The sequence below is a fragment of the Tamandua tetradactyla genome, chromosome 3 (assembly GCF_023851605.1).
Source record: "Tamandua tetradactyla isolate mTamTet1 chromosome 3, mTamTet1.pri, whole genome shotgun sequence".
In the NCBI taxonomy this organism is placed as follows: Eukaryota; Metazoa; Chordata; class Mammalia; order Pilosa; family Myrmecophagidae; genus Tamandua; species Tamandua tetradactyla.
This window is the reverse complement of record NC_135329.1, coordinates 141,310,135-142,347,028: the sequence shown is the minus strand read 5'-3', so window position 1 is coordinate 142,347,028 and position 1,036,894 is coordinate 141,310,135. Positions and strand designations below refer to the sequence as shown.

Here is a 1,036,894-nt window from a genome sequence, read left to right as displayed (position 1 = left end):
CAACTATACTCAGCTATTATACAGATGCCTCAAACTCTACCTCTCTGTTTTGATTTGCTAAAACTGATGAAATGCAATATACCAGAAATGGACTGGCTTTTTAATTAGCTTACATATTACATCTAAGGCCATGAAAATGTTCAAATTAAGGTATCAATAGGAAGATACCTTCTTTGAAGACCAGTTACTGGCAAACTTGGGCCCCTCTATCAGATAGGAAGGACATCTGCTGATTGTTCTCTCCCATGTTTCATTGCTTCAGCTTCTGGCTTCTCCATGTTTGACTTTTTCTCTCAGCTTCTCTAGGTGTTTCTCTGAATTTCATTTCAGATTAATTCACAAATGGACTGGCTCAAGATGGGCCACATCTCAATAGAAATAACCTAATCAAAAGTCCCACCTATAATAGGTCTGGACCCATAGAAATGGATTAAGAGAACATGGTCTTTTCTGGGGTGTATAATAGCTTCAAACTACCACACTCTCCAAATCTGAACTTACCATTTTTCCCTCTTCCTCAAACCTCACTCAGTGACTATTTTAGTGTGATGCTGCTGTTGGAAATGCAGTACACCAGAAATATGTTGGCTTTTATAAAGATAATTTATTAAGTTACAAGTTTACAATTCTAAGGCCATAAAAATGTCCAAACTAAAGCATTCAGGAAAAGATACCTTGTCTCAAGACAGGCTGATGGGTCCAGAACACCTCTGTCAGCTGGGAAGGCATGTGGCTGGCACCTGCTCTTCCGTTGGCTTCTGGTTACAAACACCTTCCCCCGGGGTGTTTTCTTTCTGCATCTCCAAATGTTTCTGTCTGTGCCAGCTCTCTTAGCTCCTGGCAGCTCCTGGGACTTCTGCATCTACAGACATCTGCGAATTTTGGCTCTGAAGCAACTGTGATTTCCCCAAAATGTCTTCCATTTAAAGGACTCCAGTAAACTAATCAAAACCCACCTTGAATGGGCAGAGTCACATCTCCAGCTGATCAAAAAGGTAACACCCACAATTGGGTGTGTCACACCTCTATGGAAACATTCTAATCAAAGCTCTATCCTAAAAAAATAGGTCTGGTCCCACAAGATTGGATCAGGTTTGAAAGAAAATGGCTTTTCTGGTGGCATAAAACACTTTCAAACTAGCACCGTGACCATGACCTTCATGTCACTAAATCCAATAGAAAAACTTCAGTTTTCACCTTATTTGAAATTTCAGGCATATAACACTGTCGGCATTTCCTCATTCTTGGAATCTTGATTTTCATCTTATTTCCCTGGCTACCACTTCTTGCCACTTGTCTTAGTTTGCCGGAGTTGCCATAACAAAACGCCATAGACCAGGTGGCTTAAAACGACAGAAATTTATCAGTTTACAATTCTGGAGCCTAGAAGTCCAAAATCAAGGTGTCAGCAAGGCCATGCTTCCTCTTAAAGAGAGGAGTCCATTTATTCTACGTCTCTCTCCTGGTTTCTGGTGGGTCATCAACAATCCACTGTGTTCCTTGTTTTATGGCAGCATAACTCAATCTGTGCTTCATGGGACCAGGGACTTGGATTTGAGCATATCTTTTTGAGGCACACAATTTAATGTACAACACTCTTCTTTGCCAGCTTATGTTTCTCTACCCAATGTTTAAATATTGAAGTTTCTAAGACTATCTTAGGTTCCTACATCAATGGTCTATTGCTGCATAACAAAGTACCACAAAACTTAGTGGCTTAGGAAAATAGCAAATATTTTATTTGCTCATGATTCTGTAGGTCAGCAATTTGGGCTTGGCTTGGCTGGGGGCTTCTTCTGATCCTCTTGTCTATGGTCTCTCTTGCAGCTATGGTCAACTAGGGCCTGGATGGTCTAAGATGACCATATTCCCTGGTAGTTGGTGATGGCCATTGGCTGGGCTTCTCTCCCATGGTCATTCATTCTCAGGAAGGCTAATCTAGGGTCTTAACATGTGTCCTCAAAGTTCTAAGAGGGCAAGTGGGGAAGCTGTAAAGCTTCAGCTTTGATATCCACAACATCACTTTACCATACTCTGTTGACCGAAGAAAATCACAGGCCAGTACAGACTCAGGAAATCTGGTAAATAAATTCACCTCTCAATGGAAGACAAAGTTACTTTGCGAAGAATCATGTAAATAGGGATGAGAGGAAAATGTGGCTATTTTCTTTAACAATATACGGCAACCTCCTTATCTTTTCACTCTTTACTCTTCCTTTTTTTTTGGAGTACATGGGCCTGAAATTGAACCCAGGTCTCCCGCATGGCAGGTAATCATTCTACCACTGAACCACCCATGCTCTCCATGTGTTTTTGCCAGAGATTTCCTCCATTCATTTGGCTTATTGTACACCACCAATAACTCCCTAATATGTCTCCTTCTCAGACCTTGCTTTTGAACTCATATAGCCATAAGCCTTCCTGACCTTTTCACCTGGATATATCGAAGATATATAGGCTATATCAAAGATAAAGCTCTATTAATAATCTACCAGAAATCTTATCCATATCCAGTGTTCATTGTTTTAATGAATTAGTGAGCAAGAAGTCTCAACAAATGCCTCTTTTTTTATTCTTCATATCTAATCCATAACCTAGTCCTGTCAATTTTACATCTTAAATAACTCTTAACACCTTTCTCCATTTCCACTTTCACCTCTTTAGGCCTAGCTACCATCACCTTATAATTGAATTACTGCAACTGTCTTCTAAACTCACCACAACCACTCTTGTCCCCTTCGCAAAATCCATTCTCTATTTAAGAGCCAGAGTGGCCTTTTAAAATACAAACTGAGAACTTTTGTTCAAGATGACTACTCATATGCGTATCACTTCTTTCTCCCAAGACACTTATTAAATTAATATAAAATTTGAAAAGGTCTAAATCAATAACAAAGAAAAAGGGGGTGGGAGGGGATAGTCTTCAGTGAGTTCAAAAGTTTTTAGAAGATAGAAAGCAGATTGAAAAATGGTGACTGAAGAATCAAGATGGAGGAAGCCTAAGCCTCTGTAAGGCATGGAAGGCAAATCCAAAAAGTTGGCTGCAGGTGTGAAGGCAGATGAAACAAAAAGGAGAGGGTTAAGTGATAGTCTACAGTGAATACTCTTCGCCCCTACTCCTTCTAGGACAGAACAGTTGGTAATCAGGTGTTCCCCACTTCCACCACTGGCCACAAAAAAAAAAAAAAAGGAGAATATGTATCTCTAAAGATATTGAATATACTTTCTAAAGAAAACTACAGCAGCTAGTATAGCCCTGGGTACACCAGAGCACAGCTTTCTTACATTTTTTTTCTTAAATATGGTACAAAGGGTCCCCCAGAGGAAAGGCTAATTCCTATGCTGCTAATTGTAAAGCTAATATATTTGCAATTTTTCAACTTTTTCATTGATCTGTGTATATACCCATGAAACCATCACTACCATGAAGGGATGCCCATCATACCCTTGATCCTTTTAAAATCCCTCTTTCTGCCCTGCCCCTCATCCCAAATCAATCACTGATCTGCTTTCTGTCACTATAGATGAGTTTGCACTTTCAAAAATTTTATATAGATGGAATCATACAGTATGTATTCTTTCGCTCATTATCATAATTATGGATTTATGCACTGTTATCTGTATCAATAGTTAATTCCTTTTTATTGCCAAGTTGTATTCTAATGTATGGATATACCATGATTTATTTATCCACTTGTTGATGGACATTTTGGTTGTTTCCAATTTTTGTCAATTACAAATAAAGCTGTTATGAACATTTATGTACAAGATTTTCTTGAGTAAATATCTAGCAGTGAAATGGCTGGGTCATTTGGTTTATGTATGTTTAACTTATTAAGAAACTGTTAATGCAGCTATACCACTTTACATTCCCACCAGAAGTATATGATAACTATAGTTTTTCCTTTTCCTGAATATCTTGAAGTATGATCAGTAGTTTTAATTTTAGCCATTCTTATTAGTAGTTTAATTTGCATTTTTCCTAATGACTAATGATGTTAAGTATTTTTTTCCTACAGCTTTATTTGCTATGCATTTATCTTCTTTGGTGAAGTATTTGTTCAAATATTGTGCACATTTTTTATTGGTTTGTTTATTTTCTTATTATTGAGATTGCTAGATTAATATATATTATTCTGTTTTTTATGTATTCTGGATACAAGTCTTTGATCAGATATGTGGTTTACAAATATCATCTTCCAGTCAGTGGCTTGTGTTTTCATTCTCTTAAAGGGTCTTTAAAAAAGCAGAAGTTCTTAATTTGGATGAAGTCCAAATTGAATTTTTGTTCTTGGTGTAATAACTAAGACATCTTTGCCCAACCCGTTCACAAAGATTTTCTCCTTTGTTTTCCCTATATGTTTCATATTTTTGTGTTTTGTGTTTGTCTACCTTTCATTTGAGTTAATTGTTTTTTTTTTTTTACATGGGCAGGCACCGGGAATCGAACCTGGGTCCTCGGACATGGCAGGCAAGCATTCTTACCTGCTGAGCCACCGTGGCCCACCCTTGAGTTAATTGTTTTTATATGACACAAGGTATGGATCAAAGTTCATTTCTAAAAGTATATGCAGTTTGGTTAGCTAAAGCTGCTGGAATGCAATATACCAGAAATGCACTGGCTTTTACAAGGGGATTTATTAGCTTACATATTTACAGTTCTGAGGCTGTGAAAATGTCCAAATTAAGGCATTACAAGATGATACCTTTTCTGAAGAAAAGCTGCTGGCATCTGGGATACCTCTGTCCCATGGTAAGGAACATGGCTGGCATCTGCTGGACCTTCTCTCCCCAGTTTCGATGCTTTCAGCTTCTGGCCTCAGTGGATTCTTCTCTCAGCCTCTCTGAGCTCTTTGGGTTTCATCTGTTTTAAAAGACTCCAGTAAAAGGATTAAGACCCACCTTGGGGAAACTCCTCAGATAAAATAACTAATCAAAATGTCCCACAGACTCCTTGCCCTTCCCACCGCCTTTCTTGAATTCCTATAATGGACACAAAAAATTGGAGATTGAAAGACCCATGCTAGGCCAAAATGATAACAGGGAAAACATTAAAATGTTCCACGTCTTTGGTAGTTGGGGACAGTTCACCTGCAGTTGAGGCTGTGCCTCAGCCTTCTTCTAACACCAAAATCTGGATCTATATTGGCAGTCTTGCTGAGGGTCCTTACGCTTTTCTCTACCTCATCAAGCACATAGTACATTAATAAAAATTATTTATCTTGTAGAAAATACAAAAAAGTTAAAAAATGGGACAGGAGAGAAAATCAGGATCCTATTACTCCAAAATAAACTATTCTTTTCTTTAACATAGAATTGGTCACATTAAATATAGACTGGGTCACATTAAATATACAGGATTTCAGGATCTGATTTACTTAGCACAGCTGCTAACAGTTTTCCCTATTATAAAGTCAGTATAAATATAATTTTGAGTATCTGTATAATATGCCATCTTGTAGATGTACCATCATTTATTTAACCTTATTCTCTGTGCTAATCATGTCTGATTTTGCAGTCTTAATAAAGTTGCTATTAAACATCCTTATACCAAAAAAAAAAAAACAAGGTCCCACCTATAATAGGTCTGCACCTATGGGAATGGACTAAAAGAACATGGCCTTCTCTGGGGTATAAACAGCTTCAAACCACCATAGTATTGATATTTAATTGCGTTGGCACTGTTTGTTTAAAAATATATACTTTCTCCTCTGAATTGCTTTTGCATCTTTGTAAAAAAAAATCAATTGACAGGTATATGTGGGAATGTTTCTGGATCCTCTATTATGTTCCATTCATCTTTTGTCTATCATAGCTTAATAATACAACTTGATTCCAGATAGTGTGTCTTCCAACTTTGTTCTTCTCTTTCAAAGTTGTTTTGCCTATTCTAGATTTTAAGCATTTCAAATTCTACAGAAAAGACTGCTGAGATTTTTATTAGGATTGTATTGAATCAATAGACCAATTTGGGGAAGATTTGACATCTTATCAACACTGAGTCTTCTGATTTATGAACATGACATATCTATTCATTTATTTAGATTTTCTCTAATTTCTTGCAGCAGTTTTTGTAGTTTTTAACATACAGGTGTTGAATGTCATTTGTCAGATTTATACTTATTTCACTTGTTTTATATGTTATATACAATGTTATTTAAAATTTCAATTCTGACTATTTGTTGTTAGTATATAGAAATATGATTAATTTTTGTATATGAATCTTGTATCCTACAACCTTGCTTAACTCACTTATTAGTTTTAGTAGCTCTCTTGTAGATTCCATTGAATTTTATACATAGACAATCATACCATCTGTGAATAAATGGTTGATTTCTTTCCTTCCAATCTGTATGCTTTTATTGCTCTTTCTTACCTTACTGCATTGACTAGAGCCTCTAATACAATGGTGAATAGAAGTAGTGAGAATGCATTCTTGCTTTACTTATGCTCATAGGGGAAAGCAGTCAATTTTTCACCATTAAGTATAAGTGCAAGAAGTAGATGTCTCATATGTACATTTTATCAGTTTACAGAGGTTTCGTTTATCTCTATCTGTATGAGTTGCTTAATGTCCTGCCAAAATTAATTTTATCCTGGAACCTCAGAATGTGATCTTATTTGGAAATAGGGTCCTTGCAGATATAATAAGTAAAGGATCTTGGATGAAATCCTTATAAGAAGAGGGGCGATGCAGGGAGACACACAGAGAAGGCCATATGAAGATTTAGGCAGACAATGGGGTTATCTTGCCACAAGCCAGAAAAACACTTGGGCAACTAGAAACTGGAAAAGGGAAGGAAGGACTCCCTAAAGACTTCAGAGAGAACATGGTGCTGCTAACCCTTTAATTTCAGATTTCTAGTTTTTAGAACTGTGAAAGAATAAATTTTTATTTTAAGCTAGCCAGTTTACATTACTTTATTATGACAGCTCTAGGAAACCAATGCACTAGCTTTCTGAGAATGTATTAGGAATGTCAAGTGTTTTCCTTGCATTAATTGTGATCATCATATGTATTTTTCTTTTTTAGCTATCATAGTGATTTACGCTGATTGATATTTTTCTATTCTTTTTTTTTTATTGATTGATTTTTGAGTGTTAAACCAACTTTGAATTCTTGGGATAAACCCAACTTGGTCATGATACATTATCCTTATATATTGTTGGATTCAATATGCTAAAATTCTGTTAAGAATTTTCATATGCATGTTTGTGGTGGCCCAGGGGTCAGAACCCTCTAAAAACATCTTTAGTAAAAAACACAAACACAAGAGGTCACTTATGAAGAAATTAGAATCATATTTACATCAGACTTCTTATCAGCAATGCTTAATTTTAGAAAGAAGTAAAGAATTACTCCAAATGTGAGAATTCTATGCCATGCTAAACTATTAAGTGTTACACCAGGATAAAGACATTTTTAGATGTACAAGATATACAGATATATAAGAAATCTCAGGATGACAGCTTTGCATAAGCCTAAAGAAGTTCCTAGTGATATTGGGAAAAGAGTCCAGATAGAATCCTTGAAGACTTACAATGCAAAAAGAAAAAAAAGAGTTTGAGAAAATAAATGTAATTACAGCATACTGAAAAATTTTACAATTAAAAAAATGTTTGCATAGATTTAGTTTTGGTTTACCATCATTGCTGGCACCATCCTATCTTTCCAAAATCTTTAAAAAATATTTTTTCTATTATTACACTTGGTCATTTCATTATCCACGTACAGGATCCTTCCAATTCTCTATAATTTCAGTTCCTTTCCCTCTCTTAAAATCAGTGTGCCATCCACTCGCCTCCACCATTCATTTTATTGGCCAAATATTAGTCCTGAGCTACCCAAAACTGATCTACTAGTCACATTTACCCATTTAATTCTTGAAATACAGCTAGTTTAAATTAAGAGATAATGTAAATTTAATGTGGATATAGAGGGTAAATAAAATGTTATTAAAATTAACTTCACCTATTTCATTTTACTTTTTTAATGTGGCTATAGAACATTTAAAAATTGCATATATCTTCTACTCATATTATATTTCTATTGGACAGTGCTACCAATAAGTTCAAATCCTCTTGTGCCCCAAACACCATCTTTTAAGCTCATTCCCTATGGGATTCCGACCCTGGCAATTTTTCAACCCCATGAGGACCTTTAATCCATTAGTCCTACCACCTTGTCACCAAGTCTCCTCCCCTCCCCCATGTCCTCACATCCCTTCTTACCATTTTAAATGCCATGGTCCAGCATTTTAATCACTTTCTGGTATAAATTCTCAGCTCCTTTATCCCTTTTGCATGGGTAAGGAACTCATCAAGAGTTATGACAGGCTGTGTTAGAAGGTATGATGAGTAAGGAGCTAAAATCTTTATTAAAATGCAGTAACGGAGAGTCTAGCAATGTATTGGGATTACATTTCCTTTCTCATGTTTTTTTTTTTTTTTCCTGTTGCCTATTGTCTGCCTGCATCACATCTTTAAGTTCTCAAAATTACTTACTTGGTTAAGTCCACAACCCTGGTTAAATCTAGTTTTCCACCTTCGCGCAGCAGACTGTGGCCAGAGGAAAACCATCACCAGTTTCACTTTAAATTCATTAGGGCTAACCTCACCATCGTGTCACATTTCCTTAGTCCATTTGCTCTCCTCTTCTGTACCAGTGACCTTCAAACTGCAGCTGCTTTTCAAGAAGAACATAGTTTAACGGAATCAGTTTCCAGATATCAATATCTATATGTACTATTTCCTAAAATGTTTCTGCCTGAGAATGGACCTGCATTCACAGTTTCTTTTCTCACTTTACAAAAGAAAAGCATCACCCTCATGCATCCCTAATCTCAGATATGGCTTCCAGGTCGTAATATGTCTAGGCCAAGCAAACGGCACTCTAAGCATTTTGGAATTCCTCCTTCTCTGTTCTAAATATATTTAGGTTAAATTGAAGCCTGGTATTAAAAATAGAGTATTTTGACCTGCACTGATAGTTACTAGAGTGGAGTGGTGGAAGTGATCATAATTTTTATTGATAGACCTTGCCTCACTATCCTTGGCTATTCTAAAAAATGCTGCATTATTCCAGGAAAGCTTAGGAGAACAAGAAGAGGATTGGTGAGAAATATTGAATGCTAAAAGTGCTTTAAAAATGTGTGTATACATTAGCAAATCACTTTTAGCTATTCTCAATACTCATTCTTAGAGCCATGTAATTTCTTTTCAGAGCCACTGAAAAGAAAAAAAAATTGAAGAGCAAAGCAGGGTAAGTTAATAACTGATTCTTTTCAGTGTAACGGCAATGATTACTGGAACTACCAATTTAAAAAAAAATTTATTGCAAAAAATAACATATACATAAAAGCAATACATTTCAAAGCACACCACAAAAATTAGTTATAGAACAGATTTCAGAATTTGGTATGGTTACAGTTCCACGGTTTTAGGTTTTTCCTTCTAGCTGCTTCAAGACACTGGAGACTAAAAGAAATGTCAATGTAGTGTTTCAGCAATTATACTAGTTTGTTTAATCTTATCTTCTCTGTTATACTCCTCCTCCTTTGATCCTTATCCCAGTCTTCAGGGGTATTTGGGCTGTTTATTCTAACTTTCTCATGTTGGAAAGGGCTGTTGGTAATATGGGTTAGGGGGATGGAACTATCTGATGTTCCAGAGAGGCTGGGCCCTGTGGGTTTCAGGACTTATCTGACTAGGAACCCATCTGGAGATTGTAGGTTTCTGGAAAGTTACCCTAGTGTATGGAACCTTTATAGAATCTCACTTAGAGCTCTAGGTGTTCTTTAGGATTGCCAGAAATGATTTTGGTTGGGGTTTGGCAAACCATGATAAACAGCAATATTTAGCTGAAGCTTACATAAAAGTAGCCTCCAGAATAGTCTTTCAACTCTATTTGAACTCTCTTACCCACTGATACCTTATTTGTTACAATTCTTTCCCCCCTTTTGATCAGGAAAGCATTGTCAATGCCACAGTGCCAGGGCCAGGCTCATCCCTGGGAGTGGGGCTACTCATTTTTATAAGATACATTAGATAAAAGGGACAGTAAAACTTTTATGTTATTTTTTTCCGATTGGGGGTTTATTATTAAATAACATAGTACTTATTTCAATTGCAGTCAATGCTTATCTTATAAAAGGTTAAATATGATCAGCCTTCTATTCTTAAAAAAAAGTGGTTGCTAGCTTCAAATAGTTTTTTTTTAAAGCTAGCTATGCATTTTTTCATTAAATAAATTAAAAACATGATCATGAGGGCTAATTAAATTAATGGAGTTATTTCTGATTTTATTTCAATCTTTATTAAATTATTTTCAAAACCAGAATACCAGGGACAGATCTATCTATCATCTATCTATCTATCTACAGACACAAACATAAATGCTATTATTTAAATGAACAGTAATAGGACTCATTAACAATGGCATTAGAAGTGAGACTAATTTAACAAATAATATACGTGAAAATAGCAATATTTTAACAGTTTTCCTGTCCACCGGTAGAGCAATTTATTTTATCTCTTTTTAAATTCTATGTTGAATGTTCAAATTTATAGGCTATATTATTGTATATGCTTAGGGTATATAAGTGTAATTTTTTTTTTATTAATTAAAAAAAGAATTAACAAAACAATTAGAAATCATTTCAATCTACATGTACAATCAGTAATTCTTAATAACATCACATAGTTGCATATTCATCATTTCTTAGTACATTTGCATCGATTTAGAAAAAGAAATAAAAAGACAACAGAATAAGAATTAAAACAATAATAGAAAGAAAAAAAAACAAAAAAAACAAAAACAAAAAACCTATACCTCACATGCAGCTTCATTCAGTGTTTTAACATAATTGCATTACAATTGGGTAGTATTGTGCTGTCCATTTCTGAGTTTTTATATCCAGTCCCGTTGTACAGTCTGTATCCCTTCATCTCCAATTATCCCTTCTCTTTTTTTTTTTTTTTAATTAACGGAAAAAAAGAAATTAACCCAACATTTAGAGATCATACCATTCTACACATGCAATCATTAATTCTTAACATCATCACATAGCTGCATGATCATCATTTCTTAGTACATTTGCATTGGTTTAGAAGAACTAGCAACATAACCGAAAAAGATATAGAATGTTAATATAGAGAAAAAAATAAAAGTAATAATAGTAAAATCAAAACAAAACAACACAAAACAAAACAAAAACCTATAGCTCAGATGCAGCTTCATTCAGTGTTTTAACATGATTACTTTACAATTAGGTATTATTGTGCTGTCCATTTTTGAGTTTTTGTATCTAGTCCTGTTGCACAGTCTGTATCCCTTCAGCTTCAATTACCCATTGTCTTACCCTGTTTCTAACTCCTGCTGAACTCTGTTACCAATGACATATTTCAAGTTTATTCTCGAATGTCCGTTCACATCAGTGGGGCCATACAGTATTTGTCCTTTAGTTTTTGGCTGGATTCACTCAGCATAATATTCTCTAGGTCCATCCATGTTATTACATGGTTCATAAGTTTATCTTGTCTTAAAGCTGCATAATATTCCATCGTATGTATATACCACAGTTTGTTTAGCCACTCTTCTGCTGATGGAGATTTTGGCTGTTTCCATCTCTTTGCAATTGTAAATAATGCTGCTATAAACATTGGTGTGCAAATGTCCGTTTGTGTCTTTGCCCTTAAGTCCTTTGAGTAGATACCTAGCAATGGTATTGCTGGGTCGTATGGCAATTCTATATTCAGCTTTTTGAGGAACCGCCAAACTGCCTTCCACAGTGGTTGCACCCTTTGACGTTCCCACCAACAGTGGATAAGTGTGCCTCTAAGTGTAATATTTTTAAAAAGGAGAACATAAACACAATAGTACTAATTAAACAGATATTACCTACATTTAATAAAAATAAATTACATATTTCTTTCTGTCCTATAATACAGTAGGATATTTTTATTCTTTGTTTCCCTCTTCAATAATCCTTCTTTGAACTGCCTGTAGCCTTTTAGACATTCTTTTTTGTCTTTTATGAACTGATAAAATTGATACAGTCAAACATAAAATTTCTTTTTACTTGTAGCTCTGCTTTATCAAGTCTGCATTGGCATTGTACTGATTCACAGTGTCAGTCCAATGTGAGAACATCAAGCCTCACATCCTCTCAACAAAAGCGTTTGAGCATGAAATACTCAGGTTTTTACTTCCAAGCAACAACAGATCTTTGTGACTTATAGAAATTAGCTTCCAGCTCTCCAAAAATGTGTGTCTACTTTGAATCTACAGGTATGTTTTGGTAGACATCCATTTTTGTCAGTCAGGTCTTTGGCATCTTTAAATTCATCTATATAATTATACAAATTCATTTAGAATTTCCATGTCTATAAAATATCCATCAATTTTAAACAGTTTGAAATATACTGGATCAAACATTAAACCTCTCTTTCTCAGGAAATTGTTTTAAAGCACAGAGGTAATTTGATTTGTGAAATTGAAGTTGGATTCCAAAGAACTTAGTTTTAGTAAAGAAATTAGCTTAAGGTTCTCTAGAGAAACAGAATCAACAGGGAACACTTGCAAATATAAAATTTATAGAAGTGTCTCACGTGACCGCAGGAACGCAGAGTCCAAAATCCACAGGTCAGGCTGTAAAGCTGACATCTCTGATGGAGGGTCTGGATGAACTCTGCAGGAGAGGCTCACCAGCCAAAGCAGGAATGGGACCTGTCTCCTCTGAGTCCTCCTTAAAAGACTTCCTGTGATTAGATTTAGCATCACTAATTGTAGAAGACACTCCCCCTTGGCTGATTACAAATGGAATCAGCTGTGGATGCAGCTGATGTGATCATGACCTAATCCTATGAAATGTCCTCATAACAACAGACAGGCCAGTACTTGCCCAATCAGATACACAGCTACCACAACTTGGCCAAGTTGACACATGCCCCTAACCATGACAGTCCACCCCTTGTCAACTTGGCACCTATATATATATATATCACCTTAAACCATACTTAATTTCCAAATGAAAACAAATAAGCACACATTTTTTTTTCTTTTACCTGACAGTACTCAACTGTCCTGCATATAACTGGAAACACATTAAATCTCTCCAGAATAAGGTGCAAATCCTTAGGCAACATTCATTCTTAAACTTGATATCTTACAACTTAAACAGTATAACATGAACAAAACACCATTACAGGCCTTGTTTCTGTAACTGATCATGTGGTCGAAGTCCATATTTATCACTACCTTCTTCCACTACCCACTCCATGTTCCCTTTACCCTCAGTAAGCGCTTCAGCTGGCTGTGGTTCTTTGCCTGGTGGGGTGACCCAAACCTTCATTCCTGAAGTCTCAGAGCCATTAGTAGTCCTGCCTGGATTGTGTTGTTGCAGTTTACCATTGGTTTTAATCACAGGGTATGGTAGTACTAATAGACGCCTTAGGGGATCTCCTATATTCCAAGAAAACTCTTCTTTACCTCCATTATGTAGTTGCAGTCCTACTTCTTTCTGATAGTCAGGGTCAATTACCCCAGACAATAATGTAATCCCCTTCTTGGCTTGTTGATCCAGAGGCACAAGTAGCCCAAAGTGACCAGATGGCAATCTTAACTTCCAGTTCAGTGTTGTTTCTCTGGGAGGAAGCACACCCCGTTTTGGAACTAAAACCTGTAGACCAGCAGAACTCAGGGTAGCAGGGACAGGAAGCAAAAATTTTCCTAGTGGATCACTAGAGGTAATAGTGAATGGCACCACACCCATTTCCACCCCTTGGTTCCTGGACCCATGGATCCTGGCTATTGCAGAAACAGCACCATACAGCGGATGCTGATTCAGAGTATACACAGCTTCCTGGAGAACATTAATCCAGCCTTTCAAGATTTTGCCACCTAGTAGGCACCATAATTGAGTTTTCAAAAGGCCATTCCACCGTTCTATTGATCCAGCTGCTTCTGGATGATGGGTAACATGGTAAGACCAGAGAATTCCATGAGCATGTGCCCATTCCCGCACTTCATTTGCTATGAAGTGTGTTCCTTGATTTGAAGCAATGCTATGCAGAATACCATGATGATGGATAAGGCATTCTGTAAGCCCACGGATGGTAGTTTTGGCAGAAGCATTGTGTGCAGTGAAAGCAAACCCATATCTAGAGTATGTGTCTATTCCAGTTAGAACAAATCGCTGCCCCTTCCATGAAGGGAGTGGTCCAATGTAATCAACCTGCCACCATGTAGCTGGCTGGTCACCTTGGGGAATGGTGCCATATCTGGGGCTGAGTGTGGGTCTCTGCTGTTGGCAGATTGAGCACTCAGCAGTGGCTGTAGCCAGGTCAGCCTTGGTGAGTGGAAATCCATATTGCTGAGCCCATGCATAACCTCCATCCCTACCACCATGACCACTTTGTTCATGAGCCCATTGGGCAATGACAGGAGTTGCTGGGGAAAGAGACTGACTGGTATCCACAGAACGGGTCATCTTATACACTTGATTATTAAAATCTTCCTCTGCTGAAGTCACCCTCTGGTGTGCATTCACATGGGACACAAATATCTTCATGTTTTTAGCCCACTCAGAAAGGTCTATCCACATACTTCTTCCCCAGATCTCTTTGTTACCAATTTTCCAATTATGGTCTTTCCAAGTCCCTGACCATCCAGCCAAACCATTAGCAACAGCCCATGAGTCAGTATACAAACACACCTCTGGCCAGTTTTCCTTCCAAGCAAAATGAACAACCAGGTGCACTGCTCGAAGTTCTGTCCACTGGGAGGATTTCCCCTCACCACTGTCCTTAAAGGACACCCCAGAAAGGGGTTGTAATGCTGCAGCTGTCCACTTTCGGGTGGTACCTGCATATCGTGCTGAACCATCTGTAAACCAGGCCCGAGTTTTCTCTTCCTCGGTCAATTCACTGTAAGGAACTCCCCAAGAGGCCATAGCTCTGGTGGGAAAGAGAAGGTAATGTGGCAGCAGGAGTGGAAACCATGGGCATTTGTGCCACTTCTTCATGTAACTTACTTGTGCCTTCAGTACCTGCTCTGGCTCTATCTCGTATATACCATTTCCATTTTTACAATAGAGTGCTGCTGTGCATGCCCAACTTTATGGCTTGGTGGGTCAGACAACACCCAACTCATGATAGGCAACTTGGGTCTCATGGTAACTTGGTGGCCCATGGTTAAGCATCTCACAGTGGGTCCAGTGGGCCCCTGGACCCATCCTGTAGTTATTTCCCCAGTTCCAGAATGTATAATTGGCATAGACATACTGAGCAACTGGCAGAATCCCCTCGTTGGCTCTCTAACTCGTGCAGTGAGGGCTATTATGGTGGGAAAGGCCAAGTGGAAGCCACTAGAAGTGCCCCTACCAAGCAAAATAGTAAATCAGAAGCAATACCATATTCCTGGAGGGATTGCAGAGATTACTGCCACTCTTAAGGACTTGAAAGATGCAGGGGTGGTGATTAAGTCTCTACTAAGGCCCAGTAGCAGGCCAAAAGCTGTTTCTCAAAAGCAGAATAGTTATCTGCAGCAGATGGTAAGTCTTTGCTCCAAAATTCTAAGGGTCTGTGTTGTGATTCTCCTATAGGGGCCTGCCAAAGCCTCCAGACAGTATTTCCATTTGCCACTGGCACTTCCAGCACCATTGGATCTGCTGGATCATATGGCCCACTTGGCAGAGCAACTTGTACAGCAGCCTGAACCCGTCGCAGAGCCTCCTCTTGTTCAGGTCCCCACACAAAATTAGCAGCTTTTCTGGTCACTCGATAAATGGGCCGGAGTAGCACACCCAAATGAGGAATATGTTGTCGCCAAAATCCAAAAAGACCAACTAGGTGTTGTGCCTCTTTTTTAGTTGTGGGAGGGGCCAGATGCAGCAACTTATCCTTCACCTTAGAAGGGATATCTCAACATGCCCCACACCACTGGGCACCTAGAAATTTTACTGAGGTGGAAAGCTCCTGTATTTTTGTTGGATTTATCTCCCATCCTCTGACATGCAAATGCCTTACCAGTAAATCTAGAGTAGTTGCTACTTCTTGCTCACTAGGTCCAATCAACATGATATCATCAATATAATGGACCAGTGTGATGTCTTGAGGGAGGCAGAAACGATCAAGGTCTCTGCGAACAAGATTATGACATAGGGCTGGAGAGTTGATATACCCCTGTGGTAGGACAGTGAAAGTATATTGCTGACCTTGCCAGCTGAAAGCAAACTGTTTCTGGTGGTCCTTATTAATAGCTATCGAGAAAAAAGCATTTGCCAAATCAATAGCTGCATACCAGGTACCAGGGGATGCATTGATTTGCTCAAGCAATGATACTACATCTGGAACAGCAGCTGCAATTGGAGCTACCACCTGGTTGAGCTTATGATAATCCACTGCCATTCTCCAAGACCCATCTGTTTTCTGCACAGGCCAAATAGGAGAGTTGAACAGGGATGTGGTGGGAATCACCACCCCTGCATCTTTCAAGTCCTTAAGAGTGGCAGTAATCTCTGCAATCCCTCCAGGAATACAGTATTGTTTCTGATTTACTATTTTGCTTGGTAGGGGCAGTTCTAGTGGCCTCCACTTGGCCTTTCTCACCATAATAGCCCTCACTGCATGAGTTAGAGAGCCAACGGGGGGATTCTGCCAGTTGCTCAGTATGTCTATGCCAATTATACATTCTGGAACTGGGGAAATAACTACAGGATGGGTCCAGGGGCCCACTGGACCCACTGTGAGATGAACCTGAGCTAAAACTCCATTGATCACCTGGCCTCCATAAGCCCCCACTCTGACTGGTGGTCCAGAGTGACATTTTGGGTCCCATGGAATTAATGTCACTTCTGAACCAGTGTCTAATAATCCCCGAAATATATGATCATTTCCTTTTCCCCAATGCACAGTTACCCTGGTAAAAGGCCGTCGGTCTCCTTGAGGAAGACTTGGAGGAAGATTAACAGTATAAATTTGTGGCAGTGTAACAGGTTTCTCCCCCAAAGGGACCTGGCCTCCCCTTCATTCAAGGGGCTCAGGGTCTGTAAATTGTTTCAAGTCTGGAAACTGATTAAGGGGCTGTGACTCTGTGTTTTTGTAATTCAGGTTAGACTTCTCTTCCCTTGACCTAGAACTCTTTTGTTTATACAGCTCGAACAAGAATTTAGTAGACTGCCCTTCTACTGTATTTCTAGGTACCCCATGATTTACTAGCCAATGCCACAAACCTTGTGTGTCATATAATTTTGATGGCTCCTTTGAGTTTGCTGTCTATTATAATACCCGCGTCTACCCTGTCTTTGGTGATTAAGTGCTGCCACCTGGCTTCTGCCAACTCGGGATCCTGTCATCCCCATTGTGTTTAAGGATTCCAGCTCAGTGACAGCAGTTCCTACAGTAATATCTGACCTACAGAGAAGTTCAACCACAGAGCTCTTTAGGGATTATGGTGCTAATCTCATGAATTTATTTCTCACTGTTCTGGTAAAAGGTGCATCCTCTGGACACTTCTGGGGTGTAAGAGCAGGCTTTGCATGATAAATCCACTCTAACATCCCAATCTCTCTAAGCCTCTGGATCCCCTCATCTACATTATACCAGGGCAGTTCTGGCATTTCAACCTCAGGAAATATTGGCCAGGTAATGTTGATCCATGTTTCAACCAACCACCCAAACAAGCTGTTAACACCTTTTCTAACTGCTCGAGCTATAACATTGAATGCAGAATCTCTGCTTAGTGGGCCCATATCAATAAATTCAGCCTGATCCAGCCTTATATTCCTCCCACCATTATCCCACACTCTTAAAATCCATTGCCACACATATTCCCCTGATTTCTGTCTATATAAATTGGAAGTTTCTTTGGAGTATAACATACCTCATCATGTGTGATACTTTGTACCTCACCTTTAGGGGCCTGTTGGGACTTTAGTCTAGTTATAGGTCTGGAAGAAACGAGGGGTGGGGGGGGTGTGTCATGAAAAGAATTAGAAATATCTTCCAAGCCATTTGCTTCAGGGCCTTCATTTGCAGTTTCATCTGGTGAAACAGGATTAATCACTCTAGGGCTAATCCCTTCAGGAGGAGGTTGGGTGGCCAATTCCTCAAGGCAGGCTGGAGGTGGGGCGGCTATGTCCTCAGGGCAGACTATTATAGGGTTATCTAGAGAAGAGTCAGCATGGCCTAGGGTTTCAACTTCGCCCCTAACATCATTATCAATCTATATGTCACCATCCCATTTTTCAGGGTCCCACTCCTTTCCAATCAATGCCCTCACTTTAACGGCAGACACCATGCAAGACTGAGATTTCAGTTTATGTTGTAAAGTTGCTACTCTAACAATAAGATTCTGAGTCTGATTTTCAGAGATCTCAAGTCTACGGCTACAAGAAATAAGATTATCCTTCAAGATACTCATAGAAACATCTACATCTTTCAGATGGCACTTAAGCTTCTCATTTGAAGCCTTAAGCCCATCCCTTTCACCCCTTAATGTAGCCAGTGTATCTAACAACAACCAACCAACATCTCTATAACTCTTATTTCTACAAAACTCTGTAAAGGTGTCAAAAACATTATCTCTCAGAGTCTGGCTTCGTACAAGTGAAGCATTAGGAGAATTGAATGATGATATTTTGACTATCTCCTTTGTCAACTCACTCCATGGATTCCATTCTGATTATGGGAATCAGAGTCCTTAGTGTCTCTGAGCCCAGTCAGAGGAAACCATTCATAAAAACCCATTTTTAAGATTCTGTTTCTTAAGAACCACTCCCGGTACCAAGATGTATTAGTTAGGGTTCTCTAGAGAAACAGAATCAACAGGAAACACTTGCAAATATAAAATTTATAAAAGTGTCTCACGTGACTGCAGGAACGCAGAGTCCAAAATCCACAGGTCAGGCTGTGAAGCCGATGACTCCGATGGAGGGTCTGGATGAACTCTGCAGGAGAGGCTCACCAGTCGAAGCAGGAATGGGACCTGTCTCCTCTGAGGCCTCCTTAAAAGGCTTCCCGTGATTAGATTTAGCATCACTAATTGTAGAAGACACTCCCCCTTGGTGATTACAAATGGAATCAGCTGTGGATGCTGCTGACGTGATCATGACCTAATCCTATGAAATGTCCTCATTACAACAGACAGGCCAGCACTTGCCCAGTCAGATACACAGCTACCACAACTTGGCCAAGTTGACACATGTCCCTAACCATGACACCATCCCTTTCTGGTGACTTTTTATTTTTTTGAGTTCTATGTTAGTCTTATTTCCCCAAAACAAAATTATTTATTTTTGCTATATGAGTTTTTGTTGTAATGTTTACATAATGTCAAACAACTCAGATGCAATCAGTTCCTCCTTTTCTAGACACTTTGTGGCCTTTACAAGGAGCATCAAACAGTTTTGGGGAAACAGTATATAGATTTCTGTCTTTTCTTCAATCTTTTTTCTTTATAAAACAGATTTTACTTCAAAAATTAATTTTTTTAATATCAATAAACAGGAACAATTAAGTTCCAACATGTATAGTAATTAGGGAGAAGATTCATGCACTGTATATAATAAATAAAGGATAAATTGCCAAAATATTATAATCTATGAAGGACAAAACAAAAATTGAACAGTGTTCTAGTTTGCTAGCTGCCGGAATGCAACACACCAGAGACGGATTGGCTTTTAATAAAAGGGGATTTATTTTGTTGGTTCTTCAGAGGAAAGGCAGCTAACTTTCCACTGAGGTTCTTTCTTACGTGGAAGGCACAGGATGGTCTCTGCTGGTCTTCACTCCAGGCCCCTGGGTTCCAACAACTTTCCCCGGGATGACTTCTTTCTGCATCTCCAAAGGCCTGGGCTGAGCTGCGAGTGCCGAGATGAGGAATGCTACGTTGCAATCTCTCATTTAAGCACCAGCCAATTAAGTCAAACATCACTCATTGCAGCAGACACGCCTCCTAGCTGACTGCAGATGTAATTGGCAACAGATGAGGTTCACGTAAGGTTGGCTTATGTCCGCAGCAACAAGACTAGGTATGCTCACCTGGCCAAGTTGACAACTGAATCTAACTAACACAAACAGTAAAATAAACAAAGGATATGAATGAAAAGAAGAATGAATGTTTCTTCACATTAGAAACCCAAATGTTGACATCAAACAACTGTAAAAATGTTCATTCTTAGTAGCAATGATAGGCGAGAAACTGGATGCATGCGTTTGTATGAGTATATATGCATATATACATCTACGCAAAAACAAGGATTGATAATCTAAAGTGATGATAGTATATAATAAACCAAGCCCTGTTAATGGAAGTGATAATGGTTAAAGTCTTCTTGGATAGAAGTTTTGACAATATCTACCCAAATATCCTTTGATTCAATGAATCCACTTCTATGAATATATCAGGATAATAACAATAATAGCTAATGCTAATTGAGTGTTTGATATTTGCCAGATGTTATTGTAAGTTCTTTACACATATTATTTCACTTAAGTTCAAAATTACTTTATGACAAAGATTCTATTATTATAATTCCTATTTTATACCAGGGAAACTAAGTTCATACAGGTTAAGTAATTTGTAAATTAATTTGGCTAATTAGTGTATTTTAGGTATTTTAATTTGAAAAACGGAATTTCAAATCATCTTCCTGATTTCTATGAAGATTTTAATAAAACCAACAGGAAAAACAAAAGATGGTTGATTTCTTGTTCAAATAAAAATTAGACTTTGTTTATCTATCTACACATTTGGCAAAGAGCACAAGTATAAATTTAGCAAATTTATATACTAAACCAGGCAGTCTGACTCCAGAGCTCAATTCTTAATGCTACCACATTCTTTAGAAATAGCCTCTCAGCTCCAAAACAATGTTGCTACAAGAATGTTTCTGTAATTTCATTTGTAGTAGCAAACAACTGGAAACTGCCTAAATAATTAATAGTGGTATGATTAAGTTTGAATATATCTATACAATATAATGCTATTTAGTTGTGAAATGGAATGATATATAGTCCTATGTGAGTTATATGTCAAGCATTGCAAGACATATTATTAAATTAAAGGAAGTTAAAAATAAACAGAACCTAATGCATGATCCTGTTTACTTACAGGTGTAGGTATGTATGTATGTATGCAAATGTATAAGAAAAGTCATCTCTTAACAGTGGGTTATTTTGGGAAAATGGAAACAGTGATGCTCATTTGGACTTAAGTATGTTTTATTTGCATGTGACATGTAATAAATAATAAAATAATTTGAAAGAAACATATTTGAGCTCAATGAACTCTAAAAATAAAGCAAGGCAATTTTTTTTAAAAAGAGTCCATTTTTTTTCATATTTGTCTTTTCCTCAGTCTTGTCCTCAATGCATTTCCAAAAATGAGAAAAGGGCAAAAATTAGAGAATTCTTGTCCCACAATTTCAAAATAAGATTATATGGTAGGCCAATATTTTAAACATCTTCTCTATGGCCAGATACAATGATAGCCATCATATAGGCATCTGTCTAAGAGGGCTATCTCCTTCCATCTCTATAAAGCAAAAATCTCATTAAATTCTCCTGCATTTTTTGAGGAAACATGAAAAGTGGCCAAAAATTTCAATTATGAAATTATTACAGGTAAGCCTCAGTATCCCAGGTAAACAAACCACATCCCTTTTTAGCACTGTTGTATACAAGTTGTTCAAGATATTTAGCCGGAAAGTTCTTCATTTTCTTTGGTAAGAAGTTTATCAACTGAATGGAATTTGCTAAATTTATACTTGTGCTCCCTGCCAAATATGCAGATAGATGAACAAAGTCTAGTTTTTATTTGAACAAGAAATCAACCATCTTTTGTTTTTCCTGTTGGTTTTATTAAAATTTCATAGAAGTCAGGAAGATGATTTGAAATTCCGTTTTTCACCTTAAAATACCTAACAGCTGAGGTGGGGGGACATTTTTTTCTTTGATGCCATAATTCCACACAATACTTGATACACTGTAGAACGCATGATTGTTGGTAAGATCTGACAGAATGAACCCTACAGAGTAAGGAGCCAACACATCGGTTCTCAAAATTTCCCCTTCTGTTTGCCCATGGGATGTTTGAGTTCCAACCCCTGAACCAGGTAACGGAACTTTAATCAGCTTCATAGCGCAATCAGGGGAATAAGATGATGAGTGTTTGTTTGTGTGGTATACCCAAAGTAATGTAACAGCCAATATGTTTGATTGCGCATTAGTGTCTTTTTGAAAGACAAGAAAGCTTTTGATTTAGAAGTACGTGCCTGTGTAATCCAGGATTGGGACACTCACAGAGATGTGTTCCCTCTCTGCCATGTCCAATCGAAAATTATTTTCTGCAGATTTGGGCAGTGTGCTTTGTTTTGGTTATTTACCTCCCTAATCCAGTGGTATATGTCCTTCCATCTGCCTGTATTAAAATAACACAGTCATTTAGCTTTCTTTTCAGTGATATCTGAGTTATACTGGTGTTGGTTTCAATTGTTCTCAGATTCATGATGTGAACTTTTAGAAAATATGGTCAGAATACAATATTAAAAACTGAATTAGCACTATTTGTAATAGGAGTTGACGCCATGTTTGGATGGTCATTGACAGCTTCTGAGCCTCACATCTGGGCAAGCTGATAAGAAATCCTGTGTGCTCTTCCTCTGAGGACGCTGGAAGATTGAAACCACACAAGTTGCTGTTCATTGCACAGGAACTATCACCCTAGTTTCACCCCCTAACCACAATAAATCTCCAGACCAGTCTCTCCTTTCCCTGCTCTCTCAAGCCATTTTGAGCCTGCTTGAGAGGCCTGCTCTGTTGCCCCCAGAAACCTCAATCATGTAAGTAATAAACTTTTTCATAGCCTCTTGGTGTGTGTAAGGCTTCATCAGTCTCTACATCTGAACCAAATTTTGGGTGGGACTCCATCCTGTTTCTGTGGAGTGGCTACAATAGTCTCAACACAAAGCACAACAGTTAATCCATAGGCCATGCCAAACCTGGATTGCTAATGCCCATGATTACAACACACTTCAGTTGCATGCTTCAGTTGTATTACTTGATGCAATAATAGATGATCCATTATCGTGCACCATAAATCATGATTGCCAACATGAGTGATTGGGAGAAAAACTGCCACAGTGACTATGAAAGGCAGATAGTCCATGCTGTATCCCCTTGCTACTAAAAACAATGTTGCTTTCAGTCCCTTCCCTTACCCTTTTTGGCTACTGTATGGGTTTTGTACTTATCCTTCAATTTTCTGCCCTTATCATTGAACACCAGAACTTTTCACATCTTCGGAAGGGGTGTGTGTGTGTGTGTGTATGTGTGTGTGTGTGTGTGAGTGTGTGTGATTTTCAGGTCATGGAAACTTCACTGTTAAATCTGGACAATTTCAGTGAGAGATCCTAAAGGATAACTGCTTAGTTGAGCCCTATCCAAATTCCTGACCAACAGAAACCATGAGCAGTTTTTTTTTATTGTTGTTTTAAGTTGCTAAGATGTTGGGTGCTTTGTTATACAACTAAAACAGCAACTCGAACTGGCTTGACTTCTGATCCTTTCCCCTCAAAATCTGTTCTTACCACAGTCTTCCCATCTCATTTTATGGCGGCACCATTCTTCCAGCTGCTCAGGTCAAAAACTTTGTGGTCATGCTGGACTCCATTTGGTTTCCCACTTCCAACTGTTCACCAGCCGCATTGGTTCTACCTTCAAAATATATCCAGATTCTGTCACTTCTCATCTCTGTCACTGCTATAACTCTAGTCTAAACCACCATCACCTCTTTTTTTTTCTAAACTTTTTTATTGTATAATATAACATACATAAAAAGCAGAGAAAGAAAAAAAAACAATAATTTTCAAAGCACTCTTCAACAAGTAGTTACAGGACAGATCCCAGAGTATGTCATGGGCTACGATATGATCCTCTCAGATTTTTCCTTCTAGCTGCTCCAGGATATGAAAGGCTAGAAGGAATAAATATATATATATATTTTTTACCATCAGAGAAGACTGTTTTGGTGAAAAATAACATATATACAAAAAAGCAATACATTTCAAAGCAAAGTACAACAATTAGTTGTAGAACAGATTTCAGAGTTTGGTATGGGTTACAATTCCACAATTTTAGGTTTCTACTTCTAGCTGCTCTAAGATACCAGAGACTAAAAGAAATATCAATTTAATGATTCAGCCAATCATATTCGTTTATTAAACCCTACCTTCTCTATAACTCCGCCATCACCTTCGATCTTTCTATCTCACTCTTTAGGGGTATTTGGGCTATGACCATTCTAACTTTTTCATGTCAATAGTATGGAGTAGGGAGATGGAACTAATGATGTTCTGGAAAGCCTGGCCCCTCTGCATTTCAGGACTTATCTAATCCTGGGACCCATCTGGAGGTTGTAGGTTTCTGGAAAATTACCCTAGTGCATGGAACCTTTGCAGAATCTTTTATGTTGCCCTAGGTGTTGTTTAGGATTGGCTGGAGTGGTTTCAGTTGGTAAACCACCATCATCTCTTGCTTAGATTATTTCAGTAGTTCCTTAACTAGTTGTCCTGCTTTCTTCCTGGTCCCCCTTCAGTCTCTGCTCAACACAACATCCAGACTGATCTTCTTAAAAATGTACATCAGATCTTATCACTCCACTGTTCAAAACATCCTCAAGCTTACCCATCTTTCTTTTAGTAAAAGCCAAAAGTCCTATACTATCTGCTCCCACTACTTCTCTTTCTTTCTTGTTGACTTTTTTCCTCCTTGGTCAATCTCCTCCAGATACATTAGCTTCCTGACTGTTACTCAAGCATTACAAGCACGTTTCTGTCTTAAGGTCATTGTATTTGCTTCCCCTTTGCGGAGAACTCTGTTTCTGCAGAGAGCTGCTTATATTGCTCCCTCACTTCCTTAAGGTTTCCTTCTAGGAGAGGCCTTCCCTTTACAGGTTACCTAAAATTTTACCTGCTCACTCTGACTCTTCCAATTCTCCTTCCTTGCTTTATTTTCTTCTTGACAATTGTGACCATCAATCATATTATATGTTTTATCTATTTATCTTTGCCTACTGTTTGCCTCCCTGCTAAATTGCAAGCTGTCTTGCTCACTGTTTAATCTCTAGAGTTTAGAGAACTGTGCCTGAAATACAGCAAGCTCTCAATAAACATTTACTGTTCAACGGATAGTTGTCATAGTATATGCGAGTGTTCATTGATTTTCAAATTTAGAATCAGCACTTGGAAAAATAACCTAAGTTAATTATGATTACAGAACAGAATGTAAATATTATTGCTCTTAAGGATGTAAAAGTATGACAATAGAGGTTTGGAGGTGCAAGGGGGAGGAGAGGTGAAAGGAAGGGAAGGGACACCAGTATCTTCACCCTGCAAAATATGAATGATAAGTGATACTATCTCTAGTTGAAAAAAGAAGCAAAGCTGTAAGTACAACATGGAAAGTTGTAAGTATAATGAATAGAACTAAAAATGAGTTAACTATAGGAACATGGGAGAAAGATGGGGTTGATGATGCAGTCAATAGATAATATTGGCAATATGTCATAGCCTGATTTTCCTTGAAAATAGAGCCTGAGGCAAGGTTTAAGGTTTAAGTGCTAATATTTTATTAGGAGGTGTAATCCCAGCTCTGCAGGAGTTACGGAAAAGGGAAGATAGGCAGGAAAGGACTGGAAGCAAATCCATGGTGATGAATTGCTGCCCTGGCCACCACTTCAAAAGAGGACAAAAATACATAGCTAGTTCTTCACTAGGTGACCAATCAGCCACAAAGAACTTCTTTGGACAGGCTATTTAGAAAAATTGTGGCTGACAGTACATCAGAGGGAAGTTGGAAGGAAAAAAAATTACCTTCAAGTTCCTTCCACCCTGTCTTCCATTGGTCAAAATTTGCTGGCTGGGGAGATAACTCTCCCAGACTTTCAGGTTACGTCATCTGACCCATTTTGGGAAGACAAGGTCTGGCCTCACACATTAGTACCAGGTGCTCAGACTGAGGCAGCAATCAACGAGATGGCCTGAGCAGAGCAGGCTGAGAGACCGGGAGACGGGGAGATAGGTGAACTTGAAGAAACCTGAGAAAGCGTGTAAGATGTGTCCTATGCAACATACAAACTTGATAAGTCAAGAAACAGAAATATAAGCACATATATATTTTTTGAGATAAGAAGGAAGCTGCCAGAAGAATTTAAACAGAAGAGTTACATTGGTGCCTCTGCGGGTGGAAAATGGGGTTGGACAGCAGAGTGTGGCTTTAAAAATTGTTCTTATAAGCTCTTCTGTATATTTTTAAAATGTACAAATGACATTGATAGAAATTATTTTTTAAAAACTCACAAACTAGGGTGGTGCAATGGTGGCTCAGTGGCTGAGTTCTCGTCTGCCATGTCAGAGACCTGGGTTCGATTCCTGGTGCCTGCCCATGCAAAAAAACAAAACTAAACAAAACAAAAACTCACAAACTAGGTTTTACCAATCCCCTTTCCCACATTTTTCAGTGAAGTCCCATTGGTTTTAGGATAACCAAAACATGTTAAATGATGTCATTTCTAATGAGAGTATTATCTCTCAGACACTCAAGTTAATATCGTCTGTATAAACTGAATTTGTTTCATTAAAACTGTGCTATTCAAATATCGATGTTTTTATACTAAACTGCCACAAGTATAATCTTCATGGGAAAAAGTACACTGCACTGAAACATTCTCGAATGTTTCAGTTCTGCTGGCTTCTCCTGGTTTACTGCAAGCCACTTTCTGCTCAAGCCACAACTCCTACTCCTTCTATCTCGGGGCTTTTGTACTAGGATGTTTCCTTTACTGCCCATGATTCCTTCTCCCTGCCCCTCACTGCCATCTACTACAGGATTCACCAAGCTTTAGGTATCCACATACCACCTTCACGATGGTTGCCTTTTTTGTGTAACACCTAACCTATTATTCTACTTATCAACTTTCTTTAAACAGACACATTTTTGTTCGACGTAAATACATTTATTTCACAAGGAAACTTTATATACTAACAAAAATGGAAACCCAGTGCTTCCTGTCATAACTTGTACAAACTATAAAATAAATACATGATAATGAAAATAATATATCTGTGTTTTGCCAGTGGCTCATGTAACATACTCTGCAATACCCTAGTTTAGTTATCTTTTACTCAACCTTGAGTTATTAGCTTAAATGTCGCTTTTTCAGGGGAGCTTTCTCAAAACCCTGGACTAGACCTGGGTCACATACTCCCATAGCTCCCTAGCTACTTGTGAGTTTGTGGTTATATATTTGTGCAATTATTTTTAAATGAATGCTTCCCCAACTGGGATTAAGCTTCAAGATATAACTGAGGAGTTAGGGTTTAATGAATGATTATGACTATTGAATCATTATATAAATATTCCTTTTTTTTTCTTCCTGGTATATCACAGAAGACAGAGATGAAATACCTGAAATCTCTAAACTGTGATCCAGTTGCCCTGTTCCCTGAGAACGATTGTAAAAGCCTTTATCTTGTACCTTTGTCCATTTTTATTTTTCACTTTGGAAATTTGTGAGGACAAATGCCCTAATGCTACTGAAGCAACTTGAGTCAGCCATTGACTGGTTGCAGCCCCAGTTTCACTCCTTTACATTTGTAAATGGTTTCTGCTTACACTTTGCTATTTAAATGATAACTTTGTCTCTTCCTTTCAGCTAAGACTTGCTACTGAAATTGCAATGACTTCATCTCCCTTTGTTAGAAACCTATTAAAACCTTGAACTCCCCCCCCCCCCCCAAACCCAGGGAGACAGATTTTGGGTTGCTAGGCCATCTGTTCTCCTGCTCCCCATGTAGCAATAAACTCTTTTTCTCTTTGAAACCCTGGTGTCTCAGGAATTGGTCACTTGAGTGCACTGGGCAGAGAATTTACCACCTTTGTCTGGTATCAGTTGGTGACTTTGGTGGGACCAAAAGGTCCTAAGAAGCAAGGAGGCCATCTGCCCGAGGTTCTGGGATCTGTTGGAACAGGTTAAGTGCGGTAACCCAGCCTGAGGCAGCCACTAGAGGTTCTTTAGTCCAGAGGCTAGGCAACAAGGTTTTTCTCTATTCTGCCAGAAACCAGACCCTTTTGGCACCTTAAAAAGCTTCAAAGAGAGAAACCATTTCCAATTCCAAGTTCAGACATCTGACTGGGTGAGTGGGTCTCCAGGAGTAAGAGTGGACAGGGAAGTTACTTTGGTGGTTGGATTTCCCTAGACCTAGGCTTGAAGCCTGGGTTTCACTCCCAGAATGATCCCTCTCTGACTGCTCCACCCTTCTGTTTTCTGGATACCATTCCGTATGCAGTGTGAGGCCCTGACCTGAGTTTGTCTCTTGAGTATACTCCTGGAAAAGAAGTATTCCTAAAATTAAGTAGTGTTCAATGAAATTAAGTAGGCCTGTTTAACTGTTAGTTGGTAGGTTACCTAGGTTTAGTAAGCATTTAATGCTTGTTTAATTGTTAATCAGTGTGTTAAGCGTTAAATTATTAGTTGTTGTGTTTGGTCTAGTTATTAATTGGTGTGTACTTGAATAAAGTAAGTGTTAATAACAGTGTCTGTTTAAATTTGTTAGTTGGTATTTTCCTGCATTTGTATTGCTTAATTGTTCCCAACTGGTAACTGATTACAAAACCAAAAAAAAAAAAAAAAACCTTTTAAAATGTGAGATTCTCATTCCAATAGCATTCTTGAAGTTTACTTCTGTAATACAGTCTGGCCTTAGTATGACTAAAACCAGGAGATAAATGACCTAAGAATGGCTCTATAGAAAAGAACATTGTATTAAAGTTAGAGTTGTTTTGCAAGACAGAGTAGAAATGGGACAAGATGGTAAATATTCAGTCTTTTATTTGTCTCTCTCAGCAATCAATGTTGATAAGCAGAATTTTACCTGTAGTGGCTAGCAGAGAAAAGAAAAATGTCCTCCCTGACTCAAATCTGGAGGATCTAATAGAACCTTTATTAACTCTGTCGTCTGCTCCACCTCCACCTAAAGCCAAGGGGCCCATAGATGAGAAAGGGAGGAAGTTTCCTATCTTCTCCTTTGTGTCCCCTTTATTGGAGGTAAAAGAGCCTGAGATAGAAATGGTCTCCTTCTCCCACACCTGTCAATTTGGCCAGGGCTGCTCTTAAAAACTAGCAGCAGAGCCTCTGAAAAACCTTCTACCCCTTCTGCCTCACCAGCAAGTACGTATAGGAATAGCTGAAAAGGGAGGCCCAAGAGGATTCATATATGTGCACACCCCATTCTCCACATTGGATTTATATAACTGGATAAATAATACCTCACTCTATAGAGGGGACCTGAAGAAAATGGAATTAATAATTGCTTCCATATTTGTAACATATAACCCAAATTGAGGGGAGATTCAGTTCTTGTTAAATGCTTTTATAACAGGAGAAGAAGGGAAATTGATAATAGAAAAGGCAAGGCAGGAAGCAGATAAGAAACAGGGGGAAGACCTCAGTTTATGCTGAAGCAAGTTTAACAGTACCAACCAGAGACCCTGAGTGGAATCCAAGAGATGCAGGTGACTGGACTAAATTAGAACATTATAAAGAGTGCATTGTGGCGGGTTTACAGAAAGGGGTCTCTAAGGCTATAAACTTATAAAAGACACATGAAGTAAGGCATGGACTGTTAGGTCTCAGAAAAAGAATTCTAAAAGCAAAAGGAACTCTCGGCACAGAACCCCCTCAGTCCCCCTCCTCAGTGTCCTTGGCAGGTTCAAGGATCCAGGTATGAACCAATCGCCATACCGGCTGGCATTGTATCTTCCAGAAAAATGAAGACGTCCTAGATAACTAAAAATATGGTCATAAACTGTCTGTGCTGATAACACCCTCCTCTACCAGTGTCTCACCCTGCTGGACACACGCATTTGCACATCAAGGGAGAATAATGTGTCAATACCTCAGCAATCTCTCATACCCCAAGTCCAGAAGCCCCCATGCAATCAAGGGACCACACACCACCTAGTGGGCACCCTCCCCTCCTGGCGACAGTTTCCCTTTAAAACACAACTCCTAGAACAAAGAGCGGAAGCCATTTTTCTTTCCTTTTGCTGGCTCCAGCCTACCTGCTTTCTCTCTCTTCAATAAATTAAGTTTTGACTTACTTTGTTAAGCTTTGACTCACTGTCTTGTGTAGATTCCTTAGTGACTCCGTGCCTGACATGGACCAAAGAAAGTCCCTCAGCTTTTCTTGAAAGAATTTATACTACTTGCTGGCAGCACACAGATATAGATCTGTAAAGTCCAGAGAATGCCAGAAATTTAAATATGACTTTTTTTTAACTCAAAGTTCTTCTGATATAAGGAAAAAGCTACAGAAAATTGATGGGGTACTAGGTTTGTCTATCTCTAGGTTGGTCGAAGTTGCTTTTAAAATTTATAGCAACAGGGGCCAAGTTAAAGAAGACCAGTACTTTCAAAAGCAAGCCGCACTTGAGTATCTATATATCTTAAGAGGCAAATGGCACTTCTTGGGGCTCTCATGACTCGAGAATAACCAGGACAAGAGTCACCTGGGACATTCTCAAATAGTACAAAGGTAAGACCTCTGCACCTACACCCCCCCCCCCCCCCACTCCACCGCCACCCCTTCCACTCCCACCCCCACTCAAGAGTCTGGAGGAATTCCTAAGGTATTAGGAACCAACCAGTGTGCATACTGTAAGAAAGAAGGGCACTGAAAGAGGGACTCTCCTAGCCACCCCCAGAGAAAATGCCAGAGGGAAGCTAGATGACCTGACCCAAATTCCATACTCCCAAACCAACAGTGACTTGAAATGAAGGAGCCCAGGGGCTCTATTAGAAGAAACACCACTCCTCTCAGGCTTCCACCAAGAGCCTCGGGTAACAATTCAGGTGGGCAAACAATTAATTGACTTTCTTGTTTATAAGAGAGCCAAGTACTGAGTATTAAGTAAAAAATCTAATGTGCTTTCTAACCAATCAGAGACTATAATGGGGATATCTGCTCAAAGAACCAGTAAATCAGTTTTACAGACACTAGACTGCCAAACTGGGACCAAAAATTTAAAGCAGTTTCTTGTATGTACCAGAATGACCAGTTCCCTTGCTTGGAAAGGACCTTTTAACTAAGCTAAAATCCCAGATAAACTTTTCTCCAGACTGTTTGTCAACAGAGGTGACTCCAGGACAAGCCTGTGCAGTGTAAGCTGCCCTGCTGATAAACAGACTACGCCTACCTACCCCAGAAGAAATCTTGAATGCTGTAAAATTGGAGGCCATGTGCTGATGGAAAACCCAGATGTGCAAAAACAGTAAGACGGGTCCAAATGAAACTTCAAAAGCCATGTACATTATGCCATGTTAAACAATACCCACTCAAGGTAGAATCCAGAGAAGGAAATACTCCATGAATAGAAATGTTCTTGGAATATCAATTAATACAAGCCTGTCAATCTTTCTGTAACATTCCAACATTGCTGGTATGAAAGCCTTAAATGAATACCGGCTTGTGCAAGATCTCTGGGTCATTAACCAAATTGTAGAAGACCTCCACCTGGTAGTTCCAAATCCATCTACTTTACTTTCTGCTTTATCTGGAGAGCTCTGTTCACCATCTTAGATTTGAAAGATGCCTTTTACGGCATACCACTGTGACTCAGGATCTCAAGAAGTTTGCTTTTTTTGTATGGTCAGGTACTGGGAATTGAACCCGGGTCTCCGGCATGGCAGGCGAGAAGAACTGTTTGCTTTTGAATGGGAAGATCCCATTACTAACATAAAACAGCAATACGTTCTTCCACAAGGATTAAAGACACTGCCACAGTATTTGGAGAAGCGTTAGTCAAAAATGTAAGGGATTTACACTTTACAGAAAGGAGTATTATTATAGTATGTACATGATAAATGCTAACAGTAAGTTGTACCAAAAAGGCATCAGATAAGAACTCTATTCAAACTCTGAATTTCTGGCAGACTGAAAGGAGAGTGTCTAAGAAAAAGGCCCATATTTTCAAAAAAGTCAGTAAAACTTTTAGGCTTTTGAGCTATCCAAATGAAGAAATATTTGTTGCCAGACTAGAGAGAGGCTTTAGTCCGAGTACCAGAGCCAGTTACAAAAAAGGCAGCTTCAAGGATTCTTAGGGATGGCAGGATTCTCTAGAATTTGGGTACGTAATTTAAACTCATAGCAAAACCCTTATCTAAAGCCTTGACAGGATCTGAGCAAGAGCCTCTAAACTGGACTACTGAATATAAAAATGCCTCACAGAAAATAGAGAACTTTCAACAGCCCCAACCCTAGGCCTCCCGGACCCAAGAAAACATTTTGACCTTTTCATACATGAAAGACAAGGGGTTAGACTAGGAATGCTTACTCAAAAATGAGGAAATGCCAGATGTCCTGTGGCCTATTTTTCTAAACAGTTAGAGTATTCTCCAGGGATGGCCAATATGTCCATGGGCTGTAGCAGTCACCTATGACATCCTCAAAGAAGCTGAAAATTGTATTAAAGGGCAACCCACCGCTGTGCACATGCCACACCATGTACTGCCATTGTTAGAACAGAAAGGTGGGTATTGGCTCATCACTGGGCAGTTAGGTAAAACATCAAGCTATTCTACTAGACAATTCTAACATCACTCTAAAAGCTTCTTCTAGTTTAAACCCAGCCACCATACTTCCAAGTGGGGAAGGGGAACCTGTGCATGAAATACAAATAAAATTGATGAAGTCCATTCCAGCTGCCCAGATTTAGTTGATTAACCTTTAGAATATCTAGACATTGAGGTGTACACTGATGGAAGTAGCTTTGTGGAGAGAGGACTTCGAATTGCCAGTTATGCGGTGATAAGTCTACAAGCAGCACTGGAGGGCGGAGGCCTTTCACCAGGTACGTCCACACAACGGGCAGAATTTATTGCACTCACTAGAACTCTTCATATGGTAAAAGCATAGCAGATAAACATATATGCAGACTCTAAATATTTTTTTAATATAGTTAATGTTCATGGAGCCATCTGGAAAGGAAGAGGACTCTTAACATCTGGTAAAAAGAAAATTAAACATGCAGAGATAATCTTAGCCTTATTAAAAACAGTGATGCTGCCTAAAGAGGTTTCCATCATGCATTGCCACAGTCATCAGAAAGGAGAAATGGACTCTATAAAAGGATATCAAATAGCAGATCTAGAAGCAAGAGCAGGTGCCAACTAAAACCTCCATTCTTGTCATTGGTTCTTTCTCTGATACATATAAAACTAAAACAAAATTTCTCCTCAGTATTCAGCCCATGATTTGTTGAGAGCAAAAGAGTGGGGCTTTCACATAAAAGAAACAGGTGTCAATCTTAATCAAATATTCCACATGAAAGAACAGAGGAACGATGGATTTATAATGAAGACAGAATAATTCTTACTCTAGAACACTTAATGGAAAGAGTTCTTATTTATATCAAAGCACTAATTATGGAAGAGATGCCTTGTATCAATGGCTGAAAAATTATATTACAGGACCTAAGATACAAAAGAAATTCAGAAAATAACACAGAACTGTTTAACTTGCACTTAAAACAACCACAAATCTGGGCTTCTGCCCCCTATAAAAGGAGTGCAAGCCAGTGGCACAAGATCAGGTGAGGACTGGCAAGTAGATTTTACCTCTATGTGGACAGCATGTGGAAATTACAAGGATCTTTTTTTTCTGTAGATACATTTAAAGGATGGGTAGAGGCCTTTCCATGCAGGACACAGTAAGCCTCAGAAGTAACGAAGCCCCCCCTGAAGGAAATAATCCCATGGTTCAGACTCCCATTTTCAATACAACTGATCATGGCTGGGGGTTCGGGGGAGGTGCGGAGCTTTTACATAAAAATTTTCACAAGAACTGTCCAGAGCACTGAACATACGTTGGAAATTACACATGTCTCAGAGACTACAGTCTACTGGAAAAACGGAAAAGATGAATCATACCCTGAAGAAGATGATAGCGAAACTCCGCCAAGAAACTAATCTGTCATGGGACAAGGTACTCCTGGTGGCTCTGATGCAGATATCAGTAGTGCCCAGAAACAGGCTCCACATGAGCCCATTTGAATTGGTGCATGGGAGACCATTCCCAAATCAAGGACTGAACAAGCCCAAGGATTAGAAACTAAGAGATGTGTTCAGTCACTGGGGCCACGCTAGAGGCAATTCACCGTCATGCCTCAAGCTGCTCTCTTTTCCCACAGATGTTCCCTTACATTACTTTAAACCCAGGGACACCACTTTAAGCCCAGGGACCGAGTCCTTTTTTTTTTTTTTTTTTTACATGGGCAGGCACTGGGAATCGAACCCAGGTCCTCTGGCATGGCAGGCAAGCATTCTTGCCTGCTGAGCCACCGTGGCCGGCCCCGAGTTCTTTTTTAACAAATGAAAAAATCAACATCCAACAGACCAGCTGGAACCAAAATGGGAAGGTCCCTATGAAATTGTTTTAACAACTCATTGTTCTGCAAACTTATGGGAATGAAACCATGGGTAGACCATAGAAGGGGAAAAAATCGCACCCCCTAACCAGGTTTTCTCTACTAGACTCCTTCACCAGACAAATGTTGAGAGGAAAATGGCTGAGAGCGCCAAAGAAGGAGAGGAAAACAATAAACCTCCAACAGGCAGGTATCAATGCAAACGCTTAGAAGATTTAAAATACATCTTCAGGAAAACAGGTAAGAAGGGCTAAATATTAGAACATTTGTTTTATCTGAATGTCATTAAGTACATGTGGCCAAGCAGATTGATTACTTTCTAAATTACTAGACTCTTCCCAACATACATTTGTGGCTTGTTTTGTATCATTGCTATCCTGTAGCCCAGGGAACTGACATATTATCAAATGCTAATGTTTTTTGTTTGTTTGTTTTTGATTTTACAATGGGCACATTCCTATGCAGCCTCTATCAAATGATTAGATTGTTGGGTATGTGGCCAATTACCTATGTCCAGTGTTCCCGGATTACCCTGGTGGATATCACCCCTCCAGGGAGCTGACTGGAAGGAACTAAGAAAATTAATCTTCAAAATGCAAGATCAAGGGGATATAAGGGTAGTTCAGTGGTAGAATTCTCACCTGCCATGCGGGAGACCTGGGTTTGATTCCCGGACATTACATTTCTTTTTCTTATAGTATAACAATGGAGAGAGCCATTTGACATGTAAAACAGACTGTGGGGCAAAGGATTCAATTATTAGAGAAAAAGCCCTCTTTTTTTTACAACCCTGGGACAGCCTGGTATGGCTAACAGCTGGGTAAGGTAGAATAAGCCAGACAGCCCCTCTGTTGGGAACAATGGAACCACTCCCAGCAACATAATCCCTTCAAACCAAGGAAAATGGGATGGCTGCCTCCAGAGCAGTGTCTCTGAACCATAATATTACAGGAAAGTGGTTGATTTGGGACAGATTGGATTAATAGGCCTGATGTTTGCTGGGTAGCTCTGGACGGAACTCAGTGGTTATGTGGCACCAATTTATGGCCCTGGCTGCCCCCAGGTTGGCTAGACAGATGCACGTTAGGATTATCCTGAGCTCAAGGAAGTATTCATAAAATATCTACCATCAGGAGCAAGCCTCCCAGTGTTAAAAGCATGGCTGGCCTGATTGCCTAGCCACTCTATTTCTGGCTTCATTAGGCATTGAAGACGTTATACTTAGGATAGAGGCACTGAACAATTTTATGCAACAAGCTTTAAATGATAGCCTCAAAAGTGTATATCTTTTGAACACTGAAGTGACCCTAATGTGTAAAGCAGTACTACAAAATCGAACGGCTTTAGATGTCTTAACAGCTTCACAGGGAGGGACACGTGCTATAATAAAATCTAAATGTTGTACCTATGTACGTGATGAACCTGACAATGTAACGTATGAAAAATATGAACATATGAAAATCAAATTACTGCAATAGACACTGACTCTACCTCCTCAGGCATATTTTCTACAGGAATAGAATCTTGGCTTCAGTATTACAAACAGTATTCAGTATTACAAACAGGACTTATGGTATTTTTCACAATAATCACCAGCAAACTCATCTTTAAAACATGTCTCTCTTATCCCAGCCCTGTCATAACCAAAATACTGGGAACACCTTAATACTCCAGAAAACAGCTGAAGTTAAAGAACTGCTCTTCTGGGGATGGTACCTACAGGCATTCAGAATGGTCCGGGCTATCCTACAATACTGCATCCAACAAAACTAGGCTCTTCTGGGCCCCTGGTAATAGGACTGTTTACCTTTATATAAAGAAGGTTGGGAAAGCACCCAAATGTTCATGTGGCATGTGCCTGGGCCGACTGCAGGGGGTTCGTGCTGTGAGGCCTAAAATGCTTATGAGGTTATCTAAAACAAAAAACATGTCGGCAGAGCCTGCGGTGGATCCATGTGTGCTAAATATGTCCATGACAGGATCAAGCGTGCTTTCCTGACTGAGGAGCAGAAAATCGTTGTGAAAGTGTTGAAGGCACAAGCGCAGAGTCAGAAGACTAAATAAAAAAAATGTGAAGCGTTTTTTAATAAAAAAAATCAAAGGCTTGTTTAAAAAAAAAAAAAAGAATATGTACAACTGCAATCTAAGAAGTTCGTTCCCCCAACTCCTGTGGTCAATGCCCTGTTCCGGCTCGAAGAAGTCAGAGTAGTCATCACCCAGATATCCCTCAAGACCGGGGAATTATCAAGTGACAGGGAGAAATTATAACCAAAGAGTTAGGGTTTAAGGAATGATTATGCCTACTGGATCATTACATAAATATTCTTTTTTTTCCTTTTTGGTGTATTAGAGTAGACAAGTAGGTTTTCTGGGTCTAGCTCCAAGTGGCCCCAGGTCCTTGAGTCACCCAGCCCAGTGTCAGACCTGTGAGTGAGGTAGCCCTCACGTGATTCATGCTCCAGCCATTCAGGTTTTCCCATCTGAGCCTTCCAGACAGTGTGGAGCTGAATTAAGCCATCCCTGTTCTTCCCTGTTTAATGCCTGACCTGCAGAATCTGAGAGTATAATAAAATGACCATTGTTTTATGCCACTAATTTTTGGGATTGTTAAGTAGTGATACAAAATTCGAACAAAATTTGGTACCTGCCAGTGGGGTCCTGTTATAACAAAAAACAAAAATATGAGCTACTGGCTTTTTACTGGGCAGCAGGCAGAAGCTTAGGTGGCCTTGAGCAGTGGGTCAACGAAATCTGAAAGGACAGAGGGGAAATTATTATTGGAGGGTGGATAAAAGGCAACCTTGCTATGTTCAAGCCCAAAGTTTGGCAACACTGCGATCTGCAATCACATGGGAAATAGAAACTATGCCTAATGATGTAGTGGATTTGGCTAAGAAAATTCCCAGGCAGATAGTTGAAAGTGCCGTCTGGTTTCTTTTAGCTGCTTATGATAAAACATGGCTTTGGAGAGAGGAACAGTTTGGTTTTCAAACAAAATTTAGAGGAAACATGGAGGGCTCAAATCAGTTTTTCCAGTCAGCAAAGTATTCTCAAAGTAAGAAAGGGTTTTATGTGGTGGGTATAGAGTAACTGTAAGTTTTGGAAGTGTTTAAATAAAAAGAGGAACATTAATAAATACATACATACATACATGCATACATACATACGTAAATACATAAAAAGAGCAAGTCTCATAGCAAAAGTCAAATCAAGGGCATTATCAGGAAGATGTGGTCTAAGAGTAAACATGAAACCAAGTATGTGACTCTACTTTTTAAAATCTCAGAAAGATTTAAGATGGTGACCTATGAACCCTTGCAGACAGATAAAAGACCTTTTAAGAAACTTAAGACACCACTTATGTCTTTAGTTCACAGGTCTTCAGATTAAGAGGCACTGTACCAAAGGGGCTATATGTGAGGAATGACACCTCTTACCTCATCCTCACCTGACCGATTTAGATGGTAAGATCCTGGACTTCGAGCTGATGTGGTAATGGGGTGAGACTTGGGGATCTTGAGGGAAGAGGTGAGTATATTTTGTATGTGAGAGGAATGGGAACTGAGATTAGCAGAGGGCAGACTGTGGAAGTTTGTACTTTTTCAAAAATGGCAGCAACAAAATGGCTGTTTTATAATGTGCACTTGCCACTCTCCTATCTGCAGTTTAATTAGCTTGAATCTAAGCTAACCTTAGTGATTTTCTAGTAACAAATAAATTATGGCAGAATTGTCACCCATGTAACTTGTATGGCTGCATCTGGAAAGGCCATGCAGCTTCTTCCTGTTTTGGAATGCTCACTCTCTGGATTCTCAGTCTAATTCTAGATAATTCATTAAACCCTAACTCCTTGGTTATACTTTCTCCCTGTTGTTTGATAATTCCCCAGTCTTGAGGGATGTCTGGATGATGACCGCTCTGACTTCTTCTTCTTAGAATTCTCATTCTAAGAAGCATTCCTTTTAGAACCCATCTGCCATGCTGTGTGAAGGCACCCAAGCCACATGGAGAGGCCACAAGTAGGTTCCTGGTTGACAGACTCTACTGAGCTTGGGCATCAAGTCATCCTACTCAGGCACCAGACAGGTGTGTGAGGTAGCCTCCAGATTATTCTAGTTCCCATCTTCCCACTTGAGACTCCAGAATTGTGAGACTCAGCCACCCTAAACAGGCCCTGTGTGAATTCCTATCCTGTAGGATACATGAGCATAATTAAAGGGCTGTTATTTTATGTTTTTTTGGGGGGGTGCATGTTCCAGGAATCAAACTTGGGTCTCCCACATGGAAGGTGGGCATTCGAACCACTGAACTACCACTACCGTTCACCTGATTGTTATTTTTTGTTATAAAATTTTTGGGTGGTTTTACTTAGCAATAAAGAAACTGGAACACTTGATTATATATGCAAGTGTTCATAAAAATCATATTGTTTTCAAGCTTAAAAGGACCTCAAGAGATCAAGTAGTCCCACCACCGCAGTTTTTGGGTAAAGAAACTGAGCCTCATAGAGGTTACATGACTTGCTGAAAGTCATAAAATTAGTAGGCACTAAACCAAGGGTCTGAACTCCTCTTTCTATTACACTATATATGTGTCCACCACATAGTGCTGTCATCTAGGAACTGGACAAGCATTTAGCTGCTCTCCAGGGACAGGATCTTCATTGAAGTTACAGCTCTCTGGAGAGATGAGGCCCTGCCCTTAAGGCTCCCTATGGGGTTGGTCTAATAAGCCAGCCCTCTGCACTGATCACATGACTAGGCTGGCCAATTTGTTTCTGCCTTTTCTCAGTCTCCCCTGGTCTCTACCCTGGGGCTTCTTCCAATCCACCATTTTCTTCCATTTTTCTTTTTCACCACTATATATACCAAATGATGGCCCTGAGAGACATTGGCAGTAGTTTGTTGTTTGTGGGACACAGACATACAAGGGATCATTAGGCTGGTTGGTGGTTATTAGAGGACTTCAGGATAAGAAACAGACAGAACACCCCACCCACAAGGAGACTCCTAAGGCTTCTCTTCAGCCACTGGGGTTCTAAGGAATTATATCGGGAAATCCCTTAATCTCTCACCCATTTATAGATGGGGAAACTAATCCCAGAGAAGTGAAGTGATTTGTTCTCTGATCATACATGGTCTTTGTGCCTTGCCTCTGTTGTGGATCTCAGACCTGAAATCCCCCCAAATCAAAATGGGTAGTCACATTTTTCCCCTTAAATATCTTAATATTAAAATTACTAGTATTCAAAGAGTACATTTTTCAAATCACAAATTTAGACTATATAGACAGCAGCATTCACTTGTGGGGTGGAAAGAGGGGCTCTTTGTGTATTCAGTGAAACATATGTATCTTCTCAAGAGTGCTGCTTCATAATGGATATAAAGGGAAAAATCTAGAAAAGACACAAAATTAAAAAGAAAAATAAATAGATCTTATGCAGAATAGTACAGAAATTTAGACTTGTAAAGCCTGGGCCAGGAAGGTGTTTGGGAATTGTTCACCTAAACTTGAGCAAGTTTAGGAGGGTGGAAATTAGTCCTGCTCCACTGAGGAGCTGGAAATACAATGGGACCATTAGTTCAAATCTAGTAATACTGTTGACTTTGGGTCTGTGCTTCTGTCTTTGTCTGTATTTTCTAGAAAACCTTCCGATCTCTAGTAAAGGGAGAGGTGTGATTTAGCTAAGCACAAAGACGGAGAGACTGGAACACAAAAAGGTGAAATTACTGAATCAAGGTTAAGGATTGGTCCATTTAAATCACGGTTCTTCTTTTGGTTTATAAATTCTTTTAGAATTTAACTAAATTTTAGCAACACTCTCCATAAATATGCATGAATTTAAAATTTTGCACATAATTTTAGAGCATTCATAGACATCTAAGAAACCCATTCGTGAACCCCAGATATAAAGAATCTCTAGACTAAATATATTAGGATAAGTTCAATGGAATGGCATAAAACAGTTAAATGAATGAATTTTATTTTCTGTTTTGAAATGGATACAGCCACATTACTGAAAGGGTTCGAGAAGTAGACCATAGAATAGTAGTAGACAAATAGAATGAAACTGTTTATATAAAGGTAAATGTATATATTGTGCACATAGCAACAATAGCAGATTTTTATTGTCTGCTTGTTATATGCCAGATGCTTTTGTAATTTAAGTTATTATCCAATTTAATCCCCACAACAACCCTATAATTTAGGTACTGTTTAACAATAGGTACTATTTTAATACTCATTTTGCAAATGAGAAAACTAAATCTCTGGGAGTTGAGTAATCACAAAGCCAAGTGTGGTGGGGGCAGGTCACAGATTCAGGAAGACGCGCGCGCGCGCACACACACACACACAGAAGCCACGTGAGCTGAGGAACCATGTCTAGCATATCCAACATCTAGGACAGGGCCAGGCACAAGGAAGGAGATTAATAAATATTTGTTGATTGAATGAATGAACCAAAACGTTAACATTTATTTATGAGGGGTCAGAATAAAGCAACCCTGTCATTTTCACTTGTATGTTATTTTTTGTTGATTTGAATCTTTATGATGAGTATGTTGGCAGAAACTGTCTTGTGCTCCTTTATGTTTCCCATTTCACCCCCCCCATCCCCCCGTAGCACGGTGAGTTCATGTGACTAATTCTCATGGAAGGAATGCGGGTGGAAGTAATGTCTCCTTCAACCTGAAGCAGTTAAGAGCAAACGTGTTCTCTCTAGTCATTCTCTTGTCCAAGTCACTCTCTCTGTCCTGGCCACAGGCCTAAAAACCCAGGACTCCGAGGTAGTTGAGTCACAAGATGGAAAGAGCTTGGTCCCTGAGTCACTGTTTAGAGGAGCGCCATGCAGGAGAGTGAGCAGACTTGCAACATCTGTCACATGAGTGAGATATAGGCCTTCATTGTGTTACGCCACTGAGATTCAGGATTTATTCATTACCACAGTATACTGTAGCCTAAGCTTACTAATATAAGCATTTTTGTTATCAGCTTAAGCAATTAAAGTTATTTCCAGTTTGGAAAAAAGGTTTGTAATGTTGCTGAGCATAGAACTTGAGTCCTGTTAGCAATGATCTTTTTATCAGATTATCCTGTGTCATATGAAAAAAATAATTCTGTCACTGAAAGGGAAATAATAAGATAAACTGTTATTCCATGAATTAAAAAATTTTAGAATAGGTTATATTCTAGGACATAAGATATGTTATACAGAATGCCTGTCACTCAATTTATGTAACAGATGTATTCCTAAAAACAACTTGTGGCTAGTATTTTATGAACTTCTTTAAAAATGCACTGGAATCATCTTAATCCATTTGCAAAGCCAAGAATTCTTAAATTTTAGGGTGAATTATGATGTATAATTTACTTTTATAGAAATCTAAATTAATGTGATATAGATGATGAAATGTATGGAGTGTGTATAAGGTAGGAGCTCACCGGTCCTCCACTCTCCAAAGTCCCGTAAAGCCTCATCTCCCTCATGTTACTGTATCTATACCTGGCCCAGACAGGATTTGTCTAATTCAAAAAATCATTATACCTTTAGACTAGACCTGAATACAGAAAAATATTCTATATCTGAGCACAGCAAGTGGCATTTCCCCTTACCTGCTTGTTGAGGACCCTGACAGAGTCTATTGGATGAAGGTCTTTGATCAAAGGAGAATGAAGGAAAGGGTTTGGGAATATTTGCCAGGAGAAAGGGAAAGAGGGCAGATATCCTAGTATCTGCCTTAAGTATCAGTTCTGGATCCAATGGAAGGGGGTCTCTAGAGCTGTGTTGTGAGGGACCCTCAGAGATGAGAGGGCCCCAGTGGTACAACTGTGAATCTACAGGGGGCAGGGTGGGCGTACTGTGAAATTCCGGGAGTGCGATCCCTGAAGTCCGGGTAAGTGTGCCTTCTGGAGCAACAGGCACGTGCTGCCAATCCTCATTATTCATGGATTCCATATTTCTACACATTTGCCATCATGGATGGAAATGCACAGAGTGTTGAAAATTTGAGTTACTCAACAACGTTCTGGCTAAGATGGAGCCAGCAACACTATGGCTTCTCATTTCAGCTCTCACCCTGTAAAAATGTGATATATTTAGTGCCATGTTTTTCACATTTTTATTTTTTGCTGGCGATTTCATTATTAAAATGGCCCCCAAACATAGAGCCAATGTGCTGTCTAGTATTTCCGAGTGTAAGAAGTCTATGATGTGCCTTGTGGAGTGTGTTAGATAAGCTTCCTTCAGGTATGAGTTATAGTGTTGTTCACCATAAGTTCAATGCTAATAAACCTATGCTTTATTAATGAGCACCAGTCACCTCTCCTCAATAAGCAAGTTTATGATTAAACTTGCTTAAATTTATGATCAGAGGCTTTGTTTAAATGTTCCTTTGAAATGTTCTGAAGGCAATGATAAGTTTTCTACATGGTGTTAAATGGGAGCAGTTTCTAAAAGTCAGTGAATCATTTATCTAAATTTAAGGAGGAAGCAAAAGATCTTCCTTACACAGAAAGGCTTCCTTACACAGAAACACACATAAAAAACATGGTTATCTGTTGACTGGTTGAGGAAATCTTGTGACCAGAAGCCTCAGCAATCTAACCCTGTATTTCCCCCAGGGTAATGGTTCAGTCAGTATTGGCTAACTCTTTATTAGTGAAGGCCTTACAGAACATAAGAACCTCGAGTAATAATAATAATAGTCTTCTAATCTATGTAATGAATGTCACAATTTTAAATAATTTTACAAGAAATTAATTTTCAGTCATTATGTAGAGGAGAGTAAGGGTAGTTCTCAACTGAGGAAAGAGAGCTTTCCTGGCAGCAAGCTCTGTATTTGGGGTCCATGATGGCCAATGTGAAATGCTCATAACCCAAGCCAGTGTGATGCATTAGAAGGTGGGAACTCTGTCACTTCTGTGTGAAGCTGAGCTTAAGGAGGTCTTTGAGGAGGCCTGTGCCTAGGGCTCAGCTTGCTAAGAAAATCCATTTGAGTTCCTGCTTGCCTCCCAAACCCATTCAACACACTTATCACAACCACTCCCAACCTCCTCTCCGAGTCCAAAGAACCCTCCTTTTCCCTTGTACTCTTGTCTTCACCACTTTTTCCTGTTCTCAAGGAGGTACCTGCCTTTCTCCCATTTCTGCTTGAGGTAACCTAGCAAAAATTCCTCCATGAGTTTAGAATTTTGAGAAAAAAATTGGAGAGGAGGGGGTCACCTGTAAGCATTTTTATTTCAGCCATGAAGCACAATGCTCTTGAGATAGGGAAACACAAAGACTTTGTTTTTTTTTTCTCACATGGGCAGGCACCAGGAATTGAACCCAGGTCTCCGACATGGCAGGTGAGAACTCTGGCACTGAGTCACCATTGCCCATCCATAAAGGCTTTCTTAAAAGTGGAAATAAAAAATATAGTGAGGGAGAAACAAAAATTAGCATGTTAATGAATTAACCAACCACAATATGCTGGTAACCTAGTTGGACACCATGAGGTGGGAAAGTGAGGGCCCCCTGCCACCTTGGCATTGTGAGGAAGAATGACTGGACAGAGCTGCCCCTAGACCTGGGCCTTGCACATGATCAGGGCAGGCCTGTAGGAGAGCACTGTTTATAACTCAGATGAGATCACCCGGAGGCTCTAGGGTGTGCTGGGGTTCCTGTGCTAGACAAGGCAGAGCAAGAGTCAATGAAATGTGGGCTGTCATTATTAGTGTGACCCCTTTTATGCATACATGTTGGTAGGATCCACAGAAATTTAGGGTGCACATTGATAATGTCACCTCTGTACATGAAGAATAGCCAAGGCCTGATTTCCTAAGCATCTCATTTTATAGGCATACTTCCACATCTGCAAGTAGCTTAACTTATAAGGACGTTCATTCCTTATCTCAAGATGAAAAGTGACACTAACCCAATAAACTTTTGTCACTGATAAAAAAATACTTTTTAGATAATGCATATAAACAGTTATATAAACACAACTGTGGTTATATAAACACAGTTATATAAACACAACCGGAGAAAGTTTTAGAAAACCTAGAACTTAGCTAGTCTGAAGTTATTACTGAAAGTGAGAAAGTGACATGGAAGTATCATCTTGAATTAAAAGCTAGTATTAACGAGTACTCAATGAAAAAGAGTTATCAACTTTATGTTCAAAGCAACTTTATATTCACAATAAGTTCAGGAAAGTCCAGAAGACCACCTTGAGATGGTCTTGCTTTTCAGAGAGGTCTCAGGAATTGAGATAGTTTAATTATGATTAGAGTATGGATAAGTGTGTATAAAATAGGGTTATTTTCAATGGTGAATTGAACTTGGAAAACTATATGAGTTATCCAATGCTGCTTAACTGATCACTCCAAAACTTGGTTTAAATCAACAATAATCATTTATCATCTCTTACAGTTTTTGTGGGTCAGGAATCTGGGAGCAGCATCACCTGGCAGTTCTGGTTTATTGTCTCTTCTATGAAGTTGCAGTCAAGTTGTGGCTAAATCTCTAGTGATCTGGGCTGAAGGCTGGACTGGGGCTGGAGGATTCAATTCCAAGGTGGCTGGCAAATTGACATTGGCTGTTGGCAGGAGCACTCTGCTCTTCATGTTTTTCTCACTAGGGCTATTTGGATGTGCTCTTGGCATAGAAGTGGACTTCCCTAGTACAAATGATCTAAGAGAGCAAGGAGAAAGTTGTAGTAGCTTCATGACTTAGCCTTGGAAGTAACACTGTCACCTCTATCATATTCTATTGGTCACACAAGCTAGTTCTGATTCAGTGTGGAAGACGGCCACACAAGGGCATGGATATGAAGAAGTCAGGGTTCATTGGGGACCACTTAAGAGACTGCTACCACCAAGTCCATGGGATACCCAGGACTGTGGCTGTGACTCATTGTAGGGCATATGAAGATGAATTTTGGGCTTTGAAATTATCTTGTTTGTTTATCATACCTTATCCACACCACTAGAATGTTGGCTTCCTGAGAGCAGAAAGTTTATCTATCATTTTCACTGCTGTATCTCTGGTGCCTAGACCAGTGACTGCCACATGAGAGGAGTCCCATACATAGCGAAATAAATGAATAAATGAGTAAATGAAGTCCTCTAGGTACTTGAGTATGGGCATAGCTAGAAATCAGTAATGGAGTTTTCCATAATATCATCCTGAGAAGGCACCCAGAGAGGGTGAGAACTCATTTTTAGGATACTAGCAGAGAGAGCCTAGGAGAAGCTGGAAAGGTGACACCGCATGACACATGAGCTCACTTTATCAGGTAAATACTTCTAAAGGGATGTAATTCACAACTGTCACAGGAAGGCTCAGCAGGAGCATTGCTAATAATTGCCTCTAGAAGTTAGGATATTGGTTTAGTTACTGTAACAGACACCAATTAACAGCTTAAACAATATTTCTCTTTCAATAAAAGCCCATCTGGTAGGCTTGGGGAAGTCTGGCTGCTCTACGTGTTCTGGGGATTCCCGATTCCTTCAATCTCACTGCTCTGACATCTTCCATGGTGTTGCCCACATCCATGTGGTTGAGCAGGATGCCCACTACCATGTCTGCATTCTAGCCTCAAGGAGGAAAAGAAGAAGGGGAGGACATGCAACTTTTGTTTAAGGTTGTTATCCAGAATCACATATCTCACTTCTGCTCATAGCTCATTGGTTGGAACTTGGCCATATGGTCACAGCAACTGCAAAGGAAGCTGGGATATATACTCTTTAGATGGAAATATTATCGCTAGATGGACAGGGTGGGCCACGGTGGCTCAGCAGGCAAGAATGCTTGCCTGCCATGCCAGAGGACCCGGGTTTGATTCCCGGTGCCTGCCCATGTTAAAAAAAAAAAAAATATATATATATATATATATATATATATATAGATGGATAGCCATGTGCCCATTAAAACTTGGGGATTACTAATACCAAAAGGATGAAAGAGAAAATGAATATTGGGGGACAATTAGCAGTCTCTACCCAGTGAGGAAGCATAGTGGCTTATGCTGAGAAATTCTTTGTCCTAGACTTTATCGTCTACATATACAATTTCATTACTTTTTCTGATAAGCTATGTCATAGGGTTTGGTTGGTAGTATTTGAGATGGCCCCCAGCGATACCTGCCTCCTAATATTCATGTTCTTGTAATTCCCTTCTTCAAATGAATACAATTTGACCATGTTGCTGGGCTATCTTGCCCAAGATAAGTTTACAAAAGATTTATGGCTCCCATGTTGCTAATAGACTCTTACTATTTGTATTAGCTAGGGTTCTCTAGAGAAACAGAATCAGCAGGAGTTATTTGTAAATACAAAATTTATAAAAGTGCCTCACGTAACCATGGGGATGTAGAGTTGAAGGTCACAAGCTGGCAGCTCTGATGAAGGTCCTCAAGGCATTTTCAGGAGACGCTGGCTGGCTGAAGCAAGAAGAGTGATTATCTCTTCTGAAGCCTCCTTAAAAGCCTTCCAGTGATTAGATTAAGCATCACTCATTGCAGAAGACACTCCATGCAATCAGCTGTGAATGCAGCCAACATGGTCATGATTTAAGTCTATGAAATGTCCTCATAGCAACAGACAGGCCAGAACTTTCCTGATCAGAAAACCGGGCACCACCACCTGGTCAAGTTGTCATATGAACCTGACCATGACAGTATTGCTTTCTTCATTTGCATCCTTTGATGAAGCAAGCAGCCATGGTGGAGAGGATCACACGACAAGAAACGACAAGAAACTGAGGGCAGTCTGCAGTTAACAGCCAGCAAAGAACTGAGGATCTCAGTCCTACAACCCACAAAGAACTAAATTCTGCCAACCCCTTGAGTTTAGAAGTGGATCCTTCCCCAGTCAAGTCTTCAGATGAGACCCAAGTTATGGCGGAAACCCTGATCACAGCCTTATGAGAGACTCTTAAGCAGAGGCTGCAGCAAAGTGTGCCCAGATTCCTGATGCACAGAATCTATGAGATAAACTTTTTAAAATTGTGAAATACATTATATATACAAAAAAGTGATAAATTTCAAAGTACATTTTAACAAGTAGTTATAGAACAAATTTCAAAGTATGGCATGGGTTACAGTTCTACAATTTCATGTATTTCTTTCTAGCTGCTATAAGACACTGGAGACTAAAAAGAAATATCAATATAATGATTCAGTAGTCATACTCATTTGTTAAATCCTCTCTTCTCTGTTGCAACCCCCCCTTCTCCTTTGATCCTTCTCCCAGTCTTTAGGGATACTTGGGCAGTGACATTTTCCTCATGTTGAAAAGGGATGTTGACATTATGGAGTAGGAGAATGCAACTGGTTGATGCTCTTGGAGAGACCGGTAACTCTGGATTTCAGGACTTATCTGGCCTGGGAACCATCTGAAAATTTTAGGCTTCTGAAAAATAGACTTAGTGAGTGAACATTTATAGAGGTTCAGTTAGAGCCCTGGGTATTCTTTAGGTATGGGAGTACTGTTGGTTGGGTTTTGACATACCATGGCAATTGGCAATATTTAGCTGTGGCTTGTATAAGAGTAACCTCCAGAATAGCCTCTTGACTCTATTCTAACTCCCTTAGCCACTGATACCTTATTTTGTTACACTTCTTTTCCACCTTTTGGTCAGATAGGCATTGTCAACCCCACAGTGCCAGGGCCAGGCTCATCCCTGGGAGTCATTTCCACATTGCTAAGGAGGCTTAAATCACTGGATGCCATATCCCATGTAGGGGGACAGTAATGATTTTCTTTGCAGAGTTGGACTTAGAGAGAGAGACGGGCCACATTTGAGCAATAAGAGGTTCTCTGAAAGTAACTCCTAGGCATTACTATAGGAAGGCTTAGCTTCTCCATTACAGATACAAGTTTTGTAAGAGTAAGTCTCAAGATCAAGTGCTTGGCCTATTAACTTGAGAGTCCCTATTGTTTGAGGGAGTATCAGGAATTTCCCAAGTGGGAAAGTTTAATAGTTCCATATATTTTCTCCTGTCCCTCGAGGGTCTTTGTCAATACTTTTTTTTTTTTATTGTATAACATTTATACAAAGCAAAGAAAGAAAAAAAGCAGTAATTTTCAAAGCATACTTCAACAAGTAGTTAGAGAACAGATCCCAGAATCTGTCATGGACTACCATTCCATCACCTCAGATTTTTCCTTCTAGCTGCTCCAAAACACTGGAGGCTAGAGGGAAATAAATATAGTTATTCTGCAGCCAAACCCATTTGTTAAATCCCATTTTTTCTGTTATACCTCCTCCTTCTCCTTTAATTCTTCTCCCAATCTACAGGGATCTTTGGGCAATGCCTGTTATGACTTTTTCATGGTGAGTTTGCCAATACTTTTGAATTATCTGTCCAACATACTCTGGAATGCATGCAGGTATTACATTAAACTATACAGGATTGCAAGACTTCATTCCTGATTCTAGGCTCCATATGTTTAGGTTGTTTAACTGAACTGGCCAGACAGGTTAAGTAGGATTGTGTGCTACAGAAAACTTAGGTTTTGGATAAAATAAACCTCTCTTCCTTTGATCTCATACAGAAGGTGAAGTTCTAAAATACAGACAATATCATCCTTTACCCTGCATTCTGATTTACCTTAGTTCCAACCAGATCAGTGTTCTTATCTTTAATTGAAGGCTGATCATTTTTTCGGCTTCTTTTAACAGTTGCCGTATGTAGGAATGCTGACTTTCAGAGCTGCAGAACTTCAACTCTGAGTCTTAGGTGTCACACAGATAATGGATGTTGTTTTAAGCCACTGAGTTTGTGGTAATTTTTTATTATTGTATAGATAACTAATACAAGGAGGTCATTGCCAAGAACTATTAACCAAATGCCTAGGTTAAGCCTTCTCAGGAGCACTATACCTGTCCCTTCTGAGGTGTGGTTCTTCCTTGACTCCAGATTCGTTAACTCTCCGCCCACACCCCAACACTACCACCGCCTCTCCCTGGTCTGAGAGACTCTCTGCTTCTGACCTCTGGCTTCTTCCAATCCCTGCCCCAGTTTTTTGTTTGTTTGTTTTGGCTTTATAATGTCACTTAACATTATATTCTAAATGCGTTTAGCTTTTGGTTATAATAGCCAGGGTGGTGGTGGTAAGGAAATGTTTTTAAAAGCTGGAGTAATAAGACTTGGGGGATACAAGGAAACAACTGGTAGACATTAAGTTCAGATTGCCTCAGAGAAGCCGGCAGATCCAGGATACCGGGAAGTGTGGAGGAAGCCAGTTAGTAGTTTTCTCACACCACCATACTACCCTTTCCCCAAACAGCTAAAGGCAGAAGGGGACCTTGGTCTTTATCCCTAAGACACTCTTTGTAATGACTGATGGGAAGGGATAATACCAATTCACCTATGGCATCCTTACTATCCTGATCATACTTAAACTACACTATTAAATAAAAGGTATTTATTCATTATGTACTATGTGCCAGGCACAGTACTAGGCTCTGGTAAGCAGTTGTGGATAGATCCTGCTCTTCTTGGTATTTCTAGACATTGTGGTTTTTCTGTGTGACATTTTGATGATGGATGTTCATAGTCTTTGGAATTGGTAAGCATTTAATTGATAATTGTAGAATTATTAAATGAACCATAAAGTGAATGGAATGACAAAGACATCAGGGAAGGGGGTAAGAATTTCAACACTGATTTCACTAGAATGCAAGCTGTATGAGGGGAGGGATTTCATTTTATACATCACAATATTTCCAATGCCCTAAATATTGCCTGGCACATAAAAGGTACTCCATAAATGTTTGTTGAAGACACAAATGACTTTCAAAGAGAGTCTGGATTTCTAAAGTTGACCTGAAATACTTACATTACTTTTTCCTTTATGAGCCATATGCTATTAATTAAAAAAAACCTTCAAAACATTGTTATATATATATATATTTATATATATACACACATATATATACACACACATGTATATACACACACTATATGTTATTGTCGAAATATACTCCAATCTTGTGCACCAGGTTGCAAATCTTCATCGGCCATGAGACCAATGGGATAACAGAGGTAAGGGTGTGTTCAGGGAACCCTGGGCTGCTGACTGTCTGCTTGGAGTATTTCCCTTCCCTTGATGGGATTTCCACTGCCTCATCTGTACAATGAGGAAATCTGAGTTAGTGGACTCTGACATCATTTAGTTATAAAACCCGATGACTCTGATTCTCAATTCTCACAGAAAGATATAACGAGCTCAGAATGAAGATCTCTAGGTCTTATCTATTTAATTCAACTTGTCTGATTTCAGACCAGAATTTAACCAATTTTAGTTAAGTCTTTAGCAAACTCAGGTGACCATTTGGTGTCTTTATTCTTTCATTTTGACAAGGAAACGTTCATGTCTTCTACAGCATTTTGCACAAGCATGGGTATACAAGATACAGCTTCTCCCCTTCAAGATCTTGGAACGTACTGTTTCAGGCCTCAGCACAGGAGCAAAGGAAAATTAAATGTGGATTTATTACCTGAGCACTTAACTGTCATCAAAATGCCCAGAACTTTCCCCAGCCACTAATTTTTTTACTTGTAAGGAAGTATTTTTATAATGGCCATCACACAACCATCTGGCTTAGAGTCACTGGGGTAGTGGTGACAATGAGGCTTCCTGGGCCTCACTCCTAGACCTACTGAAGGCCCAAGAGTTTGCATTTAAAGATGCCTTCCAGCTAATGTTCATATACACAGGAAGTTGAAAACCACTGTTCCCAGTGCTCTGGCAACTTTGAGCCACAATTTCTCTCAAAGTTCCTCCTGAGCTTCCCCCCATTCCACAATCCTCAACCATCTCTCCTTTTTCTTGGCTGCCAGGTTTCTCTTGAGTGCACTTACTCTTAAATGCATCATGGATAATGCCTGCTTCATTTGACAAGCATGCCCACGATTCTCTCTCCTCAGTTACATGAGAGGGTCAGACTGGATCTCCAAGGTCCCCTCTGACTTCAGAGTGTTAAATTCTATACTATAAATTCTGGCTGGGGCAATTCATCTTGTCGTAAAGAAGTCCCTTGATCTCAGGGCTCTGAAGACCCCTTTGGGATAGCCACAGCCATTGTCACTCTAGTTCATTGTTGTCATTCACCAGAGATCCTCCTATAATACCTGAAACAATAACGATTGGGTGGTGTAGGATTGGAGGCAAAGGGAGAGGCCCACTCATTGAAAAAGATCATGGCGTTATTCTCATTTATACATTTCTCCGAACTGGTAATTCCCAGCAGCTTTTCACAATTCCAAAGCCCAGAAAGAAACTACTTTTCACAGAAACTTTACTAAATCATGCTTTGGTCTGAGACACAGCCTTGAGATACACCTTCAACAAGAGACTTAGCGGAGAAGAGGAGCGGGGTGATAAGGACTGGGATGAAGCCAGAGGAAGTGAAAACTCTTAAGCTTTTCATGGCCAGTACAGAGAAGCCCAGGATCCTGCACTGCCTTGCCAGTAGTTTTACAAAGCCAGTTTAGGAAAACCAAGGCTCACGGTGACTGTATTAGTCTTTTGGAAGTGTCATCATTGCATTTCCACAGCTCTGTGTACGTGTGTTTTTCACTGTTAGTGGTGGAGCTTATACGTGCCCTTAGATTGGGTTATTATCAGGCAATGAAACTAAAAAACCAAACTGCTCAGTTAGCTAACATTCCTTTCAAGAAAACAGATGTTGCTAAAAGTTACTGTTCCAATTTATGGAGAAAATGTCACTAATATAAAAAATATGCGATTGACAATTCAAAATGTAAATCTTCTATTTGTATTAAATGCCATAAAAGGACAATTGTTTATGTAGTTGCATAATGCACATCTAACAATCATAAACGACTATTGCTGTCTTCTTACTGGGAGTTAGAATCGAATAGTCTCACTTGAGTGAGGGATTTTGGAAGTGGCCAGTCCATTCTCCATTTCCCCAGAATAACTATAAGAAAAGTTTGAGGCCAGAATTTGCTAGTTTTTCATGGGTTAGATTTATACATGGTTAGAATATGCAATTTTCTAAACCAGTGGTTCTTAAATTTTAGTGTGACTCTTCTGGAGAGTTTGTTAAATAGAGACTGCTGGACCCCAATCCCAGAGTCTCTGATTCAATAGGTCTGGGGGTAGGACCCAAGAATTTGCATTTCCAATAAGTTCCCAAGTAAAGCTGATGTTGTTGGTCTGACGACCACAGGGTCTTTAACTACCAGCTTTGTGTAAAAACCTAAATGGAATCTGAAGGTTGCCAATTCAGTGGATTGTTAATTTTGAAAGCAAAATTCTCATTTATGATGCAAAATGGCAGTTTATCACTGGGATTATCTGAAGTAATTTCTCTTTCTATGTCTTCAGATGAATTCTGCTGGTTGCTTTCAGTGTGTATTAATCCATTTATTACATTTATTTCTGTATTTCCTTTATGATTACAAGCTGTTTAAAGGATTCTGTTCATCTCTGAATCTACATTGTAACTTACATGTCAGAGACATAAAAAATTTTGCTGTATTGAATTTAGTTACATATACATGTTTTTAATTGTTTTGGTGTGCTTACTTTTTTACATCTAATAATTATAACACATACTGAATTAAGTATGCAGCTAACATATTCTTAATTGTACATATCAACTTGATTGACTTGCAGGGTGTGGGAAAAGAATGGTTTCCTTAAACTTGATTAACTGGGGTCAACGTTTATAAATCTGTATATCTATTTAATTAATGAAAAAGTCACTTTCAATACTGTCATTTTACTGTGACACTTCAATAGATAGAAATAAGACTTGAAGTTATGCATAATAGGGAAGCATTTACAAAGAATAACATATCCAGAAGTGATATCGCCAAAAACCAATAAGATAATGTTGCCAAATTCTACTACTACTTGCTTAGGGGCTGACTGATTTATCTAAAATTACCTTTGCTCCCCTTTTATTCTTCAACTATTTAAGAACAACTAAGTTAAGTCTAGTTAAGTAAACTGGACTTCTGAAATCAGATGCCGGAGTGCCATGATTGTTCATACAATGCTGCATTTTCAGAAGCCATAATAACATTTATTTGACTTATAATTTACAAATTTTAGACTTGAAGCTCTTCAGCTTTGGAAAAGATCATAAAGTCCAAATGTCCTCATTCAAGACCCACAGCCCTTCTTCAGCATACTCATACTCACCTTTGGTTTAAAAAATAACCTGGAAAGAGGGAAGCTCTTTCCTCCACAGGTGTCCATTCCAATTTTGTAAAAAATGCTCAAACCTTTCCCTTCAGCTTCTACCCAATGAACCTATTTCCACCCTTTTAGTGGATATTCACCAAATAGGATATGCTCCATGATCTGTTTCCCTTTACCCAGGTCTTAATCTTCCTGATACTGGAGCAGGGAGGCAGTTGCAGCCCTACAGCTTCAGGGCACACAGCATCTTGCTTTTGGTCAAGCCTGAATTATGGTCCAGGAAGGGAACTTTCTTAGAAAACTATTTAGCAACTTTCTACTCCAAACTTGGGCTCAATACAAAATTTGTTATCACAATGACTTTCTTGGCAGTTGTCCATGGTACCACTGAGAGATGACATTGACTTCATTGAGGATCAAACAGGTAATAATAAAAAAGCCTTTAGCAAGTGCAACAACCTCAATAAGGCTATAAATAGCTAAACACTTGCAGGACTTAGTTAATATTCCTTTATTAAAAATTTAGCTTAATAAATTAGGAGCTAAATTTATAGATTTAGGTTATCTAATTTGATACATTTTATTAATTAAAATCTTTCCAATCTAGGATTATCTCAAACCACAATCCTCTATCATATACTACAATTTTATTTTCATATAGGATGGAAATATAGGAAACTACTGATGCTCACAAATTCACAGGAAATATCAGCTATGTTCTACATAAACAAAATGTAGACTTGAATTTACAAATAGAACTATAACTTTAATTTATCCACATGTAAGATTTAGAACAAGGAATATAAATGTCTATTAAAAATATAACAATTAAAAAAATTCCAAACTGTATGGTTTGGAATCCTGTTAAGTTCTGTTCATAGGAAGCAAAAACAAATAATGGGCATACATACTTCAAGAAAAAGAGACACATGGCACAAAATGAAAGTTTCCATGCTAAAGATGAAGACGGATATACAGAAGGCATGTAACATCTACACATAAGCAGACATACAGAATGAAAAAAAAGAAAGCACCAAGTAGAATAAAATTCAGACCAAAAGAATAAAACAGACCAAAACAAGAGAAATAAGCTTTCATGGTATTTTACGTACTCTTTTAGGAAATTATCACCAATTACTTTTATAATTAGGATACATTTTCCCAACCATAAGCACAAATGAGGATTTAGCTTTGATATTTGCCTTGTGAAATGGATGAAATTAGGCTAAGGGCCAGATGCTTTCCCCAGTTATTTTAGGTTTGCTAAACATAAAGAATTAGGAAGAACCCATATGACTGACTGGCTTAACTTTACATTAAAAAATTAGGTGACATCTAGACATTGCCTTAGACATTAGAAAATGTTAGCATATTTTTAATGTCAGTGCTGGATATTTTAAAAAATAATTAGATGAATAGTTTTACTGTAAAACAAACTTCTATATTGTAGGAGGCAATTTTCATAATGCTGAAAGTTTTTGAAAAGTGATAATTGCAGTTTTTCAATGTGATAAACTAAAAACTTGATTTATTTCATGAATTAAATTTTGGTCCTAGGTTGACAAGCAAAATGTATTAGTTAATGTGGATTGTTGTGAGTTGTGTAGAAACTACTGCAGTTCACATGCATGAACTGAATTATGAAGTGTCAAATACCCCACTGGGGATTATACTTGAGCATAATCACTAAGGATTTGGAAGGAAAAGTATATAAAGTCTAGAAGGGGAAGCCATCAACATGTCAGTGTGAAAATGTATACTATATCAATCATCACATGCAAATCTTGAATTGGTGATAAGAAGGTGTAAAACAACTATGGACCTAAAAAAGTTATGCTAGTCCATAGCTATTTGATTACATATTTGTTGAACAAATATCACATAGTGTTCATTATAATCAGGACATTATGTAAAATATCAGTTTCTTTAAAAACAATCAAGGGAAGACAGTTGACATGAAGAACTTTCTGCAAAAATGTGTTGTCTGAACACCAGAGAAAAATTTACTGTTTAAATTTACATTTATTGCTACCTAGATTACTATTATAGTGACCTGATAATATTATGTAAACAAGTCCTTTGGTGTTTCTTAATCTAAATATCTATCTGATTACCAACATACCTTTTTAAATCATTGCCTACTTTATCAAATAACATTGGTATATATCCTCATTCTGAAACTGCCCTCAGTTTCATACTCTTTTAGAGTTCCCTTCAATAATGAAACCAAAAGAAGGTAATGATATTTAATAGAACATTAATATAACTTGTTTTGAGTGACCCTTAATTTGGGATGCTACAAAACAAAGTTTTAGGCTTCAGTCAAATTCCACAACATAGATCATTTTCCAGTTAGATTAACATCATTATTTAATGTGATGAGCTAATGCAAGTAAAAGCGATTTTGTAAATTTTAGAGGACTAAACAACTTACTAGTTGTTGACGTGAATTTGAACTCATGGCTAACTGTATAGTAATATCCTGTGATATTACCTATTACAGCAGAACCAAAATAGAAGGAAAATACTTAAGATGCTGCTTCAAAACAATCACTAAAAACCCTACCGTATATTAGAATAGGAACAACTTTGGGTGAAAAACTGCCTTTTCTCAAATATCAGTGCTTCAAACAGGTTTTAGCAAGAAGCATGCTAAGCAAGATTGGTTTTTAAATTGGCATTTCTTATTTGGTTGACTTCAGGCAAAATAATTTAAAATAATATACACAATATAAAGTTATAAAATTTAAACTTTAGCTGATACTAGAAAAGACTAGCATGAGGTAAATTACATGTTTGTATTTTCTTTAACATAAACTTTCATTCATTTCCAAAACTATTACAAATTAGTGGTCAGCTAAGGGTATATTTGCATCATTAGCCCTTGAGAAAAGCAGAAAACCAGAGTTCGGAAACACAAGTTCAAATTACCTAATTTACTGATAATTCAATTTCTCCATGTTTCTAACTTCCTGGTCAAAATAGTTCATTTACCAATGGAGTGTTAAATTTAAAATAATATCACACTTGGGCAGGCAACAGTGGCTCAGTGGCAGAGTTCTTGCCTGCCATGCCGGAGACCCGGATTCGATTCCTGCTGCCTGCTCATGTAATAAAAAAAAAAAAGTAGTGTAAAAAATAATAACAATACCACACTCATTGCAAAATTTCCTAAAATATGACACTATTATACTGGCGGGCTACCAAAATAGTTGTTTGAAAAATGCAAGATGTCGGTAAATCCAAAACCTTGAGGCAATCAACACATTTTCTTTAATTAGTTTTTAAAATCTAATTGAATGTGTCCTGCAGTCTGTAAGTAAAGCTTGAGTAAAGTTGGCGGGTTAAACTTGCTTTTTTGAGGGTGGCAAAATTTTGATTAAAATAATTTTTAGCTTATATTTAATAGCAATGTTGTCAACTTCTTTTGGCTTTGAACTACATACAATTTTTTGCTACAATTGAATGTTTAATTTATGCATCATTTATTCATGTCATTATTAATGTATTTAAAAAATTTTAAATGACATGCTGCCATTTAAACACATAAAAAAGCATGCAGCAGAGTTCAAACTCAGTTTGTAAAATCTAATCATTCCTGTACAGTGTAATTTGTATTTCTGGTCATTTACTAGTTTACTTTTCATTATAAACATGAAATACTTTCCTACATTCGGATAATAATAGCACATTTTCTGGCTTCTACTTGGCTAACGGTGTAAACATTTAGCTAAGTAATTGTAATTAAGTGGAACACAGATTGAGGTACAATAAAGAACAGTTCTTCAGCTGTTCATAGCCCATACTTAAAATCTGCAGGTTCAATTAAATGTAGGTTTAGAAAGTTTTGTCATTAAGCTACTTTGGCTTTAAAAAAACTTGCATTCTTAAGCAAATCCCAGATGTTTTATCTATTTTCCTCTTAATCAAAGTTGCAGTTACAAGGAAACTTTATCTTCCACATTTCATACATTTGGATACTGAACAATCATAGCTGTCAATAATAGTAGACCAGTTTATAAATGGTCATTTTTCCTTTTTGTTTTTCTTACCACATTCTCTTTCACATGCGAGAATCACTTCATATTTTCTAAGTTCAGAGCCCTTGGTCTTTCACTCTATAACAAGGTCTCTTTCCCGGTCACATGCTAAAAAAAGCCTTTTCTGACTCTGAAATCCATTGCAAGGCATGGTTCAGATTGAACTTCTGTAACTCTCCATGGAAATGCTTCTCAACAATCTTAATTTAGATTGAGACTGCACATTTAGACATATGTTAATATAACGGTCTAACAACTTTCTTATTACTATTGCTTGCAAAAGTGTTATACCCTTGAAATTTTAAGTAATCCAAATGTCCTTCCCAGGTAAAGAAACTTAAAGATTCAAATTCTAATTTGTCATTAAATGGTTCCAAAATCTCTAGTGAGAGTAACTACTTGTAAGGTATTTTCCCACAAGGATTCTATTATTCATTTACTACCTTGTCCCAAATTACAGGTAAGAATGCTGTTTCTTAGGCATATAAAAGTATTTGTCAACCCAATTATGCTGATGTTTTATTTTACTTTATACAGAAAACCCCACGCAACCTCGTAGCTTTTAAGAACTTACTGTTCAGTTTAAATTCAGACAAAAAGCAAGACAACCAATTTGTAAGCTGTGAAATCCTGTCAATTTATGATACATTTCTACTACCATAAAAAGGTTATTCAATTTCACTGAAATTCGGCATTAATAACGTTAGCCTAACATATTAGCAAAATTTAGAACACTTTCTGTCCTTTGCTAATTGTAAATCCTAAAATTTAACCCTTTCTGGCTTAAAAACTCAAATATTAGAAAACTTCAAGGAGCTGTTTGAGTTGAGACACTTGAGAAAAACTCTCGTAAACCTTAAAACTTCAAATTTTAGAAAAAAGCGATAAATCTAGATAATATTCCATTGCTACATTGCCAAGCTATGAGTATTCCTGACTCCTCCCTGAGAGAAATTTGTATCTCTGCTTCAATAACAGCCGAAATACAAAATTGAACTAAACCTCCTGGCCTAACCAGAAATTCTTAGCCGGCTACTATTCCCACAGCCAAATAACTAGGAGGAAAACAAGCTAGACAACGCTGTATATCATGACCAGACTGAAAGTCAGTTCCTTCTCGGGCGAAGACCAACCTGAACCTGGAGCCAAGTTTCTCTGTAACTCTTGGAATTACACCTGAGAACCGATCTTTGTATCACACCTCTACAGACAGCAGCACAGAAGGCTGGTGAGAAGACGCGACCCACCTGTGACCAACTGGAAACGCACAGGGAATTTCATCAAATGAAAATAAAAAACAAACAAACAAACAAAAAAACACGCACATTGTAAAAACAGCAGGTATCAAACTTTTCAGAGAGGCCCTAGAGTCTCGGGTTAAGTCTCCTCTAAGGGCGCATGAGAACCTTCAGCTGTGATGGGAAAATCTCGCCCTAGCCTTTTTTCCCACAAAACTGGCCTTGCCCTATTTCCTCCATCCACGCACTCAACACATTCGCCCAGAACCCTCCAAATCAAAGAAGCCTCTGCAACAGGCAGCCTACAGGAACCATCAAATTCCCGATGAAACCTGACCGTTTTGTAAAACCTCCCAGGAGATGAAAACAAATGAGACTGGCTCAGCGGGGTCTTTCCGAGGTGACCCCGCAGTTAGCGTATTTATTTTCACGCTGCAATTGCTGATAGCTTTACAGAGACATCTCATGCTGGAGCTCTGCATGGAGTTGAAGACAAATGTAACATTTTTATTAAACTTATAATTATTATAATTATTCTTTAACAAAGCTATTAAATAACCTGTACAAAGCCCGGGCGGGTTCTAGCAAAACCACGGGCACTATTTCAAATCTAAGGTCCTTCCGCTTTATTTCCGTGAGAGGCATTTTCTATATACAAGGCCAGCCTAGGGTGGTCCCCAAGAACTGTAGGTCTCCCTGACAGTGGGAACGGTTCAAAACTTGGACTGCCCCAGGGTAACGCAGGACTGCCAACTGTGACCCAAGTGGCCCAACCTCCCACCCCTACTTCCCTTGCTCCTCCTGGGCACGGGGTCCCCGAACCAGGGCTGGGGAAGCTGGGAGCCTGGCGCTGCTTGGAGAAAAGGGCAGCAGAAAGGATTCGTTTGCCGGTCTCCTCTCAGCCAGTTGCCCACAGGCCCCGGACCAGAGAAGCTCCCCGCAGAGGTTTTGGGAAGGAGGTCTGAGGAAGGAGAAGCTTCGCGGGTACCAGGCAGGTGGGCTCACAGATCCCGGGGATCCTCCCGCTTCACCCCGGCCTCGGTAACTTTGAGCTTCTTATTCTGGTGCGTCTTGACGTGCTTAGCTAGGTGGTCGCTGCGCATGAAGCGCTTGCCACACTCGGGACATGCGAAGCGCTTCTCGCCGGTGTGAGTCCGCAGGTGCCGCTGCAGCTCGTCCGAGCGCGTGAAACTCTTGCCGCAGAAAAGCCAGTTGCACACGAAGGGTCGCTCGCCCGTGTGCCAGCGCAGATGAGCCTTCAGGTGCGACGTCTTCCCATACACTTTGCCGCAGCCCGGCACGTGGCACACGTGCTGCTTCTTCTTGCCGGGCTCCGCCTCGGGGGCGCCGCCCGCCGTCTGGCAGTTGGGACAGCGGCAGCGGCGGCACCTCCTGGCCGTGGCCGCCAGGGGGGCCTTGGTCTGCAGCAGCGCGGCGATCTGGCTCTGGTACTGCGCAAAGTCCGACGGGCCCAACATCAGGCCGCGTTGTAGGGCAGCTGCCGCGGCGGCTGCTGCCGCGGAGGGAAAGCGGGGCGCGTGGGGACCCCCAGCACAGGCTCCCGGGAGACTGCCCCCCGGAACCCCGGGGGCTCCCGGCCCGGCGCCCGCCTGTGGAATACTCCACCACGGAAGGTCATCGGGGGCCGGGTTTGGGGACAGCTGGCGGCAGGTGGGCGGCGGGGGCGGCGGCGGCGGCGGCGGGGGTAGCAGGTTGGAGTAGCCCGGGGGCAGCGCGGCCTGGGCCGCGTAGGGTACGTAGGCGGGCGTGCAGCTGGCCGGCAGGGCAGTCATGCTCGAGGGCAGCATCTTGACCGGCGAAAATTCGTAGGGGTAGGAGGGATCGGCTGGGGGTGTGAGCGGCAGCTCGTGCGCCGCCCCGAAGGATGGCTGCAGGTGCGTCTTCTGCGGCGTCAGCCCCAGGCTGGGGTGTGGGGGAGGCAGCGTGCCAGGCGAGTGTGCCGGCATGTCGGCTGTCCACGGGTGGAAGAGCCTAGAGGGAGAGCCCAGCGCGGGGTCGTAGGGCACCTGCAAAAAGTCCGGGGGCGCCGCCGCGCCCGGCTGACCGATCCGGCTACAGGTGGCGGCCAGCAGCGCCAGGGGCGAGTGCTTGCCCAGGTCTGGGGAGGTGCTGGGGGTGCGGTCCTGCATGAGCGGCGTCGGCGTCGGCGGCGGCGGGGGGTAGGGAGAAGAGACAAAAGGTTAGCGCTCCAAGCGCGGTATCCCGGTGGCGGGTACCGCCACCCCCACTATTATACAGCCGCCCCTCCCCCGACGTCCCTCCTTCGCCACCACACCACATGCATTTACGCACGGGTCCCAGGAAACTTTTGGTGCCTACGCTACCTGAACGCAAGGCGCGTGAGCTCTTCCTGCAAAACTACTTGGTGCGAAGAATGGCCATCTAGCCTTAGAGGAAGCAGGCGCAGAGTGGGAGGGGACTGGAAACCTACGGGCCGCTCAGCAGTCTGGAAACATCCGCAGCCCTGCCGCTCACCCGCTCTCTGCCTTCCCCACCTCTCTTCTTTAAGTTCTCGGTTTCCAAGCTACGCTCACACCTCTCGGCAGCCTGCGGCAGGCTGAAATCACCAAGAAGGCGTAGCAGGGTGAACTCCGGCCTTGTTCTCTGTCAGTCTTGCACCTCCGCAAAACCCTCCCCCAAAGGCCACATTGTTGCTAACAGGTTAGATGTGAAGTTTGCATGGACAACACCTATCCGAGCTTTCTGCCTAGGTCTGACTTCATGGGTACCCACCGAGTGGGGTTCCCTTTGAGATTGAGGATGCCTGAGCCCTCCCGCGCCCCTCCCCCCGGCCTGGCCCTGACCTGGAGAAAGGCTTGTAGCGAGTCGTTCCGGAGAACTGCCACGGCGGCCATGGCTACAGCTGGCGGGCCGCTGGTTGCGGAGCAGGGCGCCGCCAAGGCATGGAGACCCGAAGGCGAGGACGAGCGCCCGCTCTGTGCACCGGGGATCTCCCCGCCCGCGCCCCTCGCCGCGCCCCGCTCGCTCGCCCCGCGCGCGGTCTGAGCGCTTCAGGATCACCTCCAAGAATTTGATAAGGACTTTGCTGGGCCGCCAGCCAGTCAGAGGGAAGATTTATGGCTTTGAAGTTTGCCGCTACCCAATCATCAAAGAATAGCGGCTCTCTCAGAAGCGAAAGCAAATCCTTTGAATCCACAAAGCTCCTATGGTGTGTTTGTTGGTCTGGATAAAAGAACTGATTATTAGGGGGGATGGGAAGGGAGGAGATAAAGGCGGGACAATTAATGAAGTAATCACTATGTGGGAAATGTATATACACAAATAATTGGATTTTCCTGATCAAAGGGGGCCTTGCCGCCTGGAGACCCGCGCGCTTGGGGTTGCTCAAGACACTCGATCTCCCTCCTCCCCCCTCCCACTTGCAATTAAAGATTTGCACCGAGGCAGCTCCCAAAGTGACAAAGTGCCTTTGTTATCTCCAGAGAAATCTGCCTTCGCAGACTTTGTCGCGGGGCTTTGCGACAGGGAGAGCGTAACTTTCCCGGGTACGTGTACCCTGCTGGCGCACAGCACCCGCACGTACATACAACCGACAGCATCGAGTTCCCGGGGCGGGGCCTGCTACTGGCCGCGCTCTGACGGCCGCGTGCACCCCCGCCCGCCACGGGTGGAACCGCCGGCAGTATTGTGACCCGGGGCGGGGCCCGGCGGCCGCCCAGGGCGGCGGTGGGTGGCGCACACGCTCAAAGGCCTCTCCCGGCTGACCAGAGACCCGGGCTGCTTGCGACGCTCCTGCTGGTAACCTAGAGTTTTCCGTCAGGCTATAACTTTTGCAAGTATTGAAACTGGGAAAAAAACACCTTCGTCGCCCTTACTCCCAGAGCTGAAGTTTGGCAGGACATCCATAGCAGACCCGAGAAAATAAATACAGTCCAGCCCAGCCCGGTGCTACTCGAGTCTTTTTCTCCCAAAGCAAGCAACCCTGGACGCCGTGGGCGGCCAGCGCACTTGGGCCCCACCTAAAGTCCCCTGATGTTAGAAATTTCTCTCCCCAAGTCCTGCCAAGCCAGTGCGCGTTCGGAAGCCGGAAAGGCCTTCCAGGAAACTACTCCGAAAAAAGTTGCGGGGGCCGAAAAAGCTATTTTGTTATTCAACAAACCACAAACCATACGAGGGAGGGCCCAGAGGGATAAAGAAAAGTCAATATACACTCTTGTTTTTGTCACAATTGTAAAGAAAGGAAAGTTTGTCACCAGGCGTGGGGCGGGCCTCGCTGAGGGCAGAGCAGCTCTCTCGCCAGGGTGGGTTACCCCCAAACCCTCGCTGGACGCCCACGCCGGTCGAGGAGGGGCAGGCGGCTGCCTGCCTACCCCTGCTCCACTGCGCGATAGCGCAGACACCGGGATCATCCCCTCACCCCCGGAAGTGCAGAGAGGGGAGGGAAGAAGCGGCGGCCCAAGCGCCGCGGGGTTCAACCAGTTCAGGGGATTTGGGGCCGGGTTCGTCCGCACACGCCGGCGGCCGCGGCTCACGTGACTGTGCAGCAGGGCGGGCCGCCTAAGCTCGGCTGGTAGTGTCCTTGTTCGGCCTCCCCGAGGCCGCTGGCAGCGCTGGGAGTTCCCGAACCAGCTCGCGCCCTTTGAAGTGATTAGCGTGAGCGGACTCGGGCGAACCGGCGTGGGGATAGCAGCACCGGCTTCTCTGGGGTCCATGGCGGAAAACCTGGCTTCCTTGCACGTCGTCCTCCCTTGGTCGGCACTGCAGCCTGGGACTGAAGTGTGGAGATAACTGGGTGGACCGACACGCCATGCGGCAGCCAGCGGTTAGCCCAACGCCTACCGGCTTCTGATTCAAGCCAGGGCTGTATATTGGTGCCCACCATCGTCCCCACCCCCAGAGCACACTACCATGGGTCGGAAACCTATGCCACTAGGTCCGCAGTCCCCCATGACCAAGGGTTTGGCGGCAGGAGCGCTCTGGGTCTGTCTTCCTTCGAAGCGTTGCAGAATGGGAACATCTTAATTGAAGACCCGTGGGCCGTGCACGGCCCAAACATAGTCGACCCCGGCACACCCCGCAACTCACATACTCCCCTTCTACCAAAGAGGGGTCATCCCGGAAACTATGAGGCGGCCTTGCTGCTTCTGGAGATAGGGTCGCTGGGCTCTGGGGGCTTTTCTTTGAGACCCAGGGGATCAGCCCTTGCCTCATCCAGAGATCGCGTATAAGTGAAGCCGGGGAATCCGGGAAGCCTCTTGCCTAATGCAGGTCAGATACCTGCATTATCTGCCGAGCCAACACAAGTGAGCGCCCTCGACGTCCCTTGGCATCTCTGTTGGCTCGAGGGGCTTCCTCCGAGTTGACCAAGACCCCTTTTTCTGGAGGCGGACCAGGCAGAACCAAGTATACTCGAAGGCACCCTCATTTGCCAAATCTGTTCGTTTTTTGTTTGTATGTTTACCAAAAAGGCAAGAAAAGCCACTTCCATATCTGAAATTGTTACAGAACTTTATCTCCAACATGCATTTATTTAAGCCACCATCAGCGGTCAGAGGGGCGAAAGAGAGTAGTGAGTTGGTGGTTAAGAACTCAAACTCTGACGCCATGTTTTCTGACCTTGCTACTTTAATTGGTGACCGTGGGCAAGCCGCTTAAACAATTTGTGCCTCAGTTTCACATTGTAAAATGGGACGATTTTCATAATAGTGCTCCCCTCGTAGAGTGGTTGTAGGCTTAAATAAGTTAATATAGTCAAAGTCCTGGACAGTGAGGGGCACACACTCGTCCTTTTCTTGATTGCTCTCGTCCTTCCTCTCTGCCTCAGCTTCATTTGTGGAAACGCGCTCAAATTCCAACCCATTCAGGCTCGAGCTGAGGTTTGCAGAGAGATTTTCCCAAACAGGCTCGTTCCTTTTGCACTCGGGGGGCTCCTGAACTTATTCTTAATGAAGTAATGTTCGGACAGTCCATTAAAAATGCAATGCCGGAGTATCAAAGTATAATATTTATTTTAGAAATTTGTTGCAATCACCAAGAAATAGATACAGGTATCAAGGCCAAATGCTAGTTCCCTTTCACAAAGCCAGGCGCCCGAGAAGACCGTGTGGCAGCTCCGCCATAATAAAGAGACATCAAAGACCCAGCGCTCAGCAAATGTGCGCAGCCGGGAAAGAGAGAGCGAACACTGGAGGACCTGGCGCGCCCCAGACGGCCCGGGGCGGCGAGGGCGGGAGTCAGTTCAAAGAGGCATCCGCTGGGGCGCGAGTCCACAGGAGGGAAGATTTAATGGGCTTTCTTTTGTTGGTGGGTGTGTGTGTGCAGGATCCAAGAGGTGTCGGGTGGGGGCCAGCCGCGAATGAGGAGCAAACTTTAACCGCGACGGGGGGTGGGGGGACTAAGGGGCGGGGGAGATTGAAAACCGGCCTCCTGGTGGCTGCAGGCACGGCGGAGCCGCTCTCCACGCCACAGGTTTCCAGAGGTTGGGAAGTTTGCTTCTCGGTTTCTTCACGGACTGGCGGCCGCCCACCGAGTGCAACCTGCAGGAAGAGGCGGGTGGGTGAACTCGCAGAGGCGCTGGTGCGGTGGGCGGACCTGGGCGGGGCCTCTGGGATAAGCTCACCCCCCCCCCCCCCAAAAGTGTTTACTGAGAACTCTAAGATTACTACATCACTCGGGAGCTGGGTACTTCGCCTCCCTAATTTCTTGCAGCAACCGGGAACCCATGCCTCTGGCATGAATCCAACCAGACAAATCACCTCTCTTCAGTTGATTAAAAAAAATTAGATATTATGTCGGGCACTAAAACAAATTCTTAATTTATTGGTTCTCCACAGTTGGGTGTTGCTTAACCGACCGGATCTCGGCCTCTCCCTGCCAAGGCCCAACCTTCCAATTGCCGGCCGCTACCTAATACAATACTAGTAGCTTTATAAAACCAGTGGTGGTGGTGCAGATTTTCCTCATGCTAATGGGTCATGGAGTCATAGGAGGACGCTATCTACAACCAAGTATTCCTAGAGCAACCCCTCGGCAACCTTTTGAAGTCCTGTTAGAGTAGAAAGCTGCTATTGTTCTCAGCTCTCAACATGGAAGGGATCAAACTTTGTTCAATTTGAAAGATTTTTTTTTTTATGGTGCTGGAGGGAGGGGTTGCAATCTGATACTCTAATTTTGAGGATTTGGAGCTGCCTCTCAGTTCAAGCTGCAAACCAAATCTCAAGATTCTTCAATGTCTGCTAGTGAAATAGGTACTCTTGATTCCCAATATGGCGCAGTGCGTTCAGTTATAAGCTGTTGTAATTCTGGGAACCTTTGGAAAACACTGGCCTGGTGACCAAGTCTTCACGTGCTATAAAATGGGAATGTTTTCTCAACTGTAAATCTTCAGTTAATTTTAAGCTTAAATTTCAAAATTGGACCTGTGTATAATGGAGGAAGGCATGAAATTGGAAACCTAGAAAGGATGGTTTGTTTCATCCAATTCTATTCCCTCATTTGATGGCAAAAGGACACAATGTTTGCCTAATGATATTTCTATCTGTACAGTGCTGTGAAATTTAGGAGATAGATGTTCAATAAATTGTACCCACAAATTTACTCAGTGGTTTCATCTGCTTAATGATTATCTGGTGTTGTGGAGTGCACAAATGCAATAGGAATCCAGAGGGGAGAACTGGTGAGGGCTGAATGGTTAAGGGAGAATTAAGAACATGCATCCATACAAAAACTTGTACACTAATATTCATAGCAGCATTATTCATAATAGCCCCAAACTGGAAAGAATCCAAATGCCCATCAACTGATGAGTGGCTCAACAAAATGTGGTGCATCCATATAATTGAATGTTATTCAGCTATAAGAATGAAGTCTTGCTACAATGTGGTGATCCTTGAAAATATTATGGTAAGTAAGGGAAGGCAATCACAAAAGATGTGAAATGTCCAGAATAGACAAATCCAGAGACAGAAAGTCGATTAGTGCTTGTCAGGGGCTGAGAAGAGTAAGGAATGGGAAGTGTAGTGGGTTTAATTGTGTCCCTCCAAAGCGTATATTCAAGTCCTTACCTCCACTACCTGCGAATATGGCCTTATAGGGTCTTTGCAGATGTAATCAAGTTAAGATGAGGTACGACTTGACTAGGGTCAGCCCTAAATCCAATGATTGGTGTCTATAAGAAAAAGAGAGATTTGGACACAGAGATCTAGAGGTTAGGTACACAGGAAAAAGGCCATGCAAAGATGGAGGCATAAATGGGTGTGATGCTGCAACAAGCCAAGGAATGCCAAAGATTGCCAACAACCACCAGAGCAAGGAAGAGGCAAGGAAGGATTCTTTCCTAGAGCCTTCAGAGGGACGTGGCTCTATGGCACACTGATTTCAGACTTCCATCCTCCAGAACTGTGAGAGACTAGCTTTCTGTTGTTTTAAGCACCCTGTTTGTGGCAATTTGCTACAGCAACCTTAAGAAATTTGTTACAGGGAGTGACAACTTAATGAGTATGGAGTTTTTTTGGAGAGCATAAAAATGTTCTAAAATTGATTGTGCTGATGGGTGCCCAACTCTGAACATACCAAAAACCACTGACTTATATTTATATACCTTAGATGGATGAATTGGATGAAATGTCAATTATACCTCAATAAAGCTGTTTTTATTGTTGTTGTTGTTTTTTAAATCAGAAGGACCCCAGGGTTTTAACCTAGAAACAGCAGAGTGGTTCAGCTGTTGACAAAAGTGAGAGAATGAGGAGGGGAGACAATTTAAGCAGAAGTACTGAATTCAGTTTGGGGCTGCTGAATCTGAGATTTGGTTGGATTTTCATGTGGAAATGCCTGCAGGGAGCTGGAAATGCGGGAAGTGGGCAGTATGGGAGAGTGACTGGGCTAGAGAGAAGGATTAGCTTTCTGTAAGCCTGAATATGTGAGCTGGTGAGGTGAGTGGAGGTTTAGCTGGCGGGGAATAGCTGAAACAAAATGTGGAGGGAAACCACAATTAGAAGACGAACAGATGGAGAAGAGCCATCAAAGCGGCCAAAAGAAAAAGAGAGAGGCAAGAGGAAACAAAGGTATTAAAGGTAGGAGAATGAGCACAACCACTGGTCATGTCCAATGCGGGGAAGGTGTGTGGAAGGGGCAAAGGGAGGGTGGTAAGAAAGAGAAGCAGTCCTTTGGCTGAAGGAAGACGCTTTGAGCTTTAGAAGTGCGGCAGGAACAGAAGCCAGTTAGAACAGATAGTGGGGTCAAGGAAAAAGTTTTGTTGCTGTGATGTGGTAAAAAGGAAATGTTAGAAAGAGGAGGGAAATTGTGGGTGGGAGGCCTAGAAACTGGGGATTTGCAATGGACGGTTGGGAGAGGAACCTCCTCTTCCGAGGCCAGAGGGAAGCAAGCAAATATAGCTGAGGACACAGCTTTTGAGGTGGGGATGGAGAGTGCCAAAGGAGACTCAAGGGGGTAGCCTCTCACTTATTATTATTTCTTTAAAGTATCAGGTGGAGCCCTTGATGAGAGTGAAAGGGGTGGTCACATGTTAAAAGTACAAAAACTACCCATAGACCACCAGACTGCTTATACCTGCTGTGTGCCCAGCCCTGTGTGAGATGTTTTACTTGATTACATTCAAGCCTCACACACTTAAGTCCTGCTGTGTCCTCTGCTACCATCTGGACTTCCTCAGACAAGAAGGTGAGGAGAGGAGTAGCCTTCCTGGCGTGCAGTGGAGTTGTGATGCAAGGCAGCGGGAGGAGCCCTGAGGTACCTCCTTCCTCCTGTGGGAGGGACATCTCCCAATTAAACATGATTTCCCTTGCAACTAAAATTTCTTTCAATAGCATAGTCTTTAGGGATATACAGCACCCCCTTACAAAAGATAGAGCTTTCAAAGTGCCAAACGTCCTTATTAAACATTTATTTAATTTATCCATTAAAAATCATGCTTCAAAATGACCCTGTGGTTGGATTTGCAAAGAACCACTTGATGTGAGAAGAAATAAAGGCATAGAGAAATCAATGGACTGAAGCTCAAGGCAGGAGCCTGCAGAAGTTTGAGGCACCATTTTGGGGCTTCATCTCCATCTTTCTTTCTAGGCACAACAGACCAAATCTTTATTGAGACCAGAGGATGGTTTTACATGGTGAACACAGGCACGGTTGCAGGCGCTGTGGACTCCAGAGATAAAGGAGACATGTCCCTGCCCTCAGAGAGTTTATAACCCAGGACTGAGGAAAAGAGAGACCAGAGGGAGGCCACAGGATCGTGGGAAGGATGTTGAGGGCTTGAAGGGGACATGGTGATTATCTCTTACTGATGAAGAACCTGAGCCCCAAAGAAGGGAGGTGGTTTTCTGGTATGACAGCAAAGAAAACTGAATCCCACGTACTTTATTTTTCTAATGCTGATGAGGAACATAAATGGACAGGAATCCTCTGACTAATTTGTGGCAGAATTTATTACTTTAAAAGAGATGAAAGTGATAAATCATTCTTTTAAGCTGAGCAATAATTTTACACATATAGAATTCTAGAAAATTGATTAGGATATAGCAATAAAATAAAACATGAATTAACATATAGGAAAATTATTTTGGATGTAAACTAATAAAGATTTGATAAATAACATTGTACATGCATAGCCCAAAAATGTTAAGTCTGGACCCTCCATTTCTACCCTCTAAATCTATCATCCTTGGAGGGAGGGGATGGGGTTGGCTAACCTAGGCTGGAGAAAGTGAGGTCTCAGCATCATGAGTTTCTTCCAGTTTGTTAGTATTATCCTGTTCAGTGGCCACAGCTTGTGCCCGGCATGTGCACATGCAGACACTTTTAGCGTGTGCTTATACAACAGTGTGGCCAGAGGGCAGTGAGGCATCTGCCAATCACCACATTCTGTGATCTCACTGAATCCTCTGTCAAATAAAAGAAAAATTTTAAGAATTTATAAAAAAGAGACAATTTCTTTACCAAATGGAGACAGTTTGCAAATTGGGAAATCCTCTATATTGAGACAGAAGTGCTCCATTTTTCCTAAGAAAGAGGTACCTTATATAGTAAATACAGTCAGGGAAACATGATTGTATTTGTGAAATATGATACAAAGAAAATATGATTGGTTAGGCAAAAACATTAAGAAAAGCAAGCCTCACAAGGGTATGGAATGCTAATTAACAAAACTTATTTACCCCTGACAATAGTCCTGGTTTCAGGGAAATCAAGGTACAGGTTCAAATACTATTAGAATATCCTAATAGTTGTGCAAAGTCGGAGAGGCTCAGATAACTTACCTCACAGATAACTTGTTTTAGGCATGTGTGGGTAATTTCAAGATGTACAGACAAGTTAGCTTTTACTTTAGTCATGTATAGATATAAGTTGGCCTTTGCTTTAGGCACCTATGGACAAGTTACCTACAGTCTGCTGTCAAATCACTTAACATCTCTCACTAATCCTATTTTATAGATAGGGAAATTATAGCACAGAGAGGTTAAGTAATTTGTCCAAGACCAGCACACATCCAGTTACTGGTAGAAGCAGGAATTAAATCCAAGTAATATTGCAGAGTGTAACCTTTTGACCATCACAGTACTTCCCCGAGTGAATGCCAATCTCTTTCTATGATTGGAAAAACAATTCCTTGTATATGTGGGTCTGCAGCAACATTACTAATAAAAAGTCCGGGATAATTTATTGGAAAGTTGCAGCTTGTTTATTATTGTATCTTGTGGTGAAAATGTCAGTTCCTTGTCAGATGTTTGCTATCTGGTTTTACCCAAGCAGAAATATAGGTTTTGACCTCAAGGATTATAGTCCAGATCCCTGACCTTTTCTTTCACTTTCAGAGTACTCTTTTCTCCCTCCTCCCCCCAAATCTAAGCCACCTGATTGTACACAGAATCAGCTATTTACCTTGGAAAGTTATTCAACTAAAATCTCTGGATGTTTTAAGGTACCAGTTTTAAGGAGATAGGTAAATACTAGTCCAGTCTCTTGAGAGTTCAGCTGGATGCAAACTAATACAACTATCAGACCTCTGCATGTCTCCAATTGCAACTGAAAAGGTCACCTCTCCCATGAGAGCTTTTGATCTTGAGGAAACAAAGTCCCTTCTATTTGGGATCCAGGATCATGGTTTGGTTTCAAGTTGAAACTGTTCTCTTTACCCTGGAGCTTCACCTGCAGAATCACTCAGACTTAGATCCACACTTTCAGGGTACCAGCACTTCTCCCTCTCTCCATTTGTTCTCTTTTCCCTCCATAGCCTTTTCATGGCTGCTCCCTGAAATCTTTCTCATTATTGTTTTTTCTAGGGTTTTCCTAGATGGATGCTAGAGGAGCTTCAAGATGGATTCTTATTACATTGAGTACCTTGTACCTTGTACTCAATGTTTTATGGAATGACTAGGGGGCTGAAGAAATAGAGTCAATTCTGAATTTCCAGGAATGACTCCAAAAGCCACACTCCAGATCTGGGTCTGTGCCCCTGTCAGGGTCAGGAAGCTCTAGATTCAGAATGTTACCTACTTACTGAGAAGCCATCATGACATCTGCCCACTTTCAGAACCATGCCACCTCTACCATGACCTGTACTTTGTTTCTTGACAAATGCATATAAGGACCAGGACATTAGAGCCTCTGTTACAGCTATCATAGAAAACATAAATGCCACCGCAAGCAGACTAACTAGTAGGAACAGCAGAAGCATAGTTCCTGACTTACGATTGTTTACTTCTGCCTTTCAAATTTGTTATGGTATATTTTGATTGGCAGCGCAATCTAAATCATGCATCTGGAACCCTAGCTGCAAGAGAGCCTGGGAAATAAAGTTTATAGCTTTCTGGCCTAGAAAGAGATTGCAATCATTATTGAATGAGTTAATCCAAATATCCACTATATTTGCTGATTATATAGTTGCTTTACTTTAATTCCTGGTCTCCATTCTTAGACTCTTACTTTCCCACAGGGAATTGCCCAAGGACTTATATGCTCTTTCTTCTCATAATAGTCCCACCACCCTAGACCCAGTTATGTCATTCAACCAACATTTATTGAGTTCCTACCATGTTTACTCCTTTGACCATCTCCCTCTCTCAGAACTTCCAAATCTGTCTCCAGCTTTAACATTGACCTTTCTCTGGAGTCTAATTCCAATAACTGTCCACTTGACATCTCCTCAGGAATGTCCCACGAGATCTTCAAAATCAATATATCCCAAGGAAACATAGCCCTTGTGATACTGTAGTGGGTTGTGCCTGACCTGCTCACGACTAATTCCTGAGACACCAGTGTTTCACAGAGAGAAAGAGTTTATTGCTAGTTATTCAGGAGATCATGGCCTGTCAGCCTAAAAATCCAGCTCCCCAAACTGCAGTATTCTGAGAGTTTTGTAGTGTCAAAAAATGGGCAGTTTTTAGGATAATGAGCATAATGGTGCAAGATGACAAAGTTATAGATGATTTGATTCTTGAGCATGTGCAGATTGATTACATGTTTAGTCACAGAATGTATAGAAGAAAATGGTGGATGATGGGAGAAATTTTTAGTATTATAATGAGGTATAGGTCACTCATAGTTTAAAGTTTAAGCTACTACGTGTGCCGAGTCAGCCCATTTTGGTTAGATCCAGCTTCGTTTATCAAGATAGATTTGGAATTGGAGTGGGTTAATTCTAGGCTAACTCAAGGCCCAGCATTAATAAATATTAGGATCTGTCTTTAGTGATCATAAAACTCTAAAGCTGAAAACCAGATAAAAGGGGTACAAGTGAAGGTCAGTCACAAGGTTTTTTTTTTACAATCACAAGGGCATAAGATAAAGGCTATACAATCATTATCAGAGATCAAGATAGTTGGATTATAGTTCAGAGATTTCAGGTATTTCCCTCTGTCTACTTTAGATACCAGAAAGTAAAGCAGTTTATAAGATGATTCAGTAATCATAATTACACCCTAAATCCTAACTTCTTGGTTACACATCTCTCATTCTCCAAACCAACTCATCTTCCCAGGATCTTCGATGATTTTTAAATTGGCTAATCTGGCTGCTTCCTTCTGCACTCTCAACTTCTATCACTGCATAAATCCTACTAGTTATACTTCCATACTGCTTTCTAATTTTTGCTTCTCCTTTCTTTTCTCATGCCCACTTTCCTGGTTGAAATCTTTATTATCTTTCAATTCTCATTTCTTGACCCTTGTGGCAGACTATATTTTCCACAGATGATCATAACAATATTTTCTAGCCCGCAATCTATGCTGGCCTTAGCAATCCATGTAGAACCAATGGAATGCAGCAGGAGTAACTTCCAAGCATATGTCAGTAAAAGCCAAATGGCTTCCACCTGGTTCTCTTGAAATTCTCACTTTCTGAATGTTCCCCTTTGGAACACTCCCTTTTAGAACCAGCAGTGGGAAGCCCAAGCCACGTGGAGAGAGAGCATGTAAATGCTCTGCTATACAGTCCCAGCTGAGCCCAACCTTTGAGTTGCCCCAGCTCAATCCCAGACATATGAAGAAGCCTTCAAATGATTCCAGTCCCAGCTGTTTCAGTCCCCCTAGCTGAGACTCAAGATGTCGTGGAGCAGAGACACGCCATTCTTTCTGGGTCGAGTCTAAATTCAACCCACAAAATCCAGGAGCACCATGAAGTGGCTGCTGTTTTACTCCACCAAGTGTGGGGTAGTTTGTTATACAGCAATAGATAATCAAAATAGCCCTCAAATTCATATTGCACATTATCTGATGAATACTGAGATATAAAATATGAGTTATATAAAAATAACTTGTATTTTTACCTTGTTCAAAAACTTAAATGCCCTCTGTTGAACATGGAATTAACTGTATATTCTTCAGGCTTGCATTCAAGATGCCACATAGTTTTGAATCTTCCTGACTTATCTGTCACTTTTACCCACTACTCATCTTTTATTCCAGTTTTACCAGATGTTAGATCCTCACTTGGCCATGCCAGAAACTTTCCTACCTTCATGAGCTCTCAGAAGCCCTGACCTTTGCTTAGAATGCTCATTTTCTATGTCTAGCAAATTCCTATCATTTCTTAAAACCTAGCTCAAATCTCACATCCTTTTACAACTATGCTGTCTAATATGGTAGGTGATAGCCATATGTGACTATTTAACTTTAAAATTTAAACTGATTAAAACTAAAAGTTAATTTCCTCAGCCTCACTAATCACATTGCAAGTACATAGTAGTTCACATTCTCCTGAATAGTGCTGCTCTAAGAAGTCTTTTAGGCTTTCCCTTTTCCAATTCTCTCCTCTCACAGAAACTTAAAACTGCAGTTTTAACTATTTTTATCTGCAAGACATTTTGAAAGTCAGATAATCCAATAGCATAAAATTACAGATGCATTTTTGTTTTCTACAATTCAAGTGCATTGCTCTGGGTATGGTATGTTGCTCAATAAACACTTATTGAGTTGCAAGGAGGCAAGGACAGCTATGTACTAAGGATTTTGGGTTATATGACCTCTCCAAACCTTTTCCAGTAAAATATTCAATTAAGAATGCAAATCAGTTGTCTTGAACATTATATAATCGCCCAGATACTGCTCAAATCACATGTGATTTGGGGAAGGGATTTTTGGAGGGGCATCCAGTGTAGCCTTTTCCTATTTTTCTTTAGCGGTTAACTACTCCAGGGATTTATTATTGGAGTATTTGCATGTTTTGTCTTAACGTTTGCCATTTTTTGGTCAGTTCTTGTGACATCTTAATCTACCTGCCAACTCTGTATGTCTTTGCACTAAGGAGAAACTTCCCCTCTCATTGGCCCTCCTCTAACCAAGGAGGACATGGGAACATCCAATTACCTGATGAATAAAGTTCTACTCTATTTAAGAAAAGATTATTATTAATCCCCCCAATTTTAAGTACATAACAATGAAGCACATGAAACTAAACTCTAAAATCATGTACTATAGGATGAGACTACTTTACCATATAAGCTTGTGTGTGTATATATATATTTAAGAGGGAGAGAGTAATAAGAAAAATTTAAAAGTAAACCAGCTAGGTTTTATTTGTGCAATAAAACACGGTTATCAGGTATGTGGTAGATACACAGTGTTCATGAACAGGGCATTTAATAAGCCCCATAAAAGAGAGAACCTTTGACAATGTTTGCATATTACACTATGTGTTCATGTTAACAGTGTTTATCATTACCATTTTCCCTTCACTCAACTACAGAGTGAAACTTCCACTAAACCTGGAACATTTCTGAGGTTATTATTTACTTAATCTAAACATTCTATTTTAAATAAAAAACCTTTGTACCAGAAGCACCTTTTCAGTTACTCAGTAACTTTAATTTTATCTGACAGTAATAAATGGGAATTTACCTGTTTCTGGAATAGATACTAAAAATTAGGGCACTGCTGCTTACTTTTGGATTCAATGAATTTTGAGTGCCTTTGGATCACTCTACTAACTTAAGCTGTCATTTTAGAATAATTATTATTTTAACCATAATGGTGACATCCTGTGCTTGAATTTGTTAGGAGGGGTTTTTAAGATGCAAAAAGCATTACGTTTTCTTGGTATTTTGCAAGGTACCCTCATGTCTCAGCACTATTATGAAGTATTTCAGGTAAATGCCTTTTGCACAGGGCTACAGCAAAAATCCAACCTGGGATATGTGCCCTTTCCCATGGAGCAGGTGCTCTCTCTCGCTTTCTCTCTGTTACACACACACGCACACGCGCACACACACACACACACACACACACACACACACACACCTTGTTGCCTGCAGAGGATGACAGTATCATCTTTCTTTACCAGGGAGCCTCTGCCAAATGGGTGGTGCCTGGGCTGTCATCCCAGTGCCAGAAGAGGGTTTTAATAACTTCCCATGTCTTTAGCTATTAGGATGACATCACTCTTCACACGTCAACAACTTAGGAATATGAGGGCTTAAATGTAAGTCTAAAAGGAAGAGGTATATAAAATACCTGTGCACTTTCTTTTCCACTAACTTAATTAATAATTGACAAAAATATATATTGGTCTGCTCTCTTAGCATACCAGGAAGAGTTACCACCCTTTTCCTCTGCAAACAGTACAGAAAAACATGAGTTCTTTCCTATTTTGCCTACAAAAGATCAGGATGTCCAGTCTCTGTGCATACCCATTCAGGTACATACCTGCCATAGCTGTGCCTCATTTTCTTCACTGGTGAAATAGGAGCTCCTTTATTGAGTGAAGTTTTCTTTCTCTGGATTCCAACAACACAGTGATGATACTTAAAAAAAAAATTTTAAGAGACCTTGTTCCTGGAGGTAGATAGGATCATAACATTTTAGGGTAGGGGTAAGCCTTGAAACCCAACCTATTATTTCATAGATATAGAAGTTGAGGCCCAGGGAAGTTAAGTGACTCACTCAAGGTCACCCAGCCAGTCAGTGGAGAAGTCTGGACCGGATTCCAAGTTCTTTGGGACTATCAGCACTGAGTATTCTTTCTACCACTAGGGACATGGGATGGCCTTAAGGGCATTCTAAAAGAAGGGTTATGGAGTTTAAAATAGCATTAGGTAGAAGGGAAAACAGCATCAAATTGTGCATCTGGGAATGAGGGCAGAGCCCCAGTGTGGAGTTAGGGTATGGGATGGGGGACCCAGAGAAGAGGGAAGGGGGATGGGAACTTAATGATAGTATAAAACTCTGCCTGTAAAAGAAGCTACTGAATAAAAATGCAAACACCACTGCCCTAAAAGCAGCAAAATCAAATTTACTTCAGGCCCAATCAACTGTTTAGTGAAAAATCCTGAAGTCCTCTATTGTCCCCCAGCCTTACCTGTCCACTAATGTTTGAAATGTCTGAAAATAGGATGAGGCTTTAAGACCGAAGAGATAATTCTTCAACTGCAAATGCGTAGTTAAGATAATACATTGACTGACATACACAGTCTCTCTCATTGAAATACCATCAACCAACCCTTTGACAAGTATAAGTGATTCATCAGAAACTTTCTTGTTTGGAGGTGGAGAGTGGGCAGAATAGGTGGGTTGCTGCGATTGCTGAAAAGGCGGGTATTAAATAAATAAATTAATTAATTAACTAAAAAAAAAAAGGCGGGTATTAAAGCAGGAGAGAACAGAAAGGGGAAGCCCAGATTAGGGATGCCTGCACCCATTTGCCTAGAATCAGCCTCATTTGTCTGCAATTGTTCTGGGCCTGGGGCTTTGGGGAGGTTCTACTTGGGCCAGAACATGACAGTGAACCCAGAGGTTTGCATGATTAATGACTTTGGTTTTCCAACCCAGCTGTTTCTCTAAGAAGGAAGCTTTATTTCCAGATGATTTATAAATATCAGTAGCAGGCAATATGCATTAACGTGCTACGTTATGTTTTATAGACACCTAGGATGCATTTGTCCACTCCCATGGGGAATCTGATGTTCATTTATTTTGAGAGGTTTTGTTTTCCAAGAACTAAGTCTTCAAAGACTCTCAGAAGAGAGCAGCAGCCACCTTTATGGTGGACACAATTTTATTTTTCTCCCACATTCCAACCCCTGGCTGGCTATAAAGCTCTCAGGCTCATTTCCATATCAAACAAAGGAGGCAGGAAAATACTCCCCTGATGGACATGAAAAGACACATTACTGGAGATTGTCTAAGAACTTGTTTTTATGACCAAAATTAGCAAATTATTCACAGTAATAGGTGAGTTGGATGACAATAGTGTTTAAGAGAACAAAGCTGCTCCTCAGGACTCCTACCCCAAAACTGCCCCAAGGCAGGTCCCCAGCTGCCAGCACATCCCTGCCTACAGACAGCCAAGAGGCTATAAAAAAGAAAAAGAGGCAGCCAGGAAGTCTGCCACTTACCCAGATGCAGCTACCAGAAAATGCATTCCAGGGCTCATTCCTGCAGCTGCCCGAGGTCTCCGTGGGTGGTCACCGCGCTCATGTGGGGGCACACGTGGCTCCCATCTCTCTAGAGGTCCCCGGCAGGCTGGAGGGCTTCAGATGCCCAATACCTGCTTTCCCCTTCGATTTGAAACCCTTTTTTTTTTCTTCCAGCAGAAACCCGAGCTTCCAGCTGCCAAGTGTAAGCAGTTGATTTCTTGACCTGCTCTTAATCAATAGCAATTTAATAACCCCTTTGAAAATGTTAACGTTCACTGGGTTGCAAGGTGGTCAAAACATGCCCGGCACCTTTCGGAATGAGATCTGTCCAGGAGACAGTTTATCACACAGTAAATGTTGACCATCTGGGACTCAAGACCCTTCCTACAAGGCCATGGTAAAAGATTAAACAGACAAGTCTCTGAAACTGGACCTAGTAACTGGGACCTCCGCTAAGGGAAGGACCTGTGATCCATCTATGGGCATCTGGGCTCAGACTTCCCAAAGTAACACCAGTAAGTAGGCCGGCCATACGAGCCAAAGGGGATTTAATGCTGCTGCTTGTTGCTCACTTCTTCCGCTTTGGGACATGTCACCTTCCCCCATTAACGGAGGATCTGTTTGGTGTCCCGGCCTCTCAGGGACCTGCGCTCTGCCAGGTGACAGTTGGAGAATCTCATAATCTTCCTCTCGCATTTTATCAGGGGCTCTTGGAGACAATAACTTAACACGAAAGAGTTAAGTGACCTTGGAAGGTCGGTGGGAAGAGAGGCCCCTGCCGAGGCCCTGGCTCTGTTGAGAATCATCTCGGGAGTTTATCAAAAATACTGAGAAACACAGGTCCCATCCAGACTAAATGAATTGAAATCTGTGGTTCCTAGGCCCACTGAAATTTTTGCCTTTTTTTTTTTTTTTGCAGTAGTTCACAGGAAGTTGCAAAAATAGCGCAGAGAGTGCCTGTGTACTCTTCACCGAGTTTCCTTCAGTTGACTTCGGTACTAAGCATGCGTGCCATTTTATTAAGTGTAGATTCGTGTAAATACCTCCACAATGAAGATATAGAACTAATCTATCATCATGAGGATCCCTCCTGTTCCCCCCGTTATCGTCACAACCACCCCCAGACAGCACCATCCCTAACCCCTGGCAAACACTGGCTAGGTCCCTATCTCTATAATTGGTCAACTTGAAAATGTTCTATAAATGGAATCATACCAAATGTGACCTTTCAAGATTGGCTTTTATCACTCTGCATCTTGTCCTTGGAAGCCATCTAAGTTGCTGCGTGGCTCTAGCATGTCCCTATTTATTGCTGAGTAGTCTTGCATGGTATGGGAGTACCACAGTTTGTTTAGCCATTCACCTATGGGAGGACATTTTGGTTATTTCCAGTTTTTGCTCGTTACAAACAGGGCTGCTATAAACACTTGTGTACAGGTTTTTGTGGAAGTATACACTTTCAGTTCTCTGGGATGCATTTTTTTTTTATTTGTATGGTGGGGTCACATTTCATTATTTTTTCCAAGTGAGTATACTGTTATTTCAGCACCATTTGTTGAATTTTTCTTTGTTTGCTTGTTTTGCTTATTTGTTTGTCATTTGGGAAGTGCATGAACTGGCAATCAAAACCAGGTCTCTCGCATAGTAGGTGAGAATTCTACCACTGAACCACCCTTGCCTCCCATGGGATACATTTCTTAAAAAGATTCTTGGATGATACCAGTGGGAAGCAGAGCTAAGAAACCCTCAGGCTAGAGGGAAAGTGAAAGCGATTACCACACATCACAAACATTTATTAAATACTCTGTGTGAACTTTTGTTGTGTGGGTGGGAGTCTGAGCAGAGAAGAGTGAGGGTACTGGCGTCAGCCTGCTTGTGCTCATATCCTGCTTGTACCACTTTACGATTAACCTCTCTATGCCTCAGTAGCTCATCTATAAATGGGAGCAGTTACACTAACCTCCAAGTACTGTTGGTATCATGCAAGAAATATAATACATGTAGATGTTTAGAACATATTAATAGCTCAATAAATATTAACACTTATTATTGTGCAGGGAACTGAACTTAGGTCATGTCATTTCCTGGCTTCAAACTCTTCAATGGCTGTTACATCACCTCAGCTCAGATGCTACACACAGGCCTTAGGGAATCCTGCGCAGTGATGTCTTGCTCTGGATTAATGGCATGTGCTGAGGTCTGAGGGTGGATGTCACTGGACATCCTTCCTACCTGGTAGAGCTTCCTACCTGGATTTTGCCCCTCCTCTGTGCTCCACAATACCCTAGCTTACTGTCCTGCTTATGGCACTTCCTTATGGACATTGGAATTGCCTCCTAACACGTCTGTCTCTGCCTTGTGTGTACATTGGGGCTTCTTGGAGGCAGTGACAGTGTGTCTTGCTCACCATTGTAGCTCCAGTGCCGATTGTGGTACTTTTCAATAGGTCCTTGTTAAATGTGTTGAAAGAAGAAACAAATGAATGAACCAGGGTCGTCTCATTAGGGTATATTGCAGGAAAGGAATTAGCCCCCAGTTAGTTCCCCAATGAGGTCCTGATCTGCTCCCAGGAAAGCCCAGGCAGATAAAGCAGAGCCTTAAATTAGTCCCCAAAACCCCATGGGTGTGCAGAATGCAGCCAGGAGAACCGTCACCAGCCTCAAGAAGACGGTAAGAGCAGAAAGGCCAGGACTTATATTTAGAAGGGACAGACTCAAATCGTGTGACTTGGAGGAAATCAAGTAACCTCTTGGCATCTGGGTTTATTTATCTGTAAAATGAGGAACACGATTGGTATTATATCTTAGGGACTGATTCTGGAGCCAGACTGCCTAGGTTTGAATCCCAGATGCACCCCTTGTGTGACCTTGGACACTGGACTTAACCTTTCTGTACCCCGTTTTCTCATCAGTAAGGTGGGGATAACGATACCACCTAGCACATAGGGTTGTGAGGACTAAAATAGCTGATCAATGTAAAAGGGCCTAGAACAATGTTTGGTACAAATGATTGCAAAATAAATGAAAAAAAAACCCGTAAATAAATACAGTAAGAATAAAGGATTGTTGTGAAAATCAAATGAAAGGAAACTGAAGCCTCATTGCCTATATTCTGGCAAGACTTCTTGAAGAAGATTTTGTTTGCTATTTTAGTCTATAGTTAATTTTCTACACTAGGAGAAATATTTGGAAAATTGTGAAGCTGTCGTGGGGAACCGTAGGACACCATGTTGTCAAGCTGCTTAAGAGTGACCAGAAGTTACCGCCATCTGATGTCTGTCTTGTGGCTGGTGTGAAAGGAATTGGGGGGTCTAAGTCCAGTTCCTAGTGGACAGGTGTTCGAAACCCAGGGCCATCCCTACACTTGGCATCCTGGGCAAGGTCTCAGCAGACAGGCGAGGATTAAGTTGAGGGAGATCAAACCGCTCTTCCACCTGGAGCTGGTGGCCCCGGCAGGGCAGGGCTGAGGCTCAGTGACAGAGATTGGGCAACCAGAGTTAAAACATTCACTGTTGCTGCCTACGCTGTGTTTTGCAGAGAAATTTCAAGTTCTGGTCCCCAGAGCAGTCAGTCCGACAATCTTCATAGATACTGTCATATTCGCATTACGCTTCCATCTGGCCACAATGGTTTCAGAGAATGAGGATGGCTCTCTTTTATTATCAAAAGAATAACGTGTTAGTTCGAAATGTTGTTTACCATTAAATGTGAACCAAACTGGGAGGGGGGCAGGAGAGAATAATGTGATTAATGCAAAGTTTTAGGTTCCGAATTTCATAGGTTCCGAATAACAAGTGGTGGCGAGGACATGACCTTTGCTTTAGACGTTTTTATTTCAGCCAAAGAGAAGAGGATTCCAGGAAGGAAAGTGGTTCTGAGGGATCTTGTTCTTGTTTTTTATTTTGGAGTTTACTTTAGAGTATTAATTTTTATTAATATATAGAGATTTTCAGAGCCCAAGTAGACTGTATCACCACAATTAGGAATAGAATAAGAAAATATTGCCCTCTGGAATTGAAATAACGTAACTCTGTGTGAGTTAAGTCCATTTTTGGAAATCTCTCAAAGTACCCTAAGGAATTATTTTAATATGTGACTCCTGAGACTGATGTTTCTTCCAACTCCCCTCTGACCACGTGACTAACATGAGATAATTAGAATGTCTGTATTCTAATTATTGGTGTCTTGTCTGCCCCGTCATAATGTTGTAAATTCAGGGGAAAAGGAAGGGCAAAGTCGAATACTGGAAGAACTTTCTTGAATTACTACCAGACAATGGCAATGGATTCTTTGTCTAATGCACTCAATGACCAATTCCTGAGATACCAGGCTTTCAAAGAAAGAAAGCGTTTATTGCTAGGTGCGTAGTTGGAGAACAGATGGCCTAGTAGCCCAAAATCTGTCTCCCCAAACTGTAGTAGTTCTGATAGTTTTATAGTATCAAAAGATGGGCAGGTTTTAGGATAATGAGCACAATGTGTCTAGATGATGAAATTAGAGGTGATCTAATTATTGAGCATGCACAGACTGATACAGGCTCAGCCACAGAACGTATGGAAAAAAATGGTGGCCTTAATATGATGATAGGTGTGATTTTTAGTATTCTAATGAAGTACAGGTGATTTAAAGGTTAAAGTCGAAGGTATTGTGCATGTGAGGCTTGATAATCCAGCCTCGGTTATCAAGATAACTTTGGACTTGGAATGGGTTAGTACTGGGCTGATCCAAGCCCCTTCATCCATAAACATTAGGGGCTGTCTTTAGTGATCACAACACTCTAGAGTTGAAAAACTGGATAAATGGGTACAAATGAGGGTTAGTCACAAGGTTTCTACAATCACAAGGGCACAAGATAAAGGCTATACAGTCATTATCAGAGATCAAGGCAGCTGGATTACAATTTAGAGATTTCAGGTGTTTCCCTCTATCTACTCTAATATACCAGAAAGTAAAGAAGGGATATCTATATGATCAGTATTCATAATCATCCTTTAAACCCCAATTTCTCGGTTACAGAAAGATGAAGGACGTATCTAGGCCCTGGCACAAGCATTCCCACCTTCTAGGGAAAAAAGACCCTGGACAGGGGAAAGTTGCTGGAGTTGGTGTGCCAGCCTCTTCCAACTCCGAGCCTCTCCCCTACGACAGGCTTGTAAGGCTTCCTTGGAGAGGGTGCTAAATGCAGGCTCTGGGCTCTGGGCCCCACTTTCAGACACCAATCCCAGAGCTTGGAACAGGGCTGGGACTCTTCACACACACTGGCTGTTTTATTAATCCATGCTCTGGAAGATGGTATAGAGAAAGTTTTCAGTTTTCCCAAGGGCCTAGGGGGTCAGCAGAGGTGCCTGAGCGGCTGTGGGGTTGGAGAACCCGAGGCAAGGCTCTGACGCGGCTCTGCCCTGCCCTCACCATAAGAGCTCACGGGGTGAGACTTCAGGAGAAGAAAAGACTCCTGACTTAAAAAATTCTGAAAACTATAGGGTTATATTTTTCAGTGAACCAGAGCCAGAACACCCCTTGATAGATTGACTGAACTGAGTTCTTAAGCTTGCACAGCTGAGGGCCAGAACCCTTGATAAGTGGTGACCCCTGCGACGTGCGGTCTCCACTGAGGGCTGGTCTGAGCCATTTAGCTCCTCTCAGAGATTATCACAACATTAGTCAGCTTCCTAGCCTCGCACAGCCCTTCTTTCCTTTATTTATTGAAAATTCAATATGAAAATGAAGGTAAACTTAAATCTGATTATCCGTCATCTTATTCATCTAGCACATCTCGTTATATTTGTAATCTATTACCCTTCAGGATCCCACATATGATATTATACTGTGGTATTTATAATGCACATCCTGTATATTTATTAAGGCTTTCCCCCTGGAAGACTGATGGAAAATTCATTCCTAGACCCTCTTAATAGGAAACAGGAAGATTTAAAACAGGATTGGACAATGTGAGAAAGATTATACAGAAAAGCAATTTGCATTGGGAAATGGACTAAATTATAACTAGATTTTTTCGAACATATATAACACAAATTCCTAATGAAAAGAGCCAGCCATTTTCTTCTCTTAAACATAATTTCTTTCCTATAACAACTACTAAACATTCAATGCAGGTGGATAACCATTGTCATCTGTCTAATATGTCTTTCTAATATTTTTCATGCCTATGTATACCTGTTTTTAAATTGAAAGTAGTGTTATTTTGTACTGTTTTATAACCAGCCTTCTTTTTTCTATCTTTTTCAGCTGTTTTAAAGAGTATATATTATTCCACTGTACAGTTGTATCATAATATATCAAATTAATGCCCTACTATTGAAGATTCAAATTGTTTCCAGGTTTTTGTTATGAGATGCAGTGCTTCAAAGACCATTTTACACGTTTCTCAGACCATTCTCTCCGGATGGCTTCCTATAAGGGGAATAGCTGGGAAGGGGTAAACATGGTTTTAAGGCTTTTGATCCATTTACTTTCATTGCAGGCCGGCAAGTTCACAGCAATTTATATTCTTTTTAGCAGAATTTGGGAGTGTCCATTATTCTCACTAACACTGGGCACTTTTTGATATTTTGTTGTTTTGAATTTTTGTTTTACTACTCGTGAGGTTGAACACTTTTTAATATCTTAACTGGCAATTCATAGCCTTCTTTTTTGAACTGCCTTCTCATGCCTGTTTTCTTCATTACTTTAAGATGCTTTTCTTTTTCTTAATAGTTCGTGAAAAAGCGCATCATGTTTCTTGAAGGCAAGATGGTAGCATCTTGATTTCTACTGAATTCTGAGTACATCATAGCAGTCAATACGTACTTATTGAATGAAAAAAAATAAGGTTATTAGTCTTTATCATATATGTCACAAATGTTATTTCCCGTTTATATCTGCATTTTGCCTTTAACATCATGTTTAGAAAGATCCCCCACCTCAAGAGTTATGCAAACATTCGTATATATTTTCTCCTAGTTTTTTTGTAGTATCTTTTTTCACATTGAACTCTTTCTTTAATCTATCCAGAATTCTTTTAAAATAAAGCACTAGTTAATGACTGTTGGGAGACAATTCTTCACAGGTCTCTCATGTTTCTGCATATCTTGGGAGCAAAGGCACTGACAACCTTTGTCCTGAATTATCTTTTGAAGGATGTTTGTATAGTGAACAGCCTTGGAAGGCAGAGACAGCATCCCATTTGGAGCAGAGGGCAGGTTGGTAGCTGATCTACTATAATGAAGATAATACTTCCATCCAGGGCAAAGTTCAGGCAGGCTTACTGTTCACCATAAAGAACTAGATTCTCTAAGCTTGGGGTTCTTTTTCTGTAATACACCCTCTCTTTGCTCATTGCCCTGTGCCAACTGGGGCTCAGGGAATTGGTGCAAACACTGATTCCCGGCTGCTGCTACTGCAGTTTATCTCTGACCCAGGAGGCTAACTTGTCAGCATGCAAGAAAGACTCTCACAGTTCTTGACAAGCACTCAACTTTTTCCCCCCAAATTTAATTAATTTTCCAGCACCATTTATGAATTATCTCTCCACTGATTTGGAATTTTACCTTTTAAAGTATACCAAGAAATACTATTGTTTATTTCGCATCTCCCTTGTCTAGTCCATTTCCCTATCTGTTTCTTCTGGGATCAGGAAAATACTATTATTGTTTGCAATTTTATAGTATATTTTAATATCTAGCAGTAAGTACCCTTTTGCCTTCTTTCTTTTTCTTTATTTTCTTCCTTTTTATCCTCCCACACCTTCAGTATTTTCTTGGTTCTCTCTGCCAGATAAATGGTGTCTGTTTTGTTTATCATTCTAACTATAGTACAGTATCTGGCACACAGCAAGTGTTCAGTAAATATTTGTTGAGTCCTAGAATTATTTTGTCAGGTATTCAATCCCCTTTGAATGTAACTATATTAGTTCTAGCAATTAAACTGGAAATACTATGATTTTGGTATGTGCCCTCAATTTGTTAATTCATTCCTTTAAATGTTAAATATTTAACTGTAACTGATTACACAATTTGAGAAAAGAATTTACCATGTCAGAAAATGCCTAATACAAACATAAAGGGCTCTTGTAGCATTTTTCTTATTTCAGAATTTCCCAGATATTTGGAGAATTCTGAAATTCACATTTCCTGATCATCTTAAGGAAATTTGTTGATCAATATTTATCTCTTTTAATGAGATTCTTTATTTTATCATTCCTGCTTTTCGTTAGAATAAATATTGCTTTTGTCTTTTCTAGGAATGCTAAGGTCCACTATCTCAGGAGAGACATTTTAGTAAAAGAATTATCGAACATCAAATATAGCCTTTATTTATGAGGGAGCATTAAGAAAGCAACATAAAGATGTGGGTGTCATGTACTACCTGGGTGTCGCTGAGATCATCCCCAGGGGTTGCAGCTTTTTGTGTTCCCTTCCCATGGGTGCTGTGGTGTCACAGCTTGGGCCATGGCCCCTGCTGGGGATCAGTCAGCAGCTGTGAAGGTGACAGGACCAGCCATGGCAGAGGGTGGGCACCTTGTGGTGCTTTGCCTACAGACAGGGATCTTGACTCCTTTAACCTGGCGACTGTAAAGGTGGCAGCCAGTCCCAAATCCCATGTTGCTTACTAAACCCAGATCACCTGTGGATCTGACACAATTGAAAAACAATAAAAGTATAATAATACTCTATAGGGAAACAGATAAATTTTCCTGCAGAAGTTTAGTTGTGTTTTACATGAATTTTCTCATTCCTTTCTCATGCTGCACTGTATTTCTACATTCTGGAAAATCTGCTAGAATTGATTTCAGGATTTGATACCTATAAAAGGTTGATAAGACAGAAAAAAAGGTAGTGAAATTTTGGAGGCAGGACTAGAATTAGTTGAAAGTACCTGCCTTTCAGACATGAGATCTACCTAGTTTTCTTATACAGTATTAAGCCTTCTCTTTCTATAAGGTAAGGCTCCATTTCTTTACCTTTCTTTCCCTCCTTATAACTGCTGAGTCCCAATCACTTCATAAAGCACACCGTAATGTACTAGGACGATATATATTGTCTTAACCTTTCTGTGTCTCATTTTCTCATCTGTAAAGTGGGGATATAAATAAATGTTTTCTAGATGATCATACTTTAGTGAGGGGCTTGTGACATCTGTGTGAAACCAGTGACTGGAAAACAAAAATGGTACAGTGAAAACCCAGACTCTTTGCTAAGGGTTGCTGGGAAGAACTTGCAGTTGGTTCCTTCTTTTTTCCTTAATGACTTTCAACTGAAAGTGAAAGGGAAGTCCCCTTCCTCTACGTTTACTTGTCAAACTTATCTGCATCATTTGGATATTTTCTGAGATTGATTAAACCAAGCCTAAACATTCTAGTGTGTAGGGCTTTATGTTTATAACATTTCTCTCATTCTTTATGCAATGAAGCAGTTTATGAGGTTGACTAAGCTCCAAGAGAGCAGGCGTCGTGTCGGTGTTGTTCACCTCAAAACCCAGCCCCTGGCGCAGTGCCTGGGGTATAGCGGGAGCTCAATAAGAAGTGGTCGGGCTGTGAGGGTAGTTCAATGGCAGAATTCTTGCCTGCCATGCCGGAGACCCGTGTTCGATCCCCGGTCCATGTGCTTCCCAAAAACCAAACCAACAAACAAAAATTCGACAAATGGTGGCGCAATAAGGGGATACTCACGTGGAAAAAGAATGAAATGTGACCCCACCATACAGCAAACAAACAAACAAAAAGAATGCGGTGAAGGAATGATGGTCTGTTGTTACGGACCAGAGAAAGTACACTCAAAGGAGGAATTATAATTTGCCCAAGGCATTTCACAAATCATGGTAATTGGGGACATTCTGTTAATTCTGGTGACTAGCTCTTTGATTTAACTAACTTATCCCGGGTAGAATTATTCGTTAATCCTTTCTTGACCACCTTCTCTTTTGCTACCTGTTTAGAAACCAAGCATCACTAGCATTCCAGAAAGGAGACAAGCTGGAAGCTAAGCAAATAAGATTTGCTAGATACCATGGAAGCTGCGTATGCTTTAGGCGTCTAAAAAGGTGTGTCTGTTAAAAAGAGTTTATATTTTGTTGTTGCAATTTATTTGGGACAAACACTCTGGAATCTGTAATAGGCCTATGGTCCCAACACAACCTTGGGAATCGAAGTGGCTGCTCCTCTGCCAGGAAACATGGAAATATGCAGAAAGGGGGGCTGTGTTCCCATCCAGGAAGGGGAAAAGCTTTGTAAATAAAATCTCTCCCATAATTGAGAGTTGCCATTTAACAAGGGGGAAAATGCCAATATATAAAATATTTTAGGCATGATAGCAAATCTCTTAGATTCTGCTCTGAAAATAATTTCACATGAGCATTTTCCCCATTCCCTTGGTCTGGAGTGAGCTTTGTAATTCACATGACATGATTAGGAGGGGTTAATACCATTTTAGACTAATTATGTAAATTGGAGGGAATTCATCCCTTCATCCATTACAATAAAGTATTTACCTTATATAAGTGCTAACTTCTAACAAATGTTTAGTTTGCGTCTTACTGTAATGCTGTGGATAGTTGCCTTAAAGTGCTGTTAATTTATCAATGAGCATTAAACATGATAACCAGGCATCCCTTTTTGCAAGATCAAAATGAAAATCCCAGATAACAACACCAATACAGAGTATATTTTGCCAAGAGTCAGTCACCTAATTTGGCAGAGAGAAATTTGTTTTTGTTGCAGCTCCCTTAAAAAAATACAATGATGATAATATAGTTGATTAGATTTTTTTCCTCTTTAACTTTTCATGTTTCCATGCTTTACTACTTGGCAAAGATAAATTGGGACAGATTTCTTTATTTTCTCCTCTGGCCTAAAACGAAAAACCCCCACTTTCCAAACTGTTACCACCGAAGAGTTTATTAAATGGCTGAAAAAGACAGCTGGTCCCACCATCTGTTAAAATTTTTCAGGGGCCAAATAAAACAGGTTACACCTTTAGCCATGCCAAGTCTTGCAATACCCCCTTCCTCTCACAGCCTGGGGAGGACTAATCTGAATTTCACGCTCTGATTTTGCTTTTGCGAATGTCTGAGCTTCTCCCGTGCTTCTCTGTGTTGCTTATATTACCTCTTTTTTTTTTAGTTACAAAGCTATTCTCACATTTCAACCAAGCTCATTTGCAACCCATTACCTTATACCTTGAGAGTTTCACCCAGTGACTAGAAGAAGATCCACAGACACCGAACTAATTTCTGACTTTTCAAGCAAAACGGGAGAGCCAAAAGTACATTTCTGTTGTTTTGCAACCATTTTTCTATAAATGCTAATGGAGGTAATTCAGATTTTTTGGAACAAAGGCTTAGCTCACCACACGCTGCAGGTGTGAAAGGGTTGAAACAAAAGAGATGCTAACCCTAATGGTATTTCTTGTCATTAACAATTCTTTGATGTTCACACTGGAGCCTCCCTTTTATCTTTTAGTTTTCTCAGCCATCTTTGTTAACATGCAGCTCAATTGAGTCTTTTTTTCACCCCCACATGGCCTTTAAAGACATCTGCAAAATGTTTATGCTAAGTTAGTTTCCACTTGCATCCTTTAGTACCAAGGCAAAGTAAAATGAGATAAAGCTTGTGAGGTTATTATTAAAACATCAGTAAGTTTCTATCATTAAGCTGAAGGGGAAGATCAATAAAAAAGGAGCACTTAATGTTACTTTAATAAGGATGAGGTTCCTGTAACAGGACTTGGGATTAACTTGAGCATTACTGAAGTGGGATTTACAATAAGGGCGTTGCTATGTGAGAGGCGTTTGACTTGCCTTTACCCAATTAAACATTTTGCGCATGTACTTGATCTATTATTTCTCGTTTCATTGAAAGCTTTCATGATACAGTATAGTTTGAGAATATTTTACTGCAGCTTTCTCTCCCCTGTGGATCAGATCCTGACAGGTTGCCAAAGATTCTCTAAGAAAGGTTTGCTTCTCTCCATCCTTCTGTCCATTTAGGACTTGCAGAAGGAGGAGGTGAGATGACAGGGAGTAGAACTGCAGCTTCAGAAAAGTTTAACTCGCTTTGATGACAGCAAAATATAGAGAACAGTCAACACTACATAATATACCGTCCTGAGCTTTTTATCAGCAGGATTTGCAACTAGACAGTGGGGCTTGCAAAACAGAATCATATGTTTCACGCCAAAATGGTTGGGGTGATTTAACTATTCATTAGTATATTTTGCATTGTTTGAAGAAATAGAAATGCTTATTAATTGCTTCTGAATTAATACACCTTTCCTTGTAAATGGTGGATGGAAGGAATTGTTTAGTCAACTCTTTAAGCAGTTTAAGTGGGGAGCTCGCTGGGCAGTTCATTTGTTTCAGCTGAGAACTCATTTTTGGAAAGTATTAATTTGGAGCTGGCTTAAATACTGTAGCAAGCAGCCGTAATAGATGTGAAATTCCCTCAGCCTTTATATATACTGTATACATATAGTTCAGCCCCAAACATCAAATGCCAGGAAGCAGATAATTAGAAAAGATAAAATACAAATTAATGTTAACAATGTATCTATTTTATGATTTTTCTCTCATAATATTTAACAATTCTTTGCATTTATATGATTCTTTTCATCTTCAAAGCACTTTACAAATGTTAGCTAATTAACTATGAGGCAATGAGGCCTGGATGATAATGCTGCAATAAATTTTCTCTAGCTCAGATTACAAAGTAAAAATGGAGATATATGTATTCATACTTCTTTTCATAGCATTAGGTGGTCTTAGATATTTTGTGAATCAGAGACTCAGGTAATTTATCTTCTCTGTATAACCTATGTCACACTAAAAAAAATCTTGGGCAATTTAGATGCTCATGTACCATAAGGATTTTCCCATCTGGCAGGTGGTTGGCAAACCCTTCATCTTAGCTTTGCCTGTTCTCATTCCTGGTTATTTTCACCTTGATCTCTCTCCTCTTGTCCCGTAACACAGAAAGGTCCAAAGGGAAGGACAATCACTGTTAGGAATTAGAAACAGACACCCATTTTGTTTTCTTCCAGATTTTCCCATGGATGAAAGCCCTAGAAATAAATGCGAAAACTCTTGCGCTACTGCTTTGTATATTGGTGCTAGTGCAGTTCAATCTCAGGGCTTTAGAATCGGGGGCAGGTGCTGCTGATCGTATGTGTGACTTTGAATGAGGCCAACATTATATAATTTTTAAACGAAAAGCAGACTTTATTATTTTTTTTTTTATTTTTTTTTAGAAATCATTCCATTCTACAAATGCACTCAGTAATTCTTAGTATCATCACATAGATGTATGATCATCATTTCTTAGTACATTTGCATTGATTTAGGAAAAGAACTAGCAAAACAGCAGAAAAAGATATAGAATGTTAATATAGAGAAGAGAATTAAAATAATAATACTAATAATATATATATATATATAAAAAGGAAAAAGAAAAAAACAAAAACAAAAGATACAAACACACAAACAAACAAACAAAAAACCATATTTCAGGTGCAGCTTCATTCAGTGTTCCAACCTAGTTACATTACACTTAGGTATTATTGTGCTGTCCATTTTTGAGTTTTTGTATCTAGTCCTGTTGCACAGTCTGTATCCCTTCAGCTCCAATTACCCATTATCTTACCCTGTTTCTAACTCCTGCTGGTCTCTGTTACCAATGATATATTCCAAGCTGATTCTCGAATGTTGGTTCACATCAGTGGGACCTTACAGTATTTGTCCTTTAGTTTTGGGCTAGACTCACTCAGCATAATGTTCTCTAGGTCCATCCATGTTATTACATGCTTCATAAGTTTAGTCTGTCTTAAAGCTGCATAATATTCCATCGTAGGTATACGCCACAGTTTGTTTAGCCACTCGTCTGTTGATGAACATTTTGGCTGTTTCCATCTCTTTGCAATTGTAGATAATGCTGCTATAAACACTGGTGTGCAAATGTCCATCTGTGTCTTTGCCCTTAAGTCCCTTGAGTAGATACCTAGCAGTGGTATTGCTGGGTCGTAATCCATTCTGCCATTCTATGTCTTTTGATTGGGAAATTCAGTCCATTAACTTTTAGTATTATTACTGTTTGGATAATATTTTCCTCTACCATTTTGGCTTTTGTATTATATATATCATATCTGATTTTCCTTCTTTCTACACTTTACTCCATACCTCTCTCTTCTGTCTTTTCGTATCTGACGCTAGTGCTCCCTTTAGTATTTCTTGCAGAGCTGGTCTCTTGGTCACAAATTCTCTCAGTGACTTTTTGTCTATAAATGTTTTAATTTCTCCTTCATTTTTGAAGGACAATTTTGCTGGATATAGGAGTCTTGGTTGGCAGTTTTTCTCTTTTAGTAACTTAAATATATCATCCCACTGTCTTCTAGCTTCCATGGTTTCTGCTGAGAAATCTACACATAGTCTTATTGGGTTTCCCTTGTATGTGACAGATTGTTTTTCTCTTGCTGCTTTCAAGATCCTCTCTTTCTCTTTGACCTCTGACATTCTAACTAGTAAGTGTCTTGGAGAACGCCTATTTGGGTCTATTCTCTTTGGGGTGCGCTGCACTTCTTGGATCTGCAAATTTAGGTCTTTCATAAGAGTTGGGAAATTTTCAGTGATAATTTCTTCCATTAGTTTTTCTCCTCCTTTTCCCTTCTCTTCTCCTTCTGGGACACCCACAACACGTATATTTGTGCGCTTCATATTGTCATTCAGTTCCCTGATCCCCTGCTCAAGTTTTTCCATTCTTTTCCCTATAGTTTCTGTTTCTTTTTGGAATTCAGATGTTCCCTCCTCCAGTTCACTAATTGTAGCTTCTGTCTCTTTAGATCTACCATTGTAGGTATCCATTGTTTTTTCCATTTTTTCTTCTTTGTCCTTCACTCCCATAAGTTCTGTGATTTGTTTTTTCAGATTTTCTATTTCTTCTTTTTGTTCAGCCCATGTCTTCTTCATGTCCTCCCTCAATTTATTGATTTGGTTTTTGAAGAGTTTTTCCATTTCTGTTCGTATATTCAGCATTAGTTGTCTCAGCTCCTGTATCTCATTTGAACTATTGGTTTGTTCCTTTGACTGGGCCATATCTTCAATTTTCCGAGCGTCATCCATTATTTTCTGCTGGTGTCTGGGCATTTGATCAGATTTCCCTGGGTGTGGGACCCAGCTGGTTGAAAGCTTTTTCTGTGAAATCTCTGGGCTCTGTTTTTCTTTTCCTGCCCAGTAGGTGGCGCTCGTGGCGCTCATCTGTCTGCACGGCAGTCGGCCCGGGAAACCGCGCGTGGAGGCGGGGGTCGCTGGCCACCGCGGCTTGGGAGAGTGCTGGTCCTAATTGCCCAGCTGGCCCGAAACGCCAAGCGTGACGGGAGGGCCCTGCTATCCAACGTTCCCAGTCAGACCGGGGAGCCACGTGCGTGGAGGGGACCCCAGTTGCCAGCCGCCCTGGCCGGGAAAACGCGCGCCCCTCAGGTATCTCACCGCAGCAGATTCTCCCTGCCCGTTCAGCTGTTCCAGAATGGGGTACGCTGTCTTTTTGGTCTCTGTCGTGACTCCGGGAGCTGTTTCGTATTGTTTCTGTTTCTTTAGTTGCTTTTCTGGAGGAGGAACTAAGACCCGCGCGTCTTACTAAGCCGCCATCTTCTCCGGAAGTCCCAGACTTTATTAAATGTAAAATATCATCATTTAATATTAAATGGACTCTAGCGAGGAAAATTAAGTTACTAATAAAGTCATTGGAGTTTATAGTAGACTGACAAATGAACAAACAGCCCTTTATGAGAGTGAAATTCGGGACTCAGCCTCTGAGGGCAGACCTTACTTTCCTTTGGAAAGCTGCTAAAATTAATCAGACCCTTCTTCATAAATAGGATCCTGACAATTCAGGGGGAATTTTATTTAAACCACTGAAAACCTCATACACTATGTCTAAAGCAGGGACATTTACTCTAAAAAGGACTTCTCCTATCTGTTAGAGGCTTTCCCCCTTTCTTTCTGTGAGTTACAGTATTAGGCCATGTCTGCGTACCCCAAACACAAGACTGACGTATGGAGTTTTCGGTCCGGATGCTTTGTCCCCTGTACCTGGGGAGCATGCTGGCGCTATTGGAGAAAGTAATGTGGTACATGGTAGATGATAATGTCCAGATGATGGATTGAATTTTTTCTCTGTGCATTCTGATATTTTTGAAGTCTGAACACCCAGGATCAGTCTCAGTGCCTTCACAATAATAATAAATCTCATCAAAAGGAAGAATCAATATTTTGAATCTGGTTTCTATAAATGTCTTGGTGATATAGCCTCCCTACTAAACAAGGGCCTGCTGACAGATTGTACATAAAATGCATCATTATGGTAAGGCTAGTTTTTCCCCGAAGATGTAAATTACACACGTAAGTCGCCATAATGTAATTTGATCAAGTGGAACTTAGAATATGTTGGCCAGGAGGGGTGTTTCATTATAAGTCATGAGCTTGTCCTCAGCCTAGGGATACCCTTATCTTAGTGTGTCATCATGATGACTCCAGGCTTCAGAGTGAATGGGGGAGGCCCCAGAAGGAGGAGAAACAAAAATCAAAACTGAACCTTATTATCAGTGACACCTACTTTGCTCCCAGCTCGCTATCTGCAGGGGAGAGAAAGAATGACTCCCCATGAAGGTGGGGACTGAACGAGCACTGTCCCAGTGTTTGAGTAAAATCTCTTCTTCAGAAGTGATTTCACTTTTGTTGTGATGACCAATTTCTGCATTTTGGAGAAATATTCTATTCTTAAAACATTCTTAATTGACTTTGCTTACTTTGTGGTCTTACTTGATAGCTCTGCATATTTTCATTCTAGAAACTTGCTATAGCCCTGAAAACACAGTCTTAGCAATGATTCAGTTACCAAGAATACATTACCCCCTGTCCCTCTCCTCCTGTCCCCTCCCCCAAATTCTGCTACCTTCTTTCACCAGAGCAGATTTCATTTACATGAAGAGGAAAGGTAGAGGTGGGAAAGGGATGTGGTCACACCGTGGGCTACTGTGCTAAAGCTGGCTAAATGTGAAAATGACTATATTAAGTTATCAGTTGAAAAACGCAGTATAGTATGTGCTGTATGACACAATTTATATTTTAAAAGCTTACGTATGTCTAAGAAGTATGAAAATGTGTGTAACCATTTTACAGTGGGATTAGGAGAGGTAAGAGGCAGAGAAAGAAAACTTGACTTCTTACACTTTGGTATTATTGCAATTTTTTAGAGTAGGAGTTTTTCTTTGAACCTTAAAAATCATATATTTATTGTCAACTCTCTCACCTCCTTCATGTCATGGCTCAGTTCTGTCTGTTGCTCAATTAGATCTATCCTGACCTATCAAAATTGCAGCCCACTCTCTGCTCTCCCATTCTCCATTGTATTTATCACCTTCAAACATACTTAGAGCAACTACACAATTTACTGACTTCTTGGAACACTTTTGAAAATGAAAGCAGTGTTAATTGGATTGGGAGGCTGGACAATGGACATAAACAAGGACTATCCTGAGCAAACCAGGCTATGTGGTACCTCCTACACACATGACATAATTTATTTAGTTGTCATGCTTCTTGCTTATTGACTTTCTTCCTCAACCCAAATTGAAGCTCTATGGGGCAGTAGTGGGGCAGATTAAAAAAACTCGGGCGGGCCACGGTGGCTCAGCAGGCAAGAATGCTTGCCTGCCATGGCAGAGGACCTGGGTTTGATGCCCGGTGCCTGCCCTTGTTAAAAAAAAACAAAAACCAAAAAACTCTATGTGTTTACCGATGTATCATGAGGCCTAAAGCAGTGCTTGGCACATAGTAGATGTTCAATAAAGATTCTTTACCTGGGTGAATAAATGAATGGATGAGACAAAAATATTCATTTCGGAAAAAGTGTTACTCAAATGTGAAGGAGTGTTCTAAGCTATGTCGTAAGGTTCCAAGCCTTTGCCAAACCTGAGGCACTTTACTGAATGCTATGCACAGGATAAGAACATGTTACATGTGACCCTGATTAATAAATTACATGGTTTGAAGTCTGGTGAATTCTCAGGACATCTATTCATGTTAAAATGAGTGACACAATATGCATTCCAATGTCTAATATTAACAATATTAATGCTGTTTTTGACTGGCCCTCTAGACTGATGTGCTGTGTTTTCTCTCAGTACTGTGGATAAATGAAATGGATTTACTATGTAGTAACATAACATGGTTAAGTGTTCTCTCTCCCCTTTTACCCACTTGCAGAACTAATTTCACTTTTCAGTAGGAAAATTTCTTTCTCTACACTTAAATATTTTCCCACATAGGTTATTCTGAGCATGAATTAAAATACTAATTCACCAGACAGTCTTCTCACATTGTCTGATTTAAAGTCATTCCTAGTGTTTTTGCTCATCAGGTATGCTGAATTAGTCCCTGAATAGGCTCCATTTAATTTTATCACGTTTCCATTTCAAAAATATATATTTAGTATCTGTCTCAACACTAATTTAGTTTCAAGAAATAATTAGTCAGAAGTGAAGCAGGAAAAATTGTGCTTTAGTAGGTTTGCTGCCAGAAAACACATGATTGAACATGTATCCTTAAATCGCCTCTCATTCACCCACTTTATTTTGGTGTAATTTAAAAGCTGTTTTGGTTGCCCCATTGAATACAACAACACTGTGATGCTAACTACTCTATTCTTCAAAGCCAGGGAGTACCTGTGCTTACCTTAAAAAATGATTTTAAATGACTTCATCATCAAATGCATTTTGTTTCAGGTCCGCAAAGTGAGTTCTTCCTGATCTGGAAAATGTTTTTAATAATGTGTGGGAAAGATAATGTGTAGAGGAAAGTAAAGGGCTGAAGAGACAAATTGCAGATTTAAACAGTGAGTAGAGAGGAGCCAGAGGAGGATCTGTGTTTAATCAAACATCCTGCTTTGGGTGCCCTTGACTGCTGCATCCTGTAGATGGCATGGGCTTGGAGGGCGAGGATGTTTACTTCATCTCTGTCTGAAACAAGGCAGAGTGTGTAGGAAGAGAGTAGGGATGACAGGAAAAGTTAGGAAGGTGGAGCGACAAACTGGCCAAGGATGGAACAAAAGGCTTTATTTTGCCAATTTTGCCAATCTTTTTAATTTCTGAAGATGAGGGTGGTATACATTTAAAGAATGATGACATATCTACAACAGAAATGGAAACATTTTGCCCTCTCTGCTTTGTGTGTTTTCAGAGACATTTTTGTGCTGGTTTGAGATTGTTGTGTACCTCAGAAAAGCCATGTTTTTTTTTATTCTTATCCACACTTATGGGGACAGACCTATTGTTCGGACGGGAGCTTTTTTAAAAAAAAGATATTTTTATTAGAAATCTTCACGTATGTACAGTCCATACACCATACAATCAGTGGCTCACAATATCATCACATAGTTGTGTTTTCATAACCATGGTCATTTTTAGAATGTATGCATCACTCCAGAAAAAGAAATAAAGAGAAAAAAGAAAAAACTCATACATCCCACAGTCTTTACACCTCCTTCTCAATGAGCACTAGTATTTCAGTTGATGGGGGGGATATTTTTTATTAAATTCTTTCCATGGAAATGTGTCTACGCCCATTCAAGATGGGTCTTAATCTGCTTGGTGGAGTCCTCTAAGAGGGAACTATTTTGGAAAAAGCTCAGAGCTGACACAGAGCCATTTGGAGATGCAGAAAGAAAATGTCTCTGGGGGAGTTGTTTGAAATCAGAAGCCAAAGGACCAGCATACCCCATCCACGCACTTTCCTAGTTGACAGGGGTATTCCCAATGCCATCAGCCTTTCTTCAATCAAGGTATCATTCTCTGGATGCCTTAGTTTGGACATTTTTATGGCCTTAGAACTGTAAACTTGTAACAATGAATTCCCTTTAAAAAAGCCATTATGTTTCTGGTATATTGCATTCTAGTAGCCTTAGCAAACTAAAACAATTTTCTTAGCAATGAATTAAGACCTGGTCCTGTTTTCCATGAGATCTTAGCTACAGTCTGTCATTATTGCTATTGTTGTCACTGTTTAGTTGTTAGCTCTATGGCTTCTCCCATTGGAAGGAAGGAAGAAAGGCGGTAGAGGGGGTGAGGAGAGAGGGACAGAAGCTGGAGAGAGGAGGGTGCAAGGGAATGAAGACAGAGACCCATTCCAAGGTAAGGTTTTGTCAATAGAGATAGGACTTTAGGGACTTGAGTTTGAATAAACCCCACTCTGCTATTTTTCATGCTGGTTTAAATCAATGTTTTAGTTCATTCAGAGTTAAAGTCTTGTAAATTAAATTCATCCATAAAGATTTGTAGTAGGGGTTCTCACCTTTTTTTGTCCCCTGGAACCACCTGCAGTTTAGATTTTTCCTTGCCCCTTCCTCCAAACTTTCTGATTCCCTAGGCCTGGGTGGTCCCAGGAAAAGGCCTACCTCGAGGGGAACACCAGCTGACTCTGCTGCTCCGAGCTGGGATGCACTTGTAAAAATCCTGGTTTGGCACTCACTGCCTTGATAGCTCCTGGTTTGAGTTAGGTCTCAAGAACTTCCTCTTATCTCTCATCTATTTTTGAAGAAGTAAAGGTGACTCCTGGCCCCAACCTCTCTCTCCTCTCTGGAAGGGAGGCTGGAAAATCAGTTTCTGTGCCCTATCACCCCATCCCTTTCTTTTCTTCACATGACTCTTGCACACATATTATGAACCTAAACATAACAAGTTCTTTTCCAGCTATACATGGGCCGAAAAAAGTGGGCAGTATCACTGATATTGGCTAAATGTGATGAGACATTTTGAGCCCCCAGAGACAAAGTTATCAAGAGAAAGTAGATGCTGCCTCTGATGTCTTTGAAAGAAGTGATTTTTTCTCTGTGATCTCTGTGTAAAAATCCTATCAAGTGGACAGCTCAGTATTTATCAGAAAAATAATGTCCAATATGACTTATTTTAGCAAGAATATCAGAAAAAAGAATGAAAAAAATGTAAAGGGTTTCAAATACAGATGAAGATGTGCAGTAAACCTAATTCCTAGTATAGAGTGGGCACTCAATAAATATTTGTTGAATACATGAATAATTCTTTTTTTTTAAACAGACCCAAGCTGTGCCAGTTTGAAAGTATTATGTACCCAGAAAAGCCATGTTTTAATCTCGATCTAATCTAGTGGGAGCAATCATTTCTTTTAATCCTATTCAATATTCTATGTAGAAGCTTTTGATTAGATCATCTTAATAGAGAGGTGACTCACCCAATTGTGGGTGTGATTTTTTATTCCAATTGGGTCTTGATTAATATACTGGAATTCATTAAAAGAGGAAACAATTTGGAGAGTATCAGAAGTAACAGGACCTAGACAAATGACAGCAGCCTTAGAGCCGACAAAAACTTCACAGCAGAGCTGACACAGATGCGGACACGGGGAGAACAGAGACATGGATGTTTGGAGATGCTTGGAGCCCAGCAGACTTTGCCAGGAGAAGTTAAGCAGGCCAGAACCTGGAGAAAATAAAGGGAAGCCAAGAGATGAAAGCCAGCCCTGGGGTGTGAGAGCAAATGTAGACTGCTTGGAGAACAGTTGTTTCAGAGAACAGAGACATGAATGTTTGGAGATGATTGGAGCCCAGAAGACATCATCATGAGATGTTAAGCAAGCCAGAACCTGGAGAGAGCCAAGGGAAGCCAAGAGATGACAGCCAGCTCTGGAGAAACAAAGTGAGGCTGAAAGCAATGGAGTCCAGAAGCAAAGGACCAGCAGAAGCCAGCTATGTGACTACCCAGCTGACAGAGGTGTTGCAGACCCATTGGTCTTCCATGAATTAAGGTGTCTTTCCCTGTGTGCCTTAGTCTGGACATTTTATAGGCTTAGATCTGTAAAATTATAACCTATTAAAGTCTTCTTTATAAAAACCATTCCATTTCTGGTATGTTGCGTTCTGGCAGCTTGCAAACTAACACACAAGCTATACGATATCGGCATAAGAGATACATAGATAATTTCTATCTCTTCAGAAAACTGTGAAAGTTTTTCAATCTCAGTTAGCTGCCTCAGTTGCCCAGCTGCATGCACAGTTATTAGCCACTCCTACTCTGACCCATAGGGTATGCATAGATTATTCTGTAGTTAATTGTTAAGAATATTGCTGAGCCCTTAGAGAACTTTGGAATTTTGCATTGAGATGAGATAAGTTTCTTGTTGTAGTTTGCTTGTATGTATTAACATTGGGAGGGGTGGGGAATATGAATTTGCTAATAATTGAAAGAAAATTAAGTTTCCCAGGATATTATGCATATAGAAACTAAAAATCTCAGAATAGTAATATATAACTGAAGAAATCTAGTATACTGGGTACATACGTCAGTGGTTTGATGATAATTGTTGGAACCATTCAAGAACACATTCAACCTTTTTTTATTTTTAACTTTTTTTATTGTATAGTACAACATATATACAAAGTAAAGAAATGAAAAAGCAATAGTTTTCAAAATACTCTTCGACAAGTAGTTACAGGACAGATCCCAGAGTTTGTCATGGGCTACCATGTGACCCTCTCAGATTTTTCCTTCTAGCTAATACAGAATATAGGAAGCTAGAGGGCTTAACTATTTTTTTCATCAACACAATCGACTTTGTTTCCTTCATTTTTGTGAAAAATAATATATTGTCATGGTCAGGTTCATGTGTCAACTTGGCCAAATGGTGGTACCTCTTTGTCTGGTTGGGCAAGTGCTGGCCTGTCTGTTGCAATGAAAACATTTCATAGAATTAAATCATGATCATGTCAGCTGCGTCCACAGCTGATTCCATTTGTAATCAGCCAAAGGGGAGTGTCTTCTGCAATGAGTGATGGTCAATCTAATCACTGAAAGCCTTTTAAGGAGGATTCAGAAGAGACAGCCTCTTCTTCCTGCTTCAGTTGGCGAGCCTCTCCTGTGGAGTTTGTCCAGACCCTCCATTGTAATCGCTGGCTTCATAGCCTGCCCTGCGGATTTTGGACTCTGCATTCCCATGGTCATGTGAGACACTTATAAATTTTATATTTGTGAGTGTTCCCTGTTGATTCTGTTTCTCTAGGGAACCCTAACTAATACACATATATACAGAAAATCTGTAAATTTCAAAGCACAGCAGCACAATTAGTTGTAGAACATATTTCAGAGTTTGACATGGATTACAATTACAGAATTTTAGGTTTTTACTTCTAGCTGTTCTAAAATACTGGAGACTAAAAGAGATATCAATTTTATGATTCAGCCTTCATATTCATTTGTTAAATCCTATCTTCACTGTATAACTCCACCATTACCTTTGATCTTTCCATCCCTCTCTTTAGGGGTATTTGACTATGGCCATTCTAAATTTTTCACATTGGAAGGGTCTGTTACTAATATGGGGTAGGGAGATGAAACTATCTGACGTTCTGGAGGGGGCTGTGCCCTCTAAGTTGCAGGACTTATCTGGATCAGGACACATCTGGAGGTTGCAGGTTTCTAGAAAGTTACCCTAGGGCATGGAACCCTTGTGGAATCTTATATATTGCCCTAGATGTTCTTTAGGATTAGCTGGAATGGTCCTGGTTGGAGGTTGGCAGGTTATGCTAGGTAGCAAGGTCTAACTGAAGTTTGCATAAGAGCAATCTCCAGAGTAGCCTCTCGACTCTATTTGAACTCTCTCTGCCACTGATATTTTATTAGTTACACTTCTTTTCCTGCTTTTGGTCAGGATGGAATTGTTGAACCCACAGTACCAGGGCCAGATTCATCCCTGGAAGTCATCTCCCACATCGCCAGAGAGACTTTCACCCCTGGATGTCATGTCCCATGTAGGGAGGAGGGCAATGATTTCACTTGCAGAGTTGTGCTTAGAGAGACTGAGGCCACATCTGAACAACAGTAGAGGTCTTCCAGAAGCAACTTTTAGGTATGCCTATAGGTAGTCTAAGCTTCTCCGCTACCTACGCAAGCTTACAAGAGTAAGCCTCAGGATCTAGGGCATGGCCTAGAGATCATAGATCTTTTTTGCATATCCTTCTCAAGGTAATTGCCCACTGCTTTAAAAATGCCAATAATTTCATATTTCATAAACTATTAATTGACTGAAAGCTTCAGGTTTCCTCATAACTTTGTCTTCACTTCAGCCTATGGTAATCTATTTTGAGTACCATAGCTTTCTTAACAGAATCATCATCAGGCCATGTCTGCAAGCATCAGTTGGGAGGTGTCTACCTAGCAGCATATGTAGTGGTGACAGAGTGCTCGCTCTGGAGCCAAACTGCCCAGGCTCAAAGCCTTGCTTCAATAAATTGTGGGGTCTTGGGCAAGTCACTTAACCATTCTGCATCTTCACTTCCTGTAAAAATGGTACTGATGAAGGTTAAATGGAGCAATGGGGTAAATAAAGCACAGGGCTTGGTACAAAATTTCTTAATATGTGTCATATTATTTTTCTTGGATAAAAATTAGATGAAAGCATCAGCATATTTTATATTGAGTATATTTGGATTACTTTGGCCTCAGGCTGATTGTCATTTAACTATTAGGGTTCCATAATGGACCCTGAGTTTCAGGTTGCTTGCCTCCTGGAAAGAACATGGTATAGAAATCTGATACACCTGGATTTGCATCTTTCCTACTAGCTCTCTGACCACGGCAAGGTTACATTACCTTTCTGAGCTTTCCATTTAAAATTTTAACCTAGTTAATATGGCTGTTATGAAGATTCCATGGGATCCTGCTAGTGAAATTGCTTGTTCTTATTAAATACTTATATTTCAGTAGTGTCCCTAAACATTCTCAGATGATATTTGTACATATCTGTAGAGTTCTAGCCTGGTCCTAGGCCTGGTATCAATAACTTACATGGTTAGAGAATTAGTTAGGAAAATATTTTTCCCAGGAAGGACATCTAAGGAAGTTGTCTTCTCATATGCAGATAAGGTTGTTCCTGGAGAGTAAGACATTATTGTAAAGCCCTACAGATTGCTACAGGGAGCCCAGAATTTAGAAGAACCAACCTGTATTCTTGTCTTGACTCTGTTACTGACTCACTGTGTGACCCCTGGGCAAGTCACTGTTTTTGTCATCTGCAAAAAGATGGATTGGCCAGATATTTTCTAAGTCTTACTGTTGTAAAATATAACCTTTATGTGCACAGGGCAGTGATGGGTCATGCTCGTTCCCCTACAGTGATGTGGCAAGTGATAACCACCCAACCAATGTTGTCAAAAGATATTATTTGGTAAAAATATTTGCCTTTTATCATTGTAGGACAACTGTTATGAAAAATTTTGCTGTTGTTTTTATTTTTGTTCTCTTCCCTGGTTTTTTTTAATGGTACATGGCCCAATAAAACCACAAGAGTCTGTGAATGAAGAAAACATTTTGTGTAACTTAAAAGACTAGCATCTTTTGCTGTCATTGACCAAAGGTCTGGTTTAGAGAGCAGTAAATACCAGAAGGTCACATAAGTGGGATGTTTGCTAAACTAGATAAAAAGTATAGGGCTTCCTGCACCCCATTTTATTTATAGATTGAATTACTGGTAAATGTGTGTTATGTATAAGTGTACAAAATCCTTCTCCTTTTAGCATAAATTGAGCTTATTGAAAACCTGATGTGGCTGGACAACAGTGAACCTGTTACACCCATTTTTATGCGAAGATACAATGTGAAATGATGACCAGTTTAGCCATTCAACCAATTTAATCTGATCAATAACATGTTAGTGACTTTATTAAGAGGTTCACAATGAATCAAATGATTCAAACCATTATGTGTTTAGATACTGTTGTTTTGGATGGGTCATGAATACAAGTAAATTATTTAGGAAGAGATATTTCAATATCTCTTTAAAATTTCCACTTCACCCAAATTTGACTTCAGATGAAAACTAATGTAACTTGAGAACAGCTACATAAGAAAGGGGCACCATATGCACTTTAAAAAGTGAATTCCCAAATATTTATTTTAGGAAGAGTCTCTGAACTTTATTTGAAGTACATATAAAATGGTAATGTGTGTGTATGTAATATACCATTCCTTTCTGTTAGAAGTTATATTAATGATCACCAGGGAATTGGTAATAAATATTTTATGACATCCCACAAATAAGCATCAGCAATTTTTAGAACCAACAAACACAGCCCTGAGCAAACCACCTTCCAATGACTACTTTAATGATTAACAAGTACCGTAAGTCCAATTACTACACTGACTTTTGACTTTTGATCCTCACAGTACTTTATTAATATAGCAAAAAAATGGAATTGCTTGCAACTTCAGTCTAAACCTTAATCCTAATCCTCTCTTCAGCTTCTGATTGTTTCCATCCTAAAAATAAGATCTATTCTGCAACCCCTTTGAATGATCATTCTACCTTACAATCTGCTGCCACAAGAAACTAAATAGACTGTGATAGACAACCAGTTAATAAGTTGCAGAGCTAGATCTCGACCCTTTCTTCTGCATGGGGTCAACTTCAATTCATACTTCCACCCCTTCCTTCTCCAGCCTCTGCTCCTCAGTATGCAAATGATAGTTTTTCAGGATCAATTGGTTTCATTCCCTTTTCTATTCCTCTTTCCATTATGCTAATTTAGATCATCATTACTCTTTGCTGAACTACTGTCTGAGCCTTGCACAATATCTCCCTGCCTCTCACTTCTCCCTTCCACACTACTGCTAACAAGCTCTTTCTAAATCCCAGCTCTGTTCATGGCATTTTTCTGAACAAAATCCCTCAGTAGTTTCTCATTGACTATTAAATAAATTCCAAACTCCTTGGCATACCATTCAAAGTCCTCTACAACCTATGCCTCCAGTTTTGCCTTTTATTTATGTCCTATACTTCAGACAAACAAGAACAGGACCTGAACTTTCTTGCCACCTGAGTCTGATTGGACTCTTCCAGGCCATCACTTTTGGTTGTGCTTAGAATGGGGTGTGTTTTCTCCTAATCCACGCCAAGGTTTAGCAGCAGCCCTGGTGTCCCACTTAATGGGATGCCAATTTTTTCTACCTCTGCCCATCTCTGCTTTATTTGTCATCCAAGATTAGGCTAAATATTGACTCCTACATGAAACATTCCTTTAGATTCCTTTTTCTGATCTTACTTACTCTGCCATTTTCCACTGTAAATATCTGTGCATTTGTCACATTTCTTCTGTGTTATAAGCCCCTAGAACAGCTCTACAATAGTATCTTAAACTGTAGTATCCAGAGTTTGGTTGTGAGGTATGGCACAAATAGTTTATTCTTTTATTGGGGTATGTGTGTGTACATGGGCTGGGAATAGAACCCTGGTCTCCCATATTAATTTATTCATAATAATAGTTCAAGTACATCAATTTTGACACTTTAATGAATGAATTGTATGGCATGTGAATTATATTTCCATAAAGCTGGTACAAAGTAAAATATTTTAAGTACTAATATTTGTAAATATTTTACTTTAAATAATTTGAAGCGAATATGGTACAGTATGGCAGATAAAACATGAACCCATTTATCTCCCCTGTTTCTTGAGCTCTTATTTGAATGGCCGAAGAAAGAACTAAAGAGAATAAGTTCAAAATAGTGATGAGAATGGAAGAGAGAATCTTTAAGGGAAGATATTTTGGCATATTTCTGGAAGATGAAAAATGAATGGGAGAAGACTCCTGCTTCCAGCATTAAAGGAAAAAGTAATTCAAACTACCCCCCACCCCTTGAGGCCAAATAGTAAATTAAGACAAAATATAAAATACACCCAATGAAGGCATTGGAGCACTAATAGAAAAGTGAAAAAAAACTGTCTAGAAGACAGTAATGCAGAGAGGATAGCTCAGCTTCGTAGATCAGCCTTTCTCCTGGGAGGCATTAGCCAATTTCAAAAGAGGCAACCAAGAAGTTGTGAGGCTGAGCAGTATAGATAGGTCTAAAGCAATACAAGTTGGGGTCTTAACTGCTATCCCAACCCACACTCATTTTGAATTGGATCCACAAGAGCTCCACCCTAGGATTCAGGGTAGACCAGATGTAGACTGTTGTTACAGAGATTACAGTTTTGTTTCAAACCATCCCAGCCTCAAAAATTGAATTTACTTGATCCTGATTTAGTCATAGCCCCAGTAAATATTGTTGTTTTATGAAGAAAAAGAATATTAACGTGTCTCAAGTTTTCTTTACAAACAGTTTTGTAAATATAATTTCCTGCTTGTAATAACTAATAACCAAGGGATGACTGAGAATCAGTAACAATAAAACTGCTGAAAATCAAAGAAAGAGAAAATCCTTAAAAGGAGCCAGGGAAAGAGACAGATTACCTTCAAAGGAGCAACAATTTGACTTACAGTTGACTTTTCAACAGAAACAGTTGAGACATGCTATCTTTAAAGAGTTAAAAGAAAATAACTGCCAATGTAGAATTCTATACCCAGCAAAATATTCTTCAAGAATGAAGGTGAAATAAAGATATTGTCAATTAAATAAAACCTACAGCCATAGATCCACAGTAAAGGAAACACTAGTGTTCTTTTGGCAAAAGGAAATTGATCACAGAATAGAAGATCAGAGATGTGGAAAGGAATGACTAGCAATGAAAACAATAAGAATAATGTCATATGGGATTATCGATAGCTATCTCTCTCTCTCTCTCTATCTGTATAGTTTGAGGTCCTTAAATTGTCCATAAAGAGGGTAAAAGTACCAAGTTATACTAGATTTTGATAAGAAATAGATACTTATTTTAATTTCTTAGGTAACCAACAAAAGAATGATAAATGTGTTTTATGCACCTAATAACATAGCCTTAAAATATAAGGAGGGCGATGTGATGGTGGATCAGTGGCAGAATTCTCACATGCCATGTTGGAGACCTGGATTTGATTCCTGGTGCCTGCCCAATGCAAAAAAAAAAATATGTGTGTATATATATATGTAAAGAAAAAATGGACAAAACTAAAGGACAAACAGGCAAATTCACAAACAGGCAAATTCACAATCAGTACTTCTCTCAACAACTAATTGTAAAAACAGTAAAAAATTAGTAAGCATGGAGATGACAGTTAACAAGTTTGACCTAATAGACATATAAAGAAGATTGAAAATATATACATAATATCAAAGTATATCTAAATATTTACAAAAATTTATCCTATTCTAGGTCAGAGTCTTAACCAATTTCAAAGGTTTGAAATCATACTGCATTTGTTTTTTAATCAGAATATAATTAAGCTAGAACTCAACAATAAAAATATAAGAGAAAATCTCTGTTTAGAAGTTAATAAACTAAAGATCTCATGAGTCAGAAAAGGAATCACAATGGATATTTGAAAACATGTAGAACTGAATGATAATAAAAAATACTTGTAGGTTGTAGCTAATGCCATTCTTAGGGGAAAAATTATAGCCTTATAAAGGAAGGCTTAAAATCACAAGAAGGGGTACATGGGTGGTTCTGTGGTAGAATGCTCGCCTTCCATGTGGGAGACCAGGTTCAATTCCTGGACCATGCACCAAAATAAAAAAAACCAAGAGAATAGAAAAGTAAGAGCACATTATACCAAAGAAACTATACAATAAGGATAAAAGCAAAATCTGATAGAATGGGAAACAAATGGGTAATAAAAAATAAAATATTTTTACCGCCTTGGGTTAAGAAACGATTTAACAATCCACAAAAAAAGCACTAGTCACAAAGGAAAAAGCATGATAAAAATTATACTATGTTAAAATTACAAACTTTGTTTCATCAAAAAGGCATTTATAAGAATGAAAGGGCAAGCTACCTAGTGGGAGAAAGTATTTAAAACACGTAACTGATGAAGAATATATAACACATTTCTTCAAATCAAAAAGTTAAAAGGGCATATCACAAAAAAGATATCTAAACCATCCAATAGATATAAAAATATACTCAATATCATTATTAATAAGGGGTATTTAAGCTATAATCACAGTGAGATTCTACTGTACATCCAAGAGAATGCCCATATGGAGAAGAGTGTTGACAGCAAGGGTTGAACAACGGGACCCCTCTTATACCCCTTGTGGGGATGTAAATTGGTGCGGCTAAATTGGAAAACAATCTGGTATTTTCTACTGAATTGAAGAAACCTGTATACCTTATGACCCTGCAATTCTAATCCTAGGTATGTAGCCAGCAGAAATACAATGACACAGATGCTCAAGAATGTTCATTGCAGCACTTTCCCAAAATAACTCCCAATTGAAAACAACTCCTATTTGGTAATCACAAGTAGACTGCCTAATAAATTATGTGCATATTTGTGCACTGGAATTTACACAGCCATGAAGAGGAATGAACTACATTTACATTCCAGAACATTGATAAATCTCATAGTTATAATATTGAGTGAAAGAAGCAAGACTCTGAATTATTACTCGCTGCATTATTCTATCTATATAATTTTGCCAAAGAGGGAAAACCTAACATACTGTTTAGGGATGTATGTAAGTAGTAAAACCAGAGTGATAAAACTTCCATTCAGGAAATGTTTGCTGGGAAAGTTATGAGAGTATCTTTGGGGACGTGGGAGAGGGTAGCAGTAATTAAGACCAGACATGAGGGGGTCTTTCAGGCAATGTTCTGTTCTTGACTGAGTGGTGGTCACATGGATGTCAATTTTCTGATAATTCACTGAACCGAATTTTCTGAATCATGCCCTTTTCTGTATATATATTTTATTAAAAAATAAAATTTTAAGAAGTGGATAGAGGTACGTCTGCAGATGAACCAAAATGAGAGAAGCAGCAGCTCAGAATATGAATACCAAGGGCCTGCTGTGGAGTTTTAAAAAAAATGAATTATTATGAAATTATTCATTATTATGAAAAAAGTATACAAAATAAAATTGTAAGCATTGGGAGGAGTAAAAGAGATAGGAGGGAAGAGAAATTAACATCTTTCAGAGTGGGGGAGAGTAGATTTTGTCAAAAATGATAATCAAGAAGATAGAAACCACTTGAATTAGGAATAATTTCTAAAAAGTTTGGTTCTGGGGAGAGAGACTAGCATGGAAACTGTTTACTATAAATGTTTTGGCCTGTTGGATTTTGTTTTGTTTTTGCCCTGTGAATATCACTTTGATACATTTTATAAGCATCATTCTTATGGACTTGATTTAAGAATTGCTTCCTTGAGTTTGTGGCATTATGACTATGTCAAGAATAATGTCTACAGCCTGTTTTGTCTGTGCTGCAGCTGACAGTGGACACCGTTTCTAAAGTATTGTTAGGAGTTAAACTGTGACAATGACTAATTATTGCAGAGCTTCTGAATTCTGATGTTAGAATAATTGTGATTTCCATTTTAACTTCATTAATGGATATATTTTAATCAGAAACAAGGCAAGTCGACATTTACATTGTATATGGACAAAGATGAAGTTATGAACATTTCAATTCCACAGTTTGAAAAACACCTAATAGCATCAAAGCAAAAGTAAACAAATCATTGATAAAAATGAAATTTCCAATAACACTTTTATGCTAATAATATGTTAAAAATCTGGATCGTCTAGGCATTATTTTTAGCAATAAAATAAAATTCATTTGTGCTTCAACTGCTCTACTTGTATACTTTGTTAAATATTACCTTTGGGGTGGGGATTTGGAAAAAAAATCAATACTCATTTTTATAAAGTAAAGCTTAACTATTGAATAATTGGTCATATCTATTTCCTTTTCCTGTAAAATTACAATTTCTATGATCTTTTAATGCCTCTTTTCATGAATTATGTTTGAAAAATGCTTATTGATTTCCTCCCTTCAAGACACTAGCAATACTTCAAAAATGTTTCCTCAAGTTTATTTTTCTCAACATCTGGGTACTTCCATGCATATTCTTTGCCAAGTATTTTAAAGTAAAAAACATGTTGAGAGCATCTGTTCTAAAGAAAGGGTCTTGTAGGGTTTTTTTTGAAATCACACAACAATCTCATGTATTGTTTTGCATAAAGTAGTTGCTCTGAAAAAGTTTGTTGTATTGAATTGTATTGAGTGTATAATATCTTACAATAAGACTAGCCCAACCTTAGGTGGAAATTCAGAGCTTATCTTGTAAGAAAAATGATTAATCATGTACAACATATAATTGAAAGTCACTTTCCTGTCAAATATGTTTGTCTAACCAAATGAAGTTTACATTTATTGGATGTCCTTTGTGTGCCAGGTACTGTGTGAGGCTCCCTACACACAAAGACAGGCAAGATAAGATCCTTCCCCTCCACACTCAGAGCCTGGAAGAGACAGCAGATCAGTGAATAGACAGTTACTGTTTGCCAGGGCCGCTATGACAAATACGACAGGCTGGTTGGTTTGAACAACAGGAATTTATTGTTTCATAGTTTGGAGGTTAGAAATCTAATACTAAGGAATTGGTAGACTTTGCTTTCTCTAAAGCCTATAGCATTTTAGTAGTTGCTTGCCAGCAATCTTCCAGCATAAGGTGATCTGTCTCCTCCTTTGGCTTCTGCTTCCATGTCCAGTTTTCTGTGTTTCTGTCTAGAGTTCCGCTCCTTATAAGAACTCCAGTCATACTGGATTAAGGCTCTCCCTGATTCAATTTGGCCTCATCTAAATAGGATCTTTAAAAATCCTATTTACAAATGAGTCCTTAGCCACAGTGCTGAGGTTTAGGACTTGAACACATTTTTGTGGGGGACATGGTTCTATTTACCACAGTTACAAAACAATATGATATTAATTCTTTGACAGGTTCAAATTTTCTTATCCTCTCATTCCTTTTTACTACTAAGATGATGGGAATATTTCTGCAAGATGGAATAAAGAGGCAAAGGTTTTATTAGCATAATAATTAGCAAGAGAGGGTTTTCTTATCCTGTAGAAAGAACCTAAAAGATTTAGGCCTATCCACTTAAACACAGGGAGTTATCCTGTCCTGAGAGACTTAGGGGGCATGCTTCTATGATAGGAAATGGAGTCCTGACCTTGCAGAGAAGTTAGGGGGTGTAGAAAAAACAAGCAAGGATGGGGTGGGGGGTAAAGAGGAGAGGCAGAAAGGGGCTCCTGGATACCCACTGGGTAGAGTCTGCATGGACTGAAAGGTGACTTGTTAGGAAAAACAAATATTATTAGTATTCACCAGGGTTCATGATTGGCTTTTGGTGAGATTGTGTGTTGCCCTCGTAGATGTTGGGGATGTGAATGAGGGTTAGTATTCTAGCAGAGTTGTGCTCAGCATCTCGGGGACCCATGGAGTGAGAAAGAGGGCTTGCCCAGCTCAGGCTGCACAGCAGATGTGGGGAGGGGAACAGAGGTATAGTACAATGTTTAGGAAACTACAAATTTTTCAGTAGGGCTTGGACGCAGAGTGCATGTCCAAAGAAGCTGATGGCGAAGACACCTCTCTTCTTATTTCAGTACTTTTTCTGTCAATTATCATGATTGTTCTTATCCTGGGCAGATTTGGGGGTGGGAAGCACAGTCTAATGTTGAAAAAAAGATTCTCCTTTTGAGGACGTGCAAAAAAAGAAAGGGTGGGCTGAGTTGTCTTCTTCAGGAACAGAATCCACAGGTGATAAAGATTTGTAATATTCATCTTCCCCATCAAGCACTTTGATTTGGCTGTAATGAAAAAAGAAGAGGGTTTTCAACAGGAAAAGAAAACAAATGTCTCAGTAATCACTGGGGCAAGCTAAAGCTGTTTGAGTGGTTAGAACAAGGTTGTGTCCCAGCACTGGAGAGGAAGGACAAAATTCTGGAGCTCTGGGTGTCCCAACATAGAGGCATGGGGATCTGATCCCAAGCCTTTCGCCTCCGGGTCACATGCTGATAACTGGCCCAGTGTAGAGGTGTATGGAACTTGTGATCACAGCGCAACTTGAATTATGTATAGTCTCCTTCAGTCTCCCTCTGGATGAGAAAGTTCCCTACTGACCTCCTGTACCTTTCAAACTAGTACCAATTATGTACTTCATTCCTATTCTAAATCAAAATGCTAACAATTACATGAGTCACAAACTCCTTACTATCCTTTCTCTAACCTTTGGGAAAAAGTCTACCTCTGTGTATTTGCAAGGCCCAGGGGTGAGATAATGTGGGGGGAAGTGGTCTACTTGCACTAAATAGAGTACTCTTTTTTCTTTCTTTCTTTGCATGGGCAGGCACTGGGAACTGAACCCGTGTCTTCAGCAAGGCAGGAGAGAACTCTGCCTGCTGAACCACCGTGGCCCACTGCATACAGTACTCTTATTTGTGGAAGGAGGATTTTTTACAACCCACTGCCTCTCTCCAATTATGAGAAAAGTACAATTTCCTGGAATAATTATGAGCAATAACATTTGAACTTAGACAATAATTTTTGGACAGAATAGATTCAAGTTTTGTACACTTGCTACTGTGAAAAGCAGCGTCCAGTGTCAATAATAGTGCTATATCCTGATTGCATATTTTTGGAAGCCTTTCTGGAAAGTTTTGCATTTTCTCTAATATCACAAAGGACCCCTTCTGTTTACAGTTGCTTAGAACTAAGAAGACAGATATTTACCCAAGTTTTCTTGGCTTCCTCTTGCTCCCTTGATATTCTAGAGCTCCCTGTGGAGAAGGCCAAGAACACACAGTCAAAGCAAAGCAGCAAGTCGTTAATTTTTAATTCAAAGTGATTTTGTGTTGAATGCAAGCAGATGCTGATAATATCAGAAGTCACAGCATAATTTTTTTGATCAAAGGGCTCAAGTGAGCCTGATGAAGCATGCATCTTGCTCGTCTTTGATAAACCACATCAATTATTCACCGTGAAGGCAGACATCCTGACATGAAAGCAACAGATAAAGAGCCTAAGCACATGTTCAAGAGGAGAGCATAAGAGAGTGGGGGTGGGGCTGGAGGGGCTGGAACAGGTATTAATAACAGAATTATTAACTGGAAACAAAGCCAGGGAAACAGCTTTTTGGGCACTTTGAACTCACATTTAACTGGTTATAGTACATGGTGTCCTCAGGGCTACTCAACATTTTGGGCTGCTGACATCGTCGGCGAGGTGTTCGCTGCTTCTGTGCAAGACCATTTTCTGAACATGTAACAAGATAGCATAACTTTATTGTAAACTGTCCCAGGTGTTGGGAAAATGAAAAATTTCTCTTCACATAGATGTACTCAGTAGAAACTCTGTCCTGGTTTAATGGGCATTTGTTAGAAGCTTTGTACTAGACTGCTAATATTAGGAGAAATGCCATCCTAAAACAAAACAAAACAACCACGTAGGAACTGCTAAGTGTAAACAAGTGCTGCTGTCTGTAACTTTGTCTTTGTCTTTCTTATCTTAATCAGTAATCAAGAGTGACAGAAAGCAAATTGGTTTGTCCACACTGGTGAAGTATGGATTGGTGGTCAGCCCTTGTAGACCAGAGAATGCCCTCTGACTTGGGTAACTCAGGATAGTGAAGGCAATCTGGGATCATTTACAACACATCCTACAGTTAGAATTCAAAGACATCTGGAGCACACACACTCTTGCGTAGATGAGAAATGAAACTTTTGGTGGGATAAATTTTAGAGGAAAAATGGCTTGAGCTAGTACTTACTGAAATGCTTTGAACAGTACCACTGATCCATGCAATCTCGGGAGGTGGTAGAAAGGGAAAAGGGAAGGGATGAATGTACAATTTCATGGAGCAACCTCTCCATATCAGGCCTGATTTAAGAACCCTGGACCAAGAGTGTACTGGAGATTAAGAAATAGCACATCAGATAAAGTAAAGATTCATTGCCCTTCCAAGCAGATGATTTTTGTGGAATCTGCTGTCCTTTTGGCACTATATCTGAATAACGATTCAGCAGTTATAACTTCTTGCCAACGCACATACACATGCACACACACACACACAATTGCCATAGAATACTATTCATGAATGTCATAATCTAAAGATGACACTTTCCTGGATAAGATATCATTTCCTCAGTGTGTATGATTAAGTAATTAACTTTATTTAGTAATTAAAAACTTGGAGATTTGTAATTGGAATACAATTTTAACTTCACTTTGGAGTCCCTCTAATTAAAGAAGTTTCGGGGGCAGGCGGAATTTTTTAAGTGAAGAATGACTCAGCAAGGACCATTATGGATGGCAAATTACCAGCTTCATAAGTAGGAAGTTTTATATCTTGATTTTTCTTAAAAAAAAATCTATACTTAGCTAAGACTATTAAAGCCATATAGGACTTTAGAAACTCTCCATTCTAAATACTCATTTTTTTTTCAGTGGAGGAAACTGAGGCCCATAAATGCTGAATTGCTCAACCCAGAGCAAGTTGAATAGTGGGGACCGAAACAGATCTCTTACTCTCTGGTCTAGAGGTTGTTTTTGTTTTTAAACTACATAATACTGTCTTTCTTAATAAGAAACTTTCTTCTCTTTACAGTTAAAGAAGTAAATGCAATGAAGAAATATCAATTAACATAGCAGGATGAAGTTGTCTGCAGACGGTTCCAATAACCTTAGTAGATATTCATGTCCACATCCTCAGGAACACTGTAGAGGGAACAGGATTCCAGCCTCTTGTGCTGGCATCATTCTCAGGATATAGGAAATCCTGAATTAGGTGGGTTTTTTTTTTTTTTTTGATTCTTCCAATATATTTACGCTGTTAGTTTTGTAAAGTGCATTTTCTGTAATATTGTAGAGCATGAGGTCATGAGGCCCTTTGTGTTATCTCCTTTCTGATGTATAGATTAATGAACAGAAGTCTCCAGAGGTCAGATTTCTGGTGTGAGACTGCACAGCAGGTCTGACATTTACTCTCTTTTAGACTTTCTAATATTGTGGGATTTCATCCTTGGCAACACAAAGGACTTATTTTAAATAGTTTTTGAGTTCAACTGGAGTGGTCATGTTTTTACGTTTATAAAGTGTTTATTCTGATCAGAAGATTTTATTTATATTGCCTCAATTAGGAATGCTTAATATAAGATATGGTTCTCAACTTAATGTAAAATGTGGTTCTCAACTTATGCTCTTGATGAATTTGCAGTTCCTTGGACTGGTATTCTTTTCCTAATTCTTGGAAGGAATTAAATTATTGGATAGAATTTTCTCAATTTAAATATTTCTCCCATAAATTTTTTTAAAAAAGCTGTTGGTTTCTGATCATACATCATCTATACTATACAAGAATCTTATATAATTTTGGTGTTTAATTTTGGTATCAACTTTTATTTTTAAATATTTTAAGCTTAATATATCCATATTTCATGATGTTTAGCAAAAAAATGCTGCAGCTTCCAAATACTTTGTCATTGAATAAATCTGACTGCCACCAGATATAATCAATCATAAGTGACCAAATAAATAATTGGGAAATGAATCATTATTTAATAATTATTGCTAGAACGACTTGGTAACAATATGTAGAAAATACAGCTTAAATCCAGACCTCATAACATTTATCCTACAAACAAAATACTTTGCTGGGGAAGGCAAAGATAAATAAGACCAAGGTCCCTACCTTCGGTCTAGTAGAAGACACTGTGTCTTAAGAAATTAAGTGATTTGCTCAAAGTACAGCTAGTGCTGCTGGATTCCAATAAGTTTTTCTGATGCTAAGTCCCTTACTTTCATTAACACATCACTTAATTCTCACAGGCTATAATAAATTCCAGATGAATTATATAGTTTTTTAAACATTCCCATAAAAACCCTATAAGGAAATGAAATAGACTACCTCAACTGCGGAAGAAAATATTAGCAACAAGGATGGGCTTAATTATATTAAAGTAAAAATATTGTATAAGATGGACAGTAACAAAACTAGGTTGAAAGGAAGGGCTACAGAGTGATAAAAACAAGAAAAAAATGTACACATGCAAGTCTACACTTCATAATGTAGAAAGGCTGAGAAAGGAGAAAGATGGAGAAATATTCATACATGTTTCAATATAATTAGGAAACAAGATATTGAAAAATGTTCAGCCACATGACAAATAAAAAGCTTCAATTAAAACCATTTCTACCACCTTTCTATTACCACAAACCAAAAGTTCAGAAGACACTATGGGAGGGGCTGGAGGTAAACAGGTGAATTCACAGGCTCCACCTCTTCTGATAAGTACAAGAGCTTGTTCTTCCAAGGAAATTAGCCCAAGGGGAAAAAAAAAAGACAATTTGTATGAAGATGTATATGACAGTTTTTCTCTGTAAGAGAGGAAAGCCAGAAACACTATGTATATTTAATAATGGGGAGAATTTAACTATGGGATATAAATATGATATCTTATCATTAAGGCACTGACAAGGATAAAGATGGGGATGGTGTTGCTAGATGAAAATTCAAATTTGATGAATGAAACAAAATACAAGATAGCATGTAGTACATTGAGTAAACCTACATGTGTGTGCATACTGAGAAATTTATCCTGATTTTTTCTCCTTGAAATTTAAAAATCAATGAGTTTGTAGGACAACAATTATTCTTTCTCTTAACAGATTAATAAACTATAGCTCGGAAAGACTAAAATCTGTAAGCAGCCGAGTGGAAGCTTGAGTCCCATCTTTGCTTTGAGACAATTTTGGCTTATACAATACAAAACAATATGGTTATTTGGCACTTATCTAGTTCATTTGGTGAGTTTAATTAGACAAACTGGGTATTTCAAATTTGAAGATTCACATTAGAATACAAATTATTCATTGAAAGAGGCCTATTTCTGCCTTTGATAAATGTCTGTACGCCAAATCAAACTCTCCAGTTTGTAATACACTGGGAATTACCTCCATATTGTATTTTTTATGGAGATGCTATGTCATGAATACTATTTTCATTTAGCAAAGCTGTCTTTCCTTTTCAGGAAATCCTGAACCCTTTTGATTTCATATTTGAGATCTTTAACCTGCCTGTAGGGGATTGAATCATGTCCCCCACAAAAAGCAAGTTTGTGTCCCAACCACTGTTTCTGTGCATGCAAACCCATTTGTAAATAGGACCTATGAAGATGCTATTAGTTGAGATGTGCCCAAACTAAATGAGGGGGACCTTAATCCAATATGGCGGTATTTATAAGCAATGGAGATTGGACATAGAAGGAGAAGTCATGGGAGAAGCAAGAAGCTAGAAGTCAATGGAACCTGGAAGAGAAAGAAGATGCTTCTGTGTGCATTGCCACATGATGGAAAAGCCAAGGAACCCCACAGATTGCCAGCCAGCCAGAAGATACCAACTCCAGGAGGAAGCAAGCCTTCTTGCCTCTGAAACTACAAGCCAATAAATTCTTGTTGTTAAGTCAACCCCTTGTATAGTATTTGTTTTAGCATCTAGGAAACCAAAACACCATCCTTCTCTTCTGAGTTGTCACAGAACTTAATAACAAACTGGAACTAGATCTTTAAAAAGTGGAAGAAATCTGGATGGAGTTTCGGGAGCATGGGTAAATGCATATTCTTTATTCCCTAATTACAAATCATGACCCCATGTGTCTGCACAATTGTCCAAGCCCTTGGTGTAAAACAAATAGCCGAATTCACTTGAGGGCTTTGTTACATAGTTTTAATCTGGTTCAAATATTTAATATTTTATTTCTCTTTATTGAGCAAGCAGGTGTATCTGAAATAAAATACCAGGTACCCAGTTAAATTTGAATTTCAGATAAACAGCCAATTTTTTTTTAGCATGAATATGTCCAACACAATATGGGACCTACTTACATTGAAAAAATGATTGCTTGTTTATCTGAATTTTCTATCTAACTGGGTTTCTTGTATTTCTATTTGCTAAACCTGATAACCCTAATCCAAACACAATTTTAAGTCACACATGAGGCTGTTTGTTTTCTCCCAGGGTTTCAGTGACTTCTACTCTGCCTGACTTGCTAAGTTACAGTTGTTTTGGCTATGAATGCTCTCCCTCTACACTGTCCCCTAACACTGTTTCCCTTTTCATCAACCACTATAGATATACCAGTTCTGGTGAATTTCCCAGCAGGAGAAAACTGCAAGGAAGGTAGGTTGGGGCATACAATCCCAATACTCCCCAGTCTGGTGGAACACTATGGATTCTAGGCTCTGGAAGGATGGGCAGGCAGTGAGCTGTGTCCTGGGTGGAAAGAGAGAGAGCACACTGGGAGAGCTATAGTCCCAGGGCTTCCCGAATCCCTTTACACCTCCCCAGTGGGCCCTCAGCAGGCACAGATACATCTGAGTAGTATGACTACCAATCTGATTGACATTCTGTGGATGAGGCATTCCCAGGGTCACTTGCCAAGTAAAACATCCCCTTGAAGCATCAGAGTATTCAATGTTCTAGATTTACAGATGGCAAATCCCATATGGGGTTATGAGCTATACCCCTGGGACATTAAAATAGGATCAGAATCATGCAATTAATTTACAGAGCCCTGCTATCTCTGTGTATAAAGGGAGGTGCATCATTTCTCTGACCAAGGTTCTCAGGACATTGGGAGGTGATAATAACCCAGCTGTCAGCTGGGCAGTCTTTCTCCTCAGTGATGGCTGAGCATGCCACATAGCCTGCAGTGGACATTTACATGAAATAGCTTCCAAAGAGATGACCTGTCTTTCTGGCTCTGTGCTTCTTTTCTCTACCATTTCATTTTTTATGTAGCAAATCTTGTTTTGCAAAGTATTTTTTTCTTCACTTTACCAGATTTTGGGAAATAAACCTAAAGAAATAATAGAGGCACAGGGAGTTTAAGAGATCACATAAGTCAGAGGCAAAGCCCAACAGAGAATTCAGGGTTCTTAATGCCCAATGGAGAGTCATTTCTTAAAATTACAACTGTTCAGCTTTTAAAGATATTAGTGCCAAGACCAGGGCCTATACATTGGTAGTTTCTAAAAATCTTAAGTGGTTTTATTGTGCAGCCAAGTATGAGAGCCTCTCACTATACTAGATCATGTTAACCTTTTTTCCCCAATAGGAGCCATACTGGCAGAAAATGTGCAATAATCTGTACTACCTTAAAAATTGCAGTATATGGAAAATTTTTCCTTATGTGTTGAAAACACCTGTTCCTTATATGCCCTGGGGCATGGACTATTTTGGAGATGCTCAGAGCTTTGACAGGGAGCAGAAGGGGAGAAAATATGCCCTGGTTATGCAAAATCCAAGTAGAATGTGATAAGTAGTACTGACTTTCAAATTTAAGTCATGATGTGGGTATAATAAATCTCTGTGGTTCAGTTCCTTGCTTTTTTATCTAAGGAGTCTGAGGCTTCAGGAGATTTGGTTCCTCTTTGGAGGTCTACTTTCAGAAGTGGGGCTAGAATTCAGGTCTCTTGATTCAAAATCCCAAGGCTCAGGCATGATGCTTGTTGTTTTACTGAAATAGTCACATAAGTTTCCACCTCACCATATCTAACTTTAGGAGGGACTAAGGAATTCAGAGACTATTATAAAACACACACACCTCAGAAAGAGTGGTTTTCTCTTGGGGTGCATGCAATTCAAATCTTGCTTTCTTATAAGATGAAAGGAAAGCTACAAATTTTCCCAGTTGCCATGTTATGTCATGAACAATCTTCTTCAAAATTGCAAAACTGCTACAAAGAAAATATCCCTGAGTGAAATTAGTGCTGTGGAAGATGTTGGTGTTATAAACTGGCTATGTGGAATTTTCTACTTACTAGTTAAGGAGATGGTGATAATGTCCCTTAAACCATTTCATAGCTCAGGACTTGGCACACAGTCAACAAAAAGTGAATGAATGAATGAGGGAAGGAATGGATATAGTGGTTATTCACCACCCCTGCGAAGATCTGCTCCATGCTTGCAGTCACTATTTGGCTCTCAGGTTGTCCACTGGATGTTGTCACACTCTCCAGTAGAAAGGAAAGGGGGCCTGCCTATAGTGGGAACACTTCTAGGGAACCTGTAGTTAATCAAGTTGGGGAATGAAGTCAGTCTCTTTAAAAACAAAAAAACGCACATTAGCATTTTTCTATTACCAATTGTTTCAATATTTTTCTAGGGATATATACTCTTTTTGTTTGTTTCTTTGTTTTTGCATACACAATTACACATACCTTAGTCATTCATCTAATTTTTTACTGCTTTTCCCCCACTTAACAACAAGGTCTTATTTTCCCATAAAACCTGTTTTGAAATAGTATCTTTCTTTTAGAATTACAGTTTTTAAGTAGTGAAGAACATGATGGTCAAATAAGTTATGCAGTGAATGGTCCGTCTTTTTTTTTTCCACCTCTGAACCCATTCCCATAATTTCCCACCACCATAGCAAACACTATGACAAGTTTCTAATCACTTTCACAGAAAGTCTAAATGGTGTCACTTTTGATGGTTGCACAGTATTTCATTTTATGGATGAACAATGATTAATTTCTAATTTTGGACATAGACGTTTCCATTTTTTTCTGCTGATAAGCAATTTGAGGAACATATCTGTGATAAATCCACATGTATTTTCTTAGGATAAATTAATTCTTAAAAGTGAGGTTATTGGCCAAAGGGCACACACACACATATATATATATTTTTGACATGGGCAGACTCAAGTTGGCTTCTGGTTATGAGTTTTTTTTTTTAGGGCACGCATATTTTTAAAACTTTGATTTGTATTTCCGATTGCTATCCAGAAACTGTGTAGCAAAATACACTTCGACTAGCTGTACCTGAGATTACCCATTTTGCTAGAGCCTCACCAGCGTGAGACAGGATCCATAAGGAAAAGTCTCACAATTCAACAGGTAAAGAAAAATGGTTTCTTATTTTGTGTTTCAATTTGCATTTCATTGATTACTTGAAAGGGTGAATGTTTTTTATTTCTTTGTATTTATTAGTGTTTTGTGTTTCAGGATTTCTCTTGAGCTGGAAGCAGCAGCAAAGTACGGCCCTAAATGTGCATGGGAGAGGTCATTGCCTGTTAGGTGTGAGGGGACAGGCAGATAAGAGGCCGCCTGGCTAACAGGTGTGGATACTAGCTTGCTGTAAGGGAGTGTTTCTCAAACTCCAGTCATACATCGAGCACTTAGGCAAGTTTTTGTATGTTCAAGATCACCGGCACTATTTAACATTTTAAAAACCAAGTAATTTCTTTTTTTTATTTAAATATATTTATTTACAAATGAAATTTTATTAATAACTGTCAATGGAAAATTAGTGCAACTGCCATAAATAGAAGTCAACCAGAAAGTAAATACAATAAAAACTAACAATATTATCATACCTGAGCTAGATACTGTTGCCCACAGAAGGTTCTGGACTTAAGAAGGTTTATTTAAAAGAGAGATGAGATGGGCAGGCCACGGTGGCTCGGCAAAGAATGCTTGCCTGCCAAGCCAGAGGACCCAGGTTCAATTCCCGGTGCCTGCCCATGTAAAAAAAAAAAAAAATTGAAAAAAAAAAAGAGATGAGAGCGTGAGAGGAGTTAAAGACATACTAGCACCACTAAGCCTTCCTCCTTAGAGTGATTTGAAGAGTTTAACTGAAAACTGAAATCTCTTATCACATGGTTCAGTGTTATTTAATGTCACATCCTTATACCAACTAAAATCAACTTGTAGAGCACTATTGACCCATGTTCCACACTCTGAGAAATATGGATGTTGTGAGAAAAACTCAAGTTTTGGAGCCAGAGACACATGAATATGAATCCCATCTTTAGCACTTACTAGGGGCCTGAACTTGGGAACATGCTATAAACTCTCAAGACCTTGATTTCCTCAACCTTGTGTATGATGCTCCCTTCCTTGTAGGATAACAGGTAATATATAAAGAGGGAAACCTGGTGCCTGAGGGATAGTAGGTGTTCCTAAGGAGTTGCTGTAACAATTGTTACATGGGAGTGGTTCGCTGCCCTGGCTGCACATTAATATCACCTGAAGGGATTAAAAAAACACAGATGCCCAGGCACCACTCCTGGAGATCCTAATGCAATTGGTCAGGGGGTCTTAAGCATTGGTAATGTTTTAAATAAGTCCTTCCCCTTCCAGGTGTTTAACCCCTTTCTAAGAGCTTTGATTAATTTTGATGATTAGCTGGCTGTCATCCTGAAAAGCTGGCATATAGTTAGAGAAGGTTTGACTGGGCAAAAGGGATTCTGGGAAGGAACAGTAGCCCCAGCAGGACTTCCGGTTGCACCAAATGGCTTATATCTAAAACAGACTAAGGAAAATAATTTCTCTTATTCCAAGAGAACAATTTTGCTGCTCATGGACATATCACTGTTTTCCAAAGGGAAGATGCTATCTAGTGAGCCTCTAGAGGTTGCAGTGTGAATAAATGACAAAGCTGAAAAGCCTTTCTGACCTAGAAAGACTCTCTTTAAAACAAAACTTAAATATAGGGAAAAGACTCTGAGATCTCAGGAGGGTTGAATCAGTTGTAAATGTTTGAAAAGTTTAGCATCAGTTATGAAGATTCAGCAACAGGTTGCTGTTGGTATTCTGCCATTTTGTTTTACTTTGTCTAATACTCAGAGATTTGCATCATATTACATCTTTCTGCTTTTAAGAGTTGAACTGCTTATTCCCAGGTCTTCCAATATTCCCTTCCACGCAGGTGCTTTCACATGATAATGACCAAGTACATCTGTGCCCTCCCTGGCAATGGCTATTTCCTAACTTTGATCCTGCATGGGAGGATAAAATGGCCAACTAAACTGTGCCCAGTGGGAAAACACCATTAATGCAGCCTTTTGAAATATATCAACATGAAAAATATAAGACTTAGATCAATGCTAAGCAGACCCACAATGCCAGGCAGCAGGATGGGAGATGTCATTTCTAGAGCTCCTACTGAGATGCAAATCACCCAGTGAACTACTCAGGAGTTTGAAAACAATGTTCTGGATAAAAGCAGATAAAAATGGAACTAAAGAAGTTCTTTGAAGATTGCAACAAAAGTTTAAATGCTTGAGGATATGGGGTTCCAGAAAATGCTGGTTTTACTAAACTATTTGTGACTCGGTCTTTGATTTTTTTTTTTTTTTTTACATGGGCAGGGACCAGGAATCGAACCTAGGTCCTCTGGCATGACCGGCAAGCATTCTTGCATGCTGAGCCACCGTGGCCTGGTCTTTGATCTCTTGTGGCAGGGGATTCCCAGCTCTGTCCTGCTTTCTAAGTTGGGAGAGCTGATTTAAAAAGTTCCTCCTGATCATTAAATGTTGGTGTGCAGAAGGTTGGGCTGCTGTAGTGAAATCAGCATTGGACTTGGATTCAGAAGATCTGGGGATAGTCCAAGTCCTGGCATTTATTGGTTATATGATTTTGGGTGAATTAACCCTCTGGACTGCCATATTTTATCTGTAAAGTGAGAGGGTTGGACTAATATAATGGTTTTTCAACAGAGGGTTGGTGGTGTGGCAAATTACACACATTCTTGCTTGAAGATTCTGAGATGCGCTTCTTGGAGTCACTCTTCTCCCAGTGTGTGAATACCTGTGTACTGTGAGAGGTGTGCCTGATGGGGGTTTGTTCCCTGAAGTGTGCGTGAAGGCTAGGAAAAGATGAGAATCATTAGCTTAGGGGCTCTTAAAGGTCCCTCTTTATTTTAATATTCTATAACTGCAGAATAACAGTCACTTAGCCTCTTAGGATCTCATCTGAGAATCGGACATAAAAGCTTTTGATTCTGTGAGGTTGTTGGCATTTAGGGAAGACCAATCAAAATGCATTCTGTACACCAGAAATTTGTTTCTAACACTATTAATTATAAAGGGTAATGGTGGGTGGACTCATCTGACCGCCTTCCCACTGATTTGGTTCCTGGTGGACTAAAAGTCCTCATTATAACCACACCTAGTCAGCTTCTCCCAGCAATGGGCAAAAATTACAATGTAGAAGTTAATGTTACACAACTGCACAAATAGCAACTCAAGTCTACAAACTCTAAAATATTTTTACAGGTAGAAGGCAGTCATTAAAATGAATGAATGGTTTTGTTGGGGCGTATTGCACAGATGACTAGAGGTGTGTGTGTGTAGGGTGAGTAATCAGTCAGAAAAAGAAAAGAATGTGGAACATACACTAAAATGGAATCAAAGGTATGATTTTTTGTTTTACATTAAATGAAGGAGATGCAAAAGTGAAATCAATGCAGTATTAGAAATGAAAAATCAGATCACTGTGGTTCTTTCAGTCTTAATTGCCAAGAAGTCAACGAATAAGGAACTATCTAGGAGAAAACAAGGTTAAATAGGGAATAATTATAGTGTTATTTTCCTATGTTGTGCTCCATTTTGAACAGACTTCCTTTGTACACTGCAAAATTAAATTTGGTCCAATTGTCCATATATTTAAAGATTTATAAAACAGTAGGGTATAAAGCCTTCATTTATCTGTTAGACCAAGTTTAGACTTCAGTTCTTCAGGATTACACAGAACTACTAAATTTCATTGCCATGTGTTCTTACAATCTGAAATGAGAAAATCTGTTACGGAACCAATGCACAAAATGAGGAACTTTCACGCTCTCCTTTCCCCTTTATTCTCAGAGGAGGTTATTCTGTCCTGAGGAGGTTATAAGAGACCTGAGTCTGTCCATTGGACTCAAGATTTCTCAGCAAATTAGTGTCATCATTTTTTTCTCTCTTTTTAAATCCCTCTTCTCTGAGCTACCTGATTGTAATAGCTATAAGCACATTCCAGCATGTCACACACACAAAAAACAAGACAAGGGTAACCAAAGTAAATACAGTTGTTCATAAATACATCTGAAGATGGGTATCTCCTATGTTATACAACTGATTGTGGCCTTGACAAGGAAGTTATTACCTTCCCTCGGGCTCTTTGGCGGTGACATTGTACACTGGCACACACAATGGCTTCTACCACTAAATTTGACCAGACTAAGGACGAGGTTCCAGTGCAATTTAATCTTAAGGTTTCAAACTAACATATTTTGGGGGGTTCATGTGAACGGTCCGCAACACTTGGCCCTAAAGAAAACATTCTTTCAGGAAAAAAAAAAAAAAAAAAAAACGGGAACAATCAGAGACCTGGTGATAAATGTCAGACATTTATCTGACAACATAGAGAAAATCATGGTAAGATGAGTTCTCCACTGGAGCAATCTTGGACATCATGACGGCATTGGGAAATAGGCCACAAGCTCTGGAAGAGTGGGACGCCCTGTCTGGCTTGGCACCATCCCACTTCCAGCTCTCATTGCCTCTCACTCTGTGTGAGATGGGGACCAGCAGAGAGGGGTTAAATGGGTTGGGCAGCCAGTCCAGTCGGGGGTCATTAGCAATCAAGGACCAGCATTAAAAGGCAGCAGGAGACTAAGGATCTCTGACAGGTTTGGCTCTGTGCACCATCTGGAAGGAAAAGGCTGTTGAAGCTGGATTAAAAAGAACAAGCTTCATGGAGACCCCTTCTTGGAGATACAAACATGAACAGTTCTGTTAGTTTCAAAGCAGGAGGACATTTTTTCCTTTGAGAGCAGGACCAGGCAGCCACCTTTCCAGGTCAATCCCTGGAATGGTCCACATTGGTCCCTAGGTCCGGACTACCCTAGGTCTAAGTGTATGCTCAGGACACTGTTCAATGCTTCAATAGTGCCTAGTCATTTCATATGTGCTATTAAATGATGTCACTGGCATGTGAGAGGCCTGAAGTGTGGGGTAGGGTTCAGACCACACAGCATACTTCACTGTATGCCACCCACTACCGTGAGATCTGTGACCAAAAAAAAGTGTTACTTTTTTTAGGTTGCTACTTAGGCTGTGTCCAAGTGGATCACTTAAATTGTAATTTTTGACACAGCGAAAAATTTAAAACAAGTCTGGGGCTGACTTTCTAAGATAATTCTAAGGCAACTGGTGCAAAGAAGTAACAATCATAGGAGTCACATACTGCATAGACCTGGCCACTGACTTGGCTTCTGTGGTTGATTAGATTGTTTCACTCTCTTTTATTTGATTTTAGACTTTTTGGTCCTCTCTCCCCATCTAAAAATATGTAAGAAAAAATGTTTAAAACAAAGGATTTTATGTCTTTTTGTCATAGATTATTAGATTTACAGAATATGGCTTTATAAAATGTGATCTTTGAGATACATTTCAATGCTAATTTAGAATGAGTTTTGAATCTCATTGCTGCAATTATTAATATTATAGTAGAATTCATAAGAGGTAGCTTCATTTCAGTTTGTTACCATGTGGTTTTAACATTAATCTTCAGTATATCTTTAGCTTTAATTTCAAGTGACTAGTGCAAGGAAATGGACTCAGGGCTGTATTTGTTTTTAGATGGCGAATGTACTTTTCTTATATTGTTAAGAATTAGTAGTCACTAAAATTATCTCCATGGAGTTTCTGGCAAGTTTCTAAATGCCTGGGAAGAGGAAAAAGAACAGTGTAGATCTAGGATATTGTAGCCTCAGATATAGTGAACCAGATTGGGTGAGCCTATGATGTTGGTGCTGGTCCAGTCAGTGGGTGCTGTTTGGAGGGGATATCAACTTTGAAAAAATAAACATCTGTTATTGGCCAGCCTGTCAGAGATAGTGAATGGAAGATCCAGCCACAGAACAGAGTCTGTTTAAAGAGAGACATGCAAGTGCTCAGCAATAGAGCCCTGTGGAGTGAGTAGGGGTGTGAATGGGAAATGAAAAGATGGCAAAAGGGTAAGTAACTTCGGAGGATCTTATTTGTAAGAGCAGTCTTGGTGAAGGGCTGGTGAGAGGGAACTTTATATAGATCTAAGATTTGAGTCTGTGTATTCTCTGAGGGTCAGGACTGAGGGAGAGAGAATAATGATAGAGTTCTAGTCTTGAGGTAGCAGGAGAGGATGATATAGAACCTTGTACTTAAATTGTGGTCTATGAACCAGCAGCATTGGCATCACCTGGGAACTTGTTAGAAATACAGAAGCTCAGCTTATCCCAGACCTACTAAATCAGAATCCGCATATTAACTAGATTATTAGGTGATTTGTATGAACATTCACTCAATTTTGAGAAACTCAGATATACAGCACAGAGAGAAGAATAACCTCTGGTAAATGGAAGGAGACAACTAGTCTGTGGAAACAGGAGGGGGAGGCTCACGATAGGTGTAGATGGATATAACATTTGGAAGTCCCCGCAGGAAGTAAAGGGAATTCTCCATACTCTCTACTCCAAGAGAATCAAGGAATCCAGATTGTCTGCTCATGGTGATGAACATAACCATCTTAATAGCTACTGCTTAGAGTGACCTACTGTGTGTTAGGCATTGGACTAAGGGCCTCATATGAATTTTCCATTTAATCCTTTCAACAACCCACCAAGGTGAGTGTTATTATTCCCACTTTGCAGAATAGAAAACTAAGACTTGGAGAGGATAAGTAACTTACCCAGTTTAACTTAACCTAGGAGCAGAAAATAGAACTTAAGATTCATTTTGCACCAAGGCCCATGCTCTTTCTGCCATGTACTGTTGTTCCACATACACTATACTGATGAGAGAGGTGAAAGAGTGAGGCAATTGAAGAGAGTGGTGAATGATTAAAATAGATGCAGAATGGGATATAAATGGGCCTTGACCAGGAACTGGTATTTGGAAGTATTATAGGCCCAGCCAGGTTTGGAGATGATTATTTCATGAGTGGCATCCATTTGAATAGTGTGCTTTTCTGTAGGTGCTATGATGTACAAGCAGTAGAAGGAAGGATTATCTGGAGCAGGATTTTCTGAGTAGAAGGTGGAAAGATCAAGGAATTTGTCAGAATGATTGAATTCTGGTCTGGGCTGAAGTTAGAGTGAAAGAAAGCCAGTAGAGCTTGGAAGACCAAGGAAGAACAGCTGTAGTGGGGGTGAGAGCTGGAAGGTGGTTGTGGTCTCATCAGGAGAATTATGTTGTGGCTTAGCCCTGGATATAGATACCTGGGGTGGAAAGTAGATGAAGGTCATTGATGGGAAGGAGTAGGGAATCATAAAGTTTATGGTTGAGTAGAATAGGTGGCTGTGGAAATCACTCCAGTTGATGTTGACATTTGGGAATGGAAAAGATGACTGTTAAAAAAAACCCTCAAAATTCATTGAATTAGAGGAAACGACCAGGAGGAGGTCAGTGGATGGCAGGAATGGAGGTCAGTAGATGCTCAATGGGGGCATAGCTGGACAGCATGGGCAATGATGGGAAGTTAGCAGGATGTTAATTCCACCCCACTTCCATCCTCGGGTCCTCCTGGCTGAGGCTCCATTCAAGAAGACTTCAGCAGAAATGGTGGCTTGTAGAAGGTATGCATTTCAGAGGAGAGGAAGCTCAGAAAACAGTGGGGTAAGCAAGGAGACCATGGGGTGGCTAGAGTGACCTGTTTGGGGAGTGACCAGTGTAGACCTGCATAAAAGGTAGGCTAAAGGAAGTTGGCCTAAGGTATTAATGTGGCAGCCTCTGGGGGGAAGTTACTTCAAGGCCAGTGTGAACTAGATCCCTGGCAGGAGTGGAAGTTCAATGCTAGCAGGCTGGAATGTGTTTAGTGCTCCAGCCCAAAAGTCGATTAGGGATTGTTTTTATGCTTCTGAAAAGTATTGAGTATAGCAGTCAGATCAATAGAGATACTATGATGATACAGAATGGTTTGTGAGGCTTGATAAAACTAGGCATGAGAGTAGTTGGGAGGCTGTTGAAGAAGTCCAGGTGAATGAAGAGGGAAGCTGGACTGTGGTCCTTTCTTACTTCAGTCCTTTCTTCCCTATTACCAGATTAATCAACTCTGGCTGGTCTGGTACACCAAGATGAGTTGTTGCCCATGGTTCCAATTTACCAAGGACAAATTCCTTTTGAAGTACCCATGCTGTAGGTGTTTTCAGTCTTTAAAAGGTTCTGACAGTGTTTGAGTCTTTTGCAAGTAGGAAGGAAGTTGTCTTCCTTGTGTTGTGCTCTCCTAAGAAAGTCTTACAATAGGATTGTTAATGAAGAGTTTAACAAAACCTTTCACTCATTTCACAAGCCTTGTCTCTTCCTTTCCACTTCACATACCTGGTCTCTTTCTATTCACATACCTGCCACAGGGTAGGCTGAGCTCAAATATCAGTTGTCACTCTATACCCAGAGTTTTACTTCTTTCTAAACTCTGGCCATGGGTCAGCATGACAGACTCCTTTTCTCTCTGATGGTGAAATCCATCCCTTTCATTCCATTTTTATCAGTATCAAATCTATGCCAGGTATTGTTCTAGGTGCTGGGTACATGGCCATGAACAAAGATCTGTCAAATAGTGAGGCAGGCACAATGGTTAGCTGGCCTGCTGTCTCCAAGGTCCTGAGCATGGGCACTGTTGGACTTTCTTTCCCAGGGCTTCATGACTCCCCATGCAAACCTCTTCAAGCAAATATACACCAGGTGTGGTCCTTGCTTCATCAGCTGTGGCTAGGCTGGTCATACCCTCTTCCCTGCAAAATTTTTGTTTCATGGGAGGCTGAATCAGAGGGTGACCAGGTGACAGAAGAGATGATGCATTAGTATCTATGCTAATTGGTGGAACCCTAGCCTTGTAGGGAGGGCAGCTTAATCCAGGCTCTCTTACCCATCCAAGGGAAGGTGTCAAATAGCAGCCCACTGCTGTTATAAGGGGAAGGGGGCTGAGGGATAGCGTCAGTGTCTGTCAGAGCCCAGGCTGGAGGCCTACTAGGATGCTAAAGAAACATATTCTTCTAGTCTTCAAGAAGGATTCTTGGGCCAAGGAGGAAACAGAATTCAAAAGCTCATCATGAAATTTGAAATTTGTACATTTGGATGGAAGAACGCACAGTCAGTAGCTTCTCTTTGGCAAAGCAAAATAAATCCGTAAGCCCTTCGTTGAAGCTATAAGAGAAGGAATCTGAAAATTTTCCTATGAACAAGGGTTGGTTTATGGAAATTAATTGTACTATAACCATGGATATATATAAAATGTTATTGATAGTCTCTCTCGTTTGTTGTGTCTGTTTTATTTTATTGAACGCAAAAACAGTATTAGGAGGCTTCTGGAATACTCCTAACTAGTCCTCTCTCATCTACAGGAGTGTAGTCCTTATGAGGATATACTCAACTACTCCTTATTCTATTTCTAATCTTGTAGAATTCCCATAGGTCCTACTGTCCTCAAGCCCCTACCTGTGCAAATCGTGAAGTTTCGCTGCTGGAACTCTTATTCTAGGGACTGATTATTGGGGATTCCATTTTGCTAAATGACTCTGGCCCTTGTTCTTTAAAAAATAAACGAAGAACCCCAAATCACTTAGGATAGAATCTTTATTTAAACAAGTTACAACTATCATGGGTTAAATATTCTGCTTGTTATGATAGTAATTTTGAGGCACAGTGTTTTAATCAGCTAAATCTCTGCTTCTTCAGGTTCTAGGTGGTGCCCGTCCGATTGTCAAGGGGGTTGATTAGCTGTCTATACCAGAACATTGTTTGCTTGGAGTCCTGATGGATTTGCCATGTTTTTAGCTGGAGTTAATCTACAGATCCTACACGGTTAGTAAAGCCCAAGCTATGCTTATCCTGATCTAATCTCCAAAAAGGCAAAATGACTCAATGACTCCTTCTGGGCACGCAGATCTGTAACTACTTGGCTCAGAGGGCCTATTTTCTGTGATAACAGAGCTGTGGACGATATAGTCCCATCACTGTCTTCATGTATAGAGAAATGATTTAAACTAGCATCACAAAATATAAATTGGTCAATAATTAGAACAGGTATCCCACATCAAAAAATTCAATTCTAATTTTTCTAATATCCAAATACAAAATCCTCATGAGTGCTGAGTTATCAGATTATTCAAACATGGAAATCAGCATCCTAAGAGTTCTCAACTGATAAAAAATACTGTAGTCTGTTTCCTTTTCCTTGGTATACTTTAAACATAATAAGTAAGAGGATATTTAGTACAAATACATTCCATGAAGTGGAATAATAATTAAACATGTAGAGGGAAATAGGAAGAAAGTTATTTTAATTTAGATGGGGCTACCAGAGCTGGAAAAAGGAATGTATGTACGTGTCTTACTTCTGTTTAAAACCCACAGGGAGTTTGTTTAGTATTTCATAGAAAATTCCTGACTACCTGATAGGGTGTAATCAGTTTTGTTAACAGAGCTCAGACTTGTTGTATAATCACAGGGATCCCTGTCGTGACCTCCCCTTTTGTAAATCAGCTGTATTCTGTAATTGGGCATGAAGATTGTGCTAGAAATAAAATTTTTGAGGTTGACGTTTCTGGCTTTGGCCTATCCATGATCTCTACTCCTTTCCTTTGGTAAAAGAGACTCCTCCTTGTTGTGGAGGACATATCCAGGAGATTTTATGTGGTTGAGCTCCACCCCCCAACCCTGACACACACATACACACTGGGTTGAAAAAAGTGGCCCAAGTACCCCTTTCTTCTGCCTGCAGTGATTGGTTCAGGAATGGGCACACAGTCTGGCAAGGCCACTGTTCTTCTGGCAGATTTGAGATGTGGGCACTGGAAGGGAGTGAGCCCTCATTCTTTGGGCTTTTGAGTTCTACTTGGGGCTGGCAGTGGCCATTTTACCAGCATTGGAAATGACTGCCAGAGATGGAGAGATAGTGGCTTAAGGACCCCGTTTAAACCTCCATAAATTGCATTTCAGCACATTTGTTTGTGATACCTGGTCCTCATAAATGAGTGACTTACACAGTTCCTGCCCTTTCTGCAAATCATCAGCACTGATGCTCCATACTTGCACACAGAGCTAACCCGCTGTGTCTGTCGTCAGCAATGCCTAGGTCTTGGATGGTCTAGTCTCCTAGGTGTTAGGCTGTTGGATCTTTTTGAGCCGCTGAATACTGTATGGAGATCCTGCAGGAATGAGTACTTGGCTTATATGGTGTGTGTGTGTGTGTGTGTGTGCGCGCGTGTGTGTCCATGGCATTTCATTATTTTAATATTAGCTACAGCTGAAACAATCTAAGTTTCCCAGTGTAATGTGTGAGCCATCCATTTCTTATTAATGAAGTAAACAGAGGCATTTGTAAGGAAGCATGAGCAAGGAATTCAGCAAGCATGTGGTGATTTCCCACCTATGTTAGATGAAACATGAAAGAGCAACTCTTAATTACAACCAAATATTAGTTCTGGCTCCTGGGAACTCATCATCCCATCTCAAGGTCTATATTTATGAAAATTTAAGCAACATCTTAAAGCATGTTAATTTGTTCTTTGTTTATTCCTTTCCCTGACAGATTAATTTATTCCAAGGGACTTTGGTTCTCAGGCGCTAATGTATCGACCAGACCCACATACGACATAGCTAATAGCCTGGGGAGGAAATTTGTGTGGAAAACCAAAGTCTTTCTTGTAGTTTTCCTTAGATAATTACCTTTTTATTTGTGGGCCCTGGGATGCTTCTAGTTTTCTCTTGATTTGCATCTTTGACTTTAATTTCACTTGAGAGTGGTTAGGAACACTGAAAACATTACACTTGGGACTTGGGTGAGTCAGTCAGAGCACACTGGGGTCATGGGAAGACTCATGTGGTGGTGGTGTTTTACTGGGTAATGTCTTTGCAAGAGTTTCTACAAAAAAGACATTTAGACTGCAGTACCGGCTCTGGAGAAGCAATGGTAAAGATGTGAGAAATGCTGCCTATCATTTATGGAAACTGGGTGGGCTTTGGGATCTCCATTCTTGTATAATACAACTGAGAAGTCAAATTAATGCTTACTAAGTACCATACGTTTAATATCTATTAATTTATTATCAGTTCTTTCATAGTCAATGAACTGTACTGAGAAGTATATGACACTTACTCTAAGCATCTATACCTGGTAGAAAAAGAAGGTACATAGCAAGTAAATAATGAAATTAGCAGCAGAATCCAGATGTTCCCAAGCCAGTCTAATGCCTCAAACTGTTCTTCGCTCACATGACTAACTTAGCAGAATAGAAAGCTTCCAGAAAAGTACCTGATTTCAAATTTCAGGCAATTTCTTAAACATCCCTGGATTTTGCCTACAAGTGGCTTTAAACATGTCCATGTTTAAAACAGTACATCAAAGTCCAGTGACCCCCAAATGATATTATTCCTCTCCATCAAATAAATCTATCACATAAATCAACAAGCAAAAAGTCAAAGTAGAGAGATTTCTGTCACTCTTTAGAATTCCTGATTTCTACAGTCAAGCTTTTGCCTTCACCTCGAGTTTCCATGGAATAAAAGAAACCTACACCATTACTTATAAAATGCTAAACAGGTCATAATACTAATATAGGTATTTTAGTATATAATAATTGATTTTAAAAATAGGCTAAATGGCATAAGTGTAGTCCTATTTACTGCTAGGACACATACCTGAAATTTAGATTTAGCTACTGTTAGGGATTGAATCAAGTACCCCACAAAAGACAAGTTCAAATCTTAATCCATGTTTCTGTGAGTATGAACCCATTTGTAAATAGGACCTTTTGAAGATATTATTATTAGTTAAGGTGTGGCTAAAGTGAATTATGATCTGTATAACTGAAGGCCTTATAGAAGGAGGAAATTTGGATGCAGTCAGTCAGGAGAAGCCAGAACAAGAAAATATAGAGAAAAAGCAGAGATTGTCATGTGAGTGATGTGATAGATCTCTGGTGAGCTATGTACTCGGAACCAGCCATGTGCCTGGAATCAGATACCTTTCTGGAGGCTTTCTCGCCTACTAAATCAGTCTCGTGATGCAAAGAATAATTAAAGTCATTGGATTGGCTCACCCGAATACTACCAACTCCCGGAGAAACTATGGCCTTGCTGACATCTTGATTTTGGACTTCTAGCCTCCAAATTGTAAGCCAATAAATTCTTGTTGTTTAAGTCAACCCACTGTGTAATATTTGTCATAGAAACTCTGGCAACCTAAGACAGCTACTATCAGGTGAAAGTGGTCACTGCTCAGGATGGCTATGTTAGATTGTATTATTTTTATACTAAATATCAATGCTTCTATTTCCAAAGTGCCTCTCCTAGTGAAAAGATTCTCATCCCTGCTCCAATGAACTCAGGAGTGGTCACACAACTTCCTCTGGCCAGTGAAAAGTGGAGCTGAAGTAATATGATTCTCAGTAGAAGCTAGAATGTGGTTTGCCAATTCTCTGCCACCACTACCAGCAATGATCTAGATGGAAATTGCTACATTATCCTGGATCCTGGAGTGATGATGACTTACAGTAGAGCCACAGTGGACCCGTACTGGTGTACAATGAGGGAGGACAGAGCCTTTGTGATCGTAAACCCCTAAAATGTGGGATTGGCTTGTTTCTGCAGCATAATCTAATCTATCTTGACTGATACAATAGTTAAACTAAACATACTTTCTTTGCTTACTATTTTACACATTATGCAATTACTATTTCTGTGGGTCAAAATGGTTGAATATCAGCAATCTCATATGATTCAATTTAATATAATTGAGAAGAATAAGAATATAATTTCTCTTCATGAACATTTTTCTTTCTACACTATATTTATTAAGAGAAGAGCATATTTATTATTTTTTCTTTCTTTTAAGGAACACTGTAGTAAGATAAGATTAAAATAATGTTTGAAAAATACCACATTCCTAAATCCATAGCAATTCCCATTATCAATGGAATGTTTTCCATGTATCAGTTTCCACATGGATTGGTAAATAAAACAGACACCACTCCTGCCTTCATGGAGTTTTCACTCATTCTAGTGATAATGTTAAACTAACAATAGATAAATTATTACAAATTATGCTAAGTACAAATAAGGGAACAAATAGGTTGTTTTGAATCAGAATTATAGAGGATAGGGTGTTTGGCGAAGGCCTCTCTGAGAGAAGGTGACAGTTAGGCTGAGGCCTGAGGGTGACAAGAGCCAACCAAGAGAGTAAAGGGAATATTCCAGGCTGAGAGAACAGCAGAAGCAAATATCCTATCCATGTTCTTGAAGCAGACAAGATCTGGTCAATGTGGTTGAACTGTTGTGAGAAAGGGGACAATTGACATAAGATAAAATTGGGGAAACAGGTTGTGGACAGGTCATGCAAGGCTTTAATGACCACAGGAGGGGGTTTGAATTTTATTTTAAGTACAGTGTGAAGCTACTGAAGGAGGACGAGAAAGGACAAGACAAGAGGCAGGTTATTTCTCTAAGATGATCGTTCTGATGTGAGCACATACAAGTAGTGACAGAGTGAAATCAAGTAGACTAGCGAGGAGGGGACTGTAGAGCAGAAGTGATGGTTGTTTGGACCAGGGTTGTAGCATGAAGAGGAAGAGAAATGGACAAAATTAAGATATGTTTATAAGATCAAACCAGTAGAACTGGCTGATATACTACAGGTGAGGGTGAAGGAAAGGGAGTGATAAAGAATGACTTCCAGACTTCTGGCTAGGGTCCTTGGGTGGATGGTAATGTCATTTATTGTAATAGGGAACACCAAGGGAGAATTCAAGTTTCTGAGGCAGGGAGAAAATCAAGAATTCAGTTTTGGATATGTTATGTATGGGATGCCTATGAAACATGTGAGTGAAAATGTCAAGAGAGAAGCTAGAGATCGTCTAGAATCCAGTGAAACAGTCTGGGCTGGAGATCTGAACTGTGGAGTCATCAATGTATCACTGGAATGTTAGGCTTGGGAAATTAATGTAGAAGGAATATAAAGAAAGGTTCTTCTCTGATGCCTGAGGAACTTTAACATTTGGAGGTTTGGTGGGGAACAAAGAGTAGCCACAATGATGTGAGAAAGCCAAGATAGCAAGTTTGCATAGGAGTGGAAAAAGTGAGTTTTAAGAAGGCCATGGTGGTCAGCCCTGCCAAAGTTGCTGAGGAGAATAAGAAAAGGACAGAGAAAGTCCTCTGGATCTAGTAATGTGGAGGTCTTTGGAGACGCTGACAAGTGTGTTTCAGGGGAGTGGTGGGACCAAAGTGGGTTCTGTAAGGGAGGACATATAGGCAACGTATACAGTAAAAAATTTTCAAAAGTTTTGGCTAAGAAGGGGATATGAAAAGAAGGATAAGGGAGGATAATCGTAAGTTAACTATTAAAGAGTGACTCTGAATCCTAGAAATGATTGAGCTTACCTGGAAGTTATTAGAGTGTTTTCTATCTTCAAAAGAAATAGAGGCTTGAAAACTAGTTAACAAGCTGTAATTTTTCACCCTTGCCTTATGTAGTCTCTTTATGAAATACCACTTTCTCTAGGCATCATCTTCTCCACTTTTCCCCCCTATATTTCTGGAGGGAGTCTGTTTGGACTGCTTTAATTAATATAGCTTTTTTAATCCTTATTTTATCTTCTTTGTCCCTTAAGTTCTGAAAGACATGCAGTCATTGAAGAATGTTCCTCTGTTTAAGAAGTTTTATTTTTTTATAATTCCAAAATTCTGACCTAGTTGGTTTCTATATCTCTTGGTGCAGTTTGCTTCCCTCTTATCTTAAGGGTTATTAAATGAGAGTGAAATTTCATTACAAATTTTAATTAAAAACCTTTTAATTAATATTTTAATTGAAAAATTCCTGCACATTAGGTTTTTTAAAAAAATGTCAGGCAGCAAAAAAAGAGTAAAGAATGGAAAGTAAATCCTCCCCAGAACCCTCATCCCTGCTCTAGAGGAATCCACTGCCGTTAACATCATGCGTGAAAATATATATGTGTATCCAATTGTAAAACTACATTTCCTGCCTGTTAAAAAGAAAAACTGCTCAAATACCAGCATATATATATACTCTGCACCTTGCTTTTTTTTCACATTCCATATAACATAGAGGTTGTTCTACAGGAATAAACATAGATAGAGCTCTTCCTTTTTCATGGCTTCATAGTATTCCATTATATTGATGTCCTATTACTTACCAAGTCCTCCACTGAAGAACATTTACATTTTTCTGAGTATTTTAAAATCATGAAATAAAAAATGTTCTTGTGCTTGTTTTGACAGCACCTATGCTAAAATTAGAACAATTCAGAGAAGATTAGCATGGCCCCTGTGTAAGGATGACATGCAAATTTGTGAAGCATTCCATATTAAAAAAAAAAGTTCTTAACTGGCTATACAAAACCCTTACCTGCAAATATACAAACACTTTACACAGCATTAAATAATCATCTCTCCAATTCTCAAAGACAGTTGGATTGGGAATTGCTACTATTTCCAACTCATAATACATGTTTTTGTGATGAGGGAAGATGGCCAACATTTTTGTGACTCTTCCATGTGTGAAATCTGAGGGTTTCACCAAGCCTAGCCTTTATGCCATGGATATAATAAGGAAAAATATTAAGTGTTAAGATATTTAGAAAAAAACCCCATAGAATAAAGAGGATATTATTTAGACCATCAAATGGCTTATATAGCAAATGCTTGGGATTTTTTTTCTTGGATTATATGCTACTAGATTTTTTTTAAAAAGCAAAAGTTTCTAAAGATGCTTTCTTTCACTTTATGTTACATGGACAATTAACATTTTCAAATTCAAATAATAATACTACTTTTATTTAGGAGACATTTTTTAATGGGCCTAATTAATGTATTTTTGGAACAGTAATGTATTAGTGGTATCACCGCTAATTAGGCAACGGTGTTTCAGGGAGAGAAAGGTGGAGCTTTGAGGTTGGAAACATAAAAAATACAGTTTGATTTTTAAACCATTCTTAAAGATTTTTTCTTTGATCCTATGGACTCTGGAGAGCCACTGAAGATTTAATCATGAGAATGACATATAATAATTGATCTGGCAATGGCATGTAGAAAGAATCAGAGGTGAGAAAGGAGGGAAAGAAGCAAAAAGGACACTGCAATAATTCAGACTGTGGTGATGAAAGCTAGAATGAGAACATGAGAAACAAAAAAGCACGACCTAAGAATGAGGCACCTTTTTTTTTTTCTGCTTTAGCACCTTTGTGAATTAAGACACAATTCCATTAATTAACAGTGACTTAATCTGTATTCAAAAATTTTTTACAAGGGCAGCAGGAAACCAAAAAGAAAGGTTAAACCACAAAGGTATCACAATAAATAGTTAAACCATATAAACAAGGAAGTAACTGTCCTCAGAGTTCTCTGTTGCTTATATAGAATGGATTGCTTTTCTGTTCTTTCACTGATGGCTTCCATGAGCCATCACTGTTATAAGTAGCAAGGAAAGACCTCCAAGAAGGGAAAATAATCAACAATGATTGTTGACTTATGAAGTTAATAAATTGTGTGAGATGAATTCTAGATAGTTTAAAGATAGTTGAAGAATAATTATATTGAATCTAAATACTAAAAATACTTTTAAATGATAAAAGAAGATGTGGGTGAATATATAATCACGGAGTAGGAAAAATCTCTTTAAGCATGAGTTAAAAGGCAGACATTCTAAAAAAGAAGATTAAATGGTTTCTATTAAAATGAAAAAAAATTCACAATTAAAAAACAAAACAAAAAACCCTACGACACCATGGACAAAACAACCCAAAACAAAATTAAAAGAAAAATAAAGTGGGAGTTCTGGGAAGATGGCTGAATAAGGTAGATCAAGTTTAGCCTTGCTCCAAGGAAAAGTTAGAGAAGGGACGGGAGGGTGACTGTGATGGCGATTCAAGAGTGCAACTGACCTAGGAGAGTCTTCTGCACCACATAGGGTGGTCTTAGTTGCAAAAGCTGAGCAACTGAGAAGCAGAAAACTGGAGCCTAACGTGGAAGCATGGAACCCACAGGAATGCACAGATGGGGAGACAGGGACAAGGAAGTAAGCCAATCCATGTTCCATGAATGCGCCACCCTCATCAGTGCAGCCCTGTGACCCCCAACTCACCACATACTCCACACACCTGAACCCTGCCACCCACCCCCACTCCCCGTGCTCCAAGCGCTCTCACCCCACCAACAGTCAGTGTGCGTATCTGCTCCCCACCCCCACCCCAAGTGAAGCCCAACCCACCTTTCCTGCACCCTTCCCAGGCACTACCTCCCCCTCCCTACTCCCTGCAGGGTGTTGCCAGTGCATAAAGGCTGCAAGCACTAACCTCCATACCCAGGCTACACCTGTGCCCCATACATAGTGTCGCACAGGCTCACCCCCACCCCCCACCCCTGTAAAGCTCTGCACATTAGTTTATGGCACTCCTAGACTTGTGCATGTGCTTGGCCCCCAGTCACACCCGTCAGCTCTGGGAACATCAGTTTATGGCAGTCCTAGACCCGTGCATGCACAAGGCCTTCAGTCACGCTTCCCAGCTCTGAGAAAGCGTTTACCTGGCAACAGGTCCCATCCACCCCCACCCCATTAAGGCACAACACTGACCCATTGCCATAGCTCTGTGCACACCAGGGCTACTCCCCCCAGACCTGTCCACCCATACAACTACATCCTCCCTGGCCACTGGGTAATGACATTCACAAGCACCAGCATAACATCCCCAACCTGAGCCTACACCTGTGTTGCCATGCATCACCACACTGTCATGCACTCCCGTACCCTACATCCTGATACACATCCACCCCACAAACACAAGGCCTTAGACTACTGAAGGAAATCAACTCCCAAAGTAAATCAATCAAGATATTTACATGCGATGAAAGCAATAGACGATCACTAAGCATACCACAATGTAGACAGATATAGCCCTGCCTAATGACCAAATTAAAACACTAGAGGAGACAAAGATATTGGGACAACTAATCAAAGATGTTCATATAACTTGACTTAACAAAATAAGTGGGATGGCTAATGAAAAAAGGAGATTAAGAAGAGAGTAGAAGAGCATAAAGAGTAATTTGAAAGAATGAATAGAAAAATAGTAGATGTCACACAGATGAAAGATTCTGTTGGCCAAATAGAAAATACACCAGAGGCACACAACAGCAGATTTGAAGAGAAGGAAGAAAGAATAAGTGATATAGAAGACAGGATGATAGGTTTTGAACACTCAAGACAGCAAATAGCAAAACAGATGGAAAAATTTGAACTGGATCTCAGGGAAATGATAGACAAAACAAAGCTCACAAATATAAGAATCACTGGTGTCCCAGAAGAAGAAGAGAGGAGTAAAGGGATAGGAAGAGTAGTTGAAGATACAATGGGGGAAAATTTCCCAACCCTTATAAAGGACATACATATACAAGTCAAAGAAGCCTGATGAACTCCACACAGAATAAATCCAAATAGCCTTCCCCAAGACACATACTAATCAGTTTGTCAAATGTTGAAAAAAAGCAGAACATTCTGAAAGTGATAAGAAAGAAACAATTTACAACATACAAAGGAAACCACATAAGACAGTTCAGACTACTCAACTGGCACCATGGAGGTGAGAAGGCAGTGGTAGGATATATTTAAGATCCTGAAAGAGAAAGACTTCCAGCCAAGAATTCTGTACCCAGTCAAACTGTCCTTCAAAATTGAGGGAGAGATTAAAGTTTTCACAGATAAACAAGTCCTGAAAGAATCTGTCAACAAGAGACTGGCCCTACAAGAAATACTAAAGGGAGATCTGCCAGTTGAAAAAAGAAAAGACAGCAGAGGGAGGTCTGGAGGAGGGCATAAGCTGAAGAGTACCAGTAAGGGTAAATTAAAGGATAAAAAAAGAAAGAGGGAAAAGAATACATAGATCTGACAAATAAAATCCAAAAGATAAGACGGTGGATTCAAGAAATGCCTTTTCAGTAATAACTTTGAACTTAACGTTCAAACTAAACGTTCAAACTAACATTCAGACTAAATTTACCAATTAAAAGATACAGATTGGCAGAATGGATTAAGAAATATAATCCAGGGTGGGCCACGCTGGCTCAGCAGGCAAAAATGCTTGCCTGCCATGCCAGAGGACCCGGGTTTGATTCCTGGTGCCTGCCCATGTGAAAAATAAAAAATAAAATAAAAACATAAGAAATATAATCCAGCTATATGCTGCCTACAAGAGACTCATCTTAGACACAAGGATACAAATAGGCTGAAAGTGAAAGGATGGAAAAAGATTTTCCATGCAAGTTGTAACCAAAAGAAAGCAGGAGTAGCTTTATTAATATGAGACAAAATAGACTTTAAATGTAAAGATAGCATAAGAGACAAAGAAAGACACTATTTATTAATTAAAGGGACAATTCACCAAGAAGATATAACAATCATAAATGTATACACTCCCAATGTACATGAGACAGACATTGGCAAAACTTAAGAGAGTGATAGATGTTTTAACAATAACAGTAGAAGACTTCAATACACCACTCTCCTCTATAGATAGAACAAGCAGACAGAAGGTCAAGAAGGAAACAGAGCAGTTAAACAACTTGATAAATGAATTAGACCTAACAGACATATATAGGTCATTTCATCCCCAAACACCAGGATAGACAATCTTCTCTAGTGCTCATGGAACATTCTCCAGGATAGATCATACGCTGGGGCACAAAACAGGTCTTTATAAATTTAAAAATATTGAAATTTTCAAAGCACTTTCTCTGATCACAATGGAATGAAGATGGATTTCAATAACCACCAAAAAACAAAAACAAAAACAAAAAAATGAGAACATTCACAAATATATGGAGATTAAATAACATAATCTTAATCAATCAGTGGGTCAAAGGAGAAATTGCTAGAAAAATCAGTAGCTATCTGGAGACAATTGAAAATGAGAATACAACTTATCAGAATTTATGGGATGCAGCAAAGGCTGGGGTGAGAGGGGGAAAATTTACTGTCCTAAATGCCTATATTAAAAAACAAGAAAGAACAAAAATCTAGGACTTAAATGCTCAACTGGAGGAACTTGTGAAAGAATAGCAAACTAATCCCAAAGCAAATAGAGGAAGAAAAATAACAAAGATTAAAGCAGAGTTAAATGATGGGAGAACAAAGGACCAATAGAAAGAATCAATAAAACCAAAAGTTGGTTTTTTGAGAAAATCAATAAAATTGATGGGCCACTAGCAAGAATGACAAAGAAAAAAAGAGAGAGGAGGCAAATAAACAAAATCAGAAATGAGAAGGGATGTGTTACCACAGACCCTGAAGAAATAGAAGAAATCATAAGAGGATACTATGAACAACTACATGCCAACAAAGAGACAATTTAGACGAAATGGAAAATCCTTGGAAACATACAAACAAGCTACACTGACTCAGGAAGAAATAGAGGACCTCACCAAACCAAGTACAAGTGAAAAGATTCAATCAGTCATCAACAATCTTCCTACAAAGAAAGGCCCAGGGCCAGATGGCTTACAAGGGAATTTTGCCAAACATTCCAAAAAGAACTAACACCAATCATGCTCAAACTTTTCTGAAAAATTGAGGAGAAAGGAACTCTACTTAACTCATTTTATGAAGTTAATATCATTTTAATACCAAAACCAGGTAAAGATGCTATAAGAAGGAAAACTACAGGCCAATCTTCCTAATGAACACAGATGAAAAAAATTCTCAACAAAATACTAGCAAATTGAATCCAACAACACATTAAGAGAATTATACACCACAACCAAGTGGGATTTATACCAGGAATGCAAGGATGGTTCAACACAAGAAAATCAGTTAATGTAATACAGCACATTAACAAATGGAAAGGGAAAAAAATCACATGATCATCTTGACTGATGCTGAAAAAGCATTAGACAAAATTCAACATCCTTTTCTGATAAAAACACTCCAAAAGATAGGAATCAAAGGTAACTACCTCAATATGATAAAGGGAATATATGAAAAACTGATAGCCAACACTGTATTCAATGGAGAGAGACCGAAAGCATTCTTCCTAAGATCAGAAATGAGACAGGGATGCCCACTGTCACCACTATTATTCAACATTGTGCTAGAAGTTCTAGCCAGAGCAATCAGATAGGATAAAGAAATAAAAGGCATCCAAATTGGAAAGGAAGAAGTAAAACTTCCATAATTAGTAGATGACATGATACTATACTTGGAAAATCCTGAGAAATCTACAGCAAAGTTACTTGAGCTAATAAATTCAGCAAGGTGGTAGGATATAAAATTAATGTGCACAAATCAGTCACATTTCTATATACAAGCAATGACCTAACTGAGGAGTCAGTTAAGGCAAAAGTTTCATTTAAAATATTAAGTAAAAGAATCAAGTACTTAGGAATGAACTTAACTGGGGACATAAAGGACTTGTACACAGAAAACTACATAACATTGCTAACAGAAATCAAGGAAGATGTATATAGGTGGAAAGACATTCCCTGCTCATGGATAGGAAGGCTAAATATAGTTAAGATGTCAATTCTATGAGCTGGAACTCAGCATCAAGGGGCTGAGGGAGAAGAGAGAAATGAGACAAAATAAAGCGTCAGTGGCTGAGAGATTCCAAACAGAGTCGAGGGGTTATGCTGGAGGTTATTCTTACGCATTAAATAGATATCACCTTGTTAGTCAAGATGTAATGGAGAGGCAAGAGGGAACTGCCTGAAAATGCGGAGCTGTGCTCCAGTGGCCATGTTCCTTGAAGATAATTGTATGATGATATGGCTGTCGTAGTGTGACTGTGTGGTTGTGAGAGCCTTGTGTCTGATGCTCCTTTTGTCTACTTTATTGATGGAAAAGTAAAACATACAGATTAAAAATAAATAAATAATAGGGGGAACAAATGTTAAAATAAATTTAGTAGCTTGAAATGGTGATTGGTGAAGGGGAGGGGTAAGGGGTATAGCATGTATGAATTTTTTTCCATCTTCTTTTTATTGCTTTTTATGAATTGATGCAGATGTTCTAAGAAATGATCATGATGATGAATATACAACTATGTGATGAGAGTGTGAGTTATTGATTATATAACAAGAACGGAATGATCATATGATAAGAATGTGTTTGTATGTGGCTATGCATCATAAATAAAAAATAAATAAATTAAAAAAAGAAGGGAGGGGTAAGGGGTATGGTATGTATGATTTTTTTTCTGTTGTCTTTTTATTTCTTTTTCTGAATTGATGCAAATGTTCTAAGAAATGATCATGATGATGAATATGCAACTATGTGATGATATTGTGAATTACTAAGTATACATGTAGAACATATGTTAAGAATGTTTGTGTTTCTTTGTTGTCATATATTTAAAAAAAAATTTAAAACTTAATAAAAAAATTTTAAAAAGTAAGCCAGAAAAACAAAAACAAAAGAAACAAACAAAAATTCACAATCCTTTCAATAGTTCAAGGTTAGTTAGGAGTTTCAATTTGCAAAAGACACTGTGTGGTTGTGAAATTATCAAATTCAATCTTTTCAACTTTGTGGTTGTTGCTATTATGTATATTTTTTTATTTGTGTACAGTTGAGCCCCCCAAATGTCGAAAGGCAGGTACAAATTTCACTTGAATTTTCTGAACAGGCGACATATACTCAACAAGGAAAAAGTCCTTTCTCAGATCTTTGAGCATAATAGCCATTTGAGCAATATGTTCATTCAATATCATGAAGTAAATGGCAGAAAGTCTGATATAAACCAGCATATTAACAGCTAAGCATAAAAAAAGTGTGAGTTTCTTAACTAGCACCAAAGAAACTGATAAAATAATAACGTTTTGAAAGAGAAAGTCAGGTAGAGAAGATAAATTAATCACAAGAGAAGTTGTAATAGACTTCCAAACTGTATATCATCATTAGTCTTTTAGCCTCAATGGCTGTTTGAACATACTGCAAGCGATCTACTGCAATAATAAAAAAATGCAATAGCTCCACTTACTCTTACAGAGATTACCAAAGATCTAAAGTCTTCGTTTTTTTTTACAGCTTAGCATGGATGCAAATAATCACAATGCAGAAAAACAATTCTCTGTATGTAATATTTTCCTAGTCAAAAGGCTTGCTTATTAGGTTATTAATAGCTTATTAGGCTATTGCTAGTGAAATCCTTTGAGTTGAGACCTCAGAAACAGCATGAAATTTTTGCAGAGATTCTCTTGAATTGGGAGTTAATGAGAAAAAGTATACTGCTTTTCATGGAGATAATGTAACTACAAAATTTGGTGGATGTTTGAATAGAGGTGCACACAATGTTTATTAAATGCATGAATAATTCTATGAAACACGTGGACTGTACTGCCCATATTCTGCATGATGCTGTTCAGACAGCCTTTGATGTCCTTTCTATTGATACTGAAGTAATTGTCATGAAATTCTTCTCTTACACCAGCATTTGTACTCTTGGAACTGAGCAATACACGATTTTTGCTGGCAAAAAAACAAAAACAAAAACAAAAACAAAAAAACCCCCTAAAGATTGAATAGGATTTAGCCCTCAATGAATGTATACTCATGTAAAGAGACAGTTGTTAAATAATTTTATAAATAAATATAAATTAACTAATTGTTGTAAGTGTTATGAAGCATTTTAGGCAGAGAAAACAGCATGTGCAAAGTTCTAGGGTGAGAAAGAGTTAGAAATATTTGAGGAGCTGAAAGAATTCCACTATGGGAATCTGTTTTTTTAAGTAATAAAATCATCAGCACAGAAGGAGGCTATATGTGCAGGGATATCTATTGCAGCATTACTTGCAGAGCAAAAAACAAAAAACAAAACAGCAGGGACTGAAAGCAACCTCCATGCCATTTATTAGAGGAATCCAGGAGAATAAATGATCTTATGTGGAATATCTGTAGGTATCAAAACCGGGTTAGACACCATAGTACATGCCCTTGAGTAGGGCATGAGATTTTGTAGGTTTGCCCAGAGTGATGCCCCAATAAATACCAGAGCGATTTGAATAGTGAATAAAAAAGTATTTGCATAAGTCCCCTTGGGGGAATGGTGAGAAAGATGGAAAATTCAACTTCCCCAAGTGGAGAATTCTTGATATTCTCACAAGCAGTGGGGACAACCAAAGCAATAGGCTGAGCCCTCAGTGTTGGGGTTGGTTCATATAAAACTGAACGCTGCAAAGGATAGGCTAAGCCTACTTAAAATTAGGTCTAAGAGTCACTCCCAAGAGAATCTCTTCTATTGCTCAGATGTGGTCCCTCTCTCTCAGCCAACGCGACAAGCAAACTCACTGCCCTTCCCCTTTCTACATGGGACATGACCTTCCTGGCAACGTGGGACAGAAATCCTAGAATGAGCTGGGACTCAGCATCAAGGAATTGAGAAAACCTTCTCGACTAAAAGGGGGAAGAGCGAAATGAGACAAAATAAAGTGTCAATGGCTGAGAGGTTCCAAACAGAGTCGAGAAGTTATCCTGGAGGTTATTCTCATGCATTATATAGAAATCACCTTTTTAGCTGAGGTGTAATGGAGAGGCTGGAGGGAAGTGCATGAGAATGTAGAGCTGTGTTCCAGTAGCCATGTTTCTTGAAGATGATTGTATAATGATAGAGCTTTCACAATGTGACTGTGTGATTGTGAAAACCTTGTGTCTGATGGTCTTTTTATCTACCTTATCAACAGACGAATAAAACACATGGATTAAAAATATAAATAATAGGGGGGAAAGAAGATGTCAATTCTACCCAAATTGATCTACCCAAGTTTCAACACATTGCCAATCAAAATTCCAGCAACCTACTTTGAAGACTTGGAGAAGCTAGTTGCCAAATTCATCTGGAAGGGAAAGAGACCTCAAAAGCTAAAAGCCTCCCAGAAAACAAGAATGAAATGGGAGGATTAACACTCCTTGACTTTAAAACCTATTATAAAGCCACTGTAGTCAAAACAGCATGGTACTAGCACAAAGATAGAAGTACTGACCAATGGAATCAAACTGAGAGTACAGAAACAGACCACCAAATCTATGGTCAGCTGATTTTTGACAAGGCCCCCAAATCCTCTGAACTGGGATAAGATAGTCTCTTCAATAATTGGGCATAGAAGAACTGGATATCAATAGACAAAAGAATGAAAGAGGACCCCTACCTTACACCCTATACAAAAATTAACTCAAAGTGGTTAAACACCTAAATATAAGAACTAGTACCATAAAGCTTCTAGAAGAAAATGTAGGGAAACATCTTCAAGACCTAGTAATAGGAGGTAGCTTCCTAAACTTTACACCCAAAGCACAAGCAGCAAGAGAAAAAATAAATAAATGGGAACTCCTCAAAATTAAATGCTTTTGCACCTCAAAAGACTTTGTCAAAAAGGTGAAGAGGCAGCCAACTCAATGGGGAAAAATATTTGGAAATCACATATTGACAAAGGTTTGATATCCTGTATACACAAAGAAATCACACAGCTCAACAACAAAAGAACAACCAACCCAATTATAAATTGGGCTAAAGATATGAATTGGCATTTTTTCTGAAGAGCAAATTCAGATGGCTCAAAAGCACATGAAGAGATGTTCATTTTCATTGGCTAAAAGAAAATGCAGAGCGAGACTACAATGAGATACCATCTCACTTCGATAAGAATGGCTGCAATTAAACAAACAGGAAACTATAAATTTTGGAGAGGATGTGGAGAAACTGGGACACTATGCACTGCAGGTGGGAATGTATTATGGAACAGCCACTGTGGAAGACTATTTGGCGGTTCCTTAGGAAAATAAATATCGAGTTGCCCTATGATCCAGCAATAGCACTACTTGGTTTATAGCCAGAAGAACTGAAAGCAATGACACAGATATTTGCACACCAATGTTCATAGCAGCATCATTCACACTCACCTAAAGATGAAAACAAACCCAATGGCCATAAACAGATGAGTGGATTAACAGAATGTGGTATATATATACAATGGAATATTGTGCAGTAGAAAGAAGAAATGATGTCCTGAAGCACTTGACAAGATGGATGAGCCTTGAGGACATAATGCTGAGTGAAATAAGCCAGACACAAAAGGATAGCTAGTGTATGATTCCGCCTTTATGACCATGGTACAGGTAAAATCAGAGGCTTATAATAGAGAATATATGGGGACTTAGAGGCAATAGAATGTAGAGATGGGTGAATGGTTAGCTAATAAGTTTGAACTCCAATGTAAGGGAATAGATAGAAGTGAAGGTGGTTTGCTAGTGGAGCTATAAGTAATATTACCATATTGAAGATGAACAAGGTTGAAAGGGGTTGTATAGACTACGTGTCTTACTGATTAACACTAGAAATATAAATTAGTTCTTGCAAGAACTACTTCAAAAGTATGACTCATGTACAAAAAGTGTTTAAGTTCAGGGTACAGGGGAAAAACTGCTATTGCATGCTATGGGCTATGTTTAAAAGGAAAACATCAGCACTACCACAGCAACGGTGGAGTAAATAATGGGGGAAGGGAAGAGTTAAGAGGAGATTTAAATTTCCTATTTGCGAGGGTGTGTTTATTGGTTTACTACTCCGTATTAGTGACAGATCTTTCCAACACGAAAAAATGAGAATGACCATAGCCCAGACACCCCTAAAGAAAGGGATGGAAAGGTCAAAGGTGATGGTGGAGTTATACAGAGAAGATAGAATTTAACAAATGAGTATGATTGCTGAATCCTTAAATTGATATCTCTTTTAGTCTCCAGTGTCTTAGAGCAGCTAGAAGTAAAAACCGCAAGTTGTGGAATTGTAACCCATGTCAAACCCTGAAATATGTTCTACAACTAATTGTGGTGCTGTGCTTTGAAATTTATAGCTTTTTTGTACATATGTTACTTTTCACAAAAAAGAAAGCAAAAAAGTTGATTGCAGCTATAAAAAAATATTTAAGCCTTCTAACCTCCTATATTCTGGAGCGGCTAGAAGGAAAAATCTGAGAGGATCGTATGGTTCATGACAGACTTTGGGATCTGTCCTATAACTGCTTGTTGAAGAGTGCTTTGAAAACTATTGCTTTTTTATTTCTTTGTTTTGTATATATGTCACACTATCCAATAAAAAAGTTAAAAAAAAAAAGTGGAAAGAAAAAAAGAAAATTTTGCAACATCCATATTTAGCAACTGATATATTGCTTAATATGTAAAGAGCTATGCTTAATATGTAAAGAGTTATTACAAACTTTTGAGAAAAGGAGATTTCTTACTCAGGACTCTTTGGAGAATAAAAGCAGTCCTGATGCCCTTTTGAAATGCCTCTCCATTGACATTAAGTCAGCCAAACTGCCCAGAGTATGACCCAGCAGTGGCCCCATTATTACCAGAATTATATGCCTTAGCTTGTTATTGTCCTTCTACTGGGTGGTAAGGGGATGGAAGATGACTATGAAGATGAAAAGGGTCTCCCCAGAGGTCTTGTAGAATGAAATGAAGCCAGGATGGTGGACACTCTAAAGAAAACGTGTAGAAAATCACTAAAGGAATTTTTCAAGCAACACAGGACATGAGAAATATCTATAAGCATTTAAAACACAGGACCCAGCCTGCAGGTGGTGCTTTATTAAACGTTTGTTGAATTAAGCAAAGGCATGACATGGCTTGAGGCAAAGAGGCAGAGATGAAATATGCCCTGCCTTTATTAGTAATTACAATAATAGCTAATTATATTATCATAGTATACTAAGTACCTGATTCTTGGCTTAGTTCTGTATATGGGTTATTTCATTGAATTTCCACAACAACTTGGGCAGATTAGTACTATTACCCCATCTTACACATTTAGAAACTGAAACACAGGAGATTTAAACATTTTGCCCAAGTTCACGTAACTTGGAAATGGCTGGGTGATTAAAAATCTGGGCCATTTGATTTCAAAGTCCAAGTTTTCTACTCCCTTCACTGGCCACCCCTCTCCACTAGGCAGACCATGTATGGTCTCAACGAACTCAGTCCTCAGCCCTCATCCACAAGTGTGGTGTCTAGGAGGAGAGCTGCTGTTCTGAATTTCCACACAGGATGGCTGGATTCCCCAAGTCTCTGTGAAGTGCCAGGCCAAGCAAGAAGACTGAGAGACTAAATAAAGAAGAGTCGCCAAAAGCAAATGATCCTTTTGGACCTTCTGATCACTCCAATTCTACTTTCCTTTGGCTAATCTGTACTCTATTTATTCAGATGGAAGCAGACCGCAGTGCCAAGTACTGTATGTTACAGGGGAATTCGTGTGTGAGGCCCTTTGATGTCACATGCATCCCAGGAACACCCGGCTACAACAGGGAAAGCTGCTTTGTGTTTATGTGCCTAAAGAGAACCATTTGAGTACACAGACCAAAAGACCTGGTCCCAGAGCACAGCATTTCCTCCAATAGAGTGATTCATTGCTAATGTCTTCATTTTGGACACTGCATTTGAATGTGAAACCATATGCTTTAAATTAAAAGCACACTAAGCAAATCACAAGTTTCTCAAGATGGTTCTTAAAGTCTGTTTTGGCATCTGTTGGTTGCCAAAAGACCCATATGATCTTGTAATTAAATAAAAGAAATATTTTCTGCAAAATCAATCATTTTGGCTGTCCCCAAATGCTATGATTATGATGTTTAGATGCTATGTTGAGCAATAAATTTGCACAGCTAGACCCTTTTAGAATTGTTTGTCCTGATCTTTTTCTAGCCATACTATTTCAATTCATTATCTTAGAATGAAAAGCTTTTAAGTTACACGAGCAATAAACGGCAAAACCACAGAACCAGAAGTGTTGGAAGCAAAGCCAATAATAGATATTATTTATATCTATCCGATCAGAAGGTTCATTCACCTTGAGTTTAGAATCAGCAGGGTTCTTGACTGCAGTCATCAGAAACCAACTGAGACAGTTTTAAGCAAAAAATGGAATTCATTGGAAGGAAGTCAGGGGCTCGAAAAATTGATGGGGAGGCAGAAGAACCCAGCTTGGATAATAGGCACATTCCAGGGCACTCTGAAGGGCCAGGCAACAGAAACAGGCCTGGCCACTGCTGCTCTGATGACTCCAATCTCCCCATGTCCTTGTCTGGTTGACTCAAGGGTCAAAAGTCTGGGAGGATTCCCAGCCTGGCAGGGTCTCTCTTCAAGGCTTGTTCTGTAGGGCTCTGAAGAGGTAAAGAGAGAAGATGGCCTCTACTTGCCACCTCAGCAGTGAGGACGTTCCCCACGGGATGTGAGGTGCTGAGAGCAAGACAAAGCAAACTCTTAGACAGTCCCAAATTCTGGTACCATACTCCTAAAATGGAGCCCCCCTCACCCCTGCTCCAGCCCTGTCTTTCTATCTAAGTGGGAAAATATGCGTATGGAGAACCAACTCTTTGAGAATCACAGAAGAGGCAAAGGTAGAACCCAGCACTAAGTTAGCTGGGGATAGCAAGTGAAGAGACTCCTTTCCTAAAGGAATCCATTTCACAGGCCTGCAGCTATTTGCATGTGTGTTAAGAACCAGGGTTTCTTAAGCCTGGAGCTTAGATGCTGCCTACCACAAAATGTATAATTTCTTATTCCCTCAAAGAGTCTTCTCCATGGCCTGGAGGACAGAGTGAGTAAGGTGTGTGGGGAAGTGACAGTTGGGGGGTAGAGGAGGGAAAAAAATACAAAGGAAAGAGATGCTTATTTAAAGGAGCCGTTCTTTACTCTATAATTCTTATGGGCTAGAGAAAACATATATTCAGAATTAAGGCATTTCATGGCCAAATCAAGTCCAATTAGGAATGTGTGGCAATGGTTAGAAATGTGAAAACAGCTAGAAACAGTGTTCTACATGATTCGCATGGTAGTGTGAGGCCCATTTCTTAGGCGAAAGCACATATAGTAGAGTCCACGTGAAGTTGGGGTGAAGGTGAAGGGAGTACAGCAGCAGCAGGGGACTGAAAATGGTCATAGTTAACAAAGGGAATTTTTTAATTTGTTCTGCGAGGTGAGTTCTGAGGGGCTCTAGGACCCACCCTCTCTAGGCTTATACTTGGTACTTCTCTTTTGGATTAAGGCAAAGATGCTGAATTTAGGCTCTGGAAGGTTAAGTGACTTGCTCTAGTTCACACGGTTAGTCGGTCTGAGAGCCAGACGTGAATTCTGGCCATTAAGCTCCAGAGCCCATGTCCTTTCTGTATCACTCTCCAGCATGGGTATTGCAGAGCCTAAGGAAGAGCCCTGTAAGCCGGCTCCATACCACCCTCCCAGCTGGGCCAAGTGCAGCCAATGAAGATAGAACAATCACCTTCTGTGCCCGGGTTGGGCTGCCTTCAGTAAAATAAGCAGAGAAGTGATATATGAAGGGACGAAAGTCTAGTTTAGTAACCAAGGTGTGTGTGTGTGCACACGCACGTGTGTGGGCAGACACAGTACATGGAGACAGTGTATACTCACTCAGCAGCCATACCTTAGGTAGCCAGAGAAAAGCCAGATGCAAAAGTTCACATGGAGAGGTAGGGAAGAGACAGAATTGAGATTAGTAGAGCTTGGGTGGCAAGTCTTATCCTATGGCAGTGTGGGATCCTGCCATAGGGCCTGCAAGCTTCAGGGCAACAAATCAGCAGCACAAAGTGGGCCACCCATTTCCTATTGGAAAATTTGCTAGTCAGAAGCCATCTCAAATAGGTTTACCCAACTCAGGAAACATTGGCTTACCTGACAGAATAGTCTAGGGAGTAGAGCTGGCTTCAAGTCTTCCAGGGATCTAATGTAATCTGGATTTTCTCCCTCCTTCTGTCCCTATGCCCCTACAATCTTCTCCCCCCATCTCTTAGCTTTGTTCCTCCCAAAATATTGACTATACCTTCTTTTACTTCAGCTGGCCTTCCTCTACTTGGCAGTAGTGGTGGTGATGGTAGAGATGGTAGGGCAGGAGGACGTGATTTGGGGAACAGGAAATAGTCCTATATAAAATCTCAGATAGGCCTAAATTGAGGCATTTGTCCAATCCTGGACCAATTTCTGTGGCCAGCGGGATGTGTTATTCTGATGGAACAGATTTGTGTAACACATCCAGAGTTTTGACCAGGGTTTAGCTTACCTTGCTTGAGAGCCCATAAGAACTATATGAAGTACGGGTAGGGGGCAATTTCCCAAAGGAAGGAGGGTGACATTATCAAGAGAAGTGGAAGAGAAGGGATGCTGGGACTGATAACAATAACAGCTGTTGGCTGCAGAGTCATTATGACATTAATGTATGAAATCAATGAGCTCCATGAAATAATACAGATTCTCCACGAAGATGGTCAGATGTTTCATGACACAAAGATTCTCACAGCTGTTCCTGACTAATGACTGCCATGGTACACATCAGAGGGAGTTTGAAACAAAACAGTGGAAAGCCATGACCACATCATGCTCAAATGTATGGAGCTCATTTATTTTAAGATGTGCAGTTTTCTTTTAATTATTTTTGATACCTCGAAGCATATTGTAAGTGGATCTCACTATGTTTTGAGAGAATAATGAAATCTTAGGACTAACAGATCTCACTTGGTCTCTGTTCTCTAGCTTTTGCTATGTGATGTGTGAGAGACAGGAAAAGTTGATATTCTGGTCTGTTTATCTGCTTAGAGATGTATCTTTTCTGTGCTGATGTGTATAAGATCTGTGGGCTTCCCGGAGTCAGCAGACCTAGGTAAACTCTATGAACCTGGGTAAATTTCTTCAGCTACTGTACCTCAGTTTTCTCATATGTAAAAATGGAGATAGTAAGACTCTCCTTAAAGTTGGTGATGGATTATTTCATTAATTTAGATACACATTCAGAAATATTTATCGAGTGTCTACCACAGTGAGGCTCTCTTATGAGTCTGTATACATCACTGACCAGGACAGACGTAATCCTTGCCCTTAGGAACTCTGTAGTCAGTGAAAGGAAATTATATTCGTAAAGCACTACTAGCACAAGAGCCTGGTACACAATAAATGCCCGATAAATGTAAATTTCTTTCCCTTCCCTTTCCCTGCCAATCTATTCACTAATTTTATCTTAACCTAGGAATGGCGGCAAGTCTCTAAACTTCCATGGGCCTCAGTTTTCTCATAGATTGTTTGAGAGGTTTGGAGAAAATTCTAATGTTTTTTCGTGTTCTAAAATTCTACTAATTATTGGTTCCCTTCCCTTTTCATCCAGGGCATAGGGGATGGACTTGAATCTGATGTCCTTGAAGGGCAGTCTTATTTTTGTTGCCAGGCTGGCCTTGAGCTTATCAATCTCACTCTAATATTAAACTTGTCAGGGATATTTTTACCTCTCCTCACCTAAAATGTTCTCAAAAATCACCTCTATAATTTGGGCAGAGAATAAGAAAAGTACTGCAAAGCCCCCTTGATGGACTCGGAAATAAAGTGGAAATATTAAACCTCCCTGCCTGGGGAATTCCTGATATACTCATAAGCATTGGGAGAATACCAATTTAATAGGCCGAGTCCTCGATCTTGGGGTGTGCCCTCATGAAACATTCCTACAAAGGTGAAGCTAAGCCTACTTATACTTATGCCTAAGAGTCACCCCCAAGAACCTCTTCTGTTGCTCAGATGTGGCCTCTGTTTCTAAGCCAACTCGGAAGATAAAACTCACTGTCTCCCCCCTACATGGGACATGACTACAGGGGTATAAATCTTCCTGGCAATATGGGACATGACTCCCGGGAATGAGCCTGGACCTGGCATCATCGGATTAAGAAAGCCTTACTGACCAAAATGGGAAAGAGAAATGAAACAAAATAAAGTTTCAGTGGCTGAGAGATTTCAAATAGAATCAAGAGGTCATTCTGTAGGTTATTCTCATGCATTATAATTTTTAGTGGATTAGAGTAGATGGAAGGAAATACCTGAAACTGTTGAACTGTGTGCTGGTTTGAAGGGAAGTATGCCCCCTAAGAAAAGCCATGTTTTGATATAAATCCCATTTCTTAAAGGTAGAATAATCCATATTCAATACTGTATATTTGAAACTGTAATGAGATCATCTCCCTGGTTGATGTGATTAAGTTAAGAATGGTTGTTAAACTGGATTAGGGAATGACATGTCTCCACCCATTTGAGTGGGTCTTGATTAGTTTCTGAGGTCCTATAAAAGAGGAAACATTTTGGAGAATGAGAGATTTGGAGAGAGCAGAACGATGTAGCCATGAGATGCAGAGAGTCCACGAGCCAGCAACCTTTGGAGATGAAGAAGGAAAATGCCTCCCGGGGAGCTTCATGAAACCGGAAGCCAGGAGAGGAAGCTAGCAGATGATGCCGTATTCGCCATGTGCCCTTCCAGCTGAGAGAGAAGCCCTGACTGTGTTCACCATGTGCCTTCTCACTTGAGAGAGAAACCCTGAACTTCATTGGCCTTCTTGAACCAAGGTATCTTTCCCTGGATGCCTTTGATTAGACATTTCTATAGACTTGTTTTAATTGGGACATTTTCTCAGTCTTAGAACTGTAAACTAGCAACTCATTAAATTTCCCTTGTTAAAAGCTGTTCCATTTCTGGTATATTGCATTCTGGCAGCTAGCAAACTAGAACAAACTGTATTCCAGTAACCTTGATTATTGAAGACAAGTGTATAACTCTATAGCTTTTACAGTGTGACTGTGTGATTGTGACAACCTTGTAGCTGACATTCCCTTAATCCAGTGTATAGACAGATGAGCAAAAAAAATAAAGACAAATAAATAAATAAATAATGGGAGGTAAAGAACATGGGATAATTTAGGTGTTCTTCTGAATTTTTATTTTTATCCTTATATGTATGTTTTTTGGGGTAGTGAAAATGTTCAAAAATTGATTGAGGTGGTGAATGTATAACTAGATGATGATACTATGAACCACTGATTGTAAACCTTGGATGATTATATGGTATGTGAATATATTTCAGTAAAAATGCATTAAAAAATCACCTCTAGTAACAAAGCCACATATAAGAATTGATTTACAGTACACATAAGAGGCAGCATGGTTTAGCTTAAAGGCTTTGATTCAAATAAATTTAGCTGGAATTGTTATGGGATATCGGGCAAATGGTTTAACCTCTTCATGCCTCATTTTGCTGTATCTGTACAAGGAAATAAAACTCTGCTTTAACAAAGATTTTGTGAGATTGAATAAGAAATTGTTCTAGTTTGTTAACTGCCAGAATGTGATATACCAAAAATGGAATAGCTTTTAAAAAGGGGAATTTATTAAGTTGTAAATTTACAGTTCTAAGGCCATAAAAATGTCCCAATTAAAGGTAGTCTATAGATATGCCTAAGCTAAGGCATCCAGGAAAAGATACCTTGGTTCAAGATGGCTGATGATGTTCAGGGTTTCTCTCTTTACTGGAAAGGCACATGGCAAACATGGCAATATCTGCCAGCTTTTTTTCTCTTCAGGCTTCTTGTTTCATGAAGCTTCCCTGGGGGTGTTCTCCTTTTTCATCTCCAAAGGTCTCTGGCTGCATGGGCTCTCATGGTTCTCGCATGGCTCTGTGGCTCTCAAGCTTTTTTCAAAGTGTTTCCTCTTTTAAAGGATTCCAGTAAACTAATCAAGACCCTCCTGGAATGGGTGGAGTCACATCTCCCTCTAATCAAGGTTAATACTCACAATCGGGCAAGTCACATTCCATGGAGATAATCTGATTAAGTTTCCAAACTATGGTGCTGAATAGGGATCAAAAGAAATGCTGTTCCACAAGATTGGATCAGGATTGAAACATGACTTTTCTAGGGTGCAAAATCCTTTCAAACCAGCACAATAATGTATAAGGGATATCTGGTGCAGAGTAGGTGCTTAGTAAACACTACCTGGAGTTGAGAAGTGACTGTGTATTAGCTGCAAAATGGTAAATGTAAGGAACTTCTGCTGGGAAGTAAATCACCTACAGCTGGCTCTAGATTTCTATCAAGCTTACGGTATTTTTAATAAGCTCAATATATAATATTTGTGTATTGTGTATATACATTATTCTTTTAGCAGAAGTCGGAAAGAGAAATTAAGAAGGTTAACCATGAAGTGTGGTGGCCTTGGGCCAACTGCATGCTCTGAGATTCTGTTCCTTATCTGTAAAACAAGAGGATTGGACTTAATGATCTTCAAGAGCCTATTTAATTCTAAAATTCTGTACTTCTGGGCTTGCCTGAAAGTCTGTGGGAGAATTTGCCAAAAAGGAAAAAAGTGTTTCTTTGTCCTACTTCTCTCCCCTTTTCACACTAGGTCTGCCAGCAAAAAACTGCCACCCGATAATGTCACTAACTGCTGTTGTCATTATTCTCATGTTTTCCACAGAAAATCTCTTTAGTCCCTTGAAATACGTAAAGGTGTGGTTTACAACCTGCTCCCACCCCCAACATCTCTTTGGTTTTTTATTTTTGATCTCAGGGAAAGTAGTTTGAACTCATTTAGCATGATCATGAGAACTAATAGAGGCCCTGTGTACCTCTACTACAGAGACTCTGGGGTTTTAGGCCTCCTGGAAATGAGATTAGTGTCTGTGAAGGCCTAAAATTGCAGGTACATATTGATATGTACAAGCTCTTAAGTCCACAAGAATTTGCTGGTGCTCAAAGGAGTGCAATCAAAAGCCTAAATTAATAATTGTGTCGATAGATTCTGCTAAGGAAAGGCAAAAATTACCTATGCCTGAGGCTATTGGAAAAAAAAATAAAGTTTCAAGTAGGGCATGGGAAATAATAAAGTACCCAAAGGCCCAGTTCGATGATGTTCATTTTGAAATGTTGAGAGGAAATGTGGTATTGTGATCTTTTTCTTCTACCAGCCCATTTTAGCAGGCATCTGAGTCCTTCTAATATTGGGACATATCCTCTCAAGTTAATATGCTCAAAGATTCCGCTAGAAAGTCCAAAGTCTGTGGGACTGTGAGTGTGAAGAGACAAGTTCAGTCAGTATTTTCCCAGGAGCAGGTCCTGAGGTGGAGAGCCATTTGACTGAATACCGGGCCCACAATCAGGAGGATTATAAATTTGGTGTCAAAGTATAACTGCCTCCAGCTTTAAAAGAGGGCAGGAGACTGCTTTTCCTTTTCCAAATTCAGCTAGATTTTCTTACCTTGGTTCCATGTCCTATCCTTCATGGAGGAAAATATGAAAGAAAGGTCTTTTAGGTAATTAAATTTTGCAGATTTTTGAGCATATATACTTCTGGTAATGGAAAGGGAAATATTTGAAAAAACTGTTTGAGGAGCGTACTGTTAGCCAATGTCAGGAGAGAAGTATTTGGCCAGCACACAGTCTGTATTGGGCCTGGCACCTTTCTTACAGGTGGCTTCAAAATAAAATATGTTGATGTGTGTTTGGGATGGTGGTGGGGGATATAATGAGAAAGTAATATAGAATGTAAGACAAAAATACAGAATATCATTTCCATTTGTTTCCAAATAGCTCAGGGTATCAACTCATCCTCTAAGGAGAAAAGTTAAGACATATCTTTGTCTTTTTACTCACAGGAAACATTCATATCTATGTGTCTTTTGGTTCTTTTCAGAGAAAGTGACTCTGACAAGATCTTTGTCTTGGAAAGTAACTTCTAATTTCTTTTAAAAATTAACTAATTATTTGTTTAAATGTATGTATTTTCCCCTTTGAGTGTATCACAATATGGAGTGTATTTGCAATAAAGAAGATCAAGTGATAGGTTTAAAGTATGTTTTGACTAAACTAATATAGCTGCAAACCCTCTATTGTTTTGTGTTTGGGAGTAGTCTTTTTCTTTCCTTTTCTTGCATTACTGTGAATTCAGTGAAACAATTTAAAAAAACTGAGGTCCTACATAGTTGCAAACACAGGTGTGAAAGGCTATCTAAGCAATTTCTGTTACAGTCCATTGATGTTACTTCGCTATTTCCCAAAGTGCTCCTTCAGCAAACATGCTAGGCTTGTTTGATTCACAAACTCTGAAATTCTGGCTTTGCTGGCACTGGGCAGACCACAAGACAGAAAACCAACATACCCACTGTTATGGTTGGGGTCATTTGACAACTTGGCCAGCTGATGATGCGCAGTTGTCTGGTCAAGCCAAGTTCTGGCCCAGCCATTACTGCAAAGACATGTTGTGGCTGGTTAATAAACTAAAAGGCTGATTTATCAAATCATCAGCACATTGATTGCATCCATGGCTGAATACAACTGTAGTAGGCTAAGGGGAGTGTCTTCTGCAATTAGTGATATTTAATCTAAACAGTTAGAGGCTTTAAAGGAGAAGTCAGAAGAGAGAAGCTCTCTGTTTCAGCCAGCCAGCCTCTCCCGAAGAGTCACTGATGACTTTCATAAGAGCCGTCAGCTTGTGGCCTGCCCTATGGAATTTGGACTTGTGCATCCCCAGAGTTGTGTGAAGACACTTTTTATAAAATCTCGTATTTACAGCTATTTCCTGTTGGTATTGTTGCCCTAAAGAACCCTAATACAGCTTGGTAGCAGGAGTGGTTCTTGTGAAACAGAATCTTAAAAATGGGTTTTTGCAATGGGCTTTCTACTCTGATTAGACTCAGAGTAGACTAATAGGCATTAATGACTCTATTTCCAATAATCAAGATGGCACTGACAGCCCATGGCATGAGTTGGCAATAGATATATGCAAAATATAACCATCTGATTCTGTTAATTGTACGCTTATATCAGGCAAGGCTATGGATGACAGTGTTTTGGACACCTTAACAGAGTTTTGCGGAGTTAAGAGGTGTAATGATGTTGTGTGGTTGTTCTTAGATATGCTGAATATAGTTATTAAAAAAAAGGGAGGAACTGAAGGCTTCAAATTTGCAACTTAAATGCTGTTTGAAGGAGACCTATGGCCTTGAAAGACATTTCTATTTCTTTTCATGACCCACACCCACCACCCCTCTTTTCTTCAAAATCTATAACTAGACTACACTTTCAACAGGCCAGAAAGGTGAGGTATCAATGCGGAGGTATCCTATACTCTGAAAGAACTGCATGAGTTTTCCATGGATATTAAGGGTATGGGATAATAGTGGAAGGAATATAAAGTTGGATCAAGCTGAATTTATTGATATGCACCCACTAAGCAGAGATTCTGCATTTAATGTTGTAGTTCAAGGGGTTAGAAAGGGCATTAACAGTGTGTTTGGATGGTTGGTTGAAACATGGACCAAAAGATGACTGACATTACCTGAGGTCAAAATGCCAGAACTGCCCTGTAGATCAGAGGATCTAGAGGTTTAGAGAGATGGGAATGTTAGAGCGGATTTATCATGGAAGACCTGCTCACACACCCAAGGTCTGTCCTGAGGACACATCTTTCAACAGAACCTTGAGAAATAAATTCATGAGACTAGCTCCATCATCCCTGAAGAGCTCTGTTGTCACCCTTCTCTACAGGTCAGATGTTACTGTGGGAACTGCTGTCACTGAGCTGGAATCCTTAAACAAAATGGGGATGATTGGATCCTGAGTTGGCGGAAGCCATGCACAGTAATCACCATAGACAAGGTGGGCATGGGCACTACAATGGACAGCAGACTCAAAGCAGCAGTCAAAATAATCTGATTCACAGAGACTTGTGGCATTGGCAAGTAGATCGTGAGGTACCTAGAAGTAAAATAGATGGGCAGTCTACTAAATTCTTGTTTGAGCTGTATAAGCAGAAGAATTTTAGGTCAAGTGAACAGAAGTCTAACCTGAGTTGCAAAAACAGAGAGTCATGGTCACTGAATCATTACCCAGACTTGAGACAGTTTACAGACCCAGAGTCCCTCAATTGAGGGGAAGGCCGGGTATCCTTGGGAAAGGCTTCGTCCCAGCCTTCCCTAAGATGGCCGTTAACCAGGGTGACTATGCACTGGGGAAAAGTAAATGATCAGGTATTTCAGGGGATTATTGAACACTGGCTCAGAAGTGACACTAATTTCAGGAGGCCCAAAACATCACTCTGGTCCACCAGTTAGAGTAGGGTCTTATGGAGGTCAGGTGATCAGTGGAGTTTTAGCTCAGGTCTGTTTCACAGCGGGTCCAGGGACCCATTCTGTGATCATTTTCCCAGTTCCAGAATGCATAATTGGAATTGACATACTCAACAATTGGCAGAACTCCCACATTGGCTCTCTGACTTATGGAGTGAGGGCTATTATGGTAGGAAAGGCCTAGTGGAAGTCACTAGAACTGCTCCTACCTAGCAAAATAATGAATCAGAAGCAATACCATATTCCTGGAGGGATTGCAGAGATTGGTGCTACTCTTAAGGTCTTGAAGGATACAGGGGTGGTGATTCCCATCACATCCAATTTGACTTTCCTTTTTGGCCTGTGCAGAAAACAGATGTGTCTTGGAAGATGATGGTGGATTATCATAAACTTAACCAGGTGGTGACTCCAATTGCAGCTGTTTATTCTAGATGTGGTATCACTGTTTGAGCAAATCAACACATTGCCTGGTACCTGGTATGCAGCTATTGATCTAGCAAATGCTGTTTTCTCAATACCTGTAGTAAGATATTTGCTTTCAGCTGGCAAGACCAGCAGTATACCTTCACTTTCCTGTCTAAGGCGTATATCAGCTTTCCAGCCCTATGTCATAACCTTGTCCACAGGGACCTTGATTGTTTCTGCCTTTCCACAAGCAACACATTGGTTCATTATATTGTTGATATCATATTCAATGGACCTAGTGAACAATAAGTAGCAACTACTATAGACTTAGTGGAAAGGAATATGTGTGTCTGAGGAAAGGAGATTAATCCAACAAAAATACAGGGTCCTTCCACCTCAGTAAAATTTCTAGGTGTCCAGTAGTGTGGGCCATGTTGAGGTACACCTTCTAAGGTAAAGGTCAGGCTGTTGCATCTAGCCCCTCCTACAACTGAAAAAAAAAAAAAGGGCACAATATCTAGTTGGCCTCTTTGGATTTTGGAGGCAACATATTCTTCATTTGGGTGTGCTTCTCCAGCCCATTTACCGAATGACAAGAAAAGCTGCCAGCTTTGAGTGGGGACTGGAATAAGAGGAGGCTCTGGGACAAATTCAGGCTGCTGTGAAGACTTCACTGCCATTTGGGCCATATGATCCAGCAGATCCAATGGTGCTGGAATGTCAGTGGCAAATAGAGATGCTGTCTGGAGCCTTTGGCAGGCCTCTATAGGAGAATCACAACACAGGCCCTTTGGATTTTGGAGTAAAGCCTTACCATACTCTATAGTTAACTACTTTCTTTTTGAAAAACAGCTTTTGGCCTTCTACTGAGCTTTAGTAGAGACTGAGCACTTAACCATGGGACACCAAGTTAACATGAGACCTGAGTTACCTATCATAAGCTTGGTATTATCTGACCCACCATGCCATAAAGTTGGGCGTGGAGAAGCAGCACTGCATCATAAAATGGAAATGGTATGTACGAGATAGGGCTTGAGGAGTTCCTGAAGGCAGAAGTAAGTTTCATGAGGAGGAAGTGGTCCAAATGCCCATGCCCCCCACTCTTGCCATATTCTCTTCTCTTCCCAGCCTAGAGCTATGGCCTCTTGGGGAGCGCCTTACAATCATTTGACTAAGGATGAGAAAACTCAGGCCTGGTTCACAGACGGTTGTGCACAAATGCAAGTACTACCCAAAAGTGGACAACTGCAGTCCCTTTCTGGGAGTCCCTGAAGAACAGTGGTGAGGGGAAATCCTTCCAGTGGGTAGAATTTTGTTCATTTTGCTTAGAAGGAGAATTGGCCAAAGGTGTGTTTGAATACTGACTCATGGGCTGTTGCTAATGGCTTGGCTGGATGCCCAGAGACTTGAAAGGAGAATGATTGGAAAATTGGTGACAAAGAAGTCTAGGGAAGAGGTATGTGGATAGATCTTCCTGTGTGGGCAAAAAAAAATGAAGATATTTGTGTCCCATGTGAATGCTCACCAGAGGGTGACTTCGGCAGTGGATAAGATGACCCGTTCTGTGGATACCAGTCATCTTCTTTTCCCAGCCACTCCTGTCATTGCTCAAGACAAGTAATCATGGTGGTAGGGATGGGAGTTACATATGGGCTCAGCAGTAAGGACTTCTACTCTCCAAGGCCAACATGGTTACAGCCACTGCTAAGGGCCTATTCTGTCAGCAGTAGAGACCCACATTCAATCCCCATTATGGCACCATTCCCGGAGGTGATCAGCTGGCTACCTGGTGGTATGTTGATTGCATTGGACTTCTTCCATCATGGAAGGGGCAGCAATTTGTTCTAACTGGAATAGACACATATTCTGCATATGGGCTTGCCTTCCCTGCACACAATGCTTCTGCCAAAACTACCATCTGTGGACTTATGGAATATCTTATCTATTGCCATGGTATTTCTATACAGCATTGCTTCTGATCAAGGAACCTACTGCAATTTCTATAAAGCATTGCTTCTGATCAAGGAACCTACTGCATAGCAAATAAAGTGCGGGAATGGCACATGCTCATCGAATTCTCTGGTCTCACCAAGTTCCCCGTCATCTAGAGGCAGCTGGGTTGATAGAACGATGGAATTTTAAAGACTCAATTACAGCACCAACTAGGTGGAAGTACCTTGCAGGGCTGGGGCAGTGTTCTCCAGAGAGCTGTGTATGCTCTGAATCATTGTCCACTCTATGGTGTTGTTTTTCCCAAAGCCAGGATTCATGGGTCCAGGAATCAAGGGGTGGAAATGGGAGTGGCACAGCTATTACACCTAGTGATCCAATGGAAAAATTTTAGCTTCCTTTCCCTTACATATTAAGTTCTGCTGGTCTACAGGTCTTAATTCCAAAAGGAGGAATGAAGTTAAGACTGCCACCTGGCCACTTTGGGCTTCTCATTCCTCTGAATCCACAGGCAAGGAAAGGGATTACTGTACTGGCTGGGGTGATTGACCCTGACCATCAAGGGGAAATAGAACTGCAACTATACAATGGAGGTAAAGAAGAGTCTGCCGGGAATACAGGAGATCCCCTAGGGCATCTCTTACTATTACCATGCCCTGTGATTAAAGTCAATGGAAAACTGCAACAACCCAATCCAGGCAGGACTACTAATGGCCCAGAAACTTCAGAAAGGAAGGTTTAGGTCACCCCACCAGGCAAAACACCATGGCCAGCTGAAGAGCTTGGTGAAGGTAAAGAGAACACGGAATGGGTAGTAGAAGAAGGTAGTGATAAATATGAACTACAACCATGTGACCAGCTACGGAAACAAGGACAGTGATGGTGTGAATATTTCCTTCTCGTTTTGTTATGAGTATGTTTATATTTGTACATATATAAAATATCTTTGTTTTCTTCTCTATCTAATGCCCTTATGGCATAAGTTGTATTATTCATGTTGTATAGTATTTAAGTTATATAATATCAAGTTAAGAGTGAATTTTACCTATGGACTTGCACCCTATTCTGGAGAGATTTAGTGTGTTTCTGGTTGTATGCAGGACAGTTGGGTATTGCTAGACAAAAAATATGTCTGTTATTGTGTTCTATTTAGAGATTAAGTATGGTTTAAAGTGATGTGTATAGCTGCCAAATTGACAAGGGATAGAATGCCAGGGTTGGGTTCATGTGTCAACTTAGCTAGGTGATGGTACCCAGTTGTCTGGTCAAGCAAGCACTGGCCTAGCAATTACAACAATATTTCATGGCTGGTTAATAAACCAAAAGACTGGTTTATTAAGTCTTCAGTACAATTGATTGCATCCATGGCTGATTACATCTGAAGTTGTCCAAGGGGAGTGTCTCCTACAATTAGTGATGTTTAATCTAATCACTGGAGGCTTTAAAGGAGGAGTCAGAAGAGAGAATCTCTCTGCTTCAGCTAGCCAGGCTCTCCTGGAGAGTTCACTGACAACTTTTTCATCAGAGCTGTCAGCTTGCAGCCTGCCCTTTGGAATTTGGACTTGTGCATACCCACAGTCATGTGAGAAACTTTTATAAAATCTCATATTTACAGATAATTTCCTGTTGGTTCTATTTCCTTAGAGAACCCTGACTAATATACCCATTATATAAAAAAATCTGAATTGAGTTCCAAAGCTCTTGAGCATTATTTACACAAATTGTTAACTATTTAGATAATCAGTTTGTCCAAGTAGTGGTTTTTGGAAAAAGCATCTTTTACAAAGCTGCTGAAATATCTGATTTTAGTGACAAAATTAATTTCACAAAATTTTAGATTTAGTTTAAAATCAAATTTAGATTTGATTCAGAGTCCTCATAATTAAACTTTATGAGAACACAACAGAATCTCTGGCATTTGGCAAAGGCTTCAGAACCAGTGAAAACAAAACTTCTACAATGTGATCTTTACTCAGGGGCAGCTCTGCTTTCAAATTAAGAACTTTTCATCTCACAGAAAATGAAAAATAATGAGCAATTTTTTTGGGTCACATATTACTGTTGCCAGAAAAATAAAAGACATCAAGTTTTTCAGTAACATACATAACAGGCACCATTTTTGCTTTTATGTAAAGTATCAATTCCACATGTAATTGCTGAATATTTTCTAAATTAAGAGCCCATGTGGTGAACGGGTGCACATAAAAAGAGAATCAGAAAAATCTCAGTATTAAAATATAGTCTCCAAGTAAAAACATATAAATCACAACAGTGAGGCCCAGCCTGCTGTGAAAATTGCTGCTCTCAGCCTAGTATTTCTGGAGAATCTAGTGCAGAGGAATTACAAAACTATTGGGTCTGTAAACTTCAAGTCACAAGGTAAAGACTACCTACACAGGTGACATCATAACACGAAGTCAAGACCAAATACGAAGAAACACAGTGATCATAATAGATATCCATAGTAGAAGACTGGACATTCTAGTCTTTACTCCAATGCTTAGTAAATTCACTTTGACATTCTGGGCATCGTCACGTTCCTAAATGAGAATAATAAAACTTTCTCTCTATAGATTAAAAAGAAAAATAAGCAAAGCTTTTTTTTATCCTGAATAAACTGTATGTGGTTTATTCCCCCTGCCTTTGGTTTATAAAATTGATTTATTTATGTTGTCTTCTATTTGAACTCCACATATATTGTTTTTTAACACAATTTTATTGCGATATATGATATATTCACATACCATATAATCATACAAAGTGTACAATCAGTGGTTCATAGTATCATCAAATAGCTGTGTATTTATCACAACAGATTTTTGAACATTTTCATAATTCCAAAGAAAAAAAAAGAATAAAAGTAAAAAAGAACACCCAAAACATCCCACACACCTCATCCCCACTATTATTTATTTATTTATTTTTTCCTTACTCCTCTGTCCATACACTAGATAAAGGGAATGTCAATCACAAGGTTTTCACAATCACATGGTCTCTATGTGATTTCCAACTCCAAGATCTGTGACTCTATGTCCTTACTCACTTGCTGGTTATTCAGAGGCTGATGCTAAAGAGACCACAGCTATAGGTTTTTTGACTACCTGGGTACATTTTGCTATCCACAAATGGTGTCCCTAATGCTGACCGGTCATCTCACAATGTCAAAAGGGGGCCAGCCTGAAAGAGTTTCTGCAGCCAGTGTGATTCTGCTTCCATTCCTGGGAACGATGGATGGGCAGGCAAAAGTGTCTCTGCCAAGAGCTGCTGGCTCTAAAATGCAAGCAGGTTATGAAGGTGAGTAGACTGCTCACTCTCACTTCTTTTCTGTCCTGGTTTTTCAGAGATGAGCTAGGTATGAGAGTAGATACTCTTTTGGTTCCCCTTTTCAAAGTAAAGATACGTTCAAGTGACTCCTGAAACTGTTCTTGGCTCAAAATACAAAGAATCACTGGAAGTAATAATTATTCACTTGGGAATTATTATTCAGGCTAGGAGAAACATTTGCAACCTGAGGACATGTTGTAATTCATGCATAAGACTTTTTATTGGGTTTCCTCTCTGTGTATGTCCTGAGAGTGGTAATTTTCAACTGTGGGTGCACATTAGAATCATCTGGGAAACTTTAAGAAAATCCCAATGTCCAGGCCACACTCCAGAATAATTAAATCAGAATCTCTGGAGGTGGGACTTAGGCAGATCAATAGTTTTTAAAACTTCCCTGGAAATCCCAATATGTAGTAAAGGCTTAGAACCACTGCACTGGCAGAATACAAGTCAGTGGCATGGACATGGGTCTCGGGAAGCCAAGCATAGAAGGTTGGAAGTGTTCTCAGTTGTGCTAGCTTGTTGAAAGTGTCCCAGATTTCTGGAACAACTACCAAGTGTCTACTGAAAACTTATTTCAATTTTCCTCCTAAGGGTCAGAATCAAAGGCAGTCAGCTTAAAATAATTCATCACAAGCTTGTTTGGCTGATGGCAATGCTGGAAATTCTAAGTCACCTTTTAACTTAAACCTATTGCCTTTTCTTTTTGAAATATTGCAATTATTGAGTTGAGCTACAGATCAATAAAAGAACTTATTAACCTTGTTAACAAATCTGAAAGGTCCAAACCAACACCCATTCCCTAAGAGTGGGTTTAAAGTAGTTATATAACCCCCCCCTTTTTTTTAAACTAAAATTCAGGAAACTTTTAAAGAGAAAAAACAGGTAAAGATAGTGAAGAGAACTGTATTTCCTTAAAGGGATGAAAAGTAAGACATTTTCCACATTAATTTATATCTACTCTTATCTTCCCAGGCTCAATTAATAAAAGCTATGCATAAATCATATGAAAGATCATTAATTCAACCAGTTCACAGTGCTGACTAATTGGTAAATAAATACTTCATGAAAGTGGGGATGGGTGCACAGATTCTGTTTTTCTTTTTTTTTTTAAAAAAAGAGGAAAGCTTCATCTATAGCTTTGCTTGAGATACTTACACCTCCTTGCTTCTATTTTAAAACATTTTCCAAGTTTGTTGAAGGATATATAAGAGTCCACAGGGGCACAGCAATTCTGAGTCAAAAGTTTTAAAATAATTAAAAACTTTTTGTACCTTGTATATAAGACTTCATAAATCTGGATTTTTCCATATTTTTGTTTTGATTTTTTGTTTGGCATTGTGTGAACACAGCTATAGACAGAGAAAGAGAGCAAGAACGGGACAGAAGAGAGTAAACATAACTCTTTGCCAGGATATCTTGTAAACAAAACGGTCTTTTGTAAATTAGTTTGCTTTCTGAGGTTTAAGGTTACTGCTATATATGAAAGATTACATCTTCAGATAGAAAACTTTCTTTTTTCTCTTTCATTGTGAGATCTGAATTTGAGACCTGTCTTCACTCCTTGCCAGCTGTCTGACTTTGGGCAAATTACTAAACCTTTCTAAACTTGTTTTCTCACCAGGGGATAAGAATGGTACCTACTTATAAAAGTGTTGTCAGGATTAAATAAGATATTGCCTGAAATGCACTTAACCTAGGTGGTGTTGGTGTTACTATAGGCAGAAAATCTTAGTACCTGTTCTGATTTTCCTGCACCAGAAATGCATTCTAAAGAAATGGATCCTTCCGAGCAAAGACCTGGGTTCAGATGTGAAATAGAGACCAACAGCCTTAAAATGAAAATTCAGAAAAGCTATGCTTCTGGCCTTGACATGTCATCTCCATTTCTCATGGAGACTTTGAATGTGGCCAAGGGAGCAGTGGAGACAAATCAAAAAGTGATGCAATGTTCCTAAGGCCCCATGTGAGAAGGCCTAGTGAGAAAGGACCCAGCAAGCCCCACCTCACAACCACAGTGAGGTTAGTTATACACACAAGTATACTACAACACTTACTAGAATTAGACTCCAATCGAATTGCATTAGAACTGTGGGGTGTGGATTCTCAGTGTGGCAGCAGTTTAGAGGCAGGGGAAGCAGCCAGAATCCCCCAGACTCATCCAGCTGTGGCTTGACGGGTATCTGAGGAGAAGGGTTTGTGTCTCCTAGTCAAGCTGCTACTTTCACACCCTTTGAAGTTAGCTGTTGCTGAAAGGGATCTGCTGACCTCCAGAGAGTAAGCTCAGGATGGGATTTTGTGAAAGAGCAAAAGAGAAAATCCCATTGTTTTTCTTCCCAAGCCCCAAAAGAGAAAAGCCACAATGACAATTGTTTTTCTTAACAAAAGGTTTAAATATTTAATGCCGATTGCTGAGACTTATTACACTCTTTTGGGGGGACTTAGGAACCACAACTCCTGTTGAGATTTTTTTTTAAGGAAAAGGAAAGAGCGGAATAAAGAAGTAGGAAAAGGAAAGGAGTGGGGTGAGGAAGATGATGGATGAGAATTTGTGGAAAAGATGAAGGGACTGGTAGAAACTGGATCTTTTCCTGGGTTTGGAGGAGAGGATTTGAGTCGTTGGGCAACTGTAAATTTGGGCTGCACTGTCAGAGGTGCATTTTAGCAGCAGTATAAGGCAGGCTCCCAGAGATATGTAGTTGGATAAGGAAACCTGGCAATAAGACAAGAATCTGAGAAGAGGGCAGTGAGGTCATGTTGCCTCAAAAACAGTGCTGCTCCTCCCAGGCTTGACTCTACCCCATATATGTTTGCCCCAAAGCTTATTTGTTCCATTTTCTTTCCCAGATACTAAGAAAGAAAGCAGCAGTTTTTACACTAAACTTTCTACCTTCATCCTCAAACCTTCCCCAAATTGCTTCTTTTTTGCTAAATGTTCAAATTTTTATGAATAACTTTAGAACAAATACAATAAAAAATCCTTATAGTTGTATAGCATTTTACAATTTTGAAAGAACTTTCATATATACCAACTAAACCCTCAGAACATCCCTGTGAGGTAGGCAGATTAGATGTTATTTTCCTATTACAGGAGAGAAGATTAAGGCCCAGAGGTGAAATAAGGTTACACAGTTGGTAAATGATGAGCCAGGACTAGAACCTAAGCCTTCTGACATGCTGCCTCCCTGAGAACATTTAAGTTAGAATATTCTATGCTATATAATAGACATTTCTCTTCTATGATGTTGATCAGATCTGTTTTTAATAAGTTTTCAAACTATGATGGACATTTCTATCTTGTTGTGGAAAGTTTTCTCTCAGACTTATCAAGCACCATCCTAATATGAAATGTGATGTTTTAAGCTTTGAGGCTCCTTGGCTATAAATTCTAAGCTATATGAACCACTTATTTTTGAAAATTCTATAAAAGTATACCTAAGTTAAATTTACTTAAATTCAAGAAATACAAAACAGGTCGGGTTATATTTGTGAAAGCTTTGCAATCTTTCGCAATACAATTTTTAGATGTCCATAAATAAAAAAATAGGGAAAAATGTTTAGCAACATAGCCATATTGGGAAACCTAGGCAGAATTCACCTGAAGGCAAGTCTTACCATGCAAATTTGTTTTCCTTATTGACCTTATTGAAGAAGGAGAACCATTAGAATCTACTTTGGGGTTTGATCCATCTTGTATGCAAAATCTTCAGGAACAAGCTAGAAAAGGACTTGAATTATAGCAATAGGAGGTTCAAGAAGTAGTGGTCAATGCACATTATATATGCTAGAAAGGAAGAAAACACTTGCTCTGTAGTGGTTTTTCCTTGGTCCAATGCAAATATAACTTATCAATGCAGCCTTTAATAAGTTTTTGCATCTCCAATGTTAAATTTACTACTCTAGAATGGGTGGAGTTATCACCTTGGAATAAAAGACTGAAACTGAATGCAGTTGACTGCATGTCAAAAGCAGAGTAAAAGTCAACAGGCACAAAAGGCAAGGGAAAAATCAAATTGCTCTTGTATGTAGAAAAAAAGAGCAAATACAAATTTCAATTTAAAGTGAAACAGCATCATTTATGTAAAGCATGTTTTAAAAATATAAACATGATACTAAATTGTACTATCAGGAATGTTACTTTAAAATTATTGGTTTTGGCTTTTTAATTTAAGAGGAATGGGGAAAAACTTAAGCCTGTAGGGGATACAGAAAACAAATGGGATCTAAAAAGGGTGTTGAGAGGAAGTGGGACATGAGGAAAGACCAAAAAGTCAATACATTCAAAAGGGATTTAGAATTCCTTTAAATCAATCTCAGAAATGTTTCCTAAATTGAGAGATTTGGTCAAAGAATTTAGTGACAATAAAAGTGACTATCTTAAAAAGACAGTAGTATTTTAGTACAGATTAGAAATTACGCTGTTAAAGATGAGTCACTGACCCTACTGCAGAAATTGAAACTTAAGTGTTGCTATCAGTGATACATGGCAGAAAACTGCTTGGTATTAATAAAACTCTTAAGAAATAACTACTTATCTTTTTGTAGTTAAAGCCTAATGAGAAAACATTTCTACTCTTACTAATGAAATTTAACAGTTTTAACTAAAGTGAAAAATATTGCAAACTATATTTAAGTTTTCTAGGGTACAACTTGAGAACATCTAGAATGTTCTAGTTCTAATGTATTGGGCTCAAAATCAAGTGCACTTTTTTTTTTTTTTTTTTGGCATGGGAAGGCTCGGGGAATCAAACCCAGGTCTCCAGATGGCAGGTGAGAATTCTGCCACTGAGCCACTGTTGCACTGCCCAATCAAATATACTTTTGAAATGCATCTAAGATAAACTACATTCCTTATATAGTATCATTGTCATCATCTTCATGTTTTCTCTTTAGTGGGTTTGATTCATTGGCAGTATTCTGTGACAAAAGCATGGTAATATTCTTGGGCCCGATCACTGAAAGATTAACTAGAACATTTTGAATTGCAGTTGTTGCAGGAACTGGTTTGGCAGGTGTGGACTGAGATGGTGGAATCTTCACCGTAAATCTTTGACTTGTACTGACACTGGAGTTGCAACTTGATTTGAGACAAATACTGTTCGTGGGGCCACGATGGTAGGAGTGGTAGGTCTGCTAAACAGCACCAACACTTAACCGTGGAACTGGTCTTCATTGGTTGGGTCCCTTTTTAATTAAGGACTTCAGCCTATAGTTTGGTGCTATTAAGCAGTATCTGTCAGGTGGGAGTTTAGGTCCTGTGTATGGCTTAATAAGTTGTTAAGGGTTTGATTTTACTGCCTTGCAATATCCAGTAAAAAAATCTCCTGGGGAAGGAGAGGTAAAAGATTGGTCAGCATGACACAAGATTGCCAGTCTCATATCACCTGCATCAACATTGGTTTCTTACTCTGGTTTGAATAAATTTTTGCATCATCCAGAATTGTAGTCACAGCTTTGGAAAGCAAATTACAACATTTGATTTATAACCCTTGATTTGTACTCTGTAATTCCCATATCCCTCAGGATCTAAAAGATCACCAAAGCATCTTTTAAAGTGTTCTTAGAAGCTGCCATCTTGCTTGACTCCATGTTATTCAGTCAGTCATCATTCCAAATTGTTTCTTTGAGTGAGATCAAACCCCAGGAGCTCCTGTCCCTTCAGCTTCCTAGAAATTTTCCAAACCTGTTGGTAGTCCAGTCTAAATGAACCTGAGTCTGATTACACTCCTAATCTTTTGTTCTTTGCAAAGTTATGTTGCACAAAAGTACCTTTGCTCTGGCAAGGAATTTTTTCTCCTTGAAAAGTGGATAAAATGTATTTATAAATCCATGGACTGCCTTAGACTTGTTGTCCTGCCAAACCTTGAGGTCTATCTTATACCAGATGATGATAAATGTCAATCTTTTGAGTTGCTTTTACTTATTAGTAATGACACACATCTTTTGGCTCTGTTCCATTGCATTTTTATACAATTTTGTTAAAATTGCCATGCAAGAGTCTTCCTGAAAGGATAGCCCATTAGCATACACCACCATCATCACAAGCACAACATTGTTATTGTACTTACAGTAAATATTAGCTTTTTTTTTTTTAATAAACTAGGGTGAGGTTAAACTGCCTAGCTAAAATTGTGAGTGTTGAGCAAGACCCAACTTTGCACAGGAGGCAGCAGCCAATCAGGACTGAAAGGCAGTTTGGTAGGGCTTTAAGGGTCCCTTCCTTATAACCTGTACCAGCACTGCCTCCACAATCACCTCAAATAAACACACAGTTTCTAGTAGAAGCATAAGACCTACTATATAAAAGGCTTTAAGATGAGGCTTCTAGCGAATCTCTAACCAAGTAGGCTGCATTCCTGATATCTGTCTATGTGGAGATTCTGGAGCCACCACTGGCTATAGCTATTTGAAAAGAAGTGTTTGGGGTTTTCCATTTACCAAGAAGATGCAGGTAAAGGAGGAAATCCATTTGTCTATTGCATTAAATCATTAAAAAAATGTTAATTGAATATCTACCATGAGCAAAATGCCCTACAAAAGGAAATGTCATTAGGTTAAGATCCAAAATTCTGAGCCTATTTATGAGGCTCTTCTAGATCTGTCTTCCTGTCCCTTTTTATGTTTCCTGTTTTCTTTTGTCTCCCAGTCTCTGTACTATTCCCTCTGCCTGAAACATTTCCTGCTGTTTTGCATACGCCTAATTTCTATTCTTCTTTCATTCTAAGCTTAATTATGTCTTTTAGGATAGTCTCAACGTTCATTGCTACTTTTGCAGATATTTAGCCACTGTCAGGCGAATCTGCAAAAAAGACCTCAATCTCTGAGCACTAATTCTTTTTGCCCTAGATAACTCAAGCTTATATATATTTTTTGGGGGCTCAGCACATAGGGTTGACTTAAGCTTTTCTGCACAGGAAAACTGACTGGAGTATTATAGCTAACAATGAATTGTTGGTACATTGGCCATGGTAGACCAGAAGCAGCACGGTCAGAAAGTATTGCAGAGCTCTGTCAGTCAGGGTTCTGTGAACAAACCTCTGTGAAACATTTACTTAAGTTACTGATTTGACAGAACTATTCTAAGCTCTGAGGAAAAGACTACAAAAGTCCTACATAAAGCATTAGCATCAACAGTATATAAAAAATACCTAATGATCATGTAAGATTAATTCCAGGATTTCAAGGATGGTTCAATATTTTTTAAAGTGTATTAATTACCATACCAATATACCACACTATCAGACTAAACTAGAAAAGTCATAGGTTCATCTAAGTAGATGCAGAAACAGTTTTTGGAAAAATATAACACTTATAAAAAGTATTATTAGACTAGGAATAGAAGATAATTTATTGATATTATAAAAATAATTAATGAAACATTCACAATGAAAATCATAATACTGAAACTTTAAAGACATTCTCATTAAGATCAGGTACCAAGCAATCATATCCATTAACACTGCTTATATTTAATATGATGCTGAATATTCTAGACAATGTGATAAAGCAAGAAAAAGAAGGGTATAATTGGAAATGAGGAAAGTTTTTTTCTTATTTGTGGTGAATGATATTCTATATAGGTAATATGAGATAATCTATAAACTATCAAAAGTATTAAGAGCCCAGCAGGTTGATGTTCAAAATCAACATACAGAAATCAATAGTGTTTATACATCCCAGTAATAAGCAATTACAAAATGTAATACAAAGAAATCCCTTTCAAAACAGCAACAGAAATTTAAATGTAATGGTGGCCAGCCCCTAGGATGTCCCCTAGTGATCCCTACCTCCTTTGATGGTTGCTCACGTCCTAGTCCCTTCCCACATTGAATAGCGATGATCTTTGTTACCAATAGAATATTACAGGAAAAACAAAATGTGACTTCCAAGGCTCAGTTATAAAAAGATGCTGCAGCTTCAACCTCTCAAGTCCCTTATTCTGAGGGAAGCCAGCTTCCATGTTATAAGGATACTAAGGTAGGCCTAAGGAGAGGCCCATGTGGTGAGGAATTGAGGCTTTTACAAAAGCCAGTGAGGAACTGAGGCCTTGTGCAAATAGCCATCTAGGAAGCAGATCCTCCAGCCCCAATAAAGCCTTCAGATGACTACAGCCTTTGCTGACACTTTGAATACAACCTCATAAGAGTTCCTGAGCCAAAACCACGTAGCTAAGATGCTTCTCAATTCTTGACCCTCAGAAACTGTGAGACAAGAAAAGTCTGTTGTATTAAACCACTAAGGGATGTTTTATTATGTGGCAATAGATAACAAGTACGGTACTTAAGAACAAATTTAACAAAAGATGTGCAAGACATATAGAAAATTTTTTTAAAAAGTTGTTGAAGAACATAAAAGAGAGCTTGAATAAACTGAATAGGTACAATATTTGTTGTTTACAAGGACAGAAATTTTCCCAATTAAAACTATAACTTTAGGGCAATTCTAATAAAAACCCCAACATATCTTGTATGCAACTTGATGAACAAATCTTAATATTCATATGAAAATCAGATGAGCAAAAATTGTCAAGTTTGAGGAAGAACAACCAGATGTGAGGATGAAAGATGGGATATTTAAGCTTGTTTCCCAAATATAAAAATTTATTATAAAGTGGTTATAATTAAGACTGTGTATCAGTATAAGGATGGGCAATTATAAAAATGGAATGGAATAGAAAATCAAGAAACAGATTTAGAAACTTTGTCAGTGATAGAGATACTTTATAGTTCAGTAGGGAAAGGATGTATTATTAAATAGAGTGGGACCAACTGGTTACCCATATAGAAAAAAATAAAATTATACCCTCCTTCATATCATATACAAAAATAAATTTGAGGTAGAGTGGGTACCTACATATGCCAAACAAAACTTAAAAACTTTTAAAGGTTGTAAAGTTTAGTATCTTTGGCTTGGGGAAGGATTTCTTAAACAAGGCACAAAAAGTACAAACCATTAAAAAGACACAACTTGATCATTCTTACTATATTAAAGTGAAAGTTTCTGTCTAAAAAAAGATACTATATGCAAATATAAATGAGACATAGACTAGGGGAATACATTTTACAATGCATATAACCAATAAATTAATACCCACAAATTAGAAATAATTCTTATAAATCAATGAAAGAAAGTGCAAAAGAAAGTTGGTAAAGGACATGAATAGGAAGTCCACAGAAAAGAAATTCAAAAGCCCATTAATATATGAAAAAAGTGATCATTTTTATTATTAATTAAAGAAAAGCAAGGAACATGATATACCATTGCACTTATGACTGGAAAAATTTATTCAATCTGAAAATTCTAAGGGTTGGTAAGGATATGGAAAAAGGAAAGGCTCATTGTGCCAGTTTTAAAAGTATAATGTACCCCAGAAAAGCAGAGCTTTAACCCTGAACCAATCTTGTGGGGGCAGCTGTTTCTAGTAACCCTGATTTAATATTGTAGGCTAGAAACTTTTGATTATCTCCACAGAGATGTGACGCACTTATTGTGGGTATAACCTTCTGATTAGATGGAGAAGTGACTCCAGTCATTACAGGTGCACCTTGATTAGCTTACTGGAGTCCTTTAAAAGTTGAAACATTTTGGAGAGAGCTCAGAACAGAGACATGGATGTTTGGAGATGCTTGGAGCCCAGAAGATGTTACCACATGACTTCCCATGAGATGTTAAGCAAGCCAGAACCTGGGAGGGAGTTAAGGGAAGCCAAGAGACCAAAGCCAGCTCTAGAAAAGCAAAATGAGGGAACCCCACAGTAACTGAGGCTGAAATTAATGGAGTCCAGGAGCAAGTGACCAGCAGATGCCAGCCATGTGTTTTCCTAGCTGAGAGAGGTGTTCCAGACACATTAGCCATTCTTGAATTAAGGTATCTTTCCCTCGATGCCTTTGTTTGGGCATTTTCACAGGCTTAGAACTTTTGAAAGCTGTTTCATTTCTGGTGTATTCTTTCCGATAGCTTAACAAACTAATACACTCATAGACCGCTGGTGCGAGGAAAATTTGCACTGATTTTTGGAAAGCAATTTGGCAATGTCCTGAACAGAAAATGTGCACACTCTGTGTGGTGGTTTGAATCTGTATGTATCACCAAAAAACATGCTCTTAAAGTTAATCCATTCCTGTGGGTGTAAACTCATTGTAAGTAGAACTTTTGATGAGGCTGCTTCAGTTAAAGTATGACCCACTTCAATCAGAATGCATCTTAATCCTCTTATTGGGATCCTTTATGAGAGAGTGAAATTCAGACAAGGAGAGAGAAAACCAAGGAAGCAAGCAGCTAAAATCAATGAAACCCAGAAGAGAAGGGAGAGACCAGCAGATGCCACCATGCACTTTGCCATGTGGCAGAGTAGCCAAGAATCAACGGCAGTGGGTCTCCAGGAAGAAAGTATCACCTTGATGATGCTTTGATTTGGACATTTTCCTGGCCTCAAAACATGATCAAATAAACTCCCAACGCATATTGTTTACAGATCACAAATCTTTTAACTTGTTGATGCTGGTTCTTCAATGTTTTGCTGCTTGCATTTTCTCCATTTTTCTAGTTTCCCAACCAAGAAATGTATTTCTACTGCTTTTATATACAGGTAGTTATTTTTATAGTGACATGTTCTACAGGCATGCTGAACAATGGAATTCAATCCATAAACTTTTAGTTTGCCCAGGATTTAAAGCCTAATCAGAATGTGGATTTCTTAAAAACAATATGCTGCCCCTACAATATACAGTATTTCTGTAACAAAAGTGATTCTCTAAGAAAGTGCTAAGCACTCGGGAGCTACTGTTAAAGATCCAAGCCTTAGACAAGCTTTTCAGGTCTTCCATGTAATGCCACACACACCAGCTGCAGACTGTTTAATTCCTGGGGACCCTACTTACTTAGACCACAATATCTACTCTTTAAGGCAAACTTTGTAGTGAATAATGTAAACATTTTAGCAGTTGGTGCTGAGAAATGAGTGCAAACTGTGGATAATACAGTGAATACATTAACTTAGGGCATTTAATACATTTTTACAAAGCATAAATTAATGTAAAATGCAAATTTTAATTGTAATTTAAGTTTTCACTGTATTTACCTTAGGATGCTTTTGAAATACTTCAACAAAAAAATGTGCACTAAGTTTTCAATACCCAATCACAGGGAACTATCTCTGACATCACTTATTTAAAACCAAGTATTTCATAGCTAAGGAGAAGTTTAAACTTTATGTACAGAACAACTGTTCTATTTTTAAAGTCCAAGCCAGGCCTTAAAATTGTACTTCGGTAAAATGGATCTAATAAAAATTAATCTGCATTGCCACCCTCTTGCCTACTCTTGTCTCCTCTCACCAAACAGCCCACCTCAGGTTTTAAGCTATAGTGCCAGACTTTACAAGCCAAGAGCACACCACCGTGAGAACCTATGACCTCAGACCGATAGCTTGTCTGTGTTTTGAGGAGGGCATATGCTCCTCCTACTTCTTCCAAATAAACTCTTGAGAAGAACACTGGAAACCAACCAAACCCAAACAGGTATGTTTGTTTATGACACATGGTTTAGAGAGGGTGTGGGCATAATATTAAATTTATTTCAGATGTATTAACAGGAGAAATATACATACATATACATGCACACATTCACACACACACTCTCTCTCCCTCTCTCACATACCCTGTATTTCCAAAACACTTAGAGCAAAATCTTTCCTCTTCACATTTAATATTTGGGAATGTTTGAAGTTTGAGGAAAACATTTTCATTAAGTGTTCGATGTTGTGAAGGAGTGCCAGGCAGTGGAAGACTGCTTTGTTTCACATTTCAGAAGCTCCTTAGCACTTGGGGAAAGGAACTAATGAAATGTTTCCTAGTTTAAATTCATTGACAGTAAACTGAATCTTCTAAAATCTAAGATACTAAAGTGCATAGCTATATTAAACACTACCCAAAAATCATGATACTCTAAAGTGGGGTGGGACCCATCATCTCCTTTGAGAAAGTCATAGACAAAAAACTGGGTTGCCTGGTCACAGAGTACTAGAAAAGGCTTATTTAAATTCCAAAGACTGGAGAAACCTAGCTATCACGTGTGAGGTAGCAACATAAAAATGAAAAGTTTTCAGTCATCTGATACTAACGAGTTAGCCCATATCTAGCTGCCAGTCAACTAGCATTTATTGACTGCCTACAATGTAACAGATAGTATAATAGGCCCTTCTGGAAATACAAACATGAACATGATACAGATTTTGCCCAAAAGGAGATTAAAGTCTCAGGTAAAATATATATTTTCGGGAGTGATAAGTTACAGGTAATGGGGCCACTATAGTATTTTTAAATAACTTCCTAGATAATTAAAATAGTTGTATATAGTTTTATTTCCTGTCCCTGCAATTTTGAGTTCTGTTAGTTTGGAGGTCTTGGCACCTGAGAAAGAAATGCTTCTACCAGGAATGCTACAATGATTCCATTGAATTGGAAGACAAGACAGTCGCTTGACATTTTGGCCCTTTATGTCTGAACCAAAAAGGCGAAGAAAGGGATCACTTTACGGAATAGACTGATACCGATTAACAGGAATTGGCAATACTTAATTGGGGCAAAGAGGGTTATGTCTGGAACCCAGGAGGTTCTCAATACACTACTCAGTGCTTCCATATTCAATAGTAAAAGTTAATGGAAAACTACAGCAATAAAAAACAAACATACAGAACCATTGAAAATTCAGACCCTTCAGGAATGAGTTGGGATTACCTTATTAGGTTAAGAACCTCAACAAGCTGAGGTCCTGACTGAGGGATCATGGAGTAAGTAAAGAATAAGGAAATTATAAGCATCAACTATGACTTTTCATTTACAGCCTATATTTCATAATATATTTATATAATATAATAAATAAATTTCATTTATAGCCACACAGCCTATAACAGCAGCTCATATTTTCCCCTTGATTTTGTAAAATGCAGTTGTATTGAGATATATTCACACACCACATGAACATCCAAACCTTACAAACCACCTAAGTATACAATAAGAGTCCCTTGATTTTTATGTGCATGTTTTATATATAAACACACTCATTTCTTTTCATTTTCCTTCTTGCCTTTATTTTATACAGGGGTTGTTGTGGTAGCTAGCTTTACAGTTTAATATTCAGATGAACTGTGACTGAATTTGGACAGCAATTAACATGGCCCAGAGGTGGCTACTGAGACTATCTCCCAGAGATGGATACTATGTATGACTCTTAGGATTTTGTGTCTGCTTATATTGGGAAAAGGGTGAAAACATCATTGTATGTATCCTAATATATCCTTGTATGTAGGATAGTTACATCTTGTTAAGCGGGAGCATAAATGTGCTTTTGATGTTGAATGTAAGTTCAAATATGAATGCTGAATAACTAAAGGGATGTGCTGGTGAGTAGCTGTTACTCTTAGCTCCAAATCTACTCTTTGTGATGCCACATGGAACCCTGCAAATCAGCTTTCTCCTCTGCCATATGACTCCCTAGTAGACTCGACCAACAGCAGGTGCTAGAAGGAGACTGCAAGTCTGGAAGGGGAAGGTGGGATTTGCTTCTTCCTATTTACTTCTTGTTCATGTCAATGTCAACACAGCAACCATCTTCATAATGGCAACAATAGTTGATTCCAGTAGTAGCAGGTAGTTCCAATTGTAGTTTCTCCACATGACCAGAACCAGCCCCACTGCATCCCTGAGAGACACCAGCATCAGCTGGACACTGACCCTGCTCAGAAGTCTGGGCTTCTGCTCAACTGGGTGTTGCATCCAAGCCTAAATTCTAACAATCACAATCTCTATTCTTTGTTCCTCAAGCTTCAAGGTGGCAGCTTCTTCCTAAAGTTATTATCTCTGGGATATTGCAGCTTACTTCTTTTGCCTTTTCAGTTCTCTAACACTGGTTAACAATTTGTTCTATTAAATTCCCTCTGTTAAAATAATTGATGTGATTTCTGTCTCTTGAGTGAACCTCAACTGATACAATGAACACTTTCTCCCCAATATCCATTCCACTCCTCCCACAATGCATAGAAGTTATGTATTTGAGAGAGATTGATCCCACTCCCAAATCCAGGGATGGGCTCTACTATGTCTAAGTCAGGATAATCCCTTCCCTGTTTTTTTGGAAATCAAGAACCAAAAGTGGGGTCATTTTAAAGTGACTGGTTCAAATAACCCAGGCATCAGCCAATTAGCTTGTGGTGTTCCTCTGGTAGAAGGGATTATTTAGGGGTGGCGGTGACTAAATTCTTGGAGAAGAGACTCTATCTTCTTCTGAACAGGGTTTTGCTTAAATGTGAAGCCAAGATCTACTGGAGCCATTTTGCCATTGTAAGGGGAACCAACCACAAATGAAGTTAAACCAAAAAGGATGACAGAGTTGGGGAATCTCACAAAGAACAGGGTGTTGAGTCCTAATCAATGCTTAATGTACAATGGACATTTTGATTAAGTGACCCAATAAATCTTCTTTATTGCTTAGGTTAATTTGTTAGCTGTGAAATTACTTGTCGATAAAAAGCTTACAATACAATCATCTTGTAACCAAACATATTGGTGATTATAAACGACCATACAGGTTTTTCTTAAGATGCAATTTTATATACATGCATTGAGTACTCACAGGGTATATAGCAGCATTATGTAGGTTTAGGAAAAATCACTGGAACTAGAGCTGAAAGTCCTGGATTCTGATCCTGGTTCTACCACTTAGTTGTACAATCTAGAGAATGCTTTAGTGATCGCCCTCTGCCAAAGCCCTCTTGTCTTTCATTCTTATCCATTAGCTACTCTTTACTGATCACCTGCAATTATGTGTGGTCACTTTGCTATGCCAGCCTGAGGATGGAAAGATCAGTCACAGCCCTGGGTCTCAGTATCCGTAAAGTAGGAATACTGCCCCTGTCCCTTGATATGGGTTTGGATATCCAAATTAAACTATGTATATGAAGTAGTTTGAAAACTTGAGCACTATGCAAATGTAAAAGGTGAGTTTTGTTATTGGTTTCTTTGCTCTCAGTGAAGAGCCAAAGGAGAGAATGTTTCATCAAAGAGGAAGGTATGAAGCAGCGTCTGTGAGAACTGTTTTCTAGAAATAAGTATAGATTGTCCACCAGGCCTTTCTTCCTTGACTAGCTTGTCAACATGCTAGCACAAGGTGCTAAAAATAAAGCTGATGAAAGTTAATTCATTTCCAGGTCATGAGTAATTCATATGCTTTATTGGTCCTGAATTGATAACCTCCGGATATTAAGAATACCAGCCATAAAATTAAGCATACCAAAAGAAAACGATGTTCCTTTACCCTATGACCACAAAGAACAAATTTAGAAAAGCTATTTCTATTCATGTGAAGGTTTTGTTATTTTAAAGGTACAGACAGGTTGTAAAGGATTATTAAGCATACCAGTGTACACATTGCAGGTGTTCCTGAAGCAGAAGAAAGAGAGAAAGGGACAGAAGGAATATTCAAAAGACAAAGGTAGAAAATTCCCCAAATTTAATGAAAGACACAAATACACACATTCTAGAATCCCAATGAACACTGAACAGGATAGATTTGAAGAAAAACATACCCAGCACATGGCAGTCAAAGTTTTGAATGGAAAGGGCTAGGAGAGAGTTCGGAAAGCTTCAAGAGAAAGAAATGTATTATGTACAAGGAAGCACTATTAAGATTGAATGCTGTTTTCTCATTGGAAACTATGGAGACAAGAAGGCAATGGGACAGAATATTTAAAGTGCTGAAAGAAAATAATTGCCAACCAAGAATTTCATATCTGGGGAGACAGTCTCTAAAATGAGAAAGAGAGACATTCTTAGAGAAACAAAAGTTGAGGGATTATGTCACTACTAGACCTGCCCTAGAAGCAATGTTAAATGGAGTTCATCAAACTGAAGGGAAGAGCACTACACAATGGATTGAAGAGGCATAAAGAAATAAAGCTCTGTGGTAATCTTAACCATATAGGTAATTATAAATGTCAATACAGTTGTATTGTATTTTTTGGTGTGTAATTCTACTTGTTACTTCCTACAGGTTCTGAAATGAAAATTCATAAAAAGTAGTGATGAATCTATGGTTTGGAATATACAGTGTATACCGACATAATTTGTAACAAGTACATCAAAAGGTGGGGGATTAGAGATGTATAGGAACAGTGTTTGAGTATGTCACCAAAGTTAAACTGGCATCAAATCAAATGTGATTGCTATAGATTTAGGATGCTTAAGTTTAAATCCCATAGTAACCACAAAGAAAATAATTGAAAAAAATATATACAGAAGCAAATGAGAAAGGACTCAAAATGGTACACTACAAAAAAGAAATAAATATGAAAGTCAGCATTAATAGAAGAACTGAGGGATAAAAAAGGTATCAGTCTCATACAAAGATCAAATAGCAAAAAGTCAGGAGAGAGTCCTGCAATATCAGTAGTTACCTTAATTGCAAATGGATTAAATCTTCAGTCAAAAGGCAGAGATTGGCAAAATGGATTTTAAAAAAAAGTATGACCCAACTATATGTTCTTTACAAGAGACTCACCTTAAATTCAAAGACACAAGCAGATTGAAAGTGAAATGATTATTGTGAAAGACACAGTAATCAAAACAGCATGGTCCTGGCATAGGGACAAACATGACCAATGGAATAGAATTAAGAGTTCAGAAAGAGATCCTCAAGTTTATGGCCCATTGATCTTTGGCAAGCATGCCCAAATCCACTCAACTGGGAAAATAGTCTTTTCAACAAATGGTTCTGGGAAAATTGGATATCCATATGCAAAAGAATGAAAGTGGATGCCTCCCTCACACCATACACAAAAATTATCAAAATGTATCAAAGGTTTAAATATAAGAACCAGGACTATAAAACTCCTAGATGAAAACGTAGGGAAGTTTCTTCAGGATCTTGTATTAGCAATGGTCTCTTAGACTTTACACCCAAAGCAAAGCATGAACAACAAAATAAAAAATGGACTTCATAAATATTAAAAACTTTTTTCCATCAAAGTTCTTAATCATGAAAGTTAACAGACAACTTATATTGAGAATATTTGGAAATCACATATCTGATAAGGTTTAATATCCAGAGTATATAAAAAATCCTATGACCCAACAACAAAAAGACCAACAACTCAATAAAAAAAGGGCAAAGACTTGAATAGATATTTCTCCAAGGAAGATACATAAATGGCCAATAGCTGTGTGAAAATATGTTCAATATCATTAGCTACTAGGGAACTGAAAATCAAAAGCAGGAGATGCCATTGTACATTCACTAGAGTGGATACTATTTAGAAAATAGAAAATGAGTGCTGGTGAGGGTGTAGAGAAATAGGAACATTTGCCCATCGTTGGTGTGAATGTAAAACGGCGTAGCCCCTGTGTAAACAGTTCAGCGGTTCTTCAATGTTAACTATGGAATTATGATATGACCTGGCAATCCCACCTTGAAGTAGATGCCCAAAAGGACGGAAAGCAGGGACACAAACAGGTATTTGTACACTGCTGCTCATAGCAGCGTTTTTCTCAGCAGTTGAAAGGATAAATAAAATGTGGTATATACATCCGGTAGAATATTACTCACTTCTAAAAAGGAAGGAACTTATGAAACATATGACAACATGATGAACCTTAGAGATTTACTGAGTGAAATAAAAGGTCAAAAAATGGCATGTTCTCACTGATGAGCAATGATTAGAAAAAACAAATTTAAAGTGTCAGAAACTAGAATACAGGTTACCAGGGGCCAGGGTAGGGGTATGGAATGGGGAGTTAAACTGGTATGAAATTTCTGTTTGTGGTGATGGAAAAGTTTTGATGAAGTGTGGTAGCGATGGTAGCACAACACTGTGAATGCGATTAAGATCATATATTTGAATATAGGTAAAGGGGAAATTTTAGGTTGTATATATGTTAGCAGAATTTTTTTTTTAGAAAACTATAGAACTTTGCAATGCAAACCCTGAACCCTAATATAGACTACATACTACAGCTAATAGTATAATTATAACAATATAATTTCATGAACTACAAAGTATGATAGTAATACAAAGTATTAATAATAGGAAAGACTCTGTGTGTGTGTGCATGTGTGTGTGGTGGGGGTATATGAGAACTGTATTTTCTGCATGATTTTTCTGTAAACCTAAAACTTCTCTACTAAAAAATTTAAATTATATATGAAATTTAAATTTCAGTGCCCTTAAATAAAATTTTGCTGGAATACAACCACAGTGTATGTTTTCTCTATATGCTGTTTTTGCACTACAGCAGTGGAGGTGAGAAACTGCAGGAGACTCTATAGTCTACAAAGCCTAAAATATTCACTATCTGATTCTTTATAGGAAGCATTTGTTTACCCCACTATAGAATTACTAAACAGCATATATATATATATATATATACAAATATTTATATGCATAAATTTTATTATATGCTTTGTATTCTATTTTTTTCTAACATTGAAATACAAACACTTGCTTATGATTGTAAACATTCATTGTACACATTTTAATGGTTACCTAATATTATCATTTAAGATGTAGCATAATTTTTAAATTTCTCTCTTTTGGACATTTAGTTTATTAAAATTTTTCACTATTAAATAAAGCTGCCATAAGTACCTTAGGTTACGTATGTTACCATATCTCTGATTATTTCCTTAGATTAGATTCCAGAAATGAGATGATTGGATAATTTATTGACATTTTTAGATACTTCGAAAATGTTGCATCAATGTACACCTTTATTCTCAATAAATAAATGCTCATCTTCCTGTGGTCTTCTGAGTAATTATTATTAAAGTGGAGGGAGAGAGATAGAGATAGATATTTGCGATTGATTGATTATGTCCAAGTGGATTTGACTCTATGAGCTTATTTCCTCTGCAATGAAATGGAAGAATTTTACCAAACCAAAATTTTTGCTTTGAGAAAAAAAAAAAAGATGTGAAACCATTTTGTAAAGTGTTAAAACATAATCACTGTGCTAATAATTATTATCATGATTCTATGAAAGCTATATATATGAACCAGCCAGTACTTCACCCTAAGGGGGCAAAAACAATTAAATTTGTCCTTTAGAAGAGAATCAGGTCTTAACTTTACATAAAGAGTGTTTTATCCCTGCATTGCATTCTTAAAATTGGATCCATGTTTTTCCTTTAATTAGTATTTGATGCAGTATTAACATTCTTATTTATCTTCTGCATGCCATATGGATTAAATTCTCATTACCTTTGATCTTAATACTTAAAAAATATGTAAATCAGCAGATACACTCTTTAAAGCAGTGTTTGCATCCCTGTCTATTATTGCCTTGGGCAAAAGGAAAATATCTGCACTGCAACAAATCCCAAGACTGTGTTGAAATCCTGAAAATCATATATTGCATTGGTCAATCTCGTAAATTAAAGTAATGGCCAACTAAATATGAAGCCATTTAAAATAAAATATTCCTTAAACCTGATCAAGGTAAATAAGAGCCCACCATGGGTGTATATCATAAAGATGTTCACAACATTCCAGTGTGAAATGAAGGCTTCATGATTTAGGTTGACTAATAGAAAACAAGAAAGCTTTTCTGATTAACGAATACATGCACATTGTAATAAGTGTATCAGTATTTTGAAGTAGTGTAGGTTGTAAGTATTTATTTATTTACTTATCGAACTATAGCAATCATTTCACTCATTTGGTCCTCAGTTTATTCCCAGATATAATAGGTAGATTAGGCCAGTGAATTCTAAGGCATATTAGAGCACTAGTAAGAAAGAATAACAAGGCAATTATTGAACACATTTCAAAAGAGCTTTAAACTTAACTGGAAGTACAGTTAATAATTAACTCAAGAGTGACTGAGAGAGAAAAGGGCAATTATGGCTGACTAATTTTAAAAAGGACTGTTTATATGCCTTATTTATGACTGTATATAGCCTTTTTAAGAGTCTCCCCCCCTTTTTTTAAAAAAAATGTTTTGCTAAATATGTACTGGTGGTATCTTTTCATCTCTTAACTCGAAATACACTTTTAGCTCGTGCTGGGGCAGTCATTCTCTTTCTTTAGAGCTTATTAAATAATGACACAAAACATTTCAGGAGAATTTTGTGTCAACCAGAGATCTATATCCTGTATGCCATGAAATTATTCCTGCTCATTTATAAAGTTAATTGCCTTTGCAAGCTCTTTTTTTTTTTTCACATGGACAGCACCGGAAATCAAACCCGGGTCTCCAGTATGGCAGGCGAGAACTCTGCCTGCTGAGCCACCGTGGCCTGCCCCCTTTGCAAACTCTACTTTTACTTTGGAAAATAATCATTTTTCCAGAATTATAATGGCATTGAATGCCTCTGGACTATATAAAGGCTGTGTTCTTAACCCCAGATACAGTTTTCTTCTGGAAGAGTGCAATCATCTGTTCATTTGGAATTAATCACATAGGTACACACTTTATAGTCCTGTACTTTGACTCACATCCTACTCCTCTATCCTACTGGTTATTAGATTATACGGTTTGATTCTCAACTCAGATTTTGTTTGTACAACATAGCGTCCCTTAGAAGCAGTTCAATTTCCACAATAACAGATTTTTATTTTTAGAGCATTAGAGAGTTTACAATCTATCTTACAAAAATATACGCCTTCTATTTGAAATCTATCCACAGAGACCAACTACAAGGCACAGTCTAAATATCAGGTATAGAAGAAGTTCATATGCTAAACTACTGAAGGGATAAAAGGTTCAGGAATGTCCAGGTTAAACCAAGCCATGATGTGGATTAGTTCTCATAATTGATTAGCCTGGAAAAATGAGAACCAAATATATATTTATAACACATACTACACTGTCCATTTGTTTCCCAAATTTAGCCAACTATATTGGTAGATATTAATGTTTATTGAGGTTATTTCAATAAATGTGCAGGCTAATGGAATACATGCCTTTTTGCCCACCAAGGGAACATCATATTAAAGGGTGCCAAGGTGCCAACATTGACCATGGGGGCAGGGCCTGTGCTGCTGGTGAAAGAAAGAGGTGTCCACCTTTCACTGCCTCCTCCACCAGCCTACCACCTGACAACTGATGTTTTAGTTGCATTTTGAAAGACTGACCCTTGCTGTTACACTTTTTTCTGTAACACTGTTCCATCATAGTCTTAACCATTGTCATTGAGATGCATTCTTTAAAAAGCTGTCGAAAAGGCTCCACTACTTTTCTATAATGTGTTCACAAACAAGAGTGTCTCCTTCCCGAGTCACTCCTCTACTACTTTCTGCCTACATCGGTCACCAAGCCCTGCACATTCTACTCCCTGCATGAATCCCTTTGTCTTTCTCATTACTTTATTTCAGGTCCTCATTGGCTCTTACCTGGACCACAGTGACTGCCTCTTTATGAGTCTCACCTCAAGTCTCCCCCCTATCTATTCTCCACATGGGAGCTAGAGATAATCTTCTAAGTGAACATGTCATTCCTATGCTTAATGTCTTCAATGGTTCTCTAAAACTTTCAGAACAAAGATGATACTCTTCACCTCAGCAAGGCCTCTCTTAATCTGACACCTACTTACCCCTCCCGCTCATCTCCCACTATTCCTTAGAGCTCAGCCCATGCTCCAACACAGGAAACTCCATCTGCTAGCCACGGAGGAACATCTCAGCATCAATCTGTTCTGAAAGGCTTCCCTAACTCTTAAGTCCTTACCAGGTTCCCACTTCATCTATGCATAACAGCATAATAAAAATTATTTTGCCTGAGGGCAGGTATGCATTACGTTCATCTTACTATTTCTGTGGCTTAGATCATAGTAAATAATAAATTGATTGTTTACTGAGGTTATTCTTGCTCAAAAACATTCACCAACATATCCCATTCCTTCAGAAATTATTCATCATAGGTGAAAGCGAACTAAACTAATAAATTAAATCTATGTAATTGTTATCTACTTGGGAAACATAAGGATATGTTAGCAACAGGCTGTCTGGAGGCAATCCTAATCAACAAAAAAGATGTTATTAGTGAGCTTTTCAGGATGATAGGAAAGAGGCATTATTTCACAAAGAATTGAGTTCCATCTAAATTCTTGCATCATATTAAGGAACAAGGACAGCAAGTAGTTCAGGGGTAAGCCTGTGCTAACTTTAATTTCCTTGCCCATCATTTACAAATGGGGTCACTTGAGTGCTGCTGATTTGATGAATAAATGTTTGTTCTGATATTTATGCAACAATTAAGAACTGCCTGAGAGATCTGCCAAACCTCTAAGAAAAACTGCAAGTAAAGAATCCACCAACAAGACCGGAATGATACACAAATGGCTATTTTAAGTTAAAATAATGAGTATTTGTTATTATTATATTCACATGTCTGAAGGTCAGCTAAGGGTCAGTTTATCCACATTTGGCTCAACTGGAAGGCTGGACTTACTTATGTGTCTGTGGGTTGGCTGGGAAGCTCTGCTCTAGGCTGGGTTTAGCTGGGGCAATTTCATTGGGCCACCTCCACCCCCAGGTGTCTCTCTTTCTATTCCTGGGAGCAGCAGGAAAGCCTAGACAAGACAGTTCCATGGAGATAAGGGAGAAAAACACAATCGCTCAAACACTTTTCAAGGTTCTAGTCACCTCATACCTATTAATGTCCAGTTGGCCAAATTAAGTCACATGACTGAGCCAGCGTCAGGAGATGGGAGAGTAGGCCTGCCCACGGTGGGAAGGCATTGCAAAGTTACATAGCAAAGGGCATGGATACACTCCAATCAGTGGTTCCTATTCCTCACAGTCAGTGCCCCTGCTTTGATATGCAGTCTGGAAAGGCTTTAAATTTAAATTTAATTGTAATTCTGAAACTCATATGATCCATTTAAAAAAAAAAATTTTATTTAAAAATTTCCAAAATATACAAGTACTCTGTATCCATCAATCAACAATTCCCTCTTCTCCTTGTCCCCCATTCAAGGTAACCCCTGCTTTCTGTCTTTATGAATTTGCTATTTCTAGATATTCCATATAAATGAAATCAGACAGTATTTGTTTTTCTGTATCTGGTTTATTTCACTCAGCATAATGTTTTCAAGGTTCATCCATGTTGCAGCAGGTCCCAGAACTTCATTCCTTCTTAAGGCCAAATAATAGTTCACTGTATGTACATACCACATTTTGTTTATCCATTCATCTAATGGTGGACTCTTAGATTGTTTACACCTTTTAGCTACTGTGAATAAACCTGCTATGAACAATAGGTTCAAACGGTCATTTCTTCAAGAACAAATAATCAGAATGGTCATTTGCTAAATAGCACCCACCCTGGCTACCTTGAAACAATGATTTAGGAGAACTGCCAAAAAAGCAGCATAATATGCAGTACAACATTGAGTGGAGCTGTGTTTGCAGTGGAAGACCATAAAGCATGGTGGCTGAGAGCCCAGGCTTTGGAAGAAGACCAGCCTGTGTTGAATCGTGGCTCTGACCCTTTCTGGCTCTACGAGCTTGGACAAGACATCTAACCTTTAAGAGGAGTGATTTCCTTGTTTGTGAAATGGGTATATACAGTTATTTTGTTCACAGAGACCCAATATAAAAAAGACTGGTCTTATCCCCGGCAATAAACAAGTATCCAGCATAAGAGAAGGAGCTAAATAGAAAGTAAGACAAACGGACAAACTCAATTTCAACCCTTCAAATTAATGTTTTACATTCAAGTCTCCTTTTCCTTTAAATACCAATTCACTGGCAGCTGAGAGAAATCGGTTTTCTCTCCAAATGGGAACACTCTTTTTCTTCAGCCAAGAACTTGTGTATGAGATCAAAATCTTATTTCACAACTTGTGATACAATAGTTCTGGCAACTTAGTATAGTAATCTTGGATCTTCCCCCAGAATCATACCAGCATCTGAGTCTCCTTAATTCTCCCTCAAATTAGTTAAATGAGGTTTAAGTAGATGAAGCATTTACCATATACCCTCATGTTCAAATAATCTATGTAGCCTTATAATGATGATCTTGTGAAAAAAGCAAGGTTCTGCAGAAGGAACTGGAAAAATAGTTTGAATTCCAGGATTTAAGGAATAAAAAAAGCAAAACATTTCCATGAGTCTCAGTTTTCTAAGGATCACAAGTCAAAGCTTAAAGCTTGAGAAAATCACTCAGCTTGGTTTTTCAGAGTTTCTCTTTCAGGAAGAGAAATGATCCTTCTGGTTATGGGTTAGCACACAATTCAATTGTAGCTTCATGAATTCTGGTGGAGCATCCTTCAGAGGTTGCTGGTGATTAAGTGATTCTTATTATAAAACAGTTTCTAAGAAACCACATTAATGCAAAGAGAGGAACACATTGCCAGAAGCCACATTTTTCCCTCCTGGGGAAATTAAAAAAGTGAGACCTGATTTTATCCAACTTTTGGAAAGAAGAGTGAGGAGCCCACCTAAAAGAAAGCCAAATACACAGAAGAAACAAGCTGACACTCCAGTGGTCCCTGGAATAATATTCAGACCCCAGGTGATGGGAAATTGTAGGCATAATTTTCAAACAAACAAAAAAGTGGCATAAATTTCTAGAATTTCAGGGTTTGTTTCTGGATTTCTCTCTCCCCCTCCACCCACCCTCACCACCAAGGTTGGAAGGGAAAATGGTAGGCTAGACATCTAAAAACATCTTTTGACATATATTATGATAGCTCTAACAAGACACATATGCCTCTAACTTTGTTTTTTTAGATTCTATCCCTGTACATCTTTTAAAATGACTATCCAAACTTTCAAAGAAATAGCTGATTTTGTCAACCCTTAAATCATGGGTGGATTCCTGCTACAGTAACTGTACTCCAAAATCTAAAAATCCAAATCCTTGGCCCACGCAATTTTCAAGTCTTCATTTTATGATGTAAGCCTATTGTCCCAAGAGCCAACTGAAACCACTGTTGGAAAGTCACAGTCATCTTGCTCATAGCAAAGGCACCAAGGAACACAGCATGTTCTTCTGTAGAACACCATGAGGCAAACTAGAGAACACAAACCTGGGAGTGTGATGTTTCAAAGATCTATGGTTCTCATCTCTTTTGGGCAAAAAAGAAGATCCAAACAATGTCATGTAACAGCTAAATCAATGTCAACTGTATGAAAACCATATTTTAAACACAAACAAAATCAAAATGCTCCTCAAGCCCTCACTCTCTAATAATTGGTAAAACATTTCTGAGTATTTATTTTTAAAGAGTCAGTGTGGCCAAGGGAAGGAAGCAGCAAAGCCAAGACGAGAAGTCCTTGGCCTTTGTCCACTAGCCTTCATTCACACTCTGTCATGCTGCCTGAAATGCTGAGGACTTAGGGCCTTAGTAATTGGCACAACCATACCATAGCCACAACCCTCCAGTTGCATCCTGGCACATCACTTGGGGCACTATTATAAAATATATGTGTTTTCTAGTTAATGGTCATGCTATTACTTCTTTTAAAAGTTGCTAAACGGAATATAAAACTTTATTTGAAAGCACATAAAAAATGTGCATGGCCTTTGTGTATGCAATTAGGATTATAGAGTTGTACGTTCAAAAAGGCAAAAAGAGGAAATTTCAGATTGTGTATGTTACTACACACACCCTAGAACCATACAACGCAAAGAGATAACCCTAATGTAAACAGCATGCTAAAGTTAATGGCATAACTACAATGTGGTTTCATGAATGGTAACAAAGATACCACACTGATGTAAAATGTTAATAGCAGGGAAAACTGTGAGTGAGAGGTGAGGCATATATGGGAACTCTGTATTTTTTTGCATGATGTTTTCGTAAACCTACTCTAATTTAAAAAAATATATGCATAATTCTTCAACCCACTCTTGAATCTCATCAAGCTTTTCACAATCTGGGTCTGTGTTGAGACAACGTAAGACCCTATTTTCCAAACATTGCAGTTATTCCTGGTCCCTATAAGAAGCAATAAAATGTGTGGCTTTCCTCAGAGTGACATTCAGTTCATCATTCCTGCTGTACTTTACTTTTTCCCGTTGGATTATCTGCCCAGAAGCCTTGCAGCATTATGAGAAGAGCTAGTCAGCCTATCACACTCTTCCACCCTCCAGCCAAACGCCCCAAACAGAATGACTCTGCTGATAAGAAGCGGAGCGCTGTGATTTGTTCTTTCCTTCTCCGATTGGAACTGTAGTCTATAAACTTTTAAAAATGTTCCATAATGTGGTTTTTTTTTATAAAAACAAAGAAATGTCATACTTTCAGATTCAAAGAGAGTTTCAACATTTCTGTAAGTTTTTTCTTCTTCAAATCCCCCACAACCATCACTAGCACCACCTAAAACTCATGGTTAGGGAAGAAAACTTACATTGTCAGTTTGAGAATCTTAGAGAAACTCACAAAGGTCTTATTTAAACTTATATTCATTTAATCTAGTTGTGATCTTGGAATTGGAACAACAGCTTCAGTAGGATATATTATAAAAATTGGCATCAAGTTTATAACTAAATCACTCCCTCTTCTTCTACTGCATGAATTTTGCTCTTAGTAAACAGACTCTGGAAAGACAAAAAGATGTCTTTTTTATGACTTCGAGTGCAATAACTATAGCTCAAATTGTGGCAACTGAAGTTTGCTTGCAAAAATTATTTAACCTGTTTCTACATGCCAGTTGGTTAAGTGTCTCATTTAAAAATATGACAATATTAAAGGTTAAATTGTTGATGGACATTCATCTTAAAGTCTTAAGAAAGTGAGTCTGTGATTCAGACAGAAAATGCTGCTGTTCTTCACCAGGGTTACTGTCCTGCTCTTAAATCTGGACTCAATCATGCTGTGATATGAGGAACTCATGCACTCGACTAAACTTATTGCCTTCCAGGAGGAACCAATAAGATAGCTGGGCAGTAATCAGAAACATTTGAACTTCAGAATTAGACAGAGGAGATTTATTCCTACCCTACTGAGAGTGACAATTCTTTTCAAAACGCTGAACCCATTCATACTTGGTGCATAATTTTTAAAAAATTGAGTTACCTTTTATCAGCACTATCTGGTAACTCTGTAGATGTCAATATTTTAGTAAATTTAGGACAAACGACTACAGTAAATCTGTGAAAATTCTGTTGAAATTAGAATTTTCTCATCAGTCTCTCAAATCCATTAAGATAGGTAATGATATTTGGTTGCTTGGGTTAGTAGAAACTAGAAAAATTCAGGTGATAGAGAGAAATTTCAGCTATAAAACTTATTCAAAATGAGGCTAAACTTTAAACTTCATTAACATTGATGACATTCACATTATGGTTTACATAGTTCTCATGATAAAATCTCAGAAAGCACAATCAAGAAAATAATGTTATTGGCGTATTTTAAACCTATATTTTATTATCATTATTAGTCACCATGCTGTATACCTAAGCTTTACTTTCTATCGAAAGAGTCCTTCTAACTGAACATTACTTCATGCTTCTCTTTGTAAACATAAATAGTTAAGAATGAGTCTCTTTAACCTTCCTTTTTATTTATTATTTATTATTTTTTTGGAGGGGTGCATGGTCCGGGAAACAAACCCGGGTCTCCCACATGAAAGGCGAGCATTCTACCACTGAAACACCCGCACACCCTAACCTCTCATTTTAGGTGTTCTATTACATTAAGTGATTTGATCACATTCTGGTTGGGGATTGCTGAGAAAATAATTATGAAACTCACAGAAGTTTCCAATTCAACGTATTTCCATCATTAAAATTCAAGAGTATTTGACTTTGCTATAATCTGCTGATATGAAAACCAATATTTCAAGTTGTCTTCACTGATTACTATGGCCAAACACTTTTGCAAAAAAGGTTCTGGGATTTTTCGGGTGTGTGATAGGAAAACTGTTTGATCAGAGGAGGAGAAAGGACTTTAAAGCAAAATACAACCTCTTTTCAGTAGGGCCAGAGACCATCTGGATCATGAAAATTTATCTAAAATGATTACGCCTGTCAATCGATGACCTACTTTGTTTTTTCTCATCTGAAGCACTGCATGTAGCTATATAAACCATGGAGCAACCTGCTTCTATCTCCCTTTGGGGATGCTCCTCCTCTTGCCCTTTACAAACTTTTCCAGGGTCAATACTCATCTCTTTCTCATTCTTGCTTGGAGATACATTCATTCTCTGAATGAATTAAAAAACATATTTTTATTGAGAAATTGTCACACACATACAGTCCATACATGGTGTACAATCAATGTCTCACAATATCATCACATAATTGTGTATTCATCACCATGATCATTTATTAGAACATTTGCATCACTTCAGAAAAAGAAAAAAGAAAAACTCATACATACCATACACCTTACCCTTCCCTCTCATTGACCACTAGTACTTCCATCTACTCTATTTATTTTACCTTTTGTCCCTCCTATTATTTATTTATTTACCAACTTAACAGTCCATACCCTGGATAAAAAGAGCATCAGACACAAGGTTTTCACAATCACACTGTAAAATTTTTATCTTCATACAATTGTCTTCAAGAATCAAGGCTACTGGAACATAGCTCAACAGTTTCAGGTACTTCTCTCTACCCACTCCAATACACCATAAATTAAAAAGGGATATCTATATAATGCATGAGAATAACCTCCAGGATAACTTCTTGACTGTTTGAAATCTCTCAGCCACTGAAAATTTATTTTGTCTCATTTCTCTCTTCCCTTGTTTGGTCTAGAAGGTTTTCTAAATCCCTTGATGCCAGTCTCAGCTCATCCTGGGAGTTCTGTCCCACTTTACCAGGGAGATTTGCACTTCTAGGAGTCATGTCCCACATAGGAGGGAGGGCAGTGAGTTTCCTTGGTGAGCCGGCTTAGAGAGAGGCCACATCTGAGCAACAAAAGAGGTTCTCTGGAGGTGACTCTTAAGCCTAATTTTAAGTAGGATTAGCCTATCCTTTGCAGGAATAAGTTTATAAGGGTGAACCCCAAGATTGAGGGCTTGGTCTATTGATTTGGTTGTCCCCACTGCTTATGGGAATATCGGAAATTCCCCACGTGGGGAAGTTGAATATTTCTTCCTTTCTCCCCAGTCCCCCAAGGGGACTTTGCAAATACGTCTTTATTCACTTCACAAATTACTCTGGGATTTATAGAGCCATCACACTAACCTGCACAAACCAAATCTCATGCTGTATTCAAGATTCCATGTACTTATGGTGTACAACAACTAAACTGACTATACAAGTTAAATTAGGAAATGCAGTACCCAAAATATAAATTTTGCACCAAATAAACATTTCTCCCTTTAGCTCACATAGGAGTTGAAGTTTTAAATTTAGAAGATATCATCCTTTACCCTGTATTCTGATTTATCTTAAGCCTATCCAGATCAGCTTCACTCATATCTCTACTCGAAGTCTGATCACTTTTTCAACTTTTAAAACAGTTCCTGTATGGGGTACTGCTGACTTTCATAGCTTTGGAGATCTAATTCTGAGTCCTAGGTGTCACCTGATGTTTCTGGGAATGACTATGTTACATGCAAACAGCTCAGTATCTCAGAATTTAGAATAGTTACACCACCTAAATACATGTGACTGCTGTAAGAGCTTACAATCTTGTACCATTTACAATAGACCCCAACCTGATAACCCACTTTCTCAACTTCAGTTCAACAAGTTTTTATATTATAGTTAGTCCATATGATTGAGGCATGAAAATACATGTCTTTTTGTTCATGACATTTCATTCAACATATAGTCCTTAAGGTTCATTCACCTCGCTGCATGCCTCACAACTTCATTCCTTCTTGCAGCCACTCAGTAGTCCATTGTATGTATACACCATAGTTCCCCCTTCCATTCCTCAGTCATTATACCCTTTTGCCACCTCCTTTCATTATGGATTGGGAACACTGCCACCAGAAACACCAGTGTGCAAATGTCCATTCGCATTCCTACATGCAGTTCCTCCAGGTATATACTGAGCAACAGGGTTTCAGGATCATATGGCAACCCCACCCCTGGCTCCTGTGGAACCACCACACTGCCTTCCAAGGGGCTGCACCTCTCCCTTTTCTTAGTGACAGTAAATAGGTATATCTCTTTCTCCACTTTATATATAGCATTTGTTTCTCTCTAATAAATTTTTAAACATTTTTAAACAGTTTTATTCACACATCATACAATCCTACCTAAATGTATACATATGCCTTTGCCACCTTACTCTATCTGGAGACATTGCCTTTTTTTCCACAGGGAATCCATACCCCCTTCCCATTCCCTCTGCTTGTTGACATTTAGTTTTGGCATAATGTCTTTGCTACATTCAGGAGAAGCATATTACAATGTTACAGTTGACTACAGACCCTAGCTTGCATTGATTGTATTTTTTCCCATATACCAACTATTTTCAACATCCTGCTATAATGACATTCATTTGTTCTCCCTCATGCAAAAATGTTTTTTAATTTGTACATTTAATCACAATCATTGTCCACTCTAGGCATTCCTAAATTTTACTAACTCAGTCTTTATCCTCTATCTTTCCTTCTGGTTTCATATGCGCCTCTAGCCCTTCTCCCTCTATCATACCCACATTCAGCTTCATTCAGTGTACTTATATCATTGTGCTACAATCAGGTAGTATTATGCTATCCATTTATGAATTTTTACAGTCAGTCCTGTTGCATTCTGTATTCCTCCAGCATCAATTCCCCAATCTCTACCCTATTTCTATCTCTTGATAAACTGTCTGCTTAACTTCTATACTCCAAGTTCACTCATTAATATTAGTTCATATCAGTGAGGCCATACAGTATTTGTCCTTTTGTTTCTAGCTAATTTCACTCAGCATGATGACCTCAAGGTTCACCCATGTAGTTACATGCTTCATGACTTTATTCTGTCTTACAACTATGTAATATTCCATTGTATGTATATATCTCAGCTTGTTTAGTCACTCTTCCATTGGTGGGCATTTGGATTGTTTCCCTTTCTTGGCAATCATAAATAATGCTGCTATAAACACGGGTGTGCAAATATCCGTTTGTGTCCTTAAGCTCACATCCTCTGAATATATACCTAGCAATGGGATTGCTGGATCATTTGACAATTCTATACTTAGCTTCCTGAGGAACTGCCAAATTGTCTTTCAGGGCCATTGTACCATTTTACATTCTCATCAACAGTCGATAAGCGTGCTTCTGTCTCCACATCCTCTCCAGTGCTTATCGTTTTCTTTTTTTTTTTTTAATGGTCATTCTAGTGGGTTTCAGATGATATCTCATTGAGGTTTTGATTTGCATTTCCCTAATAGCCAATGAAGTCGAGCCTCTTTTCATATGCCTTTTAGCCATTTATATTTCCTCTTCTGAGAAATGTCTGTTCATGTCTTTTGCCCATTTTTTAATTGGGTTGTTTGTCTTTTTGTTGTTAAGTTGAAAAATCTCTTTATATATTCTGGATACTAAACCCTTATCTGATATGTGGTTTCCAAATATTTTCCCCCATTGCATAAGCTGCCTTTTTACTTTCTTTACAGAATTCTTTGATGCACAAAAAGTGTTTAATTTTGAGGAATTCCCATTTATCTATTTCTTTCTTCAATGCTCATGCTTTGAAGCTAATAGGAAGTTGCCTCCTATTAAAAGTTTTTAAAGATATTTCCATATATTTTCTTCTAAAAGTTTTATGGTCTTAGCTCTAATGTTTAGGTCTTTGATCCATTTTGAGCTAATTTTTGGCTAGAGGGTGGGATGTGAATCCTCTATCATTCTTTTGCATATGGATATCCAGTTCTCCAAGCACCATTTATTGAAGAGGCTGCTCTGTCCCAGGTGGGTTAGCTTGACCACCTTATCAAAGATCAATTGTCCATCAATGAGGGGGTCTATATCTGAACACTCTATTCAATTCTACTGGTCAGTATATCTATCTTTATGCTAGTACCATGCTGTTTTGACCACTGTAGCTTCATAATAAGCTTTAAAGTCAGGTAGTGTGAGACCTCCCAGTTCATTCTTCTTTCTCATGATATTTTTAGCTATTCAGGGCACCTTCCCTTCCAAATAAATTTGTAATTGGTTTTTTTATTTCTTCAAAGTAAGTTTTTGGGATTTTAATTGGTATTGCCTTGAATCTATAAATCAATTTGGGTAGAACTGACATCTTAACTATATTTAGTCTTCCAATCCATGAACATTGTATGCTCTTCCATTTATTTAGGTCTTCCATGATTTCTTTTAGCAATTTTTTATAGTTTTCTGTATATAGGTCTCCTGTATCTTTAGTTAAATTTATTCCTAAATATTTGATTCTTTTGGTTGCTATTGTAAGTGGAATTTTTTTCTTGATTTCCTCCTCAGATTGCTCTTTACTAGTATATAAAACACTACTTGTTTTGGGTGCTGATCTGGTACCCTGCCACTTTGCTGTACTCATTTATTTGTTCTAGTAGCTCTGCTGTAGATTTTTCAGCATTTTTGATATATAGTATCATGGTATCTGCAAACAGTGAGAGTTTTACTTCTTCCTTTCCAATTTGGATGCTATATATTTCTTTTTCTTGTCTAATTGCTCTGGCTAGAACTTCCAGCACAATGTTGAATAACAATGGTAACAGCGGACATCCTTGTCTTATTGCTGATCTTAGAGGGAAAGCTTTCAGTCTTTCCCCATTAAGGATGATGTTAGCTGTGAGTTTTTCATATATTTTCTTTATCATGTTGAGGAAGTTCCCTTCTGTTCCTATCCTTTGAAGTGTTTTCATCAAGAAAAGATGTTGAATTTTGTCAAATGCCTTCTGTTTCAATTGAGATAATCATGTGGTTTTTGTTTTTGCTTTGTTTTGTTGATATGGTATATTATATTAACTGATTTTCTGATGTTGAACTATCCTTGCATACCTGGAATAAATCCCTCTTGGTCATGTTGTATAATCCTTTCAATGTGCTGCTGGATTTGACTTGCAAGCATTTTGTTGAGGATTTTTGCATCTATATTCATTAGATAGATTGGTCTGTAATTTTCTTTTCCTGTAGTATCTTTGTCTGGTTTTGGCATTAGGGTGATACTGGCTTCATAGAATCAGTTAGATAGTTTTCTGTCCTCTTCAATTTTTTTGAAGAGTTTGAGCAGGATTGGTACTAATTCTTTCTTGAATACTTGGTTGAATTCACATGTGAAGCCATCTGGTCCTGGACTTTCCTTTTTTGGGGGCTTTCTTTATGACTAATTCAATCTCTTTACTTGTGATTGGTTTGTTGAGGTCACATTTTCTTCTCCAGTCAATACTGGCTGTTCATGCCTTTCAGGGAAGTTATCCATTTCATCTATGTTGCCTAATTTATTAGCATATAGTTGCTCATAGTATCCTCTCATTACCTCCTTTATTTCTTCAGGGTCAGTTGTTATGTCTCCTCTTCCATTTCTGATTTTATTTATCTGCATTCTCTCTCTTTTTCTTTTTGTCAACCTAGCTAAGAGTTCATTGATTTTATTGATTTTCTCAAAGAACCAACTTGTAGTTTTGTTATTTTTCTCAATTGTTTTTACATTTTCAATTTCATTTATTTCAGCTCTAATCTTTGTTATTTTTTTCCTTTTATTTGCTTTGGGGTTAGTTTGCTGTTCTTTCTCTAGTTCTTCCAAGTGAACAGTTAATTCCTGAATTTTTGCTTTCTTCTTTATTAATATAGGCATGTAAGGCAATAAATTTCCCTCTTAGCACTGCCTTTGTTGCATCCCACAGATTTTGATATGTTGTATTTTCATTTTCATTTGCCTCAAGATATTTACTGATTTCTCTTCCAATTTCTTCCTTGACATGCTTGTTGCTTAAGAGTGTGTTGTTTAGCCCCCATATATTTGTGAATTTTCTGGCCTTCTGCCTATTATTGATTTCCAACTTCATTCTATTATGATCCAAGAAAGTGTTTTGCATGATTTAAATCTTTTTAAAATTATTGAGACTTGCTTTATGACCCAGAATATGATCTATCCTTGAGAATGATCCATAAGCACTTGAGAAAAATGTGTATCATGATGTTGTGGGGTATAATGTTCTGTAAATGATTGTCAAGTCTAGTTCATCCATTGTATTATTGAAATTCTCTGTTTCTTTATTGATCCTCTGTCTAGATGTTCTATCCATTGATGAGAGAGTATTATGGTAGAGGTGTCTATTCCTCCCTTCAGTGCTTCTGGTTTGCCTCATGCACTTTGGAGCATTCTTGCTTGGTACATAAATACTTATGATTGTTATGTTTTCCTGTTGAATTTTTCCTTTTATTAATATATAGTGTCTTTCTTTCTCTCTCTTAATTCTTTTACATTTGAAGTCTAATTTGTTGGATATTAGTATAGCTATTCCTGCTCTTTTCTGATTGTTGTTTGCATGAAATATCTTTTCCCAACCTTTCACTTTCAACCTATTTTTATCCTTGGGTCTCCTGTGGACAGCATATAGATGGGCCTAGTTTTTAAAAATCCATTCTGCCAGTCTATGCCTTTTGATTTGGGAGTTTAATCCATTAACATTTAGTGTTATTATAATAAGAATATATATATATATTCTTTGACCACTTTGCTTTTTGGATTTTATATGTTATAGCTAATTTTCTTTTTCCTCTTTTTTACCTTTACTGATAGTCTTCATTTCTACACTTTTATCCAGACCTCTCTCTCCTGACTTTTCCTATCTACCTGTAGTATTCCTTTAGAACTTCTGCAGAGTTGGCATCTTGGTCACACATTCTCTCAGTTATTGTTTGTCTGAAAATATTTTTAATCTCCCACTCATCTTTGAAGGACAATTTTGCTGGACATAGAATTCTTGGTTAGCAGTTTATCTTTTTTAGAATCTTAAATATATCATACCACTGCATTCTAGCCTCCATGGTTTCTGTTGAGAAATCTACACATAGTGTTAATGGGCTTCCCTTGTATATGATGGATTGCTTTTCTCTTGCTGCTTTCAAAATTCTCTCTTTCTCTTTGACTTTTGACAATCTGATTAGTAAGTGTCTTGAACTATGTCTATTTGGATCTATTCTGTTTGGGGTATGATGCACTTCTTGCATCTGTGATTTTATGCCTTTCAAAAGAGATGGGAAATTTTCAGTGATTATTTCCTCCATTGGTCTTTCTCCTCCTTTTTCCTCTGGGAAACCCACAACACATATATTTGTGCACTTCATGTTGTCATTCAATTCCCTGAGACCCTGCTCATATTTTTCCATTCTTTTCCCTATATTTTCTTTTGTGTGTCAGATTTCAGATGTTCAGTCTTCTAGTTCACTAATCCTTTCTTCTATCTCTTCAAATCTACTGTTGTAGGTTTCCATTGTTTTTTTTAATCTCTTCTATTGTGACTTTCATTCCCATAAGTTCTGTAATTTGTTTTTTCAAACTTTTGATTTCTCTTTTTGTTCACCCAATGTCTTCTTTATATCCTCCTTCAACTTGTTGATTTGATTTTTGACGAGATTTTCCAGGTATGTTCGAACATCCTCAATTAGTTGTTTCAAGTCCTATATTTCATTTGAATTGTTTATTTGTTCCTTTGACTGGGCCATATCATCAATTTTCCTTTGTGATTTATTTTTTGCTGGTGTCTAGACATTTGATTTGCTTAATTAGCTTATTCTGGAGGTTCTTTTCACTCTTTTATTTAGAATTTTTTTGCTGGATGGCTTTGTTCTCTATCTATTCTTTGATATTCAGCTCAACTTATTCTAGACCTCTAGCATAGGTTCTGTTTAACTGATCATAATTTTTCAGTTCTTGTTTTTCTGTTTCTTTTCTTGCCTATATGGAGTCATTTTTTGTTTTGTTTTGTTCTTTTTTTTTTTTATTTTTTTGAGGAGGAGGGGCTCCTCAGATATTATAGACCCCAGTCAGATTTTCTCAGACTGGACTAGCCTACTGTCAGGAGGAAAGAGTCATGAACATCAGTTTTCCATGAGGATAATAACCAGTAGGTTGTCAGAATTTCCTATGAAGCCTCTGGACTCAAGTTCAGATCTGCTATCCTGCCCAGCACATGGTACTGGTCTGCCCCTGGCTTCTCACCACTGTAAAGTGATGTGGTGCCTTTAATTTTAGCAGATGTTTCCTGCTGGGCACCTGCTTGAAGTTGTAGGCTGGCATTAATTGCTTCAGTTTTCCTGTGCCTGGGGCCAAACTCCTTGAAGGAGGGGTTCCACTTGAGCTGGGCCCCACCTTTCTCTTGGGGAAGATACAGCCTTTAGGGAATTAACTCCTTTCACCCAACTAGTTACTTTGTTTCTCAGACAAACTTAATTCCTTCCTTGCCTGGGGCAGTGCTGGAGCCTGAGAAGGCTTCCAGTTCTATCTAATGAGCTGTTAAGGAGTAGAAAAAAAGCAAAGCAAAAATAAATAAATAAATAAATAAATAAATAATAAATTTTTTAAAAAAGGCTTTTCAGAGTGGACCCTCACTCCTTAGGTTTGTCAATCAAGTGCTTTATTTGGTACATGGCTCTATGTATCTCCAGGTTCTACATGCCCCTTTTTCTTGGGGTCCAGCCCTTTTCCAGTATTTTGTATTGTCTGACTCAAAAACCTCTATGAATAAAAATGTATTTGCAAAGTCCCCTTGGGGGAATGGTGAGAAGGGGGAAAATTCAACATCCCCAAGTGAAGAATTCCTGATATTCTAACAAGCAGTGAGGACAACCAAAGCAATAGGCTGAGCCCTTAATCTTGGGGTTTGTTCATATGAAACGTAACCCTGCAAAGGATAGGATAAGCCTACTTAAAATTAGGCCTACGAGTCACCCTCAGAGAACCTCTTTTGATGCTCAGATGTGGCCTCACTCTCTCAGCCAACACGACAAGCCAACTCACTGCCCTCCCTCTCTCTACATGGGACATACTCCCACGGGTGTTGACCTTCCTGGCAACGTGGGACACAAATCCTAGAATGAGCTAGGATTCATCAAGGGATTGAGAAAACCTTCTCGACCAAAAGGGGGAAGAGCGAAATGAGACAAAATAAAGTGTCAATGGCTGAGAGATTCCAAACAAAGTTGAGAGGTTATCCTGGAGGTTATTCTTACACATTATATAGATATCACCTTTTTACTTAATGTGTAATGGAGAGGCTGGAGGGAACTGCCTGAAAATGTAGAGCTGTGTTCCAATAGCCATTTTTCTTGACGATGATTGTATAATGATATAGCTTTTGCAATATGACTGTATGATTGTGAAAACCTTGTGTCTGATGCTCCTTTTATCTACCTTATCAACAGTTGAGTAAAACATATGTATTGGAAATAAATAAATAATAGGGGAATGAATGTTAAAATAAATTTAGTAGATTGAAATGCTGGTGATAGGTGAGGGGGAGGGGGAGGGGTACCGTGTGTATGAATTTTTTTTCTTTTTCTTTCTTTTTCTGGATTGATGCAAATGTTCTGAGAGGTGATTGTGGTAATGAATACAAAACTATGTGATGATAATGTGAGTTACTGTTTATATACCGAGAATGGAACCATCTCTGGTAAGAATGTTTGTGTTTGCATGTTACGTTTAAAAAAATTTTTTTTAATTTATAAAAAACAAACAAAAAACAAAACAAAGAAACAAACCTCTGTTGTTTTTTTTTTATCAGCCCCACCCCCTTCTGCTGGGTCAAAACCTCCTAGTACCTTTAGTGCTTATTCCAAAGCACTGGGGGGCTATTTTCAGTAGTAAGAATTTGCTAATTAATTCCAAAACAGGAGCTTGGCTGAGCTAAACACTTGATGCTAGTCAAGTCTATTTTCTTTCCCCTTGAGGAACCAGTCTGCTGTGCCCATGGGGGAGAGGCACCGGCCTTCTCAGTTTGGGGAACTTACAGTTCCGTGTGAGGTCGTAGTCAGTCCACCACACAGATGTATGCTGTGTGTCCAGTCACTGATGTCATCCCAGCACATACTGTTTCTGGGTATTTACTAGCTGCTCTGGAGGATGAACTAATTTCCATACTTCACTAAGCTGCCATCTTGCCCCCTCTCTTAATGAATTTGACTGTACTAAAAAAGGAAAGAAAGAACAAAAAAGAATGGAAGAGAAAAGGATTCCCATCCCTTAAAATCTCTTACTGCTCTTGACAGATGGCTGTGCTCCATCTCCTAAGCTCCAGTCCCATGGCTACAACTGTTGGTCAGAATTATTTACATGTGACTAAAGTTCAAGATGCTTTTTGAAACAATATTAATTTTCTCCAGGAGGGACTACCCATTTAAATTAATTTACTTTTCAATAAAAATTTTTAAGCACCTATTGTGTGCTAGGCACCATTTGAAGCACTTGCCGGTGTGTCTGTTCATCGACCATCATTCTGAGTGACCCAGAATTAATAACCTTGGGTATGTTTTATACTCCAATACAACTACTTACAAACTATCAAGCACAGGGTCAAATATTCTCATCCACATATGTACCAAGGGTAAATTTATAGAGCAGGTATTACTGGATCAGATGATATATTACAGACTGTCCTTTGAAAAGGCTGTACTAATTTGCCCTGCCACAAATGACACTGAATGAATGTTATTTTTTGACAGCCTTGAATATTATCATCTTTTCCCTCACCCTAGCCTGCTTGGCAGGCAAAAAAGAAAATTTCATTTCTTATATTTTGAGGTTGGACAACTTCACAAAACTGCAGCAGAACCTTATAACAATACAAACAACTTTCCAAGACCATTTTAAATGCTTTCTAAGTATCTTCTTTTTTTTTGTCATGGCCAGGCTCCAGGAATTGAATCCAGGTCTCCAGCTCAGCAGGCGAGAATTCTTGCCACTGAGCCACCGTTGCACTGCCCTCTAAGTATCATTTTTAATAGTTACCTATTATTCCATAATACAGCTGTGCCAATTTATTTAACTGTTCTCTTAACATTTTCTAGACTTTTATTTAGGATCAATTCTGAGGGGAATTATTGGGATAAAGAATTGGAACATTTTTAAAGCTCTCAGTACACTTTGAAAACTAATTTTGCACAAAAATTGGATTCTTTATAATTCTACCAGCATGAACAAAGTGTGTCTTTTCCACTTCTTGGTAAGATATAGCTTCATTTTGTTTGTACAAACTGTTTCCACAGATTACACTAAAATATCTTCCCTGGAATTGTAACTACCTCCAGTAAGCAGTCTTTCTTTTGACTACAGGCCTTGATATTCCATGAGGAATGATTTGAAGCTTAATCTGAATCTTGAATCATTCAGGAAGGAATATCTGACTCACCTAACTTTAAAACTCTCAAGTTCAGAAACCAGCATGAAACAAAGCCCTGGGTAAACTTGTCATCTAGTCGGGTGATCTAGTTTGCTAGCTGCTGGAAAGCAACACACCAGAGATGGATTGGCTTTCAATAAAAGGGGATTTATTTAGTTAAAATACAGTTCTTCAGAGGAAAGGCAGCTAACTTTCAACTGAGGTTCTTTCTTACATGAGAAGGCACAGGGCGATCTCTGCTGGCCTTCTCTCCAGGCCTCTGGGTTCGAACAACTTTCCCTGGGTTGATTTCTTTCTGCATCTCTAAAGGCCTGGGCTGAGCTGTGAGTGCTGAGATGAGGTATGCTGAGCTGCTTGGGCTGTGCTACGTTGAGCTCTCTTATTTAAGCACCAGCCAATTAAATCAAACATCATTCATTGCAGAAGGCATGCCTCCTAGCTGACTGCAGATGTAATGAGCAACAGATGAGATTCACATGTCATTGGCTCATGTCCACAGCCATAGAACTAGGCACCTTTACCTGGCCAACTTGACACCTGAATCTAACTACCACATGGGGTTTCCAGGAAAATGCTTTTGCTCTTTTGCAAAAATAATACAGTCTTTATGACTGAGGCAGCAGCCATCTTCATGCCATGAGAGAAAAGCCAATAGGACTGCAGAGGCATGGCCCTGCCTGCCATTCATAAGCTTCTGAACCATGCCAGAAACTGCCTGCCCCTGGACTTCTGATGACCTCACCTAAGGAAAAGAAACATTTACTCATTGAAGTCACTGTATTCAAGGGTTTGTTTCTATAGCAGAGAACAATTCCTAACTAATACAGTCTTTTAAAAAATCTTTCAGGGAAGTATTTTTCAACTTTGTGGGAGAAAATGTGAGCTTTATTTTAGGAATTGAAGATATATTGGGTTCTTTTACTCTGTGTAGAATCCTTCCTTCTAGATTCATTCTCCATTCACTTCTACCATATATTCTGTCCAGTAGCTGACCTGCACAGACTCCTCTGAAATCCCAATGGTTTGGCTAATTGGGGAGCCTTCACAGGAAATCAGATGAAGGAGAAAGAGAGAGTATAAGTGGGGATACATATCCCCCTAGCTTCCTCCCATTTCTAGTTTGCTAGTTGTTGGAATGCAATTTACCAGAGACAGAATGGCTTTTAAAAGGGGAATTTAATAAGTTGTTAGTTTACAGTTCTAAGGCCAAGAAAATGTCCCAATTAAAGCAAGTCTATTAAAATGTCCAAATTAAGGCATCAACAAGAGGTTACCTTCAATCAAGAATGGCCGATGAAGTTCAGGTTTTCTCTCTCAACTGGAAAGGCACATGGCAAACAAGGCAATGTCTTCTAGCTTCCTCTCCAGGCCTCCCGCTTCATGAAGCTCCCCCAGGGGTGCTCTCCTTCATCCTCTCCAAAGGTTGCTGGCTGGTGGTCTCTGTAGTTCTTGTGTCTCTGCTGCTTTTGTCATTCTCAAGCTTTCTCCAAAATGTTTCCTCTTATAAAGGATTCCAATAAACTAATCAAGACCCACCTGGAAAGGGTGGAGTCACATATCCCTCTATTCAAAAGTTAATACCAACAATTGGGCGAGTTACAGCTCCGTGGAGATAACCTAATCAAGTTTCCAGCCTATAATACTGAATAGGGATTAGAAAAAAATGGTTGCTCCCACAAGATCGATTAGGATTAAAACATGGCTTTTCCAGGGTATATAAATCCTTTCAAACTGGCACATTCCCTGTGGGATTGTCTAAGGTTGACTGTGTCCTTGATAGAAGTTCATCACTTTGCTCAAGACTGCTCAACCCACATCTCTTGATGTGCTCCAGTCACCACACCTTCTTTTTAGTCTCTGTTTGTACTAACAGCTCCTTTTTCACCAGCTTTGGAAGACTTCACTATTTATGGGTTCCATACATCCTGTTTATAATCTTTTAAAATAATGTCTTCATATTATTCTAATTTGAGTGTGCCATCTCTTTTCTGCTGGATTTCTGTCTGATACATTTCCTGTACATATATATATATATACAATATTTTTGCAGCTTTGTAGTGTTTAACTAATTTATGTTTATCTACATGGGAAGCAGAAAAACAACATCATTAGATAACATTCAAACTTCTAGGATTTCAAGACGGGCCTCCTACAGTTACAATATCAAGGTGAAGAGTTAACTACAATAGAACAGGATGGAAAACACTTTGAGGGGATAAAAGAGTAGACTCAAAGTATTATTTCATGGCTATAGATCCCACAGAAGTAACCACATGAAGGAAGTGTGTACAATGTTAAAATGAGGATCATGTGTAAAAAGAGGGATCACAATTTTTGAAAAATACTTTTTAAAATGCAGAAACTGCTATCAATTTTATGAAAGCAGTGAGGATGAGTGAAATATCTGTCAGTACACAGAACTTCATTACTGATTCTTAACCTCCGGTTTTAGAATCCAGGCATTACTTGCTATAATCTGCTCATTTTTTCAGTGAGGCTAATTGAGTACCTAGAACCAAGTATAAATACCTCATCTCTAGATCTTGAATCAGGCTTTTTGCTGTTGTTGTTTTTGGATTTTTGAGTATATTTGTCTTTTTTTTTTGCTTTATCTTGATATGTCTCTGTCTACATTCTACATAATTACAATTCAGTTTTTAGTGAAAGGAAAATGAAAAATAATTAAAAAACTCCAAAAACAAGCATATAAGATCTCTGGGAACATTATTATTACTCTTATAAAACTAGGGGTCCTAGAAGTCAAAATAGGGTAAGCTATGAGGTCAAACCAATGTTAATGAGAATCAGGAAAAAAACTGCTTTCAAAGAGAGTAAATACTAAGATACTGTGCATAAATTATCTGAGCATATAAAACATACTCAAAAAACATTAACCCCACTTTATAGAGAGTTCAAAAAAATATGAAACGATAATATTATGTTAATTTCAATTCCTGATATTAAAATTTGGTCTAAAAATTCTCTCTCGACTAGATACAGACAATTGAGCAATATCTAAGCAACCTTTTTTTTTACACGGGCAGGCACCAGGAATCGAACCCGGGTCCTCTGGCATGGCAGGCGAGCATTCTTGCCTGATGAGCCACCGTGGTCCGCCCTGCAACTTTCTATTAATAAAAGAGTTTTGGTAATGGATAAATAAACATAGGGCCCAATGTTTTAGTCTTTTCAAGAATTCTCAGGTCTTTTTTTAAGGGATCAATTAACTTTTTTTAATGATGAAGAAACATGATAGTAACCAGAGTTGGCATTTTTGGGAAGCTGAGGCTCTATCCTTCTTGGATAGCATATACATACATTAGCCTCAAGAGCTTAGATCCTGGTACAAAACTTTCCTGAATGTATACATAACTTTTGAAGGTCATATTATAACTTATAGAGATATAGCTCCCAAAGAGAAAAACTCTAATTGAGGATGCTATAGCGATCTACAAATATTTGAAGAAATACCTTGGAAAAAAGAAGTAGCCATTTTTTCTTGTTTAGTTTTTAGAAAGCAGGAAGGAAAATCCTTCTAACAATCTGTTAAACTGTAACATTGGTCATCTTAAAAATCAGTCAATTCCTCTCAATAATACAGGGATTCTTAATCTGGGATGAAGCCCCTTCATGGGATCAGGAACAGGGTTCAGAGAGTCCTTGGCATTATGCACAAAATGTTGTGGGAGTGAATTTTCCCATTTTTCTAGGGTTAGGGTACACGGCTTCCATTAACTTCCTACAATAGCTCATAATATTAAAAAGGCCTGCAAAAAAATGTGTGAAGTCGGTCTGGATGAACATTTGTCAGGAGTGTTGAAGAGAAGATAGCCACTTTAAAGTCAATGTTTTTAAATATCTGGTTACAGATAATTGGCAAGCAAAACCTTTACGCAGTGTGCATCCCATTCTCTGCTCATTCAGCAATAAGGTACAGGTTGTCCCCTGTGCTCCTATGGGTTAATTTGCTCACAAGCAGTGGGTTAGGGGGGGCATCGATTCTAACTTCCCATTTAAAGCGGGAGAAAACATGATGTATTTTTTTCCCAGTGCCTTCCCATAGTGTTAATAGAAACTAGTACGTGAAGTGGGGCTCCATTAATGTACTATTAATGTACTGAATAGAAGGATGCAGTGTGGAGCATAGCCCCCAAGAGAGGGGAAGTGCCTGCTTCCCATACAGCACCCCAAATTAGAAATGAGAAAGCAGGGTAAAAGTTTAAAGTTGTGTGCTGGACTGTACTGGGCATGGGCAAATATAGCAATGAAAGGCAAACGGAATGGACACCTTGTAATTTGATTTTTGGAAATTTGGAATGGATCTTTAGATGTTCTGTGCTGTTCCCCCCACCCCCCCCACCCCATGCCCCAAATATTCAGATTTTGTATAATGAGTTAGCATTGAAACTGTCCTTTGGAGAACAAATCATTTAAGAGCAGAAACAAACCAAGAGCTCATTGTACTTATCTTATTTCTGCACAAATGCAGAGTTTGACATTTAAAGTGGGTGTTTGCCCTTTGGGAGGGCTGGGCTGTTGAAACTTTTCCTTTGAAATTAGGATAGTACATAAACTCATTCCCTAAGAGCTCTGTAGATCTTTTGCATTTGTTTCTTGGACCTGTTTGGATTTGTTTTTTAAAATAGGCTGATTAGGAAAAATACCTGGTACCAATTTAATGAAAAAAGGATATTACTAATTTGTTCCTTTCAAATGGAAGGGTCCTTTTGGGAACACTAAGTCTGCATGTAACCCAGCCTGATGTCTGGGTAGACTGTTCACTGCTAAGCAGCCAAACAGATCTTTTGGACGGTAGTGAAAGAAAATGGGGATCTCATTCGGTGGGAGCTCTAAATACTACTTATACCATTTAGATGGGTTAATGAAATATAACTTCCACCCATTGCAGAAATTGCCAGACTCAGAAAATACTAACAAATTAGTTCCGTAACACAATCAACGTTCAAGGTGATAAACTCTTGAGACTTGTGGTGACATCAAGAGAAAACCACGTGCACTTTATAGGAATCTTAGCACACTCCAGAAGACTTGTTGATTTGAACAGAAAGAAGCAAGGAGTTAACATGGCAATTAGGTACTTAAGTGACTCTCATTTGAGGATTGAGGAATATCAGCAGCAGCAGCTAAACATTTGTTACGTGCTTACCATGTGTGATGGTTAAATTCATGTGTCAACTTGGCTTGGTTACGGGGTCCAGTTGTTTGGTCAAGCAAGTACTGGTCTGACTGTTACTGTGAGGCTATTTCATGGTTTTAAATCTTTAGTCAGTTGATTGCATTTCTGGCTGATTACATTCACAATCAACAAAGGAGATTACCTTCAGCAATGAGATTTTCTCAGTTGAAGGCCTTAAATAGAGAATTGATGATTCAGCAGTCAGAAAGAATAATTTCTATCTCTAGTTCAGACAGCCAATTTCTCCTGGGGAATTCAACTTCAACTTCTTTGGAGTTTCCAGCTTGCAGCCTACCCTATGGAATTTGGACCTGCCAATCTCCAAGGTTGGGTGAGCCAATTCCTATTAAAAAAAGTTCATAATATTTACTCTTTTCCCTAGGCTGAATCCAGAGCAGACAGGGTTGCTCATAATATTCATTTTGTTTCCCTAGAGAACCCTGACTAATATACCATGTGGCAAACTCTATTTTACATGCATTAGCTAATCATCTGGAGTCTTATTTGGAAGGACAAATCTTGACCTAGAGTCTCCTCAAAGTTGCCAGAGCAACACAAACACACAAGGGTGCGTGCACACATACATTCTTAGGAACCTCAGAGTCCACATGGCAAAGCAGGAAGCCTTAATGTCATACAAGATTTAAATGCCAGCAAAGCACTGGTAAGAGGTGAGAAATGCGGAGCTGGAGAAGGGTGGGAGTGGGTAGAGGAAGTATTCTGGCAAAATTCTGCCTTGGATAGACAGAATAAAGTGGCTGGAAGCTGTATGTCAGGAAAACACTATGAGTTGGTTTTGGTTGGGAGAAAAATTGTGCACTCATTTAATATCAATTGCTTATTATTTTGAACTCCCTCCTGTTATTACCACAACTGCATTCATAACTTCACCATTTAATGAGAAATGTGTATGGTCCTTTTTTAAAAATCACATCATTTTAATCCAAACTCAACAGCAATTCCAGCTAAACAAAACAACTATACTTAACTATACTCCCCAAGTAGGACTGAATATCCCTAGTTTTGACCTCTCACCTTTGAACCTTATTGGGATAGAACCCTTAAAATCCTATATCTCTGACCAATGAACAAAAAAAGAAGTAACTTGGGCATAATGTAATAGACTCTACAGTTTGTTCTGAACATACTGCTAACCATTCAGCCCTTTGAGAAGAGGAAAATACATTTAAGAAGCTAAAATGGCTGCCTAAAGAACCATTGAGAGGAGTCTGGGTCATGAGAGCTGGTACAGCAACAAGTCTTCTTCTACTTGTCCACCTATCTGCTCTGGACCCAGCTGTAGGGAAAAGAATTAGAAAAGTATCCACTCCATTGCTCGATCGCTAGCCAGACACTTGGCCATCTGGAACTAAGATGAAAGGGTTAAATAAAAGGATCTCAAGGCATCCATAATCTTAAATCCAGATAATTTAGGCTAATGAACTTGTTATAAAACTTACTCAAAGAAAAATGGAAGACTCCATGAGTGAAAACACAACCCCAGGCAGCAGCACATTTTTATTGGATGCTCACTACCATGGCCACATACCATGAGCCCTGGGTACAGGCACCTCTATAGTCCCCACTTTACAGGTGGGGAAAGAGAGGCACAGAGAGGTTCATTCAGAGTTATAATGCCGGTAGAATGGCAGAGTTGGGATTCATATCTAAGTCTGTTTGCCTCTGTGTGGCAATTCCACACTGCTATCATCTTCCAAGGCAGTAATTATTGGTAAGAGCTCTCAAGTGGAAACATCTCAGAAGCCTGCTGACAATAGATTCATAAAGTGGGGTCTCATCCTCTAATGTGACACTATGCAGCAATGAAAATGCATGAATTCACCTTAAAAGTAAAATGTTAAGGAAAAAGAAGAAGCTAGGTACCAACAAATACATCCTATACGATTCCAGATCAAAAACAGCCAAATTCAGGGATGCTTACTTAGGTGGTTACCACTAGGGAGAAGAAAGCAGTCACACTCAGGAAAGGGTATCTGAAGGCTTCTAGGTTACTGACAAGTTCTGTTTTGTCCTCTTGGTGGTGGTTACGTGGGTGCTTTCTTTATAATAATTCTTTATACTCTCCATCTCTGTTTCAAACATTTTTTTTTCCTGTGGATATGTTATATTTCAGAACTATTAAATGTGTAAAAAAAGAAACCAACCATAATCTCCTATCTTTCATGTGTTAACTTTTGCCCCATGTGGAAAGGGAACAGGCAGAGAGCTGGAAACATCTTTCCCCACTCTTCTTCTGGCCAACTCTGCTCAAGTTTCAGCTCTGGTGTCTGTCTGACCCCTCTCTGTCCTCCCAAGATTGCTATCCCTATTGTAGCTCCCAAGCTCCTGTGATCACCCCTCTCAACACCATGGTCAAAGGAGATTTGACTTCAGGTTCACTTGTCCACTTCTCCTTTGGATTGTACACTTCATGAGGGCACTCCAGGATGTTACTCCTTTGTGTATTCCCAGCACCCAACATAGTACCTGCCACTGAGTAGGTGCTCAATAAACAAACAACTACACGAATGAATGAATAATAAAGATGCATTTCATTCTCTTCAGCCTTCTTTCAATTTAAACCATAATTTCTCTCTTGCAAAATACTGTTTTTATAAGGCAGACAACCCCAGCATGTTCCCAGTCATTCTAGAAGAGCTCTACTTACTTAAAGAGGATCTATGATGAGGAAACCAAGAGAGTAAAATAAAAATAAAAACTGAAAGAAATATCCATAGCTCTGCCCACAGTCATGTACCTAAGTATTATTTCTCTTTTGCTTTCTTGATTTGGGACCACTTCTGTTGCCTCCATATAGCATTTAAAACTGATTACAATTTAGGAACACACGTCACAGTTCTCATATATTCAACTACTGTACAACCTCGTTCCTCTTAGATTGATTCACTTAACTTTCGTGAGAATGGAATTAGCGCTGGTCCAAGGTGAGAATAAGATTTATTTAAAAACATGTTTCTCCTGATACATTAAAAAATTCATTATTCCATACTACTTCACACCCACTAGAATGGCTGTTATGGGAAACAAACAAACAAGCAGAAAATAACAAATGATAGCAAGGGCGTAGAGAAATCGGAACCCTTGTACATTGCTGGTGGGAATGTAAAATGGTGCTAGGAAATAGTTGGGCAGTTCCCTAAAAAGTTATACACAGAATTTTCATACCACTTGGTAATTCTACTTCTAGGTTTATACCCCCAAAGGATTGAAAACCGAGGCTCAAACAGATGCTTGTAAACTGATGTTCATAGCAGCATTATTCACAATAGCCAAAAGGTGGAAACCAAAGTGTCCATCACTAGATGAGTGCATAAACAGCATATGGCATATACATAGAATGGAGTATTATTCAACCATAAAAAGGAAAGAAATTCTGATACAATATGAAATGAAATGCTATAATATGTCTGAATCTTGGAAACAGTTGGCTGGATGAAATAAGCCAGACACAAAAGGACAAACATTGTATGATCCCATCTGATATATCTAGAATAAGTAAGTTCATAGAGACAGAAATTAGATTAGAGGTTACCAGTAGCAGCAGCTGGGGGGTGGGTGGCAGGGGCGGGTGGTGGTTTGGAGGAATGGGGGAGTTATTGCATAATAGGTACAGAGTTTCTATTTGGGAGGATGAAAGTTTTGGTATGGATGGCGGCAACAGTAGCAGAACACTTTACACTTTAAAATGGCTAAAATGGAGTGCACGGATGGTTCAGTGGTAGAATGCTCACCTTGCATGCAGGAGACCCGGGTTCGATTCCTGGACTATGCACCACACCCCTCTCCCCGCCAAAAAAGGCTAAAATGGCAAATTTTATGTTATATACATGTTAATCACAATTTAAAAATTCATTACTTCCAATCTTGGAAAACAAAAGTATAACGAAGAAAAATCACTACCACTAAACAACTGTATTTTTAACTTCAAAGTTGAAAAAATCCTTTCAAATGAAATAAAATAGACAGCTAAGGCTAACAGGGCAGCCTGTAGTGTATGTATTATTTCAAATACATCACATAAAAAAAGAATTCAAAAATAATAAAAATCCCTCTAGGCACGTTTTACAGCCATGCCATCAACATCAAATTCTGGAAGCCCAATAACCTCATTCGACAATCCCCATCCTCCTTGTAGCATTTGGCAGCCATGGCCCTGCTGTCCTGTGTAAATGCCAGAACCAAACTAGTCATCGGCAAAAAGTGCATCTGAACAAATGCAATCAGGAAAGCACTAGAAAGGTTCAATAGGAACTTTACTCAGAAATGTTTGCAGTAACATGTAAGCAGAAATGATGTTGAAAAACTATCCAGTTTTGTAACACACTTGAATTAGTTGTAAGAATGAGAACAGGCCGCAGAATAGTTTTCCCTGAGGTGTACTGGTCTCGGGAATGGCAGCCTGACAAAAGACATTCCAGGTTTCTAACTACCACTCTCACAGCATCGGCTGCTTTCCCCTCTCGCCTCCTCTAGCTTCTACTCTTCCAATGGAGTCAGAATCTCGCTTTAACTCAGCTGGCTGAGTGGATGCAGTGCCAACATACATGGAATGCCCATCTTCTTTATCACCCCAATTCCCAAATTTTAGGGACAATGGACAACCAAAATGAATCTTTCTTCTTGGTAAGCACAAATAAAAAGTTCCTTTAGAAGAGTTTTAGACAGAAGCCTCAGTTGGGGTAACCCTCACGATCACAATTTATGTTTCAAGCACTTTGTTTTCATTTTCCAAAATTATAAAATCAAGCAAAACAAAAACTTCAAACTCAGATCTCTTAAAAATAAGAAAAATAAAAAAATAGAAAAAGAGAAAAGCCTTTTAAGCAAAATAGGAGGGATGTATGATTAGTATGATTAGTATAAATGTGACTAAATTAGAAATTAAATTTGGGATTAATAGAACTATCATCTCCCCTCATTTTTCTCCTCCCATCCTTCTGAACTCAAGTCTAGAAGCCTGAAACTTTGTAGACACGTTTACCGTCCTTGCCTCAATTATTTCACAAAAAGCCAGGACACAAACACTGTGTCAGTGACATACAAATTAGAAATACATGCAAATACTCAGATCTGCTGTTTTGTTTTTTCTTTTTTTGCATGGGCAGGCACCAGGAATTGAACCCTGGTCTTTGGCATGGCAGGTGAGAACTCTGCTACTGCACCATCATCACCCACCCAGATCTGCTGGTTTTTAGAGCAACTTTGCCATGCAGGCATACTGGGCTGGCAGAGGTACACTGGAAATATCTTTAAAGGCAATAATTCCTAATAATTTCAGAAATTGAGAGACTAAAGACTTAATAATATGGAACATTCCCTTCTTCCTCCTGTACAGCAAAGTTACAAGCAAATGTAGCTTTGTTTTTGACAACTTCCTGAGAATTTCATGTGACCACTAGAGATAAATGAAGACACTCAGAGTGTTAGATGAATAGGTGCTGAAAAATAACAGCTGCAAAGACCATGATACGAAAATTCTATTTGTGGGCAGGCAACAGTGGCTCAGTGGCAGAGTTCTTGTCTGCCATGCCGGAGACCCAGGTTTGATTCCTGGAGCCTGTCCATGTCAAAAAAAAAAAAATTTTTTTTTTTCTATTTATCTGTTAAAATGTCTTATTTCACTTCTTGGCTCTGCAGTTGACAAATAGCAGGTGCTCAATAAATATCTGTCGAGTGAAGAGAAAAAAGCCACATATGTAAAGTTCACTCTCGTTATAGTATCATGGAAATAGGAAATATCTAAAGCAGTGGCTCTCAAAGTGTGTGGTCCCAAGACCAGCAGCAGCATGTTATCTGGGAATATGCTAGAAATGTCCCCGCTTCCCCCATTAGAACCTCTGGGGTGGGCCTTGCAATCTGTGCTTTAACAAGCCATCCAGGTGATTCTGCTGCTTGTTGAAGTTTGAGAACTTTTGGTCTAAAAGGATCCTTTACAAAAGAGGTGTTTCTTCCAGCTCACATGCTAAAGATGAGAACTCTATACCTGCAATTCCTTTATCATCTTATTTTATCAAGACAAAGACTTGGTCAAATCTCATTGTTAAGGGTTTACCATAAATTCAATGGTTCCTAAGCAAGAAAAGAAAAGATATTCTCAGTCTAATGGAGTGGAAAAGAGTGAGGATTCAAACCACCTATGACTACCCATAAGTAAAGACACCACTGCCTCACAATCTTGTGTCCAGTACTCAGTAATGAAATTGGGTATGGAGTGAAGGGGCGTAGTAAGTAGCATACCGTCTGTTTAGAACCTGGTTTCCATGTGCTCTCCCCGTCAAATGGAAGACATCTGAACCTTGAATGATTACCATGATTGCTGTCTGGCAAGCCATTTACAACCACTCCTGAACACAGGTGGCCAGTATGATGCGATTCTGTAGCACAGATCTAAGGCCCAGGCTTGTCTGTTTTGGCAATCTAATTAAAAAAAATTATTCTTGCCCAAATTGAGCTCAACTATTATAATACGATGAACAACGCATTCCAGTTCACCCAGGATTGTCCTGGTTTTAGTGCTGAAATTCTTACATACCAATTCCGGGACAGTGAGATGGTTGGTCACCCTAAGTTACGAGAATTACAAAGATGAAACACAGTCCCAAGTTTGCTTTCTGATAGCTTATTTGCCCCAAATCAACAAAATTTACTAACGAGCAACACAAAAGATAAAGGGAAATAATGAAGTAAAAGGCATTAAAGAAGCAGTTGGGTCAAAAGTCTGTGATTTGATCAGCAGCTGTGGGGTAGATAGGTCACATCACAAATGATGTGAAATCAGATCACTAAAACTTATACCACATGCTCTCTGAGTGGTTTCCTACCACATCCGGATTCCTTACACTGCCAACTGTGAGTCCCTCAGGAAGCTGCACAATACCACTCACTTGCACCTTTGCACAATAATCTCTACACTAAAAATTCATCACAGTCCATCTTCAAATGCAAAGTAAAGTTACTTTTTAGAAGTGCAATAACTTCACTTCAAAATACAGATTATTAATTTATATTATCTGTAGACTAGAAGGCAAAAAAAAATACTGAGCTACCTTACTTAAGTGAAGTCATGTATCTGGAACTTTATTCTGAATATAACAGAAAACCTAGGACCAGGCAATGGAAGTTCTTGAACAAGCACAGCTCATAAAGTGAAACTAAAGTTTGTGTACTTCACACTAAAAAAATATAGATAATAGCACAGTGCCTATAATAGATGTCTCATATATGGTAGTTGTCTTTCCTTTATTCACAGGGGATTTCCTCAACCCCTCATTCAGAACCCACTTCTCTTATACAGAAAAAATATTCAAAATGTGTTTTTTAGACTGTAGCAAAGGAGAAAAAGAAAGAGAGGAGGGGAAAGTATATTACAAAAGTTGAGCACATTATGAAAGCAAGAAGCATCAGCATTGTACTGAGGGAGAAGAAAGAAAAAATAAGCAGGTGTATTAGAAATCATAACGGTTGAGGGTCATTTAATACAAGGGTAAGTAGCTCCATTTCACCATGGTCTCTCAGGAACTGTCTGCATTACAGCTTAGTGTGATATTTTTGTTGTAATCATGGTTCCAAGACATTAAGAATAAGGAAAATTGTGTTCAGTACACTCAGTATGAAAGGTAACATGGGACTTAGAAAGTTTCAGCCATCTGAAAAATTCACTTCAACAGAATATCTCATTCTTTGATAATATCTACACCCTATTCTCAACTCAGCAGCTAGAGTGATCATTTTAAAACATAATTAAGATCATGTCACTTCCCTGCTGGGAATGCTAAGTGGCTCCCTATTTCACTGTATCCTCACTTCTTAAAGCATGGACCACAAACCAGCATCAGTAGTACACCTGGGAGCTAATTAGAACTGCAGACTCTCAGGACCCATCCTTGACCGAGTGGATCAGAATCTTCATTTTAAGATTGTTGTAATGACTGATATTACAATAAACAGTAATGCCAGACTGTTATGACATCGAGGTTTCAGAAGTACTGACTGTGCATGCTCTGGATCCTCATCTCCTCCATCTCTCCTCCTTGCTGTTTCAGCTCCAGCCACACTGGCTTCTTTCTATTTCTCGAGTATTCCATGTGTGCTACCTTCTTAGGGCCTCTGCCATAGCCATTCCTTCCGCTGGGACTGTGCTCCTCTTAGATAAGCATATACTAGTTTGCCTCCTTCAAGTTTTTCCTCAAACTTAGCCTTCTCAATGAAGCCCACCCTGGCCACCCTATCTCAAAGTACAACTGTCCTCCCAACGTTGCCCTCTACACTCTACCTACGCCTAATCTCTCTTGCTCTATCCTGCTCCCCTCCCATAACACAAACCTTCTAATACCTGGTACAGCTGACTTATTTATTATGCATGCTGTTTATTTTCCACTTCCTTCTGCTAGTATCATGAGGACAGTATCTTTGATTATGTCATTCACTGATGTATCACAAGTAGCTACAACAAAGCAACTGAAGCGTGATCTTCAAACAGACTCTTGTTACTGGTCTACAAGATTAGTAAAGACATTTAAAGTATTTAGAAACTTTCAGGTCAATCTGAAGTTGACACAACATCCAAGTGTGTCCTTATTTTTCTAGTAATTAATTTTTATTGTATTTTACAAAAGCATCAGATTATGCAAGTTAGAAATTAAACATTAAACAAACACACAAAAACTGGGTCTTCAAAACAGATACTTTGAGAAGTACTGGCCCAACAGCTCCTGGCACATACTTAAGAGGTGCTAATAATCTGTTAAATAAATGAATGAATAAATAAATAAAAAGACAAATGCCTAAAAAATAACTTTATCTAGGGAAATCATATCAGGTCTGTATGTATTCCTGTTAGCTCAATAAAAAATCTAACTGCTTGGACTAGTGGCCAAAGTGACATATTCCGGGTATGCAGTACCTTTCTCTGGCATGTGAGAAATAAGTCAGGCCCAATGGGCCAGTTAGTGACACTTCTTAGGACCTCTGGTTAAGGGACTGGAGACAGCCTTTGGCGTAGCCCTGCATTTATACATTTACACATTCATTGTATAACTGCTCTGATGAGAGCTGTCCTGATTGAGTAATTTAAGCTTGATTCCCTGACCCCCTCCCATAGACCCCTCAAATGGAACAATGAAGTCAGCCCTAACTGAAAGTTGAAAGGCAAACTTGTTGGATGTGAATGTTTTTTTTTAAAACTGAGGCAAACTAGTATATATATTCATAATATTCTCATTCAACATCCCACAAAAGCATGAATTAAAATAATGGGTCATTTAAGGCAGAGAATTATACACAAGGTACAACTTACTAAAATGTCTCTTACAAAATATACTTGTTCTGTAACTGATAACCTTGAAAACATAGATAAAAATGGAAAACTTTGTTCTCTGATTTATTTTCATTACTTTCTAAGGTCAAGGAGAATTTGATTTAAACAAAGTTTTTTGCTTTCTATTCCTGAACCTGTGTGCCCTCACTCCCTGCCCAAAATAACAATAGCAATGATATGAAACAGTTTGAATTATTTTAACTTGTTCCACTAGTATGTTATGTCTATTTTGGGGCTGACTAAAAGGCATTTATTTTTTCCAAGATTATGAAAATACTTTTTAAAACCTCTCTCTGACTTCCTTAAGTAGAGTTTCATCTCATTCTTGCTTCTATTTTATTTCATAATGTCTTTGGGTGCTCAAAAATTCAATTGGAGGACCTAGGCTAGGTGATGAGGGGAATTCATAAATGAAAATATGACCTCAGAGAGTTTAAAATCCAGTAGATGCATACAAATAACTATAATACAAGGCAGGATGTGATTAGTAGTATAAGAAAAAAAAAAAGAGCACAGAGATGAGAGCCATTGTGGAGCTTGAAGTGTGGGGAGGATTCAGACAAGTGAACAAAGAAGAAGGACACGTGGCGCAGAGGAAGCAGCATGAACAGAATCACAAAGGAGGGAAAGACTGTACCAGCCATGTTTAGAGAAAAGAGAATGGCTGGGTATTTTAAAGTACAGCGTATGGAAGAGAGATCAAAGGAAGACAGAACTGCAAGGAAAATTAGGACTAGAATATAGAAAGCCTTGAAATCCCTCCAAGAAGCTTAGAACTGATGCTGGGGCAATAGGGGGAGTCACTGAAGTGTGGAGGAAGTGAATGTTATGATCAAGGTACTATTTTAGAAAAGCTATGCATAAGAGAAGTTGGAGGAGGAAAAGATTGAAGGTGCAAGAAAGACGGCATAGGATGCTGTTTGCAAAAGATAAGGAAAAGTAATGGTGATGGTAGCAGACCGAACAGAAAATCCTTTAGACTGCAAAGCAGTGTCATCTGTGAAAGGAAAGCGCATATGAACCATTTGCAGTAAATCTGATGTGTAACTTTTAACATGTGACCTTTGGAGATATTTTCCTAAAGACTGGGAGAGATGATTGTAATCCAACAAATCTCCTTTCTCTTTAATAGTTATTCACTCAAAATGCAATATGTTTACTCCCCCTGAACTATCCCACCAAACTTAATGCTTTCCAATAAGACCTTTACTTCTCTACATATAATTCATACCCCATTTTAATAGAATAGACTAACTTTGCATTTATATATCAATGATAATCACAATAGCAGCAGCTGACATTTATTGACCCTTTCTATAAACCTCCATGCTATGCCCTTAATTTACACCAGCTCATTTAATCCTCACTACAACCCTCTCAGACATGAACTACTATTTTCCTCATTTTAAATATGGAGATATTAGCAAGGAGATGTTAAGTAACTTGATTAATACTATGTGGGACAGCAAAGATTTCAATCCAGGCAAGTCTGACTCCAGGACTGGTGCCTTTACATACAGCCATACTGTTTCATTTTCTTTTTGGGAATTTCTCCATTTTAAAGTAGTGTTAAAAGAAAACAAAACTAAATGGGACTAATAGAACACAAATAGCAAGATGAAGATTTAAACCCAAACATACCAATAATCACATTAAATGTAAATGGTCTAAATACTTCCAACTAAAAGGCAGGGATTGTCTGTTTGGATACAGAAAAGTAGCAATCAAAATCTTACGTAATGGATTTTGCTACATTGTGTCATCTTTTCCCCATGTTTTTCTCTTCTTTGCATTACTCCTCTCCTCCCCTCCCCAACACATCATAGTCTTAGTCTTGAACATTATTTAACTACCCATTTAAAAGGTTCTGCCTTAATGGACACATCCTTCTTGTCTTTCTTCTAGAGTTTTTGTTCCTTATGGACTGTAGGTCATTACATATTTATTATGCATTTCCCTCTTTGTGGTAAACTACTTTGTTACTGAAAAATAGGCAAAGGAAACATTTGGGGAGACTGAGAAATCACTGCATATTTAAGAAAAACAGATGAGGTTGACATTCAGTATCACATCAGCATTTTAAGTTGAAAAGTCTTCTTTCCTTGGAATGGCCACATTGTCCTTAGTACATAAATATTTCTTATGAATGCTTTTTTTTTTTATCTACTAGGAATATTATATTGGTTACAGCCACAGATAAGCCTCAAAACTAATTTTTAAAATTTTCTGTAGCAAAGAATCTAGAAAAGGGGCCAGAAATGGCTATTTCCAAAAGGAATGCAGTATTGTTGCTGAAAGAATGTCCTTTTTGCTAAAAGGGCAGAACTACTTTCTAAATCATTATTCTTTACCAACCTTTAGATCTGCTTTACTGATAGTTTGTCAGCTGTTCATGTTTCCTTAACAAAATGAAGTTCTCAGTTTTATAAAAGGCAAATCATGTACTCATATTCTTTCCTCGGAAAAGTAAACTTGGGTGTGTGTAGGTGATATCTTTAAGACAAGTTTTGCTTCCATCCTCATACTATCCAAACCTTAACTTACTGCTAATATTAGGTCATATAACTATCTGAGCCCTGTCTTCTGGACACTACTGCCAAAACAACTCATTAAACAATACACAAAAATGGTAATGGTAGAAGCAGCATACAATTCAAAATGTTCTTCTTACCATGTTCTAGAGGGGCTCCCGAGGACCTCAGGTCTTGGTGATCTGGAGCAGCATGGCATGTCCAAGAAGACAGCAAATCAGTCCCAGAAACAGAGTGCTGCAGAAGACCCAGCAAGAGAAACATTATTTTTATCTTCTGATGAAGCAGTCTTAAGGACATGGCTTCCATTTAACCAAGGGACCCTTACTCTCCATTGTAAGGGAAGTTTAAACATATTGGATTGATGTGTGTTGCAGATGTCTTGCATTTGAAATGAATGGAGGTCCTCTCCTTGGGCAATTGGTAGCAAAATTTCAACACCTTTTGGTTCATTCATTCATTTCTTCTTCTGAACAAGTTAGCCTAGCCCCCTCCTAAATTAATTATAGCCCAGAATATAAAAACAGCTGCATGCAAATTTTTCTCCTATAATTAAAATTTATCTTTACGAAAGAAAAAAGAAAACCTATAGGAAGGTATTAATCTATTTAACATTTCTAAGTACATCATCCAAAGGATTTTGTTATTTGAATCTTACATGTGCTCAGCAGAGTTACTGGAAAAAAAACTGAGCATTTTCTTCATTTCGTCCTTTCAACATCAAATAGTAGGCAGCAAAAATTGGATCAGACTTCAAAGCCTGCTCTGGGCTCCAAGTCACAGAGAGACGCCTCCATTTCACATATTGAATTCGAGCAGGATATCAAAGTACTACCAAAGAACCTCAGGTCCTTACTCAGAAAGAGGCTCTAACATCTGTAGAGAGTGGAGTGCACAGACAAATCACCTCAGGGAGCAGTCAGCATTTATTCTCAGCAGCAAATTTTCAGGCTTTTGATTCTCTGTTCACTATACCTCCCCATCTCTCTACTGAACCAAAGTTCTTTAGCAGGCTGGGCTTTTGTCTCAAAGACTTAAAAATATCACTAACAGTTTCGTATATGGATGGCTCGAGCAAGCAGCCACAGACATGTTTCACATTCATGGACATATGAGTCTGAAATAAAGATACACAGTTAAGTCAGCATCAAGATTTCTGGGTACCTTATTTGCATGTCCTGTGAAGATATCACACCCTTTCTGAGAACTCTGGGCTTGTGAGAGTCTAAACAAATAAACAAATAAAATGTTTTAAAGGCTTGAAAATGATCATTCTTAAAAAAAAAAGACAACAAGGATTGTTTTCCTTCATTGATGTATCAGAATATACTCTTTAATTAAATTTATATCATTTCATTCTTTACATGCCATTTCATTCCTTGGTTTAAAAGGATATGGGCAACCTAAAGACATGCATCCAAAGAGCTGTTATTCTTACATGTTAGAACACATTCACAGTCAGCCTGAGATCCTAATACCCAAGAAACTGGCTGTGTAAAGTCCTGTTATTAAATTTGGTTTAGTGAGCTTTCACATATATTGAAAATCAACCAAGTTGATAACCTTAGGTGCTTAAGGCTGCACTTCCTACACAGAACGTTCATTACATTAATTATTAAAGAATGCAAAACAGATTCTGCATTTAAAGTTTGGGAAATGCTGAGTTATACATAGTTTAAGAGGTTTCCTTACTGCAAGGATTCTCTTTTATGATCACAACATGAATTTATGCATCTCTAAGGGGTAGGGGACATGCAGGGTTTCCTGAACTAATATCACTAAAAAGTGATAACCCATTAACATCTATTAGAATATTAATGTTTCATGGAACAAAGTTTTGAAAAAACAATTCTGTTGGGCCCCTGATTTCTAGCAATTGGAACACGTGTGTAAAAATGTGATAATTATAACATGCTATTAAAATGGGAGCCTTTTGATGGAACCCAGCAGGGTAGAAGGCACTGACAAGGGGGCAGCAGATCTAGGTTTTAGCCCCTATCTCAATATCCCTTCTCTCTCTCTCTCTCTCTCTCTCTCTCTCTCTCTCTTTCTCTCTCTCTCTCTGTCTTGCACACACACAGATTAAACATGATTTGGGGTATATTTTTACAGGATCCTGGGTTCTAGTTAAACTCATCTATTAAACGAGGGAATTGAGATACACGATCTCTTAAGTCTCTTCTACATCAATACTCTCATTTTTAAGCTGACAAGTTCATTTTGATAATGTGAACAGCTCAATTTCAATATTCATGCACCTTCAAAATGCAACTGTTTGCAGTAGATTATAGGCAGTGTACCTATTTCCCATCTTTTTTTCAAGCTACCCATTTTTAAATTGATAGACTTTATTTTTAGAATAGGTAATCAGGTTTGCAGAAAAATTGAGTACAAAGAGTTCTATATTACACCCCCCACTCATAAACAGAATCCCCCCCTATTATTAACATCTTGCATTAGTGTGGAATGTTTGCTACAAATGATAAACCAATATTGATCCCTTATCGTTAAATAATGTCCCTAGTTTACATCATATCACCCTTTGTGTTATATATAGTTCTATAGTGATTCAGTTTGCTGAAGCTGCTGAAATACAGTAAACCAGAAATGGGCTAGCTTTTAACGATGGGGATTTATTAGGTTACAAGTTATAATTCTAAGGCCATGAAAATGTCCAAATTAAGGCATCAGCAAGAAGATACTTTCTCTGAAGAAAGGCTGAGACACTTCCGTCACATGGGAAGGAACATGGTTGGCCTCTGCTGGTCATTCTCTCTGGGTTTTGCTACTTTCTGGTTCTGGCTTCAGTGGCTTCCTCTCTGAGCTTCTGTGGATCCTCTCTTAGCATCTCTGGGGCTCTTCTCTCTCAGCTTTCCCCAAACTTCTCTAGGTGTTTCTCTCTGTAAGCTCTCTCAGCTTTTTCTCTCTTTTATCATCTCAGAGAGGACTCCAGGAAAGGATTAAGACCTATGTTGAATTGGGTGAGTCACATCTCAATTGAAACAACTTAATCAGAAGGTCCCACCCACAACAGTTCTGCACCCACAGGAAAGGATTAAAAGAAAACGGTCTTATCTAGAGTACATAACAGCTTCAAAACAGCACATATAGGTTTTGACAAATACTTAATGTTATGTATTCACCACTACAGGTATCATATAGAATAGTTTCACTGTTCTAAACATCCCCTGTACCTATTCATGCATTCTGCAGGGAAAATGACTATAATTATATATTTATTTGTATGTATATTTGTTTAGCATTTGACTGTCGCAATAGAATGTATGTTTTATGAAGGCAGGGACTGGGTCTGCTTTATTCCATACTCTATATCAGCATCTAACCCAGTACCTCATACATAGTAACCACTCAATAAATATTAAACAGGTTGAATGAATAAAAGAATAACTAGTGGTCCCCCAAAATATAGGGTCACATAAATCAACCAGAATACACTTAACATTAAAATTACATTAATATGCACTTATATAGTATTCTATAGTTTAAAAATGCCTGTAATAACTAATGGGAGCTTCACAACCATTTGAGCTTGGTACTTGCATAGTCTCTCTTCTGTGGTTGAGAAAACTGAGGCTCAAAGAGGTCAAGGAATTTGCCAAGTTATCATGGCAAAAAACTGACCCATGTGTTTTGTTTGTTTGTTTGTTTGTTTTTCACATGGGCAGACACCGGGAACCAAACCCCGGTCTCCAGCATAGCAGGTGAGAACTCTGCCACTGAGCCACCATTGTCCTGACTCTCATTTTTTTGACTTGAAATTCTCTGTTCTTCCTCTGAACCATGATGCCCTCTACGCTCCTTGGTCTCTGTGCATTGGGCCTAAGGGGCTCGCTCCTGTCCAGGCTAGGCAAGTCCCAGTGGCTATGGAACACATAGCCAGACAAATTCAAAAGTCCTCTAAGAGTCCTGGGAGTTTTGGAGAAAATCTAGGGAAGAGAGCATGAATGTTTAATTACTGCTGGGTGCCCAATTCCTGCCTTTCCTTCACCCACAAAGAAAAGAGTCTCTTGAGAACTCCTAGGTTGCATGTCTTTTCAGGATCTAAAGGCCAGTGGAAAACATCCTCCTACTCTCCACAGGGGGTAGGCTCATTAGCTGGACTTCTTTCTCATTTAAGCCTTTCAAAGACTCTAAGCCAGCTTAATATGTTTGTATGCTTTAAAAAAAAAGAGGAGGGAGGTTTTCTATGACAAATAGAGTAGAAAATTCTTGATTAAACAAAGTTAAGCAGGTTTTTCTCTTTAAAGGTTATTCAGAAACTTTATAAATAAATGTACAATGAAACTCCAAGAGAGAGGAGAAAATGGGGAGCATTTTCAGATGTTATTTTAACAATAGATCCCTTCTCTCATGCAGCATATTGAGGGACTATTGGTTCTTAGAACACATCTTGAGAAACACTGATCTGAGCAGTCTTTATTAAAAATAAATTACAATTCACTTTAGAAAAAGTGATATAATTCAATTTTCTTCGGTCTAACTGCCTCAACTCCTTCGCAGTGATTTCATCAGATGTGTTGCTATTTGCTTCAGGGACATGGAATGGCAGCCAGTGGATAATGTTCTGTAACCCACCACCACCAGAAGGAAAAGCTCAAGAATAACAAGCAACCAATGCTTATGATGTGTACAATCTGCCAGGTACTGAGCAAAGTATGAAGACATGGTTACTCATAAATACTTCCAGCAACCATGTGGGTTGGTTCTATTTTATACCCATCTTGCAGGTGATGGAAGGATCAGCAAACAAATGACTTGCTTAATACTATAACCATAAACAGTGCAGCACAAGTCCTGCCGACTACAGAAAAGGTGACTCCAAAGGAAAACTAATTCAGGCAAAGATTACCGGTTGCTGATAAAACCACTAGACACATGGCTGATTGGGGAGAGGACATCCATATGGTACTGAAGTACCGCCTATAGGTTCCTTCCTTCAGGTACAAGGGAAGCAATGTAAATGTACATTGGGAGGATTCAGAATGTCACCCACTTAATCCAGTGCAATGTTAGGACAACATTGTCTTATGATGTGAGGCAAAGTACTTAATATCACCCAGGATATAAATTTTTACTTTGAGTCAAAAACATTTAACTTGAATCTAATTAAGGCTTTACGTCTAACTTATAGTTTACATAAAACACAGGGAATAGAAGGACAAGCTGAATAAGACCACAAGGGATCAAAAGAAGACAAAAACAGAAGGTGAATCATTCTATGGGATAATCAACCCAATATCTCAAAAAGTCAGTGGTATGGAAAAAAAAGGACTATTCTATATTGAAAACTACTTAGAGATATTAACAACTTGATACAATGTGATATCCCAGATTGGATACAAATTTAGAAAAACAGGCATAAAGGACATTCTTAGAACAACTGGGAAAATCTGACTATGGATTGGTATATAACATGATATTAAGGAATTCCTGATTTTTAAAGTGTGATATTATTGCAAGATCTTAAGGAATTACTGATTTTTAAATTTTAATGCAATTATGTTGATATATATTATATATTCACATGCCATGTAATCATCCAAAGTATACAATCAATGGTTCACAGTATCATCATATAGTTGTGCATTCATCATCACAATCGACTTTCTTTCACTTTTTTGTTAAAAATAACATATATGCAAAAAAAGCAATACATTTCAAAGCAACACCACAACAATTAGTTGTAGAACAGATTGCAGAGTTTGGTATAGGTTACAATTTCACAACTTTAGTTTTTTTTTCTACCAGCTGCTTGAAGATGCTGGAGAAATGATTCAACAATCATACGAATTACTGATTTTTAAAGTGTGATATTATTTTGGATCTGTGGTAAAATAAAAAAACAATAATACTGTCCTCAGATTCTGTTAGGTATTCCATGTTAAATTGCAGAAGCAGTGACTCCATTTATCAAAAGGGTGGTGAATAAGAGGCAGTTACATGGTTTACCTTATATTTCAAGGGCTCGTTGGTCCATTAACCTATCAGAGTCCATAACTAAAGGCATAAGCAGATTGCTTCCAGGGCTTGGCCTCTCAGCTGCTTCACTGTAGTCAGTCCACTGAACTAGTGGGGTTCTAAGGGAGAAGGAAACTCACTCACTGTTTAGAAACCTTCTGCTGGGTATCTGCCCTGAAAAAGCTCCAAAATGAAATTAATATCTAATTCCTTCTTCATAAATCCTGGTCCCATTGTGACTGTATGAGAAGGCACGTGAAGGCTAACTTCTGAGTAGATGGCTGCTGAGAATGACCCAGCATTTTTCTTCTGCAGAAAAAAATCCTTGAAGCAAGCTGCTTGGTCATACTAGGCTGGTAGCACTCGGTGAAATCACTGGGTCCAAGGTCTGGGTTTGAGTTTTATAGGCTCCCAAACTCAATTTCTCAGTTTACTGGGAGGTGATGATTTGGGGGGGGTGGGGATAGAGACTGTGTTGTATAATCAAACTCAGAAGAGTAGAATGCCAGTGTGTGATTTTACAGTGAGTTGTATAATCTGAACTATACTTGCCCCCTCAAGTCTTGGTTTCCTAGCTGTTATGACAAATTCCACCCATGGTTTGCTTGACAGCGGAAATTTATTTTCTCATGGTTTAGGTCAAAATCAAGACATTTGCAAGGCCATGTTTTCTCCCTGAACTCTGTAGCATTCTGGGGGCTGGCTTACAGCAATCCTTGAGCTTCCTTGATTTATATTTCTGCCCAAAAATCTCCTATGTGGTTTTCTCTGACTTCTAGCATTTTGTAAGGCCTCCAGTCATATGGATTAAGGCCTACCCTGATTCAGTTTGGCCACATTTAAATAGGATCTAAGACGAGCCAATTCACAGAGAAGTCCACACATGAACTGATATATTTTCTAAGGGTCGCCCTTACATGTGGGCCCACATGCACAGGAAGGAGGATTAAGATGAAGAAGACATCTTTGTTGGGTTACATGATTCAGTCTATTACATCTCACTCACTGGTTGATAGACTCTGCAGGCCAAACTACATGCTAGAATTAGAGTAGTGTACATTATTGAGAATTATTTGATCAATCAAGCTTGTCTTTTAACTGTCCTTTTTCCACTTTAAGGCCAAAATTGGAAATGTTTTTCCCGGGTAGGAGTGGGGCTCATTGACATGTGGCTACCCTCTGACTTTCTATTTTCTAAACCTTACTCAAATAACTCACTTTCTGTTTATAATTTTCAATGTACTCATAAAAAATATGCAAGGTTATAGTTTATCTTTTATTAATTATAATTTAGAATGGCTGATAGACAAACTGAGAAATCCATTAGTTGTTCACATTTGAAAGTATATTCTTGCATTCTGGTGTCTGGAATACAGTAGGTGCACAATTATTATATATCCGGTTTTAGCTTCACTTCTGAGCCTAAGCCCAATCTAGTGGTACTATACCCTCCTGAATATGGACTCTCTGACAATTCATTCTGCAAATAGACTTAGCTCTTTGCAGATTCTGCTACTGGGACCACATGCCAATCAATTAAAAGTCTCTGCATATCACCTGCTTTAGGTAAGGTCTATATAATTTTGATCAAGGGAAGGTGAGCAAAGAAGAGAAACTGCCACTTGGTTTTTGTAATATCAGAGCTATTCTTACTACTGTACTCATCAGTTTTATATATATAATTTAGGGAAGTTCTAGGTTTACAGATAAACTATGCAGAAAATACAGAGTTCTTAATGTTGAATAAAATGATGTGTCTGCAAAAAAAAAAAAAAAAGAAAATACAGAATTCCCATATACCAGTCCCATTATTAACACGCATATTAGTGTGTTACATTTGTTCCACTATGTGAACATCAGTGTGCAAATATCTATTCCAGTTAACTGCTTTCAATTCTTTTGGGTATATACCTAGAAGTGAGTAGCTGGGTATTCTAGTTTGCTAGCTGCTGGAATGCAATATACCACAAAGAATGGTTTTTAAAAAGGGGAATTTAATAAATTGCTAGTTTACAGTTCTAAGGCCAAGAAAATGTCCCAATTAAAACAAGTCTATAGAAATATTCAATCAAAGATATCCAAGGAAAGATACCTCAGTTCAAGAAGGCCGATAAAGTTCAGAGATTCTCTCTCGGGTGGAAGGGCACATGGCGAACACAGAGTTTCTCTCTCGGCTGGAAAGGCACACAGTGAACACGGTCAGGGTTCCTCTCTCATCTGGAAGGGCGCATAGCGTCATCTACTAGCTTTCTCTCCTGGCTTCCTGTTTAATGAAGCTCCCCGGGAGGCGTTTTCCTTCTTCAACTCCAAAGCGCTGGCTGATGGACTCTCTGCTTCATAGTACTGCAGCATTCTCTGCCCTCTCCAAATCTCTTATTCTCCAAAATGTTTCCTCTTTTATAGGACTCCAGAAATTTATCAAGACCCACCCAAATGGGTAGAGACATGTCATCACCTAATCCAGTTAAACAACCACTCTTGACTAAATCACATCTCCAGGGAGATGATCTGATTACAGTTCCAAACATACAGTATGAATAGGGATTATTCTGCCTTTACGAAATGGGATTTTGATTAAAACATGGCTTTTCTAGGGGACATACATCCTTTCAAACCAGTACACTGGGTCATATAGTAATTCTATATTTACCTTTCTGAGGAACCACCAAAGTATTTTCCACAGCAGTTGCACCATTTACAACCCCACCAATAATAAATGAGTGTTCTTGTTTCTCCATATTCTTTCCAACACCTGGTATTTTTTTAATAGTAGTCATTTTAGTAGGTATGAAGTGCATCTCGTGGTTTTGATTTGCATTTCATTAATGGCTAACAATGTTGAACATTTTTTCATGTGCTTTTTTGGAACTTGTATATGGATAATATCTATTCAAGTCTTTTGTTCATTTTTTGACTGAGCTATTTGTCTTTTTGTTAAGTTGCATGATTTCTTTATAAATTCTGGATATTAAACCCTTATTGGATAAGTAGTTTCCAAATCTTTTCTCCTATTCTGTATGCTGTCATTTTATTTTAATGATGAAGTGCTTTGATGTTCAAAAGTTTTACATTTTGACAAGGTCTGATTTATCTATTTTTTGTTGATGCTTGTGTTTTTGGTGTAAGGTCTATGAAACCACGGCCTAAAACAAGATGCTGATGCTAAAGATGCTTCTCTATGTTTTATTTTAGGAATTTTATAGTCCTGGTTCTTATATGTAGACCTTTGACTCCTTTTTGGTTTTTTTTTTTGGATGGGCAGGCACCAGGAATCGAACCTGAGTCTCTGGCATGGCAGGTGAGAACTCTGCTTGCTGAGTCACCGTAGCCTGTCCTTTATTTATTTATTTATTTTATTGTTATTTTGTTTTCTTTGATCCATTTTGAATCAATTTTTGAATGTGATATGTGAAAGGGATCCCCTTTCATTCATTTGTATATGTAGATCATGTTTTCCCAGCACCATTTGTTGAAGTCTAATTCAGTGGACTCTTCACCCTTGTCAAAAATTCATTGACCACACATGCAGGAGTCTATTTCTGAACTCTCAATTAGATTCTATTGGTCTATATATCAATCTTTGTGCCAGTAGTATGCCATTTTGACCACTGTAGCTTTGTTATAAATGTTAAAATAGGTAAGTGTGAGTCTTCTGACTTTGTTTTTCTTTTTAAAGATTGTTTTAGCGATTTGGGACCCTTCCCTTATCCTTCCAACTAAATTTGATGATTGTCTTCTCTATTTTTGCAGAGGGTTGTTGGAATTTTAATTGGGATTGCATTGAATTTGTAAATCACTTTGGGTAAAATTCACATCTTGACAATATTTAGTCTTCCGATCCATGAGCATGAACTGTCCTATCGTTTATTTAGGTCTTTTGGCAGTATTTTGTAGTTTTCCATGTATAAGTTCTTTATATTCTTGGTTAGTTTTTTTTCCTGGATATTTGATTCTTTTAGTTGTCATTGTAAATGTAAATTTTTTCCTGATTTCCTTCTCAGATTATTCATTACTAGTGTATAGAAACACTACTGACTTTTTTTCATATTGATCTTATAGTCCACCATTTTGCTGATTTCATTTATTAGTGCTAGTAGCTTTATTATGGATTTTTGGGGGACTTTCTATATATAGGATTTTGTGAAAGTTTTGCTTCTTCCTTTCCAATATGAGTGCCTTTCATTTCTTTTTCTTGCCTAGTTGCTATGGCTACAACTTCCAATATAGTGTTGAATAACAGTGGTGGCAGTTGGGTTCCTTGTCTTAATCTTAGAGGGACAATGTGCTCATCAATTTTGTCTTTTCTTCTTTTTTGTAAATTGTTGAAAATGGTCTAAATTCCCTAGTAGTCTGAATATTCACCAAGAAGTAATCTATGAAAATGAAATAATATCTGCTTTTCTCCCCAAAGTAAATATCTAAAAGAAGTAGTTGCAAAACATTGCCTTTTTCCCTTTTCTGATTACAAAATAATATATATATTCACCATTGTACTATATAAATTATACTGTATAAAATGCAAGGAGGAGAAAATAAAAGACCTGGGATAACCTTCACACCTATATGTAATTATGCTAATATTTTTGTATATATATTTTCAGATTCTTCCCTATGTATATAACATACATTTAAAAAAATAATGGCTCATGACATATTCACCATTTTAACCTACCTTATGTAAATATGAGTATCTTTCTATATATCTGAGTGTGTCATACATGCATATGCAAGTGTTCATGTATATCATGTATTTATGGCTCCACAGTATCCCATCGGGTGAAAACCAAAGTTGACTGCACCTCTTATTTTGAATGTTTATGGTGTTTCCATGTTTTGTAATATAAATAATATATCATTACATATTCTATGAATGCAATTATGTGGACTTTTCCAGTTATTTCCCTAGGATAAACAAACTATGTGAAGTTGTTGGATCAACAAGTGAGCATATTTTTTGCCTATTTTAAGGAGTTGAAATATATCATCAAATTCTCCAAAAATTAATACTTATATCTAAAAAGCATGAAAGGATCCATTTCCTATCACATCCACAACCCTGGATATTATCAGTCTTCTAAATCTTTGCTTATCTCTTTGGCTAAAAAAGTATCTCATTATTTTAATTAGCTTTTCTTGATTTCTAGAGAGGGGGAGCATTATTTATGGGCTTTAATAAATGATATGAAGGAAATACAAAGAGAGTGTGGGGAAGTGAAACAAACAACAGGATTACAAAATAGGGTCACCATTACTACAGGAAAATATGGAAAGAAAAGAAGGAATGCTTTTAGCTTTTGTATTTTTTTTGTCAATAGGTTTGGATACTTGGTAACTTGTAGAACAATTTTGAATGCATAACCTGCATCCCACTCCTAATCAGTGTTATTGCTGAATGAGTTGAATGTACAAGTTACACTTAAATATGGAAATATTTGTTTACTCTAAAATACACAATTATTTTAAGTTTTAGAATATAGCTCAAGGACAAATTCATTAAAAGAGCGCAGAAAGACTGATGAATGTTTCATAATGTCATTACTCCAAGATGGCAGTAGTTAGATTTATGTACATATGCTAATTTCCCAAATCCCACTGCACCCTTTAGATTTGATCATATTTGTTTGCCTCAGTGCTTTTCCCCAACCTATGAGCCTTAATTTGCTAGTTAATGAATTCTTGTTTCGCTTTATTTCCTTTTCCACTACTTCATGTGGAGAACTGCCACGGTAAAATTTTAAGGTAAGAGCAGAAGGCTTTCTTCATTCTACCAAAAATGCTTGCTTAGTAGAAAAAAGGACAATCAACTGGGAATTGCCCATCAAGTTTACTTTAACTCTTCCTGAGCAACCAAGGGAGCCAAGGGAAAATCTGGCCTCAGACTCAGGGATGAAATTGAAAATGTAGGAGTGACAATAGACAAACAAGAAAACACATAGCATATTAAATAGAAGTTAGCACCAATAAAGGAAATTAAAGCAGGGAAGGCAGGGGTGGGGGTAGTAAGTGTTACAGGTAGGATCTGCTACAATAGGTGACATTTGAATAAATATCTTTTAAATCTCTTTTTAGGAATTGACGTCTTTGAATATATTTTCAATCAAAAGATCCTAAAGGGCAAAAACTGCAGTGCTTTATGGCATGTAGGGGTCAGAGGAGCATTGTAAATACTTGCTAGAGGTTTAGCAACTGTATGATATATAATCATGAAAAGACATTTGGGCTAGGGTTGTTGGGTAAAAAACAGGACATCCAATTAAATTTGAGTTCCAGATAAATAATGAGTAGCTTTTTAATATAAATATTTTCAAATACATCCTGGGACATGTTTATAGTAAAAAATTATTCATTCTTTATCTGAAATTCAAATGTAAGTGGGCATCCTGCATATTTATTTGCTAAGCTGGCAACCCTAACTTGGGCAAATCAGCACCTCAGTTTCTTCATGAGAAAAAATACAAATAAAAACTCTATGTTGGGAAAAATGAATACATTTGTGATTTTAAGCAGAACAAAATAAAAATATAAGAAAATGGGATTTTGGCACAGATTAAATTAAAATATGTATACAAAGTCAGAAGTTAGAAATAAAACACATATCTAGTAAGGTGTTGTAAACTTGTTCTTTATCATTTGGCACTTCTGAAAACGAATCTCTAAACATGGAAACTTCAGGGTTGACAGAAGGAGTATATTGATATGGCAACTGGAATAACCTCCTTTCTAAAACTTCTGTCTCTCTTTTGGGTTGGTTACAAAGTAACTTGTGCGTTGAGCTACTTTTGAAGTACAGTTCTAACACCTAAAAGACTGAAATAGGTGTTGCTGGTTTGAAATGATGTATGTCCCCTAGAAAAGCCATGTTTTAATCCTAATCCCATTTTTGTAAAGGCAGCTGTTTCTTCTAATCCCTATTTAGCACTGTATGTTTGAAACTGTAATGAGATCATCTCCCTGGAGATGTGATCTAATCAAGAGTGGATGTTAAACTGGATTGGGTAAGGACATGTCTCTACCCATTTGGGTGTGTCTTGATTAGTTTCTGAAGTCCTACAAAAGAGGAAACATTTTGGAGAATGAGAGATTCAGAGAAAGCAGAGCAGAACAACATAGCCGTGAGAAGCAGAGTCCACTGGCCAGTGACCTTTGGAGATGAAGAAGGAAAATGCCTCCTGGGGAGCTTCATGAGACAAGAGGCCAGGAAAAGAAGCTAGCAGATGATGCCATGTTTGCCATGTGCCCTTGCAGATGAGAGAGGAACCCTGACTGTGTTCACCATGTGCCTTTCCAGATGAGAGAGAAACTCTGACTGTGTCCACCATGTTCCCTTCCACTGAGAGAGAGAAACCCTGAACTTCATCAGCCTTCTTGAACCAAGGTATCTTTACCTGGATGCCTTTGACTGGACATTTCTATAGAGTTGTTTTAATTGGGACATTTTCTTGGCCTTAGAACTGTAAACTAGCAACTTATTAAATTTCCCTTTTTAAAAGCCATTCCGTTTCTGGTATATTGCATTCTGGCAGCTAGCAAATTAGAACTTTAGGCCAGGGCACAGACTTTTAGGTAAAGGAAACTTCAGGTAAGGGAAATTTCAGAGACCACATAGAGTGTCTTTTTCATGCTTTAACTGGAAAAACTGAGGCCCAGAGGAGTGATATAACTTGTCCAAGTGAATTAGAGGAAGAGAGAGCCCATAACATTCAAGTTTCTTGGATGAGGCTCTTCTTACCACTGTACTCCCAAGGGATATAATTTAACCCAGTTTTCGTCTTTCAATTCTGAAAGCACTATTCAGTTGATGGAAAAAAAGAAAGAAACCCTGTGTTTTTGTTTGTTCACTACCAGAATGTGATATACCAGAAAAGGAATGGCTTCTAAAAAGGGGAATTTATTAAGCCACAAGTTTATATGTTCTAACATGAAAATGTCCCAGTTAAAGCAAGGCTGTAGAAATGTCCAATCTAAGGCACCAGGGAAAGATACCTTGGTTCAGGAAGGCCGGTAATGTTCAGGGTTTCTCTCTCAACTGGAAAGGCACATGGCAAACATAGTGAAGTCTGCTAGCTTTCTCTCCAGGTTTCTTGTTTCATGAAGCTCCTCCAGTGCAGTATATTTCTTCATCTCCAAAGGTCAGCTGTGTGGGCTCTGTAGCTGTTTCCAAAATGGTTCCCTCTTAAAGGGCTCCAGTAAGCAACCCTACCTTGAATGGGTGGAGACACACCTCCATGGGAATCATCTAATGAAAAGTGACCACCTACAATTGGGTGGGTCACATCTCCATGGATAATTTAAAAACTCCCACCCAGCAATAGTGAATGAGGATAAAAGGACATGGCTTTTCTGGGGTCCACAAATTCAAACCAGCACATTCTACCTTTTGGACCCCCAAAAGACATGTTCTTTCCAAATGCAAAATACATTCATTCTATCACAATATCAGAAAGCCTTAAACCATTTCAGTAACAATACGAATATAATACAAAGTCAAAAATAGTACAAAATCTCATCAAAGCCTATTATACCCACGGTCTATCATAAGGCAAAATTCTCCTTTGGCTTTGGACCTCTAACTCAGAACAAATTATTGCTGCCAACATACAAAGGAGGAGCAGTCATAAGATACATATACCTATTTACATAGGGAGAAATTGGAAGAAACACAGAGGTCACTGGACCCAAGATGTCTCGAAACCTACAGGGCAAACTCCATTATATTTCAGTCTGAGAGTCATTTATCTTTGGGGCTTTAGACAGCAGCAGTCCCATTCTTTCCAAGGGCCTAGGAAGTGGCCCACCTCTCTTTGAATACAACCTTGGGGGACATTGGGGAGACCACCTTTTTTTTCCAGCTCCATCCTCTCCAAGCATCAGGGCTGCACCTGCGCTCTCTGCTATCTCTGGGACACATGCTCAACCACTCCATGTGGAGGCAGCCAGGCTCTCCCCAATCCCTAAGGAATGTGTTCCACCCTCTCCAAGGCATGAGGTGGCACCTCTCTTCAACTGCAGTGAGGTAGAAGGCCTTTGAGGCAAACTCACCCACTCCATGTACTTTGGTGGATCACTCTCCTGATCCCAGGTTTCTTGATTCTAGACTTTAGCCTCCATAGTGCTGCCTCTGAAGCTATTTTTCCTCCAGTGTGTTTCTTTTCTGTCCCTCTTGGCCAGAATGGCATTGGCTTTGTTTATAAAGATCCTGCAACACTTTTGTTACCTTTCTATGTAGTGCCCATAGATTGTGTCCATCAGACATAAGGAGTTTTCATAAATCCTTCCTGGATAACTCCATCTCAAATCTTGGCTTTCTCTGAAAAACTAACTGGTTCCACATTTGGTTAAATCCTCATGTGAGGCACTGTTCTCTGGGGTCTCCCTTCCTGGAAGCCCAGAATTTTCTAGAATGTCAACTTCTGGTTTCTTTGTATACAAGAGTTCAGTTCTCAACTTATCTTCTTCCTGTTACATCTTGCTATAAGCTGCAAGGAGAAACCAGGCTGCACCTTTCACATTTAACATGGAAATCTCTTGTGCTAAATATCCAAGTTCATGGCTTTTAAAATCTGCCTTCCAGCCAAAGCCACTAGTCAATTTTGCCAGATTATCTGCCATTTTCAAACATGGATGACATCCCTTCAAGTTTGCAATAACACATGCCTCATTTCTGTCTAAAGCCTCATCAGAAGTATCTTTAGAGTCCACATTTCTATCAACAGTCTCTTCAAAGCATTCTTATCAAGGTCCTTACAACTCTTCCAGAATCTTCCCTTTATCCATTTAAAAAGCCGTTCCAACATGTTTGGTATTTGCAAACCACAGCAGCACCTCACTTCTTCAGTACCAAAATCTGTTCTAGTTTGCTAGCTGCCAGAATGCAATATACCAGAAATGGAATGGTTTCCACAAAGGGGAATTTATTAAGTCGGACTTGGTTCAAGAAGGCCGGTGATGTTCAGGGTTTCTCTCTCAACTGGAAAGGCACATAGCAAACATGGTGAAGTCTGCTAGTGTTCTCTCCAGGCTTTTTGTTTCATGAAGCTCCTCCAGTGCAGTATATTTCTTCATCTCCAAAGGTCAGCTGTATGGGCTCAGTAGCTCTTTTCAAAATGGTTCCCTCTTAAAGGGCTCCAGTAAGTAACCCCACCTTGAATGGGTGGAGACACACCTCCATGGGAATCATCTAATGAAAAGTGACTACCTACAATTGGGTGGGTCACATCTCCATGGATAATTTAAAAACTCCCACCCAGCAATAGTGAATGAGGATAAAAGGACATGGCTTTTCTGGGGTCCACAAATTCAAACCAGCACACCTGAAACAAATGGCTCTAAAGGATGAGGCCAAAGACAGATATGAGGGAGGGATGTGAAGGTAGGGAGAGCCATTTTAGGGAATTTAAAAAAATGAAGTAGAAAGTCTAAACAAGATCGTGTATGCACTGGGGATGCTGAGTAGTTAGTGATGTCATGGCAAGAAGTGTGGGGACAGACACTGAGCAGTGTAACGATATCATAGGCAGACATTTAGGTGTGGATGCAGAATGATCCTGAATCTAAATGGAATGGGGCTGATGAATACTCCTGTCTAATGGACAGGAAGTGGCACTGACTTGATTTTTTGCTTTTAACTTTTTATTTTGACTTAATTTCATATTTACCGAAAAGCTGCAAGAATTATGCAAGGAATTCTGTATACCCCTCACTAGATTCCCCAATTATTAAACATTTAACTACATTTCTTTGTTCTCTCTCTCTCTCAGTACTCGTATACTGGAATACATATATACACACATACACACACAGGTTTTTTTCTGAACCTTTAAGAGTCATTGAAAACCAGATGCCCCTTTATCCTTAAATAGATTCAGTGTGTAGTTTCTTATTTTTAAAAGCAAAGGAATTCTTTTACATAACCATTGTACAACAGTAAAAATTAGGAAATTAATGTAAATTCAGTACTATTATCCAAGCTACAGATTGTATTTAGATTTTGCCAATTGTCTCAATAATGTCTACTATAGCAAAAGAAAATCCTGCGTTTCATTCAGTTTTCACATTTCTTTAGTCTCCTTTAATTTGGAACAGTTCCTCAGTCTTCCTTTGTGCTTCATTTTAAAAGCTTACAGGCCTGTCATTTTGTAAAAGGTCCTTCACTTTGGGTTTGTCTACTATTTCCTCGTGATTAAATTCAGGTTATGGACACTGACAGGAACAGAACAGATGTGTTGTGTTCTTCTTAGTGCATAATACCAGGAGATCTGTGCTATTGATTTGTTCCATAACTGGTGATGCTGAATTTCATCACTTGGCTAAAGTGGTGTCTGCCAGGTTTCTTCACTGTTCTTTGTATTAATAAGCATCTTATAGGGATTTACTCTGAGACTATGCAAATATCTTATGACTCCTTATTAAAGGATCAATTGTGCCCACCCCCCAAAAGATATGTTGAGGCTCTAATCTCCAGTGCCTCAGTTTGTGAACTTATCTATTAAGGTCATTACATATGGAATCAGGCAAGTTAAAATGAGGTCATACCATAGTAAAATGGGCCTTTAGTCCAATATGACTGCTCTCCTTATAAAAAACAAAGAACCAGACATAGACATAGAGGGCGAACTCTGACAACTGAGGCTAAGAACACCAGTAAGTCAACTCCAGAAGCCAGGAGAGATGCATGGGATATATTTTCCCTATAGTCTTCAGAGGAAACATGACCCTTGATTTCAGATTTCCAGCCTCTAGAACTGAAACAATACGTTTCTGTTGTTTTAAGCCACTGTTTGTGGTACAGCATCCCTAGGAGAATAAGACACCTCTCAAACTTTTACCAAAGTTTTCATATTGACTGATGATTACTGCCTGAAATTATAATTATTTTGATGGCTGCCGAATGATTTTTTGTTTTCATCATTCCTACATTTATTATTTTATATTCAATTATATTCAATTTTATATTCAATTGCAATATTGCAAAGAAGAACTTATCTTCTTTCTTTCCTCCTTCCTCCCCCTCCCTTCTTTTCTATTTATGAGTAGTCACGAATTCTTATTGTATTCAATGGATTTTATTGCCACTATTTACTTTGATACACAAATGGTTCTAGATGTAAAGCTTGCTTAATTTTATATATTTGGGAGTAAGAGATTTCAAAATGAGTTTTTCAGAAAATAATGTATTGTACTAAGGATCACATAAAGAAAGGTGGCTCCCTCAGAGATAATAACTCCTATTACTATTATTTACGAGTGCTTTTTATGCATCAGATGAGATGCTATGTACTTCGGATATGTTATCTCTTTAATTTTCATAACCTGATAAGGTAGATAATGTGCCATTTTATCTAACTTTTGTTTAAAGGTAAGGAAACTGGGGCTTAGAGAAAATAAATAAATTTACCAAGTCCTCACACTGAGTAGTGGCAGGTCTAATGGACTCTGTGGCCCCTGCTTTCAACACCAGGCAATCTTGCAAACAGGTGTAGGAAAACCCCAAGAAAGGATAAGGTGTTTTAAACAGGGCTGTCTTAGTCCTGCAGTTAGTTGGACATTTTTTTCTAAGACTAAATAATTATCTGAACTTTTTCACATTTCTACAAGTAAGGCATTTAGAAACTGTCTGGAAATCTGTCATCACTCTGAGAACTTCTCTAACCTGTTTTGTGGAAACTGTCCAACCCCACTTGAAATCCAGTGAGAAAAGCATAAAGAAAGAAATCATCAGTGTTAACATCAACAGACACAGATCCAGAAGTACATGATTTGATCAAGTTAACCAGGGACGTATTCCCTTGGGTCAAGACTAGTAAAAATGAAATTTAAGACTGGGGGAGAAAAGTAAAGGGACAGAGAGCAGGGAGAGAATCTTAAGAAATTCAACTATTATCAGTTTTTTAGATTCTAGGTGAAGACAGGGGTGAAGTTTCCACAATTTGCCCTCTCTAAAGGCCAACAGATTAGATCCTTCCTGCAACAATACCACCATGTCCATACCATCACACCAGAAAACTGTTCACTTTTAATAGCAAATTTCAAATTCTATGGGAATGAGCTTGGGCAAATGAAGTATGCTTCATGCTAGTAAAACTAATTAAAATAACCGCCCTGCCTTGGAGGGAAAAGCACAATTGGATATAAGCATAATATTCTTACCTTCCCAAGAGGAACAAACTAAAAATAAAACACAAGGTGCTTCCTGCCAGCCTGTAAATCCAATAAGCAAAGAAGATGCCTCAACGTGGTGCTGGGAAGTTAATAGTCAGCCAGACTTCCTCCACCAAGAGTGGCCATGTGGCTCTCGGAGCTAACAGCTGCCAAGCAGAATCCCTCAGATTAACCCATAGGTGGTGTTGAACCACTTCCCATTAAGATATTTGCAAAACAAATAAAAATGATAGCCCCATTCTGAGTGCTGGGAGTCAGCCAGGAGCACTGGCTGTTCTTGTTGACACAAAGAGCTCCCCCAGGGAGGTCTGGGCCTCAGCAAAGAAGGCCACTCCTGCCTGCCTTATCCAGACATGCTGATCTTAGGCTATTAGAATCTTGATATTGGAGACCGTTTACTATCCAGTTCCCCAATCACAGCAGTCACTAGAGCTCTGTTTCACCAGTGCTCTCTATTCCCTTGTCTTATTGACCTACACCATTCAGACAAAAAGAAAAAAATAAAGCCTTTTCCTGTTACTTCATCAAGAAGACAAAACTGGGAAGTTATTAAGATGCAAACAGAGAAATTATGGCATTATGACTGTTAGCCTTTATGGCAAATCCTTGCTCAGGTTCTTTCTTAATTTAAAATGCTTTCTGTAATGCTTATGGAAAATATGCTGGCATGTTTGTATCCTACAGGTAGGAGCCAACTGCCTTTCAACCCACACAATCTACCAGGAACTGATATTAATTTTTTCCTCTAATCTTGAGAAATAAAGGTAAGAAGGCAAAGGAAATGGTACAAAATCAATCCTTTTTCAACATGCATGGTTATAATCTGGTGTTAATAATAAAATTCATAAAAAAATCTTTTTAATTTTAAACTTTTTATTTTGAAAACGACAGTGACAAAATTAATAGGCAGAACTTCAACATACCCTTATAACCCCAAATACCCAGATCCACCAATTTTAACATTTTTCCACATTTGCTATATCATCCTATCTATCCATCAATTCATCTATCTATCAACCCATTTTCTGAACACTTGAATGTAGGTTGTATACATAATGCTCCTTGACCACTTAATATTGCACCATACATTTCCTAAGAACAAAGTTATTCACTTATTAACTGCCTTAAGTGCAGCTATCAAGCTAAAAAAATTCAACATTGATATAAAACTTGCAGTCTATATCCAATTTTTAAAATATGTCCTCACAATATTTCATTGAGCCTTCTCTCCTCCCTTGTTAGATCCCATCCATGATCATGTATTGCCTTTAATTGTCATTGTCTCTTTAACTGCTCTTTCTTTCTTATTATTGTGGGAATATACACATAATATAAACTTTTCTATCCCAACCAAACCCAAGCACATGACTCAGTGGGATTAATCACATTAATTATTTTGCTGTAGCTTTACCACATTTACTACTAAAACTTTCCCATCTCCCCAAAGAAAAACCCATTATATATTAACTCCCCATTTCCCCTGTCCCACCCACCACCTCTGGCAACCTGTACTATTATTTCTGTCTTCATGAGCTTGTATAGTCTTTATTTTTTGTAGTTACCTTGGACTTAAATTTAACATCCTAAATCTATAACAGTCTTGTCTGTTTAGATACCAACTGAACTTCAATAGAATGCACAAACTATGTGCTTATACCCCTTTCTTTCCCACCTGTGTGTAGTTCTTCTTACAAATTACATGTTTATGCATTATGAGTCCCCAGTTACCAATTTCTCATTGCATCTTATGCATTTGCTGTTTAGATCCTATAGGAAGTAAAAAGTAGTTAAAAATAAAAAATACAATAGTACTGGCATTTATAGGTACCTCTGCTGTTATCCTTACTGAAGATCTTTATTTCTTCATGCAGCTTCAATCTTTTGTCTCTTGTTCTTTCCTTTAAATCTGTAAAATTCTCTTAAGCATCTCTTGTAGGGCCAGTCTAGTGGTGACAAACTACCTCAGTTTTTGTTTATCTGGTAATATCTTAATCTCTTCCTCATTTTAGAAAGATAGTTTTGCTGGATGTAGAAATCTTGGTTGACAGTTTTTTTTGCTTTCAGTACTTTAAATATGTCATTCTACTTTAAATATGTCATTGTACTGCCTTCTTGCCTCCTAACTTCTGATGAGAAACGAGCACTTAACCTTTTTGAGGCTCCCTTGTATATGACATGTTATTTTGTCTCTTGAAGCTTTCAGAATTCTCTATCTTTGGCATTCCACAGTGTTCTAGTTTGCTAGCTGCTAGAATGCAATATACCAGGAATGGAATGACTTCTTAAAAAGGAGAATTTATTAAGCTGCTAGTTTACAGTTCTAAGGCCGAGAAAATGTCCCAATTAAGTAAGTCTATAAAAATGTCCAAATTAAGGCACCAACAAGAGGTTACTTTCACTTAAGGACAATGTAGTTCAGGGTTTCTCTCTCAGCTGGAAAGGTATGTGGTGAACATGGCAACATCTACTAGCTCCCTCTCCAGGCCTCTTGCTTCATGAAGCTCTCCAGGAGTGTTCTCCTTCTTCATCTCCAAGGGGTGCTTGCTGGTGGACTCTGGTTCTCGCGTCATTCTTGCAACTCTGCTCTGTTGCTCTCCTGTTCTTCTGAAGCTTTCTCCAAAATGCTTCCTCTTTTAAAGGATTCCAGTAAACTAATCAAGACCCACCTAGAATGGGTGGAGTCACATCTCCCTCTAATGAAAGGTAATACCCACAATTGGGTAAGTCCCATCTCCATGGAGATAACCTCATCTAATTTCCAGCCTACATTATTGAATAGAGATTGAAAGAAATGGTTGCTCTCCCACAAGATCCATTAGAATTAAAACATGGCTTTTCCAGGGTACATAAATCCTTTCAAACCATCACACACAGTTTGAGTATTATATGTCTTAGCATGGATCTATCTGATTTTATCCAGTTTGGAATTTGTTGAGCATCTTGGATATATATATATATATATATGTTTTTCATCACATTTGGGAAGTTTTCAGCCATTATTTCTTTGAATACTCTCTCTGCCCCTTTCTCTTGTTCTTCTCCTTCTGGGACTCCACAATGAGTATATCAGTATGCTTGATGCTTCTTTCTGTTTCTCAGATAGGATTATTTCAATTGTCTTATGCTCAAGTTCACTGATTCTTTCTTCTGCCAGCTCCAACCTGCTATTGAACACCTCTACAGAATTTTTTTTTTTTTTTTGGGTGCATGGTCTGGGAATTGAACCCAGGTCTCCATCATGAAAGGTGAGCATTCTACCACCGAACCAAGGATTTTAAATGTCTGTTACTATTATCTCCAGCTCTATTTGGTTCTTTTTGTAATTTCCTTATCTCTATTGACATTCTCTTTGTGTTTATTTATCATTTTCATTTTCCTTATTTTCTTTAGTTCTTTGTCCATGTTCTCTTTTAGCTCTTTGAGCATTTTCATGACCATTACAAAAAAGTCTTTGTCTGGCATGTCTCAGATGTGAATCTTCTCACTGATGGCTTCTAATTGCTTTAATTTTCCGCTTTGTCTCAACCATCACTTCTTATTTCTTTGCAAGTATTGTAATCTTTTGTTTAAACATGGGCATTTTGATATTTTAATATGTTGTCACTGGTATTTAGATTCTCAGGCATCTGTTCCTCAAGCTTATATCTAGCTAGTACTAGATATAAGTACATGAAATAGCTTTCCTTGATTGCCAAGAGCTAAACAAAAGAAGAAGAGAAGGAGAAAGAGAGCAAGGAGGAGAGGAGGCAGCAGAGGAGGAGGAGGAGAAGGAAAAGAAGAAGAAAAGAAAATAGCTTTTTCAGTCTTTGCAGATTGACCTGTGCCAGTGCTCTTCTTCAGAGCTTATCCACACAATAAATTTAGAGAATAGCTCTAGACAAAAGCGTAGGGGCTTCCCTGGTCCTTTTGGTGTCAGTATCTTGTCTTCGTCATGCACCTGGTCTTGGGCATCTTACCCATGGTCCTAAGGAAATCCCTATTTATATGGTTTCGAACATCCCCTCTTCCTTAAGAAATAGTTTCCTCATGGTCTAGGACACTTCACTATATATCCTACAGCCCACAATCCCTTGGCTTAGGCAGCACAACTTGACCACTCTCCCAAGCATTGTGTAAGAGAGTTCCATATGAGCTGCCTTCTACACTCAGGGCAAGTTCTGGGATAGCAAGTCCCACTGGCCACCACAGACACATTGGGCTAGACACACATGCTCCCAGATGTGTATAAGGGTTATTCTTTTTCCTCTTCAACCAGGCCTGGAGATCTGCACTGAGAGCATGAATGAGATAGCTCAGTGCCAAGCCAGTGAGGGGTAGGGGCGGGGCCAGCTAGGGTACCACAAGATCCTACTGCTTTTAAGTGGCCTTTTTCTTGATTCAGTGCTTACCCTGTTACTGCAGACCTTTAACTGCTTTCTGTAGCTTTGAGAAATATGTTTCTGCCAATTCTTGCTGGTTGTTCAAAGCTTCTACGGGGTGACAGAGCCTTGAAGTTTCTCAGCCGTCTTCGTTAGGGTTCTTATAAATGAACCCTGAAATATTTCCAACTTACACAAGTTTTATTTTTAAAAACTCTTCAAAATAAGCTCAAAATACAAAGATATTTTTATCATAAATACATTCTGAGCAGGACTATAGAAAAGGCTTGATGAGGATAGAGGCAGAGTAAATATCAGAGATGCACTAGATTTCTAGAATGTCCTACATCATAAAATGTACAATGTATGAGGGGACAAGAAAATGGAGAAGATTAGAGGAATTTGCCAGATTTTACCATTACTTGAAACTGCATTAGATGAGAAACCAGAAATTTAGAGATGCCGGTCCTCGGACCTGGGCATCTTGATAAAAAACAAAACAAAACAACTTTTCACTATTTTATTATGTGCATTTCTTATAAATCTCCTCATAGAATTATATACAGTAAATATGCAGATTAAAAAGAAAAAGGAAGGAGGGACAGAAAATTTAGGTTGTAAGTATGATAGAGAAAGATTAGAGAGAAGGGAAGGTATGTGCATTAGGGGCTATAAATTCTGTGTTCATGTATAAATTGATAAGGAGAAAGAGAAGAAAAGAAAGGAAGAAAGAAAGGGAGAGTGCTAAAGAGTGATTGAGGTTTCTTTAGAAAAAGTAGAGGCATTATCACACTACAATTTTGATTTTTATAAGAAAGAAGAGAATCATCTGACATCTTAAAGTATACAATTAAAGAACAATTTTTTTGAATATTTAATACATCATTTAGTTTTAGATTACATTTTTCCAAATAAGCTAAAGTATGGTTGGACTCAAGCTCTTTGTATATGTTTAAGTTTTCCAGAAAAAAAACAATTTACCAGAGAGAAAATGAATACAACCTGGGTGCCTCTAGGGGAGTCAGGGGCAGCTAACTTTGCAGAGTTCATTCCAGAAATGGAAAAATGGATGGATTAATGTAACCACAAAATCTCATCTCCCCAGATGATTGCACTAAAGGTGATCACACAGGCCTTGGTGTGATTATGTCATGTCTTCAGATATATATATGTTGGAAATACTGGAAATTGGTTCTCATGCTGAACTGCCCAAATGATTTTTGGTACTTCTCCATTCTCCATCTTTGTCTCAGGCACTAGTACAAAAACTTCGATTGAAGTGTGAATCTCAAGTGGGATTGGGGGTGGGCAGAGGACTCAAGCCAAAACATATGTTCTTATATCATTTCTGCTTAAGTTTACTATGTTTACTTCCTAGCAACTGGCCCTTAAAATAGCATACTAACCATAGCCAGCTACCCGCTTCCTAAAGAAAACACATATATAAGCATTTTTCCAACTGGGGCTTATTTTTTAGTTAGAAAGATTGGTCTATTACCAAAAAATGACACAGTATTAATAGCATGGCCTTTCACTTATTTGGTAAACATCATTGGCTTTTTGAGAAAGCCAGCTCTCTACCAAAATAGGAAACACTTTTTTTTTTAGGGTAAAATTACCTAAGGTAAGCTTTGAACACTTCAGAAATAAAAATTCAAGTAGCACATATTCATTCATCGATTCATCAACTATTTTTATTTTATGCCTATGATGGTCAAAGATTCTAGATTCCAGCTTCCGTGAGTGATACAGAGATCAGTGACAGAGAGTTTCTGCCCTGGAGGAATTATTTTATTTCATATGGGTTATAGTAATAACACCTTACATTTTTTTGTACACATACTACATGCTAGGCAGTCTTCTAAATGTTTCCTGTGGTTTATTTCTGTTAATTCTAAGAAAAGCCATGTGAGGTAGGTACCATTATCAGAAACAAAATTAAATTGCCCAAGGTCATTGAGCTAGATGGACACAGACCTGGGCCTAGAACAGAGGCAGTCTGGCTCCAGAGTCCATAGCCTTTTCATTTCCTCTACTTGATGGTGCCCTCTGCACAGAGTGGGCAGGGCTCAAACACTGATGAGGCCAGGCCGTGAATTAAGTAGGGAAGTGAGGAGGTATCAGCTCTACTCCAACTAACAGATTGCTGCCAGTGCCTCCAATCTTTCAAAAGCCATCAGAAATCTGAATTGTCATATGAAATCTTTCAATTTTTATATGTTGAAAACTAAAAAATTTAAAAATACTGTGCAGACCAAACAAAATATGTCTGCAGACCACATTCCACCCAAAGATTACCAGTTTCCATCCTTTGATTTACGGAATAAGGCCCAACATATTTTGTGCAGCTTTTAAGGCCTCCTAGATCCTGGCTCCCCTCTGTCCTCTGTGTGTCATCTTACTCTCCTTCCCATCCCCAGCCTCCATCCTACTGGACTTCTCATTCCCCTCCCCAACTCCCCCCACACAGAGTGAACCCTGCCTGTACTGCCTGTGAGTTGTAGTCCACTAAACTCTCCCTGTCTGGGATGCTCTTCTCCTGCCCCTCTTCTGTCTTAAGGCCCTGCAGGAGGTGCCACATGAGTAAGACATTGAAGGGTGTGTGAAACATCAAAAGGTAGAGAAAAGACTGGCGAGGGCATTTGTTAGAAGGAACAGCATGAATAAATATTTAGAAATGCAAAGACAAAAGGCATATTGAAAACCATCAAACAGCTCCACATATTTTAAGAGGACTCTTGTTCTTGGAATTTGGTCCTATAAAGAGAACTCTTATTGCTGACATTCTTGACATGCACAATGCTTTTAAAAGGGTTCTTTGCATAGGATCACTGATGATTTAGGGTTTGTTGAAATAGTTCAGATAAATATGAGCAAATCCACAAGGGAAAATATAACTCAAAACAGGTTTTCTCCTTGAAGTTACTTACAGCTGGTGATAAGGCTTCCAGCTTCAAAAAGCTTTTTAAAATAAATGTGACCAATTAATATTTAAAAAATAGAGAAGGTCTAAGAAGTCTCTAACAATCATATAACCTCTAAAAGTTATCATTTGAGGTAATACCAGGGTCATCCCGACTATGTTGGCAAGGGTTGGTGAGTCCTGGACCCAAAGAGAATCCTAAACCTACCCCTGGGAAAAGAAAATTTGATCCTCAATTAAAGCAGAGAGTGAAGATTGTTAAAAGTTTCTCAAGTGTTGGGCTACTTATGTTTACTTTAGTCCATAATTCTAGGGTCAAACCAGAGAGTCTTGGTCTTTTATATTAGTTTGGCATTACAAGAACCTTTTTTTTTTTTTTAATTTTTTTTATTGTATAGTATAACATATATACAAAGCAAAGAAATAAAAAAGCAATAGTTTTCAAAGCACTCTTCAAAAAGCAGTTACAGGACAGATCCAGAGTTTGTCATGGGCTATCATATGATCCTCTCATATTTTTTCTTATAGCTGCTACAGAATATAGGAGGCTAGAAGGCTTAAATACTTTTTCATCATGACAATCAACTTTTCTTTCTTTCTTTTTTTTTATTAATTAACAGAAAAAAAGAAATTAACCCAACATTTAGAAATCATACCATTCCACATATGCAATCAGTAATTCTTAACATCATCACATAGATGCATGATCATCGTTTCTTGGTACATTTGCATCGGTATAGAGGAATTAGCAACACAACAGAAAAAGATATAGAATGTTAATATAGAGAAAAGAAATAAAAGCAATAATAATAGTAAAAAAAAACAAAACAAAACAAAACAAAAAACCTATAGCTCAGATGCAGCTTCATTCAGTGTTTTAACATGATTACTTTATACTTAGGTATTATTGTGCTGTCCATTTTTGAGTTTTTGTATCTAGTCCTGTTGCACAGTCTGTATCCCTTCAGCTCAAATTACCCATTATCTTACCCTGTTTCTAACTCCTGCTGGACTCTGCTACCAATAACATATTCCAAGTTTATTCTCGAATGTCCGTTCACATCAGTGGGACCATACAGTATTTGTCCTTTAGTTTTTGGCTAGACTCACTCAGCATAATGTTCTCTAGGTCCATCCATGTTATTACATGCTTCATAAGTTTATCTTGTCTTAAAGCTGCATAATATTCCATCGTATGTATATACCACAGTTTGTTTAGGCACTCGTCTGTTTATGGACATTTTGGCCATTTCCATCTTCTTGCAATTGTAAATAATGCTGCTATAAACATTGGTGTGCAAATGTCCATTTGTGTCTTTGCCCTTAAGTCCTTTGAGTAGATACCTAGCAATGGTATTGCTGGGTCGTATGGCAATTCTATATTCAGCTTTTTGAGGAACCGCCAAACTGCCTTCCACAGTGGTTGCACCCTTTGACATTCCCACCAACAGTGGATAAGTGTGCCTCTTTCTCCGCATCCTCTCCAGCACTTGTCATTTTCTGTTTTGTTGATAATGGCCATTCTGGTGGGTGTGAGATGATATCTCATTGTGGTTTTGATTTGCATTTCTCTAATGGCCAGGGACATTGAGCATCTCTTCATGTGCCTCTTGGCCATCCGTATTTCCTCTTCTGGTAGGTGTCTGTTCAAGTCTTTTTCCCATTTTGTAATTGGGTTGGCTGTCTTTTTGTTGTTGAGTTGAACAATCTCTTTATAAATTCTGGATACTAGACCTTTATCCGATATGTCATTTCCAAATATTATCTCCCATTCTGTAGGCTGTCTTTCTACTTTGTTGATGAAGTTCTTTGATGCACAAAAGTGTTTAATTTTGAGGAGCTCTCATTTATTTATTTCCTTCTTCAGTGCTCTTGCTTTAGGTTTAAGGTCCATAAAACTGCCTCCAATTGTAAGTTTCATAAGATATCTCCCCATATTTTCCTCTAACTGTTTTATGGTCTTAGGCCTAATGTTTATATCTTTGATCCATTTTGAGTTAACTTTTGTATAGGGTGTGAGATACGGGTCCTCTTTCATTCTTTTGCATATGGATATCCAGTTCTCTAGGCACCATTTATTGAAGAGACTGTTCTGTCCCAGGTGAGTTGGCTTGACTGCCTTATCAAAGATGAAATGTCCATAGATGAGAGGGTCTATATCTGAGCACTCTATTCAATTCCATTGGTCGATATATCTATCTTTATGCCAATACCATGCTGTTTTGACCACTGTGGCTTCATAATATGTCCGGCAGCGCAAGACCTCCAGCTTCGTTTTTTTTCCTCAAGATGTTTTTAGCAATTCGGGGCACCCTGCCCTTCCAGATAAATTTGCTTATTGTTTTTTCTATTTCTGAAAAATAAGTTGTTGGGATTTTGATTGGTATTGCATTGAATCTGTAGATCAATTTAGGTAGGATTGACATCTTAACCATATTTAGTCTTCCAATCCATGAACACGGTATGCCCTTCCATCTATTTAGGTCTTCTGTGATTTCTTTTAGCAGTTTTTTATAGTTTTCTTTATATAGGTTTTTTGTCTCTTTAGTTAAATTTATTTCTAGGTATTTTATTCTTTTAGTTGCAATTGTAAATGGGATTCGTTTCTTGATTTTCCCCTCAGCTTGTTCATTGCTAGTGTATAGAAATGCTACAGATTTTTGAATGTTGATCTTGTAACCTGCTACTTTGCTGTACTCATTTATTAGCTCTAGTAGTTTTGTGGATTTTTCCGGGTTTTCGACGTATAGTATCATATCATCTGCAAACCGTGATAGTTTTACTTCTTCCTTTCCAATTTGATGCCTTGCATTTCTTTTTCTTGTCTAATTGCTCTGGCTAGAACCTCCAACACAATGTTGAATAATAGTGGTGATAGTGGACATCCTTGTCTTGTTCCTGATCTTAGGGGGAAAGTTTTCAATTTTTCCCCATTGAGGATGATATTAGCTGTGGGTTTTTCATATATTCCCTCTATCATTTTAAGGAAGTTCCCTTGTATTCCTATCCTTTGAAGTGTTTTCAACAGGAAAGGATGTTGAATCTTGTCAAATGCCTTCTCTGCATCAGTTGAGATGATCATGTGATTTTTCTGCTTTGATTTGTTGATATGGTGTATTACATTAATTGATTTTCTTATGTTGAAAATCAATTCAACATACCTGGGATGAATCCTACTTGGTCATGATGTATAATTCTTTTAATGTGTTGTTGGATACGATTTGCTAGAATTTTATTGAGGATTTTTGCATCTATATTCATTAGAGAGATTGGTCTGTAGTTTTCTTTTTTTGTAATATCTTTGCCTGGTTTTGGTATGAGGGTGATGTTGGCTTCATAGAATGAATTAGGTAGTTTTCCCTCCACTTCGATTTTTTTGAAGAGTTTGAGGAGAGTTGGTACTAATTCTTTCTGGAATGTTTGGTAGAATTCACATGTGAAGCCATCTGGTCCTGGACTTTTCTTTTTAGGAAGCTTTTGAATGACTAATTCAATTTCTTTACTTGTGATTGATTTGTTGAGGTCATCTATTTCTTCTTGAGTCAATGTTGGTTGTTAATGTCTTTTCAGGAACCCATCCATTTCATCTAAATTGTTGTATTTATTAGCGTAAAGTTGTTCATAGTATCCTGTTATTACCTCCTTTATTTCTGTGAGGTCAGTAGTTATGTCTCCTCTTCCATTTCTGATCTTATTTATTTGCATCCTCTCTCTTCTTCTTTTTGTCAATCTTGCTAAGGGCCCATCAACCTTATTGATTTTCTCATAGAACCAACTTCTGGTCTTATTGATTTTCTCTATTGTTTTCATGTTTTCAATTTCATTTATTTGTGCTCTAATCTTTGTTATTTCTTTCCTTTTGCTTGCTTTGGGGTTAGTTTGCTGTTCTTTCTCCAGTTCTTCCAAGTGGACAGTTAATTCCTGCTTTTTTGCCTTTTCTTCTTTTCTGATATAGGCATTTAGGGCAATAAATTTCCCTCTTAGCACTGCCTTTGCTGCGTCCCATAAGTTTTGATATGTTGTGTTTTCATTTTCATTCGCCTTGAGGTATTTACTAATTTCTCTTGCAATTTCTTCTTTGACCCACTTGTTGTTTAAGAGTGTGTTGTTGAGCCTGCACGTATTTGTGAATTTTCTGGCACTCTGCCTATTATTGATTTCCAACTTCATTCCTTTATGATCCGAGAAAGTGTTGTGTATGATTTCAATCTTTTTAAATTTGTTAAGACTTGCTTTGTGACCCAGCATATGGTCTATCTTTGAGAATGATCCATGAGCACTTGAGAAAAAGGTGTATCCTGCTGTTGTGGGATGTAATGTCCTATAAATGTCTGTTAAGTCTCGCTCACTTATAGTAATATTCAGATTCTCTATTTCTTTATTGATCCTTGTCTAGATGTTCTGTCCATTGATGAGAGTGGTGAATTGAAATCTCCAACTATTATGGTATATGTGTCTATTTCCCTTTTCAGTATTTGCAGTGTATTCCTCACATATTTTGGGGCATTCTGGTTCGGTGTGTAAATATTTATGATTGTTATGTCTTCTTGTTTAATTGTTTCTTTTATTAGTATATAGTGTCCTTCTTTGTCTCTTTGAACTGTTTTACATTTGAAGTCTAATTTGTTGGATATTAGTATACCCACTCCTGCTCTTTTCTGGTTGTTATTTGCATGAAATATCTTTTCCCAACCTTTCACTTTCAACCTATGTTTATCTTTGGGTCTAAGATGTGTTTCCTGTAGACAGCATATAGAAGGATCCTGTCTTTTTATCCATTCTGCCAGTCTATGTCTTTTGATTGGGGAATTCAGTCCATTAACATTTAGTGTTATTACTGTTTGGATAATATTTTCCTCTACCATTTTGCCTTTTGTATTATATATATCATATCTGACTTTCCTTCTTTCTACACTCTTCTCCATACCTCTCTTCTTTCTTTTTTTGTGAACAATAACATATATGCAAAAAAGCTATAAATTCCCAAGCACAGCACCACAATTAGTTGTAGAACATTTTTCAGACCTCAACATGGGTTACAATTTCACAATTTTAGGTTTTTACTTCTAGCTGCTCTAAAATACTGGAGGCTAAAAGAGAGATGAATTTAATGATTCAGCATTCATATTCATTTGTTAAATCCTATCTTCTATGCATAATTCCACCATAACCTTTGATCTTTCCATACCTAACTTTGGAGTTGTTTAGAATGACAATTCTAAATTTTTTATATTGGAAGGGTCTGTCACTAATATGCGGTAGGGAAATGGAACTATCTGATTTTTTAGAAGAACCTTTTAATATACTACTATTAATACTATTAATTTATCAGCACAACCAACAACAGGCACCCCACCAATACCCCTTATTAAGCATTTATGATGTGTCTAGAATATGCTAAATTCTTTACATCATTATCTCTAACTCTCACTATTTCCTATTTGCAGTTTAGGATACTGAAGTTCCGAGAAATGAGGAAACTTGCCCACATCTCATAGCAATGATTGAACTAAATCATTGGTCTTCTACCAAAGCCCATCTAACCAGTGAGATAATACACAGAGCCTCTAGCATACTGTCTGTCACATAGTAAGCACTTCATAAAAGGCTACCATCCCTACCACCATTACCACACCATGCTGCCATTTTCCTCTGGTTCCATATGGGGTTCCATTAACTTGGCCACAGGGCTGGGAAATTTGCTGGAGGGTATTAGCCTAATGAGATAAGGAAGTGAAAGTGGAAAGATAACTTGGTGTGGGAGTTGAATGGTAGTAGAGGAAATATTTTTGTATTTGTAAATATCTTTGGATATGTAAAGAAAAGTTTTATATTGTTTTGTTTCATCTTAGCATTGACACGTAGTTCTGCAATGAGGCCCCCATGAAGAGTATTTGTCAAGATATGTGACAATCTGTCATTCATAACCCTCATGAAAATCTGGCCCATGTTTGGATCTGCTGACAGATAGGTTGTTTCTCTGGCTCATCAATTCTGAGATCAACCCAATTGGCTCCAAGTCCTAGAGCTGAAAGGATGACACATGGGAGAAATATGTGCTCATTTTCCCATCTCGCCAGGTGCCAGTTCTCCTCAAACCGCCTGAGTCATGAATGTTCCTATCACTCTGAATCAGAATCCTCATTTAATGAAGCAGCTTCTGTAGGGGAAATATTACAAGCTACCCTGTAAAAACATCTGCACCAGTATTATTAATTTCTTACCTCTAATGTATGGGCTTTTTCTTTTTTTTTAATACAACAACACGGTAGCTGTGCTAAAGAACATCAAATAAAAGGAATGCAAGAGCTTTGCCATATGCAGGCCAAATTAAATTAAGGGGACTAATCCTTACTATTGTATATATCTGCATTAAAATGGAGGATTACAGAAAAAAAAAGGATTACCATCCTGGAAACAAAGCCCCATGACATAAAAGACTATTTCCCCCATATCATTCACTATACAGTTACAGTTTCATGTAGGAAGGGAAGCAGAGAAGCATCACCCCCAGCCACTGACTTCTACTTTCAACCTGAAGTTTCCTTTTCCCCAGCCTAATTAACCCCCATTGTGCACAGATAAGATCATGTGTCCCTTGAAACTATAGGCTTTCTGACAGGGTGGAAATTTTATGCCAATCAAGGCTTATTCCTTAACTAGCTATGATTTAAGATTCACTGCAACAACAGGTATAGAGACAATGTGGATTTAGTAGAAAAAGCCCTGGGCTAAGCGTTTGGAGCCCTGGGCCTAGAGAAGCATTAGAATGTACCGGTGAAAGTATTGGGCTCTTGCGTAAGTAGACCTGTATTCACATCCTTGATTCGATCACTTTACTAGGTATATTACGTTGATAAATTACTTGTAATCCCCAAATGCAAAAAATGATCAATATATATTACCATCACAGTGTTACTATAAAGACTGACTAGGATAATAATGCATGTGAGACACTTAGCATAATGCCCAGCAAGTTTTTAGTGGATGCTAAATGTTGGCTGTTATTATTGTTGGAGACAGAAGGTCTAGATTCAAACCTCAGATCCACCATTTATTCTCTGTATGACTCTGTGATCCAGACCAGGTGATCAGAGGATGAGAGCAGGTAAACCTGATACGCTCAATCCAGCAGTGGTCCCTGGGCCAGCATTTGGGAGCCTCTGCTAAGCCTTTCCCAAGTTCAGTTTTTCTCATCTGTAACATGGAGTCAGTAATGCCTACCTAAAAGGTAGTGTGAGAATTACATTAGATAATGTATGGCAAAAGACCTGAAATAGCAATAAATGTTGGGTGAATCTGATTGCTGACCTCAACACTTCCCTGTAGATTGTATTCTGAGCAATATTTCTTATCATGTCTGGGTCTTATTAACTCTTCTCTTAATCTTTCCTTGATACCCATCTTCTCCCATTACTATCCCTTCAGCCGCTTGTGGCACACACTACCGACTGCCTTCCCACAGCCCTTTCCAAACCCCTTCTCCTTTGTCTACTGTCCTGTAGAAGCTGAAAATGCCATTGCTCACTTTCCCAGCCTTCTTGGCATCTACCCTGCAGACACCACTGAAATTTCTGGCCAATGAGATTTGAAGGGAATGACCTAGGGAACTTCTGGGAAAGGATTTCCTTCTAACAAATGGAGACAGTCTTCCAAGGAGACCCCCCTTCCCATCTACCTCTTCCTTCTTGCTTCAGACATTGCCATGTATGGAAGTGATACTCACTGGTTTCAGCTGCCTAGTGACTCGAATTGGGGGCATCTCTTACAGAATGAAAGCAGCAACTAAAGAGATGCAAGGAGCCTATGACCTTGATGACATCCCTGAACAGGGGACCTGAACAGGTATCCTGAACTTTTGCCTTCAGACCTCTTATCCTGAGGGCTCCTTAAACCTACATACTGGAGGTTCTATAACTTGCTCCTGAGAGCATGATCACTAAGCATAACTCAGTTCCCTTCCCACCTCTTCCAGATTTCATTCCTGTCAACTCCTGGGTTGCTTCATAGGCTACTGAGGTGCTTCTCTATGTACTGATTATCAAATACATGAGAAAAATGGGACCCCAGCACCCATGCCCTGGCACCAACTGACAAATTATTCTGAATACCCTTGTCGTTGTCACAACCCAGTGCTTAAGCAGGAAGAACATTACTATCATAAAAATCTGAGTCCTGAAGAATGGCTTGCAAGTCAGCTCAATAAATTTATTGCTCATATCGGACATAAGAAGGAGTAACATTCGACCCCTGCCCTTGAGAAGCAGACCTTTTAGTGCATAGTTAATTGCACTACTAGGCAAAACATGAAGAGCTCCATAGAGTGGTAGACCAAAATTTGGTCCTAGGATACAGTCTACGAACTATTACTGCTTACAATGACATAGGAGCTTACACTAGAATGTAAATCAGCTCATCACTATGTACATTATTTAGCTAAGCTGATAATCTTTGGTAGCAAAACTTTCTTGATGAAGAAAGAAGTGGATTGATTTATATGGGGCACAAGCTCATTATCTTGTCAAGAACCAGCACTTTGAACAGGACTTTTATAAACAGGCTATGAAAGTTCAGGAATATGAAAAAGAATTAAGAAGGTCTTCATGGAGGAAAGGAATATGATAATCTTGATCAAATACGTAAGAGTTGAACAGAGTGGAATGGGCAGGGAGAACAGAGGGGTTGGTGGAACTATAAATTTGATTCCATTTAGTCACAGGATGTGTATAAGGAATATTGGAGTTGAGCTTGGAGAAGTTGGAGCAAAAAAGGAGAGGCATGGAATAGCAAATTAAGAAATCTGAACCTATTTTGGTCTAAAATAGGAAGACATTAAAGTTCTTTGAGCAAATCAACTATGTTTTAGGTCAACTGATCAAATGTCACTAATGAAAGCTGGTCTGTAAAGAGAGAACAGAGAAAGAAAGAGATAATAGCAGGCCTAGACAGAGAAGAGGTTTAGAAAGTGATTGGAGCTGGGGACCAAATGACAGGGAACAAAATGACTGTGCAAGGTTTCAAGCCTAGGTCATGGAGAGTATTTTTGCCACACATAGAAACAGGAAGGTCAGGTGGAGGAGGCAGTTTGGTGAGATCTTTTCTATTGATGTCTTGGTGTGTAAATCAGAAATATACATTGTGCTGGTTTGAAACTATTTATGTACCCCAGAAAAGCCATGCTCTTTTAATACAGTCTTGGGGGTACAGTCTTACTGTGGGTGGGACCTCTTGATTAGGTTGTTTCCATGGAGATGTGACTCTGCCCATTTAAGTTTGGTATTAATTAGCTTCCTGGAGTCCTTTAAGAGGGCAACATTTTGGAGAAAGCTCAGACACAGATGATTGGAGATGCTGAGAGAGTTGCTTAAAACCAGAATCCTGGAGAGAATGACAGCACATGTTGCCATGTGCCTTCCTATGTGACAGAAAAACTCCAGAACCAGTCAGCCTTCCTTGGGTGAAGGTATCCTCTTGTTGCTGTTTTCATCTGGACATTTTCATGGCCTTAGAATTGTAACATATAACTTAATAAATTCCCTTTATAAAAGCCAATAAAGAAATCAATAATAGGCGGAGTGCCAGAAAATTCACAAATATGTGGAGGCTCAACAACACACTCTTAAACAACGAGTGGGTCAAGGGAGAAATTGCAAGAGATATTAGTAAATATCTCGAGGCGAATGAAAACAAAAACACAACACATCAAAACCTATGGGACGCAGCAAAGGCAGTGCGAAGAGGGAAATTTATTGCCCTAAATGCCTATATCAGAAGAGAAGAAAAGGCAAAAATGCAGGAATTAACTGTCCACTTGGAAGAACTGGAGAAAGAACAGCAAACTAACCCCAAAGCAAGCAAAAGGAAAGAAATAACAAAGATTAGAGCAGAAATAAATGAAATTGAAAACATGAAAACAATAGAGAAAATCAATAAGACCAGAAGTTGGTTCTATGAGAAAATCAATAAGATTGATGGGCCCTTAGCAAGATTGACAAAAAGAAGAAGAGAGAGGATGCAAATAAATAAGATCAGAAATGGAAGAGGAGGCATAACCACTGACCTTACAGAAATAAAGGAGGTAATAACAGGATACTATTAACAACTTTACGCTAATAAATACAACACTTTAGATGAAATGGACAAGTTTCTAGAAAGGCATGAACAACCAATTTTGACTCAAGAAGAAATAGATGACCTCAACAAATCAATCACAAGTAAAGAAATTGAATCAGTCATTCAAAAGCTTCCCAAAAAGAAAAGTCCAGGACCAGACGGCTTCACATGTGAATTCTACCAAACATTCCAGAAAGAATTAGTACTAACTCTCCTCAAACTCTTCAAAAAAATCGAAGTGGAGGGAAAGCTACCTAATTCATTCTATGAAGCCAACATCACCCTCATACCAAAACCAGGCAAAGATATTACAAAAAAAGAAAACTACAGACCAATCTCTCTAATGAATATAGATGCAAAAATCCTCAATAAAATTCTAGCAAATCATATCCAACAACACATTAAAAGAATTATACATCATGACCAAGTAGGATTCATCCCAGGTATGCAAGGATGGTTCAACATAAGAAAATCAATTAATGTAATACACCATATCAACAAATCAAAGCAGAAAAATCACATGATCATCTCAACTGATGCAGAGAAGGCATTTGACAAGATTCAATATCCTTTCCTGTTGAAAACACTTCAAAGGATAGGAATACAAGGGAAATTCCTTAAAATGATAGAGGGAATATATGAAAAACCCACAGCTAATATCATCCTCAATGGGGAAAAATTGAAAACTTTCCCCCTAAGATCAGGAACAAGAAAAGGATGTCCACTATCACCACTATTATTCAACATTGTGTTGGAGGTTCTAGCCAGAGCAATTAGACAAGAAAAAGAAATACAAGGCATCAAAATTGGAAAGGAAGAAGTAAAACTATCACGGTTTGCAGACGATATGATACTATACGTCGAAAACCCGGAAAAATCCACAACAAAACTACTAGAGCTAATAAATGAGTACAGCAAAGTAGCAGGTTACAAGATCAATATCAAAAATCTGTAGCATTTCTATACACTAGTAATGAACAAGCTGAGGGGAAAATCAAGAAACGAATCCCATTTACAATCGCAACTAAAAGAATAAAATACCTAGGAATAAATTTAACTAAAGAGACAAAAACCTATATAAAGAAAACTATAAAAAACTGTTAAAAGAAATCACAGAAGACCTAAATAGATGGAAGGGCATACCGTGTTCATGGATTGGAAGACTAAATATAGTTAAGATGTCAATCCTACCTAAATTGATCTACAGATTCAATGCAATACCAATCAAAATCCCAACAACTTATTTTTCAGAAATAGAAAAACCAATAAGCAAATTTATCTGGAAGGGCAGGGTGCCCCGAATTGCTAAAAACATCTTGAGGAAAAAAAGCGAAGCTGGAGGTCTCACACTGCCAGACTTTAAGGCATATTATGAAGCCACAGTGGTCAAAACAGCATGGTATTGGCATAAAGATAGATATATCGACCAATGGAATTGAATAGATATAGACCCTCTCATCTATGGACATTTGATCTTTGATAAGGCAGTCAAGCCAACTCACCTGGGACAGAACAGTCTCTTCAATAAATGGTGCCTAGAGAACTGGATATCCATATGTAAAAGAATGAAAGAGGACCCATATCTCACACCCTATACAAAAGTTAACTCAAAATGGATCAAAGATATAAACATTAGGTCTAAGACCATAAAACAGTTAGAGGAAAATGTAGGGAGATATCTTATGAAACTTACAATTGGAGGTGGTTTTATGGACCTTAAACCTAAAGCAAGAGCACTGAAGAAAGAAAGAAAGAAATGGGAGCTCCTCAAAGTTAAACACTTTTGTGCATCAAAGAACTTCATCAACAAAGTAGAAAGATAGCCTACACAATGGGAGACAATATTTGGAAATGACATATCGGATAAAGGTCTAGTATCCAGAATTTATAAAGAGATTGTTCAACTCAACAACAAAAAGACAGCCAACCCAATTACAAAATGGGAAAAAGACTTGAACAGACACCTACCAGAAGAGGAAATACGGATGGCCAAGAGGCACATGAAGAGATGCTCAATGTCCCTGGCCATTAGAGAAATGCAAATCAAAACCACAATGAGATATCATCTCACACCCACCAGAATGGCCATTATCAACAAAACAGAAAATGACAAGTGCTGGAGAGGATGCGGAGAAAGAGGCACACTTATCCACTGTTGGTGGGAATGTCAAATGGTGCAACCACTGTGGAAGGCAGTTTGGTGGTTCCTCAAAAAACTGAATATAGAATTGCCATACGACCCAGCAATACCATTTTAGGTATCTACTCAAAGGACTTAAGGGCAAAGACACAAATGGACATTTGCACACCAATGTTTATAGCAGCATTATTTACAATTGCAAGAAGATGGAAATGGCCAAAATGTCCATAAACAGACGAGTGCCTAAACAAACTGTGGTATATACATACGGTGGAATATTATGCAGCTTTAAGACAGAATAAACTTATGAAGCATGTAATAACATGGATGGACCTAGAGAACATTATGCTGAGTGAGTCTAGCCAAAAACTAAAGGACAAATACTGTATGGTCCCACTGATGTGAACCGACATTCAAGAATAAACTTGGAATATGTCACTGGTAACAGAGACCTTCAGGACTTAGAAACAGGGTAAGACAATGGGTAATTGGAGCTGAAGGGTTACAGACTGTGCAACAGAACTAGATACAAAAACTCAAAAATGGACAGTACAATACTATCTAATTGTAATGTAATTATGTTAAAACACTGAATGAAGCTGCATCTGAGCTATAGTTTTTTTTGTTTGTTTGTTTGTGTTTTTTGTGTTTTTCCTTTTTTGATATATTTTTTTATTTTTTATTTTTATTATTTTTATTTTTTTCTCTATATTATCATTCTATATCTTTTTCTGTTGTTTTGCTAGTTCTTTTCCTAAATCGATGCAAATGTACTAAGAAATGATGATCACACATCTATGTGATGATATTAAGAATTACTGATTGCATATGTAGAATGGAATGATTTCTAAATGTTGTGTTAGTTAATTTTTTTTTTAATTAATAATAAAAAAAAAAAAGCCAATGCATTTCTGGTATATTGCATTCTGGCAGCATTAGCAAACTGAAATACATGTCCAGAAACTGGGCATAGGAATACAGAGATCTAAGAATAATGTTCACACAGCTGAGAATTGAGCTACAAAACATCTGTGAGAGATGAGATCACCCAGGTAATAAATAGAACAAGTAGAGAGTGAAGGATGGAAGGATTTGGAAAAGTATCAGCCTTTAAATGTGGGAAAGAGGGTAGAGCCAGAGAAGATGGAGACTAAAAATATCTCAGGAAAAACTTGAAGAATACAGTATCATAGAAACACATGGAAGACTCAAGGTAAGCATGGCCCATAAAATGAAATGCTGCAAAGAGTGTGATGAAGAAGAGGATCAAGTGACTCATCTAGTGAGTGGGAGCTGAGCTTCCCAAGAACAATTTTAGGGACATGGTGTGTACACAAGTCAGATTTCAGAGCTAAGTACAGAGGGGTTATTGAGGGAATGAGGCAGCAGACCTGAAGGTCAGTTTGAAGAAGTCTGGTCACGAAGGTAAGGAAAGGGAGGGACTGATCTAAGGACAGGCTTTTGTTAAAATGTGGAGAGATACAAGCAAAAGGAAAATAGATAGTGGAGAGGAAAAAATGTAAAATCAGGGAGTAGGCTGATGGCAGTAGGACCTAGAGGGCAGGAACACAGATGGAGGGGTTAGCCTCTGTAAGGGAGAGGACCTGTGTTTTTCTGAGACAGGAGTAAAGAAAGACAGATGAAGATAAGGAGAGATTCAAAAGTGGAGGGAAGGAAATTGGTTGGAGCTCACAGAACTGCCTTTATATTCCAAATCAAGTCAGTCAACAGCTGAAGTTGAGGGGAGTCAGGCTGGTTCAGTGGTTGGAACCAGTCCATGCAAGTTCACTGACTTGTCAAGGTTTACAACTGGATAATATTAGCACTAGGACCAGAACCCAAGTCTTCTACCTTCCAAGTTCAGTGGCTTTTTTGTTTTGGTATGCTACATCAGAAAAGTTTGTTATTCTATGAGAGATGTTAGATCTATAACATTTTCTCAAGTACTCTTACATAAGCTACTCTACTAGGCAAATTTAGTATAAAGGCAACTTGAGATCACTAGAGACATAGTAGAATTTAAATTTTCAGGTCTCAAAAACATTAATAAGATGTTTGAATAAAATTAAGAATTATGTTTTAAAATTGCAAATCAAGACTACCTCTTTTCCTAGGTGAAAAGATGCAGAGAATTCATTAATGGTATGCTTCTTTCTCTTCCTGGAGTAAACTTTTAATGAGGGTCCCCACAATCAATTTGGGGAAAAATAAGAAAGATGAGTTTCATTCTATTTAGACCTTCCCTTTGCTACCATCTATTCCTTGTTATGACACATGTAATGGGGCTGGGAATATTTTCTGAGAGAAAACAGGCTATGAAGTCTTCTCTGAAGAACTGGCCTATGCATTCTTTGAATCTAGAGTGCTTGGTGTCATAGCTTGCCTGTCTTGACTTAAAAGTCAAGCCCACATTTCCACATTTCCAGGGTCATTCCCTGCAGACTTTCAGGAGCTCACAGTCATTGGAAATAGTAGGCTATGGCTCTGGGCAAGCTCTGCTCTACTCCTTTTGAATATAAGTAAAGCCTCTGGTTAAACATGAAATATTACCTTTTTTTCTTTAGCTTAGATCTAGGATTTCTCGACTTTGGCACCATCAACATCTTAGACTGAACAATTTTTTGTTGGGGGCCAGGGGGTTGTGCTGTGCATTGTAGGATGTTTAGCAGCATCCCTGGCCTCTACCCATTAGCTGCCAGTAGCACAATCCTCCCCTTCCAAAGCTGTGACAACCAAAAATGTCTCTATATGTTGCCAGATGTCCCCTAGGAGGAGGGGTGGGGTTGCCTTGTTGAGAACAATTGCTTTAACATAATGAGATCAAGTACAAGCTTTATTATAAAGAGAACCTAATTGGGAGGATTCTGTTCAGAATGCTCTATAAAATAAGAACTTTTGCCCATGGGAAATGATCATGGACATGGGAGAATCAACTCTACTTTCTCCAATTCATCAAAATAAAACAGGGGTTGACTACAATCTCCAAATGAGTCCCTGGATCTGATAAGTCCTGAAATGCAGAGGGGCCAGCTTCTCCAGAACATCGACTAGTTCCATCACCTTATCCCATATTATCGACAGCCCCTTTCCAACATGAAAAAATTAGAATGGGCATAGCCCAAATAACCCTAAAGAGTGGGAGAAAGATCAAAGGTGATGGTGGAGTTATACAGAGAAGGTAGGGTTTAACAAATGAGTATGATTGTTGAATCATTATGTTGATATTTCTTTTAGTCTCCAGTACCTTAGAGCAACTAGAAGTAAAAATCTAAAATTGTTGCATTATAACCAGTACCAAACTCTGAAATATGTTCTACAGATAATTGTTGCAATGCGCTTTAACATTTACTGCTTTCCAATATACGTTAATTTTTTCACAAAAAAGAAAAAAATTGATTGTGATGATAAATGCAGAGCTAATAAATAAATAAGTAAAATAGGGGTGAAATAGTTTTGTTTCATTGTCCATTGGAGTAGAGCACCTGAGTTTAAGACTGGGAACTGTTATAGCTACTCTCATGGTTGAGAATTTTAATAGATAAGACTCACCGATTTTTCTCAGCAACAGCAGGAGAGTTGCTTGCAGTCTCTGTGTGGCCACTATTGGATTCTGCTTGTGGATTGCTTTTATGATGTACCGATCCTATTAGAACTGAGAGAAAATAAACAAGGACTTAGAGATCTAAGGACAAATTCTGAAGTAGGCACAGTTAGTTTTCAGTGCCCATCTATGCTCTCTGCAGCCTTTCTTTCCCTGCTTGCATGTCATTCCCTGACTTTCTACAGTGTGTCTCTAAGACATGCCATCAAAACTGACTTATTTTGGGACTCCAAGATCTCATTCTGTGCTAGGTCCAAGCCAACTAAGTGAATAAAATAACTCATGCCTGTAGGAAAACAAGCCAATTATTCCTGGCAATAGATAGAGTGGACAGAGATTAGAGTCCCCAAAGTGAGGTAGATCTCAACAGAAGCAGCAGGTAAGAGCTGAAATAGCCCTGTACTAGATAGAGTTAGTGGACTAGCCGGTCAGCTAGATCTGAATAGTAGGTCAAGGAACAAATATTCCTAATGTGGGTAGGATTACCTCTAAATAGGGCATCAGTCTAGAAGCAATCCATTTCTACATTGTGATTGGGGACAATTTACTGAGTTTGACAAGACTGGAGATGACAAATGCAATTTCTCTTTCCTGTGACAGACAGATATTACTAATGCATCAGGGCTCTCTTTAAAGTTCCTTTTTAACCCAGTACCTCACATCAGTGGTTCTCAAATTGTGAACCCTGAACCAGTGGCATCAGCATCACCTGGGAACTTGTCGTAAACGCATATATATTCAGGCTCCACCCCAGACCTATGGAATCAGACACTCTGAGGCTAGAGGAGGAGGAGGGAGGAGAGTCAGTAATCTGCGTATTAACAAGCCCTCTAGCTGACCCTGAAAAAGTTTGAGAACTACTGCTCCAGATCAATGATTCTTAATCCTGGCTGTACATTAGAACCACCTGTGAAGATTTTAAAGACACCTGAGTCCAGCTCCCAGAGATTCTGAAATTGGCCTGGAATAAGAGTTGACATTGATTTTTTTAAAGCTCCCCAGATGATTTTAATGTGCAGCCAGGGCTGAGAATCGCAGCTCCAAGTAGTCACTACCAATTAATTGTGGTATGAGAGACTTTATACCTACTTGCCATCATGACTATAGATCATACAGAAGCAGCCAAACTAAAATATAATCAAAATAATCTATAAACATGACAATTGTGACATACTGTGTGGAAGGTGCATGTAATACAAAAGGTTGATTGTATAATGATAGAACAAATAATATGGCAGTGAAGGAGTATAAAAAAAGAAATAAAGAAAAATAGAAATCAAGGGATTCGGGGTGGTCTGTTCTAGGAAGAGCATGCTCTGATTCTAAGTTATTTGTTAGGTTCCTTAAACATAAATATCTCTTGTGTAGAAGAAATGTAATTCTTTGAGTTGTCAGTGTTGTATAAAAACATCTGTTGTCATTGCTATAAACCCCAAAGGGATAAAGAGAAAAATTTTAATGGAACATTGTTAATTTTTATTATTATACAAAAACATTAGAACCAAATAGTGAAACAAGAATGTTGGAGGGGGAATCAAAGAGCAGAAATCAAGAAAAATACCCACAGCCCTTTGGGAAACCATTAGCCAATTCCCTCCCCTAACTGCTTCACTTGATTCATAAAATCCTCCATCTAGAGGACCAGGAAAGTTTTCACCTGTGTTGGAGATTCTATAGCTGTTTGACCTAAGCTCATTTGTAATACTGAGAAAAGCAACATAAAAAGCAAAATTGACATTAAAAGTAAATACAGGGTGGGCCGCGGTGGCTCAGCGGGCAAAGTGCTTGCCTGCTATGCCGGAGGACCTCGGTTCGATTCCCGGCCCTAGCCCATGTAACAAAAACGGAGAAACAAAAATACAATAAAACAAGAAAGTGTTTAAAGATGTTTCCCTTTCTTCCTTCCTTCCTTCCTTCTATCCTTCCTTCCTTCTCTCTGTCTTTCCTTTAAAAAAAAAAAAAAAAAAAAAAAAAAGTAAATACAGAGGAGCCCCCTTGAGGGACACAAATATCTGTTTTCTCTATCAAGAAGGAAAACACCTGCAAAATTTTTTTACTTTGTTTACTGGCCCACTTCAGCAGCACCAATGCTACCACTGATAAAGCCCAACTGTTATTGCCCACATGCAAAGATGGGATTTCAAGCTTTTGTCTGTGTCTTTTGAGATTCTCAGTGAAACCTCACTGAGAATGAAAGGGAGCAATAGCAGCTTAAGAGCAGAAATCAATGCAGAGGGTGAAAAAAAAAAAAAGGAAGAAGCAGGGAGATGATGGCAGAGTAGGAAACAGTAGGAATCAGTCTTTCTAACAGAACAACTATTAAAAGGCAGGAACAGTCTGGATCAACTATTTCAAAACTCCAGAGTCTAGTGAAACACTGTCCAGCAGTATCCAGGGAAAAACAAAGGAAGAGGCTGGTAAATTAAGGTAAATACCAGAGAATTCCTTTCTCTGCTTGGTGGTTACCATTGCCTAGCCTCCACTCATGTTCCCTGGTATAGCTTGCTTGTGCTAGAGAGGCACATAAAAATCTACCACCCCAAGTTGGGGGAGAGGGCATCACTGATCACTGCTTTTGATTAGTTACATCAGTTCATTGTGATCCCGCTGTCCAGCTCTGAGGACAGCTATTATTCCAAACCCACTTTAGACAAAGGTGATAGAGGACACTTAAAGACAGAATGTTTCCTGAGAGCTGCAGACCACAGTTGAAGGGCTGCATTTGAAGGGCAGAGGCTGAATCAAGAAAGGACAGCTTTGAGGAGCACAGACAGAAGTTCTTGGCCTCTCCTTTATCCCCTCCCCAGGGCAGTTTAGAGCAAGCCCGTGCTCCCTTTGTGGATCCCTGGCCTTGTACTGGCAAAGTAGGACTGACTTGGGAAATTCCTCTCCAGTGTGCCCAACTCCCAGAATTTGCCTGCCAGGTGAAAGCAGTTTGAGACCATAGAAGTTAAGAGATATTTAAGTCCAAGCGCCTTGGCGCAAAGGCTTACCTGCTTTAAGTCTGGCAGCGGAACACCTGGGAGAAGGAGACGGTCTGTGCTTCCTTACAGGAATTCAAACTCCTGTAAACATCGGAATTCTTGAGGCCACTAGCAAGCACAAGCCCAGGACAAAACACAGGGAGGACTCTTCACTTTGCGTTGTTTGGGGCTGACCTTCCTGACAGTAGGGCTGAGCTGTGATGGAGAACACCAGCCAATGCAAAGCGAATTTGCAAAGATAGTGAGAAGTGTTTCTTGCTTAGGTTTGTTTGGTTTTGTCAGCTCCTGACAAACCAGAAAATCTCTGCCATATCACCAGCTGGTTACAAACTCAAGAAACAGATAACTCAGGGAATATATCCAGAATAAACATTTAAAAGTGTACAAAGTACAACAAAAGATTAGAAGACAAAGAAACATGAAATAATGGCCCATCCAAAGGAAGAGGATAAAAATACAAAGAAAAAAAATCAATGAAGAAAATCAGAATATGTACACACCAGACAAAGACTTTAAAAAAATATATTTTTATTGACAAAACAATGTACAAACACAAACATTCTTAACATACATTCCATACGTGATGTAGAATCAATGGCTCACTATATCATCATATAGCTGTACATTCGTCACCAAGACCACCCTTCAGAACATTTGCATCATTCCAGAAAAAGAAACAAAAAGAAAAAAGAAAAAAACCACACATACCACACCCCCCACTCCTACCCCTCGCTGACCATCAGCATTTCCATCCACCCAATACATCTCAACTTTTGTTCCCTCTGTTATCTGTCCACTCTCTTCATCCACACTTCTCACTCATCTGTCCATACCCTAGACAAAGGGAGCACCAGACACAAGGCTTCCACAATCCCAAAGTCACACTGAAAATGCCACATCTTCATACAATCATCTCCAAGAAACAAGGCCACAGGAACACAATTCCACAGCCTTAGGCACTTCCCCCAGCCACTCAAACACACCATAAACTGAAATCTGCACAATGCACAAGAACAACCTCCAGGATAACCTCTCGACTCAGCCCCAAATCTCCCAGCCACTGATACTTCACTTTTTCTCATTTCTCTCTTCCCCACTTCTGGCCAAGAAGGCCCTCTCAATCCCCTGATGCTGGCCCCAGCCCATCCCAGGATTCCTGTCTCACGCTGCAAGGGAGATTCACAGTGCTGGGAGTCATGTCCCATGTAGGGGAGGAGGGCAGCAGGGCCCCCTGCCACAAGGACAAAGACTTCAAAAAAATGATCTTCAATATGCCCAAGGAGACAAAGGAAAATACAGAGAAAGAACTAAAAGATAGCAGGAAAATAATGAATGAATGATAAGAGAACCTCAATAAAGAGATAAGAATTTTTTAAAAGTAACCACACAGAACTACTGGAGTTGAAGACCACAATAACTGAAATGAAAAATTCCCAAGAGGTTATCAACAGCAGATTGGAGCTGCCAGAAGAAAGAATTAGTGAACTTGAAGACAAGATAGTTGAAGTGAGTCAGGCTGAGAAACAGCAAGAAAAAAGAATTATAAAAAACAAAATAGTCTAAGAGATCTCTGGGATATCATTAAACATGCTAATATATGCATTATGGGAGTGCCAGAAAGAGAAAAAAGAGTGAAACTGCCAGAAGAATATTCAAAGTAATAATAATAGAAAACTTCCCAGGCTTGGCAAAAGACATGGATATACATATCTAATAAACCCAGAGAACACTAAACTGGATAAACTTGAAGAAAAATATGCTCAGTTACATACTAATCAAATTGGTGAATAAAGAGGACAAGGATAGAGTTCTGAAAGCTGCAAGATAAAAGCAATGTGTTATGTACAAGGGAATCTCAATGTGACTGAGTTCTGATTTCTCAGTGGAAGCCACAGAACCAAGAAGGCAGTGGGTTGAAATACCTGAAATGTTGAAAGAAAAGAATTGCCAAGGAAGAATTTTATATCCAGTGGGACTTTCTTTAAAAAATGTGGAAGAGATTAAGATATTCTCAGATAAACAAAAGCTGAGGGAATTCATCATCACTAGACCATCCCTACAAGCAACATAAAAGGGAATTCTTCAGACTGAAAGGAAAGGACACTTGACAATAGTTCCAAGTGGCTTGGGAGAATGAGGCCCTCTACTAAACATAACTTCTGGGAAAACATAAATAGCAATATTGATGTATTATATTTTTTGGCATGCAATTCCATTTCTTGCTTCCTATAGATGCTAAAATACAGACTCATAGAGTGCAGTGATAAATCTATGGCTTTTGACATACATGTGCAAAGATAAAAGTGGTAATAAGTTCAAATAAGGTGAAAGGGACAGAGGATTATGGGAACAAGTGTGTGTTGTTATTGAGGTCAAGTTGATATAAAATCAAATTTGTTTGCTGTATTGTTAGGAAGTTGAATTTTAGTCCCATGACAACTACAAGGCAGAAATATGGAAAATATATTCAGATGGAAATGAGAAGGGACTCAATATGGTACAATATAAAAAATAAAATAAATATGAAGTCGGCATTAATGGAAAAATTGAGGGACGACTTAAAAAATTAAATAACAAAATGGCAGAAGAAAGGCCTGCATTATCAATAATTACTTTAAATGTAAGTGGATTAAACTTACATTTAATCCAAGGCAGAGATTGGCAGAATGATAAAACAATATGACCCTACTCTATAGTTTAGAGGATACTCACTTAAATTCAAAGACAGAGCAGGTTGAAAGTGAAAAGATGGAAAAAATACACCATGAAAATACTAATGAAAAGAAAGTCTGGGTAGCTATTCTTATATTAAATAAAGTAGACTTTAAGTTGAAAACTGTTACAAGAGGCAAAGATGGTTATTTTATACTGATAAAAGGATCAACTCAACAAGAACATTTAACAATTATAAGTAAATATGCACTTATGGCAAAGCCCCAAAATATGTGAAGCAAATATTGACAGGTTTGAAGAGAGAAATAGATGGTTCTACAATAGTAGTTGGAGACTTCAATAAACTACTTTCAACATGGATAAAACATCCAGACACAAGATCAATAAGGAAATACAAGACTTGAATGATACTATAAACTGACAGACCTAATAGCCATATATAGAACATTCCACCCAATAATAACAGAATATACATTCTTTTTGAGTGCAGATGGATCATTCTCTAGTACAGATCATACAGCAGACCACAACACAAATCTCAATAAATTAAAAAATAATGATATCATATAATGTAACTTCTCTGACTACAATGGAATGATGCTAGAAAGGGAGAAATGGAAAATTCACAAATGTGGAAATTAAACAACATTCTCTTAAACAACCTTAAAGAGGAAATCACAGGGGAAATTAAGAAATATCTTGAAGCAAATGAAAATAAAAATACAACATACCAATATGTTTAAGATGCAGTGTTAAGAAGGAAATTTATAGCTCTAAATGCTGACCTTAAAAAAGAAGAAAGATTTCAAATCAGCAACCTAACCTCAGAACTGGAAGAACTAGTTAAAAAAAAAAACAACAACGCAAATTAAACCCTAAGCAAGCAGAAGGAAAGAAATAACTAAGATTAAAAAGGAGATATATGAATTAGAGAATTTAAAACAATAGAAGGATTTAAAAAGCCACAAGTTGGCTCTTGGAAAAGATAAAAAAGAAAAAGGACAAATCTTTAGCTTGTCCAACAAAAGAAAAAAAAGAAGACAAAAATAATTAATATCAGAAATGAAATGGGGGGCATTACTACCGACCCCACTGAAATAAAAAGGACTATAAGTGGATACTACGAACATCTGTATACCAACAAATAATATTACCTAAATGAAATGGAAAAATTCCCTAGAAACATACAAACCACCTACATTGACTCTTAGAAGAAATAATTCTCAAAGACCAATTACTAGTAAAGAAATTGAATCAGTCATCAAAAAACCTCTCAACAAAGAAAGTCCAGGACCAGATCGCTTCTCAGGTGAGTTTCACCAAACAATGCAAGGAAAATTAACACCAATTCTGCTCAATTCCGAAAAATTGAAGCGGAAGGAGCACTCCCTAATTTATTCTACAAGGCCAACATCAGACTTCATACCAAAGTCATATAAAGATACCACAAGAAAATAAAACACAGATAATATCCCTCATAAACTTAGACTTAACAATACCCAACAAAATACTAGCAACCAGAATACAATAGAATATTAAATGAATTTTACACCATGATCAAGTAGGATTTATCCCAAGTATGCAAGGGTGGTTCACCATAAGAAAATTAATTAATGTACTATACCAAATTAGCAGAATGAAAGAAGAAAACAACATGATCATGTCAGTTGATGCAGAAAAAGTAATTGAAACACAATGAGAAAACAACAGCGCAAATATTGTATGATCTCAGTGATATGAAATAATTAGAATAAGAAAAGTCATACAAAAATAATCTAGAATATAGGTTACCAGGTGATGGGGTGGGGGTAGTGAAAGGAGAATTAAGGCTTAAAATACCTAGAGTTTCTACTTGGGGCAATGGAGATGTTTTGGTAACAGATGGTGATGATGGTAGCACAACATTGTGAATGTTAACTAATAGCAGAATTATATATTTGAATGTGATTAAAAGGGGAAATGTTTTAAGATGTTACTAGAGTAAAAAATTAAAACAAACAAAAAATAAAAACACACAAACAATGCCAATGAGACCACAGAAGTCCCATTTTAGTCTGGCACTCTCCTCAGGAAGAGTCCAAGGCCAGAAAGAGAGGAAGAATCAATATCTTTACTTGAATATTAGTAAATGTCTCTAGTTTCTTTTCCTGGATTACTAATGAAACCCATAGAATTTCTGTTCATGTAATTGAAGGGAAAACTTTTTCCATGTTTTTTATTCATTTATACTTCAGTCATCAAAATATGGATTTTGGGGTTGTTTGAAGTATAAAAACCAAACAGAAACTTACAGAATATTCTCAATAAAGCTTAGATGAAGTTTGTTCTTCCATCCCCTAGCTTTGTCTGGCAGGCAAGGAGAAGGTTTTGGGTCAGAGTAAAGAAATAGAAAGGAGGTTATCATACTACAGAGTTCAAAGAAAGATCCCAAATCATCAGAATGTTTTTAAGTATGTTCTAGTGACAGCTGAAATCACCTGGTGTCTCCATGGCAAAGTAACAAGGGAATTGGAGAGAGTGAGATACGAAGCAAAAAACAAAAGGGTGAAGTAGGGTGATTGATTTTAACTGAATAGATCAAATGTAAAGGATTAGACCAAAAACTAAAATTATGAACTTAGATAGCAGAAATATTCACAAAATACCAAACTTGAGGTGTGTACAGGTGTGGCAACAGAGGGCTTCTCCAGAGATGGCTCATCTTCCCTCAAGGAAGAGTCCCTAAGTGTTTCTGTTTACATGAAATAAAGTAATACTGAGAGTGGAGTTGTCTATAGAAGAGTCCTTCCAAAGTCTGACGGAGGTCTAAGAAGACAATCAAATTTACAAGTTTTCAGGGGTCTATTTTGAAATAAGATAGAAAAGCATTTGACTGTCAAGGAAACAAACAAGCACCATAGCAGGGGTTGCAAATTCAAAGGCCTTTGGGGTCACCCAGCAAATGTAAATGTGTGAAGTGTTGGGCAAAGAAAGTGGGGAGTGGTGGAGTTTGTGGTGAACCAGAGAATGTATACCCCACTAAAAGATATTCAGATTTTTAATTAACACTGTGCCTGGTCAGCCCCCAGCCCAACTCCACATTACAAGCAGATTACAACTGGAGAATCTCCTGTGTGACTTCTGCTAGGGTAAAAAGGAGACCTAGACCCTTGGTCAGTTACAGACAGACATCCTCTGAAATTCTGGGAGAATGAGAAGTCTCTCATTGTGGCCACTCCCAGTTCTTCTTAAATTCCAGAAACTCCTGCTCTGTTTGCTCTTCTTTCTTCTTTGTCTCCTACTCCCTAACCTCCTTGCTCTCAACGTAAAGTTCCAGTTCTGCATTTCCTCAAAAAATAAAAAACAGGCTTCATGACAGATTCACAGGAGGCTGAAGTGCCCAGAGCCTCCCTGGTGGGTATATTCTACTGCAAAATCCAGGGCACTCATCCTTACTTTTCATCAAAAGCCAGTGCTAGCATGGATTCTTCTTTAAGCAGAAGCCAAGGGACCTTCAAACTGTGCAAAAAAAGGGAGACTCTAATATTTTTCAAATGTTTGAAAACTACTGATTTAGTCTATTTTTCTCACTTTACAATGACACTGAAGCTCAGGGATGCTAATTAATGGAGAGCTAAAACCAGTAATTGGAGTTTTATTTAACTTTTGATCCTTTTGCTCAAAAGTGCTTCCTCTGCCCATGAAGATTTTTAATCAATTTAAGGTGTACATACCAATGTCTGGATCATGGAAAGATTTTTCTGAGATGCTAAACTTTCATTAGTCTTAAGATAAGTCTAACATAAATATGTCACAGTGTGCCTAAAGAGTATGACTTGAGTAGAAAGAGTTGGTAAAGAGAGCTGCAACTAGACCAGGCCCCCCTACTAACAGGTAGAGTGAAAGAGGGACAGCTGCAGAAGAAATAGGCTGTTGTTCCATACAAGGCTGCCCCTGAATTTAATTGGCTGTCACCTGTAGACAAATGTCCGAGTGGCAAACAGTGGAACTTTCTCAGCTCTAGAATCTTCTCTGGAATGCCCCTGAATAAAGGATCCCCATCCCAAACCTCTAGTAAACCCACATTGCTGGTCACCAGACTTACTGCAGTCTTGAAACTGAACATTTCCCCCGGTGCTCCCTGTGGTAGTGGGATGTGCATCACTGCTTTGGTCTGAAGGGTGTCCTGAGAATGGAAACAAGAAGAACTTTTCAAGATTATGTTCCTACATGTAGATGAATTGCCTAACTGGGTAACAGCATTTGGCTAGAAAAACTCCCACTTTTTTATGATCTGAAGTTCTGAGATGATGAGCTCTCCAATGCATTTGATGCTTATTTTAAAGATAGAATACAGTGGATGAGAAAGGGTAGAAAGGCAGAGAACAAGAGAATTAGTAACTGACAGGCTAGATTCCTCCTAGCTGGATGACACTGGGTAATGCAGGTAACTTCCCTATCTCATTGATCACATTAGTCAAATAGGGAAGCTAGTTAACAAACAAAGGTTATGTATGAGTGCACCCGACCTGTAGTTTGGCAACTACTGGATGGTTTCTCTATTGTCTTTTCAGTTGCCACCACCAGGGAAGTTAAAAGAAGAGTGAGGTCTCTCCTAGAAAGCTGTTATTTCCTTCTCTCTGCATTACATTTCTACCCCTCAGGCATGCCCTTCCCTTCCTTGTGTCTTGCTGCCCTGTTCACAGAGCAAAGTGGATGGAAAACATTTATTATATTGTCAAGGAAAAGATGGACTACACACTATATTCACTTGAGGAATATCACAATTGCAGTTTTTCTTTTTCTATTCAGTTCAATTCATGTTGCCAAAAACCTAAATCCTCTATCAAGGCAGCTGACGACTTGGATGCAAAGATCCAAAAGTATTTTACCAGCTATCACATCTCTTTCTTGCACTCTCCATTACCTTCAATACTAGATTGGAACATCTTCAGCCCACCTCAGGTATCTGGAGAAGACAGGTTTTATTCCGATTGGCTTCAGACAGAAGCCGTACTCTCGTCATTCCCTATTCCCTATCCCCATCTCCTACACCCAGGAGAGAATCTCCAGGCTCTGCCCCTGGGCAGCCAAACCCAACTCTGTATCTGTCTCCTTTCTTCCTGGCCCACGATCTAGACCTTGTCTCTCCCTTTTTGCACCTTCCTTCTGGCTCTTGATTTCTAATTCTGCCAGCAGTACTTCCAGATATACCATATTAGAATCACTGACCTTTCTCCTTTCTTATTTCCTTGGATGGGATTTTTTTCATCCTGCCCCTTCCTGTTGACTTCCTTTCCTTAAGCATCACCTTCCCACCTCTGGCCTGGTGTCATTTGTGTCCGTCCATTCTTTAAGGTGGCCCACCATACATTCCCATGCTAAGTAGTGACTGCCTCATATTACACCAAAAGATACAAGGTCTCTACCCTCATAGAGCTTGCCATGTAAGAGAGTAAAATAAGAATAAAATGTGATAAAGATGTGAAAGAACACTGAAACATTCAAGGGGAAGGGAGAAGACAGGTATTAAGGATTAGAACTACTAGAAGAAAGAGAAGAAAAAGATCAGGTGTATGCATTCAGCTTTGTTTGGCTGTGGGGAAGAAAAATTAGGAAGAGGCTATAGGGAATGGGCAAGTATTTTTAATTAGCAAACACAAATTAGGGTTATGCTCCAGGCATTGCTCTAAATCCTTTACAAAAATCAGTTCATTTAATCGTTGTGATAACACTAAAAGGTAGAGATCACTATTATTTCCACTTACAGCTAAGGAAACTGAGACACAGGGTGGTTAAAGGACTTGCCCAAAGTAACACAGCTTGGCAGAGGGAGAATTTGAACCCAAGCAATTTTGCCCTGAAGTGTGAACTCCTAAATATTACATGCTGCTGATCCCATTTATTTAAGCCTTAAAAAAAAAAATCATTAAACCCTACTTTTTTAGTCTTCCTTTTATAAATGGAAGTAAAAATTCAGACTTTCCCACATTCTTTCATGTGCCTAGACCTTTAAAGGTCTCACAGATGAAATGCTGCTTTGAGGATGTGGCCTGGCCTGGCATTTGGTAACCCCCCTAGAGGACAGACCCAGGCATTATTTCCAGCAGGGACACTATCTTGGTAGATTTCGTGGTTGATGACCTAGGTTGAGTAATCTTTCCTGTTCTCAGAATGAGCCTGACAAAGGCATCCACTGTACCTGACAGAGAAGGTACATTACAGATGAGGCACAAGAACCAGCCTTCCCCACCTAACTAGTGCTGCTGATTTCACAAGGAGCCAGTATGGCTTCTTGCTAGAGTGACAGTTGACCAGCAGCACCTTATCAGACCATAAAGAGGCCAACTTGTAGGAGGTCCGACCAGCAAATGTCATGAAAAACAGCTTTGAGGAAATAGAAATTTTTCTTAAAAAATAAAATCTCATTGACATTTCTTTTAATATAACAACATCAGAAATCTTGGCCTCCACCATACAAAACAAGTCCAGTAATTTCAGGTCTGTGTGAGCATTTTTTACTTTGGTTCTTTGGCACTTAATTCTGCAGTCATTATCCCAGTCTAACTTTGAGTTCAAAGAAATTTCTGCCTAGTAATTCCTTTCTCCAACTTGGAAGCTAAGGAAGAAGGTTTCCCTTTATTCTAGAAGTCAGTTTCTAGGAGCATCCCTGTTTAGGAAATTCCACTTCCCTCTGGGCCTCAGAGGTCTGCCACTCCATTCTCCTCTGGCTCCCATCACCCTTAGTTGTAATTTTTTTTTTTTTTAATGATTTATGCCCTGCTTGTAAAAAGGCTTGGAAGTAGCTTGATAGACCATTGTTTCTCACAGCTGTGTTAGCTGGCCTTAGCTTACTTCCCCCTCAAGGCTTTGGTAGGTGTGCTGGTCTGAGTTCCATATAAAATTGTCCATAATGATGGGAAAAAACTATTTTTTATGTTGTTTTTGTGACTCACCCTTCTCCCAACCCCAAAGCACACAGCAGAATGTTCTGTACATACTGGATGTTCAGAAAATGTTTAATGGTGAAGACCATAACTGAGAAATTAGGATTTAAGTGACGATTTTGATCACTGAATCATTATAATTTCTGGTGTATTGGAGTAGACAGAGAGAAGTACCTGAAATCCCTAAACTGTAACTCAGCTGCCCTGATATCAGAAATGATTGTTAAAGCCCTTATCTTGTGCCTTTGTTAGTGTAAGAACTATTGCTTCCTTTATCTGGTCATTTGCTTGTAGGGCAAAGGCCCTAAGACTGTTGAAGAATTTTAAGTCAGCCATTAATTAGTTTCAGTTCCTGACATTTGTAAATCATATCGGCTAGACTGTGCTTTTGAAAGCTAACTTGTCTCCCTTCCTTTTGGCTTACATCTTTAGTACCAAAATGATAGCTCTGCCTCCCTTCCTTTCCTCTTACATTCTCCTACTGAAATGATGATGATAACCCTGTCTTCTTTGCTTTGAACTTGCTACCTGAAATGACCTCATCTCCCTTTGCTAAAATCCTTAAAAGCCTTGAACCCCCTAAACTCAGGGAGACAAGTTTTGAAGCTGGACCATTTGCTTTCCTACTACACACCTAGTAATAAACTCTTTCTCTCTTTGAAACCCCATTGTCTCAGGAATTGGTTACTGAGCATGTCGGGCAAAAGAATCCATGGCATTTGTCTGGTAACAATTTGGTGACCCAGATGGGATGGATGCTCAGGGCTCTGGAGATTCAGCAGAGCAGCTGAGCCAGGTAACTGAGCCTTTTACGGCTGCTGGACTGAATTTATTCTAGAAGTTTGACAACTGGGCTTCTCTGTTCTGCTGGCACTCCAGAGACTTTTGATATCTTGAAAAGCTTCAAAGAAACCATTTCCAGTTCCATGTGCGGACATCTGACTGGGTGAGTGGGTTATCAGGATAAAAAGTGGATTGAGGAGAAAACAGACAGTTCAATTCCCCTTGACCTAGGCCTGGGCCATGCTCCAGAACAATCCCCTTTTCTCTGACCTCTTCACCTGTTTTCTGGGTACCATGCTGTATGGAATTTAAGGCCCTGACCTAAATTTGTCTGTTCAGTATACTCCTAGAAAGTGACTTATCCAAAAATTAATTAGTATTTAATGAAATTAAGTAGGCCTGTTTAAATGCTAGCCTGTTACCTGGGTATAGTCAGAGTTTAATGCTTGTTTAATTGTTAATCAGTGTGTTAAGCATTTAATGCCTATTTACTTGTTAGTTGGTGTGTTTGGTCTAGTTATTAACTGGTGTGCTACTTAAGTATAATAAGGATTAAATGTTTGTTTAAATTTGTTGATTGGCATGTTCCTGCATTTGTATTGGGCAAATGTTCCGAACTGGCTACTGACTATGGAAATTCCTTTAAAAAGGGAACATTTGGGCTATATTGAAAGTTGAAAAAAATTTTGGTTAAGAGTCTATTTAAAAAAGGAGTTTATTTCCAATTTTATAATTGAGAATAGTTAAAGAAGGGCATAGGAATTCTCAAAATCCCACAGCCCTTGCTGAAGACTTTCAATAAGCCAGGCTTCATTCTGCCCTTAGGCCTAACCACCTAAAGTAGTTATGGTGGGAGGGCTGGTCCCAGAAAGATAAGGCAAATATGGATAAAAATAAATAAATAATAGGGGGGATAAGGGATATAATAAATTGGGTAGACTGAAATACTAGTCATCAGTGAGAGGGAGGGGTAAGGGGTAGGGTATGTATGAGTTTTTTCTTTTATCTTTTTATTTCTTTTTCTGGAGTGATGCAAATGTTCTAGAAAACGATCATGGTGATGAATACACAACTATGTGATGATATTTGTGTTCAAATTGATTGTACACCATATATAGACTGTATGTGTGTGAAAATTTGTCAATAAAAGTATTTTTAAAAGAAAAAGTTATGGCAAGGGATGGTTTAGAATTTATTTTTTTAATGGGCCTGGGGATAAGAAATGGTAAGCATAAAAAATACTACAGAATTGGCTATGTTTGTTAATATTTTTTTCCAATGATACCTTTGTAATGGTAACTATAGTAATCAGATCATTACTAAAATGTAAATAGCTTTGGGATAGGAGTAACTGAATAAAATCTGATTACCAAATTTCAGTAAGTAAAATTAAAGATCTTTGAGAGATCTTTGAAAAGTTTTCCTGGATATAGGCTTGTGACTAATTAAACAATTGCAGTATATTTTCCAGAACTTGACAGTCAACGTACTTTTAAAATTGTATTATAAGATACTATGAAAACAGATTTTTTTCAACCTCTGATAAAAGAAATTTATGATAAATTTTGAATTGAACAAATGCAATTTTATTCTGCTTGGGTATGTTCTCCCTAAATTTATACAAGCTTAATAATAAAATAAGCTAGTATGATAAGTATATTTTCAATAGTCCTCTTAAAAAAAACCTAACTAGACAGGTTAGGCTACATGAACTGAGCAATGTATCTAGTAATAATAACACTTATATAAAATACAATAAAATTAAAAATATGCTAATGATTCAAACATTGTCTATTTAAGAAATCAGTTAAGTTTAATAAGAAATATAAATTGATTTTTTAATAACCTTGATTACCTTGATTTCAAAGAATCTAACTTGTGGTTACTTGGCCATTTGTTACCACAGTATGTGGAAGAATTTGAATTTCTAGAAGCTTTGTTAAAGTCAATCAGTATATTTTTGTCAGCAAATGGTGTCATAAATAGGGAAAACCCAATTCTTAGCTTCAAAGAGTTTATATTCTAGTTAGAATATTAACCAGGGCATAGTGTAAGACAGTCATAATGAAGGAATAAAAATGCTGGAAGAATTTAACAGCAGATAGACAAAGAATGACCTAAGAAGATCTCGTAGAAGAGGTGACACTTGTAAGACCTTTAAATAAGAAAGTAGCATTTAAATAATTAGAGCTCTGAACCAGCTTTTTAGAAGCCATAACTTAATTTTGTAAATTAACATAATCCTGGTATTATTTAGCACCTGGGAATAATGTTGTGGAAAATTTGGGGTTTTATTTCTGGATATAAATCCCTTAAATATAGAAAAGCTGATTATAGTTCAAATGGTGCTTTTCTGACCTTTGATGGTAGTGCTGAATTGAACTGAGAGATTTTAGGCAATTGTGAAGTGATCATTTCTGTGTTCTCAGTGCGAAGTATATAAGCTTCCTCTGTTATTTTTGTAGTATTTCTCTCTCTTCTCCCCTTCATGAATATTGTTATTGAAAGGAAATATGCATGTTCAAAAAGTTTTGTGAATTTATTATCAAATTTATTGCTGATTATGTGCAGCCTGGATAAATGAAAACTGTAGGTAGAATGAATATGGATAGTGCAAGAAAGTTTAAGAAAAATAGGTTTTGATTATTATGGTCATTGTTGACTAATGTAAGTCATTCAAGCCCTGAATGAATACAGAAAGTAGTAGAGAGTCATAGAAGGTGAATTTTGTTTGTTCAAGTCACTGTTAACTACCAGTTCTGAATGAATACAGAAAGTCATAAAAAGGAGTTTATGAAAGTGAATTTTGTCTGTCATAGTCCGTGATAACCATAATTTAATAAGCCTGTTTGTCATATATTTGAAAAAAAGAAAGCTGTTGTGTCAAACTGGGTGTTCATACAAAACTAAAGTTTAGTTTTATCCCTGCTAAAATAACGTGGGTTGTTAGTCTGCTCTTAATGTAACATTTTCATAAAAAAAAGTTTTTCTTAATCATTCGAGTATGCTGTCTAGAAAATAAAGACTTTACATAAGAATAATAACCTTTTTTCAAAAGACAAGTCTTCTCACTGTTAGGGGAAAAGCTGTTACAAATAATTTGTTCTTTCACCTTATAAAAGTAAGGTGCTAAAATAAACTATTGCATAGGAGGAATTTGGGAAGTATTACTGTGGTTAAAAAGAATTTTCTATCTGATTGCTGGTTAAATTTCTATAGGTAAATATTATTCATACATTTAGAGATTCTATAAAATTCCTAAAAATTTGACAATGTTCTCACTATATCCTGATATGAAGCTGTATGATGTTAAACAATGGTATGGTGTTGTGGGTTAATGTTTAGCTATTCTTAAAATGCTACAGATCATAAACAGCCTAATTTACTTGTCAGCTACACTGCTTCGTTCTAATACTTCTCTAAAAGTACATGTGATCAATGTGACTGTGTGATTGTGAAAACCTGTGTCTGATGCTCCTTTTATCCAGGGTATGGACAAATGAGGAAACAAATGTGGATAAAAAATAAATAATAAGGGTGATAAGGGGTAAAATAAATTGGGTAAACTGAAATACTAGTGATCAATGAAAAGGATGGGTAAGGGTTTATGGAATATATGAGCTTTTTCTTTTCTCTTTCTCTGGAGTGATGCAAATATTCTAAAAATGATCATGGTGATGAATACACAACTATGTGATGATATTGTGAGCCACTAACTGTACACTATGTATGGACTGTTGGTGTGTGATTTGTCAATAAAAAAATATTAAAAAAAAAAGTGTATGTGATTTGCTATGTCTGAGCTCCATCTGTAACAAAGAAGGACTTTTTTTTAAAAGGCAGGACAAATGTATACATTATATTTTGTCTGTTAATTAACATATGTGGCAAATGTGCAAAAGTGAAACAGAACAAAACCCTTGCTATGGTGTGTTAATATAAAACAAGTGTTAAATGTTTTTATTTCTGAAAGCTTCATTTAAAAAATGCTTATGAAAATTAAAGCTTAGATTGCAAGCTTTAACTGCTATCTTTAAATTCTGAAGTGCTTTACTCTGTATAACCTAGTAGTTACATGGAACTTTTAAGTATCTGTGTGATACCTGAGACTCAGATTATTTTTCTAGCTCTGAAAGTCCTACAGCAAAAGTCCGTACAGCAACTGAACAAGATCAACTTATGAACAAGAACAACTGAAAAAGATCAAATTATGATTAAAGATGTGATGAAACTGATCTGGTTAAAATTAAAATAAATCAATATACAAGAGAAAAAAATAATATTGACTATAATTTAAAGCTTTACCTTTTCTGTGTGACAAAAGGAAAAATATTTTGTCCAAAATTTAAATTTTCAGTAGCACATTATCTAATTTAATCCATCTAGTCAGTTCATTTAAACAATCTAATTCAGCTTTATTTGATATAGGCCCTGGAATAAGGAATAAAATCTTAATATTCTGTACAAGTTAAAGTTATAGTATAATGTATTTCAGAGTATTTGGGGCAGAGAATGGAGGAGTGTTTACAAAGTTCCTTGAGGGGCTGGGAAAAATAGAACTATTGAATTCCCCACCTAGGGAATTCCTGACATTTTTTCTTAAGCAAGAGGGGCTCTCAATTGAATAGGACAATTCCTTAATCTTGAGGCTTGCTTTTATGAAACTTAGTGCTGAACCTACTTATGATTAATGCCTAAGAGTCATCTCCAGAAAATCTCTGCTGTTGCTCAAATGTGGTCTCCCTTTAAGCCGAACTCTGACCTTTCTCCCCTATGTGGGACATAATTTCCAAGGGTGTAAGCATGGCCCTGGCATTGTGAAACATAACTACCCTGGCATGGTGGGACATAACTGGCCCTGGGACTGAGACACAAGTTTCAAGGATAAGCCTGGCCCTGGCATCATGGATTAACTGACCAAAAGGGGAAAAAGAAACAGAGTTTCAATGGTTAAGAGATTTAAAACAAAGTTGAGAGGTCATTCTGAGGTTACTCTTATGCAAGTTTTAGCCAGATATTACAAACTGCCACATATGGCAAACCCCAAGCAACAGTGTTCCTGGAAACCTTGAAAGATATCCTGGGCTCAGTAAAATTTTACTTACTGACTTTGTTTTTCAGAGACATCAAACCTCCACATTGTTCTAATGCTAGAGAAGTTCTGAAGCCCAGAAATACTAGGCTTTCTAAGAACAACTGGTTTTCCTCTCATCCCTCTGCCCCTTCATGACTTCACCCCTTTTCAGCCTTGAAGCTGTTAGAAAATTCATTGCCCAGATCTTTCTCAAGATTGACAGATAATTATCAAATGAGAGAGAGGAATTATAACCAAGAAATTAGGATTTAAGGGGTGATTTTCATTGCTGAATCATTATATACCTTTTTGATTTCTGGTGTATTGGAGTAGACAGAGAGAAGTACCTGAAATCCCTAAACTGTAACTCAGCTGCCCTGATACCAGAAATGTTTGTAAAAACCCTTATCTTTGTAACTTTGAGACAGTAAGAGCTATTATTCCCTTTATCTGGTCATTTGCTTGTAGGGCAAAGGCCTTAAGACTATTGAAGAATTTTAAGTCAGCCATTAATTAGTGTCAGTCCCTGACATTTGTAAATCATATCAGCTAGACTGTGCTTTTGAAAGCTAACTTGTCTCCCTTCCTTTTGGCTTACACCTTTAGTACCGAAATGATAGTGCTGCCTCCCTTCCTTTCAGCTTACATTCTCCTACTGAAATGATGAATGCAACCCTTTTCTGCTTTGAACTTGCTACCTGAAATGACCTCATCTCCCCTGCTAAAATCCTTAAAACCCTTGAACCCCCTAAACTCGGGGAGACAGATTTTGGGCCACTGGGCTTTCCTACTATGTGCCTAGTAATAAACTCTTTCTCTTTTTGAAACCCCGTTGTCTCAGGAATTGGTTACTGAGTGTGTCAGGCAGAAGAATCCATGGCCTTTGTCTGGTAACAAGCCAGCAGATCAGGAGTTAGGAAATCTGGGTTGTAGCAGGGTTTCCTAGCCGCTATCCATAAAATGGGATAAGACTCCCAAGCTACTTCTCATGATTACTACGATAATTGCAGAAAATAAAAGTGAAAGTGCTTTATTAAAGTGCTTTTTAATCTGTAAATTGCAATGCAAATTATAAGCTTTTCAGTATATATGTATTTCTGTCATTTAGTCAGGAAGATCTCCACTGCTTGTATCATGTCTGCTCCATTCAATTCTGGCTTCCTATGAATCAAAGTGACTTACTTCCCTTTACACTTTTCTTTAAAAATAAAGCTGCATATGTTTATGCTTTATTCATAATCACCAAGAACTGGAAACAAGCCAGATATCTTTCAACTGGTAAGTGGATAAAATGGTATACAATGGAATTCTGCTCAGCAATTAAGAGAACTGCTGATAAACTTAACAACATTGATGAATCTACAAAGTATTGTGTTTAGTGAAAGAAGTGTGATTGAAAAATCTCCATACTTCATGATTCTATTCACATGACATTCTGGAAAAGGCAAAACTATAGGGACAGAAAATCCATTATCATTGCTGGGGCTGGAGACATGAGAGGAGTGGATAACAAAGGGCACAAAGAAAATTTTGGGGTGTTGGAAATGCTCTTTTTCTTGATTATGAAGGTGGTTACCTGGTTGTATGTTTGTCAGATTTTACAAAACTGTTTGAATTTTATTCTATGTAAATTACACCTCAATAAATCTGACTTAAAGAAAACTACTCAGATTTTTAAAAATAAAAAGATAAGGGCTCCTTTCTTCTGATTAAAGTGGATCTATTCCTGGAAAGCAGGATCCAATCTGCTTCCAATCTATGAAAAAGAGATTCTGGTGGGGAGAAACTTGCTGTTGACTGGGAACCTTCATAACCATTTGCATCATTGACCACTGCTGGTTTTGACACTGAGCACTTGGCTCAAAGTCTATGAAATTAGCAGGCTCTGGTTGCTTGTACACCTCAACCGTCACAACTTTATTGACAAGAATGGCTACCAGCTGTCACCCCTGCCTCTGCCTCTGGACTTGGTGATTCAGACTTCATGGCCATAGCAAATCAGACAGTGATCCTGCTATGGCCTGTCGTGTTGAGGTTTGAACTCCTGGCCAAATGGCTGTGGCTCAGCTGTTATGCTGCCAATCATCTGTCACTGTGTGTTAAACATGATAGGTGCACCAGGGTCTTCCAATTCTTCAGACAGCTGAAAGAAAACTAGCTTTCCAACTTGCAGACTTTGCAGGCAGCAAATCTGTGTGATATTTAATTCCTGGATTTTAGAATTTCTGATTTTGGGGGAAGAAGGTGAGGAAAGGGCTTTTCTTTCAGAACAAGTTGCAGAACGGCCTCAAAAGAGACAGGGGGAAAATAGCATCAGTAGCAACCCACTTAAGTCTTAGTAATTTGATGGTAATTGAAACATTTATGAATTCAGATGAAACAAGGAGTTGCAGCCCTTGAGAAAAACAAAAATAAAGTCATTTGAAATCCTTCACACATTTTTGTTGTCTTAGATTTTTTCCCTAACAACTAAGCAAGACATAAGTTAAGCCTTGGAAAAATTCTCTCTTTTAAGAAGATCTTATTGTAAGTGTATTTTAGATTTGATAGGTACAATTTTTTCTCTGGAAGTGAGAGAAATTATTTCATCTTTTTGATGCAATATTACGGTCATCAGAGAAGGATTTTTCGCAGACTTAGTTTATTTTCCCCAATGAAGTTCACATTAAGGCAGGTGGTGAGGGAACTGACATTCATTGAGCATCTACTGTGTGCTGGGTACTGTGCATCATGCTTTGTACATATTATCTGCTATCAGCTTCACAATGGTCCTGACAATTAGGCCTTAAGAAGTCCTATTTTACAGCTGAAGAAGCTAAATCTCAGAGGTCAAATAATTTCCTCCAAACCATATGACAATGATGGCACAGTCAGGATTTAAAGCTGATTATTTTGATTCTAAAGTCCACATGGTTAGAAGATCTCTTCCCAAAGATTTGCCTGGTACTCTATGTCCAGGTACCACATTCAAAATGAAAATTGATGATAGAGTGTGGTCTACTGGAAATGAGCACTGGGTGAAGACTCAGAAGAGGGCTCCGGTATCAATTCTTAAACTGACATGACACATAAGGGAGACAATTTATTTAAATTCTCTGTGCTTCTCTTTTATCTATTAAGGAGGAAAACAAAACATGCCTTTGAACTCATGAGTCTTTTGAGGAAAAAATTTTGACAAATCTTGCCATAGTAAATTTAACTTCCTTCCCACAAATGTTTCTTTATTATTATGTAGATACAACCTAAATAATTTATAAAGGTTATAAAATGTGGTAACCCTTGTTATGATTCTACATGGAAATAAGACTTTTAAAATTTCAAAGACAGAAAGTAAAAGCAACTTGAAAATGTTGCTGATCATAATAATGTTGCTGCATTCAATGATTAAGCAGTAAAGATACTATTTGGGGCACTACCTTTTTGGAGCAGATTCTGGAGCTGTATATGAAGCCCATAATGGAGACACCAATTTCAAACCAAAGAGTCTCTGACCACAGACTCCCTCTGAAGTTTTAATCTTGAGTCCTGGGGGTGCCAACTATAGCATCAAAGTTTCATTTTAAGCACATTTTACTTTCATGTCAATTGGCTTCAAGCAGGCTTCAAACTTACGTTGGCTTTGTGGCTTCCTCTCTGTGGATTAAGTGAACAGTACCCTTCCACCTGAATCTTTAATTCTAAACTGGGCAATGATTTGATTCCACAGTGAAGGACATTCCTCTGTATAGCAAGTTATGCCATGACAAGAATTCTGTTGTCTGTGCCAAAGCAAGGTTTGGCAGAGCCCATTTCTTGACAGAACCTCGAAGTTAGGCTGGATCATCTCTATGCTGTCAACAGATTCCTCTAAGCCATGCTTCAAGGGGGTTCTCTGTATTTTCTCACCATGCTCTGGCACTTTTTTCCCAAAGTATATCCCAACGCTTAGCCTCCCTACAATATGTTAGAACCTGTAACTGTCATTAGTTCCCCTTACAGAGAACTATCGCAACGAAGAGATGGTGAGTGTGGTCTGGACAGGAGCCCTTACATTAACTGCAGGAGGCCTTATCATTTGTTTATAAAAAAGGTAAGAAGAAGTGGAGTTACTCTGAAGTTCAAACTCCTTTTAAACTCAAATGTACCAGTTAATTCCTTTTCCTAGAAGTTTCTTTGCTGTTATGTGAATATAACAAAAATCAAACAAAAATATGAAAAATAAAAAACAGTAAAGAACAGACAATAGGCCCGTGCCTGAGTTTGGAATGGCTTCCCATATGTCCTGCTTCTTCTAACAACGGCTCTCACTTTGAGCACTTAAGCTTTGGTGGGAAATTGCCAGGAATTTTTCTAAGAAATAGAGAAGCAGTGAGTGAAGAAAAAGTAGAATAGAGGCAGAAAAACGACAGAGAAGTAAAAAGGGTGATAGAGGGCATGCTTGTTTTCCCTGTCTGTTCAAAGATGACCTTTCACCTGACGGTGCTTTCACTTGATTTCTCTCTCCTGATTGGCTTGTGAATCACAATCTGCTAAGTACTGCTTGAGCATAATGGAAAATATCTACAATAATCATTTTTAATCTTAAAAAGCATGGGTCATTTGAGTGTAGAGACTCAACAATGATTAATAATGATTTTGACTTTTTGTATTTCTTGGGAGTTGTTCAGAACTTGCAATGAGTGTTAACATAAAATATAGTATTTGATTTATCCAAATAGCATCCCCTTGAAGGAGAGGATATCTTATAGCCCTCTGAATTCAAATTGGAGAATATAAAACCTAGAATTAAATCCCACTGTTCACCATGGTAGCCCCAACAGAAAGCAGGTGCTCAAAAAATAGTAGTTGAATAAATGAATGAAAAAAAAAGAATCACTTAATTTAAAATATTCCTGCAGATCTATGGATAGTTCTAGAAAATCTAGTTATAGGAAATTATTGCAACCACCTAGTTATTGCCAACCAATCGACAAAGCTAAAGGAAACAGCCCTTTTTTTTTTTTCTTATTCTATAGTATAGCACACAAACAAAGCAAGGAAATAAAAAAGCAGTAGTTTTCAAAGCTCTCTTTAAAGTGGTTACAGGACAGGTCCCAGAGTTTGTCATGGGCTGCCATATGATCCTTTCCTGTTTTTCATTCTAGTTGCTCCAGAAAATAGGAGGCTAGAGAACTTAAATATTTTTTATCATCACAACCGCCTTTTTTTCCTTCTTTTTTGTGAACAATAACGTATATACAAAAAAGCTATAAATTTCCAAGCACAGCACCACAATTAGTTGTAGAATGCAATTCAAACTTTGACATGGGTTACAATTTCACAATTTTAGGCTTTTACTTCTAGTTGCTCTAAAATACTGTCACTAACATGGGGTAGGGAGATGGAACTATCTGATGTTCTGAGAGGCTGCCTAGGTTTCAGGACTAATCAGGACCAGGGACCCATTTGGAGGTTGTAGGTCTCTGAAAAGTTACTCTAGTGCCTGGAACCCTGGTGGAATCTTATATATTGCCCTAGGTGTTCTTTAGGACTGGCTGGAATGGTTCTGGTTGGGGTTTGGCAGGTTATGATAGGTAGCAAGGTCTACCTGAAGCTTGCATAAGAGCAATCTCCAAAGTAGCCTCTCAACTCCATTTGAGCTCTCTCTGCCACTGATACTTAATTGATTAAACTTCTTTTCCCCCTTTTGGTCAGGATGGAATTGTTGATCCCATGATGCCCAGTCTGGATTCATCCTTGGGAGGCATCTCCTATGTTGCCACGGGGACTTTCACCCCTGGATGTCATGTTCCATGTAGGGGGGAAGGCAATGATTTCACTTGAGAGTTGGGCTTAGAGAGACTGAGGCCACATCTGAACAACAACAGAGGTCCTCCGGAAGTAAATCTTAGGCATGCCTATAGGTAATCTCAGCTTCTCTGCTATCTACTTGAGCTTCACAAGAGTAAGCCTCATGATTGAGGGTATGGTCTATTGATTTGGGTATCCCTAAAGTTTGATACAGTATCAGGGGATTCCCTGATGGTAAGGGTTAATAGTTTCATAGTCTTTCTTCCCTCCCTCAAGGGACTTTGCCGATACTTTTTGATTATCTGCTTAATATACTCTAGGATATTTCCAGGCATTAAAATAATCTATGCAGGAATAAAGGACCTCTTTCTCATTCTGTGCAGGAATAAAGGACCTCTTTCTCATTCAGTGCTCTCTGTGTTTCTGTTGTTCAAATGAGCTATGCAAATAGGTTGAATTAGATTACACACTACAGAAAATTTCAGTTCCAGATCAAATAAACATTTCTTCTATTGGTCTCAAAGAGTATATGTGGTTCTAAATTATAGACACTTTCTTCCTTACCCCTATGTTTAACCACAACCTGTTTGGCTTTGTTCTTATCCCTAAATATCAGGTTATATATATAAAACAGCCTCTCAAAATCCAGAAATAATAATCACCATCCGGACTTAATACGTCTGCTCTAAAAGCTTATAATCTAGGCCGCTGCTTTCTTATAAGCATTTTCTAAAGGTGACCATACCATTGTTGTTTTTTTGTTTCTTGCTTATTTTATCTCACCATATGTCCTACATGTTCATTCACATCATTGCATGCCTCACAGCATTGTTCCTTTTTGTAGCCGCACAACTTTTGTCCATAAGGATACACCATCGTTCGCCAATCTATTTCTCTGTCTGTAAATTCTTCAGCCACCTACATTCATTGGGCATCATGTAGAGGGCCCAAAGTCCACAGTCCATCAGCATTCTCAATTTTAGGTAATTTCATTGCTCCCAAGAGACAGAAAACCAATAAACACATCCTTGCCAAACAAGAAATCTAAACTTCCTCTTAACTCTTGTCCCTCTCTCCATTATTTATCTCTGCTGTTGCTGTGGTAGTGCTGATGGTTTCCTTTTGAACATAGCTCATAACATGCAATAGCAGTTTCCTCCCTGTACCCTGGACTTAAACACATTTTATACAAGAATCTTATCTTTGAAGTAATTCTTACGAGAACCAATTCATATTTCTATTGTGAGTCAGTGGGACACGTAGGTCTATACAACCCCTTTCAACCTTGTTCATCTTCAGTATGGTAATATTACTTCTAGACCCACTAGAGAATCACCTTCATGCCTATCTATTTCCGTACATTGAAGTTCAACCTCATTAGCTAACGGTTCACCCATCTCTAGCCTCTATGTATCTCTAAGTCCCCTATATTCTGTATTATAAGCCTCTGATTACACCTTTATGCAGGTCATAAAAGTGGACTCATACAGTATCTATCCTTTCATGTCTGGCTAATTTCTCTCAGCATTATGTCCTCAAGGCTCATTCATCTTGTCATGTGCTTCAGGATGTCATTTTGTCTTACTGCTGCATAATATTCCATGTATATGCCACATTTTGTTGATCCACTCATCTGTTGATGGGCATTTAGTTTGTTTCCATCTTTTGGCGATTGTGAATAATGCTGCTATGAACATTGGCGTGCAAATGTCTGTTTGTGTCACTGCTTTCAGCTCAACTGGGTTTATACCAAGTTGTGCTATTGCTGGGTCATAGGGCAACTTGATATTTAGTTTCCTAAGGAACCGCCAAACAGTCTTCCATAGAGGCTGCACCATTATACATTCCCATCAGAAAAAATGCCTATTCATATCTTTAGTCCATTTTATAATTGGATTGTTCTTTTGTTGTTGAGTTGTATGATTTCTTTGTATATACAGTAAATCAAACCTTTGTCTCATATATGATTTCCAAACATTTTCTTCCATTGAGTTGGCTGCCTCTTCACCTTTTTGAAAAAGACTTTTGAGGTATAGAAGCATTTGATTTTGAGGAGTTCCCAATTATCTATTTTTTCTTTTGTTGCTTGTACTTTGGGTGTAAAGTTAAGGAAGCTACCTCCTATTACCAGATCTTGAAGATATTTCCCTACATTTTCTTCTGGAAGATTTATGGTGCTAGTTCTTATGTTTAGGTGTTTGATCCACTTTAAGTTAATTTTTGTGTAGGGTGTAAGATAGGGGTGTTCTTTCATTCTCTTAGCTATTGACATCCAGGTCTTCCATGCCTAATTATTGAAAAGACTATTTTGTCACAGTTCAGAAGATTTGTGGGCCTTGTCAAAAATCAGTTGACCATAGATTTGGTGGTCTATTTCTGAACTCTCGATTCAATTCCAGTTGTCAATGCTTCTGTCTTTGTGCCAGTACCGTGCTGTTTTGACCACTAGGATTTATAATAGGTTTTAAAGTCAGGGAGTGTTAATCCTCCCAATTTGTTCTTCTTTTTGAGGATGCTATTCGGGGTCTCTTTCCCTTCCAGATGAATTTGGCAGTTAGCTTTTCCAAATCTTCAAAGTAGGTTGTTGGAATTTTGATTGGTACTGTGTTGAATCTGCAGATCAACTTTGGGGGAATTGACATCTTAACTATATTTAGCCTTCTTATCTATGAGCAGGAAATGTCTTTCCACCTATTTAGATCTCCTTTGATTTCTTTTAGCAATGTTATGTAGTTTTCTGTGTACAAGTCCTTTAGGTCCCTAGTTAAGTTCATTCCTAAGTATTTGATTCTTTTAGTTGCTATTTTGAATAGAATTTTTTCCTTAACTGACTCCTTAGCTAGCTCATTGCTTGTATATAGAAACGGTACTGATTTTTGCACATTAATTTTGCATCCTGCCAGTTTGCTGAATTTGTTTATTAGTTCAAGTAACTTTGCTGTAGATTTCCCAGGATCTTCCAAGTATGGTATCATATCATCTGCAAATACTGAGAGTTTTACTTCTTCCTTTCCAATTTGGATGGATTTTATTTCTTTGTCCTGTCTGATTGCTTTAGCTAGAACTTCAAGCACAATGTCGAATCACAGTGGTGACAGTGGACATCACTGTCTCATTCCAGAACTTAGGGGGAAGGCTTTCAGTCTCTCTCCATTGAGTACAATGTTGGCTATCGGTTTTTCATATATTCTCTTTATCATATTGAGGTAGCCACCTTCATTCCTATCTTTTGGAATGTTTTTATCAGAAAAGGATGCTGAATTTTGTTTAATGCTTATTCAGCATCAATCAAGATAATCATGTGACTTTTTCTTTTGATTTGTTAATGTGCTGTATTACTATTTATTTTCTTGTGTTGAACCGTCCTTGCATTTCTGGTATAAACCCCACTTGGTCATGGTGTATAGTTCTCTTAATGTGCTGTTGGATTTGATTTGTTGATATTTTATTGAGTTTTTTGCATCAATGTTCATTAGGGAGATTGGCCTGTAGTTTTCCTTTCTTACAGCATCTTTACCTGGTTTTGGTATTAAAATGATATTATCTTTGTAAAATGAGTTAGATAGAGTTTCTTTTTCCTCAATTTTTTGGAAAAGTTTGAGCAGAATTGGTGTTAGTTCTTTCTGGAATGTTTGATAAAATTTCCCTGTGAAGCCATCTGACCCTGGGCTTTTCTTTGTAGGAAGATTTTTGATGCCTGATTGAATCTCTTTATTGTGATTGGTTTGTTGTGATCTTCTATTTCTTCCTGAGTCAGTGTGGCTTGTTTGTGTGTCTCCAGGAATTTGTCCATTTCATCTAAGTTGTCTAATTTGTTGGTGTATAGTTGTTATAGTATCCTCTTATGATTTCTTTTATTTCTTCAGGGTCTGTGGTAATTCACCTCTTCTCATTTCTGATTTTGTTTATTTGCATCCTCTCTCTGCTTTTCTCTGTCAGTCTTGCTAGTGGCCCATCAATTTTATTCATTTTCTCAAAAACCAACTTTTGGTTTTATTGATTCTTTCATTTGTTCTTTTGTTCTTTAATTTATTTATCTCTGCTTTAATCTTTGTTATTTTTCTTCTCCTATATGCTTTAGGGTTAGTTTGCTGTTCTTTTTCAAGTTCCTCCAGGTTTTCTGTCAAGTCCTCGATTTTTGCTCTTTCTTGTTTTTTAATATAGGCATTTAAGGCAGTATGTTTCCCTCTTAGCACAGCCTTTGCCACATCCCATAAGTTCTGATAAGTAGCAATCTCATTTTGATTCATCTCCAGATAGCTACTGATTACTCTAGCAATTTCTTCTTTGACCCAGTGATTGCTTAAGAGGGTGTTTGTTAATCTCCATATATCTGTGAATGTTCTTGTTTTTTGGTGGTTATTGAAATCCAGCTTCAATCCATTGTGATTAGAGAAAGTACTCTGAATAATTTCAATATTTTTAAATTTATAAAGACCCGTTTTGTGTCCCAGCATATGATCTATCCTGGAGAATGTTCCATGAGCATTAGAGAAGAATGTATAACCTTGTGCTTTGGGGTGCAATGACCTATATATGTCTGTTAGGTGTAATTCATTTATCAAGTTATTTAACTTCTCTATTTCCTTGTTGATCTTCTTTCTGGTTATTCTATCTATAGAGGAGAGTGGTGTATTGAAGTCTCCCACTATTATTGTTGAAACATCTATCACTCTTTTCAGTTTTGCCAATGTCTGTCTCATGTATTTGGAGCCCCTTGTTTGGGAGAGCTTTTTGAAGTTTGAAAAGGCCAGAGGGTCCCTTACTCTGAATGAGGTTTATATAGTTAGGCAATTACAGATTTATATAGTATTGGCTCTGTTATAATGTAGAATCAGGTTTTTAAAGAAGTTAAATAGCCTCTGTCAAATTGCTATCATGACCTTCAAGAATTTGTGCTCAAGTGTGCCCTGGAAGAGGGATGGCAGCTGGCTGGACATTATGATTGCTTTCTCCTCTGAGGGAAACCAACTCTGGCCAGCCAGCTTCATAAGATTTGTCTAGTGATTCCCAGTTGCAGGTGGTTTAAAAAGTTTGTTCGCAGTTTCTGTGTGAAGGGCGTCCTTCTTGGCCACGTGGAAACTTGTGGTCAACCCTTTGGAAAGGATTCCCCCAAAAGAAGCACCAGAAGGAGCAATGGCCATCATTTTTAATGCTGTTGCTACCTTCTGAAAACATCTGCATTTATAGCAGGGCCAAGGAGGGGAGTAAGTAGGAAGCTGATCAGAGAAGAGACAGAAAGAGAAACAGCAATTTCCAAAGCACTGAAGCAATTAGTTGAAATGTGCTATGAGCTCTTCCTGCTTCTCTGTGGGAGGGACAGGGGACTGGAAGAGTCATTCCTCCTGGGAGATACTCTTTGAAATTCCATCCTTAGCCCCTAGGGCTCCACCATCATCTCCCTCATAGCTGGGGAGCCCACCACTTTGCTCACATTTGAAAAACAGATCTTGAAATGGAGGAGTACTTTCATATAATTAAAGCATGAGACATTGTAAACCTTTTAAAAATTCCCTGCAGATTGTTTTGATATTATTTACTGAGGAGTATATGCGTTCTTTAATTGAATAAATCTAGTTATATTAACTTTCTGAAACTGAAGAATTTAAAAACTAATACATTAGTAATGAAATAACATGTAACCGCTAGTTGATACTTAGATTTTCCCATCTATCTTACAATCATATGCAGTCTTATTTTTCTGATTAGAAAAGTACATATTTTTAATACCTTAGCATTTAAAGGAGTGTGTTTTCCTAAGGCAAGAGACTATTACCAGCATTACCCAAGAATAAAAGCACAACAGAACATACCACTTCTCATCAAGGTGACATTCAAACTTTTGGGGGGCTTTTCTTTTTCCAAAAAGGGGCTGATAAACTACACTTCCGCTCAGCATCCACACCCCTTCTTCCCACACCCTCCTCACATCTCATAAAGGTCCTTTGTTGCTGGTGTAATATTATACACTTAGGAAATGTATCCTCCTGTACCTAGGGTATTTTTTTTCCCGTTTGTTTTCTCTTCCATCATTTGATCACTGGCTGGTGAACTGTTTGGGCCCACAGAGATCTCCAGATCACCAGCTCATGTATTTGAAAGGCATCTGTTTATTTTGAAAATGCAAATGTGGCCTGCCTCAAAGACTGACAGGCAAGAAATGACCCACTGAGCAGGGCCCTGTCCCTCCCACTATCACACCAAGATCACTTGCAGTCAGAACTACTTAAACAAGCTCCTAGAATCTGAGTGAAGAACTCACAATTCAAACAAGCAGGATCATCTATCAAGAATTAGCCCAGCAAATTCAATTCTCGTCCAGTTTAAAGCAAGGATAGGTCATTTACAAAGAGACTCCAAGCCTTTGAAATTGTGGCTTGCGACCGACCGAGGGCTGCCTGGAGGAGGGCCCGATAACAGGGACACTGGCCTCCTAATAGCAGCTGCCCCATCCTGGGGATGGATTCTGACGAGGAGAAAGCCCGGGAAGGTTAATACCCTGACTTTGATCTCTGTCAAGGCATACCAGCAAGATTTAATTTACATTTCAGATGAAAAAGGTTGACAGCATGAAAAGGCATCTTGTTTCTGGTATGTGAATGTGCCGTAATAGATCGGGAATTCTGAAAGGAAGTTCTGAGGAAGCTAAAGGGATAAGCCGCACGGCTGCTTTTATTGGGAAGGAGATGAAAGGAAAACAAATTTCAATATGCGCTGCTCTGTAGCAACATGTAGTCCAAATGCTTCCTAAATTTCAAGGGCTGCTCTTTTAAAAATATATAGTATATCTTAGCAACACCATTAAAAACAATAATATATATATATATATATATGCTAGAACTAAAATACAAACATAAGTATCCCACAGAATCTGAATTTCAAATGAAATGATTTGTTGAAAAAAATAACAAATTAGAGAATAACTATAGAAGACAACCAGAAGTGGTTGTGTTATGATAACATTCTTTGGACAGTTTCTGTGGATTTCAAAAGTAAGGGAACTCCTGTGGCTTTTCAGAGCAGAACAGGACTCGTTCTACTCTGAAATGTTCTAGTAGCATGAAGAGGGGCTTATAATGAGAGGATTATGCTTTGAAAATTCAGAACACGTTCTTTGCTTTTTACAAAATAACCATGCCTTCAAATCTCAAGATAAGGAAAATATTCTGAGGTAAATGTAAATTGCCCATAAAATTGTAAATGTTGCTATGCTGTCTGTGCTTCTTTATCCTGACACTAAAGGAGCAGCATCTCAATTCCTGAACGTGGTATAGGCTGAAGGGCAGAGACTCCATCAGTTTGCTATTGCTCTGGATGACACACTCTATTTCAAAGAGAGCGGAGGTGGCGTTCCTACCACCCTCAATGTCTTCGTGCCCACCCAATCCCCTGCAGACTCAGTGAATCCAAGTTCCCACGCCACTGACAGATGGGCAATGCTCTGGCTGCCAGGCTAAGGAAAGAGGGTGCTTGCAAAGTAATAAAAGGTAGGTACCTTACAGAAATATGTTCTCTCCAGTTCCACTAATATACAAAATTATCCTTCCATGGTACCTACTCCTGGTATCATGCTTTACAAAACAGACCCGGTTCTGTTTTTATTCAGCATTCATTTGACAGAGTACAAAACTGGGAGCCCTATAAAGGTGATTTTCAGATTAGGAAAATATGACTTATGGTTCCTATGTACTGGCCTCAGTAATCACCTATATATAAGCTCAAAGTTTATATTTTAAACACACGTTGGGCTTTGGACCAAACTGCAAGATCAGAAATCAATCCAGTATCTTCTCCTAACAGGGGAATGTGTGTGTGTTGGGAGGCAGGCAAGAAGGGAACAAATACACTTTGACTTGTTTTTCATATGCTCAAACAAGAATTGCATCCCTCTTTCTGAAGCTTTGAAGTTGTAGAGTTTAGAATTCTTAGGGGATGGTGTTAAAAGTTATACATTTGCATTTAAATTAAACCCCTTCCTTCCAAATATTTTTGTTTTGAATGAAGATTTCAGATCACTGCTGTAGCTAAGAGAGTTCTGGAAAATGCCCCTGGAGCCAGATTCCGGGCAGGAATCTCCTTGAAAAGGCTGTAGCTGTTTTATTTAAGAGGTTACTTCAAGCTGGACCATACCCAAAACCCTATCTCTCTCCTCGCTGCTAAGTTCCACGGACTGGCCATATCTCTCTTATTCCATTTCCAATTACCTGGGCTCCTAAGAATCTGAGATGCTCTGGGAGATGTTTCTCCCAGAGCTTCAAATGAAGGAGGGCACCAGGCCTGGTAGTCAATGGGCACTGCCATTTGCAAAAGATCAGAGCCAGGGAGACAAGGCAATAGCCAGAGCTCCCAGCAATCAGGCCGCTTCCAGCAAGCCAGAGAACTGCACTGACCACATGAAGGCAGGGGTTGGGAAACCTCACTTTGCAGGGAAAATCCCAGAGTTATTCCTACCTCCCTGATGCTTAAAGATAGGTCTTGCATATAATCAGAGAATTCCAGGATTGAAAGGCTCCTTCCAGGACTTTTTGGTCAGTGCTTTCATTTCTGAACACAGATGAGGGTAGTGTCACTCTAAGAGAGAAATGAATTTGTTTAATTGTCAGTGTGCAAAATTCACTCTATACACACTATCTGTGTTCAAATGCTGGCTCTGCCGATAATGAATTGTGTGACCTTGGGCAATATCCTGTCTTTCCAATAAAACGGAGAATATAACAGTACTTACTCAGAGCATTCTTAGCAAAGTAACTGGCAAGCAGTGAGTGCTCCGTAAGTGTTACTATCATCATCACAGAGGGGTTGTATCAGAACAAGTACCCATCTCTTGACTCACATTCCAGTGCTCCTAAACTCACATGAACTTAATTACAGAATATTTTCAAGTGGATGCTGTGAAAATGATGTTCTAATTACCTGCTTGAATATAAACAGCAGAGTCACTCCTTCTGTTGCTTATTTTCTTAACTTTTCTCCGAGTATCATATCCTCTCCAGGCTAAAAATATAAAATCGTGTGCTTGGAATGACATTAACTTGAGAACGTGCCAGAGAATTGATATAAGCTGTTTTCCTTCCAATTTCTTACCGCTCTCCTCCTCCCTCAAGCTTTCTCACTCTCTGTACTTACTGCTTGGCCTCCAAGACACTTCTGAGAAGAGGTTCTTTTCATACATGCCGTGAAAGCACCAGAACACTCTGGATTGCATTTGTGCATCACTTGGGATCTCCATCCCAGATGAGGTGGTTCCCTGCCATGCAATTTCAGGGAGTAAGCCTTGTCTTCAGGAAATTGTGGCATGTGGGGTGATGGTGGGAAGGAATTGGAATAACCTGGCCATTTTGATGTACTTTTTATTTGAGAGAAGTGGTATAAACATGAAAGTTGAAAGGAAGAGAAAAATAGAGGGGACTAAAGGAGAATAATAAGTAATATGACATTAGAATTTGCTGAGGATGAACTGCATGCCAAAGACCATGCTAAAGGAGGGAACATGTGGGTTGGAAAGGGAAGGTGGAAGGGAAGATTGGTGACAAGAGGCAGAAGAGAAAGTAGAAGGGAATCTCTGGGGGTGTTTTGAGTCCCTTGGATACCTCTTTGCTCCCCCACCTCACCTCAGCCTGAGTGTTACAACTCCCCAAATTGCTAAGTGAGGTGATGAAGGCCTGAGTAGACTGTGGCACATTATGACTCCGTGTTATGAGAACGCACAAGAAATTGTCCTCTATTCCAGATCTGGTGGTTTCCTACCACTCATCACAGTGCAAGGGCTCAAATGCTGTTTGTGATATAAAAGACACACACATGTTTGCAAAGAGGCACTGACTGAGCCAGGCCTATGGAAGAGCCTAGCAGTTTGTTTCTTTGGTTTAGAAGCACTGCCTATGCTAGTAAAGCCTTCTAGAAATGGCACTACTAATTCTGATGCGGAGAAACAGGTAAGGGACTTGAAATTAAATTATGTCCCTCATCTGGGGCACACACCTGTATGATTCAGATTTGGCAGAGATTGGCATATTTCGGGCCTCTATGGTTTCCCTCACCACGGTGACTGTAATGGCTTGTTTGCTCATCTATGATGTCAGGGACCAAAGTCATCTTACAGCACCTAACATAGGGCCTGCCTGACACCAGGCACTCAATAAATATTTGCTGAAGGAAGAAAGATAGAAAGTGCAGAATAAGAGAAGGAAGGGAAGGAAGGAGAAAGGGAAGGACCCCCTGAGAAAAGCAACAGGTGAGCAGCCCTCAATACTTAACAGTTTAAAATGTCAAGATTTGTGACAGTATTTATGAGAACTGAAACACTTACCAGACTGGATGGCAATTGCTCCCTTCTCTCTCTTCTCTCTGACTTTTTTATATCTCCTGGCTCCAAGCCACCCCTTGGTATATGCCTGCAGCACAACCACTCTGCCTATTACTTCTCGTAGCAGCAAATTTAACTGTTCTACCTGGTAATACTTGAGAAAAACCTGAAAAAAGACGTTAGTTTTAGCAACATATGTGGGATCCCAAACAAAGATTCATCCCTAATATACATATTGAAACCATTATTCAAAAAAACCTGGCAGTAGAAAGGTAGTGACTTGGTTTATGCTAATATTACTGACATTTTGGGGACAAATACAATTCCCCTTCTAAGGGTGAGCCAATCCTTGAATACTGCTGTAAACAGATGATGAGGCTAACAGGATTTTAGGAGATCCCAAATGCTCTCCAAGTCATACTTGGGTCACTTCTACCAAGGGTTCCATTGTTTCAACTTGATCTTTCCTCTCTTTCCCTACAGCCTCTGGTGGAGCTGCTAATCAACAGAACCGATCCACGACCAAGCATGGAAGTTAGGAGGGAAAGGGGTCTGAACATCCACAGTGACCTCATTTCTGCTGAGTAGCCGCAGTGCTGCTATCAGCATTCAATTAACGCTGACTTTACAGGGCAATTCGGGATGGACTGTTAAAATTCGGGCTTCTGCAAGGATGTGATATTCTTTCAAATTAAAAGCTACAAATGCTGAGCCTGATAATCAGAGCACTCACTAAATATCACAACGGGAGTTTAAAAAAATGGACAAACTGTAAAAGAAATGTATCATGTCATTAAAATTATTTGTGTTTTAATTGTGGTACTAGAATAGGCAACATAAAAAAAAGTTTTAAAGTGAGCTGAAAGATCTCACTCTAGAAATGCTAAATGACTCTCAAACTACATGCAAAACAGGAGACAGATTCTCTTCTACCGTCTCTAAGGTCAGGAGACTCCTGACCCAAGGCCAGCCAATATTATCATTAGGTTGGGATCTTCTGCTAAGCTAGAGAGACATTCATGTCACAACAGAGGCAAAGGCAGTAGTAGGGCATCACACCTAACATAAACTGAACACCGAATAAAAAGCTTACTTTTGTTTTTCCCAGCACCCAGTGGTCTAATCTGGATTTTTCCAAAATAGTGATACAGTTCTCTTTGCTAGCAAGAGGTATTTGATGTGCTCTGAATGCCAAGTAATAATACCTACAAAATAAAAAAGCAACATTAAGCACTTTTAGCCATTTGAGTCAGTATAATAAAATTGCTGTTTGCCCTACTGACATGCTTTGAATTTTAACAGTAAATGTTTCTTGACCACCAATACGCAATTGATACTTATTAACTTATCTACTTTCATATTTTCTTCTTTGTGCATTTCCCTTTTACTATTACTCTGTATTCATATTAAATGCATATTTGGTGAGCTGAAATCTAGACAGTTCTTCTAGCAAGACATCACTGTAAATGTTAGTATTACTATTATAAAAATAACTTGTAATCCCACTGTATATACTTTAACTCTGCTTTGCAAAGTCCTATCTGAAGCAATCCATAGATAGTAAAAATGATCATAGCCTACCACTACTGATTTTGTCTGCTGTGCCACACCTCTTACTCAAAGGGTAGGGTGAATATGTTTTCTTGATTCTAATCACCACTTTGCTTTCTCAGATTACTTCATTTTAGTGACCTTTTAAATTTTCAAATGGAAGAGTTTCTGGGTGGATTCAAAGAACACCACCAAGAGGGTTTTTTTCTCTTCTTTTTTCTCTCCATTTTAAAAATTATATAACTTATTGGACATATTATCCATTTAGAAAACTTTACCTTACCGTCTCTTTAAAAAAAAAATCAAAGAATGTATGTCAAGAATTTTGTATGTTTGTTTATTGTTTACAATAAAAATGTATTTTAAAAATCAAAGACCTTTTCTCTGCTTTTTGCTGTCATCTATAATTAAGTTTAACCCCTTGGAAGCATAAAAATAAATTTCATTTCCCTGTTGAAGAATTTTCCTGCCATTATTCAGACAAGACTTATCTGTTACTTTGAAATAACTTTTAAATATAGAGCTGTTTTTACTTTTTAAAAAAATGACCAAATATGAAACAGGTTCCTTCCACCTGCCAAACGTGACCACATCTTTCTCTTTATGTAAAAATAAATATATCCGGTTAGCCCTTGAGCCATTTACGTTTATTTTCTTACCACAAGATTGTTTTACAAGTTAGAATATAAAACTGAATTTGCTGGAAACATGTGCATTCAGAAGTTCTGTAAATGTTTTAAAGGCTCTGTGTATCCAGTTTCTACCTTTGGGAAAAAAGGACAGTACATCCAGTTGTGCCAGGATCAGATGATGTTATGTCACTTACCCATTCAGGAACCCATTAATGGCAAGTGTCTTGTGATGCTACACAGGAGAAGGGATAGCTAGGAGATGAGGTCAGGCTTACCAGGACAGTTCATGGCACTGGCATAGATTCTTCAGATTCAGTTTCCCCAGGACTAGAGTTTTAGTCATGGACTTTTTGACTTGGCTTTTTGTTTGTTTGTTTTCAAGAGACACAAAACTTAATTTAATAGAAATTTTTTTTATAGTTCATGTTCTGTGAGAGCTGAGCTGCGAGAAAAAGGGGAAAGGGTTGAGGGGAGGGTCTGACTTGGCTTTGACCATAGCAAAAAAATTGTGTCCTGGGTAAATGGAGATGGTGGGAATGGTTAGCAAAGCTATATGGGGCAAGTCAGTATGATGACTTTTCTTGCCCTGTGTCAAAACTTTTCATGACTGGGCATTCCCATAAGACCTTCTCTGTAAGGGACTGGCTGCCTCCTCTAATAAACATTTACAAATTTTAAGTCCTGAAGGAAAACTAGAGTCATCGATAAAATTTTCATTGTATTAGAGGAGAAAATCAGAAAGAATGCAACTGGTTCAAAGTCACAAATTTATTATGTGGAAGATCTGAACTTTTAACTCCAAGCTGGGACTTAAAACTGGGAATTCATATTTTAACTGGGCTCTTTACACTTATCTGACCTACATCTACTTCTAGCTCTTACTGAATGTATCTGGTAGTATTTTTGATTCCCTAAGAAGAAGCTTCGATGCTCCAGCACTTTACAGCTCATGGGAACTAGCGAGTGTTTCTAATGATCTGGAATATTGGCTTTTGATTCTGATTTCCTAGACAGCAGTTAGAAGCTCCCTGACACATATGAGGGACCCATAGGTACTTGGATATCAGGAAAGTTTTTGTATTTCAATGGAGAATGACACATCACTATAAGAAATTTTTTGGGTTATCAGATTCTGGTTATCAGATTCTGGCTCTGTTCATCCTCTTTGAGCTATTTTGTAACTCCTTGCAAATTGTAGATAGCTAATAGATATGTAAATTGTGTGCAGTCTGACAGTGATTTTAATTGATTTCCTCTCTACTGTTGAAAAATCAGTTTCCTTTACTTCATGTAAGACTATGCCGTTTTGATTTTTCCTTTGAACCGATTATAACATCTGCCCAGTTTCCTTATATCATCTGACTGAAATAAATTCTTTAACATGTTCACTTTTGTATCTGTATGTGAGTCATGATTTTACATTTTCCTAAAAGTTATCTTTTAAAAAGAGAAAGAAAGAAATTCAAAAATGCAGACTATAGAGGTTTAACCCAAAGTGCATAAACATACAGGCAGGTTTGGGATAGGAAGTCCTCACATTAAAGGCCAAGACCAGCTAACAGTTCTAAAAGGTCCTGTGTGCTCCAAAATGCTGCCACTTTTCTACTTATACTGGAAACATTGGTTCATGGAATATGTTAATGTTGGCCATCACTAAGAAAGTCTTAGCTCTCTGTGCCTGTTTGAAGTTATCATGTACCCCAGAAAAGCCATATCCTTCAATCCTCATTCAGTATTGCTGGATGGGACCGTTTTGATTGTTTCCATGCAGATGTGATCCACTCAATTGTGGGTGGCAAATTTTGATTAGATAGTTCCCAAGGAGATGTGTCTCCAACCCATTCAAAGTGGCACTGAAGTCTTTTACGAGGGAACCGTTTTGGAAAAAGCTTTAGAGCCACCAGTACCGACAAAGCTACCAGAAAGACAGAACCCAGGGGAAGCTGTTGAAGAAGCCTTATGAAATGAGGAGAGAAAGCTAGCAGACATCGCCATGTGCCTTTCCAGCTGAGAGAGAAAGCCTGAACATCATCGGCCTTCGTGAACCAAGGTATCTTTTCCCGGATACCTTAATTTGGACATTTTCATAGCTTTGCCTTAATTTGGACATTTTTATGGCCTTAGAACTGTAAACTTGCAACTTAATAAATTCACTTTTCTAAAAGCTGTTCCAGTTTTGGTATTTTGCATTCCGGTAGCTTTTATAAGCCAAAACACTCTCCAAAGTGATTACATCAATTTTTGTCCCCACCAGTAGAATATGGGAGTTCCTGTTGCTTTATATTGAAGTCAATCCGATGAACCGTCAAATTATTGATTACTGCCAAAGTAAATATGAAATAGTATTTGTGGTTTTAATTTGCATTTCTTTGGTTATTAATGAGACTACTGTCTAGTTTTTGTTTTCAAAGACGTCTCTGCTTTTCACACGAATAATAAATTTAATTTGTCCATTTTCCTTAATGATTGCTCTTATGCCTGAAGGAAAGAGGAAAGAGAAGTGAGAGGGCTAATTTTTTAGATAAAAATTTTATTGATATTTGTCATTGTTTCCGATACCTTCATATTTTTAATTTGCTCTCTCATATTGGCCCTTAAATTCCTTAAATTTTACATTGTTTGGGAAGGATTTGCATCTTTTAAAGATGCTTTTGAAATCTCAACCTATCTGAATAAGCTCTGCTCTGATTTATGCCTCTAATTTGAGTTTTGCCCTCAAAGACATGTAAAACATCTGTCCCTCTAAATGGAGATTTACTCAAACCTAAGTCAATAGTGAGATATTTCAGAGGTTAATTCTACAAACAGAAACATTTTTATTTTCCTTTTTCTAAAAATTTTAAGCAGACATTTTCTCTTAGGGTGAATCATTCCCTCCATGCGGTATTAGGGCTTTGTCATAACCATGCTACCTCAATTCACTACTTTTTAAATTAGATTGACTTTTCATTCCCATTCTATTCATTTGTTCATTAACTAGAATTTTATTTTAGGCCTACAAATGTGCCAAGCACTTATGGATGTGCTTGAATAACATGAATGGATAAATTAGACAACTTCTGGTCTTCATAAAGCTTATTCTAGTGGGGAGATAAAGATAAAACAAGTCTGAAAGTATATCATTTTGGGTAGGGATAAGTGCTTTAAAGAATAATTCAAAGTGAAGGGATAGTGAGTATATTGGGGAGTGAATAAAGAGAGACAGCTCTAAGCACCAAGGACAGTGAAGGAACTCAAGCCATGTAATATCAGGAACTGCTTAAGAGGTTAGGGGCATTGAGCTTAGAAACAAAAAGATTTAACAGGGACTCTTAAACTATCCTCTGCAGACCACTAGCATGAAAATCACCTGGGTATTTTATAAAAGGTGAAATCCTGGGTCAGTCCAGACACAGAATCATAATCTGGCATTAGGGGCCCAGAATCTATATTTTCATAAACTCCTATGATGATTTCTACAAAGTTTGAAAACCATTTAGGGAAACATAATAATTGACTGTTACCAAGTAGAGAAGGGATACTATTTGCTTTATAAAACCCAGAGGGTAACACTGGGATGGAAGCTTCTGAAAGGTGACTTGCACTGGGTTAGGAAAGACGTGGTGGTGATCACACGTCTATAAACATGGAACGGGCTCTCTCAGGAGCTAATGAGTGAAATTTCTTAATCCTGGAAGCATTTACTGGGAAGCTAGCTGACAAGGTCAAGAATGTGGTACAAGAAATTCTAGTTTTAGCTAGGTAGTTGGACTGGTTGATCCTTTAAAGAGCCCTTCCAATAAAGAAACTATGTTGACTTCTCCCTTGACCCAAAAAATTGCTTTTCTGATTTAAAAGCTGATGTCTATTATTAACTCAATACTGTTTCTGTGCCAAATCTTGGGTACTTGTTATGAAAACTTTTTAAATTCCTCTAGATGGTTTGTCTGAGGTTCTTAGAAACTCAACTGTGATCTCTTTTCCAGGATTTTCTCCTCAACATATACCTAGAATAGTGGTTCTCCAAAGAGGAATTTTCTGACTGGCAGGATCAGCATCATTTATACATTTGCTGTAAATGTAAATTCTCATACTCTCTTCCCCCACTACTGAATATAAATAATGGGTAGGGGCCCAACAATTTGTGTTTTAACAAGCCTTGAAGCAGATTCTTATGTGCCTGAGAGGTGGAGAACCATTGACAGAGAAACAGAGTCCCAGGTAAATGAAGTGAGTTGCTACAATGACACAGTGTACCTTAGGAAACATGTTTTTGTCTGCTTTGTCGCTACATCATCTTCTTTCTTTGTTGGGCCCAAATGACCCAAATGACTTATGGGGTTCTGGAGCTGAACACTTTCCCTTGCAAAAAATCAATTGCCTAGAAGCTAGTGTAACTGAGAAGTTAAAACTTAAGGGATGATTATGATTACTGAATTATTATATAGATATTCTTTTTTACTTTTAGGTATATTAAAGTAGACAGAGGGGAGATACCTGAAATCTTTGAACTGTAATCCAACTGTCCTGATCTCTGATAGTGATTGACTAGCCTTTATTTTGTGCCTTTGTGATTGTAAAATCTTCTGACCAACCTTCACTTGTACCCATTTATCCAGCTTTTTGGCTTTAGAGTCTTGTGATCACTAAAGACAGCCCCTAGTGTTTATTAATGAAGAGTCTTGGGTCAGCCCAGAACTAACCTCCCCATCTCCAAAGTTACTGTGATAACCAAAACTGGATCCAATCAAAATGAACCCACCTGAAATGTGTAGTAGCTTTAATCTATAAGTCACCTATACCCCATTATAATACTAAAAATCATGCCCATCATCATATTAAGGTTGCCATTTTCTTACATACATTCTGTGACTAAATATGTAATCAATCTGAGCATGCGTGATAATTAAATCACCTCTAATTATATCATCTAGAAACATTGTGCTAATTATCCTAAAATCTGCCCATCTTTTGATACTATAAAACTATCAGATTTATTGTAGTTAGAGGAGCCAGATTTTGGGGCCAATAGGTCATTTGATTCCTTGCTTTTCATCGAGCAATAAACTCTCTGTCTTTGAAACCCTGTATCTCAGGAATTGGTCATTTGAGCACAACAGACAAAAGAATCCATGGCCTTTGTCCAGTAATACTACCCTAGAGAAACTGTCATACAAGTTTAATATTTAAAATTATTCATTAAGCCTTGCTTACAAACTGGAAATAATGTCAATATACATCAGTAGAGGAATGGCTAAATAATACCATGGAATTCAATAATGGCTTAAAATTTATGTGTTTTAGCTATAGAACAACATGGGTATATCTCCAATATGTGATATTAAATAGAAAAGCAAGTTTCAGAATGATACAAAAAATATAACTCAAGTTTGTGTGTGTGTGTGTGTGTGTGTGTGTGTGTGTGTGTGTATTTTGAAAGGATAAAGACACCAAACTCATAACTGGTTATTCTAGAGGGGTGCTGTGGAGAGGGGGAGGGTGCTGGAAACTTGAATTAGGAGTATAGCAAAAAAATTTTTAGTCTTATATGTAATATTTAAACATTTTAAAGGAAATTAGAGTCACAGACTATTTTTGCAATTAAAAATTGAAATTTAACATTAAATAAAAATTGTAGTGGTTTAATTAAAATGGAACCAAATCTTGATTAAAGAACCATGTAGCTACTAATTTGACTAATAGCACTGTAAATCTAACTTGAAGGGCCCCCAATCATAAGGCAAAGAGCATCTACACATTTTCTATTTTAAAATATTCCTTGAGGATCTCAATCTTTATCAGTGGCCACCCAACTCTCACTCGGATACCTCCAGTACAGGGAAATTCTCTGAATAATTCAATCTATTTAAGTAATTTTCTCCTATATAGATAATAGAGGTAACAGAGCTGTTTTGGCTTGGATAATTTGATAAGAACCCCCAATTACCCATTTCTGGTTAACAAAGATACAAATCCAGATTTAGGTTATTAAATTCTCTCTCATATTTACCATAGGCCCCTTTAATTTTTTAATTTTGTGTTTGGCCTTTAATAAAGAGAGAGAACAGCTGGCCAATACCTGCTACCAAATAAATTTTTAAGAAAAAGCTATTATATCCACTATACTTTTAGGAAAAATCCTACATTTGGGCCTTGGAATTAGATGGCATGCTGATCACAGGCTCTAAATGAGAGGACTTCTGAGAAAAAAAAAGTGACACTGGGAATTGGAGATAGAGGTTGAGTTTATCCACAAAGGAATTCAATCTGTGGTATTTTATAATTAGAAAAATTATTAATAGATTTTTTTCTGGTTGAATTTAACGGATTGATTTCGCAGTATTTGGATGTGTCCAACTGTTTCATTTATTTATTTTGAGGATGGACATTGAGATCAGATAGACTCTCTGTGTATCTGACTCTACCACTTATTGTCTATGTAATTTGGACTAGTTTCCTCATTTGTAAAACTGGATTAGCATTATCTGCTTAGGAGGTTATTAACAGTGCTAAATGAGATGATATATGTAAAGTACTAGCATCAAGATTGGCATAAGCAGGACTTCCGGAGAAGATGGCGGCTTAGTAAGACGCGCGGGTCTTAGTTCCTCCTCCAGAAAAGCAACTAAAGAAACAGAAACAATACGAAACAGCTCCCGGAGTCACGACAGAGACCAAAAAGACAGCGTACCCCATTCTGGAACAGCTGAACGGGCAGGGAGAATCTGCTGCGGTGAGCTACCGGACGGGCGCACGTTTTCCCGGCCGGGGCGGCTGGCGACTGGGGTCCCCTCCACGCACGTGGCTCACCGGCCTGACTGGGAACGTTGGATAGTGGGGCCCTCCCGTCACGCTTGGCGTTTCGGGCCAGCTGGGCAATTAGGACCGGCACTCTCCCAAGCCGCGGCGGCCAGCGACCCCCACCTCCACGCGCGGTTTCCCCGGCCAACTGCGGTGCAGACAGACGAGCGCCACGAGCGCCACCTACTGGGCAGGAAAAGAAAAACAGAGCCCAGAGATTTCACAGAAAAAGCTTTCAACCAGCTGCGTAACACACCCAGGGAAATCTGATCAAATGCCCAGACACCAGCAGAAAATAATGGATGACGCTCGGAAAACTGAAGATATGGCCCAGTCAAAGGAACAAACCAATAGTTCAAATGAGATACAGGAGCTGAAACAACTAATGCTGAATATACGAACAGAAATGGAAAAATTCTTCAAAAACCAAATCAATAAATTGAGGGAGGACATGAAGAAGACATGGGCTGAACAAAAAGAAGAAATAGAAAATCTGAAAAAACAAATCACAGAACTTGTGGGAGTGAAGGACAAAGAAGAAAAAATGGAAAAAACAATGGATACCTACAATGGTAGATCTAAAGAGGCAGAAGCTACAATTAGTGAACTGGAGGATGGAACATCTGAATTCCAAAAAGAAACAGAAACTATAGGGAAAAGAATGGAAAAACTTGAGCAGGGGATCAGGGAACTGAATGACAATATGAAGCGCACAAATATACGTGTTGTGGGTGTCCCAGAAGGAGAAGAGAAGGGAAAAGGAGGAGAAAAACTAATGGAAGAAATTATCACTGAAAATTTCCCAACTCTTATGAAAGACCTAAATTTACAGATCCAAGAAGTGCAGCACACCCCAAAGAGAATAGACCCAAATAGGCATTCTCCAAGACACTTACTAGTTAGAATGTCAGAGGTCAAAGAGAAAGAGAGGATCTTGAAAGCAGCAAGAGAAAAACAATCTGTCACATACAAGGGAAACCCAATAAGACTATGTGTAGATTTCTCAGCAGAAACCATGGAAGCTAGAAGACAGTGGGATGATATATTTAAATCACTAAAAGAGAAAAACTGCCAACCAAGACTCCTATATCCAGCAAAATTGTCCTTCAAAAATGAAGGAGAAATTAAAACATTTATAGACAAAAAGTCACTGAGAGAATTTGTGACCAAGAGACCAGCTCTGCAAGAAATACTAAAGGGAGCACTAGAGTCAGATACGAAAAGACAGAAGAGAGAGGTATGGAGTAAAGTGTAGAAAGAAGGAAAATCAGATATGATATATATAATACAAAAGCCAAAATGGTAGAGGAAAATATTATCCAAACAGTAATAATACTAAAAGTTAATGAACTGAATTTCCCAATCAAAAGACATAGAATGGCAGAATGGATTACGACCCAGCAATACCACTGCTAAGTATCTACTCAAGGGACTTAAGGGCAAAGACACAGACGGACATTTGCACACCAGTGTTTATAGCAGCATTATCTACAATTGCAAAGAGATGGAAACAGCCAAAATGTTCATCAACAGACGAGTGGCTAAACAAACTGTGGTATATACATACGATGGAATATTATGCAGCTTTAAGACAGGATAAACTTATGAAGCATGTAATAACATGGATGGACCTAGAGAACATTATGCTGAGTGAGTCTAGCCCAAAACTAAAGGACAAATACTGTAACGTCCCACTGATGTGAACCGACATTTGAGAATCAGCTTGGAATATATCATTGGTAACAGAGACCAGCAGGAGTTAGAAACAGGGTAAGATAATGGGTAATTGGAGCTGAAGGGATACAGACTGTGCAACAGGACTAGATACAAAAACTCAAAAATGGACAGCACAATAATACCTAAGTGTAATGTAATTATGTTGGAACACTGAATGAAGCTGCACCTGAAATATGGTTTTTTGTTTGTTTGTTTGTGTGTTTGTATCTTTTGTTTTTGTTTTTTTTCTTTTTCCTTTATATATATATATATATTATTAGTATTATTATTTTAATTCTCTTCTCTATATTAACATTCTATATTTTTTTCTGCTGTTTTGCTAGTTCTTTTCCTAAATCGATGCAAATGTACTAAGAAATGATGATCATACATCTATGTGATGATACTAAGAATTACTGAGTGCATTTGTAGAATGGAATGATTTCTAAATGTTGTGTTAATTTCTTTTCTTTTTTTTGATTAATAAAAAAATTTAAAAAAAAAAAAAAGATTGGCATAAGCAGACATTCAATAAATATATGGTCCATCTTTGCCTTCTGCTTTTTCTTTCTTTTGACAATCCAAATGTATAAAGGTAAGTGCATCTAGCAGTCTTTCTGCTGAGTCATTGCTAAACCATGGTGCTCAGGGATAGGTGGATATTTACTGTAAAGGGATAGAACGTGCTAGAACAGGAATAGCTAAGAGTTCAACTGTGGGATCAGCTCTGAGGGACTGGGTAACACCATGTTGAGAGTAATTTCAAGGCCAAATCCAAGCTCCAAAGGAAACACACCTTGACTAATGAGACAGGTGTGCAGCTGGAGCTGGAGAATGAGGTAATATTATTAAGCCACATATTTGTCATCCCTGTCAGTACGTTTCTTTGCATTCTCCTTTCCCCTTCTCTTCTTCCTATTCCCCTTTCTTCTCTTTTTTCTCTTTTTCTTTTATTCTTTTATTTTTTATTTCTTTTTTTTGCTGTTTTATTGCTGTTACTGTCTAATGTGTTAGCCTCACTGACATTTGTTTCTATCATATTGTAAAAGGCACCTTAATTTTTGTTTGTTTGTTTATTATACTAACCAAGGTTATAACAATTGTAATGTAAAGGTTAAGACAGAAAGAAGTCATCCGTGGTCTCACCTCCCTAATATTCTATTATATAAATAATATAAAATGCATCAACACACACATGCACACACAGTTGGGGAGGGCTTAGCAACTCTTGTGCTCAACTAAAAATAAAAAATGGGCAGTATTGACAATCTACAAAGGACAACATGTTTAACACCTATTATCCTGCACGATGCACTTGCTGTCCCTGGAAGGTAAATGTGGAAATTGTTCATACAAATATGCAATATAGTCTACTTACAATGTTGAATCTATCCATAATCCAACCTAGATATTATCTCTTAACATGTATCTTGCTACCTTGTAAATAAATTTCTAGGGAAGTAAAGATTCTGTTCAATTTGCTACAGATACATAAGCTTCTATAACAGAATGGCAAATTGAAATCTATCTTATACCAGACTCTCACCTATGTGATTACAGGTGAAAAGAAAGCTAAAGAGTTTCTGTGAGAAACAAGTCATGGCATCTCCATACTAGCTCCTGGAGGATTTGTGTTTATTGATTGCTGACTATAAGGTATAAAAGCAGGAGCTTCTTTTCACTGAAAATTGAAATTTGAGTTTCAGCTTTTCTTGAGATATCAGTGGACTCCTCTCTGAAGCTGAGTTTTTGTCAACTCATGTCTTTTTGTAGCAGAGAAATTAAGAATCAACAAATGATTATGATCAGTGTATCATATATAGAGTTTTTTTTCTTTCTGTATTTTAGAATAGCCAAAAGTTGATACCTGGAATTATTGAAACTCAACTAGTTTCAGCCCTGTGTATACTTACTACTGCAATGATTGTATCAATAATGTGGCTGGGTCTCATCCAATCACTTGGAGGTCTTAAGAGTGAGAACTAAAGCTCTAGGACTCAAAAGGAATTCTGCCTCAAGACTACACTTTCTACTCCTTCCTGAATTTGCAATCTAAGGTATTCAGATCCAAGACTTCAACATCACCCTTACTGGAATTTCCAGCCTCCAGTCTATCTTTGGGCTTCAGATTTGCCAACATATAAAACTGCATAAGCCCATTCCTTATAATAAATTTTTTAATGTATAATTACTGATATTCTGTTCTTCTATGTATCTGGAGGACACTGACAAATGCAGTTCCTAATAACTTCCCTGCTTCTACATGGACACTTTTGCACTTGCTGATTATTAAACAACAATCTTAGAGGCAGGAGCCAGAGAACAAGGTGTAAGAAATGAGTGGGTTGTAAGGAACTAGAATAATTAACGCAATATTCAGTCATTCAGACACTCCCTCGACTCAATTAGTAAATATTTAATTTCTTCTCTGTGGTAGGCATTATTAACTGCTTCCCTACTTCTATTCCCCACTAACCAAATTCCAGTTTTTCTTAGTGTGACAACTGCCCAGCGTCAGACCTGTTCCCTACTTTTCCACTCTCCCTGAATGGTCATGCGACCCAATTCAGACCAATGAGATGTATACCAAATGACTTGTGGGAAAAAGTTTTCTTCCCTGGCAAAAATGGGACACATGTGTATGGCTTAGTTGGCCTTTCATCCTGCCATTTCTTCCTGCCTTGAATACAGACATGATTCCTGAAGCGGCAGCAGCCTTCTTGCAACCATAAGGCTAAAGCCAACCCACACACTAAAGATGATAAAAATGAATGAAAAGAGGGCAAAGGTATCTGGGTTCCTAATAATATGATTGAACAGTTGAATTAACGCTAGAATCTAATTGCTACTCAACTTCTTTTTATGTGAGAAAGAACAACAACAAAAAACCTATTTGCCAGTAGTTCTCAAGTGGAGCAATTTTGTCCCCCAGGGGACAGCTGGCAATATCTGGAGCTATTTTGATTGTCACAACAAGGGGATGTTGCTACTGGAATGCAGAGCATAGAAACCAGGGATGCTGGCAAACATCTTACAAGGAACAGGACAGCCTCCTACAACAAAGAATTTATCTGGTCCAAAGTGTTAATAGTACCAAGTTTGAGAAAACCCTGGTGTAAGCCACTGGAAATGCTTGTATGATTGAGGAAACACTGAACACATGCCATAAGCAGGCCAGATATTATGGGAAGTCCCAGGGTTGCAAACGTGAGTAAGGGTCACTCCATCCCCTCGGACATTCACACTCTAGTGGAGAAGAGAGACATGTTAGGATAAAAAACAACATAAGAAATTCTAATACAGAGATAGCAACAACCCATTGTGGGAGCCCAGGGGATGGAGCCCAGATTGGGATTACAGGGAGACTTCACAGGTAGATGCCTAGGCCGGAGACTGAAAGACAGGGAGGAGACTACCCAGTGAAGAAGGCTTTCCACCAGAAAGAAGAGTAGGTGCAAAGGCCAACCATCATGAGTGGGCCTGGAGGATCCACGTTCAGGCTGGCAGGAGTCTAGATTACTTGAAGAAGAATGGTGGGGAAAAATTGAGAATAGTCACCTGTGACCAACTAAAATCCTTATCTGCTAGGCTAAGGACTTTGGATTCTATTCTATAGGCTATGAGAAGCAGGCAGAGATATTTATTTATGGTAGTAATAAGATCATCTTAAATTTTCAAAAATATAACTGTGGTGGCAGTGTAAAGAATCACCTGGGTGAGCGGAGAATAGAGTTAGAAAAATGATAGGAGACAAGGCAAAAATTCAGTTGAAGAGGATTGTGAGAAGATAAGCAGAGGAGGAAGTTTCAGGAATCAGTTCCTCTACCAAAATAATATTTAACTGGTGGGAACTGTCTGAATCAACTATTTTGAAACTCCAGAGTCTATTGGAACACTGTGCAGCATCCAAGGAAGAACAAGAAGAGGAAGCTGGTAAATTGCAGTAAATACTAGTAAATTTCAACCTCCCTGCAATGGCTACCATATCCAAGCACCCAACCTGATGGCAGGCAGCATGGGGACTATAGCCCACACTCATGGTGTAGCTTGCAGGTGCCAGAGTGGAAAAGAAAAGCCTAGTTCTCCAAACTCCAGGGGTGGAGGTCTGATCATTTATCACTGCTTTCCATCAGCTACTTCAGATCACTGGGGACGTATTTTGAGGCATGCTATTATTCTAAACCCCTCAGGCAAAATCAACAGAGGAATCTTAAATACAGTATCCTTCATCAAATCTGCAAAAAACCATGAAACAGTTGCCATAAATGAGCTGAATCAAGAAAACTGCAGCTTCAGAAGAACTTGCTGGCTCCTTTCCCTCCCCCTGGCTGGTATGGTATAGAGTCAGCCTGTGCACCCACTATGGATCCCAACCCTGTTACAGAGGAAGAAGAGTAACCCTTATTTGCATACTGAGGTGGCTATATGGTGTCAATTTATCCAATGGAAGTCTGAAAGACTGAACTAAGAAACCTGTCTGGGGCTCACACTCCAGAATTTGTCCTAAGGCAGAGAAGCTGCTTGCAGACAGCTAAAGTCCTGTAAGAAAAATTAAGTTGAAGGGGCCTGGGGCAAAGGAGTACCTGAATTAGTCAAACAAAAACCCAAGAGAGGGTGAAAGTCTACTTCAAAGGAAGTAGAGGGGGCATTCCAATTCCTGTAAACTGTAAATGGAGGATTTTCTAAGATCTTCAGCAAGCTTCAGCCCAGGAAAGGAAGGTGGCTCCAGAGCTCCAAGCTGTTCAATTAAGACAGAGAGGACCCCGCACAACGCATTTCCCTAGGGCTGACCTTCTTGATAGAAAGACTAAGCTCTGAAGGAGACCTGATGCCAGGGCAGAGTCAACTGTCAAAGATTACGGATGATGCTTTTTGTTTTGGTTTGTTTCTGCTAGCTCCTAGCACTGAAAGAAACCTCTGTCCTATCAAGAGCTATAAATTTAAGGAACAGTCAGCTCAGGGACTAAATCCTAGAGTTAACACTTAAAAAACTGAAGTATACAGTGTGCAACAGAAGATTACAAGACAAACAAAGAAACAGGAAATGATGGCCCATCCAAAGGAGCAAAATAAAAATCTGGGAACCAGCAACAAAGAGGACCAGATTATGGACTTAAAGGCAAAGACTTAAAAAATAAAATTAATAAAAAGGCCCTCAATATGCTCAGGGACATAAAGGAAAACAAGTAGAAAGAACTAAATGATGTGAGGAAAAAAATAATGAACAATATAAGAATCTCAATAAAAAGATAAATTTAAAAAGGAACCAAACACAATTACTGCAGGTGAAAACCACAACTGAAATAAAAAAGTTCCCTAGAGATTGGAGCTTGCGGAAAAAAAACAGTTAGTGATCTCAAAGACAAAACATTGAAATGAGTCAGGCTGAGGAGCAGAAAGAAAAAAGAATGAAAAAAAGAATGAATAGAGTCTAAGAGACCTGTGGGACTCCATCAGGGGTACCAATACACGTGTTATGGAAGTCCCAGAAGGAGAAGAAAGAAAGAAAGAAGTGGGCAGAAGAAATACTCAAAGAAATACTGGCAGAAAAATTCCCAGATTTAATGAAAGACATGAATATGCACGTTCAAGACCCAGCAAACCCCAAACAGGATAAAATCAAAGAGAAACATGCAAAGTGGCACCGTGGGATCTACAATGTTTTCCGGACCAAAAGAGGGTAAAGAAATGTAAGAAAACAAGATATCAGTGGTCAAGAGAGATCAAATAGAGTGGAGAGGTTATTCTGGAGGCTACTCTTATGCAAGCTTCAGCTAGATATTGTCAATTGCCAGGGTTTGCCAAACCCCAACAAACATCATTCCTGTTAACCCTAAAGAACATCTGGGGACCCTAACTGAGACACTACAACAGTTTCATGCAGTAAGTTTACTTTCCTGAAACCTATAACCTCCAGGAGATTCTTAGGCCAGTAAATCCTGAAACACAAAGGCGCCAGCCTCTCCAAGAATATTAACTAATTCTATCCCCCTATCCTATACTGTTGATACCTCTTTACAACACAAAAAAGTTAGAGTGGGCATAGCCCAAAGATCCCTATAGAGTGGGAGAAGGATCAAAGGAGAAGGAGCAGTTCGAAGAGAGAAGATAGGATTCAACACATGAGAATGACTGCTGAACCACTATAATGATATTTCTTTTAGCTTCCAGTGTTTTGGAGCAGCTAGAAGAAAAACCTGAAACTGTGGAATGGTAACCCATACCAAACTTTGAAATCTCTTATGTAACTACTTATTAAAATATACTTTGAAAATAAGGATAAAAAGAATACATTTTGGTAACGGATGGTGGCACAACATGTAAATGCAATTAACACCACTGAATTGTATATCTGTGTTTAAAAGGGAAATTTTTAGATTGTATATATTACTATGTATGAGCTTACAAAGCTCATATATAGAGGTGTGGAGATGCTTTGAGATAGACAGAAGCTCAAAGAGGAGGCCACTGGAACCAGGAGCTGGAAGCAATGAACTTGAGAGCAAAGGACCAGCAGATGCCAGCCACATGCCTTTCTGTGTGACAGACATTGTCCTTTCTTTGGACCAGGAAGAGGGATCTCAAATGCCAGTTACATGCCTTTCCAGCTGACAGAAATCCTGGATGCTATTCAGCCTTCCTTTGGAGGCAACACCTGAATGCATTAGCTTGGACATTTTTAAGGCCTTAGAACTGTAAACTCATAATTTAATAAATCCCCTTTATGAAAGTTGATAAAAAATACATAATGGGGGGGATACAGGTAAAAAAAAATGGGTAGATTAAAATATTAGTGGCCAATGAGAGGAAGGGGTAAGGGGTGTGGGATGTATGAGATTTTCTTTTTTTATTTCTTTTTCTGGATGATGCAAATGTTCTAAAAGTGATCATGGTGATGAATACACAACTAAACTATGTGATGATATTGTGAGCCACTGATTGTATACCATGTACAGACTGTAAGTGTGTGAAGATTTCTCAATAAAAATATTTTTTTAAATGTACTTTAAAATTTATTGCTTTTTCTTTTTTTGTATATATGTTATATTTCACAATAAAAACATTAAAATATGAAAAAAGAGAGAGAGAAATATGCTCAGGCACATAGTAATCAAATTGCCCAATGCCAATTAATAGAAGAGCATTCTGAAAGCTCTGAGAGAAAAGCAACAAATTAATAATAAGGGAACCCCAATAATATTACAGTCTGATGTCTTATCAGAAACCATGGAGACAAGAAGGCAGTAATATGAAATACTTAAAGAGCTGAAAGAAAACAACTGGCACCTAAGAATTTTATATTGGCTGAGAATTTCTTTCAAAAATGCAGAGAAATCATGCCAGAGACCCAGGTTCTATTCCTGGAGCCTATCCATGTCCAGAAAAAAAAAATGAAGAAAAGATTAAGACATTCCCAGATAAACACTGAGGGAGACCATAGACCTGCTCTACAAGCAATGCTAAAAGGAGTTCTTCAAAATTACAGGAAATGACATCGGAACAAAGTAGCATAAAGAAATAAAGTCATCCAATAAAATTACCATTTGGGAAATTAAAAATGTCAATAGTATTGTATTGTATTTGTTGGTATGTAACTCATTTCTTAATTCTTATAAGTTCTGAAATGCAAGTGGATAAATATATAATTTGTGACAAGTATAAAAAAAGGTGGGAGACAGACAGACATATAGGAATAATATGCTATTGAAGTTAAGTTGGTGTTGAATAAAAATGATTGCTATGAATTTTGGGTATTAAATTTAACACCAAGGGGTAATTGGAGCTGAAGGGTTACAGACTGCGCAACAGAACTAGATACAAAAACTCAAAAATGGACAGCACAATACTATCTAATTGTAATGTAATTATGTAAAAACACTGAATGAAGCTGCATCTGAGCTATAATTTTTTGTTTGTTTGTTTGTTTGTTTGTGTTTTTTGTTTTTTCCTTTTTTATATTTTTTTATTTTTTATTTTTTATTTTTATTATTATTTTTATTTTTTTCTCTATATTATCATTGTATACATTTTTCTGTTGTTTTGCTTGTTCTTTTCCTAAATCAATGCAAATGTACTAAGAAATGATGATCACACATCTATGTGATGATATTAAGAATTACTGATTGCATATGTAGAATGGAATGATTTCTAAATGTTGTGTTAGTTAATTTTTTTTTTAATTAATAAAAAAAAAATTTAACCCCAAGGTAGCCACCAAGAAAGCATAGAAAAAAATATTCAAAGAGAAAAGCAGGGACTCAATATGGTACAATATAAATAATCTAATAAATACAAAAGTAGGCATTAACAAAAGAATAGAATATAAAAAAGGTATAAGACTAACAAAGATTAAATAACAAAATGGCAGAAGAAAATCCTGTATTATCGGTAGTGACTTTAAATATACATTGATTAAACTCTCCAGTCAAAAGGCAGATATTGGCAGAATGGATAAAAAAGCATAATCCAATGATATACTGTTTACAAGAGAGTAACCTTAAAGTCAAGGACACACAGTAGTTTGAAAATAAAAGGATGGAACAAGTATACCATGCAAACAGAAACCAAAAGGGACTTGGGATAGCTAACTAAAATCAGATAAAATATATTTTAAGTCAAAAACTGCTACAAGAGACAAAGAGGGCCACTATATACTGATAAAGGATCAATTCAACAAGAAGACATAACAATTGTAAATGAATATGCAACTATAGCAAAGCTCCAAATATATGAAGCAAACATTGATAGGTTTGAAGAATGAAATAGATTGTTCTACATTAGCCATAGGAGATATCAAAAAGCTACTTTCAATATGGATAGAACATCTAGACAGAAGTTCAATAAGGAAATATCAGACTTGAACATTGCTATAAACCAATAGACTTCACACACATATATAAAGCACTTCACTCAACAGCAGCAGAATACACATTGTTCTCTAGTGCACATGGATCATTCTCCAGGATAGATCATATGGTAGGTCACAATACAAGTCTCAATAAATTAAAAAATATTGCAATCAAATGATATAACTTCTCTGACCACAATGGAATGAAGCTAGAAATCAATAACAGAGACTGAAATAGAAAATTCACAAATATGTGGAAATTTAACAACGTACTCATATAAATAATGAGTCAAAGAGGAAATCACAAGGAAATAAGGAAATATCTTGAGGTATATGAAAACACAACATTCCAAAATTTAATGGGATGTAGCAAAGGCAGGGTAGAGAGGGAAATTTATACCTATAGATACTTACATTAAAAAAAAAAGAACGATCTTGACTCAGAGATCCAAACACAACCGGAGAAACTAGAAAAAGAAGAAAAAACTAAGCTCAAAGTGAGAAAAAGGAAGGAAATAACAAATAAAAGAGCAGAAATAACAATATACAGTGTAAAAAAACACAAAAGAATCAACAAAATCACAAGTTTTTTTAAAAAGAACAATAAAATTAAATTGACAAAACATTAGCTAAACTGACAAAAAGTGAGAATATGCAAATAACTAAAATCAGCAATGAAAGGGAGGAATTATTGAACCCACAGAAATAAAAATGATTATAGGAAGATATTATGAACAACTATACACCATCAAATTATATAGCTAAGTGAAATGGAAAAATTCCTAGAAACACAAACTACCTACACTGACTCAAGAAAAACAGACTAATAATTTGTAAAAAGACTGAATCAGTCATCAAAAACTTCCCAGCAAAGAAAGTCCAAGACCAAATAATTTCTCAGGTGAGTTTTATCAGACATTCCAAGAATTAACACCATTCTTGCTCAAAGTCTTTCAAAAAATTGAAGAGAAGGGAACATTCCCTAATTTATCCCACAAGGCCAACATCAGTATCATATTAAAGTCAGATAAAGATACCACATAAAAGAAAATACAGACTAATATCACTTATGAACTTAGAAGCAAAAATATCCAACAATATACTAGCAAACCAAATCCAACAGAATATGAAAAGAATTTTATGCCATGATCAAGTGGGATTTAACTCAGGTATGCACTGGTGGTTCAACATAAGAATATCAATTAGCAGATCAAAGGAAGAAAATCACATGATCATCTCAATTAATGCAGAGAAGGCAATTGACAAAACCCAGCACTCCTTCTTAATAAACATACTTAGAAAACTAGGAACAGAAGGAACCTTCCCCAACTTGATATATGGCACATGTGAAAAATTAATAGCTAACATCACACATGATGGTGAAAGACTGAAAGCTTTCTCTCTAGGACCAGAACCAAGACAAAGATGCCCACTCTCTACTGTTATCAACAATGTACTGAAAATTCTAGCAAGAGCAATTAGGCTAGAGAAATAAATAAAAATTATCCAAATTGGAAAGGAAGAAATGAAACTTTCTCTATTTGCAGATGACAAAATTCCATGTACAGAAACTCATGAAAAAGCCACAACAAAACTACTAGAACCATTAAATGAAATCAGCAAATTGGCAGGGTAAAAGAGCAATATGAAAAAAAATCACTGTTATTTCTATACACTAGTAATGGACGATCTGAAGAGGATCAAGAAAATATTTCCATTTACAATAGCAATTAGAAGAACCTAATACATAGGAATAAATCTAAGGATGTAAAGGATTTGTACATGGAAATCTAGAAGTCATTGTTAAAAGAAATCAATGAAGACCTAAATAAATAGAAAGACATTCTGAGCTCACAGATTGGAAGACTAAATATTGCTAAGATGTCAATTCTACCTAAAGTGATTTAAACACTCATGTCACTTTGATTTGTACCTAAACTATAGTTCCAATCATAATTCCAAGAGCTTTCTCTGCAGAAATGGAAAAGCAAATCATTAAATTTATATGGAAGGGTAAGGGGTCCCAAATACCTAATGCCATCTTAAAAAAGAAGAATAAAGTTGAAGAACTTATACTTTCTGATCTTGAAACTTACTATTAAACCACAATAATCAATACAGCATGATATTGACACAAGGACAGACTTAAAACCAATGGAACAGAATTAAGAATTCAGAAATAGACCCTCATGTCCATGGCCAATTGATTTCTGACAAGGGTGCTAAGTCTACTCAATTGAGAAAGAATAGTCTCGTTGACAATTAGTGTTGGAAAAACTGTATATCCATATGCAAGAGAACTCAGGTGTTTTGGTTTCCTAAAGTTGCCAGTGTGCAATGTACCAGAAATGGAATAACTTTTAAAAAGGGAATTTATTACATTACAAAATTACAGTTCTAAGGCCAGAAAAATGTCCAAACTAAGGCATCCAGGAACAGATACCTTGACTCAAGAAAGGCTGATGTTTGTCACAAGGGTAGGCATGTGGTTGGCATCTGCTGGTCCTTGCTTCTGGTTCCATTGCTTCCAGCTTCTGATGTCAGTGATTTCCTCTTTAAGCATCTATGGGTCTTCGCTTAGCTCCTCTGGGATACAAATCTGGGTTCTGGCTTGCTTAGCATCTCTTGGGAAGGCACATGGTGATGTCTGCTGGGCTCTACCTGTGTCTAGGTATTTGCTATCTCTGTTGGCACTCCAAGCACCTTCAATTGTCTGTGTTTCTGTTAGCTCTGAAGCAACTGTTCTGTAACCATCTGCATCTGAGGTTTCTCTAAAATGTTTCCCTTTTCAAAGAACTCTAATAAACTAATCAATACTCACCTTGAATGGGTGGAGTCACATCTCCATCTAATCAAGAGGCCACACCCATAACTGAGTGTGTCACATCTCCAATCAAAATTTCCCACCCAAACAATATGTCTGGCCCCAGAAGATTGGATCAGGATTAAAACATGGCTTTTCTGGGGTACATAATAGTTTCAAACCAGCACAGAAGGTTACCCCTATCTCATTAAGTGTTCAAGTCAAAATATGAAAGGCTTGAAATTAAAGATCAGCTTTGAAAATGGATGGATTCCTAAAATAAATATTATTTTTCTTAAATGGATATTTAAAGTTGTCCCCCCCACCCCCACACTGGATGGTTAAGTTCATGTGTCAACTTGACCATGTTATGGTGTCCAATTATTTGGTCAAACAGGTACTGGCCTAATTGCTACTGTGAGGCTATTTCATCAGTAAGTTGATTGAATCTGTGGCTGACTATGTCTACAATTAACTAAGGAGATTAGCAATGAAAGAAGCCTTATCCAATCAATTTGAGGGTCTTAAAAGTAGAACTGATTCAGTGGCGGAGTTCTCGCTTATCTGGACCAGGGACCCATAAGGAAGTTGTAGGTTTCTGACAAGTTACTCTAGTGCCTGGAACCCTGGTGGAATCTTATATATTGCCCTAGGTGTTCTTTAGGATTGGCTGGAATGGTCCTGGTTGGGGGTTGGCATGTTATAATAGGTAGCAAGGTCTATCTGAAGCTTGCATAAGAGCAACCTCTAGAGAGCCTCTCGATTCTATTTGAACGCTCTCTGCCACTGATACTTTAATAATTACACTTCTTTTCCCTCTTTTGGTCAGAATGTAACTGTTGATCCCACAGTGCCAAGTCTGGATTCATCCCTGGGAGTCATTTCACAGAAGACTTTCATCCTGGATGTCAGTCCCATGTAGTAGGGAGGGCAATGATTTCACTTGCAGAGTTGGGCTTAGAGACTGAGGCTACATCTGAGGAACAACAGAGGTCCTCCAGAAGTAAATCTTAGGCATGCCTATAGGTAGTCTAAGCTTCTCGGCTACCTACATAAGCTTCACAAGAGTAAGCCTCATGATTGAGGGTATGGCCTATCGATCTGGGTATCCCTAAAGTTTGATGCAGTATCAGGGGATTCCTTGATGGTAAGGTTTAATAGTTCCATAGTCATTCTCCCCTTCCTCAGGAGACCTTGCCAAAACTTTTTGATTAATATACTCTAGTATGTTTCCAGGTATTAAAATAATCTATACAGGATTAAAGGACCTCTTTCTCATTCTGTGCTTTCTGTGTTTCAGTTGTTAAATTAGGTTGAATTAGATTATGCACTACAGAAAATTTCAGTTCCAGATCAAATAAACATTTCTTCCATTGGTCTCAAAGAGTATGTGTGGTTCTAAAATACAGACACTGTCTTCCTTACCCCTATGTTCTGAATTACTTTAACCCTATCCTGTTCAGCTTCGTTCTTATATCTAAATATCAGGTTATATATATATAAGACAGCCTCTCAAAATCCAGAAGTAATAATCACCACGCCGGACTTAATGCATCTGCTCTAAAAGCTTACAATGTAGGCCCCTATTTTCTTATAAGCATTTTCTAAAAGTGACCATACCATTGTTGTTTTTTGTTTCTGGCTTATTTTGTCTCACCAAATATCCCACATGTTCATTCACATCATTGCATGCCTCACAACAATCTTCCTTTTTGTAGCAGCACAGCCTTTGTTCATAAGTACACACCATTGTTCACCATTGTACTTCTCCGTCAGTGCATCCTTCAGCCACCTGCATCATCAGGCATCATGCAGAGGGCCCTAAGTCCACAGTACGTCAACATTCTCAATTCTAGATAATTTCATTGTTCCCAAGAGACGGACAACCATTAAACACACCTCATCAAATAGGAAATCTAAACTTCCTCTTAACTCTTGTTCTTCACCTCATTATTTACTTCTGTTGCTGCTGTGGTAGTGCTGATGGTTTCCTTTTGAACATGGCTCATAGCATGCAATAACAGTTTTCCCCCCACCTCCTGGACTTAAACATTCTTTATACAGGAATTGTATCTTAAAGTAATTTTTACAAGAACTCACTCATATTTTTAGTGTGAGTCAGTGGGACAAGTAGGTCTATACAACCCCTTTCAATCTTGTTCATCTTCAATATGGTAATATTACTTCTAGACCCACTAGAGAATCACCTTCACTCCTATCTATTCCCTTACATTGAAGTTCAACCTCATTAGCTAACAGTTCACCCATCTCTAGCTTCTATGTATCTCTAAGTCCCCTGTATTCTTTATTATAAGTCTCTGATTACACTTTTATGCTGTTCATAAAAGTGGACTCATATAGTATCTATCCTTTGGTATTGGCTAACTTTGCTCGGCATTATGTCCTCCAAGCTCATCCATCTTGACATGTGCTTCAGGACATCATTTTGTCTTATTGCTGCATAATATTCCATTGTATGTATACCACATTTTGTTGATCCACTAGTCTGTTGATAGGCATTTGGTTTGTTTCCATCTTTTGGCGATTGTGAATAATGTTGCTATGAACATCAGTGTGCAAATGGCTGTTTGCATCATTGCTTTCAGCTCTTCTGGGTATATATTAATCATTGCTATTGCTGGGTCTTAAGGCAGCTCGATATTTAGTTTTCTAAGGAACCACCAAACAGTCTTCCATAGTGGCTGCAGGATTGTACATTCCCACCAGCTGTGCATAAGTATCACAGTTTTTCCACATCCTCTCCAACATTTATAGCTTCCTGTTTGTTTAATAGCAGTCATTCTTATAGGTGTGATGTGGTATCTCATTGTAGTCTTGAGCGGCATTTCCCTTAGAGCCAGTGAAAGTGAGCATCTCTTCATGTGCTTTTGAGCCATCTATATCTGCTCTTCAGAAAAATGCTTATTCATATCGTTAGCCCATTTTATAATTGGATTGTCTGTTCTTTTGTTGTTGAATTGTATGATATCTTTATATATACAGGACATCAAAGCTTTGTCCAATATGTGATTTCCAAATATTTTCTCCCATTGAGTTGGCTGCCTCTTTGCCTTTTGACAAAATCTTCTGAGGTGCAGAAACATTTGATTTTGAGGAGTTCCCATTTACCCATTTTTATTTTATTGCTTTTGCTTTGGGTGTAAAGTTTAGGAAGCTACGTCCAATTACTAGGTCTTGAAGATGTTTCCCTACATTTTCTTCTAGAAGCTTTATGGTGCTAGTTCTTATGTTTAGGTGTTTGATCCACTTTGAGTTAATATTTGTTTAGGGTATAAAATAGGGGTTCTCTTTCATTCTTTTGGCTATTGATATCCAGTTCTTCCATGTCCAAATATTGAAAAGACTATTTTTCCCAGTTCAGAGGATTTGGGGGCCTTGTCAAAAATCAGTTAACCATAGATTTGGTGGTCTATTTCTGCACTCTCAATTTGATTCCATCGGTCCATGCTTCTGTCTTTGTGGCAGTACCATGCTGTTTTGACCACTGTGGCTTTATAATAGGTTTTATAGTCAGGGAGTGTTAATCCTCCCACTTTGTTCTTTTTTAGGATGCTTTTAGCTACTTGGGGTCTCTTTACCTTCCAGCTGGATTTGGTAGTTAGCTTTTCCATATCTTCAAAGTAGGTTGCTGGAATTTTGATTGGTACTGTGTTGAAAATGTAGATCATTTGGGTTGAATCTTAACTGTATTTAGCCTTTCTATCCATGAGTAGGGAATGTCTTTCCACTCATTTAGATCTCATTTGATATCTTTTAGCAAAGTTATGTAGTTTTCTTGTGTACAAGTCCTTTATGTCCCTAGTTAAGTTCATTCCTAAGTATTTGATCCTTTTAGTTGCTGCTTTGAACATAATTTTTTCCTTAACTGGCTCCTCAGCTAGCTTATTGCTTGTGTATAGAAATGTTACTGATTTTTGCACATTAATTTTATATTCTGCCAGCTTGCTGAATTTATATATTAGTTCAAGTAACTTTGCTATAGAATTCCCAGGATCTTCCAAGTATAGTATATCATCTGCAAATACTGAGAGTTTTACTTCTTCCTTTCCTATTTAGATGCCTTTTATTTCTTTGCCCTGCTTGATTGCTCTAGCTAGAACTTCTCTCGCAATGTTGAATAATAGTGGTGACAGCGGGCATCCTTGTCTTGTACCTGATCTTAGGGGAAGGGGCTCAGTCTCTCTCCATTGAGTACTATGCTGGTTATCGGTTTTTCATATATTCCCTTTAACATATTGAGGTAGTTACCTTTGATTCCCCATACCACTTTACAACAGTGGGGAGCTGTGGGCTGACAAGTGCCACCTGCTGGATAGGAAAAGCACAGACCAGAGGTCTAGAATAAGTTGTACGCCAAAGAACAGACAGAGAAAAACCAGCCATGAAGAAAACCCTAGGTAAATGAGAGAAAATGATCTCCAGAATAAACTAATCAACAAAAAATTAAGAGTCACACTAGGAAAAACAAATATATGGCCCAGTCAAAAGAACAAAATAACCCTTCAAATGAGATACAGTTGAAACAACTAATTAAAGATGCTCAGACAGACATGCTAAATGAAATCAACTTGTCGAGTGAAGATACAGCAAAGAGAGGAAGGATATGAAGAAGACATTGGGTGACCATTAAAAAAGGACTCAGGGCGGGCCGCGGTGGCTCAGCGGGCAAAGTGCTTGCCTGCTATGCCGGAGGACCTCGGTTCGATTCCCGGCCCCAGCCCATGTACCAAAAACGGAGAAACAGAATACAATAAAAACAAGAAAATGTTTAAAAAGATGTTTCCCTTTCTTCCTTCCTTCCTTCCTTCTATCCTTCCTTCCTTCTCTCTGTCTTTCCTTTAAAAAAAAAAAAAAAAAAAAAAAAAAAGGACTCAAAAGCTTGAAAAAAACAAATGGCAGAATTTGCGAGAATGAAAGGCACAATAGAAGAGATAAAAAACACAATAGAGACTTTCAGCAGCAGATCTGAAAAAGCAGAAGAAAGGATGGGTGAACTGGAGGACAGGACATCTGAAATCCAAACGACAGATAGGGGAAAAAAATGGAAATATGTGAGGAGGGTCTCAGGGTATTGAATGACAGTATAAAGTGTATGAATATATGTGCTATGGGTGCCCCAGAAGGAAAAAAGAAGGAAAAAGGGGTAGAAAGAATTATCGCAGAAATAATCACTGAAAATTTTCCATCTTTTATGAAAGACATAAAATTACAGAATCCAAGAAGTACAGCATGCCCTGAACAGATTAGATTCAAATAGACCTACTCCAAGACACTTACTAATCAGATTGCCAAATGTCATAGAAAAGGAAATAATTCTGAAAGCAGCAAGAGAAAAGTGCTCCATCACACATAAGGGAAGCACAATAAAACTATGTGTGTGGATTTCTCAGCAGAAACCATGGAGGCAAGATCACAGTGGTATGATATATCCAAGATACTGAAAGAGAAACTCTGTCAACCAAGAAGTCTATACCCATAAAAACTGTCCTTCAAAAATGAGGGAGAGTTTAAGATATTTTCAGAAAAATGGACACTAAGAGAGTTTGTGAACAAACTGCTGAGGATGCAAAAATCCTCAACAGAATACTTGCAAATTGAATCTAACAGCACGTTAAAAGAATTATACACTGATCAGGTGGATTTTATCTCAGGTATGCAAGAGTGGCTCAACACAAGAAAATCAATTAAAGTAATACACCACATTGACCAAACAAAAGGAAAAACCACATGATCCTTCCCCAGTGCACAGAAAAGGATTTTGACAAAATTCTGCATCCTTTCTTGATAAAACCATTTAGAAAAATATGAATAGAAAGCAGTTTCCTCAATATACTGAAGGGCATTTATGAAAAACCCATAGCTAACATCATATTCAATGGTGAGAGACTGAAATCTTTCCTTCTAAGATCTGGAACAAGACAAAGAGCACTGATATTTTAGCACTGATATTCAACATTGTACTGGAAGTTCTAGCCAGAACATTAAGGCAAGAAAAAAAAATAAAAGGCATCCAAATTAGAAAGGAAGAAGTGAAGCTCTCCCTATTTATGGATGACATGATCATATATATATATATAAGTCTCCAAAAATCTACTAAAGCTAATAAATGAATTCAACAAAGTGGTAAGGTTCAAGAACAAAATGAAAAAATCAGTAGTGTCTCTATACACTAGTAATGAGCAATCTGAAGAGGAAATCAAGGAAAAAATCCATTTAAAATAGCAACTAAAAGAACCACATATCTAGGAATGAATGTAACGAAGGTTGGAAGGAACTTGTACACAGTAAACTATAAAACATTGCTAAAAGAAATCCAGGAAGACTCAAATAAATGGAATAACATTCCATGTTCTTGGGTTAGAAGACTGCATTGTTTTGGAAGCTGCTGGAACATGATATACCAAACTAGGAATGGCTCCTAGAAAGGGGAATCTAATAACTTATAAGTTTAAGGTTCTAAGCCTATAAAAATGTACAGCTAAGCCATCCAGGGGAAGATGCCTTAATTCAAGGAAGGTCAATGGGTACAGAACAGCTGCTTCAGTTGAGAAGTTTTGTGCTGGCATCTGCTGGCCCCCTCTCCTGGGCTCCATTGTTTTCAGCCTCTGTTCCTGTGGGGGGTTCCTCACTTTGCTTCTTTGGGACTGGCTTTCATCTCGTGGCTTCCCTTGGCTCTCTCCAGGTTCTGGCTTCCTTAACATCTCAAGGTAACATCTGCTGGGCTACAAGAATCTCCAAACATCCGTGTCTCTGCTTTCCAAGTGTTGGCATTTCTGTCAGTTCTGCTGTGATGTTCTGTCAGCTCTGTTGTTTCTGAGGATTCTCCAAAATGTTTCCTTTCTTAAAAGATTCCAGTAAACTAATCAAGACCCACCCTAAACAGGGAGGTTACATCTCCATCTAATCAAAAATGTCACACCCACATTTGGGTATGTCATAGCTCTGTGGAGATAATCTAATCAAAGTTATCTTATCTCAGGATTAAAAGAAATGGCAGCCCTGACAAGATTGAATCAGGAATAAAACATGGCTTTTCTGGGGTACATAATATTTTCAAACTGGCACAAGGACAACATATCATTAAGATATTGATTCTATCCAAAATGATTTATAGATTCAATGCAATCCCAATCAAAATTTCAACAGCCTCCTTGCATAAATAGAAAATCCAATTACCAAGTTATTTAAAAGGGTGAGAGGGCCCAAACAGTCAAAGACATATCAAAAGAGAAGCATGGAGTCGAAGGACTGATACTTCCCCACTTTCAAGCTTATTAGAAAGCTCCAGTGGTCAAAAAAACATGTTTTTGGCACAAAGATAGATACATTGACAAAGGGAATCAAATTGAGCATTCAGCAATTGACCCTCACATCTATGGCCAATTTATTTTTATTTTTCTTATATTATATTTAATTTTAAATGTTTTTATTGAGAAATCCTCATACATATACATTCCATAAATGATGTACAATCAATGACTCACAATGTCATTACTTAGTTGTGTATTCATTACCAAGATCACTTTTTAGAAGGTTTGCATCACTCCAGAAAAAGAAATAAAAAGAAAAAAGTCATACATACCATATGCACTCATTGGCCACTAGTATTTCCATCTACCCAATTTATTTTACCCTTTGTTCCCCCATTCATTCATTTATTTTTGATCTATAATTTTTTACTCACTTGTCTAGACCCTGTATAAAAGGAGCATCAGACACAAGGTTTTCACAATCACAGTCACTGTCCTAGTTCACAAGTTGCCAAAATGAGATACTCCAGAAACAGGATGACTTTTAAAAAGGGGAATTTATTAAGTTGCAAGTTTACATGTTCTAAGGCTGTGAAAATGTACAAATTAAAGCAAGACTATAGAAATGTGCCATCTAAGGCATCCAGGGAAAGATACCTTGGTTCAAGAAGGCCAATGATATTCAGGGTTTCTCTCTCAACTGGAAAGGCACATGGCGAACATGGTGATGTCTGCTAGCTTTCTCTCGAGGCATCCTGTTTCATGAAGCGCCCCCAGGGTGTTTTTCTTCTTCATCTCCAATGGTCTCTGCCACATGAGCTCTAAAACTTTTTCCAAAAATGATTACCTCTTAAAGAGCTCCAGTAAGTAAACCCCACCATGAAGAGGTGGAGAGTCATTTCCACGGAGACCATGTAATCAAAAGTTACCACCCACAGTTGGGTGTGTCATATCTCCATGAAACAATAAAAAAGATACCATACAGCAATATTGAATGAGGATTAAAGGACATAGCTTTTCTGGGATACAAAACAGATTCAAACTGGCATAGTAACATTGTAAAAATTCTATCTTTATACAATCATCTTCAAGCATCAAGGCTACTGGAATACGGCTCAACAGTTTCAGGTACTTTCCTCCAGCAACTTCAATATACCATAAATTAAAAATGGATATCTACATAATGTATAAGAATAACTTCCAGGATAACCTCTCGATTCTGCTTGAAATCTCTCAGCACAGAAACTTTAATTTGTCTCATTTCTCTCTTCCATCATTTGGTCTAGAAGGTTTTCTCAACCCCTTGATGCCTAGAGGAAGGACAATGAGTTCACTGCTGAGTTGACTTAGAGAGAGAGGCCACATCTGAGCAAAAAAAGATTCTCTGGGGGTGACTCTTAGGCTTAATTTTAAGAAGGCTTAGGATATCCTTTGTAGGAATAAGTTTCATAGGGGCAAACCCAAGATTGAGGGCTTGGCCTATTTGGATGTCCCCACTGCTTGCAAGAATATCAGAAACACTCCAGATGGGGAAGTTGAATATTTCCTCCTTTCTCCCCAAAGGGACCTTGCAAGTACTTCTTTATTCACTGCTTAAATAACTCTGGGATATATCGGGGCATCATATTAACCTGGACAAACCAACAAAATCTCATACCCTATTCAAGATTCCATGTACTGATGGTCTTCAACTAAACTGAACATGCAAGTTAAATTAGGAAATGCACTACCCAAAATATAAATTTTGCACCCAGTAAACATCTCTCCCTTTGGTCTCACACAGAAGTTGAAGTTTTAAAATATGGATGATATCATCTTTTACACTGTATTCTGATTTACCTTGGTCCTATCCAGATCAGCTTCATTCATATCTCTACTTGAAGTTTGATCCCTCTTTCAACCAATTTTTTTTTTTTTTTTTTTGCATGGGCAGGCACTGGGAATCAAATCCGGGTCTCTGGCATGGCAAGAGAGAACTCGGCCACTGTGCCACCATTGCCTGCCCCCCCCCCCCACTTTTATTTTCCTTTTTCAACTTTTTAAATAGTTCCTGTAGGGGGTACTGCTGACTTTCATAGCTTCAGATCTCTAACCCTTCAGGTGTCAAGTAAATACCCAATGTTTCTGGAAACAACTAGGTTATAAACTAACAGCTCAGTATCTCAGAATTTAGAAATAACAGTTACACCTCCTGAATATGTATGGCTGCTGCAGAAGCTCACAATTTAGGACCATTTACAATAGGCCCCAAAGTGATAAACCCATGCTCTCAACTTCAGTTTGCCGATTTTTTATATTCATTTAGTCCATATGACTTAGGCATATTTGTCTTTTTGCTCCTGACATTTCATTCAACATACAGTCCTTAAGGTTCATATACTTAGCCTCATAACTTCATTCCTTCTTGTGGCCGCTCAGTAGTCCGTTGTAGGTATACACCATAGTTCCCCCTTCTATTCACCAGTTGTCGTACCCTTTGGCCACCTCCATCCATTGTGGATCATGAACATTGCCACCGTAAATACCAGTGTGCAAATGTCCATTTGTGTCCCCACACTCAGTTCCTCCAGGTATGTACTGAGCAATGCGATTTCAGAATCATATGGCAACCCCACTCCCAGCCTCCTGTGGAACCACCACACTGCCCTCCAAGGGGCTGCATCTCTCAGTTTTCTTACTGACAGTGAATAGGTACATCTTTTTCTCTGCATTTTCTCTAACAGTTGTTTTTCTCTGTTCATTTTTTTTTTTTTACATGGGCAGGCACTGGGAAACAAACCTGGGTCTCCGGCATGGCAGGTGAGAACTCTTGCCACTGAGTCACTGTTGCCTGCCCTCTCTGTTCATTTTTAAACAGTATTCTTTACACATCACACAATCCAACCTAAGTGTATAGACATGTATTTGCCACCATAATCTATACGAAGACATTTACTTTCCTTCCACAAAGAATACATGCCCCTCCCCATGTCCCCTGTCTACTGACATTTAGTTTTGGTATAATTTCTTATTACATTCAGTGGAAGCATATTACAATGTTACTGTTGACTATAGATCCTAGCCTGCATTGGTTGTACTTTTTCCCATATACCAACTATTTTCAACACCCTGCCATGTTGACATTTATTTGTTCTCTCTTTTGCAAAAACGTTTTGTTTTTATTTGTATATTTAATCACCATCATTGTCCATTCTAGGCATTCCTAAATTATACTGTCTCCGTCTTTATCCTCTATCTTTCCTTCTGGTTTCATATGTGTCCTCAGCCCTTTTCCTTCAATAATACTCACATTCAGTTTCATTCTGTGTACTTATATTATTGTGCTACAATCAGGTAGCATTGTGGTATTCACTTCTGAATTTTTACAATCAGTCCTATTGCACAATCTGTATTTCTTCAGCACCAATTTTCCAATCTCAACCCTATTTCTACCTCCTGACAATCTGTATTTTTAAGTTCTCCAAATTCACTCACGAATGTGAGCTCATATCAGTGAGATCACACAGTATTTGTCCTTTTGTTTCTGGCTAATTTCACTCAGCATAATGTCTTCAAGGTTTAGTCACGTTGTTACATGCTTCATGACTTTATTCTGTCTTACAGCTGTGAAATATTCCATCAAATGTATATATGACAACTTGTTTAGCCACTCATCCATTGATAGACATTTGGGCTGTTTCCATCTCTTGGCAATCATAAATAATACTTCTATAAACATTGGTATGCAAATGTCCATTTGTGTCCTTGCCCTCAGGTCCTTTGAACATATACCTAGTAATGGGATTGCTGCATCACTTGTCAATTCTATACTTAGCTTCCTGAGGAGCCATCAAGCTGCCTTCCAGAATGACTGTACTATTTTACATTCCCACCAACAGTAGATAAGTGTGCCTTTTTCTGCACACCCTCTCCAGCACTGGTTGTTTTCTATTTTTAATGGCCATTCTAGTAGGTGTCAGATGATATCTCATTGTGGTTTTGATTTGCATTTCCCTAATGGTCAGTGAGGTTGAGCATCTTTTCATGTACCTTTTAGCTATTCGTATTTCCTCTTCTGAGAAGTGTCTGTTCATGACTTTTGCAGATTTTTAAACTGGGTTGTTTATCTTTTTGTTGTTGAACTAAGAATCTCTTTGTATATTCTGGATATTAAACCCTTATCTGATAAATGGTTTCCAAGTATTGAATCAAAAATCCTCTGTTTTAATTGTTTTTTCTGTCAGCCTCACCTCTTCTCTGCTGAGGCAAAAACTCTTAGTACCCTTACTGCTTATTCCAGGTTTATCTGTGCTGGGGGCCTATTTTCAGTAGTCAGAATTTGCTAATTAATTTAGTAATTGGAGCTTGGTTGAGCTAAGCCCTTGCTGCTAGTAAAGTTTGTTTCCTTTCCCTCAGGGAACTGGCCTGCATGCCTGTGGGGGAGGGGTGCTGGCCTCCACGGCTTGGGAGACTTACAGTTTTGTGTGGAGTCTCAGCTATTCAATCTGGTCCAGACTGGTATATGCTGTATGTTTAGTCAGTGATGTAGCCCCAGTAGTTGTGCTATACAGTTCCTGGCTATTTATTAACTTATCTGGAGGGCAAACTAAACTCTACACCTCACTAAGCCACCATCTTGCCCCACCTCCTGGTATGGCCAATTTATTTTTGACAAGGTGGCTAAGTTCCTTCAATTGGGAAAGAAAATATTCTCTTCAACAGTGCTGGGAGAATTGGATACCCATATAAAAAAGAATAAAAGAGGACCCTTATCTCACATCATATGAAAAATTAACTTAAAATGGATCAAAGAACTAAAATCATAAGAGATTATAGGGAAGTATCTTCAGGGTCTCATGTTAGGCAATGGTTTCTTTGACTTTACACCCAAAGCACAAGCAGCAAAAAAAAAAAAAAAGATAAATGGGACCTCTTCAAAACTAAAAACATCATTGCATCAAAAGAGTTTGTCATGAAAGTGAAGAGAAAACCTACTCAGTGGGAGAAAATATTTGGAAATATATATCTGACAAGGATTTAATATCAGAATATATAGAAAAGTCCTGCAAGTCATGAATCAAAAGACAAACAACCCAATTAAAAATGGACAAAAGATTCAAAGAGACATTTCTCAAAAGAGGACATAAAAATAACTAAAGCACATGTGAAAAGATTTTTAACATCACCAGCTATTAGGAAAATGCAAATCAAAACCACAATAAGATATTATTCTACATCCCCTAGAATGGCTACTAATAAATAAAAAGAACAGAAAGCTACAAGTGTTGGAGAGGATGTTGAGAAATAAAAATACTCATTCATTGCTGGTTGGAATGTAAAATGGTGCAGCCACTGTGGAAGACATTTTGGCTCTTCCTGAGGAAGCTAAATATAGAACTGCCATAAAATATGGCAATCTTGCTACTAGGTCAATAACAAAAAAATTGAAGGCAAGGACTCAAACAGATATTTGCACAACAATGTTCATAGCAGCATTATTCACAAGTGCCAAAAGATGAAAGCAACTCAAGTGTCCACCAACCAATGAAATAATAAACACAATGTGTTATATACATACTATAGACTATTACTCAGCCATAAAAAGGAAAGAAGTCCTGATGCATGCAACTTTCTCTACACTAGTTTCTTTATAGTGGCCCATGCGTGTAGCTTGAGGACATTATGCTGAGTGAAATCAGCAGGACAAACATATGGACAAATATTGTATGATTTCACTATAGGAGCTAATTATAATAGGCAAATTCATAGAGTTAGAATCTCGACTATAGGCTACCATGGAATAAAGTAGGGTTAGAGAATGGGGAGTCGATGTATTTGTACAGAATTTCTATTTAGGTTGATTTTGAAGCTTTGGAAATGGAAGGTGTTGATGATAGCACATTATTGTGGGTATATACAGGTGAGGGTAACTAAAAGTGGAAACAGATCAAATATGCTACTAGAATAAAAATTATAAGATAAAACATAGGGCTATATAGCACAGTGAACCCTATTGCAGGCAATGGTCTAAAATTAATGGCGAAAGTATAAAAATGTTCTTCCACGAATTATAACAAATGTATGACACTAATATAAGTTGTAAATAATAGGCTGGTATGTGGGAAAAAACCCACCTAAGGTAAACTATGGATGACAGTTGATAGTATTACTTATTAATGTTTCAACAATTTTAACAAAGGTAACTACTGTTTAAAAAAAATAGTGCAGGAGTTCCGGGAAGATGGTGGAATAGGATAGGTCAAGTTCACTCCTGCTCCAAGGAATAGCTAGAGAAGGGATGGGAAGGAACTGGGATGGCAATTCCAGTGACCTGGGAGGATCTTCTGTACCACATAGGGCAGGCCTGGTTGCAAAAGCTGAAGAATTGAGGTGTAGAGAACGAGAGACCGTTCATCTCATGCAAACAGTCTAGTGCATCAATTTCCAAACGGAGGCCCTGAGCCCTCAGAAGGGCATGGACAGAGAGATGGAGACATGGAAGTAAGCCAAGCCCAGTTCCTTGAATGTGCTACCCTCACGCATACAGCCCCAGCCCCATGACCAGTGACAGCTGACTCATTCCACGCACCTGAACCCAATCCCCACCCCCTACCACATTCCAAGCGCTCCTGCCCTGACACCCAACCCTGAGCTTCCTCATCCCACTCCTGCCCCCCACACATGCATGCCCTCCCCAGCCTGACCCACCTCTCCTGCACAAGCGCACAGTCTCGCCTCATCTCTTTCAAGACCTCTGCAACCGCGCCCAGCACCTCCACCTTCACCTCCCCCTCCCTGTCCCTGCAGGCAGTTGCTTTCCCATCCAGGCCACAGGAACTCACCTTCATACCTGGGCCATACCCACCCCAGCCCATAAAGTCAGGCAACCCTGCTCCACTCTCCATGAGCTCTGTAAGAACCTCCCAGATATGTGCACATGCACGCACACATGTCCCCCAGCTCTGGGCAAGCGCTGACCTGTGCACCTGGGCCATACCTGCCCCCAACCCTAAGCAGGCACAACCCAGCCTACTGCCCCTGAGCTCTGTGCATGTGCACGCCAGGGCTCTGTTCCTTATACCTGCTCACATCAAGGCTCCACCTCACAGACCTGAGCATGCTCACAACCACATTCTTCCCCACTGGGTGCCCACACATCCGTGCATCAACTTCTTGACCCCTACAGCCCAACCCCCAGCCCCACACATGTGCACCTTTGCCCTATCCCCAGCACAAGCACCCTGCTCCTACATGTGGCAGGTGCTCACGTGTGCATCTGTACTACAAAGACCCCCCTGCACACACGTGTTCCCCTGTCCCCATCCCCACACACACCTCCACACCTGTGCCAGGGCCCCACCCACCCAATATCACCCACCCCTGACCCACTTCCTGCAACCCCCGTGACCTGTGCCCTGCTCCTATATATTCACACATCAGCATCTCGGGCCCCCTAGACCTCTCCACCTGTACGAGGACACATCCATGCCCTGCCCTCCCTGTGCCCTACCCTATGGGCCACCTACCCTATGCCCTGATACCAATGACCTTCATGCTCCATGTACTCACCCACCTCCTGCCTGACACCAGCCCCTGTGCATCTACTCAGCCTCCCATCGCTTCCAACTACACCCTACCTCTGTGTCCCCCACACCATTCCCTGCTCTTGCACTCCAAGGCCTGCCTAAGCTGCACGCTGCCCCCACAGCTCTTGTACCACACCCCCCACAACTCCGCACCCTGCACTGCAGCCTCACAGGTGCCAGCATAGCATCCCTGACTCATGCCTATATCTGCACTGCAGCCAGTCACTGCAATGTTGTGCCTTGCATCCTGCTCCACAACCATTCCACAAATACAAAGCTTTATTCTACTGAAGGAAATCAACATCCAAAGTAACCCTATCAAGACATTTACATGCCTTGGAGGCAAGAGAAGATGATTAAGCATATCACAATGTAGACAGATCTAGCCCGGCCTAATGACTGAATCAAAACACCAGAGGAGACACAGACTTTGGAACAAATAATCAAAGATGCTCATATAACTGTAATAAATAAAATCAATGGGATAACTAATGACATAAAAGAGATTAAAAAAAGACACTAGAAAAGCATAAAGTGGAATTTGAATGAATAAATAAAAAATAGCAGATATCACAGAGATTAAAGATGCAGTAGACCAAATAAAAAAATATACTAGAGACACACAACTTCAGATTTGAAGAGGCAGAAGAAAGAATGAGTAAACCAGAGGACAGGGCAACTGATTTTGAACACACAAAAGAGCAAATGGCAAAAAAAGATGGAAAAATTTTAATTGGATCTCAGGAAAATGATGAACAAAACAAAGTGCACAAGTGTAAGAACCACTGGTGACCCAGAAAGAGAAGAGAAGAATAAAGGGCTAGGAAGATTAGTTGATGATATAATGGGAGAAAACTTTGCAACACTTATAAAGGACATAAAATAAGCATCTCAAAGAAGTCCAATGAACTCCAAATAGAATAAATCCAAATAGGCTTTTCCCAAGACACATAGTAATCAGTCTGTCAAATGTTGAAGAGAAGCAGAAAATCCTAAAAGCGGCAAGAGAAAAAGAATCTACTACATACAAGGGAAACCACATAAGACTTAGTTCAGGCTTCTTAACTAGCACTGTGGAAACAAGAAGGCAGTGGTATGATACATTTAAGATCCTGAAAGAGAAACACTTCCAGCCAAGAAATCTGTAGTCACCCAAATTGTCCTCCAAAATGAGAGAGAGATTAAACTTTTCAGACAAATCAATGCTGAAAGAATCTGTCAATAAGAAACTGGCCCTACAAGAAATACTAAAGGGAATTCTACCCTCCAACACACCCCCAAAATAAGACAGGGGAGGGAGGTCTGGAAAATGGTACAGAATTGAAGAGTACCAATAAGGGTAACTTCAAGGTAAAAAGAGAAAGAAGGAAAGGAATATATAGATCTGATAAATAAAATGCAAAGGATAAAATGGTGGATTCAAGAAATGCTTTTATAGTAATAACTTTGAATCTTAACAAACTAAATTTATCACTTAAAAGATACAGATTGGCCAAATGGATTAAGAAATACAATCCAGCTATATGCTGCTTACAAGAGACTTAGTTTAGAAACAAGTGTACAAATAGATTGGAAGTGAAAGGATGGAAAAATATGTTCCACACAAGCTGTAACCAAAAGAAAGCAGGAGTAACTATACTAATATCAGACAAAATAGACTTTAAAGCTAAAGATATCATAAGAGACAAAGAAGGATACTATATGTTCATAAAAGGGATATAAAACATATGGATTAAAAATAAATAAATAATGGGGGAACAAATGTTAAAATAAATTTAGTAGATTGAAATGCTAGTGATCAATGAAAGGGAGGGGTAAGGAGTATGGTATGTATGAATTTTTTGTTTGTTTTCTTTTTATTTCTTTTCCTGAATTGATGCAAATGTTCTAAGAAATGATCATGATGATGAATATACAACTATGTGATGAAAAAAATGTTCATATTGCGTGTTGATTGGTTTAATTAATAAACATTTAAAAAATAAAAAAAATAAAATGGGTAATTCACCAAGAAGAAATAACAATCATAAATGTTTACATTCCCAATCAAGGGGCTCCAAAATACATAAGACAAATATTGGCAAAACTGAAGGGAGTGATAGACATTTCAATGCTAATTGAAGGAGAGTTCAATACATCACTCTCCTCCATACATAGAACAATCAGACAGAGATCAACAAGGAGATAGAGAAATTAACTGAATTAAACCTAACAGATATGTATAGGTCATTACACACCAAAATACCAGGGTATACATTCTTCTCTACTGCTTATAGAACATTTTCCAGGATATTTCATATGCGGGGACACAAAACAGGCCTTTATAAATCCAAACATTGAGATTATTCAAAGCACTTTCTCTGATCACAATTGAATGAAGCTTGAAATCAATAATCACCCAAGAATGATAACTTTCACAAATATATGGAGATTAAATCACACACTCTTAAACAACCAGAGGGTCACAATTTCTAGAGCAATTGGTAGCTATCTGGAGATGAATGAAAATGAGAATACAACATATCAGAACTTATGGGATGCAAAGGTTTTTCTGAGAAGGGAATTTGTTGCCCTAAATACTATATTAAAAGAGAAGAAACAGCAAAAATTGAGGACCTAACTGCTCACCTGGAGGAACTTGAGAAAGACCAGCAATTTAATCCCAAAGCAAATAGAAGAAGAGAAATAACAAAGATTAAAGTAGAGTTAAGTGAAAGAGAGAACAAAAGAACAATAGAAAGAATCAATAAAATAAAAAATTGGTTCCTTGAGAAAATCAGTAAAATCAATGGACCACTTGCAAGGTTGGTGAAGAAAAAAGAGAAAGGATGCAAATAAACAAAATCAGAAATGAGAGGGAGGTCATTACCACAGACCCAGAAGAAATGAAAAAAATCATAAGAGGATACTATGAACAACTATATGCCAACAAACAAGACAACTTAGACTAAATGGAAAATTTTCTGGAAACACACAAACAAGCTACACTGAGGAAAAAGAAATACTACTTAACTCATTTTATGAAGCTAATGTCACTTTAACACCAAAACCAGGTAAAGATGCTATAAGAAAGGAAAACTACAGGCCAATCTCCCTGATGAACATAGATGAAAAATTCTCCCCCAAATACTAGCAAATTGAATGCAACAACACATTAAAATAATTATACAAGTGGGGTTTATACCAGGAATGCAAGGATAGTTCAACATACAAAAAAATGAAATACAGCACATTAACAAACTAAAAGGGAAAATCATGTGATCATCTTGATTGATGCTGAAAAAGCATTTGACAAAATTCAACATCCTTTTCAGATAAAAACACTTTAAAAAGTAGAAATCAAAGGTAACTTCTTCAATATGATAAACAGCATAAAGCAATCAGGCAGGAAAAAGAAATAAAAGCCATCCAAATTAGAAAGGAAGAAGTAAAACTTTCATTATTTGCAGATGACATGATATTACACTTAGAAAATTCTGAGAAATCTACAACAAAATTACTTGAGCTAATAAATTCAGCAAGGTGGCGGGATATAAAATTAACGTGCAAAAATCAGTAATGTTTCTATACACAAGCAATAACCTAACTGAGGAGTCAATTAAGAAAAAGTTCCATTCAAAATAGCAAGTAAAAGAATCAAGTATCTAGGAATGAACTTAACTATGGAATAAAGAACTTGTACACAGAAAACTATATAACATTGCTAAAAAAATCAAAGAAGATCTAAATAGGTAGAATGACATTCCCTGTTCATGGACAGGAAGGTTAAACATAGTTAAGATGTCAATTCTACCCAAATTGATCTACAGATTCAATGCATTACCAATCAAAATTCCACAACCTACTTTGAAGACTTGGAAAAACTAGTTACCAAATTCATCTGGAAGAAAAAGAGACCCTGAATAGCTAAAAGTATCCTAAAAAAGAAGAACAAAGTGGGAGGATTAACACTCCCCATTATAAAACTTATTATAAAGCCACAGTGTTCAAAACAATATGGTACTGGCATAAAGATAGTATTGACCAATGTAATCAAATCGAGAGTGCAGAAATAGACCATCAAATCTCTGGTCAACTGATCCTTGACAAGGTCCCCAAATCCTCTGAACTAGCACAAAATAGTCTTTTCAATAAATGGGTAGGGAGAGCTAGAAATCAATAGCCAAAAGAGAAGAGGACCCTTACCTTACACCCTATACAAAAATTAACTCAAAGTGAATGAAACAACTAAATATAAGAACCAGTACTATAAAGCTCCTAGAATAAAATGTAGGGAAACATCTTCAAGACCTAGTAATAGGAGGTAGCTTCCTAAACTTGAAAACTAAAGCACAAACAACAAAAGAAAAAGTAGACAAGAGGGAATTCCTCAAAATCAAATGCTTTGTGCCTCAAAAGACTTTGTCATAAAGGTGAAGCAGCAGCCAACTCAATGGGAGAAAATATTTAGAAATCACACATCAGATAAAAGTTTGATATCTTGTATACATGAAGAAATCATACAATTTAACAGCAAAAGAAAAAGCAACCCAATTCTGAAAAAGGCTAAAGATATGAATAGACATTTTTCTGAAGAGCAAATACAGATGGCTTAAAAGTACATGATGAGATGCTCATTTGCATTAGCTATAAGAAGTGCATATGAAGACTACAATGTGATACCACCTCACACCTATAAATATGGCTGCTATTAAACAAACAGGAAACTACAAATGTTGGAGAGGATGTGGAGAAATTAGGACACTTATGCACTGCTAGTGGGAATGTATAATGGCACAACCACTATGGAAGACAGCTGGTGGTTCCTCAGAAATCTAAACACTGAATTGTCCTATGACCCAGCAATACCACTACTCAGTGTATACCCAGAAGAGCTGAAAGCAGTGACACGAACAGAGATTTGTACACCACTGTTCATAGCAGCACTATTCATAATCACCAAAAGATGGAAACAATCCAAGTGCTCATTAACAGATGAGTGTATTTTAAAAATTTGATATGCATAGGATGGAATATTATGCAGCAGTAAGACTAAATGATGTCCTGAAGCACATGACAAGATGGACGAGCCTTGAGGACATAATGCTAAGTGAAATAAGCCAGACACAAAAGGATAGATACTGTAAGATTCCACTTTTATAACCATGGTAGAGATAAAATCAGAGGCTTATAATACAGAATATAGGGAACCTAGAGATACACAGAAACCTTAGATGGGTAAACAGTTGGCTAATGAGGTTAAATATAATTGTAAGTGAAGTGAGAGAAGTGAAGGCGGTTCATAGTGTGTCTATAAGTAATATTACAACATTGAAGGTGAACATGATTGAAAGAGGTTGTGTAGACTCATGTGTCACACTGATTAACATTACAAACATAAGTTTTTGCATGAACTACTACAGAGGTATGAATCTTGTACAAACAGTGTGCAATTTCGAGGCATAGGGGGAAAATTGCTATTGCATGCTATGGGCTATATTTAACTGGAAAACATCAACAGTACTGCAGTAATACCAGGGTTATGTAATGGGGGTAGGGACAATAGTTGGAGGAGGTAGATTTTCTGTTTGGTGAGGGTGTGTTTATTGGCTGTTTTTCTCTTAGGAACAATGAAATTATCTAAAATTGGTAGATTATTGATTTGGGGCATTATATATGAGGCACAGCAGCTGGAGTAGGTGGCTGAAAGATGCACTGACTGAGAAGTAGATTGGCAAACAATGGTGTATACATATGATCAAACATTGCGCTGTCACCAAAAGGAATGAAGTTGTGAGGCATGCAAAGATGTGAATGAACATGTGGGACATTTGGTGAAGCAAAATAATCCAGAAACAAAAGAGCAAATATTGCATGATCTCTTTTAGAAAATACTTATAAGAAAATTGGGGCCTAGAATATAAGCTCTTATAGCAGTTACATTTAGTCAGAAGTGGGGATTGTTCTTTCTGGATTTTGAGGAGCTGTTTAATATATGTATAACCTGGTATTTAGAGATAAGAACAAAGCTGATCAGGTCAGGATTAAAGTAATTCAGAATACAGGGGTAAGGAAGACATTGCCTACATTTTAGAACTTCACCTACTCTTTGAGACCAAAGAAAGAAAGGTTTATTTTGTCCATAACCTAAATTTCTAGTAGCACGTAATTTAACTCAACCTGTCTGGATAGATCATTTAAAAAAATCCAAACACAGGGAGCCCAGAATAAGAATGAGAGCCTTTAATCCTGTATAGCTTAATGTAATGCCTAGATACCTCCCAGAGTATATTAAACAAATAGTCCAAAAGTATTGGCAAACCCTGAGGGATGGGAGAACCAATATGGAACTATGAAACTGTACCACTGGGGAAACCCTGGATACTATGTTAAACATTAGGGACACGCAAATCAGTAGTTCAAGCCCTTGATCTTGAGGCTTACTCTTGTGAAGTTTAGGTATGTAGCAGAGAAGCTTAGCTTATTTATAGGTATGCCTAAGAGTCACCAGCAAAGGACCTCTTTTGTTGCTCAGATGTGACCTCTCTCTCTCTAAGCCCAACTCTGCAAGTGAAACTATTGCACTCCCCACTACATGGGACATGAAATGCCAGGATGAAAGTCTCCTGGGTGGCATGGGAGATGACCCCCAAGGATGAGTCTGGCCCTGGTACTGTGGGATCAACAATGCCATCCTGACCAAAAAGGGGAAAAGAAGTGTAACAAATCAGATATCAGTGGCTGAGTAATTTCAAATAGAGTCAAGAGGCTACCCTGGAGGTTACTCTAATGCAAGCTCCAGTTAGACATTGCTACCTACCATAACTTGCCAAGCCCCAACCAAAACCATTCCTGCCAATCCTAAAGAACACCTAGGGCAATATATAAGATTCTACAAAGGTTCCATGCACTAGGACAACTTTCCAGAAACCTACAATCTCCAGGTGGGTCCCTGGACAATATAAGTCCTGAAATACAGAGGGGCCAGCCTTTCCTGAACATCAACTGCTTCCATCTCCCATCCCATATGTATTGACAGCCCCTTTCAACATGAAAGAATTAGAATAGGCATTGCCTAAATACCCCTAAAGAGTGAGAGAAAGATCAAAGGTGATGGTGGGGTTATATAAGGTCAGGTTTAACAAATGAGTATGATTGCTGAATCATTATACTTATACTTCTTTTAGTCTCGAGTACCTTAGAGCAGCTAGAAATAAAAACCTAAAATTGTGAATTGTGACCCATACCAAACTCTAAAATCTGTCATACAGCTAATTGTTGCAATGTACCATGAAATGTATTGCTTTTTTTGTATATATGTTGTGTTTCACAAAAAAGAAAAAAAGGGAAAGAAAAAAATAGTGCAATTACAAAATATTGCGATCATCAATTGTAGCAAACGTTCCACACCTATTCAAGGTGTTGGTGGTGGGGTGGTTTATGGGATTCTAGTATTTTATGCATGATTGTTCTGTGAATCCACAAATTCTCTAACAAAAATATATTTTTAAATCACACAAACATACAAGAAAAACTTATGTCCAAATAAAAACCTGCACACAAATGTTTATAACAGCTTTACTCATAATTGTCAGAAACTGGAAGCAAACAAGGTGTCTCTCAATAGGTAAATGGGTAAATAAATTGTGGTACATCTATTCAATGGAATATTTTTCAGCAACAAAAAGAAATGGGCTATTCTAAAATGTATGGTGTTTCTTTTTGACATAATGAGAATGTCCTAAAATTGACTGTGGTGATGTTTGTATATATATATATGTGAATCTACTAAATTCCACTTTATTGTACACCTTAATGGATGAATTATATTTTATGTGAATTACATATTTTCATAAATAACTGTTAAAAGAAAAAAAATGAGCTATCAGGCCAGGAGAAGACATTGAGGAATCTTAAATGTCTACCGCTAAGTGATAGAAGCCAGTCTGAAAAGGCTACATATTCCATGATTTCAACTATATGACATTTGGAAAAGGTAAGATTATAGAGACTAAAAAGATCAGTGGTTGCCATCGGTAGTGGGGTGGAGCATAGAGGGATGAACAGATAAAGTGCAGGGTATTTTTGGAGGAATAAAATTGTTCTGTATAATGTAATGGGGGATATATAACACATGGAGTTGGCAAAACCCACAGAACTATACAACACAAAGAGTATATCTTATTGTAAACTATGGACTTTATGTTAATAATAATGAATCAGTGGTTCATCAATTGCAACAAATGTACCACCTTAATGTAAAATGTTAATAATAGTGGAAACTGTTCATGTGTGTGTGTGTCTGTGGGAGGACGCATATAGAAATCACTTGTACTTTTTTATTAACTTCCCTATAAAACTACAACTACTCCAAAAAATTAAAGTTTATTAATTAAAGAAATAAGAAGAATGAAGTACTGATACCTGCTTTGGCATGGATGAAAGTTCAAATATTATGCTAAGGCAACAAAGCCAGACACAAAAGGCCATATGTTGTATGACTTCATTCATACAAAATGTTCAGAATAGGCAAATCCACAGGGACAGAAAGCAGGTTACTTGTTATGAGTGGCTGGGATGGAGACGAGACTGGGGATTATTTACTAATGGTTATATACTTTGGGTGATTAAATGTTCTAAAATTAGATGGTGGTGATGTTGCACAACTCTAAAAACCCACTGAATTATATGCTTTAAAAATTAAGTTTATAGGGCGGTGCAATAGTGGCTCAGCAGGCAGAATTCTCGCCTGCCATGCCAGGGACTCAGGTTTGATGCCCGGAGCCTGCCCATGCAAATAATAATGATAATAATAATAATAATAATAATAATTTTATGGTATGTGAATTATATCTCAAGAAAGATGTTATTTTAAAATTAATAATAATAATAAAAGGCCTAGACTAAAGCCTTAGGAGAAAGAATAGAAGACTTTCATGGGAATCATGTTGAGAAACTTTTCCAGGTAAAGTCTGCTGACTTTCAGGTTCTGCTAACCTGGTGATGAATTGCTTGAAGGAAGTGAGGATGAGAGAAGTCAAAGTTGGCACTTTGGTTTCTAAGGCAAAGGAAGTAGAGGGATGAGAGGGAGAAGGAAATTAAGGGGCTACCAGGGCACCATGGCTCTCCATGCCATCAGGAGAAGAAACAGAAGATTCTGAAGAAAGAGAAAAGGGAAGGGTTACATTCTGTTCAACAGACATTTATTCAACAACTATTATGAATAAGGTCCTGTTAGATACAGGTCTCCCACCCTGTGAGCTCAAATGGGAGAGTGCCCACCTCTCTGGAAGACTTCATGTGTAAGTTAGGCCCAAGAATCTGCATGCAATTGCTGAAAATCTTCAGGATGTGGATTCTGTGCATTCCTGCCTTCTTACTGTGCAGATGAGTAAGCATCTTTTATGAAAATGTTAGGTTACTTGCCAAAAGGAGACTAGAACTCAGGTTTCCTTTTAGTTCTAGGATACTAGAACTCAGGAATATTCTGCCTGATCCTTTAGACATTTGCCAGAACATGTCCAACACATGTTCTATGTGCTTTCCTTGGTGGAGTACCTCTGCTGGACCATGCTTCAGAGCCCAATGACCATGAAGACAGTGAATGGTCACAGTCATTTTCTGTGGTGGCCCTCAGTTTGGCCACCTTGAAATTTCACCTACCTCCCTGCACTCTAAGAGACATCTTTGAAACTTAGCTGAGGATAGATAAAGACTTCCAACCCATCTGGTCTCATTGATGCAATCATGCTGGGGACACCCCTTCCTCAATGGCTTCACAAATGAAGGATAAGGCAGGCACATACAAATTATTTTGCCAGACAATTCAAGAATAATGGGGGCAAGGAAGATTTGGCCAAGCCTGCAGACTTGGGGTAACTCAGAGATTAGAGAAACCCTTTCCCATCCTAGAACCTAATAACATAATCCCAAGAACACCACCTTTCAGGAGTCACAGTTAGGGTTTTAGCTCTGAAAGCCAGAAAATACAAAAAGGTAAAGAGTAACATTAAACAAGATTTTATCTTTATTTACTTGATAAGCCTTGAATAGCTCTGTTCCCTGCCTTTGTTTTGTCTATTATCAGGAGATAAGAGTTTACAAAGCAGCACTCTTGAAGGCATCTATTTATTTACTAACATCAAGGGGGAAAACTGCTAGTTTGTCCATTTTGTTGTTAAATTCTTCAAAAGGATCAAAATACCACTTAACTTGCTTGCTCAGAATATCTTTGATAGCCTCAGATTTACTGACATTTTGAAACTCTTGTTCATAGTTGCGTACTACTTGCTTTCTGATTACAAACAAGGTACCAACCTATTAACCTTTGAACCTAAATATTTTTATGTATTCAACACTTAGTGGCTAAAAATACATGACTAATCACATTCATGGGGTAAAGTAATATGTGTATTTTTTGTTCTACCTCCAAATTTAAGAGGAAAGAGGATATACTTTCTTTTAAAAAAAGAAGCTATTTTCTTCTTACTTTTCTTCTTACTTTTAATTTAAAAGCGCTCATTGTAAGGAATTTTTTTTTTGTCTTTTCTTTTCTATAGAATTTAGTGAAGTTTGGAAGACTTAAGGAAGCAACTCACCATGTTTAGGGTATATTCTTCCTGGAAAAAAATTGAAAAATAACCTGTGGCATAGTTGGAGGTAAGAAAGAAACTGAGTATGTCTTATGGGAAGAAGCAGATTTTATCATGGATTTTAATTTTCCTTTCTGTACATCCTCAGACAGCTTCTGAGGATGTACAAAAACTTCTCAGGGTTGTTTTTCTTTACTGTTCCTCTTTTCTTTGTAGAAAGATCTGTGAAAAATCTACCTGTCTTCATGCGCATAATTAATCTCTATAACAGCTGTGTAGGACAGGAAACATTTCATTATTAGGCAACGGCCGTTTCTGAGTTTAGAAAGTTTGTAAGCAACTTACTTTATTAAATGTGATTGCATATCTATTACAAAGCAGTGGACTGAGGACAATAAAGTGTGGAGGCTAAAGTCAGACTGCCTAGGTTCTAAGCCTAACTCTTACATATACTAACATGGGACTTTGGGAAAGTTACTTAATTCCTTTCTGTCCCTAAATTTTCTTATCTGTAAAATGGGGCTAAGAACAGAGTCCAACTTATAGGATTGATCTCTGGATCAAAAGAAATAATATCCTTTAGGACAGTGCCTGATACATTTTAAGTGCCATGTAAATTTTGGCTATCATATCATGCCAGACTCTGGACCAGGAGTGGTAGTTTGGGTGCATTCACTCTGCCAGCATCTTAACAGACTTCTGGAGGAATAATTTCATGTTTTTTCTGATTATAAAAAACATGATCAGAAAGGAGTTTAATCTGTCCTCAAGATTCCTGCAGTGAAGTTGGAGCTAGAAGAATATAACAAAAACCATATTTAAGCAAGTAAATGGTAGCTGGTAACTAGCCAATTAGATGCTTGGAGGGAAGGGAAACAGGAGGAGCAATCCAGGGAAAATGGACGGCCAAAGTGGAGCTATTTTTAACAAAATGTATTTCCAAAGACCTGACCTTTTCACAAACTCCTCAAAGAGGATGCGGTGGGAATAACCCTGCTGGCGGATGCTGACGGTCTCCAGGATTCCTGTTGAGCGAAGCTGGGCAAGCACCCTCTCTCGGGAGAACTTCAGGGCCTCTCGCTCATCGTTGGGTTTAATGCAGCGCACAAAGTGAGGCTGTCCCATCACCATTTTGGAGAGCAGATCCATCAGGGAATACTACCAGGGAAAAATGCACATGAAATGAGGTTACCACAAATGTAATGGACAATTGCAACACAGGCCTGCAGGGGTTTCCAGAGCAGTTTGATACTTGTAAACAACTCTGGGACCTTAATGAGGTAGCACAGAAAGCCAACAATAGGAGATGATAAAATGAGTTCAGACGAGTATTTATAGATGTGTGATGATTCAAAGGCATTATTAATAAATACAACCTAGAACCAGGCAGAATCCCCATGTGGAAGAAACTTATCTATATAATATGCCTTAGTTTATCCCCTAACATCATCTTCAGAACTAGAATGTCCTTCTCTGTTATTCCAAGGTTATACTCCTCAAACTGTATCTTTAATTTAAAATGCCCAGGTTTTAGGACAGGGGTTAGTTGCTTCTTCAGCCAAGGAAACAACAGAAAATTTAAGCAATTCCTGGCAGTAAAGGGAGGAAAACATACACAAATTCAGAGAGAAAGAGAGAGAACAAGGAAATTGGGGAGAAAAGAGATTGTGATAAAGATTAACTGATATATATTAAATGTCTGTACAGGGCTTTTATAGCAAGGGACAAGGTAAGGGTATGGAAAAACAAATGTATGTTTAGCCAGGGGGGCCTCAGCTGAGTCTCAGGGCATCCATTTCAGTAGTTCCTCTTTTAGACATTCCTTCAGGGGCAATTAAAGTCACACAGGAAATCAGCTCCACTATTTCATAATCACACCTCCCATGAAAAGGGTGTTCCCTTTCTTGCCAATGCACCTTATTTTTCAGATTCAGCATTTGAAGACCTAATGGCATACCTCACAGCCTAATTTTGACAATCAAATTGATTGTCATGGGTATAGTTCTGAAAAAAATTATAAGCTAGAGGCTTCTCTGATAATGAGGACACCCAAAGATACAGAGGATTGCCTTGCAGAGTCAAATCCCATGGGAAAGCAGACACAGACAACAAGCAAGACAGATGGAAGGATGAGGGTACAGCCTCTAACCCAGGAGACAGGACAAGGATAGGTCTCAAAATAAGAAATAATTAGCAATGAGAAATGCCCAGATATTAGAGTGAAGAAGCAGAGGCTAAATGCCACCTTCAAGGGATGTTGTAACAGAGATCATGGCATGGGATAGAGTATTAGACTCAAAGGCCTCTCGGTTTCCTGCAATTAATACCCTGAGACCAATTCTAGTCTGGCTTTGAAGCACAGTTGGCCAAGTCGAGTTTCTTGGCTTTAGATCCTTCTTGCATTAGCTAGCTTTCTGTGGATTCTCCTACCCAAGGTGCTGGGTCCCGAGTCCTGCCCTTCAGCCTGTGTGGTGCCTCTAGCTCATAAACCAGCTTCCCACTATCCTCATGTTCTCCCACCCCTGCTGAGCCCCTTCCTGTTCCAACCTCACCTTACAACATTATTGTGCTGCTCTCTGAGATCTATTCTGTCTTTGGCCTAACAGAGTGTCCACCATGAAGCTGCCTGGACCTTGGCTCCCAGTGGTAAATGATCTCTAAGGGACTTACAACTTTAAGGCTCTATGATTTTAAAATAAATAAATCGGTGCAAACTGGTTTGCAAATATGTCTTATCTTTCCTATGTAATATGTATTTAACAGAGCCCTTCTAGAGATAAAGTTTTCATGTAAAGGAATCATTTTATTACATGAAATACTAGGAACTTGGGCAGTGGAGATTTGAAATCATCAAGCCCAGGGAAAAGTCTTATAATGGGTCAATTCAACCTAGGAAAGTAAAGCCGATGGTAGGACAGATTCTCTCAGTATCTGGACCTGATTAGCCACCTTCTGGAATTTTATTAACTACTGCTCAGTATGCTGGAAAAGTGGCTGACTCCAGTAGCATTAAAACCAAGAAGCAGCTCAAATGCTAACAGATCAGCACATTCAATGGAAAAGGTTGAATGCTTGGTAGCAGAGAAGTCCTTCTAGAGATAGGATTTCATCTAATCTTTCTGTGATAGACAGAACTGGATTCAGAGGCAGGTTCCCTAGTACACTTTTCTCTCCCTGCTACCCCACCTTTCTGCCCCTGCCTTCTTTTCTTGGTACTTGTTCTTTGCCCTTATTTCAGTGATTCTGTCGAATCTGGGCCTCTCGTGGGAAGGCTTGGCAAGTCCTCTTTGAAAGTAGGCAGAACATAGATAAAAAAGAATCCAATACCCGGAAGTAAGAAGCCATGGTTTGCCTCTTCATGTGGGTGGTTTCTTCTGGATGTCGTATCGCCTCCAGAGTGTCCACCTAGAAGCAATGACAAAGAGAAGTGGTTTGAAGATACGGATAATCCATTCTCCATCTTTGTCAAAATCTGAAAGGCTGTTTGGTCAAATATATGAGGGGCCATGATATTTAGAGCCCAGTAATTTGTACTGTGGGAAATTTTTGAAAGACATAAATGAAAAACGAATTTGCATCGTTCGACTGGTATGACAACATGATCTCACTCAGTGAAGTACAGTACAGTCTCAATATAAAACCTCACCATTATTTCCAGACTTATTCATGTTCTAATGGCCCCTGTTAAGTTTGCTAATGATGCAACATAAGACCAAGTTATTTCTAAAAAGAAAACCAGGCAGAGGCCTAAGAGCCCGGGTGATTATAAAGCCTTAAAGCCATGGGCCTAAAGCCCAGGTTGTACTGCAGGGAATTAAGCCAGTACCTCTGCCTTCCCCAGGATAAGGCCATGATGCTGAACTTACCATCTGCCTTCCACAGTTCCCACTTCCTTAAAAGCAGATGGGAGTTTGCAAACCAAATTGTTGGGAACTCAGTGAGATAATACCCATTCCTAGTCATCTTTTCCAACTATCTGAGCTGACCAGAGGGAATTTATGAATGAAAACAACTGTAGGTATCAAAAGACATCTGTGTTTCATTATCATATTTCAACAGCAAAAACCCTGTTTCTGTACACACGAAGCTATTTGGTTTTCAGGATGCACAAGTGGCATTTCAGCACCAGCCTTAGTCATGGTAGCATGGCAGCTTCCCATCTGCTCTGAACAGGTGGCAAGGGTACGAAGCAGGAACCTTTGAACTAGAAGATGCTGCTTTCAGCACCTGTATTCTCTGGGTAGACTGCTATCCAGACAGCCACCTCCAGATGGGTGAGGATGTCTGCAGCCTTGCTCAACAAAAGTGAAAATTGGGTGCTAAAAGGGAGAGGGAGTAATGAGATTTACCTGGAGAGGAAGTATGTGAAAGATGGAAAGGAAATGCTTTAACAGATCTGGATAAAGAAGGGGAATAAATGCAGAGCTAAGTTTTAAAAAAAACGAGAAACAAAACTTAAATAGTGAACGAAAACTTGACAGGAGTGAAGAGATGTAAGGGGATAGTGCAACTTTCTAGCTGCAGGTTGGATGCATTCCCAATGCCATCAATCCATTTATCCACAATTAAATTGAAGTAGCCTGCAGTTCTAATATTTTAACAAATTTTAATGATTACGAAGGAAGTGAAAGCTTGTGGGTTTAGAAGGAAGGTTACTCTAATGTAGGAAATAGAAAACAACAAACACAACAAACCTGTCCCATCAGCGAAAATGGTATTGTACCCTCTCCACAGTTATCTAAACGACCCACACTGAAGGTCTCCTTCCCAATACATTGCCATTTGAAGGACAGAGCTCAGAGCTGGTGAGATTTGGATCAGATCAAATGAAACAGGAGCGAGAAAAAGATCTTAGCTAGGGTCTGCTTTCAGCTGAATTGTAAATTCTGAGAGTTTTCTTCCTTTTTTTCTTTCTCCCCACCTGACCTTAGTATGTATATACACACACCCTAAACTTGAGAATTTCCCCACCACTTCCTTCTACTTAGAGATTCTCTCCAAGGAAGCACCTCTTGTATGAACCTTGCTTTTCCTCATTCAATTTCCATCCTTTTTTATTCAAACCAACCCCTCACAGAAGAAGGGCACCTTAAAAGCACATCCACATTTGTCTATTAGTAGGAATTGGTTATTTACCTATTATTCTCCCTCTGAACATACTCAGACACCCGACATTTGAGAATAAAATAGTTTAGTGACCAGAAAATCTTTGACATATACTAATTTTGCTGAGGCATAATTTCAAGGAAATATTATGTATTGTTTTTAAGACTAGTACAGATTCCTTGCAGCACATTTGAAGAATACAGAATTTAAGTACCAGTTTGCACCCCCAAAATTGTGAGGCTGGGTGGGAGTGAGCCCCAGCTAGTGGGTGCTAGTGTCCAACCACCCAGCATCTCTTTCATCATAACTTGATGTTCACTTACACAGTAACTCATAAAAAGTTAAGTAAAAACTTGTTCTTCGTTATATTCAGCCTGGGAATGTTAATGCTTGTCTGCAGTTCATTGCCTATATTTTTAGCATTCATTTTACAGAATAAATGTTATATAATTAGAGTATTTTCTAATTTAGTAATTTTTACTGTTACAAATTTAATAATGGTCAAAGGTCTCTTATACATATGCATACGATAGTCACAAGGTTCTCCTGGACACAGAGCAGATTTAAAAGAGAGTATTTTGGACAAGGGACATAAAAGAAGTTGTGTTCTTTTGCCTCTCATTCCATTAAACTAGGAGAACTTTGTACCAGGATCACTGTGGAACTCCAAAGGCAGCCTGAAAAAATCAAAACCAAAATAGCTGTTGTCTGAACTAAGAGTCTGTCTTCCTGAGCTAATTTAGTTAATTTAATTCAGCAAGCAAACAAAAAGTGTTTCCTAGAGACAATTCAGAACAGGGATGCTAATAGGAGCATTATTTGGCAAATATTCCCCCCCACCCCCCAGCAAAGGTGGGGATTTCTCACAGGAAAGAAACAGTTCTCTCCAAAGTATCTCATAAATTTCTACCTCAAACAGGAGGGAAAGAACTTAGAAAATCTTCTGTTGGCTCAATGAGACCATGTCCTATTAAGTACAGAGTTTTGGAATCTGAATCATGGGGTTTTGTTATGGGACAAAGGCCATGGATTTTTTTGCCTGATGCACTCAACAACCAATTCCTGAGACACCAGGGTTTCAAAGAAAGAAAGAGTTTATTCTAGGCACGTAGTAGGAAAGCAGATGGCCTAGGGGCCCAAAATCTGTCTCCCAGAGTTGCAGTAGTTTGGATAGTTGTATTAGAGAAAAGATGCACAGGGTTTAGGATAATGAGCACAGTGGCCCCAAATGATGTAATTAGAGGTGATGTGATTATTGAGCATACACTGATTGATTACATGCTTAGTCATAGAATATATAAAAGAAAATGGCAGAATGAAGTACAGGTGACTTGTAGGTTAAAGTGTAAGATACTGCGCATGTCCAGTAGGTCCACTTTGGTTAGATCCAGTCCCGTCATCAAGATAACTTTAGCAAGCCAGAACCTAGAGTTGTGTCCTGGAGGAACTAAGTGAGGGCCCACAGATGCCAAGTGAGGAACCCCCACTAGGAAACAGAGGCAAAAAGCAACAGAGCCCAGAAGCAAGGGATCAGCAGATGTCAGCCACGTGCCTTCCCATCTGACAGACGTGTTCCCGACAGCATTAGCCTTTCTTGAGTGAAGGCAACCTCTTGTTGGTGCCGTAGTTTGGACATTTTCTTGGCACAAGAAATGTAAACTTGTAACTTATTAAATTCCCTTTTCAAAAGCTGCTCCAATTCTGGTATATTGCTTTCTGGTAGCATTAGCAAACTAATACATTGGTGTTCTGGTATTCCAGATAAAAAAAATTGTCTGTCTAATCCAGTATGCCTTCCTCCTACAACACCAATTTACACAACAATTTAAGTTAATTGGAGTTCAGCAAGCTTGCTTTCTGCCCATGAGAAAAATATCCTGCTGGGTTCTTCATGAGTGATGCTGCTTAATCTTCAAAGTAGCCATGCAATGAACTTTACAGATTGTGTTATAGACCCCAAGCCCACAGGAAATGAGCATGATTACATGTACATATGGACCCCATACATGGCATTTTAAATGAATATCAAAACTTCAGTAATAAAACATTTATTGAGTATTTCTATGTGAAAGACCATACTAAACTTTTGTCTACAGTATGTCATTGAATCCTCAAAACTACTCTATGAGGTAGGTACTATTATTATTCCCACTCAACCTATGAGGATGTTAAGGCTCAGACCCTTTAGGTAAATTTCCCAGTATCTTACAGCTAGTAAATGGCAATGTCTAGATTTGAACCCAGTTCTGTCTGGTTCCAAAACCTTACTTCCTAAATATTATATACTGCCAGATTCATATAACTTATCACATCAGAGTCTGTAAGCAAGGTGCTGTTAAAAAGATTTGCCTTGGCTGTCAACTAAATTTATTATAGGATAAAGACACAGACTCTTAAGAAGTCCCATAAACCATCTAGATTTTGGCAATAAATGAAAAACTGAAGAATTTTCCTCCTGATCTCTACAAGTGCTTACTATTTGCATCCTGAATCCCCAGAAGGGCTTACACTTATATACTTGACAAGGCTCTTTGTCAAGAACTTTTACTGCTGTCAAGTGACCCATCCATCCCTTAAAGGAGAAAATAACCCTGCTGCATGCCTCCTCTCAAAAGTCTCTATAGCACTGAATAGGAAAGCAAGACTGGCATTGAAAACCAGCTCTCGTGCAGTGGTGCTCAACGTGTTGCAGCCCAGCTGCATCCAGGGCTGCCTCTATCATTTTATCTTAGATAAGGATGATAGAGTATGTTTCTATTGCTGTAGTTACCCTTCATATGCTCAGATGCCTTAATTAGAACTTTCAACTCATCATAAAACAAATTTCTTATCATTTTCATCTTATCTATATGTATTATTATAATTCTGTAAATATATATAACATATTAGAGGGCACAGTTTTCACATGGGCAGGACAATCTGACTTCTGTGTCTAAACAGTAATAGGCAGTGCCTGGAGGGAGGTAACACTGTGTTGATACTCTGGGGGTAGGGGTGCAGGCGAATAGGTCCGATAGTCAAAAATTCTAATTGAGGAAAGGAGGGGAATGTGGTCTCTAATTATTTTTTGTGTCTGGTAGAAGTCAATGACTCTGACAAGCACAGACTCCAACAAACACAAGAGGTTCTTGATATTATTGAATTTCCTAGACAAATCTTTTCTAGGGGACCAAATACTCCATGTTCAAAAGACCTGAATTATCAACAATTTTTGCTCCTAATATCTGGCTGCAAAGTAGTAAGGTTGAAAAGTGGGGCATTACCCTGGATTGTAACAACAAATGGGTATAAAATTGTTGTCAACAAAAATCTTTCTACTGATGGAGTGCTTCAAATGGGGAAGAGAAATTCTTCACCTCTCCAGGTTTTAAATCAGGTTTTAACTGCCTGATTTAAGTGTCTGAGAGACAAATCTCCTTTGTTCTCCTAGGCTGCAATGGAACAACTTCAACAGGGTTTTGGCATTTCTTTCCTTTATAAAACATGCTCAGCAAACGGCACCAGTTAATTACAGTTTGGTAAATTGTTATGCTAACAATTATGACATCTGCAGTGTTTTATAAAGCAACTAATTTAATAAAATATTGTGAGGAATTAAAAAAATGATGTGATTCTCTACCATGTGCAGGTTAGTCTTCTCTATTCTCAAGGGAAAAAAGCATAAGTATATGTATATATGTCAATTTTGGGATAATATTCAACAGAATTATCATGTGGCTGAATTGCTTATTCTTTATTAAATAAATTGTTTAATACTTGTCATGGTCAGGTTCATGTGTCAACTTGGCTAGGTGATGGTGCCCATTTGTCTGGTTGGGCAAGTGCTGGCCTGTCTTGTTGCTATGAGGACATTTCATAGAATTAAATCATGATCACATGAGCTGCACCTACAGCTGAATTGCATTTGTAATCAAGCAAGACACTCATCGTGTCTTCTGCGATGAGTGACATTTAATCCAATCACTGGGAGGCTTTTAAGGAGGATTCAATAGAGACGGTCTCTTTCCTGCTCCGGCTGGCGATCCTCTCCTGTGGAGTTCATTCAGACCATTCATCGGAGTCATCAGCTTCACAGCCTGCCCTGTGGATTCTGGACTCTACGTTCCCATGGTTACGTGAGACACTCATATATTTTATATCTATGAATATTTCCTGCTGATTCTGTTTCTCTAGAGATCCCTAGCTAATACAATACTCTGTGTAAATAAAAAGATAAGACAATTCTGTGACATGACATGATTGTTTCATTACCCCATCACCTTCAAGATAACATTTTTTGGTGTTAGTATTTATACTGAATATTAATGAGCCAGTCCTTGAGACCTTTGCTAAGCATCATCAGGAAGGGTGAAACAGTTAAACATATTTCATAGCTGGACATTTATTAACCTTGCTAGCATCCCCCTTCCAAGGACAAGCATACAACATATCTTTCCAGGAGACAAAGCAGAACACTAGGAAAGCAGTTTGGTTTCTTTCTTCTCTGTGGACAAACTTTGGTTGCTATATCTATATCCTCTAATGATGGTGATAGGTTCAAGGAAAAATATTTTATCTCTTCCTAGAAGGGTTTTATTTTCAAGTGTCCTTGAGTATCTTTTTTTTTTTTTTAACATGGGCAGGCACCGGGAATTGAACCCGTGTCCTCTGGCATGGCAGGCAAGCATTCTTGCCTGCTGAGCCACCTTGGCCCACCCCTCCTTGAGTATCTTAAGTGATCTTTCTGAGGAGCAATGATTACAAGGATTCCAGGACGATGCTTCAAATTTCCTAACCCTTAATTTTCTGAATGTCTTCAATCTCTTTATCAGACTGCGCAGGCAGTGGGCCAGATGAAGGAAACTAATTGTCCATCTAGAATTATCCCAGGGACAGAAGCACCCCACTGGGCCACATCATTTTGGGTACAAGGCTGCTACTCACCTTGGCTCTCCCAGCGTTGAAATGAGGCGGCAAAGACCTTGAGGAAGCTGTTATTCTGGCTCTTGTCTGGGCCAAGTTACCTGAGGAAAAAAGACAAGGAATTTAAGTTGAAGGAAAAACCAAGGAATGGGATTATGAGTGATTTTTCTCCCTGTGTTTTTATATTTTTCTGAATTTTCCAAATGATCTTCTCTGAATTTGGAAGATCTAGAAAATGTTGATTGTGAACATTTAAGTAACAAAAATTATAAATAATTTGTAAATTATAGCATCATCTACAATTTATAATTATTTAAACTTTATAAATAAATTATAATATGCATATGACTTGAATTTACATTGGTTTCATAAGCAAAAACAACAATAGAAGTCTCTGGTTAAGTACAGCTGGTCACTGAAAGAGATGAATATGCAAAAAAAAATACTGAAGGAAATTTTCTGACAGAGAAGTTGAACAATAAAGGACATCATTGCAAGGGTTTAAGACGTTGGCAGACTGAAGAGCAGATCACACAGTAAGGATTCCTCAGCAGGGGGGCACAGGCTGACCAGTGCACTAACAGAGCAGAAGCAGGAAGTATGAAGCAGTAGCCTGAGTCTAAGAAGCCAACCTAGGCTTTGCTGATTGCTGGAGACGTAACTTTGTACAAGTTAATTAACATCTCACAGCCTCAGTTCCATTGTCTATAATGTCTTCACACCTACCTCTCATAGTTGTAATTGAGGATTCAATGAGATAACTCATGGAAAGCACTGTCAGCACAGCCTGGTACAAGGCACAAATTATTTGCTGTGAAGAGCTTACAAAAGTCTTAAAGCAGAGAGAGGAAGGCAAGAGAAGACAAGGGAATCTCATCAATTGGCTACTGTGAGCACTGGTTAGTCAAAAAACTAATGAAAAATGAGGAAAAATGATAAGTCATTTCCCCTTAGGGTCTCTGTGGCCTCTTCTTAGACTCTTTTCTCCCATCCCCACTAGTTAACCCCCACAGCATCTCAGATCCCATTCCCCCAATAAATGGGTGAAGAGATTGGTTTGCATTTTTACTTACAATGTCATTTGATTATGAAGCAAAATAAAAAGTTGTCAGTGAAAGGAAATGCTGCAATTTGTGTATATGCAAGACACATAAGATTTCAAAGTTTTAGCAAGTTTAGCACAAAGATGTCCAAATGTTTTCTCTGGTGATATCTTCAGAGGCTAAACTGTGATTAATAGACCAGAAAGAAGCCTTTGAAGCAGGATTGGAGACATCAAAGTCGTAATCCGGGAGTGGCAGGAGCTTTATTATGAGTGGGAAACATTTTAACACATTTCAAGGGATTTACAGCATGAATAAACAATAGACCTCCTCAGATGCTCCACATACACCTTGCAGAAACATAACCTATAAGAAGTTTCCATTTTAGTTTAAATGTAAATACGACGTTCACGCTTCTTTCAAATGTTAAAATTCCCAAAGCTTCATCCCTGAAACAGCCTCTTCCTGGTTAAGGATGCCTTAGAGCCCCAAAGCTCCCTCCTGCCCTTCCCAGAACTGTGACTACCAACACTTGTTGAGGAGAGAAAACAGAAGTCAGAGCCATGTAATGGAATTTATACCCTACAAAGAAACTAGGTTAAGAGGGAATCTGAAATGCATTGATCCCGCACAATTTCCCTGCTTCCAATTTAACAGGAAAGAGACAAGTGATTTGAAGACAGAGCTGGAACTTTTAAAAGATGGCAATTTCCTGCATGCTTCACAGGATTTTCAACTCCTGATAAGGATACAGCACCCAGGATTTTTTCTTCAGTCGCCTCCTAAGAAAGGACTAGAACAAAGTATTGCCCAAAATGACCAAACCTTGAATTCAGTCTCCCTCTGGATTGATGGGATTTGTTGCAGGGTTTTAGTGGTGACTGTTGGTGGGCATTTTTTTCCGGAAATTTTCCAGTTTTTATTTTCCCTCCAAACATAACAAATAAGCTAATAAATGATTATAAGCAACACCGGACTGCAAAAAGCTAAACATAAGAAACTGCAAATACAAATCCTTCTGTTCATTTGTTGTAAGATTGTTATTTGAGTAGACCTGAGAACCAAAACTGTCTACCCCACACACAGCATGGACACTGAGAACTGAAACCATACCTTACAGTCTATATACTCCTATGACTTCATCGCTCTTCTAGTCTTCATTAGAACAGCATGGCTTTATTTTTTCTGGCAGTCTCTTACCCAGGCAATTGGTTTGAGTTTCACTATAGGAAATTCCTGAAAGACCCATGGACTTTTCAATGGGAAAAAAACATAACAGCTTATGCCCCACACTTCTTTGAATTCCTTTCTCAAAATCCTCACCTTGCTATTTCCCTCAAGCCCCAAGCTTTGAAAGACTCTCCTTAAACAAAAATTCCAATTCTCAAGTCTGATTTTGTCTTCCCTTATCTGCGGCACTGCTGAGTAAGCAATAAATCCAGCTTTGTCTTTTAAATAGATTGTGTTGGTAATGTTTGGGAACCAGCTGAGGATATACTTGTGCTGGTATGATATTTGTAGTGGTTGAAATTTTCTAATTTCAGTTAATAGTATTATAGCTAATAAACATACAAGAATTTTTTTAAAAAATAGTTATATAAAACATACAATAGTACTTTGTATATTTAAAAAATTAGTTTGTCTTTACATAACCATCTGTCATATCTATACATAACTTTCTCCCAAGGCATTATCTACAGCTTTCTTGGTTAATATCAGTAAAGAGACAAAGGGGATTGGGAGAGCTCCCAGCGCACTTGAACATGGCCTAATCTCTCATGAAAAGAACATGGATAATTTACATATTATGGAGGGCGCTGTAGTTTTGTAGAGGGAAGGAATAAAATGGGTAAATAAAAAGAACAGCCTGTCCTCCCATCTGCTGTAAAGAAAGAAAAGCACAGATAAATTCACTCTCTTCTGAATATACAACCATGCCTTTGTCATGCATGTGAGATGAATGGGAATCATTTCCAAAGAGTTATGTTTCTAGAAAACTTCAAATTTGCAAGGGAATTTGAAACCCTTTCCCCATTTCTTTTAATTGGTGGTTGTTTAACATCTTAAGGAATTTCTGCCTAATTATCACCACTTGAGGCTATCTGCTTGAAGGAAACCAAACCAATGTTTTCAACACACAAGTGATTTTCTTTTTCTCTTTTTTTTAGAATGTAAACTATAACTTTAAAGATCTGTGATCCAGGAATCTCAAAACTGCAGATCTGGGAGAAAATATTAGTAACTTCCTCCTTAAGCTTTTCAAACTCACAAACAGGATGTCAGCCCAGCAAACAACTCTGTATGGAATAGTCATAATGTTTCAAGGAAGTAAAAAGACTTTCTTTCCTTATTCAGACAATAGTAGACCTGTGGCTCCCTGCTTTCTTTGCATTTTAATGCCCCATTGGTAAAAGTGACAGTTCATTCTTATGACATGAATATCCCCTTACATAGAGCCAGGTAAAGAAAGCTCTGGATATTGTCTGCCTTCCTCACATTTTTTAGTGGTCTCATTGGGAAAAACATGGCTGTCACATGAAATGATGTGTGGTTCACAAAGGTATTGAGAACCTACACTGTTGATATCAATCCAAGAAGACTTGACCCATCCAGAAAAATAAAATGAAATTCATGTACACATACCTGTCAGCACCCATATCTGTCTCTGACGTATGAGAATGAGTCATTCCAACCTCAGAGCAACTCCATATGCAGCAAAGGGATTTTTAGTACAACCAAAAGCTCATCTTGGACAAAACTGCATTTAGGCGAAGGATGGATTCAGGTTCCCTACATCCCTCTTCACATCCCTATTTCCACTTCAGATGGTGCAACATAGCTTTCATAGGGTCTTCTCCCTACTCCCCCAAAATATTTTCCCCCAGTTCCTTGCTCCACTCCAAATTTTCCAGGCAGTACAGACCTTATCCATATTCCCATCAAAACTTCCATCTTTGTTCCAAAACTTTAGGTCATTCTTCTCGAGGTCTAATTGATTAATGGGTAGATAAATGCATCGATTCACTTGGTGAGATGACTGCATGGTATGGAAAGTTTTCTAGAAACATAACTTTTATGGAATGATTCTAATGATGGGACTGTTGGGCATCTGTAGACTTTCCCAGGGTCAGGGTTAAGAGGTAAATTTTGAAATAGGAGCTCTTTCAAATTATTCATCCTCTGAAATAATACAATAAGAGTCTAACAAAGATAGGTCTTACAAAGATAAATTAAATATGGTTCTTTGTTTTAAGAACTCAACCTGGAGAAGCTTATGGGAGAGGGAGAAAGACTGGCATATAAGCAATTTAGAGTAGAAAGTATTATAATAAACCTGTGAATAAAGTGACACAAGAGTGACATGAGAGTGCAGAAGACGGAAAGACAAAGTTTTCTTGGAAGAATCAGGAAAAAAATCTGAAAGTAGGCAGGAAATCAGCTGATCTTCAATACTTAATAGGAGTTTGGCAGGAAAGAGAAAGATTCTATCTGCAATACATGAGCAAGAACGTTATGCTGGAAGAGACTTTAAAAATTTGCCAAGCCAGAAAACTGATCTCCAGAGAGTTCATAAGGCAAATTTCTGATAGGGTCAGATTTAGAAAATATCTAACCATGGCTCAGTGTCCTTCTTTCACACATGCTAATTCCCAGGGGGCTTCTCATTTTTAAATTTGACATTTAAGAATAGCAGAGAAACAGTATTTTTTTTTTTTTTTTTTTGCATGGGCAGGCACTGGGAATCGAACCCGGGTCTCTGGCATGGCAGGAGAGAACTCTGCCACTGAGCTACCGTCACACCACCCAGAAACAGTATTTTACACTTGCAAGCACAAAAAGTATTTACTCACCACTCAAGGAAAATACTAAGTGAAGTGGTAAGTTTTGGAGAGAAAACATGGAAAAGGAAGGCTTTGCTACGACATCGTAAGTCACTGGTTGGACCACGAACAAAGGCTTTATTTACCCTTCAGGTAACCTTCACGTAGCATGCCCGTCATCAGTGTGGCCAAAGGTGTAGGCGAGCCCTTCGTGGTTTGGAAAGAGTGTGTGAGATCTTTACCTGGGCTATAAATTAGAGACTAGTCAGTGCAGAAAATGGTGTTGTTCAAAAAGTAACATCACGGGAACAATAAGCAAATGAGTAAGAGTGATAACAGTGCATGCAAATCCACGTCAAAAAGGTTAAGGAGTTTTGGGCTTCCACCCAGCTCTAAAATTCTATGATTGTGAAAACACATCATCTTACATTTCTGAGGTAGGGGTTGGGTGAGGAGACAAAAAAATAAAGAAGATAAAACTAAGTTTAGCACTATGTATCATTTCTCAGCAGCAGCAGGTAGGAAGAGGTGAAGATGCTTGGCCTAGGTAAATGGAGGAAGCTTGAATAATGGATTTCTGGAGGCCTGGGTATTTAATTTGCCAATGCTTTCTTTACAGCAGATCTCCAGGACCAATCAGCATTAGTTCTGCTCCCATGATTCATCTACAGTTACTCCTCTTTTTTCACCCTTACATTGTTGTAAAAATGAGCAACATTCATTTTCTAATTTTTGTATAATTCTTGTGTCTTAGCACATGAGGAAAGACACAAAGTACAGTATTTGTTCCCACCAAGCAATGTTTTCAGGTATCCCTCTTTAACATACTCCTAGAAGAAAGCTTGCTTCCTTCAGCTGGCATTAACAAATGCCAACCATTCTTTAAAATTGTGTGCCAATGTGAATACAATGTAATCATGCTGTGTACGAACTCTTTTAAAACATTTTGTTTCTGAAGCGGTCAAATTAACTTTTTTTTTCCACTTTTTTATTGTATGACATATATACAAATGAAAAACAACAGAAAAGCAATAGTTTTCAAAGCACTCTTCAACAAGGGGGTACAGGACAGATCCCAGAGTTTGCCATGGGCTACCATACAATCCTCTCAAATTTTTCCTTTTAGTTGCTCCAGAATATAGGAGACTAGAGGGCTTATACATGTCTTATCACCACAATCAACTTTCTTTTCCTTCTTTTTTTGTGAACAATAACATAGATACAAAAAAAGCTATAAATTTCCAAGCACAGCACCACAATTAGTTGTAGAACATATTTCAGACTTTGACATGGGTTACAATTTCACAATTTTAGGTTTTTACTTTTAACTGCTCTAAAATACTGAAGACTAAGAGATATCATTTTAATGATTCAGAATTCATATTCATTTTTAAGTCCTATCTTCTATGTATAATTCTACCATCACCTTTGATCTTTCCATACCTCTCTTTGGGGTTGTTTGGGCTATGGCAATTCTAAATTTTTGATATTGGAAGGGTCTGTCACTAATAAGGGGTAGGGAGATGGAACTATCTGATGTTCTGGAGAGGCTGGGCTAGGTTTCAGGACTTATTGGGACCAGGAACCCATTTGGAGGTTGTAGGTTTCTGACAAGTTACTCTAGTGCCTGGAACCCTGATGGAATCTTATATATTGCCCTAGGTGTTCTTTAGGATTGGCTGGAATGGTCCTGGTTGGGGGGTGGCAGGTTATGATAGGTAGCAAGGCCTAACTGAAGCTTGCATAAGAGCAGCCTCCAGAGTAGCCTTTCGACTCTATTTGAACTCTCTCTGCCACTGACACTTTATTAATTACACTTCTTTTCCCCCTTTTGGTCAGAATGTAATTGTTGATCCCACGGTGCCAAGTCTGGATTCATTCCTGGGAGTCATCTCACAGGAGACTTTCACCCCTGGATGTCAGTACCACGTAGGGGGGAGGGCAATGATTTCACCTGCAAAGTTGGGCTTAGAGAGACTGAGCCACATCTGAGGAACAACAGAGGTCCTCCAGAAGTAAATCTTAGGCATGCCTATAGGTAGTCTAAGATTCTCTGCTACCTACATAAGCTTCACAAGAGTAAGCCTCATGATCGAGGGCATGACCTATTGATTTGGGTATCCCTAAAGTTTGACACAGTATCAGGGGATTTCCTGAAGGTAAGGTTTAATAGTTCCATAGTCATTCTCCCTTTCCTCAGGAGACTTTGTCAAAACTTTTTGATTATTGGCTTAATATACTCTAGGATATTTCCAGGCATTACAATAATCTATACAGGATTAAAGGACCTCTTTCTTATTCTGTGCTTCCTGTGTTTCACTTGTTCAAATGAGCAATAGGGATAGGCTGAATTAGATTATGCACTACAGAAAACTTCAGTTCGAGATCAAATAAACCTTTCTTCCACTGGTCTCTGAGAGTATGTGTGGTTCTAAAACATAGGCACTGTCTTCCTTACCCCTATGTTTGGAATTACTTTAAATCCAACCTGTTTGGCTTCGTTCTTATCCCTAAATATCAGGTTATATATATAAAACAGTCTCTCAAAATCAAGAAATATTAATCACCACTCCAGACTTTAAGGTATCTACTCTAAAAGCTTATAATCTAGACCCGTTTTCTTATAAGCATTTTCTAAAGGTGACAATACCATTGTTGTTTTTTTGTTTCTGGCTTATTTTGTCTTAACAAATGTCTCACATGTTCATTCACATTGCTGAATGCCTCATTACTTTGTTCCTTTTTGTAGCAGCACAACCTTCGTTTATAAATATGTACCATTGTTCGCCAATTTACTTCTCTGTCAGTGAATTCTTCAGCCACCTGCATTCATCGGGCATCATGTAGAGGGCCCAAAGTCCACAGTACATCAACCTTCTCAATTTCAGATAATTTAATTGTTCCCAAGAGACAGAAAACCAATAAACACACCCTTCCCAAATAGGATATCTAAACCTCCTCTTTGTTCTTGTCCCTCTCCCCATTACTTACCTCTGCTGTTGCTGTGGTATTGCCGATAGTTTCCTTTTGAATATAGCTCATAGCATGCAATAGCAGTTTTCCCCCGTACCCTGGACTTAAACACTCTTTATACAAGAATTATATCTTTGAAGTAATTCTTATGAGAACTTATTCATATTTCTAGTGTGAGTCAATGAGACATGTAGGTCTATATAATCCCTTTCAATCTTGTTCATCTTTAATATGGTAATATTACTTCTAGATTTACTAGAGAATTACCTTTGCTTCTATCTATTCCCTTACATTGGAGTTCAACCTCATTAGCTAACAGTTCACCCATCTCTAGCTTTTATGTATCTCTAAGTCCCCTATCTTCTGAATTATAAACCTCTAAATATACCTTTATGCTGGCTATAAAAGTGGACTCAAACAGTATCTATCCTTTTGTGTCTGGCTAACTTCTCTCAGCATTATGTCCTTAAGGCTCATCCATCTTGTCATGTGCTTCAGGATGTCATTTTGTCTTTCTGCTGCATAATATTCCACCATATATATATTCCACATTTGGTTGATCCACTCATCTGTTGATGGGCATTTGGTTTGTTTCTATCTTTTGGTGATTGTGGATGCTGTTGCTATGAATATTGGTGTGCAAATGTCTGTTTGCATCGTTGTTTTCAGCTCTTCTGGGTATATACCAAGTAGTGCTATTGCTGGGTCATAGGGCAACTCAATATTTAGTTTCCTAAGGAACCACCAGATAGTCTTCCATAGTGGCTGCATCATTATACTTTCCCACCAGCAGTGCATAAGTGTACCAGTTTTGACACATCTTCTCCAACATTTATAGCTGTTTGTCTAATAGCAGTCATTCTTATAGGTGTGAGGTGGTATCTCATTGTAGTCTTGATCTGCATTTCCCTTAGAGCCAGTGAAAATGAGAATCTCTTCATGTGCTTTTGAGTCATCTGTATCTGCTCTTCAGAAAAATGCCTATTCATATCATAGCCCATTTTATAATTGGGTTGTTTGTTCTTTTGTTGTTGAATTGTATGATTTCTTTGTATATACGGAAATTAAACCTTTGTCTGATAGGTGATTTCCAAATATTTTCTCCCATTGAGTTGGCTGCCTCTTCACCTTTTTGACAAAGTTTTCTGAGGGGCAGAAGCATTTGATTTTGAGGAGTTCCCATTTATCCATTTTTATTTTATTGCTTGTGCTTTGGGTGTAAAGTTTAGGAAGCTACCTCTAATTGCTAGGTCTTGAAGATGTTTCCCTACATTTTCTCCTAGAAGCTTTATGGTGCTATTTCTTATGTTTAGGTGTTTGATCCACTTTGAGTTAATTTTTGTGTAGGGTATAAGATAGGGGTCCTCTTTCATTCTTTTGGTTACTGATATACAGTTCTTCCATGCCCGATTATTGAAAAGACTATTTGGTCCCAGTTCAGAGGATTTGGGGGCCTTGTTAAAATCAGTTGAGAGAGAAATCAGAGAGAGCTTTCAGTCTCTCTCCATTGAGTACAATGCTGGCTATCGGTTTTTCATATATTCCCTTTATCATATTGTGGTAGTTACCTTTGATTCCTATCTTTTGGAGTGTGCAAATTTTGTCAAATGCTTTTTCAGCATCAATTGAGATGATCCTGTTATTTTTCCCTTTTGTTTGATGGTCTATTTCTGCACTCCTGATTCAATTCCATTGGTCAATGCTTCTATCTTTGTGCCAGTACCATGTTGTTTTGACCACTGTGGCTTTATGATAGGTTTTATAGTCAGGGAGTATTAATCTTCCCACTTCGTTCTTTTTTTTTAGGATGCTTTTAGCTATTCGGGGTCTCTTTACCTTCCAGATGAATTTGGTAACTAGCTTTTCCAAATCTTCAAAGTAGGTTGTTGGAATTTTGATTGGTACTGTGTTGAATCTGTAGATCAGCTTGGGGAGAATTGACATTGTAACTATATTTAGCTTTCCTATCCATGAGTAGGGAATGTCTTTCCACCTATCTAGATCTCCTTTGATTTCTTTTAGCAAAGTTATGCAGTTTTCTGTGTACAAGTCCTTTAGGTTCATTCCTAAGTATTTGATCATTTTAGTTGCGATTTTGAATGGAATTTTTTCCTTAAGTGACTCCTCAGCTAGCTTACTACTTGTGTACAGAAATGTTACTGATTTTTGCACATTAATTTTACATCCTGCCACCTTGCTGAATTTTTTTATTAGTTCAAGTAACTTTGCTGCAGATTTCCCAGGATCTTCCAAGTATAGTGTCATATCATCTGCAAATAATGAGTTTTACTTCTTCCTTTACAATTTTGATGGATTTTATTTCCTTGTCTTGTCTGACTGTTCTAGCTAGAACTTCAAGCACAATGTCGAATCACAGTGGTGACAGTGGGCATCATTGTCTTGTACCTGATCTTAGGGAAGGCTTTCAGTCTCTCTCCATTGAGTACAATGCTGGCTATCGGTTTTTCATATATTCCCTTTATCATATTGTGGTAGTTACCTTTGATTCCTATCTTTTGGAGTGTGCAAATTTTGTCAAATGTTTTTTCAGCATCAATTGAGATGATCCTGTTATTTTTCCCTTTTGTTTTGTTAATGTGCTGTATTACGTTAATTGATTTTCTTGTGTTGAACCATCCTTGCATTCCTGGTATAAACCCCACTTGGTCATGGTGTATAATTCTTTTAATGTGCTGTTGGATTCAATTTGCTAATATTTTATTGAGATTTTTTGCATCTATGTTCATTAGGGAGATTGACCTGTAGTTTTCTTTTCTTATAGAATCTTTACTAGTTTTGGTATTAGAATGATCTTAGCTTCATAAAACGAATTAGGTAGAGTTCCTTTTTCCTCAATTTTTGGAAAAGTTTGAGCAGGATTGGTATTAGTTCATTCTGGAATGTTTGATAAAATTCCCCTGTGAGGCCATCTGGCCCTAGGCTTTTCTTTGTAGGAAGATTTTTGATGACTGATTGAATCTCTTTACTTGTGATTGGTTTGTTGAGATCCTCTATTTCTTCCTGAGTCAGTGTAACTTGTTTGCATGTCTCCAGGAATTTGTTCATTTCATCTATGTTGTCTAGTTTGTTGGTGTATGGTTGTTCATAGTATCCTCTTATGATTTCTTTTATTTATCCAGAGTCTGTGGTAATTCACCCCTTCTCATTTCTGATTTTGTTTATTTGCATCCTCTTTCTGCTTTTCTCTGTCAGTCTTGCTAGTGGCCCATCAATTTTATTGATTTTCTGAAAGAACCAACTTTTGGTTTTATTGATTCTTTCTATTGTTCTTTTGTTGCCCCATTCATTTATCTCTGCTTTAATCTTTGTTATTTTTCTTCTCCTATTTACTACTTTGGGTTTAGTTTGCTGTTCTTTCTTAAGTTTCTACAGGTTTTCTGTTAAGTCCTCAATTTTTACTCTTTCTTATTTCTTAATATAGGCATTTAAGGCAATGTTCCCTCTCTGCACAGCCTTTGCCACATCCCATAAGTTCCGATAAGCTGTATTCTCATTTTCATCCATCTCCAGATAGCTACTGATTTATCTAGCAATTTTTCTTCGACCTACTGGTTGTTTAAGATTATGTTATTTAATTTCATATATTTGTGAATGTTCTCATTCTTTGGTGGTTATTGAGATCCAGTTTCATCCATTGTGATCAGAATAAGTGTTCTGAATAATTTCAATATTTTTAAATTTATAAAGACCTGTTTTATGCCCCAGCGTATGATCTATCCTGGAGAATGTTCCATGAGCACTAGAGAAGAACACATAACCTGTGCTTTGGGGTGCAATGACCTATATATGTCCGTTAGGTCTAATTCATTTATCAAGTTATTTAACTTCTCTATTTCCTTGTTAATCTTCTGTCTGTTTGTTCTATCTATAGAAGAACATCTATCATTCCCTTCAGTTTTGCCAATGTCTGTTGCATGTTCTTTGGAGCTCCTAAATTGGGAGTATAACCATTTATAATTGTTACAGCTTCTTGGCGAATTGACCCTTTAATTAGTATATAGTGTCCTTCTTTGTCTCTTATGATGTCTGTACATTTAATGTCTATTTTGTCCGATATTAATATAGCTACTCCTGCTTTCTTTTGGTTACAAGTTACGTGGAAAATCTTTTTCCATCCTTTCACTTTCAATCTATTTGCATCCTTGTGTCTAAGATAAGTCTCTCGTAAACAGTGTACAGCTGGATTATGTTTCTTAATCCATTCTGCCAATCTGTATCTTTTAATTGGTAAGTTTAGTCCATTAACATTCAAAATTATAACTGAAAAGGTGTTTCTTGATTTCACCATCTTATCTTTTTTATTTTATTTGTCACATCTATATATTCTTTTCTCTCTTTCTTGTTGCATTCTTTCAGTTACCCTTAGTGGTACTCTTCAATTCTGTGCCCTCCTCCAGACCTCCCTCTCCTGTCTATTTTTTTTCCAGCAAACAGAACTCCTTTTATTATTTCTTGTAGGGCTGGTCTCTTGTTGACAATTTCTTTCAGGACTTTTTTGCCTATGAAAACTTTAATCTCTCCCTCAATTTTGAAGTACAATTTGCCTGGGTACAGAATTCTTGGCTGGAAGTCTTTCTCTTTCAGGATCTTGAATATATCATACCACTGCCTTCTCACCTCCAGGGTGGTAGGTGAGTAGTCTGAACTCAGTCTTATGTGGTTTCCCCTGTAGGTAGTAGATTGTTTTTCTCTTTCCACTTTCAGGATTTTCTGCTCCTCTTCAACATTTGACAGACTGATTAGTATGTGCCTTGGAGAAGGACTATTTGGATTTATTCTGTTTTGAGTTCGTTGGGCTTCTTTGACTTGTATATTTATGTCCTTTATGAGGGCTGGGAAGTTTTCCCCCATTATATCCTCAACTACTTTTCCCAGCCCTTTACTCCTCTCTTCTCTTCTGGGACACCAGTGATTCTTATATGTGTGTGCTTTGGTTTGCCTGAGTTCCCATTTAATTTTTTTCATCTTTTTTGTCATTTGCTGTTTTGAGTCTTCAAAGTCAATTATCCTGCCCTCTATATCACTTATTCTTTCATCTGTCTCTTCAAATCTGGTGTGTTGTGCCTCTAGTATGTTTTTTATTTGGTCAACAGAGTCTTTAATCTTTGTGATTTCTGCTATTTTTCTATTTATTCTTTCAAATTCCTCTTGTGCTCTTCTACTGTCTTCTTGATCTCCTTTATGTCATTTGCTATTCCACTTATTTTATTAAGTAGAGTTGTATGAACATCTTTGATTAGTTGTCCCAATGTCTGTGTCTCCTCTGGTGTTTTAATTTGGTCATTAGGCAGAGCTCTATGTGTCTGCATTGTTATATGCTTAATGATCTTTTGCTGTCTTTGTGGCATGTAAATATCTTGATTGATTTACTTTGGGAGTTGATTTCTTTCAGTAGTCCAAGGTCTTGTGTTTGCAGGATGGTTGTGCAGCAGGGAGCAGGGCACAGGGTAGAGCACTCAGTAGGGTGATTTGTTTCAGGGCAGATATGGGCACACGTTGGGGATATTACACTGATGTTTGTGAACGTGGGCGCCCAGCGGCCAGGGAGGATGTAGCTGTGCGAGTGCACCATTCTGGGGTCATGACCCTGGTGTGCGCTGGTCTAAGACATGGGGCCCTTTGTGGTCATGTGTAGAGCTGTGGCAGCAGGTTGGCCTTATGCCTTCATGGATGGGGGCAGATGTGACCTGACTGTGCAGGTCGGCACCTTCTCAGAGCTAGGATGTGAGGCTGGGGGCTGTGCACATGCACAGTTCTAGGACTGATGTACAGTGCAGTTCCCGGAGCTGAATGATGTGAGCTGAAGATCCCTAAGCATATCACAATGCAGATCCTGCCTAATGACCAAATTAAAACACCAGAGGAGACACAGACATTGGGACACATCACTCACATGCGTGAATCACATCATTCACATGCGTGGCCTTGGGAGCGTTGTAAATGGATGTGCTAAGCCCAAGGAGGGCAGGGTGAGGCTGTGCAACACTATGGGAGGGGTGCGGGGTTAGCCTAGGTATGGAGGTTAGTGCCTGCAACCTTTATGCACTGGTAACAGCCTGCAGGGAACAGGGAGGGGGAGGTAGTGCTTGGGAGGTGTGCAGGAGAGGTGGGTTGGGCTGCACTTGGGGTAGGGGTGGGGGCCAAGTACATGCACTAGGGTCTGGTGGGGTGGGGGCGCTTGGAGTGCGGGGAATGGGAGAGAGTGATGGGGTTCAGGTGTATGGGGTCTGGGGTGAGTCGCCAGTCATGGGGCTGTGCTGGTGAGGGTAACGCATCTAAGGAACATGGCCAGGCTTACTTTCTAGTCCTGTGCTCTAGTCTGTGTACTTCCGCAGGCTCTGCACCTCAGTGTCAGGCTCCAGCCTTCCGCCTCCTAGTGCCTTGGCCTCTGCAACCAGGGCTGCCACACGTGCTGCAGAAGGCTCTCCAAGGTCAGCCACACTCCCAAATCGCCACCTTAGTCACTCACCTGTCCCCCCTCCAACCTTTCCGGGGAGCAAGGCTAATCTCAAACCACTCTATTTGGCCATCTTCCTGGAAGTCTCCCTCCAGATTAACTTTTGATCTATAGGTATCCTACCTTAATTTTCACTTTGAATTATTGTGCTTTATTTCAAGGAATGACTGTTCCACATTGGTAGTTTCTAAAGAAATCCAATATGAACAACCAGGTGTATCTCCTTGAGAAAAACTAGCAGCTTGAGAATCAAAAGAAAAAGAAAAGGACCTTGACACTGAGAAACACAGCAATTTGTAACATGCCTAATTGGCCCCCCCCTGCTAATATCTAAGCTTCAATGCCATAGGTTTTCTTATTAGTTAAAAGAATTTGGGACACACACACACACACATCTATCTTTTTTTTTCAACCAATTCATAAAATCCCAGTGCCTAGAAAGTTTCTTCTATAGAACTTTAAATGTCATAGCTTAAAAACAAAACAAAGTCAATGCAACTTTCATTTCTTAAATACAAGCATTTTTTTATTAACTTTGACTTTCTGGACCTTTGACACAGTATCCAGAATAACTGAATTTAGAAATCTTACTAAATCAATATCTTATTCTACAGATCTTGACATGCTCGCCGTGCCCTCCTGTCTCTTGGAGGCTCAGTCAGCATCAACCTAGGCTGAGCCCACCACCTGACCTGGCCCTGCCTTGCCTTCCATCCCCAGGTGATCACAGAGAGGGAACGAGAGCTAGTGTGTAGCCCTCAGGGGCACATCTGGCCACTTCCTATATCTTGGTACCCAAAGCTAGTTAGGATTCCTGTTCATCCAGTAAAAATTACTCTTGGGCCCAGCATACACAGGGCAATCAAGGAGGAGTGCCAGAAGCTGCAAGTACTCTTGGCCTGAGATTCAGCAAATAAAGAGACAGTCTCACTTGTTCAGAACTCTGGAGGAAGGTATAGACTGGAGAAGGACCCCACACCTGCTGAATCAAAGAAGGAGAAAAATATTAAATAGGAAATTTCTGTCTGGGACCAGTCAGTCCTTTCCTCTCCCCCTCACTCGGTCTCACACACCACAGGAAGTACACAGAGGCAACAGCCTGGTTCCCTCCTATCTCCCACTGGGGATATAGACTATAAAGTGTCTCACAGCAGTGAGACAGATCCCCACCTGTAAATCCAGACATAGACACCAAAGCCCCCAGAGACCCACAGCAGGACGTAGGCCGTGGGGAGGACAGAATACAAAAGGACAGCAAGGGAGAGGTTCCAAATGGAGGATCAGGGAGGGAACTGTAAAATCTTCCCTAAAAGCAGCAAGTAGCCAGGAAGAAACTACCCAAATCAACTGTTTGTGGACCCAGGGGACAGGAGAGGACATTTCAAGCCCCAGGTCAGTGAGGGATGAAGAGCATGGAGAGAAACAGTGTTTCCAGCCCTGGATCCTGATGCCCCTTCCCCAACCTTGAGAAAAACAGCAGCTGAGGCCCAATCCTTACAGAGGGGATGACTGCAGTCTGGGGGAACTAGGGGTATCCTCTACTGCAGGTACAGTGGGGGACACTGTCCCACATTGAACAGGATTTTGGCCAGCAAAGTAAGAGCACAGAAACCTCATTGTTTCAGCCCCACCCAATCAGACACTGCCAGGGCTCCAGGAGGCAGAGAGCTTCTGTGGACCATTAAGTCACCAAACAGCCCCCTCTTCTGGGCAGGCTGAAAAGTGCAGGGGAACTGCAGGGCTTTTCAGAACCACTCCAGAACCTGTCCCAGGCCCGTGGGAGCTGCTCTACACCCCCTGCATGGGTATCTGGTTCTGTTTTGGCTGAGAAATTTGAATGACCCAAGCGTCAAAGAAGTGCCCTGATACAAACCCAGGCAACGACTAAACCTTATACAAGAGAGAGAAATCGACCTTCAGAATAGATATCAAGATAACCAGATATCAGCAAAATGGATTAGAAAATATAATCCCTCTATATGCTGTCTACAAGAGACTCACCTAAGACTCAAAGATGCAAATAGTGTAAAGTGAAAGGATGGAAAAAGATATTCCATGCAAGTCATAACCAAAAGAAAGCTGGGGTAGCTATTACTACTATCAGATAAAACAGACTTTAAATGCAAAAATGCTATAAGAGATAAAGAAGGACACCATATAATAATAGAAGGGGCAATTCAACAAAAAGAAATATCAATCATAAACATTTATGCTCCTAATCAAGAGGCCCCAAAGTATATGAGACAAATACTGGCAAAACTGAAGGGAGTAATAGATGACTCTACCATAACAATGGGAGACTTCAACATGCCACTCTTTCCAATAGATAGAACTAAACAGAGGATCAATAAAAAAAACAGAGAACTAAATAATATGATAAATGAAATAGACCTAATGGGCATATATAGAACACTACATCCCCAAAGAGCAGGATGCACATTCTTCTCAAGTGCTCATGGAACATTCTCAAGGATAGATCATATGCTACAGCACAAAATAGGTGTTAAAAAATTTTAAAAGAGTGAACTTATGCACAGTACTTTCTCTGATAATAATGGAATAAAGCAGGAAATCACCAACGGATGAAGAATAAGAAAGCACACAAATAAAGGGAGGTTAAATGACCTGCTCTTAAACAACCAGTAGATTATAGAAAAAATTGCAAGAGAAATCAGTAAATATCTTGAAACAAATGAAAACAAGAAAACAACTATCAAAACTTATGGGATGGAGTGAAGGCAGTGCTGAGAGGGAAATTTACAGCCCTAAAGACCTACATTAAACAGGAAGAGAGATTTTGAAAAAAAAACAACAAACGCAAAAAGGAAGAGAGAGCTAAAATCAATGATCTAATTGAACTGAGAGAAAGAACAGCAAACTAATCCCAAAGCAAGCAGAAAGAAAGAAATTACAAAGATTAGAGGAGAAATTAATTGAACAGAGAACAAATAAACAATAGAGATAATCAATAAAACCAAAAGGTGGTTCTTTGAGATCAGTAAAGCTGATGAACAGTTAGCTTGACTGACAAAGACATAAAGAGAGAAGCTGAAAAAAAATCAGAAGTGAGGTGGGGGTGGTGGGTGGGCAGTACCACAGACCCCAAAGAAATAAAAAGATCATAAGTGGTTACAATGAACAACTGTATGCCAACAAGCTAGACAACTTAGATGAAATGGACAACTTTCTACAAACACAAACAACTTACACTGATTCAAAAAGAAACAGAAGATTTCAACAAGCCAGTCATAAGATGAGATATCAAATTAGTCATCAAAAACCTACCAACAGGGCGGGACACGGTGGCTCAGCAGGTAAGAATGCTTGCCTGCCATGCCCGAGGACCTGGGTTCGTTTCCCGGTGCCCGCCCATGTAAAAAAAAAACAAAAAAAAACCCTACCAACAGGGTGGGCAATGGTGGTTCAAATGGCAGAGTTCTCACCTGCCACGCTGGAGATCTGGGTTTCTTTCCCAGTGCCTGTCCATGCAAAAAAAAAAAAGCCTACCAACACCCAGCTGGAAAACAAACAAACAAAAAAACCTATCAACAAAAGAAAAGTCCAGGACTGGATGGCTTCAGAGTCAAGTTTTACCAAGCATTTCAATTCATACCATTCCTGCCCAAAACTCTCCTAAAGAACTGAAGATGAGGGAACACTACCTAACTCAATCTACGAAGCCAACATTACCCTAACACCAAAGCTGGATAAAGATACTACAAGAAAAAAAACTTCAGGCCAATTCCTCTATTGAATATAGATGAAAAATCCTCAAAAAAAACTTGCTAATCAAATCCAGACACACATTAAAATAATTATACACTATGGCCAAGTGAGTTTTTTTCAAGGTATGCAAAGGTGTTTCAACACAAGAAGATCAATTAATGTAATATACCACATTAACAAAATAAAAGGGGAAAAAAACACATGATCATCTTGATTGATGCAAAATGCATTTGACAAAATTTAACATCTTCTCATGATAAAATCATTTCAAAAAGTAAGAATCAAAGGAAATTTCCTCAACATGATAAAGGGCACATATGAAAAACCCATAGCTAACATCATACTCAATGGTGAGAAACTGAAAGCTTTCTCTCTAAGATCTGGAACAAGATAAGGATGCCCACTTTCACCACTGCAATTCAACATTGTGCTAGAAGTTCTAGCTAGAGCAATTAAGCAAGAAAAAGAAACAAAAGCCACCTGAATTAGAAAGGAAGAAGTAAAACTGTCACTATTTCCAGATGACATGAAGCTATATTTTGAAAGTCCAGAAAAAAATTACAGCAAAGCTCCTTGAGCTATTAAGGGAGTTTAGCAAAGTGATGGCATACAAGATCAACACGCTAAAATCAATGGTGTTTCTATACACTAGTAATGAGATATCTGATAAGGTAATCAAGAATAGAATAAAATAGAAAAAAATGGAATAAATGGAAAACAATTCTATTTACAAATATTTATAAAAAAAAATTCTATTACAAAAAAGAATCAAATATCTAGGAATAACCCTAACCAAAGATGTAAAAGACTTATACACATAAGACTACAAAATATTGCTAAAATAAAACATCAAGGATGATCTGAATAAATGAAAGATATTCCATGTTCATGAATTGGAAGGCTAAATGTCACTAAGATGTCAGTTCTACCAAAATCATCTACAGATTCAATTCCAACAATTCAAAATTCCAACAACTTTGCAGAAATGTAGAAGCTAATTACCAATTTTATTTGGAAAGGTAAGGGGCCTCAAATAGCCAGAAACATCTTAAAAAGAAGATGAAGTGGGAGATATCATACTTCCTGACTTTAAAGGACATTATAAAGTCACAGTGATCAAAACAGCACAGTACCGGCATAATTATAGACATACTGATCAATAAAATCAAATTGAGAGCTCAGAAACAGACCCTCATATCTATGGTCAATTGATTTTTATAAGCTTTCCAAGTTCATTCAACTGGGACAGAACAGACTTTTCAATAAATGTTGTTGGGAGAACTGGATATCCATAACCAAGAGAATGAAAAAGGTCCCCTAGCACACACTCTATTCAAAAATTAAATCAAATGGGTCAAAGACCTAAACATAAGAACCAGTATCATAAAACTCCTAGAAGAAAATGTAAGGAAACATCTTCAAGGTCTAGTGATAGGCAATGGTTTCTTAGACTTGACACCCAAAGCACAGCAACAAAAGAAAAAATACATTAATGGGACTGCACAAAATCAAATGCTTCAATGACTCTGTCAAAAGTGTAAAAAAGGCAACCAACTGAATGGGAGAAAATATTTGGAAACCACATATCTGATAAGGGTTTTATATCTAGTATTTATAAAGAAATCCTACAACTCAACAATAAAAAGACAAACAACCCAATTAAAAAATGGGCAAAAGACATGAACAGGTATTTCTCCAAAGAATAAATACAGATAATTAAGAGGCACAGAAAAAGATGCTCAGCCTCACTAGCTATTAGGGGAATGTAAATAAAATCACAATGCGATATCATTTCATAACTACTAGAATGGCTGCTAACAAACAAACAGCAAATACAAGTTTGGAGAGGATGTGGAGAAACTGAGACACTTATTCACTGCTGGTAGGTACGCAAAATGGTACAGCCTCTGTGGAGGATGGGTTAGTAGTTCCCCAGGAAGCTAAGTATAGAGTGGCCTTATAATCTGGCAGTCCCACTACTCAGGATACAGTCCGATGATCTGAAAGCAGCGACGTGAACAGACATTCGCAGACCGATGTTCATATCGGCATTAGTCAAAATTGCCAAAAGATAGAAAAATCCACGTGTCCATCAACAGACGAACGGATAAATAAATTTTTATATATACATATGATGGAATGTTATCCATTAATAAGGACAAATGAGGTCCTGAAGCATGCGACAACATGGATGAACCTTGAGAATATTATTTTAGGTGAAATAAGTCAGACACAAAACAACAAATATTTTATGATCTCACTGATATGAACTAATCATAATATATAAACTCATAGACATAAAACATAGAATATAGGTTACCAGGATAAAGAATGAAGCTAAAGAATGGGGAGCAGTTTCTTAATGCATACAGAATGTTTAATTAGGATGAACATAAACATCTGAGATGCACATTACTGTGAGAACAATTAATAGTACTGAATTGTTTGTGAGTGCAGTGGAAAAGGGACATTTTAGTCATGTATGTCACCAGAAGGAAAGTTGGAGGTTAAAATATGGGAATGTATAAAATAGTATATCTTGTGGTAGACAATGTCTGTGATTAACTGTACAAATATTTAAAAGTTCTTTCATGAACTAGAGCAGATGTACAACACTATCATAAGAAGTTAATGATAGAGAAGTATATGGGGGAAATGTATCTATGGCAAACTATGGAGTATAGTTAACTATAATATTTTAATACTCTTTCATCAACAGTAACAAATGTGCCACACCAATACTATGGGTCAATAATAAGGAGTATAGGAGCATTAGGGTTTTCTTTTTGGTTCTTTTCTGGAGTAATGAAAATGCTCTAAGTTAGATCATGGGGCTGTATGCACAACCATATGACGATACCGTGAACCAGTGATTGAATACTTTCATGGTTTCTATGCTATATGAATATATCTCAATAAAATTTACATTTAAAAAGCCTTATTCTACAGACTTTGGATGCAGTTTGAAATGCTTTTCAGAAGAAAAGAACCTATAGAGAATAGAGGCCAACAAAGAAGATTATTTATCTAATGAAGGAACTCTACAAGCATCAAATTTTAGAGGCTGAAGCTTGTCACTGCACTGAGTCCTTTCAAGTCAATGCAAATATGTCACTGATATTTATCTTTAGGAATGATTTAATTCCCTATAGATGTTACAAGCTCCTTGAAACCAGGCACTAAGCATCTATTCCTATTGCCATTCATTAATCAAAAAACATTTCTTCAGCACCTGCTGTAAGACTTTCAAAGTACCCTACACATAGTAGGCACTAAAAAAAAATAATGAAGATCCGCCAATGAACCAAAGTAACACTTTAGATCATTTCTACTCTTGCCTTCTAAAGGTGTATTGGATCTACCACTTATTGGCAAACTTCAGTATTATAGGTTCTTCTTTCAGTCACCTAAGAACTGTAGAATAACTAAGGCTCATTATACCAAGGAGATAAGCAATTCACTGAGGACCATTTTACAGACTTTGTGCCATACCATGCATATGTAGCAAACCCAAATGAAAAAAAAATCATGGTTTAAATGTTTTTAGAAGATGCCTCATCAAAGCCAAAGATGCTCTCTAATGATGCAAAATTGAAAGTTACCCATGAATCTAATTGACCCTGTGCCTTGTGATCTCCTTTGGATTCTGAGTTTCCCAAGGGGAGATAATAAGTCTATTCTCTTTACTACTATATAGTCAGTGCTTAGTACAATATATCTAGCACACACTAGGCACTCAATAAATATTTGTGAATGAATGAATGTACAAATGAATTAATTGTGCGGCTCTAAATATCTAACATGATATTAAAAGCCCTCTAAAAGCAGGCCCCAGCTCACATCACTTCCTTCAATGTGCCTTTGCTGGTCTTTGGTGGTCTCTGGACATTCCATGCTCCTTTCATATTTCAGACTCTCTTCTAAAAGCTATCTGATGGACCAAAGAGGTGCATTGGTTAAGAATGTGAATTCAAGTCAAACTCGCTAGGATTTGTCCCAGCATTGCCATTTACTTGTTAAGAGGGCTTGGGAAGTTACTGGCCATTTTTGTAACTGGTTTCATCATCCAGAAGTCTGGATGAATATTTACAGAGCATGGGGAATAAAGTAATCTTTTTAAATTTATGGTTAGAGAATCTCTTTGGTGAGTGGAGAGGCAGATGTCACTGTGCAGTGTCTTTAACTGGAGCCATGAAGACCCTTCCTACAAGTCTTAGTTGACCAACAATATTTAGTTTAAGCTAAATCACTTGGCTAAGCTTGGTGAAGAGGTCTTCAGCCTAGATTTTGATATTTACAAACGTTCTATTTACTGGGGATTCCAGTTAATCAGAGATTTACAGAATATCTATAAATTGCCTAGCGTCTCATAGAATGTTGGGTTGAATGATTAGGAAAGAAAGTAAATAATTTGAGGATTTAAGGCTGGGAGTCTATTTTATTCTTTCTTCTAGATCTACCTAAGGTCTTATTTTTTAAACACAGAAACCATAGACTCTCAAAAAGAGTAAGAAAGGAAGAAAAATGTAAGAAAGTGTTAAGTAAAATAAAATGGTCACCTACATTGGGCATTGCAGGTAGAAAACCCCTTTCTGAGATGGCTTTTCCAGAAGACAAAAACAATTGAATGGTAGGAATTTTATAAAAAGTTGAACACAACCTATTGGTTGCAGGTAGAAAACCCCTTTCTGAGATGGCTTTTCCAGAAGACAAAACAATTGAATGGTAGGAATTTTATAAAAAGTTGAATACAACCTATTGGGTTGCTGATAAGCAATACCTAGTGACAAACTAGTTTCAGTCCATAGAGAGAGCTTATCAGAATGGACAAGCATACCGTACTAACCAATGTACATCTTCACCTCACTTTGTAAGTCCTTTCTAAATAAAATGGAAACTTAATGTCACTTGCTTCCATATTCGCTCTATTCAAGCTTCCCCTTTGCATCACGTTGGTGGTGCTCCCTTCTCCTTTCTGAATGGAATGCTGCTGAATTCATAAGTCAATAAGGTTGTGAGGTCATAAAGTGCAAAAAAATGATCATTTTATCAAAAGAGAAAAGAAGCACCCATACTACTACTACTATCTTAAAAAATAAAATCCATCACAAATCAAGAAAATGGAGAAAACCCATTTCTTTTGTCTTATGTTTGTTACTCTGGTAGAGACCAGGAAATAATTACCAATATTTAAACATTAACATTAATTGAGTGCTTAAACTGCAGTAGGTACTATATTAAGTGGTGGAAATGAATTATTTAGCATTCACAACACTGGGAGCCATGGCCCCAATACACAAAGAAAGGAAACTGATGTCAAGGTCAGGCATTAGCAATACAGAACACTGAAGAATAATAATGAAAGTCTACTAACTGGGATGGCCTAATTAAAGATTCTGTGGTCATTTTACTGTTTTGGGGTCATATTCAAAGTAGACAGATTGCTGCACGGCCCAACCAATTGAGCCCAATTGATTTTAGATCCTGACGAGGTTTTTTACTTTTTCTTTTCTTTCTTTTTTTTTTTATTTTAACAATTTACACATCAAACTAGGTCTAATGCACAGTGATCTCACTTATTACCCAGCATCAAGGCAAAGCTAAACCAATCAAAAAGTTCATCTGTTTTCTGCATAGATAGAACTACCCTGCAAAAATGCAACAAATGAAACCACTCTACTAAATGACAACCTAAATAAAATCTTAGCAGTCTTCTCTCCCAGCTACAGCTCTCAAGTTCAGTTAAGCGACATCTTATTTAGTTTACTGATGTCTCATCTTATATGTGCAAGTCAGCAAAGTTCACAATTGTTGCTCCACACAGCTGTGGTTTAAAGCTCTTCTCCACACACAACATGCTGGCACCAGAGAAAAATGATTAACTTTTATATGCTTCTAACATATGGACTAGGATGTTAAAAGCCGTTCTCGTGTTCTAAAAAGAAAAATACAGTTTCTATTAATTTGACCTAAATTCCTGGGAAAAAGTGTTAAGTTGTGATCTATCTCTAAGTAGAGAGATTATAATTATAATGGCTTTGCTTCTAATTCATTTGACTTAAAGCGCCTGGAGTAATTTTTAATTGGGTGGGGGAAAATGAACTGAAAGCCCCATTATAAGATATTTTATAGTGGAATGAATTAACTGTAAACGGTCTTAGAGTCTTCTTCTCCAATATAAGCCATGAAATAAAAGGAAAGAAACTTTAATCTTAAATGGGAGCATATTTCTTTTCTATAAATGAGAAGGATGATGGCTGAGGAAGTAGAGTTACTTTTCCTGTATTTTTGACCATTTGAATAATCAGAGTCTCTGTATTTGCTATGCTTGATTTGGTCATTAAAGAAATAAAATTAAACATCTCTAAATTGAACTGCCTGTTCAAAATAAAATGTACATTCATATTCAGGAGCTATGAAAGAACTATTAATATGTGTTGGGGAAAGATAGTGGATCTGATTCACAACAGATACTGACTTTCCAGATATTAGAGCCATTACTACAACTCATTATTAAAGCTGGTTTTCATTCATCTTTTCCAAGGATGTAGCAACAGTGAGGATATAACAGTAGGAGGGCCCCTAGTGCTAGGAGAGCATGAGGGCTTCTAGAAATAGATTTAAGACCCGCACTAGTAGTGTGTCCTGGAAAAGAAAGACTCAAGGAAAAAGTCCTCTGATTGGTATTGCCTCAGTGTGTCCCACTTGACTCCTGATCCTCAAGATGATTTTCACAAAAAGGATCTTGCTGGTTTCCAAATCCTGTACCTGGAGCCATCTTATCTTTCTATAGTAAAGATTCCTGTTGGAATTTCATAATCAATATTCCCCATATTTTTCAACCATGAAAATCTCTTATTGATCTCACTGCTCTTCACATCCCACAAACCTAGTGTTTCGTGAAACACATTAGGAGGGAAATGCTGCTATTGCTGCTGAATATATGGGACACCACTTATCTCTGCAAAGAAAACCAAGGGAACTCTTAAAAATGTTTTGCTAGAACTGTACGAATCAAGAACAATAGCTTCTCTAAACACATTGACAAATATTTCTAAATCCAGCTTGCATACAATAAAAACGTTATTTTATGAAGAAACAGATCTGCATTTGTCCTACTCTACCTGGCTTTATTTCCTTTGAGAAAAAACAGCAATTGGAGATCCTTGGTATTTCTGCACTTCTTTTTGAGAGCAGGGATGAGGCATCTTGGTGACTAGACATCTAGGTGACGCTATAGCCTTGCTGTTCAGTATGGTGGCCACCAGTCTCATGTGGCTACTGAGCACATGAAATGTGGCCAATCTGAATTAAGATGTGCCATACGTGTAAAACAGATGCCAGAGTTCAAAGACTTGTTGCAAAAAAAAGTTAAGTATTTCATTAATAATTTTTTATTGATTACATGTTGAACCAACATTTTTTATATGAGCTAAATAAGCTATGTTACTGAAATTAATTTGAATTGTTTCTTTTTATTTTTTAACATGTGGCTAATGGCATTTTGTATTACATTGGAAAATGCTGTTCTATAGAGTTCTCTAAATAGAACCAGGTAAGGGCTTTCAAACCAGAGCACTGGAGATGGAGCCTTGGGGCTAGAGATTATTGGGGATTTGTTTGTCCAGTCTTAGGGTCCCTTCTAATTTCAAGGCTCTTAATCCAAAACTTTCACTTTGCAGATGTTAAATTGACTCCAAGGAGTGAATTAAATCCACCCAAATGCAAAGTACCAGTCCAGGGGGATCTCAACTGTCTTCTGACTTACATAGTCTGGGGCACTATTCCATCACAGCTGGTGAAGCAGAAGAAAGTGCAGGTGGACTTTTTAAAAGGAAAACAAAATCCAAGCTGCTTACATTTGGACAAAAAGAAAATAGCATTTGGGGAATAAAAGTTCCAAACCTAAACTCATTCAGGGAAATGAAAATTGCAGGAGAAGCTCTCTTTTCCCCCAACCACACCAAATGCACATTTTGACCTGGCAAGCCTAACAATGAAATGAAAGATTCTTCTAGGCAAGGGCCAAAACCTTTAACAAGAGAGGAGCCAGGAAGTTGTGAAGTTTCTCCTGGGGCTGTCCAGCTGTTGCCAAGAACTTCTGCCTCTTCCTCCAGCTTGTCAAAGGGCAGAAGGGGACAAAGCAGGACCTCACAGATGTAGCAGAGGCTTCTTGTCAGGTCCTCCATCCAAGGCCAGCTATTGCAGTAAGGTTTGAAAGCTAGACTGCAGGATGTGGGCTCCCATGTCCACACAGTCAGGGCAGGGTGGGTGGGGGTTGGAGCAGAGACCCCTGGGTGGCCATACTCCCAGGGAGTATGCAGAGCTTGAGTTTCCTTGCACAGACTGTATTTTAATCATGTGTGTGCTGTTTGCTTACGGCAAAGCCCCCACCCTGCCCCACTCCACCGTAGGAAGGGGCCCAGTAATCAATTTCAGATGCCAGATTTAACTGCAACCCCTGTCAGTGCTACCTTGGAACATGAATCCAAAAAGGTCTTATACTTGCCTCTAGATTCAGAATATAGAGTTTTGAACTGAGCTCTTCTTTCTGAATGTCACAACTTCTTAAAATAAATTAAGTCTCAGACTCTGGTGGACTTCTGACCAGCACCATAAATCACAGGGATGATCTATGTGTTTCTGATGTGTTTCAAGTGTTATCAGGACTACCAGGAAATTCACTTCACAAATCATACCCTCTGTCTGGAGAGAAAGGTTCTACTGAGTTTCTCCTACTTGCTGGAAGGAAGAACCAACTAAATGGACAATATGAAGTAAAATAAAATGGCCACTTGCATTGGGCATTACTAGGAGGGGCCCTTTTCCAAGAAAGGATTTTCCAGAAGGCAAAACAATTGACTTGCAGGGGCTTTCAGAGAAAATGCAACAATGGAAGGTACCCTAAGGAACTGCACATAAGCAACACCTGGAAATAAACCAGTTTATAGTTCAGTAGAGATAGCATATCAAAATAGACAAGCATACCATACAAATCAATGTATATCTGCTTCCCACTTTACAAGAATGCTGCCTCCCCCATGTAAAAGCGACACTTAATGTCAGCCAATCAGAACATTTCCCTGCTTGTTTCCACAATTGCCCTACATAAGCTTCCCCTTTCTATTCCCTAAGTGGAGCTCTTTACCAATTCTTTACCACTTTCAGTTGAGGGCTGCCCAATTCCTGAATTTTTTGTTGTCCAAATAGACATTTTTTAAATGCCTCAGTTTATTTGACAACAAAAATCTCTGCTCCTCATGGAACTTATATCCTAGTGGCACCAGAAATTTCACCCAATCCAGACCAGAAAACTTCCTAGAGAAAGTGATGCTAGGACTGAGTTTTAAGGAAGCTAGGACTGAGTTTTAAGGGGAAAAAAAGGATTGGAAGGCAAAGAAGAGACAGGGATTGAAGTTATGTTGTTGGGAATAGAGGTGGAGGACAGAAGTAATTCCAGAGAGCAGAGTATGGGTAATGGCATAGAGCTGTCGAGTAATGTGACTAGTTCCGACTGTATGTTTTGTATATAAATGAAATACAGAACATGGTTCTTGTTCTCACGGAGCTAATGATATTATCAGGCAAACAAGTCCAAGGCACAAATTGCATAGCTCTATAAATCTACATTAGTTAGGTGTCAGTACACTTTACACAGATAAAGAGACCTATTGAAAAGAGTAGTTTACCACTCCAGATTCCAGCTCAAAATCCTACTTTCCTAAAGAGAAAACTTAGTACTAGTGATGGTATTAGTAGAATAATGCTTCTAGTAATGAATGGGATGCATTCCTTCAGTCATGAATGGTATTAAACAAACACTGCTTTGGTACCAGACTCAGAAATAACTCAAGAGGCCAAGGGAAGTATGTGGTAACACACACCTTCTTCTGACCTGCAGGCCATACACACATGCTCCTCCCAGCCAAGGAATCTGGGACTCCCTAGCTCTTTTGGCCCAAATAGGGGCAACCCTAACTCTCCTGGGATGACACCTTTACCATGACACGAAGATAAATAAGGGCCTGACCTCACCAAACCCTCCTCCTCCTCCCCACAACAGAGCCAATCAAACCAGGGAGTGTGACCCCACACTTACCCAGACCTAGGACTTGGCAGTCCCTCTCCCTTCTCCACAGTGACGCTTCCATACCTAGGACCTTAATGTCTCCCAACCCTGGTGCAGCCTGACAGGCAGTCAGAAAAAGTCCTGGATGGAGAATTAAGACTTGAATTTTACTTTTAGTTTCTACCTTTTTCACCTCATAGGAGTTATCAAGTTATTGAGCAAATATTTGTTGGGTGTCTACTCTGCAGTGGACACTGTTATAGGCACAGGATATATGTGATAAGTAGGCTAGATAAAGGCTCTGCTCTCAAGGAGCTCACAGTCTAATGACTGGAGATAGGATAATGCCAGTTCCCTGTTGAGACAGTTAAACCGGGTAATATTATACAGTAAGTGGGGAAAGTCTCTCTTTGGAGGTGATATATGAGTTGAATCCTGGATCATAAAAAGGAGAGAGGCATGTAGAGATTTGGGGAAAGAATGTTCCAGGCAGAGAGAACAGCTGGTAGAGTGGGGGAAACATTTGAAATATCTGAGGAGCAGAATGAAGACAGAGAGTGAGGGGTGAGTCCAAGAAGATGGTTTGGAGAAGCATGTAGGAGTTTGTAGGCATGGAATGGAGTTTGAATTTTATTCTAGGTGTGATGAGAAGCCATTGGAGACTTTAAGCAGCGGAAAGATTTGATTGGATTTTCATTTTTTTATAAGACTGTAGAGTAACTGTTAGCTGTATGGGGCAAGTGTAGAAGCAAGAAGTCCAGATAGGAGGTTCAGGTGAGAGATGCTGGAGACTCAAAGCAGGTTGGTGGCAGTGAAGGTGTTGAAAATGGATGAACTGAGGGTATATTTTGGAAGCACAGCCAATGACATGCTGTTATATTGGTGCAGGAAGAGAAGACTTGAGAATGAGTCCTAGAGGGGAGGGTGACTTTGTTACCTGAGATGGGGATGGGGGGAGTTTGAAGTCAGAGTACAATACAGGAGAGTTCTTGGGGTAAAATCAAGAGTTCTGTTTTGAAGATGTTTACTATGAGATACCTATTAGATATCACAATGGAGATGTCAAGGTAGACATTCAGTTATAGGAGAATGGAGACAGGAAAAGTGTCAGGGCAGGAAAAATAAAACGTGGACATTACTGGTACAAAGATGATGAGATTACTAGAATAAGTATAGATAGAGAAGGGAAGGGGAGTACAGATAAGCCCAATGGCCCTCCAACATTTAGAGAGCTGAGCAGAAAAGAACCCAGCAAAAGAGAATCCAGCAACAAACTGATCACAAGTAAAAAGATTCAATCAATCATCAAAAATCTTCCTACCAAGACAAGCCCAGGGCCAGAGGGCTTCACAGGGGAATGTTATCAAACAAAAAGAATTAACACCAATCCTGCTCAAACTTTTCCAAAACATTGAGGAAAAAGGAATGCTACCTAACTCATTTTATGAAGCTCACATCACTTCAATACTAAAATCAGGTAAAGATGATATAAGAAAGGAAAACTGCACGCCAATCTCCCTAATGAACATAGATGCAAAAATTCTCGACAAAGTACTAGCAAATTAAATCCAACAACACATTAAAATAACACACCACGACCAAGTGGGGTTTATACCAGGAATGTAAAGATAGTTCAACACAAGAAAATAAATTAATATAATACAGCACATTAACAATTGAAAGGGAAAAATCACATGATTATCTTGATTGAGGCTGGAAAAGCATTCAACAAAATTCAACATCCTTTTCATAAAAAAAAACTTCAAAAAGTAGGAATTAAAGGTAAGTTCCTCAGTATGATAAAGGGCACATATGACAAACCCATAGTCATCACTAAATGGGAGAATTTATTTGGAAATCACACAACAGGTAAAGGTTTGAAATCCTGTATGCATAAAAAAACATACAACTCAACAACAAAAGAACAAACAACCCAATTTTAAAATGAGCTAAAGATATGAATAGGCATTTTTTTAAAGAGCAAATACAGATGGCTAAAAAGCACATGAAGAGAATTATCATTTTCATTAGCTATAAGATAAGAAATGCAGATCAAGACTGCAATGAGATACTACCTCACACCTATAAGAATGGCTGCTATTAAACAAAAAGGAAACTATAAATGTTGGAGAGGATATAGAGAAATTGGGACACTTATGCATTGTTGGTGGGAATGTATAATGGTACAGCCACTATGGAAGACTGTTTGGCGGTTCCTTAGGAAATTAAATATCGAGTTGCCCTACGACCTGGCAATACCACTACTTGGTATATACCCAGAAAAGTTGAAAGCAGTGACACAAACAGATATTTTCATCTGCCCATCAACAGATGAGGCGATTAAAAAATATGGTATACATAGGATGGAATATTATGTAACAATAAGACAAAATACATCCTGACGCACATGACAAGATGGACGAGCCTTGAAGACATAATGCTGAGTGAAATAAGCCAGAAACAAAAGATGGATACTGTATGACTCCACTTTTATGACCATGTTTAAGGTAAAAATCAGAGGCTTAAAATACAGAATATAGGGGACCTAGAGATACATGAAAGCTAGAGATGGGTGAATGGTTAGCTAGTAAGGTTGAACTCAAATATAAGGGAATATACAAAAGTGAAGGCAGTTCACTAGTGGGTCAATAAGTAATATTATCATATTGAAAGTGAACATGATTAGAAGGGGTTTTATAGACCCATATGTCCCACTGATTAATACTACAATTATAAATAAGTTCTTGTACAAACTAGTTCAAAGGTATGAATCTGGTACAAAGAGTGTATAAGTTCAGGGTATAGGGAGAAAACTGTTTATGGCTATGAGGGCTATGTTTAACAGAAAAATGTAAACAGTACCACAGCAACACCAAGGGTAAATAATGGGGGGAGGGACAAGAGTTAAGGGGAGGTTTAGATTTTCTATTTGGTGAGGGAGTGCTTATTGGTTTTTGTGCTGGTTTGAACCTGTTGTGTATGCCAGAAAAGCCAAGTTCCTTAATTCTCATTCAATATTGCTGGGTGGGAGCTTTTAGATTGTTTCTATGGAAATGTGGCCCACCCAATTGAGGGTAGTAACTTTTGATTATATGGTTTCCATGGAGATGTGTCTCCACCCATTCTAAATGGAGTAAGCTTACTGGAGCCCTTTAAGAGGGAATCATTTTGGAAAAAGTTTAAGAGCCCACGCAGCCAGAGACCTTTGGAGATGAAGAAGGAAAACACCCCCGAGGGAGCTTCATGAAACAAGAAGCAAGGAGAGAAAGCTAGCAGACTTCGCCATGTGCCCTTCTAGCTCAGAAAGAAACCCTAAACTTCATCAGTCACTTTTGAGCAAAGGTAACCACTTGCTGGTGCCTTAATTTGGACATTTTCATAGCATGGCCTTAATTTGGACATTTTCATGGCCTTAGAACTGTAAACTTGCAACTTATAAATTCTCCTTTTCAAAAGCCATTCTGCTTCTGGTATATCACACTCCAGCAGCTTGCAAACTAGAACAGTTATCTTTCTCTTGGAAACAATGAAATTATCTAAAATTGAGAATGTTGATGGACTGTTGTCTTTGGATATTATACATGATGCTCAAAGGACGTGGCTGGAGGATGCACTGACTGATAAGTAGATTGTTGAACAATGGTGTACACATATGATTGAACATTGCACTGTTACGAAAAGGAAGGAAGTTGTGAGGCATATAACATTGTGAATGAACTTGTGGGAAATTTGGTGAGGCAAAATAAGCCAGAAACAAAAGAGCAATTATTGTATGGTTTCATTTAGAAAATACATATAAGAAAACAGGGGCCTAGATTATAAGTTCTTATAGCAGTCACATTTAGTCCAGAGTGGTAATTGTTATTTCTGGATTTTGAGGGGCTGTTTTATATATGCATAACCTGGTATTTAGAGATAAGAATGAAGCCAATCAGATCAGGATTAAGGTAATTCAAAATATAGGAGTAAGGGAGACATTGTCTATATTTTAAAACCTAATCTACTCTTTGAGACCAAAGGAAGAAAGATTTACTTTGTCCAGAATCTAAATTTTCTGTAGCATATAATCTAACTCAACGTGTCTGGATAGATCATTTAAACAATCCAAACATAGGGAGCCCAGAATAAAAATGAGGGACTTTAATCCTTTATAGCTTAATATAATGCCTGGATACCTCCTAGAGTATATTAAGCAGATAATACAAAAGCAATGGCAAAGTCCCTTGAGAAATGGTAGGAAAAATGTGGAACTATTAAACTTTACTACCAGGGAAACCCCTGATACTGTGTCAAACATTAGGGACACCCACATCAATAGGCCAAGCCCTTGATCTTAAGACTTGCTCATGTAAAGCTTATATATGTAGTGGAGATATATATGTATATATATATCATATCATATATATATATGAAAGCTTAGGCTACCTATAGGTATGTCTAAGAGTCAGCTCTAGAGGACCTCTTTTGTTGCTCATATGTGGCCTCTCTCTCTCTCTACCCAACTCTGCAAGTGAAACCATTGCCCTCACCACTATATGGGACATGAATAGCCAGGGATGAAAATCTCCCTGGCAGCATGGAAGATGAGTCCCATGGATGAGTCTGGCCCTGGCATTGTGCAATCAATAATATTATCCCGATCAAAAGGGGGAAAAGAAGTGTAGCAAATAAGGTATCAGTGGCTGAGAGAGTTCAAATAGAGTCAAGATGCTATTCTGGAGGTCACTGTAAGCAAGCTTCAATTAGTTATTGCCATGTACCATAACTTGCCAAATCCTAATCAAAACCATTTCTTTCAATCTTAAACAATACTTAAGGCATTATATAAGATTCTACAAAGGTTCCATGTACTGTGATTTCTTTCCAGAAACCTACAGCCCCCAGATGGTTCCCTGGACCAGATAAGTCCTAAAATGCAAAGAGGCCAGCCTCTCTAGAACATCACCTTGTTCCATCCCCATATCCCATATTATTGACAGCCCCTTCCAACATGAAAACCTTAGAATGGGAATAGCCCAAATACCCCTAAAGAGTGGGAGAAAGGTCAAAGGTGGTGGTGGATTTATATGGAGAAGTTCAGGTTTAACAACTGAGTATGATTGCTGGATCATTATATTGATATTTCTTTTATTCTCTAGTATCTTAGAGCAGTTAGAGTAAAAACCTAAAATTGTGGAATTGTAACCCTTACCAAACTCTGAAATCTTTTCTATAATTAATTTTTGCAATGTGCTTTGAAATCTATTGCTTTTTTGTATATATGTTATTTTTCACAAAAAAGAAAAAAACATTTCTTCTAGCCTCCAGTGTTTTTGAGCACCTAGAAGGAAAAATCTGAAATAGTGGAATGGTAACCCATAGCAAACTCTGAAATCTATTCTGTAACTACTTGTTGAAGTATACATTGAAAATCACTGCTTCTTTTTTCTTTTCTTTGTATATGTGTGTATTTAACAATTGAAAATGTGTTAAAGAAAAATAGAGAGAACCCAGCTAAAGGTAGCAAGTGAAGGAAAAGCACAATCAGGTGTGTGAAACATTGTGAAGCCAAAGAGAAAAGAGTTATCAGGAAGAAGGGAGTGATCAATTGTGCTGAATGCTGATGCAATGAGGGAATAGAAGTGACCGTTGGCAAGTTTGACAAAAGTGGTTTCACTGTGGGATTAAAAGAGAATGAAAGTGAGGAAGAAAACAGTCACTGGAGACAGAGACCATGTTTTGAAATGTACAGAGAAACAGAACCAAAGCAGAAGAGAATGAAGAATAAAAAAGATAGATGATATTATGTATATGGGAAACAATGATACTGACAGGAAGAAATAGATGACCTTGAAGAGAAGAGGAACAACTGTGGGATTAAAGATAAGAGCAAATGGAATGGCAAGCATGAGTGGAGAGCTGGTTTGCGATAAAAGTAGGGATAGTTCAGCTGCTGAAATTAGAAGGAAGACAAGGAAAATGGAGACAGATGCAGATAGGTGAGTAAATTTAGCTCATCCATTTATTCATTCATTCAGCAAATACATATTGAGTGCCTGCTATGTGTCAAGTATTGGTGAAGACTTTGAGGATACAATAATAGACAAATCAGACAGAACTCCCTGCTTTCTTGGAGCTTACATTATAGTGGGAGGAAGATAGACAATAAACAAATGGAAGTAAAATGTATAGGTATAGTAAGGATAAGTGCAAACGAAAAAAATAGAACAGAGTACAGGGATGTGAAATATTGAGTTATAGGTTGAAATCTTAGATAGAATAGCAGGAAAGGCATGTTTTAAGAACAAGCTTGAAGGAAGTGAAGAAGCTCATGGATATGTCTCAAAGACAAATCTTCCAGACAGAGAGAACAACAAGTGCCAGGGCATCTATAAAAAAAACCTGCAGCTAACACTATACTTAGAAGTAAAAGTTTGAATGCTTTCCTCCCAAGATCAGGAACAAAGCAAGATGTCACTATTCAATATCATACAGGAAGTATGAACAATGCAATAAGGCAAGAAAAAGAAATAAAAGGTATACCATTGGAAAGGATGAAATAAAAAGTATCCTTGTTCACAGGCAACGTGATTATCTATGAGAAAATTCCAAAGGATCTATAAAACAAACAATCAAAAAACCCCCAAATCCTCCTAGAACTAATAAGTAAGTTTAACAAGGTTATGGGATACAATGTCAAAGCACGATGATCAATTGTATTTCTATAAACTACTAACGAACAATTGCAAACCAACACTTTAAAAAATGTCATTTATAGTAGCTCCAAAAATTGAAATACCTAGGTAAAAATCAAACAAAACATGTACAGGATATGTAAGTCGAAAATCACAAAATACTGATTAAAGAAACCAAAGATCTAAAGAAAAAGAAGAGACACTTGCTGTATTCATGGATTGGAAGACAGATCTACAAACTTAATGCAATTGCAATAAAACTCCAGCAAGCAGGATTTTTTGAGATATAGATAAGCTGCTTTAAGAGTTTATATGAAAAGTAAAAAAACTAGAATAGCTGAAACAATTTTGAAAAGATAATAAAACTGGAGAAATCACAGTACTTGATTTTGAGACTTACTATGAAGTTATAGCAGTCAAAACAATGTGGTAGTAGAGAAGAGATACATACTCCGATCAACGTAACAGAAGAATGATTTCAAATCCATATTGAGATAGCTTATTGATTACTGACAAAAGTACAAAAGCAATTCAAGGGAGAAAGGATAGTATTTTCAATACCCCATTTCAAATTAAAATGGGAGCAAATGGAGGTCAAGACAGAGATTTGACTGTTGATTTTCACTGCAAATCAAATTCCAAGGAATAGACACACGCATACTTAGACAGGAGACAATGGAGGCAACACTCCATTCTAAGCTTTGAAGCAAAAGCAGACTTTGAAGCTCAGAGAATGTTCCATGTGATTCTACTCTTATTATTTTTTCCAAGTTCCTAACTTCTTTAATATTTCAAACTACTATTTTGAAGTCAGAATTCACGATTAAAGGGCAAAAATGAATTTTTCAAGTTCCTTTTGAAGCCTTCTCTCCTCTTTCCTCCCGCTTTGAACTTTTGTCTAGTTTACTAGTATTAAATAGAACATTCCCAAATAGGAAAATATGCTATGACACCTTGTTTTAATATCTTTTCTTTTAATATATTTCTGCTTACACCATTCAGTTCAAAAAGTCCCAATTGAAAGGCTAGAAAGTTATGTTGCTACCACATCAAATTTTCACACACAAAATCTTCAGAGAATTTCAAATCAATAGAATCACCAAGAAAATTTCATCACATCTGAAATAGCCCATCTTCAGGCAAAAGATGTAGTATAAACATTAGAGGAAGACAGAGGGAATCTGTATTGAGTGTGCTGCCTTTGTGCACCTAAACAGCACTGAGAATCTCAGGAATGAGAGCATGCTCCAGCACAGACATCTCCACCACCAGATGCATCTGGATACCAGCACAAAAGATGATTTCAGGAACTTGGGAGGAGTCCTGTCTCATAACAACTCAAGTCTCATGATTTCACTCCTTATGTTTTTATCGTTGTGGGGTTTTTTTTCAATTATTTTAATTTTGAAAAACTTTTTAGATTGAAATAGTTTCAAACTTACAGAATACTTAGAAAATAATACAAAGCCCATTCAAAGAACTACAACATACCCTTCTGCCCATATATATCCAGATCCACCAATTTTAACATTTTGTCACACTGACCATATCATTCTATATACCAATACATCTATCTATTTATCAATTCATTTTCTGAACACTTGTGCATATTTTGTATAGATTATGCTCCTTAAACACCTAATAATGCCATTCACATTTCCTAAGAACAAGGATATTCACTTATATAACCACCTTAAGTGCATTATAAAGTTAAAGAAATTTAACATGGATATAAAACTTACATTCTATACAACAATTTTTTCATGTGTCTCAATAATATCCTTTGAGATTTTTCTCCTCCCTTGTTAGATCCCATCCAGGATAATACATTGCATTTAATCATCATTGTCTCTTTAGTTGCTTTTTATTTTTTTAATTGTAGGATCATATTTTCAACATAAATTTCCCACCTCAACCATTTCCAAGCACACCATTCAGTGGAATTAATCACATTTAGTATGTTGTGGTACCCTCACCATCTTCCATCACTAAAATTTTACCATCTCCCCAAACAGAAATCCTATATCCATTACATGTTAGCTCCTCATTCCCCCCTGCTCCGAGCCCTGGTTGTACTCTACTTTCTGTTTCTTTGAGTTTGCATACTCTAATACCTTCTTTGTAGTTGCACAGGGCTTCAATTTAACATCCTAAATGTATAGCAATCTTGTTTGCTTTGATATCAACTTAACTTCAATAGTGTATGCAAACAATATCCCTAGACCCCTCCACCCCCCACCTTTATGTAGTTCTTATAACAAATTACATGTTTATACATTATGAATCTAAAACAATTGATTTAGCATTACATTGCATACATTAGCCTTTTAGGTACTGTAGGAAGTAAAAAGTGGAGTTACAAACCAAAAATACAACAGTGTTGGCATTTATATTTACTCCTGTCATTCCTTACTGGAGATCTTTATTTCTTCATGCAGTTTTGATCTATTGTCTATTGTCCTTTCCTTTCAACCTGCTGACCTCTACTTAGTATCTCTTGTAGAATGAATTTTCCCAGTTTTTATTTATCTGGGGATGTCTTAATCTCTCTTGCATTTCTGAAAGACAGTTTTATAGAATATACAATTCTTTGTTGACAATTTTTTGCTTTCAGCATTTTAAATGTGTCATTCCTTTACCTTATTGCCTCCATTGTTTCCATTAAGAAATCAGGCATGATCTTATTTAGGCTTCCTTGTATGAGACATGTTGCTTCTTGTGGTTTTCAGAATTCTTTCTTTTTAACATTTGACAGTTAAATTATAGTATATCACAGAATGGGTCCTTTTGGGTTTATACTCTTTGGAGTTCATTGGAGCATGTCTCTTGAATGTGCATATTCATACCTTTCATTAAATTTGGGAAGTTTTCAGCCATTATTTCTATGACTGTTTTCTCTGTCCCTTTCTGTCTTGTCCTTCTGGGATTCACCTGATGTATATATTGGTACATTCAATACCATTCCACTCTTCATTCTTTCTCCTTTCCATTTCTCAGATTGGATGATTTCAGTTGTCTTATCTTCTGGTTCACTGATTCTTTCTCCTGCCAGCTCCAATTTTCTGTCAAACCTTTCTAGGAGACTAACTGGTTTTTTGTTTGTTTGTTTTTCACTGTGGTCATCAGCTCTGTTTGGTTACTTTTCATAATTTCCATCTCTCTGTTGATATTCTCTTTGTGTTCATCTATCATTTTCCTGATTTTATTTGGTTCTTTCGGCATATTTCCCTTTAGTTTTTTGAGCATATTTAGGGCCATTTTGTAAAAGTCTTTGATTTGTCCCAGGCCTGGTCTTCCTCATTGCCAGTTTTTAATGCTTTAATCTTCTCCTTTGGCCTGGCCATTGCTTCCTGTTTCTTTGTATGTTTTGGACATTTTGATATTTTAATCTACTGTCATTGGAACTAAGACTCTAAAGTGTCCATTCCTTAAGCTTCTATCTAGATAGTGGTATGATAGAGCTTTCCTTGAGTGTCAGGAGCTAACAAAAAAAAGGAAACACCTTTCCCAGTCTTTGCAGATTAACCTCTGTGAGTGTTGCCCTTTAGAGTTTATCCATACAATGAATTTAGAGAGTATCTCTAAATCAAAGCATAGGAGCCTCTCTTTTCCTTTCCGTGCCTTTACATTCTCGGGTATATGCATATGGCCTTAGGAGTTCCCTTATTTAAAAGGATACAAATGTCCCCTCTTCCTTAGGAAACAATTTCCTCACGGTTTTAGGTACTACAACTCATGTCCCACAGCAAGCAGTTTCTTGCCTCAGGCAGCATTACTTGACTGATCTCCCACAGTATTCTGTAGAAGAGCTCTGTAAACTGCCTTCTATATGCAGTGCAAGTTCTCTGAGTTTGTGACAAGCATCCTGGTTCAGCCCTTCAGGCTACCAACATAGAGATTGGGTCAGAAGTACAGTATGTACACAAGAATCACTCTGCTCTCTCGAGAACGGGACCAAGGATCCACACTGGGAGCATGGGCTTGCTCTATGCTGAGCTGGTAAGAGGGACCAGATATGGCACCATGAGACCTTACTGCTTTTAAGTTGTCCTTTTCTTGATTCAGTGCTTGCCTTATTACTCAATCTTTTAACTGTTTTCTGGAGCTTTGAGAAAGATGTTTCTGACAGTTCTTGCTGGTTGTTCAAAGCTACTGTGGGTGCATGGAGCCCTGAAGCTTCTCCCTTTGCCATGTTGACTGGGACTCAATCCTCATGATTTTTAACTTTTTCAATGTTCTAGGTAGGAAAACATGAACAGAAAAATGAGGGCAGAAAACAGGAAAATGTCAACTAGATTACCAGCTCTGATATCTTCTATTACAGTTTTACAAATACATATACACATATACTCAGAGTTTGTGCCTCTCAGTCTTGATAAGAGATTAAACCAAGCACTATGAATTTTTTTTTTAGGTAACAAGATAAAATGCCCATATTTATTGTTCTGATAGCTCCCCCTACACACTGAAGGTGTTTCATTAAGGGTAACTGCCATCAGAGCATCAGAGTTGCTAGAAGGACATGTTTTTTTTTACTTGGGTAATGAAGGATAGTTTCATAGGCAACTCCTCAAGACTGAAACAATATTTTCCTGATTTAGAAGCTCTTGGTGTAGAGAACATGTCAATGTGGAGAACAAAAGCTTTGCTTCTTAAAATACAAGAAAAAATAATGAATGAATTTATCAATTTTTCTCTGATACAGTCCACCAGAGTGTTCAATGAAAATCCGTTTCCATTCCTGCCACATGTCTGGGTGAGGGGAGAAGAGAGAGGTAGAAAGACGCCTAAGGATGATGCTTAGGCAAAGAATCCACTTAAGCTGGCCACTGGAAGTTTCAGTATGAATTTTTTTTTAATATCCATTAATGAGGGAATTTTTATCCACCCAGCAGCTCAGAGAGGCAGACTTAATGGGACAGCAAAGTCAGCCTGAGGCTCAGCAACTCCTTTTCTTTTCCTTTTTCTTTCTTTTTTTTGGGGGGGGGGGGGATGTTTGGCTTTTTCAAGGGGGATTTATTAATGTACAGATATACAGTTCTAAGGCTGTGAAAATGTCCAAGTTAAGGCATCAAGAGGAAGATGCCCGCTTGGAGGAAAGTCTGCTGGCATCCAGGGTTCCCCTGTCATATGGGGAGGCACATGGTGACATCTGCTACACTTTCTCTCTTGGGTTTTGGTTTCAATGGCTCTCTCAGCAACTCCAGGGGCTTTTCTTTCTCGACTCTTGGTGTTTCTCTCTGAGCTCTCTCTGGGTGTTTCTGTCTTTTTATTTGTTTTAATTGAGAAATATGTACACACATACAGTCCAACCATATAATATAAACAGTGGCTCACAATATCATCACATACTGTGTATTCTTCACCATGATCATTTTTAGAACATTTGCATCATTCCAGAAAAAGAAAGTCCCTCTCACTGACCAATAGTACTTCAATCTGCCCACTTTTTACCCTTCATCTCCCCTTATTATTTATTATTATTATTTTTACTCATCTGTCCATACCCTGGATAAAAGGTGCAACAGACAAAAGGTTTTCACAGTCACACCATAAAAGCTATATAGTTATACAGTTATCTTCGGGAATCAAGGCTATTGGAACACAGTTCATCAGTTTCAGGTACTTCCTTCTAGCCACTCCAATACACATAAATAAAAAGGGATATCTATATAATGCATAGGAATTATTGCCAGGATAACCTCTCGACTCTGAAATCTCTCAGCCACGGAAACTTTATTTTGTCTCATTTCTTTCTTCCCCTTTTGGTCAAGAAGGCTTTCTCAATCCCATGATGCTGGGTCCCAGCTCCTCCCCAGGAGTCAGGTCCCATGTTGCCAGGGAAAATTACATCCCTGGGAGTCATGCCCCACATAGAGGGGAGAGTAGTGAGTTGGCTTAGAGAGAGAGGCCACATCTGAGCCACAAAAGAGGTTCTCTGGGGGTATCTCTTAGGCATAATTATCAGTAGGCTTAGCTTCTCCTTTGCAAGAATAAACTTCATTGGGACAAGCCCCAAGATTGAGGACTCAGCCCATTGAATTTGTTGTCCCCACTGCTTGTGAGAATATCAGGAATTCCCCAGATGGGGAGGTGAATATTTCCTCCTTTTTTCCCAGTTCCCCAAGAAGACTTTGCAAATACTATTTTTATTCTCTGCCAAAATTACTCTCAAATTATTGGAGCATTACACTAATCTGTACAAACCAAGGAGATTTAACACCCTATTCAAGATTCCATGTAATTATGGTATTCAAGTAAACTGACCATACAAGTTAAACTAGATAATGTGCTACCCAAAATATAGATTTTGCACCAAATAAAAATCTTTCCCTTTGGTCTTGCACAGAGGTTGAAGTTTGAAAATATGGACCATATTATCCTTTACCCAGTATTCTGATTTGTTTTAGTCCTACCATATCAGCTTCATTCATATCTCTACACGAAGTCTGATCACTTTTTCAGATTTTTAAACAGTTGCTGATTGGAGTAGTGCTGACTTTCATAGCTTCAGTTCTCTAACTCTGAGTCTTAGGTGACACCTGTTTGTGAAAGCAAAGGATAGCAACAGACTAGGAACCAGGAGACCTCAATTTAACTGCACAGAAAATCATAGATAAGAAAATAAACAAAGCTTTTCTCTTCATTTTAAGATGTGGTCTCTATCCTTAAAAAAAAAAACTTGGGGGACTTCCTGGAAGATGGCAGCTTAGTAAGACGCGCGGATCTTAGTTTCTTCTCCAGGACACCTACTAGGGGAGTAGAAACAATACAGAAAGCACCCAAAGCCACAACAGAGATAAAAAAGACAGCGTACCCCATCCTGGAACGGCTGGCTGGCTGAGAGAAGCAGCTCGGGTGAGATCGCCGAGGCGCGCGGGCCTTACCGGGCGGGGTGGCAAGCGGCCGGAGTTACTCCCTTCCCCCTTCCCGGGCCGGCTGGGAGAATTGGAGAGGCGGTCCCCTGAAACAAAGACGGCTGGCGCCCACACCACGCGCAGCCCCCGGACCAACTGAGAGAATTGGATCGGAAACCCCCAGGCCGCGGAGAACGGTGACGGGTGGGGGAGGCCCCTTCCAAACCCGTGACTCCCGGGGAACGTGCACTCTCTCGGGCGGGCCGCTGCCGCTGGCGCCCTCCCGCCACGCTTGTTGCCCAGGGCCGACTAGGAAATTCGGACGGGCTCTTTCCCTGGCTGCGGCGACCAGCAACCTTCCCTGCGTTCGGACCCCGGGCCGGCTCAAGCCGCTTCGGCTAGCGAACCCCCAGGACGGCGAGAGTTTTCCAAAGTTTAAGGTCCCACAGCACCTTTTACTGGTGGGACCCGCAGACAAACGGGTGCCACGAGCGCCACCTACTGGGCAGGATAAGAAAAACAGAACCCAGAGATTTCACAGAAAAATATTACAACCTTGCTGGGTCCAACACCAAGAGAAATCTGAATAAATGCCCAGACGCCAGCAGCAGAAGATAACTGTCCACGCTCAAAAGATTGAGAATATGGCTCAGTCAAAGGAACAAACCAATAGCTCAAATGAGACACAAGAGCTGAGACAACTAATGCTGAATATACGAACAGAAATGGAAAACCTCTTCAAAAATGAAATCGATAAATTGAGGGAGGACATGAAGAGGACATGGGCTGAACATAAAGAAGAAATAGAAAAACTGAAAAAACAAATCGCAGAACTTATGGAAGTGAAGGATAAAGTAGCAAACATAGAAAAAATAATGGATAGCTACAATGATAGATTTAAAGAGACAGAAGATAGAATTAGTGATTTGGAGGATGGAACATCTGAATTCCAAAAAGAAACAGAAACTATAGGGAAAAGAATGGAGAAATTTGAACAGGGTATCAGGGAACTCAAGGACAATATGAACCGCACAAATATACGTGTTGTGGGTGTCCCAGAAGGAGAAGAGAAGGGAAAAGGAGGAGAAAAACTAATGGAAGAAATTATCACTGAAAATTTCCCAACTCTTATGAAAGACCTAAAATTACAGATCCAAGAAGTGCAGCACACCCCAAAGAGATTAGACCCAAATAGGCATTCTCCAAGACACTTACTAGTTAGAATGTCAGAGGTCAAAGAGAAAGAGAAGATCTTGAAAGCAGCAAGAGAAAAACAATCCATTACATACAAGGGAAACCCAATAAGACTTTGTGTAGATTTCTCAGCAGAAACCATGGAAGCTAGAAGACAGTGGGATGATATATTTAAAATACTAAAAGAGAAAAACTGCCAACCAAGACTCCTATATTCAGCAAAATTATCCTTCAAAAATGAGGGAGAAATTAAAACATTCTCAGACAAAAAGTCACTGAAAGAATTTGTGACCAAGAGACCAGCTCTGCAAGAAATACTAAAGGGAGCACTAGAGTCAGATACAAAAAGACAGAAGAGAGAGATATGGAAAAGAGTGTAGAAAGAAGGAAAATCAGATATGATGTATATAATACAAAAGGCAAAATGTTAGAGGAAAATATTATCCAAACAGTAATAACACTGAATGTCAATGGACTGAATTCCCCAATCAAAAGACATAGATTGGCAGAATGGATTAAAAAACAGGATCCTTCTATATGCTGTCTACAGGAAACACATCTTAGACCCAAAGATAAACATAGGTTGAAAGTGAAAGGTTGGGAAAAGATATTTCATGCAAATAACAACCAGAAAAGAGCAGGAGTGGCTATACTAATATCCAACAAATTAGACTTCAAATGTAAAACAGTTAAAAGAGACAAAGAAGGACACTATATACTAATAAAAGGAACAATTAAACAAGAAGACATAACAATCATAAATATTTACGCACCGAATCAGAATGCCCCAAAATACGTGAGGAATATACTGCAAACACTGAAAAGGGAAATAGACTCATATACCATAATAGTTGGAGACTTCAACTCACCACTCTCATCAAGGGACAGAACATCTAGACAGAGGATCAACAAAGAAATAGAGAATCTGAATATTACTATAAATGAACTAGACTTAATAGACATTTATAGGACATTACATCCCACAACAGCAGGATACACCTTTTTCTCAAGTGCTCATGGATCATTCTCAAAGATAGACCATATGCTGGGTCACAAAGCAAGTCTTAACAAATTTAAAAAGATTGAAATCTTACACAACACTTTCTCAGACCATAAAGGAATGATGTTGGAAATCAATAATAGGCAGAGTGCCAGAAAATTCACAAATACGTGGAGGCTCAACAACACACTCCTAAACAACGACTGGGTCAAAGAAGAAATTGCAAGAGAAATTAGTAAATACCTCGAGGTGAATGAAAATGAAAACACAACATATCAAAACTTATGGGATGCAGCAAAGGCAGTGCTAAGAGGGAAATTTATTGCTCTAAATGCCTATATCAGAAAAGAAGAAAAGGCAAAAATTCAGGAATTAACTATCCATTTGGAAGAACTGGAGAAAGAACAGCAAGCTAACCCCAAAGCAAGCAAAAGGAAAGAAATAACAAAGATTAGAGCACAAATAAATGAAATTGAAAACATGAAAACAATAGAGAAAATCAATAAGGCCAGAAGTTGGTTCTATGAGAAAATCAATAAGATTGATGGGCCCTTAGCAAGATTGACAAAAAGAAGAAGAGAGAGGATGCAAATAAATAAGATCAGAAATGGAAGAGGAGACATAACTACTGACCTCACAGAAATAAAGGAGGTAATAACCGGATACTATGAACAACTTTACGCTAATAAATACAACAATTTAGAGGAAATGGACGGGTTCCTGGAAAGACATGAACAACCAACTTTGACTCAAGAAGACATAGATGACCTCAACAAACCAATCACAAGTAAAGAAATTGAATTAGTCATTCAAAAGCTTCCTAAAAAGAAAAGTCCAGGACCAGATGGCTTCACATGTGAATTCTACCAAACGTTCCAGAAAGAATTAGTACCAATTCTCTTCAAACTCTTCAAAAAAATCGAAGTGGAGGGAAAACTACCTAATTCATTCTATGAAGCCAACATCACCCTCATACCAAAACCAGGCAAAGATATTACAAAAAAAGAAAACTACAGACCAATCTCTCTAATGAATACAGATGCAAAAATCCTCAATAAAATTCTAGCAAATCGTATCCAACAACACATTAAAAGAATTATACATCATGACCAAGTAGGATTCATCCCAGGTATGCAAGGATGGTTCAACATAAGAAAATCAATTAATGTAATACACCATATCAACAAATCAAAGCAGAAAAATCACATGATCATCTCAATTGATGCAGAGAAGGCATTCGACAAGATTCAACATCCTTTCCTGTTGAAAACACTTCAAAAGATAGGAATACAAGGGAACTTCCTTAAAATGATAGAGGGAATATATGAAAAACCCACAGCTAATATCATCCTCAATGGGGAAAAATTGAAAACTTTCCCCCTAAGATCAGGAACAAGACAAGGATGTCCACTATCACCACTATTATTCAACATTGTGTTGGAGGTTCTAGCCAGAGCAATCAGACAAGAAAAAGAAATACAAGGCATCAAAATTGGAAAGGAAGAAGTAAAACTATCACTGTTTGCAGACGATATGATACTATACGTCGAAAACCCGGAAAAATCCACAACAAAACTACTAGAGCTAATAAATGAGTACAGCAAAGTAGCAGGTTACAAGATCAACATTCAAAAATCTGTAGCATTTCTATACACTAGCAATGAACAAGCTGAGGGGGAAATCAAGAAACGAATCCCATTTACAATTGCAACTAAAAGAATAAAATACCTAGGAATAAATTTAACTAAAGAGACAAAAAACCTATATAAAGAAAACTACAAAAAACTGCTAAAAGAAATCACAGAAGACCTAAATAGATGGAAGGGCATACCGTGTTCATGGATTGGAAGACTAAATATAGTTAAGATGTCAATCCTACCTAAATTGATCTACAGATTCAATGCAATACCAATCAAAATCCCAACAACTTATTTTTCAGAAATAGAAAAACCAATAAGCAAATTTATCTGGAAGGGCAGGGTGCCCCGAATTGCTAAAAACATCTTGAGGAAAAAAAACGAAGCTGGAGGTCTCGCGCTGCCTGACTTTAAGGCATATTATGAAGCCACAGTGGTCAAAACAGCATGGTATTGGCATAAAGATAGATATATCGACCAATGGAATCGAATAGAGTGCTCAGATATAGACCCTCTCATCTATGGACATTTGATCTTTGATAAGGCAGTCAAGCCAACTCACCTGGGACAGAGCAGTCTCTTCAATAAATGGTGCCTAGAGAACTGGATATCCATATGCAAAAGAATGAAAGAAGACCCATCTCTCACACCCTATACAAAAGTTAACTCAAAATGGATCAAAGATCTAAACATTAGGTCTAAGACCATAAAACAGTTAGAGGAAAATGTTGGGAGATATCTTATGGATCTTACAACTGGAGGCGGTTTTATGGACCTTAAACCTAAAGCAAGAGCACTGAAGAAGGAAATAAATAAATGGGAACTCCTCAAAATTAAACACTTTTGTGCATCAAAGAACTTCATCAAGAAAGTAGAAAGACAGCCTTCACAATGGGAGACAATATTTGGAAATGATATATCAGATAAAGGTCTAGTATCCAGAATTTATAAAGAGATTGTTCATCTCAACAACAAAAAGACAGCCAACCCAATTACAAAATGGGAAAAAGACTTGAACAGACACCTCTCAGAAGAGGAAATACGGATGGCCAAGAGGCACATGAAGAGATGCTCAATGTCCCTGGCCATTAGAGAAATGCAAATCAAAACCACAATGAGATATCATCTCACACCCACCAGAATGGCCATTATCAACAAAACAGAAAATGACAAGTGCTGGAGAGGATGCGGAGAAAGAGGCACACTTATCCACTGTTGGTGGGAATGTCAAAGGGTGCAACCACTGTGGAAGGCAGTTTGGCGGTTCCTCAAAAAGCTGAATATAGAATTGCCATACGACCCAGCAATACCATTGCTAGGTATCTACTCAAAGGACTTAAGGGCAAAGACACAAACGGACATTTGCACACCAATGTTTATAGCAGCATTATTTACAATTGCAAAGAGATGGAAACAGCCAAAATCTCCATCAACAGAAGAGTGGCTAAACAAACTGTGGTATATACATACGATGGAATATTATGCAGCTTTAAGACAAGATAAACTTATGAACCATGTAATAACATGGATGGACCTAGAGAATATTATGCTGAGTGAATCCAGCCAAAAACTAAAGGACAAATACTGTATGGTCCCACTGATGTGAACGGACATTCGAGAATAAACTTGAAATATGTCATTGGTAACAGAGCTCAGCAGGAGTTAGAAACAGGGTAAGACAATGGGTAATTGAAGCTGAAGGGATACAGACTGTGCAACAGGACTAGATACAAAAACTCAAAAATGGACAGCACAATAATACCTAATTGTAAAGTAATCATGTTAAAACACTGAATGAAGCTGCATCTGAGCTATAGGTTTTTGTTTTGTTTTGTTTTGTTTTGTTTTGATTTTACTATTATTACTTTTATTTTTTTCTCTATATTAACATTCTATATCTTTTTCGGTTATGTTGCTAGTTCTTCTAAACCAATGCAAATGTACTAAGAAATGATGATCATGCATCTATGTGATGATGTTAAGAATTAATGATTGCATGTGTAGAATGGTATGATCTCTAAATGTTGGGTTAATTTCTTTTTTTCCGTTAATTAAAAAAAAAAAAAAAGAGAAGGGATAATTGGAGATGAAGGGATACAGACTGTACAACGGGACTGGATATAAAAACTCAGAAATGGACAGCACAATACTACCCAATTGTAATGCAATTATGTTAAAACACTGAATGAAGCTGCATGTGAGATATAGGTTTTTTGTTTTTGTTTTTTTTGTTTTTTTTCTTTCTATTATTGTTTTAATTCTTATTCTGTTGTCTTTTTATTTCTTTTTCTAAATCGATGCAAATGTACTAAGAAATGATGAATATGCAACTATGTGATGTTATTAAGAATTACTGATTGTACATGTAGATTGGAATGATTTCTAATTGTTTTGTTAATTCTTTTTTTAATTAATAAAAAAAACTTATTATTGTGAAATAGAATGCACATACAGAAAAGTGTGAAAACATAAATGTACAGTTTAATGAATATTATGAAACAAATATCCACGCCACCACCACCAAAGTAAATAACATAACATTGCCAACATCTCTAAAGGATCTTAATAACTGTCCTTCCTCTCCAACACTGAATTTCTTTTTTAAGTTTAATAGCTTCCAAGACTCCACAACTTTGGTCTTTTTCCTTACTCCCTGGGACTCAACCCCAGAAAGATTTGTAAAGTAATTGCCCATAATATCTATGCTCACCAAACTAGAGCCTGATTTAATTTATTAAATGCAATTTTATTGAGATATATTCACACACCATACAATCCATCTGAAGTATACAATCAATGGCTCACAGTTGTGCATTCATCACCATGATCAATTTTAGAGCATTTTCATTACTCAAAAACAGAAATAAAAATAAAGCCCAAAATATCCAATACCCTTTGTCCCCCCTGTTAACCCCAGTACAGGTGTAGTATACTTGTACTATGATGTAAAAAATTAAGATATTACTGTTAACTACTGTCCATAGTGTGCAATAGGTGTATTTTCCCCATATACCCAATTTAATTTAAAAAATTGTTTTGAAAAACAGCAATATACAAAAAAGCAATACATTTCAAGGCAGACCACAACAATAAGTTGAAGAACAGATTTCAGAGTTTGGTATGGGTTACAATTCCACAATTTTAGGTTTTTACTTCTAGCTGCTCGAAGACACTGGAGTCTAAATGAAATATCAGTACAATGACTCAGCAATCATACTCATTTGTTAAATCCTATCTTCTCTATTATTACTCTACTTTCTCCTTTGAACGTTCTTCTAATCTTTAGGGAAATTTTGGCTATGCGTATTCTAACTTTTTCATGTGGTAAGGGCTGTCGAAATATGGGATAAGGGAGTGGAACTAGCTGACGTTCTGGAGAGGTGGCTCCTCTGGGTTTCAGAACTTACCTGGCCTAGGAACCCATCTGAAGGTTGCAGATTTTTGGAAAGTAATCACAGTGCATAAAACCTTTATAGAATCTCAGATAATGCCCTAGGTTTTCTTTAGGGTTGGCAGGAATGATTTTGGTTGGGGTCTGGCAAAACATGATAAGTACCAATGTCCGGGTGAAGCCTCCAGAATAGCCTCTCAACTCTATTTGAACTCTCTCAGCCACAGATACCTTATTTGCTATAGTTCTTTTCCTGCTTTTGGGCAGGAAGGCATTGTTGATTCCATGGCACCAGGGCCAGGCTCATCCTTGGGAGTCATGTCCCACATTGCCAAGGGAAACTTTCAGCCCTGGATGTCATATCCCACATAGTGGGGAGGGTAATGATTTCACTTGCAGAGTTGGGCTTAGAGAGAGAAAGGCCACATCTGAACAACAAAAGAGGTCCTCTGGAAGTAATTCTTAGGCATAACTATAGGTAGGCTAAGCTTCTCCACTATATAAACAGGCTTCACAAGAGCAAGCCTTAAGATCAAAGTCTTGGCCTATTGACCTGGGGAATCCTAATGTTCCAGACAATTATCAGAGGTTTCCCGGGAAGGCAAAGTTCAATAGTTTCATATTTTTTCTCCTATCCCTCATGGGACTTTGCCAATACTTCTTAATTATCTGTTCAATATATTCTGGGAGGCATCCAGGCATTACATTAAGCTATACAGAACCACACGCTGTCATTCCCATTCTGGGCTCCCTGTGTTTGGGTTGTTTAAATGACTATCCGACAGGTTCAGTTAGATCATGTGCTACAGAAAATTATGGTTTTGGACAAAATAAACCTCTCTTTGGTCTCACAGAGTAGGTGAAGTTCTAAAATACAGACAATGTCTTTCTTACTCTTGTATTCTGATTTACCTTAGCTCCAACCTAATCAGCTTCATTCTTATTTCTAGTTGAAGCCTGATCTCTTTTTCAATTTTTTTAACAGTTGTTTTATGTGGCAATGCTGACCTTCAGAACTGCAAAACTCCTACTCTGAGTCTTAGGTGTCTCACAGATATCCAAAGTTCCAGGGAAATACCAGGTTATACATATATGGCACAACCTCTTAAAATCTAGAACTAACAATTGCCACTCCAGATTAAATGTGACTGCTATAAGAGTTTACAATCTAGGCCTCAATTCTTTCATACGTATTTTCTAAATGACACCATACAATACCCAATTTAATTTTACTGAACAATTATTTAAGGGGTAAAAAGCTGAATAAAATAAAATTAAAATGACTAAAAAATAATTCCTCATTCATTGAAAATATTAGCATATTCTCACTTTCCCCCTTCATAAAGGGGCACAGGTCTGCAAGAAGTATTTGCAATTTCAGCAAAATCCACACAAACTATTTCTTTCCAGTAAGGTCCCACCATTCACTTCAAAGCCTGGAGTATAATAAAATCAAACATATACAAAATAGATGTTTTAAAATTTAGAACCTTAATTAATATTCTGACATTCACACTGGCTGCATAACTACTTTAGAACTGGAGTTTGTGGGTAAACACCATCACAAGGAGATAAATTAGTGTCCAAGTCTAGACAGAAAGTGAAGGTAAAAGAAAGTCCAAGTAGCTTCAGGACAAAATCATGTTATCTTTATTTCTATATCCCCCTCATGCCTAGAGAGTGCTCTATAAATATTTGTTGATTCAATGCATTTTGACATGAACAATTTCAGAGAAAGCACACAGAATCATGCTTATCATCTTTTATATTTATTTGTGGTTTCATAATTAAAAGGAAAATAGGAAGAAAATAAAGCTTAGGATTTCAAAATAAATTATTGTGCATGACATACTACTCAGGACTAAAATAAGTTGTCAAGAAAACATGTTTGTTTTTTATCTTATTTCTTTGCTTTTGTTTACTCCAGCAAGGTAGGATTCACAGAGTTATAGACAGGAAGAAAGCAAAAAAGAAAAAGAAAAAAGAAAAAAAAAAGCTATTTCTTTGTTCCTGTTCCACTCCATGGCTTAGGAAAGTGAACAGAAGCTCTCTGCAGAGCCTTCTTGCATATCGCCACCTGGTGGACAAGGCTGAGGAAGTGTTATTTTGCCAAAGAGTGAAAGATTGGAAATTCCAAAGTTGTGAACAGATTTGACAAGTTGTTACTCATATTTATCAGAGTGTATAAATGCCAACTGAAGAGTTATTTGGATGTATTTTAGTTCAAAGAGTATTTTAAACATCCCCTATTATTGGATGTGTCATTGACTCTGTGTAGGAGTCTTCTTTGGGAGCATCCACACCCCTGAGTCTCTGGGTAAGGAAGCACCAACCCTGCCTATACCCTCCCCCACTCTTCAGGGAGCCAATAATAAATTAAATCCTGCCTGTTCCCAAGGAAAGTCTGGAGATGAAGCTGAAGGCAGCCTTCTGATGGGCACCCTACTATCTTTATTTACAGAAGGATGTCTGAAGAAAGTTGAGAGCTCAGTTTCAACTTTCCTTCTGAGTTAAGATGAAATAAAGGTTGTAGACTGTGGCTTTTTGTTTTTTTTTTCTTAGCCAAGCTTTTCATTTCTCTGCAAGTTGCTAAAAGTCCGACCCGGCAACCGCTCTCTTTTAGGATACAAAGGCTCCATGCTGGACATGGGTGCCAAATATTTCAAGAGGGATGTTGGAAGAAATGAAGAGGAAATTATGAACAAGATAAAGAGCTTTCTCTCCCTCCTTTCCTAAAAGCATACCCACAGCTGTTTCCAGACAGAGCCTCCAAAACATAAAGCCCTTGAAAGTTGAGCTGTAAGACGACTGAGTTGGCTGCTCAGTCAAAGGCAGCTGAATCCCAAGTAAATCAAAGGAGCTGGACCCAATTAGAATCTATTTGGCAAAAGAGCAAAGATGTGGAAGTTCCATTATTCGACCCTAGTTTGCTGCACCCTGATATAAGGACTGATGAGCAACTAGACAGTTGCTACATAACTGCTTACAGAAATCGACTGTAAGCAGGCAAGGCCATGTATTTAGGCCAGTGACGAACCTACTTCAAGATGATTAGGAAAATGGTGGGGTGGAGTTGATGACTAGATGGGAAGTTGGACCAAGAGAATTTCTAAGGATCCCATTGATGAGTCTTTGATTTACCACACTTTCTTCACCTGGAAGCATACACCATTGAAATAATTTTACCAATAATTCTAAGTAAACTTGGACTGCCTAGACTGCTTAGCATAATTTAATGAGAACATGTTTTTTGTGTTTGTTGCCGTTTTCACTTTTATTTATTAGCGCATATGTAGATTTATAGAAAATCATACAGAAAGTACAGAGTTCCTATAGAACATGTGGTTTTATAAATGGTAGAATGAAAAGCAGGCTAAGGAAGTAAGTCTAGGAGCTGATGTTATGAAAAGGGTGCATATATATGTGTATATATGTATACACACGCGTATGTATGTATATGTATGTGTATAGACTGATGCCGTGCAATTAAATTTAAAAGAAACAATCACTTTCCTGAGTGGCATTTCTTGAGTTTAGGTGAATAGGCCCTTATGCCTGATTAAAGAAGTTCAAAATGTTTGTAGCACAGCCCCGGCAGTAGTTAGACTCTAACTGGAAACCGCCACCAGCACTTGTAAAAGCAGCAGCACCCAGACTGTCAGTGGGTTCCAAATACCTGTTTTGGTCAAAGGGATTGAGAACAGTTGCTGAAGAAGCTTGTTTTCTGATATTCTCAGGACTACAACCACGTCAGCTGGGAGAGTGTCTCTGTTCTTTTCGAGAAAGCCAGAGGCATCATACAATACCTGCAACATGAATGGCAAAGAGCAAATTAGCCAACTTAATTGTCTATCATTGTCAACACTGGCAAATTATCCCAGAATAGTTATTAACCAATCTTTGTATAAAATTCATCCTGACATAGCCATGCTTATAAACCCAGACTACCAGATAAGGGGGAAAGTTTTAACTTCTTGTACAGGTTGCTCTTTGAAGAAAAGAGTCTTGTATCAAAGCTATATCACATCATAATAATTATTGATATGTATTGGGCACTCACTATCTGCAAAACATCCACGCTATGAGATAAATACTATCGTCTCCGTTTTGCTGATGGGCAAATGGTGGCTTAGCAAGAGGTTGAATAACAGGCCCCTGGTCACACACTTCACAAGCAGGAGGCAGGCATCCAGCTCCATGCTTAAAACCACTGTTTTCACGGCCTCCCACGGTGCTCACAGGGACTGAGTAGCAGCTTCAGGATGCTGCACAGCTCTCAGCTCTCAGCTCTCAGAACAGAGGGGCTCCAGTTTAGAGAACTTTAAAAAAATATATTTTTAAAATGTATTTTATTTATTTCTTTATTATATTTTGAAAATTTCCAAGGTAAGCATAAGCATCATATATAGAGAAAGCAGAGGTATTTTTAAGAACTGGTATTGAATTAATCACAAAAATGATCAGAATCTGACAGTGGAAAATAAACTTGCATAGTATCAAACAAAATCTTCACTTAAAACTAAGCAATGATTTTACTCTACAAAAGTGTCCATTATTTAATCCCAACCCCTTGCATTTTACATAAGGTTATATACATATAAGAAAATACACCAAGATGGAGACAGCAGCTTTACAATCTCAAAGATTGTAACAGTAGCTCTGATCTAAATCTTCCACAGGTATTGGGTATTTTGCATTATTTGTTACCTTCTTTGGATCAGTTCTGAAGTTTAAGAACAAGTTCTCTTAGAGATAAATTTTATATGAATCCTGTAATCTGCTAAATTGTTGAATTGTTACCTGCATAAGTATGCAAAGGAATTATTTTATATATTTTCTTATCTACGTTTCCACATCATCATCATCATCATCATCTTCTTCTTTGGCTCTGAAATGCACTTTCTGAACTTTTGTCTGATTATTGAAGGGCAAGATGAGGGCACTGGTGGAAGGTCCTACATGAATTCGACATTGTCATCTAGAAAGACACTGCTGTCCATCTGAAGTGGTGGCTTCTGGACTTTTTCTACTTCTGATGCTGACTCATCCCGCACTGTGGAGCTGCTCGCAGATGCTTCTGCTTCTGCGCTGGCTCTGTGTTTTGGCAGGGATCGGTGGTCTCCAATCTTTGTAGAGCCACCACCACTCAAAACTCTGCCATGACTGATGGAAGGCCTTCGCCCTCCCGTGGCGGCTCACCAGCTTCATTTCTCAGAAACAACACGCTGCTTCCAGCAAACTCCAGGGGCTCATTTTCACCAGGGGCCTCAGGTGTTGTTTTGGCAAGGAAGCACTATCACTTTTAGCTACTAGTTTCTGTAACTCATTTCACAAGGCTAGCTTCGTCATACTTGACTGGATGTTCGCCTCTGGCCTCTCGGTGGCTTTTTGTGATGAGGATGTCAGATACTCCGTCTTGGGAGTTCTGGCAACGTCCACTTCTTACTTACAGGCCAACCCAGCTGCCGAATAACTTCTGCTCCGCAGGCAAGCAGAAAAGCGCAAACTCTGCAGGGAGCTTCCCGGGCCTCAGGAGCGTGAGCCCGCCACCCTCCCCCGGCCCCCCACCCCCACCCCTACCCCCACGCCCCGCCACTGAGAAGGACCTGGAGCCAGGCTTGAGGCTTCTGAGACGTGACCTGAGAACTTCTGAGGAACATTCCCCAGAGTCTCTTCTCTACCGATAAGCTTGGAATGGCGAGTGACTTCAGGAACGGGCACAGAGCCCAGGGGAAAAAAAGACCACTTTCATCCCCTAAAATCAAGAAAGAAGGAGAAAAGGGAGAAAAAGGCAAGCAAATAGGTGGGACAGAAGTAGGTGTAAAAGGTTAGAGAGGTGGAAAGGGAGATGAAAAGAAGAGGGCAGGAATGGGTCGGGGAGAAGAAGGATGGGGAGAGGGAAACAGCGTGGAGGGTGTGAGCTCAGACAGCGGAGGACATTCACGTGCAGTCAGACCTCAGTGCTAAAGTAAATGAAGGACTTAAGAGCAAAACTTGAATTGCAATTTCTAGCAAAGATCCCAAACCGGTATCATAAAGTACTGTGTGGAGTGAAAATCAATCTTTCTTACTTATATTTGAATTCCTTTTCAGTCAATATTCAATCAGGCAAAACTGAACTAAATGTCATGATAAAAATGCAAAAGAAAATTTTGATAAATTTCAAATCAACAAAATAATCCAGAATGCCTTTTTATTTAACTCTACCCATTTTCTGGACTTAACGCCCTAGCAGTCCCCACAGGAACCAATTAGCCATAATTCAAATGGTTCCAGTGGGAGTAATGCAAGCAATGATCTGGCTGTGTCAATTGAGAATTTCCTGATAGTCACTAATCTGCTTCAGGAACTTGAAATTGAGTCTGAGGCATAATGTATGAAAAGTGGAAAATTTAGTTAATGTTGTAAAAGCTTAACATCTGGATGATGAAGCGACCTTTTTTTCCCTTTTCATCTGGACGTTTTTGATGCCCCGTAGATACATGCTTAAACTGCTAAAAATTAAGCCCCACTGTGATATTAACCCTCCTTCATTAACTACCATCTCCAAATTACTTTGGAATGTGAATGTTCACAGCTAAACACTGGGAAAAGCTGTAATATGTTTCCTCTCTGGAGACCTGACTCTTCTAGGGCAAACCTCAGGTGAGAGGCAGATGGTGACTCTGTGGGCCACCCCAGCGAGAAATTGTTTCTATGCCAGGGGCAATTTCTTTCTGTGAGCAGCACACTGAGAAAGTTTGGGAATTGTGATTAGGTGTTCAAGAAGAATTAAAAGGGAAAAGAAATCTGTAAGCAATTTTGTGAGAGGCATAGGCAGGGTACTATGGACACTTTCCCCTCATCAAATTCAGATTTAACCAGTTGTCACACTCTCCTCACCTTTCCAGCGTAATGCTGAATCCCAAAGCACAGTTCCACTCCTTTGGGCCTCCAGAAGTATTTGCATCGTAGATTATCTTCAAATTTATCTGTATGGATTTTCATGTTTAGAAGTTACAATGTGAATTGTTTGTACCTTCAAACATATGCTCCTTGAATTATGACTGCCTCTGGTAAGGAATAATAGAGCAGCCTGATATTATCACAATATGTACAATGGTGAGTAAGGTCAGCCCATAAGATGAGCATTTATGATCATATCCTCATTTTTTCATTGTTCAGTGTTGTATTTAGTGTCAGGCTGTGCCCTAAGATCTCTCTGTAAGAGCTCTTAACATGGACACTGATAATATCAGAAGTTCTGTAATTAGCTTTTAGACCATAAAGCTGTCCCACGGAAAGCAGGCAATGCTGGTTTAAACTCACCCTAGCAATAGTGTCGCTTTTATAAATTAAAAAAAATTGCTGAAGGATGACAATTTCAACTCCTAGATGTGAATTTCTCCCATGAATCAACTGCCCTTCTGGGGAAAAAAGCTTGAAACTCTCTGTTCCTCCCTGAATAGTTTTTGCTTGTGGTGGTGGTTGAGAGCCTGTTATGTGAGAGGAGCTGTGCTATGTACTAAAGGGATACAGGGTTTGAGGCTTCATTGCCCTAAAAATCTCACAATCTAGGCTAGGGACAAGGATTATTTAAAACACTGAATATTCAAGAGGAAGGGATAAAGTACAAAGGGCCATCGATGTCAGGAGGTATCCTGTCTTCATCCTGTGGATAACAGGAACCTAATGCAAAGATGGCTTTAGAAAAACTAGAAGAGCTAGGATGTTCAGGGCAGAGGGGGAAATTATGTGGCTGGAGGCAGGGAGACCAGAAAGGGACTCCTGTACTAATTCAGACTGGATGTGGAAGGGTTCTAGGCTAAGAATAAGAGAAAGGGGTATAGAAAGGAGGGGAAACAAGAATTGGTTTGGGGAAGTAAGGGAGAGGAAGGTGTAAAAATGATACCAGCATGAAAGTTCAATAACTAGGGTAATGATATTTCTTTTGGCAGGAATAGGAAAGTGAGGAAGGTTAGAGGGATGGTAATGGATTTGCTTTAAAGCATGAATTCTACCTGGTCATTGGCTGAAGATTTTAATTCATTAATAACAGGGTCTTCACTTTCATAACCCACAAGGTGGCCAAAATAAGTAGGATAAATTGACTAAACCATACTCATTTGATGATGTGAGCCAAGTTCTGTTCTAAGCACATATGCCCTTTCAGAAAGGTACCTACCAACCAGGGTCTGGTCAGTTGCTTGAGGAAACCGACTTTCCTCATCCAAAAGTGCAAGCAGTCCCAGGGGTTTCTGGAGGAACATGTTCAGGAGTGGGCGATTGTCTTCATACTCCACGAGTGTGGCCTCAATGCCTTCATTCTGATATTCCATCTGGAGGAAGATAAATTGTGAATCTCTCCAGCCCACAACTGACCTGTGTATCACCAGGGTACTTTGGCATGGGCTTTCTGTGCCTGGCAACACCGAACACATGAGAGAAAACAGGTTGGGCTCTATGTGGTCTTAAAGGAATCTTTGGCATATAACATTGTTGAAGCCCTGGGTCTAAGTCTGATCTGCTGGTGACCTTTGTCAGGCATCTGAAACCAGTAAAGAAGGAATGGTTCTCTGTCCTCAAACATAGACTCAGTAACACATAATTTAGAACTGATATAGAAGGGAACAGAAGTTGAAAAAATTTTCTTTTGGCAACAAATATGATTTAAACCAGGAAGAAACAGACTTCTGTCTTCTGCAACGGATTCTTCAAGAGAATCATCTAGATCTGAAAACTAGACACACTCTCCAGATTTCCCAGGTAGCCGAATGGAAAGACCCTGAGCTGAAACTAGGTGGAGTTTTATGCAGGCAGGGTAGGGACAGAAGTGTTCAACTGTGGCATCTTTATTAAATGTCTTTGTGTTTATATATTCACAATATGGTTTGTGTGTCCCCACTCTTGCATTAAAACAATTACTCCTGGACTCAAAGGGCTTGGTCAGAATATTTTGTTATTTTAAGTACTTACAACAGGAAATAGAGTCTTGGGATTTGGGGTCAGGAAGACTCTATTATACAGGCTATTGCTGTAGGAGAAAGGCTTTTAACCTTTGGGACCACTAGCTTCACACCCAGTTTCATTACCATTAACCTCATGGAGGGAAGACTTTCATTTCTAGAAAACCAAGAACAATCTTACTTTTCCCTGGAGACACTGTCTGGTTACTATGGGATCTTGTATTCAGGAGATGGGGATAGGGATGGCCAAGTTTGGAATTAAGAACAACAATAACCTATCTTTTGAATTCAAGATCATTCTTTGTCACTTTTAGTACAACCATAATTCAGTTGAATAAAGTAGAAGAAAATCTAGTATGTGGGACAGTTTGCAAGGAAGATTTAAATAATTAGCTTGTCACCAGCACTACTCAAGTGAGGAAATATACCTTTCCACAGAATCAAGACCTCTTTTTTTTTTCAGACTAAATTTAGACTGCTAGTTTATTTTGACAAGACTGCTTCAGTAGCCATTTTTTCTCTAGAATCTTTTACCTGTTAGCCTGACTAACAGTTTCCACTTCAAATCATAGGCAGCTTGGGAGCACCTTCCCCCACCAAACTAGTTACTTCAGAGTTGACTATTACCTGTTCAAGAGCAAAAACATGTTGATTGAAATAGTACTGGATTTGCTCATTGGCGATGTTTATGCAGAGCTGCTCAAATGAATTTCTTTGAAAGTTCTCAAATCCAAAAATGTCCAAGATCCCCACATTCATGCCATCCTCTGCACTACTGTATCAGAAAGAAGGATAAAACACTTTAGGGGAGGAGACGTCTCAGAATGATGAGAACAGATGTACCTGTGCGTACCAGTGCATGTACCCCCTCATGGAAAGTAGCATCCTGCCACCTCTAAGGGAAGAAATAGTTTGTGTTTTAAACTGTTAATTCCTTCAGTCATTCAGTGGTATCTTCAACTTCTTTTAAGTAGTAGAATTCTTTAAACTCAGAAGCTCTATATTTAAAACTGATTAAAGAACTACTCTGAAGGGGCTGGAGCTGGTCTTCACTCATCCTTCCACCTTACCCACCCACAAAGCTTAGTTGGAAGAGTACATCTTAGAATTCGATGTTGTCCATTACTCCGCTGTATAGGATATCACTAGTGCTTCAAAAAGAAAAAGTAATAAAAATAGTAATAACCCAAGATACTGTGTCCTAAAACTTTTCATGAAATGCCCCATTTGAGTCTATGAGAATTTCATTATCCCCATTTTACAGGTAGGAAAACCGTAGCTCAGAATATGCAGTTGATTAAGCTGCAGAGTTTGGATATGAACCCAGGCTGTCTAGCTCCCAGCAAGCCTGTTCTCTTAAACGCTACACTAGAATGACTCTATCAATCATTGCATCTCTTGAGTATAAACACTTATGCTCTCCTGGACCCATCTGTCTTTTAAAGGAGAAGGCCTAAGAGTTTTGCTAAAGAAAACCAGAGAAGACTCAATTTTCCTCTTGCAAAGAAACAATAGGGTTCATGGCAGCGCTCTTGAAGCCTCTGCTGCCCAGGGGAACTTGCCATATATTTTTGTCTGGCTGCAGGAGTATATTGATGCGATTTACAATCCAGCTGAAGAGCCTCCCATACAGGGCTTTTGACATGGCGTCTCGGACATCGGCGGCTCGGTCCACGGTGTTCGCGCGGACGATGGTCTCACCCCGAGCAACTACGCAGTGTGAGGTGAGGGCCTCCTGGAGCTCTTCCGGGCTGATGCAGAGAATAAAGGCAGCTGGAACAAAGGTGAGGGATGACATTGGGGAATTTAGCCATTCATTCATTCGTTTATTTGATCTGCATTTACATGATATGTGCCAGGCTCTATCCTAGGTACTTAAGAGTCAGAAATAAACTATCATAATACTGTGAACCATTGATTATATACCAATGGTGTATATAATTATATACCATTATATATCAATGCTGATTATATAACCATTGATTATATGGATGGAGTGAATGGTATTAAAATTGCTTAAAAAGAGGAAAAGGAAAGCAAAAAAAAAAACCCCAAACTAGATCCCCTCACCTCAAGAAGTATTCACACTGATGTGGTTTCTCCCAAACTGTTCTGAAAGCTTTTCATAATTTTAGAAAAAAAAGGGGGGGGGGGGTGAGGAGAAAGAGGTCTTTGATCAAATAAGGTGGAAGAATTGCTGCTAGCTGTATTATCTGCCTAAAAGAGTCACAAAGCACATTACTATATTAAAAGCCCTATAGAGATTTCCAGTTTAACAAAATGGTTTTTTACTGAATTTAAATAATTTTCCCTTTTAACTCAGGATTCTTATTCTTTTGCTGCCATAATTACCTATAGAAATTTTTAAAATTTTCTACCCTGCAGGTCCTGATTTGGGGAATTCAGAGTAGGGTTCAACTACTTATAGTTTTTAAAAGTCTTGTAGATAAAAAAAAACAAAACAAAAAAAACCTTGTGGATGATTTTCTAAAGCAGTCAGAGTTAAGAACAACTACCCAAAGTTCCCTGCCATGGAATTATTTTATGAAGAATGCCTATTTACAGCTTGTGGAAAGAACACTGATGTTCCGCAGGACGTCATTTGGAAAATACTGGTTAGTAAAAACACTCAGAACCAGTAAAAGGAACAACAACTACACTATGTTTAACAGAATCTTGAAAAACTACCAAAGTGAAAGAAATACGTACTTTGGCAACAAAAGCCCAGCATCGAATAATTACCATTTTCCAAAGCTTCAGCATTGGGAACTTCGCTTTTATCAGTTTGATGTTGAGAGGAAATAGCTGCAAACTCAATGTTTCCAATATTCAAAATCCCAGCCAAAATTCTGTAGACGGAGTGCACCTCCTGAAAGGACATCCAGAACCATGTTTAAAGGTCACTGTCAATCAGACCAGTGAAGTCCTAGTCCTGAGACAGAAATTGTTCGTTGTCCACCAAAGTACATTTTCCCCTTTGTCCGTATATTGAATTGGGTGTCTGTGGCAGGGGGCATATAATGAAATTCTTACTAATGGAGCTAGCAGTATGACTTGGACCACTTCTGAACCCCAGGATAACAGGAGTGAGCCTGTCTCCTCCTGCATTTTCTTTCCCATTACTGACTGCAATTCCCAGCAGCTCAACTTCAAGTATGCCATTGATGAGGATGCCTTATATGAACAATTACATGGGCTAGATCTGTTCCAGAATCCCAAACCACTTACCTTGGGATGGTTACATAAAAGAACTGACTTTCTTTGTTCTTTAAGCCCCTCTAGGCTTTTAACCTAACACAAACTCCCAAATTCAGGTATACCCTTCCTTCAAAGCAAGAAAGATATTTCCTTAAACTCTTTTGAATATAGCTTTTATGAAATAGGAGGGAATTCATTGATGGCTCACTAGACCATTTTGAAGTTAAATTATGGAGTATATAGTTACAAATGACGTCAGACTCACTGGAAGTTATCTAAAGTCCTGTCTTTATATTGAAAGTGAAATACGTAAGTAGCATTAGTGGCAAAAACTAAAGTAAATTTGTTTATTAAAACATTTACATTTTTTGCAGTTGAGACAATAAAATATATGATCAGGAAATCCTCCATTTTATGTTTAAAGATAGAGAAAAATAGTTACACACACACACAAAAACACACAGGCAGGGAACTTAGATTTAGTGCTATACATTGCAGAAAACTAATAAGAACTGTCATTAAGCCATTGATAAAGCATTGCTCTCCATATTGAGCCTTCCTGTAAACATTACTCAGTAAAGCCAAAAAATGGAAAAAACAGAGCACAAACTGTAACAGTGACATCTGCTGGCTCTCTGATAATGTTATAAAGACAAATGAGGATTTAAAAAGTGGTTTCTACTGTAGATAAATATTTTTCTCCACACTTCTAAATCAAAGGCAAGATGTCATGTTTCTGCTTTCAAGAATTACTGTTTTAATCACAAAACTTAAGAGTAGCTAAGGAGAACATCTATTAAATGTGTTTTTTGGACTTGCCTCGATTTAACATGACAGCACCTCATTACCTTGATCAATACTATGTGAGGCTTGCTGAATGCACTGAGTGACTTCTCACAGAGGCAGATCCCAAAGGGTAAAACAGACTCTGTAGCAGTGATTTTTTACATCTGTTATCTCTATGCCCATTTATCTTAAGAGGTTATCTTAAGCTCTTGATATACTCTTAGAAAAAAAATATTTCCTCTAATTAAAACACATACATACATACATACATACACACACATCACATAAAGACAGGACTTCTAGGCATTCTACCACCAGGATGATCATCCCCAAAGGAAACAGCTCCAAAGATCATACTCGAGACAGCATACTGCTCCTTGCTTCTCTGGCAATATTCCCTTCTGCAAGATGCTTAGACAGTCATTGAAAGTGGAAAAGTACCTTATGACCTTGAATGAAAACTCTGAGGTTCAAATCCCATGTGAATCGTTGAAGTTAATAGTGGTTTGAGTCTCTTTCCTTGCTTCAGTAGGTGCGACTAGGGAGAGGGCATGCAATCTTCACCTCATATGGAGGCATTAGCCTTTGGGTACTACCCTACACTATTTCCAGACTATTCCACCCATTCTACTCCTTCAGCCTCATCTCTGGGTTAATTCATTCTTCCTTTCTGACCTAGAAATCTACATCTACCCATATTCAGGTAAAAAGTCGCTGTATACAGACATGGTAGAATCCAATCAGTAGTATGTCTGTCGTGGGATTCACACCACCATCCCAATACTTTTTGATCAATTTTTTTTCTTTCTTTCCCACAGACAGCCTGGGAAGGTTATTTCACCTCCCTCACCTTGTTCATTTTGTCTCTCCTCATCTCCATCTATGGAGCTTTTCCTGGCATTCTTGGCATGGTTTTCCATTGTAGAATAATAGAGCATTGCTCTACTGTTTCTTTTTATTTCCTATCAGTTTCTGATTTTCTCTATGATAAAATGGAATAATTCCATTCAGGAAAAGAAATGTTATCAAGAACTCCTCCAGCTGGACTTTCCAATTTATTGTTGATAGATATCAAGTCAGTTTCACCACCAATCAGCAAAAATAAGGTAAAGAAGCATTTCTCCATCAAAGTCCCACTGAAGGATGTATGTATAATCTTTGCTGCTTCTCTCTTTTTCTCAGAAGACACTTCTTTCACTGATGTGGGTTTCTGCTAGATAAAGTTGAGGCTTATTATGAGAAGTACATTGGTTTCTCTGTTAGCCTTCCCTGATTTAAGGAAATCACCCCTGGCCTAGTTCAAAGGCATCCCAGGTTTCTCCCATACCTCTCTAGGAACGAACTTACCCTTCTAATCTCTCTCTAACCTTGTTTCTTTGTTCTAAGTCTCTTTAGCTTTTTTATCCATTCTGCCCTCAGCATTGCATTAAGCCTGCTGAAGGGCCTTCTACTTTACAGGCTCTATGTGAATACTTTTAATTTGTCACCTTTTCAGGAATGCACAGCTTTTGGCATCTTGAAAGTCAGTGGCAAGTTCTATTGTCATTAAAACACTGGAAATCTTCAAGACCCCCCAATTCAGTCTCTCTTCAGCAGTACTCCTTCAATTCATAATCTATTTAGAAGACAGGAAAATTTTGCCCTAGTCTCAAGGAATCTGCAGTTTATGTTGAATCTTGACCATCACATAGACCATCTGCCAAAAAAGTTTTCATGTAGAATTAAATATAAACACATCTAAAACTTCAGTTTATTTAATATGTTGTAATTCCTATACCAGCATGATTGGCACAATATTAAACAAAAACAACATGATTTGACTGTGAAAATAGGAGTCAGAAAGCACTGATCTTCACAATACTGTTGTTCTAGTTTGGTAGCTGCTGGAATGCAACACATCCGAGATGGATTGGCTTTTAATAAAAGGGGATTTATTTAGTTAACATATAGTTGTTCAGAGGAAAGGCATCTAACCTCTGACTGAGGTTCTTTCTTACGTGGGAAGGCACAAGGCAATCTCTGCTGACCTTCTCTCCAGGCCTCTGGGTTCCAACAACTTTCCCCGGGGTGATTTCTTTCTGCATCTCCAAAGGCCTGGGTTAAGCTGTGAGTGCCAATATAAGGTATACTGAGCTGCTTTTTGCTGTACTACGTTGAGCTCTCTCATTTAAGCATCAGTCAATTAAATCAAACATCATTCACTGCAGCAGGCACGCCTCCTAGCCAATCGCAGATGTAATCAGCAACAGAAAGCTTCACATACCATTGGTTCATGCCCACAGCAGCGGAACTAGGCAGTTCACCTGGCTAAGTTGACACTGGAACCTAACTACCACAACTGTTTTAGGTCTAATTCACCCAACGCCCCACAAGGAGCCATCGTTGTTCGTGGGCACCACTCCTTCCACCAGAAAGGTATCTTTATGATAAGCTTAGGATTAAGTTTTCTTTCAAATATGTGTGTCTGGTGTCCAAAACTAAAATTCATGCTCCCGAGTACACACTAAAGTTTGCCACTCATCATTTTGCTGAAAGGGTTTGGGAAAAACTGAAGGTTTTTCAGTGACATTATAAGAAAGGACCAGGACCATAACTTTGATTGAATTGACCAACTCATTTAAGCTCAGTCTAGAAATGTCTGCCAGAAAAACTTAAGAAAAAGTTCTGTCACACCAGCTATTTGGCATCTACTGACTGACTACATTCAACAGAATCTTTCTGAATTTAGTCAAATTCAGAAAGTTTATAAACATAAAGTTAACTGATGAATTAAGTCCATAAAATAGTTTATCTGTAGAAACATAGCTACAGAATTTAGGGTCAGAGAGCTAAGATTCAGCCTCTTCCATTGCCAAGGTTGCTAATTGACACAAGTTGGTTTATTTCTAGTATGAATTCATATAGAACATGGTGAAGATACAAACACATACATACATTAAATTCTGGTCATTCATGTAACAGCACAGACCAGACATAAATTAAGAATATATACCATCTTTTACATTTCTTTAATATTCATGCACACACTTCTGTGCTTTTATTCGCCAGATGTTAGGGAAGGTTTACTTCAAGGATGCATACTTAATTTCTTCTGTTTTTAATTTTTTTATCTTAAAATAGCATCTGTTTCATTATTTTTTTTACAATACACTTATATTTTTAAAAAAGAACCATATTATACCTTCTTCAGTTGCTAAGCCCACTCTCTTCACAATATCCTATGACACATCTCTGTGCTCACTGAAAGCAAAATATTGTTAACACAATGGTTTGACTTCTCTATTGTCTGTATACCCTTAAAAGGAAATATGCCCGCTAACACGTTGGCAGATGATAAAATGGCTCCAATGACGCCTCCACCACGCTTTGACTTTTCTGGCGATATGTCTTTAATCACCAGCTCTATAAGTTAATAACTCACTAACAATGCTGAAAACTGTTTAATTGCTCTCTTCTACGAGGCAAAGGAATTATAGTTCTATTTTTATCTGACCTTTGGGATTTTTCACTGTCTATCAGTTTAAAGTCTATTAAAGGCTGACAGAGAAAATTAACAGCTGACTAGAAAAAAAGAAAGGTATTATTATGACTAAAATCAACCATGCTGGGAGATAAGGGTTAGCCAAACTAAATGGATTAAAGAAGCAATCCTTTAACCAGAGTGGTGGTCCCAGAGTAACTGGAGTGTCTTATAATCTAACCCCTTGAGATTTAACACTCTCACCCAACTCCTAATCATTCACTTCCTTTGTTGGAAAAGCAAAAGAAACGATATATTTTGCAAAATTGATGGCAGGAAGCCTAGAAATTATGACATAAATGTATCACAGGATAATATTTGAGCCTAGGGTTATAAATATTTTCTGTCACCCCTAGCATATATTTAATGATAGCCTGTACCTTGTATGATAAGAGTAGTACAGTGATTAGAGCTACAGTTAATAATGTGCAACTGTGTACCCAAGGAGAAAGATGTCCCTGTAAAAAAGTTGAAAAGATTTAAATTAATTTGTCTTGGAGCATAAGGAGTTACTTGCATAGGTGTATAGCTATGGCTTGGGTGTAACCTACACATCCCTGTACTCCAATGGCACAATTCCCTTTAATGGTTGGAATGACCCTAACTAAAAGAAATGCAGTGTTATTTTGGTGTTTGTTATTGCAGCTGTAATGAATTGGTAACAATGATAACAATTCCTAGGCACATGGTATTTACAACACTGTGTCTCCTACTTTTAGGTACACCTGAGGATCTTGCTAAAATGTAGATTCTGTCTCAGTCATTCTTGGATGGGCCTGAAAGAGTCTGTGTTTCTAACAAAGCTCCAAGAAGATGGCGTTGTGGCTGGTCCTCAGGCCATGCTTTGGGTAGCAAGACCTTATAGCCTGGCCAGAATGGCATTTACAAGTTGTCTTGCAAAGTTAGAGCATCCATGTCTTCATTTGCATTCATCCAAGAAATGGATGAGTGTTTCTCTATCTTGACAATCACTTACCTTGTCAGTGAACCCAATAATCCTGAAGCAGTGCTGAATTGCTTCAAATTGTCTTTTATAAGATTCCTTAGAAGTTATATCATGCATCACCCTTCCAGTTTCATCAGCTATATACCTAAACAGAGGAGAGAATGACCAAACAATGAGCGTCGACTTGGAACATGGCACTCCAAATGCTAGGGCAGGTGCAACTGGAGCTCCTTGTTTGCAAGAGCATTTCCCTCACAGTCTAATGCTACAGTGGAATAAATGCACATGACTAAATAAAATGACTGTAGCTGAATTTTTTAACTTTCCATAGGAAATGCAAGCATTGAAATGTAGTTCCTGCCACCTCATCCAGGATATGTCAGTTAGATGGACTATGGGCTTTTGCTGGGTTGAAAGGATTATGTGCCCTAGAAAAGCCATGTTTTAATCTTGATCAAATCCTGTGGGTGCAAACCATTCTTTTAAATCCCTATTCAATAATGTAGGTTGGAATTATGATTAGATTATCTGCAGGGAGATGTGATGTGCCCAAATGTGGGTATTAAGTTTTTGATTAGATGGAGATGTGTCTCCACCATTCCAGGTGGGTCTCGATTAGTTTACTGGAATCCTTTAAAAGAGAAAGCATTTTGGAGAAAGAGAGAGAGCCACAAGAGAGCGAGAGAGCAATGAGAATCACAGAGCCCATCCAGCCAGAGACCTTTGGAGATAAAGAAGGAATATATCCCTGGGGGAGCTTCATGAAATAAGAAGCCTGGAGAGAAAGCTAGCATATGTCATTATGTTCACCGTGTGCCTTTCCAGTTGAGAAAGGAAACCTGAATTTCATCGGCCTTTCTTGAGTGAAGGTAACCTCTTCTTGGTGCTTTAATTTGGACATTTTTATAGAATTGCTTTAATTTGGACAAGTTCATGGCCTTAGAATTGTAAATGTGCAACTTAATAAATTCCCCTTTTTAAAAGCTGTTCCATTTCTGTTATATTGCATTCCAGCAGCTAGCAAACTAGAACAGGTTTCCATTTAGGAAAACAGCTTTACTTATTTCTGAGTTTTCTCCATTGCTAATAGTACATTTATTTAACAACTAAAATTCCTGACACTTACCTTGGAGGCTTTTCCTCAGGAAGTCTAAACTCAGAAAGTTTCTTTTGGTGATAAAGGCCAGCATAAATATAGTAAAATATGTGAAAATTTTTCTCTCCCCTGAAAAATAAGGGGAATGGGATATTATTAATAATATATTCTGGGCTTCCCTGCCCCAAATAATTTACACCATTTCCTTTCCTATAAGTGCAAAATATTATTCTATATAAAGAAGTGTTTTCAAAGTCCCCTTAGGGAACTGGGGAGAAAGGAAGAAATATTCAACTTCCCCACCTGGAGAATTTCTGATATTCTTGCAAGCAGTGAAGACAACCAGATCAATGGGCTGAGCCTGCCATCTTGGAGTTTGCCCCTCTGAACCTTTCTCCTGCAAAGGATAGGCTAAGCCTACTTAAAATAAAGCCTACAGAGAGCCTCTTTTGTTGCCCAAATGTGACAGCTTGGCAGGTGAACTTACTGCCTTCCCCACTATGTGGGACATGACTCCCAGGGCTGTAAATCTGTCTGGCATCATGGGACAGAAATCTGGGGATGAGCTGGGACCAGGTATCAAAGATATGGAAAAGTCATCTTGACTCTTGACCAAAAAGGGGAAGAAAGAAATGACAAAATAAAGTTTCAGTGGCTGAGAGATTTCAAACAGAGTCGAGAGGTTATCCTGGAGGTATTCTTATGCATAATACAGATATCCCTTTTTAGTTTATGGTGTCTTGGGGTGGCTAGAAGGAAGTACCTGAAACTGTTAAGCTTGTTCCAATAGCCTTGATTCTTGAAGACAATTGTATAAAGATATAACTTACAATTTGTGCGATTCTGAAAACCTTGTGTCTGTTGCTCTTTTTATCTAGGGTGTGGACAAATGAATAAAAAGTATGGATAAAATATAAATAAATAATAGGGGGGACAAAATGTAAAATAAATTGGGTAGATGGAAATACTAATGGTCAATGAGAGAGAGGAGTAAAGGATATTTTTTAAAAAAGAAATCAGAACAAGATTTGAACTTATGCTCCATAATTCTTGCCTTTAAACACTACTTCATACTTCTTTCAAGCCATCAGCAAATATGTAAGAATTTTTAATTTATCTCCCTGTCATTATCATGTAACTAGATTGTGATGTGCTCAGAAAATGCCATCTTATTTTCAGAACTTTATTGAGGTTTGGCTTTGAACATGATCAATTTTTTTTTAATGTTTTTATTGTAAATTATAACATATACACAAAGCAAAGAAAGAAAAAAGCAATAGCTTTCAAGTAGTTACAGAACAGATCACAGAGTTTGTCATGGGTAATTCATTCCATCTTCTCAGATTTTTCCTTCTAGCTGCTCCAAGACACTGGAGGCTAGAAAGAATATAGTACAGTGATTCAGTAGCCATACTTATTTGTTAAATGCAAGTTTTTTCTGTTATACTTCCTCTTTCTCCCACTCTATAGGGATCTTTAAGCAATACCCATTCCAACTTTTTACATGAATAATTTTTATAAATGTTCCATGTGTGCTTGAGAACGTGTACTCTCTTATTGCTTGATGGAGAATTTAGTATATGTCCATTAGATCAAGCTTGCTAACTTTGGTGTTCAAATCCTATTTTGTAGACTTTTTTTTTTGTTTGCTTGATCTATCAGTAATGAAAAAAGTTGTTAAAATCTCCTTCTATGATGGCAGAATTGTCTAAAATCCTGTAAAAGTCCATCAATTTTTGCTTTATTTTATAGTTAGTTTATGATTCCTTATATTTTAAATTTTCTTCTTAATTATATTGAACTTTATATGATTATATTACCCTCTATTATTAATAATAGGTTTTGTCTTCATGAAAGTAAATTTTTAAAAAAGGTAAGAACAGATGAGTAAAGCAACATGGATAAAAACAAATAAATAGTAGGGTGGATAAGGAGTAAAATAAATTGGGTAGATTGAAATACACAGTCAGAGAGAGGGAGGGGTAAGGGGAAATGATGTCTGGAGTGAGATGTTTGATCTCATGGAATTTAGAAGCAAGGAATAGAATAAATATGGGCCTAAACGATAATAATTCCAGGCTGAAAAGTATAAGCAGTAGAGGAGCTCAGAAGAATAAAACAATTCTAGCTAGAACAGCAAGTGTTTCAGATGAGAGATAACACTTGAACTGGGCCTTAAAAGAAGAGGATATTGACATAAGTGCAAAGCAAAGCATTCCAAGTGGAGGGGTATGGTAGGAATGGAAGCCCTTTGGTATAAAATTAATGGCTCATATGGTAACCAGAACAAAATAGTATGATGTAATTGCAGAGAATGGGATGAGAATTGATACTGGACAAAAGTACTCAAACGACCAATTCTGAGACTCTTGAAGTTTCAGAGAGAGAGAGTTTTTTCTTTTTTCTTTTTCTGGAGTGATGCAAATGTTCTAAAAACGATCATGGTGATGAATATACAACTATGTGGTAATATTGTGGACCACTGATTGTCCACCATGTATGGTCTGTATGTGTGTGAAGATTTGTCAATAAAAATATTTTTTTAAAAATGTTGGGGAATGGAGATTATTGTTTTAAGTCAGAATAGGGGTTCTCTAAGGAAATCAAACCCTGAAATAGGAGAAGGAGCTACAAAGAAGAAGAGAAAGAACATGTCAAGCAGAGAGAGCAGCACATGCACAAGGCTCTGATCATGACACCAATGTAGGACAAAAGGAATACATTGAGCTAGAAGTGAGAATAGGGTACACAGACTGGCAGGGCCAGCCCACCCAAAGCCTTGTTAGATCATAACAATTTTGTCAATTTAAGCAATTAGGACTCTTTGAAGTGTTATAAAGTGGGATGAGGGAGCACTGTAAGTTTTGGTATGAATAGATTGGTCTAGCAGCAGGATGGAGAATAGATTGTAAGAAGCCAAGATGGAGAAAGGGAGACCAAATAGGAGAGCCGGTGGGAGAGCATAATAGATTGGATAGAGTAATGGCAGTAGTGATGGAGAAGAAAAGTAAGGGTAAAGATACATTTCGGAGGGTCAACCAAAGAACATCCTACCAGACTGGATGAGGATGGTGAATGAAAGGGACATGAAATTTGCCTTCCTGATTTCTTGTGAGCAGTGATGGTGGCACCATTGATTAAGATTTGGAAGCCCTTACAGGACCTTATGAATTGAAACACCTTGTGTGAGTGTCACTTACTGTTTTTTGCTTGTTTTGGTTTTTGGAGGGTGCATGGGCTAGGAATCAAACTTAAGTCCCACATGGCAGGCAAGCATTTTACCACTGAACCACCCATGCATCCATGTCACTTACTCTTTATCTTCTGTTAAAACCACAGGCTTTGGCTGACCCATCTTAATCTTAATCTTCCAATTATTTTTCTGCAATACCTCCAGTTTTCAAATCTTCCAAACTTCTCCTATCAATATACATCCCTGCTGTAAATTCAATTTGATTTTCATCCCTATACCCATTAGACTGGCTAAGTTTTATTGCAGTACAAACTTCCCCAGATCTTAGTGCTTCCATTCAACAAAGGCTTACTTCTACTCAGAGTACATGTCTACTGTAGGTCAGTAGGGGGACTGTGCTCATTTCAGGCACTCACGGACCTATGCTGATAGAACACGACCACCTTGCACTTTGCAAGTCACTTTGCCAAAGATAATAAAGAGACTCTGGTAGGTGTTGCCATTAAATGTTCATTTTCCAGAACTATTCACATGACTACACCCAGCCACAAGGGGTCAAGAAGTGGCCCTAAATGGGGCAGAACCAGAAAAAAACAGAAGTAACCCCAAAGGGGAAGAACCAGGAAAGTTAGGTGAAGAGTACTGATGACTTGCACAAGACCCATCTTCCCTTCACCCAATATTTTCAGTCTATTTTACCCTTTCAGTGCTATCATAGTGAATTAATGTAATAATAATAATAATAATAACAGCATATATTTTATTAGGCACCAATTATATTTCAGAATCATATTTGGCATAAATCACATATCATCTCATTTAATTATCATAGCAACACTTTGATGTTGTCATTATGATACCCATTTTGTATAGGAGAAAACTAAGGTATAAGGATTGTTACTAAGTGTATACAACATGAAGTCACATAACTATGAGGGGAACCTTCTTCACATTATCCTTGTAAAAGACCACTTCATTTTTTTTACTAGATATTTGGTACTTAATTTTTAAAACTTAATGAATTAAAATTTTAATAAGTAATAACATTTAATATCTATTAATAGGGACTTAAAATAGACAAACTAATGTCTTTTTCAGAGAAGTTGTTGGTTTACAGAAAAACCATACATAAAATACAGAGTTCCCATATACCATCCTATTATTAATACCTTGTATTATTGAGACCACTTTATTTTTATTTATATTTTTAAAATATTTTTATTGATAAATCTTCACACACAAACATTCCATACATGGTGTATAATCAGTGGCTCAGAATATCAGCACATAGTTGTGTATTCATCACCATGATCATTTTTTAGAACACTTGCATCACTCCAGAAAAAGAAATAAAAAGAAAAAAGAAAAAACTCATATATAATGTATTTCTTACCCCTCCCTCTCTTTGACCACTAGTATTTCTATCTATGCAATTCATTTTACCCTTTGTCCTTCCTATTATTTATTTATTTTTTAATCATATTTTTTTACTCATCTGTTCATACCCTATATAAAAGGAGCAACAGACACATGGTTTTCACAATCCCACAGGCACATTGTAAAAGTTATATCTTTATACAATCATCTTGAAGAATGAAGGCTACTGGAACACTGCTCAACATTTTCAGGTACTTCTCTCCAGCCACTCTAATACACCATAAACCAAAAAGAGATATCTATATAATGCATAAGAATAATCTCCCAGATTATTATATGTGGAGAAAGAGGCACACTTATCCACTGTTGGTGGGAATGTAAAATGGTACAATCACTCTGGAAGGAAGTTTGGTGGTTCCTCAGGAAGCTAAGTATAGAATTACCATATGATCTGGCAATACCATTGCTAGGTATCTTTTCGGAGGACATGAGGGCAAGGACACAAGTGGACATTTACACATCAATGTTTATAGCAGCATTGCTTACAATTGCCAAGGGATGGAAACAACCCAAATGTCCATCAACAAATGAGCGGCTAAACAAGCTGTGGTAGATACATATGATGGAATATTATGCAGCTGTAAGACAGAATAAAGCTATGAAGCATGAAACAACATGGATGGACCTTGAGGACATTATGAGATTAGCTGGAAACAAAAGGACAAATACTTTATGGTCTCACTGATATGAGCTAACTTTAATGAATGAACTTGGAGAATTTCAATTAAGAACAGAGACCATCAGGAGATAGAAATAGAGTAGATATTAGGTAATTGGAGCTGAAGGAATACAGATTGTGCAACAGGACTGATTGTAAAAATTCAGAAATGGATAGCACAATACTACCTAACTGTAATACAGTAATGTTACAACACTGAATGAAGGTGAACGTGAGAATGATAGAGGGAGGAGGGCTGGGGGCAAAAATGAAATCAAAAGGAAAGATAGATGATAAAGACTGAGATGATATAATCTAGGAATGCTCAGAATGTACAAGGATAGTGACTAAATTTACAAATTAAAAAATGTTTTTGCATAAGGTAAAACAAAGGAATGTCAATATTGCAGGGTGTTGAAAATCGATGATAATTCATATTTTAAAACTTTATGTGTGAGACTAAAGCAGAAAATGTTTATTTGGTACAAAATTTATGTTTTGACTAGTGCATCTCCTAATATGACTTACATGGACAGTTTAATTGAACACCATAAGTACATGGAACCTTGAATAGGGCATGAAATTTTGTAGGTTTGTCCAGAATGATGCCCTGATAAATCCCAAAGTGATCTGAACAGTGCATAAAAAAGTATTTGCAAAGTTCCCTTGGGGGAATGAGAAAGAGGGAAATTTCAACTTCCCCATATGAAGAAGACCTAATACTCTCGCAAGCAGTGAGGACAACAAAATCAATAGGTTGAACCCTCAATCTTGTTTGTCTTTTTTTTTTTCATATGAAACATATCCCCACAAAGGATAGTCTATGCCTACTTAAAATTAGACCTAAGAGTCATTCCCAGGGAACCTCTTTTGATGCTCAGATGTGGCCTATCTCTCAGCCAATACAGAAAGCAAACTCACAGCCCTCCCCCTCTCTATGTGGGATGTGACTCCCAGGGGTGTAAACTTCCCTAGCAACCTGGGACAGAAATCCTAGGGTGAGAAAACCTTCTCCACTGAAAAGGGGAAGAGAGAAATGAGACAAAATGGAGTCAGTGGGTGAGAGATTTCAAATAGAGTCAAGAGGTTATCCTGGAAGTTATTCTTATGCATTATATAGATAACCCCTTTTCAGTTTAAGGTGTATTGGAGAGACTAGAGGAAAGTGCCTGAAGCTGTAGAGCTGTGTTCTAGTAGCCATGTTTCTTTAAATGATTGTTTAACAATATAGCTTTCGCAAATGACTGTGTGATTGTGAAAACCTTCTTCTGATGCTCCTTTTATCTATGGTATGGACAGATGAGTAAAAAATATGGATTAAAAATAAAGAAATAATAGAGAAAACATGTTAAAATGAACTGGGTAGAGGGAAATACTAGAGATCAATGAAAGTGAGGGGTAAGGGGTATGGTATGTATGAGTTGTTCTTTTTCCTTTTTATTTCTTTTTCTGGAGTGATGTAAATGTCTGAGAAATGATCATAGTGATGAACATGCAACTATGTGTTGATATTGTGAGCCACTGATTGCACACCAAGTATGGAATGTTCATATGTTAAGAATGTTTGTGTTGTATGTTGATTGATTTTATTAACAAAAATTTTAAAAAGAATAACCTCCAGGGTAACCTCTCAACTCTGTTTGAAATCTCTCAGCTACTGTAACCTTATTTTGTCTCATTTCTCTCTTCCCTCTTTTGGTTAAAAGACTTTCTCAATTCCTTGATGCTGGGTCCCGGCTCATCCCAAGATTTCTGTCCCATGTTGCCAGGGAGATTTATACTCCTGGGAGTCATGACCCATATAGTGGGTGAGGGCAGTGAGTTCACCTCTTGAGTTGGCTTAGAGAGAGAGGACACATCTGAGCAACAAAAGAGGTTCTCTGAGTGTGACTCTTAGGCCTAATTTTAAGTAGGCTTAGCCTATCTTTTGCAGGAATAAGTTTCATAGGGGTGAACCCCAAAATCGAGGACTCGAACTATTGATTTGGTTATCTCCACTACTTGCGAGAATATCAGAAATTCTGCAAATGGGGAAGTTGAATATTTCCTCCTTTCTCCCCAGCCCCCCAGGGGGACCTTGAAAATATTTCTGTATTCACTGCCCGAATTACTCTGGGATATATTGGGGCATCACACTAACCTGGACAAACCAACAAAATCTCATGCCCTATTCAAGATTCTGTGTACTTATGGTGTTCAGCTAAACTGACCATAAAAGTTAAGTTAGGAAATGCAGTACCCAAAATACAAATTTTGCACAGAATAAACATCTCTCCCTTTGGTCTCACACAGAAATTGAAGTTTTAAAATGTGGATGATATCATCCTTTACCTTGTATTCTGATTTACCTTAGTCCTGTCCAGATCAGCTTCATTCATATCTCTACTTGAAGTCCCTTTTTCAACTTTTAAAATTGTTCTTGTATGGGGTACTGCTGATTTTCATAGCTTCAGAGCTTTAACTCTAAGTCTTAGGTGAGACCACTTTATTTTTGAATGCAGAAAACTATAGTTTCCATTCTGTAAGAAGGGGCTCCTAAAATTTTACAGTCACTCTTATGTGGGAGTGAGGGAGGAGAAGCAGGGGACCTTGTAATAATTAATCAGGAAGCTATAGGGAAGTGTAAATAATTCTCACTCTATTTTTTGTTGTTGTTCATTTGCTTAATTTTCATGCCTGTCTCAAAATTTGCTCCTCAATTTTGTGAGGAAACTGCAAATATATGATAAAGAAAGATGTCTGTGTTCTCTTAACCTGAAACAAGTCTTCTTGATTTTACACGCACCATTTATCTCACAGATTCATCAGCATCTCTCCATTTCCACTGTTACTACCTTAGTCTGGGCCAACATCCTCCCTCATGGGGATTTGGCAACAATCTCTTAAAGGGCTCAATACAATCCTTGTGTATCTCCTCCAATCCATTCTCCTCCATTGAAGCTACAGAGATCATTTCACAATGCAAGATGAGGAAAGGATTGTGAGAAGATGGCTTGTAGGAAGCTCCAGGAACCAGTCCCTCCACCAAAATCACTATTGAACTAGCAAGAGCTGTCTGAATCAACTATTTTTAAACATGAATCTAGTGGAACACCATGCAGCAGCCAGTGAAGAGATGGAGTAAGAGGCTGGTAAATTGTGGTAAATAGTAGTAAATTTCACCCTCTGTCCAATTCCCCTAACCATGCAGCAGGCATTAGTGGACATTGCAGCCCCAGTTCCTGGTGCAATTTGTAGGTGCAAGGTGGGCAATAAAGACCTGTTCCTCCGAAATCTGAGGGTGAATATTCTGATCACTGACCATAAATTTTGAACAACTACTTAAGATCACTAGGGGCTTGGTCTGAGGGTGGTCATTGTTCCAACCACTTTCAGGCAAAAGGAGTCTTAAAGAGGTCATATCTTATATTGTCTTCTCATTTTCCTTCATAATTTCCTCCATTTGGGAGGGAAATTAGTTTGGAAAAGTCACAAATTGATGGCTCCAGCCCTCAACACAACAAAAACTAGCAACCCTACAGCAGGGGGAGAACTAGATTTTCAGAGTCATAATAACATAATACTCAGAATGTTTAGTTACCAACAAGAATTTGCAAAACTCACAAACAGGGAAATATGGCCCCTTTACAAGAAGAAAAGAATTATCCAGAAACCATTACTGAGGATACACATACATTGGAATTATTAGTCTAAGACTTTAAATCAACTGTCTTAAATATGTTCAATGAGCTAAAGGAATCATATACAAAGAACTAAAGGAAATTAAGAAAACATTGCCTGAACAAAATAGATAAAATTATGAAAAGGAACCAAACAAATTTTGGAGCTGCAAAGTACAGTATTTAAATGAAAATTCATTAGAATGATTCAACTGCAGATTTGAGTGAGCAGAAGGATTAGTGCACTTGAAAACAAAACAAAAAAATTGAAATTATCCAGGGTGAGGAGAATAAAACTGAATAGACTGTGGGACAATATCAAGTGTACCAACACACGCATTACTGGAGTCCCAAAAGGACAAGAGAGAAAGAGAGAGGGGCAGAAAAAGTACTTGAAGATATATTGGCTGAAAATGTCCCAAATCTGGTGAAAGACATGAGTGTACACATCCAGGAAGCGCAATGAACTCCAAGCCAGATAAACTCTAAGAGATCTACATAAAGACACATTATAGTGAAATTGTCAAAATCCAAAGGCAAACAGAGGATTTTTGAAAGTAGAAAAAGAGGAGTGACTTGTCATATACAAGGAAACCCCATAAGATTAACAGCGTATTTCTTATCAGGAACCATACAGGCTAAAAATAATGGAGCGGCATATTTAAAGTCCTTAAAGAAAAAACACTGTCAACCAAAAATTCTATCTGACAAAATTATCTTTCAAAAATAAAGGAAAAACTAAGACATTTACCTTTAGACAAAAGCTGAAAGGGTTCATTACCAGAAGACCTGCTGTGGTGCCTTGGAGATATGTACCTCAATAAATCATGTTCTTAATATTAATCCATTCTTGTGGAAGTGAACCCATTGTAAAAATACAACCTTTTGATGAGATTATGTCAGTTAATGTGTGGTTCAACTGAATCGGGATGAATCTTAATCCTATTACTGGAAGCCCTATAATGAAGGCCACAATCTGAGAAGCAACAGGAAACAACCAGAAGCTGGAGGTCAGCAGAACCTGGAAGACACAGCTATGTAAATTACCATGTGACAGAAAAGCCAAGGACCAAGGATTGCTGGCAGCCAGACCCAGAATGCCACAGTCTTCAGGGAGAAAGCATTGCTTTGCCGATTCCTTGGTTTCAGACTTTTCCTAGTCTCAAAACCTTGAGCCAATAAATTCTTATCATTTAAGCCAACCCATTGTATGCTATTTGTTATAGCAGCTAGGAAACTAAAACATCTGCCCTTCAGGCTAAAATTAAAGGACACTATATAGTAACTTGAAGCCATAAGAAGAAATAAAGAATATTGGTAAAGGTAACTATATTGTCAAACATAAAATCCTGTATTATTGTACTTTTTATGTGTAACTGCCTTTCCCTCCCCAAATGACTTAACAGATAAATGTGTAAAACAACATTTAAAATCTATTTTTATGGACATATAATGTAAAAGAAGTAATCTGAAACAATAACAATATAAAGCAGGAAAGTCAGTGATATATAGAAGTAGAGAGTTTGTATACTACTGAAACAAAGTTGGTACTAGGCTAACAAGATTGTTATTAGTTTAAGATGCTAATTGTAATTACAAACATAACCACTAAGAAAATAACTAAAAAATACAGATAAGGGAAAGAAGAATGAAATCAAGTGGTACACTACAAAAAAGAAATGAAAATACAAGAAAAAGAGGCAATAATGGGGTAAATGAGGAACAAAACACATACAAGACACAAAGGAAACAAATAACTAAATGGCAGAAGTAAATCTTTCCTTCTCAGTTATTATCTTAAATATCAATGGACTAAATTCCCCTATTAAAAGGCAGAGATTGGTAGATTAGATAAAATAGTATGATGCATCTATATGCTGTCTACAAGAGATTCACTTTAGGTACAGAGATATAAAAAGCTTGAAAATAAATGTGTGGTAATAAAAAAATAATAAATAAATAAAAGAAAGTAAATGGGTGGAAAAAGATATTCCATGTAAACAGTATTCAAAAGAGAACCAAAGTGGTTATATTATTGTTAGGCTAAGTATACTTTAACTAAAAAATAAGATTACAAGAGGCAAAGAATATTGATAAAAGGCTTAGTGCAGCAAGTGCATATAAAAATTATGAACATATATGCACCTCACAACAGAGCTCCAACATATATGAAGCAAAAATTGACAGAATTAAAGGGAGAAACAATAATAGTTGGAGACTGCAATACACCACTTTCAATAACTGAAAGAACATCTAAACAGGAGATCAATAAGAAAATAGAGGATTTGAATGACACTATTAACCAATTAGACCTAATACACATATATAGAACACTTCATCCAACAATAGTAGAATACACAACCTTCTCAAGTGCAGAGGGGACATTTCCAGGATAGACCAAATGCTGGGCCACAAATCAAATCTTAATAAATTTTAAAATACTGATATCACACAAAGTATGTACTCACATCACAATGGAATGAGGTGAGGAATCAAAAGCAGATGAAAAATAGGAAAATTTACAAATATGTGGAAATTAAATAACACAATATTAAACACCCAGTGGATCAAAAAAAATCACAAGGGAAATTAGGAAATATCTTGAGACAAATTAAAACAAAAACAACATACTTCAGCTTGTGGTATGCAGCAAAGGCAATGCTCAGAGGGAAATTTATAGCACCAAACGTCTACATTAAAAAGAAGAAAGATCACAACTCAATTACCTAATTTCACATTTAAAGAAACTTCACACCTAAAGAACAAGAGCAAACTAAAACCAACATTAGCTGAAGGAAGGAAAAAATAAAGATTAGAGCAGAGATAAATAAAATAGAAAATAAATAATAAAGGGAATTAACAAAACCAAAAGCTGCTTTTTTGAAAAGATCAACAAAATCAACAAACCTTTAGCCAGACTGACAAAGAAAAACAGAAAACACAAATAACTAAAGTCAGCAATGAAAGTAGATATATTATTAATACCTTACAGAAATAAAAAATTATAATTTATGAGGGTACTATGAACAGTTATTTTCCAGAAAATCTAGATGAAATGGGTGAATTTCTTGAAACATATAAGTTACCTAATCTGATGCAAAAGGAAATAGAAAATCTCAACAGGCCTTTAACAAGAAAGATATTGAATCAGTAGTTAAAAACCTCCTAACAAAGAAAAGCCCAGGACTTGGGGGTTTCATCACTGAATTCTATCAAACATTTACAGAAGGTTTAACACTGATCCTTCTCAAACTCCTCCAAAAAAACAAAAGAGGAGGGATTACTTCCTAACTCATTCATGAGGTCAATATTACCCTGAAATCAAAGTCAGATAAAGGCAGCACATGAGTATAAAATTACAGACCAATATTCCTTATGATTATAGATGCAAAAATCCTTAAAAACAAAAAAAACTGACAAACTGAACCCAACAGTATGCTAACAGAATTGTATACCATGACCAAGTGAGATTTCTTTCAGGAATGCAAGGATGGTTCAACATAAAAAGATCAAGCAATGTAATACCCCACATTCATAGAATGAAAGGGGAAAAAAATCATCATCTCAATTGATGCAGAAAAGGCATTTGACAAAATCCAAAATTCTTTCATGATAAAATCACTCAGAAAATCAGGAACTGAAGGGAACTTTTTCCCAATACAATAAAGGGCATTTATGAAAAACCCACAGCAACTATCATACTCAATGGTGAAAGATGGACTGAAAGCTTCCCCCCCTAAAATCAGCAACAAGGCAAGCATGTCCACTGTCACCTGTTATTCAATGTTGTGCCAGAAGTTCTAGCCAGAGCAATCAGGCAAGAGAAAGAAACAAAAGGCATCCAAATTGGAAAGGAAGAAGTACAAATATCTCCATTTATAGATGACATGATTCCACATATAGAAAATCCCCCAAAATTAGAATTACTAGAACTAATAAATGAATTCAGCAAAGCTGCAGGATACAAGAAAACATACAAAAGTCAGTAGTGTCTCTATAAACTAATAATGAACAATATGAAAAGGAAATCAAGAATATAATTCCATTCACAATAATATCTAAAAGAATAAAATAACTAGGAATAAATTTAACCAACAAAGAGAAAGACTTTGTGCTGGTTTGAAATGATGTATGGACCCTGGAAAAGCCATGTCTTAATCCTAACCCCATTTTGTAAAGGTAGCCACTTCTTCTAATCCCTATTCAGTATTGTATGTTTGAAAATGTAATCAGATCATCTCCCTGGAGATGTGATGTATTTGAGAGTGGTTGTTAAACTGGATTAGGTGACGACATGTCTCCACCCATTCGGGTGGGTCTTGAGGTGTTTCTGGAGTCCTATAAATGAAGAAACATTTGGGAGAATGGGAAATTCGAAGAGAGTAGAGAGTGCTGCAGCACCATGAAGCAAAGAGTCCACGAGCCAGTGACATTTGGAGATGAAGAAGGAAAACGCCTCCTGGGGAACTTCATGAAACTGAAAGCCAGGAGAGAAAGCAAGCAGATGACGCTGTGTTCGCCATGTGTCCTTCCAGCTGAGAGAGAGAAGCCCTGACTGTGTTCGCCATGTTCCTTCTCACTTGAGAGAGAAACCCTGAAGTTCATCAGCCTTCTTGAACCAAGGTATCTTTCCCTGGATGGATGCCTTTGATTGAACATTTCTATAGACTTGTTTTAATTGGGACATTTTCTCAGCCTTAGAATTGTAAACTAACAATTTATTAAAATTCCACCTTTTAAAAGCCATTCTGTTTCTGGTATTTTGCATTCCAGCAGCTAGCAAACTAGAACAGACTTATACACTGAAAACTACAAAATATTGCTGAGAGATATTAAAGAAGACATAAATAAATGGAAAAACATCCTGTGTTCATGGATTGGAAGACAATATTGTCAAGATGTCAGTACTGCATTAAAAGTCTACAAATTCAATGCAATCCCTATCAAAGTTTTAGACCTTTTTTTCATAAATGGAAAAACTGGCCCTCAAATTCATATGGAATTGCAAGGGACCCCAAATAGCCAAAACAGTGCTGAAAAAGAATAACAAAGTTGTGACTCACATTTCTTGATTTCAAAACTTACTACAAAGTTGCAGCAATTAAAACAGTGTACCACAATCTTGGGTTTGTTCATATGAAACTTAACCTGCAAAGGATAGGCTAAGCCTACTTAAAAACAGTGTGGTACTGGCTTAAAGATATACATATAGACCAATGGAATAGAACTGAGAATCCAGAGATAAATCCACCCATTTATGACCTGCTGATTTTCAACAAGGATGCCAAATCTACTCAATGGAGAAATAATAGTGCTGGGACAGCTGGAAATCCACGTGAAAATGAATGAATGTGTACCCCATGCCCCACCATATACAAAAATTAATTCCAAATGGATAAAAAATATCTAAATATAAGTGCTAATGCTGTAAAACTTTCACATGGGAACTTAGGGAAATAGCTTTAGGACCTTGTGGTAGGCAATGGATTTGTACATTTAATATCAAAACCATAAGCAACAAAAGAAAACAAATAAAATGGACTTCATCAAATTAAAAATTTTGTGCATTGAAGGGCATTATAAAGAAAGTGAAAACACAATCTATAGAATGGAAGAAAATATTTGGAAACCATATTTCTGATAAGGGTTTAATATTCAGAATATATAAAGAACTCCTACAGCTCAATAGCAAAAAAGACAACCCAATTTAAAAATGGGCAAATGACTTGAAATAGACATTTCTCCAAAGAAGATATACAAATGATCAATAAATATATGAAAAGATGCTCAACATCATTTGCCATTAGGAAAATGTAAATCAAAACAACGGTATGACACCTTTCACACCCACTAGGATTACTATTATAAGCAAAACAAAAAACCAAATAAATAGAATTAACAAGTGTTAGTGAAGATGAGGAGAAATAAGAACCCTCACACATTGCTGGTGGAATTGTAAAATGATGCAGCCTCTGTGGAATATAGTTCGGTTTTCTCAGAAAGTGAAACAGAATTACCATACGACCCAGCAATCCCACTCCTAGGTATATACCCAAAAGAGTTGAAAGCAGGGAGACAGTCAGATATTTGTACACCAATGTTCATTACAGCATTATTCACAATAGCCAAAAGGTGGAAGCACCCAGGTGTCCATCAACAGGTGAAGGGAAAAACAAAATGTGATATATTCATATAATGGATAATTATTCAGCAGTAGAAAGAAATGAAGTACTGGTGCATGTTACAACATGAATGAACCTTGAAGACACCAAATGATTGAAATAAGTCAACCACAAAGAGATACGTATTGTATGATTCCACTTACATGAATCAGCTGGAATATGCGAACTCATAAAGAAATAGAGCAGAATAGTGGTTAACTGGGTAGCAGTGGGAGGCATTGGGAAATTATTGCTAAATGAGTGTTAGTTTTAGTTTGGGATGATGAAAACAGTTTGGAAAATGGTGGAAATTACACAGTATTGTCAATATACTTAATGTCAAAGAATTGTCCACTTAAAATGGTTAAGATGATTTTTATGTGGTTTATTTTCCCGCAGTTAAAATAAATAAATTATTAAAAAAAAAATACAAGTCAGATTTCATAATTCTCCTACTTGAATATGCTACAGCTTTCTAATGCCCTTAGAAAAAAGTTCAAAATCTTCAGCCTGGCTCCAAGGTCCTACAGGATATGGTCTTAGCCTCATTTTCTCCCTTTCCCCTGTCCCCATCTTGTTGGCTAACTCCTAGCCATCATTCAGTCTCAGATGAAATGTTCTGTGCACAGGGAGCCTCTTTCAGGACCAGTTCTGTGCCCTTCCCTTCTCCTATCTCACTTTCATAGGTGAAGTACAAATACAAATACAACATTCTATATTTAACTCTATTTGTTTAATGCTGTCATCCTCTTCCTCCCTCCACCTACCACCACATGCCTAAAGCTCTGTGACTACAGGGACATTGTCTATTTTGTTTACTATTGTAACCCCAGCAGAAAGCTTAGCACTTGGCATATAGTAAGCATTTAATAGATTTATACTGGATAATGCATAATTGGAGCCACACTCCTGAAGAACTCTGGTGTCTTACAATAATAATAATATTTTCAGAGTAGTAATAGTAGTAGTTGTTGTTGTAATAATATAATAGGAAGAGGAGTGGCTAACACTTTGATAGCATGTACCACATCAGGCATTCTTTTAAGTAATTTTATATAAATGAACTCAATCCTCACAGCAAATCCATGAGGGAGGCACTATTAGCAATTCTGTTGCACAAATGACAAAGCTGGGGCACAGAGAAGTTAAGTGACATGCCCAAGGTCACATAATAAGCATCAAAATCAGCGTTTGAACCAGCACAAAGTTCATTCTTTCACTCATATTGTTGTACTGCTCTTCTTTCTTTTTTTAACTCTTTTTTTTTTAATTGACAAACCAAAACAACATACAAACATGAACATTCTTTTTACATGGGCAGGCACCAAGAATCGAACCCGGGTCCTCTGGCATGGCAAGCGAGAACTTTGCCACTGAGTCACCATGGCCCTAAACATGCACATTCTTAACACACAAACATTCCACATATGGTGTACAATCAATGGCTCGCACCATCATCACATAGTAATATATGTCACCATGATCATTTTTTAGAACATTTGCACCACTCCAGAAAAAGAAATAACAAGAAAAAAGAAAAGACTCATACATACCATACCTCTTACCCCTCCCTCTCATTGACCACTAGTATTTCCATCTCAATATATTTTAACCTTTGTTCCGCCTATTTTTTCCTATACCCCTTACCACTCCTTTTCATTGTTCACTAGTATTTCAATCTACTCAATTTATTTTAACATTTGTTCCCCATATTATTTATTTATTTTAATCCATATGTTTTACTCATCTGTCCATACTGTAGATAAAAGGAACAGCAGACACAAGGTTTTCACAACCTCATAGTCACATTGCAAAAGCTCCATCATTATACGTTCATCTTCAAGAAACATGGCTACTGGAACACAGCTCTACAGTTTCAGGCACTTCCCTCTAGCCTCTCTAATACACCTTAAACTAAAGAGGGGATATCTATAAAATGCATGAGAATAACCTGCAGGATAACCTTTCAACTCTAAATCTCTCAGCCACTGACACTTTATTTTGTCTCATTTCTCTCTTCCCCCTTCCGGTCGAGAAGATTTTCTCAATCCCTTGATGCTGAGTCCCAGCTCATTCTAGGATTTCTGTCCCATGTTGCCAGGGAAGTTTACACCCCTGGGAGTCATGTCCCATGTAGGGAAGGGAAGGGCAGTGACCTTGCTTGCCATATTGATTGAGTGAGAGAAAGGCCACATCTGAGCAACAAAAGTGGTTCTCTGGGGATGACACTTAGGCCTAATTTTAAGTTGGCTTAGCCTATCCTTTGTGGGGATAAGTTTCATATGAACAAACACCAAGATTGATTTGGTTGTCCCCACTGCTTGCAAGAATATCAGGAATTCTCCAAATGGGGAAGTAGAATTTTCCCCCTTTCTCACCATTCCTCCAAGGGGACTTTGCAAATACTTCTTTATTCACTGTTCAAATCACTCTGGGATTTATCGGGGCACCACACTGGACCAATCTACAAAATCTCATGCCCTAATCAAAGTTCCATGTACTTATGTGTTCAGTTGACCTGTCCATATAAGTTATATTAGGAAATGCACTAGTCAAAATACAAATTTTGTACCAAATAAATGTTTTTTTGCTTTAGTCTCACACAGAAGTTGAAGTTTTAAAATATGAATTATCATCTATTTTCAACACCCTGCAATATTGACACTCCTTTGTTCTTCCTCATGCAAAAACATTTTTTAATTTGTACCTTTAGTCACTATTATTTGTACCGCTCTTCTTTTTTTTTTTTGCATGGGCAGGCATCTGGAATGCACTGCTCTTTTTAAAATGGAATAATTATTTTTATTTTCCTCTCTCGGTCTAGGGGGGGTATTAACATGTGGAATATTCTCAGTACTTTTTTTTAATAGGCAGAGTCAATTTTAAGGGAACTAATAATTTTTTAAACTATATATAGGGTTGTTAATTTCTACCTGATATAACCATCTCAGGAGAAATCGGCATACCTATCCCAGAGCACTCCCATCCCAGGTCCATTGAATTTTGCCCTTAAACATCTTTTAGAGCAGAAATTACTACTGATCTTTTACATAAATAACTCTTTACCCTTGGAGAGGTCAAGAGTTGTGAAGAATAAAGGGGAAAATAAAGTTGTTAAAATTCATAAAGCTTCCCTGCCTATATTGAAGAGACAGCCAAAATGACAAAATAGTACACCTACACTGCCTGTTTTATAACTCTGGATTTTTCAAGAAGATATTCAGAAATTCTTGCACCCATCACAGCTCCAGTTGGTGTAAACATCATTTCCAGATATTTTCCAAAACGGCTCGAGTTATCATTGATGGCAGTGCATGCGTTCCCAAAGGCTTCCACTAAGGAGTTGACCTGAAGAATTTTTTCTCTCAAGGTCTGATTATTAGCCTGTGACAGAGAGATAATAGTCAAGAGGATCTTCCAGAAACATTACTCCAGCTAAGCTGCTGATACCCCTCCCTGCCTACCCAAATTCACATGATTCTTTTGGAAAGAACTGCATTTGGGAAATCAGCATCAGCCACAAGCACCGCTGTCTCAGATGAGCAACTCCCAGGTGAACATTAATCAGATTCAGTTAAATTAGTCCCCTGCCCTAGTATCAGTTTTTAAGTCCAGTATTTCTTGACAGATAAAATGCCTGACCAGTTTAGAAAGAATTCTAGAGTGATCCCATACCTTTTCTCAGATATCCATTATAATAATAAACCTCACTGTAAAAATCCCCCAAATTCTTCCTAGTCACTAAATATATTAATACTATGTACACACACACACACACACACACACACACACACACCCTTACACACACACACACAATATAGAAACTGCTGTTTTTGAAGCCATTCTTTCAGAGTCCTTTTCATCAAGTTGAAAAATTCTATATTCTTCAACTCTTGCTCAAAGGTTTGTATTTTCCAACCTTTAATCACCTCGTGACCCTCCCTGATCCTGTTTGTAGTGTTTAATCAGTTTTGTTACTTAATGGCCAAATGTTCCTATTACATGGAAAACCAGAAAATTTAATCGCTGATAACTTAATAAATTTGTGCTAGCATTATTTTCCTCATTCTGTGAGAGAAGGATGGCATGCTGACATCTTAAGAGGCTTTCAAGAGGGAAACATAACAAAGATAGAATGTTTTTCTGTAACCTATAATAAAGACACAATTTCCTTCATTTATAAAATACTGAGTTTCTCTGCGGTAACTTCTAGTCATACTAAATGAAGCAGGCAGTGAATACCTTTCCCAAGAAAGTCAGATGTTGAACAATCAGGTGGGCACTTTCTGTCTTCCCAGAACCACTTTCACCGCTGATGACAATGCACTGACACAGAAAATGGAGTGTCAAATGAAGAATTCATAGTATTATAAAAACTTGCATCTTCAGTTATGATGTTTATGTAATCATCACTACTGCACACCCTCATTTTTCACTGAGCAAAATATCTTAGGAGGCTTTCCATTTTAGTACATGGACAGGTTCTTCAATCTTTTGCTTAGCTACATATTGTTCCATCACATAGGTATACCATTGTCTATTTAACCAGTCCCATATTGATGGGTTCTTCAGCTTTTATTTTGCTACTATAAATAATATTGCAATGAATAACCCTATACAAAGGTCTCTCCTAAAAGGTACTCACCAAATTCAATGACTCTTGTTTCAGAAAAATAAAGAAACACAGAAAAATATACATATTGAAAATAAAGGGGTGATCAAAGGTTGGATATGTCACCACAATGAATTGGAAGTAGAGAACTTTAAAATGTATGAGTGACATCTGTATTTAACCAACATCAAGTTTAAAGTCAATTCAATGTTTACCCAATCCATGAAAATGTCTCAGCAGTTAGACAGTGTGGTGCGGGATCCCTATCAAAGGGTGTGCAGTATTTCATCCTGGACCATGAAAATCCTGAGACCTTAATCATAAGGCATTTCAGTTCTGCCATTCTACATCCTGTTCCTGTTACAATAATTGCTTTGTACCGGATTTGTTTTGCTCTATGTTCTTATTGTATTAATATTAGAAATGTTCTTATTACATTTTGTCAGGGAAAATGACCTCTTGATTTGAATGTTTCACATATTCTGAGAAAGGTTTTCATGTTCTCCTGCTACTATGACTTTATCAGTGTTCCAATTTGACTGAACTGCTGTTTTATTTCTTATTTCCTTAGGTCAGCATCAACCACCAGAATTGAAGATTTGCAGGATGAATGAAGAGCTGAAGAAGAAGATGGAACACATCTTACTGCATGGCTTGGTAGGAAAGGAAGAGCAGCAGGTGCGTTCTTACCTGATCCTTGCTGAAAGTAACCATGCATTGGTAGGCAGCATCTGCTGATGCAAATATGTGGGGAGGATTCAAAGTACGTTTCACCCCATGATAAAGTCTGGAAAACTAAAGGAAAAAATAATTAATGCAGAGGAAAGTGGCGGGACTTCTAAGTATCATACCTTCTAATGCTCTACCTTCTGCTGCCCACTAAGCAGGTCTACAGACCTAAGTTCAAATCTGAGTTCTGTACTTACTGGCTTCAAGAGCTTATGCACGTGAGTTAACTTTACTATGCTAAGCCTTCTTGTCTGCCAAATGGGCTTAATAATAGTACCTGTCTCACAGCACTGATAAACTAAAATGAGGTAACCTGGGCCTGATGCTACATAAATCTTATTATTGTTTTAAAAAGTCACTAAAAATGCAAAAATTTGTTTATGTTGCATTATTATCTGCACATTGGGTTATGTACACTATGGGTGATATAATTTTATTCTCACGTTTGCATTCTTTTCACTTTCCCTGTAATTTTAAATTTCCTATTAAGGAGTATATACACTCTTAAAGCATTCCTTACCTGTGGAGAGTATATGCTTAGATTTTGGAATGGGTTTAAGGCAATTAAGATGTCCCCAACATATGTGTAAATCAGCAAGTCTACATAACGCTTCTGTAACTGATGAATAAGTATATCCTAAGAAGAGAATAAATGTTATTGAGGTTAAACACAATTTCCAATCAAGAGAGAGATTCTAGAAATAACAATAAATTTATTCTTACAAGAATATTTTTTACTAAAAGATGGGAGTTGTCCATTTAAATCATCTTGACCCTGAAGATCCTAAATGTAGAGATTCGCCTTGAAAGAAGAAAATTTAGGCATATATTTGAAAGAATTAGGTTCACTTAGGGAATTGCTAAAAAACATGGAGATATCCAACAAAGGTTTTGTTTGTTGTTCTGAAAAAAAATTGTCTCACCTAATCAAAATGTTCCAATTAGAATGTACTTTCATAGGCTCTTCCTATTTATAAAATACAGATTAAATAGTACCTTCATTTCACAAAGACTTGCACTTAAAATTTATGTGACTTGAATATAGAATTGAACACTTCCATATCACATTTTAGTGATGCAGTCATTGAAGCTAAGGGTCTCCAGAGTCAGAATTAGCAGAAGCAGGTCCAGTACAATTAACAGCTCTATTAAGCATGCATATTTTAAACAGGGATTATGACAGTTTTCAAATTTAGAATTCAAGCTATATTAACTTCACTGTTTTGCTAAATGAAGTTTCTCTTTATGAAGAGCAAACAACTCTCTTGATTTCCAGGGTTAAGTTGCAGTTTTTTTATTAAACAAAATAATTTCAGCAGATATAATCCATTAATCAGGCCTACATTATAAAGGACTTTATTGGGAAATTCCAATAAACCCTTTTATCTTTATCATTCCAGGGACTGTAAATGAACACAGAACAGGGTCAGAGGCACAGCAACCAAATGCTTCCTGGGCTTCAGCTCCAGTTTACAGTTAAATTTTCAAGTGATCTTGGGGGGAAGAGTCTCTGACAGAAAGTTAGGACCATTCACATAGACAAATATCATAGATGCAAATTATCTGCTATAGATTTAGTACCTCATCCAGAACCTCTAGATTGACCAAATCATCCTCAAGGCAGTATTTTTCAGCATTCTTCACATGATAGGGTCTTCTGGTGTGCATCTTTTCATGCCTAGATGTTTATCAAGAGAGTATCAGCATTAAGACAATAAATAAGGTAATAGAAAGTGAGCAGCGAAAAATGGCTTATTCACGGTCTTATCACATGTCATGGTCGCAGACTTCAGAGATGGGGACCGGAAAAGAAAGTCTAGGTCAGGTCCCCCCACACTCTCTTTCCTGTCACTGTAGAACTATCAGGCATAAGGCGAGCTCCACAGCCTAAGCTTCCTTTCTGCCGCAGTGAGAAGGGTTATCAAATGGGCCCACCTAACATTTGTATTTGTTTTTCTCAAATGCCAATTATAGTACTTCCAGGGATAAATCTCTCTTCACAGTCTCTCCGCTTGGTGTGAAGCATTCTCCTTGGGGTATAGCCATAAGCGCCTTCCCTTCGCTTGGGTCCCCATGTGCTATCAACCAGCAACCCCCATCCATATACACATTTTTGAGAATTTTTTAAATATACAGAAAACTGCACAGAATAGGATATCAGATACCAATGAACTGATAACTATTTAAATTTTATCTTGGTTGCTTTTCTGTGATCCCTTTGTGACCCATGTTATTCCCTTTTCTCCCCCAAGATGATCACTATTTGGTGCGATTCCTTCCAGTTTATTTAAAAGTATTGGTCACACATATATATGTACCCAATATACAGATTTTTGTGTATATTTAATTACATAAATAATTTTTGTATGTATTTAATTACATAAATCATATCATGCTGTAGGTTTTATTCTGCAGACTTGTTTTGCTCCTTCAACATTATTATTTTTCAGATAAAATTCATTCACTTCTATCACTGGGCAGTCTTAGGCCATATGAGTATGAACCAAGTTATTTACCTGGTTCCATATTGATCAGCATTTACGGTGATTCAAATTTTTGGCTGTTAGAAACAATGCAGCCTTCAATATCTTAACAATCCTCTTTGTGCATAGACACAGGACTTTTGAGGGAGGCACTGCTTACCTGTTATTTTTAAAACTTGGCTGGCAATCAGTATTACTCCCCTTTGGTATACTAACATATAGAATTTAAGGTATAAAATTAATTCAAGGCTACACTTGCCTTCATAAACTTATCATTGCTCAATGTGGTGTGAGGGAAAAGCATTGGGCCAGTAATTAAGAGTTCTGGGCCCTAGTTTCAAGACTGGGACTAATGTGGTATGGCCACTCAGCAAATCCTCTAGCTGACGGCATCTGAGTTTTTTTCATCTATAAAATAGAACTGTTGATGACTGGTCTATCTATCTCACAGGGGACTGTGAAAAGCAAATACTCATAAGTGTAAAAATTCTTTGCAAGGGAAAAAGGGCTGAACCAGTATATCAAGTATTATGTCCTTGTCACGTTTTGGAATCAACAGTTCTCGTAAATCGAAGCATTATGCAGAATATGTTGACTAAACAGAATCACATGTGAAATACTCTTCCAAGTCCTGCCAATTCACCAGCAGAGGAAGTATCATGGGTCTCCCCTGTCACCTCTTCCACCCACCATCATCAGAGTTCATGAGAACGCTATTGTTCTATCTAGGTCTCAGAAGCTGGCCTTGACTGAACATTTTGCTGAAAGCACCATGTAGGAGAATTATCTGCTCTCAAAACTGAAGCTGGCAATCTAGAAGTTGATACAAATGCAAGATCTTTCTACTCTAATGAAGAACCACACATTTCCCAACCCAGCAAAAAGGTATCTGCTAACCCCACCTCCATCTTCACCTAGTATTTTTCTGACACTGCTGTCTGCTTCATTGGCTATGGGGTCTTGAAGACCTACTAAGGAAGGGAAAAGAAACATATTTACTCCGATTTTTAAAAAATATTTGCCTAGAATTCATATATGCTTTAAAAAAAACCCATATGGCAGAAAAATTGTTTCTCATTTGCTTATTTTTAATCAAATTAATGAAAATAAATTTGGTGTAATATTTTTCAATTTTAGTAATTTATTGTCACTAGTAACTACCAACTTAAATTTCCTTTAAATTCATATACTCCACCTAGTGCCTTACTTGGGAATAGCATCTATTACCAAGGTTTCCTGAAGAATTCCATGCTTAATGTGAAAATTACAGATTTCCAAGTAAAAGGTACTTGGATTGAGTATTCCAAAGCCTAGAGAAATAGAGAGGCAAAATAAATATATAATAGTGAGTGGCATTCTATTGAATGAAAGAGTATTATTATAAGGTGTTATAATGTTAATGGCTCGGAAGACATTGTCAAATTCAGCAAAGTCCACCTTGTATTTTTCTAGGTCTCTTATTCTTTTTTATAAGGATCTAAATATTTTGGCTTCCCAGCCTGCCTTTCCAGACAAATGGAGATGGGGGTTGAAGGCTAGAAGGAAAGATATCCAAAGCTCTGATTTCAACAGGTTCTGGAGCTTGATGTGGTAGTGGGGAATAATTGGTGGTTGATCTCAGTTTCCAGGGATCAGAAAAACATACAACTGATATCTGAGTCTCTGTGTTAAGGAAGATGTGACAAGACCTTTCTGAAGCATTAAGTTAAAGGAAATAGATGGAGAATAAGAACAGAATCTGAAGGATGCATGAGAGACAGAGCCAGAGGCAGAGGCTGGGAGCTCCCCTAAGACAGAGGGGCACAAATGAGGTGAGGGATGAGAGACTTTTATGGAATAACTTTGGTTATGTTAGCGAATGGGAAAGGAGCTTTAAGGAGTACGAAGCTGGTTCAGACACTGCAGGAGTTGTTCTGATGGAGTAAATTCCTGAATGATTGCTGCCTTCAGTACATGGCCTTATGGTGGTCCTCAAGACTGTAAGATTAGAGTCTCTGTGGCTATGGAAAGAGCTCAGAGACAAGTTGACAAATCACATAGACTAGAAAACCACTACCCTGTCTCTACACTCCATGGATTCCATATAATAAGGAAAATGTTATTAAAACTAGGGATAGAGTACTATTACTGCACCAAAGCCAGTGATGTTGAATAATTCTTCCAAATCATTATTTCCATTTTAATATACCTTTGATAATGGAGTTGGTGAAAATTTTATTTCCCTAACTATATAATCATGAACCTAGAGTGAGAAAAACAAAGACAAACCATGTAGGTGTGAAAACCTACAGTCAAAATGTGGATGAAGGTACCACCTAGATAACTACTTGAGCTCTATCTTGGCCCAAAACTTAAGGTTATAACTACCAAACAAACATTATAATAGATAGATTTAAAAATAGATGAATTTTGGGGGGTAGAAATTAGTACAGGATCTGCTGTTTTTCATCTAAGAAAGCTTTTGGCTAGGATTCCAATAAACCAGCATCTATTCTTACCTTCTCTAGGTAGCAAGTATCAATGACATCAGCAAAAAATTAAATGTTAATTAATTCAGATATTTATTCAGATAGGTAGATAGATAATAGATGTTGATGGATGGATGGATAGATGGGGAGAGAGATTAGATAGATAGCGGTGTATATTTATTTTTCCTCTGGTTGGAGGTTCTTTAACCTCCCTTGTGTCATGCATCTTCAGTTCTTTATGAATTAATCGTTAAGAAGTCATTAATTCACCCAGGAACCCATCAGTGTATGTGATATGGGGTATGGAGTGTGTGCACGTGCGTGTGTGTGCATGTTTGCATGCAAACAAGGGAGCAAGCAAGGCATACACTGGGGAAAGCCGGCAGTTAAGCAGAAAGAAATTTGTTTTCAAAGGTCACTGTTGCAGGTTGAAAAGAAATCAGAAAAGCTGAGGTTATTGTTTTAATCAGCCTCAGGCAAACTGCAAGGACAGAAGCAAAATCCATTAAACAGCAGGAAAAAAAAGCCCAGCAACTTAATTCTGCTACCAAGTAATACATAGAATAGACCCTTGGCATTTGAGGGTTTAACACTGGTAATTTCAACTAGTCCCAAGTCACCCTACAGAGGCACAAACAAGCAGAATCTTGTCATTTTACCAAGAATCACTGTTGAGTGAGTGGCAGGAGGTTGGTGTGCAGGAAAGAGCCATAGTGCAGTGAGCTGGGCCGGTGCTGCCTCCACTCGTATTCCAGAGTGGTTTTATTCTTTTCTCAATAACTCTTGTGAAGATAAAAGGCATGTTCTCTGAACTTTAATGGCAAAACAATATACCAGATAATATTAATGAATTCAGGCATTTGTAAAAAAGTGTTCTGGAGCAGACAGAAGTCCTTTTGAAGGTCAGAGAAATGGGAGATAGAGTAAAGTAAATGACCAAATCCCAAATCGTTGAAAAGAATCCGTGACAGATTGAGTAACAATGCAGCCCCAAACTGTTATTCACAGAATTTTAGGGTTTCTTAACTTCCTTTAAGAGAATGCGCCTTGGATTCATAATTGTTTTATTTTACCTGAAGCAAACATATACCATGGCAAATTATGAATTACTGGAAAAACCTACATTCCAATGGTTTCATTTGTATGGTATAATCAGCATCAGGTACTGATATCAAATGATGTAGCTTCTCTATAGGTGCCTCTGCCTAAAATTTTCACACACACACAGTGAAAAGGGAATATATACATATATGAATCAGAGCTTGACTTTCCAAAGAAATGTGCCATCAGAGGAGCTGGAATGCTTAGACCCAGGATAGGTGAGAAGGTGAGCCGGCTCACAACTCAAGCCTTTCTTCTTGTACTATGCAGCTTCTGCTCCATCGTGAACAAACTCCCCATGGTTCTCAGTCTTGTTCTCAAATACTCATTCTACCTCCCCATAAAAGAAATGCACCACTTCCCCATAACCCTCTTGCCCTACCTCCACCTTCCATCCCCCGGTAGGAGAGAGAGGGGCAGCCTGTCCTCCATCAACCTCCCATTGTTCCCAACCATTGTTCTCCCTAACCAATTTCTCCTCTTTTAAAATTCACATCTCCCTCTATACCACCCTCTTGTGATGATCTTGTTATCTACCAAATTCCAGGACACTTTCCTGCTAGCATTTGACTCCCAATTTTCTCTACTCGCTATACCTTCCCCTGAAGTCAGTCTTTGGTTTTCCTATCATCCACCAATCACTTTAATTCTTCCATACTCATCTCAAGGTTCCTCAACTTGCTCGGCTCTTGAGAAACGTTTATTTCCACTTGACTGAAGTTGTCTATACAACTCAACTATCCTCAGTTCCCAATTAACTCTCAAAAATTTCCAAGATCTCAGTTCTGAAATTCCCCTTTCTCTCCACAGTCTCCCATTCTTAACTTACTGTTTGACTTTATGGTCACTGCCAGCCCCAGCCCCAGACCCTTCCCAGGCTCAAAGTCATTAGGCTCCTTCTGGCCTCACTTTCCCCTGAAGGTCCCCAACAATACTCTCATGGCTAACCTTGGTTCCCTTGCCCTCCTTTCCACCCATCAAATACATCTAAGCCAATCTCCAGCCAGAAGAGATTATCTGCTTTTTATGCTTCTACTCCTAAGAATACTAGAGATGATGGATGGGAAAGGTAGTAGTGGTGATGTACATTATTTTAGTTTCTAGTGCCAAATGCTCTCCTGAATGTTCTACATACATTATCTTAAACACTGATTGACTTGATTACAATGGAATGCCATTCAATTAGGGTCCACCTGGGTTTTCTGTGCAACAGAGCAATCATTATGTCTGTCAACTTTCTATAATATTCCTTATAGTGACTGTTTCAAAGATCGAACTTACTGGAGTCCACAGTCCACTCCCAACTCCATGGATACTTGGTTTGAATGTTTGGGTTCTTCATAGTACTATCTTCACCCTCAAATTTTCTGGATACTTTGATCTAACCTATTCTACCACCTTTCCAGACTTAGAGGTTCTTCTTCTCTAAGACCAAGTTCCTGTTAGAACCATGATATCACTCCTTCTTGATTTCTCTACCATCACCACATTATCCTCTTTCTTCTATCTTCAGCATCTCCCTCCACATAAGGGTGTCTCTTCTTCACCTGTCCAAGTGTTCCCCATCCTCTAGGAACCTGACCTCTTCCCACCAACTACCAACTTCTCCTTCCTCTGGCGAAAGTATGAAAAGTGGATAGAACATTCCCTGCTTTTGCCAGAACAGCAAGACAAAGTTTCCTCAGTGGGTATCATTCCTATGTATCTGCTCTCCTAACAAATCACTCCAAGTGGGAGACCCAGGACTGCTTGGACCATTGAAGAATCCAGTTTTGGACATAAATTTGGAAGCTTGTATTTAGCATTGCATTTCAAAAGGTATGAAGCGGGAGCAGAGACTTTTGGCTGGTCTCTGTCTCTTGGTGTCCTGAAGTTTTTGATCTACTGCCATCTGAATTAGGGCAGAGAGAAGGAGCCGAATTTGGATAGGTCCTAAGACAGTTCTCTCTTTCTCTCATCTCCCTCAACCAATCTACCACTAAGTCCTGACAATATTATTAATTTAATATCTTAGTAATTGCTACTACCTGCTGATCTGCTCACTCATCTTCCTAGTCCAGCCATACTCCCCCCATTCCATTTTCCACAGAGCCATCTTCCTAGAATACTTGCCTGCTTGAAACCCTTCAGTGCCTCCCTCGTGCATAAGGAGCAAATCCAAGCTCCCTAGGCCCATCATGGCCTGGGCCCTGCCTACTCTCATCTCTCCTTCCCTGACCCACACCAAGCTCCAGTCATACCAACTACTTGTTCACCAAATTCTCCCAGCTGTCTTCAGCTTCTGTGCCTTCGCCCTTTGCTCATTTCACTTCCTCTATCTAGAATAGCCCTCTTCTCCAACTATCTTCTATTTATTCCACAGGACAGTTCAAGCACTGTCTTTCCACCAGTTCCAGGCCTTCCTGAACCATCCCAACCCCAGGGTCATTTAGGTGCCTTTTCCAGGTATGCTAGTAGGAACCCCAGGCATTTCTTTATCTGGGTCTTTTTCATGCTGAGCTGTTCTTATCTGATTTTTGTCTGTATCACACACTGAACTATAAGCTCTTTATCAGGAACTGTGTCTCATTTGCCTCTGCAGCCCCTGTGTTCAGCATAAGACTTGACACATAAACACAAATAAATGTCTCTGGAATGAATAAATGAATAAATTAGATTTTGAATAAAAGCTAGAAATCAGTATTTTTAACATTCATTGCTACCTCAGTACTTCTTATTTTCATGATATTGTACAGTAAGAATTTGTACAGATTAAGGGCAAGAGGTAGTTTTGAAAAAAGAACTGGAGAACTCTTAATTAAGTGAAATATGCATACTAGTTCTATGATTATTGCTTGCTAACATTGATCTTGATGACACGAAGTTTGATAACAAGGATTAACTCTGCATCAAACAGTATTCTAAACATATTAAATGTATTGACTTGTTTAACTCTCAAAACCATCTCCATCTTTTAGATGAAGAAACAAAGGCATAGAAAGGTTAAATAATTTGTCCAATAAGTGACTGACTTGGGATTCAAACTAGAGCCAGTGGTTTTAATCAACACACTGTACTGCCAGCTATGTGACCGTAATTGTGCAGAAAAAAATTTGATGTATCTATGAACTCTCCTCAATTTTCTTCATTTTTATTCGCTTGACTTTGGGAACTCACAACTTTACATGTATTGAATTACCAGAAACAAATGATATCTGAGGCTTGTTCTTTCTGAGAGTTTTTCCAACCTGCGGCCAATTGGGAAGAGGAAGTAATAGTATAGGCTAGGTGGTAGGTTTAAGTGTCAATTACATGCATTGTGTTTCCTTTGGAATTAATTTTCCTACATCCTAAGGAAGTGGTTGTTTGAAGGTTTGATACCTATTTATGAGGTTGTATTTTTTTTAATGACTGTTCAAAGAAACACAAACTGCTGAGTGAAACTGAAGATTACAAAGACCCTGTAAGAAGACTTTGCCACCACATGAGGCACTGACATCAAAGGAGTTAATAAAGATAAAGAGAAATTAGAGAAAGGGGATGAGAGTGCCTGGAGCCCTGACTTTCTATGGTTAAAGGAGAAAGGTTTTTGAAAGGAGAACATAGAAGTGGACAGGCAAATTAAGGCAAATATGAAAGGCCGTATAACATTGCAAACCAAGCCTCAGAAGTTATTCTGTGGCAGACCTCAGAACAAGAGAGACTAGGAAAGATGCCTAATTTAACTTACTACATTTAAATTCTGGGTTTCTTTTTCGTTTGGTCTGTATTTTATTTTATTTCATTTTCTTTTCCGGTGGTGGTGCTGGGGTGGGGGAGCAGAGACTGGGGTGGTGTGGTCATAATGGTAGCGGGAGCTGGCTGGCGTATAGACACAAAAACAAGGGAAGAAAATGGACTGCAATTACCCAGGTTTAAACAAAAGTTCCTACTGTTTCATGAAGCTACCAAGTCACAAGAATTTCTCTGCATTTCTCTATCTCATAGGCAAACCATAGAAACAGAAATGGCATGCAAAAGGGGAGAGAAGAAGAACATTTCTGAGCTATACGAAAAGGAAACTGGTGAGGGACAGGGGTGAGGGGTGCGGGTAAAGGATGTCAACAAGATACAGTCAACCTTGAGACTACCCTCCAGCTCGAGAATCCTGATGCCAATGACTGGCTTTTTGACTTGTAAACAGTTTGCTATGGAGTATGTGAATATTTCTAGAACTTGGGTATTGTACTATTTTATTTTATTTATCTCCATTAAAAGAATGTACCTTGAACATTCTTTTAATAATAATGAACTGGAGCTTATCTGCATCCTGGCCAGTTTTATAAAACTGAATAATTGCTTAGCAGGGGAAGGGTAATTTCTATGAAAAAAAAATTTTTTTAAAGAGAAATTCTGCCACCCTCTGGACAGAAACCAAAGATCTATTTCTTAGAGACCACCACAGAATGCTATTTTAAGCAATTGCCACTGAAAATAAACATAAATATTTTTTAATCTACCCTTAAAGAGAAAAAAGAGAAATCTCAATTGATTTAAAAAGAATAACAGAGACAATACATGAAAAATATTATTTGAATATACTAAATTGCCGCTAGGGATTTTTAACTAACAGGACACTGTCTCAGAGTACATTCAAGAAAAAGCCACCAATGTTTAACTCAGTGTTTCCAAAATAATTTTACAACCTATATTTCTGTCCTCCAGTCTGCAACGGCCACGTGAAGATTTTTCACACTATCTCAGCTGTAGCTGCTTTCATATAATAACCCTTTATTGGTAACAAGGTCACATTTACAGTAAATGTAAGTCTATTTATTTAATAAATAATATATATTTTGTTTTTAACGAGAGCAAACTGAACATGATGGAAGAGTAAGATTTTAACCATGGCTGAGAGAAATTAGTTATAAAAGCACAAATGGGCAGCTTGTTTCTGAAGCTCTCTTGCACTTATCCACTGGACGCGGAGTACTTAATGTAATGTAAATGAAACTCTAGAAAATGCAGGGATGATTGTTATCAGTAACAACACTGGATGAATCAAAACACATGACATGCTGCTTTTATAAGTAACCAGACACAGGAAGTAGAAAGACCTGGAGTTCCATACCTGGTTTTAACCACGGGGTTTAGATGCTTCTGATCGCTGAGGACCTCAGCCAGCTGTTTTTGCAAAAGCAAAACCTTTCCGCGAGCTCCTTGAATAAATGGGTGGTCGAGGAGACATGTGACGGATGGCCGCTTTTCAAAATCCTTAATAAGACACCTGTTTGTAAAAATCAGCAAACAACTCAAAATACAGTCTTAGACACCCTGTTCTTTTGTGAATATGGGAGAGAGGCAAAAAAGCTCATTTATAAAACATAATCATTAGCCTTATACTAGCTCTTTCTTTATTAATATACATCAGAAAAAATTTTAAAAAATTCCTATTAGAGTAACTAATTAAAATATCAGAAATCTATTTGTTTTAAGAAAATATTGAAAACACAATCAATTTATTTTGTACTCAAAACACTGAAAAAAATAGATGGGCCAGACTTGAATTTTCTGTCTGAATTTTCATCACAGACAAATGTTTCCAATGAAGGGAAGTTGACTAGTGTATTTACTTTAGTTTTGAAGCAAATAGAATTTTAAAATTATCAGCATAGTTAAAACCTAAAAGATGAAGTTTCTTATTATTTGATGGTGAGAAAAGGCAAGCTTGTAAGGAAAGAAACTAATCTTATAGAAACCTTCACAGAGAAAGTTCAACACCCTGATTTCTAACATCTTTTGAAGAAGTAGAGAAACTTCAGAACAAGGAAATGCCCATAATATAATTCAGATAAATTGGAATGGAATTAGTCAAACAGGGAACAAAAAATCCATTAAAAATGGCAAAAAATCAGGTTGCACTGAAATTCCTCTGTGGTTAATTGGTTAAAACAGCAGCAGTATAACCACTTTCTGTTTCAAATTCGAAGTCCTTTTCAAAGAAAACAATGATTTAATGCATTTTTTCCAATTGCTATGTGTTATTAAAGATTATTTTGACACAAAGAATTTTCAGTGAAATTGGATTTGATGAATACCCCCCACTTACCATCGCATTTCTATTCTGCATAGTTGCCTTTGAGAGGAAGAAATTTCAACCTCTGCCCTTTTAAGCTATCAGTCTTTAGCTCACATTGGAGGCTTAGGATAAAACTGGATGCCATTCTGCCTACTCCATGAAATGAAACTTTCCTGTATTACTAATAGTGACATGCCAGCAACATCTAAAATACAACATATTTTAAATCAGAAAATGCACTGACAAATGACAAAAGGTTCAGCTTCCCCTTGAACATTTAAGCTGAGTTCTTAAAACAATTTTTCCCTTTGGATTTACAAAAAAAAGACTGTAGTTTTTCCCTTCAAATCACTTTCACATTCCTCATCTCCTAGTTCTAAAAAGGGGAGTCTGCTTTAAAAGGATTCAGGGGATTCCTGTCTATTGCAACCAGAGCTTTCAGCTAGAAAAAAACAACAGAACCTAGGTTATTTCCATTCAGCTGCCTGCAGGACGATAATACAATTCCTGCCTCGCCATGGGAAGAAATCAATTATTCAACTTTCTTAGGTTCAGAGGCCTTTTAGTATAATCTATCATTTTTCTTACCAAAAAAAAAAAAGTCGGTACACATGCTTAAAAAACTCCTGTGCCCATGTCTTTAAATCTGCAACCTTCTCTCAACTCCAGATGTATACGTGACTATCAAAGGAAAATGAATGCCAATAACCAACTTTATATCTGTTCCTTACCACTAAATAGACATACGGGTACTGAAGTATTTCCCCAAACATGGAAGAGAGACTTCTTAATAAGGTTCCCCATATAACATTTCTCTCCCCTACTACCTTTTATTTTATTTAGGTATATAAAAAGTTTTGCTTTCTTTCTGCATTAGTTGTTGAAACGTCATCTGACTACTAGCGGGTGCTCATGGAAAAAGGAAGAAACAGCTAGAGGTCTAAGGCAACCTTCAATCACCTGATAACTAGTGCCAACACTTCAACTTAGCAAACTCGGCGGGGGTTGGGGGGGTGCTGATACTAAACGTGGGAGGCATGGCAATTAACAAAAAAATTCACAGCATGTGAGTGGGAAAGCAGCCTGAAGATGACTCTACCTTTCTCTTCCAAATAGAAACCTTGGGACAGGTTTCAGGTAAGGCCTGAAAATAAGGCCCTTCTTGTGCTTCAGTAATTCAACTTCCTCGGATAGGCTTTGAGAGAGTTTGGAAAAATCATTCTCCTGCCTTAGGAAAACAGGTTCCTTTTAGAGGCTTGGGATGCAATCAGAGGTGTTTTTATTCTGTTCTACAAGTTTAGAATCCAGGGGAAGCAAGGTGGCCAACAAGGTTGCAAGATCATTTGGTATTCTGGAGAGGGATTCTCTCTAGATCACAAAAGCAGTAAGAAATGGGGTCTGATTAAGAAATAAGAGAACTAGACAAGGAAGAAACAAATGGGTAAATTTGTGGTCTCTTGAAAATGCAAAAAATAAAGACGGTGACAATCTACTCTCTAGAAGCAAAGCTCAGAGGATCTGTTTGTTCTCCCAGTAAGATCCAAGTGGGTTGAATTCTAACCACAGGTTCAGCAAAAGTGAAACTGATTTTGTATGGGAAGAATACCAAACAGAGTTATGATGAATCCACCTGCACTGGAGGATTTTTAGGGGAAGGGCATAGAGACCTTGATGGTATAGCCTTGTTTTAGAACACTCTTGAATATATTTTTCTCGTGCGGAGAAACAGCCAGATTGAAGTTGAATTATTATTTTATTGACAAAGAGAGGAAAGGATAGAATTCTACCTTGAGAGCAGAAATACAAAGATCTGGCTGAAAGTTGTGTTACTAGACATCAGGGATTAGTATCATAATATTTCATTTATTTAGCAAATATTTATAGCACAGCATCATATTTAGCCAAAATGAATAAATTAATTAAAAGATTATGACCCTTTTCCTCAAGAGTCTATAATCTAATTGGAAAGACAGAAGGACCAGAGAATCATAGGAAATAGCAAAAGCTAGAGTTTGCATATACATTTAGGATAAGAAACAATACAACAGCATGTCAGAGCTGTAGAGTCAGAGATTTTCTATTCTAATCCCTTCCTTTTTTTTAATTACTTTTTTTATTAGAGAAGTTGTGGGTTTACAAAAAAATCATTCATAAATGCAAAGTTCTCATATACCCACACATGCACAGTTCACTCTATCATTAACACTTTGCATTAGTATAGTATCTTAGTTACAACTGATGAAAAAATTTATATTATTAACTATAGTCCACAGTTTACAGTAGGCTAATCCCCTTTTTGGTGATTAACTGAGAGGTGAAAAAACTGAGATCAAGTCCTGATAGTGACAAGGTGAATCCCCCAATTCCACCAGGTGAACTCTCTCTACTCTGCTCTGTGTTGTTAAAAATGGCACAGACACAACAAACAATATAACCCTGGGTATGGAGGAAAGGAGAAGAGGAGTTGGGGAAGGCTTCCTTGAACTGGTGAGAACTGAGCATGGACCCGAGGGAAGTTTGAACTAAACTGAACTATATTGGTGGAGAAGAGGTAGAAGGCTGCCTTCATTTCCCAGTTGCTATGACAAATACTGCATGATGGGCTGGTTTAACTCAGAAAGTTACTGGCTTCTGGTTTCTGAGGCTGGAAGGCTTGTTTCCTCCTTGAAGCATTCTGGCAGGCTAGCAATCCTTGAGTTTCCTTAGCTTTTCAGTCACATGGACATGTCCTTCTTCTTCTTCTGGGTTTTGTTGATTTCTGACTTCTTACCCCTCCCACTGGCTCTCTCTCTAGAAAGCCTCCAGATTAAGGACCAACTTCAATCAGTTGGGCTATACCTTAACTAAAAATAACATCTTCAAAAGGTCATATATCAATGGGTTCATATCACAGGATTGGATGAAGAGCATATTTTAGTTGTTGTTGTTGCTTTTTGTTTTTGTGGGGTGTATAAATCAGTCTGCCCCAAAGGCATTTCAAGGTTGGGGAACAGCATCAACAGTGAAAGAAATGGGACAGGCAGGTTGTGAAGCCAGTTACTCAGAGGCCACCAGAACATTCACCTTCACCATCTCAAGTGCCTCCTTTGAATACCCAAGAACAATTATTTCCTTTAATCCCTTTTCCAACTTTAGGGGATGTTCTTTATTGCTTAAGCTTTGCAATTTTGTGCTAAAACTCATACTGTTTAAGTTTGCCAGCTCATCATTTTCATCTTATTCTCCTCTCAGGCAAGGATTTAGTGGATGAAGATAGAACTGACTGCTGGATCCTTAGAACTCTTGACAGTCTCTATATCCTTTTTAAAAGCAAGGTAGAATCCTCTAACCTGCTTTGAAGGACAAACATCTGAAACTAAGGAAGTTATATTATGCTTATTCATTTCAGGATCATTCACCAAATCCAAAATTACAAATTCTAGATGCAGAATACTTTTCCTCAACTAAGAATTGAGCAGTTTTTACAGGAGAATACATAAAATGCTGAACTCTTGATAGGAAATGGATACCAGCCAGTGTGAATTGAACTGGGTGAAATACTAGACACATAAGACATCCATCATAAAAAGCAAATCGTTTTCCATTCAAAGAAGTTTGGGAAATATTAGTAATTATCCTGCATATAAGCACTTTAAAAGTTGTTAAAAGTACTGGGATAACATTTTAATTTTGTTTAAATTGATGTTTTCAAACTTCCTTTGGCACAAATCCTTTTTTGTTTCAATGGAACCAGGGCCCTGCAAATAGCACCCTTTGAAATTCTTTTGTAAGAAATCAGCACTATGCTTTCACGTGGGTGGCAGACCTCTCATGTCAGCTGACTGAGGGGAGACATGCAGAGCCCCTAATCTTTGCCACCATATCTGAGACACCTGTAGGTTGTTGTTTTTGTAGAAGAGAAAGTGTCTCAACCTGGTGAAATATCTTCAAGTTCACTTCTTCCCAGAGTATTTTTCTGTGGAAAAAAGAAGTTGAACAATGACTAGATTTAGAGATGATACTTTTTTCCAAAGTCAAAAGTAATTTTATCATTTTTAAAAATCTGGATTTAGGTGTGCTTTTCTCTAAGGTGAAAGATAAAACAAAAGAATAAAAACCCTTAAACTCTGTAAGAGATCCTGGATTTACAAGGACATGGTGGGGAGTGTGAATAATAGAAAAGTACACCAGAAGAAAAAGGAAACAAATTTCAGCCTTGGAGGAACTCAATCCATTATCTAATTTGAAATTCTCCTGTCTTCCATCATGCTTACTTGGCTGAAGATTAATTCTCAGAATTCATTAGTGTCACCACATTAAACACAGGTTGTTGCAGCTATTTGCTGCCATCTCCTAGCCTGACTCCTGCCAGGAACAGGCAAAAAAAGAGACATTTCTTAGCAAGAAGCAAGGTCAGGCTTGTATATTGGGCCCTCCAGCTGGCAGTCCTGCATACTCTGCCTCCCAAACAATGCTGCTGAGACACAGCCACTCTGTGCTGTGTAAGCTGCCAATTCATAACCAAAAAATCAGCTGCCTGCAAGGGGGAGCTATTTATCAAGAGACATAGATAAATACTCACTGATAAGTGAAACATGCTTGATAAAAAGCAGCCACAAAGGCAAAAAATGGAAATACCAGCGAGCCTGGTAAGAAAAGCAGAGCATGAGCAATCTTATTCCACACATTGAGGCAAAAGTAGTTCAAAATTGGGGATTTCCACCTCTTTTTCATTTCCTTTTTAATGTTCTGCATTTTAGACTTTCTGCTATTTTCTGGAGGGCTTCCTAATTGAATTTTTAAATATTCCCATTGGAGCAGAATATCCAAATGTTTTTGATCTGAGCAAATATTTCCTTGCCCTGGGATGCACTGTACTGCCCTGCAGTTCCTATCATCATCAAACAGAAGCCTGACTGACAAAGAGGCCTCTATAACAAGAGAAGAAAATCCTCTAGAGGATACAGTAATTATAGGTTAAGTAGCGGAGAACCACGGTGCTCTGTCTTGGAAGGAAATTTCCATTCTGGAGGACAGAACTGTGATATACACAGGCATTTTCCCAAGATGATTAATACCTCAAAAGAAGGCAGGCTGAGCAATTTGACATTGCATATGCTATTTTAGTGAAATAGCACCTCTCTGTTGGGTGGGATATTTAATTGCATTTTGGTTTTCGTGAAGTTTACAAATACTGCATTCAGTGGTTTTAAAGACTCACTAGTGAGAACTGAAATTGCATGATACCATAATGCCTGGGGTGGGGAAGTGGTGTCCTAACCTGAAAGAATTAAGGGGGAATCAGGAATGCATTACTCAGCCGGGCTGTCTCCACTTATCAGTCAGAGAGATTAGTGAGTTTCTGCTAAAAAGGAAAAAAAAAGGCCGTGAGAATGTAGGACAGATGATTTTAAAACAGGAAGCTCAGTGTTCTTTTGAGGTGGTAGTGGAAAACGGAGTCTGTATGGTAAAGTCAGAGAGAGATTACATGCCTACAGGACAACAGAGTAGCTGCCATCTTGCCTGAGATACAGGGGTCAGGAGACTCCAGATGCTGCTTGGAAATATAAATCAATTGGCCTGACCCTAGACAAAACTGTCAGCACTAAAGATCAAAGTGAGTTCAGGTGATCCCAGGAAGAAAATAGAAATGGAAGGCCATTGCATTTCCTGAAGGCTGAGGTTAGAGGAGGCAAATTGGGCATAGAAGAACCAAGTTTTCTCATCCAAAGAAGATTCAAAAAAGGTGAAAAAGTGTGGGATGGTCTAAAGCCAAAAGATAAAATCTGAAAGTAGGTGGACAGAATCTCCTTCTGGAGTTAAAGGATGTATAACCACCTGTATGTACCTGGAAAGAGAAAGGGCCCCAGGCAGGACTTGAAAGGACCCCACAAGGCAAACAGCAGCAATGTGTAACCCCATAAAGACCCACGGTGAAATCTGTGAACACAAGTACTGCTTCACTTAACCTTTATGTCTCTAATCCCTTGGTCATTAGCAAATATTTAGAAAAGCCCAGACTAACTGCATCCTTTGTGAAGAGGGTGTGGTAACAAAACCCTGTTCATTCTAGATCCAGCTTGTCTGAGGTTCAAGCTGGAGGAGCGGTGGGGAAACATGACTGGGAGGGTCAGAGGGAATAAGCAGAAAGTGTACTAGGGACAACAGACAGAATCAGTCTGGGAGGGGGAAGAAGGAGGGAGTCATATAAACATGCCAAGCAAAGGGGGGTAAGTGGGAAAGCAAAAGGGAAGTGCCAGTGGGAACCAAAGTCACACAGCAGGTCAAGATGGGGCACAGGTTCAGAGTAAACAGAAAGGTGTCCCAGGAGAAGCCCATTGAAGACAAGTTGGTTGAAGTGGCTATTTTAATGTTCTGATTGTTATCAATACTTCCCTCTTCTTTTGCAGTTGTGTGTACTTTCAAAGAGTCTTACAACAGTTGCAGCAGACTGGGGATAAGTACGCTCTCAGGCAGACACAGTGGCAGCCAAGGAAGGTCCCAATTCCTTGGGATGCAGGTAAGACCTAAAGCCAAGCCCTGGTGTCCTGGGACTAAGACAGTCTCTTGAGGATTGTATTGATGGCCCCCAAATTACCATCTTCTCTCTCCACCTTGTTTTCTTTGTATCCTCTTCCTTAATTGGGATTTAATGAAAAGCACTTTGCAATTAAGTAGCTATTTCTCCAGGCAACTCCAGCCATGTACACGCAACTCCAGTTACAGTCAGAGCCAAAGGAAAAAATGAGCCATTACTCATCACACAACTCTAGCAACTAGTTTATTGGACTGTTAGTATCTGTTCAAGCTCTACTCTATGGTTCAAAGGGTTGGAGATAGGGGGATCCCTGCACAATCTGAATCCTGTGATTTTTTTATCTCCCAGGCTACAGTATGGCTGCTCCCCAAGAATCCCCAAGGGTATTCCTGACCAACTCAGGTGTGCGGAGTCTCCTCTACAGCATCTATAGCTCTGCCTCTTGGGCCTCTGGGAGGGGCTGAGGTTGGCCACACATCAACCCCTAGAGGCAGTCAGCAAACCAGACTTGGGCCTTGGCTTCCTTTAGAGACTTTAGCTTCAGGTGAAAATTAAGGAAATATTTCCATGAAATATCCTAGGAAGGTGAGGGGTAATCCGAGGGGGATGTGATAGATGGATTCAGAAGAAAGAAGTTAGGGAAAATGTGGATGAGTCAGGGTAAAATAATCCAGAGTTTGGCATTTTAAAATGCATTAAAAATGTATTCTTTAAAATATACTTTAAAAAAGTATTTTGCTTTCTAGAAGCAATTCAACAAACTTAAACTAGTCTGTTGATATATTTAAATAATAACAATATGCATAATCTCTGAATCCATTGTTCCTTTAAGCACAAAACACGGATTCATATTTAAATGAATGTTTGGCGCCTAGTATTGGAGAGATATTACGTAAAAGTTAAGGGTCTGGGATGGTAGTCAAATCCTAACTCTACCTCTTATAGATATGTAATAATATGTAAGTTACTTAAGTTCTCTGGGCCTCTGTAAAATGGCAATGAGGGTTGTGGGGAGTAAATAAGATAATACATGGGCAGTGCCTGTTACACAGCCTCCAGTAAATTCCCGTTAAACAGGTCATGCCCTGTGCGAGATGCGGAGGGTACAGGAAGTCGGTCCATGGGAGGGAGACTGGCTGGGCATAACCAATTACAAGTGGAAAGAATGCTAATAAAAGGAAATGCTAATGTGCAACAGCTCCATGAGCTAGATTTGAATAATGCTGTGCCTGTCAATGAGCTACTTTCACTAAATTAAATGTTATTCCTATCACTGAGGACAAAATTCCTGTTTGATATTAAGAGTCTTGATCAGAACCTTCAAAGTAAACTTTGGTGGGTGGGGGGTGAACTTTCAGGGTCTGACAATTCAGCAAAAGCAAAGAACTTTGGCATTTTCAAGCCCAAGCCGTTGGGCACTCCTGCTTTTGAATATTTGACTAATTTCTTTGATTCAAAAATCAATTTCCATTTTGACAAATAGTCATGATCTATTTCTTTGTCCAGACTTAAGTCACTGGGGACTTGTGAATTCTAAGCCTTCCCTTGATCCTACTTGCTACCCTGAATTAAATCCACAGCTCATTTGTATGCATTTTCTGCCTGCCTGAGGAGGCAATGGGGAGTCCCCAGCTATCTCCTATGAGAAAGAGCAGCCCAGCCCCATTTCACAATGCATGGCTATTCTATGTTCAGGGCTCCCCCTGGACCAAGTTCAGGCTAGGAATAATGCAAAACAAACATATTACCTTCATCCTTAAGAAGCTTATAATCTTCTGGGATCATACCAAACTTACACATGTGAAATATTTAAAGAAACAGGATGGACTGAATTCATCAATTCATTCAAGCATTTACCAGATATTTACTGTGAACAGCACTATACCAAGCAGTTAGGGGAAATGATGCCTGGAGTGAGACATTTGAGCTCATGGAATTTAGAGGCAAGTAATAGAATAAATATGGGCCTAAATAATAATAATTGCAGGCTGAAAAGTATAAGTAGTAGAGGTGCTCAGAAGAATAAAACAATTCTAGCTAGAAGAGCAATTGTTTCAGATAAGAGATAACATTTGAACTGGGCCTTAAAGGAAGAGGATAAGTGCAAAGCAAAGACGTTCCAAGCGGAGGGGTATGGTAGGAATGGAAGCCCTTTGATATAAAATTAATGGCTCATATGGTAAACAGAACAAAACAGTATGATGTAATTGCAGAGATTGGGGTGAGAATTGATACTGGACAAAAGCAGAGAGTTCTCTGCCCCATGCACTCAAATGACCAATTCCTGAGACTCTGAAGTTTCAGAGAGAGAAAGAGTTCATTGCTAGGCACGAAGTAGAAGATTAGATGGTCTTTTGACCCCAAAATCTGTCTCCCAAAACGGCAGTAATTCTGACATTTTTATAGTATCAGAAGATGGGCAGGTTTTAGGATAATGAACACAATGGCTCCAGATGATATCATTAGAGGTGATCTAATTATTGAGCATGCACAGATTGATTATATGCTTACTCACAGAATGTATGTAAGAAAATGACAGCCTTAATGTGATGATGAGCATGATTTTTAATATTTAGTGGGGTATGAGCATATAACCTATAAAAATCACTTATAGGTTCATGTCTAAGCTATTGTGCATGCCAGGGAGACCCATTTTGGTTAGAACTCAGCTTTGGTTATCAAGATAACTTTTGAATTGGGGTGAGTTAGTTCTGGATGACCCAAGGCTCTTCATTAATAAACATTAGGGCCTGTCTTTAGTGATCATAAGACTCTGAAGTTGAAAAACCAGATAAAATGGATACAAATGAGGGTCAGTCACAAGGTTTTCACAATCACAAGGGCACAAGATAAAGAATATATAAGCATTATAGAGATCAAGGCAGCTCTATTACAGTCTGGAGATTTCAGATATTTCCCTCTGTTTACTATAACATGATGGAAAGTAAATAAGGAATATCTATATAATGATTCATTCACCATAATCCTTCCTTAAATCTTAACTTCTCAGTTACAGAATCTGTCCAGGAAAACATCTTATTTAGAACCTAGAAGCTTCTGGTGAGCCTGGGCTTTCTTCCTCAGTCACACTGAACTGGAGTTTTTGAGCAGAGAAATAACAAAATTAGATCTTTGCGTTAGAAACTGGCACCACATTTGAAAGTTGATTAGAAGGAAGGAGAAGGTCCCTTAGGAAACCATACAGTCTGAATTAAGGAAGTGGGACAGGAAAGGAGAGATGATGGTTATGGTCATGGGCCTGGAAGAGGAAAGTGTGTATATTATTTCTACAATCAACGAAAGAGATTGCCTTCAGCAATGAGGGAAGTCTCACGCAATCAGTTGAACACGTTAAAGAGAAAACTGCTGATTTCAGTAATTAGAAAGAATTTCTGTCTCTATAATAACCAGCCAATTTCTCCTGGAGAATTCACTGGAATTTTCTTTGCAGTTCCCAACTTGTGGCCTGCCCTGTGGAATTTGGACTTTTCAATCGCTATGGTCACATAAGTCAATTCCTATAATAAATATCTCAATATATTACATATACATATACATATGCATATACATCTTGTCAGTTCTGTTTCTCTGGAGAATCTAATTCCATGCTCTGTTAGGTCTTTTCTCCCCCATTATTTAATCCTGTCCAAGATCACATATTGCAAAAAATTGTAAATGTTCTCTTTAGTTGATTTTTCTTTTCTTTTCTTTTTATATTGTGGAAACCTATATACAATATAAACATTTCCATCCCAACCACTCCCAGACATACCATTAAGAATTAATCATACTAACATTTTGTAGTGTACTCTCCATCATCCATTACTAGAACTTTCCCTTCACACCAAACAGAAACCCTACACCTATTACACATCAACACCATCCCCTGCCTCTGGTAGCCAGTACTCTTCTTTCTGTCTCTATGAGCTTACATATTCTCCAATATTTTCTTTGTGGTTACCACAAGACTTAAATTTTTAAAAACAATTTTGTTGATAATTCTTCACATGCATACATTCCTTACATGGTGTGCTGGTTTGAAAGGATGTATGTCCCCTAGAAAAGCCATGTTAATCAAAATCCCATTTCACAAAGGAAGAATAATCCCTAATCAATACTGTATGTTTGAAACTGTAATCAGATCATCTCCCTGGAGATGTGATTTAATCAAGAGTGATTGTTAAACTGGGTTAGGTGACGACATGTCTCCACCCATTTGGGTGGGTCTTGATAAATTTACTGGAGTCCTATAAAAGAGGAAATATTTTGGAGAATGAGAGATTCAGAGAGAGCAGAGAATGCTGCAGCACCATGAAGCTGAGACTCCATGAACCAATGACCTTTGGAGATGAAGAAGGAAAACGCCTCCCAGGGAGCTTCATGAAACTGGAAGCCAGGAGAGAAAGCTAGCAGATGAGGCTGTGTTTGCCATATGCCCTTCCAGCTGAGAGAGAAGCCCTGACTGTGTTCACCATGTGCCTTCTCACATGAGAGAGAAACCCTGAACTTCATCGGCCTTCTTGAATCAAGGTATCTTTCCCTGGGTGCCTTAAATTGGACATTTCTATAGACTTGCTTAATTGGGACATTTTCTCAGCCTCAGAACTGTAAACTAACAACTTATTAAATTCCCCTCTTAAAAGCCATTTCATTTCTGGTATAGTGCATTCTGGCAGCTAGCAAACTAGAACACTTGGTGTACAATCAGTGGCTCACAATGTCATCACATAGTTGTGTATTCATTACCATGATTATTTTTTAGAACATTTGCATCACTCCAGAAAAAGAAATAATAAGAAAAAAGAAAAAACCTCATACATACCATACTCCTTATTCCTCCCTCTCATTGACCACTAGTATTTCCATCTGCCCAATTTATTTTACTCTTTGTCCCCCCTATTATTTATTTAATTTTATCCATATTTTTTACCCATTTGCCTATGCCTTGGATAAAAGGAGCAACAGACACAAGGTTTTCACAATTGCACAGTCAAATTGAAAAAGTTATATCTTTACACAGTCATCTTCAAGAATCAAGGCTATAGGAACGCAGCTTAACAATTCAGGTACTTCCAATACACCATAAAGTACAAAGGGATATTTGTGTAATGCATAAGAATAACCTCCAGGATAATCTCTCAACTGTTTGAAATCTCTCAGCCACTGAAACTTTATTTTTTCTCATTTGTCTCTATCATCATTTAGTCAAGAGGCTTTTGTAGTCCCTTGATGAGAGGTCCCAGCTCATCCTGGGATTTCCATCCCACATTGCCCGGGAGATTTACACCCCTGGGAGTAAAGCTCATGTAGTGGGGAGGGCAGTGAATTCACCTGCTGAGCTGGCTTAGAGACAGAGGCCACATCTAAGGAACAAAAGAAGTTCCCTGGGGGTGACTCATGGGCCTAATTTTAAGTAGGCTTAGCCTGTCCTTTGCAGGAATAAGTTTCATAGGGGTGAAACCCAAAATAGAGGGCTCGGACTATTGATTTGGTCGTCCTCACTGCTTGCAAGAATATCAAAAATTCTCCAAATGGGGAAGTTGAATATTTCCTCCTTTCTCCCCAGTCTCCTATGGGTCCTTGAAAATACTTCTGTATTCACTACCCAAATTATTCTGGAATATATCAGGACATCACACTAACCTGGACAAACCAACAAAATCTCACGCCCTATTCAAGATTCCATGTAACTTACGGTGTTCAACTAAATTGACCTTACAAGTTAAATTAGGAAATGCACTATCCAAAACAAAAATTTTGCACCAAATAAACATCTCTCCCTTTGGTTTCACACAGAAGTTGAAGTTTTAAAATATGGTTGATATCATCCTTTACCCTGTATTCTGATTTACCTTAGTCCTATCCAGATCAGCTTCATTCATCTCTACTCGAAGTCTGATCCCCTTTTCAACTTTCTAAACAGTTCCTGTATGGGGTACTGCTGACTTCCATAGCTTCAGATCTCTAACTCTGAGTCTCAGATGTCACATCAATACCACAAGGCTTAAATTTAACATCTAAAATCCATAACAATTTTCATTTAGTTTGATATCAACTTAACTTCAATAGCATGCTCAAACTATGTTCCTATACCCCTCAGGCCCCTCACCTTTATTTCGTTCTTGCCACAAATTACATATTTATACATTCTGAGTTCTAAAACCACTGATTTGTCATTACATATTATGATTTGCCTCTAATATCCTACAAGAAGTAAAAAGTGGTGTAGCAAACCAAAAATACGATAGTATTGACACTTATATTTACCATGTTACATTACTGGAGATTATTTCTTCATGAGACGTCCATTTATTGTTTAGTGTCTTTTCCTTTCAACCTGCAGAATTCTCTTTAGCATCTCTTGTAGGGCTAGTCTAGTGGTGACAAAGTCCCTCAGCTTTTGTTGATCTGGGAATGCCTTAATCTCTATCTCATTTTTGAAAGAAATTTTTATAGATATTTTATAGCAATTTTTGCTTTCAACACTTTAAATTTGTCATCCCACTGTCTTCTTGCCTACATGGTTTTTCAAAGAAAAATCAGTACTTAACCTTATTGGGGTTCCCTTATACATGATACATGACTTCTTTCTTGTAGCTTTCAGAATTTTTTCTTTAATTTTGTCACTCAATAGTTTGATTATAATATGTTGCAGCATGGGTCTATTTGGGTTTATCTTGTTTGATGTTTGTTGAACATCTTGGGTGTATTTATTCATGACTTTCATTAAATTTAGGAAATTTTCAGCAATTATTTCTGCCCTTTCTGCCCCTTTCTCTCTTTCCTCTCCTTTTAGGATTCCCACAATATGCATGTCGGTACACTTGATGGTGTCCTATAGTTTTCTCAGACTCTCTTTACTTTTCTTCATTCTGTCTTCTTTCTGCTCCTCAGACTGAATAATTTCAATAGTCTCATCTTCAAGTTCACTGATTCTTTCTTCTGTCAGCTCCAATATGCTGTTGAATCCCTCTAGGAAATTTTATATTTCTTTTACTGTGGTTTTCAGCTCTATTTAGATCCTTTTCATGATTTCCATTTCTTTATTATTGATATCCTCTTTATCATTAATAATCAGGAAATCTATCATTTTCCTGATTTTCTTTAGCTCTTTGTACATGTTTTCTTTTAGCACGTTCAGCCTGTTTAGGGTCAATTTTTAAATCTTAGTCAGGTATGTTCCAGGTCTGGTCCTCTTCATTGATAGATTCTAATGTTTTAATTTTCTCATTTGTTTGGGCCATCACTTCCTGATTCTTTGTTTGTTTTTTAATCTTTTGTTGAAACCTAGACATTTTAATATTTTATTGTGTTATCACTGGAGTTTAGACTCTGAGACATTTATTTCTTAGGCTTGTTTCCATCTTATTATTATGACAGAAATTTGCCTGAATGCCAGAAGCTAATAACAACAAAAAAGAACAGAAAGAAAACACCTTTTCCATTCTTTGTAGATTGGCCTGTGCAAGTGCTCCTTTTCAGAGCTTAGTCATACATGTATAGAGAATAGCTTAAGACAAAAGTATAGGGCCCTCCCCATCCTTTCGCACATACTTTTTGTCCTGGGCATGTGGCCCTAGCAATTCCCCCATTTGCACAAATACAAATGTACCCCTTTTCCTGGGAAACATCATTTCCTCATGATCCCAGGCTCTGCACTGTGTCCCACAGCCAGAAATCCCTTGTCCCAGGCAGCCAGGATGCGACCGTTGTCCCAGTGTTTTGTAGGAGAGCTCTATAAGTTGCCTCCACATGCAGGGCAAGTTCTGGTATGGCAAGCCTGTGTTAAGTGTCCTTATTCAGTCCTTCAGATCACCACCAGACAAAGATATACATGTTCCCAGTATGTGCACAAGGGTTATTTTGTCTACACAGAGCCAGTGAGGGGATGGAGAAGGGGCCAGCAAGGGTGCCAGGAGATTCTACCATTTTTCAGTTGCCTTTTTCTTGATTTGGTACATGCCCTGATATTGCAATCCTTTAATTGTTTTCTGGAGCTTTGAGAAAGATGTTTTTGCCAGTTATTGCTGGTTGTTACAAGCTTCTTTTGGAGTATAGGCATCCTGGAGTGTCTCATTCTATAATCTTGCAATTGATTTTTATAACAGTTTTCTCGAGGTACAATTCACATCCTCTACAATTCATCCATTTGATGTACACAATTCAATAGTTTTGAGTATATTTACAGAGGTGTGCTACCATCACACAATCAATTTTAGGACATTATCATCACCCCCAAAAGAAATCCCTTACCCAGTAGCTGTCATGTCCCTTTCCCCACCCATTGGCAATTGCAAACCTACTTTCTGTCTCTATAGATTTGCCTATTCTAGACATTTCATTAAAAATTGGTCATTTGTAACTAGTTCCTTTTACTTAGCATGATGGGGTTTTAAAGTTTGTTTGTTATCAATTCTTCATTCCTTTTTACTTCTGAATAATATTTCATTGTATAGACATACCAAATTTTCTTAATCCATTCATTCATTTTTTTGATATTGGGTTTTTTACACTTTTAGGCTGTTATGAAAGATGCTACTATGAACATTTGTATACACATATTTATGTGGACATATGTTTTTCTTTCTTTTGGGTATATACCTAGGAGTAGAATTTCTGGGTCATATAATAACTCTATGATTAACTTTTTGAGGAGCTGCCAATTGGTTTTCTAAAGTGGCTGCATCATTTTTACATTCCCATCAGCAGTGTATGCAATTGATTTTTAATACTTCATCTTGTTCCAGAAATAATTTATGGCAGCTTAAACAGCATGTGTTTATACAAATAAAGCTGTATACAATAAGAAAAGAAAAAATAAGTGAAAGCCAAAAAGAAAACCTATGCAAAGGGGAATTTAGGGAAGGAAAAATAGGAATTGATATACCAAAATAAATGACTTTGTTAGAGGTGGCCACAAATTCAGCTCTTAGCTTCTAGCAAACCAACATGACTTGGAAAACAGTCTGTTTTATATTTCTTAAAATCCATGATATTAAAACAGATCAACACTCTAGGCATCGATGATGATGAAGATGAGATGATGATGGTGATGATGACGATGATGATGATGTTGATGGGAAATGAAATTAGAGTATGTCTCCCCTGGGTCTGTTTTTTTTTTTTTAAAGATAAAACATAAAATTCAACTTTATTAGTTTAAAATAAACGGGAGAGGGACATCCTGCTTGAAATTATGGACAATTTGATTCATTTATTCCAGAAATTATATTGAGCATCTGCTAAATGCCAGGCACTTTGCTAAACACTTTCTTTTTTTAAAAAATATTTTTATTGCGGTAACTTCATGCACATACAGTCCATCCAATGTATACAATCAGTGGCTCACAATATCATTGCATAGTTGTATATTTATCACCATAATTGTCTGTAGAAATTTGCATTACTTTAAGAAAAAGAAATAAAAAGAAAAACAAAACCTCGTACATCCCATACCCCTTACCCCTCCCTCTCATTGACCACTAGTATTTCCATCTACCCAATTTTTTTTCAATCCCCTGAGTTTTAATAGAAATAATTCCATGTAGTTCAAAGTAATGAATATTATTACCCTTGGGCAAACAAGGGCACTCTACATTTATAACATTCATCAATCCCAACTGGTACTTTATATCAAAAAGCCATCTAGTGAAATAATTCTCTCTTGGTGGCCAATATAAGAAGGCATAGAGTTCTTTAATCTTAATCCAGGACTAAATTTACCAGAAACTTGGTGAATTTTATATGGTCAAGTTCCTTAATTCCTAACACATTGAATGCAGTGCCCAAAATGCTGCTGTCAATCCCCCAGAAAGGCAAGCAAAAGAAAAACGGGTAAAGGAAATGTGGGGTGCCAAGCTACCGTGTGCTGTTCACTGCAAAGAATGGAAAGAAAATTGGTGTAAAAAGTTAGCACAGGAATCAAAAGCAAGTCAAAGGAGGGAACAACTTAATCTCAGTGATGGGGTAGGAGAGAAGGCAGGAGGAAAACCAAAATGTAGTCACCCAAGTGGGTATGGAAACAATAGAACAGCCAAATTTGCATCTTAAATGATGACAATAATGGTTCTAACTAAAAGTTTGGACAATAATACATAGTTGGGGGTGGAGGGAGAAAGAGGGAAAGATGGACGTTAGAAAAAGAAAGAAATTAATGACCAAGAATTACAATAATCTTGCTGGCATTGTGCCTACCTGATTTTAGTGCCCGTTTTAGTTTCTGAGCTGCTAAAATAAATACTATATGATGGGTTGGCTTAAACAATAGGAATTTATTGGCTCATGATTTTGAGGCCAGGATAAGTTCAAAATTAAAGCATCACAAGTGGCATTTTAGGGCTGACTCCTGGCAATTCCTGGTCCTTGACTATTCTGTCACATGGCAACACATTTGGCAGCCTCTCCTGGATTTTCTGGATTCACTGATTTCTAGCTTCTCCCATGGCTTTTTCTCTAAGTGTCTGAATTTGATTCTGCTTATGAGACTCTAGTAATAGGATTAAGACCCATACTGATTCAGTTGGGCCACATCTTATCTGGCATGACCTAATCAAAAGATCCTATTTATAAGAGATTCGCACCCACAGGAATGAACAACGATTAAGCAGATATTTTTCTGCTCCAAGCCACCATGGTGCCCTATCCTTAATGTGTAGTCTTTTGGTCAAGACTTAAATCTACTATACACTTTTTCTGACTGATTGCCAATTATATCAATATTCTTGATGGTGTAATCATCAAGTTGAGGAAAATGAACTAAGCCAGGTTTTCGTATTATCCTAACTGCCACCGAATACTTGTGAAGCATTTTGTCTGATAAGAAGTAGTTGCAAATGTTTTATGTGAATCAGGATTTTTCACAGCCATTGCCAATCTCGGTTAATATTCTTGACACAAACCATCACCATGCCTGTCATCTGCCACCCTTTCTACCCAACTTTCATTGATACTTCATAAGGCACAAGGTCCAATTTATTGCTTCTGCTGCTCTTTGGAGAGATTATTCTTCCTGAGGAAGGAGCCACCCAAGGAAAACAGGAAATACTGCCACAGTGTATTTTCAGACCAAAAAATTGAACATTTCATCCTCCAGGGATGTCAAACCAGGGCTTTGTTCAAGCACTACATTTTCTTAAAATAAAATATCCTTCTCTTTTAGGCAAGGACAGACTCCCAAGGAGAGTTTGGGGAGTTCTTAATGTTCTTCCATTAATATGATAGAGCAGAAGAGCTCCATCTATTACGTCAAAGTCTCATCAAAGACTATAATCCTTTCTGAAAGGAACTCTCAGGGAGCCAGCCTTTAATTTTCTGAATAATAGGCTATCTGATTAATCCTTGCAAAACAAAGGACAGACATTGTAGACAATGAATGTTCCCAGGGGATTAAGAAAGGAAGGGGGAAAACCCGCTCCTATCCCCATAGTTAGTAACTATATGAATAGATTTCTAAATGGTTAACTTTCAGTTTTCCCTTCTCATTTTTCCCATCCTCTTTCCTAGGATATATTCCTTGCCCTGGTACTGTGGGGTGTCCTGTAACTCCATGACACACACCGGATAGGTGAAGGAATGACTGTGTATCAAAATATATTATAATAACAAATCAGTGACCTCCAAGGTTTTCTTGGGACCATTTACCTGCCCACCCCTGCCCTAGGCCAGGTCATTTGTGATCTGAAAAAAAAAGGGGGGGGTGAGGCCTGTGACCTAAATTTTGCTTCCTCCCTGTAAAATAAGAGAAGAAGTCTTCTCACAGTGTTAATATTGGCTACATTCATTAATACCTTAATACATTCTTCACATTGATGCATGTTAATAAAGAAAAACAATTTAAGATGGTAAGCAGAAACAATTATTGGATTAACTTGAGTTTGGAGAATATTTGCTTTTATATGGGTCCATGCAAGAGACTTGAATCTACTTGGCTCTTTAACTTTATATTTTACCAAACGTGTAACAATAATTGGTAGTGTATAAAAAGAGAAGACCAAAAACATACTGCTAGGAAAGGAAGGAAGGGGAGAAGGAAGGGAGGGAGGGGCTGAGGGAGGGAGGAAGGAGGGAGGAATAAATCCAAACATTGCTGCAGATTAGAATGGAACAAAACATGAAGTGCTCAGCTGGGTTGAAGTCCGAGCTCTGCTGGGATCAGGAGCAAGCAGTACTGGTTAGGAGTTTGGGTCCTGTGGCTAAAAGGACTAAGATAAGAGGGTTGTAAGCAAGATTAAGGTACAGAGTTGGCTCCTGCTTGAAGCAGTGTTGTGAAGAGGGAGGTCCTAAGCTGATAAAAAGAGGCTAGAGAAAAATAATGGGGAGGGGAGGGCTCATATGACCCTGTGTTCAAACGACAGCAATAATCTCCTTTTATCCATCACCAGCAGTGACACTGACCATCACTTTGGACCATGGCTTTTAACCAGCTTCTGGCTAAGTGTGGTAGAGGATAGCTAAACAGCAATATAAGAGCACAAAATGCCTTTTTGATATTGGCTCTGGGCCGGAGAACCAGAGAATCAAGTAGACAGCCATAAAATTATTAGGCTAGAAGGGTGGGCACAGAGGAACTGAGAAGGAGAAGAAAACATAATGAAATCACATCCTCAAAATGAGCCTGCCAAGTGAAATTTCAGAGCACATGAATAAATCTAAGGCTAAGAAAGACAACAAATGAAGCATAGACTCATTTGAAATGAAATTAATTTCATGGAACAGTCTGAAGAGGTAAAAATAAAAAACTATTAACCGTAAGAAGAAAAACTATTTGGGATAAAATATGTGAAAACTAACTTGAAACAATCATACAATGAGGGTGGGCAATGCTGAATGGATGATGAAAGCATGTAAAAACTTTCTCTCTCTCTCCCTCTCTGTTGCTCCCTTTTTTTATTAGAGAAGTTGTAGGTTTACAGAAAATTCATGAAGAAAGTACAGAGTTCTCGCATACCACCCCCCTCACACACAGTTTCCCTTATTATTAACAGTTTGCCTTAGTATGGTACTTTTCTTACAATTGATGAAACAACATTATTATAATTATATTATTAACTGTAGTCCACAGACTATATAAGGTTCACTGTTTGCATCATACAGTTTTATGTTTTTTAAAAATTATTATTCTGATAACATATATATAACAATACAAGTTTCTCATTTTAACCACTTTCAAACATACAATACTGTGGCGTTAATTACATTCACAATGTTGTGTTGCCATGACCACTATCCCATCATCCCAAACAGAAACTCTGCACCAATTAAGCATTAACCCCTCCTTTCTTATCCCTACACTGGCCTGTGGTAATATCTATTTTACTTTCTGACTCTATGAATTTGCTTATCTTAATTATTTCATATCAGTGAAATCATACAATGTTAGTCATTTTGAGTCTGGTTTATCACACTCAACATGATGTCTTCAAGTTTCATACCATTTCATCATGTAACCGCACTTCACTTCTTTTTACAGCTGAATAGTATTCCATTGTATGTATATATGACATTTTGTTTATCCATTCATCAGTTGAGGGACATTTGGGTTTTTCCATTTTTGTTAATTGTGAATAATGCTGCTATGAACATCAGGGTACAAATATATGCTCAAATTCCTGCTTTCAATTCTTTTGAATATTATTCTAGTTTGCTAGCCGCCAGAATGCGATATACCAGAAACAGAATGGCTTTTAAAAGGGGGAATCATTAAGTTGCAAGTTTACAGTTCAAGGCTGTGAGAATGTTTGAATTAAAGCAAGTCCATTGAAATGTCCAAATTAAGGCACCAATAAGAGGTTACCTTCATTCAAGAAGACCGATGAAGTTTAGGGTTTCTGTTTCCACTGGAAAGGCACATGGCAAACATGGCAGCATCTGCTAGCTCTCTGTCCAGGCTTCTCATTTCATGAAGTAACCCCGGAAGTGTTTTCTTTCCTCATCTCCAAAGGTTTCTGACTGCACGGGCTCTCGTGGTTCTTGTGAGTCTGCTCTATTGCTCTCATAAATCTGAAACTTTCTCCAAAATGCTTACTCTTTTAAAGGATTCCAGTAAACTAATCAAGACCCACGTGGAATGGGTGGGCCCATATCTCTGCGGAGATAATCTAATCAACTTTCCAGCACATGGTGCTGAATAGGGTTTAAAAGAAATGGCTTCTTCTGTAAAACTGGATTAAGATTAAAGCCTGGCTTTTCTCAGGTACATAAATCCTTTCAAACCAGAGCATATATATACCTAGAAGTGGAATTGATGGATCAATGGTAATTCTATGTTTAGCTCTCTGAGGAACTGCCAAGTTGTTTTCCACCATGGCTGCACAATTTTACATTCCCACAAACTTGAATCGGTGTTCCTATTTTTTCACATCTTCTCCAACACTTGTTATTTTCCATTTTTTAATATCAGTCATTCTAGTGGATGTGAAATGGTATCTCATTGTGGTTTTGATTTGCATTTCCCTGATGGCTATGATGTTGAGCACCTTTTCATGTAGTTTTTTTTTCTTTTTTGGCCATCTGAATACTTCTTCAGAGAGATGTATGTTCAAGTCTTTAGCCCATATTTAATTGGGTTGTTTGTCTTTTTGTTGTTGAGCTGTAGGAGTTCTTTATATATTCTGATAATAAATCCTTATCAGATATGTGGTTTCCAAGTATTTTCTCCCTTTCTGTAGGTTGTCTTTTCACTTTCATGATAAAATCCTTTGATGCATGAAAATTTTAAATTTTGATCAAGTCCCATTTATCTATGTTTTCTTCTGCTGCTAGTGTTTTTGGTGTAAAGTCTAAGAAAGCATTGCCTAACACAAGGTCTTGAAGATGTTTTCTTCTAGGAATTTTATAGTTTTGGTTCTTATAATTAGATTTTTATCCATTTTGTGAGATAGGGGTCCATCCTCATTCTTTGCATATGGATATCCAGTTTTGCTAGTACCATTTGTTGAAGAAACTATTCTTTCCCCATTGAGTGGATTTGGCACCCTTGTCAAAACTCACATGGTCATAGATTTGGGAGTATATTTTTGAGCTTTCAACTCAATCCCATTGGTCTGTGTTTGTCCTTGGGCTAGTTCCATGCTGTTTCGATTTCTGTAGCTTTAGGCAATACATTTTAAAGTTGGGACGTATGAGGCCTCCAACTTTGTTTTTCTTTTTCACATTGATTTTGAATATTTAGGTCCTTTTACCCTTCATATAAATTTGGTGACTGGCTTTTGCATTTTTTTGCAAAGAACACTGTTGGAATATTGATTGGGATTGCATTGAATTTGTACATCACTTTAGGTAGAATTGACATCTCAACAATATTTAGTCTTCCAATACATGAACATGGAATGTCCTTCCATTTATTTAGCTATTCTTTAACATCTTGCAGCAAGTTTTCCATGTATAGGTTCTTTGCATCCTTGATTAAATTTATTCCTAGATATTTGATTCTTTTAGTTGCTATTATAAATGGATTTTCTTCTTTATTTCCCTTTCAGATTGCTCATTACTAGTACAAAGAAGCAACACTGATTTTTTGCATGTTGATCTCGTACCTGCCACTTTGATGGACTTGTTTATTAGCTCTACTAACTTTATTATAGATTTTACAGGATTCCTTATGAATAGGTTCATGATATCTGCAAATAGGGAGAAATGACTTCTTTCTTTCTAGTTTGAATGTCATGGTGGTTTGAAGCTATATATACTCCAGAAAGTCATGTTCTTAAATTAAATCCATTCCTGTGGGTGTGGATCCATTGTAAGTATGACCTTTTGACAAGTCTACCTCATTTCAGGATGTGTCTCAATCCTCTTACTGGAGTCCCTTTTAAATGTGATGAATACAGAGAGAGGAAGAGAAAGCCATGGAAGCAAGAAGTTGAAAGCAATGAGAAAAAAAGAAGGGAAAGACCAGCAGATGCTGTTATGTGCCTTGACATGTGGCGAAGGAGTCAAGGATGACCAGCAGCCAGTCTTCAGGAAGAAAACATTGCCTTGATGATGCCTTGATTTGGGCATTTTTCTCAGCTTCAAAACTGTAAAGTTAACAAATTCCCATTGTTAAGTCAATACATTTCTTGGCATCTGCTTTCAACAGCCTAGCAAACTAAAACATATTTCAATACAAGAAGAGTATGGTGCTGCTATTGCAGATACCAAAAATGTGGAAATGGCTTTATAATTGGGTAGTGGATACAGGCTGGAAGAATTGTGAGCTATTTAATAGAAAAGGCCTAGGTTGCTTTGAAGAAACTCTTTTAGAAATAAGAAAGTAATGATACTTCTCATAAGGCCTTGGACAGCAATGATGAATGTGTCATCAGAAACTGGAGGAAAGGTGATCCTGTTTTAAAGTGACATGGAACTTGGCAAAATTGAGTTCAGATGTCAGATGGAAGGCATAATTTGAAAGTGACAACCTTGGATTTTTAGCTGAAGAAAATCTGAAGTTGAATGTGGAAAGTGCAGCCTGACTTATCCTTGCAGCTTATGGAAAAATGTGAGAGGAAAAGGATAAGCTGGGAATGAAAATTCTGGGCACAAAGAAACCAGATATTGCTGGTATGGGAAATTTTGAGTTTCCAGAAAGTGAGTCCCCAGAGAATAGTGTACCATGTGAGGGTTTAACTGAATATGGAACTAGTCATAGATTTCAGTGCAAGTCAGAATTGGAAATACAGTTATCCAAATAAGGATGCATGGAAAGTTCTTTTGTCTAATGGTTTGATCCCCTGTGTAATACATACAATACCAACAAGTTCTTTGCAAGATCTTTATGAATGGAACCACTGCCAGCCTGAACTACAAGGGACAGATTGAAGGATAAATGACTTTAAAGGTAGAACCATAGAAGCTGAGGCCTGGACTGAAGACATTTTCTCAGGTCAAGAGAGAAAACCTACCCATGTGTGTGGAAAGGGTGAATAGGCCTGGCACCTGGAGAAGACAGGTTTTCTGCCCAGTTCTTCAGGAAGAATGTTGCTGCCCCAGCCTTCAGAGAGTATGGTGCATATTCTCCTGGGATTGCAGAAAGTCTGGCTGCCACCCCACTGTTCTGAGAATGTTGAACCTATAACCTGGAGATTGCAAAGATTCTCACTGTCACCCCAGTGTTCCCAGAGGTTGGCGCCTTCAATCCCAGTATGTGGAGAGAGCATGGCCACATCGAAAAGGTAGGGATGCCCTTGGAAAAAGTGGGGCTGCCACTCTACAAAGCCTAAAGAACAAAATAATGTTTCATAGATGACTCTCAGAACTTGAAGTCTAATAGAGTATGCGCTCCAGGGTTCTGAAATGGTTTGGGACCCACATCCTCTATTTTCCTTCTAATTTCTCCCTCTGGGAATGGGAATGTATATCCTATGCCTGTCCTACCTTTGTATACATGGGACAGATAACTTGTTCTCTAGGTTTCATAGGTGCATTGCAGACAGGAATTGTGCCCTAGGACAGACCACACCTATAACCAATTTTGATGGGACTTTGTATTTAGCATTGCTATTGAAATTATTTAAAGCTTTTGGCATATTGTAATGGGATGTATGTATTTTGCATTTGGAAAGAACATGTCCTTTTGGGATTCAGTGGGTGGAGTGTGGTGATTAGAAACTATATGTACCCCAGAAAATCATGTTCTTAAAACTAATCCATTCCTTTGGGTGTAAACCTATTGTAAGTAGGAACTTTTGATGAGGTTACTTCAGTTGAGGGCCCAGGGTGGATCTTAATCATCTTATGGGAGTATTTTATTCTTTTTATTATTTATTCATTTTGGGGAATACTTTATAAGAGAATGAAATTCAGACAAAGAAAGAGAAGGGCATGTGTGCAGGTTTGAAGATGTTATGTGCCCTAGAAAAGCCATGTTCTTTTTCTTAATCCAATTTTGTGGGGACAGATCTTTGGGGAACTTTCTTGTGGGAAAACTTTGATTGGATTGTTTCTATGGAGATGTGACACACCCAGTAGAATAAGTTCAGAATAATGGGAAAGACCAAATGCAAAGGGTAGTAAAAATAATCACCACCACCAGCTGAGCATGAACTTTGGAACAAATCTTCTGGGGTTCAAATCTCAGCTCTGCCAGGTACTAGCTGTGACTTTTGGCCTCTTGATCTCTTTGTACCTCAATTTCTGTAAAATGGGATAATATTAGAACTGTCTCAGAGGATTATGAGGATTAAATAAATTATATCAAGTATAGAGACTAGTACCTGGCATGAGTAAGAGTTACATGTTAGCTATTGTTTTCATTTTCCAGGTACTGTATAAATATCACATAATCTCATCTTTGCAGTAATCCTGTGAGGCGTGTATTCTCAGCCCCAATTTGAAAAATGAGGAAGTTAAATATTTTTCCCAAGGTTGCACAGCTAGTGACACAGCTGGGTGCAAACACAATAGCCCCCCTCTTCCACAGCTGCCTCCTCTGGAGGCTGAGCAGAGCACGTTCAGGAACTGATCTTAGTTTCCTCACTTCTTACAAGAGGGAGTTAGTCTAATGTAAAGTATGGTCTATACTTAATAGCATAATTATAATAAAATTGTTTCATCAATTATAGCAAAGTTACCACACCAACACAAACTGTTAACATTAAGGGGACAAACCGTGCCAGGTGTGTGTGCCCACGACACCCCCGGTGTGTGCCTATGTAAACAGAATAGAGCTTACCATCGCTTCTGTTAACTTCATTTACAGCCTCCTTTTGGTTGACTTATGAAAATCAAGTATGATTTAAAAGAAGGAAGAAGGAAAGGAAAGAAAAACCAGTATGGGGGAAATGATACAGAACATCGTTTAAACTAACCTACAGTGCCGCCATAGGCCTTGGCTAACACAGTGTGTCACAAGCACTAATAAATCTATAGCATTGGCTACAGATCTACTTTCTCACAAGCTCTAAAACCAGCATCTCTCAGAAAGTAAGCAGAATATGCTCACTAGAGTCTGGATTACTCACTTGACTGTATCTTTTCCTTACTTCGTTTCTCTCCCATTGCCAGGGTTTCTAGGAAAACAGTATATTCCAGGTTTGTGGCCACTGTGCTGTGTTTCAAAAGTCACTGAACCACTTCTTGATTTATATCATGAGAAAATCAGATTTTATTGGCTTAGCTTATAAGGGGTGTACAAGTGAGATCAAATGAGGCCCTCTGTGTCTTTAGATGATCTATTAGGTAGTCTAAATTAGATACTCTTCAGAGAGATATAACCTTGAAATGCACAGCTTTATTTGTTCTTCTCATGAAGGGAAAAAAATATCAATTTTTCAAAATAAGAAAAGAGTCAGTTTGCATTTATAAGTGTATTGATCAACATACAGCAAGAGGGGAAAGGGGAATTTGGAGGTCTTAAACTAGAATTCTTTTTTTTAAATTTTGAACTTCTCCATGACTTTTTATTAATTTGCTAATTCCCTGTAGCTCAAGAGATGCTAATTAATTCAAGAAGGCATAATAGCTAATCATTGGCTAAATAAATCTAAAATGGAGAGAGTCTCTCACTGGAGATGCTGCTGCTCATTTTAATTAAAATTACCAATTTATGAAGTAATGTAAATAAGGGTTATTGTAACCTTCTACTCCTGGACATATTAACCCTTCACTTGGTTTCCTGAGAATCCAACAAGACTTAAGAGGCCAAGAATATTTGTGGGACTTAATCAGTTACTGAGTTAGGATACTTATCATTGCAAGTGTGTGTTCATTGACATTATAGAGCCTGTGATCTCACCTTTTTAACATTCAGCACAACTGCTTGTACCTATTTGAGTATTATTTGGAGGGACAGGGAAGGCTGCCTCAACATTTCATGACTAAATGACAAGACTTATCCATGATACCAACTCTGGGAAATTGACACACCTGCAATACTTAGCTGCTCCAGCCAGCCAATGGAAGAAATCCAAGTATATATATATATGTATCTGTTTGTGACCAGATAGTTCAAGTCACCATTAAGTCCACCATGAGTGGCCATGGTGTTTTGGGTGATTTGCCCCTAACCAAGAGAAATCCATCTTTACTGTCTCACCAATGAGTTCAAGATCCATTGATGATGAAGTCCTAAATCTATTTCCCAATAAAACCCCAAAAATCTTAGAGGCAAAATGAAAAAGCATAGATACCTTTTGGGCAATAGCTAGGAGACTATTTTTGCAGTTTAATCCAAAAATCTGAAATTAGTTTGAACTTGAAAACAAACAAAGGGACATACATTAGGACCAAGGTGAAGCTGGGAAATGGAAAATTATTATCTTATCAAAGGGCTACTTTTGAATGGAGGCTTGTAACAAAGCAGAAGCCTGGCTAGTATTTGAACCAGATAAACTTGTTATGCAAATAGATTTAACCAAAGGGGAAAGGGCTGATAATGAAATCTTCACAAAACCGACCACACATTACAGAGGTGACAAAAAACATAGGGCAGGGTCCTGGCATATGGATAAAAAGCAGTGCAGAATTTATGTGAGCACTGCTTTTAATTTATCATACTAAGCTGTCAGGAGTCATCCTTTGACAAATGCATAACTAATACATATAAATGAGTCAATTATCACTAACAACCACAGGTTCAGAACCAAACAGGCTGAATTTTCTTTTCTTTCAACCTCCCAAACAAGCTTAATAATAGATTGCAGTCCTTCTTGAAATCTCTTTACTCCTTGCATATTAAGAAAGCTGGGAACAAATGTAAAAACAGTAAACCACATCCTGGCACTCATGTTCCTTCCTTCCCACACTCATCTCCACATTCTCTCTCTCTCACCCACTTTCTTTCTCTCTCTCTTTCTCATGCACACACAACATGACACACACCAAACACACACACACACATATATATATACAACATACACATACACACACACACACACACATGCCCTGTCTGCTGTCTACATGTAATAATGACTTGGCCGCAGATCGATCCTTTCACACCATTGCAGCAGTCAAAGAGAACCCAGATAGGTCCTTTGGTCAGTGGTGACCACATGGTTAGGAAAGGCTGAAATTATTGAATTGACTCTGCTAAGGAACAGCAGTCGTGTGGGGACAGGGTAATACAGGTTTTGAAGCTGTTAAGAAATTTCTAGTCCTGCTTAATCTTTAGGGAGAGTTAGTTCAGTTTACATGAATACAATACTTGGTCAACAAAAGGAATTGAGACAGTTATCTGGATAATTCAGGCTAAAAACATTTTTCCTGAAATTACCAGATAGTCATCTTCCTTGCCTCAGTTCCTCCAATAATGAAAAACTTCTAATCTGAAGGTTTCAATCCTCCACACTTATTTCCCTTCCCTACTAAAATGAGCAAGGTAAGTACAAAAGCAAACCAAAACTCTCTCTTTAAATATACATTTCCAACCCAGTGAGTGCCAGTGTTTATATTTAATGAGGGATTTGAATAAATACAATGAAATAGTGAAGTCAAATTGCATGTGGTAAACCAAGTAATGGCAACCTAAGCTAGTGGGATCCTCTAGGCTAGGAAACCAAAAGGATGTATTTCAGGTATAGTGGGCAGGTTCCTATCTAAAGATATAAAATATAAAAATCAGGCCATCATCTCAAGAGTTATGCTTCTAAGAAAATATTGTGGAAAGAGAATTCATGACTGAGGAATCTAAAATGTTATGGAGAAAAAAGGATTGAGGGTCTGGGATCAGGAAACAGCCTATGAACACCTATAATATATTATACTTTCACTAACATAAAACAGTAAATACAACTCATTAAACAAAGAGAAAATTGATGACATTTTTCCTTATCTTAAATTAGTAACAAAGCTCACAATTATTTAATTTCTATTTACTTCCTTGGTTCATTAGAAACTTTTCAAGTTTCCCTCTCCTGCAGTTTCAACAAGGTGCTTATGAATCTATTCTGCTTTGCTCCCCAATAATTGCATCTTCAAAGACATCACTTTCTATCGTGGGTCGTCTGTTCTTGTATCCAAGGCCTTTCTAAGTCTAAAGCAACTCTTAATGAGTGCATCTGAGATTCTCAGAGTTTGGGGAAAATATGCAGATTCAAATTTGACTATAATAGGGAAATTTGCCACAAGGAGAAATCAAAGCAGCGAGGGATTTCTATACTGTGAGCAGCCATATAAGACCCAACCCTCCTCACCAGTTATGCACTTTTATCCCAAATCCATCCAAGCAATACTATACGTGGTTTTAGAACACAAACACCCTCTTGAAAAAGTACACATAAGCCAAACTTTTGTGAGTCAAGTCACATTTTAGAGGCACAAGGGGAGCTCAGTATGGAAAGGCATAATAGTGAATACGTAATGAATTTTTCTAGGTCAACACTTTAGAGAAGGTCATTCAAGGGTATCTGTGTGCAGCAATTGAATGAAAGGCAAAAAGCTTTCTCTTCAGCCTCTGCCAGCAAAATCTCTGGGACCCTAACCCCCAGATTTCTCTCTCTGGGGTGGTCTGAATTGTGTCCTCAACCCACAAAGGTATTTTCAGTTCTCCACTTCCCTCTACTTTCTCCTTCAGCAACCAAACCTCAGGGAGAGGCTCTTCCTCTGCCATATGTGGGAATCATTCCTCCTGCAAGTATCTGTTGTTTCTCTAAACATCTCCTGACATCACCACCCTTGCCCTGTGGCTGCTGTCGATGCATTTTGCAATCATCACAGAAATATCAAGTGGGGCTGGAGGGCCCAAGAAATGTCCTTGTCCCCTGGCCCTTAACTGCATTATCACCTTCCAGTATGGCCTTTTCTGAAGGAGTTCTTTGAGTCTTCACTGCCCCTCTCTCCTGAGGAAGATGGCATAAGTCCAGGAGGACTGGACAAGCAAATAATTCCAAGGAGCTTGATTATGCTGCATTCAAAATGAAAATGAGAATGAAATGCAAGTTCATATTTCTTTATACAAAACCCTTAGAGCTAAAAATGTTTTGGCATTCAGAATTTATCAAGTTTTAGAAAGGCAAACTGGTGTACTTATTAATGTATATTGTGTAGCATCTCCAGCAGAATCTGGGGCAGCACACTGTAATCAAACAAGTATATATCTGCAGCAAAATACATGAATATTCACATTAAGTGAGGTAAATAATGGCTATAAATAGCCTCCATCATTTCAGATCATGTGTTGCCACCAGATCAGTTCACTTAAGGTCAGGACTTGCTGCTGAATGACTCAAGTACAAAAACTCAGTTTTCAGAGCTCTTGGGATTTTGGAATTGTGGATTAGGGATTGTTGGTCTGTATGATGACTGTTTAAGGAAGATGACCAAGAGACTCAGTTTGCTTCATTGCCTTGCCTCTCTGTGGAAGTCAAGTCTACAAAATAGGCACAAGTTAAAGAAATTTGTATTGTCCTTTCCTATTTCGTGTTTATCAGCATTTTGGTTCTTTCTTTTCTCCCATAACCTCTGAACACCTTGTCTGATATAGCAGGCTGTGGGGATATCTCTTCCAAGTCCCTGTACCTGGATATGGTTTGATGTGCCTAGTCTAGGGACCTGCCCCACATGTAGGAACTTTTCAGTCTCTCTCTCTCTCCTCAATTTCAACAAGATACTTTATGAATTCATTCTGTTTTGCACTCTAATAGTTTGCTTCTTCAAAGACATTGTTTTCTGTTCTTAGCCTTACATTCCAGTATTCAAGGCCTTCCTAAGTCTAAAGCAGTCTCTGAGCTTCAGCTTTTCCAGTCTTCTAAAATGAGGCCATGTAGTCCCTTCCTGCAGATGGAGCATCCTCCCCAAAGGTGGGACCAGTATGGTCATTTGCCAGGGACCAGGTCGAAAGCTCATGGCCTGGCACTCAGCCAGTGATGTTGGCGCTGCAGTTGGTTCTGCTCATGTCTCTACCCCACTAATTAGTGCCTACTTCCTGGTAACATAGCTCCACTAGGTATGTCATCTCATCAGCTGCGTTTTCATCTTGTTTTCCATACCTTGAGCCCTGGTAAGGGCACCATGACTTGGTGTCCCAGATTTGAGATCCCATTTGCCCCCTTAATCATCTTGGGAATTGGAATCCTGCTCCCATTTCACTGTTTCTTTGGCAAAGACCAACTTCCAAGCTGTAGAACCTCTGCCTAAGACTGCAAAATTCTGTCTCCTTTCTAGTTACAGTGTGGGCATCAGAGTTTTAGATATCAAGCCTCCTCCATCATTAAACAAGAAAAGTTGGCAATATTTGTCCCAGGACAGAGTACATTCTCAGACAAATGTGACCCACATCATCAGGAGAATTGATTAAAGACAAAAGTCAAACTGAGCTCCTTATCTTTCAGATCCTGCAGAGGCATCTTCTATTATATACTGGAACAAATCTTGTGTTGTCATATGCTAGTAGGCATAACAACTTCCAGTGCCAAGTAAATTCCACTGCTTAGATTTCTCCAATCACTGTTCAAGACCTTGCTGGATAAGCAATTTTCAGTGGAAGAAATACTCACTGCGAAATAAAATGGTTGAATTCCTCACACCATTTTTCTGGATGGAGCAAAGTAGGTGGAGGATTTCTGAAAAACAAAAGATTTTTTTTCTTAAAAACAAACAAACAAAGAGTTCAGTTAATGCCAAAATATCAATTTGCCTATGTTGATATCATTAAATAACTCTAATAAGGTCTATTCTGTTTCTTCCCAGGTAGGAAGGTAAATTGCAAAGCACCAGCCTCTCTTCACTCAGTTATTCATTTTCATTGATTGAAGGTCTACTATGTTGTAGGTTATTTTGCCATGAAGGGTACATAGATTAGGAAGTCTTTCAGGAGAGGCAAGGCAAGCGCACAAATCACTATACCTGAGATGTGAATATTGTCAGTGCCACGAGATTGCTACCAGCATAGTGCTAGGGGCTTTAGAGAAGTAGTCTTAATTTTAGAATATTTCAGACCATCATGGTACCATTTAAATTAATTATACGATGCATTTAATGTATAGCTATAAATTCATTGGTCACATTTTTAACTATTTATTATACGTCAACCTCAGTAATAGGCACTGGGGAAAGCAACATAGCCCAGACTTCAAGAGGTCCTGGGTACAGAGAGACATAGATATAAAACTAATTATCAGAGGCCCAAGAGAATAGAGAACAGAAGAAAGACCCTAAGGCAACCATACTACCTTCTGGTCAGAAAGTGGGAGAAAAAGGAAGGAAGGAGCCTGGAATTTGACTGAATAGTTATTCCAAAGAAATTTTATTTTAAAACAGAAGTGACTGCATTATTTTTAATTGAGAAGATATTTTCCCCCCTAGCCATAAATGGAATTAGAGATTTGTGGGCAAGTCAAATTCAATAAATGAAAAGAGTTATATTTCTGCACACCTGAATTAGTAATGTAAATTTAAACCCATTATATGTGACCTTTGTTTTCATCAGGGTTCTAACAAATCAAGGGATGGGAAGTATCAAAAATGATCAGAAATGAGAAAAATATCAGAAAATGTGATTGCAGGTTGTCTCCTAATATCCATTCTTCTCTCATTTCTTCTGGTACAATTTTTATTTTGACACATTGCTGCATAATAAAGATGATATTCCTCAATGTCCCTTCCAGCTAGATGCGGCCATGTGACTGAGTTCTGGCTTATGATATGTAAGTGAAATTGTATAGGATTTCCAAAAAGTTTCCTTAAAAGAGAGGAAACATGCCCTCTTTTTCCTTCCTTGTTCCTACTTCCAGGAGCATAGATGTGATGGCTAGGAGCATGAGATCACCTTGAAAATGAAAGCAAGTGAGTTTTATGGCAAAATAGATAGATAAGAAACTGGATTCATAATGACATTGCAAAGCTACCATACCAAGTCTAGACTGCTTCCCTCTATTCTTCTTTAACAGGAGAGAGAGAAATAAACTTCTGTCTTCTTTAAGCCACCATTATATACTGCTGAACATAATTCTGAGTGAGATAATATATTTCAGAGTATTATCCCATCACACAATTGGAATACAATTCAATAATTTGTATAAGCTATGTGGGATCATAATTAAGAGGCTACTTAATCTGTGGAGTCCCAGAAAACTTTATAAAGAAGATGAACTTCAGCCAACCACTGAAAATTAGGTTGCATTTCTCAAGATAGAGAAGGAGAGTGAAGCCACTTCAGGCTTAGGTGATAACATGTACCCATGTCACAGACATGTAAAAATCTGATAGGTTCAAAGAACATGGGCAATTTTGAAGCTAGACTATTTGATTCTTTTGGAACGTGAGAAGGGGTAGGAGGGAAGAATGACGGGGGAAGGAAGAATGATAAGAAGGAAGCATATGATCTACCTGTTCTGCACAAGAACTTAGTGGTCCTTCAGATCTTTCTGATTCAAAGACCAAAAGGAAAATGAGGTGTTCCCAGCTAGAAGGAGTAGCAGTTAAAAGTTGTTCTTCTGTTATTTTGCAGACTACCTTTTCATTCAACAGCATTTGCTTTTTAATTTTTTAAAATAATAAAAGTACCATCACGTAACTTCTACTTCAGTACTAGTTTAGCTGATTTGTTCTTACTAGTTGCCAATTATTTGAGGATATACATCCACACATCCTTACAACTCACCTCTCTGAGCCTCGGATTTGCATTTCTTGGTTAGCAGGTTATCCTCCATCATCTCAACAACCCTTTCCAAGGTTTGCATTTTCTTTGATCCTCTCATGTTTTCTACTCATTCCATTCTCATTCAATTCCAAGTGAACAGAGAAGAGCTGCTTAAGTAATCTACTGTCTATGACTTAATTCACCCCCAAAGCAGTTAATCATTGCCAAGAAGTCCTTTGTAGACAGAGTGACTTGACTAAAACAGCACTAATGGGCTTGACCTTGGTCAGCCGAGCATTGAGAAGCATCTCTCTGCCGCAAAGGATCATGGCCAATTAGAGAATGCTTTGGCAAGGGTTCAACAGAGAATTGGATGGGGAATGTCCACTAAAGTATAGAAAACACTGTACCTTTCTGTTTTCAGTCCTGTTACTCAGTAGGAAATATAGGCTGGAGCCACTCTCTGTGCTGGACTGAAGCTCTGCCGTAGGCACAGAGGAGAGAGACAGCAGCTCACACTTGCCCACTCTCCCAGACTACGCCACTCCTCTGTGGCCTCACGTGAACCCCACACAAGGAAACATCTCTGAAGCATGGCATAATAGGAACTTGGTTTAGAGATGCTCATGTGACCTCGTTGCACTCCAGACCTGTCTTCCCTGGAGTCCATCCATCATACTTTGATTCAACAAATTGAAATCTTTAGTGAAAGACTGTTATTTATGTGTAATGAAAGCCAAAAAACAAATCGAAGACTTTATAGTACTTTGTTTGGACTGGCAATATAAATTCTAGTTCTCTCACAATCCAGGAAGAGAACTAAGTAGCAATAATGGTATCTATTAGTTCTGCTCAACCTTGCAGATGCAAGCTGCAACCCAGTCCAGACGGTCTGGCTTTAAGAAGAGAGATATTCTTAGTGTGATGAGGAAGTCTGCATGGCTGTGATTCAGAGACATGCAGGCATCCTCCCCTTATGCATTTGGATACTGAGTGCCTCTGGAATGTATGAATGGCAAGTGCCTGAATGGCTTGTGAATTTGAATAACCAGCTTTCATTTGGAAAATGTTTATAAGCATACAAAGACCATATAGAAAAGAAAATAATCAATTAAAGTAAATGACTAAATATGATTTGAGTTTTGACCGCCTTGACATTATTCCTGTGTTTTGGACCCAAAATTCAATTTCTATAAAGATGATCCCCAACACAGAGGCAATATCAGCGCTAAGTGAGGCTAAGAGCAAGGGGGGATGCTGAAGAAAGGCCTGAACCTATTACAGGTCTATGACCATTTTCAACATCATAATCCTGGGCCCAGCAAATACAATGGAGATAAAGTCAGCAGCCTTCTCTCAAAGCCTCAGTGGAGCAAAATGACATGCTGAACAATCAGATTAGATTCATCCTAATCCCTGAAATAGAATAAGCAACTGAAAGAGCAATAGGGAAGCAACTGATTGGACCAAGATGAGTACCTGAACTTAAGTCTGGTGATCTATGCCATGGCATGACTCTAAAAAAGAATATCTGGATTATCTTTAAAAATTCTTTTTGTTTGCTTGATTTTCAACCTTGAATTGAAAAAAGACCTAGAGAATGAGTGAGTTTAATATTGGGAGCTGAGCCGAAAGATCCGTAATGATGAAACATACTGAAAGGGCATGGTGCACAATGTGAAAACTGGAGTTTTAAGAAAATTCTATGAGTAGGTAGAAAACAAGATAATGGAAAGAAAATATGCCAGATAAAGGAGAAAGAAAGAGATGTGCCAAAAGGGACAGAATCCCATAATGGGAGACCATCAGGTTGTTCTTCAGTTTCTCTTGTGAGTCCCTCTTCCTCTTTGGTGTCTAAAATATTATTGGCTCCCAGGATTCTGTTCTTAGCCCCCTTCTATTCTCATTCTACACACTCACTGAGAATTCACCACACCTTGTATGCCAACAACCTACTAATATGTGTCTACTGCCTTGATTTTTCCTCTGCCCTTTGGCCAGTGCATATGACCATTTACTAGATGGTTCCAATTTGTTTCCCAGGGATATCTTAAAGTCAGTATGTTCAAAATAAAACTCATCTTCCTCCCATAAAGCAGCATTCCATCTGTGTATTGAAATTAGAAACCTGGATTCTACATTCTCCCTTAAAGTTCACTTCCAATTGTAGAAGACAGAATAATGTCCATCCCAAAAAATGTCCATGGTAAATTCCTGGAATCTGTAAATATGTTACTTTTCATAGCAAAAGAAACTGCTGGTATGTTTAAGATTAAGGATCTGGAGATGAGATGATAACAAATTATCCAGGTGGGGCCAATTTAATCACATGGGAGTCTAAAGCAGATGAGGGAGGCAAAAGAGGGAGGCTAAGAGATGAGAAGATGGAAGAAGAGGCAGGAGAGATTCAAAGTGTGAAAGGGTCCTGATTCATTACTGCTGGTTTTTGAAGATGGAAGAAGGGGGCCCCAAGCCTTGGAATGCAGATGTCTCTGGGAGATGGGAATGGGCCACCACTGACACTCAGCAAGGAAATGATGACCTCTGCTCTACAAATGCAAGGAAGTGAATTCTTCCAACAAATTGAATAAGCAAGGAAACAAATTCTCCTCTATAGCCTCCAGAAAGGGGTACACCCTGATTATACCTTGATTTTTGCCCAGAAAGACCTCCATCCAATTTCTAGCTCATAGAACTGTAAGATAATACACTTGTGTTGTTTTAAGTTACTAAATTTGTGGGGTTATGGCAGAAATAGAAAAATAATACATCAGTCAAGCTCCAAGTCCAATCTATTCCACATCCTAAATCCCTTTCTCATAACCCCATTTCACTTGCTGCCTCGGTCACTTATAATCTCCTACCCAGATTGCTTCAGCAGCCTCTTTATTTGTCTCCCTCCTTCCTTCTTCATCACCCTCTAATCCGTCTTTCATGTGCCAACTAGAATTTCTTCATAACATTCATATCTGACCTTGTTATTTCCTTGCTCAAAATTCTCCAGTGGATCCACAGTGCCAGTACGATAAAATCTCAACTCTTTTGCATGATGCACAAGTGGTCTGGACCTGCCTATCTTCCCGATCTCATCTCTATCGCTTCCCTATGCTCACCCAATGCCACAATACTAATCTACTTGTAGCTTCTGAAGCAGGTTCTGTTCTTTCATGTCTAGGGGCCTTTGTGCCTGATGTACCTTTGCTTAAAATAATTGCCCCAATTTGTCTACCTGGCAGGCTCCTATTCATGCTTCAAGTCCTGGCTGAAATGCAGCTTTCCTGTGACACCTTTCTGCCTTCCCCTGCAGACTTTGTTGATCCTTTCCCTATGGTCCCACTGCATCTTGTATATCTCTATATTACAGAAACAGTCATATTCTATTGTAATTATTTGTTCACAAGTTTATTTTCGCCTCTGGAGATGAGCTCCATCAAGGTAGAACAGCATTTTCTCATATGAGTATTTATAATGCCTAGCACAGAGCACTCAATAACATTTTGCTAAACAAAGGATTATATAAATGAATGCACAGACATATACTTGTGTTTTAAGTAAACCAGGAAATGATGCCAAAACAAAATCTGATTTGGTCCCCAAAGTAGCATAACAATTAGACAAATATGGAACAGCTTTTTTTATGTGAGAAGATTATGACTAAATTATTCACAACAAGGAGGGTTTGAGGAACCAAGTAGTCACCTTGAATGGTGCCTTGAGTTGACTTTGACAAAACAAGCCTTATCCCTCTTTTTCTGAAGTCCAAATATCCCCTAGCCCCTGAACATGTCTAACCAAAGTAAACTGATAAAGCACAATCTACACTTCATTATGGACTTTATCTGATGTCAGGATCATTATATACACGTGTGTTCGTTGGAGGTCACTATTTCATGTTAAGCTTATGACAGTGAAGCTCCATGCCAAGTGCTTCAAATATATTAGGTCACCTGAACATCACAACAATCTTAGGAAATAGGGGCTATTATTCCAGTTTCATAGGTGGGGAAAATGCAGCTTAAAAGAAAAAAAAAATGCTCAAAAGCATCTAGCTAAAAGCAGAAGAGGCAGGTTTGAAACCCAGGCATTTCAATGACTCCAATGTTCATACACATCACTGCTTTTCTATATTCAACTAATGAAGAATCCATTACTTTGGAAGATGAATTAAGGGAATGTATATGCATAAAATGATAGAAAACCGATTAGCAAGTAATACCTTGAGAAGGTACAAAATGAAGTCCTCAAATATTATAGCACACTTGTCAAGCAAACACTGAGTAAAAGATTTCTCAAGGGGCCTGAGTAAATTAAGAACAGTTTCCTGGAAGTTGTGGATTTTGAGGTAGAGTCTTGAACAGAGAGAACTGAAAGCAATGGCCAAAGAATGAAGAGTGAGGAAAGGAGAAGGATGATTGAGATGAGATGGGGAAGATAAGCAGGTCAAGACCATTTGAGTTATCACGCAAAAAAGTTGAGATTTTATCATGCTGGCAGTGTGGATCTGCTGGAGAATTCTGAACAAGGAAATAGCAAGTCAGATATAAATGTTATAAAGAAAGTAAGTGCTCTGTACTGGGCACAACAAATACTTATATGAGAAAATGCTGTACTACCCTCGTGGTGCTCCCCTCTGGGGGCTAAGATGAACTCAGAAACAAATATTAAAATATAATTATTGTATTAAGAGAGGAAGATATAAAGACTGAAGTTAAGTATAATAATTAATAAATAAGTAACCTACAGTTTAAATACTTAGGAATGTGTTCAAAATGTATTCTATTTATTTACTCATAGAAGCAATAAAGTAAGACATTTGGGCTCAATGAACTGTTTTGAGAATATTAACCATAGCAACAGAGCTGCCATTTTAATCACAATTGGTATATCCCATTAATGAAGTTGAATAATAGTTTGTGTAGGTTCAGTATCAAATCTCAGCTCCAGACCTAGCGAAAGTTGCTTTTTTCTCTATCACATCTTAACTGTTCAAAATGTATAATTTAAAAATTTGTGTATTTATTTGTAATACATGTTTCTCAATGAGAAAAGTTACCCAATATAGGAAGATTAAGAGCAAAAACAAAATTCTTCTTCTTGCCACCCCAACATACTCTCCTCCTCATATCAGTATGGCGTATAAACTCTCAGACTTTTCCTATGCATTTCTAATATAATATTGTTCTATAATACATTTATATTTGGGGGAGGGGCAAAAGAAATAGAACCGGACACATAAGTGTCCTGGTACTTAAATTTTTTTTCATTCAATGATATGCCTTGAACACCTTCCCCTATTGTATTAGTCAGGACTCTCTAGAGAAACAGAACCAACAGGACATGTCTGTAAATATGAGATTTATAAAAGTGTCTCGTGTAACCGTGTGAATGCAAGAGTCCAAAATTGTAGGGCAGGCTGTGAAGCCAGCAACTCCAATGAAGGGTCTCAATGAAGTGCTCTCTGGCTAAAGAAAAAGAAAATTCTCTCTTCTCCCTTAAAAGTCTTCAAATGATAGAATCAAATCCAATGGATTGAATTATCTCATTTGCAGGAGAAGGGCCCTTAGTTGATAGTAGATGTAATCAGCAACAGCTGCAATCAACTGACTGATGGTTTAATAAACTAGCCACAAAATATCCTTGCAGTAATGGTTAGACTGGCTTGCCTGACCAGACAACTGGCCATCATCATCTGGCCAAGCTGAGACCAGAACCTAATTAGCACAACATCAACCTCATACCTATGTGGAACTATTAAAGTTTATCTAGCCATTCAACTATTGGTGGAGGTTTAGGCTATATCTGTCTTTTTCACTATTAGAAAGAAGGCTGAAATGGTTATACATGTCATGTGATTTCTAACTCTGAAACTATTTCTTAGGTGGCAAACACCTCTTATTGGCTATACTGATTTGAAACTGTTATGCACCCTAGAAAAGCCATGTTCTTTTAATCCAATCTTGTGACAGCAGACCCATTGTTGGGTGGGACCTTTTGATTAGGTTGTTTCCATGGAAATGTGACCCCACCCATTGAAGGTGGGTCTTAATCTTCTTACTGGAGTCCTCTGAGAGAGAGACACTTTGGGGAGAACTCAGACAGAATGCCCCAGAAGATGCTAAGTAATGACCCATAGAATTTGAATGACCCAGCACCTGGAGAGAGTAAGAGAAGCTAAGAGATGAAATCCAGAGTTTGCCCTAGAGAAACTGAGAGAGGACCTACAGAAACTTAGAGAGAGAAAGCCACTAGAATCAGAAGCTGAAAGCAGCAAACTTGGAGCAAGGACCAGCAGACACCAGCCGCATGCCTTCCCAGCTGACAGAGGTGTTTCAGATGCTGATGGCCTTTCTTCAAAGTACAGGTATCATCTTGTTGATGCCTTAAATTCAGACATTTTCATGGCCTTAGAACTGTACATCTGTAACCTAATAAAACCCCTTTATAAAAGCTAATCCATTTCTGGTATATTGCATTCTGGCAGCTTTAGCAAACCAAAACACTTTGGGTACTACCAAGTAACTTATATGCAGGTAGAGTAAACACCCATTGCCTCATCTTCTGGGAGTGGTCCAGTGATAATTTCCAGAGCAGAGGAGTCAACAAAGCTAAAGCCAAGGAGGAAGCATCCTCCAAACAATCCTGCAATGAGTGGGATGTACTAATTATGAATAGTTCTCTCCTGATCACAACCTCATGGAATGTGATGCGGAGGGTAACCTTGCATTTTTTAGTGACACCATTGCCAAGGTTTGAACCCTACTGCTGGGTTTCATTCTGTTACTTTCAAGAACCTGCTACCAGGTTCCAATAGTGGGTATCTTTGAGTAATGACCTTGACATACATGGCAAAAATCAAAATTTATCCAAAACAAATGTATGCTGTAATTTTGGTAAAGAGGGATCCTTTTTAAAAATCAAAGAAATGGTTGAAGACATTTCCTTAAAATAAAAAAAAAATGATGATACAAAAATGACACAGAAGTCAGCATTACAAGGCTATATATCAGATATTTATTAAATATGAAAGATAGGTCCAGGTTTGAAAAGTCATCCATGCTAAGTGCTAAAATCACTGTTAATTATCTTCCAATTAGGGTCAATCCTTTGGAATAAGGAAAAGGAAGAGGAAAAGATTTACAAGAAGAATACTAGATGAGGAGATGTCTAAAAGGAAGCAAGACAAAACGCAACTGAGTTACATCTCAGCCTTAGATCATGACTTTGATTAATAACTGTGATAATTTATTCCATAATAGTGAAAAAATTACCAAAAGCAGTAAGGAGAAATGCAAAGATTTATACTTAAATTTCAAGCTTGTTGATTCCTTTTATTCTTATTCTTAATGACTATTTGGATCCTATCTCTCAAATAATGCCTTTTGCAATGTTAAGCTATAATAATTAAAATGTAAAGTTGCTCCATAAAATCACATGGCTAATAATAAACCCATTCCTACCAGTTACAGACAGTAAGTGATGAGATGATCACTTCCTCTGGCTTTTCAGCCCAGCAGGAGTCTATTTCAAAGGCCATCTCAGAATCTCAAAATTACCCTATGTTGCCCACATCAGGAACTATTACTCCTGGCCTATGCTTGAGGTGGGAGGTGTCATGAGCCTTATTAATCCTTGGCCACTACACCAACATTTCAAATGTTCACAAAAGGCATGAGCTGCATTTTCTTTCTCTCTGAAGTGCATTGGGTATCTTTCCCTCTAACTGTACTCTCCTCATACAAACATACACAACACATAACCGACTCAGCCATCCATGTAGACTGCAGGAGAAAGTCAAGGACAACAGAGGTGCCTTGTCGATAGCAATGATAGAAGGGATAAGTGTGCATGGTATGCCATCTCAACCAATGTAGTCATTTGCTGAAATCCCTTCTTTAATTTCCTCCATCAACAAGAACTCAATAATACCTTCAGATCCAACTGTTAATGCCCAATATGTCAGGAAAGTATACCTGACCTAAGGGCTGGCTAATGGTCCTTTCCTTAGGTGGAATTCATGTATAGATTGGGAGCTACAGGCCTGTCCTTTGACACACACAATTTTAAATGCATGAGTTTTAAATTTATGATTTTAAGGAGTTGGGTTTCGACTATATCATGTTCTTCCCTAAATATTTTCTTATCACCAAATTTGGGGCTACGTTTCTACAGGATTATACTGTTTCAAGGTGATCATTATGGTGTGTCTAAGCATTTTTGGAGATAAAGTACCACACTAGCATTTTAAGAAAAAAATAGCATTTTAGGTGGTAGGATGAAAATCACCATAATGTGGTAAAAGGTCAAGGTACATGCAAAGCCACAAACTAAAATGTTAGGCTTTTCTGGAGCATCAATTTTTCTATTACTTAAAATAATTTCATATGAAAATCATTGGGTGTGCAGGTGGACGATAAAAAGCATGACTCGGGCAGGCCGCGGTGGCTCAGCGGGCAAGAGTGCTTGCCTGCCATGCCGGAGGACCCCGGTTCGATTCCCGGCCCCAGCCCATGTAAAAAAACAAACAAACAAACAAAATATAATAAAATAAGAAAATGTTTAAAGATGTTTCCCTTCCTTCCTTCCTTCCTTCCTTCTCTGTCTTTCTTTCTAAAAAAAAAAAAAAAAAAAAGCATGACTCCCCCCTGCCTTGGGTAATTGAGGAATAACATAATGTATTCAGACAACAGAGTCCAAAAATAACACACTTGTTATTGATAGAGCTGATATCGGAGAATGTGCCTTTTTTTATCTCTGAGCATTTTTAAACTGAAAGGCAGAGTTAGACAAGGACTTACCTGGATAGCCTTGCACCCGTGCGCGACCACCACAAGCCTTGCACTCAGTGGCAGAGCCTTGGCCACCGAGCTTGCTACAAGCTGAGAGCAATCAAGCAAGGCAGGCTGGCTCCCACGTCAAAGAAGGGAAAGAGCTGGGCTATGCATGTCCAGTTCCTCCCCAGCCTCACCAACCAGATAAATCACTTCTCATCCTCTGCTTGGTCCAATCATAAGACAGAAACCACTTCAGTAATTTGAACGAGGAAAAATTCATATAAAACGTTATTAATTTATAACGAGATTAGCTACTGAAGAGTAAACAGAACTCTAAAAAATATAGGAATAGCAGATATTGGAAGCAGCTACCACCTCTAGTGCTGAGACAGTATGCCCAGAGAAGGAACAAACTTTGAAGAGTCTCTCCCTCCAAACCCAAGGCTGAGATTCAGACTTCTTTGAAAAAGATAATGACGGTGGCCCATTGAATGGTAGGATGGTCTGGGATTTGATGCATCCAGACTAGCAAACAGAAAGCCAAAACTAGGGCACCTCTGAGACTCACTAGGAAGTCGTCTATTTGGGTGCTGGCAAAACTTGCTGGAGGTGAGAGTTATTTGGGGCATCCCAAAATGAAGATGCAGGACTCCAAACACAGACTGGAAGCCACAGGCCACAGGAGCAGAGGGAAAAGCACGCTGGAACCAGGGAGAGCCTTTCCTCCTGCAGTGGCCTTCCAGTGCCCTCTACTGACAAAGTTTAACATCTGCCATCTGGCAAAGGAGAAATATTTACTGTGTCCATTCCAGTATCACAAAGCAGGGCAAAGAAAGGAAGATTTAGAGTGGAAAGGCAATAAATTAAAAACTTGCATAGGAAAGAAGGGAATGAGAGAACAGAGAGAGGCCAGGAGTGTTATATTGCTCTTTTTTTCTTTTTCTTTTTTTTTAAATTAGAAACACCAGACTTTAAAAAATTCCAATTTCAGGCTTGTAATGTCAAGCTATCATCAACTCATTGAGTCCAGTGTCCTCTGACATTAGAAACATCACTGGATATAGTTTAGAGGTGATAAAGAGATAATGGAAACCTTCTTTCCTCAACTTAAAAAATATTGTTTTGTCATAGTGTATAAAATTTCCTCGAGACTGTTTTCTTTCTATCCCAGAAGTTCTCTATTAAAGTGAGAATGTTCTGGAAGACATTCTATGGAAAACCTATATTGAACAAAACTTTTCTTGGGATAAATAACAGACAAGAATGAAAACTTACCAAAAAAGGAGCCAGAACAGGGACCAGTTAGGTAGTAGGACCCCAAACCAGATCATCTTTGTGTGGTTTTTCTATTCCAACAGTTCTAATTTGGAACCAAGAAGTAAAGAGCCAAGTGGCATGGTACCTCTTTTTTTACTCTTTCCCATCTCTCTGCTTGTGAGATCTCTCCCAACATAGAAACCAAAAGGAATCAGTGAAAACCAGTGTAGCTCGAGACTCTTTTGCTGAGATCATGACCATAGATGAAAGGGAAACTCCTTCCTCCTCTGGTTCCCATTTCCCACGAACACAACCATGAGTGTCATGTGGAAGGGAAGGAGTAGGCTGAGGAAACTGACAATGGGTTACCCTATTTTCTCAAGTTCAGTCAGGAATCCAAGCCCTTCCCTTGGACAGATCCCGTAAGTTTTAAGATGGACTACTTTTCTGCAAAGCCTAATATTATTTCTGAGGCCTCAATCATTAATAATTATTATTATTATTATTATTATTGTAGCAAGCCTCTACTAAGCAAGTACCAATAGCAAGTCTGTACTAATAATTCAATCATGTAATCCTCATATAAACCCTGTAAGGTAAATGATATAATTTTCTGTTTTAGAGATAAAGCAACCAAGGCTTAGAGAAATTCAGAAAGCAGCCTGATTCCAAGTCCACAATTGCAACCACTACACCACACTGTTTCCGCTCTTGGGAATTACACTTGGTTAATATGACACTACAGCATCTTTGGATTTTGCTGGAGCAATTTATATCACATAAATGGGGAAATCTAGACCTGATTTGATAAGCCAGTTGCCCTTTTGTCATCCCAACAACTTAAGCATAATACTTCTCAGATCACGTGAATATTGGCAAGCAAATCCAAGGAACATTTTGTTTGGGAGGTGCAGAATGATCAGTATAGGAAGTAAGGGCTGAGAATGCTTTCATCTGTTGAGTTGTATGTGTTCTCCGTCATTTAGCTCTTTCCAAAGTCACAGCTGGTTAAAACAAATGGGTCATTTTACCACAATCAGACCAATGTCACAGTTCAATAAGCACCATTTGTCCTCTGAGGCAAAGCCATGCACCCCTAATTACAGTACACTATTAATAAATTTATAATAGACAAAAAAAAAAGATTGCTATGGATTTTTTCCTGAGCAAAGCAACACTTTTTAAAGGATAGATTATGCATCTATTCCTTCTTTTATTGTTTCAATAAAGTAGATATATTTATTCTAGATAGGAAAAATCAGGACAGACCTCAGATGAACAGATTGTGTCATCAGATCCTACCACATTGTCTCTAATGGGAGAAATTAGCTGCCGAACATCACCACCTGTCATCATGAAAAGACCCTGGCACACACACCAGGTAGCAAAGCTGCACAGTTCTTTAGAGCAATCTGAGCCTGGGTGGCCAGAGACCACATGCACGCCTAGACAGGCAGGATCCATTTAAATATTTTAGACATCAGGGAACATGTAGTTACAGTTCCTAAGGAAGACTGGATGTGAACAACAGTGGGCTCTAAAGAGGTTTTATAGAGACTGTGATATCTGAAAGAATAGAATTCCACAGATTTAGGCAGAGACTGGGCCAGAAGGAACCACCGAGCATATGTTCCCTTTCAAGGGCAAAGGGCATCTCTGAGCAGCACCCCCTCTCACACCTGGGTGGCTCAGGTCATGGCTGCATTCAGCCAGATTATGGACAATTGTTTTTACCAACTCGAGATCAACTGTAATCCTTGCTACTGAATGGATTATGCCAGAAGTCCTGACAGTTTGTAAAAGGGCCCGAGTGAACAGGCTCACGTTTATTTTTCTGATATTCTAATGCTTGTCTTCTCTTTACAAAGGCTCTGGTGATTTTTTCTACCTGGTTGCCTAGCAACCATTTGAAAGGACAGAAATATGGCAGAAAGATGCTAGCGACATACAGATGAGCTAATTTGTGTTTATTTCATAGATTCCATCAATCTGTTGTGCCCTTCCAGTGTGGCAGTGGTGGGGAGTGTTTCACAGTGCTGGTATTCTAGCAGGAATGCACAATGCCAACAAATTTACTTAACACAATCATATTCCGCAAATTGGGAGGGAGGGGCTTATCACTGGTTATTGTGTGAATAAGATGAAAAATAATTACATCAACCTCAAGTCATCAGAAACATACTGAGTATACACAGTGCCCATTTCACTGTACTCTCTCAAGAAATTCTCAGTCCATGCCTAAGAGGAATCTATAATCTCTCTTACTTAATCCTAGTGGGTGACTAAGTGGACAATGCTAATTTTTTCCTGCCTCATATCTTCCCTTTTGCTAAATTATACTTTCCTACAAAAATTACCCATTTCATTCAGGTGTTTCTTTGCAAGGAATTGAAACAAGTCCATAGTTACTTACTTCTTATTATTTATTTTATATGTTTAAACTTTTTCTTTTTTCTGGATTAGGTTAGTTCACAATTCATCTGTTTTATTATATTTAACTCCCCAAAGCTCCTAGATTTATACATTAGTTCTACTGTTTTTCTATATTCTCCTTTATTAATTTACACTATTTTATAAAGTCTTTTCTTCTACTTTACTTGGGTTTAAAAATTGTTTTCTAATTTCTTGGGCTAGAAACTAATTCATTTCTTCTCATTCTTTCTTGATTCTTAATATAAGTATCCATGGCTATGTCTTTGCTTCCGATCCCTGCTTTAACCATTTTCCATTAATTCTGATATGTAATATTTTGATAATTAGAATCTCTTATATATTCTTCCATTTCCATTTGGATTTCCTTTTTAATCCGAGTTGTTAAAGATGATTTTGTTTTATTAAATTCAGGTGCTTTCTGTTTATTTATTTAGTTATATTTCCAGTTGTATTGCACTGTGGTCAGAGAGTACTGTTGTTAATATTTATATTTTTGAAGGTACTACTTATAGTTTTATAGGTGTAATACACATATATGTGTGTGTGTGTGTGTGTGTGTGTGTGTGTGTGTGTGTGTATATATATATATCTCAAACACCATCCCTCAAAAAGAGACAATGTACCTTCTTCTGAAGTACCCAGGGAGCATTCTCAAAAACTTATATCGTTGCTTATTTTTTTATCCACTAGATTTGTCATGGAATGAAAGTCTCATTGGATAACTCTGCAACAAGTGTATATCTCCTTGTGCTTTTTAGTTTCTGTTTTATGAATATAATGCCATAAATAGATATACTCTCACATCTTCATTATAAAATAACACCTATTATAAAGTACTTTCTTGGACAAATTTAATGCTTTAGGTACTAAATTCAAATGACCTAATATTGAGAGCTTAATATTATAATTAGTGCTTTGTGAACTATATTTTTTAAGGAATTGAGGGGACAAGATAAAAACTATAAGGAGTCTTTCCTACTGCCCATATATTTACAACTTCCTATCCTCTTTATTCCTTCCATGGTCTTCAGTTATGTCTGTTGTCATTTCCTCTCAACCTGAAGGACAACCTTTAGAATTTCTTACAAAGCAAATTGGCTAGCAACAAATTCTCTCAATCCTTTTTTCAACGGGGAATGCCTTACTTTTTTCATCTTTTCTTTTTCCAATATATATACATTTTAATTTTAACATTTGATTTTTTCATCTTTTGAAGGGCAGTTTTGTTAGATATAAGATTTTTGGTTGATAGTTTTTTTTTTTTTTCAGTACTTAGAATATGTCATTCCACTAACTCTAGTCTCCAGTTTTCCAATGACAAGTCTGTTATTAATCATATTGATTTTCCCCCTGTATGTGATCAGTTGTTTTTCCCTTGCTACTTTCTTGTTATCCTTATCATACTAAGAAGTCTTAGTATGATGTTTAGATTATAGAGATAGGTGTGGATCTCTCTGTATTTATCCTACTTGGCAATTCATTGAGTTTTTTGGATATGCAGATTAATATTTTCCATTATTTCTTTAAATATTTGTTTTTGAGTCTTTACCACTCTCCTTTCCATCTGGGACTCCCATCACATTTATGTTGGAATGGATTATGGCATCCCACAGGTTCTGAGACTCTGTTCATTTTTCTCTAAAATTTATTTCTTTCTCTTTGTTCTTCGGATAGGATAATTTCTAGTGATCTATTTTCAAGCTCACGGATCCTTTCATTTAGAATGTGCTGAACCCTCTGGTGAGTTTTTCATTTCAATAGTTGTATTTTTCAACTCCAGGATATTTACTTGGATTTTTAAAGTAATTTCTATCTCCTCATTGAGATTCCTTATTTGTTGGTTAATTGATGTCATATTTTTGTTTTAATTCTTTAAGAATAACTTCTTTTAGTTCTTTGACCATATTTTCATTAAATCCAATATCTGGGGAACTCAGATTCTTTCTACTGACTGCAATTTTTCCTGAGTACAGGCCAAATTCTCCTCTTTCTTTGCATGTTTTAAAAGTTTTTGTTGAAAACTAGACATTTTAAATAATATGTTCTATCAACTCTTAATTTTGATCCTCCTTCTCTAAAATTTTTTGTTGTGCTGTTTTTCCCCAGTAACTTTTTATTTTATTTTATGATATTTTAACTTTATTATAAAATTGTTTAAAAAATTAAAAAAGTGCAATGAATGATACAATAAACACCTAAATCCCTTATTTTTTTTTTCAATGATTGTTAACACTTCGACATATTTGCTGCTTCTATACATAGGGATCCCAAAAGCCTTAATGGAGTTTTTTTTTTTTAATTCTTTTTACTATTATTATTATGTTTTTATTGAGATATCTTCACACACATACAGGCCATACATGGTGTACAGTCAATGGCTCACAATATCATCACACACTTGTGTATTTATCACTATGATCATTTTTAGAACATTTGCATCACTCCAGAAAAAGAAAAAAGAACTCATGCATCCTATACCCCTTGCCCCTCCCTCTCATTGATCATTAGTAATTCAATCTATTCATTTTTTAATCCTTTATTCCCCACTATTATTTTTTTAGCCTTATTTTTTTACCATCCATCTACACCCTGGATAAAAGGAGAATCAGACACACGATTTTCACAATCACATGGTCACATTGTAAAAGCTTTACCATTATACAATCATCTTCAAGAATCAAGTCTACTTGCCTCAGTCACTTGTTTGGACTAAATCTGTGGGATCTGTCTCATCTGAATTGTGCAGCTGCTGATGTTTCTGGTCAGTTCTTTTTTTTTTTTAATCCTTGCTTTTATTTTTAAGCCTGGATTAATAGGGGATTCTTTTGTGTCTGCAAAAGTTAGTGATCAGCCAATTATTAGGCAGATATTTTGTGCACAAATATCTCAAGACAGGATTCCATCCTTTGTTAATGGATCTGTGTGTGGGCAGAGGAGCACAAAGTCCAGTCCACTTTCAAGTCTGCCCCTGCTTTTACTTTCTGATGGGCCCTTTCTTATCTCCTCTGTGCATGCAGCAGCCTTGAGGTCACACGGTAATGTGTACATGGCTTGGCCTTACTCTTGGCCTCACTGAGCTTGTGTACAGCCTTATCTGGGAATATACTTTCTCCAATCATGACCACAACCTCAAGCTAATAAGGCCCCATCCCTCTCACCTGCTGCTGAGATTTTCATTTCCACTGACACATCACCAGATGTGCTATTACTCACTGCTCCAAATCAAGTGAGTCTTTTTTTTACCACAGCAGCAAAGCTAGTGGTCTTTACAGCTTGTCCCACCCTGGAAGTCTTGCTTTTAAGAACTGATAGGTGAAAACAAAGTAGTTCTTAGACTAGGGTTAAATATTTTTACACTCTGGAGGCAAGATCCTTCTGAGTACCTAATGCTCCATGTATCCTGCTTTCTGTTTGTCTCATGGGGTCAGGCACTATTCCTGGCCTCTGTGTGAGTTCTGTTTCCTCTAATTCTTTTTGGTGTTCTTTTCCCCAGCCTTGGATGGTTTCCTCACATGTATTCCATGATCAATACTCAGTTGAATAATCCAGGGACAGCCTCAGCAGATCTCTGAAATTCTCTCTCTGCAGCTCTCACTGCTAGTACTCGTCTTGTGAAATCTAGCTGTCTTGGTCTCTTTGAACTTTATGCTCCTTCTCTTTATTTCAGGCAGTCAATCAAGCTGCTCCCGAGTTCCTCCCTCTTGTACTATGACCTTTCTCAAGGAAGTAAGCTGGGGCAACCGTGGGGTTTACCTAATTTGTTTCCCATTTTTCAGGGATCACCATCCTCCATTGCCTAATGCCCAATGTCTTAAAAACATTGTTTCTTGTATTTTTGTCCTTTTTTTTCCCCATTTGTTTCAGGCAGGAAGGTGAGTGAACTTAGTTTCTATTACTCCATCTTGGTCCAAAGTGGACTTTTTTTTTCTTTTAATCTTTTATTACAATGCCTGTTTTTTTTTTTTTCTGTATATATGTTTCTTTTGATAGTTGGGGAGGTTTGAATTATTATTCTGATAATTATCTATGTAAGATTACACATATATTTAAGCTTCTATTTCCTCAGATAGCATTTATTAATTCCTTGTTATGAGCATTAATTAAACCTGTATGATTATTTTTCCTCCCCCTTTCCATTCCACTTCTCCTCTATCCAATTTTGGTTGGTTATATTATCTCTTTTCAATAAATCAAAGATGGAGTTTGCAGCTATTTCCTGTTTTCCTTGTAGTTTTAAGATGAGGTAGGAACAGAAGGGGTAAATGCCCACTTTACATCACTGTCTTCAAATAAGAATTGCACTCATTATCTAAATGTTGTATAAGAATTATCCCAAACATTTTGGTTTAAAATAACAAGCATTTATTATTTTGCACAGTTTCTGACAATCAGAAAATCCAGAAATGGTTTACTTGGATGATTCTGGTTCAGGGACTCTCATGAGGTTGCAGTTAAGATGTTGACTTGGACTACACTCAGCTGAAAGCTTTTCTGGAGCTAAAGGATCAACTTCCTAGAAAGCGCATCCACTGGCTTTTGGCTGGAAGCTTCAGCCCCTTGCCTTGTGGCCCTGTGCATAGGGATGTCCACAACATAGTATCTAAATTCCCCAGAGCAAACATCACATAGAGAGGTCACAGTGTCTTTTTCAACCTGTTCTAGCAACTGACATACTTTTACTCTGCTACTTCACTGTGCTTGCTCCACTGGTATATTTGGGCTTCTCTATTGTTTCTCTAGATTACACTAGCTACACCACTAGGGCTGATGCTCACCCCAGTTGGCAAGAACTTTGAAATATGACACAAAACTTTTGGCCCCCTCTCCTGAAGGCCTGAATTTTGATTCACCAGCCCGTAGGTGCAAATTGTTATCAGCCTCCAAGCCACACTGACAACTCAGAATCCCAACACTCTACCTATTGAATGATGAGCATTGTCCTTGCATTGAAGCACTCACTACACTGGATCCCTTGTGTATGAATCTTACCTATTTGAACTCACTTGCCCAAACTACTTGAGACAATGGAATTTGGTACAGGGTAACCCATCCCATGTGGTACAGCCCAATAACCACATCAGCACCCTGGGTCCAGTTCTGCCCAAACCCAGCTCTCCTCCTGCCTCCTCCCATTCTTTTGGCTCATGGCCGTGAACATCAACTAGTCCTATTTCTGTATTGATTGCAAAGCATTCAGACTATAATATTTAGTCAAATCAGTATGTCGATAGAATGATTTAGAAAGCAGTGCTTTGAGAATTTCTAGGTAACCATTAATATAGCATTAAGACAACCCGCAGTGAGCCAAACAGATGAGATATTTCAGAACCATTTAGACAGGACAGGTCTAAGCGAAGATGAAGACTAGCTGTTCAGTGCTCACTCTCCACTCACTGAACTTGTACATTTACCAATGACAACTAACATTCATATGACACCTTACACTTCATAAAGCACTTTCACAGATGTATTTTTTCAGTTCTCACAAAAACCCTCTGATCTAGGGCAGGCAATGTGGCTTAGTGGCAGAGTTCTTGCCTGCCATGCTGGAGACCGAGGTTTGATTTCCCGTGCCTGCCCATGAAAAAAAAAAAAAGGGTGGATTTTGGGTGGGCCACAGTGGCTCAGTAGGCAGAGTTCTCGCCTACCATGTCAGAGACGTGGGTTCGATTCCCAGTTGCCTGCCCATGCAGAAAACAAAAACAAAAGCAAAAAAAAAGTGTGATCTATGTAAAGTGGTATGATTACTTCCATTACACAGATGAGGAAACAAACTCCAAGAGCATAAAGGGCCTGTTCAACATCATTTAGTTACTTGAGGGTAAGAGATGAAACTGATAAACTAACTTTTTTTTGCCTAGGATTAACTGGATTTTCCAGTGTATTCCAAGACTCAATAGTCCCATGAGAAGCTCTGTGATTAAAAAATTTCAGCGAATGGGGAAGAGTTTGTCATAATAAAGCCTCTGGAGAAAATTGCCATAAAGAAATCTGATTAACTTTGTTTTTAATGGTGTTTTGTTCACACTTATCTGACCATGGAACCCCCTTTGTCTAATCCCTGTTCACATGCCATAGAATTTGGGTATCACTGTTCTACACCAAACTGCCTCATGGGAAGGGCAGGGAATGCCAAGGGGGGTAAAGCTTGGGGTTTCTTGGAGAAGCATGCTCCTGCTAGCAACCTTCAGCCTTTCACCAGATATTTCCCTGTCTACAATTGGAAAGGGACTCTGGTGATAGGGCAAAGTGGGCCATTAGGATGAGGGATAAGGAACAAAATATACAGATGTACCTGCTATAACATCTGGAATGTTATATAAGGAAAGTGACCCTAACTGCTTTTCAAAATGGAGTTTATAGAACATTGGTTCTGTAAATTTGGTGAACATGGACATTCCCAGACTACACCCAGACCTGATGAAACAGAATCTCTGGATATCTCTGGATACAGGGCCCAGGTATCTGAATTTTAACAAGCTTATCGGGTGATTCTGATACTAACAGAATTTGAGAAGCACAGCCTTAGGTAGCCAACAATAGATTTGTGGTGCTTTTCCAATTAAATCAAAGTCACAAACCAAAATGAAAATGCCCCAAATGCATCCAGTGGGAGACTATTTGGTTCCGTGGTAAATAACCACATCTCAATGAGACCAGCATTCCTGGGGAAGACTATTCCATGGTCTATCAGATCTCTTCATTAGGGAAACTTCCCTGCTATTCCATCTAAGTAGCTTTTCTTAATTTGATCCCATTACTCCCATGCCTTATACAAAGCTGAGTACAGCAGTTATACCCAATAAACCAAAAAGCTAAATAAATACTACTCTAGGCTCATGCTTCCATCCAATTACCCTCAAATGGCCACATATCCCTACAAAGTGAGGGTCAACTTAGCTGTCCAAAGCTACTCTCTTTAGCTCTCAAATCTTGATTTGGATGAGTAGTGCCTCTGAGTGCCATCTTCAGAATCAAATGTGCAGCCGTCAGTGGCCCCATTCTTGCAAACAGATGGCATTCTCACAGTTCCTCAGTCACATTAGACAAATTGGGACTCAGAGGGTTGTTCAAGATGGAGGCACTTAAGGAAATTGAAATGTGACCATAACAATTGAATCAGTTATAAATGCTGAGATTTTTCGGCCTTGGGAAAAGGATCTTGAAGCATCCTGACAACCAAATGCATGGGCCAAGGCAGCAGGAGAGATGTGGGTTGCACATCAGGAAGTTCCTATTGACTATCTAGATTATTAGGTATGGCAATAGGCTTCCAAGCTTTATGACAGGGTTCTCCAGAGTCTGTCATGACAAAATCTTCCCCATTTCCTAAATTTTTTGATCACAGAACTTCTCATGGGACTACTGAATCATCTTCTCTAGTTCTTTAAAAACAGAAATACGATCTTCTAAGATGATTTCCTGCCCAGGCAGGTGGGTAAACAAGCTTTTAAGATTTTAGAACAAAGTTTTATAAGCATTCAGAAAATGGAATTGGGCGAGATTTTTCTTGGGGACAAAAAAAAGCTTTTGGTACAAACTCCTCTCTTATCCATGGTCTCTGTCCTCAACGAATTGAAGTAAATGATGCACTTAGAGATCACTTGAAGAACTTCAATTGATTTTCCTGGGAATGCCTTGGTTTCAGAGTAACTGAGAAAGAGTTCAGTGGATTGGTAGACCTACAATAATTAAACTAACTACTTGCGTATGATACATCACTGATACACATACACACACACACGTATATGCACGTGTGTATATATATATGTGTGTGCATGTATGGCTAGAGTTTTTCTTGAAAGTCATAATACTGTGGGAATTGTGTTTATGGAATACTTGGCAAATTACTCCACCTGAAAATGCTTTAACAATCTATGATAATCCTGCCTACAAAAGAATAATAGGCTAAGTCAACCATGGAATTGTCTCTGAAATAGCCCAGACATCTGTCATTTTGAGGTCATATTTGTGTAGCTCTACCTAGATCCTGGGAGATAAAGAATGTGATCTTTCCAGATTACTGTCAGAACCAGGCCCCAGCACAAGAGAAGCCATGTCTGGGAAAACTTGCATGGTGGTAATTAAGAGTGTGGCCTCTGGAGTCAGATTGTTGGGGCTCAATTCCCAGTTCCACTGCTTAGTCCTCATGATCCCAGTCAATTTTTAACCCCACTAAGCCTCAGTTTCATCACATATAAAATGGAATAGCAATAATACAATTATAGGACTCTCATCAATATTACATAAAATGATTCATGTAAAATACTACACACAAGATCTAGTACAAAGGAAACATTCAATAAGCGATAGTTAAAATGGCCACTGTTACTAAGAGTCATGAGCCTCTTTATTGTCCCTAATTCTTCCCATCGTTCCTGACATTGTATGATAAATTTATGAAGTATAAAGCAGGCTTCTAGAAATCATTTTAACTGCTGCTTCTCATTTCCAAACTTGTAATTTTTCACAAGTAAAAGGGATGGGAAATTGTGTGCTACTTATGAATCATGAGAACTAAAAAATAATAGAATAAATCACTAAGGACAAATGTTTGTGATCTGAAGCAAAATTTGACTATCTTAAAAGTATCAGACAGGGCCTTAACCACCCAATACAAATTCCGTACAGTTAATGAGTTCCTGCAAAGAATGGAATGAAATACCTTGACTTTGATGGACCACCCATGAGGAGCAAATGTGGAGACTAAAGTAATGGACACAATTTTGGGTAATATAGCCTTAGTGTGTTCTTTTATGTTTTCTAATTCTAGAGATTCACTCCTAATACTTTCTTCCAGTACTAGAAGGACTACCCATCTCTATCAACAAACCGAAAGCTTACTCTCCCTCTAGGACTTACGTCCCTCCATAGTCATCCTAAGACATTTTAACTTAAAACACATTGTTCCTTTCTTGAGTATTCATTCATTCACATACTCATTCATTCACTCAATTCTGCTTAATTGAGTGCCTACAAACAATATACAAAACTCTATGCTGAGAGCTGATATTGATGTAATTTGTACAAACTCCTTCTCTTATCCATGGTCTCTGTCCTCAATGAGTTGAAGATCTAATAAAAGTTGATAAGAACAGAACAGCACAACCAAGGTGGCCATAGAACTCAGAGAAGGGAAACAATGCTTTTTACTGGAACGAGCCAGTATATGGCATCCTAGGTTAGTGCTAAGAGATGGCAACAGGCAAAGGTTAAAGTGGAAAGGGAAGGCATTTTATTGGGAGGAGAGCAACTTCACATTTCCCTCAGAATGTTCCCACAGAACGGGTCCTTCAGCTTTTTGCTTTGCAAATGGGAAATTGAATGAATACATGAATTAATGAAATAGAATCTATTTAACCCTCATCTAATAAAAAGGCAAATCAAGTCCTGGCTCAAGGTTAGAAAGGCCTCTGAGGAAGTGCTTGGCAGAAACTGGCCACAATTCCATTTCTAAATGGCACATTAAATAAGCATAACAAAAGACGTGGCTGAGAGGAAAATAGCCAGCAGGATGTTATTTCTCTGGAAATGACATGTGAGTGTGTGGTGGGGGGCAGGGCGGTAGGGAAGAAGCACGACTCCCTCCTGCCAGCCCCCCTTACCACTGGGCTTCTGGTTCACTAAAACCCAATTGGACCCTTGTTTTCTTTCCTGGACTAGTAATGAATGGCAGTAATTATCCATGCGGGGCTCGGCGTGAGTCACAAGGCAGCTCTGGCTCCCATCTCCTTGCAATTTTGAGCAACGTGTGTGTTTTTTCACCCACTACTATTGAGGGGTGGAAAATAGATTACAATTACATTCTGGCTGGCTTTTGAAGACTTGAAGGACAAGTGGAAAGAAACCTACTCTGCAGCTGCTAGGCTGACAGGGTGGCCAAGAGGTGGGTGTGGAAAGAGGAGGGGAAGCCCTGTCAAGAGAGGGGGAAACAATACAGAATGGTCTCAGTATATTCTCAAAGCGATATTTTAAAAGATCAGGGTTCCTGATATTTAAAATGAATCTGAAATCCAGGTGGCTGGTTGTCTATCTATGAGACATAGGACCCTGTTAGGAATATTTTTGAGTGTTCAGGTCCAAAGATGTCACAAGAATACAACAACAAGATCTGAGTTGGACCAAGGCTGGTCCTGAGGAGAGGTGTAGCTGATAGCTTTGAATCAAAGGGCTCAGCTGCATGTTTCTCCCTCTGTTCATCTGGAATCACTTTTCTAGGTTAAAGCTAATATGTTTCTCAAAGAGAGAAGATGAGATGATTTCTAGATTCTTTTCCAACCCTCCCCAACCCTTTTGTGTGTGTGTGTGTGTGTGTGTGTGTATGTGTGTGTATGAGGGTGGGAGGGTGGAGGCAGGCTGAGGGAGTTCTCATTTATTAACTAAGCACTGTATCCTTGGCACTTGGCCATACATTTTATCTCCATATTTCACCTATTCCACACCACATCCTGTGAGGAAAAGGTCATACGAATCATTTCACACAGATGAGGAAAGGAAGTTCAAAGGGGTGAAATTATTAGCTCAGGGATGTTAAGTATGAAATGAAGGCAGGTGACTTCAAAGGGTGTCCCCCAGCCATAGAGCTATGCTGCCCTTCATCTAGTCACAGGGTCCTGTGGTTCTCTGAAAGATTATTCCACAAGCCACTGGAACCTATTACTGACTATTGTCCCACAAATATAGATTAATCAGCCATAGCTTGGGGCACAGAAAGAATAAGGTCAGTGCCCACAGGAGGACTCCCAGAGAAGGGCCTGGGTAGGTACTGAAAGGGCCTGGGTGAGAAGTGTAGGGGACAGTCATCAATGGAGCAGGTCTCTGGACATAATGACAAAAACAAACTCTACCCACTTACTGGCTTGCCTTAGGCCAGCCTGACTCTAGGTTTGCTTTGCTGTCCCACACATGTTCATCCAGTTCCCTCAACCCCATCAGCAATTCTGCCCCTATGACTTAAAGACTTTTCCAAAAATGGGCACGTGCACACTGGTTGTGTAGCATGAGTATCTGCTAATGATCCTATACTCACAATGCCACTGGAAGGGGGAGGGGCTTTTGAATATATGAAGGCCAAACGTGTATCTTTACAAGGGAGCTTGTTCAGTGAGTCGGATAGCCTCAAACAAACTGGGACATCAGAAAACAAGAGGTAGAAGAACTGTCATTCATTCATGCTTCAGACTCAAATCTGCCTTGGAACAGTTGCCCAGTTGGCAAGTGTTTGCCCTTTTCCTGATATCCTAGAGCACACACATGTTGCAGGTGTGAGATTTCATTAGGCCTGACCAAGAACCATTTACTCCCATTTCATTTTTATCTTCCCTTGGAGAAGGACAGATAGATCTGGATCACCAAAAACTTTTGGATAAAGTGAGGAGGAGGGAGAGGACAGCTACCTTTTCATTTGCCAGTGGTCACCCTTCAAGCTAAATAGACAGTATCTGTGGGGTCTTATCCAATCATGACTGTTTTTGAAATGACATGTCCAAGGAAAAGAGGTAGATGAAATTAGGCCTCAAAGATGAAGAAATGCAATGAGAGACTTTGTTTTCAATTTTTAAGTATTCTGCAATATTTGTCTCCTATAGCAATTCCAGACCTACAAATTTGGAAAGTAAGAATGCCAATTACCAGAGTAGGAGAGTGGACGATGCTAATATATTTATTACGTTTGCCTAAAACATATACTAAATTGTCTAGGTCCTAAAATCCCAGAGTGGTTAAGATAATAAACCACCATGGTTGCATTGCAATCAGATATCACAAATAACTCATCTCTACAGAACTCAAGTACATTTGTGGATATGTGGGTATAAAACCCCACTCTATATAAGGCATTGGAACACTTAACAGTTTTAAGTACAACCAGAACTGAAAAACAATTTGCAAGTAAACATGGCCCCCAAATTGCAGGTAGGAGTGATCTCCCTGACTAACAGATGGAAGTGATTGAAACAGATCTCTAATCCCTAGGGACAGTACCACGAAGCAAAATATTCAGAATAGTCTCCTTTATCCTGAGCCAACTGCAAAATCAACATTTCTAATCCTTCTTGCCAGCCTTTGATGCAGAGTACACTTTAATGGCATTTCTTCCTATTGTTTTAGATCAAACTTAGATCAAAATTTAAAATTTGGTTTACTAATCACCAACAATTCCTTTTGGCAGTGGGGTTGAAATCATCCCCTAGGTGGGAGATAAATGTACCCACATTTGGTCAGGGATTTCTCTGTTCGGTATTATAATAAATAGGCACAGTTAGCCCCTCCAGAAAGCTAGTGACCATATTAAATATTAGGGATGCAGTCCTCACACTCTAATCACTTACATGTTAATCACAGATCAGTAAATGGACCCTTGTAAAATGTTGTCCGGAAGACGCAGCTTATGGGTTAGACAAGAATTCTTGAGTCAGACTTTTGACTCCGCCTATCAGTCCATTCTATCCCAGATCAGTCTTAGAGGCATTCACATCCTGAAATCGCAGCTAACCCTAATTGCTTCCTGGAAACACTTCTGATTACGAAGAGATGAACCTCTGAAGAAATGCGCAGTTTAGTACACTTGGCTGAATAAGGGGTGGAAGGACTGTGAAGAGGATATGCAAAGGAATAAGACATTGCCAAATGCCAGGCAAAGATAGTACCGTAATTTCAATTTCAAGAAAAAAAAATCTATCTACAAAAAATTCATTAAGTCATTACCTCAACAATGGGGAAAGTTCTAGCAGGGAAATAGTACTGCATTGGGAATAAAATGGCAAGCTAAGTGGATATGTGTCAGTATAGAGGCAAAAACAAACTTTAATCAAATAATCACCCTTATGAAAGTTTAAGTCCTATAAATGAAAGAAACATGGTTCTAGACTGAAAAAAATCAGGGAAGACCTCCCCAGGATGTCAAAAATGAGGTGGAAAGGTATGTTCACGTTAATATGGAAACAAGGGAAAAAGAATTGGAATGTGGAAAGAACATCCCAGGCAATGGAAACCACACTGTACCAAGGTCCTGTGGCAGAAGAAAATAAGGAGGCCATTACATCCTTGACATTTGCAGGATTTATCAGTGCTAGTTCTGGTTATTTGCAAACAGCCCAGAGGGTCATTTATACAGACATTTACAATTTTGTATTTACAAATACTATTTGTGAGGCTCTGTGAGTGACCCTACACAACTTTGTTGTTCTCACCGTCATATTTTCATTTAATGTTGAAGAGACCACTTTACATTTTCATACATATTTTGTACTATTTTATAGGGGAAATTGTATGCCATGGTGGTATACAGGATTTTAAAGTTCTCAAGAGGCCCCCCTTGAGAATGTCCAGTACTCAGTGGTAAGTGGGCCAGGTACAACCCGAGGTAATTTTGTTTTGCCTACATGGTGATAAAAATAAAAGATTCTGCATGCCCTCTCCCACCTAGACCCAGGCCCTTCACTTCCTATTGTCTTAATTCTGTACCTACATTTCCCTTGTTTTCATTTTCTGCTTGACCTCTGAGGGCATTAGACTTGGTGATGCCTTCTAAAGGAACAAGCATAGCAGAGGATTGTTTGGTTGGCTTTTGGTGCTGTATTTCTTAAATGCTGAGGATGAGAGAGATAGTCCATTAGGGGAAGGTCTGTAGGAATGTGAAAAGGGGTTATTAATGGTAATACAGAATTAAGGTAGTATTTGCAATAAATCAAGAAAGAAAAGGTGAAAAATTAGATGAGCTTATGGTCTGAAACCAGCCTCCTTGGACACTGAAGCAGAGAGATCCACATGTTATCAGCTTATGTCCAGCACTAAAGACCCTGTTCTGAAATTAAGGAGAAGGCAGCATCATCGTTGCACAAGTTAAGAATGTTATGAAATCATGATTCTTTTCACATCCATTGACACAAATTCTTGGGATGGATGGTGAGATCTAGACCTACCAGGCTCAGGGAGGTGTCCTGGGGCAGGGAAAGAGAAGGGAGATGCATGTATCTCACTCTCTCAGCAACATGGCAACCAAAATAATTACAGGAAGCAACCATTTCTTTGATTTTTGCTTTCAAGCTTCTGCCAGAAAGGCTTCCAAAGGGCACCGCCTACAGCAATTACAACATTCCCTCCCAATGTGGCTAGAACAGACGTTTTCACAGCAACTGAGACTAGTCTATTATCCGAGTATGTTCTGAGACAGGGGGGTCCAGTAGGGCAAATAAAAGGCTGGAAATATGAGGCCAGTACATTCAAATCATTGCCCTGGCCATTCACTCAATAAGTATTTATTGAGTACTTCTTATGAGCCAGAGCAGAGCTAGACATCAGGGACAAAGAAAAGGGTGATTTCCCATGCTTAGCTGGGATAAATCACTCTTCTCATCTGTGACACAAAGGGTTTGCCTTCACATTTCAAGGGCGTATAGAGAGTAGTAACCTAAACTAAAACGGAATTTAAAACTTTAGAGTGTCATTACACCATGTACACCACTGATAGGCAATAAATCCTCTGTCATATCGTATCATTGTGAGAAAGATAGCACTGGGAAGAAAACTTTGATTCACTGAACAAAGTAGTTTAATTTTCTCAGGTTAAAGGCCCAATTCACCATCTTTTTCTGAGAACCCTGTTCTATGGTGAAAGTACAAATGACTTTTTAAAGTTAGTGGTTAAAAGAAAAGCAGAGAGTGTTATGATCAACCTAAAATAAAAGACCTAGTGAATCACAAGAGATTTTAAACTTGTGCAAATTACTAAGAAAAAAAAATTTTAACCAATAGAAAAATAGATAAAACACATAAAAAAAGAAATTCATTAACGTGAAGCACAAATGGCAAAAAAACTATAGAAAGATCTTCAACTCCATCAATAATCAAAGTAAACAAAAATAAAATAAGATACAATTTTTATCTACATATTGGAAAAACTTCTGAAGACTCATAAAACACCAATAAAGAGGTAGGAAAATGAATGCTATCATATACTGTTGGAGGAAAACATAAAGTGCTATAGCCATTCTTTTAAAACAACTTTGGTAACTTGTGTCAATATTAAAAATAAATATATCTTTGACACATAGGCTCTACTTGGTAGTATCTATTCTATAGAAATGCTCACATCAGTACACAAATATACAACTATACAATGACAATCACTGAAGTTTTGTTTATAATAGCTATAAAAAAGGGTCAAGACCCTAAAACTTCAAGGGAATAATTAAATACATTATGGAACTTCCCTATGGAAAATGACACAATTATTTTAAAAGAATAAGATAGATCTATATATGTATTAGCAGGGAAGATCTCTCATAAAATTAAGTGAAAAAAAATTAGCAAAACACATTTTATGATTGTGTTTTGGTAAAAATATAAGGCATATTTACAAATTAGTAAATATGTAATATTTATTCATATATATTAGAATGTGTTATAGACATATCCATATTTGCAACAGAAAAGAGAAAAGGTCTAGGATAACATGAACCAAGCTGTAATCATCTAATAGAGATTCACAATATTTTGTATTGTGACCTTGTTATAACAAGGATCTACATAGTCCTTTTATAATACTCCAAGAATAAAGTGAAATCAAAGGAATAGTAATGGTTCAAACCATCATCTCCCTGTAACTACATCATGACAACAAAACCACCTGCATCCTTGCTTCAAGTCAATACCTCCATGCCTAAGTTCTTGCTTGTAAAATATCCTCAACATCTGAGAAATTCGCTAAAACTTACAGAATTGTTTTTACAGGATCCATTTTCTAAAGCAGTGATCTCAATGAGTGAAGAGTGAAATTTTTCAAACCACATATGCCTCATCCCCTGCATATAATACCCTCCCCATACCTCTACCATGTTATAGAGAGGTCCTACTGGAATGAACTTCACTGCTACAGAAAGTCCCAGCTTCTAATCAAAGTATGTTACCCGACTAGGAGTTTGGAGGCAAAAGGTCAGTAACCACTGCACTAAGGGCTAGTTAGTTCCTTCAAAATCCCATGCTGAAATTGGGGCAGTCGCACTAGGTGGGCAGTAATGCTTATTTTCATTCGTACAGCCTTAACCAAAGTTGAACTTTTTTCAGTTGCAGAAAACAGAGAACTAAATCATTTAAGGTAAGTGCTTCCATTCAATATTATGTTTTTTTCTATTAAAATTGCCTCATAATCATATTAAAATGTGTGCATTTATGCATTATGTCTAAGAGAAAATATCATGTGGAGTAGAGTTAAAGAAATACAAGACCACATACAAGACAAGAATCTGATTCACAAAATTTCAACTTCAACAGTGATTATTCATTGTGCCTATTCATTTTTTAAAATCAGGAGTCACATAGACCTCATTCTTTACTGCAATGTTTTGTTTTTTAAGGACTTTAAGAGATGCTGAAGGATGCATGCAACTTGGGGGAAGACTTGCTGACGCCTGCTCCCACACTTCAGTCTTGCTTCAGGGCTTTGGAGAAGTATCCGAAGTCCACAAACACCTATATGTTTAGAATTTCCCAGTAGGGCTTTAATTTGCCTCCTGCTGCTGACTCTAATTGTCTAGCCTGTGTCTGAGAGGGAAAACCCAACCTCCTGCTTCCACTTGACTTTGTGTTGCTTGTTTCCCATAGGCTTTTCCATCTTGCACAGACCCTTGTCCACATCAAAAGGCCCTGAAATACTGGGCCAGTGTGTCCCCACTGTCATCCACCACATGACTGTACATCACACAATCAGGAAACAATTACTCATGATAACTATTATTTGTTGTTGCACAGAGACTACTGAAGATTAGTCATTAAACCACCCCAGCAGCTTCCAACTGTTGTTTTGTTTCGCTTGATGGAAGCTGAGATTCTGACTAAGGACATTCTCCTCAAAGGATTCTCCCTCGTTATCTTTCCAGACATTTTAAATGTAAGTTGAATTTAGCAGAAGAGTTTGAATGCAGAGAAATTTCTTAGTAACATCCCATCTTAATTTGACTGTTTTGTGCACAGAATGATCTATAACCTTTATCAATTCAGTGTATTATGACCCTAAGTAATTTGCTGATTTCAGATAAATAATATGATGTATAAAGTAACCTGAAATATCAACATCCCCAAGTTCAACATCTGAATATATTGTTGGAACTCAGTTATTTATTTGTCAAGAATATCTTCCTTAGTCAATTAGAATGCTTTTTCCCAGGATTCCTATCACCAAAATAAAATCTGGGTAAGCAGTTGGTGCACATAACTAAGGGTCCTGTGGTCTCTAAAGCAGTGAGTGATCACCACACACTGACAAGTAGATTGGTTTAACATTTAAGGAAATTGCTCTCATCGTCATCCAGATAGGTTCCAGCTCCCCTTCCTGATGGAGGATGTTTCCTAAGCTGGCATTCTTTCTCAACAGGCAGTCTGCACAGATGTAGCCTTTGATACTCTATTGTGCTTGCATGCCACACTCACTATGGTTCATCAACTAACTCAATAAACCCTATCTTTGAAACTCAGCACCTCTTCTCCAGATTTGTTTTTAATCTCCAATAGCTCTGGTAAGTGGAAATCGATTTCATCTTCACTCTTACCTAATTTTGAGAAGGGGGAAAATAAAAGCAAAACAAATAAAAAATTAAATAAGTAATTTTAAATGACTTACTTTAATGTGACAAATTTCAAAAAGTAAAAAAATACCCTGGCATCTATCTAATTTTTATTTCATGACCACTAGTTGAAACTTTGCTGTAGATTGGATTTGCCAAGGTGAAACAACCAGCAGGAATTCCAGGTTGGGCTCAATTTTGTCACTGTTATTGTCTTCTATAATGCTTGATGCTCCGCTTTTCAAATCCCAAGGATGTAGAGAAAAGGAGAAATGGGTATTCTTGCATCTGTAGTGGTAACCTATTTACTCTGCCACCCAGGTCTAGCCATCAAATCCCTTTAAGTATGATGTTTCAGTTTCCTAGCTTCTAAAACAAATATCACAAAACAAGCTGGCTTTCAACAGGAATTTATTGGTTCATAGTTTCAGAGGCTAGAAGGCTTGCTTCCTCCTGAGGAAGTCAGCATTTTCTGGCTGGCTGGCAATCTTTGGGATTCCTTGGCCACATGGCAATGCATACTGTCATCTGACAGTGCCTTTTCCTTTTTCTTCTGGATTCCATTGACTTCTGGTTGGGAGCTTCTGGTTGCTCTCAATAACTTCTCTCTTTGTGGCTTTCTGTATAAGGCCTCCATCCTGATTCAGCTGGGCTAAACCTGAACTGAAATAGCTTCATCGAAAGGTCCTATTTACAATGGGCTCACACTCACATGAATGGATTAAGCACATGTTTTATGGGATACATAATTCTAAGCAGCCATACCTGACGACCAACTTCCCACAGAACCCAGCACTTTGACAAAGGTCACATTTTCCACATTACTCCCCAGGGGGAGATGGTTGGGGCAGAATTAGCACAAATATGCCATATGATAAAGATTTTAAAAGTGACAAGTTCTTAGATTGAGAGCAGGAAATGGCTCTTCTGTAGTGGCCCTAAGGCACCAGGGATGGTAGAAAATAAGGAAGGTGTTGTTATGCAGATTAGTGTTCCAATATTTTGATATGGGCCCTTCCCATATCAATTTTCTGGTATATACAGTGATAGGCCTATATTATCCAGAACGCTGCCCAACACAGAGGCAGAGGAAAAAGAACAAGGAGAATCACCTTTCTAAAGCTTTCACCCAGAAATGTCACATGTTACCTTCACATTTCCTTGGCCAAAGCAACTCATAGGGTCATAACCAATTTGAAAGGAACTGGTAAGTGCAACCTAACCCTGTGCTCAGAAGGAACAGACCTGGAGTGCTGACCAGCTCTAATGAATACGATGCTTGCAGTGGTATTCATACCTCAGAATTGTGAAGATCAAATAAAATAAAATAGGAAAGTGATTTTAAAAACCAGAAACCCCTTGTGATTGAGAATTCCCTTTTGTCATCCATGATTCCCCCGGTTTTTATACTGCAACCTCCTTCTACCCCTGTAAATTACAGCTTTAATATTACTTCCACAGAGAAGACTTCTGACCATCTGACCTAAGTTGGCCTTTCTAGTTATTTATTCCATTGTGTCTCATTAATACTTAGATAGGGTCATAAGCATTTGTGTCTCTGTTTTCACATTGGGAAATGGGAGTAATTTGAGTAATAGCTCTGTAGGTTGCAAAAATAAATACAAAATAAAAACAAAAAAACTCACAAGCCTTATTCAACAGTGGGTTATTTTATCAATGCATGCCACACCATTGAGAATATGCAAGCCCTTTCCCATGATGAGATTCTGCAATCTCATCCCAATAACGTATGCGTGAGTGTTCCCTGATATTCAGAAGACGCTTCCAAGGTCTTTAAATCACATCAAAGGCATGATATACTTCTTTCTGTGATCTAGTAAGGAACCCTTTTTACTTTCTGGCCTTTCTTACATTTAAAAGATCTTTACCCTTGTTTCTGGGATCCAAGAATTGGGCACATTTCCATTTACACTCAATTGGGAACAAAGGGGAAAAAATACTTGGAAGCTAAACTGCTTGAGTTCTAATTCTGGCCCTGCCATTTGCTAGTTACAAAATCTCAGCCGAGCTATTTATTCTTTCTGAGCCTCAATTTCCTTCTCAGAAAAGTGGAGATATTAGTAGCATCTCCCCTCCCAGGACTTTCAAAAGGGTTAAATGTACATAGTACTTTATAAAGCACTTAGCCCAGTGCCTGGCTCATAAGTATGTATTCAATAAATATTGGCTTTTTTTTCTTTTCTTTAAGAAAAGAAGAAATTTACTGGAAAGTTATTTTAAAGGCCTTGGTAGCAGTGAGGGTAACCGTTATGTCAGTAGCCCAGTGCCAATGTCCAGAGAGCAAGGACGGCCCTAGAAAATTGGATGTGAGGCTGCCTCCATGTAAGGACCCAGGGCCCGGGCCCTGCCCCTCTTTCATTTTGAGAGCAAGTCACACAACCGCCTCCATGACCTGGACAGATGTTATACGTGAAAGAATGTAAAATTCCCCTCCCCTGATAACCAGATCTCATGAGAGTCTGCTGAAACCCTGTTGTAACCAAATCTTATGGGACTCTTAAACTTTATAAGCTACCCTCTTGGCACACCTCTTTCTCTCTTTCTTTCTTGGTTTTGAACAGAGTGCAGACTTCCATTTCCCAACTGGCTGTCACCGGGAAGAATGATTCCCCTGTCTCTAAGTCCCTAATTAAAACTCATGGCTAATCTTCTGTCTGGCATGTTCTTTGGTCTCGGCGTTGTGCTGGGCTGGAACACTCAGTGTGGGGAAGGTTCAGGGACTCATTCAACCAACTAATCAGTCAGTGAGTCAGGCAGGCAGGCAGTCATTTACTTACATCTCTCCCTATTCTAGGCATCATGTCAGGCCTAAGACTACCAAGGTGACTAAGATACTGTCCTTTCCTCTGTGAACTTTTAATCTAGTAAGGGAAATAGATTAAAAAATGAATAGTTTCTCTATTTTTCCACAGCATAAAAAAAAAAAAAACATAATAGATATAAATGCCAGGTAGAACCTAAGGCAGCCCAGAGTTACCACCTAACCCAAACTCTCACATCAGGTCACACATGCTTGAGATTCACTCCCTGAAGTCTTAATCCTTTTGCTGAGTTTTTATATTTCTTGTGAAAATGAAAATGCCCCTGAGACAAGAACTGTATTAATCTCACTTCTTGCCAGCTAGAACCACCCTCACCAGGGATATTATCTGGTTGATCTCTGGGGAGGGCCATATCCTCAAAATCTCCTTCCACTTCCTGCCCTGGTGCCTAATATTTTACCAATGAAGAATCATTCAGTTAGATCATTATTTAGCCATCTGGTACCTAATTTGGAAATAAAGCAATCTATCTTGAGAATGATTCTAGAAAATTTCCAGGAAACAAGCCCTGGAATGCACACGGCATTTATTTATACCACACATATATAAATACACACATTTATAAGACTTCATCAAAATTCTATCAACCCTCCAAATAGTATTTCTAGAACATGATTATCATCATTATTATTTCCTAGCCTAATTACTTTTTCCTTCATACATTTGTGTCTTTGGTATCATGATGGCACCTGTGCAAGGCTAGAGTTCCCTAATTGCTAATGGCACACTCAGCTATTCCTATAGTTTTGCTGCCATGCTAATCATGAACAGCGATTAAATATCCTGCAAGCAATTTGAACATTCATCAAACTGATAATGGTAAGAAACAAATTGGAGCCTTTCAGTGTTTTACTAAATGTGCTCTCTAATTCCTTATTACTTTATATATTTCTGGAAACTATTTCTATACACAAACCAAGCCAAAAAGAAAAGTGCTTTTTGCTGCAAAAATAAAAGAAAAAGTTTAAGCTGTTTGCCACCCTGGGGATAGTCAAAATCATATTAAAATGTAGCTCAGTGGCTCATCTTTCTTCTTTCCCCTCTATCAGTCAGTAAATTAATTCCTTTATAGATATGAACATCAATATTCTATTTTTGTAGAAAGTGCCTTATTTCAATTACTTCCTGGGAAAAGCAGAGTTACTATGGCAATCTCTGAATTTTGCACTCTGCAGTTTTAGACTATCACTGTTTTACAAATGGGAAGCTATAATTTAGCTCAATTCATTTTACAAGATGTAAGAAAAACACCCACCTATTCTTAAATGTCTGTGGCAATAATGCAATGTATGTGTGGCAAGGGAAGTTGGGCTTTTCCTTGCTCAGTCCTATAAAATGTGAGAGGGAAAATGAGGAAAGAATCTTTTCCTAAGGTGAATTATTACATCCCACACCTATTGAACTGCCTCAATCACAATAGGTACTGAATAGAAGTTTGTTGAAGTTGAAGATAAAGAAGAAATCACGCATTTTCTTGTGCATTTCCCTATGGCCCTTGTGCAGTTTGAAGCTGCTATGTGCCCAAAAAAGCCATGTTCTTTCAATCCAATCTTTTGGGGGCAGACCTGTTATTGGGTAAGGACTTCTTAATTAGTTTGTTTCCATGGACATGTGAGCCACCAGTTTTGGGTAGGACCTTTTGATTAGGTTGTTTCCATGGAATTGTGACCCTGCCCATTCAAAGTGGATCTTAATCCTTTCTTGGAGCCATTTTATGAGAGAGAACTCAGTGCTAACACATAGAGCAGAGAGATGAAATATAAATACAGACTTTGGAGATGCTAAGCTAAGTGATAAAACCCAGAGTCTTTCCTAAAGAAGCTAAATGAGGTCCCAAAGATACTTAGGCAGAAAGTATCTGAGAAACAGGATCTGAGAGAGCTGTTTGAAACCAGCAACCAGAAGGACAGCAGACATTGCCATGTGCCTTCCCATGTGACAGAGAACACCAGACTTTCTTCAGAGTCAAGGTATCTTTCTTTGGATGCTTTAATTTGGGCATTTTCATGACCTTAGAACTATAAATCTCCTTTGTAAAAGCTGATCAATTTCTGATATATTGCTGTCCAGCAGCTTTAGCAAACCAAAACAGATTTTGGTACCAGAGAAATGGGGTGCTGCAAGATGCAAATACCAAAAATGTTGGAATGGCTTTTTACATGGATGGGGGAAGAATTGTGAGATGCTTGATAAAGAAGGCCTAGATTGTTTTGAAGAGCTATTGGTAGAAATATGGACTCCAAAGATACCTCCAATGAGGTCTCAGACAGAGATTATGAATATGTTATTGCGAACTGGAGGAAAGGTGATCCTTGTTTTAAAGTGGAAGAGAATTTGGCAAAATAGAGTCCTGGTGTTGGATGGAAGGTAGAATTTGAAGGTGGTGAGCTTAAATGTCTAACTGAGGAAATTTCTGAACTAAATGTGGAAAATGCAGCTTGGTTTCTTCTTATTGCTTATAGTAAAACGTGACAGAAAAGGGATAAGCTGAGAACTTATCCCTTAGCTTAGCTTAGCTTAGCTGAGAACTTAACTCCTGGATACAAGGAAACCAGAAATTGACGGTCTGGAAAATTCTGGGGTTTCAGAAAGTGAGATCCCAGAGAATAGCACCCCTCCTGAGGATTTAACCAAACATGGAGCCAGTCAGCCATTTCAGCACAAGCTAGCATTGGAGACAGAGTTATCCAGAAAGGATTTGTAGAAAGTCCTACTGTCTGATGGTTATAATCCTTGTGTGCTGCATGGAAAACCAACAAGTTTTTGTGATATCTGTACATACAGGACCATTGCCAGTCTCTACTAAAAGGACAGATTGAAGGAAAACTGACTATAAAGGAAGAATGATGGAAGCTAAGTTCTGGAGTCAAGAAATCTCAGGCCAGTAGAGTGGACCCACCTATCCACATAGAAAGAGTGAGTTTGTTCCTGAGGCAGAGGGCGGGCCTTCTTCCTTGATGTTCAGGAAGAGTTTTGCTGCCTCAGGCCTCAGAGAGGGTGTACCTCATGGGAAGTGCCTAGCCATGACCCCACTGTCCTGAAGGGGTTGAGCATATGCCCCAGAGGTTGCAGGGAAATCTGGGTTCTGCTCAGATGCTTGGAGAGAGTGGGGCCAAGAACAAGTTGGTTTCCCCAATGCTTGGATATGTTGGGATGCTCATATGTTTGGAACAAGCAGGGATGCTGTATAAGCCCTTAAGAAGGGTGGGACTGCTGCTCCCTCAAGCTCCAAGGATAAATAATTCTCAGGCCTTAAAATCTAATGGAGTTTCCCCCGCTGGTTTTTGGAGCTATTTGCATCCAGTGACCCCTGTTTACCTTTCAATTTCCCACTATGGAAATGGAGATGTTTACCCTATGACTGCATCCCCCACCACTTTGTTTTTGTTTTAAATGGATATATTTTATTTACCTGTACTTGAATGTATAAACCAACCAGATAAACTATAATATTGCCATGATACAAAAACAAAATATTTATTTACAAATAATAAAGTAATGAACAAGTTAGAGGCAGTAAAACAAAGAAAGGGTGGAGGAAATCAATGAAGCAGGTTCATGATAGCTTAACCCTTCGTTTTAGCAATTCAGTGACACCTCCTAATCCAATAAAATGAATACTCCAGCACACACCTTTATACTTGTACTTCCTGTTCTTGAGGCTAAATCCTAAAGATATCCAAACTAATATTATATTCTAGTTCTCTTTAGTCATAGACATCTCATCTTTTATGTTGCTTGGGGCAGCCAAGGTAATCTGGCCTGTTACTGAGTTTTTTTAAAATCTCTTATTAGACTCATAACACACCTGCACTCATCACCCAATTACTCAATGAAAACCAGAACAAAGTCAGATACACAGCTCTCAAGACAATTCTGCAAGGAAGGATGTAATGCAATCTCTGCCCAGAGAGAGACTATCATATACCCATCTTCATCCTATCTTCATACATTTTCAGGCTGGGCACTCATGATGTAATTTGGGAATAAATCCATGTTGTGTGAGGTACTAAAATATTTAACAGTTTGCTGTATTCAATCATGGTTTCCCTAGCACTTTCCAAGGTGGTCTCCAAATCACTGGCCAGAGAATTTTGCTGAAATTGGATCTGGAGCTTCAGGGATTCTTCTTCATTCTTCTGGAACTGATTGTTCCAGGCATGGTTGTCCAGGCTTGGTTATTGTATTAGGGCTCTCTAGAGAAACAGAATCAACAGGAAACACTCACAAATATAAAATTTCTAAAAATGTCTCATGTAACCATGGGAATGCAGAGTCCAAAATCTGCAGGGCAGGCTGTGAAGTTGATGATTCCAATGGAGGGTCTGGATGAACTCCACAGGAGAGGCTTGCCAGCCAAAGCAGGAAGAGAGCCTGTCTCTTATGAATCCTCCTTAATAGGCTTCCACTGATTAGATTAAGTATCACTCATTGCAGAAGACACTCCCCTTGGCTGATTACAAATGGAATCAGCTGTGGATGCAGCTCACATGATCATGATTTAATTCTATGAAATGTCCTCATCACAACAGACAGGCCCACACTTGCCCAACCAGACAAACAGGTACCACTATTTGGCCAAGTTGACACATGAACCTGACCATGACAGTCCACCCCTTGTCAACTTGGCAGCTATACATATCACTTTAAACCATACCTAATTTCTAAATAAAAAAACAAAAAAATACACATTTTTTCTTTCACCTAACAATACTCAACTGTCCTACATATAACTAGAAACACATTAAATCTCTCCAGAATAGCGTGCAAGTCCTTGGGTAATATTCATTCTTAAACTTGATACATTACAACTTAAATAGTATAGCATGAACAAAACAGCATTACAGTCCTCATTTCTGTAACTGATCACATGGTAGTACTTCATATTTATCACCTCCTTCTTCCACTACCCATTCCATGTTCCCTTTACCCTCAGCAAGCAGTTCAGCTGGCCATGGTTCTTTGCCTGGTAGGGTGACCCAAACCTTCATTCCTGAAGTTTCAGAGCCATTGGTAGTCCTGAAAAGGACTGATTCCATTGATTTTAATCACAGGGCGTGGTAGTACTAAAAGACGCCCTAGGGAATCTCCTATATTCTAAGAAAACTCTTCTTTACCTCAATTGTGTAGATGCAGTCCTATTTACCCCTAATAGTCAGGGTCAATCACCCCAGCCAATGGCTTATTGATTTCAGGGGCATGAGTAGCCCAAAGTGACCAGGTGGCATTCTTAGATTCCAGTTCAATGGAATCATTGTTGTTTCTCCTGGTGGAAGCATTCCCCCTTTTGGAACTAAAACCTGTAGTTTAGTTGCTGGGACAGGAAGCAAAAATTTTCCTGGTGGATCACTAGGGATAATAGTGAGTGGTACCACTCCCATTTCTACCTCTTGGTCCCTGGACCCATGGATCCTGGCTATGGGAGAAACAGCACGATACAGCAGATGCTGATTCAAAGCATATACAGCTTCCTGAAGAACATCACCCCAGCCCTTCAAGGTATTGCCACTTATTTGGCACTGTAATTGAATTTTCAAAAGGCCATTCCACCATTCTATCAATGGTGCTTCTGGATTATGGGGAACATGGTAAGACCAGAGAATTCCATGAACATGCCCATTCCTGCACTTCATTTGCTGTGAAGTGTGTTCCTTGATCAGAAGCAATGCTATGTGGAATACCATGACGATGGATAAGGCATTCTGTAAGCCCATGGATGGTAGTTTTAGCAGGATCATCACATGCAGGGAAAGCAAACCCATATCCAGAGTATGTGTCTATTCTAGTTAGAACAAATTGCTGCCCCTTCCATGAAGGGTGTGTTCCAATGTAATCAACCTGCCACCATGTAGCTGGTTGGTCACCTCAGGAAATGGTGCCATATTGGGGGCTGAATGTGGGTCTCTGCTGCTGGCAGATTGGGCACCTAGCAGTGGCTGTAGCCAAGTCAGCCTTGGTGAGTGGAAATTCATGTTGCTGAGTCCATGCATAACCTCCAACCCTACCACCATGACCACTTTGTTCATGACCCCATTGGGCAATGACAGGAGTTTCTGGGGAAAGAGGCTGACTGTTATCCACAGAATGGGCCATTTTATCCACTTGATTATTAAAAACCTTCCTCTGCTGAAGTCACTTTCTGGTGCGCATTCACATGGGACACAAATAGGTTCATGTTTTTAGCCCACTCAGAAAGGTCTATTCACATCTTCCCCAGTCCTCTTTGTCACCAATTTCCCAATTATGGTCTTTCCAAGTCCCTGACCATCCAGCCAAACAACTAGCAACATTATACAAATGCACCTCTGGCCAGTTCTCCTTCCAAGCAAAATGAACAACCACGTCCACTGCTCAAAGCTCTGCCCAGTGGAGCATTTCCCTTCACCACTGTCCTTTAAGGACACCTCAGAAAGGGGTTGGAGTGCTGCAGCTGTCCACTTTCAGGTGGTACCTTCGTATTGTGCTGAACCATCTGTAAACCAGGCCCGAGTTTTCTCTTCCTCGGTCAGTTCACTGTAAAGAATCCCCTACGGGGCCATAGCTCTGGTCTGGGAGAGACTGTAATGTAGCAGGAGCAGAGACCATGGACATTTGGGTCACTTCCTCATGTAACTTACTTGTGCCTTCAGGACCTGCTCTGGCCCTATCTCGTATATACCATTTCCATTTTACAATAGAGTGCTGCTGCACACGCCCAACTTTATGGCTTGGTGGGTCAGACAACACCCAGTACATGATAGACAACTCAGTTCTCACGGTAACTTGGTGGCCCATGGTTAAGCATTCAGTCTCTACTAAGGCCCAGTAGCAGGCCAAAAGCTGTTTCTCAAAAGGAGAGTAGTTATCTGCAGCAGATGGTAAGGCTTTGCTCCAAACTCCTAAGGGTCTGTGTTGTGATTCTCCTATAGGGGCCTGCCAAAGGCTCCAGACAGCATCTCTATTCGCCACTGACACTTCCAGCACCATTGGATCTCCTGGATCATATGGCCCAAGTGGCACAGCAGCTTGTACAGCAGCCTGGACCTGTCACAGAGCTTCCTCTTGTTCAGGTCCCAATCAAAATTAGCAGCCTCTCTGGTCGCTCAATAAATGGGCCGGAGTAGCACACCCAAATGAGGAATATGTTGTCACCAAAATCCAAAGAGACAAACTGGGCATTGTGCCTCTTTTTTGGCAGTAGGAGAGGCCAGATGCACCAACTTATTCTTCACCTTTGAACGGTTATCTCAACATGCCGCACATCACTGGACACCTAGAAATTTCACTGAGGTGGAAGGCCCCTGTATTTTTGTTGGATTTATCTCCCATCCTCTGACATGCAAATGCCTTACCAGTAAGTCTAGAGTAGTTGCTACTTCTTGATTACTAGGTCCAATCAACATGATATCATCAATATAATGGACCAGTATGATGTCTTGTGGGAGTGAGAAACGATCAAGGTCTCTGTGGACAAGATTATGACATAGGGCTGGAGAGTCGATATACCCCTGAGGTAGGACAGTGAAAGTATATTGCTGACCTTGCCAGCTGAAAGCAAACTGTTTCTGGTGGTCCTTACTAACAGCTATTGATAAAAGAGCATTTGCCAGGTCAATAGCTGCATACCAGGTACCAGGGGATGTACTGATTTGCTCAAGCAATGATACTACATCCGGAACAGCAGCTGCAGTTGGAGTTACCATCTGTTCCGGGTCTGGTGGCTCCACATTGGAAAGGTACCAGAAGTGTTCACCAAGCACTCCTGGGGATATGAAGAATAAAGTCCTGGGTATTCTGTAGGTGCTGAGCCCTTTTTGGTCAACTTGTTGCCATTCTTCAAACAGTTGTATATTTTTCTGCCATCTCTTACATTTCCTTCCCTGGTTCTGGAAACAGGCCTTAATCTGTATGTAGCTGAGGTTCAGGATGTTAGAAAGTTCTTGCATCTGCTAGAGGCTGAGGTATTTCTGTCTTTGAAATCTATCATTCAGTATTCATAGCTGGCTCTGAGAGAACATGGTTCTGATCTTCTGTTTCTTTTTTTTTATTTTTATTTTTTTATTAATTAAAAAAAATTAACAAAACATTTAGAAATCATTCCATTCTACATGTACAATCAGTAACTCTTAATATCATCACATAGTTGCATATTCATCATTTCTTAGTACATTTGCATCGATTTAGAAAAAGAAATAAAAAGACAACAGAATAAGAATTAAAATGATAATAGAGAGAAAAAAAACCCTATACCTCACATGCAGCTTCATTCAATGTTTTAACATAATTGCATTACAATTAGGTAGTATTGTGCTGTCCATTTCTGAGTTTTTATATCCAGTCCTGTTGCACAGTTTGTATCCCTTCAGCTCCAATTACCCCTTCTCTCTCTTTTTTTTAATTAACAGAAAAAAAGAAATTAACCCAACATTTAGAAATCATACCATTCTACATATGCAATCAGTAATTCTTATCATCACATAGATGCATGATCATCGTTTCTTAGTACATTTGCATCGGTTTAGAAGAACTAGCAACACAACCGAAAAAGATATAGAATGTTAATATAGAGAAAAACATAAAAGTAATAATAGTAAAAACAAAACAAAACAAAACAAAAACCTATAGCTCAGATGCAGCTTCATTCAGTGTTTTAACATGATTACTTTACAATTAGGTATTATTGTGCTGTCCATTTTTGAGTTTTTGTATCTAGTCCTGTTGCACAGTCTGTATCCCTTCAGCTCCAATTGCCCATTATCTTACCCTGTTTCTACCTCCTGCTGGACTCTGTTACCAATGACATATTCCACATTTATTCTCGAACGTCCGTTCACATCAGTGGGACCATACAGTATTTGTCCTTTAGTTTTTGGCTAGACTCACTCAGCATAATATTCTCTAGGTCCATCCATGTTATTACATGCTTCATAAGTTTATCCTGTCTTAAAGCTGCATAATATTCCATCATATGTATATACCACAGTTTGTTTAGCCACTCTTCTGTTGATGGAGATTTTGGCTGTTTCCATCTCTTTGCAATTGTAAATAACGCTGCTATAAACATTGGTGTGCAAATGTCCGTTTGTGCCTTTGCCCTTAAATCCTTTGAGTAGATTCCCAGCAATGGTATTGCTGGGTCGTATGGCAATTCTATATTCAGCTTTTTGAGGAACCGCCAAACTGCCTTCCACAGTGGTTGCACCATTTGACATTCCCACCAACAGTGGATAAGTGTGCCTCTTTCTCCGCATCCTCTCCAGCATTTGTCATTTTCTGTTTTGTTGGTAATGGCCATTCTGGTGGGTGTGAGATGATATCTCATTGTGGTTTTGATTTTCATTTCTCTAATGGCCAGGGACATTGAGCATCTCTTCATGTGCCTTTTGGCCATTTGTATTTCCTCTTCTGATAGGTGTCTGTTCAAGTCTTTTTCCCATTTTGTAATTGGGTTGGCTGTCTTTTTGTTGTTGAGTTGAACAATCTCTTTATAAATTCTGGATACTAGACCTTTATCTGATATGTCATTTCCAAATATTGTCTCCCATTGTGTAGGCTGTCTTTCTACTTTCTTGATGAAGTTCTTTGATGCACAAAAGTGTTTAATTTTGAGGAGCTCCCATTTATTTATTTCCTTCTTCAGTGTTCTTGCTTTAGGTTTAAGGTCCATAAAACTGCCTCCAGTTGTGAGATTCATAAGATATCTCCCAACATTTTCCTCTAACTGTTTTATGGTCTTAGACCTAATGTTTAGATCTTTGATCCATTTTGAGTTAACTTTTGTATAGGGTGTGAGACATGGGTCTTCTTTCATTCTTTTGCATATGGATATCCAGTTCTCTAGGCACCATTTATTGAAGAGACTGTTCTGTCCCAGGCGAGTTGATTTGACTGCCTTATCAAAGATCAAATGTCCATAGATGAGAGGGTCTATATCTGAGCACTCTATTCGATTCCATTGGTCGATATATCTATCTTTATGCCAATACCATGCTGTTTTGACCACTGTGGCTTCATAATATGCCTTAGAGTCCGGCATCACTAGACCTCCAGCTTCATTTTTTTTCCTCAAGATGTTTTTAGCAATTCGGGGCACCCTGCCCTTCCATATAAATTTGCTTATTGGTTTTTCTAATTCTGAAAAATAAGTTGTTGGGATTTTGATTGGTATTGCACTGAATCTGTAAATCAATTTAGGTAGGATTGACATCTTAACTATATTTAGTCTTCCAATCCATGAACACGGTATGCCCTTCCATCTATTTAGGTCTTCTGTGATTTCTTTTAACAGTTTTTTGTAGTTTTCTTTATATAGGTTTTTTGTCTCTTTAGTTAAATTTATTCCTAGGTATTTTATTCTTTTAGTTGCAATTGTAAATGGAATTCGTTTCTTGATTTCCCCCTCAGCTTGTTCATTACTAGTGTATAGAAATGCTACAGATTTTTGAATGTTGATCTTGTAACCTGCTACTTTGCTATACTCATTTATTAGCTGTAGTAGTTTTGTTGTGGATTTTTCCGGGTTTTTGACGTATAGTATCATATCGTCTGCAAACAGTGATAGTTTTACTTCTTCCTTTCCAATTTTGATGCCTTGTATTTCTTTTTCTTGTCTAATTGCTCTGGCTAGAACCTCCAACACAATGTTGAATAATAGTGGTGATAGTGGACATCCTTGTCTTGTTCCTGATCTTAGGGGGAAAGTTTTCAATTTTTCCCCATTGAGGATGATATTAGCTGTGGGTTTTTCATATGATCTTCTGTTTCTTGATCTTGCTCTCGTCTTCCTTATTCCCAGTGCTCTTCTCTACAGAAGCAGATAGTTTTACTTTGGGACTGGTAGAAGGGTCAGGGCTGTACTGAATAAGCAGATCCATAAAGTAAGAAGAGGAGAGACTGTCTCTGACTGGTGCACCTCAGCAGATGACATTTGCAAGGATATATAATTTTCTTCAGCCTCATAAATCTCAGGCATTGGTGAAGAGTTACTAGAATTATCTATTTTGGAGCAAGGCAGGCTTTGGGAAAAAGCTAGATCGACACTCATGTTGTTGAGCAGAAGGAGCAGGGGGTGGGGAATTGACTAAGGCAAGGTTAAAGACTATTTGGGTGGAAGATCTTAGCGAAATAGGAAGGTCTTCAGATATGAAGGTATTAAAAGGTTGGGACAAAGGGAATCCCCTTCACAGTAGTAGAAGTTAAAAAGTTCAATGCAGCAAGTCCTCCTTTGTATATTGGAAGCAGATAACTTGTTCTGAGTTTCACAGGTCCACACTCAGAGGAGAATTTTGCCTTAGGACAAACCATGCCTGTAACTGATTTTCATGAGGTTTTGTACTGTTTTTGACTTAGTATTGCATTTGTATGTACATTGAAATTGTTTAAGGCTTTTGTGATACTGTGATGGAATGAATATATTTTGTATTCAGAAATAACATGTCTTTATGGGATCCAAAGGATGGAGTGTGTTGGTTCGAAGCTGTTATATACCCCAGAAAAGCCATGTTCTTTTAATCCAATCTTGTGGGAACAGACCTGTTCTTGGGTGGAACATCTTGATTAGTTTGTTTCCATGGAGATGTGAGCCACCCAATTGTGGGTGGGATGAATTAGGCTGTTTCCATGGAGATGTGACCCCACCAATTCAAGGTGGGTCTTAATCCTTTCCTGGAGCCCTTTATGTGAGAGAACTCAGAGCTGACACAGAGAGCAGAGGGATGAAACCTAGTACAGATGTTTGGAGATGCTAAGATAAGAGATGAAACCCAGAGTCTGCCTCAGAGAAAGTAAGTAAGGACCTATAGACACTTAGAAAGAAAGCCTTGGAAACAGGATCTGAGAACCATTTAAAACTAGAAGCCAGGAGCGGACAGCAGACATCACTATGTGCCTTCCCATGTGACAGAGAAATCCCAGATGCTATTTTTCTCTGCATGCCTTAATTCGGACATTTCATGGACTTAGAATTGTAAACTTTTAACTTAGTAAATCCCCTTTGTAAAGGCCGATCCATTTCTGTTATATTGCATTCCAGCAGCTTACCAAATCAGCCCTTATTCAATGTGCAAGAGACCAATTTGTGGAAATGCTGTGTGCTCCTTTGGGTTATGAAGAGTGGGTTCAGAGTCCATGAAGACCCTCATGCCTGCCTGGTTACAGGACTCAGCTCAGTTCAGTAGCCTGTTTTTAATCCCACCTAAGGCCATTTTATAGTTTCCCATTGCCTGGATAATGAGGGTCTTCTGTGGCAGGTCTGCACTGATGTGGAAACTTCCAGGTAGTTCCTACTGGAAAACCCATCTGAACACTCCTCTGGTGGTTTGACACTTGTTCCACACTACTCTGTCTTCCACTAATGGCTGCACTGGGCACTCCAAATACCCAGAATGTTCCCATCCCTGAACTGTAACATTAAGCACCAGTGGTTATGCAGACAGACAAGTAATATCTTAACAACTTCTATTTCAGCTCCAGCTTGTACATGGGTGGCCCTTAGAGATCTCTTCCACTTTGGATCAGTTTTTTTCTTTTCGTCACTCCACTGTCGTAGTTCAGCATTCTGCTCATCAGGGTAAGTACTCAGAAAGGGAATTAGGATCAAAATTGTACATGAAAAAAGGGCTCAGGGCCAGTCTCCCATGTAGGCTGATCCCTCACCTGAGGAGAGCCTATAATAAATGTTCTTAACTGAGAGCTCTGGATGAGCTTCAGCACATCCATAACTTTTTAAATCAACAGGCAAAATTTTATTTCTTTTCTAGGAAGAGGGTTATATGATTCTCAGCAGGCTCCTATGGGCTTGGATCCCCCTCCAAAAATTGAAGCCTATTGTTTTAGGAGGTGCAGAGTGGGTTTCAGGGAGAAAAAGACATAGAGCAGGTGTGAAAGCCTAGCCTAAGGTTTAGGGAAAATGACTTTCACTTTCTCTTGGGATGGTCTGTTGTGCCTCACTTTGCTTTCAGAATATAAGATTTCAAGGTTCAAGGCCAGAAGATACATAGCATCCTTGGAAAAAGGAAGTGAGAAGGCCTTTTGACCTTCTGGGCTCAAGTCTAGAGGGGCAAAAGAAGCCCTCTGCATTCATACATATCCAGATAAGGAAGACCACCTCACATCACTTAAAGTATTTTTAAATGCTGGATAAAATATAATTTTAAAAGCTTTAAACACACATGAGCTTAAAAGGAAATAAAGGAAAATCCCTGGGTACAAGAAAAAGTAGGAATTTAAAGCATTCAAAACAATAGAGCTCATGGACTATCTGTGAAGTGCCCCCAAGAGAATATGAGATCCTGTTATAGGCCCTACTGGGGGGTTTTAGGGTCTAGTTTTTTTGTTTTGTTTTGCTTTTTAATCTCATGAAAGGTAGGAGATGGGACATTGGCCCAGTGGGAGGTGAAACCAACACATAAAACCAGGACCTAGGAGGAGGGCTATCTCCTCAGTGAAGGTCTAGCAAAACTCCACCCAAGGAACAACAAGGAACCCTATCTCTGACTGGACTCTGGGTTGGAAAATAAAACTCCATGCCTTTACCATATGTGGTAGTAAAATGTAGAAAAAAATGTCCAAATAAGAAATTAATATAAAACTAGTACTGAACTGGTGAAATCTTAGGGCACATGTCAGAACCAAATGCAAATTTGCTCTGTGGCAATACACCGTAACCCAAGATCATACAAGATTTCCACAGAAAATACAATCACCTTTAAACAAGATCTCATGATAAAAAAATACAGTCATACAATGAAATGATCTAAGGATGAAAGGAAGCAAACATAGCAAATGGGGGATTTTATACCCTGCTCCCACTATGCTGGTTTAAAACTATTGTGTGCCCCAGAAAAGCCATGTTTTAATACTGATACAATGTTGTGGGGGCAGCCATTTCTTTTAATTCTGATTCCAAACTGTAGATGGAAACTTCTGATTACAATATTTACATGGAGATGTGGCACACCCAATTGTAGGTATGACCTTTTGATTAGATGGAGATGTGACTCCATCTATTCCAGGTGGGTCATGATTAGTTTACTGCAGTCCTTTAAAAGAGGAAATATTTTGAAGAGAGAGAGCCAACAGGAAATTCATAGCAGAGCTGACACAGATCCCAACACTTGGAGAACAGAGACACATGTGTTTGGAGGTGCTTGGAACCAAACAGATGTTGTCATAAGATGTTAAGCAAGCCAGAACCTGGAAAGAGCCAGGGGAAGCCAAGACATGAAGGCCAGCCCCAGAGAAGCAAAGTGAGGAACCCCCACAGGAACAGAGGCTGAAAGCAATGTAACCCAGGAGTAAGGGACCAGCAGATGAAACTTACATGACTACCCAGCTGTCAGAGGGGTTCCTGACCCGTTGACCTTCCTTGAATAAAGGTATCTTTCCCTGGATGCCTCACTTTGGACATTTTTTTTAGGCTTAGAACTGTAAACTTGTAACTTATTAAATTCCCCTTTTTAAAAGCCATTCCAGTTCTGATACACTGCATTCTGGCAGCCTGCAAACTGATACCCCACACCCCCCCCCCAAAAAAATCAAAGAAATAATAGACTATCTGAAAAGGATTAGAAATAAAATAAGTATTTTAAATGATTAAAGAGAAAAGTAATGAAATAGACTTCAGTTTAATGAAGAAATAGGGTACTTTAAGAAAAGAACAGAGAAACTAGAAAAATAACATCACAGAACTCTAGAAATGAAAAATACAGTTATTGCAATTAAAAACTCAATATTAAATAGCAATTAGATATAGCTGAAAAGAGAACAGCAAACTGGGAGATGGAGTTGAATAAATAATCCAGAAATTAGCAGACAAATAAATGGAATATATTAAAATGGAGTTAAGAGACATGAACAATGGAGTAGAATAGGTCCAGCAAGAGAGATAAAAACAAAATGGGAGAGAGAGAATATCTGAAATGACAATGGCTGAAAATTTTCAAGAATTAAGATACATTTTCAAACTGAAGGAACAGAATGGATCTCTATCAAGATGAGTTAAAAAAAAATTCACTCAATCATTCTCAATCTACAGAAAACAAAACTAAACTAAAAACAGAGGAAATCTAAAGAGACTGATTTCTTCTGAAGGAATAGCAAAGTAGACTTAGCGTTAGAAACAAAAGAGGCCAGCATTCTATATTGTATGTTTGCTAATTGCTGCCAGAATGCAATATGCCAGAGATGGAATGGCTTTTAAGGGAATTTGTTAAGTTCCAGGTATATAGTTCTAAGGCCATAGAAATGTCCAAACTAATGCATCCAGAAAAAGATACCTTGACTCAAGAAAGGCTGATATCTGTCACATGGGAGGGCATGTGGCTGGCATCTGCTGGTCCTTGTTCCCGATTCCATTCCTTCCAGCTTCTGATGCCAGTGGTTTCCTCTTGAAGCATCTGTGAGCCTTCACTTAGCTCCTCCAGGACACAACTCTTGGTTCTGGCTTGTTTAGCATATCAAGGAAAGGCGCATGGTGATGTCTGCTGGGCTGTGCATCTCCAAACATCTGTGTCTTGGTGTCGGCTCTCTCTGCTAGCACTCCATGCATCTCCAAATGTCTATTATGTCTCTGTTGACTCTGAACTGTCTCCAAAATGTTTCCCCTTTTAAAGGACTCCACTAAATTAATCAACACCCCCATAAATGAATGGAGTCACATCTCCATCTAATCAAAAGGTCACAGTGTGCCATATCTCCATGCAAACAATCTACTCAAGAGTTCTACCCCACAATATTGAATCAGAGTTAAGAAAACATGGCTTTTCTGGAGTATACAACATCTTCAAACCAGCACATACATCTTCAACATGCTGAGGGAAAAGAACTCTCAGCATAGAATTCCACACCCAGCAAACTTATTTTTCAAAAGTGAAGATATTTTATAATAAAGAAGAAATAAAGATAATTTTGAAAGATAAAGGCTTAAAGAGTATAATACTAAAAGACTCTAAAAGAAACTATTTAAGAACTTGAATTAAAAAATAGGATAAAAGAAGCTATATTAAATAAAAATATGTAAAATAGGTACATTTTTAAAAATGATAATAGCAATAACTAATTCAGGGAAGGGGACATTAGAATAAGGTATAAATAAAATACATGGGAGACTTGAGAGATTTATAAAGAGAATGTTTTTAAAGTCCTTCTACTGTTTAGGGAGTAAAGATACAGATTAACCTTAGATTTTGTTAGATCAAGATAGTATGTTAAGAATTTCAGGGTAACCATTAAAGTATTGTAAACTTAATGTATAATTTCCAAATGATAGAGAAGAGAAATAAAAGGAAGAAATGAAGAGACTCAATCAATACAATAGAATGCATAATAAAGAAAAAGAAAAAAAATGAAAACATTGTAAATAGAAAGCACAAAATTAAAGGGAAAAAATGAGTCCAAAGGTATCAGAAATCATGAGCTTAAACAAAATAAAAAAGTCAGAGTCTATGATAGATTTTTCTTTTTAATCCAGCAGTATGTTATTTTAAAACCATACCTCGGCTGAGAGTGTTCAAATAGAGATGAGAGGATAGTCTGGAGGTCACTCTTATGAAAGCTTTAATTAGACATTTCTACCTATCATAACTTGCCAAATCCCAATCAAAACCATTCCAGCCAATCCTAAAGAGCAATCTAGGGCAATATATAAGATTCCACAAGGGTTCCATGTACTAGGGTAACTTTCCAGAAACCTACAACCTCCAGATGTCTCCCTGGACCAGATAAGTCCTGAAACCTAGAGGGCCCAGCCTCTCCAGAGCATCAGCTAGTTCCATCTCCCTACCCTGTATTATTGACAGTCCCTTCTGACATGAAAAAGTTAGAATGACCATAGTCCAAACACCCTTAAGGAGAGGGATAGAAAGATCAAAGGTGATGGTGGAGCTATACAGAGAAGGTGGTGTTTAACAAATGAATATGACTGCTGAATTATTAAATTGATATTTCTTTTAGTTTCCAGTATCTTAGAGCAGCCAGAAGTAAAAACCTAAAGTTGTGGAATTGTAACTCATACCAAACTCTGAAATCTGTTCTAATTGTTGTGCTGTGCTTTGAAATTTATTGCTTTTTTGTATAGATGCTATTTATCACAAAAAAAGGGGGGGAAAGTCAGTTTGTAATGATAAAAAAATATTTATTTCTTCTAGACTCATATTCTGTAGCAATTGGAAGAAAAAATCTGAGATGATAGTATGGTGGCCCATGACAAACTCTGGGATGTGTCCTGTAACTACTTGTTGTAGAATGCTCTGAAAACTACTGCTTTTCTCTTTCTTTGCTTTGTATATATGTTATATTACACAATTTAAAAAGTTAAAAAAAAAAACACCTAAAGCGCATTGATACGAAAATGTCGAAAGAAGGGGGATTTAAAAGGTATTAGGCAAATACTAACAAATACTAAGTTAGTATAGTAAAATTAATGAGATTACATTGTGACAAATGGAACTATTCATCAATAATAAATAATAATTCTGTACTCATAAAAAAGGGAAAGAATTACCAGGAGAAATTGATCAATCCAAATCAGTGTGAGACTTTTTAACAAGTTTAATTTGATGGTAACATATAAGACCTTGCTCCTTATCATTAAAGAGTCCACATTCTTTTCTAGCATACCTGAATTATTTTAAAAAATTGACCATCGACTGGGTCACAAATTCCCAGTAAATAATTAGAAATTGAAGTTACAAACCACAGTGCAAATCTAACCACAGTCTTTAACTACAGTGCAATTAGAAATTAATTATTTTAAATATAAAAAACTGTTTGCAAGAATAAAGCACTGATAATTTATAAGTCAAAGAAAATTATAAAAATAGAAAATGGGTACTACTTAGTACTAACTATGGAATTCTACATTTCCAAAATTGTGAGATCTGGCAAAAGAATTATTTCTAAGAAATTTTATAAAATATTATGTGTGTGCATGTGTGTGTATACATATATATATATTAGGGGGTAAAAGAAAGATTGAGCTAAGTCTTCCATTCAAGGTTACAGGAAAAAGTACAAGATAAGCCCAAAGAAAATAGCATAAAAGGATGTTTTCTGAAAAAGCACAGAAATTGATGAAGTAGAAAACAGAAATAATAGGATTGATCAAACAAAAAACTGTTCTTTAAAAAAACCTATAGGTCCCAATTCTGAGCAAGATGGAGTAAAAGCACTCTGCCTTATATTGCTTACTGAAAGTAGCTATAAAACTTGGACAAAATGCATGGAACAGTTAATTGAGGATTCTGAAAAGTAAATAGAAGTTGGTGGATTAGTGAAAAAGACCAGAATTCTAAGTACTATCAAATTGGCAGTGAATTTATCATTTTTTTTCCCTCCAGCATCCTTCAGTCTTGTCCCCAGGCATTCTAAAACCAGGAAGTGGATATTCAAGGCATGGACAGAGAAACCTGCAGGACAATTCTTAAATAGCTCAAATTTGAGAAGTAAGAAAGAGACCTCCTGATAACAACAGGAGCCTAAATCTCTAAGGGAAAGGAACTTTTCTCCATGGTCAGAGGAGCTGTGGTCCCCAAAGTATAGGGTGAACCCACGTTCCTTTTTTTTTTTTTCCTCTCTGTCTTCTTGGCCCCAGACATGGTTGCAGTCATAGAAAGTATGCAGCAGAGTAAGGTAAATAAATCCTCAGATTTCTTTCTGGAAGACCGAAAAGGGAAGCCGCAGGGATCAGACAGTATTATGGAGAATGTGGACAGGGAAAAGCTTAGAAAAGCAAACCCATAAAGATGTTTATGAACTGGGCTTACTTTCAAGCTGCACATGTAGGGATCAGATCTTAAACAGCATACCCAAAACTTTAAGAACTGAACTGAGAGATGCCCACTGCCAAGGTCCTGGATTGTCCACTGGGTGGTGCACTAACTGGTAAGATCTGAAGAGCACTGTACGGGTTTTAAAAATGAAACTGATATTAAAATCACAAACTGCAGAAGGCTGGAAGGAACTTGTAGCCTGAAATCAACCAGGCTAATTGCTTAAGAAAATAAAAATATCAACATTCTCCATAAGGTTTAAATATCATTCAGGATCTATAACATCATATTCCAAATGTCTAGCATACAATCTAAAATTACTCAGCCTACAAAGAAACAGGAAAATCTCAATTCACATGGGAAAAGGCAATCTATGTCAATACCAAGATGACACAGATTTTGGAATGTCTGATAAAGATTTTTAAAATGGGTACTATAAAAATATTCTAAACACATAAGGGCATACCCTCTGGAACAAATGAAACAATTAAAAACTCTCAACAAAGAAATAGAAAATATAAAGAAGAATCAAATGGAAATTACAGAACAGAAGAAACCAATAATCAAATTTTAAAATGCCCTATAAGGGCTAAAAAGCAGAATAGAGATGACAGAGGAAGGACTGAACTTAAAGTTAAATCAGCATAAATTATTCAATCTGAAAAATAAAGAGAAAAAAATATTGAAAAAAGAAAACAAACAGAACCTTAGTGATTGGTAGGACAATCTCCCAAAACCTAACATTCTTATCATCAAATTCCCAAAAGGAGAAGAGGAAAGGGGCAGTAAAAAGATCAGTGAAATAGATAAACTTGGGTGGGCCACAGTGTGGCTCAGCAGGCAAGAATGCTCGCCTGCCAAGCCAGAGGACCCGAGTTCAATTCCTGGTGCCTCCCCATGTAAAAAAAAATAAAATAAAATAGGTAAACTTCTCTGAAGACTGGTCAAGAAAAATAGAGATGGCACAAACATTATTTAGAATTACTATTTAGAATGAAAAAGCAATCTAAGTACAGTTGAGAATTTAAACAGTTATCAGAAAATACAATGAACAACTTTCTGCCAATACATTTAAATACTTTATGCACCATGTTTTAGTTGGCTAGAGCTGCCAGAATGCAATATACCAGAAATGGAATGGCTTTTATAAGGGGAATTTATTTCAAGTTTACAGTTCTAAGGCCATAGAAATGTCCAAGCTAAGGCATCCTAAGAGAGATACCTTGACTCAAGAAAGGTCAATGTCTGTCACATGGGAAGGCACATGGCTGGCATCTGCTGGTCCTTGCTCCAGTTCCATTACTTCCAGCTTCTGGTTCCAGTGGCTTCCTCTCTAAGCATCTGTGGGCCTTCACTTAGCTTCTCTGGGGCAAAACTCTGGGTTCTGGCTTGTTTAACATCTCATGGGTAAGCACATGGCAATATCTTCTGGGCTCTGCATCTCCAAATGTATGTTTCTAGGCATCTGCTTTCCCGGTAGGCACTCCAAGCACTTCCAGATGTCTGTGTCTATGTCAGTTATGAGTTCCTGGCATCTCCTGGGGATTCTGCATTTCCAAACATCTGTGTCTAAGCTTTCTCCAAAATGTTTCCCCTTTTAAAGGACTCTAGTAAACTAATCAAGACCCATCTTGGAAGGGTGGAGTCACATCTCCATCTAATCATAAGGCCACACCCACAATTGGGTGTGTCACATCTTCATGGAAACAATCTAATTGAAAGGTTCCACCTTACAATATTGAATAGGGATTATAGAGCATGGCTGCCCCACAAGATTAGATCATGATTGAAAGAAAATGGCTTTCTTGGGGTACACAATAGTTTCAAACCAGAACCTACCATGAATGATTTTCTCAGAAAATATAACTCTCCAAAAATGATGCAAAAATAAAAGAAAGTTTTTGTTAGACCTAAAGATTCAGTAATTAATAATGTACTCATAAAACCACCCCAGAACCAGATAATCTTACAAGCAATTTTTACCAGAATATATTACCTATTTTATGTAAATTGTTCCCAAGAAGGGAAGGAACAAACTTGTTTTGTGAAGCTGGTAAACCTTGATACTAAACCAGGTAGGACAAAATGAGAGAGAAATTTCTAGGCCAGTCTTATTCATAAATAGAGATGCAAAAATTTCAAAGAAGATATTAGCAAGAACTCCAGGAATGTATTTAAAATTAAATACGTTATCACTATGTTGAGTGTATCTTAGGAATGCAAGGATGGTTTATTATAAGAAGAGCAACTGAGACAACTCATCATCTTAATAAATTAAAATAGAAAAATATATGATCTCAATAAATGTTTAAGAAGCATTTGCTAAAATTCAGGACTTATTCATGATTTTTAAAAGGCTCTTAGCAAACTGAAAAAAATTATAGACAAATAAGATTTGTGTGAACATTGAAGCATTTCCTTAAAGTGAGAAATAAGACAGACGGCCACTATCATCACTTCTATTCAATATACTGCAAGATATGAATAAATATTAGAGCTAATAAGTATTAGAGCTAATAAGAAAAAGTACCGTTTATATTAGCAATAAAAATTAAGCATCTACGAATAAATCATTTTTTAAATGTGCAAGACATTTATGGAAAAAGGATAAAACTGAATTGGAGGACATAAAAGAAGATCTAAATTAAAGGAGAGCTGTGCCATTTTGATGCTGGAAACACTAAATATCTAAAAGAAGTTGATTACCCCCAAATTACTCTTGAATTTATGCAATCTCAAACAAATTCCCAATAGGATTGTTCAAAGAACTTGACACACTGTTCCTAAAATTCATATGAGAAAGTAGAAGGCTAAGAATAGCCATAAAATTTTTTGAACCCGTGGAGGAAAGGAAGAGGGAGAGGAAGAATGCAGTGATTCTGACCAAATTTGTCCATGGAAAATCTCTAAGCAGACGTAAATGAGAAACATTCCAGACTGCACAACACAGGTACAGATATGGCCCTAATACTGACCCAGCAAGAACTCAAAAGCCAGCGTAGAAGGATTATTGACAGATATTCATTCCCAGTTTTAGGTTCCTGAGACTTAGAGGCATTTAACTTTGCTGGGGCTGCCAAGATCATTGAACCTCAGGTGCGATTCCATGAGAAAGAAGACAACTGTGGAGGAACATAGCCTTTTCCTTTATAATGCTTATTAGCTGCTTCGGAAGTTATAGTCACCCATCTTCAAACTTGGACTAGGGTAATGGCCTGGCTTATCACAGGGGGTTTGCCTTACAATATCAATAATTATTATCAAAGCATAATAATTCAAACTGTGTGGTATTCAAACAGGGGTTGTCAAATAGACCAATAGAACAGAATACAGAGCCCAGAACCGATCTACATAGTCATAAGAACTAGGTATGTGGAGATTTATGATATTATAAATCTGTGGGGAAGAGATTAATCAATAAATGATCTTGGAACAAGCGACTTTCCATGTAAAAAGAATTATATTAGATTTCTCCTTGACATCATATACAAAATTTTTAAAATTCTGGATGAATTAAAGCCCTTATATGAGAATTTAAAACTTTGAAACCTGCAGAAAAAGTATAGGAAAATAACTTTATGATTTTAATGTAGGAAATTTTTTCCACAATATAAAAAAAGCACACCCAAAAAGGAAAGATTGGAAAATTTGATCACACTAAAATTAAATTTTTCAGCACAATAATAAATACCATAAACAATGTTACAAGACAGGCCACAAACTTAGGATATTTGCAACACAAAACACAAAAAATAATCCAGCTCAGCTGCAGAGTCAAAGAGACTTTTGGAGAACTGAGGAAACATGTACTTTGCAATAATGCACAGTGATGCACATCTATGCGTCTTTTCATTAATCCAGTCATTCATTTGTTCAGAAACATTGTACAATCTGATTTTCTGTGCAAACTTATCAGGAACGACCCCAAATCCAAATATAATGTCCCACTTCAACTATCATTTCTGACTCATGGTACCTTGCCCAGCTGCAGCCTCCTCACATCTAACCCTGAATAGAAAACTAACCAGAACCTTTCAACCCAGAAAGAGGCAATTATGGTTATTGTTAGGAGAGGTTTGTAGCTTAGGGGTAATTGGTTTCAGGAATAAGCCTGTTCGTGTCAGTTTTATAAAGCACATTCCACTTGTCTCCTTTCTTCTGTAAAAACGTATGTCCCATAACTGCTGTTGAAAGCAAGAAGAAATAGTCTAACAGGAAAGAGCGTTATAAAATTTAAATACTATAATGAATTCTTTTTAGTATTCAGGATATTTGGAATTCATTTAATAGTTTCAAAAGCTTGCAGTTGTTGCCAAAAATAAATGCATTCTATTGCTACTTCAAAGATCTGTTTTATAAGGGAAATGGAATGAATTGTAGTAGGGATTCTAAGTATATGTTTTTTCCTACATCCTTGTCTTCTATAGGACTACAGCATTCTTAAAATTTCAAGCAGGGAAACCTGCTCTGGTTACCTTGGTGATAAACAGGGGATAAAAATTATACATAATTGCTGCTGATGTCACTGCTGCCATATTGTTTCCAAGGCTACAGATTGTTTCTAAATAATTGTAATGCTCTGTGCATTGGAAGCCCATTCTGTAGCAAAAAGCCTAGTACTGCAGTTAATTCTTTCTAAATCTTTCTAATAAAGCATCCATGGTGTCTCAGGGACTTTGGATATATGAAGATAAATAGGCATTGGAAATGCCTCTGTCTTAATCTATCCCTGGTACACAAACAGAATTTGAAAAATCTAATATAAAGAAAAGTTCATTTCTATTGTGGCAGATCAGAAAATTTTCTCCAAAAATGCGTTTCTCCTAAAATGCCGAGGGAGAAGGGAGCAAATTTCAGAAATGTGCATGTGTGTGTGTGTGTGTGTGTGTGTGTGTTCTGTATGGAAAATATCTGGGAAAATGTGCAAACTGTTGACAGCAGTACTCTCTGAAGAATAGGATTATGGCAGGCTTTCCTTCTTTGTAAGACATACATTTGTGTAATATTTGATTTTTTGCAGTTAGTATATATTAATCAGATAAAACAATACTGGAAAAAAAATTCCTAATCCTCAGCAGAGCTATGCTTAAATCACCAGCCCAAAAGAAATGGTTTCTTAAACTGAATGAATAGATAAAGCCATTTATAAAGGACATATTTTCCTCTGACCTGCTTTCATTTGTGAAAGCAGTACCCAGTGAGTTCTTTGTACAATCACATTCAGCCACAACAATTACCCTTATATAAGTTACATTATGCAAAATCAAAGAATCACTTTGAAAACCGGCAATTGATATATTGATTTACCTTTTTTTTGTATGCTGTATGATAGGGTCACATTTCATTATTTTTCCATGTGAGTATCCCATTATTGCAGCACCATTTAATGGATTTTGTTTATTTGGTTTTATCTTTGTTTGTTTTGCTTGCTTGTTTGTATGTTTGTTTTTGGGGAAGTGCATGGACGGGTACTTGAACCTGGGTTTCCTGCATTGCAGGTGAGAATTCTACCACTGAGCTACCCTTGCACCCCCCAATACATTGATTTAATGACTCTCTTTCCTTCTCTCCCTTTTCCCCTTCCCCACTTCCTCCTCCCCCTCTACACCTCCCCAGTCATAGAATTTGATTGTCCAAGAGATGGAGAGATTGAGAATGTCACTGGACAGGTGTGATCGATGAAAAACACCATTAAATTTCAGCTTCTAGGAAATCCTATTTAGAGCATAATATGCTCTAAAAACACACTAGTAATAATGTGATTAATAACATCAATCCTTAGGACAGAGTATACATACATACGAAGCCCCCAAACCTAAGGTAAAATGGGATTCTGGGTGCACCTGGAGCCCTGAATTTTCAATGCTCACCTAACCATGAGACAACACAAGGTTTCATTCAGCTCTCTCCAGGTGCTGCTTGATGACACCTAGCTCCCAGTGCTGACCTTGCCAGTAGGAAATTTTCCACTACAGCAAAACAGAAGTGGTGCTCTCTGTATCTCAGCTGTCCTTGCCTGCCTGAGCAGCAGGTTTTGAAGAGTAATAATTTACCTTGGGAGCCCATTCACTATGTAATGCATGAAATGGCCCACATCTGGGAAGGGGTCTCACTGAAAAATTCTCCCCTTTTAGACTAGAAAATACAGAAACTGGAAGCCAGAATTATGATCCAAATCAACTAACAAATAAGTAAGGTAAAAAGCTAAAGCAATCCCTTTTGTATCACAAGATTTTGATTCCTTTTCTGCTGGTGAAATTTACACAGGAAACTGCTGCTAAAAAAGGAAATAGATGTCAAAGAATTATACTCACCAGAAAGGTAATAAATTTGTTATATTGGATAGGCATTACGTTATTCACCTGTGAGAGACTGAATACTCCTAGCTGCTTTTATCATGGTCATCACTTTGCACCCTAATAATGATGTAATGAGTAATAATTGACCATATGTGCTTACTCACAAATTTACAGCTGTGTTATAGCAACATACTTCACAATTATGATGTTGGGAAAGTTAAGCAACCTCATTTTACTGAAGTGGAATTTCTTAGATAACTTGTAAGCACATATGTTCTACTCTAGAAGGCTCTTTAGTTCATCATGAGAACAGAATTAATATAGCTTGGGGTTTTGTGCATTAGTCTACAAGTAACAGAGGACCCATTCATATTGTTCCAAGGTTCTCTGAGTTACCCATTCATTGGCCATATTAATGGGTCACACTAGAAATAATTCATTCAGTACTTGGACCCAAGCTGGTTTCTACATTACCCACTCCTGAGTAGGTGAAAAGTCTCTTTCTAGGCACTGGGCATAGGTGGGAAATCTGTACAAACTCTTTGTCTGACTTCATTTATCCAGAGTGGCAATCATTATTTGAAGAATAAAATTCAGAAATGCTCTGTGAATGACCCCTTCCATGAGGTGACACTGGCTATCCTGGAGAAATGCTGAAATGTGTCGCCAAGATCCTCGCTCTTTGCAGAGAGAAGAACAGCTCAGATTTAGTACATTTTACAAAATTCTGCTATTAAAAAATTGATAGAGAATATTTTAAATGTCCACAGTCATTGTAACTAACTATAAGCTGATCACTCAGAAGGAGCTAATTTTTGTTGTTTTGTTTGTTTACTCTGTGAACAAACCATAAATACAATTGAAGGTGATAGTTTCTTCCAACCCCACAGAATGCCAAAAACCTTGCTTAGTTTGTGTCTTTTATTTCTCTTTTTTTTTTTTGCAAAGACCTTACCAGTTTTATTGTAATATGTGTCTCTGCAAAACACGAAACAATTTCTTAATAAACATACCTCAGAAGGCAAAACAAAAAGCAGGAAAACTATTCATGCTTTGACAAGTCCACCTTTCAAGCTCATACTTATTTTTTAACAAGCTCATATTTTTTAAAAAGCTCATACTCAGTTCATGTGTGTGTCATTTGGCATAAACATGCATAAGAACTTCAAGTGGCCCTACCTCCATCTCTTTCTAAAATAAAACAAAATAAAATTAATTCATCCACACAGTATGTGGGGCATAGCATACATGGAATAGTAACAGAAACAGTAATGACTCAATGAAATTAAGTTTCAACGCAGAGGGGTGTGAAGATGGAAACATCTGTAAATTGTAAATGAAACTGGATTGACAATCTGAGACATTTGCAACATTCAGCATCTCACTTGATGGACTCTATTCTAAGACACTGGAAAGTCTTGAAATAAAGGAACATTTTTACTTTGTTTAAAACAGAACTTGACAAAAGCATTTGACCACAGCAACTTTTTAATACGTTGTTGCTGTTATTGTTAATTAGCCCATAAACCAGTGATTAAATATAGGGGTGCTGGTGTGGGATATAACCAATATTGTTTAAAGCTCTCAAATCAAATAGTAACCAGGCAATAATATTAAATAAGGATCTAGCAGAAGCTGGAACTCAGGTATATGGACTTATTTCTCTTTGAACATAATTTTTTCTTTCTAACACTACCCAGAACTGTAAATTAGAGAAATATTACCATTTTATAACATTTTGAACAATGACAAGCATGCCAAAAAGCATTATCATGTACCACGGACAGTATCTCTATTATCCAGATCCTAAGGTCACAAGAGAAAAAAAGGAGAATTGAGTAAAACTATGCATAAAAATCTGCTGAGGTTCTTTAGTAGGAAATTAATATATTGTGGAGAAAAACTCATTTTAGTTTGCTTTCTGCCTTTTTTCTTTTTAATTGATTTCCTTTTTTAAAGTGCAATTTATTGAGTTATAATTTACATGCAGTAAAATTCACCCTTTTCAGGTGTCCATGTCTGTGCATGTTAGCAAACATATATAGTATGTAACCACCACCAGAATTAAGATATATGTCATTTCTATCACTCCAAAAAGTTTCCTTGACCCCTTTGTTGTCAGTCTTTTCTCCCCACTCTTATGCCTTTCAGTTTTGATTCCTGGGTATTCTGCCCCATCCCTTGTGCCTACTGTTGGTTCATTCATCCAATATTTATTGAGTATCAATTAATGCTCATCTGTATTGTAGGCACTGTACTGTATGGTATTGATGATACAAAGAGTAAAATCCTGTGCCTTCCCCTCAGAAAACTCACAGAGAGCTGCCAGTCAAAGCTCTCCTGGTTGCAATGAATAGACACCTGCTTAAAACAGCAGGTTATACTCAAAAGGAGTTTTACTGGGCAGACCATGGTGGCTCAGCAGGCAGGAATGCTTGCCTGTGATGCCAGAGGACCCGGGTTAGATTCCCGGTGCCTGCCCATGTAAAAAAAAAAAAACTCCAGCCTGCAGCACTATGAATTCAAGAACACAAAATTATATTCAGACTAGCCTCAAGTGAGCCAGGCTAGGAATAGGAAAGGAAAGAAATTTTGATAGTATCCCTGGACCATGTTGTCTCACTAACCCCTAAAGAGTCAGCTTGGAGTGTTTCTCTCCCTTCCCCACCCTGCTGTCTCCTTTCCCTTTCTCTGCTTAACCATCCTGATATTGGTCCAATATGACCATCCAGCCCCAACTCTTCCCAGACTTTCAGCTCATGTGCATGCCACCAATTGGAATGACCTGCTAGGCCTCTTAGTTAACCTTTCCAAGAGAGGAAATCTGATTGGCCCAGCATGATCTATGGCTTTGCCAGTCTTCCTCTCTATTTGGAGTGGGGTCCCCAAGCCTCTTTTTTTTTTTTTTTAACTTTTTTTTAAAACTATATAATATAACATATATACAAAGCAAAGAAAAAAAAAGAGCAATATAATTTTCAGAGCAATCTTCAACAAGTAGTTACAGGACAGATCCAAGAGTTTGTCATGGGCTACCATACCATCATCTCAGACTTTTCCTTCTAGCTGCTCCAGAACATTGGAGGCCCAAGCATCTTATTACCAGCATGGCCCAGGCGATTGGGCTTAGTTTTGTTAGGCCAACATTATGTGATGAATGTACCCAAGAGTTCAAACCTGACTGATGGGTTTGAAGACTTCATAAGGGAGGTGACATATGAGCTAAGTTTTGAAGGATGGTTACCAGATAGACAGTAGCAGGGACCAAGGTAGAATGTGGAAGATGGGAGTATGTGAAAGCCAGAGGGGAATGAGAATTCCAGGCTAAGGACAGATAAGTAAAAACTGTAAAGAACCGTGAAAGAATATGTCTTCTTTAGACATACATAGACTATATTACATATAGCTGGACAGCATGGTGCATTTGGTCAATGTCAAGAGAAAATAAATAGGATCTAGAATATGAAGGGCCTTGCAGGCTGAGCAAGAGATGTGGACTTCATCCTGTGGACGTATGTGGGTCACTGAGGTGTTCAAAGAAAGAAGGAAATTCTACCCTTTGGGGATAATATACAGCAAGGACTGAGAATCCCAGAATTTTCAATTCCCTAACTTTGCTTCTCGTTCCCAAGACAGAAATGCAGAAAGGGTGCTACAAACTAAACCAATCTGTTAATTACCAACTAAGGCTTTGGCCTCAAACCCTACAATGGTCATTGGGTGAGATGGGCCAGACTTCAAAGAGCTCAAAGGACTCCTTTTGCCTGGTTCCAAGCAGTCTTCAGACAACAAAAGCGGGATACAACCTCTTTGTATCCTTCCTGGAGACCCATCTCTGAATCTTGGATTTTTTATCTTAAGTCTTGGATGGCAAATAAAGTTGATCCCAAGGGAAACACATACATACACATCATACCACCCCTATAAAAGAAAAGGGAGAGAGAGTAGCATAGTTTACCCAATGCTCATCCCCATAATGGTTACTACCCACTATACCCACCCACCCCCAATACCCTGAATATTAGTATGGTCTTACTGCGTTCATTGCCTCAGCCTTTTCCTTATGGGTAAGTGGAATAAAAGGGGAAAATTTGGGATCCCTCTAGATAAAGTAATGAGTGTCCACTGGAAGCAAAAAATCACTATTTCATTAAGAAGACTGACAATGATGTGGCAATTGGATTGGAGTTGCTGAGTCTGGAGGCAGAAGATCAGTGGATTCTACTCCAATGATCCAGGTGGGGGTTAATGAGGACCTGCACCAAGGCTGTGGCAGAGGAATTAAAAAGGAGCCAACCAGGAATGACCCATCCCAGTTAGTTCTCAAGCTTAGGGACATCAGAATCACCTGGAGGGCTTGTTAAACTGCAGCTCACTGGCCCCTCCTCCAGAGTTTCTGATTCTGTAGGTTTAGGGTAGGGCCTTATAATTTGCATTTCTAACAAGTTCCCAGGTGATGCCAATACTCTGACCCAGGGACCACACTTTGAGAACCACTGACCAATCATATTCCCATGGACCAAGTCAATAGTAAAACTGTTTTCCTCTGTCCCCACATGGAAAAGGAGATAGATAAGTCATTGTGCTAGTGGCATTAAGATAAATTGTAGGAAAAGAACAGTCTCTCACCAGTCACCTGGCTTCTGCAGTTACTAGACACATGGTTATATACTGAAGTCGGGGCACAAACAGTGACACCTACTAGTCTTCACCTCAAATTCTGAGACTACGTTCATAGTAACTTGAAAACAAAAGATATTTGGGGGGAAGCTTTGGAATCTTATTGTACCATTAGGGCTAGTGCTGAGCACAAAGCAAGAACTCATTAAATTTGACTTCTTTGTAGCTAAAATTCTCATTAGGATTTTTAGCAATTTTCAAAATTTCATAATGACACCAGACAGAGAGCATCAATATATCATGTTTGCAAGATCACACAGCATAAGGAATTTCTGGGTTCTTTGGATGTTAAAATGGCTAATTCCAATGACTGCCAATGTTAGGCTATGTTTCACTCTGTGCACCAGGCCAGACTTACCTCTTTAGGCAGAGGCAGCAGACGGAACAGGTTGAAAGTATCAAATATCATGGTATGAACTTTGCTAGGCCACCTCCTTTCATTATTTAGACCCTTCTGTTGGAGATTTGAAAATATATTCTAGACAGATGACATGTTAACAGAATCATTTCATGGTTCAGCATCCTCTCAGTGTGATTTATCTATATCTGTAGGCACTCGAGGCCTTTATTCAAGAGATTTATGAGCTACCTATATGATTCCATGGTACTGAAAGGAAATACATGCATTATTGAGGAAAAAAGAAAACATTTCTTTTAAGATTATGCCACTTTCCAATTAGAGGCTTTAGAGCTAAAACACGTTCACCACTTTTAACATTCACTGTGTTCTACCCATTTATTTACTTCAGTAGCAAATACTAAAATACCCTGAGGAGAAAGGAGGTCTTTTCTCATTTCTGAACTCTTGAAATTGAATTTGAGGTTACAAAACCTGGATGTGAATTCTAAATCTGCTACTTAGTAAGAATCTTTATGGGCTTCAGTTTTCATATTTGTAAAATAAATGCATTTCCTTTCAGGGTCTGAGGATTGCCTAGCATAGCACATGTGGATATGCTGCATGAACTGCGAAGGGTGATGTGACCCCTCAATGTGGAGCAATGTAGTATTTAGAGTAATATATGTTTCTTTCTCTTCTCTCACCTTTACCATACAAATTCGACCAAAGAAAGGCTGAGGAAATAAACAATGATAGATACCAAAGTGTATCTTTCCTCATGCAATGGCTGGTTGTGATTTGTGGCTCTCTTGTTGAGTACCCTCTTTCCTTTGGGTCACAGCTCTTATTGTACTATTAGGGCTAATGCTGAGCACAAAGCAAGAACTCATTACATTTGACTTCTTTGTAGCTAAAATTCTCATTAGGATTATTAGCAATTTCAAAATTTCGTAGTGACACCGAAGAGCATCAATATATCATGTTTGCAAGATCACACAGTGTAAGGAATTTCTGGGTTCTTTGGATGTACCCCACACTTCAACACCATCCCAGCACCTCCACCACCGAGTCCTACCTGTGCTACCATCCCAGTGATCCTACGTGACCTGAAAGGAACACAAATGGCGGCTCTAGCAGGGACTGTCAAGCTATGAGGGCCACCAGCACACGCAGAGAAGCAAGGACAGAAGCCTAAACTGTGGAAGTTGGTAGATATTACAGGTTTAAACAGCACTGAGATTAAGGTCAAGGGATAGAAAAGTCATATCCAAAATCTGAGAGGGAAGTAAACAGGTCTTGCAGATCTAAGCCAGACATACGTCCAGAGTCTGGGATATCAGCACAGTCCAAAGTGAAAACTTTTAATTCGATTGCTCTGCCAACCTACTCGTCATCAGTCTTTCTCATCCCAGCTCTAGTCCTATTTCTCTTAAAACTAATGAACCGACTTATTGGTTCTGATGGTAGGACAAAAAGAGCTTGCTATCTTCCTGTTTTTGCAGTTTCTCTCTTTAACATAAGTAATACATAAATGTATCACTGGTGTAAAAGATTTAAACAATCAGAAGTATAAAATCAAAGCAGAAACCCCACCCTTCCTCAGAAAGAAGTGCTATTGACCGTTTGATGCATATCCTCTAAGCCCCTTCCCATGAGTCCATTCAAATACGCAGGGTTCTTAGGGTAAATGGAACCATGCTGTTTATAATAATCTGCAGCTGGATCTTTTTCGTTGAACACTGTGTTTTGGATCACTGGTTCTCAACGTGTGAATCCCAGATCAGCAGCATCACTATCACTTGGAACTTGTTTAAAAATACAAATCCTTGCCTCTCCTCTCCCCCCACCACATCTACTAAATCGGAAACTCTTGGGGAGGGGCCCAGCAATCTGCGTTTTAACAGGTCCTCTAGGTGATTCTAATGTAAGCTAAAATTTGAGAACGACTAATTTAATTTTTTTTTCTATATCAGGACATACGGATCTGCCACATTCTTTTTCATGGACACACATTCTATATACCATAGAATGTGTATATTGTAGCTCTTTAGTCATTCCCTACTGATGGTATTTAAGTTATTTCTAATTTTTCCTCATACAAAAAAAATGCTGCAATGAGCATTTTTGTACATTCACCTCAATTAGCTTATGTGGTTTGTCTAGAGTGGATTTCCAAGAGTAGAATTGTTGCGCCAAGTGTATTTTTCTTCACACTTTGAGAGATACTGTTAAATTGCTTTTCCAAAAGGCAGTTTATATTCCCATCAAGAGCAATATGCTTGTTTCTCCACATTCTCTCCATCACTGTTAGTCTATGCCAGTCTTGCCATCACTTATCAGCTTTTGTAAGTGAAAGAAAAATGGAATAACAAAATCACATGTTACTTGGGAAGTGAATTCTAAAGTGGTAAGGTGGAAACTATGTATAGTCAAAATTACCTTTTAAGATTTTTTAGGAATGTGCCTTTTTGGAGACCAACACACTAAATAAAGTCAATCCAGCCAGTTTCCCCCCGTCCGGCTCTCTCTTAAGCTCCAGAAGAAATACACATCTCTCAGCAGCAGACTCACATTCAATATAGAGGAAATCCCACACGTGAAGAAGCAGGGAGACATGCGAGCACCCGAGGAAAGAGCAGGTTCCCCGTTTGCTTTCATCCTTAACTCGGGCAGAGTTGTCCAATTCCAACCTCTCTAAGAGTCAGTTAACCTTAAGCACACATATGAGACAAATGCAGTATGTCCCGTTATTAGTTTATTTTACATTTTCTTGATTCGCATATATAGTGATTTGAGAAATTTGAGTACCTTTTTGTCAATTTCTACCCTTTGTATCTTTTCAGTTGAACTGTCTTTTTCTTACTTATTTATACTATGGGTATTCATTTTTTTAATGTTATTGTGTTGGTTAGAAAGGATTATATTCCCTCAAAAAGCCATGTCTTAATCATAATCCAATCTTGTGGGAGTGACCTTTTTAAAAAATCCCTATTCAATAATGTAAATTGGAAATTTTGATTAGATTATCTCCACGGAGATGTGACTCGCCCAGTTGTGGGTATTAATTAGAGGGAGATGTGACTCCACCCACTCCAAGTGGAATGATTAGTTTACTGGAACCCTTTAAAAAATGAAATATTTTGGAGAGAGCCACAAGAACCACAAGAGTCCACACAACCAGAGACCTTTGGAGATGAAAGACGCTCTCCCCTGGGGGAGCGTCATGAAACAAGAAGCCTGGAGAGAAAGCCAGAAGACATTGTCAGGTTTCCCATGTGGCTTTTCAGCTGTGAAAGAACCCTGAACTTCATTGGCCTTTCTTGAGTTAAGGTAACCTCTTGTTGGTGCCTTAATTTAGACATTGTTATAAACTTGCACAGCCTTAGAACTATAAACTTGCAATTTAATAAATTCCTCCTTTCAAAAGATATTCTATTTCTGGTAGATTGCATTCCAGCAGCTAGCAAATTGGAATAGTTACATATGCAGCAAATATTTTCTTTTCACCTGAGTATTGTATATTTGATACTCCCTTATACACATCATTTACCTGTTTCATATATCTTTCAAATTAGATGACTATAAGACTGAAGGAAACTGAAATATGTTTTATTATATCAAAACTTTTGAAATGCACAATTTTATTTTATTTTTTTACATGGGCAGGCACTGGCCATTAAACCCAGGTTTCCGGCGTGGTAAGCGAGAAGTCTGCCTGCTGAGCCACCGTGGCCTGCCCAAATAATTTTAATTCATGCAAAATTCCTTCCTTCGTGTATTTTCATCGTGTTACATGGTTGGCTTTTTGTCAATAGCCTTAAATATTTTTTAGAATGTGCCAAGTGATGGAGTGATGAGTCACTCCTAACTACAGAGAAGAGAAGAATCAAGGTATTGGCATGGAAACTAAAAGTAAAACCTCTAGTAGGGCCACAGATTTTCTTTAAGCAATAAAGTCTGGCATCACCTGGACTGGAATCCAACCAGAGGGTGTAAGTCCATTAACTCTCGTTTTCTCTGTCCACCTTGAAGCTACTGATTGGACCCTAGCTCTGACCAGCTCCTCCACCTCTCCTGGCAGGGCATGTGCCTTCTGACCTTAACAGCCTTCCGCTTCTGGGATCACCCACCCCTTGGCATGGGAACCTGGGTTCCTGGCTGTGGTCCTAGCAACTCTAATTTGCTGATTTTTGGCCCTAGCCATGCTATGATTACTTCCAATTCACATATGATTTAGGGTTTTTTTTTTTTTTAACATTTACTTTCCAAGTTATACAGAAAAAAGTGCTTTCTTTTAGAACATTTTTGGAATGCATGAACCTTTTCAGACTTTTGGAGTCTGTCATCATGTGATTTATAGTTTAAGGATTCATGGAGCTCTGAAAATGAGGCCAAGACTTAAAAATCTAGGGCGGCTACTGTTCTTTAAGTGTTGGTCTCCAAACAGAAGGAGAGTTGGAGGGTGAGGACAAGTGCCCTCTATAAGCAGGAAAGAAAATTAAATAAGGAGATAAGGTCAGTTATAAAAGCAAACCCCAGCCACTTTCTAGTCCATAATCACCGCATTCTAAATATACTTCTATGAAATCCTAAGAAGGCTTTTAAAATCCTGCCCCCATCAATTATCCCCTCTCACATCTCTTGAATTTTCTACCTCTCCACTTGCCCCTTCGGCTCAACCTGCCTTTCCCTCACACCAGCCTCCATCCCCTCTTGCACTGCCAGGCTGCCCTCACTGCCCTCAAATCCATTTACAGCTTAACCTTTGCCACAGGCTTTTGTTCTTTACCCCACTACTATTCTCTTCCAAAACTGGGCAGTCACTGATAATCTCTTAAGAATGTCAAATACAACAAATGTTCTCTTCCAAATTTTCATTGTATTTATCCTTTAAATGTGTGTGATAGTAGTAATAATTATAGCTACTTTTTATTGAATACCTACTACAGGCCAGAGTATTGTGCCATATCATCTGTTGCCCTCAAGCAGCCCAAATATGTTCATATTATCTCAGCTAGGAGAGTTCAGAGAACTTACCCAAGGTCACACAACTAGCAGATGTAGGATTCAAACCCAAAAGTGTCTGGGTGGTGGATTCAAGATGGCCACAAATTCTCCCCACTCCACCCTTGAAAAAGTGGGAGTCTACTTCCCTTCCCTTAAATCTGTACAGACCCTTTGACTTATTGCAATCAGTAGAATGCTGCAGAAGTGATGCTGAATAACTTCCAAGGATCAGCCTTGAAGAGATCTGGAGTTTCTGTTTCTGTGCACTAGAGTGTTCCTTCCTCAAAGTCCTTCTACCTTGCAACCAACATGCTTTGAGCAGTCAGGGGAGACAGGAGACCATTTGGAGGACCACCCAGACAGGAAAGTGAAGACCTTCTGGATCTTCCAGCCCAGCCCAACTGTCCAGAGAATGGCTCCAGCTGACATTGTGTGAAGCAGAAAAACCATCTAGCCATGCCCTGCCTGAATTTCTGACCTACAGAATCATGGAGAATCATAAATTTTTTTAAGCTACTAATTGTCAGCATTCTTTGTTATGCAGCATTAAATAACCAAAGTTGATTCTAAAACTCTATGTTACTTGGCCTCCTTATTTTTAACCATCTCCTCACTCATTTCCCCCAAACTTATTCCTCCTCTATTTCCAGGTTTATTTAATGATACTACTAACCTCAATTAACACAACTGCCTACTCGATTTCCTACTTTGATGACAAACTTGCATCTCAAACTTAATAGCTAAATGGAATCTTGGATTCCTGCCCTAACCCCTATCAAGTCAGCACCTCCCACATTTGTCCCCACCTTGAAAGTAGTGACACCTATTTTCCAGTTGCTCAAGCCAAAACCTTGAACTTTTCCTTATATCCTCCTTCTCTCATATCCTATAGCCAATCCCTCAGCTCTCCATTCAGCTCTCCCTTCAGATTATATCCATGATCCAACCACTTCTCACCATCTCCACCTTAGTCCATGCTGCCATTCTCCCCTATCTGGACTATCACAAAAGCTTCTTATCTTGTCTCCCTGCTTCCACTCTCATCCCCACCGCCACCACCACTACTCCATTATCCACTTAGTATTCAGAAGATTCCTTTAAACTTAAGTCAGTTCTTGTCACTTCCTTGCTCAATCCCCTAATGGCTTCCATGTTGTTCAAAGAATATTAAAAATTCGTTAGAGTAGCCTACAAGATCCTACATGATTTATTCCCAGTTACCTCTCAGACATCATTGCCTTTCCCTTATTTAAGCTTTTCCTTTGACCTGATTGCAGAGGCTTATTCTGAGTACTTTATGTGATAGCAAACCCCATCCCAGCTGTCACTCTGTTTCCCTTATCCCACTTTTTTTTTTCTTCAGACAGGCATCTATCGGCACCCGGAATACTAAATATGCTTGTTTATTTTATTTCTCCATTCTCTAGAATGTAAGGTCCATGAGGACAGAGACTTTGTTTTCTTCAGTACTATGCCTGATACAGTGCCTAGCCATAGTAAGTGATCAACGGATATTTATCAAATTATTGGATAAATTAATTCCAAGCATCACCACAATTCATTTGTAAGTAGGCACTATTTACACACATTTCTAAAGAAAGGAAATGACTTTAATTATGAAGCTCTTGCGTTTTGCCAGATTCATTTGGCAAACTGTTTTCCCTTGGGTCATTCTTTCCTCAATTGCAATTTCGTGCCAGAGCCATTGACTTTTTCTAACCTCTTTCTAGTCAGCATATTATAACCAAATCAATGAATTACTTCATTGTTGATATACGTTTTTAGTTACAGATGGGTATGTTTTATCTTTTTAATAGACATAGGAGTGCCAACTTTGGGAAAGAGGGCAGTGAAGGGTGGAGCCAGGAGAGGAAAATGATGTCCAGGGAAGTATGTCATCATCAAGGTAAAGGTGTAATGTATTTTCAGTTTCTTCTTTGCAGCTATTAGGAGACTGGTGAGCTGTGCCGGACCAAGATGACCCACCAAGGCAGGACCAACAGACAGGCAGATTTCCCCACATTTTCCAAACTACGGCATTGAATCTTAAGCTTGGTCAGAATGTACAGAATCAAGCCATGGCTCTCTCTCTGACCAGCCATATCATCTAGGAAAACTCACTCTGAGTCTCTGAGTTTCCTCATCTGCTCATGGCTGTGTTGGATCAGAGGTTTTAAACATTTTGGGGTCATGCACCCTGTGCCAGTTTGAAAGGATTTATATACCCTAGAAAAGCCATGCCTTAATCATAATCCAATCTTGTGAAGGCAGCTGTTTCTTTTAATTCCTATTTGGCATTACGGGTCAAAACTTAATTAGATTATCTCTATGAAGATGTGACTCACCTAATTGTGGGTATTAATTAGAAGGAGATGGGGCTCACCCAATTGTGGGCATTAACTAGAGGGAGATTTGACTCCTCCCATTCCAGGTGGGGCTTGATTAATTTACTGGAATCCTTTAAGAGGAGATATTTGGGGAAGAGCCACAACAGAACCACAAGAGAGCCATGGGAGAGTACAAGATCCATGAGGGACGAGACAGCCCATGCAGCCAGAGACTTTTGGAGATGAACACCCCTGGGGAAGCCTCATGAAACAAGAAGTCTGGAGAGAAAGCTAGCAGAGGTCACCATGTTTGCCATGTGCCTTTCCGGTTGAGAGAGAGACCCTGAACTTCATCAGCCTTTCTTGACTGAAGGTAATCCCTTGTGGTGCCTTAATGTGGACATTTTTATAGACTTGCTTAAATTGGGACATTTTCTCAGCTTTAGAACTGTAAACTTCCAACTTAGTAAATTCCCCCTTTTAAAACCCATTCAATTTCTGGTGTATTACATACATTCTGGCAGCTAGCAAACTAGAACAGACCCTTGAAGAGTTATAAACCATCTTTCCCACCAAAAATGGGTCATTCTGCATTCAGTCTCAGGGAGTTTACAGTCCCCTTGAAGCTCACCTTCTGCCACTTATTAGCATTATTTAATTGTGTGTCTGTGCAAATCATATGTCTGGAATTCTGGATTCCTTAACTATAAAAGTGAAAAGAGCTCTACCTCTCAGCGTTGCAGTGTAGAATCAAATAAATTATGCATAAGATAGTAATTATAAATTGCTAAAGGCCAAATAATCGTAAAAGAGCTGTTTACAATAGCTGAACTGGGGCTCAAAGGTACTAATCTAGACCAGTGATCTCCAAACTTCTTTAATTGCACATCCTATCATTAAGGATTCTTTTGAGCACACACTCCACTAAGTCCTTTCCTAAAAATTGTTTATCAGTGCTACTGAATTTTAAAAAATGGATGAGTAATATGAAATAAATACAGTAGTCCCCAGATATTTTGCAGTTAAATTGTAGAGGTTTGCCTTTCTGTTCCGGATGCTGATTAATCTCAAAGGCAGTATACTAATAACATGATAATAACTCAAGGTACCACATATATTTAGGAAGAGCCTTATAATTAACAATAGTGGATATAAATCCATATGTCAAAGAGTCTTTATGGTAATTTTGAAGTTTTTAGATGATTTCTTGGCAGATCTGATGAACCTTATGTGGCTGATGAAGAGCTTGTCTTTTTGGAAAAATGCCATCATCTCTGCATTACTTTGTCTGTCACTCACTTGTGCTTCCATTATTAGAATAATATTCAATCTGAAGTTTTTTCAAGTCTCTTGTCTATTTTGAAAAGGTCCACTTAGCTGAAACCAGACAGCATTTGCCATATAACCATTTAACAAGGTTTCCTTAAAGTACAGAACTTTCCAACACTCTGAAATTGAACCCACAACTGGTGTGCCCTCATGATTTATCTGCAAACCAAACTGGGTAGGGCTATCTAACACAAGTACTTAGTAATAGAAAAGTATAATTTATTTTTTTGTTTCCTGAGATTAAAAATACATATATAGAGGTACAAGCCAAGAAACCCCAAGAATTGCCACAAGCCAGCACCAGAACATAAGACTACTTTGGGGGAGAAAGCATTGCCTTGCCAACAACTTGACTTTGGACTTCTAGCCTCTGAAACCAGTTTCTAACAGTTACAACAGTTCTTCCTCAGGAGTCTCCTCTGACATGGCCCCAGACCTTCAAATGAAGATATGCTGAAAGCTGAAAATTTTAGTCTTTCTCTCTAAAAAACAGTAAGGATTCAGAACAATCAGATCTGTGATGGCTGAGATTTAAGAAACCATGAGACGTAGGACATGCTTGCTGGGCACAGAGATTTATGGCAGGATAAATCTGGCATCCTGAATAAAAAAGAAATAGAAAAAGAGAGAGAATCCAATATGGAGAGGACTTCTGGTACCCAAAGAAAAGAGTTTCTTATCAACCAAAAGGACCCTAAGGAAACACTAAAGGGATGTTATCACCACCCTCTTGACTCCAAGTTTATTTATAATAGACTGCAAGAAAGACCATGTCTATGGAATGGCTTACTGGGGGCTACTCAGCTTTAATGTGAAGCAAGCACAATTTCAGGGTTAGTTTAGCAAAATTTACTTATTTAAATATTGGAGACTTAGGTAATTTCCAAGATTTTGCTATTCAAAACACTGATGAAATACAGTAGAAATTGCAGGAGATATTTGTTGGGCCATCTGCGTAGCTCACTTTGATCAATTTTTTCTAGGAATGGCCTTTCCCCACTCATGGGGTGAACTTCCCAGACCATGTACATGCTGTATGCCTCTGTTCCTTTTGGCTCTCTCAGTCAATTAGATTGAGATAGAGATTTATTTCCTAATCTTGGCCAGGGAATCATTCAAATGTGCCTTTCCAGGGAATTTGGAATTGGGATTCAGTGATGATTACTTTATCTCAGGATTGGGTAGATAAGGGTTTTGAAATTAAGGTTTATTGAGCACCTATCTTTTATATGCCATAAATACAGGTAAAGACATATGTTCAGAGAGGAACAGAGAAGAAGAGATAAGAGAGCTCTCTCCAACCTGATTTCTAGAATCATATTACTGCATCAGCACAAGTTTAGGGATAGGTATAAATAATACAATTTGTTAAGCATGATTAGACAGAAACATGAGATGTAAAAGTCAAAGAAATCTGAGAAGAGCAGAGGAGATGGTTGGTGAAATGAAAACGACAGTTAGCAGTAAAGGTGTCTTTGAACATAAAACCTGTCACCAGTTATTCCAAGCCTACCTGCCCCCTTCCCCCAGTCCCTTTTTCCAAAAGTGAGTCCTACATCTTGCCTATGTAAATACAAACATTTTTACTCATTCACTCACTGTTTTAGTTTCCTAAACATGGTATCCTGAAAGCAGATACCATGAAATGGGTTGGCTTAACAATGGGAATTTATTAGCTTACAGTTTCAAGGCTGAGAAAAATGTCCAAATCAAAGCAATGCTTTTTTCCCTAAGACCAGCTGTCAGCGATTGTTGACATAACAAGGCACATAGTGGCATCTGCTGGTTTCTCCCTTCTCTTCTAAGTTTTGTTGCTTTCAGCATCTTTCTTCCATGGATTTCTCTCCCTCTGCGTATTCATTCCATTTATAAAGGACTCCAGTAGGAAGATTAAGGCCCATCCTAAATGAGGTGACTATTTTTGCTGAAGTAGCCTCATCAAAAAAATCATACTTACCTATGCACCCATACAAATGGATTAACTTTAAACATGATTTTCTGGGTATATACAGTTTCAAACCACCACATTCACCAAATATTTTTAAAAATCCTTACTATATAAGCCAGGAACTCTTCTAGGTGCTAAAAAATGAGCTTACAGCTCATTGAGAAGCAAGAAAAATAAAAATAAAAAACCTTCTAATCAAGACAATCATAAGATAGTGGCAAGCACGCTGCAGAGAATTAAAATAAGATTGTGTGATGATGTAGCTGCTATGCATTGGGTAGCCTAGGAGGTTTGCTCTGAGAAGTTAACTTTTCAGATGAATGGGAACATCTGTTTAGTGACAAAAAGGCACTCCTGAGAATGCAATAACCAGGTAAGGATGGGGATAAGGTGGTAGAAGAGAATCTTACTAGTAGTAATATTGAACTGTGTCCCCAAAAAACACGTTCAAGTCCCACCCCTGGTGCCTGTGAATGGAACCTTATTTGGAAATAGGGTCCTTCAGGTGTAATTAGTTAAGATGAGGCCAAAACAGATTAGGGTGTGCCGTAATCCAGCATGACTGTGTCTTTATAAAAAGAAGGAAATTTGGAACAGTCAGATAGACACAAAGAGGAGAGGGTGATGTGAGACACAGAGAGGAGAAGACTATGCGAAGAGGGAGGCAGAGACCGGAGTGATGGGTCTGCAAGCCAAAGAAAGCCAAGTATGGCTGGCAACCAATAGAAGCTAGAAAAAGCAATGAGGGATCCTGTGCTACAGATTTCAAAGAGAGCATGGTCCTTCTGACACCTTGATTTCAAACTTTTAGCTTTCATAACTGTAAGACAATAAATTCCTGTTGTTTTTAAAAAGAATATATATGCATAGAAATTTAAATATTTTCTCTTTGCATCCGCATGGATTGGTTTATATGCTCCCATGCTGGAGATCACAGGTATTGTAACTACCTCTCCTTAAGTCTTTTTCTCCCTCAACTGGATGTTGATCTGAATGAGAACATTTGTCTAGTGACAAAGAGGCTGAAAGAGTTTAGTTTGGGGCGGGGCAGCTTTGGAGAGATGCGGAAGGGATGGTGTGAATTTGTCTCCTCCCTGGCTCCATGGACTGATTAGAATAATGAAGATAAAAACAGAAGACCTGTTTTTCTAGAGAGATTTGATGCTACTCTCACGAGAGGAGGGCAGAAGCTGACCAAAATAGTTAAGATGTGAGGCCCTTGGTACAAGCAAAGTTGCTCAGGTACCCAAGTGGCAGAGTGTAGCTCAGAGCACAGGAAAGAGGCTATCTCTCCTCTTCTAGGTAGAACACGGTGCTGCTTTGGGCACCTTTAGGACTGGAGGCTTTGGGAGTAACCAGAACCAATATCCCTGCAGGCACTGGTATTCTGATGGGGGTTGAGCAGGCGGATGTGGACACAGCCCACAGGAGAAAAATAACAGAGGGAAGCCACAGAATGATGGTAGCGTCAAATGGTTGTGGCACACCCTCGAGGATTTCAAAGAATTCCTGAGATGAGGTTGAGGGTGTTCTAGGCAAAGAATGGCCCCCAAAGATATCTACATCCTAATCCCTGAAACCTGTAAATATGTTGGTATATATGACAAGGGAAAATTAAGGTTTCAGATGGAATTAGGCTGCCAATCAGCTGACCTTAAGTTAGGAAGAAAATCTTGGAATATCTGCATGGGCCCAATAAAATCATAAGTGTCCTTATAATATGGAAGAGGGAGGCAGAAGAGCCAGAACCAGAGAGATGGCAGCATGAGAAAGACTCAACTGACCATTGCTGGCCTTAAAGTTGAAAGAGGACCATGAGCCAAGGAACACAGGCAGCCTCTAGAAGCTAGAAAAGGCAAGAAAACAGATCCTCCCCTATAACCTCCTGAAAGGAAGACAGACCCATTTATACCTTGATTTTAGCCCACTGAAACCCTATTTCAGACTTCTGACTTTCAGAACTATAAGATAACAAGTTTGTGTTGTTTTAAGTTGCTAAGTTTTGTTAATTTGCTATAGCAGCAATATAACACCAATACAGGGAGAGTATAGCTCAGATCTTGTTATTATGGAGTTCAATCTGAAGACACTGGGACCACATAAATATATACTATCATGCAGATCCTGAATGAATTCTAGAAACTTCCCAATAAGATAAAATTCTTGTGACTTGGGGGTCCTGAGGTAACAGTTTCAAAACCCTTCCTCAACCCTTTAAACATCAGAATTCTTCCAGAAGGAAAAGGGAAAGAAAGGGTTGCTTTTGTCAGAGATATGGTATAGCCTGCAGGGATGTGGGCAGCCAAGAGAGGTCATGCCCACTCAACCCACTCAAATTCATAAATAACGCAGCATGCCTACAGGAGCTTCTAATCCAAGGATATTTGGCACCGGAAGAGGGTCTTGGTCTTACAAATACCACACAGTGGGTTGTCTTAAACAACAGGAATTTATCAGCAATCTGTTTCAGAGACCAGAAGTCCAAATCAAAGCATTGGTTAGAAGGCTGGCTTCCTCCCTGAGTTGGTAGCCTTCTGGCTGGCTGGCAATGCTTGCCTTCCTTCGCTTTCCCATAACATGACAATGTTCTTTCCTTTCTCTGCTGGTTCCATTGTTTTCTGGCTTCTGGCTCATCCCCATGCTTGTATGAGGATAATGGGTTTGGTAAAAGTGACTGCCCATATCACATGATCAGGATGAAGCAAAATGATGGGATGCCCATCTGTCCTCTGTGCAGGTTATAAGCTCCTTTGGGACATGGCAAGCAGATGGTGCTACTTTTTGGATCATGACTCCACAAGCGCTTGGGCCCTGCCTAGGTGGACACGTAGGTCTTCTGGAAAATCCTCACCACCCTGACAGCCTAACAGCACCTCCCAGTTAGGCTATAACAGCTACCTCCCAATACCCCCAAGTACTGCTTTTATCGTGCAGTCCTCTTTGTTCTGAGATGGAGAGATTAAAGGCTAAGCGCTATCTTCTTTCATTCATTCTGCATCAGGAGACATATTTAGCAGAAAAGGAACCGAGTTAGGGGAGAACTCAGAAGAAATGCAGAGCTGAAAGCTGGCTCCCCTCTCCATTCTGAGCACTGTGGATGAGAGGGGCTATTCTTCCCTGTCCAGGCAGGAACTGGATGGGAAGGGAGGTTCTTGACTCAGTGGTCTGGAACAAGAAAGAGGAGGAATATCTCAAATATTCCACTTCCTATCAGTAAGAAGGCTGAGTTCTGCCAGACAACTTGGGGCTGATGGAGTGGAATGTTGACCATGCTCACCCTTGGGCTCTCTGAGGCAGGATACCTCCCTGTGCTGGTCTGATAGGATTATGTATCTGAAAAAGCCATGTTTTAATCCTGATCCAATCTCATGGGAGCAGCCATTTATTTTAATCCCTATTAAGTAGTATAGGCTGGAAAATTGATTAGAGTATCTCTCAGAGATGGGACACATACAATTGTGGGTATTAATTTTGATTAGATGGCTCCCATGGAATTGTGACCCCACCCATTCCCGGTGTGTCTTGATTAGTTTACTGTAATCCTTTAAAAGAGGAAACATTTTGGAGAGAGCCCTTTTAGAGAGCCACAAAAACTAGGACAGTCCATGTAGCCAAAGACCTTTGGAGGTAAAAGAATATGCCCTTAGGGGAGCTTCATGAAACAAACCTCGAGAGGAAGCTAGCAGACTTCCCCATGTTTGCTTTGTGCCTTTCCAGTTGAGAGAGAAACCCTGAACTTCATTGGCCTTTCTTGAGTAAAGGTAACCTCTTATTGGTGCCTTAATTCAGACATTTTTATAGACTTGCTTTAATTGGGACATTTTCACAGCCTTAGAACTGTAAACTAGCAACTTATTAAATTCCCCCTTTTAAAAAGCTGTCCTGTTTCTGGTATATTGCATTTCTGGCAGCTAGCAAACTAGAACACTCCCCGCCTCACTACTCCCCATCCCAAATCATGCCATCAGCAGCCCTCTAGGATGCTGCTAAGAGGAATAGGCTCAAAACTGGAGAAATCACCACTGACTATTCTACTGGGTATTTCTTTTCTGCCTTTATTCTCTTCATGCATACAGCATTCCCATCAGTATCATTTCTTATTTCTCAATTCTCAATCATGGGTCAGACTGGGGAAGGAACCAGAATTCTTTGGGAGAGATCCTGTAGTTTTAAATACAAGCAAATAAGTAAATACATGGATTGATAGAAAGATAGGTTGTCACTGGTACACACACACATATATATATATTATTACAAGCATTATTTGTAAAGTTAATTATATAATTTATATTTATATAAATGTTGAGCTCCACCCCAGAGAAATTAAATTGGCATCTTTGGCAGTGGCACCCAGGCACTAGTATATTTTAAAGCTCCCTAGGGGCTCTGATGTGTAGCCAGGATTGAGAACCCTGCCCTAGGACATAGCTGAGCCCTGTTCCTGGGTAAAAATCCCTGCTGCAGTGGACGGCTCTGGCCCTGCAGTTGTGGGTCACCCTCTACTGAGCACCTGAGCACCCAGAGAGTGTGGATAGGATGCCAAGAACCCTGGTTCTACAGAAGTCCTTTTATTTCGATGCAAAACAATACTTCTCAAGAAAGGTAGCAATTTTCCCTCACTAAGGGGAGGAATGCTGGAATAGTGACAGAGCAAGAGCAGAACCAATGCCAATGTGTCCAAATCCCAGTGAAATACCTGCTTCAGGCCCATTAGAGTTCTGTCAGGGAAAGGCTCCTTGGGGCACTTTGAGTGTATTTACCAGAATGAGGCCATTATGAAAAATGGGTTCTAGCTAGGACAGAGAGCATACGGGAGGTGGGGAGCGGGGAGAAGCTTTTCGTTCTATAAAACCTCACATTACACCATGTAAGATTGTCTTACTATTTTCACAGCTACAACAAACTCTTTGACCCCTATTGGGCTTACAGCTATGAGTAAATCAATTTTCACCTGATAAAACCATGGCATGCTCAGACTGTAGAGCTCACCAAGGTTTCTGACCCTATTTGCTTGAGACACCCACAGCTCCTGACAACTAGCATCTTTTGGGATTCCCAGTCTGTCATCCAGCATATCAGCTACTGCCTTCATGAATATGATCCACAGGCTTCCAGTGTCCTCCAGCTCATTAAACAGGCAGGACAGTAGGCAGAGGCTTGCCCAAGGCCTCCAGGATTTCTGTCATGTTGACACTGACTTCATTACCTAGCCCTCTTCAGTTCAATCCTTTTCTGGGTTATGAATCCATCAACACCACCATTATCCATCCTGTGTGTCTTCATCTTGGGTCCAAACAGATTGTACCTAATGTTGAAAATCCAAACACATTATGTCTCAAACAATCTCCATTCCTACCAGTCTTGCAATAACGCCAAATAAGGAAATTAGTCTAACATGGCTTGTTTTTAGTGAGCCCCTGCTAATTCCCAGTAATCACAGCTTTCTTTTCTAAGAATTCACAAACTATTCAAGGGGGAAAAATCCAGAAACAAAGTCAAGCTCACCAGATGGTAGTTCGCAGTCTTCCATCTATCTTTTTTTAGAGAATTGAGGTGCATTCATCCTTTTCCACTCCTCAGACACCAATCCTGTTCTCCAGAACGCTTCTGATATTACTGACAGTTGGTTAGCAGTCTCATCAGTATATTCTCTCAGTACCTAAGGTTTCATACCTCCAAGCCAAGAAACCTGAACTCATCTATAAGAACTAGGGGCTCTCTAGTTACAATCCCCTTGCCTGGCTTAGGTTTCCATTTACTTTTGCCAATGTTTTCAGTTTTTCCAGGCTGGAAAAAAAAGTCAATCTTTTTAGTACAGAGAATGGAAGCAAAAAGGGACTCAGTCTTCAGTTAGTGACCCTGTGTCTAGAGCCACTGCTATTGTCCTTTTACCTGGGGACAAGAAATTTCCAGAGCCCAGAGAGGGCTGAGTCTACCACAGAAGGTTAATGGGCTCTGTAGAGGGAGACGGTCAAGCCCGCATCATACAATGCATCAACTGAGTAAAAAGTCATGACAAAAGAAGTACCACAGCCTCAGTCCTCTTCAGATGATGACGACATCAGCACTCATAGTAGACACAATGAGGGTCAGAACAAAGGCCAGTTCTGCTTTCCAGTGGGCAGTTCATGTCCCAAATCCTGTGTGTGTGTGTGTGTGTGTGTAGGAGGGAGTTACTTCTCTTAGGAGTATTTCTAATAATGAAGGAATTGTGGCAACTGATACTAAGAGCAGAGTCCTTCAGACAGGTGCAGCACGAATAAGAATTTATTGAGAAATCAGCCTTCATTCTTTATCAATTCCCCATATAATCATCAATAAATCAATTGTCTGAACTTTTAAATGATTGATCGCATGGGTGGTCCTTTTTGATGGAAGCTTTCAAGTCTTCAACTACAAGGAAAAGAAAATTCCTTACAGTATAAATGTACTCTTGAGATCTTTTCTTTGGTTGTACATGGCATAAATTGGGTGCTGCTATGTACTGTTCTGAACGCTTTACATTCATTAGCTTTCCACAATAAGTATACAAATAGTATATTCCAAAGTGAGTATACAAATAGAAGCTGCTCCTATTTGTATACTCATTTTCCAGGAGTGGAAACAGACACAGAGGCATTAAGTAATTTGGTTAGGTTCACACAGGTATGTAGCTGAGGAGCTGCTATTCGAACCCATACAGACTGACCATAGTACAGTGTGGGAAGCTGGTTGTAAAAATGGCCCAATTTTCTATTCCATCCTGTATCTATGCCTGGCACCATCTCACCAACATAAGTCCCGACTAGCCCGCTGGAGGATAAGAAACCACCTGGCACAGAGCCATGGCATCCTAGTCAAGGTCATCTCAGACCAGCCAACCTCCCACCAACTCCCAGCTGTCCTCAGATACATGAGCAAGCCCAGGCAAGTTCAGGTCATCAGAGCCACCCAGAGAACCCACAGATTCATGGGAGCTAATAAATGATTGTAGTTTTAAACAACTAAGTTTGGAGGTGGTTTGTTACATCCTAATAGATCACTGATACAGCACCCACACTTGACCACCACACTACTCTTTCTTTTTGCTGGCATTGGCTTTACCTGACTCTAGGATTCTATAGGACTGGACAGCTCCAGCGGTGATAAGCCTTCCCCCACACTATTACCTTGTCTCTCTTCAGCCCTGTTTTACCCCTGTCCCACCACTATGCAAGCAGTTATAACTATCCTTCACTTTCATTCCCTAGTTTTTCTGGAATAGAGAGGAAACGAGGGTGCCTCAACCCTTCAGCACTATTTTGAGCTCTGTTTCCTTGCCTACCTTCTTTGCCCATCTCTCCGTCATTTAGGAGCTAAATTGGAATTAGCCAAAGTAAATGATGCCAAAATAATGAAATCAGGGTAATGAGGGCAAAAGCACAGATAGGGCTATAAGTCAACCCTCGCCTTCTCTGGCCTTTACCTCAAGTCAACCCTTGCCTTCTCTGGCCTTTTCCTTCTCTCAGGGTGGGTTTCTTAACCCTGATGGAATAGCAGTCCCTGAAGGCACTTTCCTGCTTTGCCACTTCATTCCCAAATGAAACCTTGCAAAGCTGAACTCTCCTGCATGCCAGGATTGGGGGGGGGGGGGGGGCAGCAAAGCGCACCCCCACAGGAACTAATAGCCTCAGCTGCTCAACTCAAATTAAAAAATAATTTGGAAACAGGTTCCACAGAGTGGGAGCCTTCTGGGGCATTTCTACCATCTGCCTCTAGCTACTGCGTTCCCATGGAAATGGAGTATCAAGTTCTAGGCCCAGAGGATCTTCCAGTGGCTGGGGCAGGGTGGGGTGGCTGAAGGATGGGAAAGCAATGCACTAAAATGGGATTAGAAAACTCCCAAGAAAGAAAAAGACTCATAAAAGACAATTTGTTTTTCCACTGGAGTATTTCAAAGCTTTTTTTTTTCTTTTTCTTTCTTTTTTTTTTTTTTTGCTATTAGGCACTCAGTAAATGCTAAATGATGCTAATTCTTCTAGCGCTTCTTGTTTTATGACTGAAGTTGGGATTGTGAGGGTTCATTGCTAAAAAGCCAATAGCTATGTGACCTGGGTTGGTGAAGAGAAACAAAAATTCCCAGAAGCAAATCCAGCCTTACTGTGCCATTAAACACACCCTCCTTCACTCATTACACTTCAACAACAATAGTTTAGTTTTAATTTCTCTTCCTTATATTTCACAGCCCCAAGGGAAAATGTTCTGTGACAATTCTGTAATAGTAAGACAATTTGTGGTGACTCAGGGCTCTCTGCTGCCTCTGCATTCACTCGCAGCCAAGGAACAGGCAGGGGCTGTTGTTTACCATGTAGGAAGGACTTGGTTTTGAATTAGAGAAGGCCAAATCAAAAGGAATCTTTACCTTTAAAAAAAATGCCTACATTAAATGCAAATTCAATCCAAGGATTCTCTGTTTCAGGACAGGACTCAATTGTAGGCTCTGAGTCCTAGAGGAGACCTTTCAAATAGACTCACAAATGTTTTGTGGGTCTCAGACTTCCTGAGCCCCACTGCCCACCCAATCCAGGCAGTCCAAGGATTCCCTAAGTCTGGCTTCTCCTCCTGTTTGCTATCTAATTTCTGCTCATTTCACATTTTAACCATGTCGGGGGGGAGGGCTATTCATCTTTGCAATTCAAGCACCCAACCCAGAGACTGATTTAAGATGAGCACAGTTAAAGGTGCCTCGGGATAGAGGGCATGGCTCTTCCCAAATTCCCAGCTGACTCTGTTCCAAAGCATTTTGGTAAGTCAATAGTTTAGGAGTTGGAAAGCATTTTTTTTCATAAACAAAGTTCTAGAGAGTGATTAAGTCCTCAGACAAGACCATAGAAGCCAATTTAGCTAGCCTATCAGCTAGTCTACTAATGTACCAAAAGTGGAGAACTTCAGATGTTATATTTCCTCCTCCTAATTAACCATTTAATACACATTTTTCATGAGAAAATTTATTCCAACTCAGGATGCCAGAAAAAGATTTCCATTTACCCTAGAGCCAAAGAGAGCTTTATCCTATTGGAAAAAATTAGAGGAAGGAGAAGGGAAAGGAAATTCTGGCTATAGAGGATACAGCTTTTGCAAGGATGGGGAGAGGGAAGAGAAACTTCTGAGTAGTGAAAAAGATGATTTGAAGTACCACTCTACTTTTACGTAACATATGTTCTGCAATTCTTTAATTCAAACACTCAACCTAGGTTCTAAAGTGAGAACTGAAAGGCAGTTGCTTAAAGGTGAGTTTGGAGAAGAGAAGGATTTCTGGCTCTTGATTCAAAAATCAATATGCCAAGGAGGGCCTGAGTTCACGTATGATGACAATCTTGATTCCTGCTTTTCAGTTCCTTGACTGACACAATTACAATGCTCACAAAATTCTAACTTTCAGGTTTACAATGTCAATTTAAAATTGGGAGCAGGGGAAAGGATGGGGGATTATAAACTTCTTTTAAGTAGCAAAAATTGTGGGCTCTGGAGTCAAACTTAGGTACAAATCAAGGTTCTCCCATGGTTGGATGGCCGAGCACAAGCTAGATAACCTCCCTGGGCTCCCATTCATATCATCTGGAAAAAAGGGGGTTGGGGTGGGGGTACCAATATTCATGGGATCCCTGTGAGGATTAAATGTGTTTATATTTGTAAAATGCATAGCCCTGTGCCTGCCACATAGTCAGCACTCGCAGATCTTAGGTATTATTAATTTCTCCATCACCATCTAGCTAGCTGCCTTGTCTTTCGCCCCCAAATTAGTTTCTCAGTAAATTTGGTTAAAATGAGAGCTGGTTGTGTACAGACGACTGTGGAACAATCTAGATTCAGAAAGAGAAACAAGCCAAAGTGTGACTTGGTAATTCCATCTAAACTCTCTTGAGCTTTCCTTTTCTCATCCAGCATACAGCAGGGAAAGCTCCCTTGAGGAAGGAATAATCACCGGCCTCAGGGACTGGAATATTCAGGTTGTTCTGTCCCCTCTTCTCCCAGCCAAGGACATTTCTGCCAGGAATCTTCAAAACATTTTGCATTTTTCCAGAAGGAATGAAGTGAAAGTACTCAATGTGCATCGAGAAGCTGGGCAGAGTCGGCTGCTTCCTGGCCCCAACATAAATGATCTGGTGGCACAACTCTCAGAGCCTGTCTAATAAACACACCCATCACTACTGGCTTCTTGGCCCCACTCTTTGGAAGCTGAAGGAATCAATAGCCAAAGACTCTAAACTAAGAAAAATTACCTGGTTGCCAAAAGATAAAAATACTTGTTCATTTCTCCTAATTCTACTGCTTCCTGCAATTACATCTATAAAACACATCTCTTTTTAAATGAAAAATACATCCAGGTCATCCCTCCAAGTCTGCCTGCACCTTTAGAATTGTATAAGAGCCCTCAGAAGAGAGTCCCGACAGAGATGTTGTTGAACTTACTGATGCCTAGAGAAATGGTTTTCATTCTTTTCCTCTCTTCTAATTCCGGGAGAAAAATAGCAAGAGCCCAAGCATCAGCCATGAGAGTGGGGTGGCATTTTTGGAGCAAAGGCGTTAGACAAGATGACACATTCTGACAGTTCAGCAAACATTGGCTGTTCTTGCCAATCAGCAGATAATTTCTGTGTGTTTACTACGTAGGAAAGATTGTGAGTCACGCAGTATTTCAAAGACAGGTCGTGATTATTCCATGTGTCATCTTCTAATGTGAAGGTCAGGAGAAAGGAGGAGGTGGGTGGAGGCAGAGAAGGGAAGAGCAAGGAAACCAGGGTGCACCAAATCAAGTATATCCAGGCAAGTCTTGTTTCATATTTTCTGCCAGTGCCCTGGGAACGCCATGTAATTACTTGCTTTGTTGACATCTGAGGCTCTCACCTCACATATAGCCAGCACTACATAAATTCTTAAGTTCTTTGTAACTTATGAAAGTCACTTCCTTCCTGACTTGGTAAAGGTTTTCTTTTCTTCCCTTACTTGATAATTTACCAAATTTATTTATTTCCAGTAATCAAAAGGGTTGTGGGGAAGAGGCAAATGAGGAAGGCCAAATGGAAAAGTCACATGCAGAATTCTGGAGCCCAAACTTCCTAGAAATGGACTGCATTGCTCAACTAAACAGGTTTCCAGAACACAGAGACACTCACGGTTGAAACTGAAAAACAATTTCTATAGCTGAACAAGTTCAAAGACTTTTTGCCATTATTAGTCATTTGCTTTTTGCCTCCATTAGGAAAGAAAAAGTATAAAGAGAGAGAGAGAACAAGCAAGAGAGTGAGAGAGAGAGAGCCCCATGAAAGACAAAGGCAAATAATTTGATTGCCTTTTAAAAATATGTAAATATTCATTTCGCCGCCACTCTCCATCAAAAAGCTTTTCTAAGGAAAGTATTCTCTCTCTCTCTCTCTCTCTCTCTCTCTCTCTCTCTCACACACACACACACACACACACACACACACACGCACACAAACATACACACACACCCCTAAGTAGTGACAGGTTCTTTTAAAAGGAAATAAAATTGAGTATAACCCAACATATCATCTCTGGTCTCAGGAAGAAAAGTGCTGTACAGTCTATACAAATATGCTAGTTTCTTGTAACCTCCATCCTTCCGGCCCAGGAATGTCCCCTGTTAAGGTTGTGGCAATGGCAAGTGTGGAGCACCCATAGACACACTGGGGACCTTTTGACAGATTATTTTTGATATTCCCTAGTACAATCTGATTTATTACTTGCACGAGAACCAAGAGACAGCAGAAGGGCAGGAGATTACACTAGGAGGAGAGAAAGAAAACCTCACCCTATAGTTGGGAGTTGGCATAAGAATTCTTGTCATCCCTAAAATCCATGTCTAGCAATTGCCCTGTTCCTAGGAGTCACCATTTCCCTTTCTAAATGTCCCAAGGCAGGTACTGGGGAGGGAGGAATCGATTCTGTGTGTTCTGGATCTGAAGGCTTCTCCCAAGATGAAAGAGATGAGAGTTCAGAGATTTTTAGATTTCAAAGGCTTGGCTGGGTGCAAAAGCAAGCGAAGTGCTGTCATTGGAGATGACAGGTCTAATTAGACACACAAACACATACACACACACACCCCTTCTGACCTGCTTATCACCACATAAAATTTCTCAATATTTGATGTGACACAAACATATACTAAAAAAACAAAAGGCATATATATATATATATATATATATATATACATCTTGCTAATCGAAAGACACGCCTTAATGCTGACATTTGGGAAATGATGTTGCCACAGTAAATAAACGAGTGAAAGGTAAACCATATGTGAAAACTTAAAGAACCCACACAAATCATTCCAAACACCATTTCTCACTTTCTGACATGTTACTGTACACGGCGCTGCGTCTGGCTCCTGCATTCTTAAATCGTTCCGAACACTCGCCAGACTACTAATTTTAAAAGCCCAAAGCCCCATTTTTTCCTCTAATCACCATGGACTGTTTTGTACTTCGGATAATGCAAAAAAGACTAATGCTGATTTGGGTGAGAATCATTTTTGGAATCATGGTTGGTGGTTGTTCACATCTGGATTAGGTGTAAAACATTAACATTATGATGATGAGCGCCACAGAGCCTCATCTGCATATAAATAGACCTAATCAGAAATGCAAATTGCAATCAGGAGAAATTTTTAAAGGCTGTGAGAGCTGTGTGATTGTGCAGATAAGGAAAGGTCAACCCTTGTATTGTTGAAGTGGATGAATGCACAGCCAGCCCAGAGCTGCCTTTGAGAGGAAAATGTAGAAGTTACAAATTATCTCTCAATCTGCAACCAGGCCGAGAAGGAGCTCCTGATGGATAACATAACTACAGCCTTGAGCTGGCCAGCCTGGTTATGGTGAAAGACAAACACATACAGGAAGACAAATATTTAACCTAACATCGTTATCATCAAACCTCTTGTGCAAATCCCCAATAAATACATTTGCTAAAATATTATTAAAAATTTATATATTTTTTAAATAAAAATATTTTTATATAATAAAAATACATAGTTGCATCTAAATACCTTCTAAATAGACCTCTTTGGGCCCACTGAGACATAAATTAAAGGATGGGGAGTAAGACATATGAATGATGTAACATTTTTCTGATAATCTTTAATACCATGCTAAATAGATGCAGCAATATGACACACAATATTCTTACCCCTCAGATTTCCAAAATACCCAAGAAAGATTCAAACGGGGGGAAAAAAGCCAACTATTATTATATAATAAAAAAAACCACCATTTTTAAGGCAAATTACTTAATCCAAAATTGCATTTATAGTCTTCTTGAGAGAAGCGCAAGAAAATGAACATCTCAGAAAAATCAGAAAATATGTAATTGTTCCAGTAAAAATATGTAACGATTCTATTATTTCTTGCGGGTATGTTGTCTTTCAGAAACAGTCTCCCCTCTTTCTTCCAAAAAGAAATAAATTTTACAATCAGGCTTTCTTAGGACTGGAAATTGTTTACGAACTATTTATTCTCTGACTAGGAGCTTTAATAAGGAACACATGAGCCAAGAGCGCCATCTAGTGTCCTACCTTGGAATCTTAAAGAGCGTTTTCACAGGATGCATATCAAAGAGGGGTGGGTCTCCGTCCCCCAGTTCAATAGCTGTGATTCCCAAGGACCAGACGTCACAGCGAGCGTCATAGGAAGAGTCATACTGCTGTTCACAAGCAATGACCTATCAGACAAAAGCAGGACACAACACATCAACACCACTGCCATCTCAGATGTCCAACAAAGGTCCTTGGCCAATCTCTATTCTTAGCCCCTCTTCTTTGTTCCCTTAGCTACTCTGATATTGAATTTGAGTAATAATAAGACTCACATTTTATAGACCTTATTTGTTTGGAACTGATTTATCATCGGATAAGCCCATTACATTTTTTTTAATGTCTCAGTGCAATTCAATAAACATGCATTGAATCTTTTATGTACCAAGAATGGTGACAGGAGAGGCACAAGAGTGAAAAACACACCGACCTACCATCCTGTAAGGAAAGGCTTTGTTTGCATCCTCCACCCCATTACTAGCCACTGAATTCAATAGTGAGGCACAGTTTGTTCTCAACAATGCTTGACTTCTGCACAAAATCCTCAAGTGTGACCAATTGTGCAGAAAGATGTAGGTTAACATAAAGCAACTCCCGCCCACCTCATTCCCTTCCTCCCAAAACGTCTGTCCCCTCCTCAAATCCCATCAACTGGTTTGCATTTCAGCAGCAGTTGCCACTCCGGCTGTCCCTGTGGTTATTGGCCTGACTGGATGTAAGATCACTATAACCCGAAAATGCCCCCAGTTTGTCATTCATTTGGGAAGCCTGGAATCTTGTAGAGAAATCTGTTGTTATTAACTTCTTGAGTTAGGCAGGCAAAGTCCTTACATTCAGACTCTGGTGTCCATCACAATGGGGTTGGGAGAGGGCAGGGCTGTGGCAAAGAGGTGTGGAGGATCTAGGAGTCCCTGTTTGACCTGAAACTCTGCCTTCTTGACCTAAGATGACCCATTGCTATAAGGTGGGGAATTTTGAGGTTCTGGTAATGCATCTGCCCAAACAGCCAATGGCCTAGGTAGTCAAGGGCATCGTTAGCGGGCACAGCTAGAGGCCATGGTCGCAGGCCCTAGTAGGCCTTCATAAGATGGGACAACTGACCACGTTGAGCAAAAGAATGGCACGATCTGGCTTATGTTTAAAGAGGATCACCCTGCCTGCCGTGTTGAGAACAGACTGAAGTGGGACATGGGTTGAGAAGCAAAACCAGTTAAAAATACTACAGCAAAAATTCAAATGTGAAACAGTGAGGCAGTAAGAAATAATCAGATTCCGGATATAATTTTAAAGTAGCGTCAACTCTATTTGCTTAACAGGATGTGTATGGTGTTGAAGAGAGAGCAGAACTGAGGACAACTCCAACCTTTTTTGGCCTGAGGAATGGGAAGCACCGAATTGTTGTTTACTGAGATGGGGAAGATGGTGAGAGAAGCCAGTTGTGGGGGGAGAGAGTGAAAAGCAGAGCTCCCTTGGGAGAAAAATTAAGACTGAAATGCTTCTAAGACTTCAAATAGAGTTGATTTGGGCCCAATGAGAACAGCATTGTAAGAAAAAAAAAATGCATGCTGTTTTAAGCCACTAAATTTGTGAAAGTTTGTTAAAGCAGCCATGAAAAACAAATACACATGCTCTCTCCCAGACCCAGTTAACCGGACTTGCAAGACCTGGCAAAATGGGCCTGCCATTATGTCCTAGAACTTGTGCCCTTTTCCCAAAATTACCCTCTACCTTTTTCTTCAGGTTTCCGAATAGGATATTTTTCCATGGACATATGTCCCTCCCGGCCTGGTCCCAGACCCAACCTCTGAATAGAATATTCTGTCATAGAACATTTGTCACACTTTTAACACATTATTTTCAAGGGTGCATTCAAACTGAAGTACAAAGAATTCCAATTCAGAAGCAGAGGCTGTTTGATTGCCCTTGAAGACCTTGCTTTCTTCACGCCGATCAGGTGAGGAACTGCACTGTTTTTAAAGATCTCCAGAGACGGCTATTCAACACTTTCCCCTTCAGAAATGACATTTTCAAAAGTGTGGACAAACATAATTTTAGTCCTATCAATCAGCAAAGAGCTTGCTGTTCTTACACATGACCCTGGAAAGAGCTCTGTGAGGTAAGGAGAGCACAACTCTCCTGCTCCAACAAGACTTTGTGGTTAGTTAAAATATAAAGGGAGTCTATAATAATCAAGTGACAAATCATGACAACTATAAATCCCTAAGAAAATATATACTAAAATGTCCAATAAAGGAGATGGTCTCCAACTGCTTAGGAATTCAGAGGGCAATCACTCTAGTTAAGCAAGCCAAAGAAAAGTGTCTACTGCCCAGCATCCACAACCTCCTGGAAGAAATGCAAAGCGACTTCGGGCCATTTTGGATGGGACACAGAGGTAATTACAAGAGCACATCAAATTTCCGGATGGATAAATCCTTACATTTCTCAAAAGCTGTCATGAAATATTCAAAACATTTATCTAGTTTCAACTTCCGTTTACAGAGTGACACTATCTTCAGCTCGGTTTGATTTAATAGAAAAGCAACCCTCGGCCACATTATTCTCTTCCCCAAACTGACTTTGTAATGCGACAGAGAAGCTCAGATTTCCAAGCAAGTTTATAGAAAACTATGTTAATAAAATAATTCACAATTATCAAGTACCCATGAGTCAGGCATTGTACTAGTTCCTGGGGAGAGAAAGCACATGCGCACTTAAATTAATCCTCGTAATAACTCTAGGAGGTAGGTACTATTATCACCTTTTAGAGAAGGGGAATTGAGGCATAATAAGGTTAAATAACTTACCCAAGGTCACACAGCTAGTAACTGTCAGGGCTGCAATTTGAATCCAGGCAGCGGAGATGGGCATGTAACAGATCATTGTATTACGTTATGCTAAGTGCTCTAATAAAGTTATGTTCAAGGAAAAATTGAAATTATCAGCTTCTGCACTCATGCTTTTTAAAATTATTTATTTTTTATTGATATATATTATATATTTGCATTCCACGTAATCATTTGAAGTGTTCAATCAATGGTTTACAATATCATCATATAGCTGTGCATTCATCATTACAATCAATTTTCTTTCTTTTTTGTGAAAAATAAAATATATACAGAGAAGCAATAAATTTCAAAGCACATTGAACAATTAGTTGTTGATTAGATTTCAGAGTTTGATATGGGTTACAATTCCACAATTTTAGGTTTTTATTTCTAGCTGCTGTAAGGTACTGGAGGCTAAAAGAAATATTAGTATAATGATTCAGCACTCATACTCATTTGTCAAACACAACCTTCTTTCTATTACTCCACCATAACCCTTGATCTTTCTCCCACTCTTCAGGGATATTTGGGCTATGCCCATATGAACTTTTTCATGTTGGAAGGAGCTGTCAATAATATGGGATAGGGGAATGGAACTAGTTGATGCTCTGGAGAGGCTGACCCCTCTGCATTTCAGGACTTACCTGGTCCAGGGACCCATCTGGAGGTTGTAGGTTTTTGGAAAGTTGCCCTAGTGCATGGACCCTTTGTAGAATCTTATATAATGCCTTAAGTATTCTTTAGGATTGGCAGGAATGGTTTTGGTCGAGTTATGAAAGGTAGCAATGTCTAACTGACGCTTATGTAAGAGTGACCTCAGAGTAGCCTCTCAGCCACATTTGAACTCTCTCAACCACTGATACCTTATTTGTTACATTTCTTTTCCCCTTTTGGTTAGGATGGCATTGTTGATCCTATGGTGTGAGGGCCAGGCTCATACCTGGGAGTTATCTCCCATGCCACCAGGGAGACTTTCATCCCTGGATGCACTCATGCTTTAACTAAACTAACCAGATTCTTTGAGGTTCTGTCACCTAAACTCCATCTCCTCGGAGGGATTCTTAGGCACAGATGGTGCTTCACTTTCAGGATTGGTCCTTGGTAGGTGTACACGAGCCTTTATCTGGATTCCACGTGTGATGGGGTTTAAAGAAGCACACAAAAAGGATACATGCCAACATTAGGCCAATGCATCTTGGGATTGAATCCCCTTTCAATCTCATATCAAAATTTGTAACTATTTCTTTGGGAATAAAAAACAAGTATCATTCTCTTTAGCTCAGCATTCTCTTTGTCTCTAAATAATAGAAAGCTGAGTTAAGTAGGCCTGGGAGGGTGCACTGGTCTTTTCTCTCCTGCTCCCAGGAGAAGGCAACTTTCAGAGGAACTCACTGAAACAATTGTTACAATGCTTCACAAAGAAAGGGCAAGGCAATGACAGGGAATGCACTGCCCTGGAACCAGGTTTTGTGGTCATAGCAAAGGATGGAGAGAGGTGAATTGAGAGAGCATTGACACAAGGCTCAGAAACCCAAACATTGAGTCTTTTCACATGCTTCCACTTCAACTCCCACTACCCCACAGAGTAGACAAGCCCAATACAAGTATATATTCTTTACCTCCAGGTTGTACTTTGTTTATGTGAGTGTGAATGATGTGAGCGGCAGTAGAATGAGGAGAATCAAATAAGTATGAGAGAGAGTTCAAGGGAAGACTTCCAGGACTTGGAGAGCAATTTAATATGGGAATTTAGGGATCTGGACATATCCAGAGAGACTGACATTTTAATCTTCAGTGACCAGGAGAACAATGATGCCAGTTACAGAAACATCAGAAGAAAGTTTGCTAGGTAGGGTAAGTTCAAATTTTGTCTGAGCTCTACCCCTAACGTGGTAGGACCTCACTTTCTTGATCTGTAAAATGGCAAGGTCAGAATAAATTATTTCTATCCTTCCCTTCCATCTCTAATATTCTATAAATTCAGGGTTTCCAAATAAGTAATCTTGAGGTTGTATCTCAAACTGAGAGATTAGAATCCCCATGCAAATTAGAAAGAGCAGACAGTAGATTATTCTGGTTGACACTGGATGGCTGGATCTTTGAGAAGTTTTTATTGCCAATATTTCCAGAAGGTCTTAAGGTCTAGCAAAAGACGCTGGTTGTTGGGATAATGCCTCTGTTAAGGAAGATGAGCTCCAGTGACAGAGCAATTGTTTTGGACGCTGGTTAATGGAGCGTGCCCACGTTCTTACCTTGAAATGCGAACTTTTGGCTCTTCTGGCACACATACTATATTGCTGCTTATTTTAGGAAGAGGAAAAACACTAATGCTGGGATAACTAGCAATATCTAGGCGCAAACAGCTTTGGTGTCCAATACTAAAAGCCATTTTACCCAGAAGTGCGCTTAAACGTCCCAAACATCACTTATTATCACCTTAGCTGCTCAAAACTTTTCTTTCTGGAGCAAACTAAAGATGAGAAATGAGTTTTCACCAACAGTTTAGTTCAACTGGTCTTTGGAGCAAAGGCTGGTGATCAGGTTTCCTTGATTGCTAGGGCAGTTCTCTTTATAGGCTGAAGAGTTCCAAAGTCCCAGATTCCCTAAATCCACCTCTAGTCACTTCCTTCTGTTCCGCACAGCTTCTTCTTCTCCTCCAGGTTGAAACTACACCTGCAACAGGATGATGCAACTGTTTTGATACATATCATCCCCTTGTCCGTCTCTGGGCAACGTCAGCAGAATTCTGCTGAGGATGGCTGACCTTTTCCTCAGCCATCGGCTGGGGAATGGCAGAGAAAAACACAACTGTCAGCAGCTATCCGTTTGAGAGGGACTTGTACCTCTGATTAGTAGAAGAAAACTCCAGAGCTGGGCATCTGTGTTTTGGTTCTGCCGCTTCTCACTGGGGAACTTGGCAGATCACTTCCTCCCCCTGCGTTTCTTTCTGCCATGCAATCTAAGCAACCTCCTTTTCATGGGTCTCATCTGAAATACTGTTTATGAAAATGCTGGTTATTCAGCTTTTTCAATGGCACTAAAAATGTTAATAGTAGATATTATTGGTTCATTGAGTTTGGGTAATATTTATTTTATTTACTTGTCTACAGGAAGTATGAATTATTTCTATAGCAAAAAAAAAAGAGGCAAATTTTGTTTGTTTGAAAATATTTTTTAAAAATTTGAAATGTTTATCTTCACTTTCAAGGCATGTTTTCTTCCTCCAGGGAGCTTGGCAATTGTTGGGATTCTTTAGCAACAAGTTGACAGGTAAAAGATGGTGTCTTGGTCTTAAAACTAGACCCCCATGAGTTTAACACAAAAAGAATAAAATAATTTTTCTTCTACCTGCCTTTCTTTCTGTTGTAAACATGAGGCTTGGGGTGGTACTTTCATGTTCCCAGGTCACCCTGATCCTATGGAATGCCTCATGATGATAGTTTTATTTCAGTCTAGACCAGGGGTAGGTCTTACTGATAAGGCTCCCAAGATAGTAAGTTTCACTCTCTGCCTCTTGGGAGGAAGCCTGGATCTCTAAGAGCCTGAGAGAACAGTCTCTCCTCAAATCAAGGTCTCTGTTATCTGGAAGGTACATCTGTTTTAGACTGGATATAAAGGGGATAAAAACAGTCAACATATGAGCTCCTGGATTCAGAAAACCTAGATTTCTCCAACAAGATATTTAACTCAAAATCATTTATCAAATCTCTGTCAATAATGAGAGTCTAACCTCTCAAAGCAAATAACACTATAGTAGCGCATCTATCATAAGAAAAAAATATGTTGCTACTCTCACAAAAATGATCTACCAGACTTAAAAATAATACAGTTGTTATTCAGATCATTTTGTTTTTCCACTGATTTTTAAAGTGCCATTAAAAATGTAAACAGTTTTGTCTTATGCATTCTGATTTCTCACCTTGCTAAAATCAATTGTGCAATCTAAAATTATAACCAAAGGTCAAGATTAAAATTTCACTCAAGTACACAGGCAAAATTTGTTATCTCAAGTGCTAAATTCAGCTAAATAAGAAGCAAGGCAAATAATCCTAAAGCTATTAATCCTTGGCTGACCTTGAGCCCCAAAATGCAAGCAACAGAATGGCAGATGAGATGGACCAAGAGGTAAGAAAGCAAACAGGATTCTTAATTTTCCTTATACAATTCATGCTGCATAACTGATAAGTATTACTGATCGTAAAGATTTCCAAAATAGAGCTTCTTCCCTGGAATCAGAGATTGCAGTTATAAATATTTTTCATCAGTTTTTGCATAAAACATCTTAAAGTTTTACAGGCTCAGATACCAAATAAACATATGGCATCTGCTCTAGGATGAAATATAACTTCAAGAAGGATATATTTGCAAAAATTTGTTTGAACAAAGGGGATGTGGAGTAGAGGAATTAGAATTGATGAATTAATTTTTTTATTCTTTCAGGAAAGGCAAAAAGGCTAGCATTGGATCTATATTTGCTCACTGAGAAATTGCCAGATGTAATTTAAATTATACTGTCTTTATGAAATCCAGCAAAATCTCTAATTAAAATGTGACATTCTATAAGTCTTTTCCCAGGGTTTTAATATGCAACTGAAGCCTTTTGAGAAATAAAGCAAGATTTTAAAAATAAATTAAAAACACACAGAGCTGGATGGGCCACAATGGCTCAGCAGGCAGAGTTCTCGCCTGCCATGCCGGAGACCCGGGTTCAATTCTCAGTGCCTGCCCATGCAAAAAAAACAAAAAACAACTATACAGAGCATGCTTGCACAACCCCACCTTCCCATAAGCAAGGCTCAGCATAGCTGTAGAGCGGAGAGGGTGATGGTTCTGGGTCTGAGGACAGCACAGCACTCATTTTTTAAGTTCCCCAAAACCATGGTAATGAGCCATTCACCCTTATCTTATGAGGTAAGACCCCTTCTCAGACTCAGGACCAGCATCCACAGAACTCATCTATAAGAGGTAAATCACCATGTCCAAATTTTGTCTGTTTTTGTCTCTGTCCTTACCTCTCAAAAACCCTCTTGGAGGAGTGAATTTGCATGGAGGCCCAGTACAATCCCTCCGCCCTCGCCTGCTCCAACAGCTTCCCCACACCAGAGATGCAGCTGGACCTCCAGTGTCTTAATTCAACCTCCTGATATTACAGAAGAGGAAACTGAGGTCCCAAGTGGGGAGTTGACTTGTCTAAAGTCGCCACAGCTCATTCATGGAGCAGCCAGTAGTGTCTCCTCACTACCCTCCTCAGTGAGGCATCTCCTGGGCATTCCTGAGATATAGAGAATGCTGGGGCCAGTGCCAAGGAGATTTTGTTTTCCATAAGCCATAGCTATAGCACCTTCCATACTATGTGCATGAAAGCATGGACTCCAACTAAGCAGATGGATTTCCTGCTCCCTCTCATTTCTTGTCCTCACTCTTCCCTCCTCACAGCCCCCTTTCTTTTGCCAGTTAGTGCTCTGATATGCCAGAATACAGTAAGGAAAGAGCGACTAGAAGCTCCTATACTTTGGTCCATTTTACAGCTTATTAGGTCAGGTATCATTACCCCAGGTGAGGAAACAGATTCAGAAAATTTAAGAAACTTGTCCAAGGTCACACAGCTAGTAGGCAATAGAACTGAATCATGAGCCCACAATATGAAACTAATGTGAAAAAATTTTACTTTTTTCTCTTCCATGATGCACCTAAAAAATAGGAAGGAATGCAAATCACACACCTTATTTAAATGTTTCCACTTAAGCGTACTCATCATCTGTAAGAAGTCTCAGGTTTCTGTCTTCTCCCAAGCTGATATCACCCTGCTAACCAGGATGATCAAGAACCAAGATCATTTCTTCCTCCTGGGTGAGTGAAGAAGGAGAAAACAGCAGGCACCCTGACCCTCTTCCCTCTCTAGCCATTAAGCATCAACCAAGTTTTGCTTCTGTGCCTGGAGCTGAGAGGGCTGGGTAGGGGAGGAGAAGGGTGGCAGTGCAGATGTGAGGACAGGCTGGGAAGTTCCAAATGCTCACTGAGGAGGTGACTGAGCAGCAGGCATGTGAGGCCTCAGCGCTGGGCCTCCTGGGCTTCTGCACATCTGGGTGAGACTCTATACTTAGACCCCTAGGAGGAGGGTGATGGGGCGTCACCACCGCCTCCAGACGCGGGCCCCCACCTCCACACTGACAAATGACATATGACTCAACTTCCCTGAGAGCTCTGGCTGAGAGGGGAGCTGCTACAGGAGTGAGGGTGAGAGCTGGTGCTGTGCTCAAATCGTTTATTTCACTCTTGCCCTGGGCTTGTCACTTACTGGTGCCCCAAGCATCCGAACACTGCTTCAAGGGCCTCCCGAAGGTGGAGACCACATCTGCAGATATAGACAGGGTCATCTCTAGAATCAGAAAGCAAGGAATCTGTCTCTTAGAGGCTGACCCAAGAGCCTGGGAAGAACCAGGGAACAGCAAATGGCTGAGTGTCTCTGGGGAAGATAAAAATTTTTCAGCCAATTCTCCGAAATTCTAGACCTCTCACTTGAACCTCCCCAGCTCCCCAAACCCTCCATTCCTGGCAGTAACATAACTAGCAGGGGGAGTCATAGGATCCCCAATCCTTTAAAGGAGAGTCAGGGAAAAGTGAATCCTAAAAGTCATGCCATCATCATCAATTCACTTTATTGCGAGCTTGGTAATCTCCCACCCTTAGCATCAGCAGAACACCAGAGCCACGGAATGTGAGAGATGGAAGAGGCTTTTCTCCCTAAAAAACTGTAAATGTTCTCTAAAGTAGAAGGCCCCTCAGAGGCAGAGACTCCCAGGCCAAATCTCTCTGTTTTAAAGGGGCAAACAGTTTAGGCAGGGGAGGGTGGGTGAGGCTTGGGGTAGGGTGAGCTTTGCCTTCGTTCTTTAAAGCGCTTATTATACCAGGCACTATGCAAAGCACTTTCAATACATTATTTCACTTTGTCCTTTGACATAGTTGTTTTTTTCCCTCCGCATTTTACCATTTAGAGATACTCAGTCACCTGGCTGAGGTCAGTGGTAAGTGGGTAAGCAGGTGGCTAGGATTTGCTCCAGGTGTAATTGCCTCCAAAACTCATGCTCTTGACTTTTTTTTTTAACGCAAACTGACACCATACTGAAATAACTGGATCATTTTCACTTTTAGAAATTAATGGCGGCGTTAAGAATAAAACTCAAATCTCCTTAATTCTACTCTTAAGAACGTAGTTTATCTTTCCAGAAACTCTCTTCCTCCCCTTGAGCCAAATGACATCGGTTTCTAGTCAGGCTAGAATATTACACTTTGCTCAACATATTAGGAAGAATAACTCTCATCTAAAATAATTAAAAAATAAAAATATAAAAACAAAGCCTAGATTCACGTCGTATTTGGTACACTTTAACAGTTGGCCAAACAGTCGTTAGAGTGAGCATTTTGGAGCCAAATATCTGAGTTCAAATCCAGTGCCACTACCTAATAATTTGTCCAAGAACAAAAAAAAGTTTCCAGTCTTTCTGTGCCTTAATTCCTCTAAAAACTTAAGGCTAATAACACAATTGACTTTATTGACTTTATGGGGTTTTTGTGAGGATCGTGAGTTAATACAGATAAAGCACTTAGTACCAGGCCCTTCAACACAAAATATTTAATTTGTGGTCTCTAGTTCTGGCAATGCCAAAGAAAATAGCATTATTGTATCATTTTGCTCAGAATGGCATAATTAACAAAGGCAAGAGTGGCTGCAAAAAGCCTGTGATATTTCTGCATTGGTGTAAACTGGTTGTTATGGCAACCATCCCGTCAATGACCCTTTGCCAGGCAGAGAGAGACCCATTTTTAGAGCCGTCATAGCACATCTGTTTCTTTGCTCAGCTGATTAGCTCTTGTTTGCGACAATGAGCAGATGGAAGTAAAAAAGGGGGAAAATTTCTAAAAAGAAGTAAATGTTTATTTTATCCACAAGTCTGTTTTCCAATATAGACACAGACTTTTGGCTGTTTTAAGAAGATGTGAAATACACTGGATCTTTAATACATGGGCTGCTTTTCACATTGGTGGGATTGCTAAGTGTAGCCTACCTGTAAACCATAGGTGATAGCTCCTTCATGATCATCCTTTAAAATGATGTATCCAACTCCAAATTCAGAATATTTTTCCACCATATCTTTGCATGCCTTTGCTGTAGCAGTTGTCCCAGTTAGTTAGAAATATTATCCATACTGAGTTCTCCAAATGAACACATTATGAAGTGACTGGTGCTCTAGGAAATCTGAATCCTGTGGTTACATCTGCTCTGAACTAGCTCCAACTAGCTCCCTGTCTTGATTCTTCCTCTGGAAAGTAAGGCTTGCATTCCCGTGTTCTCTGAAAAGCTAAATAACTCCAATATTCACTAGGCATGTCTAGGCCTACTATACCTGAATTTTTAAAAAAAAGGTGAAATTCACATTACATAAAATTATTTTAAAGTGAACAATTAGGGCAGAACAATGATGGCTCAGTGGCAGAGTTCTTGCCTGCCATGTTGGAGACCGGGTTCGATTTCCGGAGCCTGCCCATGCCAAATACATAAACAAATAGAATGAACAATTGGCCAGCATTTGGTACATTCACATAACTGGGCAGCCACTGCCTCCACCTAGTTCCAAAACATTTTTATCACCCCAGAAGGTGATAAAAGGAGACCCTATAAGCACTCCCCATTCCCTACTCCTCTCAGCCCCGGCAACCACCAAACTGCTTTCGGTTTCTGTGGATTTACCTGTTCTTGTTATCTCATATAAAAGGAATCACACAATATGTAACCTTCAGTGTCTGGATTCTTTCACTTAGCGTAATATTTTTGTGGTTCATCCATGTAGTAGCATTTTTCAGAACTTCATTCCTTTCTATGGTTGAATAAAATTCCATTGTATGTGCATGCCAGAATTTGTTTATCCATCCATCCACTGATGGATATTTGGGCTGTTTCCACCTTTTGGCTACGTGAATAGTGCTGCTATGGACATGCATATACATGTACATGTTTGAGTAGCTGCTTTTAAGTCATTTGGGTATATAACTAGTAGTGGAACTGCAGGGTCATGTGGTAATTTTATGATTAACTTTTTGAGGCATTGCCAAAACATTTTCTATAGTGGCTGCACCATTTTACATTCCCACCAACAATGTACAAGGGTTCCAATTTCTCCACATTCTCTTTAATATTTATTACTTTCTGGGTTTTTTTTTTTAATATTATAATGCTCTCCTAGAATGTGTAAAGTGGTACATCGCTGTGGTTTTGATTTGCTTTTCCCTAATAACTAATATTGTTCAGCATCTTTTCATGTGCTCTTGAAACTTTTTCTTTTGAACCTCACTTTCCTCAGTGGTAAAACAAAATAGTGTCTACCATAGAGAGTTGTGAAAATGAAATAAAAATAATATATAAAAAAGCCCCTATTACAAACACTTGTACATTAATAGGTCTTCATTAAGTTAAGTGAAAGTGTCTTTCTCACTATACACTTATTAAGCAGGGGCAATATTTAAAATTGATGGCAATCAGCTGGCACATGACCATCAGAAGTTCCTGAAGCCCCCTGCCTGCCAGAAATCACCCTCTTTAGTTGCCATATTAGGAGATCAGAGTTGTCTCAGAGTAAGAGATAGGGCACCCGCAGTGGTCAAGAGCACTCAAGGGGCTCCGGACAGTAGCTATTTACCATTCTGAATGGAAGTATTTTAATATTTCAACAACTAGCATGGTCACACCACTGCATACCAGCTGCAATAGAAGGCATTATTTTAACATAATCTACATATGTCTTCAATAAAAATTATAATGACAACATTGGTTCATTTATTTGGGTTTCCATCATTTACAAACATTCCATTTACTTCTTCCCTACATATCATGATGGAAAAAGTAGATTAAGTTATCAACTATGCCTAATGTTCCACTATCACCATAACTAAAACATAAATTATGCTTATTTCCCTTTTTGCTATAGGTCAGGATGTTAATTGGCATGTGCTTGATGCATGTACTGGCTGAGCACACTGATACTGACACTGGGTATCTCTTGTACAGTACTGGAAACCACACAGGATAGTGAGTCACAAATGATGGATTCTAGTCAGTCACCCACCTACTCACCTCTGTATCCATGGACAGTTAACCTGGCAGAGCCTTAGCTCCCTTTCTACAGAATCAATGTAGGGTCTACTAACTGACATCTTCATAGATAGCTGTGAGCATTTAAAAACATAGCATTTGCAAAAGTACTATGCAAATGTGGGATACTATTATCTGTGCTATTTCTTATCGGACACTGGTGGTCAGAAAGTCAGGGTGGAAAGAAACAATACACAGTTATGGAAAAGAATGTGTAAACATGTGCACACACAAATCTACTTGGGAATAGGCTAAAGTCATAGACAGAGGCAACCAGAGAGGCTTAATCAGGTGAGCAGAAAGTTGACGGAAGTGAACTTGACCTGGGCCAGAGCTCTCAAGAGAAAAATCAAAAGATGGTTGACCAGAAAGCAAGTTGGACAGAACAAACTTCTGAAGGTGCTGGGAGCCCAAAAAGGCAACTTGGCCCAATTCCAGGAGTTATTTTTGGTATATCCAGAAAGAACTGTATTTTCTTCAAACACAAGAGGCTGAGAGAGAGCACTGTGTGTGTGTGTGTGTGTGTGTGTGTGTGTGTGTGTGTGTGTGTGTTTACAAGCAAAACTGAGCTCTGACTGAGCCATCAGCCATGGGTTCCTAAAGTTTGACTGATTACGTCAACATTTGAATTATTCACTACAAAGTAGGGGTGCTAAGTATTTGGGAGATGGACAAGGCTTTGACCCCAGGGGCAGAGGAGACCCCACTTCAGTTTCTTGACTGACCACAATAGCAGCCCTACGATGAGTAACGGGAGACTTCTGTTTGTCCCATTGATGTTTTTGCCCCTGGTTATTGGAATGCTGGAGCCCCTGCTCAGACATTCACAGGGGAAGTTGTCATAACCACCCCCAAGTTCCTGAAGAACAAAGTCATGCAGCTTGCAGCATCTCAACTAGAGAGAGTTAAGAATCTGGATTTTTTATTACTTCACTGAGCTGCTGGCTCGACAAGCTCTGGAACCACCTCCTTCTGCACTTATATGAGAAACCTAATTTCTGATTGTTTAAATCATTTTGCTCAGGGTAATCTATTTCTATGTTGAACTTCACATTTTTTTCTTTCCCTCTTAATCTTCCCTGGAGTCACGGTCTGCTACTGACATTTATCTCATAAAAAAATTATACTATGCAACCTACTCTCAAATGTTTAGTTAAGAGATAGATAGATAGAATGATATAATAAACGTTGCAAAGGCCCAAAAGTTGGTAAATCTGAGTATCTGGGTGAAGGAGTACATTGGAGTTCTATGTATTGCTTTTTTTAAAAAAAAAATTTATTTATTTATTAATTAAAAAAAATTGACAACAAACGAACAAAAACATTAACATATCATTCCGTTCAACCTATATAATCAATAATTCACAATATCATCACATAGTTGCATAGTCATCATTTCTTGGAACACTTGCATCAATTCAGAAAAAGAAATAAAAAGACAACAGAAAAAGAAATAAAACGAAAACAGAAAAAAAAAGATTATACATACCATACCCCTTACCCCTCACTTTCATTGATCACTAGCTTTTCAAACTAAATTTATTTTAACATTTGTTCCCCCTATTATTTATTTTTATTCCATATGTTCTACTCTGCTTTTTCATTACTGTTGCAACTTTGCTGTAAATTTGAAGTTTTTTTTTAAATGAACACTGTAATTTTCCAAAATATAATAATGCAATAAAGCAATGCAAAATTTTATAAAATTATACTGCTCATGAATTTCAGATTAACCTGATCAAACAATATTTTCCCAGTACTAGTGCTTCTAAGTGCCATTAGGCTAAGTGTGGCCCAGAGAATTTTCTGCCTCGTGAACTGCTGACTTGATACCACTTTTACCAGTATTTTTCAACTTTAGTAGTGCTCAAATGAAGCAATGACAGGGAATAAGTGGAAAGTGTTGACATTATGATAGTGAATTTATGCTGCAGTTTTAAGCTGCCCAAGTGAACTGTATGTCTTGACTGCTTGTCAACATTTGATTGTATATGGTCACATTCCATTAGCTACTGGTTTGTAGTATAGCCTATTTGAATTAAATACTGCAGTTACTCAAGCTTGTGAAATAAACATGGAAATAAAAATGGGAAAACAAAAATTTAGTTCAATTTCTCAAAAATAAAATAGGACCAACAATCTTTCAGCTTCATTTAAGAATATAAAAGTGCAGGTTGTCTGCAAAGGTCTTTATGCACCAGTGTTGGGGTAGCATGCATGCATTGTTGTTGTACTTAATATGCATACGATTTAGTCATGCCAACAAAAGTGAATTCATATCAAGTCTACTGTTCTTATATAAGCTGTCATCTGAAGATGATGTCAATTTGAACCATTATTGATGATGCTTTCAAAGCCTGCTCTTGACCGAAAACAATGCTCATGATGCATAGTCTAAATGCTTGTTGAACTGAACAAATAACTAACAAATGGAAGGTTGTTCCCGTGGACATTCTTATGGAGGATGAAAAAGTCTTGTGAAATGAAGGCTTTGTTGGAAAAATTGATTATACATTTGGCAAATAAAAATATAAGGAACATAGAGGTCTGAGGCCTGGGGTCCCAGAGTATATTGTACACAAGTACATATCCCGAGAGAACACTTGAGGCCTGCGAAGGGGCCTCCCACACTTCTGAAAGGCACAGTAAAGGTCTCCAAACCATAAATTGCCTACTCCTCAATTTCTCCACTGCAGCAGGCAGGATGCAGTTCTAGCTTTTCTCCACTGAGAAGGGAACATATTCAGGCAGTGTGGACAGTAGAAACTCACTGTAGACCATTAAACTGCCCCTCAAAGAAACACTCTATTTACTTAATTCAATGCAGCTGAAGTTGGAAAAGTGTAAAAGTATGCTCTAACCACAAACACTTCATAAGAAATGTACAAATCTAAGGACAGGCTTCTCTTTAATTACACTCGGAGATTCTGAGAACACCAGCTTGTTGTTGATTAGGACAGAAATACCATCTTCCATGTTATGGCACCCCAAACAGGAGTTGAGTGACCTCGATGAGACTTTCCTTTGAAAACAGATCAGTCAAAAACTACAGAAGAATTTGCTAATGTCAGTTGTTGTAAAGGCCCTTCTTAAGTTGCCCTCCAAATGTATCTAATCCCTTTGGCTTTTTAATCAATGTGTTCATTCATCTTACTTTTTTACAGCACTTCCACTGTCTCCAGTCCTGTGCTGAGAGCTAGGCATTCCAGATTCCTGCCAGAGCTTGGAGTCCAGTCAGGAGGTACGTAGACAGTTGCATTGTGATGGTGCAGGAGCGCTAATGGGGGGTGCAAAGGCTGCAGTGGAAGCTTAGGGAGAGGAGCTTCACAGTCTGCCAAAGATTAGCAGAGGTTTCCTAGGGAGTCAGCATTGAGCCAACATTTGAGGAGGAATTTTCCAGGACTCAGAGAGCCATTCTGTATGATGTAACAGTACGTGCAAGGATAAAAGGAATGAGATACGAATTTGGAGAACTTCACGTTGTTCACTAATGTTGAAGCATTAAGGACAAATAATTTGGGGAAAACTTACCAGAAATAAGGCTGGGCAGGCAGATAAGTGCTGGGATATGGAAAGCTTTGTTCATCATCCAAAGGAGTTTTGACTTTATCCTGCAGTGTTTCTCAAAATAGGGTTCAAAAGTCCTTATGAAAGTTTTTTATGTTTTTGTTCCCATAGCAGTAACAGTATTATTAGCAGTAGTAGCAGTACAGACATATTCCAGATCATCTGGATGACCATTTGCCACACAATTTCAGTGCTCGCATTTATGTTTACAAGTATATTGGTACCGCATTGGTTTCTTAGCTATTAAAACAAATACCATTCAATGGGTCAGTTTAAACATGGATATTTATCAGCTGATGGTTTCAGAAGCTAGAAGGCTTCATTCCTCCCAGGGTCAGGATCTTTTAGCTGACCATGTATCTTTAAGATTCCTTGGCTTTTCTGTCACATGGCAATTTAAATGGCAATGTCTTCTCATTTCTCTTCCAGGTTCCCTTGACTACCTTCCGGCTGCTCCCTGTGGCTTCTCTCTGTGTCCAATTTCCTCTACTTAAAAGGACTTCAGTCATATTGGATTAAGGGTCACTCTCATTCAATTTAGGCACATCTTAACTACTCACATCTTCAAAGGTCCTATTTACAAATGAGTTCACACCTACAGGACCAGAGAATGGGACCTGAACATGCTATTTGTGGGGAACATAATTCAGTCCCCATCAGTCAGTCCACCCTCTGGAGCTCAAAAAGAAATGTTCTTTCCACATGCAAAATATATTTTTTCCATCACAACATCCCAGAAACCTTAGGCCATTTTAGAACAATGCCAAGTACAAAGTCTCATCAAAATCAATACGGTGTGGTCAGTCACAGGGCAAAATTCTTTTCTGTCTACAGACTTGTAAAACTTACAAAGCAAATTATCTGCTTCCAACATACAATGGTGGGATAGGCATAAGATTGACACTCTCATTCCCAAGGGAGAAAGTGAAAGGAAAACAGGGGTCACAGGTCCCAAACAATTACAGAACCTAGCAGGGTGAACTCCATTAGATCTCAAGGTCTGTGAGTCATCTGAGCTTGATTCTTTGTCCTCCAGGTTGATGGGGTGGTAACCCCTCCTTCCAAGCACTTGCTCAACAGCCATGCTTTCCCCCAACTTTGGGAGGAAGCCCCGCACTCTCCCAGCACTAGAATGGCAGCTCTCTGGGAATGCCAGGACACAGGTCACACCATCTCTAAGCATTTGAGTGGTAGCACTCTCCCTGAACAATGGGGCACAATGCCTGCCCCCTCCAAACTCAGGGGTGGGCCTGCTCTTTCTACACGGGTAGATAGGCGCACTTTCTTGTTCCCAAAGAGACTTTTTCAGCCCAGACCTGAGCTTCTATGGTCCTGCCCTTGAAGTTATTCCTCCTTCAATTCTTCCTTTCTCTGTCCCTTTCAGACATTGCTTCTATCCACACAAATTTCACAGAAACCTTGTTGGCTTTGCATGCTGCTGTAGGAAGTTCAAACCATCAAGCAATAGAACTTTTCACAGATCCTTCCTGGATAGCTACATTTCCAATCCTGACTTCCAGTGAAATTTCTGACAGGATCCATGTTCAGTCACACCTTTTTTTAGCAAAGGGTTCTTCAATTAAACCCTCTGATGGAGGCCTGTCCTCTGGGGACTCACTTCCCAAGAAGTTCAGGGAGGTCCTCTAGCCTTAGACCCAGAGCACACTCTCTGAATAGGATCAGAATTGTCCAAACCATCAATTTCTGGTTTCTTTGTGCTTTAGAGTTCAGGTTTCAGCTCTTCCCTTTTTTCTCACATTTTACTATAAATTGCAAGAAGAAGTCAAGCTGCACCTGGCTGCACTTTAGCTTGGAAATCTTCTCAGCTAAAGATCCAAGTTTATTCCTTACAATTTCCACTTTCAATTTGACATCAGAACATAATTTTGCCAGGTTCCCTGCTACTTTATAACAAAGATAATCTTTCTTCCAATTTCCAATAATACAGTCAGCATTTCCTTCTAAGCCCTCATTAGACGTACCTTTAATGCCCATGTTTCTACCAATAGGCTCTTCAAAACAATCTAGGATTTTTTCTATCAAGGGCCTCACAATTCTTCCAGCCTCTCTTTCCACATTGTTAGGTATTTGTAATAGCACTGCTCCACTTCTGGCACCAAAACTGTATTAATTTCCTGGCTGCTTAAACAAATACCATAAAATCTGTTGGTTTCAACAACCAGGATTTATGAACTCATGGTTTTAGAGGCTAGAAGGTTTGCTTCCTCCCAAGGTCAGTATCTTCTGGCTGGCTGGCAATCTTTGAGGTTTCTTGGCTTCTCTGTCACATGGTAATGCATATGGCAGTGTTTCTCCTTTCTATTTCAGGTTCTGTTGAATTCCAGCTCTGCATGCTCCCCATGGCTTCTCTCTGTGTACAATTTTCTTTGCTCAGAAGAGCTTCTGCCCTATTGGATTAAGACCCACCCTCATTCAGTTTAGGCACACATTAACTAATAACATCTTCAAAGGCCCTATTTACAAGTAGGTTCACACCCATAGGACCAGGAGTTCGGACCTGAACATGCTGTTTGTTGGGGACATAGTTCAATCCACAGCATGCACCATACAGTTGTCCCAGTAAAGGAGATAAAAAACAGAGATGTGTACCTGAAGGCAAAAGGAGATGCTGAAATAGAGGAAAGCAGTGGCAGAATTGGGTCACCACATGGTACTCAACGGTACTAGGTATGCCAGACTCAAGATAATCCATGTTAAGTTGTTCTGAAACGTATTTACATCACAAGGATGACCAAGTTTCAGAGACCAGTATAATTCATCTCATTAAATTCAACCTGCTTATCTGAATGTTACTGGTTTTATAGTTTTTTCATAATACCTTTGGGTTATATACTTCTGTAAGTCATAATTGATAAGGAGTTTATATCTACTTTCATATTTAAAAACATACTTAGGAAATATTTAAGATTTAAGTAAACTCTTGAATTTGTAGGAATTCTCTTTTCCTTTAAATTGGGACTGTCCGTTATCCAAGAATGATAGTGATAGCCATAGATAATGGGGAGTCATTAAAGAAATCTGAGCAGAGCTTGGTGTGAACTGTTTAATGTGTTAAGATACCACCTTGGCAGCCAAAAAGTGGAGAGACCACCATATGATCATACTGGGAGATGGAAATACCTCTAAGGAGACAACTGTAGGAATCCTCTTACTAAAATAACCCATTTGCTTAGTCCCAGAAAGCCATTGTCAGGCAAAGGCTGGAGTACAGTGGAATTAAAGGCTTATCTGACAAGCAAAGTTGTACTGATGTTTCAGGGCTTGTCTTCTCTAGCCAGAAGATTCCCCAAACTCTTACATGTGTCATTTACATGGAGGCTTCTGTGATGAAGCCAGAACAAAACTAGGACCATATTCCATGCTTTACTACAGAGAGCCAACAAAGTACACAAGAGAAGTTGCTATGTGCTTGGTAATGAGGAGACAATCAGGGTCACCGCTGCAAGCCAGTTGGAACTTAAGTCTGGCTCTTCACCAAATCATGTGTTCCTAGGTCTGCATCTGCCCAGAGAAGGTGCCTTTTTCTAATTTTCACACCCTGGATGAAACTAGTTGAGATATGATCCTTGGAGAAAACTGCACCTTCCAGAGGGGACACCTTTTTCTGATGCATGAAGGCAGCCTTTGGGCTAGCTGTGAGTTAATCATGCTTTTCTGAAGTTAAATCTCATCAGTAAACTATTAAAATTCAATGAGAATAAAGGATTTTTTCTTCCTGAAGGTCTCATGTGTAAAGCATATGACTTACCCATAAAAAGGCATAGTACCAAGGCACTCAACAAGCCAAAAGGATTAGATGCCCTCTGCTTACCTCGGGGGCCATCCAGAATGGGGTACCAACCGATGTGTTTCTCCGTAGTCGTGTACTGGTGAGTTGAGCTGAGACACCTACAAGAAAAGGGTGCTGGAATTTAGCAGTGAGTAGAGGGTGATGCTAGACCAGGATCTGGCAAACTGTTTCCCATAAAAGGCCAGAAAGTAAATATTCTAGGCTTTGTGCACCATATAGTCTCTATCACAAATACTCAACTCTGCCATCATGCAAAACCAGTCATAAATTACATGGAAACAAATGACAGTGACTGTGTTCCAGTGAAACCTTATTCGTGGAGGCTGAAATGTGAATTTCATGCGATTTTTCCATGTCACAAAATATTATTCTTCTTTTGTTTCTTTTCAAACCATTTAAAAATGTACAATTTATTCTTAGTTTATAGTCAAAATAAAAACAGGAAGCGGGTCAGATTTGGCCCATGAGCTGCAGTTTACCAACCTCTGTGTTAGAGTATTCATCATTCCATCAAAATCACTGAATATTTTTTTTCCTAATGAACATCACCGCCCATATCGCTGCAAGTCTGGAATCAAAAAGTTCTCAATAACTACGATCAACCTAAAATATCTTCCTATTATACTACCAAAGATTTCAGATGGTTTATTTCTTAACAAGTTGCTTCATTTTATGAAGGAAAAAACTTGACATGTATTATCTAAAATAGAGCATCGGTGTGAAAGAAAAAGATTTTGGTGCCTTTGTTACCAGAAAAATGCAGTGAGTTCTCTGCACATTGCACTCAATGACCAATTCCTGAGATCAGGGTTTCTAAGAGAAAAACAGTTTATTGCTAGGTGTGAAGCAAGAGATCAGATGTTTTATTGGCCCAAAATTCTGTCTTCCTGAACTGCAGCAATTCTGATAGTTTTATAGTATCAAAAGAGGGGCAGGTTTTAGGATAATGAGCATAATGGCTCCAGTTGATGTAATTTGTGGTGATCTAATTATTGCGCATGCACAGACCAATTACATGCTTAGTCACAGAATGTGTGTAGGAAAATAGCAGCCTTTATATGACGATGGGCATGATTTTTTGTATTATAATGATGTTTAGGTCACTAACAGGTAAAAGTCTAAGGTACTGTACATGTCAGACAAGCCCATTTTAGTTAGATCCAGTTTTGGTTATCAAGTTAATTTTGGAACTGGTGTGGATTAGTTCTGGGCTGACCCAAGGCCCTTGATTAATAAACATTAGGGCTGTCTTTAGTGGTCATAAGACTCAAAAGTTGAAAAACTGGATACAGTGTGTAACTAAGTGAGAGTCAGTCCCAAGATTTTACAATCACACGGGCACAACGGCTATAGAATTATTATCAGAATTCAAGGCAGCTGGGTTATATAGTTCCGAGGGTATTTCCCTCTGTTTGCTCTAATATACTAGAAAGGATAAAAGGAATATCTATATAATGATTGAATAATCACATCATCCTTTAAATCCTAACTTCTTAGTTACAACTTATCTTACTTAGAAACCTGGAAACCTAGCAAGAAAGCTATGTTTATCAAAAGGAAAAAGAACTTGACTAATCATTTTATTATCTACAGCTCAGTGTTGAGGATCTGAATTTTACTGTAATTCTGGTCCATCTTAGTCTTCAGCCAGTTCTCTTCTTTATACCACAAGGGAACAACACAGTGGAAATAAAGGTACAGTGGATTAGGAGTCAGCAGACCTGTTTCCATCCCAATTGTACCATTTACTGCAGGTCTTTGGGTGGACCACCTCTCCTGTGATCCTCAGTGTCCTCACCTTCAATCTGGGGGTAATGATTCCTGTCACAACTAACACAGAGGGTTCTTCTTAACACACATAAAAAGAGAACAAATGTTCTGTAAATTGTCAAGCACTTCACAAACATATCCTTTCATGCCACGCAGAAGTCTAATGCAGCCCATAGGAAGATACAAAAGTTGCCAATAATGATGTTGATAATGACAATAAAACAGAGCTTCTTTGGCTAAGAGATTTCAGTGGAGCTGGCAGGTCATTCTGGAGGCTACTCTTATGCAGGTCTCAAGCAGGTATCACAAACTGTCACAGTTTGCAAGGCCTAAAGTAACAAAATTCATGAAAATCTAAGGATATCTGGACACCATAAACAAACCACAAGATAAAGAACTCTAAGCTAAAGGACAAATGGAGTACCACAAATATCCACCAACCACAAACAACTTGTGTGACCTTCTTCTTTCCCTTTAAAAACCCTTGCCTGGACATGCCAAGTTTGGACACAATTTGGGTTGCTACCTGAATCTGTGCTCCCTGAATTGCAATTCTAAAACCCCAAATAGATGTCCTTATTGCTTTGCAGCTTTCTTTGTTATTTTTAGGTTGACAATAAGAGTTTAGAAAGCTGTATCCATGTGTTCTTTAGTGAGGGGCACATCTTTGAGAACATCAGGTGCAAGGACACGCAGGTAGTCTTTTGGTGGGTGGTGGTGATGTTAGCCCCTTACATTCCAGTAGAAGGATAAAGACGGCTCTCTAAACTCTATTGCCCATGGATAATTTCCTGTTTTATCAAGCCCTCTGTGCAGAACCAGGGTCCAGGCTGCCATGCTCCATATTGAAAATAAATTACTGCACATAGCCACCTACAATGACCAGGACAGAAATTAAAAGTAATCAGACTTCCTCAGGGAGTAGGGGGAAGAATGCATAGATAGCATTGTAAACAAAGCATTAAAGCTTCCCCCTCTTGATCATTGTTGATAACAAACCTTCAAACCCCTGTGTGACAGGGGTTTCTCACACCCTTGTCCTAAATGCTTAAAAACAATTGTACCTTGTATTACTTGCCCTTTGACTTCCATTTCTTGATCAGCCAGCACCTGAGAGATCTTCTCCTGTTTGTCAGACCCAATAAAATCTGTGCCTAACTCTCTGCCTAGTGTATCATTTGGTCTTAGAGCTGTGCTGACCTGAGCTCTTCAAAAGTTGGGTTGGAACAATTGGTGAGCCAGCCAGGAGATCAAAGAGGTACCATCAAAGTGGGTATGAGTCTTGGGAAGGGAGAATCCATGGGATAAATCCAAAATTGGCCTATATCATCCATATAGGGAGGGACAGCTGCCCTCCTAGATGCTGGGAACTGCTGCAAGAGTATGGGGATTCCCTGAAAACTCTGGTAGAGTTGCGAATGTTTTGCAACAGATAGCAAGACAACTGACCTTCAGCAAAAAAGAAAAAAAGAAATTAAAAAAACACCAAATAGTGGTGGCCATAGCCTGGCCTCTTTTAGGAGTCTTACATATGACCATGGAGGCAGAATAGACAGCAAAAGCAGCAATCCACCATCTGTAGGAGGACTTAAAACTAGAAAGAGATACGTGCCTTGCCCAGGTAGAAATGGATCTGACTGATCACCTGCACCAAGTGGATGGTCAGTTAGAGATTCTGGCATGCAGATATTCCCAAGTCAGAGGCCAAAAGTTGCCTTGGGCTCAAGTCTGGAGGATTTTAGCTGGGATGAGACCCCAAAGTGTGGGATCCCAAATCCTCAGAAGGGTAAGAGGAGGAGGAATGGGAGGTAAGGAGGATGAAGGGCACCAACAGGTGCACTCTATAATGCAACAGAAATGAAAGATCACTCCCTGAGGTTCAGCAACCCCAACCTCCTGAACAGAAATTACATGTCACTATGAGAGATTACACCACTGCTGAATTGGGTGATTTAGGGCAGTGGTAAAGATAAAAAAGGCCTAGGGAGTTCTTACCCAATTGGCTTCTGAGGTTATGGGACACAGGAGGAGAGGGGTTAGTGCTTTCTGGAGTAGAGATGAGTAAATTGGCATCTGTTACCATCCACCCTTCTCTATGACAATGCTTGTACGCTACCTCAGCTGATGTGAAAACTGCCTCCTTATTAGTACCAATGGGTGAATGGCTGAATGGCCTAATGAAGGGGCTATACTGCAAAATATCCCCCTGTGCTGGTTTGAGGCTGTTGTGTACCCCAGAAAAGCCATGTTTCTTTTTCCTAATCCAATCTTGTGGAGGCAGATCTATTGTTTTGAGTGGGACCTTGAAGCCAGAAGCCAAAGGACCAGCATATGTCAGCTACATGCCTTCCCAGCTGACAGAGCTGCTCTGAATGCCACTGGCCTTTCTTAAGCCAAGGTATCTTTCTCTGGATTTGGACATTTTTACAGTCTTAGAACTGTAAACTTGTGATTAATAAATTCCTTTATAAAAACCAGCCCATTTATAGTATATTGCATTCTGGCAGCATTAGAAAACTAAAACACCCCCATTGGCAAAACATGGAGGAGGTACAAGATGTTTTAAAGAGACTGGGAATGAAACATGCCATTTATGCCACAGCTTTCACAGGTCTTGATACTGAAGCTTGTACTGCAGGAATGAAAGATGTGGTACTGCCTACTGCCCCCAACCGTTACTATTGGCCTCTCATGTCTATCCTAAACTCACTAGTAAGACAGCCCATTTCCTTTGGTATGCAGGCTATAGCTGACCTCGGAAAGTCAGAAAGCCTGCAAAAAAAGGGGGCGGGAGTAAGAGCAAGGGGAAAGCTCCCCGTGAGCATGATTACCCTAATCTAGTATCCTGCAAGCAGATGGGATGGTTCCTGTTGCTGCAGGCACAGAGATAAAGGTAAAGTAACACCACCTTTGCATGCAGTGGTTCCAAAGATTCCCTCATTACTACAAGGAATTAGCACTCAATTATGTCATTATCACTTTGTTTTAAACTTAACTAATACTTTCTATAGTATTGCCTTATATAAGGCCAGTCAACCTGCCTTCGCCTTCACCTCAGAAAGAGAACAAAGGATTTTCACCATGCTCCCACAAGGCTATTTACTTAGCTTGACCCACCTGCCAAAGCCTCATGGCAAAAGATTTAGCTAAGTAGAAAAGTCCCACAAGTGGGACACTATTTCACTATACTGATGATATGTTAACCAGTAACTCTCTTTCAAAACTAAAAGAAGCCTCAAGCTCATTGTTATCTCACCTTGAGAGTCAGAGATGGGCAATTAATAGTGACAAACTGCAATGCCTTGGCTGCTGTATTAAATTCTTGGGTGTTGCATGGTTGGGTAAGAAAAAAATTATTCCTTCTGCAGTAAATGATAAATACAATGTTTTTCTCTGCTGCATATGCCAAAACAACTAATGGCACTCTTGAAGTTGTTGGATATTGGAAACCTTTTGTTCCTCACTTAGCCCAAACGTTAAAACCTTTGTATATGTGTTTTGGCTTGCTAATGCTGCTGGAATGCAATATACCAGAAATGGATTGACCTTTACAAAGGGTCTCCAGCATGGCAGGCGAGAAGTCTGCCTGCTGAGCCACTGTGGCCTGGCCTAAAGAAGAGCTTTTTAAGTCTGTAAAAATGTCCAAATAATGGCATCAACGAGAGGATACCTGCACTCAAGAAAGGGTGATCATGTCTGGAATTTCTCTGTCAAGTGAGAAGGCACATGGTAATGTCTGCTGTCCTTCTCTCCTGGATTCTGGTTTCAAATGGCTCTCTCAGCTCCTGTGGGTCTTTCTGCCTTCTTCTGGGGTGCTTTTTTTCTGCATCTCCAAATGTCTGTGTTCTCCCCAAAATGTCCATCTCTTAAAGGATTCCAGCAAGTAAATTAAGATGCAACTTGAATGGGCAGTGTCACATCTCCATGGAAACAACCTAATCAAAACATTCCACCTACAATGCATCTGCAGTGTCTCGGATTAGATTAAAAGAACATGACTTTTCTGGGAGTCAACCAAAATATTGTAATTTGATCATGATTTACACAAAAAAAATGCCTGTTAAATTTTTAAATCTGGGGCCTCCTATTCCCACAGGAACCTTATGTATAACTATGTGGATCCTTCTCATGCCTAAACTAACAATAAATGTCATAGTAGAAGATTCTCAAAATTTGCAAATGGGAAAATACCTGGTGTTTAAAACCTTCCCATAATGTTCCTCTACCTGGTATCTTATTGTTGGCCATTGAAACTATATTGTTAGATCTGCAGGAATTACCCCTTATTGTTCCCCATAAATATCTTTCTTTTTGCCCATAGCACCCTAGCAAACACCTTTCTACAGTGGGCTTCAGCAATAACTCATGCTCATAAAAAATTGAACCCAATTTGGTTTGCCATCTTCAGGCACTACATAGGCTATGTAGTAGCCTAAGGAAGGCTATGACTTCCTTACCCATAGTCAGGCTATGACTTCTGTGAATTAGATCATGTGATATACCCTGTTGGCCTTGTAGAATTCAATGCATCAGAAAATCTGGAAAAGAATCTTAGTCTCTTTGTCTAAATGGTTTAATTCCCTTGCTTGGCCACAGTGGCATCTTTTTGTAATGTTGTTGTCTCTGTGAGGGGAATCCCTAGTGTTCTGTTATCTCTTACACTGTTGTTGTGGAATATGGATGCAATGTCTGTGTTAAGGTCAATGTAGTCTGCTGCGTAGGGATGGATTGTGGAAACCCAAGCTGAGGCATCTCCTCCCAGTATTGAAAATAAGTTACTACATGTAGCCACCTACAATGACCAGGACAGAAGTTAAAAGTCATCAGACCTCCTCAGAGGAGAGGGGGAAGAATGTACAGATAGTTTCATAGCAAAGCATTAAAACTTCCCTCCCTTGATCACTGTTGATAACAACTTCCAATTCCCTGTGTCATGAGGCCCTGCTAAAACTTTGTTTTCACACACTGTCTTAAACCCTTATAAACAACTGCCCCTTGCACTCCCTGACCTTTGTGGAGCACAGACTTTCACTTCCAGACCAGTGCCTGGGAAAGATCTCCTGTTTTTAAGTCCCAATAAAATCCATGTCTAACTCTATGTGTTCTTTAGTCTTAGGGTTGCACTGACCTGAGGTCTTCAAAAGCTGGGTTGGAACACTCTCCACCATAATTTTGGTAAAAACAACCGTATCTTTCTGTTTGGAATTTCTAGAAATTTCTTTTGTAGCAATTAGAAGTTTAGGAGCCTTTTACTGGAAAGATTAGGAGCTTTTACCCTCAGGCCAAATTGCAAAAGTTTGTTAATATATGAGTGAGCACCATTTCCCATCCTCATCCTCCTAGAATTTTTCCCTAACAACATATTCAATGCCCTGAGGACTGTGTGGAAAACGTATCTCTGATGTCATACCTGCAGAATACTATTGGAATTATAACCATTGCTTATATAAAAGAGGAGCATAAGACATGAACAAATTGTCCCTTCTACTTTTCCTTGTTTACTTTTTTTAGTAAACAGACCAATATACCTAAAGCAACTTCATCTATTTTTAAGTAATTTCTTCTGAGCAAATGATTCACTGATACATTTTATACATCTTTCTTATCCAGAAAACAATGGATATTCAAAATCAATCTTTTATTCTACTATGTTGACATTGATAAAGAACACTTTAAAAAGCTCTTCTTTAGGCCAGGCCACAGTAGCTCAGCAGGCAGACTTCTCGCCTGCCATGCTGGAGACCCGATTCGATTCCTGGTGCCTGACCATGAGAAAAAAACAAAAAAAAGCTCCTCTTTATTTGTTTTCTCATTATTTTTAACAATGATCCTCAAGTACTCACTATTTTTTAGTTAGTTTTTTAACTAAAGTTATTTTTTTAACTCATTTAGAAGATGAACCATTCAATAAATCTGAAAAGGAAACCCAAATGGCTTGTTAGTTTATGGAGAACACCATATGGGTGTAACCAGAAGACATTTAATGGTTCTCTGGCCTTAGGTGACATTGCTCTGTACTTCCTCTCACTCTTTCATTTCCTGTTAATGTTTCCACTTCAACCAGCCTCTCGTGTAACAGCAATAATCACAATTTACAAGGAAATTAGCTCCTAGACCCAAAGGACTATTATACCTTCTGCTCACAGGGAATAAGTGTGCCCAAGGCTAGTGAAAGTCATTTGAAAACCAAACTGCCTTCTCTTTTCATATGCAAAAGAAGAACTTTCAAAATGTAAATTATAGATAACTGCGCTGAGATGTGAAATTCTTAGCAGAAAAATAACAAAAACTTTCCATCAAATTCATCTAGAACACTTTTATTTTTCATCTTTAGTAAAAGTATTTCTAAAGCTGAAAATAGATTAACAAATGGCATCTCCTAGGGTGATCCATCTGCTAACCCCCTACTCTCCAGCCTCCTTTCGATTGGAAAAGTCCCTCAGCCTATGGCATAGGGAGAAGCCCCTCTCTTCTGAGATTGCAATAAATTGTCGCCTTTGGCTAAACTGCACACATCAAGAAAACAAATGACAAGCAGTCATTACCAAAGTCAACGAGCTTAACTCCTCCTTCTGTTGTCAGAAGAATGTTATTCCCCTTGACGTCACGGTGGATGATTCGGTTGTTGTGCAAATGCTGAAGACCCTGCAGGGTGCCCAGCCACCAACAGCAGGAAAGAGAAAGGGAGAAATTTCTACATTTATTTTTAAACTGTCAATCCCAATCCCCCTAATAAAAAGTCTAATCAAATTCTACATTTGGCTATACCTCCCTGCAGTTATAAACTTCACATATTATCAGGGATTTTTCCCCATTGTTAATATTCAACGGGGATCCAAGCACTGGACAAATTTCCCCCTTTGCTGTCATCACCAGCTTGATGGACATTCTTACCAAGAGGGCCTTGTACAAGATATATGAGATCATTGCTTCATCCAAATGCTGGCCGCATTTGAGTAGATCTTTGACAAGTTCAGTGACCGAGCCTCCGTTACACAGCTGCGAGAGAAGGGACAGAGAAAGGAGAACACAAGCCAAAATAAAAGAAAAAGAAATTAAGAAGGAAAACCCACTGATTACTGACCAAATGTATTAAAGTTAATTTGCAATTCATAAAATTCCAACTTAGGATAGACTTTGACTTCCACTATACAGTCAAATCTAGTCCTTTGTATGTGAATAAGAATAAAGAATAAGAATACATTCTTTATTCAAGGTGAACATGAGTGAAAGTGCAATCCAAAAGCTTGCTTTTAAAATGTCAAGTTAACTACAAAAGCATAAGTGATTATTTAGAAATTTCAAGGAAAAAGCATACATTATTAAGTAAAATAAAATGGCCACTTGTATTGGACATTGCTTGGAGAAGACCCTTTATTGAGAAGGGCTTTTTCAGAAGGCAAAAACAATTGACTTGTAGGGGTTTCCCAAGAAAATTAAATACACCCTACAGGGTTGCTGATGTCAACACCTAGTGATAATATTAGTTTGTATCCAGTAGAGAGAGCTTATCAGAATGGACGAGCATGCCATACTAATCCATCTATATCTGATTCCAACTTTGTAAGGAAACCCCTGTAAAATGGAAACAATGTAAGCCAATCAGAGCATTTCCTCAATTGCTTCTGTCCACATTCACCCTATGTGAGCTTCCCTCTTCCACCTTTTCCATGGAGCTCCCTTCTATTTTCTGAATAAAGGTGTGAGATCCTAAAAAAGTTATTGAAAAGTTCTTTCATCGTACATAATCAGATGATTCATGGTCTGTTTTTCACTTTATGTGAAAATAGTCTATTTTTTTTTAACTTTGCAAATTGGGGATAAGAAAGGGTAGGAAGAGGCAAATGGATGCCCTTGATACCTAGAAAGTAATATATTTTAGTCATTTCAAAATTTTCTGCTACTAGTGCTGGCACTACAGGTATCAGATGCCCAACCAAATGCTGTTTCTAGAGCTGACATTGCACTTAAATTTTACAGAATGGAGTTTGTGTCATAAATGTGTTTAACCATCTGTTCTAGTTTGCTAGCTGCTGGAACGCAACACACCAGAGAAAGAACTGAGGTTCTTTCTTACTTGGGAAGGTACGGGCAATCTCTGCCGGCCTTCTCTCCAGGCTTCTGGGTCCCCACAACTTTCCCTGGGTTCATTCCTTTCTCCATCTCCAAAGGCCTTGGCTGAGCTGCGAATGCTGAGATGAGGTATGCTGAACTGCTTTTGTCTGTGCTTCATTAAGCTCTCTCATTTAAGCACCAGCCAATTAAATCAAACATCATTCATTGCAGCAGACATGCCTCTTAGCCGACTGCAGATGTAATAAGGAACAGATGAGGTTCACATGCCACTGGCTCATGCTCACAGCAATAGAACTAGGAACCTTCACCTAGCCAAGTTGACACCTGAATCTAACTACCACATGTCCACCCCTTGTCAACGTGGCAATTACACTCATCACCTTAAATGATATTAAAGTGCAAAAAATTCTCTTCTAGCTGTGGACCTGTGAATCTCAAAACAAGTTATCTGATACCAATATGCAAAGGAGGGACAGTCACTAGATCTTTTGGGAGAAATTAGAAGGAAAACCTGCAAGGCAAACACCATTGGATTTCAAAGTTTGTAAGTCATTTATCCTTCAGCTTTAGAAAGTGGCAGTCCCACCCTTTCCAAGGGCCTATGCAGTGGCCCAACTCTTTACAAATCAACCTCCAGGGACATTGAGGAAACCACCTTTTTCTCAGCTCCACTCTCTCCATGCAGCGGGGCCACACCTAGGCTCTCTGCCATTTCTGGGGCACATGCTCAACCCCTCTATGAGGTGGCAGCCAGGCTCTCCCCAGTCCCCAAGGAGCATGCTGTACCTTCTCCAAGGCCTAGGGCGGCACAACTCTTCCACTGCAATGAGGTAGGAGACTCATCCTCTCCATGTATATGGGTGGGTCCACTTTCCTGGCCCAAGGTTTCTTGGCCTCAGACCTGAACTTCCATGGTTCTCACTCTGCAAACTCCAATTTGTCCTTTTTGTGTTCCCCTTTGTCCAGATTGGCAGTGATTTTATTTACCAACAGTCTCTTCAAGCACTCCAGGGCTTCTCCATCATTCTCTTCACAGTTCCTCCAAAATCTTTCCCTTATCCATCAAAAAAACTGGTCCAACATGTCTGGTGTTTGCAAACACCCCACTTCTCTGGTACCAAATCTGTTCTAGCTTGCTAGCTGCCAGAGTGCAACACATCAGAGACAGATTGACTTTCAGTAAAACAGGATTTATTTAGTTAATGTATACTTCTTCAGAAGAAAGGCAGCTAATTTTCAACTGAGGTTCTTTCTTACTGGGAAAGCACAGGGCAATCTCTCTGCCAGTGCTCTCTGCTGGTCTTCTCTCTAGGCCTCTGGGTTCCAACAACTTTCCCTGAGGTGATTCCTTTCTGCATCTGCAAAGGCCCGGGCTGAGCTGTGAGTGCTGAGATGAGGTATACTGAGCTGCTTTTTTGGCTGTGCTACATTGAGCTCTCTCATTCAAGCACCAGCCAATTACCTCAAACATCATTCATTTCAGCAGGCACACCTCTTAGCCGACTGCAGATATAATCAGGAACAGACGAGGTTCACAAGCCATTGGCTCATGTCCACAGCAATAGAACTAGGCACCTTCACCTAGCCAAGTTGACACCTGAACCTAACTACCACACCATCTCATATTCAACTTTAGACTTCAGTGACATTATGCTTTCCTTTTTCTTTTTCTGTAATAAAAATAATGGAAGATAATATCTTGTACATTTAGTCTTTATCATACATTGTAAATTACTGAAGTTTGACTACACAAACCAGGTATAGTATACTTTATCAGCAATGAAGGATTTCAAATGTAATTTTTTTATACTTTTTCAATTTACAGGTTTGGGTTTATTACATGCCATCTTAAATCAAGGGTTCTTAACTGATTTGAGCAGAACAGATAAAGACCCTAAAATTATAGGCAGTGTGTTGTATTTGTTTCTTGCATTTCTATGGGGAGAAAACTTTGAGCTTTCATGGGATCCTTAGTCATCCTTGACTTTTAAAAGGGAAAGGCCCTGCTTTAGAGATATACTTTGCAAATTGGGAAAGAGTTAACTAGAGAACAGTGGGTAATCCCATAGGGTGTGGTTACTTGAGTCAACTGGCTTTTTTATGGAAGGAAACCTGAAAGCACACAGATTAGCATGTTTTGCAAAAGAATACAACTCTTTATCCAGATAATAATATATCAGGATTATTATTTTTTTAATTTTTATTAATAAAACCAACCAACATACAATATGAACATTCTTTTTTATCACATAGTTGTATATTCATCATATGATCATTTCTTAGAACATCTGCATCAATTCAGAAAAAGAAATAAAAAGAAAGTAGAAAAAATTCATACATACCATACCCTTTACCCCTCCCTTTCATTGATCACTACCATTTCAATCTACTAAATTTATTTTTAACATTTGTTCCCCCTTATTATTTATTTTAATCCATGTCTTACTCATCTGTCCATAAGGTAGATAAAAGAAGCATCAGACACAAGGTTTTCACAATCACACAGTCACATTGCAAAAGCTATATCATTATATAATCATCTTCAAGAAACATGGCTACTGGAACACAGCTCTACATTTTCAGGCAGTTCCCTCCAACCTCTCTGTTATGCCTTAACTAAAAAGGTGATATCTATGTAATGTGTTAAGAATAACTTCCAGGATAACCTCTCAGCTCTGTTTGGAATCTCTCAGCCATTGACACTTTATTTTGTCTCATTTCTCTCTTCCATCTTTCTGTCGAGAAGGTTTTCTCAATCCCTTGGTGCTGAGTCCCAGCTCATTTTAGGATTTCTTTCCCACATTGCCAGGAAGGTCCACACCCCTGGGAGTCATGTCCCACACAGAGAGGAAGAGGGCAGTGAGTTTTCTTGTTATGTTGGCTGAGAGAGAGAGGCCATATCTGAGCAACAAAATAGGTTCTCTTGGGGGTGACTCTTAGGCCTAATTTTAAGTAGGCTTAACCTATCCTTTGCAGGGTTACGTTTCATATGAACAAACCCCAAGATTGGGGACTCAGCCTATTGCTTTGGTTGTCCCCACTGCTTGTGAGGATTATATTATGATTATTCATTTCTAATTATGAACATCTGCAACAATTTAATAAAAATTGAGCACATGTTTTTATTTGATGTGTGTGGCATTCCACATGATATACATGGCCAATACCTTGCACACATATCAGCAGTCCAGATAATCTGGCACTGAACCTGCCCATGTTTTTACCATTTAAATTGTTCATAAGTGACAACCAGTTGCTAAAAATCTAACTTAGGTAGGATCCCAGAAGTAATGAAATGTGCTGAGGGCTATGATAGTTCCATGAGTTTGGGACTATATTAGGTGACTTTGGAATTCACTCTCTGCCAATTTTGGGTTTAACTCCAACTCAACACCCATGGCTCTGTTGACCCTAATGTTCAGTAACACGGTAATATGTTCCAAAGGATTTCACATTCTTTTGATTCCAACTGTTTCACATTACCCTGAAAGGACAAGCAACATTCAATGTTCAACCTAATACCCTCTTGAGTGGTGAATACATTTTCAGATCCACAATTCATAGAAAAGACTTAAAATTCAGGCTTTCAAGAGGCATAAAATAATTTTAGATTTTCTATATCAAGGAACAAAAATTGGAGGATTGGCCAGAGTCCTGGAAGAAAAAGGAAGAACCCAGGACATGGCATAAGGGAAGTTTTCACTTCACAGGAAGAAGAAACACCCTTCTGGGGCTGGGAGTGTGAAGCTTGGAGAGATTGAGAAGACAAGAATAGACAAGATTAGAGCGGGCATTCTGCTTCTGGGGAGTCTGTGTAAGGGGTAATGATAATAGAAGCTTTAGTTTCTTATGACCCTCTTCCTATCTGGAAATCTGAAGAGAGACCTCCTCACAGGGAGCCTTATGCCAACAAGGGGGTGCCCATGTTGAGTGGAAATGGTAGGATGGCATGGTTAAGTGGACCAAGCCTAAGATTACAATAACACTTCCCTACAGCCCATTCAGGAGATTCAAAGCTTTCTTTATGCTCCATTTGGGGAAGGAAAGAGGCTAACATTTGAGTGGGAAGGACACATCAAATGAGGAATGCATGAATGGAGAGAGTGCCAGAGACCAGAGACATTAGGAGGTACCAAAGGCTGACAGTACAGTTTCATCATCACCAAAACTTGGTGGGTTACCCTGCCCTCACTATTATGACTTTCCATAAGCAGCTGCTTGTGTCTAGATCTGGAGCCAGTTAAGGAGAAAGGAAGGAGAAGAGGGAGAGATGAGAGAAGAGTTCCTAAAACACTAAAAACTTTCCCCCCAAACAACTGATTTTGAACTGGGCTATGAGAATGGAATATGAACCCTAGAATTGACCCTTTCCTAGGGAAGTCACTGAATTGGACTAAGTTTTACTGATTGGGTTAAAATCAGTTGTCTCCATCTAGGCAGGTAAGGGGCTCAAGAACAAAGTTGGATTTGGTTATTGAAAAGCAAGTTTGTTCTCAGTAGTGTGTGGCCGTACAATTTATGGCCCACTATTCAATCATGATGCAGTCCCTGCCCACAAAAAGTTCATAGACCAGAGGGGGAGACAAACACATAAAAAGAGTATGGAAGGTGGGAGTAGGGGCATGCCCAAGGTAGTGCGGTGGCGCGGCAGATGGAAGGGCAAACTCTGCTGGAGGTAGGGAGGAGGGCCAGTCTGGGAAAACTTCCTGGAGGACATAACATTTACAGTCTGTTAGAAGGACAAATATACAAGAAGGGCACAACATTCCTGGAGAAGAAATATCATGTGCAAAGGAAGGAAGCATGAACAAATGAAGTATGTGTGTGTGTGTGTGTGTGTGTGTGAGAGAGAGAGAGAGAGAGAGAGAGAGAGAATTCTAAAAATTCTGCTCCTAATGGAACAAATGGTGTCAACATCTCAGGACAGGGAGATCAAGAAGGAAGGTGGAGTACAGTTATGCCCTGCTAAAGAATTTGAGCTTTATTACCATACAGTATATATGTTTATTACTATACAGTATATATGTTATAATGCCATGATATATCATTACATAGGAACATTGAGCCATTGAGAGGTTTTAAGCATGAGGTCTGTATGTTCAAATTTGCATTCTAGAGACTCAGGCAGCAGGTTGTAAACTGGACAAGAGGACGACACCAGGAGCTGAGGAATCTGTTGCAAGGCTCTTGAAAGTAACTAAGACAACAGGGTCAGGAAGCCAAGAGTCATGAAGATGGAGAGGAGGGGATGAATTTATAAGGCTTTTATAACATAGAATTGACAGGGATTTTTGAGCAACTGGATATGGAAGGTGAAAAGACAGAATTTTGGGATAGCATGAAAACAAGGGAACTATCAATAAAGTCCTTTGTTTCTCTAAAGCAAAAGCAGTGATGGGTATGGAAGACACTAGAGCATCTTCACCAGAATCTCTCTTCAGTCTGGGTCCTATCACAGAGGCTTTATTGAATTGCAAGTGCACTATTAAAATTCTACTAAGAGAAAATTTAAATACACTCCTGGACTATGATTCAAGCTAACCCATCCCTGGAATTTTTCCCTAGAACCTCATTTTATTCTCTCTCCTGCCCTTTTTTAAGTGGGGCCATTTTTGCAGCAGGGACCTATTCAGCAATATTGTATATAGGTAGCTAACTTATAAACTTTCTTCATAACTCTAAAGCCTCTGCAGTGAATAAGAGCAGCCATTTTTGTCAGCAGGATCAAAGCTCAGCTGTGGATTTAAAAACAACAAAGGGATCTTACTCAGCCTGTGCCTTTTGTTCCCTTAATGTCAGAGTGTAAGAGCTGTCTGCCTTTCTGTGATTCACAGAAACGTATAATTAAACTGCTCTGGGCACCTTTAGAGGAAGCTGTCCTGTGAAGTTGATAAGCCCACCAGCAAGGTTTTAAAGGGCAGCCCGTGGGTTATAGAGAAAGGACGTGGGCACTTAGATATAAAAAAAGAAAGCAAGTACACACTGACAATTATCTAACCAGAGTAAATGTTCAGTGAAATGGGCTGAACACATTAAAGCATGACAAGGAATTATATTTAAATGCATCAAATTAAATAATCCCCTTAGAGTTGAAAGAAGGCAACCAAGCCTCCCGCCCCACCCCGAGGGTTGGCACATGCAGCCCTTCCTTCCCGCCCACTCTGTCAGCAATCAAATTCAAACACAGAGGTGTGTCTCCATCCCTACTGTTCCTCCCTACATCCTCAGCATTCAGGAAATGTGGCAGCTGGATGCATCTAGAATTTAATGATCACTTCACTTCAAACCAAGAAAAATAGATCATTTACATTCCACATCCATTTTCCAAAACATCATTGAATATTGATTCAATCACAGTATGTGCATTTGCTAAGATGGCCATAATTTCAAGCAATAAAATGTTCTTTGCTCAGTAAGTCATCAAGTTTCCTCCACGTTATTTCAGAATAGCCAGTGCAAAACAATCCCCAGACCTTTATTTTCCTCTAAGCTCCAATTTTCAAGGATATTCTGTATCAGCATGTTGATTCAACCTAGTCTGTTTGCAGAATTTGGGGGAATTTCTTTTTAGCGTCCCTTTTGCTCAGCGGACTTTTTCTTTCAAGGGTGTTGTGTTCTACAAAAAGCATAAAGCTCAAGTATAGTCACCATTACTCTAGAAGATCCCTTAGGAAGCACCATGTTGAACACTGTCTACCTCTCTGTAAGTCCAGAACACCATATTTTTCCTACAGTGTTGGGAATGATTGTGTTTATTTATTTATCTTTGGGTGCATGGTCTGGGAATCAAACCCGGGCCTCCTGCATGGAAAGCGAGCATTCTACCACTGAACCACCCATGCACCCTGTGTTTATTTTATAAAGTACCAGAGAAGTCACTGGCTTGCACCTGGAAGAATGAAAAATATGTCATTTAAAACCCTAGGGTTAGAGTGGTGAGGTTCTCAGACCATGAGAAACAAGTGGGAACCAAAACTCCATCTTCCATCTCACCCTCCAAACTCATTGAGGAGAACAGAAGACAGGATTTCTCCCACTGTCCAGCTTAACTCTCTCCCTTTACCGAGCACATTATAGCACGTGTATATAGGATGCAACTCTGCTATATTTCCATTCTTCCCACACTTTCCACTCCCAGGCATTCTGTGCCTTCATCCTGACCCATGGCGCGCCAGCAACACTCATTCTAGAACCTGCCAGAACCTGCCGTCTGAGTCGGGGCTCCACACTCCGGTGCCTGCTGACCCATCTGTGGCCAGTCAGAACTTACAGTCCCAAGTTTCAGTCCATCACATTCCAGCTAAGACACTGCTATGTCAATCTTATCAATTTAATTCATGCCAAAGTAACAGTGGGTGAAAATGGCTTAATGTATGACACTTCCAGTCATATTTGGGTCTAGACAGGACTTGAACTCTTAAATAAGAAGAAAAACTGGACCGAGATTTTTTTCCTTTGGCACTGCCTGTGTACGATTAAGTTCTAAATTATGCCTAGAGCTTTGGGAGGAAAAAAAAAAAGATGAAAAAAAACTAACTAAACTGGTTAAATAATATAAGGAAATTTTTTTCTGTTACTTTATAGCTTCATATACTATATGAGCCAAATGCTGAACATTTGATTCATTCTGAAATTAATAGTTAAAACCTGCCAAAGGTTTTACATTGAAAAGAATAAAAAGAAAATGTAGTTCATGCCTTAGCATGCAGTAGGTCTTTTTCTGAATATTGTGCTTTTCTTAACAGTATAATTTCTTGTTATATTTAATTTAGGAGAAAAATAATAGAACATATAGTTTTTTTAATTTAATGTTTCATTCAATTTTTCTAAAACATCATTGTGTATGAGTGTTTTCTCTCCATATCTTTTTGATACAGTAGGTGCCTATCATGAAAGAGAGTTTTTGCTGCTTTCTCCTAACAATTAGTAATGAATTTTAGAAATGACATTTTTATTTGCTTTCATTTTCAAAGTTGTGGTGATTTAAGGGGATTATTAATAACATTTTTCTATCCCCTAGAATCATTTTCTGGAATAGCCTCTCACTGGGCCTTTCATCCCATTCGTCAAGGAAAGAGTAAAGGCAACATAAATTTAATCTCAATATAGTGGATGAGAAGAACAATATTAAGCACATCATAATTTTATTGTGTATATCTCTTAAAGCATTCACAAAATGAAAAAAAAAAGTTTTAAAAAAAGGGGCGGGGGTGCAACAATGGATCAGGGACAGAATTCTTGCCTGCTGTGTCAGAGACCAGGATTTGATTTCCACAGCCTGTCCGTGCAAAAAAAAAAAGTAAAATATGTACAGTGGGCAGGCAGCTGTGTAGACACACATGGTCCTCCAGTGCTCTGTGTGTCTGCAACCAGGAAGTGCTGCTGATTCCAGTGTTCCAAGAATTGGACCGATAGCATCACAAATAGTATCACACGCAGCAGTAGCACATCATGATATTAAAGTGCTGAAGCATGGTCTCCCCTCCAGTTCTGCCACACAAATAGTTATGTGACTAGATCCATTAATTCCCCTCTCTGAGCCTCGGTTTCTCAACAAAACACTAAGGGGACTGAGCCAAAAAAATGTTGCAGTTCCTTTCAGCCCTGAGTCCCCGCATTCCTGTATTTCTATAAGACAACTGGAGGTGCCAGCCATGCCCTGACCACAGAGCATCCCAGACTCCTATAATGGCTTAGACTGACCATTATGAGAAAGAAAAGACTGAGGCCATCCAGTTTCCATACCACCCACTTTGGCATAGGCCAAAACAACATGCAAAAGTCATAAATGTCCTCATATTATCTTACTGAGGTATGAATAATTCAGTGTTTCAGGGCAGCCTTATTATCTGCCCATAATCACCCTGAATAGGCAATGTACAGCTGGCAAGGGAGGATGTGCACAAGACCCAGTTCATAGTTCTAGGTGACTTCTCATCTTTCAAGGTTATGTGCAGCCCTTTCTGGTCGCCTTGGCCGTGTCTTGGGGGCTGGCGTTCAGTCACTCCTCTCTTGAGCAGCCCAAGTACCTGGGAGGCTGCATCAGAGGGAAGTTCTCTTTTCAGGTCCTAGAAAATTTGCAGGAGTTCCAGTTCACTGTTTCTGAATGCAAAGCCATTTTAAGTCAGGGGAAAATAATGAGAAGAAACAAAAATTTTTTTGCTTCCATTATTACATGACAATGAGGTTTAAAACATGGAGATCTTACAGAGCTGATGAAGAATGTAATCAGAGACTCCAGAAATGGAAAGCTTTTAATTTCCCAAGCAAAGCAGTATTTCAAAAATTAATACTTTTCTAAGGATTCATTTGCAGGATAAAATCCATACCTTTTTTGGGAATGAGGGCAGAAGAGGAGTAGAAGATTAAAACCCAAAAGATGATAACATGAGAATGTGTTAGGTTACTTAACCAGCCAACCAAACGGACAAAGATGAGTCCTGATAGTCCAAATCCCTTACATATTTATATGCTAAGGAAGACAACTGATGTGACAGGAATGTTCAAACTGGTTCCCCTGCACATTATCCCATTTGAATATAACAAATTAAATCCCCTTGTGCAGTTGCCACAGCAGCTAATACATATTCTCTCATGCTCAGGCCCTCTCAGAACCAGGCACCAGATTCGGATGAGAGGCACTAGACGGTTAAGTGAGGGCTGGCCTCCTTTGTGGTGTTGCTCTCTTAAGGCTTCCGTGTGTGTCCATGCCTCCTGGATCACAGATGCAACCTCCTGTAGGTCCTTCTGGCTTGTCCTGGAGTGTTTTTTCCCTGAGCTCTGTGTCTCAGTGAGCGCTCTTAAAGGGCTCCAGTAAAGATGAAGAGCCACCTTGAATGGGTGGAATCACATCTCCATAGCAACAACCTAATCAAAATGTCCCACCCAGCAATAGGCCTGCCTGCACAAGACTGGATTAAAAGAACTATAGGCCTTTCTAGGGTACATAACAGTTTCAAGCCAGCATAGTGGGGAAACCTCTCTTTTGCCCCAGATGTGTTCACATTCATTCCCACTGAAAAGGGGGGAAAAATGCAGGACTGTGGCAGATACAGTGGTGCTCCCTTCAGTTTTCTTCTTCAGAGCCATGTTGCTGGGAATATCGGCTGCTCCCAGCACACAGCTCCCAGCTAGACCCATCACTAGGAACTGCCCTCAGCTAAGGAAACTCCCACCCAAAGCCATGGCCCCTCGCAGGGGTAGCACACAGCCAATGATCACCTGATTGCAGAGACGCAACTCAAGATGACTCAGAAATAGCTTGTCAGCGCTACAGTTCACCAGGCGATTAGCTGAGGCCCTGTAACAACAACCACCTTATTGCGCAGCATTCCCTTATCCAATACTGCCTTCCTCACTTCCTTCCAGGTCTGTCTCCTGAGTGGACGCCCCAATAAACCTTTCACTCACAACTCTCAGAGCCAGTTTGTAGGGAACCCAATGTAAGGCAAGGATTAATGAACCGGAATGGGGTTAATCCAAACTTGGCGAGCCATGTAAACTTTGCGTTAACAATTATGGAAGATGAGTTGCAATGAATTTCAGATGTTTTAAATGAAAGGCTCCCACCATGGGGAAGAAAAGAAACTTTTTTTTCAGTTGCATTCCTACGTTCATTCCATATTAGAAGAAAAGCAGAAACGTGAACATTTTCAGCACCCAGCATGAGAACTCCACCTCTAATAAGGTACCCTGTGACACTCAGAAGGGGCAGACTCCTCCACTGTGAGCCTTAAAACACCATTTAGACAACAAAGTGTCTTCTTGCCCCTGGTGCTCTATCTGCGTGGATGGTTCCCCGGCTGGCACCTCTTACCTCCAGGACCAGCCACAGTTGTCCTCCCCCACATTGGTCCGCTTTGTAAAACATTCCATAAAACTTCACGACGTTGGGATGATTAGGAAGAAATTGCAAAATGTTGTACTCTGCCTCAATTTCTTCATCCATATCCTAAACAGAGTAAAAATTGCATGACGGTTTAAGTCTACTGTTTAAGGAAGGGAGTAAACAAGACATCATAGTCAAGTAACCACTGAATAAAGCTTACTCTGTATTTCTAATGTCATCAATACTATATTTTGGAAATAGATAACAATGAACAAACATTCAAATCCCAATTATAATCTCTATTATATATTTTTTTCTTTAACAATACAATCTTCAATATATTTTTCTATCTCAAAACATCTGCATTAAATTAATAGAGACAGAAAGTAAATTAGAGGATACCAGAGGCTGAGGGGAGAGGCAACAGGGAGTTTTTGCTTAATGGGCACAGAGTTTCTGCTTTGGATGATGGAAAGGTTTTATATTTGAATGATAGTGATGGTAGAACATTGAAAAAGGAATTAATGCCATTAAATTATAGGCTTAATAGTGGTTAAAATAGCAACTGTTATGTTATATACATATATGTTTATATACACACACCCATATATATATGTGGTCACAGTAAAAAATAATGTAATGGTGAAAAAAGTCTATGTTTTCAAAGTAGTTAAGGAGAATTAGTTCTAAAGGATCTAACACAGGATAGGACACTAATAATCTTATTGTGCAGAACAACATACAGCATTATAACATCATGTTTAGTGCTCTGAATTAAGTTCTCAGCCCCAAATGGTCAAATATTACAAATCTATGTCACTCTGTGACCTCTCAGCCTCTCTATGAACTAGGTGAGTGAATTCATCACTCTTTCCAAGAGAATAGCTTTTGAAGAGACCCAAGGTCTGAAACAAAAAAAGTTATCAGACAAGAAACAAAAATCAAGGAAAGCTTCAAGTGGAGGCTCTTCTATAAAGCTGAGTCAACCAGTCATGACCTCTTTTGAGATTTCGTGGTAGGTTTCATGAAAATTATGCAGGAAAAGAAGTTGAAATCTCAGTGTACATGAAGCACCATTTGATGGTTGCAAGTTGCCAGCATTACTTACACTGATCAGATCCAGAATTTTGACTGCGGCCAGGCTCCCATCTCTCTTATTGGTGACCTTGTAGACCTTGCCATAGGTGCCCTTACCAATGGTCTCTATGATTTCCCAGGTATCTGTGGGATCCGGAAGCGATTCAAGTCCAAGCATCATGGGGTTGTATGGAAACAACCCATACAGATGTTTCCTAGGGGGGCAGAAAAGTTTGTTGTGGGCAACAGATCTCAAATTGGGGGCAATGGGCTTCCAAAAGAAGAACAGTTTTATTTCTTACCTAGCAACCATGGGGTACTTTTTATTTTCCCCTGTCTACGTGATGAAAATATAACTGGAAGCCTCCTTAAGGGAATGGGTTTAGAAGGTAGAGTACAAGAGTAAAGTGACTCTGAAACACTGAAAAATAAGATTCTAAAAGTGGAGATTTTGTACAACCTGCAGGAATGAGTAAAGGGACAAAAAGGATGTTCTGGCCATGACCAGATAGTAGCCATACTTGGCTGATGAGTGGTGGCAGTGGCTGCTGCCACCAGGCGGCAGTTGGAGGCCTTGGTCTAAGATCTTTACCCCGGGTTATTATGTCCATGACCAGGGCTCCCTGATGGCCATTGGAAACCAGTCCCCAACCTCTATGTGCGAAGTCTGGGCTGCTAAGGTATCTACCAGGCATAAGACAATGCACAGCACCCATTGCTGCTTAGGGTTGGAGCCTGCAACGATTGACCAAGCACAGGCCCTGTCCATGTAGCAGCAGCCTGGTGTCAGATCACACTGAGGGGTTAGCCAAGAGCAGCACTCACTTCGCCTTAGTGGTACTGTAATAAAGACACAACCCTATGGAGTTAAAGTACAACAACAAGCTTGGCAGGCAAACAAAGTTGCCCAAGACTGATCCCATGAAAGAGCCCCTTTAAGTTCATTGCTCCCCAGGCTGAATAAGAAGTCTGAGGCCTTGTCTCCTGTTAAACCCGAGGAGGGAACATCAGGCTCCAACAGTATAAGCTGTGGCATCCAGTTCCCCACAAAGCAGCTTATGTCCACCCAGTGTGAGCACTTTTGCCTCCTGCTGGCAGAGTGGAGTTCTGGTTCTAATTATCAGCTAGACTGTATTCTGCCAAGGCACAGCGTTTGACCCTACCCTTTCTGATGGGGGCATTTCAAAACTATTGAAAACCATTACCAAAAAAGTCCAAATTGCCACGGCATTGACACCGAATAGGGAACCTACTTTCCAGAATACACCTGGCAGGCACCCCATGCTCTAAGGGTGTCTGCAAGCAGCACCTTGGGAGCCCAGGCAAGGCCCACCCTGAGCTGAAGCACTGACCCCCTGAAAGGCCAATTTGCTAAACAAATCCAGCTTTTCACCTGCCGCTTTCAAGATGTTAGTGAGTTCCAACCTTTCTTCCTGGCCAGGGTTTCACAACATCAATCTTTCTTCCTGAGTGCTTCACAATTTTCACCATAGCTGTACATCAGCTGTGCCAATAGTTAATACTTTTTAATTATTTGCTTTTTTGCTTACATGTGTGTATTTTAAAGGAACTTTATATCACCACCCTATGGCAAAATTAACGGCAAAAAGATGACTATGTGAAAAACTATATATTCACATCCAGGCAGATACTGCTGCTTGCTAGGCCCCAGCCTAAAGTTGCTCTCTTTCCTACAAAGAGCGATCATCAGGTGATGGAGAGGAGGTAAAAATAGCACAAACTTTCCCCTACATGCCAGGAGAGAATTAGCAATTAGCTCTGTCACCATGTGATTCACTCTTCTTTATTGCTAGGTCCCCAAAACCATATCCTCAAGTGATATCTAAATTATTTTTTTGGTCAAAAAACCTTTCATTAGATTAAATCTTATTTTATCATTGGAGAGAATGTCTTGAGAACACCATTTTAAGCTTTGTTTCTACAAGAACAGAGAGCAGGAGAGCTGGGGGCGGGGCTGGGGAGAGCATTGGACGGAAGAATCGGACCGGCAGCCTCTCCAATTACCAGTGTGGCGCCTGCTTCCCCATCAGCAGGGACAGCTGCTTGTGGGCTCAGCACCTGTGCTAGCCCACAGCCTGAACCGCCTGGCATAATCCCAGCTCTGGCCCAACCAGCCCTGAGGCCTGGGCTAGTTACCCATCTCTCTGTCTCTCTCCGTGCCTCAGTTTCTTCATCTGCACCATGGGGCTGCTACTGCTGGGGGTGGTACTTCCTACTTGGCAGTGTTGTCATGCAGACTGTGAGATGGCATCAGGGGAGCAGAGGGAGCGTTCAGTGAGTGCAAACCCTATCCCAAAAGCACTGCACCGAGGTCCACTTCAGAATGGGCCAGGCTTCGACAGTCAGGCCCCTGCTTTGTTTGATGTCATTTTTAACCCTAAACCAAGTAAGAACTAAATTAGTTTGACCGTAATCAGTTATTAGTTTCAGAGTATGGCTGGAATTTGGTGTGTGCATATATAAAAGCATAGAATGAGGCAGCAGGAGGGGACTTTAGGGGGCACTGAATCAACTGGTTTTCTAATGATTTTTGGCCATAAAAGCCTTTTTTTAAATTAAATACTGATGTATAGCCTTGGAATACTGATGTATAGCCTGAAAGAAGTGGCGCGGCCCTGATTGAGGTGGGCTGGGGAAACAAGCATGTGGTCTGTGCCCCTGAGGGGAGTCTGATAAGGTGAGCAACCATCCTGAAAATTCCCACCTCCTGGGACACTCCTCAGTCCTGGGCCAACCTGGACAGTTCATCACCCTAGACCCTGGAGCCTTCCAAGGATGCTAAGCCTCCACAGAATATTATTAGAAAAACACTCATCCAGCTCTGCCTGCTCACCACTTCATCCCTTATTTTGCAGATGAAGAAATTAAACCCCACATTGGAGATGGCTGTTTAGGAGCAGTGCTGGAAAGCAAATCCAGACCTCTCGAGCCCAATCCTAGAACCTTTGTTTCTCAGAATAGAATGAAAGGAGTCAACTGGTATCAGTGGATTCTCCCTGACTAATTCTGCAAATATTGAAAATTTCTGTGAGGAAAATATCTCTGAGCAGATGGAGGCCAATCCCCACCTAAAAGCCTTCCCTTCCTTGGACTTAATGGAGAGCAATCTCTGCTCCCCTACGAGGAGAACCCACCCAGAAGGAAGCATCTGCAGTCAATGCCAGTGATAGATGAGCGGAAGGTAGACCAATCAGATTTTGCTGAAAGCCCAGCATGTACTCTCTGAGCATCCACAGAAAAGGTTAAATAAAAGCACAACAAAAGTGTGTGCTGTTCCCAGGCTTGCCAGTCTTCTGTCTTTAAAATCAATGTTCATCTCTATAAACTCTGACCATTGATTAAACGACCAGCTCAGACAGTGGCCACTTATACAGCTCTGTCAACATGTTGATAGTTTGGTCTGGGAAGACAACTGGAGCAACCTTACTGATAGCCACATACCCTCTCCTGTACTCTTAGGATAAACTGCATTTCTCCCTGTGTCTGTCTTTGGAGCATGGCACAGCTGGGACCTCATGGAAAAAGACAGAGTTGACCAAAGAATAGTTAGGAGCAGTTTGAGGTGAGAGGGACAACACTGAGGACCATGAGACTCTGCAGAAGTCCCTGCACAGACACCTGGGCTTCCTGAAGTTCCTGAGATGGAGACTCCATGCATTTATTTGGACATGAAATAAAAGGGTAACCTCAGGAGGCTAGAAAACTCAGATTTCACAGGGAACACTAATTGAAGACCCATAGAAGGGCTAAGCCTGTCTGGGCAGAGGTGGGGGTACCACTTTTCTGTACCCAGGAGGCTTACAGAGAATTTGCAAAACAATCAGAAGTCCTACTGGGTGGGTCTTTCTTGTGAGGTTGCTCTAAAGTAAAGACTTGATGAGCGTTCTTCATTTTGGAATGTGGTAATTACATCAAATTATGTAATTTGATGCTACAAATGGGTTTTTCATCAAAGTCACTAGTTGCTCAGAGCAAGACTCTTATGTCCCATATAGCCCTGTGGCATTCGGACCCTTCCACTACCAGGGGCAGCCAAGTTAGTTATTAGCCAGGGAAAGAGGACATCATCTGGGAGAGGAATTCTTGTTCAGTAAATCAGGATAATCAGCTATTAAAGGAATAGTTTCTTATCTTTGCCCATATCAATAGTCAAATACGAGAAGGTAGGTTCTTTTCTTCTTTTTTTATTTTTTTATTTTTTACATGGGCAGGCACCAGGAATCAAACCCGGGTCCTCTGGCATGACAGGCAAGCACCCTTACCTGCTGAGCCACCGTGGCCCACCCGAGAAGGTAGGTTCTTAATAATATTCCAATGCAAATGCACTGAATAGGACTTCTGTTTGCTATGAATAGTCAGAGGCAGAGAAGAGCTAGCTCCAGGCCTTGCAATCAGAAGAGGGGTGATGTGCTCTATAAAATTGTGCTGCCATATCTTATCAGGATTGTCTAGGACTTCAGTAAGAGTTTTGGTTTCCACCATCAACAGAGGATGTCCTTTTTGAAAATAAGCCATGAACTATTCTATGGTTATATTTTGTCAAACTCTACAACATAAAGACTTAAATTCCATATATTTCTAACATCAAAAAAAAAAAAGAGAGAGGAAGTCAAACAATATGCTTTCTGAAGGCAAACACCTATTACCTAAGAAGCAGCATTGCCAAAAAAATTAAATCTGAATCTCTGAATCTGAGTAAGCCTCTAGATTCCACTACCAAGTTACAGAATAACAAGTCAAAGCAACATGCTAAACAATATATGCAATAAGCAAAATCCAGACAGCAGGAAACTCTTTAAGACAGAAGATACAGTTTCCTTTATTTTCATAAATAAATTATTTATAAATAAAAATAATTTGGAAGGAGTAACCTCAGGGTAACCTGATTAAAAGAGGCTTAAAGTCCACATCAAATGTGGCTTTAAAAGACTATCAAACGTGAGATAATACATAGATTTACACAAGCTAGCTGAAAATCATAACATTTATAAGATAATTGGAACACTGCATATTTGATGATATTAAGAATTGTTAATTATGCTTTTGTTGCACTAATTGCATTTGCAGCTATGTTTTTTAAAAGGCTCTTTATCTTTTACAATACAACCTGAAATATTCATGGATGAAATGATGTGATGTCTGGAATAATATAGGAGAGGAGAAAGGAAGAAAGGGCAAAAATGAAACAAGACTGGCCATGGGGAGATCATTATTGAGGCGGGGTACATGGGGTTTCATTATTATATTCTGTCTACTTTGTATGGTTTCAAATTTAAAAAGTTTTAAAACTTCTATGTAATTAATGTATGTCAGTGTATAATCTGGTGTTCATACACAGGTGAATCCTACCACCTTGATTGTTTCCCCACCACCTCCCCAAGTAATACTCTAAAAAGTCTCAAAGATGCTTGTGGGCTAACACTTTGCTATGTAGGAAATGGTAAAACACAAATATAAGACCCACAAAACACACCCAAACATTTGGCTCGCGTTTCTGATCTACTGTTTTGCCCTAATTCTGTGTTAGCCATTTTGAGTGCGAGAATCTAAAAGCACGCACCCTCATATTCTCAGAAAAGCGATGCCCTGATCCACCGCTAGCCTACTAAGGCTCCGCCAGTCCCCCACTGTGGCTGATGCTCCAACCTGAACCGCCTCTAAACACAGAGCTGTAGTTAAGAGAAACTAATGAACCGCTGAATGGCAAAAGGAAAATCAATAGTCAGGAGACAAGTGACCTTCTTCTGCTCATCCAACTCCTGTTCTTTTTTCCCGAAAAAGAGGCAAAAGAACATCAATACTCAGAAACTGAAATGAACAAAAAAGATTCATCACCACAAAAAAGACTCATGTCACTGAAAAAGAAACTGCCCACTGTTATGAGGCTGAATCAGCCCAAGGCCAAACACAGTGTCACAAAAAATCACAGAGAAATACTACATTTGCCAGTCAGCGGATCTGCCTCTAAGCAGCCAGTGGAAGGCCTGAAAGGAAAATGAATAATCCATGATGAGCCTTGATTTCAGCTAAAGGCCAAAAAAGGAATCCAAAAAGTCAATTTCACATAGTGCCCTTAAAGCTGACGTGCTTAGTGATAAGAGGGGGAAGAAAGCAAATCCTCCAGAGAAAGGTACTCCTGATAAATTCCCTGCTCATTCACCTATGTCTTTCCAGGGACTTTTGGGACTAAAATCCCTCACTGAGTCAAAAAGCAGATGGATGAGCTCAATTCTTCCAGGGTTCAAGTAAGCATTGGCCTTCTTGTTCTGACATGGCAGCCATTTCTTCCATGCCATGTTGTTCTTCCCTGCTGAATAGCCCATGACCTCCTCTGATTAATCAAAAACTATACCTGGATTCCCAGTCCATACACTTCCCCCAAAAAAACAAACAAAAATTCAACAAATGGTGCTGCAACAACGGGAGACTCCAATGGAAAGATAACGAAATGTGACCCCATCATACAGCATATAAACAAACAAGCAAAAACTATATTTGTTCTAGGGTGATTGTGCCCCATCTCCCATTTTTTCAATAATAGGTCATGAGTTAGAAAGACCATAAACACTTATTATTTATGCATTTATTAAGTAGTTATTAAGTACCAATTGTATGCACAGCTCTGAATCGAGTTCTACAGGAAATGTAAGGAAGAAGAAGAATCTGAGGTCTGCCCTTGAGGTTCTTACCTTGTTTAGACAACCTGTGTGACTTCTAGGGTAAAGTGAGAAAGTGAAATTGGGTATCTCCTTTCTTTAAAACCAAATGAGTGAACAATGTTAACAAGAATAATTGAAATCCAGCAAACAGAACAAAAACACCCTAGCACAAATCAAACAAAAGAACTTCATGCTATAACCTTTGAAAAGTAGCATTCAAGTAAAGTGAGAGATGGAAGATCCCAAGAATCTCTGTTTTCTTAATCCACCTCTTGCTTTTCTCCCAGAAGTATGATGGGAATTGGGAGATTGAAAATGGACAAAATTCTGAAAAATCTATCTGCATACATTAGTTGATACTAAGCCTTGTGGGTTATTGAAAGGAAGTAGAAGGAATAATAAGCCTATTGTTCTAAAAAGAGGAACAGTTTACAAGTCATGCAGTAGGTGGAATGACTCTAGGACAGCACTTCAACATTTCAGAAGGAAGGGCTAAGTTGATACACACCAACAGTGACAGCACCCAAAGCCTACTACCCATAAATCTAAGGAGTCTTAGAAAGATATTTCCTCATAAAATTACTGAACTTAACGACAAACAGATCATTTTTCAGATGTATAAGACACACACACATACACCCCTCAAAACATAATAAAAACACCCACAAAATAAAAGTTCAGGCTTCTCTCCACAGCAAAACTCAAAACAAATTTGTATCTAAAGATGACAAATCAAGAAACTGAGATTTAAGCATACCATTTGAAATCATAACCAGAAATGACATTATTAACAAAAATAAGGAGAAATTTAGTGTAAATTTTCTCACCCATCTCAGTACATTTCAATAGGTATATGATAAGTTAATGATGGTTGAAAACTACCATATAAAATTATAAAAGAAACCTCTAAAATAAAAATAGACTTTAAATATCTAACATTATCAGAAGAAAAGCACATTCACTCATACAGACACACAAACATACACTAAACAAAGAAAAGATAAACATAGAGTAGGAGATAAGATATCATCAGAAACAGAAAATATAATATAAATTAAAATAGAAGCATTAAGACCAAAAATATCTACTATAGAATAAAATGTAAGATTCCTTACTAAGGCTAAATAAAAACCAAACCAAAGCTGTAGAGCTCCACATCTAAAAAACTTTTCAAGATTCTCTTTATAACACAGAGCTTAAAAGTAAAAGGAGATAAACCAGGTGTGCCAATTTGAAAGGATTGTATACCCTAGAAAAGCCATATTTTAATCCTGATCCATCTTGTGAAGGCAGCCATTTATTTTAATTCTTATTCAGTACTATTGGTTGGAAACTTGATTAGATTATCGTCATGGAGATGTGGCTCTGTCCATTTCAGGTGGGTCACTTGATTAGCTTACTGGAATCCTTTAAAGAGGAAGTATTTTGGAGAAAGCTTCAGAATAATGAGAGAGTCCAGAGAGCTACATGAACCAGCAGAGCCCGCATCTTTGGAGATGAAGAAGGAATATACCCCTGAGAAAGCTTCATGAAACAAAAAGCCTGGAGAGAAAGCTAGCAGATGTCGCCATGTTCACCATGTGCCCTTCCAGTTGAGAGAGAAACTCTGAACTTCATCCACCTTTCTTGAGTGAAGGTAGCTTCTTGTTGGTGCCTTAATTTGGACATTTTTATAGACTTTCCTGGCCTTATAACTATAAACTTGCAACTTAATAAATTCCCCCTCTTTAAAACTGTTCCATTTCTGGTATATCACATTCTAGCAGCTAGTAAACACAAGGCAAATGGTAACAAATAAAAGAGTCAAAATATTAATATCAGAAAAGAGTTGTGCTGGTTTGAAAGGATGTATGGACCCTAGAAAAGCCATGTTTTAATCAAAATCCCATTTCATAAAGGCTAAATAATCCCTATTCAATACTGTATGTTTGAAACTGTAATCAGATCATCTCCCTGGAGGTGTGATTTAATCAAGAGTAGTTGTTAAACTGGATTAGGTGATGACATGTCTCCACCCATTTGGGTGGGTCTTGATAAATTTCTGGAGTCCTGTAAAAGAGGAAACATTTTGGAGAATGAAAGAGACTCAGAGAGAGCAGAAAATGCTGCAGCACCACGAAGCAGAGAGTCCACCAGTCAGTGACCTCTGGAGATGAAGAAAGAAAATGCCTCCTGGGGAGCTTCATGAAACAGGAAGCCAGGAGAAGAAGCTAGCAGATGATGCCTTGCTCACCATGTGCCCTTCCAGCTGAGAGAGAAACCCTGAATATCATCGGCCTTCTTGAACCAAGGTATCTTTCCCTGGATGCCTTTGATTGGACATTTCTATAGACTTGTTTTAATTGGATATTTTCTTCGCCTTAGAACTGTGAACTAGCAACTTATTAAATTCCCCTTTTAAAAAAGCCATTCCATTTCTGGTATATTGCATTCAAGCAGCTAGCAGACTAGAACAAGAGTAAATTCGAGGCAAAAGCTATTTAAGAATTGTATTAGTTAGGGTTCTCTAGAGAAACAGAATCAACAGGGAACACTTGCAAATATAAAATTTATGAAAGTGTCTCACGTGACCGTAGGAACGCAGAGTCCAAAATCCACAGGGCAGGCTGTGAAGCCGATGACTCCAATGGATGGCCTGGACGAACTCCACAGGAGAGGCTCACCAGCCAAAGCAGGAATGCAACCTGTCTCCTCTGAGTCCTCCTTAAAAGGCTTCCCATGATTGCATTTAGCATCACTAATTGCAGAAGACACTCCCCTTTGGCTGATTACAAATGGAATCAGCTGTGGATGTAGCTGACGTGATCATGACCTAATCCTATGAAATGTCCTCATTGCAACAGACAGGCCAGCGCTTGCCCAATCAGATGAACAGGTACCACAACTTGGCCAAGTTGACACCTGTCCCTAACCATGACAAAGAACATAAACAGTTATCTGTAACATTCAGCAGTAATTTAGCAACTACTGTGTACCGGGTATATTTTGCTCATTATTAGAATGATAAAAATTTAAATCTATAATGAACTTGTATGTGTTCTAAATCTTTCAGTGCCAAAAACAAAGTGTCAAAATTCATAAAAACACAAACTTACTACTATGAAACACAATAGTAGTAAGAAACATCATTAGCCATGATAGAGTAAGGAGACACCATATGTGTATATATATACATATATATAAAAGTATATGTATATAAAGTACAATCAATAAGGTTAACTCAGTAGATATATGTCTAGCATATAATTTCTTTTTAATCAATGATAGAATATTTTAATTTCAAAAATAAAGACTGCATTAGGTCACAAAAACAAACCTCAATACATTCTAAGAAGTAGTATTGAAACAATCCTCCCTGACCACAGTACAATAAAATTTAATATTAACAAAAAGAGAAGAAAAGTACCCAGTCACTTGAACATTTTAAATCTCTCTCACATCTCTCAGATCTTGATGCAAAGAACAAAGTCAAAACTGAAATTACAGAGAAATAGAAATTAACAATATTTAAGATATATTTAGCAAAAGCCTTGAGAAGTTGAACTTTAGGTAAAAACTTACAGTATTAAACACTTGCCAAGCAAATAATAACAATAAATTTTAAATAAGCATTCTGTTAAAGAATAAGAGCTGGATCAACAAAATAAACCTAAGGAAAGCATAAGAAAAAATAAAAGCAGAACTTGATTAATTAGAAAACAGAAAAATAGAATACATAATTAATCAAGAAATCAATAAAACAAGTAATGAATCAGCTTAATCAAGAAAAAAGTAAAAATAAAATTAGAAATAAAGAAATGCAACAGATACACTAGAAATTAAAAGAATTATCAGATAACTTCACAATCTCTAAATAAATACATTATAAATATCATTTGTTGCAATATAAATACATTGTAAAGTATATGCTTTCTTAGATAAATACAAATGACAAATAATAATGGAAGGAATTCAGAATATTACTAAAGAGCTATCCTTCAAGCAGCCAGTCTCAAATGGTTTCAACAATACATTATTTCAGACTTTCAAAGAACAGATAATTCCAATACTATTTAAACTTTTCCAGAACATGGAAAAAGAAGAAAAACTTCAACTCACTTATAGAAAATAGCAAAACCTGACAAAAGTAGCACAAAAAAAACTATAATCAATCCCACTAAAGAATAGATGTGTAATAAATAGAATTTAGTAAATATAATTCAATATTAGGAACTATGTTAGCATGATTTTTTTTTTTTTCACATGGTCAGGCACCAGGAATCAAACCCGGGTCCTCTGGCATGGCAGGCAAGCATTCTTGCCGCTGAGCCACTGTGGCCCGCCCAGCATGATTTTCCATTAATATATCAATGTAGAAAACCATATGAACAAATGAAATGCCAAAATTAATTTGATAAATTTCAATATCCATTTCAATTTTTATAAACCCTTAGAAAAATTGAAATAAGTTAATTCCTTTATAGTATTAAATTGTATAAAAATATATATCTAAAAGCAAAAGTTAATATTTTGCTTAATGATGAATTCCTAAAATGATTACTAATAAAGTCAGAAAAAAGACAGGTACCTCCCACTATCATCATATTATTTTGCATTGTTTTATAAGTTCTAACCAATGCAATTAAACAAAAGAAAGAATAGAAATAAGCACTGAGAAGATGGAAAATTAAAAAAATATATATATATATGTAGGTGGAATGATTGAATCTTAGAAAATCAAAGTTTAAAACTACAAAAAATTTATGAATTCATTGAGGTGGCTAAGTATATATAGAAATCAAAGGTTTTTTAAACCTATAAAAGGGGTTTTTAACATAGGAAAGTTTTTTATGAATCAGTCATAAAATAAATATCTTTTTTTTTTTTTGCATGGGCAGACACCGGGAAACGAACCCAAGTCTCTGGCATGGCAGGTGAGAATGCTGCCTGCTGAGCCACTGTGGCCCACCCAATATCATTTTAATAGAAATCAAACAGTAAAACACCTGAAGTTAAACCTAACAAGAAAATAGAACGTATAAGAAGTAAAATCCTAAAATCATGGGAATGAAGAGAATTTTAAGTGGAAAGACACGTATTTTATTCTTACGATAGACTTTACTCTGAAAGTCAGTGCCATCAGTTTTTTACTTTTCTTTTTTAAGAACTTGTCAAAATGGTATTAATTATCTCTATCACTATTGTGATATATTTTTTAAGAACTTGTCAAAATGGTATTAGTAGTACGAATATCACTATTCAGTAAGTATATTGGTGTAAAATAATCTGGCCTATCTTGGAAGGCCAGATCCTTTTATTAAAATACATTGCAATGGATCAAAAATTTTAAAAATAAAACATTGGTAAAACTTATTAGTATAGGCAAGTAGTCTTTCCAAGTGGTATAAAACATGAAAGCTACAAGGAAAAAATCTGATAAATTTTACTGCATAAAAGTTTAAAACTTCTCTTTAGTACCCCAATAAAAAAGTATTAACATCTTTTTCCAGAAATAACTAGGAAAAAATATTTGCATCATGATCTCCTCTTATTTTATTAAGAGCTTATATATATATATATATATATATAAATAATTACTCAATAGAAAGAGAAATTCAAATGTGTGATAGACATAGAAAAGAAGCTAAACTCACTTATCTTCAAGTGCAAATCCAAGTATTGAGACACCATTTATCTTCTAACACCTATCATGCTTTTAAAGGTACTTTGAAGTTTAAGAACACTTAATGTTAAGAATAGAGACAAATAAGTATTCTGAGACAATTTATGCTCTAAGTGAGAGCATTTACCCTACGTATATGCTCAAAAAAGCACACTTAGGTTCATCATAGTCAAAGACCAAAAACAAACAAACAAAAACCCACATTGATCATCTCGGTAGACACAGAAAATCATTTGACAAAATCCAATATCCATTCAGGATTTTAAAAAACAAAACAAACTGTGATGGTTAGGTTCACGTGTCAGCTTGACCAGGTATTTGTGCCCAGTTGTTTGGTCAAGCAAGCACTGGCCAAATTGTTACTCTGAGGATATTTTGTGGACTTAAATCTACATCTACAATCAATTGAAGAAATGCCTCAGCAACAAGAAACATTTCATTCAATCAGTTGAAGGCTTTAAAAGGAGAAATGATTTCATCGGTCAGAAGACAGAAGTTTCATCTCTACTTTAGCCAGCCAGCTTCTGGGGAATTCATGAAAAACCTTCATCATAGTTCCCAGCTTGCAGCCTGCCCTATAGAATTTGAACACGTGCATCCCCAGAGTTGCATGAGACAATTTTATAAAATTTTATAACATTTACAGACATCTCCTCTTGGCTTTGTTTCCCTCAAGAACCCTGACTACACACAAACAAAGAAACAAAAAACTTACAGCAAATGACGACTACAGGGAACTTCTTTAACCTGATAAAGACATCTAGGAAATAGCTACAGCTAACATCACATTTGCGCAGGACTGAATGTTTTCAGCTTTAGATCAGGAAGAAGGCAAGGATGTCTGCTCTCACCATTTTTATTCAATATTGTGGTAGAGTTCCAGCCAGTACAATAAACCACCCCGCCCACCCCACCCCCAGAAAAATTAAAAGCATCCAAATTGAAAAAGAAGAAAATGGATTTTATATACAGATGATATGATCATCTAAATAAAAAAATCTGACAGAATTCACAAAAAAGCTACTAGAACTAATAACTGAGTTTATCAATTATTACAGGATGACAGGTCAATATTTAAAACTAATCAACAAACACTAGAAAGGAAAACTTTTCAACAAGTAGTGCTGAGTTGATTGGATAGCCATATACGAAACAAAACTTCTCCAAATCTCCAACCTTACCTCATCTAAAAGGATGTTCACTGTAGAATTGCATCTAATAGAACACCAAATACAAACTAAAGATTCATTATGGAGCTATTATCTAACAAATAAATAATAATGACATAAAATGAGGCATTATTCAGTTACACGTAACCACTAAAAAGAATGGAGGTAAATTTTGTATCAGTTAATATAAAAAGAATGCCAAAATATGCAATTAAGGCTTTTAAAAAAGTGTCAAATAGTGTTTAAGGAGGATAACCTTTGTGTAAATAAAAGAATATTTGCATTTATAAGCATTTAATGTGTATGTTAATGCATGTGTATCTCTCTATACGTAATATTTGTAACTTCATATATTTTATTTCCAGAAGGCTGTGCAAGAAACTCTTAAACTTTAGGGAGTGGTCCCAGGAACCAGAGAGATTGGAAAAAGGGAAAATTAACATAAATTTTTAAAAACTGCTATACCTTTCTATACTAGTCATATTTCTTGCTGGTGCATATATTATTTTATTTTAAAAGATAAATACCTTCGTTGTTGTTTTTTTAACAGATGAGCTCTCCGCAGAGGTTATTCTGGCCTGGATGCATGTCGCAGTCATGCGGAGGCAGGAAGCAGTGGGAGCGCACCACGGGAACAAGAAGAAAAGAAAGAAGGAAGAAAACAAAGGGATCTGCTATGCCTGAGAGGATGAGACAGAGAGGACAGAGCCGTGGGTTCACTACGATTTCTACATCCAGGTTTTTCAGGCCTGCTGAGCTTTGTGGTCTGTCCTCGAATATCCACGAAATTCCCTATTGCTTTCTTCTCAGAAGCCCCCCGTCATAGGAGCTAATTTGAGTGGATGTGAGTTCCCAGTTTCAAATGGGACCGACTTGAACCCTTGCTGAATACAGGGTAGAGGTACAGTCTTACCTTGCTGAAAATAAAGCAGTCTGAAGCAAGTACCCAGTGAGCTCCCGCAGCTGGTCAAGCCTGGCAAGTACGATTTAAATAGAAACTTGTCCAGCAACATTTTTTTACTCGAAAGAAAAGTTCATGATGAAGATTTCCATTTCTATGTATGCTGCTCAGAGTATTTTTTCTAAATGCTATAGTATATTATATATGAATCACAAATCATAGAAGAATGCGTCAAACCTAGAAGAAGAAACTTTAGAAAGAATGTAGAAAAATGAACAGTGGTTCAAAGGAAATTTGCACAGAAAATATTAAATACAGAAAACTAAATATACACAGAGACACACAAAATAAGAAAACACACACAAGCAGGAACAAATTGGAGTCTAATTCCAGATTAACACATGAACAAGTACACAGTACGATGGTAAAGGCTGGAGAGCATCTAGGCCCATTTGCAGGGACTGGCTTTTTCACAACTGAACCAATCTGCCCGCTGCTCAGGAGGACCATTTAACTATAGCTTCAGCATCTTTCCCAACTTTCACACTAGAGGTGACTGTCCTACCCTTCATGATCCCATTATATCGTACACTCTTCTCTAGCAATTGCCATGTCACTGACGTTTCATGCAATGGTCTCGCCCTTTGGTGAGCTTCTCAAGAACAGAGGACATACTTTACAAATTTTTTGTCCCAAAAGCAAATACGTGGGACATAAGTGCTCAATAAATATTTTTAAAATAAAGTAATGAAAATTAGAACTTTAAAGCCAATGAAGCTTTTTTTTAATTACAGATGCAGTTGTAGTTTCATTGAACATGCACAAAATAAAGGGAAATAAACAAAAAAATTACAACACTCATGAAATCCCACCACCCAGATATAAGCACTCCTAACTGTAAACATCATTGTAGACACACATACACATACATACATACATATGTACATACCCATAAAGACGGATAGCTTTGTTTCTTTAATAAGGCAGATGATCTGGTTTCTGGCCCAGTAACTCTACTGAATGCTTTTTAAGAGCTTTCTATCAGTCATCAAATTCAATGCACTTATTCAATCTTTGTCCTTAACCTGTACAACATTAGCCATTGGTCACTGCTTCTACCTTCTAAACCCCTCAGCTCCCTTTAGTTTCTTTTATATCATACTTTCTTGCCTCTCCACCTCCTTCCATTCTCCCCATTAATTTGGACATTCAAACCAAAGTCCTGCCCAAATTCCTCTGCCTGTCTTCCAAATTTCCAAGGCTTTAATCATCAAGTCTTGACAGGTGGTTCCCTCTCTCCAGCCCTAATTCCTCCCCAAGCCTCAGTCCAGGATAACTAATTGCCAAACATCTCCACGTACTTGCCCTCCCTGATCTTTATTTAGACACATCTACAAAATTAAACCAATGTCCTTTAGCCTCAAAACCACTGTTCAACTCTCTAGTGTCTGCCAAAGGCCCCACATGCTCAAATCCTTCTCCATTGCCTCACCTCTCATATCAGTCAGCCACTAAGCTGTGTCTATTCTTCTTTCATTTCTATCCCTCCCTTTTCAGCTCCATGTTGCCAGTCCTGTTCATCTTACAAAGGATGGTTTGCAAAAGCCTTTTAACTGGTCTTCCACTGGTCTCCTTTCACTGTAATTCCTTGTGGGCCCTGCAGTCACACACAAACTCCAAAACCATCAAGTCATTTATGCCATAATATTGCTTAAATAAATAGTCTGTAATGGCTCCCTGCTGTTAAATTAATTAAAACCCAAGTTCTTCATTCAGATAATTAAGACTTTGGCAATCTAAATGAAGTTTTCCTTTTCCACTCCTGTCTTAAAATTCCTATTATTTCCCTGTACCAGGCTTATGATATATTTCAACCAAGCCCCTCACCTTTTCCTAAATAATCCTTGCAAACCTGCAGCTCTGTGATTGTGTCCATGTGTTTCAATCGGCAGTAGAGCTCATTCCACCATATCTATTAACCAAGAATTCCACCAGCCCTGCAGAGTCAGCTCATGTTCCCTAATCCCTTCACCTACATTCAGCCTCCTTCTCTTCCGAAATTCTGCGGTGCTTAGATGACCACATATTTTATGCTGTCCTATGGAGTCATTCTACGTACAAACCTCAGCTCCCTTCAGCAGGGAAGGCCCATGAGCACCTTGAAGGTAGGGACTGTGCCATTTACTTATGAGTTGCATAAATGAAATGCACTTGCACATGCATCAGGTGTCTCACCCTTGTTTGAGGTATAGTTTTCTCTCCTCTCCCCTGAAAAATAAATTACCTGCATCATTACCAAGATAAGGGTTTCAGAAGCTTCTGCAGCCAGTTTGAGGTGGGGAAAAAGTTAAGCAACCTGAGTCCAAACATTTGTGAAACAAAAGGAGAGCCTGAGTGTAGTTGAGCAAGGAGAGCTGAATCTTGGACTCTCAACATAATGCCATAGCTGACCCTTGAAGAATATATATGGTCTGAATGGATGAGAATTGTGGAAATGGCATTCCAGAAGAAAAAATTATGGGAGCATTTAGGTCATTTTCAGTAAGAAACTCCTTTGCTGTGCAGTACTGTGTCACAGGCTTCAGGACCGTGAGCCTCCTCGGACCCGGCTTATTGCATGCCAACCCCCCGCCCATTATGACCAGAAGGGCCCCTGGCACTGCCTCCAGGGGAGAGTTGACTTAATGGAAGGTCCTGAAAGGTTGCTGTGGGCAGCTGGTGAGGGAATTGATGAGCCCTGACAAAATGTTTATTTTTGCTAGAGTAAAAGAATTAATTCCATCGAGGGGTGTGAACAATACCCAGCACCATCTATCTTTCAACCCCTCATGCTGCTGTGGAGGGAAATAAAGCAAATGACAGCACTCCTCGTCTCTTTTCCAACAGCTTCACTCCTGCAAACACTGAGGAGGAGTGATAAAAAAAGTGAAGAGGACAATGCCTAGCTCTGGGCTCAAATCCCAGCTTGAACATATACTAGCAATGTCAGCAAGGGAAGAATCATTTAAACTTTTATGTGCCTCTGTTTCCTCAGGCATAAAATGGGAATAATCAAAGTCCCCACCTCCTAGGGATGTTGAGTGGCAGTGATAGCCAATGTTTAGCACAAAATCCATTATTTATTATTCTATCTGAGAAAAGTTACAGGCTAGGAGAGAGAGGTATATCATCACTGGGTACCCTTTTAGTAACCAGTAAAATCCCATCTATCATTGAGAACCTTTACCAGATAAATACTAGATGCTGGACATTATATCTAAAGTTCTATTTCCATGAGGCAATGACTTTTACTCTATCCATTTTACAGATAAGAAAACTGAGGTACTGAAAGTTTAACTAAGGTAAGTTGGATGCGAGGAGTTCAATCTTTTTCTTTACCCACTCTGCCTCATAGATTCAACAAATGTTTAATGCACACTGTGCTGGTTTGAAAGTATTATGTGTTCTAGAAAAGCCATGTTTTAATCCTGATCCAATCTTGTGGGAGCAACTGTTTCTTTTAATCCTAATTCAATACCGTAGCTTGGAAACTTTGGGTTAGATTATCTCCACAGAGATGTGGTGTGCCCAAATGTGGGTGTGACCTTTTGATTAGACAGAGATGTGACTCCACCCATTCAGGTTAGGTCTTTTTTAGTTTACTGGAATCCTTTAAAAGAGGTTGCATTTGGAGAGAGTCAAAAACAACAGAAGCCTCAGAGCTGTCAGAGAGAGCAAATGTAGTTGGTCAGAGAAAAGTTGCCTCAGAGAACAGAGACACAGATGTTTGGAGATGCTTGGAGCCCAGCATGGACATTACCATGAGACGGTAAGCAAGCCAGTACCTGGAGAGAGCCAAGGGAAGCCAAGAGATGAAAGCCAGACCCAGAGAAGCAAAGTGAGGTACCCCTACAGAGACAGAGGCTGGAAGCAACGGAGCCCAAGAGCAAGGGACCAGCAGACGCCAGCCATGTGACTTCTCAGCTGACAGACGTCTTCCTGACCCATTGGCCTTTCTTGAGTGGAGGTAACCTCTTGTTGGTGCCTTAATTTTGACACTATCACTTCCTTAGAACTGCAAACTTGTAACTTATTAAATTTTTTTAAAAAGCCATTCCAGTTCTGGTTTTTTTTTTTGCATTCTGGCAGCTTACAAACTAACACAAGCACCTACTAAGTGTCTGGCATTATTCTAGGTGTTGAGGATAGAGCAATGATCAAACCAGACCAAAAACTTACTTTTGTAATGCTTTTGTTCTAAAAGGGAGAGAGAAAGAGAGGGAAACAATCAACAAAATAAATAGGTAAAATATATAGAGGAATAAATAGTGATGACTGCTATAAGAAAAACTGAATAGGAAACATGGATGAGAAATTGCAATTTTAAGTAGAATGAACAAGGTAGACCTGACTGAGCAGAATGAAGAAGATGAGGGAGTGATAGCTGGGATAAAACCATTCCAGACAGAGGGACTTTGAGTGAGGGAGGAGTTTGCCTGGCATATTCTGGGAATAGCAAGAAGCCAGTGTGACTGTAGTAGAATAAACAGAGAGAGGAAAAGCATGAGATGGTGTCAAAGAGGTAAGGTAGGGAAGAGGTGGACAGATCATGTAGGCCTTTATCAGCCCGTTTAAGGTAAGGACCTGGCTTTTACTTAGAGTGAATTAGAAAGCTCTTGGTGGCATTTGAGCAAGAGGGACATGATCTGACTTATGTTTTAATAGGATCACTCTGGTGGTTGCATGAGAGTAGCCAAAGGAGATGCTACTCATAGGACCCTCAAGAACAGCAGCCTAGTTATAGCAAGAAAAAAGAAGTAACAATGCGTCCTCATTTCCACCAGGTGTGATCACAATGTGTTATTGTTTAATTCTTCAGAACAAAGTGCTTGGACACCTCTTTCTACTCTATGATGTCATATTGGATATATCTGTCATAGGAAGCTTCATTCAATATACACTGAGACTACAACCCTTTCTAAAACCAGCTGCACCCAGTATCAGCTAGCTAGAAATTGCAGCATCCTGGCTCATCACTCCTCAGTGTACTCACCTTCATTTTTGGAGGTGGAACTAAACACAGAATTGGTTGTCCCAGACTTAGCACAACCTAGGCCAGCTATGACTGAGACATTTTGAACATGGTCAAACGGTGGGAACAATGTGAAGGACAGAGTCCAAAGAGAGTTTTGCATAAGCTTAGACACACATTCCACATGCACAGCGAACACCTAGTAGAAGCAAGTCACTGAATAACCTTAAAATTAATCGGACTCAACCTTGACCTATGTGGGCATACAGTTCAGTATGTTAAAGGATGCAATGTAAATACAAGGAACTACACTGCAAAATATAGGGTGATAGGTATCCCATAGGACGGAAGGGAGACAGTCCTTCTAACTGGGAGAAAGCAGAGTGGCATTTGACTTGGTCTTAGAGAAGAAACTGAAGCTGGACACATGGAGATGGGCAGAAGGTTTGCCAAGAGGAGGGAACAGATAGGGAAGCAGAAAAATGGAGGATCCAGGCTGGGAGCCATGAGTGGCTGAGTTCAAGGAGACAAACTCTCATAAAAATCCTCCAGGACCTTTTTAAAATTCAAATTTCTTCTGGGTCCACTCTGAGTACTTCTGAGTCCGTAATGGATAGAGAAAGCTATTTTTTTATTAGGGACACTCAGGTAATTCTAAAGCAGCTGTTTCCCTCACGCCCTACCCCCCAACACATACTTTGAGCAACACTAGTAAAGATGGGTTACAACGATTCTGTGCAGAATAGCTTTCCCTGCTCTTCTCTCTCATATAATCATGTTCATTTCCTCTATAATGCTAACTGAAATTTATATTTTGTGTTCATTTGTTCATTTATTTATTGTTTCTCCCCAAAGACTGAGCTTCATGAGAGCAGAGACATAGCAAAGACTCAATAAGTATTTCTTGAACATTGAAAGGAACTGAATCTTGGAGGTCTTGAGAACCCTGCTAAGGGTCTGAATCTCAGACAAGGCATTTAACCTCTTTTTGCCTTCATTTTTTACTCTGTGAAATAAGGAGAGTAAGAGTACCCTATAGCGAGCTATGGATGTTTCTGAACAAAATAGTGGCTTTTTGGTCACTTCAGGAAGATTAGCCTGGCAGAAGCATGCAAAGATGGACTGAAAGGAGGAAACTCTATTAGGAGGAGGAATGAAGAGGCCATCGTGGATTTTGCTTAAAGTTATGAGAGCTTGAACTAAGGCAGAAGATTCAAGAAGGAAGATACAGGCATGTCTGGGGAAAAAATTATAGTACTAGAATCAGCAGATTTGGGGCAAAACATAGGATGTAGAAACCAAAGTAAAAGGAATAACAAACAATGCTAAAGTGTTGAGCCTGGATGACCAAGAGATTGTCAGCAGAAATATGGAGCCCTCAAGAAGGAGCAGTTCTGGGAGAGACTCTGAGTTCAGTTTGGGACCTACTAAGTTGGAGGTTTCAGTGGGCGATAGAGGAGATAGGTGCCCAATAAAAAAGGAGAAAACAGATGTGGAGCTCAGGAAGGGAACTGTATTGTGAATACCAACTGGAGAGTTACCCTTAGAGAAGGCACATCTACCCGCTACCCAATGGGGCCCCTAAGGAAGATGTAATAGGGAGAAGGAAAAGGATAGAATTTCACATAATCTGTATATTTAGTGAAGGCATGGAAGTGTGAGAGAGGAATCAGAGCAGCCAGTAGATAGGTAATAAGGAGAGGAGGGTTGCATTCCAAGAAGAAGCAGGGCTAATCCTGGGACAAAATGTCCCTGAGTAGAGTGAAGAGGAGGAGGGCAGAGAGAAAGAGGTACAGTGAGGAGGGAAGTTGGATCAGAAGAGGCACCAGGAAAACTGGGGTGAGAATGGCCAGGATTTGAACTGTGCTTTCTGTGAGTGAGAAGCAGTGGTTCCTAGAGGACATCAGGCAATGGTCAGCCCTGAAATCAGCCCTCACCGACATGGTTCACTTGACCTTGAGAATCATTCTGAGCTACAGAGCCTCCCGTGCTAGCAGAGCTGGCAAGGAAAGAAAAATGTGTGTTGGGTTGAAAAAATTTTTAAAGCTTCCAATAAAATCAGACAAAAGTCATAGTTTTCATGGGTTGGTGATAAAGCTATTTGTCATTTTCATCTCTAACATTGCAAAATAGCTTCTGTAGATGAAAAATTCTCATTTAGTCACTTAAAATATATTTCATTTGTGCAAGGGGCCAGATTTGACTAAAACCCACAAGTAACTGAAAAAGCACTAATAAATTGAACACATTCAATAAAATCTTTGCTTTCACTTGGAGAGATAATTCTATTCTATTGTGGTATCTTACAGTTGATGGTGAAAAGTCATCAAACTATATCATAGATCAAAATAGAAAATGATACTTTAAGATCTGAAACTTTGATCATTGAAAGCAATATATGGGTGGTGTGGTAGTTTGAAGCTATATGTACCCCAGAAAAACAGGTTCCTGAAGTTAGTCTATTCCTTTGGGTGTGAACTCATTGTAGCTACGATCTTTTGATAAGGATACTTCAGTTGGGATGTGACCTCAATCAGGATAGGTCTTAATTCTCTTCCTGGAATCCATTATAAAACGGAATCAATTCAGATATGAGAGAAAGCCATGGTAGCAAGAAGTTGAAATCATTGAAAGCCAGAAGAGGAGGGAGAAACCTGCAGGTGCCACTAGGTGCTTTGCCACATGACAGAGGAGCCAAGGATTGCCAGTAGCCAGTCTTTAGGAAGAAAACATCACCCTGTTGTTGCCTTGATTTGGACATTTTCCCAGTCTCAAACCCATGAGCAAATAAATTCCCATTGTTTAATCAGACCCATGTCATGGTATTTGCTTTGACTAGTCTAGGAAACTAAAACAGGTAGGAAGGAAAATTCTCAAATTTACAGGATTTTTAATTCTAACAAGTTTCAAATTACTTCACAAATATTTAACTCTTAACTAATTAATTAAATTCCTTGTGGATAATCAATAAACTGTCAACTCTACTTTAAAAATACATTCCTGAATCCAAATACCTATAACCTCTGCCATCCAAGGCCACCACAGGCATATAATGAGCCTTTTAGGCAAATTAGAAAAAAAGGTACTCTTGACTGCAGAGGGGCCTAGCCCTTTGCAAGTTGCAGGGTTTGGCAAGGAGAGTCCGGGCTGGACTTCAGGACTCCACCATCTCAGCCAGGTATTTCCATCAGGACATGGCCTTTGGTGATGGACACGGCAGCCCCACCACCTCCATCACCTGGTCCAAGCCAACCACTCCCGCCTGGACCATAGCCACAGTCTCCCTGCCTGTCTCCAGCTTCTATTCCTTTCCCCTGTCATAAATAGTCTATTTTCCACAGAGCCACAAGAAAGATCTTTACAAAAGTTATAAAAAATGCTACTGCATTTAGAACAGTATCCAAGAACTGGCTGCTGCCTCTCACTCTCTGAACTCATATTCTCATCACCTCTCCCCTCTTTTTATTCTGCGTTGGTCACCCTGGCAGCACATCAAGCTGATCCCAGCCCAAGGGCCATAACCCTTCCTGCTCCCTCAGCCAGAAACCGTCCCTACTCTATTGCAACCACAGCTCCAGGCCTCCCTCCTGATCACTCAGGTCTCTGCTCATGTATCTCATCCTCACAATAATCTCAGGGACCTTCCTATTCATGGTGGATACCAATTTCTGAGAGTAAGTATGGGAAATGGCATTAGTATCTGGTTTGGATTCACCAGAACTAGAGCAGATGGGATTAGAATAGGTGTGAGGAGAAAGACTGCTGACCGGGGATGGAAATCCTGCTTCGTGATGGACCCTGGAGTAGCGTGGCAGGACTTCCCGATGAGTCAGGAGCAGCAGAGAAGAAATGAAAAATTGGTTTGTTGTCTGCTTTCCAACAGCAGGGTTTGACTTTAGTCCTCTGATTGGGCAGAAGGTCACCCTGTTGGGGTGAGGGAACAGGGCACGACTGCAGAACCCTCACTGTGAAGAGGGCAATGATGCCAGGAGAAGGCCACCATCACAACACAAAGGTCTCTCTCCCACACTGATGCTGAGGAAGGAAAACAGGTCTCTGTTGCTACTGAAGGCTCCGATAACCACACAGAAAAAAAATGATAATTCTAGAGCATGAAAAGCAAGCAATTTCTTCTATGGGATGGGAGAAACACAGAACTGGAAGGCAGGAGGCCTAGTCTGGACTGTCGGGCTTGGTATTTCTGTGATCCTGGCAAGTCTCTAAAGTCTCCTTGCTTGTTTGTATCGCAATTTCCTCACCCGAAAACTGATATGGAAGAACTAATCATTGTCTCACAGTTTGCTCCACACAGCACCCACAGTGCTTGTTCAAACCCAGACCGACTGAAATAGACTCTCCAGGGGAGAGACCCAGGAATTTTTGGCAGAGCTCTCTTTAGGAGATTCCAGTGATCTTTAAGTTTCCTTCTCTAACATTCTTTGAATGCTAAATCTTAAACATATAGAAATATTGAAAAAAAAAACTGCTGTGTAATTGAATTTATCTAATAGCATTCAAATTGTCATGTTACCAAAATCACGATGATCGTCACTGAAGAACAATGCATGCCCACAGCTATGACAAATGATCACCTAAATGATCAGATTTTCACTTCTTGTCGAAAGCACCAGAAAATTTATCTCAGCTTTAGCTGCCTTAAACCTCTCTGAGTGAAATACACTAAAAACAACTGCAAATTACTGATGACTAATGCCCTTCAATTTGGCCTCAAGCTGAGAAGTTTCATGCCGAAATGAAGTGGTTTATAATCCCACAGGTCTGTTCTATTATAAACTGCAGGCGGCAAATCAAGTGGCTACAAACTGTGCTCTGAGTATGTGTGAAAAATCAATACTCAAGGAGAGGATTTCTGTGGCTCTTTTGTTGGGAACTTAACTCTCCAGACAAAAGGCAGATGCTAGCTATGAGGTCTCAGGAATCTAGGTGGTACCTGGTAGGGACTCCAGGCAGGTGGCTGTCACACTCCTGCCCTCCCCGCCCAGCCCCAGCCAGGGCAGCTGTCTCTGCCCTTTGCAGAAAAGCAATCTAAAGCAAGCTCAGAAGAAAGCTGGAAGGAAAATAAGTGCAATTCACATCAATGACCTATTTTCTGAATCCGGCTTATCTAAGATTGGATTTTCATTTCTCCAAAAATCAGCAGAACACTTCAGGCCTAGAAAATAGTGAATCAGAGGATTGCATGAACAGAATAGGTAACATATTGTCACTAAAGGGCTTGCTTCCAACCCAGGTTTCAGGTGGTGGTAGCCTCAGATGACCGTTGTAGGAGGGGCTGATGAAGCCAAGATTAATGTGATGCTAATTGGTAGTGAACTCAATCTATTCATTGTCTCCTACCAGCATAAGCAGCAAAATCAAAATTATTCTTCCAGGCCCTGTGTGCATGCCATTTAGTATTTCCTATTCCCCCAATTTAGGTTGTAATGCCCCTTTCTTCCAGACATGGCAAAATCAAAACTAACTTTTTTAAGGGTCACTTTCCTGAGCTGCAGATGGACCGAGAAAAGCACCATGAAGTTCCATTCTGAATTGCTGAGACAAGTGATTGTTCAGCAGTGTTCAGCAGCACAACCAGGGCTGTGCACAGAGCAAAGGGTTGAGAGAAGGTTCCCTGCCTGCAGGGAGCTACTTTTAATTATTTTTCCATATAACACAAAATTTACCATTTTAGCCTTATATATTGTTTCCAAGCAAACACCCCCTCCCTCCCCCATCCTCTAATCTACTTTCTCTCTTATGGATTTGCTATTTCTAGTCACCTCTTATGAGTGATATTATATAATATTTATCCTTATATGTCTTGCCTATTTCACTGAGCATGATTTCAAGGTTCTTCCTTTCTTTCTTATGGTCGAATATTATTTCATTGTGTGCATGTACATTTTGTTTATCCATTCATTTGTTGATGAACACTTGGGTTAATTCCACATTTGGGCTATTGTGAATAATGCTGCTATAAACATTGGTGTACTAAGTATCGTTTCAACCCTGTTTTCACTCTCTTTGGATATATACCGAGAAGTGGAATCACTGGATCATATGGTAATTATATATTTAATTTTTGAGGAACTGCAATACTGCTTTCCATAGTGGCTGCACCATTTACCTTTCCATCAACAAGGCACTAGAGTTCCAATTTCTTTGCATGCTCTCTAATCCTTGTTATTTTCCATTTTTTTAGTTATAGCCATCTTTGTGGGTATGAACTGTGTCTCATTGTGGTTTTTAATTTACATTTCCCTAACAGCTAATATTTCTTTATCCATTCTGCTAATCTCTGCCTTCTGATTAGAGAGTTTTAATCCATTTATATTTAAGGTAACTACTGAGCATCTTTTCATATGCTTATTGGCCATTTGTATATCTTCTTTGAAGAAATGTCTATTGGACTCATTTGCCTATTTTGTTATTGGGTTGTCTTTTTGTTGTTGCTGCTTTATAAAAGTTCTATATATATTCTGGATATTAAGCAGTTATCCAATAGGTTGTTTGCAACTATTTTCTCCCATTCTTTAAGCTGTATTTTCACTTTCAGAATGCATGAAAAATTTTAATTTTAATAAAATTAAATTTATTTATTGTTTCTTTTGTTGCTCATGATTACAGATGTTGCCCCAGATTTAATAGATTCTAATCAAGAATCTATTGCTGAATCCAGAGTAATGAAGATTTCTGCCTTTGTTATATTCAAAGATTTTTATAGTTTTAGCTCTTATATTCAGGTTATTGATCCATTTTGAGTTGATTTTTGTATATGCTGTGCAGTAGGAGTCTAACTTCATTTTTCTGCATGTGGATATCCAGTTTTCCCAAAACTATTTGTTGAAGAGTCTGTCCTTTCACCAATGCATGTATTTAGCACCCTTGACAAAAGTAAATATCAATTGGCCAGGGTGGGCAACAGTGGTTCAGTGGCAGAATTCCTGCCTGCCATGCTGGAGACCTGAGTTCAATTCCCAGATCCTGCCCATGCCATAAATAAATAAATAAATAAATAAATAAATAAATAAATAAATAAATAAAATTGGCCACAGATGTGTGGGTCTATTTCTGGGCTTTCAGTTCTGTTCCATTTTTCTATTTGTCTAGCTTTATGCTTGTACCACACTGTTTTGATTGCTGTAGCTTTGTGGCACAATTTGAAATTGGTTAAGTCTATATCCACCAACTTTGTTCCTCTTTTTCAAAAATTGTTTTGGCTATCTGGAGCCCCATGCAGTTCACAAGAATTTGAGGACTATTTTTTTTTTTCCATTTCTGAAAAAAAAAAAAACCTGTTGGAATTCTGATAGGGATTGCCTTGAATCTGTAGATTGCTTTTGGTAATATTGACATCATAACAACATTCCTCCAACCCATGAGAATGGAATGTCTTGCCATTTACGTAAGTCTTCTTTAATTTCTTTCAGCAGTGTTTTGTAGTTTTCAGTGCCCAAGTCTTTTACACCCTTGGTGAAATTCATTCCCAGATATTTTAGTCTTTAAAACGCTACTGTAAACACAATTGTTTTCTTAATTTCCCATTTAGATTGCTTTGTGTACTGCTAGTGTACAGGAACACAATTGTTTTTTATGTGTTGATCTTGCAGCCTGTCACTTTGCTGAACTTGTTTATGAGCGCTAATGGTTTTATTGTGAATTCTTTTGAATTTCTCTATATAAGATCACGCCAGCTGCAAATAGAAATAGTTTAACATCTTCATTTCCTATTTGGGTATGTTTCACTGTTTTTCCTTGCCTAATTGCTCTGGATAGAACTTCTAGTACAATATTAAGTAGCAATAGTGAAAGCAGGCATCCTTGTGTTCTTCTTGATCCTGGGGAGGAAAGCTTTCAGTCTTTCACCATTATGATGTAAGCTGTGGATTTTCATAAACAGCCTTTATCATGTTGAGAAAATTCCTTTCTATTCCTAGGTTTTGGAGTGTTTTTATCAAGAAAGGGTGCTGGATTTTGTCAACTACCTTTTCTGTATCTATTGAGATAATTTTTTTCCTTCAATCTATTAATGTATGATAGTACAATCACCCTTGCATTCCTAGCATGAATGCTATACATCTAGCATTTGGTCATGGTGTGTGGTCTATTTTATATACTGTTGGATATTCTGTTAAGGATTTTTGCCCTTACATTCATTAGGGAAATTGGTCTTAAACTTTGTTGTTGTTGTTTTCTAGCTAAGTGTTTGTCAATTGTATTGATCTTCTCAAAGAATCAGCTTTTGGTTTTGTTCATTCTCTCTATTGTTTTTTGATTCTCAATTTTATTTATTTATGCTCTAATTTTTGTTATTTCTTTCCTTATGCTTGCTTTGGGATTACTTTGCTGTTCTTTTTCTAGTTCCTCCAGGTATGCAGTTAGAGATTTAATTTTAGCTCTTTCTTCTTTTTTAAAGTAGGTATATAAGGCTATATATTTCCCCCTCAGCACTGCTTTCACTATGTCCCATAAATTTTGATGTTGTGTTATCATTTTCATTAATCTAGAGATACTTACTGATTTCTCTTGCAATTTCTCTTTGACCCACTGATTGTTTAAGAGTGTGTCCATGTACTTGTGAACTTTCCTGTTCTCTACCTGTTATTGATTATCAGCATCATTCCATTATGGTCAGAGAAAACGCTTTCTATAATTTCCATTGTAAATTCCTCTTTAACCCATTGGTTAAGAGTGCGCTGTTCAGTTTCCAAATATTTATTTTCTAATTTTCCTTCTGTATTGATTTCTAGCTTCATTTCATTGTGGTCAGAGAAGTATTTTGTATGATTTCACAATTATTAATTTTTTTGAGATTTCTCTCATGCCCTACAATATGGTCTATTCTGGAGAATGACCCATATGTACTTGGAAAAATGTGTATTCTGCTGTTGTTGGGTGAAATGTTCAATAGATGCCATCTAGAGATCATTGGTTACAGTTTTGTTCAGGTCTTTTAATTCTTTGTTGACCTCAGCCTAGATGCTCTACCCAGGATTGAAAGTGGTGCATTGAAATCCCCAATCATTGCTGTAGAACTGCTTCTTTCTTCCTTCAGTTCTGTCAGCATTTTCTTCATTTATTTTCGGGCCTTGTTATTAGTAATATCTAGGATTAAAATTGCTATGCCATTTTGTTGAATTGACCCTTTGATTGATATACAGCAATAAAACTGATACTTGTATTTTACCTATGTCGTTACCTACACCAGAGGTCTGTATTTCTTCGTATGGCTTTGAGTTACTGATTAGTGTTCTTTCCTTTCAGTATGAGGTACTCCTTTTAGCATTTCTTGTAAGGCAGGCCTAGTGATAATGAACTCCCTCAGCTTTTGTTTGTCCAGAAATGTCTTAACCCCTCCCTTCTATTGGAAGGAGAGCTTTGTCAGATATATTATTCTTGGGTAACATTTTTTCTTTCAGCATTTAAAATATATCCCTCCACCACCATCTTCTGTTTTCCATTAAGAAATCATATGTTAATCTTATTAAAGTTCCCTTTTATTGGTCCATCACTTCTTTCTCACTGTTTTTAAGATTCTGTCTTTATCCCTGGAATTCAATAGTTTGATTGTAACATGTCCTGGTGTAAGTCTCAAGGTTCATCATGTTTGGTGTTCACTGAGCATCTTTTCATCAGATTTGAGAAGTGTTCAGCCATTATCTCTTCACATATTTTCTCCATCCCTTTATCTGTCTTTCCTCCTTCTGGGATGTCTATGATGTGCATATTGGTCTTACAGGTAAATATTGGTCCTCATTCTTTTTTCTTTCTGCTCCTCAGACTGGATAATTTTAATTTGTTATCTGCAAGTTTGTAAATCCTTTCTTCTGCCTGCTCTAATCTGCTGTTTAACCTCTTTCTTGAATTTTTCATTTCTATTATTGTAACTTCTCAGGTCCCGAAATTGGTTTTCTGTATCAGTTCTATCTCATTGTTGGCATTTTCATTTTGTTCATATACTGTTTTCCTGCTTTCATTTAGTTCTTTGTTCTTGTTTTCTTTAATTCATTGATCCTAACTGAGAGAATTTATCAAAAGTCTTTGATTCATAGTTTGAGACTGAACTTCCTATGGAATAGTTTCCATCAACCTGTGTTTTTTCGATGACTATACCATACTTTCTTTCTTATCGCCTTCTATATTTTGTAATTTTTTGTTGCTAATTGGACATTTTGAATATCATGTTGCGGTCACTCTTGAAATCTAGTTCTTGTACTCCTCAATCTGAAAACCAAGAACAAGAAAAAACAGAAAAGAAAGAAAGAGAGAGAAATAGAAAAGAAGAAAAAAACAAACAGACAGACAAAATCTTCCTCACATACACGCACACAAAACCGAGAAGAAAAATGTACATGGCCTCTCCAAGTCTTTCATTATAGGCTGGTAGGAAGCCAGAATCTGTTCCTAGGTAAGCCAAAAACTAGGCCAGAGTTTTTACCCCTTCCTCAGGGATCCACTTGACCAACACACACACACACACACACACACACACACACACACACACACACACACACAAAAGAGAATGATGATACCCAGCAGACAGAAAGAAAAGAAAAAGCGGTGCATTAGCTCTTTATGTCTTAGTCGATGCTGACATAAGCCAGAAATTGCTGCTGCTAAAAAGGCTAAAACCTAGGCTAGTGTTTGTGCTGGGCCCTCAAGGATTTGCCAGACAAAGTATCACCCACTCACAAAAGAATGAAAACCAATAAAAAGGTGCACTGGTTTTTACATCCGTATGGATGCTGGCGGGAGGCTGGAAGCTGCTGCTGCCCAAAGGGCTGAAACCAATGCCAGCCTCTAAGGAAGAAGAAGGGGAGGCTCAGGCGGAAGAGGAGTTGGAGGAGGAGGATAACCACTATGAAGATGACGTAGTGGGGAAGAGGAAAAATTTAAAAATAGCCAAAGAATGTCCACAGGCTCTTTACTCCCCAGTGGATGCGGGTGAGAAGCTGGAAGGTGCTGCCGTCCAGAGGGCTGAAACCTGGGCCGACATCCACGTTGGTCCTTCAGGGATTCCCTCCCCGCTTCGACACAACTTTGAAGGAGGAGGTTTCTTCTGCCTGCACCGGCCACTGCTGGCAGCTCTCGAAATCCTAGTGGAGTTCTCCCACAGCTGCCAGTTTTGACAGCTACTGCCTCGGGGGCTGAGGACTGAGGACTGGAGAACAGGGGCTGAGGAAGGGGGTGGTCACGGTTTCCTGCTTTCACTTACAAAAGCAGAACTCTGGGCAGCCTCTCCCTCCCTCGGGCGTTGCTGTAGTTGTCCTAAATGTCTAATGTGATTCCTGGATTACCACCTAGTTAATTCTAATTTCGTTTTCCAGTCCATTCACTTTTCTAGCAGACCGAGCCATCTGTGAAATTCCCATTATGCCATTTTGCGCCTGCGCTCTGCAGGCAGCTACCTTTCCTGCCAGTTCGGGTCCCGGGGATAAAAAAACATCAGGCTCCCAACAAAGGAGAACAGGTTAAAAAGTCTTTACTAGGGATTTGCCCCGGTGCTATACAGACTATAGGGCCCTAGTAATTTATCCTTCCTTCCTTCCCCACCTCTCTACCTTCTACTTCATCCCTGACAATATTTGTTAGTCTAAAATGTACCATCCAAGGAAGGGGCAGGTTCCTGCCTATGACTGAGAACCAGATCTGTTCCAGGTAAAGTATTTTGATCAAAGAAAGCAGTTATAATGCATTCCCAGTGTGACTGCAGTAGCAACCCCGTGACAGCTATTTACGTAATTTTCCTTCTGTAACAGACTTCAAAAATAACAACAGGCAAACTAAATAGTATCTGCTGATTTTAAATTTGCTTGAGCTGCTAGGCTTAATGGGGCTAAGTACATCAAGTACCATAATTATGAATTATGCAGCATATCATTTGTTTTCTCCAACGAGATATCTTGGAAAATGGTCACTAAATTTGTGTTACTATAAAATCACCGACTTGTTCTGGGATGCCTACTTAAAAATTGACTGATAAGCCCAGAGCCTGCCCATGCCAAAAAAAAATATATATATATATATATATATATATGTGCTGATAAGGATGGAAGGTAGCCTGTTTAGGAAATTCATCTAGAGTGGCCAAAATATGATAATTGGTATCGTGAATAAGGTAGACACACACACACACACCAAGTCAGGAATGATTCAAGGACAGTGGTACCCGGGAGAAGGATGTGGTAGATGACTTCTGCATGTGCTGATACCACTACACAGTCGGCAATGCAAGCCAGGGACTGTGTTTATCAGGTTCACCGTTATATACCCTGTGCCTAACATGGGCCTGGCACATGTCGATACAAAGCTGAAAGAAATGGCCAACTGGATGAATGAATGAATGAATGTGATTTCTTTATATAAAAAGGGCAATTATCATACTTAAGAAATGCATGCATAAGATTTATTTTTCCAAAGAGCTGGTAATAGCAAGAATTCCATCATCATGTCTGTTCATAAACATATGGGCCCACACGTATTCTCAGACACACACACACACACACACACACACCTCCCATAGCACCTTAAGTGAAAACACTTTCATAAGGTAAGTACATAAATAAGAAAGTACTTTAATTTTAAAAATCTTCATTATAGCAGAAACAAAGCCAGCAAGGCATTTTATAACATTTTTAATGAATTACTGCAGGATAACCTTTTAGTCTCCCTCGTCCATATGGAGTGCCACATACTGGGCTTGGTGGCTGAAGAATGGTGAAGAAATGTTTAAAAAAAAAAAAGCTAACTTTTGGCCCTTTTGCCCCCTGGATAATTTTTCCAAAGAACATCCTATTAAGTTTTACTCTAAATAGATGCATTTTGGGCAGGACCAAATAATCCATATCCTGCTCTATTTTAATATCCACATTTTCATTTCATGGGTTTTAGCCCTCAATTCCCAAAGACATTCTAAATCAAAGGACAACTTAACCAAAGTTATCAGCTGGTGCTTTAAAAAAATATAAATGCAATGGTCAAAGGGATAGGACTTCTGGGTATTCTGACCTGAATAAAGTAGTCACTGAAAAACAGTGTCTAATTTGAGATTTTAAAAAGTTGAGATCTGGAATTCTCCCATTTTACTACATGCAAACACAAACACCCAAGCACAACAGAGCTGACTTGCTTCCCAGGATGCAGGAGAAAGAATGGTTGAGGATAAGAAGCAAGGGCTGAGTACTGCGTTTTGATGTTTGTCGTGTGCCCAGAGGGCTGTTCCTACGTTTTTATACTTCTGCGTGAAGGACTGTCTTCCTTCATCCTGAATATTATGGAACTATTAGGATATTGTCCAAATCATATTTTGAGTTTCACCATGTTAACATCTTTTATTACTAGTGTTTTAAAATTAGTCCTTCTAGTAAGTGCTCTAATTAAAGCATGTGGTGGTTCATTCTATCAGCATCCAGTGAGTGCCTGCTATGTGGCAGGTTCTGGGACACAGAGCAGACTCCTTGTCCTCATGGGGCTAACAGCATGAGCCTTGCAGAAGGGAAATACAAGGTGCTATGGGAGCCCATGAACAGAGCTAATAAAAAGTAGAGTGGTGGTTCTCAAACTGGACTGTACAATGGAATCAGCTGGAAAGATTTTAAAAACAGTAATTTCTGGGTCCCACCTCTAAAGATTCTGATTTAATTCATCTTGAGTGTGGCCTGAGCAAAGTGGTTTTTAATGCTTCCAAGGGGGTTCTAGTAAGGCAGAAGTTCTCAGACTTTAGTGACCACAGAATCCCCTGGAAGGCTTGTAAAAATACGGATTGCTGAATCTTAACTCCAGAGTTTCTGACACTAGTTCTGGGGAAGGGCTTCAGAATGTGCCCTTTCTAACAGGTGATGTGGATACTGCCAGCCAGGGATCATACTTTGAGAATCACTGTTCCAGGGAATAGGTGAGGCAGTGAACTGAAGGGATGGGGGAGGGTGGACACGTTCTTTGCAGATGGACTCACCAAGTGAAGGCCCTGAGAGAGCAGAGCATAAGGGAAACATTCCTTCATCTAAAGGATCTTTGGTATGGACAGAGTTTAGGAAGTGGAAGAAGGGTTATGCAAATATCAGGCCAAGAGGTAAGGGCATGTCAAGCCCTGCTCCCACTGTCTATGGTTTTGACTGAGAAGGAAATGACTCCATGCAGCAAATACTGCTGGTGTTCACAGGCCTTAGCCACAGTGTTCTAAAAGCAAAGGGTCCCTTTACTCCCAGAATATTAAGTATCTGGACTGGTTTATTATTAAGAGTAATAATACCCAGTGCAGATATAAACTTTTACAGCTTTTGTGGTACTTTTGCAAATACTCTCATCTCATTTTAATCTCACCCAATTCTTATAGAATGGGAGCAAGAAGGGCCAGCACTTCTATTTTCGCTTTGTAGACAAGGAAAAGGACTCAAAGGGACAAAATAGTGGGGCCAGGTCTAGGACCCAAGCATTCTGCCTCCTGGTCTGATGATCTACTACAGCTCATTGCCCTCTGACCTTTAATATGACTCCCAAATGGAAAAGTCCCATAGGAAAATTGTATTCAAGTTCCTTAAAGGTAAAGAAGAAATCAGCTCTCCACAAAAATAGCAACATATATACCCAGGCCCTAGCTATTTTTGGACAACTATTTGACTCAACAGAAATTCATTTCTAGTGTAAAGTTGATTTGAAATACAACTAAGGTGTTTGTCATCACCTTCTAGATGACAGATGACTTCCTTGAGCAGTGGGACTGAAATCTGGGTAGCTGTTATGAGGGGGGCATTAATGCTCAGCTTTGGTTCTACTATAAGCCAGAAAGCTGGGCTTTCCTCAGCTATGCGTAATAAGGAGACTGCATGAGAATAATAAACAACTCAGGGATTTACTGGTTTTTTTCTTCTTCAAGATGAACTCTCTTCCAAAAAGATTGACCACAGTTGTGGATTGAATTGCGCACATAGACATGATCTTGGTCTTGGTCTTGGTCCTTATTCTGGTGTGGACCCCACGTAGATACGATCTCTTAGAAGATGCTACTTCAGTTAAGGTGTGGCCCATCTGAATCATATTGGGCTTTAATCCAGGTTATGAAGTCCTATGCAAGCAGAATGCAATTCAGATATAGAAAAAGAAAACCACAGGAAGAAGCCAGAAGTCAACAGAAACTGGAGGAGAAAGGAGAAGACATTGCCACATGCATTGCCATATCACAGAAAAGCCAAGGACCAAGGATCACCAACAGCCAGCCCTACAATGCCGCAGTCTTCTGGGACAAAGCACCACCTTGCTGATGCCTTGATTTTGGACTTCTCTTACCCTCAAAACTGTGAACCAGTAAATTCCCACTGCTTAAGCCAACCCATTGTATGATATTTGTTTTAGCAGTTGGGAAAAGTTAAGTTAAAAAAAAAAGTTAAGACTACTGTTTTAACTTTTGCATTCATTTAAACTCAAGAATGTGTTGTTTCCTTTATCTATATTTATAAAGTAGCACATATTTGTAGGCAAAATGTTGGAAAATACAGGAAAGGACACCAGCAAAAATAATCTTATAATCTGACCTAGGACTAATCACTATCAATATTTTGGTATGCTTCTTTCAGATTTTTTTTTAAATGCATACATGTGTGTGTGTTTGTGTGTGTGTACATGCACACATGTTTGTGTATTTTTACCAATGTTGACTACTACTGTTTAATATTTTTAAAATATATTACAGTAGTATGTGTCCACATCATTTAACCACAATAGTAATTCTCAAAAAGGCCCACCCTCAAAAATCACTGTGGGAGACTTTTTCAAGTTACACTCTCCTACCATCCCTCAAATTAAGCCTTTCTGGAAAGTTAGTCCTGTATAGATGGACAAGAACATCATGTGCCTCTCATGTGAGAAGCACTAGTCTATAAAATGAGTATTACTGTTTCTCTTTCCATTATATGAGTATGCCAAAACTTAGTAATACCGTCCTTGACTCCCCTCCATCTGTAACCAAAGTTATTTCCAATTTTTCCATATTGTGTTTTCCATAAAGAACAACTATAATCAACATCGCTACATCTTTGGGTAAACCTTTGTATATATCCCTGATGATTTTAGGATCAAGTTCTAAATGCAGAAATGCTGGACCGTACAACTTGAATATTTTTTATTTTTGAATAACTGTTTCAAAAAAGATAACAGCTTAGACTCCAGAATGATCAAAATAAATATAAACATTTGAATAAATTAAGAATTTTTCTCATGCTTCATGAGTTGTTTTCAATCACTGGTTTTTCTTCTAAGTTAAAGACTGCCATAGAACTTGTCTCTTTCTTCTTTTGGTGTTGAAAAACCGCAGGTTTCACACACATTAACAGTTCCCAGGAAAGCTCTTGCATCTACTTTGCAGCATCAGACATGCTGTGGCTTCCAAAATCTTAACTACCTGCTTACACCTTCCCAGAAAACCAATTAAATAGCCTCCTTAACTCTCCTGATTACCTCTGGGGGGCTCTAACTGCCTCCTCAGTCTGTCAAGCAGAAGCCTTCAGCTTCCTCTCCACTCAAAGTCAGAATAGAAAAGCTACGGATGATTATACGCACTTCTGCACAACCACAGCCTGCATTGTTAGTTTATCAACAAGGGAAAGGTTTCCTTGGCAACCATTTACATCATTGCCCCAACTTCTACTCAGCATGTCCCTGATAATAGCAAAGTAGGAGACGTCATTATCAGGACCTGGAGTGTCCTTACTTTACTACATTTTTGTTTTTCCTGAGAGATTTCTCTGTGCTGGCAGGGATGGTGGCTTTGTTTTTCACCATGAGCTACTGATATTCCAGGCCCTAGCAACCTGTTATTCTCAAAACATATTTGTTGAATGAATACATGAGACTTAGTGACCTGCCTTTTGTATGGAAGCCTTGTGAAATTCATAAATCCTCTGACTATTTAAAAACAAATTTGATAAACAGTTTGCAACAGCCATATGGTGATTTCCTCAAGAGTTGTTAAGAATGAAAATATCCTAGTTCCTTTAATTTGATCTGAACTAAATAATGCACCCATTAGGAGTAACTTGTGAAATTTTGTGCCAGTTTGAGAGGATTATGTAGCCTAGAAAAGCCATGTTTTAATCCTGATCCATTTTGTGGAGGCAGCCATTTCTTTTAATCCCTATTCAGTACTGTGATGGAGACTTGATGAGATTATCTCCACAAAGATGTGACCCTCCCATTGTGGGTATTAATCTTTGATTAGAGGGAGATGTGACTCCACCCATCCCAGGTGGGTCTTGATCAGTTTACTGGAATCCTTTAAAAGAGGAAACATTTTGTAGAAAACTTCAGAACCATGAGAGCCCACAGAGCCAGAGGCCTTTGGAGATGAAGAAGAAAAACGCTCCCAGGAAAGCTTCTGAAACAAGAGGCCTGGAGAGAAAGCTAGCAGACATAGCTATGTGCCCTTCCAGCTAAGAGAAAAACCCTGAACTTCATTGGCCTTTCTTAAGTGAAGGTAACCTCTTGCTGGTGCCTTAATTTGGACATTTTCATAGCCTTGCCTTAATTTGAACATTTTCACAGCATTAGAATGTAAGCTTTCAACTTAATAAATTCCCCTTTTTTAAAGCTGTTCTGTTTCTGGTATATCACATTCTGGCAGCTAGCAAACTAGAACAGATCTGATTAGAGTAAGTGTTACATTTCTACAACTAGATTACAAACAGGGAACTAGATTTACCAGTCACCAACCAAGGGGACAAGCAAGAGCTGAAATCTCACCAACCCACATGCCCTGGCATGGGGCTACATCCTCCCAGAGAAAAAGGCAACTTTTTTTAATGGTCACAAAGGCACGGTTGCTCACCAAATTATACACTGCAGGTGAGCATCCTCCAGAGAGAGCAGCTTCTCATTATTTGCACAAAAGTACTGGATGAATCCTCTGCATCTTATATTTATTCATATTCCTCAACCACATGAAGCAAGGTCCTTATCTTTGATAAGTACTCCATCAATATAATCAACTAAATTTAATGTGTGTTGTTAATCAATAATTTTATTAAGACTACTCTGAGGAAAAAAACTTAGCAGAACTATTATTCATTCATTTAGGATAAAATATCATTTCAGAAATTGGAGAGAATTCAGAGAACGTGTCCTTTTCATTTTACAGGGAAAAAAAAAGAGGTTCAAAGAGATCATTTAAATGACACGACTCCCAGAATAGCGCTTTACGCCAAGTCATATATAAATTAAATTTTACACTAATTTAGGCCCCAAACTGCTCTTCACACCCAGCAGGACCAAATTATTGGTCCCCAGCTAAGCAAGCCTAATGATAGGTGAGCAGCTTTGCCATTTGATTGAGGGTTTGCATTCCAACTGGGTCATTATATCACACCGGATGATTTTCCATATCACTTAGCATTAAGACTTCTTCCTAACTTTCAAAATTAACTATGATAGAAAAGAAAGAAATCAAACTTTTTTAAGATCTAATAGATGTCAGAGTGTTCTTTCTCTGGCAAGAATTCTAATTCTTTTTTTTTTCAAATAAGATTAATCATCAAAGCAATGGTGTAAGATTGAGCTTGCGCACTTATATTAAATTTATATTACTTGACACTTCTATCAACTTTAAAGGAACAATTTTCTTTATTGAATTATTTATATTCTCGTGCAGTCATATACCTGATAAACTTGTAAACACTAATACATTCATCTAAATCAAAGGTGGTAAGTGACTAATACTGAAAATGAAAATCTGTTAGAACTTGGGGCACTACAGAGTTTCTGCGTGCGTATGTTTATCCATTTAACTACACCCCTACATATCTGTATAATTTGCTGCACATTAGGCACCTACCTGATCACTGTTGTATGCATGATGAATAAATGTAATAAATATTGTGAATTTAAATGGCAGGTCAGGTAATGTTCACAGTAGTAAAGAAAGTAGCAAATTGCCAAATTTTAAGAGTGATCTATCATTGAATTTCAGTGCAACCTATCTTATTATTGTGTCTCTATAGGTTTATTAAAGCTCTATTATGTAGGTTTGACAGTGTTGGATTTCTCCTGTAGTTCTGTTTTAGTTTCCTAGGCTGCTGAAAGCAATACCATGAAATGGGTTAGCTTAACAATGAGTATTTACTAGTTTAGTTTTGAAGCTGAAAAAAATGTCCCAATCAAGGCATTGGTGATCTTTCTTCCCTAAGTGTGGCTGCCAGCAATCCTTGACCCCTCCGCCACATGGCAAGACTTGTAGCAGTATTTGCTCATCTCTCCCTTCTCTTCCAGGTTTCCTTGCTTTTGGCTTCTTGCTTCTGTGACTCTCTCTCTTTGTATTCATTCCATTTATAAAGGACTCCAGTAAGAGGATTAAGACCTATCCTGAATAAGGGCCTTAACTGAAGTAGTCTTGTCAAAAGGTCCTAGTTAAAATGGGTCCACAGACAGGGGGGAGGGGAGGGGAGGAGAAAGGAAGAGTAAGAGTTACAAAATGGGTGCAGAGTATTTAGATACTAATGCACAGGACAGTGAGATCCTGTGAAGAGACAAAGGGAAGAGGGAAAAGAAGCCAGGACACCTTTTTTGTAGAATGTTTTGATTCTTCCTATGTAAGAGTGAGGAGAGCCAAGAACACCATAGAAAAAGTCTTCAGGAAAGGCTAACCTAACTAAAGGAACGCCTCTCGGTTGCCCTGGCAATAAGGCAGCACTTTGGGATGATATTTTAATGAGCAATAATATGAAAATGAGTAAAATAGTATTTGGGGGTGAAGACAATATTTATCCCTAATAATTAGAAAGTAAATATGTTTTATAGCTCTTTTATATTAACTCATGTCTTCTCCTTAAGACCTTATTGTCATCCACACCTGAAAACTTTATCGAATCCTGTCCAAATCACTCATCAAGCAGAAATAGACAAGCCCAGTGGTCTTCAGTCTGGGCTGCACACTGGAATCATAATAGGAAATTTTTAAAAACACAAGGCCCAGCTTTACCCTCGTCAATTATTTAATTGGGCTAAAGTGGGGTCTTCGTATCTGTCCACAGATAGATGGTATGCTGGTTTGAAAGGATTTATGTACTCTAGAAAAGCCATGTTTTAATCCTAAACCCATTTTGTAAAGGCAGCCATTTCTTCTAATCCCTATTCAGTACTGTATGTCAGAAACTTTAACTAGATTATCTCCATGGAGATGTGACTCCATCTTGGCAAATCAAGTGTGGGTATCAAACTTGATTAGATGGAGATGTGTCTACACTTATTCTATGTAAGTCCTGATTAGTTTACTGGGATCCTATAAAAGAGGAGACTTTTTTTTTTAAGAGAACGCATTTTAAGAACAATGAGAAAGACAGAGCAGAGCCGAGCAGAGCCATGAGGGCGAGAGAACAACAGAGTCCACCAGCCAGCAAACTTTGGAGATTCTGAGAGAGCAGAGAAGGACAACAGAACACTACAAACCCATGCAGCAGAGAGGTCACCAGCCAGCGACCTTTGGAGATGAAGAAGGAGAAAGTCCCCAGGGGAGCTTCATGAAACAAGAGGCCAGGAGAGAAAGCTAGCAAACTGTCGCCAGGTTTGCCACGTGTCTTCCCAGTTGAAAGAAAAATGCTGAACTCATCAGCCATTCTTGAGTGAAGGTAACCTCTTAATGGTGCCTTGGTTTGGACATTTTTATAGACTTGCTTTAATTTGGAGATTTCATGGCCTTGGAACTGTAAACTTGTAACTTATTAAATACCCCTTTTTAAAAGCCATTCCATTCCTGGTACATTGCATTCTGGCAGCTAGCAAACTAGAACAGATGGTATTAATAAAACAAAAATATCTTGATTATATAGAAATTATTTTTACACCAGCAGTTTATTAAAACTGGCAGCATGTTTACTATTATTTACTTTGCAGTTAGCTAGCCAGAGGCTTAGACCTGGGAGCTACCGCTATATATGAACAGATTAGAGTAAAATGATTAGCTTTGTGCATTTTATGCTTTTAGCCTAACCTGAAAGAGTACACATAATTGGTGTCACATTAAAAACTCTGCACAATGAAGTCTACTTCTCCTATCCCAGATGCCAGTGTGGGAAATAACAGTGGTGCAGATTGGGCAGGTCTGACACGCTTTTGTAAGCAGTGCAGAACTAAGGGCCCACTGGCCTTTTTGAGATCAAAATCATGGTGGGGCAGACGGAGGGCACTGGACTGCAAGTCAGGGCACTGGGTTCTAGTCCTGTTGCCTGCCAAGTCATTTCAGGGGAGTCATTTGAATTTAAATCCGTTACTAAGTCCCTTGCGGGAGGGATGGTGATTGAATTGATTTTGAAGAACAAATAAAAGCTCCAGGTTTTCACAGGATATGAAGAACATTCCACAAAGAGGGAACTGTAGATGATAAAAGAAAGGATGAATAAGTGCATGGTGTGTTTGGGGAACCACAGGTATTTTAGCACAACTGCAGCATAAATATCAAGGAGAAGCAGGAATAAGGGAGTGGGGACAGAGGCAGGCTGATCTGGAAAGCCTGAGCTATACTCAGTACAGGAAATTGTAGAATCATCAAAGGTCCACAACTAAGAGCAAAATAACAAGATTACACAGGTGTTTTAAAAAGCTCACTCTGGCATCAGAGAGAAAGGGGGAGGGATGGAACGGAAGTTGGGGAAAGGAAGCAATCCCAGACTGGTGACAAGAATTCCAATTAAGAGGCCACTGCAGTCATTTCACCTTAGTGTCCTCATCTGTAAAATAAGCAGTGTATTAGTCAGAATACTGTTTGTAAATGACAGAAACATGACTCAAATTAGCTTTTTTTAAATGGTAACTCATTGGCTCAGCTTCAGAAATGTCAGGGATAGACTGACTCCAGGAATCACTCATATTATTTCATCAGAGACTGTTCTCTCTCACTCTCTAGCCCACTCTCTCTATAGGGAAAACAAGACGGGAACCAGCAACCCCAGATGCACAATCCACATAGTTAGCCCCCTCAGTAGACTAAAGAAGGTCCAAGGAAAAGTCCCAATGAGGACTCCTCTGGGCTGACTTAGGTCATGTGCCCAGCCCTGAACCAATCGCTGTGAGTCCAGAAATGGAGTCCTCTGATTGGCCAGGCCGAGTCACTGCCCTTCTTAGTGGAAGAAGGATGACAGAGCAGGTTCTACTGTACTTTAGCCACTTGAAATGGGGTCCTGGTGGGAAATAGGACTTCTACCCTCAAAGGACGAAGTGGATAAAAACAACAGACATCCACTACAAAAATATTGGACCAAACTGTCTTTTAGGTGACAATGCTGCAAGTCATTTTTCTTAACCTAACCTCATGCCACTTTCTCCACTAGGCCTGGCTCCCAGAGCCACAGCCTTGGCCTAGGAGGGGTGTTGAGGTGTCTCTTACTGACAATGGCTAAAGTTTGGTCTTCGGAAGGAAGACTGTACCCAGACACATGGACCCATGCTAATGAAGAATCATGAACTGAACCCGATGACTCTTTAGCTTTATACTAAAAGGAAGAGGGAGGGCAATAATTTCCAGGGAAGCAAGTTCCCTTAGAAAAACCAGGAGGTATCAGAAACCCCATTTAATTATTATAATTTTGCACTTTGCAGTTTAAAATCATGAAACTGGAGAGTCAAAAGAGAGCCCAAAAGATTATTAATCCTAGAGTATAAGTTCCTGAAAAAGCTCAAGAATCTAGAATTTTTCAGTGCACATACACAGAATAAGAAATTAAGAGGATACTATCTGTCTTTTTTTTTTTTTTTTTTTTTTTTAACACGGGCAGGCACACGGAAACGAACCCAGGTCCTCTGGCATGGCAGGCGAGCACTCTGCCTGCTGAGCCACCGTGGCCCGCCCTATTATCCATCTTTAAGTAAACAGCGCTGTACCAAGAAAGTGGCCGGATCCCTATCTGCAATATTAGAAAGTCGTTCTAGAGACGCACATACCTAAATTTGTGTCTACCCCTTCTCCTCCTCTCTTTCCATTCTGCTTTTTGACAGAAAGGATTTGTGCATCTTAGAAAGATAAAGTCCTACCAGTGAAAAGTTTTTGAATTTAGAATAGTTACTAGAGTAGGCTAAGGAATCTATTTTCCTGAACATGTTAAAAAGAAAAAAAAAAAAAAGGCCCATAGATTGTTTGTGGACTGGTTTTAGATTGTGGGCTTTTTCCAAAGGCAAGGAGAACTAAATGATGTGTAGGTTTCCTGAGCTTCTATCTAATCCTAAAATTATATTAGGCAATAATTTATCTTCTTCTCACATAACTTTTGGTCATGTTTCAAAAGAAGAGTCTCCCCTCATACATTAATATATCCAAATTTAAAAAATGTAATCAAACAATGTCACTTAACACTTTGAGGAAACAATAAAGTGTTGTGAAAATAACTACTATCTTTTTTCACAAAGTACCGAATAGGATAATGCATCACTAATTAGAACTTCAATTTTTAAAAATAAAACAAAACGGAGGCATGTAAGAATTAATTTTGTAATTTTAACAATCCAGCATTCATTGCACATCTGTAATGTGCAAGATATTGTCCAGCGTTAATGTAGATACAAAGTGAAAGGTAGGATATGAAGTTCATAATTAAATTTTACCAATAAAGCATACGTATTATAATAAGTTAAACAAAAATGTACAAGAATGCATAATTATATACAAGATGAATACAACAAACCCTATGTCCCAGGTAGGAGCCACACCTTGGGCTGGGAGATGGCGTGGAGGAGAAGAATCCTGGCAGGGCCTGGGAGATGGTTAAAATGAACTGGTGCCTTATTTCATTCACAAAAATTGACTCAAAATGGACCAATGACCCAAATATAAGGACTAAAACTAAAATTTTTAGAAGAAAACATAGGGAGTATTTTTGAGATTTTTATATGGTAATGGATTCTTAGACTTCGCAACAAAAGCATTAAAAAAGCAGATAAATTGGACCATCAAAATTAAAAACTTTGGGGCATGTAAGGACATTATCAAGAAAGTGAGCATACACCCTACAGGATAGGAGAAAATATTTGGAAACCACATATCTCATAAGGTTTAATATATAGAATATATGAAAAATGATGACAATGCAACAACAAAAGATAACCCAGTTTAAACATAGGCAAAGAACTTGAATAAATGTTTCTCCAAAGAAGATATCCAAAAAACACATGAAAAGATACTCATCATTATTAGTCTTAGGGAGATGCACATCAAAACCACAATCTGATACCATCTCACACCCACTAAAATAACTGTTATTTAAATAAAACAAAATAACAAGCACTGACAAGGATGCAGAGAAAAACCTTCATACATTATTGATGGGAACATAAGATGGTGCAGCTACTGTGGGAAACAATTTGGTGTTCCTCAAAAAGTTAAACCTAAGACTGTCACATGACCCAGCAATCCCAATATCTTAAAAAGGAATGAAGTTCTGATATATGCTACAACATGGGTGAATGCTGAAAATGTCATTTTGAGTGAAATAGACATAAAGGGACTGATATTGCACGATTTCACTTATGTAACTAGCTAGAATGTGCAAACTCATAGAGACAGAAATAGAGTACACGTTACGGGATTGAGGGCAAGGGGAAGTGGAGAATTACTGCTGGTGTTACTGTAGGGCTTCTGACTGGGGCAACGGGAAAGCTCTAGTAATGGAAGTCGGTGAGGACAGGGCAATGCTGGGAATGTGCGTAATCTGCTGAATGGTGTGCATGGGAGCCGTTGAGTTGGGAAGGCTTATATTGTGTATATGTTTCCAAATTTTTATTTTTAAAAAAAAGCAACTACAGAGACAATGACAGTGTGCTGGTTGTGCCAGTAAGCAATCCCAGAAAGCTCATGTTCTTTAATCCTCATTCAATATTGTTGGGTGGAATCTTTTTGATTACCTTATTTCCATGGAGATGTGACCCACCCAATTGTGGGCAGGACCTTTTGATTAGGTAGGTTTCCATGGAGATGTGTCTCCAGGGGAGATGTGTCTCCAGCTATTCAAGGTGGGATTGCTTACTGGAGTCCTTTAAGAGGGAACCATTTTGGGAAAAAAAAAATTCAGAGCTCACACCAAACCCAGACATTTGGAGAAGCAGAAAATAAATGCCCCTGGGCATTTTAAACCAGAAGTCAAGTTGTTTAGAAACCAAAAGTCAAAGACCCCAGCAGACTCCAGCCATGTGCCTTCCCAGGTGACAGAGGTGTTCCAGACCCTTTGGCCTTTTTTAATCAAGGTATCTTTCTCTGGATACCTTAGTTTAGACCATTTTTATGGCCTTCAAACTATAAACTTGCAACTTAATAAATTTCCTTTTTGAAAGCCACTCCATTTCTGGTAAATTGCATTCCCACAACTCTAACAAACCAATACAGACAATTAAGTGCAATATATGCTGTTTACTATGTTCCAGATACAGTCCCAAGTGCTATGTAAATAGCCACTTAGTTAATCTTCTGACAGTCCTTTATGGTAGATACTTGGAAACTTGAGCACAGAGCCGTGGTCACACGGTGAGTAAGTGGTGGAGTTAGTGTTCATAGCCAGCAGCCTGGCTCCACAATCTGTTCTGCTCACTGCTGTGCTATACCTTGCAAAGAACATCGGGACAGGATTAATCTCCCAGAAGCCAATGTGATATCCCACCTTGGGGCTGAGTGCTGAGTTAGGGCAATGACGGAGGGAGAGAGGAGGACAAGGAACCCTGTGGAGGAATGGAGCAGAACCCGATGACTATGAGTATGGACTTGGTGGAGGTGGGGTGGGGCTAGAAAGGAAAGTTAAAGGAACTGAAAGTTTTTTTATACTAGGGCCCCCTGGAGTGAAACTGATCAGTTCAGGAAAATAAATGTATGTTTAGACACAAAAGAATGAGTTCCTAGAAGTCAAACAAAACTAGGTTTGAATCAAACTGTGAGACTTTGGGTAAGTTACACAATCTCTCTGTGCCTCTCTTTCTTCATCTGTAGTAGGAATGATTCCAGTAGTCTGAGATGATGTAAATAAAGGGCGTAGCAGAATGACTGACAAGGAGAAAGCTTTCTATACAATGTCTCCAGGTCCAGCCAGCTGGAAGTGTGGAACCTAGAGCCTAGGGATGAGTTCATGGTTGGAGAATGTGGATTTGGAGTCGAGGGGAGGGGAGTTTAAAATAGTCAAGGAACAACACTGTGACTGCCACTGTGCTGGGCCCTTATTTAACTAATTCTCACAATAATCCAAGAGGCCCTTCATCAAGAAGGAAACCATGGCTTAGACGTGTTGAGTACGAGGAAGGTTTTCCCATTTGTATCTGCCTCTTTCCATCCCTGCAGCTTGCTGCCTCCCCAGCTGCAGCCATGAAGAGATGAGATCATCAAGCAGGAGAATAACAGAGACTGGGAAGAGACTGAATGTTGGGGAAAGGAGACCGAGAAGAAGCCAAGGGAGTGTCTGCTCTTCCTCAGCTTCTGGTGGTCTTGGCTGCCATCTGCAGACTGTAGATAAAAAGCTGGTGCTGGAAACTGAATCAGGTTACTCACAAAAGATGTGTTCAAATCCTAACCCCTGTTCCAATGGGTGTGAATTCATTTGTAAACAGCCTCTTGGAAGATGATATTATTTGTTAATATGTGCACTCATTTGTGAATAGTATCTTTGAAGCTCTTATTAAGATGAGGACAAATTGAATCAGGTAGGCCTTATTTCATGTAACTGGAGACCTTATAAGGAGAGTAAATCTAGACAGAGACAAGACAACGAGTAGGAAAAGTAGAAACCAGAATTCAGTGGAAACCGTAGGAGCTAACACAAGGAGAAAGAGATTCCCATGTCATGGAGGTTGACCAGAATGCTACAGATGGGAGAAAGTGAGCCCTGCCAATACCTTGAAGTCAGATTTCTAGCCTCCAAAACCATGAGATAATAAATTTCCATTGTTTAAACCAACCCAATGTGTGGTATTTGTCATAGAAGCCCTAGCAAAGTAACACAGCTGGCAAGGAGGGTTGCTCTTCAAAAATCCAAAAGTCAAAAGAGAAGAACCCTGGTTGGCAGCGGTGGCAATGTCCACACAGCCTATCCCACATGGAGGATTTCCCATCTACCCCACTCCTCCCATGTGTGGTACCCACGAAAAGCCCTGAGCTTTGCCAACTGGGGGCCGGCTTTCTCTTCCTCCTGCCTACTTCCAAGGTGGGGCTCTTTTCCTGATGGTTCTCTGTTCATCTCTGAACACAACTTGGTTCTGCCTCTAAAATACTATGTCAGCACTCTTCAAGAGTCATGCTCCTTAGAGTAACTTTCCAGAAACCTACAACCTCCAGAGGGGTTCCTGGTCCAGATAAGTCCTGAAACCTAGAGGGCCCAGCCTCTCCAGCGCATCAGCTAGTTTCATCTCCCTACCCCATATTATTGACAGCCCCTTCCAACACGAAAAATTAGAATGGCCATAGCCCAAACACCCCTAAAGAGAGGGATAGAAAGATCAAAGGTGATAGTGGAGTTATATGGAGAAAATAGGATTTAACAAATGAATATGAATGCTGAATCACTAAATCAGTTATCTCTTTTAGTCTCCAGTACCTTAGAGCAGCTAGAAGTAAATACCTAAAGTTTCGTATGTTACCCATATGAAATTCTGAGATTGTTCTACAATGAATTGTGGTGCTATGCTTTGAAATTTATTGCTTTTTTGTACATACGATATTTTTTCCAAAAAAGAAAAAAGAGTCGATTGTGACGATAAGAAATATTTATTCCTTCTAAGACTCCTATATTCTGGAGCAGCTAGAAGGAAAAATCTGAGAGGATCACATGGTAGCCATGACAAACCCTGGGATCTGTGCTGTAACTACCTGTTGAAGAGTGCCTTGAAAACTATTGCTTTCTCTTTCTGTGCTTTGTATAGATGTTATATTATACAATTAAAAAGTTAAAAAAAAAAAAAAAGTCATGCTCCCATTGTGCCTCCATAAATACTGACATGGACCCAGAATTTTCCATTTCCTTTTGGCTTGGGTGTTCTGATCCACTGGCCACTGGCCCTCTTCTGGGAAGGGCCCACCACTTCTGCCCCAGTGTTTCTTTACTCCCTTAAGCAAAATAGGCCCCTAAGCTCCTACCCCCTGCCTGTCTTGCAAGCAATGTTACCCCCTTCTGGAAAATATTTCTGGCAGGGGAGCTTAATAGGGATCCCAGCCAAGAAGGGTAGAGCTTCATAGAAAGAGTGGTCAGCAGTATTAAAGGATACAAGGAGGCCAAGGACCAGGTAAAGGCCATTTGCTTTGGCTAGTGATGGCTTGCAAAGATGCTAAACATGGAAACAGAAGCCACATTAGAGGTGTGATGGCGGTAAACCTCTCTTTTCCAAGAATTTGTCAATGAAAGGAAAGAAAAAATATGATGATGGGGAGAGAAGGCCATATGATCAACTGAAAGTTTTTAACAAATTAGAAAAAAATCCAGGATTATTTTCCAGCAGAAGATAAAGAAATGCAACATGGAACCAAAGTACAATACAATTTTCCCCTTGTTGATGAAATATTTATATCTATTTGTGATTATGAATTAATTTCATTTCCTGAAAGCCTTGATAAGCAAGTAAAGTATATATAAATATAGGTGCTCTTTCATTTGGGTTTTGAAAATGATGCATATAAAAGTTAATATATGCAAATCATTTTAAAATTATAAACCTTGTAGGACTCTCTGACCCTTTATGATTAAATTCCATTGGCATAAAAACAAGTAATTGAAGTATTAAGAATCAATTACCAGTGAGCTGGCTTATTGTCATTACACCTTTAATTAGCAGTATTGGTTTCAGTATCACAGTGCAATGGTTAGCAGCTATAAATGAATTGATTGCCCAGCCACCAGCTGACATTTTGAGAACCTTGATACATCATCACTTTTTCCTGCTACTAATTAAGATTTATATCATCCACTGGATTAATATTGCATAGGCCTTTGTGATAGAGGTGGGATTTTTCCACTGCCTTTGTTTCCTTGGGTATCATTGGTAACAGTGTACGCTGGCTGGGATCATAGCCCTGTGACCTCCACAGCCTTGTAACTCAGTTCAAACTGGGTCTTCTGCAGATTCATTCAACAAACATTCATTAAACAGCGGTCCCATCTAAATCACTGTGCTAAATGCAATGGCAAGGGAAGAAGAGAGATCGATAAAACACTCGCTCTGAATTTAAGAGGCTCACCATTTCCAGGGGAGACAGATACACGTACTCTACTGCAATACCCCAGAATGCAAATTATAATAGGAGAGAAATAACATGAGCAGGAGCACAGAAGATGGGGCAATTAGTTCTGTCTTCCAATAAGTGACTTTTTAAAAATGTTTTTTGTCACAAAGATTCAAGGACTCACCCCGAGGCCTAGAAAGTGAGAAAGGAACTCATTTCAGGTGATTCCATGACCTCTTCGCCAACGTCCATGAAAAGGCAGCTCTACCCTGGCCAGGCCATGACTCCCACTTGCTACAAGGACAGGCAGAGCCTGGGCCCTGCTCTTACTTGGCATTTCACTCACTGGTCAGAGGGTCAGAGCTTGCACCTAGCCAGGGACCACGTCTCTCTTTCTTCCAAGGGGATTCAATGCCAAGTGTTGCTCATTTAAGTATGTGGGTTTTGCTATGATTAAATAAACTTGGAATCATAGTTCTTAAGCTGGAAAAAATCTAGAGCATTAATCTCAAACTTTATCATGCATAGGGATCACTTGAGAAGCATTTTTCTAAAAAAGCCCCTTCCCTTTCCAGGCCCTAGATTTTAGCTGAAACCAAGGTGATTTTGATGCTAGAGGTCACCAAACCACATTTTAAGAAATAGAACTTTAGAAATTATCCCTAACCTAACCCTCTAGCTTTACAAGTAAGAAAACTGAAACCTAGAGAAGTAACTTGCCCTAGGACACAGGTAGTATATAATATCAGCACACATTTACGTAGCACTTATCATGCGCCAGGTACGGTTCCAGGGGTTTGATGCAGGCGGGGGTAATTCATTAAATCTTATAACTGCGCAAGGTAGATACTACTGTCATCTCTTTTTATAAATGGGGAAACTGAGGCACAGAGAGGTGAACTAAGCTGCCGTGGCCAGAGCAAGAGAAAATATCAGATCGTGTCTTTGAACCCAGACAGTCCACCATAACCCCTACAGGTAAGTTCGAGTCAGCAGCCAGGTGGTCTGACTCCCACACCAAGACACTCTCCACCACCCCACACTGCCTCTAAGGCTGTGATTCTCCAGCAAGAACGTGAGTTTTTCTGTTGGCCTTTGAGAGCTCCAGTGATTTTTCTTCTCAGGAAGAAGTGATTTGTTTCAAAGATTTTCCCACATCACTTCTCTTCCTTTCCAAAATTCTACACTTCTCTTTCCCTGGAGCATCTTAGAAACCAGATTTCTCAACTTCAGACTACAGTTAAGCTTAGATTAAACAGACACATTATTTAAGTGGTTTAGACTGATGTATTATATTAGCAGTTCCAATAAAGGCCAGGGAAAAAAAAAGTATTTTATACCCACAGGCAAGTGTAGGCTGAGCATTGGAAGCCCAGAAATCATACTTCCAACTTTGCCTCATCATTGTTTTTCTGCTGGAACTGACTGAAAGACCAGATTTCCCATGAAGGGGTTTGAGGAAGTCAGAAGTTCCAGATCATTGAGAAGAAAGTACGGGAAGTCTAGGTGACAGAAATTAGTCCAAAATCAGAAGGGCCAGACCACAGATTCAAGTGCACCCATCTGCATGAGAGAATAACCTTCATGAGACATTTCTCTTTATGACTCTGCTGTTTGGAATCTTTGGCAAGCTGTGACATTAATTAAGCAAAGTTTTATCTTTCTGAGTCTTCATTTTAAAAAAATTCTCCCTGGTCACTGTACCAGTTCCTTTCTTGCTGCTTTGTTGCTTGGTGCTGATAGCTAGACATTCTCATTCAAGCTAATTCTGCAGCTCTGACTCAACTGCCCACTTTCTGACTTTCAGAGATCGCATTTCCATGTCCCTGCTGTTTTCCTGCGTGTTGCTGATTGCCAGCTCTGGTTCCCAGGAGGCACCCAGGCTCAGATGAACTGCCAGCTTCCTGCCTCATAGCCTTGTTATCAGATCCTGTAAAGTTGTTCAGGAAATTGCTTCTCCATCAACTTACCACTCTTTTTGCCATCCCCTTCCTGCACAATGCCGTCACACACACTGCACAGCCCTGACACGAGTGGCACACCAACAAAACAGCAACTAGAGCTTGCTTTTGCTGCATTTATACTCTCACCAAGTGCTGGTCTCTAGATTGTCAGAAATAATAGGCAGAAGTTTAGAAATGACGTTGCTAGAGATTTTATTGCTGGGTTTTCCTAGGGCAAAGAAACCAAATATCCTGGGTAGTATTATCTGGGATGTAGGTAATCCGCATTGGTTTTGCCATAATCATAAATTTTTGTAGTTGCCCTTTATCAGGTTGAAGACATATTTTATTCCTAGTTTGCTGTGACATTTTATCATGAATGAATGTTGAATTATTTTCGAGTGCGTTTTCTGCATGAATTGACATGATTATGTGTTTTTTTCTTCTTTAGACTACTAATAGGGTGAATTGAATTTATTGGTCTTCAAATAGTGAAACAGCATTGCAATCCCAAACAAACTCCATTTGGTTGGGGGTATAGTATTATTTTTATATGTGCTGGATTCAATGTGATGATATTTGTTGGGGGATTTTTTGTATCTGTTTTCATCAGGATATTGGTCTATAGTTTTCTTTTCTTGTACTGTCTTTGGTATCAGGGTAATACTGGCCTTATAATATGAGTTGGTAAGTATTCCCTTTTCTACTACTTTCTGGAAAAGATTGTTCAGAATTGGTGTTACTACTTCTTTAAATATTTGGAGGCATTTGACAGTGAAACCATCTGGTTTTTTAAAGGATTTTGTTTTGATTTTGCTTCAGCAAAGAGTTTATCTGTCAGACAGAGTGTGCACAAAGACACTGGGCCCCTCTAGTTATTCATAAGGAAAACTTCAGTACTCTAGAGTGAGTCAATTGCTGACCATTTGGGAGGTTTTTGACTCTGGATTCAGTTACTTTTTTTTTATTCAGTTACTTTTGATTGTAATAAGATTGTTAAGCCTATCTATTTCATCTTGGGTGAGTCTGGATAGTTTCTGGTTTTTAGGAATGGGTCCACTTAATCTAAATTGACGTATTTACTCAGTAGGAAACTGAAGCCTTAGCCCTGCAGTCTCAAGGAAATAGATTCTGCCAACAACTTGAGAAGCTGTGAAGATTTTTCTCCAATTGAGCAGCTACTGAGGCCAGAACCCCAGCTGACACCTTAATTGCAGCTTGGTTAGACCCTGAAGTAGACAACCAAGCTAAGCCACACCTAGACTGCTGACCTACAGAAGCTGGGAGCTATTTAACATGTGTTGTTTTAAGCCACTGAGTTTGTAGTAATTTGTTATGCAGCATAAAGAAATAGTATAATCTTTTCCCATCTTTTTACTTTTACCTCTATGACTGTATTTGAAGTGAGTTTCTTCTAGACAGTATATACCTAGTATGTTTAGACCATTTTCATTTAATATAATTATTAAGTTTGGATTTAGAGTTACCATTTTATTATTTCTTTGTTCTATTTTTTTCTTTCTCAGGGCTTTTTTTTTTTTAATCCATTCTGATACCCTCTGCCTTTATTTGGTGTTGGCTGGAGTTAGTTTCCTCTTCTTTACCTTCTTTTGGGTTATTTGAACATTTTTTAGTATTCCATTTTAATTTACATATTGTTCTTTTATTTACTATATGTCTTTGTATAGTTTTTTCAGTGGCTGCTCTAAAGTTTACAATATAAACACTTAACCAACATTCCACCTGATATGGTAAAACACTAATCCTAATTAGATGGTAAAATATTAAGTATGAATTAGTATTATGAATTGAAAATAAATATAATGGAATAGAATGGAATAAAAACAAGCCTACAGCTCATTCTTCCAGCTTAATCCAGGCTGCCAGAGTGCCAAAGTGCTCAAAAATAAATTTCTTCTTACACTACTCCAAATAGCCAAATATTGAATTCTTTCCTAGACTATTTCTCTCAAGTAACTAGAAGGATTTTGTGCTTCTTTGGCTAGATTTTATATAACTCAGAAGCTCAGAAGTTGTTGGGGGGGGGCATACTGGTTTGAGTGAGGCTGCTATATACTCCTGAAAAGCTGTGCTTTTTTCCCTAGTCCATTCTTGTGGGGGCAGCCATGTTTCTTTTAATCCTGTTTCAATATTGTAGGGTTGAAACTTTGAATGGATTGTTTCCATGAAGAAGTGGCACACCCAACTGTGAGAGTGAATTTTTGATTAGATGGAGATGCGACTCCGCCCATTCAAGGTTGGTCTTGATTAGTTACTGGAGTCCTTTAAAATAGGAGAAAGCTCAGAGCTGATGGAGACGCAGAGATTTGGAGGTGCTTAGATTGCTCACAGAGAGAGCAGATGCCTAGACATGGACATTTGGTGATGCAGAGCCCAGCATATGTCACCATATGCCTTCCATGAGATGCTAAGCAAGACAGAACCCAGAGTTGTGTCCAGGAGGAGCTAAGTAAAGGCCCACAAATGCTTAGTGCAGAAACCACTGGTATCAGAAGCTGGAAGCAACAGAACCAGGAACAAGAACCAGCAGACACCAGCCATAGGCCCACCCATGAGACAGCATCAGCCTTTTTTGAGTCAAGGTACCCTTCTCTGGATGCCTTAGTTTGGACACTTTATGGCTGTAAAAACTGTAAATTTGTAACTTAATACATTCCCTTCTTAAAAGCCATTCTATTTCTGATACATTGTGTTACAGCAGCATTTGGCAAAGTAAAATTAGGGGGTTTGGTTAAGTTTATTTTTCCTCCCTCTCTAGACTGCCACATGCTGCGTAGAGGTGGGGCCTGTGAAACTGTTTTAAAAAGTGATCCCAGGGTGGGCCACGGTGGCTCAGCAGGTAAGAATGCTTGCCTGCCATGCCCGAGGACCCGGGTTCAATTCCCGGTGCCTGCCCATGAAAAAAAAAAAAAAGTTATCCCAATGCCCCACTGAGAAACCCAGCCAAGGCATCTTTCATCATTATTGATGTCTCACTGTGTCTAGCAGACCATACATACCTACCACTGAAAGTCAATTCCATAGGAAAAAGTCAGGCAAAGATGGTAGTTCAAACCTCTGTCTGGTGGGTACAGCTCCTCAGGGGCCAAAAGCAGACACCAGCCCATTCCTATCACTTTGTGTTCCACCACAGACCTCTTTCCTTATCCTTGTTCTTTCACCTTCCGAATGAGGTACGGTGGTAACATGATTTGCAGCCTTTTCTTCCCTGCATTAGGCATGTCCAGCACTGTGCCAAGGATCTCTCCCTTCATCTTTGAGCTTAGCACTCTCCTCAATGGTAAAGGTGCAGGATTTCTTGAGACTCCAGCATGGAAGGGCCCCATACAGTCACCAAACCAGCAGAGGATAGCAAGAGGTGACTGAGCAGAGAAGGACCATCTGTGCAGCCAGAGAGATAAGTGCTCAGAGGCCTCCTCCTCGGCTGGACATGGGCAGCACCTGGATGTGCCATTTGAAATTACAAGATGAATGAGTTAATTACTTAAGTAAAATGAATAATGTTTAATTCTCTTCTTTTGAGTCTATAAATGTCAAAGAAGGCACATATATGGTTGAAGCATGCCATTTATACAGTACAAGGGACTACAAAATAATTACTTATACTCAAAAAGATTAAGCCACTGATGCTAAGATAGGGAATCATGATCATTCATAGACAGTCCTATGTGTATGAAGTTGGGCAGGCATAAACATGGATGGAGCCTGCCTATCTGCCTTCCTTCTTTCCTTCCTTCCCTCTCTCCCTCCTTCCCTTCCTGCATTAACAATATTTACCAAATATTCACTCCATACCTGGGACTGTTAAACACTGGGATATTTGTGGTCTGAGACTCATTCAGTAAGAGTTAGGAGAGCATTTACAGAACCATCCAAAACCTTTCTTTCTTTTCATAGTGATGTGACTATTGCTGGGTTCATGATTAAACTGATTTCCCAGCCTCTACTGCAGTTATGTGTTTGTGACTACTTTCTCACTAATGAAAAGCGAGCAGGAGTAATGTGTGCCATCTCTGACCAAAGCTTTTAAGGAGTTCCCTCCATGCCCTTTTTCTTCATCTATCCATTAGATAAAGATAAAAATGATGAGAAGGCAAGGCTCTAAGAGAGAAAGGAAGCAGGTCGCTGAATTTCCATGTAGAGGAAAGCCACTTACTGACTAAAAACACCTGTCTTAACTGTTACACTTCTATTCATATTTTATTCTATTTGTTTATTACACATTGTGGGGTCTTTTTCAGTTAAGCTACCCCAACTCACACAGAAATTAGTAACGTCAAGTAGGGAGCTGCTGTTTTAAAAACGCGTATGCACCTATGATATGAGAATTGTCTTGGTGGTTTGGCACTGGGCAGTGAAGAACCAGATAAAGCAGGCTGGAGAGCTGAGATTCTCTTTATCCCATGGGCGTGTTAACCCAGTACTTTCCAGACTTGTCATTGTAGGGCAAGGGCAAGAAAACTGTGACTCATCGGCCAAATCTGGCCTGTTGCCATTTTTTAAAATTTCAATTTATTTATTCATTTTAACTCTTTTGTGTGTGCATGAAATATTTATATTCAAAAAAGCAATAAATTTCCAAGTACATTCTAACAACTAGCTATAGAACAGATTTTAAAGTTTGGTATGGTTACAATCTTTTATTTTTTTCTTCTAGCTGCTCCAAGACACTGGAGACCAACAGAAATATCAATATAATGATTCTGCAGTCATATCCATTTGTTAAATTATATCTTCTCTGTTATACTCCACCTTCTCTTTAAATAACATATATACATAAAAGCAATAGATTTCAAAGTATATCGCGACAATTAGTTGTAGAACAGACTTCAGAGTTTGGTATGGGTTATAATTCCACAATTTTAGGTTTTTATTTCTAGCTGCTTTAAGGTACTGGAGGCTAAAAAAAATCAGTATAATAATTCAGTACTCATACTCATTTGTTAAACCTGACCTTCTCTGTATAACTTCACCATCACCTTTTATCTTTATCCCACTCTTTAGGGGCATTTGGTCTATGCCCATTTTAACTTTTTCGTGTTGGAAGGGGCTGTCAATAATATGGGATAGGGGAACGGAACTTGTTGATTTTCTGGAAGGGCTGGCCCCTCTGCATTTCAGGACTTACCCAGTGTAGGGACCCATCTGGAGGTGGTAGGTTTCTGGAAAGTTCCCCTGGTGCATGGAACCTTTGTAGAATCTTATATAATGCTTTAGGTGTTCTTTAGGATTGGCGGGAATGGTTTTGGTTGGGGTCTGTAGCTGCCAGTTTTTGTAAATAAAATTTTATTAGAACACAACCATGTCCATTCACTTACATATTGCCTCTGGCTGCTTTCGTGCTATAAGAACAGCATTGAGTAGTTGCAAGAGAGACTATATAACCCCTAAAGCCTATAATACTTATTATCTGGTCTTTTAAGAAAAACTGTGCCCATCTCTAGCGTAGGCAGTGGTGAAGGCCCTAGGTGACGATGGAGCTTCAAGAGGGAAGGAGCTTGGTTCTCCAAACCACTGTGAGAGCTGCTCACCAACCAGGACATACTGTTCAATGAGTGGGAAGTAACATCTACTGTATTTAAGCCATTGTATTTGTTGGAGCTTGTTTCAGCAGTGCAGCATACCTACTAGGGGAGATGGATGGCAAAAATGGCCCCAAATCTTTACCCCTTCATAGATGTCTTTTTGATGTAACTTTGCAGTGCTCTCTCATTGGGGGCTGGGCTTTCTGTCCCAACTTTTGACTCTGCTTTCAGCCGTTTGATTTACTGTGGTCAATGGGAATTAGCAAATACAACAAAAGCAAGGGCTTGAAAAAGTGCTTACACATTTTTGCTTTCTCTCTCATGCTCCTCTGACTTCAACATTAGAACAAGCCCAGGCTAGCCTACTGGAGGTTGAGATACATGGAACACAGCAAAGTTGGCAGTTATCCCAGCTAAGGCCTCAGACATCTGAGAGAGTCCAGCCAAGATCAGCAGAGCCACCATCTAACCTATAAACTCCTAAGCAAAAATAAATGTTTACTTCTATATGCCACTGAGTACACACAGCATCATTGCAGTAATAAGTAATTGATATGGCTACTAATACATCCACATGTGTATTGCTTATTCTTATTCATGAGCTGAGGTCATTATCTTATGTGAAATCTTTCCAAAACTTCATGAGATAGTTATTATATTTCTATTTTACATATGAGAAAAATGCTAAAAAAGGTAAGGTGACTTGTCTAAGTTTTCCCAACTGAAAAATGCCAGAGCTGGGTCTTTAGTTCTCATATTTGCATTCCAAATCCAATGGTTTTTACCACAAAATTAAAGTAGCCTATCTAGTATCTTACTCAAGTATAATGAACTCATGCAGGTCACACAGGCAGTGAAAGAGATCATTGTCATTGACAGAGAGTTGTCAGGAGAGGATGGAAATCTGAGAGCTAAAATTGCCACACAGAAATGGGCCAGAGTTGCCACATTGTCTGATTTTTCAAGAGAAGTCTGAAATTCAAAATTTTATTTTAAACTGTTTAATTTTCAAATGCTGTCTCTGTGGTTCCTGATTTTTGTTTTTTGTTTGTTTTTTTCAACTATACAGTGCTAGTCAAATAAAATATGTATGCAGTATTTGGCCAATGAGCAGCCAGCATGTGGCCTCAGCCATAGGTTTGCCCAGCACTTTACAGTTTAAATAGCAGTTTATATCCATTATGTCATTTCTCCCTTACAAAAGCCCTCTACAGACAGGAGAAATAGATGGTATGAGCAACACAAACACATAGAGATGTGAAAACTGAAGCTCAGAAAAACGGAATTACTTGCCCTGATTCACATAGCCACTTACGGGGAGGCAGACCAGAATCCACAGGGCTTCAGTTTTCCATACTGTTTTATCATTTTTTCACCTCAGATGCACATGTTGGTTGCAAGTTCTCTTGTATCTGAGGCAAGAGCAGTGCAGGAAGGGAGACTCCCTTTATTTCAGGAAGCAATAGGCTAGTCAAGTTTCCGAAGCTCTGTGCTGTGGGCAGATCTTTTGTTAAAGTAGGGGACTGATTATAGTTATTCCCCAAATAGTTTACTCCCTTTGATTGCTTTTTTATTTTTTTCTGAATGTGAGACACAGCTACTTAATTAATTTATTAAAAATCCGCCTGTCCATAAAATATCCATAGGCTCTAAGACAAAGAAAACTAGTAATTAATGTATTTATAGAGTTCTAAAAGCTAGCTGAAATAATTATTAAAAACATAGGCATCAAGTCTACCAATTAGGCATAAAATTGCATTAAAGAATCATTTCCTCCCAGTATCCAATCAAGGTGGATCAGCAGACTGCAGAATAATATAATGTGCAGCAAACCATCTAATAAATACATGGCCCCCATCAAAACAAGCGTATAATTTCTGCACAGGAAGCAATGCTGTTTTTACATAGTTGCTTATGCTTTAACCATTTTGGCAAATTTATATTTGAATGAGAAGAGACAGGGAGTGTGTGGGAGGAATGGAAGATAAATAAATGTCTTTTCACAGTTCACAGCTGACCAGAAGTGGCCACAAAGAATTTAGAAGGACAGGGCATTCTGTCTATTTCTGCGGGTACAGATGTCATGTGGGGATAGTAGCAGAGACATATGCAGGGACACCCATTCTTACAGGCAGCCATTCATCTTTAGGAGAAGGACCATTTACCAGCGGTCATATTTCCATGAATGCTAATGAGATTTTAGACGCAATAGCTTATAGACTCACAGCATTACACAGATTGAATGAAAGGAAATGCATTTTTGGCGATGCTGAGCATAAAGTGCTATTGAGAAATCCCATTATTATTATTATTTGGACATTAAAATATATTTCTATGAACTCACTATTAAAAAAAAAGTTCAAGGCCTTTTTATTGACCAAGATAAATATTACCCTGCACAAGATTTTTCATCCTGCCAAGTAGATAAAACGACTACTTGATAAGTAGAAATTGTATCCATCTCAAATCTTTAAATAGGCCTCACCAATTAAACTCCGTTAGATATCACTGATTGCTTCTCCTTTTTTCTTAAGAAATTCACTCAGCATAAAATATTCCAAAAAGCATCAGAGTAAAAGAATAATGTCCTAAAGAGGCCTGTCCTCTAGATGAGTGATTTAGGGAGAGAGAATATGGATACAGATTCTCCACCATCGAAATCCTAAAGCGCTGTGCTGTAGAGTTGGAATTTCTGAAAAGATCCCTTTAGCCGAGATTTAAATTCTCCCTTAAGGCTACAGCCAGGGTAAAAGGCCTGTTTGAAGCAGCTTAGGGTTTTACTAAGTCACTAAACTTTGTCGTCTTCCGATGCTATTCCTGTAGGTAGTCGCTCCCAAGGAGTTTGGAAGCTGCCCACAAGGGCACGTTAACGAGCAGGCGGGCGCCTGGCGTCCTGGACCTGCTGTGCCGGCTGGCTGCACACCCAGATGATGTGCAATGGGGACACCGAAAGGTCAGGCGCCTCCCTCCGTGGGCAGGTTGGGCGCCAGACAAGTCCATTAATGCTTCTCCTTGAAAGAAAGAGGCTTGTCAAACACAGAGTGCATGGAGCCCCCGCCCCATCCCACCACCGTCGTCATAGACATTTTTTTAGCCAGTGGACAAATTCCAGGATTCAGGATTCTGACAAAGGAGCTAAAAAAATATATGCCAGGCTTATTTTTTTCATGGAGACAGTCACCTCTGGAACCCTGTCTATAATATTCTCTCTAATAAAAGATTACTAGGGCTTAAAATGAGAGTTTTATTAGATCTTGCCCGAGTGATAGCCAGACAGAACGTTATAGTTCTAATCCATTATTCTTTTTATTTAATAGCTAAGAGACTGGATCATGGATAGTGTCATTTGAAAACTGAAGAGTTACCTCCTTCAAAACATTTTTATCTTTGTGTTTTCACCATAGATCTTCCATGTAATCATTCGTTCCCCCAAAAAAGTATCAAAGCCCGTCCTGTGCCAGGCGCTGTGCCAGGCCTGGGGATATACAGTGGAAAGAACCCAGACTCGCTCCCTGAGCGTATTACAGTCAAGGGGTTGAGATTCTTGTGCAAACCACTTTTTCACATTCCAAGAAAAGTTACCTTCTACTTTCAGGTTATATGAGACAATTACTTAGTATCCTACTACTTCTTTTTATTTAAAATTTCTGATTATGAAAGATACTCATAATAAAAAAATTTTAAAAATTTTTCATATATGAAAGAGAAAAGTAATATCATGTGTAATACTGTCACATGGAGATACTGTCTTATCATGTGGGGGGCATAGATTCCCAGGCCCCCTTTTCAATGTGTGTGTGTGTAATTATACATACTATTTTGTAAAGTTAATTGATAGAGACGGTGCAAGAGCAAACAGAAGAGAGGGAGAGACATGGAAACAAGAAGAAACAAAGACAGAGAGTGAAGCAGAGAGGGAGAGAGACAAAGAAAGAGATGACAAGCACAGAGTGTCCTTGAAGTCCATTTAGGTTTCCTTCTGCACAGGGAAGATCAACCAAACTCAGGGTCCAGGGCCAGCCAATGAATAAGCCCAAAGCCTTTGTCCCCTTTCTCTTTCCAAGCACATTATATGAACAAACTAATCCAATCCTGTAGCAACTCCTTGCCCACAGACCCAAGGCCAATGATAATCTTGATGATAGTTTAAAAAAGGGTGTGTTGGGGCAGTTGTGTTTCAAGATTTGAGGGTTTAGCAGTTGAAGGAGGACAGGAGAAATTAGTAAGTTCTTTCGTGAATTTTTAACACGACAGTTTAATTTTTTAACTTTTGCTTTTCTTTATGCTTATACTTCAATATCGGATTAAATTGTCAAATCACCTCCCATTTTGACATTTAAAGTGTTTATTTGGCAAAAGACAATGCCTATTCACACTCTGGCCAAAGATTCCAAGTCTGTCATCATTATAGGAAAGCAGATTGAGGGCTTTCTAAATATACTAGAGTAAATGTTTTTTGATGAAAAAATTCAACCAAGCCATGCATTGTATCTAAATACCTAAGATATTATCTAAATTCTTTTGTCAGGTAAAACTGCCGGGTAACTGAATTCACTTCTCTTTCTTCAGGGGGACAAATGTCAAATGTGCAATGACTTCATTTTAATTCTGGTTGGAACAGGAGAGCAAAGTCTTTGCGAATTCACACCTGCTGGGTGCCCTGCCTGCTCTAATATTCTTCCAGAAAGCATTGTTTCTCTTTCCAGCTGCTTGCCCCACACCTCTAAGCAGCAAAGCAGATGGTAAGGGCCGCTGAGCAACCAGCAAACCTTTCGAAAGGTGACTCACGGCATCAGGCTTTCACTGGGAAAGACCTTGGGGATAGTTTGAGGGGAAGAGGACAAGAAAAGCATTAGGTTCCTCTGTCCACGAAGGAGCTTCTGCTTGGGAACAGCCACTCCTGGCACACAGAGCGCCCGTTCCAGGGGATGCAGCAGCAGCAGCCGGAGCTGCTCTCAGAAAGGCCATTGCCTCCCAAGAAAATAGGCTCAGCTCAACTTCATTTTTGCCTCTTCAAGAGGAAAGGAGATTGTCCAACTTAACACTTTTCTGTTAAGCATTGCAGAAGGTGAACATACCTAGCCCTTGAAGCTTCTGTGATTACAAGTCAAGTTCTGTAATCATCAAAAAATCATAAAATAACTGCAAAAAAAAAAAAGGCTAACATTGTTTACAGTGGGTTGTGCAAGCCTTGAAACACTACGCCTGGGAAGCTAGGCAATTTTCCTTAAAAGCTTCCTAATAACCCATTCTCTGTGTCTCCCCCAACTCCTCCCATCCGAACACAGACTGCCCACTCCCCAGCCTGGCTTCACAGTCAACAGAACATAAGTCAGTTTAAGAGCAGTGATTAGAATGAGGGTAAGGAAAGCGACATGCTTTTCTGTTCTTTCTTCACCACCCTAAACCTTATACTTTTTATTTTTCTTTGCTAGAAAATTGGTAAGTTTACAGAAAAATCATGCAGCAAATTCAGAATTCAGATATCCTCCTCCCATTCCCACCCCCATTTTTAACCCTTTGCTTTAGCGTGTGGTGCTTTCGTCACAACTGATGAAAGAACGTCACTAAGCTTTGTAATTTCATAGTCATCTTCAGATGACACTGATGCAGCCTTCCTCCCGCTGTCAGAAAGGGCAGCCTTGGAGATGGAGAAGAAGGGAGGGGGCTCAGCCTATTATCAGCAGTAAAGGAAAGAAGACCCTGTTCCTTTGTCACCTACCCAGTGCTCTAAACTCTGAAGCTCTGCAAAAATGCCATGGGACTGATTGCCATGCTAACCTTCTTGGACCATACGGACCAAACTACACAGGTTATTTCCTCTGAGTGTTGAGAAAGAGCAAGAGCACTGATGAGTATGAGCAATTCAGCAGCCTAAATTCAGCTGCCAGGCATCCTGCTCCTATGCCTCTGCCCCCACCGGGGCCGTGGCTCCCTCTGGGACTGGGCTGGACTCCTCTCTGACGGGACCATCTCACACAGCAGAGGGGAAGGGGACAGGGACCATATTACTCCCCAAAGTGAAAGGAGGCGCTCATCAAGAGAACACAGCGAGGACTGGTTAGCAGATCAGCAGGCAAAAAATGAACGCTTACTGTGCACGCATAGTTGCACTAAAATTCACAGCCATTGTTTAAATTTTCTTTTTTCTGACAGTGATCGAATGAATGCTTCAGACTCTGATCAGAAAAGAGCACATTAAACAGAGTGTGTATGGTGGGGGGAGAACACATAAATTGTTTGCAATCGCATTTTAAATCAAATTTACTTAAATCTCTTCAATAATTTTACATAATCATGAGCAATTAGCAAACCTCATAAAAGGTGACTCACAGAGTCCAGCTTTTACTGGGAAAGCCCTTTGAGGACAGCGTCGGGTAAAAAGGAAATGGATGGAAAAAGCATTTGGTTCCTCTGGCCGTGAAGGAGCATCTGCTTGGCAACATGATCATAATCATGACCATCTCACCTCCATTTTTGCCTCATCGTGAGGAAAATCATTCCAACTTCCTATACATAATCATCATGATCATATGATTAGCAGAAGAGCTAAGAAAAATTCTGCTTTAAGGTGAAAACAAATAATGCACAACAGAAAGACCAAGCCTAGCCCTTGTGTATCACACAAGCCTCCATTCTAGTTCTCCAAGGTGGAAGGACGGAGCCTTGGGGATTCTTTCTCTTACCCTGTTTTGGTTCCTTCGGTGCTTTCACTGCTTGCCTCTGATGCTGCTGCAATGAACAAGCAAAAAAGCAGAATTGTTATGGCCACCTGACACCTGAGGCCCTTGGCCTGCTGCCAGCCCCTTGTGGCCACCTGGACACCAGGGTCCAGTCATGGCTTCTTAGCCGCTCAGCTCCGAGCCAGAGGAGCAAGAGCCTTACCTGCCATTGCTCACCTGACCCAAGACGCCATTAAACTGGTGAAGTCCTGCTTCCAAAGAAAAGGGCTAGAAAGCGATGGATAATTAATAATTCACCAGAACTTGAAACGGATGGTAAGTGTCAGGACTCGGTAAATGAAAGAGACAAATGCTAAAGGGGAAAGGCCAAGTTTTATTCATCAGGAGGCTTTGGGAGGGAATGTTCATGTTCACCTGCCAGGGACCAGAACCTCCATCTCCAAATAATAATTTCAAAGTGGGAGAAACCAGGACGTGGATTCTAAAAAACCCAAAGGGATACTTACTCTTAGGGAACATGCTGGAGACTGTTCTCCCTGGTTTCTGCATCTGCCTTGGCATACAAGTCAATTCTGAGAAGTCCCTGTTCCTCCCTGTCATATTAGTGCCCCTTCTTAGGAAACTTCCTTTTTATTTTCAAAACAGTTTACTATTGCAAAAATGGCATTTACTAATACCATTCATTGATTATTTTATCTATGAGTCCTCCAGCCAGCAAATATTTATGAAATGTCTCTGTCTGTACCAAGATTTGTGCTAAGACATTGGAATCAAAAAGAAAGGAAAGATCTGGAGTGTCTCCTGAATGGCCTGAAGTTTTGTGGCTTACAGTACCTATTAATGCTGATGGCTTCCATACTGATATCTCCAGCCTAGACTTCTCCCCTGAACTCAAATTTCCCAGTCCCAACAGCCCATGCAACATCTCCCTGAATAGCTAGTGATGTCTCATAAACATCTGAAACTTAACATGCCCCAAAACAGACTCCAAGCTTGCTCTTCCCACAGCCTCCTCTATCTCAATTGATGGCCAATCCATTCTTCCTGCTGCTCGGTGTTTTCTTGGAGCTATTCATGATTTCTGCAGGAGTTCAGGAAGTAGAACCCACTTCAGTTATTTTAACAGAGAAAAATTAGTATATGGAATTGTTAAACATGTATTAGAAAGAACTGAAAAGGCAAAAGGAGTCCACTGGGTGGCGTGGTGACAGTAACTACAGGAAACAGCCACTCTCCCTAGGCTGGGGGACCAAAGAGAAGGGTTATGGCCTTCAGAAACTACAATCTGTGGGGAGGTGCCCAAAGAGCTAGTGCAGACCTCTGAGGAGGAAGCCATGACTGGTATCTCTGAAGGGGTTCCAGTGAGGCTGGTACTGGGAGTGTGAGAAAAGTTAGAAATTAGAATCGGCTGCTGCTGGCCGCGAGAAGAACCATTGTTGTAGCGTCATTGAGAGGAACTAAAGATTACACGATGGAGCATGTCCCTTCTCCCTCTCCAACACTGTGTCTCCTTCGAGTACCTCCTTTCAGCAGAGCCTAAGAGGGACCCAGATGGCGAAGCTGAAGGGTGGTTTCCCGAGAAACGTTGACTGAGAAGTAGCAGGAAAACCAGTCCAGTTCATCCCTTTAGCTACTCAGACTCCACACACTTTTCTACAAAACATATTTCTCCCACATCCCACCTCCAACCTGTCAACAAATCCTCTCAGCTCTACCTTCAAAATGCTTCCAGCATTTTACTCCTTCTTACCACTCCACCTGCCATCATTCGGTCCAAGCACCACTAAGTCTCGCCTGGAATATCACAATAGCATCCTAAAGAGTTCCCCTTGCTTGCCCCCTAGAGTCAGTTCTCCACTCAGAGAACTGTTAAAGCACAAATCAGATCATGCCACTCCTTTGCTCCTGTGGAGTGAAATCCACAGTCTTGCACAATCTGGCCACATCCCCTTTTTTATTTCCTCCTCTACCGCTCTCACCTATCCCACTCCACAGAAGCTGCTCTGTTCCTCAGCTTGCCATGCATGCTCCAGCCTGTGGTCTTTGCAATGCAGTACTCCTCTGCACAGAACAGTAACAGTTGTCCTCCAGAAATTTCCACACTAGATCCTTTGGATTTTTCGTATCTTTTCTCAAAAGTCATTTTTTTCATTTCAGAACAAGCAAAGCTAATCAATAGTTCAGCATGACTAGGTAGAGTGGTTGGGGTCTGACTGCAAAGGAGAATTTGGGAATTTTCTAAGGTTGTGAAAATGTTGCATGTCTTGATGGGATGCTAGTACTCGGGTGTATACAGTTGTCAAAAGTTTTACACCTGTACACTTGAAATGGTTGCATTTGATGATTTTTAAACAATACTTCAGTAAAGTAATTCTTTTAAAAAGTCACCTTTGTAATCAAGATGGCGGCTTAGCAATGTGCATGTTTTAGTTCATCCTCCAGAACAACTACTAAATAACCAGAAACAGTACAGAACAGCTCCCGGGGCCACATCAGTGACCGGACACACAGCGTACCCCAGTCTGGACCAGCTGGACCAGATGTGAGCCCACCCAGAACCGTGAGTTCCCCAAGCCGCGGTGGCCAGCACCCCTCCACTACAGGCTGCTTCCCAGTGGGGAAGGGAAAGGAACTTTACCAGCAGCAGGGGCTGAGCCCAACCAAACGCCAATCATGGAATTAATTAACAAATTCTGACAACTAGAAATAGGCCCCCAGCTCAGGTGAACCTGGTCAAAGCGGAGGTTGCTCATTTTTGCCCTGGCACCAAGGGGGCAGGGCTGATGGAAAAAGAAAAAAAAAAGGAAACAGAGGTTTTTGTGGCTGTGTTTCTACAAAGGCTTGACTGCCTTTGGATACAGCGGCAGGACTTCTCAGGCTACAACTGCCCCAGGAACAGGCAGAAAAAAAAAAGGAAACAGAGGTTTTTGTGGCTGTGTTTCTACAAAGGCTTGACTGCCTTTGGATACAGCGGCAGGACTTCTCAGGCTACAACTGCCCCAGGAACAGGCAGAAACAAGGGCTTGTCTAGAGTCTGTGCCTTCCCCTGGGGAGGGGCAAAGCCCAACTCAGGTGAAATCCTTCCCTCAAGGAATTCAGACACCAGGCCTCGGTAATTTGAAGCCATTAAAACCAGCCTACAACCTCTCCTTAGTCTCCACCACATCCCCAGCAGGGAGAGTCTGCCAGAGTTAAAGGTACCACATCATCTTATGCTGGTGGGACCTGCAGGCAGACAAGCGCCACATACTGGGCAGGATAAGAAAAACAGAGTCCAGAGACTACAAAGGAAACTCTTTCAACCTGCTGGATCTCACCGTCAGGGAAAACCAACACAGATGACTCTTTCCTCCTGATAGGAGGCCAATTTGGTCTGGGAAAATCCGGCTGGGGTCTATAATACCTAAGTAGACCCTCCTAAGGGTGGGGGAGAAAAGGCACCATACAAGCAGGGGAAGAAACAAGAAAACAAGAATTGAAAAATTCTCCTCCATTAAACAAAACCTAAGCTAGAGGTCCAGAAAAAGCTGAACTGAATGTCAAAGAACAGATAGACAACAAATTCATCCAGCAAGAAAACCCTAGGTAAAAGAAGTGAAAGCAATCTCCAGAATAAACTAATTAAGGCAATTAAATGCCTAGACACCAGCAAAAAATAACAAATCACACTAGGAAAATTGAAGATATGGCCCAAAGGAACAAACCAACAATGCAAATGACATACAGGAGCTGAAACAATTAATTCATAATGTACGAACAGACATGGAAAACCTCATCAAAAACCAAATCAATGAATTGAGGGAGGCTATAAAGAAGGATAAAGAAAGCAAGGAATGAACAAAAAGAAGAAATTGAAAGTCTGAAAAAACAAATCACAGAACTTACAGGAATAAAAGGCACAGTAGAAGAGATGAAAGAAGCAGTGGAAGCCTACAATGGTAGATTTTGAGAGGCAGAAGATAGGATTAGTGAACTGGAGGATGGAACATCTGAAATCCAACAAGAAAAAGAAAATATAGGGGAAAAAATGGAAAAATATGAGCAAGGACTCAGGGAACTAAAGGACAATATGAAGCGCACGAATATACATGTTGTGGGTATCCCAGAAGGAGAAGAGAAGGGAAAAGGAGGAGAAAAACTAATGGAGGAAATTATCACAGAGAATTTCCCAACTCTTATGAAAGATTTAAAATTACAGATCCAAGAAGTGCAGCATACCTCAAACAGAATAGATTCAAATAGATGTACTCCAAGACATTTACTAATCAGAATGTCAGAGGTCAAAGAGAAAGAGAGAATCTTGAAAGCAGCAAGAGAAAAGCAATCTATCACATACAAGGAAAGCCCAATAAGACTATGCATAGATTTCTCAGCAGAAACCATGGAGGCGAGAAGACAGTGGGATGATATATTTAAATTATTAAAAGAGAAAAGCTGCCAACCAAGAATTCTATATCCAGCAAAATTGTCCTTCAAAAATGAGGGAGAAATTAAAACATTTTCAGACAAAAGATCACTGAGAGAATTTGTGACCAAGAGACCAGCTTTGCAAGAAATACTATAGGGAGCACTAGAGACAGATATGAAAAGACAGAAAAGAGAGGTGTGGAGAAGAGTGTAGAAAGGAAGACTATGAGTAAAGGTAAAAAAGAAGGAAAATTAGATATGACATATAAAATCCAGAAGGCAAAATGGTAGAAGAAAGTACTGCCCATGCAGTAATAACACTAAATGTTAATGGATTAAACTCCCCAGTCTAAAGACATAGACTGGCAGAATGGATTAAAAATCAGGACCCATCTATATGCTGTCTCTACTCAAAGGACATGAGGACAAGGACACAAACGGACATCTGCACACCAATGTTTATAGCAGCATTATTTACAACTACCAAGAGATGGAAACAGCCAAAATGTCCATCAACAGACAGGTGGCTAAACAAACTGTGGTATAGTCATACAATGGAATATTACGCAGCTCTAAGACAGAATAAAGTTATGAAGTGTGTAACAACATGGATGAACCTTAAGGACATTATGCTGAGTGAGATTAGCCAAAAACAAAAGGACAAATACTGTATGGTCTCACTAATGTGAACTGACATTAGTGAATAAACTTGGAATATTTCATTGGTAACAGAGACCATCAGGAGATAGAAATAGGTAAGACATTGGGTAATTGGAGCTGAAGGGATACAGACTGTGCAACAAGACTGAACATAAAAACTCAGAAATGGAAAGCACAATACTACCTAACTGTAGTACAGTTATGTTAAAACACTGAACGAAGCTGAATGTGAGAATGATAGAGGGAGAACTCAGAAATGGAAAGCACAATACTACCTAACTGTAGTACAGTTATGTTAAAACACTGAACGAAGCTGAATGTGAGAATGATAGAGGGGAACAAATGTTAAAATAAATTAAGTTTGCAATGCTAGTGATCAATGAAAGGGAGGGGGAAGGGGTATGGTATGTATATATTTTTTTCTGTTTTCGTTTTATTTTTCTGTTGTCTTTTTATTTCTTTCTCCGAATTGATGCAAATGTTCTAAGAAATGATCATGATGATGAATATGCAACTATGTGATATATTGTGAATTACTGATTATATATGTAGAATGGAATGATTATATATTAAGAATGTTAAAAAAAAAAAAAGTCACCTTCTCAGCCAGGTATCCCCTGACCACACTGTATAAAACTGAACCCCCATTGTCACTTCCTACTTTATTTTTCTCCAGAGCACTTACTATAACATTCTGTCTGTTTAGATTTTGATTAGTTTATTTTCTATCTCCCACCATTAAAATGTGAGCTCCATAAGGACAAAGATTTTCTTTTCCTCCAATCTTATTCATAGCTGTTCCTACACTTAAAGTAGTGCCTGGCAACTATAGGCCCTCAGTAAACATTGGTTCTGCATATGAAAGCAGGTACTTCTGCCAGCCAGCAACTAGAGGCCCCAACACAGGTGTGTACCAAGCACATAGGGCAGTGTCTAACTCAGACTTGGGAGTTTTCTGGAAACTTCTCAGGCGAGAATTATACATAATTTACTGTGGCCAGGACAAGGGGCGTGGGTTAGGGGCCTGAGATGAGCTTAACCCAAGGGCCTTTTAGCCAAACTTAAGAAGTTTGAACATGGTTCTGAAAGCTATAAGAAATCATTGAAATATTTAAGCTATAAGAAATCATTCAAATATTTAAGAAGTGATGACATTTTCAAATTTGCATTTGAAAATAGTCTCTGGCAGCATTGTGAGAATGAGGTGGAGGGCCCACCTGGTTGTGGGAAGAATACTTGGGCACTGTGACAGTCGAGTCACATGGGGAGGTTGGTGTCTTGTCTTCCAGATGGTCTTCATTATAGCCTGAATCCAAGCCTCCCTAAGGTCTCCCTGGATTCACCAGGAACAGGCCTGAGGACACAGGCTGGAAGATGCACATAGAGAGATGTTGACTTAAAAAATTTTTTAGTCATTAAATAATTCCAAGATACTGCATCTCATTAAAATAAATCAGATGGTTCCTGCCTTTGGTAGGGCTCTTTTTGCTTTGTTTTGTTTTTTTGTTTTGGGTGCATGGTCCGGGAATTGAACCTGGGTCTCCTGTATGGAAGGCGAGCATTCTACTACTTAACCACCCGTGCATCCCCATTGGTAGATTTTTGTGATCATTTTAGTTTGGTTTAAAGGGAGTAATAACTTCATTTTGCTCAACTTACCCATAACACAGTATTTATTTTCCTCACTGTTCAGATATAAACTTGTTGAGTGTTTATCTTCATGTCTCTTAGATGGCAAATTTCCAATGATAACATGAATTTGTATTTTTAAGTCCTCCCTTGACCCTGTCTCTCTTATAACAGTCAACTAATCTCTCTCCCCTTTTCATCCAAACATCTCCTAAGAAGAGCCTACACTTGCTGTGTCTTCCTCCCCTCCTCCCATTCACCCAGCATGACTGTAGGGCACCAAGCTTCAACTCCAGCCCCATCAGGCCATGTCTGTGGCCCCAGCCTCAGATGCCCATGAAGGCTAATGAAGTTACCTCCCAACTTTGCCCAGCCCTGCATACAGCTTGGTCATTGACTTCTACTGGCATCTTCTGAAGTCACATTGCATGAAATTGCTCCTCTAGTGTCAAAGGTCAGCAGAACTGTGGATAGCACAATTGCACCAGAAACCTCCTTATAATGAGGCCAAATTGAAGAGAATCTTCTCCCTTCTCTGGTTCAATGCATTACGTGGCCCCAAACATAGGCTGCTTTGCTCCACATGTATCACCAAAACGTTCATGAAACATTTCCATTTTTGCTTATGCTCTGCCACCCAAATGACTCAGAGTAGAGTCTACAGGGCAGGAGTCAGAGCCGTAAAGACAAACTGAGGGACAGACTCCTTCTTTAAGTGCAAGTGTCCATTTCTTTGCCATTAGAGCATTGTTATTAAACATAATGTCCATCCTTGGCAGGTCCCTCCCATCTGCTCTCTGAATATATCTGCATTTCAGTTGAGCCAGGCTCAAATGAAGCTGAAAACCCCTCTACAAGGTCAAAGTGGGAGACACATACAAGAATGTATTATAAGGTAATCAGTTAACAGATGTCTACAAGGTTCAGTATGAATTCCTCAGGGCACCTAAAGACATGGGAAAAACTTGGAGATTGAAAACACCTAAGACATAGGAAAGGCTTGGAGATTGAATAAAAACTTCCTGGGTTGATGATGATGGAAGAGAATTCAGACAGAGGGAACAGCATGTGCAAAGGCATGGAGGAGTAACAGCACATGACACCTGGGAATTTTGTCAAACTTTAGAGTTCTGTGCTATGCTATATTAAGCTATGATATTTTTCAGGATTATTTATATTTATGGTATGTCAGCATTCTAAAATGACTTTTATGACTTTATTGACATATACTTGATATTAAACACAATTCACATATTTAGAATTACAATTTGTTAAATTTGATGGATGTCTGTATCCATGAAACTGTTAGCACAATCAAGATAGTGAACAGAGCCATTATCCTCATAAGTTTCCTTGGAGCCTTTTGTAATTTCTTCCATCTGCTCTTATCTCCTCTTTTATAGGTTGTGGTTTCATTTTCATTCTGTTCAAAATATTTTTATAATTTCCCTTTTGATTTCTTCTTGGACCCATATGTTATTTAGAAATGTTTTCTTTAGCTTCAAAGATTTGTGGATTTTCCAGAGATCCTTCTTTTGTTGATATTTTATTCATTATGGGCAAGCACATACTTTGTGTGGCTTGAATATTTTTAAATTTATTGAGATTTCTGTGGTGGGAATATGATCTGTCCAGGCATTCAATTGTCTGTGAATTGCACTGAAAATTCTATGTATTCCATTGTTAGGTGGATTGCTCCCTAAATGTCAATTATGTCAAGCTAGTTGATAGTGTTGTTCAAATCTTCTATATACTTATTGATTTTCTCTCTACTTATTCTATCAGTTATTGAGTGAGGTATTGAAATTTCTAACTGTAATCAATGACTTGTCTATTTCTCCTTGCGGTTCTATTAGTTCTCACTTCATGTAATTTAAAGTTTTGTTATTAGGTGCATAAACATTTAAGCTTTTATTTTCTCTTGCTGAACTTCTTTATATTAGAAAAATGACATTCTTTTTTATTTGTTAGTGTAACTTGTTAATTTTTATTGATAAAACAACATACAAACACAAACATTCTTAACATATAAACATTCCATACATGGTGTATAATCAAAGGCTCACAGTATCATCACATAATTGTACATTCATCACCAAGATCATTTTTAGAACATTTGCATCACTCCAGAAAAAGAAATAAAAAGGCAAAAGAAAAGACTCATACATACCATACTCCTTATCCCTCCCTCTCTTTGACCACAAGTATTTCTAACTATCCAATATATATTTAACTTTTTTTATTGTATAATATAGCATATATACAAAGTAAAGAAATAAAAATGCAATTGTTTTCAAAGCACTCTTCAACAAGTAGTTACAGGACAGATCCCAGAGTTTATCATGGGCTACCATATGATTCTCTCATCATTTTCCTTCTAGCTGCTCCAGAATATAGAAGTCCAGATGGCTTAAATATTTTTTTATCAGCACAATCAGTTTTTTTCCTTCTTTTTTTTGTGAAAAATAACATATATACAAAAAAGCTATAGATTTCAAAGCACAGCACCACAATTTGTTGTAAAACATATTTCAGAGTTTGACATGGGTTACAAATTTCACAATTTTAGGTTTTTACTTCTAGCTACTCTAAGATACTGGAGACTAAAAGAATGATCAATTTAATGATTCAGCAACTATATTCATTTGTTAAATCCTATCTTTGCTGTATAACTCCAACATCACCTTTAATCTTTCCCTCCCTCTCTTTAGGGATATTTGGGCTATGGCAATTCTAAATTTTTGCTATTGGAAGGGTCTGTCCCTCATATGGGGTAGGGAATTGGAATTATCTGATGTTCTGGAGAGGCTGGGCTAGGTTTCAGGAATTATCTGCACCAGGGACCCATCCGGAGGTTATAGGTTTCTGAAAAGTTACTCTAGTGCACGGAACCTTTGTGGAATCTTATATATTGTCCTAGGTGTTCTTTAGGATTGGCTGGAATGGTTCTGGTTTGGGATTGGCAGGTTATGATAGGTAGCAAGGTCTAACTGACGCTTGCATAAGAGCAACCTCCAGAGTAGCCTCTCAACTTTATTTAAACTCTCTCTGCCACTGATACTTTATTAATTACACTTCTTTTCCCCCTTTGATCAGGATGGAATTGTTGATCCCATGGTGCCAGGTCTGGATTCACCCCTGGTAGTATCTTCCACGTCGCCAGGGAGACTTTCACCTTGGATGTCATGTCCCACGTAGAGGGGAGGGCAATGATTTCACTTGCACAGTTGGGCTTAGAATGACAGAGGCCAAATTTGAACAACAAAAGAGGTCCTTCCAGAAGTAACTCTTAGGCATGTCTATAGGTAGTCTAAGCTACTATGCTACCTACATAGGTTTCACAAGAGTAAGCCTTATGATCAAGGGCATAGCCTATTGATTTGGGCGTTCCCAAAGTTTGACACAGTATCTGGTGATTCCCTGATGGTAAGACTTAATAGTTCTGTATTCTTTCTCCAATGCCTCAGGGAACTTTGCCAATACTTTTTGATTATCTCTTAAAATACTCTAGGACATATCCAGGCATTACAATAATCCATACAGGATTAAAGGACCTCTTTCTTATTCTGTGCTCCCTGTGTTTCAGTTGTTCAAATGAGCTATACAGATAGGTTGAATTAGATTACGCACCACAGAAAATTTCAGTTCCAGACCAAAGAAACCTTTCTCCCATTGGTCTCAAAGAGTATGTGTGTTTCTAAAATAAAGACAGTGTCTTCCTTACCCCTATGTTCTGAATTACTTTAACCCTCCACCTGTTTGACTTCATTCTAATCTCTAAATATCAGATTATATATATATAAAACCGCCTCTCAAAATCCAGAAATAGTAATCACCACTGTGGACTTAATATGTCTGCTCTAAAAGCTTGCAATCTAGGCCCTTGTTTTCTTATAAGCATTTTCTAAAGGTGACCATACCATTCTTGTTCTTTTGTTTCTGGCTTATTTTGTCTCACCAAATGTCCCTCACATTCATTCACATAGTTGCGTACCTCACGACTTTGTTCCTTTTTGTAGCAGCACAACCTTCATTCACAAGTATACACTGTCGTTCGCCCATCTGCTTCTCCATCAGTGCATCCTTCAGCCACCTGCATTCACCGGGCATCATGTAGAGGGTCCAAAGTCCACAGTCCATCCACATTCTCAATTTTAGATAATTTCATTGTTTCCAAGAGAAAGAACACCAATAAACACACCCTCACCAAATAGGAAATTCAAACCTCCTCTTAACTCTTGTCCCTCTCCCCGTTATTTACCTCTGCTGTTGCTGTGGTTATCCTGATGGTTTCCTTTTGAACAGAGCTCATAGCATGCAATAGCAGGTTTCCCCCTGTACCCTGGATTTAACACTCTCTGTACAAGAATCATATCTTCGAAGTAATTCTTGTGAGAACTAATTCATATTTCTAGTGTTAATCAGTGGGACACACAGGTCTATACAAACCCTATCAATTTTATTCATCCTCAATATGGTAATATTACTTATTGACCCACTAGAGAAACACCTTCACTCCTATCTGCTCCCTTACATTGGAGTTCAACCTCATTACCTACAGGTTCACCCATCTCTAGCATCTATGTATCTCTAAGTCTCCTATATTCTGTATTATAAGCCCCTGATTTTACCTTTATGCTGGTCATAAAAGTGGAATCATACAGTATCTGTCATTTTGTATCTGTCTAATTTCACTCAGCATTATGTTCTCAAGGCTCATCCATCTCGTCATGTGCTTCAGGACATCATTTTCTCTTACTGGTGCACAATATTCTATCGTATTGTATATACCACCTTTTGTTGATCCACTCGTCTGTGGATGGGCATTTGGTTTGTTTCCATCTTTTGGCAATTGTGAATAATGCTCCGATGAAAATCAGTGTGCAAATGTTTGTTTGTGTCATTGCTTTCAGCTCTTCTGGGTATATACCAAATGTTGCTATTGCTGGGTCATGGGGCAACTTGACATTTAGTTCCCTAAGGACCCGCCAAACAGTCTTCCATAGTGGCTGCACCATTATACATTCCCACAAGCAGTGCATAAGTGTCCCAGTTTCTCCACATCTTCTCTAACATTTATATTTTCCTGTTTGTTTAATAGCAGCCATTCTTTTTTTAAATTTATTTTGTATTATCAAACCAAAACAAACATACAAACATGAACATTTTAAACATACAAACATTCTGAGTATACTGTACAATCAATGGCTCACAATATCATCACATAGTAGTATATTCATCACTATGAACATTTGCATCACTCCAGAAAAAGAAATAAGAAGAAAAAACTCACACATATCATGCCCCTAATCTCTCCCTCTCATTGACCACTAGTATTTCCATCTACTCAATAGATTTTAACCTTTGTTCCCCTTATTTTTTTCGATATCCTGTACCACTCCCATTCATTGTTCATTAGTATTTCAATCTACTCAATTTATTTTAACATTTGTTCCCCCTATTATTTATTTATTTATTTATAATCCATATTTTTTTTACTCATCTGTCAATATCGTACATAAAAGGAGCATCAGACACAAGGTTTTCACAATCACATGGTCACCTTGCAAAAGCTACATCATTATACATTCACCTTCAAGAAAAATTGCTACTGGAACACAATTCTACAGTTTCCAGCACTTCCCTCTTGCCTCACTAATACACCTAAAACTAAAAAAAGGGATAGCTATAAAATGTGTAGGAATAACCTCCAGGATAAGCTCTCAACTCCGTTTGAAATCTCCCAGCCATTGACACTTCATTTTGTCTCATTTCTCTCTTCCCCCTTTAGGTCGAGAAGGCTTTCTCAATCCATTGATGCTGAGTCCCAGCTCATTCTAGGATTTCTAGAATGTTGCCAGGGAGGCTTACACTCCTGGGAGTCATGTCCCACGTAGGGAGGGGGAGGGCAATGAGTTTGCTTTTCATGTTGGCTGAGAGAGAGTTAGGCCACATCTGAGCAACAAAAGAGGTTCTCTGGGGGTGACACTTAGGTCTAATTTTAAGTAGGCTTAGTCTATCCTTTGCAGGGATGAGTTTCATATGAATAAACCCTAAGGTTGAGGGCTTGGCCTATTGATTTGGTTGTCTCCATTGCTTGTGAGAATATCAGGAATTCTCCAAATGGGGAGGTTGAATTTTCCCCCTTTCTCACCAATCCCACAAGGGGATGTTGCAAATACTTTTTTATTCACTGTTCAAATCACTCTGGGATTTATCAGGGTATCACTCTGGACAAACCTATAAAATCTCATGCCCTATTCAAGGTTCCATGTATTTATGGCGTTCAATTGAACTGTCCATATAAGTTATATTAGGAAATGCACTAGTCAAAATATAAATTTTGTATGAAATAAACAATTTTGCTTTAGTCCCACACATAAGTTAAAGTTTTAAAATATGAATTACCATCTATTTTTAACACGCTGCAATATTGACATTCCTTTGTTCTTCCTCATATAAAAACATTTTTTAATTTGTTCATTTAGTCAAATCATTGTACAATCTAGGCATTCCTAGATTATACCATCTCAGTCTTTGTCATTTATCTTCCCTTCTGGTTTCATTTGTTAATAGCAGCCATTCTTATAGGTGTGAGTTGGTATCTCATTGTAGCCTTGATCCGCATTTCCCTTACAGCCAATGTAAATGAGCATCTCTTCACATGCTTTTGAGCCATCTGTATTTGCTATTCAGAAAAATGCTTATGCATATCTTTAGCCCATTTTATAATTGGGTTGTTTATTCTCTTTTTGTTGAGTTGTATGATTTCTTTGTATATACAGGAAATCAAACCTTTGTCCTATGTGTGATTTCCAAATATTTTCTCCCATTGAGTTGGCTGCCTCTCACCTTTTTGGAAAAGTCTTTTGAAGCACAAAAGCAGTTGATTTTGAAGAGTTCCCATTTATCAATTTTGTCTTTTGTTGCTTGTGCTTTGGGTATAAAGTTTAGGAAGATACTTAGGTCTTGAAGATGTTTCCCTACATTTTCTTCTAGAAGTTTTATGGTGCTAGTTCTTATACTTAGGTGTTTGATCCATTTTGAATTAATTTTTGTATAGGGTGTAAGATAGGGGTTGTCTTTCATTCTCTTCACTATTGTTATCCAGTTCTTCCATACACAATTATTGAAAAGACAATTTTGTCCCAGCTCAGAGGATTTAGGGGCCTTATCAAAAATCAGTTGACCACAGATTTGATGGTCTATTTCTGCACTCTTGATTTGATTCCATTGATCAATGATTCTATCTTTGTGCCAGTACCATGCTGTTTTGACCACTGTGGCTTTATAATGGGTTTTAAAGTCAGGGAGTGTTAATCCTCCCACTTCCTTCTTCTTTTTTAGGATGCTTTTAGCTATTCGGGGTCTATTTCCCTTCCAGATGAATTTGGTAGTTAGCTTTTCCAAATCTTCAAAGTAGGTTGTTAGACTCTTGATTGGTACTGGGTTGAATCTGTTGATCAATTTGGGGGGAATTGACATTTTAACTATATTTAGCCTTCCTATCCATGAGCAGGGAATGTCTTTCCACCGATTTGGATCTCCTTTGATTTCTTTTAGCAATGCTATGTAGTTTTCTGTGTACAAGTCTTTTACATCCCTAGTTAAGTTCATTTCTAAGTACTTAATTCTTTTTTTTTTTTTTTTTTTGACATAGGCAAGCACCAGGAATCAAAACTGGGTCTCCAGCATGGCAGATTGAGAACTCTGTCACTGAGCCACCATTGCCCGCCCAGTACTTGATTCTTTTAGTTGCTATTTTGAATGGAGATTTTTCCTTAACTGACTCCTCAGTTAGGTCATTGCTTGTGTATAGAAAGGTTACTGATTTTTGCACATTAATTTTATATCCCACCACCTTCCTGCATTTGTTTATTAGCTCAAGTAACTTTGCTGTAGATTTCTCAGGATCTTCTAAGTATAGTGTCATATCATCTGCAAACAATGAGAGTTTTCCTTCTTTCTTTCCAATTTTGGATGCCTTTTATTTCTTTGTCTTTCTTGATTGCTCTAGTTAGAACTTCTAGCGTAATGTTGACTAATAGTGGTGACAGTGGGCATCCTTGTCTCATTCCTGATCTTAGAGGAAAAGCTTTCAGTCTCTCTCTATTGAGTATGATGCTGGCTATTGGCTTTTCGTATATTCCCTTTATCATATTGGGGTAGTTACCTTTGATTCTTATCTTCTGGAGTGTTTTTATCAGAAAAGGATGCTGAATTTTGTTAAATGCTTTTTCAGCATCAATCAAAATGATCATATGATTTTTCCCTTTTGATTTGTTAATGTTCTGTATTACATTAATTGATTTTCTTGTTTTGAATCATTCTTGCATTCCTGGTATAAATCCCACTTGGTCATATGTATAATTCTTTTAATGTGTTGTTGGATTCGATTTGCTAATATTTTATTGAGAATTTTTGCATCTGTGTTCACTAGGGAGATTGCCCTGTAGTTTTCCTTTCTTATATCATCTTTACCCAGCTTTTGGAGTTAAAATGATATTAGCTTCATAAATGAGTTAGGCAGAGTTCCTTTTTTCTCAATTGTTTGGAAAAGTTTGAGCAGGATTGGCGTAAGTTGTTTTTGGAAAGTTTGATAAAATTCCCCTGTGAAGCCATCTGGCCCTAGGCTTTTCTTTGTAAGAAGATTTTTGATGACCGATTGAATCTCTTTACTTGTGATTGGTTTGTTGAGATCTTCTATTTCTTCCTGAGTCAGTATAGCTTGTTTGTCCATTTCATTAAGTTGTCTAGTTTGTTGGTATATAGTTGTTCATAGTATCCTCTTATGATTTCTTTTATTTCTTCAGGGTCTGTGGTAAGCATCCCATCTCATTTCTGATTTTGTTTATCTGCATCCTCTCTCTATTTTCTTCTGTTAGTCTTGCTAATGGACCGTCAATTTTATTGATTTTTCTCAAAGAACCAACTTTTGGTTTTATTGATCCTTTCTATCATTCTTTTGTTATCCCATTCATTTGTCTCTGACTTAATCTTTGTTATTTCTCTTCTCTTATTTGCTTTAGGGTTACTTTGCTGTTCTTTCTCAAGTTCCTCCAGGTGTGCTATTAAGTCTTTGACTTTTGCTCTTTCTTATTTTTTAATATAGACATTTAGGGCAGTTAATTTTCCCTCAGCACAGCTTTTGCCACATCCTATAAGTTCTGATAAGTTGTATTCTCATTTTCATTTATCTCCAGATAGCTACAGATTTCTCTCGCAATTTCTTCTTTGACCCTCTGGTTGATTAAGAATGTGTTATTTAATCTCCATTTATTTGTGAATTTCTTGTTCTTTGGTGGTTATTGAGATCCAGCTTCATCCCATTGTAATCAGAGAAAGTGGCTTGGATAATTTCAACATTTTTAAATCCATAAAGACCCATTTTGTGCCCCAGCATATGATCTATCCTGGAGAATGTTCCATGAGCACTAGTGAAGAATGTATATCCTTGTACTTTGGGGAGCAATGACCTATATATGTCTGTTAGGTCTAATTCATCTATCAAGATATTTAACTTCTCTATTTCCTTGTTGATTTCTGTCTGGTTGTTCTACCTACAGAGGGGAGCGGTCTGTTGAAGTCTCCTACTATTATTGCTGAAACATCTATCGCTCCCTTCAGTTTTGCCAATATCTGTCTCATGTACTTAGGAGCTCTTGATTGGGAGCATAAACATCTATGATTGTTATATCTTCTTGGTGAATTGATCCTTTAGTTAGTATATAATGTCCTTCTTTATCTCTTATGATATCTTTACATTTAAGGTCTATTTTGTCCAAAATTAGTATAGCTACTCCTCCTTTCTTTTAGTTACAACTTACATGGAAAATCTTTTTCCATTCTTTCACTTTCAACCTATTTGCATCCTTGTGTCTAAGATGAGTCTCTTTTAAGCAGAATAGCTGGATATATTTCTTAATCCATTCTGCCATCTGTATCTTTTAACTGCTAAGTTTAGTCCATTAACATTCAAAGCTATTCCTGTAAAGGTGTTTCTTGACCCCACCTTCTTATTTTTTATTTTATTTGTCAGATCTATATATTCTTTTTCCTCTTTCTCTTTGTATTCTTTAAATTACCCTTAGTGGTACTCTATAATTCTGTACCCTCCTCCAGACCTCCCTCTCCTGTCTTTTATTTTCAGCCAGCAGAACTCCTTTCAGTATTTCTTATAGGGCCAGTCTCTTGTTGACACATTCTTTCAGGACTCATTTGTCTGTGAAAACTTTAATCTCTCCCTCAGTTTTGAAGGATGATTTGGATGGGTACAGAATTCTTGGCTGGAAGTCTTTCTCTTTCAGGATCTTGAATATATCCTTCTTGCTTCCAGGGTGCTAGCTGAGTAGTCTGAACTCAGTCTTATTTGGTTTCCCTTGTATGTGGTAAATTGTTTTTCTCTTGCTGCTTTCAGGATTTTCTGCTTCTCTTCAACATTTGACAGACTGATTAATATGTGCCTTGGGGAAGGCCTATTTGGATTTATTCTGCTTAGAGTTCTTTAGGTTTCTTTGACTTGTATATTTATGTCCTTCCTGAGGGTTGGGAAGTTTTTCCCCATTATACCCACAACTATTCTTTCTAGCCTTTTAATCCTCTCTTCTACTTGTGGGACACCAATGATTCTTATATTTCTGTGCTTTGTTTTGTCTATCATTTCCCTGAGATTCAATTCAATTTTTTTCTATCTTTTTTTGCCATTTGCTGTTTTGAATCTTCAAAGTCAGCTGTCCTGTCCTCTTTATCACTTTTTCTTTCTTCTCTCTCTTCAAATCTGGTGTTGTGTGCCTCTAGATATTTTTATTTGGTCAACAGAGTCTGTAATCTCTATGATATCCACTACTTTTCTGTTTATTTTTTCAAATTCCTCTTTATGCTCTTCTACTGTCTTCTTGATCTCCTTTATGTCATTTGCTAGCCCATTTATTTAATTAAGTAGAGTTGTATGAACATTTTTGATTAGTTGTCCCAATGTCTGCACCTCCTCTGGTATTTGAATTTGGTCATTAGGCAGGGCTATATCTGTTTGCAATGTGATATGCTTATTGATCTTCTGCTGTCTTCGTGGCATGTAAATATCTTGATTGATTTACTTTGGGAGTTGATTTCTTTCAGTAGTCTAAAGTGTTGTGTTTGTGGGATGGTTGTTGTACAGCAGTGAACAGGGTACAGGGTTGGGCACTCAGTGCAGTGATTTGTTTCAGGGCATGTATAGGTACAGATTGGGGATGTTACACTGATGCCTGTGAAAATGGGCACCCTCAACGGCCAGGGAGGATGTAGCTGTGTGGGTGCACCAGTTTGGGGTGCATAACCCTGGTGTGCACTGGTCTAAGGCATGGGGCCCTTTGTGTGCATGTGTAGAGCTGTGGCAGCAGGTCAGTGTTATGCCTTTGTGGACTGAGGGCAGATGTGACCCGGTTGCACAGGTCAGCACTTTCTCAGAGCTGGGAAGTGTGGCTGAGGGCTGTGTACATGTGCAGTTCCAGGATTGCTGTTAAGTGCAGTTCTCAGAACTGAATGATGTGATTGGGGCCCATGCTCAAGCTTGGGTCTAGAAGTGCCATAAACTGATACTCAGAGCTGGGGGGTGGGGGGTGAGGCTGTGTGACTCTATGGGCAGGGGTCAGGGGTATCCTGGGTATGGAGGTTAGTGCCCATAGCCTTTATACACTGGCAACAGCCTGCGGGAAACAGAGAGGGGGAGGTAGTGCTCAGGAGGGGTGCAGGGGAGGTGGGTTGGGCTGCACTAGGGGTGGGGGTGTGGAGCAGGTATGTGTACTGAGGTCTGGTGGGGTGGGGTCTCCTGGAGCACAAAGAATGGGAGTGGATGACGGGGTTCGGGTGTGTGGGGTGTGGGGTGAGTCACTGGTCACAGGGCTGCACTGGGGAGTATAATGCGCCAAAGAAATGTGGCCTGGCTTACTTCCTAGTCCCTGGCTCCCGTCTGTGCACTCCCATGGGCTCCATGCCTCTGAACCAGGCTCCAGCCCTCTGCCTCTCAGTTCCTCGGCCTCTGCAACCAGGGCTGCTCCATGTGGTGCAGAAGGCTCTCCCAGGTCAGCTGCACTCCTGAATCGCTGCCTTAGTTGCCTTCCTGTGCCTTCTCAAACTTTTTGTCTATCCAATATATTTTAACCTTTGTTGCCCCTATTATTTATTTTTTTATCCATATTTTTTATTCATCTGTCCATACCCTAGATAAAGGGGGCATCAGGCGTGAGGTTTTCACGCTCACACAGTTGCACTGTAAATGTTATATCATCAATCATCTCCAAAAAACAAGGCTACTGGAACATAGTTCCATAGTTTCAGGTACTTCCCTTTAGCCATTCAAATACACCATAAACTGAAAGGGTATATCTATATAATGCATAAGAATAACCTCCAGGATAACCTCTTGATCTGCTTGAAATCTCTCTGCCACTGCCACTTTATTTTTCTCATTTCTCCCTTATCCCTTTTGGTCAAGAAGTTTTCTCAATCCCTTGATGCTGGGTTCTGGCTCTTCCTGGGAATTCTGTCCCATATTGCCAGGGAGATTTACACCCCTGGGAGTCATGTCCCATATAGGGGGGTGGGGGTGGGGAACGGCAGTGAGTTCACTTGCTCTGCCGGCTTTAAGAAAGAGGCCACATCTGAACAACAAAAGAGGTTCTGTGGGGGTGAGTCTTAGGGGTAATTTTAAGTAGACTTAGCCTATCCTTTACAGGAATAAGTTTCATAGGGGTGAACCCCAAGATCAGGGGCTTGGCCTATTGATTTGGTTGTTCCCACTGCTTACAAGAGTATCAGAAATTCTCCAAATGGGGAAGTTGAATCTTTCCTCTTTTCTCCCCATTCCCCTAAGGGGATCCTGCAAATATTTCTTTATTCACTGTCCCGATCACTGTGGGATTTATTGGGGCATCACACTAACCTGGACAAACCAAGAAAATCCCATGCCCTATTCAAGATGGTGTTTAACTACACTGACCGTACAAGTTAAATTAGGAAATGCACTACTCAAAATATATATTTTGCACTAAATAAACATCTCTCCCTTTAGTCTCACACAGAAGTTGAAGTTTTAAGATATGGACGATATCATCCTTCACTCAGATAATATGACATTCTTTATCCTTGCTAATACTCTTTACTCTGATATCAACTTTGTCTGATATTAATATAGTCACTCCAACTTTCTTTTTATTGGTATCAACATGGTAGTTTTTCCATTCTTTTATTTTGAACTTTGCGTTAAAATCTTGTGAGCTGGCTCATGACACTCTGCCCACCTGGATCTGGCCAGGCCAAAGTCCTCCATTACTTACAAGTTGCATGAGCCATTAAATCCCACTTTTTTTTTTTTTGGTCGAGTTGGGGGTCTGTCATATGCCACAGACCAGGCTTGACTGATCTGTGAGTCGGTCCAGGGAATTTGGTCATTCTCAGTGCACAGAGATGACTTTGTTAGGGAAATATAAAGTGGAGAAAATGAAGATGGAAAGTTGGGAGGGGCATCCCATCCTATCAGCTTGGTTGGATATATAATCCATCAAATGGATCAGTGAATAATTGAAACTCTCAAAATTATTAAAACTTGGGGTCTAAGCCCAGTCCTGGGACCCAATTGGAAGAGGAAACTCTGTTCCCCAGGTCTGGCTTTGAGAAGGCCAATTCCCCATGAGGAGACCTTGGCTGTCACACACCACAATGCCAACCTACAAAAACCATCTCCCAGCAGGGCTTCTTCCTTGGCTGCCTCTCCCCGTTGTGCACCATCCAGACCCAGCATTCCTCTGTACCAGAAGAAAAACCCTGCTCAACATTTCAATATCATCCTGGGGAGCGTTTTCAAGGGTGAGTGAGCTTCTGACCATTTAATTCCTTAAGCAGCAGAAACCTCAATCGTTCCTAAGAGTCTGCACATGGCTCAGAAAAAACTGCTGCTCCCATTTCCCCTAGTTGCCCTGGCACAGGACTGCCAAGACATCAGGTCAACACTGGCACCAGGCACTGTCCAGGCACATGGCCCTCCCCTGGGCTTTGGGGGGGGGGGGCCTCCAAAGAGGCTTATACTGGATTTCGTATCTCATGACCTCACCCTCTGCTCCCCAGACAGACTGGCCTCTCAGCTTCTTTCCAGCCTTTTCCCTCTGGGCAGTTTCTGACTAACCTATTTTCTACAACATCAAGACAGAGGGTATAGAAAAGTGTCAAATCACTCCAGGGTCTGTGTCCCAGTTATGAAGTCCAATGGGAATGAATTCCAAAGGGAATGATTTGCCCCACACCTTAGATTTATAATTAATGGTCAGTTTATTTTTCTTCTCTCCCCATCCCACACTGTTCCTGGAGTAAAAAACAGAGATTTCTTTTTATAGATTCTAGATTCTGTACTCATAAGCAATGGTAGATATACTTTTTTTTTTTTTTTTTTTTTTTTTTGGCATGGGCAGGCTCCAGGAATTGAACCTGAGTCTCCAGCTCTGCAGACAAGAATTCTTGCCACTGAGCCACCGTTGTACTGCCCACTATACATTTACTTAGTGAAAATTTCTATCAGGGAAGACCTGTTTTTCCCTTTTTTATTACTGAGTTTTCTCCTGTCTCCATCTCCAGCTTGGTGTATTGGGTCACTAGCCCTACAGTAACTACTCAAGAAATATTCAGTGGTTGAATGAACAACTGAATGAATGAGTGGATAAAAAAATGAATGAATGGACAAATATCTGCATTGTAATCTTCTAGGGCACCTTCCCAAATTGGCAGAGAAAACTTTCAATAGTTCTTGGCAGCTCTTCTTCAGGGATGCACCCATCAAAGAACCCTCTGATAAACATAATGAAGTTCACAATAGAATTTAATTATGAAGATACGTTTATTTGCTTTTTGTTTCGTTTTGCAATAGAGGTGAATGAAAACCTTGCTCCCCAGATACTGGGCAGAATTTCTCCATGAATGGGGTTGGGCAGTTTTGCATTTCCAGCACAGCTCAGCTCTATTGGGCCACTTGGCATCCACATGGTCCTGGAGCAGCTGTGCACAGTTTGGAGTTTGGATAGTAGTCCCAACGGCTCCTCTAGGACTCTCAAACAATAAAGTCAAGGCTTGGTCACTTTCATAAGGCTGCTGAATTCTGTGCTCTTTGTAAGAGCCTTGGCAGCTGCTGGGTCAGCTTTAGAGGGCATCCTTTCTCTGATGTTGCAGGATAGTACTGGCCATGGAGAATTCTGCAAAGACAAGGGGCTGGACCACTGACCCCAGAGGGGCCCACATCCAGACTGTGAGGAACCAGGGGTTCAGTTTCATAAAGCCAAACCAGAGCTTTTCTACTAAGACTAAATGGCTGTACCTTTCCCAATCTCCCAGCCCCTCCAATCTGCTTCTCCCTTTCCTAGAGCTGAGCTAGGCTCCCAGGTTTGCCCCTCATAACAGAAGCCTCTGAATTAACATTTCTTCGCTCCATTTTCATTTGCAGAGCTCAGCAGAAGTCTGGAGAGGAATCCAAAAGTGACCCAGAGCTGAGAGGTAAACCATACAATGGCTGGAGTGACCTGCTCTTGGCATGAGGGGAGCCAAGATAGAAATTCCCCGACATTTTAGGCCAAAACAGGTAATTTTTCTGTATCCAAACTTATTTATCTTTTTACATGCTTGTATATCACTTATACTTGTTATAATCCTTTTATACAAAATATTTTACTGAACTTTGATATTTTCTACTTTATATCTATACTTTATAATCCCTGTGGTTTTAATAATTAGTTCTCATTATCACAATTTAAAAAAAGAAATATAAAGTGATTCACATAATTTTAAGGATTCAAATTTATTAAAAATATGTTGCAGAGAAAAATGTTTTAGTTAAAATGCTTAATTACATTGGAAAACATAAAATTTGAATACATAATAAGGGAAAAGGGACTAGGTAATCACTATAAACAATTCCATCTAGAAAACAAAAGAGAAACACAGCAGTCGCTGATTCACAGCAATTTAACATCCTACTGGGAAGGTATTTTGAGGACCCTCTTATTTTGTGGGTGTGTAATACTACTCTTTGATTAGGTCTTGATTTTACTCCTTGGGTGGAGCTCCTCTGTCCATTGTTCTCTGTCGCCTGTAACTCCATCCCTGAGAATATGTTCCTTTTCCATTATATTCCTTGTCCACATCTGAGGTGGACATTTGAGAATATTCTTCCTTGGGTGTTGAGCAGCTACCTTACCTATGTTCCATAAATGGTTGACAGTACAAAGTCATTTTAACTTACAAAGAGTCACAGAATATTCAGCTCATGATTTCTTTAACAATGCAGTACTTTTGAAAACATGGTAGACCTTTTATTTATTTGATTCCAATCAGTCCTATCTTCCAACAGCAACAGTTTTTTAAACATTCTTAGATTTATTTTATTTCTTTGCTTTCTAGTTTCCAGACCTCTCTTTCCAGTTATTTGGAGGTAAATTGAGTTGATCAGATTTCAGTGACAGGCGACACTTTTAGTCTCTTTTCCCAAATCATTTTGTCCAATCAAAAGGATGTTCTGTATGTCATACCCTTCGTGAAGTTAAAAAGCAGAGATAAGATGAGTAGCACAGTCTCTGACTCCTTAGGAGCTTATATCTAAGACCTCTTTATTTTTGTTTTTGAAGAATCTCTAACTCCCAAGTTCAGGCTAGTATTGTTTTATTATGTAAATATCATGCATTTATAAAAACAACTGAGCATTTTATTAACCCATTGTAAAGACTGGCATTATCCTCACAATAACCCTGAGGTGAAGTATTATATACATTTTACGAAGGAGGAATCTGATGTCAGTGAGATTGACTTTTCCAAGATCTCACAGCTAGTAAGTGGTGGAATAGACTTGAACTCATATCTTTCCATCTTTAATGCTCATATTGTTCCCACCATATTTTCTGGAAGGATTTGCCAAAATATAAGCTAGAGAAATTGCAAGTTGTATGAATACTTTTAGAGTAGTTGATTGTCACTTGATATTTTTAGAATGTATATACAACACACATATAAAAATCACCCTTTTAGAGAGTACAATTCAATGCTTTTCAGTATAGTCCAAATTTGTACAACCATCCCCACTATATAATAGAGTATTTTCATCAATCCCATTTCATCCATACCCGTTAACAGTCATTTCCTACCCTTCTTCCACCCAGTTCTTGGCAACCAACCACTAATCTTTCTGTCTCTATGAATTTGCCTATTCTGGACTGTCATACAAATGATCTTTTTGAGTGGCCTTTGGTGTTTGGCTTATTTCAATTATCATAATGCTTTCAGGGTCACCCATGCATGTACAAGTACTTCATTCTTTTCTACAGCCAAATATTCCACTGGATAGATAAATTACATTTTCTTTACCTGCTCATCAGTTAATGGACTATTCTATTATGAATAATGCTGCTACAAACATTCATGTATAACTTTTTGTGAGCATGTATTTTCAATTCTTTGGTATATACCAAGGGTTGTATGGTAATGCTATGTTTAACTTTTTTTTCCTGCTTCGCGCTCATAGTTACCTTTATGTGTTCCCCTTCTTTTTTCTTGAGCAGATGTAAGTTTAGAGAAAAATCATGCAGATAGTAGACTTCCCAAATTACTAAACCTCCCCCACAAACTACAGTTTGCCCCATTATTAACATTTTGCATTATCATGGTACCATTGTTCTAACTGATGAAACAATATAATTATAATTACATTATTAACTTAAGTCCATAGTTTACATTAGGGCTTGTACAATTCTATAAGTTTTTTTGTTTTAATTCTGCTAACATATATATAAACTAAAGCTTCCCATTTTATTTATAAAATTCAATGGTATTGATTACATTCAGTATTGTTGGATTCATGGCAAAAACTTTTCCATCTCCCCAAACAGAAATTCTGGACCAATTAAGCATTAACTTCCTATTCCTCATCCCCACCTAGCCCCTGGTAACCTGTACTATAATTTTAAACTTTGTAAATTTGCATGTTTTATTTATTTCATATAGATGAGACCATACAATATTTGTTCTTTTGTGTCAGGCTTATTTCACTCAACATGATGTTTCAAGGTAAATCCATGTAGTAGCTTTCATCAGAACTTCATTCCTTTTTATGGCTAATAGTTCATTGTAGGTATAGACCACATTTTATTTATCCATTCATCTGTTGATGGATTATGTTTAACTTTTCAGGAACTGCCAAACAGCTTAGAGAACAATTGCACCATGTAAAATTTCTCACCAGCAATGTATGAAGGTTCCAATTTCTCCACATCCTCAACATTTGTTTTTGTCTGGCATTTTTATTTTAGCCAACTTGTGAGTTGTTACCTCATTGTGGATTGTAGCTTTGATTTGCATTTCCCTAATGATTAATGACGTTGAGCATCTTTTCAGGTCCTGTTGACCACCTTTTTAGAGAAATCTCCAAATTCTTGATTGTTTTTAAATGGGTTATTTGTCTTTTTGAGTTGTAAGGGTTCTTTATATAGCCTAAATATTAAACTTACCAGATACATGATTTGCAAATCATATATCTGCAAATATTTTCTCCCATTCTATAGGTTGTCTTTTCACTTTCCTGTTAGTGTCATTTGAAATACAAAAGTTTACTTTTTGATGAAGTTCAATTTATCTACTTTTTCTTTGACTGCTTTTGCTTCATGTCATATCTAAGCAACTATGGTTTAATTCAAGGTCACAACAATTTACAACTGTTTTCTTATAAGTGTAATATTAACTTTAACCTTTATCCTCTTCCAGGACAATGCAAGAACTTTGAAACATTTCATTTCCATTTACCTCATCAACTATATGCTATTGTCAAACACATGCACACATATTAATAAAATGCATTATCATAATCATTTTATGCAGTAAATGTTCACTTAGCTATCCTTACATATTCGCTAGAATTTTTGTTCTCACTTGCTGAAATGCTACCTCTCACCAGGGATATTTTTCCTTCTGCTTGAAGAGCTCCCTTAGATTTTCCTTTTCTAGGGAGGTTCTGCTATTGTTAAACTCTCTCCATTTTTATTTTCATGTCTTTGTCTTTGTTCTTGAAGAATATTTTTGCGGTATAGAGAAATCTTGTTGGAGTTATTTTCTATCAACACTCTGAAGATACTTTTCGATTGCCTTCCAGATCCCACTACTACTGTTTAGAAGTCAGAAGTCTTTTGAGGAAAAGGAATCTTTTTTTTTTTAATTAGAGAAGTTGTGGATTTAAAGCCATCCCTTTTACACTGAGCAGGTTTCCAGTATTTTTTATTTTTTTGCAGTTTCAGTATCATGGTTCTAGGTATGGATTCCTTTCTATATATCCTACTTGGGATCCATTGGATTTCTCAAATTTATGGTTCAAAGTCTTCCATTGCTTCTGGAAATTTCTCAGCTATTATATCTTCCAATATTGTCTCTGCCACATACTCTCTCTCCTTTCTTTCTTGAACTTCAATTATATGTTTGACATTCTTCAGTGTCCTGTCTCGTCTAATTTTTCATCTTTTAGTCACTGTGCTTTATTCTTTATAGTTTCTTCTAATTTATATTCCAGTTTGCTCAGTCTCTATACAGCCGTATCTCATCTGATATTTTTAAAAATCCATTGAATTCTTAATTCTTGATTCTTGTTACTATTAAGATCTAGAATTTCTAATCGGTTATTTTTCAAGTAAAATAATCACACTTTGTGTCAAATAATTTTAGTATCTGTAGTGCATGTTTTTTGGTATGCTGAATGATGGGGGGCACATTTCATTCTTTTTCCACATGAGTGTCCCATTATTGGAGCACCATTTGTTGAATTTTTATTTTTTGTTTGTTTGGTTGTTTTTTAGGAAGTACATGAGCCAGGAATCAAACTTGGGTCTCCCACATGGCAAGTGAGAATTCTACCACTGAACTACCCTTGCACTTCCCCCATGTAGTCTATTTTTACTGTTTATTTTTCTATTCATTCTAGCTTATGTGCATTATTGTCTCATCATTCCCCTTATTTGAAATATTTTAGAAACTGGATAATGTTATCATTCATTCTTTCTGCCAGATACTAGAAGGCTATAGATTCTATGACCAAGATTTCAGTTTTTTTCTAGAGCTAGACCTCACTCCATGGATCTTTTTTGTTGAAGTTTCCCAAGTCAATTTGCGGTTGGATGAAGCCAATCTTGTAGCAGGTTTTCTTAAGAAGGGATCACATTTGCATGCTTCAAACTGTTTTTCTATGGCCTTGATATTTAAAGGACAGCTTGGCCTAAGTGAAATTCTCGGGTCACATTTTCTTTCCTTGAGGTTTTTGCAAATTCTGCTCACTTTTGCCTTGCTTTACTTGTGACAAGACTGATGCCAATCTAATTCTTTGGCCTTCTAAGTTATTTGATACATATATTTTGACTATATGTCCTGAGAACGTTTCTTTTTCTTTATAATCTAATAATTTTCCTAAGATATATCTTGGGAGTTATTGTTCAAGGCCAATTTTTCCAGTACTTTGTGGTACTTTTCAATGTGAAGACTTGGGTTTTCCTTTATTTCAGGAAAGTTTTCTTAGACTATAGGTCTTTTAAAACTTTTTATTTTAAACAAATTTTAGATTTAGAGAAAAAGATACATGATTATTGCAGATTTCTGGTATACCTCTCACTCTGCTTCCCCTAATGTTGGCATTTCACACAACCATGGCATAATGATCAAAATCAGAAATTAACAGTTTAATATTTACTATACTACAAACCTTATTTGAAGTTCACCAGTTTTCTCAGTAATGCTCTTTATCTGTGTTAGAATCCTATCTAGGATTCCACATAGCATTTAGTCATTTCTCATCATGCTCCAGTCCATAACACTTTTCAGGTTTTCCCTCATCTTTCATGACCTTGACACTTTTGAAGAGTACTGGAAAGTTATTTTATAGAAGGAACTTAGTTGGGTTTGTCTGATGTTTTCACGTTTGGAACAAAGTTAGGCCTTTCCTGCCTAACTACAGAAATGTTTTCGTGAAACATATCAAAGGTTCAATATATCTTATTACTGGTAATGTTAACATTAATCACTTGGTTAAACTGGTGACTGCCAGGTTTCTCTTTTGTAAAGTTACCATCTTCCCCTTAGTAGATAATATCTTAGAGGACATACTTGAGATATATAAATTCTGTTTCTTCTTAAAGTTTTGCCCACTAATTTGGCTTTTTTAGCTTTCTTCAGTAAGATGGGCTCCCAATGGTCCCCACTTGGCATTTATACTCTTGTGTAATCACCTCCCACATTTTACCAAGGTTGGTATGTGTGGCAGAAATTATCATATGCCACTTCTGAGATTAGATCATTTAAAAAATACTATGACTTCCACTGTGAGCATGATTTCCTGCTTCTTTTTCACCAAGAAAATAGAGGGAATCAATTCTGAGACATTTTACTTTGCTCCAGATTTCCTTCCCCTCAAGTTGAAGCCTTTATCTGTGCTCTTAAACCTATTCATATGGGCCTGGTCTTAGGCCCTGTCTCAACAATTTCGGCACTGTCACATCTTACCTTAATTTAATTCACACAAGGTCCCATTATGCCTTTTCATTGCATTGCATTAGATGGAGTCACATTCACTCCACTGCTAGCTGATTACTCTACACAAGGAGAGCAGGAAATAGGTTTTTGATACTTGCTGTGCCTGATTATCAAGGGAGCTTAAAGTGTCATAAATAGAAAAATGCTCATTTTGCCATCATCCCTGATGAACTAAGCAGTGCTTGATATCATCAACCCAGATCATAAAGGCGGAGGAAAGGATTTTGTACTATGAATGGGACTGAGAAAAAGTCACAAGTTTTCTGTTCTCCTATTAACCATCAAGTGTGACACATAACTACCAGTGAATGCATTCTGCCTCACTGATTTGATTCTAGTGGTTAAACCATGTTTTTTTGTTCTGTTTTTTGGGGGGTGAGAGGAGGGTTTATCATTATCTCAAACATAAGCCAACAACAGGAATTTGAGCGTTTCTAATTATAATCCTCAAGATTGTACAAAGACTTGAGCTACATCTCCCCACCATACTGTTATCTTCAAGCCTTTATTTCTTTTACTTAGCATCTTTTCTAAGTCAAAGAAATCAATAAACATCAGAATTATAAAACATAAAGAAAGATTTGAGAACAGAAATAGATTTCAACCTGGTAACTGGCTGGTGAGCTACTAGATGGGAGTGAGGGCTGTCAATTCAAACAAAACCAGTGACCACTCAAAATAAATCATTATCATAAAGCACTTTAAATTTCATAAACACTTTAAATAGCTGGGAAATTTCAGAAACAGAAGGGACCAACTAGTATTCCTCAGATCTGCATACCCATTTCCCTCTCCCCATCCCTACCTAGAAAAACACACACTTAGCAAAGGCTGTGCATTGGTTATGAGACAAGAATAGAAGAAATAGCAACTAGCTCTGCAAATAAAAGGTAAAAGCTAAAGCAAATCCTACAATTACTCCACCTTAAAATGACTATAAGCAATGTTATATACTTTGCTCTTTTCAGTCATGCTTACATACATGTATTATTGTCAGTATCTTTGAAAACAAAGAAAAATGATGAAAGCCTCAAAAATTTTAAGGACCTTTCACAAACTAAATGACAGTAGGTTTTTATTAACATATCTTACAATGTTGATTATTCCTAATTTTGTAATTTCTGCTTAATTATAAGGATTGATTTAGTTTCTACAGTAATGTACTGTATTTAACTGAGCATTCATATAAGATTATCACACCAGTATTTTTTTTTAATAATGTACACGATATTACTCTAACTGGACCTGTTATTTTTAAAAGTGGGCTTATGAATGGGGCTTATAAAAGTTACGGGGAAAAAATTAAAGATCTAGTTTAGCAGCATGCATGTATGTATTCAAGTACAATTTTCAGCCAAGTGCTTTTTTTAAAATTTTATTGGTGACTAATTCACCAATATCAAAATAAACACTATCAAATACCCAAATTTTAATGTTAAGGCTAATATTTTCACTTCACATCCATATGCACAACCATAAAACATTCCATTTTAAATATGAAGTAATCAAAGTCTGAGTACATTATTTCATGTATATATAGCATCAGAGTTTCAAACTGTAGAATTATTCAAGTTTATGAATCCTGTAACAATATTTACTAGAGATGTAAATTAGCATTTTCATCTTTAATCACACTTACAAAATGGTCTGGTATTCATAATGACCAATGCAAAAAATATGATAGGCCAAACTTATGATCCAGTATTTAAAAAAGTAGCAATGTGTTGGAAAGGACAGTAATTAGTCAAACAGAATCATTCTAATCTTACAGAAAGTTATCTTAATGTTTTGGAAATGTATATAAAAATAGCAGGCAATTTCCATGTATTTTATAGTAGAGTGAAGGGTAACATTTTTACTTTTTGAATGCATTTGAAAGTGCACTGCTCTCCCTTCCCTATTTTAACACTAGGCCATCATTTAATGTCCATTTTCGTATTCTGTAACATCATGCCATTCAATTACTTTTTATAACATGGGTCTGACTTCATTTTTTATATTTTATCATTAGATTTTTTTACTCTATTTTTACACTAAAAATGTAAATTTATATAACAAGCCATGAAAGTCCAAAGTACCAGGAAGTGCTTGATAGCACCGCATATGAAATATTCATCTAATTACTGAGTCATTTGGAAAAAAATTGTGGTAGCAATACATAACATGCTTTTCATTAATCATCCTTCCCTACTTATAGAGTGGGTTTTAGCTCAATCATTCCCATTCTTACTGATTTAAAAACCCTAAAAACAAATTGCTTTTCACCGCAATTCCTAAGAATGCAGATGCATGGCTCATTCATGAGAGTCACTGCCACTAAGCCTTTTAGGAAACCAAGCAGAAATAGCAGTGATTACGTTGCACAAATAGTTGAACCTCTTGAGCTGATAGGAAATTTCCAAAATTATGTTTCGTTTGTGAAGAAGTCTGCACATTTCCAATCCAATCGTTTAAATAAAATCTGGTTGGTAATAAAAGGCAAACATACACAGAATCAAAATCTGTCACGTGTATGCTCTTAAAACTTCTGATTTTATAGTAAAATCTATTTGTTACTATCGTTAGTAATTTACCCAACTGAAATGACAAATTTAGACTTTTAAGGAATCCCCAGCCACACATATATCCCAAAATGTATTATATTAACAGCAGCTATCTACTTATTTTACAGCTATCTCAATTATTTACCTGGGGAGAATATTTATGAAGTTCCTGAGAATGAATTAAGTTTTCAGCAAAGCCTTAAACTTATAACTGATTCCTCACAATAATAAAAAAAATTTAAGTTCTACTATTAGACCAACTTTTACTATACAATATTTCACATAAATCATGTCTTACATTTTTTTTTCTAATTACATACAGCAAAAATCTCAAATCAACACAACAATGGTAGAGGAAAGGATGCAATATGTTTAGCAGATGCAAATTAAACACACAGTTATAAGGAAGCAATTAGATGTCAAATAAATCACACTCTAAGTACCAATGAGTAGCTGATACGCACTGTTGGGGGAATAATTTTTAAATAATTTGTGAACAAGTTGTGCTTTGTATCAACTGTGGACTAACAAAAAAATGCACACAAGAGAAAGATTTAACCTATTACTTGTTATGTTCTCCAGACACTTTTTTAAGTATTAAAATCTTTTTAAAGATTATTATACCATTAATGTGGTTACTAAGCACCTAATTTTGGAAAGGCTTCATAATACACACTTTCTTTTTCTCCCCCACAGCAAAAGCATTAATTCCCCTAAATTAAGTTAAAGCTTATTGTTGATAAAAGTAAATTCTTAATGAAAATGATGATATGATGCAGTGCTGAGGTGGTGAGTCACAGCCCATTATAATGTGGACCCCATCTTTTATTGATGTGATCAAAGGTATGAGAAATCCACTGCTGTTCAAGAACTTTGTATCTTTCCTTACAAATGTAGAGAGGCTTGCCTCGCCTAGAATAATAAGAAAAAAATATATTAAAACAAACAATATAATGGAAATGTACTCTGCATTTCTTTTTAAATAGATTTTTTGTGGCAAAAATATTATAGAGTAATTCGGTTTGCTTGATGTTTCTTCAGCATGCTGAAGAGGAAAATATCTCAAAAACTACAACAGCTCTAAACTAATGACTGCCAGAACTGATATATATATAATTAAAAAGCTAAGAATGGCACATTGTTCTTTATGACCAAACTTTAACGAAACACCCAGATATATCCATACACATCTGACCTAAGATCCCGGTCTTCCTCTCCATGAGCATCCAAATACACGGAACCCCAGAGGCAGAAGCGATGGCCTCGAATGATGATAATCACTGATGCATTGATCAAAAGGAAAATCCCTGTTCCAGCACCACAGTTCTGAGAATGCTAAAAAAATTTAAAATATACCAATGAACTTCATAACTAAATGGGCTTTATAACAAAATAAAGAATGTCTTAATTAAGTATCTTAATTAAAGGATTATCTAGGGAAACAATTAAGAATCAATCTAATTCAGAGGCTATCATCCCCAAAAGCATATATGACTATTGTTTCACAGCACATCATTGAAAAGCATGTACTCTTAAAGGACAGTGATAGTAGGGAGGGAAACTGGAATTGCACTTACGAATGGCAGAAGAAATTCTTCTATAGAAATAAAAGGAACAAGAACAAAACAAAACCCCTATATTTGTAGTGTATATTTAATTCAAAGGCTGGTTAAACTTGAAGAGGTGATTTGATCATATATGCCACATTACCATGTGGTATGAGATTTGTTTTAATAAATTTTATATTATTTATTATTGCTTACCAATACACATTCACAGTAACTTTGTTGTTTGCAGCAAAGTCCTTTCAGGCATACAAAAGTACCACAAACAAGGCAAACAGCAGGATCTTTAGGAACCTTGGTGCAGACACTACAGGTTTTTCTGTGGTAGTACTGAAAAATGGTGTTATAATTCTCAGGCAACTGTAGAAGGTGTGGTAATTTCCATCTTGATTCTTGGATAAGCAAGGCCTAAAACAATACCCCCAAATATTAATTCACTCTATGTATTTAAGTCACTAAAACAAAATAATTCTTTTTAAACACTTTTTTTTCTAAGAAAGAAAAATCTCTAAGAATGTGACATTTTCTTTATTAACACTTTCCTCATCTTACATTTTATCAATGATTAAAATAGTATGTCAACAATTACCACCATCCATTTTAATGCAATTTCCAATTCACAATGTGATGCAATTTTTGAGATTAAGTATCCTAACACACTAAAACTTGGTATTGCTTTAAGAGAAAAATATTAAAATACCATTAAACATGCATGGAAAATATATTTATTTTATATGTTTCCATACATGCTTAATGTGAAAATTTTAAATAGTTACACATTTTAAACACCAAGTTTTAACCTTTCTCAAACAAATCAAACCAAGTATTGGTTTTTTCTTTAAGGAAGGTCAAAGTTATAATTCATTACTTCTATTTCAAAATTTTATATTAGAGAGTATCCATCTTAGATGATGTAACAGTTCAAGCTGTCAAGATCTTTTGTATCCATAACTGCTGGGGCTACAACTCCTTTCAAAAATGTACTGATCTAAGTACTGAAAAAAAGCCAAATTTGTTCAATTTTACTGGAGATGACACTTTGTTCATTATTTACAGTTGTATAAAAATACTGGTAACAGTGCTAAATTTTTCTAGATGTTACTTCCTTAACACTCAAAATTGACACAATGTAGTATGAATCTATTATCTTAAGAAACTGTATAAATGACAGACAATTCATATGGTGATTATTTCACATTACCTACAGCTATAATCTACCTAAATCATTAGAGTAAACTAAGTAGCTAGAGTGGTGCTAGTAACCATAAAGAGGCCACGGTGGCAAGGATAAAGACAATACACAGGCACACAGTATGCCATTTTCCAGCATTCAGTGGCCCAAACTGGACCCCAAAAATGGAGGCCAATTACACTGGAACCCTCCCATCAGTGGAAGGGACAACAATTTGTCCTCAGTGGGCTTGACACTTTTTATTATAGGTTAGAAGGTACATTACCTGAAAGCCAGACCATACTAATCAAAGAACTTTCTACACAAAAAGAGATACAAGGCAATAGATGGATGACCATGAAATTCACTGGTCTTAACATAACCAATCATCTGAAAAAATTCCTGGCCTTTTAAATGATGAACTACTAGACTAATGAATTAGATGGTACCAACTGGATGAAAACATCTACAGATTGAAATTTGTAATCCTACAGAATGACACATAAGCCGTAAATAGCAACAAGTAGATAGGGGTAATTTCTACAGCTGGAATACAGAGGTATGGGAAACAGTAGATAGAAGGTAGTTGTGGCAACTCATGATTACACCTAAAATTCCACCTCAAATTATGGTTCCCTGATGTTCTGAACTCTGCTGTAATTAAGTAACTAAGGAAGCTGCACCTCCAAAAAGGATATAATACAATTTCACTGAAATGGAAACTAAATGCTATCTGACCATTGTAAGTTCCTCACATCACTAAGAGAATAAAGGGGGGTGGCTTATAGCATTAGGAGGAGTGACTGACCCTGACTATCCAGAGGAACAGAAATATTGCTAATATTGCTATACAATGAGAATTGGTAGCAATACATTTGGAATTAGAAGGGCCCATCCAGGCCCCAAACAAAATTATAAATAAGACAGGGCCAGTCACCATATTTTCAGGTCACATCCTTGGTCAAATAAATTCAATCAGTTGAGGTGCTGATCAAAGGAGAGGAGCATAAAATGGAAGGTAAAAGAAGTAATAATTTTTACTGTATATTAGCTGCTGCTTTATAATTAGTTGCAAATTTTCTTGCTTGCTGGTCATCTATTTTGGCAACATTTTTCATTCTCTTTTCTTTTCCTTTCTCTTAATATTGAATTCAGGGTAAGATCATGCTAATTAAAATTTTTCAGATCATCAGGATGTGATTACAACAAACATAGAGGAGGAATGGGCATCTCCAAGAGCTACTGGATTCTGAGACGTCCATGGACATAACTTTTGACTGCGACTTTGGGTTGTGTATTCGGAGAGAAAGTAGTAGGTACATCTGCGGTTGTAAATGGGACGATTACATTATTTTGGACAGGGAAAGAAGTGAAACTCCATAGATGAGAATAAGAATGTGTATTTACTGGGCAGATGAGAGGTGAATGTAATAGGCCACCAGTCTTTTTGGTTTTGGTTTTGATTTTGTTTTGCTTTAAATCTGCACAACATCCTTTTCTGCCTTCTCGCATTTATAGCTCTACAAGTTCTTTTGGAAAAGAACCTCTTTTCCTGTTCCATATTTCTGATGGGACTACTCCATCATAAGATCCTGCTCCGCAACAGGGATGTGGTATGTTAGACCAATCAGTTTCTCTCTCCCAGTAATCTGAATCTTGAGCAGACACATGGAGGGAAGGAACATGGTTGAGGATGTCATTCAAAAGCAGCACCTCAGAGAAAATAGACCAGAGATCTTCACGATTTTTCTTCTTCCTAACTGGGTGGTAGTTTAGCTGTTCTTCAGTTCTGCAAGCTACCCAGTATTCTTCCAATGCGTCCTATTTATTTCTGTTGTGGTTTGCTTTAGTTTCCGTTTTGCTAACTTTAAATAAGAATCGGATGTTATTGTTTGTAACCAAAGAATCTTAAATGACTCAAAAATTCAGAAACAGTAACACATGGATTATTTTTCAAGGGCACTGCTACTGCTGTTGGACTATTTAGCTCCAATCACTATTTATCCTGGTAAATCTTTCTAATCAAGATTAAAATTCTTGGGAAATAGAATCTGTTTGACCTAGGGTCAAGGTCAGAGCTGGAACAGTGTGAAGCTGTAGTGGAGTTTGGATGGAGTGCACCTAAATAACTTAGGTAAAAATTCAGAGTAAGCAAAAATAAATGACTACCGCTTTGACTCTAAAACAAATAATTATCACTTATTTTTATGAAGAGATGATGTCTTTAAAAATAAGCTCTTATTTTCCACCAATATCCATGCTAATCAATAATCATTCATCTAAAATGAAGGCTTATTCTTATACTATCACATAAGTCAATTTTTATCTACTGCTTAGTATATGGCTTATATGAAAGCAAAAAATTTTGAGTATGCGTACCACTTTTCTCCCTGGCCTGGTTCTACAATTATATGCAACTCTTACTCCAAGTCATTCCCCTCATGAGTTTTCAAACATCAAAATATAATTTCAGATTTGAAAGCAGTGTCCTAGCTATAGTCTGTGAATAAAGAAATTACTAGGCAAGAAAAAAATTATTAAAACATAACATACAAGGGTTAGTTAACTTTCCCTTCCTTTTTTTAAAAAAAGGTACAAAATGAAATGTGTCAATTAAGGATTTCAGCAAAAAATGGAAATTAATCAAAGCATAGACATTTTATTACTTAAGCTTACCTTGCCTTTATCATTCACTCCAGTGTTTTAAAAATTAAATGTAGTCTGACACAACCATCTGAAATGCTTATATTTTATTGTCCCTTTAATATCTAAAATAAAAATTCTCACTTTCCCTGAAACTTGGCTCCCTCCCAACAGTTTTTTTTCTTTTTTTTTTTACATGGGTAGGCACAGGGAAACGAACCTGAGTCTCCAGCATGGCAGGAGAGAACTTTGCCTTCTGAGCCACTGCGGCCCACTCCCTCCCATCAGTTTTACTTCTGGCAATAGTACAATCCCATCATTTTTTGCACAAATATTTATTAGGTGACTTGTCAGTATCAGCACTTTCTAGGATAAATAAAAAACAATTTCTGCCTTGCGGAACACCCCCATTCAGACACATTAAACAAACAAATATAATAAGTATGTTGACTATTATAATAGAGGCACTGGCAAGAGTACTGTCATAGTACAAGAGAGGGATTAAGATTGTAAAAGAAGATGGACCAATCACGGAAGAGATGATATTTATCTTAAAGTCTTTAAGGGTGATGAATTCAAAGGAGAAGGGTAGGAAGGTTGCTTTAGATCAAAAGAACTACGGTACAGATGTCTAATATATATAGCATGCTTAAGATACACTTTCAATGCTTGAGCAAAGGAGTAGCGGGGAGTGATACAGAATGAGGATGGAAAGGCAAACAAGATGGTCAGATCCTTGAATGCCATGTAGGGAGTCCATATCTTCCTCCATAACCAATGGGGGATCATCAATGGTGTTTAAATGGAAGCATGTTCCTATCAGAACCATTTATACTAGCTGCTATTCTTCTAATGATTTGTTTAAGATCTTAAAGTAATCTATTTCTTGTCATGATGCCCTATATGTTCTTCTCATGTGTTTCTTGCATTGGTTATTTTCTTATTTCTATTATCAGAATAATAGTCTAGATTTTCCTCAGACCATAAACAATTTCCTACTTCCCTCTCTTCTTGCTTTAATTTACCTATTAAAAGGCCACCAGAATTACCCCCCTAAAACACTATTTACATCATATTACTACATTTCTCAAAAACTGTAGTTCTAGGAGAGGATTATGGAAAGATGATGGTGTAGGGGGCTCCAGGATTCAGTTCTTCCATCAAAACAACTATCAAACAGGCAAGAACTGTCTTAAACAACTATTTTGAAACCCCAAAGGCCAGAGAAACACGATATAGCATCTAGGGAAGACTGGGAGGAAGAGACTGATGAATTACAGTAAAAAATAGTAAATTATTCTCTCTACGCTGTGGCTACCAGCACCATCTCTCCACTCTCTTGGCAGGCCACTGTGGAGGCAGCCTCTGGTTAGCTGCTGGTAAATGAAAGGAATGTAAAAATCCTCTTCCCCAAGAATAGAGGCGGGCACGGCTGATCACTAGACCTGCTTTATAAGTAATGCTAAAGGGAGTTCTTCAGATTGAAAGGAAAGGACATTAGACTTGGTCCCAAGTGGCATAAAGAAATAAAGATAATAAAGATCTGTGGCAAAGGTAACAGCTTAGGTAATTATAAATGCCAGTATTATTGTAGTGTATCGTTTGGTATGTAACCATTCTTACTTTCTACAGGGGCTAAATTGCAAATGCAAAAAAAAGTGATGACAAATCTAAGTTTTTAGACAAAATGTACAAAGATATAAGTGGTAATAAGTACAAAAAATGGTGGTGGTGGGGACAGAGGAATATAAGGAAAGTTTATGTACATACTATTGAAATTAAATTGGTACCAGACCAAATATGATTGTTATATAATTAGGATGTTAAATTTTTTTCCTCTTTCTTTTATATCGCTAATTTCTCCTCTAGGGGATCACTCTCATCAGAATACAAACATAATAATATTCTCCATCTTTAAAAAAGTTTTGATACCACTTTTCTTGCCAGATGTTAAATTTTAAATCCAAAGAAAACAAAGAAAACAGTTGAAAAATACATCCAGACTGAAGTGAGAAAGTACTCAATATGGTTAAAGACACAAATAAATAAATAAATATAAAATAGGCATTAATGGAAGTGAGGGACAAAAAAGATATAAGACTTATAAAGGCTAAATATATAGCAAAATGGCTGAAGAAAGTCCTGTATTACCAGCAACATGAGAGGACCTAAATAAATGGAAGGATATTCCATGTTCATGGATTGGAGGACTAAATATTAAGATGTCGATGCTCCCAAAAGCAATTTATAAATTCAACACAATCCCAATCAAAATTCCAACAACATTCTTTGCATAAATGCAAAAACCAATCATCAAATTTATATGGAAGGGTACGGGGCCTGGGATAACTAAAGCCATCTTGAAAAGGAAGCATGAAGTTGGAGGAGTCACATTTCCCAATCTTAACAGTAATCAAACAACATCGTACTGGCATACAGACCAACAGAACTGATTTAAGAGCTCACATTTACGGCTGATTTTTGACAAGGTTGCAAAAAACTGACTTGGGAAAGAGCACTCTCTTGAACAAATGGTGCTGGGAAAACTGGATCTCCATTTGCAAAAACAGATTTATACCTCACAACATATATAAAAATCAACTCAAAATGGATTAAAGACCTAAATATAAGAGCTAGAAGTATCAAACTCCTAGGAGAAAGCATAGGGAAACATTTCCAAGACCTTGTGTCAGGCAGTGGTTCTTATACTTTATACTCAAAGCATAAGGAACAAAAGAAAAAACAGACAAATGGGACCTCATTAAAATTAAAAACTTTTGTGCAAAGGGCTTTATCATGAAAGTAAAATGACAACCTACACAATGGGAAAAATATTTGTTAAGGGTTATAAAATATATAAAGAAATCTTTCACTTTAATAACAAAAAGACAATCCAATTTTAAGATGTGCAAATGACTTGAACAGACATCTCTCCAAAGAAAATATGCAAATGGCCAGAAGCATACGAAAAAATGCTCAACATCATTAGCCATTAGGAAAATGCAAATCAAGACTATAATGAGATACCATTTCACATCCATTTGAATGGCTACCATTTTAAAAATGGAAAATAACAAGTGCTGGAGAGGATGCAGAGAAACAGGAATACTCATTCATTGCTGGTGGGAATATAAAATGGTACAGCACTGTGGAAGACAGTTTGGCAGTTACTAAGAAAGTTAAGTAAAGAATACCATATGATCCAGAAATCCCATTATTAGGTATATACCCCAAAGAACTGGAAGCATGGACTTGAATAGATATATGTGCACTGATGTTCATATTGGCATTATTCACATTATTCATAATTGCCAAAAGATGGAAGCAATCCAAGAGCCCATTAACTGATGAATGGAAAATAAAATGTAGTTAATACATACAATGGAATATTATTCAACCATAAAAAACGAATGAAGTCCTGATATATGTGACAATATGGATGAACCCTGAAACCATCATGTTGAGTGAAAAAGCCAGACATAAAAGAACAAATATTGTATAATCTCACTGATTTGAAATAATTAGAATAAGCAAACTCAGAGGGTCATATTTCTAGAACACAGGTTACCAGAGGATGGGGTGAGGATAGGGAATGGGAAGTTAAGGTTTAAAATGTATAGGGTTCTTCAGAATTCTCGTCTGCCATGCCAGAGACCTAGGTTCAATTCCCAGTACGTGCCCATGGGGGAAAAAATATATAGGGTTCCTATAGGGAATGATAGAAGTGTTTAGGTAATGGATGGCAATGGTGATAGCACAACATTGTGAATGCAATTTACAGCATAAAAATATATTTCTGAATATGATTAAAAGGGAAAATGTTAGATTGTGCATATGGTAACAAAATAATAATTCTTAAAAGAAAAAACCATGAAACTACACAAGCAGGGAACCCTAAGTTAAACCATGGACTTTAATAATACAATCTAAAAAATGTGCTATCATCAATTGTAACAAATGTTTTGCAGCAATACAAGGTGTGAGTGGTGGAGTGATGCATGGGAATTCTGTATTTTACACATGACTGTTTTGTAAACCCACAACTTCTCTAATAAAAAAAATTAATTAAAACTAAAAAAAAAAATAATACACACACAAACTATAGTTCTAGCTCTAGGAGAAATTCTGAGCACCAAATTTCGCATCTATAGCCATCCATAGTTGTCCCTATACTATCTCTTCAATTCACTTATCTCAAACATGAACCAGCTGGTGGCACATGCCCAGTAAAATTTATCATTAAAGGCACGACCTTTTAGGTCTTCTAGTTCAAACCTTCGATTTTTACATGAGATAGTACTCTTTCCAGTAAGATTACAAATTACTTGTCCTTAAGAGGAATTTAACAAATTCCTTGTATCCCCCAAGTCTAGTATTTGATAATTATTTGAAGTATTTAATAAAAATCTGTTGACAGATACCAAAAGTAGAAACTAATACCTTCACCTTGTTAACTGAAATATTTCTGCTTTTATGTTCATAAATGAAATTTATATAAATGATTTTTCAATTTAATCAGTTAAATAAATGTTTTCAAGAATAGATAATCCTGAAATGAAATATTCTTTAAAAATTCATCATTAATCTCTTATCTATTAGTATAACACCACTATGGCAAGTGACAACTATTTTTTTTACATACCTTTCCTTGTTCTGTATGTTGTTCAGTAAATGAATTTATCTCCAAACACCACTGAGATATAATATCAAATGCTGGAACTGACCAATCCAGACAGGAGGCACTGATAAATGGATGTTCTGTTTGATAAAATGTTGGGAGAAGTCCCAGGCAGCTGGCAAGAACTGAAAATTCTTCTTCTTCCTTTTGGACATGAAACAGAAAATTCTCAAGTCATTTCATCAAGAATACTTCCCAATATAAATATTCTAAGTGTTAACCTCATCAATTAATTCTGGAGTGTAAGAAAATTTTCTTAACTGAGTCAACTGAAGAAAAGTAAAAGGAGTAGGAGGAGCAAAGACAAGAGAATAATTGTTACATTGAAATATCCCTCCAAATATTTTGCTTTGAAACTTAGCTTCTGAGTGCAATGGCATCTTCTTCCTTTAGACATTTATTTTTAAAATATAGTTTCAGATATCTAATGAATGCAGTCTATATCCTAGCTACTCTATAAAAGCAAATGTGAATTTGGGACAAACAACAAGCTATTTTTGGTTAGAAAGACATGGGTTGTCAGAGTGTAGACAAAGAACAATCATCAAAACACGGACTTCACAAAAGGAAGGGTTAAATAATTTTCCTGAACTCTGAGTGTTAAACAAACTCAGCTAAAATTTAAAAAAAAGAAGTTTTTAAAAACTTGAGAGCTCTAAGAGCTAGGCAATCCAAAGCTATACCCAGTTATAAAAGAACCAGAGAAATCAGTGACCCAAGGACTCATATCCTGAAAGTTGATTTTTAATACAGTTCAGTAGTTTTATAAACACCAAAATATATTCCCCAACCCCTCTTTAACTGAAATACCTAGGGTGTTCACTTTCCCTTGTCCAAGGGATCCTAACATCCTTCAAATTCCAGCTCCCCAGGGAAGCCTTCCATGACCCTCATTCAATGAGACTGTAACCACTCAGTTTTACTCAGATAAAATTAATCCTTCTATACCTTGTAAACACCTCTATTTTTGCATTTTTATATTTTACATTAATTACTGTAAAAATACATCAGCCTTCTCTAAAAGATTGAGTTCTCTGGGAGTAGTAACTCTGGCTTCCCCAGTGCTTGGAACATAGGAGACACTCAATAATACTTGCAAAACTAGACTAATTTTGTAGATTAAGTATAAAATTCTGAAATATATGCTACAAAGAATAAATGAAATCAAAATGCAAAATGATATGTAGGCTGAAAAATGTTTAATTTTTAAAATCTCTAGAAATGAGGCCACAAATCCTCATTTATACAGCTACATAAAGAAGGCATTTAAAATAAACAACTTTGAAGTATAAGTTACATACCATAAAATTCACCATTTTAAGTGCACAGTTTGATGAGTTTTGGTAGATGTACATAGCCAAGCAACCACTCATAAAATAAAATTTTAGAACAATTCCATTACCTACTGCCCAAATTTCTTTATGCCCCTATGCAGTCAATTCTGGCTCCCACTGCTGGCTACAAACAACCACTGATCTGCATTCTGCTGTTATGATTTTGGCTTTTTAAAACATTTTAAAAATTAATGGACTCATACGATATGTACTCTTTTGTGCCTGGCCGCTTTCAATTAGCATAATATTTTGAGATTCAATCATGTTATTGTGTATATCAGTAGTCCATTCCTTTACACTGTTTAGTAGTATTCTACTGTATGGATCTTTCTATCATGTTTTGTTTATGCAGCCACCTGTTGGTGGACTTCTGAGTTGCATCCAGTTCTTTTACCATTACAGATTAGGCTGTTATGAACATGCATTTACAAGTCTTTCTGTAGAAATACGTTTTCATTTCTTTTGATAGATAGAATCATTGGGTAGTATGATAAATGTATGTTAATTTTTAAAGAAACTGCTAAACTTTTTCCTAAGTGGCTATATCATTTTGCACTCCCCACCAGCAAAGCATGAAAATTCCAGGTGTTCTAAATCCTCAAACATTTGGTATTATCAGGGTTTTTGTAAAAGTATCTCAAAATGACTTTAATTTATACTCATATTGTTTGTGAATAGAGATCATTTTATCTTTTCCTTTCTAATCTGGATGTCTTTTTATTTCTTTTTCTTTCCTAACTGCCCTGGCTAATACCTCTAGTACAATGTTGAATAGAAGTGGCAAGAGCAAACAAACATCCTAGCATTGTCCTTGATGTTAGGGGGCAAGCTTTTGGTCTTTCACTCTTTCTTTTTTTTAACTTTTTTAAATACAAAAACACACCAAATAAACGCAAACATTCCTATTTTCATCATTCCGTTCTACATATATAATCAGTAATTCATAGCATCATCACATTGTTGCATATTCATCATCATGATCATTTTGGTCTTTCACTCTTTTTTTTTTTTTTCCTAAAGGAAAGACAGAGAGAAGGAAGGAAGGATAGAAGGAAGGAAGAGAGGAAGAAAGGGAAACATCTTTTAAACATTTTCTTGTTTTATTGTATTTTGTTTCTCCGTTTTCGTTACATGGGCTGGGGCCGGGAATCGAACCGAGGTCCTCCGGCATAGCAGGCAAGCACTTTGCCCGCTGAGCCACCGCGGCCCGCCCAGGTCTTTCACTCTTAAGGATGATGTTAGCTGTGGATTTTATCAGACTGAGGAAGTTTCCTTTTATTCCTAGTTTGTTGTTTGTTTGTTTTACCATGAAAGGATGATGGAGTTAGTCAAATGTTTTTTCTGTCTACTGAGATGCTCATATGCTTTTACTAATTTATTCTATCAATATGGTGCATTAAATTAATTGGCTTTTGTTTGTTAAAACCAACCATGCATTCCCAGAATAAGCTCATTTGGTTATGTCAAAATGAGTCAAAATTTAGTTAAGGCTTTCTGCTACTATGTTCATGAGAGAAATGAGTTTTTAGTTTTCTTTTCTTGGCATGTCTGATTTTGATATTAGGACAATACTGGCTTTATGAGTTGAGAAGCATGTTTTCTTCTACAAATTCCTGAAAGAGTTTATGTAGTATTGGTAAGATTTCTTCCTTAAACGTTTCATAGAATTCACAGTGATGTTATCTTTATAAATATAAATTTGATTTTTCTTTACTGGACAGACACTGAGTTTAATAACTAAATCTAATTCTCTACCTAATATAGATCTATTCAGCCTTTAATTTCTTCTAAGTTATCACATTCACTGGCAAATATTACCAGAGTTTGTAGGATTTGCAGAGATGTCCCCTCCTTTATCCCTGATATGTGTGCCTTCTCTTTTTCTTTTCAACCGAGGTTTAGCCATTTTATTGATCTTAGCAAAGAATCAGATTTTGGATACATTGATCTCTACTGTTTATTTATTATCTCATTAATTTCTATTCTGATCGTTGTTATTTTTTTTCTTTTTTCTTACTTTGGATCTAATTTACTCTTTTTCTATCTTCATAAAGTAGAAACTTAGATAAATGACTTTATACCTTTCTTCTTTCAAAATATAAGCATTTGAATTTACAAATCTCCCTCTAAGAACTGCTTTAGCAACATCCTACAAATTCTACTAAGTTGTGTTTTCATTTACATTCAGTTTAAGATATTTACTAATTTCATTGTGATTTCTACACTAAGCCATGAGTTACTGAGAAGTGCATCATCTAATTTTCACATTTGGGGATTTTCCATATTTCTTTCTGTTAATGATTTCCAACTTAATTCCAGAAAACATATGTTCAATGATTTAAATACTTTCAAATGTATTATACTTGTTTATACTGATATACGGCATATATATGCCATGCTCCATGGACATTTGTAAAGGATATACATTATGCTACTACTAGGTAGAGTACTCTATACATACTGATTAGATCAAGTTGAAAGTGTTCAGATAATCTTTATCTGAAGATACAGATATAGATATCAGTTTGAATTTCTGTCTACTTATTCTGTGCAATCATGGATATATTCTATGCAAACATTGTAGTCTCCAGTTCTAGTTGCAGTTTGTCTATTTTTCCTTTTAATTCTATCAATTTTTGCTTTATATAGTTGGGGCTTTGTTGGTTTGTGATATATATTTAAAATTATTATGTCTTCCTGCTCTATATATTTTTTCAATTTTAAAGTTTTATTCACACATCATACAATCCAGCCTAAGCGTATAGACATGCCTTTGCCACCACACTCTATCTGAAGACATTTCCTTTTCTTCCACAAAGAATCCATACCCTTTTCCCAAATCCCCGCCTGCTGACATTTAGTTTTGGCATAAAGTCTTTGTTACATCTAGTGGAAGCATACTACAATGTTACTGTTGACTGCCGTTTACACTGATTGTACTTTTCCCCATATACATCTATTTTCAATATGCTGTAATACTGACATTCGTTTCTCTTCATGCAAAAACATTTTTTAATCTGTACATTTAATCACCATTATTGTACATATCTAAGCATTCCTAAATTATACTGTCTCGGTCTTTATTCTTTACTTTTCCTTCTGGTTTCATATGTGATCCCAGCCCTTCTTCCTCTATCATACTCACATTCAGCTTCATTCAGTGTAAAGTTATATTATTGTGCTACAATCAGGTAGTATTCATTCATTTCTGAATTTTTACTCTCAGTCCTGTTGCATAATCTGTGTTCCTTTAGCACAAACTACCCAATCTCTATCCTAGTTCTATCCCCTGATAATCTGTGTTCTTAACTTAAATTTTCCAAATTTACTCATTAATGTTAGTTCATATCAGAAGGACCATACAGTATTTGTCCTTTTGTTTCCAGCTAATTTCACTCAGCATAATGTCCTCAAGGTCCATCCATACTGTTCATTCTTACAGTTGCATAATATTCCATCTTATGTATATACTACAGCTTGTTTATCTGTTGATGGACTTTTGGGATGTTTACATCTCTTGGCAATTCTAAATAATGCTGCTGTAAACATTGGTGTGCAAATGCCCATTTGTGTCCTTGCCCTCATGTCCTCTGAATAGATACCTAGCAATGGGATTGATGGATCATATGGCAATTCTATACTTAGCTTCCTAAAGAATTGCCAAACTGCCTTCCAGAGGGGTCAGTCTTACATTCCCACCAAGGGTGGATAAGTGTGCCTCTTTCTTCACATTCTCTCCAGCACTTGTCGTTTTATGTTTTTTTAATAATGGCCATTCAAGTGGGTGTCAGATGATATCTCATCGTGGTTTTGATTTACATTTCCCTAATAGCCAGTGAAGCTGAGCATCTTTTCATATGCCTTTTAGCCATTTTTATTTTCTCTTCTGCGATATGTCTGTTCATGTCTTTTGCCCATTTTTTAATTGGGTTGCTTGCCTTTTTTATTGCTGAGCTGAAGAATTTCTTTATATATTCTGGATTCTAAACCCTTACCTGATGAGTGGTTTCCAATTGTCCATTGCCTAGGCTGCCTTTTTACTTTCTTGACAAAGTTCTTTGATGCACAAAAGTGCTTAATTTTGAGGAGTTCCCATTTACCTATTTCTTTCCTCAAAGCTAATGCTTTGGGTGTAAGATCTAGGAAACTGCCTCCTATTATAAGTTTTATAAGATATTTCCCTATATTTGCTTCTAAAAGTTTTATGGTCTTAACTCTAGCATTTTATAATTTAATTTTTAAATTAAAAATATAACAAATACAAGCATTTTAAACATATGATCATTCTGTTCTACACATATAATCAGTAATTCACAATATCATCACATAGTTGCATATTTATCATCATGATTTCTTAGAACATTTGCATCAATTCAGAAAAAGAAATAAAAAGACAACAGAAAAAAAATCATACATACCATACCCCTTACCCTCCCCTCCACTGATCAGTAATATTTCAATCTAAATAACATTTGCTCCCCCTATTATTTACTTTTATTTCATATGTTTTACTCCCCTGTTGATAAGGTAGTTAAAAGGAGCATCAGACACAAGGTTTTCACAATCACACAGTCACACTGTGAAAGCTGTATCATTATACAATCATCTTCAAGAAACATGGTTGCTGGAACACAGCTCTACGTTTTCAGGCAGTTCCCTCCAGCCTCTCCATTACATCTTGACTAACAAGGTGATATCTATTTAATGCATAAGAATAACCTCTAGGATAACCTCTTGACTCTGTTTGGAATCTCTCAGGCATTGACACTTTATTTTGTCTCATTTCGCTCTTCCCCCTTTTGGTTGAGAAGGTTTTCTCAATCCCTTGATGTTGACTCCCAGCTCATTCTAGGATTTCTGTCCCACATTGCCAGGAAGGTGTACACCCCTGGGAGTATGTCCCACATACACAGGGGGAGGGCAGTGAATTTGCTTGTTGTGTTGGCTAGACAGAGAGGCCACATCTGAGCAACAAAAACGTTCTCTTGGGAGTAACTCTCAGGCCTAATTTTAAGTAGGCTTGACCTCTCCTTTGTGGGGTTAAGTTTCATATGAACAAACTCTAAGATTGGGGACTCAGCCTGTTACTTTGTTGTCCCCACTGCTTGTGAGAATATTTTTGATCCATTTTGAGTTAACTTTTGTATAGGAATGCGATATAGATCCTCTTTCATTCTTTTGCACATGGATATCCAGTTCCCCAAGCATCATTTACTGAAGAGGATGCTATGTCCCAGGTTAGTGGGTTTGACTGCCTTATCAAAGATCAGTTGTCCACAGATGAATACCCGAACACACTATTCAATTCCATTGGTCAGTATATCTATCTTTATACCATTACCATAAATCTATCTTTATGTCAGCTGTTTTGACTACCTTAGCTTTGTTATATGCTTTAAAGTCAGGTAGTATGAGATATCCCACTTCATTTTTCTTTCTCAAGGTATTTTAGTTATTTGGGGCATCCTGCCTTTCCAAATAAATTTGGTTATTGGTTTTTCTATTTCTGCAAAGTAAGTTTTGGGGATTTTTTTTTTGTTGTTGTTAACATGAGCAGGCACCGGGAATTGAATCGACCGGGTCCTCTGGCATGGCAGGCAAGCATTCTTGCCTGCTGAACCACCGTGGCCCACCCAAGTTTTTGGGATTTTAAGTGGTGTTGCACTGAATCTATAAATCAATTGAGTAGAATTGATATCTTAACTATATTTAGCCTTCCAATCCATGAACACAATATGCCCTTTCATTTATTTAGGTCTTCCATGATTTCTTTGAGCAATTTCTTATAGTTTCCTATATATAGGTCTTTTTGTATCCTTAATTAAATTTATTCCTAAATATTTGATTCTTTTGGTTGCTATTGTAAATGGATTTTTTTCCCCACGATTTTCTTATCAGATTGCTCATTACTAGTGTATAGAAACACTACTGATTTTGGGGTGTTGATTTTGTAAGCTGCCACTTTGCTGTATTCAATTATTAACTCTAATACCTTTGCTGTGGATTTTGGGGGGATTTTCAGAATATAGTATATCATATCATCTACAAACAGTGAGAGTTTCACTTCTTCCTTTTCAGTTTGGATGCTTTTTTATTTCTTTTTCTTGTCTAATTGTTCTGACGAGAGCTTCTAGCACAATGCTGGATAACAATGGTAACAGTGGACACCCTTGTCTTGTTCCTGATCTTAGGGAAAAAGCTTTCAGTCTTTCCCCATTGAGGATGATGTTAACTGTGGGTTTTTCATATATTCCCTTTATCATGTTGAGGAAGTTCCCTTCTATTCCTTTGAAGTGTTTTCATCAAGAAAGGATGCTGAAACTTCATCAGATGCCTTTCCTGCATCAATTGAGATGATCATGTGGCTTTTCTGCTTTGATTTATTGATATGGCATATTACATTAGTTGATTTTCTTATACTGAACCATCTTTGCAAACCTGGAAAAAAAAAAAAAATGGTCATGGAGTATAATTCTTTTAATGTTCTGTTGGATTCAATTTGCAAGTAATTTGTTGAGGATTTTTGCATCTATATTCATCAGAGAGACTGGTCTGTAATTTTCTTTTCTTGTAGTATCTTTGTCGGGTTTTGGTATGACGGAAATGTTGGCTTCTGTGGTAGTTAGGTTCAGATGTCAACTTGGCCAGATGGAGGTACCTAGTTCTGTTACTGTGGACATGAGCCAATGGTACATGAACCTCATCTGTTGCTGATTACATTTGCAGTCAGCTAGGAGGCGACTGTTCTTTCTCTAGTTCTTCCGAGTAACAGTTAACTCCTTGATTCTTGCTCTTTCTTCTTTTTTAATATAGATTTTTAAGGCAATACATTTTTTCTCTTAGCACTGCCATTTCTGTGTTGTGTTTTGATATGCTATGTTTTCATTTACCTCAAGATATTTACTGATTTGTATTGCAATTTCTTCCTTGACCGACTGGTTAGCCAACCTCCACATATTTGTGAATTTTCTGGCCCTCTGCCTATTATTGACTTCCAACTTCATTTCATTACGATTTGAGAAAGTGTTTTGTTGATTTCAATCTTTTAAAATTTATTGAGACTTGCTTTGTGACCTAGCATATGGTCTATCCTTAAGAATGATCCATGAGCACTTAAGAAAAATGTGTATCCTGTGGAGTATAATATTCTGTTAATGTCTGTAAGCCTAGTGCACTTATTGCATTATTCAAATTCTCTGTTTCTTTACTGATTCTCTGTCTAGATGTTCTATCCATTGATGAGATCAGGGAATTGAAGTTTTCAACTATTACAATAGAGGTGTTTGTTTCTCCCTTCAGAGCTATCAGTATTTGCCTCATGTATTTTGGAGCACTCTGGTTCAGTGCATAAATTTTACAATTGTTATATCTTCTTGTTGAATTGTTCCTTGTATTAATATATAGTGTCTTTCTTTGTCTCTTTTACTTGTTTTACATTTGAAGTCTAATTTGTCAGATATTAGTATAGCTACTCCTGCTCTTTTCTGATTGTTGTTTGCATGAAGTATCTTTTTCCCAACCTTTCACTTTCAACCTATTTTTGTCCTTGGGTCTAAAATAAGTCTCCTGTAGATAGCATATAGATGGGGTCCTGTCTTTTAATCCATTCTGACAGTCTGTCTTTTGATTAGGAAATTTAAACCATTAACATTTACTGTTATTACTGTAAAAGCATACTTTCTTCTACCATTTCGCCTTTTGGATTTTATATGTCATATCTAATTTTTTCTAATTTTTACTTTTACTGATAATCTTCATTTCTACACTCTTCTCCAGACCTCTCGCTCCTGCCTTTTCCTATCTGCCTGTAGTACTCCCTTTAGTATTTCTTGCAGAGCCAGTTTCTTGGTCAAATTCTCTTGGTGATTATTTGTTTGAAAATGTTTTAATCTTCCCCTCATTTTTGAAGGACAATTTTGCTGGATATAGAATACTTGGTTGGCAGTTTTTCTCTTTTAGAATCTTAAATATATCATACCACTGCCTTCTCACCTCCACGGTTTCTGCTGAGAAATCCACACAGTCTTTTTAGGCTTCCCTTGTATGTGATGGATTGGTTTTTCTTGCTGCTTTCAAAATTCTCTCTTTCTCTTTGACATCTGACCGTCTAATTAGTAGTTGTCTTGGCATATGTCTGTTTAGGTCTATTCTGTTTGGGGTACACTACACTTAGATTTGTAATTTTATGTCTTTCATAAGAGATGAGAAATTTTCAGTGATTATTTCCTCCATTAGTCTTTCTCCTCCTTTTCCCTTCTCTTCTCCTTTTGGGACATCCACAAAATGTATATTTGTGTGCTTCATGTTGTCATTCAATTCCCTGAGAACCTCTTCTTATTTTTACATTCTTTTTCCTATATTTTGTGTGTTGGTTTTCAGATGTCTAGGCCTCTAGTTCACTAATATTTTCTTTTGTCTCTTCAAATCTATCATTGTAGATTTGAATCTCTTCAAATCTATCATTGTAGGTTCCCTTGGGGGAAACAGCCCACTGTGCCTGTCGGGGAGGGGCACCAGCTTCCACAGCTTGGGGGACTTATAGTTCTGTATGGGGTCTCACCCCATCCAGCTTGTCCAGACAGGTGTACAGTGTATGTCTGGTCACTGACGTAGCCCCAGAAGTTGTTCTGTACTGTTCCTGGCTATTTAATAGCTGCCCTGGAGGATGAGCTAAATTTCACACTTCACTAAGCCACCATCTTGCACTGCTCTATTGAAAGAGAACATTTATTTTCAAAAGTAAAGCATAAAAATAACTTTGGAAGAAGGGAACTACTGACAACAGAAAAACAGCAACTTTTTTTTCACCTTCTTTATGATAGGAAATCCAAAACTCCTAAAATTAAAAAAGGATGTAGATAAACACATCTTTTTTTTTTCTGGAATTTATAGGATATTAAAGATTACTTGGTCTTTTCTATGAAGCAGACTTTCAGTCCAAATATGGGTCAATAAAATGAGAGGAACCTAACTGAGAAAAAAATTATGATAAAAGAAAAAAAAAAAAGAAAAATTTCCCAGTATTTCCTGTCATGTGACATGGACAAAATAGAGCAAAGTGGCTCTAAAGAAAGGAAAACTCATGAGATACTATTTAAGGCCAAAAAGAATTTGTTTTTCTAATTATTTTCATTTTCTCATTACTTTTAAGAAGCATTACATAACAAGTGGGTCATTGTAAAAAAAATACAAATGGCTCCTATATATGCAAAAAACTCACTTTTACTCAGGAGAAATGCAAATTAAAACTTTTACTATTAGACTGGCAAAGATCAAACAGTTTGATATCACACTAAGCAAGCCCACACCATATGGAAATTCTCATACATTACTCGTGATAATGTAAATTGATACAATAATCAATGATCAGCAATTTAATTTTAACTATTAAAATTACAAATGTACATAACTGCTGATACAGAAAAGTCATTTCTAATAAGTTATTCTACAAATAGAATTAAAAACATGCAAAATAACATAGTGAAGACATATATATACAAAGGCTCGAAAATAACCAAAATATTTATTAAGAGGGCACTGAATCAGTATATCCTGACATATCATACAATGAAATACTCTGAACTTGTAAAACAAAATGAAGAACGTTTTCATGTATTGAATATGAAATGACCTCCAAGATAAACTCTTAGGTGAAAAAAATGCAAGTTACAGAATAAATGTGCAGAAAAAAAGGGGGGGGGCCTAAAAGAAAATAATTTATATCCCCCATACATTTAATTGTTTGTGCATGCATAAAATTCCTCTGCTATAATACAAAGAAAATCAACAGCAACTTGGTGGCTAGGGAAAGGGGAAGGAGATTTTTTTCATAGAATACATTTTTGTACTTTCTGAATTTTGAAAAATGTAAATACATTACATATTAAAATACATTTTACTTTTTCATAAATTTGTTGCACTAAAATATTTTTACCACCTTAAACCTAGAAAGTACAAAAAGGTATCATTAAAAAGTCTCTCTCCCATTCCTGTTCCCATTCTATCCAATCTCAAACCTACTACCACAGGAAAGCACTGGCCATAATTTTTTTGTATCTTCCCATAGTTATCTTATACATAAACAACTAATATAATATCATAAGTTTTCCCCATCTGTAGTTAATTTACACAGTAAGAGGTAGCTTATTATATAAGCTGTTCTACATCTGCACACTTTGTCTTTAGTTACTTAATATATTTTTGACATCCTTCCATATCAGCACATAGAAAACTTCCTATTCTTTTCTTTCCTGTACAGTATTCCATTGTATGTATAAACCAAAATTTATTTAACCAGTTTCTCACTGATGGGCATTTGAGATGTTTTTAAGTTTTTGCTTTTCCAGTATATCCATTCAACTATCAGCAACTCATTCACCATATTATTAGATGAAAATAAACTTCTAAAGGAGGTGTATTGATAGTCATATTGAGATCAAAGGGACACACATACAAGAGTATAGTTTTTTTCATAGACTAATAAACAATACCAGAAGGAAATTAACTGCTCAAAAAACGTTTTGTGAAGGCAAGGCACAGCACAGCTCTTAATGTTATTAGTGCAAATTCATCACCCAGACTAAATGAGTTCAAATCTTAGATGTTTTACTTACTCACTAGCTGTGAAGCTTGGGTAAATTACTTTTCTCTCAGTGCCTGTCCCCTTATCTGTAATGTGATGATAATAACAGGTACCTCACTGTTAGTTTGATGTTTTAATGAGTTTATATGCAAAGCACTTAAATCAGGATTAGCTATCATTATTATTATTATCAGGACAATATTGTGACAGATTAGAAAGAGAACAAGAGCTAAAGGAGCTATTTTGGAGAGATGGCTTTCAACTTTTGAAGAGGGATAATCATAGGCCCTGTGAGAATCTGATAACTATTTTTTCCCAAGAAAAATGCACATACAGATACTACTTTATAAACAATGCTGTGAAATTCAAAAAGTACCTGAAATCCCTGTGTTAAGATATCTAGGCTTAAAGGGCAAATGAGAGAACATGTGTTTAAGTAGTAAGAAAAGATAAGGGAACTATTGAGGTTACTACAGGAGCCCTAATAGTGCTGGACTAAAACGCTTACCTAAACTGTGAAGGACTAATAGGTTACTGTGGAGAGCAAGTTTACTGTGTGAGATCATGTACTGGGTACTTTCTTGATTGATTTCCCATGCTTAACAAAAATATGTCTGATTAAAAAATGTCATTGTTAAACTCATAAGATTAATGTTTAAAAACCCAACTGGATATTGTGCTGGTTTGAATCTGTTACATGCCCCAGAAAAGCCTATGTTCTTTTAATCCAAGTTGTGGGGGCAGACCTATTGTTGGGTGAGACCTTTAGATTAGATTGTTTCACATGAAGATGTGACTGTGCCCATTCAAGGTGCCCATTCAAGATGCAGTCCTTTACCAGAGAGCCAACAGAAGCTAAGAAAAGAAAATGCCCCAGGGAGAAGAAAGAGGGACTCAAAGGAGCTAAAAGAACCATTTGAAATCAGAAGCCCAGAGAGGACAGTAGATGTTGTCATGTGCCTTCCCATGTGACAGAGGAACCCCAGGTGCCAGGTATCTTCTCTCTGAGAAGGTATCCTCTTGTTGGTGCCTTAATTTGGACATTTTCACAGCCTTAGAATTTTAACTTGTAACTGAATAAATCCCCTTTGTAACACCCAATCTATTTCTGGTATATCACATTCTGGCAGGTTTAGCAAACCAAAATAGGTGTCTACTATTTTGGCAACACACTAGAAAAATATAATTTTTAAAATGACTCCATTTACAATAAAAACAAAACAAAGAATAGAGAAAATCTAAAAGAATCAATAGGTTAAGCTATTAGAACTATCAGAGTCAATAGGTAAACTATTAGAGGGTTTAGTAAGTGGCCAGTCACAAAAACATACAAAAGTTAACAGTACTCCTCTATTCCAGGAAGAAGCAATCAGAAAATGTAATGGAAAATAAGATATTATTTAATTAGAAACCCAAACCATAAAAGATCTAGGATTAGCTTTATAAAGAACGGACACTTTAAGATGGCAATTTTAAAGCTTTATTACAAGTATTAAAAGAAGACCTGAATAAATAGAGATATAAAACCAAGTTTATAAACAGAATGCCTTAACACTATAAATTCAAAGCAACTCTCATCTAAAATCTCATAGGATTTTGAAGGAAATATGATAGATTATAAAATTTATAATATAGAAATAAAGGTTCATAGATAGCTAACCAGAAAAAAAAATTTTGAGAAGAATTTAGCAAAAAAAGATGTTAGAACAAAAAAAAGAAGGGACACTCACCCTACCATATATAAAGCCCTATAATAAAACCAGAGTAATTTAAAACAGTTGACCACTAGCACAGGTTAAAATACAGCAGAGTCCAGAATATAGAAACTTGGTTGCGTCAAAAATCAGTAAGAAAAATTTGGATGGTTTCATAAATATTTAAGATTACTTTATAATTAGTTGGGAAACCACCTTGTCAGTTGGAGAAAATAAATATTTCCCTCATACCAATCTCCCAAGTTAACCCCATATTGAAGGTAAAACTATGAAAGCAATTGAAGAAAATATGAAATAACTTTACAATCTCAGACTGGAGAAAGATTTTTAAAATAAGGTCCAAAATCCACAAGTTCTAACGAAAAAATCTGACAGATCTGACAACATTAAAATTAAAAATTTCTGTCCCATAAAAGACACTAAAGCCAAATAAATAAAAGGCTGGGAAAAGATATTTGTAATGATTAAAATAGACAAAACAGTAACAAGATAAATGACAGCAAACCTGACTTTTTAAAATGATGAAAGAATAGGAACAGGAAATATACAGAGGGGAAATTTAAATGGCTAGTAAGAAGAGATTATCAATTGTATGTATAATTAGAGAAATGAAAATTAAATTAATCATAAGCATATAGCTTGCATCTATCTGGTTGGCAAATATGAGAACACTAGATAATAAAAAGTGCTGGTAAAGACACTAGGGAAAAAAGAACCCTCACGCATGCAGATGAAATGTGAACCTTGAGAAGCCATTCTGGAAAGCAAACAGGCAGTATAGATAGCCTATGGATCCAGCAATCCCACAACTAGGCTTATATAGCCCAGAGAAACTTTCTATTAAATTGTACAAGATGACAGATTTATTGCAGCATTTATTTTTCCCTGGTATAAAAGAGTTGGAGACAGCCTAGATACATATCAGTGGGGAATAAATAAAATGCAGAATATACATACAATGGAATATCATCATGGAACAATAAGGAATTATTTCGAGCTGTATGATTAGGCCTAAATGGCATAATATTAAGTAGAAAAAAGTAAGTATGATTCAAGATTCACAGCACATACCAGTTAAGCAAATTAAACACCATACACAGTTTATAGTGCAGTCACATCATTTTGAGAAGTAGTAGATAAGATATCATGTAGGGAACAAAGAGGAATGATAATAGCAGAGATGCTATGCATGGACTTGTGGTTATGGTGTATCATGAGCTGAGGAATACGAGCAACTGAACTCCATTTTTGTGCACCTCCATCCTTCCTCCCAAAAAAGAAAAGAAAACTTAAGGTAAAGAAAGAAGAAGGGGACTAATTAATCAATACTGTGCAAGTGAATGAGATAAATTCTACCTCTAACTGATTTATTAGCTTGGAGACGTCTTCATCCTTCAATTTCTTCATTATAAAATGAGAATCAATTTTATAAACTGGTTAGTAAATAACTGGAGATTTTAAACTGCTTTGTACATAACTTTCAACAAATAAATGTTTCATCCTTTCACATCAATCTGAAACAAAGGACTATGAGTGATTCCTGAGTTAATTTGAGATATATAAAAGAAAACATTAAGGAAAAACTGAATCGGTAGATTTGCAATTAGAATCTATGAGAACAAAAGAATAAATTTTAACTAAACATTTTCTGGATAAAATTATAAAACAATAAGTGAAACAGAATAATTTAAATGAAAGAAAATGACATGAAGAAAATGTCAAATCTATAAAAGTTAAAGTATGCTTAATACTATATCTGTATATACCTTGATTAATAAAAAATAAGTCAAAGTAAATAAAGTATAAAAGCAAGCTGGTAGGCAAATAAAAGTAATAAAACAAATGTATGTACATAGATATGCACTTACTTGTTTTATATAGATATATTCACATATATACATATATTTACTACATATATAAAAACAAGAAAAGATTACACAGATGACAGAAACCCAAACAAAAAGAGAACAAATTTCTAATGCTCTAATACTACTTTTCTCACTTTAGCTGAATATATCCACTTAAATGTACAAATCTTCAACTTGAATCTATGCAAAATGTTTTCATTCCATTCCCCACAAACCTCTGTATTTTCTTCCTTCTATTAACTGTATCACAAAAGTTCAAGTCTCTCAGGTTCAAAACTCAAGTAGACTCTTTTTCCTGCTCCTCTGACTCCACATGTTGAACTAGCCATCAGTTCCTGTCTATTCTACTCTGACATTGCCATAATCTATGTTTATCTTCTGTTTCCAATATGTCCTTCCCAAATTGATCTTTCTCTTTCTAGTCCCTCCGTTTTTCACACATCACAATCTGTCATTCTAGAATGAGGGTTTTTCTTCTGAAATAAAATTTGAAGCAAGTCACAGTTTTGTCTAACATTTTTCAATGGTCCAAATTCCTTCACGTGAAATTCAAGATCTACTACAAGTTCACCTATATCTATCATTCTGACACTATGTTGTACAGTTCCTTTTCATGCATCCTTTACACACATGCAACAAGAATGTGTGTCTTCTTCGGACCAAGAATACACATGGAGCTCCATTCCTGGTATCACTGTAACCTAAACCCCAAAACAACCTTCAATGCCCAGTACAATAGCTTCTGTTTCCAGGTACTTTCCAACTAATGGGAGAAAAATGCCTTCCAATAAAAATAAATGGCAAAATAAGCCATAAGGTGATATGAATACATAGAACCACAGACTACAGCCTTTAAATATGACAAGCTTAAGGCTTCAAAGACTGGAAATATGATAAATGTCTTGATTCCCACATCAAATTCCTGGGAAACAAATGGCAGGTAATGTTGGGATCATTTTCCTATAAGCATAATTTGGTTTACAACTTTTTAGTTTCTTACCCTGTCACTTTCTTGCCTATTCGCATTGACCTACAGATTTACGAAAATAGATTAAACCAACAGTGATTAATTCATCCAAGTTTTAATGCAATTGGTTATAAATTGAACAATTTGCTGTTATAAAGTTATATAATGCCACCATATCTCCAAACAACCAGCTTTCTGAACAACATAACTTGAAAAAATATTAAAAGCAGATGATGACTAGTGATAGAAATACCAACTGACTGAATACTATGATCCTGTTCAATTATTGGGCATATATTATCACTAATCTAATTAAAACTACCCCAATAGCCAATACTAGTAAAATTATAAAAATGGGTGGATTTAACAAACACAAACACAACAATAGAAAGTATTCTAAATATTAATTCCTTTGAGATAGATTAACATATTTTTATGACAATTTATCTTGAAAAAAATTAGCTTATTGTAAAAACAAGGCTCCCTACTGTCTACCCCAAATTATACCTGGCAGCTAGGTAAATCTTCCCCAAAAAGATGATGCTGGAGAAGGCTGGTGATTCTTAGGAAAGGCAAGCAGAAGTCCTGTAGGTATTTTTCCATGGATTCAGGAGACCAAGCAATAGGGTTAACCTAAAGTTAAAAAATTAAATTTGAATAATTCAATCTATAATAGATGTAGCTTAAAAATTATATTCAAGATGGCAACAAAATCTAAATATTTTTTACTAAATAACTACTACATCCAATCTTGGAGAAAGCATACCATTGCACATTCCTGGTTTCCTTCTTCATGATATAACTTTCCTTTAGATAGTTCACTTATCACAAAGCTCAATAGTACATCATAAGACTTTTCAGCCTCACATGTATTCTGGAAAAAAATCAAGATGTTAGAATAACCATCAGTCATTCAAAATTACCAAAATTTTACATTATAAAGAACACTTTTTAAAGAGTGGAGTATAACTGTGATTGCATTACTTTTCAAGCATGCAAAAAAAATTTGCATAAAAGAGTAAACATCTTGACTCACAATGAAATTGGACAATTGGTCAAAACTATTCCAATATTTCTTTTTAAAAACAGCATATAAATAACATAATGTATATGTAAATAAACATAAGTAAAGCATACCTTTTGACCCAGTAATTCCCATTCCTGGGAATTCTTCCTAAGGAAATGATCCAAAAGAAAAAAATAGCTATATGCACGAAACATTCATTACATCCTTATAACAGTGAAAAATTTAAACAACCAACGAAAGCATATCTAAATCATGGTACACCAGCAAGAGAATATTTTTATAGTCACTAAATATGAAATTTGAGATATATGAAAGATGCTTATATCAGAAGAATACAAAAAAGAATATATGATTGTAGTGTTATAAATTATATATGCACAGAACAGAAGAAAATATGGACTACACTTTTTTCTTTTTCAATTTCCTCAAATTCCTTTAAGAGAATTTATTAAACAATTTAATGTAAAAATAAAATAGGAGAGCATATATTATATAATGTACAGAAAGCTACATTAAATAACAGCCTACAAGTTAATCACGCTTAACGACTACATGTTATACCAATTTTTATAAGAAAGGAAAAATAATAGATATTTATAAATTCAAATTTATTTCAATAAAATCTTTACACATAAAGTGATATATCTCTTTTTACATTCACTGAGATATTAGAGGTTGTTGGAAATTTCAGTAGAATATAAACTGGATAAAGTAATAACTTTTCTATGATGTTGTTTATTCTAATCATTAACTATATTTTAAAATATTAAAAAATAAGAATTGAGTAAACTAAACATCATGGAATATAATTGTGTCCTAAACTTTTAAAACACTTATAATCTGGTCGAGAGTTTGCTATTTAATGACATTTAGTCTATAGTTCTTCATTGTTTCACACATGCTATTGTGCTATCTTCAAATAGATTGTATGCTCCAAAATGTCAGGTATTAACACTTTGTATTTTCCGCATATTCTTTGTTTAACAAAAATCTGAACAATAAATATCTGCTGACTAGTTGATAAATTTACTTCTGTAATACTAGAATTTATGACTTGGAATGCGCCTGGATATGTCTCTTTTAAAAATAAATTCTGTGCATTATTTTTACATTACATATCAGCTATCTGCCACATTCACTCAGCCATGTAGTGTTATCATTTCCTAATTCTAAACTATAAAAAATATCACTAACTCTGTAACTGTTTTCCTTACATTTTAGGTTTCACCTTCATTGTTGGTCCAATTAATTAACATGATGCTCACTTGTCAAATACGATGACCTGTAAGTTATTTAACTAGCAAGAATCGATATCTCACTGAAAATCAAAACAGGAACACACTCTATTTTAAAATGATTTAATCAAAATAAACTCTTAAATAGGCAGAGTTCAGTTAAGCTCAAACTGTAAAAAACTCAAAACAAAATATAAACCACATGGACTTGCTACTTATTAATCAAGGTGACCTATTTAAGGTTTAGAAAATATACAATGTTTCCTAAAACCTTTCTAAACTCAGTATATTCTTTTGAATAAAAGATTTACAGAGTATAACAACAGAAAAGCATTTTAAGAAATAATACTTTATGCTCAGATCACCCAAACAAGTCATTGAGTGATAACAGCTTTTAAATCATCACTCTCAAATACATTCTGAGCACTTCTTTTACATATGGCAGGTACTATAGCAGGTCAGAAAGTAATATGCAATATAATCTTCACTGCTTTGTATTGAAAACTCTCCACCAGCAGAGAATTAGATAGGATAGGAAAATGTCTTCATTTCACACATACATAAGTCTTAAAAAACATTATATGTCAGCAATCTCTGAATAAACGAAATCATATTCTTGTGAAACTTAAGTAAGTCTTTCTGGGAACATGGATGAAAGATTCAGAATTAAGACCAGAAGAATCCTATGGGAGAGGTGGCAAAGGTATGCAGGTTAAATATAGAAGGAATCAAGATTGAGAAATGCAAGAGTCTGAATTGGATAGAATGCTTTGTCATGAATTATAGTACTTAGAAATTTTGGGGGGTAATAGACCCTTTCATATATTCTGGTCCCACTCCTCAGCAAAACAAAACAAAACCTCATTACCAAATTAACTCTAATACCCCTTCAAAAAGTTTATGGTACCTATATTTTTATTACCCTAGACCAGATTAGATTTAACAAAAAATGTTTTCAAGATGTAACACCAAAAAAATACTAGTAAGAGAAAAAAAAAAAACAATTTCATCAAAATTTAAAATTTGCATGCATCAAGGACATTATCCACAAATTAAAATATAACAGAATTATAACAGAATGGGAGAAAATATTTGGAAATCATATATCTGATAAGAGTTTAATATTCAGAATATATGAAGAAAATATTCTTTACCTTTGTGATGTGGGAGTGAACTAGCGATAAAAGCGAAGGCTATATCAAATATATTTCATGTATTTATTGGTTCTCTGACCTTTGATACATATAGATGTGATTTTAACAAAGTTTTCAGTGAGGTTTCAAAACTCTTTAAGACTCTATGAGACCTCAAAAAGCTCAATTTATACTATATCTGTTATTTTTTCCTACTACTCTCCCCAAATAACATTGAAATAATTTTCATCTTTTACCTGTCTCTAAGCCAAGAGATAGCTAGTTCTTTGGTTCTATTGTATCCCATTTGTTCTCACGTGATTAAAAAATACTTACATTTAACTAACCTTTGCACAATTTTTCTAAATTGTTTTCATAATTTTAATTCAAAAAATAACTCCTTCGAATTTGCTAAGAACTTATATATTCTCTGTTTCTTCGCATGGGCAGACACCGGAAATTGAACCCGGGTCTCTAGCATGGCAGGTGAGAACTCTGCCTGGTGATCCACCATGGCCTGTCCAGAACTTATATATTCGAACATGGAAAAAAAGTAGCATTTAAAGATAAATAATTAAGAAAAGACTACGATTTTTCAAATTTTAAAGTGGCGAATTGAAAGGCCCCTTTGGACTGAGATTGGGGACAGGAACAAGGAGAAAAAAAGACAGAAGTAAGTAAAATAGGTAAGTTTGCAGACATTTTATTACCTGCTCATTGTGTCAACACAATTTTTATAACTTCTCTAACTTTAAGATTTGCAAGGAAGGCAAAACAGAATTGTCCGAAATGAAGGGATAAAGGCCAAGGTTTAGAGATAGATGTAGAAGGCCTCCTTGTACAAGGAAAACATTTTTAACATTTTTTAGACTGCAGGTGTTCCTGGTTCCAACTAAAATACCATTAATAACTCATTTTGTCTTTCAAACATTTAATCTCATTCATTCAGATCCCAACTTACATGAGTTCACCAAACTACTAAATCACAAATTTACATAAGAGACTAACCTTTTTGAGAGCTCCCATGTGTTTCCATGTTGACCTGTCTTCTTCACTGCATTTAATTGAAAGTGCTGCAAGAGCCTGTGTATACAGTAGTGTAAAAAGCACCTTCACAATGCAGGTGAAGTGGTCTTTAAGATAAAGAGAACATCATTACTTGTTTGGAATTTAGATATTTTATACTTAGATTTATTTTCACAAAAATGCTTTTTCTTATACATATAACTGGTGTTTGTTCAACACTAAAGTAATTAACAAAATGAGATTATATGCCATTACATTTGTCACCCAAATAGATCCGAAATTATAAAAGCAAAGGTCCTCTTTTCACCCACAGAATATGTAAATGAGAGGTATTTTATTGTAGCAAGTGTGCTCTGCCTTGAAGACCAGAGTGCTGATACCACTCAACTTTAAAATAGCTGTGTATACCTGGTAAATTCTCTTACTGGTTATTCCTTCCTCAATAAGAAAGTCTGAGCTTGAGTGTTTAAAATTAACACTCCATTTATATCCAAAGACCATGAAATAGCTCTTACAAAGTAAAACAACAACAACAACTAAAAAACGAACTGCTGCTATTTTAGGCATTCTCACACTGGGTTTCAGAATTCAATGAAAACTGTAACAATACAGAAAAAAAAGTAACAGTATGCAAAATATCTGGCAGCTTCTTGCACATTCAAGATACTTGATAAGCAAAAACATAGTAATCACAGTTAATATTTATATATGCCTGATAACAGAAAATTTCATCAAATGATTTATGCAATCCTCATAATAGTCTCAATTGGGTAACTGAGTCTTAGAAAAATGTGCTTGATATAACACAACTAATAATAAACCACGTCAAACTTGAATCTATATAGATCATTTTACATCAGATACAATATCCCTTATACTATATTATGCTGCTGTCCCAGTAAATGGTTACTATCCTTTAATCACTTGCTGAAGTCAGGAACTTGTAGGCATCCTTGATACTTTCCTGTTTCTTTTGCCCCATATTCAAACAATTTCCAAGTCCTGTCAACTCTACTTTTTCAATACTTCTCAAGTCAATTCCACTACCCTGGACTGGGTTATTGCCCTTTCTTATTCTGTCCTATAATCCCAGTCTAAGTGGTTGTGTCAGGGTTCCCCAAGAATTCCCAGGTTTGATGATTCCCTAGGAGGACTCACAAGGCTCAGCATATATTTGTACTCGTGACAGCAAAAGGATACAAAGTAAAATCAGAAAAAAGGAAAGACTCCGGGGTTAAAAATTCCAGAGGAAATTCCAGTTTCCTCCAGGGAATTCACACAAGATACCCTTAATTCCCCCAGGAAAAAGTTATAACATACGTGAAATGTCTACCAAGGACATTCATTTCAAACTATATATTTTCAAAGCTGCTAAAACAAATACCATGAAGTGGGTATGGTATTCTCTCAGCCTCAAAACCATATGCCAATAAATTCCCATTATTTAAGCCACCTTACTGTGTGATATTTGTTATAGCAGACTGACAAATTAAAACAGCATCATTTCACTGGGTCTCTGTACAAACCGGCACGCTCTTCCCCTCCTCTTGGCCTGGCTAATATCTTTATTAGTCAGATGAAACTTTCAAAGTGACTTCCTAAGAAAAATACTCCTGATTTTTTTAATGGAGTTCATCTGTGCGTTTATGTGCTGCCTTGTATACATGTGGATTAATTAGGGGTGGGGACTTGACATAAGCTGAGTCACTCTGAGTACTTCTCTGGGATTTTTCTAACCAGAAGCAAGCAAAAACTATAAGGATGTGAGCCTGAAGTTCTAGAGGTATGATCCCAGTCTATAGGAGATCAAATCTCATGAAGCTCAGTGAAGTGAACCACAGGGAGAATGAGAGACCCAAGATGGAAAGAACCCTGACAACACCTGAGGCCCTGGTTCTGGTCATCCCTAAAACTACCCCCTACTTCTCTCAATGTGCTCATATGAGCCCAGTGCATAAACACTTCCCCCCCCCCACCACCACCATCACTTTATGCTTATAAGCTAGCTCCAAATAGGTTTCTACCACTTACACCAAAAATGTCCTATCACCTACATACTAAACATGCTAGGATATAGATACTGAGAATTTACAGTTTGGAAGAAGAGAGAGACCGATAACTACAGAAAACAGGAGAACTAATCTTGACTACTGGAGGGCCCAGGAAAAAATAAATATATAAAGGCCCTTGACCCAAGCAAGAGACGTAGTTTTAAACGACTAAGAAAAATTAACTATAGTGACAGCAATGGTTTGGGATGGGATGAGGTAAGGAAGAGGGGATTCCAGACAAAGGAAGCAGTTTGTACAAGGGCACAGAAAAAGGTCTGAGATTTATAAGAACTATCAATTGTCCTGTGTAACTAGAATGCAAGGAAGTATTTTTGAGAGATGAAGCTGGAAAAGTAATCTTCATGTTCAATACCAAAGAGTGCAAACTAGAGGCTACTTGTCTGGATGCGGTATGCAAAGATATTTGGTTTGCCTTTATATTTTTTATTTTGTTTTTATGGATCAAATTTGAAAAATATTTATATGATAGAAATTATAGGATATGGGAGATGTTTGGAGATGGTATGCTCTTATTGTACATAGGTAGATGGTAGTAGCATTGACTTGAGGAAAAGGAGTAGGTTTGCATGGGAAGAAGATGAACTCAATTTTATATATGTTGAGTCTAAGGTATGTATAAGAATTTCAGTCTAGGGCTCATCAGAGATTGGTAGTCTAGAACTAGAGATTTGCAAATCACCAGAGAATAAGTACAGCTGAAATTATGGGAGAGAAAAGAGATAAAATGGAAAAAGAAGGAGAAAGAAACTGAGGAACAATTTAAAGAGGAAGAGGGATAGGTGAATAAAAGGGACCTGAAAATGAATAGAAAAAGAGATAGGAGGAGTACTGAGAAAGGATGGTGTCATCAAAGTCAAGAAAAGGAAGTGTTGCATCTCTTAACTGAATGTTTTAACAGAATGATGCAAATTATAGAATTTGCCTGGTAAGTACAAACAAAAAGAACCAAATGCAACGTATGGCCCTTGTTTGGACTTAATTCAAAGAAACCAACTGTAAGAAATTATTTATAAGAATCAACTAGGGAAATCAGAACACTGACTGGATATTTAATGATATTAAGGAATAATTATCTATTTTTAAAATGTACCAATAGTATCCTCATTATGTTTACAGAAAGAATCCTCATCTTTTAGAAATACATAAAGAAGACCATGTGAACAAAATGATATGATGACTGGGATTTGCTTCAAAATAACCCAGGGTGGAAGAGAGAAAGGAATAGCTGAGGGTATCAAATAAAACAAGATTGGCATGAGTTTATACCTGACGGGTAAATGATACAAAGGGGCCTCAATAAACTCTGTTCTCTACTGTTATAGATGTTTGAAATATTTTAAAATTTAAAAAGTTATTTTTTTAAGCTTTGATTTATACGAAAACAAAGTTGAAACATTTTCTTTCTAAAAATGAATAGGAAATAATAAGCATCCTTCGATCTCTTTCACAGACCCTGCTTATGGGATCCTGGAAGTGGAAGATAGTCTATAATCACCAATACCAGATGTTCCAGATAACCCTGAAGAATATGTATCCTATGCCGTACGGTAGAAAACAGAACTGCTAAGTTCTTAATGACATAGGGGTGGAGGAAGAAACAAAAACAACAAAAATGATACAACCCTGAGTAACTGATCCTCACTGAAAAGGTGATGATTTTAGGTTTTAAATCTTAGAGATCCACAGGAAGGAAGAATTTTAGGTAGAGATACATGCATAAATTTTGTGTGTAACCTCTAAGATTGCCTTTTAAAAGAGAGAATGAACTTCCTCATCCAACTTTCTAGCCTGCCTAAAACAAGATTGTGATGGCTGGAATTCTAGCAATCACCTTGGAACATTTAGATGAAAACCACATCTTAAGGACGCTCGTGCTGTAAAACAGAAGGACCTGGTATGTGTATTTCACCTGAAAGAAAAATAAACTACCTTATTTAAGCTACTGTGCTACTTTGGGTTTCTCCTTTGTGTCATACAGCTGCACCTGACCCTAACTGACTGGGTTCCTTCTCCTTATATATACAGAACTAAACATGAATACTGTATCAAAAGTTACTTCTAGGTTTATTCTGTGGAAGCCAGTAATTTGATAGGTACTATAATGGATAAGAACATTAATAGAAATCAAAGAAAGACAAACACTTGTCTGTAATATATTTAATTTGAGCTTCTGAGGACACAATTGGTGTTAAAAGGTCTTTAAACCCAAAAATTGCGCTAGAATTTTTTGTTTGTTTAGAACTACCTTTTTATTTTTATTTTTTATTAAATGTAACAACATACAAACATGGACATTCTTAACATATGAGCATTTCATTCTTGGTATATAATCAATAACTCATAATATCATCACATAGTTGTATACTCATCACCATGATCATTTCTTAGAACATTTGCACCAATTCAGAAAAAGAAAAACACTCGTACATACCATACCCCTTACGCCTCCCTCTCACTGACTGCTAGTATTTCCATCTACCCAATATATTTTTGCCTTTCTTTCCCCTATTTTTTTCTATACCTGTTACCATTCCCTTTTACTGATCACTAGCATTTCAATCTGTGCTAGAAATTTAAAAGTTTGAGAGCTAGCCAGGTATGTTTCTGAGCATCTATTTTCAGAAAAGAACATGGGAGCCATCTAACATTCTAGTATATATATAGTATATGTAAACATTAATATTTCCCTCCTTTTCTTTTCTCTTCTAATAATAACCAGTAACTAAATAGGTACATAAATACATACTCTTACAATAAAAACAGCTTAAAATAAAAACACAGCTACAATAAAGACCACCAGCTATTAACCCTCATAAGACAAAGTCCCTTAAGTCAATAGGAGAAGGAAAAATAAAATTTATACTAACAATTTCACTTCTTTAACTCTATAATTTCCTACATCCCTCCCCCCAACCCCCTAAAAGGAAGCTGCTAAGGAAAATCAAAGTAACAATAATTACTAAGCTCTAAACTTCTTAGCAGTTAAGGTAAAGGATTCTATCCAATTCTCAATGTGTGACAGATCTGAAAATAAAAAATAAAGAATGACCATTTTTTTCCTGACCTAAATTCCAAGAAAAAATCATCACTACAGTAACAGTGAATAACATATACAATGTGTTTGATAGTAGTTTTATAAAGTTTTTATAAAACAAAACTCAATCTTGTGAAATTATAAGAAATAAATAAATCACAGTTTTTAAAAGAGATTCTAACTAGAGGTAATGTTAATGAATGCTAACTACTTAGCTATCTAGCTCCCCAAAGGCAATGACATGTTTTATTCACCTTTTTTACAACCAGAATCTGACAAAGAAGCATAATAACCTGGAATATAGTAAGTACTCATCAGAAATTTCCTAAACTGAATTAGGCAATGACTTTCACAAGCTAAGTACTAAATAACATTTGCTGATTAAATTTGCCCACAAACCAAAACTTTTTGAGTGATATTCATTGAAGACATCGTTAACTGAATATTACAGAATTTTATGTAGAAATTTTCCTGAATCTATTCTACTCCTTTAACCATTATTAGTAAATTAAGCAGATGAATTTTTTTGAACTCTTTCTTTCATATTTTAGAAAAGAACTTTAGGATTTGTTTCTATTGAATTACTTTTACTAGGTTCAATTATTCACTATATTATATCCCTTTTCGGCATTAATTCTACCTTCTGTTGAAAACTAGCACCAACAGGTACTTAACAGATGTTCTATGATTATGAGGAAGATGCACCAGCTGCAGTTCTCAGACAATTGACAACAGGACCTTTAGTCCTAACAGAAATTGTACTCTCTTTAAATTAAATATTGATTATAGAAATAAAATTACTTTTATTTATTATTTCCTTCTCTTTTACCTTTTCAGATTTATGTAATAAGCATGCATATATATATGTATATTAAATAAAACATTAAATATTTTGAAGACATTATAAAAACACAGTGATATTTTAAAAAATCTCTATATTTCAAAATGTAATACTACTAGTATAATTATAAGAAAAAATTCAGGAGTAAACCACCATGACTCCAAGGCAACTATTTGCCTAAACTAAAAAAACTAACCAAATCGACATAAGGAACCTAAAGAATTTGAAACATTTTACAAAGAGATGAATTTCAATGAGGCTATGTGACTGGTTTAGATTTTAAAGTCTGCAAACTGAAAAAAACTTACTGATGAAATTCATAAATATAACCAAATACAACAAAAAAGATCATTCAAAACTATCTGAAGTGTGGTAGGTCCCCATTAAGTTAAATATAGAATACCATATGATCCAGCAATTTCACTCCTAGGAAAACAGGAGTTCAATAAAAACTTATACACAAATGTTCATAGCAGCACTATTCAAAATAGCCAAAAGATGGAAATAATCCAAACGTCCATCAACAGATGAACAGATAAACAAAATATGGTACAACCATATAATGGAATATTAATGCTAAAGGAAAGAAGTTGGATAAAAAAAAAAAAACCCAAAAAGCAAAAAGGCCACATATCGTATAATCCCATTAATACGAACTATATAGAAGAGCCAAATTCAGAGAGATAGAAAGTAGATGAGTGGTTGCCAGGGCCTAGAGGAATGGAGGAACAGGGCATGATTGCTTACTGGATATGGGGTTTCCTTTCGGGATGGTGAAAACGTTCTGCAACCAGATAGTGGTGATTTTTGCACAATACTGTGAATGCACTAAATGCCACTGAATTATTCTTTGAATGGTTAAAATGGGTGAATTTTATATTATGTGAATTTTACAATTAAAAAATATGTAAAGCATTGGCAATAAATTATTAAGTCCACATTTACAGTGCTAGTATAAATAAAATAGAAGGCCTGTTTATTAATATTATTTTAATCTTTTAGACCTTCCTTTTATATAAAATATCAGTTATTGCCTATTTTTAAAATAAATAATAGCACATATCCTTAGATAAAAAATTTTATCAAAAGATCAATTTGAACTACACCCAAAGAATATCTTCTCCAGTACCAAGGCCTTTATACACCCATAGATGTTCTTTCTAATGCAATCATACTATATGATCCAGCAATTTCACTCCTAGGAAAACAGGAGTTCAATAAAAACTTGTACACAAATATTCATAGCAGCACTATTAAAAATAGCCAAAAGATGGAAACAATCTAAACGTCCATCAACAGATGAATAGATAAACAAAATATGGTTTAACCATATAAGGGAATATTAATGCTAAAGGAAAGAAGTCAGAATAGCGGAAAATACAGAAAACAAAACAAAACGATAAAAACTCAGCTTTCAAATACAGGGGAATGGTTAATTATTTGATGAAATATTTTTTAAATCTTCAAAAAAATTATGAAGAAAAATGAAAATGTTACTAATATATCAACACTCAATATAATGTTATGACACTCACACGAAGTAAAAATGATGGGGGATTTAATTTTGAATAACTCTATAATTACCACCATATTGAAACATGTATGCATATAGATAGGATGGAGCCTGATTTTTGGCTCTATTTTCTAGTTTTTTTTTAATTTTCATTTTAATCTTTTTTGAACAAAGATGGTTCCCCCATGTCTTTACTATATTATTGAGTAAAAAGCTGAAAAAGATAGATTCCCAAGACAAAACAACAAAAGCTCTCTTTCACTGTCATCTTCTACAACTACGTATGATTACTTTGTTAATAAGAAAAAAAATAAAGTTATTTACCTCAAAAACTTTCCACCAAACCGAATTCTGTAATTGTCCCTACAACTTCTAGAGTATTCATTATATATACTACATAAGCTAAGAATCTAAATTATAAAAACATACCTTTGTGTAAGGGTTGTGGCATCATTAAGATCTGAATAAGCAAAAGGGATGTAACGTCATGATAAAGAATTGGAACCTCAGGCTGTTCTTCATTTCCCAGCCTAAAAGAAAAATGTATAATCACTTTGAAAACTATTGTATGTATCTTTTCTTTTTAATTCATTTTATATATCACATGTATGTCTATGGAACAGAAATAAAAAAACTCTTATAAACAACTGAGAAGTTACAAAAGAAAAAAGAATAGGGGCCATATTTTTTGCCTAAAAACAATAATCTTTTACACTCTCTTGTATCTCCTTGACGCTTTCTAATATGAAAAATGAGAGAGAAAATTTAGTAATTCTTACTAAAGCAAACTGGGATACATTAATGTGATTAAGACTGTCTTATCTCTTAGATTACAGAAACCAAGTGAAGCATTAAATGGGATTTGAGAGAATTTGTTTCACTACAAATGGGGTGTCACAAACTTTTTAGCATTAAAGAGGAAATCTCTTAAATTATAAATAAAAAATAGTACAGTCCACATCTAATCAAGTTACACTGAAAAGGCATGATTAATATCTCTTGTTAAAAAGTTGTTATAACTTGATTAACATAAAATTTAAATAAAATCTTTAACATTTGCAAAATTTCATAATAACAACCATAAAAACTTAAAACACACTCTAAAAGACAACAGAGAACAAAAATAAACCTTAAACTTTTTGAATTGGCTAAATTTTGAAATTACATGTCAGACGACTTAGAATGAACAAAATTGCTCTACTCTTCTATTAGGCTCAAACATTCAACAAATATTTACTGACACTTGCTGTATGCCAGGCACGGGACACATTGATGAGTAAACCAATCTCTGCAGCTTTGAAGCTCATAACTGCCAGAAGATAGCTCTTTAAATGTCTCAATTTTCCAAAACTATACTCAAGTTCTTCTCTAAAACTAACCATCTACTAATATATGATGCGATGAATCCTACTACTTCCTGCGTCTCAGTCTCTCCAAGTTTACACATAAAATAAAACAGAACCAACGTAAAACAAAACACTCCAGACCCAAAGAACTCTAGTCTCTTTTACTTTACAAACCCCAAGTTTCTTAAAAAAATAAAACAAAAACAATCTACATTCTTTGGCACCATTTCCTCACTATTAACTGAAATCTCCACAGAAATGGTTTTCCACAGTCAACAGTGATCTCCTGATTATAAAATTTAATTACCGACCCTTGACTTTGGATACAGTTGATCACTCTTGCCTGAAAAATCCTCTTCTATTGGCTTTTGTCACTCTCTCCCTCCAGTTCTCTTCTGCCTCTCTGGTTATTCAGCTTTAAGCCTTCTATGACAGATTTTTCTTCCCCTAATCTAGAAATATCAAGTTCCAATTCTCACTGTTTTCACACTGAAGATTCTTTTTTAAAGACATCCTAACCCATGACCTCAACTGTCAGCTATACATTGTTGACATCTCTAGCCCTGACGCGCTCTTGAATTCTGTATCTGCATACCTATTATTTTCACTTGGATATCTGACAGGGAGCTCAACCTCAACAGGGCTGAAACTGAACTCATAATTTTTTTATACTTCACTTCATACAAACCCCTAGCTCCTCTCATCATGATCAATCTGCTCTTTTTTCTATTGTTTAGTCTTGATGTGGTTTATTTCTTATTTTTTCCAGTGTTAATACCTGGGATATATTATGTACACAATAAAAATATAATGAATAAACTAGAAACTTGGGGAATATCCCAAACTCATCTTCATTCACTTAGCTCATTAATTAGTACTAAGTCTTTTTAAATAAATCTCCATCTCTACAGCCACTGTGCCTCCTAACTGTTCAACCTCCTACAATTTCATATCTCTCCAAGTCATCCTCTAAATTGTTAGTGCTCTGGAATATGGCTTCTGCATAAACTATCTTGTTCAACATTATATCCTCAATGGCTGAACTAAAACAGCTAATAAAAATAGTTGAAAAACAAAGAAATGAAAAGTGAATAGAAAAACGGATGGATGAAAAAATTAAGAGGTGTAAGACAAAAGCTAGACAGCTAAGATCAGAACATAAAGAGACAGATAAAATGACCTGAGGGAAGAGACTTTAGAGTCAATTATAAACTTTTGCAGAATATGGCATATAGGTCCTACACATTCCTGTATTTCCGTGGTTTTATCATAGTTCCCTTAATGAAATGAACTACGTAACTTAAATAGGCAAAAAGGGTGGAATCAGATGGAATCAAAGTGGAAAAAGGTATAAGAAAAAAGTAATACTGAAAATTCCTTATCGAGCTATAGATGAAGAAAATGAAATTGGTTAAAAAAAAAAAACTAGCCCTTTACTTGGAATAAAAATGATTTTGGATTATCAAACTGCTACAATAAATCTAACAGTTGATTAAAAGACTTTCAGAATAAGAAGGCCCTTAATGGATCGATTTAGACTAGCCCAATCTCACCCCAATGCAAAGATCAATTTTACTGCACTCCTGGCAAAAATAAAAGTCTTGAGAATGTCATGCATCAAATATATCATATATTTTAACCTAAGTACAAACAAATTAGAGAACTTCAAGGTATAGAAAAGAAAAGCATCCTCAAATGAATAAATTAAATACAGTTTGTTAAAATGGGGATAAGGAACTGAAAAGTTCAAAGGGCAAACAGAATTCTGGATTCTCATTAATATTTAATAGATTATATGTCAATAATTATTTGCAATAGAAATAATATTTCAATAATTAGAGGTGGATACTTTGTGTTTTAACTTATTTGCTTATTATTATTACATACGACCTTTAAATATAAACTCTAAACTTCCATATGCAAGAAAAACTATACTTAAGATTATACCTTTTATTATGATTATTCATATATACACTTCTAAACTTAGTACACCCTTTTATTACATACTATTAAGAATATATAATGAACAAATGCTTCAAAATTCTAATATAGTCTAACTGTTCTAAGGCAGTTATGAAGGCAAATTTATATGATTTATTCCTATAAATAAATAGCTCATGAAATCGGACAAATATATTACTTAACTGATTAAAAAGTTTTTACTGAATTACCATAGGCCAAGCAATTCAAAGATGAACATGATACAGTTTACCCTCAAGAACATACAGCCTAGTTGAAAACATACAGTTGCATATTGAAGAGAAGTAAACAAGAAATACAATTTAAGAGTCATGATAAGGGTATGAGAGTATATTCTTATAAGAATAGCATCTAATGTAGACTTTAGTGGGAAGTATGGGAAATGTGTTCAAGGTCAGAGAAAAGTGAAGCTTTCTGGAAAAGGTTAGTCTTAAAGAATGGGTAGAATTCATCAGGGGGGTGTAAGAGGATTGGAAAGGAGGGTATTCTATACAGATGGAGCTAAGTCACAAAGGATATCACAATGTTAAAGATTCGGATTTATCCTAAAGGTAATGAAAAATCTACTGAAGAGCCTTAATTAGAGAAGTGCCACTTTCATGCATGCATTTCAGAAATACATTTTTCCCATAGAGTAGAGAAAAGCTTTGGAGAAAGGGTAAAACTAGAGTTGGAGGATAAACCAGGAGTCTATTGCAATAATCCAGGTAATCTGTACCAATTAAAAAAAGGATTGACCTAACAAAGTATCAGTGGCTGAGAGAGTTCAAATAGAGTCAAGAGGCTACTCTGGAGGTCACTCTTACACAAGCTTCAGTTAGACACTGCTACCTATCAGAACTTGCCAAACCCTAATCAAAACCATTCCAGCCAATTCAAAAGAATACCTAGGGTGATATATAAGATTCCACAAAGGTTCCATGCACTAGGGTAACTTTCCAGAAACCTATAACCACCAGATGGGTCCCTGGACCAGATATATCCTGAAACCTAGAGGGCCCAGCCTCTCCAGAACATCAGCTAGTTCCATCTCCTTACCTTATATTATTGACAGCCCCTTCTCCAACATGAAAAAGTTAGAATGGTCATAACCTAAAAACCTAAATAAAAAGTGGGATGGATAGATCAAAAGTGAGACGGAGTTATACAGAGAGAGTAGGGTTTAACTAATGAATGTGACTGCTGAACCATTAAATTGATATTTCTTTCAGTCTCCCGTATCTTAGGCCAGATAGAAGTAAAAACCTAAAATTGTGCAATTGTAACCCATACCAAACTTTGAAATCTGTTCTACAAGTAATTGTTGTACTGTGTTTCAAAACTTATTTTTGTATATATGCTATTTTTCACAAAAAAAGAAAAAAAAGTCAATTGTGATAATAAAAAAAATACTTATTCCTTCTACCTCCTGTATTCTGGAGCAGCTAGAAGGGAAAATCTGTGAGGATGGTATGATAGTCTATAACAAACTCTAGGATCTGTCTTGCAAACTACTTGTTGAAGAGTGGTTTGAAAACTACTGCTTTTTTCTCTCTTTGCTTTCTATATATGTTAGATTATATAATAAAAAAATGAAGAAAAGAAGATTGAATATATAAATACCATTACTGCAAAACAGAAATATTTGACTAATTTTTCAATTATTTCCTTCAAGCTAAAAAAAAGTTCCTATTTTTTGCTTGAAAATATTATATGAAATTTTTGAGCAATCTCAAGGCTAATTTTAGACATTAAATATAATAAATAATTAATGATAAAACCAAGCATTCATAATTCTCCTTATAAATAACTACTACTCATTTCATTCCATGATACAGATGGAGGCATGAATGATAAAAACATTTAAATAATAAATATTTCATATTGTTTGATGTAGACCAGGGTCTGGCACACTTTTTCTATAAAGAGCTAAATGGTAAAAGTTCAAAAGACCTCTGCTGAACGTTCTTGTTTTGCTTTTTTATATAACACTTTAAGAATGTAAAAATCATTCTTTGCTCACAGCCTGTACAAAAAAAAAAGACCCCCAGCCAAATTGGGGGCCATAATTTTCCAATGCATTGATATACTACAAAGGGCATTTTTATAAAGTTTGTTATTTTAAAATTCTACTTCTCAGTTTAGTATAACATGTATTAATTTCACAAGTAATCATTGATTTTTACAGGTATGATGGTGTCTTAACTGAAGTATTATAAGTACCATTTTAACAACATAGTTTTAAATATGCAGTGATCTTGTGGCTCAAATCCTGAAGAGAATGAAATGTTTGGTGAATGAATTAATTTAAAGAAGTTACAATTCCTATGTTCAAGGAATAGACATCTTCCAATGCTAGCACTAGTAAGACAAAAAATTAAACTCAGTGGATTAAGGATTGTAAAAGACAGTAACTCAGTGCTATTAAAAGCACAAGAAGGGATGTAAGGGTCCAGCACAAAGGTAGGGAGAAATCAGTCAGAGAAGATTTCATAGAGATGGAGATAATACAGGAGCATCTTCAAGATGAATAGTCCCTGACACAAGGACTATTATCAAATGGGGAATGGGAGTAATAGGAAAGGTATTAAGAGTAGAGAACAAAGCAAGCACAAAGATAAGGTACATGAAAAATTAAGGCTCGTTAAGAACTGCAAGTAATCTGTTAGGAATGTTGATGCATGCAGAAGATATGACATGTCAAAGGCAGAGAGCAACCAGGCTATGAAGAGCCTTAAATTTCATGGACTTGTATCAAAAGGTATAGAATGTCTCCAAAGACAAGAAAAGAGGAACTGTAATGCACTGCAAAGATTAACTACAGTACAGGTAAACCTCACGTGCAACAAGAGAAAATAAAGAGATCTTCAGTTAGACTTAGGTGGGAATGGAGCAGAACAAAGAATAGGGGAAGGAAGCATTTGTGAAAGGGGAGGCTTACCAAAGTAAAAGCTTTTGATCTGAAAACAGGATGAAGTTAACCTCTAAATAAAAGAACTTCAAACTTTTCTAAAGGGTTAAAAAAAAAAGAAGAATTAAAAGAACAGAAAATGTCCTAGTCAAGAAGACTATATATTACAAAGACATTTATTCTTCCCAAATTAATTTCTCAGTTTAAAATAATTTCAAGATCAAAATCACAAGTGAGAAGAAGAGTTTAGAAAACAGTTCTAAAGATCATCTAGAAGAATAAACAGATGAGAATAGCAAAGAAAACTGGGAGGTACGAGTGGAATAATGAGAGTAACCTATCCAATCAGATATTTGAATATAATATATCCCTTCAATAAGTAAACAAACAGTATTGTCACAGAAATAGATTCACAGGTCCATAGAACAAAGGGGAAAGCTACTAATTAGACCTATAATATACCAGTATTTAGTATATAATAAATTAGCTATAAAATAGCTGGTTAACTGAAAATACATTTTAGATCTTCTTTAATACTATTGATGAAAATAAATTCCCAGGAGATTATAAAAATTTTTAAATCATAATACATTTATGATTGTATAACATAATACATAATTTACATAATAAAACTGTAATAAGAAAATACAGTTCTGTGTTCTTGACCATGATCATTTTTAGAACATTTGCATCACTCCAGAAAAAGAAATAAAAAGAAGAAGGAAAAAAGAAAAGAACTCACATAAAATACTTTAAATGATCTGAAAAGGCTATTAACCTCTCCTGGGTGGGCCATGGAGGCTCAGCAGGCAGAGTTCTCACCTGCCATGCCAGAGACCCAGGTTCGATTCCCGGTGCCTGCCCATGCAATAAATAAATAAATAATAACCTCTCCGTTTTCCAGTGACATAACTGTATGAAGTCAGTTTTTCTTTACACACTTTAGCCAAAACAATCATATTGAAGACAGATGCAGAGAGGAGAATCCATGTGTGTTTATTAAGCCAGATATTAAATTGCAAATCTGTAAAATAAAGCCACTATTCTCATTATTTTTGTTTGTTTTAGACAACATAACAATTTTCATTAAAATATGTTATTTATGTTAACATGTAATGGGTTTATTATAGTTATTTTAAAATAAATTAATAAATAGTATTTTTAATTAAAAAAGAAAAGAAAAGAAAGGTAAATTACAAAGCCTATGGCTGAAGACACATTGTAATGCTGGCTATAAAAGTAAATGCCAGATTTAGAGAAGGGAACAGGCTTTATAAGTAGAAAACTAATAGAAAAAAGTAACATATAAAATTTGATTGATTTGATTCACATGAAAATTTAAAACTTTAATATGTCAAGAAAACAATTATAAAATTAAAAAGCAAATATAACAGAGAAAAAGTTTCAACAAGTATGACAAAATAAGGTTTACCATTTTAATCATGATTAAATGATTTTAAATCATGATTAAATGATTTAAAGAATCATTCAAAAAAAAAAAAAAAAAGATGCCAAGAGAAAAATGGAGAGTTCCTGAACAGACAATTCACAAAGAGAGGAGAAAAATGAATATGAAAATAGTAAACTTCGTTAGAAATCAAATACATTTCTATTACTTTGGGATGCAATTCTAAATTTTCACAGTAGGAAAAACAATGTTTTTTAAATAGTAATACAATTGAGAGAAATTAGTTAGTAGAACTAATTTTCCCACTAATTTTTTAAACTTATTTATTACACAGAGTAACATATATACAAAGGAAAGAAATTAAAAAACAATAGTTTTCAAAGAACTGTTCAACAAGTAGCTACAGGACAGACCCGAGAGTCTGTCATGGGCTACCATATGCTCCTCTCAGAATTTTCCTTCTACCTGCTCCAGAAAATACGAGGCTAGAGGGCTTAAATATTTTTTTATCATCACAATTAACTTTTTTCCCTTCTTCTTTTGTGAAAAATAATAATACAAAATAATATAAAATAATAAAATAATACAAAATAGCTATAAATTTCGAAGCACAACACCACAATTAGTTGCAGAACATGCTTCAGAGTTTGACATGACAAACTAGGCTGTTGGAATTTTGACTGGTATTGTGTTGAAGCTGTAGATGAACTTGGGGAGAACTGTCATCTTAACTATATTTAGCCTTCCTATCCATGAGCAGGGAATGTCTTTCCACCTATTTAGAGTTCCTTTGATTTCTTTTACAAATGTTATGTAGTTTTCTGTGTGCAAGTCCTTTAAATCCCTATTTAAGTTCATTCCTAAGTACTTGATTCTTTTAGTTGCTATTTTGAATGGAATTTTTTCCTTAAGTGATTCCTCAGCTAGCTCATGGTTTGTGTATAGAAATGTTACTGACTTTTGCACATTAATTTTATATCCTCCTACTTTTCTGAATTTATCAGCTCAAGTAACTTTGCTGTAGGTTTCTCAGGATCTTCCAAGTATAATATATCATCTGCAAACAATGAGAGTTTTCCTTCTTCCTTTCCAATTTGGATGCCTTTTATTTCTTTGTTCTGCTTCATTGCTGTAGCTAGAACTTCTAGTACAATACTGAATAATAGTGGTAACAGTGGGCATCCTTGTCTTGTTCCTGACCTTAGGGGGAAAGATTTCAGTCTCTTTACATTGAGTATGATACTGGCTATCGATTTTTCACATATTTCCTTTATCATATTGAGGTAGTTATTTTTATTCCTATCTTTTGGAGTATTTTTTTTATCAGAAAAGGGTACTGAATTTTGTCAAATGCTTTTTTCAGCATCAATCGAGATGATCATGTGATTTTTCCCTTTCAATTTGTTAATGTGATGTATTACATTGGTTTTTTATGTTGAACCATCCTTGCCTTCCTGGTATAAACCCCACTTGGTTATGGTGTATAATTCTTTTAACATGTTGTAAGATTCGATTTGCTAATATTTTACTGAGAATTTTTGCATCAATGTTCATTAGGGAGACTGGCCTATAGCTCTCCTTTCTTATAGCATTTTTACCCAGTTTTGGTATTAGAATGACATTAGCTTCATAAAATGAGTTAGGTAGAGTTCCTTTTTCCTCAGTTGTTCGGAAAAGTTTGAGCAAGATTGGTGTTAGCTCTTTTTGGAATATTTGATAAAATTCCCCTGTGAAGCCATCTGGCCCTGGGCTTTTCCTTGTAGGAAGATTTTTGATGACTTATTGAATCTCTTTACTTGTGATTGATTTGTTGAGATCTTCTATTTCTTCCTGAGTTAGTGCAGCTTGTTTGTATGTCTCCAGAAATTTGTCCATTTCATCTAAGTTGTCTGGTTTGTTGGCATATAGTTGGTCATAGCATAGTCTTACGATTTATTTCTTCCGAGTCTGTGGTAATGCACCCCTTCTTATTTCTGATTTTGTTTATTTGCATCCTCTTTTTTGGTCAGTCTTCCTAATGCCCCATTCATTTTATTGATTTTCTCAAAGAACCAACTTTTGTTTTCATTGGTTCTACTGTTCTTTGTTCTCCCATTCATTTATCTCTGCTTTAATCTTTGTTATGTTTCTTCTTCTATCTGCTTTGGGGTTAATTTGCTGTTCTTTCTCAAGTTTCTCCATGTGTGCTAAGGCCTCGGTTTTTGCTCTTTCTTGCTTTTTTGTTGTTGTTGTTTGTTTTTTGTTTGTTTGTTTTGCATGGGCAGGCATTGGGAATTGAATCTGGGTCTCCAGCATGGCAGGCAAGAACTCTGTCTACTGAGCCACCATGGCCCACCCACTTTCTTTTTTTAATACAGGCTTTTAGGGCACTAAATTTCTCTCTCAGGACAGCCTTTGCCACATCCTGTTAAGTTCTGATAAATTGTATTCTCATTTCATTCATCTCCAGATAGCTACTGATTTCTCTAGCAATTTCTTCTTTGATTCACTGGTTGTTTAAGAGTTATTTAATCTCCATATATTTGTGAATGTTCTTGTTCTTTGGTGGTTACTGAGATCCAGCTTCATCCCATTGTGCTCAGAGAAAGTGCTTTGGATAATTTCAATGCTTTTAAATTTATAAAGACCTGTTTTGTGTCCCAGCATATGATTTATACTGGAGAATGTTCTCTATACACTAGAGAAGAATGTATATAGCCTTGTGCTTTGGGGTATGCACTGGTTTGCTAGCTGCCAGAATGCAACACCAGAAATGGAATAGCTTTTAAAAAGGGGGGATTTAATAAGTTGCTAGTTTACAGTTCTAAGGTTGAGAAAATGTTCCAATTAAAACAAGTCTATAGAAATGTCCAATCAAAGGCATCCAGGGAAAAATACTTTTGGTTCAAGAAGGCCAATGAAGTTCAGAGTTTTTCTCTCTCATCTGGAAAGGCACATGGTGAACAGAGTCAGGGTTTCTCTCTCATCTGGAAGGGTACATGGCAAACATGGCACATCTGCTAGCTCCCTCTCCTGGATTCCTATTTCATGAAGCGCCCCGGGAGGCATTTTCCTTCTTCATCTCCAAAGGTCAGTGGCTGGTGGACTCTGCTTCTCATGGCTACGTCACTCTGTTCTGCTCTCTCTGAATCTCTCCCATTCTCCAGTAAACCAATCAAGACCCACCAGAATGGGTGGAGACATGTCATCACCTAATCCAGCTTAACAACCACTCTTGATTGAGTCACATCTCCAGGGAGATGATCTAATTGCAACTTCAAACACACAGTACTTAATAGGGATGAACTGCAGCTTCAAACATACAGTACTTAATAGGGCTGAAAAGAAATAGCTGCCTTTACAAAATGGGATTAGGATTAAAACATGGCTTTTCTAGGGTACATACTACATTTCAAATAAGCACAGGGTGCAATGACCTATATATGTCTGTTAAGTCTAATTCATTTATCAAGATATTTAACTTCTCTATTTCCTTGCTGATTTCTGTCTGGTTGTTCTATCTATAGAGGAGAGTGGTCTACTGAAGTGTCTTACTATTATGGTTAAAACATCTATCACTCCCTTCAGTTTTGCCAATGTCTATCTCATGTACTTAGGAGCTCTTTGACTGGGAGCATAAACATTTACAATTGTTATATCTTCTTGGTAAATTAACCCTTTAATTAGTATATAATGTCCTTCTTTGTCTCTTATGATGTCTTTACATTTAAAGTCTATTTTGTCCAGTATTAGTATAGCTACTCCTGCTTTCTTTTGGTCACAACTTGCTGGGAAAATCTTTTCTCATCCTTTCATTTTCAATCTATTTGTATCCTTGTGTCTAAGATGAGTCTCTTGTAAGCATCATATAGCTGGATTATGTTTCTTAATCCATTCTGCCAATCTGTATCTTTAAATTGGTAAATTCAGTTCATTAACAAAGTTATTTCTGAAAAGGCGTTTCTTGAATCCATCATCTTTTTCATTTTATTTTTCAGATCTATATATTCTTTTCCCTCTTTCTCTTTGTATTCTTTAAATTACCCTTAGCAGCACTCTTTACTTCTGTGCCCTCCCCCAGACCTCCCTCTCCTGTCTTTTTTTTTCAGCCAACAGAACTCCTTTCAGTACTTCTTGTAGAGCCGGTCTCTTGTTACCAAATTCTTTCAGGACTTCTTTGTCTGTGAAAACTTTAATCTCTCTCAGTTTTGAAGGACAATTTGGCTAGATACAGAATTCTTGGTTGGAAGTCTTTCTCTTTCAGGATCTTGAATATATCATACACCACCTTCTCGCCTCCAGGCTGCTAGTTGAGTACTCTGAACTCAGTCTTAAATTGGTTTCCCTTGTATGTAGTAGATTGTTTTTCTCTTGCCACTTTCAGGATTTTCTGCTTCTCTTCAACATTTGACAGACTAATTAGTATGTGCCTTAGGGAAGGCCTATTTGGATTTATTCTGTTTAGAGTTTTTTGGGCTTCTTTGATTTGTATATTTATGTCCTTTATGAGGGTTGGGAACTTTTCCCCCATTATATCCTCAACTACTCTTCCTAGCCTGTTACTTATCTCTTCTCCTTCTGAGACAGATTCTTATATTTGCATGTTTTGTTTTGTCTATCATTTCCCTGAGATACAATTCAATTTTTTTCATCTTTTTTGTCAAATGCTGTTTTGAATCTTCAAAGTCAGTTATCCTGTCCTCTATATCATTTATTCTTTCTTCTGTCTCTTCAAATCTGGTGTTGTGTGCCTCTAGTATGTTTGTTATTTGGTCAAGAGTCTTCAATCTCTATGATTTACGATATTTTTCTATTTATTCTTTCAAGTTCCTTTTTGTGTTCTTCTACTGTCTTCTTGATCTCTTTTACGTCATTTGCTATCCCACTTATTCTATTAAGTAGAGTTGCATGAGCATCTGTGATTAGTTGTTCCAACATCTGTGTCTCCTCTAGTGTTTGAATTTGGTCATTAGGCAGGGCTATATCTGTCTACATTGTGATATACTTAGTGATCTTCTGCTGTGTTTGTGGCACATAAATATCTTGATTGATTTACTTTGGGAGTTGATTTCTTTCAGTAGTCTAAGGCCTTGTGTTTAAGGGATGGTTGTACAGGGGGACCAGGGTATGGGGTGGGATACTCAGCAGGGTGATTTGTTTCAGGGTAGGTGTAGGTAAAGGTTGGGGATGTTACTCTGATGCTTGTGAAAATGGGCACCCAGCGGCCAGGGAGGATATAGCTGTGCGGATGTACCAGTCTCGGGGGTATAACCCTGGTGTACACTAATCTAAGGCAAGGGGTTCTTTGTACACATGTGGAGACCTGTGGCAGCAGGTTGGCTTTATGCCTTCATGGATTGCGGGCAGATGTGACCCAACTGCACAGGTCAGCACTTTCTCAGAGCTGGAAAGTGTGGCTGAGGGTTATGTGCATTCATGGTTCTAGGACTACTGTAATGTATGGTTCCCAGAACTGAATGATGTAATTGGGTCCTGTGCGCGTGCTTGGGCCCTGGAGTGCCGTAAATTGATGTGCAGAGCTTGTGGGGGGCGGGGGGGGGGGTGTGTGAGGCTGTGCGACACTATGTGCAGGGGAGAGGAGTAGCCTGGGTATGGCAGTTAGTGTCCACAGCCTTTATGTGCTGCCAACAGCCTGTAGAGAACAGGGATGGGGAGGCAGTGCTCAAGAGGGGTATAGGAGAGGTGGGTTGGGTTGCACTTGGGGTGGGGGTGGAGTAGATACTTGCACTGGAGGCTGGTGGGGTGGGGGTGAGGACTAGCAGCAGATGATGGGTTCAGGTATGTGTGTGGGGGGTGAGTCGCCAGTCACGGGGCTACGCTGGTGAGGGTAGCACGCACAAGGAATATGGCTTGGCTTACTTCCTAGTCCCTGGCTCCTGTCCATGCACTTCAGGCAGCTTCCTCACCTCTCAATTTCTCAGCCTTTGCAACCAGGCTGCCCCATGTGGTGCAGAAGGCTCTCCCAGGTCAGCTGCACTCCTGAATTGCCACCTCAGTAGCCCTATTTTCCCTTCTCTAAATTTTCCGTGGAGCAGGGCTAATCACAAGTTGCTCTATTCAGCCATCTTCCCAGAAGTCTATGCCCATTAATTTTTTAAAGCAAAACAGTGATCAATACAATGTTTTTTTTTTTAAAGGAGCATTTTTATTACTCCAAAACAGAAATAAGGATAACAAATAAAACCCAAATCCTCCCACCCTTAATCCCCTCTGGTGTTGACCCATAGTCCGTAGTACTGATGCAGTGAATTTGTTACTATTGATACAAGAACACTAAAATATTACTGTTAACTATAGTCCATAGTTTGCAGTGTTCTAAATTGATCATGGGGGTGCATGCACAACTATGGGATGATACTGTGAGCCAGATATTGTATACTTTAGATGGCTTCTGTGGTGTATGAATACAGCACAGTAAAATCGAAAAAAAATAAAGGGAAATAATTTTCATGAGGATTATAGAAAAGGAGTTGTGGTTAGGTTCAGGTGTCAACTTGGCCAGGTGAAGGTGCCTAGTTTTGTTGCTGTGGACATAAGCCAATGGCATGTGAAGCTCATCTGTCGCTGATTACATCTGCAGTCGGCTAGGAGGCATGCCTGCTGCAATGAACGATGTTTGATTTAATTGGCTGATGCTTAAATGAGAGAGTTCAACATAGCACAGCCCAAGCAGCTCAGCATACCTCATCTCAGCACTCGCAGCTCGACCCAGGCTTTTGGAGATGTAGAAAGGAATCACCCCAGGAGAAGTTGTTGGAACCTAGAGGTTTGGACAGAAGGCCAGCAGAGATCACCCTGTGCCTTCCTGTGTAAGAAAGAATCTCAGTTGGAAGTTAGCTGCCTTTCCTCTGAAGAACTATATGTTTTGAACTAAATAAATCCCCTTTTATTAAAAACCAGTCCATCTCTGGTGTTGCATTCTGGCAGCTTTGGCAGATTAAAAGAGGAGTATAATGAAAAACCTGTATCACTGGACAAAGAATTTTAGTTTGGAAAAGTATTAGCAAAAAAGTGAGACAATAGAAAGATACCCTCCCTACTTTTATCTATGAAATATTATGACATAATATAATCACCTCCAATATTACAATTTAATGAGTTAAGGAACCATAAAAATAAGAATAAATATGGTGGGAAAAATCTCAACCAGGGTTTCTGGAAATTCCTCAAGTATCTTAGGATTAGGAAAAGAAGCACAGAGTAATGGTTAAAAATGTAGGCTTTGGAATCAAAGATCTGGATTCAAATTCCAGTTCTATTCCTTAACAGCTGTGTGACACTAAAGAGCATGTTAATTGTCTTTTTAAGCCTCAGATTACTCATCTGTAAAAAATCATACCTATTGCATACAATAATTGGTGATTATTAAATGTGATTATATATGCAAAGAACAAAATGCTTACCATGAAATAGGCACTTGTTAATCGTTCATAGCATTTATTACTATCCTAACATGAATTTAACTCTTTTGGCTTGAAAAGAACACAACAACCCAGCAATCAATATTCTAGAAAGCATATATATTTATGCTTTAAATTAAATTAATCAATACTAAGATTAGAGACTTTTCCTTTGCTGATAATCTTTTAGACCTAGACAGTTAGGCATTCCAATATTTTATTTTGCACAATATCCTTGCTCTTGATTATGTAAATATAGCTTGGAAAGAAAATTAGTAGCTGGTATCAAGAAAACTTTCTTAGCCATAACATGAAATTTTGTCTATAAACACAAAAATACAGTTTTGGTTTTTTTGAAGAGTAAAAGGATATTTACATAGTTGCAAATTTTTCAATACAAACTACTTACTAATTACAAAGGTAAAAATAGCTTTATAATAGAGAAATCTAGCAGACACAAGATTTAGCCAAATTATCAGATTAATATCATCAATAATGTGACAAATTTACAGGATGAGCCTCCTGATAAGATTTAGTGGCCGGGGGAAACCCACATTATTTCTGCCAATAGTTTATAACCTCAATCTAATCACAAGGAAATATCAGACAAAACCAAATTGAGGGATACCCTATAAAATAACTGGCTTGAACTCTAACAATGCCAATGCCATAAGACACACAAAAAAACACTCAGGAACTATTTCAGATTAAGGGAAATTAAAGAGATATGGCACTATAATATACAAACTCAGAGAACTGAAGTCAAGAGCACGGGTTATCAGTTGGGGCCTATTTAAAGGTTCCGAGATTAACGAATGAAGCTGATATGGATAGGATTAAGATAAATCAGAATTCAAGGTAAAGGATGATACAGTCTATATTTTAAAACTTCAACTCCTATGTGAGATCAAAGGAAGAGATGTTTATTTGGGGCAAATTTAGTATTTTTTGTATTGTATTATCTAATTTAACTTGTATGGTCAGTTCATTTGAACACCATACTTACATGGAATCTTGAAGAGGGAATGAGATCTTGTTGGTTTGTACAGGTTAGTGTGATACACCGATACATCTCAGAGTAATTTGGGCAGAGAATAAAAAAGTATTTGCAAAGTACCCTTGGGAGACTGGGGAGAAAGAAGGAAATATTAAACTTCCCCAACTAGGGAATTCGTTATATTCCCATAAGCAAGGAAACAACCAATTCAATAGGCTGAGCCTTCGATCTTGAGGCTTGCCCCTATGATACTTATTTCTGCATAAGAGAAGTTAAACTTACTTATTATTATGCCTAAGAGTCACTCCCAGAGAACCTCTTTTGTTGCTCAGATGTAGCCTCTCTCTCTAAACCAACTCAGTAGGTGAACCCATTGCTCTTCCCCCTACAAGAGAAATGATTCCCACAGATACAAATCTCCCAGGGAATGCGGGGCATGACTCCTGGGGATGAGCAAGGACAAGGCATCATGGGATTTAGAAAGTCATTTTGACCAAAAGGGGGAAGAGAAAAATGACACAAAACAACCTTTCAGTGGCTGAGAGATTTCAAACATAAACTAAAAACCTCTGAGAGAGTCAAGAGGTTTTTAGTTTATGGCTTATTGGAGTGGCTAGAGGGAAGCATCTGAAACTGAACTGTATTCCAGGAGCCTCAATTCTTGAAGACAATTTTATAACGATATAGATTTACAATCTGACTGTGTGATTGTGAAAACCTGTGGCTGATACTCCCTTTATCCAGTGCATGGTCATATGAGTTAAAAAAATTAAAAAATAATGAGGGGCGTGAGGGGTTAAAACAAATGGGGTAGACTGAAACAGTAGCGGTGAATGAGAGGGAGGGGTAAGGGGTATGGGATGTATGGATTTTTTTCTTTTTTCTTTTATTTAGTTTTCTGGAGTGATACAAATGCTCTAAAAATGATCATGGTGATAAATCTAAATGTAAAAATTGAAACCCAGACAAAAAACCATTTGGAGTTTATTATAGTATGTGGTATGACAAATGAATTCAATTTTAGTTGTTTCAATAAAGCTATCAAAATGTCTTGGTTTATGGTGTTTTTATTTTTTGTTATGCAAAAGATTTTTTAAATGTAGTCGATATTTATTAATCTTTTTAATTAATTCTGGATTTTAAATCATAGTTAGACCTTTCCCAATTCCTTGAAAATTTATAATTTAGGAAAGAGTCAAGCATTCATCCTGCCAAACTATATTTCAGAGTAACCAAATAGTTGATACAGGATAGTTTTTTTTAAAGAATTCCAGCTAATACATGAGAAGAATGATTTTTTTTTAATCACTATTTTGTATCATCTAATAACTCAAGTGAGAGCAGTAATCACCAGTGGCTGCTAAAACCATTATGTGAAAGGCTGATGAAGAACTTTATAATGGAGGGACCAAACTAAACTACCTGAATCCATGGACCAATTCTGCCCATGAAGAGGGACAGTCAGGCATTATGCACCTCCATTTGAATATTATATCTGTACAAAAACCTATGGGAATTTTAAAAGATTTTTCTCATTTACTAGGAATTTGTATGTAATTTTTACAGAGAGTATAATGGTAAACTGTTTCCTATTTGTATATTTGTGTTTCATAAGCAAAATGTTAAAAAAAATTCATGCATTCATAAAGATTTCTAATCCTATTTTTATACTTAATTATTTTTTCAAAAATAGTTTTAAGTGATTTTAATCTTTCAATAATACTTACTGTGAATTCATCTCTTCTATTAACCGAGTGAGTTTTCTCCAGGGATTATATTCTGAATCAATGCTATAAAGCCGCATGTGCAAGGCTAAAACATGGAACAACTGATCTAAATAAATTGGAGAAAAGACAATTAGAAAGTTTATACAATTCTTCCAGAATAAAATTCTGTCAAAATTTCTGGTTAATTCATAAAGAAATCTGCTTCCTATTCTTATAATTCACCAAGTTCAAGTATCAGCTACTTCATGTTCTCTCTTAAGGTAAACAATAAAATATGAAATATGTTCGCAAATAATGTTGACTAGAATCTGGTCTGTTGTCATGCTTACTCCTAATAGAGGAATGGTTTGTTTTCTGTATCTCCTGTCACAGACCTCAACCTTACTTTTCCTTGACTTCATGCTGCAGCCTTGCCAACTAGGAACATCTCTTTGTTCTGGTTTCCTCATCATAAAAATTTAGTGTTATCTTTAACACCCTACTGCCACAAAGAAATCCCAAGAAAGTGTTCACCTTATTTAAGCGATCTTTAGAAACATCAAATCATTAGCTATATTAGATTTATACAACAGATGATTTGTAATCAAATGGCAGGGCAAAAATCCTTCGTGAACATGAACTATCATCTCCACTGTAAGTCGACATTTCAATAACATTAGTTTTTTCTAAAACATGCAGTTTAAAACACAATTTTGAAAATCAGTAAATATTTGTTAAAGATCTATCTGCCTCATCAAGTAGAATTTTAAGCTGTCTGTAGAAGAAAACTTCAAATGTACAGCAATTCACACACTTAGCATAGAAATGATACTACACAAATTTAATATTTTAACTCTATAACTAAAAATGAATCCAGTACCCAGTTTTCAGATGAATTTAAGATATTCCTTTTTAAAAACAAAACAAAACAGCAATGTTGTCTATAACAGGTAATTTCTTAATTTTTGTTTTTTTAAAGCATTTTTAATATTTGTGAAATATTGCAACATGTCTATTTTAAAATATTTTTGGAGTAATATCCCTTATACTAGTTTTAGTATTACTGGGGGAAAACACAGTTAAGAGAGCATTGAAGAAATGACAAGGAAAAGACTAAACTTACAAACGTTGCATATATACTAATATTCAAATTCTAATCTACCTTTTTAATTTAATATTTTTTTGAGTGTCAGGAACCTAAGGATTCCATTCTTTTATTGACACCAATATAAATATCACAATTTTTATAATATTGCTCAAAAGGGAAGTTTTAGCAGAGTAATAACATGATGAAAGTTATAGCAACTTTCATTTTTATTCAATTATGTAGAAGGAGACTATTTTTACTATACCAATTCATAATTTACAATAAAAAGTGTTTTAAAATTAGAACTTAAAAGTGCTGAAAAGACTAAATTCTTCTAGCAGAAATGTAAGATTAACTTAAGTTATAAGGTGGTGAGTTTCACACTCTTTTTATATAATAGTTGTTAACTGAATCAAAGAGCTTCTTAATATCTCCTTTCAAGATGAAGGTCAATAATCCAAAAGTTAAACTGATTTAATTTAAAGCATGGAAGTTGGAATTTCACCAACCTATTTCACATTGAAACCATGACCTGAACAAAAATAATACTGCAGTCTACCTATTTTCCTAGCCCCTACCATAGTCAGAGAATTACAAGATGAAAGAAAAAAGTTTTTCCATCTTCTTATATTCCTTCATTCTAAAGACGATGAAATAGGCCCAGAGATGGGAATCGCCTTGCTTTGGACATCCTAATAGTTTTGGAAAGTTAAGAATAGAATTCAAGATTTGCTACTTCCTAGCTATTTCTATCATCCTACTTCTATTCGTAGTTTTTATGAATAAAAGAAGATAGTACAAAATCCCTTTTTAACACATACACAAACATTTTCATTCTTGTAAAAAATTGAGACTGTAACATGAGTCATCTTCCAAAGCTATTAATACAACATATCACAAGAGTCTTGGGTATTTGCTTTAACTCAGAACTGTTTATTGTAGATAGAGCATTTCCATTGAAGAATGACTAATCTAAATGAGGTATTCCTGTCCTAATGTGTTATACCTACCTTTCAAAAAAAAAAAAAAATCCCTGGAAACAGAATTAGCCAAATAACCATCATTACTTTTTACTATGTTTATACCATGTGTTTTCAAATTTTGGTCTGAGCTCTATTAACAAGAATGAAGTCTAATATTCATTTAACAGCTAAAATTACCCTTGAATCACAAAACATTTTTTGAAAAGTGATAGACACAGGATAAGAACCTACAATCATAATATGAAAACTAAAACTTAAGAAAAAAAGTATTAAATGCAAACTATGTACATATTTTAAAAATTCAAAAATCATCATATTGAGAAAGAATATTAAAACTTTGTGTAATAATAGCAAAAATGAATAGACACTAATTCTTTTTCTGGTATAACATATTTTAGAGTTTTAAAGTTTGATCTACATTTATAAAAAGGGTAGGAAATGAGAAACATTATAATTAGCTTATAGGTATGCATTTATAACTTATAGAAAGCACGGCTGTCTAGTCAGAGCCAGGAAGTCCCGAATTAGAACCCAAGCTTTGTACTAGCCATGTGTCCTGGGAACAAATTACCTAACCTTAGCTTTCTAATCTGTAAAATGGGGATAATACCACTTTTCTAGACTGCTAAATAGTAGGAATAGTTATAGTGATGGCATGTATCTGTGGTATATAGATAGGTGTGTTTACATACCTACAAATACATACATGGTCTGAGAATAAATTCCAAATACGAAATCAATTTAATAATTACAAGCTTGAGATTTTACAATTAAAATTAAGAGATTATTACACTAAAAATGTAAGATTTCCACATAAAACTACTCTACAAATTATCAACATATATCCTTAACTCTGTTCTGTCTTGTCCATTAACTCTGTGGTACTGCACTTCCCTGGTTCTCCCCTAGTTCCTTTTTAGTAATCATGTTCTCCTCTACTGGATCCTAAAAGTTGGTATTCTCCTGGGTTCATTTTTAGTCCTCTTCCCTCTTATTCTACACACACTACTTCACCTATGTCCACATATCTTTTTTACCAGATGTTTGTCATCTCAAAATCAATATATCCAAAACTAAATGTAATATAGCCCAGCCCTAATGTTCATTTCCTCTTATATTTGAGTGAATGATACCAATGCAAACATCCAAGGTAAAAATCTGATAGTCATCCTTTCCACATACTTGTACTCCATATGTAATTGATCACCAATCAATAATCCTACTGGTTCTGCCTCCTTTGATCCATCCTTTTCTTCTTCACCCCACTATGTTATTTCTTACTTGGATGGCTCAGCAGAATTCCCACTCAGCTCTGTGTCTTTTGTTTCACTCCCTTTCAATTCCTCTAAATAATATAGCAGTTTACATTATCTCATAATTGACTGGAGAATCACTGAAATAATAGAGGTCAAATTCCTTGATATTGTATATAAAGCATGGTCTAGCCCATGTCGTTTTCAGGCTTATTTCTTATTCTTCTTTCCTTCATCCCTTTCCCTTTCCAAATATTCTCCTCAATGTATTATGCTGTCTCATATTACCTCTGCATGATTTGTTCTCTCTGTCCACGACAGCACCTTCCTGTCCTCCAGGAAAATGAGATTCTTCAAGAGCCAGTTCAAGGGTCTCCTCTGGAAGGGTCTCTCTGATACCTCAGATAGTGTTCATCAATGCTTGCTTTGTGCACCCTTTAATTTTGAGTTAACTCTATTTTAGGACTTTTTATATCTCCCTGTAATTATTTTTCATGTTTTCTTCTATTAAATGGTGAGATCCCCCTGAGGAAAACAATTATGCCTTTTCTTTTTTGTACCTCATATGCGAGCACAGTGCTTGGCATGTATTAGGTATTCAGAAAGATAAAAAAGTATGGTAAATACTATATGAATAAATCTACAACCCCACAAAAATATGATATAAGCATGAAATTCATTACATTTTTATACTTTTCACTTTCTGTCATAATGACACACTGGCTCAGGAACCAAAAAGTAGGTCAGTTAATCAGCCCTAATTCATTGCCCCAAAAGAGAATGGCCTCTCAATTCTAACTACTAAAGCTGTACTTGACTCACTTGTTCCTATCATCTTCTTTCCTATTGACAATTCACCTGAGACAAAGAATTCTATTTTCTGTAATACCTAACCAAATTCTTGTCCACTGTGACAAGTCTATGGTAATAATGTGCTTAATCACAAGGCAGACATGTCATTACTAAAATTGAGAAAATAATACTGAAAGACTTGTTTGTCCTTAAAGCAACCTAAGATTTACATTTTTTGTTTGTTTGTTTGTTTTTTAGGTACCTGATCTGGGAATTGAACCCAGGTCTCCCACATGGAAGGCGAGAATTCAACCACTGAACCACCTAAGCACCTTAACCTAAGTTTAATTATGAAAACTCACAGCTAAAACAAAACAGTAAGATTTAACAATGCCTTCTATTTTTAGCAACATTATGATTAAAGTAAGATTACCAAAAAAATCCATAAAATAAAAACAGAACTTCAAATTTATGGTACAATTAAGAGTTTTACATATGTATATGTATACCACACACACACACAACACACATTTATTGATATACTAAAGAAACACTATTATGCCAACTTTTATGAACTCAGAAAAATCAAGAAAACTGAAGTCCAAAGTCATTATATGCTAAAATATTTCGAAAGCACTTTTGAAACCTACGTTCACTGAGCTCAGTACTAGTTTGAAAATTCTGTATTTCTGTCAATTATTTCCAAACATGTAAGAAACCTAAAGCTGATAAGTTACCTCTTACTCAAACTGGTCATAAGGCATGACATATTAAAGAGAAGAGTTATCCTAAAGAATTTATGAACTTATAAAAATCTTAAAAATTGCACACTGTTAAAATGTACATGAAGTAAGCTTAACTGGGTCTGCACTTCCACATCACTCAAGATTTCACTCACCAGTCTAATCATGAGCTAAATATTAGTAAAAGAAATCTCACCTAGTCAAAAGACTCTATGGGAAAAAAAACCTTAATTTCTCTGTAACTAAGTAACAAAAGTGAGGAAATGGTTCTGACCCACCTATGCTAAGATGAACATAGTAGGTGTGACTATACACCTCTTATAGTATAGCTAGTTTCCCTTGGTTCCTCTGTATACCCCTGAGAAATCAGCGTTGGAGAGATGGGAAAGGGGATCCTGAGTATGGTCTGGAAGCAGGTCTAAAAGGAAGGGAAGATCTGTAGCTCTGGTTCCCAAGAGATAGGAGGTTCATGCCATAGAATGAAAGAGAGCTGACTCATCTTTCCCATTTCATACCTAACCACTCTAGGAAAAGACACAGGGGAAAGTGGCAGTTATAACAGGAATTTTAAAGGTTAGGAAACAAGTAAGTAATTACATATAATTAACATAACATAATATTACATTATATACAAAATACTTAAGTTCGTATATCTAATACTATTTGATCAAATGTATTAGCCATGATAGTTTAGTCAGCACAGCTATCATCACCCATACTTAAACAATAAGGTAAAATGTTAGGTAACTTTCCTAGGATTCATCAGAAAACAAATAGGACTAGAACCCTGATTTTATAGCTCCAAACCAGTGTTCCTTCCAGCATAGTAATGTATTATTTAGTCTAAATGCATATATGAGTTCAGGATTAGAGTAGAGGAGCTCTGCTTACTTAGGAGATATTTCTCCCATTTGAGAAAGGGAAAATACAAATGAAAAGGCTGTCTTTTAGTACTTTTCAATACTCCACTCTGTGTTCCTCTCATGGCTCTTGGAGTTCTAAATTGTAACCAAGAAATTAGGATTTAAGGGATGATTTTGATTACTGAATCATTATATAGATATTCCTTTTTGCTTTCTGGTATATTGGAGTAGACAGAGGGAAACACCTGAACTCTCTAAATTTTAATCCAGTTGTCTTGATCACTGATAATGGTTGTATAGCCTTTACCTTCTGCCCCTGTGATTGTAAAAACTTTGTGACTAACCTTCATTTGTACCCATTTATTCAGTTTTTCACCTTTGGAGTCTTGTAATCACTAAAGACAGCCCCTAAAGCTTATTAATGAAGAGTCTTGGTCAGTCCAGAACTAACCCACCCCAAGTCCTAAGCTCTCTTGATCACTGAGACTGGATCTAACCAAAGTGGGCCCACCTGACACATGCAGTAGCTTAGACTTTAACCTACAAGTCACCTATATCTCATCATAATACTAAAAATCACACCCATTATCATATTAAGGCTGTCTTCTTCTTATATAATCTTGTGACTAAGCATGTTATCAATCTGCAAATGCTTAATAATTAGATCATCTTTCATTATACCATCTGAGGCCACTGTGCTCATTATCCTGAACCTGCTGTGTTGATTTGAAAGGATTTATATAACCTAGAAAAGCCATGTTTTAATCCTAATCAATCTTGTGGGAGCAATCGTTTCTTCTAATCCCTATTCAGTATTATATATTGGAAACTTGATTGGGTTATCTCCACAGAGATGTGACTCAATTAATTGTAGGTATTAAACTTGATCAGATGGAGAAGTATCTCTACCCATTCTACACAGGTCTTGATTCGTTTACTGGGATCCTGTAAAAGAGGAGACACTTTTTGGAGAGAATGCCTTTTGACAACGATGAGAAAGGCATAGCAGAGCCAAGCAGAGCCATGAAGCCAAGATAACCACAGAGACCAGCAACCTCTGGAGATTCTGAGAGAGCAGAGAAGGATGAGAAGATGATGAGAGCCACAAAGCAGAGTCCACCAGCCAGCGACCTTTGGAGATGAACAAGAATGCCCCTGGGGGAGCTTCATGAAGACAGAGAAATGGAGAGGAAACTAGCAGACAATGCTGTTTTCACCATGTGCCTTTCCAGATGAGAGAGAAACCCTGACTGGGTTCGCCACGTGCCTTTCCACTTGAGAAAGTGACCCTGAACTTCTTCAGCCTTCTTGAATCAAGGTATCTTTTCCTGGATGCCTTAGATTGGGCATTTCTGTAGACTTGCTTTAATTGGGACATTTTCATGGCCTTAGAACTGTAAACTAGCAACTTATTACATTCCCCTTTTTAAAAGCCATTCCATTTCTGGTATAATGCATTCTGGCAGCTAGCAAACTAGAATACCCGCCCATCTTTTCTCTAACAAAACTATCAGAATTACTGCAGTTAGGGGAGACCATTGATACACCATCTGCTACACACCTAATAATAAACTTTTTTTCTCTTTGAAACCCCAGTGTCTCAGGAATTGGTCATTTGATTGCATTGGGCAAAAGAATCCACCACCTTTGTCCGGTATACTATACCTCCATTCCCAAGTAAAATATGCCATTGTCCTCCAGTTACCTCAAGTAACACAAGTACTAGCATTAGTTTCATTGAACTGTTCTCCTCTTCACTTTATGGCTTAAATGACCAGCAGCATTCCCTGTCACTTTTACAACAAAGTGTGAGATGATGAGGGAGGGGGACAAAGGAGAAGGCACAATTCTGCTTGCTCATATAAACAGTCCCAGGAAGGCAAAAAGAAAACCAGTTCTTAAGAGTCCCAATTTCCTCTTTACCAAAGGGGACACATTCCATGAATTCAGGTTTTATTTGAACACCACATTTAAAACTAAGGGAGGCTGGGTCCATTTCCACCGCAGAGGAAAGAAGCTGCCTGGCTCTAAGCCAAGCAAGATTGCAGGAACCCTAGAAAACTATTAGCTGTGGTACTTAGCTCCTGGATAACCAAAATCATAAATGCAGTAAGACCCAACTGCCTGGTCACAAATCTGTACACCTTCAGAAAGACTCTAAAGAATGATTAAAGCCACTCCTTTAACTCAAGTTTTCATGTCACATCCTTACTCCTTTAGTCCAGGCCTCCCTAAATTCACAATCTATTTTCTTTTCAATAGATAAGCTATATGAGTCTCTAGGGGAGCAAATTCCATTTATCTTCCTAACCTCATCTCCTAACAGGTTAAGAGACTGTTAAGTGCTAAACAAGTGAGCTAAAACTTAACTGTTGTCTTGCTTCTAGTCTCCTTACCACACTCCCAACTTGCTAATGACAGTATTATAGTTACTAGTGGAAATACTAATTTGAAGATTTACATATTACTTGAATAGATATTATAAAATTAAATTCCTATAGTAATTATTTAGGTCGGGTATGGTAAGGAACAGAATCTATAACTTCCCCAAAACAGCTGCCTACAGAAAAGAATAAAGTTTCAAACTCGTTTGTCTGAAATCTCATATATTACATTGCCTCTTAATATCAAATCATTTAAAAATATTTATGAAATCTCTCAGTTTCTTATAGCAAAAAGTGTTCCTTATAGTGAAAGTGACCGAGCAGAAAGTACATGATGAGGATGGTAGGTTACGAGATGCCTGAGCTGGATGAGACAGACTAGGTGACTTCTTCTTAAATAATATTTATCTCTGATTTTATCATCTATTTCATCAACAGTTTCTACCTTATTTTCTACTTACGCATTAAAGCAAAGAGCAAAATAAAACATAAAAGCAGTAAAAAAGCAAAATCCTCTGAATTTTGAAGTATCAAAAGAAAACAAATATCCCGCCAAAAAAAACCTTGTTATAGTGTATATGACTATACCTTATGTATAATTCTAAAAGTTCCTACAGTGTAGCTTTCTACTCCACATATTTAACGTTTATATTGAATATTAATGATACTAATTAACAGAAAGAAAAAAAAAAACCAGATTTACAAGCAACAAAGTTAACCACAATGAACATTTTGTAGGACAGAGACAATCAAGTCAAACCTACTAATTATAGAGATTAAGACACTAAAGCCAAAAACTTTAAATACCTTGCCTAGACACATGGCAGATCCTGTCTTTTTGAATCAACACAGTGATATAAACATCCCTTACGGTGGGCAACGGTGGCACAGTGGCAGAGTTCTTGCCTGCCATGTTGGAGACCTGGGTTTGATTCCCAGTGCCTGCCCATGCCAAATATATATATAAATATTCCTTTAAAATAGCCTACCCACAGATTTAGCAAAGAAAATGACTAATTCTACTTTCTTTGAACTCTGGAGGACATTAGAGACTAGAGAAGAATTCTACAAACAGTGAATCAAAGAAACGGAAAAATCTCGGTTAGAAAAAGTACATCCCAGACTGCCAAACAGTCTCAATTCCTTTCCCCATTACTTGGTCCTATGTGGCTCAGGAGCTAAAGGCAGCCTGGCCCCAGGTCACCACAGACAGAAAGTGTGGACCAAATTACAGCAGTATGTAGAACTCACACATATCCAGGCAAGGGACCTAAGTCCACAGAGATCCAAGACAGAACTTAAGCCACTGAGGAATGCTACATACAAAAGGGACTTCAGGGGAGAAAAGAAAAGAAAAAAAAAAAGAGAGAGAGACTACCATAGAAAAGCTGGTAAGAACTGCTGTGGCCACTTCAGCTTCAGTTGGCTGGAACACCTAAAGGCAAATCAGACTTTTCTGAAATGACCCTCTTTCTGGATTGACCCCATTTCACTATTCAGGGTAGAAAACCCTAATGGAGAAGAAACTGGAGGCAGGAATGCCTCACGGGGATAAAAGGGGGGGGGGAGGGTAATTAAACTGAACTACTATAAGACAGGATGGTCCTAGAACTGAAAAGTGTAAGGAAAATGGGGCACTGAGAGAAGGATACAATTTAAATCACTCATAAAATCTGGGTAGAAAAGAGTACACAAAACAAACAGAACAGATCAAGATTCCCAAAGAAGGAATAGAGAAAAGGAGGCTCTCTCCTGGAAGTGAAACAATTGCACAAAAAGTTCAATCTTAAAAACTGCACCATAAGGGCAGTGCGACAGTGGCTCAGTGGCAGAATTCCTGCCTGCCATGCCAGAGACCCGGGTTCAATTCCTGATGCCTGTCCATGCAAAAAAAAAAAAAACATTTGCACCTCATATTGAGGGCAAGAACCAGATGAACAAGAACTGAGGAAATGTGAACAGTTCAAGACAAGCTATTCTAAAGGTCTAGAGTAAGTTATATCAAGAGTCAAAGAAAAGGGCGGGCCGCGGTGGCTCAGCGGGCAAAGTGCTTGCCTGCTATGCCGGAGGACCTCGGTTCGATTCCCGGCCCCAGCCCATGTAACAAAAAACGGAAAAACAAAATACAATAAAAAACAAGAAAATGTTTAAAGATGTTTCCCTTTCTTCCTTCCTTCCTTCCTTCTCTCTGTCTTTCCTTTAAAAAAAAAAAAAAAAAAAAAGAGTCAAAGAAAAGCCTTAACACAAAGCCAACGAACAATAAAATCCAAAACAAGCAGGAGAAACAGAACTTTAGAGTTAACCTATAAAGAGAATCAAATGCTTAGACATCAGCAAAAACTCACAAGCCACAGTAAGAAACAGGAAGATATGGCTCAGACATAGGAACAAATTAAATCTTCAAAGGAGACTAAGAAGTTAGAACAACTAATTAAAAATGTTCAAACAAATGTCCTAAATCAATTCAAAGACAAGAATGAAAATAAGCATAAAGAATAAAGGATATTAAGGGGACGATGTGTGAACATAAAGAAGAACTTGAAAACATATTAAAAGACACTGAGAAATTACGAGGCTGAAAGGCACAATAGTAGGGATTAAAAATATACATATAACAACAGATATGAAGAGGCAGAAGAAACAACCACTGAGTTGGAACACAAATCATACAGTCAGAAGAATAGATAGAGAAAAGAACAGAAAAAAATGGAGCACTGTCTCAGGGATCTGAGTGACAGCATGTACATGTCATGGGTATCCCAAAAGGAGAAGAGAAGGAAAAGGCCCAGAAAGTATATTCAAGGAAACAATAGCCAAAAACTTCCCAACTCTTAAGAAAGACATAAATATGGGTGTCCAAGAATCACAACATATTCCAAACAGAATAAACCTAACAGACCTATTCTAAGACACATACTAATCAGAGTGTCAAATACTAAAGATAAAGGGAGAATTCTGAAAGCAACAAAGGATCCTCAATAAGACTAAGTCCCAATTTCTCATCAGAAATCATGGAGACAAGAAGGCAGTGGTATTATATTTAAGGTACTCAAAGATACATTTAAGGTACTAGAAGAGAAAAAAAAAACTACCAGCCAGAAATTCTTTATCAGGCAAAACTTTAAAAGTGAGACAGAGTTTAAAGTATTCACAGATAAACAGAAACTGAGAAAGTTCATCAGTAAGACACCTGCATTACAAGAAGGTAGTTCTGCAGGTTAAAAGGAAATGACAGGAGAGAGTGGCTTGGAGTAGTGTGAAGAAATGAAGATCATCAGTAAGGATAACTGAAAGGGTAAATGAAAGATTCAGTAGTACCAAATTCTCAATATATGACTTAACTATTTGATTCCTATAACAATTAGAATACAAGAAAAAGAGATATTTCCTGATAATGGACGTGAAAATATAAATTGGTAAAGTGGACAAAAACAATTAAAGAGGGGAAACAGAAGGTTATGGGGAGCAGAAAACTGCTATTGAAGCCAAGTTATTACCTTTTCAAATTAGTAGCTTATACATGCAGATCATGTAATAAAAACCCAAGGGTAACAAAATAAAGTATTTAAAAATACACAGAAATGGAAATGAGAAAGGGATCAGATACATCACAAAAGATCAACTATACAGAAAAGGAGGTTGCAATAAGGGAAAAGAGAAACAAAAAAGATTTGAAATATAAAAACCAAAGGACAAAATGGCTGAAGTAAGTACTGCCTTTATGGTAAGAACACAATGTTAACGGACTCAACTCCCCAATCAAAAGAAACAGGTTACCAGAATGGATGAAAAAAGAATGATCCAACTATATCTTTTTTTTACAAAAGACTCACTTAGATCCAATGACTCAAACAGTCTGGAAGTGAAAGAATGGAAAAAGATATTCCATGCGAATAGTAACTAAAAAAGAGCTGAACAGCTATAGTAAAATCAGATAAAATAGTCTTTAAGTCAAAAGCTATTATAAGATAAAAAAGAAGAATACCATATATTAATAAAAGGCAAGTCACCAAGAAGAAATAACAATCACAAATATTTATCACCTAACCACAGCACCTCAAAACACATGATGAAAAACTGAAGAGGGAAACAGACACCTCTATAGTAATAATTGGAGACTTCAACACACCACTCTCATCTACAGATAGAACACCTAGACGGAAGGTCAATAAGGAAACAGAGAACTTAAAGATACGATAAATGAACTAGACCTAACAGATATTTACAGAACACTGCACCCAAAAAAGGCAGGATATATATTCTTCTCAAGTGAGCATGGATCATTCTTCAGGATAACCCACATTTTGGGTCACAAAACAAGTTAACTGAGCTGGAACACAAACCGTACAGTCAGAAGAACAGATAGAGAAAAGAACAGAAAAAAAGGAGCACTGTCTCAGGGATCTGAGTGACAGCACGTACATGTCATGGGTATCCCAAAAGGAGAAGAGAAGAAAAAGTATATTCAAGGAAATAATAGCCACAGTGAACTCATACAAAGCATTGTCACTGACCATAATGGAATGAAGCTGAAATTCCAGGAAGAGAACTGGAAAATCCACAAATATACTGGAAATTAAATAGTACTCTCTTAAACAATCAATGGGTCAAAAAAGAAATTGCAAGGGAAATCAGTAAATATATTGAGACAAGAAGAAATGACAACACAACATTACAAAACTTATGGGATGCAATGAAGGCAGTGCTGAGAGGGAAATATACAGTCCTAAAAGCTTACATTATGAAAGAAAAAAAGAGCTAAAATCAAAGCCCTAACTGCACACATGGAGGATCTAGAAAAAAAAAAAAGACCAATTAGTGAAAAAGCAAGCTGAAGGAAAGAAAGATTAGAACAGAAATAAATCGAAAAAAAAAAAATAGAGAGAATTAACAAAAACAAAAGATTAATAAAACTGGCAAATCCTTAGCTAACCTGATAAAGATAAAAAGAGAGAAGAAACAAATAAACAAATTAGAAATGAAAGGGAGGACAAACTTGTGATTCCAAGAAATAAAAAGAGATCTTAAGAGGGGACTATGAACAACGGGCAACAACCCAGATGAAATGGACAAATTCCTAGAAACACACAAACAACCTACACTGACTCTACAGAAACAGAAAACCCCAACAGACCAATTACAAGCAAAAAGATGGAATCAGTCATCAAAAACTTCCCAACAAAGAAAATCTCAGGACTATATGGCTCACAGGGGAATTCTACCAATCATTCCAAGAATTAATACTAATCCTGATCAAACTCTTCCAAAATTTAAGAGAAGGGAACTACCTAACCCATTCTATGAAGCCAACATCATCCCATTACCAAAGCCAGATAAAGATATGATAAGAAAAGAAAATTACAGACCAATTTATCTTACGGATATAGGTGCAACAATCCTCAGCAAAACACTTGCAAAATGAATCAAACAGCACGTCAAAAATAATTTTATGCCATGATTGAGTTTTATCTCAGGTATGCAATGATAGTTCAACACAGGAAAATTTAACACACAATCATCTCAATTGATGCAGAAAAGGCATCTGACAAAATTCAGCATCCTTTCTTGATAAAAATACATAGAAAAATAAAAATAGAAGGAAACTTCCTCAACACAATAAAGGGTATATGTGAAAAACCCACAACGAACATCAAACTCATTGGTGAAAGACAATGTTTTTCCTCTAAGATCTAGAACAAGACAAGGATGCTTACTGTTACCATGGTTATTCAACACAGTACTGGAAGTTTTAGCCAGAGCAATTAGGCAAGAAAAGAAATAAAAGGCACCCAGATTGAATGGGAAGAAGTACAACTTTCCCTATTTTCAGAGGGAAAAGAATATATATGATCCTATATACTGAAAATTCCACAACACACACAAAAAAGCTTCTAGAGCTAATAAGTGAATTTATCGAAGTGGTGGGATACAAGATCAACACCCCAAAATTAGTAAGTGTTTCTATACACAGCAATGAACAACTGGAAGAGGACATCAAGAAAATAATTACATTTACAATAGCAATTAAAAGAATGAAATATCTAGAATAAATTTATCCAAGGATGTAAAGGACCTATACAGATAAAACTACAAAACATTGCTAAAATAAATCAAAGAAGATTTAAATAAATGGAAGAACATTTGTGTTCATGGACTGGAAGACTAAAAAATATCATTAAGACTTTAATCCCACCCAAAATAATTTACAGATCCAACACAATCCAAATCAAAATTTCAACAGCCTATCCTGCAGAAATGAAATGCCAATTTTCATATTTATATGGAAGGGTAAGAGGCCCCAAATAACCAAAAACATCTTGAAAAAGAAGAACAAAATTGGAGGGCTAACACTTTCTGACTTTAAAGCATATTACAAAGCTACAATAATCAAAATGGCATGGTATTGGCACAAAGATAGATATATCAACCAATGGAATCAAACTGAGAGTAAAGAAATAGGCCCTTACACCTAAGATCAACTGATTTTTGATAAGGCTGCCAAGCACACAACTGGGAAAGAATAGCCTCTTCAACAAATGGTGCTGGGAGAACTGGATAGCCAAACCCCCCCAAAAATGAAAGAAGAGCGCTATATCACACTATATATAAAATTAACTTAAAAATGGACCAAAGACCTAAATATAAAAGCAAGGACTATAAAACTCCTAGAAGAAAATGTAGAGAAGCATCTTCAGGATCTTGTGATAGGCAATGTTTTCTTAGACTTTATACCTATATCAGTCAGGGTTCTCTAGAGAAACAGAACTAATAGGAGATGTCTGTAAATATGAGATTTATAAAAGTATTTCATGCAACCATGAACAAGATTTCAAAATCTGTAGGGCAAGCCGCAAGGCTGGCAACTCCGATGAAGGTGCTTGATAAACTCCACAGCAGAGGCTAGTTGGTTGAATAAATGAAAATTCTCTCTTCTCCCTTAAAAGTCTTCAATTGATTGGATTCTCTCTTTGGAGAAGAGACACCCCTAGCTAACTGTAGATGTAAACAGCCACATATGCAATCAACTGTCTGATGATTTAATAAATCAGTCTTCTGGTTTATTAACCAGCCACGAAATATCCTTGCAGTAATGGTTAGGCCATTACTGCCTGACCAGAAAGCTGGGCACCATCAATCACTTGGCCAATTTACAACCTGAACCTTAACTATAACAATATCCAAAGCAAAGGCATGAAAGAAACAATAGATGGGATCTCCTCAGAATTAAAAACGTTTGTGCATCAAAGGGCTTTGCCATGAAAGTGCAGAGACAACCTTATTTAATGGAACAAAATATTTGGAAACCACAGATTCAATAAAGGTTTAAAATCGAGAATATATAAAGAAATCCTATGATTCAATAATAAAAAGACAAACAACCCAATTTTAAAATGTGATGTGAGAAAGGACTCCCAGGGATGAATTCAGACCTGGCACCGTGGGACCAACAATTATATCCTAACCAAATGGGGAAAAGAAGTGTAATTAATAAAGGATCAGTGGCAGAGAGAGTTCAAACAGAGTCAAGAGGCTACTCTGGAGGTTGCTCTTATGCAAGCTTCAGTTAGACCTTACTACCTATGATAACCTGCCAACCCCCAACCAGGACCATTCCAGCCAATCCTAAAGAACACCTAGGGCAATTTATAAGATTCCACAAGGGTTCCATGCACTAGAGTAACTTTCCAAAAACCTACAATCTCCAGATCAGTCCCTGGACCAGATAAGTCCTGAAACCTAGCCCACGCTCTCCAGAACATCAGATAGTTTCATCTCCCAACCCCATATTAGTAACAGACCGTTCCAATATCAAAATTTTAGAATTGCCATAGCCCAAAGAACCCCAATGAGATGTATGGAAAGATGAAAGGTGATGGTGGAATTATATGTAGAAGACAGGACTTAACAAATGAATATGAATGCTGAATCATTAAATTGGTATCTCTTTTAGTCTCCAGTATCTTGGAGCAGCTAGAAGTAAAAATCTAAAATTGTGAAATTGCAACCCATGTCAAACTCTGAAATATGTTCTACAACTAATTGTCGTGCTGTGCTTGGAAATTTATAGCTTTTTTGTATATATGTTATTGTTCACAAAAAAAAAGAAGGAAAAAAGTCAATTGTGATGATTTTGTATTTAAGCCTTCTAGCCTCCTATATTCTGGAGCAGCTAGAAGGAAAAATATGAGAGGATCGTATGGTAGCCCATGACAAACTCTGGGATCTATCCTATAAACACTTTTTAAAGAGTGCTTTGAAAATGATTGCTTTTTTACTTCTTTGCTTTGTATATATGTTATATCATACAGTTAAAAAAATTAAGTCAGAGTCCTCCAGTTGACAATATCAAAACAAGAGTTTGCCTTAGGCTTTCTAAACTAAAATTTAATGTTTAAAATCTCACTATAAAATCATAGAATTCACTTGCGATATGAACTATGGCTTCTTAATTAAAACACAGTAATTAGCAGACAGCATCAGACTTATTTATAAGCCTTATTTATCTTATAAATATTATAAGATAATGCTTATAAAAATAAATATTTTTAAATTATCTTCCAATATTAATGATTTATAAAATAGTTCCTCAGCTCCCAATTCCAAAAGTTTCTCTCTGAGAAACATACTAAGAATAGCATGGCAAAAAAGTATCAAAAGCTTTTAAATCACTTGAGTGAAGAAATTAACCAAGTAATTTTAATAAAATATTTTTTCTTTAATAAGTTCAGCCTTGAGTTTTGTATCTTTGTCCTACATCTTTTGCTCAACATATTGATGATCCTTATAAGTGTATATGCCTATTCATAACAAGAACTCTAAAGTCAATTATCTTTCAAAGTCTTGTTCAAATGCCAGGTCCATCAAAAGCTTCACTCATTCTACCAACAAGATATGATGATCCCAAACATCCAAATTTCCTAGAATTTCCTCTTTACAATTTAACACTTTCTAGCTCATGCTAATTTATCTAGAACCAGTCTTATCTGCTGATCACAAGGTCCTTAATGCCTGCCCTTCTCTCTAGGATGAATTGGGGGTCTACAGCTCTGATGCAAGAATCAGTAGCAGCACTGTTTAAGGGAGTGGATATGGATACCTCATAGCAGGATAAAAGAGGAAATAGCTAACAAACTAATGAGAAATAAAGGAAAATTTAAACTGATGAGGAATAAAGGGGAATTAACTGGTATCCAGGGAAGAAAGAATCAGGACATGTGAAAAGGCCCAAAGGAGCGGCACCAAACAAAAATAGGATTCACAGTGAAGAGCTGGCAAAAGAAAACAGACAAGATAATCAGAAAAGTTAGTATGGCAGAGCCTGGAAAGATCCCAAGGCAACAGTATGTAGGAGCATAACTTTGACTAAGCTTATGGGTAAATAAAAAGTTCTTAAATTGCACCTTTTGGGACACTTCTGGGCAGAGAATATGTCTTACATAACTGAACTTAGAGTCAGAAGAGCTGGATTCAAGCACAAGCTCTGACATTTTCCAGCTGTGTAAATTTGGCAAGTCAATCAATGAACTTCAGTTTCCTTTTCTAGGAAAGAAGAGATAGCACCTATTTCACAAGGTCATTCTAAACATAAACTAATTTGTTTGAAAGGACTTTACAAACTTTAAAACTAGGAATGTAAGGTATTATTAAAATATCATAGTATGCTGCTATCTGCACTTTTTTTTACTGTGGAAAATTTCCAAGACACATATTTAGGTATGAACTTTTATTCTGCTTGAAATCTGATAAATTTACCTCAACACTTGAAAAAATTTGAAGTTTGAAGATGTAAGTATCAAATAGCAAAGTTCCACTTCACTTTTATTTGATTTCTCATTATAAGTTTGGTCAATATTTTCTGTTTTTGTTGTTGAAAGAACAATCTTTTCTGTGTGTGCTTGTCATTAATTACTAATCCTTTCTAGACTAGAGTTATTAAATGTTCTCTTAAATAGACTAATCTTCACTTTAACCCAGAAGTTGTGATGGAACAGAGTTCTAAAAATGAAGTGCTCTTAAAATGAATAAATAAAAGTTCCCTATCTTCGTCAATTTTCTCTCTCTCTTTCCAACAGATATTATAGAAGAAAAAAGAGACACTTTAAAAATATTAATTTATTTAAAAGGTGATGGAAAAAGATAAACATAAAAAGGAAAATACTGACATGGGGAACTCCCTGATTTTTTGTTTAATTACACAATTAAAGATACACGGAAATATGAGAGGAAAAATGAAATATTTGTTCTGAGATCCTATGAAATATCATCCAGTTTAAGTCCTGGCCTTCCATTTAAATTAGATTTCAGAGATTGCTTGTGATTTGAGCAAATAACAAATAAATTTAGTTTATACACATACAAAATAGTGAGATTTTTATACAAGATACAATATATTCTATATACATAACTGACAGAGTTGCATTTATAAAGATTAGCATAAATAATGCATAAGCAATTTAATAATAAATCACATGAAAACCAAAAACAGTATTAATTTATACTTAGGATGATCTTCATTATGACTGACCTCTTCTATACTGGCTCACTGTAATCTTTAATTCACTAATGTGGGAAATAAGAAACAAAAGTCTGGAAGTAAACTGTCAATTTAACTATTTAAATTAAAAGTAAAGTTGACATTGGAAGTACTTGCCACTATTAATATTTTCAGGATTACGGATAGTTTTATCATTTATAAGACTGTGGATGAATTCAAGTACCTCAGAGAAAAAACTGAAATCTCTTACTAAATAAAAACACCTTCTTAAATAACAATTTCTGGAATATTATCAACCAATGCCAAACATTAATTAAGAATAAACTAACAAGACAGAATAATGTGTCTAACTGAAATTATAGTATCTACTGATTCAAACAGACTAAAAGCTAAAGCTTCCATATATCAAAAACTTTCTCCTTAAAGCATATACAGGGATTAGGGGCAAACATCAAGGGGTAAATAAATAGTAAATCTTCAGGGAAAAAAGAACTTATAAAATCATAAACTTCTAAGAATAAAATGACATTCCAAAATAAAATATTAAAACTACTACATCACTAAGAATTTTAATAATAGACCAATTGAAATTTTATATGTTTGCATTTCTACAGATATATTTATCCAGGAAGGATTTATGGAAACTCCTTATGTCTGTCTGATGGGCATGATCCAAGGCTGCTGCATAGAAAGCCAATGAGAGTGCTCTGGGACCTGTATAAACAGAGCCACTGCCAGCCTGGACTGGGGGGTTCAGAGAAGGGACATGTTGGAGGAAAATAACTTCAGATGCAATGCCATGGAGTCTGAGGTCTAAAGTCAAGAAGCCTTGGGCCAGGAGAGCAGACCCACTCAAACATATGGAGAGGGTGAGTTTGCCCCAAAGGCAGAGGATGGGCCTTCCACCTCGTTGCAATGAAAGAATCGTGCCACTTCAGGCCTTGGAGAGGGTAAAGCACATACCTTGGGATTTGGGGAGAGCCTGGTTGCCACCACATGGAGGGGTTGAGTGTGTGCACCTGAGAAGGCAGAGAGCCCGGGTGCAGCCCCAATGCTTGAAGAGGGTGGAGCTGACAAAAAAGGTGGTCTCCCCAATGTCCCCCAAGGTTGCGTTCAGAGAGAAGCAGGCCTCTGTGTAGGCCCTTGGAAAGAGTGGGACTGCCACTTTCAGAAGTCCCGAAGATAAATGACTCTCAGACTTTGAAATCTTATGGACTTTGCCCTGCAGGTTTTCGAAACTGTATGGGTCCAGTGATCCCTGTGTTCCTTCCTCTCTATGGAAATGTGTATATGTATCTTATGAATGTTCCTCCTTTGTATGTTGGCAGCAAATAACTTGTTTTGAGTTTTATAGGTCCAGAGCCAGAGGACAGCTTTGCCTTAGAACAGACCATACCTGTAACTAGATAGGAGTTTGTACTGTTTCTAACTTTCTATTGTATTTGTAATGTTACTAAAATGGTTTAAGGTTCTCTGATATTGTTATGGAATGACATAACAATTTTGTATATGAGGAAAACATGTCTTTTTTTAGGATCCAGAGGGTGGAATGTGCTGGTTTGAAATGATGTATATACCCTAGAAAAGCCATGTTTTAATCCTAATCCCATTTTGTAAAGGCAGCCGTTTCTTCTAATCCCTATTCAGTATTGTATGTTTGAAACTGTAATTAGATCATCTCCCTGGAGATGTGATTTAATCAAGAGTGGTTGTTAAGCTGGATTAGGTAGAGGCATGACTCCACACATTTGGGTGGGTCTTGATTAGTTTCTGAAGTCCTATAAAAGAGGAAACATTTTGGAGAATGGGAGGGATTCAGAGAGAGCAGAGCAGAACGACATAGCCACGAGAAGCAGAGTCCTCCATCCAGTGACTTTTTGAGATGAAGAAGGAAAATGTCTCCCAGGGAGCTTCATAAAGCAGGAAGCCAGGAGAAGAATCTAGCAGATGATGCCACCATGTTCACCATGTGCCCTCCAGCCAAGAGAGAAGCCCTGACTGTGTTAGCCATGTGCCTTCTCACTTGAGAGAGAAACCCTCAACTTCATCAGCCTTCTTGAACCCAGGTATCTTTCCCTGGATGGATGCCTTTGATTGGACATTTTCATAGATTTGTTTTAATTGGGACATTTTCTTGGCCTTAGAACTGTGAACTAGCAATTTATTAAATTCTCCTGTTATAAAGCCATCCATTTATGGTATATTGCATTTTGGCAGCTAGCAAACTAGAACAAGGTGCCTTTGTTCTGTCCTTTGCTTGAAATCAATCCAAAATTACATATATACATCTTCTGAAATAATATACATATACTTTGTTTTAAGCCAATTAAAATTAATTTTTAATAATTACAATAGTTTTTAGTATTTTAAGAATATTACTTATTTTTCAAAAGAATACATTATGGATTTCAAACAAGTTTTATTTACATACCAATCATATTTGGTAATACTGGTAATATTTTCAACTCCAGTGATATATGGCCAAAATTAGCTATACTTGACATTAAATAATATTATTGTGGCAATCACATTAATTCTTTTAGCAATAAGTAAATAGTGACAGCATCAAAACCACGCTCACAGAAAAATCCCTTTAAATTCCAGATTATGCTTCTCTCAAATATAACTTTACAAAAGTACTGAAGACTCACGTTCATAAATAAATGCACTCACGATTTTAATAAATGTTAGTAAGCCATCAAAATAAAGTACAAATGTCTTTGTTAATCAATGATAGTAATATATAGAGAGATCTCTGTATACAAAATATATTGTCTTTATAAAGACTTTCTTAAATCCAGTCACTGTAAAAATTCTTTAAAAGATTAAGTTTGAGGATTATATTCTATAGCTAAGACTAATACAGTATTTTAATTTTGAACTAAGGTAAATCTGATCAATGTAGTATGACATTTACTTAATAAAGTACTCATAGTGCAGAAAAAGCCAAACAGTTATGTAATTCTCCTAAAATTAAACACTTAAAGTATAACTCACTATTAAAGTTGATTACATAGAACATAAAAAGAATTTGAAAATATACAAAAAAATCATTTTGACTGTATGTGCAAAATAACATAAATTAGAAACAAAAAAATTTAGGACTATTTAATACTTACTTAAACAAGACCTTTTGCCAGCTGTGCTTGCACCACCTGAACATAAATTGCCTCCTCGATGAATTAATTCAAGTTCCAAATTGGTTCTGTAAGTAAAGCATTAAAATATATTTTAGTAATTAAACTGATATGATACTTTTTAATTTTTTGACATGTTTGAATCAACCTAAATAATAAATTTTATTATTTGCAAAAACACTTCTTGTAATATCTGTATTAATCATATTTATCTAATATTTACAATTAAAAAGGGAAAGTTTATTCATTCTCACTTATATGTTTATATTTATACCTGCAAAGAATTGCACACATAACAATGTAATTGTTGCAACATCCCAACTGTTGGCAAATACTAAAAATAAGCCTTAAAAAAAAAAAACCTTGCAATGTATTTCATAAGCTTGTATATGCATATGATGAAAGAATTTGTACTCCAACTGTCAACCACTCAGTGGGTAGTTACTGTATATGAAACACAAGGGCATACCAATTTTTCTATTAAAGAAATGGTATCAATCATTGGAGCTTAGTGTTATCTAGAAATTAGTATTAAGCAAAATCACTAATATCAAAGTGACTATGAACAACGCATACAGTTAAAAGCAGTCTCTTTCTTCTTTATAGACTTACACAGTTAATTGTATTAAAACACAGTGTAACTACTGACATCGCTAAACATCAGTATTATTCATTTGGCTCAAAATTGCAGCATATTTAGCAATTACTTTACAGTGGCATAAATAAGTAAATTGTCCTTTCAAAAATCAAACTGATAGAATAATCTAAAAATTTACTCAAAAACAGTAATAATAGAATAGCCAAAATAGTATACCAGAACAATGAATGAAAATACTGAATAATTATTTAAATTGTGTGTATTTTTACTTTAAATTTAATACACTATTAATTTAATTTAACACACTATTAATAAATACAATATTATTTCCCACAATTAAAACTGAACACAGTAATTTATATTCAAGATATGCACTTTACATTAACAATGAGATGGTACTCCCCTGCCACCCCTGGCCCTTTAAGGGCAAATTTTCAAGCTAACTCATTGCAACTGAAATCACAAAAGAATATTAACCTATTTTATTTAAAACAAACATTTAAAACTCTTTGTGGTTGTATTTTGAGCACAGAATGCTTTGAATTTATATTTTCATATATTTACTCATAAATGCAAGCTTTAAAATATTAATATTCCTAAATCTATAGTATTTGCCACCTATTTCTAAAGGAATGCTTTAATCCTCTCTACTGGGGAGAAAAAAAAAAGCAATTTAACACTGATAATGTTCCTGCTCAGAGCTCCATCTGGTTGTTGCTGATAAGGGCATCTGTGTGACAAGGGAATTTTCCACCCTTCAGGCGATTTGCATTGCTCACTGAACTTCTAAAAACCTACCAGCAAGGAAGCAGGGACAAGGATTTCATATTAGTGGACAGAAAGCGAGCGGAGACCAGCATGTATCCTTCATCAAGGGAATATAAATGAGATCAATACATTTTGTTTTCACAAATCTTCTGTTGCCTAATCTGTAGAAAAAAATTAATGGCTATATTCTCTTATAAAAACTAAGATTTCCCAGATAGCACTTTTAAAAGAGCTAACCAGAAACATGAACAATTCTTACAAATGAAGTCAGAACCAGAATGTCAACTTTTATTTCACCACAATTTGCAAAAATACTAATTAAAATATAAACGCAAGTACAATTGTGTTTTTAACAAGTGTAAAAAAAGAAACTAACGGAAAGCAAACATGTTACCAGGAATTTGATTTTAAAGAATACTTGAAAGAGAACTGCTAAATCTAATTAATTATTTAAGATCAAAGTAGGAAGATCTTGTACAACATTCTCTCTGAGTTAAAAAACAAAACTATCTGTCCAAAGTGTTAATATTATATAATAATATCTAGGATTTAAAAAATCAGTAAGTCAGAAGTACCAACCATTAACTTTTCTTATTTTGGTTACATCAAAATTGGCCATTTATTTTGATACTCAGAGTTAAGAACACACAAATGGGTCATCTGCCAAATGTCTGATCATTCCTCACTATTGAGAAATCACAAATACTCTGTTCTGCCCTCCTGAATGGGTGATGGAAAAATAAATATGTGTTGAGAGTGGGATTTTTCTGAGCTTTATGTTCTTAAAGAGAAGTACTCTACCTTCCACATTTTCTAACACAAGTGCATACAAATTAATTTTGAAGGGGGAAAAAGGAATCTCTACATATTGAAAGAATGATAAGATTACATGCCTTATAGTAGTAAGAAAGTCTATCTTGGCCACTTGGATATATTCATATAAAACCCCCCTCCAACTATGGTCCAGATTCTTTTTGCATAACCAAAATCTGCTTTCCCTTCTATCCCCATTCAGCATCAACTTCTATTTTTAAAGTTACAATTTCAAAAACTAATATACACATACTGGTATAGTGGAAAGGGGCTTTGGAAGAAAACCTGGGTTCAAAGCCTGAGCCTACCACTTACTGGATACACAAGTTACTCTACTTCTCAGAAAGAAAAATGTGCTCATCTTTACCAGAGCCTACGTCACACAAGATTCAGCGCAAGTCCTAACTCCTCCAGAAAGCTTCCCTGGAACAAAAAAGAAGCACTTCTATATACTTTACATTTCCATTTGTTCATCTTTCCTTTTGAATTTCTACTGCACTTTCCCTAAATGACATTTTTAATGACAAATTATATCGTTTTATATAGGTTGATGTATATTAATTTTGTCTCATGAACTAAATTGCAAATTCCTAGAAAGTAGAAGCCATTTCTGATATAACTTCTAAATCCCCCAGGATACCAGCAAATTGTTATAAAAAAAAAAAATCTTAGGAACTGACAACCTCTTTGTTTTGATATGTCACCAATGATAAGATTCTCTTTAGTCCCTGCAATTAATTCTCCTTCTTTCAGTGACTCTTCCTTCTAGTCCCTAAAACCCCACAGTAAACAAAAAAAAAAAAGGAGGATTATATGTTTTAAGAATTTTTTTTCATTTTTTAAAAAGATTTGTGATTTGGTATTTTAGCAAGTATTCCTTTTATTCCTAACATAATTAGTTTACAAAGTTTGGATTTAAAATAATGCAACTGATGTATAAAGAAGGTACAGTCACTCTCCTGAGTAGTTTTACCCACTCATGATTTAAATCTCTCTCTCCATCTCCATTTCATGTTCGTGTTTCCTCTTTCTTCCATTTCCATGTTTCTCACTATATACAGGCCAAGCGTTACTCATCAATACCTTTAGGCTATATGTAACCTGTATCAAAAAAATCCTTGGAAAAATCAATTACTCAAATTGGTGTCATTCATTGTTTCAATAATGAAATGAATGAAATGATATTGAAGTGAAGAAAGTTTTTTTTCTCAAAATTAATTCTCCATAATCCATTTTGAATGATTGATATTTCATAAGACAATGTTTTTCGGAAATATATTAAAACTTGAATATAATGATTTTGATTAATTTTAATGTAAACAAAAAGATAACATTCCAACAGTTTCTTCTCTGCTGCCCTCAGAAAATCCTCAAATGCTTCACCACGCAAATAAAATTAAAAGGAAATAAATGTGTACTGTCTGACCAAAAATGAGCTAAAAACAATTGTATAAGGGAATCAGCTTTATGGGCTAGTTACCCACCACAAATACTTTGTTTCTAAACATCAAAAAGTTTAAACTCATCAACAAAGAGCAAATAAATAAAGTTACTTATTCAGCTCTAAGAAACTAGGATTGTATTCCACTGAAATTACCAATGCCAAGCATTTAGGAATCAATACATTTCTGCATTTTAATTCAAAAGATACAAAGTATGTGTACTGCTAATCATTTTATTTAAATACTTAAATGCTTACCTTTTAGAAAAAATATTTCCAAGTAATTATGAAGTAAGGTTATATGTTAGGCATAAAATAATGATAAAGATCTGGTTTCCTACCTTGAGAAAATTACATCCTATTCAAAATAGAATAAAACATAACATTTTTCTTTCAACTCACGTTTTTGTTAATTTTAAGTCAATGTGTTCAATGGAAGAACTTTGAAATGGCCTGGGTAATTCCAACCAATGAGATTTTAAGGATGATATACTATCGCTTTCTAAATCATGATCATTAGGGATCACTGTCATTTGGGGTCACAGGGAGGGATAGGAGGAAAGCATCTTTTCTTTGTTCTCTACCTATACCGTTAGTAACGCATTTGATATCTGTCCCTACTTCTCTATAAAATGGAAAGCCAGAATGTGTTGATTCAAAAAATCTCCCATTATCATTGCAAGTTCCTTGTATTTTTTGCATTCTATAGATTATTTATACATTTAAACCAAGAAACAGGGATCTAAAAATTAAATATAATTTAATTTAAATTATTTTTAATTCCATATACAAATCATTCTCATTCAATTTGGGTTTTCTTAAAAAGACAACTTTAATATGAATCAGAAGTCATAAATACAGGAGCTGATGGCATAAATATATACACGTAAAAAAAAGCATGTTGAATTGGTCTACATTTTCTCCAATCTCCTACAATGCTATAATCACAATATTGTAGAATATACTGCAAAAAACTGAAACCTTGACAAGATTTTGCTTAAATTTTCACATAAAGGATATATTTCACTGGAAGTATGCAATAACTAGTAACTCTCCAGAAGCAAAATATTAAGTTATATTTGACCCAACAACTATATATAAACAACAATAATAGTCTACAAATATAAATAGTCTAAAAATATGCAAACAAAGTTAGCTCCCAGTTTATTAGGATTTCATTACATCAACCCCTATCCAGCACTTGCATTCTCAGACCAAAGACTTATATTTCCTTATGTTGCGCTCTAACTTGCTTTATGGTAATTTTCCAAGTCTCTTTCCATTTTTCCTGAGTTCTAAAGCCTACATACAGTTCATTAATCTATGTCCCAGAAATGAGGCAGATAAAATGGTCATGATGAATTGCATGGATATAAGACCTATAAAGGCTGAACACAGGAAAGGGAAAAGGAGGATAGCATTGAAAGAATGCTAAACTTTGACTCAAGGGATCTGTGTTCTAGTCTTACTCTGCCATTAATTTGTTACAAATCACAGAATCTCTTCACAGCTTACCTATTTCGACAAAATATAGTGTGCTTCCAGAGATATCCAGTGGTCTACAATATGAATATTGGCAGCATGTGTTTACAAGTTCATTAACTGTGTCTGCTTTCCTTTTACTTCTTTAATGATTCTCCATTTTCACTCAATTAAGTTCTTTAAAATTCCTATCTAGAACTATTCCTTAGTTATTGAACACTACTCTCTAAAATTTCCTAATTTAAAAGATGTTCTTGAACCCCCTGCGAGCTACCAACAGAGGCTTAGAACAAAGCTGATCTCTTGTTTCCTCTCCCTTTATCTGATTTTCTAAACCACCTAGCCTTCCAGGATGGTACTAGATCTTTCATTAAATTAAAACAAACAAAATAAGTTTTACTTCTTACTGTTTTCATTTTTCTATATTATTTGTATTATTACTTTTTGATAAGACAGTAATCTCTTAATAATACCCTTCATATATAATACATGCTTTGAGGTAGATATTTCTCCCAAAATGTTACTAATATACTTTTCCCCACATATTTCATGTTTATTAACACTTATAAAATTGCCCCAATATTTCATAAAATTACTCCAATATTTCACTGAATAATAAAGACTTCAGGAAATGAAGGAAAACTATACATTTATAGTCCTACTAGGAGGTTCTAAAACTAGTAATAATTTCAACCAATATTAAAAATACGCATCCTTTCTTTAAATGAATATAAATGAAAATGAATGAAACAAAGTATCATTAAGCAATAAAACAAACTACTAATAACAAGTGACTAAAAGTATTTACTATATATACTTACCTAGCAACAGAATACATAAAGAGAAAATCATTATCTGGTGAGCCTGGGGTCTTGCTATAGTCTCTATATTTTTTCTGAGTGGTATTTTTGATATCTTTCATTACAGATTCCATTTCTTTACTCAAGTTGGTTTCTGACTACAAAAAACAGAAATATACATATAAAGTTTATTAATATTTATTTTCTCTAATAATTTAAACTTGAATGTTTATCATATGAATATGTTATGAAATAAAAATTAAAAGGTCAAAACAAATGTAAGATAGCAAACTACTACAAATATATTTAGTGCATTAAGATAAAACTAATCCAAAACCATTTTATTTTAGTGATCTTTTACCCTAATTCTATACTGATCGTTAGCATTATAATCGAACATGAATCAACCAAACTGTATTGTAAACCAATAAGTGGATATCATTAAAATAATATTTTAGAACAAAGTTTTTGTGCTTATATAAACCCTTTTTTTGTTTTATTTTGTTTCTGTATTTGGCATGGGCCGGCTCCGGGAATTGAACCTGGGTCTCTGGCTGTAAGTCCTTTATTTAAGTTTATCTTTTAAAAAATAATATCAATGTCCTTTTACTTTAAGAATATAAAATATGAATTTTATATAAATAAAAGAAAAAACCATAGATTATACAAGTAGCCTTCACTGAAAAAGAGAGCTGTCAGGAAAAGAACTTTTTTAGTTGTTCTAAACTATAAATATCTCTTTCAAAAATAAAACATTCATAGTTTTCATAATTGCATTTACTACACTATCCAGACACAGCTCTTGCTTCTCTTAGGGATCCTATTCTAAATCTAAAATGAGGTGAAATATTTTAAGAATTTAAAACAAAAAATAAATAAATCCTTCTGGATAGCACAAAAGGTCGGTTCACTCACAACAAATCCCACTGTAAAGTAGACTGACTGATGGTAATGGTAGAATCAATCACACAATTATATCTAATATGTGCACACACATATTCACATCCTACTTTTCTAAAATGTGTGTGTTTGTGTATGTGCATGAACATATAATCTTAAATTCAATATTGCTAATAGATAAATTTTTAAATGATTAGATTGTGCTTAACAACGCAAGAAATAATACTATATCAGGATTTTGATTGTTTTTTTTGTCGTTTTGTTTTTAAATATTTCAACACCTTAAAATGAGCCAAACTATAGCTAAGCTTGTAGGTTTTCACAATTTTGGAAGATGTATATTAAAACAATGACAATTTAAACTAAGTAGAGCCTTTGGTAATAATTTGTCCTATAACTTTCACTTTTGTTTCCGATAACCACAAACAGAAGAGAAAACAGAAAAATTACCTCTAAAAGTAATTTTTACCAGATCTATACAGGTACAGAGTAATTTAGAAACGAAATGAAAATGAAAGTTGAAGAGCACAGCCAGGATATTTTTTGCCTTACACTGATGCTTACTGGGAAAGCTCCTGGCCGTCCCTGCAGCTCCTCCACATCCTTTATGAGATCTTGTACGCTTTTGTTACTAGGACGCTGCCAAAGGTTATTTTCCACATTGCTTCCAGGATAACAAGGAAGAACACTGTTAGCAAATTGCCTACAGAGAGGACACGTGAATTCTCCTTTGTCCACCGAGAAGCCCTGTAGAACCTGGTCATTCTAAAAGATGAAATAAACACACAGATGTATGATGTCCACATTTACAGAAAACTAAAATTATGCCACCATGTTTTTTGTTTTGTTTTGTTTCTTTGCATGGACAGGCATGGGAATCAAACCTGCTGAGCCAGCGTGGCCCACCCAATAGTTGACCTCTCTTAATTTTTTTGTTGTTGTTGTTTTTGTTTGCTTGTCTGTTTTGGCCACCATATTTTATAATAAATTAACAAACTATATAAGAAAAGACATTTCTAAAATATGTAATAAAGAAATAAGCAAAATCTCTCATTTAAACTGTTGAAGCTTAGCAAATTACTTCTGACATCATAGTAATAGGTGACATTTTGCCCTCACCAATAAACTGCTTAAGTATCTCACTCTTTACTCAGTATGAAGCATTCAAATAATGATATAATCAATCTGAAGTATGGATTTAGGACAAAAAATAATTTAAAAAGCAGAACACATAAAAGTGGGATGCCTTCCTCAGACCTCACTCCCATTTCACAATAGTCCAAGCCACTGTTAAATCATATCACTCCTAAATCATATCACCATATTCTTTCTTAATCCTCTGCCATCCCCTCTCTATACAATTATTACAGTGATCTTTCTGGACAGGTCACATCTCTGCTTAATGGTTTTAATGGTCTTCTGTAAGGAATCTGCACAAAGACCAGATTTCTTACAATGAAATTTACAATCTGACTCCTAATTACTTCTCCAGTATCACCTCTTATCTCATTTAAGCAGCTCTCCTCATCTAATGTTCTGACACCTCTCAGATGATACTTTACACACTTCACAGTACTCAGCACATATACTACAACTGTGTATTATTTCTCCATCTCACAATACTGTGAACTCCCTGAGGGAAGGAATCATGTATTATTCACTAATATATCCCCAATGTCTATCACAGTAAAAGAAACATTGTAGGAACTGAATAAATATTTGTTCAATGAATGACTAAATGCAGAAATATGAAAAATGGATAATGTGCACAAGGAATTATTAATTAGCTTATTATTGCTGAATTGGTGGAAGATAAACTAGAGCAACAGACAAGGTCAGATCAATGAGTACCTTGAATGCCATTCAGAAAAGAGTGAAGTTTTTCCTAATGGGAGGAAGCCACAAATGATTTTAAGCCAAAGATATATGTCATCCTATTTACATTTTAGAAAGAGCGGTACAGTGGATGACTTAGATATGAAGCTTAGGAGATCAATAAGAAAATAGTCATAATAATCAAGATGAAGAGAGAAGGTTATACACAAAAATGTAGCAGTGGGAATAGTGATGGTAAAACGTATTCAAGTGAGATTTAAGAGACAGAATCAACAGATATTGGTAAGATACTGAATGTGAGAGGTGAGGACAAGGAAGGAAAACCCTGCTTCTGAATTAGAAACCTGGAAACTTAGTAGACCATGCTTTTAAGAATTGAGCTGAAAATGAAAGGAGAAAGAGAAGACTACAGATCAAAGGGAATGCAGATCCAAGGAAGGAATTTTGGATGGGGGAAACTTTAGGATCTTTATGAGTTAAGAAGAGACAAAAGAGGCAGAAAAATTGAAGATACAGAAGAAAGAGGTTAATTGTTAATGATCAAGCCTGAGATACTAGGGAGAAAGGAATACTCAAACATAGGGCAGGAATAATCTACTTCCTCAAAGGTAATTAGAAGAAAGGATTCAGAGAGATGCTAAGTCCTTTATCAGGTAATTGAAAAACAAGATAGGAAGCTAAGGGAATGTGTAACACAAAGCCATAGTTTTCTTGATGACACAGGAAGAGGCATAAGCTGGTGAGATGAAAGGGATCTTGGAATTTAAGCAAAGAGTATGGGATGAGGAGGGCAAAGGTTTAGAAAAGTTGCTGAGGAGAATAGAAGAGGGAACAAATCAAAGACAGGTAAATGAATTAAAAAATAATATTTACAGCCCATGACCCTAGTCAATGTTATTGAAAACCATGAATCTATGTTAAATTCACCTAGCTGTATGATTTTCTCTAGCAGGGCCTAAGATCAAAGGAAACAGAATAAATGACTGATAACAGAACAGAGTGAGGTTAGGAAAAAGTTAGTGCACTGGAAAAATACAGAAGTTAAAGGAGGACTAGAGATTCTGAAATCAGAGGCAAGACATACTAAAGACAGTGAAAATAAGAAAATTTGAAGGTAGTCATATAATAAAATGATATAATAGGACATTAAACCTTAATATTTCAGAGCTAAAGTGTATTGAATATAAGAGCAAAATCTAAATTGCAGCCCTGGAAGTAAGTTGCTAAAATTAAGTTTAAAAATGAAAATCCCTGAAGTTGAAGAGGTCAAGGAATTGTGAGGCTGTTATTATTAGCTGGTTAGCTCAAAATGACCCAAGAAGATGAGGGGGAGGTAGATGCATATGCTGCAAAAAGATTTAACACCTGGAAAGATGCATAAACCTTTAAGAACTTCTTTTTCCAATGAACTTACCCGTAATGATTCCATGTAAGATTTATGACAATCTATATGTAATGTGTGGCCACAGGTTTGTACATAAACACCTCCTTCCCAGCCAATTGATACTGCCAACAGACAGGAACTCTAAAACAAAACAAACCGTATAAAATACAATTAATTTTAAAGACGTACAAACTTAAAATATATCCACAAAAATCTCTGAGTGATTTTATATGGTTGTACTAATAAAATATTAATTTGTGATATCAAGTAACACTTGACAACCCAGCCCTAAGATAATATTATTAAAATTTGCAGTGCTATGTGAATAAAAAAGTATTTGTAAAGTCCCCTTGGGGGAACAGTGAGAAAGGGTGAAAATTCAACTTCCCCAAGTGGAGAATTCATGATATTCTCACAAGCAGTGGGGTCAACAAAAGTAATAGGCTGAGCCCCCAAATTCATATGAAACTTAACCCCACAAAGGATAGGTTAAGCCTACTTAAAATTAGGCCTAAAACTCACCCCTAAGAGAACCTCCTTTGTTGCTCGGATGTGGCCTCTCTCTCAGTCAATATGGCAAGCGAACTCACCGCCCTCCCCGTCTCTACTTGGGACGTGACTCCCAGGGGTATAAATCTCCCTGGCAACATGGGACAGAAACCTTAGAATGAGCTGGGACTCAGCATCAAGGGATTGAGAAAACCTTCTCAACCAAAAGGGGGAAGAGAGAAATGAGACAAAATAAAGTGTCAATGGCTGAGAGATTCCAAATAGAGTCGAGAGGTTATCCTGGATGTTATTCTTATGCATTAAACAGATTTCACCTTTTTAGTTAAGGAGGGAACTGCCTGAAAATGAGAGCTCTGTTTCAGTAGCCATGTTTCTTGAAGGTGATTGTATAATGATATAGCTTTCACAATGTGACTGTGTCATTGTGAAAACCTTGTGTCTGATGCTCCTTTTATCTACCTTTTCGACAGACGAGTAAAACATATGGATTAAAAATAAAGAATAATGGGGTGGGCCGCGGTGGCTCAGCGGGCAAAGTGCTTGCCTGCTATGCCGGAGGACCTCGGTTCGATTCCCGGCCCCAGCCCATGTAACAAAAACAAAGAAACAAAAATACAATAAAACAAGAAAATGTTTAAAAATGTTTCCCTTTCTTCCTTCCTTCCTTCCTTCTATCCTTCCTTCCTTCTCTCTGTCTTTCCTTTAAAAAAAAAAAAAAAAAAAAAAAAAAAATAAAGAATAAGGGGAACAAATGTTAAAAAAATTTTAGAAGATTGAAATGTTAGTGATCTAATGAAAGGGAGGGGTAGGGGTTTGGTATATACGAATTTTTTTGTTTTCTTTTTATTTCTTTTTCTGAATTGATACAAATGTTCTAAAAAACTATGAGGATGATGAATGCAACTACGTAATGATATTGTGAATTAATAATTATGTATGTAGAATGGAATGATCATATGGTAAGAATGTTTGTTATGTTTAAAAAAATTTTTTTAATAAATAAATAAAAATTGGAGTGCTATAAAGTTTTAGCTCCCAAATTTCTACATTCGTAATGAAAGAGAATAAATATTATGAATTAGCCTTTCTCCCACCCCATAAGCTCTCAATATTATACCACACTTCAGTATAAACTACAATGCTGTTATTTTACCTGTTCTATACAGTACTCAATCTCTCTGTTAAATCCGACATTAACAACTTCCTTCTTGAAATGCCTGCTCCCTTCTGGCTTCTATGATGCCACTGTCTCTTGGTTTTCCTCCTATCTCCTTAACAGTTTTTCCTGGGCCTCCTTCCAAGACACTTTCTTCGCCTACACTTCAATGTTACATTCCTCAAGGGTCTATTCCTACTGCTGCTCTTTTTTCATTATAACTATCCTCCCTGAGTCATTTAATCAGTAATTTCAACTACACTGCAATCCTGGATCTCTTGAGGCTAGATACAAATACTCAACTGCCAACTAAAAATCTCCAGTTTGGTGTTCTTCAAATAACATAAAATCAAAATAACATAAAAGTAAAAAACTTGTCATTTTCTACATGATCCTTTCCTCTTCCTTTTGGTTTAAAAATTCCACAATTCATTTACTCACCAAGTCAAAAATCTAAGAGTTATTCTACATCACACTCTTCCTTCACATTACAATATTAGTTTCCAAACCACACTAATTCTATCTTCTAAATAATATCTCTTAAAATACCTTCCTTTAAATTTTCAACATTTGTCCTCTGTCAAACGCATCTGGACCACAACTTGAGTTTACCCTCAAAAGTTTCTAGTTAGTAGATAGCCAGGCCAGGATATAACAATGAGCAATATGAAAGCATATGATGAAAGATTTGAGAGTCATTACATAAGAATGTTTTTAAGCTTAAAATTGATCTTAAAGATTTTATCCCTATGTTGGAAAGAAAGTCATACAATATAATCTTTAAACAACAGTAAATAAAGTTCTAACATTAAATCAAGATTCTACATGAGAATATGAAACTTGAAGTATTATACAGGGCAAAATGTTTCCCAGCATATTTAAAGATATGCAGCAGCGCAAATCAAATACTCACAGCAGGTAAGCAAGCTTCCACTGTTACAAATCAGAAACACAACAGGAAGCCTGCTTTTCTCTATTGTATGTTTTGGAGCTGCTTAAAGTAGAAGCAGATCTTGGTGTTAAGTCATTTTACAACAATTGGTAGTCAGTTAATAACAATTGCTCTCTTTGGTGCTAAACTACAAAAATAAAATTAATCTTCCTTTTTAATAAAAGCAATTAGTTTTAAAACTGAAAATAGTAAGTCATTTGTCTATATAATTTTAATTTATTGTTAGATGTCTTACTTGAATCTGCCTAGAGCCCAAACAATGCAGGAGAAAATTTACTAATATAAGACTAACATTTTGGGGGCTTCAACTACATACCCTTGTCTGTGCTAGAGCTTAATATTTAATCTCCACAACTTTATATTTATTAAAAACTCATAGAGCAAATGGTGTTATCCCTTTTTTACAACAAAGAAAGGAAAGTTTATCAGTCAGCAATAAGTAGGAGAGCTCAAGTTCAAAATCAAGTCTATCTAATGCTAAAACCCAGGTTCCGTCCCTCTACTGTATAATCCATGTAAAAATTCCAGATTCCTTAAAAAAAATGTACTATCTTATATAACTAAAAGTCTACACATCACCTCTGTAAAATGCATGATTTAATCTGAAGAGAACAGAATCTATGCAGTTTAATTCTATAATCAGTATCAATGGCCATTGATAATAGTTCTTCTGCTCCACACAGTCTGTTATAACGACATAAATTCTGTTATAGAGTAATTCAGTAAGAATTTCATTAAGCACATGGCATGTATTAGCCCCTGAGCAGACTGTAAAACTGTAAAATATGAGAAATGGCTCTAGACTTCTAGAGGCAAACAATTCAGGGAATATGTCAGATATAGACAGATGATAGATAGACAGACAGATGGAGTAACATGTATAACAGTTCACAAAAATAATGATGCAGAAATAAAATTTCACCATCACTAAGAAAAACATGACAGAGATCCAAGCTTCAGTTAAGAGCCTTTTTATAGAAAATACTTTTGTCTAGAAATGAATAACTGTTCTGCTGCAAGACACAGATATACTAACTTTTCCTCTTTTATTAGTTCCCCTCTCTCAAAATTATGATGATCTTAGGTCTGAGTTATATTTTGAATCAAATTATTTTTTTTTCCTATTTAGTTTTGGGATTCATCTTAACCCATTCATTCCAAAGTGATTCAAAATGATAAAACTGAAAACAGGATTTTGGCAAGAAAATAAAAAGTAAAGAAAGGTGGCAGCAAGTTTTCTGGAAAAGCAGAACTCAGCATGATTTCATTATTTTCTTCAAAATTAAAATATTTATTGGTCTTTTTGATTAATAAATATGTGTATCCTGTAAAAAATTCAAGCAAGCAATAAGGCACAAAATATGTGCATATATTATGTATTTACACATACACACATGTTACTATTTCCAAATAACCTTAATTTCATTGAAAAGCCCATGAAAACATATGGAAATGACTTATTACCTAAATCAAACCGACTAAGCTTCAGTCCCTCAAATGGTATAGTTTTAATTAAAAAAAAAGATTATATTTAATTGATCATTATTATATGCAAAGTGAACTTAAAAAATTTCATTTCATTTTCACAACTGCTGGCTAGAAGACCATTTTAAAGGCTATTTTATAGATGAGTCTTAGAATGTTTGAAGGGCTTGGTCAAGCTAATTATTAATAAGAAAGAGTACAAATGGAATCAAATTCCAATTTTTCTGTCTGATTTAGGACTTTTTCTACTTTACATGATGCAGTTCTAACTTGAGCCAGAACCCCTCCAGAACCCCTCCAAAGTCCACCAAAAACCTGGTCAACCCAGCCTATTCTGGAAACAGACTCCATGCTGCCTTTTATCATCACTGGATCAATTATTACTTCTTCTAATCAAGTAGTCTCTCTCCCACCTATACCACTAGTTTCTCCAATTAAACCAGTGGATTATGGGCAAGAATGAAGTTCATCTAGAAGCCACTGAAAACACCAATCAAATCTGTCTCTACTTTACATTTTAAAAGCATCATAATGAGGTTTTACTATATACCTTTAAATGAAAGTAAAAGAGGCAAAAATCTTCATAAAATATTCATACTATACCCTAACAATTTTTACAGAGCTGAAACTTATTCCATTGAACTAAATTCATATACCGCCTCATAAAAATATTTAGAACAAAAGTATCACACTTATTACCTAAAATTTTTATTTATTAAGAGATTTCTATTTCTTTACTATCTACACACAAATGTTTTTCTTAATAAACTATCGGATTTCAAATCAAAATGACATTTTGTTAGACAAAAACATATAAAATAAAACTCTGGAGGGAAAAAAACCCATCAATTTTGCTGAGAGATACTATTCAATAAAAAGGGTACTTACATCTTTAAAATAACGCTGTAGTAATGAAAGCCTCACATCATGAACTGCTGCACATGTATCCCAAGGGTAAATCTGCTCCTCTTCAGTGATTGGCAGCTTTTTTGGCTCAGTGCTGTCCCGGCACTGTCCCAAAACTATAGTAACAATGGAGATAATGGAGATAAGAGCTCATTATACAACCAACTCATAGACCTGATTAACCAAGAAAAGCTGAGTTATTTACTACAAGGTATACTAATTTTTCAACTATTAGAAATATTTTTAAAGACCTAAAAAGTAGAATCCTAGTTTTCTGCTACAGAGTAAATAAATCTTCAAATATTCCAATGTTCACTTTTTAAAAATAACACTAACAAGTAATATATGGATATGAATTTATGATAGATGTACGGATGGTTCCCTAAATCTGTTCACTGAAACAGTCTAGAAATTATGCCTCTCCTTTATCAACAAACATAATTTCTAAATACAGAAATTTCTCACTAAAAAGAACCAGAGCTCCTTGAACAAAGTTGATCTAGAGTTGGTGAAAAGTGTAAATTAAGCCTAGAATTCTGTGTGACAAAAACAAAAAATGTTTAAACATGGAAGGGGCAGGTCATAGGTACCTGAAGAGCTCTGAATGGCCATATTTGAGGAAATTTGAGTGTCAAAAATGGAACAATAAAAAGAATTCATAAGTACACAATGATACTTTAAATAGGCAGGGTGGTGCTCTTCCTTAGAGAAGAATGCCAATCACAAGAGGGAATAAAATAAGAAAATCACCATCAACATTACTACTTCAGGCAAGGAACATCAACCAACAGGGTAAAAGTGCAAATGGGTATGTATAGTCTCAACGTATCATCCCATAGATTATCTACCACTTTAACCAAGTGATCAAACTTGGCTGACATCATCAATAATGGGACAAACTGACACTGTGAATCCCTTGATGAGATGCAATGAGAAGGGGCATCACTTATCTTGTACTCTTATACTCTTATACTCTTGTCAAAAAATGTTTAACTTGAATCTAATGATAAGGGAACAATCACACAAATCCAGATTCTAAGACATTCTATAAAACCCTTCACAACTATCAATGTCATAGAAGATAAATTAAAAAGGTGGGTAGGGCTGGCAATGGTGGCTCAGTGACAGAGTTCTCGCCTGGTGTGCCAGAAACCTGGGCTCAATTCCTGGAGCCTGCCCATGAAAAAAAAAAAAAAAGTTGAAAAAAAAAATGGGGGGTAGAGAGGAAGCAAGAGAAATTGCTCTAGATTAAATGAAATTAATAAGAAATGACCACTAAAAGCAATGCATGACCCCTGATTTGACCCTGAATCAAGAAAAAAAATTTCCCGTTATAAAAAATTTTGTGAGAATAACTGGGATAATTTGAATATAGACAGAATATTTGATACTATTGTAAAAATATCAAATTTCTTGGGTGCTGTGGTTACGTAAAAGAATATCCTTGTTCTAAGGAGATAGAGATAAAATGTCATGATGTCTGCAATTTTCTTCCAAAAGGAATTGTATTTATATGTACATGTGTGCACACGTGTGTGCAACTTAAGGAGATGAAAGTAACCATGGTAGTAAGTTAACAACTGGTAAGTTAAGTAAAGGATATTTAACTTTTCTGTAGATAATGAAACATTTTAAAGTAGACAGTTGGGAGAAGAGTATAAGACAAAAGAAAAAAAATTAATGCTGAGATTTTAAAATTGTAAAGCACAAAAAAACTGCAAAGCACAAAAAAACCTGTAAGCACATAAAAGGGAATGGGGGTACAAACATACTGTACCATGTTACTAGAAGACTTGATAAGGATGGGAAGAGCCACTCTTAGGGAAGGGAAAATCAGGCATCTTACTATGGGCCCCAAGTTTTGGAGGGAACAATAGCAGTAGCAGCATTAGAAGGAAGAGGAGACAGAATGAGGTGGACGCAAGCAGCTAAAATATAATTAGCCATTATGTATAATCCTCTTAACATGTTGCTGGATTCAGTTTGCCGGTATTTTGTTATAAAGATTTTGCATCTACAGTCATAAGGGATACTGATCTATAATTTTCTTCTTTTGTGATGTCTTTATTTGGCTTTGATATCAAGGGAGTGCTGACCTCATAGAATGAATTAGAAAGTGTTCCCTTCTCTTCTAGTGGTTGAATGAGTTTGAAGATTAGTGCTAATCCTTCTTTTAAATGTTTGGCAGGACTCACCAGTGGGGGATGGAAGAGGGGGAGAGAAGCAGGAACCTGTTAATAAAAAGACTATAAAGAAAAAAAGAAAGAGAAAAAAGACTATAATTATAAAAAAATTAAAACAAAAAAAGACAAATGGGGAGTTTGGAACACTGCCTAGATATTTGTTGACACAGAGGAATTAGTTTACTTAGGAGTAATTGTTACTATGTTAAAAAATAAGTCCTTTCTCTTAAATAGAAACACTAAAAATATTTACAAATCAAATGATACAGTGCCTGGAATAATCTCTTCAAAATAATTCAAGAATGAAATAAGATCAGCTATAATGTAATCATGTGAACAGGGATTGGGGCATAAGATTTATTTTGCTTGTGTCTTTACTTTAGTATATACTTAAAATTTTCCAGATTAAAAAAAAATAAACAAAAAAAGAAAAAACGAATCAAGATAAAGAAGTAAAAATGGGTAATAAAAGTGGGAGAGAAATCAGTGGGTGGATGAGACTCAGAAGGAAAGGAAAGAAATATCTAGAGATTTAATCTGCTAGAGTTTCCAGTTAAAAACATTCACAAGATTTAATGCTTTATAATGTTAGTTTTTATTCTTTTCCTTCTATCTCTGATAAGATAGCTATGACATTGTGGAATTATCTAATATAATTAATTTAGCTAATATGCAAAATTGTTTAAAAGGGATTAAATGAAAGCAATTTTAAAAACAGAAAATAATGAACAAATAAAAGTTTAAAACAAGAATATAAGCTTCATTAGGGCAGGGATTTTGGTTTTTTTTTTTCCTTTTTAATTACTAGAATAGTGCCTGGCACCTAGGTATTCAATAAATATTTGTGGAATGAATGAATGAATAAAACAAGACATCAACTGATGATTCTAAAGTAGTCAGTGAAGAGTTATGAAAACTGGCACCAATCCAAATAAGTTTTCCTAAGAGTAGTAGAAAAGAAAAGTAGCTGTGAAATTCCCACATATTTCTTTATTAGCAGGCATTTCTGGCCTTGAAAGCTCTACTCCCAGTATACTGTGCTCCACAGGGTTTCCCAGATAAATTTCATTTTTAGATTAGAAAAACAGAAGAAACTAATTTACCAGGTATCATAGTAGATCTGTTTTGCCTATATTACATTATATAACAACCATAGCAACTACTTTGGAGTGAATATTATCACTATACTTAAAAGAAGGAAACTAATATGGCCAGATAAAGTCAAGCAGTACCAAAATTTGAATTCAGGGGAGTCTCTCGTGTAATTCTTCACGTCAGTATACTAAGCACCCTTAAAATAAATGCTCCATAGAAAAATGTAAGAACTTCATTTTCTCTCTGCTTCACATACACTCCTATTTAAAAAGGATTAAATTCATGGAGATTACTGTGTATAAAAACTACCACTACTTCAAAACATTTTGCTATGGGAAAGAATGGACATCATTTGGACAAATCCTTCAAATTTTATTTCAAGAATTACTACTTCCAAAAGTTCAAAAAATAAGGGCACAGCAGCCTGAATATGCTTAATGTAATTCAAAACTGCCAATATCTCTAGGCATAAGAATCTTCTAGCTTTCAGAACTAAACTGCCACGAAACGTAAACTCAAAAAAATAAAAATAAAAATAAAAAAATATAATAATTAAAAAAAAAAAGAAAGCTAAACCCAGCTACTAACTACCAAGTACTGATAATATACCATAGCCATGACACATTAGAAGATATTCTGATGACTCATGCTTTAAAAATAAAAAGACTGCATAATGTATAAAGGGATCTCTCTGTTTAGAGTTTCTTCCAAGATTCATGTCCAAGAAAGTTAGATAAAACTAGATCGAGAATCTTTTCTGTATAGATCCAAATAGACTCTTGTATATAAATCTACAGTTATAGCTAGACAAAGATAAAACTTTCATTTCATAAACATATTTATTATTTGTTATATATACTTGGCTCTTAAATGTTTCCATCAAAAAAATTATTTTGTGTTTTTGCATGAGGAAGAACAAAGGAATGTCATTACTGCAGGGTGCTGAAAATAGATGGTAATTAATATTTTGAAATTTTACCTTATGTGTGAGACTAAAGCAAAAAAAATGTTCATTTGGTACAAAATTTATATTTTGACTAGTGCATTTCCTAATATAACTTATATAGACAGCTTAATTGAACACCATAAGTACATAGAACCTTGAACTGGGCATGAGATTTTGTAGGTTTGTCCAGAGAGATACCCTGATAAATTCCAGAGTGATTTGAACAGTGAATGAAAAAGTATTTAGCAGTCCCCTTCGGGGAATGGTGAGAACGGGGGAAAATTCAACTTCCCCAAGTTGAATTCTTGATATTTTCACAAGCAGTGTGGACAACCAAAGCTACAGACTGAGTCCCCAGTCTTGGGGTTTGTTCATATGAAACTTAACCCCACAATGGATAGGTCAAGCCTACTTAAAATTAGGCCTAAGAGTCACTCCCAAGAGAACCTCTTTTGTTGCTCAGATGGGGCCTCTCTCTCCAGCCAACACAACAAGCAAACTCACCACCCTCCCCCTGTCTACGTGGGACATGACTCCCAGGGGTGTGGACCTTCCTGGCAACGTGGGACAGAAATCCTGGAATGAGCTGAAACGCAGCATCAAGGGATTGAGAAAACCCCTAGAATGAGTTGAGACTCAGCATCAGTGGATTGAGAAAACCTTCTCAAACAAAAGGCGGAAGAGTGAAATGAGACAAAATAAAGTGTCAATGGCTGAGAGATTCCAAACAGAGTCCAGAGGTTATCCTGGAGGTTATTCTTATGCATTAAATAGACGTCACCTTGTTAGTCAAGACTTAGAGGAGAGGCTAGAGGGAACTGCCTGAAAATGTAGAACTGTGTTTCCAGTAGCCATGTTTCTTGAAGATGATTGTATAATGATACAGCTTTCACAATGTGACTGTGTATTTGTGAAAACCTTGTGTCTGATGCTCCTTTTATCAACCTTATCAACAAAAGAGTAAAACATACGGAATCAAGATGAATGATAGGGGGAACAAATGTTAAAATAAATTTAGAGTGAAATGCTGGTGATCGGTGAGGGGGAGGGGGCTATGGTATGTATGAATTTTTTTCTGTTGTCTTTTTATTTATTTTTCTGAATAGATGCAAATGTTCCAAGAAATGATCATGATGATGAATATGCAACTATGTGATGATATTGTGAATTACTGATTATATATGTAGAACAGAATGATTAAAAGTTAAAAAAAAAAAAAATTTTGGTTTTACCTGAAGATGCTTGTAACAGCACAACCAATCCTGTAGGTCGATCTTCAGAGGAGGGGCCACTCTGTCCACAAATAACACAGTCATATACTGTCTCAGAAACTTGCGGTTCTGCTGTGGTTATCTCCATAGGAATATCTGTCTCAGGAGAGTCTGAAGAAAGGAAGTTACAGCTCTTAATTTCTATGGAAGAACAAAATCTCTCTTCAATGAAAATGTGAAAAAAAAAACAAATCAAGTTAAAATAATTTAGAACTTCAATACGAAGAAAGTTACATAGTAATAACACTACAAAAAGTTATCTTGCTAGTGTAAAATGTTTCTCAGAAAACAATGGACAAAAAATGCAAGGTTGACATAATTAAAGACTTAAGTTTAAATAAATTTCCTTCTCGCATCATTCACACATAAAATTGATAAAACAGAGGAAAAGATATTTGTATCAAAAAAAACTTTAAAATGTAATGTTTTAAGGGAAGAACGGGTGGTTGTTTTAATTTCCCTTGAATCACCTTAGAAGGGGAATTTATAATAAAATGGCAACTCTTGGAAGAAATGGTAGTACTTACTAGGAGATAAACGAGGAAAGAACACTTTCTCCCTTGCTCTAAACTCTGGCAGTTATAACTCAGCAATAACTGTTATCAAGAATATATTTATTTATATAGGGAAATAATTTAGATATGACTATATTATAGCTTAAAGTATAATTACTATAGAAAATACTAGCAATTCTCTGTTGATGGAATGTCATTAACAGGAAGAAATAAAATACCGAATCAAGAATGACTTTCAGATAAGAACCCATAAAATAATGAAGATCAGTGATACTATCTGGCTATGATGGCACAGAAATAAGTACAAGGAATTGGGAAGACCAAGGAAAACAGAAGTTAGTTTCTGGATGTTTAAAAGACAATGACATATCTAAGTAAATAAATAAAACTACATGTCAGAAACAGAGAAAGACATCAACTTTAAAAAAACCCATTAATATAGACATATATCTAATATTTATTAAGAATGCCTGAGAGGAAAAGGGGCAGGAAATCTAAAATAGAAATTTGGATAATATTATACTATTGAAGGAAATAAAAAAGAAGCCAATAAATAAATTAGAAAAAAAATTTATAATACGTGAAGAGTAACAAAAAGTAAAATATCTATGAAAATAAGATTATTGGATCAAAATGAAAAGAAAATTTCAAAAGAAAGAATGTACCAAAGGACATTAAGATTTGACATGAGATTACCTTCAAATTTAGAGAGAAAACTCCAGTACAGAAAAGAGGTGAAACTGATTATTATCAGTTCAAAAGAGAACATAGAAAAACCTGATTTGAAGTACAATGACATAATCCAGTCTCACATTACTTTAAGTGGCAAAGAAAAATCATTTCATTAACCCTATATCATACAAAAAGATAGTTTTCCTTTTATTTTGACTTGGTACAATCAACTTGAAAATCATAAGGAAAGCCTACAATCAAAATGCATTACCAAAGAAACTGTAAAAGTATCTTTTCCAGAGTTTTTAAAAAAAAGAATAGGACTTTGGGAAAGATAGGGTAGTAGGGTAGGCTGGACTCACCCCTGGTCAGAAGGACAAAATAGGCAATGGAAAAAAAACAACCAAGACAACACACAGTCCCTGGGGGTGAGTGATTGAAGAGTGTCTTCACAATTTCATAGGGAGGAGAGAGGCAGGGAGATCAGGACAAGGAGAGCAGGGCAAGTCTGTTTGGCCATGAAGAGGAGGGAAGGCTACCTAACTCATTCTATGAAGTCAACATCACCCTCATACCAAAGCCAGACAAAGATAAGAGAAAAGAAAATTGCAGACTAATCTCTCTAATGAATATCGATGCAAAAATCCTCAACAAAATTTTTGCAAATCAAATCCAGCATCACATTAAAAGAATTATACACCATGACCAAGTTGGATTCATCCCAGGTATGCAAGGATGGTTTGAAATAAGAAAATCAATTAATGTAGTATACCATATCAACAAGTTAAAGCAGAAATTCTACAACTGAACAACAACAACAAAAAAAACAATTTAAAAATGGGTGAAAGAGCTGAATGACATATCTCCAAAGAAGACATGCAAATGGCCAAAGAGTACATGAAAAGGTGCTCAACATCATTAGCCATTAGAGAAATATAAATCAAAACCATAATGAAAATTGATGGACCCTTATCAAGGTTCACAAAAAGAAGAAAGAGGATGCAAATAAATCAAATCAGAAATGGAAGCAGAGACATAACCACTGACCCTGAGGAAATAAAGGAGGTAATGAGAGGATACTATGAACAACTTTATGCTAATAAACGAGACAATGTGGATGAAATGGACAACTTTCTAGAAAGGTATGAACAACCAATGTTGACTCAAGAAGAAGTAGACAACCTCTGAATCACAAGCAAAGTAACTGAACCAATCCTTAAGAAGCTCCCAAGAAAGAAAAGTCCAGGACTAGATGGCTTCACATGTGAATTCTACCAAGCATTCAAGAAAGAATTAGTATCAATCCTGCTCAAACTCTACAAAAAAACTGAAAAGGAGGGAAAGCTACCTATTTCATTCTACGAAGCCAACATCACTCTCATACTAAAGTCAGACAAAGACACAAGAAAAGAAAACTACAGACCAACCTCTCTAATGAATATAGATACAAGAATCCTCAACAAAATTCCTGTAAATTGAATCCAGCAGCATGTTAAAAGAATTATACACCATGACCAAGTTGGAGTCATCCCAGGTATGCAAGGATGGTTCAACATAAGAAAATCAATTAATGTAATATACCATATCAACAAATTAAAGCAGAAAAACCACAGGATCATCTCAAATGATGCAGAAAAGGCATTTGACAAAATTCAAGACTCTTTCTGTTGAAAACACGTCAAAGGCTAGGAATACAAGGGAACTTTCTCAACATGACAAAGGGAATATATGAAAAACTCAAAACTAATATCATCCTTAATGGGGAAAGTCTGAAAGCTTTCCTCCAAAGATCAGGAACAAAACAAGGATGTCCACTGTCACCATTGTTTTTCAACATTGCGTTGGAAGTTCTAGCCAGAGCAATTAGACAAGAAAAAGAAATACAAGGCCTCAAGGTTGGGAAGGAAGGAAAACTCTCACTGTGTGCAAATGATATGATACTATATGTCGAAAACCCCGAAAAATCCACAGCAAAATTACTAGAGCTAATAATTGAGTACAGCAAAACGTCAGGTTACAAGATCAACACTCAAAACTCTGTAGAGCAAATGAAGCTGAATGTGAGAATGGTAGAGAGGGGAAGCCTGGGGGTACAAATGAATTCAGAAAGAAAGATAGATGATAAAGACTGAGATGGTATAATCTAGGAATGCCTAGAGTATATAATGATAGCGACTAACTATACAAATTTAAAAATGTTTTTGCATGAGGAAGTACAAAGGAATGTCAATACTGCAGGGTGATGAAAACAGATGGTCATCAATATTTTAAAACTTCAACTTCTGTATGACTAAAGCAAAAAATGTTTATTTGGTATAAAATTTATATTTTGACTAGTGCATTTCCTAATATAACTTATGTGGACAGCTTAACTGAACACCATAAGTACATGGAACCTTCAGTAGGGCATGAGATTTTGTAGGTTTGTCCAGAGTGATGCCTCGATAAATCCCAGAAGGATTTGAACAGTGAATTAAAAAATACTTGCAAATTAAATTTGCAAATAAAATTGCCTTGGGGGAATGGTGAGAATGGGGGGAAATTTAATTTCCCTAAGTGGAGAATTCTTGATATTCTCACAGGCAGTGGGACAACCAAAGCAATAGGCTGAGCCTCCAATCTTGGGGTTTGTTCATGTGAAACTTCACCCCGCAAAGGATAGGCTAAGCCTACTTAAAATTAGGCCTAAGAATCACCCCCAAGAGAACCTCTTTTGTTGCTAAGATGTGGCCTCTCTCTCTCAGCCAACATGACAAGCCAACTCACTGCCTTCCCCCTCTCTACATGGGACATGACTCCCAGGGGCGTGGACCTTCCTGGCAATGTGGGACAGAAATCCTAAAATGAGCTGGGACTCAGTACCAAGGGATTGAGAAAACCTTCTTGACCAACAGGGAGAACAGAGAAATGAAACAAAATAAAGTGTCAATGGCTGAGAGATTCCAAACAGAGTCAAGAGGTTCTCCCGGAGGTTATTCTTATGCATTAAATAGATATCACCTTTTTAGTTAAGGTGGAATGGAGAGGCTGGAAGGAACTGCCTGAAAATATAGAGCTGTGTTCCAGTAGCCATGTTTCTTGAAGATGAATGCATAATGATATAGCTTTCACAATGTGACTGTGTGACTGTGAAAACCTTGTGTCTGATGCTCCTTTTATCTACCTTATCAACAGATGAGTAAAAATAAGGATTAAAAATAAATAAATAGGGGGAACAAGTGTTAAAATAAATTTATTAGATTGAAATGCCAGTGATCAATGAAAGGGAGGGCTAAGGGGTATGGTATGTATGAATTTGTTTCTGTTTTCTTTTTATTTCTTTTTCTGAATTGATGCAAATGTTCTAAGAAATCATGATGATGAATATACAACTATGTGATGATAAAAAAAAATCTGTAGTGTTTCTATAACTAGTAACGATCAATGTGATGAGGAAATTACGAAAAAAATTCCATTTACAATATCAACCAAAAGAATAAAATAAATTTAACTAAGAATACAAAAGACCTATACAAAGAAAGCTACAAGAGATTGCTAAAAGAAATCACAGAAAACCTAAATATATGGAAGGACATATAGCGTTCGTGGATTGGAAGACTAAATACAGTTAAGATATCAATTCTACCTATATTGATTTATAGATTCAATGCAACACCAATTCAAATCCCAAAAACTTACTTTTCAAAAACAGAAAAACCAATAAGTAAATTTATCTGGATGGGCAAGGTGCCCCGAATAGTTAAAAATATCCTGAGAAAGAAAAATGAGTCAGAGGTCTCACACTACCTGACTGTAAGGCATATTATGAAGCTACAGTGGTCAAAATAGCATGGTACTGGCATAAAGATAGATATACTGACCAGTGGAACTGAATAGAGTGTTAAGATATAGACCCTCTCGTCTACAGACAATTGATCTTTGATAAGGCAGTCAAGCCAACTTTACGGAACAGTCTCTTCAATAAATGGTGCTTGGAGAACTGGATATCCACATGCAAAAGAACACAAGAGGATCCGTATTTCACACCCTAAAGAAAAATTAACTCAAAATGGACCAAAGACCTAAACATTAGATCTAAGACCATAAAACTTTTAGAAGAAAATATAGGGAAATATCTTATAAAACCTGTAATAAGAGGCAATTTCTTTGATCTTACACCCAAAGCACAAGCATTGAAGAAAGAAATAGATAAATGGGAACTCCTCAAAATTAAACACTTTTGTGCATCAAAGAACTCCGTCAAGAAAGTAAAAAGACAGCCTACATAATGGGAGACTATATTTGGAAATGACACATCAGATAAAGGTTTAGTATCCAGAATATATAAAGAAATTCTTCAACTCACCCACAAAAAGACAAATAACCCAACTACAAAATGGGCAAAAGACATGAAAAGACACTTCTCAGAAGAAGAAATACAAATGGCTAAAGGCACATGAAAAGATGCTCAACCTCCCTGGCTATTAGGGAAATGCAAATCAAAACCACAATGAGCTATCATCTCACACCCACCAGAATGGCCATTATCAATAAAACAGAAAATGACAAGTACTGGAGAGGATGTAAAGAAAGAGGCTCACTTATTCACTGTTGGTGGGAATGTCAAATGGTACAATCGCTGTGGAAGGCAGTTTGACAGTTCCTCGGGAAGCTAAGTACAGAACTGCCGTATGATCCAATAATACCATTGCTAGGCATCTATTCAGAGGACATTTGCACACCAATGTTTATAGCAGCATTATTTACAATTGCCAAGAGATGAAAACAGCCCAAATGTCCATCAACAGACGAGTGGCTAAACAAGCTGTGGTATACACATACAATGGAATATTATGCAGCTGTAAGACGGAATAAAGTCATGAAGCATCTAACAACATGAATGGACGTTGCAGACATTATGCTGAGTGAGATTAGCCAGAAACAAAAGGACAAATACTGTATGGTCTCGCTGATATGAACTAACATTAATGAATGAACTTGGAGAATTTCAAGGAAGAACAGAGATCATCAGGAGATAGAAACAGGGTAGAGACTGGGAGACTGGAACTGAAGGGATACAGACTGCACACAGGACTGACTGTAAAAATTCAGAAATGAATAGCACAATATTACCTGATTGTAGCACAATAATGTAAGTAGGCTGAATGAAGCTGAATGTGAGAATGAAAGAGGGGGGAGGGCTGGGGGCACAAATAAAACCAGAAGGAAAGATAGATGATCCTCAGATGGCATCATTCTAGGAATGCCTAGAATATACAATGATAGTGCCAAATGTAAAAATCAAAAAATGTTTTTGCATGAGGAAGAACAAAGGAATATCAATACTGCAGGGTATTGAAAATAGATGATCATTCATAATAAAAAAAAACTATAGTAAGATATCACTTCACACTCACTGGAGTGACTACTATTAAAAAAAATTTACAAAGAAAACAAAAAAATAAATGACTAAAAGAAAGAATAAACAAACAAACAAACAAACAAATAAATGTAACATGTTGGAGAGGATGTGGAGGAAGAGAAAAACTCACTCATTGTTGGTGGGAATGTGAAATGGTACAGCCAGTATGAAAGAAGTACCTCCTCAGACAGTTAAGTATAGAATTACATATGACTTAGCAATCCCCCTTCTAGGTATATACCCAAAAGAATTAAAAGCTGGGACTCAAAGAGATATTTTCACACCGATGTACACAGAAGCATTATTTACAATTGCCAAAAGATGGAAGCAATTCAAATGTCCATGCTCTGACGGATAGATAAACACAATATGGTGTATGTATACGGATAGATAAACACAATATGGTGTATGTATACACACACACACACACACACACACACACACACACACACACACACACAATGGAATAGTATTCAGCTATGAAAAAGATGAAGTTCTGATACATGCAACACCAAGAACACACCATGTTGAGTGAAAAAAGCTAGATACAAAATGACAAGTATTGTATGCTCTGATATGAATTAATTAGAGTGAGTAAATTCACAGAGTCAGAAACTAGAATATAGATTACCAGGGACCAGGTAGTGGTAGGAAAGGGGGAGTTAATTCTTAGGTGGTACAGAGTTTCTGTTTGGGATGATGGAAACGCTTTGGTAATGTATAGTTGTGATGGTAATACAACATCGTGAATGAAATTAACACTGGTGAATTACATTTCTGAATATGGTTAAAAGGGTAAACTTTATGCAGTATATATGTAACTAGAATAAATATTAGTGTTCAAAAATATAACTATAGGACTGTACAACCCTAAATGTGACTAGGATTACAGTTAATAATACAAATATAACAATATTATTACCAGTTGTAACAAATGTACCACACTAATGCAAAACGTTAAAAATGGGAGTGTATACATGGGAACTCTATACTTTCTGTATGATCTTTCTGTAAATCTACAAATTCTCTAATTAAAAAAAAAATCTGCTTACATAATAACAATTTGTGACATTTTACTGATAAATTTTTGCTACTTAAATAACTTGCACCATACCATAATCTGATCATAATTATTTTATTAAAAGGCTGCATGTTCAAATGTACTAAGAAAGGATGATCATGCATCTATGTGATGATGTTAAGAATTAATGATTGCATGTGTAGAATGGTATGATCTCTAAATGTTGGGTTAATTTCTTTTTTTCTGTTAATTAAAAAAAAAAAAAAAGAGAAGGGATAATTGGAGATGAAGGGATACAGACTGTACAACGGGACTGGATATAAAAACTCAGAAATGGACAGCACAATACTACCCAATTGTAATGCAATTATGTTAAAACACTGAATGAAGCTGCATGTGAGGTATAGGTTTTTTGTTTTTGTTTTTTTTGTTTTTTTCTTTCTATTATTGTTTTAATTCTTATTCTGTTGTCTTTTTATTTCTTTTTCTAAATCGATGCAAATGTACTAAGAAATGATGAATATGCAACTATGTGATGTTATTAAGAATTACTGATTGTACATGTAGATTGGAATGATTTCTAATTGTTTTGTTAATTCTTTTTTTAATTAATAAAAAAAAAATGAAAAACAAAAAACAAAAAACAAAAAACAAACAAACAAAAAAGGCTGCATGTTTTGTTTTACAGCATTCAGTTTTGGGCTCATCCTTTAAATTATTCAGACCTTCTTCAATTCCTTGTTTTTTACTGGGAATGCAAAAGACCTCAAGATCTTCTGCCTGATTAAGTGGGCTAGTATTAAAAGAAATGAAGTAAGAAAACTTTGTGGAGTGATGGAAATGTTCTATATCTTGATCAGGATGGTATTACATGGGTGTATATTTATCAAAACATTGTATTCTTTTGATTGATGCATTTCACTGTATGTAAGTTCTACTTCAATAAAAAAAACCACTAGTAAAGAATACTCACTAGCAAGCTATCTAAAGATCTCTAATAAGTTCTTTCTAATATCCTCTTACTGAGCCCCCACTTGGTGCGCATTCTCCCTTCCTGTAATGAGTAATAAACCCACTTGTTCTACTATCAATGTGTTTCTAGTGTTCTCTGGCTGAAGGGCATTGATAGCAAATATAAAAGCTACGTTTCTAAATATTTCTTTCCCTTCCTTCAATCAAATACATAGTGCATCACTGGAGTACAAAATTATATTAGAATTGTTTATTGTTTACCCTCCCCCCATCAGTCTAAAGCTCTGAAGACAAAGACTGTGTTTTTAACTCTACTATCCTAAACAGTGGTCACATGATAAACATTTGAAATAATAAATTCATATATGTCAAAAATTCAAATTGAAGTAGCAACTTTCATTCTTAATTATTAAAACATGACTTCTAATTCAATTTTAAACATAAAGCCTTCCAAAGACTAACAGAGTAATCTAGCCATTAGAGATGCTAAATTCCTAAACCATAAAATTTCAAAACACAAAAACATTTTTTATTTTTAACAGGTGACAAATGAAAATATCTGTGTTGGTGCCAAATTTGCACCATGGTAACTGGATCTCTACATTTTATTGTTTCATAGATATCAAAACTGTATAAACATTTATCTCCATCTAGTGGTTATCGAAGAATAGATATGTAGTGATATTGCAATATCAAAAAGTTAGAGCAGTTATTCATTGCAGCACTGTTTGTTATAGCAGAATACAAAATTAACTAATTGAAATGAAAGTGAATATCCAATAACAGGGACATAGTTGAGTAAATTATGCTACAATTTCACTTTGGACTATTCCCATAACACCACCTCCCTTCCCCTAAAGGGGATAAGAAAAAAAAAAGGAAAAAGGAAGGAAAAGAAACAGTAAATTAAAACAGTGGTTCTTAACCTTAGATGCACATTAGAATCAATTGGAAACTAAACAAATTCCCATCTGAGCCCACTCCAAGAGATTCTTCTTTAACTAGTTTATACTGGCACTTGAGCATAGGTATTATTTTAAAGGGGCTACAATGATTCTAATGTGCAGCCAAGTTAAGACTCACTGAATAAGAACTAGTGGAGTAGACATGGAGGTATTATTGAAGTAGACAACAGGGAAAAGTGATACCAACTGGTAAAGCAAACAATGACCAAAAAAAGAGGACGGGAAAGAAAAAAGGAAAGAGAATCTTATATGAACACCATGCTTGTCTATGACTATATGTACTAAGAGAAAGCATACGAGTGCACAATTCAGTTGTAATCACAGTTTATGGGAGAAGAAGAAAAAACACAAATAATAAGCATTTATATTAATCCCATATACACAATACTATGTGCTCACATGTGCACATAATGAAATTTGAGATTAAAAATATAGATGCTAGGCAGTGGGACAGTGGCTCAGTGGCAGAATTCTTGCCTGCATGATGGAGATCCGGGTTCATTTTCCTGTGCCTGCCCATACAAAAAAAAAAAATATATATATATACACACACACACACACACAGAGAGAGAGAGAGAGAGAGAGAGAGATTCTACATAGTCACCTGCAGAGAGGTTTAAAAAAAAAAAAAGAAGCAAACTGCATAGCATATGTACAGTATGATTTTATTCCAGGAGAAACAAATATAAACAAAATCTATTTATTTAATTCTCATATGTGTTCATATGAAACAAGAAAACCTGCTTACATTGGTTTGTCCCAGAAGGGTGAAATTAAACAGAAAGTAAGAGATTATAAGCTTTCCTTTAATATATTTCTGTATATCTTGTTCTACTTGTATTAAGCATATATAGTACTTAAAAATATTTTTTAATTGTTTTTAGTCTGTTTATGGCAGTAGTGTTGGAGATCCACAATGGGTGGAGGTGGCCTAAGGGTACAAGGACTGAGGAACTGAAGGAAGAACTATGGTGCATAAATACAATGGACTACTGAGTTGCCACAAGAAGGAATGAAGTTGTGAGGCATGCGACTAGGTGTACGAACCTTAAGGACTATTATGTTGAATAATATGTCAGAAATAAAAAGATTATCATGCCTCAATCATTTGGACTAATATAAAAACTTGGTGGACTGAAGTTGAAGACATAGGTTTTCAAGTTGGAGCCTATTGTAAAGGGCCTAGATTGCAAGCTCTTACAGCAATCACATATATTCAGGAGTTGAAACCTATTTCTAAATTTTGACATACTGAGCTGTTTGTTTATAACCTGGTCGTTTCCAGAAACTCTGGGTATTTATGTGACACCTGAGACTTAAGAGTTAGAGCTATGAGGCTACGAAAAGTCAGCAGTACCCCATATAAGAACTGTTTAAAAAGTTGAAAAAGTGATCGGAATTTGAGTAGAGATATGAATGAAGCTGATCTGGATATGACTAAGATCAGAATACAGGGTAAAAGATGATATTGTCCATATTTTAAAACTTCAACTTCTGTGTGAGACCAAAGGGAGAAATGTTTATTCGGTGCAAAATTTATATTTTGGGTAATGCATTTCCTAATTTAACTTGTATGGTTAGTTTAAATGAAAACCATAAACACATGGAATCTTGAATAAGGCGTGAGATTTTGTTTGTCCAGGTTGGCATGATTCCCCAATATACCCCAGAGTAATGTGGGCAGCAAATAAAAAGTATTTGTAAAGTCCCCTTGGGAGACTAGGGAGGAAGGAGGCAATATTCAGCTTCACCATTTGGAGAATTTCTGCTATTCTCTCAAGCAGTGGGGAAAAGCAAAACTATAGGTCAAGCCCTCGATCTTGGGGTTCACCCCTACAAAACTTATTTCTGCAAAGGATAGGCTAAGCCTACTTAAAATTAGGCCTTAGAGTCTCCCCCAGAGAACCTCTTTTGCTGCTCAGATGCGGACTTTCTCTCTAAGCCAACTCAGTAGGTGAACTCACTGCCCTCCCCATTACATGGGATACGACTCCCAGGGGTATAAATCTCCCTGGCAACATGCAACAGAAATCCAAGGATGAGCGTGGACCCAGCATCTAGGAATTAAGAAAGCCTTCTTGATCAAAAGGGGAAGAGAAAAATGAGACAAAATAAAGTTTTAGTGGCTGAGAGATTTCAAATAGTCAAGAGGTTATTTCAAATAGTCAAGAGGTTATTTTAATACATTATAGATATCCGCTTTTAGTTCATGTACATTGGAGTGGCTAGAGGAAAGTACCTGAGACTGCTGAACTGTATTCCAGTAGTCTCAATTGTTGAAGACTTATGTATAACTACATAGCTTTTACAATGTGACCATGTGACTGTGCAAACCTTGTATCTGATGCTCCTTTCATCCAGGGTATGAACAGAAGAGGAAAAAAATATATGGATAATAAATAAATAAATAATAGTGGGGACAAAGGGCAAAATATATTGGATAGATGGAATTACTAGTGGTCAGTGAGAGGGAGAGGTAAGGGGTATGGGATGCATGAGTTTTTTTCTTTTTCCTTTTTATTTCTTTTTCTGGAGTGATGCAAACGTTATAAAAAATGATCAGACTGTGAATACACAATTATGTGATGAAATTGTGACCCAATGATTGTAAACCATGTATGGAATGTATGTATGTGAAGATTTATCAATAAAAATACTTAAAAAATTTTTTTTTCATTTGGTATCAGTGTGTGTGTGTTATTTATGGAACAATTTACTAAAATATAACTTTTATTTATGGGCTCTGATTTTTAAACATACCATATGATAGAGTTAACATAAGAAACCGAGCACCATCCCTTAAAATTGAACAAAAGTATATTTAGAGTAATCAGTATAAAACGTATTCTAGAGTAGGCAGCCAGGAACAGTATAGAACACTGCTGGGGGAACATGAGTGGCTGACACACAGTGTACACCAGTTTGGACTAGGTGGAACAGTTGAGATCCAACACAGAACTGTAAGTCTCCCTAGCCTCGGAGGCCAGTGCCCCTTCCCCACAGGCATGGCAAGCTGGTTCCCCCAGGAGAAAGAAAAGAGACTTTACTAGCAGCAAGGGCTTAACTCAAGGAAGCTCCAATTCTGGAATTAATTAACAAATTCTAACTTCTGAACACAGGTCCTCAGCACAGATAAACCTGGAAAAAGCACTAAAAGAACAAGTTTTTGTCCTGGCAGAGAGGGGATGGAACTAACAGAAATAAATAAATAAATAGTCAGAGCCTTTTTGAATTGGCCAGCACTAAATACTGTAAAAGGGCTGGACCAGAAGAAAAGGGTCATATCAATTCAAGCTCTTGATTGACAAGCCCAAGGAGCAGGGGTCCAGCTCTGAAAAGGCTTTTTTTGCTTTTTTTTTTTACTCCTTATACACTGCATTAGATAGAACTGGAAGCAGGCAAGAGCAGAATTAAGCTTCTCTGAGAGACAAAGTAACCAGTGAGGTGAAAGGAATTAATTCCCTAAAGGCTGAATGCTTCCTAAGAAAAAGGGGGCAGGTCCAGCTCAAGTGGAATCCCTCCTTCAAGGAATGCAGCCCCAAGGACTGAAAAACAGAAGCAATTAAAGCCATCATACTATCTCACATCTGTTTCAACCACACCCCTGGAAGGGAGTTTGCTGAAATTAAAGGCACTGCATCATTTCAAGCTGGTGGGAAGCCATGGGCAGACAAATGCCACATGCTGGACAGGATAGGAAAAGCACAGAGTCTAGAGCCTTCCTACGAAAATCTGACAACCTGCTGGGTCTCACCCTCAGGGAAAACTGATGCTGGCTACTCTTTCCTCCTAAGATGTGGGCTATCTGATCTGAGAAAATCTGACTGGGGTCTACAGTATATCTGAGGAGACTCTCCTCAAAAAAAAAACAAAAAAAACAAAAACAAACCACTTAGGCAGGGCAAGAAACTGAAAAATAAGAACTAAAAAATTCTGATCAGTTAAACAGAACCTATGTTTGAGAGGTCTAGAATAAATTGAACAGAGTATAATAGAACAGACAAAAAAAAAAAGCCATCCAGCAAGAAAATCCTAGGTAAGAGTGAAAACAGAAACCTCCCAAATGAACTAATTAAGGAAATCAAATGCCTAGATGCCAGAAAAAAATAACAAGTCATACTAGGAAAATCAAAGATATGGCCCAGTTAAAGGAACAAACCAACACTTCAAATTAGATACAGGAGTTGAAACTAATTCAGGATGTCTGAACAAACATGGAAAATCTTACCAAAAATCAAATCAACAGGGTGCACCGGTGGTTCAGTGGTAGAATGCTTGCTTTCCATGCAGATACCCAGGTTTGATTCCTGGACCATGTACCCCCCAAAAAAATATCAAATCAGTGAGTTGAGGGAGGATATAAAGAAGACACTGGGAAAACAAAAAGAAGAACTCAAAAGTTTGAAAACAAGTCACAAAACTTATGAGAATGAAAGGCACAACAAAAGAGATGAAAAAAAAAACAACAGAAACCTACAACAACAGATTTGAAAAGGAAGAAGAAAAGATTAGTGAACTAGAGGACTGGACATCTGAAATCTGACACACAAAAGAAAATATAGGGGAAAGAATGGAAAAATATGAGCAGGGTCTCAGGGAACTGAAAGATAGCATGAAGCATACAAATATATATGTGTAGTGGGTGTCCCAGAAGGAGAAGAGAAGGAAAAAGGAGGAGAAAGACTAATGGAGGAAGTAATCACTGAAAATTTCCCATCGCTTATGAAAGACATAAAATTACAGATGCAAGAAGTGCAGCATACCCCAAAAAGAGTAGATACAAACTAGCATACCCCTAGATACTTACTAATCAAATTGGCAAATGTTAAAAAGTACTATAAGCTCTGATTTCTAATTTCACTCAAAAGATATTCAAGCAGTTTCTATTTAGTGAAGAGAACAAGAATTTCACAAGTCAAGAAAAATTCACAAAATTCACACAAAAAAAATTCAAAACTACATTAAAGTTATTTATGAAATAATGTTTTCACAACATATCCAACAGCCATAAATACATAGGACTATGCACTGTATGTATTCCAATGCCACAAGTAAACTGATCCTACCTAAGGAAAAGCAGAATCCACAACTGTGCCTGATTCCAGGGAAGCATAAGAACCTCTACCCAAAACTACCAAAGCAGCAAAAAGATGTCTTAGGAAACAAGAAACAGTTAAAGATGTAAAAAGCATGCTCTCTCATAATAAGACAAGTGTTAATTAAAATTAGGACAAGATACCACTTCATTTCGCCTACCAGACTGGCAAAAATCCAAGACACTGACAAGATATTCTAATGAGGATGTAAGGAAACTGACTCTCACACAATGCTGGTGGGGATTTAAATCAGTACAACCCCTATGGATGGGAACTTGGCAATATTTAGCAGAATTACATATGCATTTACCTTTTGACCCAGCAATCCCAAGTCTAAAAATCTTGGGATATATTTTCAGGTATATATTAATTTTCACTTTATAATGTTCTCATATACATCCCTTCCTATAAGCTATCAACTTTGTTTGGGGTGGCAAGGTTGGAGGGACATTTATTAATCATTGTATAACTTTAGACAAGACACTTAATCTTTCTAAATCTAGGCATCTTTATCTAAAAATTTTAGCCTAAAGGTAGACACACAGTTTACATATAAAAATATGTATCATCATCATCTATAAAAGTTCATACTCTTAGACCCAGATTCAAAATACAAAAGAGAGTTTGTGTATATACTGTTGCAAAATAAATATGCAACAATGTTTATAATAAGTAATGCAGAAAAAACTAAAGTTGAATTATAGGGAAATGGTTAAAAAAAAACTGTGGAAAAAATAGTAATAGGAATAGTCAATGCTTTATAAAACTGATGTGTCAAGTACTTTGTTCTCAATGTTTTATAGATATTCATACATTTATTCCTCGTAACAACCCTTTGAGGTAGGTAACAATCACTCCTTTTTAACTATGTGGAAATAGAAGCAGAGAGAGGCTAAGCAAATTAATCGGGGTTATGGTGTGGGTAAAATATGTAATCTATCAATCAGTCTCCACAGCGCATGTAATAATTTCTACACTATACCAATACCACTACACCAACAGAGGAAAGCCCTTAAAAACTGCAGTTATAAAGAGCTTTTAATAATAATATAAGAAAATTCTTATACTAAATTGTTGGGTATAAAAGCATGCCCTAGGGATGGTAGAATTAGATATAATTTTTCCTGTTTTAAACTTTTGTACACTACATATTTTTTGCAATTATATATAATATACTTAAGAACAGAAAATAATTTTCCAAATAAATGTGTACTCTATTTTAAGCATCTGAACTCACACTTGGAACTCAATCCTGATGCATTTCAGCCAAACCTATCTGACAAATCTTAAGGTATTCTAGTTTCCTAGCTGACTGAATGCAATATACCAGAAACAGAATGCCTTTTAAAGGGGGAATTTATTAAGTTACAAGGTGTTACAGTTCTAAGCCTGTGATAATGTCTAAATTAAAGCAAGGCTACAGAAATGTCCAATCTAAGGCATCCAGGGAAAGATACCTTAGTCCAGAAGGCCAATGAAGTTCAGGATTTTTCTCTCAACTGGAAAGGCAGATGGTGAACATGGCGATGTCTGCTTTCTCTCCTGGCTTCTTGTTTCATGAAACTCCCCAGGGGCATTTTCATTCTTCATCTCCAAAGGTCTCTGGCTGCATGGGCTCTCATGGTTCTCGTGGCTCGCTCCAAAATGGTTCTACTTTTAAAGGATTCCAAACTAATCAAGACCCACCTGGAATGGGTGGAGTCACATCTCCCTCTAATCAAAGGTTAAAACCCACAATTTGGCATATAACATCTCTATGGAAATAATCTAGTCAAGTTTTCAATTTACAGTATTATACAGGGATTAAAAGAAATGGCTGCCTCCACGAGATGGATCAGGATTAAAACATGGCTTTTCTAGGGTACAAAAATCTTTTCAAACTGGCACATTCCACCCTCTGGATCCTAAAAGAGATATGTTTTTTCCATATACAAAATACATTCACTCCATCACAATATCACAAAAGCCTTAAACTATTTTGGTAACAATACAAATACAATACAAGGTTAAAACAAAAAGAAAGTGTCATCAAAGTCTGTTACAGGCATGGTTTGTAAAATTCCCCATAGTTATAAGGTAACACTTTGATTCTTACACCTACATGGCCATAAAAATAAGTGAAGGGGGCTAGAGATCAGGAGAGTAGGACAGAAGGAAACACAGAAGTGAGCTTTTTCATATAGAGACATTAATAACTTCAAAAGTCATATAAGAACAGAAAATCTAGTTACTAATCACAGAGGGGAAACCTGTTGCATTTACAGAGAAACATTATATTTAAATTTTTACCTAATAATGTAATATTTGATTAGAAGATTTTAAAATATCATATGTTATACATTTGAAACACTCTGTATGTTATGTTAGATGTGCCAATTTGAAAGGATGTACCCTAAAAAAGTCATGCTTTAATCCTATTCCAATCTTGTGAGAGCAACCACCTCTCTTAACTCTATTTAGCACCACATGTTGGAAATATGATTAGATTATCTCCATGGAGATGTGGCTTGCTCAAAAGTGGGTGTCAAATTGGATTAGGTGGAGACATGTCTCCACCCATTCCTGGTAGGTCTTGATTACTTTATTGGAATCCTAAAAAAGAGGAAACATTTTGGAGAAAGTCAGAGATTCAGAGAGAGCAGAGAAGGATGACAGAGTGCTACAGAATCATGAAGCAGAAAGTTCACTGGCCAGTGACTTTTGGAGATGTAGAAGAAAAACATCTCCCAGGGAGCTGGAGAGGAAGCTAGCAGATATACCGTGTTCGCCATGTGCCCTTCCAGCTGAGAGAGAGAAACGCTGACCATGTTTACCATGCACCTTTCCACTTCATCGGCCTTCTTGGATAAAGGTATCTTTTCCTGGATACCTTAGATTAGACATTTCTATAAACTCACTTTAATTGGGATATCTTTTTGGCTTTGGAACTATAAACTAGCAACTTACTAAATTCCCCTTTTAAAAGCCATCTCATTTCTGGTATATTGCATTCCAGCAGCTAGAAAACTAGAATGCTAGAGTAGAAATTTTAGAAGAACATCCTTTACATACAAAAATACAGGCAAAATAAGGTAAGAAACACAAAAGGAATTTGACAGACGAAGGAGAGGATCAGACTGACATTATATTATATTGATACTAGTGTCAAGGAGTACCTCAGGTGGGGGTCATTATTCTTAGCTCCTAAAATTGGAAACATATTGAAACAAATGAACTAAGCTATACACCTCACACACACAAAAAAGGACCACGCTCAAGTAAATTTAGAACACAGAACTTTGATTATATATGCTTAGGAGGATGTAGTAAAGAACAAAAACACTTACAAACAATTAAAAATTCTTTAACCTCATTCATAATTTCATTGTTTAAGTTAATATTGAGTTTGGCATATGGAAACTATTTTCCTTATTTGGAAGAAAAAGCAATTATGTACTGTGGCTGTATAGGAGAATATTTCAAACCAAAAACACGGATGTTGAAATATTTAGCAGTAAAGTATCATGATGTCTGCAACTTCTTATATTAATTAGAAAGAAAGTAAGAAAACACACATCAAAATGTTAACTAGATGGTATATGGGTGTTTACCATACAATTCTTACAACTTTTGCACGTTTAAAAATTTCATAAGAAAAAATAGCACATACAGAATTACTTCATTTTTTTATAAAAATGTGATTATATGCATGTATACTTAGAAAAAGTCTGCAACAATACAGTGTAAGTTAAGAAATCTGGTAGTAAAAATATAATATTATTTTCTTATTTGTGATATTCATGTTTTCTAAATTTCTACAATTAACACTGAATTCTTCTATAATAGTAAAAATTTAACTTTGCACATTGTAATACATATTAATAAGTATCTAAGTCAAGAATATAGACTTTGACACACACTTTTGTCTCATTATTTCTAAAAGTCATGCAAAAGAAAAGTAAAGAAATATATGAAGAAATATTCCCATAAGAATATAGAGAAAGGATGGAGTAGTGAGAGAATTTTACCAATAAATGAGATATTTCAATAAATTTCTGAAATATTAGAGGAAATGGAAACATGCTGTCACATAAAGCCACAAAAGCACAAATCACATATATGCTATGAGAAAGTTATAGATAAGGTAGAATTGATCTGCCCCTTAATGTCAATTCTGGGCTCAGAATCAGCCAGTGAGACAGAGGATACAAGTCATAAGTATGAAATGCCTTTAAAAACAAAACAATTAATTGAAACTCTGTAGACAGAACTTCACAACCCAGCACTACATTCTCTCCCCAACCCTGACTGAATAGAGCTCAGGTGACTTGGCATTTACCTCAGGAAAAAAAAAAGAAACAGATTATTTTTCTCCAAAGAAACTGAATCAGCTGCTTAGGAGCTATCAGTGTGATTATTAGCACATTAGCTAGCACTCTATCATTCTAGCCTTTTAGGCCCAAACATTGAACAGGCTATCTTTCCACCCTAATCTAAGACTGATCATTGAAATGCCTCACCCACGTACAACGACTGAAGAGAACTACTAGGACCAAACCTATTTACACTCTCAGTAAAACACACACCACCTACCCAGATCATCTCTCCAGGACAGCCAAGGATCATCAGGCAAATAAGAACTATCAACATGAAAGACCAACATAAATTAGAAAAGTGATTCTGGAAGGATCAAGGATAACTAGGGGTGGATTTGAAAGATTTGAAAAAAAGATTCTATAACCATATTAAGATACTGAAAAAAGAACTCTCTAAGCATGTAAAGCAAAAAGAACAGGATATAAAAGAGAAGAGACATGAAAAATTAATTCAAGAGATCTAACATCCAACTAAAAGGAGTATCACAAAAATAAAATTGAAGAAATATAAGGAAAATAATATTGTCATAATTATTTGTAATACCACAAAACTAAGTCGCTTAAAACAATATTTAGCATCACACAGTTTCTGTAGGTCAAGAATCCAGAAGTAGTTTAGCTGGATAGTGCTGGCTCTGGATCTCCCATGAGACTGCTGTCAAGTCAGGCCCATGGTCATCTAAAGGCCTGACTTACAAGTTCACTCATGTGGCTGCTGGCAAAAGGTCTTACTTCCTCACCACCCAGGTGAGGTGGGTTTTCTAGGAGGGTTACTTACAGCATGGCTGCGGGCTTACCCCAGAGTAAATGATCCAAGAGAAAGAAGGCAAAAAAGACAGAAATCATAATATCTTTCATAACCATATCTGAGAAATGGCATGCCACAATTCTGCCATGTTCTACTGAGCACACGATATAGGAGACTACATAAAAGCCTAAATACCAGGAAGTGGGGATCATTGAGGGCAATCTCAGAGATTGGTTACAACAGTTATCAAAGGAATCACAGGAAAAAAATTTCTCAGAGCTTCAGAGATATGAGACTTCACTGAAAATCCCAGTGAGTACCAAGGAAATGAAAAAAAAAAAAAAACTACACATAAATACAAATCATAAAATTTCAGATCTGTAAGGTCAGATAATCATAAAACTGTCAGAGGAAAAAGGGGGGAAATACTCATCGACAATGGAATAAGATTCATACTGCTATGAGAGTTATCAGATGAATGACAGAAGACAGGGGAGCTCCATGCACTTCCCCAAAACACAAACAAGCAAGCAAACCAAACAAACAAACAAACAAATTAAACAAATGGTGTTGCAATAATGAGATACTCACATGGAAAAATAATGAAATGTGACCATGCCATACAGCATACAAAGGAAAAAAAAAAATAGGGGTGCAATACTATACAGCTGTGTCAAAATATGCATATTAATCTAAAATTCTGTTCATCCAAATGACCAGATATGAGCTCAAATGAATATTCTTTCTAGACATGTAAGGAATAAGAAGTTTACTTTCCATGCCAGCATATTAGAAATATACTTTAGGCTGTCATCCAACAAAACATGATGAAAAAAATAAAGGGAAAATGATATAAGGCACAGGAAATCCCTGGATTCAGCCTACAAGAAAGGAAGTCCCAAGGTAATGGCTATACAGCATGCCCAGAGAGCAACTGGACCAGAATGGAACAGAATTTCAGGCAAAGGACAGCATGACTGAGAGGAAAGAAAACTACTATAAAGGCACACTGGTTAAGAAAAAAAGGCAGTTTGAAACTACAGAAAAATCAATAAACAATATAAAACAGCCATCACCCAAAGAGAAACAGTGGTATGGTTTTTGGCAAAAATTGACAAGATGCTAATTATGGTCTTCTTAAAAGGTGGCCCAGGAATCTAGACGCTGGACTCCAAAAAAAAAAAAAAAAGAATCCTACCACATTAGTTAGCTCTCTACTCAACAACATTCAAAAACTCCTACTAATATTAATACTATTCATTGTTTTTCAACTTTTAGAGTCACATTTTAGATGGAAGATTTGTCAATGCAAAACAAAATGTTTGCAACCTTGACAATTTAAAAGTAAGCAAGTAATTGATCAAAGGCAGGAGGTAGAGATGATGAAAAGAAAAATGAAAGGAAGGATAGGGGTGCTTCTTAGTTCATTTTATATGAAGGGGTCTCAAGATACTCACTATTTTAAACAGATATAATTATATTAAACACACAAAAAGTGAATAATATACAATTATCAATTTTTGGAAATAAGAGGGAAAAGAAGAGGTGGGCAAAAAGCTTCAATAAACTAACTCCTCATCTTTCATATGGAAAAGTCAACAATTGGTATTAAGTAAATCTGATAAACAATTTACTCTTTCCTTATTCACCAAAGTTATATTCTGAACATAAATCGCACTGTTGATGGTTTAGAAGACATTAGGTTAAATTTGTACTAGCCCCTCCCTCCACACCTCTGCTGGACATTGGTTGTGTGCACACAAGTATGTAAGAATGCATATGCAATTGGAATGTACACAAGTATAAGTATTTTAATTAAATGCATGATTTTAGCTTATTTTCCTTTCAGCTATTTTGTGTAAAAGTTAAAAAAAAAATCACAGCAATGCACAAAGTAGTCAGGGCGGGGGGCGGGGGTAGTATCCTGTAACTGAAGACTGAGATTGAGATTTAAGCTATTTCTTCAACATTAATCTTCAATGTTTATAAAAGCTTACTCACAGCAATCTACCATCATCTTTTCTCATATATAGACTATGGCATGCCCTCTCATTGTAAAAATACTAATGCTACTCCTAATGAAGGTGAGACCAGATTTTATGAAATAATGACGGGGTCACAACAGGAAGAAGCACTAAACCTATGTGAAAACTATTTTAAAGATCTATAGATAATCTCACTGAAAACAGATCAGAATAAGAAAATGTTTAATGGGTGGGCCTTACAAACATAAGGTACCCTGTAATTTTGAAAATCTAAACTAACATATTTGACTTACCAACATCCATTGCAGTTTCCATGAAGCTTTTCTGACGTGAAGCAAACTCTGCAAGCAATTTTTGCTGCCTCTCTCTAGCCTTTTGTCGCCTAGATTAAAAAGAAATTAAGAAATAAGTAACAGATGTGCTAAAGGTTTGTCTACTATCTTTCAGGAGTATATAAGTATGAAAAGCCCCAACACAATTGTGAGCAATCTGTTTTCTGTATCATGTATTATGTTCCATGTAAGATTTCAAGGTCCTTGAAAAGACTCCCTGCTTTAAAAGGAATCAAGAGTCACTGAAAAATAAAAGCCAAGATTTTACTTTAAAATGTGAAATAAATAAAATAGTGCTCAAAATATGAATTTCAACATGATTTCCTAAGTATATGTCAGTTGGCAGCATGAGTAAGAAGAGTCTTTTTAACAAGGAATCAAAAACTTAATCCCAAGTATAAATACTAAATTGGTTGCTAGAATAAACTATGTCCAGATAATAGCAAATCTAGAAGATAAGAACAGTCAGATTCTAAAACAAACAAATTTTATTTGGTACAAAATTTATATTTTGACTAGTGCATTTCCTAATGTAATTTATATGGACAGGTTAACTGAACACCATAAGTACATGGAAACTTGAACAGGGCATGAGATTTTGTAGGTTTGTCCAATGTGATGCCCCAATAAATCCTAGAGTGATTCAAACAGGGACTAAAGAAGTATTTGCAAAGTCCCCTTGGGGGAATGGCAAGAAAGGGGGAAAATTTCACTTTCCCAATTGGAAAACTCCTGATACTCTTCACAAGCAGTGGGGACAACCAAATCAAAAGGCCAAGCCCTCAATCTTGGGGTCTGTTCATACGAAACTTATCCCTGCAAATGATAGGCTAAGCCTACTTAAAATCAGGCCTAAGACTCACCCCCAAGAGAACCTCTCTTGTTGCTCAGATGTGGCCTCTCTCTCTCAGTCAACTCGGCAAGCGAATTCACTGTCCTCCCCGTCTCTACATGGGACGTGATTCCCAGGGGTATAAATCTCCCTGGCAACATGGGACAGAAATTCTAGAATGAGCTGGGACTCAGCATCAAGGGACTTCGAAAACCTTCTCGACCAAAAGAGGGGAAAGAGAAATGAGACTAAATAAAGTGTCAGTGGCTAAGATATTTCAAACAGAGTCGAGAGGTTATCCTGGAGGTTATTCTTACACATTATACAGATTTTCTTCTTTTCAGTCTAAGGTGTATTAGATAGGCTAGAGGGAAGTGCCTGAAACTGTAGAGCTATATTCCAGTGGCCATGTTTCTTGAAGATAACTGTATAATGACATAGCTTTCACAATGTGACTGTGCGATTGTGAAAACCTGTCTCTGATGCTTCTTTTATTTATGGTATGGACAGATGAGTAAAACATATGGATTAAAAATAAATAAATAATAGGGGGAACAAATGTTAAAAAAAATAATAGATAGGTACATGGGAGAAAATGTACCTATTGCAAACTATGGACTATGGTTAAAGTAATATTTTAATATTCTTTCATTAACAGTTAACAAATGTACCACACTAATACTATGGTTCAATGGGGGTAGGGGAGATAAGGGGTGTGGATGGATTTGGGTTTTATTTTTAATGTTTATTTCCTTTCTGGAGTAATGGAAATGTTCCAAATTGATCATGGGGATGTACGCACAACTACTTGATGATACTATGAGCCAGTCATATACTTCAGATGGTTTGTACGGTATGTGAGTGTATCTCAATAAAAACTGTATTAAGTAAAAAAAAGGAACAGTCAGATTTATTGTTACCTAATAAAAACAGGTCTTACCTAACAGATACAGAATAAGCAGAAGCTAGGAACTTTTCCAGTTTCTACTGGGAAATATTTCAAGTTCATTTTATTTTGTTTGAAGTAAAATTAAAAAAAAAATTTGAAAGAGTTCCAACTCCAATATAATATAATAGAACTGAATTCCAAATCTAAGCATAAATATTCCTCTAGATTAATTCACTATACTCTATTTATTATTCCTTCTTTATCTACTTCCAAAAAGTATTTTAATTTTAGGTTGGTTGCCAAAACAAAACAAACAAAAATCCACACCCATACAATAGGATCATAAGAATAAGAAAATAAAGGTAAATTAATAAAGAAGGGGGATACGCTTCCCTGGATTATGGGATGCTAATAATACCAGTGAGCAGAAAATTTTATCCTCAGCAGGGAAGGTTAAATAGAAAGAGGAGATGGGAAGGAAGAAGAAAAAGAAAAAGGTTAAAAAGTATGCCATTCCCAGAAACTTCAGGTATTTATGTGATACCTAAGACTCAGAGTTAGAGTTACAAAGCTGTCAAAGTCAGGAGTACCCGATACAGGAACTGTTTAAAAAGTTGAAAAAAGTGATCAGACTTCAAGTAGATATATGAATGAAGTTGATCTGGATAGGACTAAAGTAAAGAGAATACAGAGTAAAGGAAGATATGGCCCATATTTTAAAACTTCAACTTCTTTGTGAGACCAAAATAAGAGGTGTTTATCTGGTGCAAAATTTATATTTGGGGTAGTGTATATTCTAATTTAACTTGTATAGTCAGTGTGGTTCTACATGGAATATTGAATAGGGCATGAGATTCTGTTGGTTTGTCCAGGTTAGTGTGATGTAGCAATATATCCCAGAGTAATTTGGGCAGTGAACAAAAAAGCATTTGCAAGATTCCCTGGCGGGATTGGGGAGAAAGGAGGAAATACTCAACTTCCCCGTGTGGAGAATTTCTGATATTTTCTCAAGCAGTGGAGACAACCAAAACAATAGGCCAAGCCCTCGATCTTGGGGTTTGCTTCTATGAAATTTAGTCCTGCAAAGGATAAGCTAAGCTTACTTAAAATTAGGCCTAAGAGTCACCTCCAAAGAACCTCTTTTGTTGCTTCAATGTGGCCTCACTCTGTAAACCAACTCAGCAGATGAACTCACTACCCTGCACCACTCCGTCCCCGACACATGGGACATGACTCCAAAGGGTGTAAATCTCCCTGGCAACGTGGAGCAGAAATCCCAAGATGAGCCTGGACCCCGCATCAAGGGACTGAGAAAGTCTTCTTGACCAAAAAGGGGGAGAAAAAAATGAGACAAAATAAAGTTTCAGTGGCTGAGAGATTTCAGAATCATGAGGTTATCCTGGAGGTTATTCTTATGCATTAAACAGATATCCGTTTTTAGTTTATGGTGTACTGGACTGGCTGGAGGGAAATAACTGAAGCTGTTGAGCTGTGTTCCAGTAGTCTTGATTCTTGAAGACAATTGTATAAAGATAATAACTTTTACAATGTGACTATGGGATTGTGAAAACGTGGTGTCTGTTGCTCCTTTTATCCAGGGTATGGATAGGTGAGTAAAAATATATATATATGGATAAAGAATAAATAAATAATAGCGGGACAAAGAGTAAAATAAACTGGATAGACAGAAATACCAGTGGTCAATGAGAGGGTGGGGCAAGGGGTATGGTATATATGAGTTTTTTCTTTTTTCTTTTTATTTCTTTTTCTGGAGTGAAACAAATGTTTTAAAAAATGATCATGGTGATGAACATACAACTATGTGATAATACTGTGAGCTAGTGATCGTAAACCATGTATGGATTGTATGTGTTTGAAGATTAACCAATAAAAATATATATTTTTTAAATGTTATAAATAAGTTCATCAAGACAGTCAAACATTTTACTTGACTAAAACTCAGACTAATTTATCATAGCCCATGATACAAAAGACATTATAAACTCCTGGGATGAGCTGAGACCCAGCATCATGGGATTGAGAAAGCCTTCTTGACCAAAAGGGTGAAGAGAGAAATGAGACCAAAAAAAAAGTTTCAGTGGTTGAAAGATTTCAAACAAAGTCAAAAGGTTATCCTGGAAGTTATTCTTACGCATTACAATTTGGTTTGTGGTATACTGGAGTGGCTGGAGGAAGTACCTGAAACTGCTGAACTGTGTTCCAGCAGTCTTGATTCTTGAAGACAACTCTATAAATATATAGCTTTTAAAATGTGATTGTGTGATTGTGAAAACCTTATGTCTGATGACCCTTTTATCCAGACAGAGGAGTAAAAAAATAAGGATAAATAAAAAAATGAAGGGTTAAAAAAAAGGGTAGGTTGAAATACTAGTGGTTAATGAGAAGGAGGGGGATGTATTTATTTCATTTTCTGGAATGATGCAAATGTTCAAGAAATGATCATAGTGATGTATACACAACTATGTGATGACACTGTGAGCTGCTGTTTATAGACTATGTATGGACTGTATGTGTGTGATGATTTCTCAATAAAAACATTTTTTAAAAAACACGTAATGTACAGAATATTCCATGGCAGTATCTTTAAATGACCATCTATACAGCTATACACTATAAAAGTCAAAGCATTAGATTAACTGAGATTCTATGATGTCATTTCTATGGGAAACCTAAAAATATTTTTCTAATAATCTGAAATGACCCAAGGATATAGCATGTAGAATTTAGATTGACGAAAAGTTAATAGTAATTTTTGAATTATTCACACATTGCTCCCATCCAATTAGTAGAGATAATCACAAACTAAATAGAAGGTGCATCTATATGAAGTCAAGTCTGTGGTCCACTTTACCATGGAAAATAACATAGTTATGCCAATGATTCACAAAAGATTTTTATTGTTCTTTCTTAAATATTTGACTTAAAGACAATTTAAGACCAACATAAGAAAACCTGTTTTATTACTTTATAACAACAATTTTCAATTTTATAGTTTTTGAGCCAAATTATGATGATGCAGGTTGTTCACTCACTTTACTCTCAAATATCATTAAGTCAATGGCATTGGCCATTTCAAAAAATTAAATCCACCCTTCCCCTCTCTTCCCTTCCTGAACATGGAGCACGGCAACAGTGTCCTAACACATGTTGTCAGGATTCAACAATCCAGCACAGGAAAGTATTCATATGGAAGAAAAGTATAGGAAATTGATTAGATACAAGGGAATTGATTACAAAGAAAAAGTAATACATACTGAGGACAATGGGTGCCAGGTTTGTCAGTGTAGATTTGAATAGTTATAAATATGGGAAGAGAGAAAACAAAAACGACCCTTCAAGTGTTGGACTAAAATTGGAGATGACAGAATGAACTCATAGTTTTCAGTACATATAGTTAGATGAACCTGGAACATCTTGTTGCCCCAGAAAATAAGAAAATGCTCAAAGAATAACAGGTATAAGGCAAAAGGACAAAGAAGTCACCTTGAAGGGGCTCCCACTGGCCAAATCTGAAGCAAGCCGGGCAATCAAAATGAATGACAAGCATATAGGATTATAATCCATAAAATAAAATAAGAATCTGTGAGTCCATACTGCTATAAATAAATGAGTGAATAAATTGAAAGTTGATGAGGAACAAAATATCACATAGTCTCAAAGTATCTCTCCATAACTTATGTATTAATTACAAAGGAGAAAAAAGAGGAACTTGACAGTTTGACAGGTGATTAAGGTTAATCACCAGTAATGAAACAAAATGAAGACACCTGACAGGATGCAATGAGAAGAAAACAGCAACACTTCTTTGATATTCAGCCAAAGATTCATAACGTGAATCTAAGCACAAGGGACTATCAGACAATTTAAGGGAATATCAGACAAGGCCAAATTAAAGGACATTCTACAATGTTATTGTCCTGTAATCTTCAGAAGGGCTAAGGTCATGAAAATAAAGGAAAGACTTTGGAAACTATCCCAGACTGAAGGAGACTAAGGAGACAAGACAACTAAATGCATCATGTGGTTCTGGACTGGATCTTTCTGCTATAAAATGGGTGTATGTATATGTATGTATATATGTATATGTGTGTGTGTGTGTGTGTGTGTGTGTGTGCGTGAATGAACAACTGTTAAAACTTCAATGGAAAACTAAGAATTTATAAAAGCAGGTGCCCTTATTATAAACTAAGGTATTCCAGAATGAAGGGGCATCATCTCAGCAATTTACTTTGAAGTAGTTCAGGAAGTTCTTTGTATCGTCCTTGAAATATATGCGATTGCTTCAAAATAAAATGTTAAAAATATTTAATTCATCCTCAATAGGCAAATACCTGCCACCATGGAAGAAACGGGAACAAAATAAAAATTTGCTACAGCTTCTCAAGGCATTCTAAGAAACCTCAAAAAATGACATGTCGTGAGCAACAACAGCATTGATAGAATACATATTTGGTCTCCTATATCACTACTTTGAAGATACATGTGGTGGTAGCCTGAAGCCATGTACTCAGGAAAAAAAAATATCCTTAAACTTAATCCATTCCTGCGGGTGTGAACCCATTGTAAATAGGACCTCCTGATTAAGTTTCTTCAGTTAAGGTATGGACCAATCAGGATAGGTCTTAATCCTATCACTACAAGTCTTATTTGGAAGGCCATAGAGACAGAGAAAGACACAGGAAGCAGCCAGAAGCTGGAAGAATAGGGACCCAGAAGAGAAGTCAGGAGAGGCTACCATGTACATTGTCATGTGACAGAAAATTCAAGGACCAAAGATCGCTGGCAGCCAGTCCCAGAATACCATGGCCAGCTGGGAGAAAGCACCGCCTTGATGATTTTGGACTTCTCCTAGCCTCAAAGCTATGAGTCAATAAACTTGCATTGTTTAAGTCAACTGTGGTAGTTAGATTCAGTTGTCAACTTGGCCAGATGAAGGCACCTAGTTCTGTTGCTGTGGACAGGAGCCAATGGTAAATGAACCTCATCTGTTGCTGATTACATCTACAGTCAGCTAAGAGGCAGGCCTGCTACAGTGAAGGATGTTTGACTTAATTGGCTGGTGCTTAAATGACAGAGCTCAACATAGCACAGCCCAAGCAACTCAGCATACCTCATCTCAGCACTCGCAGCTCAGCCCAGGCCTTTAGAGGTACAGAAAGAAGTCACTCCGGGGAAAGTTGTTGGAACCCAGGGGCCTGGAGAACAGGCCAACAGAGACCATCCTATGCCTTCCCACGTAAGAAAGAACCTCAGTGGAAAGTTAGCTGCCTTTCCTCTGAAGAACTAACAAAATAAATCCCCTTTTATTAAAAGCCAATCCGTCTCTGGTGTGTTGCATTCCCGCAGCTAGCAAACTAGAACACCAACCTTTGCATGGTATGTGCTTTAGCAGTTAAGAAACTAAAACAGTATTTTTACGTAAACTTACTATATATGGTCTCGTATTTTTTTTAGTTAAAATAGTCAGTATGTCACTCCATCACTCATCTTTAAACATGTACATTTACCTTTTGAATAAATATGTCCATAAAAGTACATTTCAAATAACAAATAAATATATCAAACATAGGAAAATCTCAGAAGTAACTGCTTGACACTAGTATTAAAATGCATTTCTATACTAGCCTTCTATTATCTCCAGAAAAAGAGAATCATTAGTATTATCTTGCCTGTGTGAACTTTTTCTTAATCTAGGTTATTCCTTTTCTAAAACTGGCATAAATGTAAAGACCATTAACAAAAGAAACAAACATGTTCTAATGTATAATTCAGAAATTTTCCATTATTGTCCCTGAGGTGCCCCAGACATTGAGGTTGAATATTATTACAGCCATCTAAGGTTCCCTTTTTCATCATATTTTCTATGGAGTAAATCTATTATGAGAATGATGCCAAGTTTATCTACAGGTAAAGTCCCCAGTAATGGATCATCATTCATAAGTGTTCATCGCTTCCGCTTTTATTAAGAAACTTAATTGCAAATAAATTAAGAAAAGATGATATGAGAAGCACAGTGAGATTCAAGCAGATTTATCTTAATCCTTAGCTGTCTGCTACAGAATTAGTTTCAAGTACTCATCAACATCATCACCACCTAAAGGAAACAAAATCTCCCACAAGGAAAGCCTTTAATCATCACAACAGCCTTAGGCCTTTTGTAACAAAGAGCATCTGAACTACATCCTCCAGAATTACATCTATTATCAGTAACAACTACAAAATACCTTTAACCAAAGAAAGGAAACTTACTCACTGAATGTTTACCTTTCTTTAAAAAAAAAAAAAAAGACTATTATATAACCAGAAGGAAAGACCACCAATTTAGAAGAGGTTAACAAAAATCAAACTCTACCCTGTTTCAACCTTCTAATTTTATCAATAAATTTATTAAATTCTATGCTATACTACTAATTCAAAATTAATAAACTATCATCTATTAAATATTAATTATTTGTAAAAATTCCTGTTTATTAAGTCCTACGAGAAAAAAAAGGAATGTTCCTAAATTTTTAATATAGGTTTCTGGTTTGATACTTTCAAGATGAATTTTCTGTAAAAGACTTTTAATGATATCAGAAATGAAGCACAACTATATATGCAACTAAAATTGTTCCTAGTACAGCTACCAAAGGATGACCTCCGAACTATCAAATCATATGGACTGCCAATCTTATCTGAGCCCTTAAAGCACTTAACAATCTTGATAAATCCCTTCCTTTTGGAACCTCAAACTCTTAAATCTTCTCCAATGCCACTCTCCCCCAGTTTTACTCCTACTCCACTGTAGCCTTCCCTTTTCAGTCACCTTTCTGGATACTCTTCCTCAGTCAATCTCCTTCATTCCTGGAGTTCTAGATTAGTCTTCCCATTTTCTTACTATACATACTCTCCTATATATAAGCTTTCAACTATTACCTTTAGGTTCAAAGCTGCAATTCTAATTCAGAATACTCCCTTAAGTCTCACACACCAATATCTGACTAGGAAACTTCACCTGTATGTCCTCCTCAAACTCAGTAATGTTCAAAATTGAGCATTATCAATTTTATTGCTAAGTCTGAGCTCTCTTCTGTATTACCGTATCTTGGTAAACAGGAAATCTGGGTACCATTCATTACTTCTCTCTCACCCCCACATTAAAGCGACCACTTTGTACCTGCTAAATAAGCTCAAATTTATCTCCTCTCTTTACTATCACCACCTTAGTTCAATCTCTCGCCACACACTCCAATCCGTAGATTTCTAAATAGCCTAGCTTCCCAATTTCCAGTCTTACCCACCTTAATCCATTTGCATGGATTGTTATTATTATTCCCTTATTTTAAATCCTTCTATCGCTTCCCTATAGTCATTCATACACTAAGTACCAGTTAAATGGTATCTGGTTACCTTAGTCTTATCTTGCCTGCTCCCGATAACACTCTGAGCAAGTAACATAGTATTTATTATACTATGTAACAATATGTGTTTACTAGTCTGTCTCTCTGTTATTTTATTAGCTCCTCGAAGTTAAAGAGTCCACTGTTGGACATGATTCTGTGCCCTATGTATAGAAGAGAACCTGGCTGGTGCCCAAAAGTGGAGAATGAGATCAATAAAGTGATATCCATCTTAGGTTGGCTTCTACTGATCATTTAATCAATAAGACTGCTTTTGTTTAACTGTCTTTTCTTTAAACTTTTTTATTTTGAAATAATTTCAAACTTACTGGACAGTTGCAAAAATAACAGAAATCCATACAGAGAACTCCAATATACCTTCCCCACTAACACCCAAATCCACCAATTTTAATATCTTGCCACATTTGTCGTATCTTATTTTAAAAGTAACTAAGGATATGACATAAAATTACTGTAGACAGTACCTTCAACAGAGCTAAATATTAAATGCTACATTACCCTTACTGCTCACAACAGCAGTCGAGCTAAGAATGTGTTGACAATGATTTTTACCCACATCAAAGACAGTAAGATCAAGGTTCTCATTTTAATACTGAGATGATTCCTCTGAAGTTTCCATACGGAGAAGTTATGTAGGACTTCCACATAATTGTTAGTTTAGTGGAAAAATCTGTTTAAACATTAAAGAAATCAAACCTCAGGGGAAATTATAACCTCAGGGAATTGACCTATGACTATTCTGAATTTCATATATTGAAATTTTTTTTAATGTTGCTGGGTCTTTTAGGCTTATATCCATTCATTGGAAGGTATGCTCCTTTTTATTAATATTGAATCCTTTCCAGGAACTTGAGAATTACATTTTAATCCTTCAAGATTCACTGTACCGTATTTATGATAGGAGGGTAGGTAATGCTCACAAGACTGTTGGGAAACAGCTACACAACAGTACAATTCTTCTGGCAATCAATGCATGCTAAGAATTATACCACGTTCATGGACCTTGACCCACAAATCCCACTTATAAAAATCATCATCCCAAGAAAAAAATCAAAAGGGAAAAGGAAAGAAAGATATTTTTATAATTATTATTTAGCAACCTAAAGGTCCAAAAGCTAAAGGTATAAGATAATTAGGATGTGTTTACATTATTTTTTAAATAATTACTAGTCATATATATATATTTTTCAGCTGAATTTTTGTTTTGAGAAATATTTTTTCCATTTTCATTTAAAGTTGAATTGATAATTTTTTTAAATAGCAAGAGAATTGTTAGATCCCTACAGCAATAATAGTAGTAACAAATTTTTCAAAGGGGCCTACAAATTTAGGGTAGTAAGTTAATGTTGGGATCAGAAACTCTTGTCTTCTTACCCACCAACTAACGCAGCTTTCTACACACATAAGCACCATGTTTGGTTCTACTTATCGTGAAAACTAATCAGCTATGACTATAGCTGAAAAATATCCAGGCAATTAGGTTCAGATGACCAAAAAAGGCAAAAATATCACATTTTCAACTGCACCATATATATTTAAAACATCAAAAATAAAAAATTACCTTTCTTCTTTATCCAGTGTTTTCTTTTCTGCTGCAGTGATTTTTTTGGGTGGCACAGGAGGAGTCACTTTTCTACATATCTCTTCAATGATTCGTTTGTTCATTCTGCTTTGCAGTGCAGCTTTTTGTAATATTCTTTCTACTGCAGCTATACCATCTCCGTGACTGAATTTAGGAATTTCTGGTTGGATTAAAATTTCTATGTCATCTAGCCAAGGAGGATAGTAGGAGTTTTGCTTCCCTGAGAGTTTGTGGTGAAGTTTAATAAGCAAAGATAATATACTTTCTTTAATTTCCAAAATGGCAGTCGTCAACTGTGGAGCTGAACCAGGAGCAGACCATTTACTTGAAGTTTTGGGACGAACCACCTGATTTGCTTCACTGCTGCTGCGATTGATGATCTCCTGAAATTTCTTTCTACGCTCTGCTACTAAGCTGAAAACTTGAGCTGTTCCAGAATGCTACCATTAAAAAAAGAGAAAAAAAGAAAAATCAAGAGAAGCTTTTTAGCATCAATTTTAAAAACATATTAGTACTATATTTTCCAAAGAGAATTTTTTAGTCCAAAGAAGTACTTAATATTTTTAAATTCATACTTCTAGTCTCACTTTCCTAAATTCTCAAGGCAGTTTTGGTGATTTAAATGTATATTTAAAAAACAAGACAATATATGATTGAACCATGATTTTTAAAAAATATTTTATTAAAGACTATATATTGGATGTCAGCCACAAAATATATATTGTATACCACAAGATATAAATTTTATTTCCATCAATAGACTTACTCTTTAAGTAAATCTCTTCCCTCATCTATCTTTCTCAAATAGATTCAGTCCCACTCAACTGAAAACAGCAGTGAGGAGAAAGTAGAATACCAACAATAACACTTCTTTCTCAACTTCTAGTCCTATATGTCAGGGAAAAGAGATGAAGCATGGATAGAATCAAGAATACTATACTCTTTGAAGTGAGTATTAAAAGACTGTACATTTTCCAGTTAGGAATATTATGAATTATTTTCTTTAATCTTAAGTAATGAATCTGAACTGGCAATTAATTTCATGTTTAAGGAACTTGAAAAGTTTGATAATTCTTATATAAGTGCTTAAAGTTACTAAATTGAAATGTAAAGATAAAAACTCAAATTGGTCTGTTTCATATTTCAATATCATTGTAAACTATTGTTTGAACAGAAACTTTTTTTAACTACTTTTCTCAACTTCTCTTATAGCCTTCTTGCTACACTAGTCAAACTGTACTAGGGCTCTTGAAAAACATCTTTTAATTAAGGTATGAGTCAGTTTAATGGATTTCGTTAATGTTTTTAAGCTAGCATAGGAAGGATGCTTCAATAACAGTTGAGCTTTTACGAGTCAAATTACAATATAAACTATTTTTCTAAGAGCCAAACTGTTTTCTAAAGTACTCTCTACCAGCATTACAGGGAAAGCCGCTCTTACAAAGGTTCCAGCATTTTAATCAAAACCTTTTAAGGTATTCACAGCAAAAACATATCAAAACCAAAGAAAGCTCCTGTGAATAGACTCTACTATGAGAAATGTCTAATTCAATGCTAATTCCAAAAATCTAGATAGGAAGGACTAGAAGCACTCAAATTAAGTTATTTGGCATGTCATTTTAAGATTTTGCATTTCTGTTTTAAAAATTAATTAAATAAGCTACATGCAATTAGCGAGTTGATGTTCAAAAATGAGTCTAAATGCACAATATAGTGCATTTTAGATTTCTGTGGGCTCATTTTATCAGTTAATTGACATAGAAGCAAAAAATTTAATAAATGGGCATGCTGCCAGCAATTAAAAATTAAATTTATTTTGATTATGACACAGACATTTTAAGATGTTAGTTATAAATGTACAGCCTATAACTGATCAAAATACTGCTAATACTAATAGGAAAGTCCCACTATAAAATATTCAGTATTATTTTAAGCTTAATAATATGAATTTAAAAAAAATAAGCTAAAATAATTTTATCAAAAAGTCACATATATTAAATAAAGTTTTTTAAACTTAATCATATTAATTAATTAAGCACACACATATACAAATACTTCAAAGCGGTTTTTCCCCCATTTCCTAGCTAAAGATGCACTGCCAGCTAATGCAAATATCACACACATCTACCTCTCTTTGAAGAACTCTAGGCCGTCTTGAACTCTGGCGGATTAAAGGAAAAAGGCTAGTGAGGCAGAAGTTGCTTAGATATATCAGAGGAAATGAGACAATTTAAAGTAATCTACAATCACATTTTTTTCTTTTAGATATCAGAGGATGATCTAAACAGTATAGCCCAATATAACGAAAAGGTTTGCATTTTTCTTTTTCTCTTTCTTATCCTTACCTGTAAAGAACCCAAGCTATCAGAGCTGGTACTTGCAGGCGAGTCTCTCTTCACTTCAGGAGCAGTCTCTGGAACTCTCACTCTAACATAGTTTATAAAATGTCGCATGTTCGATACTAAGTTACTGCCAGGAAACCAACTATCATGGCAACGCTCTGGTCCACCAACTGATGCCTATAACATAATAAAATGAATATCAAACCTTAACATGTCAGGTCTCAGGTACAACGGAAATGTAACAAGTCCAAATAATGAGCCACTGCTTGTTACGTTCCTGAATCCTTCATAACCTCATTCACAAATTATAAAGTGTAAATAAAATCAAATTCAAACACTAAATACATGAATTAATTTCCCAATATTAATATGGGTATGTCCAATGGAAGTTAATATTTCCTGAAAAATAGTTTTTCCCAATCTGGAAATAATTAACATAACAGAATATTTCTCATAATTCATTGGTAATAACTTGAAATACAGTCAAATATCACTAAGTTGGACTAACTGTGGAAGAAGGTCTGAAAATTCAGAGTATAACTTGGTTTTAGAGGAATCTTAATGACTTTTAATGTCTATTAAAATATCCATGTTGATTCAATTTGGACTACAAAGCACTAACTCATTTGTTGTTTTTGCTTTAAGTATATCGTGTTTTATTTTCTCTTTTTGGAGAGAGAGTATGAGAAGACTCTCACATTTCCAAAAATAATTTGCAGTAACAACTGCTTCTATGGAAATGATACTTCTAAGGTCATGAAACACATTAACAAATTGCATTCCTAAGCACTTTAAACATTATTCCATGTAACAATATTTACTCCATTAACTTAAAATCTTTACAGAAAGAATTTGCTACTCAAAAACAATATCCAACCAAATTATTAGAATTTCTAGAATGAAGTCCTAACAAAGATTGATTACCAGTAATCAACGTTCTTAAGATCAAAAAATACATTAACCACTTTTCCTAGATTACTTTTTGTGATGCTATGAACTACATTTTCCAAATTCAATAATTCCAAAGCTAGAGTTTAATATATCAGTGAAACCTCTAAAAGAACATATGTACTTGAAGATCAAAAAGGGTTCTTTTCCAGTAGTTCTTAAGAAGACTTTATAGGAGGTATGCTGAATGTATAAATATACTTTATGATTACATATTACATTTATTAAGGAATGTCATATATAACTCTACTATTTGAAATTATAAAATAAAAGAAACTACTTACCTCTTCATCTGATTCCTCTTCAGGAGAATTTTCAAGTCCTAATTCAATCAGATATAAAACCATGCAGAGAACATGTTCTGACAGATTTTGATGATCCATCAAAATCTTTAAAAAGGGAAAAATGCCTCATAATTACTTTTTTCCACAAAATATATTTCATTTAAAGATCCAACAATACTACTGTTGTTGAAAATAACACAATCAAATACATAAAAATAAACATACAGCACAAGCAGGATATGTAAGTAAAGCTATAGCTTGATGAAAAGACAAACTAAAACCAAAATAAGAGAGATTCCCTTGCAAAATCACATATTTTAAGCACTATCCAGAAACACTAGTTCAGATAGTTCCCAAAAGGTTAACATATTAAACAGAACACTAAAACCATTCATAATAAATGTACCAGCATCTATCTAATAAAATAATAGGAATTTTTTACATTCTAATTTGCTAATACTTACTTTTCTCCTGATGAAAAGAATATCAGTTAAATAAGTTCAGTAAAGAGGATAATTCATACAAATATGTTCAGTATAGTACCTGGCAAATAACTGGAAGCACAATAAAGATTTAAGGAACATTAATGTTCTTAAAATCTATCTCTAAAATTAAAATCCTGAGCTTCTGTGTTGTTGTCTAAGTGTGTGTTACTGTGTGACATGTATGGTAGAAAAGAGGTTGCTTAGAAGAATTAGATAAATCTGATCATATACTCGATTATACAAAACAAGACCTACACATTGACACAGAATTTCAGGAGCTACCTACACCAATCATTCATTCAATGTAATGTAACAGACCACCAACCAGAAGACATCTAAAATATTATAAGAAAAAAAGTGGCCTAGCAGATACTGTCGTCATTACTATTAAAAAAGACCAAATGAGGGAAATGACAAGAGGAAGTTGTGTAGGAAGTAGTGATGTCAGCTAAAAGAGACATAATTTCAGCATACCTAAAAGAGAAAAGGCTAGGCTGAGCCTCACAGAAACTGCCCAAATAGTAAGGAGACTGAGAAAGGAGGACTTAGTCATTTAAGATCCAATTTATTGTGAATAAAGAATGGAGACTTTCAATTTACTGACTTTCTAATGTTTATTTTGACTACTGACAGTGTTTTCCCATTCATAGCTTGTGGGAAGAAGCAAAGGCTTTCAAAACCTTTTAAAAATCTGACTTTTTTAATCCAAGCTATCTGACTTTAACCAACAGACTGTGGACTTAGTTTTCCAATCTCTAAAACTGAAATAATAATCTAGAATAGTTTTGAGGATTACATGAGCTAATATCTTTAATCTGCTACCCACAATATCTAGCAATTTGTTTTAATTGCAGCAGTAAGAGGGAAGAGAAGGCTGGGAGATAATAAAGGTCACTGTTGTAAACTCACTACTTTATAGAAAAGAAAATAAGGCTCAGCCACACTCTCACCTAGTATGAGCAACATTAGAACACCGATTTCAGATTTCCAGGCCATTGTTTTTTGTCATACTATGCTGCCTTGTCTAGACAGATACATAAAGCACCACTAACTAAATTCTAATAAACTTTGACTTGAAATCCTGTGACATTACAACTTTGAGTAACTTAAAAACTAAGAAATAAAAATCACTTTACTGGATACTGCAAAAGAAAAAAAGTAATAAAAGCAATTTTTCTGGGGGATTTTAACATGCCCTGTATTAAGTTTCTTGAATATTAAACATGTTATGAACATGATAAAGGTAGTTTATTTAAACTGACTTTTGGAGAGCTGACTTGACAAGATTAAACATATACAATATCAATTACAGAATTTTTTTTCATTAAAGTCATGAAAGTGATTATAAACCTGAGGTTTTAAAATTCATTCATAATGACTGTGTAACAACTAAAACACTGCCTGCTATGGTTAGGTTCATGTGTCAACTTGGCCAGATAATGGTGCCCAGTTGTCTGATGGAGCAAACACAGGCCTAACTGTTACTGCAAGGACATTTCATGGCTGCTTAATAAACGAAAAGGCTGGGCTGCAGCCACAGCTAATTACATTATAGTCAGCCACGGGGTGTGCCTTCCACAATTAGCGACATTTAATCTAATCATTTGAAAACTTTAAAGGAGAAGTCAGAAGAAAGTATCTCTCTGTTTCAGCCAGCTAGCCTCTCCTGGGGGATTCATTGAAGACCTTCTCTGAGGCTGTCAGATAGCAGCCTGTCCTACAAATTTGGACTCATGCATCCCCACAGTTGTGTGGGACATTTTTTTTAAATCTCATATTTACAGATACATCCTATTAGTTCTGCTTTCCTAGAGAACCCTAATATGTTGCCCAATGTTTATTTTTTATAAAATAGCATTTTTACATTAACCAAATGATAAAAGTTAACTTGAAAGAATACAAATCATCTGCAAGGAGGCATCCTTAATTTTTAAAGCATGAATTACTTATTACTTATTAATCATTACTTATAATAGCTCTCAGCATTACCACCTGAATCTCTAAAATTCAGTTTTCATATATGAAAAAAATAACAAAAAAACTTTTGCTTATATATATATACACACACACACTGAATAGAAACAAAATTGGCCCTAAGTACGCACGCAAAAAATGACCATTATTGGTAAAATAAAGACAAATATCTTTTTAGTAAGAAAAAATTCAACTTTTTTTAATTAAGAAAAAGAGGTTTTTAAATTATTTTACTGAATAATCCTCTTGGAAATTAATGAAAACAAACTACTCAGGATGCTTTTTTTAAGGCACACTTTCTCAAATCTTAACAGGAATAACTTCTACAAGTAAAATGAAAAACAGGTCATAGGGTGGACTTGAAAAGAAGAAGTATAGAAATATAAAACCATTATTTCATTAGACAGCAAATGTTGAGGAAAAAAATTAAATGTCTACTTAATCTAAATTTAATGTATACTTTCTCAAGTAATTAAAAACATTTACATGTAGTATTTGGAAATATGCTTTAAATATGCTTATTTTACATTTCTTTTTTTTAACTTCTAATGAGGAAGAAGAAACTAAATTTTCTTTGTATTCAATCACATAATGTCTACAGTTTTTTGTACATGTTTATAGTTACTTTATATAACATGAGTATAGTTATCTTATCTATCTCTTATATCAGACTAGAAAATAAATATCCCTGTTATATATACATACATACTCCACAATATGTTTCATTCAATTCCTGAGTACTCTAATGTCAGCCAAATAAATAAATCCATTCCATGTGAGAAAACCCAAAAATAAAACATATTCAAGGTAGTAAGAAATTAAAAGCACCAACTTTTGAGTTTTTTAAGATGTCGTCAAAAGCAATTATTGATGCTGCTACAAAGGAATCTACTCAAATACCTCCAAGTCACATTTCTAATCAGAGAGAAAAAAGCAAAGAGAGCAACCCTAATCTAAGGGTCACTGGTCCCACTTGGCTTTATCATTTTAGTGAGTTCCTGTGGTTGCTAGTTTCCAGTTGTTCATTCTATTCCTCAGGTAGCTCCACATTTCATTTCTTGCTTCATAGGAGCCATAAATATTCCTAGCTAAAGCTGGATAAGATAATGATTTTCCTACAAAGAATGGGTTGCCTATTTTGTTATTTTCAACTATAAATTCACATAAATGTGATTATGACAAATCCTAGTACATCTTAAATGTATAAAAACACTTTGCTTTATAAGTAGTTCTTTTATGTAAATATTATTCTTTAGCACTTTTTTATGAAAATAAATTCTAATTTGTAATTCTATTCAAATTACTACTGTACCTTGTAAAGCAGAGTGAATAGCACAATATGTAAAGTTTTACAGTGCAAAAGTCTCATAAGACCTTTATAGCTGGGATGGAGTGGTGTCCTTTTCTTATAGGGAGGCCAGGGATTTCCAGGGAATTTTCCACTCTGTTTTAAACTGTAAAAATAAAACAAAACTAAAATTAGGTAACAGACTCAAAACTAAACTGTGGATTCCACAGTGATTTATAGATATTAGTTTCTGGTCACTTTTTTCTACTCAAGAGTCTTTTTAATCCAATTGCTTAAAAACAGCAAACAAATATCTATCTCTCCACAATGAATATTACTATTTCCTTTCCTAAAGGATAAAATTGAGTAGAGAGCAGTAAGCTGAAAAGTAGAAAAATTATGGATTGAAATGCTAACAAAGGAAAAAGACCAGAAAGAATACAAAGTAAAACACCAAGCAAGGAAATGTCCAGTTCCAACAACAGAGCAAAATAGATAAACTGAAAAATCTCAACATGTCTACAGTTGAAAAAGCTGGATAAAATATGAAAAATACATTGTTCTGAATATATTCTTCAAATATATGAAAAGAAAGAAATGGGAATTCCCAATACCAAACCAAAGAAGGAATTAATAATAAGCATTAACATTGTGTTTGTCAATGGTTTTGAACTCTTTGAGCAGACAGATTCCAAGGCCTTGAGCTCACATAAGGTTCAGAGGTGGAACTGAGATCCCATAAAAAACTGAGATCCTTGAAAAGCTTTACCCTCAGTGAGAAAATAACCTACAAGGAGAAATAAGAAAGTATGTCTGTCTCATCTTCAATAGAAAACACCGGGCTCCCCAGGAAGATAACAGAATTACACAAAAAAATTGACAAATCTACAATCATTGTAGAGGATTTTAACATACTTCTGATAGCAGAAGAAAAAAGAAATTAGTAAGGGTTTTGAAGATTTTTAACAATACAATTAACAAGCTTGAATGAAGGACAAACAAAGAACATGCAACAATTATAGAATACACATAATTTAAGTGCACTTAGAACATTATTAAAATTGACTATATACCAAGATTCAAAGTAAATCTCAGCAAATACCAAAATAAATTTTATACTGAATATTTGTCAAAAAATAAAGCTAGAAATAACTTTTTAAAACGATAACAAAAAAAAAAACCACTCCAGGCATAATGTGAACATTATAATACACAGAATTCTTAGAAATTAAGAGGTCATTAAAAGTTATAATAAAAAATTTAAATATTTAGAACCTAAACTACGTAAAAAGCTATAGGATACAACAAAAGCAGTACTTGGAAGACAAGTCACCTTTATATATATATATCAATTTGTTGTTGTTGTTGTTAATCACTAAATGAGCATTCAAAAAAAGAAACAAACGTCCCTGTTTGGAAAATTAAAAAAAAAAAAAAGTCTCAGTGGCTGAGAGATTTCAAACAGAGTCAAGAGGTTATTCTGGAGGTTATTCTTATGCATTATATATATATCCCTTTTTAGTTTATGGTATATTGGAGTGGCTGGAGGGAAGTATCTGAAACTGTTGAGCTGTGTTCCAGTAGCCTTGATTCTTGAAGATGACTGTATAAAGATAAAACTTTTACAGTGTGACTGTGATTGTGAAAACCTTGTGTCTGATGCTCCTTTTATCCAGGGTACGGACAAATGAGTTAAAAAAATATGGATAAAGACTAAATAAATAATAGGGAGACAAAGGGTAAAATAAATTGGATAGATGGAAATATTAGTGGTCAATAAGAGAAAGGGATAAGGGGTACAGTATATATGATTTGTTTTCTTTCCCCTTTTTTTGTCTGTTTCTGGAATGATGTAAATGTTCTAAAAAATTATGACGATGAATAGACAACTATGTGATGATATTGTGACCCACTGAATGTATATCATGTGTGGACTATATACGTATGAAGATTTATCAATAAAAATATTTTTAAAAGAAGAAACAGGAAAAAACAACTAAGTTGAAAGAATATAACAATGAAAAATTAAACACAAAATAATGAAACAGGAAACAAAGGAAAAAAAACATGATGAACAAAACAAAAGCTGGTTCTCATAAAAAAAATATAAAATTGGCAGTCCTCTGCTAAGACTAATCACAAATGACAAAGAGCAAACACAAATGAGTAATAGGAATAAAAAAGGGAGATAAAATTTAAGCAATATGGATCTTTTCATCAGCAATTACATACTTAAGACAAAACAGAAGATTTCTTAGAAAAATACAACTTAGCAACCCTTCTCAAGATTAAATAAAATCCTAAGCAGACCTATAATATTTAAAAGAAAGTGAATCAGTAGTTAAAATGACCCACAAAAAGGAAAAGATAATGAGTCCCAAGGGGTTGAAAAGAGAAGTTCTATCAAAACCTTAAGAAACATCCACAAGAAAAAAAAAAAAAGAACTTGAACATTGAGTTAGTCAGGGTTCTCTAGAGAAATGGAACCAAGAGGAAAGATCTATAAATATGAGATTTATAAAAGTGTCTCATTTCACTGTGGGAATGGAAGAGTCCAAAATCCATAAGGCAGGCTTTGAAGGAGGCGGCTCCAATGAAGGGTCTGGATAAACTCCACTGGAAAGGCTCACCGGCTGAAGAAGCAGTGAAAGAGTCTCTCTTTCTCTTTAAAAGCCTTCAACTGATTGGATTTCATTGTGGGGGGGCATGCCTTAGTTGATCAGATATAATCAGTGACAGATGCAATCAACTAACTGATGATTAACACACCCACCCCCTTTACCGACCCATAATACTGGTTTTGATGAAAGAGTATTAAAATATTACTGTTAACTACCTAGTTAAGTACCTAGTTTACAATAGGTACATTTTTCCCCATATGCCCCTCTATTATTAACTCCTTTTAATAATGTTATACATTTGCTCCAGTTCATAAAAGAATTTTTCAATATTTGTACAGTTAATCACAGACATTGGCCACCATAAGATTCATGGTGTTATACATCCCTGTGTGTGCCAGTTTGAATCTGTTGTGTACTCCAGAAAAGCCAAGTTCTTTAATCCTCATTCAATATTGCTGGGTGGGAGCTTTTTAACTGTTTCTGTGGAGATGTGACCCACCCAATTATGGGTGGTAACTTTAGATTAGATGGTTTCCATGGGGATGTATTTCCACCCATTCAAGGTGGTGTTGCTTACTGGAGTCTTTTAAGAGGGTATCACTTTGGAAGAAGCTTTAGAGCCACCAGAACCAACAGAGCCAAAAGAATGGAGAGAGCCCTGGGGAAGCCACTAAAGATTCCTGGAGAGAAAGCTAGCAGATGTTGCCACGATGCTGCCACGTGCCTTTCCAGCAAACAGAGAAGCCCTGAACATCATTGGCATTCTTGAATGAAGATTTCTTTTCCTGGATGCCTTAATTTGGACATATTCATAGCTTTGCCTTAATTTGGACATTTTCAGAGCCTCAGAAATGTAAACTTGCAACTTAATGAATTCTCCTTTTTAAAAGCCATTCCATTTCAGGTCTATCACATTCTGGCAGCTTACAAACAAGAACACCATGTTTTAACCTCCAACTTTACTTCTGGTGACATACATGACTCTATTATTTCCCCTTGCCACCACACTCACACACCACTCAGCACTATTAATTATTCTCACAATAACCTGCTCCCAACACCTCTGTCCATTTCCTAACGTTTAAGTTCAACCTAGTCAAACATCCTGCACATATTAAGCAACTGGTTCCTATTCTTTACCCTCATTCTATATCCTGGAAACTTATATTCTATATTTTATGTCTATGAGTATACATACTATAATTACTTTATATCAGTGAGATCATCCAATATGTAGGCACTAGAGAATTTTAAAATACCTATGTGGCTTGCATTATATTTCTATTGGACAGTGTTTGTTCTAGTTTTCTAGCTGCCAGAATGCAAAATACCAGAAACAGAATGGCATTTAAAAAGGGGAATTTAATAAATTGCTAGTTTAACAGTTCTAAGGCTGAGAAAATGTCCCAATTAAACAAATCTATAGAAATGTCCAATCTAAGGCATCCAGGGAAAGATTCCTTGTTTTAAGAAGGCCGATGGGTTCAGGGTTTCTCTCTCAAATGAGAAGGCACACAGCAAACACAGTCAGAGTTTCTCTCTTATCTGGAAAGGCACATGGTGAATATGGTCAGGGTTCCTCTCTCATCTGGAAGGGGACATGGCGAACACGGCATCATCTGCTCGCTTCTTCTCCTGGCTTCCAGTTTCATGAAGCTCCCCAGGAGGCATTTTCCTTCTTCATCTCCAAAGGAGGCTGGCTGGTGGAATCTGCTTCATGTGGCTATGTCGTTCTGCTTTCTCTGAATCTCTCCTTCTCCACAAAGTTTCCTCTTTTATAGGACTCCAATAAACCAATCAAGACCCACCCAAATGGGTGGAGACATGTCATCACCTAATCCAGCTTAACAACCACTCTTGACTAAATCACATCTCCAGGGAGATGATCTGATTACAGTTTCAAACATACAGTATTGAATAGGGATTATTCTACCTTTATGAAATGAGATTTTGATTAAAACATGGCTTTTCTAGGGGGCATACTTCCTTTCAAACCAACACAGTGTTTCTCTAGAGCAGAGATTGGCAAGCTACAACCTGCAGGTGAAATCTGGCCTTCTACTTGTTATTTTAATTTTTATTTTTTATCATCATTGACTTTCTTCCTTTTTGTGAAAAATAACATATATTCAAAAAGCAATAAATTTCAAAGCACATGGCAACAAATTAGTTGTTGAACAGATTTCAGAGTTTAGTATGGGGTACAAGTCCACAATTTTAAGTTATTATTTCTAGCTGCTCTAAGATACTGGAGACTAGAAGAAATATCAATATAATGAATCAGCAATCACAATCATTTGTTAAATCCTATCTTCTCTGTATAACTTCATCACCTTTGATCTTTCCCCCACTCTTTAGGGGTATTTAGGCTATGCCCATTCTAAATTTTTCACATTGGAAGGGACTGTCGATAATATAGGATAGGGGAATGGAATTAGTTGATGTTCTGGAGAGGCCAGACCCTCTGCATTTCAAGACTTATTTGGTCCAGGGACCTATCTGGAGGTTGGAGGTTTCTGGAAAGTTATCCCAGGGCATGTAATCTTTGTAGGATCCTACATAATGCCCAAGGTGTCCTTTAGGATTGGTTTTGGTTGGGGTTTGGCAAGTTATGGTAGTTAACAATATCTTACTATAGCTTGAATAAGAGTGACCTCCAGAGTAGCCTCTTGACTCTATTTGAACTGTCTCAGCTTCTTCTCTTGGTTTCCAGCTTCATGGAACTCCCCAGGAGGCATTTTCCTTATTTGTTACACTTCTTTTACCCCTTTTGATCAGGCTGGCATTGTTGATCCCATAGTGCCAGGGCTAGACTCATCCCTGGGAATCATGTCTGAGGCCATCAAAGAGACTTTCACCCCTGGATGTCAGGTCCCACATAGGGCAGAGGGCAATGATTTCACTTGCAGAGTTGGGCTTAGAAGAGAGAGGCTGCATCTGAGCAACAAAAGAGGTCCTCCAGAAGTAGCTCTTGTACATACCTTTAGGTAGGCTAAGCTTCTCTGCTACATGCATAAGCTTCACAAGAGTAAGCCTCAAGATCAAGGACTTTGCCTATTGATTTGGGTGTCCCTAAATACCAGGTTATACATATATAAAACAGCCTCTCAAAATCCAGAAATAACAGTGACCACTCTGAACTAAATTTGACTGCTTTAAGAGCTTACAATCTAGGCCCCTGTTTTCTTATAAGTATTTTCTAAATGAGACCATACAATAATCACTCTTTTGTTTCTAGCTTATTCTGCCTCACTAAATGTCACACAGGTTCATTCACAATGTTGCATGTCTCACAACTTCATTCCTTTTGGTAGCAGCACAATATTCGATCATATGTACACACCATCATTTGCCAATCTACTTCTCATTCAGTGCATTCTTCAGTCACTTCTACTCACTGGGCATCATGTATAATGCCCAAAGTCAACAGTCCATCAACACGCTCAATTTTAGATAATTTCACTGTTCCCAAGAGAAAAATAACCAATAAACACACCCTCATCAAAGAGAAAACCTGCCTTTAGCTCTTGTTCCCGCCCTACCCCCCTTATTTACCCCTGGTGTTACTGTGGTACTATTGATGTTTTTGTGTTTACCACAGCCCACAGCATCCAATAGCACTTTTCCCTCTGTGCCAATTTGAAGGGATCATGTATTCTAGAAAAGATTGATAATCCTGATCAATCTCATGGAGGCTGCTGTTTCTTTTAATCCCTACTCGGCATTGTAGGTTGGAAAACTGATTAGATTAGCTTCATGGAGATGTGGTGCTCCCAATTGTGGGTATGAACCTTTGATTAGAGGGAGATGTGACTCTACTCATTCCAGGTGATTAGCTTACTAGAATCCTTTAAAAGAGGAGTATTCTGGAGAAAGCCAGGAGAACCATGAGAGCCCATGCAGCCAGAGACCTTTGGAGATGAAAAAGGAAAACTCTCCTGAGGGAGCTTCATGAAACAAGAAACCTGGAGAGAAGGCTAGCAGGCATCACCATTTTCACCATGTACCCTACCAGTTAAGAGAGAAACCCTGAACATCATAGGCCTTCTAGAACCAAGGTATCTTTCCCTGGATGCCTTAGATTGTACATTTCTGTAGCCTTGCCTAACTATGGACATTTTCACAATCTTAGAATTGTAAACTTGCAGCTTAATAAATTCCCCTTTTTAAAGGCCATTCCACTTCTGGTATATCGCATTCCAGCAGTTAACAAATTAGAACACTCCCTATACTCTGAATTTATACAATCCTTGAACAAGATTCATACCTTTGAAGTAGTTCATGCAAGAACTTATTTATATTTGCAGTGTTAATGGGTGGAACACATGGGTCTATACAACCCCTTTAGATCAAGTTCACCTTCAAAATGTTAATATTTCTTATAAACCCACTAGTGAACCACCTTCATGTCTATCTATTTCTCACATTTAAGTTCAATCTCATTAGCTAACCATTTACCCATCTCTAGCTTCTGCATATTTCTAGGTCCCCTTTATTCTGTATTATAAGCCTCTGATTTTACCTTTACCATGGTCATAAAAGTGGAATCACACAGCATCCATCCTTTGGCGTCTGGCTTATTTCACTCAGCATTAAGTTCTCAAGGCTCATTCATCGTGGCATGTGCTTTAGGACAACATTTCATCTTACTGCTGCATAATATTCCATCGCATGTACATACCACATTTCCATCTTTTGGCAATTGTGAATAATGCCATGAAGAAAACTGTACAAATGTCTGTGTTACTGCTTTCAGCTCTTCTGGTTTTACACAGAGTAGTGGTTTTGCCAGGTCATAAGGCAACTCAATATTTAGTTTCCTAAGGAACCACCAAAGTGTCTTTCATAGCAGCTATACTATTTATTACACATTCCCACCAGCAATGCATAACTGTACCAATTTCTCCACATCCTCTCCAATATTTATAGTTTCCTGGTTTTTTTAAAGCAGCCATTCTTAGAGGTGTAAGGTAGTATCTCATCGTAGTCTTGATCTGCATTTTCCTTATTGCTAATGAAAATGAGCATCTCTTCATGTGCTTTTAAGCCATCTGTATTTGCTTTTCAGAAAAATGTCTGTTCATATCTTAAGCTTGTAACTGGGTTATTTGCTTTTTTATTGTTGAGTTGTATGAGTTCGTTATGTGTACAGGATATCAGATCTTTAGCCAATGTGTGATTTCAAAATATTTTCTCTCATTGAGCTGGCTGCCTCTTCACCTTTTTGACAATGTCTTTTGGGACACAAAAGCATTTGATTTTGAGGAGTTTCCATTTATCTATTTTTTTTCTTCTTTTGCTTGTGTTTTAGGTGTAAAGTTTAGGAAGCTACCTTCTATTACTAGGTCTTGAAGACGTTTCCTTGTATCTTCTTCTAGGAACTTTATAGAATTGGCTCTTATATTTAGGTGTTTGATGCACCTTGAGTTAATTTTTGTATGGAGTATAAGGTAAGGATCCTCTTTCATTCTTTTGGTTATAGATATCCAGTTCTCCCCTCCCCATTTATCAAAAAGATTTTATCCTAGTTTAGTGGATTTGGGGGCTATGTCGAAGAACAGCTGATCATAGATCAAAAACCTTGTGTCTGATGCTCCTTTTATCTATGGTATGGACACACAAGCAAAAAATATGGATAAGAAATAAACACATAATAGGGGAACAAAAGTTAAAATAAATTGAGTAGACTGAAATACTAGAGGTCAGTGAAAGGGAGGGTGTTAAGGGGTATGGAATGTATGAGTTTTTTCTTTTTTCTTCCTTTTGTTAGAGAGATGCAAATGTTCAAAAAAATGATTATAGTGATTGTGTCAGTTTGAAAGGATTTATGTATCCCAGAAAAGCCAAGTTTTAATCCTAATCAATCTTGTGGGAGCAACTGTTTCTCTGAATCCCTATTCAGTATTATAGGTTGGAAATTTGATTGGGTTATCTCCATGGAAATGTGACAATCAATTCTGGGTATTAAACTTGATTAAATGGAGACATGTCTCCCCCCATTCTATGTGGGTCTTGATTAGTTTACTGGACTCCTATAAAAGAGGAGAATGATGGGAGAATGAGGAGATTCTGAGAGAGCAGAGAACACCGCAGAGTCATGAAGTCGAGGGTCCACAAGCCAGCGACCTTTGGAGATGAGGAAGGAAAACACCTCCTGGGGAACTTCATAAAGCAGAAAGCCGAGAGAGAAAGCTGTCATGTGCCTTGATTTGGACATTTTTTTTTTTTTAAGGAAAGACAGAGAGAAGGAAGGAAGGATAGAAGGAAGGAAGAGAGGAAGAAAGGGAAACATCTTTTAAACATTTTCTTGTTTTATTGTACTTTGTTTCTCCGTTTTCGTTACATGGGCTGGGGCCGGGAATCGAACCGAGGTCCTCCGGCATAGCAGGCAAGCACCTTGCCCGCTGAGCCACCGCGGCCCGCCCTGGACATTTTTATAGACTTGCTTTAATTGAGACATTTTCTCAACCTTAGAGCTGTAAACTAGCAACTTACTAAATTCCCCTTTTCTAAAAGCCATACCATCTCTGGCATATTGCATTCCAGTAGCTAGCAAACTAGAACAGTGATAAATACACAACTATGTGATGATATTGTGAGCCACTGATTGTAACCACGTCAAGAATGTTTGTATGTCAAAAATGTCTGTATGTTTGTTTGTTGTTTATTATAAAAATATTTATTAAAAAAAAAAAAAAGATTCTGTTTCTCAAGAACCACTCCCGGTAACAAGCTGTGTTAGTCAGGGTTCTCTAGAGAAACAGAACCAACAAGAGTTCTGTAAATATGAGATTTTAAAAGGTGTCTCAGCAAACGTGGGAATGAAAGAGCCAAAATCCACAGGGCAGGCCATAAAAAGCTGGTGGCTCCAATGAAGGGTCTACCAGAACTCCAAAGAAGAGGCCTGTTGGCTAAAGAAGTGTGAGCAGCGTCTCTTCTTCCTTAAAAAGCCTTCAACTGATTAGATTATCTTGATGTGGGAGACAAGTCTTGGTTGATGATAGATGTAATCAGCTACAGATGAAATCAACTAACTGATGATTTAATGTACCAGCCTTTCAGTTTATAAACCAGCCACAAAATATCCTTGCAGCAACAGTCAGGCAGTACTTGCTTGACCAGACAACTGGGAATAATCACTTGGCCAAGGTGACACCAAAACCTAACTGTGGTAGTTAGATTCAGTTGTCAACTTGGCCAGGTGAAAGCACCTAGTTCTGTTGCTGTGGACATGAGCCAATGGTAGGTGAATCTCATCTGTTGCTAATTACATCCGCAGTCGGCTAGGAGGCCTGTCTGCTGCAATGAGTGACATTTAACTTAATTGGCTTGTGCTTAAATGAGAGAACGCAATGTAGCACAGTCTAGCAGCTTGGCATTCCTCATCTCAGCACTTGCAGCTCAGCCCGGGCCCTTGGAGATGGAGAAAGAAATCACCCCGGGAAAGTTGATGGAACCCAGGGGCCTGGAGAGAAGACCAGCAGAGACCATCCTGTGCCTTCCACGTAAGAAAGAACCTCAGTGGAAAGTTAGCTGCCTTTCCTCTGAAGAACCAACAAAATAAATCCCCTTTTATTAAAAGCCAATCCGTCTCTGGTGTGTTGCATTCCGGCAGCTAGCAAACTAGAACAGAGATTAAAGACTCCTACCTCTTACCAAAAATTAACTCAAAATGGATCAAAGTCCTAATGTAAGAGCTGAAACTATAAAACTCTTTAAGAAAACATTGTCTAGATGAGTAAAAAAAATATGGATTAAAAATAAATAAGTAGAAGATGGCGGCTTAGTAAGACGCACGGATCTTAGTTTCTTCTCCAGGACACCTACTAGGGGAGTAGAAACGATACAGAAAGCGCCCAAAGCCACAACAGAGATAAAAAAAGACAGCGTACCCCATCCTGGAACGGCTGGCTGGCTGAGAGAAGCAGCTCGGGTGAGATCGCCGAGGCGCGCGGGCCTTACCGGGCGGGGTGGCAAGCGGCCGGAGTTACTCCCTTCCCCCTTCCCGGGCTGGCTGGGAGAATTGGAGAGGCGGTCCCCTGAAACAAAGACGGCTGGCGCCCACACCACGCGCAGCCCCCGGACCAACTGAGAGAATTGGATCGGAAACCCCCAGGCCGCGGAGAACGGTGACGGGTGGGGGAGGCCCCTTCCAAACCCGTGACTCCCGGGGAACGTGCACTCTCTCGGGCGGGCCGCTGCCGCTGGCGCCCTCCCGCCACGCTTGTTGCCCAGGGCCGACTAGGAAATTCGGACGGGCTCTTTCCCTGACTGCGGCGACCAGCAACCCTCCCTGAGTTCGGACCGAGGGCCGGCTCAAGCCGCTTCGGCTAGCGAACCCCCAGGACGGCGAGAGTTTTCCAAAGTTTAAGGTCCCACAGCACCCTTTACTGGTGGGACCCGCAGACAAACGTGTGCCACGAGCGCCACCTACTGGGCAGGATAAGAAAAACAGAACCCAGAGATTTCACAGAAAAATATTACAACCTTGCTGGGTCCAACACCAAGAGAAATCTGAATAAATGCCCAGACGCCAGCAGCAGAAGATAACTGTCCACGCTCAAAAGATTGAGAATATGGCCCAGTCAAAGGAACAAACCAATAGCTCAAATGAGACACAAGAGCTGAGACAACTAATCCTGAATATACGAACAGAAATGGAAAACCTCTTCAAAAACGAAATCGATAAATTGAGGGAGGACATGAAGAGGACATGGGCTGAACATAAAGAAGAAATAGAAAAACTGAAAAAACAAATCGCAGAACTTATGGAAGTGAAGGATAAAGTAGCAAACATAGAAAAAATAATGGATAGCTACAATGATAGATTTAAAGAGACAGAAGATAGAATTAGTGATTTGGAGGATGGAACATCTGAATTCCAAAAAGAAACAGAAACTATCGGGAAAAGAATGGGAAAATTTGAACAGGGTATCAGGGAACTCAAGGACAATATGAACCGCACAAATATACGTGTTGTGGGTGTCCCAGAAGGAGAAGAGAAGGGAAAAGGAGGAGAAAAACTAATGGAAGAAATTTTCACTGAAAATTTCCCAACTCTTATGAAAGACCTAAAATTACAGATCCAAGAAGTGCAGCGCACCCCAAAGAGATTAGACCCAAATAGGCGTTCTCCAAGACACTTACTAGTTAGAATGTCAGAGGTCAAAGAGAAAGAGAAGATCTTGAAAGCAGCAAGAGAAAAACAATCCATTACATACAAGGGAAACCCAATAAGACTTTCTGTAGATTTCTCAGCAGAAACCATGGAAGCTAGAAGACAGTGGGATGATATATTTAAAATACTAAAAGAGAACAACTGCCAACCAAGACTCCTATATCCAGCAAAATTATTCTTCAAAAATGAGGGAGAAATTAAAACATTCTCAGACAAAAAGTCACTGAAAGAATTTGTGACCGAGAGACCAGCTCTGCAAGAAATACTAAAGGGAGCACTAGAGTCAGATACAAAAAGACAGAAGAGAGAGATATGGAAAAGAGTGTAGAAAGAAGGAAAATCAGATATGATATATATAATACAAAAGGCAAAATGTTAGAGGAAAATATTATCCAAACAGTAATAACACTAAATGTCAATGGACTGAATTCCCCAATCAAAAGACATAGATTGGCAGAATGGATTAAAAAACAGGATCCCTCTATATGCTGTCTACAGGAAACACATCTTAGACCCAAAGATAAACATAGGTTGAAAGTGAAAGGTTGGGAAAAGATATTTCATGCAAATAACAACCAGAAAAGAGCAGGAGTGGCTATACTAATATCCAACAAATTAGACTTCAAATGTAAAACAGTTAAAAGAGACAAAGAAGGACACTATATACTAATAAAAGGAACAATTAAACAAGAAGACATAACAATCATAAATATTTACGCACCGAATCAGAATGCCCCAAAATACGTGAGGAATATACTGCAAACACTGAAAAGGGAAATAGACTCATATACCATAATAGTTGGAGACTTCAACTCACCACTCTCATCAAGGGACAGAACATCTAGACAGAGGATCAACAAAGAAATAGAGAATCTGAATATTACTATAAATGAACTAGACTTAATGGACATTTATAGGACATTACATCCCACAACAGCAGGATACACCTTTTTCTCAAGTGCTCATGGATCATTCTCAAAGATAGACCATATGCTGGGTCACAAAGCAAGTCTTAACAAATTTAAAAAGATTGAAATCTTACACAACACTTTCTCGGACCATAAAGGAATGATGTTGGAAATCAATAATAGGCAGAGTGCCAGAAAATTCACAAATACGTGGAGGCTCAACAACACACTCCTAAACAACGACTGGGTCAAAGAAGAAATTGCAAGAGAAATTAGCAAATACCTCGAGGCGAATGAAAATGAAAACACAACATATCAAAACTTATGGGACGCAGCAAAGGCAGTGCTAAGAGGGAAATTTATTGCTCTAAATGCCTATATCAGAAAAGAAGAAAAGGCAAAAATTCAGGAATTAACTATCCATTTGGAAGAACTGGAGAAAGAACAGCAAGCTAACCCCAAAGCAAGCAAAAGGAAAGAAATAACAAAGATTAGAGCACAAATAAATGAAATTGAAAACATGAAAACAATAGAGAAAATCAATAAGGCCAGAAGTTGGTTCTATGAGAAAATCAATAAGATTGATGGGCCCTTAGCAAGATTGACAAAAAGAAGAAGAGAGAGGATGCAAATAAATAAGATCAGAAATGGAAGAGGAGACATAACTACTGACCTCACAGAAATAAAGGAGGTAATAACAGGATACTATGAACAACTTTACGCTAATAAATACAACAATTTAGAGGAAATGGACGGGTTCCTGGAAAGACATGAACAACCAACTTTGACTCAAGAAGACATAGATGACCTCAACAAACCAATCACAAGTAAAGAAATTGAATTAGTCATTCAAAAGCTTCCTAAAAAGAAAAGTCCAGGACCAGATGGCTTCACATGTGAATTCTACCAAACGTTCCAGAAAGAATTAGTACCAATTCTCTTCAAACTCTTCAAAAAAATCGAAGTGGAGGGAAAACTACCTAATTCATTCTATGAAGCCAACATCACCCTCATACCAAAACCAGGCAAAGATATTACAAAAAAAGAAAACTACAGACCAATCTCTCTAATGAATACAGATGCAAAAATCCTCAATAAAATTCTAGCAAATCGTATCCAACAACACATTAAAAGAATTATACATCATGACCAAGTAGGATTCATCCCAGGTATGCAAGGATGGTTCAACATAAGAAAATCAATTAATGTAATACACCATATCAACAAATCAAAGCAGAAAAATCACATGATCATCTCAATTGATGCAGAGAAGGCATTCGACAAGATTCAACATCCTTTCCTGTTGAAAACACTTCAAAAGATAGGAATACAAGGGAACTTCCTTAAAATGATAGAGGGAATATATGAAAAACCCACAGCTAATATCATCCTCAATGGGGAAAAATTGAAAACTTTCCCCCTAAGATCAGGAACAAGACAAGGATGTCCACTATCACCACTATTATTCAACATTGTGTTGGAGGTTCTAGCCAGAGCAATTAGACAAGAAAAAGAAATACAAGGCATCAAAATTGGAAAGGAAGAAGTAAAACTATCACTGTTTGCAGACGATATGATACTATACGTCGAAAACCCGGAAAAATCCACAACAAAACTACTAGAGCTAATAAATGAGTACAGCAAAGTAGCAGGTTACAAGATCAACATTCAAAAATCTGTAGCATTTCTATACACTAGTAAGGAACAAGCTGAGGGGGAAATCAAGAAACGAATCCCATTCACAATTGCAACTAAAAGAATAAAATACCTAGGAATAAATTTAACTAAAGAGACAAAAAACCTATATAAAGAAAACTACAAAAAACTGCTAAAAGAAATCACAGAAGACCTAAATAGATGGAAGGGCATACCGTGTTCATGGATTGGAAGACTAAATATAGTTAAGATGTCAATCCTACCTAAATTGATTTACAGATTCAATGCAATACCAATCAAAATCCCAACAACTTATTTTTCAGAAATAGAAAAACCAATAAGCAAATTTATCTGGAAGGGCAGGATGCCCCGAATTGCTAAAAACATCTTGAGGAAAAAAAACGAAGCTGGAGGTCTCGCGCTGCCTGACTTTAAGGCATATTATGAAGCCACAGTGGTCAAAACAGCATGGTATTGGCATAAAGATAGATATATCGACCAATGGAATCGAATAGAGTGCTCAGATATAGACCCTCTCATCTATGGACATTTGATCTTTGATAAGGCAGTCAAGCCAACTCACCTGGGACAGAACAGTCTCTTCAATAAATGGTGCCTAGAGAACTGGATATCCATATGCAAAAGAATGAAAGAAGACCCATGTCTCACACCCTATACAAAAGTTAACTCAAAATGGATCAAAGATCTAAACATTAGGTCTAAGACCATAAAACAGTTAGAGGAAAATGTAGGGAGATATCTTATGGATCTTACAACTGGAGGCGGTTTTATGGACCTTAAACCTAAAGCAAGAGCACTGAAGAAGGAAATAAATAGATGGGAACTCCTCAAAATTAAACACTTTTGTGCATCAAAGAACTTCATCAAGAAAGTAGAAAGACAGCCTTCACAATGGGAGACAATATTTGGAAATGATATATCAGATAAAGGTCTAGTATCCAGAATTTATAAAGAGATTGTTCATCTCAACAACAAAAAGACAGCCAACCCAATTACAAAATGGGAAAAAGACTTGAACAGACACCTACCAGAAGAGGAAATACGGATGGCCAAGAGGCACATGAAGAGATGCTCAATGTCCCTGGCCATCAGAGAAATGCAAATCAAAACCACAATGAGATATCATCTCACACCCACCAGAATGGCCATTATCAACAAAACAGAAAATGACAAGTGCTGGAGAGGATGCGGAGAAAGAGGCACACTTATCCACTGTTGGTGGGAATGTCAAAGGGTGCAACCACTGTGGAAGGCAGTTTGGCGGTTCCTCAAAAAGCTGAATATAGAATTGCCATACGACCCAGCAATACCATTGCTAGGTATCTACTCAAAGGACTTAAGGGCAAAGACACAAACGGACATTTGCACACCAATGTTTATAGCAGCATTATTTACAATTGCAAAGAGATGGAAACAGCCAAAATCTCCATCAACAGAAGAGTGGCTAAACAAACTGTGGTATATACATACGATGGAATATTATGCAGCTTTAAGACAAGATAAACTTATGAACCATGTAATAACATGGATGGACCTAGAGAATATTATGCTGAGTGAATCCAGCCAAAAACTAAAGGACAAATACTGTATGGTCCCACTGATGTGAACGGACATTCGAGAATAAACTTGAAATATGTCATTGGTAACAGAGTTCAGCAGGAGTTAGAAACAGGGTAAGACAATGGGTAATTGAAGCTGAAGGGATACAGACTGTGCAACAGGACTAGATACAAAAACTCAAAAATGGACAGCACAATAATACCTAATTGTAAAGTAATCATGTTAAAACACTGAATGAAGCTGCATCTGAGCTATAGGTTTTTGTTTTGTTTTGTGTTGTTTTGTTTTGATTTTACTATTATTACTTTTATTTTTTTCTCTATATTAACATTCTATATCTTTTTCGGTTATGTTGCTAGTTCTTCTAAACCAATGCAAATGTACTAAGAAATGATGATCATGCATCTATGTGATGATGTTAAGAATTCATGATTGCATGTGTAGAATGGTATGATCTCTAAATGTTGGGTTAATTTCTTTTTTTCCGTTAATTAAAAAAAAAAAAAAAAAAGAGAAGGGATAATTGGAGATGAAGGGATACAGACTGTACAACGGGACTGGATATAAAAACTCAGAAATGGACAGCACAATACTACCCAATTGTAATGCAATTATGTTAAAACACTGAATGAAGCTGCATGTGAGGTATAGGTTTTTTGTTTTTTTTTTTCTTTCTATTATTGTTTTAATTCTTATTCTGTTGTCTTTTTATTTCTTTTTCTAAATCGATGCAAATGTACTAAGAAATGATGAATATGCAACTATGTGATGTTATTAAGAATTACTGATTGTAAAAAAAAAAAAAAAAAAAAAAAAAAAGAGAATTATTCTCCTGGAATAAAATAAAGTTATGATTCTGAAAAAAAAAATAAATAAATAAATAAATAAATAAATAAGTAATGGGGGAATAAATGTTAAAATAAATTGAGTAGACTGAAATACTAGTGATCAATGAAGGGGAGTAGTAACAGGTATAGGAAAAAAATAGGGGGAACAAAGGTTAAAACATATTGAGTAGATGGAAATACTAGTAGTCAATGAGAGGGAGGGGTAAGGCATATAGTATGTATTTTTTCTTTTTTCTTTTTCTGGAGTGATGCAAATGTTCTAGAAAATGATCACGGTGATGAATATACAACTACGTGATGATGTCGTGAGCCACTGGTTATACACCAAGTATGGAATGTTCGTATGTTAAGAATGCTTCTGTTCGTATGTTGTTTTCTTTGTCAATAAAAATTTTTAAAAATCCATTACCAGTTTGGAAAAGAAAATTGTCTAAATCTTTGTGACCTTGGATTAAGCAAAGGCTTCTTAAGATATTACATGAAAACAAAAGCAACAAAATTAAAAATAGATAAATTAGACTTCATTAAAATTAAAAGTTTCTGTGCTTCAAAGAACACTATCAAGAAAGTGAAAAGACCAAAGATGAATAACAAAAATCAACTGTTTCCTAATCATTAGTAACAAACAAAATCTGTAATTTAAGAAAGATACCATATACAATACCTACAAAAATTATACTTCAAATAAATCTAACCAAATAGATATGCAAAACCTTTAAGAAAAAAAATTTTAATCTTATTGAAAGAAATTAAATAAATACCTCAATAAATGAGGATGTATACCATGTTCATGGATGGCAACAATTCCAATCTGAATTCAGTACAATTCCAATCAAAATCATGCATGTGGTACAATTTCAACCAAAATCAAACACGTTTTGTTGTTGTTAAATTTGCAAAATTCTAGGCAAAGGACCAAGTATAAATAACTACTAGAAATAGAATAGTATGGGGTGGGCCATGGTAGCTCAGCAGGCAGAGTTCTCACCTGCCATGCCAGAGACCCAGGTTCAATTCCCAGTGCCTGCCCATGCAAAAAAAAAGTAGAATAGCATGGTATAAGAAGAGGAAAAGAGAGGGGAAGAGATGAAGGAAAAGAAGAAGAAAAGAAAGGGACTCATCAAATTAGATATTAAAAGTTATAAATCTACAATATTTATGACAATACTTTACAGAATGAAGAGACAAGAAATAGACATTTCTCATCTCATAATGTAGATATATTACATAATTAGTATATATATGTATGTACATATATATATATATATTATTTTCCACATAATCAGTAGAAAAAAAGAATGGATTATCCAATAGATGGTTCTGAGGCAATTAGTTTTGGTTCAGGGGGAAAAAAATGAATCACTACTTCATTCTATAAATAAAAATTCCAGGTAGATTAACCACTAAATATAAAGAGTAAAACTTTAGACAATCTAGCCAGGCATGGTGGCATGCTCCAATAGTCCCAGTTGCTCAGGAGGCTGGAACAGGAGACTGCTTGAGCCCAGAAGTTCTGGGTTGCAATGTGATGCTGATCAGATGTCCCCCACTAAGTTCAGCACCAATATGGTGACCTTCCGGGAGTAGTCTGAACTGGCCCAAGTCAGAAATGGTACAGGTGAAAACTATAGAAAATCTAGTGGAAACTAGATTTCCACTAGAAAAATCCAAAGTCTCCAACAGGAAGAAAATGAAGGGAAAATAAGATATCAAAAAGAGGCTAACTCTCACTAGTAATCCAGAATATGCAAATTATTGTGAGTTATGCACTCAGGATTTCTAGTTAAAATAACAGGGTGAACATACACATTTCATTTATTCTACCCAAAGTGCCAATAAAACTACAGAAATGGTATTTCTTTAAAGATGAAAATCACAAAGATGGGGAGAATCAAAGAAAAAACAAAACAATTTTGGTAACTGAAAAGCAAATGGACATGCAGCTAATCATTTAGTAGACCCACAAAAATCAAATCTGAAGAAGGCAATGCAGAAAACTGAGAATCAATTCAAATTACACTGCCAAATCCTCATAAAAGCTTCAGAAGATGGCAGCACATGGTACCTAAACAACTGGAGGTGAGGAAGTAGGGGGCTAAAATAAGGATTGTAAGAAAACCACCAGTGTTTCCAATCTATCAGATTTCTGGCTGGAAGTTTCTTCTCTGGAGAGGGTAAAACACCAAGCACAGCTAATACTTTGAGGATGGGGAATAAAGTTATCATATGCATATTTAATTAAGAACCCCTAGCCCTCTTCTACCATTCAGCTCACAGAAAATGGCAGCCAGAACATTACCCTCTGATCAGTATTTAAAGATACTTCTCTGACAGAATCTGATAAGACCAAAAAAGGAAGATCCAAAGACACTATTATGGCTAAGAGATTTCAAATAAGTTGAGAGGTCATTCTGGAGGTTACTCTTCAAACTTTAGCCAGATACTGCAGATTACCACAGTATGCCAAGCCCCAACCAAAACTATTCTTGAAAACCCCAGGGAGTGCCATAGGCTCTAAGTCTCTGGAGTTTTCTTAGTAAGTTTATTTTTTCAGAAACTTAAGGCCTCCAGATTGATCCTATGCCAGACCAGCCCTGAAACCCAGAGGTACCAGTTTCCCCAAGAACATCAACCATTTCATTCCTTTACCCCATAAAGTCAACAACCATTTCCAACACAAAGAAGTTAAAATGGTCATTGCCCAGATATTGCTGAAAACTGAGAAAATGATCAAATGAGAAGGGGGGGTATGACTGAGAAATTAGGATATAACAAATGACTGTGACTACTGACTTATTACATAGATATTTCTTTATAGCATCTAGTGTTTTAGAATAGCCAGAAGGCAATATCTGAAGTTGTTGAACTGTAATCCAGTATCTCTGATCTTTGATAATAACTGTATAATTATACTGCAGAGAGAAAAAAAAGAAATGTTAGTTGCTCGTGTTTGTATGGATCTACTTCTGGATGTTTTGTTCTGTTCCACTGACATATATATATATGTCAGTATATATATATAATACTACACTATCTTAGTTAACCTATTTCTATTCTAAGAAGTTAGCCCGAAACTAAAAGGTTGAGCTTCACATGTTTCAGTGTCAATGGGGCCAATAATGAAAGGAAAACAAATCAAGAAAATAACAGGCAATAGAAATTGTCTCTGGGTAGGCCCAGATGCTGAACTTAGGAGACAAAGACTTTAAGTCAGCTATTATAAACATGTTCAAAGAACTTAACAAACAGAAAATATCAAGAGACATTTTTTTTAATTGCAAGAAAAAAATCAAACATTCTGCAGTTTAAAAGTACAATAGCTGAAGTGAAAAATTCACATAGCAGACTGATTTGAGCAAATAGAAGAAAGAGTCAGTGAATTAGGCATTAGGTCAACAGAAATTATCTAGTCTGAGGGAAGAAATATTGAATTTATAGGCAGAAAATACAGACAGACCATTTTACAAGACTATACTTTTGCCTGATATCCAGATCCTGATCCATACTACTGAGCTATCATTGCCCCAAGTGGTGAGCCCTGTATCCCGGGAATCATTCATGACGTTGTTCACTAGCTTCCCCAGAAGGAGTGTTAATAAATCTTTATAGAAGCTGAAGCAAACTTATAATGCAGAAAAATGTTCAGCTTATCTTCTCCAATACCTCTTTTCTCTATGTAGCAAGGTTTGTTCTTGCTACTCAATTTTTTATAACTATTTTTTAATGGATATAAAAATGAGATGGTAAAACTATAAGAAAAACAAGAATATGATAAATACAAAATTCAGGACAGAAAATAAGGAAATGTAGAGAAAAAGAGAGAATCATGCAGGATGTTTCTAAGGTACGTATTTGCATTTACATTTTCTATTTCTTAACCAGAGAAGCGGAACATGGGTGTTCATTTTATTATTATTCTTTAGACTATATATATATACTTGATACATTCTCCTGTATGTTTAATACATTTAAAAATTAAACTTTAATAAATGTTTTTGGATTGACAGAAATTAAAGTCTCACATAAAATAAATATTGATGAGAATGTGCGAAAACAGGAATATACTCTGTTGGTGAATGTACAGATTAATATAAACTTGGGAGACAATATAATAATTGGGAATATAGTTGAAGATGTCCACATGCAAAAAATTACTTTAGGTGTCAGCCTTTGAGAAACTCTATAAAGATATACACCAGGCATATACTAGAAAATCTTACAGAATTGTATGCAGCATCAAAGAAGTGGAAATAATCTGGAAATATTCCCAATGATAGGGGAATAAACTATAATTAAACAGGCAGCAGCTTAAATAAATATCTGCATGTAATGACATTATTACGACTTTATGAAAAGGCAAGTTGCAAAAGACACACTATGGTATCATTTATATAAACTTTAAATGAGAAAAACTACAGTATATATTTATTATGAATATGTGCATTTATTAAAAGTACAAAAACATAAATAAAAAAGTACAAAAACATACATGGAAATGATACATGTAAACTTTAGAATAGTGATTATATCTGGAGAAGAAGGAAAAAGAAAATGGACAGTAATTTTTTAGCTATGTTACTGACATTTTACTTACTTTACAAAAAACTGCTATTTAAAGTGTTAATATGTACTTAATGATTATGTGGTACCACAGATGTCTGTTTTATTGTTTTCTATATGTCTAAATTTTCAAAAACTATTTTCAATTACTATATACTCAAAATTACTAACTCCATCCACTCTTCAGGGAAAAAAAGGCAAAATCACTTAGAATAACAGTATTTATGAAGCCTACATTAGGTTTTCCATGCTTCCTCCCACCTAAATTTTCTATTTCAATTTTTCAACATTAATTGCTCACTTATTCATTCAAGAAATCTATTCTGAATACCTACTATGTACCAGCATTGAGCTACACTGAAGATGTAAATAAGATAGAGACAAAAATACTAGACTCGGGAGAAGATGGCGGCTTAGTAAGACGCGCGGATCTTAGTTTCTTCTCCAGGACAGCTACTAGGGGAGTAGAAATGATACAGAACAGCTCCCAAAGCCACAACAGAGATAAAAAAGACAGCGTACCCCATCCTGGAACGGCTGGCTGGCTGAGAGAACCTACTCTGGTGAGATCGCCGAGAGGCGCAGGCTTCACCGGGCGGGGCGGTAAGCGGCTGGAGTCACTCCCTTCCCCCTTCCCGGGCCGACTGGGAGAATTGGAGAGACGGTCCCTTGAAACCGCGGCAGCTGGAGCCCACACCACACGCGGCCCCCCGGACCAACTGAGAGAATTGGAACGGAAATCCCCAGGCCGCGGAGAACAGTGACGGGTAGGGGAGGCCCCTTCCAGACCCGTGACTCCCCGGGAAGGTGCACTCTCCCGGGCGGGCCGCTGACGCTGGCGCCCTCCCGCCACGCTTGTTGCCCCGGGCCGACTAGGAAATTCGGACGGACGCTTTCCCGGGCTGCGGCGGCAAGCAACCCTCCCCGCGTTCAGACCCCGGGCCGGCTCACACTCTTCCAAGTCGCTTCGGCTAGCGAACCTCCCGGACGGCGAGAGTTTTCCAAAGTTAAAGGACCCACAGCACCTTTTACTGGTGGGACAAGCGGACAAATGTGTGCCACGAGCGCCACCTACTGGGCAGGTTAAGAAAAACAGAACCCAGAGATTTCACAGAAAAATCTTCCAAACTTTTGGATCGAATACCCAGGGAAATCTGTCTAAATGCGCAGACGCCAACAGAAGATAACGGATCACGCTCAAATAATTGAAAATATGGCCCAGTCAAAGGAACAAACCAATAGTTCAAATGAGATACAGGAGCTGAGACAACTAATGCTGAATATAGGAACAGAAATGGAAAACCTCTTCAAAAATGAAATCGATAAATTGAGGGAGGACATGAAGAAGACATGGGCTGAACATAAAGAAGAAATAGAAAAACTGAAAAAACATATCACAGAACTTATGGAAGTGAAGGACAAAGTAGAAAAGATAGAAAAAACAATGGATACCTACAATGATAGATTCAAAGAGACAGAAGATAGAATTAGTGATTTGGAGGATGGAACATCTGAATTCCAAAAACAAACAGAAACTATCGGGAAAAGAATGGAAAAATTTGAACAGGGTATCAGGGAACTCAAGGACAATATGAAGCGCACAAATATACGTGTTGTGGGTGTCCCAGAAGGAGAAGAGAAGGGAAAAGAAGGAGAAAAACTAATGGAAGAAATTTTCACTGAAAATTTCCCAACTCTTATGAAAGACCTAAAATTACAGATCCAAGAAGTGCAGCGCACCCCAAAGAGATTAGACCCAAATAGGCGTTCTCCAAGACACTTACTAGTTAGAATGTCAGAGGTCAAAGAAAAAGAGAGGATCCTGAAAGCAGCAAGAGAAAAACAATCCATCACATACAAGGGAAACCCAATAAGACTATGTGTAGATTTCTCAGCAGAAACCATGGAGACTAGAAGACAGTGGGATGATATATTTAAATTACTATAAGAGAAAAACTGCCAACCAAGACTCCTATATCCAGCAAAATTGTCCTTCAAAAATGAGGGAGAAATTAAAACATTCTCAGACAAAAAGTCACTGAGAGAATTTGTGACCAAGAGACCAGCTCTGCAAGAAATACTAAAGGGAGCACTAGAGTCAGAACCGAAAAGACAGAAGAGAGAGGTATGGAGAAGAGTGTAGAAAGAAGGAAAGTCAGATATGATATATATAATACAAAAGGCAAAATGGTAGAGGAAAATATCCAAACAGTAATAACATTAAATGTTAATGGACTGAATTCCGCAATCAAAAGACACAGAATGGCAGAATGGATTAAAAAACAGGATCCTTCTATATGCTGTCTACAGGAAACACATCTTAGACCCAAAGATAAACTCAGGTTGAAAGTGAAAGGTTGGGAAAAGATATTTCATGCAAATATCAACCAGAAAATAGCAGGAGTGGCTATACTAATATTCAACAAGTTAGACTTCAAATGTAAAACAGTTAAAAGAGACAAAGAAGGACACTATATACTAAGAAAAGGAACAGTTAAACAAGAAGATATAACAACCATAAATATTTACGCACCGAACCAGAATTCCCCAAAATACGTGAGGAATACACTGCAAACACTGAAAAGGGAAACAGACACATCTACCACAATAGTTGGAGACTTCAATTCACCACTCTCATCAATGGACAGAACATCTCGACAGAGGATCAATAAAGAAATAGAGAATCTGAATATTACTATAAATGAGCTAGACTTAACAAACATTTATAGGACATTACATCCCACAACAGCAGGATACACCTTTTTCTCAAGTGCTCATGGATCATTCTCAAAGATAGACCATATGCTGGGTCACAAAGCAAGTCTTAACAAATTGAAAAAGATTGAAATCATACACAACACTTTCTCGGATCATAAAGGAATGAAGTTGGAAATCAATAATAGGCAGACTGCCAGAAAATTCACAAATAGGTGAAGGCTCAACAACACACTCTTAAACAACAAGTGGGTCAAAGAAGAAATTGCAAGAGAAATTAGTAAATACCTCGAGGCGAATGAAAACGAAAACACAACATATCAAAACTTACGGGACGCAGCAAAGGCAGTGCTAAGAGGGAAATTTATTGCCCTAAATGCCTATATCAGAAAAGAAGAAAAGGCAAAAATGCAGGGAATTAACTGTCCACTTGGAAGAACTGGAGAAAGAACAGCAAACTAATCCCAAAGCAAGCAAAAGGAAAGAAATAACAAAGATTAGAGCAGAAATAAATGAAATTGAAAACATGAAAACAATAGAGAAAATCAATAAGACCAGAAGTTGGTTCTATGAAAAAATCAATAAGATTGATGGGCCCTTATCAAGATTGACAAAAAGAAGAAGAGAGAGGATGCAAATAAATAAGATCAGAAATGGAAGAGGAGACATAACTACTGACCTCACAGAAATAAAGGAGGTAATAACAGGATACTATGAACAGCTTTACGCTAATAAATACAACAATTTACATGAAATGGACGGGTTTCTGGAAAGACAGGAATAACCATCTTTGACTCAAGAAGACATAGATGACCTCAACAAACCAATCACAAGTAAAGAAATTGAATCAGCCATTCAAAAGCTTCCTAAAAAGAAAAGTCCAGGACCAGACGGCTTCACATGTGAATTCTATCAAACATTCCAGAAAGAATTAGTACCAACTCTCCTCAAACTCTTCAAATTAATCGAAGTGGAGGGAAAACTACCTAATTCATTCTATGAAGCCAACATCACCCTCATACCAAAACCAGGCAAAGATATTACAAAAAAAGAAAACTACAGGCCAATCTCTCTAATGAATATAGATGCAAAAATCCTCAATAAAATTCTAGCAAATCGTATCCAACAACACATTAAAAGAATTATACATCATGACCAAGTAGGATTCATCCCAGGTATGCAAGGATGGTTCAACATAAGAAAATCAATTAATGTAATACACCATATCAACAAATCAAAGCAGAAAAATCACATGATCATCTCAATTGATGCAGAGAAGGCATTTGACAAGATTCAACATCCTTTCCTGTTGAAAACATTTCAAAAGATGGGAATACAAGGGAACTTCTTTAAAATGATAGAGGGAATATATGAAAAACCCACAGCTAATATCATCCTCAATGGGGAAAAATTGAAAACTTTCCCCCTAAGATCAGGAACAAGACAAGGATGTCCACTATCACCACTATTATTCAACATTGTGTTGGAGGTTCTAGCCAGAGCAATTAGACAAGAAAAAGAAATACAAGGCATCAAAATTGGAAAGGAAGAAGTAAAACTGTCACTGTTTGCAGACGATACGATACTATACGTCGAAAACCTGGAAAAATCCACAACAAAACTATTAGAGCTAATAAATGAGTACAGCAAAGTAGCAGGTTACAAGATCAACATTCAAAAATCTGTAGCATTTCTATACACTAGTAATGAACAAGCTGAGGGGGAAATCAAGAAACGAATCCCATTTACAATTGCAACTAAAAGAATAAAATACCTAGGAATAAATTTAACTAAAGAGACAAAAAACCTATATAAAGAAAATGACAAAAAATTGTTAAAAGAAATCACAGAAGACCTAAATAGATGGAAGGGCATACCGTGTTCATGGATTGGAAGACTAAATATAGTTAAGATGTCAATCCTACCTAAATTGATTTACAGATTCAATGTAACACCAATCAAAATCCCAACAACTTATTTTTCAGAAATACAAAAACCAATAAGCAAATTTATCTGGAAGGGCAGGGTGCTAAAAACATCTTGAATTGCTAAAAACATCTTGAGGAAAAAAAACGAAGCTGGAGGTCTCACGCTGCCTGGCTTTAAGGCATATTATGAAGCCACAGTGGTCAAAACAGCATGGTATTGGCATAAAGATAGATATATCGACCAATGGAATCGAATAGAGTGCTCAGATATAGACCTTCTCATCTATGGACATTTGATCTTTGATAAGGCAGTCAAGCCAACTCACCTGGGACAGAACAGTCTCTTCAATAAATGGTGCCTAGAGAACTGGATATCCATATGCAAAAGAATGAAAGAAGACCCATGTCTCACACCCTATACAAAAGTTAACTCAAAATGGATCAAAGATCTAAACATTAGGTCTAAGACCATAAAACAGTTAGAGGAAAATGTAGGGAGATATCTTATGAAACTTACAATTGGAGGCGGTTTTATGGACCTTAAACTTAAAGCAAGAGCACTGAAGAAGGAAATAAATAAATGGGAGCTCCTCAAAATTAAACACTTTTGTGCATCAAAGAACTTCATCAAGAAAGTAGAAAGACAGCCTACACAATGGGAGACAATATTTGGAAATGACATATCAGATAAAGGTCTAGTATCCAGAATTTATAAAGAGATTGTTCAACTCAACAACAAAAAGACAGCCAACCCAATTACAAAATGGGAAAAAGACTTGAACAGACACCTACCAGAAGAGGAAATACAAATGGCCAAAGGGCACATGAAGAGATGCTCAATGTCCCTGGCCATTAGAGAAATGCAAATCAAAACCACAATCAGATATCATCTCACACCCACCAGAATGGCCATTATCAACAAAACAGAAAATGACAAGTGCTGGAGAGGATGCGGAGAAAGAGGCACACTTATCCACCGTTGGTGGGAATGTCAAATGGTGCAACCACTGTGGAAGGCAGTTTGGCGGTTCCTCAAAAAGCTGAATATAGAATTGCCATACGACCCAGCAATACCATTGCTGGGTATCTACTCAAAGGACTTAAGGGCAAAGACACAAACGGACATTTGCACACCAATGTTTATAGCAGTGTTATTTACAATTGCGAAGAGATGGAAACAGCCAAAATGTCCACCAACAGAAGAGTGGCTAAACAAACTGTGGTATATACATACAACGGAATATTATGCAGCTTTGAGACAGGATAAACTTATGAAGCATGTAATAACATGGATGGACCTAGAGAACATTATGCTGAGTGAGTCTAGCCAAAAACTAAAGGACAAATACTGCATGGTCCCACTGATGTGAACCGACATTCGAGAATAAACTTGGAATATGTCATTGGTAACAGAGTCCAGCAGGAGTTAGAAACAGGGTAAGATAATGGGTAATTGGAGCTGAAGGGATACAGACTGTGCAACAGGACTAGATACAAAAACTCAAAAATGGACAGCACAATAATACCTAATTGTAAAGCAATCATGTTAAAACACTGAATGAAGCTGCATCTGAGGTATAGGTTTTTTTTTTTTTACTTTTATTATTACTTTTATTTTTTTCTCTATATTAACATTCTATATCTTTTTCTGTTGTGTTGCTAGTTCTTCTAAGCCTATGCAAATGTACTAAGAAACGATGATCATGCATCTATATGATGATGTTAAGAATTACTGATTGCATATGTAGAATGGTATGATTTCTAAATGTTGGGTTAATTTCTTTTTTTCCGTTAATTAATAAAAAAAAAGAGGTGAAACTAATACATGAAAAATAAATTGTCAAAAAACAAAGCACCTACAACTAGAAAACATAAAATTGAGTTCTTCATTAAAAAGGTATTCTTTAAAACTTTTCTTTTCTGCAGTAATCTATATTTTAAACCAACATACTAATTACTACAAATAAAACACATTTAGCTTTGGCTTCTTCCCAGATGTCAAGAGTAGAGCAATAATATCACACTTTCCATAGTCACCCAGCACCATTTCTGATGTCAGACAGTATTATTACTTTAACTTGTGCCTCCTCTACTGGTTACAAAGTAGAACACCACAAAACAAAGCTTTTAACTCCACTGGTCAAACCGCAACTAAATAAGCTTGTACTTTTTGATCTAACGATTATGCTTCATAGGATTTATTTTTATCAGATCAACATCAAATTTTGGATCAAGATCTTGAGAACATAAATCTCAGCCAAATTATTTTTTTTAACTTTAAACTATTTTAACTATTTCCCAATCTAAAGACTGAGAACATATCAAATGTGTTAACACTGAAGTTTTTTCAACATAAATACAAATTATTCCACTATCATACTAATCAATATGAATGACTTACAATGCTGTATATCTGTCCATTGCAGACTGCACGTCTCTACGGTACACCGTTCGAAGAATGACCATAACAGGGTCAAACTCCTGATCCCAGACTTCAGCTATTATTCAAATGAAAGTAGAAACAGATCACTGACCTCTTAGGAATAAAGTCAATTTCTAATGTCATATTACATTTTAAATTTAAAAAATAGAATAGTTTAATTTGATTATATATTTGCATTAATAAGCTTGATGTCATGACTACTTTTCTAAGTCAAAAATTATTTCATCGGGTGGTGCAACAGTGGCTCAATGGCAGAATTCCTGCCTGCCATGCCGGTAACCCGGGACTGATTCCCGGTGCCTGCCCATGCAAAAAATAATAATAATAATAATTTCATCCTGAGTTCAGTGAGAACTAATGAGCAAAAATTTTTAATGTAACAACACTTTTACATTTAAACAATTTAGTTCATTGTTTTTTCTCCCCAATAAAATGTTAGAAATGCAATGCATTGACACCCTTTAAAGTATTCAAACATAAAAACAGGAAAACTAGATTGAAAATCTATGACCTCATATTGTGCTATTTTATTTTAGTATCTCACTTAACAAATATTTTATTTATAAAGCTTTACAGTTTCTTTGGCCTCCTTACCTTCTCCATAATTAGTAACCACTATTCCACACGTAGCATATGTACAATTGTTGGTACATATTTTAAGCATTAAGTTTACAAAACTTTTTATTCTAATAATTACATGTTTATTTTAATACATATTAGAAAACTGAAAGTTTCAAATAAAATTCACGATCTCACTAATAATCAGGCTTAGGATGAAGCAATTTAAAAAAAAGAAGAATCCATTTAAGAAAGTACTAAATATGCAAGAGTAGAGGTAATATATAGAAGTGGCAAAAAAAATCTAGAAAATGGCCTGAAAATAATAACTTTAGAAAACATTGCTTTAAGAGTGCAAGAGTGTCTCTTTACAAAGAGAGACAATAAAGACTGAGACGGTATAATCTAGAAATGCCCAGAGTGTATAATGATAGTGACTAAATGTATAAATTTTAGAAATGTTTTTGCATGAGGAAGAACAAAGGAATGTCATTACTGTCAGGTGCTGAAAATAGATGGTAATTAATATTTTAAAATTTCAACTTATGTATGAGAGACTAAAGCAAAAAATGTTTATTTGGTACAAAATTTATATTATGACTAGTGTATTTCCTAATATAACTTATGTAGACAGTTTAATTGAACACTGTAAGTATATGGAACCTTGAGTAGGACAGGAGATTTTGTTGGTTTGTACATAGTGATGCCCCAATAAATACCAGAGTGATTTCAACAGTGAATAAAAAAGTATTTGCAAAGTCCCCTTCGGGGAATGGTGAAAACAGGGAAAAATTCAACTTCCCCAAGTTGAATTCTTGATATTCTCACAAGCAGTGTGGACAACCAAATCTATAGACTGAGTCCCCAGTCTTGGGGGTTGTTCATATGAAACTTAACCCCACAATGGATAGGTCAAGCCTACTTAAAATCAGGCCTAAGAGTCACTCCCAAGAGAACTTCTTTTGTTGCTCAGATGTGGCCTCTCTCTCCAGCCAACACAACAAGCAAACTCACCAAACTCCCCCTGTCTACATGGAACACGACTCCCAGGGGTGTGGACTTTCCTGGTAACGTGGGATAGAAATCCCAGAATGAGCTGAGACTCAGCATCAAGGGATTGAGAAAACCCCTAAAATGAGCTGAGATTCAGCATCAAGGGACTGAGAAAACCTTCTTGACCAAAAGGGGGAAGAGTGAAATGAGACAAAAGTGTCAATGGCTGAGAGGCTCCAAACAGAGTCAAGAGGTTATCCTGGCGGTTATTCTTACACGTTAAGTAGATATCACCTTGTTATTCAAGATGTAATGGAGAGGCTGGAGGGAATTGCCTGAAAATGTAGAGCTGTGTTCCAGCAGCCATGTTTCTTGAAGATGACTGTATAATGATATAGCTTTCACAGTATGACTGTGTGGTTGTGAAAACCTTGTGTCTGATGCTCCTTTTATCTACCTTGTCAACAGACAAGTAGAACATATGGAATAAAAATAAATAATAGAGAGAACAAATGTCAAATAAATAAATTTAGTTTGAAATGCGAGAGATCAACAAAAGGGAGGTGTAAGGGGTATGGCATGTATAAATTTTTTTTCTCTTTTCGTTTTCTTTTCCCGAATAGATGTAAATGTTCCAAGAAATGATCATGATGATAAATATGCAACTATGTGATGATATTGTGAATTACTGACTGCATATGTAGAACGGAATGATCAAAATAGGAATGTTTGTGTTTGTTTGGTGTTTTTTTTTTTTTTTTAAATGTGGGGACACTCAGTATTAAAAATGTCAAATTTTACAATCATGTGAACACATTTCCAAAATAGTGGTTGTATTAATTTTCACTTATCAATGGCCTATGAGAGTGCACTTATTCCACCTCTGTACCAACACTCAGATGGTAAGGCCTCTTCCATTTTGCCTGTCTTATGGCTGAAGGGTGGCATATAAAATTGCGACCTAATTTGCATTCCAGATTTGTAGCAGGTATATGCCTTTTGAAACTGAGTCTGTGTTTCCTTGTGGGGTTGAGTTTCAATCCTTCCTGTATATCATTTTGGTTTTGTTTCTCTATTTTAGTAACGTATGTACAAACTAAATTTTCTCCCTTTAGCCACATGCAGATATACAACTCAGTGGTGTTGATTGCATTCACAATGTTGTGTAGCTATCATCATCATTCATTATCAAAACTATCCCATCACCCCCTTACAGAAATTCTGTATCAACTAAGCTTTATTTCCCCAATCCCTAGCCCTACCTAGCCCTTGGTTAACCTGTATTCTGGTTTCTGACTCAAAGAGTTTGCTTAGAATATTCTAAATTTCATATAAGAAATTTGTTCGTTTTTTGATATTTAAAAAATTTTTAAAAAAAGAGTGTCTCTTTCTTACATTACGTTTTTTTCCCTCTCATTCTCATTAGTGGGATTATTAATATTTTTAAACATACTAAGAAGTTTAAGATTCTCCTTATACTCACTATAATTTCCACCTTCTGGCATACGAAACTGTTAACTATTATCCCTATTTTCATATAACAGAGTATTCATCTAAAATTACTGTAGGTACAATTTACCATCTTATGACAGGCCTTCACAAAAACCTCTGTTATTATTTCTATTATCATTATTATTATCCTGCACTTTAAATTCTATTAATTTGTATAATTAAAATGCCAATACTTTTATCAAAATTGCAGAATCTTAGCAACAAAAGAAAACTTTGGTAATTAATCAGTAATTAATTAATCCAGAGGGCTTCAAATAGTGTTCCATGGAGCTGGATTTCCACAGAGGTATAAAAAGGACCATTGTAGTGTAAGGTTTGGCAGAAGAGACTAGATGCTAGGTTCATTACCCACACCCACTTTAACAAGAGTAGATCTGCTTTTATGAATTTTGCCTAAAAGATTCACTTAGGGCTTAGTCCCTAAGTGAATCTAAGCGAAAAAAAAGGTATAGTTCAAGCACTTTAAATAAAACCATCTATCCAACTCTCTTATTTTACAGGTAAGAAGCCAAATTCAAAGATAAAAAACTGATTTTCTCAATATCACTCAATTACCTAATACAAATGAATATTGTATTTGAATATAATACCCAAGTTCTTGGCTCTGATCAGTGTCTCACATTTTACTGGCCATGACAATCTCTGCAGAGCTTATCAAACAAGCAGATTCTCAGATTCCAACCCCTGTGATTTTGATGAGATTAGATTTGGATATGGCATAGGCTTATAAAACTTGTGCTTTTAATAAAGACCACAGTTAAGTCTGACAAAGGTAATCCTCACATCATACTTTAATAAGCACTGCATGACACCAGAGCTCTACTTCACTTCCAAGCTCATCTAAATTTTGGATATACTATTTTATATAATAAATAAATATGTGCTTTCCCTTTAATGAAATACATTCCAACAAGACCCTGGATTTTTCTTGCTACCTTTGTGAACTCCCTGAAGAATCAAATATGAAAAGGCTTAATCTGCTGTTTTGCCAAAAACATACATGTCATTTACAACTTCAAAATGGGCATCAGTTTTGCATTTTGACACTGTTTTAAACATGTAACTGCTACTTCCTTCAAAAAAGAACTCCGTGAATCAAGACATCACCTACATTTGGATCTTATCAAGCAAGGCATTTATGAACTCTGCAAGAAAACCTCATAAATTAATCACCTAAGGAAAAGATTTCAGGTTATTTACATAGGTAGGTGCTATTAGCATTCTTTACAGATTTTCATTTGAACTGTTTTAAGTTAAAAATGTACATACAACTGTTTCAAATCAAATTAAGTAACAGATACATTCAAAATATTTTTTTAATTTATATTTTGTTGTATAATGTCTGGTTCATTTGTGGTCCATCCACTTACGTAAAGGAATTATAGTTTATATAGAAAGTTCCTTTCAGTTAAGAAGCCTGTTGCGTGCGACTGTGTGATTGTGAAAACCTTGTGTCTGATGTTCCTTTTATCTACCTTGTCAACAGATGAGTATAACATATGGAATAAAAATAAATAATAGGGGGAACAAATGTTTAAATAAATTTAGTTTGATGCTAGTGATCAATGAAAGGGAGGGGTAAGGGGTATGGTATGTATAAATTTTTTTTTCTGGTTTCATTTTATTTCTTTTTCTGAATAGATGCAAATGTTCCAAAAAATTATCACGATGATGAATATGCAACTATGTGATGATATTGTGAATTACTGATTATATATGTAGAATGGAATGATCAAAAGAGGAATGTTTGCATTTGTTACGTTTTTTGGTATTTAAAAAATAAAATTTAAAAAATTAAAAAAAAAAAAAAAGCAAAGGCAGAGAAGCTGATTGCTGGACCTAATACTGAGTGTGCTTTGCTAAATGTTCTCCCAATCCTGAAACATAAGGGGAAAAGGCTCTTTTCTAAATATGAATGAGATAATATTAGGGCAATAAACAAGGCATCATGATATTAACATTAATAAAGAATGACAATTGGAAAATAAAGAGAAGCCTATTGTGAAATAAAACCAAAGATCTGTAAATAAATGGAACCAACTAAGCAACTGTTAATATTTAAAAGACATACATTTATAAGAAAGTTGAGAAAAGAAAACTGACACAAAATAAACAAGAAGCAATATATTTTCTTCCAGTACATACAAGAATTGACCTTCAGAAAACTGACAATTGAAAGAATATTTACCTATATAAACATACCTTTGGGAGTATACATGCCTTGTTGCATAGAACCTCCAGGTTCAAAAACAGGAGCTTTAAAATCAGCTACAGCTGATAAAACTGATTCAAAGCTATAACTGCCTGGAATAATGCCACTTTTTGGATTGGGATTTTCTGGAATATAATGCTTATGTCAAGAAAAATATATTAATGATTAAAAGCCAGCTTCATAACCTAACCAAGGCACTCCACTTTCTGTTTGCTAAAATAGTCAAATACAGTAATTGGCTGTAATATACAAAGTTGGCCACAAGAGGGCTACATAATAAAACAGTTTGATTATGACTTTTCAATTAATTGTGAGATTTTTATTTCTTATATTTTAAGTCTAGAATAGTTGTATGCTGAAATAGTTTCCAGGGTTATTTTACCCCAAAACTAATACATGAAATTTCAGAAAATAAGAAAAAAAATCTTTATAAATTCTATACATTTTCATCATTTTGCAAATAAAGCCATGCCTTTCCTTAAAACTGAGATTTTTATAAGATTATTTTTCCTAAAAGCACAAAATTTCATCCCCAAATTAAAAAGAAAACAGAAAAAGCTGCTAGGCAAGTTTAAGTAAAGAAGTAAAGTTTTCAGCATTTAAACAATGGTCATTGCCCTTAAAGGCCTCTTGGCTTAAGACTGAACCTAATAAAAACTCATCAGATAGTCTCCAATGTCTTGAACCCATTAGAAGGAAAAACCTAAAACTATGGAACAGTAACCCATACCAAACTCTGAAATCTGTTCTATATAGAGAAACTACTTGTTCTATATATATAACTACTTGTTACAATGTACCGTGAAATTTATTACTTTTTTGTATATTTGTTATATTTCATAATAAAAAACGTTTATAAAACTTGTGTATAAATAAAAACCACAATGGGCTACCACTACCCATTTATGAGAGTGTCTAAAATTAAAAAGAATAATCATACCAAGTGTTGACAAGAATGTGAAGGAATCAGAACTCCCACACACTACTAGTGGGAATGTAGAAATGGTACAACCACTTGGGAAAATAGTTTGGCAATTTCTTAAACAGTTAAAACATATGGCCCACCCATTCTATCCCTAGGTATTTATCCAAGAAAAATGAAATTGCACATCCATACAAGGATTTGCACGTGAACGGTCATAGTAATTTTATTCATTATAACTCCAGACCATAAACAACCCAAAAGTCCATGATGTGGTGAGTGGTAAAACAGATTGTGGATATCCACATAATGAAATATTCCTCAGCAATAAAATGGATTATTGATACACACAAAATCAAACAAACAAACAAAAAACTCATCAGGAAGTTCAAAACTTGGGTATAATAATTATAAGGGGGTCGAAGATGGCAGCTTAGTGAGGTGTGGAATTTAGTTCATCCTCCAGAACAGCCAGTAAATATCCAAGAACAGTACAGAACAACTGCTAGGGCCACTTCAGTGACCGACACACCATCTGGACAAGTTTGACGAGCTGTTGAGCCCACCCAGAACCATGAGTCTCCCAAGCCATGGAGGCCAGTGCCCCCTCCTCCACAGGCTGCTTCCCAGAGAGGAAAGGAAAGAGACTTTACTAACGGCAAGGGGCTGAGTGCAACCAAGCTCCAATTGTGGAATTAACTAACAAATTCTGACTACTAAAAAAAAACTCCCAGCTTAGCTGAACATCAAGTAAAAGCTGAGGTTGTTGGTATTTGCCCTGGCGCAGAGGGAGTAGGGCTGACAAGGGAAAAAAACAGGGTTTTTTGGTACAGACAGCACAAAATGCTTGAAAAGGTCTGGGCCCTGAAGGAAAAGAGGGGACACATAGGACCTGGAGATACACAGAACAATGTACCAACTTAAGCTCTTGATTGGCAAACCCAAGGAACAGGCATCCTACTCTAAAGAGGATTTTTTCTTTTCTTTATTGTGGTTGTGTTTCCATGACTTGACCGTTCTTTGCATAAAACTGCAAGGCTTCTCAGGCTCCAACTGCCCCCGGCAAGGGCAGAATTAAGCTTGTCTGAGAGGCAAAAAGACTAGTCAGGTGAAAAGATGTAATTTCCTGGAGGTTGTGCCTTCCCCAGGAGAGGGGTGGGACCCAGCTTAGGTAGAATATCTCCCTCAAGGAACTCAGAGCCCAGGGTCTGGAAAACTGAAGCGATTAAAGCCAGCATACAACCTCTCCTCAGCTCAATCATGGCCCCAGCAGGGAGATTCTGCTGAAGTTAAAGGTTTTGCATCACTTTTACGCTGGTGGGACCCATAGGCAGACAAGCACCACATACTGGGCAGGACAGGAAAACACAGAGTCTAGAGGCTTCATAGGAAAGTCTTTCAACCTGCTGGGTCTCATCTTCAGGGAAACTGATGCAGGTGACTCTTTCCTCCTGAGGGGAGACATGTCTGGTCTGGGAAAATCTGACTGGGGTAGACCCTCCTAAGGGGGTGGTGGTGGTGAGGAAGGCATCATACAAGTAGGACAAGAAACAAGAAAACAAAAATTGAAAAATTCTGATCTGTTAAACAATAACTAAGTGAGAGGTCTACAATAAGCTGAACTGAATGTCAAAGAATAGACAGATGACAAAGTCATCCAGTAAGAAAATCCTAGGTAAAAAACTGAAAACAGTCTCCAGAATAAACTAATTAAGGAAATTAAATGTCTAGATGTCAGCAAAAAATAATAAATCATACTAGGAAAATTGAAGCTATGGCCCAGTCAAAGGAACAAACCAACAATTCAAGTGAGATACAAGAGTTGAAATAATAAATTCAGGATTTTGGAACAGGCATGGAAAATCTCATCAAAAATCAAATCAATGAATTAAGGGAGGATATAAAGAAGGCAAGTGAAGAACAAAAAGAATAAATCAAAAGTCTGAAAAAACAAATTATGGAACTTATGGGAATGAAAAACACAGCAGAAGAGATGAAAAACGATAGAAACCAACAATGTTAGATTTCAAGAGGCAGAAGACAGGATTTGTGAACTGGAGGATGGGACAACTGAAATTGAACAAGCAAAAGAAAATATGGGGGAAAAAACATTAAAATAAGAGCAAGGACATAGGGAACTGAACAAGAACATGAAGTGCATGGGTATATGTGTTGTGGGTGTCCCAGAAGGAGAAGAGAAGGGAAACGGAGGAGAAAAACTAATGGAGGAAATTATCACTGAAAATTTTACAACTCTTATGAAAGACTTACAATTACAGATCCAAGAAAGGCAGCATACCGCAAAGAGAACAGATTCAAATAGATGTACACCAAGACACTTACTAATCAGAATGTCAGATGTTTAAGAGAAAGAGAGAATTTTGAAAGCAGCAAGAGAAAAGCAATCAATCACATCCAAGGGAAGCCCAATAAGACAATGTGTAGATTTCTCAGCAGAAACCATGGAGTCAAGAAGACAGTGGTATGATATATTTAAGATACTAAAAGAGAAAAACCGCCAACCGAAAATTCCACATCCAGTAAAACTGTCCTTCAAAAGTGAGGGGGAAATTAAAACATTTTCAGACAAAAAGTCACTGAGAGAATCTGCAATTAAGAGACAGACTGCAAGAAATACTAAAGGGAGCACTAGAGACAGATAGGAAAAGACAGCAGATAGAAGTGTGGAGAAGAGTATAGAAATGAAGTCTATCAGTAAAGATTAAAAGAAGAAAAATTAGATATGAGATACAAAATACAAAAGGCAAAATGGTATAAGAAAGTACTGCCCATACAGTGATAACACTGAATGTTAATGGATTAAAGTTCCCAATCAAAAGACACAGACTGACAGAATGGATTAAAAAATAGGACCATCTATATACTGTCTACAGGAGATATATTTTATTTTATTTTATTTTACTTTTTTTTTTTTGACATGGGCAGGCACCAGAAATCGAACCCGGGTCCTCGGGCATGGCAGGTAAGCATTCTTACCTGCTGAGCCACCGTGGCCCATCCAGGAGATGTATTTTAGACCAAAGGATAAACACAGTTTGAAAGTGAAAGGCTGGGAAAAGATATTTCATGCAAACAACAATCAGAAAACAGCAAGAGTAGCTATACTAATATCCAACAAATTAGACTTCAAATGTAAAACAATTAAAAGAGACAAAGAAGGACACTATGCATTAATAAAAAGAACAATTCAACATAACAATCATAAATATTTATGCACCAAGCCAGAGTGCTCCAAAATACATGAGGCAAACACTGAAAAGAGAAACAGACACATCTACCACAATAGTTGAAGACTACAATTCCCTGCTATCATCAATGGACAGAACATCTAGATAGAGGATCAATAAAGAAACAGAGACTTTGAATGATACTATAAACAAACTAGATTTAACAGACATTTATAGAACTTTACACCCCACAATAGCAGTATACACCTTTTTCTCAAGTGCTCATGGATCATTCTCAAGGATAGACAAGATGCTGGGTCACAAACCAAGTCTCAATAAAGTTAAAAAGATTGAAATCATACAAAACACTTTCTCAGATCATAAAGGAATGAAGTTGGAAATCAATAATAGGTAGAGGGCCAGAAAATTCACAAATATACGGGGGCTCAACACACTCTTAACCAACCAGTGGGTAAAGGAAGAAATTACAAGAGAAATTAGTAAATATCTTGAGGCAAATGAAAATGAAAACACAACATATCAAAACTTATGGCATGCAGCAAAGGCAGTGCAAAGAGGGAAATTAATTGCCCTAAATGCCTATATCAAAAAAGAAGAGCAAAAATTGAGGTATTAAATGCTCACTTAGAAGAACTCGAGAAAGAACAGCAAACTAACCCAAAAGCAAGCAAAATGAAAGAAATAATGAAGATTAGAGCAGAAATAAATGAAACTGAGAACACGAAAACAATCAAGAAAATCAACAAAACCAGAAGTTACTTCTATGACAACATCAGTAAGATTGATGGGTCTTTAGCAAGATTGACAAAAAAGAAGAGAGAGGATGCAAATAAATAAAATAAAAAATGGAACAGGAGATATAACCACTGACCCCACAGAAATAAAAGAGGTAATGAGAGGATACTATGAGCAACTTTATGTAATAAACTCAACAATGTAGATGAAATGGACAACTTCTTAGATAGGCATGAACAAACAACATTGACTCAAGAAGAAACAGATGACCTCAACAAACCAATCACAAGTAAAGAAAGTGAATTAGTCAAGAGGCTCCCATAAAAGAAAAGTCCAGGACCAGATGGCTTCACATGTGAATTCTACCAAACATTCATGAAAGAATTAGTACCAATTCTGCTCAAACTCTTCAAAAAAACTGAAAAGGAGGGAAGGCTACCTAACTTCTATGAAGCCAACATTCACCCTTATACCAAAGACAGACACAGATACAAGAAAAGAAAATTACAGACCAATCTCTGTAATGAATATAGATGCAAAAATCCTCAACAAAATTCTTGTAAATCAAATCCAGCAGCACATTAAAGAATTATACACCATGACCAAGTTGGATCCATCCCAGGTATGCAAGGATGGTTCAACTTAAGAAAATCAATTAATGTAATATACCATATCAACAAATCAAAGCAGAAAAACCACATGATCACCTTCAGTGATGCTGAAAGGGCATTTGACAAAATTCAACATCCTTTCTTGTTGAAAACACTTCAAAGGATAAGAAGAGAAGGGAACTTCCTCAACATGATAAAAGGAATATATGAAAAACCCACAGCTAACATCATCCTCAATGGGTTTTTCCCTGAGATTAGGAACAAGACAAGGATGCCCACTGTCACCACTGTTATTCAACATTGGTTGGAAGTTCTAGCCAGAGCAATTAGACAAGAAAAAGAAATACAAGGCATCAAAGTTCGAAAGGAAGAAGCAAAACCCTCACTGTTTGCAGATGATATGATACTATATGTTGAAAACATTGAAGAATCCACAACATAACTACTAGAGCTGATAAATGAATACAGCAAAGTGGCAGGTTACAAGATCAACACTCAAAAATCTGTAGTGTTTCTATACATGAGTAATAATGAATCTGAAGAGGAAATTATGAAAAAAATTCCATTTACAATATCAACCAAAAGAATAAAACATTTAGGAATAAATTTAACTAAGGATAGAAAAGACCTATACAAAGAAAACTAAAAGAAACTACGGAAGACCTAAATACATGGAAAGGCATACCGTGTTCATGGATTGGAAGATTAAATATAGTTAAGATGTCAATTCTCCCTAAATTGATTTATAGATTCAATGCAATACCAAGTAAAATCCCAAAAACTTACTTTGCAGAAATACAAAAACCAATAACCAAATTTATCTGGAAAGGCAAGACACCCCAAATAGCTAAAAATATCCTGAAAAAGAAAAATGAAGTCGGAGGTCTCACACTACCTGACTTGAAGGCATATTATGAAGCTATAGTGGTCAAAACAGCATGGTACTGGCATAAACACAGATACACTGACCAAAGGAATCAAATAGAGCATTCCAATATAGACCCTCTCATCTATGGACAATTGATCTTTGACAAGGCAGTCAAGCCAACTTAACTGGAACAGAGTCTTTTCAATAAATGGTGCCTGGAGAACTGGATATTAACATGCAAAAGAATGAAAGAGGATCCATATCTCATACCGTATACAAAAATTAACTCAAAATGGATCAAAGACCTAAACATTAGATCTAAGACCATAAAACTTTTAGAAGAAAATGCAGGGAAATATCTTATAAATCTTATAATAGGAGGTGGTTTCATAGATCATACACCCAAAGCATGAGCATTGAAGAAATAGATAAATGGGAACTCCTCAAAATTAAACAGTTTTGTGCATCAAAGAACTTTATCAAGAAAGTAAAAAGACAGCCTACAAAACAGGAACCAATACTCGGAAACGATATTATCAGATAAGGGTTTAGTATCCAGAATATATAAAAAGATTGCTCAACTCAGCAACAAAAGACAAACGACCCAATTACAAAATGGGCAAAAGATATCGTGCTGGTTTGAAAAGATGTATGTCCCCTAGAAAAGCCATGTTTTACTCTAAATCCCATTTCATAAAGGCAGAATAATCCCTATTCAATACTGTATGCTTGAAACTAATCAAATCACCTCCCTGGAGATGTGATTAATCAAGAGTGGTTGTTAAGCTGGATTAGGTGACAACATGTCTCCACCCATTTGGGTGGGTCTTGAGAAGTTTCTGGAGTCCTATAAAAGAGGAAACATTTTGAAGAATGGGAGATTCAGAGAGAGCAGAACAGAATGACATAGCCATGAGAAGCAGAGTCCACCAGCCAGTGACCTTTGGAGATGAAGAAGGAAAATGCCTCCCGGGGAGCTTCATGAAACAGGAAGCCAGGAGAAGAAGTGAGCAGATGACACTGTGTTTGCCATGTGCCCTTCCAGATGACAGTGGAACTCTGACCATGTTCACCATGTGCCTTTCCACTTGAGAAAGAAACTGTGAACTTCATCAGCCTTCTTGAACCAAGGTATCTTTCCCTGGATGCCTTAGATTAGACATTTCTATAGACTTGTTTTAATCAGGACATTTTCTTGGTCTTAGAACTGTAAACTAGCAAGTTATTAAATTTCCCCTTTTAAAAGCCATTCTGTCTCTGGTATGTTACATTCCAGCAGCTAGCAAACTAAAACAGATATGAACAGACACTTCTCAGAAGAGGAAATACAAATGGCTAAAAGGCACTTGAAAAGATGCTCAACATCCCTGGCTATTAGGGAAATGCAAATCAAAACCACAATGAGATATCATCTCACAGACCCCCAGAATGGCCATTATCAATAAAACAGAAAACGACAAGTACTGGAGAGGATGTGGAGAAAGAGGAACACTTATTTGCTGCTAGTGGGAACATAAAATGGTACAAAGTACAACCGCTGTGGAAGGCAGTTTGGCGATTCTTCAGCAAGCTCGTATTGCCATATGATCCGGCAATACCATTGCTAGGTATCTACTGAGAGGATATGAGGACAAGGACACAAACGGACATTTGCACACCAATGTTTATAGCAGCATTATTTACAACTGACAAGAGATAGAAAAGTCCAAATGTCCATCAACAGACTAATGGCTAAACAAGCTGTGGAATATGCATACAATGGAATATTATGCAGCTGTAAGACAGAATAAAGTCATGAAGTATGTAACAACATGGATGGACCTTGAGGACCTTATGCTGGGTGAGATCAGCCAGAAACAAAAGGACAAATATTGTATGGTCTCACTGATATGCACTGACATTAATGAATGAACTTGGAGAATTTCAGTTAAGAACAGAGCTATCAAGGGATAGAAACAGGGTAGAATTTGAGTAACTGAAGCTGAAGGGATACAGATTGTGCAGCAGGACTGTTCGTAAAAACTCAGAAATGGATAGTACAATACTACCTAATTGTAGCACAATAATGTTAAAACACTGAATGAAGCTGAATGTGAGAATGATAGGAGGGCTGGGGGCACAAATTAAATCAAAAGGAAAGATCGACAATAAAGACTGAGATGATATAATCTAGGAATGCCTAGAGTGTACAGTGATAGTAAGTAAATGTACAAATTAAAAAATGCTTTTGCATGAGGAAGAACAAAGGAATGTCAATATTGCTAGTTGCTGAAAATAGATGGTAATTCATATTTTAAAACTTTAACTTATGAGTAAGACTAAAGCAAAAAATGTCTATTTGGTACAAAATTTATATTTTGACTAGTACATTTCCTAATATAACTTATATGGACAGTTTAACTGAACAACATGAGTACATGGAACCTTGAATAGGGCATAAGATTTTGTAGGTTTGTCCAGAGTGATGTCCTGATAAATCCTAGGGTGATTTGAACAGGGAATAAAAAAGTCTTGCAAAGTTCCCTGGAGGAAATGATGAGAAAGGGGGAAAATTCAACTTCCCCATTTGGAGAATTCCTGATATTCTCACACGCAGTGGGGACAACCAAATTAATAAGTCAAGTCCTCAATCTTGGGGTTTGTTCACATGAAACTTATCCCTGCAAAGGACAGACTAAGCCTACTTAAAATTAGGCCTAAGAGTCACCTCAGAGAACCTGTTTTGTTGCTCAGATGTGGCTTATCTCTCTCTTAGCCAACATGGCAAGCAAATTCACCGCCCTCCTCCTCTCTATATGGGACATGACTCCCAGGGTGTAAACCTCCCTGGCAACGTGGGACAGAAATCCTAGAATGAGCTGGGACTCAGCATCAAGGGATTGAAAAAATCTTCTTGACTGAAAGGTGGAAGAGAGAAATGAGACAAAATAAAGCGTCAGTAGCTGAGCCATTTCAGAGTCGAGAGATTATCCTGGAGGTTATTCTTACATATTCTATAGATATCCCTTTTTTAATTTAAGGTGTATTAGAGAGGCTAGAGGGAAGTGCCTGAAACAGTGGAGCTATGTTCCAGTAACCATGTTTCTTGAAGATGAATGTATAATGATATAGCTTTTGCAATGTGATACGTGATTGTGAAAACCTTGTGTTTGATGTTCCTTTTATCTATGATATTGACAAATGAGTAAAAAATATGGATTAAAAAAATAAATAATGAGGGAACAAATATTAAAACAAATTGAGTAGATTGAAAAACTAGTGATCAATGAAAGGGAGTGGTAAGGGGTATAGAAAAAAATTAAGGGGAACAAAGGTTAACATCTAATGAGTAGATGGAAATCCTAGTGGTCAATGAGAGGGAGGGGCAAGGAGTATGGTATGTGTGAGTTTTTTCTTTTTTCCTTTTATTTCTTTTTCTGGAGTGATGCAAATGTTCTAAAACATGATCATGGTGATGAATATACTACTATGTGATGATACTGTGAGCCACTGACTGTACACCATACACAGAATGTTTGTATGTTAATGCTCATGTTTGTATGTTGCTTTGGTTTGATAATACAAAACATATTAAATTAAAAATAATAATAATTATTATTATTATAACTTTAACTGCAATCATAAATTCCAACCTGACTACATAGTAGACCTAGATTTTTTATTATAGTATGTCTAGTTTTCTTTCACTATTGCTATCCTAGCAGGTCAGATCTCAGGGTATCCAGATCCATCATTTCTGCTATCTAACCAGAGCACCTTTGGAGAGGTGGCAAGCAGAAGCAAAAGCATCTCTTACCAGCCCTGAAAACACACTGAGAAAATAGCTATTACTATTTTTCCATATTAATTTTCAACTTCAGGGGAAAAAAATGTAATCACAAATCTCACATATATTTAAACTTTTAAAATTACTTGCTACTACAACTAAAAGAAAACTAAACTTTTAAAAGGATATAAGGTCCAGCAATGAACTGTGTGTCCTGTCATTCATGCACAGCTGAGCTACCATCTCTGCCCTGAGAATCTCATCATCGGACATGCCTAAAATAATTAAAAACAGAATTAATAAATCTGAATATAGAATCAATTATAAAGAAACAATTTACCACACATTTTATTAAACTGTCTTAACAAGTATGACGTGCTTCAAAAATTAAAGACTAAAGAATGGAATGCCCCAAATATAACTGCTGTTAAACCACCCAGCTGTTTGCAGTTCTATTAAATAAAGAATCTTTTAAAGAGTATTCTAAAAGGTGTATCAATTGCACAACATATAAAGTTTGAAACATATAAAATAAATTCATATCCTTTCCTCTTTTTTTTCCATAAACCAGTTAAGACCAGAAGGGGTGGGTAACAGTTAAAACTCAAGAATTAATAATAGCATTTTTTACCTAAATGTAAACGAAGACTCAAAAGAATCACAAGAAATGTAAGAGCGCCTTCTAACATTGATCTTTCATGCTCTGCATCAAGTACTGTATTTTGATGTTGTGATGCCATTGTCAACAAATCCACTACTTTAAATCTATACAAAGAAATATTTGACAGAAATTTAAAGATGATAACAAAACCAAATTAAATTCCAAACACCTCATAATACCTATCCTAATGAAATAATGCTTACCTTTCAAAGACAGATGAAATAAAATAATCTGGGTCAAGTCTAGAAGCACAGACCTTGAAAAGAAAAAAGTGCTCTATTTCTCAATAGTCAATTTTACTTCTAAAGTATAACATCTGAATTATCAAGCTGGCTTACCTGTAATAGGTAAATGTCAGGATCAATCATGGAATTACAGAAATGAGACTGAACATAGGTCATGGCTTGTCCTTTGATTTGTAGACCATTTCTTACCCACATATTGCTGTGGATTTCAGCAAGACTTGCCTAGTAAAATAAAAATTAAATCAGACAAAAAATCAGACATTTAAATTCAATCTTTATAACGTCATGTCACATAGAACAAACATTTGAAAATATTTCATAATTAGGCTAAGTATGAACTGACATTCTGTCCAATGTTAATTTAAGATATTCATTTCAAATATATACTTTTAAATTTTAAATCATCATTATGTCTTCATATACTTTTTGGAGTTTATAAATTAGCTTTCCATGATGACTCCTGAATACATTTATGAAGAATCATGTTAACACTTGTTTAATTCTATTTCACCCTAAAAAAAAAAAATCATATCCAATACTTCAAAACCATACAAGATTAAGTATTTTTAAAAAAGCTAATAGTTCAGGGCTGTGCGACGGTGGCTGAGTGGCAGAATTCTCGCCTGCCATGCTGGAGACCCAGGTTCGATTCCCAGTGCCTGAGTCTGACAAAAAAAAAAAAAAAAACTAATAGTTCAAAGTCAATAATTAATATAGTCTATCTCTCTAATTCATCCTAACTTTGACCTTTATTCTAAACTACTCATATTCCAAATAACTGGCAGGTAAAAAAGGGACAGATTCAAATAAATTTTCTTACTATATTTACGTTTAATTCTACATTTATGTCAACAAAATTTAAACATAGTCACAACTTCATCTCTTACTCTTTCCTGCAAATCTAAAATTACCAGGAAAAACAAACTGAGGCACAAATCCTTATAAAAAGTTGGCCCACAATATTATAATGTTGGAACTGAATTGTGCTTATCAGGCTAATTCTTCTAATTCCCTTTTCTCATTTTATAGACAGGGAAACTGAGAACAAAGAAATAAATTACTCTAAACCTCATGAGTAATAAATAGTAGTAGCACCAGGCTAGAACCTTTTAGTCTCCTGACTCCCAAAATATGTGCTGTAGTGTTTCAAAAGTATAAGTAAAGGTAGAAAAAATAATTCAAAGGGAAACTAAAACTGGAAGTAACTTTCATAGAACAAAAAATTCTAAGTATAATCTGACAAAAATAAGAAAACTCAGGGAAAAAAATGTTTTCTAACATTGGGCTATAACTACAGTGATAAAGATCTATAAGTAGAATAAATGAAGAAACACTTAACCAGGGATTACAATTCAAAACTTGAATACGTACTTGAATTTGGAGTGGGTGGATCATTAGTTTCATTAACATTTCCTGATCTGGCAAAACAGAATCCAAATCTAGTTCTTGACATTTCACAGCCTAGAAATGATAATTAAAAGTTACTATTTCAATACTTATTTCCCAAAATTAAAAAATAATAATAATAATTGTTTAATGGTTGATCTTACCTTACTCAAAAACATAGCATAGTAACGATGTAGTGGCAGATGAAAAGTGACTTGATTAGGTGCAGGCTAGAACAAACAAACAAAAATCCACAAATCAAAGAAAAGTTTTACAGAAGTTTAAGAAGGTTCTAAAATATTAAAACCACACTTTTCCTTGATTTATTCCTAAGGCTTTATCATAACTTAAAATTTCAGAACACCTAGCTAAAAATAATAACTAGATAAGATTATTCCATTTAAACACCTGATGCAAGTTCCTTGAAGGCAGAAATTGTATACTACTCATCTTTGAATCTTCTGCACCAGCTAGCACACATTAAATAATCTTTCATATACCTAATTAAGATAAAGCAAATGATCATAATAAAGCAAGAGATAGAATAGATTACTCTCTATAGTAGGCCATCTGAGAATTCTCAGGAGCATGCACACCAAACATGGTAATAGAAATGAGAATGACAATTGCACCTAACATTCGAGCATTGACTATATGCCAGCCACTGTGCCACTTGATTCACAGTACCTCTTTTACTCCTCACAAGAACTCTACGGGGTAGAAATTACTAATATTCCACTTTAAAAATAGGGAAATTTAAGTTTAGAAATCTTAAATAATTTCTGAAAGTTCATAAGTAGTGATGTGAGGAGCTAGTCTGACCTCCAATGTTAAATTCAAAGCGGGGGTGGTACGAGGACACCAACCACAGCCTTAAACTGAAGGTACAGATGTGAGACCTTCCTAGAGCCCTTCACAAATAGGTGAGATGCTCCCCAAATCAGTATCTAACACACCAGCCTGCAAGCAAAACTTAGTACAATATACATCAAGAACTTTGGGGTCCTTGTGAATATTATAAAAATTGTATTTAAATATGTGAATTCCAGGGGTCACAATACCAGTATAGGGTAAAAGTATACCAAAAGTAAACACCAGTGAAACAATTTCCCCCAGTTATCTGTGATGCTTTTATAAGTTTTTAGTAATAATTTTTTACTCCAACATTCAGATAATTATGCCAATGGAGGTTATGAAAAGTTGCAATAATCTCATCGTTCCTGAAATAAATTTTTTTCAAAACAAATAAAAATAACCACCTCCTCAATATGTGAATAAATGTCTATAGGGCGGGCCGCGGTGGCTCAGCGGGCAAGAGTGCTTGCCTGCCATGCCGGAGGACCCCGGTTCGATTCCCGGCCCCAGCCCATGTAAAAAACAAACAAACAAACAAAATATAATAAAACAAGAAAATGTTTAAAGATGTTTCCCTTTCTTCCTCCCTTCCTTCCTTCCATCCTTCCTTCCTTCTCTCTGTCTTTCCTTCCCTTCCTCCCTCTCTCTTTAAAAAAAAAAAAAATAAATAAATAAATAAATAAATAAATAAATAAATGTCTATAAAAAATTGTTCTAATAAATCAAAGCTTGCCATCCACCACCACAGTCATTTTAGTAACATCTACTAACTGGCTGAGTCAGAATCTCCCTCAGTTTTTGTTGAAGGCATTAAGCACAGTGGCAAAGAGCACTCTTAAGACCTAGACTATTTTGAGTTAAAATCTTGGCTCTGTAAAACTGCAGGCAAGTTACTAAATCTCTGCATGCCTAAAATGCCTGACTTAAAAAGTAGGGATAATAAACCGTAGGATGGCCTGGAGGATTGAGTGAGATAACACAGTATCCAACATATACTGCTATTAACTATTAAGCCACAGACTCTATCTTGCTTTAGCATATTGTATTCTTCTAAACTTGCATTCTTCTGCAGCATTAAATTTTATAATCCTTAATGGCCCTTGCCTAATATAACAGATTAACTACTTAATAAACTCTTCTTCCACTTCTTGCAATTCTTCTCTATGTACTGGTGGTCTTCAGGTACGATTCTCAGCTCTCTACTCTTCCCATACAAGATAACCTTACCCAGATTCACACCTGCAACTGCTAACTCTAGCCACATGACTCCTAAATCACAACAAAAATCTCACTACTGAACTCCAAACCTTACATTTAAGTTGTCTAATGAACACCAACACTTAATGCCCCATGGAAACTACAAATAAAGTATGTCCAAACCAAACTCAGCATCTTTGCCCTAAAACCCAATCCCCTGAATGTCTCTTCTCCAAACTCACAGAAATTCACATCTGAAGTGTAAATTCCTTCCTTCTTACAAATCCCCTGTATCTGATCTAGTACCAAAGTGTATTTATTTGATTTTCTAAGTATTTCATAAATCCACTTCCTCCTCCTTCCACACTGTCCCTCAGCATTTAATAGCTATATTTCAGCAGTAGCACCTGCTTCTTTACTTACACCTTTGTGATATCTACCCAGTTCACAACTGTCATGGTCAGGTTCATGTGTCAACTTGGCCAGGTGGTGGTACCTGTTTGTCTCGTTGGGCAAATGCTGGCCTGTCTTTTGCTATAAGGACATTTCATAGAATTAAATCATGATCACATTGGCTGATTCCATTTGTAATCAACCAAGGGGCAGTGCCTTCTGCAATGAGTGATGTTTAATCAAATCACTGGAAGCCTTTTAAGGAGGATTCAGAAGAGACAGCTTCTCTTCCTGCTTCGGCTGGCGAGCCTCTCCTGTGGAGTTCGTCCTGACCCTCCGTTGGAATCAGCTTCACAGCCTGCCCTGCAGATTTAGGACTCTATGTTCCCACAGTTACGTGAGACACTTTTATAAATTTTATATTTACGAATATTTCCTGTTGATTCTATTTCCCTAGAGAACTCTAACTAATACAATAACACTCCCTCCCATCTTCTCAGAGCAACTCCACTCACTACAAACACACACACACAGAGGAATTAGAGCCTGCCAGCTAAGTTAAATACTAAGTATTTATGACTGGAGTCAAGGTTGGGAGGCCAACCACAACCTAGGCAAGGAGTTTCTCTCTCTCTTGAGAATTTCTAACTGGGATTCAGAGACATCCCCAGGCAGTCTTGGAGTGTGCCTGAAACTGTGACATTAGGGAACAATAGAAAGGCTGGCCACGTGGGCAAAGAAGCAAAGAAAACCAGTCTATAGAGAGGGAAGAAAAAAATGAATCAGAGCCACAAGGCAAAGCAAAGGCACAAGACAAGATTTCCTTTTCAGCTTTCCAGTCAGTTCCTGAGATCCAGCTGACCTAAGATCCCCTGAGATACCCCTCTGTGCTTATAATAAATTGCCCTCTTAAACTTAAGCTGCCTCATATTGGTTTCTTTTCCTTGCAGTCAAAAGAACTTTGATTACACATCTTTTCTCTATTGCTGCCAAAAGGTGATCATGCAAAAACATTAATTTGAGTTTACACTTCCCCCACTCACAATTCTTTAATGATTCCCTATGGTTTTAACTTCACAATAACTTCCAACTCCTGAAAGACAGACCATACCTCTCTAGCCTCATCTCCTTTCACAAAAACTCATGCACCATAGGTAGTCCCTTAATCCACCTGTGTACATTTGTATTTCCTGTTCCCTTGCCTCAAATGTTCTACTACCCTTCTCCCGTTGGATTAGCACATCTTTGAGATTTTGCTCATATGAAATTTCTATTAAGCAGTCTTCCTGAGTCCCTGTATCTATACTTCACATATAGACAAAAAGGGGAAATAATATCTTTGCTACCTCACAAGGCTATCTTCAGAAACAAATAAAATATGTTAAAACACTTTAAGAAAACAAAAACTTTTAAATACTATATAAAAAATATTACATATTGGTTGCTTCCTCCAGTTTTACACTAATTTTTTCTATTAAGTATCAATATAAATTTTTTACAACATTTTATATTTTCTAAAAATACTTCTTTATGAAAAACAGACTCAGGGTGGTCTACTATTTCCTTGAGTTCAGCTGCTCTATATATTATACATGAATTTTACTTTCCTTTACTCTGTCCACCCTTGAGTACAACCATGGATTAATTTCATGTCAAATATTACTACACAATCCTCTATGTGTAATCCAATCTTTCTCCCATGTCAAACCTCCTGTTATCTTAGTGATGCTACCATTTAACAATAAGTCCCATTGTTTCAAATACAATGAGAATGGGGTTGAGAGAAGTTCCAACTGATGGACTAATCCTGCTGGAGCAAAAAAGGAAAAAAAAGCAGGGTGAAAGTGGGAAAGTACTCGGTGGATGTAGAAGAATGTTTTCTCTGAATACTGATACATTATCATTTTAAAAACAAAGTTTAAACTCAAAGACCAACAATTTAAGAAGCATAAGAATCAAGAAGATTTAATGAAGGCAGAATCAGCATCCAAATGAACAAAATCCAGGCAGAAGGCTAAAAGTGGACACAGATACTGGAGAGATGAATGCTCACGGATAAGAAATAAATTAGTCTGGGGCAAAAAGGATCAGAATTAAAGATAGCAGAGGACTCCTCACCTTCTAAAAACAATTCAGTACTAAAGTCACTGGGGAGTTGGGGGAAGGGGATGACTAAATGGGCATCTACAGGTAAGGAACCTGAAGATGGATGTCAGAACCCAAGTAGAATGAGGAGAGCAACTGTGGGGGGTTTGGGGGAAGGGTTATGTGGGAGATGGGCTAGGATGGGATGTTATAGGCTATTCAGAATAAAAAATATCCACAGGAGAGGAGGTGTTGCCTGACATACAGAATTAGAACCTGAACACAATCAAAAGAATATCCACATAGCAGAGCAACCCAGTGTTATGTGTCAGAGCCCAGTGAGAGTGAAGAGGAAGTTCATAAGGGGTTTGGCCTGAGATGGGCAGTCAAAACCTGATCAAGATAAAAAGAGCAATGATATATAGTATGTCAGCCTGGACTAGGGAATCAAAATTCAAGTATTATGAGGCAGAATCAACAAACGTAGGCGCCCCAGAGTGAGATTTCTGAGCCCAAGCAAGATAAGCAGGACATCCTCAAAGAAGAGAAGCCTGGTGTGGGCTTCTCACAAAAAGGGTGAGGAGGGGTTCTTCACAGAAGGGCAGTCTAGGAGGAAGTGAGAGCTGAAACAGAGTAAGGTCAGTGTCCAAATGTGTCAGATGCAGGGGGTGGGGGTAGAATAAGGACTGAAGAGCCAAAGCAGTAGAAGTGGGGAAAAGGGTGGTAACTGAGATGAAAGGTGGGTTATATATAAGAGGAGTGCTCAAATAAATAATCTAAGGATAATGAAAGCCAGGTTGCTCACTGTTGAGGAAAACTAGAATGAATCCTGTGGTTTTAGTATGGAATTAAAAATATCAGCATAAACTTAAAATTTGGAATATATATTTATAGACAGATACAGAAACAAATAGAGATGTAAACATGTGAGTAAATATAAACATATACACACAAATATACACCCCTTAGATCTGTCCACTGAGAGGACCTGGGAGAAGTGACACCCAAACAGCAATGAGCACAACTAGCACTTGATTGAGATGTTGCCTGCTGGATTTCTTCACGATAAAGTTATTCTTTTCCTCACTGTAATTTAGATCTTGGTCTCTCATTACCATTCCCCATTAAAAGTAATCAGGGATCCTTGAAGAAATGTCTGAATCAAAGATTGGGATAGGGAAAACAGAAGGTGAGCCTGAAATATCTTACTGGGCCACAAAGCAAGGAAATGGTCAAAGATAATGGGACATGTCAAAAGGACACAGAAGCCAGCTTGAAGGAGCTTACAGGGGACACATATGAAACAATTTGTGCATCAAATAATAGTAATGGATTATAACTACTGAATAAAATAGAAAATTATGAATCCCTATAGACAAAACTAAACAAACGAACAAACTGAAAATTTGATGAGAAAATAGATATCTACATAGTTCCAAAGCACATCCTCACAAAATATATTATTAATTACAATGGGGAAAAAGCTAACTCTATGGTGAAGAAGTCCAGCACAAAACACGCCAATCTAGTGATCAAAGGGAACACCATTAGTAATAATGCAGACAGAAATCCCGAACCACCAAATAAGGTGCACTGGAAAGATTACAGCATCATTTCTGTAATATTCCTGCCAAAGATAACTGACCTGTACCCTTCAAAAATACCATTGTCCTGAAAAAGCAAAGAAAATGTTCCAGAAGGAGACTGGAGGCATGACAACAAAATGCCTCATGTGATGATGATAAACTGCATCCTTTTGCTATAAAGGACCTTACTAGATGATTGATGAAACATGAATAAGGTCTAAGGATTAGATGTAATAATATATTCATGTTAATTTCCTAATTTTTATAGCTATATTCTGATTACGTAGGAAAATGTCTCTGTAGAAAATATACTCTAAAGTACTTGGGTATAGTGTGACATCAGGTCACAATTTAATCTCAAATTGTTCAGGAAAAAATATTCTTTGTACTCCACTTCCATTTTTCAATAAGATTGTCACTGTATCAAAATTTAAAAAAAGAAAGAAAGAAAAGCTTCACTCCCTTATAAAAACAGACAGCAGGAGTTCTATCTACCCAGGGTTTAGAAATAAGATCAGAGTGAAGGGGCTGAAGGGTATCTTTCTTATATATGGCACATTCTGGCCCCACTTAATAGGAGTAATAGAAAGAGAATTATGACTGTAAACTAACTAAATGCGACCCCTTGTTCAATTCATAAATAGCATGTTCTGTGTCAACTCTTCTCAGTTCCTCATCAATAACAACTGCCTTTTCTCAAGCTCATCTTTTCATATGTAGAAGACATCGTCCAATTAATAAAGTGTCATATTCTTTCTATTGTCTCCCCCATCTTATGTGCATTTGCACTGTCACTTTTGCCTCTTCAAATGAAATTAATTTTCACTCTAGAGAAATAGTGAGACATACACATTTAATAACAGAACAAGAAAACACACCCCTCTCTAGGAAATAAGCAGACATGATTATTGCACCATGAAATCTCCTAAACATCAAGAAACTGGTCCCCCTCTCCACATTTTCTTTTTAAAAACCCTAATATGTTCATTCTGACTTCTCTTCCTTATCCATAAGATATTCATTATTTTCAATGTTAAATGAGGTCTAATAGATTTTTTTTCTTAAATATTTTTATGTATATCAAAAATACACATACCTCATCTACAAAGTTAATAGCATCAAACCAGTCTTGAAGAGCTTCAAGGCAATATCTAACAACATTTCGGGTATATTCTTGAGTTTCCTAGAATAATAAGTTATATACATTTTTAAACATAAAATATATATTTTAAACTTCAAATTATGTATATGTAACAATAAGTTATATATATTGGACATATAATACTAAAATGTGTAAATTTTCAAAATAACTTCTACATTTGCCATTTCATGAAATCTCCCCTATACAAACTAATAGGAATCTGTAAACAATGTGATGCTTAAAGAACACAATATGCTCTCTTTATATCATATGTTCCTGAAAATGAGTCAAAGCTGAAATAAACTTTTATATGCTATATATGGGTTCCATTTCAAAATTATTACAAATTCTCTATTCGTGGGTCACATAAAACTCTTGGTCCACAAGCAAAAACCTTCACAGGTGCCTGAATTTAGATATCAGGCAGCTATTAGCCATCAGCAAAGATTAGGAAAGCTGATCCTGATATTTTATTTCCAGCAAGTCTTCAACCTATCCCTCGAATCTACTTAACAGGGTGGAAAAGACAGTTAAAGAGATCCCAATCTTTAAACTTTCAGTCAAGATTCATTAAGCTGTTAGAAGGGACCAAAAGAAAGGATTTGTCTCCCTTAGGTATTGTAGCATAATCCATATACATACATTTGGGCCTACACCAAAAAATAAAAAATAGAACATGACAATGAAGCTTCTTACCTGGCTCTGTCCCCAAAGCCCAATCACTCTCCACAACTCTAAGAGGGAGAAGTTGGGTGAAACAGTAAAGTAATGGTTTGGGAGAAGAGGTTGGGTCAACCTAAGGGGATTTTGTTATAGTCAGCACCTCTACATAAGTGAAAAAGCTCAAGGTTCCTCTGACTGCAACTCTGAACCCTACTCAGTTGACAGAAAAGCAGAGTTCAGAGGGAGAAACCCATTATAGCCTTAAGGCAGGAGCTGAAGATAAGTCAATGTCTGGCCTACCCTAGTACTCTAGGCCAAAAAAATATCTCAGTTATGTGGTCTGAAGCTGGGCCTTTCCCTAGTAGAAGCAGCTATGGACCCCACCCAATCAACAGCAGAATAAGATACTTCAGGGCTCCATCCCCCCTCAGAAGCTTTGAACAACCAGCAAGAACTGGTAGAAACATCCTTCTCAAAGCTCCAGAAAACAGCTGAAGGACTGACTAGTAATGGGGTGAACACTGACCAAGAAAAAAAGCTACTTAAAAGTAGCAGGATCTATTAGATATAATTCATGGCTTAACTAATAGTTCATTTTTGTTTCACGCTAACAGAATTACAAAAATGTGCTTTCATCAATTATAACAAGTGTTCCACACCAATGCAAGGTTTACAATAGGGTGGTATGTGGGAATCCTATATTTCATGCATGATTGTTCTACAAACCCACAAGTTCTCTAATAAAGAAGGGGAAAAAAGCAGTAGGATCTCATGGTACTCAGGCTGGTTCACCACCACCTCTCAATGACTCAGCACAGAGTCAGCCAATGCTCACAGTGAGGATTCCTGGTCCCAATTCCAGAAGGAGCAGAGTAACCTCAGACACACACTGGAAACGTGTGTTTTAGCCCAGTCTGTCTGGTGCTGGCCTGAGGGACTTGTTATCATAGAATTTGCCCTACATATAGACGTCAGTTTAAAGAGGTCTCCTATTGAATGCTATGGGAGACCAGTCAAGGAGGTGCCTGAAGCAAAAGATTGTTAGAAATAGGATACACAGTGCAGACCCCTGGACCATGAATAAACTGTTTCCTAAGGAAGAGGAGACACTTCTATCTAATAAATGGAACTCCTAGGGCCACATGGAACATTGCTCAAGAAAAATGCATGTGCAGGAAGTATCAGGGCAAGCAGCCCTAAGCTCTCACTCAGGTCAATATGCAAAGAATGGGAAAGGTGTTTTTAATTTTTCCTTTTTTTTTTTTAATTGTTGTGGTTAGTTGTGGTAAGCAAGGAAAGCTCTGTTATAACACTAGTTGGATAAAAGCTATGGAAACAGACACCTCAGAGAATAAATTCCAGGAATGAGACATTAAAATATCAAAATGTCCTGGTTTCAACAAAAGGTTACAAAACATACAAAGAAACATAAAGTGATGGCCCAAGCAAGGGATAAAATTAAAGTATAAGAAACCATCAGTGAACAGGACCAGACCTGTGATATACCAAGAAAAAGACTTTTAAAACGGTCCTGGGGTGCACAGGTAGTGCAGTGGTTAGACTGTCTGCCTTTCACGTAGGAGACCCGGGTTTGATTTTGGGATCATGAACCCAAAAACTAATGGTCCTAGATGGTGCAAGGGTAGTTCAGTGGTAGAATTCTCACCTGCCACGTTGGGAGACCCGGGTTTGACTTCCAGCCCATGCACTTTCCAAAAAGACAAACAAGCAAAAAAAAAAAAACCCAAACAAACAAATGGTGCTGCAATAACAAGATACATGAAATGTGACCCCCACCATACAGAATAATAATTAAAAAAAAAAGACCCTAAGTAAGCTCAAAGAGCTAAAGGAAAACATGGACAAGAAACTAAGAAATCAGGAAAACATCAGATAAACAGAAGGAATCAAATAGAACTGAAGACCACAGTAACAGAAATTTTAAATCCCCTGGAGGGATTCAATAGCAGATTGGAGCTGGCAGAAGTTAGTCAGTAATCTTGAATAAGACAATTAAAATCATCCAGTCTGAGGAGCAAAAAGGAAAAAGAAGAAAGGTAAACAGAGCCTAAAGTACCTTTGGGTCATTATCAAGTGAATCCCAGAGAGGAGAAGACAACAAGGGGCAGAGAGACCATTTAAAGAAACAATGGCTGAAAACTTCCCAAATTTAACAAAAAACATGAATATACACATCCAAGATGTTCAATGAACTCCAAACAGGAGATACAAATAAACCCACACCATAACACACAATAATCAAACTATCAAATGCCCAAGACAAAGAGAGAATTCTGAAAGCCACAGGAGGGAAGCAATATGTCACATACAAGGGATCCTCATTTAGTGCTAATTTCTCATCAGAAACCATGGAGGCAAGAAGGCAGTGAGATACCAATTTAAAATGCTAAAAACAAAACTGCCATCCAAGAATTAACTGGTAAAATTGTTCTTCAAAAATGAGGGAGAGATTAAGACCTTCATAGACAAAAGTTGAAGATGCTTATCACCACAAGACCAAATCTACAAGAGATACTAGAGTTCTGTAGTTAAAAGGAAAGAACACTAGACAATATACAGAAGCCACATGAAGAATAAGGAACACTAGTAAGGGTAATGTCATGGGTAAAAATAAACAGCAATACTATTATATTTTTGCTCGTAACTCCACTTTTTATATACTACAGGATCTAAAAAGCAAATGCAAAAAATGTAATGATAAATCTGCTTTCAGATTTATAATTATAAACACACAATCTGTAAAAAGAACTACATAAAGGTGGGGAGAATGGAAGAGTATATAAACAGTTTGTGTATGACTACTGAAGTTAAAGTTGATATATAAGAAAATGAGATTGTTATAGACTGAAAATGTTAAATTTAAAACCCATAGTAACTACAAAGAAAGTATCAGAATTTTCAAGCTCATACAAACAGAAATTAAAGTACAGGTTGACAGGGACAGGGAGGTAGTATATGGGAGTATGGGAGTTAGTGCATAATGGGTGTAGAGTTTCAGTTTGGGAAGCTGAGAAAGTTTCAGTAATAGAGAGGGTGTGAGAGTACTACAACATTGCAAATGTGAGTAATCCCACTGAACGGTATGCATAGGCATGGCAAAGTTTATGTTGCATATACATTCTCAGAATGAAAAAAAAAAAAAGAAAGAGCAACTAAAGAGACAGTAATAACTAAATGCAATATATGATCCTGGACAAGATCTAATAATGGAGGAGAAAAGGCCCAAAAGAACACCTCTGGGACATATGAAAAAAAAATGGAATATAGACTAAAAGCTTTATATCAATGATAAATTTCTTGAATTTGGTAACTGCTATTAAGGTGGTTACATAAGTGAATATCCTTGCTCTTAAAAACTGTATAGGGCAATATTAAGTGTTCAAGGAGTCTGGTGTATACAACCTACACTTGAGTGTTGATGAGTAGATAGACAGATGGGTTGGTAATCTGATGAACAAATAAATAGAATAATATGGTAAATGTAGCAAAATGTTAAAATTGGTAGATCTGGATATCTAGGGGAAAGGGGCATATTGGAGTTCTCTAAATGGGATTTGTATTAGGTATTTAACTGTTCTATAAGTTTGAAAGTATTTCAAGGAAAAAAAGCTAAAAACAAACAAACAAAAAGGAGCTACACATATGGTGCCCACCATGCTAGCACAAGATACTAATCTGTCAGCCCACTTTGGGATGAAAGAAATTCTGGAATGAAATTCAACCAACATAACACCCACATTAATAGGAAAAAGGAGTAAAAACATATAAACATTTTCAGTTTTTGCAAAAAGAGCATCTGAAAAAATTCAACACTTTTTCATAATAAAAACCCTTGTCAAACTAGGAATCAAAAAGAATTTCTTCAACCTGATAATGAACTCCCATGAAAAATATAAAAGTGATAAAATGCTTACTGATGAAAGACCAGCTTTCTGCCTAAAATCAGGAACAAGACAAGGATATCTACCCTTATCAATTCTATTCAACATTGTACTAGAAGGTACAGCCAGGGCAAAAAGGCAAGAAAAAGGGAAAAAATGCATTCAGAATAGAGAGGAAGAAGTAAAATAAATCTATTTGCAGATATGATCTTATAGAGCAATAATCCTAAAGAAGCCATACAAAAAAAGTTATTAAAGCTAATAAATGAGTTCAATCAGGATGCAGAATAAAAGATCAATTTACAAAAATCAGTTTATTTCTGTATACTAGCAAAGAAAAATGCAAAAATGAAATTAAAACAGTTCCATTTACAATAACATCAAAAACAATAAAGCACTTAGGAATAAATTTCATGAAGGAAGTACAAGACTTGCACATTGAAAACTAGACATTGTGGAAAGAAATGAAAAAAGACCTAAATAAAAGAAAAATTCCTGTGCTCATGAATTAGAAAACTATATATTGTTAGGATGGCAATGCTCCCAGGATTAATTTTCAGATTCAATACAGTATATATCAAAATTCAAACTGCCTTTTTTTCCCCCCAGAAATAGCCACACTGAGCTTAAAACTGATATGGAAATACAATGGACATTAAAGAGACAAAACAAATTTTGAAAAGGATGGAGGACTCAAACTACCTGTCATGGTCAGTTTCATGTGTCAACTTGGCCAGGTGGTAGCGCCTGGTTGCCTGGTCAGGCAAGTGCTGGCCTGTATGTTGCTTTGAAGACATTTCATGGACTTAAAGCGTGACCATGTTGGTGGCATCTACAGCTGATGTGCAATCAGCTAAGGGGAATGTCTTCTTCAAGGAGTGATGCTTAATATAATCATCAGAAGGCTTTTTAAGGACAACTCAGAAGAGACAATCACTCTTCCTACTTCAGCCAGCCAGCCTCTCCTGAGAGCTCATTGAGGATCTTCATCAGAGCCGCCAGTTTGTGGCCTGCCCTACAAACCTTGTACTCTACATCCCCATGGTTACATGAGAGCCTTTCATAAATTTTATATTTACAGATATCTCCAGCTGATTGTGTTCCTTTAGGGAACCCTAGCTAATAACTACCCAATTTCAAAATCTATGATAAAAGCTACAATAGGTGTGAGGTCCTCAACATGGTGATGTAAGAGATCCCCTGAAAAAACTTCCCCAGAGATTCAGTGAATAAGACAAATTCCACTTGTTCAGAAGTCTAGAAGATGGTAGAGCATAAAGAAGGACTCTCAGTAGGGTGAATCGAGGAAAGAAAAAAAAATCAGGTAGGAAACTTCTGCCTCAGATAGACCACTCATCTCCCTTAGTCCCATGCAGCTAGGGAATTGCTCAGAGAGAGTGGCCCAGATTCCTTGCACCTCCACTTACAGTAATGAGTTAGAACCCCAAGCATATCCAGACACAAGTCCACAGGGACTCAGAGCAGAACACAAGTCATTGAGAAATACTGCATACAAAAGGGCACCCAAGAGAAGCTTCCAAAACGGAGGACTGGGGAGAAAGCAATAGAACCTACTTATCTTCCCAAAGCAGCAAGTGGCCAGGCAGAAATTGTCTGAACTGTTTCAGGGATCAGAGACAAGGGAGGTTAGTATAACATCCAAGGAACTTCAGAACAAAGAGACTGAGAAAACACAGTCAGAGACTGTGAATATTTCCATCCACGGCTCCTGGCACCCATCCAACACTAGAGGGAAACAGCAGTGGGTGGTCCATACTTACCTGGGGAATGGCTGTAGACTGGGACAGCTGCAAACTGGGACCTCTGCCCCATGTACAGATAGTAGACACAAACCAACACTCATCCATATATTTGCCAGTGAAGTTAGAAGGTGGGATCCCCCATTGTTCAGCCTGTCCTGGTCATACATCATTGGGCACCACTCTTTCAACAACACCAGGGTGAAACTGGCAAAAAGCAATAACAGCCTGCCTTGGAGGACTGAGGAGGACAGGCAGTCAAAGGGCACCATCTGCTGAGCAAACTTACCAGTGCAGCCTTTGTGACATGAAAGGAAAAATAACGGGGGTGGGGGGGGGTGTCTTATTGGAGCTTTTCCGGACCCTCCCTCAGGACCCTAAGGATATGGTCTACACCTCTAGCACAGATGCCTGGACCTGTTTTAGCTGGGAAATACTGACAAATTAACTATCAAAGAAGAATCTTACTACAAACCCAATCAACAATAAAATCCTAAACAGGACAGAAAAATTCACCTTCAGAATAAACCCATCAAAATAATCAGATGAACACATATGAGCAAAAAATCCAAGGTACATGAATACTTGGGAAGATATGGCCCATTCAAAAGAACAAATTGAAAAGTTAGAAAAGATACAGAATTTGGAACTATTAAGCAAAGATCTTCAAAAAAATATCCTAAATCAATTCAAGGAGATGGCTCAAGAGATAAAGGATATTAAGAAGAAACCGGAGGATCATAAATAATTTGAAAGCATACACAGAAAACTAATAGATCTTATGGAAATGAAAAGCACAATAGATGAAATTAAAAATACTAGAGATACACAACACCAGTTCTGAAGAGGCAGAAGAAAAGACCAACAAGGGAAATGATGAAGCATCTGAATTCAAACAGACAATAAAACAGATGGTTAAAAGAATGGAAAAAATTGAACAGGGTCTCAGGGAAATGACTAACACAAAGCACAAAAATATTTGTATCATGGGTGTACAAGAAGAAGAGAAGGGAAAGGGCCAGAAAAAATATCTGAGGAATAAGGGCTAAAAATTTCACAACCCTTATAAAAGACATATATAAGCAAATCCAAGAAGGCCAAATGTACTACAAATAGAATAAATCTAAATAGACCCACTCCAAAACACATACTAATCATACAAATGCCAAAGAGAAACAGAATTCTGAAAGCAAGAGAAAAGTCATTCATATAAGGGAAGCTAAATAAGACCAAGCTCCAATTTTTCATTAGAAACTATGGAGGTGAGAAGGCAGTGATCGATATAAAGAAACAATGCCAACCAAGAACTCTTTATCTGGCAATGCTGGCCCTTAGAAATGAGGAGGAGTTAAAAATATTCAAAGATTAATAGAAGCTGAGAGAGTTTTAAGAGTCCTCACCTACAAGAAAAAGTAAAGAGAGCTCTGGAGGCTGCAAAGAAAAGACAGGACAGAGAGTCTTGGAAGAGTGTGTGGAAATGAAGATTATCAGTAAGAGTAACTAAAAGGATAAAAAAACAGAAAAAATCCATATGACAAATGTAAGCCAAAGGATAAAATGACTGAAGTAAGTACTAACTTTACAGTAATAACATTGAATGTTAATGGGTTAAACTCCCCAATCAAAGGTACAGATTGGCGAAATAAATTTAAAAATATTATCCATCTAAGTTATTTACAAGATACTCATTATAGATGCAAAGATACAAATAGGTTGAAAATGTAAGGATGGAAAAAGATATTCCACACAGGCAGTAACCAAAAAAAAGCTAGGGTAGCCATACTAGTATCAGAAAAAACAGACTTTAAATGCAAAAACGTTATAAGAGAAAAAGAAGGACATTATGTATTAATAAAAGTGGCAACTCATCGAGAAAAATAACAATCATAAATATCTAAGTACCTAACCAGGGTGACCCAAAGTACATGAGGCAAACACTGGCAAACACAAGGGAGTAGAGACACCTCTATAATAGGGGGAAATTTTAATGCAACCTCTCTTCAATAGATAGAACATCTAAACAGAGGAACAATAAGGAAACAGAGAACTTAAAAAGTATGATAAATGAACCAGATCTAGCAGATATACACAGAACACTGAACCCCAAAACAGGAGGATATATATACTTTCTCAAATGCTCATGGAATATTCTCCAGTATAGACCACATGCTGGGACACAGAACAGGACTTAATAAAGTCAACAAGACTGAAATTATACACAGCACTTTCTCTCATCATAATATAATGAAGCAGGAAAACAGTAATAGCAGGGGAACTGAAAACTTCACAAATAAATGGAAAAACCCAAATCAGTGGGTGGAAGAAGAAATTGCAAGAGAAATCAGTAAACATCTCGAGATGAATGAAAACCAGAACACAATATATCAAAACTTTTGGGCTTCCAGGAAGATGGCAGAATAGGATAGGTCTAGTTCACCCCTGCTTTAAGGAATAGCTAGAGAAGTGACATAAAAACCACTGGGATAGTGAGTCCAGGCTATAATTTCTACACCCAATAGGGAGGCTCTGGTTGCAAAATCTGAGGAGCTGAGACGCACAGAAACAAAGACGATCAAGCTAATGCAAACGACCTAACAAGCCCCTTTCCAAACAGTCCCAAAGAACTCAGGAGTACACAGTCAGGGAGATGAGCCAAGGAAGTAAGCAAAAGCCACGTTCCTGGAGCACGCCCCTCCCAAGCACATGAACACCGACCCTACCCTCCCACCCGGCCCATGTACCCAAGCCCCGCTCCCAGCACGCCAAGCACCCCTGACCCAACCGACCCCACCTGTGCATTCCTGCCTGCTACCTCAAAAATGCATAACCGCACCCGGCCAGCCCTGACACCGAAGCAACCATGTCTCAACCCCTCGACCCTCCACCCCACTTCTACTGCCCCCCCCCCCACACGCACACACCCATGCCACCCACACAACTCTGGGCAAGCACTTACCCATACATCCAGGCCACACATGTCCCCAGCCCAAGAAGATGCTCAACTTTGCCATGAACCACTTGAGCTCTGTGCACATGCACATCAGGGCCACCACACCCCAGATCTGTGTACATGCATACACACATTCAGCCCGCCCCAGCACCTTTATATTGTGCCCTGACCCCTTGACCCCTACAAATGGAAGCACACCTTTGCCCTGCACGCGGGTACAAATACCCCTCCCCCTCCCCCACCTCGCAGGTACTCACGTGCACATCCATGTCACACAGCCTCAGCCCTCTGCACATGTACATCCACAATCCAGTTCCCCTTGACCTCCTCCCACTACTCAAGTACGCATCTGCAACCCACCCACACTAAGTCACAAACCCAAACCCTGATACCCACAATTCCCTCACACCCGCTCACAACCTGCCCACAAACCAGCTACCACACATCTGCATAAGCCCTCCAATCTGCCTCCTACCATACTCTGCCTCTGTATCCCCCAGGTCACACCGTACTCCTGTGTTTCAAGACCTGCTCAAGCCGCATGCTGCCCCCACAGTCCGGGCACTGTCCTCCCACAACCCCCCATGCACCCAGATTCCAGTATAGCGCTCCAGACCCACGCCTCTCCCTGCACTACAACCCAACACTATACTGCTATGCACCGCCCCATGCCCCACATCCGTCCAGCAAAAACAAAACTTTACACTACTGAAGGAAATCAACTTACAAAGTAACCCTCTGAAGATAATTACATGCCTCAAAGGCAACAGAAAACCACAAAGCATATGCAGACAGATACAGCCCAGCCTAATGACCAAATTTAAAAAAACAAAGATATAGACTCTGGAACAACTGATCAAACATGTTCATATAACTCAAATAAAATCAAAGGGTTGGCTAATGACATAAAGGATATCAAGAAGACACCAGAAGACCACAAAGAATTTAAGAGAATACATAGAAAAATAGAAGATATCACAAAGATTAAAGATGCTGTAGACCAAATAAAAAATGTACTAGAGACACACAACAGCAGATGTGAAGAGAAAGATGGAAGAATAAATGAACTAGAGGATAGGACAATTGATTTCAAACACACAAAAGAGCAAATGGCAAAAAAAAAAAAAAAAAAAGGAAAAATTTGAATGGGATCTCAGAGAAATGATGGATAAAATGAAGAGCACAAATGTAAGATTCATCTATGACCCAGAAGGGAAGAGAGGAGAAAAGGACTAGGATGATTAGTTGAAGATATTATGGGGAAAACTTACCAGCCTTATAAAAGGTAAAGATACCTTAAAGGATAAAATGTTCTTTCCCAAACTAGAACAAATGTACATCACTGTTACAAGGAGTTAATAATAGAGTGGTATATTGGAAAAAACTTGCCTATTGAAAACTATGAACTATACTTAACAGTAGTATCTTACTATTCTTTCATCAACAGTAACAAATGTACCACACCGATGCTAGTGTTCAATGATGGGGTAATGTGGGTGTGGGACATTTTGGGGTTTTTTTTTTTTTTTTTTGAAAATGTTCTAAAATTAATTTTGGTGACAAATGCACAACTATGTGTTGAAACTGTGAGCCTACTGATTGTATACTTTGGATGGTGTTTGGGCTTTTAAATGCTTCTGAAATGCAATATACCAGAAATGAATTGGCTTTTTCAAGGGGGATTTATTAGGTTACAAATTTACGGTTATAAGGGTGTGAAATGTCCAAATTAAGGCATTCAGAGAAAGATATCTTAACTTTGAATAAAGGCCACTGACATCTGGAACACCTCCATCAGCTCAGCAAGCACACGGCTGGTGTCTAGGGGTCCTTCTCCAGCAGATTTCTCTCTAGGTGTCTCTGGGTCCTCATTTAGCTTCTCCAGGGCCAACTCTGGGTTTCATCTCTTAGCTCAGCATCTCCAAACATCTGTATCTGTTAGTTTCATCTCTCTATCCTCAGTGTCAGCACTGAGCTCTCTCTCTCTGTTTTCTGCCTTTTATTTTCTTCATAGAGGACTCCAGTAAAAGGATTAAGGCCCATCTTGAATGGGTGGGGTCACATCTCTATGGAAACAACCTAATCAAAAGCTCCCACCCACAAGTGGGTCAGTCACATCCCCATGGAAACATATCAAAAAGTTCCAAGCAAATAACAGATTGGACTAAACTAACATGGCTTTTCTGGGCTACGTAACAGTTTCAAATCAGGACATCTGACCCCCTGGACCCCCGGAAGATATGTTCATTTCGCATAAAAAATACATTCATTTCATCACAATTTCACAAAAGCATTAAAGCATTTTAGTAGCAATACAATTATAAGTCAAAACTGTACAAAATTTCATCAAAATCAGCTAAAGGCATTATCTGTCCTAAGGCAAAATTCTCCTTTGCCTGTAAGCCTGTGAAACTCAGAGCAAGTTACCTGCTTCCACTATACAAAGGAAACAGTCAGACGGTAAACATTCCCATTGCCATAGGAAGAAACTGGAAGGAAAACAGGGGTTACCAGATATAAACAATTCTGAAAACCTGTATGGCATACTCCATTAGATTTCAAAGCCTGAGAGCCATCTGCAGAAATATGTTTTATCCTCAGAGTTTGAAAGAGAAAGAAGCAGTACCATCCTTTCCAATGGCTGAAATGGTCCTGCTCTCTCCCAACACTGGGTTGAGCATTCAAACATATTCAAACATTGGTTAAGACCACCTTGTTTTAGGCCACTCCCTCGTCAAGCATCTTGGTGGCACCCGGACCTTCTGCCGTCTCCAGGGTACACATTCCACCCCTTGAGAACAGTGGGGTAGCAGCCAAGTTTTCCCCAATCCCTAGGGAATGTATTCTACCCTCTCTGAAGCCTAAGGTGGCAAAATTCTTCCTGAACATCAAGGAGAAAGGCTGAACCTCTACCTCCAGAGCAAACTCACCCTTTCTGCATGCATGGGTAGGCCCACTCTTATGGTCAAAGATTTCCTGGCTCCAGACCTTAGCTTCCATGATTCTGCCTTTAAAGCCACTTTTCTTTCAATCTGTCCATTTTCTGTCCCTTTCCATCCAGACTGGCAGTGGTTCTGTTCATACAGATCTTGCAACAAACTTTTGTTTTTACATGCAGCACACGGAGATCACAACAAAAAGACAGTAGGATTTTCCACAAATCCTTCCTGGATAACTCCATCTCAAATCCTAGCTTTTTCTGAAATGGCTGATTCCATGTTTGGTTAAACCCTCAGGCGGGACACTATTCTTTAGGGTCTCACTTTCTGGAAGTCCAGAATTTTCCAGACCATCAATTTGTGGTTTCTTTGTATATAAGAGTTCAGTTCTCAGCTTATTTCTTTCCTCTCTCATTTTACTATAAGTTTCAAGGAGAAACCAGCCTGCATTTTCCACATTGGGTTTGAAAATTTCCTCTGATAGATATGTGAGCTCATCATTCCCAAATTCTGCTTTCCTTCAAAAATCAATACTTCAGCTTCCGTGAAGATGGCTGAATAGAGCAACTCGAGATTAGCCCTGCTCCACTGAAAAGTTAGAGAAGGGACAGAAGGGCAAGTGAGGTGGCAGCTGACCTGTAACAGTCTTCTGCACCACGTCAGCAGCCCAGGTTACAGAGGCCGAGAAACTGAGAGGCAGAAAGCTGGAGCCTGGCAGGGAGGCACGGAGGCACAGAGCCACAGAACCCACAGGAGTGCACAGATGGAAGCCTGAGACTAGGAAGTGAGCCAGGCTGCATTCCTTGGGCGTGCTACCCCCACCAGCGCAGCCCCGTGACTGATGACTGACCCCACACCCCACAAACCCAAACCCCTTCACCTGCTCCCATTCCCCAAGCTCCATGTGCCCGCACCCGACTAGCCTGCAGTGCATGTACCTGCCCAACATCCAACTCAAGTGCAACCCAAATCACCCCTCCTGCACCCCTCCTGAACAATACATCCCCCTCCCATTTCCCTGCAGACTGTTGGCAGCGCACAAAGGCTGTGGACACTACCATCCATACCTAGGCTGCCCTGCCCATGCTCCTTGACCATAGTGTCACATAGCCTGACTCTGTCCCCCCTCCCCGAGCTCTGCAAATCTGTTTATGGCACTACCAGGCCACTCATGTGCACAGGCCCCCATCACATCATTCAGCTCTGGGAACTGCACGTTACAACAGTCCTAGAACCGCATATGTGCACAGCCCTCAGCCACACTTTCCAGCTCTGAGAAAGTGCTGACCTGTACAGCCAGGTCACAGTTGCCCCCAATCCATGAAAAAGTAACACTGACCTGCTGCCACAGCTCTATGCATGAGGGAAAAGGGCCCCATGCCTTAGACCAGTGCACACCAGGGTTACATCCCCCAGACCGGTGCACCCACACAGCTACATCTTCCCTGGCTGTTGGACACCCACATTCAAAAGCATCAGCATAACATCCCCAATCTGTGCCTGTAACTGCCATGAAACAAATCACCACACTGAGTGCCCCACCCCATGCCATGCTCCCTGCTGTACAGCCATCCCACAAACATAAGGCCTTAGATCACTGAAAAAATCAAGCCAATCAAGATATTTACATGTCACAAGAGACAGCAGAAGATTACTAAGCATATCACAATGCAGACAGATATAGCCATGCCTAATAATCTAATTACACCAGAGGAGACACAGACATTATAATAACTAATCAAAGATATTCATACAATTCTATTTAATAAAATAAATGCGATAGCAAATGACAAAAGGAGATCAAGAAGACAGGAAAGAGCATAAAGACAAATTTGAAAGACTAAATAGAAAAACAGCAGAAATCACAAAGGATAAAGTCTCTGTTGACCAAATAAAAAACATAATACAGGCGCACAACACCAGATGTGAAGAGACAGAAGAAAGAATAAGTGATATAGAGGACAGGATAACTGACTTCAAAGACTCAAAACGGCAAATGGCAAAAAAAGATGGAAAAAACTGAAAAGGAACTCAGGGAAATGATAGCCAAAACAAAGTACACAAATAAAAGAATCAGTGGTGTCCCAGAAGGAGAAGAAAGGAGTAAAGGGCTAGGGAGAATAAGTGAGGATATAATGGGGTAAAACTTCCCAACCCTCATAAAGGGCATAAATAGACAAGTCAAAGATGCCCAAAGAACTCCAAACAGAATAAATCCAAATAGGCCATCCCCAAGGCACATCTAGTCAATCTATCAAATGTTGAAGAGAAGCAGAAAATCCGGAAAGCAGCAAGAGAAAAACAATCTACTACATATAAAGGAAACCAAATAAGACTGAACTCAGACTACTCAACTAGCACCCTGGAGGCAAGAAGGCAGTAGTATGGCATGCTCAAGATCCTGAAAGAAAAAGATTTCCAGCCAAGAATTCTGTACCCAGCCAAACTGTCCTTCAAAATTGAGGGAGAGATTAAAGTTTCCACAGACACAGAAGTCCTGCAAGAATTTGTCAACAAGAGATCGACCTACAAGAAATATTAAAAGGAATTCTGCCAGCTGAAAAAAAGAGGAAGGGGAGATCTGGAGGAGGGCACAGAATTCAAGAGTTCCACTAAGTGTAACTGAAACAATACAAAGAGAAACAGGGAAAAGAACATATAAATCTGACATATAAAATTTAAAAGATAAGATGGTGGAATCAAGAAATGTTTTTTTCAGTAATAACTTTGAATGTTACCGAACTAAACTTGCCAATCAAAAGATACAGATTGGCAGAATGGATTAAGAAACATAATCCAGCTATACAAGAGACTCATCTTAGACACAGGATACAAATACTTTGAAAGTGAAAGTTTGGAAAAAGATTTTCCATGCAAATTGTAACCAAAAGAAAGCAGGAGAAGCTATACTAATATCGGACAAAATAGACTTTAAATGTAAAGACATCATAAGAGACAAAGAAGGAGACTATATACTAATTAAAGGGCCAATTCACCAAGAAATTATAACAATCATAAATCTTTATGCTTCCAATCAAGGAGCTCCAAAGTAAATGAGATAGACATCGGCAAAATCGAAGGGAGCAATAGGATGTTTCAACAATAATAGTAGGAGATTTCAACACATCAATCTCCTCTGTACATAGAATAACCAGACAGAAATCAGCAAGGAAACAGAGAAGTTAAATAACTTGATAAATGAATTAGACCTAATAGACATATATAGGTCATTGCACCCCAATGCACAAGGATATACATTCTTCTCTAGTGTTCATGGAACATTCTCCAGGACAGATCATGCTGGGGCATAAAACAGGTCTTTATATATTTAAAAACACTGAATATTCCAAAGCACTTTCTCTGATCACAATGGGATGAAGCTGGATCTCAATAATCACCAAAGAATGAGAAGATTCACAAATAAATGGAGATTAAATAAAACATTCTTAAACAACCAGTGGATCAAAGAAGAAATTGCTAGAGGAATCAGATATCTGGAGATGAATGAATATGAGAATACAACTTATTAGAACTTATGGGATGCAGCAAATGCTGCATTGAGAGGGCAATTTATTGCCCTAAATGCCTATATTAAAAAACAAGAAAGAGCAAAAATCGAGGACTTAACAGCACACCTGGAAGAACTTGAGAAAGAACAGCAAACTAACTCCAAAGCAAATAGAAGAGAAATACCAAAGACTAAAGCAGAAATAAATGAATGGGAGAACAACAGAAAGAATCAATAAAACTGAAATCAGGGCGGGCCACAGTGGCTCAGCAGGCAAGGATGCTTGCCTGTCATGCCAGAGGACCCGGGTTCAATTCCCGGTGCCTGCTCATGTAAAAAAAAAAAAAAATCAATAAAATTGATGGGCCACTAGCAAGACCGATGAAGAAAAATAAGAGAGGATGCAAATAAACAAAATCAGAAAGAAGAAGGGGTGCTTTACCACAGATCCTGAAGAAATAAAAGAGGGTGGGCCACGGTGGCTCAGCAGGCAAGAATGCTTGCCTGCCATGCCCAAGGACCCAGGTTCGATTCCCAGTGCCTGCCCATGTAAAAAAAAAAAAAGAAAAGAAATAAAAGAAATCATAAGAGGAAACCATGAACAACTATACACCAACAAACTAGACAACTCAGGTGAAATGGACAAATTCCTGGAGACACACAAACAAGCTACACTGACTCAGGAAGAAACAGAAGATCTCAACAAACCAATCACAAATAAAGAGATCAATCAGTTATCAAAAATCTAACTACAAAGAAAAGCCCAGGGTCAAACAGCTTCACAGGGCAATTTTATCAAACATTCCAAGAACTAAGACCAATCCTACTCAAACTTTTCCAAATGATTGAGGAAAAAGGAACTCTACTTAACTCATTTTATGTAACTAGTATCGTTTTAATACCAAAACCGGGTAAAGATGCTATAAGAAAGGAAAACCACTGGCCAATCTAATCTCCCTAATGAACACAGATGCAAAAATTCTCAATAAAATATTAGTAAACCGAATCAAACAGGACATTAAAAGAATTATACACCATCACCAAGTGGGGTTTATACCAGGAATGCAAGGATGGTTCAACACGAGAAAATCAATTAATGTAATACAGCACATCAACAAATCAAAAGAGAAAAATCACATGATTTTCTCGATTGATGCTGAAAAAGCATTTCACAAAATTCAGAATCCTTTTCTGATAAAAACACTTCAAAAGATAGGAATCAAAGGTAACTACCTCAATATTATAAAGGGAATATACAAAAAACCATTAGCCAGCATCATACTCAATGGAGAGAGACTGAAAGCTTTCCCCTTAAGATCAGGAACAAGACAAGGATGCCCACTGTCACCACTATTATTCAACATTGTGCTAGAACTTCTAGATAAAGCAATCAGGCAGGACAAAGAAATAAAAGCCATCCCAACTGGAAAGGAAGAAATAAAATTCTCATTATTTGAAGATGACATATACTATACTTGGAAGATCCTGAAAAATCCACAGCAAAGTTACTTGAGCTAATACACAAATTCAGCGAGGTGGTGGGATACAAAATTAATGCAAAAATCGTAACATTTCTATACACAAGCAATAACCTAGCTGAGGAGTCAGATAAGGGAAAAAATTTCATTCAAAATACCAACTAAAATAATCGAGTACTTACCAATGAACTTAACTAAGAATATAAAGGACATGTACACAGAAAACTACGTAACACTGTTAAAAGAAATCGAAGGATATCTAAATAGGTGGAAAGACATTCCCTGCTCATGGATAGGAAGGCTAAATATAGTTAAGATGCCAATTCTCCCCAAATTGATCTACAGATTCAACACAGTACCAATCAAAATTCCAACTACTTACTTAGAAGATTTGGAAAAGCTAACTACAAAATTCATCTGGAAGGGAAAGAGACCCCTAATAGCTAAAAGCATCCTAAAAAAGAAGAACAAAGTGGGAAGATTAACACTCCCTGTCTTTAAAATCTATTATAAAGCCACAGTGGTCAAAACAGTATGGTACTGGCACAAAGACAGAAGCATTGAGCAATGGAATTGAATTGAGAGTGCAGAAATAGACAAATCTGTGGTCAACTGATTTTTCACAAGGCCCCAAATCCTCTGAACTGGGACAAAATAATAATATTCATCATATGTATATATCACATTTTTTTGATCCACTTGTCTGTTGATGGACATTTGGTTTGTGCCCCTCTTTTGCAATTATGAATAATGCTGCTATGAACATCGGTATGCAATGTCTGTTTGTGTCACTGCTTTCAGCTCTTCTGGGTTATGTACCAAGCAGTGCTATTTGCTGGGTCATACGGCAACTCGATATTTAGTTTCCTAAGGAACAGCTAAACTGTCTTCCATAGTGGCTGCACCATTATATATTCCCACCAGCAGTGCATAAGTGTTCCAGTTTCTCCACATCCTCTCCAACATTTAGTTTCTCGTTTGTTTAATAGTGGCCATTCTTATAGGTGTGAGGTGGTATCTCATTGTAGTCTTGATCTGCATTTCACTTATAGCTTTTGAAAATGAGCATCTCTTCAACTGCTTTTGAGCTGTATGTATTTGCTCTTCAGAAAAATGCCTATTCATATCTTTAACCCATTTTATAATTGGGTTGTTCTTTTCTGGCCACAAATCCTCTGAACTGGGACAAAATAATAACATTCCATCATATGTAGATATCACATATAAAGGTATATGAGAGAGTCATATGGTAGCCCATGACAACCTCTGGGATCTGTCCTACAACTACTTGTTGAAGAATACTTTGAAAACTATTGCCTTTTTATTTCTTTGCTTTGTATATATGATATGCTATACAATAAAGAACAGTAAAAAAAAAACAAAACAACAACAACAACAATACTCAATTTTGCCAAATTCTCTACCACTTCAAAACAAGGATCACTTTCCTTCCTGTTTGCACTAATGAATTTATTATTTCTAAGGCCTCACTGGAGCACCTTTGTGTACATATTTCTACCAAAAGTCTCTTCAAAGCAATCCAGGTCTTTCCTATTCACCGCCTCACAATGCTTCCAGAATCTTCCCCTTATCCATGTAAATAGTCGATCCAATATGTTTCATATTTGCAAACCACAGCACCCCACTTCTCCAGCACCAAAGTCTGCTTCAGTTTGCTAAAGCTACCATAATATAATATACCAGAAACAGACTGACTTACAAAAGGGGATGTATTAGGTTACAAATTTACAGTTATAAGGCTGTGAAAATGTCCAAATTACAGCATCCAAGGAAAGAAACCTTGACTTTGAAGAAAGACTGCTGGCATTCAGAACACCTGTCTGCTGGGAAAGCATATGCCTGGCATCTACTGATTTTTGCTACCAGTTTAATGCTTTCAGCCTCTGTGTCCAGCCTCTGTGGCTTTCTCTCTAAGCATCTGTGGGTCCACACTTAGTTTTCTGGGGAAAACTCTGGGTTTCATTCTTTAACTTAGCATCTCCAAAAGTCTGTGTTTCTTGGTTTCAGCTCTCTGCCATGTATCAGCTCTGAGCTCCCTCTCTGCCATGTATCAGCTCTGAGCTACCTCTCTGCCTTCTGCAGAACTTCAGTAAAAGGATTAAGACCCAATTTGAAAGGGCAGGGTCACACCTCCATGGGCACAACCTAATCAAAAGGTCCCACCCACAATGGGGTGGGTCACATATCCACAGAAACAACCTAACCATAAGATCTCACCCAAACAAAAGGTCTGCCCCCAAAAGATTGGATTAAAAGAACACTGACTTTCTGCATTCATAACAGTTTCAAACCAGCACAGATGGATTCTATGATATGTGAATATATCTCAATCAAATCACATTTAAAAAGAAGAAAAAGTGAAGTAATCAAAATAATATGGGGCTGAAATAAGGATACACATATAGATCAATGTAAGAGAACTGAAAGTCCAGAAATAGACTCATTTACCTATGGTCAACTGATTTTCAACAAAGGTGACAAGACCATTAAACAGGTTAAAAACAGTCTCTTCAGTAAATGGTATTGAAATAACTTGACATTATCATATAAAACAATGAATTTGGAACCCTACCTCACACTGTATACAAATATTAACTCAAAATGAATTCCAGACCTAAATATAAGGACTAGAACTATAAAACCCTTATAGGAAATTATAGATACAAATCTTCATGACCTTGGACTGAGCAAAAGTTTCTTAGATATCCCACCAAAAGTACAAGCAACCAAAGAAAAAATAGATAACTTTGCTCTCATCAAACTTCAAAAACTTCGTGAGTCAAGAAAACACTATCAATAAAGTGAAAAGACCACACACACCAAGAGAAAATATTTGCAAATCATATATCTTATAAGGGTTTAGTATCTAGAAATATAAAGAATTCTTACAATTTCACAACAAAATGAAAAATCATTCAATCTAAAATGGGCAAAGTACTTGAACAGACATTTCTCCAAAGATATATAAATGACTTAAAAGCACATAAAAATATACTCAACATCATTAGTCATTAGGGAAAGGCAAATCAAACCCACTATGAGATACCACTTCAAATCCACTAGCATTACTGTAATAATAAAACAAGGATAATGAATGTTGGCAAGGAAGTGGAGAAATTGGAAACATTATCATCCTGGTAGGAACATAAAATGCTGTTGCCATTTTGGAAAAAGAGTTTGGCAATTCCCCAATAAGTTAACACAGAGTTACCATACGACTCAGCATTTCCACTCCTAGGTTTATATTCCAGAGACCTAAAAACATATGATCACACAAAAACTTATGTACAAATGTTTATAGAAGCATTATTAATAAAACAGAAACAACTTAAGTGTCCATCTAGTGATGAATGGATAAATAAAATATGATATATCCATAAAATGGAATATTATTCATGCATAAGAAGTAATGAAGTATTGAAACATGCTACAACACAGGTGAACCTTAAAAACATCATGCTACTAAATGAGAGATGTCAGACCAAAAAGGCCACACACTTTGTGATTCTATTTGCATGAAATATCCACAATATGAAAATCCATAGAAACAGAAAATAGATTAGTGATTGCCAGTGGATAGGGGGAGGGAGATAGAGAGGTATGGGATTTCTTTGGGGGCTGATAAAAATGTCCTGGAATCAGATAGCGGCAATGGTTTTGCAACACTGTAAATACACTAAAAACCAATGAAATGAATACTTCAAAATGGTTAAAATGGTGAATACATTACATGAATTTTATCTTAGCAACTAAAATTCATTTAAGAAATTTAGGCGGTCCTCCTCTAGAACTCCCTCTCGTGTCTTTTTTTTTTTTTCCAATTGGCAAAACTCCAGTATTTCTTGTAGGGTCAGACTCTTGTTGACAAATTCTTTCAGGGTTGGTTTGTGAAAATTTTAATCTCTCCCTCAGTTTTGAAGGACAAATTGGCTGGGTAAAGAATTCTTGGCTGGAAGTCTTTCTCTTTCAGGATCTTAAATATACCACTACCTTCTCATCTTCATAGTGCAGTAGTTTGAACTCAGTTTTATATGGGTTCCCTTGTCTGTAGTAGACTGCTTTCTCTGGCCGCTTTCAGGATTTTCTGTTTCTCTTCAACATTTGACGGACTGACTCGTATGTGTCTTGGGGAAGACCTATTTGGGTTTATTCTATTTGGAGTTCCCTGGGCTTCTTCACATATTCATATCCTTTATAAGGGCTGGAAAGTTTTCTCCCACTATATCCTCAACTACTTTTCCTAGCCTTTACTCTCCTCTTCTCCTTCTGGGGCACCAACGATTCTTATATTTGTGAGCTTTGCTTTGTCCATCATTTCCCTGGGATTCAATTTAAATTTTTCCATTTTTTGCCATTTGCTATTTTGAGTGTTCAAAATCAGCTGTCCTGTCCTCTAATTCACTTATTGTTTCTTCTGCCTCTTCAAGTCTGCTGTTGTGTGTCTTGAGTATATTTTTTATTTGGCCTACAGCGTCTTTAATCTCTGTGATACCTACTATTTTCTATTTATTCTTTCAAATTCCTCTTTATGTTCTTTTAGTGTCTTCTTGTTCTCCTTTATGTCATTAGCCATCCCATTTATTATATTTAGTAGAGTTATATGAACATCTTTTGATTAGTTGTTCCAAAGTCTATGTCTCCTCCGATGTTTTAATTTGGTCATTAGGCTGGGCTATATCTGACTGTATCTTGATATGGTTAGTGATCTTCTGTTGTCTTGGTGGCATGTAAATATCTTGATTGGTTTATTTTGTAGCTAAAGCTTTATATTTGTGGGATGGATATGGAGCAGGATGTGGAGCACATGGCAGGACAGAACAGTGCAGTGATACATTGCGCACAGGTATAGACACAGGGCGGGGACACTACGCTGGTGCCTTTGAGCATGGGGTGTGTGTTGCAGGGTTGTAGAGGTGGGTGCAGGGGCCGTGGGTATGTGGTGCATCTCAGGCAGACCTTGGAGCACAAGAGCATGGTGTGGCATGGGGGACACAGAGATCGAGTGTTCTAGTCCCAGTTTCCCCATCTGTGCAATCCTGAAAGCTCCAGGCCTCCACCTGCAAAGGGGCACACTAGGCTGTTTGCACAAGCCAAACATTCTCCAGTTCTGTGTCTAAATTCTTCAGCTTCTGCAACCAGGGGCTCCCTATGTAGTGTAGAAGACCCTCCAGGGTCATTTAAACACTGGAATTGCTGTCTCAGTTGCCTTCCCATTTCTTCTCTACTGTTCCTTGGAGCAGGGGTGAACTCAACCCATCCTATTCTGCCATCTACCCAGAACCCTGGGTCTAGCCCTTTTGCAGTATTTTGTGTGGTCCAACTCAAAAAAGCCTCGAGTTGTTTTTTTTTCCCCACTGAACTGGGACAAAATAGTCTTTTCAATAAATTGGCATGGGAGAAGTGGCTATCAATAGCCAAAAGAATGAAACAGGACCCTTACCTTCCACCCTATAAAAAATTACCTTAAAGTGGGTCAAACATCTACATATAAGAACTAGCACCTTAAAGCTTCTAGAAGAAAATGGAGGGAAACATCTTCAAGACCTAGTAATAGGAGGTAGCTTCCTAAACTTTAAACCCAAAGCACAAGCAACAAAAGAAAAAATAGATAAATGGGAACTCAAAATCAAATTTTTCTGTACTTCAAATGACTTTTTCAAAAAGGTGAAGTGGCAGACAACTCGATGGGAGAAAATATTTGGAAATCACACATCGAACAAAGGTTTGATATCCTGTATACATAAAGAAATCATACAATTCAACAACAAAAGTACAAACAATGCAACTACAATTAAGTTATGAATAGGTATTTTTCTGAAGAGCAAATACATATGGTTCAAAAGCACATGAAAAGATGCTCATTTTCATTAGCTAAAAGGGAAATGCAGATCAAGACTACAATGAGATACCACCTCACACTTACAAGAAAGGCTGCTATTAAATAAATAGAAAACTACAAATGTTGGAGAGGATATGGAGAAACTGGGACACTGATGCACTGCTGGTGGGAATGTATAATGGTGCAGCCACTATGGAAGACAGTTTGGCGGTTCCTTAGGAAAATAAATATTGAGTTGCCCTATCCAATAGCACTACTTGGTATATATACCCAGAAGAGCTGAAAGCATTGACACAGACAGACATTTGCACACCGATGTTCATAGAAGCATTATTCACAACTGCCAAAAGATGGAAACAATCCAAATGCCCATCAACAGATGAGTAGATTAACAAAATGTGGTATACAATGGAACATTTATTCAGCAGTAAGACAAAATGACGTCCTGAAGCACATGACAGGAAGGATGAGCCTTGAGGACATAATGCTGAGTGAAATAAGCCGGACACAAAAGGATAGATACTGTATGACTCCACTCTTATGGCCATGGTAAAGGTAAAATCAGAGGATTATAATATAGAATACAGGGGACTTAGACATACATAGAAGCTAGAGATGGGTGAAGAATTAGCTAATGAGGTTGAACTCAAATCGTAAGGGAACAGATAGACATGAAGGTGGTTCTCTAGTGGGTCTATAAGTAATATTACCATATTGAAGGTGAACATGATGGTTGTATAGACTTAGGTGTCCTACTGATTATTGCCAGAAATACAAATAAGTTCTTTTAAGAGCTTAAAAAAAAAAAAAGAAAGAAAGAAAGGAATTGGAGGGTACAATGTACAATGTAAAAGTGCAGGTAGCATCAAAGTCAACTATGTTAAACTCATCGGCCACTTAATGTAAATTACTCAAGTCCTTTTTAAAAAAGCTAAAAACTCTCACTTTCATTCTTGACTTTTCCTTCACTCTGTTCAGTCTCCATAGCTGGTTAATTCTTCCTTAACATCATCACATAGATTCACTCTTATTTCCACTGTCATTCACTGATAAAGAAACTATGAGAACCAAATATTCTCAATTTTTGTCAAGGCTTAGTCATATACTCTTGGCAGAAGTATAAACTGGTAAAACCTTTCTGGAGACATATTTAACAGTAGATATCAAAAAAAAAATTTTAACTGACTAATTAATTCTACTTCCTAAATACAGAATATTTAATAATGATGTTCAGATCATCTTTCTTCCATCTTCCCACCACTACCATCCCCATCCCTAAAAATTCAATATGCAAGTTGACATACTGCTAATTTTGTGTCCCTGAGAACGTTATTTAAATTTTCTGAGTTTCAGTTTCACCATATGTAAAAACAGGCATAATACTATCTACTTCTTAGTACTGTTATGAAGAACTAATACGGTAATATACCTAAAATACCCTGGCATTCTGCATGAGAAGTAGTTAGTGCTCCAAAAAGGAGTCACTGCCAGACTCAACTTCTGTCAAATCTGCAGTAACCTGAAATTGCCATTAGAAATTCCCTTCAGAAAGCAAAACTTAACAGAATTCCAGAAATGTGCTATCCCTTTAATCAATCAGTTATTACTCTAGCACTACTCTTATAACTAGCACTTAATAACATTAAGAATAAAATAGCATTCATTGGTGTGAGTGTGTTGGAAAGGGGAAGTTTAAAGTCATGTATGTCACCAGAAGGAAAGTTGGACATTAAAACATGGGAGTGTATAACATAGTGAATCCTGTGGTGCCCAATGTCCGTGATTAACTATACAAATATAAAAAGTTATTTAATGAACTAGAGAAAATGTATGACACTATTATAAGGAATTAATAATAGTAGGGTGTATGGGAAAAAATGTGTCTATTACAAACTATGGACTATAGTTAACAGAGAAGTTTTAATATTCTTTCAACAACAGTAACAAATGTACCACACCAATACTACAGGTCAATAATAGGGAGAGATAAGGAGTACAGGAGAATCAGTATCTTATTTTTTATTTCTTTTCTGGAATAATGAAAATGTTCTAAACTTGATCATGGGTAAGCACAACTATGTGATGATACCATGAGCCAGTGGTTGTATACTTCAGATGGTTTCTATAGTGTGTCAATATATCTCAGTAAAATTGCATTTTACAAATATCAAGATAGATACCAAATAAATCAGCTAAAAAGAATTGAAAATAATTTTCTGTAGGGAGTAGAAAATAGGGGTAGGAGGATAGCGAATGATGCTCTTCATTAGGAGCTGGGTAGACCTATGATTCTTTGACCTATGAACACATACAACTTACGTAAAAACAAAGAATAAATTCATGCAGGCCATAGAGGCTCAGTAGGCAGAGTTCTTGGGCCATGCCAGAAACTCGGGGTCAATTCCTGGTGCCTGGCCATGCAAAAAAAAGAAAAAGACTAAATTGTAAAAAGATAACCCCACTTAAGGTGGTTTACATAAGTGAATATTCTTGTTCTTAAGAAATGTTATGTAATCAAGGAGTATGAGGTATACAACCTTCTTTCTAATGTTTAGAAAATTGATAGAAAGACAGACAGGTGGATATATAGAAGGAAACAGTAAATGTGGCAAAATATTAAAATTGGTGAATCTGGATATCTGGGGGCTGAGGTAGTTCTCTGTATGGATTTTGTTTATTTTTATAACCGTTCGGTAAGTCAAAAATTATTTCAAAATAAAAAGTTTAAGGAAAAAATAACACTGAAGGCAATCATACAAAGAAAGTAAGCTATCAAGTAAAGTTTTCAATGTGGTTTAATCTTTTATATTTATATTTTGTAGTTAGGAAACATAAACATATAGAAACAACATTTATTTTTCCCTTGAAAAAACAGTCTTTCTTCTAGTTTACACTTTGAAAACCAGACAGCACTGCTGCTCTAAATCTCTGGTCATTCTTGCTAAGAGACAATAAAGTGAAGTGGTAAAGACCACCTGTTCTGAAGTAGATGGAGTTGCCTACTGAGTCATCCTCTACTTGTAGCTATGTGGACTTGGGCTAGCTATTGAACCTCTGAAAGAAAAAAAAAGGAAGGTACTATCTATTTTATGAGATGATATGAGGATTAGATGAGTTAAGACAGGTAAAGTCTGACACACTGTAAATACTCATCAAGAAACATATTACCTTAGAATTAGATGCTCCTTTAACCAAAAACTACTCCCTCAGATACTACCAGGCTAATATGAACCTGTGTTCTCTCTGCTTTCTTCACTTCTTAGGCTAAGAGAACCAAAACATATTGTAATCTTGGCCTTTGAAGCTGAGATTAAACTACTGCCTGGAAACAGTGATTTCTCTTTTTCACAAACACAAACATAACGCCAACTACATAATGTTAGTCTACCCTAAACAGTTGTCAGAATGATCCACATAGACACTGATCTTTTCATATCAACCTTCCCTTCTTCTTGAATCACAGTCTACTATATGACATCACATTCTTCTCATTTTTCTCTTCTCTCTCAGATCTCTAAAGGTTAGAGTCCTTTCTTCAGAATTCATTTCTCTTCTCTCCTTGCTTCAACTCACACTATTCCCTGGCTTTAAATACCAACTCTATGCCAAAAGGTCTAGAATCGATACCCTTAGTCCAGACTTCTCTTTTAAGTAGGAGACTCATATCCAACTGCTTACATACCAAATCCACTTGGATGTTTCATAGCCATCTCAAACTTAACATATCTGACCCTTGATCTCTCTAATACTTGCTTTTCTATCAGTCTTTTACACCTCTGTAAATATCATACATCCCCATGCATAGTCACCCAAAGGTCCCTCTCTCCCTCATAAATAGCACACAACCAATCATCCAGCCTACTGATCCTCTCTCTAAAATATGTATTAAATATTCAAAATATATCTTGAACATATCTTAATATACGCTACCTGAATTTTATGTTTGGACTATTATCAGAGCATCCTAACTGGTCTACCAGCTTCTAGGATTGCTGCTTCCCACTCCACTGCCAATCCAGTCTTCCCATCAACTGAAATGATGTTTTAAATGTAAATCAGATCCATCAAACCCCTACTTAAAATACTCCACTGGCTTAAATTTAAAAATTTTTAAAAATTTTTCATTAGAAAAAAAAATCCTTAACATATCTACAAGGAGCTGCATAATCTGACCTGAGCCTCTTTCTCTACCTCCATCTTATTCCATTCTATGGCCACAGCCATCAAGTGCTTTTCTACTGGCAGTTGGCTACTCCAGTTTACCTCCCCAACCACCACCATCTCCACTTTTATTCTTCATACAGCTCCTTCATAACCCTTCTTCAGAAGAGCCTTCCTGACCCTCAAATTCAATCAGTTCCAACCTCATTCTCCCTTATAGCAACCTATTATTTTTCTTTAGAGCACTTAAAATAATGTAAATCTGCCTATAGGAACATATATATTTAAAGGGTAGATGGACAAAAGCCTCATAATAACCTTGTGATGAAAGGCATACTTTGCTATCCTTCCATTTCTGTTTTGTTTTCTATTTTTAAATGATAAGGAAATAGATTCAGAAGTTCAAAGAGCTTTAAATGACTTGACCACATCATCCAACTAGAAAGAGGTATACCCAGGTTCTCAAAATCTTTCCACTTTAAAATCTTGCCCAACATGCTGGACTTCTTAATAGCCTTATAAAAAAATCTTAGCCAAGTTTTCAGTTTAGTAGGGTCAGGGGATATCATTTTTCTGGATTGCCCAAGGTTTCTGGGGACCCAGGAAAACAAAGTTTGCTAATGCAAACATAAAATATATATTTGTATAGTAATACACAAATGCAATTACTAGCGAACATTTTCTTATCCAATTATAAGGATTTATTTTGCTGCTATGCCACTCTTAGATTCTTTTTATAATCAACTGGAATTGTGTGAAACTTATACTGATTTTGTGCTTGGAATCTTAAAAGTGTAAACTTCATTGAGGACTATCCTCATCCCTTGAAAGACAAGAAGCTTTAGGCAAATGATAATGGGTAAAATGAAATAATAAAGATGAATGCGGAGACTTAGGAAGTTCCAAAGACTATTCGCAACAGGAGGAAGGTAAGAAGATCTGATAATATAAATAAATCCCAACTTAATAATAATAATTTCTCTCACGTCAGATGTCAAAGACCTAAATTAAATCTGAAAAAGAATTAAAAATTGCACATTACTACATACAAATAAATAGATTAAGGTTTCTACAAATCCTTCTCCTAACAATTACTCTAAAAGCAAACACAGGTATGGTCACCTTCAGAAAATGTTTATAAGAAAACAAGGGCCTAGATTGTAAGGTTTTATAACAGACACATTAAGCCCAGAGTGGTGATTATCATTTCTCTATTTCGAGAGGCTGTTCTATATATATATACATATAAAACCTGGTATTTAGAGGTAAGGATGAAGCTGATCATGTTGGGGTTAAAGTAATTCAGAACACAGAGGTAAGGAAGATAGTGTCTGTATTTTAGAACCACACATACTCTTTGAGACCAAAAGAAGAAAGGTTTATTTGGTCTGAAACTGAAATTTTCTGTAGCACATAATCTAACTCAACCTATCTGTATAGCTCATATAAACAACTGAAACACAGGGAGCCCAGAAGAAAGAAGTCCTTTAATCCTGTACATATTATTGTAATGCCTCGATACATCCTAGAGTACATTAAGCAGATAATCAAAAAATATTGGCAAAGTCTCTTGAGCGATGGGAGAAAGAATATGGAACTATTAAACCTTGCCATCAGGGAATCCCCAGTTACTGTGTCAAACTTTAGAGACACCCAAATCAATAGGCCATGCCTATTCACTGAGGCTTACTCTTGTGAAGCTTACACAGGTAGCAGAGAAGCTGAGACTACCTATAGGCATGCCTAAGAGTTACTTCTGGAGGACCTCTTTTGTTGCTCAACAAGAGTGATGTGGCCTCACTCTCTCTAAGCCCACCTCTGCAAGTGAAATCACTGCCCCTCCCCCAACATGGGACATGACATCCAGAGGTGAAATTCTCCCTGGTGATGTGGGAGATGACTCCCAGGGATGAACCTGGCCCTGACACCATGGGATCAACAACTCCATCCTGACCAAAAGGGGGGAAAAGAAGTGTAACTAATAAAGTATCAGTGGCAGAGAGAGTTCAAATAGAGTCAAGAGGCTACTCTGGAGGTTGCTATTACACAACCTTCAGTTAGACCTTGCTACTTATCATAACCTGCCAACCCCCAACCAGGACCATTCCAGCCAATCCCTAAAGAACACCTAGGGCAATATATAAGATTCCACAAGGGTTTCACTGTAACTTTCCAGAAACCTACACCCTCCAGATGGGTCCCTGGTCCAGATAAGTCCTGAAACCTAGAGAGCCCAGGCTCTCCAGAACATCAGATAGTTCCATCTCCCTACCCCATATTAGTGACAGACCCTTCCAACATGAAAAAGTTGGAATGGCCATAGCCCAAACACCCCTAAAGAGAGGGATGGAAAAATCAAAGGTGATGCTGGAGTTATACAATGAAGACAGGATTTAACAAATGCATATGAATGCTGAATCATTAAATTGATATCTCTTTTACATATTTTAGTATTTTAGAGCAGCCAGAAAGTAAAATCCTAAAATCATGGAATTGTAACCCATGTCGAATTCTGAAATATGTTCTACAACTAATTGTGGTGCTGTACTTTGAAATTTATTGCTTTTTTTGTATATATACTCTTTTTCACAAAAAAAAAAAGGAAAAAAGTCGATTGTGATGATAAAAAAAAATATTTAAGCCTTTTAGACTCCTATATTCTGAAGCAGCTAGAAGGAAAAATCTGAGAGGATAGTATGGTAGCCCATGACAAACTTTGGGATCTGTCCTATAATTACTTGTAGAAGGGGGCTTTGAAAACTATTGCTTTTTTATTTCTTTGCTTTGTATATATGTTATACTATACAATAAAAATGTTAAAAAGAAAAAAAAGTAAACACAGAAATTTAATAAAAATACTTTCAACCTACCCTAACTTTACAATGTGATAAGAGTCCCCACATTGGCTGTGCACAGGCCTCAAGTTCAGCAGCAAAGGCAGCATAGTAGGTCTGAGACTCAAATTCCACATGCTCATTTAGTTCTCGTTTGTTTAAGTTCATACCTAGCAAAAATTAGAGCAGATATAAACCTTGTTAATGAAAGCAAATATTCAGATTAAAAATCAAGTAAACTACTCCCAATTATCAGATATATTTTAATGCATATAAATGGCATAAATGATACAATATGTAAAGAAATAAGTTAAGCATTTAAAATGAAAGTCTTTTCCAAATTCTAAGAAACTAGGTTTTCTTAGAATACTTTGTGAATTGACTCTTTCTTATATAGCACAATTGACTATTTTTAAATAAGAAAAGTCAAAATAATTTTAAATGATATCAGCTGAAATTTTAATGAAAGTATTATGAATCTTGAAGAACAGATTATACATTCCTAGATTAACGGTTTAAAATGCCAAAGCATTACTATGCTGTTTCCTTTTCAATAACCTGACATTTTCCTGTTATGTTTTCACAAACACTTTATTAAAGAACTTAGAAATGTCATTTAATTACAATAAGGACGCACTTCACATGTAACCTGAATGACATGCTACTACATTTTAATTCGCATTTAGTAATTTAAAATCAGGCATTTTATACAGAAAAATTGAAAATAAAAGGTAAACTTCATACCTTGAAAGAAAGACACAAAGTTCATCCAGGTAACTAACAAACCATGGTCCTCTAGAAATCTCTTGGCCACACTTTGATGAGAAAGAATATTAATAAAATCACTAACAAGTGGCCAATAAGTGTTATTCTTCAGTAATGCTTCTCCACAGTTCACTACCACATGTAAACTATTTTCTTCATCTAAAAAAGACACACATTCCCAAAATAAATAAGTTAAAAAAAAAAAACTTACCAATAATACAAAATAGTACAGATATAGACTCAGAAACATCTAAGTTCTCTATGAATGCATAGAGAGTTATCACAAAAACTGGATCAAATGCTTTTGAGAGACAATTCAAGTGCCTTCTAAAAATACTAAAAAAATCTTAGGGAAGAAAAATCTTAAAAGTCTTAAAGGATTTTATACTCAAATTGCTTCATAAAAATTTTTATGATCACACTTCATTTTAAAGAAACTGAATATGGAATTCACAGATGGTACTTTAGCGATGTGATATATATGAGATGACTAAAAACTCTTGTTAAGGAAACCATATCCTAAAATGCTTTGCCTAAAACTAAAAGGCTGGAGAATAAATGTGTATGTCTGTGTTTTAAGTTAAAATACAATGTTTGTGGTACTTATTAATGATTTTGTAATGATTTCTCACTTCAGCCAACTTTTCCAACTACCTACCAATCAGTCAAACCCAACAGTAAGAGGAGCCTTACTGATGGGTTGCATTTCTTAATATCCAAATATTAAATTTATATCATTTAAGTTTCGGTCCATGGAATTATTTTGCCCAACTCTGAACCTCAATGGGACCCGTTCATAAATGTTGTCAAGCTTAAGTATATTCCCTTTCAGTGCTTCTCAGTGGGATGGGAAAAGGTATAACTAAATGACAGAGAGGGGATAAGGGGCCTTTTACAAACTACTTACACCTGAAATTCAGGAAAAAACCCACCCATCTCTGATAATTACTGCCATTGTGAACTGGTAAGTTATTGATATTAATGGAAGACACTGCTTAGGGATATTGGGGTTTAAGAAAAAGAGTTGAGAATCACTGTTATATTTAATTGAAACCAGGGGGTGAATAAGCAGAATATAATTAATCAAATTACTATTTTCCTGACACTTCTTTAAATATTAGTGTTCTTGTAGAAAATGTTTTGGAATTTTTAATGAAATACAATGACTAGTGCTTCTGTGTTTACCCAAACTGGTATTTTCCTCACAGAATTAAATGAGATTCACTCATCCATAAGTATTTACTGAGTACCTATTAAGGGCCTGGTCATATAATAAGTCCTGAAAACAGACTAGTAAGAAAAACAAGAGTTATATGGCCTCTCTACCCCAGATTAATAGCTAAAAAGACAAAGTATAATAAGAAATATAAAAGTAAAAGTACAAGGAACCATGGGAACAAATAAAGCTAGACTAGAATTTAGGGAAAGTGATGTTTAAAATGAAATCTACAGAATGAAAATGCAATTAGGACAGATAAAGCAGGGATGGAGAAGTAAATAGCATTCAAGGTAGAGGGAGCAGAATACAAAAGTTCAAAATCACTGGGTCAGGGTGGGCCATGGGGGCTCAGTGGCAGAGTTCTTGCCTGCCATACCGGAGACGCAGATTTGATTCCCGGTGCTTGCCCATGCAAACAAACAAACAAAAAAAATCACTTGAACAAATAATTTAGAGGATTGCTGACACAGATGAGGCTGGACAGCTTCATAAAACAGTTTAAGGAGTTTGAGGTTCACTTGAAGGGAATGGCAAACCAGACCAATTTTAAGAGAAGGGGCATGATCAGATCTGTACTGTAGAGAGTGACTGGAAGAGGATGTTGATGAAGGGAAATGATCAGATCTCTATTATGGAGAGTAACTGGAAGAGGGTGATGATGACTACCAGGAAGGGACCTAGTGGTAACAATGGCTTGAATTTTGGTGGTGACGAGAAGATGTAGAGATGAAGAGAAGTAGCTATTTAAAGATACTTAGAAGGCTTAAATGACAGATGTGGTGATGTTTCCTATATCTACAAGGAGTAAGAAGAAGTCAAAGATGACTCCTAGGTTTTTAAGTTGGCAACTGATAGATGATTAAACAGTGGTACCAAAACACGAATGTGCATACACACACTCACACACAAGGGATAATGGGAAAAAAGCAGACTTGATAGAGAAATATTGAGTTTTGTTTTGGATACCGTGTATCTGAGGTACCTATAGGCATCCAGACAGTATGGTCCATAGGCAGTTTAATATGAAGGATGGGAGATCAGATATAGGATTATTAGTATCTACAGACATTGCTATAGTTATGCAAAACATCCCTTTGCATTCCATTTTACACAGTTTTACAAGAAAAATTATAAAATCTTAAGGATGTGGAAAATTATGATATGTTTGCAATCACAAAATTATGAAATGTTTGACTACAGAGATGCTGTCAAAAATTAAAGAATGTATAGAGATCATGTTGTAATATTTGTAACTAGTTATGGGCAGTTTGATAGATTTAAGCCTCATTCCAAGACTCTTACTATAAAAATGGGGGAAAATAATATTGCTTTTATAAAGCCAGTAAATATATATTATGAAATGCTCTGCTACTTTTGAGAAAGGGGAAAAAACATGAAAGCAAAGTTCGACTTTAGCTTGGAGATAATACAATTCATTACTAGAAAAAAAACATTTGTATTCAAAGACTTTAGCAATCCTATCTATAGCTATTCTGCTTCTGGAAAATTCAATCTGCTTAAGAAACTCCAGAACAGACTAACTGTATTAGAAGAAAATCATATGTAGAAAGCAAGTGAGACCATGCAATAAGAGTTTAGAAAAAATGGGAAAAGTGAGAAAAGCAGAGACACCAGGACCAAGCACTGAGAAACAAAAACACTGATGTGATAAGAAGAATGTTGGGCCACAGAAAGAGGAGATAATCGATACTGTGAAATGCTACTAAAGTCAAGCAACATACAGTCTAAGGATGAGCCCTTGGCTTCATAATCAAGTAGGGTGTAGAAAAGGTGACCATGATTTATTGTATAAAGTGGGACACTTCTGAGTGTAAAAGGGGTTATATTAATAACTATGTCAGAACAACTGGCATGACTTGGGACTATTCTGGGAAAACTAGGCCATGTGGCTATTTAAGTCACAGACAATTTCAGAGACAGCAATTTTTTTTTTCATGGGCAGGCCCCAGGAATCGAACTCAGGTCTCCGGCATAGCAGGCGAGAATTCTGCCTGCTGAACTACCATGGCCCTCTCTAGAGACAGCAATTTTAACAGAACAATGCAACCCTGAGGTGGGTAATAGAGGCAAGGAAACAAATATAAAAACTCTCTCAAGAAAGCTGGCTATAGAAAAAAGCAGACTCATTCACATCTTTTCCCTAAGTATTCTTCCTTGAAGACCAACCAAATGCAGACCATGCAATAAACACAGCTAAACCACTTAGCCAAGAAAACAGACTCTAGATTCTTTTCAAAAGAAACAATATTTTTAAATTTAAAAGATTTCTAGTTAACAATATTTTTATGAAAAATCTTTCTCTAAATATATAATTCTATATAGCAATATCACTGATATGGCTGAATAATGACAGATATTATCTCAAAAAGGAAAAGGACAAAAGAAAAAGCAAAAACCTGTACTTCTAAGAATGGAAAAGTCATAATCCCTGAAGAAAGAAAAATGACAATATGAAGTAATTTTAAAATTTGCCTTTAGAAAATTTAAAAAGTATATTGCTTAATGTATATAATGTATTAACTCTATGGGAAAGCAGAGTCACATGGGAGGTAAGAGCATGGCTTTGAAGTCAGAAACCCAACCTTACCACTTTTACCTCTAAGACCACAGATCACTGACTTTAACTCTCTAAGCCACAGTTATCTCATATATAAAATGGAGATAATATCTACTTCATAGAATTACTGCCAGTTAAATGAGATAATGCACATAAAGTATTGAGAACAGAGTCTGAGATAATAAGTACTCAAAAGATGATAGCTAACATAATTAGTTGGCTATTGTTATACATGGGACATTATGTCTACCACTGAGCATAGGTCAACTTTCAGGATATAATGTCACATCTGAGAATAGATAGCTTATCAATATAAAGAAAAAATAGGAACTGATATGGACAAGGAGGCAACAGTACAGCAAGACAAGGCTCAACTATGAGACACTTCCTAAGATTTAATTTAAGGTACTGCTTATTGGTGTCTTTAAAGTTTGGCATCAGGTTCCAACAAGTGAAGACGCAGTCCTAGCAACATGGGCCTGGCTATGTCACGATTAAAAACAAAGGTTTTTTTAAAAACAAAGGTGACATCCAGACATGTAGTCTTCCCCGGTTCTCTCCTTTATACCAGCAGTAAAATCTCAGGCAAATAACTTCTCTAAGCCTAAATACACTCATTGAGGGTGAAGTGAGAATAATAATACCAATCTCACCGAGTTGTTAAGATGCTTGAGACAACATATGAATGGCATTTAACATGGTGCCTGGTACACAGCAAAAACTCAAATAACATAAATTATTAAAAGGAAGGTAAAGATGAAAAACCACAGAAAACATATTTCCAGGAGGAGGTCCTAGAAATATAATGGAAGGCTGGGAAGTAACAATCATATAATAGGCACAAAAGAAGAAAATCAAGACTTATTCCAAATTTTAAGCATATAAAAATATCTAAGGCTGATAGCAATAAATGTACAATAAAAAACAGGAACATGTCTAAAAAGGAATAGTTAAATATAGTATTTTTAAAAAACATGTTCTTGACATGTACAGTATGGTAACATTTTTGTTAATTAAGAAAAAAAAGGCTGCATCTATAAATATACTCACACAAATAAAAAGACAGAAAAATATCCCAAACTGTTAATAGCAGTTTTATGTGAATGACAAAACAATAAGTGATGTTAACTTTTTCTTTAAACTTGGCTGGAAATTTTCCAAAATTTCTTTAACAAATATGTACTATTTTTTAAAAAATCTACTTTTAAGCATATAAGCAGTTTTTAAGGCTAGCACACTAATTACATTAATAACAGGACCAGTAAAAATAATTTTGAGTTTACCTTGTAGCTCACTTTTAATAAGGCAACTTTCCATCATGTATAATAGCACAGTGACCATAATATCCAGCAGCTGACATTCTTCTGTTACCTGTCTGGCTAGCTCCTCATTGCTGAATAACTGAACACTAATATGCACAATTCTGTTAGACATTGTGTCTGATTCATGACTCTTCTTCAATGTTTTCATAATGAAAGCATAATGCTGAACAAAAGTTTTTGTAAAAGCAACCTGTAAAAATTTTTAAATAGGAAAACATATTAGTTTAACTTTGAATTGTATAAAACATTTTTCAATATATTAAATTAGCATTTTAAAGCTATTGCCATCTTATAATGATGTCCAAGGTAACTAAAAAATAATTCCAATGATGACAGCAGCCTTGAGTTGCATTTTCTATATTTTGGAACATCAGCAAAATACTTTGATGACTAAATAAATATTTTAATAGGCATTTTACTTTATTAAAGTTTTAAAGCAATTACAATTACCATGGTTTAAGAATACAAATTTTTACTTTGCTCACAAATAGATCGATTTACTAATGTCAAAGTATTTGTCTTTGTTCTATTTCATCTACTTTAACATAAAATCTAAAGTCTAAACCAAATCCATCACAGGAGATTTAATATTACTAAACAACAAGTGAAGTCAATATGATTACTCCACAAGAAATAGCCTTCTTATATTTGAACACTGACTACTAATTGTTCTGCAGTATTACTTCATTTATTCAATTTCCTTATTGTGTGACATGCACATTTCCTGTTTTTTATAGCAAGTATAAAGACAAGCAAAACAATGGCACTATTAAAGTGTCACTACTAAAAAAAAAAAAATTAAAAAAAAAACAAAGCGTCACTCCTAAAGAGGATTTATTTCCTACACCATAGGAAAAATTTTAGCATTTCTTATTTTTCTCTCATGTACTAGGTAGTGTCTCTTAGCCATTATCATATGGTGGCAATAGTCCCTCCAGGACTAGACTTCTCTACCTACATTTAGTACATGGGTCAACAGCTGTTCTCTCTTTACTGGTTGTGGTCAGCAGCTACTAACTCCATGCTTTTCCCATACCTAACCCAGAATGTAAATTCAGTTCCCCCCCATTAAACATTCTCATAACACCTTGTGCTTCTTCTTCAGAGGACTACAACAATTTATAACTACATATTTATTTGTGCAATTGTGTTTTTAATGTGTATCCCCCCAATAACCTCTTAAGGCCAAGCTCCATATAAAAAGTTCCAAACCTTCTGGAATTCTGTTATGCTGCTTTGCATTAGAACTACAACACTGTATTTGTTGTGTAGAGCCTGGATTGACAACAGAGCACTATGAAGTGCTCTTCCATAGTGGTTTTAGTTTTTTTTGTATGCTGTATGGCAGGGTCACATTACATTATTTTTCCACGTGAGTTTTCCATTATTACAGCACCATTTGTTGAATTTTGTTTGTTTGATTGTTTTGTTTGTTTGTTTTTTGGGAAGTGCATGGACCAGGAATCGAACCCAGGTCTCCCGCATGGCAGGCAAGAACTCTACTGCTGAACTACCCTTGCAGCCCCTCTTCCATAGTGTTTTATGAGCCTCAGATCTGTGATACAATAAGCCACAGCTGAGAAATATTTCAAAAATGATTTAATAATAAAGAGGTAAAGAAAGGGGAGCAGATCAGAAAAGAAAGAAAAAGATTTAGATACCTTATACTCTTGATCTGGAAGCATGTTGAGTAAGAAAGTTACCATCTTCTGAGGGAATTCATACTTTATAGTCCAAAACAATAGTTCTTCTAGAAAACTTTTGTGTTTCAAAACATCCATTATGGATTGATCTGCATAAGAAAAAAAATTTATCACCTACTGATTTAAGTTGCTTATCTCATTTAAACTTTACTATAATTAATAAGCCATCAACAACAAGCAGCTGAATATATCCAAAAATTAAGGATACTCTTTCAATAAGGCAGTGATACTGACATGACAGTATATAGAAAACAAAGTGCATATTAAAAAATTTATATAAATATATAAAGCAGTTACTAAAATACTAAGTAATCACTTGTCCATAAATATGTCCTTCATCTAAAATTTTGATCATTAGGATTCAAAATAATTATCTTACAAGGTAATTAACTAAAATAATAACTATTTTAAGCAAAAATAAATATAATGAAGGACATGATAAAGTCCAAAGTTATCTAAATTTTTAAATATTTAATTTTTAAAAAGGGAGAATCTTTACAGGAATTAATAATTTATCCATTTCTTTAAAATTATCCTTCACAAGTGAAATACTAACTTCACTAGCGAAAATCATTACTTAATGTACTGCTTACTCTAGTACATAGAAGCATTTACTTTTTTTGGTAAGAATATATGAGAAAATATGAATGTAATTAAAATAACCACTGAAATATATATTTAAATGTGGTTAAAGGGGTAAATTTTATGTTATATTTATTTTATTAAAATAAAAATTTTTTTAAATATTTCAGAAAAACTACAAAGAATGTTATAGACTCAAGATACCGTCTTCACGAATGGAAGACAGGGAAAAATGGATACTGATATTCAAAAGAGGATAGCATCATCTACTAGAAAGCCTAATTCTAAGGACAAGTCTCACCCTTTAAGGTCTAATCTGCACCCCGTCATGCTTACTCAATAAAAGGGTCTTAACAGGTATAGATGAACTGGATACTTCAAATATTTTTGCTCTTTCTCTCACTGATTACCAACAGTGTTTTGTTGTTGCTTTCCTGAAATCTAACTAGAAAAATCTGATTATTAATTTTCAACTGAGAATGATACTGAGCTGCTTTGGATCAACAGCTCTGCATAAGGACATCATGAGGATATAGCTGAGTGTCAACTGTGAGTTGCCTGGCATGGTGACCTTATTTAAGTAGGAGTAAGCTGAAAAGACAGTATCACATACACCAGAATACTTAGGTATAGCCTTGCTACATCAAAGTTCAAGTTGTCTTGCAGGGTAACCTTGTAGAGTTTTTTTCTATTTACCAACCCCAGTTAAACAGTTCTTCTAATAATGGATGATCTGTTCATTACCACATCTTCTCAGGTAATGGGTTTAAAACAGTGACAATAAGCTCAGTATATAATCACTCTCGATTCTTTATAAGGCTTGGATCAGACAGAACTTTAAATAATAATGTCTTTAATCACTAAAGAAGAAAGGGGTATCAAGAAAACCCTATATTTTCTAGAAACACGATTTTAACTATAGAGGTGAAAATATCCCCTTAATCCTCTACCTAACTCTGTTTCAGAGGTGCCATCAATATTAAACAATATGTAATAGAAGTAAATATACAAATACAATTACACTGTACATCTCAACATCTAAGTAATTATCTTTCAAATCTCAGAATTGTTTACTTATAAAACAAAAATCTCCTCCTCTTGAAATAGATCACTTGGAGGGTATTCTGATTTAAAAACAGAAATAAACCAGTCTCATAAGAAATGAGATCAAATATCTTAGAAGACACATTATGATAGATTTAAAGCCAGAAAGTAATAAAAATAGCGCCTAAGAAAATCAGGTAGCAAGAATATAAAAATTGTAATTAAAAATCAGACTATAATCCACAGTAGCATAATCAATTTAATTCTCACAATCCATCTGGCTCTAATAAATTTGAAAATTTCAGACTACCTTTCTGGCAATCCTCACAGGTAAGTGTTTCTTAACATATTTACAAAGCTGAACTAAACTAGTAGTATTAAACTTAAAATACTTACAGTTACCACAGCAAACTCTGCAAGTTTGCATTAGACAAAAGAAAAGCCTGAAGCTACCATAACATTATTATATATAAAGTACTTAGAAGGAAAAAAATTAACTTTCTTTTAAATAAATAGAATAATCAGAATGCACCAGAAAAAAAAAATCTGTCTTCTACTAACATAAGAACAGCTGCAGTTATGCAGAATTCAATATTTTTTCATCTTCAGACAAAAAAACAAAACAAAAACAAAACAGCATTGGCTTCGTTGTTTTTTGGCGTTGTTTTTGTTTTGTTTTGTTTTAATTAGAGAAGTTGTGGGTTTACAAACAATCATGCATAAAAAACAATTCCCATATACTACCTATTATTAACAACTTGCATTGGTTTTGAAAATAGGCAAAGAATGACATGCTTAGCACAATTCCTGGCTGTTTGCCTATCATTGCATATCTCATATCTAGCTCACTTTCAGTCTGTTGAATCAAATTTTTACAAAAATTAAACCACACCCTGTACTTGAAATACCTTCAAAAGCAGCAGTCACTTTTTAAAAATACTTGGAGTTCTGCTAATTGAAAAACCCATTTCTTCCGTGTACATACTTAAACCACAAATGATAACTGATCGAAGTCTTAAATCTCTTTACTACTTCTTACCACTAGAAGGAAGGAATAAAGGTACTCAATCCAATCCTAGGTGAAAAAAAAAATAAATTTCATCTTTAACTCTGCAGAAAAAAAAGTCTTCAACCAGAGATTGACCAGGCTGAAAGAAAACAACGACATAGGTACTTTGTGGGCATGCCTGAAGCTTTAACTCAAGTATATGCCTAAGGATCTGTTCCTACTCAGAGAAACTCAATCTGTTTCCTATTTCCAAGGAACAGGAAAACCCAACGACAACTCTGGTAAATCAAAGGGCCAGATAAGCATTTGGATTTCTAATTTCCTTCAGGTATCACAGGTTCTCTACTGACCAGGAAAAAGGAGAGCATGTGTGTTAAGTATACATCCTAGGCCACAGATCAAATTTATGCTTCTGCTCTGATGGCCCACAAATTAAAATGTAGGAATATAAGTAACTAAGAACAGACTTACAAAATGAGTCTGCATCTGAAACTGCTTCCCTGCTCCACCTTTACAGAGCATCTAGACATTCCATAAGATGCATCAGAAATGATTAACAAATTAAGAATCTTCTTCTCATCAAAATAAAAATTTAACCCTGCAGATTCTGTAACAGATCACATGAACCCAGAAAACAAATTATTTGTTTAAGAATGGAAATCCATAGCAAAACTTAAAAATACAGGCTGCAAACCAGTAGCAAATGCTCAAGAAAAGCTTTTAGTGAGGGTCAAGAAAACATAGTGGTTAAAAGCTTAGGCTCTGGGATTTGAAAGGATCGACTTCTTATTAGCTGTGATCTTTAATATGTCTGCATTATCTCATTCATACAATGTTAATAATAAAATCTGCTTCACAAAATAGCAAAATCTGTTTCATAATTAAATGAAACAATTCATGGGAAGTATTTAGCACTATGTCTAGCACATACAAAAGATTCAATAAATATCACTCATTATTATTACTAATCCCCTCACTACAGGCATATCTACTTTCTCTTTTGAGTAAACATGTTCTTATGTGTTAAGTACTATTCATTCTTATTCATATTTCTATTCATTCAGGCCCTCTCCCTCACCATCTTTTTTTTACTCATTCTTTTTCATTCCAGAAACTGGATGATGATAAAAATATATAGTCCACACTAAAACTTTATACAAAAAACTTGATATTCAAACTGAAGTATCAAGGAAAACATCTACTTTTATCTGGCTCAAATATAATTTACATGAAGCAAATAATGAACAAACTCTCAAAAGTAAGGGTCTTATTTGCTTTTGAAGTCTCCCACTACCACTGCCTTACAAAATTTTCTCTGCCATTAAACAAATCTAATAATATAACTAACTCTTCCCTTAAACAGCTTCAATGTCAACATGGCTTCCAACCAAATATTCTTACTGATTAAGTATTTTAGGAGCTTTTTATACAAGAAAAGAAGCAGAATATAAATACCTTTGGTGCTACTGCTTAGTTTTACCCTTTTTCGCTTGCCTAGACCTTGACTCCCATCCTGATCCTCCTGGAGGAAAACAAAACTAGCATTAAATATAGTCATATTCATAAATTTATACATTTCATATAATTATAAATGTGCTTATAAATTATGTTAAACACAGTTTTATATATTATTAACCAACACATTTTACTTTTTATATATTTGTTGTAATAAAATCTTAAATAAATAATATATATCCTAAATAAATATTAATAAAGTGTTGATAATTTTGATTAAAATATATGGTGAAATATCTTTAATATTAAAATACAAGAGCTCTTAAGCTCAATCTATGTTTCTAATGAAAGCCAAATAAAAAATTCCTATACAATGCTCAAATATATTTCCAAGCTTTAAAACAGTAACAACAAAATCACAAAAAAGCTAAAGGAAGGGTTGGAAGGGCAGAATATCATCAAAAGAAAGAAGAGAAGGGAGAGAGAATGGAAACAATGAATAGAAGAAAGGCTTTGATGAATCCAAGATGAACAAAATGAGCTTAAGAAATCAAGTTCTGGAAAAAAAATCCCAGTATATCACAGTTAAAACTTGACAGTTAAAAAAATAATAAAAACAAATTAAAATACGCTTAGCAAAAAAATCTAAAAAGGAAATACAGGCATTTCCGTATTTCATGTGCATTCATGAAAAACTTCACACTAAAATTAACAGGGCCCAAAAGAAAAATACTAATAAAATTAAATTAAATTAACAGGGTTTATAGGGGAAAAAAAGGTCAGGGACAAGTCACTCACAACCTGTTTAAGTTAGTAACCACAGAAGTAACAGAAGCAGTAACGGTTACCTTGGGACATAATCTGGATACAGGTAGGCATCTTAGGGAAGTTTGAGACTCTCTCAGGATGGTAACAAGGCACAACAATAGCATTGGAAAGCTAGCCAGCTAAGACAATGCAGATAAGAGGAGCAGAGGAAGCAGCCCGCCACTACTGAAACCAAGGCAGTGAGGCTGGGAATGTACCGATGCAGGTGCACATTTCTAATTCTCTTAAAATATTGCTGAAAATGTTCCTGCTGCCTTTGTAGCAGAATTGAAAGCTTTTTCCTCTCCAACTAGAAGTTATAATTTCACCCCACAATCTCACCTCTCCTATACTAAGATTGTATAATATAATAATTTTCATGTTACATTGACATGTTTTCCCTATATTCCAAACGCACATGAGCCAAGAAGTGTTATAAAGTCATGTGTGGTAGTATTCTGGCATACAGTTCACTGCACTAACAGTGATGTTCATGGAAGGCCAGAACTGCATTGTATACAGATTTCCAGATACTTTCTCAATTAGAGCCCTTCAAATCTCCAGAACAGAAAAGTAGCCTTACCTTTAAGCTGCTTTTCTACATACTGAAATGGTTTCATGGGCCTTTCACACCACAGCATTAATTTCAGATTTCTGCCAAGCCACCATTAGTTTCTATATGCCATCCTAATATTAATTTGTTGCATGGGTAAGTCTCATTTATTACAGTTGACGAAAGCACATACATCATAACATTTTGAAGCATTTTTAAAATAATGCACCTGTTTCAGGCACAAAATATGGATATAGGTACAAAATGAACAAGAAGACCCAAGAAAAACAGATTCAAACAGATCTGCAAAAGTACAGATGGTTCAAACAGCTCAGCATACCCCATCTCAGCACTTGCAGCTCAGCCCAAGCCTTTGGAGATGCAGAAAGAAATCACCCCAGGGAAAGTTGTTGGAACCCAGAGGCCTGAAGAGAAGGCCAGCAGAGATCACCCTGTGCCTTCCCACTTAAGAAAGAACCTCAGTGGAAAGTTAGCTGCCTTTCCTCTGAAGAACTAATGAAACAAATTCCCTTTTATTAAAAGTCAAAAAAAAAAAAAAAGTACAGATATTTTCTTAACACTAGCCTACCATGGTTGGCAGAAGTCCACAATAATTCATTTAAATAAATCCATCCAGAGACTTCCAGGAAGATGGCCAACTAGAACAGCTTGAGATTAGCCCTGGTCCACAGAAAAGTTAGAGAAGGGACAGAAGGGTGACTGAGGTGGCAATTCAGTAGTGCGGCTGACCTGGGAGAGCCTTCACCACATGAGGCAGTCCTGGGTGCAGAGGCTGAGGAAGTGAGGGGCAGAAAGCTAGAGCCTGACACAGAAGTGTAGAGCTGCGGAGTTCATGGGAGTGCACAGACAGGACGCGAGACTAGAAAGTAAGCCAGGCCGCATTCCTTGGGTGCACTACCCTCATAGGCACAACCCTGTGACCGGTGACTCACCCCACATCCCACGCACCTCAACCCTGTCACCCACTCCCATTCCCCACAAGCCAGGCAACCCCACCCCACCAGTCCCCAGTGCACGTATCTGCCCCACACCCCCACCCCAAGTGCGGCCCAACCCACCTCTGCTACACACCTCCTGAGCACAACCTCTCCCTCCCTGTTCCTGGCAGGCTGTTGTCAGCACAAAAAGGTTGCAGGCACAAACTTCCATATCTAGGCTACCCCACCCCCAACCTATAGTGTTGCACAGCCTCACCCCCCACTGCCCCCAGCTCAGCCCATCTGTTTATGGCACTTCCAGGCCAATGCATGCATATGGGCCCCCAATCACGTCATTCAGTTCTGGGAACTGCACTTTACAGCAGTCCTAGAATCATGCATGTGCACATCCCTCAGCCTCACTTCCCAGCTCTGAGAAACTGCAGATCTGCTTACCCAGGTTACAGCTGCCACAAATCCATGAACGCATAATGCTGACCAACTACGACAGCACTATGCATGCAAACAAAGGGCCCTGGGCCTTAGACCAGCGCATACCAGTCCCCCAGACTGGTGCACCCGTACAGCTACATCGTCCCTGGCCGCTGGGCACCAACGTCCACAAGTATCAGTGTAACATTCCAAACCTGCACCCATACCTACCCTGAAAGAGCACTCCTACTGAGTGCTCTACCCCATACCCTGCTCCCTGCTGTACAACCATCCTGCAAACATACGCCTTAGACTACTGAAAGAAATCAACTCCCAAAAGTAAATCAATCAAGACATTTACATGCCACAAGAGAAAGCATAAGATTAATAAGCATATAACAATGTAGAAAGATATCACTCTGCCTAAAATCAAATTAAAACACTAGAAGAGACACAGACATTGGGACAACTAATCAAAGATGTTCATACAACTCTACTTAATAAAATAAGTGAGACATCAAAATGACATAAAGGAGATCAAGAACACAGTAGAAGAGCACAAAGAGGAATTTGAAATACTAAATGGAAAAATAGCGGAAATCACAGAGATTAAAGTCTCTGTTGACCAAATAAAAATATATACTACAGGCACACAACACCAGATTTGAAGAGACAGAAGAAAGAATAGTGATATAGAGGACAGGATAATTGACTTTGAAGACTCAAAACAACAAATGGTAAAAAAAAGATGGGAAAAAACTGAATGGAAACTCAGGGAAATGACAGTCAAAACAAAGTGCACAAATATAAGAGTCATCAGTGTCCCAGAAAGAGAAGAGAGGAGTAAAGGGCTAGGGTTAAAGATATGAATAGGCATTTTTCTGAAGAGCAAATACAAATGGCTCAAAAGCGCTTGAAAAGATGCTCATTTTCAAAGGCTATAAGGGAAATGCAGATCAAGACTACAATGAGATACCACCTCACACCTCTAAGAATGGCCACTATTAAACAAACAGGAAACTATAAATGTTGGAGAGGATGTGGAGAAACTGGGACACTTATGCACTGCTGGTGGAAATGTATAATGGTGCAGCCACTATGGAAGACTGTTTGGCTGTTCCCTAGGAAACTAAATATCAAGTTGCCCTATGACCCAGCAATAGAACTACTTGGTGTATACCCAGAGATGAAAGCAATGACACAAACAGACATTTGCACACTGATGTTCATAGCAGTATTATTCAGAATCACCAAAAGAGGGAAACAAACCAAATGCCCATCAACAGACAAGTGAAATCAACAAAATGTGGTATATACATACGACGGTATATTATGTAGCAGTAAGACAAAATGACGTCCTGAAGCACATGACAAGATGGATAAGCCTTGAAGACATAATGCTGAGTGAAATTAGCCAGACACAACAGGACAGATATTGCATGATTCCAATTTTATGACCAGCATACAGGTATAATCTGAGGCTTATAATACACAATATAGGGGACGTAGAGATACACAGAATCTAGAGATGCATGAACCATTAGCTAATGAAGTTGAACTCCAATGTCAGGGAATAGATAGGAGTGAAGGCGGTTTTCTAGTAGGTCTAGAAGTAATATTACCATATTGAAGATGAACAAGACTGAAAGGCTACGTGTCCCACTGACTCACACTAGAAATATGAATGAGTTCTTGTAAGAATTACTTTAAAGATATGATTCTTGTATAAAGAGTGTTAAATCAGAGTACAGGGGGATGAGCTATGAGTTATGTTCGAAAGAAAACCATGAGCACTACCACAGCAACAGCAGAGGTAAATAATGGGGTGAGGGACAAGAATTAAGAGGAAGTTTAGATTTCCTATTCAGTGAGGGTGTTTATTGATTTCTTTGTCTCTTAGGAACAATAAAATTATTTAAAATTCAGTTGATGGACAGTGGACTTTAGGTCTTCTACATGATGCCCAATGAATGCAGGTGGCTGAATGTTCTAGTTTGCTAGCTGCCGGAATGCAATATATCAGGAACAGAGTGGATTTTTAATAAGGGGATTTTATTAAGGTGCTAGTTTACAATTCTAAGGCCAAGAAAATATCCCAATTAAAACAAGTCTATAGAAATGTCCAATCAAAGGCATCCAACCAGGGAAAGACACCTTGGTTCAAGAAGGCCGATGAAGTTCAGGGTCTCTCTCTCAAGTGAGAAGGCACATGGCGAACACAGTCAGAGCTTCTCTCTCATTTGAAAGGGCACATGGTGAGCACGGCGTCATCTGCTAGCTTTCTCTCCTGGCTTCCGGGTTCACGAAGCTCCCCGGGAGGCATTTTCCTTCTTCATCTTCAAAGGTCGCTGGCCCATGGACTCTGCTTAGTGGTGCTGCAGCATTCTCTGCTCTCCCTGAATCTCCTTCATTCTCCAAAATGTTTCCTCTTTTATAGGACTCCAATAAATCAATCAAGACCCACCCAAATGGGTGGAGACATGTCATCACCTAATCCAGCTTAACAACCACTCTTGATTAAATCACATCTCCAGGGTGATGCTCTGATTACAGTTTAAAGCATAAAGTATTGAATAGGGATTACTCTACTTTGATGAAATGGGATTTTGATTAAAACATGGCTTTTCTAGGGGACATATATCCTTTCAAACCAGCACAGTGAAGGATACACTGACAGATAAGTAGATTGGTGAATGTTGGTGCATACTGATGAATGAAAGTTATGCTGCTAGAAAAAGGAACAATGTCATGAGACAGCAACGATGTGAAAGAACACGTGGGACATTTAGTGAGACAAAATAAACCAGAAACAAAAAACAACGGTATGGTCACCTTTAGAAAATGCTTATAAGAAAACATGGGCCTAGATTGTAAGCTTTTAGAGCAGACACATTTAGTCCAGAGTGGTGACTATTATTTCTGGATTTTGAGAGACTGTTTTATACATATAATATAACATTAAGAGATAAGAATGAAGCCAAACAGGTTGAGGTTCAAGTAATTCAGAACACAGGGGTAAGGAAGACAGTGTCTATATTTTAGAATCACACATACTCTATGAGACCAATGGAAGAAAGGTTTATTTGATCTGGAACTGAAATTTTCTGTAGTACATAATCTAATTCAACTGATCTGTAAGCTCATTTGAACAACTGAACAGAGGAAGCACAGAATAAGAAAGAGGTCCTTTAATACTGTAATGTCTGGAAACATCCCAGAGTATATCAAGCAGATAATCAAAAAGTATTGGCAAAGTCCTCTGAAGGAGGGGAGAAAGACTATGTAACTATTAAACCTTACCATCAGAGAACCCTGTAATACTGTGTGAAACTTTAGGGATACCTAAATCAATAAGCCATGCCCTTGATCATGAGGCTTGCACTTGTGAAACTTATGCAGGTAGCACAGAAGCTCAGACTCCCTATAGGCCTGCCTAAGAGCTACTTCTGGAGGACCTCTGTTGTTGCTCAGATGTGGCCTCAATCTCTCTAAACCCAACTCTGCAAGTGAAATCATTGCCTTCCCCCCTATGTGGAATATGACATCCAGGGGTGAAAGTCTACCTGACAACATGGAAGAGGACTCTCAGGGATGAATCCAGACATGGCACCGTGGGATCAACAATTACATCCTGACCAAAAGGGGGGAAAGAAGTCTAATTAATAAAGTATCAGTGACAGAGAGAGTTCAAATAGAGTCAAGAGGCTACTCTGGAGGTGGCTCTTATGCAAGCTTCAGGTAGCCCTTGCTACCTATCGTAACCTGCCAACCCCCATCCAGGACCATTCCAGCCATCCTAAAGAACACCTAGGGCAATATATAAGATTCCACAAGGGTTACAGGCACAAGAGTAACTTTCCAGGAACCTACAAACTCCAGATAGGTTCCTGGTCCAGATAAGTCCTGAAACCTTGCCCAGCCTTTCCAGAACATCAGACAGTTCCATCTCTCTACCCCATATTAGTGACAGACCCTTCCAATATGAAAAAGTTGGAATGGCCATAGCCCAAACACCCCTAAAGAGAGGGATGGAAAGATCAAAGATGATGGTGGAGTTACACAATGAAGACAGGGTTTAACAAATGAATATGAATGGTGGATCATTAAGTTCATATTCTTTTAGTCTCCAGTATTTTAAAGCAACTAGAAGTAAAAATCTAAAATTGTGAAATTGTAACCCATGTCAAAGTCTGAAATATGTTCTACAAATAATTGTGGTGCTGTGCTTTGAAATTTATAGATTTTTATATATATATGTGATTGTTCACAAAAAAAGAAGAAAAAGAAAGTTGATTGTGATGATAAAAAAGTATTTAAGCCCTCTAGCCTCCTATATTCTGGAGCAGCTAGAAGGAAAAGTATGAGAAGTAGCCCATGGCAAACTCTGAGATCTGTCCTGTAACCACTTCTTGAAGAATGCTTTGAAAACTATTGCTTTTTTATTCCTTTCACATATATGTTCTAGTTTGCTAGCTGCCAGAATGCAACACACTAGAGATGCACTGGCTTTTAATAAAAGGGAATTTATTTCATTAGTTCTTCAGAGGAAAGGCAGCTAACTTTCAACTGAGACTCTTTATTACATGGGAAGGCACAGGGTGATCTCTGCTGGCCTTCTCTCCAGGCCCCTGAGTTTCAACAAGTTTCTGGGGTGATTTCTTTCTGCATCTCCAAAGGCCTGGGCTGAGCTGAAAGTACTGAGATGAGGTATGCTGAGCTGCTTGGGCTGTGCTAAATTGAGCTCTCTCATTTAAGCACCAGCCAATTAAATCAAACATCATTCATTACAACAGGCAGACCTCCTAGCTGACTGCAGATGTAATGAGAACAGGTGAGGCTCACATAACATTGGCTCATGTCCACAACAACAGAACTGGTACCTTCACCTGGTCAAGTTGACAACTGAATCTAACTACCACATGTCCACCCCTTGTCAACTTCACAACTACATGCATCACCTTAAACAATATTAAGGTGCAAAAAATTTTCTTCTGGCTGTGGACCTATGAATCTCAAAGCAAGTTATTTGATGCCAATATACAAAGGAGGACATTCACAGGATACAACTTTTCATTTCCACAGGGAGAAATAGGAAAGAACATAAGAGTTGCAAGACCCAAAAAGTTCTGAAAGCCTGCAGGGCAAACTCCACTGGACTTCAAAATCTGAAAGTCATTCATCCTTCAGCTTTAGAAAGTGGCAGTATCACCCTTTCCAAGGGCCTACTCAATGGCCTGCCTCTTTCCATATCAACTTCGGGGGACATGAGGAGACCACCTTTTTCTCGGCTCCACCCTCTCCAAGCTTCAGGGCCTCACCTGGGCTCTCTGCCATTTCTGGGGCACACGTTCAACCCCTCCATGTAGTGGCAGCCAGGCTCTCCCCAGTCCCCCAAGGACCATGCTGTACCTCCCCCAAGGTCTGAGGCTGCACGACTCTTCCACTGCAATGAAGGGAGACTCATCCTCGCCCTTCAGGGTAAACTCACCCTCTCCATGTATATGGGTGGGTCCACTCTCCCGGCTGAGGTTTCTTGGCTTCAGACCCAAGCTTCCATGGAACTCATTCTGCAAACTCCAATTTTTCCCTTTTGTGTCCCCCTTTGTCCAGATTGGCAGTGGTTCCATTTACACCAACAGTCTCTTCAAGCACTCCAGGACTTCTCCAACATTCTCTTCACAGTTCCTCCAAAATCTTCCCCTTAGCCATCGAAAAAACCATTCCAACATATCTAGTATTCGCAAACTGCAACAGCACTCCACTCTCCAGTACCAAACCTGTTCCAGTTTGCTAGCTGCCAGAATGCAACACACTAGAGAAGAACTGGCTTTTAATAAAAGGGGATTTATTTCGTTAGTTCTTCAGAGGAATGGCAGCTAACTTTCAACTGAGGTTCATTCTTACGTGGGAAGGCACAGGGTGATCTCTGCTTGCCTTCTCTCCAGGCCCCTGGCTTCCAACAACTTTCCCTGGGGTGATTTCTTTCTGCATCTCCAAAGGCCTGGGCCGAGCTGCGAGCACTGAGATGAGGTATGCTGTGCTGCTTGGGCTGTACAAGGTTGAGCTCTCTCATTTAAGAACCGGCCAATTAAATCAAACATCATTCATTACAACAGGCAGGCCTCCTAGCCGACTGCAGATGTAATGAGAAACAGATGACGCTCACGTAAGCATATGTTCACAGCAACAGAACTAGGTACCTTCACCTGGCCAAGTTGACAACTGAATCTAACTACCACAATATGTTATACCATACAATAAAAATGTTTAAAGTAAAAAAGTCAAAGAGGTGGACCATGGTGGCTCAGCAGGCAGAGTTCTCACCTGCCATGCCAGAGACCTGGGTTTGATTCCAGGTGCCTGCCAATGCAAAAAAAAAAAAAAAAAAAAAAAAAATGGCAAAGAGTCTTAGGTGAAACCCACATGGGGACATGACCCCCAGGGGTATAAATCCCTGGCAATGTGGGTCATGACTCCCAGGAATGAGCATGGTCCTAGAAATGTGGGAATGAGAAAGCTTCCTTGACCAAAAGGGGGAAGAGAAAAGAAGCATAATAAAGTTTCAGTGGCTGAGAGATTTCAAATAGAGTCAGAGGTCATTTTGGAAGTTATTCTTATGTAGTGCATCTGGGTTTTTGGCACAATGAAGTAGCAAGAAGGATATACCTGAAACTATAGGAACTGTAATCCAATATCCTTGATTCTTGAAGATGACTGAATAACTATGGAACTTTTAAAGTGTGTCCATGTGATTGTGAAAACCTTGTGACTGACATTCCCTTTATCCAGTATATGGACAGATGAGTAAGAAAAAAAACCAAAAAATAAATAAACAATCATGGGAGATGGGGACTTTGGATATTTTGGGTGTGCTTTTTTACTTTTATTTTTATTCTTATTTTTATTTGTTTTATTTTTTTCAGTAATGAAAATGTTCAAAAAGCAATTGTGATGATAAATACACAGCTATACGATGATATTGTGAACCACTGATTGTACACTTTGAATGATTATATGATATGTGAATACATAATATGTCTCAATAAAAAGAAAAAAAAAAAGTCAAAGAGTCTAACATCCAGGGGTGTAAATCTTCCTGGCAACATGGGATATGACTCCTAGGGATGAGCCTGGCCCTGCCACCATGGGCTTAACAATGACTACCTGACCAAAAGGGGGAAAAGAAATGTAACAAAATAAGGTATCAGTAGCTAAGAGATTTCAAATTAAATTAAGAAGCTATTCTGGAAGCTACTCTTATGCAAGCTTCAGTTAAATATTGTTATTTGCCATGGTATGCCAAGCCCCAACCAACAGTATTCTTATAAACCCTTAAGAATAACCAGGCTCTATCTAAGACTCTAAAAGGTCAACTCACTAAGTTTACTTTTCAAAAACCTAAAACCTCTGCATGGTTCCTAGGCCAGGTAAGTCCTGAAACCCAGAGTTGCCAGTCCTTCCAAGAGCATCAATCAATTGCATCCCCCCAACCAATAACCCTTTTCAACATGAAGAAGTTAGAATGGTCATTGCCCAAATAGCCCTAACCATTGGGAGAAAGATCAAAGGAGAAGGAGGTGTTGTAACAGAGAGGTTAGGATTTAACAAGTGAGTGTATGACTACTGAATCATTATGTTGATATTTCTTTTTTACTTTCCAGTGTCTAAGAGCAGCAAGGAAATACTTGAAAATGTGGAACTGTAACCCACACCATACTTTGAAATTTGTTCTATAATTACTTGCTAAAATGTGCTTTGAAATTTATCACTTTTTTGTATTCTGCTATATTTTACAATAAAAAATGTTTTTAAAAAATTCAAAGAATCTAAATTACTTACAAATACACATAAGTTAAATATAAAATAAAGCATTGATCTCAGGTAATATCACAAAAACAATGCATTATGAGGATATGAGCTAAAATAAAGCATTTTGAAATTATCACAATCAAAAAGTATCTATGATATTCACATTATGACATAATTATCATTATGACATAATTGTACAGTAACAAAATATTATATAAAACATTACACTCAAAAGTTACCAAAGCAAAGAATCTAAGAGGAACAGAAGACACGAGGCACAGAAGACAAGATCTAAGAAGGACAGATTAGAAGTAATAGTAATGAATAAAGAAAGGGCCATATTTCAAAACCTCTGATTTCCCTTTAGAAATTACTTCTAGAAGAGATTGACAAGCCACACTTGCAATAAAAGATATTTCTTTCACCCAACCATATAACATGGTATTGCTGCAACATAGTTATGTACAGTTAAAGTCTCTGTTGGAACTTTAAAAGCTAATCTGAGGGTGGGCAAAAGTGGCTCAGTGGCAGAGTTCTCACCTGCCAGGCCAGAGGCCCAGGTTCGATTCCCGGAGCCTGCCCTCACAAAAAAAAAAAAAAAAAAAAAAGCTGATCTGAAAAACAAACAAAAAAAGCTAATTTGAATGGGAATGTAAAATCATTCAGCCAACTGCGGAAAACAGCTGGGTGATTCCTCAAAATTTAAACACAGAATTACACATGACCCAGCAATTTCACTCCTAATTACATACAAAAAAAAAGACTGAAAACCAGTACCCAAAAAAATACATGTGCACACACATACAGAACAGTATTATTCACAAAAATAAATAAGTGGAAACAACCCAAACGCCCAATAATGGATGACTGGATAAACAACTATGGTATAAGCACAGAATGGAATAATTCTGCCATAAAAAGGGAAGAAGCATTGATATATGATACAACACATTATACTATGTGAAAGAAGCCAGACACAAGAGGTCACATATTGTATGATTTCATTTATGTAAAATACTCAGAAGAGGTAAAATCAATGAGACAGACGGCAGATCTGTGGTTGCCAGCAGTTGGAGGGAGGGGAATATGAGGACCGACTGCTCAATATGTATGGAATTTCCTTCTGGGGCGATGAAAATATTTTGGAATTAAATACAGGTAGTGGTTGCACAACATTTTGAATGTACTAAATGCCACTGAATTTTTCTCTTTAAAATGGTTAATTCTATGTTATGTGAATTTCACTTCAATAAATTTTTTTTATAAAAAGGTACTCCAGAAATTAAACAAAAATGTTATTACTTCTTTTCTAGACAAAAGAAAAGGGTTATAATGAGATCAGATTTCTACATGCCCAGAAATAAAATTCAATTCATGAAAACAGAAGACTTTTTCAGCAAGGTTGTTTTTAGCAAATCATAATGCTAAGTATGCCAAAATACTACAAAGGTTCTAAGTTGCTACATAAATACAAACAAACATAAAACCATGGATTTTTGTCATTCTAAATGAAATCAAGATGTTTATATTATTTTAATAAAGTGTTCTGTAGCATCACCAAACCAATTCATGTAATAGTTTTCTAAAGTTTCTACTGACAATAAATACAAAGATCCTTTCCTGGTTGGCCTACCCATGACTCATTCATACTCAACTCCTAGCCCTCTCAGATCTTGCATTTTCATAGGTCATTCAGCCTCTCCACAAAAATGCTCTTAAAAACAGTGGAATAAGCAGTTTAAAAACCACGTTTATTATCTAGTTACCTTCTTCTTTGGCATAGGAACAATTAGCGTTCTTACCCTCATCATTACCATTCCCGAGCTTCAAAATGAAAGTATCGCTTTTACTTAAAAAACAATGCTTCTAAATTTTTTTAAATCTATTTTAAATATCAATAGTTCTCTCCATTTATTATTATAGCAACATTGTTCTTAGGACTCTTTAAATTTAAAAAAAGCAACACTGACACCAATTTTTTAATGATTTTTATTTTAATTTCTTTATTTTACAAACACATATAAGCCTAGCCCACTGCCATAAGTGCTTATTTATATGTATATATTAAATCATTCAATACTCATATAAGATTTCTATGAAGTAAACAGGATCATTATCTCCATTTACAGATGAGGAAATTAAGCCATGAAAAAGGTAAGAAACCTTCCTAGAAAGTTACATTACTACTTGATATAGGTGACAGAATTCAAACCCAGGCAGTCTAATCTTGAGTAACAAACTAAGCTGCTTCTCCAATCTGATGAAAACTTTTTAAAATGATTCGTCCCAAACGAGACTTCACAAAGGAAAGCTATGTTGCATTTTAGGGAGTCTTTTTAGGGGGTAAATACTACTGCAAAGTTTAAATTTTAAGACATTAAATCAATTACAAGACTTTTATAACATTCTTTCAAAAGGAAGCTATTTGGCTTTAGCTCATATTATGTTATCATAACAAAATGGATTTTCAAAGAAAAAGAAAAAAAGCACAATTTTATTTTAAAAATTTCAATCGTCAACCGTATAAATTAAAAATATGAAATTTAAGTTTTATAAGCATCAAAATTTATAAGCAAATACAGGTAACAAAGCAATTCTTGTTAAAAATGATAAAATACAGGAATGTTATAAAGGATTTATTACAAATATTTATTGTTCTAGTTTGCTAGCTGCCGGAATACAATACACCAGAAACAGAATGGCTTTTAAAAAGAGGAGTTAAATAAGTTGCTAATTTACAGTTCTAAGGCCAAGAAAATGTCTCAATTAAAACAAGTTTATAGAAATGTTCACTCAAAGGCATCCATCCAGGGAAAGATACCTTGGTTCAAGAAGGCTGATGAAGTTCATGGTTTCTTTCTCAAGTGGAAGGGCACATGGTGAACACAGTCAGAGTTTCTCTCTTGGCTGGAAAGGCACATGGTGGACACGGTCAGGATTCCTCTCTTATCTGGAAGGGCACACAGTGAACACGGTGTCATCAGCTAGCTTCTTCTCCTGGCTTCTTGTTTCATGAAGCTCCCCAGAGGCATTTTCCTTCTTCATCTTCAAAAGTCGCTGGCTGGTGGACTCTGCTTCTTGTGGCTATGTTGTTCTGCTCTGCTCCTCTGAATCTCTTTCATTCTCCAGAATGTTTCCTCTTTTATAGGACTCCAGAAACTTATCAAGACTCACCCAAATGGGTGGAGACATGTCGTCACCTAATCCAGCTTAACAACTATTCTTGATTAAATCACATCTCCAGGGAGATGATCTGATTACAGATTAAAACATACAGTATTGAATAGGGATTATTCTGCCTTTACAAAATGGGATTTACATTAAAACGTGGCTTTTCTAGGGGACATACATCTTTTCAAGCCAGCACATTTATTATTAGAAAATACCATAAAAATTGACATTTGAAATTGATAATCTATTTCCCAGTATATTGCTTTTTTTAATAATCCTAACATTATTATGGTGTAACTTTAATATGACACTGGATAAGCAGATACATTTCATATTCTTGTAATAAACTATTCTAGAATTTGCTATATATTTTTAAATGCTATTGTACACATGACAATTACTTGGACAAATCTGGTGGCATCTTCCTAGTAGAAAACACCTACCTCTTTCTGTTTCCATTTTTTAATTGTGAAATGAGAAATTAATTACAAGAAGTAGAAATCTAGCCTTAGTCCCCGTTCCATTACTAATTAATTGTGTGATCTTGGTTAAGTTATTTTGCATTGAACTTCAGTTTCCTTGTCTATAAAATGAGGCGCTCAAACTAGATAATATCCACAAACCTGTACAGTTCTAAAACTCTTTAATTTCATTTTTAAAAACTTTAAAAATCTCACCTCATCTGAAGAATCCACTTGTCCCAATGTTCCTGTTGCACCTACAAAACCTTTGAAGGGGGAGAAAAAGTTACCTTTCATAGTTGATATATACTGCTTTACTTGAAAATTATTCTGAGACATACTAATATTAAAAAGATACACTTTGTTAGGTTAGGACACCTCATTTTAAGAGTTATCTTGGCAGAGTTCACATCTTGAATACTTTTGGATCTAATAAGTTAATATTTTGATAGGAAATCTCCTCTGAAAACCCAGAATTAATAATTACAACTGGCATTTCAGAAGGATCACTTTCTTTTGAGTTTTAAAGCATAGTTCATTAAAATACTGAGCTAGTAAAGTTTTGGATAGCTCTTGAATAGCAATGGCTATTTTTTTAATGAGTCGCAACAGGAGCCTTATTAAACTAACTAAATTCCAACTAAGAAAAATGCATTCTCTTCTTTGGCTGATTTATTCTTTCCTGCCTCTAAATTATCATATTTTACTATACTACTTACAAAGAATAACCTGTTCTTCAATAATGAGTAAAGTCTGAGGATTTGTCCTTTTTTGTTTCTAATATAGAAAAGTTAGTATTGTTCAAATTAAATAGACATACCTTGAACTGCCAGAGTGCTAGAGCCAGCAGATGGCTCCTGCAAACCACAGACCAGTTTATCCTCAGGATATGTGAGTCCAGAACTCTTCAAAGCAATAAGGTATTTTTCATGACTTTTCTTTGCACAAGCATTTTCTCCAAGACCTAATATTTAAAACAAATACAAAAATGAAAAAAATCCATTCAAAATCTAAGTACAGTTACCTCATTATTGTATGTATGTATGTAAAAATAGTTACTCAGTGTCAGTCCTTGCATATTCTAATGGAAGAAGAGTGCCAGAATGGATAACATAAAATAAGTTCAGATAATATTTTGGTGCTTGTATTTGGCATTAATAGTCCCAGAATACACAGCATATTATAACAAATGGTAAAGTCTACTAAATAGTTGGGCATCTAAAATAGGCCAGGGATTATGTGCGAGATACATCAGGAACAAACTAATAATGCAAGTTCCCAGATATCAAAGAACTATAAATTTGGTGACAAAGAAAGGCAGGAAAATAATATGGTAGATGCAATTATGTAACAGACTTCATCATTTTGTTGACAATCTGTTCTCTCTTAAAATGGAGCGGGGAGACTTGGCCAAAGAGTACTTAGGAAAGGCCGCCTGGAGGATATAATGCCTGAACAGAATTTTCAAAGATAAGTAAAACTTAGCATAGTGCAGAAAGCTTTCAAGATTATTTCAGACACATAAAACAGCATGAATAAGAGCATAAAAAACTTCAAAGTTTAAAACTATACATCTTCTCTTATGGTAATTTTAAAACTCAGGGAAAGATCATTAAAAGTTTCAAATATTACAACTGAAATTAGTTTTGATTCCTGTTTTAAACAAGATTTTGATTATCACATTTGAGGAATTAAAAGTACAATTTTGTACTTCTAGGGAAGATGGCAGAATAGGGAGTCCCAGAACTCAGTACTACAATCAAAATAACTATTAAACAGGCAGGAACTGAATAAAACAACTATTTTGAAACCCCAGAGGCCAGAAGAATATTATAGCGTCCAGGGATGAGCATGCAGAAGAGTGATATATTACCTAAAGAACTGTAAATTGTTCCCTCACAGCAGCTACCTGTGACTTTTCACCACCTTCAAGCCAAGGCCCTGAGGAGTCCAGTCCCTAGCTAGCTGCCAGTGACAAAAATGGATGTAAAAATTCCCTTCCCCCAAACTGGGGTGGGCATAGCCCACTGACCACAGCTTTTTATTAGGGAATTCAGATCACTGGGACTTGGCGCTGAGGGCAGTTATTGTTTAAATCTGCCCTGGACAAAGGCAGGGACTGTCATTGTTTCAACACCCCCCCCCCCCCCGCCGTGATAAAGGTGGGGAACCCATCGCTGTTCAACCCTCCCAGGACAGGGGCAGAGGAAGTAGATATCTGAAGAAAAGCATTTCCTCAGGGCTACAGGGAACAGTTAGCTATACAGCTGCATTTGCTGGGCAGGCCAGGAAAGCCCATATTTAAGATGCCATCTGAGATTTGGGTCCCTTTCCTGATCCTTAGGGTACTTTGGTACCCTTCCAAAGTTCCCAGGGTACTTTGGAGCCAGTCCAAGCCACATTCCTGGCAACAAGGTCCTGTGCTACTTGGGAAAGACCAAACTGGGAAAGTTCTCTGTGGGATGACTCTCCTCCCAGGATTTGCCCGCCAGGGACACACACTTTGAACAAAAATAAGGAAGGTAAAAAACTATAGAGGCAGACAGTCAGGGACAAAGGCCTTCCAGCTTCAAACACCTGGAAGAGACGTCTTCTGGGAAGGAGAGGGGACATCCAAACGCCTGTAAAGAGGGGAACTCCAAAACAACTAACAAGCAAAAGCTCAAGACAAGTCAGATGCTCAGAGAGACAGGGAAAACCCTGCACACTACACTTGCCTTGGCAGAACTTCCTGATAGGAGGGCTGAAGCTCAAGAAAATCTGTCTTATCACCGGCTGGTTAAAAAACCAAGAAGGAGACATCTCAGGGAATAAATCCCAAACTAAACACTTTTATTTTAATTTTTATTGAGAAATCTTCAGACACATATATTCCATACATGGTGTACAATCGATGGCTCACAATATCATCACATAGTTGTATATTCATCACCATGATCATTTTTTAGAACATTTGCATCACTACAGAAAAAGAAATGAGAAAAAAACTTACATACCATATGCCTTACCCCTCTCTCTGACTGACCTCTAGTATTTCCATCTACCCAATTTATTTTACCCTTTGTGCCCCTACTATTTATTTTTTTATCCATATTTTTTTACTCATCTGTCCATACCCTGGATAAAAGGGGTGTCAGACACAAGGTTTTCAAAATCACACAACGACAGTGTAAAAGTTCTATCTCTATTTAATCATCTTCAAGAATCAAAGCTACTAGAACACAGCTTAACAGTTTCAGGTTCTTTCCTTCACCCACTCCTTAATGCCAGGTTCCAGCTCATCCCAGGATTTCTGCCCGATATTGCTACAGGTTTGTCCAGTGTGATGCCCCAATAAATCCCAGAGTGATCAGAACAATGAATAAAGAAGTATTTGCGGGGTGGGCGATGGTGGCTCAGCAGGCAGATTTCTCACCTGCAATGCCAGAAACCCAGGTTCAATTCTCAGTGCCTGCACATGCAAAAAAAGAAAAAAGAAGTATTTGCAAAGTCCCCTTGGGGGAATGGAGAGAAAGGGGGAAATTCAACTTCCCCATATGGAGAATTCCTGATTCCCACAAGCAGTGCGAACAACCAAATCAATAGGCCGAGCCCTAATCTTGGGGTTTGTTCATACGAAACTTATCCTCAAAAATGATAAGCTAAACCTACTTAAAATTAGGCCTAACAGTCACCCCTTCTCTTCCCCCTGCTGAGAGCCTCTTTTGTGACTCAGAAGTGACCTAGCTCTCTCTCAACCAACACAGCAAGCAAACTCACTGTCCTCCCCCTCTCTACATGGGACATGACTCCCAGGGATGTAAGTCTCCCTGGCAATGTGGGACATGACTCCCAGGGACAAGCCTGGTCTGACCAAAAGGGGAAAAAGATATGTAACAAAATAAGATATCAGTGGCTGAGAGAATTCAGAGTTGAGAGGCTATTCTGTAGACTACTCTTCTGCAAGCTTCAGCTAAATATTGCTATTTATCAAGGTTTGCCAACCCCCCACCAAAACTGTTCCTGTCAATCCTAAAGAACACCTACAGCTCTATCTGAGATTCCACAAGGTTCCATACACTGTGATTACTTTTCAGAAACCTACAACCTCCAGACGGGTTCCCAGGCCAGATAAGTCCTGAAACCCTGGCGGGAGGCAGCCACTCCACAACACATCAACTAGTTCCATCCCCCTATCCTATATTATCAGCAGCCCTTTCCAACATGAAAAGGTAGAATGGGTATAGCCCAAATACCCCTAAAAATCGGGAGAAGGATCAAAGAAGATGGAGTTATAACAGAGAAGATAGGATTTAACAAATGAGTACAATTGTTGAACCATTATATTGATATTTTTTCTAGTCTCCAGTGTCTTGGAGCAGCTAGAAGGAAAAACCTGAAATAGTAGAACTATAACCCATACCAAACTCTGAAATCTGTCCTACAACTAATGTTGCAGTGTGCTTTGACATAAAAAAAAAAAACCACACAAGATACCATTCACACCCATTAGAATTGCTGTTATTAAAAAAAGAAAAAACAGAAAATAACAAGTATAGGAGAGGATGCAGAAAAATAAGAACACTCATTCATTGCGGTGGCAAAGTAATATGGTGCAGCCACTCTAGAAGACTGTCAGTTTTTCAGAAAACTAAGTACAGAACTACCATATGGCCCAGCAATCCTACTACAAGGTATATAGCCTAAATAATTGAAAGCAGGGACTCAAACAGTTATTTGCATACTGGTGTTCACAGCAATATTACCCGCAATTGCCAAAAGATAGACCCAACTGCCCATCAACTGATGAATGGACAAATAAAATGTGGTATATACATAAATAGAATATTATTTAGCCATAAAAAAGAATGAAGTCATGATACATGCAACATCATGGATGAAACTTGAAGACATCACGTTGAGTAAAATAAGCCAGACACAAAAGGACAAATAGCATGATCTCACTGATTTGAAATAATCAGAATAAACAAACTCATAGAATCAGATATAGAATATAAGTTACCAGGCAATGGGGTGGGGAAAGGGAATGGGAAATTAAGGGTTAAAGTGTACAGAGCTCCTGTTTGGAATGATGGCAATGTTTTCTAAATGGATGGCGGTAATGTTAGCACAACACTGTGAACACAATTAACAATACTGATAAAAAATTTTTAGTCTGTTGCTGTATGTACAATCTAGCATTCCCCCTTCTAATTATATTCATATAATTTTTATTAAAATTAACAATAATAATTTTCTTAAAATTAACAAATATCAATCTGATATTTGAGATTTCTCTGGAAAAAATATTACTCTGAGAGCCAAATTACCAATATTATCTCTTATACAGATTATATATCTTAAATTAAGGTCTCAATTTGTTTCATTATATAAATACACAAATAGTTTCTTTCTCTAGTATTTGCTGAGCTTTTCTCTGTTTCCTCTCTTTTTTAGCCTCAATAATTATAATAGAAAAGTTTTAAAAAACATTTCAAATCTCTCTGGGCTGTTCTTAAGGGAAAAAGAAAAAAAAAGCTACAATACCAAATAAACAGATGGGAATAATTCTATCCATTAATTTACGACCAATATTAAAACAACCATGATTAATTTATGAATAATAAGAAACCTCCAGGCTCCCATACTCCCTATTTCTCCTGTATTACAGAAATGATTAAATATCTCCTCAATAATAGATGCCATGTTACTTATCTTTAACAATGACAGATAAAAACTGCATGACAAAATACATTTTGTTGACCCCTCATAACAACCCCGAGAGAACATATAATACCATTTTTATAGGTGAAGAAAATGAGTCTCAGAATAATAAAATGGCTATTGAGAGAATAAGCAAGTACCATAGAAATTCTACACTACAAATTTCAAAGTTTTGAAAATCTAATGGGATTTCTAAGTACTTTAACTACAAAAAGTTGCGTAAGGATTTTTGTTGCTTTTAATTTCAAGAAACTAGAATTTTAAAATACTGTCAAAACAGTGGAAGAAAGATCAAAGGTGATAGTGGAGTTATACAAAGAAGGTCGGATTTAACAAATAAGTATGAGTGCTGAATCATTATACTGATATTTCTTTTGGCCTCCAGCATCTTAGAGCAGCCAGACCTAAAATTGTGGAACTGTAATCCATGTCAAACTCTGAAACCTGTTCTACAACTAATTGTTGTGATGTACTTTGAAATTTATTGCTTTTATGTATATATGTTATTTAAAAAGAAGGAGGAGTATAACAGAGAAGATAGAATTTAAAAAATGAGTATGACTGTGGAATCACTATATTGTTATTCCTGTTGGTTTCCATGTCTCGGAGCAGCTAGAAGAAAAACAAAAAATTGTGTAACTGTAACCCATATCAAACTAAAATCTGTTCTATAACTACTTGCTAAAATGTACTTGGAAATTTATAGTTTTTCTGTATATATGTTATATTTCACAATAAAAAAAAATTTTAAGTTAAAAAAACTGTGGAAATAAAAGAGAGCATTTTCCCCAAATCACTCCAAAGATAGTCTTAATAATGATTAAGAAAACACTTAAAAAAAAAAACAAAAAACTTTCAACAAAACAAAACAAAATACAACAACCTGCTTATTCTCTTTCTAAATAAACAACCAATTTCTAGGTTGAATTTTTAAAAAGACTCCCTCCACCGGGGTTTGGCTTTGTTTTATTTTTTTACCTCTCTCCATCTTCATCGCTACTATTCAAACTAGCATCATCTTTATCTCAGACTTGCTATACTTTAGCGTCTATTCTTGTGCATTGCAACCTATTCTTAACCAAACAAGTCATCTTTTTAAAACACATATCCAATTATGTCAGTTTTCACCTTAAAATATTTCTTTGACCTCCTACAACATTCAGGATAAATATAAAATCTCACATTGCCCATGAGGACCTGCCTGGTCTGGATCTAGTCTAATATAGTAGCTTTATTTTTGCCATTAATGCCCAACAATTATTTCATTTCAACCACCAGCCTTCTCTCAGTCCCTTATAAAAAATAAGCTCATTCTTACCTATAAATATTCTTACATGCTCATCCTTCTGCCTGGAATCTATGAGGTATCTAAATGTGGTTTTCGTTATATTTATCTTGTTTAGAGCCCTTCTTGCATCTGTAAATCAACATTTCTCGTCCAATTTGGAAAATTCTAGTCATTATTTCTTTAAATATTTTATTCCACCCCATTCCCATATTCCTCTCATTCTGGGATTCCAACTGCATGTTATATTAGATCATCTGATACTGTCTAATAGTTATCTGAGGCACTGTCATGTTTCCTTTTATCTTCTCCCTGTTCTTCACATTGAATTATCAATAAAATAATCTTCAAATTAATTGACTCTTTCTTCTACCATCTCCAATCTGCTTCTAAGCCCATCCAATGAAATTTTCAATTCAGATATTGTACTTTACAGTAACTTTCAATTCTACAATTACTTCTTGGTTCTTTTTATTGTTTGTATTTCTTCATGAAGATTTTTTTCTATATTAACTCATATTTTCCTTTAGTTCTTTGAATATGTTTTTTTTTAATTTTGGAACACATTTATAACAGCTGCTTTAACATTCTTTATCTGCTAAATCCAATATCTGGTGAATTTCTAGTGACCGTTCTTTTTCTTGACTATAGGGCACACTTTCTTATTTTCCTTCATATCTAGCAATTTTTGCTGTATATGGACATTCTACTGACATATTTAGAAGATTTTGGATTTGTTCTCTTCCTCTATAGAGTATTAAATTTTGTATTAAAATACAATTCATTTATAGAATGATCACCTAGAACTCATGAAGGCTTGGGTTTACATTTATTAGGGGCAGATCTGTGGAAAGCTGAGGTGCTCCCAAGGCCTTCTAAATTGGCAGACATCAACTCCAAACTCTATTCCTCTTGTAGAAATTGTCAGGGATTAAGGCTGGTTTGGAGTAGACCTTATTCTAAGACTTGATGATTATCCTAAGGTTTGGCCTCCTTATATCTCAACTAGATGCTTGGGGTAAAAACAGCTCCCTCCAATGCAGCTAAGCTAAAACGCCCATGTCCCCCAGCACTGTTCAACCTCTAATGTTCTGCTTTCAACCCCATAGAAGTCACTCTCTAGTAAGTCTCATCCTGTGCATATCCATTCAGTACTCAGCCAAGGACTTTCAGGGGTTCTCCACACACCTGCCCCATCACCCTTTTGATGTTCTGCCCCAGAGAAAGTCTACAAATTCCAACTGCTTCGGCTCTCCACACTGTGATCTCTGCCTTCTTAGCTCAGCAGAACCACAATGCTTAGATGACAGTTTGCCACATTACATTCTGGAAGTTGTCACAGGACAAAGAGCCAGAGCAATCATGGACTCATCTCATGCTTTTCTCTTCTCAGAAGGGCTTACAGTCTTATGCTGCATGTTGTAAATGCCTAAAAACAGATGTCTCCATTTTGTCCAATTTTACACTGTTTACAATAGAAGGGCTAAGTCCATCCGGAAGGGGAAAGAGAGAAATGAGACAAAATAAAGCATCAGTGGCTGAGAGATTTCAAACAGTCAAGAGGTTATCCTGGAGGTTATTCTTACGCATTACATAGATATCCCCTTTTTAGTTTAAGGTGTATTAGAGAGGTTAGAGGGACAAGCCTGAAACTGTAGAGCTGTGTTCCAGTAGTCATGTTTCTTGAAGATGATTGTATAACGATATAGCTTTCACAATATGATTGCGTGATTGTGAAAAAAAAAAAAAAGAAGGGTTATATCCAGCAGCCAGAAGAGAGATTTCTCCCATGTTTGGACTCTAACTCCAGTCATTATCAGTCAATCCCCTTCTAGCTAAATGACTTCCTCTCACCTTTAGGTTTCTTTAAATGCTGCTTCCTCAGTAAAGCTTCTCCACTTTCTTCCACTAGTGAAATCAAGTCTCCCTTTTATAACCACCTGTTCTACCCTTTCATGGCATTTACTATTTTATATAATATAATACTATCGTCTCACTCCCTAGACCCTATGACTAATAAAGAAGAGACAGGATTACCTAGTTTACTGTTTATCTTCCCCACCTAAACCTCCAAGGCCCACCACAGAGTACATAGTAGTTTGCTTAACAAGTACCTGTTGAAGAAATAAATATATCCAATTAAGAGTATCTCAAAATAACACATGGTAAACAATACACATAAAAATTTGCTCTAAAAGAACATGCTAAACTTTAATTTTTAAAACATGCTGCCATTAAAAGAATTATACATCATGACCAAGTAGGATTCATCCCAGGTATGCAAGGATGGTTCAACATAAGAAAATCAATTAATGTAATACACCACATCAACAAATCAAAGCAGAAAAATCACATGATCATCTCAATTGATGCAGAGAAGGCATTTGACAAGATTCAACATCCTTTCCTGTTGAAAACACTTCAAAGGATAGGAATACAAGGGAACCTCCTTAAAATGATAGAGGGAATATATGAAAAACCCACAGCTAATATCATCCTCAATGGGGAAAAATTGAAAACTTTCCCCCTAAGATCAGGAACAAGACAAGGATGTCCATTATCACCACTGTTATTCAGCATCGTGTTGGAGGTTCTAGCCAGAGCAATTAGACAAGAAAAAGAAATACAAGGCATCAAAATTGGAAAGGAAGAAGTAAAACTATCACTGTTTGCAGATGATATGATACAATATGTCGAAAACCCTGAAAAATCCACAGCAAAACTACTAGAGCTAATAAATGAGTACAGCAAAGTGGCAGGTTACAAGATCAACATTCAAAAATATGTAGTGTTTCTATACACTAGCAACGAACAAGCTGAGGGGGAAATAAGAAACGAATCCCATTTACAATTGCAACTAAAAGAATAAAATACCTAGGAATAAATTTAACTGAAGAGACAAAAGACCTATAAAAAGAAAACTACAAAAAACTGTTAAAAGAAATCACAGAAGACCTAAACAGATGGAAGGGCATACCGTGTTCATGGATTGGAAGACTAAATATAGTTAAGATGTCAATCCTACCTAAATTGATTTACAGATTCAATGCAATACCAATCAAAATCCCAACAACTTATTTTTCAGAAATAGAAAAACCAATAAGCAAATTTATCTGGAAGGGCAGGGTGCCCCGAATTGCTAAAAGTATCTTGAGGAAAAAAAACGAAGCTGGAGGTCTCACGCTGCCTGACTTTAAGGCATATTATGAAGCCACAGTGGTGAAAACAGCATGGTACTGGCATATCGACCAATGGAATCGAATAGAGTGCTCAGATATAGACCCTCTCATCTATGGACATGTGATCTTTGATAAGGCAGTCAAGCCAACTCACCTGGGACAGAATAGTCTCTTCAATAAATGGTGCCTAGAGAACTCGATATCCATATGCAAAAGAATGAAAGAGGACCCGTATCTCACACCCTATACAAAACTTAACTCAAAATGGATCAAAGATCTAAACATTAGGTCTAAGACCATAAAACAGTTAAAAGAAAATGTAGGGAGATATCTTATGAATCTTATAATTGGAGGCAGTTTTATGGACCTTAAACCTAAAGCAAGAGCACTGAAGAAGGAAATAAATAAATGGGAGCTCCTCAAAATTAAACACTTTTGTGCATCAAAGAACTTCATCAAGAAAGTAGAAAGACAGCCTACACAATGGGAGACAATATTTGGAAACAACGTATCAGATAAAGGTCTAGTATCCAGAATTTATAAAGAGATTGTTCAACTCAACAACAAAAAGACAGCCAATCCAATTACAAAATGGGAAAAAGACTTGAACAGACACCTCTCAGAAGAGGAAATACAAATGGCCAAAAGGCACATGAAGAGATGCTCAATGTCCCTGGCCATTAGAGAAATGCAAATCAAAACCACAATCAGATATCATCTCACACCCACCAGAATGGCCATCATCAACAAAACAGAAAATGACAAGTGCTGGAGAGGATGTGGAGAAAGAGGCACACTTATCCACTGTTGGTGGGAATGTCAAATGGTGCAACCACTGTGGAAGGCAGTTTGGCGGTTCCTCAAAAAGCTGAATATAGAATTGCCATACGACCCAGCAATACCATTGCTAGGTATCTACTCAGAGGACTTAAGGGCAAAGACACAAACAGACATTTGCACACCAATGTTTATAGCAGCATTATTTACAATTGCAAAGAGATGGAAACAGCCAAAATGTCCATCAACAGACGAGTGGCTAAACAAACTGTGGTATATACATACGATGGAATATTATGCAGCTTTAAGACAGAATAAACTTATGAAGCATGTAATAACATGGATGGACCTAGAGAACATTATGCTGAGTGAGACTAGCCAAAAACTAAAGGACAAATACTGAATGGTCCCACTGATGTGAACCAACATTAGAGAATAAACTTGGAATATGTCATTGGTAACAGAGACCATCAGGAGATAGAAATAGGGTAAGATAATGGGTAACTGGAGCTGAAGTCAGGATACAGACTGTGCAACAGGACTAGATACAAAAACTCAGAAATGGACAGCACAATACTACCTAATTGTAATGTAATTATGTTAAAACACTGAATGAAGCTGCATCTGAGGTATAGTTTTTTTTATTTTTTCTCTCTATTATCATTTTATTTCTTTTTCTGTTGTCTTTCTATTTCTTTTTCTAAGTCAATGCAAATGTACTAAGAAATGATGAATATGCATCTATGTGATGATATTAAGAATTACTGATTGTATATGTAGAATGGAATGATTTCTAAATGTTGCGTTAGTTAATTTTTTTAACTAATAAAAAAAAAATTTTTTTTTAATTTAAAAAAAAAAAAAACATGCTGCCATGGTCCAGCAAAAAAGAATACTTAAAAATAGTGGTAGCCCCTCCCATATGGTACATGACATGCAGGAATGTGAGTCTCCCTGGCAACATGGGACATAACTCCGAGGAATGAGCCTAGCCCTGACACCATGGGCTCACAATGCCTTCCTGACCAAAAGGGGGGAAAGAATTGTAACAAAGTATCAGTGGCTATGAGAGTTCTAATAGAGTTAACAGGCTATTGTGGAGGCTACTTCTATGCAAGCTTCATCTAGTTACTGCTAATTGCCACAGTTCACCAAACCCAACGAACATCATTCCTATCAACCCTAAAGAACACCCAGAGCTCTAAGTGAGATCCTACAAAAGTTGCACACACTAAGTTTACTTTTCAGAAACCTAAAACCTTTGGATGGTTTCTAGGCCAGATAAGTTCTAAAACCCAGAGATGCCAGTATCTCCAAGAACATCAACCAGTTTCATCCCCCTATTCCATATTGTTGATAATCCTTTTCAACATGTAAAAAGTTAGAATGGGCAAGACCCAAATATTCCTTAAGAATGGGAAAAGGATCAAAGGAAAAGGAGGAGATGTAACAGAGATGTTAGGATTTAACAAATGTGTATACCTACTAAGTCATTATATTGCTATTTCTTTTTAGTCTCCAGTGTTTTGGAGCAGCTAGAAGGAAAAATCTGAAATTGTGGAACAGTAACCCATACCAAACTTTGAAACCTGTTCTATAACTACTTGTCACAATGTACTCTGAAATTTATTGCTTTTTGTATATATGTTATATTTCACAATTTAAGAAAACAGTTGTAGCAAGATTTTTAAATAACTGATACATCTCTTATACTATAAATTTGAGGAGTAAACACTAAAGCATTCTGGCCTTAGTTTCTGTGGGACAGACAATGCCTACCTAATTAAATGGGGGGAAATAATTGTTACAAAATAAGGTGTTAGTGGTTGAGAGAGTTCAAATAGACTCATAAGGTTATTCTGGAGGCTACTCTTACACAAGCTTCAGCTAGATATCACTATTTACCATGGTTTGCCAACCCCCAACCAAAAACATTCCTGTCAACCCTAAAGAATGCCTGGGGCTCTGAGACTCTACAAAAGTTCTACTTTCCAGAAACCTACAACCCTCAGATGGGTTCCTAGGCCAGATGAGTCCTGAAACCCAGAGTGGCCAGCCTCTCCAGAAAACACCAACTAGTTCCATCCCCCTATTTCGTATTATTGATAGCCCTTCCCAACATGAAAAAGTTAGAATGGGCTAGCCCAAATAAGCTTAAAGATTGGGGGAAGGATCAAAGGAGAAGGAGGAGTTATGACAGAGAAGACGGGATTTAACAAATGAGTATGACTGCTGAATCACTCATTATATCGATACTTCTTTTAGTCTCCAGTGTCTTGGAACAGCTAAAAGGAAAAACCTAAAATTGTGGAACTATAACCCATACTAAATTCTGAAGTTTGTTCTATAACTACTTGTTACAATGTACTTTGAAATTTATTGCTTTTCTGTATATATATTTCACAATAAAAAATACTGTAATAAAAAATAAGGTATTGTTATAAGGGTATTTCATGAACACATATATTAAACAATTCTAAGTTTTATAACTTAAACTCTGCTATTATGAAAGACTAACCATAGAACTCACAAGTTTAGAATGCCAAAACTGAAGAAACAGAAGTGGTTGTTATTACTGTTTAAGGAGGGAACATAATATGAATATTTCATACTACAATGTCAAATTAAGTTAGGAGACCTGGGTTCTAACACCAACTCTATCATAAATTGGTTGTGAGGTCTTGTACAGGTCATTTAATTTTTCTGTGGGTTACGTTTCCTGTCTATAAAATAAGTTCTCTTAATAACATCCAGCTTTAGGATTCTATGAAGAATCTACTTTTTATTTTTGAGCTCTAAAACATACAACTTCTTATGACAACAGTGATAAAAGTAAAATATAATGACTTTCTCTCCTATTCTAATGTTTTACTCACCAGAAGTCAGATCTTTGTAGTTCTGTTGGTTTGTCAAAACCTGAGTAAGAACAGACCGCATTGCTCCTCCCATTTTAGTTAGGTCTTCTAAAAAGGAAATTTGAGGTTCCAAAAGCTGAAGGACTCTATTAAGGTCTTTTTCTGATGGTACATCAGCTGCTAAATAAAAAGATAATAATTAGGTGCAACTTTCTTTTAAATATTTTGCTAAGAATAAACAGTATTTATTATTTTGAAATTATAGAGGCTTAGATGACAGTACTTTATTATCAAAAAAGTCACTTAGATTTCTGTTTAAAAAGCTGATATCAGCACAGCACCCAACCTACAGCAGGGTTGCTCAGGGATTCAGTTTTTTTAGAAAAAGCAGATGAGGAATGGAGGAGATAACCCATAAGGAATTAAAGCACTTAATCTGTGTAAGAAGCATTAGAATTGAGGGTCCTAAACTTCAAGATATATAAATGTAAACATATATCATTTCAAAATAAGATAGTGTTTAGGAAAAAGTTAAAATCATTCCCTAGAATGAAAGAAGACAGAATTCAAATATATTGAGAATAGTATAAGAATAGTAGGACAAATTTATGTCAGCTGTAAATTTAAACCTTTATAGCAAATATCCTATCCTCATTATATTCCAATACAGACTCATTTTAGCTAAAGACCAAAGAAACTAAAATGAAAGATAACAGTTTTTATAAATCTGAATATTTTTACTAAAAATAAAAAACAAGGCAACATATGCTTAGTAGAGATAGAGGGGGAAATAAGAAACTTGGACAGTAACTAAAAAAGAATATTAAAAATGAAAAGAAAAAGATATTTTAGAGAAACTGAGGCCTAAAACAATGAAGTAAATAGAGAGATTTAAGGTTCAGCCATAATTGGTTAAAAGAAGAAAGTGTACAAGGGAGCAAACAGGGTGCCTAGGGAAGGGGACATCAAGTTCATTCAACGTTTATTCAGCCTCTTCTATACTGTAAGTACAGAGAAGCAAAACTAAATAAGACATAATTCTTGCCCCCAAGAAACTCATGACCTAGTTCAAAGATAATGTGTGGATTGAATTCTATTAGATAACTCTGAATACTAGAACCCAAATCCAAAAAACCTTACTCACTCCCATAAAAACTAATACTATGTATTTTTCATCTTTATATTCTCTCCCAATGACTTATACAATTACATGGGTGTTTAATATTTGTTCTTTGTTTCCCAGAGCTCTAACATGAGTGCTGAAATCCATCTAAGGACAGTAGGCAAATGTCACATCATAACATCTCTGGTCACATTACCTTGGGTTAGATGATTCCAAGTTCTTTTTTTTCACATTTTAAACAGTTTTATTCTATACAAAATAATGCAGTATTTTTTATACAGACAGTAGAAATAAATGCTGAGTACAAGTGGTAATATAAAGAGAAATAAAGAAGAAATCTTCATGAACCTAAGCTCATGAAGTTCATCTATAAATAAAAATGTGCCTCCATTCATTCTTTCATGTTTTCAGATAACAATAACAGATAATTATGAGTTACATACTTATGTCATCTTCTTTTTATAATTGCTAAATGTCATCAAAAGAAAAAATAAACATAATAAATGTAGGCATAAAATACTCTTTGATTTAACCAATGGTAGTTTTTAAGGTTCTCATAATAAATTATTTCAAATTATTATTTTTCTAAAATAGTACATTTGTAATTTAAAAATGTAAGTTCCCAAAGAGTCTTTTAGTTTATGAAAACTGATACAGAAGGCAATTTCAATAACCCAGCTGATATCTGCTGCCTTCCTTCTAAAGAGACAGTAGTGTGAGACTAAATTAATATTTCTTTCTGTATTTTAAGACATATACTCTGAGAGAGATACTTAAGAAAAAATAGTATCTTTTGTTTAAAATGTAGAAATAAGGAAACATAATTTTTGCTCACAATGAAGATAAGAGAGTTTTTAGAAAGGCAGAGACATATATTTACTCACAATTTAAGGATGAGGACAGAAAATAAAAATGTGAGCCACAATTTCAAACTGAATTTATAAGATTATTTATAGTATTAATTAATTTAAATCTCTAAAAAGAATACAAAATTCAAATCCCTTATATAATAAAAATGCAGGTGCCATTAGAAAGATAAGGACATTATAAGAAGTTAATGAATTTGTTCCATACCACTAACTGATATCTATAATTCACAATATCAGACTAAGAACTTTGAGACAAGCCTAAATCCAAATATTTACTAAAGCAAATTAATCATGATTGTAATTAAATCTTAAAAATTAAGAAGAATGCCTGCAATTTGAACTGCTCTTTTTCCCTTTTTAATACTAACATAATGCTTACACCAACAGATTCTGTCAGTAATATGGGAGTGAAAAATTTGACCCTCTCATAAGCTGTTACATATATGGAAAGGAATAAAGATATATACAGAACTCTACACACATGCAAAAACAGATTGGTAAAATAGTACTTTATCTTCTAAAAAAAACTAATTTAAACTGGAATATTTCCAGCACTTCTTAATTCTGCTCTATCATCAGATGATCACAAATAGAATAACATTAACCCTATAAAATGATTTCCTCAACTACAAAAGGCCAAAAAAGTCTAATCAAAAGCATCTAAAACCCAGGAACAGAAAGTACCAGACAAAGCAAACCATTAGGTATCTACAATGTTACTGACTTTTAGTGTGTTTTTGTTCAATCTGTGTATTTTCACAGTCATCTCATGAAACATGTTAAGCGAAAAACAGTATCTGAAAAGTTAAAACTTTAATTGGGAGTTTAAAAAGTACTAATAAGAAATGGATTAGGACATACCTGGTTCATTATAGCCTTCTCTTAAGTACTGAATAAGACAAAAAATAAATCGTGGAAGAACAAATTCAGACATCATCAGTAAGTCTTTGGGGACACAGGGAATATTTGAATTTGATTTAATTTGATGTCTTTTGCAAAACCTGTAATATGAAAAAGAAAAACATTAAGCTTCTAATCTGCCAAGAATATATTATTTCTATTCACAACATTCATAAACAGAATTCAGACCATTATCAAAACAAATAAGTAACTCCTATCCTAAAGCACAAGTTAAATGATGTAATTTAATCAGTTTTACATTTTTAAAAAAATGATGCTGAAGGAGTTTTTCCCTAATAAAACTTAGGTTCCAACTAGAATACAAAAAGAAACTATCATTAGAGAATTTATATTTTTAAGTGCCAATTTATTACTTTCAAGTACAAGTAATATTCCACCCTTTTATAAACTATTAAATATAAATTCACCAATTTTCAATAATTTATATTTTCCATTAACTAATTCAACTATTTCTAACTTATATTAATTAATAGTAAATGATCTATATATTTTAAGTTTAAGAGTTTATCCTCTTACATGTTTAACACATTCCTTCTAATTTTGTTTACACTCATTTTAAAGTATGACTGGTGTACTTGATCACAAACGAAGTAAATTACTCTATAGGTGCAATCCAAAAAATCATGATAAATTACTTTATAGCCTAATACAAAATAATAACACTAAACATACAAAATGCCAAGAAATAAATTAATTAAAAACAGTGCAGGGGGATGCAATGGTAGTTAAGTGGGAGATTTCTTGCGGGCCATGCAGGACACCAGGTTTGATTTCCTGCCTGTGTACCTCCCAAAATTAAAAAAACAGAACAAAATCAAGAAATGGTGCTACAATAATGGGATAGTCACATGGAAAAAGAATGAAATGTGACCCACACCATACAACATACCAAAAAAAAACATGCTTTGAATAGAGAAAAACTACATTCCCAAATGGAAAGACTCAATTTGTTTTAAGTCAGTGTCCCTCCTTCAAGTTACTACTGCATTAGATTTAAGTCTCATGGAAGAAATTCACAAACTATTATTAAAATTTAAATGGAAGAGCATATATGTGAAAAAATTAGTAAAACCTGAATAAATGATTAATGATGATGAACTGGACCTTAAAACACAGTACAAAGCTACTATAATTAAATACTGTGGTAATATGATAATATCAATGAACCACACCAGAACCCAGAAACAAGACTACCTTAAATTTGTGAATGTAATGCCTTAATAAGTATGGCATCTCAATTCAAGGTAGCATAGAGAAGACTTGCAATAAATTGCTTTAGGACAACTGGTTATCTAAATGCAGAAAGTAAATTTGATTCCTAACTTAAATCATATCAAAAATATGTTCAAAATGTCCTAAGCTATGTATGTAAAAAAGTACCAAAAAGAAAATAAACTACCTACCTATTATCTTGGGGCATGGAAACTCTTACTTTAGGACTTGAAATCAAAAAGCCACAAAATATTGACTACATAACTGCAAAAGTGTCTATGCAGAAGATAATGGCAAATTGGAAAAAGTATTTAAAGTTGGAAAAATTATTTAAAGTATGCAAACAGATAAAGGTTAATATCTATGACCTATGAACTCTCATAAATAAATAATAAAAATAAGATTATTCACTAGAAAAATCAGTAATGTCATGAACAATTCAAAACAGAAATACTGAATGGTCAATAAACATATGAAAAGATGCTCAAATTCTCTAATAATCAAAGCAAAGAATTGTATTAAAACAAAAAATAAGGAACAACAAAACAACCATTCTGTGATACCTACTGAAATACGTGGCCTATGCAACAGACATCACTAGATGAGTCATTATAGGAATGCTTGAGAGGAAATTTTCTACTTAGAGATTAGACTGTTGTATTTTTATCAATCTTGGTATCAACAAAAGTGAAAAACCCAAACATTGTGATGCATGTCAAGTATACAGGACCCCTTATGAAATGTCCTTACCAAATAAGTTGAGCAAAGCCTCAGTGAACTATGGGATAATTATAAGCAGTCTTACACATTACATTGGAGTCCCAGAAAAAGGAGGGGGAAACAACAAATACCTGAAAAATTAATGGCCAAAATTATTCCAAATTTATTGAAAACTATAAAATCCAAGATGCTCAGAAAATTTTAAGCAAAATAAACACTTTTTAAAAAGTACATGTCAAGGTACATCATAATCAAACTGCTGAAAACCAATAGTAACAAGAAAATCTTAAAGGCAGGCAGAAGAAGATACATCATATACAGAGAAACAAAGATATAAATGACAGTAGACTTCTCATCAGAAACTATGCAAGCCAGAAGACAATAAAGAGAAATCTTTAAAATACTAAATGGGGGGGAAAAAATCCATCCATCTAAGATTTTTAACCCAGAAAAAAAGTACCTTTCAAAACTGAGGATAAATAATACTTCCTCAGACACATATAAATTGGGAGAATTCACTGATATCAGACTTCTACTACAAGACATGTTAAAAAAGGAAACTTTTCAAACAGCACTGTGGTAAGCCCACATGACAAAAAAAAAACTAACAGCCTTGTAAGTAATCTACTTTAAAAGTGTTTCTCCATCATTTAAACAATCCAAACACAGGGAGCCCAGAATAAGAATGAAGAGCCCTTAATCCTGAATAGCTCAATATAAATGCCTGGATACATTTCAGAGTATATTAAGTAAATAATCAAAAAGTATTGGCAAAGTCCCTTCAGGCATGAGAGAAAAAATATGCAACTATTAAATTTTACCATCGGGAAAACCCCAGATACTGTGTCAGACATTATGGACACCCAAATCAACAGGACAAGCACTTGATCTTGAGGCTTGCTCTTGTGAAGCTTATGTATGTAGTGGAGAAACTGAGCATATAAGTATGCCTAAGAGTCACCTCCAGAGGACCTCTTCTGTTGCCCAGATGTGGCCTCTCTCTCTCTCTCTCTAAGCCTGACTGCAAGTAAAACTAATGCCCTCCCCCTTACATGGGACATGGCATCCAGGGGAGAAAGTCCCCCTGGCAGCATGGGAAATGACTCCCTGGGATGAGCCTGGCCCTGAAACTGTGGGATCAACAATGTCATCCTGACCAAAAGGGGGAAAAGAAGTATAACAAATAAGGTTTCGGTGGCTGAAATCATTCAAATACAGTCGAAAGGCTACTCTGGAGGTCACTCTTATGCAAGCTTCAGTTAGACATTGCTACCTATCATAACTTGCCAAACCCCAACCAAACCATTCCTGCCAATCCTAAAGAATACATTATATAAGATTCTACAAAAGGTTCCATACACTACTAGGGTAACTTTCCAGAAACCTACAACCTCCAGATGAGTCCCTGTACCAGATAAGTCCTGAAATGCAGAGGGGCCAGTCTGTCCAGAACATTGACTAGTTCCATCTCCCTACCCCATATTAGTGACAGCCCCCTAAAGAATGGGGAAAAGATCAAAGATGATGGTGGAGTTACACAAAGAAGGTATATTATATTTATATTTACATTTATCATTTCCAATGTGTCTGCATGTATAGCCATGTATATAATATTCATCAGATATTATTATTGCAGATAAACTATATGTTAAATTCTGTCTTTTCTCCTAATTTTTTTTAATATTTAACTTTTTTTATTGTAATAGTATATGCTTCCACTGACTGTAGCAAAGGCAATATGCCAAAGCCAAATGTCAGTAAGTGGGGGATATGGGGGAGAGGTATGGGAATCTTTGCAAAAGATATGGAAATGCTCTCACGTAGATTGTGGAGGTGAAGCCACGGAATTTTTTTTTTTAAATTTTTATTGTCAAACCTTAAACAAACATTCTTGACATACAAACATTCCATACATAGTATACAATCAGTGGCTCACAGTATCATCACATAGCTGTGTATTCATCACCATGATCATTTTTTGAACATTTGCATCACTCCAGCAAAAGAAAGAAAAAAGAAAAAAAACATACATAGCATACCCCTTACCCCTCTCTCTCATTGACCACTAATATTCCAATCTACTCAATTTATTTTAACCCTTATCCCCCTATTATTTGTTTATTTTTTAACCAAATCTTTTACTCATCTGTCCATACCCTAGATAAAAGGAGCATCAGACACAAGGTTTTCACAATCACACAGTTATACTGTAAAAGCTATATCATTATATAACTATCTTCAAGAAACATGGCTACTGGAACACAACTCTACAGTTTCAGGTACTTCCCTCTACTCCTATAGACCATAAACTAAAAAAGGATATCTGTATAATGCATAAGAATAACCTCCAGGATAATCTCTCGACTCTGTTTGAAATCTCTGAGCCACTGACAGGAAATTTTATTATACCAGTAACCATATTTTTTTACTTAGGTTAGATTTTATGTTATATGAATAAAGCTATTTAAAAATAAACAGAAAGCTTCCAGGAAGAGGGCAAAATAGGATAGGCTAAGTTCACCCCTGCTCCAAGGAACAACAAGAGAAGACAGCTCTAGGGTTCAAGTGACCTGAAAGGTTCTTCTACACTATATAGGGAGGTCCTGGACAAAATACTTGAGGAATTGGAATGTAGAGAATGGGGTGAGTGGGCTCCACTGGGACTCCACCAGGGACAAGAGGCAATTTCTAATAAAACTAAATATCGAATTACCCTACAACCTGGCAATACTACTACTCCATATATACCCAGAAGAGCTAAAAGCAGTGATACAGACATTTGCACACTGATGCTCAGAGTGGCATTTTTCACAGTTGCCAAAAAAATGGAAATGATATAAGTGTTCATCAATGTGGTATATAAATATGGTGGAATGTTTGCAGCAGTTAAGACGAAATGAGGTCCTGAAGCATATGACAACATGGATGAAACTTGAGGACATAAAGCTGAGTAATATAAGCCAGACACAGAAAAAATAGATACTGCATGATTTTGCTATTATGATATTGGTAAACTCAGAGGCTTATAATTTAGAATATAGGGGACCTACAGATACACAGAAGCTAGAGGTGAGTTAATGAGTAGCTAATGAGGTTGAACTTAAGTGTAAGGGAATGGCTAGAAATAAAGGCAGTTCATTAGTGTGTTTATAAGTAATATTGCCACACTGAAGGTGAATATGATTGAAAAAGGTTGTATAAAAACCATGTATCCCACCTATTAATACTAGAAATACAATAAATTCTTGCATGAACTACTTCAAAAGTATGAATCTTGTACAAACAGTCAATAATAGAGGGGTATAGGCAACTCTGCAAGTGAAAAACATTGCCCTCCCCCTCTATGTGGGACATGATATCCAAGGGTGAAACTCTCCCTGGCAGCATGGGAGATGATTCCCAGGGATGAAGATCAACAATGTGGGATCAACAATGCCATCCTGACCAAAAGGGGGAAAGGAAATATGTCCAATAAGGTATCAGTGGCTGAGACAGTTCATATAGTCAAGGGGCTACTCTGGAGATCACTCCTACACAAGCATCAGTTAGACAGTGCTACTATCATAACTTGCCTAACCCCAAACAAAACCATTCCAACCCATCCTAAAGAACCCCTATGGGAATATATAAGATTCTACAATGGTTCCATGCACTAGGGTAACTTTCCAGAAACCTACAACCTCCAGATGGGTCCTGGACCAGATAAGTCCTAAAACCTAGAGGGGCCAGTGTCTCCAAAACATCAGCTAGTTCCATCTCCCTACCCTCTATTATTGACAACTCCTTCCAGCATGAAAAAGTTAGAATGGGCAAAGTTCAAATACACCTAAAGAGCGGAACAGAAAGATCAAAGGTGATGGAGTTACATAGAAAGGTAGGGTTTAACAAACAAGTATGACTGCTGAATCATTATATTGATATTTCTTTCAGTTCCCAGTATCTTAGAGTAGTTAGAAGTAAAAAACCTAAAATTGTGGAATTGTAACCCATACCAAATTCTGAGATCTGTTCTACAATTAATTGTTGTGATGTGCTTTAAAACTTATTGCATTTTTGTATATATGTTATTTTTCAAAAAAAACAAATAGATAAAAGTTAATTGTGATGATAAAAAAATATTTATCCCTTCTAAACTCCAATGTTTTGGAGCAGCTAGAAGGAAAAATCTGAGAGGATGGAATGGTAGCCCATGACAAACTCTGGGATCTGTCCTGTAACTACTCATTGACGAGTGCTTTGAAAACTATTGCTTTTTTCTTTCTTAGCTTTGTATATATGTTAAATTATACAACAGAAAAAGGTCAAAAAAATTAACAGAGGGGTTTAAGGCGGAAGCTACTATTGCATGCTATGATCTATATCTAAAAGGAAGACATTAAAAGTACCACAGCAATACCCTAAATAATCATGGGGTGAAGGGCAAGAGTGAAGGGGAGACTTTGACACTCTATTTGGTGAGGGGTGTTTATTGGTTACTTTTCTCTTTAGAGCAATGAAAACTGTCTAAAATTGAGAGTGCTGATGATGGTACAACTAAGTGAGGATAATGTGAGATATGGATTGTTGACTTTGGACATTATACATGATGCCCAAAGGATGGAGGTGACTGAAGGATTCTACATCTACTGACTCAGATGTAGAATGTTGAAAGGTGGTGCATATATATGATTGAATACTGTGTGGTTATAGAAAGGAATGAAGCTACGAGGCATGCAACTAGGTGAATGAACCTTGGGGACATTATGTGGTGCAAAATAATTCAGAAACAAAAGAGCAAATATTATATGGTCTCTTTTAGAAAATACCTAAAAGAAAATTGGGACCTAGATTGTAAGCTCTTACAGTAGTCACATTTAGTCCAGAGCTATTAATGTTATTTCCAGATTTTGAGATGCTGTGTTATATATGTACGACCTGGTAGTCCCCTGGAACTGTGACTATCTGTGTGACACCTAAGACTCAGAAAGTCAGTATTGCCACATACAACAACTACTAAAGAGATCAGGCTTCAATTATAGATAAGAACAAAGCCAAAAGGGTCAGGACTAAGTTGAATCAGAATACAGGAGTAAGGATGACATTGTATTTTAGAGCTTCACCTACTGTATGAGACCAAAATAAGAGTTTCAATTTGTCCAAAACCTAAATTTTCTGTAGCACATAATCTAACTTAACCTGTCTGGATAACTCATTTAAACAACCCAAATTGTTGGAGAATTCAAGAGCACAACTTATCAGGTGAAGGCATAATGTAAAGTTCCTAGATTGTAATATCTTATAGCAGTCACATCTATTTCAGAGTTGTAACTGCTATTTCAAAAACATTAGAAATTGTGGTAGTTGTTATAAATGTTATTTCTAATTGCGGAGCTCTTTGGGTATAATGTGTTCATTCCCTAGAACTCTGGATATTTGTGTGACACCTGAGACTCAGAGCTAGAGTTCTGCAGCTATGAAAGTCAGCATTATGCCACAGTAACTGGTAAAAAAACACTGAAAAAGTGATCAGACTTCAATCAGAGATATGAATGAAGTTCATCTGGATAGGACTAAGGTAAATCAGACTGAAGGGTAAAGGATGATAAATGACTGTATTTCAAAATTTTCAAATTCCGTATGAGACCAAAGGAAGAGTTGTTAATTTTGGTGCAAAATTTACATTTTCAGTAGCACACTATCTAATTTAACTTGTTTGGTCAACTTATTAAGACACCATAATTACATGGAACCTTGAAAAGAAAGGGACAGCTTGGTTTGTACAGGTTGGTGTGATGTCCCAATACATCCCAGAGCAATGCTGCAGAAAATTAAAAAGTATTTGCAAAGTCCCATTGAGGGACTGAAGAAAAAGATGAATATATTAAACTTCCCCACCAAGGGAATACCTGATATTCTCGCAATCATTGGGGATTGCCAATTTGACGGGCCTGGCCCTCAATTTTGGCCCTTACCCTATGAAACTTACTCCTGTATTTATATTTATGCCCAAAAGTCACCCAAAAAGAACTTCTTCTGTTGCTCAGATGTTGCCTCACTCTCTAAGTCAACTCTGCAGGTGAACTCACTGCCCTCCCCATCCCCTACATGGGATATGACTCCCAGGGGTGAAACCTCCCTGGCACCATGGGACATGACTCCCATGGATAAGCCTAGCCTGGCACCGTGGAAGTAAGGAAGGCTTCCTGACCCAAAGGTGGAAGGGAAATGTAACAAAATAAAGTTTCAGTGGCTGAGATTTCAAATAGAGTCGAGAGGTCATTCTCAAGGTTATTCTTATGCAGTATATAGATATTCCTTTTCAATTTTTGGTATACTGAAGCAACTAGAGGGAAATACCTGAAACTATTGAAATATAATGCAATAGGCTTGATTCTTGAAGATAACTGAGTAAATCTAGAACTTTTATGGTGTAATCATGTGATTGCATAAACCTTGTGACTGACACTTCTTTTATTCAGCATATGGACAGATGAGTAACAAAAAAAAGACAAATACTAGATAAACAATAGGACGGAGGGGTGTATGGGTATTGTGGGTGCCCTCTCATACTTTTACTTTTATTCCTTTTTTATTTGGAGTACTGAAGATGTTCAAAAATCAGTTGTGGTTCGTTTCCTGGTACCTACCCATGCAAAAAAAAAAAAGATCAATTATCATGGTGAATGATCAGCTGTATGATGATACTGTGAACCACTGGTCATACAATTTGGATGATTATATGGTATGTGAATATATAATATATCTTAATAAACTGCATTTAAAAAAAGGATCAATGAAAGGGAGGAGTAAGGGATATGATATGTATAAATTTTTTTCTGTTTTCATTTTATTTCTTTTTCTGAATAGATGCAAATGTTCCAAGAAATGATTATGATGATGAATATGCAACTATGTGATGATATTGTGAATTACTGATTATATATGTAGAACAGAATGATCAAAATAAGAATGTTTGCATTTGCTTTGTGTTTTTTTGGTATTTAAAAAAATAAAATTAAAAAAATTAAAATAAATAAATAAATAAAAAGGATACTGTGCTAGGAGATGATTTACTAGACCTTACACCAAAAGCACAAGCAATTAAAGAAGAAATAGATAAATGGAACCTACTCAAAACTGAATACTTTCGTGTATCAAAGGACTTTGTCAGGAAAGTAAAAAGGCAGTCTATGCAACGGGAGACAATAGTTCAAAACCACGTATCAGATAAGGGTTTCATATACAGAATATATAAAGACATCCTACAACTCAACAACAAAAAGACAAACAACCCAATTTAAAAATGGGTAAAAGACATGGATAGATACTTTTCCAAAGAGGAAATATAAATGGCTCAAAGGCATATAAAAAGATGCTCAACCTCACTACCTATTAGGGAAATCCAAGTCAAAACCACAATGAGTTATCATCTCACATTTGCTAGAATGGCCATTATAAAAAAAAAAAAAAAAAGACAAGTGTTGAAAAGGATCTAGAGAAATAGGTACACTTATTCACTGTTGGTAGGAATGTAGAATGGTGCAGCTGCTTGGGAAGGCAGTTTGGCAGTTCCTCAGGAAGCTAAGTATAGAATTGCCATATAATCCAGCAATTTCGCTACCAGGTATAAACTCAGAAGAATTGAAAGCAGAGACACAAATGGACATTGGCACACCACTGCTCATAGCAGCATTATTCACGATTGCAAAGAGATGGTGTGCTGGTTTGAAATTATTATGTACATGAAAAAAGCCATGTTTTAATCCTGATCCAATCTTATAGGGGCAGCCCTTTCTTTTAATCCTGAATCAATACTGTAAGGCAGAAACTTTTCATTAGATTATCTCCACAGAAACGTGACACACCAAATCATGGGTGTGATCTTTTGATTAGATGGAGGTATGACCCCACCCATTCAAAGTGGGCCTTCATTAGTTTCCTAGGATCCTTTAAAAGGGGAAACATTTTGGAAAAACCGCAGATGCAGATGCTTGGAGAACAGCTGCTTCAGTGCTGACAGAGACACAGTGTTTGGTGATGCTTGCTTGGAGTGCTGACAGGGAGAACAGATGCCTAGTCACGGGCAGAGCTCAGCAGACACAGCCATGTCCCTTCCCATGAGATGCTAAGCAAGCCAAAGCCCAGAGTTGCATCTCAGAGAAACTAAATAAAGGTTTAGAGAAGAAACCACTGGGAAGCTGGAAGAATGAACTGGGAACAAGGACCAGCAGACTCCAGTCACATGCATTCCCAGGTCGGCCTAACTTGAACCAAGTTATCTTTCTCTGAATGCCTTGTTTGGACATAGTTATGGCCTTAGAATTATAAACTTGCACCATAATAGATTCCCCTTTTAAAAGCCCTTCCATTTCTGGTATACTGCTTTCCAGCAGCGTTAACAAACTAATAAAGGTAAAACAGCCCAAATGTCCATCAACAAACAAGCAAATAAACAAACTGTGGTATATATATATATATATGCATACACACACACACACACATATATATATATGCATACACAATGGAATATTACACATATTCTATAAGAAGGAATAAAGTTATGACATGCAAAAACATGGATAAACCTTGAGGACATTAGTTGAGTGAAATAAGCTAGAAACAAAAGGAGAAATACTATACGTTCTCACTAATATGAACTAATTATAATAAGCAAACTCAGAAAGTTGAGGACACAGGTTATCAGGAGATAGAAAGATGGCAGAGATTAGGCATTTGATGCTGAAGGAGCAGGAATGTTTAACAAGAATGACTATAAAAACTCAGGAATGGATAGCACAACACTGTGTGATGGCAGCACAAAAATGCAAATATAATGAACAAACCCGAGCGTGAGTATGGTTGAAAGAGGAAGACTAGGGGCACATTTGACACCAGAAGAAAATACAGTGGATAACAACTAGGACTGTATAATTTAGCGAAAACTAGAGTGGACAATTATGATGATTAAATGCACAAATATATAAGAAAGTTTTTACATGACAGACAACAAATGAATGCCACCTTTGTAAGGTGTTAAAAATGGGATGGTATAAGGAAAAAATACAATTAATGCAAACTAAGGTCTACAGTTATCAGTAATATTGTAATATTCTTTCATAAATTGGTCAGGTCCATGAGTCAACTTGGTCAGGTGGTAGTACCTGGTTGTCTGGTAGGGCAAGCACTGGCCTGTCTGTTGCTATGAGGACATTCCATGGACTTAAATCATGACCACGTTGGAGGCAGCCACAGCTGAATACATTTGCACTCAGCTAAGGGAATGTCTTTTGCAATGAGTGATGCTTAATCTAATCACAGGAAGGCTTTTAAGGAGGATTCAGAAGAGATAATCTCTCTTCCTGCTTCAGCCAGCCAGCCTTCTCTGAGAGTTTGTTGAGTACCTATTGGAGCTGCCAGCTAGTAGTTGCCCTACAAATCTTGGATTCTTACATCCCCATAGTTGCCCAGCCACTATCTCCTGAGAGTTCACTGAGCACCTGCATTGGAGCTGCCAGCTCGCAGCCTGCCCTACAGACCTTGGACTCTACATCCCCATGATTACGTGAGACACTTGTATAAATTTTATATTTACAGCTATTTCCTGCTGATTCTGTTTCTCTAGAGAACCCTAGCTAATACAAGGGAATATAAGGGAGGGAAATGGGATTTTATTATTGTTGTTGTTTCTTTTTTTTTCTTCTGTTTTTTTTTTCCTCTTCTTTTTTTGTGGAAGAAATGGAAAGGTTCTCCAAAGGAATGTCATTATTGCAGGGTGCTGAAAATAGATGGTAATTAATATTTTAAAATTTCAACTCATGTGTGAGACTAAAGCAAAAAATGTTTATCCGGTACAAAATTTATATTTTGACTAGTGCATTTCCTAATATAACTTATGTAGACAGCTTAATTGAACACCATTAAGTACATGGAACCTTGAGCAGGACATGAGATTTTGTTGGTTTGTCCCAAGTGATGCCCCAATGAATCCCAGAGTGATTTGAACAGTGAATAAAAAAGTATTTGCAAAGTCCCCTTCGGGGAATGGTGAGAACGGGGGAAAATTCAACTTCCCCAAGTTGAATTCTTGATATTCTCACAAGCAGTGTGGACAACCAAATCTATAGACTGAGTCCCCAGTCTTGGGGTTTGTTCATATGAAACTTAACCCCACAAAGCATAGGTCAAGCCTACTTAAAAGTAGGCCTAAGAGTCACCCCCAAGAGAACTTCTTTTGTTGCTCAGATGTGGCCTCTCTCTCCAGCCAACACAACAAGCAAACTCACCACCCTCCCCCTGTCTACATGCAACATGACTCCCAGGGGTGTGGACCTTCCTGGTAATGTGGGACAGAAATCCTAGAATGAGCTGAGACTCAGCATCAAGGGATTGAGAAAACCCCTAGAATGAGCTGAGATTCAGCATCAAGGGATTGAGAAAACCTTCTTGACCAAAAGGGGGAAGAGTGAAATGAGACAAAGTGTCAATGGCTGAGAGATTTCAAAGAGAGTCAAGAGGTTATCCTGGAGGTTAGTCTTATGCATTAAGCAGATATCACCTTGTTACTCAAGATGTAATGGAGAGGCTGGAGGGAACCGCCTGAAAATGTAGAGCTGTATTCCAGTAGCCACGTTTCTTAAAGATGACTGTATAATGATATAGCTTTCACAATGTGACTGTGTGATTGTGAAAACCTTGTGTCTGATGCTCCTTTTATCTACCTTGTCAACAGACGAGTAGAACATATGGAATAAAAATAAATAATAGGGGGAACAATGTTAAAATTAAAAAAAAATGGAAAGGTTCTCAAATAGATTGTGGTGATGACTGCATAACTATGTTATTTTACCAGGAGCCACTGACTGTGTACTTAGAATGGATTGTATGGTGTGTGAATAAAACTGTTTAAAAAACAAACAGGATGATACTATGAGTCATTGATAGTATACTTTGGATGATTAAATGGTACATGAATATATTTCAATAAAATTCCAGTGAAAAAAAATAACAAAAACAGCAAGACACAAGTGCTGGAGAAGATGTGGAGACAGAGTAGACCTATTCACTGCTGACAAGGAAGTAGAAAGGAGTAGCCCAACTGGAGGGCAGTGTGGTAGTTCCACAGGAGGATAAGAATACGGTTGCCACTTGATTCTGCAATCGTTATTAGGTATATATTGGGAAGAACTGAGTGCAGGAACATGAATAGACATCTGCACACTGATGTTTATGGTGGCATTATTCACAATTGCCAATGGATAGAGGGGAGGTAGCCTGAGGTTACATCAACTGATGAACAGAAGGGTGAATTCTGGTGTATACATACAACGGAATATTGAATCCTACAGAAAGAAATGAATATGTGAGGCATGCAACCAGTTGAATGAACCTTGAGGACACTATGTGGAATGAAATAAGCCAGAAATGGGAGGACAAACATTGTATGGTCTCACAAATATAAACTAACTATAATGAGCAAACTCTGAGAACTGAATTCGAGAGCATAGGTCATCAGAGCATATAAAGTGGGCAGAGATTAAGCAATCAATAATAAATGAGTACTGAATGTTCAAGAAGGCTCACTGTAAAGGTTTCTACATTGTAAGCTCTTAACAGCAGTCACATTTATTCCTGAATTTTAACTGATATTTCTATTCTGTGATGGGTGCTCTTTTATGTATAACCTGGCAGTTCCCTGGAACTTTAGGTATCTGTGTGACACTTGAGACTCAGAGTTAGAGTTCTACAATTCTGAAAGTCTGCATTACTCCTTACAGTGACTATTACAGACACTGGAAAAAAGATCAGACTTCAGTTAGAGATATGAATGAAGCAGGATCTAGTTAGGACTAAGGTAAATCAGAGTACAGGGTACAAGCTGATACTAGTCTGCATTTTAAAACTCAAACTTTTGTGTGAGACAAAACAGAAGAGATGTTTATTTTGTCCAAAATTTAAATTTTCTGCAGCATGCTATCTAATTCAACCTGTCTGGTCAATTAAACAACCTAATTACAGTGAACTTAGAATAGGAATGAGATCTTGTTATTCCGAATAGGTTAATGTCATACCCTAATACATTCTAGTGTCGTTTGGCAGAAAATAAAATAGTATTTGCAAAAGGCCCCTTGAGAGACTGAGGAAAACTATGGAAGTATTAAATTTTCCCAACTGGGGAATTCTTGATATTCTCTCAAGCATTAGGGATTCCCAATTTAAATTTAATCAGTTTTTTTTTTTTTTTTTTTTAACAAGGGCAGGTACCAGAAACCGAACCCAGGTCTCCCGCACAGCAGGCAAGAACTTTGCCTGCTGAGCCAGTATGGCCCACCCAGGGATTCAATTTAATAAGCCAACCCCTCGATCTTGAGGCTTGCCCTTAAGAAACGTATTTCTGCAATGGCAAAGCTAAGCCTACTTATAAGCTGCCTAAGAGTCACCCCCAAGAGAACCTCTTTTGTTGCTCAGATGTAGCCCCTCTCTCTAAGCCAAGTCTGCAAATAAACTCACTGCCTTCCCCCCTATGTGGGACATGACACCCAAGGTTATAACTCTTCCTGGCAATATGGGACATGACTCCCAGAGATGAGCCTGGCTCTGACTTGGTGGGACTAAGAATGCTTTCTTGACCAAAAGGGGGAAAAATGTAACAAAATAAAGTTTCAGTGACTAAGATCTCAAATAAGAGTCAAGAGGTCATTCTGGAGGTTATTCTCATACAAGCTTCAGTCAGATATTACAAATTGCCACAATATGCTGAGCCTCAACCAACAGGATTCCTGAAAACCCTAAAGAATTACCAGGGCTCTACCTAAGACTCTGTAAAAGTTTTTCTTATTAAGTTTATTTTTGTCAGAAATTTGAGGCCTTCAAATTGTTCCTATGCCAGATAAGTCCTGAAACCTAGAGGTTTTAGTCTCTACAAAAACATAAACCAGTTTCATTCCTTTACCTCATAAGATCAACACCCTTTTCAGCATGAGGAAGTTAAAATGGTCATTGCCCAGATATCTCTGAAGATTGAGAAAATGATTAAATGAGAGGGACGTAGTATAACTGAGAAATTAGGATTTAACAAATGATTATGCCTATTGACTCATTATACAGATATTTCACTTTAGTTTCTAGTGTATTAGGAAAGCTAGAAGGAAATACCTGAAATTGTTGACCCGTAATCCAGTAGCCTTGATATCTGATGACTATTTAAATATTTAGCTTTTGTTATGTGACTGGCACTCCCTTTATCCAGTATATGGCTAGATCAAAGGTGATAGTGGAGTTATACAGAAAAGGTAGAGTTTAACAAACGAATATGATTGCTGAATCATTAAACTCATATCTCTTTTAGTCTCCAGTATCTTAGAGAAGCTAGCTAGAAGTAAAAACCTGAAACTGTGGAATTGTAATCCATACCAAACTCTGAAATCTGTTCTACAACTACTTGTTGTGTTGTGCTTTGGAATTTATTGGGTTTTTTTTTTTTGTATGTATGTTATTTTTCACACACACACAAAAAAAGTCAATTGTGATGATAAAAAAAAAACATTTATTCCTTCTAGGCTCCTATATTCTGGAGTAACTAAAAGGAAAAGTCTGAGCAGATGCTATGGTAGTACTTGACAAACTCTGGGATCTGTCCTGTAACTACCTGTTGAAGATGTTTTGAAGACTATTGCTTTTTTCTTTCTTTGCTTTGTATATATGGTATATTGTACAATAAAAAAATAGTTAAAGAAAACAAAACATGTCTTTTCTGGGGTACATAATACTTTCAAATCAGCACACATTACATTAATAGAACGACGGGGGGGGGAACATGAATATCTCAATTAATGCAGAAAAGGCATTTGATAAAATCTAGCATCCCTTCTTGATAAAAAGTTAGAAAACTAGGAATAGAAGGAAACTTCCTCAACATGATAAAGGACATATATGAAAAACACACTGCTAACATAAAATCAATGGCGTAAGATTAAAAGCTTTCCCTCTAAGTTCAGAACAAGCAAGGATGCCCAGTGTCACCACTGTCATTCAACACTGTACTGGAAGTTCTAGCCAGAGCCATTAGGCAAGAGAAAAAAATAAAAGGTATCCAAATTGGAAAGGAAGACATAAAACTTTCCCTATTTATAAATGACAGGATCCTATCTACAGAAAATCCTGAAAAATCCACCACAAAGCTCCTACAGCTAATAAATGAATTCAGCAAAGTGGCAGGGCACAAGATCAACACCCAGAAATCGGTAGTCTTTCTATACACAAACAGTGAACAATCAGAACAATACATCAAGAAAAAAAAAGTCCACTTATAATTGAAACTAAAAGAATCAAATACCTAGGGCTAAATATAACCAAGGATGTGAACAACTTGTACACAGAAAACTACAAAATATAGCAAAAACACATCAAAGGAGACCTGTATAAATAGAAGGACATTCCATGTTCAAGGACTTGGAACACTAAATATTCTTAAGATGCCAATTCGATCCAAAGCAATTTATAGATTCAATGCCCCTAACAGCCTTCTTTGCAGAAATGGAAAGCCAATCATCAAATATACATGGAAGGGTAAGGAGGGCCGAATAGCCAAAGCCATCTTGAAAAAGAAAAAGAAGTTGGAGTACTCACTCTTCCCAATCTTAAAACTTTTATTACAAAGCCACAGTAACAAAACAGCATGGAATTCAAGAATAGACATATAGATCAATGGCATCAAACTAAGAGTTCAGAAATAGACACATCTACGGCAAACTAATTTTTGAAAAGGGCACCGAGTCCAGTGAGTTGGGAAAGAAAAATCTCTTCAACAAGAGGTGTTGGGAAGACCAAATTTCCATATGCAAAAGAATGAAGGTGGACCCTTATCTCATACTATATCCAAAAATCAACTCAAAATGAATCAAAGACCTAGATATAAGAACCAGAACTACAAAATTCCTAGCAGAAAACATAGGAAACCAACTTCAAGATGCTGTGCTACACAATGTTTTCTTAGACTTTACACCCAAAGGATGAATAAAAGAAAAAAGATAAATGAGAGGATATCATTAAAATTAAAAACATTTGTACATCAAAGGAAATTATCAGGAAAATGAAAAGACAACCTACAAAATGGGAGAAAATAGTTGCAAACCATTTACTGATAAAGGTTTACTATCCAGAATATATAAAGAACTTCTACAATGCCGCCCCAAAAAAAAAGACAAACACCCCAATTTTAAAATGGACAAAGGGCTTGAATAGTCATTTCTCCAAAGAAGATATACAAATGGTCAATAAGCACATGAAAAGATGCTCAACACATTATAGCCATTAGGGAAATGAAATCAAAACCATGATAAGACACATGCCACTTAACACCCACAACGATGGCTATTATTAAAATACATACACACATATACAGAAATTGGAACTCTAGTGCATCATTGGTGGGAACATAAAATGGTGCAGCCACTGGGGAAAGCATATAGCAGTTCCTCAAAACGTTAAGTATAGAATCAACATACGACCCACAATTCCATCTCTGTGTATATACTCGAAGAAAATGACAACAAGATCTCAGACACCTGTACATCAATGTTTATAGGAGCATTTTTCACAATAGCCAAAAGATGGAAACAATCCAAGTGTCCACCAACGAATGAATGGATAAACAAAATGCAATACACACACACAACAGAATATTCAGCCATAAGAAAGAAGTTATGAGATATGCTACAAAATGGAGGAACCTTGAAAACATTATGTTCAGTGAAATAAGCAAGATATATAAAGTATTATATGATATCATTTATAAGAGATGACTAGAAACAGCAAATTCACAGAGCTAAAAAGTAGATTAGCGATTATGCAAGGAATGGAAGAAGGGGAAAAGAGGGAGTATTTGTAAAAAAAAAAACAACTAAAAAATGGAAAGAAAAGAAAGATAACCAAGTACAATAAGAGGACCTTGTTTGATTCTAACAAATCAACACTAAGTAATCATTTATGAGACAACTAGAAAAATCTGAACACTTGTTGGATATCTGATGACATCAAGGAACAATTGTGAATATTTTAAGTGTAGTAATGGTACAATGGTTACGTCTTGTTAAAGAGTTCATTTCTTTAATGGAGATACATACTCACATATATAAATAAAATTATATTTTATCTGAGATCTGCTTCAAAGTACTCACAGTGAGGCGGGGTGGGGGGGGAAACAGGTGATGCATATACTTTTCACTAATGTTATTAACAAGATCAAGAACTTTGAAAACACAGTATATATTGGCCAGGATGTAGTGGCTCAATATCTTTCAAACATTGTTAGTAACAGTTTAAAATAAAGCAATTTCTTTGCAGGACTCTATCAAAGTTTAAAATGTACATATTCTAACTCATGTGGACAGCTTAAGTGAACACCATAAGCACATGGAAGCTTGAGGAGGGCATAAAATTTTGTAGGTTTGTCCAGGGTGATGCCCCAATAAACCCCAGAGTGATATGAACAGTGAGTAAAAAAGTATTTGCAAAGTCCCCTTTGGGGAATGGTGAGAAAGGGGGAAAATTCAACTTCCCCAAGTGGAGAATTCTTGATATTCTCACAAGCAGTGGGGACAACCAAAGCAATAGGATGAGTTTCCAATCTTGGGGTTTGTTCATATGAAACTTAACCCCACAAAGCATAGGTCAAGCCTACTTAAAAGTAGGCCGAAGAGTCACTCCCAAGAGAACTTCTTTTGTTGTTCAGATGTGGCCTCTCTCTCCAGCCAACACAACAAGCAAACTCACCAAACTCCCCCTGTCTACATGGAACACGACCCCCAGGGGTGTGGACCTCCCTGGCAATGTGGGACAGAAATCCTAGAATGAACTGGGACTCAGCATCAAGGGATTGAGAAAACCTTCTCAACCAAAAGGGGAGAGAGTGAAATGAGACAAAATAAAGTGTCAATGGCTGAGAGATTCCAAACAGAGTCAAGAGGTTATCCTGGAGGTTATTCTTACGTATTAAACAGACATCACCTTGTTACTCAAGATGTAATAGAGAGGCTGAAGGGAACTGCCTGAAAACATAGAGCTGTGTTCCAATAGCCAGGTTTCTTGCAGATGATTGTATGATATAGCTTTCACAATGTGATTATGTGATTGTGAAAACCTTGTGTCTGATGCTCCTTTTATCTACTTTATTAACAGATGAATAAAACATAGGGAATAAAAATAAACAGGGGGAACAAATGTTAAGATAAATTTAATAGATTGAAATGCTAGTGATCAGTGAAAGGGAGGAGTAAAGGGTATGGTATGTATGAATTTTTTTTCTATTTTCTTTCTTTTTTGTTGTTGTTGTTTTTGTTGTTGTTGTTGTTTTGTTGTTGTTGTTGCTGTTTTTTACATGGGCAGGCACCAGGAATCGAACCCGGGTCCTCGGGCATGGCAGGTAAGTACTCTTACCTGCTGAGCCACCATGGCCCGCCCTCTGTTTTCTTTTTATTTCTTTTTCTAAATTGATGCAAATGTTCTAAGAAATGATCATGATGATGAATATGCAACTATGTGATGATATTGTGGATTACTGACTATATACGTAGAACGGAACAATCATATGTTAAGAATGTTTGTGTTTGTTGTTATATATTTTTTTAATTTTAAAAATTAATTTTAAAAAAAAGCCCAAAAAATGTACATATTCTTTAGCCAAGATATAAACTTCTGGAATTAATCCTCATGCATATACACAAAGAAATATAAACAAGGATATTGGCTTTAACACATTAAATGTTCATCAGTAGGGATGTGACTGCATAAATTACAATAAAATTCAAAAATTATGAAAATGCAATAAAATGCAGATTAGAGGTTACTTGGGCTGGGAAAAGGGTGAATGGGGAGTTGCTACTTAATGGGTACAAAGTTTCTTTTTGGAGTGACAAAGGTTTTAGAAATCCAAGGTGGTCAAGGAAGAAGGTAAGAGATAAAGAAACAAAGGCCCAAACAAGAATGGTACATTAAAAAAAAAAAAAGAAAGAAAGGAAAACAATATATGATATTGAACAAAAGTACCAGTAAGAATGTTATTTAGAGGAGGCCGTAGGAGAAATAGTTAATCAGACAGGGTCCGGAACCAGCATGCCTAACTTACTACCTGTGTAATATTAGGCAAGTTTTTAAAACTCTGTGTCTCACTTTCCTCTGCTATACAATGGGGATAATAACAGTAACAATCTTGGAGATGTTGAAAATTAAATGCATTAAATCAAGTAAAGCAGTAAGAATTAGACCACTTCCAAACAGACCAGTAAAAATCTAATGTTTTAACAGCACAGTCTGTTGATGAGGATGTGGAAATCAAGCAGTCTCATCTCATAAACTAAGCCTTATGGAGGATAATTTGGAAATTCCACCGTTAGGCAATTTTGGCACAAGTGTGAAGAGAGGTATACCAGGTTTTTTATTTCATACTGGAAACTCAAACACCCATCATTCATTATAATGAAATAAAGAATGGCAAATTCATTACATGAAATTCTATTTTTAAAAAAACAGAATAAGTGGGGTATGAGAATTCTGAATTTTTTCATGATTGTTCTGAGAACTCATGATTTCTTTAATAAAGAAAAAATTTTAACAGATTAAAAAAACAGAATAAGGACACTGACAAAATGATATGGAATTCACTGTTATGTAAAGACCTCTAAACTAAGTGAAAAATACAAAATATAAAATAGGGCATATGGTATGTTACCTCATGTAAAAAAAAAGATTAAAAAATTAGAATACATATTCATTCTTGCTTGTATTTATTCTGAGATAACTAGTAGGAAGGAACTGGGAAGATGGAGAGGATGAGAGGAAGACTTCAAACTCCTATCTTTTTATTATATATTTTTTACTTTTTTTTAACTATATGAATATTCTATCTATTCAAATATTAAATTTTAAAAAGTATTTTTTTTTAACTTGGGCAAGCACTGTGGAAAAAAAGCATTTTTGAAAGTGTTAGGCATATAGCTTATGCTCTCAAATGTTAGCTGCAATGACTGTTGTTGTTATTACTAGCAAGCTCAAAATACCTCCTTTCTGAAGCCTTTTTTCTTATTCCCTCTGTGCAGAAGCTGCGCTTCCCTCCTCTAACTCCCAGACTACTATTTAAGGAATTTATCACTTTCTACTCTAGTGGAAGTAGCTTAAGGTCATATCTTGTTCATTTTTAATATCCAAGGGGCCTTGCTCGCACATAGTAGGTACAAATGTGGAATAACAGTAACCTACTTCAAAGAAGAAAAAAGAAGTGACAATTTTTAAACTGATTATACTCTATCATTACTTATAAAACTGGAATACTTAAATAACTGGATTTGCCAATGTCCTTTCAACTATTGCCCAGCCAAAATCTCCTATGTTTCAGTTTTACCTTTTTTCCCAAGACTTCCCCGGACATTATCATGTCCCAGGCCAAGACCCTATGTATACCAAGTCTTTAACTCACACAACCTCTGAAATAATGTCTTCTGTCCCAAGTCCCAACATCCTGGTACATCACTCTTTCTAAAAAAACATGTGTTGAGTGTCTACTTTTAGATAGAAGTACACATATTAGTCAGTGAACAAAATGCCCTTAACTGGAAAAGACCTAGCACTCAATTCCTAATTTGTTCAGTGTTTTGTTGTTCTTCTGGCATGGAGGTATTCTATAACTGACTGCTCAGTAGCCCAATTCTAGATGTTATGACAGCACACCAAATACTCCACTGACAGCCCAACAGTCACTTATCATGCAGGCGCCTCCCCTTCCCTCCTCCCTCAACCTCCATCAGTTCAAGTGCTCCTTTCCCTCATACTGACAGACACACTAACAGTTCAGAAGTCTTTTTCCCCGACTGCCCTTCCCTGGAGTTGGTTACAAGACGACCTCCCCAACCCTTATCATCTCCCAACCTAATACAATACCAGTCTCCTCCCAATCAATCCAATTCACACCATCAGTCTCTCGCCAAGAACCAGGCAGCTTTACCGCCTTTACCAACAAGTACACAATTGACAGCTCAAACCAGATTCCCCAAGTATTCTTTTCTCTTCCCTCCCCTCCTACCCAAATGCATTGGCTGTTTTCTCGCTATCACTAACCCACCCTGGCTTCACCCAAAATTCACAGCCCGGTTCCCTAAACATGCTCTCCCTTTCTCCCCACCCCCTATCCACCGCTGACAGCTCAAGTCACCTCCATCCCCATGTGGCTGCACCCTCCCCCACTCCCTTTCATTGACAGGGTCTGCTCCAGCCCCTTCCCTGCATCCCCCGACCCAGTCTGAGTGCGCCCGGTGCCAGGTGCCCGCCGACACGGGGTCGTCTCGCCCGAGGGAAAGGGCTCCACTCACCCACTCTCCCGCATCACGTTGCTGTCCCCGCAGTCACAGGCACCCCCGGCCTGGCTGCGGAACATGTTGAAGTCGTGCCCGGTGTGGTCACCCTGGTGGAAGCACTCGGCGCACAGCGACATGCAGGGAGAGATGCCGCACGTCCGGCAGCGGTAGGCCACGAAGTTGGCTGTCCACACCAGGCCGCAGAGCGCCGCGGGGTCGTAGGCCCGCACCGCCGCGCAGAATTCATCGTAGCCGCCGCCGCCCGCCAGAAGGCACTTACACCACTCCAAGGCCTCCTCCTCGGCTGCCCCCGGACCGCCGCCGCCCGCCGCCGCCGCCTCCTCGCCGCCCGCAGCCGCTGCCAGTGACCGCTCGGGGCTCAGAACCCGCTCCAGCAGGGCTTGCAGTTCCTCAGCACCCGCCCGGTTGTCCGGCCGGCTGAGGGCCGCCTTCAGGTGCGCGGCGGTGGCCGCCTTGTCCTGGGCCAGCCCCGAAGCGGGCAGCTCGGACTGGGGCGGCTGCGGTCCCCCGACGGCTGCCGCGGCTGCCGCCGCCATGATGAGAGCTCAGAATTTGCAGAGTCCAGGGCCGGCGGCTCCTCCCGAGAGGGTGGGGTAATTGATTGCTGCTATTGCTTGGCCCGCCCAACTCTCGCGATACCCCGGAGCTGCCGCACGCCTCCGCCAGCGTCGCCACTCCTGCACACGCCCCTTGGGGCAGTGGTGCTTTCTACCCTGGGTTTTCACCTGGGTTTCCCCTCTGGTCCTTCACCCTTCCTTTTCGCTGTCACTTTCCACGTTCTTAAAAAGTTAAGAGCTACTGATATAAAAGACATGCCTTAAAGAAAATCTTTAGTATGAGCAATTTTTTCTCTATTTGCCTGGGCCATAGGAATTATATACAGCATCTTTCAGAAGTACCGTAAGCATTGCCACTCTTTTTGGAAGCCCACTGTTATCACATAGTTTGAAGCCTTAATTATAATTAAATTTCTATATGATTACTATTATTATTAAAAGCATAATTTTTATCCCTGAATCAATTTTTACCCTCACACTATTAACCAGGTTAATCTAATAAAGTACGTTCTTTAGAAGAGGAAAGTACATTTTTACTGTCAGTCCCCTATTCAAAATGCTTAGAAACAAAAGCCAAACTCTAACTCGTCTCAAAACCTAACATCACGAAAAGTTCCCCAACCTATCTTTCCATCCTCATTCCCTGATACTACTCCAAGTTTGCAATGTGAATGAGACCACTGGGATAGCTCAATATTTTCTGAAGACGTTTTATCATTTCCTACTTCTAGTCTTTAATGTTCCTAGTTTCCACCATACTTTGACTCATACACTCACCCCACACTCCTACTCTAGCAAAGTCTGTCATGTCATTTTCTTTCTTCAAATAATGAAGAAAAATAAAAAATTCATCCCCACCCCACTACTAATTGGTAAGTTTCTTGAATGCAAAGAATGAGTCTTCATCATAACCCAAAAGTGCTCAAATATTAGCCTGATTATTGTTGTTAAATGAAACATAATTAGAATAGATGCCATCTATTGAATACCCTTTATGTACAACCTTGTTGTACGTGTTATTTAATACTCTCAACAATCCTATGAAAATCATCATTGTGATTAGATGAAACTAAAACTTGAGTTGGCTTACTGTGTTCCAAAATACACAGTTGGCAGTTAAATGAGCTGTGACTGGAACTCAGGTCCATCTGATTCCAAAGCCCTACTCTTTCCACCACCCCATTACTTACAAAACTTACATGATTCTTAGAATCAACTAACATTCTACTTATAAAAATGCATTCCTAGACCCCATCTCTAACTAAAGAAGCAAAATACCCAGAAGTTATACCGATGTACCTAAAAAATCTGAATTTTAATGACTCTCTCAGATCGATATACTATAATTTATCAAATCTCTATAACTCACCCTCAGAGAGCTGAAGATGATATAAAAATATTTTAGGAACATATGACAGAAGACAAGGATAGAGAATGAAAAAAAAACTGTAGGAAGAGTAATCCAAAGAAGAAGAGTAAAAGTGTTTCCAACCCTTAACGTGGTGTTAAAAGCGAATTGAACATTACTGAAACATGCTATTTTAAATGGCCTGGCCTATATTAGTAAAGCATTTTACAATCATCATTTAATATGGTGATAAGTAATTCAAAAGTTTCTTTATAATTCTCTTTATGAATCACTAAATTATAAATCAAATAAGTTCCAGGAACTTTCTTCAAGATACGGTATAAGTAGCATGTATTTACTAATCAGTGTTTGTGGGTTAAAACAGTTGGGGAAGTGTGCTGTATATCTCCAAGACTGCTTTCCTGCAGAAAACAGCATGGCTTCCTGCTCTTCTTGACCATGATGATGCATGCTGGCAATTGTAGTCTTTTCAGTATCCCACAGTGGTCTCCACATGCTCCTAAAGTTCTAAGGCTTTCTACAAAATTTTACCACTGGTCACTGTTGCCTCTTAGGTTCTGTAACAGAAAGCAAAAAAAAAGTTTAAATACTGTCCCCTTTTTCAGTTGCAAAGGCATTGCAGTGCATGTACAGAAATCTGGACATTTGCCAGATTTCCTACCTATTCTGCTCATGGGCCAGATCAGACCTGTTCAAAATCAGAGAACCATTAAAAATAATCAGTAATAAGAATACAAATAACCCAATTTGAAAATGGGCAAAAAAAATTGAATAGATATTCCACCAAAAATATACATACAATCAATAAGCATATGAAAAGATGCTTAGCAGCATTAGCTACCAGGGACATGCAAATAAAAGGATAATGAGATGCCACTACAAACCTACTCGAATGACAATAATCAAAGACAGGAGAAATTAAAACATATGTCTACACAAAGACTTGTACATGCATGTTTACAACACTATTATTCATAATATACCCAAACTGAAAACCACCCAAAAATCTCTCATCTCATGAACTGAAAAATAAAATGTGGCATATTCATATAATAGAATATTATTCTGCAATGAAAAAGTACCAAAAAAGGTACTAATAAATACTAAAATATGGACGAACTTTAAAAACATTATGGTCGGTGGAAAAAGTCGACTCCTACACATACACAAACATATTGTCTGATTTCATTTACATGAGCTGTCCAGAAAAGGTATATATAGAGAGAGACAAAAAGTAGATTAGAGGTTTCCAGAGGTGGAAATGGGGATTCAGGGCAAATGGACATGAGGGATCTTTTTAGGGTGATGGAAGTATTCTAAATTTGAATTGTGAAAATGGGTGGCATAGCCAGGTAAATTTACATAAAAATAATTTGTACTCAAAAACAGCTGAATCTGACAAAATGCAAATTATACTCCAATAAAACTGTTAAAAATAACAATAATAATGAGTAACATTACTTATTATTTGAGATTATTGAAATAAGTTTCTAATAATAGAAATTATTATTCTACCTTGGCTTTCTAAATCAACAGGACAAGCTTTCAAATCTTTGCTTCTTCATGGATGTACAGGGCTCACATCATTTGGATCTAGGAAGTCTGATGTTTTTCTATTTCAAAGCTGTACTGTAACATAAAAAGTTTTCTTCTAAATTAAACTCTGCACTCACTTATATGCTTTTTCTCAAAAAATTACAATATTTAAAAATGCTGCTGTTGCTTTACTGAAGACATTTTTTGTCTTTATCATCTTTATCATCTATAATGATAAAGATGCAACATGTTGCTACTATAGAAAGCTACAAAATAGTACTAAAAACTATGTGGTTTTTAGTGTATTTCGTCTTAATTAATGTGAAGAAAAATTTTGTGATATTTCTAAATTAGCTTTTCAAATTAAACCCCACAGATAAGGTTCAAGCTATAATTGACAGTTAACATAATTCCTTCCAAAATTATTTAAAGCAAAAGAGCACTTATAAAATAATGTAAATAGCACAAAATTGTCTTAAATATTTAAAAGTTATTAGTTTTTCTATTTATCAGAACTCTCTTGGTTGCAAGAGACAAAGATCTAACCTGAACTAACGTAAGCCGAAAGAGACCCTATTAGATCTTATCAACAGAAGGCTATTTAGTGCTTTTCACTAAGCATGGGTTCCATCATCTCTAGCAGCTTCTGTGCCAGGGTCTCTGAAGCCAGCTCGGGCTACACCCCACAACTTCACAACAGAGAAAAAAGGACTTCTTTTTTGCCAGGATCACTTACAATCTGTGAAAGAACCCAGACTGGCCCAGCTGGTGGCCATATTTCCCCCATTACCAGAAGGAGAGAAAGAGAGCTGCTGAGCACATAATAAGTTAGATGTCCACAACAAGATTAACTTTCAGATTTCTGCCAGGTCTTCAAATATAGACCAGAACTCCTCTATGCTCACAGTAAATTCACCAATTCTAATGGCTCTGTCGAAATTCACGAAAGAAACATAAATTTATCAACAAATTAATAACATGTACTATCAAGTACTCAAATTCTCCCATTTTCACATATTTTACTAATAAGATTAGACAGTATGCTGCAATATTTCGGCATTAGTGAGTACTGTAGCACTTCTTTAAATGAAGAGTTATTGAGTTGTATGTTGAAGGTATTCTGCCAGGTGATCCCATTTAACAACACTGTGTGGTAATTATTATTGCCCTCATTTACAGGCAGCAGTCATACCCTTTATCCTGTAGCCTTTGTAAACATAAGAAGGAACTATGGGAGAGAAATAATTCATTGTCCCTGCATGTGTCTACCTCCTTCCCTCCCTCCCTTCCTTCCTTTCTTCATTTCTTTCTTTCTGTTTTAAATGAGTCCTTAAGATCTTGCAATTATACTTACTGCAATTCTCTCATTTGTTTAATATTAAAGCAAAGACATTTTTAGTAACTTTCTCAACTCATGCTTTAGAAATATTTTTGGGAAAAAGTGTGACAGTGCGTTCAGAATTTGACCTATATTAGTTCCTCTACAGATGGGGCTGTTCAACTTCTCCATGCTTAACAATCCTATGGTATATTTTTTATTGTCTTTCAATATTAGTACAATATCATGAACATACAAATTGTTCTCATTTCTTTCCCTCTTTTTTTAAGATACAGGAAATCTTCCCTCTATTCCTTCCCAAATGGAAAATCTTACCATTTGCTTTCTCCTGGAGCTGAGAATAGATCAAAAACAGGCATGGTTTGTAGTAGGGCCTCACATGGCACAATTCCAGGGGGGCACCCCATTCACATAGAATAACAATGCTCCTGACATGGAGCTTACGGTCTGATGGAAGCATATTATAAATTGTAACAAAATCTACAAAAACATTATTACTGTCGATATAATTATTGTTTCTGATCTTGAAGTGAGGAAAGATAATATACTAACCACAAAGGGAAAGACTGATACATGATTAGTTTGAAATTAAAACTATCTGTTCACTAAAAGACACCATTAGTAAAGTAAAAAGACAAGCCATAGAATGGGAGAGGTTATTAATAACATGCATAAAGAAGGTTCGTATAGCTTTATTCATGTTAACAAAAAATTAGGAACAATACAAATGTTCAACAACAGATGAATGAATAAACAAATTGTGGCATGTTCATACAATTGAATACTACTCAGCAACTAACAGGAATGAAATACATCAAAGACAAATATCAAAAACTTTATACTAAGTGAATAAAGCCAAACAAAAATAAAGCACATATGCATAAAGCCATTTATATGAAGTTCTACTTTGGGAAAAATTAAACTATGATGATCGAAATCAGAACAGTGGTTACCTCTAGGGTGGGGGCAATTGACTGGTAAGGAGCAGAAGGGAAGTTACTAGGGTGATGGAAATAGTCTATATATTAATTGGGGTTGTGTTAACATGTGTGTGCATTATTCAAGTTTCTTGTACACTTAAAATCCATGCATTTTTGTGAGCTTTACCTTAATCTTTAAAATTGAATTGAGGGCAGACTACAGTGGCTCAGTGGTAGAGTTTTCACCTGCCATGTTGGAGACCTGGGTTTGATTCCCAGTGCCTGCCCATGCCAAAAAAAAAAATTTAATTGAAAAAACTGGAAACAAATATTCATCAAGAATAAACTGAATAAACCATAGTGAATTCATATAATGGAATACTATACAATAATTAAAATAAGCAACCATGGGTGAAATCTCACAAACATAATTTTGAGCAAAAGAAATATGACAGTGGAAATGATTCTCTTTATGTTTAAAGTAAAAAAATAGGAAAAATTAATTTATGGTGTTTGTGCTGTTTTGAAATGATGTATGGACCCTAGAAAAACCATATTTTAATCCTAATCCATTTTGTAAAGGCAGTCGCTTCTTTTAATCCCTAGTCAGCATTGTATATTTGAAACTGTAATTAGATCATCTCCCTGGAGATGTGATTTAATCAAAAGTGGTTGTTAAACTGGATTAGGTGGTGGCGTGTCTCTACCCATTTGGGTGGATCTTGATTAGTTTCTGGAGTCCTATAAAAAAGGAACACATTGTGGAGAATGAGAGAGATTCAGAGAGAGCAGAGAAGAACGACATAGCCACAAGAAGCAGAGAGAACCAGTCAGCAACCTTTGGAGATGAAGAAGGAAACACCTCCCGGGGAGTTACATGAAACAAGAAGCCAGGAGAGAAAGCTAGCAGATGATGCCATGTTCGCCATGTGCCCTTCCAGCCCAGAGAGAAACCGTGACTGTGTTCACCATGTGCTTTCTCAGATGAGATAAAAACCCTGAACTTCATCAGCCTTCTTGAACCAAGGTATCTTTCCCTGGATGCCTTTGATTGTACATTTCTATAGACTTGTTTTAATTGGGACATTTTCTCGGCCTTAGAGCTGTAAACTATCAACTTATTAAATTCCCCTTTTAAAAAGAGTCATTCCGTTCCTGGCATATTGCATTCCGGCAACTAGCAAACTAGAACAGTGTTAAATTAGGATAATGGCTATTTTTGGAGAGGAAGCAGAGAGGAATGATTACAGGGGAGCATGAGAGGGGTACTTTCTGGATATTGACAGTGTTCTGTTTCTTGACTGGGTGGTAGTTATACCAGTTTATTCACTGTCCTCACTTGTTCATTGAACCGTTCATATGATTTGTGTTTATATATGTCATACTTTAATAAAAAATGTTTTTAAAGAATTACTACTATTAGTGAGGAAAATGCATATATAGGATGCATTCAATTAATAATTGATGAACGAATAAATCTTCAGACTAGATATGGAACATTCAAAAGTTAAAGGATAACTATGAATGTGGACTTATTTAAATTGAAATGTTAGAAAATATTTTCTAATATTAGAAATATTAGAATAGGTTGCACTTAAATTGCACCAAATCTCTTTGCCTATCTTCCCCACATATGAAGGAGAAACTACAAAGTTCATTTCCTGACAACAATACAAAAATCATAGTAACACATGCTTGTAGAGTCAGAATGAGAATTAAAAAAACAGTGGGAAGTGTTGCTACCTCCCATGTGCCCCTAGGACATAGATTATAAAGACATTTACAACAGATGTTTTAACTTCCTAAGGAAAATAGGTAGAGATGTCAAAGAAGAAGAAAGTGAAATAATATTAAATTAATGGACCAGTGTAGAAAGAGAAAGAAAGGAAAGGAGGGTATGTAGAACAAAGCCTGAGATAAAATATCATAGGAGGATGCTTAGAGAATGATCTGAGAGGGTAGGTTTCCTTCTGTAACGGTCCCTGGAGGAAAGCTCAGCATCTCCCAGAACATATGTTATCATCATATTGACTTGACCAATTAATCAGATATTATTTTAATGTATAAATTGGGTTTCTTGAGGATAGGAAGCATGTCTTAATTATTTTCCTGTAACTAACATAGTATCTTATAAATTCCAAGCATAGAATATTCAATATTTGAACATTCACAATTCAGTTATCAAGCATAGTCTGCAAGGACCTATAGATCCCCAGACCCTCTCAAAGGCATCCACAAAGTCAAGATTATTTTCATAATAATATTAATGCTATTTGCTTTTCTAACTGTCATGCAGAAGTGTACAGGGGAGTTTTCCAGCTGCTGTATATGCGAAGGTGTCATTGTTCTGACAGTACCTTTGTATTGTTGTGTATTTTAGAATTTCCTGAGGTAGTTGATTAGGGTATAAATATGTGCAATTTAAGAGATTAAGAATATCAGTATTTCTACCATATTCTTACTGGCTATATTTTATTATATCCGCTATAGTCTCTATAATCTCATTATCTTCCACTAAATTGTTATATTGCAATCCTGAAGATTTCATGGTACCTATCCAACAAAATTTTGCAATAATGATTTTACCAAAAATGTTTAATTTTTAAATGCTTCTATATTTTTAAATATTATCTACAACTGTTAATTTTAAGGATTTAAGAATCTTTCATTCTAAAATAGAATAAAATTTATGTATATGCTTCTTATGTTTAAGAATGAGCCATTTAACCTTAAGGATATAAGGGACTTGTACACACAAAACTACAACAAAACATTCTAAAAGAAATCAAAGAAGACCTAAATAAATGAAAGGATAGCTTGTGTTCATGGATTGAAAGACAAAATACTTTTAAGATGTCAATTCTACCCAAAGCATTTTACAAATTCAATACAATCCCAATCAAAATTCCAACAGCTTTCTTTGCACAAATGGAAAATTCAATCACCAAATATATATGAAAGGATAAAGGGCCCCGAATAGCCAAAGCTATCTTGAAAGAGAAGTATAAAGTTGGATGACTCACACTTCCTAATTTTAAAACTTATTGCAAAGCCAGCGATGCAAGGGTAGTTCGGTGGTAGAATTCTCACCTGCCACACAGGAGACCAAGGTTCAATTTCGGGCCCATGCACTTCCCAAAACCAAACAAACAAAAACAAAATGAGCCGACAAACAAAACAATACCAAAACCTCAACAAATGGTGCTGGAATAATGGGACACTCACATGGAAAAAGAATGAAATGTGACTCCCATCATAAAGCATACAAAAAAAAATTATTGCAAAGCCACAGTAATCAAAATAGGATGCTGTCAGCAAAAGGACAGATGTATACACCAGTGTGATCAAATTGAGAGTTCAGAACAAACCCTCACCTCTATGGCCAAATAATGTTTGACGAGGGGCAAAGATTACACAATTGGGAAAGAACAGTCTCTTCAACAAATAGTGCTGGGAAAAATGGATGTCCATATGCAGAAGAATGAAGGTGGACTCTTACCTCATACCATATACAAAACTCAACTCAAAATAGATCAAAGACTTAAATATAAGAGCCAGAACTACAAAACTCCTTGAAGAAAACATAAGCCTGTTGGATGTTATGTTAGACAAAGGTTTCTTATCCTTTACACCCAAAGCATAAGCAGCAAAAGAAAAAACAGATATATGGGACTTCATTAAAATTAAAAATTTTGTATAATAAAGGACTTTATCATGAAAGTAAAACAATCTACACAATGGGAGAAAACATATGGAAACCACATATCCAATAAGGGTTCATTATCCATAATATATAAAAAAAATCCTACAATTTAATAATAAAAGGACAAACAATCCACTTAAAGAGTGGGTCTAAGAGTCGAATAGTCATTTCTCTAAAGAAATGGTCAAAAAGCAAGCACCTGAAAAGATACTCAACATCATTAGCCATTAGGGAAATGCAAATCAAAACCACAGTGAGATACCACTGCACACCCACCAGAATGGCTACTATTTAAAAAATAGAAAATTACAGCGTTGGCGAGGATGTGGAGAAATAGTAATACTCATTCATTGTTAATAGCAATGTAAAATGGTGCAGCCTCTGAGGAAAACTATTTGGCAATTCCTTACAAAGATAAGTATGGATTACCATATGACCCAACAATCCCACTTCTAGGTGTATACCCAAGAGAACTGAAAGCAGAAACTTGAGCAGATTTTACACACAGATGTTCACAGCAGCAGTATTCCCAAGATGGAAGCAACACAAATATTTAGCAACTGATGAACAGATTTTTTTTTAAGGTGGTATATAAACACAACAGACTATTACTCAGCTGTAAAAAGAAGTGAAGTCTTTACTTGTACAAACCTTGAAGACATTATGTTGAGTGAAATAAAGCAACTCAAAAGATCAGTATATGTATTATCTCACTGATATGAAATAATTAGAATAAGAAAACTCATCAAGTCAGAATTAGAATATGGGTTACCAGGAGATGGGGAAAGGCAAGTAATAGGGAGTTAATGCTTAAATTCTGCCAAGTTCCTATTTGGGATGATGGGAAAGTTTTGGTAATGGATTGTGGTGATGGTAACACAACACTGTGAATGTAATTAACAACAATGAATAACACATTTGAATGTGGCTAAAAGGAGAGTCACGTTGCATATATGTTACTAAAAAGAAGGAAATAAACAAAAACAGCAAAGTTAGTTAAGTGGGGCGTGCGAACAAAGGAGGAAAAAGAGAGAGGATAGCTACTTATTTTTGAGAGGAAATTTGGGAGAAAGGCGGCAGAAAGAATTACAGCGCGCCATAAAACAAAGTGACCATAGCCCGGATCTACTCATCACTTTAACGCTCTCTCTTCCCTCAACCCTCGATGGCCGCAGGTGCTCAAGAAAATCCTAGAGAATACTGGCCACGCGACGGGGAGCGAGGGCCCCCGGGGGTGCCAGAAGGGCAGACTCTTACAAGAGATATGGAAGAAGCGCGCCCGAGTTGCGTGCGGAACCCTAGCGCGGGGCTTAAGTTGCAGATCCGAGTGGGGCCGCTAAGCGGAAAACGCGTGCGAACGAGAGGGCGAGGGGGCGGTGCTTCCGGCCCATGCCGCGACGCCGTCTGCTTCTTGGTGTAGTTGACAGGATGTGCAGGAACCTTGCTTCAGTTCCAAGCCCCTGACTGCCTCCGAGAGTCTGAAGGCCTGGGACCGGAAACTCCGGCCGCTGCTGACACCTGGAAGGAGAAGGGCGGAAGTTCGGGAGCGGCCCGGACCGAGTGCGCCGCGCTCATCCCGCGTCTTTGCTGAACGCGTCTCCCGCCTTGCCCAGGCTCACGGCACTGTAAAAGAGGCAGGAGTGGGTGGAAACAATATACAGGTTAAAGAGATTTCTCCGCCGATCCAGTACCTTACGTGCTCAAAGTTTTTTTAAAAAGAAAGGAAAAATGAAGAAATTAAGGTTTAAGGAACTAGAAAGTCGCCTGCAACAAGTGGATGGATTCCAAAACCCCAAATTACTTCTAGAACAATATCCGACCAGACCGCACATTGCAGGTAGGGCGGCTGGTGACCACGTTCTTGCTTCCGGGGTTAGTCCCATTTACACGCTGAATGTTGAAAATGAACAGTTATTTGGATATAGAGAATGCCTAAAGAAATTCTGCACCAAGATCACGTATCGCTTTAGAGAGGCCTTCCCCGATACCTCAGCTAAAGGCATCCCCTTTTACTGTTTGGTTTTCTGCATACCCTTTAACACTATCAGATATCTTTTTAATGTTTTTGTTTTGTAGCTCTCAAACTATAAACTGCTTGAGGGCAGGGAATTTGTTGGTCTTGTTCACACATTAATTCCCAGTGTCTAGAAAAGTTTCAGGTACTAGTTAGGAGCTGAGTAAATATTTTTAAAGTAAGGATCAGTTTCTTGTTACAAAGAATTGTGAGTGCAAACGTTCCTATGCTATACTCTGCTCTAGAACTGAATACCAAAGATGCTGAGGTCCTGAGTTTAACAAATCCAGAGGGGATGCTATATAAAGATGACTATGCATTCCCATTTTAACAAGTTATCTGAGAATCAGCATTGTTGTTTGATGTAAGACATTGATACTATGTGCACATGAGAGAACACGGGAAAAATCATTTATATTTAATAAATATATTACCAAAGTCGTTGAGGAGCCTTAAAATTAATCTGAAGAAGGCAACTGCAATGAGGAAAGTTTTCCAGATGTAACGTGATAACACTTTAAGCTGCCAATGAGTATCAAGAATGCTACCTGAAAAGGCAGAACGTAAAATATATATGCATACAGCCAAGAAAAGATCCTGAAACCTACATTGACAAACTAAAGTGTGTCATTTAATGAACAATTGGTGCTGGATATTTTACAATTTTCAGAATTATAATCTATAGTAAATATCTTGGTGTATTCAGTTACTTAAGAGAATATTTCATGTTAGAGCTGGAAGGGATTCCTCCTCCTAAAATACTTCCCTGCTTCCCCACCCTTAGGTAATAATCTCATTTAAGAAGATTGCACTTAAATAAAAATACCATAGTAAATTATAGTATGTCTATATATGTGCTGTATTTCCCAGAGTTCTAAGATTTACATATTGGATAATTTCCAGATCTCAAATATATTATATATATATATATATATATATGGATGGATGTATTATATATATATATATACACACACACACATCGTGTGTACATAAATGTTTGCATGTATGTTTTTAAATTGCTTAAATTTTCTACAAGCATATATTATTACTATTTTTTTTACATGGGCAGGCACTGGGAATCAAACTCAGGTCTCCAGCATGGCAGACGAGAATTCTGCCATTGAGCCACCATCGCACCGCTCTATTACTTTACTTTTAAATCTAAAAATCTAAGGCAAAAGCAATCCGTTTCATCATTGGAAACATTAGGAAATGATTCTATGAGCCTTATACAATTTTATCGTTTTTAGTTAGCAAAATCTTGTACTATTTTATGGTTGTGTGATGCATATAATGAAATTGCTTAAAAATATATAACCAAGTCAAGAGTGAATTACTTTGAAGTTTGCAGTTCAAAATCAAAACAGTTTTTGGTTTTGTTTGTTATTGAGCATGGGCTTAATTTATCCAAATTAAATTTATCTAAATTAAATTTATCTAAAAGGAATCCAAAAAAGATGATAATGATAATACATAGTACAATTAGGGATATGTTCTTAATTTTTAAAAAAGTTTTTAAAGTCAAAATAATATGTTTTTTTATATATCAACGGCTTGTAATAAAGTTTGTCAGGTCTCTTGCCATCCCTCTTCACATCCTGCTGCACTCTTCAGATACAACTCCTATAAATTATTTAAATTTCATTGTTCTAGTGATTAATTCCAAATTTCTAAATGTGTTTATACATCTGTTTCTTGGATTGTCAAATTTAAACATTTTCCATTGACTTCCTACAATGAGAGGTGAAGATTTAATTGACATATATCATCCCCACTTTTCCTCTACCTCCCTTCAAAATATTTGCATTGCTGGTTTTATTCTTCTGTTGGTTTGAGATACCAGCTTCAAAGTCATCAACACCTGCAGCAACAATCAAGACAATGCAGTCACCCTGAAGTATCCCTATAATTGTGATTTTGATAAAACCTCTGGATCTTGGGGCATGCGTGATGGACAGTAGTCCTTGCTGGATTCAGATAGCCACAGAGAGTGGCGTTGCTCATGCTTAGCCCTCAGTTTACCCAAGACCCTTGTAGTATTTAAAAGATCTCTCACATCTGAGAAGGTTCTGCTTTGCTTTCTAGTGGTTCCTTGATATCAAGTCTTTCTCATGTAGATCATGAACACATGTCTGTAGATCATGACTATACGTGCTTGAATCTGTGTCTAAAAGATACAACCTTGTAAGGCTTTTCCTTTCCCATTAAGTTTGAGCTTTTTACCTGTGTCTGTTACAAAAAAATTCTGTGCCCTTTTAATATTTATGCTCATTTGATATTAGTGGTTCCCAAACTTGTAGATTTCATAGATAAGTAAAATTTCAAAATAATATTGGATGCTGATACAGGCTTGTCAAATTTACATTTTGACAAGGAAGGATATTTTTAAAAACCCATTTACCATCCTTTCATAAAAATATTTTAACATAAAAGAAGGAACTGTATATATGTGTGCGTGGCAACATTTTGAACAGGCTGAGGCAAAATAAAAACTTTTTTTTTCCTCATTTTATCTTAGACTAGTCAAAGTGTTATCATTCTTGGCATCACCAGCAGGCTAGTTTTGGGGAACTACTGCAGTGTGTTAAACTGTTGTGGTGCCTCTTATTATGAACCAAGTTATTAAACTTATTTTTTCTTAATTATCTTGTGTACCATTGGAAGAAGCCTAAATAATGAAAGACTGAAGAAATTTTTATAGAGTCATTTGCAGAAATTGTGTTTTGTTCACCAGCTTGCTTACGTATTCCCTCATGTTTCGTTTATCTTTTAGCTTGTATGCTGTATACGATACATAACACATACGATGACATTGAAAATAAAGTGGTTGCGGATTTAGGATGTGGTTGTGGAGTGCTTAGCATTGGAACTGCAATGTTAGGAGCAGGGTAGGTGGTCCACTATATACTATTGGGGTATGGGGTGCATAACTAGTATCAACCAAATTATATTTATGGTACTCCACAGTATGAGATGAGGGGTGGGGAGCAAGAATCTGATGCTAAGTACATTTAGAATGGACAAAAGATCAAAACAAACAAAATTTTAACAGCAGCCAAATGCCTCCCTGTTATACAAAACCTGCTTCCAACTCCTTGCCAGGATGGGGAATCATGCTAATTGGGTTGAATTTATATGTTATATTTTGCTAATTGGATTAAAAAATATATATGACAAACCAGCTATTATTATTGTAACTTCGGAGTTACAAGTTATATCTTTGTATTTTTTATTTATAGGTTGTGTGTTGGATTTGATATAGATGAAGATGCACTAGAAATATTTAATAGGAATGTGGAAGAATTTGAGTTAACAAATATTGACATGGTTCAATGTGATGTGTGCTCATTATCTAACAAAATGTCCAAGTCATTTGATACAGTAATTATGAATCCTCCCTTTGGAACAAAAAATAATAAAGGTTAGTAACAAGAACCAGGTGTACCAGTATATTTTAGAAAAGCAAGGTTTTTAAAAACATTTTATCATCAATTGTTTCAGTTAAGTGATTTTTATCACTATTCATTAAATAAGCTAGTCTCTTCCTAGATAGTAATTATAATTTCAATTTCAGTTTATTAAATGCACAGCTAGAGAATTGAATTTTTCAATCTTAGTTTAGTTTTCCAAAATTAACATTAAGTAAACAAAGTACTTTTATCCATTTATTATATTTTATATTAATATATAATAAATATATTTATTGTATTTGCTTTCAAGAATTATCTACCTAACCCTTATGAATGATTATGAAAACTTTAAAGGATTTTATGCTTTCAGAACCCTTTTTTATGCTATAACACACCCAAGGGTTTTAACATGTGCCCATCGGTAATAGTAATTCACTGTGGCTATTAATTTTGTGTATATTGTGGGAAAGGAGAGTAGGGGATCAGTAAGAGGAAGAAAGGACACAGTGTTTAAAAAGCCTCTTAGATGATTGTGAGTAGTATTCTTCCTGTTTTCTGCTTTGAAAGTCATTCCTTTGGAATATAATATTGATGCTTTTACTTTAGCTTCATTTAACCAAGACAGTATAATTCTAATTGTATTCTATTAAGCTTAAAATAATATTTGATATTTTGTTTGTACTCTTGTCTTCTTGCAGAAAGAATTAGTGGTTATTTTGAATGGGAAAATATTTCTAAATCCTTGTTAATCGTTTTATCTTCTATTTTGAGAACAGGCATATGAATGTAAAAAGCTTTTTCTGCTCTCTTCACAGGGACAGATATGGCTTTTCTGAAGACTGCTTTGGAAATGGCAAGAACAGTAGTATATTCTTTACACAAATCCTCAACTAGAGAAGTAAGTTCAAATCATGATATTCTGTGTCACTCATTTTTAAATTCATGACAGTGTTTTAAATATTCACTCTGACTAGCAAATAGCAGAGTATCCATTTCTACTGACCTTTTTAACATCTGGCACAGAGATACTAAATTTTCCCTTTAACTAACTAGCATCTGTGATTAGCTTTCTTCCTGCCTGCATAGTTGGCTCTTTTGTCACAGATCTCTTCAGGCAGGAACTGTTGGCAAGAAAAGGGCTATAACCTGGGAGTAGAGAAATGTAATAGTTATATAGTTATATATAGGGTTACAATATGTCCTGGTTTGCCTGGGTAAATCCTGGTTGATACCTATTTTCCTCATGTCCCCATTCGGCCTGAGATGCTTAAGGAAGGCAGTAAAGCCTGGGTTTTTTGTTTTTTACTTATTTTGAAATAATTTCAAATATAGAGGACAGTTGCAAAAATAATATATAACCAATACAGAGAACTCCAGTATACCCTCTACCCAGAGAGCCAGATTTGCCAACTTTCAACATTGCCACATTCGTTATATCATTCTATTTCTGTCTGTTTTATAACATGTGAGAAAAGGTTGCACACATTATTCTCCTTGAATACTTATTATTTCCATGTATATTTCCTAAGAGCATAGATATTCACTTACATAACCTCAATAAGTACAGTTATCAAGTTCAAGAAATTTAACATTGATATAATACCATCTGTATTCCATTTTTTTCAGTGATCCCAATAATTTCTTTTGGGGCATTTCTCTTCCATTACTAGATCCAGTCCAGGATCATGTGTTATATTTAATTATAATTGTCTCTTTAGTCTTTTTAAATTGTGAATACATATATGTCACGTATTTCCCATCGCAACCACTCCCAAGCGTACAATTCAGTGGGATTAATCATATTTACAATGTTGTACTACCCTTACCGCCATAGATTATCAAACTTTCCCATTATCCCAAATAGAAATCCTGCAACCAATATGTATTCACTCCCCATTCCCTCTCCTTCCCAGCTTTCACCCTTAGTAACCTGTACTCTATTTTCTTTTTCTCTGGATTTGTATATTCTAGCTATTTCATATAAGTGGAATCATACAATATCTGTCCCTTTTGTGTCTTACTTCATGTAACATGATGTCTTCAAGGTTCATCCATGTTGTAGCAGGCATAAGCACTTCATTTCTATTTATAGCTAAATAGTCCAACCATGTTTTGTTTGTCTGTTCATCAGCTAATGGACATTTGGGTTGTTTCCATCTTTTGGCCATTGTGAATAATGCTGCTATGAACTTTAGTGTACATGTATCTGTTTAAGTCCCTGCTTTCAGTTATTTGGGTTATGTATCTAGAAGTAGGATTGCCAAGGCATATGGTAGCTGTTTAACTTTTTGAGGAACCAGTAAGGCTTTAAAAAAAACTGAGCCTGGAGTTGAATAGACCTGCATTCAGAACCCACATCTTACCTTTATTCTTCTTGCTAGTATATAGCACATGCAGGTATATAAGATGGGAAATGGGGGAGAGGAGTTTTTATTTCAGGATCAGTATAACCGTGATTAAGAACGCATATGGTTGTGCCAAACTGCTTGAGTTCAAATTTGAGCTCTGCTGCTTCCTACCTGTGTTATCTTGGTCAAGTTACTTGCACTGCAGTTTCCTCACCTATAAAGTGTAGCTAAGAGTACCTTATACTTCATATGGTTGTTGTAAGGATTCAATGAGTTTAAAACAGTGTTTGACATATGTTATTGTTATAATTTAGCTATTACTATTGCTTTATATCATACATGTAGTAAAAGATTTTAAAGTGATTTTGTAGGAGAAATATTCAACACTTGAAAATACAAGTGTTCTGGAATCCAGCTGGAAACAATAAATTCTGGATATATGGTAATCTAATGATCCTCAAAAAGGTATAAAATCATATACTGCTAAGAATGAATAGTGGAACATGTAGGTAGGGAAAAGAATACAACAAAACTACTGGTAAATAAACCTCCATTCAATACATGAAAGTAAATACCAATAAATATTATTATCTAAAAGCATGACAAAACATAAATGTATCTAACTCATATATAGGTCATGCTAACCAATAAAATATACCGGTAAAAAAATGGTACAATTAAGCAGCAAAATCCATTTATTTGAATATATTCTTGTAATCACAGTACCAAATAGCTTACATTTCCATTGGTGTTGCCATGCAGCACCTCTGGGAGGCAGTATTATTACCACTGCCTTGGGAGGTTTGATGGTTGAATTTTAAACAAATATTTCATTAAATGCACACTTCTCATTTACACCATTAAGTATTTGTGAGCTTAACAAGTAATTTAAGAAATTAATCTGGTATGGCAGGTGCATGCTATGAAGGAGGTATGAGGAATCAACTTCTAACATTAAGACAATCCCTCTCTCATGCTCTAAATATATCTACTCTAAGTTTTTGGTAATTTTGCTAAAGTAGTCTACATTTTTAATAAGATTGTCACTGCAGCTCACCCCAGACTCCTTAACTATAGACCCCTTGTCTTTAAAAGTGCTTGGTTTTCTCTCTGTAACTTACATGCATTTGATAATTTTTTATAGAAATATTGAGCAGAAAAATAAGTATTCTGGCACATGCTAATAGTTATGACTCTCAAAGCTGTTGTAGTGTCCTACCTGAATAGGCATTGTAAGAATTTAGGTCTTGGCTTATAGTTTGATTTGACAACACTGACACTAATCTTTCTTATCCCCAGGCTGACCCCATCCATTCTTTTATATCTGCCAGACCAGTCATATTCCATTGTATAATCTATCTAGCATCTAAAACTTTTCACTAACCATAGGACTCACATAGTAAAGAATGCCATCATAATTTATTTGTGATAAAGTTATCAAGGATCTTAAAATTCCATTAAATTACAATATTATTTGGGTTAAAAATCTATTATACAGAAATTTTTTATTTCAGAGTAGGAAAAAAAAACCCAGAACCTAGAATTATCTATTAATTTCAAGAGAAAACTATAAACACAAACATTAATGCCATATTATTTAAAACAGAAAAGTTGGAAACTAAAAGGGGAAAAGCTAAGTTCTTTATTAATTAATAATGGCAATTATTAAGTATTGTGCAAATTAACTTGGACAAAATACTTAATACCAAATATTGATATCTCTACTGTCATTTCTAGAAAATTATGCACCCATATTTTCATTTATTTGGGGGTTATGGGCAACTTTTTTATTCCCATTGATGTTGGAATATTATATGTATATTTTTAAAATTTATAAAGCAATTTTTTCATAACAAAACAATAACCAAAAATAAAGTTTCTTATGAAATGATTTGAGAATTTTAGGCCTATAATAGCTGGTATTTTGCATGTTTAATATCTACTGGCACAGTTCAAAGTGCTTTTACAGTCTTCCATAATGATTCAATGAGGGATACTATTATTAGGAAACAGAGGGCATGAGTTATATGCTTGGGTTACATAACTGGCAAGAAGCAGAGATGCAATTCAAATGTAGGTAGTCTGTAAAGAAACCATGTTCTTAACCAGTGTATCACACTGTCACTGTATTTCGCCTGTGGATATAAATTTCTGTTAAATGGTTTCCATGAGGATACCTGGATATTCTATTAATGAGGTAATGCAGAAATAGCGTAAGTACGTTATGTACTTTGATGAATTTCTGAAATAATAGCCTTAGCACTTGGATTTATGCATGTAAATTTGTTCAGATTGTTAAATTTACTGAAATTTTTTTATTTTTTATTTTCAAAAACACTATGCATTCATTTGAAACTTTATAAAGGTTTAAATTCTAAGGAAATTTTTTAAAGTGCAAATGCTTAATAGCAAATATTAGTAAAAAAAAAAAAAGCAATTTAGACTTCCGGAGAAGGTGGCGGCTTAGTAACATGCGCGGGTCTTAGTTCCTCCTCCAGAACAGCTACTAGGGGAGTAGAAACGATACAGAACAGCTGCTGGAGCCACGACACAGATCAAGAAGACAGTGTACCCAATTCTGGAACGGCTGACTGGCTGGGAGAAACCGCTCCGGTGAGATCACAGAGAGGCGCGGGCTTCCCCGGGCCGGGGTGACAGGCGGCCGGAGTCCCGCCCTCCTTCCTTCCCGGGCCAGCTGGGAGATTCGGATTGGCACTCTTCCAAGCCGCTTCGGCTGGCGAACCTCCCCCACGGCAAGAGCTTTCCAAAGTTAAAGGACCCACAGCACCTTTTACTGGTGGGACCCGCAGACAAACGAGCGCCACCTACTGGGAAGGATAAGAAACACAGAACCCAGAGATTTCACAGAAAAATCTTTCAAACTGTTGGGTCCAACACCCAGGGAAATCTGATTAAATGCCCAGACGCCAGCAGAAGATAACGGATCACGCTCAGAAAATTGAAAATATGGCCCAGTCAAAGGAACAAACCAATAGTTCAAATGAGATACAGGAGCTGAGACAACTAATGCTGAATATACGAACAGAAATGGAAAACCTCTTCAAAAACGAACTCGATAAATTGAGGGAAGACATGAAGAAGACATGGGCTGAACAAAAAGAAGAAATAGAAAAACTGAAAAAACAAATCACAGAACTTATGGAAGTGAAGGACAAAGTACAAAAGATGGAAAAAACAATGGATACCTACAATGATAGATTTAAAGAGACAGAAGATAGAATTAGTGATTTGGAGGATGGAACATCTGAATTCCAAAAAGAAACAGAAACTATCGGGAAAAGAATGCAAAAATTTGAACAGGGGATCAGGGAACTGAAGGACAATATGAAGCGTACAAATATACGTCTTGTGGGTGTCCCAGAAGGAGAACAGAAGGGAAAAGGAGGAGAAAAACTAATGGAAGAAATTATCACTGAAAATTTCCCAACTCTTATGAAAGACCTAAAATTACAGATCCAAGAAGTGCAGTGCACCCCAAAGAGAACAGACCAAAATAGGCGTTCTCCAAGACACTTATTAGTTAGAATGTCAGAGGTCAAAGAGAAAGACAGGATCTTGAAAGCAGCAAGAGAAAAACAATCCATCACATACAAGGGAAACCGAATAAGACTATGTGTAGATTTCTCAGCAGAAACCATGGAAGCTAGAAGACAGTGGGATGATATATTTAAATTACTAAAAGAGAAAAACTGCCAACCAAGACATCTATATCCAGCAAAATTGTCCTTCAAAAATGAGGAAGAAATTAAAACATTCTCAGACAAAAAGTCACTGAGAGAATTTGTGACCAAGAGACCAGCTCTGCAAGAAATACTAAAGGGACCACTAGATTCAGATATGAAAAGACAGAAGAGAGAGGTATGGAGAGGAATGTAGAAAGAAGGAAAATCAGATATGATGTACATAATACAAAAGGCAAAATGGTAGAGGAAAATATTATCCAAACAGTAATAACACTAAATGTTAATGAACTGAATTCCCCAATCAAAAGACATAGACTGGCAGAATGGATTAAAAAACAGGATCCTTCTATATGCTGTCTACAGGAAACACATCTTAGACCCAAAGATAAACATAGGTTGAAAGTGAAAGGTTCGGAAAAGATATTTCATGCAAATAAAAACCAGAAAAGAGCAGGAGTACCTATACTAATATCCAACAAATTAGACTTCAAATGTAAAACAGTTAAAAGAGACAAAGAAGTACACTATCTACTAATAAAAGGAACAATTAAACAGGAAGACATAACAATCATAAATATTTATACACTGAACCGGAATGCCCCTAAATACGTGAGGAATACACTGCAAACACTGAAAAGGGAAACAGACACATCTACCACAATAGTTGGAGACTTCAATTCACCACTTCCATCAATGGACAGAACATCTAGACAGAGGATCAATAAAGAAATAGAGAATCTGAATATTACTATAAATGAGCTAGACTTAACAGACATTTATAGGACATTACATCTCACAACAGCAGGATACACATTTTTCTCAAGTGCTCATGGATCATTCCCAAAGATAGACCATATGCTGGGTCACAAAGCAAGTCTTAACAAATTGAAAAAGATTGCAATCATACACAACACTTTCTCGGATCATAAAGGAATGAAGTTGGAAATCAATAATAGGCGGAGTGCCAGAAAATTCACAAATACGTGGAGGCTCAACAACACACTCTTAAACAACAAGTGGGTCAAAGAAGAAATTACAAGGGAAATTAGTAAATACCTCGAGGCGAATGAAAATGAAAACACAACATATCAAAACTTGTGGGATGCAGCAAAGGCAGAGCTAACAGGAAAATTTATTGCCCTAAATGCCTATATCAGAAAAGAAGAAAAGGCAAAAATGCAGGAATTAACTGTCCACTTGGAAGAACTGGAGAAAGAACAGCAAACTAATCCAAAAGCAAGCAAAAGGAAAGAAATAACAAAGATTAGAGCAGAAATAAATGAAATTGAAAACATGAAAACAATAGAGAAAATCAATAAGACCAGAAGTTGGTTCTATGAGGAAATCAATAAGATTGATGGGCCCTTAGCAAGATTGACAAAAAGAAGAAGAGAGAGGATGCAAATAAATAAGATCAGAAATTGAAGAGGAGACATAACTACTGACCTCACAGAAATAAAGGAAGTAATAACAGGATACTATGAACAACTTTACGCTAATAAATACAACAATTTAGATGAAATGGACGGGTTCCTGGAAAGACATGAACAACCCACTTTGATTCAAGAAGAAATAGATGACCTCAACAAACCAATTACAAGTAAAGAAATTGAATCAGTCATTCAAAAGCCTAAAAAGAAAAATCCAGGACCAGACGGCTTCACATGTGAATTCTATCAAACATTCCAGAAAGAATTAGTACCAACTCTCCTCAAACTCTTCAAAAAAATCGAAGTGGAGGGAAAACTACCTAATTCATTCTATGAAGCCAACATCACCCTCATACCAAAACCAGGTAAAGATATTACAAAAAAAGAAAGCTAGAGACCAATCTCTCTAATGAATATAGATGCAAAAATCCTCAATAAAATTCTAGCAAATCGTATCCAACAACACATTAAAAGAATTATACATCATGACCAAGTAGGATTCATCCCAGGTACGCAAGGATGGTTCAACATAAGAAAATCAATTAATGTAATACACCATATCAACAAATCAAAGAAGAAAAATCACATGATCATCTCAATTGATGCAGAGAAGGCATTTGACAAGATTCAACATCCTTTCCTGTTGAAAACACTTCAAAAGATAGGAATACTAGGGAACTTCCTTAAAATGATAGAGGGAATATATGAAAAACCCACAGCTAATATCATCCTCAATGGGGAAAAATTGAAAACTTTCCCCCTAAGATCAGGAACAAGACAAGGATGTCCACTATCACCACTATTATTCAACATTGTGTTGGAGGTTCTAGCCAGAGCAATTAGACAAGAAAAAGAAATACAAGGCATCAAAATTGGAAAGGAAGAAGTAAAACTATCACTGTTTGCAGACAATATGATACTATACGTCGAAAACCCGGAAAAATCCACAACAAAACTACTAGAGCTAATAAATGAGTACAGCAAAGTAGCAGGTTACAAGATCAACATTCAGAAATCTGTAGCATTTCTATACACTAGTAATGAACAAGCTGAGGGGGAAATCAAGAAACGAATCCCATTTACAATTGCAACTAAAAGAATAAAATACCTAGGAATAAATTTAACTAAAGAGACAAAAAACCTATATAAAGAAAACTACAAAAAACTGCTAAAAGAAATCACAGAAGACCTAAATAGATGGAAGGGCATACTGTGTTCATGGATTGGAAGACTAAATATAGTTAAGATGTCAATCCTACCTAAATTGATTTACAGATTCAATGAAATACCAATCAAAATCCCAACAACTTATTTTTCAGAAACAGGAAAACAAATAAGGAAATTTATCTGGAAGGGCAGGGTGCCCCGAATTGCTAAAAACATCTTGAGGGAAAAAAATGAAGCTGGAGGTCTCGCGCTGCCTGACTTTAAGGCATATTATGAAGCCACAGTGGTCAAAACAGCATGGTATTGGCATAAAGATAGATATATCGACCAATGGAATCGAATAGAGTGCTCAGATATAGACCCTCTCATCTATGGACATTTGATCTTTGATAAGGCAGTCAAGCCAACTCACCTGGGACAGAACAGTCTCTTCAATAAATTGTGCCTAGAGAACTGGATATCCATATGTAAAAGAATGAAAGAAGACCCATATCTCACACCCTACACAAAAGTTAACTCAAAATGGATCAAAGATCTAAACATTAGGTCTAAGACCATAAAACAGTTAGAGGAAAATGTTGGGCGATATCTTATGAATCTTACAATTGGAGGTGGTTTTATGGACCTTAAACCTAAAGCAAGAGCACTGAAGAAAGAAATAAATAAATGGGAGCTCCTCAAAATTAAACACTTTTGTGCATCAAAGAACTTCATCAAGAAAGTAGAAAGACAGCCTACACAATGGGAGACAATATTTGGAAATGACATATCAGATAAAGGTCTAGTATCCAGAATTTATAGAGATTGTTTAATTCAACAACAAAAAGACAGCCAACCCAATTACAAAATGGGAAAAAGACTTGAACAGACACCTACCAGAAGAGGAAATACGGATGGCCAAGAGGCACATGAAGAGATGCTCAATGTCCCTGGCCATTAGAGAAATGCAAATCAAAACCACAATGAGATATCATCTCACACCCACCAGAATGGCCATGATCAACAAAACAGAAAATGACAAGTGCTGGAGAGGATGCGGAGAAAGAGGCACACTTATCCACTGTTGGTGGGAATGTCAAATGGTGCAACCACTGTGGAAGGCAGTTTGGCGGTTCCTCAAAAAGCTGAATATAGAATTGCCATACGACCCAGCAATACCATTGCTAGGTATCTACTCAAAGGACTTAAGGGCAAAGACACAAACGGACATTTGCACACCAATGTTTATAGCAGCGTTATTTACAATTGCAAAGAGATGGAAACAGCCAAAATGTCCATCAACAGACGAGTGGCTAAACAAACTGTGGTATATACATAGGATGGAATATTATGCAGCTTTAAGACAAGATAAACTTATGAAGCGTGTAATAATATGGATGGACCTAGAGAACATTATGCTGAGTGAGTCTAGCCAAAAACTTAAGGACAGATACTGTATGGTCCCACTGATGTGAACCGACATTCGAGAATAAACTTGGAATATGTCATTGGTATCCAAGTCCAGCAGGAGTTAGAAACAGGGTAAGATAAGGGGTAATTGGAGCTGATCGGATACAGACTGTGCAACAGGACTAGATACAAAAACTCAAAAATGGACAGCACAATAATACCTAATTGTAATCATGTTAAAACACTGAATGAAGCTGCATCTGAGCTATAGGTTTTTTTTTTGTCTGTCTTTTTTTTTTTTCCTTTTTTTTTTTTACTATTATTTTTATTTTTTTCTCTATATTAACATTTTATATCTTTTTCTGTTGTTTTGCTAGTTCTTTTCCTAAATCGATGCAAATGTACTAAGAAATGATCATGCATCTATGTGATGATGTTAAGAATTACTGATTGCATATGTAGAATGGAATGATTTCTAAATGTTGTGTTAATTTTTTTTTCTTTAATTAATAAAAAAATAAAAATAAAAAAAGCAATTTAAAATCAGCTCATATGAACATGTTATTTATGTTCAGCATATTCAAAAGAAAGCTGCAGAATGGAAAATCAAGCTAGATATCATTGCAGGTAAGACAATGAATTTTTAAATTTCTCTCAAAACAAATCTCAACCCTAATTATCTAAAAGGACCAACATGCAAAAAAGCCCAACCAAGCTTTTTATACTAGTACTGACAAAAAAGACAAAACACTGTAAGAATATCTATTTTTTCACTATGACAAAATGTGCATGGTTGATAATGAAGTTGGAAATGAAGCAAAGCTGGGGTAAACATTTATCTGTTTACCTGAGCCTATCCCAATTTATGAATCTTACTGAAAATTTCTAATCACAATGCCCAAGTATTTTGGTTACTCCAGACTTAGACAAAACATAGCATTTCAGTGACTGAGAGCATGGGATTGTACTTGGAAAATGCTACCACCAGACAAGCATAAGAACTGCCTGGATTAACCTTTCTGTTCCAATTTCTAATTGGAGTCAAATAATATTGAGCAATTAAGACATCATAAATTAAGACTTTAGTGGGACATAGGATACAAACACCCAAACTATGATTAAATCATATTTGATACATTTTTATTAGTAAATTGGGTAACATTCACAAACATCAAAATGGGAAACGCGTATTACTAGAAACTAAGTAAAATCCAAATAACTGAAAAGTCTGAGTAGAATGTAGTAGAGAAAAACGTTTATGTGATAATAAACTGACCATTAATTGGCAGTATAGTGTTAAATATACAACTAGATATACAGGTAGTAATTTAGTAATATAATGTGTAAAAAGGAATGCCTTGCCTTGTTTAAGGTATTGCAATACAGTGTGTGATATGGAACACTTAGAAGTTCTAATAGCATACCAGTTCAGAACTTTGCTATTTCAAGAGTGGTCCTTAGACTATCAGCACTGACATCTTTTGGGAGCTTGTTAGAAATGCAGAACTTGAGACTCCACCCTGACCTACAGAATCAGAATCCATAGGTGACCTGACAGCACATTAAAATTTGACCTCTGATATAGAGGATTAGAATTCATGATGCAAAAAATCAAGGATAAGGTAAATTCATGTCCAGCCCTCTAAAATGATGTCTTAATATTATTCTTTTAAAAAATACGATTTTTGAAATCAACATGACTATTACAATTAAGATAGTTATAAACTATCAGGAAATTAAAAATGTAAAGATACTATCATTTTCATAGAATGGCCTTTTTGTCCATTTGTTATACTTCTAAACTCCTCCCCATAACTAAATTTCAGTATTAAATGGCCAAAACAGCAGAACTGCCAAACTCAGTTTGCCATGGCTAATTAGTTTGGGGGATATATATATATATATATATATCGGGTCATTCTTGGAAGAGTGAAAGTTGACAGCTCTAAAATGTCAGGCTTAGCAGCATGTAATCAAGGTGGTAAATGTTTGGAAATGCAATTTTTATCCTTAGATGGCTTTTGTTTTACAGAGCTGCGATATGACCTTCCAGCATCATACAAATTTCATAAGAAGAAATCAGTAAGTCTCTTGATTCTGTTCTAACTACATTTCAGTATGAAAAGCTTTGTAATACGTCATTATTTATTCTTTATCAAGTTTTCTGGGTATATATAAAAAAGAAAGCCAAGGAAATATACGACCTTTCTCAAATGCTTTGGGCACGAAAAGGAAAAAATAAACTAAGTTTTTGCTGTTTATATATTTTATTAAGTTTTACTAACACATTCTCATATTACAAAGGCAATTTAGTGGAAGAACCTTCCCTTTTATATTTGAATCATTTGAAATAACACTAACAGATCTATACATTAAAAAAATTCTCAATTGGATAACAAAACAAAACAAAAAAGACAAAAAAATCTTTCCTTTCTTACAGGTGGATATTGAAGTGGACCTAATTCGGTTTTCTTTCTAAAAACCTCCAAAGACAAAAGCAGCTTAAAATCTAATTAAAATGAATAAAAATTTTGTTTTCTAAGCTACTGGTCTCCAGCACCATTTTCTGTCTTCTGTTGTTTTGATGCAGGTTCTTCCTTGTCTGCTTCTTCTCTTGCTCTTTTCACTGTTCCTATTCAATAGCAGAATTAATTTGTTAAATTCAATGTAAGTATAACACCAAAATTCTGTTTTAAAAGATAAGCAACTTCTTCCCTCCACCAATGAGAAAAGGCTTCCATTTCATTACATATCTAGTCCCTAACTAATCTTCCAAATATCCTTGCCTATTTGTAAAACAGCACAATAAATCACATATTGTAAATCACAATAACCCAAGAATATCCTTTGAAATACCACATTCCTGTTCTTTCCTGCAAATAATTTCTCATGAAAGTACAAATTTCTCATCAAATTACAAAAGGACTTAGTAAAAACTTACCAGCTGCACCATTTTCATTACGTTCATCATCACTATCAAACTTAGTTTTCTTGCCCTGAAACTGTACTTTTCCTTTAACAGATCCAGCCTGGGAAGCTTTATTTCCTTTTCCTTTTCCTTTAAATCTTCGACCTATAGAGACATATTTGAGAATTCAATAAAGAAAAATTTTAAATCTGTTAATATTTTTGGGCATTGATTAAAATTTTTACTCAAAACAAGTTAAAATAACCATACTAAGCAAAGTGAGAACAAATGACCTTTTGACTTCCATTTGTTTAGGGATTCTTGTTGATCTTCTATAATTTTTTTTAATGCATCTTTTTCCACTTCTCCTTCTAGTACTTCCCATGTCACATCTTTGTTCCTTAATTGCAGGTTACCATTGTTTGCATCTTTGGCTTTATCCAGTGCTTCCTTAGCTTTTTCTTTAAATAGAATTATTCCCTACATCAAAAATAGAAAACGAAAGCCCTACATCCTTAGTTTTTAGTCCCATAAAAACTACACGTCAAAGTATTTTTCTTACAAATCTCCTATGCCATTACCACTTTAAATAAGTTTTACTGAACATTAGAAAAGGAATACTAAAAAGTAACTTGCATTTATCAATACCAACTGTTACTCAAAGTATAATTTGAGGAAAAAATCAGACATCATATCTAGTGACAGCAATAACAAAACGAGAAGTAAATGATACAGTACAAACTATTTTCAAAAATATTAACTTTGAAAATGCTAAGTTCACCTTTTAAAAGACCAAGCAGTTTTTTAAGGGTTTTCAAAATGACTGCAAAAACTACATTAATGTTTCCAAACCTCTTTTGCTCCTCTAACAAAGTCTATCCATTTTATTTCACCATGACTTGAGAAAAGGATGTGCAAATCTTCTCTACAGGTCTGATCATCTAAGTCACCCGAAAATTTCAGCAAGCATCCGATCTTTTCTTCTAGAGATTTCTATAAAAATATATAATGCAGTAAGAAAATTTTTAAAAGCAACCACAAATCATAAATGACCATTCTATAACTATAAAAAAGAAAAAGAAGCTAATTATCATCCTTTGTTATGATGTTTAGTTTCTTATAAACGATATGATTACTAAACTCTGATTACTAGACTAAACTCTGGATAAGTAGTGAGTAATTTAGGCAACATTATGTGCAAATACCAGTAATAAATATACTTACCATTTCAGCATCTTCTGCCAACTTCTGTTTTTCTTCTTGCTCTCTACAAATAAAAATGTTATGATCAGAACTTGTTCCATTTAATACATGAACAAATTTAAAAGAACCTGTTTTATTTCAAATATAAAGAAATTTAATCCTAAAGTTAACCTTTATCACCATCACTGAAATACTTTCTTCTGACTGTTCAGTGTTAAACTGCAACACAACATGGCCCTCAGATTATCCAGGCAGCTGAAGACCCCAATGTTTCACTACCAAAAAAGAGGCTCAATAGTCAGAGCTCATCATCAGCTCTTTCTAGAACCATTTTCATCTACTCTGGTCAAACTTGTAAGAAATTAAAATTATGACTAGGTTCAATATGTTGGTGGTATGCTTACTGTTTAGCTCTTAATTTAGCTTCCACTTTATTTTGTTTTCTTTCTTCATTCTTTTTTGCAAAGTAATCTTCCCTAAAGGACAAAGAAATATAGAGTTCATGAAAACTATAAATTATTATGAATGATTTGAGACATGCAATAAGAGGGAATGTTAAACAACTTTTCACGTAAAAATTCAAAATATGCCAAGGAAATTACTCTAATTTTTTTTAGTAAGGTATAATTCACATACCATAAAATTCACATTTATAGGTGTACAGTACAATTCAATGGTTTTTAGTGTAGTCACTGTTATATAACCATTACTACTATCTAGTTCAGAACATTTTCATCACCCCAGAAAAAACCCCATACTCATTAGTAAATGCATGTTGGTTTTTAGGTACCATTCAAGTATAGGGGAAAAAATAAAAGTAAACCAGAAGTCATAAATACTTAAATGTTTCAGGGTGCAATAATTTCACAAAAGGGAAAATTCTAAAACCTCTCAGTCCCAAGAATGAAAGCGATTATGAAAAGCATACTTAAAAATAATTTTGAATGCATGCTACAATATAGATTAACGTTGAAGACATTATGTTGACATAAGCCAGACAAAAAAGAACAAATATTTTATGATCTCACATATGAAATAACTAGAATATACAAAATAATAGAGACAGAAAGACTACAGGGTACCAGGGGTGGGAATGGGGGTAGAGAATGGAGAGTTAATGCTTAATGGGTACAGAGTTTCTATTTGGGGTGATAGAAAAGTTTTGGTAATAGATGGTGATGTGGCAAACAATCTGAGTATAATTAATTAAACAATTTGAACATTGAAACTGGTTAAAATGGGAAATATTTTGTTGTATATACCATAATAAAGTTTTTTAAGCAGGGAAATGAAAAAATAATTGAGGGTTGAAAACAGTGATTCATCATAGTGCATCTCTAAGTAAATCAAGTACATGGCATTTAGAAGATTATGCTATGCTAAAGTAGGAAACTGTGGTACTACAACTAACTTTACAAAAATGCTCTAGTTCATTCTCATTTTTAGATATACATACATATACATGTGACCTTCATTTCTAATAGTCTTTTGTATTTTATAAAAATACAGACCTATGAGAAATAAGAATGGATAAAACTTTACAATGATTTTCTCTAACTTAGTATCCAGCCTGAGTCTTAGTTGCAAAATAAGCAGTAAAACTTCTTAATCCCATTTTTTTAATTGCTAACAGTGAAAAGGCACAAATAATCCCTTCCTTAAAGTATCAAAGGACTCGTACAGTTCCCACTGAAGAAATTGCAAGCATTTCCTAAAGGATGTCTAAGGATACTAAAATACTGCCTTTGTAGGGAAGGCTATTCCATCATTTTTACCCCATTGTGTCAAGTTCCTGTAACTAAGTGGCCAGATAAAGCAACGGCAAAAAAAAAACTTACTTGAAAAGTATTAGCAGGTCTGTGTCTTTGTATTTCTGGCTAGGGGTCTCCACAAACTTCTTAGCAGATTCAATGCTATCAAATACAGCAAATATTGATCCCTGTAAAAAGACAAGATTAGAAAATTAGGTCCCATATATCAGACAACTAGAAAAAGTCTGCAGCATCCTATAATCGTACCTTAAATGCTTTGTGCAATGTCCTTCTCATCTGAATATTTAGTACTTGACCTTTACCTTCCAACCATTCTTTTATGTCATCAAGGGTTGCATCAGTTGGAAAGCCTTTCTGTGAAAAGCAGAGAGAAATGTAAACATAATGGCTCCTCAAGGTAAACAATTCACCAAAAATTTTTATTCATTTTATCTCCATATGAATCCATGACATACCTACCTAGCTGTCTCTTTCTACTTACTTTTACTTCTGTCTCTCAAGCTTTTAATAGTCCTGGTGAAAAGCAACTGTTCTCTAATGCACTAAAGATGGCTCATTTAGCTGCAATTTGCTTAAGAATAATCCAAACAAGGACAGAAACAAAATGCTGTTCATGTGTAATAATTGTTGAAGTCAGGAACATTATAGTATTCACTTTACTTTTTTATGTTTGTAATTTTCCATAAAATTTTTAAATTAATATGCTAAAGGAAATTGGTATTAGCTGTTGATAAATAAGAACAGCTATAGGCTTTGGTGCTTACTATACGCCAAAGATTTTGGTCAATGTTCAATGGACTTTTTCATGTAATTCTCACAACAGTACTATTAGGTAGAAAATATCCCTGTTTATGAAGATAGGGCTTAGAGAGGTTAAGAACTTTGCCCAAGGACATATAGTAAGTAGGTGGTAAAGCTGTGATTCTTGAGACTTATTTTTCTTTTATTTAAAGTAAACTTTTTACTTTATTAATGAACGTTCAAATATACTTAAATGCATTAAAGGCTCACTTACAATATAAACAGATCTGTTTTTTACATCATTTTTATACTCGTCAGTCACTTCAGGAAGAGGTTTACTTGGAGATCTTCTGATTTTAGTTTTATCTTCACTTATTTCCATGAGTTCTGCCTTAGATTTGCTCAATGCTTCTACTATTACATTGAAGTCTGTTGTTAGACGGTTTAACCTAAAAAGAGTATATATAAAATTATTATAACCCTTAGTAATATCACTTGCTAACAGAAATCCTAAAATGAGTTTTAAAAGGTATTTACCTATTGAATTTTATCATTATCTCCAAAGGTACCCAGCCTTCATCCAGTTTGATCTGTTCCTTTAAAAATTTGTCCCGTGGCAAATTAAAGTCACCAAAATAATACTGGAAGATAAATATATTTTATTTATTTATAACAACAATGTTATAACCACAATGATATAATAGTGACTGCAACCCTAGAAGTTTTATATTCTTTAGGAATATGTGCCATGACTTATAGGAGACAGTAAACAGTAATAAACATTTTCCCCTAAATATGCTGTAATGAAATATTTACAATACAAATTAACATTAAATCTAAAATGGTGATTATCAAAACGTATAAATAACATGACAGGCAAGAGATCAGAAAGCCCTAAACAAAGCAAAAGATATTTAAGTATTTAGTATATGAAGAACTTGTTTCAAATCAGTGTGGAAAGAATAGTTTTTAAAATTGAAATAAATTGGAAGCATCGCTTTACTGATGCCTCGATTTTGCTCTTCTAGCCTCAAAACTGTTTGCCAATAAATTCCCACTGTTTAAGCCAAAAAAAAAAAAATTGGAATAAACTGGTTAATCACTCATTTTTAAGTTAAAAACATAATAGGTTAAGGTACGTAATCTAAGCAAAAGCACTCTTTTCTCATATAAAGGCAAAGGAAAAAAACTATATGAAAAGACCCAGGTAGGACTATTTGGAATGCTAAAACGTAGCATAAAAAGTAAACGTGACATTTGCCTAAGAATTCTTATAAACCAAGGGGGGGGGGGGGTGTGGAAATGAACACCCTAACAGAAAAATGGGCAAAAGACATGAAAAAACAATTAGAAAAAGCAAACTATACTATTAACACTGAAAAATTATACCTCACTATTCATCAAAGAAATGCAATTTTAAGCAATGAGCTAGTATTTTCACCTAACAAATTGGCCAAAATTATAAAAATGAGAATAACTAGTATTAGCCTGATTACAGAAAAACAGACATGCAGGTAAAACAAGTAAATTGGCCATATGTATCAAAAATTTTTTTAAATGTACATTACCCTTGAGGCAGTACATCTCCTGCTTGAAATTTTATTTTAAACCAATAAACATGTTTACTAAGATTTATATATGACTATTCATCATAGAACTATTATAGCTAAAACACTGGAAATACCCTACATGTCAAGTAGGGAACTGGATAAATTATTGATGACACAAAACTTTAACCGAATGCATCCTATCTTTTGTGAGGGAGGAAAGTATGAGTACTGACCAAAGAATGAAAGAAATCAGGCTTTTAACCTTGATTACCTCAGGAGAGCAGTATTTGAGAGGCGGTAGTTCTAAGAGGAACATTAACTTTTTCTATATACATTTCTGCATTGTTCTAAGTGCTAAACACATAATGAGCAATATATATTTTTTATTCATGTTTGTAAAGAAATTTGTGGAAAAAACTGTAATGTGACCAATTTAAACTCGTGAGGAGGTAAAACTTAAAAAAAAAAATTAGTTCTGAGAGTTACAAAAAAATACACCAAAAAAAAATTATCCAAAGCTTCCTCAGTAAGAGTATGACACTTAAATTAAGGATTAGTTCCCTATTATATTATGCAGCCATTACTGATATTGTGTAGCTTCAACCTAAACACAGTAATACCTAAGTGCAAAAAATGCTAAGAGGGCTTTTTAAAAAAACTGTGTTAAAGGTTCCAATAGCTGTAAAGAACAAATTAGGCAGGAAGAACTATTAGGATATCTGAGAATATAAATGTTATTTAACAAGGAAGTTACTTTACCGGGGATTTTTATGTTATCTTCTTAAGTACCAAGCACTCTTCTACATGTTTCATATTTTATCAACTAATGTAATCCTCATAACAACTTTATGAAGGGGATATACTATTATCCTAATTTTACAGACTAGGAAACTAAAACAAAAAAGAGTTTAATTACACTAGTCTACGGTGTTATGTTTTGAAATATTTGTGGCCCCTGGATTTCATGAACTGGCATCTCCAGTCTTAAATTTCAAGATTCAAAGGCAAACCAAATGTTGAATAGACCAGTATACTGAAATTAAATAAACTTTTCTTTGTGTTAGTTTTGAGGCTCTAAATTTCCTTCTAGGAAGCTTGTTTTTGGAGTTTAATAACATAGGAATCATACCTCAATTTGATGACAGATTTTGGCCTCCAGAGCAGCCATTTTTTCATTATCACCATTTTCCGCCATTGTGGCAACCTGAAATTTTAATGTTTAAATATTATCAACATCCTATTGTTTTCTTAAAAACCAAGAATGTCTCCTTTAACAGGTTGTTTCTACAGCCGATTCTTAAATACCTCAGCAAAGCAAAACTTTGAAATAATAGAAAACAAAAAATTATTGATAATCAACACTCCCTTCAGTAAGTCACTGTTCGATCTTCTATAACAAAGTAACTGGCTATCTTCACTTAGCTGGTCAAGCAACCTTAGAGAAAAAATTCCCTTCAACTGTTTTTTTCCAGCTTTAAGCAGATCACTTTTGTCAGTATATTTCAAAACAATTATTTAGCTAATTTACCAAAAAGGTTAGGTACCCTATCTTTAATATAGGGGAAAAAAATCCAAATATTACATTTCAGGGGGTTAGAGTAGATGCTATACAACATTAACAACCCTGAAAACGAAAATTTGAGAGCTTGGGGACACCAAGACAACCTTAAACTGGGAGGTAAGCCTAATTTACTAAGATATTCATTGGCCTTAACAGCAAGTTTCCTGTTTCACATCCCTGGCATTAGTATTGCAAAAAATTGAGGCTTTGAGGTTGTTTTGTTAGGGATCAAAAACCAAGTCTTCCGACTTTAAAATTACTTACCCTCAGTACTCTACTTAAACACCTTTCATCCAGTGTCCAAAAACATATTAGTAAGAACTATCATCAAAATAAATAGAATATGAAAATTCGTAGAGAAAGACAACTACAGAGTTCCAGGGGTGGGGATGAGTTAATGCTTAATGGCTAGAGTTTCTGTTTGAGGTGATGGGAAAGTTTTGGTAATGGACAGTGGTGATGGTAGCACATTATTATTACAATTAACCTCACTGAATTGTATATTTCAAAGTGGTTAAAATGGGAAATGTTATGTCGTATACATATGTTATCACAATAAAAGTTAAAAAAAATAAAAACTCCTTAAGGATTATTTGTTTGCGACTAACTGACTCTAACGTTGAACTATCATTGGTACACTTCTTGGAGCCTCACTTGATGCACACTGGAAACTCCTGCAAAAGGGATTTGCATGGAGTACATCCCACTACGGAACTGGGGGGTGGGGGGTCGGGGGTTGTGGAGGGGGGTGCAAGAGCCGTCCTCAATCTCTTGCATTGGTCTGTTTACCACAATGTATACTGTTAAGTTACCAAGGCAAACAATGAGATAAAAGAACTATTTAGTACCTACGAGAATTTTTAGGCCTACCTGATTTTATTTTGGAAACTCATTTCATCAATAGTTTCCCAGAAAGTACAACCAGAAGTGAAATATTACCCACCCTTTCCCATTCACAAAGCGCAAGCCTTAAGGTGAGTGAATGAGGACCCTAAAAGCCCAGGAGGGTGACGCCTCGGAAAGACCTGCGGCTCCAGCTCTCCGGCCTCCATTCAGAACCAGTTTCCATGGAACCGCCCGGCATTTATCCCGCGCCAACCTCCCCAGAGGTGGTGCAAAACGTCCATGTTCGGCGATTCTAGAAGGCAGTGTAGATCCTAAACCTAAGAGACGCGGCAAGGATGCGGGTAGCCTATGACCAGAAGACCTCACCAAAGCCCCGTCCCGTCCTAAAGCAACCATTGAGTCGCCTGGGCCCCCGCCACGTGCGGGAACCTCAGGCTCTCGCATTTCCTCTCAGCGATCAGCTCTGGAGCTCTGCCGCGCGGCCCGCGATCCCTCCGCTCGCTTGCCCAGCGCGCGCCCCTTCGGGCTGCGGCCCACGCGATGCCGGGCCGGCTCAGCTGGAAGGTGAGAAAGACGAGGGGCAGGCTTGCCCCTAGTGAAGCAGCAAGGAAAGGGGGCGCGCCACCGTGCACCACGCAAAGCAGACTCTTTTGGACCTTCTTCTCTTTAGCCACCGAGAGTAGCTCACCTTTAGGGTCCTAGTGTCGCAGAGCCGCGCCGCAGGACCACCAGCAGCAGCAGCCTGGACTTCAACGCCTAAGCCTGGCCTAACACGCTTAAAGAAGATGGGGGCCGACCCAGCAGCCTCTGCGGCACGAGTGGGCGGAGCATAGGGCTGACTAGCGCCGGAGCAGAGCTCTGAGCATGCGCGTCGACCGTGGTGTCTCACGGCCTGCCGGATCCTGCAGTGTCTTGGGGTAAAGTGGGTTAGATGCGCCGCCGGTTGTTTACATATGGTTATTAATTTGTGCGGGGGTAAATATTATTTAAAAATATTTCTGGGCGGCATTTGTATCCCTGGTCCTTACTCTAGCTCTCCATTCGTGTGAAGTGTATAGTTTTGGGGTTTTTTTTTAGATTATACTTTCAAAAAAAATCGCTTTATCCGTATATGTGTATTTAAGCTACCTCGTGTTGTAATAGGACTTCAAAAAATTAACACGTAAAAGTTTAAAATATCAAAGATTCATGGAATCTTAGACTTGGAGCTGGGATTCTGGGATCAAATTACCTACATTCAAATAATGCCCCTTCTGCTTACTAACTCTGTGACCTTGGACAAGTTACTCAGCCTCTCTGTCAGTGATATAAAATGGGGCTAATGATAAATATTACCTACTTCATACAGTTGTGAGGATTAAAATGTGTTGCAGTATATATATTGCTGAGTACTTTGCCTGGCATATAGTAAGATGAGTAGTAGCCTATATAGTTTAAAATAAAGACATGATTTTAGAAGACCAAGACTATTGCAGAAATATATTGCCTCTGCTAAAGCCCTTCCCTATTAGTGTACTGTTATACAGCAGTTTTAGTCACTTAAAGAATTTCTTTGTTTTGCGTGTGTTGAAGCAACTGTTTACTTTTCCCTAGATTTTCATGAATGATATTGGTTAAGTAGCCAGAAGTTATCTCAAGGTTTTTTAACAGACCAAAAACAAATCAAATGTAGTTATTTGAAAAAATGGCAGTTATAGATTAAATAAAGACATTGCATCAACCCAGTGGGGAAAAAAAAGACATTCAATAGAATTATGCTCAAGTAGTTTAGATTTGAATGAATCCTGTTGTTCCCTTTTTTTTTTTTAGAAATCAATCCATTCTACATATGCAATCAGTAATTCTTAATATCATCACATAGGTGTATGGTCATCATTTCTCAGTACATATGCATCGATTTAGAGAAAGAAATAGCACTACAACAGAAAAAGAAATAAAGTGATAACACAGAGAGAAAACACAAATAAAAATAAAAAGTACAAAAATATATAAGAGAAAAAAAAAACAAAACAAACAAAAAAAAAACTATAGATCAGATGCAGCTTCATTCAGCGTTCCAAGATAATTACATTACAATTAGGCAGTATTGTGCTGACCATTTTTTTTTTTTTTTTTAGACGTCATACCATTCTACATATGCAATCAGTAATTCTTAACATCATCACATAGATGCATGATCATCGTTTCTTAGTACATTTGCATCGGTTTAGAAGAACTAGCAACACAACC

The 1,036,894-nt window shown here is 37.6% G+C and overlaps 5 protein-coding genes, 2 long non-coding RNA genes, 1 other non-coding gene and 4 pseudogenes across 23 annotated transcripts; 4 read left to right on the top strand and 8 right to left on the bottom strand.

Annotated features, from left to right (window-relative positions):
- Positions 1-33,520: 33,520 nt before the first annotated feature.
- LOC143675780 (large ribosomal subunit protein eL34 pseudogene) lies at positions 33,521-36,546 on the top strand (annotated as a pseudogene).
- A 13,863-nt stretch (positions 36,547-50,409) lies between these two features.
- On the bottom strand, positions 50,410-61,853 carry SP5 (Sp5 transcription factor). Its single transcript, XM_077154113.1, has 2 exons — positions 61,753-61,853; positions 50,410-61,071 (listed from the first exon to the last, which is right to left on the bottom strand). The coding sequence occupies exons 1-2, from the start codon at positions 61,801-61,803 to the stop codon at positions 59,929-59,931; spliced, it is 1,194 nt and encodes a 397-aa protein (XP_077010228.1). The 5' UTR covers positions 61,804-61,853; the 3' UTR covers positions 50,410-59,928.
- A 48,969-nt stretch (positions 61,854-110,822) lies between these two features.
- On the bottom strand, positions 110,823-621,080 carry MYO3B (myosin IIIB). Its single transcript, XM_077151780.1, has 35 exons — positions 621,034-621,080; positions 618,908-619,091; positions 617,788-617,922; positions 605,790-605,894; positions 605,441-605,540; positions 597,147-597,223; positions 576,755-576,900; positions 487,581-487,646; positions 455,706-455,861; positions 446,146-446,242; positions 445,085-445,201; positions 444,526-444,630; positions 443,466-443,549; positions 442,405-442,607; positions 424,146-424,244; positions 423,050-423,164; positions 417,312-417,438; positions 416,132-416,342; positions 415,197-415,344; positions 413,789-413,942; positions 412,507-412,595; positions 409,301-409,430; positions 356,783-356,862; positions 350,081-350,158; positions 347,706-347,911; positions 300,110-300,221; positions 299,020-299,182; positions 297,624-297,704; positions 274,243-274,323; positions 264,450-264,552; positions 223,394-223,454; positions 222,370-222,466; positions 112,695-112,795; positions 112,274-112,320; positions 110,823-111,351 (listed from the first exon to the last, which is right to left on the bottom strand). The coding sequence occupies exons 1-35, from the start codon at positions 621,078-621,080 to the stop codon at positions 111,213-111,215; spliced, it is 4,044 nt and encodes a 1,347-aa protein (XP_077007895.1). The 3' UTR covers positions 110,823-111,212.
- Positions 136,560-136,666, top strand: LOC143678446 (U6 spliceosomal RNA). The gene has a single exon (XR_013173256.1). It is a non-coding gene; the product is annotated as a U6 spliceosomal RNA (small nuclear RNA).
- Positions 170,800-171,537, bottom strand: LOC143677742 (transcription initiation factor TFIID subunit 9B pseudogene; annotated as a pseudogene).
- LOC143676800 (UPF0688 protein C1orf174 pseudogene) lies at positions 410,467-412,108 on the bottom strand (annotated as a pseudogene).
- Positions 530,205-533,552, bottom strand: LOC143676798 (homeobox protein NANOG-like; annotated as a pseudogene).
- Positions 534,141-558,117, top strand: LOC143677743 (uncharacterized). Of its 5 annotated transcripts, none has more exons than XR_013172847.1 (3): positions 534,141-534,291; positions 534,974-535,076; positions 557,794-558,117. It is a non-coding gene; the product is annotated as an uncharacterized LOC143677743 (long non-coding RNA). The 5 variants fall into 5 exon arrangements; XR_013172846.1 differs by having other exon boundaries at positions 557,791-558,117; XR_013172842.1 differs by lacking the exon at positions 557,794-558,117 and adding an exon at positions 553,175-553,349.
- Positions 621,081-703,169: 82,089 nt separating the features above from the next.
- On the bottom strand, positions 703,170-999,768 carry UBR3 (ubiquitin protein ligase E3 component n-recognin 3). 7 transcript variants are annotated; one of them, XM_077154105.1, is made up of 40 exons: positions 999,193-999,768; positions 976,865-977,004; positions 974,033-974,191; positions 961,033-961,176; positions 960,429-960,478; positions 946,042-946,108; positions 941,910-942,040; positions 940,210-940,438; positions 935,109-935,288; positions 934,401-934,534; positions 904,265-904,351; positions 897,217-897,282; positions 897,038-897,127; positions 895,760-895,888; positions 895,625-895,677; positions 895,392-895,525; positions 894,951-895,035; positions 884,640-884,782; positions 879,333-879,429; positions 850,961-851,102; positions 847,190-847,294; positions 845,961-846,134; positions 845,744-845,776; positions 843,595-844,055; positions 832,853-832,941; positions 810,791-810,940; positions 805,317-805,450; positions 800,356-800,466; positions 797,658-797,870; positions 796,227-796,363; positions 790,286-790,371; positions 768,588-768,693; positions 751,269-751,369; positions 743,362-743,486; positions 739,725-739,832; positions 739,466-739,591; positions 722,457-722,636; positions 714,199-714,408; positions 713,631-713,770; positions 703,170-713,347 (listed from the first exon to the last, which is right to left on the bottom strand). In XM_077154105.1, exons 1-40 carry the CDS (start codon positions 999,732-999,734, stop codon positions 713,230-713,232), a joined length of 5,709 nt encoding a protein of 1,902 aa, XP_077010220.1. In that variant the 5' UTR covers positions 999,735-999,768; the 3' UTR covers positions 703,170-713,229. The 7 variants fall into 7 exon arrangements, with proteins under 7 accessions (XP_077010220.1, XP_077010221.1, XP_077010222.1 ...); XM_077154106.1 differs by having other exon boundaries at positions 974,033-974,188; XM_077154107.1 differs by having other exon boundaries at positions 797,670-797,870; positions 999,193-999,767.
- Positions 999,769-1,001,309: 1,541 nt separating this feature from the next.
- On the bottom strand, positions 1,001,310-1,010,150 carry LOC143677739 (uncharacterized). 5 transcript variants are annotated; one of them, XR_013172839.1, is made up of 5 exons: positions 1,009,880-1,009,930; positions 1,005,107-1,005,201; positions 1,004,315-1,004,446; positions 1,002,640-1,002,753; positions 1,001,310-1,001,681 (listed from the first exon to the last, which is right to left on the bottom strand). It is a non-coding gene; the product is annotated as an uncharacterized LOC143677739 (long non-coding RNA). The 5 variants fall into 5 exon arrangements; XR_013172837.1 differs by lacking the exon at positions 1,009,880-1,009,930 and adding an exon at positions 1,009,759-1,009,836; XR_013172838.1 differs by lacking the exon at positions 1,005,107-1,005,201 and having other exon boundaries at positions 1,009,880-1,010,150.
- On the top strand, positions 1,009,997-1,026,628 carry METTL5 (methyltransferase 5, N6-adenosine). 2 transcript variants are annotated; one of them, XM_077154102.1, is made up of 7 exons: positions 1,009,997-1,010,459; positions 1,013,410-1,013,524; positions 1,013,876-1,014,057; positions 1,014,862-1,014,944; positions 1,024,660-1,024,711; positions 1,026,117-1,026,166; positions 1,026,525-1,026,628. In XM_077154102.1, exons 1-7 carry the CDS (start codon positions 1,010,351-1,010,353, stop codon positions 1,026,561-1,026,563), a joined length of 630 nt encoding a protein of 209 aa, XP_077010217.1. In that variant the 5' UTR covers positions 1,009,997-1,010,350; the 3' UTR covers positions 1,026,564-1,026,628. The 2 variants fall into 2 exon arrangements, with proteins under 2 accessions (XP_077010217.1, XP_077010219.1); XM_077154104.1 differs by lacking the exon at positions 1,024,660-1,024,711.
- On the bottom strand, positions 1,025,208-1,035,478 carry SSB (small RNA binding exonuclease protection factor La). Its single transcript, XM_077154101.1, has 12 exons — positions 1,035,354-1,035,478; positions 1,033,388-1,033,462; positions 1,031,246-1,031,349; positions 1,030,983-1,031,157; positions 1,030,214-1,030,321; positions 1,030,034-1,030,134; positions 1,028,600-1,028,671; positions 1,028,217-1,028,259; positions 1,027,845-1,027,985; positions 1,027,286-1,027,472; positions 1,027,026-1,027,157; positions 1,025,208-1,026,716 (listed from the first exon to the last, which is right to left on the bottom strand). Exons 2-12 carry the CDS (start codon positions 1,033,451-1,033,453, stop codon positions 1,026,628-1,026,630), a joined length of 1,218 nt encoding a protein of 405 aa, XP_077010216.1. The 5' UTR covers positions 1,033,454-1,033,462; positions 1,035,354-1,035,478; the 3' UTR covers positions 1,025,208-1,026,627.
- Positions 1,035,479-1,036,894: the final 1,416 nt, after the last annotated feature.

Bases quoted from the DNA above. Each gene is read 5' to 3' on its own strand.
- SP5 (XM_077154113.1), bottom strand. From the start codon at position 61,803: ATGGCCGCCGTGGCAGTTCTCCGGAACGACTCGCTACAAGCCTTTCTC. The intron at 61,072-61,752 runs GTCAGGGCCAGG...CCGCTCATGCAG, and splicing joins CGCTACAAGCCTTTCTCCAG to GACCGCACCCCCAGCACCTC.
- MYO3B (XM_077151780.1), bottom strand. From the start codon at position 621,080: ATGGTGCAGATGAAGAAACTGAGGCACGGAGAGAGACAGAGAGATGG. The intron at 299,183-300,109 runs GTAAGCTTTTTA...GTCTTTTTTCAG, and splicing joins GGGTGCTGGGAAAAACAAAA to GTTTTTCTCAAGTATTACCA. The intron at 274,324-297,623 runs GTAATTAGAACA...TTCCATTCTCAG, and splicing joins TGCTGTTTATATTCAAGCAG to GACACCCTTCAGACCAAAGC.
- UBR3 (XM_077154105.1), bottom strand. From the start codon at position 999,734: ATGGCGGCGGCAGCCGCGGCAGCCGTCGGGGGACCGCAGCCGCCCCAG. The intron at 961,177-974,032 runs GTGAGTAAAACA...TTTAAATATTAG, and splicing joins CTACAAAGATCTGACTTCTG to GTCTTGGAGAAAATGCTTGT. The intron at 768,694-790,285 runs GTAAGTATTAAA...CAATTTATTTAG, and splicing joins TGGCAAAAGGTCTTGTTTAA to ATCAGTTGTTCCATGTTTTA.
- METTL5 (XM_077154102.1), top strand. From the start codon at position 1,010,351: ATGAAGAAATTAAGGTTTAAGGAACTAGAAAGTCGCCTGCAACAAGTG. The intron at 1,014,945-1,024,659 runs GTAAGTTCAAAT...ATTTATGTTCAG, and splicing joins ACAAATCCTCAACTAGAGAA to CATATTCAAAAGAAAGCTGC. The intron at 1,024,712-1,026,116 runs GTAAGACAATGA...TTTGTTTTACAG, and splicing joins CAAGCTAGATATCATTGCAG to AGCTGCGATATGACCTTCCA.
- SSB (XM_077154101.1), bottom strand. From the start codon at position 1,033,453: ATGGCGGAAAATGGTGATAATGAAAAAATGGCTGCTCTGGAGGCCAAA. The intron at 1,031,350-1,033,387 runs GTATGATTCCTA...TTTATCTTCCAG, and splicing joins AAATCTGTCATCAAATTGAG to TATTATTTTGGTGACTTTAA. The intron at 1,026,717-1,027,025 runs GTAAGTTTTTAC...GCTATTGAATAG, and splicing joins TAATGAAAATGGTGCAGCTG to GAACAGTGAAAAGAGCAAGA.